The 1,073,202-nt window shown below is 45.7% G+C and overlaps 1 protein-coding gene across 1 annotated transcript; it reads left to right on the forward strand.

Moving 5' to 3' along the window:
• The first annotated feature begins 351,275 nt into the window (after window positions 1-351,275).
• LOC147712454 (receptor-type tyrosine-protein phosphatase V-like) lies at window positions 351,276-909,955 on the forward strand. The gene is made up of 46 exons (XM_086923127.1): window positions 351,276-351,457; window positions 395,398-395,461; window positions 403,872-404,138; window positions 426,539-426,808; window positions 430,416-430,685; window positions 431,175-431,444; window positions 431,981-432,250; window positions 435,345-435,614; window positions 447,840-448,109; window positions 458,528-458,797; window positions 462,160-462,429; window positions 467,926-468,198; window positions 477,309-477,575; window positions 500,767-501,042; window positions 536,476-536,745; window positions 583,842-584,111; window positions 595,958-596,230; window positions 622,481-622,753; window positions 632,585-632,857; window positions 634,522-634,794; window positions 641,725-641,997; window positions 677,857-678,129; window positions 684,557-684,829; window positions 686,891-687,163; window positions 690,099-690,377; window positions 706,583-706,717; window positions 728,351-728,567; window positions 735,239-735,306; window positions 743,332-743,458; window positions 748,231-748,278; window positions 750,193-750,286; window positions 750,878-750,968; window positions 755,519-755,595; window positions 758,555-758,689; window positions 767,357-767,479; window positions 770,269-770,429; window positions 806,216-806,351; window positions 807,535-807,614; window positions 833,872-833,959; window positions 835,407-835,503; window positions 836,377-836,453; window positions 847,710-847,844; window positions 850,274-850,390; window positions 861,705-861,862; window positions 862,221-862,356; window positions 908,918-909,955. Exons 1-46 carry the CDS (start codon window positions 351,389-351,391, stop codon window positions 908,975-908,977), a joined length of 8,739 nt encoding a protein of 2,912 aa, XP_086779253.1. The 5' UTR covers window positions 351,276-351,388; the 3' UTR covers window positions 908,978-909,955.
• Window positions 909,956-1,073,202: the final 163,247 nt, after the last annotated feature.

A 1,073,202-nucleotide genomic window follows, 5' to 3' on the forward strand; every position in this document is an offset into this window, starting at 1 on the left:
GGTGTAGCCTGAGATCGCCCCCGACATAGGCGGCCGGCTCCCGGCGGTACTTTTTGCCTTTTGATGACTCTTCAATTCTGGACCTTGTCCCACAATCCGTTTGACCTGAAGACAAGCTGTAGTGGGGCGCCCCTTTATCGTTTTAGTTGCCATTCCGCCCGCTTTTGCTACACTGTGCCTCTTCCGCCATTCAGCTGTTTTCCGCCCGCTCTTGCGACTACAGCGTCTCGCTCACCATGTAGTTGAGATGCGCCCGCTCTTGCGGTGCAGCGATAGGCGGCTGCCACAGGACTCTCAAAATGGCGGCCGGCTCTTCGGTTTTGGGCCTGGTCCACTGAAATGGCCCTGGGACACCTTGGAACTCGGACGCTTGTCTGCTAGGGCTTGGGTCCCATTCTCGAAAAGCGTCCCCTCAGCCGTGAAGATTCTACAAAAGTCTTGGGGGCCTCCGACTCCCGCAGGCTTCTGGTGGGGAGCGGCTGCCATGATTGCTCGTGGAATGGCCACGACGGAGCTACGAGATGGTAGTGGTCTCATGCTGACGCCAGCTTTAGTGTGAAACATCCAGAAACACTGTAGACTACCAATTCGATCAGTTCCGGTAGCGCCCCAACATGACCCGGAAGAGAAGAACTTGCCCTCCCCTCTTTGACTGATGGTTCTTGTTGCCTGTCCCCTCTGTTGTCATTTAACAGAACTTTTTGGACTGCTGAAAGGGGTTGTGTTCTGAACGCTGGTTGGTGGAGACATTTAGACTATATTCTTGACCTACGTTGTCGCGTAATGCGTTTTATGACACGCCGCGTTAGCGCACCCGGAAGTGATCCGAGGCGCGGCGCGCAGCGCGTAACGTAAGCATAACAGGTCATGTGACTTGTTAATAAAACTTTTCATTGGTTCATTTTACTTTTGTTAATTTAATGATGAAAAGCTTGGTCTTATGACCTAAAAATTACGCTTTTTATTATTTTCGAACAATATTTTTTTTTCAAACATATGTTATAATATTCCAGGCTAATGTACTTTCCCGGAAAATTTACAACTGTCTTGCAAGTAAAATATATTCCTTTTTCGAGAAAAAGGGCGTTTCTTCCTTCCATGACGGAGCCGTTGAGTAAAAGAGATTCGGCCTGCTGTCTTAGTCGCCGATACGCCTGATTATCAGATTCTTATCGATCACTTTATGTTGCAGACATGAAAAACACAACTGCCCTTGACCATTTATCTTTACTGCGTTCCTACATATTATACCTTTTATCCGTCATGTAATTGGACTGCTTTATTTCACTTGCCTTTTACTGATTCCAAAACAGTCACTAAAAGTAAAAACTTTACAAATGAAAATACTACTACCGTGTTTTGTTTTAAAAACCTTTATTGTGAAAATGTCAGTATACAAATACGGGCCTATAACCACGTGGGCCGGCCACGGAGCAAACTCAAATCGTATATGATGAGGAGACATTTACACTGTAGAAGAACGTAACGAGCGGGCCATTAGGTGACAAGAACAAAGGTGTCTAACAGTTGCGGAATCGGTGGACGTACATTTTGTAATTAAAATACGACAGGGCCACTTACAATAACATTTTCTAGATATACATTTGCGGGCAAAGAGTTACGAGTCCCATTTATACCGGCGCCATTTTGGGCGAGGCCGGGCAGGTCCAAGATATAGTCAAAATGTCTCCACCAACCATCGGCCAGACCAGAACCCCTTTCGGCCCTTTATGTTACAAGATGGTGTCTTCTATTCAGAAAATATTGGTGGCAGCATTTTGAAAGGAAACAGAAACAGCCGTTCTCCTAGTGAGTTTCACATTGTTACATTTAGGAAGAATGTTGAAGAGTAGTATGTGGAAAATCTGAAGCCATTTTTCTACAAACTCTCAATCAGACTTAGATGGAAAAAAAACCTGAAGAATGTACAAACTGAAAACCAATTTTTGTCTGTATAGCACCAACAGTAACGCTTGAGTCAGCTTTGTGTCAAGCCGCCATTTTCATTCAATCAATAGCGTCCCCCTGCACACATTCAGGGACCTGGTCGTGTCTTTAGATGAAACGCATTGTAGGAAAAGAAGCAGAAAGGAAAAGGAAAAAATTTCCGCCGGACCTAGTGAAGCTGCAGCAGGTGCAAATAAGCTTCAGACAGTCTTACAAGCACTGCTCAGAACTCTCAACTGAGGCACTCAACATCCAGGACTTGCCATTCGGATCTTAGCGCCTTGTATTTTTGTTTTGTTCTTGATGGAGGGGAAACAACAAAAAACAGGCATTGAAAACGGCTCAACTGGAGCAAAAAAAAAATTACTTCTTGGGTGCATTAGGGCATTTATGATTTTCGAATGCCGTATTCATCAGGTTGATGCTCATGTTGCCATAGGACAGCATAGCACCACAGTGTATACAAGTTAACTTCATATGTTCAGATGAGGCAGGTGGCATATTTAGCATTCACCTTCTTTGATCCAGGAGGGATGGAGAAAAACTGCCAGATGAAACTTGAAACTTGGCCATCCAGATCTCGGCACATCGGTCCGCTACTGACAGTGACCGCAACTCAGCTGGACACGCCGTCTTTCGGCGCAGCATTGTAGGATGGCCACACCAGTGCGGCAATTTGCTGGACACCACATCGGTGCCATCCGCATCTCGACGCGTTGTGCTCCCTTCGGCCTATTCGCACATCGGTCCGCTACTGACAGTGACCGCAACTCAGCTGGACACGCCGTCTTTCGGCGCAGCATTGTAGGATGGCCACACCAGTGCGGCAATTTGCTGGACACCACCTCGGTGCCATCCAGATCTCGGCGCGTTCATTCATTCAATAGCGTCCCCCTGCACACATTCAGGGACCTGGTCGTGTCTTCAGAAGAAACGCATTGTAGGAAAAGAAGCACAAAGGAAAAGGCAACAAGTTCCGCCGGACCTAGTGAAGCTGCAGCAGGTGCAAATAAGCTTCAGACAGTTCTACAAGCACTTCTCAGAAATCTCAACTGAGGCACTCAACATCCAGGACTTGCCATTCGGATCTTGGCGCCTTGTGCTGGTTCCGACCTATTCACACATCGGTCCGCTACTGACATCACCTCATAAGCCAACGGGGCACCCCACGCCGACTTCCGGCGCAGCATTGTAGGATGGCCACACCAGTGCAGCCACTTGCTGGACACCACCTCGGTGCCATCCGGATCTCAGCGCGTTCGAGTCACTGTGCCGGAAGAGTAACCGGAACTCAGCTGAACACGCCGTCTTTCGGCGCAGCATTGTAGGATGGCCACACCAGTACGGCAATTTCCTGGACACCACCTCGGCGCCATCCGGATCTCGGCGCGTTCGAGTCACTGTACCGCAACAGTGACCGCAATTCAGCTGGACACGCCGTCTTTCGGCGCAGCATTGTAGGATGGCCACACCAGTGCGGCAATTTGCTGGACACCACCTCGGTGCCATCCGGATCTCGGCGCGTTGTGCTGCCTTCGGCCTATTCGCACATCGGTCCGCTACTGACGCCGCCTCACGTGCCAACGGATTTTCTACGCTTTTTGTAGCCCTATGTCGCATAACAGGTCATGTGACTTGTTTATAAAACTTTTCATTGGTTCATTTTACTTTTGGTTTCCTAAAGATGGAAGGCTTGGTCATATGACCTAAAAATAACACTTTTCATTGGTTTAGAACATTTTTTTTTCCCAAACGATGAAAGCCCCACCTTGTTTCTGGATCATTCAGACTGAAGCTGGCGTCAGCATGAGAGCACCACCATCTCGTGGCTCCGTCGTGGTCATTCCGCGAGCAATCATGGCAGCCGCTCCCCACCGGAAGCCTGCGGGAGTCGGGGGCCCCCAAGACTTTTATACAATCTTCACGGCTGAGGGGACGCTTTTCGAGAATGGAGCCCAAGCCCTAGCAGGCAAGCGTCCGACTTCCAAGGTGTCCCAGGGCCATTTCAGTGGACCAGGCCCAAAACCGAAGAGCCGTCCGCCATTTTGACAGCCATGTGGCAGCCGCCTATCGCTGCACTGCAAGAGTGGGAGCAACTCCACAACATGGTGAGCGAGACGCTGTGGCCGCAAGAGCGAGCGCAACTCAGCTAGATGGCCGCCACCTGGGGAGACCCGTTCACGCCGCCTCCCCCCCCCCCCCCCGGGCCGCCGCACGCCAATTTTCGGAGCAGCATTGTAGGATACCAAAACCAGTGCGGCAGTTTACTGGACATCACCTGGGTGCCTGTCGTACATGTTGTGTCAGCCATGTGACACTGGACACAGACCGCTACTGACGAGGCCTCCCCCCGCACCACCCGGGACGCCCCACGCTGTTTTTCTGTGCTGCATTGTAGGATCCCTAAACCAGTGCGGCACCCAGGCGACATCACCTGGGTGCCGTCCAGAACTCTGCACGTTGTGCTGCCTTGGGACTATTCGCACAACAGACCGCTACTGACGAGGCCTCCCCCCGCCCCACCCGGGACGCCCCACGCCAATTTTCGGAGCAGCATTGTAGGATCCCTAAACCAGTGCGGCACCCAGGCGACATCACCTGGGTGCCGTCCAGAACTCTGCACGTTGTGCTGCCTTGGGACTATTCGCACAAAAGACAGCTTCTAACCATTGTTGCTTTTTGTGTTAATAAATTTTTAAATGTTTTTAGTTTTTGTTCTGTTCATTATCGTTAAAAGTTAATAAAGTTTTATAATCTTACTTTGTTGGAGTGTTATCTATTTTTTGAAAAACGGGTGAATGGGGCCTTGAATCGGGTTATTGTCATGTGTGGGCTTTGGAAGTGTGCTGCTGCAGGATCGGACATTTCAAACTCAAATGCACGTTCTTTTTCTTACCTTTCCGAAGCATGGAGCGCAATAGCAGGCAGAGAAAGGGTGATGCACGTGTTGAACACTACCTGACCTGGCAAGTTGCTGGCAGTGCCCCCCCCGCCCGCTCCTGAAAGAGGGCACACACACACCGCCGCCCCGAGTACTTCAGAAATCTTTAAAAGACCATGCGCTTGTTCATGAGGCTTAAATGGTTTATCACCTCTTCTAGAACCCCTACATCGACCCTCTGACGTTTCATGGAAAAATTACCATGTAACACAATACCAAGCCCTATCAGCTGAAACCCCCAAGGAATCGTGGGGCATATTAGCAAGGGGGTTTATCTCCCCTTTTTTGGCTTTAAAAACCATGAAAGCGGAGATAAAATGATTTCCCTATTATCAAGCTGTCGCTAACACCAGTTAGTGACACCTAAAAGGAGATAGCGACCATCTTGGGCCCGGCTTTGCATGTCAGTGATACTTATCACTAATGACATGCAAAGTGGCGTGCCAAGATGTTAGCGACTGGAAACAGTCCCTAACATCGCTACCTTCTATTACCAACTTTTGGAGATATTCGCACTAAGCGCGAATATCTCCAAAAGCTAACACCTGCCCTGAGCAGGTTTTAGCCATGTTATCCAATGGGAGGTGGATAACATGGCTAAGAGCATTAGGTCGATAATACATGAATATCGCTGACTTTTCTGCGATAATAGCAAGGTTTATCTGCGATAAAAATCGCCGATGTGCGGCGATAATTTTTGTCTCTAAACAAGTTATAGACAAAAATTATCGCTAGTTGTTAGTAATATGCCCCCGGGTTTTTGCTTGCAGAAATCGGGAGGCGGGAGACTAGCACTGAAATCAGTACTCACACGCCTGAATCAGGAGGATTGGCATGTCTGAATTCTCTACAGCTGGGGCCATAAACTACATCCGCAGGGGTAGGTGATAGCCTGGGACCAGCCTGGCATCTAAAATGGCTGCCGTGCACGACAAAATTGTGGCATTCGAAAAAAGGCAAGATGGCGCAGCCGCTGGAAGAGATGTATCAACATATATCAGCCTCCTCAGCCACCCTCAGGAAACATAGGGGATTAGGATACGTCTCCCGCACCCCCTTATACCTAGTAATTTAATTTACGAAGCACAAAATGGCGAATTCCCGTTTCGCTACCAGTTTGCGGCCCAGTTCGCGGCCCGTGAAGCGCTTCTACCGTGAAAAATCATTTTTTTTTTCTTTTCCCCACGGGTCCCTTTAATAACCCCAACAACATTCCTAGGGGGTCAAGAAGGGGATACCTTGCCCCCTTTCATTAAATTCACCCTTCGTTTTTCACCTCTTCTTCTCTCTCGATCCTACCGAGAGACAAGATGGCGGCCGCTCCGGACTGTCACGCAGCAAAAAAAAAAAAAAAGCTCACGCACAGCCGCTGGAAGAGATGTATCAACATATATCAGCCTCCTCACCCACCCTCAGGAAACATAGGGGATTAGGATACGTCTCCCGTACCCACTTATAACTAGTAATTTAATTTACGAAGCACAAAATGGCGAATTCCCGTTTCGCTACCAGTTTGCGGCCCAGTTCGCGGCCCGTGAAGCGCTTCTACCGTGAAAAATCATTTTTTTTTTCTTTTCCCCACGGGTCCCTTTAATAACCCGAACAGCATTCCTAGGGGGTCAAGAGGGGGATACCTTGCCCCCTTTCATTAAATTCACCCTTCGTTTTTCACCTCTTCTTCTCTCTCGATCCTACCGAGAGACAAGATGGCGGCCGCTCCGGACTGTTTAGAATGTTGACAGACACCGGAGAGCCAATCAGCTTTCTGCGCGCAAAGTTCCGATAAGCGAAAAGTAAGCGGACCGGATCGCTGCCCAGAGCGCTGTTACAGATATATATCTTGATTTAAACGTTAATTTCTCAAAAACTACTGGAGCACATATATTGAGACCTAGCAAAGGCACATCGGGCTAACAGTCCCTACAATTTTGCCAAGTTTCGTGCAAATCCATTCAGCCGTTCGAGCTAAAAGTGAGTCCAACCGCCCTATGGAAAAATGAATGGGAAAAACACGTTTTGGGACCCCCCTTTTTTCTCAGCCCCCCCTTGACGAAACCCCACCAAATTTTCAGGAGCTGCTCAGAAACAAAATGTGCCATTTTCCTGAAAATTTCAGCCGATTCCATCCACAAACGCCAAAGTTATTAGACATAGAATTTTCAAAAGTCCCATAGGGAATTAATCCTAACTATATATACCTACTGGCGATAGCCAGTAGGTAATATATATATATATATATATATATATATATATATATATATATATATATATATATATATATATATATATATATATATATATATATAAATATATATATATATATATATATATATTCACTGAAAAAACTAAAGGTTATAGACCATATATAGTTAGGAATTCGCATTTACAAAACCTTATTTTACTCACACAAAACCATTGAAATTCCATATATAGTTAGTTGCACTAACTATATATCGCGCACCCGCAATCCACTACTGATGATGTCGCATATTACATCATTCATGACATGGTCAGTGACATCACTGATGACATCACTGATGACATCTCAAATGACATCACTGATGACATCTCAAATGACATCACTGATGACATCTCAAATGACATCACTGATGACATCACTAATGACATCTCATTTGACATTACTGATCACATCACTGATGATATCATTCATGTGATAATACGATGAACCTCTTCAGACTCTAATATAACCTTAGATACAATCAGTGTAAACAGACACTCACAGACTGTCACTCATCCATGGAGTTACTCACACACCTAGTCAGTCATGCAAAGAATCAATCACACATCCATTTCCTCAACTATACAGTTATACAAACTTTACTTATTCAAACATATACTAACACATATTTACTCTCTTATACAATCCCTGATACAAGTTCACAATGATCCATACAGCCACTCACACATTCACTGGCTCTTATGCACAGCTATTTATATATGTCAACTCTCACATGTACTGTGTTTTACATATGTACTTACTTTGACATGTAGCACTGAGATATCCATTCACTCACCAATACACTCATGCACACAGTCAACCGCCCATACAGCTGTTTCCACATGCACTTTTGAAACCATACATCTAGTGAATCAACTGCTCACACATCTATGCACAGAGTCATACACCTCCCAGCCAACCACACACACACTCAGTCTCCCATACAAATACTTGGGCAACCAATCAATAACCCATATAGTTACTCATATAGCTACTTATCAACACATGCAACAGTTTACAGAACAACAGACATAATGATGCACAAATTAAGACAGTTTAGTCACTAACCCATGCACTCAGTGAGACAAATTTAATCACTCACTCATACAGTCAGTCATGCACCTACTAAATCCTTCATCCAGACACTTATACATCCACTCATTCTTCAATATGTAAGACATATTTTAACTTTACAGAAACATACAGTCACTGGATGTTGTCATCAGTGATGTCATTTGAGATGTCATCAGTGATGTCATCAGTGATGTCACTGACCATGTCATGAATGATGTAATATGTGACATCATCAGCAGTGGATTGCAGGTGCGCGATATATAGTTAGTGCAACTAACTATATATGGAATTTCAATGGTTTTGTGTGAATAAAATAAGGTTTTGTAAATGCGAATTCCTAACTATATATGGTCTATAACCTATGGTTTTTTCAGTGAATTTTCAAGGTTTTGTAAATGCTAATTCCTAACTATATATGGTCTATAACCTATGGTTTTTTCAGTGAATTTTCAAGGTTTTGTAAATGCTAATTCCTAACTATATATGGTCTATAGCCTATGTTTTTTCAGTGAATATATATATATACATACATATATAAACATATATCATCTGTATATCTATATAAATACAAACATAAATGCATGCATACATATACTTGTATGCATACAGATGCATGTTATTTACATGAAAGTTGAAAAAACACTAATAAAAGCAAAGCTAAAAAGCCACCTCATTACAAACAGAATGGCTTTAACTTAAACGAGGGCGAGATCTATTGCATTTTCAATGCTTGTTTACTTTGGTTCCATCAAGAAGGCATTCAGATGTGTCACACATTTGCCATAAATTCTGAACGTTAGCACTCTAGTTGCACATTAGATCACTGTAGTAAAGCTACTGCTCACCAGGGACGTCTGCTGCTGGTATTCAAAGTGCATGTTTCAGTCTACATGTCAGAATTTTTTTAATGAAATAGAAGAGGATTTGAGAAGTCACTCAAAATGATCCCTAATTTTTCTTTCTGAAGCACTAATCATACTTTCTATGGCAAAATTAACCCCCTCATGTTGTTCCTTTTTAAATTGAGTGTTTTCAGACTTACCACTTCATTCCAATCAAGATGGCTTCTGGTGTGCCATACTTTTGTCATAAGTAAGACTGTTAGCGCTCTAGTTGTTCTTTAGAACACTCTGGGACATTCTGTCATTGGGCTATACTTGGGGTACATCTGGGTGATATTTGGGCTACATTTAGGCTCTTTTGTCTCTGGTGGCCATCTTGGGAGACTGTATGTCAGAATTTTTTAATGAAATTGAAGAGGGTTTGAGAAGTCACTCAAAATGTGCCCTAATTTTTCTTTCTGCAGCACTAATCATAATTCATATGGCAAAATACACCCCCTCATTTTGTTCCTTTTTAAATTAAATGTTTTAAGAGTTACCACTTTATTCCAATCAAGATGGCTTCAGGTGTGCCATACCTTTGTAATAAGTAGGACTGTTAGCACTCTAGTTGTTCTTTAGAACACTCTGGGACATTCTGTCATTGGGCTATACTTGGGCTACATCTGGGTGATATTTGGGCTACATTTGGGCTCTTTTGTCTCTGGTGGCCATTTTGGGAGACTGCATGTCAGAATTTTTTAATGAAATAGAAGATGATTTGAAAAGTCACTCAAAATGTGCCCTAATTTTTCTTTCTGCAGCACTAATAATACCTTCTATTGCATAATATACCCCCTCATTTTGTTCCTTTTTAAATTAAATGTTTTAAGAGTTACCACTTTATTCCCATCACGATGGCTCCAGGTGTGCTATACCTTTGTAATAAGTAGGACTGTTAGCGCTCTAGTTGTTCTTTAGAACACTCTGGGACATTCTGTCATTGGGCTATACTTGGGCTACATCTGGGTGATATTTGGGCTACATTTGGGCTCTTTTGTCTCTGGTGGCCATTTTGGGAGACTGCATGTCAGAATGTTTTAATGAAATAGAAAAGGATTTGAGAAGTCACTCAAAATGTGCCCTAATTTTTCATTCTGCAGCACTAATCATACTTTCTATGGCAAAATATACCCCCTCATGTTGTTTCTTTTTAAATTAAATGTTTTAAGAGTTACCACTTTATTCCAATCAAGATGGCTTCAGGTGTGCCATACCTTTGTAATAAGTAGGACTGTTAGGGCTCTAGTTGTTCTTTAGAACACTCTAGGAGGCTGCAGTAGAACACAAAGGAATCAACTGACAGTCTCTGTCCTTGTTGGATGTACATGTTTTACTGAGAATGTCAGACTTCATTTTCACATGACTGAGAATGATAATGTGAATTTACAGAAAATATGCTTTCAGTTTAGCTTATAGATCCCCTTCCAAACCACTGTGGGAAAATCATGAGATATTAGTTTTCTTTCAAACAATATTCATGATATCACAGCAGAAGGTTTTTTCACATGGTAAAATCACCTTAGAACCCACCACAATTCCTAAAACGAGTATGGTACCATCAACAAATGATTTATAATGTAACTAAAGTCCTAAAACCCTCTATTAACTACAATGCTTTTTAATGAGGTGCTATCATGTATATTGGTCCCAAGATGGCTGCCAACACTTCTTGGATGAAGTGCTGACAGCCAATCAGATCAGATGTGTGGTTAGGCTCCGCCCAGATATATATCTTTTTTTGAACCTAAATTACTCGAAATCCACTGGAGCACATATATTGAGACCTAGCAAAGGCACATCGGGCTAACAGTCCTTACAATTTTGCCAAGTTTCGTGCAAATCCATTCAGCCGTTCGAGCTAAAAGTGAGGCCAACCGCCCTATGGAAATTAACATGGGAAAAATGCGTTTTGGGAATTGTCAGGGGCTGCTCAGAAACAAAATGTTCCATTTTCCTGAAAATTTCAGCCAATTCCGTCCACAAACGCCAAAGTTATTAGACATAGAATTTTCAAAAATCCCATAGAGAAAAAATCCTAACTATATATACCTACTGGCGACCGCCAGTAGGTAATATATATATATATATATATATAGATATATATATATATATATAGATATATATATATAGCAGCTCGATGATCAATTTCCCTTTGTGGAAATGACAAAAGCACTCCGGGTAAGTGGCAAAGTTTTTATATCGCCAGCAACAGCAGCAGTGATACAGACAAATGCGTTTCAGACAGCAAGTCCTTCCTCAGTGTCGGACACTGAAGAAGGACTTGCTGTCTGAAACGCGTTTGTCTGTATCACTGCTGCTGTTGCTGGCGAAATAAAAACTTTGCCACTTACCCGGAGTGCTTTTGTCATTTCCACAAAGGGAAATTGATTATCGAGCTGCCATTTGATGCGCGGATACCAGCGCGCCATAGCACCCGCCGATGAGTGCCCCGAGACCTCTGGTAGAATTGAGCTTGAATACATATATATAACATTGTTGCAAGGTTAAAATGATGTACTATACAGGCTAATATATTATTGATGGGGGAAGCGCATATTATTGCGTTCTCACTAGCCGCCATTTCTCCATTGGGGATGTTTTTTACCAACATCGGTCCCTTGCAGTTTTACAGCTGTCGCTATTGTATATATAATGAAATTTGTAATATGAACTACAGCTGGGCCTTTGTACATATGTAAATCAATTTATTAACAAAATAGTTTTTTACCATTGTACATTTCTGGCTTTTAGCATGTTGTCACTGTAAATATATTTTCCATGTCCATTACTACGTAAAAATGCACAACCAATCATGTATTCCCTCTAGTTTGCACTTGCACTTTAAATATAGCCTGTCCCACCCCTAGCGTCATGTGACCAAGGCCTCTGAGCAGGCCGAAACGTTATGCTGGTGGCGATGCATTTAAATTAAATAAAAAATTCTCTTCACCTGAAGACTTGGGTCAGCTTTCGTTTGCTGGTTCGTGCTGGGCGAGTGCAGTTTGGTACACACGACCGTTTTTTGGCTTCTACGGTCTTCCAGCTGATCCCTCCTCCTCTCTGGGCATACGCGGCAGGAAGCTGTGACCTTCGGTCCTCCGGAAGTCGTTGGATTACTCCTGTGAGGAGTAGCTGCGTTAGCCCCTGGACCTCGGCGATTTTTCCCTCCATATGACCAAGAACGGGTGCTGTCTGACCTTCGTCCGGCGCTCGCTGTGGTGTTACCGTGGGGATCTCAAGAGGAAAGTCCGGTGGAGGAGTTGTGCTCTGTGAATGGACGACTCCAGCTGGTTCGACGTCCGCCACACAGTGGTGAGACAACACTTTGTTTATATTCTTTGCATCGCCATGTCAGCCGACGCGTTACGGGGCAGAGAGCAGGCGGCGCTTGGGTTATTTTATGACTCCCCGGCTGGGGCGTCTAATGCTGCAGGGGACCCTGTGACAGCACCAAACACGGGCAACACCTTACGAGACATGTACAAAAGACTGGAGAAGACTATGAAGCGCGAGCTTTCGAAGTAGTGGGAGCATTGCTCTTTGAGCAGGTACCACGAGGTTTACGAATAATGTTGGCCCCGTCCTATGAGCAACCTGACCCCAATATGCTGGACGAGTGGGCCCAGTGCAACTTGGATTCGTCCCGCAAATTAGTAACAATCTTAGTCAAATATGCGGAGAGCGATCGTGTTCTACTCCAACAACAGGTAGAAACAATCAACACTGAAATTCTGGAGGCGAAGCAAGGATTTGAGGATGAGTCTAAAAAATTGAGAGAGGAAATGACAGTCAGGTTGAATAAAGAGGAAGGCATTATCAAAAAAAGAAAGGCGTACAAATTTCAATGCGACAAAGTGGACTACCAACAAGGTCGCGTGTTCACATTTTCCAAAACATATGACACTATTAAGTCAGCTAACATCAGTGCAAATCCTAATGGCAACCCTACAGCCACAGCTGGCACATCAACCATGAATATGCAGTCCTCGGGCTCTGACATCAGTTCTGCTCCTTAAAGTGGCTCCGATACTGACAGTAATAGGAGAGACCCAAGGTTGGGGTTTACAAAATTCTCCCTCGGCCAGGAGGTAAACTGCCTAAGACAAGACAGGCGGGCGACACTGCGCCCAAGACTAACAAATCAACAAGTAAACAAAAGCGCAACTGCAAGCGGCAGGAGCACCGCAAAGCCTGTCGGAGACGAACAACAACAAGAAAAAAATGTATCAGAAGAAGCGCTGGAACACAGCCAAGTAGTGGGCCCCTTGTTGGCTGATCAATTGACAGTGGATGGCCCAGCAGTTATCAATTTAACATCAACTGCATTAAACAAATCAGACATTGAAATTTTGTCATTAGGCCTCACATACTGTCCAGCCAATAATTTCAGTTACACCCAAACCAGAATTGAGCTTTTCAAGTACATCAGGAAACTCAAGTTGAAAAAACATTTTTTAATACACCAACACACTGCTAATGCTCACTCTGCCTCTCAAAATCTTCCCACTACCGGTGCAACTGTGAATGATGTGGGACTTCTCCAGGATTTGACTGCATTACGTGTGGAAGGCACAATCTCCACATCACAGGATGTAGTCGAGATTTACAATGCTCCGGGCTTAACAAAATTTAAGGCTAAATCTACTTTTTCACCACTGACTCTTCATGATAACTTGGACATTTTCCATGACCTTGCTGTGGCCGGCATTAAAAAATTGCATGTTTCAACTCTCAAATTTAAACATCAAGGAGGGGCCCACAACTCTAAATATTACAATTTGGTTAAAAAAATCCAGGCAGACAATTCTATCATTGTTCGCCAGGCCGATAAAGATGGCAATGTTGTACTCTGGCCGCGAACACTCTACCTGGAAGATGCGTATTTACAACTTAATGATGCTTCTTGCTATAAACGATGTGACCTCTCAGAGATCAAATTGGCACAAAACAACTTGTGTGGTTTATTGTTGGGATGGAAAAGTGCCGGCCTCCTGAGCTTGGATGAATTCAAGTTCTTAAAGAAAGACTTTCCTGTGATGCCGGGACTATACCTAATCCCCAAGGTGCATAAAGACATCAACAAACCGCCGGGGAGACCTATCATCTCCGCTCGAGATGGCTTATTGGAAAATGTCACAAGATACATTGACTTTTTTCTCCAAGATTTTGTCACGGCATTACCATCATATGTGCAAGATTCTAGTGACTTTTTGAGAAAATTAGAGACATTGGTTTGGGAGCCACACTATTGGTTAATCATGCTTGATGTCTCATCTTTATACACGAGCATCAAACACCTTGATGGACTAAGAGCTGTTCAATTTTTCTTGGGTAACAGATCAGTGCAATTTTTGGAACACAATAGAATGCTTATTGCTATGATTGCCTTCTGTTTAAACAACAATTATTTCCAGTTCAATAGCCAATATTTCCAACAAATCAGGGGTGTGGCCATGGGGGCCTGTTTCTCTCCAAGTTATGCCTGTTTGCATATTGGCTATTGGGAGAGAGAGGTCCTCATGGGTACACACGGTCTGATTATGGCTAAGTCAGTAGCCCAGTGGTATTGTTACATCCACAATATTTTTCTTATATGGCAAAGCACTGAACAGAAGGCAGTTGATTTCATTGCACAATTGAACAGCAACTCCTACAATCTGGAATTTACTCATAACATGAGTCAAACATCTATTGATTTCTTAGATGTCAGGGTTTTGATTACCAATAATAAGTTAAACACTACATTGTTTCGCAAGCCGACCTCTGGAAATACGGTGCTCCATGCTAAGAGTCACCATCCAGCACATCTGATACGGAGTATGGCCTACGGGGAGATGCTTCGTATCAGACGCATTTGTAGCACGGAAGAACAATGTAAACAGGCCCAACTTGATAGTAGAGCTCGTTTCCTTGCCAGAGGTTACGCTGCAAACACAATTGATACAGCCATCCACAAGGTCAATGCTATGCCCAGGGAGACAGCCCTAGAACCCAGGAGATCTAAAACTAAAGATACGAATAATACTGATCAACCTGTTAGATTAGTACTAACATTCAATCGTCAATTTCAGGCATTAAGGAAAATCCTTTCCAAAAACTGGAATCTCATTAAATCTGATCCAGTGATTGGGCACACAATGCCAGTTAGACATGATATCTCCTATAGGAAAGCCTTCTCCCTCAATGATGCATTGGTCAAATCCAGTCCTGAGGTGGTAACAGTAACACCCTGGTTCAAGGCCTTCAAAGGTTTTAAGAAATGTTTGTCCTGCAAGACATGCAGGCATGGTATGAACATGACTGAGTATTTAACCCCTTTTTCCGATGTTCCTCGGCTTATCACCAAGCAGTTAACGTTCAAAACAGAGTTCACAGTGTATGTGCTGGAGTGTCTGTGTGCCCTGCGTTACGTGGGTAGCACCAAGTTGCAGGTGCACAAAAGGATACTCCAGCACATTAGGGCCATCAACACTGAGGACCCTACATATCCGGTGGCACGTCACTTCAAGGAACACCATGGTAAACAGAGCCATTTATTAAAATACTTTGCCATTGATTCGGTTCCTCCACTTCGCAGAGGTGGCAACCGCAAAGCTATTTTAAGGGCCCTGGAGACCAAGTATATCTTGGATCTCGATACCAAGATACCACATGGGTTAAACATCAGCGTGGACTTTTATACCCATTTATAGATCTGAGATTGGGTTCACCATGGGCATCCATACAAATTATCTCTGTAAAATTGTTGTTCTTATTTGTATGGTTAGTATGTCCGAAACATTGTTATTGCTGCCACAGACCCCTGCACTGATACATGATTCAAGATAAATACTTGATCATACTCCCATCATCCATCGAGGGAGGTGTTTTTAACATTTAACAACAAATTTTTAGTTCATGTAATCACTCTCAAGACACCCTCTGCATCACTTATTTCTTCCGGGATTAGACATTTCTTGGTTGGCATGGTGACTAGGTACATCGGTTCATTACCGGAACATACTACGTGGTTAAACTAGCTATTGACATGACATGTTAGGACCATCACCCACTTGGGTTTTATTGTGAACATTGTTGCAAGGTTAAAATGATGTACTATATAGGCTAATATATTATTGATGGGGGAAGCGCATATTATTGTGTTCTCACTAGCCGCCATTTCTCCATTGGGGATGTATTTTACCATCATCGGTCCCTTGCAGTTTTACAGCTGTCGCTATTGTATATATAATGAAATTTGTCATATGAACTACAGCTGGGCCTTTGTACATATGTAAATCAATTTATTAACAAAATAGTTTTTTTACCATTGTACATTTTCTGTTTTTTAGCATGTTGTCACTGTAAATATATTTTCCATGTCCATTACTACGTAAAAATGCACAACCAATCATGTATTCCCTCCAGTTTGCACTTGCACTTTAAATATAGCCTGTCCCACCCCTAGCATCATGTGACCAAGGCCTCTGAGCAGGCCGAAACGTTATGCTGGTGGTGGATGCATTTAAATTAAATAAAAAATTCTCTTCACCTGAAGACTTGGGTCAGCTTTCGTTTGTATGGATCGGCGGTCCCCCGGGACATTGGGGTTTGCTGGTTCGTGCTGGGCGAGTGCAGTTTGATATATATATAGTTTGATATATATATATTCGCCATTTCTTCAAGAATAAAAGGTGTTGCTTTGTTAATCCCCTCTGAGGCTCCCGCTTCTTTCTTCGAGAGGAGACTTTTTCTTTATTCAAATTCACGCGTGTGCCAGAAGCGCGTACAGGAGCCCACTCACTACCTGTGGCTTGGAGAATCTGGACCCAGTCTCGGCTGTTTCTGTTTCTTCACGTTAGTGGAAATCTCCAAGCTCGCCGGATGTCCATGAGAATTGATGTGGCTTAATGAGGCATCTTGCCTCCGCCGGGCGCGTTGCATTGTTCTCCCGCCCCTGCAACTCTGCTTCTTGGACTCCAGTTTGTGGGGTGGGGACGCGAGGCAGCACCTTCAACTTCTTGTGCGTGTCTTGTCCTGCATTGACCCCAACCCTCGCTATTTTTGGACACTTGCACCAAAGTCCCTCAGCCACACTTACCTGGGAACAACTACTGCATCCTGGGTCATGTAGTCCGCGGACTTTCCCGGACCGGCTGAAAACTTCATCTGTGAGGGGCGGAGCTGATAATTTGCACCTATCGGTGTGCGGTTGGGTGTATTTTCACTGCAGGACTTCTGGGACTTCCTTTTACACACACTGCAGGCGCTGACGAAGGCCGATCCGACCGAAATGCATTCGCCATTTCTTCAAGAATAAAAGGTGTCGCTTTGTTAATCCCCTCTGAGGCTCCCGCTTCTTTCTTCCAGAGGAGACTTTTTCTTTATTCAAATTCACGCGTGTGCCAGAAGCGCGTTCAGGAGCCCACTCACTACCTGTGGCTTGGAGAATCTGGACCCAGTCTCGGCTGTTTCTGTTTCTTCACGTTAGTGGAAATCTCCAAGCTCGCCGGATGTCCATGAGAATTGATGCAGCTTAATGAGGCATCTTGCCTCCGCCGGGCGCGTTGCATTGTTCTCCCGCCCCTGCAACTCTGCTTCTTGGACTCCAGTTTGTGGGGTGGGGACGCGAGGCAGCACCTTCAACTTCTTGTGCTTGTCTTGTCCTGCATTGACCCCAACCCTCGCTATTTTTGGACACTTGCACCAAAGTCCCTCAGCCACACTTACCTGGGAACAACTACTGCATCCTGGGTCATGTAGTCCGCGGACTTTCCCGGACCGGCTGAAAACTTCATCTGTGAGGGGCGGAGCTGATAATTTGCACCTATCGGTGTGCGGTTGGGTGTATTTTCACTGCAGGACTTCTGGGACTTCCTTTTACACACACTGCAGGCGCTGACGAAGGCCGATCCGACCGAAATGCATTCGCCATTTCTTCAAGAATAAAAGGTGTCGCTTTGTTAATCCCCTCTGAGGCTCCCGCTTCTTTCTTCCAGAGGAGACTTTTTCTTTATTCAAATTCACGCGTGTGCCAGAAGCGCGTTCAGGAGCCCACTCACTACCTGTGGCTTGGAGAATCTGGACCCAGTCTCGGCTGTTTCTGTTTCTTCACGTTAGTGGAAATCTCCAAGCTCGCCGGATGTCCATGAGAATTGATGCAGCTTAATGAGGCATCTTGCCTCCGCCGGGCGCGTTGCATTGTTCTCCCGCCCCTGCAACTCTGCTTCTTGGACTCCAGTTTGTGGGGTGGGGACGCGAGGCAGCACCTTCAACTTCTTGTGCGTGTCTTGTCCTGCATTGACCCCAACCCTCGCTATTTTTGGACACTTGCACCAAAGTCCCTCAGCCACACTTACCTGGGAACAACTACTGCATCCTGGGTCATGTAGTCCGCGGACTTTCCCGGACCGGCTGAAAACTTCATCTGTGAGGGGCGGAGCTGATAATTTGCACCTATCGGTGTGCGGTTGGGTGTATTTTCACTGCAGGACTTCTGGGACTTCCTTTTACACACACTGCAGGCGCTGACGAAGGCCGATCCGGCCGAAATGCATTTGCCATTTCTTCAAGAATAAAAGGTGTTGCTTTGTAAATCCCCTCTGAGGCTCCCGCTTCTTTCTTCGAGAGGAGACTTTTTCTTTATTCAAATTCACGTGTGTGCCAGAAGCGCGTTCAGAAGCCCACTCACTACCTGTGGCTTGGAGAATCTGGACCCAGTCTCGGCTGTTTCTGTTTCTTCACGTTAGTGGAAATCTCCAAGCTCGCCGGATGTCCATGAGAATTGATGCGGCTGAATGAGGCATCTTGCCTCCGCCGGGCGCGTTGCATTGTTCTCCCGCCCCTGCAACTCTGCTTCTTGGACTCCAGTTTGTGGGGTGGGGACGCGAGGCAGCACCTTCAACTTCTTGTGCGTGTCTTGTCCTGCATTGACCCCAACCCTCGCTATTTTTGGACACTTGCACCAAAGTCCCTCAGCCACACTTATCTGGGAACAACTACTGCATCCTGGGTCATGTAGTCCGCGGACTTTCCCGGACCGGCTGAAAACTTCATCTGCGAGGGGCGGAGCTGATAATTTGCACCTATCGGTGTGCGGTTAGGTGTATTTTCACTGCAGGACTTCTGGGACTTCCTTTTACACACACTGCAGGCGCTGACGAAGGCCGATCCGGCCGAAATGCATTCGCCATTTCTTCAAGAATAAAAGGTGTTGCTTTGTTAATCCCCTCTGAGGCTCCCGCTTCTTTCTTCGAGAGGAGACTTTTTCTTTATTCAAATTCACGCGTGTGCCAGAAGCGCGTTCAGGAGCCCACTCACTACCTGTGGCTTGGAGAATCTGGACCCAGTCTCGGCTGTTTCTGTTTCTTCACGTTAGTGGAAATCTCCAAGCTCGCCGGATGTCCATGAGAATTGATGCGGCTTAATGAGGCATCTTGCCTCCGCCGGGCGCGTTGCATTGTTCTCCCGCCCCTGCAACTCTGCTTCTTGGACTCCAGTTTGTGGGGTGGGGACACGAGGCAGCACCTTCAACTTCTTGTGCGTGTCTTGTCCTGCATTGACCCCAACCCTCGCTATTTTTGGACACTTGCACCAAAGTCCCTCAGCCACACTTACCTGGGAACAACTACTGCATCCTGGGTCATGTAGTCCGCGGACTTTCCCGGACCGGCTGAAAACTTCATCTGTGAGGGGCGGAGCTGATAATTTGCACCTATCGGTGTGCGGTTGGGTGTATTTTCACTGCAGGACTTCTGGGACTTCCTTTTACACACACTGCAGGCGCTGACGAAGGCCGATCCGGCCGAAATGCATTCGCCATTTCTTCAAGAATAAAAGGTGTTGCTTTGTTAATCCCCTCTGAGGCTCCCGCTTCTTTCTTCGAGAGGAGACTTTTTCTTTTTTCAAATTCACACGTGTGCCAGAAGCGCGTTCAGGAGCCCACTCACTACCTGTGGCTTGGAGAATCTGGACCCAGTCTCGGCTGTTTCTGTTTCTTCACGTTAGTGGAAATCTCCAAGCTCGCCGGATGTCCATGAGAATTGATGCGGCTTAATGAGGCATCTTGCCTCCGCCGGGCGCGTTGCATTGTTCTCCCGCCCCTGCAACTCTGCTTCTTGGACTCCAGTTTGTGGGGTGGGGACGCGAGGCAGCACCTTCAACTTCTTGTGCGTGTCTTGTCCTGCATTGACCCCAACCCTCGCTATTTTTGGACACTTGCACCAAAGTCCCTCAGCCACACTTTACTGGGAACAACTACTGCATCCTGGGTCATGTAGTCCGCGGACTTTCCCGGACCGGCTGAAAACTTCATCTGTGAGGGGCGGAGCTGATAATTTGCACCTATCGGTGTGCGGTTGGGTGTATTTTCACTGCAGGACTTCTGGGACTTCCTTTTACACACACTGCAGGCGCTGACGAAGGCCGATCCGGCCGAAATGCATTCGCCATTTCTTCAAGAATAAAAGGTGTTGCTTTGTTAATCCCCTCTGAGGCTCCCGCTTCTTTCTTCGAGAGGAGACTTTTTCTTTATATATATATATATATATATAGATATATATATATATATATCTATATATATATATATATATATATATATATATATTCTTCAAAAGTTCCCCAGAAGCTTATATATATATATCAGAATTGAATGAATTGTGTACTTGTTTTGCTCATAGTGTGCATAGGGTCAGATTTACAAGTTCATTCCATTACTATTGCATTACTTTTAAGATGTGAAAAGTGACGCAAAAGTGGCACAAGGGGCTTGTAAATAAGCTCTTTTACTTCTAATGCATTTAATCGGAGGGATTGTATATCTAGGCTTCTCTACTTACCTTGTGTAAACACTGTGATCAAAAGAGTTCACAACTTGAACTCAGCTTTGGTTCTACACGTCAGAGTGGACAGCAGCGTCCATAACTTTAAAAGAAAAAGAGAAACGATGTGAGTTAGATTGAGAGAGAGAAAGAGAGAAAAAACTACATTAAAAGTGTGGAAGAGAGAAAGTTATAGATGGAACAGTTAATACTGGAGAAAATACTCGTAGCTCACCTTTTGCCTCCGTTGTGTGTCCAAGCACGTGCTGGTTCACAGTGCACCCTCCAGTGTAGTGATCTGAAAGATAGTATATAGAGTTAGTAATAGCAAAGAACATACAACTTCACATGTATATTTTTGGTTTATTTATTTTTACACTCAGGATACTATATTACAACAAGTTCCACTGTAAGGAGGTGTCTGTGCGCTGGTTTTTTTCCAAAGAAGTATATCCCATACATTCCCACTGCATAGTGATGAGTTCTCAATATTGGGTATCTAGATTGTTGCACCTCATTGACTCGCAGAGTCCGGACTCTTTGTTGCGCCTTTCCTAGACGTTTCTCCGGACGAGTTTCCTGAAACTTGTCTTGCGGAGTGGCGTTTGTAACAAGCAAGTCAGTAAGCCCTAGTTTTCATTTTCAGTTACTTTGGGAGTAGATAGGTTTGCGAGGAAGTTGCGAAGACTGCTGCTGGCTCATGCTCTCTCGCAAGCAACTACACATCAGCTTGGGAGAGTAGTGTTTGAGAGAAACTAGAGTCAGCACAAGCGCACGAATATACAATATTTATTTGTGGAGAGAATTGTCTAGTTTGCTATAGGAGGTTTATGCAGCATGCTCATGCTCGAGTTTTGAGACAAAGCCCGCTATTGTTTCTAAAGACAAGTTTAGTTTAAATGTTTGGGGCAGAGTCAGCACAAGAAGCGCAAATATAATTCAGTTATCCTAAAAAATAGTAATTGGTTGTGAGTTACTATACCAGGTCATTATTCCCTCAAAATCAAAAGCCATTAGGGAAGAGTTTTCCCCAAGTATTTACTTACCTCATTTAGTCTGAGAAGAAGATGCAATTAGGCGCTAGTTTGCGCAACCAATAAGTAGAAAGTCATCACTTATAGACTGTATCATTTTTAAAAGAGAACATGAGAAAGGAAATATGAACAGTGTTCTTACCTGTTATGAAAATCTGAACTTCTTATTAAGAGCCATCTGTAAAAGTAGAGGTGAGAGTCCGGAAGAAAGAGAAAGTATTAACTAAATATAAAATTAAACATAGAAGTGCTAATAAGACCATATATTGAATTACAGTTACAGATAAGGCAGAACATACAATAACGAAGAAAGAAGAGAGGCATAGGTCACCAGAAACTCAGGTAGGTGTATTTTAACATCAGTTAATAAAGATAAGAAGAAGAACAATGTTAAAAGCATAAAAGTGATTGTGTAGTAAACATTTTGTTGTAGTTCTAATGCACACTACTCAACCTTGCAAGAACAGAAGATAGCAAGCGAAGAGAAGATCCAGCAGAGGAATCAGAGTACAGAAGTGTGGCAGTCTAATCTCAATCCCATCCCCTTTCCCCCCTGTGGTTTCCTCAGTTATTCATGTGCTAGGTAAACGTGGTTGGCTGGAAAACTGTGGTGGAGGCATTGGGAACTGACATTGTTCTGCTCCTGTGCATCTTAGGCAACAGCCTTCCTGACAGACTGAAGTGCTCACACTGTATTTGCACCTGAGCAGAATGGCAAAGGGTTTAGATTTAAAGAAGTTAGGAGAAGTCTTGGAGGGGATACAGAAGGAATTAATTGCCCTTAGGGAAGAAAATAGGGAACTTAGACAGGACCTGATAACATCTCGGAGAGAGACTACATATTTAATGATGAAGATGAGTAGTTTGGTATCTGAGACAAGTTTCAAGAATTCATCTTCACATGAAGAATATTCTAGTGACCCAAAAGTCTCTATGCCCAAGGTTATGACCTAGGTTATTCATTCCTTGCCCCAGTGATTCCTTTGGGCCCCCCGAGCAGTTTAATGGAGACCCCCAAAAGCCACAAGTTTTTTTGACACATTGCACTTTACATTTCATGTGCCGTCCTGCGGTTTTTAATGACGAACAGTCGCGAGTGGCTTCCATACTATCTTATCTTAGTAGAGAAGCTGCATCTTGGTCAATACCATTAGTGACCTGAAAGGATCCAATTCTATATGATATAGACAAATTTAAAAAAAAAATTCTCAGGATTTTTGATCGGAGTAAAGCTTCACAAGCCACCGATAACGAACTGTTAGAAATTAAACAGGGCAATCAGGATCTAATTGCATACTTAGCCCCGTTTAACAAACTAGTAGTGAAGACCGAAGGGCCAGAGAATAAACGAGCAGCGGTATTCTCTCGAGGATTAAAAGATGATTTAAAGGATGCCTTAGCCCAAGTGCCAAACCCACAGAAATCTCTGCTCTAATTAATCTAGTTCTTGAAATCGATTTTCAACAGAATAAACGAAGAGGAGAGAAAAGAAGTGATTTCCGCTCAAGCACAACTAAATTTGATCGAGCAAAGATGGAGAATACTAAAGGAAATAACTCACAACATGGCGTTGAACCCCTGCAGAATGGAACAATACGTGGGCCGTATCTAAAGAAGATAAAGAAAGACGGCAAGTGAATAAACATTGCTTATATTGAGGAGGCAGTGGTCATTTTGTTTGTAATTGTCAGAGGAAGACAAAACAGCTACAGACGGAAAACGCTCAGCACCACCAGTAAAGGGAGTTGGCCTGGTGGTTGCAGAATCAGAAACAACTCCAATAAGTCATTCAATGTCTAATACCTTACAGTCCTCTTCTCCACATCTCATCATGTTTATAACCCTGCAGTTCCGGGAAATCCCCTTAAAACAAATCACTGTAATGGTGGATTCAGGGGCCACAGGCAACTTTTGCGACCTAAAGTTCACAGAAAAGATTGGGTTAAGGGTGATAAGAAAAGAAAAGAGTGAAGCGGTACGAGCAGTAGATGGGACGAATCTCTCATCGAGACTCAACGTTAGCCACACTGAATTAGTTGAATGGAAATCTTGAGGAAGTACATTGTGAAACTCTAAAATTTAATTTGATAGATGCTCCTCTATTTCAGCTAATATTGGGGCTACCGTGGCTTACAGAGCATAATCCAACTATTGATTGGAGTGACTGATCAATTGTGCTAGAGTCTGAGTTTTGCAAGGAAAATTGCTATTAACAGGACAAGAAGATGCATATGGAAACTCCTGTGTTTCATCTGTGTGAAGGAGGAGCAACGATTTCCGTGATCCATACCACAGAATTGCCTCTAGAATATGTAGAGTTCCAAGATGTTTTTAGTAAGACCGAAGCAGAGAATCTTTCGCCACATAGAAAATTTGATTGTAAAATTGAGCTGGAACCTGGTTCCAATATTTCTTGCAGCAGAATATACACCTTAACCAAGAAAGCAAGAAAGAAGACCAGCATCTAAAAGAGTACCTACAGAAATACCTCAGTAATGGTTTCATCAGACCCTCCCAATCTCCAGTCTCCTTGCCACTTATTTTCATCCTTAAGAGGGATGGCGAGTGGAGAACTTGCATTGATTATAGGGCAATCAATCGTATAACCATCAAGAACTGCTATCCTTTGCCCTTACTCTCGGTACTGGATCAAGTAAAGAGTGCGCAAATCTACACTAAGTTAGACTTAAGAGGGGCATATCATGGTGTCTGAGTCAAGAAGGGAGACGAATGGAAAAAGCTTTCAGAACCAACACACAGGCTTTTTGAATATCAAGTGGTGCTCTATGGGCTTTGCAAAGCCCCCACTGCATTTCAAGTTTTTTATCAAGGATGTGTTAAAGGAATATATTGATCAAAATGCCATTGTTTACATAGACGATATCTTGATATATTCAAATTCAGAGGAGGAACATAAAGAACATATGAAAGGAGTTTTGCAGAAGCTGTGTGAGAACAGTTTGTGAGTCAAATTAGAGAAATGTGCCTTTAATGTGAACACTGTAGAATTCATAGGATTTGTACTGTCTCTGAATGGAATTACCATGGATGAGAATAAGATCAAGGCTGTAACAGAGTGGTAATCTCCAAAGTCTGTGAAGGAAGTCCAAAGTTTTATAGGCTTTGCAATCTTCTGTAGGAGGTTCATTCATGATTTTTCTAAGAAGTTAATTCCCTTAATGAAGTTGCTAAGAAAGGGAGTTAAATTCAGTTGGTCCAATGAAGCTGAGGAAGCATTTATGAAATTGAAGAAAGATATCACCACAGCTCTGATCTTATTGCATCCAGATCCCTATGTGAATACTGTGTTAAGTTACCATGAGCGTTTTAGGAGTTTAAACGCCATTTTACCTTTCTGCTGCTTTTGCACACAGCACATATCTACTGCTTTAGCTTTGAGCCTAGTAAAATGTTTTCGATTCATGCGAGAATAATATGTTGTTGCAGATATCAGTCTTGCTTGGCGAGCTGTGTCTCTGCAGTGAGTGCTGAAACCTTCAAGGATATCTCAACACAGTAGTTGTTGTGAGCACTGATCTTTGCACGTTCCTAGACATAACATACATGCAGCTGCAGCCAAGTTCTGGCTTTAGGCGCGTTTTATATTGCTTTGCACAAGAGCATACAAACACACTTGATGGTGCTTCGCATGCAGAGAGCTGGTTGCTGATGATGTGATCCCTTACCACTCGGATCCTGAGGTATGGGGCCGCTCTGCTAAAACCCACAAGAGACCTTCTTAGATATAATATAATATACTAGCAAGGGAGGGTGAGAATTAGGTTTTGTTAAACCCTATTCATTTTAGCATAATACTATGCTTGCACCATTTGTTTTCTATGAACTAGTGACAATGCTGATTATTTTGTTTCTTATAATATGTTTTCTTGTATTAGTTAAGATACTGCGTTTGAGAACACTGCATTAGTGAATAAACATTTCAAATATGCACATGTCCTCTTTTACTCCTTGTTCTGGATTGAAATTATTGTATAACGAAAGAGTGTTCTTGTGTTCCACGTTACCTGAGGTGTGCTAAGTTCATGTTCTGGTTTGTCTAAGCATTGGGAGTTTGTGATAACCAATGAGACACTGTAGCTAGTCTGGTAGGGGATTTTTGGGTACTGAGGTGAGTTTTGGTACACCCTAATTCACTGAGGTTCCAAGCCTCTATGCACAGTTCTGTCTGAGCACGGAATCCCTGCGACATGGCCCCCAATCGTGGGTGGTCTTATAGCGTGATACTTAAGTAGTACATCATTCAGTCCTTAACACCTTCACTATTGTTTCCGGTTAACGGTGGTGTCGGACAAACCTACCTATATTAGTATAGGTCTTTTAAAGCTTGAATCTTTCTAAACGGTTTCCTTGAATTACTACCCAGTTGTGCTACAGGGTTGACTTTGTACCTTTTTCTTTCTGTGTCACTATGGCCGCAGTGGACATGTTTTTAGTAAGACCGAAGCAGAGAATCTTTCGCCACATAGAAAATTTGATTGTAAAATTGAGCTCGAACCTGGTTCCAATATTTCTTGCAGCAGAATATACACCTTAACCAAGAAAGCAAGAAAGAAGACCAGCATCTAAAAGAGTACCTACAGAAATACCTCAGTAATGGTTTCATCAGACCCTCCCAATCTCCAGTCTCCTTGCCACTTATTTTCATCCTTAAGAAGGATGGCGAGTGGAGAACTTGCATTGATTATAGGGCAATCAATCGTATAACCATCAAGAACCGCTATCCTTTGCCCTTACTCTCGGTACTGGATCAAGTAAATAGTGCGCAAATCTACACTAAGTTAGACTTAAGAGGGGCATATCATCTTGTCTGAGTCAAGAAGGGAGACAAATGGAAAAAGCTTTCAGAACCAAACATGGGCTTTTTGAATATCAAGTGGTGCCCTATGGGCTTTGCAACGCCCCCACTGCATTTCAAGTTTTTTATCAATGATGTGTTGAAGGAATATATTGATCAAAATGCCATTGTTTACATAAACGATATCTTGATATATTCAAATTCAGTGGAGGAACATAAAGAACATATGAAAGGAGTTTTGCAGAAGCTGTGTGAGAACAGTTTGTGAGTCAAATTAAAGAAATGTGCCTTTAATGTGAACACTGTAGAATTCTTAGGATTTGTACTGTCTCTCAATGGAATTACCATGGATGAGAATAAGATCAAGGCTGTCACAGAGTGGGAATCTCCAAAGTCTGTGAAGGAAGTCCAAAGTTTTATATGCTTTGCAATCTTCTGTAGGAGGTTCATTCAAGATTTTTCTAAGAAGTTAATTCCCTTAATGAAGTTGCTAAGAAGAGCAGTTAAATTCAGTTGGTCCAATGAAGCTGAGGAAGCATTTATGAAATTGAAGGAAGATATCACCACAGCTCTGATCTTATTGCATCCAGATCCCGCCGAGCCTTTCTATTTAGAGAACGGCGCATCAAATCTAGCATTGGGTGGAGTCTTCACTCAAAGACACAAAACGCAGGTCAATTACACCCGGTGGCCTTTCGTTCACAAAAGTTAACCCCTGCTGAGGTGAATTACACCATAACCGAGAAAGAGTTATTGGCAATTAAGGATGCATTCAAGGAGTGGAGGCATCACTTAATGGGTGCCAGACATACTGTCACAGTCTACTCAGACCATCAAAATCTGAAATTTCTGAAGTCAGCAAGAACATTGACACTAAGACAACTCCACCGGTCATTGTATGTAGCTGATTATGACTTTGTGATAACGTATAGACCAGGAACATAAAACGGTAAGGCAGACGCCTTGTCCAGATTAGGTACAGAGAATATTCAAGAAGAAATTGAAAATCAAAGTATATTTGCAGAAGGGAAGGTTCATCGGAGCAGTGTTGAAATAAAACATGGAGGAATCAACACAAGACTCGATGGGTTTAGAATAAATTATGGAATGGGCAAATCAGGATTTGAGACGAGAAATCCATGGAAATTTACCTTATCATGTCGGAGCTCTCTATTTACTGACCCAAGATTTACAGAAAAAGGCCTTAAAGGAATGTCATGATCACATACTAGCCGGACAAAATGGAACTCAGAAAACAGACGATCTTGTGAAACGTAATTTTTGGTGGCCAAATATGACCAAGGATATTCATCAGTATGTAGCAACTTGCGACATCTGTGTGAGGGGTAAATCGGAGAGACAAGCTCCAAAGGTGGTATTGCAACCCTTACCGACACCACTTTACCCCTGGCATACCGTGACATTAGATCTGATAGTAGAATTACCATCCAGGCAAGGGTTTGATACAATATTAGTTTGTGTGGATGCATTCACTAAGATGGCTCATTTTGTCCCCTTAAAGGGAGTACCGACAGCTAGAAAATTAGCTCACACCTTTAGCAAGACAATAGTGCAAGCTCATGGGATACCCAAGGTGCTAGTGTCTGATGGGGGCTCTCAATTGTTAACTAATTTTTGGAAGGCATTCACTTACAAATTCAACATAGAAACTAGGTACACAACTAGCTATCACTGAGAGTCCGATGGCCAAACTGAAAGGATAAATCAAGAACTTGAACAATATCTCAGATTATGTCTTTTGGATCAAGAGGGAGACTGGCCAGAATACTTTTGGGCTGCAGGTTTTGCGCATAACAATGCAAACAATTTGTCCACTGGGTATTCCCCATTTTACTTAAATTCAGGCAGACATCCAAACCAAACTATAAACTTTCAAGAAGTATAGGTTCCTGCAGTTAAGGACTTAGTAGAACATATGACCCAAATACATAGTTTAGCAAGTAGGAATCTCACGAGAACTAAGTAAAGTTACAAACAGTAAGTTGATAAGAAGAAAAGGAAAGAACCTGATTTCCAAGTTGGGCAAAAAGTTTGGTTAAGTACTAAAAATCTAAAGTTCAAAGGAAACAGGAAATTGCAACCAAGGTTCGTAGGCCCCTATTCAATTGAGAGAAAATTGAGCTCCATGACTTACCAGCTCAAATTACCCAGGAGTCTAAGAATACAGCCAGTGTTTCATGTTTCACTATTAAAAAAGGCTCCAAAAGAATTAAGAGTAGGTAAACCCCCTAAACCAATTCAAACTGTGAGAGGAGTAGAGGTTGAAGTAAAACGAATTTTGGACTCAAAGGAAATTAAAGGTCAGGTTTACTGTTTGCTAGATTGGAAAGGTTATGGCTCAGAAGAACGATTGTGGGAGTTATGTTCAGATGTGCATGCTCTTCGATTATTTGGGGACTTTCACGAGAAATTTCCAGGCAAACCCAAGCCGGAGGGACCTACCTTGCGGTGGGTACTGTTAGAACCAGTCAGCCCCCTAATGCTAAAGGTCATTCCATTGGTATATTTAAGCTGAGAGGCCCAACAAGAAAGACTAATGGTTATTACTTACAGAGGATTCGAATCCAGAAGAAATCCAAGAAAGCCGCCGGGGAGCGACCATTAGGTCAGCAGACTAGTGTTTTGGAGGTTGAGGAAAATCTTAATGTTCAGGTGAAGCTCCCACCGAAGTGCGCACTACACCTTTAGAAGCTTCAGAGGATTGCGGCGCGAAAGTTAGTCAGGGACTCTTCGGCACGCCTTTCCTCAGCGTTTCTCCAGCCAAGTTTCCTGAAACCTGTCCTGCGAAGTAGCATTTGTAACAAGCATGTCAGTAAGGCCTACTTTTCGTTTCAGTTATTTTGGGAGGAGTTACGTTTCTGAGGAAGTCGGCAAGTCTGCGGCTGGCGCATGCTCTCTCACAAGCAACTACACATCAGCTTCAGAGAGTAGTGTTTGAGAGAAACTAGAGTCAGCACAAGCTCACGAAGATACAATATTTATTTGTGGAGAGAATTGTCTAGTTTGCTATAGGAGGTTTATGCAGTGTGTGCATTCTCGAGTTTTGAGACAAAACCCGCTATCTTTTCCAAAGACAGGTTTAGTTTAAATGTTTGGGGCAGACTCTGCACAAGAAGCGCAAATATAATTCAGTTATCCTAAAAAATAGTAATTGGTTGTGAGTTACTATACCAGATCATTGTTCCTTCAAAATAAAAAGCCATTAGGGAAGAGTTTTCCCCAAGTATTTACTTACCTCATTTAGTCTGAGAAGAAGATACAATTAGGCGCTAGTTTGCACAACCAATAAGTAGAGTCATCACTTATAGACAGTATAATTTTTAAAAGAGAACAAGAGAAAGGAAATAAGATGAGTATTCTTACCTGTTGTGAAAATTTGAACTTCTTATTAAGAGCCATCTGTACAAGTAGAGGTGAGAGTCTGGAAGAAAGAGAAAGGATTAACTAAATATACAATTAAACGTAGAAGTGCTAATAAGACAATATATTGAAGTACAGTTACAGATAAAGCAGAAAATACAATAATGAAGAAAGAATAGAGGCATAGGTCACCAGTAGCTCAGGTAGGTGTATTTTAAAAGCAGGCTGCTGTCGGGCACCCCCAAATTCGTTTCAGTGAAAAAAGAGCTAGCCAGGCTACACTGGCTTCTGGTGAAGCAAAGGGTTCGCTTTGGGGCCTTGTGCATGGCTTTTAGGGCTCCTAATGGTATAGGTCCTGACCACTTGAAGAATAAGTTCAAGTGGTATGTTCCCGTTAGGACCCTTTGATCGACTGGAGCAAAAAAGGTCCTCACCCCCACTGTTAAAAAGACCAGTTGGGGAGGCAGGAGTTTTATTGTATGTACTTCTAAGGCTTGGAATGATCTGCCATTTCATCTGAGGAATGCCTCGGATCTCCTTCGTTTTAGGAAGGAGCTGAAGACATGGTTGTTTACCCAATGACCCTCTCCCCACCACGGCTAGGCAGAATATAGCGCCAGGACACCCCAGGGTAACCACTGCACTCTACAAATTCAATTAACATAACATAACATAATAAGAAGAACAATGTTAAAAGCATAAAAGTGATTGCATAATAAACATTTTGTTGTAGTTCTAATGCACACTACTCAACCTTGCAAGAACAGAAGATAGCCAGCGAGGAGAAGATCCAGCAGAGTAATCAGAGTCCAGAAATTTGGCAGTCTCTTCTCTATCCCATCCCTTTACCTTCTGTGGTTTCCTCAGTTATCCATATGCTAAGAAAACGTGGTTGGCTGGAAAACTGTAGTGGGCATTGGGAACTATCGTTGTTATGCTCCTGTGCATCTTAGGCAATAACTTCCTGACACCGCCCCCTTTCTCTACCACTCTGAAAACACGCCTCCTGTGGAGCACTACTTGTTGTGGGATGAAGTCCCCTTGGCTGCTGATGGTCGTTAGTGTCGAACAACTCCTCCTGCTACCTTCAGAAAGTCCCACACAGCAGGATTGCTAAGAGGTCCTAGGAGGCTATGCCCTCTTTCTGCACCACTCTGTAAACGTGTCTCTTGGCCCACTACAGGTTGGGAAATAAAGTCCTCTTAGAAGCCCTCTTTGTATTTTCTGTAAGTAATTTTTTTATAGCAGGATTCCTGAGAGCTGGTCAGAGGCCCAGTCCCCTTTCTCGGCCACTCTGCAAATGCCATTACTACTCAAATAAAAACATAGTAATTCACTGAAAAAACACAAGGTTACAGGGACGTTATATTAGTGTCAGTTGTTGGCTAGTGTTTGAAGAGCAGGTGTTCCCCAATGTACACCACACAGTAGTTGCAGCTGAAAATTCAGAGTGCCTCTACAAAGTGACACAGGTTCCCTTTGAGTGGGGGGTATTAGGTACATTGAAAGTAGTTTTGAGGCCAGCCATGCCTGTTGACTGTCTGCTAGGCAAAGATCTGGAGAGTTCCCCTTGGTAGAAGCTGGAGCATAAGTCTCATTTAGAGATGTTGGGTCTGACTGAGTGGGTGTGTGTGAACACTCAGTCTAGGGAGATCCAGAGGGCCTGGAGCCTGGAAGAATGGCCAAGGTGCCTGCCAGAATGTGAGGAGGCAGGGGATGCTGGGAACCATCCTGGAAGTTCTCACAGTCCAGGAGGAGGCAGGCCTTGAGGAGGTGCCCTGGAACCTACAGAGGAGCAAGTAGCCGAACTAGGGGACCTGCCTGAGCCGACCCATTGACAGAAGGAAGAGGGCCCGCCAGGGAGGAATTGTGCAAGGAGCTTCAGGAATGCCCCTCTCTTGTTGGTTTGTGGCAGCAGTCTGCAAACCAGGCAGCAGGTGATCAGTTTGGATCACATTGGATCTACTGGTAGGATGGTCTCCTGTATAGTGAGCCTAAGGTTGCTGAGCCTGGGTCAGCCCTTGTGCTGGTGCTACCCCAGCACTTCAGAGCCTTTCTACTTGGTCTGGCTCATGATGTGCCTTAAACAGGGCATTTGGGCCAAGACAGGACCTTTGAAAGGCTTGTCACCGAATTTTACTGGCCATTACATTACATTGCATGATTTTACAACTTACCTCTCTCTTCATGGTTCCTCTTTCTTTGTTGTTTCTGCTGCATTACGTCGTCTCTGAGGGGCGGTGCACTTCGGTCTCAGGAAACGGAACAGCCTCTGTTTCTTTACAACGATGCGGATGGTCTACATTGTTTTAGAAAGCATGGCCATTTACTATAAATACCGCACTTATTAGTGGTCGACATGTTTCAGCATATCAAAGATTTTCTTAATGCATTCTTCAGGACCTATATATAATACACTACTGCTTTTAGAATAATAAATAAATTATGAAGATATCACCTGGACATCCAGGCGTGCTCAACCGAATACTGTCAGTGCAGGTAAAAGGAGCACCGCTCTGTGAGAAATCACATAATTTTTACAGAGCTGCTAGTGATAGTGTCATATCACTAGCAGCTCTGTAAAAATTATGTGATTTCTCACAGAGCGGTGCTCCTTTTACCTGCGCTGCAGCCAGGTGGGGTGAAGCTACTCAACCTACACATAAGGGTGAGTGCATACCCACATTATGAGGTATGATTGAACATATTGCAATGCCACTATGAATACAAACATTAACAATGTGAATAACTTTATGTGTTCTACATGTGTGTTTGTTTGTTTGTTTTACATGTTGGATCTACTACCATTGCACTGACAGTATTCGGTTGAGCACGCCTGGATGTCCAGGTGATATCTTCATAATTTATTTATTATTCTAAAAGCAGTAGTGTATTATATATAGGTCCTGAAGAATGCATTAAGAAAATCTTTGATATGCTGAAACATGTCGACCACTAATAAGTGCGGTTATTTTTTAAAACCTGCACCCACACCTGCCTTTTAACCTTAGGGTTTGGGGGATATTAATAAACTTTCTTTTTCCACCCATTCACCTAATTTTAGTACCCTTCACTTTTTCACTCCAAACACCATACACTGCTTTTTTCAGTAGCCACCACTATATTCTGCTGTTCTGCTCTCTTATTACATTTCGGTCACGGTAAGGCTTACCGGCCGTCTTGTCTCCTGGGTAAGGAGATCCCATATGATGACAACAAGGGCGGTACAGTGTGGCTTCTGATGGGAACAATATATTTTTCTCCTTGTACTCATGAGTCTCGACTTGACCATCTACTAACTATCACTTCCCACTGATACTGTCCTGTGTGCATTGGGTGTAGTGGCTCTTACTGTCAAACTTTCCTCTTTCTTTTGACCCCCAGGTATTATTTGTTGTGGTATATTGAGTTTAGGGGCCTATACCTGGTTGGTCGGTAAACCTGCCCTTAGACCCTCCCCACTTGTTGTTGAACGCATTTACTATAAATACCTTTACAATAAAATTCATTGTAAAGGCATGCATGGTCAGTGATGATGCATTCTAAAAAAATGCATAGTAATTTACTTTGCGATGTACAACGCATGCGAGGTAATGCATGCGTTGTAATGGTATCGCAAAATAAAAAACTTGTAACAATGTCTATTTACCCACTGGGGACAGTCCTTTTGTAAAACACAACATTTACAGGTTGATTGACAGGGTCAAAGCTAGCATCAAGGAGGAAGTCTCCAAGATGTTGGCTCTACGGGTAATTGAGCCCTCCAACAGCCCTTGGTCCAGCTCAGTGGTCTTGATCCCAAAAGTTGTCGCACCTGGTGCCACGCCAGAACTCCGGTTCTGTGTGGACTACTGAGGGCTGACGTGCACCCCATCCCCAGAGCTGAAGAGCTCATAGATCGGTTGGGAGCCGCCAAGTACCTCAGTACGTTTGACTTAACGTCTAGGTACTGGCAGATTGCCTTAACTGATGGGACAAAGGAGAGGTCTGCATTTTAAACACCAGAGGGGCACTACCAGTTCTGGGTGATGCCTTTTGGGTTGAAGAATACCCCTGCCACCTTTCAGAGGATGGTCAATCAGGTGTTTGCTGGCTTGGAGGATTTCAGTGCCGCCTACCTGGATGACATTGCAATGTTCAGTGCCACTAGGGAGGAACACCTGTTTCACCAATGGGTAGTGTTGAGAAGCAGGCCTCACAATCAAGGTCAGCAAGTGCCAGATCAGGAAATGATCAGTGGCGTAATTGGTGTACCATCAAGTAGGGAGTGGCCGGGTGGTCCCCCTACAGCCAAAGATTGATACCATTCTGGCTTGGGAACCACCCAAGACCCAAACAGAGTTGAGGGCCCTTTTAGGCCTCAATGGGTATTAAAGGAGGTTTGTCAAGGGATATGGCACCATTGTTGGCCCCTTGACTGAGTTGACTTCCAGGAAGCAGCCCAGGAAGGTGAACTGGACTGACGCCTGTCAGAAAGCTTTTGATGCCCTGAAATCTGACATGTGCATAGCGCCCGCGCTCAAGACGCTTAACCTCTCACAGGAATTTGTGGTGCAGACAGATGCTTCAGAGCATGGTGTGGGAGCTGTGCTCTCACAACTAAATGAGGAGGGCCTAGACCAACCCGTAGCCTTCATTAGTAGGAGGTTACTACCCCAGGAACAGAGGTGGAGTGCAATTGAGCATGAGGCTTTTGCTGTGGTCTGGGCATTGAAGAAGCTGAGGCCCTACTTGTTTGGGGCTCACTTCCGGGTTCAAACCAACCACAAGCCCCTCAGATGGTTGATGCAGATGAGGAGTAAGAACCCAAAGTTGTTGAGGTGGTCCATTTCCCTACAAGGGTTGGCCTTTACAGTGAAACACCACCCTGGTACAGAATACGCCAATGCTGATCGTCTGTCCACATTTTTCCACCTAAATGAAGAGAACCCCGAGGTGGTTGAATAGTTCTCCCCATATTTTAGCTGGAGGGGACACGTGTTAAACCTGGCATCATTGGAAAGGGTTTCTCCAGTATTTTTTGCCGTTTTGCCTCCGATCTTTTGCTATGTGTTGGACTTCGTTTTGCTGCTCTAGATGCTTTGGGCACTTTGGGCACTTTGCCACTGCTGTTCAGTGCCAAAGTGCAAGTGCTCCCTCTGTAAATTGTTGTTGTGGATTGGTGATTCCATGATTTGCATATTTGGTTTATTACTAACTCCCTAGTACAGTGCACTGTGGGCGCCCAGGGCCTGTAAACCAAATGCTGCTAGTGGGTTTGCAGCACTGATTGTGCCACTCACGCAAGCAGCCTTTCAAAGGTAGCTCAGACCTGCCACTGCAGTGTCTGTATGCAGTCTAGGGCTGCCATGTAGACTTGGGAAATGCACCCATTTGCCAGGCCCTAACCTTCCCTTTTCTTCCATGTAAGTCACCCCTGAAGTAAGCCAAGGTACCCCTGTGGGCAGGGTGCAGTGTATGTGAAAGATAGGACATGCTATGATGTGTGGCATGTCCTGATAGTGAAATACTGCCTAATTTTGTTTTTCACAATTGCACGGCTATCTGTCCCATAAGATAGAATGGGGAGTTAACCTATAACATCTACTAAGTATAATTGGCCATAGGAACAAGATAGGAAAATGGAGTTTAGTATGCTTGAACTCAGAATATAAAACTACATCCTTTAGTAAAGATAATTTTTATATTGTGCATTTGAAAATACCGCTTTTAGAAGGTAGGTATTTTCTTGCTTAGCCATCCTGTGTGCCTCTGCTAGCTTTGTATATTGACTGTCTGGTTTTGGAGTGGCAGGGGCTGGGGATGTGTATTGTGTTTAGACAGCTTCTTGGGGGTGAGGTGTGTCCTGCCTTTTCAGGGTGAATCAGGACAGGGCTAAATAAACCTGGGCTGCATTTATATTATGGGAAGGAGATTTTTTTCACACCTCAATGGGCCTGGCCTTCCTTGGACAATGCTGTCTCCACCTCCTGCCGGGCAGTTACACTAGAGAGGACAGAACTGGTTTTGGATGAGCACAGACACTCTTTGCCTCCATAGAACAAAGGATTTTGTACTATAAAAAGTGGGGCCAAGACCCCTGAGCTTGTGGACTGCAATACAAACCTCTGCCAAGGAGAAGAGCTGGAAGAAACTGGAGGAGGTGTACTGCCCCTTTGCCGTGTGTTGTCTGGGGTTGGCCTGCAGTTGCTGTTTCTGCCAAGGAGAATAACTGTGTGTGTATCCTGCCTGAGAAAGCATCTCCAAGGGCTTGGAAGTGGAGCTTGCCCCCTGTACAAGAGGTCTCAGGAACAGCAAAGACCCTACCATCCTTCTGGGCACCGTCTCTGTAACCACTGGTTTCAGGCGCTGTAGAAGAAAAGGGCAACCGACTCTATCACTGAGGCCCTCACAGGATTCCGTGTCCTGAAGGCTCCGCCGCACTTCACAACGCATCCTTGGGCTCACTTATGCCATCTGGATGATCGTCACCAAGCCTCTGTCTGCACCGCATTGTGAGGGCATCGCACCCTGCACGGCTTCGATTTTTGCAACGCAACTGCGACGGTTGCCCTGACCGGCTTGTACCATTGTGTCAGCCTAAACTAGAAAGGTACTCTTTTTGAGTCTGTCTTTGCTTTAGCTGACGCAAACTGACGTTGTCGGCTGGAATTGCTAAACACTTTCATTTTCAGCCTCGCTGTAGCCCCGAACGGAGCTTTCGACTCAGAAAAACTGTGTTTTTCAGCTATTTCTGCAATTTAAAGCTTATCTTTCAAAGTACCTATTTTTACAGTATTGTGCTGTGGATTTTTGTAGTTTTTGGTCTTGTTTGGTGTAGAAAAAGATTTGCTTATTTTTCTAAACTGGTGCGGTGTTCTTTGTAGTGTGTTCACTGTGTTACTGTATGCATGCACAAAAGCTTTACACACTGCCTCTGAGATAAGCTCGTGCCAAGCTACCAAGGGGGTGAGCAGGGGTTATTTTAGAAGTGCATCCTCCTTACCCTGACTAGGAAGAAGGCTCCCTATTTGGTAAAGGTGCAAACCATTGCCAACTAGAGACCCCTATTTCTAACAGTTAGGAATAAGAATTTAAAAAACCTTAGAAATTCATTGAAAAAAAACAAAGGTTACAGGCTGTTATAGTTAGGAAATGGAAGAAAAAAACCTTAGAAATTCACTGAAAAAACAAAGGTTGCAAGGACGTTATAGTTAGACACAGGTTTCACTCGAACAAAACCAGTGAAATTCAGCAGTTATGGTTAGCTGTGCTAACTATAACTAGTATTGCTTATGACCACACATATTACATCACTCATTACATGGTATGTGACATCACTGATGACATCTCAAATGACATCACTGTTGACATCATCCACAGAATCAATGCACCCACTCACACCCCAATATAACCTTTCATACACCCACTCCAACTTCCACACTACCATTCTCAAAACCACTGATATACCCATACCAGTACTTACATACCGACTCACTGATTCATAGGTCTACACACACATCTACTCAGTCACCTATACAGCCACTCATATACCAACTTGCCACTAATATATCCACTCATACACCCATACAGCCAGTCACACACCGTCAGTCACCCATAGCGCTACTCACACACCTACTCACTCACCCATAAAGTCAATCACATAGCACCTTACCCACTCATACAGATATACACACACCCACTTACTTACTTCTACATATACTAATAGATACTCTCTTACCTATACAATCACTGATACAAGCATACTCTCACCAATAGAGCCACTCTCACATTCACTCACTCACCCATACAGCCACTGATATACCCCATCACTCACCTATACTGCCTTTCACAAACTTAGTTACCAATATACCACTGACACATCCACACTAACTAATTCATGCAGTCACCTGGCTCACCCACTCACTCATCCATAGAGGCAGTCACACAAACACCCATCCACACAGACACCCATGCAGGTCCTCAGACACCCAATCAATCACCCACTCACATACCCACTCACACATTTATACAGCCACTTAGACACCAACTGAGAGACGTATGCAACCATTCACACAACCAGTCACTCACCCATACATTCACTGAGACACCTAATCACTCACTACAGAAAAAGTTTTCAACAGGTGTAAGTGTGGGAGGGACGGGCAGAAGTAGAAGCTAGGAGGCTTAATTGGTTTATCAGTAGTGAATTTTTTAACCCGTTCGATGCTGATGACGGAACCGCTCCGTCATCAGCTGCGGTTGGGATGTGCTGATGACGGAGCGGTTCCATCATGGCCCGGCCGCCACCCCTGCGTGGCGCTGATTTCGCGCCTGCGCGGCGCGTTCTATTGAGCGGGGCGGGCCATGACGGAACCGCTCCGTCACGAGCACAGCCCAACTGCGGCTGGTGACGGAGCGGTTCTGTCACCAGCATGCGGCCGCCGCGCGGCCGCCCCGCCCTGTTAGCACTACGGTGGAATAGCCACCGCAGTGAACGAGTTATTATAGTAGATGGTCACAACAAGTAAGGAAGACGATAGAAGAAGGCAAGTTGTTGGTGGGATGTTGTCTCTCTGGGTTTTATTCTGCTCGGTGAAGGGTGTAGATGTGTTCCCACAGGTGTGTCCGGTTGTAGGTAAGGCAGGATGTAACCATCAGCCCCAGGAGCTCAGAAAAAGAATCACAGAGGGCGGTAAGTATATTGCCTTATGGTTTTAGGGTAAAGGACAGTAGAAGACCGTCACCGTACCCGGGAATACTAAGAAAAAAGATATTTGCAGTCCGACTGGCTGACAGGCTGTCTGCTTTCCGGTTCTCGGTGCGGATGAGAAAATACCCGTTTTGTCAGGACCGTTTGCGGGACAACTGTGTGGTTTTTAGCGGGTAGAGGGGTTCGTGAGAAGGAAAAAAGGTGTGCTGGTGCTTGTGCGAGGAGTATTTACAGTGCCACATGATTCCCGTTCCCACCGACCCACTCTCTCTCCTCCCTCAAGTTCCCTCCTGCCTCCTTTGTTAGCTATGCGGTGCCCTGGGTACTGGTTCACTCACCACTGTAGCCGTAACTCTCCTGAGTTACGGCGGCATTTGCGCCCTCCGGGGGGAGGGTATCCACCACTCCTCACGCCACTCTTCGGCGTCTCCGGTGTCTTCGTGGGGGTGTTCCGTCTTTTCGGATCCTCCTCGTGGCATCTTCTATAGTCCCGGCTCCTCCGATCCTCGCGGTCTCTCCTCTCTTCAGGACTCCCTGATGTCGCCACGTACTGCGCCGGGTTCCACCTTTTCTTCCGGCCTGGTCGCTCTGGATTGGTCAGCAGCTCTGGGACCTCCCTCGTTTTCCTACATCAGAGATGACCCGTACCAGGAATTACCCTGATGACTGGCAGGTGGGTCCCTAACCCAGGAACTTTTGAAAATCCGATGCTGGTTTTCCTTATTTGTGGCATCCCTGTCCGACCTGCTCCGACAATAAGATTCTTCATCGTTTTGTAAGCAGCCTTGAGTTATAAACAGAATCGTATCAGCATGACAATTTCTAAATAACTTACAAGACTGTGTGCACCAGGTACTAACCCATACTGCTTGTTTTCCAATAAAAGATGGGCTATCTGTAAAGTTTTCATGACAGTATAAAAGGGTGCAGGTAGCAGGATGTGTAGCACTTTCAGATCTTGTTTTTTTTTTAGCAAATAGTGTCCTTTTTTTACAGCTGTTGCATAGAGTGTACACTTTTATTAGTGGATAGTTTTTTTATATTCTATGGTATGTTTCTTATGAACGTTTCCCTGTTTGCAAACTTTGTGGTATAAACTCTCCCTATATAGTAAGCATTGTATACAGTACCCAGTTCACTTCTGACATAAGCTTCCTTTCTCATTGTACGTTCATCGATTTTCAGGTGTTTGATACAAATAAAAGTAGTCTGTAGTAGGTCATTTGTTTTAAAACTGACATTCACAATTTTAGGAACGTAGCTTTCTCTGCACAGTTGTATACAGATTGAACACCATTCTCAATGAGGGTTTCCTGTATATCTGTGGTTGATTGTTATTATGAACTATGCTAGCTAGTAAATGGTATGGTATATTGCACACAATGCATGCTTTCTACACCTAGGGAGGTTGTGTCTGTGATGCCAGTAAAGATGATTGATATTCTCCTGAGCTGCTTTTTACTTACTCTCAGGCCTCTAATGCCATAGCAATTTATAAAGCAATATGCAGCAAAACGAAACTTGGAAGATATCATCAGTGATGTCACCAATTATGTCACTTGAGGTGTCATCAGTGATGTCATAAATGATGTCATAGAATACGTCATGAGTGAAGTCATGTGAGGTCATAGGCAGTCCATGGCGGGGGCGCAAGTTATTGTTAGCGCTGCTAATAATAACTGCTGAATTTCTGTGGTTTTTTTTAAAGTTCAAAACGTTAATGTTGTCTCTGAGAAACTGACCTAACTGTAATGTTACTTTAACCTTTGGTATTTTCATTGAATTTTTAGGGTTTTTTAAAAAGTAAATTGCTTTTTGAGTATATCTGTGGTTGAATAACTGAATAAAACATCCCTCTGTGTGGACATTATTTTGAAAGGGGGTGGATTATGTATAAAACATCTCTTTGTTGGGACATTATTTTGAAAGGGAATGGAGTATGTATTATAATTTAACAGGAAAGGGTGCACAGTTTGCAAAATGCTTCTAAAAAATAATGCCTCAGTATAAAAAAAGAGTCCCTGACGAATTCACCTAACTATAATGCTACTTTAATCTTTGTTTTGTCAGTGAATTTTTAAGGTTTTTTTAACAATAAAATCTTTATATTACGCCGAAGTATAACGTTACTTTAACCTTGGTTTTTTTCAGTGAATATTTAAATTTTTTTCAAGTAAATTCTTGTTGAGTATATCTATGGTAGAATAACTGAATAATACATCCTGACATTATTTTGAAAGGGAATGGATTTTGTATTGTAATTTGACAGGAAAGGGTGCACAATTTGCAAAATGTTTCTAAAAAATAATGTCTAAGTATAAAACAGAGTAATACAATAATATTGTGTTGAGATTGTTCATTTCCTCAGTTCTTGTAATTCTAATTTTGCTTCTCAGCAAGATCAGTAATATTCTAATATCATACTTTTCTTAGCATTTATATCTGTTTTTGCATTAAATTTGGATTGGAATTATAATTGAGAGAGTAATAATTTTTTCAATAATTTATAATATTACTTTTCACTATGTAAATCTATTTTTAAGGTGTTTTATTATTCTCATGAGAGGTTCATAATTGGCTCACAGGACACTCGTGAGATCGTATAGGTATAGATTTTATTTTAAAGTATTGCATAGAGTTCTTTTTTATGTAGTCAGTTATTGTTTAATGGTAATATATAATAAAGGAGTCATTAGGTATGTTCATTCTAATTATTAAAATGTTTAGAAACTGATTACTCTCGCAAGAAGCTTGCAGGAGTCAAACACACAATCACCCTGTGTGGACTCTGAGGGGGCTGTACTTCCTGATCGGCTCTCGCAACGCACCCACAAAATTATATATTGAGAATTAAGCTAATAACAGTGTTTACTTGTGATTCTGAACAAAGGACGATCTTAAAGGTGTTTGATTAAATTCATTATAAATGGTTTAATTCAAGGCATAAAGCAAGAATTATTTTACGATCCTGTGAAACGTTCGTGAGAGAAAACACACCTGATGAAGGAGTTGTGATTGGTTGATATGGATGTCTTTATTTACAAAAGGTCAAATCTATCTTTTTGGTTTATTTGCCTATTGGAGTTTGCTGTAGATAGACCTTGTTGCTGTGCTATGTGTGTCATTTTGTTTTGGCATAGAAGAATGTTTTCCTCAGATTCTGATGAGCAGCCACACGCTATGGCACCGGCTCAGCTACCTCAGCCTGCCAAAGTGTTTTTGGTATGGCAGTTTTTTACATGAGGCCAGGCAGCCAAAAAGCCTCTGCAAAGTATGTCATCTGCAAACTTTGCAAAAAGGAGTTCAGCCAGTGGAATAGAAACATACAGTACAGCATGAGTACTATTAAGTGAAGAAGACTCAAGCCACACATGCAGATGAGGTAAGCAGTGTTTATTAAGAAACAATGGTTTAGAGCGCCACAGAACGCCTGCCACAGAACACTAACACTAATGTGGAATTCTGTAGTGCCAGGATTTCCTTACAGGAAAGGTCCGACCAAGAGCAAGCCCCATCTAGTGCCCCTGATACATTAACTATGTATTTATTATTTATACCATTTTGTAAGCGCTACGGTTACCCATAGGTGTCCTGGCACTATGTGAAATCTACCCAAGGCTCGGGTCAAATTAGTCTGTAGACAGCCAGGTTTTTAAAGCTTTGCGAAAAGCCAATAGGCTGGTCATACCTCTGAGGTGTAATGGAAGATTATTCCAAGCTTTGGCTGTATTCACTACAAAGCTTCTTCCACCCCAGGAGGCCTTTTTTGCAAAAGGCACATAGACCTGCTTTGCATCAGATGAGCGCAGTGATCTGATTAGAGTATACCAATACAGCCGCTCTCTTAAATAAGCCAACCACCTTGTGAACGAAACACAAAGCTTTACACTGGGTACCCTTCCTAACTGGCAGCCAATGAAGCCTCCGTATCTCCATAGAGATGGATGCCTATTTTGGGATACCTAACACCAGTCTAGCAGCATACTTCAAGCATGTGGCGGACCCTCAGATCTACGCATTCACAAAGGCTTGCTCTGGCAAGGTTAGCTCATGCTGCGGAGCTGGACAACTGTTCAGGGGCTTACATCTCACTTGAACCTGGAGATAGTGTGCCTTTTCACGTACTGAGTGCTGCAGCAGATAACAACCCTCCCTACCTTAATAAAGCACTTTTATTGCTGCTTATTTAAGGAGGTCAATTTTTCATCTGAGAGAAGCAGGTCTGCACGGGACAAGCTTGTCCAAGATCACAAATGCCCCCTTAGGCAGTAGGTGTTTTTTTGGAGCAGTTATTTTTTCTACAATTTTCTCCTTTTTGTTTTGAAGGAGATATTTTCCCCCAAGTTGTATGTTTTAGTTCCAACCTACTATAACATTTAGAATTTTAAAAAGACAAAAAATAATTTTTTTAAGTCAGGAAACTCAAAAAAAATTAAAGTTATTACAAAATGTTAACAAAGCATTGTTTCTGAGCTACACTATAGTTTCATTATCTATGTTGTTTGTAGTATGTGTCCCCTTTTCCTTTTCATAAAAAACTCTTGCAAGAGTCTTATGAGAGTCAGGTAGACAATCCCCTGTGTGCAAACTGAGGGTCTGCTGTCTGCTTTACTCTTGCAAACTTCTTATGAGACAGTAGCAAAATTTGAAAATCACCCAATAGAAAAGCTCATACTCTTTATCAAGTAACTGTGTCCAATACAAACAGCAGTTATTAACAAAATAACCTACTTTTGGTCAATAAAATAGTTTCTGCATTTCTTTGTGACCATTGCAAAAAGAACAGTTGATGGACAGAATGCAGAACAATGTCATACGTTCACCCCAGTACAGAGATCTGGGCCTAAATCCATAGTTTTGTTTGCTCACCATGCCATTCCAGTTTGGACCCCGCAATATGCAAATCAGTCTTGACCCTGCGCCCAATGGGAACAGTCCAGCCTGAACTGCAAGGTCAGGTCCGCCCTGGATTGAAAACAAGCATCCTAGGACGGGTTCGGGAACGATGGATCTAACACAGATTTCTTGACTGGGATGAATGTATGATTCATTCAGCATTTCGTCCATCATTTATTTGCGTAGCACTTTTCACCCTAAGTGGGATGGTATGCCCAGATGTTGGTCCCTTGCTCACTGTGGCACTGGATTCAAGCTAGCCTGGCTGATGAAGAGTAAACCTGTCCCAGGATGCTTCTTTCCGGTCCAGGGAGGATCTGGTTGGCAGTTCGGTCTGGACTGTTCCCTTGAGGCACAGGGTCAAGACTGATTTGCATATGGCTGGGTCTAAACTGGGGTGGCAGGGTGGGCAAAAGAACAACGGATTTAACCCAGATCTCTTGACTGGGACAAATGCATGATTAATTCAGCATTCCGTCCATCATTTGTTTCCGTAGCACCTTTCTTCGTGACCATGGCAAGGGCTCTATATATCATAACAATATCCGTTTTGATATGCCAGGGGTCTATAGGTGAGATTGAGTGCACTTCGTTGCAAAAGGGAACGGGATCTTCCATAATAACATCAAGGAATCCATATCGTTCTATATGTAACTAGAAACTACACACTATAAACACAAAGGCTCTTATCAGAGCCACTATATTCCTACAAATATTATTATTTCATGTTATAACTCAATATTTTGGAAGATATTGACATCTGCAAGAATCGTGCGAGAGCAGGAACACCCAAACGCCTCCCTATACCCGTATATTGTGTACGACTCTAGCAAAAGTCTTGCAAGCTCAAAGACTTAACATATATCTCATGGATAACAGTCCTGTATTCTTGGGTGTGGGTAGTAGAGCATGAAAACACATGAGCCTTTCTACTGAGACCACTGTCTTCAGACATATTTTCCCTATCCCTCCCTACTTTTGTATGATCCCGCAAGAATCGTGCAAGATTGTAATTTATTTTTAGGGGATAGAATTTATACTCTGCTTGATTGCAGTATTTATACTTTATAGTTCCCACTACTAGGGTATAGGGAGAAAGTGCCTCTCCACTCAGAGCTTTCCAGAGTATTACAGGAATGTATAGTAATTGCATCAGCGTGACCAGTGTGCAGAGCACGGTGTAAAGAGACCCTGCTTCTCCTCTCACATTTTTCTTCTCCAGGCTCAGCAGTATGCATAGTAGGGTGCAAAAGATACTCACCTCACATTTAAGACCGTTGTATTGCATAGCAAGTATTAGAGGTACTGGCCTCTCCATTGAGAACTCTTCCCAGGTAAAACACTACTATCTATATTAGGGTATGGGAATTGATTTGCCGGCTCAATGACATGTCTCCCCAGAACGACACACATACGCTGTGTAAGAAAACCTTGCCCTCACCACTAACACATATCTCAAGGACAACATGAATGTGCAGTACGGTGTGGGCAACAAGTGACTTCTCTGCTGACACCTCTTCCTAGAGAAATAGGGATACACAGTACTGTCTGTGAAGAAAGTGGCCTGTCCGTTAACACATCTCTCCAGGGTGACAAGTGTCTGTAGTTCTCTTTAAGAAAACCTTACCCCTCTGCTCATATCTCTTCCCATGCTGACAGGTACACTTAGTAGGCAGTAGGGACTAACTTACTTTTTTTGCTGATATATCTCTCTTGGGTGATAATTCTGCATAGTAGAACAAGGAAAGACACTGGCCCCTCTCCCATGACTTGTCTCTTTGTTGATCGGTGTGCAAATTAGGATGTGAAAAAAGGCGCTTACTTCTCTGGTCACAGCTCTTCTCAAGATCAATCAACCAGCGGTTTGTATAGGGTGGCTACTCACCCGTGAGGGTCTCAAGGCACTGGGGGAGGGGGACTGCTGATTTGTCTGGGCACTGGGGTTCAGTCGAAGAGCTAGAACTTGAGATCCTTATTCAATTGGGTCAGCAACAGGGATTGCGCTAGGTCTTGGCGGTGAAAGAGGAGAAAGATCTTCCTCCAGTTCTAGACTTGTGGATCCGTGGGACACTGGCCAGGGCCAGTTGGGCAGAGCTGAGGTGTCCGGTGGGTATGTGGAATGAGAGGCAGGGGTTCAGATGTGCTGGTCCTGTGTTGTGGAGGACTTTGTAGGCTTGTGTGATGAGCTTGAAAGTGATTCTTTTGTTGACTGGGAGCCAGTGGAGTTCTCAAAGGTGTTCAGTGATGTTCCTGAGGCGGGGATGTTGAGGACCAGTCTGGCTGTGGAATTTTTAATGTTCTGAAGTTTCCCGAGCTGTGTCTGTATGACACCAGTGTACAGTGTGTTGCTGTAGTCAAGTCTGCTGCTGATGAGTACGTGGGTGGCCATCTTTCTAGATTCAGTTGAAATCCATCTGAATGTCTTTAAAGCAGGCGAAGCATGTGGAAGCATGATGAGGATAGGACGTTGATCTGGTGGTTTATTGTGAGCAATGAGTCCAGTATGATGCCGAGGTTTTGTGCGTAGCCCGTGGGGGGTAGTGGGTTCCTAATGTGTGGGCCACCAGGAGTTGTTCCAAGTTGAGGGGGTGGGTCCCAGGATGAGGAATTTGGTCTCGACAGATGACGGATGTACAAGTAAGGTGTGGGGAAGAAAGCATTTCTATGCTGAGAAGTCTATCTTGAATAACAACATTAGAGGCTAGGGTATGGAAACACACTGCCCTTATCCACTTGTGACTTCTTTCTATATCAGGTAACTTGCTTAACTAGATAGGGAAATATACCATTAAAAATCATGCATAAGCTGATGCACAATTAGTTTGAAAAAATATAAACTAGAAATCAGAGAATGCCTATAATCGTGGATGTGATTATATTTTGTTGTTTTTTAGAAAGTGGCCGTTTATTTATGTGTGGTCGCCATTCTAGCAGACTACCTATACTTTATCAATGTGGACTCCATTTTATATTAGGTAACTTGCTCAACAAAACCTATTGATTTAGCTAATAAGGTATACCATGACAGAAAAATACTACATACTTAAGATTAACTAAAATCATCATATTTTTTAGATATATCTCTATGTAAACAGTCTTAAAGTGACAAATAAGATCGATTTTTTAACTAATTGCAGGTAAATTACAAAAAAGACGTATTTTTAAATAGAATTGATACCGCAAAATAACCGGCTTGACCATTTTTCTTTATGTTTATTATTTGTTTCATAACTAGAATTTTGAAGGTTTGGAAGGTAACAAAGTATCAACTGAATTGAAAGATCCCTATACAATAACGGGGAGACCTTAAAACTCAGAGGTACAGACCTAATCTTTTTTATTCACAAATGTCTGTATAAAAAAGTGTATCATGCATTTTATTTGCTACATGGATTTTTGCAGATTTTAATACAGAAAAAGTTAGAAACGTTACTTTTCACGTCTTTTGAGCGTTGTGTCATTCATCAATAACCTTAATGTAAGCATAAAGGAATTCAATTAATTCAATTTAAAATCTTTATTTTGGTTAAAACAAACCATAAAAGAGTCATAAGCATAAAAACAATACAGTCTCTTACAAACAACCACAAAGCTCAAACAATATGAGTTTCCAGATAAAAACAGACCATAGGAAAGGCATGGACATCAATACAATATCTTCTCTAAAAGGAGAGAATAGTGCCAGAAATTTTCAGTTACAAACGCACTATTACAGTCGGTCCATCCTGGTTTGTACAGTGCAAGCAAGAATGCAATATTAAAACGTTTGGGGCGATAAATGGTAATAAAATAATGATGATATAAATACCAGGTACTATTATTAATTAATATCGCTAGCATTTTAAAAACAATAAAATCATGTACAATTTAGAGGGTATTACATCCATTACATATAATGAACTAGAGTATATCAATAATTCTTCGATATTAAGCCCGCCACTCGACACATAACCTCTTTTCATCAATATTATTTTATTGACTAATATCATGTTCCTACTGGGCAGGTTGTTATAATTACAATTTTAGACCGCGCCTTCTTTGTGCTATTGCCACAGCAAGGAGAAATCGACTTAAACTGAATACGATGGTCTGTGTTGTATCACCTTTAAACACTCTTTCTGCTTCCTTAATATGTCTGAAGCCTAAAAGGCAACAGATAGGCTTTAGCCACTTTTTCCTAATATGATGATATGCTGGGCATAAAAATAGAACATAAGCCTCATCCTCCCTTGTGCCAATATCACACAATTCACAACTTTCTAACAAGACGTTCCATGTAGAACCCTTATTACATGCCCATTTTGATGTGTTGGCTTTGATTTGAAGAATGTCATAACGAAACTTTAGATACAATGATTTTGCTATGGTTAGTAAAATTTCGTCCATGAAACATTCGAATTTACTTTCTACTTTCACATCAAAGAACTTAAGAGTAAGTGTTCCAATTTTTGGGTTGTGTATTGTGGAATTTAGGACAGATTCCCAGAACCTTTCCCGCAATAGTTTTTTACAAGATAGGGTCAGAGAACCGGGGTCTGTCCAATAGTGGTATAATCCCAATTTAAGGAACCAGTTTTCAATATGGGTCAACCATGTCAACCGAGTTGTATTCCTTATTTCCATAATTTCTTTTAATGCTTCTCTGTAGTCCACTTATTTGTCTGTTGACCACAAACGAATCCAATATAACCATGGACGTAGAATAGCATGGTCATCGGAACGATGTATGTTCAAGTCTAAAAAGAAAGGGATTAAGGGGGGTGCAAGGTGGTACTGCTAGTAATTGTCTAAAAAAACTATTTTCATGTACTGAAAAAGCATGTTTGGCAACATGGCCCCACAATTCCACCCCATATAATGTGGCGGATTGAGCTTTATACTTGAACAGCTCAATTGCGGGTGATATGGCTCTGGTATACCTATTTCTGTGCCTTCTGGCTATAGGTGCTAGGTTTTGTGTTAAAATTAATTTGGATTTTTCAATTAGTGGCTTCCAGTTCATTTTTGTATCAAGTGTAATACCCAAATATTTAAAACTATGCACATGCTCGATCATTTCATTGTTGACAGTAATTAATTTATTAAAACTCTTGTGGGGACTAATTGTCATATACTTTGTTTTAGACGAATTGATCTCCAGCTTCTTGTCCACACAGTAGGATTGGAAATTGTTAAGCAGGTTCTGTAATCCTTTTGGAGTCTGGGAGATTAAAATGGTGTTGTCTGCAAATAGCAGAGCCGGCACTGCTCGACCACTCAACTTGGGAGAGTCATGCTCGCAGCACAAGAGGGAGTCTGGAATGTCATTTACATATAAAGAAAAAAGAGTTGGCGCCAGCACACATCCTTGCCTGACGCCTCTCTTTATATCTATACATTCCGATAGCTCTCCATTAGGACCCCACCTCACCCTTGCGTAATTATCCTCATGCAGCCTAATGATTTGTTCGAGGATTTCCCCGGGGACACCCTGATTCCTTAGTCTTATCCATAACTTTCCCCTGGGGACAAGATCGAAGGCCGCTCTGATGTCCAAAAAAGCCATGTATAGGTGAGAATTCCTAATAGCATAAAGGAATTCACCATTGTGGTGATATGTAGTAAATATTGGGATTCTCTGCTCCTATTCTTTCCACATTCTATTTCCAACTTCTACCTATAAATGTTTACGCATGATCTTTATGAATATGGATTTGTTAATGGGAAGGCTTTTTATCATTTTGTATCATATCTCATTATTATTACAAGTATGAATGTACAGCTCAGTGTCGTTGCTTGTTAGCTTGAAAAAAATATTGCATATAAATGTATGTTGTCGGATTTCTCAGTATATATTTTGTATTTTCAGATTAGATTGTGGCAATTCCTGACGAAGGCGTATTTAGCGCCGAAAGGGGTGTTGAAGACTTTACTTCTGCCACATTTTTGGTCTTTTTTAATTGTATTTTTTATGATATCTGAATATGTTTGGAATAAATATGTTTTTTATGCAATTGAATTTGTATTTTAACAATGAATATGTTATCATGAACTCAAATATTTGAAAATTATATATTTCCAGTTAAAGACACTGTGCTATTTGATCTTTTACACTGAGTCTATTACTATTGGTTATAGTGTTGGATTGCCTAGGAATTTATTTTCGATTTATATTTACCCTGTCCTAGGAATTGTTTGACTAATTCATCAGGGGGTCCTTGTTACTTGCATTTGTTTTACCCACAGCTTGTCTTTGAGGGGCTGCTCTCTTAATATCATGTTTTATATTACTAGTTGTTGATATAACATTTTTCAGTGCCTTCAATATATGTTAGATAATAAAACATTGTTAAATTGTATTTTCTGTATCTAATTCTGTTCTTTCTTTTATCTTTTTTCTTTTCTATATATCTTTCATACCCCAAATAACTAATTATCATCTGGATTTTCAGATGAAGTATTTGCAATCCTTGTTGGTACTAGCAATTCTTTTGGCAACAGCTCTAAAAAAAGTATTCAAACAAATGATGATATTAATAGGTTGATAAATCTCAAAAAGAAATTAAAACGAATGGAAGCACATAGAGAATACATGTTGGAACATTTTAAAGCAGGGATAATACCATCAGTTCTCGTTGTTCGCAGTATTCCAGGATTATTTGTCCAATATAGACAATTTTGGGAAAAATGGAGCATGATTGCTAATAGATGTTCAAGGGATCTAATGATTTTAATAATAGAAACTGCTAAAGAACTCACAGCTTCATTGAAGTTAGAATTAAACTAATTAGAAGACAAAATTAAAAAAATCAAATAGTGTTGAGGAAGCCACTACAAAATGAGAAGAATCAAATGGAGAATTAGATTCCTTTGCTGAATACCTAAATAAGGGAAAATCTGAGAAATCAGTGAAAGACAAAATATTGTATTCAATAGAAAAAACATATCCTTATTTAGGAGAAAGTTTTTAGAAACAGAACCACTATGCTAATGAGGATACTTCTATACAACAAAGACTAACTACATTCACAGACACCTCTGACTCGGAAAATGAAGGTATAGCACAATATTACGAGCCTGAAAGTACATGTAATTCATTCAACTTCAATAAAAATGTACATTATTCTTTTTTAGGCTCACGTGTGACCTGCAGGGGATGACAGAGGGTCGGATTTCAACCGTAAGTCAGAGGGAATTAGCAGAATCATCACTACCAACCGGACCCTCAACATATATCAGAGACTCGCAACAGACAATATTGGAAACACAGAATATAATTCCTATTTTGAATTTGACATCCCACCATCTAGACCCTAGCTGTATAAATGATTTGTCCAAAGGCCTATCATACATACCACACTACACTCATTTGTGAATACATTTGAGCTTTATCAAGACATATTCTCCTTTTTTCTCATTTGTGAATACATTTGAGCTTTATCAAGACATATTCTCCTTTTTTCGAAAAATCAGACTAAATAAATTTTTCGAATCAGAAAAGAGGGCCAGAGGTGTCCATCTTTGAACAAGTAGTACTAAAGTGTCTAAACAAAATCTGCGTTTTGTTCCAAAGCCCCTATATAATCTAGACTAGGCTGAATTTTTATCTTTAAAAAACCTCACTCACAACAAATCACTCACAATGAAAAGTTGTGATAAAGGAGGAGGCATTGTGGTCATCAACACTAATGAGTGCGAACATAAAATGTTAACGATGTTAAATAACCAAACTTTCTATTCCAGAATAACATCTAACCCCATAAACAAAATAACTAAAAAGATACAGATACTGAATAATCAAGCATTAAATGCAGGACAAATTACTTTCAAGGAATATGAATATTTGAATAATACAAAAGGTAAAACAGCATGTATTTATGGCACACCAAAAATACATGAAGATATGACAGATTCCCCATATAGATCGTTAGTAGCGACCTTTGGCACAGTTACTGAACCTCTGTCAAAGTTCATTCATAATCAGATAAGCCCCTATATTCCCAAACGTCCTTCCTATGTTAAGGATAGCGAAGAAATGATTAACAAAGTTGAAAATATTAAATTTTATCCCAACACAGACATTTTAGTGACTCTAGATATAGAGTCACTACTTTGTAATATTCCAGAAAATGAAGCCTTAGCAGCAACAGAATGGTTCATTGTTGAATTTAACATACGCTGCTCTAAATCTTTTATAATTGCATGCTTAAACATTGTTTTAACAGAAAATATTTTTGTATTCGGCCAACATTTATTTTGACAAATAAAAGGAGTAAGTATGGGGGCTTCAGTAGCACCATCAATAGCAAATATATATATATATAGCTCTATTTGAAATGAAATGTATTTATAATTAAAGTGCCCCATTCTTTGAATCTGTTTCCCATTGCTCCAGATATATAGATGACATTTTCTTTATCTGGACCAATGGGGAAGAGAATTTGCAAGAATTTCTTCAGTGGTTAAACCTCAAGGATGGAAATGTTAATTTTACAGCACAAAGTGGTTGCACAGAGGTTGAATTCCTGGATATTTTAATTAGACATCATCAAGGCAAGTTAGAAGTAGAACTGTTTGTCAAGCCAACTGCTAGAAATACGCTTTTGCTCTTCAAAAGTTATCATCTGCGTAGTCAAAAGCAGAGCATTCCGTTTTCACAGTTTCTCAGAGTACGACGTAATTGTACAAATATACAAGATTTTGATAAAAAAGCTGTGGTTATGAAGAAACATTTTTTAGAGCAAGGATACCCCCACTGGCTGGTGAGGGAATCCTATAAACGCGCAAGATTTTATGACAGAAAGTACTTATTAAAATCAACCACTAAACCAAAAGTAAACCAGTTGGTATGTGTTACAAAACACTCTACTATATGAACAGCAAAGTAAAACAAAACATAAATTCCAACTTGCATATTCTAGCGATCTGGAACAATCGAAAAAATTAGCAAAACCTTTATTTACATATCGCCGTAATAAAAACATCAAAGATATAATAGTTCATTTGCAGTTTGACTCTTACAACTCCAACCACCCTTTTATTCAAAAATCAATCACTGGCAGTGCACCTAATAAAGGAACTGTAAAATGCTCATCTTGTAAATCCTGTGAAATTATCATAGAAGGTGAAACCAGAGTCCATAATGGATATACCATTAAGGCAACCCATTTATGGAACTGTAAAACACAGAACGTAATCTATTTAATCCTTTGTCCGTGCCAACTATGTTACTTTGAAGAAACCTCGAGGTCAATTCAAACTAGAATTACTGAACATCGGTCTGTCAATAGGACAGCCAAGCTAACTGCTCCCTTAGTGAAACATTTATTTGAACAGAATCAGAAACCTGAAGAAATACGATGGCGAATTCTAGAAAAAATTAAAACAGTAGATGATAAAGGTGGTCAAAAAATATGCATAAAACTAGAGGTTTTTTAGATTTTCTCTAGACACTTTTAGAAATGGTTTAAATAATGAACTGCCATGGGAGAATGCAATTATATAATTAGTCATGAATAGTTATTCATTAGAGATATTGTATACTAGCATATGTCTTATTTTGGAGAAAATAATAGCTGATGAATGAACTCTAGGGCAATATTTTACCTGTCAGTAGGAATTTGTCATAAAATTATATGTTTTTATAAATAATGATACTAAATGTAAAGATTGTGATGTAAATAGAGAAAGTTAATAATAGGAGAATTAGACACCTCCATTAGAATTCTGAATTCCGAGATTCATTTTAGGTGATATACAAATTTTTTAATTTTCAGTTTCTAATCAATAAACAAAGATAAAAATAATAATGATATTATTGAGACATCAAACAATCGATATACCACACTCATACTACTCTAATTACGTAAAGTTAATTTGTCTCTAGTGATCTGGTACAATAAAATGTTTGGGAGAAAGAAAGACTAAATGATGGCAATATGGGTATTGAATTACACGAACGCTGACTTAAAAAATCACACACTGAGATCAGCGTCTTTCATTATAACAATAAAGCATTGAAAAGTAGGTTTGCAGTGCAGTCTCTTATTATTTAAGTTGTCGCTTAACCTGGTTGGGGTTTTAAAAAAAATAGAACCTGCTTCGATGAATACACTAATAATTGAATGGTTCATTTCGGACCATCAAACTTTTTTATTTATTAATTTTTATAATTCCAGGGCGGGCTCATTTGGGAACGAGCACCTGATTGCCCTGGTAGATTTTGTCAGTCTATAAACATGATTGCACTTCTGTCCCAGAGATGGTTATCCTGGGAGATTTTAATATTCACCCCTGTGAGGGGGATTGTTATAATGATGGACATGGAGGATCACCTGTTGAGGGGATCCCCCATTTTGAACATAGCAAGGAGGGTGATGCCCTTGAGAGCCTCCTTGCCAACTTAAATTTATTTGAACCAGGTTTAGGCAATGACGAGGCTAGAGCGCCCACATTTATTAGGAGGGATGCAAACACCGTCATTGACTATATTTTTGTATCACCTGGGGTGCTAGCCAAAACGTAGGAGTACAGGGTAGTGACCGCAATTTTTAGTGACCACAACCCGGTCTTACTGGCCGTGGACCTTGAGTATTTTTTGCATGGAAGGAATTTAGGTGTGGTGGTCCCCAAGAGACTTGTCAACTAGGGAGCAGGGTAGGAGGGTAAAGTGGGAGAAGATCATCCCAGAAACCTTTTTTAAGACACTTGCACAGGAAACCGAGGCTAATATGGCCGTTTGCCTTGACCCCACTTCATCAGGGGCTGATGTTGTGGTTGCCTATGTTGAGATATGCTCACGGATTTCTAAGAACTTGGAATCCAGGAATGGCTCACATTGTGAGAAGATATATAAATGGTTTGATAAAGAGTGCTTAATCACCCATAGCGCCTTACTCAAAGCACTAAAACACAGACCCAGGGATAAGTTACTTGTGGCGAATCTTCGTAAGGAATATAAACTGGCACTTGCGAAACGCAAGAAACAAATTAAGGAAGAAGCCTGGGATAATCTGCAATCTGCAGATGTGTTGAGGGATAGCAAAAAATGTTGGGCCATTATTAACCAGTCATTTTTCACTGAGGACGGTAAATCAGATATGGACTGTGTAATTGAAGATGAGAGTTGGCTCAAGCATTTCAAACACATCTATGAAACCAAGTTAGGGGTCTTAACTTCCTCAGATGCAGCTCCACCTCGAAATACCACGCCCATTAAGTTTAATACCTCTGAAGTGGAAAAGGCGATAAAAGATACAAGTAAACATAAGGCCCCTGGCCCCGATGGGGTCCCTGCAGACCTCTACATCCTGTACCCACAATTCTGGTCCAAAATACTAACCAATGTCTTTAACGCAATACCCATCGCAGGCTTCCCATCCTCTTGGTCAACCTCCATTATTGTTCCGATTTTTAAGAAGGGTAACAGAGGGGACCCCGCTTGCTACAGGCCAATCTCCCTGCTGGACTCTGCCGTTAAGATCTTAGGCAGAGTCATTCTTCAAAGACTTGGGAATTGGCTTGAGGGGAGTGGGGTTCTCTCTGATCTCCAGTATGGTTTTAGAGCACACAGGGGGACCATGGATCAATGCTTAAACCTTCACTTTATTATTAGCAAGTACACAGTGGTGAAGGAGGGGCTTCTATATTTGGGCTTTATGGATCTATCTTCTGCATTTGATTTGGTTAATCGTTCTAAATTATGGCTTATTTTGCGGTATATGGGTCTGGACATCACTTTGGTTAATTTCTTACACGATCTTCATCAGAACTTGTCGGCTTCTGTTAGGGTAACAAGGGATGGCAGGTGTACTGAGCAATTTAGATCAGGAAGAGGGGTCAGACAAGGCTGCATTCTGGCCCCTCTCCTATCCACGCTCTATATTAACTCTTTGGGTAAATCCCTAGACCTGGCCACCCTGGACGTCCCGCGTATGGGAGGGTCTGCTATTCCTGTTATATTTGATGAAAGGGGGACCTGGGGCCCCCAGTTGAAACTCAAGGGCAATGTGGTTGTAAGATCTACCACAGCCCTTATGAATTTCTCTAATAGACTGGTTCGAGACCCATGGAGGCCATGATCCGCATCTACAAATCAAAGGGCATAGCAATCGCCTCATTTGGGGCCGATATTTGGGGCTATGCCCCAACTTCAGGGATCCAAATTGTACAAAATAAGTTTATACGATCTCTTTTGTCACTCCCACAATCTTCCCCTACATATTCAATTCACTGTGAAGTGGTTTGGGGCATATTTCTGATCACTTAAAAATGGCCCCTCTGCTACGATGGGTCAAAACCTGGCTAAATGAGAAGATCATGCTGAACCACCTGATACTCTAGGGCTGTATGGCCTTGGACAGAGCGGATAGAATACCCTGGCTTGTGTATATTAGAGTGGCATGCACGAGGCTGGGGCGTCCGGACATGTATCTATCACCACAGGGCCTCAGAAATGAGAATGTAGGGTGGATCAAGCGCAATTTCCTCAAACTGCTGGAGTTAGAAAGGGAGGAGGTTGAACTCAGGAAACCTATGGTGAGATCAATTTATCAACTGGCAATCTCCCCAGTCATGGAACCTTATTTGAAGTACGTGACTAAACCCTACCATCGTTTCCTTTTATTCAGATTTAGGTTCAACCTCATTCACCTTACGCTTGGCACCTATCCGAAGTGGGGGACCCCAGAAAAGACCCCACCCTGCACCTGCGATAGTTTTTCCACACAGGACACGCTTCACTTAGTGATGTTCTGTGAGCACTACCTGGTGGTTCGCCAAAAAATTTGCAAAAAAATGTTATACCCAATCCTGAAGGAACTTACATTTGTCCAGGTGAGGCCTGACCTCCTACATTTACAAATGCTTGACTCTGTTCAGGTCACATACAGTGTAGCCAGTTTTTTGGTAGCGGCAGCGTGTATAAATAAAATAAGACTCACCCAGATGAATATTTTACCAGGATGATAATTTGAGAATAGTGGGAAACTAGGGTGGGTTCATTGGACTATGATATTGATTCTGCTCTTTGTATCAAAGATTTTAACTGTTTTAGATTGTCCATAATGAATTGTAATCATGTGTATATCTGTATATCTGTATAATTTTAATATGTATAATAATGAATGAATTTTGTATTGCTTTTATGCTTTTTATTAACCGAAATAAAGATATTTGACTGACTGACTGACAAGTTGTCGTCAATAAGAGACAATCAGTCAGTAGGAAACAAATCGATAGACGAGACATAATGCAGACATTCAATTATACAAACACAGGCTCAATAATTATTAACTGTGATTAGCGTCACTAACTAAAGCAAGGTTGTAAATCAAGTTTGTCTTCTAGTTTATCAGTTACCCTGCCATCAATAATAGAGATCAGCCAATGGGGAAGTTGGCGACACACGTGGCAGACGTTGTGACGTCATGCCGGTAGCATCATGTGATAGCATTTTGAACGAAGGTTGAGTATTTAAATACCATCAATAACGCGGTACCTTTTGATGAACAAAACGAGTTTGCAGTGAACCCTGTAGCCCAGGGTTCTTCAAACTGTGGGGCGCTCCCCCCCTGGGGGGGCGCGGCACCATCCCAGGGGGGCGCGCGCTCCACTCCGATCTTCCTTTGTCCCTGTGGCAGCGCGATGTAGAGACTCTCTGTGAGGGTGGGCGATTTCTGTCAGAGTGGGGCTGCAGGGGCCTAAGAGCTGAACAAAGCTCATTAGCATACGAATGGTCTCTTAAAGAGGTGTGAAGTGCTGGGGTGCGGCTGGCTGAGTGTGTGTGTGCCCTGAAGCTGTGTCAGCCCGGGCACACACAGGCATGGTGAGATGAAGAGGGAGAGGGAGGGAGGGAGGGAGGAGACAGAGACAGATAGACAGAGGGAGAGCAAGGGAGCGAGACAGGCAGACAGAGGGGGTGCGAGGGAGGAAGACAGGCAGACAGAGGGGGAGCGAGGGAGGGAGACAGAGGCTGACAGAGCGAGAGCGAGGGAGGCAGCGCGAGGGAGAGCGAGGGAGACTGAGGCAGACAGGGAGAGCGAGGGAGACTGAGGCAGACAGGGAGAGCGAGGGAGAGTGAGGGAGGGAGACATGCAGACAGAGGGAGAGCGAGGGAGGGAGACAGGCAGACAGAGGGAGAGCGAGGGAGGGAGACAGGCAGACAGAGGGAGAGCGAGGGAGGCAGAGTGAGGGAGAGCGAGGGAGGGAGACAGAGGCTGACAGAGCGAGAGCGAGGGAGGCAGCGCGAGGGAGACTGAGGCAGACAGGGAGAGCGAGGGAGACTGAGGCAGACAGGGAGAGCGAGGGAGAGTGAGGGAGGGAGACATGCAGACAGAGGGAGAGCGAGGGAGGGAGACAGGCAGACAGAGGGAGAGCAAGGGAGGGAGACAGGCAGACAGAGGGAGAGCGAGGGAGGGAGACAGGCAGACAGAGGGAGAGCGAGGGAGGCAGAGTGAGGGAGAGCGAGGGAGGCAGAAAGAGAGAGCGAGGGAGACAGAGGGAGAGCGAGGGAGGCATAGCGAGGGAGACATAACGAGGGAGACAGAGGGAGAGCGAGGGAGACAGAGGGAGAGCGAGGGAGACAGAGGGAGAGCGAGGGAGGCATAGCGAGGGAGACATAGGGAGAGCGGGGGAGACAGATGCAGCTAGAGGGAGAGCGAGGGAGAGCGAGGGAGGGAGACAGGCAGACAGAGGGAGAGCGAGGGAGGGAGACAGAGGCAGACAGAGGGAGAGTGAGGGAGACAGAGGCAGACAGGGAGAGTGAGGGAGGGAGACATGCAGACAGAGGGAGAGCGAGGGAGGGAGACAGGCAGACAGAGGGAGAGCGAGGAAGGGAGACAGGCAGACAGAGGGAGAGCGAGGGAAGGAGACAGGCAGACAGAGGGAGAGCGAGGGAGGCAGAGTGAGGGAGAGGGAGGGAGACAGAGGGAGAGCGAGGGAGGCATAGTGAGAGAGAGCGAGGGAGACAGAGGGAGAGCGAGGGAGACAGAGGGAGAGCGAGGGAGGCATAGCGAGGGAGACATAAGGAGAGCGAGGGAGACAGAGGCAGCTAGAGGGAGAGCGAGGGATGTCTGGTGGAGCCGGCCACCAGACGTCCGTTATGTTGCCATTTGGGTTAATAGATGTATGGGTGGAGTGGTGGATGTATGGGTGGAGTGATGGGTGGAATGGTGGATGTGTGGGTGACATGGTGGATGTATCGGTGGGGGCTGGATGGATGAGTGAGGGGATGGATGGATGGGTGAAGGGGTGGATGGATGGTGGGAGAGAGGATGGATGCATGAGTGGAGGGATGGATGGGAGTGGATGGATGTGTGTATGGTTGGAAGGGTAGATGGATGGGTGGAGGGATGGATGGATCAGTGAAATGGTGGATGGATCGATGGGGGGGTGGATGGTGGACGAGTCGGTGGGTGGATGGATGAGAGAGGTGATGGATGGATGGATTGATGTATTGATGGGTGAAGGGGTGAATGAATGGATGGATGGATGAGTGATGTGGGGATGGATGGGTGATTGAGCAGGGTGGATGGACGGGGGATGGATGGAGGAGTGAAGGGGTGGGTGAGAGGTCAATGGATGGATTCATGAGTGGATGAGAGGATGGATGAGTGGGTGGATGGGTGAAGGGTGGATGGAGGGATGGGTGGCTGGGTGAGGGGGGAATGGAGAGAGAGGGGGAGGATGGATGGATGGATGAGTGAGAACATGGATGAATGATTGGCAGGATGGATGGGTGAGGAGCATGGAGATGGATGGGTCAGAGAGTGCATGCATGAGTGGGGGGAGGGTGGAGAGCGGGAGGGATGGATGGGTGGGTGGATGGATAAGTGGGGGGTTGAGTGGGTGGACGGATGAGTGACTGGGTGGATGGATGAGTGGGTAGGGGGATGGCTGGATGGGTGAGAGAGTGGGTGGTTGGATGGATGAGTGAGTGGATGGATGGGTGGGGGAGTGGATGGATGGGTGGAAGAGTGGATGGATGAATGGAGGAGTGGATGGATGAATGAATGAGGAGTGGATGGATGAGTGGGAGGATAGCTTGGGTGAAGGGGTGAGTGGTTGGATGGATGAGTGGGTGGATGGATGGGTGGAAGAGTGGATGGATGGGTGAGGGGATGGATTGGGTGAAGGGATGGATGGATGATGGATGGATGGGTGAGGGGTGGATGGAGGGATGGATGGGTGAGATGATGGATGGAGGGATGGATGGTGGATGGGTCTGCAAGTGGTTGAAGGGGTTTGCATGTGGATGGGGCACAGATGGAGGGAAGGAATGAATGGTGGGGGAGTTGGTGGATGACAAGGTGTACATGATGGATGGGGAGGGTTGTGATGACTTCCTTTGCCTTGGAGGATTGTGTTTTGAGCTATGTGGTACGCCTCTGTCGTTTCGCCACACCCACTCACAGGCCTGCAGTTTGCTAGGCACTCTTGTTGTGTTGAGCATTGTTTGCCGGATATGGCCCGTGGTGTGCGCGTTGCAGTCGATCATGTGGTGTGCCGGATTCCTGAGGTTTCGGTCGGGTGGTGGGGGGCCCAACATCTGGGGGAATTCAGCTGGGGGGGCTCAACCTGGAAAAGTTTGAATACCTCTGCTGTAGCCATTCAGTACGGCTCCATATTCATAGATAGAGCGACAAATGAGTAAATATATTGGTAAACATCGTGTATAAGCTGATGTTCAGTCAGTTTGAAAGAATATAAACTAGCTATTAAGGAATGCCTACAACTGGAGCTGTGATTGTGTTTTGTTGTTTTTTAGAAATGGTCTTTTATTTACATGTTGTCGCCATTCTAGCGGACTATCCATATTTAATCCACTTGTGACTTCATTCTATATCAGGTAACTTGTTTAACTAAATAGGTAAATATACAGTTACAAATTGAGCATAAGCTGATGCACAATTAGTTTGAAAAAATATAAACTAGAAATCAAAGAATGCCTATAATCGTGGATGTGATTATGTTTTGTTTATATGTAGTCGCCATTCTAGCAGACTGCCTATACTTTATCAACATGTGACTCCATTTTATATTAGGTAACTTGCTCAACCAAACCAATTGATCTATCTAATAAGGTATACCACGACAGAAAAGTACTACATACTTAAGATGAACTAAAATCATTATATTTTGTAGATATATCTCTATGTAAACAGTCTTAAAGTGACAAATAAAATCGATTTTTTAACTAATAGCAGGTAAATTAAAAAAGACGTATTTTTAAATAGATTCATACTGCAAAATAACCGACTTGACCATTTTTCTTTATGTTTATTGTGTGTTTCATAACTAGAATTTTATCGGTTTGGAAGATACCAAAGTATCAACTAAATTGAAAGATCCCTATACAATAACGGGGAGACCTTAAAACTCAGAGGTACAGACCTAATTTTTATTATTCACAAATGTCTGTATAAAAAAGTGTATCATGCATTTTAATTGTTACATGGATTTTTGCAGATTTTAATACAGAAAAAGGTAGAAACGCGACTTTTCACGTCTTTTGAGCATCGTGTCATTCATCAATCACCTTAATGTAAGCATAAAGGAATTCACCATTGTAGTGATATATTTTAAATATTGGGATTCACTGTTCCTATTCTTTACACATTCTATTTCCAATTTCCACATGTTCTTTATGAATATGGATTTGTTAATGTGAAGGCTTTTTATCACTTAGTATCATATCTCATTAATTATTACAATATGGATGTGCATCTCAGTGTAATTGTTTGTTAGCTTGAAATAATATTGCATATGGTTTTATGTTATCGGATTTCTCAGTATATATTTTGTATTTTCAGATTAGATTGTGGCAATTCCTGACGAAGGCGCATTTAGCACTGAAACACGTGTCGAAGAGTTTACTTCTGCCACATTTTGGGTCTTTTTTAATTGTATTTTTTATGATATCTGAATATGTTTGGAATAATTATGTTTGTTATGTAATTAAATTTGTATTTTAACAATGAATATGTTATCATGAACTCAAATATTTGAAAATTAAATATTTCGAGTTGAAGACACTGTGCTATTTGATCTTTTACACTGAGTCTATTATCATTGGCTATATTGTTGGATTGCCTGGTAATTTATTTTCTATTGACACAATGTCCTCTCGTCAGGCATCTCCCCAGACTAACACATGTGCAAAGTTGGCTGTGGGTAGAGACTGTTCTCTCTCCTCATACCTTTCTTTATGGTGATGGATACACATAGTCAGGGAATAACATGGAGTTGCCTCTCTGCTGAGAACTGTCTATTGCATTACTGTTGTGTATATTTGAATGAGAGGACACATGTTGCTCTTCCTCAAACATCTTCATATGAGGACAGGCATGTGTAGAACGCTGCATACAGAGATATACCTCTCCACTGAAGCTTCTCTCCAGGGTCACAAATACATATAGTAACATGTGCATAGGAACCCTCCTCTCCACTATCACATCTGCAACAGCTGATAGCAATACTGTAGCAGTGCTGTAGAGTATGAAGATGCACTCGCCTCTGTGCCAAGACCTCTCTCGTGTATGAGGGGTCTCTATATTACAGTGTGGACAAAACCAGATCTCTCTACTGAGACCTCACTATTGCATGACAAGTCTTCATACTATTTAAATAAATGACTTCTTCATTACCAACTCTCTGCAGCATAAAAGATGTGCATAGTACTGTATAGATACATAAGTATGCAGGAGCCCTTCTGCATTCTCTGAAGATGGAACTGCCAGATTCAATGAACATTACAATACTGTAATTTTATTCAACTCTATAACAACTATTAAAGGAGCAATTCAGTTGTAACTTTAACCTTTTTTTATTACAACAGCATAATTTAACAACATAACAAAACTACAACTATATTCATAATCTATTTCAACAACTGTAAAGCAAACAAAACAATCAACTTCAATAATTTTAATGTATTTATCAGATTATGATGAGCAGCCTGTTGTAGTTGCAGGACATCAGCCTGCCAAAGAATCTTTGGTAAGGCAGTTTTTTGATATGAGGCCAGGTGGTAAAAAAGGTTCAGTAAAGGTTTTCACACGTACCATTTTTTAAAAGGCGTTCACAAAGGATAGTTTGGAGAGAGTTAGCTGATGCTGTTGAAATAGAGAGCTCTTCATGTGCTTCCGCATCTTTACAACGTGGATACACTGTGCCTTCTCAGGTACTTACTGCTGAATAACCCAATAATCCTGCTTCACTTAATAACGGTCTTTTTGACTGCTTTTGTAAGCAGATACTTTTTTCATTAAAGACGAGTAGATCCTGCATATGACAAGGTTGTTATGGGCCACAAATAAACCCCTGGCAATAAGACAATAATCACTTCTCCAATTCATATTTTTTTCCTGATTTTCCACACAGTTATTCTTTTCTTTTCTTTTTCTCCTCCTTATGTTTTTTGACAGACATGGGACTTTTCTTTTTTACAATCTGTGTATTTCATTTTCCTCCTACAAAAGGACAAAATAACCAGAAAATGTAAACTTGCATAGTGGTCAATAATTGATAACAGTGATTCATCACTACATTCTCTAAACATTTCTATATCCTTCACCCACAATCACATATTTATATCTAGTGTACCACTAAGATGTAATTATTTTTTCCCGAAAAATTCCACACTCTCAACCTGTGCATTCTTTTTTTCACAAAAAAATATAACATGCCATCAACCCAAGTTCCATAAAAGTTTATAAAGTAACACATTGCTCTTTACATACATTTCCTAACAGTGAACATAGTGTTGTACTCTAGAAATAGCAATTTCTCAACTCAAGCATCTCTTAGGGGTAAAATATGTGCACAGTAAGGTTCATAAAGACACAAGGCTTTTATTAACATATCGTAGAGTCTTTGTTATATAATTTGAGAAACATTACCTCTTTTACATAAATCTACATACAGATTGAACAGTTCATTTTTTTGCACAATGTGCAATACTTGCTGAAATCTCTTGACATTCTAATCTCTACTTCTTAAAAGCTATAGTTAGAAAGCTACCCCTCTACAAACACCTTATCACTCAGTAAACCTTCTGTAGAATAAGTTTTCCAACAGTAGTGTACTTACTGGCAATTCTCAGCAAAGTTCATAAAATATATCAATAAATACCTGAACTTGAGCAGTTTCTTAAATGCAGCTGAAAACACCAGTCTCTTTTAATTCCAGACTAAGTCACATCTGCTGAGCACAACTCAAAGAGACCTCCTTTTCCTCCAAATCACCAAAAACAATCTAAGCTGTCTCTGGATCTGCAGCCAGTCACATCACAGCATTTCTTCAACATGGAAAAAGAATGTTAACTATTGGTTGATCTTGGCCCTTTTTTCCTACTTCTCCCCATACGATCTCTCAAGACTCTTGCAAGGTCATAAAACACCTCTTTACAGACCCAGTAACTTTCCATGCAGGTCTTGTGAGAGTCTTATGGGATGAAACAAGCCTCATGCAGCAAGCCCCTCCCCGAAAAGTGCATTCTACTCTTGCCAGACTCCCACAAGATCGCAACACTATTGTTGGGAAATAGTAGTATATGGAAAAAACTAGCCTCTCCAATGACAACCCTCTCTTGCATAATTGGAGTGCACACAGGGGAATGAGGAGGGACTGCCCTCTTCTTTCAAACTTCTCTCAGGTGACAGGTATGAATAGTAGGGTGTGTGGAGGAACTGGCCTCCCTCCTTTCAAACCTCTCTATCAAATGACAGATATGCATAATAGGGTGTGTGTAGGAACTGCCTCTACACTTTGAACTCTCTCTTGGATGATGGGTGTGAATAGTAGGGTTTGGGAAGGACTAACCTCTCCACTTAGACCTCTCTCTCAGATGATGGCTGTGTATAGTAGTGAGTGAAGACGTACTGGCCTCTCCTTTGAGACCTCTCTCTCAAATGATGGGTGTGTGTATTAGGGTGTGTGGTTGGACTGGCCTCTCCTTTTAGACATCTCTCTCAGACGATGGTGGCCATACTAGGGTGTGGGGAGGGACTGCCTCTCTTTTCAAACTGTTTTGTCGAATGACAGGTATGCATCGTGGGGTATGTGGAGGGACTGGCCTTTCCACTGAGAACCCTCTCTTGGATGAGGGTGTGCATATCCGGGTGTGGGAAGAGCCTTAACTCTACTCACATGTCTTCCCAAGCTGATGGGCATAAATAGTAAACTCTGATTAACACCATCTCCACTAAGACCCATTTCTACAGTAACAAGTGTGCATACCAGAGTGTGTTCAAAGATCACCTACTTGTTTCTATTTTTCACAAACTCATGAGAGTCTCAAGAGATTGTAACTTTTTTAAAGAACTAATCTTCTACTCATCACAATACTTACGTCTTACACACCTCCTCTCAATACCAAGCACCACAATATCCATTTCTACTAATAGAGCATATTACGAACTCACCTACTTCTTTTTACTATTCACGATCCCGTTGTGAGTCCAGCGAGACCGTAAACCTAGGGGGACAGCATCAGTGGTGTAACGAAAGTTGCAAGGTACTCGGAGGGTCCCCGCTCCGGATTTATTCCAGAGTTCTCAAGCCCGAGTACTTTGCTGAGGGGCCCCCCTGCAGCTCCAAGGCCCCCCTCACTGCAGGGGCTGTGGGGGCTTGTGTTACGCCCCTGGACAGCATGCCTTTCTGCAGCCCCCTAAAATAGATTTTTCATTTAATTTCCACAACACCTACAATTGTTCACAGTAAACAGTAATGGCAGCCATTTCATTTCTAAAATTCCAACTGCCAGCCGATCAGACCGCTCAGTCTGGCAGACTCTTGGGAGCCTCTTGCGACAGCGTGAAGCCTCATTGCAAAAAAGAGCCTGCCAGCCGATCACAGGGCTCCATTTTTTAGTTTACGTTCTTGCGGGATACTCGCAAGCCCAAATATCTATATATTTTTTTACCTTTAATATTTCAAAAAATACTGAATGGGACAGAGAAAAATGGGGATCCGAAATGCAAAATCCCCATGTATTTTCCTTAGACTCCTTTAAGATGGGATACTGCAAAAAACTGCTAACTGGAATGACACCACATTTGGCAGGAAGCTAGATCTTATTAAAATGGGAAGAGGGCAGCGCTGCCCACCTCCTAGAGCCATTATAGGCCCAAGGGAGTCCACCCCTGGGGCCAATTATTTTAAGGGAGAGGTACTGTGTATTCCCCCTTCTTCCACCATTAACGACCCTAGGACCCCATCCCTCGGGTAGGATAACTAGCTATGTTCTGGGGATCCAAACCCCAGGAAATAACAGTTCTCCTGCCTGCACCAACATGGGCAGGGAAGCCTGTGTTCGCGTCCACTTGGCAGGAGTCTCCCACTTGGCACTAGAAAACACCAAGTCCTCTCCCAGAGGATGGGAGCTTTAAAATGCTCCAGTCAGTCCTGCCTGCACTGATGGGGCAGAGATAAAGCCCAAAATATTGCTCCGTCTAGAGGAAGCGGCATTAATGGCTACTCCCACTGGGTGGGAGCTATGCTGGCTCCTGTTGCATATGGAAAGCCAGCTGGGGCCGGGGAGCCTGGGAGCTCCCCCCATGGTAGCTAAATTGTATTGGATGGATGCCCTGGGTGGGCACCAGGACACCCCCTTTAAATGAAGAGGGCCCCAGGGGATGGCTTCCCTGGAGCAGACAATGACTTGGGAAGGGGGCTGCACAGCACCTATTTCCTTCATTTGAGTGGCCATAGAGGAGGAGGGCTAGGCGGCCCCCTCCCCTTTAATTTTAGTAGATACCCTGGAGGATGGGGTTCACAGGGCCTAACAAGGCTTGGGAGGGGGGCACAAGATCCCTTCCCTTTACTTTAAAAAAAAGGCACTGGGGGATGGGGTCCCTAGGGTCTAATAAGGCACAGGGAGGGGCGCTAAGCAGGCCCCCTCCCTCTTATAAAAATAAGTCTTTAGGGGATGGAATTCCCAGTGTCTAATAATGCTCTGAGAGGATGACCACATGGCCCCTCCCCTTTAATTTAAAAAAATGTCCCTGAAGGATGGGGTCCACAGGGCCTAAAAAGGCTCAGGGAAGGGGGTCATGTAGCCCCCCTCTACTTTCATAAAAAGAAAGGCCCTGGGGGATGAGGTCCCCAGGGCCTAATAAGGCTCATAGAGAGGGGTCACTTGGTACCCCTTTCCTTTAACCCCTTGCATGCTGATGACAGAACGGTTCCGTCATCAGCTACGGGTGAGCTGTGCTGATGACGGAACCGTTCCGTCATGACTCCGCCCGCGCAAGGCGGAGTCAGCATGGGCGGGGAATTCCCGCCGCACGCAAGGGGTTAAATAACATATGTTTAATTAGACTTGGGAACGGGAGCCACGTGGCCTCACTTCCCTTTAAAAAACATAATGCCCTGTGGCCAACACACTGCCACGCATGGCATAAGCCTGTGCGTGGCCAAGGTTGGCTTTATGTATGGTAATAAAATATTACTTTAAAAAAAACTAGAAATTCACTGAAAAAATCGCAAAGGTTAAAGCAACATTATAGTAAGGTGTAATAAAAAGATGTTTTCACTTTAAAACAAACTTAGAAACTCACTGAAAAAACAAAAGCTAAAGGAACGTTATAGTTAGATGAGGACAATATTTAATGTTTTGCACTAAAAAAAACAACAGAGAAATTATCCAGTTAAATAGTTAGCAGAGATCTTGCTGTATCTTGGTGTAGCACTTCATCAATCCCGGTTTTGTAGTCATACTGTTTCTTTCACTACAGGCTCATCACAAATCTTGCAATTCTCTCCTTCCAGGTCTACGTAATTCCATAAAACCTACCCAAATCCATTATTTGTGACCTCTTTCCTTCAAGGTGCAAATCCATTCTATCTATATCTGGTGTACTTGGCCCAGACAGAAATTGAATTTGTTATCCTTTGAGGACAAGCTTTGTTCTATCAAAAACAGGTACTTGACAGTACATCTTTTCATCAATCTTGGATTGTGCAAGTTTGTTGCGGGCCACAGTAAAAACAAATGTGAAAGAAGTGTTGCTCGAGGCTATGGGTCCTTCCAATAGCAACGAGGCTATGGCTGTATTTAAATCAACCGCTTGCAAGTTGCTCTGTCTTGTTCATTCCCTGGGTATGTCATCTGGGGTCATTACAATGATCAATGTGTTGGGAACCTGCATAGTCGTGTCAGCTCAAGTCCCTCTCACGAGGTCTATTACAGCCTGGCTTTTACAAACTGTAGGTGATGGTCATATCCAAATAGTGGGAGTGGTGCACTAAGGCTACTACTGTGTTAGTTATTTCACCTAGTCTATGCAGGAACTGGTACATAGAGGTGAACACTTGAATACCTACCTCAAATATGTACTTTATCTGGTGGCCCCTCTACGCCTGGATCCATGCCTCTACCTGATGAAGATCCATCCTGTCTCTGTCACTGTGTGAAAAAAAAACACTCTCAATAGACAGTGTAAGAACAACAAAAGACTTGTGACAGGTACTTTGCACACAAAAAACATACCAGGTCTTCCACAATGATATAGTGAGTAGCAGGTTGCCACAGTAACAGAGCACCAGGGATTTTTGACTGTAGCCACTCACGAAGGTTGGAATTCATGCCAGTCTCAGCCAGTGATAACTGCAAGCAGTAGCCACTGGTTATCTGTTAGTTACCGTGTTTACAGTACACCAACCCTCAAAAAACATGACCCCTGGTCTCCAGGGTACCCCCTCATTATCCTCCCTAGCTAGGCTCTAGAGCTCTACACCACCCTCCCTTAAAAAAGGTAATAATAAAGAAACACAACTGTTAACACGTTATACTGTATCTAAAAGTGCGCAAAATGTTGTCTACATGGTGTTCAAGTGATTACAATTATTTTCCTCCAATATGTCCTTTTGTGTCATCTGACTGGATATAAACAAATTCATTCAACACAATAAAATCGACAGAATCAAAATGCTAAAATGGGGACCCCGAGTGAAATAATGCAAGGACTTCCCAGAGGAAAGATATACGGTTTGGAGAGTTCTGAGCGGTGTGAGTTGGACTCTTGTACACAGCAGGGTCTGAGCGTGCAGCACTCTGCGGGCCGCACTGCTGCGGCAGGAAACACGTGGGCTGCTGTCCAGGCGCTATCAGGAACCCGTGGGAGGTGTTCTTCAGAGGTAGCGAGAGCGGAGATTCTCACATGCAGTGAAAGTCCGATGCTACCAGCGTCGCCGGAAAGTGGGGGCTGTTATTACTAGTTTATGCTGCATAAATAAGTACACTTCCGGAAAACTGCAACATTTTGGGTTAATTCTTTTAAATTAAACTAAACCAACCTGGCTGTGTCCTCATTGTATCACACCCAAAATCGGTATTGATTTTCACTTCAAACCGATAAGAATCAGCGCCAGGTGGAAAACATTCCTAACTGTGGGTCTTTCAGTGGCATTTCTGAACTGTAGCCACTTGAAAAACACACATCTTGCTTCCTACCTTGTGCCTGCAATTTAGGCGCAGACTGTGTCACACAGACATCGACTGGTAAAAGCTATGATAGTCCTCTGAAATGCTAACGAATATTGGACTTTCCACAGAAGGTCAGCAGAAAAGATGAATATTTTGGAAGGCCAGGCCTATGGCAAAAGGCATTTTTAGACTTTCATAACGCTGCTCTGATTACAGTTTTTTCTAGAAAACTGAAAAGTCACGGAGAAAATAAAAACTCAATTAAAGTCATTTTCCATGCCTAAAGGATAATTGTGAAATTCAAGGGATAGTTGCGCGTCTGAAATGGGACGAAGCATAAGGATGAAGAAGTGTAGACAATAAACATAGAGAGCAAAACGCAGAGAAAGGTTAGGAAAATATGGGGAGTTCAATATAACACATAAGCAGAGGCAAATAATAATATTAGTACTTAGAGACGAAAAACAGAAAGTAGAATTTATACTGAAATGTGAATGATAACCAATGAAGCTGATGCATAGAAGAGAAAAAAAGAGATGGAATTTACAGTAAAGTGAGAATGGCAAAACAATGAAGCTGATGCACCTTAGAGCAAGTAGAGGGAGGAGCAGCAAAAGGAACAAACCATGGCAAAGCCAATAGGTCTCGCCTATTGAAGATATATTTGCTTTTTCAATTTCTTTTAGCCATGTTGTACATCCTGGCTGAAAGTTAGGAAAAAAGGTGCTATGGCATGGCCGCATTGGCTGTGATGGGAAGTGATTCATTTTCTTAGTATGGGTTTATTCTCTGCCTTCACATAAAGAAAGTTTAATTATTTTAGGTCAGAGCTGAAGTTTGCTGTGTTGACCCTGCATGAAGACAGTACCACAAAGGCCAAGCAGAGCAGGGAGCCCAGCTCAGTCTCGATCATTGTAACATCTTCAAATCTGTTAGCGTGACATTGGGAGCTTTTTCTTCTGGCGTGATGGGAGAGGACAGCCAGTGAAGGGGGGTGAGGTGGATAAGGCAAGCAACAACAGGGAAGGAGAGAAGGTGGACAGGACAAGCAACTATGCGGGAGGACAGTGGGGTGGCAGGGAAAGCAACAATGCAAGAGGGAGAAGGGGGTGTAGGAATGGGAGGTCGCCCATTTGCCTGTCTTGGTCCATCCATATGGAACTCTCTTCCCACTGCAATTCGCAATGAAACTTCATATATGAATTTTCGTAAACTTTTAAAAACCTGGTTATTTAACCAATATTCTATCTGAATTGCTTCCCTTTTCCTCTACTCTTCTATTTCCTCTGTCAGGTTTAGCGCTGGGAACCCCTAGTTGGGTAGCTGTGCGCTGTATAAAATGAATTTAACATAACATAACATAACATAAGTAAAAGGAAAAAAAGTACCTCTGAAAGCAGCGAACAGTGGAAGGACTCTGGGCAGGAGAAGCAGTACTTGTGCCTTGCTCCAGGGTAGGGACAAACAGGAAGAGGGAGTGTAGTAGTAGCAGTAGTAAAAAACATCTTTATTGTTTGGACACATGTCTATAAAACAATATTCTCACACACAATAAAAACCCCATCCATTCCCCCAAACCTATGTACAATCATTTAAAAATCATTTTAAAACAGCCAGCTCTTTCCTCCCATACTTGAACACCCTATAAAAGTGTGGCCCCCCTCCTTCAATAAACTCAACAAAAAATTCAACTCATATTGACCAAAGTTGATCTCCACTATATTTCTAGCCCAAACTTGTTTTTCGGAAATTTGCTAATACAGAGATCACGTCAAAGGACTCCATGTCTGTGACAAGTATCAATGCCTGGTTGCGATGATGGATGTTATAATTTAAAAAAAGCGACTTTTAAATCTGATGTTATATCTTATAAAAGTGCAAGCGGTCTAATAAAAAATGAACATTTGGATTCATCCAAACCCACAGGTACAATTATTCTCAGAGTCAAAAAATGCATTAAATACCTCCACTTTTAAATACCGGACATTCAGCGACACCCAAAATTTCAAAAGCAAAATGGGCATCTGGGGGTTTGGGAATGCTGATATGTAAGGATGCCTTCTTTGGTTGTCCCATGACTCAAACATGTAACTCACGAAGAGTTTTCTTGCAACATAATTGAGGTCCGTTATCCTAAATTATCTCTTGCAAGCCTCCCTCAAATCCCCCTTCGATAAGTGGGATGTCCCTGATAATCTAAATGTGGCCACCTTCAGCATTGCTTCAATGTTCACTAATCAATTTCTAACAAGTGCAGTTCATTTTAGTACACTTCTTGAGATTTCAAGAGTGCAAAGGCTTGACACTTTTTGACCTTCTGAGGTCTAGAGCTTGTCCCAGAAGTGTAAGGGATTCTTAAAGGCTAGGATGTGCCATGCCTGCAGGTTCTCGTCCAAGCGTATCGCCAGGAAAATAGTACTTTTGGGCAGCCCTAACAGAGGAAGGAAAGTCTACACTCACTGACAACAGAGATGCAAGAAAATGAGAGTGATGATGAAGTCAACCAATGCTAAGGAATGGGCAGGCTTTAAGCTCCCTGTAAGTAAGTAAATAAAAGCCTTACAAGCGATAGAGCATGCACTGTCTCTTGCAAGGCTTAGAGCATAGGGTGTACAGGGAAGGTCCAAACAGGCAAAGAGGAGAAGGTACCCACCAAACATACTACAGGGTATAAAACAGCTGATAGTGCCCCCAAAACATTTAAGGGCGCTAGGGTGAACTCAGGAGGGGTCAGGATGTGTCCTTTCTGAAGGGAAACCACCTTTACCATGCATGACCTTTACCAGACATTCTTTACATTGCAGGTAAGTAACACTGGCGCTGCCCACTTCCCCCAATGACTCTGCCCATTGCCTGCATGGACAATGCTGGGAGCTGGAGTGCATCAGCTGAAGCAAGCGAGTCTACTTTTTCAGAGGATTCAAGGAATGATCTCAACCCGCACCCATGAAATGTTTTCTAAATAAAGGGCAGTGTAGAGCATTTAACTCCACATTTCCGAACACAAATTGCACATTGAATGTTTTGTTGTTTGAAAGACAATTTTGTCACGTTGCAAGGTATCCCACAGCTCTTTTTACTGTTTACCACTTTCTCACCATCTCTCACATTTACTTTAACACCATATCGGTTTCTCTTCTTGAGCTGCCATTCTGTCATTTGCTTTGCTTTTTATGTCTCTTCCCCGCTCTTGCTTTTGCCATATTTGTTCTGATATTTTTGTGTCTCCCTTACTGTTTTTTTTTAAAGACTCAATGTGTTTTTTACATGTTCCCTGTCTTGTCCATTGTTTCTATTTTACATGGTCATTTTTTACTTCAATTTTGTTGGACTTCTGCTCACAACATCTCTACTTCAGTATTACTCTTTAATCTTTACTACAAAATAGTTGAGTAAGTTGAGGATTCACAACAAAGATCTTTGTGTCGCCTGCAAAAAATAATAGAAATTCCACCAGAGACCATTTATACTTTCATTTTCCAAAAACATTTAATACTAATGAAGCAGGTAAAAACAAAGGCTACCATTCAAGCACCCTATTTGTTGTCACTAGTCCTTCTTGTTTCTTGCTTTGTCTCCATGCCCCTTTTCGCTCATTCTTCACATCTTTGTCTACACTAAGGTATTGATATTCAAATACTTAATTTCGTTCTTCCTTAATTCCACACTATTACTTTCTTTTTTCTTCACTGTCATTCCCTACTCTCTCTTTTCCACCCTTCTTCTCTCCATATCTCTATGCCCATTTTCCTACTTTCTTCTCTCTTTTCCCCTCCCTTTCCTTGGATCAATATTAAATCTCTTTTCTTTCTCTCATGGTTTGCCTCCTTTTGACTGTCTTTCTTCTTAGCCATTTTGTATTCTTATCCTGTGTTCCTGTTTCTTCACCTATATTTTACTGTGTCTCCTCCCATTTTTACTTTGACTGCTTCAATCTTGTCCTCTTTCAATTCACCAGTGTATTCGTCTTTAGGACTGGACTGGCTACCGGGCCTTTCTAAGTAAAGAATGGAAAACCAAATGGTTTTAAAGTATGCTTTAAAACTATTTGTTTTGTTTTGCTTTCTTTACTTAGAAGCAAATGCAGGTCCTCATCAACATAAATCAGCCCCACAGCAGTAAAATCAGGCCCCAGCTTGGCAGCTGACCAAAACGTCCGGTAGACAGTCCGGCCCTGTTCGTCTTCGCCCTTGTATCCTTTTGATCCCCTTCAAGAATTTTCTGAGCTCTGTACTCACCTTTTTTTCACTCCATTTGATGTCTTTCATTTTCTCTCTCCTTGATCTCTTCTCACTTTCATGTATGTGCATATTTTCTACTAATCCCATCAAGCTCCTCTTTCTCTTTTCTTTCTTCTGCTACTCCCCTCTAATTCCTCCTCTTTTTATCTACTACAATCAGCATAATTTCCCTGTCTGCCTTTGCAACTATCGTTGTCCTACCTGGACCCTTAAATCCAACATTTCTTTCCTTTTCATCCCTCTTCTTTTAACTTTGTATATTTATTTCATTGTTTTCCCCATGCCTATTCTCCAATCGCTCTCTCCTTGTTTTACTTTAATACAATCTTATTTTTCTCAGAAAATATTCCCGAAAAATCATACTTTAATTCTATATTTAAATTCAATCTTTAAAATCAGAGAATACTTTGCAATAGGCTGAAACCCCATGTACAATAAATCACTAATCATTACCCAGAAAAAACAGCAAGTTCAGAGGCAATCCTGTGTTGAATTTAATACAAATGTATCTAATGCAAATGTTAAGATAATTAGAGAATCAAACACACCCTCTAATATGACATATTCAAATCTTCTGACAATAAAACATATAAATCCTTTAATTTTTAACTGCCAATCTTCTTCCACTGCTGGATGGCTTCTACACTCCTTTCCAATTTTTACCACCTTAGTCTTAAAATGAAAGAGCCTACATTATTTCACACTTTTGCTTCTTGCAAGTGAAAACGCTGTCAATTTGTCAATTTAGAAGACCAGTTTGAAAGTTGCAGTAAGGCCTTCATTAAGTAAAAGCAAAACAGCTGCCTCCTTGCAATATTTTATGTCTTCTTTTTCACCACAGGTACAAGCAACAGTGCTCTGTCCGCCTCACACCAGGCACATATTAAAAAGAAATGTCTCAGACCTTCATTTACATTGCTTTTAAAGAACACAGCAGTGTCAAACTTTTAAGTTTCGTTTTTGTATTGATGTTCTGCTCACCAAAACTAAATTCCATCAGCATGGCTGTTGTCACCACTACGCGGTCAGCAGCACAGTGGATTTGAGCTAAATATATTCTCCTCTGTAAAAAAAGGGCAGGTATTCTGCAAATGTTGCCCCGTCCATATTGTTCTTTAACCTTCCTCTTAATTTAAAGTCACTAAATAGTTCTAACAACTGAATTTCGGCCCATATGACCATTCATTCAATAAAAGCTTGACTATTTTTCTTTTTCGTCAATGCTACCGGCCCAGCTAAACAGTAACATCACTAATACTGGCCACAATTTATTTTGACTAAATTCTTATCCAGTGTCTACTAATCCCATCAAGCTCCTTTTCCTCTTTTCTTTCTTCTGCTACTTCCCTCTAATTCCACCTCTTTTTATCTACTACAATCAGCATAATTTCCCTGTCTGCCTTTGCAACTATCGCTGTCCTATCTGGACCCTTAAAACCAACATTTCTTTCCTTTTCATTTCTCTTCTTTTAACTTTTTATATTCACTTCATTATTTCCCCCCTGCCTATTCTCCAATCGCTCTCTCCTTGTTTTACTTTAATACAATCTTATTTTTCTCAGAAAATATTCCCGAAAAATCATACATTAATTCTATATTTAAATTCAATCTTTAAAATCAGAGAATACTTTGCAACAGCCTGAAACCCCATGTACAAAAAAATCACTAATCATTACCCAGACAAAACAGCAAGTTCAGAGGCAATCGGGTGTTGAATTAAATACAAATGTATCTAATACAAACGTTAAGATAATAAGAGAATCAAACACACTCTCTAATATGACATATTCAAATCTTCTGACAATAAAAAATATAGATCCTTTAAATTTTAACTGCCAATCTTCTTGCACTGCTGGATGGCTTCTACACTCCTTTCCAATTTTTAGGTCTCGCCTGTCAATGCGCATGCGCATCGAGCTTGCGAGACTATGGGGGCTTAACCACTCTTTAACTGACTTGCAAGGAATCGTGGCGATTCCTTGCAGTGCCCGTGACTTTTAAGCTCAATGCGCATGCGCATTGAGCTTAAAAGCGCGTGCACATCAGTTCCCTCAGCCGCACTCCAGGCCCCCGTTCCGCCCCCTCCCCTGCCCGCCGTGTCGCATTTCTCCTCCCCCCTCCCCTTATCTGCCTTCCCTCCGTCTGTTCCCTCTCCCCGCTCCGCCCCCTCCCCTGCCCGCCGTGTCGCATTTCTCCTCCCCCCTCCCCTTATCTACCTTCCCTCCGTCTGTTCCCTCTCCCCGCTCCGCCTCCTCCCCTGCCCGCCGTGTCGCATTTCTCCTCCCCCCTCCCCTTCTCTCTCTTCCCTCCGTTGAATCTGTGTATATACTGTACTTCATAATAGAGAACGTGAACATACATCGAGGTCCGCCTAAACGTGGGTTCCACACAGACTTTGTGCTGGCTTCTGTTTCCTCTCGGCTTATGGGGATGCTTTCATTGAGCAAGGAGAGGGTGGTGGTGACATCTGCAGAGTTCTTACTTGTCATCTGTGACACTTTCTCTATCCACGTTTGCTTCGCCTGAATCGCCCCTTCCTTCAGTGGAAGAGTAGTTTGCACTGTCTACGTCGGCTTCAGGGATTTCCCGCTGAGTAAAGTCACTGTGTGTGTGCCCGCCTCCCTCCTCACAGCCACAGTAGAGCCATTTCACTTTACGGCTAGAGCGAATCACACTCCGTGACGAAAACCTCACACGATCCTGGTGACAAGACGGGAAGTGACATGCAGCTCTTCTGGCCTCGGGTGGCACCATCCAGATGACACCATGGAAAGGAGTAAAAAGTCCTGGATTAAATATACAATAAAATCAGCATATTACTGATCCAGCTCACTGACGCTTCCAGGCGCTACAGCCCCTATCTATGTAATCGCTAAAAATAATGATTCATACACTACAGATCAGAAGATGTACATAGACGTTGTTGGGGGTGACAGCAACTCCACAGAGGAAGGAAGTCTATCGGGCAACTTACTTATTTCTAAAAGCTGTCAGTTCAACGATGTTGTGTACACGTGGAAGTAACACGCACATTAAAATGTGAATGACATTTCAGGCAATGATTCTTACACTAACCCCTTTCAAAATACAACTCGACTGTGCCCCCTGTCTGCTGCTGTGTGTATAGCAGTTGGGGAATGCCACGTCTTGAAATGAATCTCGCCGCCTTGTTTTTTTTCTTCTTTTTTGATAGAAACCGCATGTGCGTTTAAGTAACATAAAATAACAGCACTCAATATGGGTATACATACTATATTTTTCCTTATCAGTTTGTTGGAAGGGAACTTATTTCGAACAACTAAAATGTAACCTAAACCGTTTGCAAGAGTGTGAGGGGAAGAGTTTGCAAGTGAGGGGTAGCCCATACATTAGAACAGAGTACATTTCCCCCCACAACTGTTTCACCTGAAAACGTTTCTTTGTATGCTGTGGTTGGTGCAAGAGTTTGTTCTAATGTATGTAAAACGTGCACGAGGCACGCATTACAGCGCTTTGACACAACGTGTACATTGTATGTTTAGACTTTTTAATTGTAAATGAACACTAAAACAATGCTGTTGTCTTTCAGAGTGCGCTTGTTCATGTTGAGTTCACATCGTGTCCCAAAATGCAAATGCACCCTGTGACGTACGCCACTACATTTGAGAGAAACGTGGGACTAAGAGAGTTCCCCCACCCCCTCCTCCCCCCAACACACACACTAATTACCTTTTACATAAAATCGACGGAAATTAATTGTTATTATTTGCCAAGAGGCAAGAAGTTCCCTCCGTCTTGTTATTTTTTGTGTGTGCAATTTACAGCAGTATATTAAATAACGCACGTCCATTCGGACCGGCGAATTTTCACCCAGTAAGCTGCTCGCGATAGTCCAAACGCTCACAGGAGGCTCGCGGATCCAGAGAAAGTGAATGTACAATTTGTCCCACAACAATATTTTGGCCTGCTCTAAATAACAGGCACTTTCCGCTTCTCGTGATGTAGTTTCCAGCTACACTATATGCTTTCCTGAGATCCAAATCTTAGATTATATTTTCTCACGGATGGAGAGCCTGTGTTGAAAAAAATATGCTACCGCGCCATTATAACCAGCGAATCCTCCAAGATTAAAAGTTTCAAAAGCCAACGGGCCATGATTTTGCATCGACCACGTGGAGGTGATAAACGTTTTCTTGCAGACAAACCAAAAAAAAAAAAAAGAATCATGCCTGTTATATATTACACACGACTTCAAGGTCACATAACAAATCGGTTACCATAAAGTCTACAAACATGCTAGGGCTGTTCACGTTGCCTGCAAGACACGGCTTCACATACTCGACGTAGTAGATAGATACATTAACATGTATGAAGGTTGTCTAAGCGTGTGAGTATGCTTGCAGGAAAATAAACATGAATGTAAACATGTATGTACACATATATAAATATATACACAGACACATGCATGCAACCCTAAATTGCATCAATGGGTATGCACGTTAAAAGTCGTGTGAAAAACAGATGTGTAAAGCAATGCATTTCGAAAATTAACTTTTTTATTCTATGTATTTTGCGACTCGTCCCATTTTAAATATTGGATTTTCAAGAAAACTACAGTTTTTCAAATGATAACTGCGTTCAAGAAGAATGAAACCATGCGTATCAGTTTTTGAACAGCTGTGTGGCACATACTTTAAAGTTTTTTTTCGGTCCCGGTTTCTTTCTAGCTTGTGAAAACATAAAGCTCTCTGCAGAACAAGACACACAATCAACCCCCACAATGTTTGTTGCATTACAATTCGGCCTGGAATAAGACGTGAGTGGCCGGGCCATTACGCGGTTGGCCCGGGCTTTTGATTACAAGTGTGAAAGCACAGATGAACAACGTTTCAGCAGCTGGAAGTGTGTACACTGTGTGTGTGGCGAAGTGGCCTTTCATTTCAGAGCCAATTGGCGCTCCAAGGTCTGAGGGAGCTCTCTGGTTTGCCAGCTGATGCCCTCTTCCCGCCACACTCACCCTCACACACACTCACACCCCCTCACACTCACACACACTCACACACCCTCACTCCCCTCAAAAAATAACACCCCTCACAACAAGCTCACACTCACTACACCGGACAGCCGCACCCACTCACACCCCTCACACTCTCTCACCATCAACACCCCTCAGCCTCACACAGCCTTACCCTCATCCCCTCACCCTCACACACCCTCAATCACCCTCACACCATCACCCTCACACACCCTAACTCTCACCCTCAACAACTCACACACACTCACACTCCCTCGCTCACCCTCACCCTCACACACACAGACACCCCCTCACCCTCACACCCCATCACCCTCACACCCCCTCACTCACACTCACTCACACTCACAATCACTCACACTCAGCCTCACACACCCTCACGCTCACACACCGTCACACACCCTCTGCCTAACAACACCTCTCTCACCCTCAATCACCCTCACACACACTCACACTCACACACCGTCACACACCCGAAACCTCACACCCCATCACTCACCCTCACACACACACCCCCTCATCCTCAAACACCTTACCCTCACACACACGCTCCCCTAAAACCCATCACAACACTCTCACACTCACTACACCTCACACACTCTCAGACGCTAACAACCTCACTCATCCTCACACACACTCACACCCCCTCACCCTCACACCCCATCACACTCACACACGCTCACTCCCCTCACCCTCACAACAACACCCTCACACCCCCTCACTCACACTCACTCACAATGACTCACACTCACCCTCACACACCCTCACCCTCACACACCGTCACACACCCTCTGCGTAACAACACCTCTCACACCCTCACTCACCCTCACACACACTCACACTCACGCACCGTCACACACCCGAAGCCTCACACCCCCTCACTCACCCTTACACTCACACACACACAAACACACCCTCACCCTCAAACACATGACATTCACACACACACCCTCCCCTGACACCCGTCACAACACTCACACTCACTACACCTCGCACACTCACCATCAAACACCCTCCCACACACTCACCCACGCTCAGCCTTGCAACTTGTCACAATAAACACGCCTCACACTCACACACCCTTACCATCATCCCCTCAGCCTCATTCACATTCAATCAACATCACAACACCTAACTCTCAGACTCACCCACTCACACACAATCACACTCCCTAACTCACCCTCACACACCCTCAGCCTCACACCGTCACACACTCTCACTAAACATCAAAAACACTCACTCACCCTCACACACCCTCACCAACACACACCGTCACATACACTCAGCCTCACAAACACTCACTCAACTTCACCATCACACACACTCACACCCCCTCACACTCACACTCCCTCACACTCACAACACTCATGCTCACACCCCTCACACTCACATTCCTCACTCTCACACCCCTCACCCTCACACCACTCAAGCCACAGATGGGTGGGCGATGGGAGGACGCTCAGCTTGCAGGGCTGTGCTTCTATCCCCTGCTGCACTCTCCTGCTCTCTACAAATGTGGCATAACAACATAAGCTGCCATCAAAGTCACGTCAATACAAATCATGTGGCATTCCAAATGCTATAGGTGTCACATTAAAAAAAAAAAACTATTGGCATTGTAAATGACTAATCTATCAATGTAGCTATTTGGGAAAACTACACATAAAAAAAAAAAATTGACAATACCAATAGCTCCCACTTTTCTAATGCGAGACCTATTGCATTTCCAATGCTTGTTACCACCTTAGTCTTAAAATGAAAGAGACTATATTCTTTCACACTTTTGCTTCTTGCAAGTGAAAATTCTCCCAATTTGTCAATTTAGAAGACCAGTTTGCAAGTTGCAGTTAGGCCTTCATTAAGTAAAAGCAAAACAGCTGCCTCCTTGCAATATTTTATGTCTTCTTTTTCACCACAGGTACAAGCAACAGTGCTCTGTCCACCTCATACCAGGCATATATTAAAAAGAAATGTCTCAGACCTTCATTTACATTGTTTTTAAAGAACACAGCAGTGTCAAAGTTTTAAGTTTTGTTTTCTTATTGATATTTTGCTCACCAAAGCTAAATTCCATCAGCATGGCTGTTGTCACCACTACCCGGTCAGCAGCACAGTGGATTTGAGCTAAATAGACACTCCTCTGTAAAAAAGGGCAGGTATTCTGCAAATGCTGCCCCGTCCATATTGTTCTTCAACCTTCCTCTTAATTTAAAGTCACTAAATATTTCTAATAACTGTATTTCGGCCCATATGACCATTCATTCCATAAAAGCTTGACTATTTTTCTTTTTCATCAATGCTACCAGCCCAGTTACACAGTAACATTACTAATACTGGCCGCAATTTCTTTTGTCTAAATTCTTATCCAGTGTCTTATTGCTACAAGCATTTGTAAAGCCTCACATTCTGACATAGTTGACTATTCAGTACAAAGTTGGAGGTGCTCTGTGGAACTCAGAACTAATTCAAACATAGGTTATTGACTAATTTTAAGTATTTTTTAAATTGTCTGGAAATACAATTCATGAAATAAATGATTTGGCCACTCAATAACTGAGTTCTAGATCAAGTTGAAGGTTTTTATTATAGTATTAAAAAATAAAGCAATACAGAGTCAATGCCACAAGGCCATTATTGCAGAGATATACAGAGAATGCAAAAATCAGACATTATTCTAAGTCTCAAGTGGGCAGCAAAATAGGGAAAGAAATGGAAAACATCCCAAACAGCATCTAAGTCTTCAGGAAAGTCTTTTGGCTAACCCCTGAAATCAAGGTCTAGATGTAGGTAATTCTGTTTTACCACTTCTAAAATACCGAATTTTACCGATTCGGTATTTAAGAAGTGGTAAAATAGAAGGGGGCACATGTAGGTATTTCAGAATCGGTAAATACCGAATCTGTAAGATTCAGTATTTACCGATTCGGTAAATACAGAATCGGTATCCCCCATTGATTCCTATGGGGCTTGAAGCCCATAGGAATCAATGGTGAATACCGAATCGGTATTTACCGATTCGGTAATTACTGATTCCTGCAAGGGTGCAGGGGGTGTCACTTTGACACCCTCTAGCACCCCAAATACAGGCATGTGTGCCATGTGGCACACATACATGCCCTAAGGGCATGTCTGTCTGTCACATGGCATAGGTGTGCATGCACACATGTGCATGCACACCTGGATTCGGTAATTTACAACCCAATTGGATTGGGTGGTAAAATACCGAATCTGAAAGGCCTGCGGCACTCAAAGATGTGCTACCTACATGTGCTTTTACAGAATCGGTATTTTTACAAAGTCTGTATTTACCGATTCGGTAATTTTACCGAATCTGTAAATACAGATTCGGTAAAATACAGATTCTGTAAAGCATGCTCCTACATTAGAAAACCCTAATACCGGTCGGAAACGGCCGAAATCGGTCATTTCCGACCGGTATTAGGGCTCCTACATCGAGCCCCTTTTTATAAATTATTTTTACATATGCAATAAAAAAATGCACTAACTGATTGCGCTCTGATCAAATGTAGCATTTCATCAGCAAATCAAAGCAGATTGAAAATTAACATCACAATACCATAGCACCTAAGCACTAACTCACTTCATCAATAATTATTCAGCACCCTCTGTTCTAATGTCATCCGGAGTTACTATAACAAAATTAATTACATGAACAATAATGTGTTATATGAATGACTAGGTTCAGTGAACCAGTGGAAGGGCCTTGATAATGTTTCAAGTTGTGACTGAAAGTTAATTGACTGCAGAACAACAATAACAGTGGAAATAAGCAGGTACATCTCAGTTTGGGTGCTGCAGAGTTTGCAAGGGGAGAAGTTGGGCAGAGAAGAAAGAAACATGCGTGATAGGTGTGGCATGTATCTTGAATAAGATGGCATTTATGTCTAAATTATGAACTAGTTACCATATATCAGAAAAACGCACTTCTACACAACATAGGTAAATCACTCCAAGAGCAACATCACTATATATTTATTTCCGTGTGAAATTGAGTGTCAAAATACATTTTGTACATTATTAATGATGCCCACAAATATGAGGGCATAACATTCTTCCACACACATGACTGTTATTGAAACCCATCACCACTCTTCTCTAAGTGTTAGCATCAAAGCATTATCACTTTAAACAAACATGCCCAGAACATGTTTTACTCAATGAAAGCAGACCCTTTAAAATTCATCTGGCAAGCTTACCTCCCTTTTGTTTTTTAATGTTGTATCTGTGTGTCAGGTAAAAGCGGAACTAATCTGGAACAATCCTTTAATATAAGGAAAATATATATTTGAATTTACAGAAGGCAATCATACTTTAAAATATTTCTGTGGTAATGATATCTAATAATTTGTTCTTTATGTACAGTGCTCAAATGTTCAGGACTCTACTTTAGAGCACTAATGGAAAAAGAACGTGATCACAATCCTCTGGGATGCAGGAATGGAAAACTGCACTAAAGCTCATGGTGCAGGCTCTTTAATCTGCACACATGCATTTGTCACAATAAGTCACCAATTTTATAAATTTGACGATAGCATAAAAGTGACTAACTTGTTAATGCCATCTTTGTATTCCTTAATGTACCAAATGCAGGCATTATTTTTTACATGTTGGCTTCTGCACAGAGTGAAGCATTCACTGCAGAGTTGCAAAAACAGACAAACAAGTCAAGAGACATAAATGTTTGGTTAGTATACTGTGCAATCATGTGCATAATAGATAGATATCCAGCAAAGTGTGTACTTCGGTTTGACTGTAAAGAAAGCCGATTCCCATGACAGTAAGCGTATTATGGTGTTGTGACAGCTCTTCTAGTTAAAAAGCATTTCCATTGTTTATTTCTCCACCATCTGTTTTTAGGGATTATTAATTCCTTCTGAGGTTAGAATCTAACAGTTTGAATATCCACTGCTGTTTAGTGCTTTGCAAAAGAAGCAAATCGCTTCACAGCACTTTCCACCTGTAACTCTTCCGTATGTCACATATTGGAGACAAATCGTCCACTTACAGTATTGTTTTCAGGGATAAAGGTTCCCTGCGGCTCGTGCATCAAGGAAAGTCATCATGCCCTTCCCTCCAGCAGCTGTCCCTGCACTACCTGCTGTTCCTGTGCTGCCTGTTGCCCCTGTCCCTGCACTGCCTACTGTCCCTGCACTGCCTGCTGTCCCTGTGCTGTCCCTGTCCCTGCGCTGCCTGCTGTCCCTGCACTGCCCGCTGTCCCTGCATTACCTGCTGTTCCTGAGCTGCCTGTTGCCCCTGTCCCTGCACTGCCTACTGACCCTGCACTGCCTGCTGTCCCTGTGCAGCCTGCTGTGCCTGTCACTGCGCTGCCTGCTGCATCTGTCCCCGTCCCTGCCTGCTGTCCCTTCGCTGCTTGCTTTACCGGTCTCTGTGTTGCTTGCTGTCCCTGGTTTGCCTGCTTTCACTGTCCCTGTTCTGCCTGCTGTCCCTGCGCTGTCTCCGTTCCCTGTCCCTGCGCCGCCTGCTGTCCAGTAGCGATCAATCCTTTGGGGCTGAGGGGCCACGCCCCCCACCTTTTGCCCCTCACAGTGTCTGTCAGTCTGAACAAAGGTCAGCCTGGCAGACACTGTTTATTTTTAGGTCAGGCAGCCAGGACATGAGCTAAATGTGCAGGATCCTTTTGGGCGTGACCTCCTCCGCTCAACGAAGGTCTCTAAGGCCCTCCCCTCAGTGACGAGGGATAGCGTCACTGATTGCCTCGCACCTGGAAGCTTCAGTTTTAAGCCCTGAAGCGCCCAGGTTCAAGTGTCAATCAGTGAGACTTCATCACAGAGTGGGGTGGGGCCAGCAGTCTCACTCACCACATCCCACTCTGTGATGATCTTGGGACTGCTGTCTTCCCTCATTGGCTGACTTAAGGGAAGGCAGCAGTCCCAAGCCTCCTGGGACATCCGAGGAAGAGTTGCAGGTAAGTGAGTGTGTTTTTTATATTAATGTTTGGTGCGTGCGCTAATGAATGTTTGGTAATGAGTGTTGTGAATGGATGTGTTTGTGTGTGTGCGCGTCCGTGTGAATGCATGGCAGTAGTGTGTATGTGTGCATGTGTGTCCCGTCTGCCCCACCCCCTAAGTTTACCAGACGCCACTTCTGTTGTTCCTGTCCCTGCACTGCCTGCTGTCCCTGTCTACCGTGCTGCCCATTACAGGTCCTTGACCGGCACACGGAACCAATAGGACCACCCACTAGGACCATAATGTAGACCACCGCATGGATATGCAGAGGACAAATGCAGTGGGTGCACCGCCAATGGATGCTGGATGGACAGCGCCCAGCACCAGGACCCATTGCCCTCCTGCCACAAGACGGTATATCGCCAAGGAACACCTGGACCCCGGAGGCCAAAACAACAATTGCATCTCCTCCTCCCCACGATCCACCAAAGGACCCTTCACCTGCTGACACTGATCCCACACCAAGGCAAAAACCTGGAACGACCTTTCTCTACAGCTTTGTACAGTCGCGACACTGGGAGACTTCAGAAACAGACTTAAGACCTGGCTCTTCGATGGAGACACAGCACCCAGATACTTTTAGGGTGACAGTGCTGCGCTATATAAATGATTTTTGATTGATTTCATACAGCGCTATAATAGATTTCAGTTCCTCGAGGATGCACTCACACTCTTGTTAAGATTTGCCATCAGAAGGTATCTTAAGTGTGTAAAATGCAGATTTTATTTTCAAATCGTAATTCAGTAATAAGTTACTACTGATACGACTGTCGGATGCACATATGCTGCCAAAACTTCAGGTTTAAAGAATCGCAGCCCTCTTTGTACATTCTGCGGTGTTAGAGGCAAGTAACCTGTATTTTGTTCAGTAAACTCTGGGTTTTTTCCAGTAGAATTGGAAGGTTATGGTCATAGCTCCATTAGCCCATGTCCTTTTCAGCAACCTAGGGCTGATTCAACAGAAGGCGACAAGCGTGATGTGACATCATTGTCAGGTGAGAGGCAGGGAAAATATAAATTCACAAGTAGCAAAATCCATTGCACCTAATATGGGTTCCCCTCCCTCAGTGTTACAAGTTGGCGGGATCGGAAGGGCACGGCGTGCCCCTACTTTTAAAAATGTTAGTCCATTCACCTACTTGTTTTTGAAAAGCGTACAGGGACTGCAGGAATAGCCATATTTTGAAAGTACAACTTTATTTTTCAGCCATCGAGGAAGGCCTCTGCAGTGCGCCTGACCTCTTCCCCTTCCCCTCTGTGTCTAGGGGCCTGCAAAGTAACACTGAAAGGGCCATCAGTCTTAGCATGGTGTGAAAACGGCTGCCTCTGATGGCCCTGCTGCTGCCGTGAGCCCGTGATTCACACCTCATTTAGGAGGACCCTGCCTGCCTGCTCCCACTGTGACCATCAGAATACTTTGGTGGCGCCGCCCTTGACGCCACCTGGGAAACAAGCATTTACAATGCAATGGTTTCGCCTTTGGAAAAGTTAGAGCTATTGGCATTGCTCATGACATTTCTTTTTTTTTTTACTTATAAACAAACAACATTGTTATTTACATTGCCAACAGCTCTCGCAGCCCACACAGCTCTCGCAGCCCACACAGCTCTCGCAGCCCACACAGCTCTCGCAGCCCATACTCGGGGTGACAAATGCAAAATGAACTACTGATGGACAGAATGCAGAACAATGTCATGCATTCACCCCAGTACAGAGATCTGGGCCTAAATCCATCTTTTCTTTGCTCACCATGCCATTCCAGTTTGGACCCAGCCATATGCAAATCAGTCTTGACCCTGCCCCCAATGGGAACAGTCCAGCCATAACTGCCAGGCCTGCACTGCTCGGCCTGGATTCAGCTTTGCTCCTTCTGGGATCAGAGAGTGGTCAGAAAGGTGTGGAGCCGATGCCTCAGAGAAGGATGGTGGCTTGTGTAAGGAGGGAACAGAGCAGAGCACTAGAAGTTTGTGTCTCTCACCTCACAGGCTGTGCGAGGAGCTGTTGGAGAAGCTGCACCTGGACATTGCCATGCTGAGTTTGATCTTCCGTAGTTTTGAGTTGATGTTGGCTCATTGGCTCTGGGACTTTTGGATACACCCGGTTTATTTCAGAATTGTGCTGGAGGGTACACGTGGTTGCCATGTTCATGAAGTGTCTAGGATTTCCCCTAATCTCTAGATGCAAACCCGATACGTATTACCTACACATACTAGGGGATGCTGCAGACGATAGAGCAGCCCTCAGTAATGGCACCTCTGGTGCGCCTTTAGGCGTGTCTGCACTCCTCTCTTCGTTGTGCATGCAAGACCAGAAGATGCCACCATGAGCTAGTATAGGCACTGGCAGGTGCGTATTCCATATTCCTTAAACTTGGTTTTTAACCAACTCCGACGTGTCCTAGTATTCGTACATTTTGAATCTAGATTGAAGACTATTTGAAGGTACATTCTTTTCTTAACTTCTCTCTCACAAAACAAAGCTCGCGCTTACACAATACTTCTGAAATACCACATATCTTTATTAATACCTTCAAATGGCTCTCCAACGCACTAGGTCCAGCTAAAATCAATATTTTATGTTTTTGGAGAACTAATGTTATACCAGCACTTAATTCCTGGCTTGCAGATTTGTATGATGTGGCTCATTTTGAGAAAATGTCATATAAACTAAATGACAATTTACTTCGGTTTGATAATATATGGGGCCCTTCTTAGGTGTGTGGTGATTTTGACTCATTGTACTTCAGTGCCGATGGGTATGAATACAGGTTACGTCTGTTATATATTATTTGCATTTCATTTTCTCTTCCCTGTAATCATTCATTTAAAATTTAGAAATACAAAACAATGTGCAGTCACAACACTCTATGCTCAAAAACAATGCAAACGTCGCACAAAATACAGCCACAGTGCTGGCGAAGTTATTTGAAAGAGTACATCGCCCACACCAATATCCCGCATACTCACAGTGCACACGAACGCCACACCCCACATACACACAGTGCACACAACCCCACACCCTGCATACTCACGGTGCACTGAACCCCACCACCCGCATACATACTGTGCACACAAACGCCACACAACCCCACACTCCGCATACACAGTGCACAGAATCCCACACCCCGCATACTCACAGTGCACTGAACCCCACACCCTGCAAACACACAGTGCACATAACCCCACACTCTGCATACACACAGTGCACATAACCCCACACTCTGCATACACACAGTGCACACAACCCCACACCCTGCATACTCACAGTGCACTGAACCCCCACACCCCGTATACACACTGTGCACACAACCCCACACTATGCATACTCACAGTGCACACAACCCCACACCTCGATACACACAGAGCACAACTCACTGTCAGTATACATGCTGTGTCACAGGGTATTCGATCTGCCCAGGTGCCCCCAATCTATGCACTCAGACTGGCCACAGTCTTTCTGTCTCTTTCTCTGCCCCTCTGCCGGTTGCCTCTCGCATTATCTACGTGTCTGTCGGCCTGCATGGCAGCTTCCTGCCCACCATCTTGCCGGTGTAACACTTTGCTAAGGGAAGGCCCCGGGCTGCAAGTATGACTTCAGGGGCCAAGTGATTTAGGGTTCTGCGTCACGGAAGCATTAATAACCCTGTTTGCAAGGAGCCTCAACAAAGACTGGAGCCCTGACCCCATGTACCTAAGTGAAGGTCTCATTAGCAAAACAATGCACAGCTGATCCGCGCGCCTCTCCCGCCTCGGACATCTGAGGTAATGCTGGACACGAGCAGGCGTCGAGGAGGCCAAGAACTGCAGGGGTAAAGCAGAGTTCAAGTCCGGGGCTTGAAAACTGGGGTCACCTTTCCACAAACTAGTATGCGCGGTTTATTAATGGACACAAAATACAGCCACTCAGCACCATCAGACATGTGTACTCTCCATGGCTAAGCGTCCAGCTATACAATTTATATAATCTTGGATTTTCCTATTTTTAAAAAAAATGACAGCCCTCAAAGCCAAGAATGTTTGCGCTATAATAACCTACTTTACAGGCCAACAGCAACCACATGGATTTTCGGAACCCAGGTGGCTACATTTCGACAAGGCTACTTGTGAAATGAAGCCCTGTTTGACACCAAACATCTGGGCCGTGGGAGCAGTGTGTGAGAGCCTGCCGGGCGCTATCCTGCAGCCCTCCTCCAGGTTATCTACAACTCTTTCCAAGCACATAAGCAAAACACCCTCTGTAAAAACACACAGTGGTTTATTGAACATTTACAACGTTTACACCATCAAATATTAATTAAACTCCACATTTTAAGATGGAAGTGCACACAAATAAATCGCCTTCAAGACTAGAACATCACAACACCGAGGACAAAAAAACACAACTGGAGAACAGCAATACCAATGGGAACACTGCTCAGCGGGTCCGTCGCCGGCTGCTCTATTGATCCATCAATGTTTGTGTCCCGGGGGGCTGCTTCACTCACAGCCGCAGCCGGGAGCCCCTGGACCGCGCGGGTGCAGGCCGGCCAGAGAGGCCCCTCGCTGGCCTCGGGGTGCGCCCTCTGTCTGGGCTCCCGGTGGGCTTCGCAGGGCCGGGACCCCCGTTTATCCTCACCAGGCCTCTCGTCTGTGCTCAGGGGTTCTGCGGACATTGCACATAAATAAACCGGACGGTTCCGAACACTGAGGAGAGAGAGTGGTCCAGGGCTCTGGGGGGCATCTACCGGCCTGAGGGGCGCCGGGGGAGCCGTTCACAGGGTCACCCAATACTGACGAATGCATCCACGTTGTCTGCACGCAGGATTATTGCATTACATTATCTTTGTATGTGTGCGTGTACATCCACGTAAGTGTGTATATGTGTGTGTGCCTATATATATGTGCGTCTATCTATTTATTTATTATATTTTGACAGGCAGAGAACATTTTAATAATTATATTTATGTATAAAGTACATTAATAAATAAAATACCATTCTCTGCGTGTCAAAATATAATAAATAAATAGATACACAAACGTATATATATATGCAGAGACACATACTCGCACACATATACACACTTACATGTGTGTACACGCACACATACAAAGATAATGTAATATAGTGATACTGAGAGAGAGAGAGACAGATAATTTGACCCCTGATCAGACAAATTAAAAAATTACCAAACCAAATCTGTTTCCGTAAAGGCACGCATGGCCACTATAAAGAGTTGTATGTAATGCGCATTGAAAAAAAATTTCAATCAATTGCTGCATTTCGCATCCAGCCGAAAGAAGGCTCTGCTGAAATACGATCACTTCTGGGCGCTATAACCAGAGTGGTGCTCCCACACCATGACCTAAGGCTCTGGCAGTGCGCAGCAGGGGACGCTTATGAATTCACACGAAGCGTATCAGAAGGTGGGCGAAAATGTTGTGAGGGAAGGGGCCCCTCTTAAAGAGGACGAAGGTCTTGTTTTGGCCGGCCACACTGCTACTGCTTCCCCTGCACATTGAGTTCAAGGCAGGGGCCTGTGAGAGGGACCCGACACTGACACACGCGACCCCAACACCCCAGTAGACTGGCCGCAAGTGCCCCACCCTCACTATCAGCCTTTGTGTTTTACGCTGTGTATCCCGCGATACCCACCCCCATACCCCCCCTTCTCAATTGCAGCCAGTGGGTTCAGGAATGAATCCCACCCCTCCCAACCTTGAAAGCACAGACAACTCTGGACTCTCCGGCTCTCCCCTCCCGGGTCTCTCTGGATCCTCTGGACCACCACCCCCCCACCACCCCCACGTACACTCAGGATCTCTCTCACTGACTACCCTCGAGAACTCGTCCACAACCCTGTTTTCCTGGCTCTGGCTGACAGAGCCCGGGCCTGCTCTGCCCCCGGGGCCCTACCCCTCTCATCCTTACTCTTGGTGCAGCCAGTCCAGCCCTAGACTATACTCTGGACCAGGCCCGGCCCCTCGCCTCCCGCACTCCCCAGCTCCTTCTTGCGCTTGTCTTCTTGTTGCTGACAGAGCCCGGGCCTGCTCTGCCCCCCCCCCGGGGCCATATTTACCCCTCTCATCCTTACTCTTGGTGCAGCCAGTCCAGCCCTAGCCTATACTCGGGAGCAGTGCCCAGGCCCCACTGCCCCCCTCGCTCCCGCACTCACCAGCTCCTTCTTGCGCTTGTCCTCCTTGCCGTCGGGCCGTGCGATTTAACCAGGTCAGAACCATGAACAATAAAACAAAACACTAATAATAAAGGCTGAAGTCCATTTGGGTAGCCAAAGTTCAAATTAAAATTGGCATTTGGGTATAATGAGAATGAATTCAAGGTAGCAGTAATTGTAAACAGTGTGTACCATTTTGCCAAAGCTGTAGGAATGGTCTTGAGCTGTTAATCGGTTTCAGCCTTTCCCTTGCTTTTCAGAAACAAACTGGCCAAGTACATCATTAAAACATGTTAAGGCAAAAACTTAGCACTAAACGAAACATAACAGAGGATTCGAGTAGCTTGAAAGCCTCCATTTGCAGTAGCAGCATGTAGTGTGTATCCAGAAAGGGTTAATGTTTGACATTCAAAGAGTACGAACCAAGGACAAGTGAATGCACACCGCTGATGCGTAAATAACGAACCCTTTTAGAAAACACTAGATCAGAGACAAGCATACAAAGAATACATTCATTTGACCATAATGCACATATACATTCTTATTAATGTGTTCGATGCCCGATCTAAAGCTAAATTCAAACGCGTTATGCCACAGAGGCAAGGAGACAATATGTGTCCCGGAGGAACTGAAGGAGAGTGAACACCGCGCAGCAACTTCATGACTGCCACGAAGCAAGAGTAAACCGGGTGCAAAAAGCTAAATTTCTGAGTCCATTAAACCATGCTCTTTTCTTGTACTTTATAAACCGATGTTTCGCTAGCACCCCTTTGTACAAAAGTAGCCTGATTGTCACAAAAGTCCTACATGCTTTCTTGAGTTCAAGCAATGAGGAGGACACCTACTCATCCAGTTATCCCTGCACATCCATCTTAGACTACATCCGCTCGCATAATATGTGGTCGGCGGGCCATCTCATGTGCCTGATTGCCGCCAGTCCTGCTGCCTGTAATATTTAAAATACTTTGTCACTAAAATTGTAACAGGTGGCGCGGTGAACTTTAATGTCAGGACAGTCACCTGACCTTACCCACATGCTTAGGATGTCTCCCTGAACTGACCCCAATCTTGCAGATATAGTAACATTGCCCCAAAGACAAAATATGCCTTTAACACACAGTGAAGTAATCAAGAGTGTGCCCCAGGACGGAAGTGAAGGTGCCGGAGTCCGATGCGCACCAACGGAGACGCCGACACTGCAGGCAGCCGCGGGCACAGGATAAGCCTCTCCAAAACAGCCCCCACCGCTCCCACGGCTGCCCACAGCTCCCCGGGACCCCCGACACCTTACCTGTCGAGCTGGCTCACCCCCGGAGTACGCTGCCGCTTCATCGCCGCCACAAGGTCCGGGATCGCGCCTCCGCCGCCGCGTGGTGCTAAGACGCGCTTCCAGTCTCCTCTTAAATTCGTGACCCGATGGCTACAGTTAAAATTCAAAGTTAAAAAAGTAAAAGGCTTAAGCTAAGCGAGGGGGATGAGGTCGGGCAGGGTGAGAGGACAGGGGGGGGGCGGGAGAGGACACGGACGGCGGGAGGGGGTGGGAGAGGACACGAACGGCGGGAGGGGGGCGGGAGAGGACACGGACGGCGGGAGGGGGGCGGGAGAGGACGAGGGGGGCGGGAGAGGATACGGACGGCGGGAGGGAAGCGGGAAACGTGCACAGGACAGCGAGGGGGGGGAGGGGGGACGGCGGGAGGAGGGACACGGAGGAAGGCAGGACAGCGGCAAGCACGGCCCGGCCGGACCAGATTCGGGGGCGTTCCCGGCTTTTGGCTGGCGTAGCATGACGTAGCCAAAAGCCAAAAATTCTCGGGAACGCCCCCGAATCTGGTCCGGCCATGACGGACGCCTCTCTGTTCCAATGGCTAGCCTCCATTTATGGAGCTAGCCAATGAAACAGGGGGCGTATTCAAGGCACCCATACTGGAAACTACAGATTTCTCTGGGGGCGGAGCTAAAAGCTCCGTTCCCCAGTCGAAACCTAAAAAGAAAAGAGCTTCACTGAGGACTTTGTGAATTGCTGTAAATCTGCTCTCCAGCCAGCCAGAACTGAACAAGCATTGAAAATGCAATAGATCTTGCCTTTGATTGTTAAAGACCTTTGCTTTGCTAATGGTATTGGATAGTAAAGCAAATGGCTTTAACTTAATGAAAGGCAACGCCTATTGCATTTGTAATGCTTGTTTGGTATTATTTTTACTGTGCTGTTCAGTGCTGACTACTTGTCTGCTGCATGCAAATAAATACAGCTAGTAATCCAGTAATTTACTTGGCACTAGTTTTTCATGTTAAATAGATATGTTGTTTCTAGATTGATGATATTAAATTACAAGCCCAGATGGCACACTGTTTCCAGTTTCCTGTATCAGATTTCTTCATCAGTACCTCCATTTGGTAACGTTTGGAGGTCTGACTGACCTTTGACTATCCTACAGCACATGCTCATTGGCTTAGCTTGCAAATTGAATAAGTTCTACTCTTTCCCTGCCACTCCAGTATAGAAACCAAGCTCATTGCTGTGAACAATGAGTGGCCCATCTGTGTGCCATATTCCAGTAGCATTCTTTGGGACATATTAGCTTCACAAAAACTTTAATTGATTGCAAAAGATACTGAGCCTTGCAGTTTCTCTCAGAGTGTAAAAGCATAGGCATGCACTAGCCATACATTTATCAGGGGGAATTGGATAATACCTGTACTTGCGGTTTGTGTTTTTACAGAGTGGGAGGTTAGAAGAAACCGAGGTCTCTGTACATGGAATTTCTGTTTCCCAAACATCAGTGACCGCACTGTACCACGCCGTGCTGTAGCACAGAGCAGTAGCGGTCTTACTTAACCCATCCCATGTTTTGGCAAAATTTAAAATCATCATAACATTTTTAGACTGTCAATCAAAGCAACCAATAAATTACAACATACATTAAAAACAAGTATATATATTGCACAGATCACAGTAAGATAAAAACATCATAAAATGACAAAAACAGAATTAATATCCATCATCAACTAAAGTGACCTATTGCCTCTCCCACCTCACTGTAAATTGGCCTGCCGGTCCCCTGCAACCGGGTCCTTCAACCTTCCATGTGGGACATGAATGCTGTGTGATGCTTCTTTCTGCTTGTATAGAGGATATTTGTATGGGTCCTTTATGATACAGGTGCTCCCAGGTATGCTGGAATCCATTTAGTATTTGCTACAAGTGGTATCTAAGATGAAGGGATGGAGTGACGCCACACAGCAGATGTGAATTCCAGGGCTCTTCGAGGGCAGTGTAGCGATCCTTTGTACTGGAACAAACTTGTAGGTGTGGAAGACTAGACAGAGAAACCCTTGAAACTGGGGAGTTAACAACATACCCTTCCCTGGCCTATTGTTAACTGGAAAGGCCACTACCCACAGGTTATCAGAACTCTTGCTTACCCTCACCTTCCTGCTAATATCTTGTGATAAAGATCTTGGTTGAATCAGTCTGAGTGAAATAACCAAAGAGACAGAACTGGCAAGAACTACTCACAGGGCTGACTGTTGACATGCATAACTACTTCATAGTATAAAGATGGACCACAATCTTCCAAACAGTGTGCAATGTGTCTATGCACTTAGAAGGCAGGGCCAGGGAATCTTCCCTGCAACAGTGTGAGCCTGGATGTAGTGTTCCAGCGAGACTCATTAAATAATGAAAGATAATAGTCAGATATCGGATTTCTATAAATCGGGACGCTTGTATAGTGTGCTTCAGTGCTTAATTTGAGCAGGTTGGTTCCGGTACTCGGAACCAGCACTTAATTGTCAACACCGGCACTTGTGACAGCCTGCCACAAAGTGGCGCCGTCTGGCTAATTTTAAGATGATCAAAACAACAGATGATTATTAAGTCACTATACACAAAAAATTACTATTTCCTCCACCCAGCCCATTCTTATAGCTTTGGGGGCGTGGAATTGTCCAAATTGTTTTTTTTTAGAAGTTGTGTTGTTACTATTATTGGCAGCATGGCTGATAATATGATTCCAGGAAAAGAAGATCTCCAAAACATATGATATCTATTTGCCAATGGAGAGCAGAGGTGGTGTTTGCTGCTGGGAGTATCAAAGACCAGCGACGTCTGTTACACACCTGTGGATTTTAGCGCATTGCTCTTGACCTAGCTATAATGTCCCTTTCAACTCCCTCTTCCAAACCCCATGTGAAGCTGTGCTTTTTGCTTCGGTGGGTCTACCTTGAGCCTGAGCAGCACCTCAAGTTCTACTATGCTTGACTAAGGCCAGTCTTGGAAGCCAGACGTCTTCTTGGAGAGGCAGGGCCAGGTATGAGGGGACTGCAAACTCAATCTATTGGCAGCGCCCTCGCATCTGAGGCCTCTGCAGCAATATGCAGGTAAACCTGGCGCCCTCACCACACGGGTCCCTGTATGGGTGAAGAAGTGCAACAAGATTGCAATATGGCCAACCTTGCAATACTGCTTTTTACAGAGGCTGAAATTTGCGTCACTGAACTTGGAGAGCTGCTCATTTTGCGTACTGTTAGCAGGAACGGACTACAATACATGTCCCCCTGCAGCGCACATTTCCATATTCCTAGATAACAGCTTATCAACAGTATCCTTGCATTCCAGTGTTCCATATCTTCATGTAGTTTCATGTGTTGATATGTTAAGTACTTTTTCTTGTCAAGTAGCAGTACTGGCTGGAGATACCTTTTTTGGGCGGTGTCAGATTGATTGTTGTGTTCTGAGTCTCTGACTCCACGCCATTGCCCCGAGTACTCCTCAGACTGTTCACCATGTTACCCTGAGAGGCAAGTACTAAAGAGATTGACTTGGTGCTCAGCTATCAGCTATCAGCATCCACAGTAGCCCAGGCCTCAGGACATCAGTGGTAAATGAACTCAACCACCTCGGTTGAGATCTACTGAACCCTTGTATGCCTAGGACCCCATAAACCTCATATGCTGATGATACGCAGCTTATGTTTACCATCGGACCAAACCCAGAGCTTCACAAAATCTGTTTAGCCACTGGTATGCTTGACATTTCCAACTGGGTGACGGGAAACTGTCTCCAGCTGAATCTGGAAAAAACTGAGGTTATGTTAATGGGCAATGCCACAGACTTTTGGTCGGATGACTGGTGGCCTGCTCAGTTGGGTATTGCCCCCTCCCCCAAACAGTCCGTAAAAAATGTAGGTCTAAAAGTGGACTGGGCTTTGACTATGAAGGATCACATCGCGGCTACCATGAGTTCATGCTACTATGGTCTGCGGCTTCTCGGGAAAATTCTTCCTTACATGCCCACCCCCCATTGCAGAACCCTAGTCCAGGCAATGGTAATTAGTCGTCTGGACTACGGTAATGCTTTGTTGGCCTAAGTGGGAGAGACCCTTTTGGCCAAACTCCAAGTAGTACAGAACACTGCAGCAAGAATGATTTTAAATCGTCCTGCAGGTTCCTCTACGGCTCCTTTGTTAACCCCTTCGCTGCTGGCCGTTTCCGCCGCTGTGCGGTAAACAAATGAACAGGGCTGGACCGTGACGAACCCCAGCCGTCATCAGCACACGAGCACCACGGAGCGTGACGGCTGGGGTTCGTCACCAGCATGCAAGGGGTTAAGGGAACTGCATTGGCTATCAGAGAAGAGATCCTTTTTCAAGATCTGCTGTCTCACATACAACGCGTTGAATGAAAGAGGTCCTCTCTATTTGCAAAAAAAACTACTAAAATATTAATTCATTCATAATCTTTATTCGGCACAGTTTGAGCCATAAAAGATATGCAATTTGACAATACATGATAAAATTAACTAGCTCCTGACATTATCAATAAGTTAAAAAAACAAATACAATTGTGTAGTACAATGCTGGGGCAGGGAGATCATTTAAACAAAAACTCATAAACATTTTAAGTATTTAAAAAGGAAAAACATGTAACTACGATGATACATCATAACAAGGTTTAAACAAAAACTGTTTAAAAAGTGAACAAGGGGAGGAATAGGTTTGCAATACAGTAAATTCCCTAATATCTAATTTACAATTTAAGACCATTCTTGTTGCGAACAAAATTTATAGATAGAAGAAATCTGCTAATGCTAAATACAATCGTTCTTCTAGTATCAGATTTAATCATCCTCAGTGCCTCCTTACATGATCTTATGCCAAGAAGATTACATAGAGGCTTAATCCATTTTCTCCTGGATGTCCAAAATATTCCCCTTGTAGGAAACTCAGATCAAGTACCCTGGATCTCCTTCAGGTTCCTCGAATCCGTCTCATCCGCACTGGGAGTAGAGCCTTCTCATATCTTGCGCCAATATATTGGAATGAGCTCCCCCCAGCCCTGCACAAAATCCCAAGCTATAGCATTTTTAGGAAACAGCTGAAAGCTTTTTTGTTCTAACAGAGATGCCTATCCTCAATCTGGCTCACCAACTCTCAGTACACTTTCCTAGTCAGCGCTGAGATGCCCCAGGGTGATTTGAGTGCTTTACAAAACACTTAACATAACATAAGCGTATTTGGAATATTCTGTGATTGGAAACATGTCCCACATTGTAAATGAATTAAATATAAACAACTTATATATTAAACCTCAAATAAACATGTTTATCGATTGATTGAATTAAATAACGTTATAAGCTGTAACTGGTCAGTGAAATGCCAAAGGAGGGACCCAGGGGGAGCCGCGCGGGTTGGTTCGCACAAGGGAAAATGGCCACCGGTGCGGGGGTGATTAGTGAGTGAAGTGTGAAGGGGAAGGCATTTATAGGGGTAGTAAGGGCAGGAAAGTTACTGTGCTGGTGGGAGGCGGGCGGCGTAGGTTGGTTTTTGTGTCTTACCTGGCGGTTACAGCCTCGTCATCTGCGGTGCGGAAGGCCATTCGTGTCCTCTGTGCAGCAGGGCGTGAAGACCTGCTTCAGCCCGGCGTCCCGAGCAAGGCGTGGGTCGGGCTCGTCCGCCCTACGAGGAAGGCAGCTAGAGGCGTTTCAAGGGCGGTGTCTACCTGCTTGTCACTGCAGGCAGACGAAGAGGATGGTGCGGCTGCCATGCGGGGCTCTCCGTTGAGGCGGAGGACCCCCCCCCCGCGACGCCGGGCGGCCCTGCGGAGGTATGTACTGCTCCTTCGGGAGCGGTGTGCAGGAGTGGGGCGGCTGGCGGGAGGCGGGCGGTCTTGGGGGTGGGCCGCAAAGCTGAGGGGCGGGGCATTGGGTCGCGCACCTTCCCACACTGCTTCTGGTACAAGGGGGAGGTGGGGGAAGAGCATGGACATTGGGAGCAGCCTGTCGTCTGCGCCGTAAGTGGTGAACCGTGCCCCTGACCCCCCGCAGGTTCGCCGTTCTGGGCATGAAAGTGCTCAGCTTATTTGTTGAGCCCTTCACCTTTACACCAGGATGTTGCCAGCACGGAGGTGCCCAGGGAGGATGAGGTGGTTGGGTCTGGGGGAGGTTTGCTGCCAGTGGGTGACGCAGTACCATTGGTTGGGTCTTTGGCAGGGCGGGCTCCCAACGGTGGCACAGTGGCATTGCAGGCTGGTGCAGTGACACAGGGAGACACAGTGCAGCTCCTTTTGCCTCGGCCGCCTCCAATTCCAGGGCTCCCGGGTACAGTTGGTGGTGCCGCACGCAAGGGGACAGAGCTGTTGCCAACACAGGTACTGGTTCCTGGTCTTCCCGGGGCGGCTTTGAGTTTGTTGCACGGCAGGCAGTCCAGGCTCCTATTGGCCGTCAGTGGGTCTGGTTAGGCATGGATGCAGATTCAGCTGCAATTTTTGATGGCACAGTGGGGGGGGTTGGGGTTTTTCTACACAGATACAGTCAGGCCTGAACGCCGGCAAGGGCACGGTTACCACTTCGGTGTGACGGAAGTTGGCTGGTGTTAGACCTGGCATCTTTGGCGTGGTTTCCCCTGTCTTTTTGGCCTCTACCACCTGTATTTTTGATGCTGTGCTGGATTTCGTTTTTGCTGGTTTAGATGCTTTGGACACTCTGCCACTGCTGATCAGTGTCAGAGTGTAAGTGTTCCCTGTGTAAATTGTTATTATGATTGGATATACATGATTGGCATATATGTATAACCAAAAAGTCCTAGTAAAGTGCATGGGGTGTGCCAGGGCTGGTGATGACAAATGCTACTAGTGTGCCTGCAGCACTGATTGTGCCACCCACAGGAGTAGCCCCAAAATGGTGTCTCAGGCCTGCCACCACAGTGCCTGTGTGCAGTCTGTGAACTGCCATGTCCTCCTGGTCAGTGTCCCCCCTGACCAGGCCTAACGCTTCCCTTTTTGTGCACAGTGGTCACCCCTATGGAAGGCCCAAGGTACCCCCTTGGGCAGGGTGCAGTGTATGTGAAAGGTAGAGCATGTACTTGTGCAGGTGACATGCTCTGGTAGTGAATTACAGCCAGTTTCGTTTTTCACTGCTGCAAGGATATTGCGCTCCTTAGGCTATCATGGGGGATGCTGGCTACAGTGGCTACCAGCATATCTTCCCATAGGAACAAGATAGGACATAAAAGTCTAGTATCCCTGAACTCAGAATGTAATAACTCACCTTTTATGAAAGGTTGTTTTTGAATCCTGTGTTTGAGAATAGCACTTTTAGAAAGTTGCTGTTCTCTTGTCTGCCCTTTCTGTGTGCCTTGGCCTGTTTGTGTATTGACTGTCTGGTTTGAGAGTGACAGGGGCTGGGGATTCCCCAGGAGGCTGGCTGAGTCAGCCCTAGGCTGAATGACCGCATTGCAACTTGAGCGGTGGGAGGAGATAGCACCTGGGCCTGAATAGGGCTGTGCCTGCCTTCCACAATGCTGGCTCCACCTCCTGCTGGCCGGCTGACGACCCTGACCCTCACTCTGAATGGAAAGGAGAAGCCAGGAAAACAAAGTGCTCAAGGAACACCCAGAATTGGTTCAGACCGGGCTCAGGGCCCACTTGCACAAAGAGAACAAAGACTTTTAGGGGTATAAGTACAGGACCCCTGACAACAGAAAATTAGATCATCCTGGAATCAAGAAGGAACCTCTGCCAAGGAGAAAGCTGAAACTAAAGAAGGAAGATTGTCCTGCTGTTGCTATGCTGGATTGCCCTGCTGTTGCTTTGCTGCCAAGGAGAGGGGAAGGACTTTGCTTTGCACTGTGTCCCCTTGCTTGAAGGAATCTCCAAGGGCCTTAGAAGAGCTGGCTCCCTGTTTTGAAGTCCCAGGAACAAAAGGACTTCGCCCCCAGCTTCCCCTGAGCTCTACTGGGAGAGTTCTGTCCTTCCTGGAGTGTGTGGCCCATGTGTGGTGCCTCTGGAAGTTGTACCTGTGCTGGGAAGCTGGAAACCAAGATTTAAAGACTTTGCTACAGAAATGTTATCGCATCGCTCGCTGCGGAGCGCATCCCCGACAGTGCGAGGAAATTCCCGCCGCTACGAAGGCCGAGATCATCGCAGTGCCTCTTGCCGCTTCCAGAGCCGTCCATCCTTCGTTTGCGGGACGCACCTGACCGGTGCGGGAAGTCTATCATCGCTGCGAGTGTCGTCGCAGAGCCTGTCGTCGCTGGGTGAGATCGCCTCACCGCTTGTTTGCGGACCGCATCACGTTGCTGCTGATATCGTCGCAGAGCCATCGCATCAAGGAGTTGTTAGAGAGAGATTGCGGCTGGATCGCGCATCGGTGCCCCGGAGATCGCCGCAGTCCCTAGGAGATTGTCGCATCGTGCCTTTGCGAGAACAAACTTCCTACGGAACCTACGCACCGGAATCCATAGAAGTGGCCTTCTTCCCCATACAGACCGGATTCGTCCCAACACGCCCGCTGCTGCAGCGAGGCTGTTGCAAACGCCTCCCCAAGGACTCAGGAGCAACGCATCGCTTGTTTTCTACCGCACCAGCTTCTGCTATTCGGAACTTTGTCGCATCTAAAGGTACTGTTGACTAAACGTGACGCAACTGTGAACTTTTCACGCAACTGTGGATTATTTTTATCGCAACCTTAAGAACTCTTTCGCAACCATATTCTTGAACTGTGTATGTTGGATTCTTGCCGTTTTGGTCTTGTGTAGTCTAGATTAAATACCTTTATTTTTCTAAACTGTTGTGGAGTCAGTTTGTGGTGTTTTCACTGTGTTACTGTGAGTGTTGGTACAAATACTTTACACATTGCCTTCTGATTAGCCTTGACTGCTCGTGCCAAGCTACCTAGAGGGTGAGCAGGGGTTATCTCAGAGGGTTTCCTCCTTACCCTGACTAGAAGCAAGGGTCCCTATTTGGACAGAGGTACTTACCTCTGCCAACTAGAGACCCCCAGTTCTAACATTGTTGGTCAGCAGTGGGGATTTGAACTTGTATTTGTACTAGACCCACAGTGATTGGTGTACATCACTAGTGGGTGTAGACCACTACGCCACCGCATACTACTGTTTTTTGATTTTTGGTTCTATTTTTTAGTAACTCTTCAAAGCATCTGTGAATGGAAAGGCACTCAGTGAGGAGTTTGTCTTAGGAGATATGTATTCCTACAAAGCTAAAGATTTTAGGAAATTCTGCCAAAAGTTTGAGTGCCCTGCAAAGAGCACCCGCAGGAAGGAGGAGTTGCAGAGAATCTTGAAGGCCCATTGGGAGGAACAAGAGGGAAATGATGCAAGTACAGGGAATGGTTTTCAAATCACAGATCTGCCTGTGAGCAGAGTAGGCTCAAGGCCTGGCAGCACCCATTCCAGTAGGGGTTTCACCCAGGAAGAGTTAGAGGAGAACCAAAGAGTGAGAGAACATGACTTGGAAGTCCTGAAGTTGAAAATGAAGCAATTGAAAATGGAGAAAGAAAGGCTGGCAGAAGAAAATAAAAATGCCTGTGCCCTGGAGGAAAAGAAATTGCTTTTGGCTCATGAGTTGAGCATGAGAGAACTGGATCTTAAAGCCAAGGAGGTGGATGCCAGTTTAAATGGTGGCAGGGCACAGCCAGTGCATGGGGATAAAGTATATATTTCCAAGGATCTGGTACAGAATTACAATATGAGTGAGGATATTTATGCCTGGTTTACTTCTTATGAGATTGCATTGAGAATGAATGGTGTGCTTGAACAGCATTGGGGGCGGGCCTGTGGAAACATTTTGAGGCTTCTGGGAGGAGTGCTCTAGAACCCTTAGAATTAGCAGGTGCCATGACCTACCCTAATATGAAGGAGGCCCTATGTCTCAGGTATGGACTTACTCCAGGGCAGTACAGACTGCAGTTTAGAAACTCTAAGAAGAAAGAATCTGAGACTTGGATGGAGTGTGTGAATTTGTACTCGCGTGCACTGGAACGTTGGATGAAGGGCAGCAAAGTAACTGATTACAAGGGGTTGTTGCATTTAATTAGTTGGAAGCACTTGAATAGTCTTTGTGTTCCAGAGCTGCGCCAGAATCTTTTAGACAGCAAGCTGACCCCATTGAGTTTGCTAAGGAGGCAGACCGCTGGAACAGTACCAGGGTCCACAAAGGAATTGTGGGTACCACAGCCAAAGGTGGGCAGGGTCCCCAGCAGAAGAGTGGGGGGGACAAGGGTAACCCAAAGGAGTTCTCGCAAGGGCTCCAAAATAGTTCCCAGGAGAAGGAATCCCAACCCCCCCAGACCTAGACAGCCATGGCCCCCTAGCGGCAGGTGGGACAACAGAGACCCCAGGGACAACAGAGGTCCCCCTACCTGCTTTCACTGCAATGAGGTGGGACATGTTATCAACCGGTGCCCCAAGAGACCCCTAGCACCCACTGGTGCTCCAGCCCCAGGGTTAGCAAGTTTAGCTTTGGGGGGGGGGGTCTGATTTATAGTGGGGAGGAGGGGCTAGCAGTTATGTCCCTTGTCTCTTTAAGAGACCAAGAGATGGTCCAGGAAACCTTACTGCCCCTGAACAATAAGAAATATGGGCAGAAGGTGACCATCAATGGGAGGGAGATAGAGGCTCTGAGAGACACAGGAGCCAGTGTGACATCCGTGAGGTGTCAGTGGGTGTCTGAAGAGCAGTGCATCCCCAATGTACCCCGCCCCATAGTCGCAGCTGACAGTTCAGTGCACCTCTGCAAAGTGGCACGTGTTCCCTTTGAGTGGGGGGAGTCTCTGGTCTTTTGGAAGTTGTTGTCAGTGATGCCTTGCCTGTAGACTGTCTGCTAGGTAATGACCTGGAGAGTTCTCCATGGAAGGATGTAGAACACAGAATTCATTTGGAGATGTTGGGGTTGCCTGCATGGATCTGTGTGACAAAGTGCTATGGCAGCCAGTAGGGGTGATTCAGCAAAACTGGAGCCTGAAACAGTAGCCCAGAGACCTGCCAGGAGAGGAAAGGGCAGAGGGCGCGGAAACCAGCCCGAGCCGTTCCCACGGTCCAGGGGGAAGCAGACCCTGAGGGGGATGCCTTGAAACCTACAGGGGAACAGGTGGCCGAACTGGGCGACCTACCTGGGCTGACCCATTGGCAGCAAGAAGGTAGGACCTCCAGGGAGGAATTCTGCAAGTAGCAGAAAGAGTTTCCTTTTCTCGTTGGTATGCGGCAACAGGCTGCAGACCAGGCAGCAGATGGAGCGGCCAGAGATCACTTCATCTACTGGGAAGATGACTTGTTATATAGGGAGCCTAAGTTTACTGAGCCCGGTGCAGCCCGTGTGCAGGTGGTACCCGCATGTTTCAGATACTTCCTAATGGGTCTGGCTCATGCCGTGCCTCTCACAGGACATCTGGGGCAAGACAAGACCCTAAACCGGCTTGTCACTCACTCAACTTGACAACTGATGACGCATCGGAGCTCACAGACGAGCCCCCTCATCCTTGCCTTCCGATTGGTCACTGAATCAGTGACACATGCCAGGAAGCCACGCCCCACCCGGAAACGGGATACTCCTCATTACTGAGACGGATAATCTGTTCAGTAACACTACGGAGCCCCCGCCAGGACGGCATAGGCACGAAAGGCGCCCGTCTCTTCTTCCACAAGTAAGACTGTTGCTTTGGGGCTCCTTACGCCCCCCGACCCGCGGTTCGTTATGAATCGACTCTCATCTTGTTTTTCCTCCCTGTAGATCGTAGCGAGGAACTGGCCAGTCTGGGGGTGCTCATGGAGCTGTAATTATTAGCGCTCCTAGTAAGATGGGTCTCATTCTTTGACGCTTATCTTGCATGCCCATTACACCTGATAGCAGCGCTCTATAGCTCTCACTGGATGGTGTGACACGTTCAGAGAAAGTGCCACATGTAGTTATGATCACGCATGGATCGCCATCACGATCACGGCGACCATGCTTTAGCCTCGATCTCGAGGCACGACACCCACAGTACCCACTACCGCGTGGCAAGGCCCCTCTCAAGAGGTTAACTTACCACTGGGCGGAGACGGTTACGGTATCATTGATACAGTGGGTGGATCCACACAATCATGCGGCCCAATAACCTTGGGTCACCACCACATGAGTGCGGCCATAAATACTTTCACTGGGTCAGCACTTGATAACACGAGGTGCACTTATCACGGAGTGACTAGTTACTGTTGTGTGTTCCACGTGTATGTCTGGTATACGTGTATGTTTGTTACCCACAACCCTCTTCCCTTATTTTCCTTCCACAGGTTTTTTTCCAGGGAACTCAGGAAGAAAACAACGTTTTTATTTGTGAGACTCATTTTGAGACTCCACTTCTATTACCTACGTGGATAGGGTGCGCCTTAGCGTGCGCTTACCGTCCCGCTGGTATTTCATTGGTCCTGACGAAAATCTGTTAATTGACACATAGGTTGAAACATGTAGACCTCTTTTTAATTCACAATACTCTAGTTTTTACACTGACAGCCAACCTAACAGGGCAACAGGTGTCCCACATTTTAATAGTACCCGAAACACTCCAGAATAAACTCCTCGAGTGGGTAGTATCGGATACTTTTTAAACACACGATTATCTTCTTTGCACATATAAACAGAAAACCAGCTCCAATGTAATCAGGTGTCGCAGCACACCTGGATGGCACTCGGCTATCCAGGTGGGACCCCGATGATGGAGCATGTCACCAACTAGGTTGGTGAGTGAGGGGTCTTCTTAAGGACAAAGGACGTCCTCTTTTTGGTTTGTGTGTAACACGTTTGTTTTCCCTCCCTCTACTGAGGCTGGGACTTACCCATAAGGTTCAACTCCCTTATTGTTGTTTAACTATACATCCAGGGGACTGGGAGTCCCAACCCTGCCTTCACTGGCTAATACCCTTTCTCTCCATATTGTTTACCAAGATTTGGCAGCGCACATCTGCGAAAGTTGTACCTACACATAATTTGTTCTGCACAATTTTTTTCCCTGCACCACACACACTATTAGTTTGACATTATGAGCGACTATCAGGGCCTCACCTTCTCAACTGAAGAGATAGATGCCATTATGGGATTCCTCTCAAGTTTTGCGGATGCTAGCATTTCGCAAAGCATCTCACAGACTACCGAGTGGGAGAAACTTACAGAACTAAAACAAAACAGGATAAGGACTATCCTTCATGGTACCATTCTAAAAGAATATGTAACCAACAAAATGGCTCCTATGGGCCTCTTGGTAACAAATGCCCCACGCATCTTCTTGGAAGATGCTACCTTCAGAAAGGACTGGGCTCTAATCGCATGGCACTGCACAGATGACTGGATCATGTTGATTTTAAAAACAGCAGTACGATTATCCGAGAAAATCTTAGTCGAAATTCAACTCACAGAGGGACACATAAAAGCCTCTATCACCGGCTTCAAAAAGAAGCTGAAAGAACTAAACAAGGAAATCAACGAGTATAAAGAAAATCTTACTCAACAAAAGGTACTAAAATTCCAAAAGGATCTAAAAAGGTTCTCCTTTGTGAAAACATACCCGTATTCAGACCCAGAGTATACAGCACCAACAAAAACTGATCAAACTCCTGATTCCCCCAGCAGCAGCTCAGTGAGCATCAATTCTAGTAACTCCAGCACTGGCAGTTACAAACAGAGATGAAGAGGAAGAGAGAGAACAATACCACAAGGCAACTGGTCCCAGTTCAATTCGATGATGCAAGGTTTTCAACCACCATTCCACCACCCACCACAATTCCAGATGTATGGCTGGCAACCACCCTTTCAACATCCAATACCTCCACCTAACAACTATAGGCCACCTTTTTTATGGAGGGGCGGAAGAGGCAGAGGAAAAAGCAGAGGGGGGGACCCAAGTACATTGGGGAACGGAGGATCCTATTGTGAACCACACCCGGAGCAAGAACCAACAAGCGGGACCGAGAGGCACCTAGAGCTTGTGACTAATCTTGTAACCAGACCTTTGTCACCAACCAAAGCACATGTTCTGAACAAAGGATTAGGTTTCGTTCCCACACAACGACTAGATAAATTCCAACTTCATTGTGAGCTAGCTGGTTTCTTTAGGAAACTCAAACTAAAGGTGTTCTTCGAAAAGAACAGCGAGAACAATGAAAGTCTAGATCCGAATGAGACTGGCCTTCGCACAAAATCGACCTTCAATCCCCCTCCTCACATGACCCTGGTGGAACTAACAACCTTTGAACAAGCAGTGTTAGATGGCATTGAAACCTACCAACCAAAGGAACCATTTACTAACGTTACTAGGGTGGAAAGAATTGCACTGGACAATCTTAAGCAGTGCAAAACCATCACAATTAAACCAGCGGACAAAGGGGGTGGGGTGGTAGTACTTGATACCACCATGTACTGAGCAGAATGCCTACGACTACTAGGGGACGCGAACAACTATCGACAACTGACCTATGACCCGACTTCCGACCTGAAGAATGAAATAAAGTCCCTGATTGACCATGGTGAGGAAAGAGGGTTTATCTAAAAACAGGAGGCCAATTTTCTATGCAGCAGTGAAGGGAAGATTCCATACTTCTACACGCTTCCCAAAATGCACAAGAACAAGCACCCTCCACCTGGCAGACCAATCGTATCAGGAATCGGATTAGTCCTGGAACCACTGTCAAGATTCTGCGACGTGTTCCTAAGACCCCTGGTCCAAAAAACCTCCACATACTTGAAAGACACCAAGAACGTCCTACAGCTGCTAGATCAGTTGGCGACTGATGATGACACCATACTAGTCAGCCTCGACATAGAGAGTCTTTACACGAGTATACCTCAGGACGACACTCTCAAAGTACTACAAAGAGCTCTGGAAAAAGAGGATTGGACACACAGAACACCTAGGAACTTCATCCTAGAATGTGCAAGACTGGCACTTAAAAAGAACTATTTCGAGTTTGAAGGGACCCTATACCTGCAAATAGGTGGTACTTCTATGGGGAGCACCTTCGCTCCCAGCGTGGCAGGTCTATATGTATACGACTTTGAGGAGAAATTCATCCTCAGTGATCAAAATCCTTTTGCATCACACATCCTCCTCCGGAAGCGTTACATAGACGACGTTCTGACGATATGGCAAGGTCCAGAAACAACCCTCCTGGCCTTCTTTGATTGGATCAATGCTCAAGGTACCAATCTAAAATTCACTCATACCAAAGACCCCACAACAATGACTTTCCTAGATCTGACAATCACCAAAGAAGGTGAGCATCTAGAAACCAAGACTCACTTCAAACCCACTGCAAAGAACAATCTCCTGAAATTCGAGAGATTTCACCCAAGACCCCTCAGGGAAAACTTGCCTTATGGGCAATATCTAAGAATCCGGAGAAACTGCAGTAAAATCAGTGACTACCGTAAGCAAGCAGGTGACCTAACGTCTAAACTTCAAGCAAGGGGCTATCCCAACAGGATCCTCAACAAATGCCAAAAACGTGCGAGGAACCAACCACATGAGGCTTTTTTGGAAGAAACCGTTAGAGAACAAGAGGCGATCCCTCTAACCTGTGCAACGACCTATAGCATAGCGTCCAATCTGGTGTCGAAATCCATCAATAAACATTGGAAAATAATCAACACAGGAAACCTCAAATGGGACAAGCCCTTGTTTTCCTACAAACGAGCAAGAAGTATAGGCGACAGCATAGTTAACACCAGACCCAGGAAGACAATGGAAGAACAATCCACGGTACTCAACGCCTGGGGCCTACCGAAAATCACGGGTCATTACAAATGCGGGAAATGCAGTGTCTGTCCCCTAACCGAAAACACCAAGACACTAACTCTGGAAGAAGGCAAGATAAGGACAATTAGAGCACACACCAACTGCAACAGCTCCAACGTGGTGTATCTTATCACATGCCCCTGCAACCTACGGTATGTGGGGATGACTGGCAGGCAAAATAAAACAACGCATATGTGAGCATAGGAGCACTATTCGCTGCCAAAAAACGATGACCAAGCTAACGGAACATTTCCTATCCATGAAACACAGTCCCAATGACATCAAATGGACAATCATAGAACAGGTCGAGAGAGAAACCAACCTCTCCCAACGTCTGTTCGAGAAGGAACAACGTTGGATATACAGACTTTCTACACATAAGACTGGCCTGAATGATAATATTCCTTGGAACTCGGTATTAAAGTATGGATTGGCATCCCTGCTAGAATCATCTATACTAATTTGTGGTTATTTTTCACTGATGGCTGACAAGGAACTTTTTTCTCCTTCACCTCTCTAAATGACAGATATCATGTACTTTTACGAAAGTTCCTTTTCCTTTTTTTCCCCCTCGGTCAAGATTCTTGTAATTTTAAAACCCCTTCTCCTTGTGCAAATATCTTGTACATTCATGGCATCTAACTAACCGTTCACGACATCTCTACATCGGGCGAATCTGTTTGTCCGTTTTCTTTGTTCAGTCTAAATTCTAGATTGACGGCAGCGGCCTCAGTCAGAAAATGACAGCAATTACTTTCACTCAACTTGACAACTGATGACACATTGGAGCTCACAGACGAGCCCCCTCATCTTTGCCTTCCGATTGGTCACTGAATCAGTGACACGTGCCAGGAAGCCACGCCCCACCCGGAAACGGGATACTCCTCATTACTGAGACGGATAATCTGTTTAGTAACACTACGGAGCCCCCGCCAGGACGGCATAGGCACGAAAGGCGCCCGTCTCTTCTTCCACAAGTAGGACTGTTGCTTTGGGGCTCCTTACCCCCTCCGACCCGCGATTCGTTACGAATCGACTCACATCTTGTCTTTCCTCCCTATAGATCGTAGTGAGGAACTGGCTAGTCCAGAGGAGCTCATGGAGCCGTAATTATTAGCGCTCCTAGTAAGATGGGTCTCATTCTTTGACACTTATCTTGCATGCCCATTACACTTGATAGCAGCGCTCTATAGCTCTCACTGGATGGTGTTACACGTTCAGAGAAAGTGCCACATGTAGTTATGATCATGCATGGATCTCCATTACGATCACGTCGACCATGCTTTAGCCTCGATCTCGAGGCACGACACCCACAGTACCCACTACCGCGTGGCAAGGCCCCTCTAACGAGGTTAACTTACCACTGGGCGGAGACGGTTACGGTATCATTGATACAGTGGGTGGATCCACACAATCATGCGGCCCAATACCCTTGGGTCACCACCACATGAGTGCGGCCCTAAAATACTTTCACTGGGTCAGCACCTGATAACACGAGGTGCACTTATCACGGAGTGACTAGTTACTGTTGTGTGTTCCACGTGTATGTCTGGTATACGTGTATGTTTGTTACCCACAACCCTATTCCCTTATTTTCCTTCCACAGGTTTTTTTCCAGGGAACACAGGAAGAAAACAACGTTTTTATTTGTGAGACTCATTTTGAGACTCCATTTCTATTACCTACGTGGATAGGGTGCGCCTTAGCGTGCGCATACCGTCCCGCTGGTATTTCATTGGTCCTGACAAAAATCTGTTAATTGGCACATAGGTTGAAACATGTAGACCTCTTTTTAATTCACAATACTCTAGTTTTTACACCGACAGCCCACCTAACAGGGCAACAGGTGTCCCACAATTTAATAGTACCCGAAACACTCCAGAATAAACTCCTCGAGTGGGTAGTATCGGATACTTTTTAAACACACGATTATCTTCTTTGCACATATAAAAAGAAAACCAGCTCCACTGTAATCAGGTGTCGCAGCACACCTGGATGGCACTCGGCTATCCAAGTGGGACCCCGATGATGAAGCATGTCACCAACTAGGTTGGTGAGTGAGGGGTCTTCTTAAGGACAAAAGACGTCCCCTTTTTGGTTTGTGTGTAACACATTTGTTTTCCCTCCCTCTACTGAGGCTGGGACTTACCCATAAAGTTCAACTCCTTTATTGTTGTTTAACTATACATCCAGGGGACTGGGAGTCCCAACCCTGCCTTCACTGGCTAATACCCCTTCTCTCCATATTGTTTACCAAGAACCTGGAAGCTAGCCAGGAAGAAATTAAAAGATGGTATGACCAGAATACCACTCTGGTCGAATTTCAACCTGGGCACAAAGTGTGGCTAATGGCGCCAGTGGAGCCTTGTGCACTCCAAGACAAGTGGACTGGGCCATATGAGGTGGTGGAGCGAAAGAGCGAAGTAACCTACCTGGTTAACTTGAAGATCCCCAGGCAACCCCTGAGAGTCTTGCATGTGAACTGCCTCAAACCCCACTTTGAGAGGTCTGAAGTGACAATGCTCATGGCTACAGATGCTGGAGGGGAGGAGGATAGTGATCCTCTCCCTGACCTCCTGGCTGCTAAGGAGCAAGACGGGTCAGTGGATGGTGTGGTCCTCTCACCCACCCTGACCCCAGAACAGCAGAGGGACTGTCACCAAGTGCTGGGTCGTTTTGCCTCCCTGTTCTCCCTGACCCCAGGTATCACCAATTGGTGCGTCCATGATGTGGACACCGTTGAGAGTTTGCCTGTGAAACAGAAATTTTACAGGGTAGCTGACGAGGTCAGGGCCAGCATCAAGGGAGAGGTTTCCAAGATGTTGGCGCTAGGGGTGATTGAGCCCTCCAGCAGCCCCTGGTCTAGCCCAGTTTTCTTAGTGCCAAAAGCTGCTGCGGCCGGTGCCACTCCAGAACTCCAGTTTTGCGTGGACTACCGTGGGCTCAATGCGGTCACGAAGACTGACGCACACCCCATCCCCAGAGCTGATGAGCTTGTGGATCGGTTGGGAGCTGCCCAGTACCTCAGTACGTTTGATTTAACATCTGGGTACTGGAAGATTGCCTTAACTGAGGGGGCCAAGGAGAGGTCAGCATTATCAACACCAGAGGGGCACTTCCAGTTCCGAGTCATGCACTTTGGGTTGAAGAATGCCCCTGCCACCTTCCAGAGACTGGTTAACCAGGTACTGACCGGGCTGGAGGAATTCAGCGCTGCATACCTGGATGACATTGCTGTGTTCAGCTCCATGTGGGAGGAACACTTGCATCACCTCTGTGAAGTCTTGAAGGCTCTGCAAAGAGCAGGCCTCACTATCAAGGCCAGCAAGTGCCAGATAGGGCAGGGATCTGTGGTGTATTTGGGATACCAGGTGGGGAGCGGCCAGGTGGCGCCCCTACAGGCAAGATTGATACCATTCTGGCTTGGGAGCCCCCCAAGACCCAGACAGAGGTGAGAGCCTTTTTAGGACTCACCGGGTATTACAGACGATTTGTCAAGGGATATGGCACCATCGTTGCCCCCTTGACAGAGCTGACTTCCAAGAAGCAGTCCAGAAAAGTGAACTGGACCGAAGCCTGCCAGACAGCTTTTGATACCCTGAAGACTGCCATTTGCACAGCACCGGTGCTCAAGGCACCTGATTTCTCCAGTGAGTTCATAGTGCATACAGACGCTTCAGAGCATGGTGTGGGAGCAGTACTCTCACAGATCACTGAGGAGGGCTGGGACCAGCCTGTAGCTTTCATTAGTAGGAGGAAACTCCCCAGGGAACAGAGGTGGAGTGCAATTGAAAAGGGAAGCTTTTGCTGTGATCTGGGCCCTGAAGAAGCGGAGGCCCTACCTGTTTGGGACTCACTTCCGTGTTCAGACAGACCACAGGCCCTTTAGATGGTTGATGCAGATGAGGGGTGAGAACCCAAAACTTTTGAGGTTGTCCATCTCCCTACAGGGAATGTACTTTACGGTGGAACACCGCCCTGGTACAGAACACACCAACGCTGATGGTCTGTCCATATTTTTCCGCCTTAGTGAAGAGAACTCCCAAGAGGGTGGGCAGTTCTCCCCACTTTCAGCTGGAGGGGACACGTGTTAGACCTGGCATCTTTGGCATAGTTTCCCCTGTCTTTTTGGCCTCTACCTCCTGTATTTTTGATGTTGTGCTGGATTTCGTTTTTGCTGGTTTAGATGCTTTGGACACTCTGCCACTGCTGATCAGTGTCAGAGTGTAAGTGCTCCCTGTGTAAATTGTTATTATGATTGGATATACATGATTGGAATATTTGTATCACCAAAAAGTCCCTACTAAAGTGCACGGGGTGTGCCAGGGCTGGTGATGACAAATGCTACTAGTGGGCCTGCAGCACTGATTATGCCACCCACAGTAGTAGCCCCAAAATGGTGTCTCAGGCCTGTCACCGCAGTGCCTGTGTGCAGTCTGTGAACTGCCATGTCCTCCTGGTCAGTGTCCCCACTGACCAGGCCTAACCCTTTCCTTTTTGTGCACATTGGTTACCCCTATGGAAGGCCCAAGGTACCCCCTTGGGCAGGGTGCAGTGTATGTGAAAGGTAGAGCATGTACTTGTGCAGGTGACATGCTCTGGCAGTGAATTACAGCCATTTTCGATTTGCACTGCTGCACGGCTATCTTGCTCCATAGGCTATCATGGGGGATGCTGGCTACAGTGGCTACCAGCATATCTTCCCATAGAAACAAGATAGGACATAAAAGTCTTGTATCTCTGAACTCAGGATTTAATAACACACCTTTTAGGAAAGGTTGTTTTTAAATCCTGTGTTTGAGAACAGCACTTTTAGAAAATTGATGTTCTCTTGTCTGCCCTTTCTGTGTGCCTTGGCCTGTTTGTGTATTGACTGTCTGGTTTGAGAGTGACAGGGGCTGGGGATTCCACAGGAGGCTGGCTGAGTCAGCCCTAGGCTGAATGACTGCATTGCAACTTGAGTGGTGGGATGAGATAGCACCTGGACCTGAATATGGCTGTGCCTGCCTTCCACAATGTTGGCTCCACCTCCTGCTGGGCAGGCTGACGACGCTGCCCCTCACTCTGAAAGGAAAGGAGAAGCAAGGAAAACGAAGTGCTCAAGGAACACCCAGAACTGGTTCAGACCGGGCTCATGGCCCACTTGCACAAAGAGAACAATCACTTTTAGGGGTATAAGGACAGGACCCCTGACAACAGAAAATTAGATCATCCTGGAATCAAGAAGGAACCTCTGCCAAGGAGAATGCTGAAACTGAAGAAGGAAGATTGTCCTGCTGTTGCTATGCTGGATTGCCCTGCTGTTGCTTTGCTGCCAAGGAGAGGGGAAGGACTTTCCTTTGTGTTGTGTCCCCTTGCTTGAAGGAATCTCCAAGGGCCTGAGAAGAGCTGGCTCCCTGTTTTGAAGTCCCAGGAACAAAAGGACTTCACCCCCAGCTTCCCCTGAGCTCTACTGAGAGAGTTCTGTCCATCCTGGAGTGCGTGGCCCATGTGTGGTGCCTCTGGAAGTTGTACCTGTGCTGGGAAGCTGGAAACCAAGATTTAAAGACTTTGCTACAGAAAAGTTATTGCATCGCTCGCTGCGGAGCGCATCCCCGACAGTGCGAGGAAATTCCCGCCGCACGAAGGCTGAGATCGTCGCAGTGCCTGTTGCCGCTGCCAGAGCCGTCCCATCCTTCGTTTGCGGGATAAACAGAAGGGCTGGAAGACTATCATTGCTGCGAGTGTCGTCACAGAGCCTGTAGTCGCTGGGTGAGATCGCTGCACCGCTTGCTTGCGGACCGCATCACGTCGCTGCGAACATCGTCGCAGAGCCATCGCATCGAGGAGCTGCGAGAGAAAGATCACCGCTGGATCACGCATCGTCACCCCAGAGATCGCCGCAGCCCCTACGAGATCGTCGCATCGTGCCTTTGCGAGAACAAACTTCCTACGGAACCTACGCACCGGAATCCATACAAGTGGCCTTCCTCCCCATACAGTCCAGATTCGTCGCAACATGCCCACTGCTGCAGTGGGGCTGTCACAAACGCCTCCCCAAGGTCTCAGAAGCAACGCATTGCTTGTTTTCCACCGCACCAGCTTCTGCTTTTTGGAACTTTGTCCCATCTAAATGTACTGTTTACTAAACGTGACGCAACTGCGAACTTTTCACGCAACTGTGGATTATTTTTATCGCAACCTTAAGAACTCTTTTGCAACCATATTCTTGAACTGTGTATGTTGGATTTTTGTTGTTTTGGTCTTGTGTAGTTTAGATTAAATACCTTTAGTTTTTCTAAACTGTTGTGGAGTTAGTTTGTGCTGTTTTCACTGTGTTACTGTGAGTGTTGGTACAAATGCTTTACACATTGCCTTCGGATTAGCCTTGACTGCTCGTGCCAAGCTACCTAGAGGGTGAGCAGGGGTTGTCTCAGAGGGTTTCATCCTTACCATGACTAGAAGCAAGGGTCCCTATTGGGACAGTGGTACCTATCTCTGCCAACTAGAGACCCCCAGTTCTAACAGCTGGTAAGAGGAAGCTGCGGGCTGAGCACCTGCGGCTCAGTCTGGGGGGGTGTGCGCATGAGGGAGACCTGGAGCGGGTTTCCTTTCATCTGCTGCCACCAGCTTGGGAAACACTGATATTTCATGGCAATTTTATGAAGGTGGAATTGGTGATGTGGAAATGCCTGGTGGCAGTGGGGATTATCTTGGATCTGGAGACGCATTGGTTTTGGATGTGGTCAGTGATGACCTGGAAGAGGATGAATTACGTGATGGGGACGTTGGGGATGATGGTGGTAATGTCTTGGCTCCGGTTCTGCCGGAATTGAGAGGTGTTTTAGGGAAATCCAGTGTTTTTAGTGTTTTGCAGGCATCCAGTGCGGACCGAGCACAAGTGCGGGACTCCTCGTCCATCAAGAAACGGTAGGAAGACCCTGTGGCTTTTCAGCAGAGAGCGTCAAAGTTGCCAAAAGGTAAGACAGGATGGTGGTCTGTTTGGCAACAGGGGGAGGGTACAGCTATTAAGCATACCAGGTCTATTGGCATTGGGGATAAGATGATTGTGGAGAAAGTTGCTGAGGGAACGCTGCCTGCGTGGCCTGCTACTGAAGGGGTGAAGGTTGGTAGGGACACTGTCACAGAGGATGCTAAGACCAAGGAGACAGTGGAAGAGGATAAGCATGAATTTGTTGATGTCTTTAAATTGCTCCATGATGATATTCAAGCCAAGGAAGGGTCTAAGGAGGAGGAATGGGAGTTAGCTCATCGTTCTAGGGTCCCAAAAACGATTGAGATTTGGACTTCTGCCTTTCTTATATACGCCAGTGTTTATTGTGAACAGCACTAAGATAGAGCGGTTGCTATGTTCAAGTATATGGACATTATCAGAAAGGCGCAAAGTTATTTTGGGGGTTATGCCTGTCTCTCTTATGATGAGGAATTCCGAGCTAGAATGAGCATTTTTCCTGATCGTCCTTGGGGTGATGTGGACTCGGAGTTATGGCTGCAATGGATGGCGCCTTCCCAGCCGCCTGCTACTACACACACCGCTAGTGGGTTACCTGTGACATACTGGCCCTTTCAATTTCGGCCCGCCCAGTCTGGGGTGGGGGTCGTTGCCAGGGGGCAGGCAGCAGTCTTTGGGGCATGTTGGAATTATAACAAAGGATTTTGTAGTCTGCAGTTCTGTCGATGTAAGCATGAGTGCTCCCAATGTGCGGGCAGGCACCCTCTCACTCAATGTTTCCAAGGACAGCGATTTGATAATCAAGGGCGGGGGCAGAGGGGTAGAGGCCAGTCTTTTCAGTTTGTCCCAAAGTGCTCCTACACCTATCAGGGTGGAGGTTTTGGAGCGATGGTTGACAGACTACCCGGACACTGATGCAGCATACAGATTGTTTTGGGGCTGGACGGTGGGTTTTAGGATCTGTTATCGTGGTCCACAACAGAGCAGGTGGTCGGACAACTTGAAGTCTGCTAAGGAATTCCCCCAAGTTGTGCAGGATAAGTTGCTGGCTGAAGTTGGGGTAGGCAGGGTTGCTGGTCCTTTTGTTCATTGTCCAATGCCTGATTTGATTGTTTCTCCTCTGGGGTGGTGCCCATGAAGAAAGCTGGGGAGTTCCGCATTATCCATCACTTGTCTTGGCCTGAGGGCTCCTCTATCAATGATTTTATCGCACCTGAGGATTCTAGTGTGTCTTACGCATCGGTGGATGATGCTTTGAGGTTGGTGAGATCAGCGGGTCGGGCGGCACAATTGGCAAAAAGTGACATCCAGTCGGCATTCCGTCTTTTGCCCATTCATCAATCTGATTTTGGTCTGCTGGGGATGCATTTCCAAGGGGAGTTCTATGTATATAAAGTTTTGCCCATGGGTTGTTCGGTGTCCTGTGCTTTATTTGAAACTTTTAGCACTTGTTTACAGTGGCACTTTACTTACATCAGTGGCCGTGAGGTAGTTTGCCATTATCTGGCCCCCTTTTTGTTCATTGGTGTTCAGAATACAGGGCAGTGTCAGTTGGGGTTGCAAACTTTTCAAGCTATGACTCAGGAACTTGGTGTGCCTTTGGCTCACGACAAGACAGAAGGGCCCAGTACAATCTTGACTTTTTGGGGGATAGAAATTGACACTCTGGCCATGGTAGCAAGACTGCCAGCAGACAAGGTGCAGCACATTTCCGCCTTTTTGTTATCGGTGGTGGAAGAGCGTAAATTGGAGCTCAGAAAAGTACAGAAATTGTTGTGCTACCGGAATTTCGCCTGTAGGGTGGTAAGAGCTGGAAGGACATTCTGTAGGAGGCTTGGTATGTCGTTGTCTGGGGCTTCTCTCCTACACCATAGAGTGCGCATTTCTGCTGCAGTCAAGGCAGATCTGTACATCTGGCTCACTTTTCTCAAGGATTTCAATGGAGTATCTTTGTTTTTTGCGGACGAAGATATAGTTTGGCAGGTACAGGTTTACACGGATGCTTCTGGTGCTAAAGGCTTTGGCATATTCTGGGAGGGGCAGTGGTGTGCCGAAAGTTGGCCTTTACACTGACAGCGGCAGGGTGGCAGTATTGCCTTTTTGGAGTTGTTTCCACTACTGGTTGCTTTGTACGTATGGGGTGAGGAATTTCAGAACAGAACTGTTTTATTCCATGTGGATAACTTGGCGGTGGTTGATTTGATTAACAGGCAAAGGGCAAAGGACTTTGTGTGTTGCGGTTGCTGCGTGCTTTCACGATCAGGTGTTTACAGCTGAATATTGTTTTCAAAGCAAGACATATTCCAGGAGTTAATAATTGTGTAGCAGACGCTTTGTCTCGTTTTCAGTGGGAGGAATTCCGCAGGCTGGCTCCTGGGGCAGAGCTCAACAAAACTCAGATCCTGCAGTACGTCTGGGCATGGGGGGATTGAGGATTGTCCAGTTGGTTGAGAATTCAGTGGCTGATTCTACGAGACGGAGTTACCTACAAGCATGGCAAGAATTCTTGAGCTATGGTAACGGATATCCTATTCATGGGGGATGTCGGAGGAACAGTTTTTATTAAGCTTTGTTTTGCACCTGATCGATAAAGGTCTTTCCCATACCACTATATCTGGTAAATTGACTGGCATTTCATTTTATGGGCAGCTGCGGTGGGGGAGGGATCCTGTGGGGGGTTTTGGTAAGAAAGGTTCTGAAGGGCTTAGGTAGGCAACAGGCGGGTTCTAAGCGGTTGCGGCAGCCAGTGACTTTTGATTTGCTTCAGAGGATGTTGACTCAGTTGTCCTCATGCTGCTACGATTATTTTGAGTATGGGAAATTTAGGTTATGTTTTTTATGGTTATTTTTTGGGGCATTCAGGGCTTTGGAGCTCCTGGGTTTAAGGACCAGGGTTGAATGACCAGTAATGAGGTCTTTCTGGAGGGTGACAGATTGAGGCTTTGGCTGAGGGTTTCTAAGACTGATCAGTTGGGTTGGGGTAAATGGTTTTTTTGGGGCAGGAGTGGCTTGGATTTTTGTTGCCCGGTCCGGGAATAGGAGGTTTTTAGGGACTCTTCTTTTTTTACGCCTGGTGTCATCTTTTGCCATGCTGAAGGGAGTCCGATTTCTATTGCTCAGTTGTTGGCTGTTTTGAGGAAGGTGTTGCTGAATTTGGGGGAGAACCCCTTGCAATTTGGAACACATTCTTTCCGTATTGGGGCAGCGACTGAGGCTGCCAGATTGGGGTGGGACTGGTCACACATCCGCAGAATTGGGAGATGGAGGTCAAAATGCTGCGAAAAGTATGTTAGGAAGTAATTTCAGTTGTCTTCTTTTCTTCTTAATATCTGTTTTTCTGCCTAGGTCCATTGCACAGGATTGTCAAAGGTAAACGGACAACTTGGATTGTGGGACACTCCTTCTTAAATGGGCTGCGGTTTATGCTGAGCAACAGATTTGTGTGAGATCCCTTGGACTCAACAGTGTTAACCATGAGGTGATATGGAATGGTAAAGGGGGAATGCGTTAGGGGGGTTTGTTTCCTTTGTTGGCAGCGCTATATATATATATTTGCTGGTCCTACACCTCGGTGAGAACGATCTTGTACACCTATCTGGACTGACTTTGATTAAGCTCATGAAATTGGATCTGTCTGTCATCAAAGACACCTGGGAGAGGACCATGGAGATTTGGACGGAATTCATACCGCGGCTGCACTGGAGAGGAGCATGGAATCACGCAGCTCTTGAAAGAGCAAGGAGAAAACTTAATAGAGCTATGCGAATATTTTGTGTGGGTGTGGGGGTTCAAATTTTATCTCACACGCATATACAGATTACTGAGAGGCATCTTTTCCGAGAGGATGGGGTCCACCTGTCTCAGATGGGGCAGGCGTACTATTTATTGGAATTGCGGGTTTTGATTGCTCAGGTATTGGAAGAACATCTGTGGTGCTCTACAGGTCGGGATTGAAGGATTTCAATTGGTGGGGCAGGAAAACTCTGTTTGGTTTTCCTGGTTGGCGGTTTTTCTGGGGGGTGGGCAGCCTGGAGCGGGTTGGTCTATTCTCAAAGAGAAGTTAAGGGAAAGGAGGGGGTAGCAACAAGAGTCAGTTTCTTCTGGGTTTGTTTGGGTTTACTTGGTGGGAGTTCATCTTTCATAAGGAGGGTAAGATAAGTTGGGGATTTTGGTTTATTAAATAATGAATTGCAAGATGTTTTGATTAGATTTTATTTTGATACCTGTCTTAATAAAGTGGCCTTTCTTGCTAACCAAGAAGTGGTGGATAGTGAGGTATTGCGCGAGGAGGGACCCAGGGGGAGCTGCGGGCGAGCCTGTCTCTCCCCTGGGTTGGTTCGCGCGAGGGAAATTGGCCACAGGTGCAGGGGGGTCAATGAGTGAAGAATGAAGGAAAGGCATTTATAGGGGTAGTAAGGGCGGGAAAGTTACTGTGCCGGTGGGAGGCGGGTGGCGTAGGTTGGTTTTTGTACCACCCACCATCCCCCTTTTCTCTCTTTTTCAGGTCCTGTATGGTTGTTATTTTTCTCTGCTTTGGGTACTGCCGAAGCTGTCTTCCCTGGGTGTCACGCTAAAACAGGTTTAGGCTCCCAATTTTAGTCGGTAGGCGTTTTTTCTGGGGGGTGGGCAGCCTGGAGCGGGTCGGTCCATCCTCAAAGGGCAGTTAAAGGAAAGGAGGGGATAGCATCAAGAGTCAGTTTCTTCTGGGTTTGTTTGGGTTTACTTGGTGGGGGTTCATCTTTCATAAGGAGGGTGAGATAAGTTGGGGGATTTTGGTTTATTAAATAATGAATTGCAAGATGTTTTGATTAGATTTTATTTTGCACCTGTCTTAATAAAGTGGCCTTTCTTGCTCACCAAGAAGTGGTGGACAGTGAGTTATTGCGCGACGTACTAAAAATTGGTATGTTTTGCTATTTCTAGCCACACCTCTGACACCACCCACCAATCCAATCCTCTGTTTATTCCCACCCCCTGATTCTCCGCCCACAGTTCCCCTACTTTTTTTCCCCACTTCGACCCTTGCCCTCCCTATCCTGTCTCTCGTCCACTTTCGATTCTTCCATCAAGTTTTCCACACTTCTGAAATGCTGCAGTAATTTGCTTCTTTTTGCAATTCAACGCGTCAGGATTTCACATGGTGTTATGGGATTTATGTTTTTTTATTTGTTTCCTGTCTGTCTTCCGTGGGACATTTTCGTCAATGTTTATTTTTAGATCCTAAGTGCCACCTCGTGTCAGAAATTAGCACAGCGTGCACCTTCATAGTGGCTGTCTACGTCAGCCCGAGGCGTACGGATCGAGCAGATGCCGCAGTCTCGTTGATTTATTTGCCCGCTGGAGGTGACGACTATTCTAACTAATCAAGCGTGGTGATTGGCTGGCGTTGTCGTGCCTATCTTGTCAGCTTATTTATCTTAGACAATTAAGAACGTGATTTGAGGAATGCTGTCTTTGGTACTCCATATCCTAGGTCCTAACGGGCGCTCATTATTACTGTATTGTAAAATTAATGTGGCTCTTATTACCACTGAACCAAGGAGGCAGTGGGTCTAGCTTTACCAAATTGAGTCATGAGTTTTATGTCCCCTCCTTCTTTGTATAAGACCCACACAAATTACATTTAGCAAACTCATAACACCAATTATTCTCTTTTGTCTGAAGGAAGATCTCCCACTACTGATAATTTCTACTTCTCATGTCCATGGAAGTGCCTTCCCAGTGTGTTCTTGCGGTTAGAGTGTTTGCCTTTTATTGCAGTATTATCCATGTACTTGTGTTTGGTGCCCTCTTGCAACTTGCACTCACCACTTTGCCCCTGTAACACACGGTTTGCTTCCTCTCACAGGTTTTTTACCTTTGATACTTGCACAAGTGCCACTTTTGCCTACGTAATCGTTTGTTCTTGTGCTTGAGTGTGTAACATATATTGCAGTATTATACCACAAATTATACTCTATTTTCTCTTGTAGCCTGCACACTTGTCACTTTTCCCTCCTGTGCACTTTTTACTACCTCATGTATTTTTGGTAGCCCACATTTTTACTACCTCATGTATTTTGTTTGCTCACAAGTGTCACAATTACCTTGTCTACCTCATGTATTTTTGGTTTCTCACAATTTTTACTACCTCATGTATTCTTGGTTGCTCACAATTATCACTTTACCGTATGTAACGTAACATATGCCTCTGCAATCTGTTGCTCGTGTAATGTTCTCAGTTTGTATCTTTTCTGTTCCTATTGTGAAGCGCTCTGACACCTTCGGGTAAAGTCCGCGCTATATAAAATTGCATAAATAAATAAAATAAATAATTAATAAATAGCAGTGAAAGATTTTTCAGCGCTCCCATCATAATACCATTTTGCCTACCGTATTTCTCTCCGGTAATTTGGTCTTTAAATTGTAATTTGAGGATAACACTAGATGGCGCCCTAAGACTGGAAGCGCCGACTCTGCTGGCAAACCATTAAATCGCAAACAGACAGGAAACCAGAAAAAAACCTGAAAAAGTGGGGGTGTAGTGAGGGTGGAGGGGGGGGCAACAGTCACAGCTGTTGCTGCAGACTGAGAAGAGGTGGGCGAACCATATTAACAAGGAGTCAAGCCAGAACCGAATCAATGGTCAAGCTTGTCTCTAAAAGCCCGTACTCTAGGAGAGACATGAAATTGTTTGGCATCCAAATCACGCAGCATAATGGCAAAAATATGATAGTGTCGCTTAAAAAAATATTGTTTTAAGATGCGGATTCATTTTACCTTAGTGCTTCAGATTACAAAATTCCATGAAGTGGCATTTATTAAAAGTAATAGTTTTAAAACATAAGCTAAGAAACATTCATGCCTCCCCCCTACTCTGACGACAATGTCACTACTGAAACCAGAGGCAAGTCATTTGTCATGTGAACATCACATGTGGCCAACATTAAAGTCTTTTAAACGTTTATGTACAGTGCACTTTTTGAACTCACGGGTTTGAAGGTACTCCGATGTGTGAAAATGAAGAAAAAGGAGGCTCGGTGATATGAAATATTTTCCTAGGATCACACAGTTTGTTCAGTCAGGGAAGGCGGTTCGACCCCAGAGATTCTGGTATCGCATTATGCAATTCAGCTTACTTGGTGGGTATCTCTTTCTCTAGTTTATTTTACATCGAAGGTCACTGCTTTATCATTAATTCTTGGTGCATGAGGTTAGAACCTGGGACAGGCAGACAACCATTACATGTAAGCTCAGCTCCTTTTTGGCTCAAATGTCCAAGAGGATCTTGAGATGAGTCAAAGCCAGGCATCTGACTTGTGATTTTAATAACTTTACCTCCTTGAAGACTGGGCGTGGGATAGCAGAGTGACTTATGAAGCGGCCCGTGGAGGGAGTTCCGTGGGGCGGTGAGGCCGGGCGGAGGAGGGGCAGGGTGGGGGTAGTAAACACCGGAATATGGATGAACGGATATAAGTAAACAATAAAATAAATAAAAACGAATTTCGTTGCGCGCGCTGCATCGCATTTATTTATTTAATTGTTTTGCTTACCTCTGTTCATCCATATTCCGGTGTTTACTACCCCCCACCCTGCCCCTCCCCCGCCCCGCCTCACCGCCCCACGGACCTCCTTCATTGGGCCGCTACTGCTGTGAAGATGTGTCTGATGTGAAGATAGGCATAGATCTCATTGGGCTCCTGCTTGCAGAGTTTTCATGATGGGCCACCAGTGAGAGCTTTGAAAATGAGAGTCTGAAGGCAGTGTGGATTTCTCGCAATGCCCATCAGGGGGGCTAAACAGTCCAGCCTGTCCCTACACTGACTGGCCTTACTTTTCAAAATAACTAAAAACTAACAGGCATACTCTTGTCCATTACCACCTTCCAGTTACGCCAGCCCTTCCTATCATTTTTAGTTGGGCACACAGAGTGGCGGCTCCTCTGCTATGGAGGAGAAGCATCGCCTCACTGTTTTCAAGCAGTGCGAGAAACAAAAACATAGATTATAATAACTGAAAGGTATTATCATTTTATGTTTGTGCTGCTTTGCTGGGGCGAGTGGGCAGTGCTGCTCTGCTCACGGAGCAGGGCAGGGAAGGAGTGGTGTGCCCACTCCTCAGTGCGCGATGACTGTTTGTTCGGCCCTCTCGGGCCACCCAAATCAGTAATGCACATTTTCCTCTTCTCCATGCAGGCTGCATTACAGCCTTCATGGAGAACATGCCCACCCCTACAGCCCCTGGCTGAGCGCGTGTCACGGCACATTATGATTGTCTTAGGGGAAGGAGCCTGGCTGCCTTCTTCCTGGTCCTGAAGTCGGAAGCAGGAGAGCAAGAGCTGACACTCAGGACCCGGCGGAAAGGGGTTAATTTGTTTTTGTTAAGCTCCTTCCTACAATCGTGATCCCCCAAACCATCCCCACATGCCCCCCTGCGCCACCCCCGCAACCTCCTGCTCCTACCCCTCCCACCCACAAGTCATGCTGGCCGCCACTGGACACACCTCATTGCTTGTTCAGAAATCTCAGCCTCCCACCCCCCCCAACATTATCGACTAAGCTGCATCCCTGAAGAAGAGGTTCTGTAAAAGAACACAAGCCAGACGAGAAAAAGAGGTTTCCTGAAAGTTTTAGCCCTTGGGTATGGTATAGCAAGTGGTTCCTTGGCACTAGTTCTGCCTCTCCCTCCTGAGTTAAAGTCACTGGGACCAGTTGGCTCTTTAAATGAACCCTAAATAAACTCTGCCCTCAAGGGACATTAATTACTTGATCCCCAGTAGCTATTGGTACTGAACCCCATGACCATTGCCCCCTAAAACTTTGCCATACACTAAGCCCTTGTTGGTTAAGGGCTGGGATTGTAGATGAAGTGATGCTGCCATTTACAGAAACTCAGCAGTTGGGGCTTCACACCACTGAGCTGTCCAGTAGTCAAAGACCATTAATCAGATGGCCAGGCATATCCTTCATTGTGCATCTGTGCCTGGCAGTTAATTTCCCTTGACTACGACTTTCTCTGTAAATCCAAAAATTACAATTGATGCATCACAACTGTTTCCAGGCCTCTTAGGATAAGAAAAAAGAGCACTTCTGGTCACTTCTCTGGTTCTAACACCTTTTGGCTTTCACTATTTATCAACATTTTAACTTGTCTGTTTTACTTTTGCTCTAAATGTAATCTCCATTCTTCATTCAAGAAAAAGGCACGGACTGGCCATTGAATTCATGAAGTGTGACTTAATGTGTCTGTTTCAGCCCCACGCCACCTTCTACAGTAACCCTTAACCTCTCAACGTTTCCAACTTTGGGGGTCTTGTCCTCATCGGATTTACTTCAGTATTCCGCTGGAGTGCAGTAGCTTTGGTGGTTCTGGGACTCATGTGCTAAACAACAGTACCAGCGCAAGATACTACCCTGTCACCACTGAATGCACCAGAGACCCAGTGAAAAAACTTTACAACTGTGGCATTCAGAGTCATTTCTGCATTCGAGGACAGCTAGCGTCTGCTCCTTGGTTGGACAATAGGCCGGCTGGTGAACACCCATAAACGCGCACATTTACAGGTATTTATCAATGAACAGCGGGAAGTGCATTTTCCAGGGTGGACAAGGGTACTTGAATAGGGGAAGTAGAAAGGAATTTAGGATTCTAAATTAAAAAAAATACATATCCCACTTTGAAATAAAAGCTAATTGTGTAAATGAATATCTGAATTCAGTTTGTGCTTGCAAATGTCACATGCACAAGCAGGGGCGGATTGGCAAGACGGGCATTCGGGAATGGGCCGAAGGGCCGGTGCCTCAGTGCCCTCTGTGGGCCGTTTTTTTCTCCCCTGTCCCACTCCACAGAGAGTGGACTAGGAAAGGGGAGAAAAAAACCGGCCCACAGAGTGCACGGAGCCAGAGACACAGAAAATGAAAGCAGCCTCGCTGTGCGGCCAGACAGCGATTGTCAGCTGTGGCCTCTCCTTCACCCCTGCCCTGCCAAGCAATCAAGCTGAGGCTGGGCTGGGGAGGGGTGATTGTTTGCCATAATCGGCCTCCCTGGGGGCCAGGTGTTTCTCAGGCCTTTGAGCCATTTGCACCTCGGCCCCCCTGGGGCCCATGCAGCCCAGAAACGGTGTTAGTCTTAGCACCTCGTCCACAGCCCTTCACATTCAGGGCATAGTGGGCGAGGAAGAATGGGTCTTGCTGTGGGGGCCAGGTGATGTTTGGAATTTTTTTATTTTATTTATTTATTTATGCGATTTTATATAGCGCGGACTTTACCCGAAGGTGTCAGAGCGCTTCACACTAGGAACAGCAATAATACATGAGGAGAAAATTATAAGTGGACAAATTACAAAAGCAAACGTTAAGTTACAATAGTGAGCAACCAAAATACAAGAGGTGCAAACAATACATTAAAGGAGGAAAAAGTGACGTGTGCAGGTTACAAAAGCGTACAAAGTACAAGTAGAGGTATAATACTGCAATAAATGGCAGACACTCCAGCACAAGAACAAACGTTAAGTAGGCAATGGTGGCACTTGTGCAAGTATCTAAAGCAAACAAAAATGAGAGGTAGCAAACAGTGTGATACCAGAGAAAAGTGACTTGTGCAAGTTACAAAATGGTACCATACACAGGTACAAGGGTAATACTACAGTAAATGGTAAATATTCAAACTGCCAGAACACACTGGGAAGGCACTTCCCATGCACCAGCTTCACCCCAGCCTCCCCCCTGGCTACCTGGCTACCTTGGATGACCGAGAAAGCTGTGTTTTGTGCTTCCCTGCCAGGACATTTTCCCAAGGCCTGGAGGGTTGATTAATTTACTAATTGCAGGGGCCTTACCTCTGTTCATGTGCTCCTGAGCTGAAGGTCTGGGGAGGGCTAAGTAGGTTAGTAATAGCAGGGGCGTTGCTGCTTTTCAGGTGCTCCTGTGCTGAAGGTCTGGGGACGGCTAAGTAGGTTAGTAATAGCAGGGGTTTTGCTGCTTTTCAGGTGCTCCTGTGCTGGAGGGCTGGGATAATTTTGTGACAAAAAGGGGCCTTGCTATTTATTTTAGTTGCTCAGCATGTAGGCCATTGTCACCCTGACCCTGTGTCCTGTGCAAGAACAGTATCCTCCCACTTTCATTCCTTGTCTGTGCAAATGGTGTTTCAGGAAAGGGCACGCCCCTTGAATGTGCCCCACGCCCCTTAAATATGGGCCACGCCTCTTGAATGTGGGCCACTTTTTTCGTCAGTGCCCGGGCCGAATTGTGATCCCAATCCGACCCTGTGCACAAGCTTTTAAGCATTTGACTATTTATGATTGTCCCAGCGTTTGTTGAATACTCCTACAATTCAGTAAGAATGAATGAACAGGGCCTTGTTGGTTGCGGTGGACCCTATTCACACACCCTCGTTGTTCACTCGTTTGGTCTCTCTTGAGATTCGTGCTTCCCTTGTTATTCACGGTCTGTGTTATGGTTCATTTACATTAGGTCTGCTGCCATCTTCGGCTGTTTTGACTCTTGGGGCTCAATTGAAAAAACCTTTTGCAGTTGCACTCCATGTGAGGCTCAAAATCAAAGGATTTGGGCCTAAAAATGTTTTTTTGGCAATCAAATAAATGAAACCCGTTTTACAAGTTGGAAAAGCCTTTCCGGCTCAAAGATGTTTTGTATATCGTTATAAATTGCACTAGGGACGTGATGTGAATAGGCTATTCCCGCACAACTACCATTAAAAAAACATGCGTCAATATTTTGTAATTAAAATTCCTTAGGCAGGACTTTACGTAACATGTAAAATGATAATTTGTGATGCAACGTGTTAGTATTTAGGTCGCACTGCAAAGTGCGTCCTCATTCCCAAACCAGTCAATGTGCATTATATCCATTCCTGCTTTGGGAATTGGAATGGTGAGTTGGATTACTATGGAACCGTTTCGCGGCCTGTCTCCAAAACGTTTTTTTTTCTTACTTTGGCTTTCCTTTATCACATTACCTTTCCTCTCAAATTCACTCTTCATTTTTAGGTTTCGCCTATTACCATTCGCTTGCAAATGGAATGGCGAAAATTCATGGGCTCGATCGAATAGTCAAACCACTGCAGTTTCCACTGCGGTTTCTTTACAGTGCATGTGAGGTCACGTGACCACAAAAGCGGGTCACGTGACCACACACGCACGAGCATCTCCCTAATCCGCCTGCCCCCACCAGGCTCTCCCGCCCCCATCCGGCTTCCCTCCGCGCATCTGCCTATCACACTTCTCCCCTCGCACGCATTCCCGCCCCCCCACCAGGCTCTCCCGCCCCCATCCGGCTTCCCTCCATGCATTTGCCTGCCACACTTCTCCTCCCCTCGCACGTATTCCCGCCCCCCCACCAGGCTCTCCCGCCCCCATCCGGCTTCCCTCCGGCCATTTGCCAGCATTGGGCGCATCACTCGCTGGCACCCTTACAGCCCGCAATTACTTTCTTGGCCGCGCTGCCAGTTTTTTTACCCTTTTTTTTCCACTTCCCCCCAGCACTCCATCTACTCTCTATTTGACACTCCGTCCCCCCGGCTGGCTTTGATTCACTTATACCCCAGCTCCTCCGTGCTTACTTTGCCTCATTGGTGTATTTGCCTGCGTAAGTGACCTGGGTGAAGCAGCAGAGTTTCTCCAATTTATCTTCATTTGTATTCCCTGCCCCCGCATTCATCTCCAGCCCTCTTACCAGCCATGTCACACACCACCATTTGCTGTGCCTCGCATCGGAGCATCACTTCCTGCTGTGATTTCCGAAAACGCTATTTTGTCTTATTTAGGCTTGCATAAATACGTTATTCTAAACCCAAAAATGCTGTTTTTGTTTTTAAATGCTTCTATCAACTTAGATGCAGCTACAGCTGCACTCTGTACGGGGCCCTCCCCCAGGCAGTACCTCATGTTTCTGTTTAAAAAAAAAAATGCTTTTCTCGATATACATGCATCTACACTTCGTGCTGTGCCCTACTCCGTCCTGTGCTCTACTCCGTCCTGTGCTCTTCTCTCCCTATGATGTGATGTCCGACCGCCACCTTCCCCCGTCACTGCTTGTTTTTAAATGTTTCTATCGACATAGATGCAGCTACACGCTGCACTCCGTGCGGTGGCCTACTCTATGCGGGGCCCTCTCCCAGGCATTACCTCATGTTGCGTTTAAAAAAAAAAATGCTTTTCTCGACATACATGCAGCTACGCGCTGCACTTTGTGCGGTAGCACAGCACAAAGTGCAGCGCGTAGCTGCATGTATGTTGTGAAAAGCATTTTTTGGGACGCGCCGCCATTCACAGCACTCCGTGCTGTTCGTCACCCTTACGTCATATCGTATTTTTTACATGCTTTTCTCAACAGAAATGCAGTTACTCGCTGCACTCCATGCAGTGCCCTCTCCTCATGTTGCTGGTTTAAAAAACCAGACTTGGTTATTAGATACGTTGCTGGCAGAGCAGATAAGGACGCAGGGCTGGAACACGATGTCTGAAACAATTCGCCGGAGCAGATCGTTTTCTTTCCACATCTCTCAAAATACCCCGTTCTGTTTTTTATCTGCACTGTCCTGGGCTATTTTTAAACGGGCCTGCAGTCGGCTTGGCATGCCCAGATGGGACGGCGATTTATGGCGGGAACCCCTACCAGGTGAGGTGGCTCGCTTATCTCGATGGGTTATCGAGAGCAGGCCCTGTCTCCCAACACAAGAGCACAGACTCTGTATCAGAGGTCGTGAGCTGTAATTGTCCTCCTATCTCGCATGTGTATGACCCGGCAGCTCTCGCCACAGTTCGAGGAGGGGGCTAGGCCCCCTGCTGATAAGAGACCTTATCGCTGAATGCATAGCTTGCAAGGGAGTTTTCCACAGGGCCCAGCCGTCTCCTTCGACCTGCGGTGCATTCGGGTAAAAGGGCGTGAGATCTGTGTTTTATTTGAAGAGAGCAGACATCAGCGCCATCAATGCCACAATATGTAAACATTGGCAAGGGCGGTGCACGCGCATATTTCCCATCGGGTTGGATTGTGCTTGCAGGCTATGCAAACGGCGCGCTTCCAGTTTGTACTTTGTCAGTAATGATGTTCTGCATAATGCAACATAGGGGATTCCTGTGTTTCCAAGCAGGGGGCAGAAACTGTCATTAGGACTCATCTGTAACGGACCAAAGAAAGGCAGAGGCCTGTCTTATCTTGTAAGCATGGATCAGCCCCCGAGCAGTCTGTGCCATGGATTCCTTATTCTAGATAGCTCCACTGTCTTTTTCTTGTTCCACGAGTTGTATGTGCGTGTATTTCAGAACCTCCGTTTGTCTAACTTGGGCTTAATTGCATAAAAAACATGGACATAAGGCAGCTTTGCACTGGTGCCGTCTGGTGCCCTTAAAATAAGTGGGTGAATAAACACGAGGCGAAATGTGGCTGCTTAAAAGTGATATAAACAGACGAGGAAAAAGGAGTAACATCTGAACATGGTGTTTTAGTCAGGAGATTTTAACCAACTATCCGTCTGTAAATGCTTTCTGCCCTCTTGGAATCCCATATCCAAAATATGGCTTTGCAGTATATAAAACTTTCCGTATTTGTTAGCAACAGAAGTAGCGGCGGTTTCAACTTTGGCGAGGTATAGGTATGGCAATGGCTCAGCAAATGTCTGCCAAACCTTGTTTGGTTCCATTTAAGTAGACAATAGGGTAATAAAAAAGGGGACTCTAATTCAAATAACACAAGTATAGCACATGGTGTTTGTAAAAAACAAAGGTGAGCAAGAGATGGTATGCTGAGGTTTGGTTGTCTGCGAAGTAGGTGCAAACTTTTTTTGCGAGGATGAAAGGATCTGTAGGAGTGGCCAAAAGAATCGTTAGAGGGCATGCTTCAGTGAGTTCCGTTTGAAACTGCTTAGTTAAGTGAGTGTTAAATAGATGGTGAGATTGATAAGAAAGACATTTCCCGGTGCGAAAAGTAGCTGTAACAACTCACTGCATGTGGTTTGCAATGCAATAGGTCGCGCATTTGCGTAAGTTGGAGCTATTGCCATAGTAAATGATAATGTCTTTAATTTATATGTTAACATAACCTGCAAGCGCAATGTAAACACACCTTGCATGTTTTGCAAAAACAAACAAAAGGCATTCTCATTTACAATGCCAATACCTCTAACTCTCGCAAATGCGAGACCATTGTGGCACTCGCGCTTTAGATTTTAACCTGGTAATTTAAAACAAGCACTGGCGTTGCCAATAGGTTTCGCATTTGGAAAGTTGGAGCTATTGGTTTTGTAAATGACATTTTATATTTATATATTGTTATTGACAATGCCAATAACGATATATAAATATAAAATGTAATTTACAAAACCAATAGCTCCAACTTTCCTAATGCGAAACCTATTGGCAACGCCAGTGCTTGTTCTATCTGTCTTTTCTTTCTATCGATCTATCCCTTCTTCCATTACCATTTTTCATATTTCTCTAGTTGATTTTTCAATTAGAGAATGTTATTTCTCTTTCTTATGTACATTTTCCGTGTAGCCTTGATGTCTCTTCTTCATTATTATTGTTTCTGGTACATGATGCTATGCTTCTTTGCTGTTTTTCTATTTTCATTCCGAAGTCCACCTCTGTTCAGGTTCCCTGAATTATTTTATCTACATGGCTACCTACTTCTTTAGTCCTTTGCATGTTCTGCTAAGATGTATTTCGTTCTCACTAACCCTGTGTTCGGATGTCTTCATTTCTTTTAATTTATTTCCTTGTTTATGTGTTCGCGGTGATGTTGTTTCTGTCAGTTGAATTCTTTACGTCACTATTTTCATTTATTAGTTACTCTTCGTTCTTTTTTATTTTGTCCTCGTATTCTGTTATACCTTTATCTTTAGTTTATGTATTTCTTCTGTAATTGTTTTTCAAGCGTTGCTTCTGGACAACCTCTCTTTCTTTTCTTCTTGCTTCTCCATTTGTTTCTCTATTCAGATTCTTCTCTTGCTTTCTTCCATTTTGGAACTTTTGGTTTTAGTGTGCCCTTTCTCTCGCCTTACTGCGCCTCTTTATATATTTCCTTCCCTGTACATTCCATCTTTTCATTTTGCACCATCTCTTTTAACTCTAGTTTATTAAGAATGGTTCCTTTTAATTGGAACCTCCCAGTGGCCTAGCACGCAATCATTCAAAGGTTTAGTGACTCTGTAGTTCTCCAGTCTCCTCCTTTTACAGGAGAATAAAAGAGTTCATTCCTTTCCATTCACCGTGCCTACGAAAAACGTGGTACACTCCCTAAGTGACTCAGGTTACTAATGAAAGGATGCTTTTGTTACTTGGCCAACAAGCACAGTCATCAACCATTTTAAAGCGCTGTTGAGTGCCCAACAATGGCAACTTCACATACATCGGAAGTGAGGCAACATACTGTGGCCTGTAACTGTTAGATTTCTTAAACGGTGGTGCATTAGCTCTGGGCGAGGATACCTGTCTGGGTTAGAGCTCAGAGGATCTATTTAAACTGGGCCCTGGGATGGGTGTTACTTAGGCAGTGGCTCCGAATGGTCATGAGGTAATGATCAGAAAGGAACCAGGCAGGTGATTTTTTATTAGTGTGGCAGGGCCTATACAAGAGGCCACTTGTGTAACCAAGTGAATATGTGCTGTTCTTTATGTGAGGCAACAGAAAGCTTTAGCCGCCTGCAGGAACTCGTGTGATAGCAAAAAGGAGAATACAGACTGGCTTTCAGAGTTGGGGTGCACAGTTAATCATTCTGAGCCACACTCCTCCACTCTTATTTATTACACGGATATTCACTTAGAAAGATGAGGGCAATATTTACGGTTTGTGCAAAGTGGAGGGGTCATGGTTTTCCGGGGTGAGATATGATTGGGTTAATTTAGTTTAAGGGGAGGAGCTAGCCCGACACGTGGGCGATGCACCAAGGGTTCACAGGTGGGAGGGTCACACAGCTTTAAGAAGAGGGGTTGAGAGGTTGACGAGTTGATGGCGGTTAACACGGAAAGAGTCATGGAGCAGGTTAACACAGGTACGAACGCAGAACAGGATTATACAAAAGAGCTGGTCGAGTTTGGGATGGGAGAGGGAGAGAGTTAAAGTCAGTGTGATCTCAAGCGGTATTAGTATTACAGCAACGATTTTGTTTTAACTAGGGGGAGTAATGTGACAGCGGTTTTTTACAATTTATGTTGCAGTCTAAGATTACTTAAAAGGGTGTATGTTAAATGGGGAGTTTCGTTATGAAAATAGGGTTGTAGAAAACAAGCACAGTACATGGTGTGAGTTAGCAAGCATTTACGTTGTGAATAGCTGTCTTGTAAATATGGAGTGGGGAGTGAATTCAAACAACAATGTTAGAAGACGTAGAAAGTGTAACTTAAACAATAATGGAAACACGTGTATTTTTTATTGTAGATACCCCTGATGAAGCGTACAGCGAAATGCATTGGGTTAGATGTAATTTTTACACAATTTGGAGGATTCGAAATTCAGTACATGCTCATGTGCAAGCCTGGATAGGCAGTCATGAAGTATTTATACGCAGAAGTTTCAATTAATTTTGTATCCCTGGCGTGACAATGAAGTTTGGAAAAAATTTGGAAATAAATATGGATTAAAGATGAACAAACTATGGTGTAAGTGAATCATTTGGAACACTAAGTGTATACAGCTGTGCAACTCGTGTATGGCCAGCACGGAGCAGGCTATTGTTTAACCAAGGTGGATGGCCATTTCCTGAACTTGTATGGTGGCTGACGGGAAGCTGTCACAGGAGAAGAGTGGAAGACAGTGAGGTTGGAAACAGTGAATTTTAATGTAGAGCTCAGAATAATATTCTGCCTGAGTAAGCTACCAGAAAGGCGCTAGGAGATAACCTCATGTAAGGAATGTCTTTATCCAGAAAACTGAATTAATAGTGAAACTTAGTTTCGTACCTCCGTTTGAGTTGCCATACACAAAGGTTATATAAGTGTTATTGAAGGAGCCTTCTCTCATATTTTGTTTTCCTTCTTGTTGAACTTGACTGCCCCTTTTTTCCAAGCCTTCTTTTCCCCTCTCCCAGGAATCCCAATTACTCTTCTGTGGGAAGTTTATCAAGATAAGTGGCTGGGGACTGGAGCACAGCTACGCATCCAGCATGGGAAGCCTCTTGGCAAATCTTTGACTACAGAGGCTACCATCTCAACCAAGATCCTGAAGCCAGATATCCCTTCAGTTAGGGAAGCATATCCTGGGGTGTCAAGGTATGATGTACGTTGACCCCTTTCTTCTTTACACTCACTGACTTAGCCTGAGGTGTAGGGAATAGCGATTCACACTGCCCTGAAGAATGGCGTTGACTAGCATTGGCAAACAGTAGGGTAGAAACATGTTGGCTCATCAAAGATTGTGGAGCCATTATGCCTGCACTTCATCCTCATATTGTTTTTAGAAATACCGGAGGCACCCGTGAATCAGGGCCGGCCCTAGGCATGTGCAAAGTGTGCACCTGCACAGGGCCGCCAAACCCCAGGGGCCGCCACGACGAGGATCGGATCGGAAGGATCAATTACATCGTGGCACTGGCAGCCACCTGGCAGGATTTGGCGGCCTCCGGCTCCGACCCCGGCTTCCTGACAACCCATGCAAATGGCACAGAAGGGCAAACATCCCTACAATTCCACGTGGAGCCTGATCTGCTGTTATTACACAAAGTAGAGCGCCCTAGTTTTGTGTGGAAACCTAGCTTCAAACTAATGAATACCGTTGAAACACTGGGGACAATGTGTATCACGTGATATCTTGCCACATAACATGTATTTCTGCAAATTTAAACATATTATGCGATAATGCTGGGTGGTTTGTGCACAGAAAGATTTGTACTTAGGGGTGTGCCTCGAGGACCAGGGTGACACGAGAAATCAGTTGGTCACAATGTGTTTTAAATTGTGCAAAAAGGCGTTTTTAGCACCAATGTAGCTGAGACATCGTCCTTGAAGCATAGCAAATTACATCACTGCACATGTTGTCTTGTACGTAAAACACTGCAGATTTCCAATTGCACATGTGCTGGTACCCATGGGTCTGAGTTAAAGAAAACGGCAAACGCACATAAATTCCTGTTCATGTCTTTTAGCACTGCCCTAATCCAGTTTGGAGGAGCTCACCTTAAACTTCCCTGGTTTCTTTCCGTCTCAGTGCCTGCCTGTCCTGCGCCTACAATACACTGCTCTACAGGGCCTCGTCCCCTGATGGGACAAGAACCGCACATAGGCATTCCATAGAATACACTTACCTCGTCTCATGCCTAGAGCCGGTCACTGAAGAAACGGTTAACTGACAGTTTTTACTTTGTGCCTACGCTCACATATTCCCTCGGTTATTATCCTATGCTAGTTTATTTATGGAGTTATTTCCACTCATGTCTTAGGTTGTGTTTTAACTTCTATGACATCACTTACGGAATTTCTAGTTCCTGTGTACGGCGCCAAGCCTTTTTTAAAATTTTGTTTGATTGATTTTAGTTGCGCTAAACAATGACAAGCCGTCTGCACTATGTATTTCAAAAAGCGACGCGTAGCAAACATCCACTAAATGCGTCAATACCACCACATGGTATTTTCGCTCATTGTTTTACTACAAATAAAAAAACAACAACATAAGACCAAGTCTCTTCTAAAGTTACCAATATCTTCATTGTGATGTCTGACCATAAACAAATTTAAAAGATTACAGTCAACAAGCACTTAACAGTATAGGACAGAAATAAGATGCTTCTAAGTCCACTTTTGTGATAGCATAAGAAAGATGTGACACTATGTTGGCTATTATTGGGCACATGAGTAAAGTTTTTTGTTAATATCTACAACTTCAAACATCCCCTTTCACATCTTGAAAACTTTCACATTAAGCATCTACTCTACTCCTTATGAACAAATTTCCTTGCTAGACCCTAGGTTACCCATACCGTCGGAGAGTGCTAGGGTTAAGGCTAGATTGGGCACGCCAGGCATGCACACCAAGGGGCAGATTTTCTTTATCGCAATGCAGCACAGCAACAAAAGTTACTGACCTGCACAAGGGTGAGATTAAAGCAGCACAGAGCCATATATATTAGATATGGCCTGCTGCTGCTCACTACTCGCTCGTCACATTACTTGTCCTGACCTGCGTCCCCAGGGCAGCAGTGGGCGTGGCAAACACAGGGAGGTCAAAATTACTATTCTAACTCCACGTTTTTCATTTGCCTGCATATCCTACAGTCAGTTTTTGCATACATTGTTATGTATCATTTTAGGACCCTAGTGTAATTTTCCCGATTAATGCCCTTTGCCCTTATAGAGTATAGATCTCCATATACTTATATAGGCATAGAAATCATAACCAATGACCGATTATTTCTCTGTGGAGGTTGTGGGGGTCCGGTGCCCCTGTCATGGCCCTGGCACTGCAGCTGTCTGTGCGCCCAGTCCCTCATGTCGTGTGTCACAATGCCCTCCTCCTCCTAAATTGTATCGTTCTGAGACAAATTTGGAAGGGTAGGAGCAGCCGCAGGTACTGTTCAATCATCTAACGACTTTTCTGGACGTATTATTAAAACACCTTCCTGAGCTCCGCCCCGTCCGGACGCCCTCTTCCGGGGCCCCCACCTACGCTCCCTGCACAGGGCCACCATGAGCCTAGAGCCGGCCCTGCGTGAATAAAGAGAACAGCCTGGTTTTACCTTCAGGTATATTTAGTAAATCTGGACCCCTTTTTATCCAGTTAGTTTTATCTAAGAATTCCCTCTTATCTGAGATTGAGTCGACCCTGGTGATATTATCTTACTAGGGTGGGATGAGGTGACCAATGATGAAGCATGCCACAAAGAGTGGGTGAGGCCTCCTCTTCCAATATCATTTGTATCTCGTTAGGAAAGTCTTTGGTACCCAACTCGGTATACCTTTGATATAGACGTAAATGGTTCTATACCATTAGCCATCACACCTTGTTGTGATATCTGATTTGTGACTGTGGAGGGTGTTCCCTGGCTTGCCTGCACCTCTTCCATTGTGTCACACGTTATAAAGATTAGGAAATGAGACAACAAGCCTCAGGGTGGGGGAGGGAGGGGGGGAATAAAGGATAGAGAGGCGAAAATAATACACACAAAGAACATACCAGTTTCCTGGACCTTTTATTTTCTTCCAAGGGTGGAGTACCAATTCCCCAGTCGAGTATACATTCTGCAGAAAAAAAGAGAAGTATCAGGCCCCACAAGAAAAGGAACTACATCAAAGTGACACAGCCAAAGAAGTCAATGTTTCCACACCTCCACCAGATGCCTCTTTTTTCTGCATACACATACCAGCATTGAAGTGATGAAAATAGTATCCTCATTTTCTTTGAAAGGGAACCCAAGACCTTAGACTGGCACAAAGTTCACAGGAGAACAGCAGCAATAGTTGCACCACAGCAGAGACTACACCAGCAACAATTGCCGCTACCACATTAGCCAAACAGCTGCCACAACAGATACCCATCATATAAGTATCATCAGGTGCTATATCGAGCACAGCAGCGACCACAACTGAAACAACAGCATGCAACATGGTGTACAACCAAAATATTAACTTTAAAGTATCAACGTGCAACAATATTGACTCCAACATACCCACTGTTTCACAATATTATCAAGCTATGCAGATGTGGAGGTAGAATATTAAATCTGTATTACTCTAAGCATGGTTACCTTCAATCAGGGGTTTATCAATCAGGAATTTATATAGCGCGCTACTCACCCGTGAGGGTCTCAAGGCGCTGGGGGGGAGGGAGAGGGAGGCGGTGGCTCTGGATCAGTTGAAGAGCCAGGTCTTAAGGTCCTTCCTGAACGTATGCAGGGTAAGGGAGCATCTGATGTCCAGAGGGAGCGTGTTCCATGTTTTGGCTGCGAAGTGGGAGAAGTCTCTCCCACCTTGACAGTATTGTGCAAGTTGATCTTTAGAAGTTTCTTGTGAAAGCGAAAAGAATGTATATTTTCATTAGTGTAACTGTAACTTGCTTCAGCTATATTGCCTTGTTTATGCTAACATTTCAAACAGGAAATTTTATGTGTTGACACCCAAGACAATAATGGAACAATTAGCTTGCTGATCCCCATATATTTATCCTTTGTTGCTATCAGAAGGGTGTCTTCTCTTGTTTTCATGAACTCAAACGAACTCAGAACACAAGCCAGCTTCTTCTTATTTGTATTACAATTAATCACGTATTTCCCATTAGAGACCCGTTGGTACCGGTGTATAAAAGAGTGCTCTGTAATTATTCTGGGAGCAAACTGCCTTGACTAATAGTAGAGAAAATTCTGTCTGATCTGGTCTGTGAGTTACAAGAGCATTAACGTTTTTCTTTTGTAATAATAAACATTTGAGACTTCTTTTTGGCCTTTATTGTGTTTTCTTCTGCACTATATTGGTTGCAGGTCTATATATTTGTGGTTGGTATTTTAGCATGACACAGAGCTGCTAACACATCAGAAACAACTGCATTTTCTACAACAGCAGGGGTCATAGTAGCAAAAAACAGCTGTGACCACAACCTCCACTAATATAGCAGCATAACCTGCAACAACAGTTGCCGGCATAACAGGGATCACAGCAGTGATGAATGGCACTTAACTTATGCTGAAGGATGCTACTCCTAAATTTCACATGGTCAGAAAGGATTTCCGGATGTGTTAGAATAGTGGAAGGAGGCCAAGGAAGATGAAGTGGGAATGTGGTGAGCCTTGTATAGGAAGAGTGCAAAGTTCCATCCAGTCACAAGTATCAACAATATAGTTGGAGATTTTGAATGGAACGTAGTGCTTGAAGGAAGGCAGCATAAGAAAATTTGGGTCCCATCACCATAGGGATGTTAGGAGAAGCTGGAAGATGGTGCAATGGTATCAAGGAAGGTGTATAGAGGAAGAACAATAGAGGTCCCAGGGCTTTTCCTTGTGGCATGCCTTTATAGGAGATCTTTATAGCATGGCACGTTTTCTAATTGTTGACAAAGAAAGGAAGAAGCACCAAGAGACTTAAAAAGAGGCTCTTGAAAGTGATGAAGAGAACCTCATAAGAAATAAATTGGGATAAAAATTATATTTATTTCCCAAAATTAACTATAGCTTCAAGTGTTTATCGGTTCTCTGTAATTTACGCTAGAAGCTATTTCAAATTGACATATGTTTTATTGGATCTCATTGAAAATAAGAACAAACCCTTTAGTAGCTTTCATAATTCATCTTCGTTATATATATTAAGTTTTCTATGCTTATGTGCAACCATGATCAATATATTCTTCATATTTGTTATTCAATAAAATATGACAGCCACACAGTGATTTCTTTATATTCCAATATGGTTCAGGAAAAAAGTCCCATCATGAGAGGATTAGCAGTCGAAAACTCGATTAGCAAATGAAAGGTCAATGAAAATTAGTTAACACCAGGGTTACCACTGAAGAAGCATGCTTTACAGTTAAAAATTACATTAAATCTGAATATTCCAATTCTGAATGCTCAGTGTTTCCATCCACGTGGCAACTCATAGTAACAGTGGGTTTCCATGATGGCCATTCAGCATCCTAAAAAAATAAGCGTCTCGAGTTCAAGTGGCATGATATGTAACCTAATGTAATGGAAGGATAGATCCAATGTTATCATACATTTTAAATCACAGCTACTGCAATTGCTGAGTAGTGAAATGCTCTAGACTTTCATTTTTGGAAAACACATTTTGATATGTTTTTCTACCATCTCAAGGGTATTTTCATGCATAGTAAACAAATCTCGGATACATGAAGATAAGATAGCAGTCTGTCTTCCATCTCAAGTTCTGTTCAATTAATTTTCATCAGTCTGTATGTGATAGTAAACATCTAATTCTTACTAGAAGTCTCTAAAATATTTGAAACAAATGTTCGTCTTAGTCTAAACATAAAATCGCAGGAAACATGAAAATTACATTGCTTCATTCGTGCTTTTAGGGATACTCATTTGTGAATATTTGATCCAGCATAGTTTTCTTTACAGCAATTTTCTTACGAAATTTCGCTCCTTTTTTTGAGCTGCTGATCTGTCTTCCAGTCTTACCCCTTAGGAGGGGCTTTATCAGGGTAGAGGTGGGAAAACAATCTTCTTGAGAGCAATCTTCAGATGTGAAGACATTTGTTCGAAATTCTTATTAAGTTAAACAATCTAGATGAAATTCCACTTTCTCCTCCCCTTGACCAATTCAGAATTAATACTATGTTGAGTAATATCACTTATTTTAGCTAGTACTGTGTTCCTCTTAGTTTGGATCTTTTTTCCCTGAATGCCTGGCATTTTTATGCAGATGCTCATAACATTTCCTTTGACACATTACCAAATCTATTGCTCATTGTTTTATTCACCAGAGAACCTGATTTTATTTCTTCTTGGAGGGTTTTGCCCTGGGTATTTTTTCTCTTTGAGAGAAATCACATATTTTATATCTATTGTCTCAAGAAAACCCCTTAAAGTGATCTTCCAGTCCTTCCATGGCACTGAGGATTTATTTTGAATCCCCAAGGTTTTTTCAGGAACAATGTAGTCAAATGTGAAGGAACCATGGAGGTTCTCAATTCTAAGTTCCTTACTCACCATCTCTAATTGTAGAACACTGCCAACCATGTTTATTTTCCCATTTATCATGGGAATTGTGATGTAACATTAATTAATGACAGGTTTCTTCTTCCAGCCTAGGGATGGCTGACTACATTTGGAGTAGCCTATGAGGGATGAATGTGAGTTTAGGCTGTTTCCCTGCCTGAATGGCCTTTGATGAGTGGGTAACAGGAATGGGAACATAGGGTAAAAGATGGGGCACCAAGGAAAGGTAAACTTGCATGGAATTCTGAGTAATCTCCAGCCTCCTAATATGGGGGTAGTGAAAAAAGAAGTAGGTGGAAGTTGGTACGAGATCAACACTCAATCAGCGGCATTAAAACAAGAGATACCAGTGGTCACTAGTCAAAAACCTCAAGCTAACTTAAAGCAATAGAACTACCAGGCAACGTGAAATGCAACCCGGCATTCGATGCCCAAGCGTGTGGTGTAAAGCACAAAGGACAGGTGATTTATTGAAATGGATTTTCTTCTAACTACAATTGTCCAATGCCTCAGCGAGTCAAGGTGCTGCACTCCAGAGACTGAATAACATCTCACTAGGGTAAAGGGCAAGACGGGCTGCAGGCCAGAAAACAGAATCCTACTCAATCTACCAGATTCACAACAGCCAAGACTGCCTCTTCTAGAGAATACCTTGCCAATGTTGTGGCCTAATGTGTCTATGCAGTGTTTAATTTGAGTAGTGGTTGCCGGTAGGGTCCACCAGCACTTATTTTCGGGGACCAGCATTTATTTTTCCTCTTCAAACATATCCCAAGAGGAAAAACACAAACAAAGGGGAATGATGGAGGAAGAGAAAGTTGGACTTTGGGAAATTATGGGAATTTCGTACACCCGTAGTCATGATTCCGACATTGCTCAGACTTTCCTACCTTTTTCTCCAAAGATGCTAATATAAGCCATGCTTGAGGCCACTGAGAAAGGGGAGTGAGAAAAGACACATATGCTACCTCACACTCATTTTGACTTGGTGTGGATTCTTCTCCTATCATGTCTTTTAAATATCTCTTGTATTAAAATAAGTGAACAAAGGCAACATTAACTCAGCAATGTTATGACATGAACTACCGTAGGAAATTGAGTTCTTGTATACTTTTTATTCCCAGTGACCCTCTGCATCACATGTGCTTATGAAGAAGATTAAGTGATTCTCCTGTAACAAATTAGAATAGGATTATTATAAATTTGAAACCACCCTATGATATTCAGGAACACAGTACCTCCCTTGTAGAAAAGTACATATCCTTTCAAACACTGGCAAAGAATTTCTTGGAAGAAACCACTGTCTACGAAAATACTCCTAACTAATAATTCAGAAGAAAGGATGCCTATCCTAATACTGATGATTTAAAAATTGCTTCTGCTAAACAGTTCACATTTGTTCTCATTCAAGATGCAAAATTTCGTGAGAAGTCAGCCAACATCTTGAATTGTGAAAACGCACAAGTCTCTTTATATGAAACATCACTGTTGACGAATTACATATCAGAAAGGATAATACAGGAATGCATCAGATGTTAAAACTATTCTAGGAAGACTTATCAAGGAAGTATATATTAGTTCATGACCTAGTCATAATATGCATCATGTCCATTTACCATAAGTGGCTCCTGTAATAAGTAGGGGTGGGTGTAACTGCGTGTAGGGTAATCACTTGGAATTACTCTCTGAACCCCAACAAGTGCGAATTCCACAGGTCAACCCTGAAGTTCTACGGTCACACTTTCTCCAAAGACGGCATGAAGCTAGACCCACAGAAGGTATCTGCTCTTGCAGACACTCCGACACCACGAGATGTCAGCGATCTTCGCTCGTTTCTGGGAATGGCGAGTTACTGTGCGCGCTACCATCAGCTATCCTCTCAGAGAACTCACCCGTCAAGGCCAGCAATTCCTGTGGACACCTGCATGTGATCACTCCTTCAACAAGATAAAAAAAGCTGTCAGCTCTGCCATTAACCTAGCGTATTTTGACACTAAGAAAAAAACGGAAATTACCGTCTATGCTAGCCCAGTGGGCCTGGGTGCAATCCTGGCACAATATCGCGAAGACTCGGACCAACGCCACATCATCGCGTACGCCAGCCGCAGCCTCACAGACACCGAGAAGGCGTACTCTCAACCTGAAATGGAGAGTCTCGCGGTGGTATGGGCCTGCAAACATTTTCATCTCTTCGTATATGGCAAACATTTTACTCTCATCACGGACCACCAAGCCCTCATCACCATCCCAAAGCCAAAATGCCTCCGCACATTGAACGGTGGGGACTACGTCTCCAGGACTATGTGTACTAAGGGTGAGCGGGAAATCCGTTACGTCCGCGGATTTTGCGGATTTTTGGGAAATCCGCAATCCGCGAATTTTGCGGATTTCCCGCAAAATCCGCAAAAAAAAATCCGCAGACGTAACGGGTTCAAAAGTTGAACCCCCCACTCATGGAACTATTTTACAATGGCGCCAGCAAGCTGCCAGCGCCGTTGTAAAATAGTTACAAAGTTAGCTTGCACAGGAACCACTAGATAAAATGAAGCAGGTGCTGCTTTATTTTATCTAAGTGCTTCCTGTGCAAGCTAACTTTGTAACTATTTTACAACGGCGCTGGCAGCTTGCTGGCGCCATTGTAAAATAGTTACAGCTCACAGCTCACTCAAGGGACCCCTGCGCCCTTCGGGGCGATTGCATAGTAACACACACATGGTCGCTCGAACTAGTTGATGCTCAAATTCAGTGACTCATTCATTAGCCCAAAAACAATCGTGAGCGTCGTCGAGGCTGGACAGGTGTGCCTTCTTCCCAAATCTACCTTGGAAAATCAGCTGTGATGCTGGATAGGCTTTGCATCCTTGACTTTCACGAGCGCAATACCCGTGCTGTTCCTGTGACCAGGAGCTTCTTTCTCTTCATCTGCTGAACTGATCTTTCTCTGACCTTTTATACACACAAGAGGCACATACCCTACTGGGCACATTGTGTTCGCACGGGTTTCTGCAAGGTCGCGAGCGTTTTGTACAATTTCGCAATTTGCGAAATTGTACAAAACCCTCGCGAACTTGCAGAAACCCGTGCGAACATAAAAAAAAAAATCCGCGAGGATTCGCGGATTTTGCGGATTTTCGCAATCCGCAAATTCGCAAATCCGCAAATTCGCGGATTGCCAATCCGCAAAATCTGCCCATGCCTAATGTGTACACTATCATCCACAAGTCACGGAAATCCCGGCGGATTACATGTCCCGACACCCCCAGACGCATACCAGTGAAAGATGCTCGTTGGCAGAGGAGTACATTCATTTCGTCATTAACACTGCATGTCCGCCTACGGTGCCCCTAGAGGCAATCTGTGAAGCTTCCAGTCAAGACTCTGTCTTTCAAGACGTCATGGCTCGTATACGCACCAACTCGTGGAGACACATAAAAGACAACCCCCAGAACTCTGACCTGAGTATCCAAGAACTCATAGCGTTCAAACACATCCAAGAAGAACTGTCCATCAGTGCGGATGGCTTACTACTGAGAGGGGGGAGGATAGTAATCCCACAAAGACTACAGCAAGGAGTGATTAACCTCGCCCATGAAGGCCACAGAGGAATAAGCGCCACCAAGAAGGCTTTACGGGAGCGTGAAGGCTCAAGAGCACGTCATCCCCCAACTAGTAGGGCACCAGGAGGAATGTTTGGAGAGTGGAAGAGAAAGAGGGCGAGGCCACTACAAACCTCTCAGCAAATCTACGGTGTGGGACTTGCTGGAGATAACAGGAGAGGTAGTTTGCCCCCAAGGACCCTAAATAACCAAAGGGACTTAATCTCCCTACTGTTAGTGCACCAGGAGACGCGTTCACAGAGTTCTGGAGAAAGGGTGGTGGCCTCCTATGAGGTCTGAGCAATCCCGCTGTGTGGGACTTACTGCAGTACAGGAGGGGTAGTTGTCCCCCAAGGACGTCCTTGGGGGCCAACTACCCCTCCTGTTATCTCCAGTAAGCCCCAAACAGCGAGATTGCTAGGAGGTCTCCGGTGACCATGCCCCCTTTGTCCACCACTCTGGAAATACAGCTCATGGTGCATTACTGGTTCAGGGATGAAGTCCACTTTACTCCTGAGGGCCCTTGGGGCCAAGAAACCCTCTTGGTACCTCCTTTTCCACCACTCTGCAAACAAGACTACTACTTAAAAAACCATACAAATCCACTGAAAAAAAACAAAGTTTACATGGACTCTACAGTTAGAAATTAGCATTTAAAAATACCTTCGAAATTCACTGAAAAAACAAAGGTTACAGGGACATCATAGTTTGGCTTAGGTTTCACTGGATCACTGACAGAATATCGAAGAGGAGAATTTCGAGCTGACACAATATCGAGGTAAAAATATCGAGTAACAGAATATCGACTTCCTATCTACAAACAGGTAAGTACAAAAATATTGAACCTAAATATTGTTAATAATTTAGGGCCAGATGTAGGTAAATTCAATTTAGCGAGTCCTTAATAGTGATTTTTACCGAATCGCTATTAAGGACTCGCTAAATTGAATGTAGGTAGGAATCGCTAAAATATTAGCGATTCCCTAATATTCCTTAATAACGAATCGCTAATTGAGATTTGTTAATACCTAGCCATTCATTCCTATGGGCAAGGAGGCCCATAGGAATGAATGGGAAGATATTCACTATTTGCGATTCGGTATTAAAGAATCGCAAATAGCGGGAGCTATTTCTAATGTGCCAGGGTGTTCAAAGGACACCCTGGTGCACCCCTGAAATGTGCATGTGTGCACATGTGGCGCACATCCATGGCCTAAAGGCTTGGATGTGTGCCAAATGTCACTTTTAAAAAAGCAAAAAAGTGCTTTTTTAAAGGAATTCGCTACTTACCACAAGCTTGAAGTTGGTGGTAATTAGTGATTCCTTAAGGCTGAAGTGCACTTTTTTTAGTGCTACTTACATTGCATTTAAGGAATCGCTATTTCCGATTCCTTAAATGTAAGAGCAAGAAAAGGAATCGCAATTTTGCGATTCCTTATTTTGCAAGTAGGTTTCAACTCACCTATATTGTTCCCAGCCAAATACCGGTCGGTGATGCAGAAATTATGAGAATTTCTGCGTTCCCGCTCATTATTTGGCCACCTAAATCTGGCCCATAGTTTGCTGAAATATCAACTTTTTTAAATGTCTTAAAAGTAATATAAAATGAATTAAATAATAAATACAATTAAGTAAAACATACTTAAAAATAATTTTAAAGGATTAAAACTGATAAATAATAAATGCAATGTAAAAAAATAAACATGCATTTTTAAATGTTATATATATATATATATATATATATATATACTAGCAGCCCGTCCCGACATTGTCCAGGTTCGAAAAGTAAACTGTGTAATCTTGTTACTCGTGTTTACTTGTTTGTCCTTGCCCCCCCCCCGTGAGAATGTTGTTGCTTCTGCCAAGACGATATTTTATGTAGCACTTGGTGATGTTGGCGAGTGAAATATTTGTTTAAGCCCTGAAGTCAAGTTTTCTCCTTAGCGCCGCAATAAGTGGGAGTGAATAAGCGGCGAGTGAATCCGTAGCTTTGTTCCTAGGTTTAGAACGCAAGTACTGTGGTGAACGCTGACTCGCTTAAGGGCCATGCGAAAGCCTGTTTTTTTTTTATGTATGATATCTCCGTGCGATAAATATTGCAGCTTCAGAACGGCAGAACGCTTACTCACCTAAGCCGTGAAACGCCGTGTAAGCCGCACCTCTTTTGCTTGAGGTCATCCCCCTGTGACAAACATAAGCGTGACCAATGGTGAAATCGTTTATAAAATATTCCTCGCAAGGCTTGCATGTGTTATGCGAGTTATGTGGCGTGATTGGTCGGCTGTGAATGCAAGCCGCGCCCAGTCCCTGAAGTCAGCTTACAACGGTAACGCCCAGGTCAATGAATCTGCCTCCCCGAAGTGTGTGTGAGTGAATATTTCGCGTTTGCAATATGCTGCACTGTGATTATTGCGCGTTTGAAATACGCTGCATTGTGAGCACGAATGGTTGAAATACTCTGCACTGTGAGCACGAATGGTGTGTTTTAGTTTTGCACCGTGACATCTCCTCGCATCTCAATGTTCTCCTCACACATCTAACACCCACAACTTGCCTCTCTGAATGTTAACGCCCACATCTAACACCCACATCTCAAGGCCACATTTCCTCACTGTTGTGTTTTGCACCGTGAACTACAATGTTAACTCCCACACCTAACTCCCAGAAGGGACTACTTTACCACTGATGGCGCCCCCCTTTTAAGTGTATATGGTGTCCATTTATATAGCCTATGTCCATCTCCTGGACCTCCCCTTTCCAACACTGTATTGGGTGTTGGGATTGGTGGTGTACTTTTCGAGTTTACCTGGCTCAAAGGACACAGTTCTCTCTTTATAATAGTAGTATAGATATATATATATATATATATATATATATATATATATATATACTAGCAGCCCGTACCGACGTTTTCCGGGTTCGAAAAGTAAACTGTGTAATCTTGTTACTCGTGTTTACTTGTTTGTCCTTGCCCCCCCCGTGAGAATGTTGTTGCTTCTGCCAAGACGATATTTTATGTAGCACTTGGTGATGTTGGCGAGTGAAATATTTGTTTAAGCCCTGAAGTCAAGTTTTCTCCTTAGCGCCGCAATAAGTGAGAGTGAATAAGCGTCGAGTGAATCCGTAGCTTTGTTCTTAGGTTTAGAACGCAAGTACTGTGGTGAACGCTGACTTGCTTAAGGGCCATGCGAAAGCCTGTTTTTTTTATGTATGATATCTCCGTGCGATAAATATTGCAGCTTCAGAACGGCAGAACGCTTACTCACCTAAGCCGTGAAACACTGTGTAAGCCGCACCTCTTTTGCTTGAGGTCATCCCCCTGTGACAAACATGAGCGTGACCAATGGTGAAATCGTTTATAAAATATTCCTCACAAGGCTTGCATGTGTTATGCGAGTTATGTGGCGTGATTGGTCGGCTGTGTATGCAAGCCGCGCCCAGTCCCTGAAGTCAGCTTACAACGGTAACGCCCAGGTCAATGAATCTGCCTCCCCGAAGTGTGTGAGTGAATATTTTGTGTTTGCAATATGCTGCACTGTGATTATTGCGCGTTTGAAATACGCTGCATTGTGAGCACGAATGGTTGAAATACTCTGCACTGTGAGCGCGAATGGTGTGTTTTGGTTTTGCACCGTGACATCTCCTCGCATCTCAATGTTCTCCTCGCACATCTAACACCCACAACTTGCCTCTCTGAATGTTAACGCCCACATCTAACACCCACATCTCACGGCCACATCTCCTCACTGTTGTGTTTTGCACCGTGAACTACAATGTTAACGCCCACATGTAACACCCACAACTTGCCTCTCTGAATGTTAACTCCCACACCTAACGCCCAGAAGGGACTACTTTACCACTGATGGCGCCCCCCTTTTTAGTGTATATGGTGTCCATTTATATAGCCTATGTCCATCTCCTGGACCTCCCCTTTCCAACACTGTATTGGGTGTTGTGATTGGTGGTGTACTTTTCGAGTTTACCTGGCTCAAAGGACACAGTTCTCTCTTTATAATGGTAGTATAGATATATATTAACTTAATGTTAAAAAAATAATTAATATTTTTAATTATAAAATGTTAAAAACATCAGGTAAATTATAATTAAATATACATATAAATAAACCTATCACATAAATATAAAAATAAATTATATAGAAGTTTAAACATTAAAATAAATTAAAAAAAATAAAATTTGACACTACATTAAATATAACAATACTGAAAAGTTGCATAGCATAGGGGATAAAATTACTATTCCCACTCCAGCGACTGGTACAGTAAGGAAAGTGTTGGATAGCGGGTGGATACAAATTACTATTATCACTCCAGCAAGTGCAACAGTAGGGAAAGTGTTGGATAGCGGGTGGGTAAAAATGACTATTCCCACTCCAGTGAGTGCAACAGTAGGGAAAGTGTTGGATAGCGGGAGGGTAAAAATTACTATTCCCACTCCAGTGAGTGCAACAGTAGGAAAAGTGTTGGATAGATGGTGGGTAAAAAGGACTATTCTCACTCCATGGAGTGCAACAGTAGGAAGTATTTAGTATACCCACTCCTGCAATATAATTAACATTAATTATCAATTAATTATTTTTTCAACATTAATTTGCCTCCCACCATTTCCCCTATAAACGTCACCTTCAAAATTGTAAAATATTAATAAATCTAAATTAATTCCCACAGCTAACACTATAAAAAAACGCTTAATAATTATATAAAAATTACATTAGAATTAAATTACTTCCCACCCTACTCCCCTATCAACACTCAACCTGCTCCTAGAAAAAGTACAAAATTAACATATCTACAAATTAATTATTATTAATTAATATCTAATTAAATACTCATTAATAAGCTAACTTTACATGCGGATATTCACTGGTTTTGTATGAGTAAAACCTGAGCCTAACTATAACGTCCCTGTAACCTTTGTTTTTTTTCCAGTAAATAAATGCATACACATATATATTTGGAGGCATTATAATTACCTGCAAAATACTTACATTTTCATAGTATAAACATGCGTGGTAAAGGCATATGCGCTTTTAAAAATAAATATATATATTTAAATGTATTTTATAAGCATATACATATATGCATGTGTGTATAAATTTTTACACATACATATATTTAAAATACATATTTGTTAGACATGTATGATATGCATAATAAAATTACTGTTTTTTTTAACCCTTACCCCAAACCGACCCTACACCCCAAAAATACCATTGCCATTTAAAAACCCACCCCCACCCTAGATCCAATAAAATACCTGTGCCATCCAAAAACCCACATCCAATCGAAACCCTAAAAACACCCCTGCCATTATATATATCTATACTACTATTATAAAGAGAGAACTGTGTCCTTTGAGCCAGGTAAACTCGAAAAGTACACCACCAATCACAACACCCAATACAGTGTTGGAAAGGGGAGGTCCAGGAGATGGACATAGGCTATATAAATGGACACCATATACACTAAAAAGGGGGGGCGCCATCAGTGGTAAAGTAGTCCCTTCTGGGCGTTAGGTGTGGGAGTTAACATTCAGAGAGGCAAGTTGTGGGTGTTAGATGTGCGAGGAGAACATTGAGATGCAAGATGTCACAGTGCAAAACCAAACTCGTTGGAACATCAATGGGAAATTGTGCTGCTCCCAGCTATGCCAACCTGTTTATGCACCGGATGGAACTAGACCACATCTTGAGTCACAACAAATGGATTAACAACATCCTTACCCTATGGAGGTACATAGACGATATTTTCCTAATTTGGATTGGTCAACCGGAAGAGATATTTGAATTTCTGAAACATATTAACTCTTTGGATGATCATATTAAGTTCACTCACACCATCAGTCCACAATGTTTGTCATTTCTGGATGTCCAGGTTTCACTACAAGACAATAAACTGAGTACCAACCTCTTCGTTAAAGCCACGGATAGGAACAACGCTTTAATGTTCTCCAGCTGTCATCCCACACCACTTAAGACACACTTGCCGTACTCGCAGCTTTTAAGGGCTAAGAGAATATGTTCAGAATCAGAGGCCTATGAGAGAACGGAAGAAACGATACTACAGAAGTACAGAGATAGGAAATATCCTGAGGTCACATTACAAGCAGCCAAAATCCGAGTGGCCACCAAAACTCGGGAAGAACTTCTAAGAACCAACATTAAACTAACCAGTGAACAGAGACCGGTTTTCGTCTCCAAGTACTCGACCAGAAGTAAGGCTATCAAGAACATCATACTTAAGAGTTGGGATATGATTCGCCTCGAACCTGACTTTCAGGGCATTTTTAACACCAAACCACTTTTTGCTTACCAGAGAGCTAGAAATATCAAGAACATCCTTGAGACCGAACCCACCGACATTTCCACCAACTACTATGGCACCAGACCGTGCCACAATTGTGGTCATTGTCACAACATAATCCCTGGCAACACTCTTAACCATCCATCATCAGGAAAAATCATCAAATTGAAAACTAATGCAACCTGCGACTCGATGAATCTTGTTTATCTACTCAAATGTCCCTGCGGATTGCCTTATGTAGGCAAAACCGAACGAAAGATCAAAGTTCGCTTGACCGAACACAAAAGTACCATCAGGAATAAATCAACAAAGGCACCTTTGGCTGCTCACTTCATGACACACCAGCACAATGTGAGTCAACTCAAGTTCCTTGTTTTGGAGGTTGTCCCACTGAAAGCAGGCGTTGACAACAAGAAACTACTACTCCAAAGGGAAACAGTGTGGATTAAGAGACTTGATGCCTGCCAGCCCAAGGGGCTCAATGACAGACTTGAATATAGTTGTTTCTTATAGATATTTGTTGTTCTCACATACTCACTTTGTCCGAAGCTATAATGTTCATATCCTGTTTTTACTCGCTTTCTCTATTCACCTTCCTTTGCCTATCCACGTGGTTTCTCGTTGCAATTACTAGTTATGATTCTCTTATTGATCATTTTCATTCTACTCTCTTGTGATTATTTCCAGCTCACTCTTTATTGGCTCATAAATCTTCTGAGATCACTAACCCAACCTTCATCACTTTTGGCTACCTTTGTTCTTTGACCCATTTCTTTATCTGGTTTTCCCTCTGTTTATTCATTTTACCCCTCTGTCTTTCTTATTTGCTTCGTGTACTTCCTCAATGTCACCTTCGTTTACTCACTCCACCTTGACCCCATTCTAAGATGGCCGCCACTTTTATGCTCGAATTTTTTTACGCTATCCTTTATTTTTTATTTTACTGTTTATTCATAGCGCATGTTTATCATTGTTTTACCATGTATTTTTATATACCATATGAGGTGTTTCACCTGATTGAGCGTTTTCCGTCACGACATACTTTTTCTACTTCACACACACGCTAGTCCGTCTTTTACCCCTATGGCCACTATTTACTTTCGCGTCAGCTTCGGCTGTGCACTAACTTCTGGCAACACGGCGTTTGGCGCGTTGCTACACCAACCCATCGGTAAGCCTCACCTTCACTTGCACGGCGTTTCCTTTTGCTTGGGTTTCACTCACCTTATTTGTTTAGACTTCCCTCCGTTATTATCTTTAAATGCATGTAATGGCTTTCGGGTCCTTTAGGACCGACCCGTTTCCGATCTGTATCACGTTGGTTCTTCCCTACGCACTTTGAGGCTTTTTCTATATCTGGACCACACGTTTTCATCAACACAGCTTCATTTTTAGCTTTTGCACCCTGGTTCTTCTCCACCATTGTGAATATCGACTTTTTGAAATATAAAATTTTTTTACTTTTTGGTTCTTGCACCTTGGTTTTTCCCACATGCATGCTATTTCTTAGCACATACTGAACAGTTTATTTTCACTCGTGGCTGAGTACTCCCCTTCTTGACATCGTTTCTTTCACTTACAGATTCTTTGCTATCCCCTGACGAAGGGCCCCAGCCCGAAATGCATAGGGATGAAGCACTGATCTATGGATGTTGATTAATTGTTTACCCTAAACACACCGTTACCTAAAAGTGTCACTATGAAGATGCAATATGTGACCTATTTAATAATGGATCTCTGAAAATAAAAGATTAATACGATTATACTCGCTTGAATTGCATGATACTTACTGATGAAAATATAATTTAGGAGTTTCCCTCCATTCGGAGTGCCCTTGGAAACAGTGCAAGCCACCCTTGCACTCTACAATTTTTCGTTACAGTGCAAAACCAAAACACACCATTCGCGCTCACAGTGCAGAGTATTTCAACCATTCGTGCTCACAATGCAGCGTATTTCAAACGCGCAATAATCACAGTGCAGCATATTGCAAACGCGAAATATTCACTCACACACACTTCGGGGAGGCAGATTCATTGACCTGGGCGTTACCGTTGTAAGCTGACTTCAGGGACTGGGCGCGGCTTGCATTCACAGCCGACCAATCCCGCCACATAACTCGCATAACACATGCAAGCCTTGCGAGGAATATTTTATAAACGATTTCACCATTGGTCACACGCTCATGTTTGTCACAGGGGGATGACCTCAAGCAAAGGAGGTGCGGCTTACACGGCGTTTCACGGCTTAGGTGAGTAAGCGTTCTGCCGTTCTGAAGCTGCAATATTTATCGCACGGAGATATCCTACATAAAAAAAAACAGGCTTTCGCATGGTCCTTAAGCGAGTCAGCGTTCACCACAGTACTTGCGTTCTAAACCTAAGAACAAAGCTACGGATTCACTCGCCGCTTATTCAATCCCACTTATTGCGGCGTTAAGGAGAAAACTTGACTTCAGGGCTCAAACAAATATTTCACTCGCCAACATCACCAAGTGCTACATGAAATATCGTCTTGGCAGAAGCAACAACATTCTCACGGGGGGGCAAGGACAAACAAGTAAACACGAGTAACAAGATTACACAGTTTACTTTTCGAACCCGGACAACGTCGGGACGGGCTGCTAGTATATATATATATATATATATATAAAAAACATTTAAAAATGCATGTTTATTTTTTTACATTGCATTTATTATTTATCAGTTTTAATCCTTTAAAATTATTTTTAAGTATGTTTTACTTAATTGTATTTATTATTTAATTCATTTTATATTACTTTTAAGACATTTAAACAAGTTGATATTTCAGCAAACTATGGGCCAGATGTAGGTGGCCAAATACTGAGCGGGAACGCAGAAATTCTCATAATTTCTGCATCACCGACCGGTATTTGGCTGGGAACAATATAGGTGAGTTGAAACCTACTTGCAAAATAAGGAATCGCAAAATTGCGATTCCTTTTCTTGCTCTTACATTTAAGGAATCGGAAATAGCGATTCCTTAAATGCAATGTAAGTAGCACTAAAAAAAGTGCACTTCAGCCTTAAGGAATCACTAATTACCACCAACTTCAAGCTTGTGGTAAGTAGCGAATTCCTTTAAAAAAGCACTTTTTTGCTTTATATATATATATATACACACACACACACACACACATATATATGTATATTGAATGGCTTTGTACTTACTTGCGAAATTCTTACAATTTTCACACTAAAGTTATATGCGTGGTAACGCTTTTGTAGTAATGGTATGCATGGTTCCTGCAGCGATGTAAATTCTGTTTCCCCCTTACAGCTCTCTCTCATTCTGAATCTCTCTGCACAGGGTTATTTTAAGGGCTTTGAGGCCCCAGACAAGGCATATTTCAGCTGTTTTTGAGTGACCACAGCTGGAAAAATGTGTTTACCATCTACATCTTGAATTAACATAAAATTGGTGATAAAATTAAAAGTTGTTCCGAACAGGGCCTAGCCAATGCATATTTCAACTGTTTTTTTTTTAGTTATCTCCATTTCATTAATGTGTTTAGCATTATAGGGCTTAAAGTAAAAGAAAACATGTAAAAATCTTAAAAGTGTTTCCGAACTGGTCTTCTAGCTATGTGTTGCCCGATACCCCAAAATCACGACACTGGTTTCACTTGTGGCGTTTTTGTTTAAATTGTTCAAGTTCTGATATTTAAGTGTAACTTTACTGTGAATACTTACAGTGAAATTGTATTGATATACTGAGGAAAGGGGCGGGTGAGCATCTCACAGCTAAAATGAGTCAACTTGGGAGCTCTGTATTTTTTGTTTACTTTGTACCATGAATGAAAGTGATAAAATGTTGAAACCTCTTATTTATGTTAAAATGATGTAACGTAGGACTTACCACTAAATAGTCTTAGTAAAACGAAAACAAATTCCCGATTCGTTTTGAGAGAAAAAAAGAGATTAACATTGCAGTTTAAAATATTAACATTTTATCCGCCAATCCATTGCATTTTGTAGCACAGAGAGTCGTGTGTACAATGGAAACTACAAGTCCCAGAATGCAAAGCGACCTTGGGCAAAAAGCCAGGACTCGCGTTCGTCGAGTCCACTTGGCGAGATTCACTGATGGACACCTCTCAGCTATGCACACCATCCACAGATGCATTGATTACGTCGTGTTTGAGGCTTGTTGTTGTAAAGCATTTTGCAAATCCACGTTGACTGGACTGTGCGTGGCTTTCGCTTTACGAGGAGACGCGGTGAAAGGGATACCCTGCTGCTCCTTTCCGGTGCCTCCACCTGCTGCCAGGTGAGCTCAGTGTCGGGTTCTCTCGGTGTTGGCAGTCAGTCGGGCTACAACCTCTCCCTTGCCGGCCCCTCCCCGAGCCCTGCAGCTACCATGAGAGAAGGCAAGCCGAGGCACCTCTAGCCGCTGCCAGCCGGGACATGATCGGGGCGGCGGCGGCGGAGGAAGAGAAGCAGCAGCGGGCGAGGGCGGCAGGAAGAGCGGCGCGAGGAGCTGCAGTGCGCCTGCCAGGCTCGAGAGCCCAGCAGCGGGGGTCGCATCGCAAGACAGCGGAAACGAGAACAGCAGAAAAACAGGTACCATAATAGAAACGGTCCTTCTTCTCCCTGTCACATTAAGAGCGAAATAGGCAGAAACGGTCGATCTCCCAACCCGTAGCAAAGGGATGGAGTGAGATAAGCAGAAGCTGGGGCACAGATATTCATGTCTTTTTGCACATGTAGATTTGAAATGTTATATAGATTAATACTTTACCGGAGATCCATATTTGCCGTGTCGCATGTGATACCTTGGGTCTGACTTACATTTTCGACCAGCAACGTTTTGCATGCTGGGGCTTGTAGTTTCAAGAGTAACGTTGTAAAAAGGCATTGGAAATTCCACCAAAAGGCTGTGGTTAGAATACCTGGACTGGGTAATGACGCTGTAGAGTATTATTTGGCCACTGCAAATTATCGCATATGTGATATGACTAGGTCATCCAGGCGCACGCCTGTTTGAATGTGTTTTACATATAGTTTTGTTAAGGGCTGTAAGTACCAGAAATCAAATAGAATACTGAATCTGCGAGCATCACTCAGTCTTGTTTTTGGGGATCTCCATTGCAGTTTCTCTGACTACAACACCATAAGCGCCAAGGAAACGTGCATAACGCGGGGCCATCATTTTTTATGATAAGCGCCCAAGGGTTGGTCTAGGACTTTTAACTGTTTACTAACTGAACGCGCACGAGGATGATGCATTTCATTTAGTAGCCCCCTTCATTCAGAAAGGCAAGGTATGAAAGCGAGATCAACGTTTCTAAAGGTGTGTTAACGACATGTGCAACTACAATTGAAAGTCATCCATTTCTCATATCTGTAGCAAGTTTTATGACATTCAAGGATGAACTTTTACTTGTTGAAAAATCTGTCTTTTTTTAAATGTACCAAACAAATGCAATTGTGCTTTTAAATGCCAATTTGACTCCTTCTTGGGGTGAATTTCTCAATACGTTTAAAATTTGCATCTGATTTACATGAGCGAAATAAGTGTTATTTTCACTTTTCTACATGGGTTAATATTTAGTTTATTACTAATAGTGATCGAATATTAAGGAGACCTCTTCAATGCGCCAATAAAAACAATTTGGTAATAAACCTCTTAGAACTTCATATATTAACAAGCACATATGATATACAATACTAAGATGTTACGTCAGCTATGACTGTAAAGGAGGACGTTATGAGGTTACAACAGCCCATCTTTCGATGAAGTAACATTATTTCACATTGTCTGAATGCATTTTTCTCCACCTGTTTATATTGGTGCTTTATTCAGGCTTACAGGGCTCAAGGGTGCCAAGCATCCGTGTCCATCATACATTGGTGCAATACAATATTTTATAAATAATTTGCTTGCTTATTGTTCTTGAGTTAGGTTGAGTGGTTTCCTTCCAGGGTGTTGTCCATCGGCCATCATGCTTGTGAGTAAGTTCATACTGTGGAACACTCTTCATCTCGGCTTCCCATGGAACTACTCATACAAATTGGTCCCCACCAATAACTTGGTGAACTCGGCTCCTATGTACAAGATGCTCGGTTCTTGTTTTTTATCCATTGAAAGGACAGTCTATCCTGTGACCTTTGGGAATGTGCTCTCTTCTGGACTTTATTCACTACATTTTTGTTTGCAAAGATGTTTTCTACAATTTCTTACGTACAAGTCTTTGAAAAATAGAGTTGTGCTTTTATTGTTAAAAGATGTTGTGCATTTCTTAATAGATCACATATAAACATTGCTCTGGGCTATCTGAAGGGCTAGTGCCAGGTTTCCAGAAAGAAATGTTATCTTGATGCCAGGTCTGAGAAGCAATGTGGAAAGGCGTAGTCTAATGTCAGGTTGTGCAAGTGATGTCACTGTCTGGGCTGACATTTTATGAGTGATGTCAATGCATGAGAACTTGTTAAATACTCTGACTAGGAGCTCTGATAATTGCCGAATAGACGCTGTTTACATTAAGTGCTGCAAGGCTATGTGGCACACGTGATATACATTGATCTCATAGGTACTGAACCCCATAAGGGCTACTGCGGATAGTTGATTTCAGTACATGCTGAGCAGAAGCTGACATGTTATGGAATTTTGATATCTGACTCATGTCTCGATATACTACAGACTATTAGCCCAGGTGCATAGCTATCACCCATGCAGGAGGTGCATAGGCACTGGACTCCAGAGGTTTAAGTAGGTCCACTGCACCACAATTATTAAACTATGGGGGAGCGAGTCATCGGTCTTAAAATTAGCTGTAGCTTCACACAACTAAGACAATCCAGCACCCAGAAGACTAACCGGTTGGCACAAGTAGCAAGGCCTTTGTCAGAGAAAACACAAAAATACACCAAAATGATAAAATTTGAATAAGAGATATTGAATTTTGAAAAAAACATCCGTAGAGGACAATGGGGCTCTGGAAAGTCAATGTTAATCTGTGGGGAGTGGCAGAACGAGTCTGTAGCACCCTTTGTAGCGACTGCAATGGAGCGAGGGCAGGCAAGGAAGTTAAGCTCGCAAGTGTAGTATTTGGAGTTTGCAGTTTGTCTTTTTCTTGAAGGTCAAATGTTGCCAGTCCGGCAAGGCAGGAAGCAAAGGATGAGATGGGCTCCACAAGGTCAGACACGCTGCTTCTGCAGTCCCACTAAACCTCAATGCTGCTCAGCACAGAGCGGTACAAACGTTCAAATTGTAGCTGCTGTTGGGTACATTTTCCACCCTTTCCTATTCTCATGGATTGCCATAACATGTAAAACAAGCACTGGCGTTGCCAATAGGTTTCGCATTTGGAAAGTTGGAGCTATTGGTTTTGTAAATGACAATTTATATTTATATATTGTTATTGGCATTGTCAATAACAATATATAAATATAAAATGTCATTTACAAAACCAATAGCTCCAACTTTCCAAATGCGAAACCTATTGGCAACGCCAGTGCTTGTTTTTCATTTTGTTCTGTCAAACAGGGTGAGAGCAAAACTTTAGTAAATATACCCCAAGGTTGTAAAAATGCTTAAGGGAAGAACTTGTCACTTCTAAATATCTCTCTCACTACATTAAAGTGTTGATATTATCATGTTTTCATGAGCTTATTATGTCTTCCCCTCCTGTTCAGGGGCATCACTTCATCCATCCCAGAATGGAGGACTGGTAAACTGGTAAAAAATAAACAAAATTGGGCTAGCTACAGAGCCCAGTTTGCAAATGAACTGACTAATACCTTAGACCTGGAAGTAAAATTATAATAATAAACTTTGACCTGGAACTGAAAAAAAAAACATGCATGTACAGGGCATAGGAATGATGCTTTATACATATTTACTTGTGTCATGTTTTTATAAAGTGCTGTCGTGACCCTATAGAAAGAGGGCAGAGTGCTTTACAAGAGGTGGTGATAAACAGGATTAAAAGAATAGGAAAGAAACGAACATGAAAGAAAACAAAGGTTACATACATCAATTAACACTCAGCAACATAATAAGATATGTAATTCTGAGGTGTGAATTATAAATTGTCATGGAAGGTGTTGTTAGTTAATAGTATTTTTGCAAGAATGTCTTTGGCTGGGTTTGAATACTACACATGAGTAGCAAAGTCTTGTTGGGAGATAACTTCATAATATGGGGCACTGTTGACCTGATTATATTATTGCTCAAAGTCTAACTCTGGCTTTATTAGACAACCTTCGGCATTTTCATTGTAAGAATATGTATAGAGATTCAATTCTCTAAAATGAGGTCCTGATAAAAAAAAAGCATAACACAAAGCTCTCAGAGTCAAGAGTGGCATTACATTAAGGGAATTGTTTGGTGACAGGAATGGATGCGTGACTGATGTCATGTGTGAGGTCATGAGATCACCATTCATGAGGGCTTGCATCGCTCACCACAACTTGGGACGCTCCATGGTTTTTATTAGATGCTAATCATAATGATGAATTCCCTTCACATTTTTGACGAAATATTTATGTTTTTTAATAACATAGATTAGCTTGTGATCTGAGTAGCTAAAAAATAAAGTCCCTTTTGCAAAGTTTGTTCATCGAATACATCAAATAAATCATTTTAAAGCCAGGGGCAACATGGTCATTAGAGACGTCTGCGTGTGTCCTTTGTTTATTGTTATGCAATCCTTGCTTTAAGCGTACCTTATCCATCAACCCAACAGCATCCTCATAGACAAAGGCTAATTAGCATGATTTTGAGGTGACCTCTTTTATTTGTTTACCTTGGGAATATTTCTTTCTCTACTATATATCACGCTCACATTTTAAATAAATTGGGGCTACTCTTTTATTTTGATGGTAGCCACTCAGTATCCGCGAAACATCGTAGTTTCAAATCTGTAAATGAGGCATCCTCTTTCATGAACTCGACCTGGGGCGTTACCTGACTGCTGTCAGTTTCTAATGAGCAGCCTATCTACCCTTCACGTGTCGGATACTGTCTGCTTGTCACTGCACTCCTGTCAAGGCTTCATTTGTAGGATCGGCGCGGGTCAACACTTCCGGTCTGATGACATCTCCATCACGAGACAGACGTGTCCATACCTGCCAACTTGAACAACAATCTCACGTGTGAGGAGGGGTGGGGCCTTGAAGGGGTGGGCCTCGTGCCGAGAAGTGTCTACAAGGCACTTTTGAATCCCAACACCCTTAAAAAAAAAATTAAAAAAAAAAAGCATGCTGAGGCTTGTGAGTGTCCTCGGGCGTTTTCACTCCCCTAACTGGACCTCGGAAATCCAAAGCCTCGGAAAACGACCTGAAAACCCACTGTTTACAGTAAACTAGTTTTCCTTGTCACTGTGTGATATCGGCTGCTCGTCGGGATACCGTGTCATGGGAGCTGATATGTGTGTCAAACGGTGGCACCACCGTGTGAGTTGGCAGGTATGAGTGTCGCAGCGCTTGAGCAGGTTAAACGGCACTTTTTTTGTTGAAAATGACCGTTGTGTCCTCGCAAATGACGGAAGATGCAGGCGGACACGCTTTTTATCTGTCCGGTAGGTGGAAAAGAGACGAATTCTCACTGCTAGCTGGTCTGTGGCCTGCCTCCTGTCACCTCGGTGGCTCGCCCACTCCACGCCGGTATTGATGCCTAGTATTCTGATCGCTTTAATAACTGACATGAAGGCATGAGTGGCATTGCAGGGGAGGCTGATGCCTTGCAAGGGACTACTCCCTCGGAGCCGGTTACTGTGCTACCAAAGCGCACCTGATCTGCAGGGAAATCACATCTCACCAATAGACGCGAGCCGCTCTAATTGACGGCTCTCAATTGCCATCCACCGGGAATAGGGGAGGGGGTGCCGGTGAGAGCAAGGGTGAGTCGAAGAGTGAATTACCAAAGATGTCTTCACCGCTTGCCACCCACCTAAAGTCGATAGTCTTACACTCTAGCTCGAGGTGAACATATATATACGACAAGTGCGTGGACTGCGAAGCGCAGCGCACCAATTGGCCGATCAGCACGTCCTGTGTGCCGACTGGAGGGACCGGAGCATCCGCTGCCTCTGACGACCGGCCTAGAAAGTTTTGCGGATTATCAGAAGAAGCAACAAAAGTTCCTCATCGGATCATCCATTCATTAAGGTGCGTTCCATAAGCTTCGGCGGTCCGAGAGCCAACGGCAGAGGGAAGCCTGAAAAGAGAGCAGGCTGTTAGGGATGGTGCTGGGAGGGCCGGGAGGGGGAAGAATGAAGAGGGGAGCGATGAATGAAAGTAAAGATGAGGAATATGGATGAAGGAAGGAAGAAAGAAAGGGTTGAGCAGGGGAAGGAAGAGGTGGAAGAGTGGGAGGGGAAGAGAAACGAAGGGAGGAAGCACAGACGATTAATGAGGGAGAATATAGATGGAAGAAAGGGCAGAAGGAAGTTAGGAAAAGATGGCGAATAATGATTAAGGTGAAAAGAAAAACAAGTCAGGTCCCGGGCCGGCCAGCCAATCACAGCGCGGCCCAGGAAATGACGTCACGGGGGTGTCCCGGGCCGGCAGCCAATCACAGCGCGGCCCGGGACAAAGGGGCGGGGCTTAAAAAAGAACAAGAAACGCCCCCGAATCGCGTTTTCGCAAGAAAGCGTGATTGACAGCCTCTGTCTCCCAATGGCTAGCGTCCATTTATGGAGCTAGCCAATTGGAAACAGAGGCTGTCCGAACATCCCTACTGAAGACAAAAGTTTTCGGACTGGGAGGGGCACTGCGTGCCCCTCGCCAGGTCGAAACCTAAAAAAATGTCTTTGGGGCTGAATCTGTCAGCGAGGCAAAGCTGTAGGTTTCCCTTCTACCAGTCAGGACCCAGATCAATGGTATAGTTCCAACGTTTCTTGTTGGTTCATTTTGCAAAGCTGATCTGGACACTTGCCTCCTTGTGTGTCTTCTAATGGCAACGTCCCCCATCATAACATTAGCCTTTTAAAGTATATGATTCAAGAAGAAGAAACAATGTTGCTCTCTTCCCCAAGCAAAAAGGACTTCCCAAAACCAATCTGCTTCTTTTTGTCTTTGGAGATGCCAGCAGTACTCAAAGTTGTGAGCGAAGGGAGCAGCGTGTTTTTTTTTTGTTTTTTTTAAGTGTTCAATGGTCCTTTTAAGCAAGACTTCTTCTATTTGTGAGAGCTCGTGGTTTCAAAGGGAATGTCTTTGGAGTTCAGTTACTAAACAAAAGGCACACTCTTCTTTATGAAAGGTGGTTTTGGGAAGTGTGAAATCACAAACACACAAAAGGAGATGGGAGAAATGCTTGTGAATAGTCTAAAATGCTGGCAATCTCTATGGGTATGATTCCAGCCCATTATTTTTGGCCCTCTATGCCAATCTAGGCAAATCAGTACTGACCCTGCTCCTCATGAAAGTAGTCCACCAGAACTGCCAGGCGGGGCCCCACTATAAAAGGCACAAGCAACACCACACCAGTTTCAGCCTTGTAAAACCTTGTCAGATCTCACCTGCCAGGAGGCTGCAAGACAAGAAAGCTGTCATGCCTTGTTTGAGAAGGCTGCTTCTCGTCACTGACTATCTATCTTTCACAGATGTCCGTCCGACAGGATAGGGTTTAAGCTCGGAGAGACTATTTATTGTCACGGGAGAACTTCAGATCTATAACCCACTTATCCATCATCAGACATCCCCCACAATGAAGGTGTTATGGAAGAAACGAATTACTGGTGCCTTGTGAATAAATAGCCCATCCCAACAGAAGATGCCAACCACCAAGGGAAAAGAGTACTTAAAAGGCAGAAATATACCAATCGTATCAAAACTTGTGACACGTAAAATAAGGATAATGTTTATTTATTTATTTATTTATGTTGCTAATTAGTTATGTCACAAGGAATGACCTTGCCTCTTCCTAGCCAAAGATAGAAGACTTAGGCATTTGACATGGCTTACACTGGAGTATTTAAAGTAATTGTAAAGTTGCTGCAGCTTCACAAATAGCATTACACTTAAAGCCCGTGTTGCTAATTTCTGCATGTAAGCAGGGACAGCTAGCTAACACGTTTTCAAGTTGAATGACACGCAGATGGATCTTGCTGCTAAAAGGAACAACTGTGGCTGAAATATATAATTTCAAATGGCATACTGCAATATAAGAAATAGTTTTGTCTGCAGTTACCGCACTGCTGCGTGGCCTACTGTGTGAATGAATGTTTTTCATCCCACTTGCTAGTATTTTCCCCTTGTCTTTTTGACAACAGTCTTACTTTTGTCGACATGTTGATTTGATTTTTACAACCCATTTGCAGTTTATGCACAATTAAAATAGACTAACAGAAAAAGTCAATGACGCCAATGAAAGTAATGAACTGGTTACCAAAGTTTAAGTAAAGGCACATGCAGTTATTTGCTCACTGACCGGAGAACAGAAACACCAACAATGCAACCAAACAAGCATTTGCAATGCAATAGGTCTCGCATGTGCCAGAGTTTAAGCTCTTGGCATTGTAAATGACAATGCCTTTTATTTATCTGTTTTGACAATTATCAAATAAATACATTGTCATTCACAATGCCAATGGCACAAACTCTTGTAAATGCGAGTCCTACTGCATTTCAAAGAACGGGCCGCCATTGTCCTGGGCTGCTTGGAACGTGAAAGGGCGCATGGCGCCTTGAATGTTGCAGGAAAGCATGATGTGCCTGCAGGAAAAGAAACTCATTAAAGAAAAGAATGCTTACAGACTAAATAAGACATACAGTGTAACAACGGAACTAAAAAGGCCAGTCCTCATGGAAGTTTACAAATGAAGATAAGGCAGTACTAAGGAGGGTCTAACAAGCCTATAAACGAATCAGAAGCCAGCATTTACAAAGGACAATGACAAAAGCCAATGACAAATATAGGTGGAGAGTAGGTGGGGCTTCAAGTCCATATTCGAATACAGCTTGCCTTGCAGAGCAGCGTAAGGCCTGCCCCGGCTCGACCTAAAAAAGGAGAGACCATGCAAGTATCAATTATTTACATGCAAAAAAAGAGGATATTTAGGTAGCTTTTATTCTGAAAATGTGGCATGAATGTGTCCATCTTGGACCTATGTGTATACCTCCTATTTTATTTTAACTTCAGTGGATGTATTATGAACTTGCACAGAAGTGAGCGTGGTGCTGTTTTTTCAAGATATCAAGCAGCACTAACCTGGTAGCTCTGTTATGTCGAGCGTTGTTAGCTGCAGAGCTCATGTGCTAGGAGCGTTGATCACTGCTCCACGGACAGTGTCATGATTTCATTGTGCGCGTGCACACAGATGTAGAAGGGAGCTTTGTGTCATCTGTTTCCAGCATTTGCTCTGTTGGCTGTGCATGGCCTGCTCCAGAGAGTGCAGCCCGAAAAACATTATATTATGAAGGAGCTTCCAATTGGTCAAGAAATATCTCTGCTGCATCACTGAACCTTTTCTTAAAAAATAAAAACACAAACCACCCTTGCACATCTTTATCGAAGCTCCGCAGTCTTCAACAGCACATGCTCAGTAAACAGTGCCATTTTTGAAGCAAATATGCAATATTTTGTTCTAAATTTGTGTGAATATAGAAATTACAGGTTACAGAGGATGTGGCCCTATGGCCAGAGCTGCCGACCTTGGAGCTGGGGAACCAGGTTCAAGCCTCGGCGTCGGCTCAGCATCCTGTGATTCTGTGCCTACCAAAAATGAATGTGTCCCTGTGTAATGTAACTGGTGCTCATGTCAAGCGCTCCAAAGCCTTCGGGTTGAGTTCGGGCAATATAAATCTGCAAAAATAAAAATATATATTGCAGTGTGTGAATATATAGAATCCAAAGGTGCAGATCATTTTCATTTCATTTTGGAATTTTGTAAAGCGCTTGGTAACGCACACCGGCGTGTCCCCGTGCTGAAGAGAACCTGGAAGAGAGTCAGAGGATTATAACAATGCTAGGCGGAAGAGATAGGTTTTGAGGGTTTTGCGAAATTTAGTCTCAGAAGGTTCGAGACGCATTTCAGTGGGGAGCAAATTCCAATTCTTGGCTGCAAGGAGCCTGAAAGATCTACCTCCCATCCGAGATTTACGGATTTTGGGGACAACAGCCAGACCCATCCCAGAGGATCTGAGCAGCCGCTCAGGTCTGTAGGGAGTAATAAGGCTGTTCAGCGGGCCGGGTGCTTTGCCTCCAAAGATGCGATGGCACATGCAGAGAGCCTTGAAGGTAATCCTTTCCCGGATAGGAAGCCAGTGAAGGGACCTCAAGGCAGCTTTAGAGGGTGCTCTCCTGGGGAGTCTCAGTACCAGCCGGGCTGTGGCGTTTTGTAGAACTTGGAGACGATTGAGACTTTTGGCCGTAATACCCAGATATAATAGGTTGGCATAGTCAAGTCTCGATGTGACCAAAGCATGCACAAGAGTTTGTCTGGCACCAATCGGTAATAGGTCAAGGACCTTGCGAAGGCTCTTCAGTATCCCGAAGCACATTCCAACCACCCGGTTAACCTGGGGAGCAAAGGATAGATCAGAGTCGAATAGAACCCCAAGATTTTTCGCCTGGTGGCTCGGCGTGGGGGTAGAGCCCAGAGTCCATTAAGTCCAGCATTTACACATTGCATCTAGAAATGTAACAATAATATTTAACTTTCTACCTGCTGACAAAGCAAAACCGTTGAATTGTTTTTCTGGCAGAGGCATTACGCTGAAACCAAAGGGAACCAAACTATTTTGCAGTGAACTGAGCTGTGTCATACCAATGAAACTTCATAACATGGGTTGATCTTTACTTTCAAACCAAAAAGCTCACTTATTTGATATTCACATTATAGAAGTCAATATGAGGGATGTGCGAAATTCATATGTTTTGCTTTTGCATATGCGTTTGCGTAATTAAACGAAAGTTCAGCTATATTTTAGCACAAAGTGTCCTTGAGTAAATTGTTACAGGGAGGACACATTTATGAAAAGCACTGCAAACAGCAGCCCCTTGCGTTAGGTGTTCCTCTGCATTTTCTGTAAATATGTACTGCACATGGCATGTGCTTGGTAAACTTGTACCACAAATTGCTCATAAGTATGTGAAATGGCGTAATTTCATAAAATCCCCCAAAAAACACAAATTACACTGACATAGTTTGTATTTCACCAAGTCCTCAAAGTAATAAGTGTATAATATTCACCTATGAAAACCACAGGTACATTGCAGTCATTGTTATGAATTCAAACTGAAAAACCACTGAAATTCATTACGATTAGGACCACAAATGTAATTCACACCGCAGTTATGCAAACCATAACTCACACACCAAATGCAATCCCCATGACTTCACCCTTAATTAATCAGATGCAGTTACAAATGTTCAAAATCATTTTACAGGTGAGATTACATATCTCTTTACTAATACCACTTTGTCAGAGACAGCTTTGAATATACTGTTATTTATTGGTTTAGTTGTATCTTGTTGTTTAATTTCATTTTGCTCTTCGCTTTTGTAATTTTTTAATATAAATATTATGAGGTCATCAGTGCTGCATCTGGTATGTGAATTGTGGCTGTAGTGTGAGATGTGGATTGTGGTCCTAAACATAACTTGGGAATTTAAGTGGTTTTTCGATTTTAATTCATAACCATGACTAAGCTTTGTGTTTTTTACACTATGGGCAGTGGCTGTAGGCCCTATCCCAGGTTAGGCCAGGAGCTCATGTTGCTGCGCTTGGCCAACCCCCACTGTTAAGTCTACAGCCGAGTTCAGTGCGGATTGGCCGTAGGGCATGGCATCTGGCGGGGCCATGCACCCAGCCCTCTGTAGGTGGCCAATCCCACTGTTTACAAACTACAATGATGCACAGCAGGAGTTGGGCAACAGACCTGATCTCTTGCAGTGGGTGTTAGCTGTAGGGCCAGATCTCCTGCAGTAGGAGTTAAGCACAGAGACTTCCCTCAGGGCTCATACCTCAGACCAACTCTGTTTAACATCTACATGGCACCACTCACCCATGTCGCTTGACGGCACGACCTCAACTTTATCTCCTCCGCCGATGACACCCAGCCGATCATTTCCCTCACCAAGGACCCCCACACTGCCAAAACCAACCTTCACGAAGGAATGAAGGCCGTTGCTGAATGGGTGAGGAACAGCAGACTGAAGCTGAACTCGGACAAGGTGGAGGTCTTCATCCTCGGATCCACCCCTTCGACCTGGGACGACTCCTGGTGGCCGACCGCATTGGGAACCGCCCCAACACCCACCGACCACGCACGCAACCTTGGGGTCATCTTCGACTCAACCCTCTCCATGACTAAACAAGTCAACGCCGTCTCCTCCTCCTGCTTCAACACCCTCCGCATGCTCCGCAGGATCTACAAGTGGAGCCCCACTGAAAGTAGAAGAACGGTCACCCAGGCCCTCGTCAGTAGCAGGTTGTACTACGGAAACGCCCTCCACGCAGGAGCCTCGGCCAAACTCGTGAGACGGCTCCAACGCATCCAGAACGCCTCTGCACGCCTGATCCTCGACATCCCTCACTGCAGACACATCACACCCCACCTGAGAGACCAGCACTGGCTCCTGGTCAACAAGAGGATAACCTTCAAGCTCCTCACCCACGCACACAAGGCACTAAACAACACTGGAAAAACATACCTCAACAGACGGCTCAGCTCAGCCGACCTCACCCTCGCCACAGTCCCTCGCTTCCGAAGAGCGACCTCCGGTGGCAGATCATTCTCCCACCTCGCCGCCCAGACCTGAAACACCCTCCCCATCCACCTACGGCAGACCCAAAACCTGCTGACCTTCAGAAAACTCCTCAAGACCTAGCTTTTCGAGCAGTAGCAGCATTCCCCACCCCAGCGCCTTGAGACCCTCACGGGTGAGTAGTGCGCTTTACAAATGATAAGATTGATTGATCCACTATTTTTAACCATATTTCTGGGTCCACTGTAGGATTCATGAATTATGGACACTCCCTTGCCCTGGTTGAGCTATTACTTTCACCACTTTCATCACAAATTGGAAAGAGTTTTGTTGGAAAGAGGATCACTTTGTGTACTACAAGTCCTCTCCTAAAAAAACATTTCTCCCTTCCAGAGTACATTTCTTAGTTCCTGAACTAGTATAATGTTTATTGGTTAGTAAACCAATTAAATGAACCAGAAATGGGGCTACACCATGTTCTGCAATTGAACTTTGTTATATCCTCTTACAACAAGAACAATGGATCTCCTGGATTATATTGAATCATCTTCAATTGTAAAGTAATCCTACAGTAAAGTATCTGTTGCGTTTACTGAACTTTAATTAGAAAAGCGCTAATTCCTAAGAGACGTCTTGGTAGTCAGTGGCAACACTTGTATTGCAGACTCTAGAACAATGTTGCCGCTAAAAAACATAGCTGGATCAGGGTTCTATAGGTTTTCAAATGGCGAGACCGAGTACAAGTGTAGTAGTTTGAAAATAACAAAGTCAACGTTTTCTGTTTCACATTTGCATAAGACAAGTAGTACATTTTGTCAATAGCAATTTTGTTGTTTCATTTAAAGCTCTGTTATATGCTGGCAAAAAGGGACGGATGTAATGGAGTCCTTGTTGAAGAAGTTCGACTCTGGGAAGACTTTCTACAGTGTAAATATATTTCCTTGCTTTAAAATATCATGTGGTCTACTAGATGTATATTGCCGAGTCAAATAAATTGCACAATTTTTCACACTATAGCCATGTTCTAAGTTCTCACTTTATGAGCTGTTGGTCTCAGCATACTTATTATATGGTGCTAATAGAATTGCATCTAATGCCAACCTGCTGTCATACTTGATGGAATCTTGGCAATTAGGACCAAAGTGGATATTACCAAGTAATCCAAGCTGATGCTCTTGTGAGATGGCCGATTCCCTCTGATATTCGTTCTCTAGGGTCCAAGTGATTTCATAAGCTTGTGTCAAGGTGGAATGACAAACGGGTATAGGCTTCGGTATTTTCAGTGCTTTATTTGGGCTTCGACGTAATTTTAAGACTGTTTTATGTTTCTCTAGCTAGCTCCCTTTATCCCGGTGTTGGCTTGATCATTTCCCATGTTGGTTCGGAGATCATTCTTATTATTTTCTAGACCTTTGTGGGTCGCATGTATAGAGATAGTGTTTCCCACAAGTCCTGAAATTTCATCTCTTCGTATCACTGAGGAGGGAATTATGGCTATCTCCTTAGATACTAAAAGTACATCATATGTGTAGCTTCGCAACTTCTCTTTATAAAAAAGGCTTTGACAAAGGGGAATCTCCATCTTTTCTATTTGAGTCGTATCATTGACCCGCAATTAAGGTTTAGCTTCAGGGTTAATTTGTGAAGTGCGGTTAAATCTGTTTTCTCATACAGTGAATCAGTTTCTTGCAGATGTTTGGAAAATATAATAGTTTGCAGGGTGACTTGGTGTTTTCGAAACATTACTGTCACTATTCTTTGAAAAGTTGCAAATTACTATTTCGTGATTTAATTTTTTCCTATATATTTTATATCAATATCTTTGTGCAATAAATCCTTCATGGATTTGACCCCCGCGAGTGCAGTTTCTCTGTTCTTGTGAGAAACATATATATATATATATATAAGTACATTCAAGCCGCAAATGTCAATGAAAGTGTCAAAACGCCAAATCCGGATTCATCATTAAAACAATTATTTTTTCAATTGGAAAAACAATATAAACGAGAAATAAATAAAAGCTGGGAATCACTCACATTGCAAAAATATCTGGAAGTTGACAGAGTGCCACGAGGGCTGCGCATCTTTACTAAGCCCACATATCTGGACACAAAAACTGAAATGTTCATAGAATGGGGCGAAAACAACATGCATTGTAGTAAAAATATGATGCGCATTCTAATTAAATACGCTGACAAGGATTTGGATGGAATAAATGACTGAATTAAAGATTTGGAGAACAAAATCTCTTTAAAAGACAAAAAAGAATCAGAAAAAATGCGAAGGGAGATGGAGGATCGCCTTGAAAAATATGAGGATGATGTACAACAAAGGAAACATAGGAAGTTCCAAAGAGATGAAGCTGATTATAAATATGGTCGCATCCTGACGTTTGCGAAACGCTTTGATGCCTTGAAATCTAATGTAGCCACAAGAACACATCTATCAATAAGTGGATAAGAAAGTGAATCAGATGTCAGTCTCATCGAGGGGTCCACATCCAAAGGATGTAAACAAACCAATCTCTCTTTTTTAGAGGAAATGCGCCTAGTGAACCTCGATCAAAATCTGTCAAGAACACAGGGCCAAACCAGGGGAAGAGGCAGAGGCAGCGGATTTGGAAGAAATATTACAAAGTCTTCAAAAGCCGCCGAAGAACCAGGAGATCAAAGAACAACCGCAGCGGCTCCCAAGAGACAATATCCGCTGAGGAACAGAAACAAAAAACAATAGAAAAAGAAAACTTAATCATCAATCTATCCAATCATACATTGTCACCAGTGGAACATCAGGTACTGAATAAAGGACTGAGTTTTTGTCCGCAGAAGCACTTTAATCACACAAACACGAAAATTGACATTTACAAATTTGTGCGAAAAATTTAACTGGCAAAAATCCATGCAGGTGATGGAAAAGGAGAACAACGTCCAGAAGAAGCAGGAGAAGTGACAAGCCCCACAAACGAATCTGAACCTGAGTTAACAATTGAATTAATACCACACTTAAAAGTGCTATATGATTTGGCAAATGAGTATGACAACGATGAAGTGTCAGAAATAAAAATGCTTCAAGAAATGGGATTAGACACGAGAATACATCAAAGAAGTCATCTACGGTCAAAATCTACATACTGTCCACAATTGCATCCAGGAAATAAAATAGATCTATTTTCAGAAGCTGTGATGACAGAACTAGAAAAACTGGAAAAACCGCGAAATAACAAAAAAGTGGAAAATATTACAACAAAGGAGTACAGAGCCATAGAAGCACTGGCAAAGAACACTGGAATAATAATAAAGCCCGCAGATAAGGGTGGAAATATTGTTATCCTAAATACTCAAGACTACATCAAAGAAGCACATAGACAGCTAGATGATGGGACCAAGTATAAAAAACTGATGTCCAATCCAATCAAGAACATGCAAAAGGAATTGAAAAACATGCTGGAGGAATGGCAGAAACTAAATCTTTTGGACACTGAGGAATTAAAATACCTGTGGAAAGAAAATCCCACTATGCCAACAATATATTTCTTGCCAAAGGTGCACAAGACTCTAATTGATCCGCCAGGCAGGCCAATTGTGTCCTCATGCGACTCCATTTATGAAAACATCTCACATTATGTGGACCAATATCTAGCTCCTATGGTAAAAAACGTAACCTCATATGTTCAAGATGCTGGGGACTTCTTACGCATACTATCTGGAATTACCTGGAATCCTGCCTTCCTACTGGTCACAATAGATGTTGTATCTCTATATACATCAATCAGACACACAATGGGATTGAATGCATGTGCTTACTTTTTGAAACAAAGGAACATATCACAACTAGAACACTCAGCCATGTTGTTAACCCTAATTGAAACCTGCTTGAATAATAACATTTTCCTCTTTAATCACAACATCTATCAACAATTGTGCGAATGCGCAATGGGAGTTTCCTTCTCCCCCAATTATGCAAATCTCACAATGGGTTGGTGGGAGAAGGAGATAGCATGGGGACCGGACAATCAAAAGGAATTGGAAAAAATAATGCTTTGGTCGAGGTATATCGACGATTTATTCCTCATATGGAACGGAACGAAAACTGAATTTATGCAATATTTCTCCAAATTGAATAATAATGATGTAGGATTATCTTTCACTTGTAACACAAGCAAAAGCAGGATAGATTATTTGGACATAACAGTCTACATTGAGAATGATGAAATCAATACAACACTTTACAGAAAAAGCACTGCCACCTACAGTATCCTACACGCCAAGAGTTTTCATCCGAGGTCTGTAATAAATAACATTCCGTTTGGAGAATTTGTGAGGATGAATAGAATCTGCTCCAAAGAAGAAGCAAATGAACAGATTGCCAAATGTGCATCCAGACTAGAAAGAAGAGGATACAGAAAAAGAGAGCTAAACAAAAATATGGACAAGATCAAGCATAAAAAAAGATCAGGGATCTTAATACAGAAACCACAATCTAAGAAAAACAAAGATGACACACCAAGACTGATCTTAAACTACAGCAAAGAGGCTCAGAAAATACGAGGGTGTGTTCAAAAATATTGGCCAATACTACAACAAGATGCGATCTAAATAAAATCTTAGATAATGAGCCAAAATTATCTTTCAGGAAAGTACCATCCTTAAAAGACATGCTCGTAAAAAGCCACTTCGAAGCTCCAAGTAAAAAATCTACCAACTGGCTTGATCAACAACAAAAAGGGTTTAACAAATGTGGATGCTGTAAAGCGTGCAAAATTGGCAAAAATGTCAAATCATTCAGAGATTCAGAAGGACGATTAATTGAAATAAAAGGAAAAATAACTTGTACTACTCAATACGTAGTATATATAATTCAATGTGATTGCTCACAAATGTACATAGGCAGCACTATCTGTGCCTTAAAGAAGAGAATGCTTGAGCACATAAGAGCTGTGAAAAACAGAGACATGACATATGCCACAGCCAAACATTTGCTCGAGTGCCAAGGTGGAGATTTCAAGAGAATGTGCTTTTTAGGAATAGACAATGTGGAAGAACTTGAGAGGCTGGGGGATCGCAAATTGAAATTGCGTCAACTAGAATCAAAATATATAATCCGCATGAAAACCAAGATCCTGAGGGGGATGAACTTGGATGAGGAACTTTTTGTACATTTGCAATAAAAACTGGATTTTTTTCGGCATCATAATGAGGGACATGAGTGCCCTGTATGCAATAGTTAAGAACTGACTAAGGGAATAGAACCAAGAGACTGGATTAATACTGATATGTGAACAGCCATGCATAATCTTTTGTAGTTATAGGTACTATACCAAAGATTTCGAGTTACATTTTTCTAAAATTAAGAACTGTGGCTAATCGGTGTTAATGCAACTGTTGAGACATACATAATGTACAAATGGTCAAAATATGGTACTATACCTACAATGATAGACAGCTAATTGTGTGTCTTAATCAGCGCAGTTGCATTACAACAATAGTGTTATTCAATCATATACACCTTCATACCGGTCATAAAAGTGGTGACTTTGTAATGAAAACGTATTTAAACTACCAATCCCAGAAAGCAATGGGACTGGTAATGATGCATAGCCTTTATAAACCAGTTAAAAAGTAGTGCCACCTACCGTGAAAAAGGGCGTGTGCCCGAAACGCGTCGGTGTGACAGACTGATGGTGGTGGAGTTTGCTGAATAAACAAGCCAACTTAATTGTTCCTCTCCTGCTATAGGCAGCTTTGAAATGTCATTGAGTGATCTTGTTTCAGTCACTGCTTCCAATTCTGTGTCTTGTTTTTTTTGTCTCAGTATGGATGAGTGCTACTACAGTGGTTTTGTTAATTTGTTCCGTTACTTATTTGTGTAGATTTGATTTTTGAACTGAAGGCTTGTAATCAATGTTTTCTTTCCCAAATCTACAACAAGATACTGTAGAATTGTTGGTGTTTTAGAAAACCTTTCAAGTAAGGGGGCACATGTGCATGAATTCCTGGTATTGCCAATTTCGTTTTGAGCCCAGTTGATCAGGAAAGTTAGTTTGTTCGTTTTTTTTATCAATTGGACAAATTTGTCCAAAATGATAGTTTGATTTTTCTGAATGAGCGTTTGTTTAGATGCAACCAAAATCGTAACATTTGGAGCGCTCAACATTTCAAACCAGTTTGTCAATTCCTCTGCTTTGCTTAGTTGCTGCTTTAGTCTCTCAATAAGAACTGGAAAACACGCCAGTATATGGTCATTGTCCACGCAGCTGATGTCCTAGCGAGGTTGCTTGTAGATCCTCATTAGAAATCATGTTGGCTTACATAGTATTGTTTGTTCATGCGTCCCATTCCTTATTAAGTAGACTTGAAGAAGAGTTGCCGTTATTTCATGTGCACCTCTTAACTTGCAGTCAGCAATACTGTGCCTATTTTAAATTGCAGTTCACCTTGGATTTTTACTTCTGATGGGTCCAGCTTAGTAACCGTGAGGATAGTTCCTTTAATACTCACTTCTTGGTACACGATTTGAATGTTTGCAGTTGCACTTTTCCATTCGCATTTGGATTTGGCCCCTTTATGTTGAGTAGTCGCATTGTTTTATGTCGTTTGGCCCCCCTCTGAATGTTTTGTAGTACGTTTAGGCCAAAGAAATTGTGAAATGATCTGCTGATTAACTGTTCTATTTAGACATGAGGCGATATCTTTCGTAAATTCACTTTATGATATTCAATAAGGATCATGGTACGGCAGCATATTAGGACCCTTTCAGTGTGGGCGAGGCAAGGTTATCTTGCTCTGGTATAACCGATCTGCCCTAGCTTTTGGTAGAATTCTGATGATTCAGCCTTTATCTAAAGCACAATTTTAACTATAATTAGTTTGAATTTAACATAGGGTCAATGTAGGTTCTCTGTGTCTAATTTGTAATATAATAAGTATTAGAGGCCAAACTTTAGCTCAGATGCTGAAGCAGGCACCGCAGAAGGTTGCAGTGCTGAATTCCAAGGCTGCGAAGTCTTGATTTCCCCCCCAGCACTTTAATCCCTCACGAAACACCCACTGCACCCCAAAGGCACTCCTGAATCTTCTTTTTTTTTTTGTTCATGCCTTCTCTCTTTCTCACTGCTTTTTGTATTTTTCTCTTTTTAGGGCTCGCCTGCTGATGCGCTTCTGCGCATCGCTGGCGAAGCTCTAATGTGGCTTATCCAGTGTTTAACCACCACTGGCGATTCCACTGGCGATTTCTTGAAGTGCATGTGCTTTTTAGGTCATTGCGCAAGCGCAAGCCCTAAAAAGCGCGTGCACAATGCCACCAGCCGCCTGCCTGCCTGCCTCGCATTACCACATCAAAGGCAGCCCAGCCTCCCTCCCACAGCTTTTCTAATTATTCACGGCCGGCCGGCCGGCCGTACTTTACATCACGCCTGTTAGACCATGAAGTTCCGTCCTGTGTGATTTTATAATAAACTGATCTGTAAACTTCGTTACATAAACAGCTACGCAAACCGTAGTTCCTTCAGCAGTATGTCGTTTAATGAAAATGCTGTTACTTCACATAACGAGTGTGGCTGAAATCCACGTGCACGGACACTAAACATATTTGTATTACAAATAAATCGATCACAGTGAATAGTGAATCAAGGCTTCCAAAAATATCAGCAACGCTTCTATACAGGAAGTGCTCAAGGCTCGCAGAAGGTTCCCAGGGGCACTATACGACCCATGAGGTGCACTACCGGTCCCCACACACAGTGTTGCTCAGTGCAGGCTGGTACATTGTTTTCGGGACACTATAATACAACCGAGGGGTCTGCTCCCGCTCCTCGCTGCACCGCAATAAAAGCTCTGTGTGATGGCTGCTCAGCCACGGGGGGGAGGGCCTTTCTCTCCTATTCGAGCATACAGTTAGTAAAGTCGGGTAGCTTGTCAGCATCAAGAGAGACGTATTGGAAGACTTTGCTTGCCAGCATCTTCCTGGGCTATCATTAACTCTTGCCGGGAACCACTGATTTAAGCGTTTCTCTTTTCCTGACATGATGCTCACCATACAGTATCAGTATTTTGTTTTATACTGCGTGACATTTTAATCATCGGTGTGCTTCTTATTGGATTCTTCAGGATTGCAGGGTGCACTTATGTGGCTAATAGAGGTACCTTTAAAACTCCAGAGGGACACCTAGTAACAACCTGTGACACTGCACCCTTTCCCTGCTTTGTGTATTTTCTATTTTTGCTTATGCTAGTACTGGGAGTCCGAGACTCCCTTGTGTCAGGCACAGTAGAACACCCTGTCCATATTACTTTAGTGCCAAGAGACTGCAAAGGCAGAAGAAAAGGACTAATGCCTAAACGTGCAGCCCTAGAAAAGGGAGCTGTTTTGTTTTTGCTTGGCGGGAACCACTGCGGTAAGCGATTCTTTTCCCGACACAATCCTCATCAAACTATAAGAATTCCGTTTTCATAACGCGTGGCCCATGTGTGGCAGAAAGCAGATCAAAACGCTGAACTCCAGCCTCCAGTGAGCTAATGCACGGATAAGTTACATTATTTCGCATTTGAGGAGGATCACAATTTTTTTTTTATACTCATCAGCATTCTTATGTGGCTAATACAGGTCTAGAGAAACACCTAGCAACAGCCTGTAGTACCACACCCTATCCCCACTTTGTGGATTTTCTTTTATTGCTTTTGCTACGGCTTGAAGCCTGCCACTCCCTTGTGTCCAGCACACTAGAACGGTTAGAAAACTATACAACCACTCTTTTCAGAATTTTCCTTTTTTTGCTGTAGCATGCATTTTCTAAATGATCCCCCCCACTGCAAAAAATAAAGAAGCTCCACAGAGGCACCCACATACACAGCTCCACCGAGGCACCTACCACACAGCTCCACTGATGCACCCACCACACAGCTCCACCTATGCACCCACCACACAGCTCCACCGAGGCACCCCCACACAGCTCTACAGATGCACCCACCACACAGCTCCACCTACACAGCTCCACCGATGCACACAGCTCCACCGATGCACCCAGCACACAGCTCCACCGATGCACCAACCACACAGCTCCACCGATGCACCAACCACACAGCTCCACCGATGCACCAACCACACAGCTCCACCGATGCACCCACCACACAGCTCCACCGATGCTCCCACCACACAGCTCCACCGATGCTCCAACTAAGCTCCACCAATGCACCCACCACACAGCTCCACCGATGGCACCCACTAAGCTCCACCGATGCACTCACCACACAGCTTCACCGATGTACCCACCACACAGCTACACCCATGCAGCCACCACACAGCTCCACCGACACAGCTCCACCGATGCACCCACAACCCAGCTCCACCAATGCACCCACCACACAGCTCCACCGATGCACCCACCACACAGCTCCACCTACACAGCTCCACCAATGCACCCACCACACAGCTCCATTGATGCACCCACCACACAGCTCCACACATGCAGCCACCACACAGCTCCACCGACACAGCTCCCCCGATGCACCCACCAATGCACCCACCACACAGCTCCACTGATGCACCCACCACACAGCTCCACCTACACAGCTCCACCGATGCACCCACCACACAGCTCCACCGATGCACCCACCACATAGCTCCACCGATGCACCCACCACATAGCTCCACCGATGCACCCACCACACAGCTCCACCGATGCACCCACCACACAGCTCCACCGATGCACCCACCACACAGCTCCACCGATGCAGCCACAGATGCAGCCACCACACAGCTCCACCGATGCACCCAGCTCCACAAATGCACCCACCACACAGCTCCACCTACACAGCTCCACCGATGCACCCAACGCACAGCTCCACCGAGGCACCCACCACACAGCTCCACCGAGGCACCCACCACACAGCTCCACCGAGGCACCCACCACACAGCTCCACCGATGCACCCACCACACAGCTCCACCGATGCACCCACCACACCGCTCCACCGATGCAGCCACCACACAGCTCCACCGACATAGCTCCACCGATGCACCCAGCTCCACCGATGCACCCACCTCACAGCTCCACCGATGCACCCACCACACAGCTCCATTGATGCACCCACCACACAGCTCCACACATGCAGCCACCACACAGCTCCACCGACACAGCTCCCCCGATGCACCCACCACCACCAATGCACCCACCACACAGCTCCACCGAACGACCCACCACACAGCTCCACCAATGGCACCCACTAAGCTCCACCGATGCACTCACCACACAGCTTCACCGATGTACCCACCACACAGCTACACCCATGCAGCCACCACACAGCTCCACCGATGCACCCACAACCCAGCTCCACCAATGCACCCACCACACAGCTCCACCTATGCACCCACCACACAGCTCCACCTACACAGCTCCACCAATGCACCCACCACACAGCTCTATTGATGCACCCACCACACAGCTCCACACATGCAGCCACCACACAGCTCCACCGACACAGCTCCCCCGATGCACCCACCAATGCACCCACCACACAGCTCCACCGATGCACTCACCACACAGCTCCACCTACACAGCTCCACCGATGCACCCACCACACAGCTCCACCGATGCACCCACCACACAGCTCCACCGATGCACCCACCACACAGCTCCACCGATGCACCCACCACACAGCTCCACCAATGCAGCCACAGATGCAGCCACCACACAGCTCCACCGATGCACCCAGCTCCACCAATGCACCCACCACACAGCTCCACCGATGCACCCACCACACAGCTCCACCTACACAGCTCCACCGAGGCACCCACCACACAGCTCCACCGAGGCACACACCACACAGCTCCGCCGAGGCACCCACCACACAGCTCCACCGAGGCACCCACCACACAGCTCCACCGAGGCACCCACCTCACAGCTACACCGATGCACCCACCACACAGCTCCACCGATGCACCCACCACACAGCTCCACCAATGCAGCCACCACACAGCTCCACCGACATAGCTCCACCGATGCACCCAGCTCCGCCCCGCCGATGCACCCACCACACAGCTCCACCGATGCACCCACCACACAGCTCCACCGATGCACCCACCACACAGCTCCACTGATGCACCCACCACACAGCTCCACCGATGCAGCCACAGATGCAGCCACCACACAGCTCCACCGATGCACCCAGCTCCACCAATGCACCCACCACACAGCTCCACCGATGCACCCACCACACAGCTCCACCGATGCACCCACCACACAGCTCCACCGAGGCACCCACCACGCAGCTCCACCGAGGCACCCACCACACAGCTCCACCGATGCAGCCACAGATGCAGCCACCACACAGGTCCACCGATGCACCCACCACACAGGTCCACCGATGCACCCACCACACAGGTCCACAGATGCACCCACCACACAGCTCCACAGATGCACCCACCACACAGCTCCACAGATGCACCCACCACACAGCTCCACAGATGCACCTACCACACAGCTCCACCGATGCACCCACCACACAGCTCCACCGATGCACCCAGCTCCACCAATGCACCCACTACACAGCTCCACCTATGCACCCACTACACAGCTCCACTGATGCACCCACCACACAGCTCCACCGATGCACCCAGCTCCACCAATGCACCCACCACACAGCTCTGCCGAGGCACCCACCACACAGCTCCACCGATGCACCCAGCTCCACCAATGCACCCACCACACAGCTCCACCTATGCACCCACTACACAGCTCCACCGATGCACCCACCACACAGCTCCACCGATGCACCCAGCTCCACCAATGCACCCACCACACAGCTCTGCCGAGGCACCCACCACACAGCTCCACAGATGCACCCACCACACAGCTCCACAGATGCACCCACCACACAGCTCCACAGATGCACCCACCACACAGCTCCACAGATGCACCCACCACACAGCTCCACCGATGCACCCACCACACAGCTCCACCGATGCACCCAGCTCCACCAATGCACCCACCACACAGCTCCACCGATGCACCCACTACACAGCTCCACCGATGCACACACCACACAGCTCCACCGATGCACCCAGCTCCACCAATGCACCCACCACACAGCGCAACCACAGCATCACTCAGCGCAACCACAGCATCACTCAGCGCAACCACAGCATCACTCAGCGCAACCACAGCATCACTCAGCGCAACCACAGCATCACTCAGCCCAACCACAGCATCACTCAGCCCAACCACAGCATCACTCAGCCCAACCACAGCATCACTCAGCGCAACCACAGCATCACTCAGCCCAACCACAGCATCACTCAGCCCAACCACAGCATCACTCAGCCCAACCACAGCCTCACTCAGCCCAACCACAGCATCACTCAGCCCAACCACAGCATCACTGGTTCAAATGTGTTCTTTCAATGTTTCAAGCTGTTTTCAAGCTTTCATGCTTTATTACAAATCACAAAAAGATGTTAATATTTCACTTCTGTTCTTGGATTTTCGTCACAATATAAATCACTGTACATAATCTTGACAAAAGTTATTTACAAAAGTTTAAGCTATTGCCATTACAAATTAAATAACTTATTTAAGTATTAATTATTTAAAAAAATTAAAAGCCATTGTTATTTGTAATATCAATACATCTGAGTCACGTAAATACAAAACATGTTGCATTACAAATGCTATAGGTGTTTGCGAAAGTTATAACTATTGGCATTGTAAATGACAAAGCTATTAATTTAGCTATATTAAAAAATAACTCATAAATAAAAAAAATTCATTTATAAGACCAATAGCTCAAACTTTCCTAATGCGAGCCCTATTGCATTTCCAATGCTTGTTCCTTTTAATGTTTTTCTTGCTCTGTGTCCAAATCTGATGAGTTAAAATCAGAGCAGAAGCCTAAAAATAAGTGCCGGTGGGTGGGCCCCACATGCTTCCACCGGCTTGAATTAAGCACTGTAGGTCCCTCAGAGGGAATGTCACTTTTCTTTTTTGCGAGCTTAAGCTGCACCAGCGCCGTGTCTCTCTCCTACAGGGCCCTGGCCTGGCTCCGTTCCCACACCCCTCCCATCACACTGGTTATCATGGTCTCAACCCACACCGCTGTTCAAATCCTTGGCAAAGGGGAAGAGAAAATTGCAGCCGTGACCAGTGCAGGTAAGAGAAGTGGAGCACGGTGGAGGGAGGGAGAAATAGGGCGGTGATTTCGACCGTTGATGACAGAAAATTAATTATTTATTTAATTTTCCCTCATCCGTCAATATCCCATCCCAGCCCCTTTCTGCTTCTCGCGCTCGTGCATTTCGTACGTTTGCGTTCAGTATTTTTAGGCTAGATTTTGAGGTCAGCCACTAAGTACATTTCTTTACCATACTGAATGTTTGGCTCGACTAGCTACAGTTTGAAAAATAAATAAATGGGGAACAGAAAAGGTTTCTGACTGGAAAGCCTCAGGCACACTAAAGGCTTTTGTCCTGGCAATTACTTTTCCCTTCACGCATCCCATTGTAATAGGGTGATTTTATTCAGGAAACTGAAGCAAACCACTTTATTTCTTTGTGTTCCCGAACACCCTGCAGTCAATCGTGTCTCTTAAGCTAGGCAGCGGATGTTCTTTCGAATATCAATCAAACTCGCTTTATGTCCCTTTTACAAGGAGTAGCAACAGAAATCCGCTAAATATTATCTGCTACATTTGCTCCGGATCTTCTATCGGGGCCACCTGTGCTTTTGTCTTAAAGTCTGACCTGGCTGCATTCCTAGCTGTTTTTCTTGTTAAGCTCTGTCTGTTACTTATTGATCTGTTTGTCGTCTACCTAACCAGTTTCAGTCCAAGGTCTACACTGCCGCTTGGCCTTTTTCTGATAAACTCCCTAGAGGTATAATTTCAATTATTACATAGACATTCTCGAACACTGCATTTCAATGACTGAGACATCCTCTTCGCATGGAAGCTTGAAGCACCAGTGATGCCTACGCTTGGCCTCTTTGTGGCTTCTCTCTGTGATATCTAAGGAGACCCCTTGCTCCATGATGACTGCATGTGCCCTTCTGGAGCACTTTCTCGTCAGCACTGGCCAGGAGCTCCTGGGGTAGGGGAAGGAGAAATGCCCGGAGCCAAGAACATTGTGCCAAAAGCTGGGAATCCAGCATCAGCCCCACTTGCTTTTTGAACTGAATTGCTATTGACGAGGAAGAGGTCTACCTGGCCAGGAGTATCTTCTCGCACCTGATCAAAAGCATTCTGTTTGTCTGACTCTGCCACCAATTCATGAGAGAAGTGTGTCAGTCTGTGGGCCTACAGTGTGCCACTGAAACCAGATACTCTCTTTTTGACTTGTTTTCATCAGTTTCATTTTATTTTATAAAGTTTCGACAAGGTACTCCTAGGATAATTTAGTTTTGCATCCACATTTGTATATCGATCTGTTCACCTGTATTTTTGCTTTCATTTCTTCTGCCTAACACTGATAGAAACCATGCCTGCTGAGACTCAGCTCAGCACTCCTGTCCCCAAACACTGTCCCACTATCTCCTGTAGTAGAAAAGAGGAGAGTCTGAGAGGCCTCTTGGTAGCTCTGGCCCATTGATGGAATTAGCAGCCTGGTCACCATCAGAGCTATTCACACAGTGGCAGCTCGTAAAGAAAGTGGTGTTCTTTCGAACAGCCCTCTGCCCTGGGTGGTATTGTAAAACCCAGAGAAGAGGAGTGGAACACAGTGTGCTGGTGTTGAATACATTGAATCTAGCTGCACAGGGTGGCACCAGTATGGAGGAAAGTGCATATGAAAGGTGACTACGGGTACATTAAGATTAGGGCTCCCGGTTTTACGGTATTTATTTCCGTCTGTATTTATCCATATATATTTTTTGCTAATTTTATCTGTATTTATCCATATTTATTTTGGGTTTTGTTTAAAATGAAGATGAAATTAGTATATTTCCACATTTATTTAACCAGTATATATCCACTCATGCTTCAATGCCTACTAGTTTTCAATGGTGTAAACATCCACAGAAGATAAATAAATGCACTTATAAGAAGATATGCAAATGTCAGTATCAACATTGTGCATATCTACTGCTGTTAAAGCCTCTTTACTAAAATTCCTTTCTTTTTATAGCCCCCTTACCTATCAATCCACAGAGCTATTGCCTGGCAGTCATGGCAGACAGTATTTAGAATTACTCAAAAAGCAAATCAATTTCCGTTTTTATCCACATTTAAAAATAAATACAGACCAGAAAATAAATGTTTTCTGTCTGTATTTATATGTAAAAATCAGTAAAAACGGAAAACAGGGAGCCTTAATTAAGATTAAAAACCTAGCTGTGAGTGCCCAGTACTTTTACTGACAGTAGAGAAGTAAGCTAAGAATAGAGGCTGTCCTGGGCAATATTAGAAGGGAGGTGAATGACAGACTAAATAAAGAGCATAAGGTCTGTATCGATTATATTAATTCAATCTCTGGTCCCGTTTGCCTATGCGAAGTCATTACTTGCCACAACCCCCTTCCAAACACAATTTACTCTCCACAGTACTATTAACAGTTCAACTCCCAACTTCTCTTGCACTATTGAGCATCATACCATGGGATCCTTCTACAATAATAAAAACCTAAAGGGAAGGCTTACACCCTTGGTTTCTCCACACTCTGGGAATTCAATCCTCATAGCCAAAAATATCCCCAGTAAGATTACCGGCTCTTGATCTAACTAATTTATCCCTAACGGACTACGTTTCTCATTGGCAATTAAGATACCACCTCCCCAAGACGGGCCAACATATACTGTATCCAAGAGTGCCACTAATGAAATCATGCCAATACATATCGCCTTCCCATCTCATCAGCACTGCATCCCACCACCAAACTCCTTTACCATGCCCATCTCAAAATTATTAATCTTCATGATTACCACCAGTACTCTTCAACTAATCAAAAACACATTTTCAAATCTCTGTGCACCCACTGAGAATTGGTTAGTTGAGTTTTTATGTCCATCAGGTGCTAATTTCTGACGTCCAAGAACATCCTGGATAAAAATGAAGAAAATGTCAAGGGCAGGATGTTTTCAGGTCATCTGCTTGGAAGACATCTGCCATAAAAAAAATTGCCAGGCTTAAAATACTGTTATTAAAGTGTATCGCCTGGCTCACCTTTACTGACTATGCTCAGTATTATTACTCTCACTGAAAAACTGATAACTTTCTTCCAGCTTACCTCGTCAACCAATTACAACACCTGATTGCGATCTGCAGTGTTACTGATTAAATACCAATTGAAATAAGTAGTCCCTGTTAGACACAATTGACAAGTTACAAAATGTATCTAGTATCATTTTATAGAAATTATAGCCAATGCTTTAAATGGGGAAAAAATAGGCGTAGATACTCATTAAATTGAGCTGGGGGCGTGGCTTGTGGGCGGGGTTAGAGGCGGGGCGAGATATGATGATACTAAGACATTTCTATTGAGCCAGTGCATTTCCTTTGATAGGTGTTTCAAGCTTCCCATATATGCAGATTAACAGCTGCATATGATGATAAAGAGTGGTGCGAATACCTGCTGGGGGCAGGCCCTAAATTATAACAGAAGGAGCTTTTAAATGAATGCAGTCAAGCCATCAACCGCACTATTCAGGCTAATTATCAGTGTGCCTCAGAACAAGAGTTTGGAATAGCAGCATTAATAATGAGTACTACGCCAGTGGCAGGACATACCAAAACATTTGAGAAAAGTATCAATATAAACAAAACGTGTTAACTCATTACACAAAATAAATACCTAACACGATATGTTAAGATTTCCTTGTTTTGCTATATTTGCAGCTTCTCACTATCATACTGTTTCTACTTGGTTGCTTTTGGCACAATACTTCTAATACACACAGAAACAAGCGGACAATGCACACACAAAAGCATTTCACACATTTCTTTAAAACTACCTCCTGAGTGAGTCCAGATTCTCTTCCTCTCTGAGCTCTTTCTCTCTCACACTCAAACATACACAGAAGCAGGCAAACTCTCCCTCTCCCTCTTCTTCTCCCTCTCCCTCCTCTCCCGCTCCCTCTTCTCCTGCTCCCTCTTCTCCCTCTCCCGCTCCCTCTTCTCCCTCTTCGCCCTCTCCTGCTCCCTCTTCTCCCGCTCCCTCTTCTCCCTCGCCCGCTCCCTCTTCTCCCGCTCCCTCTTCTCCCGCTCCCTCTTCTCCCGCTCCCTCTTCTCCCCCTCCCTCTTCTCCCCCTCCCTCTTCTCCCGCTCCCTCTTCTCCCCCTCCCTCTTCTCCTGCTCCCTCTTCTCCTGCTCCCTCTTCTCCTGCTCCCTCTTCTCCTGCTCCCTCTTCTCCTGCTCCCTCTTCTCCTGCTCCCTCTTCTCCTGCTCCCTCTTCTCCTGCTCCCTCTTCTCCCGCTCCGTCTTCTCCCGCTCCATCTTCTCCCTCTCCCGCTCCCTCTTCTCCCGCTCCCTCTCCCGCTCCCTCTTCTCCCTCTCCCGCTCCCTCTTCTCCCTCTCTCCCTCTCTCCCTCTCTCCCTCTCTCCCTCTCTCCCTCTTCTCCCTCTCTCCCTCTCTCCCTCTCTCCCTCTCCCCCTCTCCCCCTCTCTCCCTCTCTCCCTCTCTCCCTCTCTCCCTCTCTCCCTCTCTCCCTCTCTCCCTCTCTCCCTCTCTCCCTCTCCCCCTCTCCCCCTCTCTCCCTCTCTCCCTCTCTCCCTCTCTCCCTCTCTCTTCTCCCTCTCTCGCTCCCTCTTCTCCCTCTCCCGCTCCCTCTTCTTCTTCCTCTCCCGCTTCTCCCGCTCCCTCTTCTCCCGCTCCCTCTTCTCCCGCTCCCTCTTCTCCCGCTCCCTCTTCTCCCTCTCCCGCTCCCTCTTCTCCCTCTCCTGCTCCCTCTTCTCCCTCTCCTGCTCCCTCTTCTCCCTCTCCTGCTCCCTCTTCTCCTGCTCCCTCTTCTCCTTACCCTGCTCCCTCTTCTCCTTACCCTGCTCCCTCTTCTCCCTCTCCTGCTCCCTCTTCTTCTGCTCCCTCTTCTCCCTCTCCCGCTCCCCCTTCTCCCTCTCCTGCTCCCTCTTCTCCAGCTCCCTCTTCTCCCTCACCCGCTCCCTCTTCTCCAGCTCCCTCTTCTCCCTCACCAGCTCCCTCTTCTCCCTCACCCGCTCCCTCTTCTCCCTCGCCCGCTCCCTCTTCTCCCTCACCTGCTCCCTCTTCTCCCTCGCCTGCTCCCTCTTCTCCCTCGCCTGCTCCCTCTTCTCCCTCGCCCGCTCCCTTTTCTCCCTCTTCTCCCTCTTCTCCCTCTTCTCCTGCTCCCTCTTCTCCCCCTCCCTCTTCTCCCCCCCTTTTCTCCCCCTCCCTCTTCTCCCCCTCCCTCTTCTCCCCCTCCCTGTTCTCCCCCTCCTTGTTCTCCCCCTCCTTGTTCTCCCCCTCCTTGTTCTCCCCCTCCTTGTTCTCCCCCTCCTTGTTCTCCCCCTCCTTGTTCTCCCCCTCCTTGTTCTCCCCCTCCCTCTTCTCCCCCTCCCTCTTCTCCCGCTCCCTCTTCTCCCGCTCCCTCTTCTCCCGCTCCCTCTTCTCCCGCTCCCTCTTCTCCCGCTCCCTCTTCTCCCGCTCCCTCTTCTCCCGCTCCCTCTTCTCCCTCTCCCGCTCCCTCTCTCCCTCTCTCCCTCCCTCTTCTCCCTCTCTCCCTCCCTCTTCTCCCTCTCCCTCCCTCTTCTCCCTCTCTCCCTCCCTCTTCTCCCTCTCTCCCTCCCTCTTCTCCCTCTCCCGCTCCCTCTTCTCCCTCTCCCGCTCCCTCCCTCTTCTCCCTCTCCCTCCCTCTTCTCCCTCTCTCCCTCCCTCTTCTCCCTCTCCCGCTCCCTCTTCTCCCTCTCCCGCTTCTCCCGCTCCATCTTCTCCCGCTCCCTCTTCTCCTGCTCCCTCTTCTCCTGCTCCCTCTTCTCCCGCTCCCTCTTCTCCCTCTCCCTCTCTCCCTCTCTCCCTCCCTCTTCTCCCTCTCCCTCCCTCTTCTCCCTCTCTCCCTCTTCTCCCTCTCCCGCTCCCTCTCTCCCTCTCTCCCTCCCTCTTCTCCCTCTCTCCCTCCCTCTTCTCCCTCTCTCCCTCCCTCTTCTCCCTCCCTCCCTCTTCTCCCTCCCTCCCTCTTCTCCCTCTCCCGCTCCCTCTTCTTCCTCTCCCGCTTCTCCCGCTCCATCTTCTCCCGCTCCCTCTTCTCCTGCTCCCTCTTCTCCTGCTCCCTCTTCTCCCTCTCCCGCTCCCTCTCTCCCTCTCTCCCTCCCTCTTCTCCCTCTCCCTCCCTCTTCTCCCTCTCTCCCTCCCTCTTCTCCCTCTCCCGCTCCCTCTCTCCCTCTCTCCCTCCCTCTTCTCCCTCTCCCTCCCTCTTCTCCCTCTCTCCCTCTCCTGCTCCCTCTTCTTCTGCTCCCTCTTCTCCTGCTCCCTCTTCTCCCTCTCCCGCCCCCCTTCTCCCTCTCCCGCTGCCTCTTCTCCAGCTGCCTTTTCTGCCACTCCCTCTGTTCCCTCTCCCTCTTTTCCCTCTCCCTCTTTTCCCTCTCCCTCTTCTCCTGCTCCCTCTTCTCCCGCTCCCTCTTCTCCCCCTCCCGCTCCCTCTTCTCCCTCTCCTGCTCCCTCTTCTCCCGCTCCCTCTTCTCCTTATCCTGTTCCCTCTTCTTCTGCTCCGTCTTCTCCCTCTCCCGCTCCCCCTTCTCCCTCTCCCGCTGCCTCTTCTCCAGCTGCCTTTTCTGCCACTCCCTCTGTTCCCTCTCCCTCTTTTCCCTCTCCCTCTTTTCCCTCTCCCTCTTTTCCCTCTCCCTCTTTTCCCTCTCCCTCTTTTCTCTCTCCCTATTTTCCCTCTCCCTCTTTTCCCTCTTTAGAGACCACGGTCTAAATAAACAGATTTCTCTATCTCTCTCTCTCTCCCTCTCTTCCCTCTCCCTCTTTTCCCTCTGTTTCCCTCTTTTTCCCTCTCCCTATTTTCCCTCTCCCTCTCCTAAAAAGGTTCACTTGGGATTGTTACAGAAATGTGATTGATCGAGAAGAGCCTTAATGGGCCCTTCTCTATCAAACACAGCAGGCTGTAAAAATTCCAACCCGGGACACCCCCAGTAGCGGCTCCTGGAGGGAGGGCTGCCGGGTGGTCATGTGGGAGAGGGGCAGGGTGAGGGGTACTAAACTCCAGATTATGGCTGAACTGAGGCAAGTATACAAATTTTGTTGCGCACGCTGCATCACCAAATGAGATGCAGCGCATGCAATGACATTTGTTTTATTTATTTGTATACTTACCTCCATTCTGCCATAATCCGGAGTTTACTACCCCCCACCCTGCCTCTTCCCTGCCTGCGTCACCGCCCGGCAGCACTCCCTCCAGGAGCCGCTACTGGACACCTCTTGCATAACGCACATGAGCCGCTGCTGAATGGTTTAGCAGTTACTCACCTATGAGCTAAAGAGACGCTTTGACTGTCAGAGTGCCGTACAGATCTGCTTCTCTCTGACTGCCTCGAGCTCTGCAGCACTAGCACCATTTAACTTACCCTCACTGAGTACTGGTACTCTCCTTAGCAGTGGAGAAGTGCTGGTAATCTGATCGGTTAAAATAGGAAGTGCCGGTACTCAGTACCGGTGAGTACCGGCCCATTTAAAGCACTGATTATAGCAGTTCATTAAATGCCCCAAACCCCACGTAGCAGCAATTATATCCAGTAGAAACAGATTGCATATTCTCTACTGTAACTCACTCCAGGGCTACCAGTGAAAAGGTAGAATATCTTCATATAGAGAAAAATAACGGATTTGGACCCCTCTGAACTGAAATGGTTTCATACGCAATACACCAGCCTGAGAAGCCCACTGGTGTTGAAATATGAGCAGTCTAGTTTTGGTCTCTTTGAGTTATTCTACCAGAATAGGCTTTTTCTCTCCTTAAATTCAGTTTATTAATAGGTAAGAATGTGTACCATTGAAGTGCATGGTTGTACCCATCTGTCTTTTTACTAGGGTATGTTTCTTCTGAATTATTTGGGGCCTGGACTGTGTCACTGGACACACCTCGATCTACCTTCTTACTATGACATTTTTGGTGCGCCCATTCATACCAAGATCATGTGGATTGGCTGGGTTTGATGCCACATCTGATACAATACTGCCATCCCATTACATCTAAGGGTATGTCTTTCCTGATTTGGAACGCCATAGCACCTCAATTATTAATCTTACTCTGTTGGTGCTCCTGAATGTAGTTTCTTCGGTTAACACCCCTGTCTCTTCAGCTGCTCGTAATAGTGTCCTTCACCTTGGGAAGAGAATTTACCTCTGGTGGTCTCTAAAATACATCCTTTTCCAAGCTGTTCTCTCTGTAACCCAGCTAGGTGCTGGTCTTTCTAATATCTGTTCTTCAGCCAAACACCATTGAGGACATTTTTTCACATTACCAATAGGGCCTTGGATTTGGTATTTATAATGTGCATCTTGCTTCACAAAGCCTCAGGTTCTGATACTGCAGTTGCCTCCCTGGTAGCTATTCCATTCTTTTCCATACCAAGGAGGACAGGAAAGCCAGGGGTGTTGCCCTAATATCTAAAATCCATCTAAAGGTTTTATTAGCTGGATTGGAAGAAATCTCATCAGGAAGAGTTTTAGTACCATCTAGAAGAAGTTTCTTTTTTCTACTTTGATTTATTGATTCCTCTCATCTCTTGGAGCCATTTGGACTGATGATATGATGTGATTGGCTCTGTTGCTCCGAAACGAGATGGAATAATTGTCCTGGGAAAAGTCCATATTTGAGTCAATCAATCAATCGCTCAATAGATTTGTAGGTCACTACTTGTCACCCGTGACTGTAACCAGGTGCTAACAGGGTCCAATTGATTAGCCAAATATCCAAATCTTCAGGACTTTTGGAACTTTGGAATAAATGGGAAGGTCCGTAGATTAAAGGCTAGCTCATTCCATGTCCTCGTTACTGTCAGAGGCGGGGATGAGGGTTAGAGAAAGGGATGTGGAACGGAGGTGTTCGGTGGGCTGATGGAAGTTCAGGTGGTGGTTCAAGTAGACAATTCTGCAGTTTGAAGGGCCTTGTATGCATTAGTCAGGAGCTTCAACTGGCTTCTTTTCTGAACAGGGAGTCATTTGAGTTCTCTGAGGTAGAGAGTGATGTGGGTTGATCTAGGGAGATCCAAGATCAGTATGGCAGTGCCGTTCTGTAGTCATCACAGGAGGTGAGCTGCGATCTCTGCGTGGAGCGTATTGCCGTAGTCCAGTCGGCTGGAGATGAGGGCCTGGGTGATGGGGCGTCTTGAGATTTGGGTAGCCATCTGAATATCTTACGAAGCATGTAGAGGACGAAGAAGCAGGAGGAGGAGATAGAATTGACCTGAGTTGTCATGGTTAGCTTCTTGTCCAGAATGGCGCTTTGGGTCCTAGGTTCCTAGCGTGGTCAGTGGGGTTAGGAGTAGGTCTGGGTTCTTAGGGCCACCAGGAAGCGACCCATTGGGAGATTTTTATTTTCCTCCAAGAAGTCATTCCCTTTTTTCTTGTCCGTGTTGAGCTTCAGGCAGTTGCCCTTCATCCAGTTAGTGACATCTGTCATGCAGCTCTGGAAGTTGGTCTTGGTGTTGGGTGTGTCTTTGGAGAGGGTGAATTGTGTGTCGTCATCGTAGGAAATGATGTTGAGTCTGTGGGTTTTAGAGATGTTGGCCAGAGGTGTTATACAAGTGTTGAAGAGGGTGGGGCTGAGCAAGGATCCTTGGGGTACTCCAGAGATAATGTCCTTGGTTTCAGGGGTGAAGGAGGAAGGCAGACCTTTTGTGTTGTTTCGGTGAGGAAAGGGGATCCATCTGAGAGTGGCTCCTTAGATGCCCATGTTGTGCAGCCTTTTGATGAGTGTGTGGTGGGAAATGGTTTCAGAGGCTGCCCAGAGGTCTAGGAGGGTCAGAGCCACAGTCTTGCCTCGGTAGATTAGGGCAATCACTGTTGCAGTCCCGGAAATTATTTACTGGAATCACATCAGGGTATGGGCTCTCACTGGTGGTTTCTGGCCTCACACATAAGGCAAGACATATGAAGGATCTTTAATTTGCCTGGTGTAATTAAGATATGGAAGTTCTACCTATCAAGTGGACTGACACTTGTTGATAATGTTTTATGTAATTGTGGATCAGAAGTTATTTACTTATCTACATTGTACACAACTATGCCCCATGCATGCCTGGAACAAGCGAGATCCCATGCAAGAAAGTGAGATGTTTAGAGAGCCGTGGGATTATTTTAGGCCATTGACCAACCCTAATAATATGACTGATGCTTTCGGCGCTCATCTTTCAAAGGCATTTGATCAGCTTTTCCTGTGGAAGAGAAGCAGGAAAACATTTTGCAATACGGCTAATCTCTGATTTACATCACAATTAAGAAGGGAGAAACTCAAGGTCCAACTGGCCAAAAGAACATCGTGCTGCACTTACTCAGTTGAGTTGTGAGCTGTTGTTTGTGCCCAACTAAAAACTTACAAGCACGGTCTAAATAAGCAAAAATTACTTATTTTCAGTAACTCTATATCTATCACTGTTAATTCGGGCAGAATTCTATTAAAAAAATGTAAAGGACCCATGAGTCCTGATAGTTTGAAATCCAATACCACACTCTCACTGATTATTATCTCTCTGTTTTTCATAATAAGATCAAGGCTATGCATACAAGTATTTTTGACAACCTCACCTTTTCTTCATCTATTTTCTCCACCTACCATATCTGTTTTCTCCTCCCAATAACTATCCTGTACTAAGTTCGCTTCCGCAGATCACTTAAAAAGAAGTCTCCAAATTGCTTTCCAGGTTGAATTCAAATTCTCCTGATGCCTGCCCATTACAAATATTGAAATCGATCGCTATCCCTATTATCCTAGCAATTACCTCTGTCTTCAACCCCTCATTCTCATCTGCCATGTTTCTGAGGGGTTGAAAATGTGCTGTGGAGAGGCAGCTTTTATACAAATCTCATATAGACCCTTTAGTCGAAGCTACATATTGATCCATATCCTTTTCATGAGCCGTAGGGAAAACTGGTATAAGGATTCTTGCCCAGTGACTTTCTGGTTATTTGAAAGATAGACATCTCCTCAATAACTGTCAAATGGGCCTCAATACCTAGCGTGTGGATAGGAACAGCTCTGGTTGCAGAACTGAAGGACTTGACTGGACTTGAGTGAAAGTATTCACAGCTGTCTCCTTGTGGTGCACGTGTCCGTGTACTTATGATACGATTAGGATTTTTTTTCTGGTCAAGCATACTGAGGAGATGGAGTTACACGAAACAGCCAACTCTGTTAACGTCATTTTTGTCAACTCCACCCCAGCGATAGAATAATAGAAGCCATTAAAGGTGGCCAGTGGTGCTGCACAAGGCTCCCTCCTCTTCCCTATTATGTTCAATATTTACACCCGAGCCTTAAGCAAACATCCTAAACGCTTTCAACTTCAGTCTAGTCTCATAAGCTCAGGAAACTCAGCTCATTGTGAGACTTAAACTCCTTTTTCAAATCCAGGCTGTTAGTAAAGGAAGCCTCTCTGTCATCCTACACTGAATGAATCAAAAGATTTTAACCCCTTCCAGGCTCATGACGAGCTAGGCTCGTCATGGCGTAGCCTCCTCGCACGCTGATGCCGAGCCCCCAACAGGTCGATGCTTGGTCATAAGGCATCCTGGATTTTCGGAAACATGTTCGCACTAGTTTTAATAGTTTGGGGATCTGGGCTGAAAAAAAATCTTGCTTTGCACACTCACATCAGGAGGTGACTGAGGCTTGTTTTTTTAATGCCTTTAGTTCCAGACTAGGTTGCTCCAATGCCTGTTATCTTGGCCTCGCCATTGACTCAAATTGTATTTTGGAGAGCATCCAGAACACGGCTGTTGGGCTGTAAGACTTGTTTACAATTTGCAGAAATTCAGCAGAGTGTCAGATGCGTAAAAAAATCTGCATCGCTTTCCAGGCGCAAAATGAATGCAGTTTAAGGATTTGTGTTTTTACTTAGACCGGCTCCAAATGTTTTTCAGAATCTGTTGTGCAGGGTCTCCCCCATCGTTACTTGAGAGCGGGTTTCGTGCCTCAGCCGACAGTCCTGCATTTTCCAAAAACTAGAATGAGAGACTTCTCTCTTCTTTATTCCTAATCACAATCAGCAACGTTTTAGGAAAACACTTTAACGCTTCCATTTGCTGTTGACTCTGATGCCCTCGACATCCTATTTTAAGGACCAGGATGCCCCAAGCTAATTCCAACGCAGTTTATAATTCTATTAATTGATTCAGTAACTGGCAAGCGAAGCTCTGTGGGGGTAGTTCACCTGTCTACCTCCCCTTCACTTGTAATGTTCCCTTCTTCTAAAACCATTACATTACCTTGTAGTGCGAAGAATCCAAGTATTCTCTTATTGGGGCCTTGTACTGTCTCACTGGACACATTTTAGATCCACCAATTTAGGATAACATTCTTGCAGGGACAAAAGGATGATCTGGCTGTTTCTAAAATTCTCTCCAAGTGCACTCTGGTTACAGTAAGTTGGATCTCTGAACTCTCCACTGAGGCATGCAAAATTGTGATGGGTTGACTTATGCTTTGATTTTTTTTTCTAAACGATCCAATCTTTTTGCATTGTTCTGATGGTCTCCAAGTTTTTTAAAAACATTGTAGAGTACAAAATCCTTTAAGTATGTGTTTAGAGTTTAGACAAAATAATAGGCCAAGGCAACTCTTTAATAGACAGAAGAACATGGTGGTTGTTTTATCATCTTCACTGAGGAGGCAACACTTTTGGGCAGAGTTATTAGTAAAATAATGAAAAATATCATCTTGCATTACGTTTCCCATTCTCACAATTTGCATTGAAGACATTCCATTAATTCCAGCATTTCCAGATCGAATGTAACCCAAATCCGACCCATCAACAGATTCCGGGCACTCCTTTTAAATGACCTAATCTGGGCAACCACCAGCTTCTATTTAATTTCCTTCATCTTTGTATCAAACGAATCGCTACTTTGTTTGGCTAGCTTCAACATTTCATCTATACTCCATCTGTCAACAGACCTTACTTTCCTATATATGATTACTAAGCGCAAACCTGTGACAAAAGCAGAGATGAAACAACCAGGATCATCTTTCTTGGGATCGACAACTCCACTGTGCTTTTTGAAAATCTGCATAAGTCTCTCAAAATAAACCTGCACTGACACTTTCAACTCTTGTGAAGTCATTACAATCTCTGCTCAATTATTATCTTTCCCAAGCACCTTCTCTTTCCAATGCTCCATTATCTGCTTGTATTTGTTAGCTACCTTATCAGCATGAGCATATTTAAGTAGAACCCTAATTCTGAAGACAGCCAAACAACAGAAGCCTTACCAGAACTTACTTGGAACCACAATTTCTAATAACAAATTAAAATCAATCCACAGCATTTTCTAAATAGTGATCAACCTATGCATTGCCTTGTACAACTTCCCAGGTTCCTCTTGTAATTTTGGAAACATTTTTGTGAAAGCATAAATATCAGCTCTCGACCAGGTCACATGATTCCCTCTGTGTACCTCCCTCAAAGGACACTCTAACTGCCCCTAATTCTGAATCATTGCGTACCCTTTTGCCTTCTTCCCCATCTCTGTAGAATTCGTTTTACTTATTGTCCCTCTTTACAATACTCTCTGTATTTCTTAAAGTGACTCCATTCTTTAGTTTTTTTCCATTAAATCTTTAATATGAGCTCTTAAGGTCACTAAACCTAATTCCTTTATTTGTGAAATCTATTTTCCAATTTCTCCTCATTTTTCATTCTGCTAATATTCATCTCACACTCATCAGCCAATTCTTCGAACTTATCATGTGCCTCATTTGCACATCTGGCTGTTTCTGTGATCAAATTATCGTAATTCATCCACATCGTATGATAACAATTTATTCAGTTCAATTCCCACTTGTAAAACGGCACTACATTCAATTTTTAAAAGAAAAACAATAATAACTCATTCTGTTTGACCACAACTTTAGTAACCACTGAATCAAGTTGAATTTGCACACCAGCTGTGGAATCTTTGCTAGTAATCTACAATTCTATCATTGCAGTCTCAGGTGGGGCTCTCGCTAATATTCTCAGTCACAGCTGTAGATGGTGTTTGTGTATGGCCCCAACACTAGCTCCTTCCTTACCCATATCTGGCACCACAACAGAATGAAGACTATGTTGTTGCGAGTGTATCCTATTAGTATATGGAGGGGGTCTGGAATTCAAAAAGTAATTTAAAAAGTCCTCTTCTTCATCTGAAACTAGTTCAGTTTTTCTTTCTTTCCCTCGTCTGTTTTTCTTTTTATCTGTCATTTCCTTAACTATTACAGGAAAGGCAAACACTCCTTCCATCCTGTCCTCCTTCCAACATATTTCCTTGTCAATCCCACTTATTCTCAAGCGGTTGTCTCGAGGAACTCTTCCCCTGCTTTGGCATTTTCTTTCTCTGTGGCTTAGTGATACAATTTATTCAATGCCTCAAACAGTATAAGTCTAGGCAACTGCTTTCTGTCAGTCATAACTTCTCAGGAAATCAAATTTCTAAACTTAAATGCACCCTTTAAAGGAATCTGCAAGTTTTCATCAGACGTGGTATATTTATGCCATTCAGAAATCCAGGTACACCTATAAAATCCAATGGCCATCAATATTTCTATGCGGGTGTTTCCTCCGCAATTAACTTCTGACCTTCAGCAGAAGGTTCAACAGAAACTTTAAGCTTTTTCCACACAACACTCCTTTTTTGGGAGAAACAATCTAAAAATCACACTGAACACACTAATGAAACGCCAAGCAATCTCAGGGCAGTTCTGTTAAAGGTCACCCTATCACAGCACAGCTGTGTCAGAAACCAACCACTAACAGCACAGCTTAGTGATGACATTTCACAAATCCAAGCATGGCTTTCATGCTGACTAACCAATCGCAGCATGACTTCTCAGCAAATGAGGAAAACCATTGCAAAGCCTTTCTAAATGGTTGTGTACTAAATAAAGTAAATAAACCATGTCTGCTCAACCTAAATAGAAAGGAGATCAGCAAATTAGAATAAGACAAATCTTACAACCAATAGATAACAAGAGCGGCACCTTTTTGGTAATGATAAACCCCATTTGACCCTAAGCAGACCCCATCCAGTGGCAACACAAACACCTGGAAATGAAAATTCTTCAGTGGAGAAAACCCAATCTGTGCCCATTCTGCAACTCGCAAAACACACTACTTTATGCACACACGTAAACCACAATATCTGAAAATCTTGGATTTCGACAAATCTGATAACCAATAATAAAGTAAAACCTTTTTCAAAATCACAAATAAGAATAATACATCAGAACAGCAGTGTTCAAACTACAAAGTGATTCCAAAATCAGCACTGCAAAGTAAGCAAAGCCAAAAACCTCACACATACCATAACCATCCATCCCTCAATCAAAACCTCAAAGCCACATAATAAGCACAACCGAATCGCTCCCAGTCATCAAAAATAAGTCCGCTCTGTACAAACTTAAACACCAAATTGTTCAGGAACAGAATTGCAAGTCAGGTTTCTAGGCAAAATCCTTCTAGATAATTCACACTGGATATCCGCTATTTCTAAGGACTAGGCAAAAAGCCATATAGCAAAATAAAGTGCTCTTTAACCTGCAAATATTGTATTGTATTGTAATTGCATTTATATAGCGCTTACTACCCCTGATGAGACGTCAAAGCGCTTTTTCGGCGGGTAGCATGCTACTCCGGGCCCCACAGAGGATTAGTGTTGAATTAGTATAGTGAAACATGCAAATACATTTTAAGTGGTGGATAGGTTAGTCCGTTATTTGGATTTGGAATGATAGCAGAAGGATAGAGTAGGACAAAAGTTTGTATTTATTTATCGCTCGCTTGTTATGCTATTCAGGGAGCCTATAAAGGATTAGTGGTGAATTAATATGGTGAAATATGAGGTAATTTCAGTGGTGGATATTAGTCTGTTACTTGGAGTGAGAAGGATAGCGGATGGATAAAAGGGAAGAAAGATTTGCATTCATATAGCACTTGTTACCCATGATGGGTGTTGAAGTGCTTCTTTGGCGAGTAGCACGCCACTCCGGAACCCATAAAGGATTAGTGTTGAAAATTAGTATAGTATAAACATGAGGTAATTTGAGTAATAGATATGTTATTCAGTTATTTGGGCAGTATATTAGTATAATTGAATATGGAATATGGAATTTGAGAAGTGAACATGTTAGTCTGTTAATTTTGATGGAAAACGGATAGTGGAGGGATAAAAGAGTGAAGGATATTTTTATTTTTTTGAATTTTTTTAAGTCAACTGATGGAAGGATCATTATATATTTGTTAGTGATAAAAGGTGGACTGTTAGGTGTAATTACAGCAGGGAGAGTGTGTCTGAGTGGGATGTAGTTATTTATGGTGTTGATTGGCGTGCTAGTAATGAGTGTATTGGTTAGTGGTATAGGATAGAGTTGTGTACTGTTTGTGGGTGATGGCGGATATGTGTGGTAGTTGGGATAGTAGGGTGTATAGATGTGGTTTGGTTGGGTTGGTGGTGCATGCTGGTACATTAATCTGTGCATAGTGTTGTGGGTGGTGTATATTTGGTGTGATTGTGTTGCTCTGTTTGTGGTTGTGGATGGTGTGGGCTGGGTATTGTTAAATGAGAAAAAGGGCAGCATTTCTGGCCCTAGTCCCGACCAGTCTTGAACAGGCCCAAACAGGCAACTACCCTTGTCCTCTCCGCCCTTAACAGGCTCATACAGGCAACTACCCTTGTCCTCTCCACCCTTAGCCTTGATGCCCGGGCTGAGACGCCCTAAGCCTGGCCTTTTTTGTAGCCCTAGTAATCAGGTGACCCCTTCAGCCAATGGGAACCCTAGCCCTAACACTATCCAATCACAACACTAGCCCTAACATCTAGAACCAATAGGAGACCAGGACCTTGCAGCCAATCTTAACCCTAGTCCAAGCACCCAATCAGTTCAAAAACCCTGATCTCTACTTCCAATAAAGGCCTTAGCCCTACAACTAGTCCCAACCCAAGGACAGGTAGCCCTAGTCCCTACTTCCAATAGAAAGCCTAGCCCTACTCTTAGTCCTACAACTGGTCCAACAACCAATCACACCAGAAGCCCTAAATAGCTACTTCCAATTAAAGGTCTAACCCTAACCCTAGTCCCACCCTACTCCCAACAACCATTAACATAGGAGCCCTAGTCCCTACTTCCAATAGAAATCCTAACCCTAGCCCCAACCCTGCAATGATTGAATCACAGACCGAGAAACCAATCAGAACCCTCAAATACCCAACCAATGAGGACATTAACCCTAACCCAATAGAAACACTAGATACAACCACCAATCAGTGTACATATGTGCCAACCACTAGCACACCATATAAGGTCCCAGCAACCTCTGACAAGGTTTGCTGGCCAGGGAGTTGGAAGCTGCTTGCTCCTGTTCAGAATCTCCTAGGAGACAGACAGGCTCAATCCACAACTTTGGACTTACGCAGGTAAAGGCTTCACTAACTCGAAATCTAACAATACTGTTTGAAAAAGCTTTACTCCCCCTGCTGACCAAAAAAACGAAGTGCACAGGCCCCAGTAAATACAGTTTAAATAGCTCACAGAAGCACCCTCTGATGTAGAAAATCCCTGTTGCTGGAGGTGGGGGTGGGGGGAACAGGGGGGCTGGCCTCACTGGCTTGTGAACACAAAATGGTGGCTGGGGGTGCACTGTTTGAGCACACAGGCCTAAGCACAGAGCAAAGGAGAAATTTGGAGGGAAAACAGATTTGTCACCAAGGAATGAGAGGGACAAACTACAGAGGTTGGACTGCAAATCCCACAATTCAACACACTAAATGAAGGCAATCATGGACAGGGAAAACCACACATTTAAAACACAACACAGGTGATAAAATATGCAATTACAGGCAGGCTAAAACTACAATTTTTAACTGTAACAACCACAGGCCTAGACAGTAAACACAGAAAGTGAAAATCGTTTTTTAAACAACTTTTTGTCTTGGGAGAGACAGCACTAGTCTGTCTCCTTACCCAAAATGTACCTCAGTCCGAATCCCCACAACATTATGATGTGAGCAAATGTATAATTTCTAAAGGAAATCGGAACACAAGAAAAATATTGTCATATTACATTAATACCTACGCATTATCCCTCAACATGAATCAATATTCACCACCCTCTATTGTAATGTCATCCAGTTGATCGAGCCAACAAGATGCATTTACAGTGTCACACTATTTGAATGAATAGATCTTAGTGAAGAAACAAAAGCTATGGCAATTTGTTGCAAGTTACAACCGAGCTAGAGAATGCTCGCAATGAGCATGACCACAACAATCGAAACATCTTAATATATTTCAACTTGACTGTCTACTGTGGCGCTTGTGAGGGAAAAATGGGTGCAGGGAAAAAAAGCACTGAATGTGCGACAGAGATTACTTCCATTTCAGTCAAAATGGGGTTTTACACAGAAATGTGGCCTAGTTAACACCTACTCGGAAAACACACTTCTATACATCATAGGAAACTCGTTCTAAAAGAAATTGTACTAAATTAGTCTGTACATGTGGAATTGTGTGTTGAGGGCATACTGCACATTGTAAATGATGCACAAAATGATCCATTAATACAATTCTTCTACAATATTCAAGAGTGTTTGTCAGTATATGCATAGCCTAGTTAAAAATGTACCTTCATATTCATGGAGACCCCTCACAACAAGCAGCATTTGAATGACATTTCAGTAAGAGTTATATTGAAAGCTCACTTCTTCAAAGACTACTACTTTTTTGTAAGGTGATTGTGTTTTTTGGCTACCAGTGTTAGCTGATCATGGCTTCTTCTATTATTTATTTCACTAGTAGCAATTGTTTAGCACTTCTACTTAACACAAGGAGAGTCCAAAAGCTTTGCAATATTAGAAAAAGACAAGACTAATCAGGTAACTCAATAACAGCGGCTCATCTTATGAGCAGCCTGTACATTAAAGGCAACTAGATCCATTCCAGCTCAAACAAAGTGCAGACATACAATAAGTACCAAGTAGGAATATACAGCACACAGAGTATAAAATTAGCTGCTACTACAATTAAGCTGATCTGTACTGTTACAGGGGCAACTGCAATATCTTAGCAAACACTTAACAGATTTCTCTTTAAAACTGTAAAGCAGTGCCAGACGTAGAAATATTAATTAGGCTTAGTCTGTTGCAACACTTTCTGAGAGTTACTGCTGCATTCTTAACTGAGGAGACCATCAATAACACTATTTTTTCCCACCTGATTAATGAACCATTGTTGCAGCCAAGGATGTAGAAGTACGGTAACAGACGAAAAGTAGCATTGACTGTTTATAGGACCAAGAGATATGATTACATGAATGATCCTGTGCTGTCACCCCTTTTTCATTTATTTGGTTTGAATACCATTACGATGATCATACATAGGTCAGCATTTGTTTATGAGGTAAGCTATAGATATGGTGGAAAGTATTACACATTTTTAGTGATGATACTAATATGCCAGTGCATAGCTTAATCATTTTAACATACAGGAGATGAGCAGATGTATAAAGATGGTCTTTGGAACTATTGTTCCAGTGGAGTGGTGTGGCTCACTGGTTAGAGGCGGCAGGCCCGGAAGCAGAAGTCGGCCCGGGACCAGGGTTCAATTCCCGACGCGGCAGGGTCGTGGACCAAGGTCAGCCGACTCGATAATTCTTGCCTCGGTGCTTACTCTAACCATGGGTCCCACGCTGCAACTCTGGGCATTAGCTTGCCTAATCTCCACAACGGCCCCATCAACGCCGGGGATGCCTGGCTCCACCTTGGTGACTCCCAGTAGGGACCATCCCACAGGGCAAGCCATGACTGGTTCCCCAGCGGTATACAGCGCCAAGACGCCGGCTGGCAACAGTGCGCTTTACAAGTAATACATTACATTACCTTACATTGTTGAATCTGAATCCATGTCTGTGGAAATAGAGAGTGGTGTAGTGCAATGTACACCATGGACGGGCCCACACTCTGGATTTTATCTGGAGCGCTCAGACCTGAGAACTGTACTGAGGGGGCCCCTGCAGCTGGGCCCCCTGCCCCCGTACCGCAGGGGATGCGAGCCTATGTTACGCCCATGGAAATAGGGGTCAAACTGGGAGGTCGAAGAAGAGAAAAAGATTGACACACCTCAGTGCTGTGGATGGGGGGATTGGGTGTTTTGAATAGCTGCATGCATACTTCAAGTAGGGATGTAACAAGTAAAGAGTTCAGAAAGGTGGACTTGGATAGGATCTGTTTCCTGTTTTTATGACTATATAACACCCACATTGATGGCAATAATAAGAGTTAGGGGTGGCTAGGAAGATTATACAGATGCATTGTGGTAAAATGTGGGACATTATGCAATAGTTTGACAGAGTATTGTTGGGGAATTACCATAAATCTCTTGGAAGTGACAAATTTTCTGAGTTCTAGTGTATTAACAGTTGGCTTGCTTGTGTGGAAGGGAATGTTTGGATGAATTGTATGTGTTTGCAGTGTTTGATAACTAGCAACAGCTGCCTTCACAGGAATGAAGGATAACATGTTAATTGAGGGGTTAAAATGTAAAGCGAGGTTACTGGCAGGTGGTGCTACAGATTGGGGTTTCAGGGTAAAACAAGTCAGAATGGAAACATCTGCATTCTATTATTTCTTCTCTGATCGTGACTTGTAAACTATCCCAGTATTGGGTAGGTATGAGGTAATCAAAGATTGCAGATTGGATCTTGATGTAGCAGCAGGAAATTAGATCTTAGAGTTGTATTTACAAGGATGATAGTGGAGACTAAAGGAAGAGATCATGTCATCAAGATATGTAGTTTAAAGGGAGACATGAAGATAACCCAGTACTGAGCCTTTAGGAGTGCTGGCTAACATTGTTATCATGGTGGAGGGTGAGGACCACCATGGAACTGAAAAGGACCAATCTGAGAGATCAGAAAAAACATGGCCATGCAGTTCCATTAATGCCCAGTATGGAAAGGGTTGATAGTAAAGTGGAGTCGTCCACAGTATCAAACCCTGCAGAGTCTGAGAAGTAGGACAATGGATCGGAGGTGATGAATACGGGCCTATGTAATAAAAATTACTACGTAAGAGAGGGCGTTTTCCAGTTAGTCGTTTGTATTGACACATCTTTAGCTGAGGGACTGTATGAGTAGTTATTGTCTGTATTTTGACCAATACAATTAGTTGTCTTGCTATCAACATTCCAAAGAATATGCTGTTGTCTGTTAGTACTAGAGGTGGGTGGAACTTGTGGAGTTTCACTCTGTTGAGTTACATAAAACCTCTGGGAGATTACGCAGAGTTCCATGAGCAGGCAGAATTGGCACCTGGCGCTTATTTTCAGTACTGGAAACTTGTTCCATGCTGCAAAATCTGCTGTAGTAGATTTCTTACTGGTGCAGCAGCTTTCTCACGCGAGTGTTCGCGATTGTCGCATTGAGAACATCTCACCTGGTGCCGCCCTAGCACCCGAAAATCACACTAGAGGATGCCAATACTCACACATGCTCATAAATTTACCTTTGGTGAGCCACATGTGAGAAAAAACACTGCCAAGTGGAGGTTGGCGGAGTTTTGTGGTAATGCTGCTTTACAAGCGTAAAGTGGAGGGGGCAAACCCCCCAGCCCCCGAACTCCGCTGGCAGAGTGAAATGTACTGGCCACCCCTAGTTAGTACATTAATTTTAATATAAGAATGGTATCTTGGATTCCATATTCTACAGAAAACAGTTCATGATTGCTGTTGTAGGACTGTCAAAAATAATTCAAAGCTGGTTTCAAACTATCTTTATTATTATTATTATGTGTGCGGTTACTGAGTCACCCAACGTCGTGCTCTCACTCACTCACCCAAATCTTAACATTTACCTGTTCATCCACACACTTACTTCTGTGAAGAAACAAGTTCACTAATCAAACAGCTATAATTGTTGGCTTTGTCAGTATGAGTTCCTTTTTTTGTGCAGTTGGTTTCTGCTTGTTACTTAAATTAAAATTAGGCACTTTACTATTTTTTTTAAACCGATACAACATTATGATTCATTTATTTCAGTTGTGCTTTATGACTGTGTGTCTTTTTCGGATTTGTCTCTTCCTCCCCTCACACTTTCAATCATGTGAACTCCTACTCTTTTCTCACTAATGTTATCCCCTCTCATTCTTTCTGTGTCTTGGTTTTCATCATACTCTCGTGTTCCCTGTGAACATGCTTTTTTGCTCTCATTCTCAGTGATTCATTATTTCTCACGGTCACTCTTCTTTATCACTCTCCCATACCCACACTCTTTAGCACACTCATTTTTTCTTGCCTTCTTTTTCTCTTTCCCTATTTGTTATTTCTCCATGTTTTTTTCAACTATTTCTTTTAGTCTTTAATTCCCTTGCTCTCGTGAGTGCTCACTTTTTAACTTTGCTGTCACTCTGTCCTGCGATTTCTCTTTCACTCATCGTTCTCATTCATCCTTTATAGCTTTTCACTCTAAATTGCTCTCTTGCTCCAGTTCTCTATTCTTTCATTACCATATCTTGATCCCGCCCTCATTCTCCTTTCTTTTGCTCTCTCATATTCTGTATATATTTCTCCCTCACCATATCCTTTCTCTCGCTGGTCCCCAGGCCCGGTTCTAGCGGGTGGGCCGGGTGGTGAGGGATGAAGGCAGGCGCGCAACGCGCAAGTCGTGTGTGTCAGACCGGGCCGAGACAGGTTTCCCGGGCGCACAGACAGTTTTAGAGGTTATCGCAGCCCTGCACCCGAGTACTTCACAGGTTTTTGAAGACCATTACATGTTAACGAGGCTTTGTTTACTTTTTTCACCCCCTCATCTTGGCATGTGGAAAGGTGACAAATCCTTTCTTTGACACTGGTAACCTTTGGTAACCTTTGCCTACTGTCCTGCTGCGTTCTTTTTCTACGCAGCTCAGGCGAAAAGAAATTTGTTTATTCTTAGTCACCTTTCCTAACCCCTCAGTGGCTTATCACATCAGGCTGTGACACAAAGCTTGACTAATGGAGTAGGTAAGAGAATGTGTTGCTACATTTTTTTCTTTTGAAATCTGCAGAGGCCCAGCATGACGCATACTTCGTGTGTGCTTCATTTAAACGGTTTTTATCTTGATCATGGCCGGTGCAGGACAACAATAAGACATTACAAAATGCCCAGATAACGCTGGTGATTAATGAACATTCTGGAGAGCAATCAATTGTTTGTTAGTAGTTTTTAAATGCAGATGAACTGTATTGTATCTGGATAGCTCAGTGGGTTACTGTGTTTGTCACAAGAGACCCATGTGTTACTTGCAGTTCAGAAGTTACAATCCTATCATAGGACAGTGACCTATGAACTGTCATCTAAGAGCAGCCTACAAACATGAATGGTATAGTTAGTACTTCGCATTTTTTGTTTTGTGATATAGTTAGAACTTCCCCAGTCTTTTGTTATTCTAATGTTGCTAAAATGAGTATGTTTGGACAGATATACATTTTTGTCAGTAAAGCTGACCCCCATGGAATACTCTTTAAATCCTAAGGTTTTGTTTCCCCAGACCAAACCCTCTTAAAATATCCCACACACCAGTATGGATGACATGTGATTCATACACCTTGTAATCCTCGTTGGTTTATGTGACATTCCTTATAGACTGATTTACATACTTGTATGATTCATTGTCTCTGTATAATGTGTGTGTGGTGTAAAGTAATGATACACACTACACTGATATGAGTAGCACTATACAACAAATGAAATGAATATGAGAGAGGGGCTACGTAAAGATGAGTGGCACAGTTGGAGGGTGGCAGTGAGGGAATCCGAGGAGGAGGTAGTGGGAGGGGCTATGGGGCGATAAGGGGCACTGTTGGAGGGTGGCAGTGAGGGAGCCCGAGGAGGAGGTCATGATGGGGAGTTGCTACGGAGAGATGAGGGGCACTTGTGGAGGGTGGCAGTGAGGGAATCCGAGGAAGAGGTCATGGGGTGGAGGGGGAGAGATGAGGGGCACTGGTGGAGGGTGGTAGTGAGGGAGTCAGACAATGAGGTCATGAGTGGGAGGGGCTACAGAGGGGCTACAGAGAGATAATGGGTACTGGTCTCCAAGGAGGCCGTCATGAGGGGGAGGGGCTATGGGGCTATGAGGGGCACTTGTGGCGTGAGGCAGTGAGGAAATCTGAGGAGGAGGTCAATAGGGGGGTCATGGAGGGATGAGGGGCACTTTCGGAAGGTGGTAGTAAAGGTATTTATGGAGAAAGAGGTTATTGGTGTGGCACAAAATAAGACTTTCGCATCAACGATAAAGGCGGGCCTGTCATGGCCTTTCTGTTTTTGTTTATTTAATTAGCAGTCAGGTCATAAGGGCTACTGTGGAACATACTTTAACACCTTGGCTGCTATGGAGATTTTTCTCCTGTGCGGCACTCAATGAGTTTCCCATTATTCATGACGAGCTCAGCTCGTCATCAGCACAGCTCAACCGTGCCTCATGACGAGCTGAGCTCGTCATGAGCAGGGAAGGGGTTAAAGAGTGTGCTAATTACATTTACTGCTATATTCAATGTGTTAAGTTTGAAGGTGATTTTTCTAATGTTTTTACCAGGCAAAATGAAAGTGGAGCCCAATGGTGCCTGATATGGGGCTGGGGCCCGAGGTCAGCTGTGACATAATGTGCACTGGAGAGGAGTAGTGGATATTCAAGCCTGTAAGGGAGTGTGTTGCAGAGTCTGGGGTCAGGTGGAGGTAGTAACGAAGAGGGATTCTCCCTGAAGGCTCGCACAGAGGGAGCCAGAGAAGTGTCACTTACCTGATACTCCCACCTCAGAAACCTCCTCTTCCCATCAAAGGAAGATTACATGGAAAAAACACTTTTTGAGAGTGATAATATTTAGAAAGAGATTTGGAAAAGAGTGCGTTTTACTGGGCCTTGCGAGGCTAAGAAGAGACAAAGGAGGGCCCTGAAGGAGGCCTGCCCAGAAATATATGCAACAAATCGAGCCCGCAGTGGTCCACCCAAATGCACCTTTGGCCCACCCAAATAAAAACTCCTGGAGCCGGGCCTGCAGTCTCATTCTCACTCTGTGCATTAATTCAGAAATGCTTTAGTTAAATAACCTGTTGGTTTACAAGTACTGCCAAATTGCATTGCAGCATACTTTACTGGACTCGCTGCCTCGCCAATGGTGTCACGTGTTCACTACTGTCTTGTCAGCAGAAATGGTCCTCCTCCAAGAAACATGAAGCTTTTTTGTTCTCATTGAGCTTTGTGGAGCCATTTATCTTGTTGGAGATTTGCCCGAAGTAGCAGGAAATTGTTTCCTTGTATCTGGTGAAGTACATTAGGAAATGTATATATTTCTGTATGAATCGCAAGATGCATTGTTGACATAGTCAGTCTTGTGTAGGTCTTGCCTGGCACCGAGCATGCGCTGTTGCTTGTGTGACATTTTGTTTACAATACAGGGGGTTTACTTTCCGGTTAAAGCCAGCCTTTTCCTTAACATTTGCCAGCCTTGTGCTTAACATTTGCTGGCTTCATTGTACTCTGATTTGCTGGCTTCGGATTGATCAGCGTGTGCTGGCTTCACTTTGGCTTAATTTTCTGTGTGTGGGTTTCGGTATCCTTGGAACGTGGCCCAGGTACTGCTTTCTGGTGGGGGGGTGGGGCGGGGGCGGGGTTGGAAGTGTCTTTCCGCTGCTTCCACTTTCTGTCTTGGCTATTTTTCTTCTGCTCCGAGCACATGTTAGTGCTTTCGCTTCCCTGTTGCTTACACCATTCCTTTCCTGTTTTTGTGTTCATTCCCTTTTACTTTCATCTTCGCCCCTTCTGCTCTTTGGTGCGGCATAACACTTGCAAAGCCACAGGTTATTAGCATCACTTTTAACAATGGTTTCAAAATTAATTGCATGCTTTGCGCTATCGCTGCTAAGTAATCACTCATTTAGTTTGTAATAAAGTGCATTTTTGGCACGTGTTTCATGATTTATTTGATGTCTAGCACGTGATCAAATGTTTTATGAAAACCAGGGTATGCTTTAAATTGGTTTATTTTGCGAGCCTGTCACTTTTCTATGGACGAGAAATGTAGAAGGGGATAAGAACAAGATTTTGACTGTCTTTTTACATTGTCCTCTTCCTGGTTTTTGCTTGATGCTGTTTATTTCACACGCACTTTTCAGCTTTTCATCCTCTCCTTTCTTCTCTTTGGTGCAGCATAACATAGCCAGCAGTCCACATGTAACTAGCGTCGCTTTTAGCAATGCTTTCTAAATACATTAATGTCTTTGCTCTATCACTATTAAGTTATCCCCTGTTTAGCTTGTAACAACATGCTTTTTCCGGTACGTGTTTCATGATGTTCAGGGTGTCTCCGGATTAATTAAAATGTTTATGCAAAAAACTGGGTGTGTTTTTAATTGGTTTATGTCTGAATGATTACAGAATGGGTAAAGCATTCTAGGCTGAACATAACAGTATATTGTAAAGCACTTTTTTTGCTTGTTTGGCTGGTCCTATCCAACTTCCTTTCATAGCTTTATGTGTACATTGTAACAAAGATTACCATAACATACAATGACATGCCAAACTACACAATGACAGGCCAGACCATATTATACAATGACAAGTCATACCACACCATACTATACAATGTCATACCATACCATACCATACCATACCAAACAAAACAATGTCAGGTCCAACCATAATATACAATGACAATCCATACTACACCACACCATACCATACCATACCACACCATACCACACCTTACCATACCATACCTTGACAGGCTACAAGAAACCAAATCGTACCATACTATACCATAACAGGCTTTACCATTCTATGCAATGACAAAGCCAAGCCAAGCCATACCATACCATACTGGATTTCTCAGTGGGTTGCATGTAATGTTTATGAATTCCATACCTGCTCCTCTCTTGATCCCCAACTGGATTCCTTTTCATTGTCAAAGTATCTACAGTCTAGTTTTCCAGGGTTTGAAGGACTTTGTATAGGAATGCTTTGTTTTCACGTCTCCCAAGTTTATCTGGAGTTTTGTACCTAGTTTTGTACATCAGTCATCCGTGTTTGTCCTTCTAAATGGTCTAGAAAACCACATCAATAAATAACTTCACAAATAAATTGTTGGCAGCATTCCTGTGGTGCCCCCTGAGTCATTTCTTTAAAAAAAACAAGTGCATGCTTTCCTTTGGGCGGCATTGCCACTTGGCATAAATGGTGGCACGTGATGAGCCTCAGAATACTGTGTGACCATATAATTTAGATAAACCAATGGAATAGTTAAAACCAGAGCTTTAACCATAGAGGTATTTCAATGTTGAGCTTGACATTGGAGAAGAACGATCAAATTGGGTCTCTTTGATGTATTTCAGGACTTGAGTAAATATTCTGTATGTGCTGAATGTTATTCCTAGAGTGGTGTATTTGATTGGGTAAACAACTTTTACAACAAACCTTTTACAACGCACTACCATTACGACGCAACTTTTACAACGCAAACCATTACAACGCATTGCGCTGGGGGGCGCTCTAGGTTAGGGAATAGGTTTAATGTACTATCCAACACCTTCCCTACTATCCACGGGGACTGGAGTTGGAATAGTAAATTAAACTATTCACTATCCAGCGCCGCAAAGCACTATGCGTTGTAAATGCATGCATTGTAAAAACCGCGTTGTAAAGGCATGCGTTGTAAAAGCATGCGTTGTAAAGTCATACATCCATTTGATTGTATAGCTTATTGTTTGTTTTTATCTGGTCTGAGGACTGCTTCTTTAACTCCCTTCTCAGAAGTTTGGGAAGAGTTATTCCCATCAATTTCTCTCTGTTATGCATTCCTCCTTTCCTTGCTCTTTGGTGCACATACTCATTAATTTACCCACACAAACTTTGATGACAGTTGTTTCAGAATTACATCGGGTTTTCTCGCATAATTTTCTTTCTTTTCATAATCTTGAATCTTTTTGAGGTAATCTATTTTGCATCCCTGTGGACCTAATTTTTTAGTTGTCTGTGAGTTTGGACTTTGTAGATCAGGGTGGTCTGAGTGTTTTGTGGTGTCTTATTTTTTTTCTTTCTAGTTGTATAATGATTAGTGACAGACGTTTGCATCGTCCATGGACGCATTGTTTTAATCTTTTTTTACATAAGGAAAAGTTACAGTTGTCTTTCGATCCCTTTCTCCTGCTGTCACTATCTTTGACTCTCTCTATCTCACTCCGTCTCTTTTCACTTTCATTCATTTTTAGGTTTCGCCCTGGCTGTAGCACCTGCGAAGCAGGTGCTCCGCCCAGGGCGAAATCTTATGATCCTACAGTATGGGGCTTCTTCCCGCCTCTGTCTTCCATTGGCTAGCTCCATAAATGGAGGCTAGCCATTGGAAGAGATTGGCTGTCAATCACGCTTTCCCTGTGAAAACGCGATTTGGGGGCGTCTCTGACTTTTTTTAAGTCCCGCCCCTTGTTGCCGTGTGTCCCGGGCCGCGCTGTGATTGGCTGCCGGCCCGGGACACCCCCGTGACGTCATTCCCCGGGCCGCGCTGTGATTGGCTGCTGGCCTTGGACACCCCTGTGACGTCATTCCCCGGGCCGCGCTGTGATTGGCTGCCGGCCCGGGACCTGACTTCTTTTTTATAGTGTCTGTGATATGTAAATTATGACAACGGGTGGCTCTGGTGAGGTATCTGTGAAGGTCCCATGGTCGGTTATCGGAGAGTAGTCTCTCCCAGCCTTCTGCAGAGTCCCTGGATGTCGGGTTTTTACACTACAATACCTATTAATACCTACAGCCAATATGTACGCATACGTAACAATAAAAAAGCAGAGGGCGTCTGCTGCATAAAATGTGCACGTTACTGAAGGTGACCAATCGCCTTGACTAAGCTGAGTCATGGTCTTCGGCAGGAGTGGCTATTAAAAGTGCGCGATTTCTTGCGCTTTCCTGGGAAGATGCATGTCTTTTTTGTCTGGTTCAATCACGCAGGATATATCGTAACGTCTGCAATTTTTTTTTTACCTCGTTCTGCGTATCTGTGCGGTCACTTCGTCACCTAACCTTCTGCAGAGTTTCGAGCATACCTGGATGCCGGGCTTTTAAACTATAGTATCTTTTAATTGCTACTGCCAGTATGTATGATTGCGTAATACAAGTTAGTGCTGCATATGCACCAATCCTGTTAGCTTTTTACTGCATCTGTACCGTTACCAACTGCAAGTCCGGTACAGTACTTGTACAGATGTAGAAGCCTTTATTCCCGGCCCACATCTGTCACGATGCCGCCCTGGGCTGTCTATGAGCACCTTTAGATAGTCTATTTTAGAACGTCATTGGGTACGTTGGCGCGCCTCAGCGCGGTCCTTGCAGAACGACCTCCAAGCTCTTCTGTGACCTTCAAATCCCTTTACCAGTGAACATCTTTAATGCCCGCCCTTCACGCATGGTTGAATGCCGATACGTGCCCTGCACCATGAATAATATCACCCCCCCCTCGTTCAAATAAGGCCTTATATGTGACGTGTTAACGGAATGAGTGCCAGGATTCGGATCTGTTATTTCTGTGATGCGCCATTGCCCGGGTTCTGAGGAGAGGCCGTGCTACCGTGACCTTCACCCTGATGCTCTGCCCTTGCACTGAGCTGGTCCCTGCTCCGCGTTTTCTTTTATCTTTCTGGTTTGTTGTGCTTTGCCTTTCTTCCCCATCTGGCATATTCTGTCATCCGAGCACTCCCGCCGGTCTCCTGTTGCATGTGCGTGGTGGCTCAGCCCTCCTGTACGAGAGCAGCTGCACGTACGGAGCTTTATGCGGGCCTGCAGAGGAGGAGCCCAGGGAGGCTGTGGGGGGGATTAGTGGTCTCGGGCTCACACCACTGTTGGGCGGGGTAGCCCGAGGAGGAGAAGCTGCAGTCGTGAATCAGGATCGATCCTAGATCCTAACTTATCCCAACAGAATATTGCACCTACCCATGAATTTTAAAGTGTATGGGATGCTGGTTATTTGAAATGCCTTTCCAGCATTCGAGGGGAGCGTACATGTGCAGTGAGACAGATCTTACCCCAATTCACCGAAGGAGAGCCCCCTGCGAACTCTGAAGGCTGACCCTCCCCACCCCGCGCCCGCAAGACAGCACCTGTCTACCCCCCGGTGATTCAAGGTGACGTCTGTTACATTACCGGGCACTCCGGGTCACCGCCGAGCACTTCAAATGCTGATTTATGCCTCGAGACTGCACCCTCATTTAAATATTCGCATTATACTACACATGTATGCTGGTGAGCACCCAATGTTGGGGGGCTCTGTGTGAGTGTGTGGGGGCGGGCTCGCAGTGTGTGGGGGGCTCTGATTTTTAAATTTTAAATGTTGTCATTTAAAATGCCAATAGCTCTAACTTTTGCAAAGGCGAAACCGTTGCATTGTAAATGCTTGTTGCTTTTTCTTTTACCTTTGCTTTCCACTTTTTTTTCATTTGGTTCTCTAGGCCTCTTACTTTCTCATATTTTTTTCTCTCGCTCTCTATCTGTCAGTCTCACTTTTCTCTTTCCCAAATTATCTGGCTATCTTCTCCTAGGCTGTTGGCTCTTTCAGTATTTTCCTTTTTTTACTCTTTTCCCCTCAGTGCTCTTTCTCTTTAGTGATGTAGCTGAATATTTAGTTTTTTTCTATGTTTTCCGAGTGGTCAACTCCCTTCACTCCCTTCTCTCCCTCCTGTGTTTGGTCTCTAGGTACCTATATTTGTTTTGTGTTTCCTATTACATCGAAAGTTTCCCTATTTACTATCTCATGAAAAACAGATATTTTGTAATAGGTGAAGTCAGTGTTTTAAGTGGCCGGTTCCCTCCGTGTCTGCAACGCTGTAGTAATCAAAAAGGGGAATTGAAAAGTTTCCCTGTTGGGCCCTATATTCACGTTCCTAACTGCACTGGCAAATAATTATGAATCTCTGAATAATTAATTAACAAACTTTAGGTTAATGCAAGTTAGTTATTTAGCTCCTGTTTCTATTTCACATGTTTTAATTAATCAATCCTGCACCAAAACACCGGTCGGCTGGCACACTACAGGGATCACAAGCAGTGTTCAAGTCATGCCCTTAATTCACCACCCGCCCGCCCCCCGCCCCCACTACCACCACCCACAAACACACACAGCTTTTTTTATTCCATTTATAGCCCTGGGTAAATTCAGATTGGCATACACTTGCCCAAGCATGCAATACACAATTAAAATGTAAGCTTTGACAATGTTAATAAAACTGAATTCTCAAGTGCCCTTCCCATTGAAGCATATTAAAATGCTAACTATAGGGCCTTGTGCCTAAATACAAAGCGCTTCCAGGCAGGGGATGAATGGTGGTAAAGGCTTTTTGTAGACCTGTGGTAGCTCTTCCGTGTTCTATTCCCCCCCCCCTGCTGGGCACTGAGTTTATTTCTGGTAAAGACAACCTCTGTGTGTACAGGTTTCAGTGGTTCCTAAAACCAGCCTGAATAAACATCACCCCACAGCGCTCCCTTGTTAATGAGAAAATGTATTGTTGAAATTAATTTTTAACACCAAAATGGGTAAGAGATGCTTCCAGGCAGCAGCTGTGTCTTTGCGTAGCCCAGTCCCAGGAGGTAGATATAAAAGCATTGCTAGTTTTCATATTCACCCCTTAGTGCATTCAGGGTCCAGCAGCTGAGCAATCCATTACTAACCTGAGATGGTAACCTGGAATTCAGTGTCGGACTCAAAAATTTCCCCCTTGGATAGGAAAACCAGCACCATCAACATGGTCCGACCTTGAAGCACATCATTTGAAATACATTCCTCTGCACAATCTTTGCCCTAATGGTTTTGGCAGTGACGTTTTAGAGCAGTGCATCTGTTAGAAAAACACCTATCAGGTGAGTGGAGAGAGAGATAGAAAATCCAGGGACGTTTGTGGGTAATGTTGCACGGTCCCGCGGCTGCCTTGTCAGGAGAACCATTCAGACCCCAACAGAAGACTTCTTAAAAGGACCCCTGCCTCGCCTATTTATGACTGACTCCGAGGTATTAAAAACGTGTAAGGGTATGTGCAGAGACTACATACAAGACCTGAAAGACCTGAAAACCTCTGTGCAGTAGTTTCCATGTTGTATCAGGTCTTCACCGGTGACGGTGTGAAGAGCACGGATATGTGCAGGGGCAGCTCCTCCCCTAACCACGAGCATTCCAAGAATTTCAAAATAAAACAGTAATAAACCCTTGTTGTTAGATTTGGGGGTCTCTAGTTGGCACAGGTAGGTACTTGTGACAAATAGGGACCCTCTCCTCTAGTCAGGAAAAGGGGATTACACTCCTGAAATAACCCCAGCTCACCCTCTAGGTAGCGTGGTGCGAGCAGTCAAGGCTTATTTCAGAGGCGTTGTAAGTTAAGCAGTTGTGACCATATACAGTAATCCAGTGACAACACTACAAATGGACACCAGACAGGTTTTATATAAAAAATAAGTAGACTTTATATAGAGTTACCACAAGACCATAAACAACAAAAATACACAATACTATTACTTTAAGATGGTAGATTTAAGCTTAGTTTAATTCAGTTCTTAGATGCAACACTCTGCGTCAATGTACCTTAGGTTACTTTGCGCTTCCACGACCAGTAATGTCGCAGCGATGGGAAATGCGGCAAAGTTCAGATACAAAGAAATTAAGACGTGAAGATCTTGTGGCACACTTCTCAGGGATGCGAGAAGTCCTCGGTTCGATGCGTGGACTGCAGCGGCGACACACTTATGATGCGACGACAATAGCTCCAGCGACGATGCTCCTCTCCCACGATGCGTGAAGCTTCCGCTCGATGCGACATCCAAGATGCAAGGTGCTCTTGGTCGATGCGGTGCAGTGCGACAGTTCCAATGGGGACACCCTCCTTCGGAGTTGCGATGGCAGGCCCAGCGACGGCGACAGGCTCGACCTCGTTGCGAGATTCTTCTCCTGATGTAGTGCAGTGCGACAACTACAGCGGCGACACCCTCCTTCGGAGTAGCTACGGTAGCAGCAGCGATGGCAACACGCTTCCTCTTTGTTGCGGCACGCTTCTCTCCAATGCGGTTCAGTGCGGCAGTTCCAGCGGCGACACCCTCCTTCGGAGTTGCGACGGCGACAGGCTTCTTCTCGTTGATTCACGCTTCCAGCTCCTTGCGCTACGCAGTTCCTCAGAAGGCTAAAACAGCACCACGCACTTCCAAAAGAACTCTGGGAGCTGAAGTCTGTTGTCCCTGAGACTTCAGCAGAAGGCAAACTCTTTTCAAAGCCCTTGGAGATCCTTCACAAGTTGAAAGCAAAGTACACAAGGTTCCCTTCTCCTTCCTTTTGGCAGTAAGGCAACCACTGCAGGCCAATCCCCCAAACAGCACTTCAGCTTGGGAATAGCCTCTCCTCAGTTTCCTCAGGTTCCTCTCCTCAGTAAAGGTAAAGGTTTCTTCTTGTAGTCCAAAGTGATCTAATTTCATGGGATCAGGGTCCCAATATGTATACCCTGAAATCCTTTGTTCTCTGTGGGGAGAGGGGCCTTTGTTCAGTCCAAACCAGTTCTGAAGCACTCTGTTTACCAGACTTCTCCTTTCCTTTCACAGTGCAGGGCAGGCACATCAGACACCCCACAGGAGGTAGAGCCAGCATTGTGGAAGGCAAGGACAGCCCTGGAGCACTTTGTTTACAGGACTCCTTCTCTTCTTTCAGTGTGCAGGGCAGAGACATCAGCCGCTCCCCAGGGGGTGGGGGCCAGCATTGTGGGTGACGGGCACAGCCCTATTCAAGGTTCAGGTGCAACTCCTCCCTCCCATCTAGATGCAGATCTCTCTATTCACCACTGGGTGACCCAGCCTGTCTCCTGGAATTCCCCAGCCCTGTCACTCACAAAACCAGACCTAGGAATACACAACCTAGCAGAGGCAGGTTTGAATGGTTAGACAAGCAAATACCTACTTTCTAAAAAGTGGTATTTGCAAACACAGGATATTAAAATACACTTTACTAAAAGATGTATTTTATTATTCTGAGTTCAGGCATACTAAACTCGAATTTCCACCATGTTCTCTGAGACAGTTAAGATTATAAAACGTAATAACTCTAACAGCCCATTCTGGCCTATGGAGAACATGTAGCCTTGCAATAGTGAAAAACGAAAATGGCTGTAATTCACTATTAGGACATGCCACACACATCAGGGCTTATCCTACCTTATACTTACAATGCACCTGGTCCTTGGGTCTACCATCGGGGTGACTGATATGAAGAAAAGGGAAGGATTAGGGACTGGGAATTGGGTGCTCTTGCCCAGTCAGACCTTAGACACCTTTTACAAGGCTGCTTCTGTGGGTGGCAGAACCAGTGCTGCAAACCCACCAGCAGCATTTGGATTTACACGCCCTGGCCACACTCAGTGCACTAAACTAGGGTCTGACAAATAAACCAAATAGCCAAACATGGAACCACTGATTAATACATCAATTTACAATAGGGAGCACTTGCACTGTGGTACTGGATAGCAGTGGCACAGTGCCCAAAGCACCTAACACCAGCAAAAATACATGAGGCAACAGCAAAAATGGAAGGGAGACCCACGCCAATGGTGCCAGGTCTAACACTTGATTTATTATAAAAAAAAATTGTTTTTGCTTTTGAAGCCGAGGCTTGGAGGCGGAGCCAGGGTAAGACTAGCACTATGGGGAGGAGTTGCACTGCTCTCAGTGCGCATGTCTCTTTAGCCGGCCGTCTCAGGATGCCCAAAATGTCATGCACACTAAAGCACTCTCCAAGCCAAGCTGCGGTGCCGGGTTGGAGAGAGCAGGCACAGGCTCCTGGTCTAACTGGGAGCTCAAATTAAGGGCTCGCTTGCAAAATCGGACGCTGCTCTCAAGCATGAAAGCAGCACCCGGATTGGCCGCAGTGGAGTCTGGTAGCCTGTGCCTACAGTGGAGAGGAGCACGATGCGGCAGGTAAGTGATTTTTGGTTTATTTGTTAGTCTTGGAACCCGCCTGTTTACCCCCTCCACCCCGCCCACCACTCTATCAAACCAGTGGCCGCTACTGATCATGTGACACTTGGTGGCACAGTGTGAGTTGACAGACCTGAAATCCTGGCCTCCTATTTCTAAACTGAAAATGGCGAATGCCAGGGATATTTGCAAGAACAGCAGTTGATGGACAGAATGCAGAACAATGTCATACATTCACCCCAGTACAGAGATCTGGGCCTAAATCCATCGTTTTTTTGCACTCCACACCACCCCAGTTCAGTCATGGCCATGTGCAAATCAGCCTTGACCCTGTGCCTCATGGGAACAGTCCAGCCCGAACTGCCATTCTGTTCATCCATTGTTGTTTTTGCATTTGCCAGGGATATTTGGCATGTTTGTTTCTCAGAGCAGTTTTGGAATGGTGCCCTGATTACATCTACAAAATAAAGCCTCAAAATGATGATAACACAGTAATTCAAAACAGGAAATGTACTCTCACAGACACAAGTATGATCCGGCTACGGTTACAGGCAGCTGACAGAGCAATGACCTAAAGCCTATACAGCTGTAATAAATGAGTTCTGTATTTATCCTCAACTGTCAAATGACAAAAAAAATATAGAGCAAACGGAAGTGCTGATCCTTAATTGGCCAGCTGAAAATGGGGAGGCAATAAAAAACAAGCATTGGCAAAGGCAATAGGTCTCGACTTTACAAGAGCTATTGGCTTTGGCAGTGTGTTTTTGCCATGTTGTACACCAGTCTGGGTGCTATTCATCATGGCTAAAAGTTAGTGGCATGGAGTGTCCTAAGGGGGGGAGCAAAGTGTCATAGACTGGATTTGTTGGAGTAGAGTGTTGTAGAGTGGAGTAGGGGGAATAGTGTTGTAGAGTTCAGAGGCAGAGAGAGGCATAGAGTGTGGTGATGTAGAGTGCAGTGGCATGTGGTGGAATAGGATGGAGTGGGTTGGAGTGGATTGAGACAGTGGGGTGGATTGAAGTAGATTAGAGAGGACTGGTTTGGCGTAGAGTGGGATGGATGAGTGGGTGGACTGGAGTGGATGGACTGGATGGTGTGGATTGATGTGGGGTGAGTTGGATTGGATTGGGCTAGATTGGAGTAGAATGGGGTGGATTAGATTGGAGTTGGGTTGATTGGATTGGATTAAAGTAGGTGGTTTGGAGTGGGGTACATTACAGTTGAAGGGCAGATGGAAAGGAGTAGGGTGGGTTGAATTGGAGTGGAGTGGGGTGGAGTGGAGTGGAGTATATTGCTTTGGTTTGGAGTGGGGGGTTGGGAGGATGGGAGTGGGGCATATTGTTTTGGTTTGGAGTGGGGGATTGAGAGGGTGGGAGTGGGGCATATTGTTTTGGTTTGGAGTGGGGGTTGGGAGGATAGGAGTGGGGCGAATTGGATTTGATTGGGGAGAGTGGTTTGTATGGGAGTAGGGTAGACTAGGTTTGTCTGGGGTGGATTGGTTTGGGTGGGGCAGTTGGTGTGGGATGAGGTGAGGTGGATTGGAGTGGGCCTGATTGAAGTTGGATGGATTGGGGTGTACTGCACGATTATGTGTTAAAGTTTCCGTTCTGAAATTACACATAAAAAACAAAAATGTGTTGCAATAAGATACATTAAAATACATTAATAACCTGTCTACGATATCAGACAAAACCAGGAAATGAATAACAAAAGCGTGGCATATCTATTCTTTTTCATTCATTCATTATTTCGGCAATTGCCATCAAAGATTGTACAAATACCTACATAATGATAAAAAGAGAACGTGCCAGCTTTACTATTATACAATCATTTAAAATTGACACAATGAATAGGATAAATAACAACACATGCCTGCATGGTTGGATATGCTACCGTTGGATCATAAGGGAAGGTTATAATGCATTTATAATTACAGTTTTAAACCTATTTTGATCCTGGCAAGATAAACAGAATGAAGGAATCTGCTGACACTGAAAACAATGGTCTGAGAAGTATCGGACTTAATTATTCTATATGCCAGATTACATGGCCTAATTCCCAAAATGTTGCACAAGGGTTTGATCCATTTTTTCCTGGCTTTGGAATAAGCTTGACAAAAAAACAGTATGTGAACCTCATCCTCCTTGTAATTTCCTTCACACATTAAGCAATTTCCACTTGCTACGGGTGTTTCATCCTTGTTTTTCCTAGACCAATATTCCTTAATGTAGTTGGTCATAAGGTTTCCATACCTAAACTTCAAAAATAGGGTTTTTGTTAGGGGGGCTCAACTTCGTCGAGGAAAACCTCAAAAATGGGTTCGTCCTTAAAAGTTAAAAAATTATTCACTAGAGTCCTACATCTATTCCCATTGACTAATTGGTTATTTATGAAGGACCAAAAGACATTTTTCACCATGATTTTTGTGTTATGTGGTAGCCTTTCGAGATACTCCCATAACTGTTGGAGGCCTAAAATAGAAAACCATGTTTTGATATGTTTGAGCCAGGGAATAGAGTTCACTGAGTCTAAGCCCATTATTTCTTGTAACCCTTTCCTATAATCATCTAATTCTGGTGTCTGCCACAATCTTACCCAGAACATTACAGGCCTCAGAGTGGTGTAATGATCTGTCCTCTTAAAGTTCAGATCCAACTGGAGAGGCACTAAAGGGGTACTTGTAGGAACCCTTACAATGCTTCGCATACATTTGTTATCCATAGTGTAGAAGGTATCCTTCGCCGATGGCCCCCAGATCTCAGCCCCATAGAGAGCTGCAGGTTGAACTTTGAATTTAAAGAGTTCCATAACAGGTGTCACTGCCTTACTTGTACTTGCGTTAAGCTTACTAATAATTGGTGTAATATTTTTGGCAAAAATCACCTTACTTTTCTAAATTTGGGGTTTCCAGGTAAATTTTGAATCTATCTCAACACCCAGGTAAGAGAAGTGGTCCACTAATTCCAGCTCCTGGCCATCTAAAGTTAAGCACCCTTTATCCGGCCTACATGGATTTAGGGCCATACACTTTATTTTATTTACATTAATTTCCAGCCCTTTCTTGTCACAATATTCACTGAAGGAGTTAAGTAGCGCCTGGAGACCTTTCTTAGGTTGCGAAATCAAGATGGTATCGTCCGCGAAAAGTAACGCAGGCATACTTTCTCCATTAAGTCTGGGCGAATCATTAGTGCAGCCCTCCAGATGAGCAGGGATGTAATTCACAAAAAGTGAAAATAGGGTTGGAGCCAGGACGCTCTATTGGTATATTTTGGGTCAGTTCGCCATTAGGACCCCATCTCACTTTAGCGAAATTCCTGGCGTGCAGCTCAATTATTTGAGCCAGAAGGCATCCTGGTATCCCAGCCTTGTCAAGGGACCTCCAAAGGAGATCTCGTGGCACTAAGTCAAATGCCGCTCTCAGATCTACGAAAGCGACATATAAATGCCCTTTCCTGATTAAAACGTATTTCCAGTAAAGGCAGCAGAACCTTAAAATCTGGCCGATGGTACTGACCTTACTCCTGAACCCAGCTCGCAATTTTGTAAGTACCCTTTTATCCTCTAACCAATGATTTATTTGGATTAGTATGTGCCTTGAATATAATTTCTGCAGGATGTCCATTAGGCTAATCGGTCTATAATTAGAGGGTTCAGACCGATTGCCCTTTTTGAAAACTAAAACAATCTCTGCACCCCGCCAGCTGTCTGGGAAGTTGCAATTACTAGATAAAACATTAAATAAAAAGTTTACATAGGGTGTCATGTTTATACAAGTCCCCGGGTATTTTATCAAGACCCGGGGCTTTGCCATTTTTCAATGCACTAATTGCCATTTCTATTTCATCAATAGAGAAGTCTAGGTGCTCAATCTGGGGAGGGACCCATGATGCTAACTTACTACACTTATCTATACCACTATCAAATTTTTGATATAGAGTCGTGAAGTGGTTCACCCATGTGGATTCATCGAGATATACATCTTTCACTGTTCTACCTACATGGCTCCCGTTGGCGACTAGCCTCCAGAACCCTACTGTGTCCTTTGCTTTGGCGGCAACCAACAGTTCTGCCCAGCTCGCCTCCTCCCATGCCTTCTTTGAGGTAATCTGAATGTGCTTGTACGCCTCCCTTGCTAGTTTAACATCCTTTTGACTTTTGTTTTTTATGGCAATCAAAAGCTCTGCCTTGGCTAGCCTACAGGATTTGTCGTACCATGCTTTACCATGAGACAAGCTCCTTACATTTTGCTGCCTCTTCTTTGGCATTTTTGTTAATAATGTTTTTAATGTCATAAAAAAACTCCTTGTGCAGTACCATAAATTGATCTATGGTGGTATCACTCCCTAGCAGGGGTGCAAAGGTCGACTCAAATAGTGAGTATATTGCCAAAAGAGTGACACCGTGTTCTAGCACGTAAGGCCACTTTAAGGCTCGTCTATTGTTACTGACCAGTGTGTCATCGCATGGGACAGTATTATGTGCCTCTAGAAAAAATGCATCACTAGATTTCTTAAGCAGAAGTGCATCTAAGCTTAATTCCATGGGGTAGTGGTCACTCTCTGATCTATCCTTCACCTCAAAGTCAACCATATACTGCCAGATGGATAGTGAGACAACTACAAAGTCTAGGTTGCTTTTAGTGGCATCTTGAAAAGGTAGGCTTTTTTAAAACATCTGAGGGGAGGCGACCATTACATGCCCTAAGACCGTGGTCAGTCATCAACTTCACTATTTGTACTGCCAAGGTGGAACATTTCACAGACTTAGTGTTGTCCAACCGAGGGATGTTATTTGCAGAATCTTCATCCTCAGAGACATCAATTAGTCCTGGGATAGGTTCGAAATTGCAGTTAAAATCACCACCTATTATAACTGCTTCTTTACCAACCACCCTCCCCATGAATGAGTCTAATTTAGCTAGGATAGCCGATTCCTTGGTGTGGGGTAGTGGCCTATTGTAAGCATTAATTAGGTAACACATTCTCCCATCCACAGTTTTAATTTTAAGGGCCAAAATGTCTGGCGAGTTAGAGTCCATAACTTCTATCCTAATCTTCAGAGTTACCTTAACCCAGATAATTTTTAGAGGTGTCACTTAGTTAAACCACATATTAATATTTTATCTACACAAACACAACAGTGCAATGATTTTTGTAACACTCACTGGGTACTTGCGATGACAATTTTATTCTATACTTTTTTTGAGAAATGTTCAGAAGAGAAAGAAAAAATGCACACCTATCTCCTCAGAAAGAGAGCATTCTTGGAAACTCGACCACTGTAAAACTTTTTTGAGCGCCTAATATAGTTCCCAGACAAAAATGGGGCCTCTTTAAATCCCAAGCCGTGTGACTTCTCTAGGGTAGACAGAAGTGTGAAGGCAGTGGGGAGCCTCGGCACGGGGAACTTACTGGGGTAATAAAGTGTAGTAAATTACTTCTCTGCTGTCATTCCCTAAGGAAGTAGGATGTGTAGTAAATTACTTCTCTACTGTTCTCCACTGTATAGAATGTCCATGACATCATAGAATACCTGGGTGTCTCTCTGGCTCACAGTGTCAGTTAGTCAACTCAGGCTGAGCTGCTTGGAGCTTGCTCCTGGTGGGGCTACAACTATACTTCCTATCTTTTCCTACTCATCTATGCTAGAAGAGAGCTTCAATAAAGGATTATCTAACTATACAGCGGGACTGTGTATCTTCCTATACTACATAAAGTTCAGCTTGAAAGCCATTGTAGGTCAATATGGACAAAGACAAATACCAAAGGCATCCCCTTTGCGCCAAATGTGCGGTCGTTTCTGCTTTAACTATCTGCTGTCTGAGCGTGTGTTCTATCTAACAGAGTGTGTGCGAATCTGTCTGTCGCTGGTGGTCGTTATTTGTTTCTGTGCGTGTTTCATTCTCTCTCACACACACTTTTCTTTCTCTCTTTCTCTCTCTCTCTCTCATGCTCTCTCTCTCTCTCTCTCTCTCTCACTCTCTCACTCTCTCACTCTCTCACACTCTCACTCTCTCACTCTCTCACTCTCTCACACTCTCACACTCTCACTCTCACTTCTGCCAGACTGCCAATTAGAACAGATGCAGCAGCTCGGAGTCAGGTCACTATTTTCAGTCCACGGGCTGCTGTGGGCAAGGTTGTATTTCCAACAAATAAGTGTGTAACCAGAATCTTGTCTCTCTGTTCTTCAGATACCTCCGGAAACCGATCCGTCACACCATAGCATGTTCGCCATTTACCTCTGTCTGCTTTGTGCTGAGGGCCTTCAGAGTATTCTCTGTCAGTTAGTCTATTGATACAGGGATTAATGTACCTACTGCATGGATCTTTGTGAACTTTTGCACCACAGGTTCCAATATTAAGGAAGTACATCCATATTAGTAGTACACTGACAATATGAATTCTATACCAGCAAAGTTCTGGGGATAAAATTTACGAAAAAATACAGATTGAAATGTTTATTTTTTAAATATACAAATAGCACACGTGTTCATGCCAGCTAACAATGTTGGACAAGTGGATTTCTTTACAGGACAAGTAGATTTTAGTAACATTTTGTCCATTGGACAAGTACATGTATTTAAAAACTCCACACCCCTGAACAAGGGGTGTGCGGGGGAGCTCCAAGCCCATTTTGGATACAAAAGTGTATTGCAAGCGAGACACATGCGCTCTTGCTTTCGACCCGAAGAAAAGAGTACAGTCCCCAACTTGCAAACACTTTTGTCCTCTTCATGGAGATTTGGCGGGCTGTATGCCCTCTTTTTTGGCAATTTTGTGGTCAAGGACCATGGTGACATCTTCAAATTTAGAGCGACTTGTCTTACCAGTTATATTTGTATTTGTCATATAGACGGCTCTGATAAAGCGCAAAGCACAGACTGACCAGAAGCCACATTTTTGCACAGAGCGCATCTAGTGAATCGTAGACTAAGACTGGAAACGATTTTTTACACAGTCCATCTGTCATCCAGCTTCAAAGACGGAAGTCCGCCTCTAACCGAGAATAAAAGCGGTAGAAATGTGCAGTGTCAACCTCTTGACAGATAATGAAAGGCCTCGTTGTGCCAAGGCCTGTTCCCTTAGGTCCTCTCCTGCTCCTTTGCTCTTTGCTGCTAACTTCATAGTAAACATTCTCTCCACGTAGTTTCCGGATGGCCCGGGTTCTTGCTTGGAGAAGGCCTACAAATTCCAGTTTTAGACTCGAGTGCCGCTTAGCCTCTGATGTTATTCAGAAGTCTAACCTCAAAGATCTGAGGCTGGGCACACCCAGGGTTTAAATAGAGTTCAATAAAAAAAATCTCAGAACGTACGATTCTAGGAGAAAAGTGTTGTGCATGCAGCTCGACATTTTAGGGCACCGTTTAAATCCGGCTGGTATTTTTTACCAGCCTGGCTTATGTTTTTTATCCATATCAATTTAAAAAGGGAAATGCAGTGAAGTCTGGAATTTTTTCTCTTTTAAAGAAATCACAAAACATCAATTCGAGAGCAGTCGAAGGTATATCTAAAGCATTACTAAAACAAACAGTGGGACGATTGTTATATACTGAGTATTTTGAAAAAAATATGTTTTACCTAAAAACTCTTGGCCTTTCAGAAAAAGAATATGTAAACAGGTGAGCCTTTTTTTTATTTAAAAAGAAAAGATGGTAACACTGACACATATTCTATTATGTATAGTAAGGAACAGCGGAGAACACGTAACTTGATACTTTTAGGACAAACGCTCAAGTTAGACAAGCACTGGCGTTGCCAATAGGTCTCGCAGTAGGAAAGTTGGAGCTATTGGTTTTGTAAATGACAAAGCCCTTTATGTTTTAAAATTGATAAAAAAATAAAAGGCATTGTTATTTGCAATTGTAATGGCTCCAACTTTCCTACTGCGATACCTATTGGCAACGTGAGTGGCGTTGCGTGTGTGAGTGGCGTTGCGTGTGTGAGTGGCGTTGCGTGTGTGAGTGGCGTTGCGTGTGTGAGTGGCGTTGCCTGTGTGAGTGGCGTTGCGTGTGTGAGTGGCGTTGCGTGTGTGAGTGGCGTTGGGTGTGTGAGTGGCGTTGCATGTGTGAGTGGCGTTGCATGTGTGAGTGGCGTTGCATGTGTGAGTGGCGTTGCATGTGTGAGTGGCGTTGCATGTGTGAGTGGCGTTGCATGTGTGAGTGGCGTTGCATTTTTTATTGGTGTTGCATGTGTGAGTTCCGTGTCATGTGTGAGTGGCGTTGCATGTGTGTGTTGCGTGCGTGTGCGAGTAGTGTTGCGTGGATGAGTGTTGTTGCGTGGATGAGTGGTGTTGCGTGGATGAGTGGCATTTCGTGTGTGAGTGGCGTTGCGTGAGTGAGTTGCGTTGCTTTGAGTGAGTTGCGTTGCATGTGTCAGTGGCGTTGCATGTGTCAGTGGCATATCATGTGTGAGTGGTGTTGCATGTGTGAGTGGTGTTGCATGGGTGCGTTGCGTTGCATGTGTGAGTGGCGTTGCCTGTGTGAGTGGCGTTGCCTGTGTGAGTGGCGTTGCCTGTGTGAGTGGCGTTGCATGTTTGAGTGGCGTTGCATGTGTGAGTGGCGTTGCGTGGTTGAGTGGCGTTGCATGTGTGATTTGCGTTGCGTGTTTGAGTGGCGTTTCATGTGTGAGTGGCTTTGCATGTGAGAGTGGCGTTGGATGTGTGAGTGGCGTTGCATGTTTGAGTGTTGTTGCATGTGTGAGTGGCGTTGCGTAGTTGAGTGGCGTTGCGTGGTTGAGTGGCGTTGCGTGGTTGAGTGGCGTTGCGTGGTTGAGTGGCGTTGCGTGGTTGAGTGGCGTTGCGTGGTTGAGTGGCGTTGCGTGGTTGAGTGGCGTTGCGTGGTTGAGTGGCGTTGCGTGGTTGAGTGGCGTTGCGTGGTTGAGTGGCGTTGCGTGGTTGAGTGGCGTTGTGTGGTTGAGTGGCGTTGGGTTGTAGAGTTGCGTTGCATTGTTGAGTGTCGTTGCATGGTTGAGTGTTGTTGCATGTGTGAGTGGAGTTGCATGTGTGAGTGTTGTTGCATGTATGACTGGCGTTGCATGGTGGAGTGGCGTTGCATGTGTGAGTGGCGTTGCCTGTGTGAGTGGCGTTGCATGTTTGAGTGGCGTTGCATGTGTGAGTGGCGTTGCGTGGTTGAGTGGCGTTGCATGTGTGATTTGCGTTGCGTGTTTGAGTGGCGTTGCATGTGTGAGTGGCGTTGCGTGGTTGAGTGGCGTTGCATGTGTGATTTGCGTTGCGTGTTTGAGTGGCGTTTCATGTGTGAGTGGCTTTGCATGTGAGAGTGGCGTTGGATGTGTGAGTGGCGTTGCATGTTTGAGTGTTGTTGCATGTGTGAGTGGCGTTGCGTAGTTGAGTGGCGTTGCGTGGTTGAGTGGCGTTGCGTGGTTGAGTGGCGTTGCGTGGTTGAGTGGCGTTGTGTGGTTGAGTGGCGTTGGGTTGTAGAGTTGCGTTGGGTTGTAGAGTTGCGTTGCATTGTTGAGTGTCGTTGCATGGTTGAGTGTCGTTGCATGGTTGAGTGTCGTTGCATGGTTGAGTGGAGTTGCATGTGTGAGTGTTGTTGCATGTATGACTGGCGTTGCATGGTGGAGTGGCGTTGCATGTGTGAGTGGCGTTGCATGGTGGAGTGGCGTTGCATGTGTGAGTGGCGTTGCATGTACGAGTGGCGTTGCATGTACGAGTGGCGTTGCATGTACGAGTGGCGTTGCATGTACGAGTGGCGTTACATGTACGAGTGGCGTTACATGTACGAGTGGCGTTACATGTACGAGTGGCGTTACATGTACGAGTGGCGTTACATGTACGAGTGGCGTTGCATGTGTGTGTGGCGTTGCATTGTTGAGTGTCGTTGAGTTGTTGAGTGGCGTTGCATTGGTGAGTGGCGTTGCATGATGTGTGATTAGGCGTAAGCACTCTCTGCAACCTGAGGCGACCCCGTGATTAGAAAACAAGGGAATACAAAAGAACATATAGCAATATCAACCTTTCACAAACTATCACAAAGCTCAAATGCATTAAGGGTCTATTGCTAGCCAACTTGCTGGTACATACAAAGTTGGCAAAAATTTCATAAGAGGTGCGGCGACTAGAATCTCTTGATTCACTAAAACAACATGGCGTCGACATATTATATATAAGTAGTAGTTCTCCTAAAGCCAACTTGTTGCTACAGGTCTGGCAATTTTTTGTGACACGTTTAAACCAAGCGACACAAAAAATCCACTTTGAAAACAGTTTCGTATGTAAACATCGGACAAAAATATGCATTTGTTTAGCGTATGCGTTTAAAATACTATTTGCCTTCTTATTATCTCGAAGTTAACATTGGCCCTGAAGGTAGGCTGAAAGCTAGTTAGTTTATTATTGACCTTTAAAAGTTGTGAGGCGAGTTCTTTGGCTTTGTAATGCGAACCCGGTTTAAATTTTTAACGGCAAGGGGTGCAACACAAGAATGTTCTGGACCCACACCGGCCTTTGTCATCGCGGAAATGGCGACAAACAAGGGCAGGATTGTAGAAAAATAGACATATTGATGTACATAAGCAACGTTCATTTCCCTTTTCCCACTCCTCTTCCTGCGCATATCCTAAATACCGTAAAGCATTTAACTACATCCTACTGCCGGCAAAGGCCTGTACCCGTGTATACATGACAGCCATTTTAGGCACCCTGGCCCTTTTTGCCCGCCTGAGATTAGAGTCACCGGCTCCCCTTCTGCATGTACACGACCCTGCCCTGAAAGGCAGCCCCCTTTTTGCTCGACCCACGCAAACCCCCCGTTCCCTCTTGAAGAGGCATCCTTCTCCCTAGCAGGCATAGCCCTCCCCCAGCTGCACCTGACTGTCCCCGCTCTCATGTACGGGTCATAAGATCTCTCTCGCTCTCTGTGTGACTCTGTCCTTGTGTCCACCCTGGCTACCCCTCCCTTCTCCTCACGTAAACAAGTCATAAACCCTCTTCTTACGCAAAGCCCTGTCCTTGAGGGTCACGGCCGCGCCTGACCAGCACCTCCTTCCCTTCCATGAATGCCCCTCTGTTGACAAGCCTTCCCTCCGCACTCAATTGTCCACGCGGCATTAATACCACTCCTTTGATGACCCTTTTCCCCCGAGTCCGGCTGACCACACATGTCCGAGGCCATCGCCTGAGCCAGGAGATACCATTTACTGCCCTTATTGTATGAAGTCACTCCTCTTCAAAGGATCCTCTATTGGTCTTAGCCACCCCACCCCTTGGGCTATGATCAGGCGTACACATCCTGCAAAACACTCAGTTGCGTGATTGCCCTCCCCTCTTATCAGCAGGTCAAGGGTCCCCATTGTGAATGTATATGGGTAGGATCACCACGAGGATTATAGGATCACCACGAGGATTATAGGGATGTCTTTCCTTTTGCGTCACACCGTCCTGATTGTGTTATCATGTGTTCTGTAGAGTATAAAAAGCCAGAGTCTCAGCTCACTTGTTAGAGCACCTCCCGAAAGACACTGTGTTTCGTGTCCGAAATGACTGGCTCTCCTCATGAGTAATAAACTCTGTTCTTGACTCCTGCTTCCAGCGCCCGTCTCTTTATTTTGGTAATTACTCAACATGGGAACTAAGAGGCGGTTTGCGCCAGCAGCCTGGGCATCGATAGGAATGCAATCTCCTTTTCCACAATTGGCGCCCCAACGCGGGGTCCATCAGTGACGTGGGGTTCGGTAAGAGAGATCCAGACGAAGAAGTGAACATCTAAATGATCGGGGCATGCCTGCCTTGAGAGGGCCCTCGCCCGGCGGCCGATCGACAGAGCTTCACCAATTCTGAACGGACCTCTCTTGCAGTGACCTATTGTCCTGACTGGAATCCCACAGGAATGCTACATGGAGTAAGAGAACGAATGGGCGCTGGAGGAGGAAGTCGAAGAACTATCCGTATGGTCCGGTCCGGGTAAGATTAAGTAGGGCGTCCCTACGCCTGATTGGTAGGGTGGTTCTATCCACCCAATTGTTGATTGATTGTATTGAAAATCGGTATTTGTATACCGAAATTGCTGATTGTTGATTGTTTGTATTGAAAATCGGTATTTGTATACCGAAATTATTGGAATTGGTTCATTTAGCTTTGAGGGCTACTTGACATATTGGTTCTCTTCTGAGAACGAGACATTCTCTGTTTTCAAACAGCGGCGAATAGGAACGTCGTCCCTCTTTGCAGATAGAGAAGGGTAGGTAATACAGACTTTTGTCCCCGGTATTAATCCGTCGTGCCTACTTTTCTCCCCACTGAATTGTTTGAAGTCGATTGATAACCGATTGTTGTTCTTTAAGAATTGTTGAAGTCGATTAATAATCGATGTTGTTCTTTGAGAATTGTTTGAAGTCGGTTGATAGTCGATGGTTGTTCTTTGAGATCTTCCCTGTCTACAAACTGAGACGAGTAGAAATATTCTGTCTTCCTTTTTGGATAGCGAAGGGCAGGCAATGCAGACTTTTGTCCCCGTTGTAATCCGTCATGCCTGTTTTTCTCCCCACTGATTGATTGAAAACCTGGACATTGTTGTTCCAGGCATTGTTTCGTTTGAGGTATTTTCCGCCTGCAAACAACGTGGAATAGAGATATTCTATCTAGTCTTTGCAAGCAGAAAAGGGTAGGTTATGCCCCTTTGTGAATTCGTCAGTCCTACCCACTCCCCACTGGTTGGTTATTGTGGGGTAGCTCGCATGGTCCGCCCAGGAGACTACTCTTATGGAGGACATATGCTCTCTACTAATGGGCCATTTAGTAGAAATAGACCGACTGGTCCGTCCAGGAGGCTACCCTGGTAAATGGAAGTACATCGCTCGGTCCGTCCAGGATGATACCCTAATGAAGGAATATATGTTCCCCTTTTGATCGATAATCTCGTTCCACCCCGGACCATTTATTGGAGGGGACTCGTCTGGTCCGTCCAGATGTACCACCCCCCCCCCCCAGTGAAAAGGACACATAAAAATATGAAGTGATCACCGTTCCCTACTAACAGAAAGCTTTAGCTCGAAACACGCTAAGGAAGAGAAAGAAAAATAAAAGGAAATCAGGCTAAGTCAGTAACCCCCTGATGAGCTTTTGACTTCACTAAAAATAAGAAACATTAGAAATAGTTCGTAACAAGAAATATAAAATGGCGAAAAGTTTGACAGCAAAAATAGCCACGAGGTAGCGAGGCTTCACTGCCTGTTCCTGTTCCCAACATGCCTGCCTCATTGCCCGCCACGCCCAAATAACGGTCACATGAAATGGAAACAATCAAATAGGTACCTACCCTCATTCCGGAAGCTCCCAAAGTGCAACAGGTCCGCGGTTACGCCCATCCGGAAGGCGAGGCCTCGAGGCACGAGGGGCCCGCCTGACCACGATCGGGAGGAGATGATGTTGGGCAGGCGGTCCAAAGAATGGCAGAGTCCTCTCCTTCTCTCCTCTTCCGCTGCCCTGCAGGCCACGGGGGGGGGGGGGCTGTCTTGCCTCAGCCTCCGACCACCCCCCCCTTCTGTCTCTCGCCTGGTCCGACCCACGAAGAAGGCAGAAGCCGAAGGCGAGAATGGCGGCGAATCAAGTAGTCCCGCCAGATGTCAAATTCCCTGGATAGTTACAGGTAGTGCTGCCACATGTCAACGTCTGGACAGTTGCAGATAGTCCCGCCACATGTCAAGGGAAGGGGGGGGCTGTCTTGCCTCAGCCGCCGACCACCCCCCCCCCCATCATCAATGGCTGGCATGGCCGATATCGAAGACGACGGAGCCGAGGAACGGCGCGGGGTCGCTGGAAGGGGGAGGCGGCGCGAACGACCCTCCCCCACCTCCCTCCAGGTGGAGGCTTCCAGCGACACCCCAATGCTCTTACTTAAAGAGGGTCAACATCATAAAGCGGTCCTCTGCCCAGGACGGGCACACGTTCCATGCCTTCTCCCCTCAACCTTGAAGATTCTATAAGAGCCAGGGGGCCCCGACCCCTCCGCATGGGTGCCCCCGCCCCCTTCACTGGGAACCACGACACCGGTGCAACTCCTGCCGGCACCAGCCTCGGATTGGAAATGGCTAAAATGAGGCCACGGCACGGACTTGTTCAGTTCCGGAGGAACACCAGGATGACCCGGTAGGAAAATTGTTGCCGCCCTTCCCACTCTTTGACTCATGGTCCATGTTGTTAGACTGTTAACCTTATAGCACAAAACTTTTTGAATTCCCAACGGAAGGCTCTGGGCCAGCCATGCAAGACTAGAGACATCCTGACTGTGCTGGAACTCGCCTGACCCCACCCAAAATGGCGCCGACACAAAATGAGACTTTTTGAATGAACTTTATTGTACCATGACCATGCAACTTTTTACCCCGAGATATATATATATAACGTTTTGGATAATGAAAGTAGATATGAAGGATATTGAGCATGTGCTTGGACGATGAATTGACTTAGGGTGGGTACTGATTATGAGTTGGAAAATGAATTGGTGTAATTTAGATAAAGAATGAGTATTGGATAATGAATTATGAATTGATTAAAACTGAATTCTTGACATGTATCATGCCTGCTCTGAAGGAAAATTTTAACACGATTTTATTTGCACTGCTGCACTTTATGCAATGGACTGCCACCAATTTCGTTTATTAAAAGTATTTTGAAGAAGAAAGCATGGTCGTTGCAGTTGCATTAATGAGTTTTGTAATGCCTTACTACTGTGAGCGAAGAGTAAGTATGATGAAGGATGTAGATCAAAAGGGATCAGATATTTGGCAGCTACCTTATGTGCCACAAGCAACCGGAAAAGTGTTTCAGATACCCTTAAAAATGACACCACAGAAAATGCCTTCTGACCGTCACCCTTGCACCCGATAAAGACGGTTACGACCAAGTAGCTCATGTAGATACCCAGATCGTCAATGATTATCTATATGACACCCCTGGTCCCTCTGGGCTGAAATGCCGAGATGGCAAGGGAATGCAGTACGAGGAGATCGGGCGAGTATATGGTAGGTAAAAAGATTTTCGAACTACTGCATGATGATGTGCTTTGAATGCTGCCCCCCCCACCCCTTCTTCCTCCCTTCTGCAGGTCACGTCAGAACGTCGACTGAAGTATGGCAGAGCGACGGTCGGACCACCGACGAAAAAGGGGAAAGGGGAAATATGTGTTTAGTCGTTATAACAGATAAACTTTTTAAAGACATAGGCTTAACATGACTGTTCCTCCTTAGGACATAGCGACTGAGAGGATAGACTGATACAGAAACTGGACAGGTACTGAATGACGAAAAAAAAAAAATTGACTAGAAATGACGTATTAAATAATGTAACTGGACGTTCGACTAGGTAGGGAAAGGACAAAGAAAAATTATACAGGTAAGGGTTGCCACGGCACCACCCGTCTAGGAAGTTAGAAATATTGCTGATGTTCAAAATGCACTACCCCCTTTCTCACACTCTTATAGATATAGCCAAGCTGTCCGACTGTTCTCCCGATCAATACTTGCTGTTGCCTCAGCCTGGAGAACTTCCCACCACAGGAGGGAACAGAAAAATGGCTTAAGATCCAACCATGGGTAACTAGCACGACCAGGTTAATTACTGATCGACCAGCCGAGGTGTGAGTATTGGTAATTGGGAACGCTCGCAGGCGTGACAAGCGAGAAGGGAAAGGGGGGAAGGGTAGAAAGAGCAAGCACATAGATAAAACAGGATAGTAAAGATACGTAGGATATACGGATAAAAACAGATGTTGTAGGCTAACAATTGTTTCCTGTCTTGTCGTGAATGTCTTATATATGTGTAATACATGTGCCGTCCTCCCTGTCTGAGTTTGTGTATAATGTACGGATTTATGTCTTCCCTCTGTCTGTATCTGCATGTTACCTAACCTTTGCTGTTCCGTGTTGTGAGCGCACTAAATGACCTATTTTTGTACACGTCTCTCTCTCTCTCTCTCTCTCTCTCTCTCTCTCTCTCTCCCTACATGTCATACGTGTACCGAATGGCTCGTTTAGATTGCGGGCGACTTTCACTCTCTATGAGAGTCTGCCTATTCTCTCTCTTTCATTTGTAAAATTGTGCCCCACCGGCACCAGTCTGATTTGATATATATTGAACGCAAAGGTGTTCAGCGAAAATTGGCCGAAACTAAAATAATTGTATCTCGCCATATTACTGCCTCTCCTTTCTGCAAAAATGAATGAACTTGAATTGGCTGAGAAGGAAAGGACAGGTAAGACGACTAAAGTCCCCCAAATCTGGCCACTTATAGGGGAACTGTATGTCAATGGCACCTTATGTCTGTTCTTCAGAGGCGAACGCCAACGACCAGATTGAACTCCCAACGCCCGGATTGCTCCACCCCTTTTTTTTGCACCCAAGCGCAAGCGCCCGAAGCATCCCCGCCCCATTTTTCGGTAAACCCCAATTGCTGTCCCGAATATAAACTTGATACACATGAGTAGTTGTTGACCCTCGAGAAGACCCTGTTTTGCCTGACTCTCGATAATAGCACCCCCGCCCTGTTCAAAAAAAAGATAGCCAGTCCTGATGGGAAATGTTCTGTAAAAAGCTGAATATGATGTAATGCACAGTTGATGGGAACCTCACTTGATTTATAAATAAGACGATGAATAGACCTGCCATGAGCCCAGTAGGAATACTGACACGTGCACTGCTTGGTAATGGACCTCTGACTGTGACCAATGAGCGTATCTCCCAAATGCGTAGAATTGAGGGAGGAATTCAGCATGCATAGATATCTTCTTTTGCCATTTCACTGAAACATTGTCTTGTACCTATTCAAAGATTCACGATCACCGAAGGAGATGGGTCGGAAGTGACGTACAGCCTGGCTGCGGATCCTGGGACTCGTGTGACCTCGACCAAAGGTGGAGCCGCAGAAAAACAGGATACGGGACGAGACCGCAATTTCAACGTGGAAAATGAAAAACGGTGGGCCGCCTTGAAGCCCTCCGTCTGCTGAACCCACGCGTGCCTGGAGTCTCCGTCCCCCTTCTTTGGGCCCGATTGACGGGCCTGCCTGCTTGTTATCCTTTGCTCCCTTGATCCCTTTTGCGTGTCCCAGGAACTCTGACCCAGCTCCACCCTCTCCCCTATCGACTATTTGAACCACACTCACCCTCTTCTCCACGTGACTTTTTGCCAAAGGAACGAACTGCATTCCACTGGGAATAGGGTGCTGCCATAGAACTGTGGGCGCCGAGCATAAGGCGCCGCCAACCGGATTGTTTAGGGAACAGGACTGTGGTCTAACAGCAGAAGACTGACCGCACCCTGCAACGCGAAAGGATAGAACAGAGCTGGACCTATAGCTCCACCGCCGGTGCTCAACAGCGCCAACGAAAGTACTTGGACTAGAGCCTACCAGTGATGGCTCACTGACAAAAAGACACTGGGACGAAGAAATATTGTATTTGAACTGAATTCCGCTCTCAAACAACGTGGTCAAAGATGTTCATTGGTTACATTTTTAGTCAGAAACATTTATGCTATGTAGTGCTTTGAAATGATAGGAACTCGACAAATGCAATCTCCTATGTGCCGTATTCTGCCAAACACATCAACTGTCCATGATTATATACCATATGCTAATATTGACAATGCTAATTCTGCGACCGTCCCTGTTTATATGTACCATCATCGATCACGAAAATGAACTTTTGCTATGTAAAAAGGGGCGACTGTAGAAAAATAGACATATTGATGTACATAAGCAACGTTCATTTCCCTTTTCCCACTCCTCTTCCTGCGCATATCCTAAATACCGTAAAGCATTTAACTACATCCTACTGCCGGCAAAGGCCTGTACCCGTGTATACATGACAGCCATTTTAGGCACCCTGGCCCTTTTTGCCCGCCTGAGATTAGAGTCACCGGCTCCCCTTCTGCATGTACACGACCCTGCCCTGAAAGGCAGCCCCCTTTTTGCTCGACCCACGCAAACCCCCCGTTCCCTCTTGAAGAGGCATCCTTCTCCCTAGCAGGCATAGCCCTCCCCCAGCTGCACCTGACTGTCCCCGCTCTCATGTACGGGTCATAAGATCTCTCTCGCTCTCTGTGTGACTCTGTCCTTGTGTCCACCCTGGCTACCCCTCCCTTCTCCTCACGTAAACAAGTCATAAACCCTCTTCTTACGCAAAGCCCTGTCCTTGAGGGTCACGGCCGCGCCTGACCAGCACCTCCTTCCCTTCCATGAATGCCCCTCTGTTGACAAGCCTTCCCTCCGCACTCAATTGTCCACGCGGCATTAATACCACTCCTTTGATGACCCTTTTCCCCCGAGTCCGGCTGACCACACATGTCCGAGGCCATCGCCTGAGCCAGGAGATACCATTTACTGCCCTTATTGTATGAAGTCACTCCTCTTCAAAGGATCCTCTATTGGTCTTAGCCACCCCACCCCTTGGGCTATGATCAGGCGTACACATCCTGCAAAACACTCAGTTGCGTGATTGCCCTCCCCTCTTATCAGCAGGTCAAGGGTCCCCATTGTGAATGTATATGGGTAGGATCACCACGAGGATTATAGGATCACCACGAGGATTATAGGGATGTCTTTCCTTTTGCGTCACACCGTCCTGATTGTGTTATCATGTGTTCTGTAGAGTATAAAAAGCCAGAGTCTCAGCTCACTTGTTAGAGCACCTCCCGAAAGACACTGTGTTTCGTGTCCGAAATGACTGGCTCTCCTCATGAGTAATAAACTCTGTTCTTGACTCCTGCTTCCAGCGCCCGTCTCTTTATTTTGGTAATTACTCAACATGGGAACTAAGAGGCGGTTTGCGCCAGCAGCCTGGGCATCGATAGGAATGCAATCTCCTTTTCCACAGGATGGGTGCTTGATAGCAGCAGAATGGCTGCAAAGGGCACCTCATTATCCGATGCTCAGTTTAACCGGCTGGCGCCAAGCCTGCCTCACATGCCGGTGATATGCTAGGACTGTTCTAAGGAGGAGTGCTGCTACGGCCTGGGGGAAGCTGGCTGGAGAGGGGGAGGAGGAATGGTGACAAAGCCAGTAGGCATGCATGGCCGGTCGGGGTAAACACTTAAGGGGGGGTTGCGGGAGTGAGCGTGGAGGAATGGTGACAAAGCCAGTAGGCATGCACGGCCGGTCGGGGTGAACGCGCAAGGGAGGGGTGGGAGTGAGCATAGAGGAATGGTGACAAAGCCAATAGGCATGCACGGGCGGTCGGGATGAACGCACAAGGGGGGGGGTGGGAGCGTGGAGGAATGGTGACACGGTCGGGGTGAATACGCAAAGGGGGGGGGGTGAGCGTGGAGGAATGGTGACAAAGCCAGTAGGCATGCACGGCCGGTCGGGGTAAACGCGCGAGGGGGGGTTGCGGGAGTGAGCGTGGAGGAATGGTGACAAAGCCAGTAGGCATGCACAGCCGGTCGGGGTGAATACGCAAAGGGGGGCTGGGAGTGAGCGTGGAGAAATGGTGAACTCGCTATACGAGTGTGTTCATGTCTTGCAAACAATTAGTATGGCATAGAGCCCAAGTGGCTTAAAATATCTAGTGATGGGAGCGGGCAATGAATCTGATGACCAGGACTTTAGATAAAGTGTTGAAGTGGAAACATTTTGCTCGTAAAAGTAAGATTAGAGTGCTAAATTGAGCTTTTGGTTCTAAAATTCGATTTCAGTTTGCCGTTTTCGAAGCTCCTGACGCCCAGGCATATTTGTTTACCTTAAGTGTCTAAGTAAATATATAATTAAAATAAATGAGTACATGGTTTGATAATCCGTACTGCAATCTGAAGTGACTCCACTTAGACTGAAGAAATCATGCAGCCAGCGGCTGAACGCCATAAAAAGTTTCGCAGCTGGGATCCAAGGCGCAGTGGGGGTCGGTTGGTGAGTGTGGAGGCGTAGGTAGAAAGAACAACAACAATATACTTTAACTATTTCGTTGGCTCTAAACGCCCCTTAAAAAAAGCGTCAGAATACGTGCATGGTTACAGATGAGCGCTCCGTAATGTTGTGTGCAGCTGTCACTGCATCCCCTTTGACTGGTGATGGCTGAATCATAGAGTGATGTTAGAGCGGAAATCCGGGTCCCCTGAATCAGAGTTGTTTTAGGATCCACAGTGTTCCGGTCAGACCTAGGCTCTCTCTCTTGAACATGGCGGCAGTGAAACAGCATCAATCGCTGCTTGAAGAACCTCCGCACCTCAATGGAGAGTTGGAAGTAGAGGACAAGGATGAGGCAGATACGTCAGAAGAGCCTGGCAAGAGGAAGAAGAGCAAGGCTCCTGGGGGTCAGAAGTAAAATAAGTGGAGGTGGAGGAGAGCAGCATGGATAGGCGGGGTGTTGTAGGAGGAGTGAGATCATGGCTGAATGAAAGAAGAGGAATAAAATAACCAGACGGCAAGGCTGTGATTGCGTGGAGAGAGAGGGGAGGTGCTGGTGTGGGAGGGGGGAGGAGTGCTGCTAGGGAAAGGCTGTGATTGCGTGGAGAGAGAGGGGAGGTGCTGGTGTGGGAGGGGGGACGTGCTGGTGTGGGAGGAGTGCTGCTAGGGAAAGGCTGTGATTGCGTGGAGAGAGAGGGGAGGTGCTGGTGTGGGAGGGGGGAGGTGCTGGTGTGGGAAAGGGCAAGGCTGTGCTTGCGGGGAGAGAGAGGGGAGGTGCTGGTGTGGGAGGGGGGAGTTGCTGGTGTGGGAGGAGTGCTGCTAGGGGAGTGAATGCTCGTGCATGTTTGATCACGTGATTCACGTGAACTGCAAGAAAACCGCGGCTGAAAGCCCTTTGGTTTGAAGAGAAAATAGCCGACTTGAATTCTCCCCATTACCCATTCCTGCGGAATGGTAAAGGCGAGACCTAAAAAATAAGCAAGTAGCGAACACCCATTTGCCTGATCCACACCAGGTAACGTCAGTGGGCAATCCTCAGGCAGAGAGCCTCAAACATAAGGCCCTAAATTCAACCTTGCTCACAGACCTCCCTCACAAACAACCCTGGGTTACACAAAACAAAACGGCTTCTTGGAAGCTGAGCAAGATTACAGAAAAAAATGCAAGAAGACAACTTGCAAAGCCGTAAGCAGCCAGCAGTGCACTCCACATGTCATTATTTATGAAAGGCCAAGGCCACTAACTGAGCCTGTTATAAGTTCAACTTTTACAGTACTGTAAGGCAGCAAGCATCAAAATTCCCTAACTTTCGCCTTCTAGCAAGACTTCCTCCGGTGTGTTCACATTTAATGAGGGTGGCACTTGAACTAGGGGTTAAACCTTCTCTCGGCCTGATTGCATGCCCTGTACATACTGCACCTCCCACTTTCAAGAAGGAAAGAACGATGGCCCAATCCTTTTCAGGCAACGCAGTGAGAATCTGGAACTCATTCCCGCCTCAGCTCCGGACCACCGCCTCCTCCCAGGCCTTTAAAAGGGACCTAAAAGCTCTCCTCCTCCAGAGACACCTCCAAAAGTAACTCTCTTTTATCTGAAGGAAGATATCCCACTACTGATAATTTCTACTTCTCATGTCCATGGAAGTGCCTTCCCAGTGTGTTCTTGCGGTTAGAGTGTTTGCCTTTTATTGCAGTATTATCCATGTACTTGTGTTTGGTACCCTCTTGCAACTTGCACTCACCACTTTGCCCCTGTAACACACGGTTTGCTTCCTCTCACATGTTTTTTACCTTTGATACTTGCACAAGTGCCACTTTTGCCTACGTAATCGTTTGTTCTTGTGCTTGAGTGTCTAACATATATTGCAGTATTATACCGCAAATTATACTCTATTTTCTCTTGTAGCCTGCACACTTGTCACTTTTTCCTCCTGTGCACTTTTTACTACCTCATGTATTTTTGGTAGCCCACATTTTTACTACCTCATGTATTTTGTTTGCTCACAAGTGTCACAATTACCTTGTCTACCTCATGTATTTTTGGTTTCTCACAATTTTTACTACCTCATGTATTCTTGTTTGCTCACAATTATCACTTTACCGTATGTAACGTAACATATGCCTCTGCAATCTGTTGCTCGTGTAATGTTCTCAGTTTGTATCTTTTCTGTTCCTATTGTGAAGCGCTCTGACACCTTCGGGTAAAGTCCGCGCTATATAAAATTGCATAAATAAATAAATAAACTGCAGATACAAAAACAGTAAATTGTTCTGGGACACGGTCAATAGTTCCTTTCTGAAGGATGATCATATCCCAGAACTCAATTCTTACATTAATTTTAATTGCTGGGTAGAGCATTTTTCAAACCTTTTTAATCCCACTGACAGAGATGCCTTTTTGTCCACCCAACCTCCTACTGATTGGCCAATTAGACACTTGTCAATCAGGATAGAGGAGGTCACTGAGGCTATAACTAGTAGCAAGGGGGGGGAAGGCACCAGGACCCGATGGGGTCCCGATAGACCTTTATAAAAACGAAATGGCTCTATGGTCCCAGTTTTTAACCAGAGTTTTTAACGCTGCCGCTGAGACCCAATTTCCTTTATCATGGGGTCAGTCAATCATAATACCAATATACAAGAAAGGAGTAAAAACCGACACCTGTAAGTACCGTCCAATTTCCCTTCTGCATTCCTCTATAAAGATTATGAGCCGGGTCATGCTATCAAGATTAGAAGCCTGGGTTACCGAGAAGTCGATCCTTACAAAAGTACAATACGGATTTAGAAAAGGAATTGGCACATTAGAGCAGTGTGTCAACTTGGACCTCTTGATTGGCAAATATACTACCCTAGCAAAGGAGGGTAATTTATGTTTATGTTTTGCCGACCTTAGCAGTGCTTTCGATCTGGTAGACAACTCTGTTTTATGGCCCTTATTGCTGGAAATGTGTGCCCCTAAAGAGATAGTTTATTTCCTGGCAAGACTTTATGAGGAGCTGTCTAGCAGAGAGCGGTTCGTCAGGTGAATATACCACCTTTTTTAAAGTAACGAGGCATTCGACAGGGCTGCGTCCTAGCTCCACTACTTTTTACATTGTTTATCAATGATGTGGACGCAGCCCTGAAAATGTTAGTCAAATGCCTCGAGGGTGGACAAGAATCCCATTCCTTTTCTTTTATACGCTGAAGACGCGGTTCTACTCTCTCGCACCCCCATTGGGTTACAGCGTCTTATTGATAATTTTACTGTTTTTATTGCAAAAAGAAAGCTTTTAATTAATAAATCTAAAACATTTATTATGGCTTGTTGCAGGAACCCAATTCTATCCAGATCTTATTACATAGAAGGCTCTAAGGTCCAGACAGTCAAAACTTTTTGCTACCTGGGTATTACCTTTGCAGGGAACGGGTCTTGGGCACAGGAACAGAATAATGCAATGCCTGTGCTAAGATGCTGAGGAATATAAATGGTATTTTTAGATTTGCTGCCAAAGTGGGCAATCGACGTATCAGAGATATGTTGACAATTTACGAGATACGATGTGTCACTGCCGCACTCTACGGCGCAGGGGTTTGGGGACATTGCCAAGGCAATCTACTACAACAAACTAAAAATTCATTTTTAAAACGCTTGTTGTGTGCCCCACTATCGGCCTCCACAGAAATAGTTCACCGTGAAGTGGGCATCAAATATAGCTCTGATTTGGCTTCATTGGGCCCTCTTTTACTCTGGAAATCTATATGGTCAAAAGAGGAGACATTGTTTACTCAATCTATAATTCGGGATTGCCTTAAAATGGAGAATTGTTCAAGAATCCCTTGGCTTAATTATATCTTTCACTGGTTTAAACTTTTGTTCAATTGTGATATCCAACTGAATCCTAAATGTGCAGATTTTGTCGATAGAAGTGAGATAAAATCAACCCTACTAGCACATAAAATAGAGGCCCACTCTCGTGTTCTTAAGAACCAAACAACTTATATCTGTTATCTGCTACTGGATCTTAAACAGGGGTTTCAAAGTGAAATGAAATGAAATGAAAAAGAGTTTTATTGAGCGCTACAGCTGCCGTGAGGCGTACAGGCGCTGAAAGTTACCCATCTGCCGTGACTAAGATTGGGTACTATCCATCACTTTGTCAATTTTCCTGTAATGAAACAGGGCTCTACCCAACCATGCCCATGTGATGGAGTCTCCCGTCAAAGCTGCTTCCATATGTTATTATTTTGCAAATTGTATTCCAATTTGAGGAAATTTTACTCAAAACCATTCTTTTTATAATATAACATAAGATCGACTAAAGATTCTATGAATTTACTCTTTAGATTAGAGGAACCAGGATTGTGTTTTTATACAGCAACATTTCTCTTGAAAGCTATTAGCATTAGGAAATCAATGATCATCGATATTTGATCATATGATCTACAGGGTATTTTATGTAACCTTTGCACTTGCACTTTTTGCACTAGGATCATATATGTTTACATAAATCGCCAGGGTCTATATATGAATCATGTACTTGCATTTACTGTACCAGGATTTTATATGTCAATGAATTTTATGTATATATTGTCTATTATCTTGTTGCTTCTATAACTTTATTATTGTGAAGACCGATTTATGACTGTTTTTGCTTTTATGGTTGATTTACTTAACCGAATAAAAGCTTTCAAACTTGCATGCCCTGTACAAAAAACTTGTGATAATAAAATGTGAGTTTCACTTTGCTCATTTCACGTTTGTCAGCATTGAGAATAAAAAAGGCCCCGCGACCCGGTATAGGGAGGGACACGTGTTCTTGTATGGCTCCAAGCACAACAATACCAACACTGTATTTAAATGCCTGGTCTGTCGGGCGCATCACTTTTGGAATGGCTTCCTGAAAAATGTCTTCTGCACATGATGTTATATCTACATGATGGCATTTTAGGTCTCTGCCACTGTTTCCTCAGTACCATGACAGTGTGGAAAACCCTGGGATAGGGGCCTCTCGAGTCCTCCATTATGCGAAGGGCAAGCAGTGCTTTCAGGTATAGGGGATATATATATATATATATATATATATATATATATATATATATATATATATATATATATATATATATATATATATATATATATATATAATATATTTCAATTCAATTAGCTCAGCAGCCGCCAAGCTCCGCTCTGCTTAAGCCACTGGACGAAGGCGGTTCGTGTGTAGGTTGCGAGCCTACAAATCAATTCGTGAGCAAGTTAGGTGAGCTCCTGAAACGCGTCGAGTTTTGGTTGCCTTTACACTGCATTAAAGGCTATTTTCCAGCAAAGAAGTGTTTGTGTGTTCTTGACTAGGAGCAAAAGGTCAGGATTTGAATTGATATATACACATTCCATGCATGAATATCAAATGTAAAACAAGACAACTTTGAATCAATACAAACTTACCTGCTTGTCAAAATTATATGATCCAGTTCACATTTTTTTTATTAGGTCTCGCGACTAACGTTGCACTGCACAGCACAAGACATTCTGTAGGTGAAAAACAGGGATTTAGCACTGACCTAGGAATCTCACACGCTCGTGCGTGTGCTATTCCTTTTGTACTACCCCTTTTGGCCTTTGAGTGCGTCTTTTAATAAAAGACTGCACGCAATTGGCCAAAGGCGGGCACGTTGCTCCGCCCATGGCCTATTGCTGTCTATTATGCACTTGGTGCGCGTAATAGACACCAATAGGCCCTGTGGTTTCAATTATCATGCCCAGACATGGGCGCGATAATTGAAAGCACGCGGCTCGCAGTTGCGCGTGCGCACCACTCGCAAGCGTCTTTGTCTTTGAAGTGAAAGCGAACGCTTTCCCTGCCACTTTTGTTTTTTGTTGTTTGTGCTGTCCTGCCCAAACATGCTGAACACCAGACAGGACTGTGCCCGAAAGCAGCAGCCTCTGTCAAGAGCGCCGGCCCCCGAGGTGACACGAAAACAGGAGTTTCCTGGAGATACCAGGGGTTGAATCCATGGCCTCCCACCAATCTAAGTGCCCTGGGTATACGAGTGCTCCGCCTCCACCACAACAGATGGCACAAATGCCACCCCCTCCCCCCCAACCCAGGATTGGCTCTAAACCTGGATTATCTGGGATAGCAAACAGGGTGCTCCCGCTTTACACCCCCGTGTGCCAAGTCCTCTTGCCATTGCAAGAAATTGCGCCAACCAATGACTTCTAGTTGTTGAGCCCTGTACTGCCTCGCTCCCCTGCCCCCTCTCAAACTGCCGGGGCACACCAAATTTACTCTAACAGACCCAGTCCATTCTTATCTCCCAAAACTTCACCCTGCTGAGCATGCTTCCCCGCCTTACCTTGTAATCCGACCCTTTGCTGCCCTTCCCTAAACCCCCTCAACGAGAGCCCCCACGCATCTCGCCGCTCCCCTGACTCAGACCTCGCAGTGACCTTATGCCCCCTGTTGCGTCACCCCAGGCCGAATTCCTCTTTTTCGAACTATGGGTGATTAATAATCTGCATGGGATCACACTCCAAGATCTAAACATTATTCCCCCCGTTCCAACGTCAGCAGTTCCCAACACAGGGCCCCTCCGCTCCTGAATCCAACCACCCAATACACCACTCCCAAGCCGAGGCTCCCTCAGCAGCCTTCCCCCCGCCCCTGCTGCTCCCACTCGCATGCCCCTCAACCAAATCCCATGCACCATTCCGACTCCACATCGAACCCCCCCTCCTCCCGATCCTCCGTGTATCACTAACCCACACACCCGGTCTGTGGCACTTAGAGATGACCAAATCATCTGCACAGGATCACTGCAAATTGATCCACTCCAATACCTGGCCGCTCCGTGCATAGCGCCACCTCCACCCCCTCGCTCCCGTCATGGCCAACCGTTCTTGCGGGCCCCATTAACCCCTCCGCAACTCACAAAATCAACCAGCATCCCCGGCACCGACCTCCCTCATATTCTCCACCCCTCCACGCCCTCTAGCCTTTTTCCTCGCCCCGCCAAAACCCCCACACTTCACCGCAACGTGCCCGCACCAACCCTCTGGAACCAACACCACTGTACCAAATACCGATCCCCTTGCATGCCCCACCAGGCTCCAAGCACCACAACACCGGTCCCCCAACCCCAGGATGCGCACCTCCCCACACATATCGCCTGCAATCCTGTCACCCTCCATGCCCACCACGAATTGCAAACTTCCCAGGCCAGCACCAACACCGCAGCCCCACCCTTAACCCACACCATCTCCGCGCACCTTGCGCCACCCCCTGCAGGGCGAACCTCGTGCTGGGGCAATGCCGTCCCGCATGCGTGCTACTGCTGGACCTGTAAAGTGGCACCCGGGCCAAACATTGGGTGTGGCCAGACCCCCACCCCGTCCACTGCAATTGTACATCCCTCTTTACCCTCCCACACTCCGCACCACATCTCTGCGCATCCATCATCCTGATGGCCCAGCCGCAATCCTCCCGCAGGACCAAGCTGCAACAACCCCACCCTGCATGCATCTCCGCCACCCCTCTCCTGTTCCACAGCACCCACACCCTAAACCACCAACCTCCCCCACCCACAGGACTACATCAACCTCCTAGTGTGTCCATCATATCACCCGCCCGAGTGCCCTCTGCATAACCCGAAGGCATTGCACCCCGTATAGCGCCTATTCATTCCCCTCCCCCCCGACCCCCCCGCCCGACAGCGCTTCACCCCCAGTCACCCGGGGCCTAAATACTGCACTCCCCAGCCGTGGGTGTAGCGCTCACCAATGCCTGGCACTACAAACCCCCACACTGCTCCACTTCCAAATGTGGCAGGAATGCCGAGAGATTCCGCGGAAGCCCACCCCGCCCCTTCAACCTGAGACCGAAGAGAAATGAGGAGAGCGGGAGGGGAGAAACCCAGGTGTGATTGGACTCCAGGTGCTGTACACCAGCCTCCCGGAGGAGCGCTGCCCTTGAGGCATGATGTGCAGAAGCACCCTAAGAGGTGGACACGTCTTTTGACTGCAACTGAGGCTCTGGTAGCAGCGCTGCTCCACTGGGCTGCCCCCTCACGTGCGCTTCCATGGTCACCTAAACAGCCGCTATTATTTAAAGCCATAAACCCTTCGTTTACCTAGAACCCTTCCCTTGGCTGACTTAGCAGTAAACAGGCATTTATTTCTGTGTCCGACCTTAAAGACTTCAATCAAGAAAGCGCTCTTAACCCCCCTTGGACCCATCCACGTCCTTGAGCCCCATTATTAGTTTGTAAAATCCTACTCTAGTTTTTTAGGTATTGGCTCAAACCCTTGCAAATGCAAGATCTATTGCATTGCAAATGCTTGTTTCACAGTCCTTTTTCTTTATTATCACATATCAATTGAGTTCAGGATGTGCACTGTACAAGCACCTCTTACATTTGATTAAACAGACTGTAATGTTGCTTCATCTGTTATAGGAATCTAGGCCAAGTTTATGGTTTACATGACTACTAACTTGCCCTTTAGTTCACTAATGAACTTGTTGCTGGGGGTTGGGGGGACCATTGAAGATTTATAAAAAAACAATCACTTTTAATAAATGTCGGTCTATTCAGTGATATAAACTGATGTACTAAGGTGAAATGCTTCTGCATATAGTGAATGTTGAAGAGATTCTTTCATCATTTTACATTATGTTTGTTCCACGATACACATGGCAAACGTTATCATGACTTGGCTCCTGCACGGATTTTTGGAGCCAAGCCATACGCATGGCTCAGTTCTGACTCGGCCCGCATTATTAATTTGCCTGCATATTCTACTCTATTTGCAATTTAGGCTTAGCACATGGAGCTGTCAGTCTCTTGATAAAATGATTTATAAAAGGCGAGGACTTAACCCCTTCGATGCGTGTGACAAGGTCAGCTCGTCATGGGCGTTACCTGCGCTGTGCGAGTGACGAGTTGACCTTGTCACGTAACGCAGGATTTTTAAAATCGCAGCGCTCAGCGGGAAAACCGCTAGCGCGCATGTGGTTAAACATAAAACCCTGCCCACATGCACTAATTTGACAACTGTACCATCAATGTTTCTTGCAGCCAAGATGAAGAAGAGTGTGTATGCAGTGAAAATGAACTTAAAAAAGTGAGCCTAGAGCAGGGGCTCCAGGCTGTTGCTTCCAGGCTGTTGTGCTCTTTGGGACCATAGTTTGAGTTGCAGAACTAAGAGGTGTAAGTGAGACTGGAAGAGGTGCAGGGGTGTTTGAGGTTTGACACCCCTTAAATACATTCTTGGGTTGATAGTTTGGTCTGGGTTGCTCAGTCGAGATATGCCTGTCAGTTTTTCTCTTTCACTAAGAGGTTTTAACTTCTTCATTTTTTGGATCAGAATCTGTTATATAGTGACAGATTTACCAAAAAAGTAGTAAATCTTCACCTACGGAAGTACTCTTTGAATGGCTGCATATTAACTACTTTTTGGAATTCACAAACATTGGCAGTGGTAGGCTTGGAAAGTTGTGCCAGTATGAGCTTTTCATAACATAACAGGTGTATTTGTAAAGCGCACGATTACCCGAAGGTGTCCTGGAGCTGAATAACAGATGTTTATTGTTACCCAACTCGATGATACTCATTTTATCGACCTCAAATGGATGAAAGGCTGAGTGGACCCGCTGGGATTTGAACCTGTGACCATGAGGTCGAACACAGGCCCCTGCAGTGGCTGCTTTAGTCCACTGAGCCAATAGACCCGGTAACCACTAGAGGTAGCATTGCAACCCATTGCACAACTCTAGACCGATGCCCACGTGATGCAAATCTTTACTGACACTGTTCCTCATTGAAACACTCCATTCACTCACTGACTGAGCTAAGCCTGCTTGGAACAACCTGTAAGCCGGGATCCCCAAGCAACTCACTAGAAGACTACAAGCCACCCAGAACTTAGCAGGCAGACTTATCCTCCACCTCCAACACAGAAATCACATCCCACCAAACCTCAGGGAACTAAACTAGCTCCCAATACACAAACACACACGATTCTGACTCCTAATATACACATTCAAGACACTAAACAACAACTTCCCAGACACCTCTGCTGTGCAGGACTCAGACTCGCACACATCCCACACATCCCACACATTCACACCTCAGAGGACTACACAGGCTCCCAATACAAAAGCAGGCGGCCCTCCTCCCCAAGCCGATTTTGTCCCTGGGGACCTCATCCCCTGCGGCCCGGCCCCTTCTTGAGGACTGCAGGGGGACCCCCAAGGCCCCTGCGGTCCCTGCTGGCTCCCCTCCTCCTTGCCTTTGGAGAAAGAGAGCTGCTAACATTCAAGCAGCTTTTCTGATTGATATATATATATATATATATTCACTGAAAAAAACCACAGGTTTCACACCAGTTAGTAAGCTGGAAATTTTACTGACATAAAGCCATTGAAATTCCATGTTATGGTTAGTTGGACTCACTATAACTTGCGCGCCTGCAAAGCACTGCTGATGACGTCACATATTACATCACTCATGATATGGTCAGTGACATCACTCATGACATCACTGATGACACCATCCAGTGAATGTGTGTCTTTCTCAAAAATAAATATGTTTTATATATGTATACGTAAAGGTCGATGGAAGAATAAATGTTTAAATAAGTGTCTAAATGGATGTTTAAAAAAAAAAAATTGATTGGTTAACTGGCTTATTAAGTGTATCTTAGTGAATACATATATTAGCGAGTAATGTTTAAATATTTAAATATATGTATCAGTGTTTCACTTCGTGTATAAGTGGCTGCATGGGTTGGTGAGTAACTACATATGTGTGTATATGGAATATTAGATGTTTTTTTTAGTATCAGTATGAGTGTCTGTATGGTTTGGTGGGGGTATTACTTAGCACATAGATGCATCAATGACTGACTCACTGTTTGTATGTGTTTTGAAGACCGCATATGTGCAGGGCTGTATGGGTGGATGAGTGTGTATATGTGTGTGTTAGTGAGTGAATGACTGTCTCACTAGTGTCTTTATCAGTAACTACATATGTTTTAATCTAGTATATGTGAGTATTGATGTATATAAGTGAGTATATGTGAGAGTGAGAGATTGTAAGAGTTCCTGTTTAAATAAGTATGTGTTTCTAGAAGTGATTGTTTAAGAGAGTAAGTATGTGTAAGTTTCCTTAGAGGTAAGGTGGTAGTGTGTGTATAGCTGTATATGCAAATAAATGGATGTTCAATAGTTTATTTGCATGTGTATGTGTGTGAGTAACATTTGGATGACTGTCGGTGTGTAACAGGATGTATAGGTGTATCACTACATATGATGAGTGAGTATATGTATGAGGGACTATATAGAACTGTTGGTGAATGAGTGGATGTGAATTTCAACAGGTCATGTGCCACATCCAGAGATGGATGAATCTAAACCACTTGAAACTTAACCCAGGCAAGACAGAGTTGGTCTTGCCTGGGAAAAGTGAAATTAGCTGGGGGCCTCACTTCTGGCCTCCTGACCTGGGTGCCCCTCCGACTAAATCCAACACTGTCAAGAGTCTAGGGGTTACTCTTAGTAACGATTTATCTCTTAAAGCCCAGATTGGAACGGTTGTATCTTCTAGTTTTTTCCAAATGCGGAAGATTAAGAAAATTTCTCATTTGTTGACCCACTCTGCCCTCATTCAAGCAGTCATTGCCCTAGTCTTGTCCCGCCTAGATTATTCTAACAGTCTGTATCTAGGACTCCCAGCTGGGCAACTGAAAAGATTACAGTATGTCCAAAATCAGGCAGCTAGGCTTATCTATAATCTACCCAAATGGCAATCTATCAGGACAGGACTAGCTAACCTTCACTGGTTACCAATAGGTCAGAGAGCTATATTTAAAACCGGTTGCATTATATTCAAGGCTTTACAAGGGAAAGGCCCCAAATTTATGATCAACCTGATGTGTAAATATACCCCTTCACACAATCTTAGATCTGCTCACAAAGATCTGTTAACTATCCCCTTAGTTAGGAGGAAGCGTCAAGGTAGTAGCTCTTTTCAGTTCTTGGCCGCCTCTTTGTGGAACTCTCTGCCTGCCTCCTTGAGCCAAAGCGATAGTCTCCTTAATTTTAGACACGCCTTTAATACCTGGCTTTTCAGACAGGCATATCCTTAGATTAGTTTTCTGACTTTCATGTTGTTGTGCTGTTGTGTTGCTGTTCCCAAAAGTTTCGATAGCACCATGAGGCCCATGGGCGTACGTGCGCTGTATAAATTAAATTTAACATAACATAACATAACATATAGATGGTGGAATTACTGAATTGGTTGTTGTAACTGGTATGGGTATCTCCATTTTTTGGAAAATGTTAGTTTCTATTTTTGAATGTGTTTCAAGGGTTACATTACACTGAAAGGAGGTCTATCAGTCTGTCACAAGGATGGTGTCATCAGTGATGTCATGAGTGATGTCACTGACCATGTCATGAGTGATGTAATATGTGACGTCATCAGCAGTGCATTGCAGGCGCGCAAGTTATAGTGAGTCCAACTAACTATAACATGGAATTTCAATGGTTTTAGGTCAGTAAAATTTCCAGCTAACTATAACTGGTGTGAAACCTATGGTTTTTTTCAGTGAATTTCATAGGTTTTTTAATATCAAATGTCTATAGCTAAGAAAGATATTTTTTTTTAAATGAATCCTATATTGTATATTAATATAATACTATTTTTTTAAAGTGTATTCAGTTATTTTTTTTACTCTGGAGCGCTCCCGGTGCGCGTACCGGTAAGCGCAGAATCTCGGCGCGCCCCGTTGCACGTACCGGGGCGCGTCCCGTTAGCGCACCCAAAAAAAATATTTTTTAAAAATAATGGAGTGAGCATGAGGAAAGGGGACAGAGAGAGTGGTGTTAAGAGAAAGAGAGCTAGAGGGAGGAACACAGAGGGACTGTGTAATAGATAGTAAGACAGTAACACATCTCTTTTGTCAACCAATTAAAACTCTTCCCTCACTATTTTCAAACCAACACCCTCCCCCCCTCAACCCTTTCTGCCTGTTACCATAGCAACTCCCTCCTCACTGAGCTCTCAGGTTCAAAAGTTTATTTTACAATGTTTCAAATAAACTCAGCAAGGATGTTTGACCTCTCAATACAGCAGCTTATCCGGGGCAATGTTTCTTTAAATGACTTTCTTATCCATTCAAATTACTTCTTTCACAGAACATAACCATGCACCCTAACTTACAATATTCAACTATCTAAACCAACCAATCACTGCTTGTGATTCAAGAGCACTGAAACTCCACATTTTTTTATGTAAACTCTTACTGTTCCAACTGCCATTTCATTCCCACACTTCATCTGACTGCACCAGAATCTCCTCTCACCATGTATTCTGTCTGGATTATTGGACATAGCTGCATACCTTTGAGCCCAGTGGATGTAGCTATCAGACATTTTCACAACCTTGATTTACCAACTGTGGACATCAAGTGGATTGGCCAGAGAGGATTGAGATGTCACCAATTGATACTATTGGTGAAAACCTTTTTACACCTGCCTCACCCTGACTTGTTAATTGTGCACTGTGGTGGAAATGACCTAGGCACTTTGACTGGAGTAGGTCTGGAAATGCTTTTAAAGGACACCTTTGGGCAATTGATGGCACTTTTTCCACAAACTGCCTTGGTATATTCCAATATATGCCAAAGACAGAAATGGAAGTGGTCCAACCAATTTTGTCCACAAATTGAGAAAGCACTGACACATGTGAATAAATCTGTTTCTGCTTACATGAGAGACTATGGAATGGGTTCAATATACAACAATAACTTGCGTTACAACATGCAAGATATCTACAGAGGAGATGGTGTGCACTTCTCAGATGAGGGGAATAGAATATTCCTCCTTAATTTAAGACTGTGCATTGGAACTTACTTGTAGGTACCTAAATCAGACACAGAACCCAAAAGCTCTTTTCAGGGCTACACTACCTCTGATCACTCAAAATGATTATTTTACTCTAACTTTTTTCACTATTTTTCACCAAAGTACGTTTCCCGGTACGCGTACCGGGCGCTCCCCTGCGAATTTTTTTTTTTTTTTTTTTACCTATATAGGCCTCCTAAGCCCCTCTCAGAAAACCTAGGGGGTCAGAGGGTGTCTACCGTGCCCCCTTTTACCCATTTCCAACGTTGTTTGTCCTCCATCTTGTGTCTCAATTCTACCGAAACACAAGATGGCGGACTCCCGTAACGCTACCGGTGCGAGTACCGGTGCGCGTACCGGTAAGCGCTCCCCAAAAAATTTGGGAAGTTAATTTACATAAAAATCACTGGAGACACTTTCAGCAAATATAGGATAGGCCCAACTACATAGCAGTCCCTACCATTTTCCCAAATTTGGTGGTATTCCATTGAGCCATTTAGGCTGTAGCCATGTCTAAATAGCCTGAGGTAAATTACATGACCAAAACACATATGAAAGTGTTGGAATTTACATCCAATTAAAATGTTACTTACATTTTGTACTTTTATGTGCTGACATTTGATTGGTTAAGTACATGAATATATATGAAAAATGAGAGGGAAACACAGCCATTTTGACTAGTACTACCTGAGGTACATTTGAAAAGGATTTTCACTGAAAACTTCAACTGCTTTCACAAAGGTAAGTTGTTAATTTGAAAGGGGAACTATGATGTGCACTTTAAGTTAATTTGGGAAAACGTTTTCTGATAGTTATATACTGTCCCTCTGTAATAGTTATAGATTGAGATAGGCTTCTCTGTTATAGTTATGGATTGAGTTAGGCTTCCCTGGTATAATTATGAATTTACCAGATCTCCTCATCGCTTCTTCAAAACCCCCCCGCCCACTCCTCGAACCCCAACCAAGCAGCCATTAACCTCACTCAATGGCTAACCAACAGCGCCGACAACCTAGCACCTTTGAAAAAACGTCAAACCAAACTAGGCAGCAAAAACGCCTCCTGGTTCAACGATGATCTTAAGAAATCCAAGAAACTCTGTCGCTCCCTTGAGAAGGCCTGGGAAAAAGACCCAAACACCAGCACCAGGGACGCCTTCAAAAACGCCACCCGCATACACCACCAACTGATCCGGACTGCAAAGAAATCCGCATTCAAAGATCGACTAGACAACAACGCCCACAACAGCAAGGAATTATTCAACATCGTCAAAGAGTTTACCAACCCCACTGCCAACTCCAACGACATCACTCCCTCTCAAACCCTTTGCGACTCCCTAGCTTTGTTCTTCCACGACAAAATCGCAGACATCCACAACAGCTTCGACAACCAACCCGGAGACCAACCCACACAACCTTCTGCTGTACCTTCACCCCCCTTGAACATCCTTAATGACTGGAACACAATCTCCACTGAGGACACCATCCGCCTGATGAACTCCATCCACTCAGGATCCCCCACAGACCCATGCCCTCACCACATCTTCAACAAAGCAGACTCCATCATAGCACCACACCTCAGTGACGTCATCAACTGCTCCCGCAACTCCGCCACCTTCCCGGAAAGCTGGAAACACGCCGAACTCACCGCCCTTCTGAAAAAACCCACAGCTGACCCCACCGAACTCAAAAACTACCGCCCCATCTCGCTCCTTCCATTCCCGGCCAAAGTCATCATGAAAACTGTCCACAACCAGCTCGCCGCCTTCCTCGAAACCAACAAATCCCTCGACTCCTCACAGTCCAGCTTCCGAGCCAAACACAGCACTGAGACTGCACTCATCGCTGCAACAGAAGACATTCGAACTCTACTGGACAATGGAGACACAGTCGCCCTCATCCTCTTCGACCTCTCCGCAGCCTTCGACACAGTCTGTCATAGCACCCTGTTACAACGCCTCAGAAACATCTGAATCCAAGGAAAAGCACTGGAATGGATCACCTCGTTCCTTGCCGGAAGAACTCAGAGAGTCCGCCTCCCACCATTCAAGTCAGAGGCCACTGAAGTCATTTGCGGCGTGCCACAAGGATCTTCACTCAGCCCCACCCTCTTCAACGTATACATGAGCCCCCTCGCGGCCATCGCACGCCAACACAACCTCAACATCATCTCCTACGCTGATGACACTCAACTGATCCTCTCACTCACCAAAGACCCTAACACCGCCAAAACCAACCTACATGAAGGAATGAAAGAAGTAGCCGAGTGGATGAAGCACAGCCGTCTGAAACTGAATTCAGACAAAACAGAAGTCCTTATCTTAGGTACCTCCCCCTCCGCCTGGGACGACTCTTGGTGGCCAGAGGTCCTTGGAAAAGCATCCATCCCAACGGACCACGCACGGAACCTGGGCGTCATCCTGGACTCCTCACTCTCGATGACCAGACAAGTCAACGCCGTTTCTTCGTCTTGCTTCAACATTCTTCGCATGCTCAAAAAAACATTTCGCTGGATCCCCACCGAAACTAGAAAAATGGTCACCCACGCACTGGTTACAAGCCGCCTGGACTACGGAAACACCCTATACGCTGGTACCACCGCAAAACTTCAGAAAAAACTCCAACGCATCCAGAACGCATCAGCCAGACTCATACTAGACATCCCGCGTAAAGACCACATTTCTGGTCACCTGAAAGACCTCCACTGGCTCCCCGTCAATAAGAGGATAACATTCCGCCTCCTAACCCACGCACACAAAGCACTTTACGAACTTGGACCCGAATGCCTCAACACACGACTTTCCTTCTACACCCCCCCCCCCGCCAGCTACGCTCTTCCAATCAAGCCCTTGCTGCTGTACCTCGCATCAACAAAACCACCATGGGAGGAAGATCCTTCTCCTACCTGGTGGCTAAAACCTGGAACTCACTTCCCATTCACCTTCGCCTCACTCAGAACCACCTAGCATTCAGAAAGCAACTTAATACCTGGATATTCGACAAGTAATTCCCCACCCTTCTTCAAGCGCCTTGAGACCCTCTGGGTATGTAGCGCGCTATATAAATTCTTTGACTTGACTTGACTTAACATTTACTTAGGCTTCATCACATGCACTTTTTAATAGTTCTACTTCCTGCCTGAAACCATACACTGCCCAAAAATTACTTCACTGTTAAAAACTCAGAAGTACCTGTCTGAACTTAAACCCAACAGTGCCCTAACTCTACTGATAGTTATTTTATATGCAATTTACAGCAAGAAAATGGAAGGAAAACATGACCAAATTAATATTTCTTTCGAAATTGTTGTTGACAACAATCCTGAGGAAGATATGGATGACTTGGACTTTATGGATCAGTCTCTGGACCAACAATTACTTGACAGTGTTGAAACAATAGAATCAAAGAATCAAAATGAGGAGATTCCAGATGATCTAATGTTAGAAGTTCTTTTAAATTTTTAAAAATCAGAACAATAAATTTCTATTTAAAAATTGTTTGAGACATTATTCATTATTATATGTAATTCATGAAATAGTACAAAATGATTATAATATAAAGTGAGACATATATTATACTGTGCAACTTTTTTGTGTTACATAATAAGTTTGCTCATAGTTACTTCCTTTCTCCCACTATATTATCTCCAATGTGTATTTGACATCTCTTTTTCATCTCCTGCCTCCTTTCTCTCACTGTCTGTCTCTAATGCACCATATCACCGCCAATTTTGTATAGATTCAGAAGAGAGTAAAATGTAATACTTGAAAACATCATAAGGGAGCAGGGTAGACTACCCATCATCCCCTAGGCATTCTCAGGGAGGGCTTAAAGGATCTATTTCTTCTTTCCTGACAGACTATGGTATCGATTCCATATACCACAATAACCTATGTAACAACATGCAAGATATCCACAGAGAAGTATCTACAGAGGAGACTGTGTACAACACAACAACTCTATTCAGAGCTACCCTACCTCTAAGCACTTTAAATTATTATTTTACTGTTTCACTGGGTTTTACCCATGGTACGCTCCCGGGTACGCTCCCCGGTGTGCGTACCGGGTCCTACCCCCGCGAAAATAAAAAAAATAATAATAAATGCCCCGCGGGGCCCTTTTATGGCCCCCACATCAAACCTAGGGGGTCGGGGGGGTCTACCCTGCCCCCTTTTGCTCATTTCCCCCTTTGTTTTTGCCACCTCTTGTGTCTTGATCCTACCGAAACACAAGATAGCGGCCGCTCCGGACTGTTTGGAATGTTGACAGACACGCGAGAGCCAACCAGCTTTCCACTCCCAAACTCGCGTAGCGTGCTGGTGCGCGCCCCGGTGCGCGTCTCGGGGCGCGCTTATAGATATATATATTTTTTTGAACCTAAATTACTCAAAATCCACTGGAGCACATATCTTCAGACATAGCAAAGGCACATCGGGCTACCAGTCCCTACAATTTTGCCAAGTTTGGTGTAAATCCATTTAGCCGTTCGGGCTAAAAGTGAGTCCAACCGCCCTATGGAAATTAAAATGGGGAAAACATGTTTTGGGACCCCCCTTTTATCTCGGCCCCCGGTTCACGAATCCCCCCCCAAACTTTCAGGGAAGGAGCGGAGCGCCGCGAGGCAAATTTGAGGTAAATTTCAGGCAGATTCCTCAACCGGCGCCAAAGTTATTCCCAATAGAATGTTGCGATTTCCCTATTCAAAATAATCCTAACTATAACTACCCACTGGCGACTGCCAGTAGGTTATATATATATATATATATATATATATATGTGTATGTGTGTATATATATATAATATATGTTGAGCTGTCGAGTGGAGCGGAGCTGTTTGCAGAGAGCGGGAGTTGTAGAGGAGCCGGGAGCCGTAACCGGTCGGCGTGCTGCAGGCATTGATGCACCCTGAAGCTCCGAGACATACCGCTCCGTACCGCATCGTAGAAGAAGCGGGAGTTGGGCATGGGCCGAGAGCTTTCGTTGTCTGATTCACTCTGTACCGCGCCGCGCCATACCGCTCTGCAGTAGTGGAGGCGGAGGCGGGGAGCGCTTGAAGCAGAGGCAGAGTCAGAGGCACTTGAAAACGACTGAGACGCTGGTGGCATCGAGGTGCGCCCCATAGTGCCCGTGGTGCTCCGAAGCCCTGAGGTGCCGCCAGTCCCGTGGTAATTAGTATTGAGGCGGTTGGACTGCCTGGAGCGCCCAGGAGCAGTGTTGTGCTGCGTTTGAAGTGCTGGTCGAGGAGACGTCTTGGAACTAAAGTGCATTGCCACGCTGGAAGCCGCGTTCTGTTGCGGCAAGAAAGCGCTTTGACATTAAAGCGCATTACCGCGCTGGATGCCGAGTTGTGTAACGGCTGGGAGACGCATTGCACTGTAGTGTTTGGAACACTATTTGTTTTCTACAGCTCCCGAAGGCGCATCCAGAGGCTATCATACTTGAAGAAAGCACATGGCAGCGCTGTTCTTCAATTAACGTTGTGTACACTGTGAGTTACCACGCATGGAAAACACTGTATGAATCCTAATACAGCCTTCCTTCTTTTTTTTTTTTTTGAGATTAAGAGGGGATTAAGGGAGAACTTTGTTGCTGATCTGGAGCTGGCTGTCGCTTTGCTGAGGAGGTGAGCTCTCGTTGTGCAGCCATAACTGCAAGAATAAGGCTCCTGTTTTTTTTCATAGCGCTATTTGGCAGCACTTGTGCTTAACTGCTTGTGTTTCCCGCTTTGCGGGAAACACTCATTACTGTGGGCTTGTTGGCTGACAGGGAGGCTTGGAAACATCTTCGCCCACAAGCCATCTGGGCCTGGAGCACCTCCCCGCCACGCCCCCCTCACCTGGCCCAAATTGTGCTGCAGTACCGCGCATCGCGGGACGCGCGCAGGCGGTGCCGGGCTAAGCCCGGGCAAAGGGCGGGCCCTCTGAGCCCTCAGAGACCGAAGTAGGCCGGGCTGGGCCCACTCCTTTTCATTTTACTATAATTATTTTATTTTAAATATTGTAGCACTTTGCATTGTTAACACACGTAATGCGTGATCTTAGATAGTATTTATTTTCTGTAGCCATTATACGTGGTTTTGAATTTTGTGGTGCATTACTTTGCCTTAGCCTTGTGTTTTAAATTTTAACGTGTTTTGTATTTATATTTACTGTTTACCTTTCCATTTTTTGTGTAGTGAGAATATAAATATGACCGCCAAACAGTTGCGATCAGGGAGAATTCTCATGGGAAGAGCGTGTAGTAAGACTAAATCTAATCCTTTACGAAATAAGAATGCACAGCTACCCCTTGTTAAGGGACAATGTCAATTATTTGACTTATGGGGAAAACCCTTAAATATACCAGTGCCAAATGGGGTCGCTTCTCCTATTAAAATTGTATGTGCAGATGTCTGTGTGGTAAATACACTAGGTGTAATTGCTCCCCTGTCGGTGGTTGATGATCATCTCGACTCTAACTCTATTGATATACATCCTCCTACAGAGAATATTCCTAACCCACCTTCTCCCCCAGGGGCTTCTTCTTTAATAGTAGTAAGCCCGCTTCAACCTATCCCTATGGCTTCGACGGGGCACATTTTGACTTCTAATTCTGTAGGGGGTGTTTTGGCGACTCCTGATGGAAACCCCTCATTTCCAGATATTGATATGGAGCTCTGTAAGAGGTATCTTTCTGACATCCTCTCTGAATCTGTGGGTTCCACTAAAACACCACTAGTTTCAGGTCCATCTGGGTTGTTGTTATATAGCAGTACGCCCTCTATGAAGTCTTCTGATATGTATTCTTTGTCTAATCTTTCAAAGAGTCCCGAGTTGGAGTTATCCGGCATTGAGCTTATTAAACCTGATCGGCAGGTTAGACCAATTTCTGAGTCAATGATTGCTCTTGAACATTTGTTGTCCTCCATTCTGTCATTACTGGGTAGATTTGTTGGTAGCTCGGATTGTATACTGGAGGCAGTTACACAGATTTTGACGGCCCTGGTGAATAAAAATGTTGAAAAGGGTTGTAGTTTGGCTCCGCAAGTAGGCCCTATTACGCTTTCTTCTCCTACGGCCCCTTTAGTTGTAGCGCATTCGCCTAAACCTCAACCCTACGTTGGAAATATATTATCAGTGGTTGCTGATGTTAATGTTTTATCTGGGGCAAAGGTAGATCTGTCCCCCACTCCATTACCATCAGCTAACAACAATGCCATTGATGATGATTTAAAAATTGAAGAGCTTGAGGTAATTGAGGGATCGAATGGTACTAATACAAAGAAAGAACTTTTTCCCATCTTCCTGCCCGAGGAAAAAATTAAAATGGAGAAAACCAAAAAAGGAAAGTCTAAAATTACCAGAGGGAAAAAGAAGAAACCTGTCCGTAGACACAAGCAAAAAAGACAGAGAAGAGTTGCCTTTGGCTGTTTGGAGAACTCTACCTTAAAAGATTTGGAAAATAATTCTCCTATAAAATTGTCTGCTGACTTGGTTGATCCTATAGCTCTGGGACAAAATTGTCCAGTAAAGGAAGTTATTTCCTTGGAGGGTGTGAACCCCGTCCCTGAGGGAGAGGTATCTGCACCTGGAAGTTGTATTGGATTTCCTGGTAGGGTGTTGGTTCCTGCACCAGTGGAAGATAGGAAGATAGCTATACCCTCTACACTAACCCCTCTTAACCCAGAGGCCCTACCTTTCTTGGTTGATGACGGAGAGTTAAGAAACTCGAACGTAATCCCTAATAAAGAAGGGGTCGATACTCTCATATTGGATTTTTTCCCCTTATTTGATTCTGGTCTAATATTAAATAGATCTATGTTACTCAAATGTTTCGGGGAGCTTGAGGGATTAAAATTATTACAATCTAATGATATTGATCTGGTGACGATCTTGAAAGGTGAGGATAGGATGTATATTAGGGCAAAATCCTATTCTAAATTAATTGTAAACCTTATCCTCCATCAGGCTGAGAACTTTCAATGTAGAGGGATCGATGTTATGCCATTTGTATTAAATAGGAAAGAGGATAATGTAGTCAAAAATTCCTTCCCGTTCTCATCTGGATCAAGTGGGCTTGCCCAGGGCTTCGAGGATTTAAAGATAAGTTTAACTAAAAGTACCCGCCAAGTGACATATAGAATTCCTATCTCTGTGGTCACTAATAGGATCATGGGTGAGGAAAACTGCCAATGGAATTGGTTGCCCGGTGTCCTGACCAGTCAATCCACTTGTCATCCCAAATTATTTTCGCACCTTTAGCAGTGGATTGAAGATAATCTCATGGAATGCTGCTGGTTTAAAAATGACCCGGAGAAACTGCAGTATCTTTCTTCATTGAATACCAATAATTCATGTTCAGCTGCCGCTTTCAGACTGGAGTTTGGAGCTCGCAGTAGTTGGGCCCAGGGCCTAGCGGGGCTGGTGCGTTGGGTTGCCTGTTTGGCCAAGGGGGAAGTGGGGACATTAAGACGCCTAATGAAAGACTAACTATTGGGGTCTTTTAATGAATTCTCCCTTCTTGTAAAAACTTTCACACTGTGCCTGTCAGTGGGTCAAAAAGGTGTCCAGAATATATGGTCATTCAATACATGGCCACTCTGAAGAGCACACTGAGCAACAGTCCCGTATTCCAGTTGCAGTTGGTATTCTTTGCAAATGTGTGTGAAGGAGGTACTCATTGGTCAAAACAGTTACAGGGTGAATGTTAAACAATTTTATTGTTGTTACTCATTTATCTTAAACAGCCATTGACAAAAAAGCAATACCCTTGGCTTCTTTTAGATGTAAGTCAGTTGTCTTATATTTCTGGATTCAATCACAGAAAGCTGAGGGAAAGATGAGAAAAAGAGTAGAGCATTGAGGGGAAGGTGGATTTAAAAGGGTCCTCATCAACAATAATTGGTAAGATGCTCCAGGAGGATGAAAGGGGAGAGGTGGATGTAAATGAAGCAGAACAAGGAAAGAAGTAATGCGGCTGGAGGAGAGATGAGAGTTGAAGGGGAGTGTATGGATAAGATGTGTGGTAGAGAGACAGAACTAGCAAGGGAACATAAGCAGAATGGAGAGAGAAGTATTGATGAGAGATGGATGAAAGAAAGCAGTACCATTGAAAGATGTCAGAGGTTGGGCAGGATGAGACCGGAGTGGAGAGGTGGAAGTTAGAAGGGTCAGAAACAGCAAGAGAAATTTGAATCCTAGAAAAAAGAAGTACACTTCCAAATCTCTTTCATTAAACGTAATTTACTCATTGACAATGTGCCGGCTTCTGACAACTCTAGGAGTTTGAAGTAGCATTTGTGCTGTATCAGACAGATCATTTGTGGTTGAATCTTGACCGTAGAGTTAGAGCAGCCTTAATACTACTAAAAGTTAGTACCACATTTGACACTGTTTCCCAGCCAGTTCTTATAAATCAACTAGTGCAACCTGGCATTTAAGTATGCACTTGGTGTGGTTTACCTGTATCCGATTTGAGAAATCTGAAACCATCCACTCACCACCTATTTCTATTATGTTTCTAACCTCTGACTTGTGGAATTTATTGGGTCTCCACTGTTCAATCTATATAATCCCCCAGTTAGTCTTACTCACACAGTACTTTGGTTTATTGCCGATATCTTGTGCATATTGATACCCAAACATCACTTCCCTCACTGACAATATGGTCTTTGCTCAAGAATATGTTTGTATGTGCATGCTAACAGTTGATTTCTGAATGAAGACAAATTCACTAAAACCTTAAAGTGGCAAATCAAGGGTTTTTATTTTGAAAGGATCTCATAACATATGGTGCTCTCTTGGTGGCTGGTGGAGCTGGGTCAAAAACCCACATTGGTGGAGTCGGCAATAAAATCTTTGAATCATTTTCCTGCATCTTCTCTTTTTTCGGAACAGATTAACCATGTTTCATCCACTTGCTTTACCACATCCATAAGCAACACAAAATCATCCCTTTCTCCCCTCTCACTACAGTGAAGCTGTCGTGCAGTCAGTTATCTTCTCATTACATTATTATGCCCTCTCTCTTGGGCTTCCCGCCTTGTCGCATTCAGTACCCTTCAAATCATTCAGGACAGCGCTAGGCTCCTCATCTGAGACTGCTGCATCGCAATGCTATTTCTTCTCACCTTTCTGCTGTCTGCTGTGTTTTTGATTTGAAACCCTACATCTGCAAGGCACTATCCATCTGTCATTTTGCACTGCATTAAAAGGGTCCTTTCTTTCGAAAGCACTCCATACTGTTCATTCCAGAATCCTACATTCTGTACCATCCAAACTCCTGTGTCATCCTAAAATTTAGATGGTCCTGATTGGAGACAGAGCCTTCTCCTTTCTAGTTGTGCTGGGCTGAGACTCTCTTCCTCTTGAGCTATGACGTGATTCCAATTTTTGGGAAATCACTTAAAACTACTTTTTCTCCACATTAGTAAAGTCTGTACCTCTACTTTGGAGCTCTCTTAGTGCCCGAATTCCTGATTTGCATATCATTTTCATTCACCCCATTCAAGAGAACAATAACTAGGTTAAATTAATGTAATGTATTTCCACTTATGTACGTATTTTATAAGGATTTTTAAAGCTATTTCTAACCATTTTACTTATATCAAAACTAGGTAAGTTGCTTCTTTTAAAGCCGCTTCAAACAATGCTATATAATTAATGTCCAATTGATATTACCTCCTATGAGGGCACTTCCTGTCAGGTTAAATCTTATGCGAATTATAGGGGCCTCACATGTTCCTATTCTGCCCGGGGCCCCACAAATCCTAGGACCGGCCCTGAGTGTATTAGTTATTAACTCATGCTAATAAATCTTGATCATTCACTGTGCGTTTACTCTTTAATACGGTCAAGCTCTGTCAAATAGTTTTAGCTGAACTCAAAATATCTGTACTAACCTCTCCTCGTTGCTAGGTGACACCAAGTACTACATAAAAGAAGGAAATAGTGATGGGATACTGTGGCAGGCAAAACGGATTGTCTGCGAATCATAAATATTAACCCTCACCTCACTGGCCACCTAGCGGACACTAGGGGAAGTGACCTATGGAGTGTATCCTGCAGGGTGCGATGTCCACAACGAAAGGCGAAGCACAATCTGAAAGGAAAGAAGGGCCTTTTGTTTTGGGCAGATGCTCGCTGGGTTTCGCGTGAACAGCCGTCATTCACACAGGGCATGGTTTGCCAGTGCTACAAAACACACAGAACATGCCACAAATGCAGCACAGGTAATCACAGGTCAGCGAGTGAGAAAGGGTGAGTTATGGGGACTGTACTCACTTTCCTAGTGAGGGCTGATATAGTCTTAATGCCTGCACCCCTGAATTAAAATAGACTGCCACCAACTATCAGTCTCTTCATAAAATGGTATGTGAAATCAATAGTTGCCTATGAATATTGTTGGGTGCAGTACCTGGCCAGCAGAGGGCTCTGCTGTCAAACGTCAGCAAAAGTCATGACGCTCCATTGAGAGGCGCGCCACAGATTATCAAGCGCTCGGGTTGAAAACCGCAGGAGATACAAAGTAGAATGCGCACCTGGGGCCACTACTTTCCCATTCATGTGAGGACTTTCAAAGTCGAGGGGGGGGGGTGGGGGGGTGGAGAGGGAGAGGGGCTCTACACATTAACGCAATAATTGATAGATGAACAGTTTCACTTTGCAGAAACGTTTTCCAGTGAGGTTTGGGAAAGGCAGCTCTGAAATAGGCCAGCCTGTTTTATTTTAGCGGCTTTATGAAAACTGTGACGTTTTCGCAGTTGCGCCCTTCCAGCGCTCTGGAGGCAGAGGTAAGTTCGCGTCTACGAGAGAGGGGGCTGAGCTGCTCCGGGGCCTTCATTTATGCTTCTACAGCAATGTGCGTCACCAGTTGGCAGGCGTTGGTTCTCTGACATCGAATTTCCCCGCACAAAATATTACCAGTTTGTAGAAACCACATGCCTTCTGTCTCGTTTAAGTAACTGCAACTCTCCCAGAGCTCCATGGTGTTTCTGTTCCCGTTTTATTTTCCGTAAACTATTCTTAGTTTAAACACAGACTCTGGTTAAATATAGACCATACGTCATGCCACCATGACAGGAAGTTGGTTGACGTGTTACTACCATGAACATGGCGGCTTAAGGAGGAAAGATGGCCTTCTTCTAATCCTGATTAAAGCAGTATTCGGCTTTTCCTGTTGAGATTTGGCAGACTGGGGTTATGGCACTGATGGAGATAAAGTGCTGAGTGCGCGGGAAAGTTGGCCCGAGTCTAGATAAGTGTGCCAGTGCCACAATCATTTTACTGCGCCCGTCAGGCACTTGTAATGCGTGGTAACCACTGCTTCGCTTTCCCGCTCTTTTGTTGGGTGACCAGGAAGGTGCTACAAGAACTTTTGTACCTCATTCACTGACCTGTGGCAACATTTCCACACCCCACAATTGTTCCATTCCCACCAACAACCTGTGCAAGTTTCTCTCCCAACCTCTTGGCCAGTGTGTGTCCCTCTTCCTTTCTGGGTCCTTCACTGGGTCCCTCTTTGTGGCATTGTCGTCTCATTGTTTTCTGTCTATAAAACCCCAATCATAGCTTTTTTTCTCTGCCTGACCCCACTCTACCTGTCCTTTTCCCTCACTATGGCCCATCTCTGGCTTATTTCCATCCACCAACCTATCCAAGTGTAACTCTTGCATTGACAATCCCATGTCTGTGCCTCTCAAACATCCAGAAAACCATCTCCTGGTTCCTCTTACACCCACAGCCCCACCTCTGTTCTCCTCTAACATCCACAACCCCACCTCTGTGCCCCTCTAACATCCACAGCCCCACCTATGTATCCATTTTACATCCAGAACCTCACCTCCATGTCCCTCTTACATCCAAACACATCCCTTTATCCTTCCTACGTCTTCAACCCCCACCTCTGTACCACCTTAAACTCACAACCCCATATCTTTACCCGTCTTACAACCACCACCTCAACTCTTTGTCCTATTACTTCCTGTACATGGCTTTGGACAGGCAAACTGCTTCTGGTGCGAATATCAAAAGGGCTATATGGGAGTTACTTGCAGTGCCCCAACCATGGCTCCTTGTCGTCCCACTCGATGTGGATGCGTTGACCTCTGTCCTGTCTACACTGCTGAGGAGGGATGTATGTTGTTACTACGCATGCTTTTACAACGCATGCCTTTACCATGCAACTTTTACAACGGAAGTCGTTACAACAACTTGCGTTGGGGGGCGATGGATAGTGAATAGTTTAATTGACTATTCCAACTCCAGTCCCCTTGGATAGAAGGGAAGGTTTTGGATAGTAAATTAAACCATTCCCTATCCTACAGCGCCCCCCAGCGCAAGTCGTTGTAACGACTTGCGTTGTAAAAGTTGCGTGGTAAAGGTAGTGCGTGGTAAAAGTTGCGTTGTAAACGCTGTTCCCCGCTGAGGAGCGGTGCTTTAAGAACACTGTGAAGGGTGTATGGCTGGGAAGTAAGATGCTGTCAAGGGGATGGACTAGGAAAGCAGGAGATGTTTCTAGACACTTGAGGAAACCATGGGATGTCACGAAGATCTGAAACCCCTCCTACAAAGCACAATCGCATTAGTGTTGAATTGTGAATAAGAGCTTGCTGCACCTTAATCTTGTGTTGTCAGCCTTTGCTTCACGCAGTTGCTTGTTGTGGTTCTTGAGTCCGGCTTCTGTATTACTCCACAACCGAGATCTCCAACCTTTTCAGGAGAGCTGCTTCTGCTCCATCAAATCCATCTTGAACTGCTTCCTAACATATGCACTGGATGCCAGCACCAAAAGGGCCAAGCCTCTTAAACACTACTCCAGTAGGGTATGCGCGTCCCTTCCTACTATGCATTTCTGAGCATACCCTACTGGAGTAGCTCCGAGCGCAGCCCCTGCGCCACAGCGTGACACAGGGCGCGAGACAGTGGGCAGGGCGCCCACCCCCTTTGTGCGCTGGCACTTCACCAGCACCGCAAAGCAGAAAGCCAGGACCCCTCACCCAGACACTACTGGTTAGTCTTCTAAATAAATTTAAAAAAAGACATTCTGTTACTTTTCAGCGGATGTAGAGCTCCAAAAATGTAACAGAGCCTGATGTCTAATGACCTCAGTGCTTCACTTCTGAATGCCAAATTAAATTAATATTGAATGGAGTATTGTGCCACCAAGGGGCTCATTTTGAGCAGTGTATTTGTTACGTGTACTTTTACTACAATTTTTTTCTTTTTTTTTTGCAGGGGTGGTCCTAACTGGCGTAATTATCAGTGTCTTAATTACTCACATCTAAAGCAAAATTGTGTGGTAAACATAATCCAGCATTTAGCGCTATTTTCTTGCACCAAAAACGGGCCTGCGGATGCATGTTTTTTCTAAGAAAATAGTATGAAATCCTACGGACATGAACAGCAGTAGCCAGCAGCCACCCGCTCTCACTAAGTTTCATGTTCCTGTGCTCCTGCGGTAGGATTCCCCCCCCCCCAAAAAAAAATTCTGTTTATTACTCAATCTAGCATAATCTCGGAATTTCGCATCCCCAGAGTAGTACACAATTACTGAAATTACTCTAACGTAATTAAAATTTCCCCTATCGCTAGTTTCTTGGTGCTGATATTAGATTGCACTGTATAGATAATTACGTAGTGCTTTCCATTCCTCCTTGTACGGACTAACGCACTTCTCGATTGTTGGGTAAGTAGCTACTCTGTATGTACAATTTGTATAGCACCCCGGGGTCCTGACCAGGTTCTGGAAGATCTCCAGTTTTTATTTTTTTCCTGGGCATCCTCTGGGTGTTTGATTCAAAGTGTATGAGGTGTGCAATGGCCTAGGTGGGCAAACTGTCTGAGGTGAATGAGGATTGGAGGCAGGATAAAAGTGTAGGGTTTCAGCGTGGCATAAGCACGTGTTGGTGGGAGTGCAAGAGAGAGATGCAACTTCTCATGTAGATGTTTACTATCTATATGTCGAAGATGTTATCTACATATATAGAACCATACAAGGTGCCTGTACAGGCCACTATTCCGAACACCTTATGTCATGCACTGTTGTGGGAAGAATCATGGACCCTCCAGTAGTTTCCAGACCATCCCTGCCAATGTGGTCTTGTGTAATGAGCTGCTAGTTGGTGAGGTCATCAGGGCCTAGGGTAGGTGTCTTTAGGAGTGGGAGAATGTGGTCTTTCTAGAGAGCTGAAAGGAGTATGCCTTGATAAGGCACATTGATCAAAGCAGGAGTTCAAGTTGCAGGTCATGATTCCCAGTATCCTATGTGTCTGATAAAGCCCACTCCTCTCCTCTCATTTCAGAGCCTACGTAGCATCTTCATCCCCCTTTGCTTTCTTCATCTATTTGCATACTATATTACCAAAAAACTAAGGCCTAGATGTATCAAGCCTTTTGCGATTCCTTAAGGCCGAAATTCGCAGAATTTCGGCCTTAAGGAATCGCAAACGGACATTTAGCATCTTTTGGGATGTATCAGAAATTAGCAAAATAAGGAATCGCAAAAAATTGCGATTCCTTATTTTGCTTATGCATTTAAGGAATCGCAATTTTGCGATTCCTTAAATGGCATGTAAGAAACTTTTTAAAATTGCGAATTCGATTTAAGGAATCGCAAATTAACACCAATTTGAGGTTCGTGTTAATTTGCGAAATCCTTTTAAAAAACAAAATATGACTATTTTGAAGGTGGCATGTGACACACATACATGCCCATAGGGCATGTATGTGTGCCATATGCACACACATGTAAGTTTCAGGGGTGCAGCAGGGTGTCCATGAGACACCCCTGCACCCTTGAAATAATTCTCAAATTGCGATTAGCAAATTGCGAATTTGCAATTTGAGAATTACTGCACAATCATTCCTATGGGCCTCCTGGCCCATAGGAATGCATGGGGAATTATTCCTTATTTGCGAATTCGCAAAATGCGAATTCGCAAATAAAGAAAAATAAGGAATCGCAAAAAAAATGCAATTTTTTACATACATTCCATTTTGCGAATTCTAAATAGCGATTCGCAAAAAATCGCTATTTAAGATTCGCAAAATGGAATCTTGATACATCTAGGCCCATGACTTCTCTGATGTCTATTGCTGCGCATCAACAGTAACTTTTTAAGTGTAGCACACTAAGCTACTGCAGTTCAGTGGTGTTGTCACAACTAGTGTGCTATAAGAAAATTCCATACAGGTTATCAAAGAGATGTTGGAGTTTTATCGTAAAGTTTTATAATAGACAAAGAGATGACTCAGTGAGTTAACGCTCATCACTAACATCAAGTGATATAAATAACATTTAAAAAATCGTTGTGCAATGAACACTTTTCATTCCAATAGGCAAAATTATGTAAAGTAAGTGAAACCTTCGTCATTTATACCCATTCTCTTTTACTAAAACAGATTCCTACTGCAGTGCTTAAATTGAGCAGGAGATTGCGGGTTAAAGCACCAGTACTTATTTTTGAGAAATGTGATTTATTTTATATTCATCGGGCTTTGACCCAGAACAAGAGAGAGAAAGGCAGAACAGGGGCAAAACTGGAGGAAGAGAATGACGGAAAAACAGTGGGAACACGAGAAAGGAGAGATTTTTAAAAAAAACCTGCAGGAGTTATATAAAGGGTAGGGAGTATTTTGTGGTTGATGAAGGAGGCATAATGTGAATCTAAGACTAGACAGCCTTGATATTCAGCAATCCTGACATTCTGCAGCGCATGTGTTCCATCCGTGTAAGCACCCTGTCTGTCAACTGTGTTTCTGAGAAAAAATTGGAACCCAGCACTTCTTCTTTTACAAATTGAGCACTGGCCAACTCTCTGGAGGGGTATACAATGGCCGCCAATATCATTTGCATGCGTTGTTTCAAATTTCATTATGAGTGTAAACTAGATTCAAAACACGTACAATATGCAACACATATTTTAATAGCATTAGTGTGGTTTTTCATTCGCTAAGTCCATGCAGGGATAAATAACCCTAGTACTGTAAATTTCAGCGTTTTCCGATTACACAACCAGAGCTGTGGTCAAGTGTGTCCCTCACAATGCACAGTATGTGTTCACTATGTGTTCATTTGGAAAGGACAGCCCATCAAGAGCTACCAGTAGCTCCCAGACACATTCCGAGAAGCTCACAGCCTTGAGTTTGTTTTCCTTTTAAAGTTAAGGGAAGGCGGTGTTTATTTTACATTATCATCAGGCTGCCTGATAATGAGCAGTGCTCAGTCAGATGGATGACCCAGGCTGGGTCACAGAGATGAACAACTGAAGCACTGAGATTGTTAAGTCTTGTCAACTCAATATTGCAGGTGTGAACTAAAAGATGTTTCTGAATGCTTTAAAGTGGAAGTAAATTGAAATGAAAAATTACCATTATGATTATGTTAACTCTTTATTTTATTTTTCTCCCATTTCAAAGTGTTATTTACAAACAGCAGGCCCTTTTCTCCCAGTGGTCAGTAGACACTGTGCCATAAGTAGAACTGAAAAATACAGCCACTTTGTAAAATGTGAGAAATTTCAAGTGCATAAAAGAAAAGGTTGGAGACCCCTGGGTTAAAGGAATCACTGAAATTATCGCTTCTGAGGGAGTGTCTTGCATTAGTCCAAGGATACTATGAAATTTGAGTAGTTATCAGTTGCTGCTGACGTTCCACAAACTGAGCCCTTTTTTGTTCTTCGGTAATTGGTCTTATGAATGCCGGGCTCAATGCTGCTCATTTTACCAGCCTTTGAAGGATGACAGGCTTCTCTGACCCTGTGAATTTCAGATTCTGTAATAATCTCTGCAGCCACACTCAAACCACTGAGCAAATTCATGGTTGCTGGGCTATTTAGGATGAAGGGTGGGATAAACACATCCAGACGAAAACTTTTCCAGCAAGCGAAACTGAGCCTTTCTTTTCAGTGAGTCATTGACCAGGGCAAACTTATTCCCCTAATGCAAACCCCACCCTCCTCCGGTGCCCTTCACCTATATGCCCTCCTATCAACCGTTGCACACACGTACTGGAACTTTCCGACAACCCAGCTGATGAAAAAGTAAAACATCTTATGGGAACATTTCATCTTGAAGGTCGAAGCTTAGCAACAGCAGAGCTGCCAAAAAATGGGCACCTGATAGGGAGGTGCCTGACTAGGTGAGGAGTTCAACATACAGTACATGCATATGGACGGGGTAAAAGTCCTCCGCGTCTAGGAGGTTTTAGGGCCCTAGACTAGGGCTTCTTGTGAGAGCTCCTGACCACTCTCAATTTAACAACCAACCACAGGGACCGCACTGGGTCCAGAAGTAACCAACGAGGCAAGCCAGCCAAGCATTCTGAAAGGGGCATTTTGTGACAATCCGTCCTAAATATTTTCAAATGATGGGGCAGATGGAGCTTTTTCCAAAATTTGTTGGAACCATGGACTGGACATTTATTGACTTTTCTGAAGAGGAGCTCCTAAAATAGTGCAATATTTTAGGAGCTGCCTCAAATACATTTTGCAGCCATCAGAAGACTTGGGAGCAGAGCTGAAATAGTTTTGTGCCAGAGAACCAATCCCACCCGTTATAAAATTAAAAAAAATCCACATTACAAATGTTAACCTTTAAAACACTCATTCCAGGAGAAATAACACCACGTCTATATCCCGTGCACGGATACATCGTCTCCGCCAGAGAATGTCTGTGCCACCCCTTCTTTTGAGGTTGTTCTTCGTCATCCAGGCCTTTCGCCCATAAAGACTGGGACGAGCTTGATTAGGACCAGTACGTCATCTGTCATCATCACTTCATCCCTCATTCTTTGACTGGGAAGAGTGTCAGTAGAACTCATTGTAAAGACGATGACACATATGAATTTGAGGTATTATGACATTCCTGCAGTGGCCATCTGAGTTACTGTTGCAGGAGAGCAGTATGGTGTCACCACTTTCTGGTAGTAACAGCATAAGAAAGTTTTTAGTACCTATAATCCGGTCTCATTTATGGAAAAAATGAGAGGGACTAAAATTAGCTAGGCAGAATTATAATAGAGCCATTGGAATTCTCAGAAAACGCCCACCTGAAACATAATATATTAGTAAGAATAAAATGAATCCCAGCATTTATATAGAGCACTTATAACTTCAGTTTTGCTGTGTTAAAAATGTGTACCTAACGGACGTTATTGTTATTCACATCAAAGGTACTCCAAAGGATCAAATGTTGAGTCTGCCCTGTTGGGCTTTGATCACCGATCACCGCAGATGTCCGTAGCGGGTGCTACATTCAGTGAGGCATCTCACAGGAGTAATGTCTAGATTATTTTGTGTGACAACTAACACTAGCTAGAAATCCAGTGCAGCATTTCCTGCAATGTATAAACCAACTTCTAGGAAGATGTCCAAAAACTAGTTAATGTAAAAGTACCCTTTACCACAGGTGATTTTGGGGCTTGGATAACTGCTAAATGTCTCCCACCCGGACTTCAATTTCATTCCCTGTGTGGGCAGGGGAGCGGCAGGGGAGGCAAGACTCCCAAGGTGCAGTGCGGGATTCTCTTTACGCCATATAGGCAATGAGCATGCCCACCTCCTCCAGGCATTAGAGAATTTTGTGTTACTCCAATAGTCAATATAGCTTATTATGTAGTTCTCAGGAGAAGACCTGGTATAAGCTGCCCTGCACCTCTTCCTACCAGAGATATGTATTCAAACTATTATACCTTTGGTGTTCTGGGACAGCTGTCATGCTATCTTACTATAACTAGTAGAGCACATATACACCAAACAGTTCTTGGCGCTGAGGTAATTGACCCAACATGGTACAAGTTACTAATAATACGCTTGCTTGAAGAGTCGGGTCATCAACATTGGTCTGAATTTCCCATAATTGGTCAATGACTGAGAATTTGGCTCCACCTATCATTTTCCTATTGATTTGAGGGGTCACTAGATAGCGTAAATGGGTCGATCTTAGATTTCTAATAGGGGTGTACTTTTGAATGCGAGATTTAATAAAAGCTGGACTTTTCATGTGAAGGGATTTAAAGACTATGCAACATGTTTTGAATGTGGAACTCCGGGCAACTGGGAGCCAGTGAAGATCTTTTGTCATTTGAGAAAGGTTGAAGTGTCTGGGGAGTTGGTAGATTAGCCGAGTGGCTTGGTTCTGAACCAACTGGAGCCTATGAGTAAGAACTTTGGGAAAGCCCAAGTAAATAGAATTGCCATAGTCAGTTCTTGACATAACCTAGGCAATTATAACTTGGGCCAAGGCATCAACAGTGAGAAATTTCTTTATCTCTTGACTCTGCACAGTTGGAAGAAGCAGGAGGATATCACAGATAAAAGTTCAGTTTAAGGGAGAGATACTCATCAATGAAGCATCCAAGACTTTTTACCGACTACTTTGGAGTGGGGAAAAGCGCATCTCAGTGGGCCAGAAGGAAGGGCTATAAAGACTGAGCTTATTTTTGGTAATTACACTCTATTTTATCAGAGTTAAGTTTTAGATGATTTCTGATCTTCCAATCCCAGATAAACCGCATGATGTCTGGAAATGCTTCATGGAATTAGGGGTATTGTCGATTGTGACGAGAAGTTGTATGTCATCAGCATAATCATATATTTAACGTTCATATTTTTGAGAGAGTGAACCAAAGGGCAATGTGTAGGTTGAAAAGTTGTGGAGAGAGAGAAGAACCATGTGGCATCCAACAATTCAGTTGCACATTAGGGGAATTGAAGGGGGGGTGAGTCTGGCCGATTGTGATTTGTCTTTTAAAAAAGTTTTGTAGACCAGCCGCCCTGACCCGGTCACCCAAAATATTCTGGTCAACCATGTCAAATGCCCCTGCGAGATCGAGGAGGATGAGGGCTTGAGTAGTGCCTCTATCAGCCTCCTCCCGCATGTCATCCACTACCGAAAGGATAACTGCTTCTGTAGAATGAGCCTGCAGCACATCAAACTAGATAATTGACCCGGGTAATTGTCCCATATCCCAATGTTACCTATGTTAAAAGAGAACAAAGAGAGAGAAAGAGAACAAGGATGAGTATATCAATAGACTACTAATATTACAGGATTAAATGACAAAATCCTCTGGACTCAATTCAACGAGTGAATCTAAAATAGAAGCCCTAATCATTGCAATGTATATAGCATGTTACTTACAACTTGGAGTACCTCCTCGTGGCAAATTTTCTATTAACCTTTGGGAGGCAGAAGCAACAAGTGATGTGAGGTTACGCATACGTGCTCATCAGCCAGCTTAAGATGGTCTGCTGAACGCTGGGAACAAAAAGCCAGGAATTGAGATGACAGTAAGTAGGTGAAAAACGTCATGGCACCCTTGACAAAGTAATTTTGCATAGAATAATGGCCATGACATAACGGGGATAGTTGCTCTATTGTTAAAAATAACAAACTGTGGCTCATGTTTTTTGCTTCCGAATTACGTATAGTGTGTGACTACAGGGCAAAGCTAAAGCTATGTTGTCAACCCCAATGGTAAAACTTAACTCTAGGGCCCTGTCCCTATTAACCGGTGTCGGATCCCAAGGACCTTTATGGAGGGCTGACTCTTGGAATTGACTACTTGAGAAAAATGAGAAACCTGAGATCCCAGTGAAATTAAACAATCAATATTGGTTGATGGCCCTGGGTTAAACATGGGTCGATTAACCAAGCCCCCCCTGAGTAGTTTGGCGTCCTTTAACTCCAAGAACTGTAGCGAGAAGATCAGCCCATGCTAATTCCCTAAGTTTGATTTTCCTCTCTCTAAGCGTGGCCAGACCACAGATACGAGATCCACCAAATGGGAACAAAGTATAATTAAAGTCACCACCCATAACATAAAGTTAACACTCATATTACAGTACAATTTTACAATATTGTCGGAAAGCAGATCTACCACTTCTGAAGGTTGATGGTCAAACAGATTATTATTAAAGTTGATAATCAACAAGTCTACTGGGGCTAAGCCAGACAACAGCAGTACTTGAAACTAAAGTGACGAATACAAAAGCTTTACTTTAGCACAAGGAAAATTGACCGAGATCCAAACAGCTAATCCTCTTATCCCTCCCAGACGTTGACAAAGTACAAAAAGAATGAAAACTATCCAGATGGAAGTCTGTTGTGACCCAATTCTCTTACAACAAGTTATTTCAAAACCCTTTACAAAGGCATCCCAATCTTCATTTGACAATTTAGAATGAATTCCTGCAACATTCCAAGCTAACAAGGTATAGGGCATGAAAAACGGGAAGGCCCTTAATTTAGATGACTCACCTTGATGAGACCCCTGTGACAATTGCAGGAGAGCTATATCCAATAAAAGGGGTAAAAACACATTAATGGCAGAAGAGACAAATGCCAGAGATGGGGGATTAGAATGGAAGGAACAGTCACCTTTGAATATCAATCAATACCCTGGAGATCTCCCAGTGGAGCAAAATGGTTACTTGGAGGTCATATTGGGGGCTAGGTTGGGTGACTCCACATGAATATTTCTATTTGCCATATGATTGTTGGCTTGGCTTGTGAAAAAAACAAAAACAAAGGTAAGGCTCTAATTTTGCCCTGTGTGCCCGTTAGGTGCCCTAGTGTGACTAGTAACTTCCTCACCAAAGGAGGTCTTCTAAAATTAACAACAAACCATTCGCATAAAGTATATTTTAGTTTATGGCCAAGAAACTCTCATCACTGTCAAAATCTCATTAAAAAGACCAACGTGACAACCTGAGTTTGTCTTAAACTAATGAATTACCATATATTTCAAATCGTACCAGGATTCTCCTTTATGTGGCTACAGGGTGCAACTTGTTCTGAAATAATCACAAAAGGGTACAATCTGGGGGCAGGAGTAAACTACACCGAAGGTTATCATGGGTTGGAGAGGGTCTAACTTTGGGAAGTTAAGGCCACTTACAATTATAAGGCTGGGCCACACTACAGCTAGCAGGGACCAGATTACCCATATGGGGGGCTTTTGCAACAGGCACTCAGCTGAGGTAAGCACAGGACCAATGGCCCTTGGAAAGGTGTTAGCTACAACATGTGTACTTGCCTTTCTGGTGATGGAAATGACCAAGGTGCATCTAGAAGCCTTGGCAGGGAGTGACTTAACATGGTAAGATTGGATTAGAGGTTGGGTTGATGCAAGGATTTTTCAGTGACCGTTTCAAGTTGCATAAACATGTCGAAACACAAACAGTTCAAAATAGTCTGCAATTTAACAAACAGTCTTTCACAAAGCTCCTTGACAATAGTGTTGAAAAGATCCACAAATAAGGCTTTCTGGCTCTCTTCCACTGAATTTTAGGGGGGGGGCTTGATTCCTGAGAGTAAGTTACAGATTCAGGCATGATTTTCCATCTGGTAAATGTAAATCTGTATTTGTAAAGCGCAAACTACTCAACCTTATGGGTCTCAAGGCGCTGGGGGCCGTTGTGGAATATAGTGAGCTATTGCCCAGAGTCACATGGTGCTGAGCTGCCCCCGGAGCCAGGGATCGAACCGTGAACCCTGTGCTCCGAAGTCAGCTGCCCTGGCTGCTGCACCACACCACTCCACATCTGGTCACAGGTTGATTTTTTTCCCCAGCTTTTCTTTAACCCTGTTGCTACTGGCCCTCCCCATCCCCCACCCTCCACGTGCCACGTCCTTTTTGGCCATTTGGGGCAGTTCACGCTTAAGCCTCCAAAACTTTTTATCCACATAAGTTATCCAAGCCAAATTTGAGTACTTTTTTCCAACATCCAGAGGATTACAAAGGTGCCCAGGGTATGTGGATTCCCCTGGAGGGGACTGAGAAATTAAGCAAAATACAGCTACATTTTGTTTTTTTTGGTAAAAAAGTGCTGCAGAAGAAAGCATTTGATTTTTACTCTGCAAATGGTATCAACAAAGGAAGTGTGGTGCTAAAATCACAATCTTCCCAGCTTTCATGAACAGGTTGACTTTTGTCAGAACACCAAAAGTTTCTACATAGTTTTGTTTTTTTACTGGGACATAGCTTATTTTTCCTACTTGTTGTGCTTTCAACCTCATTCCACTTAGTGGTAGAAATGGATGTATGGCCAATAATGGACCTTTCTGAAAAATAGACAAAATTATTATTTTAATAAGGGGTCATTTGTCTAGGTCCTTTAAGGTTTTCTGTTGTAAATAACTTTCTCCAATCAGTGGTAGGAAATAAGGAGATTTATTTAGGAGCTCAGCAGAATAGGACCCAGCGCCTGCTGACCAGTCAACCAACTGTCCAAGCAGAACCTGGAGACACAAAGCTAACATTCTAATTCTAGAATGAATAAAAGAGCACAGAGTAGAAAAAAGATCATAGAGAAACCATGGAAAAATAAGGCAATACGTTTACAACACATCTTCCATCTTTATAAACAAAACAAACAGGAAATCAATTGCAAACATAATCATTAAGATAAGCAGGTGGTTTACGATACCTTGAAACTTTAGGACTGGGAAGAGGGGAAGATAAACGAGGAGAAGAAGAATCAATGATGGTGCTTCGAAAACTAGGTAAACCAGAATCCGAGACATCACCACCCCCATCACAAATCCTGTCAGAAGGAGAAGAAAAATGAACATATTCTTGTGACATAAGCATATAACCACTACATCTCTCTTCACGAGAAACACCAACAGAATTGTCATGAGAAACATCAGCAGAATCATCACACACAAATTCAGGAGACCTTTGAACATTTTTCTGATAAAGAGCAACCCTCCTCAAGTTCCATTTCTCACCATTTGCAAGAAGAACATAGTTAGGGAACACCTTTTTAACCATAAAAGGTCCCCTAAACTTTGTTAAACCGTTAGCAAATCTTCCGAGTTTAACCTTAACAAGGTCACCTTTTGAAATGCTTTTACCCTTACTCACAGAAGAAGTTGTGTCTGTCCCCTCACCATCACTTCTTGACAGAAGTCCTTTCACCCAAGAAGGAACAAGCTTAGTACCAGGAACCCTACCGCGCATGATTTCAAAGGGAGATTTAGTGCTACTACCATGAACAGTAGTCCGATGAGCACATAACATTTCCTGAACAAGTTCAGACACATTACCACCTTTGGATAAAGCCAATTGAATCGTTCCCTTCACTAACCTGTTAGCCCTCTCGCAGATGCCATTCCCCTGTGAATTATACAGTGAGGTTCTATGATGAGACACTCCACAGTGAGACAAAAAGGATCGCATGTTCTGGGAAACTAATTGTGTCCCATTGTCCATGACAATAACACTAGGAAAACCCTCACATTGAAAAAGATATTTAAAAAAATTAATGGTTGTCTCTGTAGTGATGTCCTTCACAAATTCAACATTTATCCATTTTGAGAAGACATCAACACACACAATAGCAAATCGTTGATGCACACTAAGCTCAGACATGGGTCCAAAAAAATCCATGCATTTGGTATACCAAGGCACACCAGAGCAGAAAATTTCACACATGCTAGAACCAACCGCTACCTTCAATCTCTTTTCACCCTTCTTCCATGTACCACACTGTTCAAACCACAACGCAACCTGAGCATCCATCCCAGGCCACCAAAAATTAGATTTAAGTCTTTGTTGAGTCATGGTCTGTCCAAGATGCCCCTCATGAGCAATGTTAAAAAGTTTACATCTCAGACCACAAGGCGGAATAAACTTGTCATTGCGCAACAGAATATCCTTGCCACAGGTAGACAATTCATCCAATATCTTGACAAAAGGGCGAACAGGAACTTGCAGACAACTCTCTCTCCTTGAACCTTCTCTAATCATCTTAATGACTTCTTTCAACACATCATCATTTCTTATAGCATCAATCCAATCCTGATGCGATAAAAAACCCTCACAAAAGCAAACTACATCCTGTAACCAAGCAACACTCTCATCCAACAAATCCTCATTCATACCTCCATCATCAGACTTGATGGGCAATCTTGAAAAACAATCAGCTTGGAGATTTCTCCACCCCTGAATATGCTGAACCTCAAACTGAAAATCCTGTAGTTTAGCTGCTAATCTCGCCAATCTAGGCGATCCTCTAATAGCACCAACAGGAGCCAAAATTCTGACCAAAGATTTATGGTCTGTTTTTAGCACAAAATTGACTCCCCATAAATAAGTGCGAAAATAATGCGCACCCCAGACAGCCGCCAAAGCCTCTTTTTCAATGACACTGTAATTCCTCTCAGAATCAGTCAAAGTTTTGGACGCAAACTCAATGGGACATTAAATTTGACCATGTTTTTGAAGAAGAACAGCACCCAAACCAGATGCACTCGCGTCAACCATGAGAATCTGAAGAAGTCTGGTGTCAAAGGGTGCTAGAACACCAGCTTGACAAATTTCATCCTTAACCAGATTGAAAGCGGACTCCTGCTCTGACCCCCACACAAACTTGCACCCTTTCTTAAGCAAGGCCCTTAAACCAAAAGTCTTCTCTGAAAAAATGTCTTACAAATTTAGAGTAATGCTCTATAAGTCCCATAAAGGACCTACGTTGATCCTTATCAACAGGGTGAGGAGCCAACCTTATGGCCAACAACAAATCCTTCTTTGGTTTAATACCAGAGACTGAAATCTCATGTCCCAAATATTCAATCTGTTGCACTAGAAAAGCACACTTCTCGTTGCGCAATGTGAACCCTGCATCACTGATTCTGTGCAACACTTGTCTGAGAACTTGATTGTGTTCACACACTGAACTACCAAATACAAGAATATCATCTTGAAAGTAGACCACTTTTTTCAACACTTTAAACAGCTCATCAACCATGCGTTGGAAAACACTAGCTGCTGAAATCAGTCCGAATGGTAGACGTGTAAACTGAAAGATACCCTCAGTAGTAATAAAGGAAGTGATATGCTCGCAGCTGTCATGTAATCTCACCTGATGATATGCACTCTTGAGGTCGAGTTTAGAAAAATATTTCGCACCCTCAAGAGTGGACACTAATTCACCAATGTTGGGTAGGGGAAACGAGTCAGCAATCACACATTTATTAACAGACCTGAGGTCAACACAGAAACGCAACTTTCCATCAGATTTCTTCGAAATCACCACCAGAGAAACCCATGGGGACCCTTCCACCGGTTTGATGACCCCACTTTGCAACATTTCCTCCAACAAATCTTTCACATCACTCCTGATGGCAAGAGGAATCCTCCTCAACTTGTGGTGTATCAGTAAACGTCCATCTTTCATTTTTATCATGTGAGAATACCCCTTTAGCTCCCCCAACTCTTTCCTGAAAACAGAATCAAACTCACTCAAAATGAAATCAATAGAATCATCCTCCAACACCTTAACTTGGTCAGGGGCCCTAGGATTTATAATGATGTACAAATCATATTGGTGGACCCACCCCAAAATGGGTGGACCATCAACAGATACATACATTTTCCCCACTGTGGATCTGTTTTTAAACACAATATTGGACTCAAAATAACCCACAATGTCTATAGTCTCTCCCTGAAACCGCTTTGGAGAAATGTCACTTTTGAGCAAAGTCTTGTCCACCCACATTTTAAATGTTGACTGAGGAATGATAGTGTAAAGGGATCCAGTGTTCACCATAAGTGAAACTACACGCCCGTCTATATCAAACATGGCTTTAGGTCTGTTCTGTCTACGATCCTGAACACTCCCAACATCAGTGTCATTTACTACTAACAATCGGTTTCCTACAGATGAATTGTTACAAGAGTACTCTTCGACAACAGCAACCTTTTGCTTGCTCTTCGCTTTGCACATCTTTGAAAAATGTCCAATCCTGCCACATTTCAGGCATTCTTTATTTGCTGAGAAACAAAACCTCGAATCGGAGGTGTGTGAGTTGCTACCACATCTGTTGCAAAATTTGCTTGAACTAAGTTTTTTTCTTAACATTTGACCTGAATTTATTTTTGATGACTGCAACAGACTCATCCATTGAACATTCAGAATCAAATTCACCACTTTTATCAGAAACTTCTGACACTTCTTGCTCAAAATGCTTCTTTTTAGAATTCTCAATAACCTTGATGCACTTTTCTGACTCTTGGATGACTTGCGCAAGTTCAATGGCAACTTTAAGTGTAGGATTCTTGGCCGCCCATAGCCTTTCTTGAATCTTGCAGTTACTACACTGCACTATCAGCTGATGACGTATAAGCTCATCCAACATTGCCCCAAACTTACATTTTATGGACAACTCCCTCAAACTAGTAACAAAGTCATCGATTGTTTCCTCCGATCTTTGCTTTTGAGTATAAAATTTATATCAGTGCATGACAAGGTTCTCCTCTTTGGCAAACCTAACCTCCAACCTTGAGATCGCCTCTTTACACTCATCAGGCATCGCTTGACCATTTGCCTGTAGAGCAATGGGCAAAAACCTAAAAATTCTTTGTCCTTCTTTGCCCAATGTACTTAATAAGATCGCCTTCTTCCTCTTCGCAGAAAACTCTTGTCCATCAAGTGCCTCTAAATAATTATCGAACATGATGAACCAGTCCTCCCATTAGACAGAAGGATTGCCAGGTTCACCTAAGAATGGTGGAGAAAGTGTCACATTAATGTTTTGAGCCATATCGAAATAAATATTTAGTGAGTCAAAAGACAAAGGAAAGCTGTAAATATTAAACAATAAATACCTCAAAGATTGAGAATGAGTCACAAGAAGCACAGTAGCCTTCGCTCCCCAAATCAAGTAAAAATCGGCAATAACTGAGTTACTCACTTCGTGGCATGAAAAAGAGGCTTGGATGAAATCCCTTAAAGGAAAGTAAGGTTGTTAGGCACTGCTGATGATTTCCTTACCTAAAATGGCCGCAATATGAAAGCGAGGCTTGACAAGCACGTTGCACGCAAACGTGAAACGTCATACGCCCGCTCACACTGGTTCAGGAGCAAAGAAATGGATGCCGATAGAACGCCGGCTTGTTGCTAAGTAGCCAGTAGCACGTACTCACAGGTAAGCTGTTGAACACTTTCCTCTTGCTAGAGTATGTGATAAAAGTTTAAATTACGCCAAGTTTGTTTCCGATGCCTCAACCATCATCAATGACCTTTAAGAGGCATCACTGGGTTTGATGTAGCCAGGTCCGACTCCTGAAAACACTGCTCTCGCTGTAGGACGCTGCTCTCGCTGCAGACTGCTCGTAGGTCCCGTAGACGACAGGAGGACTCACCAATCAGCAGGTCAATGTCGCCAAAATGTTGTAAATAACTTTCTCCAGTCAGTGGTAGGAAATAAGGAGATTTATTTAGGAGCTCAGCAGAATAGGAACCAGCGCCTGCTGACCAGTCAACCAACTGTCCAAGCAGAACCTGGAGACACAAAGCTAACATGCTAATTCTAGAATGAATAAAAGAGCATAGAGTAGAATAAAGATCATAGAGAAACCATGGAAAAACAAGGCAATAAGTTTACAACATTTTCCTATAGAAAATAACAGTTGAAATAAAATAAATATTGATATTGAGTTGAAAAAAACAGCCATTTGTTCCTACATTTATACCTCACTTGTGTGAGTGCCCAAAGCAGAGTCCGCCTTAAAACGTATGAAAAATAACCTGCCCGTTAGGACCCTTTTTGGTTCCCCTTCAATTTTTCATTTTACTTGTTTTTAGGTTCTCTGCTTTGGTCACCCACACAAGTGAGGTCTCATTTTTATCAGGAGACCGAGGAGAATGTTAGGTAGTGGGACATTTGTGCCGGCACAGTGATCCCACGACTTTACACACACATATGTGAGGAAAGTGTGACTTTGTAGCTAAAGTTGAGGTTTGCAGGGGATTCTGGGTATTAAAACGCTGGAAGATCCATGCAAGCCACACCACCAGCCAAGCGCCATCCCCGCACACCACCAGCCAAGCGCCATCCACACACACCACCAGCTAAATGCCATCTACGCACATTTCCAGCCAAGCAACAGTCCACACACATCACCAGACACTTGCCATCCATGCAGACCGCTAGCCAAGTGACAGTCTACACACACTGCCAGCCAAGCATTAGTTCACACACACTGCTTGCAAAATGCAGGTTCACACACAGCCAGACAAACACCAGTACACAAAGACCATCAGCCAAACTCCAATTCACACACACACAGAAACGTTCGCTAGTGTCTAGTGGTTTTCTGCCTCCCTTTGGGGCAGATGAACCTAAAAATATTGCTGGGGCAGACGCGGCCAAAATGTGTGTACAAAATAAAAGGGGAGCGACCAATGCCTAAGGGGCAGCACCCTGACATGCCCATAAACATATCCCTGGTGCCTAGTGGGCTTTCTGCCCCCAAGTGGGACAAAGACTGTGGCTCTTTTTTGGGGGTGGCATTGGCATCCTGATTCTAGGCAACCCCCACCCATGACCTGTTAAAAAAACAAAAGAATCCCTGGCTTCCTAGTGGGCTATCTCCCCCCCCCCCGCCCACCCCCCATGGGGGAGCAGATTGGGGGCTTTTGCCCTCATATGCCCACAGGGGCAACAGAAAGACTTAAATTGTTTTTGAGTGGGTTTGGGCATTGGCATGCCCATTCTGGGCAGCCCGCATCCTTAAATTTACATTTCAAATATTCCTTGTTCCTAGTGGGCTCTCTGCTTCTCCAAACAGGGGGCAGATCAGGAGCTATTACACCCCCCCCCCCAATCTACCCTACAGAGGAGATGGGCAGAAAGACTGTGCCTGTTTCTTGGTGGGGCGGGCGCATTACGATGCCCTAAATTTACATTTAAAAAAATCCCTTGTTTCGAGTGGAATTACTGCCCCTTCCCAGGTGGGTGGAAGCTTGGGCGCTATTGCCCCCATCTGCCCCCCAAAGGAGCAGAAAGACTGTTTCCTTTTTTTGGGGTGGTGGGGGCGTTGGCATGCCCATTCTGGGCAACAATGCACCTAAAATTAAATAATAAAATGAATTACAAATGTAAGCCCTGGTTTCTAATAGGCCCAAAAATGTTGGGAGGAGCAAAGGCCCCTCTCCCTCCTCCCTGGTGTCTAGTTACGGGTTCCCTGCTTGGGGATTGCCCTCCTTCCTACGGAAGGGTACCATAGGAAAGGAAAGGGGAGATGCTACCCTTTCCAATGATACCTTTCTCGTCTGTATAGATGCTCTGGGGAAGAGATAGCCCTACGAGCACATGAAAGTGAAACAAGTCTATTGTCACCTTTCACTTTCACTTTCAGTGTTGGGTGCGCCATGTGGGATGATCGTCCTTAAACTGGGAAAAAAAAATTCTCAGGCAGCTGGGGAAGCTCTTCCTCAGCTCCAGTTGACTGAGAAAGAAAAAAGGAAATCCCTCTCCTGTTTGCACCATTGCACCACAGTGATTTCTGGCTGGTGTGCAGAGGAAGTAACAGTTACTTCCTCGGCACACCAGTGTCTCAGTCGAGGACGTACCCTGTTAGGTTCTCAGATACAACGGGTTAAGGGAGGTGAGCTTGGCTGAAGAATGGTGTCTGCAACGACATCCAAAACCTCAGCTGGGGTGTTCACGTGCACACAAGGCTTGCCAGAACGCCCATTGCGATAATCATTGTTCCCTGATGGGCGGGAGCTAACAATGCAGCCACATTTCTCCTCCACTGCCCCACTGCATATCACAGAGGGGGTGGATAGAGTGTTGGGGGTCTCAGGGTTACTAAAAGCCTGTGGAACAGAAAGGCATCTAGCAGTGTCTACCTTTCCTCACAATGGTCTGTCTCAGAATCAATGGAGCCCATAACGGAGGACAAATAGTTAGGCCTGGATGGCCCAAACTTGTTCTGGGGTTCTCTCTCCCCATTGCATATAGTGTATTTCTTCTTTCCAATAGTCCTCAAATATCCAGAATCAACAGTGCTTGAGTAGGACTTTACTTAAAAAGTCACACAACCAAACATAGAGCCCTACCATAGTTATGCAGCGGTTAAACCTTTTTCCACCAGGCCAGGAGGGATGGCCCTAAACTGCCTCTTCTTGCCAATGACGGGCGAAGACAGGCTTGGTCTTGGCCCTGTATTGTCCCGAGTATGTGCCCTAGTGCATCCAGCACTGCGGGACTAACAAGGCGCTTTAATAACGCTCTGGCGTGCTGAGAAGCACCTCCTCTGGACTGACAAGGTGGATGCAGGAGTACAGAGTCCCACCCCAGCTATGGAAAACAGTGTCTGTTGCTTTGACGAGTCTTCACAAAACAGTCTAAAAAAGTGCTCTTTTTTTGTCTAGTTTGTGCAAGGAAATATTCGAGGGGATCTGTCAAGAAGAGGCTGACAAAAAGAGGGGTGGTCTCAAAACCCAAAATCCCCATGCATTTTCCATAGACTTCTTCATTTAGAAGGGCTACAGCAAAAACTGCTGAACAGAATTACACCAAATTCAGCAGGAAGCCAGCTCTTGGTTGGTGCTTTGGTGTAAATCCATTCAGTAGTTTTGGGGAAATGAATGTTCAAATAAACATAGGTATTTGGACAGATGGGCCAGCAGGAGCCTCAAGAGACTCCTGCGGGAGCACCAATTAATAAAGAGAGCCTTCAGATTGTCCAAGGGAGCTTCATTTCCCTTAGGCTATCTTGCTCCTACGGGAGTAAGTCTCCCGTTAGAGCGAACACTCTGATTGGCTGTCAGCAACATGTTTAAAACTTTCTTGGCAGCCATTACAGGACTAGGGGACTCATTCCCATGTCCTGAACTTAGATAAGCAAAATAGTATAAGAGGGCAGGGTAGGGTACCCTAACCCCAAGTCCCAATGGGGGCACCCACTATGGTAAAAAAATAAAACAATCTGCAAAAAATGTCACAGCTCCACTAGACTGTGGTGGGATCTGGAAACAAAATGGACGCAGGGCCACATTTACTAACTGTAAGCCATGGGGAGCCCCCCCCCCCCCGACACCCCCCCCCCCCACGGGTCTGTATTTATGAAGGGGAAGTGGGCTGCAAGGCCCCTCTCCCTGATCTCCAGAGGCCCCAGGTAGCCCACTCCCAGGGCTGAAATTTGATTATATGGGGAGGGGGGACATGCAGTACCCCTCACCGGAGCCATTAGAGGCCTCAGGGAGCCCATCCCCTGGGTTGGACATATTATGAAGGTGTAGTGGGGACCAGCAGCCCCCCTAATGTGCCATTGGATGCCATGGGTAGCCCACCCCGGGGCCGAACCAAAGATACTTTGTATCAGGCCCCCCTTCTCGAACCACGAAAGTCCCCACGGAGCCCACCCCCAGAGAAGAAATGTAAGAAAATGGGGAGGGGGCCACCTGGCCCCTCTCCTAAATCCTCATAAGGCCCCTGGGATCCTACCCCCAGAGTTGGCTCAGATGCTATGTCATGGGGAGCCCAACCCTGAGGTTTCCCTTCCTGCAGCTGCGTGGTCCCGGAAACCTATGTTTGTTCTTGCTTGGCAAGAGGATTTTCAAAAGACCTGCTTGGCAGGAGGAAACACAAAGTCACTCCAAGGGGGCGGGAGCTTCAAAATTCTCCTGCCCACTGGGAGAGGACTTTAGCTCTGTTTTCCTGCCCGCACTAATGCAGGCAAGGAAACCGATTTAAATGTTGCTCCCACCCACAAGGAGCAGCATTAGAAGCTGCTCCCTGCTTGCGGGAGAAATGCTGGCTCCTGCTGGATGCTAGCAGCCTGTTGGTGCACTGGGGCACCCCCTGCGGCGCCCCAACAATACTATGTGGGTGCCCAGGATGTGCACAAGAGCTCCCACCTTTAACTGTTTGGGCTCTGTTGGATGGAGTCCCCTGGACCAAAATCTGCACAAGGAGGAGGGCCACATGGCCCCCTCTGCAAACAAGCATGCTGGGTCCCAGAGAATGGGGTCTTCATTTGAGATGTCATCAATGATGTCATAAATTATGTTGTAGAGCATGTTGTGAGTGATGTGATATGTGAGGTCATTGCCAGTGCTAGGCGGATGTGCAAGTTATAGTTAGCGCTGCAAGCTATAACTCATGAATTTCAGTTTTTTTACTTCCAAAACATTACCTTCTCCAAATGCCGTTTGTGGTGTTCATATTGACTGCTGCATCATTAACTTTTACAATCCTTGAGTACGAGAAGGTGTCTGATGACGGGGGGAAGGGGGGGGGGGGGTGGAGGGGGGCAGTTTTCTATATATTCAGGCTCACATGGGGACTGGGCAGCAATTGATTTTGTACAGCAGCTTGGCAGTTACTTTTATTTTCAAGATGTTTGTTAAATATACAGGCAACACATCAAAGAGTGTTTGGCGCCTTATGTTTGATGTAGGTTATTTACCCCTCAATCGGGCTAAATATGGTTGCTTCTAGCAGTTTGTCTAACTAACACTTTCAGCATGAAATTTAGTATAGAGTGTATATATGCGTTTGCAGTGTTTTATTACATTTTTCACAGCATTTGTTTAACTTGTGTTTACATTTCTGAGGGTTGAATCGTATGCTTATCATTGAAAGTGTGCTTTATATGTCTACCTATGCTTTGAGGGGGAGTGATTATTTATTTGAAAAGGTAATAGTGCCAAACAGATTGTCAAAGGCTTCATCTGAAGCCGAAACGCGTCTCTTTTGCCTTGGGGTCGTGGGTGACCCGATTTAATAAAAAGAAGTCTTTTACCTACAGCCTGGAGTCCGTGCCTGCTTCATTAGAGTTTCTTCTGAAGTTGGTTGTTCTGTTTATACATATGAATATAAGAAATTATTACACTATATTTCGCTCTATTAAAAAACATTCTCTCTCCCTCTCTCTCGCTGTATGTGGTTTCCGTTGATGTGATGATGTAGCAGTTTACTTTCTCAGTCATGGAAATGCAGTAATGCGGACGCATTACTCTTCACTTCTGCACTTTGGATAATGAGATATCCCAAAGCGATTTGAAAATCATAATATATATTTTTTACACTGTATATATCCGCGTCACATACAGGCGTAGCTGACACCCATAGCTCGCACTAATTGTAGGGTGTTTCCATATCATTCTAAATAGGTCTATGGATATGTGACTTATTTACGTAACTTGTTATCATATATATCTAACGGATGTTGGATTAGTCCTAGTTTTTAACCAGTTTTTGACACCTAGCACTTTTTACGCACTTTTTTGCACAATACATATGACAGACTACAGTAGACCACATTTGTTTACAATAATAAATACTTCAGCCCACACGAACAGGTGTTAGTTCATCTCAGATGACCAGACCTTCTGTAGTACTATGACGCTTTACACGGTTTACATTCATCTCCAAAATCAAGTCATGAGATTGATCCCGTAATTGATCCACACTTATGCATTATATTTGGCGAGTATATACGTCATAGGCTAATGTGCTTGACACCAACATGGGGATTGTTGTAACCCCTCAATTGTCACATTACACACATGGGAGGAGATATAGCACCCAGTGTAAATCAGTAGTTATAGGCACAAGCAATTTGACGGGTCCGGCTCGACACGTCACTTTTGAAGTACGGCATTATGCGCGCAAAAACGGGTGGTTGATTCCGTTAACACTTTCATGGTCTCCTTTACCATTACTAAGGATGTAGAGCCTGAGATCTGATCAAACCAGTGGTCGAAGTGGGGGGAAAAAAGTAGGGGAACTGTGGGTGGAGACTCAGAGGGCGGGGATAACCCAAGGATTGGATCAGTGGGTGGAGTCGGAGGTGTGGCCAGAATGTGCCAAACATCCCAATGTTTAGTATTTGTTTGGCATTTCACCGACCAGTTACAGCTTATTGTGGTATTAAATTCAACCAATAGATACACTTGATTATTTAAGGTTTATTAGGAGTTTTTGGCATTTAAATACATTCAAAAAGTGGAATATATTTCCAATCACACAATGTCCCAAATATGCTTAAATGTGGAATCACAAGCCATTTGTCTCCAAGCTATGCAGTTTCTCTCATTAACACTTCTCCGCCCTTCTTCCACAAGAGCAGTTCAAACATGAATGGCAAAATATCCTAGTTTGCAAATGTTTTCTATATAATCATGGCTCTGCCATATTTGTCACATAATACATCATCCACTGCTTAATCTTGCCGTTTTAACTAATCATTTTTGTAGCTCAAACGGATAAAAAGCTACTAAAAACATGACTTGAGTTGCTGCAAAATAGACGACCCTTTGCAAAGGTTGACTGATCACCTTTCTCACTGCTGCATTTGCATGTTATACTGATACTAGTGGGGCAGATTCTTTGCAGAGACTTAACATGTGTAAAATGTTTGAATAATAAAGTATATGAAAATATATTGCATTATGCTGCAGCCTTTTTTTCTGTTGCATAATTTAGTCAACACTGCAGCATCATTTTGTCCCCCATTGCTGCATAATTCCAGTGGCTCCAGAGCCGGTAGCACATGTTAAAAGTGCTTGTGCATGAAGCAGAGAGTGTGAAGTTTGCAAACTTAGTTTGGTGTGTGTGCAAATCTTGCATTGCCGATTCTTGTTGAGTTGCAGCTACTACTGCTGAAACAAGGCCAATGGAGGTACCAATGGGTGTTGCAGAATGGCCTCGATGGCAGGGCTTTAGTGCTGGTGGCGCCCTGTGCAACAATGTTTGTTGGTGCCCCCAAAGGTCACCTACTCCTTGAACACTACACAGAGACAAACATGTATACGTGTGTAAATCACTGTATAGGAAATGTTACGTAAGACAAAGGACTACAAGGTGTAGAAGCCACATGACAACCATACTAGTAGGCAGTATAGTTTAATATATCACTGTTCTATGTTAGGATTTTCACTTATAAACTGCAAGTAACAAAAGGATCTCTCTGACACAAGCAGTAACCTACTAACCTAGTTAACATTATGTGCACTTTGTGACTTGCATGGTACATGTTCTTTGCAGCAGGCACATTAACCCTCTGTGCCACCTTTCCAAGAGTCAACCCTTCCACTAGACACAACTCTGATCTCTCTCTAGGAAGAACATTAATCAACAAAGTTTTCATGACATCTTTATTGTTGTTGAAAGTTCCTGGAGGCCAGGAAGGAGGCAGCAAGTTTTTTTAAAACCATAATATACTTGCAAACACTACGCACCCACCCGAAATAGGTACCCGTGACCACAGTGACAGAGTCACAGTGACTGGATCACTGTTGCTCTCGGGTGTGCTGCTTCGTAGGCCTGCCCGCAAGGCTGGAGGTGAACTTCAGTATGGATTGTGGTGGACAGGCCTTCAAGGTTAACCCGCAATTGCCACTGCAAAGGTCCACCTGCTGGTGCTGACACCTGGGCTTCTAAGGTCTAGTGGGGCTTTCTAAGTTCTAGCATGGGAATGTGCTCCCTCAGGAGAGTGGTATGGGGGACTGGTCATGAAGGCTGAACCCGGCTCACCGGTTCCAAATTCGACAGCTCTGGCCATTGTGCCACATCCTCTCCTCCACTGAACACCATACTGCCCCACTGAGAAAAACTCAACTGCCTTCAGCTACAAAGCAATTGTGCCCCGCTATAAACACCAGGATGCGACTTAATTCAAATTATGCATTTGATAAGATTAATATGCTGCCTGAAAAAAAAATGTAAAAGCAAACACTCATAGGGAGTGCAAGATTAAGTAAAGCATGTGAAATGTAAGCAGAAACAACATAGTTACCTTAACGATCGCTCACTCACTATTCAGAAATCAGTGAGTGGTTTTACCTAAAAAGTTAAGGACATGACTACAGGGCCCTGAAGGGAACCGTTTCAATGTCCATTGCTTATATCCTTAATAAACGTAAATAGTATGGTTTAAAATGACTACATCCATAAACACAGAGGTACACATTTTGTTTTCCAATCCACCCATTAACCAGGTATTGCAGTACCTCCAGGAATGGTACACTTCCCCACCTGGGGACAACTATGCTGTTCAAAGAAAGACGAGAAAACAAAAGTAGAGCTTCGCTGCAAAGTTTGTAAAGTGAGGCTGATGTGTTTGGATGTGAATAAAACCAATTTGGCCACTTTGCAACCTCTCTGTTTTGCTTTATTTAGTTATGTATTTCTTTTTCATATTTAAAACCTTGTATTTCTCTCCATCCCGAGGCTGCACTTTGGAATAGAAAAATGTCAGAAAAAGGGCATTTCCCGCAAGAGTGTTTTTCTTTTTTTTTTATCCATCAGTGAAGTTTTACATTGGGTCTTAAACTGCCATGGTGCAGCTCAGAAATGAAAACATAGGTGATAACTATCTGAACTAGTGCCCCCAGTGAAATCTGTGTGTTTCAAGGATCGTTTTTCTGAATGAAACCTAAGCTTATAAGACCTCCTCTATCTAAGCAATAGGTCTGCTGCCCAGAGTCTGGGATACATGTGTAGCACGTGGGCCAGCTATGCTATGCGAAACCCGAGCCTGTGTGTCTTTGTACGCTGACTGGCAACTCTAACCCCTATCTAAAATCTCTAGTTTGGGGATCTGTTTGCTGAGTCTATTAGAGATTTGTGACCGAAGTGATAGCTTTGCCACCCTTTGAGGAATGTGGCATTTGAAGGATTCATCTCTGTGAAAGCTTAGCCTGTGTGAAGTATGTACCATGAAGGATAGACTTGTTATACAAAGTCTGGGATGTGTAGGCCACTTGGAATAGCTCTTGTCGCTACAGTAGGAGTCTCTACAATCTCTGTAGCACCATGGAAAGCTAGGATTTCTAAACCTGAACCATCCCTGTAACCTTAGGGATAGCTGCCTTAGCCTGAAAAAAATACCATATGGAGTAGCTTTGATGTCCCAAAAAGGGACGGGAATAGCTGTCTAATCTGTTAGTTAGAACGCTGTCTGAGACTTTAGCCTCTACGATCTCTCCTTTAAGTGATAGGGATAGGTTTGTTCCCCAAAGCTTGAGACATATTTATAATGTTGGTTGGCTCTGCCATTTGACAGCGCTTAGAGACCTGCAGGTGATTGGGCGTGTTACAAATCCAAATTAGCAATAACAATAACAATAACAATTTGAGGTTTGACTCTGAATATCTTCTCTTGTCCTTTTGGCAGTTCTGAAGCCTGAGCTTGTAACCTGAAGAATAATTGTGTGACTCTGTAAAACACGTATAACCCGCAGGCTAGCCTTGCTGCATGAAAGCTGAGCATCAGTTGGGATATCTGTTACCTAAGAGATTGCTGCTTATAAAGCGCACATCTGTAAGATGTTTGGTACCTGGACCAGTGCGCAGCACCCTAAAGTCATAGCCAATGGCATCTGTGTGCGCTGAATTGTTGTAAACACTATGCACAACTCCCCCCTCACCGACACGTGGGAACTGGGGATGGGCATTATGCAGGCCACTACTGCAGCTTGCACAGTTAAGGACTGCACAACTGTCTGTCCAACAACAAATGTTGTCAGTATATAAACACATCTTCTGTGTATTTATATGTGCATTAATGAACTGCAAACTCTGTCAATGCAACTTTACAATAACAACACATCACTGTATCAAGATGGTGCTACAGCAATTGCGATCAGCCGGGCTCTATCTTAAAAGCGTTTATAGTACTCAGTATGTTTATATAATGTACAGTTAGCATAAAATGTACCTGACAGAGCTGAAGTACGTGCCAGATTTTGTTGAGATAAATTAAATTATATCCCAAAACTGAGACAAATTAAACCAAATGATATGCCTAAACAGCTGCCATTCTACCCTTTTCCTCAATCTATGTGGGTGACGATGTGCTCTATCGTTTATAAGGCTGTGCAAAATCTTACAAACTCACCAAGTTTAAAAAGAAGCAGGGGGCTTCAGGGGCTCTACATGGTAATGGTAGACCTTCCCATGGCCACAAGGAGTCGCTCAGGGTAACGAGTGAGATGCTGCCTGGCCGCTGCCTCCCTCCCTTTGCCATGCACTCAGCTCCCTCCATCTGTCGCTTCTCTACCCCTCACCCATGTAGTTTTGGAGCTTCCCTCAATCCAGTTCCTGAATTGCACCCCATTCCAACTCAGTGGCGTCTCTAGAAGTGATTCTTTTGGCGTGTCTCACACTCGGCCTCATAAAGGGCAGAGGAGTTCAAGGGGGGGCCACCAAAGCATCCTGGTGTGACCATTGTATCGGTCACAGTGGGGGCTGGCAGGTAGCCTCGGCAGTGATGAGTTGTAAATCACTGCACAGCAGGGCCATCAGAGGTGTGCTAACCCAAGACTGATGGCCCGTTCAGTGTTGCTTTGGAGGCCCCTGCGCCCAGTTACAGAGGGGAAGCGGGAGGAGGCCGAGGGCACTGCAGAGGCCTTGCTCAGACACCACACAGGGGACACGACTGGCTGAATGCTAAAGCTGCAATTTTCAATTAGGAACATTCCTGCCGTCCCGGGACGCTTTTTAAAAATAAAGAAGTAGGGGAACGGACTGTAATAATTTTTCAAAGTAGGGGCACGCCGTGCCCTTCCGTCCCCGCCCACTTCTACCACTGGATCAAACAGCCTAATAGAATGCAATAGTAGGCACTCAACCTATTGGGGCTCCACAGACAGGACAGGGATAAGGCTACCTCGAGCCGACAAGCTTATGTAATAACCCGCCTAATAGTGGATATGCTTAATTTGCACAATTGCATGTTTTGCACTAATGGTCAATCAGTATTTTAAAATGTTTTATTTACATGTTTTTTATAACTGGTTTTAAGATCAAGCATTTAACTGTTATTATTACATTTATTTATTCAAATATTCATCTGTCTATGATCATAGATTAGGCTATTGCTATTATTTTATCACACAACCAGGCTACCTATTAATTCATTGTACTATAAGAGTGGAGGCCATTCATTTGAATGGAGTATTTTTCAGCAGAAGTATTTTGTTTAAGTCTACAATTAGTACTGTCGCATGATGCACTTTTAATTTTGGCACAGTCACTTTAAAAACTGTAGCTTACCAGAATCACATTGTCATGTGATCAAGCCTTTGAGGAGGTGAAACGTTATGGCGGCAATTTACAACTAATAAAATATTCTGCACTTACTACTGGTCCGTGTCTACGTTGCTGCGGTGGGGACAGGATTGCCTTTGCAGACGCTGTGGATTTTGTGATATATATATATATATATATATATATATATATATATATATATATATATATATATAATGTGTTATACAGTTTTATTGTGCATAAAATATACTGATGATGTAATTAATGTATTTGTTTATCTTTGCTTTGCAAAACAATTGCCCCAAAAGACAAGTGAGGGCTTTGCATGAAGCAACAGGGAAAAAATATATTTTATTGTGAAATATGGACAGCTGGTAGGGGCTACAATATAGGGTTAGTAGAGGGTGCGAGGATAGTCTTTGGTGTGCTACTGAAGGACAACAGGGCTCTCTAGATGCAGTATTATTTAGTATAAAACTACTCTTAAGCAAGCTATGTGACCAAGCCCTAGAAAGGGGACAGGTCGCTTTCCATAGATTCATGTTGTTTGCTACATGAAAAGCATAATATTCACAAAAACAGTCAAAAGAGGTACAGCTATCAACAATATGTACAGTGTGCAGAAAACCTGGAGAAAAAAGTGAAAAGGAATTATTAAATAACATTTAAAGTAAAGTCGTTAGCTCTGAGTCATTTCTATCAGTTCGATTTCAGCTGGAACTAAGGGGGCATGGCGGAAAAAGCCAAGATTGGCTGTTTTTGGCTTTTTTACACGTTAGTGATTCCCAGAATAGCCTGAGCCCTGTAGTCAGTGACAGGCAAATTAGACTGTATAAGGAAAAGGGGAGGCAGAAACGAGTGCGCCTGAACACAAGTGTATTAGCCCCAGCTTGGTTGCTGACATTGGAATGTGTTTAATAATTTATACCTCCACCTCTCCTTAATCCCATACCCCGCATGACCTTACAAAGGGTGTAGTGCAAGAAAAGGGGACCACAAGCAACACCAGCCCTATCCAAGCACCTCTCCCACTAAACCACTGTACTTTCAAATTGGAGTTCTACAGCTTGAGATCATAGGACCTGGAGGTGGGATCACAGCTGTTTCCAGACATCCTCTCCATTTCAAGAACTGTCAGATGGCCCCAGCATCCATGCACTGGAGTGCATCAAACCACGAGCGACCCTTAGAGCTGTTAATGTCAGCAACAGGAGGTGGAACTGAAATGCATGAGCAAAGACTAGCATTTTCAGCTATAAAACAGAGGATCTCGGAAACACGTAGCAAAAGTATGCTAAATGGGGCTAACTGCCAGATAAATATGCCCTCAGACAATTAATGCCAAGGCGCCTAAATTAACCATATATAACAACAAATAATACCTGGGGGTCAAAAGTAGTAAGTCAGACAGAATGGATCACAACACCAATACTACGCAAAAAACACCAGTGAGAACATTAAGCATGCTAGTAAATGCAGGCCAAGTCAAGGCTCAAGAGCATATGGAGAAAATAGTTCCCATCAGAAGCCACACTGTACCGCCCTTTTTATCATCATTTTGGTTCTCCTTACCCTGGAGACAAAATGGCCGGTCTGATGTTACCGTGACCGATAGATGTGATAAGTGGGTAGTATGTTTTGTGCAAAAATTATAGTGGCTACTGAAAAAGCAGTGTTTGGTGGTAGAAGTGAAAAAGTGAGGGGTTTTAATAAAATTAGGTGAATCGGGTAGAAAAACAAGATTTATTAGTATCTCCCAATCCCTAAGGTTAAAAAGCAAGTGCCAGTGCGGGTTTGAAATAATAACCGTACTTGATGGTGGTCAACATGTTTCTGCATTACATAGAACAGAGTTTCAAATGCATTCTTCAGGACCTTGTTTAACAACACTACTGCTTAGAATAAATAATGAAAAAATATCACCTGAAAGTCCCAGGTGTGTACTCAACCGTATGCTGTTATTGCATTGTATCGCACGGTGTTGGATCCAGACAGAAAGACAAACAAACGAGAAAACAGAAGAACATGAATTTATCATATTCCCGTAGTTTTTCAGTAAAAACCATAGTGTGATGGAGTCACATTCACACATACTAGGACATAAGTTCCAATATACACACTCACCCATATATGCTGGTTGAGAGGCTTCACCCCACCTGGCTGCAGCGCAGGTTTTAGGAGCACGGCTCTAAAAACAATTCATGAGTTACATTTTAGAGTTATTTCAACAAAGATTTAAAAAGGAGTTTACACGGAGGCAAAAGATGGCTTAGTTACTCCATCAAATACTACTTTGGTTTGATGCAGACAACCCCGCCTGTACTATAACTCGGCGATCAGACTGATGGCTGGATTAGAATTGTGACACGGATACCAGTCCGCTAATCATGTTCACCAGATATGTAGCTAAGCTTAGGTAGAAAAAGATGCAGCTTAACGGCAAAACGGAGAGCGGGATCGCTTTAAGAGCTGCGCTGCTTTCCTTTACGCGTTGGTATTGTCAGGCATTCAGCGTGCGCGCTAGAGAGCGAGCGCTGTGCGGCCCGCTTACCTGTCCGTCGGTGTCTCCTGGCAGTCATCCGTACTGTCTGGGGGGGCACCGACTATCGTGAAGAGGAACTGTTTGTACGTTCGTATTCAGCTCAACGGTGGTCACGTGATGCAGAGCATGCTGGAACATGTAGTCCCTAAAAAAGGAAAAGATCTAGGGTTTTCATCTAGAATATTTTGGACCTCCGCACTCTCAAATGCTAGGCCCCAGGGGCCGAGGAAACAGAAGAAATTGGAGGAACGGATATCAACCACAGAATTTCAACAATTTTCAACCGTGGTGGCCGGCCAACCCTTGGATGTTTGGACCAAACTGCCCTCCTCAAATGGGTCCTTTTGGTCCTCCCCAAATGCAACAAGGCCCTGGATCTTTTCCTTTTTTAGGGTTTGGCCCGAGACGAGGCAGGGGCAGGAGGAGACAAGGAACCACGACATCACAGGTTCACTGGAATACGAATACTCCACCACAATCGAGAATGGATCTCCGCAGCGGGAAGAAAGTCCCACAAGACACCGCAGGGACAAGCAACCAGACAGCCTCGTGATGAACCTCAGCTCACATATACTCTCTCCTACTGAAGAGCGACTTTTGAATAAAGGCCTGGGTTTTGTGGCAACCCAGAAAGGGGATCCTTTTATAGCCCAAATCGAGCTAGCCAAGCTCTTCAGAAAAATAAGACTACACTATTTCTTTTCTAAACCAGGAAACATTGGAACTGTCATTGAAGATAAAAACACTGGACTGAAAAAGCCATCCACATTTAATCCACCTAGCGCTGTTCTACCTCCAAAGGTTTTGACTTTCGAAACAGCCGTGGAAAATGACATAACACGTCTCTACAAAACAGAAACTAGACCGTTCATGAATCTCTCAAGAGACGAACAGCTGGCTTTGCGTTCACTATCATCTAATGACAGGATTATTATCAAGCCTGTGGATAAAGGTGGTGCTATTGTTATCTTAGATACTGAGACATACAGAAATGAATGCCTTCGGCAGTTGAGTGACCGGAAATCATACCTCCCACTGAAAGAAGATCCTACAGAGAAAATACAAACCAAAAATAAGTAACCTGGTAGAGGAAGCAACCACTGAGGGTTGGATAACGCCACAGGAAGGACAATATCTAACGACCAAATACCCTACGATCCCGTATTTCTATTGTCTTCCTAAAGTGCACAAACCTCAGAGGCCGCCACCTGGTAGGCCCATTATTTCAGGTATTGGTTCGGTCCTGGAACCTCTATCGACCTTTGTCGATCATTTCTTGAATCCTATGGTCAAGGCAATGCCCACGTTCCTGCAAGATACGAAAGATGTCCTAAGACTCCTTCCAACAGTACAATTTGACATCGATACTGACATTCTCGTATCGTTTGACGTAGAGTCTTTGTATACGTCAATCCCGCAAACCGAAACCCTGGAGGTAGTAGGTGCCTTGCTTGAACAGAGCAACCACCAGTCCATCACTCCAATACGTTTCATTATGCACTTAGCGGAAATTGCCATGAAAGAAAATTACTTTCGCTTTGAGGACACCACTTACCTGCAAACATCCGGGACTAGTATGGGCAGTGTTTTTGCGCCGAGTCTGGCGAACCTTTACGTCCATAATTTTGAACAGCAAGAAGTCCTAACGCCCGCCAACCCATACTTACCATCATTACATGTATGGAAACATTATATTGATGACATCCTGGTGGTGTGGCGAGGCACGGAAGAAGATCTAGTGTCATTTCATGGATGGTTGAACAGTAAGAACGCTTACCTCAAATTTACCATTGAATACAGCAGGACATCCTTGGCTTTCCTTGACCTGAGGTTACATGCAACCTCAACTGGTATCGAATCAGAGCTTTATCGGAAGCCGATGGCTAGAAACGCATTATTGCGATATGACAGTTGTCATCCACGGGCTTTGAGGGACAATTTGCCCTTTGGCCAGTTTCTCAGGGTACAAAGAAACTGCTCCAGTAAAGAGGCCTTCACGACCCACTCAAAAAATATGGAAGCTCAACTAAGTGAAAAAAACTATCCAAAGAAAATTATACGTCAGTCTAAAAAGAGGGCATCTAACAATAACAGAGAGTCCCTATTAGAGATACACCCTCCCAAAGAAAAGACCAACCGTATTGCCTTTTTCAATACATTTAATAGTCGATCAAACCAAGTGCAAAGGATTATAAAGAAACATTGGTCGATCTTGAAAACTGGAGGTGATGATCTCGCTTTACCCATCTTTGCCTTCAAAAGAGGACAAAATCTAAAGGACCAACTAGTCCACACACGCCCACGGAACAAGGAATCAAGACAAGTGGGTACCTTGTGGGACTTACCCCCTGTTGTCGGACATCACCCCTGCGGGGCATGTACTGTTTGTCCCCAAACTTGTAAATCTACCGTGGTCGACATAGGGACCAACCGCCCATGGACACAAAACAGATTCACAAACTGCAACAGCAGTAATCTCATCTATCTGATAACGTGCCCGTGCTCACTACGATATGTTGGCATGACGACCAGGAAAATAAGGACACGGATACAAGAGCATAAAAGTACAGTGCGATGCCGAAAACAGGCCACCCGCCTCACCGCACACTTCTTGGAGAAAGGACATGGTCCTGACGACTTCTATTGGACAGTCCTGGAACAACCGCATATCCCTGATTTTTGCACTGACATCAGTCGCTTCCTGTTCAAAATTGAACAAAAATGGGTCTACCGACTGAACAGCGATAAGGAGGGCCTCAATGAGCCAATACCCTGGATGTCCCTCTAATCAACCCCATCACATGTTCATACTCTCAGTCGCTCCCATTACAACTGCAACTATGAATTCTTACATACCTGCTAAGGTACTCATAAGTACCAGATAGACTTGGGTTTTCTCTAGATGTTCCAACTCACTCCCAATCAATGCCTCTGACATACAATGAAGGGTTTCCCCCCTACGTAGCCACTGTCTAAATGACAATATGTCTTGATGACAGAAATTTATTTCAATAGATCTGTCAATTATATGTTCCAACGTTATTTATTGCATTTACACATAACAATGGCTTTATCTCTATGTGCAAACACAGCCCAAAGATTAATTTGCCTAGTCAACAGAGAGTAACTCGCAAAGAACCGTTTGGAACTACATGTTCCAGCATGCTCTGCATCACGTGACCGCACTGCATCACGTGACGCCGTTGAGCTGAATACGAACGTACAAACAGTTCCTCTTCACGATAGTCGGTGCCCCCCCCAGACAGTACGGATGACTGCCAGGAGACACCGACGGACAGGTAAGCGGGCCGCACAGCGCTCGCTCTCTAGCGCGCACGCTGAATGCCTGACAATACCAACGCGTAAAGGAAAGCAGCGCAGCTCTTAAAGCGATCCCGCTCTCCGTTTTGCCGCTAAGCTGCATCTTTTTCTACCTAAGCTTAGCTACATATCTGGTGAACATGATTAGCGGACTGGTATCCGTGTCACAATTCTAATCCAGCCATCAGTCTGATCGGCGAGTTATAGTACAGGCGGGGTTGTCTGCATCAAACCAAAGTAGTATTTGATGGAGTAACTAAGCCATCTTTTGCCTCCGTGTAAACTCCTTTTTAAATCTTTGTTGAAATAACTCTAAAATGTAACTCATGAATTGTCTTTAGAGCGGTGCTCCTAAAACCTGCGCTGCAGCCAGGTGGGGTGAAGCCTCTCAACCAGCATATATGGGTGAGTGTGTATATTGGAACTTATGTCCTAGTATGTGTGAATGTGACTCAATCACACTATGGTTTTTACTGAAAAACTACGGGAATATGATAAATTCATGTTCTTCTGTTTTCTCGTTTGTTTGTCTTTCTGTCTGGATCCAACACCGTGCGATACAATGCAATAACAGTATACGGTTGAGTACACACCTGGGACTTTCAGGTGATATTTTTTCATTATTTATTCTAAGCAGTAGTGTTGTTAAACAAGGTCCTGAAGAATGCATTTGAAACTCTGTTCTATGTAATGCAGAAACATGTTGACCACCATCAAGTACGGTTATTATTTCAAACCCGCACTTGCACTTGCTTTTTAACCTTAGGGATTGGGAGATACTAATAAATCTTGTTTTTCTACCCGATTCACCTAATTTTATTAAAACCCCTCACTTTTTCACTTCTACCACCAAACACTGCTTTTTCAGTAGCCACTATAATTTTTGCACAAAACATACTACCCACTTATCACATCTATCGGTCACGGTAACATCAGACCGGCCGTTTTGTCTCCTGGGTAAGGAGAACCCAAATGATGATAAAAAGGGCGGTACAGTGTGGCTTCTGATGGGAACTATTTTCTCCATATGCTCTTGAGCCTTGACTTGGCCTGCATTTACTAGCATGCTTAATGTTCTCACTGGTGTTTTTTGCGTAGTATTGGTGTTGTGATCCATTCTGTCTGACTTACTACTTTTGACCCCCAGGTATTATTTGTTGTTATATATTGTGTTTGGGGCATGTACCTGGTTGGTCGGTAAACCCGCCCTTAGACCCTCCTCCCATTGTTTGTTGTGTGCCTAAATTAACCATACAAAGAAAAATAATGTAAATCCTATTTTCCTACATTTTCTGCCAACCTGCTAGTCTCGATTTGTCCTATTGTCGTGCAGAGCCCTGTTAGGCAGCAAGATTTTACACCAGGTAAGAGTGCTGCTTCTGTAAGGTACAATCATACATATGAAAACGATATGTAAAGAGCCAGTGCGCTCTCCAAGGGCCTCATAAACTAATTTTTGTAGTATTCCCAAACACTCTCATTCGGCAGATCAGAGATTTTTGCGAACGCTAAAGCACTTTTTGAAAAGTACAATACTCAATTAATGATTTCAACCATTCACAAATGTTAAAAGAAACTTTTTTAGTAGAGGGTCGAAATTTAGGACCTACCTCATTAATATTTATGAGGTAGGCAGAATTACTTTTGAGCATTTTGTGAACGACCTATTAATACCTAGTTTGGTTCGCAATAATACAAATATTTTTGGTAAAAGTCCTGTGCAAATTGTAGCCAATTTTACTGCATGCATTATTAGTACATGAGGCCCTTAGTTTTGAACTCCTTTTACAGAAGTGATTTTGTGGTGTTTTCAGTTGAGGGCCTGGATAGAATTGTAATTTAATTTCACTAGATATTTATATTACAATATTCACTTTATAAGATTATGAGTGTTTTTCTGTATTAGAACATAATTGTGATGCATTTCATGTACCCTGCCTTTATAATCTTATTAGGCCATGTTATGTTATCTTTGATGTGATGCTGGCTACCAAGAATTTTAATCTAGTATTTAATTTTTTTTTTTAAATGCTGTAATAGATACATTTGTCTGTATCCTCATTTTTAAAGAATTCGATAAATCTCACATATGGATAAATCACTTAGAAAAGGCTATTGTGTAGTCATTGGCTGGATCTAGCTGGGGCACTAATTAATACCCAGTGGTTCTTAACTTTTTGACTTCTGTACCCCTAAATCATTATTCGAATTTGGGGACTCACACTGAATCATTACTGGAATACGGGTACCACCACTGAGACATAATGGAAATCAGGGACCCCATCTTAAGCAATTTTGCTCATTTGAACAAAAAAACAATGTACACATATACGGAAACAAATATTCATCAAACAAATCCCCAAATGATTAAATATTTTATTTAATTCACAATACAATTTGTAGAGCGCACTACATACCTGCAAGGGTTCCAAGGCGCTGATGGGGGAAGCGGAGGGTGCTGTTGCTACTGGTCGAACAGCCAGGTCTTGAGTTGGCTCCTGAAGGTTAGAAGGACTTTGGTTTGTCATAGGATGAGGGGGAGGGTGTTCCAGGTTGTGGTGGCGCAGTGGGAGAATGACCTGCCTCCGACTGTGGCTCTACGGATGCGTGGGACGGTGGCCAGGGAGAGGTCTGCGGAGCGGAGTTGCCTGTTGGGTGCTTAGGAGAGTTGACCTTTGAGGTACGCTGGGAGGTCTTGTGGAGTGCCTTGTGTGCGTGGATCAGGAGCTTGAAGGAGATTCTTTTGTCGGCAGGGAGCCAGTGCCAGTTCCTCAGGTGGTGGGTGATGTGGTCGCAGCACGGGACGTCGAGGATCAGGCGTGCAGAGGCATTCTGGATTCTTTGCAGTATGTTGATGAGCTTGGTCGGGGCGCCAGCATAGAGGGCATTTCCGTAGTCGAGTCTGCTGCTCACTAGGGCCTGGGTGACTGTTTTCCTTGTGTCTGTCGGTATCCATCTATAAATCTTGCGGAGCATACAGAGGGTGTTGAAGCAGGAGGAGGAGACAGCGATGACTTGTTTGGTCATGGTGAGTTTCGAGTCGAGGATGACTCCCAGGTTGCATGCGTGATTGGTGGGTGCGGGGTGTGTCCCCAGTGACGCGGGCCACCAGGAGTCGTCCCATGCTGAAGGGATGGGCACAAGGATGAAGATCTCCGTATTGTCTGTGTTCAGCTTAAGGTGGCTGTCCTCCATCCATTCGGTGACGGCCTTCATTCCCTGGTGAAGGTTGGACTTGGCAGTGAGAGGGTCCTTGGTGAGGGAGAGGATGAGTTGAGTGTCGTCGGTGTAAGAGATTAGGTTGAGGTTGTGATGTCGGGCGATGAGTGTGAGGGGCGCCATGTAAACGTTGAACAGCGTCGGGCTGAGGGAGGAGCCCTTCGGGACGCCGCAGATGATCTCAGAGGCTTTGGATCAGAACGGGGAGGCCGACTCTGAGTTCTGCCGGAGAGGAAGGAGGAGGTCCAGTCCAGGGCCTTGTCTTGGATCCCTGCGTGGTGGAGTCAAGTGTGTAGGGTGCGGTGGCAGACGGTGTCGAAGGCGGCGGAGAGGTCCGGAAGGATGAGGGCCGCCGTCTCGCCGTGTCCAGTAGGATCCTGATGTCGTCTGTGGCGGCGATGAGGGCAGTCTCAGTGCTGTGGTTGCTGCGGAATCCTGACTGGGAGGGGTCTAGTATGATGTTGTCTTCGAGGTAGCGGGTGAGCTGGATGTTGACTATCTTCTTGATTACTCTAGCTGGGAACGAAAGCAGGAAGATGGGCTGGAAGTTTTTGAGTTCGCTTGGGTCTGCCTTGCGTTTCGTCAGTAGGGCGTTAATCTCGGCATGTTTCCAGCTCTCAGGGAAGGTCGCGGTCTCGAAGGAGAAGTTGATGATGTTGCGCAGTTGGGTGCAATGGAGCTGCCGGCTTTGTTGAGGATGTGGTGTGGAAAAGGGTCAGACGGCGAGCCGGAGTGGATTGTGCCCATGGTCTTGATTGTGTCTTCGATGCTCACGTTGGCCCAGGTTGTCAAGGGGTCGTGGCCGGTGGGGTGAGGTGGATCCAGCGTGTTTGGGCCTGTTTGGGTCGTCCGGGGGTTGAAGCTGTTGTGGATGTTGGCGATCTTGCGGTGGAAGAAGGTGGCGAGGGGGTCGCACAGGGCTTGCGATGGCAGGATGTCGTTGGTGTTGGAGCTGGGGTTGGAGAGTTCGTTAACAACGTTGAAGAGTTCCTCACTGTTGTGTGCATTGTTGTCGAGGTGGTTTTTGAAGGAGGTTCTCTTGGCAGTCCTGATGAGGTGTTGGTGGTTGCGGATGGCGTCTTTGTGGGCAGTGCGGCTGCCTGGTGACTTCTCGCTGTGCCATATGTTCTTCCAGCTCTCCGGGAAGGTTGCTGTCTTGAAGAAGATGTTGATTGCTTTCCGGAGATGGGGGGCGATGGCTGTGCTGGCTTTGTTGAAGATGTGGTGTGGGCAAGGGTCGGCTGGGGATCCGGAGTGGATGGAGTTCATGGTCTTGATAGTGTCTTTGTCGCTGACGTTGGACCAGGCGGACAGGCGGCTGGTGTGGATGGTGGTCGCAGGGGTGGTGGGCTCGGCGGTGGACGTGGGGGTCGTGGCCTTGAACCTGTTGTGGATATCTGTGATGTTACGGTGGAAGAAGGTGGCCAGCGAGTCACACAGGTCTTTAGAAGGGGGGATGTTGTTAGTGTTGGAGCTGGGGTTGGAGAGTTCTTTAACAACATTGAAGAGATCCTCACTGTTATGTGCATTGTTGTCGAGGTGGTTTTTGAAGGAGGTTCTCTTGGCAGTCCTGATGAGGTGGTGGTGGTTGCGGATGGCGTCTTTGTGGGAAGTGCGGCTGCCTGGTGACTTCTCGCTTTGCCATATGTTCTCTAGCTTCCGGCAGGTGCGCTTAGACGCTAGGAGTTCTGGGGTGAACCAGTTGGCTTTCTTGCTGGTGTGTTTGAGGGTATGTTTTTTCAGTGGGGCTAGGGAGTTGGCGCAGTCGTCCATCCATCGTCTGATGGTGAACGCATCATCGTCGGGGTTGGTGGGGTTGGTCGGAGGATTGAGTGCGAGGTTTGTCTGTAGTTGTGCTTCGGTGATTTTGCCCCAGCGGCGACGGGGGATCTGTAGGGTGCGGTGATGTGCAACGGGTTTCCGAAAGGTGAAGTGTATGCAGTGGTGGTCGGTCCAGGTGGGTTCGGAGGCGTGGCTGAAAGAGACGTGGGGGCTTGAGGAGAAGATGGCATCTAGCGTGTGTCCGGCGATGTGGGTCGGCTTCCTGACGAGCTGTTCCAGTCCGAGGTTGGCAAGGTTGTCTATCAGGGTGGAGGAGTTGCTGTCGTTGTTGTTCTCCAGGTGGCAGTTCAGGTCTCTGAGGAGGATGTAGTTGGTGGAGGTCAGAGCATGCGTGCTGATGAAGCTGGCGATTCAGAAAAGGGGGTGGTGATGGATAGAGTATCTGAATTAAGCAGAACACTTGTACCCAGTCAACAGATCAGGGCTTGATCCATCACCGTTTTTTAGCTCACTGCACCATCCCAGCTCAGAACCTGGCTACATGCAAATTAGTCTGTCCCTGGCCCAGTGCATCATGGGAACAGGGCAGACCAAACTACCATGCCAATTCTTTTGCTGGAAAGGAAACAAGCTTCCGGGGACCGGTTTCTGGCATTACAGCCGTCTTCGGCCCGGCTTGCTTGAATCCTGATGGTGCAGTGAGCAAGGGACTCACGTCTGAGTATACCCTTCCACGCTTATGGTGGACAAAATAATTAAACAACAGGGGGTGGTGATGGACAGAGTTTCTGAATTGAGTGCGAGGTTTGTCTGTAGTTGTGCTTCGGTGATTTTGCCCCAGCGGCGACGGGGGATCTGTAGGGTGCGGTGATGTGTGACGGGTTTCCGAAAGGTGAAGTGTATGCAGTGGTGGTCGGTCCAGGTGGGTTCGGAGGCGTGGCTGAAAGAGACGTGGGGGCTTGAGGAGAAGATGGCATCTAGCGTGTGTCCGGCGATGTGGGTTGGCTTCCTGACGAGCTGTTCCAGTCCGAATTTGGCAAGGTTGTCTATCAGGGTGGAGGAGTTGCTGTCGTTGTTGTTCTCCAGGTGGAAGTTCAGGTCTCCGAGGAGGATGTAGTCGGTGGAGGTCAGAGCATGCGTTCTGATGAAGCTGGCGATGGCATCGCAGAATTGTGGTTGGGGTCCAGGTGGTCTGTAGACGAGGGTGCCTCTAAGGGTGATCTTGGGGTCCGTGTGGATCTGGAAGTCCATGTGTTTGGTGGTGCTGAGTGCCGTCGGTGTTTGTTGAGACCCTGATGGACTTCTTGTGGACGATGGCAATTCCTCCTCCGACTCCGTTGGTGCAGTCTCTGCGGGCGATCTTGCATCCGTCGGGGTGGCTATTGCGATGTCTGGAGAGGAGGCTTTGTTCATCCAGGTCTCGGTCATGAAGGCGAAGTCTGGTGATGCGGTGTCGAGTAGGTCCCAGAGATCGACGGCGTGTTTGCGTGTGGAGCGGGTGTTGATCAGGATGCATCGGAGCTTGTTGTGTTCTGTCGTGGCGGGAGTCTCTGTGTCTTTGATGCAGGAGAATCCGTTTTAATGGGTAGTTTGGAGCTTTTCAAAATTCAATTGATGCCACCCATACTATATCCAGTTTGATGTACTTGCATTGCTCCGACGAGTCAATATGAAGATACCAACTTAATTGTTATCCTACAATCTCAAATTCCTTTATTGGGAGGAATTCTGACTGTCAAACCCTTATGCGCCTGGAACTGTCCTCTTCAGCTTGTCGACATATAAGAAGCACCCGCAAAGGCAACAAAGAAGGGACTAGGATGGGAAAAAGAACATCAAAACCAAAGATGGACTTTCGTATTTTTACCATGGAGGATGCACTACACCGGAGCATGGACCAAACAATCAATCAAGGAATTTGTAGAGCACACTACATACCCGTGAGGGTCTCAAGGCGCTGTGGGAGGGGGAGGGGAGCTGCTACTGATCGAAAAGCCAGGTCTTGAGTAGTCTTCTGAAGACCAGCAGGTCTTGGGTCTGTCGTAGGTTGGTAGGGAGGGTGTTCCAGGTTTTGGCGGCGAGGTGGGAGAAGGATCTGCCGCCGCCGGTCGTTTTCCAGATGCGTGGTACCGTGGCGAGGGTGATGCTGGCTGAGCGGAGGCTGAGGGTGGGGGGTGTAGAAGCTGAGTCATCCGTTGAGGTATGCTGGTCTGGTGTTGTGTAGGGCTTTGTGTGCGTGGATGAGTAGTTTGAAGGTAATCCTCTTGTTGACGGGGAGCCAGTGTAGGTCTCTCAGGTGGGGCGAGATGTGGCTGCGTCGGGGGATGTCGAGGACCAGTCGTGCTGCAGCGTTCTGGATGCGTTGCAGCGGTGTTAGGAGTTTGGTTGTTGTTCCTGCGTAGAGGGCGTTTCCGTAGTCCAGCTTGCTGGTGACGAGGGCCTGGGTGACGGTTTTTCTCGTTTCAGAGGGGATCCACTTGAAGATCCTGCAGAGCATTCGGAGGGTGTTGATGCAGAGACACCGTTGACCTGCCTGGTCATGGAGAGGGTGGAGTCTAGGATGACCCCCAGGTTGTGAGTGTGGTCTGTGGGTGCTGGGGCTGTCCCCAGCGAGGTAGGCCACCAGGAGGCGTCCCAGGCTGAGGCGGTGGAGCTGAGGATGAGGACCTCCATCTTGTCAGAATTCAGCTTCAGCCTGCTCTCCTTCGTCCATTCGGTGATGGCCTTCATTCCGTTGTGGAGGTTAGCTTTGGCAGTCAGAGAGTTTTCGGTGAGGGAGATGATCAGCTGGGTGTCATCGGCGTAGGAGATGATGTTGAGGTTGTGCTGTTGGACAACGTGGGTGAGTGAAGCCATGTAGATATTGAACAGTGTCTGGCTGAGAGAGGATCCTTGTGGTACGCCGCAGATGATCTCGGTGGTCTTGGAGCGGAAGGGTGTGAGGCGGACGCTCTGGGTTATGCCGGAGAGGAAGGATGTGGTCCAGGCCAGAACCTCTTCTTGGAGTCCGGCGTTGTGGAGGCGGGCTGTGGCAGTCCGTGTCGAAGGTGGCTGAAAGGTCCACAAGGATGAGGGCAGCTGTTTCTCCTTTGTCCATTAGGGTCCTGATGTCGTCGGTGGTGGCGATGAGGGCAGTTTTGGTGCTGTGTTTGCTGCGGAACCCGGACTGGGATGGGTCCAGGATGTTGTTGTCTTCGAGGTATCAGGTCAGTTGTCTGTTGACGATTTTCTCTATGACTTTCACCGGGAACGCGAGCAGGGAGATGGGCCGGAAATTCTTGAGGTCCTTGGGTCTGCCTTGGGTTTCTTCAGTAAGGCGTTGATCTCGGCGTGCTTCCAGCTCTCCGGGAAGTTTGCTGTCTATTTATTTTTTTTAAAACCTTTATTAACATTTAAACCAAATACAAGTATGGGCCTACAACCCCGGGGGGTGGCCGCTAAGCAGTTGGGTTAACAGAGAGCAATTTTAATCACATGCAGCACCTCAGGGAGCTGAATCTCCATGTTAGCGTACTCTTGGCCACTGAACAGCACAATTAGAAAAACAGGATATAAAAGGTTTTCATTTTATAATATAAGATGGAAGGATCAGGTGCCGAACAATTTCCCAGCAGCGAAAATGGCAGGCAGAATAGTAAACGTGTCAACAGTAAAAAGTAATCGATCAAATCAATGGCGGTGAAACAGGAGGTTCAGGATGTGAAGGAGTATTACGGTCAATTCGCGCCTGCAGTCACCTGCCCTAAGACCCAGAAAACACCACGAAAATTGAGGCACAGAGGAAAAAAGCAAGGATTGATACCAAAGGAACCCACTGCGCTGACCCAGAAAAAGAAAAAGACAAAGAAAGATAAGAGAAGAGAAAAAAGGCCATAGAAACAAAATAAAAACGAAAGATCCCCTCCCCCAAACCCCCACCATGCACCCCTGCAGATGACTACGGCCCCCCCCAGCAGTGTGCCTGTCGCCCGAGAACCAAACCCGAAATATAGAAGTAGAAGAGAAAAAGGAAAAAGAAAGGAAACCCCACCCAACAGGGAAGATAGTCGATGCGCTCCCGGTCTCTCCCCCCCGCCCTATCAAAGGTGCCCCCCTAAGCCAACACAAGTAAAGTTGTCCACCATACAAAAATACCCCGGGGGGAACCACAAACCCCCCGCCCCGGAATCCGTCTGTTAATGAAGCAGTCCCGTTACCAATAGATCCATCGTAAACGATTCAACCCACAATCTCAGCCTTGGCCCCGTCTAACAAAGTTGCCGAGTCCCTCGGATAAGAAGAGACACATCCCCGGAAAGTCAAAGTTCACACAGAAGCAGCCGGAGCTTGAGTCAGCAATTAGGAGAGGAATAGCAGGTCCCACCGCACACAGCTTGCACCAACGACGTACCTCCCCGTCCCCAAAGCCAAGCATCGTTCCATCCGCCATGTTGGGAGACCGATTGGGGAGGGGGTGCGACTCGTTCCGACACAGATCAAAGTGTGGGCCAACAGTGTCCAGGATGGGGGAAGCAGTGAAATGCTCCGATAACTGTAGGACCGATATTTCCGAGAACGTAAGAGAGTCACCAATCTCAGCACACACGATGGATTCCGTTTCTTCGGGGGCAGGCACAGCTTCCAGCACCGGGTCCAAACACACCAGTAGGGTTTCCAACAGGGGGCAAGTCGGCTGCCGGGTCTCAAAGAGCAAGTCAGGGCTCGTTCCCGGTCCTATGATCCTATGATCCCATCTGTTGCTGACAGCCAGTGATTGACCTGGGCCCTCACCATCGCACGAAGCGCCGCAACTTCCGCCATCACCATCCGCAAGGAAGGGCCACATTGAGTCCGTTCCGTCAGGTTCCGTACGGCCGCAGGCATAACAATCCCCACGGAGAGGCCTCCTCTCCGGGGCAGGATATGCCGGAGCAGAAGCAGGCCGTGAGGGACGGGCCAGCAACACGCAGCAACGCGCGGCGGGACCCCCACCCTTGGGGCTCCGGCGGTGCTAGTGCCGGGCCCCCGGGCCGGGGCCCCCCGCGACACAGCACCGCGCACCACCCGTCGCCTCACCTCAGGTACAGCACCAGGCAGCAGATGGTTGCAAAGTAGTTCAGAGAAATTTTCGAAAGGACCGGACCCAACCACCCTCGGCAGTCCGTTGTTGTTAACTTTGGACCTGGGTAGACCAGCAGTCGAGACCCCGGCTTCCAGTATGGGTTAGGCCTCAAAACATTTTTGATGTTACTTCATACCCGAACATTAGAAAAATTCCGCGACCACACCATCGGGATGCAGACTAGTTCACCCACACGAATCCGGGGCAGGAGATCAGGATATTCGACAGGATAAGCAAGCGTAGGACGGGGGTCAGCGGAGCCGGGAGACTATGCGGCCATCTTGGTTGGCGTCGAAGCTCCTCCTCTAAAGGTTGCTGTCTTGAAGAAGATGTTGATTGCTTTCCGGAGATGGGGGGCAATGGCTGTGCTGGCTTTGTTGAAGATATGGCGTGGGCAAGGGTCGGCTAGGGGATCCGGAGTGGATGGAGTTCATGGTCTTGATAGTGTCTTTGTCGCTGACGTTGGACCAGGCGGACAGGCGGCTGGTGTGGATGGTGGTCGCAGGGGTGGTGGGCTCGGCGGTGGCCATGGGGGTCATGGTGTTGAACCTGTTGTGGATATCTGCGATCTTACGGTGGAAGAAGGTGGCCAGCGAGTCGCACAGGTCTTTAGAAGGGGGGATGTCGTTAGTGTTGGAGCTGGGGTTGGAGAGTTCTTTCACGATGCTGAAGAGCTCTTTGCTGTTGTGTGCGTTGTTGTCCAGGCGGTCCTAGAAAATTGTCCTCTTGGCGGTCCTGATAAGTTGGTGTTGTCTTTGGGTGGCGTTCTTGTGGGCTGTGTAGCTGTCTGGTGTTTGTTCATGGAGCCAGTTCTTCTCCAGTTTCTGAACCATGTAGCTTTCTTGCTGGAGTCGTTGGCGGCCGGGGTTCTGAGTGGGGCGAGGGTGTCGTCAAAGTCATTGGTCCACTGTTCGAGGTTGAGGGCGACGTTGTCGGGGTGGGAGGGTGGTCTCCGGGCTAGGCTGGTAATCAGTTGGTCTACGGTGACCTTGCCCCAGCAGCCGCGTGGCATCTGTTCGGTGCGGTGGTGCATGGTGGGTTTCCTGAAGGTGAAGTGGACGCACTTGTGGTCGGTCCAGTGGGGTTCGATGGTGTGGTTGAAGGAGACATGGGGACTTGTGGAGAAGATAGGATCAAGCGTGTGTCCAGCGGTGTGGGTGGGTGTTGTCACGAGCTGTCTGAGTCCAAGGTTGTCGAGGTTGTCGATCAGGGCGGTGGTGTTCTTGAGGTGAAAGTTCAGGTCCCCGAGGAGAATGTAGTCCGTGGAGGCGAGGGCGTAAGTGCTGATGAGGTCGGCAATGGAGTCACTAAACTGTGGTCGTGGTCTGTAGACGAGGGTTCCTCTGAGGGTGGTGTTGGGGTTGGTGTGGATCTGGAAGTGCAGGTGCTCGGCGGTGCTGAGGGTGTCGTCGGTGTTGGTCGAGACTGTGATGGTGTTCTTGTGGACGATGACAATTCCACCTCCCACTCCATTGGTGCAGTCTCTGAAGGAGATCTTATAGCCTTCTGGGGTGGCTAAGGCGATGTCTGGTACTGAGGTGGTGATGAGCCAGGTCTCCGTCAGGATGGCGACATCGGGCGGTTAGTTGAGGAGGTCCCAGAGTTCAATGGCGTGTTTGGGAGTGGAGCGGGTGTTGTGGAGGATGCATTGGAGGTTGTTGGGATCTTTGCTTGACGGTTTGGCAGGCTGGATGCTGGTGAAGCTGCAGTTCCGGCAGGTGAAGGGCCCGTGGGTGCGCTTCGGTTTGGCCCGGTAGGAGGTGTCTTCGCATCCTGGGTTGAGTTGGTGGAGGGTGCTGGCATTGTAGTGCAGTCGGGTGCAGAGGGGGTCCAGGGGTTCTGGTGCTGGGCGCGGTCCAGGTGTGGACGGGCGCAGATGGGCTTGCCTTTGGCACGCCAGTGGCGCGCCCGCTGCGCGGCTAAGCAGCATCCGCGATTTAAGGCGTGAGGGAGGGAGGAGCAGCTGGGAGGCGGGAGCGGGTCGCCGAGTGGGCGTGGCCGCAGGGAGCAGCGGCAAGGAGAATACGGGTACAGAAGCAAAAATGGGGGTTGGGGGGACGCGCTGGGTGGGGATGACACCAAAAATACGTTGCACACTAAACAGGAAAACAGAAGGAAGGAAGCAAGTACAGCACAGAATATACCAAACCACAATCAGATGGCGATCAGCACAGAGGGGCAAAGCTGGCGCGAGCTCGCATTCGGCACACGACCAGGAACGGGCAGCAGAGCAGGTGGAGCTGTTGGGCGACAGGGGGGTGACCTGGCCTGCAAGCAGGGTCAGGGTCACTCCTGTTGTCCAGTGTTGGCCGACATTTACGGCGGGGAGGGAGGGAGGAGCAGCTGGGAGGCGGGCGCGGGGCGCCGGGGGGTTGTGGCTGCAGGGGGCAGCGGCGAGGAGAATATGGGTACAGAAGCAAAAAGGGGGATGTGGGGGGACGCGTTGGGCGGGGAAGACACCAAAAATATGTTGCACACTAAACAGGAAAGCAGCAAGTACAGCACAGAATATATCAAACCACAATCAGACAGCGATCAGCGCAGAGGGGCACAGCAGGCGCGAGCTCGCGTTCGGCACACGATCAGGAACTGGCAGCAGAGCAGATGGAGCTGTTGGGAGACAGGGGGGTGACCTGGCCTGCAAGCAGGGTCAGGGGTCACTGAGAACATGGGAGGAGAAAAGGACGCCGACCCCGGAAACCGGAGAGAAGAAGAGGAGGAGACAGATGGAGCTGAGACATAGACAAAAGGGATTTCTTGGATATAACCACAAGGAGACGAGAAACAGAAGAAGAGAAAAAACAGGAGAAAAGGGAAAAAAAACAATGCAAGGGGAATATTTCAGAACTGGGAGATTGGATCAATAACGTGTGCCTTAAAACCCTTGTCTCACAGTTCCCAAAATGTTGTTCTCTTAACTAGTTTAGAGACAGTGCAAAGGAAATATTCAAAAACTGGGTAATTGGATCAATAAGGTATGCCTTGAACCAATCATTCCACAGTTCCCAAAATTTTGTTCTCTTAGCCAGCTTAGTAGCCCGGTCAAGAGTCGCTATTTTTTGTATTGATCGAATTAATTCTGCCTCTATAGGGAGCAGGGGAGGATCCACTTAATGCAAAACTCCCTGAGTGCAAGGAGAATTAAAACAATTATGGCTTTGTGAGTTTTAAGAAGGCTCGCATTTTCTTCCCCCTACCGAAAGCACCCCAAATATTACCAAAGCCAAGCTTACCTTAAGGTCTCGACCCAGGACTCCCAAAATTATCTTACCCAATTTGTGCCAAAAGATCTGGATCGAGGGTCACTGCCAGAACATATAAATATCATTTGCCTTTTCTTCTCCACACTTGGGACACTTCTTCACTGCCCGATTTCCCATCTTCAATCATCTCTGTGGCATCCAGTAGGCCTTACATACAGTAAAAAGATGGTTTTTCCTCAGTGGAGTAGATTTCATGTATGACCATAAGTAAGACATAGATACTTGCCATAATGATTCAAGATCCTGGGCTGGCAGTTCCCTCCTCCAAATCCCAAACACATTGTGTACTTCTTCCTCAGCCTGGATTAGCATCCAGTACCATTCTGTGACTTTTTTCCGCAGAAGGGGTCGGAAGCATATCTTAACCTCCAGTTCCGGTTCCCTTTACCATTTTTGCCCAGGGTATTTTCCCAACTTGCCAGTTGATAATATTTAAATATGGAGACCAAGTCTCTAGTGATCTCCGACAGTCGCTGCCACGAGATTAGCTTGGTATCTTCTACATACTGTCCCCAATGATAGATACCGCACTCTCACAAAGGGGTTGCTAGTGAATCCAGAAAGCAGTAAGGGGGTATCAGGGTAATCTCAGATGGGGGCAGAGTCACTATAATAAGGCATTTCCAAAGAAAGTCTTACTTGATACCAGATCTTAGCTGTGCCTAAGAGATTCTTTAGTCTGACTTTTTTAAAGAATTTGGGGTGACCAAATTTGAGGAGGAAAGATTCTGCTTGGATTGGGGGGTCTGCAATAAGAGCCCCGTGGAGCGGGGACAAACATGTGCTACCCATTAGAAGCTAACGGAAGTTCTCGAGATGAAAGGCACAGAAATATTGATAAAGGTCTGCGATAGCAATACCACAATGTTCATTCTTTCTTTGTAGCTTCGTCCATGAAATTCTCTGATTTTTATTTCCCCAGATAAAGGTAATAAAACTCCCCTTGCACTCTCGAACCACACTTTCTTCAATTTTAGTGGGACAGCGTTAAACAAAAAAGTGAACTTCGGAAGGATCAACATTTTTAAAAGGTTAGATCTACCGGGGAACGACAGTGGAAGTTCTCCCAAGCCTGCAGTTGTTTTTTGACTGCTACAACTATCTTATCGAAGTTCACCTGTTCTAGCTTCTCCAGGTTATGTACTGTTTGGACTCCAAGGTATTTTATTTCTTGTCTTACTAGGTTGCTCCTATAATGGCTGTTCCATTGCATCAACTCGGCTTTTGTTGATGAATGGAGTTCTCAGATACTTTTCTAAATCGAACCTGAATCTCCCGGATTGCTGAGAGAGAGTTGCTTAAGCCTCCAGCAAAAATCATCAAATCATCAGCAAACTATCCAATTTTATTTACCCAACCTTTGCAAGCAAAGGGATAGATATTCTGACTTGCCCTTAATTTACAGGCCAAAGGCTCAATATAAATGTTAAACAAGAAGGGGGGGCATCCCTGTCTGGTTCCCCTACCAATATTTATTAGTTTAGTGAGGTTACCATTGACCAAGACCTTCACCGATGGATTTTTATATAGTGCTTTAATTGCTGCCAGGAAAGCTTCTCCTAGGTTAAAACGTTTGATCCTCTTTTACCGGTATGGCCAGCTAACCCTATCGAAGGCCTTGGCAGCGTCTAGGGTCATCACTGTCAGAGGGTTCCCATATTCCTTCGCCAAATCAATAGCACCTATTAATTCATGGGTTAACTCATGAAATTGTGTCCCTTTCGTAAAGCCTTTTTGGTCAGTGGGAATTAAAGTTCCCACCACCTTGTCCAGTCTATTTATTAAGATCAGAGTATATATTTCATAGTCACTGTTAAGGAGGGAGATGGGTCTGTATGATTCACAAGCCCTCCAATTCCTATTTTGCTTTACAAGTATAGGGCCATATGTATCAAGCATTTTACCGTTGGTAAACTGGCCAATTTTCAGAATTGGATCATTTGCAAACTGTAAAAATCCTTTTGGGATGTATCATTTCCCTGACTTCCATTAACAGAGTAGATAACAGTTTCTCCGTGCAAGTTTGATCAGACTGACCAACCAATGCAATAGGTGATTCTCTTTGAACGAACTGTTGGTTCAAAGTGTTCGAGGATCTAGGGTCTCTCTGATTTGATATCTTTTTCTCTACTGCTGCTAAGGAACTTACAGCTAGATTCATGAAGCCAAATTGCGATCGCAATAGCTGCGAATAAGCAATTGCAATCGCAATTTGATTAAAAGGAATTCATGACAGTGTAATCTCTAAAAATGCGAATTCGCTAAAGAAAAATTATGATTTTGCAATTAAATTCGCAGAATCCTGGAAGAAGCCCATTAGCGAATCTGAAATTGTGAGAAACCATGGAATCTGCAAATTCATTTGCGAAATCGCAAAACAATCGCAATCGCTATTCATAAAAAATCGCAAAATGCAAAAAACCCGAAAATCGCCATTTGCGACCCGCAATTTAAGGAGAACCCAAACCAGGTGGTAACCAGTAAGGATAAAAAAAAACGTTAACAAACTACCAACAGGTGCAGGCCTGACCAAACACACTTAAGGATATGCAGCTGGAGCATGAGGACTCTCACAATATCAGGACTCTACATGGTGGTCAGGCGGCGAAGGCTACAGCGAGCACCATGGAACAGACGTAGGATCCAGGAGCAGATATTCCGCCAGCGGGTCACCCTTCTGGGCCAAACCAGGGAGCAAATTTACGCTAAGTACCGCCTGAATGGGGCAATGATCATAAAGCTGATCCAGAGACCCCCTGATGCAGCACCCAACAAGGAGGATCAATGCCGTGCCCACCCATGTCCAGGTATTGTGCAGCCTGCACCTTCTGGCCTCCGGAAGCTTCCAGGGGATAGTCGCTGTTGCAGGGGGAATATCCCAGCCCACCATGTCCCGCTGCCTAAGGAGTTTCCTGGAGGCTATGCTGACCCGGCTACACCACTACATCTCATTCCCGACCAGCCTACAGGACTTGAATGCGACCAAGCTTCAATTTTACAACGTAGCACAATTTCCACATGTAATAGGATGCATTGACTGTACCCACGTCCACATCTGCCCACCAGCACAAACGGAATACATGCATCGCAACCGCAAGTCCTACCACTCTCTCAATATCCAGTTGGTGTGCAATGCTAAGACAATCATCACAGACATAGAGGCACAGTACCCGAGGAGCACACATGACTCCTTCATACTCCGACACAGCGGCATTCACACATGACTGGCCAGGGGAGACTTTGGGGAAGGACACCTACTAGGTAAGTACACATGCCCCAAAATAGTACACTGTGATCATGTAGCTGCGCTGAACAGGCAATCACCCTCTGCTCCTATCATTTAGGTGACAGCGGCTATGCTCTCCGTGAGTACCTCCTCACCCCATAACTCAACCCTGCAACACCACAGCAATGGCGTTACAATGCTGCACACATACGCACAAGAAATTGCATTGAGAGGACATTTGGGCTTCTGAAGAGCAGATTCCGCATACTTCACAAGACTGGTGGGGCCATCAAATATGAGCCTGAGGTCTGCTGCCGCATCGTGGCCGTGTGTGCTATCCTCCACAACATTGCTACCACGCGCAGGATACCTGTAGAGATATCTGGCAGTGAATCAGAAGGGGACAACCGCCCACCTGCACATGCGCGTCATGCACGCGGGGAAAATCCTGCTGAACGACACAGGCGGCGCAACCAAATCACAATGAACTGTTTCTAGTGCACCCACTACCCTCACCCAACACTTCACTCATGCATGACAATGGATATAATGACAAGAGTCTGATGTACTGTGATTAAATAAATATTATTGTTGGTTGCACAATAATATTGTATTCTTTTCTACAGAAACATTTGAGGTGTATTGCGTCCTACATCTCCTGATTTGTTAGTGGGTATGCTTTTCTCATCAGCATGTCCCTGCCCGATGAGCATAAACGTCAATGGCGCCTCCGGCACGAAGCTCCGAGTCGCCTCTCGACCTCCTAACCGGGTGAGCATGTGATGCCGCAGTGGGCCTGCTGCTGCGGCATGGAACACTAACCTGTGGCAAAGAAAGGCTGCTGTGGCTAGATGTTCCCACACTAGTGTCATCCCCTCCTGCCTGGCCGTGGCCAGTTGGCTGCAGAGCCTGAACTGCAGTGGTTGCCTGCTCAAGTGCTCGTGCCACGTCCTGGCAGCATTGTACCATCTGTATTTGCATGGCCAATGAACTACGGGACAGCTGGGAAGTTGCGTTGCAAATTAAATAATTGGAGCGCGTGTACGCCGAGAGGCGTGTTAGGAGTTGGTGGTGGCGGCGCCAGGTGAGGTCTCGCTGCCTCAGCATGGCCTCAGTGTTTGCCTCCACAGCTGTGGTCATTCGGTCCATCCGGTCGGACAGCTGGCCAACATTCCTGGCTGTATTGTGCAGCTGCAGATGTATTGCTGCAAGGTGTCGTGCCTGTTGTTGGTGGACGTGCAGCATGGTGCGCTCTATTGAAAGCCCTGGCACACACACAGTCATCCCCCTCCTGCCGGCGCGTGGTGTATTTTGGCGCTGCTCCCTGACCTGTCCGCTGGACTGGGTGGGCACAGTAGGTGTGCGTTGTATTGGTGGCCTGGCGGCTGCTGGTGTTGCCGATGCCACTGGCATGGGTCTCACAGTAGGCGATGGTTGTGCGCCTGTTGTCGCTGGTGTTGCAGGTGGTGGTAAGGTTGCTGGCACTGGTGCTTGCCCTGATGGACCTGGTAGTGTGGATGGATCTGCCTCAACCTCAGAATCCTCATGAGTTTCATCAATTTGCAGCCCCTCACTGTCGCTGCTGGTGTTTTCAGCGCCACCTGTCATGTAAAGTCGACGTTGATTAATTACATGTATCTTTCACATGGAAGGTTGCTACATGCATGCAGGCTACCATTCCCTGACTGGCTGTTGTATTTACTCTATTAGGACATATCTGGCTGTATGGGGCTGAATGTAAATTGTGGTCAGACTACATGTCCCACAATGCAATAGGGATATTCTGGTGTGCATAGGCTGCATGACTGGGGTTTCTTATGGGTAGGTCTAGGGTAATGGCCATTGTTAGGGGACAGGGTCGCAGTCGCCTGGCACTTACCTTGCCTTTCTTGGGTGGGTCGGGAGGAGTCCAGCCGGGTTACCCCCCACGCATGCGTCAGGTTGCAATGTGTCCTCAACGAGATCCTCCAATGGGGTGTTCGGAGGGACTGTTGGCTCTCCCCCTCCTATTGCAAGGCGCTCACCCAGCCTCTCGGCAACCCTCTCCTTGGCACGACCTCGGAGGTCGTACTGCCTCTTCTTGAGATTGTCAATTGATCTCTGGGTGACTCCAACAGAGTTTACTTTTGCGCGGATGCGCAACCAAAGTCGCCGTTTGTCGGCCTCTGGCACCCACCTGGAGTCCTTCCCGAACAGTCTGTCATGATCTTTACAGACTCCCTCTATCAGATGTTCTAGCTCGTGTTCGGAGAATTTGATTTTGCGCTTTCTCCCTGTGGCACTGGCCCCTGCTGCTTCCTGAGACATTGCTGCAGTGTGGTGTATCCTGAATCAATGCTAGAGGTGGTTTAGAGAGGAGCTCTGGGCAGTGCTGCTTCCTAATCAGCCTCAGTATTCAGAATGAGGGAGGGAACTGCCTGCTTCCTGGTTGTGATGTCATCACTGTGCTCGAAATGCGACTTCCCGTTTTTGCGATCTCGCTATTAGCGAGATCGCAATTTGCGATCTCGCTAATAGCGAGATCGCAATTTCAACACGGGAATTGTCCGATTTTGTAATTAGTCTGCGATTTTGGGATAATCGCAATCGGCTTTTGTGGCCGAACTTTTTTTAGCCGCTAAAGTTGAACATGCAGGGAACAGAAGTAAAGAGCTTTTTAGTATTGTTAAGGACTTCTCTTCCCCTAAAGCAATTAGCAGCCTGTTTGCCCCCAGTGAGGGTTGGGCCGTCCTAATGGGCCGTTTCTTTTACTATAAGATTAAGGCCATACAAGATTCCTTCGCAGCTCAATCTTCTGCAGCTGTAGGGGATAGTGCCTCTTCATGTCCAACTTGCTATATGACAGGCCCTGCTCTTACCCGGTTCCCTCCCCTATCTCTGAATAAGTCTTTGGCACTGATGAAAATCCTTAAATCCGGGTCTCCTTCTGACCCATGTCCGGCCAAAACTTTGGCAGCGATTGCCGAGGTAATTAACCCAGTCGTTAATACAGTTTTGAATACTACCCTTCAGGTGGGAGTTATGCCTGAGAGTTGGAAAAAAGGGCAAAATCCTTATTGTTTTAAAAAAAAAAACCACGGCCGATCCATCGGTTGCCAGTAATTACAGACCTATTTCTTTATTACCTTACTTTTCTAAGGTCCTGGAGAGTTATGTTAACTCAGTAATTACTGACTATGCTGAATCCAACTCCCTCCTCCACCCAAGCCAATCTGGCTTTAGAGCCAATTTTAGGTACTGAGATCGCCCTCCTGGAAGTCGTGGATACTATTAAAATCACTTTGGATAAGGGGGGCAGGGAGGCCTTGGTGCTACTTGATTTTGTCCGCGGCCTTCAACACCGTGCCCCACAATGGACTTCTACGAAGGTTCCAAGAGGGTGGGATCGGAGGCACAGTGTTAAAATGGTTCGAGTCCTTTTTGATAAACTGCCAACAAACCATCTGGTGCCCGCCTTTTTCAGCCCCTATGCCCCATATGAATGTGAGGGTCTCTCAGGGCTCAATTCTTAGCCAAACTATTTTTAATCTTTACATGGCGCCTTTGGCAAAGTTGGCTGAGAAGTATGGGGCTAAGATAGTGTTGTATGCTGACGACACAAACTGCTGTTCACCTGCAGGAAGGGCTTAGAATTCAATAGCAATGAAATTAGCACTTGCTTATCTGAGGTGTTTCCCTTCTCAGGTTAAACGAATTGCCGTGCAATCCAGACAAGTCAGAAATAATGTTTTTTGGCTCTCCGTCCTGTGATTTCTGGCATCAGTGGTGGCCGCAGGACATGTCTCCTCCCACCTCAGCCGTCATGACGGTAAAAAATTTGGGAGTCAAGTTTGATAGCTCTCTTTCTATGAAGGCCCAAATTCAGTCAGTGGCGGGGACCAGTTTTGGGATGTTGAGGAACTTTTTGCCCCTTCTTCCGGTCTCCCATCGAAAGACAATTGTCCAAGCCTTGGTGGTGTCGAGATTGGATTATGTCAACGCTCTGTATCTTGGCCTGTCGGAATCTTTGCTCGAGCGGCTTCAAGTAGTCCAAAATGTGGCAGCCCGAGCTATCTTCTAGTCTGGGCCAAGAACTCACTCCACCCCTCTTTTAGCCTTCTTGCATTGGCTACCGATTAAGAAACTGATCGCCTTTAAATCACTGGTGCTGGTCTTTACGGTCTTCCATAAAATCGGCGCCCCTTACCTCTGGGCCAGACTGCAACCTTACATTCCGTGTCGAACTTTGCGGTCATCATCTCAGTCTTTGATCATCACCCCTCGTATTCAGCTTTCCCGGAGGAGTGGTAGATCCTTCCAAGTGCTGGCCTCTCGCCTATGGAATGGTTGCCCCTCGTTCTGAGCAAATCCCAGGACCTCATCACCTTCAGACTGAAACTTAAAACCTGGCTATTCCAACAAAAGCCTTAAGCGGGGCATATTGGGTCTCATGGTATATGCGGGTCTTGTTTGCCCTAGCGCCGGGGCACTCTTTGGAGTAGCCGTGCGGTTTATAAATACCCGCTAACATAATATAACAGGATGTATTGGAACTATGAGCTTTTAAAACATAATTTCTGACTCAAAATTGCATGTTCTCCTAGCAGCCTCAGGAGCAAGACATGTTAAGTTCTATATAAAAGGTAGTGTGACATTATATTTGCAACATTTAGTTGGATAGTGTTCTCAAAAGCAAATTCACAGCATATGGATAAGATACCTCAGGATAAATAGTGATCATGTTTAGTTCCTGCTACTGCGGCAAGAGATATTTTGATGGGGCGCAAACGGATTGCAGACACAAACTTGGACAATGAGTAGGGTTAGCATTTATTAAGAAGCCCTTATATTTTATTTCATTTAGGTTGTTTGTAACGTGCTATTAACCACCCTCCGTTTGCCCCTACAGTAATGGTGGGTGGTAGGAAAATGTTTTGTTAGGGAGGGCATGGTTAGACACCGTGCGGGATGGCCTCTCCTCCCTGAGGCTCTGGTGTGGTTGCTGCGGGGGAACGAGCGGATGCCTCCTCATAGAGGACTTTGTTTTCACTATCTACATACGTCGCAACATGTGCTGAGCCTGAAGTCGGCTTTGTGGTATTGTTTTCTGCCGCTTTGAGGAACTTTTTAATGTAAAATCGTCTGGCTCTTTGAGGAGAAGTGTTTGCCCACCATATTATTTTTCATGCTGCTCTTCCATGTGGAGTGGTTTTCTTCAGATCTCTGCTCAGTTTTACCAGCTAGAGACCTCTTTTGAATTGCTTTAAAATATGCTTTACTGGGAGCACTGTTTTGGGCTGCTTATACTCTGTTCTAACAGTTCTGCTTGGAGTTTTTCCTTGGCCTTGTTTGACACCCTAACTGGAATTCCATGCCAATATTTTCTTTCTTTTGCTAAATCTTGGCACAATGGTATTAGTAAAAGCGGACATATGTGGACAAGGAATTGCGGTCAAACAATGTGTAGACTACTACTCTGTATTATAGGCAATTCATTATTTCAGTTGCTATTTTGGTCATGACTGTATTTGCTATATTTGTGATTAGTGATTCTTGGTCCTACATCATAAGTGTCCTATTCGGATATTGCCACAATTTACCAACTGTTTAATTAATATTATACCCATTATTTAACAATCTTTTGTGGTAACTTTTTTATTATATATGCTGATAACTCCAAATATGTGCCAAATTAGAAATTTAAAATTACATGCCCCCATGGCGTCAATTGCCAAGTCTACTGCCAACGTTACTACATTTCATTCTTATTCTGTATTAGAAAATATATGGAGAACAATATAGGTACCAGTCACAAATTTCTGGCATCTTTCTCTATTATTTTCTGCTGTATCCACATCTCATACTAAGGTGTCTTCTAAATTCACTTCAACATCTGCTATTTCTGGAACCAAAAGAGTTCAAAAAGATCCACCCTCTCCAACTTATTCTAATGCAACAACTTCAGTGGAACTGATTCTTGATGAGATTAGGACACTTAAGTCTTATATGAAAGATACAAATAAACAGCTCCAACATTTAGATGACAAATGGTCTCTGGTACTAAACAGAGTTACTCAAGAGGAGAGAAAGGTTGAAAATCTTCACGACTCTGTGAAGACTATTAATAAATTGCAAGCGGACGTATTATCTTTAAAAAAGCATGCAAGGTTCAGAAGGTTCAGACCTCATCTTCTTCAAAACATTTCCCCTACAGGTTTTGGACCTACCTCCTTTGACTTCTGAAATTATACAATGTGCACAGTGAATTGATCATCCTCCTCATATTGCATCATTTTCACACACACAAAGGGCAGTTATTGTATACTTTTTGGAGTACCTTGATCTCCTTACAGTTTATTAAAGCAGCCAAAGCTAAAGGTCACATATAATGGGCTGGGCCTACCCTATTTATTTGGTAGGATTTTGCGAAAGTCACATCAGGCAGAAAAAAATAATTTTCTTGACATGTGCCCAGCTCTAATTTCTCTTAAGGCAAGATTTGGTCTTTTCCACCCTTTCTCTTCAAAGAAACATACAATAATCCTCACTTATGAGGACCCTTCTCTCCTTCAGAAATTTTTTGACACTTGCAGAGGAGCAATGATGGATACTTCTACTTTATAATTGCACTTGATGTTATTAGTTTTAAATTATTCTTCTGATTTGTAATGCTATTTCAGAATGATGATTTGGAATTTGTTAATTGTTGTTTTATATGTATGTTCCTTTTATTTGCTAATATAATGTTATTTTTTTCTTCTCCTTCCCAAGGATTCAGCCCTGTGTGCAGCAGAACTTATTTGAGACTTTTTATGTGGGATTCTTCTTTCCATGTGTTGACTGCGTTGAGCCTCCGTTGTTTACCACCCCTTATGCGGTTTCACCACCCTGGATTATTTGTTTGTTCCACAGGTATGATCTTTTTGTTGTTTATTATATTCTCTTTGGTCTCTATTTCCTCTATTTTGTTATTCTTTCTCTTCTATTCTTGGCTTTCTTTTTTCTTTCTTTTTTCCTTTTCATATTTATTCTGTATTTCTTTATATCCTTCCATATTCCTTTGCCATTGCTTATTTTTCATTTTGAAAGTTGTAAGTTTATTATTTTCACATTTCATTGTTTATTCTTTTTACTAATGCATGAAAATTGCAAGTTTATTATGACTTAACTATTTATACGATGGTTATCTTGTTTCTTGCATATTTATTACATTATAAATGTCTCAGAGTTATTTTTCTTGCGCTATTAAGGGTTTTGGTTTCTCCATAAAATGGCAAAGTGTCTTAACACATTTGTCTAAACTTAGAAGGGATATTGTCTTATTACAGTGGCCATGTTGTGTACTAAATGATGTGACATTGAGCTTATTTCCCAAGAATCCGTTTCTAATACCAGGTGGATTATTCTCTCTATTATTATTAATAAAATCCCCATCACCATTTTCAGTATGTATGATCACACACAAAATGACATTTTATCTAAATTAATGTCCCATACTGTTAATTAACACATTTTTGGAAGTGACTGTATTATCATTTCTGATCCCTTTCTCAACAGACACTCCACTTATAAATTTGCATTAACCTCTATACATACCCAGTTTACTTCAGCCATAAAACAAAGCAGTTTAACTGATGCTTCGAGAGCATGCAATCCAACTTTACAGGAATATACGTTCTTCTCTCCAGTTCATCCTTGTAATCTAGAATTGATTATTTGTTTGTTTGTCAGCCTTTACTACAGCATATTTTACAATCTGAAATTGGCCTTTTAGTAATCTCTGATCATGTCCCAGTTATGTTGGACTTGGATTTTATTCCATACATCCAGGGGGTAGGAAATGGCGGTTTTTAATTACGCTCTTCTTCTTGATACTAATTCCACTCAAACTTTTGAGGTCTTTGCTAATTATTTATTGTGAGTCTTCTGATATTTCTTTCCAGATGGAGTGAATTTCTTTTATAGCTGCGTCTAGAGACTTCATTGTCTCTTTTGTGGCCCGAAAGAGGAAATCTTCTTCTAAAAAGTTACTTCAACTCTTGAACCATATTAAACAATAAAAGCACAATTATTATGTATCTAAATCAAAGGAATGTTTAGATCAACTAATTTAAGCTAAATTCACTTTTAACAAAAATGTAACAGAAATTGCTAACTCTTATTTACTTAAATCTAGTGCTAAATATTATGGGGGCAAAATAAGTCTGGGAAACTACTGGCTAATTATCTTAAAATTAATAAAGAACTTACAAACATTGATGCTGTTGTGTCTCTGTCTAATGTTCTGGTTCATAAAAATAAATAAGGATATTTTACATCAATTTACTAATTATTTTAGCACCATATATACTCATTAATCCCAAGCATCTCAAGATGATATTTCATAATAGTTAATTCCTTCACACCACCTTCTCTTACAGATATTAATTTTGCTTTTCTTAGACAAAGACATTTCTCTTGAAGATACACATTTTGCCGTGTGAGCAATTAAAAAAGGTAGGGTTCCGGGCCCATATGGATTTACCAAAGAATTTTATTTGCGTTTTTCCAATTTTTTACCTCCCAAATTCCATTTCCTTTTTTCACACCTTATATCATCAGGATTGGCTGGAGGTTCATTCAAGGATGCACTATTTTGTTTTACCCCCAAGGAAAACAAAGATCCTAAATTGTGTAAAAATGATAGGCCCATATCCCCTGTTAATTTAGATTACAAACTGTTTACTAAAATTCTTGCTCTTCGTCTTGATTCCTTACTTCCTAAGCTAATACCCAGGGAGCAATCTGGTTTCTTCAAAGGTGGATATCTCTTGGACAACACTTGATTCTGGATTTAATTGGAACATTAAAAAATAATGTATAAAATTCCTTAAACAGTTATTGCATTAGAGGCAGAAAATGCTTTTGATTGGGTTGCTTTGACGTTTATTTTTTTCTACTCTCTCTAGGTTTGGCGTGAAATTCATGAATCTTGTTTCTGTCAATGGTCTTATATCTTAACAATTCTCCCTGCATAGAGGTGTTCAACAAGGATATCCTTTATCACCTCTTTTTATTTGTGCATAAGATCCTTTTTAGGTTTCGCTGGGGGGCGGAGCCGTTAGGCTCCTCCTCCAGAGAAATCTATTGAGTATAGTAAGCACTATGGAACACGCCCCCCGTCCCATTGGCTAGCTCCATAAATGGAGCCTAGCCATTGGACGAGGGGCCTGTCCATCAATGCCGGACCAGACACGGGGGCGTTCCCGAGATTCTTTGGCTTTTGCCGACGTCACGCGACGCCGGGAACGCCCCCGAGTCTCCTCCGGCCGGGCCGTGCTTGCTGCTGTCCTGCCTTGTGTCCCTCCTCCCGCCGTCCCCACGTTTCCCGCCTCCCTCCCGACGTCCGTGTCCTTTCCCGCCCCCCTCGTCCTCTCCCGCCCGCCCCCCGAGAGCGGAGGAGGGAAGGCCGACTCGCCCAGCATACAGGTTTAATGTGGGCGTAGGATCCCGTCCGTATGTGGCAGTGATCCAGTGGGACTCCAGTCCGGGTTTTCCATGTCTCATCGGTCGTCTCGGGTTTCTACACATTCCTGCAACGCTGAAGGAGAGCGCACAGGCAGGCATTCAAACCTGAGCGAGGGAAGAAGGGAGTCTAGAGACCTTCTCACGCCACCCACCTCCCGAAGTGGCATACCTGCAAGAGCAAGCATGGGTGCGTGAGTGAGCAAGTAGGTGTTTCCCAAAGCTGAAAGTTGTAGTGACTTTGCAACCGCAACAAGGACACGGCTCGGAAATGACTGCGGCGAACGGGCAAAGTCCAGTCTGACGAGATCTGCCTCGTGGGTCTCCTCCGTCAAGTACAAGGGTGTACACAAGTTCTACGAATGGGCGGGTTGTTCTCCGACTTTAAGAACTGTAGAAAACACATAGGAACGGGTGGGTTATATTACTTTCACGATTCTCTTTGTATGTAGTAAACGACCCCGATGATGCTGTGTATAAAGGAGGTGTGGGGTAGAGTTAGGGGTAATGTGACTGGGGATTTTATAGATGGCCCAATGGATTGTTTGGTTCTGCGACGTAGGGAGGTATATCGCGGAGAGCATTTCGTGTCCAGGGTTGATATTGTAGTGTAAAGGGACTATATTTTTGGAATAGAGTGTCCCGTGTATAAGGGATTCGGTGTAGAGAGCATGTTGCGCACTTGGGGGCTTGCTGTAGTGGGTCTGTACAGCATGGGGTCCCGTATAATGGGTCAGCTGCAGTGGATCCCGCCGGTTTCGAGGGCGCTGTGTCTGGCGCGCTGGCCGCACGCCCGTGGCTTCCTGGGAGCGCCCAGCAGTGACTGGCAGCGGGCGGGGAGGGCTGATCCTCAGTCTCACTGCCCGGGGGTCAGATACCAGAGCCGGGAGCCGTGACGTCAGCCAGGAATGAGGGAGATGGGCGGGGAGGGGGCAGTGTTCCAGGTCAGCCCCGTTCAGCAGCAGGAGTGAAATGAAACGAGAGTGCGGACAAAACACCCAGTGGAAGCGCAGTAGCCAGGGCCGGTAATCACCGGGACGCTGCACAGAGCCGCCACAGGAGCTGAGGGCCCGGCGGGCGTGCTGCAGAGCGCAGGGACTGTGCGACCGCCGCCTAGAGCCAGGGGCCGGTCCGGGGGCTGGGGCTCCCGATGCTGGATCCCGGCCGGGGGTTTCATGTAGTCAGTGAGGCGCTGCTCTGTTCCCCACCAGAGGCTGGGGGTCGGAAACGCTGCGGCGCCTGCACTGCATCACCGGGAGCGCTTCGGACCGTGCCGCCACCGCCTCCTGCCCCGCACAGGGGCGGGGATGTTTCACTGTATCCCGCTCTGGCGGTGCAACCGTCACGTCGAGACCATCGACAAGCGGCACTGCTCGCTGCTGGCCGTGCCCGAGGATACCTATCGCTACAGCCGCAGCCTGGAGGAGCTGCTCCTGGACGCCAACCAGCTGCGGGAGCTGCCCAAGGTGAGGGGGTGGGGAGGGCCTGCGTGCCGGGGTCAGTCACCTGGGGAGGCCTGCCTGCAGGTCGCTGGCCAGGTGAGGACGGTGATGCTGAGCTAGGGGGCAGCACTCTGACTGAAGCTGGGCATGCGAGAGGCCAACAGGCGTCAGTGAGTTATGTCTGGAGAGATTTGGATTATAACATAATATTTTTAACGTAAATTCAGTGGCCCTCTATTTAAATATAGTATTCCTTCTAATACTGTAAGTGGCAATTTGGCTCGCGGAGAGGAGTTAATACTCAATAGGCTGGAATAAGATCCCCCGAGTGAAATGAAGAAAGAATGTCCAGGTTGTTGTCTCTTCTCATCATTACTGCCCCCTTGAGTTTCTCACCCCTACAATCGGAAGAATCCCAAAGCAGAGCGAGAGATTGAACCTGTTGCCCTCAAACTTTTTTTTTAGAGTCAGGAGTTGGATTGGTTAAGGATAGCGAAGTCGGAGTATTCGACTTCCTATTTTAAAACCAAGAAGTGACGCGCATTTTTCTGCAGATAACGCACACTTTTGTCATAATCCGGACCTTTTTTTTGCTATACATAACATTCTAGTAGTTTGCCTATCAAATGTTACCCCCATCTGCAGGGCCTGACCTCCAGCGTGATGTTAATTAAGGGAGCCTTGATTGTGTCTCCAGGCTTAATTGAATAAAGGCGTTTCGCTTCTACCCGGTCCTTGCACTGACTGTCGATTTTTAATACCTTTTGTGCCTCCTTTCTGTATCTTGCGCATTTATCGCATTGTGTTCTGATTTTTAAGTCAACAGGACTAAAAACACACTGGGACTTGCAGATTCATACCTGCGCTATGTGGAAAGTGAAACTACATGTCCCAGCATGCCGAGTGCTGTAGACTGGAAAGAAGACTGACAAAGAGCCACTCTCAGGCATTGGCCTGTTAATAGCCATGAGAATGATGCAAATATGTTGTTCAACTCTCAGTCGGTACATGAGTTTTAGACGAGGTAATACAAGTCATTTTGAATTTTCCTTTTTTAAGTTCCTAAATAAGCGACGGCTGTGTTATGTAGTCACTTTTGCTACCTTGATAAGAATGTACGAAAAGATAAGAATATGCCTTTTACCCTTTGTATCATAACGCCGGATATAGATTTTGCTAATAGCAGTACGCACTAGACTCATTACTGTGTCATTGGGCACACGGGGAACACCTTCGTGTCAACAAAGTGATTGCAATATCACTGTAAAGCACAAAGCATCTATTCTGGAGAAAATATGAAATCTGAAGAAATGCAAATACTTAATTATTGTACACTAAATTGTGCACCAACATTATTGGTAATTCATTACTTGCATGGTCACTAAACCAACAAAAGGGTCAGTGCCCCGTAGATTCCACTGCAGGGCTTTCCCTGAGTAAGAACCTTAAATACTACTTTACCAGCACTATATATGCATAGCTCCGAGAGATGTACCATTCGGCTACCACTGTACAGATACTTTCTGTATTTTTGCATCTCTATGTGGATGCAAACGCACTCTTGCTGATGTGTCTGCGCCCAAGCAGTCTTGGGATGGTCAATTAGATGACTTTGAAAGGGTAATGCCTTATGGTATAGAACTGGGCAAACTGCAATACCCATTGACCGCTTGAATCCATTGCACTTCCCAGCCCACCTGTGGCGATTGTTGATGCACACCTATTGGAGATGCTTGGAGCACAACACTCTAGTGCTGAATTTGCAAACTTTTTTTTTTTTTTTTTATTTTTTTTTATTTCAAATCGTCATCTCATGCCTCTTCTTTCAGTCCTTTTATCATACTCCTACTAATTCCTTTTTAGTCCATGCTTTCTTTCTCTATTACTGTTTTCCTCTATTTTGTTTTCGCTTCCTTTTTCAGGGGTGTGGAATTTTATAATATATCCACCTGCCCGTGGACCGCAATTTGCCAGAAAACTACAGATACTGTAAAAAAAAAAAAAAAACATCCGCTTGCCCCTGCTGGTGCCAAGTAGTGAGGTGACAAACTATGGCAGCATCCTCAATATATCAAAGCTTTGATAGCCTCACTGACTATGCAGTAGATCCAGAGTACTATTCCTTTGAGTCTGTTCACACTAACTTCTACGTTGAAGGGTTTTCACCAACTCCTCTTTACTCTTCTCCCACAATAAAAAAGGTTGAAAGTTTACTCCCGTAGAGAGGATGAGTAAAAAAATTAATTCACAGGTTGGGGGGGGGGAGGGTGTAAAGGGGATGTAGAAAGGATGAATTTGCATTCGCACAGCAGATTTCCGCATCAGCAAATATAAGATAACATAGCATGTTTATACACCTGTATTTCTTGATGGGGCACTTTCACCCTGGGGTCTCTTGGCTTATTGTTTCCCAATCAATGGCACTCATGTTATCAATCTTGTAAAGAAAGGCTGAGCCTACCTCTTAGGATTAAAATCTTGGACCATGTATATTTGCTCATGTGAAAAAGAAATACTTATAAGTTTGCTAGGAGTATGGTTTCCAAGCATACTTTGATAAACGTTTTTAAATTTTTGAAAGCTATACATTGGCCAGAATGCAAGGGCATATATCGGCGGGTGTTCTTTTTTGTCTTTATTTAAAAATTAGGCCCTTACCTTGCTGCTCATAATGGCTTTACACTAACCGTCCCTCCTTTGAAAAATAAAAAAAATGTGTGTATGTGTGAGGTATATATTTTATATGAGAGACTGTACATAATAGTTTGGCAAAATGCTAGTTCAAGTTGGATTTTTTTGTGTGTATTCTTTTATTTCGCAAGCAAAAAATCATCAACATTTCTGACAGGCTAATGCATGTAATCGGGCAGCATTATAAGTGGTCTCCAATTGTTAAATTGTGCATACTTATGCATGTTTGTGAACTGGAGCCGGTCAGTAATGCAATGCTCACTGCATTTCCATACAGCATTGTCCCTAATAGTAAGTGCTTTGAATGAATGAACCATATATACAAGTTTTAACCATACACACCTAAAATAAACATCTTGCTTTAGTGTCAGACAATCTTTTCACAGATCTGTACTGTAAACTGGCAGCCAAAGGGTTTGTTTTTTCAAGGGGCTACCCCTACTTATCCAAATGATATCGGCACAGTAGTCCGGTTTTATAAAAGATGGTCACCTTAAGGGACAGACTGAGCATACCCATAACACCAGTATAAACAGAAGAAAGCATATAATGGTCCTTACCTTGCTTGATGGGGAGAAGGCCTTTGAAATAGCTGACTGGCGCTGAGTAACAAGTACTGACCAAAATGGGCATGAGCCTGACGGGGCTGGCTGTGTGTGCGGCTGGCTGTGTGTGTGTGTGTGCGGCTGGCTGTGTGTGTGTGTGTGTGTGTGCGGCTGGCTGTGTGTGTGTGTGTGCGGCTGGCTGTGTGTGTGCGGCTGGCTGTGTGTGTGCGGCTGGCTGTGTGTGTGCGGCTGGCTGTGTGTGTGCAGCTGGCTGTGTGTGTGCAGCTGGCTGTGTGTGTGCAGCTGGCTGTGTGTGTGTGTGTGTGTGTGCAGCTGTGTGTGTGTGTGTGTGTGTGCGCGGCTGGCTGTGTGTGTGTGTGCGCGGCTGGCTCTGTGTGTGTGCGCGGCTGGCTCTGTGAGTGTGTGTGTGTGCGCGCGGCTGGCTCTGTGTGTGTGACTCTGTGTGTATCTGTGGGTGCAAATGCAATAGGTCTCACATTTGCGAGAGATTAAGCTATTGCCATTGTATATGACAATGCCATTTATTTATCCGTTTCCAAAACCAACACATAAATACAAATGTTGTCATTTACAATGCCAATAGCTCTAACTTTTCCAAAGGCGAAACCATTGCATTGTAAATGCTTGTTTATTCTGCTGTTTATGTTGCTACCACAAAGCTCTCTACTAGATTTTTTTAACAGAAGTCTCATATTTTGCCTGTGTTTCCAGGTATAAGTTGAACTCCGATAAATGTGAGATTTTTCCTTTAAATCAATGTTATTGTAATGCTGATTTTGGTGATTCTAATTTTTACTGGAATCCAGACAAAATCAAATATTTAGGTATTTGGTTTCATCCCACCATTAAGGACACAGTCTCCACCAACATGAAACAGGTTCTTTATTCTATTACTTCACTCACCTAGAAATAGAATCCTTTGTTTTTATCCTTGTGGGGCAGGTTGAATTCTTTTAAAATTGTGATTGTCCCCATAATACTGTTTACTTTCCCCAACACTGCCATTGATATTCCCTCTTTTTATTTCCAAAAAAAGAACTCCCTATAATCTAGTTTTCTTTGGAACAATAAGAAAGTTTGTATGTCTTTTCAAAGACTTAAACACCCCAAGCATTTAGGAGATCATTTTACATATTGTTGTACATATCATACTGTCTTTTCCCTCAAGCAAGCTGCTTTTTACTCAATGAAGACATCACTATTGAGTCCCCCATTTGGGCTGATATTGAACAATGTCTTATCTATAATTTTTCTTTACAAGAATTCCTCTCTTTCTCTCAAAAACCTCTTTCTAGGTCTCTTCCTGTTTTAAAGAATGCTGTAAACTTTTGTGTCCAATTTTTATTCTTTATAATGACTATAGAACTGAATTTTTAGATTCCTCAATTTAGCACAATAAATTGGTTAAGTTAAATACCAAGACTATATTTTGGAAAGCTTTGTACTTGAAAGGTCGGAAATAAATTCATCAACTTTTTGAAGATAATTCTGGTCTTTCATTCACTGTAGCTCAACAACGATTTTCCCTCCCCTCTTCATTTTCAATTAAATGTGATTCATTAATATCGATTATTCATACTGTCTATAATAAACTGTTGGAAGATTCATTTCTCATCCCTTCCTCTTATTATATGGCTTCTACCGTGCTTTCCTTCCCCTCTGTGTCACAAATATATCATAAAATTAAAACTCCAGATATATTAGAGAAAAGACATATGTAGAGTTGCAGTGCGAACGGGATTTAGGTGGTTCTTTCGCTATTCCTTTTTAGAATAACATTTGGCTACAAATTCGTAAATCTTCAAGAGAAGCTACCTAATATCTTCTAACTTTATTCGTTATTTAAAATCGTCTATTTACGCCTTCCACTTTGCATAAGATACGCCATACTACCTCTCCTTCTTGTTGGTCCAGTGATGCATCTCCTTCTGACCTTAAACATATGCTTTTTGAATATGCCTCTACCTATCAATTTTGGATGAAGGTCTGGAAACATGATGATCTTCCAGTTGGCCAACAGTTATTTATCATTTTGAGTCAAGTGCGAGGGGCCAGTAGTGGATTTCCAAACTTTAAATTTCTGCAGAGAGGCTGGTCCCCATTTTATTCACCAGATTAATGGTAGATTTTCATTGCTTTTTTAAGTACCCGCTGATTTCTGGCATTCACGAATAGTCACGCCTAGTTTCAGCACTGTGCAGAGTGGAAGATGAACGCTCCCCTGTGACGGAAGAATTTCAAGGCTCTCCAAGTGCTCAAGGATATTATCCTGGGCAAATACGTAATCAAGGGTGCACATTCCCTTGAATGTTTTGGGGGAATTATGATATCGGAAATGTGTTTTCAATGGTATTGTAATAGACTTAGGCCATGCTTGTTAATTTGACTTCGGAGTAAGTTGACCAGAGAGCTCACTGACATATGGTCTGATTGGTTTACCCCCAGTTGGCGAAGATTGAAGTCCACACAGATTATGATTTCATAATTGGCATAGTCACATAGCACAATGTCTAATGTTTCACATAAGTGGAGCATCCTATCCGCACGCTCAGGGTCAAACTATTGAATAAGAGGTTAATCAGTAAAATCCTTGTCGGGAGCTTGTTTGTTTTTAAGGAGTTCCAGAGTAATCCGTTATATCATTTTGTCCTGGGCAGAGATTTTTTTCACGTTTAGATTTAGCCAATGCGAAGATATATGGAGAGGCTGCCAGATGGTCTTCCAAAAATATTAGTTTTTTTTCGCAGCTTGATTTATTTAATAAAAGTCAGGAATCATCATAGGACCTGTAGACCAGGTTTTTAGAAAGTAGAGTAGCTCAGCATTCATTAGAAGTGAGTTTGCAGGGGGGTTTAAGTAGCCTGGGTAGCCCAGCAACATTCCACGACAATATCTTTAAATGGCCGGGCAGCATTCCATGACAATATCTTTAGAGGATATTTACTTTATGGGGCTTGATTGCTAATGCTAGGAGCAGCTCTTAGTATCCTTGGATAGAGTGGATGATCACCAGCTCCAGTGTGTATTGCACTTTCCCTCGGGATTCCAGGGCAACTCTCCTAATTGGGCCCCTTACGTTTGAAAAAGACAGAGGTATATACATTTTACTGTGAGCAAGATTTAATTGTGAGTGTCATGCCCCGCTTAATATGCTGTCCGTGCGAACTTGGGGGTTTGGCAATTTGCTTTGGGGTTTTAGTTGGGATGGATATTTGGGAGCCGTGATTTTAGATATCCCGATGCCCCATTCATCGAAATTCGGTTTGCTGGCCAGAATTATTTCTGCCCATGAGAGGGTATTTCAATGTTAGTATTGTCAATTTTCTTGCTTATTTTACACTCCTCTCACTCTAGTTCGCTCTTTTTCCAGTTTCTTGATGTGCATTAGGGGGGACTAACCCTCACCATACATCTTTAAGATGCACAAGAAATGCCCAGGTCTCACCACACAAATGATATTCTTCAAAGCAGACATCTTCTTCTGACTCAGTACTTTCTGTACCCTCCTGCCTCAGGAGGGAATTTCCACTTAGCGTTGATGGGCAGCAGGAAATTGGGAACATCAGTCATAGAGCAAAATGTTTGAAGCAGAGGTTCAGGCAGAGCTGAAGATACTTTTCTATTGGATAGAGAAGAATGTTTTTGTCTGGCAAGTGGTGAATTCTCCTTTCCTCTTCAGGTCATGTTTCAGGCACTTGATCTTCCAAAAGATAGATGATAGCCATTTCTAAGCATTTGTGAAGATGATCAAATCATTCCTGATTATCAGTTTAGGAATCAGGTAGTTCTTAGCTGAAACAACTCTTGGAGAGAGACCAGTAAGTTATTAGAAAAGTGACATGGCAGGACCTCAAAACAGTTTTAGCTGGTTTTGGACAATTTATCATAACCTATATGTGGGCTCTGCAACTGTTCATAAAAAAGATGGTCTCAAAAATCGAATCCAGTTTTCCAAATGTTATTTCATGCATAAAAACAGTCAAGAGTAGGGCTCTAGAACTGTAGCCAACACACATGAAGTGGCCTTGACATTTGAACACAAAATTCACCACAAGATAAGGTCTCCAAACCTGGACACAATGTTTTGGTGTGCCACCAGAACTGAAACCAGTATTCCAAATAAAGCTTCTAGAATGTATTCCATAGGTTAAATGAAGCCTTCAGAATTGGTCACGATATTTAAGATAATGGCTTTAAAGTAATAATATTTGTCCAAGTGAGATTTAGAGAATTGGGCACAGGTTGGAGATAGAGATAGGGTACTTGATCCAATACTTTAAATAGGGTCTATTACATCTGGGCACAATGCTCCATGAAAGGTATCTAGATTTGGATACAGTACTCCAAATGAGGCCTCTTGAAATAGACGTAGTACTCTAAAGATGACTTCCAGAACTAGAATTAATATTATGTGGCGATTTCCAGAACTATAAATAAAACTCAAGAAGTTTTCCACACTAGACACAAATTGCAAAGGTCCTCTAAAGAACTGAACACATTAATCGAAGTGAGATTTTCTTACATGACTAAACATTCCAGATAGGCCATTTTGAACTGCACATCACCTTCAAGATTATTCATCTGGTAATTAACGCAATACTCCAGATGAAGTAACCAGAACTGGTTATCATTTGAAAAGGATGATCTTCGAACTGGGTACTGTACTCTAGATGAGATCTCCAGAACCTAGTACCACACTCCAGCTGTGGCAAGTGGAACTGAACACAACAATAGACACAAATACCTCAACGACAGAATCAACTTCTGTGTACCCGAAAGAAACCTCCAATCTTCCAACATCGCATTAGCTTAAACCCCACGCATCAACATAGCCAGATCAGGCGGAAGGTCCTTCTTTCACATTGCAGCCAAGACCTGGAACGAGCTACCGGCAGACATTAGAAGCGCCTCCCCCCTCCGTGAACACCTTCAGTAAGACCCTCAAGACCTGGCTCTTCGGCTAAACAGAGCTGCGGACACCCACTGCCTTGAGACCCTCACAGATGAGTAGTGCGCTTACAATTCCCTGATTGATTGATACTTCAGGTGTGAGATCTGAAATGGACGACGATAGCTTTGAAATCTAGATTTATTACACCAGGTGATCGTTCAGACTGAGATGCTACAATGTAGAGGTAGCCTTCAAAACATGACACTCCTTCCAACTGAGATCCTGTGAAATGTACTCTTTCCTTGGAATTAACTCAACGTACCATGATATTAGACTACTGGAACAGGGCACAATACGACATAGGTGACCTCCACATCTGGTCACAGTACTCCATGTGAAATCACCACAAGTGAACACCCTACCCAAGATGAGACCCCCAGATGCTGACATAGGCTCCTTACAGATCACCCAGAAAAGAGCACAACACTTAAGGTGTAGTCTGATAACTCAACAAAAAATGTAAATGCAGTCTCCAAATGTAGTAGCAGTGCGCCTGGTGAAAAGTCTATAGCCGGGTACGATACTCCATATTTGGTTTCAGGTCAGAAGAGATGCACAGAGACAGGGCTTATCTTGAGAACTGGGCACAAAAGTCGCTGAATGACTCTTAACTGGGGGCATTGAGCCAGATGGTGCATCACTGAGGGGGCAAAACGCCAGACACAGTTCTTTAGCAGGGTCCTCAAAAAGATGATGTGCTGTAGATAGAACAGTTTAAAGCTTGTTGTCAGTCAAAACCAAACTATAGAAAGCAGGGCCTAATCGTGAGAAGCTTTGTAATGTGCGTTTTGGACAGTGCTAGAAACTGCACTGTATATGTTAATTATTTGCACATTCGAATTATACTTTTTTTTTACCCTTATGCACACAATTACAAACATGTCTATATGAACATGCATGTGGTGTATACAATGTCAGCCACAGGGATATTCGCCTAGAATCACACTATGTTTTGGTTATGTGTTCAAGACATCTGGAGAGCATTAGAGGAGTGTGATTGACGGGGAAACAGTCTCACTCATCGGGGGCGAGTCATTAATAGAGAGCGGCGTCAATTATGGACGGGCGTGTCACTCATTAGAGTGCTTTAGCCCCCGCGCCCGCCCAGAGACTGCCAGTGACAACTGCCGTAGGATTTGAAAGGGCCTCGGGCACTCTCTCCTGGGCTGGCTGCCTGTCGTCCTGCAGTGGTGTGTTTGGGCAGGGCTCTTTTGTTTCCTGTTTGGAAACCTTGGAGAATATCTTCAGACCACAGCACAGACAGTGGAAAATAGCAGCTGTCCTGGGCGATGACAGGCGAGGGACACACACAGGTCGGTCTCAGACAGGGGTATGCGCCACTGGGTGCATCACAAGTGCTTCGATATTCCGTGTGTTAATTGTGCACTGCACCGGTACATACCGATGGTGATAATTACTAGATGCAGTATTACTGTATCATTCTGAGTTGTATGTCTCGGAGTTGTAAAACCCAGAAATACCGCAGTATTTCCCCTGCACATGGCCCACCAAATAACATTTGTGCGGGGAAAACTGCAGCCTCACCGTGGTGTTTTCTCGATGCGGACGAAGGTCAGTTTAAGCTGAACTCTGGTGTGAGCCCCTTTGTAGAGAGATGATAGGCATGTAGGAGGCCCACAACCACACCACGAGGAGGGGAGAGATGCACTTAACTCACCGCACACACGCAATGCTCCCTTGCCGGCAGACGGAATCCACCTGCTTAGATTGGCCCCATTTCTAGATTTATTACCGTTACCAGGGTTCGAGTCGGTGTACCACGCGGGTGGACGGCGTCCCCCCACTTATTTTACCGGCTGGGTGCCGTCCCCCCTGCCAAACAGCTGGACTAAACTCTTTGGCCTCTCTGGGACGAGATCGGAGCTCACAGCACGCTGCTCACGCGCTGACTTCTCAGATGCAATCGCATCTAAGGGGTGAGCGAGGGGAGGCAATGAGCCCATGGTGCAAGCCACATTTCGTGATGTCACTTCCTGTCGTGATGTCACTTCCGGTGACAGCGTCCCCCCACTTATTTTTTTAGGACTTGTGCCCTTCTTACACCCTTTCCCCGTCCTTCTCATTCATCTACTTCATCCATGTGCTTCATTCTATGAGATTCCCCCTGTTTCCTCACACAGAGACCCACTTCACATACTCCTGCTCTAACTATGCTCATTGGTTGTTATCACATTTACTTCGCCCTCCTTAGTCTGTGCCTTCTTCTCTTTCGATCAACATTTTGTGGTGAGACTGGCTGTGCTGCCATGCAGTGTGCCGCCACCTTCCCTTGCATCCCTCCGCCTGGCCACCCTCCGCCTGGCCACCCTCCGCCTGGCCACCCTCCGCCTGGCCACCCTCTCCCTGGCCTCCCCCCTCCCTGGCCTCCCCCCTCCCTGGCCTCCCTCTCCCTGGCCTCCCTCTCCCTGGCCACCCTCTCCTTTGCCATCCTCCCTGGCCTCCTCCCTGGCCTCCACCTGCCTGGCCCCCATCCCTGCACTCCACCCTGCCTGGCCTCCCTCTCCCTGGTCTCCCTCCGCCTGCCCTTCCTCTGCCTGCCCTTCCTCCGCCTGGCCTCCCTCTGCCTGGCCACCCTCCCCTGGCCTCCCTCTCTGGCCACCCTCCCTGGCCTCCCTCTCCTTGGCCACCCTCCCTGGCCACCCTCCCTGGCCTCCCTCCGCCTGGCCACCCTCCCTGGCCTCCACCTGCCTGGCCATCCTCCCTGGCCTCCACCTGCCTGGCCATCCTCCCTGGCCTCCCTCCGCCTGGCCACCCTCCCTGGCCTCCCTCCGCCTGGCCACCCTCCCTGGCCTCCACCTGCCTGGCCACCCTCCCTGGCCTCCACCTGCCTCGCCATCCTCCCTGGCCTCCACCCGCCTGGCAATCCTCCCTGGATTCCACCTGCCTGGCCATCCTCCCTGGCCTCCACCCGCCTGGCCATTCTCCTTGGCCTCCACCTGCCCGGCCACCATCCCTGGACTCCACCCTGCCTGGCCTCCCTCTCCCTGGTCTCCCTCTCCCTGGTCTCCCTCTCCCTGGTCTCCCTCTCCCTGGCCACCCTCCCTGGCCTCCTCCTGCCTGGCCACCCTCCCTGGCCTCCCTCTGCCTGGCCACCCTCTGTGGCCTCTACCTGCCTGGACATCCTCCCTGGCCTCCCTCCGCCTGGCCACTCTCCCTGACCTCCACCCGCCTGGCAGTCCTCCCTGGCCTCCACCGGCCTGGCAGTCCTCCCTGGCCTCCACCCGCCTGGCAGTCCTCCCTGGATTCCACCTGCCTGGCCATCCTCCCTGGCCTCCACCCGCCTGGCCATCCTCCCTGTCGTCCACCCATCTGGCCATTCTACTTGGCCTCCACCTGCCCGGCCACCATCCGTGGCCTTCACCCTGCCTGGCCTCCCTTTCCCTGGCCACCCTCCCTGGCCTCCCTCTCCCTAGCCAGTTTAAATAGAGTGCAAACCAGAGGGGGCCAGCCCACTTTCTACATAATGCCTCCTTTCACGCCAAAACAAGAGTCCCCGGCTTTAGCATGCATCTGTGGGAGCTGGGGGAGCATGCCCTTCCTTTACAAGTATAACATGGCAACACACTGAATTCTGGCTTAAGCAATTATTTGTGGTCCCAAGTCTAGTGTGCTGACACCAGGACCCTAGTGCTTTGTACCCAGCAACTCCGAGCTTGTTGTAGAAATGTCTTATTCAGATTTCTCCTGAGATCAGCAGTAATCACAGTAAAAGCATTTCCCCCCTCGATTTTTTTCAAAAGGTATTACCTTTAACCATTTTAATTCCCCTTCTCCATTACCCACATCAAAGTGCAGGGGAAAGCAAGAGCGTAATTAAAGACATTAACACCTTGCTGTTGGTGGGTTAATACAGAATGGGGATGTCGATTTTAGACTTCCTCCTCAGCCTTATTTTCCTGAGGAAATACATCTTTGTGTGTTTAGTAGTCAAACGGCTACTTGGAGGATCGCCAACATACAATGTCAAAGTATCTGTGCGGTATTGTGAAGAGAGTGAGCATGAGAAATACCAATGTTACATTGTGCACTACTGCAGGGCTCTGAATCTCTTTTGAGCCATAGTGAGACAGTGAGAGAGTAGAGCAAAACAAGCATTACTCCTTGGTAGTATGAAATGGGTTGGGAGGCCCTATTCTTTCTTTGATACTTCACTTGGTATTGCTCTTTATCAACACAGTCATGAATTTAAGACCTATATTTAGGCTTCTCTGCTTCAAACATCCAACGCCTCAAGCAGTATGTGGGTATGGGGGATGTGGTGCCACATCCTGTTTGCACGGATGGATATGGTCTGTTGTCTTGTTTTCTTTCTTTTTTTATACTTCTTAGACTGCAGTCTAATGTTGTTCTGACTCTGGGTGTTCCAAAATGAACCAGAGATTGTGAACTTGGCTGGTCTGCAAGATAAGCGCCTTGATGGCTTTGTAAATGAGGCCGCTGGTTTTGAAGATGCTGTGTGCTGGCAAGGGGAACCACTGGAGGTCCATCAGAATGCTGGTGATGTGGTTAAATTACTTCAGGCCCTGGATGAGATGTACTACATTGAGTAGGATTCCCTTAAGGGGGGCCAATGTGCAGTGCTTAATCTGAGCGGGTGGTTGCAGTTGGGGGTCCCCCTGCACTACTTTTTTTAGAAACTGGCTCATATTTTTCCTCATCAGACGTTTACCAAGCTCTAGAAAGGCACAAAAGGTGTTAAAGCTGGAAGCGAAAGAAGGACAAAAAAAAAAAACAAGGAAAAAAAGAAAGAATGAAAAAGCTTGAAAGAATGACAGAGTGTATGAGGTGGAATCAAGACTGTTCAGCTTTGCTGTTCTGCAACTCCAACATTACATAGTGTTGATCAGGGTCTTCTGAGCTTTACTTTGGCACCAGCGCTTATTCCTTTACAAATAGCGCTTGGGGTGTGGCGTCTGGGATGCCATGGAGCAGGGCATTACTATTATCCAGATGCGAGCCTATGAGGGCTTTAACAGCAGTTCAGAAGTAGCTTTCTGGAAGAAATAGTTCCATTTTACGTAGAAGAGAAAGCTAGCAGCAGGCTGTCTGTATTTTTGGCAAGGTGTTTCCCTGAGAGTGAGGGTGGAGTCCAGGGTAAATTCAAGTGACTTGGCATTCGATGAACATTGGGTTCAAAGCCAACAAGCTTCATGTCCCTGATCCAAATTTGTGTTGTTCCCTGACAGTTTTGCCAGGCAAATTATAGGAATTCTGTCTTGGTTGGGCCGAGCTTCAGGAAGGCTCTTGATATTCAGGTCTTGATGATGTGCAGGCAGTCTTTGAGGCACTGTATGTCTGAAGCAGAGGAGATTTTGAAAGTAACTTCTGTATCATCAGCACATTGGTTAATATTGATACTATTGTCTGTGAGTAGAGAATGAGCGACTTCATGTAAATGATGAAAATGACCGGAGATAGTAGGGAGCCCTGGGGAACTCTACAGGTGATGGGGAACTTTTGGAACCTGCCAATGCCCATCTGAACAATTTGGCCTCACTTAGAAAGGTAGGAGGAGAACTAGTGAAGAACATTACAGTGAATCTGATGTGAGACTCGAGGGTACATATGAGAGTGGAGTGGTGAACTGTGCCAAAAGGAACTGAAAGGTCCAGCAGTATCAGGAGGCAGGGGTCATCTACATCTATGTTCTAAAGGGTATTGCCTGCGATGTCATCGGTGTATGGCAGCATGATCAGAAGCAAGATTAGTAGTCATGCAGGAGATGGTTAGCATTGAAAGAGCATAACACCAGAATGCATTAATAATTCACAAACCAGCTACCTCATCTATCACTCGTTGCACTTATACTTATCTTTGACTCTTTGCAGTGCTCTGCTGCCTTTTGGCGAAGTTTGCTCTATAGAAATAACACAAATAGATGCATTAGCAGGAATCGCACATATTTATCTTTTTAAAAAATAACTCCGCCGTATATTGAAACATACTTTTTTTCCCTCGGCAGCAGAGTAGATGGGGGAACTAGTACCATGTGCTCTATCTTCCAAAACCAAAAAACTAGATCTATAACAGCAGTTCCCAGTGGTTCTCGGCAGCTGACTGCTGTCGCAACCCTCAATCCGCTGTAGCCCGCAGTTAGCTATCCCACTATTCGCTATCTACAGACAGCTCCCAGTCTCGGCCACAGTCCTAGCTCTAGACCGCTCGCAGGTGTCAGGAGCGAGGCGGGAAGAAGAGGCGCAAGGAGTGTTGAGGACACCGAGGTTTGGTACAGATAGCCCAGAAAACTGACGATCCGGCAACTCTAGCCCCACCTGTGCTCCACCCCATCCTTGACCCACGAGAGGCGGGTAAGCCAAGGAGTCTGTTGGATGTGGCAGGAGTGGGTAGTGTGGGATGTGACAACTGTTGGACCGTAGGTGGCCCCAAGAGTGCGGTGGAAGCAGCCGGGTTAAGTCCGGGTGCAGGCTGAGGCACCTTTAGGGGCCCCACTTGTCACCTGCTACTTGCTACGCAGTGGAGTGGAGTGGAGTGGAGTGGAGTGGAGTGGAGTGGAGTGGAGTGGAGTGGAGTGGGGCAGAGCATGTGAGCAGCGTAACTACAAAAGTAATTTAAAATCATCAACCCGCAATTACAAGAACAAAGGGAGGGATACAAAGGAGAGCTACAGTTGCAGATACAACCAGACACAACCAGGGCTGTCAAGCAGTTTCCCCAGCACAAAGCCAGTTTCATATAGTTCGAGAGGGGACCCACTCACGTACCAAGCGGGCCAAATAAAAAAAAAAAAAGAGCCACAATGCGTTCTGGTCGAAACAGAGGGAATATATCCCAGGGCAAAGAGAGACAAACTAAGGGAGCTCGCCAAGAGTCTTACAGATCTGACTCCACGTTAGAACCAGAGAAGTCTGAAAGACAGGGAAAGTTGAAACAAACTTCAATGTGAACAACAGCAACAAAAGGGAGACTGATAACTGAAACAGAAACAGTAATAAAAAAGGAGGGGTACAAGATAACAGATTTCTTAATATCAAAGCATCGAGCGCCATCAACATCGATTTTAAATCCTCAGATAGTTGGATATACAGCAGATTTGGAAGTAGTCAGTCAGTCAGTTACACACAGGAAGCAAAATCACCCCCGCTCAAAAGAGCAAGAGCAAGTACCTGTGGGACACGACACACAAGGAGCCACATCAACAAATAGAGTAATAGTTCAAGCAGAGATTCATAGTGCAGTAATACAAGAGTCACTTCAGTATCCTCATCCAAAAGGCTGGGTCAGTTCAAGTCAAAAGGACCTAATGGAAGATCACTGGACCTGAACAGGAACATTGGAGACAGAGGAACAACCCTTTATAGAACTCCTTGAAATATCATCCCAAATACAAAAGGTCAGTCAATTAAAAACGAACATATCCGAGGACTCAATATTAAAATCTCTCGGGAGGTGAGGAGACACAAATAAGTGATTCACTTTTGACAACATATCAACATTATCGCAATCATTATTGCTCAAGAACAGTGAGTAAAAGTTACAGGAGGCTGCAGGCACCTTTTGCGGGGAAAAAAGAAACCGGATCGGACTGAGACAAAACCTGGGGGGGGCTCTCCTGACAACCGTGGATGCAATGTCATCCGCTGTATTCTACCAAGCAGATAAACAGGATCTTCAGGTAGACTTGTTAAACATCTTGGCAGTACACATTGTGGGCATTGACAAAAAACTACAAAAATAATCCATCACCGTTCTTTAGCCCACTTTGCCACCCCAGTTCAGACATGGCTATATGCAAATCAGTCTGACCCTGTGCCTCATGGGAGCAGTCCAGCCCGAACTGCCAAGCCATGCCTTCCCTGGACCGGAAACAAGCTTCCGAGGACCGGTTTCTGGCATTCCAGCCGTCTTCAGCCCAGCTTGCTTGAATCCAGTGGCAAAGTGAGCAAGGGACTCACGTCTGAGCATACACTGCCACACTTATGGCGGCCAAATGCGGTACAAAAGGGGGTGGTAATGGACGGAGCATCTGAACCAATCAAACACTCATACCCAGTCAAAAGATTTGGGTTTAATCCATCACCGTTCTTTAGCCCACTCTGCCACCCCAGTTCAGACATGGCTATATGCAAATCAGTCTAACCCTGCCTGCTAAAGAACGGTGATGGATTAAACCCAGATCTTTTGACTGGGTTTGAGTGTTTGATTGGTTCAGATGCTCCGTCTATTACCACCCCCTTTTGTACCGCTTTTGGCCGCCATAAGTGTGGCAGGGTATGCTCAGACGTGAGTCCCTTGCTCACTTTGCCACTGGATTCAAGCAAGCCGGGCTGAAGACGGCTGGAATGCCAGAAACAGGTCCTCGGAAGCTTGTTTCCAGTCCAGGGAAGGCCTGGCTTGGCAGTTCGGGCTGGACTGTTCCCATGAGGCACAGGGTCAGACTGACTTGCATATAGCCATGTCTGAACTGGGGTGGCAGAGTGGGCTAAAGAACGGTGATGGATTAAACCCAGATCTTTTGACTGGGTGTGAGTGTTTGATTGGTTCAGATGCTCCGTCTATTACCACCCCCTTTTGTACCAAATGAAAGTCACATGCTTTAAAGAAATCAGCACACAGCAGTAGAGTGATCATCCCCCAGAGAAAAAAACTGGCAAAGAATTAGCAAAAGACGTAAGGGTAAAGTAATTTGTTCTCCAAACGACATCTAATATTGGTCAGCAAAGTAAGGAGAGTGAAGAGCTAGAAGTTGAGGAACATGTACAAAATATTGCAACAAGCTCTCCTTTGCAACGAGAACACTTGTGTTAATTAGTCCTTCTGGGCAGTGAGCTAGTTCAGAGAGTTTTAATCAGTACCCAAAAGCAACATAACCAATTTACTTTTCTTTTTCCAGCAGGGAATTCCACATTAAGAAACTAATAGTAACGCTCCACATCGTGCATCTAATCCCCCTTCACCTCTGTTCATGGAAAAAAGACTAATTTTAAACAAGCCGCGGAATGTCCAAGTTCACGTGTTGAAGTGGGGGGGAGGGAAAGTGAAAACATGCTGTGTTAACGCGGAGACGGGAGATGTGCACGCGTACAGACTGCACATCTCCTGTCCGTGCGTGCCATCTCTTGTCTCCCTTCGGCAGGGAAACCGGCGACTATAGGTCTCGCCAAAGCGAAGCAGCGCATGCGTTGCATTCGCTAGGCGAGACCTAAAAAGGGATTAAAAAAAGGCAAAGAAAAGCAAGAAAGAAGGGAAAATTGATACAACAAAAAATACGGAAGACGACACTTTGGAAACAACGCAGGTACCCGGGCATGATGCACGACCTTTTCAAAGAATGAACAACAAATAAACTGCAAAGAGGGGACACATGAGGAAGATCTGGATCTGTACCTGGGCCCAGCATTAAAAATAAAGGATCATCTGTCTGGAGGCAAAGCATGGCAGCAAATAAAGGAGAAAAGATAGGACATAATTCCGCAGAATTTGGAAGAAATTAAATATACAGAAGAATGGATAGTAACAACTTTTAAGGATTAACACGTAATGAAAAGCAAAGCGCAGCGCTGAATCTGAGACTTGTACAAACAATAATTGAACACGGCAGAGAGACAAGCCAACACTGCATAAATAGAGGTCAGGGGGGAGAACGTAGAGCACCACAAGAGCACAATTCAACATTGAACATAACAAGGACCCTATCAGTCAATAGTAATCTGGGGAGGCAAAAAACAAAAAGGGAACCAATCAAAAATAAGTTGCTACTAATCCCACACTGTCGCAAGGCCACATCAACAACTTGAATAGAGGCACACATTTTAAAACTAACAAAGGAAATAAGTGAACTCACTCACATTAAATCTTCAGATTTGATATCGGTGGAATTTGTGCCTCACCCTCTCAAAAACAACATAGAGGCAACAATGACGAATAGGGCTTCAAAGGAAATAATAGAGAAAAACAAGAATAACCATGGTATCATTACAGCATGGGGATAGAGTTACAACACATCAAACCCCCCTGCTATCCAGGATCACTATTCCCCGAATATGAAAAAGGATTTTCAACCCTAAGGGGAGCTGCAGGAGCAGGTCCAAATTGGGACACTTTCGAACATTTAAGGATTATGAAGTATTCAAGCAATGAACAGGTGAAGGAGATAGTTCGGGAGAATCATAACACAACAAGGGCTTCAAACCTGGAAGGATCCTGGGCACATATGAGTAGAGCAACAACTCAGTCCTGACAACAGGAGAATTAGATCAAGATAGGCTGAACATCTGCTCCTGGAATGTTCATGGGCTTAAGAATCTCCTACAACATCAAGAAGCTGTAGAATTTTTACAACAGTATGACATTATCCTGATGCAGTAAATGTGGTGCCAAGAGTAAATACAAATAACTGGATATATAGTAACCCTGAGCGAAGCTGGGGTAGTGCCTCTACTCGTAGCTCCACAGAGTTTAAAAAAAAACTCAGTGGAGCTAAGCATAGCTCCACTCCTTCCCGCTCCCTACTCGTTCCTTCCCCACTCCCAAATCATTTAAAAAGATATAAAGAACAGACATACCTGTCTCTTTGCCGCCTCCTTTGCCTGGCTGCTCTCCTTCCTGCTCCTCTCTCGCGTTGTCCATCTTCTTTATAAAAACCCCCCAAAAAAACACTATGTTGTAAGACTTGCTTGTGCGCATGTGCACACGTAAGACGTACAACGTAGTGCTTTTTTTTCAGAAAAAGGACGACGCAAGAGAGGATGAGCAGGAAGGAGAGTGGCCAGGCAGGAGGGGTGGCAGAAAGACAGGTAAGTCTTTCATTTAAATCTCTTAAAATAATTTGGGAGGGAGCGGCTAATTCCGCTCCACCACCCAGACAGAGTTTTTGCCTATTCCGCGTTTGCCAACGAGCGCAGAGTAGGAAAATCTCCGCAAACTTTGCTTGCGGAGCGGAGTTACCTGCTCAGGGTTAGTATATAGGCTATTATGTCTTGGCAGAGAAAACTTCAAAATTTGGACTTCCCAAAGGCGAATCAGCACTCTTCTGTTCTGTGGAAATGTGCTTTTCAATGAGCACACCTGTTAAGTGGTCACCCTTCTCTGTCCACGGGTCCTTAGACCAACAAAATATAGATTGGCACTGAAGCTGGAATTCAAATAAGTTTATTAATCACTGATGAGCGGGACTACATCCACACAACACTCCAGTGCTGCCTGAGGTAGTACATTGAAGTCACAGAACACAGGCCTTATATACAGCTTTTTCTGCACTGGTAAACATGGGGATACAAATAGAAGGTAGAGGCCTACACAGGAATAGATACCGACAAACATGAGCAGATGGGAAATAACTTAGTCATCAGCAGATGATGGGAGAATTACAAAGCCAACAAAATGGATGCCATAACTAAGATGGTTTCAGCTTATGCTAACAGAAATTATTTCAGATTTCCACAGTGTGACAAGATTCAGATGGCAAATACATCAGTTAGAAATCGGGACAAATTGTTTGCAGGCACTAATAATAGTAAGAGAGAACGATAGCGGGGAACCGCCAGTGTTCATATTAACAAATGTCTACTTCCATCCTAGTAAAGACCAAAAAGACAAACATAAGAAATTCCTGTACGAAATGCTCAAAACTATTCGGAGACACAACAAACAGGCAAATTTTATAATCTCGGGTGATTTTAATATAAACTTCAGTAAAATCACCAAGATGAAGAATCAGTGCCAACAAGGGAACACTTATAAAACCAAGTTGGAAAAAGCTTGGATTAAGACTCCTGAACTGGAACTCAAAAGATGACACACTGGCCGCCTTCACAATTACAAGTGGGAATGAGTACTCCACAATAGATCTCAATCTAGTAAATAAATCTGCAATGCAACAGGTATGTCACTTTCAAATTAGCCCCCAGATGGAGAGTGATAATTTTCCACAGATCATTGGAATAAAATACAAGTCAGAGCTGAATCAACAGTCCAACGACCTATTGTCCGCTCCCGTAGCACATAATCTAAACAGTCTGACTTGGAGGGAAACAGGGATTGAAAACTGGTTGAGTGAAGTATATCTGCAAGCTGGACACAATAAAAAGTAGACAAAATAAGGGGGGGGGGGGGAGAACAAATAAAAGAAAAGAATCTACAAACAGCATGGGAACGATTACAGGAAAAATTTACAACAAACAGTCTGATTTGCTGGACCAATTCTTAGAGAAACCTAAATGGGGGAACCAGAAATCAAACATGGTACAGCAGGAAGCTGCGTAATGAAAAAATGCAAATTCTGCAAGAAAGCCGAATAATAATGAAACGGACAAAGCAAGGTACAAGAAGTGATAAAAACAGGCTACGCGCACTGAGAACCCAGTACGGGAAAAACTGTTGGGAGGCCAAAAAAAGATACAAGAGGAACTGTGGAATAGACTGCTCTTGGCAAGCTGACAACAGAATAGCAAAAAATTCTGGTATTTGATAAACAGCTTATCTATAGGGCACACATAACATCAAAACTCAGGTATAAATGCAAACATGTGGGAAAAACAAGTGCACGAAATGTATGTTGAAACAGCGTCAAAAGAACTGCTGAATCTCACGGAGGGAAACTACAAAATCAACATCTGCCATGTATCATCAAGTCAGGCAATATTTATCACAGCAAAAAAGGAACATAAAGAATGAAACAGACCGCTAGGAGAATCTTTCATTGGTCCAGAACAACTTGAAAAAAACATAAAGAATCTAAAATTAGATAGAGCAGCTGGGCCAAATGGTCTACATAACGCTCTTTTCAACGGAAATCCTCCTTATTGGGCAGAGTATTTTACACCACTATTTAACGAGCTATATCTCACGACCTCCATCCCAGATTCCTGGAAAGGCAGCATTTTCCAGACCATATTTAAAAGTCGAAACCCGTCTGTACCAACAAGCTATAGACTTATATCTTCAACTGACGTGGAGGCGAAGCTTTATGCAACCAGTTTTCTTCAGCATCTCAAAATCTGGCTAGAAGACATTAACCTTTTACCCCGGCTACAAACAGGGTTTAGGGCAGGTATGGGCACTCTAACAAACCTAACAGCTATGACATTATTAGCAGAAAAGGCCAAAACAAGGAAAATGTAGCTCTTTGCCTGCTTTGTAGACCTCAAGTCTGCCTTTGATTGAGTACCACAGGAGGGCTTGTGGAAAAAAATGGCCACATGGGGCGTATCAAACAGCCTATTGAAGGCGATTAAAGTGTTATACACAGGAATAAAGTGGACCCAGGTAAAAATAGGAGACGGAAACAGTGTAACAAATACAATTTTACAAATAAAGGATTAAAACAGGGGTTCATACTTGCTCCATGCCTATTCAATATATATCTAGCAGACCTAGCACAAGCCGTACAGAAAATCAACTCTCATCCGCCTATATTGACTCAAGAAAAAATAGCGTATTTACAGTAAGCAGACTATATTGCCTTATTAAGCCAAACTTGAGTTGGACTTCAGCAAAGTATGGTTGCCTTAAAATTTTACATGGACATCCATGGGTTAGAATTGCATTTGAAGAAAAGCAAAGTGGTCCGCCTGATAGATCCCACAAAATAGAATCATTTGTGGTTCTTGGAAGGGAAAAAAGTTGAGAAAGTCAAGTCTTACAAATATTTAGGATTCAACGTGGAGTATCAAATGAAAGGCAAACAGATAGAGGCGATGCACACAAAAGCGAAATCTTCAAACTACGGCTTCAAAATTTTAAGAACAAAACTATGCTGTCCCTCATTCAGACACCTGCTAATTGTGACGAGTGCTCAGCGAATGCCAATAGTGACCTATGGAATGAAAATGCTGAAAGGACGTGGAGAAGGCATTTTAAATAAAATCCAAACAAGAGTTTACAAATAGGTGTTTGGTTTAACGAAAACAGCATCCCCAGCACAGGGGCGCCTAGAGTTTGGATTGTTGAATCAAAAATATTGATGCAGAGGAGCCTTCATAAAACTATGTTGGAGACTACACTCGTCTGAAAGAGGGACAATCAACTACACGTGCTGGCAAGAAATAGAGGAGCAAATAAATAAAAATTAAAAACATTCCTGGGGGCTATATTTAAAACAGGATATAGAGGAACTGGGATTACAAGAAGTCTGGAGTGCAAGTATTGGGAAACAGGCTTTTTATAAGGCAATAAAAGCCACAAATAAGCATCTCTCATATTCAACAGATAAGACCAACCTGTCACTCAGAAGAAACATCAGGACCGTGATTAGTTCCTACAAAAAGTTACAGCCCCAGGAATACCTTGCAGCACACTTTTCATTAAAAATAAAACATCAGTTCATGCAGTACCACTTTGGAAAATGGGATACAAAAGATCTAAGGCCATCCTGGGAGAAACAGATTTTGAATAAGGAATGCCCCTTATGTAAATACAAGGAAGAAAGTATAGCTCATATTTTTTGCATTTGCCCGAGGTATCGGAAGAAAGGAAACAAATGCTGGAGGGAATCTTTAGAGAGCTAGAAATACATACATGCAGGCAAGCGGTTAAGTTTTGGCTGGGCGGCACGTCCATACCACTTATATGTCGTGGTGCAAAATTTGCAATATTAAAAACGAATGCAATAGAACATTCAATAGAAGTGCCCTGTACTTTAAGAAACTAATCATTAATGGTAAGTGTTAGACCTGGCACCATTGGTGTGGGTCTCCCTTCCATTTTTGCTGTTTCCTCATGTATTTTTGCTGGTGTTAGATGCTTTGGACACTGTGCCACTGCTATCCAGTGCCACAATGAAAGTGCTCCCTACTGTACATTGATGTACTAATCAGTGGTTCCATGTTTGGCTATTTGGTTTACTCGTCAGACCCTAGTCTAGTGCACTGAGTGTGCCCAGGGTGTGTAAATCCAAATGCTGCTGGTGAGCCTGCAGCATTGGTTGTGCCACCCACAGAAGAAGCCTTGTAAAACGTGTCTAAGGTCTGCCATTGCAGAGCCTGCTTGCAGTGTAGTACTGTCATGCTGACTGGGCAAGTGCACCCACTTGCCAGTCCCTAAACCTTCTCTTTTCTTCATATCAGTCACCCCTATGCTAGGCCCAAGGGCAGGGTGCATTGTAAGTATTAGGTAGGACAAGCCCTGGTGTGTGTGGCATGTCCTAATAGTGAATTACAGCCATTTTCGGTTTTCACTATTGCAAGGCTACCTGTTCTCCATAGGCCAGAATGGGCTGTTAGAGTTATTACATTTTATAATCTTAACTGTTAAGAGAACATGGTAGAGATTAGAGTTTGGATGTATGACATTACAACGCATGCTTTTACCACGCATGCCTTTACAACGCGGTTTTTACATCGCAAACCATTACAACGCATAGCGCTTTGGGGTGCTGGATAGTGAAAAGTTTAATTTACTATTCCAACACCAGTCCCCGTGGACACTAGGGAAGGTGTTGGATAGTAAATTAAACTTATTCCCTATCCTAGAGCGCCCCCCAGCGCGATGCGTTGTAATGGTTTGCGTTGTAAATACCGCGTTGCAAAGGCACTGCGTGGTAAAAGTTGCGTTGTAAAGGTTGTTCACCTTAGAGTTTAGTATGCCTGAACTCAGAATAATAAAATACATCTTTTAGTGAAGTTTATTTTAATATTCTGTGTTTGCAAATATCACTTTTAGAAAGTAGGTATTTGCTTGTCTAACCATTCAAACCTGCCTCTGCTAGTTTGTGTATTCCTATGTCTGGTTCTGTGAGTGACGGGCTGGGGGATTCCAAGAGACAGGCTGACTCACCCAGTGGTGAATAGAGAGATCGGCATCTAGATGGGAGGGAGGAGTTGCACCTGAACCTTGAATGGGGCTGTGCCTGCCTTTCACAATGCTGGCACCACCCCCTGGAGAGCGGCTGATGTCTCTGCCCTGCACACTGAAAGAAGAGAAGGAGTCCTGTAAACAAAGTGCTCCAGAACTACTTGCCTTCCACAATGCTACCTCCACCTCCTGTGGGGCGTCTGAGGTGCCTGCCCTGCACTGTGAAAGGAAAGGAGAAGTCTGATAAACAGAGTGCTTCAGAACTGGTTTGGACTGGGCAAAGGCCCCTCTCCAATCAAAGAATAAATTATTTTGGGGTATAAATATTGGGACCCTGATCCCATGAAATTAGATCACTTTGGACTACAAGAAGAAACCTTTACTGAGGAGAGGAACCTGAAGAAACTGAGGAGAGACTATTCCCAAGCTGAAGTGTTGCTTGGGGGATTGGCCTGCAGTGGTTGCCTGACTGTCAAAGGAAGGAGAAAGGAACTTTGTGTACTTTGCTTTCAACTTGTGAAGGATCTCCAAGGGCTTGGAAAAGAGCTTGCCTCCTGCTGAAGTCTCAGGGACAACAGACTTCAACCCCCAGCTCCCCAGAGTTCTTTTTTAAGTGCCTGCTGCTGTTTTGGGCCTTCTGAGGAACTACGTGTCGCAAGGAGCTGGAAGCGCGACGCAACGAGAAGAAGCGTGTCACCGTCGCTGGGCCTGCCGTCGCAACTCTGAAGGAGGGTGTCGCCGCTGGAAATGTTGCAATGCACCGCATCGGAGAGAAGCTTGCCACAACAAAGAGGAAGTGTGTCGGAGTCGCTGCTGCTGCCGCCGCAACTCCAAAGTAAGGTGTCGCTGCTGTAGTTGTCGCACTGCACCTCATCAGGAGAAGAATCGTACAACGAGGTCGGAGCGCGTGGCCATCGCTGTGCCTGCCGTCGCAACTCCGAAGGAGGGTGTCGCCGCTGGAACTGTCGTAGTGCACCGCATCGACCAAGAGCACCTCGCATCCCCTAGAAGCGCACCGCCGTCAGAGCTGATGTTGTCGCATCTTGGATGTCACCTCTGTGGTTGTCTCATCGAGTGGAAGCTTCACACATCGTGGGTGAAGAGTGTCGCCGCTGGAGCTGTTGCCGTCACATCGTCAGGGTGTTGCCGCTGCAGTCCATGCATCGAACCGAGAACTTCTCACATCCCCGCGAAGCATGCCGCATCTGGAAGATCTTCACGTCTTTATTTCTTTGTATCTGAACTTTTCCGCATTTCCCATCGCTGCGACATTGCTTGTCGTGGAAGCACAACGCAACCTAAGGTACATTGACGCAGAGTGTTGCATCTAGGAACTGAACTGAACTAAGCTTAAATCTACCATCTTAAAGTAATCATAGTGTTTATTTTTGTTGTTTATGGTCTTGTGGCAACTCTATATAAACTCTACTTATTTTTTATATAAAACCTGTGTGGTATCCATTTGTAGTTTTGTCACTGATTTACTGTATGTGGTCACAACTGCTTAACTTACGACGCCTCTAAAGTAAAACCCTTCTGCTTGTGCCAAGCTACCAAGAGGGTGAGGAGGGGTTATTTTGGGAATGTAATCCCCTTAGCCTGACTAGAGGAGAGGGTCCCTATTTGTCACACGTACCTACCTGTGCCAACTAGAGACCCCCAAATCTAACATTAAGCATTAAAGTAAAACAATAAATCTGCACATAGCAAAAGCACCTAAACTCGTGGACTATGTAACATACAAGAGAAGAACAAAAACTTCCTGGGATAGTAAAACTGAAAGGGTGTGTGTGGGTGAGAGGGTGGGTGAGGGTGAGAGGGTTGGTGAGGGTGGGTGAGAGGGTGAGTGAGGGTGTGAGGGAGGGTGAGGGGATGTGAGGGTGAGGGTTTGTGAGGGTAAGGGTGTGTGAGGGTAAGGGTGTGTGAGGGTGAGGATGAGGGGGTGTGAGGGTGATGGGGTGTGAGAGTGAGGGGGTGTGAGGTGATGAGGTGGGTGAGGGGTGAGGGTGTGTGAGGGGTTGTGAGGGTGTGTGAGGGTGAGGGGGTGTGAGAGTGAGGGTGTGTGAGGGTGTGGGGATGTGAGAGTGAGGGGTGTGAGGGTGAGTGGTTGTGAGGGTGAGGGGGTGTGAGGGTGAGGGGTGTGAGGGTGAGGGGGGTGTGAGAGTGAGGGGGGTGTGAGGGTGAGGGGGTGTGAGGGGGTGTGAGAGGGAGTGTGAGGGGGAGGGTGAGAGGGTGTGTGAGGGTGAAAGGGTGTGTGAGGCTGAGAGGGTGGGTGAGGGTGAGGGTGTGAGGGTGAGGGTGTTTGTGGGGGTGTGAGGAGGTGAGGGGCTGTGAGGGTGAGGGGGTGGGTGAGGGAGGTGAGAGGGAGGGTGAGGGTGAGAGGGTCTGTGAGGGTGAAAGTTTGGGTGAGTGAGGGTGAAAGGGTGTGTGAGGGTGAAAGGGTGTGTGAGGGTGGGTGAGAGGGTGAGTGAGGGTGAGAGGGTGGGTGAGGGGTGTGAGGGTGAGGGGGTTTGAGGATGAGGGTGTGAGTGAGGGTGAGGGGGTTTGAGGGTGAGGGGGTGTGAGGGTGAGGGAATATGAGGGTAAGGGAATGTGAGGGTGAGGGGATGTGAGGGTGAGGGGATGTGAGGGTGAGGAGATGTGAGGGTGAGGAGATGTGAGGGTGAGGGGATGTGAGGGTGAGGGGATGTGAGGGTGAGGGGATGTGAGGGTGAGGGGATGTGAGGGTGAGGGGATGTGAGGGTGAGGGGATGTGAGGGTGAGGGGATGTGAGGGTGATGGGATGCGAGGGTGAGGGGATGTGAGGGTGAGGGGATGTGAGGGTGAGGGGATGCGAGGGTGAGGAGATGCGAGGGTGAGGGGATGTGAGGGTGAGGGAATGTGAGGGTGATGGGATGTGAGGGTGCACGGATGTGAGGGTGAGGGGATGTGAGGGTGAGAGAGTGAGGGAATGTGAGGGTGAGGGAATGTGAGAGTGAGGGGATGTGAGGGTGCGGGATGTGAGGGTGAGGGGGTGTGAGGGTGCAGGGATGTGAGGGTGAGGGGGTGTGAGGGTGCGGGGATGTGAGGGTGCGGTGATGTGAGGGGGTGTGAGGGTGAGGGGGTGTGAGGGTGAGGGGGTGTGAGGTTTTAGGGGATGTGAGGGTGAGAGGATGTGAGGGTAAGAGGAGGTGAGAGGGTGAGTGAGGATGGGTGAGGGTGCGTGAGGGTGAGGGTGCGTGAGGGTGAGGATGAGGGGGTGTGAGGGTGATGGGGTGTGAGAGTGAGGGGGTGTGAGGGTGTGTGAGGGTGAGGGGGTGTGAGGGTGAGGGTGAAGGGGTGTGAGGTTGAGGGTGAAGGGGTGTGAGGTTGAGGGTGTGTGAGGGTGAGGGCGAAGGGGTGTGAGGTTGAGGGTGTGTGGGTGTGTGGGGGGTGAGGGGGTGAGTGTGAGTGAAGGTGAGAGGGTTGTGGGGGTGAGGGTGAGTGAGGGTGTGTGAGGATGAGGAGGTGTGAGGGTGAGGGGCCGAAGTAAATGGTGGCAGGGCAGACCTCATAAGACAGAGAGAAGAGACTGCGTTGTGACTGCGTTGGTCAGTTTCAGAATCAGGAGGGGCAGAGTCAGCACAGTCTGCGAGAGATCAACGTGTCTAGAGGCAAAGCATAGTGGATGTAGCATTGCAGCTAGAAAGTCGAGTGTTTTCAATCTGAGTGTCCCTAGACAGATGGCAACACAGCAACAGCATTTGAGGAGCAAGGCTACTGTAAACAAGCATGGTAGGCTTTCACTTTCGTCCAGAACAAAACCAAGAAAGGTGCAGAGAACGCCGAACAGAACACGGCTTCCCCGGGAAATGGATGCAAAAAAAAACCCCACGCTCTCGGCATTGCTGTGGCGGGTGGGTCGGGCGGGGGAGCGGGAGCGCACTCCTTTGAATCTGATGCCATGGCTCAGACAAATGGTGGAGTGCGATGTGCACGCGGGGGGCGGGGAGCGGCAACCTTTGAAGTCTGATGCCGAGGCACAGACAAATGGTGGTGTGTGAAGTGGCTGGCGCTGTGCACGCGCAGAGCTCACATGAACTATACGCGATCCGGAGGCTAGGTAGACTTTTCTTTTACCCTTACTATAATCTCGCCTATTTATCCCTGCGGGATATAATAGGCGAGACCTAAAAATATAAACAAACTGTACATTTTGCTGTTCTGTAAAGTCCCAATCCCTTGCAGAATTATCCCTTCCTTCCTGATCACATGCAGGATTTGATAATCTGCTTAATCTGCGCCAAAAATAGGCCTGGGTTTGTTTTTACAGTTTCTGACATTTCTGTTAAGTAAAACGAGAAAATACAACATGCTTTTTGAAATGTGCCCTGTTTGTGAACAATACGCAAGCCAGAAAACTTCTCTTATAATGTCTAATAGGCCAGAGTATTTAATAATAATGCGAATGCACTGGCAAACGTGGCACTGACTCTATTGCTGATTCCAGCCCGGCTATGCCTCAGCCCCTCAAACTGTGAGTTGGCTGAGTAAATGTGTTCCCTTTAGAGTACTCTTCCCTTCCATCCATCATGCCTGGTCTGTCTTGCTTCATGCTTACGTCCACTCTTTTTATCTTCCTTTTCATTTTTACTTCCTTTCCTTTCATTGCTTTTTTTTCTTTCTTTCCTTCCAGTCCTTGGACCCTCAATTCTACCTTCATTGCATCCTTCTCTCCTCTCTCCCTCTACAATTCTCTATCTAAACCTGCTTCCTGTTATTTCTATTGCCTTCTTTGCATCAATGATTTTTGTTCCTTTACTCCTCATTTCCAATCTTGTTTACTTCACCTTTTCCCACCTTTTTTATTCTCAAATAATCTCACCCCTTCACCGTTGCCTCTCTTATCTTATTCTTACTCCTCCCTTCCACTGTTTTCGAGGTTTTTATCCTCTCTTCGATTGTCTGGGCTTCTCGGTCTTTATCTGTCTTACTGTCTTGGATATCTTACAATTCCCTCACTAACCATTTCCCCTTCTGATGCTTTATTTCCTTTACTGGTGTTTTCTTATCCTTTCTTCTCTCTGTACGTGTCTCTTTATATCCACTGTTTCGTCTTTCTAATTTTTCTCCTTCTTGCCCTCTTTCTTCTCTTCCACGTTTTCTTTCTTGCTCCTTTTTTGACTCTTTCGAAACCCCTCCCTCATTGTCATTCTCTCCCCACCTCTGTACGTTTCTCATCTTCTTCCCTTTCTTTGTCTTTCCGTTTTCTTTTTCCTTCTGTCCCTCTGCCCACCTGTTTAAAATTCTCCACATTCTCTTTGACACTTTCCCTCTCTTCTTCAATCCCTTAACTTTTCATTCCTCCATTTCCATGTATGTGCTCTCTCTCTGTTATTCGCCCCCTTTTCAGTGTCTATCTTCCCCTATATTCCCTTCTCCCTGGTCCCTATTCTACCGATATTTCTCTCACACACGAACTTTTTACACCCTTCTGTTTTCCTTCTCGTTCTCTTAACCTCCATCGCCCTCTCTGGTTTTGTCGCGTCTTTCTCTCTCTCACTCTTTCCCTCTCTCTTCCTGGCTCGCGCTCTCCTTCCAGCTGTTCCGCACTCCTCCAGGAGGCTGCCCTTCCTTGCTGCTGCTGTGCACACTGTAGCTTAGGTCATCCCGCCTCCCCTGGACTCGGAGGCATGTGCTTGCAGAGCTGTAACCGCACTCTGTGGGGACGGGAATTCAGCTGAAAAACTGCAACTCTTTCTGTTCTGTTTCTTGCAGACGGCTCGGCGGATGGAGCTGGAGGTGGCGTTCCGCCTGCTGTGGGTGCTCCTGTGTCTCTCCGGACTGCTGCTGGCCCAGGTAAGGGTGCGTCTCTTGCTGTCCTGGTCCGGGGTGCGCTCTCGGTTTTATTCAGAGAAGCCCCCAGTTTGCCGACCCCTTGCCTTTCCGCATTGTGAAAGTGCAGCAGTCATGGCCCCTTCCTCGGCGGCGCGTGCTGATGCCCAACAGCTGGAGGACATTAGCCATGTTTGCATTTGTGTTGGGGTCTGATTGCTGTGTTCGCCCCTGCGTGCTGAAATTAGATACCGCCGCTCCCGCTAGGCAGAACCAAACTTATTTTAGGAGGAAAATATTCTCAAAGCACAGGGGGGATTCTGGGGCTTACTGGAATGAGTGGGAGGAGGCAGGAGTGAGTTAGGGGCTCACCAGCAAGACTGTAAGAAAGAACATTTGAAGGACAGTGCCAAAAATATGCATAATTACTTCTGCAATGTAAACTTCATGGGTGATTCCTGTCAGTAACAGGTGGGTGCGTGGGCTCTCCTGGTAGATGTGAATGGGGGCTGGTGTACTCTAGCAGCTGTGTGAGGTAATTGGGTTGTCTTAAGTGGTGGGATTAGGGGATCGATGGGCTATGTATCCCAGACTCCTGTGACAGGTGAGAAGTGGGTTCTTTTGGAAGATTGACTGTAATGACAGATGGGCATTGGTGGAAAGTGTTTTCTGGTGGTAGGTGGCCTGTGGAGGAAGGTGTGGAAGCAAAAGGTGGGGACAGCCCTTATAACCCTCTAGAGCCTACTCTACACCACTACAAAATAACGACTAGAGGACAAGGCTCTAGCAGGATAAATCAATGTAATTCGAATATGAGGTTGCCTCAATGGTGCATAAAGACTCCCTTACGGATTAGATCAATGCTATTCTAATACTCTATTTACGGTTAAGGATGGAGGCATTGCTGTACTGCAGTAAAGATCACCAGCAACAATACGTTCTCGCAGCAAAATTTACTTATTCCAAATTTAATTTGCATACTTTACAAAAAAGGGGGACAAAGCGACAACTGATAAGCACATTTATAAAGCTTATACTTTTCTTATAAAGGTTACAGATATTTATAGGAGAACACAAATGTTAAGAAAAGACAATATTGTCAAGGTGGACAATGTATCAGCAATGACGGACAATCAACTCTTGTTAATGGTGACCAAATAGGTACCGTCTCCGGGTGGGAGCGCCTAATTTCAATAGACATGCTAACACAGTGCACAACTGAGTTGCATAAAACTGTGACTACATCATTGGTCTATCACAACATCTTAGATTCTGTGTTTGCTCCTATTATTAGGTGTTGTTCCTGGCAAATGTAGGTCGATGCGTTTCGCCCTATTGCTTTATGACCGCTTTGCTTTAAGGCCTCTTAAGGACTTTGCGGAACAAATGTCACCCAAATTTAAATCAAAAAATCTAAATCAGTTGAATACTTCAACAGAATAAAAAGCAAGAGGATAGTGTGTGGTATCTACACATATTGTGTCCATGTGCTAGTAAACTAAGTGATAAGCATGCAAACCACTGACATCCGTGGTCAAGGAGGGAGGTACAGTCAATTTAAAAAAATGTATGTGGTGGAAGGAGGGCGGTGGTGGAAGGCTCACTCAGATGATGAGTCAACTCTGGAAACAGATGAGTTTTGATGGTTAGTGGGCTCTGGTTTCTGGTTAGCTGCGGTGGTGTCTGGTATCTGGGAACAATGTCAGTAGGTAGTCTTTGATAGCAGGTGAATTCTAGCAGTAAATGGCCTCTGGAGACAGGTGAGATGTAGTGAAGGAGAGTAGTGATGGAGGCCCTGGTGGTAGGCAAACTCTGACATGTTTGCTGTAATCCAGGTTGGGGACCCTGAGGGCTGGCGAGCTCTGGTGACAGCTGGCGAATTGCAGCGTTTCTGTTAGCAAGTGATCTGAGGTGGTAGGTGGGGTTTTATAGCAAGTGCACTCTGGAAGAATAGGGTGTGTGGAGGGATTTGAACTCCTTCAGTGCTCGTGTTTTGTGCTCTCTGGTTCCAAATTCTACTTGGGAGGTGGATTCTGGTGGCAGATGGCGTTGCTGTTCGAAAACTAGGCATCACGTCGGGTCAGACTTTTTCAATTGTGTTTATCAAATTCAGTAATAAACGTGTGAGCAGTCACTTCATGCAAATAAATAAATACATTTAAGTAATCGATGTAAAGGCTTTCGATTTTGAAATAGATTCTATTAGGTGTGGTTATAGATTTTGACTACAGAAAAAATGTAGGCAAAAGCAAATCGCATGTTATTGATTCAGTTATGGAAGTTCTGTGGTCCGACCAGAAGGTCATGCTCTTTCACCTGCTTGTGGAAAAGGTTAAGTCCCTTATTCAGTCAGCCAGGAAGACAGCCTAGCGTGCCTGGTCTAAACTGGACAGTGGAAAACCAAAAACCTACCTGGAATCCATTAACCCTAAGGTCCAGCTTGACAACAGTGTTGATTATGTCATTTGTCATTTTAATTCCTGATTTTCTAACTCCCTAGACGAGGTACCACCTCTGAAAAGAGCTAATATGCATCAGAAACTTTCATCTGCCCTATGGCACTCCCATCAGTTGATGCTAGCCAGAAGGAAAAGCAAAAATTTTAAAAGTACATGGAGGCTTACTTATGATGAAGCAGAAAAGGATGCTTATAAGCAAGAATTTTAGGCCTACAAAGATTTGGTAAAAGCTCCCAGACACAACAGTTATCAAAACGAAATCCTGTTGAACAAAAATCCAACAAAATATGTGTTTTCTGCTTATAAATCTTTTATGAAAGACCAGACCTACTCATCCCAAACTCTCCCAACTCAGTCACTGTATGCTTATCCTCTTTTACACCGTTGCCGTAACAGTGGAGCTCCATCAGTGTGTAGTCCTTCCTTTCACCTGCTGGTCAAACTTTATTCCTATAACTGAAGATGTTGTAGCTTCCAAAATCATGATTACTAACTCTGGCTCCTCTCTAGATCCCTGTCCTTTTAGGGTTTTTAGGTCTCGTAGCGATACAGCGCGTCAGCGCTGTACTCGCCGAGATCTTTTGTCACGGACTGTGCTTCCTAGGAGACAGCCTCGGCCACGCGCATTGCCTCTTCAAGGAGGCGATTTCCGCTGGCCACGCGCTCGCGAACGCGCTCAGCTGCTGTCTCCTGGGAAGCAGCAACACCACACTCGCATGCGCAGAAACAGCGACAGACACACACACGAGCGCTCATGCACGCACGCACCCACACATACAGAGAACCCACCCCCGCCGTCGCATACACACACACACACACACGTGCACCAAGCATCCCCCCCACCCCTCCGCCGTCGCACACACAGACACACACACACGCACACATACAGGCATCCCCCCCTTCCCCGCTCACTGGCCCTCCGGACTTGTGCAGCCTCCGACCGCGGGGCTCTCCCTCGGTGCTCCTCCAGGCACTCCGTGGGCGCGGGCTTCACAAAACGGAAGTCCCGCCCCACGATAGGTTTCGTTTTGTCAGTCCCGCCCCACGATAGGTTTCGCATGCAGCTCGTCTGTCTGCTGGGCCGGTGTCAGCTCGGTTTGTATCCTCGTCTCTCCTCGCTGGAGTACGTGATGTGGCAGTAACTTGTACAGCTAGTGCATTGGTGAGTAAGTCAGTATTCAAAAGCAGAAAGAGCCGGAGGTCCTTGGTTGGGGGTCCAACTGGCCCGTGCACACATGCTCCCAGGCAGTCTGCACTTTCCCTGACAGTGAATAAACGTAAGGAGGGCGCATGGGTACGCACGCATGTTTATATTGATGACAGATGGCTCTGGCGTGGCCTAGTGCTGTGTACCACAAAAGTGACACTTCTGAGTCGATTTTGTGAGGATTGGGCGGAAATGGTGTTATGAAGTGTCAGTGAATGTTCTAAAAACGCATTTCCTAGAGATCGGTTGAAGGGTCGTTGGTTGTTGTAAGTACCATAAACATGAATAGGCAATGATAATATTATTTATTTAGGAAGTTTGCAGAGAAAATTCTGCCTTTGTGCTTTAATTGTTGTAAATAGCACGCTGCGCGTAATTTCTTTCCCCTCCCTAATGTAAATATCTCCTGTGTTGTTCTCTGTCGCCTGTGCCCCCTTCCTGTAGTGATTCTCCTTGTGCTTCGCTCCACCACCTACACCCACCCTCCCCATGTTGCTTTCATGTTAATCTCCATACCCTCCCTCGTATTACTTGTATGTGAACTCCGCCCCCCTAACAACCCGCCGCCCTACCCCCAGTTATTCCCCTCCACCATCACCCACCTACATTCCCCATTGCTTCAGGATGTTGGTCTAAACTCTAAAGTAAACGTTTGGCTGCAAAGCATAGCATTATTTAATCATTTTTGTTTTATTTACCGATCCATCTCGGATAGGTAAATAACAAGAAATAAACACCTACGTCATTTCGTAGGCATGCGCATTCATGCTGTAGACATGTGCCTACCTACAAAATGACACAGCAGCTGTGTCATGCTTTTTTTCCTTTTAAAATAGCCAATGCTGCACAGCATACGCGAAGCGGTGAAGCATGGCTAAAAAGGCTTGGCAAAGCCAATAGGATTATTAGTAAGGACCTAGTGTTTTTTTCAGTGTTCAATTTCATACATGCTAGTAACTTTTTAAAAACTTTTTATTTATTTGAATTTCTGTGCATCATTTAAAATGTGTGCATGGCATGATTAGTTTTTTTTTTTTTAAATTACACTAGCATTGTATTCTCCTGTTCAACGCTGATGCAATGTAAGTTTATGTATATAAAGCTTAATTAACGTATGATCACTATGAAGATAATTTTGTGACTTGAATTGTATATAAATTGTTGTTAAGCATGATTATTCACTTTAGAGTTTAAGTAGGATTTAATAAACCAAATAAGCTACACTTCTAATTCAGTATATAGCATCTAATTTTTCTACGTTTAACTAGAGAAACTGGTTCGTCCCCCACTACAAAAGCGGACAATGACACTGGTACTAAAATCATACAACATGGTAGCTGCAGGAACCAACTGGCTCCGTGTAATTTTCCTCATCTATTGTTGACGTTTGCACCCTTACACCCCTGTGTCCTCACCTCTATGTGCAAGAACCTGCCCCTCCCGCTGCACCTCTTAGGCTCGCTTGTGTGCACTCCTCTCTGCCTCCCGCTCTGTGCACCTCTACGCCTTCCTATGCATTCCTCTGTGCACCTGTACACTCCCTGTCTCTTTCGTGCTGTGCGCATCCATGTCCCTCCCCATCCCCGCTTGCACCTCTCGGCTTCTCTTGTGTGCATCCCTCTGCCTCCCCGTGCCCTGCGTTTATGCTCACCTCTGCGCTTCCTTTGTTTCATGATTGCACGTCCCTGCTTCCTTGTGTGTGCACACCTCTATCCCTTCTCTCTTTGTGCATGCTTCTGTCATAAGAACGGACGTGGTACAGGTAGGCTGTTTTTTATTTATTTATTAGTTTTCACTTTTATATAGCGCAAACTTTACCCGCAGGTATCCGAGCGCTTTAAATCAGCATGCTTATAACAAGCAAGACTAGCACTCTATATTACTGCCAACTTAGCTTAGCATAAGCAATAGATAACTACTCACAAACAATGTTTATATACCAATTGCAAATGTAAAAAAATTAATGCAAAGCATTGTCATTTACAATGCCAGTAACTCAAACTTTAATGCTGCGAGACCTATTGCATTGCAAATGCTTGTTAAATAATTAGCCTCCAAATTCACCCCAATGATTACTACCATTTGTCAACTTTTTACCAACCTAATGGATTGGCACAAAACTTGGGATACCAATCGCAAACCTTCCGATCGTCTGCCAACTTTTGTGCAGATTCGTTCAAAACTGCCAATGTTCTTATCGAATAAATACTTCCCTCCCCCTTTTTTTAACTCTGCCCCTCCTTGGTAGATCTGCATGTACTTAAAAATAATAAAAGGTAAAAGCGCTAAGTCCCTGTCATATTGTGTGCACATCTATCAAATGTTGCCAAAGTTATTTGTCAAGCAAAAATATTTTTGTCCCTATCCACCCACATTGCCTCTTCATCAAACCTAATATACCTGCAAAGGTTATCAGTATCACTTGATAACTACTTTCCTCACTTGACTGACCAAAGAGCGTAAATGTTATAAGCAAGCCCCAGCTGTAGAATTCTCTCCTGCCTCCCTTAGGAACTGTAATTCTTTTATGTCGTTTTGCAAGAATCTGAAAACTTGGCTCTTCTAGCTATTGGCTGTGGTCCTCACAGTTGGCAACTATCCTGCACTGGGAAACCCCTTGGGGTAGCTGTACGCACTACAAGTCCAACAAATAAATAAGCAAATGAAAATTGTATTGACCCCTCCCCCCTTTAAATATTCTGTCCTCCCCACCCCCTTAAGTTTTGGGACAAAACTTTACATAGCAATCTGTGGTATTCTCTGCCTTAGCTTGGAACTCTGTGATGTCACAGGAGTGCTGGCTCAGGTGATGGAATGTGCGTGCTTTGAACGGGACTGGCAGTTAGGACTGTCACTAGTCCGTGATATTGGATGGTCACTGTTTCTCCTTACTTCATTGCCTGTGCTAGCGCATCGCTTCAGTGGTGCGCACACTACGCGATTCCATCTCTTCTGTCCTTCTGCTTAAGCGCACCGTTTCAGTGGTGCGCACACTGGTGCTGAAGTTTCGATACTCGTCTGCCCAGCGCACCGTTTCAGTGGTGCGCACACTGGTGTTCAAGTCTACTTGCCCGAGTTGTGCACTGTTGCAGTGGTGTGCACACTGGTGCTCAAGTTCGTCTTTCACTTCACCTACAACAAGCCCAAACCCAACAACCACCCCCAACCAACTCTGCAAAGAAACTGGAACAAAATCACCATCGACCAGATCTCCTCATCGCTTCTTCTTAACCCCCCAGCCCATTCATCAAACCCCGACCAAGCCGCCACCAACCTCACCCTCTGGCTATCCAACAGCGCCGACATCCTAGCACCACTGAAAAAACGACAAAGCAAACTCAGCAGCAAGAAGGCCTCATGGTTCAACGATGATCTTAAGAAATCCAAGAAACTCTGCCGCTCCCTTGAGAAGGCCTGGAAAAAAGACCCAACCCCCAGCACCAAGGACGCCTTCAAAAACGCCACCCGCATACACCATCAACTGATCCGAAAGGCCAAGAAAACCACCTTCAAGGAACGACTAGATAACAACGCCCACAACAGCAAGGAACTTTTCAACATCGTCAAGGAATTTACCAATCCCTCGGCCAACTCTAACGACATCACCCCCTCTCAAGCCCTCTGCGACTCCCTAGCCTCATTCTTCCACAACAAAATTGCAGACATCCACAACAGCTTCGACAACCAACCCGGAGACCAACTCACCCAACCATCTGCTGGACCTTCACCCCCCTCAAACATCCTTAATGACTGGAACACAATCTCCACTGAGGATACCATCCGCCTGATGAACTCCATCCACTCAGGTTCCCCCACAGACCCATGCCCTCACCACATCTTCAACAAAGCAGACTCCATCATAGCACCGCACCTCCGAGACGTCATCAACTGCTCCTTCAAATCCGCCACCTTCCCGGAAAGCTGGAAACACGCTGAACTCTGCGCCCTCCTGAAGAAACCCACAGCTGACCCCACCGAACTCAAAAACTACCGCCCTATCTCGCTCCTTCCATTCCCGGCCAAAGTCATCGAGAAAGCTGTCAACAACCAGCTCGCCGCCTTCCTCGAAGCCAACAAATCCCTCGACTCCTCACAGTCCGGCTTCCGAGCAAAACACAGCACTGAGACCGCCCTCATCGCAGCAACAGACGACATTCGTACCCTACTGGACAATGGAGACACAGTCGCCCTCATCCTCCTCGACCTCTCCGCAGCCTTTGACACAGTCTGTCATAGCACCCTTCTACAGCGACTCAGAAACATCGGAATCCAAGGAAAAGCACTGGAATGGATCACCTCGTTCCTCACCGGAAGAACCCAGAAAGTCCGCCTCCCACCATTCAAGTCAGAGGCCACTGAAGTCATCTGCGGCGTACCACAAGGATCTTCACTCAGCCCCACCCTTTTCAACGTATACATGAGCCCCCTCGCGGCCATCGCCCGCCAACACAACCTAAACATCATCTCCTACGCGGATGACACTCAACTGATCCTATCACTCACCAATGACCCTAGCACCGCCAAAACCAACCTACATGAAGGAATGAAAGAAGTAGCCGAATGGATGAAACACAGCCGTCTGAAACTGAACTCTGATAAAACAGAAGTCCTCATCTTAGGTTCCTCCCCCTCCGCATGGGACGACTCTTGGTGGCCAGAAGCCCTTGGAAAGGCACCCATCCCGACAGACCACGCACGGAACCTGGGCGTCATCCTGGATTCATCACTTTCAATGAACAGACAAGTCAACGCCGTCTCCTCATCCTGCTTCAACATTCTTCGCATGCTCAAAAAAACATTTCGTTGGATCCCCACCGAACTAGGAAAACGGTCACCCACGCACTGGTCACGAGCCGCCTGGACTACGGAAACACCCTATACGCCGGGACTACCGCTAAACTCCAGAAAAAACTCCAACGAATCCAAAACGCCTCTGCCAGGCTCATATTAGACATCCCGCGTAAAGAACATATCTCTGGTCACCTGAAAAACCTCCACTGGCTTCCTGTCAATAAGAGGATCACTTTCCGGCTCCTAACCCACGCACACAGAGCACTCTACGAAATCGGACCAGAATGCCTCAACACACGACTGTCCTTCTACACCCCCTCCCGCCAGCTTCGATCTTCCAACCAAGCCCTTGCCACTGTTCCTCGCATCAACAAGACCACCATGGGAGGTAGATCCTTCTCCTACCTGGCAGCTAAAACCTGGAACTCTCTTCCCACTCACCTTCGCCTTACCCAGAACCACCTAGCATTCAGAAAGCAACTCAAAACGTGGATATTTGACAAGTAACTCCCCACCCCTTCTCAAGCGCCTTGAGACCCTCTGGGTATGTAGTGCGCTATATAAATCCTTTGACTTGACTTGACTTGACTAGTGTCACGTTTGTACTGCACTTTTTTTTTTATGTCTTTACTTTTGCTTTGTCTGCCGTAACCTGGACTCTTTGGCATTTTAGTTCTTCACTTGCTGCACATTGTAGTTCTGTCGTACATTATGCAAAATATCACTCCTTCACCGTTTTTTCGAGCAGCTCCTGGTACTCCTCCAATAAGTTGGCAAAAGTGGAAGAAAGTCTTCGAAAAGTATGCAAAGGTGTGTGGCGCTACCTTGAGCGCTGAGTGAAAGGCCTTGTTGTTTTTGCATTGTTTGGGGCCGGAAGGGCAAGAAATATTTGATTATCTACCCTCACCCTCACAATCTGACTCGAAGATCTAAATAAATATGAGTTATGTTTAAAAAAACTCTATACACATTTCGACCGAATGTTAAAGACATTCTTGAACTTTACCACTTTGCCAGGAGATTCCAACATCCTGAGTAGTCAGTTAAAGAGTATGTTACAAATTTACAGAAACTAGCTTCAACATGCAAATTTAGCAATTTTATCTGATGAACGGGCCAGGTATCAATTTATGGTGGGTTATGTGTGGCATTGATAAGGTGAGAGAAGAGCTTTGGTTAAAGGATGAACCCACCTTGGATGAGGTCCTCCTAGTTGCCAAATGCATTGAACACGCCATAAAGTGCATTGGTGTGATAAAGAAAGAAAAGGAAAAGAGTCAGACTGTCAATTTGATTAGAGAAAAGGGAAAGAATATTCCTGTTAAACCTGATGTAGGGAGGTCACAAGACCGGTTTTTTTGGCAGTGCGTAAATGTTACAGGTACAATTCAACTTGCTCAAAATGTAATAAGAAAGGTAATTTACCTTCTGTTTACAGAGCAAGGGGTTTCTGTAAAAAAGATCTGTGTGAGTGAAGATTCAGGCCCTGAGGGCAACGATTTTATGCGTGGTCAAATTGTGCTTCAGCTGTGTGACCACAGCAATAACAAACACAGCCCTGTTGATGCTATTTCTGTAAAAGGGGAGACAACTGATGTTATCTTTGATTCAGGGGTAAAAATCACCATTGTTTCCAATGAATTATTTTCTTACAAAGTCAAATTACTCCAACCTGGTATCAATCCATGTGCATATGGTAGGGAGCCTATAAAATTACACAGCTATTTCACTGGGTTATTGAATATAAACAACTCCTCACTTGTGGCAAAGTGTATGTTTCCCTAAAGAGTGACAGCATAATTAGTTGGACACACCAAGGCGATCTTGGTGTGATGCTTGATCCTGGCAGTACCACACTCATTAAACTTAGAGTGTCCCACCCTAGATGTTAATTCTGTATCTGAGCCTCTCTTGTTGTCATGGCTCACATCAGATTTTCCAAAGGGTTTCAGGGATGGCTTAGGTTGTTTGAAATCCTAGAAGCATGAGATACAGTTGGTTGGTCAAGCAAGACCTGTGTGTTGCAAGCTTAGACATTTTCTCATTGCCATTCGTGAGGAGGTGAAGGAAGAAATAATGAAACTCAAAGTTGGGAGCATAATTGAGGAAGTTCAGGGTACCCAGTGGCTTGCCCCCAAAATCACAGCAAGGAAGGCCAGTGGCAAGTTACGCCTCTGTGTAGACCTAGAGTATCTCAACAAGTGTGTAGTGGTGGATAGGTATTCCCTCCCTAATATCTCTGAATTGATTATGTTGTTGGATGGTGCTACTGTCTTCAGTACCATTGACTTAACTAGTGCATACCACCAAATTGAGCTGTAGGAGTCTTCAAGGGATCTTACTGAATTTATAATGCCCTTTGGTACCTTTCAATGTGTTTGCTTGCATTTTGGGCTTATACCTGCCTCTTCTGTCTTTCAGTGTGTCATGGAAAAAGTTCTTGATGGTACTACTGGCGTTTGTGTTTATCAATAAAACATCTTGGTTTTTTAGAAAGATTCTGCACGAAGCCAGACTAAGGGAAGTGTTGAGCAGGCTATCTGATTGGAATCTCAGTGGAAAAGCTGAGAAGTGTATGTTTGGTACTAAGTTCATAACATATCTTGGGCATATAGTGTCCAGTGAGGTCATCGTTCCCAAAGATGAGTTAGTTAATACAAATTCGCATATGAGCCCTCCCACTTTTCTTGAGGAGTTAATTACATTTTTGGGAATGATTGAGTTTATTCCAAGTTCATTAAGGGCTTTTCTGAACTCTGTGTCAACATGAGGTAACGCTTAAGGAAGGGTGTTGTGTTTTCGTGGGAATTTCCTCTGTGATGAAGAATTTCAATCCCTCAAACTTCAGATTGGTTTGGCTCCCAAGCTTAGGAACGTTGATCCCCAGAGGAGGTCAATTGTAACCACTGGTGCTAGTCTTAAAAGTTTGGGTGCTGTCCTCTAACAGGAAGGAGAGTTTGGTGCAGTGACCATCATGTTTCTGTCTAGATAATTGAAGGACACAGAGACCAAGTACTCTGTTATTGAAAGAGAGGCTTTGGCCATGTTCTGGAAGGTGAAGAAACTTAAAAAGTTTTTGTGGGGTCTCCAATTGTCATACGGACCGATCACAAACCTCTTGTGGAGACCTTCACAAAAAAAGGTGTGGACTTAATATCCAGTTGCATTACTAAGTGGGTTATTGCTTTACAGAAATATGACTTCATTGTGGAGTACCTCTCTGGTGTTTGTAACACTGTTGCTGATGCTCTTTCCAGGTTGCTTACCAATGTTGTGTGTGGTTCTGATTTGGATGAACTTGCAGACGATGATTCTATCTGTGTATGTGCTGACAGCACATTTTCTGAAGACAAATGGCATGAGGAATTGGTTAAGGATGATGTGCTGGTTGAGGTTATGAGGTGCATGACTGTGGGTTGGAGCAAGAAGAAGCAAGCCTCTGATTTGTGTCAAAATTACTGGGTGGTGCGTGATGAGTCGTCTGTTAACAATGACTTGTTGTTCAGGGAGACTAAACTTATTCCTACATCTAACCTCAGGAGTGAAATATTGGACCTTATTAATGAAACACAACAAAGCATAACCGAATGTAAAGAGCATGTGCCAATGTCATATTGGTGGCCTGGCATGGGCAAGCAAATTGAGCGCTTGTTACGTGATTGTTCCATATATGCCTGGAGCGACAAGTCAAAGCAACCAAGAGTTCAACCTTTGGTGTCAAGGGATTTGCTTTCTGGTCCTTGGCAGGATATCACATTAGACATTGTAGTCCCATCCATGATCAAGGAAGGCCATCTTACCTTATTGTAGTGCTGGATATGTTTCTAGATGGTCAGAAATTTTCTTCACCTACTCTGTAGAAAGCAGGGATGTAATTAATGTTCTCAACTGTTTGTTTGCTAGAGAAGGGTTTCCTCACTCAATCCTCACTTATAATGGTGTGCAATTATCATCTAGAGAGATAGTAAATTTCCTTTAAGAAAGAGGAATAACTCAAAAGAAGTGTGCATTGTACCATCCAGAAACCAACGGAATGGTTGAACGACTCAACAGAGTCATAAAAGAGACTGTTTCTCTGGTGAAATCCAATGATATGGATCGAAAGGTTGAGATTTGTTAAATGGACGAAATACAGGGTACCTCCACTTTGCACCACCGGCAAAACTCCTTTTGAGCTTTTTCGAGGAAGGCTTCCCAACACTTTAATTGAACCTTCCTGGGTGAATGCTTATACTTTACAGTCTGGGTGTTGTGTGGGTGGCCACGAGTGGCGTGAACGTGAGGAACGTAAGATTTGTTCAAGGAAGATTAGCTTTGATTCCAGAAAAGCTGTGAAGGTTACAACCATGCGTGTGGGGGACCTTGTTAAGATTAAAAATCCCTGGAAGAGCAGAATCTCCAAGTTTTCCAAACCCATTTGTGTCATTAACATTTTTACCAATGCTGTGAAAACTCAAAAACACAGAATATGGAACCTTAATCATGTGGTGGTTTGTAGTGGCAACATGGCTGGGGGGGGGGGGGGACACAAAATAAGTGGAGCCTACCGAAGCTTCTTGTGACAATAGTGGTGACTAAGGCTGCAACAAATCCACTTGTAGATTACGTTGTGTAGTCCGAAGACCTGGCTATTTCAAAGATTATGTTTACACTCTGTATTTTTTTTTCTTATGTGTTTAACATTTTCACCCCTCCTTTTAAATGGCCCACACCCATGTATGGATATGCTGAAATTCAAAAATGCAAATAGTAATCTGGTCGCAAGTGCCTGCCGAATTTGAGACATATTTGTCAAATGTTTCAAATGTTTCCAAAGTTCTTGGCAAATTAACTTTTCCGTTTGTAACTGGCAAGATATGCAAACGTGTTAACTCTTTAAATCTTGCCCACTAAACTGATTTACAGCAAATCTAAAAAAGCACACTTCCTAAATAAAGCAGTGTTTTTATGACAAGCTTGCTATAAATCTGTTCTGTGGTTTTTACTCTGTCTTCAGTCAACCGCAGGATCACCGACATCCACAACAGCTTCAACCCCGGCGGCACCCCATGGACCTCGCCACGTCGAACACCCCGAACCCCACCCACCACGATCCTTTGACCACATGGACCAAGGTGAGCACTGAAGACATAATCAAGACCATGAACACCATCCACTCAGGCTCCCCGTCCGACCCCCTACCTCACCACATCACCAACAAAGCTGGCAGCCTCATCGCACCCCACCTACGCAACCTCATCAACCTCTCATTCAAAACAGCCACCTTCCCCGAGAGCTGGAAATACGCTCAGATCAACGCCCTACTAAAGAAACCCAAGGCGCACCGAGCAACCTCAAGAACTTCCGGCCAATCTCCCTGCTTCCATTCCCAGCGAAAGTCATTGAAAAGATCGTCAACACCCAGCTCACCCGCTACCTAGAAGACAACAGCATCCTGGACCCCTCCCAGTCAGGCTTTCGCGGCAACCACAGCACCGAGACCGCCCACATCGCCGCCACAGACGACATCAGAATCCTACTCGACAACGGCGAGAAAGCAGCCCTCATCCTCCTGGACCTCTCCGCCGCCTTTGACACCGTCTGCCACCACACACTACGCACACGCGTCTACGACGCAGGGATCTGAGACTGAGCCCTGGACTGGACCACCTCCTTCCTCACCGACAGAACACAGAGAGTCCGCCTCCCCCGTTCCATTCCGTAACCACCAAAACCATCTGTGGCATCCTGCAGGGATCCTCACTCAGCCTGACGCTGTTCAACGTCTATATGGCTCCCCTCGCCCGCATCGCCAGACTACACAACCTCAACATAATCTCCTACGCCGACGACACCCAGCTGATCCTTTCCCTCACTAAGGACCCCCTCATCGCCAAATCCAACTTGCACCAGGGTATGAAAGCCGCCGCCGATTGGATGGAGGCAAGCAGGCTGAAACTGAACGCGGACAAGACTGAGATCCTCATCCTTGGGACCAACCCCTCAGCATGGGACGACTCCTGGTGGCCAACATCACTCGGCACCCCTCCGGCACCTACAAACCACGCACGCAACCTAGGGGTCATCCTCTATTCCAAGCTCAGCATGTCCAAACAAGTCAACGTAGTCTCCTCCTCCTGCTTCCACACCCTTTGCATGCTCCGCAAGATCTACAGGTGGATCCCGACGGACACACGGAAAACCGTCACCCACGCCCTAGTCGGCAGCCGACTCAACTACGGTAACGCCCTCTACGCCGGAGCCCCGTCCAAAGTCATCAACAGACTCCAAAGAATCCAGAACGCCTCCGCACGCCTGATTCTAGATGTCCCGCGCCGAGACCACATCACCCCCCACCTGAGAGACCTGCACTGGCTCCTCGTCGACAAATGAATCACATTCAAACTCATGATCCATGCACACAAGGCACTCCACAACACCGGCCCAGCCTACCTCAACGACAGACTCTCCTTCAACACACCCAACAGGAAACTCCGCTCCGCCGACCTGTCCCTGGCCGCCATCCCACGCATCCACAGAACCACCTCCGGGGGCAGGTCCTTCTCCCACCGCGCTGCCAAGACATGGAACTCCCTCCCTCTCTTCCTACGACAGACCGCAGACCTCCCTGCCTTCAGAAGACTGCTCAAGACCTGGCTCTTCGACCACTAACTGCAGCTCGACCCCCCCCCCCCCCCCCACCCCCCCCCCACACCTTGAAACCCTAGCGGGTAAGTAGAGCGCTTTACAAATCCCTGATTGATTGATTGATTGAACATTTCCTGTGGCAGCTCACATTGGAAACGACCCACCTTTTCATCCCCTCTTACCATTTTTCCATTTGATGGATATTTACGAATCTTAGTTGACTTTCAAGTTTTGTGCAAATCCTTCCATGTAGTGAAAAGTTATAAGAAAATCAAAAAATTACATTTCAATTGAAATTGAGGCGGAACCATAGCTGCACAATGGTGAGAGCCTCTGTGGAATATATTACTATGCAAGATGTGTCTCACCCCAGTCTATATAGGTTTTTTGTTTGTGACATATGTACTTTTTCTTTAACGTAGAAGCATTTTAATAGTTTGTCATTTTGCACCATATGCATTTTATTGTACACGGTCTATAGTTTGCTTGATTCATATAGCAATAGTCCAAAAATTAACAGCCACTTTACTCTGGAAAAAACTCTGCTTCTACTCTAGGCTACCTCTACAAAAACAACACATCTCCTTGTTCATGAATCATATCATGACAGAAGACTCAAAAGCAGACCCGTCCTCTAACAAAGGAGTTTCCCACCATGCTATTGTTAGCTACCATAACCCTAATACTGCTCCTCTAATACGTTCACAATGGGTCTCTTGAAGGTACTTATGTGTGTTAGTGCAAGAATGCCCTGCAGTCAATATCCTTGCTGTTGATCCTCTGGATTTCGACCTTTGCTTGTAATGATACGGCCAAACAAGTCCCCAGCCTTATAAGATTCCTCCCCCATCCAGTGCTGCTGCTTTTCAAATAGGACTGGCTTATTTCTTAAGTGTGAAAAAGGCTGGTGCACTGGGAGGCTACTTCGTAATAACCAATATGTTATCAATTGCTTGGCTATGTATAACTTTACCACTGCCTAGTCATGTGAACTTGTTTGTCAGACTTGGGAAGTGGGTCACCCTTTACTATAACTTTTTCTTCAGTGTTTGCTAGCCACTGAACTGTGACTCTCAGGAACTGTATGGTCATTTATCACAGTAAATACACATTAAAAATCCCTGGAAGAGCAGCATCTCAAAGTTTTCCAAACTCATTTGTGTCATTAAATTTTTTACCAATGCTGTGAAAACTCAAGACCACAGAAAATGGAATCTTAATTGTGTGGTGGTTTGTAGTGGCAACATGGCTGGAGGTGACACAAAACGGCTGGAGCCCACCGAAGCTTCTTACACTGCATGCACAGAATAGTGCTTCTTGAATGACCAAAGACATTTAAAAGCCGGGAATGGGGATAGCAAATGCGAAGAGTAAAAAAGTGGAGAACGTTAAAATGGCAATTGAAATATTCAAGCAACCTCAGCTGAGGTGGGGAAATATCCTCTCCATTGCGGTGCCGTTACAACGCAAGTGTTACATCGACTTGCTCTGGATGGCGCTATAACCTAAGGAATAGTAAGACTTACTATTCCAACATCTTCCCTGCTGAACGTAGGCTGGTGTTACAATAGTAAATCTTACTACTCCTAAGTCCAGCGCAAACACTTGCGTTGTAAAGACTGCGATGTAATACACCGCGATCATTTTGATCGCGTTGTTACATCACATATTCGCGGAGGTGTACTTCCTACAGCCTTTCTTAAACGTCCATCTTTGATCTTCATTGTCCTCTTCCTGATTACAGATGACTGGGCTAAATTATATATACTTTATACAACATCTTAACTGGAAATATAGTAGCTAGTGGTTAAACTTTTCATACTTTATTCAGTCACTGGATAAATAAATTTAAAAATCACATCAGTTTCAGGAAAGAATATGTGCCCCAATATCAAATTTTTTGATGCTTGATCCAAGCATCTCCCTTGTCAGCACTTCCACCACAAGGGAGTAATAAAGGCGGGATACCACGGCCGTAAGATATGAATGGGTGAAAGTGTCACATGCCATATAGCATATGGATGCATGAAGAGATAGCCAGTGAGAGTTTTGTGATGTAACTCTCCCTTCCCTTTACTGCCATTATTCTTTTGTGAAAGGGATGGCATTCAAATTAGGAATGGTTAGGGATTTGTTTAGCGGTGCTTTCTAACTGGATCATACCTTTACCCACCCTTTAATATTCCCAGATAAGCCTCTGTATCTTGTACAAGCATATTAAATGGCGTAGAAGAATATTCCTCTTCCGCTCATGAAGATGAACGGAGACTTCCTAGCATCTGACTGGGTCTCTCCTGGAATAAATATTGTAACACAAACTTGAAGCTAGCCGTCTGATTTTATTCCCAGGCCCTTTTGACTCCCATAGTCACAGTAGTGCATGAAACCTCATGTTGGGCAACCTAAGCTTGTGTGTTCCTGTCAAGTGAATGTGTGGTTGTCGAGAAAGAGAAGACTACACTCTACAGCAGAGGATCTCCAAATCTGACCTAGTGACGATTTGGAGTAAATTTTGTATTAGTTTTAAATTTGAGTGAGGATCCCCAAGGATCTGCAGCCTATCAACTAAGAACAATTGTGTCCGTTCTAAAGAGGTAACACAGTTTCGGGGCTCATGTGCTTCAATATAGATAAAAATCTCATACAAACTGTGCAGTTCTGCCATCCTGCCATTTTTAGGTTGGGTGAAGACAACCTTTTGTGCTCAATACTAAGAGAGCAGATTCCATTGCCTTGCTTGGATGAGCCTTCATCAGCAATTGGTTTGACACATTGTTAGACACTTCTTGGAGCAGTCAAGAAGAGTATTCTAGTCTTACCACCATGTTATTGGCTGTTCAGGTGTATCCTTACCCATCTTAGGAAGTGCTTCAGTTAAAATGCATGATGGACTATTTTGAAATGTACACTGAATCCTCACATGTTTTGTATATGAAACGCAACTTTTGTTATTTTTGCGGCCAAACCAATGAATCACGTGCAATACCTACTGACCATTCCTATATTAGTTTCCAATATAGAAATGATAATTTGGAATTTGTAAGAAATTAGGTCATTAGTTGTACCCACCTCAGGTAGTGCCCAAAATTCTTGTCAGAGTGAACACTCATAGTCATTAAATTAACCTGAAATCAACCCCTTGGTAGCTATGTCACAGAGCAGAAAAGCTTTACTTAGGACAATGGGTCAAATATGTGTGCAGCACTAAAACAGTAATAAAGTCGAAATGCAAAATAATAAAAATTTCAAAAACAATTACAGTAAATTGAATAAACAAAAGGACAGAAATCCAATAAGGGGACCCGTATTATGAATTTGTAAAGTTTTAAAGCGGAAAGAGCACCAAGAAGCACAAAGTGTCAATTCTTGTAAATGGTTGCCGTAGGACAGGACCTAGGTGCACTTTGAAGCTGACCGCGATAAAGCAAGCTTTGGATACACTAAACAGGTTCTTCCTGTACTAAAATGTTACCTTCTAACTTTAGACCTTTAAGGCCCAAACCAATACAGTAGTACATTTCCGAAAAACCCCCAGGGACCTCAAGAGAGGCACTCGAAGTCAAAGAAGATACTCACAGCCCCACCCCAGTGGTCAATCTGAACCAGTTCTGGTTTAGTTCTCTCTCCCGCTGTGGTTGGCACCTAGCTAACTAGAAGGACAAAAGTACACAAGAAGGTAGGCCCAGGAGTGCATCTTCCCTGTGATAGGGTAGGCCACTTTGTATTGCACCAAGGGTCAACTCACAGCCCCTAGGCCATCCTATCAAGGCGCGGCCAGCACCGCTTAAGACTCAAGGCTAATTCTCTATATCCTGGGAGCAGTTCACAAGCAAAAGTAAACTTTTCTAAAAGTACATTTTCTGTAATAGTTAAACAAAATGTGACGTTACCATTAAATTGGATTTTGTTTAGCTATCAAATAAGAGCCCTTGAAATATTTCTCTAGGTGTTAATAATCTGAAATTAGCATTAGAAGGTGTTATACTGTAGGCTTACTGACACCTCATCACAGAGTGGGGTGGGGTTAGCAACTCTCACCGACCCCATCCCATTCTGTGAAGAATAAGGGACTGCTGCCTCATTTCAGCTGCAGAAGGTATGTTATGTTTCGATCTATTATTTGGTGCATGTATACATGAATGTATGTGAAAATGTGTGTGTGATCTGAATGGGTGCTTGTACGACATGCGAATGCATGGGGATCAGTATTTGCATATGTGTCGACCCCCTGCTCCAATTACTACCCACCCCTGCCCTATGAACCACTCAAAATGCTAATTGGTGCACCTTCAGGTCACCCTTTATTAAGCCCTAATTATAGGTCCCTATATGGATCTCCCTACCATGCGGTCCCAAAGGGGAAGCCACCTATACCCCCTCTGTGCAAGCCATGGTTGTTGGAAGCTGCACGTAGTTTTTGGGCTGCCTAGTGTCACCCAGGGGCATTGCCTATCAATCTCCTCACCTAAATTGAAGTCCATAAGATTAGCCCAGACAGAATCCTCTTCATCGCGATATAATCATACACCTGTTGTGGGATCTTGGGTACCACACAAGTGTCTGGTATTACTCCTCTGAGCTGGCAGAAGACATTCAGCAGACTGGTCTGTTCCATGGTCCAACATTGCTGCAGAGATGGCTACACTGTTCCTGTGAACAAAATAATGTAAAATACCCACCCAGTACTTAATTTTCTATAAAATGAGTGTCGGGCCCAGAGTATTTCTCAGAAGGCCACTGCGGCTCACACTGTCCACTGCCTTTGCATGCTTTGCCAAAATGCCAATTCTTGCACTAGCTACTAAGGAGCACACTCGTGCAAGTGGGGTACTTTGTTGATCTATCCCGAGCCATTTAAAGCTGTAAAGATGGACAACACTCACTAGTTTCACCATGTTTTAAAATTCGCGGAATTGTAAAAAAACGCGTATGTTTGAAAACAGGCAGACCTCACCACCATGTGCTTGACTGTCATATTTAAATTCTGGACTTTATCAATAAGTACAATTGCCACGCACGAGCAAACGCCACCAAAAATTAAGCACTGCCACATCCCATTCACAAACTTCGTCTTAAGAGTGACTGGCAGTCGCTAAGGCTGGACTGCAAAAGTGGTATGGTATCTCCTTGAAGTTTCTCATTTTGTTGCCACCGCTGGAAACGTCATAGGGAATTCTGGCTAACTGATTGGCGCTGCTCGTCTCTAAAGGCCCCAGCCTTGGTTGCCCGGACTCCTACACAATGGAAACATTTGTCTACACCCAGTGATGTAGTCTCCCCCAATTTCCTGGCTGAAAAAATGAACTTTTGACATTGAATCTTTGTCTGCAAGTGCGAGCAAGGACCGGGTCATCAGTTTCAAGGGAAATAGACTTCAAGACTCCCTGCCGTCCAGTGGGGGGCGCTGCAGCGAAAGGCCCTCGCCCTCAAGGGGCCCAGGGATGACTCCGCTCACTTTCGTGTGAACAGTAGCAGGGCCGCCGAGATGAGTGCATCCGGGAGACACGGACACTAGTCTGAGAGGGCTGGACAGGGATGCAGAGGTCATTTGGAGATATGTTCGTGATTTTAGAAAAACATTTGCAATATATGAAGTTCTCTTTTGTGCTGCAACTTAATATTTTAGTAGAGTTTAAGTATAGAACGATGCTTTGAATCTGCTCCTGTATAGGCTTCAAGATAAAGTCATAACCTTCTTACTACCCTTTCTCAAGTGAGGCACAAAAGATGCCGTATATTAACTCGACCCACACAGTTCAAAGTAGGGCCCTGAAAAAAAGAAAACTCGAGTGCAGAAAATGGGATGGGATGGGATTCCTTAATATCACCTTTACAATCAAATGCATGTACTCAAAATAAATACTCATTTCATTTGGAGCAAATATACAGAGTTGATACTATGTGGTATTTTAAATGCTGGCATTAGACAATAACCCTGGCTGAGGGGTTTAGGGCAGAAGCAATGGGTTACATGACAGAACAAGATTGAGGTCTAAGAGCGTCTCCCACTTGTAAAGAGAAGCTGCTTTCGCCAAAGTAAAAATACAACTATATATATATATAAAAACGAAAGTATGTCTGTCTGTTTGTCCTGTATGCATTACTACACCATTCATCCGATCGGCATGAAACTTTGGGAAGTTGTTGAGTACACTCCCGCGAAGGTTTCTGGCAAAAAATAAAAAAAATTGTAAAATGTCGGCCCCCCGGCCCCCCAGGGCCCTCATAATCTTTCCAATACTGAACGTTTACAGTTTACGGTGCGACTCGCTTTTGCAATGACCATCAACAAAGCACAAGGACAATCGCTGCAAGTGTGTGGACTAGATTTGGAGAATCAGTGCTTCTCACATGGACAACTGTATGTGGCCAGCTCACGCGTCGGAAAACCTTCTGATTTATTCGTGTACACACCAGACGGAAATACAAAAAATACTGTGTATCCACAAGCACTCGAATAAATAAACAGATTTAAAACAACACTTTAAAATGTTTTCCATATTAAAATGAATATGTTTCAATAAAAATGACACAATGTAAATTGAATGTTATCATAACAAGTTTCCTTAAATTTCCTTTCTTCTGAGATCGCAGCAACGCGCAACGGGTAAGCTAGTTGAAAAAATATATATATTGAAAATATTTTCACTTTATTATTCCAGCCTAACAATGGCAAATAATTCAGCTCTGATGCAGCTTTTAGATAAACTAAAAGTAGGAGTGCTGATATGTAACAATGTATGAATTCTTCAAAGTCCCATTAATTTTTTACTGGTAAACCCCTTAAACATCCGAGTTCACTCAGCTATTTAAAGAAGAAGAATATCCATTTTCCCATCTTGATGATAATTTCCAGGGAACCGTCAAATAGAAAAGTTCCTTTTTGTCTAGGGATGCACAGTTATTGTACTATAGCTGTCTGGATGTTGCACATCGGCAGATAGATTTCTCCCACCTCTCCAACCGGACGAGACTTAGAAGAGGGACCTGATTGGCTTTTGTAATCATTGTATCCGAGTTGATCAGAAGCGAGAAATAATCTGTCCCTTCTGTCCAGAAACGCTCAACTCCATTGATCTTTGTGTTCCTATGCCTTGGAGGGAGAACCACTCATTACTATATGGATAACCGCTTCTTTTTAGGCGAAACTAACAGAATATGATTCTCCCAATCCTCCCTGCATAATTGTCTTTGCTGTGGATTGCTTCACTGGCCATTAATAAAATACAGTAACATACTTTTTTACCAGTTTCAGCTATACTGATTTCCATAGGTGTGACATCTTTCACTAGGGAGATGATATCTAGGTAACTGATTATGCCTAGCTTGATGTTTCTGAAGGCATCACTGAAGGGTGCACCCTAATGTAAAGTGGTCATCTCCAATACACAATGCAGCTCCATGAATCACCTTGATTTAGAGAACTGATTATGTTTGCAGTTGGTCAAACTGCAGAAAACAACCTAACCCATTCTGCACATGTCTGCAATTCCAGGTGATTTAGAAGGCCACCCCAGTTTCCATCTTTCTTGAGAGACCTATCTGTTCCTGCTCTCAGGTATTAGAGTGCTCTTTCCTGCCACTTTAAATTCAGGCCATTGTGCTTTACAAGTTCATGCTCTGCCTCGCCACTTTGTAGTATTACTGGATCTGACTCACAACACTTTCCTCAGCACACATACTGATGCCTATCGTCTTGCAGACATAGACAGGAGTCCTTGTTTCTACCATTGGAATTGAACCCACTTTCTTCTCTCAAAGCCTGCATGACTATTGTCCACTTGTATAGGTGCTCTTTCGGCATAGGCATTGCAAGTCAGTGGGAACATTATCACACATAGCTCAATAATTCCATACAACATTAGATGTGACTGATGTCTTATAGCTTCCATCCTCAGATCGTCACAAAATGTGCTTTGAGGTTCCCTTGATGACATGTGTTGTCATTCCCATCTCCCAGATCTTTTTTATGCTGGGGCGTAGTCAATGAGACATCTCGGTGTCCAGCATGCATTGATGGTCTGTGCTTGTTCCACCTTCTGGCCTTCCTGGTGTCTGTAAAGCAATGCCCCTTGTAGGAAACACAAATTCACTAATCCACACCTTAAAAGCAGAGATGGGCAACGGTAACACTGAACATACAAGGACAGTGTTTGATTTATATGGCGTCTTTCTGCAGCCTCAGGGATGTCTCCTTTTTTTAGCGATTGTTGCTTACAGGTTATTCAGCATCTATAGATATTTGGGATGAGTGCATTTTATAAATGTCCTGTTCATCATTCAATACCTCCATCACCTCTGTAATGGAAAGGGTAGTTTACAAACAAGTCAGAACAATCATCTTTCAAATGGCCATCGTATTAAGTGAAAAGTCTGAGATGTAGATCTCTGCTTGGGATTGGAAGCCATCCAAATTAGCTATGAAACAGTATCACAAGAGCCTGAAACAAGATTCAGCAAGCAAACACACAAAAAAAATTTTTTCTCTATTTAAATCCTTATCTTCTCTTGAACGGGTATCCACAATTACTACTCCATCTATAGAAAATTGCAACAACATTGCCTCTTTTTTCTCATGGCAGTATATAAGGAAGGCTATCCAGTGACCTGCGACCACCCCAGTGACCTGGTCAGTCTTGACATCCCTTCTTGGATGAACTAAATTCTCTATTTTTGACGATCAAATCAGGTTTGCCGCTTGACCCAGCTCCACCAAAAATTCTTCGCTAAGGCACTACTATTATTCTTTCCCATCTAGTAAAACCGATTACCCAGTCTATAAACTTAAGTTCAGTTACCAAGAAATGGAAACATGCCATGGTACTCCCCATTCAGAAAAATCGCACACTGGATCCCTTCTTCTTAGAGAATCTCAGGCTGATGGCTCTAATATCTCATTGCTAAAGAGAAACATGTGAACAATCTGCTGCCCGCTTTTATGGAATCCAAAGAAGCACTTCATCCATCTCAATCAGCCATTAGGGAAATGCACTCCACCAAGTTGGCTCTTCTCCTGTCGGAGGGAGTTTTCAGACAGGAATTCGATAAAGGTCAGACTTCCGCTCTTATATTAATGGACCTGCGCACTGATTTTGACACCGTATCCTATTGACTGCTAATTCACAGGCTTCAGGTGTGCTGGATTGTTGGAAAGGCACTTACATGGTTTAAGTCTTTTCTCCAGGGTTGAACCTTTCAGGCCACTCAAAAACCATATATTTCCGAGAACGTCACCTTGGCTCAAGAAGTTCAAGGATCTATCCGGAGTCCAACCTTGTTCAATATTTACATTCGACCACTAGCGGATATTATTGACAGATATAAGGTTCAATTGATGTTGTATGCCGACTAACCCAAATTATTGTTACTCTCTCAGAACCTGACTATATCTCAGCAGATCATTTCAGATCATGTCTGGTTGAGGTCGCCACTTGGATGGCTGACAGTTGCCTGAAACTGAACAAGAATCAAACTGAACGTCTGATAGTAGTGAGAACCCCCTCGATCTGGACCTCAGCCTGGTGGCTCGTCTCCCATGGCTAGCCCCGGAACCTAAACAGAAAGTTAAAAATCTAGGAGTTTGGTGTGATTCTAAACTCTCCTTCGATGATCAGATCAGAAACACAGCAGGCAAGTGCTTTGGTATCCTTAAGGCCTTTACAAAAATCTTAAACCTAATGCTGACGAAGTCTCGTAAAACCATTGTACATTCTCTTATCACTTCCCAACTGGAATATTTCAATGACCTGTATCTGGGGCTTCCAAGGGCAGCATCAACTCGCTTCAGAGAGTACAAAATGCTGTGGATCAGCTTGTGCTTAATCTTCCTGGAAGATCCTCCGCTTCAGAAGCTCGCAATCCATTGCAATTGCTTCCAGTAACACAAAGAATTAAGTTCAAAGCCATGTGCTTCTGCCACCGCATTCTTCACCAGCAAGGTCCCAAATATCTGCATTCCATGATCCAACTATGCATCTCTGGTTGCGATCTCAGATCATCTGCAGCAAAACTAACTAGGTTACCTAGGGTAATGAAAGCCAGACTGGGGGTGGGCTCTTTCTCCTTTATGGCCTCCAAAATGTGGAACTCCCTTCCTTATGATCTGAGAGCGGCCCCCTTTGGAGAAACTTTTCAGATGTAAACTGAAAAACAGGCTCTTTCGTGCCTCTTGATAACTTCCCCATTGTCAGCTGGTCTGGGCCTCAGCCCAGGGTCACACTGTCTGGTGTAACCAGCCACTTTACAAAACACATTATTTTTATTATTACTAATAAAAACTGAAGAGGATCGTCTGTTCTGTGTTAAGTGATCGGAGTCTCCCCTGCAGATGTTTAATTCCCATTTATCCCTCCCATCCATGCAATGTTTTTATTTTATTTTTATTTAGTCCTCATTTCACCATTAGCATCTGCAAGGTTAACAATAAAAACCCATTCCAACCTGGTGGCCCAGGACCTATGTTATTGCATTTTCTGTAGGCCGACCAGGCCAGCTTCTTTTGTACGAGGTTTGATGTAATCATTGGACCTTTGAGACCTTAGACCAGCCTCATCTCCATGCCCCAAGATATCAATGGTGACCAGATGTTATTATCACTATTATCTAGCAAGCCCTGGTCCAGTCGCGCTATGCCCAATGCCGCACCCAACCAGTTCTCATAAAGCGTGGGTCTGTGATCTTTCCACAATTTACAAATCTCCCTGCGGGCAATCGAAATCAAGCAGAAAAATAAGCCCACTTGCACATCAGAAAGCTGACTTATAAGATCATTGTCAAACCAAAAATGACTCGGGCTAGGTTCAAGTTCAGCTTAAGTTTAAAAATGCCTTCCAGGGCACACTCCCCATTATACCAAAAGTCTCTTAAATGAACACATTAAAAAAAATATGTATATCGTCCGCCTCGACCAAATCACATCTAGGGCACTTGGGAGGTGGGCAGGAAGCAAATTTTGCAATTTTCTTAGGCGTATAATAAAGCCTATTACCAACATAAAAATTATTCTTTTTAAGAGCAGCCAGTTTAACAAACTTATATAGGGTTTGAAGAGATAGAGCATATAGATTGACAGATGTGTCTCACAATACGGCTGAATTCCATACAAGATGAGAAGGGGGAAACTCTACATCCTCAGCGTCTAATAGGCTCCTATACCAGAATCCAACCTCCTTTTTTGGGGGGTTTGCATTCTGGAGTATATACTCAATATCCCAATTTCCACCTGTATGCTCCATCTCTGCTGAAAACAAGGAGCACAATTGCAAATATTTAAATCTAGAGAAGGAGTCACCAATTTTAGATCTTAAAACCTCCCAAGGAAGGACTCCGTCAGATGATATTAGGTCGGACCAGATCGTAATTCCAGCCTTCTTAATTGGTGACTCTAAATTGTCTTCCAGACACACGGCAGTCCCGGGGAGTCACAGATTGGGGCAAAGTCTGAATAATATCTTATCCCCCATCTTGCATTGACTTTATACCACACGTTAAGCGCTGATTTTAAAACCTTTAGGTGAACCATCGTAAAAACCTTGGCACCCGAACTGGTACAGAAATCCGATACCCCCTCCCTCGAAGTTAACCATGACTCTCAGAATGCTCCCCCAGTTGGTTTCATCGGGACTTGAGAGTAGACAGCGTATATTTTTAAACTGGAAGGCAAAAGAGTACCAGAGCACGTTTGGGAGTGCTAGACCACCCTTTAAGAGTCTTCGTTTTAACTTCTTCCAGGATAGCCTGGAATTTTATTAGACCATATGAAGCTGCCTATTTTACTTTGAATTTTACCCAAAAGCTTACCTAGGAAATCCAGGGGAATAGTGCTAAATAAATACGTCAATTTAGGCAGAATAACAATCTTTACAAAATTTACACGACCATAGATGGTGAGGGGTAGATTCTGCCATCTCGAGAAAAGATGGTCAATTTCCTTAGCCACTTTCTTCAAATGAATCAGGGGGATATTACTTAAATCCTGTACTATAGTTATCCCCAAGTACTCAAGCTCCTTACTGCAGCTTCTGGGCCTGCTATCAACACCCCAGCACATTACCTCAGTCTTGGAGGAGTTAACTGAGTACCCAGAGTACAGACCAAATTCCTTCAGGGTGGTTTTTACCTTGGGGAGCACCTCCGCTGGGTTGTTGGTATAAACCAACAGATCGTCAGCATACAGGGCTAATTTGCACCTGTATTCTGAGGCTTGGAAGGGAGTAATTTGTTCATCCAGTCTCAGAGCTTGGGCAAGAGGTTCGATATAAATATCGAACAATAAGGGCAAGATAGGGTACCCCTGCTGTGTTACCCTTTTTATACTAAAGCTCGATGTCGGTGAACCATTCAGGAGGATAACTGCAGAGGCGCCCTCGTAGCATCTAATGAGGGTTTGTATGAATGGTAAACCAAAACCCATCATTTTTAGAGTCTCCCAAAGGAAGACCCAGTTGACGCGGTCAAACGCTAAGGCTGCATCATATGCAGCCACTGCCAAGTGTTCCAACCATGCCATCGCCAGATCAATGCTGCCTATTAGCTGTAAGATTTGTTCCTGGATGAACCTTCCCCGGATAAAACCCTGTTGATCAACATTGATCAACTGTGGAAATATCTTGACCACCCTCCCTGCCAAAATGCTGGTAAAGATCTTGTAATCCACATTTAGCAGGGAGATTGGTCTATAAGGGTGTGCTTTAAGAGGGTCCTTTCCCGGCTTCAAGATAAGCACTAGAAATGCCTCCTTCCAAGACAGGGGGACCCTACCTTCTGAGCTGTAGATGTAGATAAAAAGTTCACATAAACTAGGAACTATCACACCCTGAAGGGCCTTATAAACTTCGCCCGGAAGAGCATCTGTCCCTGCAGCTTTGTTCTTGATCTTCTCTATATGGAGTTTGATTTCCTCTTCCGTGATAGGGCCATCTAGTATGTTTCGACCCTCGCCTGTCAATGTTGGTAAGGCCTTGTTTTTCAGCCACTCCTGAATACTATCGGGACTTGAAGTTGTCTCCTCTTTATATAGTTTGGAAAACATAGAAAGGAGGCACCTTTGCATATCCTCTTGATTACAAGAAGTTGCACCCGTCTCGTCTATGATCAATTTGTTGATGTTATTCTTTACTCGGTCCGCCTTTACCTTCCATGCCAGAATGGCTCCTCTCCTGCTTTTTCTCCGTATTCATAGTTTTCCATATTGTGGGCTAACCATTGTGCCTTTAATTTTTGGTCTAACTTCCCCCTGTACTCTAGTCGCAGGTGCTCCAGGTCGCTAAGGATTTGTGTCAAGTTGTCAGGTTGACAACTCAACCTAGCTCCTTCTAGCTTAGATATCTCTCTTTCCAATTTTTGGAATTCTAGCGCCTCTTGCCTGTTCTTGACGCATATCAGCCTATGTAATAGGCCGCACATGTGGGCCTTAAATGCGTCCCATACGAAGTCAAGTGATGTTGAACCCATATTTTTGGAGAAATACTCGATGGTAGATGTTTTAATAGCACTAATTATTTCTTGGTTAGATAGTATTGCCCTTTTTAGTGTTCACCTAGAGGTGGAATTAGACTTATTCTCTAAATATGAAAGAGATGGGGCATGGTCTGATGGAATACTTGGGAGAGTGGCGATATCCTCTAGATTCTCCAGACCCAATCTAACCGTAAGAATATAATCGATTCTAGAGGACTGGCCTTGCTTTTACTAAAAAACATGAAGCCTGGTTCTACGCCCTTCTTAGCCCTCCAAGCATCTACCAGCCCGAGCTTGTGGATCATATTGATGATTACCTGACGTGTGTGGGGGGCGGCAGCATGCTGACTATAATATTCCCTGTCTTGAAGGGGATTGCGTAGTACATTAAAGTCACCATCGATTACTACTGGAGTGGTGACGTCTAATAATTTAGGCAAGCAGGGTCATCGACATTAGGGCCATAGTAGGACACCATGGCAAGCTCGGTCCCCCCGATGGCCGCCTGCACCAAGATCCATCTGCCAAATTGATCTGTTTGCGTGGACTTTATGGTGCCACCAGCTCCAGATCTAATTAGGATCACAACCCCTTTATTATATACTGTCTGTTCAGAGCAGCAAAAGAGTTCAACCCATCTATATTTTCCGAAGACAGTCTTACACTCAAGGTAACTTAGATGGGTCTCTTGTAAGGGGCACACCTGGGCTGAAGATTATTCTAAGAATTCATGATCAGCCTTTGTCTTCGCAGGCATCGGAGCCCATTGACGTTCCACGAGATAAACCTTATCCTAGTGGTCGTCATGTTTTACAAGTTCTTCTTGCCTCCCTCCTCTTAGCTGGACACCCCGAAAGCAACTTACCCATCGAAAAAAAGAAAAAGTAGAGAAAGAGGACTTTTTAAAAATGTTTTCTCCCTCTGCAACCCCACCAGTGCTCCCCGTCCCCTCTCCCCCTCCCCTCTCCCCCTCCCCCCCGTGACCCCATCGATCCCTCACAACCCTGGGGAACCCTCCCTTCTCCTCTGAGCATACGCCCTTTGGTCAGGAGCCCCCCGCTGTGTGTAGCTAAATAGTAATTACAGGATTAAAATAAAGTTATATAATAATCCTGCCAGGACGGCAGAAGCATTCTACTACCTATACATTTCCCCTCTGTTTTTCGTTTCCTTATTTTATTTTTTCTCTAGGCTTATTAATTCATTTAGAAGCCTGATGCCGAACGCACCCTTAATAATTATACCCCGCTCTCACTTCCGCTTCCATTTCTGATCTTATCTATTAGAATATCAACTTCCTCTATTTGGCGCAGATTGTGCATGTGGTTATTCCACATGATCCGGAGGGATGCAGGGAATCTTAACTGTGTCTTAGCCCCTAACGAATTCAAAATTGCCATCCTTTTGCCCAATTCCCACTGCTTTGTGGCAGTGGTATGGCAAGCATCGGAACGAATGGAGAATGAAAACGAGCTGGAGAAGGAAGTGCACTTAAGATGGCCAGCTTTCAAGGCCAAAGACAAGATTCTCTCCTTGATAGCATACGTGAGGAAGTTCACCAGGATTTTCCTTGGGGGCTCTTTTCCAGGGTTTCTCCTGTACGGATCACGATGGACCCTTTGAATATCGGCCATCCAGTCCAAATCCACATCTGGAGAATCTTTTAAGATAGTTACTTTCAAGAGAGAGACTACAAAGTTCTTAATACCACCCCCTTCAAGATCTTCAGGGACATTTAGAATTTTCACATTATTTTTCCGGGAATGATTTTTGAGGCGCTCGATATCGTCCTTCAATTCCTTATTTTGTTGGACCAGCTTGACCATCGTGGCAGAAGAAAGGCATAAAGCCTCCTTGATCTTGGGGATCTCTGCCTCAAGGACATCCGTTCTCTGTGAGACCTCTTCAACTTTCTGTGCCAAACGTTCACAAGAGGCTTGAATAGCAACTTGATCGGCTTCTGAGATTGTGAATCTCCTGCCGATATCCTCTTTCAGACCTAACAAGATGCCAGCCAATGTCCCAGGTGCAGACGATATCAAGGGTAAAGGAGGGGTGGAAGGCCCGGCCAATTGGGGCCCAGATGCAATAGATGTAAAGACCTCTTCTCCCTTCTCCAACGCGGTTCTACAGTCATTTCCCTGGTCAGTACCCTGATTTTCTAATGCCGAAAAACGATTTGATAGTTTCACTGACGGATGCACAATTACCTGCTCGTCTTGTAGTGCACTCCCCTCCCCTATTACATTACTAGTAGAGCTCGAGGGGGGCTGAGGGTTTTCTACCCCAGCAGCGGGGCCTGGTAGAGCAGCAGTAGGAGCGGTAGAGATGGTGGCCATAATGATGTTTTTATCTTGCCCACGGTCGAAGGTGGTAGAAGAGAGAACCTTGTAGTAGGATTTCAATGATGGCGTAATTTTAAGTTTAGTGAAAGCCCCCCCTCTAGCTTTTTTCGTGCCTCTTCCCTTACCTGGGGTGTACCTTCCACCATATGACTTCCCTTCCCCTGTCTGGTGACAGCCTTAATTTCTATAATTGGGTGCGAAATTACAAGAGGTTTGGGTATGACTGAAACAGTATTAGGAGCCCTATTGCTTAGGGTGTATCGACAGACCACAGGCTCAGATGTAGATATAGCAGTGCCGCAGTTCGAATTACTGCTGGGAACACTGCAGACTCGCTTCTCCATGCAGTTCCCCCGCTCTTGGCTTAAATCAGTCTGTCTCAGCTGTTTCAGCTAGTAGCTCTAAAAGACTCCGTCTCCTACAATCTCCACCTGTTTCTGAGCCACAACACCCCCACCGCAGACCCCCGCAGGGGAAGGAAACAAGGCGGAAGCCGAGCCTCGGCCTCCGTACCAAGAGGCCTCGCCCCGCCTATTTTAGCGTTTTCCAAACGCTGGGCTTCACCCTCTGCCCGAGCTCTCTCCACGCTACTCGCTCGACAGAGTGCTGGTCCAGCGGCGCCTTCAAAAGTAATAGACCCCCCGAGAGGAGACTGCTGAAGCTGTCGCCTGGAGTTTCTCGCCTCCCTTCTCTTGCTGCGCCCAGAACACAAAACCACGGAGGCTCCAACACTGCTCTTCCCAAGGCGTCGCACACTATCGAGTCTGTGCCTCACTAGGACCCTCCAGAGGGCAGCGAGAAAGGCACCGCCTCACACCAAGCGTATTTTCGCCGAGCAGAAGTAATTTTTCTTAATATTTCCGTAGAGACTTATTCAGAAAGGCATTATTAGGGGGGAAAAAATAACCCTGTAAGCCGCTAGCCGCTAGTGACGGATCAGACGCCACACATCAGGGGAGCTCCGCCACGGCCGTTAGCTTCTGGCCGCCATGTTCCCCCCAGATGTTTAATTCCCATTTATCTCTCCCATCCATGCAATGTTGATACATAATATTCGTTTTTCTCGAACAGATGTGTCCACTGTTTCCCAAGTACAGCAGTTCTCTCTGTGCCCTTTTGTGCCCCTCAAGCAGGGTGCAGACTGAATTCTAATATGCACTGTTCAGGTCTAGCCTTCCTTTCCTTATAGGAGAGCACACATTACTTATGATTTAGTTGCCTGTATTATTTTGAAACTCATCCTGGAGCATGTGCTTTAAATCCTCCTTGCTGCATTTCTTCTTTGTATTGTTATTGTCCACTGTGGTCAGAAGATGCATCCCGGGTGCCCTAGGCTAACGCAGTGTGATTTAAATACACCACACTGCAGTTGGTTTTCGAGCCTCGGACAATCCATGGACTGGCTTTTTTCACACACTGTATATTTAAGACAATAGTCTTCTTGAACTTTTCAGCCATCCTCTCCATCTCAGTACTATCATTTAACTTTGATTTGTTGTAAGACACAATTCAGATATGAAACCACTCTATCTTCAACCATCTGGGCACTTTGGACTTCGCTGGACTTCACTTTGGGAACCCAGACTGCAACTGGGAAGACTCCTGCTGCTCCTGGTCTTGTCATCGTGCAAGTCTTCTGCTTTGTCTATGCCTGTGCTCCTCACAGGTTCATCTACAGGCATGTGGACATCGAAGACACCCAAAGGAATCTCCCTTGAAGTGAAGGAGTCACTTTCCTGCATCTGCAAGCACCACAACGAAGCTGACCGGTCTGAGCTCCAACGGCTTTCGAAAGGTTCACCAACACAGGTGGTGGTTTTGCAAATCCGTCGAGGCCTGCATTGTCTTCACAGCAAGTTTGAAGCCAGTATCCCTTGTTGAAACCGCTGCAGCAGTACTCCTGTACACCTCGTCGACTTGCTGTTGTCAAGGCATGTGGTCTCTCTTCAACAGAGATCTTCGGGCACCAAAAAACTCCATCTCAAGCATTTCCTGTAGCCAAGATCTTTATCTGCACCACATCCTCTGCACTGTGAGCCTTCATCTCTTGCTGAGCTGCTCGAGTTTTTGCGACTCTTGGTCCTTCGGCCAGTGGCTCATCTTAAGGGTCTTCTTTGGCTCTAGTGGTCTCCACTGCTTGCTAGGGACCTGCTCTGACTGCTCATGGTGAGTCACTTGAACCTTGCTGGTTCCAACACTGTACTTTTTTCGACTAGTATGTTGGTTGCCGTTACCAAGGCTTGTTGGTGCCCCTGCCAGACACTGACACCCTGGCTCTTGACATCCGACGTGGGACAGCTTGTGAACTGATCCTGGTCTTTCACAGCATCGCCTGGTCCTCAGAGCTGCAACTTCAAGGGCACCGTCAATTCACCTGCAGCTCCGACACTTGTGGAGATTCGTCTTCCGTGCCTCCTGGTTGCTCCTGAGTGACAAAGACTCTGTACCCTCTGATTGCAGATACCTCTCATCTTGAATCCACCTTTTGGGTTCCACCATAATTTTTCACCTTCTTCACCAGCAGCATCTTCACTGGCGTCCTCCATTGTGGTCTACGGCTGTTTCTGACGTCACGTCACACCCAAGCACCCGGCTTCCCTGCTCTAGGTATCCTGGTTCCCGGGGTATCCATGGGTTGGGTGTCTCTCCAAACTTCCATCTTCCACTGGGTCTCTTCAGAGTCTGCTGGGAAGGGTCCTTCTTAAACACTGCAACCCCGAATTACCCATTGACATGTATTGAATCGGCAGTCGTGTTCCCACTCTGCACACAGCCTCTGTGGGGGTTCCTGGGTACTTACCTTGGGTGGTTCCTTGGGTCCCCGACTCTTCTACATCTTCTGGGTCCGGTCTCGACTTAGGTCGTGGTTCGCATTCCACTATTTTAAAATGTGGTTTGGTCTCCCCCGGAAGACCACTGTGTATTTATGCTACGTACTTGTTCTATTATGAAAGTATTGTGTATATTGTAGTTATATCTCCGGGTAGGAGATATAGCAATCTGTTAGTGAGTGTTTATAATAAATACCTATTTTCATAACTACACTGTTTGGTTCTTTTTCATTTAACCTACACCATACTATTAAGTACTGGTAAAACAAGCTGCTTTACACTCCTTCTGGACTACGCCTGAAGGCTGCTCTCCATAGATATCACTCATAGAGCTTTCTAAGGTTGTCTAAGACCACTAAAATCACCATAACGGTTGTCTGGATTGGTGCAGGGTGCAGCACTCACATAAGTGAGCATCATATACCAAGCCAGCCTCCTACAAGTAGTCACTGCATGAGGAAGATTTAAAATGTGTTCATTCACAGCAAGTCTATTCACCAGTGCCACATTCTCACCTAGATTGTTTTCACCCTGTTTGCAGGTAGCACTTGCCTCAATTGTCATCTCCAGCTTATGGCCTCCCTTCATTATATTTATTGGTTAGCTCTCCTGAAATATGGGTTGGTGATGTCAGGCAGTGGTAAGAGTTTACCACATCTTGTTTGGTCGATTTTCAAAGATTTGATCTCCCAGCCTCTTGGGAACCAATTCTTTCTCCTTAATGTCCGTTTGGACTACTCTGACCTGGTCTAGAGGGCTCTTTGTTTTCTGAGCTCAAGCAGCTTTGATTTCAGCTGCACCCTTATATAACCTCAGACACTACACTACACCTGATTTGCAACATGATCTTCCTGGGGTAAATCTGTGTGCTCTAGAGCAGGAAATGTATTATAGTTGAGTGAATAATGTTAAAACATTCCTTTTTAAACGTACAAAACAACTGAAATTCACCAGTTACAATTATCTCAAGTAACTATTGTATTGTATTGTAATTGCCTTTATATAGCACTTACTACCCTTGATGAGGCGTCAAAGCGCTTTTTCGGCAAATAGCATGCTACTCCTGAACCCATAAAGGATTAGTGGTGTGAATTGGCATAGTGAAAATATGAAAGTAATTTGAGTGGTGGATATGATAGTTATTTGGATTGAGAAGGATAGTGGAGGGATAAAAGAGGGAAAATGTTTGCATTTATATACTGCTTAACTACCTTGGATGGGGTGTTGAAGTGCTTTTTCGACGAGTAGCATGCTACTTCGGAACCTATAAAGGATTAGCAGTGAATTAGTATAGTGAAATAATAAATTAATTTGAGTGGTGAACATTTTAGTCTGATATTTGGATTGAAAAGGTTAGTGGAAGGATTGAAGGGAAGGATTTCGATGTTTTGTTTGTTTAGGAGCTCATAGCAGTGGGAGGAGGCTTCGGCTGAGTAAAAGGGAGGTAGAGGGGGATGAGTAAAAGGGATGTGGAGGGGAAGAGTCAGAGGAAGAGTTTACAAAGGCTTGTTTTGGGGGATCCGAATAGTTAAATGAGGTATGAGATTATGCAAGAAGGGGTGGAGTAGGGAAGAGTCTTGAGAGGGTTATTTTTGGGATCATAGTAGTGGTATGGGGTTTGGGGTGAAAGAGAGTGGGGGTAATGGATATATTGATAGAGGTATAGGGTGAGAAATAGGGTAGTGCATTGGATATGCTGAATTAGAAGAATAGTAATAATAAGTAAAAGTAATAAATATATAGATCCAAATGTAATAAAGATATAGGGCCAGATGTAGGTAATCCCAATTTACCTATTCTTAAATACCGAATTTTACTGATTCTGTATTTAAAAATGGGTAAATGGGATGTAGGTACATTTTCGGTAAAAATTACCGAATCAGTAAGATTCAGTATTTACCGATTCGGGCGTTGGCCTGGAGGCCCATAGGAATGAATAGCAATTACCGAATCGGTAAATACCGATTCGGTAAAATGGGGGAAACCTTCAAGGGTGCCAGGGTGTCACTTTGACACCCTGTTGCACCCCTGAATCGTGCTTGCGTGCAGATGTGACACTCATACATGCCCTAAGGTCATCTATGTCTGCCACATGGCACAGTTGAAAATGCACTGATTTGCATTTTCAAAGGTATTCCTTGTTTACCACCAACTTATATTTGGTGGAAAATAACGAATCCTAAAATGGGAAAAGCACTCATTTGAGTGCTCCCTACATTGCAAATTCAGTAATTACCGATTTGGTATTTTAAGGAATCGGTAATTTACTGAGTCCTTAAAATACCGAATCGGTAAATTACGGAATTTGCAATTTAGGCCACCTACATCCCAAATGCCTAATACCGGTCGGTAACGGACGAAATACGGTAATTTTGGCTGTTACTGATCGGTATTGAGCCACCTACATCTGGCCCTTAGATCCATAAGAACATAGAAGGTATATAGATGCATAAAGGAAGGTAGATTAAAGATGCATTACATAAACTCTGGCTTTCAAGTGTTGTTTTTTAGCAATTGTAGATATGATAAAAAGATTTTCTTATTTATGGAGTCACATATACATGTTAAAAACATAAAATATTGTAACTATCAGTAATATATACATTTGTTAAGCAGAACTAATGAATATATAATTAGTTTTTCATTTTTAATAAAACAATTATCCTACACGTTTATACAAAGCACTACATATATATAGGTTCATATCTCTAGTACAAATAAATGCCTATATACAGAGAGATCTGCTGTATATTTCTATCTTTCTCTCTGTTTGCTTATGGTGGTTATATGGGGAAGAGCCAATTCTTGAGTAATTTTCTGAAGATAAAGTGGTTATCTGTGGAACTATAACTTGTGCCACAAGTTACCTATAATTCCTGTCCCAGCTATACACAATTTTCTCAGCTATAATTTTATTGCAGATGTTGCAATGTTGTTATCGATGATGTCCTAGATGATGTCATGAGTTATGTAATATGTTGGGTATTTAGAAGTACATAGTGAGGGAGAGTGTTATAGTTACCTTAAGGCACGAGGTATAGTTACTTGAGATAACTATAACTGGAGAATTTCAGTGGTTTTGAACGTTTGAAATGGCATGTTTTAACTGACATTGTCCCGTAACTATACCATTACTTTAACCATTGTTTTTAGGCGAATTTCTAAAGTTTTAACGTAAAGTAATATTTTATCACCATACATAAAGCCAATCCCCCGCTGTGCATGACTAACCCCACCTTGCAAGGCCTTCGAACCCTTCAATAGCCACAATACAATAACTAGAACTTGTGCATTGTGATGCACTGCTTATGCCCTTTCAACTTACATCACTAACACCATGTAAAATCATAGCATTTCTAACTGCCATTCTGACATCTCACATTACATTATTTGTGAGAACACTGTTAATGGTAAAGTGGCGACTTTTATATTTAATGTAGTGTTGCTAGCGAGTTGACAACTCTGCGTATGGAGGTGTGTGAGTAATTTGATGGTGTGAAAATAATAAATTTAAGATATAACATTAGGATTTCTAATGTTTACTTAGTTTAAGTTTGGTTTGTATTTAAAGAATGTAGATTTCCTAACTATAACTAAGCTTTAACCTTTGTTGTTTTTCATTGAATATTTATGATTTTTATTTTTTAATCAAAAAGTGTTTCAAATCGTAGTTTGGAGTGTCGTTGAGTAGTGTTAAGTGGAGTGTCATAGAGTACAGTGGAGGATAGTGTCATTGAGTGAAGTGTTGTACAGGGGAGGGGAGTACAGTGGGCTGGCGTAGCATAGAGTGATGTGGTGTGTCATGGAGTGGTGTGTCGTAGATAGGAGTGTGGTGTGGTACAATAGACATACAGTGGTGTGGCATGCTGTAGAGTACAGTGGAGTGGCATATCATAAAGTGTCATAGAGTGGTGGCTTGTCATAGAGTGGTGGAGTGTCATAGAATGGTGGATTGTTCTGCAGTAGATAAGAGTGGCGTGTCGGAGAGTGGGGTAGAATGCCATCTTGTACAGTGTTGTAGAATGGCGTACTGTTAAGGGTCATACAGTGGAGTATTTATTTTATATTTATTTTTAGAGTTTTATAGAGCGTGAACCAGACCCAAGCTAGGGTATCAGAGCGCTTTACATGAGGCGTAAGGTGAAACATTCAAAGGGGAACATTGCATACAAAGAAACATAGTTTACGAGCAACAAGGAGTAATAACATTGAGAAGGCTTGTTCTGACAAACAATAACAGACCATTCATGTTTGTGTGGGTCAACAGTTCTCGTGGCCGCAATGAGAACAATGTTCTGGGCCCAAACAGCAGAAGTTAATTAAAGTGCATTAGCGTGGAGTGGCATTTGTACTGTAGTGTGGAGTGGTGTGTCATAGAGTGGAATGTTGTACAGTGTCATATAGTGGAATAGATTGGCAAAAAGTGAAGGGGCATAGAGTGGAGTTGTCTCGTGGAGTGGTGTGTCATAGAGTTGCATGTTGTGTACTGAGTTATAGTGGAGCAGAGTAGCGTGTCATGGAGTACAGTGGAACAAAGTCATAGAGTGGAGTATTTTATAGTAGCGTTTCATAAAGTGAAGTGTGGTAGGATGTGGTAGAGTGGAGTAGAGTGGCATACAGTCAAGCAGAGTCTTTTAGAGTGGAGTGGCGTACAGTTAAGTGGCGTGCTGTAGAGTACAGTGGAGTGTCATACAGTCGATTTGAGTGTTGTGAACTACAGTAAAGTAGCGTAGAGTGAAAAGGCATAAAGTGAAGTCGTCTTTTAGAGTGGAGTTGTGTAGAGTGAAGCGACATGGCTTAGAGTACAGTGGAATGTTGAGTGAAGTGTTGCAGAGTGGCATATAGTGGAGTGGAGTAGAGATTTGTGGAGTTGTACACAGTGGGGAATAGGGAGTAGTGGAGTGTCGCCGAGTAGAGTAGAGTGGAGTGTCGTCGAGTGGAGTGTCAAAGAGTAAAGTGGATGAGAGTGTTTTAGAGTGGGCTGCCATGTTATACAGTGGATTGACGTTCTCACAGAGAGGGTTTGAGTGGTGTGTCATACAGTGTACAAGAGTGGCATAGAATCGAGGGGCATAGAGTGGAGTTGAGTTTTGTATTGTGTAGTGGAGAAGAGTACAGTGTCATGGAGTGTGATTGAGTGGACTGGCATAGTGTTGTAGAGTGGAGTGGTGTAGAGTGGAGTAGAATGTCATACAATTGAATAGAGTGGAGTTGCATAGAGTGACATAGAGTGGAGGGTCGTTCAGTAGCATAAAATGGGGTAAAGTGTTGTACAGTGTAGTGGAGTAGTGTAGACTGGGGTAAATTTGTCATTGAGTGGAGGGATGATCGGACAGTAGAGTAATGTGCAGCAAAGGGTAGAGGCATAGCACAGAGTGGAGTATAGTACTAGAGTACAGAGGCATGCCGAGTGGAGTGAGGTGGCATGTCGGAAAGTGTTATGGAGTAGAGTGTGGAAGAATAGTGTAGAATAGAGTGTAATAGGGTAGAGTGGCATAGATTGGAGTAGTGTGTCATAGAGTAGAGTAGAATAACTTGGGGTGGAGTTGTGTAGAGGGAGTTGGCTACAGTGTCATGGAGTAGAGTTTCGTAGAGCATAATAGAGTGTTGATCAGTGGCAGAGACTGGAGTACAGTGTTGTACAGTAGAGTAAAGTGCCCCCCTCCCTGATTCTAATTAGGCCCTAGGGACCCCGTCCCCAGGTCGAGAGGTAAATAAAAGGGGAGCAGTACCAAATGCCCCTCGTTCCTTTACACCATCCCCCGGCTGTTGCCATTTCATGACATATATATGGGGAGGTGGGCATCAGTAGGGACCTCCTCCCCATCTCATTTAGGGTTCAGGGGACCCACCCCCCGGGACTGGCGATATTTAAGACTTGGGGAACGCATGGACCACCCTCCCAGTGTTCAGTATCTGGGACCCTCTCCCACAGTGCCCAATCCTATTTAGAAAGGGGAGGGGGCATTTGGCCCACCTCCCAAAGCTGTTTTTGGTCACAGGGAACCCATTCCTTGGGGCACAATTTACTGATTAAGGGGGAGGCACGCCCCTCCCTCCCCAAGCCATTATAGGCCCAGGGAAGCCCACCCCCCTGGTCAGGAATGTGCTTTAAATGGGAGGTGGGCTCATGCTGCCTCACTCCCCTTGCCGTCTCGGGCCCTGGAGTCCCCATACCTAAAGGCTGTATTTTTTATTTTACTTTTAAAGGCGAGAGGGGGCTGCAAGGCAACCCACCCCCAACCGATTTTAACCCCAGGTGCCCCATCCCCAGAGGCCGTGCTTTTGTTTTATATATACAAGGGAGGCCATATGACTCCTCTCCCCATGCCTATGTTGGGTCAGGTGACCCCATCCCTGGACAAGCATCATTTAAAGGTGGGTGCCCCAGTACCCAGCAGGGGCACCCACCAAGCACAAGTTGGGGGCTGCGGGGGGAACCCTGGGGCCTACGTGGCACCAACTGGCTCCCAAATTCTGAGAGAGGTGTCACTGCTCCTGGGCAGAGGGAGCAGTTATTTATGTTGCTTCCTCACAGCAGGAGTCTAGCTAGCCTGGCTGATGAAGGGTGATGCACTGAACCTGGTCCCAGGATGCTTGTTTCCAGTCCAGGGAGGAACTGGCTTAGCAGTTCGGGCTGGACTGTTCCCACAAGGAACAGGGTCAAGACTGATTTGCATATGGCTGGGACCAAACTGGGGTGGTGTGGTGAGCAAAAGAATCATGGGTTTAACCCAGAACCTTGTGACTGGGGGTGAATGTTTGCATTGTCCAGCATTCCGTCCATCAATTGTTTCTTTTGCTTCCTCACAGCAGGAGCAGTTTGTTGTTCTGTTTCCCTGCCGGCATCAGTGCGGGCAGGGAAACTGATGTCAACTCTGCTCCCAGCCAGATGAAGCATTTTTAAAGCTCATTCCCACTGGGAGCAGATTTTGTGTTTGAGCCCATTTGGCAAGAGATTTGAAAATAGTCCTGTCAGACGGGAGCGAACACAATTTTCCATACCCGTGCCGTGGCAGGGAAACCACTATGTCCCATGGGTGTGCTCCCCGGGACATTAAAGGCTCTGAGCGGGTTGACTGAAAACCCATACATATGTATATATTTTAGTAATGTTTTTTGGGGGGGAAAAGTGAAGCTGGTGAGAAATCTAAAGCTGCCTTGAGGCCACAGTAACAATTAGGGAGAATTTTGGAAACCGAGAAAAAATTTCAATGACAGGGTAACTGGCTGAGTCAGTAGTAGGGTAGTTTAATTCATATAAGAAATTCGATATACTATTAAATACCAACACAGAGGTCCATAATATTTGAATTTCAGTAAAAAGAAAAATGTGGTTACTAGATTTTTACTCTTCTGAATTGCAATTGTTTTGTTCATGGTTTGTTTTCATTGTTTTTTACAGGCTTCTTCAATCTCTCCTTCCTTTTTACATGAAATTCACAGTTCTTCCTTGTATAGGATAGACGCTGACATTTTTATCTTTATAATAATGTATTCAAATTTGAATGTAGTAATGAAATTGTATAGACTGGCAATTGTATTTTAATTACCTCTCCCACCACTGTGTTCGCTCTCTAAAAGACCAATAAATTGACCTTAATTTTTTTTAAAAAAGCTATTACTTTTTATTTGGGTACATAGTCTATCATTGTTATAAAGCTCAAGCATGGTCACCACATTCATAACCAACGTGTTGGCCATCTAGAAATAGTAAAAGCAATGATCCACTATGGATAATACATTCCATGATGACAGGCTGGTTAAGACACTGCTGCCAGCTAGGATGCAGTGCTCTGCAGATGAAATGAGTGTCAAGCTAACAGCCCGTTAGTACACTATAAGGAGCTGTTGTATGCTCTTAAAATAAAAATAAAAAGAGAAAAAACTAAACTAAAGGTGATTTATATAAGGAGAAATGGAAAACTGAAGGACTGGCCCACCATCCCTGGCATTGAAGCACACTCGTTTTCAGACGAATGTGCACATGGAGACAAATGCCGTCACACATGGAGGGAAGAGCCAATGACTCAAGTGAGCTTCCCCATTGCTCCATTCTGTACACTGTCATGGATTGAGTAGGGGTATAAATAACACTGATGAAGGCCAGTGACAGAAGAGGGTGGACCAAATGCTCCTTAAAGCATGTTTATATTTTTATTTATATATGTATGTCGTTTTTAATTGTTTTGTTTACAGGATCCTGGCAGGTCACTAAACCTGTCAGGCCTACCTAAGAAAATTTAGCAAGTATTATTACAGTTTAGGTCTTCTACCCCAAGGTTTTATCAAAGCAGTTTATTAACAAAACCCTTGCTTACAATGGTAATCTGTGATATTTAAAGTAAAAACAAAACATGCCTGCAGGAAGTAGCAATATGCCCCATTAGCTTTAACATATTTGTTACATAATAAATGCTTCAGGCCCACTGCCTTTTTTCATTAGTTTTCATAATAAACAGATCAGACCTATGGCATAACCTTTATTATTGACTTGTCACTTTAATCAACCCAGACATCTTTATTGAGCATAAGCTTTCCCACAAAGCAACCATTAGGTTTACCATAATAGCAAATATGTACAAATTTACAATTTCAAAAACAAATATGATTTCACTCCAAAAGGGCCAAATAAGGATTATCATAATTTAAACTTATCCCTGTGGTTTGGAGTGGGCCATCAAAATCCTTGCATACTATGGTAAACTGTGACATTCAATTTAATAAAATACCTATCTTTAGGCTTCAGTACACTGTTATAATAATCAACTGGTTAAAAGTGCATTGCATTCAACACATAGTTTTCAAGTAAGAAATGCCTACTAGATTTGCCATAACGTTCCATAACCGCATCGCTGCGGCGGCTTTTCCCGCTGTGTGCGGCAATTTGCGAAAAGCCGCGTTAGATGACGAGCTCAGCTCGTCATCCGCACACGACTACCGTGGCTGATGACAAGCTGAGCTCGTCATCAGCAGCGAAGCGGTTAATAATCTTTGCTTGACACCCTAGCCATCAGAGGCCTACAGATGTTTGCATAAACTAGCAGCCATCATGCATACAGTTAAAAAATAACAACTGCGTACAGAATTATAGTTGGCACATATATATACAGCCCCCTCAAAATGGTCTGCCAAGGCTCCAGGGTTTGTCAGTGGGAATAACCGATACCAAAATCCTTGCCTACTGTGGTAATCTGTGAGATGTGCTTGTATCAAAATACCTGTCTGCAACCTGCACCAGTGTGGGAAAGGTCTACTATCAAGTACTGGCTCGCTTTAACAGATGCTTTTCACAATAAATGTGCCTGGGCTGCTGCCTTTGTCATAAATGTTCATGATAAACAGATTGCATCTATAGAATCAGGCATTACCTTTCCCAGTGAGCCAATCAAGCCTAAAATCTTCATCATTCTCTTATCGCCTTAACTAACTCAGGCCTGCTGTATTGAGTATAAACTTTCCTGCAGACATAAAGTTGTGAAATTACAAAATTGTAGATGGCAAAGCAAAATACTAGCTCTTCCAAAAAAGCGTAATAAGGATTGTGAAAGTGCAAATATTCTATCTCCACGGTTTGTCAGTGGAGAGTAACTAGTGCCAAAATACTTTGCCTACTAAGGTAATCTGTGAGATTCCGTGTAATAAAATAACCTATTTAGAGCTTTTACTATACAATAATAACACTTTAACCCTTAAATGACCATTGGCTTTAACACATGCTTTATTCTATAATAAATAGATCAACCATATTATATCATGCCTTCTGCCTTTATTATAGCTTTTCGTGATAAATAGATTAGGCCTTTAGCCTTCATCAATTGCTTTTCACCATAACTAACTCAGTCCTGCAGTATTGAGTGTAAACTTTCCAAATAGGAAAAAAGTGTGATTTAAGCACTGTTTTTAGTGGTAGCACACAATTTCTGCCAAATCAAATGTTATACTCAAAGTGACGAACATGTGGGTGGAGCCTAAGCCCTAGTCTCAGCAGTACTTCTGACAGTTCCTTTTCTGTTGACCACATTAGACGTGGCAACAACTGCTCTGTGAAGCCACCCTAAAAATGAGGATGGATGGTTGGAGGGGAGTTCTTGGTCACCACCTAGGGATTAGATGCAGATGCTGGCTTTTTGGTAAGGTTGAAGGACAGTCTAGAGAAAGAGTTTTATTGCAACATCTTGCTTCTAGGGGTATTGTGTTGTAGAATGTGAGATGCTGTGATTCAACTTTCCTTTCTTTTTTTCAGGCCGACGAATGCAGCAATAATGTTACTGTCACAGGAGAGCTGGGAAACTGGGAAACAGAAGATGGTAATACAACCTAGACTCTCAAACTTAAAAGTTAATTATTCTAGTTTTTCTTTTCTGGCAATGTCTGCTATGGTCAGCGTCTAAAAGCAATGGTATTGTAGTAGTCATTGACTGAGTGTCTTTACACCATATCATACCCTAGAATTACTTTGACATTCTTGTAGCACAGCCTGAAATCTATTCAAACTTGTTAAGAAGCTACAGCGTCCAGGGGGGCAGGCAGGCTGATCAATGATAGGGATTTAATGAAACTTTTAAATTGCACGCAAATTTAGCATGTATACCTCTAGTCTGAAATGTTTGCTAGTTGGACACCAAATGTGCTTTGTCTTCTAGTTAGGGCTATGAAGAGCTATATGAATGCAATTATAAGCACAATCTTTACTAGCCCACGTATCTCAATGAAGGTGAAAACAAGTCTGAGAAATTGTACAAGTGTGCTCTTAATACTGTTCAATGTATCTATAGAACTTAATTTGTTTGATGAAAGACCAAAAATGTAAAACTTTGAGTGACATGCAGTCATCTACTACCTCCATGCCAGCTGTTCTCATGCTTTTCTTGGTAAAATTCAGTGCACCTTTCCTTGTCCCTCGCTCAGGTGCCTCTTTAACATCTAATAAGGTAGAAACCCACTGCAGAATGACAAAGGAAACTGATTATCAGTCTGTCCATTTCCTCACATTCATTACTTGGAAATCCTATACAGGCCTCAAATATGAGGCCCCTTTTAATTCAGATTGGGCCAGTAATAGCAGGTAATCCACAGACCTCATAAACTGCACCAGAGTAGTCCAGCTGCTGAAAGCAGACCAAATCTCCTAATGAGACTTCAGAGTGAATGAGGAATTACAGGGAAAATTGAACCTGGATTAATGAATTCCCCATGTAATTCCTCATTTCTCAGGGAAATCTCAGGGTTCCTACTATAATTGCTGTTAGCTCACCCCAAACCCAGATTTGCAAAGAAATAACATAATCAGTAACTTCGGGGTACAGAGGTAACTGGGTAAAATCTGGGGAAGTTGTAATGATGTGAGTGTTTGATTTATTCAGATGCTCCGTCCATCACCACCCCCTTTTGTTCTGCTTTTGGCCGCCATAAGTGTGGCAGGGTATGCTCAGACGTGAATCCCTTGCTCACTTTGCCACTGGATTCAAGCAAGCCGGGCTGAAGACGGCTGGAATGCCAGAAACCGGTCCTCGGAAGCTTGTTTCCGGTCCAGGAAAGACATGGCTTGGCAGTTCGGGCTGGACTGTTCCCATGAGGCACAGGGTCAGACTGATTTCCATATAGCCTTGTCTGAACTGGGGTGGCAGAGTGGGCTAAAGAACGGTGATGGATTAAACCCAGATCTTTTGACTGGATGGGAGTGTTTGATTTATTCAGATGCTCCGTCCATTACCACCCCCTTTTGTACCGCTTTTGGCCGCCATAAGTGTGGCAGGGTATGCTCAGACGTGAGTCCCTTGCTCACTTTGCCACTGGATTCAAGCAAGCCGGGTTGAAGACGGCAGGAATACCAGAAACCGGTCTTCGGAAGCTTGTCTCCGGTCCAGGGAAGACATGGCTTGGCAGTACGGGGTGGACTGTTCCCATGAGGCACAGGGTCAGACTGATTTGCATATAGCCATGTCTGAACTGGGGTGGCAGAGTGGGCTAAAGAACGGTGATGGATTAAACCCAGATCTTTTGACTGGATGTGAGTGTTTGATTTATTCAGATGCTCCGTCCATCACCACCCCCTTTTGTACCGAAATGAGACCCCATGTCACCAGCTTTATCCTAGTACATTCTCCTGGGGAAACAGCGTTTACAATGCTGACACTACCACACAGGTACATAACAACGCGGTTGTTACAACTTCTGCGTTGTTACCACGCTTACCTTTACATCGCAAGATGTTTTAACGACTTGCGCTAGGTGGCGTGCAACACCAGGGAATGTGTTGGATTTTAAATCCAAAATCTTCCCCTCTGTTGTGCTAACTGGAGTAGGAATGGTAATTTATACTATTCCTAATTTATACTAATCCAAACTGTTTCTGTTGTAATATGCTTTGTGCTGGTAGGCCTCTGGATTGAATAACCTCTGGGTTTTGTTCATGGAGGTCCTCTCCAGAACTAGGTGGAGTTATCTCCTGGCAGAAGCATTACTGTTCCTCCCTGTCCATGAAGGACTCTGTCATGTGGGGTTGCTAGTTCTTTCTTATGAGTGTGTGACGTTTGAAATCAAAATGACCAATGGCTTCTTGTTCTAATCAATCTATTGGATTTTCAAATGCGAACAGAGAATACAAGCCAAACCGAATCCCAGGTACAGTGCTGTAGCACAGCAAAACATTATTCCTGTAATCCAATATGTACTCCAGATTTCATGTAAATAGAATTGTGAGCTCTTGTACAGATGAAAATCTGAAACAAGGGAAAATATGAAAGGTAAAAGGAAAACCTACATTGTTGTAAAGGACACACCCAAGGCCCCCGGAAGATGCAAGTTAACCCAATTCAACAAAGAAACTCATAATCTGGTCTTGTCCCATCATAGATCAACTACATGTATAGAATACCTGGTTATCTTCAAACAGTGATAACTTGGCCTTCAGACTATGAATCAATCATACATGAACTGCCATCTTCACCATAGCTTCTGATCGATCCTCAAGAGTCTGAGGTCACTGGGATCTCCAATATCTCGGGACACAAACTGTAGCAACTGCTAAGGCAGAATCTAGCCAGCTTTTCATATGGTTAATGACCCCTGAATCACTTGAGTGTCATCTAGAATAGACCACTGCACTAAAGGAATGGTCTTCAACTCTGTTGGTTTGTTGACACCTCCAGCAAATGGAAATCCGAGTACCGCCCTGATTGCTTGTTTTAACCAGTCCTCTTCTATCTATTGCTTCTGAAGCCTCATTGCCATTTATGTAATAAAAATCTGACATTGTGTTTTAATTAAAGTTCCTAAATAAAGATCTCATATAGCCCAGATAACAGTTTCTTGTAGGCTCCCATTTGTTTCTAAGTATCTGTGTAGAGTTCACATTTGTAAACTGAAAGGTTGGTTTCTCAACATTTTAGATAAGCAACTTCAGAGTTATAAATATATCCAGCTCTGGTTAGAAGGCAGGTGAAGCTCTGAGCCCAGGTCTATGAGGGATTACAAGAAGATGTTCAATATCAAGAGTTTAAGCTTCATAAAGCCTTTCTGCTTCCAATGAGGGCCCGTCACGTGGTTGTCCACCTATGGCCAATTTGCATTGGCACATGGGGGTCTCCATATTCATATACCCATTCTGACACAGCTATTTATGGCTCTGGGGCCACATTTTAATTGACGCACCGATGATTGGATTGGCTGTGTCTTTAATGGACTGCTATCATTTTTATATGACCTGTGGGTCTTGAGCACCTACATGAATCTGATTTTCTAGGATTACCAAGTCTTTGGTCTCTGTGTCAGGACAAAAGTGCAAAAGTGATAGGCCAGTTGTGAAAGTTGGTGAGCCGCACAATAATTATTTTGGTAGGCGTAGGCTATCAGATGATGTCTCGATGGCTCCAAACTCAGCACTTGGGCCTACCAGATGTAGGTTTTGATCTTGCAATCCATGAGTCTCCGCATGGAATATGGCATTGTAATCGGAAGTACATAATTAAATCAAGAAGTCTGAACCATTTTTATTCTCTGCACCCAACATCCTAATGAGAGCAGCTGCTTCTCCCATTTCACGAAGTTACTTTACAATTGACTATTGAAGATGTCCGGGTTGTCTTTCACCATTGCATGGATATTAGCACTTACCAATATCCCCGGATATTTCTGCTTCAATTTTGTCCATAAAAACACCTTGCCTCCCAGACACAAAGGGTCATATAATTTATCAAGGGGAGCTTGTTGCTTTGCTCCATTTGGCTCCGTTTCATGAGAACTCAGAGAAGGCTGAGATTATCAACCTTGCAGCTGGAATAGATGTTCTGAATGAACATTAAGCCAGTAATAAGTCATCAGCTTATAGCTTCAGTTTCAGGCTACACTTGGAGTAGGAATACCCACAATATCCACCAGATTGCGATCACCAACAGTTCCAGTACTATCAGAAAGAGTACCTAGAACAAAGGATAGCCCTGGTGATTTCCTCTCAGAGTATCTGTTTTAAAAGGCAAAAAGCAGTTACAATTTAGTACAGCTGTGAGCCTGTGGCACAATGATTTTATCATGTCAATATATTTTGGTCAGATTCCCATTCTGGTCACTGTGTGGAAAAGGTAGCCCCACACCACCCTACCAAAAATAACAATGATCAGTTATGATCATAGGGCTAACTGGGTTTGTCCATATCCTCTCGAAAAACTGTTCCCAGGTGCGGGACTAAAACTGTAGCTTTGATCTTGTGAAAAAACCATAAAGAAAACCTCTTTCTCTGGAGCCTTACCAGTGGGCATTGATTTGATTGCCTACACTTCCTCTTCTGTAGTAGCTCTTTCTAATCCTTTGAGGTTCCACTGAGAGACGTGCAATAGGGAGTCAGAGTGTTCCTTAAATGGGCCCTCTGATGTATACAGCAAAGTGTAGAATGAGGCAAAGTTTCTTGTTTTTTTCCATAGGTGAGTAAGGAATTCAATTTGGAATTGTAGATTGCCAGAGTAGTCAATTAAGCCATACTCTGCTTGAGCTGCAGTGCCAAAAGACACCCAGCATTTTCACAATATTTTTACTGTCTGCATTTAATACAGTGTAAACTTTTTTTCAGCAGCCATAGTGAAGATCATGTTCAAGTCATATATTCTGGAGCCATGCTGTTGTAGGACACCAGCATTTGGTGTTCTCGACAAGAATCCTGAAGTCACTGTATACCTTTTACCAGAACAGATTTCCTTTCTGTCAGTTGCTTATGCATTGTGCTGGAGTCACTAATCATGTCTCTCAAGTATGATTTTCAAGTTGCCTACAATACCCATGAAGTGGACACAGAATTTCCATTTACTCCAGAGATTCCTTAAATCACTTTACTAACTTCCTCTTCTAATCAGGCAACTTATATCAGTGTGTCCATCCTCAAAACCCGTGTTTATTTATTTATTTGAAGAGTTGTATATAGCGCTGGCTAGACCCAAAGGTATCTTGTTCTTCAGGTTCAAGTATAATGAGATTGGGACATGACCACACATCGTGCTAACTCTGATTTCACAGCTATTTAGAGTCAAAAGCCAAGTTTGGTGCTGGATGTAAATGTCACCAGGGTTCAATAAGAGTGATCCACCAGATGGTCCTTGAGCAGGCCTCTAGTGTTACTGTTTCGTATGTTAGGAGGACTAAAGAAGTCCAGTATCGGATCAGGTGTCAGGTTCAATCCACCCTAATAACTAACTGCTGCCATCCAGATCCTACCAGGATTCTGTAAGGCTTCAAGAAAAAGATTGATTTTACATCATTAAGAGGTATAGATTTAGAGTACTATAAGAAAGTAACCGTTTAGCAGCAGTGTGGCAAACACTTAAATGCCCGTAGCATCCAACCATGTCACCTGTAGCTTGGCTAAGAGTCTCTTAACTCAGAAGATGGCCACACTAGTTTTCCTGTAATGTTGTGGCCCAATAGCAGGAATTTGTGTCTCAGATTTGGAGCTAAAGGAGGTGGTTACATTTCCCACCCACTTCTGTTTGAGCTTTTCAGACGCTGACTGAGATGGATGTGTCTTCTGTAAGAGAGCAATGTCTGATTTTTCAGAGGCCAGAAAACTTAAGACCTTTTTTTATAATATAATTAGTCAAGCCATTGACATTTCATGGACCAAATTGTAAGAGCTTTATCCCTAAACATTGAATGGAACCAATGCTGGAATGAACAGAAGAAGGCCTACAGAATAGGAGATCTGAAGACATCTGATGGGCAAATTGAGGAAACAAACATTCTGAAGCATAGGTTATCAGTAATGTAAAAGCATAGGAGCTAATAAGCCTGTCGTATCACTCAAACATTTTAGAGGGGGCTTTGATCCACAGCTGTGGAGTGAGCACCGTGGGTAAATGTTGGTCCAAGTACAAATTACCAACATTCTCTGGACTTTGTGCGATGTTCCAAATAGCAGTTACAGTTTGAGAAGTGATCTAGATTCATTCCTATCCCTCATAGGCGTTTCCACCATCCATGTTAAGAATCACTTGAACGATAGCTGACTGCTGGCATAGGTCGTGATAAACACAAAAAAGACATGTATTGGGGATTCGTCCAGGTTTTCAAGGAAACTTTCAAGCAACCTTGAAGTTCCTGTTGGTCCTATAAATCTCTAGTTATGCTGTTTATCATTACTAGCATCATAGCTTGGTCTAGCAAGCCATATCGGAGTTCAATTTGCATTAATAAAGGATGTAGAGCTAGAAATGTCCTCTAGGTTAGGCTGGTTTCGTAAGAAAGTTTACAGATAATGAGATTTTGTGATCTTTATAAAAGGACAAACTTTGTCTTTAAGCAGTCTGTATAATTAGGCATGTCTGCTGGTGGTTAAAGAAACACATCCTGATTGGTCTAGGAGAGTCTTTTGTGTCATTCCATTTTGGACGGAGCGAATGTGCCCACTGAAATCCAACAGTGGTCTGAACTCAAATGTATGGAGCTGTGACAGGATGAGGGCAAGAAACAGATTATATATTTTTTCTCAGGGACTTCATACGGATGAACATTATTCCTCCTCCTTCTATCTTCTAGGTCTGTGACCTTGTTTTGTAAATTCCACAGTTCTGACCGCAAATCTGGAGCATTTAGCACTGTTGCTTCTAGGGTCTCCAATAGTTTCTCAGACCTTGTGTCCGCTATTGATTGCTTGCGAGAATATCAGTTGCCTTGAGGGCCTAATTCTAGGTATTTGCTCAGTTGCCCTAGTCTAAGAGGAAAGGACATTTTTCTGTGTTGCCAACTCAAAGCACAATGTAACAAGCATTAAGAAATTGGGGGGCATGGGTTTAGGTTGTCCCTTCAAACAGTGTGTGGTTCCTCTCAACTGCCAGTAGATAGCATTCTGCCTCAAACAGTCACAATAGACTGTGGGAACTGCTAACAATGGGTGCCTCCAAGTGTCATGAATGTGGCACCAGACTCCGCCGATCCAATCCATGTAGAGTCTTCCAATACATTTTCGTGCCCAAAGTCCTGAAAGTAAGTAAAAGGGATTCCACAGTCCCACCTTGCAATTCTTCTGGTTCCTGCACGTTGATCACTTGTCTGTCCTGAAGGAAGTTAGGCAGGTCCACCTCCACCTCCACCAGTAATCACCACTGCAGTAGTTCAAGAGAGTTGACTTACCACTGGAAAAGGCAGCAACAGCAACTCTTAGTTCTACCCACCAGTCCCCACTGACCTCCGCAGTGGAGGTGTTGAGTCTTTACCGCAGCTCTGCGACTGCTCAGCAAGCAGGTACAGGCAAACGCATATGGCAGCAGGCTTCGGCCCAAGACCGGTAGGCACTTCATATGCCCCTTAACCACCTGCTCTCTACACAGGAGAAACAGGTCCTAGTACAACTAAGGCCACATTTAGTGTACGTGGATAACAGAAACGAAACAAATCCATTTTGGCAGAACTCGATTGGTGTTTACCACACACTCTAAATGAAGAGACCATATTTTAACATTTTTGGGCATAAAGCCAAGTTTCATGCATAAAAGTAAATACTTTGCCTATTCCAGCTTCCTCCACATTTTAAAATATAATAATTTCTCATATTCTACTGTTTGATTTACTACACGGATGGAAATTCACTCATCAGGTATAAGTAAATATTATGCACCTAGTGAAATAAACCTTGATTATTCTTTACTTATGTCATTTAACAACTGGGTACTGTTCTAATTAGATGCCTTTGTTCAAACAAAATAAGCTTTATATGTCCAAGGCTTACGTTTTGAAGTGCAGCGAAATGGTAGGGAAAAGCTTTACCTTAACAAATTGTCCTTAAAAACGAAAAATCTAGAAGGTAAATTAATGTGGTTTTTTTTAATCCACTTTTCAAGGCTGTAATAGTTCTGTCTTGAGTGTATATTCTAGAAGCGTTTTTGTTATAAATATTCTTGTTTTTGTTTATTAGGGAATGGTTTAAAACGGCTACTGGCCACATCTTCTGTTGTATTTATATATATGTATATTTATTAAAGAGTATATATAGAATGTAGCACATCAATCAACAGTTCTGCTTCTAGATAGCAGTTGGCGTGCTTACTCCTGTACTACCACCTTACTACCAACATTTATTTTGCTTTTGTTGACGGTGTATGTAAATTCCCCACTATCAACAAACGCAGTGGGTGTCCATCTCCCATAAAATGGAAATATATTTGTGAATCCAAACATGTGCAGTCTGCTGCGCGCTTCAATGAGTTTTGTGGTTGAACACAGCCATTTTAATTTCAGGACAGCTGCTTAGTCTGGTGGTCCGTCCTGGCGACAGCCCAGACTGCCTCTTGCTGCAATGGGAGAAGCCGACTCCAAATGTGCTCAGCTACTCCATCGTGATTTACGAAGTCGCGACAGATGTGGTGAAAACGAATATCTCAGTTGGGCAGGAAGCTATCAGTTATGAACTTCGAGGTCTTGTTCCAGGCACGCAGTATGAAGTCCAAGTCAAGGCGGTGTCGGAGTGTTCAGGATCACCCGCTCAGAGGGTCTCTGCATGGACAAGTAAGAACTGCACATTGTGATATGTCACGATGGTCCTGAGACGTAAGAATGGAAGACACCATCAGAGGTGTATAGAACTTGGGTCTTGCTAGACATGCATTTTCAAAGATGTAATGATGGTTGACGTTTTGGAAAGATGGCCATTTAGGAGATCGACATAGAGGTGGTGTCTTCCTAGAATAAGCCTATTATGTCTTTGTATGCTAGAGTTTTAAATCTTGAAATTGAAAGATAAAAAGCAGTGCAACCTTTGCCTTTAAATATTAAATATGTAACTTTTCGCTAGAGTACTCAGTTCTGTCTAAAAAGAGGGATTCTTAGAAGTTCTACAGGATATCTTATGTTCGCGTGACAGTGTGCCTGCAAGAGAGGGATCTTTGCTCTTCAGTTGGGTGCAGCAGTGCAAGGGTGGGATGAATAGACCAGGGCATGCTTTTGAAAGTGACAAATCAACAATGAGACTTGGAGGAAAGAGGAATGCAGTTCACGAGTTTAGTGATTGGACTAAGATCTTGGTCTGCTCCACCCACATGCCTGCAAAGGGGTCTGTTTATGAAACTGCGGTTGGCTGAGAGAAAGGTCTGTAAGGGGAAGAGGATGCCTTTGGAGAAGAGGGACATTTAAGCCTGTCCACAAGAAGGAACCAGTATAGGCTCTGTTAAGAATGGGGGTGAGTAGGTTGTTCCTCTGCATGCTGGATCGTCTCTTGCTTGTCTAGCATTACTTTGAGTTCTAGCAGGCTTAGACTCAGATATATTTGGAATTCCTATTTATTTAGTTTTTGTGATTTTTAAATAGCACGGGACATGGCACAGAGGCATCAGAGTGCTTCACAATCCAAGCAGAACATGTCAATAGCAAATAGAAAATATACATGTACGTTAAAGGTAAAGTGATCTACAAGTTAGCTTCTCCCGTGAGGTAGAGCGCTTCACGCATATTCAATGTAAAACATAGCAATGAAAAACAGGTGGTACAGCGCCCTGTGAGAATAGTTAATGCAGGTTGAAGTTGGTTTGCAATTGGAGGGAGCTTTAGGAGTTAAGAGCAGTGTAGGCCAGATGTCATTCCAAGAGAAGATCTTTGGGTCTTTGTTGAAGGTCGCATGGCATGTGGTCAGGCTGAGGCTCAGCAGGAGGGATTTCCAAATGTTTGTGTTGCTTTTGGAGAAAAATTGGTTTATACATCACTCCTGCTTGAAAGTGGGGAGTTCAAGGAAGAGTCATTTAGTTTTTTGTTTTTATAAGCTCGGCCGGCACCTTAGATTTTCAGCTGATCAGAGTGGTAGGAGGGTAAAGAGGAGTGGAGAGCTTTGAGTGGTGCACACAGTTTTAAATTGAGCTTTTGCAGAACATTATTGCCTGAAGATTGGGCGTGGCAGGCCTGTAGTATTAATAGTATATAGTGACTGGCTGCAAGACATTACAGTGGATTGGAATGTGTTTGGAGTAACTGCTCATGCTGGCGCCTCCTCTGTTTCTACCAAGGCAGGGCTGCACGTTTATTCCTTCAGGCATTCCCCAGCAGGCTGGAGGCATTAGAGGTTGGTTTTAGAAGTTGGTGGGCTGTTGCTGACTCCTCTGCCACATTCTCCAGCTCCCCTAGTTAACGAAAAAGGAGAGGGATGAGCGGAAGAAGGGAGCGGGCTGATTTGAACATTTTTACCACGGTTGCTTTTGGTTCCCAGTTCAGCCCTGGTTGCTTCGCAAATGATTGCATGGAAGTGTGTGTTGCCAGACCACTCCCTGCTAGTACCAGTTGAATGGACCTGTAAAAACACTAATACTGGTAGGAATAAAGAGTTGCACAGCTATGCTGCCTCACCATTACTTTGACGAGGTTATTGTTTTAAACATTGTACATTGTCATGTGACTCACACAAAGTCACAGCTAACTTGTGCAGAGCCCGTGATTGGTGAAGAAGAAAGAACATTCCACATGCTTATTGAAAGGCGTTCGTCCCATTGGGCCATATGGATGTCCAGACACCAAAATGGCAGCTGTTGTAGAAGAGGCAGCACACATTCTTTGAGCTTAGATGACCTTTGACTCCAATCCTTTCCAGGAACTTATATTAAATGACAAAAAATGCCACAAAGAAATTGGCAACATGGATAAATGTGACAGTAAATATGTTCTAGCTTTCTTAATTGGTCACAAAGAGTCTGCATTTTAATAATCTTACAAGATTAAGACACCTGCAGAGTGTTTGAAATGCATATATATAAGTGCCGGTACTCCTTGCCCCAGAGTACCAGTTTGCTGCTGAAAAGTGCTGATACTCTCCCTTTAAGGCATTGGAGTAGTGCTGAGAAGTGCAGGTACTACCCTTTCCAAATTGAACAAGTGCAGGTAGAATTTAAAGCATTGCTGCTACAGAGATCTTTGTGCACCCATCAAATTTCAGAGGATTATAATAACGGTAAGGTACATCTGTTGGTTAATATAGTTCCAGGTGAGTTCTGTCATTTGTCCAGTCACCGTTTTGAATCATAAAGTAGAATATGGGGTTAATGGGTCTGCTGCATAGCACGTTATTTAGCATGTGGGTCATAGATTTGTATTTTATGTATATGGGTCAGTGGGTTGCTGGTTTTGACCCAGAGATGCTTTTGTTATTTCCAGTTCATAACTAGCAGTACCAATATAGCACCGTGCGCTACAAACCAGCATCTAGGAGCTGAATGCACAATGCAAGTCATTGCTTTAGATCCTTATTGTTTTTTTTCTCAATTTGTTTTAAGTTTGTAAAGAAGGGTTTGTTAGGGTAGTAATGAAGCGAGTACAGATAACCCCATCACTGAGTTACATTTTAAATCCTGACTTTCTCTTGAGCAGGCACTCTTAACATATAATATCTAGAAGTATAGAAAATATGTGACTCCTACACCTTGTAATCCTCATTGCCTTTTGTAACATTTCCTGTGTATTGGTTTTCACACTTGTCTAATCTATTGTCACTTGTGTGCGCTGTAAAGCTCTCTGACACCCTACACTGAAATGAGTATCGCTATAAAAGAATTAAATAAAATTAAATTAGGTGACATTTAAATCATTATTTGTGCAGTTACTCTCTTATATAGAAGGTACTTTTTTATATGCAAGATTGAACAAAGTCAAAGTTTCTCTAAACTAGTTGTGAGGTGAGAAGCGGCCAGCCTTTGTTTACTTCCACTGGATTGATTTCGAAGTGTCAAGCTCCAGATAGCTCTCAGCAGGACAAACTTGAACAAAACAAGGGCTAATTGCCTTTAAATCAGGCCTTTGTTTTAGACTCAGCTGGAAGTAAAAATAAGAAAGCCGCCTGCAACATTGCGGAACAAAAAGTGGACAACGTGCAGGCACTGCTAAATTATGTCCCGGTGTCGGAACATTGTACAAGGATAAATTCAGCACATTTCACCGAGTCGGACGGATCCCAGCTCCGACTCAGAAATAGCTGATGGACTGGGATCCCCTCAAATCCAGCACTGACGACATCACAATACTTGACATTGCTGAGGTTGCATAATAGCTGCATGATTAATATAAATAAACAACACAGGCAAATGTTTATTTCTAATCCCATCAATATTAGGGAGCTCACATGATCTCTGAAAGCTGTGGGGCGTAACAGCAGCCCTGAACTGTAGCAAGCACAGCAAGTGAGCAAGACCTCTTCTATTGGGGTTTGTGTGTAGTTCACTGAGAAAATCTTGAAAGAAATGCGGGCAAATACTGCATTCTGAAGCCAAACCTTCACATAGATTTTGGACAAAGCCATAGGCTCTGAAAAGCCACTCATGAAACATTCAAGACCTTTCATGAGGTGCCAAACCAATGAAAGCTAATGCTCCTAAGAGATGACCCCATTATTTTCAAAATGTACTTTTGGTGCTGGCATTTGTCAAAAATTACCCCAATTGTGCATGGCCCTGCATTTTACATACAATAAACCAGTGCACGCTTTTTTCTATTATTGGCATTCATATACAGTGGGTGACCCTTATGTCGACAGTTTCTGTAATATGCCAGGCCAGAAATTTGGAGTTGCTGTGACTCTCTCATATGCCACAGTTATCCTCAAAAATACCAAAAATGGTACAAATTGGTGAGTACCAGCATTTAGCTATGGGTGGCAAGAATTTTCTCAAGTTTGCCAATGCTATAATTAATCTATGGGTGCCCAATATGTGAATATTTTCCTGTTGTATGCCAGTACCAGTATTTTACCATGGGTGTCCATTACACCAAAAATTGCCCCTTGTATTCCAAGGTCAGTATTTTGTCACAGGTGCCTGCCGAACCAGGAATTGCCTCCAGTGTGCCAGTGCCAGAATCTTACCATGAGTACCTCTATATGTCTAGTATTACCTTCAGTATGTCTGGGACAACAGCAGATACACAAGCACAAAACCACATTCTCCATTATTCTTGTTCAGAAATTCAGACACACTCATTCTCACTCACAATTACACTTACTCACTGTCACTCATTCTCACGCACACATTCTCTCTAACACTCCCTCATATTCATTGTTATTCATTTTCATAATCTCACTCGCTTGCGGTCAATTTCACTGTCATTCTTACTCATTGTGACTCACTCATAGTTACTCAATCTCCCGTTTTCTCTCAACAATTTTCACTGGATCTCAAAGACTCAATTTCCCATCCACACATGCTCATTGCTCACACATATTAATAGACACATGTTCTCACATGTACACATGCCCTCACTCACACACACTTACCATCAAGCAAGTAGAACACAACATACATTTGAAAGCATTTTTTACTTGCCTCAGCAGTGCAGGTTCCATTCCAGCAAAAGGTGCTCCATTTCTTAATACATCCGTGACAAATAATACTGGTGTTTAAAAAAAAAAAAAAGGTGCACCGTAAATGATGAGGGGAGAATGAATGGAAGGATCATTAGATGGATCGATAAATTGGAGAACTGATGAAAGGATGGATGGATGGAAAGAAAGGCGAAACAATGGGTGCATGTAATGGTGAAAGAATTAGTGCATGGAAGGCTAGATGGATGGATGATTGGATGGATGAATGGATGGATGGATGGATGTATGAATGGATGGATGGAAAGGAGAAGGAAACTCTGCTAGAGTGGGTTGCGCTCTCATAATGACATTAGTGGTATGGATCTAAATGTATAGGGAGGTATATTACTTTTCTGGATCCTCCCTTGGGTGCTCGTTTAGCTCTTCAGAAAGGTCAACTAAATTCGAAATTTTTTGCAATTAAACCAGAGACCAAAGCAATGTGAACTGTCAGAGCAAACTGAATGAGGCCGAGGAAGGATTTATTTAAATAGAATTCAGCTTCTTCATTATCTGCAGAGATTTCTAAAAGAAAAGGTCTTATTGTGGATCCAGATAGATTTAGGGTTGTTCTTAAATTCTTAAAAGCACAGTGCTGGTAATCTGAAAGCCAAGAATAACAACTTAGATCAGAGGTTATTCTGTTTTAACCGGGGTTGAGTTTCACAAGTTTATCTGCAAGCCTTCATTGCATCATTCTGTCCAACCGTGCCATCTAACCAGTCAGCAGATGGGTACTACCTGAGAGGGACCCTTATGGGAAAGCCGCATAGGTCCTTATGCTCAAATCATGTGCAATAGTTAGTAGCCCTGTGTCCCACTGCCCACGCCATTGGTTCATGCAACTCCCTCTTCCACAGCTCTTGTGGACTCCGCCCCAGGGAGCACCGTGTCTGTTCATTTGTCTCTTATGGTCGGTCCTCGCCAGGAAAACCACACGCAGTCATTTGGGTAGAGGGAGAGAAGAGAACAATCTTTTACTTCAGACAGGTGTGTGCACGTGGGTTTGGCCATGGTCTGGCACGTGAGTGTTTTGCTAATGATTTCAACTGTGAATCAGTGTTTAATTTGAACATGTGGTTTCCAGTGCTCCGTGTAGTGAGCCACCTGGCCACTGCAATACACTGTAACACATTCAGCTCCCTGGGCTGGGCGCGGACTAGGTAGTATATAATAAAGGGTGACGTCAGCGCACGTGGCTGACGGCACGAACAGCGGTACAAAAAGGGATGGTGATGGATGGAGCATCTGAATCAATCAAACACTCACACCCAGTCAAAAGATCTGGGTTTAATCCATCACCGTTCTTTAGCCCACTCTGCCACCCCAGTTCAGACATGGCTATATGCAAATCAGTCTGACCCTGTGCCTCATGGGAACAGTCCAGCCCGAACTGCCAAGCCATGTCTTCCCTGGACCGGTGACAAGCTTCCGAGGACGGCACGAACAGAGCACTTGTGTAGACGTCCCTTATTGCTGCTCTAATGTTAGCAGTTAAGCCTACCCTGCCAGGAGCCTTTAGAAGTTGGTTTCAGCCCCGACCACTAGGGACCACCCTAGCTTCCCTTCCAGCCAAGACGATCGGTGCCCCGCCCCACCCAGGGTATCACACTCCGCACCAGCACTTAATTGTCAATGCCGGTGCTTGTGACAGTCTGCCACAAGGTAGCGCGGTCTGACTTATTTAGAGATGATCACAACAGGTAATTATTAACTCAATATACATACAAAATTACTATTACCTGCCACTAAAGCCATTCTTATTGATTTGGAGGCCTGAAATGGTCCGAATGGTCACACTTCTAGGAGTACGACTTTGTGTAGTTACTATAATTGGCAGCATGGCATGGGCAATGTGTGGAGTAAGCTGCAGTGGCCTCCTAGCGAAAGCCCTGGCCCTCATATTTTTACAAATTAAATAATGCTGTGAATATAGGTGTTTATTATGAAATGGTTTAAGACATCTATGGATCCGAAACGAACTTTGTCTTTAAAGGGTATCCATACTTCTCTCTCTCCTGCTTTTATAGCACAGAAGACTGTGATCCAGCTGCCCCGTGGAAAATCTGTCTCAACAACACTACCCAATACCACAATACTCACCATTAATCATAGGCCCATAATTTACCGAGACAAATGTTGGGCTACTGAATCTAGTGACCTAATTAATCAGATCTATTTAGAAACTATTTACACATTATGTACAACTGCAGTATATCACTAACATATTTATAAAAATATAATGGAAACATTTAATTAAGTCACCTTGGCGATGAATTAACTGATGGTAACAAGATTCAGAAAACTAGACCAGCTTGTCATTTCAAAATCTATTTTATTAAATTTTATTTTGAAAATAAGAGCATATTAAGCAGGTAATCTTTATTAGCATTTTCAAGCATTTTTATTAATTAAGTAAAGGCACATTAGAATGTCACTTCAAAGAAAATCAGCATGAAAAACAATTAATGAGAAAAAAACCTAATTCCCTAAATTCTGTTTTCCTAACTAACTCTTTAGAAACCTAAGGGAAAAGCATAAGTTCTATAATTTTTACGTGAGTCAAATGTCCGACAGCATCTCACGCACAGCAGGTTTCAGGAACGAGCCAGCCTGCTCCTCCCAAGGGGCCAATTTTTATACCTTTTCACTATCTAAAACTAACTAAAAGAATACTTTATTAGTGACATACAACGCAGCCATTGGCTAACAGCCGTCAGGCCATATTAGCTCATCGTTCCACGATCCAAACTTGTGCCTTTCAGTGAGACCATTGTCTTCAGTCCTGAGGCGACATGGACTTCCGTAAATGTTGCAAAAACTATTAAACAACAGTTTTGCTGCTTCCTCAGCTCAGCATGTCTGCCGGAACCTGTCCTTGGAAATCTAACACCAATGAGCATGTCCTGCATAGTTCCATTGATATATTTATTTTTCGGACATTATCTTGTGGCAACCTTGACCACATCCTTTTGCTGTGCTCGGCTCTTCATGACAGGCTTTTCAGGCACGCTTTCAAAAACACTAGGACTCAGGCCTCTTTTTCGAAGCACTAATAAGCAAGGAAAAACAAGACATTAATTAATTCGAGTAATGAAGAATATTCTGTTACCCACCCTCCTTGCTAATGTTAACCCATTAGTTTATGTTATCTAGCTTTAAGCAAAAACGAGAATGCAGCTTTATAAAAACCCTCTTCATCCAGGATTCTCCACGAACCTATGCCACATATGACACGACATAGACAAAGGCAAAATAAGCACATGCCATTTAAATAAACAGCCGCAATTAATGTTGACAAACAATAGACAAGGTTAATAAATTAATTTTCACAAACTTGTATGTGCAACATAGAAGCACATAATGTTGCCCTCGTGTTCGTGTGTGCAATTTTAAACTAGGTTGAATTAGTACAAAGATCATGCAAAAACCATTAATATTATTAATTTATTATGGAAGTTTAATCTGCGAGTATAAACGCATCAAATCACTGAAACTCGCTTAATCAACTCCCTCATCTGGTGATTTTAAAATCACCAAACAATACCAAAAATTTTATCAAATTTTAATTTATGACGACATCATTTTTGAACTCTTTCTGTCTTAGTACTTCTAAACTCCTGTCTCAGCAGTTTGTCTGGAACTCTCATATTGAGCTCTACGAAACTCTTCCATTTCTATTTCCTTCTCTTGAGCTTTCCTGAGTTTATAGATCCTCTTCTTTTCCCTCACATGCTTCTTCCTCTTGTGAATCATGCAACTAATTTTTAACAAAAGTGTTACAATAACTATGATTATTACATGATAAAGCACTTTGCCAATGATTGAACTGCCAATTTGTCTAAACCAATTCCCAATTGCCTCAAATCTTTTGCCATACGTTCTGAAAAACTGTCACTTTCCATGGGTTCTATTTCTGAGTGAAATTCAGTGATATTTTTAATAAGCATCTCTATATTCTGGCTCTTGTCTGGGATATATGTACAGCAATGCTGAACATGCAAAATTCCGCAGACTCCTCCTTCTTTTGCTAGCAGAATGTCTAAAGCAAGACGATTCTGCATAACCATGCTTTGCGTGGCAACAAATTCAGTATTAACTAATTGAAAACCACCTGCTGTGTCTGTGGACAACCTATCTACAATTGTGGAAATCTGTCTGATTTTGATCGAATTCAGGGTTATTCCTACCATAGGAATTATTGCACCAAATATGTCACCCATAATTTCTGAAAAACTCTCTCTTGTACCTATTCAGGTGTTCGCCAATTTTGAATGAACCTTCTGTACTTCTGTCCACATGACAAATCTTTGGAAAAACCAATCCAAGATAGCATGTCCCATACCAATGGTCTGGGAGGCTAAAATAGGCTTTGTTACCATAGATAAAATAAATTCCAGAAAAAATTGGGTCTTTTCTGCCTTTAAATCCCCAACCCCCTAAGATACGATAAGTATCCTCACATTGACTTGCACCGACAAAATAATTATCATACAGTGTGTTCTCTTCTAATACAGAATTTACCACTAATAGGATCATCTATGTGAATAGCAGAATTAGTATATCCACCATTAAGCTTCTCATCCTCAAGCTGCCAAAACATTGATTTGGTCTGTTTCAGTATCTCATTTCTTTTATAAATCGCCCTTCTCTCCTCAACTAGATTGAGAAAAGATTTCTCTTCAGCTCTCATTTTGCAGGTTAAATTATTTTTGTAAGCATACTCATATGTGAGTTCATTAGTCACCAGAAAGAATTCCCTCATCTGCTTAGCAGGTTTAACTTTGTTTAAGCTATTTACAACCTTCAGTTTAGCAAATATTTCATCATGGTCTGAATAATAGTACTCCAGACGACCTGTTTGATAAAGCAAACTAGCTATCACACTGCATGTTATGCCATAAGTAAGGGGTAACATGTTATATTTAACCCCTTCTGAAACTGAAGCAGGAAGCTTCACACAAACGTAGCAGTCTTTTACATCCATGACTTTTACGTACTCGGACAGAAGCCTTGAAAAAGAATTAGTAGAAAAATCACCAACTGATCTGTCTTGGTGGATCTCTGGTTTATGCTTAATAACTATATTAGTTTTGCCTGTAACATCATGATTAGCTTGTTTAGATTCAGCTTTGCTTGTCATGTTTATCTTATATTCCTCTATATCAATGCCAAAGGGAAAGATAACTGCCAAAATTAGCCAAACCAAGATTATTAGAATCACACAAATAGAAGACATTTTACAACATCTTCTAAAGATAGCACACCTTGAATTGTCAGAAGTAGGCATTTTTTTTTTTTGTTTACAAACTTCTTTTTTTTTTTACAAAGTTTTTCTTAAACATAAATTTAAAAATAAAAGTACATATATACCTCCCCTTTCTATTTTTTTTTTTTGGAAACCCTCTAACATCTTTTCTTCGACCTTGCGTCTTACATCAGAAGTGTTTTTCCAGTTAACACAATTTCTTCGACCTTGTGTCACCTAACACAATTTCTTCAGCCTTATGCCAAAAATAGAACCTTAACTTAAAGAAAATATTTCTAATCTATGTCACTGTTTTCTTCCAAATCTTCCTGACTACTACTACTTTTCTCCACAACTGGTGGGATAATAATATACGCCCATTCAGGAGACTTGTATTTTTGATTTGGTCTCAATGGTCTTTTGCCTTTTCTGCTAATTACTTCAATTTTCTTTCCTGCTTGACCTTTTTTAACTGATTCACCCTTTTGACTTGATATCTCATTAATCTGCTCTTTTGTTTTATTCACCAATTTGAATTTTAGATTTTCTTTTGGCCAAATATCTCCTTTCCTTAAGAGTTTCTTCTTTGGTTCAGTTTCGTTAGACTCCGTTTTCCAAGCTCTTTTTCTGAATTCTCTCACTTGGGATTCTTCGTCACTTTCATCAGTTTCATCATTTTGAGATTTGAAATCTTGTTTCAGGTACTTATTTACTCTGCAGTTTCACTCCGTTAGGAACAGCATCCTTGTAGCTGGTACTCGGTAATTCGTCCTCTTCTTCTGGAATTACTTCTAACTTCCCAGTTTCAGATTTCTTGTTCCTGCTTTCAGAGCTTATTTTCTGCTTTTCAATACTCTTCTGATTTTGATTCTTCTCTGTCTCCGATTCTTTTTCTGCTTCTTTTTCTAGCAGATCTTCATCATTTTCTGAATCTAGAATCACAATCTCTAGATCTTTTTCTTTCAACACCTGATTCTCATCAGAATTTTCCAGATGTCGACTCTCTTGTCGATCTTAAAAATCTGGATTTTCAGGTTCTTCTTCTTCAGAGTCTGAATCAGTTGTTGTATCGTCACTATCCTCATCAGGATTTTCAGGAGGTGGTACACGAATGGTGTGACTCGCATGCACCCACCTTTTCAAACCCTTACATTTAATTGCATGTGTTGTGACTAATATCGCCTGTCTTGCTTTTTGCCATCTGGGTACTAAACAATTTCTTCTCCGATGAACTTTTGTTCTCACCCAGTCTCCGGGCAACAGATCATGAGCTTGCTCCTTTTCTTTTGAAATTATATCAGTTCCCACCTGATGGAATACAGAAGTTACCACGTCAGACAAGTTCTTGCAATGGTCCATAATTGCACTATCATTAATAGTCAGAACTTTTCCAACTGGTACAAATGCTTGCCTCATCACTCTGCCCATAAGGATATCATGTGGGCTTAAACCTGTCTTTTTATCTGGAGTACTTCTCAAAGACATTAGAACAAGTGGAAGTGCATCTGTCCACTTTATTCCTGTAGCCAGGCACATTTTGGCTATCCTATTTTTTTATTGTGCCATTTATTTGCTCAACAACTCCTGACGCTTGTGGTCTGTATGCACAGTGTAGCTTTTGCTTAATGTTCAGGGCTTCACAAATCAATTGTAACAATCTGTTTTCAAAATGTGTTCCGCGATCACTTTCAATTGTTACTGGAAATCCATACCTCGGTATAATCTCCCTTAAAAGCAATTTTGCCACAGTAACTGAGTCATTGTGACGTGTTGGGAATGCTTCCACCCATCTTGAAAACAGACAGACAATCACTAAGACTTACCTTAATTTATTGTGTGGTGGCATGTCAATGAAATCCATTTGCAATCTAGTAAAAGGACCACCCTCCCGTCCTATGGTTCCCATGCTCACAACTGTTTTTCTGTTTGGATTGATTTGTTGGCAGATCAAACAACGCTGGCAAAGTGACTCTGCAATTATCCTAAATTTTGGATTAAACCAGGTTTCTCTGAACAACCCGATCATGGAATCTCTTCCTAAATGTCCTGGACCATGGTACATTCGTGCCATGTCAGCAATCATGCAATTTGGTAAAACTGGTCTGTCATCTTTGTAAACCCAAACTCCATCTTCTTCCCGCTGTCTGCAATCTGCTTTTAGCCATGTGTTTTTCTCCTCATCATCTGCCTCATCTTGTAAATCCTTTACTCCTTGCCATGTCTCCACTATAGATATTCGCATGAGAGAGTTCAAAACATGATCATTGTCTTTTTCACGATTAATTGAAAAATTGTTTTTCGCACAATATCGTGCAATCTCATCTGCAAAGCAATTACCTTTAGTAATATAATCCTCACCTTTATGTGCTGCGCATTTTACAACAGCAATCTCTTTTGGTAACTGAATGCCATCAATCAGTCTTTTGATCAATTTTGCATTCCTGATTGGTGTTCCTGCAGAGGTCAAATAACCTCTTTGAGACCAAAGCTTACCATAGTCATGGACTACACCATATCCATACTGACTATCAGTCACTATGGAAATCTTTTTCCCTTCAGCTCTTTCACATGCACGAATTAAGCCAATTAATTCTGCCACTTGAGCTGAACCAATTCCATCAGGAGAGGAACCCTCAACTACTCCTGCAACTGTGCAAACTGAATATGCTGCTCTTAAAATGCCCTCATCTGTTCTTAAACAAGAGCCATCAACAAAATACACAAAGTCTGATTCCGACAAGGGAACATCCTTTATGTCTTTTCTTGGTTTTGTGCAGTAATCCAAAACATCCAAACATTCATGGTCAATGTCCATTTCATTATTGATTTCAGTAACAACACCATCAGGCAACAATGTGGAAGGATTTAGGTTCACACATCTTGCAATTGAGACATTATCTGATCCTAAAATGACCTTTTCATATTTTGTCAATCTGCTATTTGACAAGTGTTGTGTTTTGCTTCTGGTAAGAAGAGTCTCAACTGAATGAAGTACATACACTTTTACAGGAAACCCCATTATGATACCTTCGCTTTGCTCAAGGCTCACACTTGTTGCAGCCACTGCTTTTAAGCAACCTGGCAATGCTTTTGGGACGGGATCAAGAACAGCTGAGAAGTAAGCAATTGGCTTTCTCAGTCTTCCATGTCTCTGAATAAGAACTGATCATGCACAACCTTCCCTTTCACTGCAATACAGCTCAAATTCTTTCTCAAAGTCAGGCATGCCTAATGCTGGAGTTTCTCATAAGCTTCTTTTTAACTGTTCAAAGGCTTCTAATTCAGTTTTTGTCAGGGTAATCTGGTCTTTTATGTCTGCTTTTGTCAGTCTCTGTAGTGGTTTCGCAATTACTGAAAATCCACTAATCCATTGACGACAATAACCTACCATTCGTAGAAACATTCTGACCTGTCTCTGTGTAGTTGGAGGTTGTATTGCTGAAATCATTTTAATTCTCTCAACTGTCACTTGTCTGATTCCTTTTTGCAATTCTGTGACCACGGTATTTTACTTCTTGCTTGCAAAACTGTAGTACATTTAACTCCTGGATAGAAGATGGTTCGGCCGCATCAACAAAAACAGGTCGGGTTTGCCGATTGCGTACCACTCCTTCCAAACCTTGGTTCACCTCCACCCTCCGTGATCTTAAGTCAGGTTGCAAAAAACTTGAACGAACATGGAGACAAGCCTATCTCCCCGAGGCTAAAAAGAACCTAAGGACGGCGCAAAAGAAATATTATGCGGCGATCAGAGCCGCAAAAGGCCAATATTTCGAAGGGCGCATAACTAATGCCAACAACAATAGCAAAGAAATCTTTGCTATAGTGAAAAGTTTTACTTCACCTTGTGCTGCCCAACCCATACTTGCCTCCACAGAGAAATGGTGCGAAGAACTCTCCGTTTTCTTCGTGGACAAAATCACCAAAATCCAGGATGATTTACTTACTGTATGTAACCGCTTTCCATCCATACTGGCCATCCCGTCTCCTGTGTTACCTACCCCCATGGAAAGGTTCCATCAGTTCTCCCCAGTAGAAAATACGGACATTGTCAGCATCCTCACCTCCCTACATTCCGGATCCCCTTCTGACCCGTGTCCTGCCAGTGTGCTTGCGCGTCTCGCGGACACAGTGGGCAATGAGGTAACGCATATTATCAATCGCTCTTTCCTCACTGCCACGGTCCCGACCTGCTGGAAGCAAGCTAAATTGCTCCCACTTATAAAGAAAAATGGATTAGACCCTGCCACCCCTGCTAACTTCCGGCCTATATCATTGCTGCCGGCCCTAGCAAAAGTATGTGAAAAGGTCGCCTTCACTCAGCTAGACAAATTTGTCGAAAATTCCCAGGCTCTACATCCAGCACAGTCAGGCTTTAGAGCAGCCTATAGTACGGAGACGGCGTTGGTGGAAATCTCTGAGGCCATTCGGGAGTGCTTGGACGAAGGTGGCAGAGCGGCTCTGATTTTATTAGACCTCTCTGCCGCCTTCGATACTGTCCCTCACTCCCTTCTGCTTACCAGACTAGCGGCCATAGGCATCACAGGCTCTGCTCTTGACTGGCTAACGTCCTTTTTGGACAACAGATTCCAACAAGTCTGGATGCCGCCCTTCGCCTCTTCCCCCAAGAAACTTGTAACGGGTGTACCCCAGGGCTCCACTCTTAGCCCCCTGCTTTTTAATATTTATCTAACCCCGCTTATTTTCCTTGCTGAACAATTGGGAGCAAAAATAATGGCTTACGCTGACGACACTCAACTCCTGTTTACCTGGCCCAAAAACAACCTGGATACATCTGGAGCCCAAACTTGCTTGTCATCTGTCTTTCGTTGGCTTGCCCTCGCCCAATTAAAATGCAATGAAAGCAAATCTGAAATTTTGCTTTATGGCTCCTTCCCAGACAACTTCGGCAACTCTCTATGGCCAGCCGACTTACCTTGCCCCAAATCCATCGGAGGCCCTGCTAAAAATCTCGGAGTCTGGTTTAACAATGACCTCAAATTCGAGGATCATATAAAAAGACTTACCGGGATCTGCTTTTCTACACTTAAAACTTTACGCAGGTTCTTTCCACTTCTCCCGAGAGCGGCCAAAGAGACCGTCATCCGTGCCCTTATACTATCCAGATTGGATTACGCAAATGGCCTCTTCTGCGACCTTCCTGCTTATCTGATCCATCGCCTCCAAGTTATACAAAATGCCGCTGTACGGCTTTTGTTTAATATTCCAAAAAGTTCAAGTGTCTGTCAACCTCTCCGCGCCCTGCATTGGCTCCCGGTTGCCCACAGGATTCTATTTAAAATCCTGGTCCTTGCCTTTCGAGCTGTTCATCAAGCTGGTCCTGTCTACCTGAGGAAAAGATTTTCCCTATATGTTCCCAACCGCCCCCTCAGATCAGCTAATCTGCACCAAATGAATGTTCCAAAATTCAAATACAGCAGGCTTGGCGGCCAATCCATCTCAGTCAGAGCGGCGAGAGCATGGAACACCCTTCCGCAGCAGCTAAGAACAGCTCCTTCCATTACTCTGTTCAAGAAAGGACTGAAGACCTACCTTTTTAACATTACTGTATAGGGTCCCCCTCTACCCTGCCTCTCACCCCTTTCGCGCCAGGATACTATTTTTTTAGTAACAGAGCGCGCTATAAAAGCCTATAATAATAATAATAATAATAGTTTCGCAGGTGAAACTTTATGTCCCTCATCTGCCAGACGATTCAAAAGAGTAACAGTGTCTGTTACACAATTTTCTCTTGTTTTTGCAGCCACCAGGAGATCGTCAATGTACTGGACCAATGTTGACTTACCAGGTAAATCTAGATCTTCCAAGGATTTCTTTAACAACTGATTAAAGATAGATGGACTCTCAGTATACCCTTGAGGGATACAACACCATGCTAAGATACGATCTTGGAATCTGAACGCAAAAATTTGTTGGCTCTCTGGATGCAGTGGAACCGTAAAGAAGGCATTACACAGGTCTATGACCGTGTACCATTCTGCATCATGCGGAATCTGATATAGAATTACCGCTGGGTTTGGTACAACTGGACAACATGGAACAACTATTTGAATAACTTTTCTCAGGTCCTGAACTATTCTGTAAGTTCCGGTTGGCTTTTTGATTCCCATAATCGGTGAATTACATGGGCTGCTCTCAATTTCTTTTAAAACACCTTGTTTTATGAATTTCTAAATCACAGGAATGACAACCTCAATAGTTTCAGCTTTCATTTTGTACTGAGGAATGTTTGGAAAATCTATCCCTTGTTTTACAGTAATTTTTACTGGGTCAACATGTTTCATTAAACCCATTTCATCACCAGTTAAATCCCAAATCTCCGGATTAACTACCTCTTTTATCAAAAACAGGAAACAGCTGGTTTTCTTCCTCAACCATTAACATTGTTAATTTATACAGACCATCTTCTTCAAAGGTCTAAAGCTCAATACCATCCGGTGAGCAATATATTTTACAGTTCATCTTACACAACAGGTCCCTCCCTAACAGGTTAACTGGACTACTGTTACAGACAACAAATCTGTGTTTATCTTTAAAATTTCCAATTTCTATTTCAACTGGTTCAGTCAGGTCTGTTTTAATGTGCTGATTTGCTACACCTACTACTTGAATGTTTTCACCCGAGAGAGGAAGGTTTTCAATTTCCACTGATCTAATAGTAGAACGGGTAGCGCCAGTGTCCACAAGAAAAGTGACATCTACATCATTCACTTTACCATTTACAAATGGACCTGCCTGATCTACCTCAGGAGTGGCTCCAAGCACACACACTCTTCTTTCTCTCACAGGCACCGTCATGAATTATCCTCTGAATCACTCCCTCCGTTCAAACAATATTGCTGAGAAACATTTGGCACATACACTCTTTGTGATCTGTTTACCTAGTCACCTCCGCAGAATCCCATCTCAGGATTGAACCTCTGAGTATTCACACAATTTGGGAGAGATGGCTGTGGAATTTGGCTCTGCTGATTCAATTGGCTCTGCTGATTCACTAACTGTCGCTGTAGCTGTTGCTGCTGACTTATTTCATTTAACTGTCGCTATAGCTGTTGCTGCTGATTTATCTCACTCTGCATCTGTGGATTTAATGATGAATTTTTTAAATTTCTGGGCGGATTTTTACACTCCCGCTTCCAGTGTCCAATTTTGCCGCAATTAAAACATGGTAGCTTCTGCTTGAGCTCTTCAATGTTAATATTAAATTTTGGTTTATTCGGGTTTGCCTTGAACTTTCCTTGATTCTGGTAAACATTTTCATTTTCTAAGGTTGCTATCTGCTGTTCAGCTACCTTCACTTGTGCCCACATTGCCTTTTCCTAAGCTTTTTCTGCTTTGCATCTATCTCATCACTGCAATATTTTGCTTTTCTTAGGATGTTGTCAACTGAAAGTGATTGCCAACCGACAATTCCGTTCCTAATCATTTCACTAATTTCAGGTCTCAGGCCATAAACAAATCTGTATATGAAGTGGCTCATGTCTTTTTCACTTACTTTTTCTTAGCCATTGTATTGTTTAAATACCAGCAGTAACCTTTCATAAAATGAATGAACTGACTCTTGGTTCTTGGTTTGTTCTGTCAATTTTACCCAATCTACTTCTTTTGGATGAATCTTGTTTTTCAGCCACACAATTACTTTGTCATAGAAATCCATAACATCTGGTGAAGGGGCACCTGTTCTTTTTTCTCGGGCTGGTTCTTCTTTAGGCCAACTCACAGAAATTTTACATTCTGTCCAAAGATCTGATGGGACAACAATGTCAAAGAATCCATCTAGATCAATCCACAGAACTTTTGACACCTTGATGAATCTGTCTACCTGACGATACCATTTCACTGGTTTTTCTCTCAGCCGAGGGAAATCATTCGTGAATAGCAAAATATCCTGCCTTGTCCATGGTACATGAACATAACCTCCACCCGCTATTTCCCTCATAGGAAATTCAGTTGCAAATTCCCCTCTTTCTCTTTTTTCTTCTTCTTTCTTTTTCGTCCATCTCACTCTCCACTTACTTAATTCACCTAATCTTTTCAGGAACACAACTAATTCTTTTACATGGGTAATCCTACCTGTACTATTCAGGTTCTCAATATCCTTTTCTGAAAAATCTACTCTGTAATGCTTTTGCAATTGCTTATGTCTGGTCAAATCTACGTCTAATTCAGCAGCCACTTCTTCAAATTGATCATATTTGTTTTTTGATTCCATTGAATACTTTTACAAATAAACAGCAGTTCATCATCCTGCTATTGCTTCAAACAGTCAGTTCCAATTGTGCCAATAATTAGTTCTTCTAAATCTGCTTTTAATTTTGCCACATCTAGTTGTTTAGATATAGGAATTTGCGAAATCTGCGAAGTCGGCGTTAAATTTGTTTTATTTATGCTCTTTTCAGGAGAACCAGAATCGGATTCTGCAACTGATGGTGTCTGACTATTTGACAAACTTTGATTAAAAGTTAAATCTGGCATTGTTTTTTCTTTTTGCAATTCTGACAATTCTGAATAAAAACTTTCAGCTACCTTGTGAATTTCCGCATTTAATGGAATCAGAGCTGAATGTCTATTTTCTTTTTGCTCAAAAACTGGTACAACAGGACCAATTGTTACTGGTACTGTTACTGCTTCCATCCCTTTTGTTAATTGCTGTATTAATTCTTCTTTTGCTCTGTAATATTCTGAAATATTTGGTACATTTTCTGATCTCTCTGTTCTCTTATCATTTCTCGGGAAATTATTTCTCAGCTCTGAAATCTCTGGATAATTTCTGTTTTCTCTTGGAGTATTAGATTTACTTCTTGACCTTGCTCTTTCAGGTAATCTGAAAAATCTGGGTGAATTTTCATCAGCTTGTCTAGGAGGTGCACTAGGAGAGGTTCCTGAAGAAACTCTCGGAGTAGACTGTGAACAATTTGGCTGATAAGGTGGTGGATTAATAAAAATGTCTTCTAGGACTGCATCATCTAATTCCTCATCAAGATGACCTCTTTTACTGGTATTCTTTTGACCTGAAGTTTCAGAAACCATTACTCTAACTAGATATAGACCATCACTCATATCATATTTTCTCCAGCGTTGTACCTTATCTTCATGAGTTTCCCTATTAATATCTAATTTTGGGCCTCTTGTTATGCCTCTATTTTCTCGTTCAAGTTCCATCATTTCAACTTCCCATTCAACTAGAGCTTCAAATTGTGTAGGTCTAGGCTTAGGCACAAGAGTCATCATTTTTTCTCTCAAATTTCTCAAAACTTTTTGATTAAATGACCCATCTTCCGGCCACGCTAATACACCATCATCCTTGGTATATTTTATCCAATTGTCTAACCAAAGAACAGTATGATAACCATATTCACCTTCCATATATGCTGCGGGTGTTTTATACTTATGAAGTAATTTTCCACCTCGCGTTACAATTTTCTCATCAGAACTGAAAACATTTTTTAATTTCTGAAACCATGAAGGCTTCTTCTCCTGATTTGCGTACCAATAACTCATGATTTAAAGCTATTCCACTTAATTAGAAAAAGATCGTAAGTATTTTTATTGTTCCGCTACTCTGGCCAAACCGTGCGTGAAACTCAACAACATGCCAATCAGGTTAAGCCACGTCACCACTTTGCTCAACCAATGAAAATACTGTTTTCAGAAAGGACCAATCAGCTCGTCACGATCACGTGAACCAACCAGTGCGCTTGCTGTGATATATGCTAACCAATCACAGCGCGAACCCCGTGACGTATACTGCCGCTGCAGTGGAGCGGCGCATGTCACTCCGTAAACTCACCCCTCCTTTACAAAATATTTTCACAGCGCCATTTTAAAAACAATTCTTTCAATGAATTCAATTAGTAACTACAGAAAAACAAACTGTTTGTCTGTTTCACTAAATAAAGTGATAGTTTTACAATCAAACGTGTATCCTTTCACATGAAATAGACGACGCTATTTTTTTACAAAATCATTTATACACATTCAAACGGAAAACCCTAACCATGCATACGTGAAATCTCGGCAGGACTTTAACCAACCAATAGAAATCCTGAATCGCCAGTAATAATAGACGACACTTCCTTACCCTTCACTCAAGCTTGGAAAAATCCTATTACTCTTTTCACAGCGAGTTTTAAAACGGGCGCTTAGTCCCTATGCTCAAAGCTACGATTTCATAGGCAATCCTCACTATACATACAATATGTCATACCTAGAATCCCTAAACTTGTGCTGTACGTCCACAACACTAATGATATATCAATATCATTAATTTGAAACAGAACAAATGAACTGTGTAACTTCACCTATCACACTACTCTGCTCTGGCCAGAACAACTTGGAATTTTCACACTGCTGGAAAAAACCTATCAACTACATGTAACAGGAAGGAAGACTAACTTAACATGTTTTAGACATATATCCTATGTATCTATACGTAGCGAGTTTGTTACCATAGTAACCATCATAACTCTGCTACCAGGAAAATTGATCCAGCGGCCCGTGGAAAATCTGTCTCAACAACACTACCCAATACCACAATACTCACCATTAATCATAGGCCCATAGTTTACCGAGACAAATGTTGGGCTACTGAATCTAGTGACCTAATTAATCAGATCTATTTAGAAACTATTTAAACATTATGTACAACTGCAGTATATCACTAACATATTTATAAAAATATATAACGGAAACATTTAATTAAGTCACCTTAGCGATGAATTAACTGATGGTAACAAGATTCAGAAAACAAGACCAGCTTGTCATTTCAAAATCTATTTTATTAAATTTTATTTTGAAAATAAGAGCATATTAAGCAGGTTATCTTTATTAGCATTTTCAAGCATTTTTATTAATTAAGTAAAGGCACATTAGAATGTCACTTCAAAGAAAATCAGCATGAAAAACAATTAATGAGAAAAAAACCTCATTCCCTAAATTCTATTTCCCTAACTAACTCTTTAGAAACCTAAGGGAAAAGCATAAGTTCTATAATTCTTACGTGAGTCAAAAGTCCGACAGCATCTCACGCACAGCAGGTTTCTGGAACGAGCCAGCAGGCTCCTCCCAAGGGGCCAATTTTTATACCTTTTCACTATCTAAAACTAACTAAAAGAATACTTTATTAGTGACATACAACGCAGCCATTGGCTAACAGCCGTCAGGCCATATTAGCTCATCGTTCCACGATCCAAACTTGTGCCTTTCAGTGAGACCATTGTCTTCAGTCCTGAGGCGACATGGACTTCCGTAAATGTTGCAAAAACTATTAAACAACAGTTTCGCTGCTTCCTCATCTCAGCATCTCTGCCGGAACCTGTCCTTGGAAATCTAACACCAATGAGCATGTCCTGCACAGTTCCATTGATATATTTATTTTTCGGACATTATCTTGTGGCAACCTTGACCACGTCCTTTTGCTGTGCTCGGCTCTTCATGATAGGCTTTTCGGACACGCTTTCAAAAACACTAGGCCTCAGGCCTCTTTTTCGAAGCACTAATAAGCAAGGAAACACAAGGCATTAATTAATTCGAGTGATGAAGAATATTCTGTTACCCACCCTCCTTGCTAATGTTAACCCATTAGTTTATGTTATCTAGCTTTAAGCAAAAACGGGAATGCAGCTTTATAAAAACCCTCTTCATCCAGGATTCTCCACGAACCTATGCCACTTATATGACACGACATAGACAAAGGCAAAATAAGCACATGCCATTTAAATAAACATCCGCAATTAATGTTGACAAACAATAGACAAGGTTAATAAATTAATTTTCACAAACTTGCATGTGCAACATAGAAGCACATAATGTTACCCTCGTGTTCGTGTGTGCAATTTTAAACCAGGTTGAATTAGTACAAAGATCATGCAAAAACCATTAATATTTATTTATTATGGGAGTTTAATCTGCGAGTATAAACGCATCAAGTCACTGAAACTCGCTTCATCAACTGTTTTATGCCAAAACTTACAAAGTGCATTCATGGAACGGAATTGTGACATCACATAGCATATTATAAGTTATCTAGTATCCTTTTAGCTCATTGCAGCTTCAGGGTTTCCAGACCCAGAGCCCGCCCCATGAGCCGGACACATGAACTGTGATAATATTCATCCTGATTGTGAATTCATTCAACACATAGAGGAAAAATGAATGTTCCCTAAAAGCAAATGGTTTCAAATGGAGTGAGTTCTAATATGCTTTCCGAATGTCCCTTTTCAGTTTCATTGTTACTCTATACCCAGTCACCAGTGCAGTTATGATTCTGATGGACTTCCTGATGATGTTATGTTTTTCTGTTCTTCACCCTAGATCCTTTAGCTGTCTACAATTTGAGGCTGAAAAGTGGAGAGACCCCCGGCGAGCTGTCTGCGTCTTGGGAGGAGCCCCTTGGTGGCAACGAGGGCTACCAGCTCACTCTCTACCATACCAAGTCCAATAAAGCTGTCAGGAATGAGTCACTTCAGAAGGGAATCTCTACATATCAGTTCCAGGGTTTGGAGTCTGGGAGTGAATACACGCTGGAAATTGCTACGCTGTCCGGACCATACCGATCCAGCGCAAGAGCGAGCGAGTGGACATGTAAGCAAAGCCTACGGGCCACACTACCATCACTGTGGTTGTTAATGTCACTGGTCAGTTTAGGGATTGAGCTCAGCCGGCACTTTACTCAAGCCTTCTCTTCAGTTTGTGATCATGGACTGAGCTCCCCACAGAGAAGAATCCCCAAGCCACAGGCTGTAGCATCAATCCTACACAACAGACTAATGCTCAGATAGCTTTTTCTTGGAGGAGATAACCACTCAAGCCAGTAGTCAGCCAACACTGTGCACTGTGAAGGATACAACTTTAGGTCTTCTTTGTACAAATATATTACTTCTTAGTATTTCTACCCCAGCTGCCCCAATGATTGCCCCTGGCATTGGCAATGTATGGCAGAATCGTATACTAAACATAGGCTGAATATAACCTTACTCTATGCTCACACATACACATGCCTTCACTCACACACTCTTACCCTCAAGCATGCAGAACACAACATACATTTGAAAGCATCTTTTTTACTTGCCTCAGCTATCAGTGAAGGCCCCATTTAAGCAAAGGTGCTCGATTTCTTATTACACTGATAACAAATGATACTAATGTAATAAAAAGTGCGGTGAAAATGAGGCGGGGAGAGCCCTGATGCCTATAAGGTTGAGCCACCGAGTGTTCTGGGAATTGAACTACCATTTCTGAGGACAGGAGTCATAAGGGACAACCCAGGGGTTGCACCTGCGACCCCTAACTGACTTCCTATTTGGACAAAGGGCAAATGTGCAATGTTTGAGATAGAATGACGCAGAAGGGTAATGAGAGTGACTTCATGACTACACACTGGTGTGTGTGCTTCATGCTAAAGGTCTCTGAAACTCAAGAAATATATAAAAAATGTGCAAGTGCATTGTAAATACCTTAGAATACCACTTGTAATTTCGGGTGAGGTTAGCAGCTAAATTTGGGGGAGGGATTGCCACTGGGCATTATATGCTGGTTTCAAAAATGCTAATTAGTCATTTAAGGGGCTCGTCTGCCTGCAAATCAGCCAGTGAAACCTAGTAGGTGCAAGTGAAAATCATGACAGCGTGGGTGAGTATGGAGGCAAGCAAAGCGAGGGATACCGCAAACGACGACTGATAAAAATAGGAGAAAGAAGGACAGTTGGAAAAGGAGATACGAGGAAAAGAAATGTAAAAAAGAAAAAAGAAAGTAGGAGAGGAAAGAAAAATATAGGTGGGAAAGGGAGTAAAGGAGGTAGTAACAAAAGCGTGCAAGAAAGAAAAGCAGAACAGATGACTGAAAAAGGAAATGAAGGATGTATCGGTGAAAAGATGAAATGTTTAAAGGTAGGGTAAAAAGCAAAGTTGGAAGTATGGGTGGATAAGCGAAAAAGGGCAAATGGAGCATGGACAGAATGTTGAAAAGACAAATACAAGTATCGATGAATTTATGGAAAGTTGGGAGGATGGGTGAATCAGTGAAATGATAGAAGCATGCAAGGCTAGATGGATGCCATAATCAAAGGAAAGAAGGGGGAAATGATCAGTGAGTGAAAATAAGGATTGATGGGTAAAATGATGGATCGAATTGTTAAAGTGTGTGGAAATATTTAATGGGTAAAAGAATGGATGAATGGAAGCGTTGCTGGGTGGCTGGAAGATTGAAAGGCTGGGTGGATAAATGAAGTGAAGTACAGAATCACTAAAGGATAGATGGGTTATTGGAAGAATGAATGAAATGATGGTTAGATGGACTGATACAGTGAAGGATGGTTGAAAGGGTGGATGGGTAGAAAGGCGAAACAAGTGATGCAAGAAACGGTTAAAGGATTAGTGTATGGAAGGCTAAAAAGATAGATAGATGGATGAAAGGAGGGATGGGAAAGTGAAGGAAACTCTGCTAGGGTGGGTTGCGCTCTCATAATGGCATTACTGGTATGGATCTAATGGGCACATGCATCATTGTGAATTGCATCTCCAAACTGTGCGAATCGCAATTTTCGGCCGTTTGCGAATGCAGTTGACAAAATTGGGATGCATCCTGTTTTTCGCAATTTTAGAAATCGCAATCATGTATTTCTTAATTGTGATTCCTTAATTTTCGCAATTAAGAAATCGCAAACAGCAACAATGATGCAAGTGGCCGTAAGTGTATATGAGGGTATTTTACTTTTCTGGGCCCTCCCGTTGGTGCTCGTTTAGCTCTTAAGAAAAGTCAACCAAATTCCGAATTTTTTGCAACAAGTAAACCAGAGACAAAAGCAATGTGAATTGTCAGAGCAAACTGAATGAGGCCGAGGAAGGATTTATTTAAATACATAGCAGCTTCTTCGTTGTCTGCGGAGCATTTGTACTAGAAAAACTGTTACTGTGGATCAAGATTTAGGGTTGTTCTGAAAGCCAAGAATATCAACTTGGATCAGAGAATCTTAACTTGCAGCCAAGGTGAATTTCCAAAGTTTCTCTGCCAGCCTTCATAGCATTGCCTCTACATTCTGTCATTCTATGCCATCCAACCAGTCAGCGCATGGGTACTACCTGGGAGGGACACTTTATGGGAAAGCTGCATAGGTCCTTCGGTTTAAGTCATGTGCAATAGATAGTTGACCTGTGTCCCACTACTCGCACCCTCAGTTCATGCAACTCCCCCATCAATAGCTCCTACTGGACTCAGCCCCAGGGAGCACCGTGTTTGTTCATGTGTCTCTTATGGTCGGTCCACGCCAGGGACACCACACGCAGTCACCTGGGTAGAGGGAGAGAAAATAACAATCTATTACTACAGACCGGTGAGTGCATGTGGGTTTGGCCATGATCTGCCGCGTTAGTGTTTTGCCACTGATTTCAACTGTGAATCAGTGTTTAATTTGAGCTGGTGGTTTCCAGTGCTGCGCACCGGCACTTAATTGTCGATGTCGGTGCTTGTGACAGTTTGTCACAAAATAGTGCAGTCTGGCTAATTTAGAGATGAACACAACAACAGGTAATTCAGCACACATTAAAAATGACTATTACCTGCCGCCCAAGCCATTGTTATACATTTGGAGGCCTGAAATGTTCCGAATTGTCACACTTGTAGGAGTGTGACGGTTTGCAGTTGTGTTTTTATTATAATTGGCTGCATGGCAGAAGCAATGTGTGGAGAAAGCTGCAGTGGCCTCCAGGCGAAAGCCCTGGCACTTATATTTTTACAAAGTAAACAATGCTGTGAATATACTTGTTTATTCTGAAAAAGGGTTCAAGGCACCTATGGATCTGGAACAAACGATTTTAAAGGATATACGTATTTCTATCTTTCCTGCTTCTATAGAACAGAACACTGTTTTATGCTAAAGCTTACAAAGTACATGCATTGAAGGGCCCTGTAACATATTATCCTTTTAGCTCCTGGAAGGGTTCAGGGTTTCCAGACCCAGAGCCCACCGCATGAGCCAGATGGACGAAGTGTGATCGTATACATCCTGATTGTGCATTCTCCAAAAAGAAACGATTACAAATGTTTGCGTTAGTTATAATTTGCATGTATTTTGCTATGCGTTCCGTATGTCCCTCTTCAGTTTCGTTCTTACTCTATCTCTTCCAGTTCCCAGTGCAGTTATGAATCTGATGGACTTCCTGATGATGTGATGTTTTTCTGTTCTTCACCCTAGATCCTTTAGCTGTCTACAATGTGAGGCTGAAAAGTGGAGAGACCCCCGGTGAGCTGTCTGCGACTTGGGAGGAGCCCCTTGGTGGCAACGAGGGCTACCAGCTCACTCTCTACCATACCAAGTCTAATAAAGCTGTCCGTAATGAGTCAATTCAGAAGGGAATCTCTACATATCAGTTCCAGGGCTTGGAGTCTGGGAGTGAATACACACTGGAAATTGCCACGCTGTCCGGACCATACCAATCCAGCGCAAGAGCGAGCGAGTGGACATGTAAGCAAAGCCTACGGGCCACCCTACCGCCACTGTGGTTGTTACTGGTCAGTTCAGGGATTGAGCTCAGCCGGCCCTTTACTCAAGCCCTCTATCCACAGCCTGTAGCATCAATACTCAACAACATTATAATGCCCAGATAGCTTTTCCTTTTAGGAGATACCACTCAAGCCAGTAGTCAGCCAACACTCTGCACTGTGAAGGATCACATAACATATTATCCTTTTAGCTCATTGCAGGCTTAAGGATTCCATACCCAGGGCATGCCCCGTGAGCCAGACAGACGAAGTGTGATCCTATTCATCCTGATTGTGTATTCATATTCATTCAACACATACAGGAATAATGAATCTTCACCAAAAACAATGGCTATGCGTTCCGAATGTCCCTTTTCAGTTTTGTTGTTACTCTAGATCTTCCAGTCACCATTGCATTTGTGAATCTTATGGACTTCCTGCTGATGTGATGTTTTTCTGTTCTTCACCCTAGATCCTTTAGCTGTCCACAATGTGATGCTGAAAAGTGGAGAGACCCCCGGCGATCTATCTGCCTCTTGGGAGGAGCCCCTTGATGGCAACGAGGGCTACCAGCTCACTCTCTACCATACCAAGTCTGATGAAGCTGTCCGGAATGAGTCACTTCAGAAGGGAATCTCTACATATCAGTTCCAGGGCTTGGAGTCTGGGAGTGAATACACGCTGGAAATTGCTACACTGTCCGGACCATACCGATCCAGCGCGAGAGCGAGCGAGTGGACATGTAAGCAAAGCCTACGAGCCACCCTACCGCCACTGTGGTTGTTAATGTCACTGGTCAGTTCAGGGATTGAGCTTAGCCGGCCCTTTACTCAAGCCCTCTAGCCACAGACTGTAGCATCAATCCTCAACAACATTATAATGCCCAGATAGCTATTCCTTTTAGGAGATACCACTCAAGCCAGTAGTAAGCCAACACTCTGCACTGTGAAGCATCACATAACATATTATCCTTTTAGCTCATCGCAGGTTCAAGGTTTCCAGACCCAGGGCATGCCCTGTGAGCCAGACAGACGAAGTGTGGTCCTATTCATCCTGATTGTACATTCATATTCATTCAACACATACAGGAATAATGAATCTTCACCAAAAACAAATGGCTGAAAATATTTGTGTCAGTTATAATTTGCACGTGTTTTGCTATGCGTTCCGAATGTCCCTTTTCAGTTTTGTTGTTACTCTATATCTTCCAGTCACCATTGCAGTTGTGAATCTTATGGACTTCCTGATGATGTGATATTTTTCTGTTCTTCACCCTAGATCCTTTAGCTGTCCACAATGTGAGGCTGAAAAGTGGAGAGATCCACGGCGAGTTGTCTGCGTCTTGGGAGGAGCCGCTTGGTGGCAACGAGGGCTACCAGCTCACTCTCTACCATACTAAGTCAGATAAAGCTGTCAGGAATGAGTCACTTCAGAAGGGAATCTCTACATATCAGTTCCAGGGATTGGAGTCTGGGAGTGAATACACACTGGAAATTGCTACACTGTCCGGACCATACCGATCCAGCGCAAGAGCGAGCGAGTGGATATGTAAGTAACGCCTATGGGCCACTCTACCGCCACTGTGGTTGTTAATGTCACTGGTCAGTTCAGGGATTGATCTCAGCAGGCCCTTTACTCAAGCCTTCCCTTCAGTTTGCGATCATGGACCCGCAGAGAAACATCCCCAAGCCACAGGCTGTAGCATCAATCCTCAACAACAGACTAATGTCTAGATAGCTTTTCCTTGGAGGAGATAACCACTAAAGCCAATAGTCAACCAACACTCAGCACTGTGAAGGAAACAACTTTAGGTCTTCTTTGTACAAAATATCACATCTTAGTATTTGTACCCCCAGCTGCTCTCATAGTTATCTCTACGTTGGATATTCATGGCATCGATGTATAACAAAATGTAGGCAGCACATAACTAGATGCATGCCTTCACACACACACTTACCCTCAAGCATACAGAACACAACATACGTTTGAACGCATCTTTTTTTACTTGCCTCAGCTATCAGTGAAGGTCCCATTCCAGCATAAGGTGCTCCATTTCTTATCACACTTATAACAAACAATACCCGTGGAATAAAAGAGGGTTACGGATATAAGGAGGGAGAGCCCTGATGCCTTCTAGGGTGAACCACCCCAGTGTTCTTGGCATTGAAGTCCACCTCTGAGTCCAGAGGTCGTAAGGAGCAACCTAGTGGTTGCACCTGCGAGTACAAATGAACTTCCAAGTTGGGCAAAGGGCACATTTGTGATGTTTGAGATAGAATGATGCGGAAGGATAATGAGTGGCCGGATGACTCGAAACTGGTGGGTTTGCTTTATCCCAAAGGTCTCTGAAACTCAAGAAATAAAGGAATATATATTTTTAAAAAATGGAGAAGTACATTGGGGACAGCCTAAAATACTGCTTGTAAAATTGGGAGAGCTAAGGAGCTAATTTTGGGGGTGGGATTGCCACTGGGCACTATAGGCTAGTTTCAATAATGCAAATGAGTAATTTAAGGGGCTCGTCTGCCTGCAAATTATTCGGTAAAAGCTAATAGGTGCAAGTGAAAATCATGACAGAGTGGGAGGGTGTGGAGGCAAGCAAAGCAAAGGAGAACGGAAAGAACGACTGATAAAAATGGGAGAAAGGAGGACAGAGCGAAAGGGAGATAGAGAGAAAAGAAATGTAAGAAAGAAAAAGTAAGTAGGAGAGTAAAGAAAAATGTAGGTTGTAGGTGGGAAAGGGAGTGAAGGTGGTAGTAACGCAAAATGGAAAAAATGAAATATGAAAGGAAAGCAGAAAAAAAGAACAGAAAGGGGAAATGAAGGATGTATCGGTGAAAGGAAGAGAGGTTTAAAGGTAGGGTAAAAAGTAACATTGAAAGGAATGAAGGAGAATAGAAGAAGGGCAAACGGAGGATTGAACAGAAGGTTATAAAGACGACTACAAGGATCAATGGATTTATGGAAAGGTGAGAGGATTGCTGAGTCAGTGGAATCATAGAAACGTGAAGGGCTGGCTGTATGCCATAATCAAAGAATGAAAGGTTGAGATGGTCGATGGGTGAAAAGATAGTGGATGGCTGAAAACATGGATTGAATGGTTAATTGAGTGTGCGAATATTTGAATGGGTGAAAGAATAATGAATGGAAGAGAGGCTGGGTGGCAGGACGATATAAAGGATGGGTAGATAAAATAATGTACTCAATATTTAAAGGATAGATGTGTTAATGTAAGAATGAATGAAAGGATGGTTACATGGATCGATAAATTGGAGAATGGGTGAAAGGATGGATGGATAGAAAGGCGAAACAATGGATGCATGGAATGGTGAAAGAATTAGTGTATGGAAGGCTAAAAATATGGATAGATGGATGGAACGAGGAATGGAAGGTGAATGAAACTCTGCTAGGGTTGGTTGCGCTCTCTGAATGGCATTAGTGGTATGGATGTAAGTGTGTGTGTGGGTTTATTTTTCTGTATCCTCTCTTGGATGCTCGTTTAGCTCTTAAGAAAAATCAACCACATTCTGAAATTTTTGTAAGTAAACCGTAGACAAAAGCATTGTGAACTGTCAGAGCAAACTGAATGAGTGCATAGAAGGATTTATTTAAATACATTGCAGCTTCTTCGTTGTCTGCAGAGATTTTTATTAGAAATGGTCTTATTGTGGATTCAGATAGATTTAGACTTGATCTGAAAAGCATAGTGCTGGTAATCCGAAAGCTAAGAATAACAACTTCTGTTGTATCCAGGGTGAGCTTTTAATGTTCTCCGTCAGCCTTCATAGCATCATCTCTACCTTCTGTTGTACCGCGCCATCCAACCAGTCAATGCATGGAAACTACCTGAGAGAAGACCCTTTATGGGAAAGCTGCATAGGTTCTTAGGCTTAAGTCATGTGCAATAGACAGTAGCCCTGCATCCCACTGCCAGTGCAATCGGTTCATGCAGCTCCCCCATCAACAGCTCCTGCTGGACTCATCCCCAGGGAGTACTGTGTCTGTTAATGTTTCTCTGCAGGTGGGTCCATGCCAGGGACACCACACGTAGCGGGAGAGAAGAGAAAAATCTTTGACTAAAGAGAGGTATGCACGGGGTTTGGCCATGGTCTGGCACGTGAGTGCTTTGACACTGATTTCAACTGTGAACATAGCAGTTTTATCGGAAAGGGTTCGATGCCTCTAAGTATCCGAAATGAACTTTCAGTCTTTAAAGGATATACATATTTCATTCTCTCCTGCTTTAGGAGCACAAAAGACTGTTTAAGGCCAAAGCTTACAAAGTACATGCATTGAACGGCTCTGTGACATCACATAACATATTATAAGGTATCTAGGATCCTTTTAGCTCATTGCAGGTTCAGGGTTACCAGACCCAGAGTCCGCCCCATGAGCCAGATGGACGAAGTGGGATCGTATTCATCCTGATTGCGCATTCATTCAACACATAGAGGGAAACAAAATGAATGTTCCCCGATAACAAATGGTTTCAAATGGAGTGAGTTCAATTTTGCGCATGTTTTGCTATGCTTTCCAAATGTACCTTTTCAGTTTCATAGTTACTCTATATCCAGTCACCAGTGCAGTTATGAATCTTATGGACTTCCTGATGATGAGATGCTTTTTCTATTCTTTACCCTAGATCCTTTAGCTGTCCACAATGTGAGTCTGGAAAGTGGAAACACCCCCGGCGAGCTATCTGCCTCTTGGGAGGAGCCCCTTGGTGGTAATGAGGGCTACCAGCTCACTCTCTACCATACCAAGTCAGATAAAGCTGTCCGGAATGAGTCACTTCACAAAGGAATCTCTACATATCAGTTCCAGGGCTTGGAGTCTGGGAGTGAATACACGCTGGAGATTGCTACGTTGTCCGGACCATACCGATCCAGTGCAAGAGCGAGCGAGTGGACATGTAAGCAAAGCCTACGGGCTACTATACCGCCACTGTGGTTGTTAATGTCACCAGTCAGTTCAGGGTTTGAGTTCAGCCCGGCAATTTACTCAAAACTTCTCTTCAGTTTGCTATCAAAGACTGAGCTACTGACAGAAAAGCATCCCCAAGCCATAGGCTGTAGCATCAATCCTCAACAACAGACTAATTCCCAGGTAGATTTTCCATGGAGGACATAACCACTCAAGCCAGTAGTCAGCCAACACTCTGCACTGTGAAGTATAACAACCTTAGGTCTTCTTTGTACAAAGATATCACATCTTAGTATTTCTACCCCCAGCCACCCTAATGATTGCCTCTAGCAATGACAACGTATTGCTTCAATGTATTACAGAATGCAGGCAGCACATAACTAGATGCACACGCTCACACATACACCTGCCTTCACTCGCACACTCTTGCCCTTGCTGTAGCGGTTACTGGGTCCATGTATAATTTCACATATATATTCTCAACCTCTCGCTAGCTTTTACATACAGTTGGTCCTCTGATGGACCTTGCTCTGTGCTGAAAGGAGTTTGATATTTCGAGAATGGACAGTTACCCAATGAGGCTCAGGAATAGGAAAACTTTATCTTCAACTTAAATACATTACAATTGGTTGAAGCTTTCAAAGTGACTATAGTCATAGGTAACCAAAAACCAATAAATCACTCACAATGAACGGTGAGTCAGAACAGCAGAGTCAGATTTAAGAATTTAAAGTTTAGCTATTCACTCTATAAGTAAAGAGCATTTGCATTCAAATAAAGTAGCATACAGCCCTAACAATCAATTAGTAAAGGATTTAATTAAATATACCAAGCCTCTGGAATTTAGGGAGATTATGATGGATGAACAGGGAAATCTTCCTCAGCTGAAGCTGATATGGACACATACTGCACATGTGTTGATAGGAAATAGGAAGCAGGTGAATCTTGTAAAGACTCTCAGGAAAGTTCAGCAAAGTTCCAAATAGCTAGTTCCAGTTCATCAAGACAGCAGTCTGTCGCTATTTATTTATTTATCTTTATTTTGAAAGTCTTATACAGCGCGCACAAGACCCTTGTGGGTATCGGAGCTCTTGACAGTACATGAGTATAGTTATATCATACATTAAAGATATGCAAGGATCATAATACATAGCAACAAAAAGCAAAGCAAATCAAAAAGATGCAGAACAGGAGCGGCCTGTTGAGTCATGGTAGTACAATAATGATAAGAATGTCAAATGTATAGAAAGTCACTCAGCATACAAAAAGAAAGGAAGTAAGGTGCAACACCTGGTTGAACAAACGAAGCAGGGTAATGGCAAATATAATGATTAGATTGACAAATTTGATAATGGGTATGGAAGTCCTCACAGACACGTGGGACTGTGTTTACGTGAATTTTGCCACAAGGATGGCCTTTACTTCCAATTTGAAGGATAAAGTGGAGGTGTTCAGTCTTGTTTCCAGTGGAAGGGCGTTCCATATCCTGGGTGCCATACCTGAGAAGGATAGTTGATACGTTTTTTTCTTGTTGAATTTTTGTGGTTTCAAAAGGAGGTTTTCAGCACTTCTTGTTCATCTTGTCCCACCGGATATTGTGAGTATTTGTGTGAGAAAGCTGGGTGCTTTCTGATGTATGGCCTTATGCGCCATGCATTTATTTTCAGGGGGATTCTGGCTTCAAATGGCAGCCAGTTTAGAGATTTTAGGTCAGGGGAGATGTGGGCTCCTCTTTTCTAGCCAGTGATGAGTCTTGCTGCCGCGTTGGTAGAGGCTCTAAGCGGAGCAGTGGTGGCTTTGGGGAGACCTCATAGCGAGACACTTCCATAGTCCAGCCGCGGTAGAACTAGAGCTTGAACCGCCATCTTGAAGTCATTGGGGGATAGGAAGGGCTTCAGCTTCCTTAGTGTATTAATCTGAAAGTTTGCTCCCTTCGTTGCGTTGCTAATGTGTTTCTGCATATTGAGGTTGCAGTCCAGAGTTATACCCAATGATTTAGCTGAATCCACAATGGTTGGTTGGACGTTGAGTGCTGTAAGCAGTTTGATCCAGGTGTGCATTATGGAGACTTTGGCGGGTGGGGGAAGAAGGAGAAATTCAGTTTTTAAAGCATTCAGTTTGAGGTGATTCGCTGCCAGCCAAGTTTGGGTGGTCTTAAGAGTAGTGTTAAGCAAATCCATGTCGTCCAGGGTGTTGATCTTGAGGTACAGTTGGGTATCATCAGCGTACATGTGGAATTGCACGTTGGATGCTTGTAGCAGATCGGTGAGTGGTTCCATGAATAAGTTAAAGAGTGTAGGGGATAGCGAGGAACCTTGTGGGACTCCTAGCGTAACTGGAACGGGTTTGGACAGGGAGTTGTTGACCTTGAATTTTTGGGTCCGGTTTTCCAGAAAAGAGGTAAACCACTTGAGCACTGATCCTGATTGACCCATTCTGTGTTTCAACAGATCTATCAAGTTCTCGTGTTTGACCCTATCGAATGCTGAGGAGAGGTCAAGTAGGATAAGAGGGCATGCTTTGTTTTGATCAAGTATTTGTAGTGCATCATCAATGATGTGTGTCATGGCTAATTCCGTGTTGTGGTCTGCATGGAAGCCAGATTGGTGTTTATTAACAAGGTTGAAGTGATCAATACGTTTTGTCAGTTGGTGTTGAACACATTTTTTCAGAAGTTTGGCCAGGGTGGGAATATTGGAGATAGGGCGGTAGTTGTTTAGGTCCGTGGGGTCAGCTGTGGGTTTCTTAAGGATGGGAGACACCTGCCCCACCTTTAGGGTGTCAGGGATGCAACCTTGTAGAAGTGAACTGTTGATGATTTTGGTCCAGAGGGGTAGTAATAGAGGGGTAAGATCCGCAATTGCAGGGAGAGGATCGGTGAGGTGGTTGGAAGGCTTCAGGGCATCGAGAAATTTGCCTATAGCGTCTTCAGAGTAGGTGTAAAAAGATGACCATGCTGCGTCATTTTTTAGGACAAACTTTGACGGGATTAGTTGTGTTGCACTTGGAGGTAGAGGGGCGGTTTTGGTGAGCGGGCAAGAGTGAGACTTTAGATACTTAAGGACATCTTTCTTGATGTTCTCAGTCTTTAGGTTAAAGTAGTTAGAAAAGTCTTCACATGTGGGTTGTGGTTGAGTTAGTTCTTGTGGATGTTGAGGTTGGTCCTTAGATTGAGTCTTGATTAATTCAAAAAGTTTTTGGGGTTGATTTCTTGCCTGGTCAAGTTGTTGGCTGAAGAAGTCTGCTTTAGTGCGCTTGACCTTCGATAGTAAGCATTTCTCTTTCTTTTTAGAGTCATGAGGAGCTTGGCGGATGGGACCGATCTCCAGTTGCGTTCAGCAGTTCTGAAAGAACGTCTGTCCTCTTTAAGAAGACAGTTGAATCAGGGTTTAGAGTCTTTCGTGGACACTGTCTTTAGTTGCAGAGGAGCAATTTCGTTAATTATCGAGGTCATAGAGTTGAGGTAGTAGTTGGTGAGATCAATTACGTTGGAAGACCCCACAGGGGGTAGAAGTAGATTCTTGCTTGAGGTAGGTAACGTGTTTGGGTTGAGTTTTTTCCAGTCCCTTTTCCATACTTTAGGTTTGTGGCTTGGGCCGAGTTAAGTTTGACTGATTGCTTGATGAAGAAGGTGATGATGTGATGGTCTGACTAAACACAGGGGAGGATCGATTCCAAGTGAGTGGAATCACTCTTAGAGATTATTAAGTCCAGAGTTGCGCCTTTATTGTGTGTAGGGCTGTTGCAAATTTGGTTGAGGTCTAAGGCGTTGAGGAGGTTTTTGAGGCTGTTGACCACTGTATCGTTGGGATCGTTCCAGTGGAGGTTAGTCACCAAAGAAAATGTATGGTTTTTGTCGACCTGTGTGTGTTGTGATCATGTCCTAGAGGTGTTCTGTGAAGAGGAGGTCGTCACCAGGTGGGTGATAGATGAAGTGTAGCGAGCAGACAGGTTTGCCGTTACTGTTGATGTTGAGGCTTATGTATTCACAAGAAGGTAGAACCGAGGATGTAGCCCTGTTTGCAGTGATGTTGCTCCGGTGTATGCATGCAATACCTCCACCAATCTTACCAGTCCTGTCTGATGATGTCATAGTTAGGGGGTACTCTGATGTCTATCAGAGGCGAGGAGGATTCTGTAAGCCATGTTTCAGTGAGAATTAGCAGGTCTAGATCAGAAGAGGTAATGAGGTTGGCTATGTCAGTGGCTGATCTGCAATTCAGGAGAGCGCATTTGAGCTGGGGTGTTCGAGGGAAGTGGTGTGATCCTTCATGAGTGGTACTTTACAGAGTAACCACAAGATTCACAGGAGCATGACAAGAACCCTACATCTGAATCCGAAAGGTTCAATCTGCGTCAAGATACTGGTCAGCAGCAACTTTTTCTAGTTCCAAAAGCAGAATTGAAATCTGAATCAAGATCAGAAACCCATATTACGAAAGGCAGCCCCCCAGTTCTCCCAAATTTGAGCAATTATACTTGATCGGTTTCCGGGGTGACACCCTCTGGTATCACCAAATTTGTCAGATCACTCTGTTCCATTGGTCAGTCAAAAGTAAAATGAGTATGATGGAGTAGGAAAGAAGATACAAATCTGGAAAAATTAAGTAAATTGATTACACAGTTCCTCATGTCATGTAAGTTAAAGACACATTGAACAATGAAACGTTGAAGATGATGACATGAGGGTTCAACAAATTCTGTTCTCATGCAGCTGTTCCAGAGTGTAACAAAATGTGTTGCAAGTATGCTATTCAGTCCGGTTGATGTCAAAGGAAACAGTAATCATTTCAATATAATTGCTATATTTTAGGAAGTTCCCATACGTTTAAGAATATTCAGTCCATGACTTCACTAACAAGCACTGGCATAGCCAATAGATCTCGCCTTTGGGACCTTATAGGTGTTTAGCCATGCAACAGCTGGTGTTGTTGCACCAAGGATATTATGCTGCTTAACTAAATACTTATAAGGTCCTAAACGTCAGACCTATTGGCTATGCAAATGCTTGGATGCAAGGCAGAGGGGAGAAGGGTGCAAGGTAGAGAAGGGTGCAAAGCGGAGTTGGAGAAGGGTAAAAGGCGGAGGGGGAGAAGGGTGCAAGGGGGAGGGCAAGAAGGGTGCAAGGCAGAGGGGAGAAGGATGCAAGGCGGAGGGGAGAAGGGTGCAAGGTAGAGAAGTGTACAGGTCGGAGGGGGAGAAGGGTGCAAGGGGGAGGGGGAGAGGGGTGCAAGGGGAAGGGGAGAAGGGTGCAAGGGGGAGGGGGAGATGGTTGCAAGGGGGAGGGGAAGAAAGTTGCAAGGCAGATGGGGAGAAGGGTTCAAGATGGAGAAGGGTGCAAGGCGGAAGGGGATAATGGTACAAGGCGGAGGAGGAGAAGGGTGCAAGGTGGAGGCGAAGAAGGGTGAAGGCGGAGGGGGAGAAGGGTGAAGGCGGAAGGGGAGACGGGTGCAAGGCAGAGGGGGAAAGGGTGCAAGGGGGAGAAGGGTGCAAGGGGGTGAAGGGTGCAAGGTGGCGGGGGAGAAGGGTGCATGGTGGAGGGGGAGAAGGGTGCAAGGCGGAGGGGAGAAGGATGGATGGCGGAGGGGAGAAGGGTTAAAGGTAGAGAAGTGTGCAAGTCGAAGGGGGAGAAGAGTGCAAGGGGTAGGGGGAGAAGTGTGCAAGGCAGATGGGTAGAAGGGTGCAAGGCAGAGTAGGGTGCAAGGCAGAGGGAGAGATGGGTTCAAGGTGGAGAAGGGTGGAAGGCGGAAGGGGAGAAGGGTGGAAGGCGGAAGGGGAGAAGGGTGCAAGACGGAAGAGGAGAAGGGTGCAAGGTGGAAGGGGAGAAGGGTGCAAGACAGATGAGGAGAAGGGTGCAAGGTGGAGGAGTGTGCAGGGTGGAGGTGGAGAAGGGTGCAAGGTGGAAGGGAGAAGGGTGAAAGGCGGAGGGGGAGAAGGGAGCAAGGTGGAGGGGGAGAAGGGTGCAAGGCAGAGGGGAGAAGGATGTAAGGCGGAGGGGAGAAGGGTGCAAGGTAGAGAAATGTGCAAGTCGAAGGGGGAGAAGGGTGCAAGGAGGAGGGGGACAAGTGTGCAAGGCAGAAGGGGAGAAGGGTGCAAGGCAGAGGGGGTGATGGGTTCAAGGTGGAGAAGGGTGCAAGGCGGAAAGGGAGAAGGGTGCAATGCGGAAGGGGTGAAGGGTGCAAGACGTAAGAGGAGAAGGGTGCAAGACGTAATGGGAGAAGGGTGCAAGACGTAAGAGGAGAAGGGTGCAAGGTGGAAGAGGAGAAGGGTGCAAGGCAGAGGAGGAGAAGGGTGCAAGGTGGAAGAAAGAAGGGTGAAAGGCGGAGGGGGAGAAGGGTGCATGGTGGAGGGGATGAATGGTGCAAGGCGGATGGGGAGAAGGGTGCAAGGCAGACGGGGAGAAGGGTGCAAGGCAGAGGAGGAGAAGGGTGCAAGGGGGAGAAGGATGCAAGGTGGAAGGGAAGAATGGTGCTAGGTGGAAGGGGAGAAGGGTGCAAAGTGGATGTGGAGAAAGATGCAAGGCGGAGGGGGAGAAGGTTGTAAGGCGGTGGGGGAGAAGGGTAGAAGGTGGAGAAGGGTGCAAGGTGGAAAGGGAGTAGAGTGCAAGGCAGATGGGGACAAGGGTGCAAGGCGGAGGGGGAGAAGGGTGCAAGGATGAGGGGGAGAAGGGTGCAAGGCAGACGTGGAGAAGGGTGCAAGGCAGAGCATGAGGAGTGTCTAGCAGCACCAGGCCTGTCAGCAGTTTTTACGGACCCCTATACAAACAACTATGCTGGGCCCCAAGTCACAAGCGCCTGTTTCGAAGTTTAAAAATAAAGTCTTATGGGACAGAGAAAACACAGTAGCTCCAGTCGACGCCACCAACTAATTATTTCAAATGCATCAGCTGACATGAAAAAACACAAAATGCTAGCTTCGAAACCTATGCTTAGATTTTATTAGCACAAGCACCGGTGCTGTCAAAGCGCAGGGTCTGAGGAAAAGAGTCCCTTTTGCAGTCATAGGCATTAGTGCTTTCATTGGGATGAAAATTAAATGGTATGGGTTATCTTTAAAAGGGGTGTGGTTAATGAAGCTTTATCTCGAAATCCTTTACAAGAGATGTGGTCTTAGATGAACAAAACAAATCAAATAAAAATTGGAAATATCTATGCATGTGAGTCACACAGTGCACAGACAGAAGTGTCAAAGGCACTTTAAAAAAAGTTCAATGTGTTTCTAGCACTCTGTTTTAAAAATGAAGGAAACAAACCCTGCAACCCAAATCACGTTTTCCCTTTTAAATAAACCATGCAGTGTACATGGTTTCTCATTTGCATATCTAGCTACTGTCAAAAATAACACGGTGCACGTTTGATATGCCAAACCAGCTACTAGAATAGGTCAAAGTGTCAGCCACATGCGCATCTGTGGATCAAGCAGTGATGCTAGGTTATGACAGCAAGTTAGAGAAATCTCCAGCATTAGAGTTTGGTTGACACCTCTGCGTACTGCTTGGAACAAGTTCCCTAGCTCAGAATCCTCTCCCAACTTGGTAGGTCTGGTCTAGAATAAGATAACCTGGAGCGGATATCTGAGTACAAAAAACATAAGATTGTCACTTATATTTTGCTAACATACAACATGGCATTGAAAGCCAGATATAACAAGATACTGACACTCTGGCCTTTGTAAGAGTCTCATTGCTGTTATCTGTGGATAAAACATCACACATATAACAAAGTGTCAAGATCAAGGTACTGCAAGCAAAAGTGACGGGGTTACATTTCTAGAACTACTATCTCGTTAGACCACAGCAGCAAGAATGAGGATTGTTGGCAGGCATTAGAAGTCTTCTAGCCCCAAACAAGATACTCGGATGCTGACGGAAACTTTAAAACAAGGAGTGTCAAAGATGAAGAGGTAGACGACCAAAGAGGGAAGAGTGGCCATATTTGGAATAAGGAGGGACAATTACGAGGAATGAATGGGATTTGTTGGGGCATGCGGCGGTTGAGGCGGTTCTGGAGCCAATGATAGGAATGAACGGTGTGGAGTGTGAATAAAAGGGAAAGAAGCACAAGCTTGAAATATGGGAACAAAGGGGCAATTATCTATAATGAGGACTGGAAGTTAGAACAGGAAGTGTGAATGAAGGGGGGAGAAAATAAGCAACACAGAAGACTAGAGGAGCAAGGATTACTTGAATGCCTGTGGGGAGAGAGGGATTGGGGGATGGGACTGGCGCATTAATGGAGATGCAAAAATGAGACAGAGGGCGGAGCGAGTGAGTGGGCAAGGAGGGAGGCGCGCACATGTGTTTGCTGGCCCAGGAGTGGTGCATGTGTGTGTGCACGCGCAGTCTGCTCTTTTTTGAAGCACATACTTCTGCTTGTGGCACGCCCTGCGCGCTCCCGCAAGGTGTATGCCGCCACAAGCACAAGTATGTGCTGCGTAGGCGAGACCTAAAAAGGGAAAGTAAAAATTAGTCCTACATGAAATTTGGCTAATATATGAAAAAGTCATGTTAAATTGTAAATCACACATTAATAGGGAAGCTAGCATATTAACTTCAGAATACATTAATAAACATTTCAATCTGATCATAATTAATACATGTAAGTATAGGGTACTCATACAATGTTGTAAGTGTCAATCTTTATACCTATAAGAAAATACATATTCTTTCTCGTCTATGTAACTGATACGTAAATCAAGTACATTTTAAAGAAGTTTCATGAAGGCACGTTTAGGTATATTCATGTAGCATATACTTTTCTTTTGTCTTGTTCGGTGCACACATTATAACATGAAATAACATTTTTGTAACTTTTTACAAAAATACAATCTACTTCACATTTATCTCCTTTAGTCTTATTAATTTTACATTCTTTACATGAAAATCGAATCAATTAGTAATAAAATCCATAATGTGAGATTTTTCTCCTGCTTTATTCTAACACATAAACGAATGAAAATAGTATTTCATGATTAACAGTCACATCTATATAAATTAAACATGTATATCTCAAATCTATCCTTTGATCTGCATGCTTTTATGATGCAGTATCTGAATAATACTATTTGCATAATTTTTAATAACGTAGAATTTAACACGCGTTTGTCATCGTTTGGGTAAAAGTTGTCATAATCATTTCTTTTATCAGTAAAAAATAGTTTCATGTAATCTTTGCTCTATCACCCTCAAGCGTGCAGAACTCAACATACATTTGAAAACATTTTTTTTACTTGCCTCAGCTAGCAGTGAAGGTCCCATTCAAGCAAAGATGCTCTATTTCTTATTATACTGATCACAAATGAAATTACTGTAATAAAAAGTGCAGCGAAACTGAGCCTATAAGGTTGAGCCACCGAGTGTTCTGGAAATTGAAGTACCATCTCTGAGGACTGGAGTCATAAGGGACAACCCGGGGGTTGCACCTGCGACCCCTAACTGACTTCCTATTTGGACAAAGGGCAAATGTGCAATGTTTGAGATAGAATGATGCAGAAAGGTAATGAGAGTGACTTCATGACTACAAACTGGTGGGTGTGCTTCATGCTAAAGGTCTCTGAAACTCAAGAAATAAAGAAATATATAAAATATGTACAAATTAATTGTGAAAACCTTCGAATACTACTTGTAAAATCGGGTGAGTTAAGCAGTGGAGTAGTGTGGCTCACTGGTTAGAGCAGGCAGACCCTGAAGCAGAGGTCAGACCCGGGACCAGGTTTCAATTCCCGACGCGGCAGGGTCTTGAGCTCAAATGTCCATGGACTCGATAATTCTCGCTTCGGTGCCTGACCTAATCATGGGTTCACACTCTGCAACTCTGGGCATTAAGCTTGCTTAATCTCCACAACGGCCCCCCCCCCCGCGGCGGGATGCCTGGCGTTCACCTTGGGGATGCCCTGTAGGGGCTATCTCACAGGGAAAAGCCGGGACGGGTTCCCAAGGCAAGCGCAGAGATACCCCTTTGGGGGTCGATTCAGGCGCTATATAAGAAACATAATGATAGTAAAAGATAAAGTTGGGAGTGGGATTGCCACTGGGCACCATAGGCTGGTTTAAAAAATGTGAATTAGTAATTTAAGGGACTCGTCTGCCTGCAAATCAGCTCGTAAAACCTAATAGGTGCAGTGAGAATCATGACCGAATGGGTGGGGAGGCAAGCAAAGCGAGGGATGACTGATAAAAATGGGTGAAAGAAGGACAGTTCAAAAAGGAGATACAAGGAAAAGAAATGTAAAAAAGAAAAAGTACATAAGGGAGTAAAGAAAAATATAGATGAGAAAGGGAGTGAAGGAGGTAGTAACATAAGGGTGAAAGGAAGGAAATATGAAAGGAAAGCAGAAAAGATTAATGGAAAGAGGAAATAAAGGATGTATTGGTGAAAGGAAAAATGTTTAAAAGTAGGTTAAAAAGTAAAGGTGAAAGTAAGGGTGGGGAATAGAAAAAGGGCAAATGGAGGTTGAACAGATGGTTGTAAAGACAAATACAAGTATCGATGGATTAATGGAAAGTTGAGAGGATGGGTGAATCAGTGGTATGATAGAAGCATGAAGGGCTGGATGGATGCCATAAGCAAAGGAAAGAAGGGTGAAATGATCAATGACTGAAAAGAAGGATGGATGGGTAAAATGATGGATCGAATTGTTAAAAGCGTGTGGAAATATTTGAATGGGTAAAACAATGGATGAATACAAGTGTTGCTGGGTGGCTGGAAGATTGAAAGTATAGGTAGATATTTGAAAGGAAGTACAGAATCGTTCAAGGATAGGTGGATTACTGGAAGAATGAATGAAAGGATGGTTAGATGGATCGACAAACTAGAGGACTGATGAAAGGATGGATCGATAGAAAGGCCAAACAATGGATGCATGAAATGGTGAAAGGATTAGTGGATGGAAGGCAAAAAGGATAGATAGAGGGATGGAGGGAGGGAAGGATGGAAATGTTAAGAAAACTCTGCTAGGGTGCGTTGCACTCTCATAATGGCATTAGTGGTATGGATCTTAGTGTATATGGGGGTATTTTACTTTTCTGGACCCTCCCGTGGGTGCTTGTTTAGCTCTTAAGAAAGGTCCACCAAATTCCGAATTTTTGCAAATAAACCGGAGACCAAAGCAATGTGACCTGTCAGAGCAAACTGAATGAGGCCATAGAAGGATTTTTAAAAAAAAAAATTATTTCAGCTTCTTCGTTGTCTGTAGAGATTTTTAATAGAAAAGGTCTTATTGTGGATCCAGATGGATTTAGACTTGTCCTTAAAAGTACGGTGCTGGTAATCTGAAAGCTAAGAATAACAGTTTAGATCAGAGATTCTTGTGTTGCAAATGGGGTGAGCTTCAAACATTTCTCTGCCAGCCTTCGTAGCGTTGTCTCTACTTTCTGTCGTACTGCGCCATCCAACCAGTCAGCGCATGGGTACTCCCTGAGAGAGGCGCTTTATAGAAAAGCTGCATAGGTCCTTAGGTTTAAGTCATGTGCAATAGATAGTCGCCCTGTGTCCACGCCATCAGTTCATGCAACTCCCCCTTCCACAGCTCCTACTGGACTCAGCCCCAGGGAGCACCGTGTCTGTTCATGTGTCAATGCAGGTCGGCCCACGCCAGTGACACCACACGCAGTCACCTGGGTAGCGGTAGAGAGGAGAACAACCGTTGACTGCAGAGCGGTGTGCACGGGCTTTGGCCATGGTCTGGTGCGTGAATGCTTTGACAACGATTTCAACTGTAAATATAGCAGTTTATTCTGAAAGGGTTCAAGGCCTCTATGGATCCGAAACGGACTTTCACTCTTTAAAGGATAAACATATTTTTACCTCTCCTGATTTTATGGCACGGAAGACTGTTTTATGCCAAAGTTTACAAAGTGCATGCATTGAACGTCACTGGCACATCACATGACATATTTTAAGTTATCTAGTATCTTTTTAGCTATTTGCAGGTTCAGGGTTTCCAGACCCACAGCTTTCCCATGAGTCACACGAATGAAGCGTGATTGTATTTATCCTGATTGTGCATCCATTCATCACATAGAGGAAACAAAATGAATGTTCTCCAGAAACAAATGGTTGAAAATATTTCAGTTGGTTATAATATGTACGGGTTTTGCTATGAATTCCAAAGTGTCCCTTTTCAGTTTCATTGTTACTCTATACCCAGTCACCAGTGCAGTTATGATTCTGATGGACTTCCTGATGATGTGATGTTTTTCTGTTCTTCACCCTAGATCCTTTAGCTGTCCAGAATGTGAGGCTGGAAAGTGGAGAGACCCCCGGCGAGCTGTCTGCCTCTTGGGAGGAGCCCCTTGGTGGCAACGAGGGCTACCAGCTCACTCTCTACCATACCAAGTCCGATGAAGCTGTCCGGAATGAGTCACTTCACAAAGGAATCTCTACATATCAGTTCCAGGGCTTGGAGTCTGGGAGCGAATACACGCTGGAGATTTCTACGCTGTCCGGACCATACCGATCCAGTGCAAGAGCGAGCGAGTGGACATGTAAGCAAAGCCTACGGGCCACCCTACCGTCACTGTGGTTGTTAATGTCACTGGTCAGTTCATGGATTGAGCTTAGCCGGCCCTTTACTCAAGCCTTCTCTTCAGTTTGCAATCAAGGACTGAGCTCCCCAGAGAGAAGCATCCCCAAGCCACAGGCTTTAGCATCAATCCTAAACAACAGACTAATGTCCAGATAGCTTTTACTTGAAGGAGATAACACTCAAGCCAGTAGTCAGCCAACACTCAGCACTGTGAAGGATACAACTTTAGGTGTTCTTTATACAAAAATAGCACATCTTGGTATTTCTTCCCCCAGATTCTCTAATAACTGCCTCTACCATCGACAATGTATCCAGCACATAACTGGGGCAAGTTTATTACGCTGAGTAAAACAAGTAGGGTTACTTTATGGGTGATCTTTCTGTTCATTGCGGTGTTACATTTTAGTGAGTGACTCCCACCCTTGTTACCGATCGGAGTTCTAGAGAGTAAGAATTTTAGTAATACATTACGCACCCAGTACTCTTCATTTCAAGTGCCACTCCCTGTAAAAGAATAAACTGTGCTTCTGTGAGCACGTTATATAACCCAAGAACCCCTTTTGTCAGAAGTGAAACCCTAATCCCACTACAGCCTTCCTCCGCTCAGGTTGGCCATTCCATTATGCAACTGAAGAGATAGTTCAGTTGTTTCCATCTAGGGTCTTTATCTGGCAGATGCAGTGGCATTGTGAACCCCACACTTGAGAAAAATTGGATGGGTAGGACAGTGCATGGATGCTCATCTGAAGAGATGGATGCATGGGTGGAAAGAAGGGAAGATGGAAAAGTGAAAGGATGGATGGCTCGTGAATGTCGGAATGTAAGTATGGGATGACCAAAAGACAGCTGGATGGCATGGTAAAAGGATGGATGGATGATGAATGGGTTAAATTGAAGGTAGGGGACCAAAAGGCCAATCCACCATACTTCTCAAACGGCCTGCATCGAATTACACCTAAGAGATGAGGACCTAGTGCATAATCTATAGCTTTGGAGGCAAGAACATGTTCACCCTCTCCAACTGGCATCCAGATGAAATATAATCCCTTCAGCACATCCCAGCTGCGAGACCCTGAAAGGCACGGCAGCCTTTTGGGTTCTGATTCACCATTGGCTACTATTGATTGACTGGTGCATCAAGTTTTCCAAACCCACACGTCATCTCGTCACACAGGCAAGGTCGATCACTTCGCTTCCATAGCTAAGCAACATACAGACTTCTTGTTATTAACTTCACAGCCTCCTAACTATGATATCCCTGATCGATTACAGCCTAGTACTGGCACTCCACCTAAGGCAAGCCCAGAACTGCAAACAATTACTACAGGCCCGCAGCTGGGCTGTGAATTTGGGAGAAACCAATCTGTCTTCCTTGGCTCTGAAGAATTAACCTCCAAACTTCATATATTGTCATGGAACGTCGCTGCGATAAGCCCAAAGGAGGCATTGCCTCACTGGGTCCAACACATAGACCACTTTGATATCTGTATTTTGCAGGAAACTTGGGCTACTGCCCCTGTTTTTATTCCCGGATAAGTCACGTTCTGCTACCCAGCAGTCACAGCAGACCAGGAGGTCCGGCTGGGGGGCTGAGGATTTTGATTAAAATCGAGCTTCATTGCACCATCAGAGAGATCAAGTCTAAAAGCCCCAATATCCTAGTAGTTAATCTTAGGGGTAGGAATGGTATGGTGGTGGACCTCTTCAATGTCTATGCTCGAGGCACCAAGACGGGCTATAGCTCCCCAACTCTCCAAGCGCTGGAAGATTGTCTTGAGGAGAGAGTGTCCCAATCACCAGTAATAATAGCAGGAGAATTTAATGTCACCTTTGAACCCCTATACCCAGAAGATCTAGCCTGCTGTGACCAAGTGGATGAGTTTTGGCTCGCCCCCCTCTCGATCTACCACTGATCAAAAAATGGACTCGAGCAGCTTTGCAGCTTCAAGCCATAACTCTTGAGTATGGACGAAAGGCTGCAAATGGACGTACTAAGTCCGGTAAGATGGGGGCTAACACCGTCAACAGAACCACAAACACAAGCCGCATTGACTATATATTTGCTAGATGTCAGATTGTTCCCAGGAGTGATGGATATGTAGTCAGGACGACCACAGACAGCTACCATAATCTTCTTGAGCTTGTCATGGCATCAGCTTGGACCAAAAGCTTCCCCGATACACCACTCACAACTAAGGAGATATGCCCTCCAAACGATAATAGGTGACTCAATGGGCACGAGTAGGAATTGACATCACCAAGCTTGAAGATATTAAACCCTTGCATGCTTGTGACGGAACCGTTCCGTCACAAGCCTCGGGTGAGCTGTGCTTGTGACGGAACGGTTCCGTCACGGCCCGCTCGCCGCACCTGCGCGGCGTGAGCTTTTAATGGGCGGGCGGGTTCGTGACAGAACAGTTCCGTCACAAGCACAGCTCACCCACGAGCCGTGACGGAGCGGTTCCGTCACAAGCACAGAACCGTCGCGCGGCCGCCCCACCCCCTTAGCGCTGCGGCGGAATAGCCGCCGCAGCAAAGGGGTTAAGTATATACTCCTAGAGAGCACTGGCCAGCTATACAGCCTACTTGAGCAGCGAGAGGAGCTCATAAAGATCATGGACACCCATACACTTTTCTTTGAACAGCTAGCGTCTTATTTTAGAATGCCAAAACGGCCCCAGCATAAGTCGTCATCTGCCACCTCCTGGTTTAATCAAGAGTGCAAGAAATTAAGTTCAGAATTGGCTGTTGTGATTAGAGTGAACAATGTAGTGGATTTAAAAGTGGCAAGGAGATCCTACAAGATAGCTCTAATAAAAGCAAAAAGGGAATGGGTTGGGAACTGTTGGCTTCAGGACCGAGATGCCTGCCAGAAAAGACTCCCAGCAGTTTTGGCTGTTAGTTACTAGGGGAGATGTCAGACCACCCACCAACAACATTGCCATAGTCGCCTGATTTGATCACTTCTCTGCAGTATATACTGGATCAGGAGAGACGGCCATAGAAGGTTCCACCATCGACTGCACCACCCCCAAGCCCAATGATCTATTTTCCCTAGCTGACGTCACCCAAAGCATAAATTATATAGTCTGGAATAAAGCCCCAGGTCCCGACGGCGTACCCGGTGATGTCTTTCTCAACGATATTGCCAACTGGGCTAACAACATCTGAGTACTAGCAAACGGAATCGCCACAGGGGCCCCAATACTACCGTCATGGAAGGGAGTCGAGGTAATTCCGGTTTTCAAAAATAGTGACCGTTTACTGCATCCAACTGTAGGCCGATTAGCCTGATAGATGGTGCTTAGAAGGTCTTTTCCTGCACTTTGCTTACCAAGATCACAGTATGGATGGAGGAAAATAACACCCCCACAAATCATTCGAAGGAAAATTGCTGTTGGGGAGGATTTCACTGGAGAGAGTGGCCACATTTAACTATCTGGGCGTGACGCTCTTGGAGAAAATGGCCTGCAAGTACCATATCACGAAGCGATTCCTACAGCAGAAGAAAACCACTGGGGGTCTGATTATGGAGCATAGGGCTTCCCAAACTAGACAGATTGCAGGCTCGCTCCAGTTATGACCTTAAGGTGGTAGCCTCTGCCTTGTATGGGGCTGCACTCTGGGGGTTCTACAATTTAGAGGGCCTCCTAATTACTGAGAACAAGTTTTTAAGATGTCTTTGTTTTCTTCTCCAGAGTACTCTGGTCCTTCCATAAAGGCTAGACATGGGCAGAACATCTATAGTGGACAAAGCAAGGCTTCGCCCCATTCTGTTCTGGCTGCGCCTGAAAAAAAACTCCTGAGCTTATTCACTATGCATTGATTCTTGAAGAAGTCTGCAAACTTGCTTGTTTTTAAAAAAATTGGGTGGTACACCAAAGTCCAGACACTGCTTTCAGCAGGACTTTATAGGCCTGGGGAACCTGTGGGAAGCCTCTGATTCCAATTCATTGCCTAGGAGAGGACTGGTCAAGACTCAATACTGGAACTGGGGGGCCGGACAACTGCAAACCCATTCGTCTCGAGGCCGTCTCACACTTGATTTCTTGGAAATTAAGTTATCTGCATATGAGCAATATATGGAGGTTATCACGATCCCACATGATAGGAAACTTTACACCCAATTTAAGTTTGGCTCCATCCCAGTTAATTCCTTCACAGTGGCATGGCAGCGGCCTTCTGCCACAACAGTGTTGCCCAGTTTGCCCTGGTACTGAAAAGTCAATCAAACATTTTTTTTTTTGCTTGTCCAATGTATAAATCTCTGAGAATCAAATGGCTAGCCTTCGTCTGTAGGTTGTTAGCAACTCGATGCCAGCAAGAAGCACTACGCACTCCAAAATCCAATTCTAGGCCATTAATTGTTTGTGCAGTGGCTAAATTTCTGGGGAATGGTACGCAATAAAGAACAGATAAGGTACAAACACAGAACCTTACAGCGTCTTAGCTTGCTTTTAGATACATTTTAAGCTTCTTATTTTAGTATCCTGCTGATTTGTTTTATTAGCATTGTGATTACACAGTGGGTCTTTTGTGCAATCTAATTGGGGTTTCATCGAATTGAGACCACTTTTTTTTTTCTTTATCTTTCCTCCTACTTTTTTCAACTGCTGTTTTAAATCTCCAATTCTAGTCGGCGCAATTCGATTTGTCAATGGTTGCTGTGTACCCAATGAATTACCGTTATGCGCGCAACATCGAATCTGTGTACTGTATGCACTTGCACTTCCATGTGATCTAATCTGGAGTTTTAACGTCATTTTTATCCTCCTACTTTTTTAACTGCTATTTTACATTTTTACATTTAGCTGGCGCATTTTATTGGTCAGTTGTTGCTATGTTTACAACAAATTATCTAATGTATGTAACATGAATCCCTGTACTGCATGCATTTGCACTTTTATGGTCGTAAAGACTGAATTACGTTTTTTGACTGACTGACTGACTGACTGAAGTTAGGGGATGGAAGAATGAGAGGATGGATTCATGGATGGATGGAAGAGTGAAGGCATGTAAATGTATAGGCATTTATATAGCGCACTACTTACCCGTAGGGTCCCAAGGCGCTTCGACCGCTGCGAAACCCTTCCTGGCTTCCCTGAGAGATGGTCCCTTAATGGGTATCTCCAGGGTGAGACCAGGCATCCCCGGCGGTCTGGTGGGGCCGTTAGTGAAGATGAGGCAAGGTAATGCCCAGAGTTGCCGAGTGTGATCGCTGATCAGAGTGGGCACCGAGGCGAGAGAATTATCGAGTCCGCTGACCCTGGTCCAGAAACCTGCCGCGCCGGGAATCGAACCCTGGTCCCAGGCCGTCCTCTGCTCTCGGGTCTGCCGCCTCTAACCAGTGAGCCACACTACTTCACTACAGGCAACTGTTCTGGTGAGGGATCAGGTCACTTGCTGTGCTGTTTCAGTGCAGTTAGATGCTTAGTTCAAAGTGGTGGGTGCTCTTATAGTACACTTTAGGCAGGCGCAAGGGTGGATACATTTTTGTATATGTGCACAGAGACTCCCCAGATCTTGGATGCAGACTCTTCTTGCCAAAACCTCAAGGGTTGCTCTGAGTCCATGGTGTGTTTTAAGATGCCTGCAGTGTCAGGACAAGCAGAGTCTGGCCACAAAATGCATAGCACTTCTAAGACTGCCCCTTATCCCCAGAGGGTCATTTCATCATAAGAACATGGGCGTGGCTGTTCAACTAAGATACGCACATCCCTCAATAAAGTGGTTGCTGTATATCAGCGCCACCCTGAAATGCTCACAGTTGAAGTCATGTGACACATTCGGATCCACAAGGTGGGACATGCTTAGCTGCAGGTAGTGAAGCTACAATTTTATGCGGTGTGCCGACAATAATAGCTTCTCACTGATCATGGTGGCTGTATCCAGGGGTAGCAGGCGGGGCTCTTGGCATGCCCTTGTTACCAGGATTATGAAACCAGTGACAGCAACAGTCAATGGTTGTTAGAGCCCCGTTTGTTTTCTATAGTTTTCAAACCCTGTCAACCCTCTAACTCGGTTGCAAATAGGGGGCATGTTAGACCTGGCACCATTGGCGTGGGTTTCCCTTCCATTTTTTCTGTTGCCTCATGTGTTTTTCTGGTGTTAGATGCTTTGGGCACTGTGCCACTGCTGTCCAGTGCCGCAGTGTGAGTGCTCCCTACTGTAAATTGATGTATTGATTAGTGGTTCCATGATTGGATATTTGGTTTACTTGTCAGACCCTAGTACAGTGCACTGAGTGTGCCCAGGGCGTGCAAATCCAAATGCAGCTAGTAGGCTTGCAGCACTGGTTGTGCCACCAACAGAAGCAGCCTTGTTAAATGTGTCTAAGGTCTGCCATTACAGAGCCTGCGTGCAGTCTGGTACTGTCATGCTGACTGGGCAAGTGCACCCACTTGCCAGTCCCTCAACCTTCCCAGTGGTTGCCTGGCTGCCTAGAGAGGAGAAAGGACTTTGTGGATTTTACCTTTGCTTTTCAACTTGTGCTAAAAAGATCTCCAAGGGCTTGGAAGAGAGCTTGCCCCCTGACCGAAGTCCCAGGACCAGTGGACTTCATCAGCATTTGTGTATTGCTACTGTTCCAGTGGCTACAGAGGCAGGGAGCTGTGAGCGACTCTCACGACCGGCCCGGTGTCCTGTTTGCACCGCACTGAGCAACGTCCGCCTCGAACAACGCAAGCTCTGCGCTCACCGACTCCGTCTCGACGCCATCAACGAGCCGTAGCCTGCACCGCGACTGGAAGGACACCGCAACGTGCAATGCCTCGCTACACCGAATCAAACTGGTCTGACCAACACGGTCACTGCTGCTGACTTCGAATCCTGTGACCGCACCGGAGTTGGGCACACTTTGCGACGCACCGCCCGACTCGCACCGCTGTCCGGACGGACCGACGCCAGCGACCGAACTACAGCTCAAACGCCGCACCGTAAAGCTGGAAGCACCGCAACGAGCAACGTCCGCCCCGAACAACGCAAGCTCTGAGCTCACCGATGCCATCAACGAGCCGTAGCCTGCACCGCGACGTAAGGGACACCGTGACCTGCAACGTTTTCTTTTCCTGCACCGCGACAATCCCTGGAACCGGCTCGCACATCCGTGCCAGCCGCCCCAAGGAAAAGGTACTGTGTTTGAGTCTGTCGACATTTGAGTGGCCCCGGACCGCCGCAGTCCACTGGATTTGTTAGACTCTGTGTTCTTTCAGCACGCTGTAGCCGGACAGGGCTACCATCTTGCACAGAACTTTGATTTACACCGTTTTAACTAAAACTCTTGAAATTTGATAGCACTGTGGATTTTTTTTGTCGTTTATTGGTCTTGTGGTATCTCTATTTAAAGTATAACTTATTTTTACAAAACCTTGTGTGGTGTCCATTTGTAGTGTTGTCACTGAGTTACTGTATGTGGTTACAAATGCTTAACTTACATTGCCTGTGAACTAGCCTTGACTGCTCACGCCACGCCACCTAGAGGGTGATCAGGGGTTATTTTAAGAGGGTAATGCCCTTGCCCTAACTGGAGGAGATGCCCTGCTTGGCACAAGTACCTACCTTTGCCAACCAGAGACCCCTAATTCTAACAGCGCAAGTATATAGAAAACGAGTTGTCTCCTCTGTGATGTTGCGTTAGGAGCCAAAGGTTGCGTGATGTCGCATTTGTAGGTCCGGACATTTTGGTGAATTGACATTCCTACTCCGTACCTTAGTTGTCCCTCTTCTCACTTAAGAGGGGGCAGCAGTGATGCTGAGCTGAGTAGCTTCACTGTGCTGCTGACCACTGAGCTGCCCGTCCTCCCTGTAGAAGAGCGTGGCAGACCAGGCCGGCACGCCGCTGAGCTTTCTGTCTGCTGGACTTACCCCCCCTGTACCAGGGCAGGAGGGCCGAAGAGGGCACAGGCTCCAGTGTTTCTGAGAGCGATGTAGGTGGCTATCCTATATTCACTGCAGTTTTCACCATGGACACCTTTAGAATGGTAGGAAACTGATGGCAGTGGCGGCTCCTCCACCGCGGCGGAGGAGCGTCGCCCTCCCTGCCAGCAGCCATAAAACGAAAAATAAAACCATAGCAAACCTATATTTATTATCGTTTTATTTCTCTCCCTAGCATCGAATAGGGGGCAGGGGCCATGGAGATGACGGGCAGAAGGGGAGTTGTAGGTGCACGGGTTGTCATTGCGCATGAGGATTTTACCAGCCATCTTAGGCCGGTCAAACCCTCATGCGCACTGAAGCTCTCTACAGCTGCGTTGCTCGGTTGAAGAGACCAGCAGGCACAGGCTCCCAGTCTCCCAGGGAGCGCAAATCATCAGCGCTTAGGCCAATCCTGACGCAGCTTTCATGCCGCGTCAGGATTGGCCCAGGGGATTCTGGGAGCCTGTACCTGCAGTGCATGTGACGGAGCCAGAGAGGAGAGTTGGAGCGTCGCAGCGTTGAACAGGTAAGGTATTTTGTTAATTTATTTATTTTTTGCTCGTCCCTTTCCCTCCCCTCTTCCTCCGCCCCGCCACTTTGCCCAGAAACCGGCTGGCCTGGGGATTTTACAGGAAAGGCCCCTGAGCCTTTCCACCACTGAAACAGCTCACCTCCTGTAGAAAGATCATCATCATTCCCAAATGGGCAGAAAGCTTGCTCTGGTTTGCTTTGCTCTTACTGTGCTTACCGTCAATAACATTGAACCATTGAGTTGGGTAATAATACATCTTATCCAGTGCCAAGGAAGTCATCTGGGTAGGTTTACTATCAAAATGTAATCAGTCAATTACTTATTATTAGAATCTTTAGAAAAGTTAAACTGTAGCGTACATTGTATATGTTATCGCTGCTATTATTTTTGTTATTATTCTTATTGATATGATAAATTATAATAGGTTCTCATCGGTTTTAGTATTGCGTCTGCGATTGAGTTGTGTAATCCATCCTCAATTCAAACATTTTCTTGTTTACAGGCTCCGAATACCTTAGTTGTATTCATTGTTTTATCTGTAAAATAGTAAGTGTTGGGGTCCAAAGTACTGCTCAGAAGCCCACAGTCAGCGCGAATAAATGTCAGCATGCTAAATGCCAAAATTGTGTATCCTGAGTTCACCACCGACTTCTTTAATCCAGTGGTAGACACTGCCTGTCCCTTTATCTCACTTCCTCAGGCTTCCGGTTTATCTCTTTGTGTTGGTTTTACCCAGCAGTGGCCCGACCGCATGGGTGCAGGGGACCCCCCCCCCCCCACCACCTTTATCCCCGACCACAAGAGTGTGTGCCAAGCTGAGCAAAGGTCAGCCTGACGGTCACTTTTCTTGTGCAGGTCAGGCAGCCAGCACCTAGACATGCGCTAAATAGGCAGGCTCCTGGCTGCCACAGCGGAACTTTACCAGGCTGAGAATTGCACAACCCTGTGGGTAAAAGTGACTCAAGGCCCCCCCCTCATGATGAGGGGGAGCGTCACTGATAGCCTTGGACCTGGGCATCTCCGGTTGAAGCCCAACCTGAAGTGCCTAGGGCTGAATGTCAATCGGTGGCACCTCATCACAGAGTAGGGTGGGGACAGCAGTCTCACTGTCCCCATCCCACTCTCTGACGAGTGAGGGATTGCTATCTTCCCTCATTGACTGACTGACATGAGGGAAGGCAGCAGCCCAACCCTCCTGGGACATTCAAGGCTTCCCTCCCCAGGAACTGCAGTACAAGGAAGTTTGATGTTATTGAATATTTGGTGCATGCGTGCATGTATGTATGAATTTATTGCGAGTGAGTGTTGTGAATGGGTATATATGTCCACGTTTATGAATGCATGGGTGTGAGTGTGTACGCCTGTGGTTGTGTCCCACCCACCCACCTTCCTGTTGAAATTACTGGCCACCACTGATTTCTTCTTTTCTTTCCTCTTTCTGGTTTTCACTTTCTTGCTCTCGTAAATATTTAATATGGAAAAATGAGTGCCGGTCCTCAAAAATGTGTGCTTGTCCCCTCTATCACCGACCACCGGCTCAAATTAAGCACTTGGTGAATTCTGGTTAGTTTGAGTATTTTTTAGTTTGAAGCAATGTGGCCTTGTTCTTCTATTTTTCTACCTCTTCACTTATTGAGTTGCTGCAAACTCAACACACTCAACTAATACTTTGTGCTTTTGGCAGAAAGAAGAGTAGTTATACTGCTTCATTACGAATTCACTCTCCATAAATGTTTACACTTATCTACACAGTGCAATGGTATCTACAAACCTAGTGCTGAAATTATTTGAGCATTTATTTGTTTTTGCATGTTGTGCTTCTTGTAATGGTCCCTGCCTGTGCATACAATTCCACTGAAATTTGCATCATCATTACAATTGTGAACCTCCCTGGACTTCTTCCAATTAGATGTTGCTTTTCATCTTAGATCCTTTGGCTCCTCATAACGTCAGTCTGAGAAGCACCATCAACCCTCAAGAGCTGTCTGCCTCCTGGAGCGAGCCACCTGGTGGTGCAGAGGGTTACAAGCTTGTGCTGTACCATGTCAAGTCCGCCACAGTCGCAAGGAACGAGTCCCTTGGTGAAGGCCTCACCACGTATCATTTCCATGACTTGGATCCAGGAAGCGAATACATGCTGGACATTGCCACGTTTTCCGGGCCATACCACAACAGCACCAGTGTGAGCGAGTGGACACGTAAGCAAAGGGTCTTGGGCCTTCTACGTGAATAGTGTTGATGTTATTTGCTTTGGTCATGGACTTTAGTTCAGGTCGACCAGCAGAGGCTGGTCTGTTGATGCTATTGTATACATAACACTAGGTTGTACTGTAGTTGTCTTTCCAAAATGTTTTTGTCTTGAGTGACAAAAGGGTTCCATTATGGCCAATCTTTGGCCAAAATGGCAACATTTTGGTTTCATGTGCAAGAGGAGAATGTGACAATTTACCAGGGTAGATGGGTCCGTGCTACTGAGTCTAGTGGGGGTTGATGTTGTTCAGGTGTGGAGTTTTATTAAGCTAGAAGAGCTATTTGACAACAGGAGGGTAAGCTGTCTTTTCCATATGATATGTGTTATCTATTGTCCCTTATCCTTTCCTCTACCTCTTCAATATCGTATATTAGGTAGATGTGCTGCATTTAAGGGCACTGCCAGGAACGTTGGTGCGGTTCAGAGTGAAAACAAATTGAGGGGCCCTGACCCAGAGAACCTGGTTTAGGTCCCAGCTTGACCAAACTGTGTGGCCCTGGACAATGGCTTTTCTACGAATATGCTTCCTTTACTGTGGTCATCAGATCTGAGAGCACCGTGATACAATTCAGTTTAGGATGTGCACTGTACAAGAACCTTGTATTATATGGCTTACTAGACCGGAATGGCACTCCGTTTATAACATCAATGGCCATCTTTAGGAGGCACAAGACAACAGACTTGTCTCTTGGGTCACAAATAAAATCGACATCATATCAGAAGGGGTGAATAATGTGTCCCCCATTCAGTGATAGAATTTCACAATGTGTAATCAGGAAACATGTTTTCAATCCTGGCTTTCCAGCTAGACCAAAGAGTGTGACCCCAGGCAATTACTTTTCTTCACTGTGCCTCCTTTTCCATGATCATCATGTTTGAGAACACCTTGAAATAAATCAGTTTAAGATGCACACTGTACAAAAATATCATGTGTATATGGTTTAGTAGACAATAATGTTGCTCCATCTATAACAATAAAGCTCATGTAGGAGGTACAAGACAACTGACTTGCCTCTTGAGTCCCTAATAAAAGTGTCAGGACAGAAGGAATGTAGTTTACTGATTCTAATAGATGCCATTCAGTGCAGTGATATACTTTTATGTGGTAAAGTGAAACAATCCAAAATCCATTTTTCTTTAATGTAATATGTTGTACCCCAGCTGTAAATAAAGTTGCAGCCAGAGACACTTGCAGCAGGGCAGGTGGCAGTGGACAAGCTAAGAGGTGTTCTCCCCAGCGTCTGCAGCACAGCTCTTCCAGACAAGATGCACCACAGGTGGGGCTACAGAGAATCATGGGTCCCATCTACCATAGCCTCTCTCACACTGGCCTTTGTACTGATAACGAGGCAGGAGATATTTGGGTGTTGGGCATGTGGTTTCAAAGCCTAGGTTTGTGCGCTGCCTACTCCCAGTCACCTATGAGTGCGATGACTTGTCAAGTGGGCACAGCCTGTTTCATAGCGCGGGCTATGATTACTGTGACTCGTGCTGTAAAAATGGCGACAACTTTGTACATAGCATGCTGCATTGGACCTCTTCAAAGGGCGAACCCATTGAAAGCTGCACCTTCTGCCCCTGACCCTTCTGGGGATGCTGGGCCCACAGAGACACGCCCTGCTGGTAGTACCTCACACTGCATCCCAGTCTTGCTCAGTCCCAGAATGCTCTGATTATCAAGAATGGGGGGTGGGTTGTTATACCTAAATAAATGCATTCTGTCAAACCTCGCATGTGCTTTGACGAGTCATGGTTGGCATGGTAACAATGCTATGATTGCCATTAGGTGTTTTATGGTTGGCATATAATTATTTCTACCGAGCAGGCAGAGGAGGTATCCTGCCTCCTCACTTGTGCCTCCAGTGAGCCTCTTCTCAGCGCTCAACCTGTGCTTCTGGGCACTGGAGGTTCAGCTCTCACTGTCTGCTCATGGGCGTGTCTCCATTGTGCCGGCAGAAGTTCATTGGATGTCAAAGGGATGCTCTTCCCACACCAGCCCTGAGATAAACATACTATTTACGGAAGCAGGGGTCTCTAATTTTGTGTGTAGGAAATCACAAGCGCACACAGAAATAGTCTGTTAAGTTAAATGATAGTTGCCAGTTGCCAGTTGCCAGTTGCCGTGTAGATTGCCACCCTTGGGCTCAGTTAGCCATATTCTACCCTCTAATCTAAATTGCTGAGCTCTCCTCTCAAGTACATTTTTATGAATCAAAAAACTCGCACCTTCCGAGGTTAAGTATCTTGGGAACAAGGGTTTTCATAGGGTCAGCGAGAAAGATCCGTGCTTAATTTATGGAGTGCATTGTGTTGTATATTCTTCCTTGGTTCAATATGTCTACTTGGTGTCTGTATTCCTTTCTTAGTGTTCCTACCTTCTCTATCTCCCACAGTACCTAAGTGTGTTCTATCTGGTGCGTGAGGATTCCAACCTTGGCAGTTGGTCTGGTCAGCTGTGGGGTTTTACTGCTCTGCTGTCTTATTCTATGTAACTTAATAAATCCATCTTAATTACCTGAAGACGTGTCCTGCTGCCTACCTAACCTATTTACAAAATTTTGGCGACGAGGATGGGATGCGGCGAGGATCCCATCCTCGTCGCCAAAATGTTGTAAGTAGATTAGGTAGGCAGCAAGACACGTCTTCAGTTATTAAGATAGATTTATTAAGTTACAAGATAAGATAAGACAGCAGAGCAGTAAAACCTCAAAGCTGACCAGACCAACTGTCAATGCTGGAATCCCCACACACCAGATAGAACACTCTTAGGTTAGAAGATAGAAACACTAAGAAAGGACTACAGACACCAAGTAGCCATATTGAAGAAAGAATAAATATACAACACATTGGCCTTCAGATACACCTTTCCCTAAAATCTAAATCAATCCAGGCAGTGTTAGGAAACCTCACATTTTAAAGGACATTGTAAAATCTAAATATTGTGCAGACAAACAGAAGGTCTGTCGCAATCTCAGTTCTTAGTGCACCATACAGGTGAACGTGATGAATCCCGGCTGAGTCACCTAGGCTGTTCATCCTTCCAGGGTAGATTCAACCTGTATCATTAGCTGAGACCATTGTTACATTTGTCATTTGCATTGCTGCAAAGTTCTGTAAAACCGTGGTAGCAGAACAGTATCATAAAAACAAATAACTATCCTCCCCGTAGGAAACGACTGCCGTTTGTTGGTGCATACATCGACATGCTGATGTATGGCTTCCAAGAGAGGCAGAGCAGGGGGCAAGGAACCCATTTCTCCCTCTCTTAGTATCGCATCCATTCACAGACCCTTTTTTTCCTCTGACTAGGTCCTTTGCCTCCTTCGAAAGTGACACTGCACAATCCCGGTTCCAGTTCAAGTCTGGTTGCAGCCTGGGACAACGCCTTCGGAACTGCCTGGTTCTACCTCAACCTGCACAACATGGCCTCACAAGCAGTGACCCAGGCTGTCTCAGCCGAGCGTGGTGTCCATGAGCACACATTTCAAGATCTGACCCCCGGAACCCAGTACTGCCTTGTGATCACCGCTGTATCTGGACCCTATGGGACACATGAACTAAACGCGACTGATTGGACATGTGAGTAGTACATTGTCCTTTGGTAGAGGACATGGGTGAGGGAATGGGATCGCATGTGAATTAGACTGTGGCTTATTGTTTTTTAGATTAAACAAGGGTTTTCAGTCTTTTACCGTTTGTGGACAGTATAGTGATTGTGAAATCGCGAGCACCAGAATGAATGCAGGCTGACAGAAAAGTGATTCCACCGATCACCCGTGCACCTGTTGGTAGAGTTACCCTTAGATGATTTGGAATATCTTTTTTTTTTATTTGTTTGAGCAAAATAGATGACGGATGATGGGTGTGCCCTCCGTCGGGCTGCAAACCGAAATCAGCCCTGGCAAACATGATTAAACCATCTCTGTACTGCAGGAAGCCAAGCTCAGATGGGGCATTCGGGGCATGCATGGTTGGATCGTGACAGCCCATATAGCTCTGTAATCAGCCATGTCTTCAGCCTGCTAGGAATATTCCAGAGTGCGGCAGAAGGGCAAGTTGGCCCTGGATTCTACCAAAACCATATGACAAGCCCAGCTCACCCATCACTTCTACCACTTCCTCCTCCTGGGACTATCTTAGTTGGAACTAAATTCCCAGACAAAGGCGGGTCCCTGGGCTGTAAAGCGACTTCCATCCATGCCTATAGGTTGGAATCATGGAATCGGGATGAAGAGAAGAATGGCTATGGGGTGAGATCTCTTAGTGATTGTGGGCGTGGGAGTAGGGACGACCGTGACACCAGGTATAGGATTCAAAGATGGTTTTATTTTAATGGTTCTCAGGGGCTTTGACATAAACGTCTTTCGGTTTCTCAAGGTCAGTCTCTCTCGGGCAAAGGCACTTGGGTCCGTGGCGGTGGTCTTCTCCCGTCTCTCGTTGGGGTTTGGTGGGTCTTTACTCCGGATACTGCCGGCCCCGTTACATGGAAGAGACCAACAAAGAGGGAGGCCGTTAGGTCAAAGACCTCTAGGGGAGGTGCACCAGGGGGACCGGGGAATGTGAGGGGGAACCCAGTGACACTTGCTCGCTCTATGTACAGTGCTCCATGAATGAAAGAAAGGGGAGGGTTTGAAGTGAGGAACCGGGGAGGGAAAAGGTAACGGAAGGGTAGGGAAATCGCAGAGGGAAGGGACAAACCGGGATATGTACACTTTTTACACTCGAGCACTCCGGCTCCCCACCCAGGCCGCCCAACGCCGCCGTACCTGTGACAGCCACACTCCTCCCTCGGGAGTGTGGCACGGCGGTTCACGGGGTCGTTGGCCTCCTGGCTTTCCTCTGGTCTCGGTCCCTCCGTCTTCTCCGCGCTGTTCCTTCGGGTTCTCTCTTTCCTCGTCTCCTCCGCTTCCTCCGCTCTCCTCTGTACCGCTTCCTTCCGCCTTCTCCTCCTCCGGGGTGATCACACACCCTGTGTACAGTACTTCCTGTTTTTTAGCCAATCCGGTCGCTCTGACGTCCTTCGGGGGCGGTCCTTCCTCCTCAGACGCGAACGCCCAATTAAAGGAGCCGCTCTCGTCTTCCTCGTCGTACGGTCCGGTCAGACCGTCCTTCCATTCTTTAGTCTGTGAAGAAGGTGGAGATGTAAGGTCAGCAGGGCAAGGACTCCACCATTCACGAAGGGTACGTCTCCCTACTTTGTTACAGTGATTAAGCAGAAACATTTAATTTTGAAAAGGAGCATGTGCATAAGGCTCCTTGCGCTATGCATTGTCCCTTGATCTAAACTCTTTGGTGTACTGGACACCAGTTCAAGACAGCTGGTACAAGAGACCGAAGTTCAGATCAGATACACTTGCCGAGGCACCTCACAGTCTTGATCTTCACATGCTGGAGCCTATTGAGGACATTTGTTGGTAGAATTAGGTACAAGTTACTGGTGTAGCCTAGTCGTAACTGAATCAATACCTGTGTAGATTACATCCTATGTAGAGAGATGCACTAGGTAGTACAACAATATTTTTCATACTGAATATTTTTTATCCAAGCAACCTTAGATGGAAACAAACCTCAATTGTTACATTTCCTAGTCCCATTGCCTGAGGTGTGCCTCGATCATTTGTGTAAATGTAGAACAGACAAACTGTATAATCAGGATTGTAAGAGGGAACTGGTATATGTTAAAGATCAATAGCGAAAGAGAAGATACTTGAAGTATCCCGCAGTTTTGCAGTACATGATCTGAATTTTTGTTGTTACTATATGCCCTTTGAAACGATTTAACCGAACACAATGTGGTTCCTTCTATGTCTGACTTGGTATATGACTGCATCAGGATACTGAGTTTGGCATTGTTGAACACTGCCAAGAGCTGTACTAGGCCATGGTCTTCGATGTCCTCTTCGTCAGACATGCACCTAGAAATGAGCGATCAGACTCGATTCCCCACTATATCCTCCTGACAGGTTGATAGGCGTTTAACTTGATTGTACCTTTTCCTTTGAATTACCATAGCCATTTTCACCAGCTTGGATCGGTACCATAATTCAGAAACGGAAAAAGAGGTGCTTGTATCTGTATCATCAAAAGCTACTGAAGTTTTCTCCAGAGCAGAGGTAATTTTACCGAGACCACACCAGTTGATAGAGACATGTATACCCTTATTTAGCAGTAGGATCAATATGGCACTCTTCGAGACTACCTTTTAAAATATATATATATTTCAATGAATTTTAATTGTTTTTACAACATAAACATAAAACATAAAAACATATAACCATCACGCCATGCCAAAATTTTCCAGGCCACATATCATCTAAGCAAGAGAAATGCCTGTTGGCATTTACCGGATGTTCCTTTTAGTGTAAAAGAAGGAGACAAACTTTACAATATCATGAGTTGATCAGTGAGGACCCTTCAGACAATGATGGTGCAATGGAGGGATTTACAAGCCTGGCCTTCGCCCTCAGCTCTCTTTGGATCTTAAGCGCGGCTGCTCCCTCCCCACAGAGTGGTTCGGAAGGATCAACTGTATTACTAAATGGTGTCAAACAGCTGCTTGGTGAGCTGGCAGAGGTCCTGTCACTTGGAGTACAATATTATTTTAGTTTTTTGCTGATAAGGATGAGGTATTTTTACACTTGCTCAAAGGGAAAACATAAATGGACTTCCAATCATGCTCTAAAGGCATTTAACAGGTTTCCTTCAGAAGTAGCGTTGTATACTCTTCTACCTTCCCTTTCGTATAAGCCTCGATGTGGGTCCGATAGCCTGGAACAAGCCGGTCCAAATAGAGGTAAATGGGATGTTCTTCACTGTCACATAGAAGGCAGGGCATATTCAGCAGTGAGTGGGGTCCTGGCGTGGTAGTCACTGAGCATAATACAAATATCATAAGAAGAAATATAATCCACCCAAGAAGGGTTGGAAGGGTGGTAGAGGCTGGAAGAGACTGAGGGGTACAAGGGACACCTGTGCTCATGTCCGAATGGCACCTTATGTCTGTATGCCACATCATATATGGCACACAATTAGTGCGTCTCTCCATGGCAGGTTTGTACCTGTGACTAAATCTGTAATGATCCAAAAAGCAGGCTTAAGTGTTTCTTTTACCCCTGCCCCCTTTTTCGTGATGGGACTACAAGGCCCTCATTAGGGGTTGGGGCATTTCATTTGAAGCAGCAACTCATGGTGAACATTCCAAGTGTGTCCACGCCTGGAATGATCTAATCTGAAAACTTCAGACTATATCATTCTGGGGGCATTGGGCCTGCCAATTTTGCTGCATAACCGGGACTGTTGGCAGTGGCATTGGCCACTATTGGCCACCGCCTGATTTAATCTGGAGGCAGCAGACAATGTTCCCACAGGACAGACTCAAGCGTGCCCTACGCCTTCTGCCTTGACCCCACGTGCGACCAGCACTCCCACTTTTTTTCACTGAAATTGGGAATAGCTGCCCTGTAACTCTGGGTCCGAGGAGTTATTCTCCATTTCCAGGGAGAAACCACTCCTACTGGCGAGACTTTGTTGCAGAGATGCCAGTTGCTGGCATAGATCCTGACCCCCGCTTTCACGGCACCAAAGTCGTGTCAATTTATAATGTGTATGAAATTGCTTGGAAGAGGCTTCAAGGGAAGAGTCACTTATATGCTGCGCAGGGCGGGCGACAGTAAAAATCTGATTCTACGAGTATGAACCCAGTTCCACCGGTCACTTAATCTCTAAAAACTCCAGAGTCACTCCAAAAACCCAAAGAGGGCGACAGTGGCTGACCTCAAAGGATAGAGTTGACTGGGCTGTGCATCTCTCGACAGATTGTCTGGATTTGCCTCGGTTAGAGACATGATGTGTACAGTGTTTGGGAAGGCTCTTCTGACAACTCAAAATGAATGGAGCTTGTTTTCTGCTAATTACATTTCAGAGCTGTGTCCTGCATGCAGTAACTTAGGGATGGAATTCATCGATGTCATGGTACTTATGCAGACATTGAACTCCCATTTGGAGGCAGTAAGTGAGTGAGAGTTAAAGGAATAGCCAGAGGTCGAGGCCTCCACAGAGAAGATATAGAAAGCAAGAATGGATCTGAGGTCACTATGTCAGAGGAGACACAGCAGGGGAGTGAATGGTCCATTGTATGCCCAGCGTGGAATCCCTCTTACTTAGATTGCATCCTGTGAGAAGGGACAGTGCAGCAATTGTGTGAATGTTGCCAAGACATCATTTGGCTGAATACAAAGTTATTAAAGACATGGCTTGAGGCTTTTTCACAATTCGATATTTCAAATTCCTTCACTTGAAAGGCCTGGGAAAAATCTGAAGCAGCAGAAAGTACATTTGCATCGAGAGCTGAAAGGTGTTGGCCCTTTTTCATCTTATGGAATTAGATCGACATACTTTCGTCAACATCAAGCAACCAGGCACAGGCCATACCTGAGGTGACTGAGAAGGGAAAAAAGTGGAAATGTGTTGTGGGCCCAGTTAGTGGAAATATGACTGTGGCGAGTGGTCTAGCATCTGAGATTTTTGTGCAATTTATGATTATTCAGCAATCTGCTCTCCGTTTTTGGTTGGGTGGCTGATTTAGTGTAACCAGGGCCACTGGAAATGTGCGGCAGGAGAGTGCCAAATTATACTTTAGGGCTAACTAAATTATGCAGCAGCAAAAGGCAAATAATGCGGCATGGTGCAGCATATTTCATTCATTTGTAATTTTTACACATAGTAATACTGTCTAGCCAATGATGTGGCACACTCGTACTAGTTTAAAATCCAAATACAGAAATAAGCAACCTAAAATATGTTCAGTTAGACTTTGCGATGATGACCCATGTCACCACTTTTTTAGTAACTTTGGATCCATTTGAGCTAGAATTTTTTTTTTCTTAAAATCTTCATCGTATGTAGTAGATAGTGGATTATATGGTAAATGTGGCAAATCTATTATTAGGCGAAAAAACGCAATGGCTGCAGAATCTCATAATTCCAATAAACCTGGGCATAACCTAGAAGATTCTTGGGTATTCTCGCGCATGATCTAGTAAAGTAAGTCTTTAAAACCTGTGTTTAACTTTGCAGACCCTTTGGCACCTTCCAACATAAGCCTTAAGAGTTCTTGGAACGCCACAAGTTTACAAGCAGTATGGACGAAAGCGGCCGGAGAGCGGCAGTCCTATGAGGTGATCCTTTACAGTGCAGAGAGTGGTGTACTAGACAAAAATGTGTCCATTGGAGGAAATGTGACTGACGTAGAAGTAGAAGGACTAAAACCTGGAACTCAGTACACCGTCCGAGTGGCAGCTGTTGCAGGACCCTACAAATCAACCTCTGACGAGGCAGCAGCCTGGACATGTAAGTAGTAAAAAAGCTCTGCGATTAAATAGCATTTATTGGGTAATTTTTCTATGAGCGCTGCACTTATCTGCTGTTTAAAACAGAGTGTTTACCCCAACAACCAGATCTCATATCATTGCGACACCAGCCAGTGTGCAAGGAAGATGGTCACCTAGTGTTTGTTGTGCAAGAGTTGTGGTTCAAGGATAAAAGGAGTCCAGGTTTAAAAAAACAAGGAATTGGCAAAACCATTAGGACCGGTTTTAAAATGGCAGCGCAAGGAAACAGCATTTGTGCATGCCTGTGTTTGCATGCAATAGCACATGACTTTTGCCTGCTAGCAATAGTACATTAAAGCCAGGTCAATGGCGCATTAAGACTGGGCATGGCTCTTGTCTGTTCATACATCACTGAATCCTCCCAGACCCTTTTACATTGAAGAATCCGCACATACAGACCAAACGGCATACAATCGTACATGCACACACTAAGACAACACAGACATGGGCAGGCATGAAGCTAGAGGGCACACCAAAGAACACCAACTTGGGCACACCCATACTGTGAGGTTACGGCATTAGAGACAAGGCTTGGGGCACTAAGGCTGTAAGGACACTTACAGCTATAGTTAAAGCGTGTTTTAAAGTGTATAAATATTTTTTTAAGAATATTAAGTGGGTGGTTTTATAGAAACCACAATATTTGCTTGCTGTGTTATAACTGCCAGGATGCTTACATTTGCCATTCCTGGGTTTTCAACGTGTGTATGTCTGGTATTTCAGTGCAACAGGTATGAGATTTTAAGTGCAAGCAGAACATCACGGCTAAGTTCATGCACGTTTATGTGACATGAGTTTTAAAAATCACCCCTTTAAATACTCTGGAAACCTTTGAACCACTCCTGAACAGTCCACAAGTTCTTGAACTACTTCCTCTGTTCCTTTTTCACTCAGAATACCAACCATGAGGTGTGTATCCTTAGAAATAACATTCAGTAAAGGCCAGCAGTTGGTTCCCAGCAGGGTGCACATAACATTAACATAGACTGATACCTGTTAGCTCAATAACCCATTAGAAAAAAGCATTTGCAATGCAATAGGTCTCGCAGTTACGCAAGTTTAAGCTATTTGCATTGTAAATGACATTGCCCTTTATTTATGTTTTTAAAACGAAAACAAAAATAAAAGGCATTGTTATTTGCAATGTCAATAGCTCAAACTCGTGTAAATGCGAGACCTATTGCTCTATACCCACCATGAGTTTTTGATGGAAACCCGCTAAATACGTAGATGCTGCATTGCTTTAGTTGTTGATCACAACAATATAACTTCCTGCTATGACCCCCTTGCACCCAATGCATCATTGAGTAACTTTCTGTCCTGTAAGAATATGCTGCTCAAGCTCTTGCCGGTGCGCACAGTGAAAAACTTTTAGAAATATGTTTTGCTGACAGTCTGGTAATGGCGGGCTGCCCCCTGAGGCTTGAATGTCCTTTGGTAATTTGTATAGGCAGTCCTACCAAATCCCATCATCCTATGCATCTAGGTCCATTGAAGCAAATCATGTTGGATTATGCTCGTCCTAGAAAGAGCTTCCAACTTAGCCACTGGATGCTTTGCATAGAGTCACACCTTGTGAATGATGGGAAACAGTCAGTCCATATCAACACCGTGTGTCATTGGTTCTCCAACAATTCTGGCCCTCGTATGCTACGGCTTGGGCATGAAAGGAACACTGTTCCCTACTCAGTGCTGTGCTCTCTGTTCCCGAAAAACCTCTTCTGTAACTCACTGAGGGATTACTTATAACTGGGAAATGTGCGTGAGCAGCATTCTGGTGACCAATCGTTAGTGACAACGCTACTCTGAAATACGATTGTGACCATTCATGCTTGCAATTCAGCACTCTTGGACGTGTAAAATGTGTTTAGGCGACCTAGGGAGAGCCCTTGCGACACTACCAGATTACTGGAATACTTTAATGAAGCACTGTTGATTGTCCAACCAATTAAACTGGCTTATTGAAACTACTGGTGCCTCACTACTGTGACTGCACCCAAAATGCTACCTAATCCATGCTTCCTTGAGTGGCTCAGCTGTGCATATGCACTGCAGAAATTCACTGACACTGCATTATACTTGGCTCCGGGTGGCAACTATTACATGCTCACTGGCCCTCGGCAAGGGCGCTCCTACTTGTCTGTGAGTTGGCCGCCCTCACAGGTCTGCATGAGTGTCTCTTATACCCTCTGTTCCGAGACCATCACTAGATTGTTTGTCTGGCACAACCCATCCCACTCGATGTAACTCTCTCCAAGTCAGAACAATCATGGAGTAAACAAATAGAAAAAAAATGCCTGGCCACTCTTTTTTCTATTTCTTTACTTTTGCAGCAATCTCGGCACCTGTGCTTTACTTTTTACGATGTTAAAGTAAAGCACGGGTGCCGCGATTGCTGCATATGTAAAGAAATAGAAAAAAATCTATTTCTTTACTTTTTCACACAATCGCAGCACCCATGCTTTAGCTTAAAATGGCTAAAGGTAAAGCGCGTGTGCCGTCAACATAAAAAAAGTAAATAATTAGAAAAACAAACGCGCCCGCCAAACTGAAAGCGACCGTGCTGCAAATATAAATAACTTCTCGACTTTGCGCAAGGGCAGCCACTTGTTTATATTTGCATGATGCTTTCACTTTAGCGCAATGCAAAAATAAACACACGGCCGCCCTTGCCAAAGGCGACAGAAAAAACATAGTGCCTACTGACTAATGAAGGAGACCGCGTAACGCGGCAGGTAAACGATCCAATCCAGATGGGAGTTCCTAAACGGAGACAGTGCTGTAACAAAGAAGCTTCATTGTAAATCAAAAGCCAGCATTTGCCATAAACAATGATGGCAGCCAAAAAACAAGATGGGCGGCGGTTCAACTCCACTTCTAAAACCTACCCTACTACAATATGCCTTGCAGAACGAGTAGCGCATGCGCCCTGCAACGCTAGGTCTGCTAGACCTAAAAATGCACCCAGAGTTGCAGGTGTGACTAAGGCGTCAACCTTGCTCTTAAAACAGAGAAACAGCAAGTATGGTATGTTTTTCCAAAATTGCTGTCTTCATTTCCCACAGTTTCAATCGTCAAACCCAATATTGAAAAATATTGTATTCGAAAGACACCTCCGGTGATTTTTCCTTTCCCCACAGCCCTCCACAGAATCAGAATTTGCAAGAACCGTGTTCTGTGGCCTACGCCTCTACTTCAATGTTGTATGTTGCCTTCTTAAATATCTTTCCTCTTCACATCTTATTTTATCTGCGTGGTTGGTGCAACTTATGACTCTTAACACCTCCGAGTAATGTTCGCATCACTAAAGTTTTTTTTTACCTTATCCCTCTCTCCATCTTGTTTTCCTCGACCTCTCCTACTCTCCCCCAAGTTTTCCTCCTCCACACTCACAGGGAACCTGCGGGCTCTCGCCTAAAGCCTTTTGAGAAACAAAATGCAGTGAACTACGTCAGATGAGGTTTATTTAGGTTTGTGTGCAGACAGACCCCAGTCAGCCTTCTGTATAGGGTGGAACCCATTTTATTGCTGTCAGGAACTCCCAACTTGGGGATACTGGAGGACGTCCTGGTCTGGCCATGACATACTCCTGTCACGCGCTGCGACAGCGGCTCTGACCTCCCACTGAAACCACCATCCACATCCAGACGCGCAGAGCATGCTGAGCTGTCACTCTCTTATCAGGGTGAAGGCTTGGATTTCCTCCGAGTTGTGGGTCATTTGATGTAACACTGTGCAGTTAGGCACACAGTCAACCATGGTGCAACAGCATTACCTCCAGACGCCATCTTTGAGCTGTGACCATGGTAGGACGATGCTGATACAGGGAGGCAGAGGTCTTCAGTGGTGTAGAGAGCATCTCACCAGCTTTAGGGTGCGTGTCATGGATTCTGCCTGCCAGACCTACTGTGACTCTGACCTCTGACCTCACAGACCCCACAGTGCTCTGAGAAAGCAGCATGACAGGTCTCTCAAGGAGGCAGGCATCCAACAGTGGCAGCAGAAATCAGAGTGCCTGCCAGAAGAAGAAAGTAAACCTCAGATCAAGTCCGTATTCTAGGCACACTCGGGGGCAGGACCATCAGCACATGACCCCACACACTCTCCCTGTTGGTTGCCTGTGACAACTAGAGGCAGAGAGTGGGACACAGGTAAAGTGGTTAAGGCTGCAAAGAACGGATAATGAAGACACTGTCTGCTCAAGGTGCTGATTGCATTAGCATTCTGTGCATCTTGTGTTAATTCAAGCAATTTCCCGAGTGTTAGTCTAGCCCCACATGAGGGACACTTGGCAGGGGTGCTCTGTAATCCTAAATACAAGGAAGATCAGGAAATGAACACAAAAATGAAACACATGTCTACATAAGAATGCTCCAGTGTAAGCAGCAGGGGGCTTTTTACTCCTTTTTGCAGGGCGGCACAACACACATTTATAAAACAGCAACACAGTTTCGCCAAAACCCTGAAGTCCCTTGAGGCAATTGCAGTATATATAGATATAATGCATGCATAGAAACAGGCTTGTTTGAATTGTGCTCAGTTGCATAGTGCTAAATGCACACAGCTGATTTCACACATACGTGTAGTATTACTCTATTTGTAAAAAAAAAAAAAAAAAAATAGGTATCCTACAGTCCACCACATGCCAGCTTATCTTGTTTATGGAGTGCAGAATATGTGATACTTCTCAGAGAAAGGAACGTGGTACACATAGTGTGACTCACAGCCCAGGAGAACACCATAAACTGCAGTTCCAACCTCGAGAGCCTTAATGCGGTTTGGCTCTCCTGGCGTCTGGGTGTGCATGAAAATTGCCCAATGCCCTCTATGAGCGGAGGAAGGGTTGTGTTGGCCTAATGGCAGCCTGTGGGTAGTGGATTGGCGGAAGGAAGTGTGCAGCCTCACAGCGAGTGTGGAGCACAAGCTGAGATGTATAATCGTCCCTCAGGTATCACAATGGACAGCAAGAGGATATACTCCGATCCAATAACATTATGCAAGACAGAAATATCCTTCTGGTCTGAACTAAGATGTGATTGGACAATACACTAGCTTCATGCCAATTGCTGAAAGAGGATGGTAAAAAAAATATTGGTTGAAAAGGGCAGACCCAATTCCTACTACAAGTATATTTTAGGCAAAAGGTCTGTTGCTGTGCTGTCAACCCAGACATATTGACGGCTCCTCCGTTCAAAAAGATCTATGCAAAAGCATGGATTAACAAAGAACAAATCTTATGCTCCTATCAATCAAGCTATGGTGAAGTATTTACACATATAAAGAGAAGAAGCAGTATTACCCACATAAAATCAATATTGTGTTAAATCATTTTTGTAAAAGATCAATGTCATAATATCCCAGGTGATGTCAAAGAAATATGAGGATAGGCGCTGGGTTGTCATAAAACCAATAGTTTCAGTGGCAACTAAATTATTATTGCTAGGGGAATGATATACAATGTGAAGTCTTGTTGTCACTAGAAGGGTGTTACCGCTGCTTCCTCACTGTCAACATAGGTAAGTAGGTATTAATTGCACATGGGCAGTAATCCTGGAAAATGATGGCTGTAATATCTTCAGTTTACCAATTTTGAATAAGTGGAGAATATTGCATCATTTTGGTAGACAAGTGGTGTGGGGGAGGGAGAAAACGCAGTTCACTTGAGCATCAAGATATTTGACATGGTCAATCAACTGCCCAATTGGATATTGAAAAATATTAGTTTATAAGGGTGTTTCTAATGTGGAATTAGTATGGTTGCTTGTTAAATGTTTTCCATACGGTCAGGTCATACTGATCTGATATTTTCATTCAAGTAAATCTTAATCTGTTGATGGTTGGAATAGCGAGAGAAGTCATAACTGTCTACATTCAGAGTGTTGTTCCCATTGTCTTACTTGGCTTACTCAAATATAGTTCACCGTTTTTGCAGAGCAAAAGTAAACATGGTCAGTCCTGTGGGGGTCATTTAAAATCCAAATTAGCATATTTCACAGAGGTACTGATGGGATTATAGAGTCCAAGGGAGGGAGGGAAGGCCTGGTTTTAGATCTGCAGCAGAGGGAAGGAGACTGTTTGATGGGGAGTGTTCAGCATGCAAAGGGAGAAGGGTTGGTGGTGTTATCATTTGAGTGATGGGGTTAGCTTGTGATTTGTATTGTGCAGTGGTAACAGAGGAACTGAAAGTCAGTCAGGTGCTTGGTCTGCAGAAAATGCAGAAGCCTGTCGTAAGGTGGAGCGAACATGAGGCTGAGCAGCAAAGTGTGAAGGGTAAAATGCAATAGGATCCGCCTGAAGTGGACCTCCTAAGAGTCCTGGGCCCTGTTAAAACACAACAGACATTAATGGAGGTATCTTTTCCAAATAATCATACAGAATTAATGATTTAATATATAGTCCTTTTAAGGAACAAAAGCATGCTTCTTGACAAACAGTAATAGTATCCCACTATATGCCTTACTGCATTTTAATAATGTAAACATTGAACATGATAAGAATGAATGTATGCTCAATGCTCTGGAGATCACACTGTGCGTGATAAATGGATGGTTTATAACTCATTATTTGAGAAGGATGCCTCTATGGGCACAATTGCATGGGCCAGCTATGTTGTTAGTCAAAGGAGAGACGGGGCCACAGATGCTTTGTTCAGGGGGAAGTATTTAGCGAGAACAGGTCCTGGACTTGAGAGATGAGACGATGGGAGACTGAGGTCCGAAGATTACGTCATGATATTCCAATGTTGTAAATGATTATGTTTAGATCATAATTTTAATGGCAATAGGAAGCTACTATATGCTAGTGGGGGAGTAATGTGAATATATGAATAGTATACCTGCAATGCATCAAAAACTGGTTAACAATATTGAGAATTGTGTTTAATAAGGTTAATATTATCGCCATATGTGCTTAAAAAAACAATAATCTTCAGTCTGAAATAGGTTAGGGCCACTGTATGCAGAGACCAGCACAATTAAATTGTGCACCGGGCATAAGTGTACGTTTCGGGAAACCAGTCTTTGTTATGGATACGTCACAGCACAGATAATGTGGCAGAGTGGCTTTCATGTTGCACCGGGAACCAAATGGCTAAACTGAACCTTACCTACACCGATCGACTCGCCGCACTACGGGTAAGTTCTACATACTTGCGATTCCGTTCCTTTTTCCCTTTTATAACTTCTACGTTCCACCGCGCAAGCATCAGAATTGGCTTTTTAATCGAGGGCACGAATATACTCTGACGAGGCATTTAACCAAGAGCGTGTAACACGCTAGTTTGGTGTTCATGCTTTATGAGGAGAGTTTTCACTCCCCGCACCCCTCCGCCCGCGGCCCCTCCCCCCCCCCCCCCCCACCCCCTTTTCCAAATGTAATTGCACGAATTTGACTGCGAGTGCGGCCTAATATTTCTTTTTAGGCTTCACTGCTCGATTTACTTGGGACATCAAATATATCACAGGTGACCAGCCGTCTGTACATATTGAAGACTACGAATCATACCCTACAGACACTGTCAAACCCGGTCTCGAGCGGAGCCGGGTCGGAAATATCACCGGCACTGCGGTGAGATTACCTTTTTGTCCTGATCTCTCTTATTATTCTTTCCACCCGTACGCATGACTCAAGCACCCTCTTGGGACTGAGTCACAATAGACGAGTCTATTGTAAATATTACCATTTGAACTTCATCCTTTAATTCCTCCTTTGTCTTTTTCTCTCCTTTCCTCCCTTTTGGCACTATAGACCTGTGGTTATAAAACATTGACCTACAGGTAGGTTGCGCACCTCCTCTCTAAACCCATACTCCCTGGTCCTCCAGCGAGTTTATTCTCTTTTTTACACTTCTTCCCTCCCACTCCACTCTGGAATCTAGCTTATGCCACTTTACCCCCCCCGTTAGTTTCATCATCTTCCTGCTACTTCTAACTAACTACTTTTTCCTGTGATTTACTTAAGGCTACTCTCCACCACTCCCACTTGCGACACGTTAATTTGTTCATTGTGAATATACAAAATGTACTAGATTCTATATCTCACCTTTATGATCACTGCCGACCCACTTCCTGTTTTTCCCCCCTACACTTATCAAGATTAGTATCACAGGTACCAGGGTGGTGTTTTGTGCATCCACTCATATGTTTATGTTCACCATGTTCACCAGTCACTCACCCTCACCAGTCACCTTAAACAGTCACTATGGACTTTACATTGTCATATCTACCATGTACTCCACCCATTATTTTGTATCCTTCCCAGCCCTGAGGAGTCGCGGAAAAGTGTGTTTTCTTGCGACGAAACACGTGTCGGCTGGCTTTCTGGAATCAATAAAAGAAAATCTGAAACACTGATGGTCCAATCCTTCGCCCATTACCTATGAACTATATGTCCATTGAGATATCCTTTTTTTGCTTGAAACTTCACTTAAGTGTGCAACAGGTTTTGCTTTTATTGTATGTGGTGTGTCCTCCAGGCACATTTTGAGGGGTTTCAGGGAATTGCCCCTTACCTGCATGCACCGTCTGCCTTACAGCGTTCTCCTGTACGTCAACCCAAGCAGTGCGCCCAGTATTTCCCTCACACCTAAAACCCTGTTCTTGGCCTCTATATACTACTTTCTTGGACTGATGCGTACAAATGTGTAAAGACTTTAAGTAAATCCTACATATGACATTATAAGAGTGAGTCATAAAATATTTAGCAGTTCATTTAGTTTTGTATAACGCTAAACCAATTTGTGATGAATTTTGTATGTTTCTTCCAAATGTACTTCACCCGAAACCACACCGGCAATAAACATTTTATCATTCAGAGTGAAATAACGATGTGATTAAGATGTAGAACAATATACGTTTAAAAATTGATAGCATTTTTAGATTTGTTAGTAGAATGTTGTGTTCAGTATAAGAAGATGAGCGTTTTTAAGCCTATGATAATATCAAATTAAACAACAGTTCAATACGTTAATAACCGCGCTAAGAGGTTAGAGAGCCCCACCACTGCTTGTTTAATTGTACAATTGGGAAATAATGAGTACTATCCCTACTGTTTCTCCCTCTAACCTTTTAGACCCTTTTCCGCCATCCGGACTGAGTCTCAGCAGTCAAGGGAGTCTGTCAATTCTGTTTGCCCACTGGAGCCCCGCCCCTGGCAGCAGCTATGTCACCAGGCTGTACTCCGCAGAGACCAATCAGCTTCTTCATAACAGCTCCTTGGGAAGAGAAGTCACCAACATCACCTATTCATCACTCACTGCTGGAACGCAGTACCTCTTTGAGATCAGCACTGTGGCTGGACCCCACACCTCCGCTCCGCAGCATGCCACAGAGTGGACCCGTGAGTGCATGCATTTATTCCCTGTGTATTTGTGTATTTCTAGCTTTATAGAAGTGTGTTCTAGTGCCCCCGAGCTCCATATCATCAGAACCTCATGTTTCTCTTCCTGGTCTTCCTGTTTATAAGTCATTGCCATTGTGTGTGTAGTTCCAGTTAATTAAATTGAAGCTACCTATGTCTACAACTTGGAGATACAACTGGAAGACAAGCTTAGGAAAGAACATATATGGCTTGAAGAAAGTATAGCTATATGGAACCTTTAAATTGAGGGTTTGTGTACAGCTTCTGTTGCCTTTCAGCCAATCAGACCATTTCATGTCTTTTTAATGACGTGGGTGTCTTCAGATTCCATCCAGGTTATCGATAACAAAAGTCTGGGAAGTAAGTGCCAATGTATGAAAATATAAAATTAAAACCATATCAAACAAATCAGCTGCTGGCTATAGGCAGATGTTCTCCAAATTCTCATGCCAATTTGAAACCAGTGCCTGAACTGTTTAAAGCACACCCATTTCATTCCGAGGGAATGACATATGTAGGGTCACCGTCCATTTAAAGGTGCGCTTAAAATAGCAAGTCTTGCTCAAGAAAGCAGATTGTAAGCAAACTTTAAAGTGTTTGGTCTTCGTGGACCTCGTCAAAAAATATAACTGCGTTCATTGGCACAGCAAGGAGATAAGGAAGCAGTATTTGAGGCTCCGAAAAATCAGTCACCCTTGTCTCCCTTACAGTACATGAAGCATCACTGCAAACCAAGTATTGGCGGCAACAGTGCTAGCTTCGCCAGATACAGCTCAGTCACAAGTACAATACGCTTAGACACACATACACAAGCAGGGTCAGAATAAACTTCGTTCACACAGTTCCCACAGTGCAGCCAGCAGGAGTGCAAGCTGCAGGCAGCCACACCCACCAACCCTTCAGATAGTTTGAGCTGCAATGCTCCCGGTGGAGCAGGGTCGAGTCGATTTGCATATTACTGGCAAAGGTCCAGGGAGGCGCAAAGGGCAAGAACATGATGGTTTGTAAAGCCAACCTAGTGATCAGCCCTCATTGCCTAAGGCCAACGGCTGTGCACTGCAGGTTGCAAGGTAAGGTGTATTTGCATAGTAGCTGGATGGTTTAGAGACCACAGTGATTCACTGAATAAACTAAAGTGAAGTTAGGCTTGGCATTAGTTATAACATCTTTGTGTTTAAAAGAAACGCTTCCACAATTGACTTTAAAAAGTCAAAGTGAAGTTACTGTGTTAAAAAAAACCTAAAAAAACATCATTTGTTAGCTATGGTTACCTCTGCAATTAATGACACACACAACAGCCATACAAACCATAACTTACACACCTAATGCAACACCTATGGCGTTACAATAGTCATGCCAGTAAACACATAAAAGCACAACACTATTAAATAACAGTACTTATAAATACTACTACCTGCACAGTCATGTCATTCATAATGTGACTGATACCATGATATGAAACCTAATTTTTAAGACTATTTAAGACATTCGTAGCTGTGCTTCAAGGGTGACGTCATTGACACTGCATTTGGTGTGGGATTGGCAGTTGTGTGGATTGTGGATTGCAGAGCTAACCATACTTGGCAAATTTCTGTGGTCAGCCCTTGACCTTTGATCTTTATAATTGTAGAGTAACATTGAAGTATGAGGGACCAGGTTACAGGCATATCAATCCACAGGAATGCCAATGGCCATTGATAACCAAAGTGACATCAATCACCATATTAGTTCTATTCACGCCACTGGCCCTCGCAACCATTCATTATCCAATTTGTGTTCTGCCTCTGCCAAGAGAATTAAATAGTACGCCTTGGGTAGCAGGTTATTCCCCTATTGATGCCCATCAAAGCATAGTTGATGGCACCGAGATATCTGATACAGTACCATTTGGTGACATTTGGGTTCACTCTGAGTGCCATTTAATATGAGACCTTTGATGAGGACTCGGTGTGTGCGTTGAGGGCCGCGTTCACATTCATATCCATCCTATCCCTCATTCATTTTCAATAATGCCACCTTGATTGATGATGTGTTTTCAGTGTAAGTAATTCATCATTCCTCGCCATTCCTCACCATTTAGCTCTTAATTAATAGTGTGGATCACAGAGGTGTAAAGAAATGTCCTTCTCGGATATTTCACAAAAGGACAGAGGTCTTTTCTGGAGGAAACTATTCAGACATTCGCGGTCTAGAGAATTGTGGACTACTCAGTTTAAATGTCTATTTAATCTTTGTGTTAGGGCTAAAGAGAAGCTCTCAGCCGAGTACCGCTAATAATGGAAGCACTCTATCATTTGTAAAACTGACCTTGTCGGGGACAGAACAGAAGAAACAGAAAAACACTATTCTTCATTCACTGGTTAGCCCCTCAAACCTTGCTTTACAAGGCCTTAGTTTTCAGCATCGTGCCTCTGCCCCACAGTCTTTATTTTCTCTTGTTTACGGTTTATTGAGGATATTTTGAGTTAAGCTCTTAGGATAATATTGCTTTCACTATTGTATTGAATGTGAATTTCTGGGGGCGGTGTTTTTTTAAATAATTTATAAACAAAGGTTAATTTTAACTCAGTAAAGGTAAAAATAAGTTCCCTTTAACAAAGCTTCTGAGAATTTGTTTGTGCTGACCATCACTCTGCTTGGGCTATAGCCAAGTCTCACACTAGCTCCATCACACTAAAACCAGCTATGATCAGACGTCAACGGTGTGAAAAGAATAAGCGCACTGGGTCCTGTTCCATCGAACCGCACATGCCTTTTTGCCACGAACAGCAGCTTTCGAGACAGAGCCTATGGCAAGTGCCTGACCAACCCCCTTCCCACTCAAACCAGCTGCACCTGGCCTCTGGTTATGCACAGCATGCTCTGGACCCTGAACCTGGCATACAGCCAGGAAGCGTTCCTACTGCTGTCCAGCCCAAACCAGCTGTACAGAACTTTGATCTGTGTGCAGTGGACTATAGACTCATAGTTTGGTTTTTGGCCAATCCAGTCCATCCAGGACGCATTCCACTGAACCAGCTGCACAAGGCCTTGCAGAAGGTCCTGCTTTTTTTTTGTTTAGTTTTTTAATCCGTGGATCAGGTTCCAGATTTGAGAATATGGATTTGAACACCCTGTACTGAATTAAAGTAACAGGCTTCAAGATCTAAACCAATGAATCCAAAATGGCAACCCTCTAAATACTAGAGTACGACAGGGAGCTCATTTTTATGGCTGATGGCAGTATCTGCCTCTCCAGGACTTGCCTCACATCCTCCCTGGGATCAGGAGTGGTTAGCCTAAGTTCCGAAGGTGTTTTTCTGAACTGCAGGTTTCAGTGCCTTGTATCCTTTAATTGCAGCCATAATAAAATGTTCTGTTTTGACCAGCCAGGCAGATTGTTTGGGTTTTGCAGATCCCTGAAAGCTCCATTCATTTGCATTGAGCCAAAAGAAAAGTTTCCTCTCCTCCAGTCAGATTTCTTCATTTTTTTAGCGTTTGATAGGCTTGGCAAATCCTGGGAGGCAGCCCAACTGTCAAGATGGCAGAACATTTTTGGAACTCATTTAATCTCTAATTTACTTTCTTGCCTTTTTACAAAAACAACTGACTGAATTCTTACATTGCAAACACAAAGAGATGATGGACAGAGCGCTGAAACTTTTCAGACACTCACCCTCAGTCACTATTCAATCTGGGTTGAATCTATCATCGTTCTTTAGTTCACTTCGCCACCCCAGTTCAGACCCAGCCATGTGCAAATCAGTCTTGATCCTGTTCAGCATGGGAACAGTCCAGCCCAAACTGCCAAGCCAGGTCTTCCCTGGACCGGAAAAGAGCACTGGGATCGGTTTTGGGGTAACACCCCATACAAGCCATGCTACCTTGAATCCAGTGGCAGAGTGAGCAAGGGCCCACGTCTGGGCATACCCTGCCAATTTACGCCTGGGGGGTGAATGTTTGACAATGTTCAACATTTCGTCCATCATCTTTTGTTGTATTTTTACATGATAAGAGTATTGCAAGTTCTACCAGGACTCTTCACCATGTCTCTAATGGAATTTGCATGGAGGGATAGCACTTTTAGGATCCTCCTCCCACCCCTATCACATTTGGCCCCATTACAGATCTTGGCGAAACACTCCAGGATCAAGTCGGTGTGAATGGCCTAAACTGAAGAGTGGGAGTGCCACGTAGCCAAAATTATAGGATTCAAACTCTGACTTTCTAATATAGTTCCAAATAAAGATATGAGTATGTTTATAGATATGTTTGATGCAGAGATTTGTATACATAACCGAAATGCCATTATAGATATAACTATAGAAGAAGATTGATGGAATAACCATTGCAGTTCTTAATTTGTAAAAAAAAAAAAAAAAGTACAGATTGCCAAAGCTCTGCTCAGAAGTCCGTAGCTGGTGCAATTAAAAGTTGGCGTGCCACATACCAAGGCTGGTAGTCTAAAATCCACGCCATGTCTCTTTAATCCACTACCAGACACTGCCTGCCTCTGTCTCACTCTTGCAGGTTCCTGCTGTCTCCCTTCATGGTGGTTTTGTCGTCTTCCTATGTCTTTCCGAATTGTGAGTTTTACCCTCTCTTGCTGCCTGTAAACAAACAGAATAAGTGCCAGTCCCTAAAAATAACTGCCAGTGGTCCCCACTGACAAACACCGGCTCAGATTAAGCACTGAATAAAGGCAAGAGTTATGCAAACTCTGCATTTAGTCACTTATGACACTAGCAGTATTGCTGAAAAAATCCTTGAAATGTTTGCACTTTTGGCTGAAAAAGTAGGTACGCAGCTTCTCCTCAGAAGCACTTATTGCCACGTGAAAACCGACAGGACATTGGATAAACAGCTCTTTAGGAGCAGCTGATGTATCGCACAACAATCGCAAGATTAAAAATGACATTTTGGAAAATGTTTCCTGCCAAGAGAGCAGTAGGAATGTGGTTTTATGTTTTTATTAAGGACAAAGACGAGAAGTTTTTTTTTGTATCCGTTCTAAATTGGCAACAAGTAAAAGGAGTTGATGTCTTTCCTGCAAAGAGTCCAAAGAGTAAAACGACATGGGTTTTGAAAGGAGAACAGATTCGTTTAAGACTCACTAAAAGAAAATATGAGATTTTTTATAGCTCGTGTTACCTAAAGGTTCAGAACTGTTGCAAAGGAATTAAACTGAGGCATATTTAGACAGACTGGTTTGAATCTCATCCCACAGTTCTGCCGAGCACTGAAGTCCGAGTTATAAGTAAAGGGGGTTGAGTTCCACAGCGTCTAATTTAGCTGCTAGATTCCAACTTATTCTCTTTTATTAAACTTATTCTTGAAACCAAATTGAAGGGTCGTGTCACACATAAACACTATGAAGAACTGGCGAGGTCGTCCTTCCGTGTTAGAGACATATTTCAGACGGGCCAGTATTACCACAAATGCCCCCTCTCAATTTTCCCCTCTCAAACGTTTCCACCTCACCCCTTTCCACCTCACCCCTCCCTCCATTTGTAAGGAGAAGTGCAAAGGGTCCCTGTGTCACCATTCTCTATCGTAAGCTTGTGTTGTCCACATTCTGACCTACATCCCCTTTCCCTTGTCGAATAGCCTCCGAGCAGTTGTCAGGTTTCCTCCATGTCTCACCTGATTACGTACATACATTATTGGGAGATTAGATGTAACCAAAAACGTATCCATGTTCTACATGCTCTGGCAGATAGAATGACAGCCTTTCTAGTCCCACTGTTGTCATGGTCTAAGATACTATATGCCCATCATTGGTGCTTGCTGCTTCTTCCAGTTTCCCTAATGGCCCACCTCTCTCTCATGAGTAGTCGATATACAAGCTTCCAACATGTTAGACTCATGCATTCCAAATTGTTGTTCTTTGACCCGGGTTGACCAGGGAGGGGTTCTCATGAATCAGGATTCCCGTGATATGCTTAATAGCTGACAGGAAATAATTCCAAACAGTTGGAGACAGGAACCCATGTTACGTGTAAAGATAATCTATTTTCTCCCAAACCCTGTCCAACATTTTTTGGGGAACTTGATTTTCAATTGAGCTGGGTGTACATACCATCCACTCCTCACTGTATATGCTGACCACCTGACTGCTATCACATTTTCACTAATGACTACCAACAGATAGCCCTGCCCCCTCACAAAACTCTATGGTTAACTCATTTTCCCACGTATTCTTGCACTACCAGACTGGTTGAGTTTGGGGTGTACTAAAAATCCTTTAGAGGGATGACAAATGCTAAAATTCTTTTTAGAGGGATGACGCCAGTCCTCTGGTGACACCATGCTTGCAAACTCCGATTCCTAATCTGTAGTTGGAGATCCCAGTGTCTCAGTTGTTGATATCTACTGAGCTCCACCTAAGAAATCCCAAACTGAAGATTGCAGACCTTGAATGATTTGCTGTTCTGGCCCTGCAACATGCTTAACACTATGTTGCTGTCCTCGTCCATCCAACTTCTGTGTGTGGAGTCCACATCTTCAGGCTAAAAGTAAGGCTTATAATTTATGGTCATGTGTAGGGACAGGTAAACATGTCAAGGATCTGTCATGGAGTCTCAGATGTTAAGCATTGCACGGGTTATCGGACTACAATTTACATTAGGCAGTCTGCACCGTTTCAGCAGCAACAGAACATACAGTAGGTTTTATTCCTATTCCTTGATCTCCTCATTACAAAATGCTCTTTTTTACTTCATCCAATTCAGATTTTATATCGGTCTTTTTAAAAGTGTCACCCTTTTTGGATGCTGTGTTTCACTGTATTCCTGTTGGGTGGTCACTTGGCTTGATCGATAGACAAGGCAGATAGACTCCAGCAGTTGCAGCATTAATGTATGTTTTTTATGGAGTGAGGACAACGGATCGTACTTAATATACATTTCATACTTACAATGGTTCTAGGGGTGGTCCGAATTTGCAGTGTTTTTTCAGCAGAATCACAGGGAATTACATTAAAACTTTGCCCGATGCTTTGGAATTCCACGACAGGCAAAGTGGGCATTTAGTGCTATTTTCTTAGTGTCGAATGCACCGTCACATCCAAAAATGGATGCTAGGAGGCATTTTGTATAACATAATAGCACGGCCAACAGCCACTCTGCACTATTGCATACTCTGCAGTGATTAAGACTTTTAATCACTGCAGCGTATGTAAGGACGTATGAGTGGCATGCAGTGGTTTCTAAACTTTAGAAATCACTGAATAATTTTTAATTCTGCCGGTGGGGCAGCAGAATTTTTATTTATCAGTAATTCATTATTTACAAGAGTAAAACAGAATAACCAAAATTCCTCGGATTCTGGGCCTAGCTGGTTCCTCATCGAAGTCTTCAGGACATGGGCCAGGGCCCTGGAATAGGGCATAGATATTATTTTCAAGTCTTCACTAAGGTGCTAAGAGGAGAGGGGGATAAATTCAAGTACCTACAACCTAGTATCAGGCACTTTTACCAACAGTGTTCAGCCCACGTGGTCCTCTAAACTGTCTTGGAGTGTACTTTGTGTACCTTTGCCAGTTATCCTCACCAGCACCTTTCCATCTTGAGGGGTATCACCCCTTAATCCTGCATCCATACTTCTCTACAGTTCATGAAACAGTCTGCTTCACTGCACTCCACATCAGTTTTCCATGGAGGCCTGTCGGACACTTTGCAACACACTGATCACACTGGTGCAACTCACTGTGTATCAGGATCCTCAAGTGTCAGTCCCCAGTCAGGGCCAGTGCTTCCCACGGAAGCTTCCAGAATAATCGGCTGTGCATCGTGCCATCCTTCACGACAATACAGTGTCCCTTCACCTGAAAGGTCAACGGAGCAGTTCAAAATGCAACAAGGAACAGAGGTGGCTGACTGGGCCAATTTGTCTAAGGCCACACAAGTCGCCTTCTTCCCAGTAGCAGCTGCCACTTAACGGAAAGGGGGTGGGGGGGCTGCGTGGGAAGGGAATGAAAAAAACCCATTAAAAATCACTTACCTGTTACCAGCCATCTCCTCTCGGGCCTCTTCGCCTGCTTCCATGACTACAGGGGCAGGAAGCAGGAACAGGAAGCCCTCGACTCGGGTTTCCAGACTTCCCTAGCCAATCAGCATTGTGATTGGTCTGAGTGCTGTGGTTCAGCGCTCAGATGGGGACTGGGAGCCTGGTCATGTTCTGCACCCAGGGTGTGCAACACACCCTGGTGGAGAACATGGCAATTGCGCATGACGGTTTGGCTGGCCCAGACGGCTGGCCAAATGGTCATGCGTGCTTAGAAAGTGCTTGCCACACCTCACCCTGCTGTGTGGGCAGTCCAGCTCGCCACAGCACTACAGAAGAGTATTGAAAAATAAAATGATAATAACATGCTGTTATTTTATTTATTTGTTCCTATGGGGTGGCTCCCCTCCACCTTAGCAAAGGAGCCGCACTACTACTTCCTCTGCTCGTAGCCGACACCACTATTCTCTCCAGTTCAGGTTGCTTCTTTTCCTTCTGTGTCGGCTGTTAGTCCTGCCCAGTCGATAGTCTTTGCGCTGCTCAGGATGCGGGAAGCATCACTTGTTGAGGCTCTCTCATAGAGCGCTCCTCTTCTCTTCCTCCAGTTGCTGCTGTCCACTTCTTACTGACCCCTTCGTTGGTCTGTCACTTTCCAGTGATGCTCTACCCTTTCTTACATTACCCAGGCAGTAAGATAGCATTCTCACAGAGGTGGGTCCAAAGCCATCAGTTAAGGAAGGTTAGGCTTCAGGGAGCACCACTTTCAACATTTTCCATGCTGTGCGCTATAACTAGAACACATTCCTTCGCATTTTGGTCACATAAATCAGACATTCAAACAAAATATATTTTTCCAAAACTGTGTAGTTTTTTTAAACTCACCCAAAAATCCAGAGTTCTGTAGAAATTGGACATACGAGAGCACCTTTACTGCACCCCCTTCCTCTGTTGCCATGGTGTGAGAAAGTGGCTCTATATATACTGGACCAAAATAAGATACAGTGTGTATAGAGGCCACAAACCCCAGAGGTACAACAGAGGTTAAAGTCAGGGATGTCTTCAAAAGCTTTGAAGGAGAAACCCTTGTTTGAAAAGGGAAGGGGTTTTTTAAACAGACAAAAACAGCAGGTTCCCTTTTCGTGTGGTCTAGAGGAAGAGGACTTACGTCTCTGGTTATAGAAGGGGTTTGGGGTGAGCCAAAAACACGTATTTAAAGTTGTTCAAAGGTCCACAAATTCACAATCAATTGCAATCTACATTACTAAGCATCATTCTGCTTCTCTTTTTGCATAACATAAAGTAATAAGGATGTAAACACTATTTTTATAAAAAAAGCTTCTTTATTAACTGATTATTATCTGTTCATACCATTTTCTGGAGTAGTACATAGATTTTAAAATAATTAAAAACAGCTACTGTGGAGTTATACTCACAAACATCAAATATCTAAATCACAATTTAAAAATAATTCTTTCAAAGCAACACATTTATCACATAAAACAAAAATTGTCAAATTTATTACAAAAACACAACAACTGACTTCTAAAGTCAGGGATGACCTTACTCTCAAAAGTGGTAGCTTGGTCGAGCAGTAAGGCAGTACCCAAGGACAGTGTAAAGCATTTGCTGTACACACTCAAGTCAGCAAAAGGTTTCACACACTCAAGGACTGAACTCCAGGCCAATGGTTTTTATTTCAAAAGATATAGTTGTTTTATTTTTAGAACCAACAGGTACCAAATATATACTTTTCTCAATTGTGAGTGATCTCAAGTAATGACTTTACAGAAAGAAAATAACTTTGAAAACACAACAGGTGCAGGGGTTGCAGTAGGCAACACAGTTCTAAACACAATCTAACATTGAGCTCAATGGGTTTTTCTACAAAAAATGCAGTTGATTACTTTGCAAGTTACTTCTGTAACTCCAGGAGTAGATTCTGTGATTCAGTCCTGGGGTCTAAGCTGAAAACAGTTTAGGAAAAACGTCTTGGATATTGCAATGAGTTTTGAGGAATATAAAGGTATTTTAAAAGTTCACACTTAAAAACTTTTCAGTGAAAATCTAGCAATGTTATCCAATGGGAGAAAATTCAGGTTATAGGTAAAGTACGTTCTCGTTACTTTTGTAATCCAGTACTGGGATCCTAGGTCCATCACTGGGATCTCTACTTAAGACAGGTAAGTAATTACGTTCAGTAGTAGGCACGATTTTTAAGGAATATTTCAAGTTTTCAAAAGTAGACAGAAGAAATTTCATAGAAAAGCAGACAATGGATTCCTATGGAGAAAATACAGAATACTATTAAATCCGGTTAGGATTACTTTTGCGGTTCAGTACTGAGCTTCAAGGTACAGTTCTGGCTTCTCTCCTGATCACAGGTTAGTACTTCGGAATTCGGTATTCGTCTGATTTTATAGGAATATTTTAGAGTTTCAAAACTTCACACAAGATTTTTCGAGTCCAACCAGGCAATGTTATCCTATGGCAGGAAAGTGAGTTATCGGTTTCCAAGTGAGTACTCGACTGGTGAAGTTAAGGTTCTGGGCATAGACTCAGGGGTCCCCCAGGGTCAGGTAGGTACAGTTGGTACACCCTCATCTGCACAGGCGCAGCCGGGTGCAGAGGGAGGGGGCCTTCGGTTGGTGGCTGCAAGTAAGTAGGCCACGCGCGGCTGTGGGAGCTGAGCTCCTGGACACTTACTCAGGGCAAGTGGGGAAGTAGAGTAGGGTAGTAGTTGCTCTTCCAGCGGCACTCGGGCGGTTGGGTGCAGGGTGCGTTTGAGCCGTCGGGCGCCCAATGTTATTCAATGGAAAAGGTAAAAAGGGAACAAAGGCTGCAGACTCTGGGACAGTGATTCTTCAGGTGTGACCACCACTTCGAGAGGTAAGTTGGGATCTTGGAGAAGAGGTTGGTACCCCAAAGGAAGGCACAGGGGGCTGCAGGGAGCCGGGTGCAGGGGTGTCTTTTTGTGTTGGGAAATCTTACCCTCAGCTGGTCGCGGTTGGGGTGGGGTCTCTGGTTCTGAGGCTGCAGGCGTCGTCTGTTTCGTCGGGGAGGGTCTTTGGGCACTGGACTTTGGGTCCCAGTCACCGGGGAGACGTCCTCATGGTCTTGGTTCACTCTGGCACGGGCTGGACTCGGCGGGTGCAGAGTGGGCTGGATTAGCGGTTCCTGACTGGCACCAGGGGTGTTGCTGTTGGAGCAGAGCCTCTGCTCATGGGAGTCCCAGTCTCTAAGAGGGTCAAGGCAGGCAGGTCCTCCGGGGTTCTTGAGGTTGCTGCCTGCAGGAGACGCCGGGGTTAAGCAGGAGCAGGTTCAAGGATCAACGGACAGGTAGGGCTGTGGCCAAGTCAGTTGTCGTCGTCCTTTTGTTAGCAGCTGCACAGGAGGTTGTCCTTCTTCTTGTTCTTCTTCTTGTTTTTCAAAACGGGATCTGAGGAAGGAAGGTTCAGGGAGCCCCTAAATGCTGAATTTAGGGGTGTTACAGGTAGGGCAAGGGCAGGGACAAATAGGTCCCTGTCCAGGGGTGGGTACACCCCCTAGTCGTTTCCTCTCCTGTGGGAGGGGGCAGAAGCCTAGCTGTGATTGGGCAGGGCTCCCCATCTTCAAGATGGCTGGAGCCCGGAGTCGTGCTTCAACTCGCCTCTCCCACCTGAGGGGTGGGGTTGGCACAGGCAGGCACACCACCCTTCCTGACGTAGGGTTTCCCGCCAGTCTTCCCGCCAGAGTGAGGGTCAGAACCGGTGGGGGCCAGGTGCTGGGTAGAGCAAATGGTGTGGAGAAGCTCACAGAGGCGGCAGGCCTTTGAAGCTTCCCCTTGCCCATCCTGGGGGAGGAGACCTAGCACCTCGCCCAGAATATGCATTGTTGCAGGGCAAGGAGAGCGGGGGCTCTCCACCCAGGGGTCCAGCAACATGTCTGCTGTGGGGCAACTTAGGCAGCCTCTCAGTCCAGATTTGGATTCTAGGTTAGGTTTCAGAGGGCATCTCTAAGATGCCCTCTAGTGCATTTTACATTAAATCTCACACTGGCATCAGTGCAGGTTTAATGTGCTGAAAACTTTAATACCTAACTTCTCAGTCTTCAGTGGGGCCATCATGGTGCTGTGGAGTTCGTAATGTCGACCTCCCAGCACCATATACTCTTAATGGCAGCACTGCACTTACAGTGCCCAGGAATGGCCCTGGGTACTGTAGGGGCACAGGGCTCATGCACCTGTGCCCACACCACTGGCATAGGGCACCCAGCTAGAGGGGTGACTGAGGTATGCCAGGGCAGTGGGTCTTGTGGGCATGGCACACAGGGATGTGTGCCATGTTGACTCTTTGTTTAGTTCTGTACTTAGACACTCAGCCTTCACACGACCTACACTGGCTTCCCATCGCCGACGCATTCAATTCAAAATCTTGATCCTTGCCTTTCGGGCTATCCATGGAATTGGCCCGGCTTACCTGAGTAAAAGACTCAAATTATCTATTTCAGCAAGACATCTGAGATCTTACAGCCTCCGTCTATTGGTGGTTCCCAGATTTAGGCTCACCAGGAGTGGCGGCAGAACGTTCGGTGTGACGGCGGCCAAGTACTGGAACAGCCTTCCTCTCGACCTTAGGTTCATTGAGTCAGAGCAAGTCTTCCGACGCAAACTAAAAACCTGGCTGTTCACCAAACTCTGATTAGGCGAGCCTGTGGCCCTCTGTAGCTTCAGGTTAGGATGGTTTTGAACCTGGTAGCCCCCTCCCGTGATTTACTTGTACTCTCAGCACCAGGACATCCCCGTCGGGGGTAGCCGCGCGCTTTATAAGCTTCTTAAATAAATAAATAAAAGGCAGTGTGTGGGTGTCAGGGTACAGGGCCCCTGGGGGTGGCACAATAAGTGCTGCAGCCCTTGGGGATTCTTCGCTGGTCACCATGCCCTGGGTACCATTTACTAGGGGCTGACAGGTGGCCAGAGATGCTAATTGGGTTTTAGGTTCAGCACAGTTTTAGGGAAGGGACACTGGCCCTGGGTACCTGGTTGGCAGGAGCCCAGGGCACACTCAGTCAAAGCACATCAGCAGTTCAGCCAAAAGTAGGGTCATACCAATGCAAAAAAGATGGCACTTTCTCACAAATGGGTACAATTAGTATTAAATGATGGCTCCCAGAGATTCACTGCTGACATTTTTAAGGATTCTACGTTGAAGTTGTCTCTGCAGTCTCTTCCATTAGAAATGAAAATTGTACAGTGCCAACTACGAGAAATGATCTGATCGATAACAGTGAAACAGCCGCAGTTTCAGTATATCCCCTGCTTGTTCAGGAATGCACGGACCTTTGTAGGCAGTCTTTCTCCAAGAGCCTTCAGTACAGCACTGTCCACCACCATCAGTACTTGTCCATGAAGGCTCACTGACACTTCAACGCCACTTATGGAGTTTCAGGTTTGGGTTGCACACCAGCCCCCACTCTTGCCTAGCGTACGAAAGCAGCAACCGTTCAGTCCTTGTGTCCACCCTCTTGTTGCATTGGACAGGGTTTCTTGCTGATCTGTTAAGTTGTCAAGTAAATGCAAATAAAAATGCTCACATGATGCATTGTAATTGAAACACTGGGATACGTTCATTAGTAGCTCTAAAGCGTCACTGATCGTCATGGGGCCTTGCATTAATGGTGGTAGAAAGATGACCGAAATTAGTATCCGCTTTATTCGGCTGGCAAACAGCCATTAAAGAACATAGATATATCCATGAATAAAAATGATCAGAGGCCCAATATTCCCATAAAAACACAGATAAAAACATAAAACAGGAGTAAAACAAATTCGCTAAAAATCAGACACACAGAGTAAGTCAAAGTGCATAGGGCTTCTGGGCCATGCAGCTGCCCGGAGGATCAGACTTGCACAATGGCAGATTTCGCTATAAGATAATTCTCCAAATGACAAAAGGCTTGCAAACATTTTTGATAGTTTCTAAGCCCCGGAAGTGAGGCACAAGTTACTTTTTAGTATAAAATGTATAATAACCACAGAAGAAAATAAGATGAATCATTCATTGTTTGGACACATTGATACAGGGACATGTTCTACATCTCAAATTATACTGGTGCCCACGCGGGAAACAGAGTATTTAATCGTACCAGCTTTAAAACGAAATAAACGGGAGAGCTCCCAACTCCCACTGGTGTTCCACAGATAACTAGTTCCGACGTCCCCAGCACTGAGATGTATGCAACTCCTAACACTAGGTTTCTGCGCTTCCTCGTCTAGCCTTTTAGCTTGTAACTGTTCTATCAATAAGGCCTGGGCTTGTTTCCTGCTCACGTGAGTACACCTGCGCCTGTCCCAGAGGAAATGTTCCATAGGTAAATCCCTTCTAGTGTTTTATCTCATACGCCAACCAAGGGATGGAGAGACGTTTATCCCAGGCCAACAGTCAGAAAAAATTCTCCTTGGGAGGGCTGCTTGTTTTGTACCCTTAATGGAGAGCCACAGGAGCAGGGGACGAATACGTATTTGGTCGCGTAAATGTTTTAAAACAAGCTCCCGATGGAAAACAAAGTGGGAGGTGAATACGGACACTCACTGCAAGAAATCTCCTACAAAAACGTTTTTCTTCCATTTGGAGTATCTGCTGGTCACTGATCCCCCAAATCCCAGCCCCGTAGGTTGCAATAGGTGTACACTGGAGGGAATATATTTGTAACAAGGGTACAAGCACCCTCCCACCCGTTGTAGATGGTAAATTAAGGAGAGAACCAACAGCTCTCGACAGGTTTGGAATAATTGTGTGGTTTGGGGGTCCCTTGAGCCAGTAGAGCTAAAAGTGACCTCCAGGTAAGAGAAAGTGCTAGTGCTTTGTAGCGTGTTTAAATCTACTGTAATAGGAAAGGACACTGTGCACTTCGGGCCGCATGACTTTGTCAAAGATTTGGCAAAATTAGTTGTTAAATCAAGTTTTGCCAATGCCACAAAACCTGCGAATGAACAAACAAGGAAACGCAGGGCTTTGAGAGTGTTGGTGATTTACGCAGCTCCGTCCGCCTAAAGGAGTACAGGCAGGGTCGGATTGGGATCACAATTTGACCCGGGCACTGCCAAAAAAAGTGGCCCTCGTTCGTGGGGCATGCACTTTCATGAAACACCGTTTGGTTACTCCCAGTGGTCTGATTTGTCAAGAAATGCTTGGTAAATCAAGCATTTTAAAGCTTATAGGGCCAGTAACAGTGGTAAAGACTAGGAGCACTGAAGTTCTGAAAACTGAATACTTACTTGCTGTCTTAATGCCTTGCACAATGTAGTTAGATAGTCTTTCCCAACCAGTTATGTCCTTGACTCTGATTATCAGATCAATCAGAAATTTAGTACGTAGGCAAGAGGAAAGGGTAAGATTGGAATCTCTAGGAATAGAACATGTAGTAACAAAAGTAAGCGGAAGAGCAGCTCTGAACCTCTGCCTTGGAGAATAGAACCGCTAATGACAAACAGTAAAGAAATACATTTTGCATATCAGCCATAAAAACATTTGGCAAAATAGCAAAATAAATCCCTCTCTAGTTCTGCAGGGTAGCACCAACTGGGGGCTAGGGGAAAAGAGGAGGTGAACAGAGAGGTAAAGAGACAGTATATTGAAATAGTTGAAGTAGAACTGGAAATCTGGTAGTGATAGGTGTGTTGGGGAGAGACATAAAGAAAAAATGGAAAGAGCGAGTAGCCAGAAGAAAAGGTATATAGCTATAGAAAGAGGAAGAGGTAGATAGATAATGAGTGTAAGAGAAATAGGTAATACTTTATGGTCATAGAAAAACACATGCAAACCTGCAAAGTGAACCTTCACTTTTCCAAAGAGAATATGTATCAAATGCCACACAGAATTCAGAAGAAACAGTAAACACCCTATGTTCTCAGATTCATAGTTCAAGTGGCCTGTAGACAACTAGTGATATTAGTTTAAATATTCCATCTGAGTAACAATCCCTCATAATTCTTCACATTCCCTCCATTTGTAATACATATGCTTTAGCACCAAATCTGAGGCACGTTCTGTGGGCCACAATTGCCAGAAGCTGCTCAACCTTATAATAAGCGCTTTGCACTACATGGAATTTCATTTCATTTTATTTGTAGATTTATTTCCTTTTTTATGCCACCAGTTCACCTCTTCCGCCTTCTCACTTCAGACGATTGCTCAGTGGGTTAAACACACTTTGCGGAGGTTGGAACCTGGAGTCCGCCAACATTTTCATCCTTCGTATGTGGATGAAATGGCACCGGTACAAAACACTACTTCTTTCCTAGCACATATCACTTCATGCTATCCATACAGACAGTACTGCAGCCCAGAACGGTGCTCTCATGGGGTGCAAGGGGATGACGTCTAGGCTCCACCGCAATACTGGGAGTGTATTGTAGGTCCCAGATGCACCCTTTGTAGATGCAGATTTTGCAGGACGGTACAACAATGTCTCAGTTCATGATTTGCACATTTTTAATGTTGCTGGTATAGGTCTGGCTGATCAGACATCAGTGCTGTACAGTACAACAGCAAAGTTGTGCAACTAATGGCCTCAAAAAACAAGATGAATAATCTACTATTAACCTCTAATTTTGGGTTCCGAAATAGCTTGCTACTCATAAACATATTGCGCTATATAATTACAATGGGCAATATGTTAATTAACAGTAGCGGCCGGCACAGATCGGGATTGGTGGGGGCGGGCTGGCAGGCCAGAGTGAGTGATGTAAAACAAAAAAAAAGTTAAAAACATAACTTCTCGCTGCCCTCCCACACTTCGTCTCAGTCTCTCCTCTCTGGGGCCGGAACAGGAAGAAGCCAGGCTCCCTCCCCTAAGCCAATCACAACGCTGCACTGTGATTGGTCTAAGCACCGTGGATTGGCGCTCTGCCAGGGAATGGGGGCTTGGGTATGTTCCCCATGAAGGCTGTAATGCAGCCTGCATGGAGAACATGCGAAGTGCACATGACTGTTTTGGACAGCCTAGAGTACTGGCCAAACACTCATTGCACACTTGGAGTGGGCAAACTTACTCCTCCCCTGCTCTGAGAGCAGAGCAGCCACACCCACCCCACAACACTGCTCAGCAGCATGAGCAAATACAATGATAATAACCTCATGTTATTATCATTTTGTTTGTTCTTTCTTTTATTGCTTTGCAGCAGTGTGGTGATGCTCCTCCGCCTTAGTGGAGGAGCCACTTCTGGTAATTAAGCATGTGTTTCTGTCAGATGTAAGGCAGCCCTCAGTCTTATTTATGTTTTCTCATTTTTACAACTGCTTTGCTAGTATCTGAAAGGCTACATGGCTTTTAAGTTCATTTGATACCACATAGCAACAATACACATAAATACACTCCACATCACATAATTCTAATCAGCATAATTTTACCCGACGATACACAGTTCCACGCAATGCAGTTCCACTCCACACATTCATTCCACACAATTCAGCAACACATCACATAATTCAACTCAACAACACATTTACCCAAGACAACACATGCATCCAATCAACACCACACAACACATCATGCCACAAAATTCAACAACACACCACATAATTAAACTGCACAACATACCCCTACACAACAAAACATATCATTCCACATAATTACACTCCATGACGCACAATCCCACTCTACATAATTCCAGTACACTCAAAAACGCCTATTTACTATCCACATTATTCGACTGCACCCCATGCCACATAATTCTATGCCACACGATTCGACAACTAGCAATTCCAATCCATACCACATAATTCCACTCCACTCCACACACCTCCACTCCATAACACATGGGTAAAACACATTGTCCTTTACTACGCCAGTAGCCCTAACTCTTGCAAATGCAAGACCTATCGGCATTGTCAATGCTTTTTTTTTTTAACTACTGTTCTTCGTTTTGACAGTTTTATATAGTGTGAACTCCGCCCAAGGCTATTTGAGCACTATTCATGAGCACCAATTACAGTGTGCAAGATAAGCTTTTTTATTTAAGGGCCTGGGAGGTGAAGAGATTCACCCAGAATCAAACAATGTTGAGAGCAGACGCTGGGACTTGAACTTGATCCCCCATCTATGCACACGCAAGGCATGAAAATTGGAGGATATTGTTCTTGGGAAGGGCACTGGGGCCAAGGTGACAATGGCCTACACCCTGAGCAATAGAACAACGGGGAGGCCCCTCTGTTTACTTAATTAGTAAACCCCTCCCCAGCCCTCCATATCCCTGAGCAACAGAACAACTGCCAGGCCCACTAGAATTACTCAAGCCCCCCCCCCCCCCCCAGCCATCCACTGCCCCCGGGCAATGGCCTGGCAGGGGAGGAATTTAACCATAAAACACAGCTGCTGGGCCATCCATAGGAGAGGGGGCTGAGGTGAAGATGGCCCAAGTCCATAACACCACCTGGCCCCCACACTGAGGCCAAAGCATAAACCCACCCTTCCCCGCCCACCATGCCATGAATGAGAAGGGCTGTGGTCGAGGTGTAAAATACGAATACTGTTTCTTGGCTGCATGGGCCCCAGGAGAGGGGTGGGGGGAGCTGGGAATGGCTTAATGGTCTGGGCAACCCCTGGCCCACAGAGAGGCCGATTCTTGCAATCACCCACTCCCCAGCCCACCTTCAGGGCGTTAGTCTGGCAAGCATGGGGTAAAGGAGAGGCCACAGACGATCGTGGCGCAAGGGCCATAATCACACAGCCACCCAGCTTTACTATCCCCATCCAGTGACCTCTGTGGGCTGGGGAAGAAAAAAAGTGGCCCACAGAGGGCACTGACCCACCAGCCCTTTGGCCAATGCCCGACTGCCCGCTGTGCCAATCCGTTCCTGAGTACAGGGAAGGTGACATTGTTTACCTTTGGTACATAACATCAGGGGTGCACTTGATGAGCTCTAAGCTCATATCGTTTATTTAAAGTAAATAGCGAGGAGGCAAGCATGCACACTTGGTGGACTCCATGTCCTGTGCTAAATTCGTCAGACACTTCCCCATTAGCGCCAAATCTAACACATGGTGCAAAGATATTAAGGTGTGAAAAAGTGATTAATCCATCCCCATTTCTGTGCTGCGGGAGACAGAGGATGCTTCAGACACCGTCAGCAGTCAGGCCCCTCCTGTTGTCGGGGTGGATGCTGGGGGACCGAGTTCAACCCAGCAGGGCCTCCGTGCAATGCGGGCGGGTGCAGAGGTGCAGGCCTCGGACGGCCTTTAAGTATCTAAAGTCATGCAGGATTTTGGAGTGAGTCTTTTTTGGTTGAAGAGAAGATGGTCGAGAGTGTATCTTTAAAAAATTCTCTCTCTCTCTCTCTCTTTCTCTTTCTCTGTCTCACATAAACCCTCTACACTTCTAGGATGAGTCAAAAATGTCACTAAACAAAACTCCCGCTCTCTACAGCAGTAACACTAATCGCCAGAGTTATCGTTGCTGTTTTATTGCTGCCTAAAAACTTCTGAACACACAAGGAGCTCTGCAGCGCGTGCTTTTAAACCTATAAGTTATTTTTAAACACCCCCGCCTTCCTTTTAGGCGAGCACCAGGTCGTACTGACCTAAAACCGGCCCTAGGTGGAGGCAATGGACGTAAAGATATTCAATATACACCATTGACAGTGATGTTCCTAACACCTATATTTTATAGAGCCATCTCAACTGCAGCAGCAAGAGATACATAAGACCATGGGTTAACATTGACATTATGGGTGAGTAAGGGGTCCTTGGGCAGTGTGTGTCTAAAGCATCTGATCAATTGCCAATAGGCACGCCTCGTTGGTGAGGGTCATCTATGGAGAGATGGACATGAACGTTAGGCAGATGGTCATGGTCCTGTCCATCCTGTGGAGAATTTTCCCTTAGTAAACAATCTGCCATTATTATCACTGAGTTCCTATATTGCTAAAGCGACGCAGGCCATAACAATGTTCAAAGAGGCGAGAGAGATTAAAGCAATGAGAATTAATCAATGATGAAAAGTGGACGAAGACTGCCGCCCGGACAGATGAGGGAAATTAATTAAGTAGAGTTCAAGTTTCAGAAGCGTAGCAATTCCCTCCTGCTTGCAGTGGTTTATATGAAGATCTTTGTTGTGAGAGGACAAACCGCAGACACTTCTTTATCCTGGAAGTGGACACTTTAATCAGAAGCAAGTTCAGCTCACATATTCCCCGGGCATCGGTTTAGCTCTTAACAGCCCTAACAATGCACATCAACAACCCATCCCCTCTCCCCTAGCACATCACACACCAGCTAATGCTCCAAGGCTACCTCCCACATAACTTCAAACTTCAACTCGCTGCTCTTACCAGCTTCAGCTTCTAGCCTCCTTGCTCTTATTTATTTTTTATTTATTTATAAAGTGCAACATTCATCCCACTGGGTTATCACGGCGCTAGTGTAGCTGGAGAGTGATGTGTCAGTTTAGTCTAATTGAGGGCGGTAGCAGCAGTGCTAGGGAAATAAACAGGTTTTGAGTTTCTTCCTGAATACCTTGTGTTCTGCAGTTAGCCATAGTTCCAGCGGAAGTTCGTTCGAGTAAAGTGCTGCAAGGTGTGAGAAGGTGTCTTCCACCTGTCCTGCTCTTACTGATTCTTTTGGTCTCTGCTAATGCTAAGAAACGTGACCTTAATCACCTGGGCGGGACGTAGAATTCGATTCTGCTCTGGAGAATCTTGGGGCCTGTGCGATTAAGTGCCCTGTGTGCATGTCCTAAGAGTTTAAATCATGCTCTGTGGCGCATGGGCAGCCAGTGAAGTTGCTTCAGGCATTTTGTCGCTGAGCTGTATCTGTCCTCATTACACACCAGTTGGGCTGCTGCATTTTGTATCACCTGCAGATGTTTAAAAAGGTAATCTGGCATGCCAACAAAAAGTGCATTTCCATAGTTTAACCTGCTGACAAGCAGGGCATGTGTGATTGTCCTCCTGCTTTCCAGTGGGAACCAGGGGAAGAGCCTTTTTAGAAGTTTGTGTGGCAATGCTTCTACCACACAGGATCCGCACATGGTCCTACATATATAGGGTGTTGTCAATGATGATGCCCACGTTTTTTACGCACTGCTTTGGTGCTGGCGCCACACCCAAAGAGTGGGGCCACCAGGATGTGTCCCAGATATGATTGGCTCCGCCGAGAAGCAGATTTTCAGATTTCTCTGCGTTGAGCTTTAAACAGTGCGCTGATATCCAGGTTGCCATCCCCATGCGTCGGTGTCCATGGTGGATCCCTACCCTCCGGCCGCAACCCACATTGCTGGACCATAACATCCTACAAGTGCATAAGGACTGAAAAGGGACTAGTGCTTGACCATGAAATTATTTTTGTGTAAGGGTCATTGTCTTGAATCTCAGATGCATATTAACCAGAAACCAGTACACCAGTCAGCACACCAGTGTTAACTTTTGTGGATGTGCTTAACTGCTTTGCTCTGAAATTCTTCAACACCTGAAGGTTCTGAATATATTTCATAAATTAGTTTGTTAATTAAGAATGCAATAAACATAAATGCCAACACTTAGGGTGGGAGTACCCCGTGTAGTTCCGTGTAGTTCCATGTAGCATAATCATGCAGATTTAACTAAGAATTTCATGAAATTACGCAGAATTACTCAAAAAGTAATTCTGCATTTAACGCTATTTCTTAGTGCTAAAAATGCCCCCTTGCATTCAAAATAGAAGTGAGGATGCATTTTGAGCTAAGAAATAGCACTAAATGTAACAGAACATGAATGGTGAGCACAAGCAGTCACTCGCGTTCGCTAAAAGTACTCGTAGGGTAAACATTTTCAACAACTTACTCCCAGCATGAATTGCTATCTTCTTAGTGCAAAATACACGCTTGCATCCAAAATGGATGTGAGGATGTTTTTTGCACTAATAAATAGCACGCAATGACTGCAGAACACAAATAGCGAGCACAAGTGGCTACACGCGCTTGCTAAATGTGCTCTTGCAGTAGGATGTTTTACCACAAATTACTCTTAATTACGCTACCAGATGTAATCATGTTATTATAGATAATACAGTGTTAAAGAATGACACGGTATTACTAAAATTACTGTGATTACTCGGCTGTAATTGAAATTTCCCTCTGGCCTAGTCAACACCCCACCTTTGTAGAGAACTATATTTTTATTAACTGTTTTTCCCATTACTGTCCTAGGGAAAGCAAATAGATGCCTGTGTTTTGTGATTGCAGAAGGAGTGCGTGGATGGCTTGAGAATTGCATACGAGTGAGTGACTCAATAACCACATACCGACTTTCTGGAGACAGCAGGTTATCACGAATTGACAATTTCCCAGTAGTCCCTGTATGAGTAGGGTCAAGTAAAACAGATTCTGGCCCAATTTCATAGTAAATGTAAGGCAAACCTATACTAACCAAAACATTACAATAATACAGTTAATCGTTGTGTTCATTTTCAAAACACCCTTGCAAACGTAAAGGTTTGTTGAAAAAAAACATGGCCTTCTTAAAATATTAATGTATTTGGCCCTGTCCCTGTCTGGTGTCAGCCTCCTTGGGAGAGCATTAACTCTTTGTTGTAGGTTGACCCCCTCACTCCATGTCATCAAAGTGACTGACTCCAGTCCTGATCTTCACACCTGCAAATCATTGATATCAGATGAGTCTGGTTTGCTCAATGGAACCCAACCAAGAGAACAACACCCAGAATGCATCAGACTGCAACACAAAAGCCCAGGAGTGGAAACTGTCCTGAATGACAAGGCGTGAGGGAGTCTGCCTATCGTATTGTCTTCACCTGTGACAATGATGATTGTAAATCGAATCTGCAAAAATCAACAAGTGAAGGGAAGGATGAGAGGGGCTGGATATTGCATTCCTGTTTGTGTTCATAGAAAAATAGAAAGTACATTTTTACCAGTGTTGCCTTTACCACTTGTGTTCAAAGCTTGTTTCGTGCTCCTCAACCCTTGCATTTTGAGTCATATGTTCATGCTTTACTTCTGAGCCTCTGGCTAAAGAAAGAGTAAGTTACTGAAGTAGTAAAGCTGTAAATGTGAAACAGAAGCGGTACCAACCAATAACAGAATCCACAGACCGCTACCCACCTGTGCCCTTCTTCAGTTGTACTTAAAGAATTGATTATGTTCATTGCGTGGTGCGACCTCGAAGATGTTGAAGATTATGTGCCCAGGATTCTCACAATGTGTGACTCTTGCTTCCAGATCCTCTGGCTACAGAACAGGTGTCTCTCCAGACCGAGGGAAACAGCAGCATCCTCAGAGCCTCCTGGCAGGTGCCTCCTGTGGGAGCATCCTGTACTCACAGGATCACCCTCTCCGAAACAGAATCACAGATATTAGTGAGAAACACGACTGATAACAGAAACACAACTGAATTACGCTTTGACGGACTCGTCCCTGGGCGGCAGTACACCCTCCAGATCTCCACGCAGGCCGGGCCGTACAACTCTCCAACTCTGACAGCATCAAACTGGACATGTAAGTATGTAAGCATCATATACCCACAGGGGATGGGCCGTAGGGGCCACTGGTGGCAATATGCAGGTGTGCATCCTTCAGGACACATCTTCTCTAGGTCTGCTGTGTCTGTGTGCTCTTACACCCTTTCTGTTTAGTGTGTGAATATGTCTTTGTTCTTGGTTTGAATGCTTGATCCTGTGTATGAAGAGTGTAGTTTAGCCTTAGTGGAATAATCTACCCAGTTTATCCTACCCAGCAGCCCCGGACCCCTTAAGACATGTGAAGCCCTGTAACATGTTTAACACCAACTAACGTACATCAATGGTACGGACAAAAAATAATTATTGTGTAGTAGACAAAGTGAGGCGGTGAGCATGGCTACTATGGGGCTGCTCCATGCTTCCAGTATTTTAATCCCTATATCTACAGATACTCTTCTGCTCCATTTTTGTAGACTGTACTTTATTCACATTCTTTGATACAATAGTACTGCTCTTCACACTGTGCGTAGTACAGTATAGTGTGCCGGGTCTCTATATTGTCTATATTTACTGTTTGTATACTTATTGTATGCACCCTGCACATGTATCGATTTTGCTGTATAAGAAGTTGCTTTCGTCATTAGGAATACAGGCTGGTATTTGGGATGTGGTTTTAGCAGATTCGATCTGGTTTCTATCACCATTGCCTCACTTTATCACAAAAAAATCATGTTTCTCATCGCTGCCGCGATCTGCCTACAGTGAAATGACTAAATGCGATGACCATCTCTGACTTGTAAATTCGTCTGCTACCGCCTTCTCTTTGGCCAGTATTATAGTTAATTAAAACAGTAAATAACCTTGGCTGTCTTCCATTCCCTAACTTTAAAACTACCTACTTATACATCTAGAGCAGGGTTCTCCAAAGTCCTGGATGGGCGGATCCTTGCCAGATTTTTTGCATTTCCCCATTTAGATAAATGTAGTTATCTCAAAAATCTGACTAGGATCTGACCCTCCGAACCGACTTTGGAGAACCCGGATCTAGAGTATTTGTGGTGGTGTTTATGAATAACTATGGTTCTTAGACTTTTGCTGTTTCTCTGAAATGTTTGCAAAAAATGTATTATCAGTCTAAGCCAAGAATAACTCCTGGTTAGAATATATGCTTCAAGTGTATTCATTCTTAGTTAGAATTTTGAATTTGAATTTAGAGGAATTTGTATAGGGCTCGTATACCAGGCGGTTTCATGGCGCTGAAGGATGCTTAACCCATGACTAGGGCGACGGAGTTACTGAGGTGGGAAGGCGTGGGAAAATAAGAAAGTCTTGAGGGCCCTGCGGAATTCGGGATTAGAGGAAATAGATTAAGCATGGGCGAATTTTGCGAATCTCGCGTTCGCGAATTTTGCGGATTTGCGAACTCGCAATCCGCAAAATCCGCGGATTCTCGCGAATTTGCGGATTTTTATTTTTTTTGTGTTCGCACGGGTTTCTGCCAGTTCGCGAGGGTTTTGTACAATTTCGCAAACGCGAACTTACCTGTCGGGTCGCAAGTTTTGCGAACTTGTTGTTTCTACGTGTCCAGCCTGTTTGGGACACTCTTCTTCATCACTGCCACTCTCTGTCACCACTGCCACTCTCTGACTACTCATGCCACCCTCTGGCCCACCCATGCCACCCTCTGTTTCATCACAGCACCCTCTGGTTGTCCAGTCAGTGTACATTATTGTGGCAAAGCAAAGCACACCTTCCCTGCCTCAAGTGACCTGAATTAATTTGGGGCTGATTAATGTGTCACAGAATATTTTTTTAGCTGGCACCTGCTTCCTTAGTGCTTCCTGATTAGTGATCTTTTGCACTTGCTAAGTGCTTTCATTGTTGCAAAATTAGTTACAACACCTGCCCTGCCCCAACTGACAATAATGAATTAGGGGCTGATTAATGGATTTGAACGTCCAGCCTGGCTCCTGCTTGTCTCCTTTAGCTGTAATTCAGGACCTTTGTGGCATATGTGTAACTATTCTGAGGTTCAGAGCAGGGTCACATAATAGTTGCAACTGGCAACTGAACTCTGGAGGGGCCCCTCAGGAAGCACTACAGGAAATGGCTACTAATGATGAGCCTGAACTTTTGAACCTGGTAAGTAGTTTCAGTTTTGCTAAGATCGTATTTCTGCAATTTAGCGCTTATTCGCGGGGCGCGAAGTTGTACTGGGAAGCCGCGAACTCACGCGAACAGTGCGAGCAAGCCATAAAATCCGCTGCTCGCGGATTTGCGGATTTTGCGGGAGATTCGCGAATCTCGCGGATTGCGAATTTACCGAAAATCCGCAAAATCCGCAAGCAAAACGGATTTTCCGCCCATGCTTAAAATAGATCTAAGGGGAAGGGAGTTCCAAAAAGTGGGGGCAAGGACAGAGAATTTCAGACCCCCAGATTTCCTCTTTTTGAACCGGGGAACAGAAAGAAAAAATGTGATAGAGGAGCGAAGTTCACTGTTGGGTCAGTAAGTACTGATGGCGGAAGAAATAAAATCTGGGGCAGTCCCCGCCAAGGCCTGAAAGGTGGTACAGCCCAATTTAAAGCAAGCTCGTTCTTTAATGGGCAGCCATTGTAGGGATTTAAGTAGGGGAGTGATGTGATGGGATCTGGGCAGGCCGTAAATCAGGCTGGCAGCCTGATTTTGGACTAACTGAAGGCGGCGAAAGGCATATGCAGGAGCGCCATTATACACAATATTCCCGTAGTCCAACCGGGACTGGACCATTGCCATCAGAATCAGTTTAAGGGCGGGAAAGGAAAAAAAGCAGGAAATTTTCCGTATAGTGGGGAGGGCAAAGAAACAGGAGGAAACAGAACTAATCTGAGAGTGGGAAGTGAGGTGTATATTGAGTGAAATCCCTAGAGTTTTTACAGAGGAGGAGGGTGTGGGGGAGGTGCCCAAGGAGGGAGGCCAAAAGTTGGGGGACCAGGGGCTGGGGGTGCTACCAGTGACGACAAGTTCAGTCTTGTCCAGATTTAATTTCAGATGGTTGCAGTTCATCCAATCACTGATGAACAGCATGACAGACTGGAAATTAAATATGCTGGTTGGGGAGTGTGACAGATGGAAAATGAGTTGGAGGTCATCGGCATAGTTATACACGGTGACCTCCATTTGCTGAAGTGCAAAAAGAAGTGGAAAGATGTATAGATTAAATAATAAAGGGGAGAGAGAAGAACCCTGGGGGACACGACACTGAACCAAGTGAGTGGGGGCGGTGAATTCCGCAAGATGAACGGCCTGGGAGCGATCTCTTAGAAAGGAGCTAATCCAGGACAAAGCTGGGCCCTCGATGCCCGCCGCCTTGACACGGGTGAGAAGGATGGTATGGTCAACCGTATCAAAGGCGGCGGAGAGATCTAAGAGAACGAGGGCCTGGGGAGTGTTGGTATCTAGCCCCTCTCGTGATGACCACCTTCTCAGTGGAGTGCCGGGGGCGAAAGCCGGCCTGCCGGGAAGCAAATCCCCCACTCTCCTCCACAAAGGCGCCGAGGACCTGGGTTAAGTGAGCCTCCAGGGCCTTGGCCAGAAAGGGGAGGAGGGAGATGGGACGATAGTTGGAGGGAGAGGCTAGGTCAGCCCCAGGTTTTTTTAGAATGGGGATAACAATAGCGGCTTTATGAAGGGCCGGAACAATCCCCTGTTCAAGAGAATCGTTGAGGAAAGTGAGGAGGGGGAGGTAGCAGTTAGTAAAGATCTTGCAAAGGATATGCGCCGGGGCAGTATCCACAGCGGATCCAGATTTAACACGGGTCACTAGGGCGAGGAAGGTTTCTCTGGTCAAGAGGGGTAGGTGAGTCAAGCTGAAAGAAGGGGGAGGAGGCTGGGGGTCACAGAAGATAGGGAAGGGAAGCGGAATCCCAGCCTTAATGAGTGCAACTTTCTCAACGAAGAAATTGTTGAGGGAGTTGCACAACAGCTGGGATGAGTACATTTTGGAAGAGGCTCTATCAGAAGAAGCCAGTTCACGGACTATGGCAAATATTTCTTTGGACTGGTTCTCTGCAACAAGAATCCTCCCTGAGAAATAGGCTGTCTTAGTGAGAAGGATATCCTTTTTATATTCATTGAGGATGGAGGTGTAGCGAAGTTTCAAAAGAGGGCAGTAGGCACGCCTCCAAGCTCTCTCTGCTTGACACGCTTCCAGTTTTTTTGCCTTAAGGGTGGGGCATTTGTTCGCGTCATGGGCGCTTTTGACCGTGACACACTTCAGAGGGGCAGCTTGATCGCAGGCCCTCAGGAGCCAGCTGTTCAAGGCATCCAGTTGCCTAGATGGCGCAAGGCCAGCCTGGTCTGGGTCAGAAGCTGATAGAGAGGAGCAGAAGGCAGGGATGTCCACTCTGTTCCAATTTCTCACCCAGGTGTGTTTAGAAAATGGAAAATTGGGCGTGACGCTAAGGTCCAGAGAAAAAGAAATCAAAAAGTGATCTGACCAAGGGCAAGGCTGGACAGAGGGGGCTGATAAAAAAGTGTTGAGGGTCCAGATTTGATCTAAAGTGTGGTCGTGAATGTGGGTGGGGGAAAGGACACGGGAGACAAAGTTCAGGCTAAGGAGGAGTTCAGTAAAATTATGGGATACAGTATCTTCCGCTGGGTCATTGGGCCAGAAGTTAAAATCCCCGAGAAGCAGGACAGAAGAATTATTAATTGCCAGGGTTTCCAGGAGGTCAGAAATAGCGGGGAGGAAGCGAGGGCAGGGCTGGGGAGGGCGATAAACGAGGACACACGTTAGGGGAACCTGGGAAAAGGAGGAGCGAATGATCAAGCAATCCGCCATAGGTAAGGAAGGGAAGGGGAGCATTTGAAAGTGTTGGCCCGCCCGGGCAATCAGTGCAACTCCACCTCCTGTTCGACCCTCAGGCTGGTGTCGGCCCTGAGGATAACGTAAGGGGGGGGGGCTGATAGCACACTGGGGAGAGAGTCAGTGCGGAACCAGGTCTCGGTTAGCATCATTTAATTCAGCAAATCAATGCTCGCATTCAACTTGTTAAGATGGAGCTTGCATCCCCTTTCCTTCTCAGTTCTCCATGCCGGGTTTGTGCATAGGTCATCTGTGCAGATGAGAGGGCGTCTCCAGTTCTAAGGGTGGTCTTGGGTGGTATCTTTGTAAGGAGCAGCAGGTAGTTTGTAGTAGGGTACACAAGCTGTCTCTGGCTGAGGAGAGGCACTTTTTTGCAAAGATAAATTTGTCCTGTGTATTAACGGTGGTGAGATCTACTATGGACAGTGTGTGCAGTTTGTGTGTTATATTTCTACGGTGTCCATGTACATTGTGGGTATCCCCCACTTCCATTTTTTTTTTCTAGATACTGTCTGTGCACAATATCAGGGTACTGCCCCTATAGGCATTGTACATATGATGGGCCTGTAGGAGGTGTTTAACAGTATAAGTTGACAGGATAAACTTGAACAATATTCAAACACAGCCCAATAAGACAGCATACATGTACTGATCTTACATGGAAATTCAGATGTTTACAACTTGTACATTTCTAAATCCGTATATGTACTTGTATGGTGCAACTTAGCTTCATAGCAGAGTGATGTACAAGAAAAGGGGTATGGAACGTCCGCAGACGTAAGATGGGGATGACAAAAAAGGCATGTGGGGGGGAAGGTAAGGTAAGATTAAAAAATAGGGGGACGGTTAAGAACTTAGTTGGGCAAGTTGTCAGCTGCATCCATTACCGGGGGTGAGGAGGGGAGGAGAGTATGATAAGTTGTTTGAAGGGTATGGGCTTCCATCTCCTTTATGAAATGCAGAAGGGAAATTGCCTCACGAATTTCAGCTAGTGTGGAGTTTATATTTACAGATGGTGGCAAGAGAAGGCCTGGTGTCTGGTCTTTTCCTTCCTGTATGCCCTGATTTTCAACTTGTTTGGTGCTTATGCTGTGAGCCCTGCCTAGCTTTTATGGAGTCTTGATATATTCATACATGTATGTATGTGTGCGTGTGTAGTGCAAAGTATCTAGGATACAATGAAGCACTGAACAGTGAACAAGACCCAGGATATCATTGAAGATCGTTTCTATTATTTCGGGAAGGTAGTATTCGATGAATAGACAATTCTTCTGCTTCTTACTAAACTGCATTGGATATGAGCAGTTCATATATTGGAGGCATTGGTGTTCACTATCCTGCAAGCATAGAATAACAGGATTATATCCTATCTTGCATATTTTTCTGTACACTCTGACAATGTCATGGTTTGAGGTAGCGCACTGTCTGCTTGAGGTGTTTACTTGTTTACCAGGAATGCAAAAGGGCTGTTTCTGACAGACCTACAGATGATGTATCTAGTCTTGAACATAATGCAGGCTTGCAAGGAAGCCAATGAATTTCCTTAAATGTTGGAACTTGAGCTGTACAGCTGTGTGTAGGATGCCTTCGAAAAGAGACAGAGTGGTTCCAGGTAGGCACTGGGTCCTACTTTGAGGAGGGCCAGAGTAGTGTTGAGTAGGCCTGCCCTATATCCACATTTGAGAGGTCCAGAGCTTCCACTGCTGTTCTGAATTCAGACTCTGGAACTGAGAATTTAACATTTTCAGGAGGCAGAGCAAATACAATGTTATCTTTGTTTTCCTGGTGATGTGTTCTTTGAAGGTGAGCCTGTGTTGATGGTGCATTTGATAATTCGGTCTTGTCTGTTAACTGAGGGGGTGAAACCATCAATGTTCCTACTGAATAGGTAGGCATGGATCTGTGTTTTTTCAAGCTGTTAGCGAAAAAGAGGTATTCTGTTTTGGTCGGGTTCAGCTTTAGTTACTTCCTATCCTCTGCTGGATTAGCTGGAGGCACATTTTGAATTTCTGGATGTTATTGGCGGAGCATAATTCAAGGTAGAGTTGAGTCTGCTTGGCCTGTTGATGGATCTTGGTGATTTTGTTGGTGAATACGTCTTGATGCAGAGATTGAAGAAGGAGAAAGAGGATGCTTGCCAGCAAAATGTCACAGGGAGATGTAGAGCTTTTGGAATCTTGTGGTTCCTACATAAATGAACTGCTGGTGGTTGGTGGGGTAGTTGGTGAACCCATGTTAGACTGTGATGGAAAATCCTATTACTGATTTCAGGATGTGAATCAGGGCTTGATGGATAACTGTATTAAATGCTGTAGAGAGGTCTACAAAAAGTAGGAAAGGGCTGTTTCTGTTGTACATAATGAGGGAGACATTGACTACCTGGAGAGATACCGCTTCCACGCTTCAGTGTTTTCTGAAACTGAAATGTCAGTCTCATAGGAGAGTGTGCTTGTTGATTTGCTCCTGTTGTAGGGTGTAAGCTTCTTTCTCAATGACTTTTCAGATTGAGGGTAGGTGGGTGATTGGGTAGAATTTGGCAAGGCTGACCATCATTGGTTTCTTCAGTAGGAGAAGATTTGTCCTGACTTCGAAGCATCCGGTAGCATTCCTTGACTGAGGAAGTAAATGAGTGTTGAGGAGTAGTGGAAGGGCATTTCATTGAACAGACTTGTTGCTTGTAGGTTATTGTGTGCGTATTGATAGACAAGTGAATTCAGAATGTTAGTAGGATCAGTATGTGAGAGGAGACTGTAGACTTTCCACATGGGTGTGGGGTAATGCGAGATGAGCAGTAGTGCTGATGTGAATTTAGTGTTACCCATGAAATCTGATTTTGTTCAGCTTGTCATTGAAAAAGTGATTTAAAGTACTTACAGGACTGTACTTTTTATGTGACTGAGGGCTGGAAGGATTTGAAAGTATGTTGATGCAGCAATTGATGGCATTAAAAATGTTATTCAATCGGTCAAGGATTTATAAAGTGCGGCAAATCGCCTGTGAGGGTCGCAAGGCTCCGAAATTGCTAACTGCTTCATGGTGATCTGTTCATTCCAACAGCTAGGTGTTGAGTACTTTCCTGAATTGCAGAAGTAATGAGGAGGTCCTGAGGTGCAGGGAAAAGTCTTTCCAAGCTTTGGACACCAGGTGTGAGAAAGAGTATGCTCTGCTGTTGGCTTGCAGATCCAGGGGGTGCCTGCGAGGAAGAGGGAGTTAGATCATAGGTGTCTGTTTGTTTTGTGGAAGGTCATGCATTTGTTGATGTATGGTGGCCTTGTGCATGGCAGAATGCTTTGAATTCTATGATGTTTTCAATGAATATTTTTCCTTTTCCATTTCTTTGTATGTCTAAATATGGCATCCTTGTTCACTGAGTTCTTGGGTCTACCAAGATGTGGAGGGTTTGAGATTGAAGGATCATGTTTTCAGAGTGGTGTGGATGGCTTTACAGTGTTGTATTTTAGCTTATGAGGAGTATATTGATATCTGATGTGGTGTGGATGGCTTTTAATAGGACAAGGAGGTTTTCTTGAAGGACATCCATGGAGATTATTTTGGAGGAGAGAAAGTCTGCTTTGTTTTCTTTTTTTCAATTAACTTAAGGGTGATTAAGTCAATTGACGGTGAACTCTGCCATTCAGTCCATTAGTACTGGGTCCCAATAGGCAATTTAGGATGATACGGACAGGATGTGGTTGAGACTGTTGCCATTGAGGTCAGTTGGTTTGGTGGTATGATGTCAGTTTTCAAGTTATGCCTTTGAGCCGAGTTGCTGGGTTTGGAAAGGTCTCCTTGGAATGTAGGAGATTTGCTGAATGGTGGTAGAGATGATGAGGTCCTAGATTTATTAATGTGAAGCTCTTGTCGGATCTGGGGGCAAGCTGTTGAGAACAAAGTAGGCTGTCTGAGATATTGAGAACAGTAAGTGGGATAAAAATCGGATCAAACAACTTTAGTATCTACTCGCTTAGTGGGGGGGGAAAGTAGTACTTGTGGATGATGGGGAGTAGTCTTTTTAGGTCTCGCCTGTCAATGCGCATGCGCATTGAGCTTGCGAGACTATGGGGGCTTAAACAGACTTTAACCAACTTGCAAGGAATCGATGGCGATTCCTTGCAGTGCCCGTGAAATTCAAGCTCAATGCGCATGCGCATTGACATTAAAAGCGCGTGCACATGCCCCCAGCCGCCTGCCTTGCATGTCTTTTCCCTCAGCCGCACTCCTCCCACACCCCCGCTCTGCCCCCTCCCCTGCCTGCCGTGTCGCATTTCTTCAGGGCACCTCCCCTCATCAGTTCCCCAGCAGCATCTGTTCCCCAGCCTGCCGAGAGCAGCTCTTCCTGCTCCGCCCTCTCCCCACTCTCTCTCCCCTCACGGCTTGGTGCCGCTCCACCCCCTGCCGGATCAAAGGCTTTCACGGCCGGCCAGCCGTGCTTTCAGTTTCGGCTGTGTCGAATTTCTCCTCCCCCCTCCCCACAGCAATGCCCTCCGTTTTGTTTCTCTCTCTCTCTCTCTCTTCAGCTCAGGTACCTGACAATGACGAGCAGTTTGTGCCAGACTATCAGGCTGAAAATTGTAAGTACCCCATGACTCATCTCGTGTGTGTGTGCCTTTGTGAAATGTTTTATTTATTTAGACTTGAACTCGGCCCGTCGTCTGGCGTCCTGGGAGAGAGTGCTGCGCTTGTTTTTTTTATGCGGCTCGTCATATTCACTATGTTGGAGCTGCTTGCACAACAGAGCACCGCCCTTTAACACACGGGTCTTTACTTCTGCTCGGCGATGTGCAACTCCTCCCTTGTTGTCGGTTGCTTTTTATTTCCCACTTTGCCACCACACTGTAGCAGGGCTCCGTATCTCTTCACGTTGGATGGGTGGACTTTCACAGCCCTGTACAACCTAACGTGCAATGCATGATATAATTTACAGTGCTGTATGTACATCAGAGTGCACTGCACACTCTTTATTTTAGAACACTTAATTTCATGTACGTTACTAGTATTTCTGGGTATTCCCCCTCCCGCTTCACGTTTGGGGCCCTTCCCCTACCCTCTGAGAACAAACGCAGCATTTCCCCCCCCCCCACCGCCTCCTTTGCCTGTGTGCTTCGAGTGAAGCAGAAAGAGGCACTGCCCTCCGCTCAGACCTGTTGCTTTCACGGCGCTCAGCCACCCACTGAGATGAGCTTCTTGGCCTCTCTTGTCTGCTGCACCATTACCAATACCCTGTCCTTCCTTACTATCCTTGCGATCTTTACTTTCACCCTTCTGCTCCTCATCTATAGCTAGTGCAGTTCCTCTTACGTTACCTGGATACTCAACTCAGTGTTTGGTTTAGTTTATTTACTGTTATGTTTTGTTTATTTCCTGTTAGCATTTCCTTTTTAGTCCGAGCAAAGCTTGTTTTTGTTCCATTGGCCTCTTCCTATGCTCACTCCATTGTGCTGCGGCATCATTATTTAGCCTTTCTCATGCTTGTCTGGAACAATTACCACCCACACCCTTTATTGTATTTATTACTCAATTGGGTTTATTATACAAATGTTCCATGTAATGAACTTGAAAGAGCTATAAAGCAGCGCTATGCTGTATCGTTTTACACCATTTCACAATGGCGGTGACTGTTCTTTGACACAGAGTCCTAAGTTAAAGTTCCTGACCATTAGCCTATATACGCACGATACTAACATCTGTAAATGTATTAGTCTACCATGCCGGCAAACTTGAACTTCTGAATAAACATCGATGCACCTACATTATATGCATACGCACGGTAAGGGTAACTTTTTTTTAAAATAACATCTCGTTTCTTGCTGAACTCTGGCACAGTAATGTACAACAATGCTTGGCACTCAGGGATGTAATGTTAGATATGCCACCCCTTCACCCCTTGCCCCGGATCTATCCCCACCCGCTGTCCTTCTCTATCCTCCGTCTGCCCCTGGGATTCCTCACCAGGATTCTGCCTATTCCACCACCACCGCTCCTTCAGCAGCGTTTCAGCGGCGTCCGTTACCAGGGCAACAATCAGGTTGAAGGGCTGTGTATGTTATTGAAATAAGATCATCTTTTCTCTGTCACAAACCCTTATGGAACCCACAGGACCACCACACCCACCACCACTACATCCACCACCACATCCACCACCACATCCACCACAACCACCACCCCATCCACCACCACCGCACCCACCATCACCACATCCACCGCATCCACCACCATCGCATCCACTGCATCCACCACCACATCCACTATCAACAACACATCCACCATCACATCCACCACCACCACCACATCCACCATCACCTCCACATCCACCATGACATCCACCATGACATCCACCACCACCACATCCACCACATCCTCCACCACCACCACCACCACCACACCCACCACCACTACATCCACCACCACATCCACCACAACCACCACCCCATCCACCACCACCGCATCCACCATCACCACATCCACCGCATCCACCACCACATCCACCATCAACACCACATCCACCATCACATCCACCATCACATCCACCACCACATCCACCATCACCTCCACATCCACCATGACATCCACCATGACATCCACCATGACATCCACCATGACATCCATCATGACATCCATCATGACATCCACCATGACATCCACCACCACATCCACCACCTCATCCACCACCTCATCCACCACCTCATCCACCACCTCATCCACCACCTCATCCACCACCGCATCCACCACCACCACATCCACCATCACCACCACACCCACCACCACATCCACTACAACCACCGCCCCATCCACTACATCCACCACCACCACCGCATCCACCACATCCACCGCATCCACCACCACCACATCCACCGCATCCACCACCACATCCACCACCACCACATCCACCACCACCACATCCACCACCACTTCACCACCGCATCCACCACCACCACATCCACCACCACCACATCCACCATCACATCCACCATGACATCTACCGCCACATCCACCACCGCATCCACCACCACCACATCCACCACCGCCACATCCACCACATCCACCACCGCCACATCCACCACCACATCCACCACCGCCACATCCACCACCACATCCACCACCACCACCACATCCACCACCACCACCACATCCACCGCATCCACCACCACCACCACCACCACCACCACCACCACCACATCCACCACCACATCCACCACCACATCCACCACCACATCCACCACCACATCCACCACTTCATCCACCACTTCATCCACCACTTCATCCACCACTTCATCCACCACATCCACCACCACCGCATCCACCACCACCGCATCCACCACCACCACATCCACCACCTCATCCACCACCTCATCCACCACCTCATCCACCACCTCATCCACCACCTCATCCACCACCTCATCCACCACCTCATCCCCCACCACCACCACATCCACCACCACCACATCCACCACCACCACATCCACCACCACCGCATCCACCACCACATCCACTACAACCACCACCCCATCCACCACCACCGCATCCACCACCACCACCGCAGCCACCACATCCACCACATCCACCGCATCCACCACATCCACCGCATCCACCACCACGTCCACCTCCACCACCACATCCACCACCACATCCACCATCACATCCACCACCACATCCGCCACCACATCCGCCACCACATCCACCACCACATCCACCACCACCACATCCACCACCACCACATCCACCACCACTTCATCCACCACCACTTCCACCACCACCACATCCACCACCACCACCACATCCACCACCGCATCCACCAGCACATCCACCACCTTATCCGCCATCTCATCCGCCATCTCATCCACCACCGCATCCACCACACCCACCACCATCACTTCCACCATCACTTCCACCACCACATCCACCACCACATCCACCACCACATCCACCACCACATCCACCACCACATCCACCACCACATCCACCACCACTTTCACTACATCCACCACATCCACCACATCACCACCACATCCACCACCTCCACCACCACCACCACATCCACCATTACCACCACCACCACCACCACATCCACCACCACCATATCCCCCAGATCCACCACCACCACATCTATATGTGTGTGGCTCTGTGTGTGTGTGTAGGTGCAAATGCAATGTTCTTGGATTTTCGTCACAATAAAATACACTGAACATAATCTTCACAAAAGTTATTTACAAACGTTTAAGCTATTGCCATTATAAATTACAATAACTTTTATTTAAGTATTAATTATTTACAAAATTAAAAGCCATTGTTATTTGTGATATCAAGACATCTAAGTCACGTAAATACAACACACATTGCATTACAAATGCTATAGGTGTCACATTTGCAAAAGTTAACACTATTGACATTGTAACTGTCAAAGCTATTAATTTTGCTACTTTCAAAACCAACACATAAATAAAAAAAGTGTCATTTACAATACCAATAGCTCAAACGTTCCTAATGCGAGACCTATTGCATTTCCAATGCTTGTTTACTTTGTGTCTAGGTGTTGGATGCTGTAGTTTGTAGAGATGAGCATGTCTTGGATTGTGTGCCGAAGTTATGTTAATTTATTTATAAATTGCATTTGTTATTCACAGGGTATAATTGCTCGGTACAACAGAATCTGCAGTTTTGTTCTCAATAGCAAGGTTTTCTAACCTGTTCCTAGATAGCCTGCATTATGCCATCTGTTAGGCGAGTGCGCATCATGTCTCTTTGTCGAAGAGTGTGTCTAGGTTAGTCTCTATGATGTGTTAGCTATGGCAACAGCGTGGATGACTGCAGACTGTAAAATGTGTTGATGAGCATGATTTTCATGGTTAGTGGTGTTGGAGCAGTTTGGGGGCTAGTGGAAGAGGTCATTGGTGCTGAATGTGCAGGGATGGGCCTTGATTTGCGTGGTCTGGCCTTGAGTGGTTGCATATTAAACACTGACTTGTGTGTGAGGCGCATGGTACTGATGGAATACCTTGGGGAATGTTTTCTGTCCTAGCCCTTTGCTGCTCACACCTGTGTGTGGAGTCCCCTGATGGTCAGCTACAAATTGTGGAGGATGTGGAAAATTAGGCATGATTAGTGAAGGTAGGTGGAACTGTGGGGTTACATCAGGTAACTCAATCATGTTTCATTCTAGTGAGCAACTTTGGACTTCCTTTCGGGAGTTGGCCCATTTAAGTTCTTTCTGAATATGGGACACATGAGGCTTACCCTGATGGATGGGAGCATCTGGTGTCAGTTGGTGTTTTGGCTGCATAGCCTGGTGGTATGTCCTTCAGGCCTATGTAAGGGGGTTGATCACAATGGATTGGTTTCAGGTTATTAGACTTGAGTGAATAGTGTATCTCTGGTGCATTCAAAGTAGTGTAACCCATCCAGGATGCTGCAAACCTACGTTTGATATGCTCCCTGTTATGCAATCTACACTGAATTGCATCTTTTCTTGTATTTGTGGGAAGAGGGTATCCCAGAGAAAGCTGGATAACTCAATTGTGGAGCAAGTGGAGTGAAAACTACACTTCCAGAGGATATGACCATAGCTAATTGCCCTTCATCCGTTCCCTTATCTGTGCACGATTGCCATTCTTACAGCTGCACTAGCTTTCACTAGTGGTTAGCTATGACAAAATATGATGTTTAGCAGCTAGGCACAGAAATTAATTGACTACATGCTTTGAGGAAGCCCAGACACTTCCCAAGAACCATGTTACAGAGATGAGCGTTTGTTTGTCATTTTCCATTCATGACATTATGCTCCACATAAGTTACAGTGATAATGTCTTTCACCTTCTCAACACCAGTTTTGGGACCTCAAAAAAGAGATTAGTCCAAGGCATCATCAAAATCTCACAAGATGATGGGGAGAAAAATGCTTTGAATTTCTACTTACTTCTGCTCCCACAGTAGGTTTCTAAATTAAGTCTTTTTCAATTAAATTTGTACAGAAGAATTCCATGTGAACATCAGTTGCACATACGTCAGTTGGCCCTAAAAGTGGGGCAGCGCTTTGTGACCTTGTTGATCCTTAACGTCTGTATCCTTTTCCCAAAACCATAGGCTAACCTCCCCTTCATTATTCTGTTTAACAGCACAAATAGGACAAAATAAATCATACACATTCAATGACTTTCTCAAGAATTCAAATCACACATGAGTAGTCTCAGAATACAAAACAGGATGCATAGATTGTTTTTTGCAGCCACACTTCAAGTCTAACAGTTATGACTGACTTGTAGGTATCAGTCCTAATGTACTGGTTAAATAGGTTGTTTGCAGGCGAAATACGGACACACCCACATAGTTCCAGTTAGCATATCCTTAAGAACTCATACTTGCTTGGGCAGCCACTGTTTTGCCTTTCTTTGGAAAAGATCATTTCAGCGTATCTTATAAGAGTTGGCAAAATCAATGAACATGTGTCACGTTGCAGGAATAGCCCTCAACCCTCCATGTTTTAGAGCTACCCACTCTGACCAAAACCTATAAGTTTAGATTTCAGCTAATCTATAGATGGTTTGGTAATAGCATATAACCAGGACATCCTGCTCTATCTATAGCCCCTCCATTATCTTGTAACACAGGATTGGTCATTTTCAGAAGTGTGATCGTCACATGGCTGCACATGGCTGCACTAAAAATAGGTTTAGTCTCCTGAGATCACCCACAGAGGCAGACATGTAAAGGATAGAGCGATTTGGGGCAACAACACTTTTTTGTTTCATCCCATACCTTGCACAATACTCTTTTGATTATCAATCCAGAGAGTGTAGGACCTCCCAATATTCCAACTACTTCCATGGTAGAGATCAGAATTCTTTGTTGATACAAGTTGTGAAGGCCACAAATGCTTACTGCAATGAAGGGCCCCTTTCCTTAAGACTTTCCTCACATTAGCTACCAATACCACAGCATTGTGCATTATAAACGTCCCTATTTTAAAATATTAGTTTTTTTGGGTGTGAAATAGGCGAACCCACTCCTATGACATAACCATTTATTTTATGCATTTATAGTTAAAAAAAATCTATAGCACAGGCATTGTCCAGGTGGATGCTAGAGTACTTTGCAGATAAATGAGATGGAAAATATTTTGTTCCATAGGTTCCATAAAGGTTTCACAACATATTTACCATATAGAGGTGTATTGAGAGACAAGCATTGGATTAGTTGGTGTAGTTAAATTACATGTACATATGTAGAATATACTGACTGACTTGACTACCAATAGAACGTCAAGATCAAGCTTTGAATGGCCAAAGGTAGGGTCCCCTCTTATTTCAATTTGGAAATTATTCCAAATAGTGGAAGCAAAACCCGAAAAGGAGTGTAATAGTGTCGAGGTCTTGTTGCATTATTTAGCATCAAGGAGAAGATTATTCGTGCTGTTAAAATCTGTGTTTTGTTGATGCTGAAAGTGTCTTCCTTTGGTAGTCGATGTGTAAAGTTTCGAAGCTTTGACAATGATTTAGGACTATGTAACTGCGCACCTAATTTGGCTAGGGAGCGAAGCCTGTTTCATGAGGATTGGTGCAATGCATAGATGTTGTGTATCGGTAATAATTCCTTACCGCCCTTTCCCCTCAGGATATTACAGCAAGGATTAGGACATTTTGCAGCTGACTGTTGCGTTTTGTGCGGCATTTTTCTGACACCTTGTTTGCGTAACCTTTCATAGTTATGTCCTAATAAAATGGGAATTTGTAGGAAAGAACATGGTGTTAACTCTCCTAATCACAACAACATGTTGACTGTCACCCATGCTCTAATCTCATTTTGCAAGTTTTAAGGACAAAGCATTAGTCATTCGTTGATGTCAGAAAGAGATAGCCATCTACTCGCTGAATTGCACAACGTGAAACTGAAAAAAAAACAGGCATCAATCCCAGCTTCCTGCTTGACAAAACTGTGTGATCTTAGGCAAATCCTTTATTTCACTGAGCCTCCTGTTTGTACATCACCAGATATCCGGGACCTTCAAATATGTGTGTTCAGGATGAATGTTGTACGCAAAGATTTCTATTGTTTTTGCTGTCATCTATAATACTGCTCCAGCCTCCTCTGCTTGAGCAAATTGCATGATTTTGGGCACCTTCAAATATTTGAGTTCAGGATGTGCACTATACTAAAACCTCTCTTGTACATGGTTTGATTGATTTTAATGTTGTCCTATCTATAATAACAATATAGGCCACATGTAGTGGGCACATGACAACTGACAAGTCTTTTGGTTCACTGATGGTACCGTTGTTAGGGTGGAGGGTTCATGAATGTTTCTGGAACTACCACTGTTGACAAATGCTACTCAATGCAGTAAAAAGTGAATGTATTGAAGTCAAAAACAATAGAATATTAAAGAAATACACGTAAAAAATGTTTTAGAATCTTCACCATAGGGTGAAACCAGAACCTTGCCTGGCCTCTCCCCATTAATTCGCTGGCTCCCCCGTCTAAAAGCAGGACAGCTACTGAGCAATTACTTCGCATTTGTCTAAAGGAAAGAAAGGTAAATGCCCTGAATTGGTATTGAAATGTAAATAAACAAACTCTGATGTTTTGTTTATAGAGCAGTACCATTACCGAACATTTAGCTTCCTGTTACACTAATGCAAAGTAAATGCTCCCAAATGGTACTCTTCTTAAATAAATGAGCAGTGTTGATGATTTTATACGTATTGCCTCTGTATTTTTCAAATGTGTGCTCCCAATTGTTGCTGGCAATGGTGTTTTTTCACCAAACAGTCTTCCCTTTGACATTCCCAGGAGTGCACCCACAGTGGTCTATATTATTTTACTTGGGGGCAGGATGATCTGTAAGCAAGTTCACATCACATGCACACTTTCATGCCTTAAGCCCTTATTATGAGCTTGTTGATGCGGGATTCGGACTGCCCTGTTCTTGCACCGCCAAACCTGTGTTTGCACCACCCGCTAGATTCAAAGTTTTCTCCTGTCTGGCGGGCGGTTCTTTGGTGTTCCTACGGCAGTGCCTATGAAATAGGCACAGTTATGGGAACGTCAAAATCAGTACCTGCACGACATGGACTACTGTAGTCCATGCTGTGCAGGTACTGGGGTGCATGCACACAGGATGGACAATATGTGCCCCCTTGCATGCACCCCATGGCGCAGAGGCACAGCCATGAAAAGTGTGGCGGTGAGGAAACTCGTAATATGCTTGCTGTGGCGTCAGCACACGCACCAAGCATACTGCAGCCTCGAGACCGCTGTGCCACCGCCTGTTCCTTGGTGATTGGGGTGGTCCCAGGGCAGCCCGGTGACCATGGTCATAATAGGGTGGTCAGAAGACTGCCAAGGCAGCTACAATATGAGTCTGGCGGTCAGTGGACTGCCAGACTCCTAATAAGCCCCTTAAGCAGGCAGGGAGGTAAATGCATGAATGTATTTCAGTAAGGCAGTTAGTTGCTGTCTGCCAGGCTGTGATTGACACCGCTCTTCTAGGGACAGATCTCGGGTGAGGCCTGCCTGTGCCTGCTGAAAGTAAAACTTGCAGTACTGCTGGTTTAGCAGCAAGTGGAAGTCAAGTGTAGATTGCTGTTTTCAGGTCAGGGAGGCCATAAAACGAGACATAATTCAGGGTAGCAACGCTTTTACGGTGCACCCAGCAATACATTTGTGGGCATTGCGCACCTTGGTCAGTTTTGGGGTAAATACCCGATTTGCGAAATTGCAAAAAGCTAGAGTGTGTGCAAATCTAGCTCAAGTGTGGAGAATGGATTCTAAAGCTACTGTTATGAAAAGAAGAAGATAAGTGAGCATGACTATTCTGTATTTCAATCGTGACTTGGCTTGACCTTCAACTGCTTGTTTTCGGTCTGCTTGTACTGTTGGGGTTGATGCCAAATATTTTAGCATCATAAAGTATTGTGGCAGATTTAAATACTTATGATTAGCAATCATTCCCAATGGGGCTGTGGGGGTAATGGCTAAAAATGAGCAACTTGGTTTTATTGAGGTTCAGCTTGCATGGTTAAGAGGGCATCCAATTTTGTGATTTAGATATGTAGCCTTTTATGTAGTTAATTAATTGATAAGTCATTATTGATTTTTACATAGACTTGCATATCATCACAACATTGGTGGTAAGACAGGCTGGGGATCTTTATGTAGTCATAATGGTTCAAAGTACAGGTAAAAACGACGGGCCTTTAGGAACCCAGGAAGGTGTTCTTGTAAGGGGAGAAATGGGTTTTAATATTTACAACTTGGGAGCATTTTTTTGTCCAGGAAGTATTTGATCTATTTTAAGATGGACCCTCCCACATCAAAAACCAGCAGGCATGCTACAGAGCACTAAGCCATGGTAAACAGTGACAAATGTGGCAGACAAATGCAAAAGGATTAGAATATGTGCTTTGTTTTTGTCAGTATTTGCAATTATTTTCAATTTTCAAGCATTCTTGGTAAGTAGTTGTGAGAAAATACCCCTTATTAAGTGGTCACACCTATTTTGTTTTGAATTTGACCTCTGGTTAGACTCTGCGGCATTGCTGTGTAGTACCCAGTGTATGTGCTCTGACCCCTAAAACATGAAGAAATTGTAAAATCCCGAATTGGTGTTTTAACTGTCTTAAAAGGCCATAGTGTATTCTTTACAAAATACACCTATGACATCGTATCCTCTTTGGACTACAGCACATATTGTGCCATCCTCTAGTGTCACAAGAAAAACCTGGCTTCACACCTACCATTGTAGCCTGACTGCTGCAGTGTACAACATGCAGTGTGACCTGCTAAAATAACTATTTTCAACAGGTAAAACGTCCCTTTTAAATATTAGTAAATCATCTCTATCTAATATTTGTAGCCCAAAGATATGGTGCATTGTATTTAAAAGTGCATAAACATATAGAACATTAGTATCATCAGGCAATACACTGGCATGTCCCAAGAAGTTGTTTTCACTGTAGCAGGCCTAACTTTCCCATGTAGAAAACTATAACTCAGAATAAAATACTAATTCTGTATGTCTTGGGACTAGACCAGCTAGAAAAAATAGTTTAACCATCATTGTTAATATTTACAAGAAAATTATTTCAATGGTGAAGTAGGATTTTTAATAAATATTAAGGAAAAGTAACTTTGAGAAAGTCAACCCTTTTCTGCCTGAACCCTTCAGAAGGCCTCATCATTAACCTTTGCCAACCCCCAGCATGTACTCAGACCAGAAAGAGGTGTGAAAAAGTTGTGACATTCCTACCAGGAGCACACAATAGGTTGACCTCAATGGGCAGAGAGAGAACTCATCTGAGCTCAATAGAACATGCTGGGTGGGGGTTTGCCCCTTCTGTTGATACCACAGTATCAAATTCTGTGTGACTGCCTTCTGTTGAAGCACACTTAAACATTTTGCACCCTTCAAATTGAGCAGACAAGATGCCAGCACAATTCTTGTATATCCTCTGATGGTTGCTAAAGTCACTGGGTTTGTTGTGGGTACAGTTCCTGTTTAAAACTGGATTTTAGTGTTAGATGTGGGAGCACACGAAGATTGCCATAGCACACTCTTCCCTCACACCCTCTGACTCCAAGCCCAAGTTAAGTGTCTGAAGTGGCTGAAGGCCTTCATCATCTTTGATTTGCCCTGACACGTGGCAATTTGGGCCTGTTTTCAGTAGGGCAAACACGAAACACTGAAAAAGTAGGTAGGTCAGGGTCCTCTAATGTTTACTTCATTATCCAGAAAAGAACTAAGTGTGTCATAGGGTGTCCACTACCCACAGGCTGGTGAATCCTACAATGCTGGAGCCTTAGCAAGCCTTCCTCAGAACTCAACTGACTTGACTGAAACTGCTTCACTTGGCATCTATGTCCTGTGAAAAGGACCTGAGCAGGTGAGACACCCTTCCACTTGAATTCCAAGAAGAGAAAGATCTCCAAGGATCATAAGCTGATCCCTTTGGTGGCTCTATCAGCATACAAAAAAGGGTGAAGAAGACATTCCTGTGAAGAATCCCGGCTGACCAGTGGCTACAGGACCTGGACTGGAATTTGCTGTTACCCTTTGCCTTACAACGTGAGATTCTCATATATTCCCCCTGATGTCCTGTGGTTTTTTCAAAACTTTTGCTCCAGAGCTTCAAGGGGACCAACCAGCTATTCCACAGCGTTTATTGGCATTTAAGGTTTGACCCATATGGAGAAGAGTTTTACCTCAGAAAAATGGCAAAGTGTCTTTTCAGAACTTTTTAGGAACTTTTTTTTACTACTACCATACTGTCCCTTACTCCATCCTGGTCGGCCTCCAACTGCTAGACCTGGGATCTTTTGGTGTGGTTTCCTGTCTTTTTGCTTCTGGTCTCCTGTTTTTGACTATGTGCTGAACTTTAATTTTGCTGATTTTAGGACCCTGGACACTTTACCACTGCTGACCAATGCTAAAGTGCATGTGCTGTGCGTCTAAAATGAACTGGCATATGCTTTCTCAATGCTTGACATATTTTATTTACTAATACGTCCCTAGTACAGTGTGCAGTGTGTGCCCAGGGCCTGTAATTCAAATGCTGATAGTGGGTCTGCTGCACTGATAGTGCCCTCCACATGAGTAACTTTTCAAACATGTCTCAAGCCTGCCAGTGCAGAGCCTGTGTGCACAGTTTTTAACTGCCATGTCGACCTGGCAAGCACACCTACTTGCCAGGCCTAAACCTTTCCTTTTATTGTATGCAAGACACCCACCCCTAAGTTAGGCCCTAGATAGCTCCATAGGCTGGGTGCTGTGTATTTAAAAGGTAGGAAGTTTTAAGTTATACATGTTCTGGTAGTGAAAAACTGCTAAATTCGTTTTTCAAAACAGCAAGACCTATCTCTTCCATAGGTTAGCATTGGAGCTGCCTTGTAACACTTTACAAGTGTATCTTCTAATTGGGAACATATATAAAATTGGAGTTTGGTGTATCTGGACTCGCAATTTAAAAACACATATTTTCGTGAAGTTGTTTTTTAAATTGCAGGTCTGGAAATACCACTTTTAGAAAGTTGGCATTTTCTTACTTTGACAATCGGTGCCTCTGCCTGTCCCTAGAATAAAAATCTGGGTTGGATGTCATTTGGGCTTTGTGATTTCCCTATAGACAGTCACAAACAAAGGGAGCTGAGGTGTGTCCTGTATATCTTCCTGAGCTAGAGTGGTGGGAGGAGTTGACACTTGCACCTGACTAGGGTTGTGCCTATCCCCTCACAAAGAGCTGCATACTCTCCTGTGGTGTGTCTGGAGCCAGTGCCAGGATGGGCAGGGTCCTGTGATCTATAAAGACCTTTCTCTGAAGTCTCCCTACTTCAAAGGCTAAAATGGGTATATGTACTAGATCTCTGACACCATACACTCAAAACACTTCTGGACTGAGAATATTCTTTCAGGAAGAAGAGCTGTTGTACTGCAAGGAGGGAATGCCACTTTGCTGTGTTGATACAAAACCAACGAGTTTGCCCATATCACCCTCCTATACCTGGGCAAAGAAACTAAACTACATATTCTGCTGAAAAACTGGTACGGAGGAACAAATATGTCTTCAATTACTTCATCATAGGGAAAATCAAATTACATTATCAATGGTCGCGAGAAAGTGCCATCTTTCTTGCATGGTATGCCCCCACTTTTTGCTGAATTGCTGATGTACTTTGACTGAGTGTGCCCTGGACTCCTGCCAATCAGGTGTCCCAGGCCTGTGTACCTTCCCTAAAACTGTATTGAAACCTAAACCCAATTGGCATCTCTGGCCACATGTCAGCCCCTGGTAAATGGTACCCTAGGCACCCAGGTCACTGTGACCAGAGAAGGCTTCTAAGGGCTGCAGCACTTATTGTGACACCCTTTTATATATACACGACCAGTGAAGACCCCGTGTGATGTTTAAGTACGTCGCACATTGGGACGGATGTACCTGTACGAAGAAATGTACCATGTGCTTTTGCAGATTCACAGGATGACTATCGCAACCCACTGGGGTTTTAATGTTGGACATTGAGGGATTTACAGCAACACCTCACTGTAGGGTAATGCGGGGGCACTACAAGATCCAGAAAGCCACGGGAGTGGCACGCCCTTTTGGGCGGGGACTTTAATTTAAATGCCTTTGAACATTGTGGAGCTGTGATTCCTTTCCTCACCTGCTGCCCCTGATGAAATGCCGTTAGGCATAAAACGCGTTGGGCCACTCAGGATTGATGACGTGAAGCTCCTGTGCTGAGAGTGAAAGCCGTTTCTTTTATGGAATAAAATCAGGTTATTTAATACACCCTTGTGGGCTGACTTACTGCAGACAAACTTTGTTGGATATATATATATATATATATATATATATATATATATATATATATATATATATATATATATATATATATATATATATATATATATATATATATATATCTTTCTTTCTTTATTAGCATTTACATTGGTTACAAAACAATACAACTACAAAACTAGCCAGTTATAGTTACATCGATCATGAGTCCTGGTGCAGACATATGCCATATGATAATACACGCATACAACAGTTGGTCACGTAATGCTTGCAATAAAACAGGTATACATCGTTAATGCTTACGAAGGGTCAAGGGATCTCCAACACCAAACCAATAGTAGACCATGCACAGGCATAGAGGCTAAGATAATCAGCTGGACACCACAGCTGCCATGCAATCCTTTATATATACAGCCATTTGCCCCAGTTCTTTGAAGGAAATGAGATATAACCACCCGTTCCTCAATACGTAAAATCCAAGTGTCCACCTGATTATGCCATAGGTATCCCAACCACAGCTTCCCCAGTGTCAGCAACTGCCGTTTGTGATTTGACCCACTGTATATAAGGTTCCCAAATGTCTCGAGCATGAAAGTAGGTGGCATTAGCTCCCAGAATGTTTCCAATTGCGTGTGGCCGTATGCTACATCGGCTAGCCAGCCCTTTATCGATGGTGCCCTTCTTCTACTCCAGTGTATTGCCACTCTTCTCTTGGCAAAAAGTGGTAGTAACGCATGCAATTTACGTGATTTGGGTGGAGTATTTTTCACATATCCTAGTATTCCTAGTGCGGGGGATGGGGCATCTGACCGTCCAACAATCTGGTTCACTGAGATAAAAACATTAGACCAGTAATCTTCAAGCGCCGGACAAGACCATGCTATGTGTAGGAAAGAGGCAGGGGAGAAGCCACATCTCCAGCAGCCATCCTCGTCTCCAAGTCCCATCCTGTGCAGACTGATAGGTGTCCTATAAAATCTGTGTAGGTATTTAAAATGTATCAAGCACAGTCTATAGTTAGGTGAGATCTCTGTAAGTTGACTGCAACAGAATTCCCATTGGTCTTCCGTCAGCGGCACCGGAAGCTTGTCATTCCAGTATTGTAGGGATTTCGGTTTGATCACGGGCGCTGTGCTTTGCATCGGTCTGTGTAGTCTTGTGACCAGCTTACGGGGAGACAGGGATCCTACCAGGTTCTCCAACGAGGGGAAGACCGGGGGGCTGACGGGAACTCATCACTAAGGGCGCGGCACGCTGTTGGCAATTTATGATGCAAAAACAGTTCAGAAAAAGGCACAGCCTGCCCCTACTCTGATACGGGGGGGCATTTACGGGGGGCATGAACTCATTATCAGGGAATAAATCAGCAAATGTGTAGAGGTGTCGCTTTTGTTCCAGGGATTTACTAATCCCCCCTGCAATGCATGGCAACATTGGGTTCTGCAACAGTGAAAGCTAGGGAGCATACAATATCGGGATTCTGGCCCACTTGCGCAATTCCTCCCACACCCATCTCAGCGTGCCAGCAGAATCGATATCCCCTCTGGGACGACCGCCTTTGCACAGATGGCCACCTTCAGCTGGACAGGCGCGACCATATCTTGTTCCACCACCACATGCGGTTGGAATGGGGTCGGATGGACCCAGAAATGCAAAAATTGAGCTTGAGCGCAAAGTGCATAGAGGTGCATATCCGGGACGCCCAATCCCCCCTGACTCAGAGGCAGTGTCAATATATCCCAGGAGACCCTAGCTTGACCGGTCGCCCATGCCAAGGCAACGAGATGCGACTTGAGAGCATTAAAAAAGTGCGATGTAAGTGGGAGCGGATATTTGCGAACAGGTACAGAAACTTGGGCAAGATGACCATCTAAGCTAGGGCTATTCTCCCGGTCAGTGACAGAGGCAGCCTCGCCCATATCCTGACCTTCTCCTCTAGCCACGCAGCAGCCCTTCTGAAGTTCAAATTCCAAATTTCTTAAACATCTCGGCTTATCCAGATGCCCAGATATTTGACCGCCTCTGCTTTCCAGTTTAGGGGGTATTAAGAGGAAACCTGTGGGGTGGTGTCCGTCAAAGGAAAAATTACCGATTTCGACCAGTTGATAGAGACCCCAGCCAGTCTGCCAAACCTAACGAATTTGCGCAACACTGGGTCTAGATTGACCTCCGGGTTAACCAGATACAGGGTCACATAATCTGCGTATAGCGATATAAGAAGGCTCCTAGAGCTAAACCCTATGCTCCGAGCCATGTGATGTTGTTGTATACGTGCCGCCAAAGGCTCCATTACTATGGCAAACAAAAGCGGGAACAGGGGGCAACCCTGCCTCGTGCCCCTTGAAATAGGGAATGGCTCGGAAATCAGATCGTTCACCCTCATCCTGGCATTAGGCATTGTATATAGCAGACCGATCCTGTTAATGAAGAGTGGACTGAATCCCATACGCCCCAATATAGCAAATAGATATGGCCACTCAAGGGTGTCAAAAGCTTTGGTAGCATCCAAGAACATTGCCGCAGCATAGACGGTCGGATGAAGATAGTGTAAAGTGGAGAACATGGTTCATATGTTGTGAGATGTCGATCTACCCGGGATAAACCCTGATTGATCAGGGAGCGCTATCATAGAGAGCAGTGTCTGTAACCGGTTAGCTATCAATTTGGCCAGGATTTTGACATCTTCATTCAGTAACGAAAGGGGCCTATAGGAGTACATTTCCCCTTCAGGTTTACTGGGCTTTAACAGCGTGACAATCATGGCTTCTCTCATGGTTTTGGGAAGCACTCCCTCCTCCAAGGCCTCCTCATATACAACCAGACGTCTGGGCACCAGTTCTTCGGCATAAGTCTTATAAAAGGCCGTGGTCAGGCCTTCAGGGCATGGGGCCTTGTCAAGGGGCAGGCTCTTTATGAAAAGGGCGACATCTTCAGTGGTCACTGGGAAGTCCATATATTTCCTATGAGTGTTGTTGAACCAAGCTAGAGCAATTGAATCCATAAAGGACTCCAACCCCTCCGGGCATGTCCCCTGAGTGGCAGTGTACAGGTTGGAATAAAACCTGGTGAAGGCATTCAGGATTTCCCCCTGGCCCCCAAGTGTGGTATTTACTTCATGTGTATAAGTTGTAGACCTGGGTGGCCTTATCATACCCACCAGTGTGCGACCCGGCCGGTCTCCCTCTCCATATCTCCTGGCCTCTGCGTATTTACCCAGAAATTTCACCTCTTGTTGCGCTTCCTCCGCATAGTCTAAAAGCTTAGTTTTCAACAACCCAGAAGTTTCTAGATCCCCGGTGGCATAGAATTCCATCTCCAGATCTTTTATACCGGCCTCTAAAGATGCAAGCGTGCCTCTTATCGCTTTCTACACCCCCGCCTGGCGAGCTATGCACTGACCTCTTATTATGACCTTAAACGCCTCCCAGAGTGAGGCCTCTGTACTCGCGACCCTGCGCTTAGTTCAAAGTAATCAGTGATATCCTTCCGGATCTCCTCCTTAAAGGCTTCATCAAGGAGGGCATGGGGCAGGAGGTGCCAAGAAAATGCACGTCTCGGCAGGTTTGGGATCAACAATTTTAAAAGACAGGGAGCATGGTCAGACAGGGATCGTGGCATGTGCTCCACACTAGTAGTCCAATTAGCTACATCCCTAGACACCAACCAAAAGTCTAAGCGGGACCAAGCAGTGTGATGATCGGAAACGCAAGTACCCTCCCACAATGAGTGATGTCTGCTTCTCCATATGTCAACCAACTCTCCGTCAGCTATTATCACCTTCAGGGCGGAGCTAGCCGTCGGGTGTAAAGACCGGGCAGCACCTCGCCTGTCAAGCGCGTCATCAAGGATAGCATTAAAATCATCCCCTACACACGATATCGTACTGCAGCCCGTCGCCTTCACTTTCGTCCAGACAGCATTGAAGAAGTCAGGGGAATCCACATTAGGGCCATATATAGCAACCACAACTATGGATATACCACATAGGAAACCCTGTATCAAAACATATCTGGCCTCTGGGTCGCCACTGATCTGCCCCTCCTTCCAGTCCAGTCCCCGTATAACTAATACAGTCACCACATGTGCTTAATTTGAGTATATAGCAGAATATATATGGCCCCATCTCCCATGTCGAAGTCTCTGGGATGGCGTCGCATTTAGATGCGTCGCATTTAGATGTCGATGTTATGACGCCCCAAGTAAGCATGTACCAGCCTCGACTTCCTGCCATCATTGAGCCCTCGGACATTCCAAGTTAAACAATGTAAGGCATTATTAGACATGTGTGTACCAGTATTCTTCAGTAATCATCACATGTAACAGCAGCGTGACCCACTCCCACCTAGAGTGATAGCGGCTAAACACCAAATGACATTTGTACTGGCATTCAACAACAGAACAACCCCCCCTCCAACCCCGCAATCAGGTTGTAGATGACACACCCCAACAATAAAGAACTCCAAACAAAGAGTTAGCGAAATCGGGAACCTTCCCATGGGGGCGTAGCAATACCGGCGAGCTACCTTGTGTTGTACAAGGTGGCCGAAAAATCTGTGGATGTCTCAATATGCCCTGGACTAAAATTCTGTTGAAATCAGTACAAATCAGCATGGAAAAGGATAATGGGACCTTTAATCATGACAGAAATAACGATAGGCTGGACTTGCAGCGCAGCAGTGTAATTGTGCCACCCTTAGAGGCCCTGTACCTTGGCACACACACTGCCTTTGCAGGCTAAGTTTCTTGGTGCAGAACAAACGAAAGAGTCAACATGGCACACATCCCTGTGGGCCATGCCCACAACACACTGACCTGGCATACCTCAGTCACCCCTGTAGCTGGGTTCCCTATGCCAGTGGTGTGGGTGCAAGGGCATGAGCCCTGTACCCCTACAGTACCCAGGTCCATTCCTGGGCACTGTAAGTGCAGTGCTGCCATTAAGAGTATATGGTGCTGGGAGGTCGTCATCACGAACTCCACAGCACCATGATGGCTACACTGAAGACTGAGAAGTTTGGTATCAAACGTCTCAGCACATTAAACCCACACTGATGCCAGTGTGGGATTTAATGTAAAATGAAAGACAGAGGGCAACTTAGTGTTGCCCCCTGAAACTAAACCCACATCCCGTGTCCTGGCTGAGAGGCTTCATAGGCTGCCACCGAGCAGACATGCTGCTGGACCCCTGGGTAGAGAGCCATCCGCTCTAGTGGGACTGCAACAATGAACATCTGGGGCGGGGTGCTAGGCCTCCGTCCCCAGGATGGGCAGGGGAAGCTTCAAAGGCATGCCACCTTTGTGAACTTTACCAGGCCATTTGCTGTACTTAGCAACTGGCCCCCACCGGTTCTGACCCCCACTCTGGTGGGAAAACAGGCGGGAAAACCTAAGTGAGAAAAGGGGGTGTGCCAGCCTCTGCCAACCCCACCGATCAGGTGGGGGAGGCGAGGTGAAGCACAACTCCGGGCTCTCACAATCTTGAGGATGGGGAGCCCTACCCAATCAGAGACAGGCTCCTGCCCCCTCCCACTGAAGAGTGGCAGGATAGGGGGTGTACTCACCCCAGGGAAGGGACCCATTGGTCCCTGACCTTCCCCTACCTGTAACGTCCCTAAATATAGTATTTAGGGGCACCATGAACCTTCTTTCCTCAGATCCCGATTCTGAAACTACAAACAAGAACAAGAAAAAAGAAGACCTGCCCTAGAGCTTCTAACAAGTGGACGACACCAACTGACTTGTCCCCAGCATCTACTGTGGTCAGTAACCTCTAAAACCCCAGAGGACCTGACTGCCTTACTCATCCAAAGACTGGGACTCCCACGAGTAGTGGTTCTCCTCAAACAGCAACAACCCCTGGTGCCAGCCAGGAATCACAAATCCAGCACACTGTGCACCCCCCGAGCCTAGCCTGTGCCTGAGTGAACAAAGACCACGAGGATGTCCCCCCTCGGCGACTGTGACCAAGAAACCAGCAAAGTGTGTATCAGTAACAGTTTGGACCTCTGGCAAGGAGAGAGGTCTTTAATGTAGTGTGTTCTGACATTATTAACCACCATTTACAGGTGACTGAACCACATCCCACGGTTTACATTATTCCTAACAAGGAGCGGTACTGCGTTTCTGGAGCAAGTTCAAAAGCCAGAATTGCTTTAGACCACGTGAGTGTGACATACGTAATGTATTATTTGCACCTTGATTATATTTGACTATGGTTGCACACGGGTCTGGTGAGTTATGCGTCAAATGCACTTTGTTTGGGCCCTAGTAGGGATTCTTAGCCTTCCAGGTCTACCACCACAGTGGTCTTTTTTTACACAGCGATTGCCTAGCAGTCCTTGCATAATTGTCCCCTCCACACAAGGTGAATACTTATTGCATACCCCTGGCTCAGCACAAGCTGTATAATTGAGAGGACAGTTGTTTTAGTTCTGTACAAATGTTTATTTTTGGATTACTTTAGGTTGGTTCCTTTACCCTTATCCTGAGGAGGCCCAAAAAATGGGGTCTGAATGCGTCAACAGTTTTGATGGGAGGAGTCCACTTGGAAACCAGATTTATTATTGCATTTCAAGGCACATTCGATAGATGTTTGTAGAGGTGTTGAAACCTCGTGTGCAAAGAGGATTACCGTGCAGTGTGTTGCCTAGATTAAGTGTGACAACACTGATTTATTGCAAAGATAGGTAGGTATAGGCAACAAAGATTTTGTTTATGTTCATGTGATTATATATGTTTGTGATGAAATGTCTATATATATGTATTTTCATGTTTTCCAGTTACACAGAAACAAAAATAATAATTGATTTGTTCTAAGAAAGTCCTTGTGGTATGTCTATTGTTTGAATTGGTCCTTCATAAATTGAAATGGGACAGTGTACCATTGATGTTCCCTATGATGAAGTAAATGAAGAGATATTTGTTCCTCCATAACAGTTTTTCTGCATAATATGTACTTTGCTGTGTTGGTCTGCTGTAAGCTGCATCTTGCCTGGGAGTGAGAGGACTGGATTTCGCTCTCTGCATCCTGTTTCCAAAGTTTCTCCAAGGGCTTGAGTTGACCTTGCCTCCTGTTGGAAGTCTCAAGGCCATCAAATACTTCACCTGCAGCACTTGGGCTCCTCTGCTGAGAGCCCACTCTGCCAAATTGTGCTAAATCCAGTTCTGGGCCCTTGGAAGAGAGTTTGCAGTACTAAACAAGAAGAAACCAGTACAACGACTTCAAGTGTGACTTCAGAGCCGGTGCCTCTCTTTGACACCGTGCTGCTGTCTGCACCTGAGCCGTGGTCCCCACTCAACCCAACGCCCGTGACTTGCAATGCAGGCCCCAATGCCGCCGCAGCACCTGCAAAGAGCTGCCAAAGCGTGAGTCTCAATCAAAATGGCACTGACTTCCACGGTGCCCGACTCTGCCGCAGCACCTGTGGGCCCATCATGTGACATCTATATTGCAAAATCAACGCCTTGCGGCTTGACTCTCATTGACCCTGCACCGCCCTCCAGCAGAACTGACGCCTCTCCTCAACCACAACATCAACTCCTCTACGCCTCAAAATGTCCCCAGGTGTCAGCTGCTCAACAAGTCTGCATCGCCTCCAGGAATCAACACCTAACTTGCTTCAATGACACCTCACCTCCATTGGGAAACAGACCTCCCGAGCACCAACACACCAATGACCTAGATAGCAGTAAGGAACTGACACCACACCACACCTGCCTATGCGATGCCTCTCCTCCCTGGGGCCATGCAACTTCTTTGTTGCTCAATGTTTCCAAGGTACTGTACAGGGGGTCCGTAGCCGACCTGCGCTCCCTCGCGGTCAATCTGAACTGTTGGATTCAACTCCGTCAAACACATTGAGATAGCCCCTACTGGAGCTATTGTGTTTCTAAGAGCTATATCTGAATTTCATCTTTAAAATTCATAACTTGACTGGTGTATGTTGGAGTTTTGTCGTTTTTGTCTTGTTTTACTCAGATAAATAATGGCTATTTTTCTAAACTTTTTGGTGTTTTCACTGTGTTACTGTGTGTGTGCGCGCACAAATACTTTACACATTGGCTCTTTAGTTTAGACCGACTACTCTGAGCCAAGCTACCCGAGGGTGAGCACATGTAAACATAGTGTGTACTACACTGGAGAAGTGTGGCTCACTGGTTAGAGCAGGCAGACCCTGAAGCAGAGGTCAGACCCGGGACCAGGGTACAATTCCCGACGCGGCAGGGTCTTGAGCTCATAGTCCACGGACTCGATAATTCTCGCTTCGGTGCCTGACCTAATCATGGGTTCACACTCTGCAACTCTGGGCATTAAGCTTGCTTAATCTCCACAACGGCCCCCTGCGGCGGGATGCCTGGCTTTCACCTTGGGGATGCCCTGTAGGGGCTATCTCACAGGGAAAGGCCAGGACGGGTTCCCAAGGCATGCGCTTAGAGACCCCTGGGTGATAAGCGCTATATAAATCCAATATACAATACAATACAATACACTTGCCCTGACTAGGATTCTGGGCCCCTGCTTGGACAGGGTGCATAACTCTACCTACTAGAGACCCCATTTCTAACGACTACAATTGGCGCTGTGGGCGTCTTACCATTTTTGCACTTAAAATCTTTAAAATTCATATTGACCTAATTGGATTTTTGCTGTTTTGGTGTCATTTTGCCAATAACAGTTTCTTTTTAAAAAAACTTGAGTGGCAATTTTATTGTGCCATTTTAGTACTTTTAAATGCTTTACATATTTTCTCCAAATTAAGCCCATTTGCTCAGTGCCATAGCTAACAGGGATTGAACTTAGGTTTAAATGATTGAAGCTTTTTACTGGACATAACAGGGTAGTGGCTATATTACTTGTGGTGGATACCTATCCACCCCAATTAATGAAACCACTTTGTCACATATGTGATTACTCTATACCATTCCTGTGATTGGTGAGGCTCTTGTATTTACAGCCCGGGGGAGTGATTTTTGCAAACTTGGCTTCTGCCACTTTTGGAAGTGTTTTTCATCTTATACTAATTTTGAGAATGTCATAAAGTTGACTGTGTTAAAGGTTGGTAAAAAATCCAGCAATGGTAGAAAAACATATTAGTACAAACTTTTGCAGGAAAATATTTTAGAACATTTTCATGCTATGTATTTATGTTGCAGGTGAGGTTCATAAACTTGCAATTTCAAGTTGAAGATATGTGGACCTGAGACATCCCCACTGGCATAATTTTAATTTTCTCACTGCACTAAAATTAAATTCTTCTATAAGCATTAGAGCCTCTGACTATTTAGGGAACGCTTTTCAGGGTCACGTTTGAACATCTGTCCATGATTGAGAGCTAAGAAGTTGATCTAATAGTGACAATGGAGGATCGCTACCCCCATTGAAGGTAGCAGTCGAAGGAGCTCCAGCTTCTGTATATAAACTAACCGTGCCTGTAGATACTTACTTCATCCAGGCCAATTCATCTAAAATATACTGTATTCTTTAATACTCCATATTCAAAAATCTAGTATCTTCCACTTTAAAATTCTTGTGCCCCTGTTCCATTGTTTGCATCAAAATCTTTTGAGTAGGTTTCGGTTTTGTCATAGACCTAGGTGGAATTTAAATTATGCTGGTGAAATGTGTGAAATGTCTGCAGTTTCACATATTTTCTTTTTACCAAGTGTGCCCCTTCGCGTAAAAAAAAGATTTTACTCAATAGCAATAGGAGACTGATTTACACATAAATTGTCATGCCAAAAGATATTTTCTGCTTGAACTAACCTCCTGCTGGTGTCATGAAAGATTTCTTTACATGAGTTGAGCACTTGACAAACTGTATTTTATTATAAGGGCATTATTTTGCTAAATTGTCATAGAATTCTACAAAAATGTTATGAAAAAAATTAGGAGAATTTGCACAGCCATAGTTTTTATATCACTGGTTTACATTCATAGACTGGTACATCTCACAAGGCCATTTTAGCTCAAAATATTCTACATTTTTTTAGGTACATTCCGCTATATCCATCAAAAGAGTACCACAGCAGCTTAGCTTCCAAAATCATTAAATAATTTGATTTGCTGCACTTGCCATAACCATGGCTAACTGGCCTTTGCACTTAACGTCAAGTAATGTCTGGTAAGCAAACCACCAAATATTTTCAGAGAGATATCCTAGCGGACCTAAAGCAGAAAAAACTTTGTTAATGTGTACTTGTGAAACTATGGTAATGGGCCGCGTGGTGATGAGAAATTCGGAATAGGGGAAGTAGAGATGAGAAGTTAAGGCGAGGAGGTGTAAATATGAATGTTATCTTGTGTAGGGGATATTAGCTTGTGCCATCCAAGAACTTCATCGTCTGCAAGCGCCATGTAGAAGGAGTGTGGTGCACGGAGTAGGACCAGTTGCCAAGTATTTTTTCATGGATCCCCCTACGGGTGTCCAAATTGTTCACGTCTAAGATGGCAAATGTGATTATTACAATTTTGTTATGTGGGTTCCTACAAGTGGGGGTTTCCAGCGGTAAAAACACAGTCTTCAAATTAGGTAGTATGCACATAACTAGGGAAAAAGTAACAGACACTAAAGACATACACACACACACTCTCTAATAATATTACTGTCATGGCACTACCTCAGAACTTTCATGTACTCTATCATTAGTATTATTCTTTGATTTATTGTCGCTATGTACTTTCACTCACACTTTATGTAGCTCTGGTTCTGGCTGCTTATTGTTTACATACCCCACTGTATTTTGTCTACTGCTTTTTTTTACTGTTAGCACATATTTCTATTTGCTCTCTATATACCTTGAGTTTCCGCTGTTGTGCTTACTCTGTAAAGTGGTAGTTTCATGATCTTAAGTGCTATATTGCCATGCTCGTTCACTGCCTCGGGGAAATACTGTGCACCTATTCCCCCTTATCCTTTCAACTCCCTATCACATCTACCTCAGGACTTTACGTCCTCACATCCGTCTATCGATTTCTTCTTTTATATAATGTTGATATATATTTGTATTTATACTTAATGTAACTCTGACACTTGCTTCTATTTTACCTACATATCTCATTGTATACTGTTTGCCCTTTTTACCGTTACTGTATATTTGTATCTATTCTCGATGTACCACATGTTATAGCTCTGTTTATTCTGTAAAACACCCGCACACCTTCGGGTCTAGTTCGCGCTATATGAAACTTACAAATAAATAAATAAATCTCAGTTTCTTACCTTAGAATCTGAAATCACACTTCATATGCCAGGATAACCTTTAGGATAAAGACATTGTGTGATTCAAGGGCATCAGTAAATATCATCATGTCACTAATTATAAATATATGCAACACAAATTGTAAAAATGAAATGCACACTTTGCTGTATATTTGTGGTATTTGTCCAGTATAAAAAAAAAGTGGTGTGCTGTTGAATACATTACCGGGTTCATGTTTTCTCCTCCTGCAGGTCATAGCCGTTGTTCGCTACTCTGGTAGCACCTGGACCTCACACACTAAACTGTTTTGGACATAGTTCATGTGCTCTAGTTAAAATAAAGAACATGTTTTCTGTAAATTACCTCACTGCTTCTTTTCTCTTGGTCTACATTGTGGGTTTTTAATCCGGCTCATAACCATTTGCATTTCCTCAGTAGGATTTGAGCCATTGATTTCTTCTTGTTCTCATCTTAATTTCCCCTTTTTTAAGTTTTCCCAGATTGTCTCCCCCACTTTTACTTATTGAACTTGTTTTTCATATCCTTTACTATTTCCTTTCATGTCAATTTAGTAACCACTTTTGTTTAACTGGCAGTTCTTACTTTTAGGTACTTCAGAATTATTCATCTAAATGAATACAGAAATCGTTTTATATTGGGGTGTAGTGGGTACATCTTGCCTTCTTGATCGTGTTGTTTACCCAGTGGATGTCTCTTGAGCGTCTAATGTCTCTTTCTGTTATCTGCCATAGTTGAATAGGACTGACACAGCCATAGGGCGAGGTAAGGCAGCATCTGTAAGGCTTTACCTAGTGTAGTTGTCAAAGCACTGCAAAATGTCCAAACAAGGTATAGTTGGTACTTTAGGAAGCAAAATGAAGCCTTACCTGCATCCTCAAAACTCTTTACACCATTCCTGAAATTGAAAATGCTTTGGAAAGTGTTAAATGCTGAAATAAAGTGCTATATAAATATGTTGATGCTTACATAGAGAGAACACATGAATTAGTAGCCCAAGCGTGACCTGTGTTAATCGATTTGGAGGCAGAGAAGTTGGGTGGAACGAATCTTGCAGTGACCAGTGTAATTCAAAGTACAGATGTCAAACCAATGGCAATACATGATGTTTTTTCTTTTGCAGACCCATCGGTGCCATGTAATGTGACTTTGGCCAATCTTGGCGAGTCCACTGTTCTCTATGCATCCTGGGACAAGCCTCAAGGAGACCACGGTGGCTTCACAATCCAACTGTACAGCTCAGAGCAGCGACTGGAAAGGAATGCATCAATTGGGCCCAGTGAACTCAATATGACTCTAGATGGTCTTCAGCCCGGCAGCAGATATACTCTTGCGGTATCAGCTGTCTCAGGACCCTACACGTCACTTGCAGCCACTGCTAGAGAATGGACCTGTGAGTATTATTATTATCATTGTTGAGGTTTTTATTTTGTGCATAAGAGCACTTTGCATACTAACTGTATAGATATAACATTTTGTGGTGTGTGGAAAGTACCGCAAAGAAGCATTAAGATGCACAAGAAGCCAATACTTAATAATGAAGTAACTCCCACTGGCGTCCCATAACTTGAAATCCAAGAAGCGTGTAACAGTACTTAAAGCTTATGAACCCAGGGTTTTAAAGTAGCAGGAAGCCCTTAGCCCTCAATGAGTTTATTCAAAGTCAATAACTTGAACAAATGCATTATATACTCCATTTTGGTGAAATAGTTAACACTGTGATATCAAAACAGCAGGGAAGATGACAGTCCTCCAAAGCTGTCCAGTAGCAAAATAATATGAAATTAAATCATTAATGTTGTTCTAAATTATTGCAAGGTTAAGTAGTATATAGGCGTGGCTGGTAAAGGTAAGAATGGTGGGGCTGTGGGGCGAAGTCAACCGAAGAAGGAAAATAAAACCACTTACCTTGCGCCCGCCACATCGCTGACTCAGCGATGCGGCGAGAGCAAGGTACGTGGTTTTATTGATTTTAAAAAATGTATATATTTTCATTATTCAGTCTGTCGACTTCCCAACCCCTGCAACCGCCCTTCCGCTCTTACCTGTATCAGCCACACCTGGTAGTATGGAAAATTATAGGATCAAGCCTAGACATCCAACGCCTACACCAGGTTCCTATTTTAAATCAGTTATACGTGGGGTGAGGTCATCTGTGTTTCTGTATTAAGCCTGCAAACCTGAAGAGGGTATCCAGGGACAGCGATGTACAGCCGCAAAAAGTATATTTATTCAGAGTGCATGATTCCTGCTTTTATGTGTGCTTGGGAGTAAATTCTATGTTCTAGGTCTAATTACCATTCAATTTTTGTCATCTTAAGTAATCGTCTTAAAGCGCAAATTAGAATGTTCTTTATGGAGTTTTGAGTGGACTTACATGGTTTCCTCTTCTTGTTTATGATAAATATGATGTATATTTTTGTGCACTGCTATAGCTAGTTGAATGAGTTTTAATTTCACGTTTTCCCTGTGAAATATTTTCTGTATTTAGAATAAATGGATGACCTTTGTCGCCCATATTTTGCATTCTGCAGGTGCATGGTCAATTCTCTGGGCAGTTCTTGGTAAAGAATTTTGTACTGGTTTAATTGAATTTCGGATTACAGTAGGACGGGCAATACACGAAGGGCACCACCTATAAAGCAAGCGTATGAGTGCTTTTGAAAGAACTGGGATCTTAAAAAACACATTTGATGTTTAGTAATTGTGAGATCACTCACTTTGCTTTATTACTTCTTCTTCTACTCTCATTTAGGGCTTTAGAAAGAGGCAATTTTGCACCCGTAAAATATTTGTTGTGACCGAATAGGTTCCTTAATATTTGGCTCCAATCAATAACATTCTTGCCAATTTACATATCAGGCCGGAGAGTGATCAGTGTATTTCTTTAGTGGTATGTTATAAAAGGAGTAATATTGAAATACGGTAAAAGTCTCCAGTTCAGTGCTACAAGTACCATGTCCTGGACAATAAGAATCTTGACATGAGTATGTCTGGAAGAGGAGTGAATATCATGAGGGATAATAAGGTCCCATTCTCCACTCTTGGGTGTCCCTGCAGAAACATCTATTGTTGCAGAAGGTAGGACTGAGTATAACCTAATTGAAGACCCATAGGTGGAGTCCTAACATGTTTTTGTTTTATACAAAACTAAGTATTTTTAATGCAAAGCTTAGTGAATTATTTTGTTGGGTTTTACATATATTAATTCATGCTGATTTCATTAATTAGTTTAAAGGCATAGTTTTACGTGTCCTTCTTTTAAGAGCATGAATTTTACTTAGATCCATATAAAACAAGCATTTGTGATGCAATAGGTCTTGCATTTATGCGAGTTTGAGCTTTTGGCATTGTAAATAACCATGCCTTTTATTTATATTTTGGTTTTTAAAACCTAAATAAAAGGCATTGTCATTTACAATTCTAATAGCTTAAACTCTCAAATGCGAGACCTATTGAATCGCAAATGCTTGTTTTTTTTACTTTCCATCATGCTGCACAGCAGCCGCGCTGCTGCACATCATGCCTGAAAACATATACAAAGTCAAGAGCTGTCTCGTAGGAGAGACCTATTGACTTTTACAAAGTTTTTTTTCCTGGCTCTGAATGGAAAAAATAAGGTATTGGTCTATGAATGGAGAGGTTGTGCAGATGCTTAGGTTATTTGCTAAATAAATGAATATGGATCCCCTTCTATCCCACCGGCACTATGACAGGCCCCTGTCCAGCCCATAGAAATGCACAGTGAGCATGTATGTAAGCTCCTCAAAAAGAAATCTATTCAGGCACAGGAAGTTAAAATGTGCCTGTTTTTAGGTCTCGTGGCGTTGAACCGCGCGAAGCGCGGACTCGCCAGAGACCTATTGTTAGGGATTCTTCTTTCCAGGAGAGGGGACAGGAGCTGGCCGCGCGCTCGGAATTGAGCGGGCCACGCGCACGCGAACGTGTTCGCTGTGGCCAGCTCCTGTCTCCTCTCCTGGAAAGCCGTACCACACAGCCACACCTCCCCCTGCAGGCATGAGCACACACTGAGACATACACACAAGCGCACCTACACACACATAGACCCCCGCCCCCCCCGCTGCACACACACAGAGACACACACACACGAGCGCACCTGAACACACGCACGCACACACACATAGATACCCCCCTCCCTCCCCCCCCACATACACACAGGCGCGCGCACACACACACATACAAGCGCACCCCTCCTCCCCCCTACAACTAAGTACCTGTCCCAGTTCTAAGGCTACAGCCCCCAGCCCAGGCTGTCGTTGCCTCCTCTCTGACGGCCACCTCCTGCAGTAAGGGGTTAAGTTCAGTCCCGCACACTGTCTCCAGCCCTCCCTGCAGACGCCCTCACTTCTCCAGGGCCCGGGAGCCGCCAGGGCACCCCGCCGCTTTTCGTTCACCCTGTCAAGGCTTTCCTTGCTGTGGTCACAACCGACACTCAAGAGGAATATACAACCCTTCCTTTTATTCTCAACTCATCTACCCAAGGTCTCCAGTACCTCCCCATGCTGTAGGATACTTTTACTTTCCTTCCTGTGTACAATGTGTTGATTCTGTAACACCGTCTCTTTCCTCTCTAATTAGCTACATAGCGCTAGCTCCTCCCCCTCTCGTTATCACTGGGCCCTTGTCTGATTTGTTGAGTACTTTAAGGCCGCCCACTTCCTCTATCGCTCATTGACTGGTCGTGTCCTTCCCCTTTGATATTCCTGCCCTTTTATTGACTCCCTGTGAAGTCTCAGTCTCCTCCCTGACAGGTGGGTTTAGGGGTAAAATAGTTGCTGTGTATGCCTGCTGAAACAGGTATCCCGTTCTAGCTTTTGCTCACACAGCAGCACTGCTGTCAATGCTAAATTTACTACTGAGGAGGCGTCAGACAAGGTAACGAGGCAATTGGAGCGTGGCTGTGCCAAACTCTAGCTCACTATTGAAACTCACACTTACCTGGCTACCATGTGGTGTTTTGGACTCCATGGGACTAAACAATCCGGTGTTTGAAGAGCCATCCCACAGTATTGTGACTGATCCGACCTGTTTTGTTGTTGTTGTTTGTGTTGGCCTCTTTTTTGTGTTTTTCGAAGACTTTTAACATTATCGTATGATAACGTTACTCATTGTTTGAGCAGTACTGGACATGTATTCAAGAGTTTTGACTTGGCCAACAGTCCTCTGCCAGGCACCCGCCCGAATGAGATGGAGAACAACTGGCAATGCTGCCACTATCTATAGTATTTTTCCAGGGGGGGCTACAATTTAGGTGTCTGTTGTGTCCAGTGATGCCCTTGTTACTTACTGGTAATCTCCATTACCCTTTGTCAATTTCGTACTCAATCATAATCATTGCTACATGCATGTCAACATTGGGAAAGCATAAAGAGGGATATTTAAACAAAAATATTGGGGGTGGGGGTGGATTTATTTTCTGCATGCCCCGTGCGTGAGGTGCATCATCAGAGCTATGTGAATAAAAACTGCTTCAGCCCAGTGCGTAAGGTGCATCATCAGAGCAGTGTGAATAATAACAGCTGTGAGCCCGTGCCTAAGGTGCATCATCAGAGCTGTGTGAATAATAACTGTGTCAGCCCCGTGCGTGAGGTGCATCATCAGAGCTCTGTGAATAATAACAGCTGTGAGCCCGTGCCTGAGGTGCATCATCAGAGCTGTGTGAATAATAACAGCTGTGAGCCCGTGCGTGAGGTGCATCATCAGAGCTGTGTGAATAAAAACTGCGTCAGCCCGGTGCGTAAGGTGCATCATCAGAGCTGTGTGAATATTAACATGTGTGAGCCCGTGCCTAAGGTGCATCATCAGAGCTGTGTGAATAATAACTGTCAGCCCCATGCGTGAGGTGCATCAGAGCTGTGTGAATAATAACAGCTGTGAGCCCGTGCCTGAGGTGCATCATCAGAGCTGTGTGAATAATAACAACTGTGAGCCCGTGCGTGAGGTACATCATCAGAGCTGTGTGAATAACAACTGTGAGCCCGTGCGTGAGGTGCATCATCAGAGCTGTGTGAATAATAACAGCTGTGAACCCCGTGCCTGAGGTGCATCATCAGAGCTGTGTAAATAATAACTGCGTCAGCCACGTGCGTGAGGGTCATCATCAGAGCTGTGTGAATAACAACTGTGAGCCCGTGCGTGAGGTGCATCATCAGAGCTGTGTGAATAATAACAGCTGTGAACCCTGTGCCTAAGGTGCATCATCAGAGCTGTGCGAATAATAACTGCTGTACTTGTAGACACAACTATGTCTAATGCAGGAATGTACTGTTCGAACTTGCACAGGTGCAACATAAATTTTTCTTCATTTACTACATATTTTGCAAGTATTTCAACATTATTTTAAACACTTTAACATAACACGTGCATTAATCAGTATTATTCCTCCTTTTCAAAACAAAAGTAACAAACTCTATTGTAGTTCATTGGTTGTTTACTATTAGTTTTCACAACATTCTTTGTATTTCAACTTTTTCAGTTATTCAAAAACATATTTTTAATTCATCTTCATTGGGAATATGATTTACTTTTTTCTAACAAGAACCAAACTAATACTGTTGTGATAAAGTGATTTCATCAGAACTTGCGATGACTCCCAATGCATTTCGATGCTTCAGCATCTTCGTCAGGGGAAACACTGGATAAAAAATTTCAGAACATGGTATCAAATAATGTTATATGTTTCTAAAAAAATCATTTCTCAACTTATGTTTCTACATTATACAATTTATAAACATGCGCTCTAAGTAATCATATTATTACATTGTCTCTCTTTAACCAAGCAAACCAGCAATTCAAAAGTCACATAGTTATTTATGTGGTGATTGTGCCCTATACATGCCATCAAGTGTGGTATAGTGTATCCAACATGTGTATTACGTTACATGTACCAGTGTCAAGAAGTGTAAAAAATGAATAAATAAACATACCCTCCAGACGGTTGTGTTGTCTCTTAATCAAAATCTCTGACAAAAACAACAGTATCTGCCTCTGAAAACAAGACAGGACTCCTGTAAGTATACTCCTGTGTCACCGCAATTGTTTAGAAACAACCCTTTGTAATGTAACACTTACTTCCTCTTATTCCTCCTTATGGCTCAATAAATGGGTATATGTTGTTTCGCCTGTAAAACAAATAAAACTGCCCTTACTATCTACTTTGCTTAGGATCTGTACTATCCAATTTTCGCGTCTATTCAACAACCAAAAGAAACTACCCCCGTATCCTACCTTCCTGACGACCGTTGACACCGGCTCCCTGCTTCACTTCCGTGTGCTGAAACCACGCGATATCTCAGAGTCGCGTGTTGAAACGTCTTATAGCGTCCGTCATCAACGGCGGACTGGTGTCCCTAGCCCCTTTTATTTAGACATCGACACTATAAAAAATGTCGAGCTTTTCAAAATGAAAAAATACAGCGAAAATACTAAATAATGAGTTCTATGCTGAAAAGACCGATATTATACTTGTCAACATGAGACCTGATTATTAAGTCATCAAAATCAAAAACGGACTGCCGCTTTTTCCTAACTCCATATACCCCCTCCTCACAATAGTGATAGAAGACAGACTATCGCTTAGCTTGAACATTTATGTAGATCTAAAAAAGCGAGTTTATGATATCTCATTTAAGTAAAGCAGACGTAAACACGAGTGTGTTGGTAGTTGAAAAAAATAACATGAATTAAAAAATGAAAAAAGTGCTTATAGTCGTACATGACAAAATTGAATTTGCTTGTTATTTATGATGAAGTGTTATTTATGACGAATTGATATTCATGTGATTGTGGTGTTTAATGAGGTGTGAATACAGGATCAGGTTCTGATAAAGTGTTACCAACAATTGTGCACACATACATATGGAGTTAGCGAAAAGCGGCAGTCCGTTTTTGATTTTGATGACTTAATAATCATGTCTCATGTCTCATGTTGACAAGTATAATATCGGTCTTTTCAGCATAGAACTCATTATTTAGTATTTTCGCAGTATTTTTTCATTTTGAGAAGCTCGACATTTTTTATAGTGTCGATGTCTAAATAAAAGGGGCTAGGGACACCAGTCCGCCGTTGATGACGGACGCTATAATACGTTTCAACACGCGACTCTGAGATATCGCGTGGTTTCAGCACACGGAAGTGAAGCAGGGAGCCGGTGTCAACGGTCGGCAGGAAGGTAGGATACGGGGGTAGTTTCTTTTGGTTGTTGAATAGACGCGAAAATTGGATAGTACAGATCCTAAGCAAAGTAGATAGTAAGGGCAGTTTTATTTGTTTTACAGGCGAAACAACGTATACCGATTTATTGAGCCATACGGAGGAATAAGAGGAAGTGTTACATTACAAAGGGTTGTTTCTAAAACAATTGCGGTGACGCAGGAGTATACTTACAGGAGTCCTGTCTTGTTTTCAGAGGCAGATACTGTTGTTTTTGTCAGAGATTTTGATTAAGAGACAACACACCCGTCTGGAGGGTATGTTTATTTATTCATTTTTTACACTTCTTGACACTGGTACATGTAACGTAATACACATGTTGGATACACTATACCACACTTGATGGCATGTATAGGGCACAATCACCACATAAATAACTATGTGACTTTTGAATTGCTGGTTTGCTTGGTTAAAGAGAGACAATGTAATAATATGATTACTTAGAGCGCATGTTTATATATTGTATAATGTAGAAACATAAGTTGAGAAATGATTTTTTTAGAAACATATACCATTATTTGATACCATGTTCTGAAATTTTTTATCCAGTGTTTCCCCTGACGAAGATGCTGAAGCATCGAAATGCATTGGGAGTCATCGCAAGTTCTGATGAAATCACTTTATCACAACAGTATTAGTTTGGTTCTTGTTAGAAAAAAGTAAATCATATTCCCAATGAAGATGAATTAAAAATATGTTTTTGAATAACTGAAAAAGTTGAAATACAAAGAATGTTGTGAAAACTAATAGTAAACAACCAATGAACTACAATAGAGTTTGTTACTTTTGTTTTGAAAAGGAGGAATAATACTGATTAATGCACGTGTTATGTTAAAGTGTTTAAAATAATGTTGAAATACTTGCAAAATATGTAGTAAATGAAGAAAAATTTATGTTGCACCCGTGCAAGTTCGAACAGTGCATTCCTGCATTAGACATAGTTGTGTCTACAAGTACAGTTCTTTGAAAGACCTGACAGGGGCTAGTCAGGTTGCGGGTCAGCACCGATTTGTTCAAAACCAAGTATCACTAGGGTTGAAAAATAAAGGGGTGTGCCGGTTACACACATATCTTGAATAATAACTGTGTCAGCCCCGTGCGCGAGGTGCATCATCAGAGTTGTGTGAATAATAACAGCTGTGAGCAACAGCATACTCTTGCACACACTCTCACTGCTCACCAATTTAAAGTTTGCTAAAAAAATGTATGCAACGCATTGTCATACACAATCCCAATAACTCAAACTTTAATGCTGCGAGACCTATTGCATTGTAAATGCTTGTTGTTTTATATATGCTAAACCATTTTCACTCATGTCCTGAATCCGCCTCTTTTCTTTGTAAAAATGTAAATTATTGCAGTTCTAGGATGACAGCCACCAATCTGCACTTCGAAGAAGAACCGCAATTAATTACCATGTGATTGTTTATCTACATGCTGCATTTGTAGCACGCATTTGTTTGTGCACACTGTCCCTTGAAGTGAGCACATCACGCATCTGGAACGCTTGGTGCAAGAGAGTTGAAAGTCATTCCGAGGTTCCAGCAATAAAAGGCCTCTGGCCAGCTATTTAGATTTCAGCCAAGTGCATCGTCAAAAAATAAGAAAACAAGCATTTACAATGCAATGGTCTCGGCATTCTTAAAGTTAGAGCTATTGGCATTGATCATGACATTATTTTTATTTATGTTTTTGTTTTGAAAACATAAATAAATGGCATAGTCATTTACAATGCCAATAGCAGGGCAGGAGAGCAAGCACAACCAACGAGGGGGCGGGGGCAGGAGAGCAAGCACAACCAACAAGGGGGCAGGGGCAGGAGAGCAAGCACAACCAACGAGGGGGCAGGGGCAAGAGAGCAAGCACAAGCAACGAGGGGGCGGGGGCAGGAGAGCAAGCCCAAGCAACGAGGGGACGGGGGCAGGAGAGCAAGCACAAGCAACGAGGGGGCAGGAGAGCAAGCACAAGCAACGAGGGGGCGGGGCAGGAGAGCAAGCACAAGCAACGAGGGGGCAGGAGAGGAAGCACAAGCAACAGGGAGCATGGGCAGGAGAGCAAGCACAAGTAACGAGGGGGCAGGGGCAGGAGAGCAAGCACAACCAACGAGGGGGCAGAGGCAGGAGAAGAAGCACAAGCAACGAGGGGGCAGGGGCAGGAGAGCAAGCACAACCAACGATGGGGCAGGAGAGCAAGCACAAGCAACGAGGGGGCAGGGGCAGGAGAGCAAGCACAACCAACCACAACCAATGAGGTCGCGGGGCAGGAGAGCAAGCACAACCAACGAGGGGGCGGGGGCAGGAGAGCAAGAACAACCAACGAGGGGACGGGGCAGGTGAGCAAGCACAAGCAATGAGGGGGTAGGAGAGCAAGCACAAGCAACGAGGGGGCGGGGGCAGGAGAGCAAGCACAAGCAACGAGGGGGCAGGGGCAGGAGAGCAAGCACAAGCAACGAGGGGGCAGGAGAGCAAGCACAAGCAACGAGGGGGCAGGAGAGCAAGCACAAGCAACGAGGGGGCAGGGGCAGGAGAGCAAGCACAAGCAACGAGGGGGCGGGGGCAGGAGAGCAAGCACAACCAACGAGTGGGCAGGGGCAGGAAAGCAAGCACTATCAACGAGGGGGCAGGAGAGCAAGCACAGCGAACAAGGGGGCAGGGGCAGGAGAGCAAGCAAAAGCAACGAGGGGAAAGGGGCAGGAGAGCAAGCACAAGAAACGAGGGGGCAGGAGAGCAAGCACAAGCAACGAGGGGGCAGGAAAGCAATCACAAGCAACAAGGGGGCAGGGGAGCAAGCACAGCCAGGGGAGCAAGCACAGGCAGGGGAGCAAGCACAGCCAGGGGGCAGGGGAGCAAGCACAGCCAGGAGGCAGGGGAGCAAGCACAGCCAGGGGAGCAAGCACAGTCAGGGGAACAAGCACAGTCAGGGGAGCAAGCCACATTTACAAGCTAATCCTTACCAGTATCTGTTGGCCTGCTTTAAAATACTCAAATTGTCTAGGACTGCTGTGAAGTACACCTCTTATCAGGCGCGGGAGAGTCATGGCTTTGTTTTTTCACGGCCGTTAGCTTTAATGCAGATACTTTTTAATTGTATTAACTGGAGTCGCCATGTGGCTGCCTTGAATTCTCAGCAGATTTCCCCATCATTCAAAACCGAAAACAATGGCTATCCCGGTGCGTCTTTGTGGTCAGACTGCTCATCTTAATAATATTTTTTATAAAGAGCGGCACGCCAAGCTTGTGCATTTTTGTTGGCACTGCACTGTTTCCTGATGGCGCCTATTCCTTCCACAGTCTTCTAACACCCTCCAGATTTGCAGCTTAACCCCACCGCCTCTCTAATCACTGCTTGACCTTTCCTTGAAGCATTTGCAATGCAATAGGTCTCGCATTACTGAAAGTTTAAAGCTATTGGCATTTCAAATAATAATGCAACACGAATAGCTCAAACTTTCAGTACTCTGAGACCTATATTATTGCAAATGCTTATTTATTGTCTGGCCAAGGTCCAGTTTGAGTTAACCCTCTTCATCCATTGATCTGTTCAACTGTCAGTTACATGTTGCTTCCGCCCACCACGGCATGCACCTTTATGCAAATGCACCAACCTACTTCAGTTACTGGCTCTCCACCCATCAATTCAGTCAGTACAACTTCTTCCCCAACCCATTTTGATCTGCATTTAACCACATACCATCTTCCCAGGACAAAGTGACCAGACACCTCGACTGCAACCACAGCCTCCACATTACTAAAAAACAGTCCACTGAATCAGATGCACTACTTTGTTAACTGGGTGTACCTACTGTAGTATACTTGCTTGTACCAATAGTGATTACTTGTTTAAATGTTGGCCCCAATACTGAAGTGCATTCTCCCCTGTGGGAGATGTGTGGGGGGGTAAAGCTATCGGGCACAAGATGTCGCGTGGGACTCATTCACACCGATCTTATACACTTCGCATTAGTTACTCCCCATATTCTCCGGACGTGTTCCTGAATACCAGTTTTATGCTACACCTACCCGTGGCAGAAAAACTGCTAATCTGTCTTGGGAGAGCTCAAGGTAGCCAGCGGCTAACCTGTGATACCCTTCTCTTTGCCACATGCAATGTTGACGGCCTCCTAGCAGAGTAAGGGAGTTCACGGAACTATGTTTCATTCCCGACACCAAAACTGAGATGTGCTTGTTAGTGGAGCATGGGAATGCAGGTTACTCAGGGGTACGGACGGAACTCCTTCGGACTTCCGAGAGTGCACCGACCTGTTCGTTCGCCGGACAATAAGGCCCTACGCCTCACCTCTGATGGAGCTGCGCTAGCCCCCCTTACACCCTGGCAGAACGTCTCCGGTGGCTGCAGGGTATACAACCCCCTCATAGTTCCTTCTGGGGAAGGGGGGGGGCGTTCGTACTCACTGTACTTGGCTAAAGCTGCTCCAGGAGGTGCACCGGCCGATCCTAAACCTGAGAGACTGGGGGCGCTTGGAGTGCCCGAATGCCACTCTCTAACACTCGTTGCCCCCCCATGGAGTCTGCGGCCGCGCCGGAGGAGCTGCATGACCCCCTTCCCCTCCGGCGGACACCAGCCCAAATACGGCCGTGGGGTGCCGGTAGGAGAGTGGGGGAGGGGGGTGGGCAGACTCACTGCAATAGCAGCTCCGGCCAGCAATGTCCCGACGGCCAATTTTGATGCTGTGGAGACTCTGGGGGACGCAGAGCACGGTGTGGAGGACTCCGCTTCCCTGCTGGCTGCTATCTCGAGCTCTCTGCTGTTCCGCGGCTGTGTGGTTTGTGCCTCTCAGCAGGAAAAAGGGAGACGTAAGGATGCCGCCGAAGACAGGAAGCAAGGGGGTGAAAGGACGTGGAGCAGTATCGGGCCCTGAGGACACAGTGAAACCAGCTACTGCAACTGCCAGTGCGAGTAATTCAACTGGATGCGATCCTGGGGTTACAAGCCCCCGCCCTGGAGCAGAGAAGGGCAAAGTAGGTGATCAGCAGCAAAATTCAAGGACTCGAACGCTCTGCTTTCACATTAAAAATGGCGGCCGCAAACAACCTGAAAATAAATAAATAAAGGAAACACCCACTATGGCCCACCTCTGCATGACAAAACAAAGGGGGCGGGGCTTAAAAAACACAGAAACGCCCACGAATCTGCTCCCAGAAGGATTGACACATCTCTCTTCCAAAGGCTAGCCTCCATTTATGGAGCTAGCCAATGGAAGAGAGAGGCGGGTTAAAGCCCCAGTACTGGAAATCAAAAAATCTCGGCTGCGCGACACTGCTGCGCAGTGTACACTAGGCCGAGCCCTAAAAAGGTGAAGACCTCTTGCTTAAGTGAGGAATCAAATTGATTTCAAGAACTCTACTGTCTCATGCTATTACGAGTCGCTATTTCAGTCTTTTGCAAGCACTTTTATTTTTGAAAAGAGAGCAAAACTAGGATGTACTTTTAAATGACATAAACGTGTGCCTGAATGGCGAGCATTTGCATTGAAATAGGTCCCTCGTTTGCGAGAGTCTACGCTATTAGCGTTGTATAGCTGAAACTCTTGTAAATGTAAGACCTATTCAAAGAAGCGGCCGCCATTGTCCCAAGCTGCTTTGAAAGTGAAAGTGCTTCTGGCTCGCTGAATGTTGGAGGAAGCATGTTGTGCTTGCATGCTAAAAAAGACTCGCAGTGTAACAACCAAAGAATAAGAGCCAGTTGTTATGGGAGTTAACAAATGCAGAAAAGTAGATACCAAGGAGGGTCTAACAAGCCTACTTACGAATCAGAAGTCAGCATTTACTAAGTACAATGATACAAGCCAATAAAAAATATGGTTCGGAGAATGGGTAGGGCTTTAAGCCATACTACACTACTGCCTGCCTCGCAGCAGCACATGCACTGCCCACGTTCTACTTAAAAAAGTATGTTATGATGTAATCCATGGGTCATCAGTTACGTCCTATTCAGACATACAAGCCGGGGATGCCATAAGCCTCCAAAGTCACAATCCATTTTTGAACCTTTTCAAATGTTTATTAGCATGTCTGCCTTTGGTCTACATTCAGCAAGTTATCTTTCGCAGAACTTGTGAAAGTGTAATATACCCTAAATAAGGACATTGTTAATACATCAGGCGACTAAAGTCTTCCACAAGCTTTGCAGTATCTGCGTTTCAAGATTTGATAGTAGACGTGTAAAATAAATATGTAGTCAGATTTTGCTTATTTTAATATAGAGTGTTCGCGATGAGAAAATGTACTTGAGTGGCAGCAGAGAAGAGGCGCCCTCTGGCATGCCGCGTGTTGCCATTCAGGCTAATTTTGTAGCCTAGAACAAGCTCCCAGCCCTAAAAATCAACAAGAGCAGTACGACGTGCCAATCCCGCCTGCTCGTGGAACGCCGCAGAATCTTGATTATTTCTAACTTGTAACTCCGTGGAATTCCACGGAGTGAAACTCTGCAAGTTCCAACCACCCCTATAAATTAGTAAGCAATGTTATCAACACACCTACATTGCTTATATCACAATCGCTGTGGCCAATTCAGAGGAAAAATGGCATGACCTGAGAACATTTTAAATAAAGCTAATAAAGTGCTTATTGAACAGAAAATAGTTTTGTGGAACATAATTCCGATCAAGATGTGACAACAAGGTATTTACAGAGGATATAAATTCAGAAGTGATGCACTTATTACCTTTTCTAGTTTCCGTATAATTCGTTCATTTAAATTCAATATGGTCCACATAGTTTCAGCTGTGGGCTACATGAATCGATAAGAAATCCTTTATTCCACTGAAAAAACAGCAAACTCCGGTTGAGCTGAATAGTTTGAATTTGAGTGCCTACTCCTTATATTGAGTTTAGTTAAAAAATGATTGTTTTGGGGTGTTACTTTATAAAACATGCAATATAAATTATTATTAATGCAATGTAGTTATTATACAATTGTTAAAAAGCAGAATTGAACTCATCAGAAGATTCTTAATAATATTTACATAATAAAGGATATTACTTCTTAAAAACTAGATGTGAGAAATTGGGTTGCTGGTTGACTGAGGTGTGAGCCCTGGTAAATGAGCAACCACGATCCTTGTCAGGGTGAGGCACAGCCAACCCTAAAGTAACCTGTGCTCAACCCTCTGGGAGCTTGCCACAGAGCAGTCAGGCCTTAACTTCGAGGCAATGTGCAAAGTATTTGTGAAACGCCTCAAACAGTAACAAAGTGAAAACTCCCCACAAAAAGCATTCCAAACCAGGAAAACAGAACAGAATTTATTAAATCAAACAAGACCAAAAGGACAAAATTACAATCAGTAGAACCAGAGGTATGAATTTTTTAAGATCTTCGTGAAAATAGTGCCAAAAAGCACAAAGCGAGCACAAAGCACCAACTAGGGATCTCTGGTCATGCTGGACCAGGACAAAATCATACTTTCAGGCTGCCATGATAGATCTGAGGTCGGCTACAGTCCCCAGGTTGGGCCCGCTGTAGTTCACCATCTCAAATCCCGGTGAAGAGTCCAGTTCGCGATGGACGGGGCCGTAAAGAGCAGGATGAGCATCAGGCAAGGCTGTTGCATAGCAGGAAGAGTGTATCAGGCATCACAGGCGAGTGTTTTGGAGCTTCCCATTGACTGTCTGTGGCTAGCGGTCAATGCTGTAGTTCAAAGAAGTGGTTGCTGGAGCTTCATTTAAACTTTTGGTATGAGCGGCGAGGTCTCGGTTCAAACCAGCTTGTTTGCTGTCGCGAGGAGTCCAAAAGCATGAATTCAACAGTCTTGTGCCATACCAAGGGTTCAGGACCTGAAGGGCACATTTTGGGGGGCAGGAACTCACTGCAGCTGGGTCCAAGGGCTGGTGCTAGATGTTGGAGATGTCCCTGAGGCTCAGATCAGGAGGCTAGCAGACTAGCACTTGGAGTCCCTCTGGTTTCCTGGGTTTAAGGGTGAAGTTGCAGGTCCAGTTCTCTCCTCACTCAGGCAATAGGGCACTAGGGCAGCACAGCAGGGCAGCTGATCCCTCAGCAGACATTTCAGCGGCAGACCTTTCAGCAGCAGATCAACCCTTCTTCCTGGAACAGTATGCACAGGTCCAGGAATGTATGGAAGAGTTTGGGTCTGAGGTCCAGCTTTTATACCCAGTTGTGCCTTTGATGTGGGCAGGAGCTCCTAGAGTCATGCCTTTGAAGTGCACAGGCACCCTGCCTTTCTGGCGCTGGTCCCAGACTAACTACAGGGGGTATGCAGCCTTTTGTTTAGAAACAGGACACAGCCTATTGAAGTGAAAGTGGGGTTGGTCCTGGCTCCTCCCTCCCATCCAGCAGTGATGGCCCATCCATGCACACCTAAGCTCCCCATTTTGTGTGGTTGTCTAGGGTAAATAAACAACGCTCAAATGTCAACTACACCCAGTCAAGCGATCAAAATATGAATTCACCATAAGTTAGGATTTTAAATTCTAATTCTAGAGACACCAAACATAAACTGATTACCTATTCCCATTTGGAAATTACACTTATAAAATGTAATAAGATAACTCCAATAGTATCTTAATGGGGGAGATGGGCCTTGCAGTAGTGCAAAAAAAAAATACGATTTTCCACTACCAGAACAGGTAAAACCTTTAGGTACATATCCTACCTTTTAAATGCATTGCGCCCAGCACTCTGGAAAGTCCACAGCCTACTCTAGGGGTGACTTAAATGTATTGAAAAGGAAGGTTTGGGCCTGGCAAAAGGTTTACTTTAAGTGAATCAGTAGTTTAAAACTACACACACAATTGCAGGGTGAAGATATTTAAAGTGCCACTTAGACGGGTGGCACCATCAGTGCTGCAGGCCCACTAGTAGCGTTTAATTTACAGGTAGTGCCACTTTACTAGTGACTTACAAGTAAATTAAGTATGCCAGTTGGGTATAAGCCAATCTAACCTATTTTAAGGAGAAAGTGCATACACGTTAGCAGTGGTAAAGTACGCAGAGTCCTAAGGCCAGCAAAAATGAAGTCAGCAAAAACGATGTCTGAAGGCAAAATGTTTGGGGGGGAAACCACTCTAAGGATGCCAGCTTTCACACCAGAGTTTAAAAATTAATCCTGAAAAGATTTCCTAATCAACAACATGCATGACAAAAACCTACTATTTCAGAACACTGAGTAGTTGTATCCGATTTAAAGACCCCTCAAGTTGGGAGATAATGACTAAACCCAAGAATATAGCAAAGGGGCATATTCATGTCCTTCTACTCATTTACACTGTTACACTCACAGTTGTGAAGACCTCCAATTAGAGGTTCCTGCTCAACAGCAGAAAGGGATATATCCTCCAGGGAAAATAGTTTGTAGATTTACAAGCTAGCTGCTACTTCCTGAAATTCTCACATGGAAGAGATGCCACTTTTGTACACAAGTTTTTAGTCGTATTTTGGTATTTTAAACTGTCAGCTGTTGAATGCTGCTAACATTGCCACTTTGCACCTAAGCTGTTAATCTTGTTTTTAACTTTTTTTAATTGCACTCACTGTCAAATTGGGAAGTCAGTTACACTTCCTGGTGCTCGAATCCTGCCAAGACCGGGGGTCCGCACCGGGCAAAGCGAGGCTGCCATTTTGAGGGTAGTCCGGTCAGCGGGCTAGTGTTTTCGCCCCTGACGGTATAATTGGAAGTGCTGGCGCGAGTGCACAACTCTACATCCTCTTGAGGCTTGAGCCGGGAGAGACGTTGCTTTGAATTGCTGTTAAAACTGTCACTTTTGTACACAGGTTTTTAGACGTATTCTGGTCTTTTAAACTGTCACCTGTTGAATGTTGCTAAAATTGCCACTTTGCACCTAAGCTGTTAATCTTGTTTGTAACTTTTTAAATTGCACTCTGTTAAATTGGGAAGTCAGTTACACTTCCTGGTGCTCGAATCCTGCCAAGACCGGGGGTCCGCACCAGGCAAAGCGGGGCCGCCATTTTGAGGGTAGTACGGTCAGCGGGCTAGTGTTTTTGCCACTGACGGTATAATAAAAAATGCTGGTGCAGCGCGCAGCGGGCGCGCCAAAGGCCAGCCCGTCTGCACCCGCCTACGCTTGTCCAGCGCTCAGCGACGCACCCCTGCATGTTTTGGAGCAGGTAAGCCAAGTAAAGTACAGTATACAAGTAATTATTTACACAGTATTAATGGTACAGATAGTGGTTGGATGTCCAAGCATTAGTCTTGATAAGGGGTCTCCCTCCAGTCCTGCATTGTGTCCTGCATTGTGTCCTAAGTGTAACGCTGTGCTACCGGATTTATTGTATCAACCAACTAGCCTTCGAAAACAAACTAGATAGAATAGGACAGACACTTCACAATTTCAGGGGTTGAAGTGCATTCTGTTGAACGCTAGGTCCTTGGTAAAGCACAGTGCGGAGTGTGCCAGATTAATTGAGGAAGAAGATATAAAGGTTGATTTTATTACGGAATCTTGGACAGATGAGGCATCTGGTCTAGACTTGGTCAAGGCCACGCCCCCAGGCTATTCTTGTCATACCTTAAATAGGCCAATTAGGAAAGGTGGGGGTCTTGTGGTTATTTACCATTCTACCATAAATGTGACTTTTGCAACAGCGTCCCATTTCAGATTGTGAGGCTTTGGATTTCTGTTTATATTACTCCCATCAGTTTACTTTCAAAGGCACTCTCCTTTATAGGCCACCTGACCTCAGGAGGCTTTTGTAAAAATCGCTGGGAAATCAGTTGTAAAAAGGACTCTGTGCCAGTTCCTATACCTTACTGGGCGACTTTAATTTCCATTTAGAGGCACATGTATACCCAGATACGGTGACTTTTAGAATTCATGAAAAGTGTAGACCTTAAATAGCATGTGGTTGGGCCTACTCATATGGCAGGGCACACGTTGGAGGGTATCTTTTCCAGCAACCAGCAACTTTCTTTTACAGGCTTGCTACCCCTGGTCAGAACACGTGGCAGTATGCTTTGAGCTAGCATCATGAGATGGGTAAGCTAGCCTGGAACCAAAGGGTCTCCAGAGCATGGAATAAAATTGAGGCCAAAGAGTTAGAAGATTTGTTGAACACTACCTCATTTCAAATGCCCATAGACCTAGAGGAGGCGACCACTCAATATACCAACTGGCTAGAGGCAGTCGGCAATAAGTTAGCCCCCAAAAAGGTTTTATACTCTAATAGTGCACGGCCCTCCAGCCCATGGTACTTTCAGGAACTTAAAGATCAGAAACTGAAGTGTAAATTGTTAGAGAGAAAGTGGAGGAAGGGGTATAACGCCGCAGAAATAGAGGCATATAAACAAAGCCTGGTGGTTTATAAACAGCTACTTATCACAACTATGAAAGAGTTTTTCACCAACTGAATTAATTCTGCCATAAATTCGGCTAAAGAACTCTTCAAAATAGTCACCAGCCTGACGCACCCTGGTACATCTAGTATTTCCTCGAATCATATAAATTCGGCTAAAGAACTCTTCAAAATAGTCACCAGCCTGGCGCACCCTGGAACACCTAGTATTTCCTCAAATCAGAGGCTCTGTGATGAAATAGCCAGATTCTTCTGTAATAAAGTGGAGGCTATTTATGCTACATTTAATGGTCCAACAACAGATGGAACACTGGACATCAGGAAGAGATACAAATCTTGATCTGGTCCCCATCCTATATTTGAAGAGTTTGTACCATTATCCACCAGGGATATTCATAAGTTGTTGATGTCACCGAAATCAGGTTCCCCTTATAATCCATGTCCGGTGGCTAGTTTTAAAACTAGCCCCAGAACCCATTATTATTACTCTTACCTCTACGATGAACGCAATGTTAGCGGAAGGACGCTTTCCCAAAGCTTGGAAAATCGCATCAATACTTCCATTGCTTAAGAAGCCTGGCTTGGACCCCAAGAATCCTAACAACTTCTGGCCCATCTTGCGTCTCCTCCTGCCAGCTAAGCTGGTAGAGAAAAGCATGAATGCACAATTAAGCACATACTTACGAGAAGCGCAAGCATTGGATCCAACGCAATATGGGTTCAAATCGGGGCACAGTATGGAGTCCACTCTTTTAAAATCTGCAGAGGAAGTTAGGGCCGTACTTGACCAGGGAGGTAAGGATGCAATGATTATGCTGGACCTGTCCGCAGCCTTTGACATGGTTCACCATGACCTGCTGATGGACCGGTTGTGGGGGTGTGGAGTTCGTGGTAAAGCATGGGAACTCCTGAAGTCCTTCCTCTCAGACAGAATGCAGTGCCACTTGGCACATTCTGCTCCAAACCTTTCTCACTGCCCTGCGGAGTTCCTCGGAGTTCCTCAGGTTTCCTCCCTTAGCCCTGCACTTTTTGATGTTTGTGTCCTCCTTGGTCCCTTCATCAATTGCTGTGACATCATATGCAGACGACACTCAAATTGTGGTGTCTCTGCTACCGGGCCAGAAGATGGGGTAAGCAAAACGATTTCACGATTGCATGGAAGCAGTGGGTAAATGGATTTCCCAAAATTGTTTATAACTCAATTTTGGTAAAACGGAAGTCATTCTGTTTGGTAATGACCCCAAGTTCTAGACTCCAGGTTGGTGGCCAGACTCTTTGGGCTTGCTTCCAATCCCCACTAGGAAAGTAAAAATCCTCGGAGTCCTGATTGATGACAAACTCAATTTTGAGGACCAAGTCAATTCAGTTGTCTTGGCTACCACATTTGCTCTAAGAACATGCAAGAAAATTTTACAGCTTTTACCAAAGGAAAATCATAGCACAGTAGTCACTGCATTAACAATGTTGAGCCTGGACTATTGTAATATCCTATACGTCAATATTCAGGCGTGGTTACTGCATAGACTCCAACTCCTACAGAACTCTGCTGCCAGACTGCTTATAGGGACCGCTAAGTTTGCCTCTGTCTCTGGTGATATCAGAAGACTTCATTGGCTCGCGTTAAGAAATGGGTGCAGTTCAAATCACTCTGTACTGTTTACAAAGCCCTTCAGGGTATCGGTCCAGATCATCTGAAGCAGCAGTTTCAGTGGTATGTCCCCAAAAGACCGCTTCGCTCTTTGGGAGCAAAATTAGTAACAGTCCCCATCTCAAAAAAAGCCAGCTGGGGAGGGAGGAGTTTCTCGGCAGGGGCAGCCAAGGCATGGAATGCCCTCCCATTCCATCTTAGTAATAGCACTGATCTACTGGCATTCAGGAAAGCCTTAAAAACCTGGCTGTTTGCCGTTTAATCCTGGGCCTCATACGTATGCTTCAGTGGGAGGTTTGTAGACCGCGCCAGGACACCTTCCGGTAACAGTTTGCGCTTTAAAAATACTAATAAAATAACATCGGCACAAACAATCTGAAGAGCACCAACACAATGGCCCTCTTTTTCCCTTTTCTGTATTATTGGTCTCATTTAGCCGCCACAAAGTTACTTTTGCTATCCAGTTTCACCTCACTCTGCACAATCTCACCAAGGAAAGACAAGCATTTGCAATGCAACGGTCTCGCCTTTGCAAAAGTTAGAGCTATTGGCATTGTAAATGACAAAATTTTTATTTATGTATTGGTTTTGAAAACAGATAAATGGCATTGTGATTTACAATGCCAACAGCTTAATCTCTCGTAAATGCGAGACCTATTGCATTTGCAATGCAATAGGTCGCGTATTTACGCAAGTTTGAGCTATTGGCATTGCAAATAACTGCGTTTTGTTTATGTTTCAAAAACACACACGCACACTCACAGCCACACAAACACAAAGCCACACACAGCCACACACACAGAGCTACACACACAGAGCCACACACACAGAGCAACACACACACAGAGCCACACACACACAGAGCCACACACACACAGAGCCACACACAGAGCCACACACACACAGAGCCACACACACACAGAACCACACACACACAGAGCCACACACACACAGAGCCACACACTCACAGAGCCACACACTCACAGAGCCACACACTCACAGAGCCACACACTCACAGAGCCACACACACACACACACACACACACACACACCCACACACACAGCCACACACACAGCCACACACACACACACACACACAGACACACACACACAGACACACACACACACACACACAGACACACACACAGAGACACACACACACACACACACACATACCCACACGTACACACACACACATACACACACACGTACACACACACAAGTACACACACGCACACGTACACACACGCACACGTACCCACACGCACACATACCCCCACACACGTACACACACACACACAGCTACACACACACACAGAGCCACACACACACACACAGAGCCACACACACAAACACACAGCCACACACACACAGCTACACAAACAGCCACACACACACACACACAGAGCCAGACACACACATATAACACCAAGCCACCACCTTTCTTTGACGGCGACGGGCTCTCTCAAAGAGTGATCTAGCCACGTTTAATTTTTTTTCCAGAAACGAAGTTCTGTTTAGATTTGTTGCGGGGCTTGTGTGGAGCGTCCCTGCGCGACAATGGAGGGTGCAGCATAGTACCTGAAATAGAAACAGGACTAGGCAGTCTACGCGGATATTGCCCCCTAATAAACAAGTCAATTCGGATAACGAGTGTTGATAGTGCAACAAATCATTGTGGTGCTGTTTTTACAGAATATAAAATGGTGTTAAATTCAAACTCTAACTCAAGTTTTGGCTTTACAGTTACAATGCTTCACATTCCTCTTGGGGACATTTCAGCTGTCCATTTACAAATGGTTTTCAATGGTTTAGCTTGGGGGTGAGCAAGAAAAAAATCGATTGGGTAATTAAAAGTGCAAGCGATATAATCAATAAACACTATCAGACACCAACAGCCAGCCACGAGAGGGGAATGAAAAGTAACCATCATACGTCAATAACCAGCTACAAACAGCGGCTGGAACCAGGCTAACCCCTGTATCAATGCAGCGGATGTCCAAAGACTTGTCTGCCAGCAAACGGCCCAGTGGGGACCATTTGTAACTGGGAATTTTCATGGAAGGAAAGAACTTGTCTGATTATTTTATTTAAAATGTATAAACTGTTGATTAGAGCCAAGTTGCAATTTGGCACTTAGCTGCAATGTCTAATTTTGATGTCGGCCCAAGACGTGTCCTGTAGCCAGAGTTTACATCAATTTTTGGAAAATGAAAGTGACAGATTACCTGGATGAAGTAAGGGGCCCGGCTACCACTGGTGCAGCGGGTGCAGTGGCAACGGGGGCCCATTGAACCTGGATAATATATGTATCTTCTACCCCAAGAACACATCTTGAGACCACCATCGCCGGCGGGCTGCAGGTCCCTGTGGGCCATTGACTTGTATACCCCCTGGAGACTCTGCCCTTCGTCCGTAAATGGCATCGGAAAAGCGCTGAGAAACCCCCTGCAGAAATAAAGGAAGCTGCAGACCTGTCCCAACCATGGGGACTCTTGCGAGTCCCTCGCGCCAGATGCCCCTGATGCCGGGTCCGGCTCAAGACGCGAGATCCAGGCTGTCCATGGCGTTTTCATGGGAAGGTCGCCTGTCCTGTCTCCCCTATACGCACTGAGCACAAGGGCAGGCAGAGAACATTCGTGACACACCCTAAGGCCAGCAGGTGTTTTCCTCAAACTGTTAGACCCATAAATGCACGAGAGGCGACCTTCTGACCTCCAGAGCAGCTGCTGGGCCGGAGTTTCTTTTTAACTCCAAGGCATCTCCTTCCCACCCTTTTTAATGCCACTCCAGCTACTCGCGTCCCTTGTTACTGGAGCCAGAGATGAATAAGGCTTCTCTGCTGGTTATGTCATTTCCGTACAGTTATTTGTATTATGATCTCTTGCATGAAGACATTAAGCAACCATCGCTTTCTTTATTTAAATAAATGAGGTGCATGTGGTTTTGAAAACTGCACTAAATAGTGCCGTGAATTCTGTTCTCTAAAATGCGTGCTTTCTTTCCCAGATAAAATAAACGTTTCCTTTTTAAAGGCCTACAACAGCCGTATTTGTGTCGCACGCATTGGCCCCCGACAAGTCTTGTCCCTCGAATGTTACCCAACTCACTAGTGCTCTGCGTATCGGCCTCTGAAGAATGAAAGGCTCAACAAGCGAGAGGTGACACTCGTGAGCTGAGTCTGGCTTAGGGGATGCTTGAGTGGTTTTAGATTAGTGTTGTAAACGTTTCTCCATATTGGATGACTGAGTCTTCAAAGCGCTACTTGATCAAGCTGTAAGTGAAGTGTGCAATCTTACTTGGTGACTGTGGTTAAAGCAAGGAATTCTGACTGGCGGAACTTCCAAATGCTGTTGGCCATAAATCCACAGCCGTGATGGACACTGTTGTGAGTTCCACCTGTATGTATGCTAAAAGGGTCTGTCATGTGCCTGGCGAGCCTGACAGGTAAATAGACTCCCTTCACTCGGACAGTTCGTCAGTGTTTCTGGAGTAGTCCATTTATGTAGCGCTTAACACTTTTGGTGAAGCATTGAGCCGCTTTCAGTAGACAGGTCGCACGCTACGCCGTGCATTTACAAGCGTTAGCGCCAACGCAGAGGATGAATATGGACTTTGATGTCACCAGGAGGTACAGATGTAGGGGGCTTGCGTTGCCCCCTCTCCCACCCCGTTGGTTGTGTGTCACAGAGGAGATGGCAGCGCCCAGGTAAGTGGATAAGAGGCCGTTCCAGCAGCAGCTGATGACGCTGAGGGTCACAGGTTTGTCAGGTTAACTAATTACCCGCCTGAGGGCACGGAGCTCCCAGTACAAACGTCGCACATTTACTCGACTTCAGTGTGCTGTTATTCTTGGCACTACAAAACATTTCCTTTGGTGCAGATTCAACAAACTCATAAAATGACAATAACAACTGTTCTATGTGCAGTGCAAGAAGTCTACATGTGGCGTCTCGTTGTTGCAACGTATGAGGCTACACGAATGTTGCTGTAGCTTGTTGTCGCAAACCCACAGTGCTACACACGAGTTCGTCTGAAACGTGACAGCGCTGACACAGGTGTGTCTCCTTCAGCCAGCCTTGCATGCCATGTGACACAGTGCCAACCTCTTTAGCCTGTTAGTCAGAATAGCTCTTCCCCCCTCCCCCTCCGGCCTTTGAGGCTTCAAATTCCCCAGGAAACCTGGGCAGCTTTCCCTGGTGCGGGTCTATCCCAGTTTGAAATGTGTACATCTAAGTTCGCTTTACCTTTACTCACTGGGACAAAAATCGATTGACACGTAAGCATTTTGAAATGGGGCTCTAATGATTTGTTACAGTATGGGTGGCGTCACTGAAAAGAGAGAGAGAAACGCCTGACAACCCACACTGTGAGGGAAATAAATATTGTCTCTAAATAAAATATACAATTAAAACAAGGTAAGAACGCATGCAAAAAATGAGGTCGCACAGTGCTACACACGAGTCCGTGTAAAACGTGACGGCGCTGACACAGGTGTGTCTCCTTCAGCTAGCCTTGCATGCCATGTGATACGGTGCTAGTCTCTCTAGCCCGTTATTCAGAATAGCCCACCCACCCTGCTTTGGAATATGGAGCAGACATAAATAAGTGTTATTGTCACATGAAGTGGATATATCCAAGGGGGTTCGTGCACACTTCCATCGCCTAAGCACATGGTATGATCACCCGTGCCACTGGGCGCTATGTGTGTTTGGTAACTTGCGTTCAACGTACTCTTAAAGCCCAACTATTTCTAAGAGTGACCCATATCTCCTCGCATGCCCCCGTGCCGCCCACCTCGCACTGCCCCATGCCCTTCACCACGTGCCACCCCTTCTTCACATTTCAGCCTGCGAGTGTGACTCCCACATGGCCCAGCAGCACATGCCCTCTACCGCATCCAACAATAAGAGCGGTCTTGTGTCCTTATAATGAAAGTATACTGTATGTGACCTTCGACTACAGCTGGCGCGCAACAACAATCACTGGGTGAAAGAACACCATACCAAGGTTTGTGAGAGCAGAACTCACTGATGTCTGCCTCCAGTCCCCAAAACCCGCCCTTACGTCTCCTCAATGACTCCTTTAGCCAGGACTCGAAGATAAGCTCTCCCAGCTAAACGACACCGCTCATGCCTTGCCGCTCCTCTAGGGGTAAACAGATTTTTAGAAGCAAAATCAGGGCCGTTGCACAACAAAGCAGGAGTCAGAGGGACAGCTGGCGACGCTCAAAACCAGGGAAAGCACACACAAGCGAGCACCGGGTAATGACACGCAACTTTCACTCAGCAGCATCTGTGTAGTACCTGAACTGCTTTCTGTTCAGGGCTGATAACTAATTCTACCATGGAAGTTATGAAAACTTGCCGCCCTCGGTATTGCCGCGACCTTCCCCAACAAGCGCTGGCCGTGACGTGTAATTCTCTTTTTCTGCCGTAGACTTGGCCGGACTTCCTGCTGACTTAAAAGGTTTCTTATCTTCTTTATGGGGCCATTTGGCCCCATAAAGAAGATAAGAAACCTTTTACGCTAGCAGTAAGTCAAGGAGCCCAGTCTGAAAAGGACGTGGCTTACAGAGAAAAAAGAACGTCACTAGGACCTCTTCTCCAATGGCTTGCCACCGTTTAGTATGTACGGTGATGCCAGCCAATGAAAAAGAGGGGCGGGGCTTAACCTCGCTAGTGAAAAATACTCTCCCTCATTAAATCTCGCCAGCTCGACTGCGCATGTGCGCAGTCTTTCGCAGGCCAAGACCTAAAAAGTAATTACTGTTATTTCCACTTGAAATTTATAATTCTGCATTTATAAACCTAATAATAAATTATTTACTGTGTCCAAGATGGATTTAGACCTCTTAGAAGCACGAAGTCTAGAAGTATCACCATTTTGTATGGCGTGGGCGCTGAGGTAGATGCCAACAGTATCCGCACTAATTCTATTACAACTTTCGGCCACTCTCGACACTGTTCATCACTTAGTTCCTCTGACATGCTTCACACGATGTGGGACTATGGGATAGTATTAAACTGGATGTGCCACTTTTTAAGGAGACTATCTCAGATTGTATTAATGCATCACTCTCGTTATTTAGGTAATCAGTAAGTCATTTAGTATTTCAGGGAACTGTTGCCGCTACGCTCTTGTTCATTCTATATATTGAACTTTTGCAAACGCTCATCCACTCATTAGGGATTAACTTTTTTATGACAGTTTGTATGTTGCAATTGCTTTGCACATTCTCTCCAGTTATTAAACACATGATCCAAATTATCATTGAAAATGCCAATAGGTCTGGCCTTTAAAAGGTGGTACAATGGTTAAAGTTTTAAGTTTATACAATTATCTGGTGCAAAATTAAAATGATGAGGGAAAAATAAAATAGGCTACCACCTAAATGTGGTAAACAATATGCTTACAATGAAAACATTACAATTTAAAAAAATAAACCATCACATATAATTTTAATTCACCATTATGGATGCTTCCTTGCAGGAAAGTGTACTTAGAGCGGATATGAACATACTTTCTAGTTGTAATGTACATGACATCAAAATAAGAATGAAATTGGTGCAAAGAAAAAATGGTATTGGCTTTCAATTACTGTAACCTAAAAAAATAGTTTAAATCAATCAGAGTACTTGTAGAGCGCGCTAATTACCTGTGAGGGTCTCAAGGCGCTGAGGGGGAGGGGGGGTGCTGGTACTGCTCGATGAGCCAGGACTTGAGGAGTCTTCTGAAGGCGAGTAGGCCTTGGATCTGCCGTATGTGGGTAGGGAGGTTGTTTCAGGTCTTGGTGGCGAGGTAGGAGAAGGATCTGCCGCCGGAGGTCGTTCGTTGGAAGCGGGGGACAGCGGCGAGGGCGAGGCTGGCGGAGCGGAGCTGGTGGGTGGGGGTGTAGCAGTTGAGTCTGCTGTTTAGGTAGGCTGGTCCGGCGTTGTGGAGTACTTTTTGTGCGTGGGTGAGGAGCTTGAAGGTGATCATCTTGTCGACGGGGAGCCAGCGTAGGTCTCTCAGGTGGGAGGTGATGTGGCTGCGGCGGGGGACGTTGACGATCAGTCGGTGGGAGGCGTTTTGGATGTGTTGTAGTCGTCGTAGGTGTTTGGCTGGGATTCCTGCGTAGAGTGCGTTGCCGTAGTCCAGTCTGCTGCTGACGAGTACCTGTGTCACCATTCTTGTTTCGGTCTGGATCCACTTGTAGATCCTGCGGAGCATGCGGAGGGTGTTGTAGCAGGAGGAGGAGACAGCGTTGACCTGCTTAGCAATGGAGAGGGAGGAGTCGAGGATAAATCCTAGGTTGCGTGCATGGTCGGTGGGTGTTGGTGCTGTTCCCAGTGTGGTCGGCCACCAGGAGACGTCCCAGGCTGAGGGGGTGGGTCCGAGGATGAGTACCTCCATCTTGTCGGAGTTCAGCTTCAGACGGTTGCTCCTCATCCAGTCTGCGACTACCTTCATTCCCTCGTGGAGGTTGGTTTTGGCGGTGTGTGAGTCCTTGGTGAGGGAAAGGATGAGCTGGGTGTCAATGGCGTAGGAGATGATGTTGAGGTCACGATGGCGGGCCACTTGTGTGAGGGGGGTCATGTATATGTTGAACAGCGTCTGGCTGAGGGATGAGCCCTGGGGGATGCCGCAGATGATGTCGGTGGCTTTGGATTGGAAGGGTGGGAGGCGGACGCTCTGGGTTCTGCCGGAGAGGAAGGACGTGGTCCAGTCAAGGGCCTTCTCTTGGATTCCGGCTTCTAGGAGGCTTGTCTTTAGAGTGCGATGGCAGATCGTGTCGAAAGCGGCCAACAGGTCTAGAAGGATGAGGGCTGATGTTTTGCCGTTGTCTAGTTGGCGCCTGATGTCGTCTGTGGCGGCGATGAGGGCTGTCCCGGTGCTGTGGTTTCGTCTGAATCCGGACTGGGACGGGTCCAAGATGTTGTTGTCTTCCAGGTGGCAGGCCAATTGCCTGTTGACGATTTTCTCGATGACCTTTGTCGGGAATGGGAGCAGGGAGATGGGCCTGAAGTTCTTGAGGTCCTTTGGGTCCGCCTTGGGCTTCTTGAGGAGGGCGTTGATTTCGGCGTGTTTCCAGCTTTCCGGAAATGTCACTGTTTTGAAGGAGATGTTGATGACCTTCCGTATTTGGGGTGCGATGGCTGCGTCTCCTTTGTTGAATACGTGGTGTGGGCACGGGTCTGACGGAGATCCTGAGTGGATGGAGTTCATGACCTTCCGTGTCTCGTCTTCGTTGATGTTGGACCAGGAGGTCAGGCGGATGGTGCAGGTGGTGTTCACAGGGGAGGTGGAGTCTGGTGTAGTCGGGCGGTTGTGGTGTTGAAGCTGTCGTGGATGTCAGCGATCTTGCGGGGGAAGAAGGTGGCTAGTGAGTCGCACAGTTCTTGTGAGGGTGGAATGTCGTTGGCGTTGACGCTGGGGTTAGACAGTTCCTTTATGATTCTGAAGAGCTTTTTGCTGTTGTGTGCGTTGTTCCCAAGCGGTCTGGAAGATCTCTTAGCTAATCTGATGAGGTGGTGAGGTCTGCCGGTGGTGTCCTTGTGGGCTGTGTGGTTGTCCGGTGTGCGTTCATGGAGCCATATTTTCTCAATTTTCCGGCATGTGCGTTTGGCGGTCTGGAGCTCGTCGGTGAACCAGGGGGCTCTCTTGCTGGCATGGCTGTTGGAGGGTTTCTTGAGCGGGGCGAGGGTGTTGGTGCAGTCATCAATCCATTGTCTGAAGTTGCGGGCTACGGCGTCTGGGTTGGTGACGTCAGTCGGAGGGTTCTGGGCGAGGGTAGTGATCAGTCGGTCTTCGGTATCTTTGCTCCAGCAGCGGCGAGGCAGCTGTTTGGTGCAGTGGTGCGTCGTTGGTTTCTTGAAGGTGAAATCAATGCAGCGGTGGTCGGTCCAGTGGAGTTCGGTGGTGTGGTTGAAGGCGCGGTGGGTGCCTGTGGAGAAGACGGGGTCCAGCGTGTGGCCGGCGGCGCGGGTGTGTGCGGTGACGAGTTGTTTGAGGCCGAGGTTGGCGGGGTTGTCAATCAGGGTGGCGGAGTTGTTCTCGAGGTGGAATTTCAGGGGGAGGCGGGCCGCAGGGGCAGCAGCGGCGTGAAAAGAGAGCAGTGGGCATGGGGGGGGGGGCGAGGAAAACATCGCCCAGGGATAGGCAGGAAACCAACCAAGGGTGCAGGGCACAGGCGCTGGGGGAGCTGCAGCGGGGGAAGTGACCTACCTGGCAGGGTGAAGGTTGCTCTCTCCACGCGCAGCTGCCACCATCTTAAGGGGAGCTGGGAGAGAGGAGCAGCTGAGAGGCGGGAGGCAGGAGGCAGGGGCAGGCGCAGGCGAATGGGTGCGGGCCGGGGCCACTGGAGCAGCAGCGGTGGGGAAAGAGCAGTGGGCACAGGGGGTGAGGAAAACAGTGCCCAGGGATAGACAGGAAACCAACAAAGGGTGCAGGGCACAGGCGCTGGGGAGCTGCAGCGGGGGGAGCGACCTACTTGGCAAGGTCAAGGGTCGCTCTCCTCACCGCGCAGCTGCTGCCCTCTTAAGGGGAGCTGGGAGGGAGGAGCAGCTGGAAGGTGGGAGGCGGGAGGCAGGGGCTAGCGAATGGGAGCGGGGCGGAGCCACAGTGGCTGCAGCAGTGGGAAAAGTGAGCAGTGGGCACAGGGGGTCAAGGAAAACAGCACCCAGGGATAGGCAGGAAACCAACCAAGGGTGCAGGGCACAGGCGCTGGGGGAGCTGCAGCGGGGGGGTGGGGGGGGGCGGGCGACCTACCTGTGATAAACACACAAGGATTTAAAAAAGGATTCATAGTGATAAGAAAAAGGGAAGTTTAAAAATATTATATTTGTCCATGGGCCTTCGCACTGATTTCAACTTCCTTTCAGGTGGATGTGCACATATGATCAAAGATAAATGCTGTCACTCACAGTACAAGAAATCCAGTGGCTGAAGTTGGCTGACCCCCCTGCCCTACGATGTAGATGTGTGGTGGGTGGAAGCAAAAGGTGAATGACATTTGAACTGACCAAAGAGTGAAGAGGGTGCTGCACCAAATTCTAGAGGTTTATTCTGTCTGAGGCTGTTCATCCTCACAGAGTGGGACAAGAAGCGTGCATGGCACAGGAGTCTGCTGCTCACTCTTTTCGTTTTGGCCGAAGTGTGGCTGGTGTTATGAACTACTCTCCTGCATTTTGCACATTTTTTCATCGTTGTTTTGGAACTCAAAGGGCATTACATCTATTTGGATATGATTTAGATGTATGTATTTTAAACTTGCACCTGCTCACATTTTATTTGTGTATGGAAGTGGCATGTTATCTTGGGAAATGTAAAACTGTACATATAAATGCATTGAGCTTAGCCCTGGTAAAAGAATCACAAACATTTCTTGTGCAAATACTATTTAATCAAGTGTGTTCCCAAATTTTGGCCTGAGCCCTCTTGGGCACTGAAGGGCTTCTTGTAAAGGTTGCTATAAATGTCCTTCCTCCAGAAAGTTTGCAGCCATTCTCTATCACGCTAAAATGTCCATCTCTATCTGGATTTGTGCCACAGCCCCTTCTCCAAAGCCCCTTTGGGTAATTTCGAATACTCTTTCATGATGGGAATAGAGCGAACACCCCAAGCGGAACTGCCCTGCTTCACTGCGTAATCATATGTACCGATGGATGCAGGTGATGGGCAGTGGAGCTCATTTTTAGGGACCAGGACTTACTTTTCATCATTGGGTTTAGGTAGAGAGCACATCAGAGGAAGGCAGAAAAGGGAGAACGAAGGAGGAAGGAAAACTGTGACATATGGAGAAAACATGGATAAAAAAAACTGCAAGTGGGAGATAAATGTAGAGGATGTATGTGTAGAGTGGTGGAAGAAAGAGGTAGGAGGTTGAATCAGGGCAAGAGACTCTATGCATTCAAAAACCCACCTTCCTTTCTGCCGCGCTTGGTGCAGCCTCCTAAAACAGTCTTTAGCCGCTGTGAATATTAGTTTTTTTTACTTTATCACAATCTAATCACTGCCTTGGCACTTGCTGAATGTGCCATCTGCGTTGTGTACTGTCTGTTCTGCTTGTGGAAGGGCATCATCCTCCAGGCGCATGTTGAGTACTAGTGAGCATGCCAAGCTAACAGGGTAAGAAAGGTATTTTTAATCTGCATTGGGAAGGCCCAATGAGGGAACTCTCCTAATAAATTGCCCCCACCCTCTCCCACCCCGGGTCACAGTGCACATCCATGCACATGGTACAATCTGAGGTGTTCCCTGTGTGTAAGCTACAAACACACTTAATGTAATGTGCTTTGAGCAGAAATAAAATACTTCTTTCGACATTACATTTTGAATACAACAATCTCTGGCCTTATTTTACGGAATGAATTAAGATTTCGTAAGTAAATTTACTCGCACGATGCATCACTGTGTGCATCATAGTAGAGCAGCGACGTAGCGTCATGGGGGGTGTTCGGGTGTTACACCCAGTAAAAATAGTACTCGGCTGTAAATAGTTGTGCTCAAGTGCATTCGGTCAGGTATGGTGAGGGGTCTGTCGGATTTCCACTAGGATTTGTACATACACTCAGACAAAACACACATGTACACCTGTACGCTCGCTCTCTCTTCTCTGTTTTGAAGGTCTTAAAAATGTTAGTAAGTTTGAAAATATTGCTGTGAGTACTCCTAACAATACACACTGCCCCTTAAGACCCCCTAACAGCCTGCTTCTCATATAATATATTTTAACAAGATATGGCAGTGTGATTATTGGTAAATCTGATGTCCCTCCCCCTAAATCCTACTGACCAAACTACGCCCCTGCATAGGAAGTTCCATCATATCTTCCGTTGACTCCGATAAATTCGTAGGAAATGAATTAAAAACTACAAGTACACATCTAATATATTAAATCTTTACCCAAGCAATGAAAAGGCTGCCATAAAAGCCACAAGCCTTAGCAGCCTGAAAATTACATTCCAGCCGTCTGATATTGTGCCACAGAATAGCAGGTCATGTGTGTCTTGCTAGCTCCTTTGAAGGTGGTGCCTACCAGTGCTGGCATCTCAATTTCCTTGAGTGATCATGGAAACTTGGGGCATGGTTCATTTGAAAGCTGAGAAACTCAGGAGCACTTGAATCCTTTCAGGTCTTGGCTTGCACCAGACATAACAAACATTAACAAAGCCAATAGGTCTGGTCTTTGGGACCTATTGGCTTTGACAAGGTTTTAGCAGTATGTTACTGTATGTACATTGCATATTTTGCGTAAGTAGAGGCTTTTAAATTGCTAACATTTGTAAACTGTTAGCTTTGGTGCAATTATCTATCGTAATCGAAAGTGACTTTACTAAGTACTGGCAATGCTAAGAGGTATCATCTTTTACATATATATATATATAATCTTTATTGCATGATTACTTAAAATCATTGCAATCGCAGCATCATAATTCACCAAGAAAAACACATTTACATTTTAAAACAAGAGATCTTCTCTTCACATGATACAAAACAAATCCCATAAATACAGTTTAAAATCTTGTTAATAAGCCCAAATCTAGCCACCTTACTTCTCGAATTACATATTACAGTTTAAAGTGACGGTGTGCTTTACATACTTTTCCATAAATATCATAATATAAACATTCCTTTCCCATCCTTTCAAGCGTTCTAATGTGCAAAAAGTGCATCATTTTGCTGCGATGGTAACCTTGCTGATATTACATTTCAAATTAATACCATCGTAAAAAAAAATATTCAATTAATAAAAATGATAACTCATTGAAATCAAATAGCACCAAGGTCATTAAAATAGGGGGGATCTACCCTATATTAAACATTTATCAACTGCCATTAAAAATTTTACCAATTGACATAGTAGTGGAACCGATTCACCAGACAATGACATGATTAATGCCTGTCGTGCAGATCTCACACCACTCATCAGAAAATAAGGTCTCAGAAAAAAACTTATAAGATTAGTCAACTTCGGGCATACGCATACTATATGTACAAGAGTTTCCTGTGGCAATCCGCAGAATCTACAATTAGAGTCCAGCCACAGTTTAATCCAAGAACAAGTGCCCTACTTTGTTGGGTTTATACCCATACGTAGCCTTAGAAACATTTTTTTAAACTTTACAGAAAAGAAGACATTTAAATATGGCTGAACACGAGGGGATTGATATGAATTGATCACGTACCATGCATAGTTTTTTTCAGCTAAAGCAATTTCATCCAATTTAAATGATACCACTTTGATATGCTTTTTTAAAGTAAATTTATAGTTAGGCATTTTCAAAGCTGACAGTTCAATTTCCAGGCTGATATCTTGTAAGGATGCTAAAATATAAGCTCTCCATTTTGCAGTGTAAGCAGATTTATCAATTTCTTGCCAACAAATATTCCCTAAAGTTGCTGCGGCTGATGTTGATAAGTCAGCCATACATTTTAGAAAAGATCCTTTTGATACCAGGCTCTGTCTTTGGAGACCGAATTCCAATCTAATTGCTGCTTGACACACTGACCTGTCAATTCCAAAGGTTGCTTTAAAAACCTTAACAATCAGTAAGTAAAGCAACTTTACATCTTTTCCTCTAGTAATCGGAGAACCATAAATGAGGCTAGGTTGTAACTTGGCTTTAATTACTTTTAGAAAAACTCATACGATTGACAGTTCAGTGATTGCTTTAAACATTTAAAAGCATGGATCAACGTCACAGTCTTGGCCCTTAAATCATTATCAAATATTACCCCTAGGTATCTATACGTCTTAGCCATATCAATTGTGCCTGCTCTGGCTTTCCAGGAATTAAACTTCTGTTTAATTACACCAATTTTCATCACTTTAGTTTTTTTAATGTTTAGTTCAAGGCCATTCTGCTGTATATAATCATCAAAGGCAGTAATAGGTCTTTGTAGGCCGATGGGGGTATGGCTCACAAGAATCGTATCTTCAGCATACTGGAGGTAGCTAATTTGCACTCCCCCAATACTTGGAGCATGCCCATTGACAACATCCAAGTGCTGTGAAAGGTCTGATAGAAATAAATTAAATAAGCAGGGGGCAAGAACACAGCCCTGCTGTAGGCCATTATATGTTCTGATCCTCCTTGATAGGCAATTACCCTCCCCAATCTCAACTTGTACCCAAGTGTTCGCATACAGAAGCATAATAGCTTTCAACAATTTCATTGGAATTCCCAAATCTGACAGTTTTTTCCATAATCGGTTTCGGGGCACAGAATCGAAGGCTGCCTTAAGATTAATAAAAGCAATATATAGATTTTGCTTATTCAAGACAGCCTTCTCCGCAAGCAATGTTAGAGCCAACAAATTGGCGATAGTGGATTGACTATTCTGAAAACCGGTCTGATTGAATGGAATAATACTCTCCTTCGTGGCCCAGTCTTCCAGGTCTATTAGAAGACAGGAAGCAAACACCTTTGCATCAACATCAGTCAATGAAATTAAACGATAATTAGCGGGGTTTGAAACCGTACCGCTTTTATAAATTGGTTGGACTATGCTACCTTGCCACGACTCTGGAACAACCGCTAATTTCAGAACATCCCAAAATAGGTTATGCAAAAAGCCTGCCCACAGATTACTATTAGCACGAAACGGGGCATTCGGTAACCCATTTGGTCCTGGGGCACCATTTGCTCGCAGCCCTCGTAACAGGGTCAGTACTTGAGTACAGCTTGGAATTTCTAAATCAGGATTTGGATCAGGACTATAATCGATAGCATGATCATTAGGGTTCAGATCGGGGCGCTCTTCATTGCCCGCATAAATTAATGATATATTATTTTCCTCCCCTGAAACCATACAAATTGGATATAAACATTACCCAACTGGGTTCGGGTATAATTACAGAAAAAGTCCTACAGCCACCCCTTTCGAGGTTATCAATAACCCCCCTAAAATTGTTTGCGTTAATTTGCTTAGTGGCAGATAATAAGCTATTCCAGATCCCTGTTTGATATTTAAGTTTTGCTTTCCATATTTCTTGTTTATAGGTCTTCTTAAGTTTCTTCAGGTTTTCTTTATACACTGTGTAGGCCTGACACAATCTACAGGCGTATGCCTTACTAACAGCTCTATTGAGAACTTTCTTTAACCTTAATAATTTGGGGGAAAACCATATGTTATGTATATTCAGATTGGTATTAATTTTCCTGATTTTACCAGTAGAAAATTTCCCCATGATGGACTCTGTGATAAAATTCCATTTAATAATCATATACATATCACCCTGGGTGCCCTGAACACTTTCCTTAATCAATGCCTTAGCCGTTTGCATAATATCCTCCTTTTTGGCTAGATTACAAAACAGCCTCCTCAGGTTGTATGCCGAACATGCGAATTGGGAAGATCCTTAGATTTTAAAAGACTTTCTACCAAAAAATTCAATTTTACAACCTGGGGGTAGTGAACACTTTCTGGCCAGCCGATTACCTTATATTCAGACACATGAGATCTCATATTGTCCGAAATAAATGTATAATCGATAATTGAACCTTGCTTAGAGTTCTTGAATGTGGAAATTGGTCCAGATTTTCCTTTTAACTGGCTGGTTCCAGCCTCTGACATAATATCACAACAATCCTTAGCTAAACCTCCTGAATTAAAGTTATATTCTGAGTACCAAAATAATTGCAAATTAAAATCACCCGATACTATTAGACCAGCATCCGGGTATTGAAGTATTAAAACACTCCGTACATTCCAAAGGATATGCCACTGAGCAGACTTATCTTGACTTGCACTTAGGTATATGTTGAGAAAAATAACCTTAGATCAGCGGTATTTACCACAAGGCATTGCAACCAACCCATATTAAAGTCTACCACTTCCACAGTTAGATTTAAATAAGCCGCGATATAACACAACAGTCCACATTTTGCTCGGCCAAATTTATTGGATTTTACTGCTGGAATACTATACTCATAAAATCCGGACAAAGGGTCATTTGTTCACACCATGTTTCTTGAAATAATAAAAATTGAAATTAGTTTAGAAAAGATATTGAGTCTGGATCAGACAATAAATCATGCAAACCATGGACATTCCAGGAGCATACACTAATTTCATTTATTTTATCTTCAGTAACACCGGTAGCTCAACTCCTGTATATTTGGGGCACCCTTGCCAGTGATGCTGGCAACCAAGACCAATCCTCCATTCTCATATTGTTTTTGGGTAAGAGGTATCATCTTAAAAATACTGAGTTTTTTTTTAATGTGCGCTGAGTCACATTTAGATGCCCAGGTGAGTTCTGGTTGTGGGAGAGTGTTCATAATTGGGCACGATTGAGATATCTGGAGCTGAAGCTGAAGGCTGTGTCAGTCAGTGGCCCAAAACGCTGTTCAGATTACATGTGCATCTAATCCTCTACCTCTCTTCAGTGTGCTCATAGTGATGGTCATATATGTATTGTATTGTAATATAATTGCATTTGTATAGCGCTTACTACCCCTAACGAGGCGTTAAATCACTTTTTTGGCGAGTAGCACGCTACGTCGGGACCCATAGAGGATTAGTGTTGAATTAGTATAGTGAAACATGCAAGTACATTTTAAGTTGTGGATAGGTTAGTCAGTTATTTGGATTCAGAAGGATAGCAGAAGGATAGAAGAAGGAAAAAAGGTTTGTACCATTTGTAATTACCAATTTATGACCAAATCATTGTTATTACTCATTTATATCAAACTGCTAACAAGCACTCACAAAGCCAATAATTCTGGCTTATTTAAGGTATATGTTTGTTTGTTGTTGTGTGATATGAATGGATGCAATATCAGAAAGCTCACAAAGAAGCACCTAAAAGCAGGTAAGACAGCTTTCAGTGTAAAGCACCGGAGTATAGTTTACGTATTGTAAGCCACACCCTTAATACTTATGCCACATCCCTTTTAGAGCTGCCCCCCCTTTACCTTCCCACTTAGTGTTTGACTCACTTGCGTCCTTATATTTCTCATATATATTGGCAAAGCATGCACAAAACCAATGATAACTGAAATCACAAAGATATAAACTGTTCTGCACTTCTCTAGAATGTTTGTTAAGAGTTGTTTTTACATTTTTATGTGGTTTTCAAACAACATACAGAGGGAGTAGATTTGCAATGTCCATACCCGTGCTTGAAATTGTTCACCTTAATGATCTATCCTCCAATTGTCTTTTAGAAATCTCATCCAATTCCTCCTTGAACACAGCCACGCAGTCACCAATGTGGAAAGCCACACCCACACACATACCCATCCCCAAAGCACACTTCAGCTTGCTTTCTCAATCTAACTTCTGCTTGCAGCCATATGGTGAATGCTGAGTTCTGCACCTCTAATGACTGAATGTCCAGTGAGGGGTAAACTGTCTAAAGTTCTATAATATTCATGCATTATAAAATACGTGTAAAATGAGGATACACAAACAAAAATGAGGAGACTCTAGCTCCTTCCCAGCTAGCGATAGGATGTACAACATTATTATTGCACCTGTGTGTGATGGGGTATAGTTTCTCTTAACCTCATGCGCACTAGCGGAATTCCGCTCGCACGCTGAGATTTTTAAAAACGCACTTTACGTGACGAGCTGGGCTCATCATCAGCGTGCGAGGAGGCTACGCCATGACGAGCCCAGCTCGTCATCAGCCTGGAAGGGGTTAAAGCTGTAGTCAATGGCAAATGCCAACACTATGGGAGTTTCCCAGCTTCAAGAGCATGGAACCAGCGGTCACTGACTGATGACCATTTACTTCTGTGGAGGCTGTTGGCAGTGTTCCTACGAGCAGAGACCTCAACTGTGAAAAACATAAGACGCAGCCTGCCATCAAAGTTGGTTGACTGTGGCTAATAGTCAGCCACCAGCTAGGTTGCTGTAATTTAAATTAGAATGTATCACTTTTACTCAGCTTAGTTTTGTAATACTTTTTAAAATTTCAAAATCTACACCAGGTCTTGATGCCAATGTATGATACTACAGTTCCTTAGAGATGCCCACATGCTCCCTTAAATGGACAAGAGAGCTCATGAAATCCTATCAAACTGCAAGGTCACAAAGAGGATGAAGGGGCAATGGTTAATGCCCTGTGCCTGGGCACAGTTGGTTAGCCTAAGTCTATGGGGATGTAATTTTTGTTTGACTCCACCCTGTGACCTTAGCAGGGGAAAACGTGGACATGACATGTTGTAGGTTACCACTGGCTAGTTTAACTGGCATGCTGATGTTCTATTTGCCAAGTCTTTGTGTCAATATGTATAGTACTCAGGTCAACTTAGCCACAGAGTGTAGGAAAGTGCCTCTTTTTGCATGGTTAGCCTCCACTTTTTACCTGAGTTCCTGCTAACCAGGTTACCAGTTCCAGATCTCTTGCCCAAATACTGTATCATGATTGGCACAACTTCAGCGACCCCTGCAAGCCCCTAGTAAATGGTACATCTGCTACCAAGAGCATAGGTACTGAGGGGGCCGGGGTGGGGGTGTCCTCTGGTGCTGCAGCACTGTTTGTGCCACCCACAGCCACCCCTCAACAAGGCTGTGAGCTCTGCCATTGCAGGCTTCGTGTATTGGTGCTAGAAAATCCACAGAGTCAACATGGCACACAGCCCTGTGTGCCATGCTACCATTACAGTGCATAAAATATAGGTATGTCACACCTATTGCAGGACTTTACCCTTAAGGCAGGGTGCACTGTATCCTATGTATGGGCATATCGGCATGATCAGATATGCCCCTACAATGTCCAGTCCATTCCATTCTGTTATGTAAGTGAGCGTTGAAGCCATAAACAGTACATGGGCTGAATACTTGTCAACACGAGTTTCCTAGCTCCATGATGGCTTCGCTGATTGCTAAGATGTTTGGTACCAAAGCTCTAGTGCTAATAAATTCTCACTGGTGCCAGTGTCGGATTTAATAATAAATTCACACTGGAGACCCTTTTAGAGGGTCCCTTGAAACCTAACCATACACTGGTATGTTCTATGGCTTGTTTTCACCAGCCTGCCGCCACCAGACATGTTTCTGACCTCATAGGGTGAGAGCCAGCGCTGTCAGAGGACAGAAACAAAACCTGCCCTGGACGGGGGTGTTTCACATCTCCTCCAAGACACGATGGCCTTCCAGAGAGCAAAGCTTTAAAGGTGATGTAACTTTTGAAATCCAACCCAGGAACCTCCAGATAGTGGGGGAGGCCAAGCCACTTTCCTGCTCCAGTTTTGGTGGGAGGAAATACAGGAAAATTAGTTGGATGAGGAGGAGTGTCCCCAGCCTTAGCCTACACCACCCCTAGGATGAGGCAGGCAAGGTGAACCCCTACCCCCCCCCCCCCCTTCCTGAAATTCCACCATCTTCAGACGGTGGAAATATAACCTACCAGGGCTAGGATAGGGCCTTTTCCCACAGGAAGTAGACACTAAAGGAAGTAGACACCCTATAAGGTGGATAAACCATTGGCTATTACCTGTCTTCCTTTGTAACACCATGAAATTCACTATTTAGGTGGTTCCCTGAGACCTTAACCTTAGATTCATCAGACCAAAGCAAACCAGGACAAAGAAGACCTGCTACACAAGAACAGAAGCCTAACTGCAGAAGAAAAAGTAGCCAAAACATCCAGCTGTGACAAAGACTTGACAATCTCTGCCTGCTGTGTCGTCCTGAACCTACATGGACTTCAAAAACCCCAGAGCACTTAAAAGTCTTTGAGAAATCACCTAGAAGTTCCCTTTGAGTGAAGGTGTCATTCCAGTGCACCCGCACGCACGGATCCTGTGAAGTCCGGTTTGTCGGCTTACTTCTCCCCGATTACCTCAAAGCAGCACAAAAGTAAGAAGACATACAACAGCTCCGGAGGGTTCGCGCTGCCTCTTCACCAAGTTTGGAGGTACCAGGACCTACCGGAGCTACAGCGTACCAATACCTGGGGTACTGGCCCCCCAACAGCAAACACTGAGATGAAGAGTCCACTCTAGTCTCCCAAAGCACAAGAAGCAAGCACTCATTAGGGACATTGAGACACGCGAGACCCACTTCCTGAGTGGGTCAGCTGTCCCGAGATCACTTCTTCAAATGGCCTGCTCCTGACCGTGAGGACTTCTAGATGCAGAATGCCCGGCTGAGCTGTTTGCTCTGCATCCGGCGCCACCGGCCCCGACATTGTATAACTGACTGTGCTCCCTAGGTCCGCTGACCCTTGCAACCTCCTCCCTCCAAGGAGAACTACCTGACTTATCTGGAAGTCCTCCTGTGCATTGTGTTTTCAAATGGCCCCCTTCATCCTTGTGCACCATCTTCCAATCCCCTAAGGCGTTCCGGGACTCTCCCTAACTTCTGTTGGAACTTTAGACTTGGTCCTGACAGCAAGCTAAAACAAGAAGGTGATGATCGTGAAAGCATTGCCTGATTTTCTATGTTTGTTATTCCTTTTTCCCAGTTTTTTCCTACGGTACGTAATTATGCACAAAAGTGATATATTTTCAGAACCTTGAAAAATAGTAACTCCAAAAGTACTCACCTATGAACTGTGTTCTTGGTCTTAAAAATTTCATAAAAATAGACACCATTTTTATAATTTGGTCTCTGATTTATTCTTGAGTCTGTGTCTCATTTATTGCATCTGTGGAGTACAACAAATGCTTAGCACTACCATCTGATAAGCCTAAGTGCTCAACCGCACTACCACAAAAAGAGCATTTGAATCACCTGCTTTTACCTCTGTGTACCATTTGGTGATTCTCTGGACTCTTCACAGTGTACTTCTTTTTAGTAAACTATCCAGAGAGCCAGTTTCTTGCACCAATTGAATGAGAGAGCGTACCCCTCTCCTATTACTGTTAGAACAGTAAAGTGCCAGTGTGGGGAACAAATGAAAGAAAAAGGGGAAAATAGACTCCCAGTGGTCCTAGGAATGTTAGACCACTGGCCCTGTAGCTCTGACATTAAAACGTTCTTTAGAATATTGGAAAACGTACTATGGGCTGAGGCGATTCTTTGATGTAGTACCATTCCTGCTGGGCCGGGTTCCAATAATATACTGCTGCGCTCCTCCACTAGGCAATATTCTCAACAGAGACAAGTTCAGATATCCCTATGAACCATTTCAGGAAACTTTGTCTACATAGTCGTGCAATCAAAAATCACAAATTCTAGATGAAGGTACCCATTCTTCCAGTTTTCCTATATCAGTCAACTGTGAGCCTTTTTTCTTCTGGATCCCAGCTGTTCCTTTAATGATTGCTGGTGCGTGGGCCCTTGGCTGTAGCTCTTCCCAATAAAAAGGGCGGTGGATGCTTAATACTAGTCTGAAGCTGTAGAAATGAGTCTTAATTTTGAGAAGGAGAAAATAGCAACCGCCAACGAATGATTCCTCTCCAGGCTAGTTTTACATTGATTGCTGGTGGTAAATGCGTCACTGCTAGCAGTAATTTCTTTACTGCCTGCTGCCAGCATTGCAGAAAACAAATTAATGCCCTGCACTTTATCTTCCAAAATAAAAGCAGCCGGATATTGTTTTCAAATGAGTAAAAGACACAACCCACGTGCAGGGCATGAGACTTTGCTTATGTATGCTCCTCAAACACTAGGCATTGGTGCAGAAATACTTGGTTCCTCAGGGGCCCTGCCTCTGCTCTTCAAACTAACACATTTATTGTCTGGCTGTATTTACCACTGCAAATACAACCCCAGTGGCATTTGTCTACTAAAGTCATGGGCATTACTTTCCTGTTGGCTGTAATATTTACCCATAGTGTTTTTCTCTCCTCTGCTTGTAATGGATAGCTGGAGTATCATTGGGCATTAATTCCAGTAGAACATGTATGTAGGGAGACTAAAAATGTACTACAGGTGGTAATATGTTTCAACTGAGGGTTACTTCGTTTTTCTCATAGATGTGAACAGTAAATCTTCTCAAAATGGATTTGTAACTTAATGATTCATAAACTACAATAATATTTTCATGCATTAATTTTGAAGTAGCCTTCTAAATCTCCCTGTGTTGTACCAGTAGCTCTTCACTCCGCCTTCCCCCGCCATTTAAGATTGCATAATAACAAGAAAGGCTCTAGCTCATTGTGAGAACATGTCTAAGTACAAATGTGGTTCTATTTATTTTCTTTCCCGTTGGACTCCTTAATCATAGTGCCAATATTTTCAGCCTTTGTTTCCTTTTAAAGTTCCCCATTTTTTTTTTACTTCTGTTCATCCTTTAGAGTGCTTAAACAAACTCCTCAACCGTGTTCTGTTTATGTTCAATATTTTACTTCTAAAGATTATTTCCTTTCTGACTTTAAAATTGGCCCGCCCCTGGGTTCTGTTTTCTCTGTTTTCTTTTTTCATGTTGGCGTTTCAGTTTTCTGAAACAAGTCCAAAAATAGATCAGCAGATTTCAATGCCTCCTGCCGACCTGTCTGTTTTATGACTTTATTCAACAATGAATACACTGCCAGAACTGCACAGCCACAGTCCGAAGTACTAATTGCCAAGATGTTTGACTTGTGTTGCCTCCCTATAACACCCCCCCCCCCCTTCCAGGGCATGTATATGTTACGCACCATGTAAATATAATTTTCAATAAAATTTTACTGAAATAAAAATGAAATTAGTTATCTTTCTCTATTTTTCATATGTGCCTTTTATTGATAGAATTGTACGTTTTTTATCAGTAGTGTTAACTTATTTTGTATTTTTTCTACAGTTTTGCATGCAAAATCATCTACCTAACATTGTTTTTAAGAAGAGCCAACATTCCTGTTATCCTGACAGTTTTGCACAGCACTTTCTCCTCAATATAAAACCTCCCCTCTTATCTAGAAATACTCTAATCACGCAGACACTATGCCTCATTCCCAGAAAGAATACACGGGACAGTGACCTTGGTTCTGTGGAGGGGGCGGTGTGTTCTTCTGGATTCAAATCCGCAGATGGGAAGGCAGTATGCTTAGTGTGCAGGAACTATTTTATCAAACTATTGGTTCACCTTCTGGACGTAGTATGCATCTTGGCAGAGGGGGCATATACATTCTTAAATTGATAGAAATACAGAATCCAATACCTAAGCATTGACTTTTCTCTTTTCAGAACGGTCCCCCTGGCAAAGTTGGGTCTTTCCCTTAACCTTAAAAGAACACTCCCAGAGCTATCTAATTTGTCTGAAATTGTAGCCTGAATGTGTCTATTAAAAGACAAACCAAGTAAATATATCTGAAATTCGTGTTTTTTTAGTCATGAACACGAATACCTTGTTTACCTTTTAGAGAAGAGGTTTCCTGGTTTCTAATGATATTACTTTTTTTTAGAATATGATCGTATATTAGAAATTCAAAGACCAATGTTTACCTGCTTGACTTAAGAGGATGTGGCTTGCGGCTAGAGTGGTCCTCGAAGCTGGGAAACTAGGTTCGAGTCTCTGCAGGGACGCTCTGCATCCTGTGATCCTAGGCAAATCACTTAATCTCTTCATGCCTAACAAAATGAAGGAGTACAACTGTTACGCAAGTGGTGCGCCAGTTCAATTTCATCGAGCAACAAGTGTCATTAAGGCAGTCTGGTGTGGTGGTCAGAGTGCCAGTTTAGGTTTAGATACCCAAAAAATAAGCTTGGTGTCCTCAGCATCATAGTATAGCATACCGCCAGAGTTCCTGATAACAGATAGCAAAGCCATAATGTAGATATTGGGAAAAAATGGGACAAGATAGATCTTTGGGTGGAGACTGCGCCCGGGTCTGTATGTATATTCTCCAAGGACAGGGCTTAATTGGTAAAAGAATGACTGCATGTGCCCAAAGCTCTACTCTGGAGCCTGCGCCCAGCACTAATAAATATCTGCGTAGTCTTCAATCCACCTCATGCATCTTTAATCCAGCACCAGACACTACCTCCCTTTATCACACTCTTGTAGGCGTCTGCTTTCTCCCTTTCTGACAGGTTTTCAGTCTTTCTGCTTCTTTCCTGTTAATGTGTTTTTTCATTTCTTGCTCTTGATCAATATCTTCTGAGGAAAAATAAGTACTGATCTCCAAAATGAGTACTGGTGCGCCCACACTGGCAACAACCTGCTCAAATTAAGCACTATCCAAGGACAATACTATGTGCCTAGTCGTGTAAGGAAAGAGGTGAGCCAGTCTTGTGCCATTCATTCAGTGCCAAAATGAGAGCGGTGCGACCCACAATGTTAAAAGCTGCAGGCAAATCATGATGAGTAAGTAGCCTGGTGGAATTGCATTTGGCAGCAGACTGTAGATCATCAATGACTGTTATCAGTGCAGGTCCCATGCTGCTGCAAACCCTACTTGTGAGCAATCCAACAGGAGGCTGGTTTCCAAATATTTACAAAGTTAATTAGCTAGATCTTCAAGATCAGAGTTATTTAACAAAGGTTTCACGAGCCTAAGCTAAAGCTCTTTAGGGTCAGTGCTGGAAGCCAAAGACCGATCCATTTATCTTGTTGATAGAATTAAACCTGCCAGAAATATCATTTTATAAGCTCTTTACAAGGAGCTCATCAAGAGCAGATCCTGACCCACAAATTTTAATTAAGGCATACAACTCTTCAGAAGATGGGCAGTCGAAATGATGGAGGCGGAGGCAGTTAACAGGCCACAAACTTTCCTTGACAACTTCAACAGGCTAAGATACATTTGTATAATTATTCATGGAGGTGGCAATTGAGAAGCAGATAGTTTTCAACGTCTGGTCAAAGAAAATCACAATTTGATCACATGAGGTGTTGGTTGGTAGGACGTATTCCCAAGGTAGGGGAATGGGTATACATTCAATTATGAATTTGAAAAACTCTTTCTGTAAGTTCGAAGCATTGAGATTGTGTTTGAATATAGCATTATTAGATTTTTATTAGAGAGAGAAGCAGTTGTTTAGAAACTCTTTTATACTCAGGCTTGCATTAGTAATGCCATTTCCTTTCACCTTGTCTAACCTTCCATTTCAATGTGTGCAAATCATTCTTAAACCATAGAGCATAGTTTTTGTGCTGCTTGATCTTGGTCAAAATGGTGGGGGCAACACAATATTCTACTCTGGAGGCCCAATCGACGAAAGTGGCATAGTGTGAGGAAAAACACTGCATAATGAGAGGGTTAGGGAAAAAAGCCAGGGTAAGAGCATGAAAATCGAGTTTAGGCAAGAGCCTTAAAGGGTGTTTTAAGTTGAAAATGAGGGAGTAGGCAATCCACAGCTGAGAAAGAAATAATGGAAATCGAGAAAGGTTCAGACCACTTCAAATATATGTTCTGCATTATGTATACTAGAGCTAATATGCTGTATGTGTCCTCAATCTGAGAAATGAGACTAGTTCTGAGGTGTGATGATTCTCAGGACTGTCTTAATGAATAGTGACATTTCCCATCACAATAACAGCGTTATGAGCTGAATTAAAAGTAATGTAAACATCAAGAAATGCATGCAACAAAATGGTGGTGGGGAAAATGTACAGCTTTGGTGTGTGTGGTTAACTACTAGAGAAATAGTAAGGATTTGTGAGATGGCAATATTAATAGATTGAAAGAAGAACAGAACAGAAAAGCAGCACCCACCACCTTTTTATTACTGTGGAGGTCAATTCTGATAACCTCATACCCAGAGGGCTGGTAAGACTTTAAAATGGCACTTCAAATTCTGCTTAAGCCAGGATTCTGAAATAGCTAAGATGTCTACATCACGTGTCTGAACCACGTAACCTATTTCAGGAGAGTGTTTGGCCCATGTGCTTGGGTTAATATGGTCAACTTGGAGGTCTCTATATGCATTGTTGTTTGGTGACATTGTTATGACAATTGTAGCGCCCAAGGCACTAGTGAAATTGGTAACCTTAGTGAAATCATCATAAAATCCTAAAATAGGAAACGGTGTAACGTAAATAGTTCTGGGGACCAGTAGATGACATGTATGAAGTTGTATTGGCTTGTAATGTGGATACGTTACTATTTATGATCACCAATAGTGGTTATTTCGTTAGTTTTGCATGTCATTGTTTAGATATGCTAGACTTCCTTCTCTTCTGTGAACATTCCTTCATTCTTCCTCTTAAAGGAAATTATGCATTTATAATGTGCTAATTTGATTACATTTATTGTATAGAGCATTTCCCAAACAACAGGGTGTGGTGATTTTTTAAAAAGTCAGATATGTTGTTATTGTCTTTCTTTATCATTTACATATTACACAATCTGCCATTGTTATCGTATAGCAGTGCATGTGTGTTCACCTTGTCAGTCCACAGAATTAACATCTACATTTGTGGAATCGTAGTAAATTCCCTGAGTAATACTAGATCATGTGCCTCTCTGTTCTGGTTGTCCTGTATTGGCATATATCACGAATATTTCCTGTTCTGGATGCCTATAGGGTGTAAGATAAATGGTCCTTGCTAGCTACAGCCTAACCTAACTGGATTTAATGTGCTCAGATATGAGCTAGGGTTCTCTAATGAAACTAAGTTCGAAACTGTGGAAACAAAATTCACATTCAATGTATCATGTACATCGTGGTTGTCATTATTACACTTATTTGTGTTTATGAAATGTACATTTTTTTAAGTGAAATATTTTAATAATGATTTCAAACGTTATTACGTCCTAAAACAGATATCCATGTAGTTATTTAAATAGTTTCCTTATGTAATTGGTAATATGTTGATTCAATAGCATATAATGCAATTTTATTTTGTAAAACAATCCATGTCAGTACATATTTCACTAACTGAAATATTCATCAGTATCGTTGTTTCAAGCGTGAGATCTTTATGTAGTGTATATGCTACACTTTAATTAGGTTACTGGTCTAACCTTTCAATCTGCAGTGACTTCAGGATACATTGAGTCACTGAGAGAAAATTAGTATTTCAGGACTGATTACTCAATTCAGTCATTCACCCATTTGTGAAGGCCTGGGTGTTATCCATGGCAGCTGGTGCACTTTTTGTTGAGTCTGAAAGGTCCACACAGGCCCAATATCAAAGAATTAAGGATACGCACAGAGAAAACTATCTTTAGACACACTTTATGCATTGTAAAATCAGAAAGCTCACCACAATATCATTATTGCTATCAAGATAATGCTTCTCCTGGGAGGGTTAGCTTTTGAGCCATGTTTAAGATTCTGCCCAACTGCTCACCTCCGTTTTATCTTGAGATGGTCGATTCACTGTGACCTACTGTGTCATCTAGCACCATCGAGCCGCATCTAGCATCCTCAAGATGCCTCCAGAGTGCATGGTGTTACTCTTTAAACATAGCTCTGCATGCAATGTGTTTGAAAATACATTTGTCCCTTCCTTTTATTCTTTAAACCAGCTGACACCTGTTTGTACATTGTGTCTCACCCTTTGTTCCCCCAGATCCTCTACATCCAACTCACTTAAAGGTGGAGAATGATCACAGCCCTTCCTCGCTTGCCGTAAGCTGGTCTCTGGTTGATGGAGGCGGAGATCTCTGGCTTCTGCTCTACACCGACCACTCTTGGCTTCCTGTCCAGAATGTATCATTGGAGCCAGGGGTCACAAATTTCACCGTGGATGGCCTGCACCCCGGGACCAGATACTACCTTCAGGTTGTGTCGCAAGCTGGACCATATCGCACAGCGTCACCCAGAGTGACCGGATACACATGTGAGTGCAGAAAATGACCCTTATATCCCTCTGTTTTAGATCTTCAACATTCTGTCCTTTCTCAACAGATCAGCTGGAAATCCTTATAGGGGAGCATGTGTCTTCTTTTAGTGGTAGATTTGGTGGTCTGTTAGACAGGAGAAGTGTTAAACAGTTTGTAGTCTGTTGTCTCATTTGCATGATATATTTTTCCCAAAATTCGTATCTTTGTAATTTTCTTCTGCTTGTTTGGTTTTCCACTATGAAAAGAGAAGCGGATATTGAATTGAACCTTCCCAGCCACTAACAAAGATGTTTCACAGGGCTTCCATGCAAAGCACACCTGAGTCGAAAAAGAAATCCTGGCCATATTCCTTTAAATCACAATGGATTGCCTTTTGAAAGTAGCAGATGGAAGCTTTCAGAAAAAATGCTTTTGTTTATTTTCTGTCCAATTTAAGCCCAATGTTTTCTTGATGTAACTGATCCTTAGCAAGTAGTTCTTTGAAATGCAATGGGAGCATGCACATCCCATATTAGTTAGTTGTTAACATACCTTGCTCATGCAAAATTAATAGAGAAACAGGGCATTATATGTTGGTATATGGTTTCATCAAATAATTATTTTTTTTCTAAAAACATTCCCATCATTAACTTAAAACAAAGTTAACAACTCGTGCTGAAGCCTCCAAAGAAGCAGCTCGAAAGAATCCTGCTGCAGGCGCCCTGAGGAGGAAAATAAGTTCAGAAAGACAAAAAAACTTGACGGGTATTAATATTGCAGTCAAGGAAAGAGTTAGATATTTGTATTCATTAGTGTGGTAAATGTCCATGATAAACAGGTCTATTCAGTATGCCCTTTGAATCTTTGTTTGATTTCCACACTGAAGTTAATCAAAGTGGGCTCACAGGCCTGCGTGTGAAACACACCAAATTAAGTCTGTGTCCCAAACCTGCAATCTCTCCTCCACTTTACTGGCTTAAAAAGAAATATCCTGTCTGCAGCCTTTTACCTCCATGTGACTATAACGGGCTGGAATTCCATCTGCAGTTTGTAAAACATGTTTATAAATCCTTGAAATAGTATCCAGACAATTTCCAGGAGATTTCCATCCCCAGCCCCAGACCCGGCCCCTTCCCTGTTCCTGCAGTGAACAGTCTGCAGAGGGCCGGGTCCTTCTGCCATACAGTAAGAAGGAATGTGACGTGGGCGAGCAGCTTGTTTTACGGCTTGTTTTTACCAGAAGGTCTTTCTCGGACTGAACAAAACCCTTGTAGAAGGGTTCACCCCCCCCAAAAAAAAAAAAATCAGGTTTGAGCTCTGTTGCAAACCTGCACGGTATGCGGTAAAATATTGATTTTAGTTATTGTATCTCTATTTTATTCCGAGCATTTATGTAGCCCCTGGAGTCAGGTTTTATTTTTGTTGGCTAAAAGTGCATGTTTCCGTGCCCCCTCCTGTCTTGGCTCTCTGGATTAGTAATCTGGCCATGGAAGGGCTGCTGGACTCTCTCTCTGGCTACTGCACATGGATGGCTTGCTGGCCCGGCTTGCTGCATGCCTTTCTAGATGTTGCACAAAGCCATGGAAAATATTCTTTCAACACGCCCTGCCCCGGCGAAGTAGCATCTTTCGCCTCGCAATCTAAAGGCAGGATTAATAAAGACACCAAGGGCTCCACTCGACATAGGCCGGCCGGTGTTAACCCACGAAGCCCGTACGTACAGTGGACTGAGCTCCTATTCACCTAAAGTAACACATGGCTCACATCTAGGAAGCACAGTTTTAATTGGTTAAAGGCGGCTCAATGTTTTCCTTGGATTCATGCTGCTTCTCGTGGCCTGTGTGCGAAAAATTTTAAATGAATTAAGTCTCTCCTCTACAGATAAAATAAAATAAAACAAGCATTGTCTGCCAGCAGCCCTTTTGGAGTGGCTCGGGCGGTTTCTGTTAGTCCTGGACTGGAAACACAGGAAGCTCAGGACACAGGATAGCTCTCCACATCCGACTCAGCAAATCAACGCTCTCAGAATCGGAGCAATCAGAACTTAATAGCCTAATTACCGAACTGGAAATTGAAAAATTATTAAATCACTGAAATGTGGAAAGGCACCTTGCCCGATGGGTTTAGCACAAAATTCTATAAGTGTTCCCCTCGCTTTTTATCCCTACCACTCTTAAATTTGTTCCACAAATTCAGTGAGGCAGGCAAAATCACAGGTACACTGGCTGAAGCCATCATTGTAGTCCTACATAAGGAAGGGAAAGACTCAACACTCTCTAAAAATTACAGACCGATCTCCCTCATTAACATAGATTGTAAACTTTTTGCAATGATTCTAGCTAACCGCCTACAGAAATTCCTGCCCAAACGTATTCACCATTCTCAGGTTGGCTTTTTGAACAATAGACTTTCTAGCGACAACACTAGGATCTTAGCCCATATATTGGAGAGGGCAAAACTTGCTAATTCACCTACAGTAGCCACCACGCTTGACGCCGAAAAGGCTTTTGATAAAGTTGATTGGACGTACCTAGAAGCGGTTCTGAATAAGTTTGGGCTTGAAGGAAATTTCACGAGGATGGTAATGTCACTCTATATTTCAGCCCCTCGGCTAGGCTCGATCTCGTCACCCTTCCAGTTACAACAAGGAACCAGACAGGGTTGCGCCCTCTGTCCCTCACTATTTTTACTTGCCATTGAACCATTTTTGTATCACATTAGGTACAATGATCGTATATCAGGGGTCCACTTTAACGACTACACGGTTAAGATTACCGCTTACGCCGATGATGTTTTGGTAGTCTCTGGAAAAGGCTAAGGAGGCCATTCCTGCTCTCATGTCCACAATTGAAAGTTTCTCTAGGGTGTCCGGTTATAAGCTAAACAAAGGGCTATTACCAGGGGAAATGCAGAACTCTGGGAAGGAGGGAGGGCGTCAGGCCAAGAACAGCTGTTTCTCCTGGATGGTGACCCTGAACAGTGAAACAGGAGTAAATGAAAGGGGCAAGGAAAAAGCCGGGAATTCCGACTTTGTTCGGGAAAGATTCATTGTATTGGGCACAAAGTAGGTGTCTGTACTTTCTGCGTGCAAGAGTATGTTTGTGCAAGAGACATTTTATAACTTCTAGACCTGTAATGTTTTCAATAAATACACCATTTACACCATGTGATCAAAGACTGACTGGTGGTCGTGCAGAAGTCAGGAGTCTTCTGTAATCGATGTTTATGTAGCTATGTACTTCAGTATATACAACTGCTTCATTACAAAGTTTCTCAAAGCTGTCCTCTCTCTTTTATGAAAATCTATAAATTAAGGAACTATTTAAGTCAAAACCAGCCCTGCCACTGCTGTCTTTCCCTCTTTATTTATTGCATCACCTTGTAAACTCAGAAGGTGTTGTGAGTATTGTTATTTTTTGTTTTGTTTTGAAGTTTGCATGCTATGGAAAATGCACTCATCTAGGTACGATAAGTACCTGAATGACATATCCTGTTGATAGTCAAATGTAAGCTGGGAGAAGGCTTGCATGGCCCTAGTACTCCTCTTCTACTTTTGTTTCTACACCTGGGGCCCTATTATGCAAAAGGCGCACTTTCCCCTATTTGTGCCCGGTGCACCTTAAAAAAGGTGCGCCAGGCGCAAACTGGGAAAGTGGGCCCTATTGCAAAGAATACACTGTCCCCTGGGCAGCGCATTTCTGTGAAAAACGAAATGGCTGCTTTGAAGCCGCTTCTTGTTTTCACTGTGCAGACGGCAATCCGCCTGCCCTTTTAAAGGGGATTACAGTTCCCCTTGCAGGCAGGTGCAGCAGGCGGGTGCAGTCAGTGACTGCACCCGATTGCAAGGGGATATCTGGAGGGTTCATGAGATCCCCTTTTCCCCCTTCTAGAGGGATGCTCTCAGGGAGTGCACCTCTGCGCTCGCATCTCTGATATGGCGGGGCTGAGCTATCTATTGGTTCTCCTAATATTCCTGAAAGCCAAGTTCTGAAGGAGATACCTCTAAAAATTCATTCAGTAAGCTGCATTACCTGTGTTTTCATGTTTCACTGTTTTGCTCTCTGATTGGTGAATAGTGTGCATTGTTTTATAGTACCAGAGACAACACTTCCCAAGAGATCCTGTCAGGGAAAAAAATTCTCAATTTCACAGTGAGGAACGTAACTGCACTCAGGTGCCTCAGTTGCCTAGAGCACAACTATAGATTGTGTGTCCTTCACCCCGAGGTGCACTGAGCAGTACTCTTTTTGATATATTAACTGTATACATTCCTCGCTGTCCTTGGGCGAGATGGTGCACACTCCTTATTTCAGGCTCTCTCTGTGGCAGCTCCAAGGCTGCCTTACTGTCAGTCCAGAGTGCTTTGTTAAGTAGGGAACCTTGATACACTGCGTTATTGAATAGATGTGCGTGAGGTTAAATGTGTGCCAGGTTGGACCTATAGACCTCTCTAGTTGGGTTTCGTTCTATTCAGTGGTTCTGCTAAACCCTATTTGGATGTTCAAATCCAGAAATATCGAAAACGTCTACGAAAAGATTTGACTGCAAATCTAGAATCTCTGAATTCCTTCTGCTCTGTTGAAGTGATCCTTTCTTTTACTTTATCTTCCTAAATGCTTCTTCAATTTACTATGCCCTACATTGCGAATATTCCAACTAACCACGCCTATGATTTAGTCTAATTTAGTCTCAAAATTGTAATAAATGGAATATTGAATATTATATTCTGGCACCACACTTATCTATAATTTACATTTTAGTTTGTCGTGGAAGAAGTTTAATTCCTAAATTTTAAGTATGGAAGAGTCTTTACTTACTAAAAAAAAAGCCCAAAGACTTCTGAAGTTTTTGTTATGTAATTTCATAGTTTCCTTTCTCACAAAGTTAAATGAAGCGCTTATTGACGTGCTGAAGTTCTTACTGCTTTTCTTAAAGTTATGCCTTCTTCACTGTAAAAGACAGAGAACCTGTTGACATTTAGAAACAGCACTGGAAACAAAGAGATATAAATCAAAGCAAAAATAAAGGTACGCCTTGAAAATGTTTCTCATCAGGTGGCTGAGCGGTCATTCTTTGCAAGCGCATTATGTGCATGCATATATAGTAACACACAGAGTTGGAAAAGTGGACAATGATGACTTACAGTACGAGATAGGGCTAGAAAGTCCCAAGTTCTTTCCCAGGATATAGCCAACACTGAGAAGCAACATAGGCCAGAGACTGCAGCTATTGGGTACAGGAGCAGAGGGTTCTGGCGCTACATTGGACTGATTTGAACATTAACTGCTTCTAGGGCTACCTTCTTTTTTACCCCTTGAACTATCCCATCTCTAATGGAGACCATACATTCTGATGCACTATTGTTCCAGAGACACATCTGAGTGTCACAGTGTTTCCCAGTGCGAGGGATAGGGATGGAGCACCCCGTACTGCTGGTGACAATAGGACTGAGTGTTTGGTGGTGTCTCTTGGGTCCTGGCAGAGAGGATAAGTCTGTTTAAACTTGTTGCAGAACTACCCTCAGACTAATGGAGAGCGCAGCCAGGAAACAAGTTGGAACCCTGCACAAAGTGCTAGAGAAAACAAGTCATAGGCCACAGTTATTGTCCAACAGGATATGGAAAGGGAAAACAAACCATCCCACCCCTGGTGACTGAATGTTCGATCTGTCCCTTATACATGCACAGATATCCTCAGAAAGAAGCCTGAAGTCCCCTTATAGGGTAAACTTGAACCCCTGATATACCAAAAATCCCGTTTCCACCTCTTATACCAGTTCTGAATCTCACTCCAAGAAATGCTTTTCTGAAATTTTGGTTAACAAATTTAAAACTGGCAAGCATTTGGGAAATAGCTGAATTTCATGTTAAACAGTACACGAATGCATAATGAGCACCCCCACCTTTATTTATTTGAAAAGGTTTATAAAGCGCGAACATGACCCTTGCGGGTATCAGAGCGCTGCACAAAGTGGGGTAAGCTCGATTAAACTCAGTACAATGGAACAAGTGAGGTAAATAAGTCAACACACTGTCAGACAAAAGCGAGTAAACAATCAGTTCAGAGGCCCAGTAGGCGGCCCCTCTACTCCAGTTTCAGACGTTCCCTAGAGTGACATAACAATTAACAGGCAAGCATTAAATAAATTGACACAACCTAGTAGAATTAGTGCCAAATCTGTAGTCGGCGCAGCTAGTACGGCTTCAGAGTCCAGTTTCCGACGGGTTCTAGAGTAAAATAACAATTTAACACAAGCATAAACTAAATCGAAACAACATAGTAAAATAATTGTCAAATCTTTGGACAGGGGGGGCTTGAGCAGGCATACAGATTGATGCAATTAATGTTCACTCAGGAATAGCCATTTGGCATGTTTCTTGAAAGAAGCTGTGGAAGGATTGGCTCTGATCTCAAACGATCAATCAATCAATCAGAGTACTTGTAAAGCGCGCTACTTACCCGTGAGGGTCTCAAGCGCTGAGGGGAGGGTTGACGCTACTGCTCGAAGAGCCAGGTCTTCAGGAGTCTTCTGAAGGAGAGTAGGTTTTGGGTCTGCCTTAGGTGGGTAGGGTCTTGGCAGCGAGGTAGGAGAAGGATCTGCCGCCGGAGGTTGTTCTTTGGATGTGGGGAACAGCGGTGAGGGTGAGGCTGCGGGTGTAGAAGCTGAGACTGATGTTCAGGTAGGCTGGTCCGGCATTGTGGAGTGCTTTGTGTGCATGGGTGAGGAGCTTGAAGGTGATCCTCTTGTCGACGGGGAGCCAGTGTAGGTCTCTCAGGTGGAGGATGATGTGGCTGCGGCGGAGGATGTTGACGATCAGTCGGGCGGAGACGTTTTGGATGCGTTGTAGTCGTCGTAGGTGTTTGGCTGGGATTCCTGCGTAGAGTGCGTTGCCATAATTCAGTCTGCTGCTGACGAGGGCCTGTGTCACCGTTCTTCTTGTTTGTCGGGATCCACTTGCGGAGCATGCGGAGAGTGTTGTAGCAGGAGGAGGAGACGGCGTTGACCTGTTTAGACATGGAGAGGGAGGAGTTGAGGATGAATCCTAGGTTGCGTGCGTGGTCGGTGGGTGTCGGTGCTGTTTCCAGTGTGGTCGGCCACCAGGAGTCGTCCCAGGCTGAGGGGGTGGGTCCGAGGATGAGTACCTCCGTCTTGTCCGAGTTCAGATTCAGTCGGCTGTTCCTCATTCAGTCGGCGACGGCCTTCATTCCCTCATGGAGGTGTGTTTTGGTGGTGTGCGGGTCCTTGGTGAGGGAGAGGATGAGCTAGGTGTCATCAGCGTAGGAGATGATATTGAGGTCGTGTTGGCGGGCCACTTGTGTGAGGGGGGCCATGTAGATGTTTAACAGCGTCTGGCTGAGGGATGAGCCCTGGGGGACGCTGCAGATGATGTCGGTGGCCTCGGATCAGAAGGGCAGGAGGTGGACGCTCTGAGTTCTGCCGAAGAGGAAGGACGTGGTCCAGTCAAGGGCCTTCTCTTGGATTCCGGCTTCTAGGAGGCGTGTCTTTAGAGTGCGAAGGAAGACCATGTCGGCTGACCGGTCCAGGAAGATGAGGGCTGATGTTTCGCCGTTGTCTAGTTGGCACCTGATGTCGTTTGTGGCGGTGAGGAGGGCTGTCTTGGTGCTGTGGTTTCGTCTGAACCCGAACTGGGACGGGTCCAAGATGTTGTCTTCCAGGTGGCGGATCAGTTGCATGTTGACGATTTTCTCGATGACCTTAGCCGGGAACGGGAGCAGGGAGATGGGCCGGAAGTTCTTGAGGTCCTTGGGGTCCGCCTTTGGCTTCTTGAGGAGGGCGTTGATTTCGGCGTGTTTCCAGCTTTCCGGGAATATCGCTGTTTCGAAGGAGATTTTGATGATCTTCCGTGGTGTGGGTGCGATGGCAGCGTCTGCTTTGTTGAATACGTGGTGTGGTCACGGGTCTGACGGAGATCCTGAGTGGATGGAGTTCATGACCTTGCGTGTCTCGTTATTGTTGACATTGGGCCAGGAGGTCAGGCGGTTGGCGCTGGTGGTGTTCACAGGGTAGGTGGGGTCTGGCATAGTCTGGGCAGTCATGGTGTTGAAGCGGTCATGGATATCAGCGATCTTGCGGTGGAAGAAGATGGCCAGTGAGTTGCACAGTTCTTGTGAGGGCGGTATGGCATTGGCGCTGGGGTTGAAGAGTTCCTTTACTATGCTGAAAAGCTCTTTGTAGTCGTGTGCCTTGTTATCCAGGCGGTCTTTGAAGGAGGATCTCTTGGCTAATCTGATGAGGTGGTGATGTCTGTGGGTGGCGTCCTTGTGGGCTGCGTGGTTGTCCGGAGTGCGTTCGTGGAGCCATATCTTCTCCAGTTTCCAGCATCCGCGTTTGGAGGTCTGCAGCTCGTCGGTGAACCAGGTGGCTCTCTTGCTAGTGTGGTTGTTGGAGGGTTTCTTGAGTGGGGCGAGAGTGTTGGCGCAGTCGTCGATCCACTGTCTGAGGTTGCGGGCTTTGGTGTCTGGGTTGGTGGGGTCGGTGGGTGGGTTTTGGGCGAGGGTGGTGATCAGCTGGTCTTCAGTGATTTTGCTCCAGCAGCGGCGAGGTAGCTGTTGGGTGCGGTGGTGCGTGGTTGGTTTATTGAAGGTGAAATGGCTGCAGCGGTGGTCGTTCCAGTGGAGTTCGGTGGTGTGGTCGAAGGTGACATGGGTGCCTGTGGAGAAGACTGGGTCCAGCGTGTGGCCAGCAGCATGGGTGGGTGCGGTAACAAGTTGTTTTAGGCCGAGGTTGGCGATCAGGGTGGCGGAGTTGGCATCGTTGTTGTTCTCGAGGTGGAAATTCAGGTCCCCAAGGAGGATGTAGTCCGTGGAGGCGAGTGCGTGGGTGCTGGTGAGGTCGGCAATAGAGCCGCTGAATTGAGCTCGGGCCCAGGGGGTCTCTAGATGAGTGTTCCTCTGAGGGTGGTGTTGGGGTCGGTGTGGATCCGGAAGTGCAGGTGTTCGGCGGTGTTGAGGGTGTCATCTGCGTGGGTGGCTACCTTGAGGGTGGACTTGTGGACGATGGCTATTCCTCCTCCGATTCCGTTGGCGCGATCCCTGCGGGTGATCTTGTAGCCATCCGGGATGGCAATGGCGATGTCGGGCGTCGAGGAGTCGTTCCACCAGGTCTCGGTCAGGAAGGCCACGTCTGGGGTGGAGGTGTCGAGCAGATCCCAGAGCTCGGCGGTATGTTTGCGTGCGGAGCGGGTGTTGAGGAGTATGAAGCGAGGTGGTTGTGTCCAGTCCTTGGAGGTTTGGTAGTTCTGTCGCAGGTGAAGCTGCAGGTGTGGCAGGAGAAAGGTTCGTGAGTCCGTTTTGGGGCGGCTTGGAAGCAGGTGTGGTTTCAGCCGGCGTTGAGTGCGTAGAGGGTGCTGGCATCGTAGCAGAGTCTGGTGTTGTGGCATTCGTGGGGTCCAGGGGTTCTGGCGCTGGGCGCGGTCCAGGCACGGACGGGCGCAGGCGGGCTTGCCTTTGGCGCACCTGCTGTGCGTGTCCGTTGCGCAGCCGCTATGCTGCCTCCATAAGAGAGGGATATGGAGGGAGGAGCAGCTGGGAGGCAGGAGCGGGGTGGCCAATGGGGAGTATGGGGGGTAGTGCCGCAGGGACACAGCAGCGGGAAGGAGCGGGAAACGGCAGGAAAACAGGTGGGTGGCAGGGAGCAGGTAGGAGGCAGCTGGTGGCCGTGTGGTGGCGTGGGGAGCGACCTGCCTGCGGGCAGGGTCAGAGGTTGCTCTCGGAAGGAAGAGCGTTCAAAATTCTAGGAGCAAGACCGGAGAAGTCACGATTGTAAGTACTTTTCTTTTTCAATTTGGGAGGTTTTAAAAGTAGGGTGGCCGTACTTCTTAAGTGCTGATAAGAACCCGAAAGGACCAGCTTGTTCACCAAATGAGCCAGAGTGTTGTAATGTTGTAGTGTAGGCTTTATGCGTACTGCAAGCTATCTTAAAACGTATCCTAGCTTCAATAGACCGCTAATTAAGTTGCATAAGGTCAGGTGTAATGTGATGGTGGTTTATGGAGCCCGTGATGAGCCTAGCCGATGCGTTGAGAGTGGGTCTGAGTGGGGCCAAGCTTGCTTTAGGAAGTCCCGCAAGGGTCACCAAACCATATTCCAGTAGCCAGATACCCAGGGATTGTACTGCAGGCTGTATGTCTTTACGTGAAAGGAAGGGCTTGATTTTCTTAAGGGTGTTAATTTGAAAGTTGGCTCCCCTGATAGTAGCACTGATATGGGCTTGTCTATGTTGTTATGTGTCCAAGGTAATGCCTAACGATTTAGTGCAGTCAACCACATGAGGGGTGCAGTTAAGAGCTGTGAGTTGTTTAATCCAGTCCAGGGTAGCTGCAGACTGTTTGTGGGGGTAATCAACAGGAATTCAGTTTTGAGAGCATTTAGCAAAAGATGGTTCTGGGCTAACCATTGTTGAGTTTCTGAGAGAGCCTCATTTAAAGGCCACTCTGATTGTGCAAAATGCTTCATCATTTAGGTAAATCAGAGTGGCCTAAATGTTTCGCTAATATCTTGTGATATAATGTAATGTATTGTGATTGGGGGTACACGTGTAATCACTTCTGGCTCAGTTTATTTCAACGAAGGACGAAAGGTTTATCTGATTATAAATCTCAAAGATGGACGGGGAGAAAAAATATCAATACGTAGTTTAACCATTAATATAGATTATAATTTGCATTATACCAGCTTCACTCAGTGTTCCATTTTTGCTAAGTGTGCACAGACTGGAGCTCTAGGAACGACTTAGAATTCGAGGTGAGAATGATGAGCGGATGATAAATGTGCGCATCCCTCACAATATCTGTGATAAATAGGAGGTGTGATGGTTGAGAGAGGTAAGTATGACGTTCTAATAAGATTTGTACTAATGCCGTATTTTTGTGATACGTCCTGAGTGTACCCTGGGAATAGTCCTGAGTGTACCCTGGGAATAGTTTCTCAAAGTTTAAGCCATTTGACTCAGTCATGTTGTACCCAACAAGGAGTGGCTTATCAAGGAGTATGGATTATATGGCTTTGCTAGTAGGTACTTGTTTGGAAGTAAATTTCTCAGAAGTTATAGAATGTCATTTTTAATTGGAGCGATAGAGGCAAATTGCAAAACTCCAGATATTCATACGAGGACAGGTGAATGTGAGGACCCATTGCAACTGGTGCTGAGGAAATAGGGTGTGTCAACCTGTGTGGATTGACATAAGATGTGTGCATGGACATTGGTGCTTGAGTGTGCACATATGTATTTGTGAGGGTTTGGAATCCTAGATTGGTTCTGAGAGTTATTGGTTTGAGAGTCCCTTGGAATTAATCAGTGGTGAACTTTTTCAGAATTGCAGCAGTAGACGGGCATCACATATCCATTAATCTTCACGTCATCGAACAAACTGTTATCACATGACCTTTGATTTTGATAATAAAAAATTGTAATTTGTTAAAACTTTAGTGAAAAACTTAGCTTGCATCATGTTAATAAACAGTTATTGATAGCATGAACAGACAACCTGCTACTAGATTTTGCAAAAGCTAAAGGCACACCTCATGCTTTCATTTACATGAGTGGTTCCATTTCTAATATCACATGGCCACTAATCAATCATATCTGATGAGTAATGATCTCTTGTGTGTTAATTATGGAGTTATCACATCAGACACTGCACAAGTGTCTCGGTCTCTTAAGTGCATGTTTTTTTTGCTGCGTTCGGGATTTTGCTGGTCCATCCACATATGGTCCCCATTTTGTCTTGAACTCTTATTTTAGAACAATTTAAAATTTGCGGAATATGACCTAAACATTGTTCCACCAGGTTGAACGTCAAGAAAGCCCCCCTAATAACCACATTTTCTTTTTCTTTCTTAGATCCTTTGGCACCTCCAACTCTAAAAGTCACCAGTGGAGGTCCAAACTCCTTGGTCGTAGATTGGGAGAAGCCTGCCGGTGATAGGGAAGGTTACTCTCTGTCCATCTCTAAGGCAGGAGTTGGCACAGCAATTAAGCTTTTCACCACTGACAAGAACAGTACCAGAGCCACTTTCACAGAACTGGTGCCAGGTACCTGGTACACCATTCAGATCCAGGCTGTAACTGGGACACATTTCACATCCACCATGCAGAACTTCACAACCTGCACAGGTAGGTTCTTACAAGGATTTTGCCAAATATTATCATATTGATCCCTGAGTAGGAGTGCACTGCCATGGCATAAACAATTGCCCTCAAAATAGTAAAAAGTGTACATCCCTATTTCTTTGAGCATTCATTTATTAAATTGTTCACAGCAATATATTAATTAACTAGGACCAAAAGAAGAAAACGTTTCTCCCTTTTTCGACTATGTGCCCAATTATAAATGGCCTTTATCATTTCAGATTTTGCAGATTTTGTACCAAACACACACTACTTATAGGAATAATGTTCTATGTAGTCTGTACTCCTCCACATTGTCTGTTTCACAACTTATCTCAGTGGGTTGTTTTTTATCCACTTGCTAATGCTTATGTAGTTGCAATTATATACTAAACAAGTGACACATGGAAACTTAGTTCTAGAAATAGCTTTAAACTATAGAAGTAATGTACCTACGTAATTAATGACTGCTCATCGACATCTGCTGTCTGCTTCCAAAAGAAGATATATATATATATCACAAAAAAGGTAATAGGGATTTTATAATAAGGTTCAGATTTTACACACACACAGCCAGTGAAGACCAAAGAAATTCATCAGTTATAATATAGGTATAGTTATCTCAAGGACCTATAACTCATGCCCTAAGGTAACTATCACGTGTGACCCCATGGGGTAATTAGAAGTGCATGGCAAGGGTGTTACTTGTAGTTACCTTAGAGCATAAGCTATAACCACTTGAGAACTGCTGAATTTCTATGGTTTTGTGTGTGCAAAATCTGAAACTAACTACAACGTACCTGTAACCTTTGTTTTCGTACCTGTAACCGTTGTTTATTTTTAGTGATTTTTTTTTTAAATTCTATTTCAGAACTATAATGTCCCTGTAACCTTTGGTTTTTTACAACGAATTTATACATTTTTCTACTGCTATTTCCTAACTAGAACGTTCCTGTATCCTTTGTTATTTCATTGAATTTCTAGGGTTTTTAAATGTAAATTAATATTTAATTGCCACACATTAATCCAACTTTTGCCGCACATGGGTGGTTAGCACTGGGCCTGGCCTGCGACCACATCCTATAGCCAACTCCCCAAAGGCACCCAACAGCACACCTCACAGGGCCTGGTCCTGGGGACCACAGGGCCTTTTTCTTTTTAGAAGAAGAAGAGAGGTCCATGTTGTCCCCCTTCTCGATCTTTGTAAGGCCCCGGCGACCCCACACTCCAGGGTCACTAATGAAAATTAAAGGGAAGTGATCTTGCATCCCCTGGGCCACTTCTGACCCTGGGGTCTGGTAACATATTTGGGGGGCATGCAATCTGCCCCGGTTTTGGGCCCAGTGACTCCATCCCCTAACACTTGGTGCCATATTTAAGGGGGAGGGGGTATGCTGCCCCCTCCCAGGGATGATTTTGGCCCCGGGGACCCCATCCCCCAGGCCTGGCCAACAAAGGGTGGGTGCCCAGAACCCACCCAAGGCACCTACCACACTATTGCTGGGGGCTGCAGGAGGAGCTCCACTGCCCCAGGGGAGCCGGCATTGCTCCTGCCTATAGGCAACAGCTAAAAATACAGCTCCCTGCAGGTTGTAGCAATCTTTTCATCCGTTTCCCTGCCCACTTCACTGCGGGCAGGGAAACAGATGAAAAGTACACTCCCAGTGGGAGGGAGTCTTTTTAAAGTTCCCTCCTGCTGGGAGCAGACTTTGGGCCTTATTACGATAGCAGGCAGAATACTATCCAACAGCTCGTCTGTGGTTTTTCACCCTATATCTGGGGCATCGGTCCGACCGCCGTATTATGATTCAGACTGATGTCTGTGGTGGGAGTCCGCTCCACCTCTGACAAGCTGTAGGAGCCAGTCAGGTCGAATGGTGGCTTGTAATCCCCAAAATGGAGGAGGTGCCTGCTCAGGCACCGCTGTGGTGATTACAATGCACATTTCTGACATCCTTTTCATGTTTCTTCTTTGGCCATGAAAAGGCTGGTGGAAAGGGTCATTTGATGCCCCTAGCAGGGCCCCTGTCACCTAAGGCCCTCAGATTTGGGCCCTAGAGGCATCCATACATTGTGTGGCAGACACTGCATGGTGCCTGATACATGGTGCATGAATGAGTGAAAAGCGTATTTTTCCTATTGCGTCTTGTGCAGACCACAGCACATGATGCGATAGGAAGTATACCTTCCGCATTGTAATTTGGGAAGTGGGACCACCGACTTATTGTTGGATGCCAATATCATAATGAGGCCCTTGGTGTTTTCTCTCCAGGTGAGAGCAAACACAGGTTTTGCTACCCTCTCACATGCCGGAGGGGGAACCAGTATGTCTCGGGGTTGGCTCCCCGGGACAAAGCCTGAGCCGACCCTGGGGTATGTTGTTCACAGGACCATTTACGGCTCAGGGAGGGGGGCTGTGTGGACCTCCTTCCCTTTGTCTGATTCGGCCAGGGGATGTGGTTCGCAGGGCCGAAATTGGCCTAGGTGCGGACTCCCGTGCCCACCTCCCCCTTTTAAAAAAACATCTAGGCCCAGGGGATTGGGTCCCCCGGGTCTTAAAAATGTCCTAAGGATGGGGGCCTCATGCACTCCCCTCTCCCCAAAATATAAACATTTGTTCCTCCCGAGACTTAGCCCATCTGAGAGGCTTAAAAAAACAAGCATGGGAGTCCACCCTTGGTTTCTTATGGGGAATTTGTGCAGTGAAATTGTGGATCCTTTATATAGAGCACCTTGGGCCTCTCACACACTGAATCTTGGTTGTTTGGTATGCAAGACAGAAAGAAGTCCCTTGTAAGAAATTCTGTCGCCTTAGAAAAATACCCGCAGACGAAATGCTTCTTCATTATTTCTCAACGCCCTTTCTAGCTAATAAACAAGAACTGTAGAGCAAAGCAACCATACCATCCACCTACCCCTCCATGCCTCCTGCCTGATTTACATTTTTACAACTTCATGTGTGCCATCCCTATTGCTACTGATCCAGTGAGGCTCCCAAACAACCCTCAAATCTCATCCCACTCAACCCAGGAGCTACTTTCTCTACTCATCCTTGGGGCCAAAGCACCGCGAGTCACACATCCACACATCACACTACTCCTGAATCAGTGGAAAAGAAGGCGAGCTGCTGGATAGAGGGGTACCTCATCAACCTAGTTTCTAAATTTTATACATTATATACATCTTTGTACATTTCAATTTTCCCCCTCAAACATAAGGAAATAAGCATTAAGGTACTCCGCTTTTTTGGTCGATGGACTAACTAGTAGAAGTCAGCTGATGGTGATGAGAACCAGCTGAATCACAATATTCCCATCTCTTTATTATTTCATTTGTCATGACTTTTAAATCTAAAATAAAGCACTCGAAATTAGATTTTAAAGTTTATATAAATTCATTAGGAAAAGAAAATCGCATTTTCTCTAGATTACCGAATGTTAAGCATTTATTCAATACATTCTAGAAATGAAAATTAGAAAGCATATTACCAATCTGCCATAGGAAGATGACAGAACTGCATAGAACAGGTTCCCAAGCTAACTGTCTTTCTGGGCTCCTCGGTGTCACCATCCCGATATACAATCTCCGCAATCAATTTCTTTGTCCATCAAAAGTTATAAGTCCAAAATATTTCAAAGTCTTTGCACCATAAAAATTGTTCAGTCCGACAGCATTTTGTGGTGCGAAAAATCCACGGAACCCACACAACACAATCTCTTTTATACCCTTTTCCCCTAACTGTCTAACTCAAAATTGAAACTTTTAGGGTCCGCACTCATTTTTCATTGATCCATTAGAGGGGTGGTGATGATCACCTCATGTCCTCCTTCTCCAAACCAGTTCTTATTTTGCAACACAATTTTCCACAAGCTTTCCTAGGACCAAATTGTCCACGTTGCAATTGTCATTCAGTCCTTGTATCTTTTATTCACAATAAGGTTACAATATTCGCATTTCCCAGGCTTTTAAATTCAAACATCCTTTGGCATAACTCCCAGTCATAGGGCAAGTCAACCTTGACATCTCTCGCTCCGAGCACAGGCCATTCAACCATCTCTAGCATATTTCGCGCATGCGTAGAGGCCATCTTTCCCGGAGTCAGTGTCATTGTTTCGTTTAAACTGCCATTTTCAAACTAGGACTCACGGGCCTCAATGGGAACTATTATGAAAACAAACACAACAGACGGTAGATATAGAATTTTAGCCCTTCTGTTCACCTGCCACCATTCTAATTTTCCCTATTAGTGGTTACCTAGCAAAAGCATAAGATTATGCGTAATTTTACTTACCATTTGTATTCTGTTTGGCCACAAAACTTCTAACATAAGCACAAATATACATGTTTATTTGATTATATCTACAATACCACAGCTCTATATTAATATGACTCTTCGATTTATTAGCAAATTCGTTTTTAGCATATCAGCAATTAGTTTTCCTACATGTGGTGTCTATTCTATGTGCACTTGGGTGATTAGTTTCCATGCGTCACACGATTAATAAATGTTACAGTTTATGAGAGAATGACTTTACAAGGGGTACACAAAAATGTTGTCTCTCTCCTGTTCCATTTTGAAAGAAGTGAGCGACCCGAAATACCCTTGAGGGCTTGGGTAATAAAGTTAAAAAGGTAAATTTGCCTTCAAGGGACTTTATTCAATCTATATTTTGTTTAATTGAGATTGTTTTGAAAAGGACCAGTCAATTGTCCTTAGGTGAATAAATCAACAATTTGCTATCTTAAAAAAAAGAGCATTGCATCAACATATAACATATAAACATATAAACAAAGACACAAGGTGTATACGAAAAAATGTATTTTTATCAAATAGTTCATTCAAAGAAATAAGCTTCATATACAGATCAATAAACAAATAGAAATTAGGACTGTGGGTACACACATAAGTAACACACAGTACACAGTGGCTCCGTATAGACGAGACGCTCTTCAACTCTACTCTGTTCGAAATACTAGGCGGTGCAGGACTAATAACTGCTCGACGCATTATCGATTCCAATTCGTATTGTTTTATTTTGATACCGGTGATTGACAAGATCCGATTTCACACGCATTGGATGCTCCGTGTGTTTCCATAATATCTGAGTTCTATGAGGAATATCTGTTCTCACCTACAGCTTCAAATAGCACGTGAAGCCCATTGCCTTACAACTAATAGTCAGATTTTAAAGACATTCCGATCCACAATCATCCATGGGATGCAGTAACTATATTTTATGAACAGATAACAATATCTCTATACAGACTACAATTAATAACAGTCCTGAGGATGGTTTCAGCAAATTAACGCCTGAGAAACCGAAACGTCGACTAAACACCTTATCCCTTTCTTTGTTTTACTCTATGTGATTTGAGATAGGTGCTTTTTTAGGTTCTGTTGTGTCACCTAGTAATTTACTTATGTGTGTACCCACAGTCCTATTTTCTATTTGTTTATTGATCTGTATATGAAGCTTATTTCTTTGAATGAACTATTTGATAAAAATAAATTTTTTCGTATACACCTTGTGTCTTTGTTTATATGTTTATATGTTATATGTTGATGCAATGCTCTTTTTTTTAAGATAGCAAATTGTTGATTTATTCACCTAAGGACAATTGACTGGTCCTTTTCAAAACAATCTCAATTAAACAAAATATAGATTGAATAAAGTCCCTTGAAGGCAAATTTACCTTTTCATCTCTCCTGTTCCATCACAACCGTTCATCTCTTTCTCGCTTCTGTCATTGTTGAACGGCTTGCTGTGGTCTTGTGTGAGTGAGTGAGTACGTGAGTCATTTGCTCAAATTAGCTTAGACTCTAGAGGGAACCTGAGGGCTCATTGTTTTTGGGTCTCACAGGCCCTAATGTTTCCCATCTATTCCAGAGTTCAGTGTTTGCTCAGAAGGGCCCTCTCGTCTTGGTGTACCCTAAAGAAGGCAGTAGACCTAACCCTCCTGCTATCTATCTTCTCTTTTCTCAAATGTTTGCTTGTTTAGTTCATAGCACTTAGTTGCATTGTATCTGATATCATATATTGTGGTTAAAGTCTAATCCAATGGCATTATACATACAGCACAAGTAAGTGAACATTTATTTTATTTTATGTTGTATTTGGGTAATAAAAACATATCCGTATTCCTTGAAGTGGTTCATATTTATTAGGCAGACTTTATAGCTATATTTATAGCATCGTCGTTTGCATGTTAGAGGGCTAACACAACTTTCAAAGCTAGTTGCTCTAAACCACGCCTATCCTTAAATTATCTGGCCAATGTTGCAAGCTGCTTGCACCATCACGGTTTTCTAGCCTAAGTGTGCTGACATCGTTTTTATGTATGTCTGAAAAAATATATATATTGTTGAAAAAAGTTAAAAATCCCCTATGACTTCGAGATAGTTGTCTGTAAGAAAGAGGTCAGAAATAATTTAGAAGGGATTTAAGATGCTTTGATCAATTTTGGGTGGTGACTATCATGTCAGGATTTTGATGCTGCTGGTGTTAAAGTTGGAAGTGATACTAAGACATTCAAGATAATTGCTGTTTGGAATGGGTAGTTTAGTGGCATGTAGGTTGCTTCAGAGGATGACAACTAGTCCATCCCCTCTGCCTGAAGGTCTGTTGCAATGGATTAGGCAGCAGTTGTGAGGGACAAGGCATTCAAACGTCAGTCAACCATGTTTCATTGATGAAAAGGACACGAAGGGTGTGATTAAGGATCAAGTTGTAGAGGCAGTTTACATGTTTAATAGATTTCAAATTGACAAAGCAACAGGTTGTAACAAGTGATCTAATAGTTAATATTATCCTTTGAAGGTGGTGGCATGCATTAACAATAGTACCAGACTTTATAAGGCAATAGTTAGAACTTTGGAGCTGGTCTGGTTTCTGCAGTTTGTTCACTGGAGTAGACCGAGGGGTTGGGAGGCATTCTATTCACTTCGGTGATGTTTGTGGTGGTGGTGTTCCAGAGGGTATGGTATTGGGTCCAGGTCTTTCCACACCATCACAGATATTTATGCAGAGACACCCAGGGCAAGATGCCTTGGGAAGGGGTCGTAAATAAGGAAGTACATAGATCATTCTTGCAGGAAAATTGCTCTCACATGTGTTACACCTGTCAGCCTTTGGGTGGTCGTCCCCCCACGTTCAGCCTACTTTTCTTCTGGCTGCTGAATTTTTGTTGTTGTTGGCTTTAGGATTCTGTGCACTTTACACCCATTAGTCAGTGCTAAAGACCTTGTTCTGACCCCTTAAAAGATGGAAAAATTGGCCTGTACCAGATTTGCACATTTAATTTACTTATAATCTCCTATTAAAGTGGTACAACATGGACCCAAGGACTGTAAATTAAATGCTAATTTGGCGAATTGAGCTAAAGAATGATGATGGATTCAACCCAGATCTGTGACTGGGGAGAGTGTCTGAAAAGTTTCAGCGCTCCATCCATCATCTCATTGTGTTTACTAATGGGCCTGAAGCGCTGACTTAGTCAACTACTTAAGAAGCCTTTTAAAACATGCCTCATGCCTGCCATTGCAGCCTGTGTGCTGTGTTAAACTGCCAATTCGACCTGGCAACGAAACTCTTTGCCACCCCTAAACCTTCCTTTTAATGCACCTAATAGGCACCTGAAATAGGCCTTAAACATCTCATAAGGCAGGGCATTGTATTTCAGGAGTTGGATATGTACTTCTAGGTTTTATATTTCCTGGTAGTAAAAAACTCCTAAATTCATTTCTCATAACTGTTAGCCCTACCTCTCCTATAAGATAAGATTGGGGTACCTTATTACATTAAATAAGTTATAACTTTTGTTTGGGAATAAGTAGAATGCCATGTTTGGTCCTTAAAGAATTGTAATTTAAAATCCTCTTTAATGGTAAAGTCAGATTGTAGGTTACAATTCTGAAAATGACACTTGTACAAAGTTGGCATTTTCTTGTATAACCATTTGGTCCCTGCAGCCTGTATCCTGGGTGACACGACTGTGATCAGCATGGTAGTTGGCCTTTGTGTATTACTCCAAGATAGTGAGACAAAGGGGAACTAAGTGTGGCTAGGATGGGCATCCTGCCACAATGTTTGCGGTGAAACAGTGTCCTGCCCCACTTGCACATTTCAAAGGAGCTGCCTCAGCTTACTCACAAAGAAATTCACCTTAAACGTTTCCCCTGTCTTGTGCAGCAAGATGTCCGTAGTTGACTCTTTGATCTTTCAGGTTCTAGTTTTTGTTAAACACTTTCAACATTCATAACTCTGGTTCTACTGATTGGATTTTTATCATTTATATGTCAAGCTATTTATGACATTTTACTCTATTTGTCTAAATTGATGTAGGATTTTTCTTATATTGTATTCTCACTTTCTTACTGTTTAAGTGCTGCATAAATATTTTACACATTGCCTCTAAGTTTAGCCTTGTTTTAGTTTCATGAGAAGCTACCTGCGGGTTAAGCATTGGTTAATTTGGTGATTCTTTTTTTGTGGTTCAGCCTGACATCGATTGTGGTACTAGCGTGAGAAGGGTTCACAACCTCAATCAAAACCCCAATTTCTAACAACTTGTCACAAAAAGAAAGTGGTGAATCCCTTAAAGAGACTATATCAGCCGATCACTGTGTCTTTTACCTCTCAGCCCTCAGCCCAAGGAAGGCGGGTCTCTGGGCATGCCAGACCCTTGGATCTGCTTTCATAGCACACTTGGGGTCTGAGAAACTACCTTTTAAGTTGTTCATGTGACTGACTGTTTCAAGTTCTGTAAGTCTAATAGTACTCACACATTGACCCTACCTATTTCTTTAAACACAGTGTGTTTTCAAATCCAAATTCTTGTCACCACCAGCTCCAGTTTGAAGAATATAAGTAAAAATGCAATGAACCTTATTTTGCATTGCAAATATGGCCATGCCTTGATACAGGAGTGAAAGATAATTAAAGTGTTGTTTAATATTGTTGTGATTGAATAAACAACAGACCATTGGCGTAGAGACAACCTACTTTCTGCAGAGAAACCAACACCCTGTTGCTAGCAATGAAAACTGTTTCAATAAATACCCTTTTTTTCCAGAGACTTACATTGGCCTGATTCTGATAAGACACTGTATTACTCAAGTAGACTGAGAGTTGCACCTTTGGGGCTGAAAATATGGAGATTTGATTACAAGAAAAAGCACATCCTAGAGAGTGTATTGAAAAAGGTTGTTTGCTGGCTTAACTTAATGTGATCAAATGTAATGCCTCTACATTAGTCTCTTCTATGCGAGAAATAAATACATAATATTGCCCAGAAAAGTCCAACCAGGAATATCAGCAATAGCTCCAAATGTTTATTCTTTATATTACATTAGGAGAAATAACATTCTTTCGCATAATTATTTTACATTTATGGTGCTTATTTACATGAAACATCTAGCAATGATAAAAGTCGAAAGAATATTTATTAATAAAGTTCTAAAGACCGACCAATAATAACATGACAAGGACTATCTGAACTACTTCAGGCATCCTATACCATTCACATATTAACTAAGTAAATCTTGAGAGGAGAAAAATATTTCAATTTTATTTGCCAACATTTTTCTGTTGGAGCCATATTATTCAGATTCCTTCTTTTTGCTGAGCCATTTCTATATATTCTCATATCGAATTTGATCACACAGTTTTGACTACCTGTAAGTTCTCACGATACTCGTTTAATCAAGTGTAAGTTAAACCTTTGGAGCCACAAGGCACCCATAATCTTAAATACATCAATTGCATTTTTAGTGGGGATATGAAAAATATTTATGTATCTCAATCATTATTGGAAAGGCACACGTTGAAGTACACATATATCTTTAACTTTGAGGAATTTAGAATACTCGATCTGGCAAACACAAAGTTAGATTTGTTTATAAGAAAGAGGAATTAGTTAGAAAACGCTGTTGAAAATTTGATGTGTTCAACTAAACAATTGTATGGAATTTATGTCTAAACTCTTTGGAGGGTATGACAGGAGACCTGAGTTTGACCACGAGTGTAGCATGCTGACAAGTTGCCAGAATTCTTGTCCAAATGCCAGAAATATGTCATAGAAATTCTAGCGATGCAAATTAGATAGCAGAAAGCTAGGACTTCAAATCTTAGTTATTCTTCCTGACATCAAATACATATTTCCACAGACCAATAGAAAAGAGGCAGTCATCATGATAGCACCCCCACTTATCTTGGAGAAAAGCTCACAATCCCGGATAGATCATGGCACACCTGCAACCAGGACACCATCAAACTCAGGACTTTTAAATCTCTGCTCCCAGAATCTGGAACATCATCTCCGTATCCATCTGGACTGTTCCAATATTTCCCCAAATTTGAAAAGAGTTGAAGGTTCACCTATTTAAAGAACATAAGGCCCTGATTTAGATTTCGGCAGACGTGTTACCCTGCCACAACGGTGACGGATATCCTGTCCGCTGAAATATAAATCCCATAGAATATTATGGGATTTATATTTCGGCAGACGGTATATCTGTCTCCTCTGTGACAGAGTAACCTGTCTGCTGAAATCTAAATCCGGCCCCAAATCACAATTCATTAACCATACATATCCCAGCTACCTCTTGCCTTTTTCTTGTTTGACTTTGTATAGCACTTGGCAGCCTTTTGGCCAAGTTCGCACTATAGAAGTACCGTTGACATACATACAGTGTTCTATCAAATGGAATTGTCAGAATTCTAGTAAATGTCTGCAGATAGAAGAGAAGAAAAGGAGTGGGAAGAAGAGAAACTGCGAGAATCAAGAGGGAGAGAGAGGACCAGAAAGCTAGTCCAGATCCCCGGTTTATATGTTAGTATATCAAAAGGAGACTAGCTAGAGATGGGGTTAGTCTGACATTATTATTATTATTTTCATAGCGACTCAGTATCGTTTTGCCAATTGGCAGTGGCACCTGTTGGGTGTCTTTGGAAAGCCCTCACCCACCAACCTAGTTGGTGGCATGCTTCATCATCGGGCCCACCCAGTGACACCTAGCGTGTCCCGGGTGTGCTTCGACGCCTGATTACAGCGGAGCAGGTATATCACTGTGTGTGCGGTGTAGGGTGTTCAGGTATGTGAAGTTAAAACGGCTTGGCGGATGGTCCCTGGGGTGAGGATACTTTATTAAAAGGGCCTCTGTCAGCGGTTAAAAATAAGGCTGTGGGACGTTAGAGGCGGGTTACGACCTCCTACGTCCTTAGAGTGTCAACATGTTTCAGCCAGTGCCTTATTACTAATCTGGCTTTCTTCAGGACAATAAAATATGTGTGGGTTAAAATAGGGGTTGTGTAGTGTAGTCTATGTGTCTACACGCCCTAAAGTGTATCTAACTGTGAGAGGGGGGATTCCCTTCTCAAGATCACCTGTACATTTAACATTGAAGGACAGGTACAAGACAAACATGGGAGAGAAAGAGTCACTAGAAAGTATTGAACATATATTATGGCAGCCGACTTAATAGCGAATTAGTGCAGGCTATGAGCGGCTCAAGTGTAATGATACTGGTGGTATCATTATTGTGGAATCGCACTAGAACTTCGAGGGTGAAGTGATTTAAAACAGGGGTAAAAAATACTGCAGTGAATGGTGAAGAATTTTGGCGCAAGGACCATGTCTTACGCTTTCAAGGCTTGTTTTCGCTCCAAGGTTATTGAAGTGGCAAGGGGTGGCCCTAGTTGGGAGAAAGAGGTAGGACCACTAGGGTTAGAAGACCTGTGGGAGAAAATTTGGGAAGCGCTTACCTATTGTAGTGATGTACAGCATACTCACAGGAATTCTGGTCAGCACCAGCGTGGGACCTGTTGTGCCTCCTTCGCAGAACCGGTAGTGAATGGCTGCTGTTGCCGGTTTTTATACTGTCGTTGATTGAATAATTGAGGGCACCTGGGGGAAAGAGCAATGGTGGAAAGACTCGCATAGCGGGTCTAGATAGCGCTCAGGTGTGTTCCCTTCGTGGCGCGCTGATGCGCGGTGTAGTGCCTGATCTTAAGCGCCTGCGTGGGCGTGAGATGCTGCCGGGTGCTAGGGCGGCCGTGAATCGCGCATGCGCGGCCGGGAAGTGGTCCGCGCATGCGCCGTGGTCACCGTGACAGTGATCAGCGCATGCGCGGCCGAGAAGTGGTCCGCGCATGCGCCGTAGCGTGTGTACTAGAGCGCGAATGGGCGGGTGTCCCAGCTCGCGCTAGCGCTTAGTTACCTGCTGCCCTGGCTCCTAATAGGTGACCTGGGCAGTTTACATGGCAAGATGAATAGCGCTTGAGACACAAGGTTGTTCTCAAGTGCTAGTATGGATGAATTAGCACAGTGTATGTTACCTACTGCCCTGGCTCCTGATAGGTGACCGGGGCGGTTTACATGGCAAGATGAATAGCGCTTGAGACACAAGGTTGTTCTCAAGTGCTAGTATGGATGAATTAGCACAGTATATGGTGGTAGCGCCTTGCTAGGAGATGGTAAAGACCAGGGGGCATTGTATATCATGGGAGGCAAATGTTAAGTGTTGGTCAGACTGGGTTACTCAGTAGAGTTCAGGTAGGTGGCTCGCAGGGTGATGTGATTGCCATCATAGGGTCAGGGAGTTCCAGGGGATAGCATCATTAAGCCCATCCGTGGCTGTGGACAGACGGTATATCCATCTTTGTTCTTTGTTTAATAGTTTTTTGTCGTTGTTAATCGGGCTGACTGGTATTTGCTCAATGACTGTCCAGGTGAAGTCATTGGGGGTGTGACAGTGGGTGATGAAGTGGTTTGTCAATTTGCTTATATTTTTCTTGCATCGCATTGTGCTGCGGTGCTCCGTGATCCTGGTCCTCACTTTGCGTGTGGTCATGCCCACATATCTGAGTCCACATCTGCAGGTTAGTAAGTAAATCACATTCTGTGAGTTGCAGTTTGTGTGGCTCCTTTGGGACCATACTTTGTTCGGTTCCAGGTTCAGAGTTTTGGTGTGGGATGTCAGGTGACAGACACTGCAGTCATTGCATGGGTAGTGTCCGGTTACTTTGGGCATTCCCCACGCATTGAGGATGGTGTTGTCGGGTTTAGGTGGTGGTTTGGGTCTGGTGCTGACTAGTTGGTCTCGGAGGTTATGGCACCTTTTGTAGGCGAACCTGGGGGGTTCCCATTTCCTTTGCCCTGAATTGATGATTCTCCAGTGCTTTTTTATAATTTTAGCCACTTCATTGGAGGCAGTATTGAAAGTAGTCACACATGTTGTCGGTTGTGTGTCGCTTTCTTTGGTGACGTCTTCAAGTAGTGCGTCACGGTTCTGGTTTCTTGCCCTCTTCTGGGTTTTCTTGATGATCGCCTTTGGGTAACCGCGGTTTTCTAGTTTTTGGGCTAGGTCCGCTGATTGTGTTTTGTAGTCGTTTACATCCGAGCAGTTCCTTCTAATGCGGAGAAACTAGCCAAAGGGTAAGTTTTCTTTTAGAGGCCGGGGATGGAAGCTGTTGAAGTGCAGCAGTGAGTTTCTAGCCGTCGGTTTGTAATAGGTTGTTGTTGTCAAGGTTCCGCCTTTTGCTGTTATTTGTAGGTCCAAGAAAGCGAGTTGCCGGTTGCTGGCTGTGCAGGTAAACTTAAGGTATGGGTCTCTGTTGTTGAGCCATTGCAGGAAGTTGTCTAGTTCAGGTCGTGAGCCGTCCCAGATGACTAATATATCATCGATATATCGATGCCATTTTTGTATGTGGTTCCTGAACGGGTTGGCTTCCGTATTGATGTGTGTGCTCTCAAAGTGGTGGACGTAAAGTCCAGCTACACTCGGCGCGAAAACACTGCCCATTGAGGTTCCGTTGGTTTGTAGATAGAAGGTGCCCTCATATTCAAAGTAGTTTTCTTTGAGGGCAAGGGCTGCGCAGTTCATGACAAAACTCCTGGGTGTCTGGTATGGCCAGGGAGATTCTTCCAGGATATCATGTAGGACCTGTAAGGTGGCGTCTTGGGGGAGGCTGGTGTATAAGCTTTCCACATCCAGTCCTACCAGTAGCTGTGTCTCAGGGTCAAAGGTGATGTTGTCGATGACCTGTAATAGGTGTTTGGTGTCCCTGATGTAGGTGAGGGTTTTTTGTACCAGGGGGTTTAGGTAGAAGTAACAATATCTTGAGAGTGGCTCTAGAATGGAGTTGATGCCCGATACAATTGGTCTGCCCGGTGGTGGAATTACCCCTTTGTGTACCTTGGGTACTGTGTAGAAGTATGGGGTTCTGGTGTTCTCCGGGCAGAGATATTCGGCCTCCTGTTTAGAGATGTGTTCGTCATCTGCTGCCCTTTTGACAAGGTTGTGCACTGTGGTGCGTAGTTGTTCTGTGGGGTCCTGCTCCAGTCTGCGGTAATTCCGGCTGTCGCTGAGTAATCTCCGACATTCCGCATCGTAGTCTGTTTTGTCCAATAGCACGATGCCACCCCCTTTATCTGCTGGTTTGATTACTAGAGTGGGGTTATTTTGCAGGCGTTGTATCGTCTGTCTATCTTCCCATGACATGTTATTGTAGTGGTTGGTGGGGTTGAGTTTCTCAATGTCATTGTAAACCGCTTGCTCGAAGGTCGTTATTTCTGCTGGCACGGTGGATGGTGGAGGGACAAAGGTGGATTTCACTCTGAGTCCTGTGGTGTTGGGGTTCTCATCAGTTTGGGGGGCATCTTGGTTTGCTTTTTCAAAAAAGGACTTCAGTTTCAATTTCCTGAAGAATTGTGCTAATTCCGCTTGTAATTTAAACTTGTCCAGTCGTGTGGTCGGTACAAAGGACAGGCCTCTCTCCAGGACTAAAATCTCTTTGCAGGATAGTGGGGTGCTGGACAGGTTGAATACTAGTGATGGCTGGCTAGTAGGATTGTCTACTTGCTTGTTCCCAGAGTTGCCTCTCTCGCCTTCTGGCGTGTGCTGGAACTCACCGGGTTTTCGTCTTCCCAGTGTACCTGTGCGTTGTTGTGTTGGGTTGTTCTTCTGTGGCCCCGGGGTCTCTGGCCCGTCCTAAAAAAGGAAAGCTGTTGCCCTGGTTACCCGCAAAGAACGGCATTGGCCCCTGGGGGTACATGTTGGGGAAACCGAAGTAGGGGTTTTGCATGTGGCCTAAGTTAGGCGGGAAACCAAAGAATTGGTTTGGCTGTCCTCCTTGCCAGTGGTTGGGCCATCGTTGTCCTCTTCGTCCTCTGCCTCCTCGTTTTTGTGATCCGCTGCTGGAGTCACTGGAGACGGAGCTGTCGTCCCCTGAGGAGTTGGGTGTGTTGGTTTCCTTGGCAGGCGGGGTGTAGTTCTCCTCTGAGTATGGGTATACTTTGGCATAGGAGAATTTTTTGAGGTCTTTCTCAAATTTTTTGAATTTCGCCTGGGTCAGGTAGTCTTTGTACTCATTTATCTCCCGGTTCTGGTCATCAAGTTTCTTTTTGAAAGATGTTATTGTGGCTTTGAAGTGTCTTTCTGTTTCTTCTATCTCAATGGATAGGGTGTCTGACAAACGTTTGGCGGTTTTTAAGATGAGAATCATCCAGTCTCTGGTGCAGTGCCATGCGATCTGTGCCCAGTCCTTCCTGAACGTGGGGTCGTCAAGGAAGATCCTGGGTGCATTAGCTACTAGTAGCCCCCTTGGTGCAGAGTTGGTTCTAAGGTATTGGGCTAGTATGGTGCCGTGGAGGATGGTGCGTATCCTTTTGCGCTTCTTTTCTGTTAAGGTCTCCCAGTCCGTGGTCTGTGCGATTGTGTTAGAGATGTTAAAATCAGTTTGGAATGACGGGTCAGACAGTATGTCTGTCAAGTCACTCTCAGAGAAAGTCAGTCCATGGTTTTCGGCCATGGTCGTGTATTCTCTCACAGCTGTGCGCTGCCAATAATTGCGAGAATCAAGAGGGAGAGAGAGGACCAGAAAGCTAGTCCAGATCCCCGGTTTATATGTTAGTATATCAAAAGGAGACTAGCTAGAGATGGGGTTAGTCTGACATTATTATTATTATTATTTTCATAGCGACTCAGTATCGTTTTGCCAATTGGCAGTGGCACCTGTTGGGTGTCTTTGGAAAGCCCTCACCCACCAACCTAGTTGGTGGCTGCTTCATCATCGGGCCCACCCAGTGACACCTAGCGTGTCCCGGGTGTGCTTCAACGCCTGATTACAGCGGAGCAGGTATATCACTGTGTGTGCGGTGTAGGGTGTTCAGGTATGTGAAGTTAAAACGGCTTGGCGGATGGTCCCTGGGGTGAGGATACTTTATTAAAAGGGCCTCCGTCAGCGGTTAAAAATAAGGCTGTGGGACGTTAGAGGCGGGTTACGACCTCCTGCGTCCTTAGAGTGTCAACATGTTTCAGCCAGTGCCTTATTACTAATCTGGCTTTCTTCAGGACAATAAATTATGTGTGGGTTAAAATAGGGGTTGTGTAGTGTAGTCTATGTGTCTACACGCCCTAAAGTGTATCTAACTGTGAGAGGGGGGATTCCCTTCTCAAGATCACCTGTACATTTAACATTGAAGGACAGGTACAAGACAAACATGGGAGAGAAAGAGTCACTAGAAAGTATTGAACATATATTATGGCAGCCGACTTAATAGCGAATTAGTGCAGGCTATGAGCGGCTCAAGTGTAATGATACTGGTGGTATCATTATTGTGGAATCCCACTAGAACTTCGAGGGTGAAGTGATTTAAAACAGCGGTAAAAAATACTGCAGTGACTGGTGAAGAATTTTGGCGCAAGGACCATGTCTTACGCTTTCAAGGCTTGTTTTTGCTCCAAGGTTATTGAAGTGGCAAGGGGTGGCCCTAGTTGGGAGAAAGAGGTAGGACCACTAGGGTTAGGAGACCTGTGGGAGAAAATTTGGGAAGCGCTTACCTATTGTAGTGATGTACAGCATACTCACAGGAATTCTGGTCAGCACCAGCGTGTGGGACCTGTTGTGCCTCCTTCGCAGAACCGGTAGTGAATGGCTGCAGTTGCCGGTTTTTATACTGTCGTTGATTGAATAATTGAGGGCACCTGGGGGAAAGAGCAATGGTGGAAAGACTCGCATAGCGGGTCTAGATAGCGCTCAGGTGTGTTCCCTTCGTGGCGCGCTGATGCGCGGTGTAGTGCCTGATCTTAAGCGCCTGCATGGGCGTGAGATGCTGCCGGGTGCTAGGGCGGCCGTGAATCGCGCATGCGCGGCCGGGAAGTGGTCCGCGCATGCGCCGTGGTCACCGTGACAGTGATCAGCGCATGCGCGGCCGAGAAGTGGTCCGCGCATGCGCCGTAGCGTGTGTACTAGAGCGCGAATGGGCGGGTGTCCCAGCTCGCGCTAGCGCTTAGTTACCTGCTGCCCTGGCTCCTAATAGGTGACCGGGGCAGTTTACATGGCAAGATGAATAGCGCTTGAGACACAAGGTTGTTCTCAAGTGCTAGTATGGATGAATTAGCACAGTGTATGTTACCTACTGCCCTGGCTCCTGATAGGTGACCGGGGCGGTTTACATGGCAAGATGAATAGCGCTTGAGACACAAGGTTGTTCTCAAGTGCTAGTATGGATGAATTAGCACAGTATATGGTGGTAGCGCCTTGCTAGGAGATGGTAAAGACCAGGGGGCATTGTATATCATGGGAGGCAAATGTTAAGTGTTGGTCAGACTGGGTTACTCAGTAGAGTTCAGGTAGGTGGCTCGCAGGGTGATGTGATTGCCATCATAGGGTCAGGGAGTTCCAGGGGATAGCATCATTAAGCCCATCCGTGGCTGTGGACAGACGGTATATCCATCTTTGTTCTTTGTTTAATAGTTTTTTGTCGTTGTTAATCGGGCTGACTGGTATTTGCTCAATGACTGTCCAGGTGAAGTCATTGGGGGTGTGACAGTGGGTGATGAAGTGGTTTGTCAATTTGCTTATATTTTTCTTGCATCGCATTGTGCTGCGGTGCTCCGTGATCCTGGTCCTCACTTTGCGTGTGGTCATGCCCACATATCTGAGTCCACATCTGCAGGTTAGTAAGTAAACACATTCTGTGAGTTGCAGTTTGTGTGGCTCCTTTGGGACCATACTTTGTTCGGTTCCAGGTTCAGAGTTTTGGTGTGGGATGTCAGGTGACAGACACTGCAGTCATTGCATGGGTAGTGTCCGGTTACTTTGGGCATTCCCCACGCATTGAGGATGGTGTTGTCGGGTTTAGGTGGTGGTTTGGGTCTGGTGCTGACTAGTTGGTCTCAGAGGTTATGGCACCTTTTGTAGGCGAACCTGGGGGGTTCCCATTTCCTTTGCCCTGAATTGATGATTCTCCAGTGCTTTTTTATAATTTTAGCCACTTCATTGGAGGCAGTATTGAAAGTAGTCACACATGTTGTCGGTTGTGTGTCGCTTTCTTTGGTGACGTCTTCAAGTAGTGCGTCATGGTTCTGGTTTCTTGCCCTCTTCTGGGTTTTCTTGATGATCGCCTTTGGGTAACCGCGGTTTTCTAGTTTTTGGGCTAGGAAGGAAGGACTGGGCACAGATCGCATGGCACTGCACCAGAGACTGGATGATTCTCATCTTAAAAACCGCCAAACGTTTGTCAGACACCCTATCCATTGAGATAGAAGAAACAGAAAGACACTTCAAAGCCACAATAACATCTTTCAAAAAGAAACTTGATGACCAGAACCGGGAGATAAATGAGTACAAAGACTACCTGACCCAGGCGAAATTCAAAAAATTTGAGAAAGACCTCAAAAAAATTCTCCTATGCCAAAGTATACCCATACTCAGAGGAGAACTACACCCCGCCTGCCAAGGAAACCAACACACCCAACTCCTCAGGGGACGACAGCTCCGTCTCCAGTGACTCCAGCAGCGGATCACAAAAACGAGGAGGCAGAGGGCGAAGAGGACAACGATGGCCCAACCACTGGCAAGGAGGACAGCCAAACCAATTCTTTGGTTTCCCGCCTAACTTAGGCCACATGCAAAACCCCTACTTCGGTTTCCCCAACATGTACCCCCAGGGGCCAATGCCGTTCTTTGCGGGTAACCAGGGCAACAGCTTTCCTTTTTTAGGACGGGGCCAGAGACCCCGGGGCCGCAGAAGAACAACACAACAACGCACAGGTACACTGGGAAGACGAAAACCCGGTGAGTTCCAACACACGCCAGAAGGCGAGAGAGGCAACTCCGGGAACAAGCAAGTAGACAATCCTACTAGCCAGCCATCACTAGTATTCAACCTGTCCAGCACCCCACTATCCTGCAAAGAGATTTCAGTCCTGGAGAGAGGCCTGTCCTTTGTACCGACCACACGACTGGACAAGTTTATATTACAAGCTGAATTAGCACAATTCTTCAGGAAATTGAAACTGAAGTCCTTTTTTGAAAAAGCAAACCAAGATGCCCCCCAAACTGATGAGAACCCCAACACCACAGGACTCAGAGTAAAATCCACCTTTGTCCCTCCACCATCCACTGTGCCAGCAGAAATAACGACCTTCGAGCAAGCGGTTTACAATGACATTGAGAAACTCAACCCCACCAACCACTACAATAACATGTCATGGGAAGATAGACAGACGATACAACGCCTGCAAAATAACCCCACTCTAGTAATCAAACCAGCAGATAAAGGGGGTGGCATCGTGCTATTGGACAAAACAGACTACGATGCGGAATGTCGGAGATTACTCAGCGACAGCCGGAATTACCGCAGACTGGAGCAGGACCCCACAGAACAACTACGCACCACAGTGCACAACCTTGTCAAAAGGGCAGCAGATGACGAACACATCTCTAAACAGGAGGCCGAATATCTCTGCCCGGAGAACACCAGAACCCCATACTTCTACACAGTACCCAAGGTACACAAAGGGGTAATTCCACCACCGGGCAGACCAATTGTATCGGGCATCAACTCCATTCTAGAGCCACTCTCAAGATATTGTGACTTCTACCTAAACCCCCTGGTACAAAAAACCCCCACCTACATCAGGGACACCAAACACCTATTACAGGTCATCGACAACATCACCTTTGACCCTGAGACACAGCTACTGGTAGGACTGGATGTGGAAAGCTTATACACCAGCCTCCCACAAGACGCCACCTTACAGGTCCTACATGATATCCTGGAAGAATCTCCCTGGCCATACCAGACACCCAGGAGTTTTGTCATGAACTGCGCAGCCCTTGCCCTCAAAGAAAACTACTTTGAATATGAGGGCACCTTCTATCTACAAACCAACGGAACCTCAATGGGCAGTGTTTTCGCGCCGAGTGTAGCTGGACTTTACGTCCACCACTTTGAGAGCAAACACATCAATACGCAAGCCAACCCGTTCAGGAACCACATACAAAAATGGCATCGATATATCGATGATATATTAGTCATCTGGGACGGCTCACGACCTGAACTAGACAACTTCCTGCAATGGCTCAACAACAGAGACCCATACCTTAAGTTTACCTGCACAGCCAGCAACCGGCAACTCGCTTTCTTGGACCTACAAATAACAGCAAAAGGCGGAACCTTGACAACAACAACCTATTACAAACCGACGGCTAGAAACTCACTGCTGCACTTCAACAGCTTCCATCCCCGGCCTCTAAAAGAAAACTTACCCTATGGCCAGTTTCTCCGCATTAGAAGGAACTGCTCGGATGTAAACGACTACAAAACACAATCAGCGGACCTAGCCCAAAAACTAGAAAACCGCGGTTACCCAAAGGCGATCATCAAGAAAACCCAGAAGAGGGCAAGAAACCAGAACCGTGACGCACTACTTGAAGACGTCACCAAAGAAAGCGACACACAACCGACAACATGTGTGACTACTTTCAATACTGCCTCCAATGAAGTGGCTAAAATTATAAAAAAGCACTGGAGAATCATCAATTCAGGGCAAAGGAAATGGGAACCCCCCAGGTTCGCCTACAAAAGGTGCCATAACCTCCGAGACCAACTAGTCAGCACCAGACCCAAACCACCACCTAAGCCCGACAACACCATCCTCAATGCGTGGGGAATGCCCAAAGTAACCGGACACTACCCATGCAATGACTGCAGTGTCTGTCACCTGACATCCCACACCAAAACTCTGAACCTGGAACCGAACAAAGTATGGTCCCAAAGGAGCCACACAAACTGCAACTCACAGAATGTGATTTACTTACTAACCTGCAGATGTGGACTCAGATATGTGGGCATGACCACACGCAAAGTGAGGACCAGGATCACGGAGCACCGCAGCACAATGCGATGCAAGAAAAATATAAGCAAATTGACAAACCACTTCATCACCCACTGTCACACCCCCAATGACTTCACCTGGACAGTCATTGAGCAAATGCCAGTCAGCCCGATTAACAACGACAAAAAACTATTAAACAAAGAACAAAGATGGATATACCGTCTGTCCACAGCCACGGATGGGCTTAATGATGCTATCCCCTGGAACTCCCTGACCCTATGATGGCAATCACATCACCCTGCGAGCCACCTACCTGAACTCTACTGAGTAACCCAGTCTGACCAACACTTAACATTTGCCTCCCATGATATACAATGCCCCCTGGTCTTTACCATCTCCTAGCAAGGCGCTACCACCATATACTGTGCTAATTCATCCATACTAGCACTTGAGAACAACCTTGTGTCTCAAGCGCTATTCATCTTGCCATGTAAACCGCCCCGGTCACCTATCAGGAGCCAGGGCAGTAGGTAACATACACTGTGCTAATTCATCCATACTAGCACTTGAGAACAACCTTGTGTCTCAAGCGCTATTCATCTTGCCATGTAAACTGCCCCGGTCACCTATTAGGAGCCAGGGCAGCAGGTAACTAAGCGCTAGCGCGAGCTGGGACACCCGCCCATTCGCGCTCTAGTACACACGCTACGGCGCATGCGCGGACCACTTCTCGGCCGCGCATGCGCTGATCACTGTCACAGTGACCACGGCGCATGCGCGGACCACTTCCCGGCCGCGCATGCGCGATTCACGGCCGCCCTAGCACCCGGCAGCATCTCACGCCCACGCAGGCGCTTAAGATCAGGCACTACACCGCGCATCAGCGCGCCACGAAGGGAACACACCTGAGCGCTATCTAGACCCGCTATGCGAGTCTTTCCACCATTGCTCTTTCCCCCAGGTGCCCTCAATTATTCAATCAACGACAGTATAAAAACCGGCAACTGCAGCCATTCACTACCGGTTCTGCGAAGGAGGCACAACAGGTCCCACGCTGGTGCTGACCAGAATTCCTGTGAGTATGCTGTACATCACTACAATAGGTAAGCGCTTCCCAAATTTTCTCCCACAGGTCTCCTAACCCTAGTGGTCCTACCTCTTTCTCCCAACTAGGGCCACCCCTTGCCACTTCAATAACCTTGGAGCAAAAACAAGCCTTGAAAGCGTAAGACATGGTCCTTGCGCCAAAATTCTTCACCATTCACTGCAGTATTTTTTACCGCTGTTTTAAATCACTTCACCCTCGAAGTTCTAGTGCGATTCCACAATAATGATACCACCAGTATCATTACACTTGAGCCGCTCATAGCCTGCACTAATTCGCTATTAAGTCGGCTGCCATAATATATGTTCAATACTTTCTAGTGACTCTTTCTCTCCCATGTTTGTCTTGTACCTGTCCTTCAATGTTAAATGTACAGGTGATCTTGAGAAGGGAATCCCCCCTCTCACAGTTAGATACACTTTAGGGCGTGTAGACACATAGACTACACTACACAACCCCTATTTTAACCCACACATATTTTATTGTCCTGAAGAAAGCCAGATTAGTAATAAGGCACTGGCTGAAACATGTTGACACTCTAAGGACGTAGGAGGTCGTAACCCGCCTCTAACGTCCCACAGCCTTATTTTTAACCGCTGACGGAGGCCCTTTTAATAAAGTATCCTCACCCCAGGGACCATCCGCCAAGCCGTTTTAACTTCACATACCTGAACACCCTACACCGCACACACAGTGATATACCTGCTCCGCTGTAATCAGGCGTCGAAGCACACCCGGGACACGCTAGGTGTCACTGGGTGGGCCCGATGATGAAGCATGCCACCAACTAGGTTGGTGGGTGAGGGCTTTCCAAAGACACCCAACAGGTGCCACTGCCAATTGGCAAAACGATACTGAGTCGCTATGAAAATAATAATAATAATGTCAGACTAACCCCATCTCTAGCTAGTCTCCTTTTGATATACTAACATAATAAAAGAAGAGAAACTGCACATGCCAGAAATGGTGCCTTCTCATTACAGAGAACCAATGTGTTTTCTCCCGATCCGTGATTGGACTTTTTATCCAGGCAAGCATTTGACCTGGGGGTCTAAAGAGATCTACCTGACCTACCACTATGAATAATCACTTGTAATCTAAAAGCCCCATTCACCATATTATTTACTCGCAGTCTTACAGCCCAAATAGTCATGCATACCATGACGACACACTTTAAAAATCCCCAATGGCACGACATTTAGGCATCTAGTCTAGAATTGTTCCCTTTCTGATAAAACAAGCCTTTATTCCCGGAAAATGAAGCAAGAAAAATGTATTTTGCCCTCAACTGTTTGAGTCTCATAGCATCTGTGAGATTATAGTGTGGAAACTATGGTTTGATTCATTGATTCTAAAATCATTGAGTCAAATCTCCTTAGTTTTTTCTCTAAAATTAAATTCACAGACTAAAACATTAAACATGATAACAAAATTATTTTCTCTTCTCACACAACTAACCATAACAGCACTTCCATACTAATTCCACATGTATCAGGTGTGTCCAAACACACTTGTACGTCCTGCTCAGCACATAATCATAATGTCTGATACAATAAGTCACATAAACTGCCAGGGACACATTGTACAAAGTAATAATGTATATTATTGTTTACTCAAGCTACACAATTCCAGTCTTTAAGTACAACCCGCAAAGTGTCTCCTTTAGGAACCTCCACTGTTTATAAATGTTTACATTTTTCATTCATAATTCAAGTTAGCAAAGCACTATAGTTTACTTGGCACTATATTTTTCCACGAGAGCATATTACACCGTTGCAGATATTTCAGATTCATGGAGTCATTGTAAATGTTCGATGTTTACATTGATATTGTTCTATTTTGAAGATTTTATTCCAAATTCATGCTTGGGTTCATGTTCGAATTTTTCATGCAAACAGAGACTTTGATGAGAACTGGGTGAAGTAAAGTAGTATGATAAATGCAAAGATTTACTCTAGACAGGAAGATTAAGTGCTGATTGATTGATTGCAGCGTCGAATTAAGAGGATGTCTGTGTTGTTATAGTCCCGGGCACTGCTTAATTTGTAATATATTAAAGTGCCAGGGCCCTGACCAGGAGACCACGGTAGCTTGCACCACCCATCGCTCTTGTCATCGCTGCCAAAGCTACTAACCATCTCCCTTGCATGTATATTCGACAGTTCACATTATTCCAGGTCCCCAAAGCTAAAGGAATGACTGGGGAAGCAGGAATTAGCAATTTTAATATATATTGTAGTCCCAAACGACCGGTGTTCTGCTCATCTCTAAATTTGATGAGCAGCGCCACCATGTGGTGCACTGTTCGAAGTATGGTGTTGAAAAGAAGGTGTCGAGCACCAGAAACCAATTAAGTGCCAGGGCTGAGAACCGGAAAGCACCGACTCAAATTAAGCACTGGTCCTGGGGATTGCACTGAATGTACCATTAGGTGAATGGGAGACAATTGTAAACGCTGTTTTCCTACAAAGATTGAATGCATTGCCATACAAATGTTTACACTTTATTTTTGATGGTTGCTGGGTTTGAATATTCAGAATTCATTTGTGTTTTATTGCACATTTTCACTTAAGGTGGGTGTCATGTCTATGTATTCAAATTGTGAACCAAGGATCTGAAGTCAGGAAAAATGACCACGTTTGGTGCAGGGCGTCATACTACTGGACGTCAGTAGAGCCATAAATTTATAAGTAGAGGAACCTAGCAAAACAATTTAAGAGTGCAAGTATGTACGTGTGCACAGGCGTCTGCAGCTCCTTCTGTAATACCAAAGTGGAGCATTTAAAGATATGAAAGCACATGTGGGCCTTATTGATAATTGACCATGAATATGTTGCTTCTGGAGGCAGTATATCTGAGGGGAAATCAACTTTGGATTCTCATTTAAATCCATTAAATGGCACTCTCCCCCTTCGCTCTCTATTTATCTGTGTGTGAATTGAAACTCTTTTCTTTCCGTTACTCCTGTACTCTCAATCTATATTTTTGTCCTTATGCCATCCCTTCTCCTTTTGTCTTACCTCACTCCAATTTTCTTCAGGTTCTCAAATGACTATGAAGTGGCTTCAAGGCAATTGATTTGCAATAAGTATATTTTACACAAACATATGGGGTGTGTGATTTCATCAAAGCATCAAAAAAGCTACACAGACAAGCAGGGGTAGACTTGGTAGCCTCAAGGGGCAGGGCACCTCGAAAGGCTTGGTGCGATATCCCTCAGTCAGTAATACCTCTCATCCAGTCTTTGAATCTATGATCAAAAGTTGTCCATAGGTGATTGTGAGGAGTGCAGCTTTAGAAACGTGCTTTACCTTTAGAGATGCCAACAAGCAAAATATGAACACTCTGCTATAAAGCAGCCCTGTACCTGCTGGGCACTGGGCCTCATCCAGCAGGCACCGGCAGAATACTAACCACAAAGGCTTTAATGGAGCAGATGACCTGGCATTAGCCAGATTGAGTTAGTGGTAAATCCATACATTGTGATAAGCACCAAAAAAATGCATGTAGCATGCCCAGACTTAGAAGGAACCTTCCAATGAATGATGTCACAGTAGATCTCAAACCCCATGTGACATCATCAAACAACTATTCTAAAATGCCTATTTGTTGGTAATTGTTAGAGATGCAGGACTGTGCTAAGAGAACCATGTATTTAGCTACATTGAATAAATCTTTAAGTTCATTAAGTATCTAGAAAATGAAAAAGGGCATTAGGAAAAGTCTATCGATTGTGATGTGAGCCTTAACTTCAGATTTCTGTGTGTTTAGATTTTACTTCTGTGCACAAATAGCAATTTTTTAAAATCCTCTACTGCCTTTACGTGGGCTCAGTATTGAAGAATTCACCCTCTACTCTACTGCTCTTCTGTGGGTGTGAACTTCAAGGGAGACGCCATGGAATATAGAGGGTGTGGGAAAGGAGTGCTTTTCTGCTAGTAAAAATCCCAGCTGATGAAAGAGTTTAAACTGATTCTGCTGCCTTAGCTGGGACCTGTCCATTTTAGATTGTGTTTTTGTTTCTCAGAACCTCTAGCGCCTACTGATGTGAACCTCACGAACGGAGGCAGTTCTACGATGCTCCACGTCACATGGACTGCCCCCACTGGGGAGAGAGACTCCTATAGGCTCATATTACACAGTAACCCCAACCAGACGGTGCTGAGAGATGTCTCTGTAGGGAACAACCAGACCTTCTTCACCTTCAAAGGTCTGTCTGCAGGGAGCCAGTACATCATGAAGATCGCATCCATGTGTCAAGAGCACGAATCATTTTCCCCAAACTTCACGGAATGGACATGTGAGTATTCAATGCCGCAATATCATTTTTCTCAATATAAGCATGAACTGCAAAGGTATCTCACACGCTGTAAATGTTTTTAGTATGGATGTATTTATTGCTATTCTGAAAGAATTTGGCAATTTTAGGCTTTTTAGTCAATCCTTAGGTGAAATGAGTTTTCACTATCCATCAGCTTCCGACTTGTAGAGATAGCCTAAGAATCTATGGAGCAAGAATGAAAAAATGATATAAATGAGGGAGTGAAGAAAATACACAATTTCTCACTAAAAACGCTGTCATCTCTCAGCACAGCTCTTGAATTCTTACCAAGTCGATGGGCACCTTTATCATATTGTGTCCTCTGTCATCCGATGCCTCCACCATGTTAATAAATACGATTGTGGTTCTCCTATAATCCACAGGAGCGAAGATGGCCCTCCTGTCTCTCCAAAATGAATGTCTGTGTGGTGTTAAGAATACACCAGAACAAACGATTCGCCAAGGGGAGCCGGAAGAAAGCAGAGTTTGGGAAGACCACCAAAGTTTTGGGGGGGAAGTAAGGTCCTGAAGCATCCCCCACACGGAATGGCTCTAAATTCAGTGTTGGCCAAGCCTGAGGTCTTGTTGTGCATAAGGACCCTGAAATAATCTGCTTTTAACGCATGGAAGTAATCAAAGAATAATGTACATCCTTTTCAAGTGAACGAAATTGATTCAAACTATATCACAGTCCAGCCTGGACAATTATTCAGTGTCAACAAAAAGTCTTGCACCTGTTCGGCTCCTGAACAAAGAATAGCACTTACGTTTACTGGCACTTGAGTGACAAAGTCATCAATCAATCAATCAGCAAAATTTGTAAAGCGTGCTACTCACCCGCTAGGGTCTCAAGGTGCTGGGAGGAGGGGAAGACGCTATTGCTCAAACAGCCAGGTCTTGAGTTGCTTCCTGAAAGAGAGATGGTCCTGGGTCAGCCGAAGGTGGGCGGGGAGGGAGTTCCATGTCTTGGCCGCAAGGTAAGAGAAGGATCTTACTCCGGAAGTGGTTCTGCGGATTCGTGGGACGGAGGCGAGGGCGAGGCTGGCAGATCGAAGCTGGCGGGTGGGTGCGTAGAATGTGAGGCGGCTGTTGAGGTATTTGGGGCCCATATCGTGGAGAGCCTCGTGTGCATGGGTGAGGATCCTAAACGTGATCCTCTTGCTGACGGTGAGCCAGTGCAGGTCTCTGAGATGGGCAGAGATGTGGTCGTGGCGGGGGATATCCAGGATGAGTCGTGCAGAAGCGTTCTGTATGCGCTGGAGTCTTTTCTGGAGTTTGGCTGTGGTTCCCGCGTAGAGGGTGTTCCTGTAGTCCAGTCGGCTGGTAACGAGGGCCTGGGTGACCGCCTTCCTGGTTTCGGTGGGGATCCACCGGAAGATCTTACGGAGCATGCGCAGGGTGTTGAAACAGGATGATGAGACAGCGTTGACTTGTTTGGTCATTGTGAGCGAGGAGTCCAGGATGAAGCCAGGTTGCGTGCATGGTCTGTTGGCTTGGGGGCGGAGGCCAGGGCCGGGGGCCACCAGGAGTCGACCCAGGCAGAGGGGGAAGGTCCCAGGATGAGGACTTCCGTCTGGTCTGAGTTCAGTTTCAGACGGCTGAGCTTCATCTATTCTGCCACGTCTTTCAATCTTTCCTGGAGGGTGGTCTGGGAGGGGTTGGGTCATTGGTGAGGGAGAGTATCAGCTGGGTGTTGTCAACGTAGGAGATGATGTTGAGGTTGTGTTGGCGTGCGATGGCTGCAAGGGGGCTCATGTAGATGTTGAAGAGGGTGGGGCTGAGCGAGGATCCTTGCGGGACGCCGTAGATGACTTCGGTGGCCGCGGAACGGGGGAGGCGGGACTCTCTGGGTTCTTCTGGCGAGGAACGAGATGATCCACTCCAAGGCCGTTCCTTGGATTCCGGTGTTGCTGAGGCGCTGTACTAGGGTGCATTGGCATACGCTGTTGAAGGCTGCAGAGAGGTCTATGAGGATGAGGGCGGCTGTTTCCCCTTTTTCAAGCAGGGCCCTGATGTCGTCGGTAGCTGCGATGAGGGCGGTCTCGGTGCTGTGGTTTGCTCGGAAGCCGGACTGCGAGGGGTCGAGGGATCCGCTTGACTCTAGGAAAGCGGAGAGTTGTTTGTTGACTGTCTTCTCGATGACTTTGGCAGGAAAAGGAAGGAGCGAGATGGAGCCTGCAAGTCATGGTAAACAACATGTTCGAGAAATAATAACTAGCCGGTTTAAGGCAATTTGGCTTTGTCTCACTGTTCAAATTTGAAGTCCTGTTTACCGGTGTGTTAAATATCAACTGCGGTGTGCACGCAGGATATATTAGAGAAAACCAGGACGAGCGTTCGCGCTCATAATGCCGCAGGGCATGAACAGCACAGAGGCAACAGCCTCTCTCCGGTGAAGATACTAAAAGGGCTAAGAAAGGATACGAGTCACAAGAAGGATGCTGTGGGAAAAGGCTCATCTGCCTCCCAATCAGGAAACGGGAGCAGAGCCTGGGGGTTAGAAGTCTTTACGAAGAAGCGGTGGGTGTGTGGTCCTCCAAGCCTGCAAGGAATTCAAAACAAATCAGCGAGTCAATGCACACGGCTGCTTATATACTGGAGACAGGGATCCTCCTCTGCAACACCTGCCGCCCATTCACTCTGATTGCTGGCGAGTTAATTAGGTGGCAGAAACGAAATATTTGAGGAGAAGAATAGCAAGTTCTATTCACATGTGAAAGTAAAATACATATACCTAAACCTTCCTCTGTTCATTGGTGTTGGTTAGTGAGGGGACAGTGATGGTACATGATGCCTGGGGTGTGACATCCTCATCCTTCAGAAAATCCTCCAGCATGGAGAGTTCACCTCTGCCTCTCCACCTGGTTGGCTGGCCATTAGGTCACATAATGATGTGGATAAACTGAATATGGTATGTAGCGAAATAATTGTTCATTAAGTGTACATGAGCACTGCTGTTTAAACATTGAAAGACATGAATTCCCAGTCTAAAAATGGGAAACAGTTCCTGCATGTGAAATTATGAAAGATACAAATGCCACAGAATTGTACCTACAGGGTAATGAGCTTTTTATGTCTCACCTGACTATAGTAGCGCATGCGCTGCCCTCGCCATGTGAGTGCCTTTTGCAATCGATTCTGTGAAAGCCTTACATGCACGCGTCGGGATGGACAAAGATGGCTGCTCTCGCCATTTGTCCAAACCTAACAGCATGTGTGTGATTGTACAGACAGTGGACAGTCCGACGCCATCTTGTTGCAATATCTTTCTATCGTCATGGCAACCAAGCTTTTTATCAGAAGCTTCATCATGCTGCCTTGTTTCTATAGCGAGAACTTCACCCGAAGGTATCGGGTATCAGAGCGCTTCTATTTCTCCTTCTTTCCTTTGAAGTCCCTGGGACACCGTGCTGGCAGCTGAGAGAAATGTGTTACATGTTTTTCAGACAAAAGTGTTCTTTCTTACAGAATGACCTTGTACTGTGATTGTTTAGTGGATGTTTTAAAAAGAAGTGATGTGCGCCACATACGTCTCCATCTGCTGACATGAGCATTTACAATGTACTGAAATCCCAAAAGTCGCATGGAGACTCTTAGACAGCTTCGCTTTTTAAAGAAACAATAGTGCCTGAAATAGCCACAGTTTGAGACAATCCCGCTGTGTCTTAGGTTACTTTCCCAGCGCCCAGCTCAGCGTGAGCAAGCCCCCAACACAACTGTGAATAAATTATCAATGTGTGGATAGGGAGTTCTCGAGAAGTTACCACACGCCGCTTGCTTAAAAAAAAAACACGAGCAGAAGCACACATAACAACAACTTGTAAAGCAGCGTTCATCACTGGTACGTTGGCGCCGGGTGTCTTCTTTAGTGTTACCCAACTCAATGGTACTCAGTTTATTGACTTATGAAGGATAACATACTGAGTTGAACCGCCAAGATGTCTGTCTGTACGGTCTAATGCAGACAAATAAAAAGGTTGCATTAATCCACTGACCAACAAGGCCGATCCTTACCTACTCCTCTAACAGTTTGCGCCCAGAAGCTGCCTACAGCACAGCAAAGGCACTCATGTGCCAACCGGTACATGTAAATTTATTGTGTGTGCGTGTTTATTCTGTATATGTAGCCATTTCTCCATAGTTTTAACTACTCGTGATGTGCTGGTATTTCGGTGGGGCATTTACTAATAAACAGTGAAGGCACCAGTAAACTTTGGGGTGCCTTAATACCTGCTCCAGGGCATACTTTGAGCTTCAAGATCCTATCAGAAAGTGACCTCACTCTACGAATCAACTTATGTAAACTTTGCAGCGGGTCTCGGAAGTTGTGCTTTTCACCACACCACTCAAACAGCTCGGTACCGCCTCCACCCCATAAGATAACGTTTCAACATTTTATGTTTTGACTTCGTAAAGTGACATCTCCCCCTCCTTCGGCAATGCCAGTATTTGTTTGCACATTGTTGCACCTTCTTACTGGTTTCTTCAGCACCCCTCTCTTGTTCCTTTTCAACCCCTTTGTCCCCTGTTAACTGCTTCTCCTGTGGCTGTGGGCCCTGTCACGGCCCCTACTTACTCCATATCCTAGATACATTGCATCCAAACAATTGTCAGCCTCTTTCTTTTTCATCTTGACCTCTTCTGTTGTCCCTAGATCCCTTTTTCCCCTTTGGAGAAACTTGTCCCACAAATTCTAGCATGCTCTCTTGAACCTCTCAAATTCCAGACTCTCTCCTTATCTTCTACCCCTGCCCAAACCTTCCATTGTACTCTCACTTGTTCGCACACTCTGTCACACTTCTGTGTCCCAAGCATTTCAACAATCTCCTCTCCACTCAGTCATCCTCCGCACTTCTCCTCTTGTTCTCCGATCTCCGATACCTTTTGTTCCTGGCCTCTCTGCTCTTCTCACTCTCTTGTTGTGACATGACTCTGCTTACCTTTAACACTCGCAGCTCTCCTTGGCCTTTCTGTATCCTTCTCGAAATCAGCCTGACCATGAAAATAACCTCAGTTGCTCCTTCCTTGCTTTTTTCCAACTGCTTGTGCCCTGCCTTGGGCTCTTCTAAGGCTCCATCACGTCTTCGCTCCTCCTCTCTCCAACCACGTCCGTCCAACCCATCTTCTTCTCTCCCTCCAGCTTTGGTCTCCTCCCTTGCTTGCCACGCATCCTCACCTTACCCCCTTCAATATCTTTTTACTGCTGGAACCCCAGTCCCATTTGGGCACCACTGTTGATCTGAGAGCAGCTCTGTGCTCCACCACCACCACGTTAGTTCCCTCACTGCCTGACTGCGATTCCACTGCGTCCACCATGTCTCATTCATTAGGTATGCTAATACTGTGTTTTGTAGGTAGGGCCACACAGACCCAAATTCAAGGAATTAGGAAATGTATTACTACTCAAAAACTGTATAACATAGCCTATATAATTATATATAGGTATTTCTCAATTACAGAGTTGTTTTCCAGGATAGGGGCCCACGCTTTAGGCAATTACAATAGGAACAAAAGTTGAAATGTAATTGATGGCACGTTTTCCCCCACAAATCCCCTTTACCTTCCCCAACTCAAGTAATCTCATGGATTAGCTGAGCAGGGGTACAGAAGTCCTGTGGAAGCAATGAGCAAGAATACATCAGCTCCCTGAACTGACATCTCAGTTGGACCTAAAACATCAATATATACCTGGTATCCTGCCACCTGCCTCGCAATCCTTGGCAGTATTTCACTTTTAACAGATCCACCTTTGACATCAGGGCACAAATGTGGTCTGCAGGTAAAAACAAAAATACTTCTGAAAATGCAATAAGTCTCGCCTTTGATTAAGTTAAAGCCATTTGCTTTGCTAATGGTATTGTATAGCAAAGCAAGTGGCTTTAACATAATGAAAGGCAAGACAGATTGCATTTTTAATGCTTGTTCTGTTTGCTTTCGACAAATAAATGAAAGGACACAGCTCTTAGGACTCTAACATCTATCTTGGCCGGTCTGTGCTGGAGAAAAACATAAAACCAATTAAGTGCTTGGACACCTCATGCTTCAAGATCTAATTTTTTATTGTGTTCTTCACTTCATTTATACTCCTTCTCAGTTATACTTTTCCACACATCTCAATCTCCTTCCTTATCCACTAAATGTTTCCTGCTGTTGGAAATTGGGTTACTGGTTGAGGAGGGTGAAACTTTGCTTAAACAGCAATCACAATCTCTGTCTGTGTGAAACACAAGCAAACCACAAATTAACCTGTACCTAACTTCTGGTAGCTTGGCACAAAGACGATCAATTTTTGTTTAGAGGCAATGTGTGAAGTATTTATGCAGCACTTCAAATAGCAGTAAAGTTAATACACAGCACAAGAAAAATCCCACACCAGTTTAGAAACCTAGAGTTAAATTTTAGAAATTGTCTGACACCAAAACGACAAAACTCCAGTCAGTAAAACTAGAGATAGGTGATTTAAAATGTATAAGTAGAAATAGTTCAGACAAGAACAAAGTGGCAACAGTGGTTATCTCATCTCGCCGAACCGTTACAAAGTCAAATGCTCAGGCCAACCACGAAGGAGTGGGGGGCTGGATACAGGGCCCAAGTGAGGCCCGCTGAGCAAAGTATCTTAAATCCTGGTTGTGGAGCTGCGAAAATGCATTGTGCAGCGGCAGTTCTGAAGAGCTACAAGGCTGTCGTGCAAAGACCTGAGTTGCCGGTGAGGATGCCGACGACTGGGTGCTTGCAATGTGAATTCCTGTGTCAAAGATGCATCCCGCACCAGAAGTACCGAAGAAGCTGCAGGGATGCAATGCAGAGTCCTGCATCAACGTCAAGTTTAGCATTGATGAGGGGTTTTCGATGCGAAGACCTGCACCAAGGATGAGTCACACTGCAGCTGTTACAAAGTAAGGAGTTGCATCACACTGCGTTGGTTCTGCCCAAAGGCCTACAGCTGTGCTGGCAGAGCACCTCCAGTCCCACTTCAAAGGGTCTGGGACTGGGGTGGCATCGCTTGGGTTGGGCACTACTTTCAGCAGACATTGTCCAGGTGCTGGGTTCATGGTGATTGGAACATTTTCTATCCCTGAGACTTTGATCAGGAAGACAGCCATTTAGCCATTGATGTCACTCTATTGGTCCTGGAACCAAGCTGCCGGTCCAGTCATTTCACTAAGGCAGCAGCGCAACAGAGCAGCAGTCCTTGTTGCTGAGCAACACAGCAGTTCTTTCGAGTCTTCCACACATCCAGAGGTGTACTTAAGAGTGGGTATAAGGTCCTCTGTTAATATCTGACACCTTTGAAACAGGAGAATTTTCTAGAGTATTCCCTTTGAGGTTTTTGAAGTTTCTCTCCTCCCCTTCTCATGTTCCAAGCTGGCTGCTTTGAACAATGCAGTCATTACTAGTCCTTTGTGTGATGGCAGTGGTAAGCCTATTCTTTTGAAGTAGAGTTGTGCCCAGCTTTGCCCCCTATCCTGCCATTTGATGGCCCATCCGGGCACACCTAATCCCTCTATTGTGTTGCTCTCTGGGAGGAATTAACAAAGTCTAACTGCCAACTGCACCTAGTCATGTGACCCAGGAACAGGCTGTTAGCCCCAAATAGTTAGGGCAAGATAATGCCAACTTTCTTAAATTTTCAGCAGTATCTGATGCGTTGTCACACCCCATGATCAAGCTGCACAGCTATGCAAAAGATTGCAAGAATCACATCCTTTATCTTTATTTTAATCTGTGTTCTCCATGTTTTTCACATTCATAGTAGGAACAGCATATCTCTTATCTTTACATGTCAAGAAATGCCCATCCAGGCGTTTTTCATGGCATATTGGAATGTGCTGTACATCCTGGGTAACCAATGCATTTTGGGCTTATTTAGCCCTTCGTCAGGGGTAACTAAAATGTAAGGAGAGCCCATCAGAAATTGTGAGAAACTACATGCAACAAGAACATGACTCAAGTTTTTATATAGAATACAGTAGGACATACGAAAAAGTGATTACTAGGCTCAGTGTACGCATTGCTGTGAGTTTTTCAAATTATAAATGCATGCTCCATTCATTTTATATGCGCTCCGTGAATATTCAAGAAACCAAGAAAAAGAAACAGATAAAAGAATAAAAAGTAAAAGTTAAAATAATGGAAGTGAATAAAATCTAACTCACAAGTGATTTATGCGTATGTGTCTAAAATAATGAAAAACATGGAGAAAAAGGATTATCATAAAGATTATGGATGAAATATTGGATTCTTGTTTGTTGATTTTTGCAATCTTTTGCATAGCTGTGCAGCTTGATCATGGGGCGTGACGACACACCAGATACTTCTGAAATCATACATTTGTGCTACCGGGGCAGAGCACACTTCAAGCTAGCACGCAAACATTTGCCATTGATCGTCCTTAAACAAGTTGTTTACATTGAAAAAAAAGATTGCATGCTGTCACCTTTCTTGGCAACTTTAAGTGGCATTTTCATAATTGCAACTTAAAATCCGACTTTTTCTTTAGAGAGGATTTTTTATTACAATTTCTCAGACATCAAACATGAAATGTTCATCTGTTTCCATTCAAAAGTTAGCACTTATTAAATGTAATAAGCAACCCAAGGTTATCCTATGAAGAGGTAAGCATTGTAGTAGTGAAATACGAATTAAAGTCATTCACTATCAAGGCATGTAAAATCTATAAGGACATGTCAAACTTTTTAAATACACTGAACCCTGCGCATTTAGGGCCTTCTGTAGCAGTGACTTACATGTATTAAACAGGAAGGCTAAGGCCTGGCAAAATGTTTATTTTACCAGGTCGAAATGGCAGATTCAAACTGCACACAGAGGCTTCAATGGCAGGTGTGGGACATGTTTAAAAGAGCCCCTAGGTGGGTGACACAATCAGTGCTGCAGGCCCACTAGTAGTAATTAATTTACAGGTCCTGGGTATGTGTAATTCCACTTTATTAGGGACTTGCAAGTAAATTAAGTGTGCCAATTTGGTGTGAGCCAGTTTCACCAGGTGTAAAGCAGAGAGCACAAGTACTTTAGTACTGGTTAGCATTGGTAAAGTGTGCAGAGTCCTAAAAGCCAAAAAAAAGAAGGTTCTGAAAACAGGAGGGTGAAGTGAAAACGTTTGGGGATGACCCTGCAGAAAGGGGAAAGTCCAACACCTGCCCACTCCTCTTCTTAAGTCTCCTCTTTAGTTCCTGTCTGAATATTGTCTTATACTCTCTGGCTATTTCCTTTAATTATTACTCTTCCACACTTTCTACCTTTTTTTTACCACAACCATCTTTTTTTTCTTCCTCCATAACTATTCTTTTATTTGCCCCTTCCCCATGATGCAACTCCTTTTGCCTTGCAATGACCCTCTAATCATCTCATGAATTCTATGCCTTTTCTAGAACACTGTTGTAAGGTATGTAAAATGCATTTACATAGACTACTGCCTCTGTAGTAGACCAAATGTACACTGCATTGATACCTATTTTTGGAAAATGTTAAATAAAATTATTAACATACACTCTTACCTGGCCTTCATGAAGCGGAATAGAATTTTACTCCTGCTTCATTCCTCTAACATGTGGACGTCACTCTAGCAGAGGCGAGCCCGTCCAGATTAGTGGTTTTGAAACAAGTCTTGTTTTAGGACACGGCAAGTCTAGACTGTATCACAGGGCACTAAGGGGGCTGCCAGTTTTTCCCTATGAACAGCACATGGTGCCAGCTTTGAACATTTCTGTGGCTGCAAAGTTCTTCATTTGAGTCCTGTATATACCCAGTGGGAGCACTAAACATCTTTTATTCTTTACTTTGCTTCTACAGATCCCATGGCACCATCAAACCTTAAGCTTATGAACCTAGGCAATCCTTCGTCCCTACGTGCATCTTGGGAAGAATCAAAGGGGTGGAGAGAGAAGTACATGGTTACCTTGTACGATGCTTCTTCTGGGAGTGTTGCTTGGAACTCATCACAGGTCAAAGCCACTAAGGAGTACACATTCCAGAACCTCCACCCAGGAAAACATTACTCTGCTGAAGTCAGCGCATTGGCTGGACCATACAGAGCCGCTACGCGGAAGGTCACCAATGCAACATGTAGGTACTTGATGAGTGGTATATGTGTAATTTAAAAGCTATCTTCTATACCCACACCAATTGGTTTGGCTTATATATTCTGTGTCTTGTGAGTTGTGTATGATGTCTTCACATTAAAGCACAATGTTGGTTGGCTGTGATGGGTTGCAGTTAGGCCCAGGCAAAATGTCTGTTATATGGGTGTAATTTTGAATAATTTTGTTAATTTTGCCTTGTATGAAATTCCTGATATTACGCTACTAAACCACGTTACATGATTACATGCCATTCCCAGAAAACAATTATGGCATGGGAACACCATGAACACCAGGACACAACGAGCTGCTGTTTGCAGGGCTTTCTGTGTTTGGATTCATTTCAATTGTGAAATGTATCCAAGCATCCAAAATGGACGCGCGGATGCATTTCTCACTAAAACGTAGCTCCAAATGCCTGTTTTGCTTTTTTGTGTAATTACGCGGCTCAATTTTTTAAAAATATTTCATACTTATGTAAAAGTAAATTTCTCACACCCCTAGTTGCAACTAAGATGTAGTCCTCCTTGCGGTCATTGTACAGTGGACCTCCTCTGCTCCACTTTTCCCTTCCTCCTTGCCCTACCACTTTCATGTTTGAGCAAAAATAATATTTCAGTGAGGGAAGCAGCTATGTGACTGTTCTGTTACACTGATCTGAGCCTGCTCCTCATAGTCCTTAGCCCCTTCTTTTCTTGGTGGTTTGAACCCTCTTGCTTTTTCCTTTGACAAGCTGCTGAGATCAGGATCATTACTATTCAGTGTAAATAGCACAGCCAATAATGGTTTGTGAATTTGGCTAATGTTTGTATTGCTCCTTGCAAACCATAACAGAAGGCAACTGTTTCCATATTCTTTCCATTTATTTAAATTTGTTTACTTATAAATGTATCTGTGCTGAAGTATTTATTTTTAAATGCTGTTCCTAAAAGTTTTTAATTTGTGTGAATTATTTCTAAAATATCTCCGAGATATACAGAGGAAAACGTCTCACTGGAATTGAGCATGTTCCGAGTTTATTTTTAAGAATTACTATTAAGTGCCTCACAGAAATCGGTGCATCTATTCCAATTTTTGAGATGGGGCTCTTATTATTCCGGAGTGTACTTCCTTCTTTTTTTGTGCAGAGGCTGATGAGGAGATACAAACCTGGCTATTTAGTAATCTGTAAGGGCTTCTTTCGATCTCTCCAGCAGTGAGAAGCGCCAATTCACGCACTTTAAAAGTATATATAACATAGCATTCTGGGTCTCATGTTTGTGGAATCTTGTGAAAGCACAGTACTATATTGCACACCTCAGATCTTGGCAAAAGTGCTCAGCCAAATAGATTTTTACAAGGCAGAATAATGAAAGTCTTATTACTGAAGGCTATGACAGCTACTGTACACTGCATAAACAAAATAAATGTGCATGATATCATTTCACAGAATATGTATGTACATCTCGTCCGCCTTCCAGTAGAGAGGCATTTGCCCCATTAGGTTATAGGTGTGCATGCAATTTACCCCTTGGAGGTGTTTGAATGAACACAATGTGAGTTGAACCTTTAGGATAGATGAATGGCACTATATTAAACCACACAGTGGTTTGTTAGTAAACCTTAATTGGGTTATCACTCGTCTCAGAACTTTTCTCCTCTTGCTTACAGGTCCCTTTGCCCCACTGCGTGTGAATTTGAGAAACGCGGGCCACTCGAACAGGCTTCAAGCCTCCTGGGATGCTGCAGAAGGCGAGAGGGATGGGTACGAGGCCATCCTGTACAATGTGAAGTTAAACACCATAGCTGGAATGGCATCTGTCGATGGGAGCACCAGAAGTTATGCCTTTACTGGCCTCACTGGAGGGAGCGAATACATGGTCCGGATTGCTGCTTTCACTGGCACTTGCCGGAACTTCACTAGAAACGTCACAGAATGGACGCGTAAGTGTGGCATAGTTATATCCACTGAGCTCTGTACAGCTCTTGAGAATTAGGCTTTAACCACAATGTGATTTAAGCCATTTCCTTGTAACAGTTTTGGCATGGACCATGATTTTCCTCTGTGTGGGTTGAATTAAAATCATCTGTGCTGGGAGCTTTGATTTTTGCTTTGGAGCGTTTTGCTGAGTGGAAAAGTTGACAGACTCTGGTGCATCTCTGACATATAGCGACCATTCAGGGTACAACATCAGCAAGGGTTTTGCGAGGGTCCGTAGGAACAGACACCAGGGTACTTGATTTGGCTCCTCCGCATGATGTGATACCATGGAAGGGGCTTAATAACCAGAACAAGTTGAAACACTTTCTAGACATAAGGGCCACTCTTTCAACATTGAGGATGCTCTCTCAAAGTCAAGGTAAATCGCTCAGTAATGAGGACTTCTAGTTCAATGTGGAGGAATATCTCTTTAAATCGAGGATAGTCTCATCTCATTTTTGAGAATGCTCTGTTTTCAGAAAAAAAAACCCTCTTTTGACCTCAAGATGCCCTTTGATCTTGAGAATGCTCTTTTAACATTGTGGATCACAGAAGTTCAGAACTCTTCTCCAGACAAAACAAGCATTGGCAATGCCAAGCGGTCTGGCTTCGAAGGAATGTTGCAAAATAATGTGACGTAATACAAGTAAATAGAATGGGAATAGTTATATATTTGTGTGGAAGCAAAGATCTGTAGACTAATATTGGTGTAGGTTAACAGGCCAGGTGACAGTTGCACTGTTAAGACAGACAAGACATAACACTGCATGTGGGAGTGGGGGAAACGCAGCTTCGAGTCAGCCGAACAGCCAGGTCTTGAGGCTCTTCCTGATGGTGTCCAGTCTGCTTGTTATGAGTTAATGGGTGGCTGACTTTCTGTCTTCGGGGGGGGGGGGGATCCACCTGAAGGTATTGCAGAGGATGCGGAGGCTGTTGAAGCAGGTGGAGGAGAGGGCGTCTATCTGGCGGGTCATGGTTAGGGAGGAGTCGAGTATGATGCTGAGGTTCTGGGCGTGGTCTGTGCGGGTGGGGCGTTTGCTGAGGGCGGTGGACCACCAGGTGTTGTCCCAAGCTGAGGGGGTGGGTCCAATGACGAGGACTTCTTTCTTCTCTGAGTTGAATTTCAGACAGCTGCTGCTCATCCAAGCTGCAACGTCTTTCATTCCTTCCTGGAAGCTGAGTCTGGTGGATGGGACAAAAGTTATCTAGTTATATAAGACACTTTAGTAACATTCAATGTCAATGGTGTGCCCCTGCAAGTTCAAGCTTAGGCAGCTGGTTAGATAAACAAAAGAATCCCAGGTGGAGGGCAAGCAATGCTTTTGTGGAATTACACAACTTCTGCCCAATCAAAACATGGACTCTTTGCTCCTATTATGTGGGCAGAGCCCAGGACCCTCTCTAGTTATGCTCACATATTTATGTAATAACCGCTGCACTGTCAAGTTAGACCATAACTAGCCATGTAGTCCATACCCAGCAGTTGTTCTGCTGTGCAGAGCTGGATCTTGAACTAAAGCCATTGAACATAAACCCAAGATGGTTCTTTAAATTTTTTTCCAAGAGCTAATGCATAACTGTAACATCTCCTTCAACACATTTAAAATCACTGTTTGTAGCTCTCATCCTCAATATGGAGGCAATTTGAACAGAAACATTCACCCTCTGAGCTCGTGCACATAACCTCTTTGCTCCTCTGGCTCTGACCCATGTCGGCCTGTGGCTCTGGATAAACATAGGGTCTGCCATAAGTACTGACCTGGCAGCAATTTCCTCTGACATTTTATTTCCATTTTTTACTTACTGGAATGTCCTTAACCTGGCAGTATACCCATCACCTTGTATTGAGGGCAGCCATAACACTGTGATAGCCCCTAGTTCAGTGTGCCACAGGACTCCGTAGAAGCATGAACGCAGCCACATGCTACCCAGGCCACAGCTATTTAGAGGAAATACATTCACAGGCTTCTTTTTGTAGGTGTCTAAATACTAGTTTGACAACTTTAAGATACTCATGATTATCAACTTCATGCCCCTTTAGCAGTCTCATTTAGAGGTAGTCTCAATAGCCCATCCTTAACCTCTGCTAATCTGTTCATGGCTCTTGCATGTGGATTTGTCAAATACAAAAGTGACAGCCATCTCAAAAGAATATTTTGCATGTGCTTCACAAATCATGAGCCCCAATTTGAACACATACAAAAATGCTCCCAAGAGGCTCTCCGTGCATAAGGAAAGATTCTGTATTATTTTATCCCTGTTTACGCAGAGAGATTTTTGGGAGCATTTTAGGTATGCGTTCAGATTGAATGATTTATTCCCTCAGGCTGGATATGCATTATACACACGAAATGATATCTCACAGAGCCATTGTCCATTGTTCTTATCATTGATCCTCGCTCCGGTTGTTGGGCATAAGGGTTAGTCCTGTGGTTTATACTCCTCGTGTGAGAAAGTGAGTTCCTCTTGCAGTACCCCCCCACTTTTTGCCTGATACCTGATGCACTTTGCGTAGGTGTGCCCTGGGTCCCTGCCAATCAGGTACCCAGGGCCTGTGTACCTTCCCTGAAAACTATACTAAAGCCTAAACCCAATTGGCATCTCTGGCCAAATATCAGCCCCTAGTAAATGGTACCCTAGGTACCTAGGGCATTGTGACCAGAGAAGGCCCCCTAAGGGCTGCAGCACGTATTGTGCCACCCTTAGGGGCCCTGTAACTTGACACCCAAACACTGTCTTTGCAGGCTGAGTGTCTAGGTGCAGAACTAAACAAAGAGTCGACATGGCACACATCCCTGTGTGCCATGCCCACAACCCCACTGCCCTGGCATACATCAGCCACCCCTCTAGCTGGGTGCCCTATGCGTGGCGTGGCAGTGGCGTGGGCACAGGTGTATGAGCCTTGTACCCCTACAGTACCCAGGGCCATTCCTGGGCACTATAAGTACAGTGATGCCATTAAGAGTATATGGTGCTGGGAGGTTGCCATTACGAACTCCACAGCACCATAATGGCTACACTGAACACTGACAAGTTTGATATCAAACTTCTCAGCACATTAAACGCACAATTTAATGTAAAATGCACTACAGAGGGCATCTTAGAGATGCCCCCTGAAACCTAACCTACAATCCACGTCTGGGCTGAGTGGCTGCAGAGGCTGCCACACAGCAGACATGTTGCTGGACCCCTGGGTGGAGAGCCCCGCTCTCCTGGGTCTGCAACAATGCACATCCTGAGCGAGGTGCTAGGTCTCTTCTCCCAGGATGGGCAGGGGGAAGCTTCAAAGGCATACCGCCTCTGTGAGCTTCTCCAGACCATTTCCTGTACCCGGCAACTGCCCCCCACCAGTCCTGACCCTCACTCTGGCGGGAAAAACTACGTCAACCCCACCTCTCAGGTGGGGGAGACGGGGTGAAGCATGACCCAGGGCTCTGGCCATCTTGAAGATGAGTGGCCCTGCCCAATCACAGCTAGGCTCCTGGCCCCCTCCCATAGGAGAGAAGCAGGCTAGGGGGTGTACCCACCCCAGGACAGGGACCTATTTGTCCCTGTCCTTGCCCTACCTGTAACACCCCTAAATTCAGTATTTAGGGGCTCTCTGAACCTTCCTCTCTTAGATCCAGATACCGAAACAAGAAAGAAGAACAGAAACAAGAAGACCTGCTGTGCAGCTGCTAAGAAGAGGAATACACCAACTGATTTGGCCCCAGCCCTACTGGCCTGTCGACCCTCGAACTCGCTCCTGCTAAACCCCGGCATCTCCAGTGGTCAGCAACCTCAAAAACCCCGGAGGACCTGACTGCCTTGTGACTTTGACTACCTGGGTCTCCCACGAGCAGTGGTACTGCTCAAAGCAAGACACAAGCCCTGGCATCAGATCAGAACAGCGAACCCTGCACACTCTGCACCCGCCAAGCCTGGCCTGTGCTGGAGTGAACCAAGACCCTGAGGACGTCCCCCCGGCAATTCTGACCCAGAATCCAGTGCCCAAGGACCCTCCTTGACGACCCAGATGAAGCCTGCAGCCTCAGGACAGAGGACCCCTCGACTGCGATCAGCAGGGGGTAAGATTTCCCGACCTCAAAAGGCACGCCTGCACCCTGCGCCCCACGGCCCCCTGTGCCCAACTCCTGGGTGCCTACCTATCCTCCAAGATCCCAACTTACCCCTCGAAGTGTTGGTCGCTCCTGAAGATCCACTGTCCCCGAGCCTGCAGCCTTTGTTCCCTTTTCAAGATCTTCATTGGATAACATTGAGCGCCCGACGGCTCAAAAGCACCCTGGCAGTGCAACCTGTATCCTATTCTACTGCCCCATTTGTCCTGAGCAAGTGACCAGGAGCCCAGCTCCCTCAGCAGCGTGGCATGGTAGCCAGCAGCCACCAACCTGAGGGCCCCCTGTCTCTCATTGGATAACATTGGGCCTAACTACCTCTGTACCCGGCCGCCTCTGTGCCGCTGAGGGTGTACTAACTGTACCTACATGACCCTGGGGGACCCCTGAGTCTATGCCGAGAACCTTAACTTCACCAGTCGAGTACTTACCTGAAAACCAATGACTCACTTTCCTGCCATAGGATAACATTGGCTGGTTTGACTCGAAAAATCTTCTGTGTGAAGTTTTGAAACTTTAAAATATTCATCTAAAATCAGCCGAATAATGAATTTCGAATTACTCACCTGTAATCAGGAGAGAAGCCAGTACTGTACCTTGTAGCCCAGTACTGAACCGCAAAAGTTATCACAACGGTGTTTGCTAGTAATCTAAATTTCTGCCATAGGAAACCATTGACTGCTTTTCTATGAAATTTCTTCTAAGTGTGAAGTTTTGAAATGGTAAAATATTCACCTAAAATCAGCGGAATATCGAAATCCGAAGTACTCACCTGTAATCAAGAGAGAAGCCAGTACTGTACCTTGTAGCCAAGTGCTGTATCACAAAAGTAATCACAACCGTGTTTGCTAGTAATCTAAATTTCTGCCGTAGGAAACCATTGACTGTTTTTTCTGTGAAATTTCTTCTAAGTGTCTACTTTTGAAAATTACAAATATTCCTTAAAAATCGTACCTACTACTGAAACGTAATTACTTACCTGTTTTAAGTAGAGGCCCCAGTGCTGGACTTAGGAGCCCAGTCCTGGATTACCAAAGTAACAAGAACGTACTTTAACTGCAACTTGATTTTCCTCCCGTTGGATAACATTGCCAGATTTTCATTGAAAAGTTTCTACGTGTGAACTTTTGAAATAGCTTTATATTTCTTAAAAATCATAGCAATAGCCAACTCGTTTTTGCTAAACTGTTTCCAGCTTAGACCCCAAGACTGACTCTGTGACCAAGTCCGAGGACTACAAAAGTAATCGATAAAGTAACTAGCTGCATTTATGTAGAAAACCCGTTGAGCTCAGTGTTAAATTGTGTTTAGAATTGTGTTGCCTACTGCAACCATTGTACCTATTGTGTTTACAAAGCTTATTGCTTCTTTCCAAAGTAATTATATGAGAGTACTCATATCGAGAAAAGTACATTTTTATACCTGTTGGTTCTAAAAATAAAACAACTATATCTTTTGATATAAAAACAATTGGCCTAGAGTTCAGTCCTTGAGTGTGTGAAACCTTTTGCTGACTGAGTGTGTACAAAAAATGCTTTACACTGTCCTCTGGTACTGCCTTACTGCTCGACCACGCTACCCCTTTAGAGAGTAAGGTCACACCTGGCTTTAACCTCTGTTATACCTCTGGGGTTTGTGGACAGTATACACACTGTACCTTATTCTGGTCCAGTATATATAGAGCCACTTTCTCACACCTCGTCATTAATTGTTATTCCTGCTGCTGATTTATCTAAAATTGAGTCGAACAGAATCAATATCTGGACCACTGGCTAAGCATCCTCTGGGATAATTAGCAACCTCTCAGGGTTTTGGGAGCAGGTCTCAGATGGGATAATTTGGAACAAAGTGGAGCCCATGTTTCAGCGTTAAAGTAACTTTAAAAAAGAAAGACCACATTTGCAGTTTGTTAGGCAGATTCCCATGTAAAAGTCATTATTATGGAGTTGTGATCTTTAAATGAGTCAGATGACTAATTTGCAGGCTTAGAAATATGAACATGGCAGCAAACTGCACCGGAAGAAGGACCTGTGCTAAATCTTGTTTCTCTTGTTAAGCAGCCTTTCTTCTAACTAGTTTATAATCTGCCACCGAATGTCAGTTGTTTTCTAGAATAATTCCTTCAGTGTGTTTTAATATTAACCGTGATACATGGTCATATGTACACTAACAGAATGCTAGCAGGAGTAAAGACAAAATGCTTTGCATTTACTTCTAATTGATTCCATTGGATATTTGAACTTGAGCACGCAAATCACCTTGGTAATGGGATGCATTAAGCTCTGCTCTGGATAAAACAAACCTTTTGGTGGAAAAATGATGAATAGTGTTGAGCATCATTGTAAAGCACTGATATCCGCAATGGTCATGTATGCGCTATATAAAACTTTATAAATACATAAATGCGGGGTAATGTTAAGGACAATATGCTGCAGCCATTGATATGCATTGAAATGTGTGCAGAGTTGGTGAAGTCAGCATTGGGTGCACTAAGCTGTATCTCATTTCAGAAATTGATGGTCTCTAGAAAGCCACATATCGGAATTTATAGTAAAGTAGGGCAACCTACAATGCCTCTGAACATGTACTAATCCAAAAGATGAAGTTGTATATTTCTCTTTTTTCGGTCTGTGACCGTTTTAGGCAAGCTCTGGATGTGCAACAATATCAAATAGATCCCAGGATATACTCCGAAATTGTGAAATATAACATCAAACTAGTCTTTTTTGGAATATGTTCTATGTTTGCACATGAGGTTTTCTCCTCTTTTTTTTCCAGATCCCTTAGCTTCGCCTCAAGTGTTTATGGAGAACGACGGCAGCCATGACATGCTGCGAGTGATCTGGGAAGAACCCACGGGCGTGAGAGATCGATATACATTGGCACTGTATGATGAAAGAGGGCATGTCGTCACTGAAGAAGCTTCAATAGAAGATGATGTCAGAAACTATACATTCTATGGCTTGAGCCCAGGAAGCAAGTACAGAGTGGAACTGGTGTCAGTGGCTGGACCGTACAGGATGTTTGCAGCAAACATAACCGACTGGACATGTGAGTGCTCAGGTTTTAGCTGGTGTAGGAGAATGACAAAGCCACTTTGTGCCATATTATAATGCGAGTGGCTTAGAAAACTTTGTTAACTCCACAGTATATTCTGTTCTTTAATGAGTTTTATTAAAAAAGAAAACTGAGATTGACGGGATGTAGCATATCAAATAGTCAATGCTGTTTACAGTTTTCACTGAGATGGTACTCTACCACTATACAGTTTCGCTATACAGTGCCCCAATCAAGAGCATCTCTGTATGCCTTCTTTACTGCAGAATGCCAAAAGTTGAGATTGTGTGGCCTTTTACCACAGAATGATTATAGTTGAGATGTTGTGGCCTCCCTCTCCATTTTAATGCAAATTCAAGAAGAGAACATAACCTGTCTACTCCATTACTCTCTGGTCTCGCCCTAAAGCCAAACTGCAGCCATTGTCCTCCTTATGTGCAATAAAGAGAAAAAATCATCCAAACATTTGAGGCCCGATTTAGAGTTTAGAGGATGGGTTACTCCATTACAAACTTGATCGATATCCTGTCCACCTTATTACAAGTGCATTAGGATATAATGGACTTGTAATTAGGCGATGGGCAGAGGCTTAGCATCAGGAGGGCGTTTGGGTTGTTACACCCCCCCTAATAAATGTATTTTCTAATAAATAGTTGGTTAGAAATTCTTTCAGTCTGGCATTGTGATGTGTCTGTCGGATTTCACCAAGAATTTTGACCTACACACAGACAAAAACTCACACACTCTCTCTCCCTTTCTGTTTTGAAGGTCTTATAAATGCTGATTAGTGTACAAAGTAGTGTTTTCCCACACTTCGTACTCCTACCAATCTGCATTCCTCTCCATTGCCACTGTCCCTTTAACCCCTTGGGCACGACCGCGATTCTGCGCCTGTGTGGCACATTCCGATTGCGGGTGCGGTCATGACGGCCGGGAACCGTCATCAGCACACGAGCACTGTGTGCCATGACGGCTCCCGGCCGTCATCTGCATGGAAGGAGTTAATTGCCTCTCATGTGCCCTGCTTGCTGTATAATGTATTTCAACAATATATGCCTGTCCGTATAAAGAGCCGGAGCAGGCAAAACATGGGTTGTATGGTTTGTGGGCACTGATCTAAGTTAACATCATCCAATTGAGCTACAAATCAATCCCTCCTTGCACCTCAATAGCTGCTGTCATTTGTGTCTGAAATTCCTCATTAGTCCTGAGCCATGTCATGTCCCTGAAGTTATCCCACACACTGGTGCTGGACAATGTTCCGGGCGGTGGTGCAGCCTGTTCAGCAAAAGAATAGTAACTGTGCAGTATGTAGCTGTTTTTGCATTTTGGGGCACACTGTCACAAGCATTACTAAAGCATGGTGTGGCAGTGCACTATCATTTATTGACAATACATTTTCCACAACCGATAATGTGTGGAAATTGGGGTTCAGCCAGTAAAGTGTCTTGATTTGTTTTGATTCTACTAACACATTTGTTTTGTCACACTTCAGAAGTAGGAAAAAAAGTACTTAACTTGTGCTGTCCTAACTGCTTATTTATCTTCAAATATTTGTACAGTTAATTTATAGGCATTTCATTTTGTTGTCTGTTTGAAAAAAAATGCATCCTACGGTCTTTCCTTTAACACCAGCAAGATTGTCACATAATTCACGTTACAAAATCTTCACACTCAGCAGTTGGAGAAAGAAAAGTAAACACCAGTCTCCATGTTAAAAGAATAAGCAGCAATTTGTCTGAAGACTAGCCTAGCAGTTGACCTCTGACTTTGGATGCACAACAATGTAACAAGATAAAAACTAAATTTTAAGTCACCTTTAATGCTTATTCACCTCTGGAATTCCTGCATGGTTATTTGAGGGTGCTTTGGCACCCCTGCCCCCTTACTCCCAGCACCTACGAGCGAACTATTTTTAAATGCATCAAAACTCCCACTCCAGTTGCATGTGAGTGAATTCCGCTCACCATTCCTTCTCACCATATGCTCCGTTTATTTATTTGTTTTTGAGTTTTATATAGTGCTAACTAGAGCCGAAGAAAGTCAAAAAGTGCAATGCACTATTACTGATCGTATTCACAATACATGCCAAAATAACATAGAAAAGTGGATGCTATATACCTGATACGCTAGCAGTTGCTTCTTTTCTTTTTATCCCTCTGTTAACCTCACCTCCCTGTGCAGCAATTTAAAATCATTAAAAAAGCCCACCTTCCCGCCCCTTTTTTTTCTATTGTAATCATTATTAAATGGATAATAGTTTGGTAATAAGCATGTACAGGACCTTTGCAGTCTTCATCAATTCACAAGCATTCCCTTCTTCCTCAGACTTATGCTCCTTTTGCCCCCTCTCCAAAACACCCAATTTTGTGATCAGCATCCCTGTTTTCTTGTCCCTTCTCCTGCATGCTACCCTTCTTATATAAATTTCCCCAGAAAAACTTTTTCCTTCTATCTGTTACTTTACCCAACCAAAACCTATGTATCATTTCCAAACCCAACAGTCCTCTTGGAATCAGTCCTTTTTAACCCCTGTCCCACTCGTCTCCTCCCAAGGGAAACCTGATCTGCCTGCCACCCTGGTAAAAAGGCAAAGAGAAACTCTTCTGTCTGGACCCTTTTCACAGGACCAGTGCACACAGGGGCTTCTGGGCCCAACTGTGGTGGTTGAGGCCATTTACTCCTCATGTCAGGGGACCTGACCTACTGTGGATTCAGCACAACTGGGCCAAGTACACCTTCTGCACTTGACTCTCAGTTGTGCCTGTGGTCGAGCAGTCAAGGCTCCCATGGGGGGATGTAGATACAGGTCATTAAACACAACCCATAACTCAAAGTACAAACAATTAATCAATGTCCAGCCAAATACATGCTTTAATAAGAAAACGTTGTATTTTATTTCTAACTCTACACAGGCAAAATAAATTGACATTCAAATGCAAACACACAATCCCCTTGAGATTATTCCCCTTTCAATGGTGGCCATACAAAGGAACGCAAAACTATTAGGCGACTGTATTCAAGAGTTCTTGCTTTTAACCCTTTAGAAGCTTAGCCAAAAGTGTCTATGGTGCCAAAGCATCATTAGTAGCGAGTTCCCCTGGGGCCCAACTAGCCCATTCCTCGTCTTACCCGCTCTCGCAGCACAGAAGAATTGAATGATGCAGCAGGCTCCTTCAAATGTACACTTGTGAGTCCTGCTCAGTTCTGCTTGCAGCCCTGATGCAGCACTTGGAAATGCTGGATCTTTCTCCAGAGAGGCTCTGCCAGAGGTCTCTCAGATGTCGGAGCAGCTCCCTGCTCCGATAGAAGTGGTAAGATGACTTTGTCCAAAACGGGTGGGGAATTCTTCCAGCTCCTGACTAGAGCAAGCGAGGATGAGATGTCGTCCACGGTGTGTTACTCTTACAACGCAACTATTACAACGTAATGCTGTTACAACGCAGCTATTACAACGGAAATACCATTACAATGCATGCCATTACAACGCATGGCATTACATAGCAGATGCTATTACAACGCATACCATTACATCGTAAGTATTGGTAAGTATTTAATTTTTTTTTATTTTATTTAATATTTTATAATTGATTTAATTATTATTAATTATAAATAAAAATATTTATTTCGTTTTTAAATATTATAAATTAAATATATTAATTTAAGTAATTTTTTTAATAAGTATGAGTATAGGAGTATATGTTTTGGGGTACTGATGTATATTTTTTGGGGTGTTGGGGTGTTTTTAGGTTTTAGGGCAGGGTTTGGGTTTTGGGGTACAGGGGTGTTTTTAGGTTTTAGGGCAGGGTTTGGGTTTTGGGGTACAGGGGTGTTTTTAGGTTTTAGGGCAGGGTTTGGGTTTTGGGGTACAGGGGTGTTTTTAGGTTTTAGGGCAGGGTTTGAGTTTTGGGGTACAGGGGTGTTTTTAGGTTTTAGGGCAAGGTTTGGGTTTTGGGGTACAGGGGTGTTTTTAGGTTTTAGGGCAAGGTTTGGGTTTTGGGGTACAGGGGTGTTTTTAGGTTTTAGGGCAAGGTTTGGGTTTTGGGGTACAGGGGTGTTTTTAGGTTTTAGGGCAGGGTTTGGGTTTTGGGGTACAGGGGTGTTTTTAGGTTTTAGGGCAGGGTTTGGATTTTGGGGTACAGGGGTTTGTGTTTTGGGTTACTTAAATTATATTTACCATTTTTAAATTAATTAAAATATGTTTATGAAATTAAATTAATTTTATTTCATTAATTACATTTTTAAATTAAATTAATTAAATTAAATAAATTATTTCAATTAATTAAATTTCATATCAATTTTAAAAATATGTACATTAAGTTAATTTTATTATTTAAATTAAATTAAATTATTCCCATTTTTTATTAAAATTACATTTATTAAATAGATATTATTTTATTTAATTAAATTAATGGCTATTTTAATATGTATTTTATTTAAATTAATTAAATTAAATTAATTAAATTAACTTATTAACATTTTTAAAACAAGCATTTACAATGCAATGGTTTCTCCTTTGGAAAAGTTAGAGCTATTGGCATTGTAAATGACAAAATTTGTATTTATGTGTTGGTTTTGAAAACAGATAAATAAATGCATAGTCATTTACATTGCCATTAGCTTAATCTCTCGAAAATGTGAGACCTATTGTACCCTATGGAAAAGCTCAGCAGACAGCAATTACTACCACACACCCACCCAGAGCCAGCCACACACCTCCCCATAGCCGCCACACACACCCCCCCAGAGCCACCACACACACCCCCCCAGAGCCGCCACACACACCCCCCCAGAGCCGCCACACACACCCCCCCAGACCCGCCACACACACCCCCCCCCAGAGCCGCCACACACACCCACCCAGAGCCGCCACACACACCCACCCAGAGCCGCCACACACACCCACCCAGAGCCACCACACACCCACCCAGAGCCGCCACACACACCCACCCAGAGCCGCCACACACACCCACCCAGAGCCGCCACACACACCCACCAGAGCCGCCACACACACCCACCCAGAGCCGCCACACACACCCACCCAGAGCCGCCACACACACCCACCCAGAGCCGCCACACACACCCACCCAGAGCCGCCACACACGGTGATTCAGTTAACAGATGGCACAGTGGCTAAACGTTGCACATGATTCCCCATAGTACCTCACAATGTTAGTGAAGATGGTTGCTTAAGCTCTTCTGTTTATGTGAATGTGTAGCCCTATTTATATACTTGCAGAATTTTCCGATATCGTTTTTAAAAGTCTGGTCACCGTACATATGAAGTAGTTTAAATAGCCAGAGAAACAAAGAGTGGAAAAGGGAGGGCATTGTAGTAAGGGTTGCTTTGACATTACAAATAATAATGTGGTCGTGGTATGCAGCAGTGACTACTGCATTAGGGTTCTTGTGTCCCCGTACTGTTTTCGAATCTTTGAGGGATTAATACACATTTTATAACTGTATAGGTTACACTAAACCAGAGCATGATAGTTTATTACAGTGTTGAAAATGATAGTATACATCTTAAAAATAAGTAAAAGAAACGGTTTAAAAATGAGGGCTAGTATGTTTGAACTTCAGAAAATGACAGATTTAATTCCAAGAGTTGAGACCATTTTATATAAATATTGCAACACACACGTACCAGCTGCGCCAATCAGATTGACGTTCGGTGAGAAACCCGATTAGCAGCGGAACGAGCAGCATCTGTTTTCGTGATACCACTGCCTGGCAGACTACGGTGAACTGCATGCCTAAACTACAATTCTTTCCAAAGTACACAATGTATCATATCGGTCCTGTGTGCTGCTGGCTGCTTGCTGCACACATCCTGCTGCAGGAACACGTCGCAGATGCTTAAAATGGCAAAGGAAGCCAATTCGGCGCTACAATGTTCTACACCGTAACACTTCGGTGAGCCTAGAACAGCCACTGCGTTATCTAGACTGGCTACCAAGCGGCAAATGCCTGAGATTTACAAAGTAAAAACGTAACACTTACTAAATCAAATGACGAACTCCGGCCACTCAGAAAGGTCAAGTATCAGATTAAACGCCCCGGTAGTCATGCAAACATTTTATCTATCCAGATTTGATTCTCAGTGCAAAATGTCACCCCATTCTAAAAACCAAGTACATTTCAGCACATGGGGTGCTTAAATTCAGCTCTTATCCAAAAAGATGCCTTTCTACAGAGGACGACATACTGTTTAGCACTCCTAGTTAAGACAAGGCTACCTGCCCCGATTTATTGCAGGCCCTTTTAATCCCGGCTGTACAGTTTCCTATTTTTTCCCTGCCTCGAGTCAGTAAACTTATTATACAAAATATTTTTCCGATGTTAACCTGGCAGCAAAGACCCCCATCTCCCCCCCACACCGCACAAGCCCGACTATTGCTCAATGACCCTGTGTTGGGGAAGGTTCATTAAATTGTGGTTATAAGAACCCTAGCCAAAGTAAGTAGTATCGAATAATAATACCTGCAGACGCTACAATGAGAAAGCTTGGTATGTGAGACTTATAAGCTAGGAGCAGATCAGCCAACAAACCTATACCAAGTTAATTCTCTTGCAGTCAATTGCATCGACAAAAGGCCATACCCTATGAGAGACATCGCAGAACAAAGGTGTACTTATTCTAAGAGGCCCGTCACCCTTCAAAGCATGATAAGTAGCCCGCAAAATAGAACTGCTGTTGAGACAACAGAATGAGAATAAAAGTGAAGATGCTCACCTGGTGCACAAAGACATCTTCTTTGGTGTCATTCCTGTGGATATGAAAGACAGAATCATGTGGCAAAACTCCATGTAAATAAAAGAATATGGACACATGCAACCACATACAGGCACTGTAGACTGCGCAACTTGTCACAAACAAGTTCCATTACCAACTAGCAATAAGCAATGTCCTCTGCTTCAACAATAAAATATAATTAAATATAATCGCTCTCGCCGAAGTTTCACAGACAATCCTTTTAAAGTTGGTTGTGTTAATTGGCTTTAAAAAAGTTACTAGGTTCTATCACATGAAAAAGTGGCCAGCGCTCACATTCCACAGGCGTTGTTGCCACAGAACAGCCACTAACCAATCACTTCAACTACAAACTCCTCCCATCCCAACTTCGGACACCCACATTCTCATACTAGCTTCCAGAAATTTCACCAGAGTAAATATTTCACTTCGTCCCATCAACATATTAAATACCTGTTTATGAATCCGTAGCCATTGCGGACATTGAACCATTTCACTGTGCCTTGCACCTGTGTTGCTAATAGAACAGAAATTAGTCAGTTAAAGGCTTGTTACCATTCGACGAGGACGCACATGGTTTAAAACTTTAACTTATCTTCCATAAACTGCTTACACCATTCATATGTTCAGCATTATCACAGTCTGCACCCTCCAACCACCTTCACTGAGCTTTTTCGTACCTTGTCTGCCTCCGAACCATTGCCAGACATTAATACACCACGTAACTTTGCATCTATGTACTGCTGCCTCCGTGTTCTCAGATACAAAACGTGCACCCTCATCACGCTTCCTACTTCATAACTACCCTAGAACTCACCCAATTTTTAAAAATTTTTAGGCACCTCTACTACACACACACTGTTAGAATACCTCTATCCTCACCATACATCTCATAAGCACCCCCGGGAGATGCTTTTCACACACCCTGCATTATCGTACCACTTCTACCACTCTTCACTGCCTATGGTTTGCACCATGACAGTCTATTCCGAATCCTGCGCTGTCATGAAATAACATGGTGAATTCTGGGGATTGTGGTTTTATTGTGCCTTCATGGAGTTCGAACTCACCCAACTACCTAAGACTTGTAGGTTAAAAATGAAGGGCTCGAAACCATGCATGTTAATACATGGAAATCTGAGTAAGACCTTAACCAACACCCGGACCTCAAGGAACAACCTCTTAACCATCAACAGCATGCCCTGTTTCGATACTCACTAGTACAGACACTGCCTAAGCACATTAAATCCAGGCAAGGGTCATACCCCAAACTGTCCCTCGCACTTTACATTATCCTGCTTCTTTCCACATCATCCTACTCGATATCCCAGTCTGCAACTTAACTACAGCCCTCACGGTTTACTTTACACCTCACTTTCAAATCCCTGCTTGCCAAGCTCCCTTTTCTTTACTCCGCTCGCCGCTGCCCCCTCCACCAAAACGTTTTTGCCTCCAGAGGGACACCCCAGTGACGTCATTGCCCAGGCCCGCGCTGTGATTGGCTGACGTCACGGGGGTGTCCCGGGCGGCAGCCAATCACAGCGCGGGCCGGGAAATGACGTCACTGGGGTGTCCCGGGCCGACAGCCAATCACAGCGCGGCCCGGGACACACGACATCAAGGGGCGGAATTTAAAAAAATAGTCAGAAACGCCCACGATTTGCGTTCTGACCGGGAGAAAGGGATTGACGCTGATGTCTTCCAATGGCTAGCCTCCATTTATGGAGCTAGCCAATGGAAGAAGGGGAGTGTTCAATTCCCCCTAGTGTAAACAAAAGCTTTCGCCCTGGGCGTAGCACCTGCGGTGCTACGGCCAAGGTCGAAACCTAAAAAGGTATACTTACCCATACTTACGATGTAATGCCATGCGTTGTAATACCATCTGCTATGTAATGCCATGTGTTGTAATGGCATCCGATGTAATGGATCCTGCGTTGTAAAAATTCCGTTGTAACGGAATGCGTTGTAATATTTCGCGTTGTACTGACACCAATCCTCGTCCACAGCATCTCCTGCCGTGAGAGTCAGGGGCAGTTCCCATGCAGCGCGGGTCAACCAGCGAGTCGTAGGCTCAGTCTCTCCCTTCGGGCCGAAGAGGCTGAAATGCCAGAAACCGGTCCCCGGTAGCTTGTTTCCTTCCCAGTGTAAGAATTGGCTTTTGTAGTTTGGTTTGCCCTGTTCCCATCATGCACTGGGACAGGAACAGACTAATTTGCATACAGCCAGGTTCTGAAACTGGGATGGTGCAGTGAGCTAAAAAACGGTGTTGGATCTAGCCCTGATCTCTTGACTGGGTGAGAGTATTCTGTTTAATTCAGAGACTCTGTCCCTCACCACCCCTTGTTGTAAATATTTTTGTCCACCCTAAGCGTGGAAGGGTATGCTCAGATGTGAGTCCCTTGCTCATTGCACCATCAGGATTCAAGCAAGCCGGGCCGAAGAGGCTGAAATGCCAGAAACCGGTCCCCGGTAGCTTGTTTCCTTCCCAGTGTAAGAATTGGCTTTTGTAGTTTGGTTTGCCCTGTTCCCATCATGCACTGGGACAGGAACAGACTAATTTGCATACAGCCAGGTTCTGAAACTGGGATGGTGCAGTGAGCTAAAAAACGGTGTTGGATCTAGCCCTGATCTCTTGACTGGGTGAGAGTATTCTGTTTAATTCAGAGACTCTGTCCCTCACCACCCCTTGTTGTAAATATTTTTGTCCACCCTAAGCGTGGAAGGGTATGCTCAGATGTGAGTCCCTTGCTCATTGCACCATCAGGATTCAAGCAAGCCGGGCCGAAGAGGCTGAAATGCCAGAAACCGGTCCCCGGTAGCTTGTTTCCTTCCCAGTGTAAGAATTGGCTTTTGTAGTTTGGTTTGCCCTGTTCCCATCATGCACTGGGACAGGAACAGACTAATTTGCATACAGCCAGGTTCTGAAACTGGGATGGTGCAGTGAGCTAAAAAACGGTGTTGGATCTAGCCCTGATCTCTTGACTGGGTGAGAGTATTCTGTTTAATTCAGAGACTCTGTCCCTCACCACCCCTTGTTGTAAATATTTTTGTCCACCCTAAGCGTGGAAGGGTATGCTCAGATGTGAGTCCCTTGCTCATTGCACCTTCAGGATTCAAGCAAGCCGGGCCGAAGAGGCTGAAATGCCAGAAACCGGTCCCCGGTAGCTTGTTTCCTTCCCAGTGTAAGAATTGGCTTTTGTAGTTTGGTTTGCCCTGTTCCCATCATGCACTGGGACAGGAACAGACTAATTTGCATACAGCCAGGTTCTGAAACTGGGATGGTGCAGTGAGCTAAAAAACGGTGTTGGATCTAGCCCTGATCTCTTGACTGGGTGAGAGTATTCTGTTTAATTCAGAGACTCTGTCCCTCACCACCCCTTGTTGTAAATATTTTTGTCCACCCTAAGCGTGGAAGGGTATGCTCAGATGTGAGTCCCTTGCTCATTGCACCATCAGGATTCAAGCAAGCCGGGCCGAAGAGGCTGAAATGCCAGAAACCGGTCCCCGGTAGCTTGTTTCCTTCCCAGTGTAAGAATTGGCTTTTGTAGTTTGGTTTGCCCTGTTCCCATCATGCACTGGGACAGGAACAGACTAATTTGCATACAGCCAGGTTCTGAAACTGGGATGGTGCAGTGAGCTAAAAAACGGTGTTGGATCTAGCCCTGATCTCTTGACTGGGTGAGAGTATTCTGTTTAATTCAGAGACTCTGTCCCTCACCACCCCTTGTTGTAAATATTTTTGTCCACCCTAAGCGTGGAAGGGTATGCTCAGATGTGAGTCCCTTGCTCATTGCACCATCAGGATTCAAGCAAGCCGGGCCGAAGAGGCTGAAATGCCAGAAACCGGTCCCCGGTAGCTTGTTTCCTTCCCAGTGTAAGAATTGGCTTTTGTAGTTTGGTTTGCCCTGTTCCCATCATGCACTGGGACAGGAACAGACTAATTTGCATACAGCCAGGTTCTGAAACTGGGATGGTGCAGTGAGCTAAAAAACGGTGTTGGATCTAGCCCTGATCTCTTGACTGGGTGAGAGTATTCTGTTTAATTCAGAGACTCTGTCCCTCACCACCCCTTGTTGTAAATATTTTTGTCCACCCTAAGCGTGGAAGGGTATGCTCAGATGTGAGTCCCTTGCTCATTGCACCATCAGGATTCAAGCAAGCCGGGCCGAAGAGGCTGAAATGCCAGAAACCGGTCCCCGGTAGCTTGTTTCCTTCCCAGTGTAAGAATTGGCTTTTGTAGTTTGGTTTGCCCTGTTCCCATCATGCACTGGGACAGGAACAGACTAATTTGCATACAGCCAGGTTCTGAAACTGGGATGGTGCAGTGAGCTAAAAAACGGTGTTGGATCTAGCCCTGATCTCTTGACTGGGTGAGAGTATTCTGTTTAATTCAGAGACTCTGTCCCTCACCACCCCTTGTTGTAAATATTTCAGTCTCTCCCATGGGCGGCAACCTGAAGCCTTTGGCAGCATTAGTACCAGCAGCTCCTTCTGGCATATGGCGTTGCTAAGGCATGTGGTGTGATACAGGCACAGCCTCATCCAGCCTCAACGCTTTGGCCCAGACAGTAACAAGTCTTGGCACTCCTTGAAACAGCAGCAAACAAAAACACCAAAAGCTAAGACAACACACGAAGGGTGCTATAGCTGCAGAAGGAGTCGAACCAAAATGTTTTTTTCCTCAGAAAATGCTCTACTTGAACTTGGAAATCCCTACAGCTAAGACGAAATCGTTCAGAAACTCAGGACTGTAAGGCTTATGCTAAAAAAAATCTTTAACAAATTGTCGGATAAAAATTATCCATCACATTTAGTTGAGAAGGCAAACAGGAGGGCTCTTAACAATAATAGAGACACATTGTTAACTACCAATTAAAAAGCTGCCATGGACAGACTAATATGTGTTACTATATTTAGTCCCCTGTCAAATAGACTACAAGAAATCTTTCATAAGAATTAGAGATCTTGCAATCAAGAGGCCTCATCTTCAGGAAATGCATTTATTCATTCAAAAGAGCTAGAAATATAAAAGACATCTTGGTACACACCTGCCTTAAACAACCAGAGAAAAAGAAGCCACTCTCTGGAACCTACCATGCCTAGTAGGTAATTCTCCTTGTGGAAAATGCAGCATATGCCTTTTCGATAAGAGGGTAAAGGAGATCAACCTGGGCCTCAAAACTCAGTGGTAACTAAAGGACCTGACAAACTGTAATTCTAGAAATGTGATTTATGTCATCAAATGCCCGTGCAACCTTGTGCATGTTGGCATGAACACAAGCAGTGTATGAATAAAGATAACACAATACTACAGGACCATCAGATGCAAATGTGATGCAACTAGACTGACTAGACACTATATTGAAAAAGAAAACACCGAGAGAGACATGGAATGATATGTCTGTGAAAAATTGAGCTCTACTGAGAAGTCTTTTGAACAGAGATGGGTATACAGATTCCATACTGATGTTTACGGCCTGAATGATAGCATTTCCTGGGGCCTTCATAACTCCTAATAACATTACTATAACTTTTCCCCCCTCCTTATATGGGGATGGTACCCTCTTTTTTCTGGGAAGGACCAATGACCAGATTTACAACAGCTGGGAGCACCAGCTCCGCATATAGATCTTTATAAATGGGAAGTTTCTAAGCCCTCAAACTTGTTGTTGGACCTGGCCTCATGGCGTGACCCCCCTCCTCCCGCATGGTGGGTCCCGGACTACCTCGACCCCTGTTCCCCGGCCAAGAGCAGCACCATCCACCCTCCACGAGTGCCGCCCCTCCGGGCAGCCCCCTGCTCTTCCCCGGTGGAACTCGACCTCCTCTCCTCAACCCCCTCGGCTGGCCCGGACCCTTTCCCGGACCACCGTCTCCAGCCCAGCCGCCATCTTGGACCCTCCACGACCAGGCCTCGGGGCCTCGGCCCGACCCCAGCCACAGACCCAGCAAAGCCCCGACATCGAGGCAACACGATCCAACCAGGGGGTAAAGAGACCACTTGACGAATCAATGGGGGAAGGAGATTTGATGGTCCCCCCATCCGCCTGGTTTCGATCACCCCCAGCCTCCCTGGGCGCTGGCTCCACCCCCCTGCTGGGTGTCTGGACTCGCACATCCCGGACCCTCCGACCTCCAAGTGCGAGGGTCCGGACATCAAAGGGCCCCAGACCTATAACTGGGGCAGCTCCAGAGCAGGTCGGCAGTTGTATCCTGGAGTCGAGAGACACCGAGACAAACTCATCTTCGTGAACCATCCTTGGAGTCCTGCTGGCGCTGCCGCGGCCCATCTTCGTGAACCATCCTTGGAGTCCTGCTGGCGCTGCCACAGCCCACCTTCGTGAACCATCCTTGGAGTCCTGCTGGCGCTGCCGCGGCCCACCTTCGTGAACCATCCTTGGAGTCCTGCTGGCGCTGCCGCAGCCCATCTTCGTGAACCATCCTTGGAGTCCTGCTGGCGCTGCCGCGGCCCATCTTCGTGAAACCATCCTTGGGGTCCTGCTGGCGCTGCCGCGGCCCATCTTAGTGAAACCATCCTTGGGGTCCTGCTGGCGCTGCCGCTGCCCCTACCGAAGAACCCTCCAGCTCGAGGATTGAGAGCTGTGCGCAAGATATCCCTGTACCAGACCGGTACCAAGACGGTCCCGCTACCCCCTTCCCACAAAGACTAAGTTGAGTGGATTCCTGAATCCTGTTTCTCTGTATCATTACGATAACAGGCCTAAAAGTACTGATAAAAGTGTTAAGAACCTATCTTTGTGTGGCGTCCATCTGTAGGGGGGTGTTTGCTCGGCTGTACGATCCTAGGAGAGGGCCCTCGCCTGGAGGCCTCTCCCCCTTGCTCGGCCGACCCTAAGAGTTCTCTTCTAACACTTGTGAGCTGAACTTTCTCTTGGGAGAGAATATCTTCCGAGTACTGAATGAACAGTAAAAAACTGAACCTTATTTTAAAGGTGCGCATGTGTAACAGCATTAAGGTTTGAAATATATCCCAAAAATGTGCTAAGAGAGTTTGGATTTTTGTGGGTACTGCTTTTTACTGTGTTAAAAAAAAGTCAATCACAGGACCTATTTATTTGGGATTACATACAGTTGGTGGGACACCTTCCTGACCTGCATGTTTTCTTTGCCTTTCCTATTTTTGTCCCACAGGATTAAAAAAGATGTATTAACACAATTACATTGTGATTTCTGTGATGAAGTGTATTCACTGATTTTCCTACGTTTGGTGGACCTCTCACTGTCTTCCTCCATGTTCTGTTTCCCATGAAAATCCTGTGATTGGATATTTTCTCACCTGTTTTGTGTTTTAAACTTGTGTTTTTTCTTGCCCATGATTGCTTCCATTTAACATGTTGAATTGTGGGATTTGCAGTCTAAACTCTGTAGTTTTTCCCTCTCATTGCTGATGACTTTCAGTTTTCCCTCCAAATGTCTCCTTTGCTCTGTGCTACGACCTGTATGTTAAAACAGTGCACCCCAGGCACCTTTTTGTGTTCACAAGCCAGTGAATCCAGAGTAGTGTGCTACTTGCGCTTCAAAACCCCATCAGGGGTAGCAAGCGCTATATAAATACAAACTCTTTCCCTTCACTATCCCGCCACCTACACTTCTCTACCCAAATAATTGAATAACATATCCACTACTTAAATTACTTCATGTTTTACTATACTAATTGTCAACACTAATCCTTTATGAGTTCCGGAGTGGCGTGCTACTCGCCAGAAAAGCGCTTCAACATCCATCAGGGGTAACAAGTGCTATATGAATGCAAATCTTTCTTCCCCTTTTATCCCTCCGCTATCCTTCTCACTCCAAATAACTGGCTAATATCCACCACTGAAATTACTTTCATATTTTACCATATTAATTCACCACTAATTCTTTATTGGGCTTCCTGAATAGTATGTTTAAACACGGCCATCAGGGGTAACAAGCGCAATATAAATACAAACTTTTTTCCTTCTCTATCCTTCTGCTATCATTCCAAATCAAAATAACTGACTAACCTATTCACCACTTAAAATGTACTTGCATGCTTCACTATACTAATTCAACACTAATCCTCTATGGGTCCCAGAGTAGCGTGCTACCCGCCGAAAAAGCGCTTTGACGCCTCGTCTGGGGTAGTAAGCGCTATATAAATGCAATTACAATGCAATTACAATACAATAGATCTCAGGCACAATGGGCCTCTTGATGAATGGATGGGTGTGCAGAAACTGTGGTCTGCCACCAGGTGTCATGAAGGGGGTACCATACTTGTTCTTGTTGACCGAGAGAGATCTTGTCTTCTCTGATGATAAGCATTGGTGGCAATGGGAATCATTGCCACCAATGCTTATCATCCCTGTTAGAAGCAGTGAGCATTTTCGATCATCTAGTATGCACAATAGATTACCCAGTAAGGATGTTTACAACCACTGGATTTACACAGTATCGTTGTTTATGCTACACCTTTAGAACAGACATGGTCTGATTATTTGAACCATATGGTCTCTCTTAGTATTGGATTAAGCGCCTTTTTTGTTTGAGATGTGGATCAGAGTAATGTTATAAAGTGCCCAGTTCTAGACCCGTAAGTCTTGTAACAGTGGGCATTCCTTGAAACTATTCATACCCACATTTAGATAAAATGGGCAAGGAGTGACTTAAGGGTCTCTTCCAAAAAGTTTTAACCTGCGTCATAATCGAAAGAACCTTCCTTTTTATTAGTGTGTGACTAAAGAGGACATCATTTCCTCCCAGACCGGGAAAATGGTATCTCCTACATTAGGGTAGGTAACTGATCTCCACTTGCATGTGTATATTTCACTTAACACGTGTGCTTTCGTGTGGTGTGCAATGCAGTGTCACTAGTTTTCCACTATGAGATGTTAGTTCTCTGCATGTGAGAATTATTAGCAGTGCCAATCTTTTTATATAAATATTTCTGTTATTTCTCCCATGTTCTTTTAGGATCAACTAATCATAGTCAAGGTAGGACTCACCTTGTTCCTATAGGTTTTATACTGCAAACTTTACCCACAAATAGGTCAGTCCGTTAAGGACCCTTGGCCTTGATAAATGCCCAAGACCTGAATAGACAATAACAATTGCAGAAACATGTTGGCGTATTGTGAATGGATTAAGCCATTAATCCTATATTCAATCCTATGATTGGTTTTATATTTACCAGAGGTTCCCATCAATAAAGGTTATGACCTGGGTTACCGCTAGGTACTTTTAGTTGTCTGTATCCCTCCCTGTCCAGTAGAACCTTATCTAAGCACTCCCTTCCTCTTTTTCTCAAGGTTGAATCCGCCCTGGTGATACTATCCTACCAGGGTGGGGAGACGTTGCCTATGATGAAGCATAACACATGGTGTGGGTGAGGCTTCCTCTTCCAAAAACATTGGTCTCTTGCTAGGGATTTCCAAGTTCAAGTAGGGTATTGTCTGAGGAAAAGATAGTTTTGGTTAAACTCCTTCTGCAGCTCTTGCACTCTTTGTGAGTCTGTCTAGTGAGTAAGGAGGATTGCGTGGTCTTACTCCCATTTCCCCGTTTGCCTGTCTGAACTTTAGTGGTGGCCCCCTCTGGCATACTGGATCACCGTTGCGTGGTGTTATGGATATAGTAAGACCTGCACAGTGCTCACACCACTCAACACATGGCTCAGTCTATGGTGCGCAGTTCCTGGTATACAGGGGTCGCCGAAAACAATCTTGCACATGGGTGACAGCCTAATCGGTGCACAGCCCAATCCTCCCACCTCGCACCTGGGTCCTCATGGTGTGGCTCCCCACTGGACCTTGTTCCCTTCAAAGCTCTCCTCTTCCTCACAGAGCACACTGGTCTTGGCAAGCAGGCAGGTGCTGATGCTCCAGGGCAGGTGGCTTTGATTTCCCTAAGTGATGGGCCCTCACCCAGAAGAGAGATCAGCAGGCTTTGTACCCCAGTCCTGGTCACACACCGAATTCCTCTACAGCTTCCCATTCACACACAGGCGGTCTGGCTGCTTGGCAGGTTACACATTTTTTGCGACTTAACCTCCCTTTCTTATTGTATTTTTCCAGACATCATATGTGATTTAGGGTCTGGGTTGTTGAAGTTTTATGTTGGGGTTCTGCTTCTTTTGAAATGGGCACTTCTCTTTTTCATCTTCTTTCATGAAAGAGGTCTGCCTTAGTAGGAACTACGACAAAGCGGATTGTCAACAACACAATCCATGGGAGTGAATAAGTTTCATACCTGGATGTCAGCACAGCGATATGTGCATCAAAAGGTTAATATCAGACCTACTCCTTATGATTTTCTTATTAGCCCCATATCCCTGCCTGAGATGTGTCCATGCCCCTTCTTTGTGATCTATCACTGAATCAAAGAGCAGTCTTTTGAAATCTAAAGGGAGTCTCTGCCTTTTCCCTCCTGTGCGAGTCCCACCTAGCTCACAGGAATGCTGTAATACACAAATCTGTGTGTTAGGATTCCTTTCCTCTTCATGTCTTTACCAGGATGGCCTGGGCTTCCCAAAATGGAATAACCGGATCCTCCATACAATGTACCATTGAAGGCACACTGCATCGGTGTGCTTTCACTACACACTTTGGGTCCAGAACTGTTATCTCTCTGCATTGTACTCTTACATGTACACATGCATTCAGTGCACACATTCAATCTGCCCACACTGTTTAGTACAGACATTTCTCTGTCTTTAAACATGGTGAGCTCTTTACAAACACGCACACTGCCAGCACACACGCACACTACGTACTCGCTGCAGAACCGTTTACCCTTCATGTATTTTACTTCATACTGGCATTCATACACCCAGCACATTTTCATCCATATATGCATTGCACCAAACCACATCTTTCATGTCATGTTTTCCTGTTAGACATACGTACACCCAGTACATATATTAACCACACTGGCACTGCACAGTTCTGCTCCATCCTTGAACGGTATCCTTCCCAGACACACATATAACTAATGCAGTGTCACTATTTAAGCATTGCAAAGAACTCCACAACTTTCCTGATGTAGGCCAAGGGTGAGTTAAGCACACAGCAGGGGAACTATTGAAAAGGTGATTGAATCTGTAGGCCTCACTTCAGTATCAAACTGAAAAAGGTCCTTTTTTTACTACTACTGACTACTACACAGTATGCTGCCACCACCGCGCTCGTACTGCTTAAGTCCTTGTGAAGGCGGTAGCGTTCCACCACTATGAGGTTACGCTTTCGGCACGCCTCCCAGTCCAACAAAACTGCAAGCTGTTTGACAGGCCTATGTCATGGTGCACACGCATGATCCATGTTCGCCTATGACTAAATAATCAGCATTAGGGATCAAGACACCACTACTGTTGATCACTCAGGGCAGGCTTACACAACTCTACCAAGCAGAGAACTTTTCTGTCCCAACAACACCCCTTAATAACTGCCCTTTATCCCTAACTGACTCACCAATGGCATTCCATTATACTGAAACAACATGACTCATTGGGCAGCATCACCCACCACAAAGGCCAGTCTAATACATCGGGTTTGGTGACAATGAACCTATTGGGGCTATTTTGACTGAAGTTAAAGATGTGAGTTTGCTCCAAGCAGTGGACTTGTTTTCAGTGATGGAGAATCAATCATTTTGTGGCTGCAGCAGCCTAAAGGGTTTGGCTTACCAAATGGATGGACCAAATGAACTATTGATAGGAAAAAGCTTGATGGAATCAATTTCCATATGTAACGGAACCTGGTCATTTCTTAATTATGCAGTTTGCTTCAAAAGCCCGGAGAGCCTGCTTGGATGATGAACAGTGTAAGTTGTGATGGTCCCAGTGGTGTAAAAAGAGCAGTATTGGTGCTTTAATATGAGCTTGTTTTAGCATCTTGCTAAACACAGTCTTAGATGTTTGTTAGCAGGCTCTAATAAGATGCAGTACAATGCCTGGTAATATACATTATCATGTACAGCAATAGTATGCAAAAGACACGGATGGTGTATATACATATGTTTGTAAACATGTATACTTTGATTTGATGCATGAATTCAGATATGTGCATCTCTTCGTACAAATGCACATATTGCTTATGAATAAAAATATATATCCTTATGTTTATGCATAATAAATGTGCACATTTATATATCAGTTATGGTTAAAATAAATACACTTATAATTTATGCCTAAAATGTATATAGGTCATAACTTTATGACATCTAAGTATTTGACTACATGCTTATGTATCTCTATTTATTATGATCACTCGTATTGCAACATATAAATATGATTATACAGGAAGGATGTGTAAATGGTAACTACTCAATATAGCTATTACTTTAAAACATCATTAATACATAAATCAAAATAATTGAATAATAATAACAAATAATAATTAATGATAACACCCAAAAAAAAAATGGGTGTGTTTCTCTTTCTATATTTGTTTTTGGTGAGTTTCATATAGTGCGAACTAGACCGGAGACATCCGGTATCAGAGCGCTTTACATGAGCACCAGTTTCATTACAGAAGGACACATTCATCTTTGTTAGGCACGGGGAGATAAAGTGATTTGCCCAGAATCACAGGATGTTGAGCATCGTTGTTGAGACTTGAACCCGGTTGCCCAGTTTCGAGGTCGACCGCTCTGGCCGTCAGGCTACATCCGCTCCCCTACATATATAAATATATATATATATATATATATATATATGTATATATATATATTACCTACTGGCGGTCGCCAGTAGGTATATATAGTTAGGATTTTTTCTCTATGGGACTTTTGAAAATTCTATGTCTAATAACTTTGGCGTTTGTGGACGGAATCGGCTGAAATTTTCAGGAAAATGGCACATTTTGTTTCTGAGCAGCCCCTGAACATTTGGGGGGGTTTCGTCAAGGGGGGGCCGAGAAAAAGGGGGTCCCAAAACGCATTTTTCCCATTCATTTTTCCATAGGGCGTTTGGCCTCACTTTTAGCTCGAACGGCTGAATGGATTTGCACGAAACTTGGCAAAATTGTAGGGACTGTTAGCCCGATGTGCCTTTGCTGGGTCTCAATATATTTGCTCCAGTGGATTTTGAGAAATTAACGTTTTAAAAAACAGATATATCTGTGACAGCGTCCCGGGTAGCGCTCCGGTTCGCGAACTTTTCGCGTATCGGAGCTTTGCGAAGCGAAGCTGATTGGCTCTCCGGTGTCTGTCAACATTCTAAACAGTCCGGAGCGGCCGCCATCTTGTCTCTCGGTAGGATCGAGAGACAAGAAGAGGAGAAAAACGAAGGGGGAATTTAAGGAAAGGGGGCAAGGTAGACCCTTCTTGACCCCCTAGGAATGATGTTGGGGTTATTAAAGGGTCCCGTGGGGCAAATAAAAAAAAATTGATTTTTTTGCGGTAGAAGCGCTTTCCGGTTCGCGAACTGGGTAGCAAATTGGGACGCGAAACGGGAATTCTCCATTTTGTGTTTCGTTTTAATTAAATTACAAGATGGAGGAAAAACAATGTGAGAAATGGGTATAAGGGGGTACGGGAGACGTATCCTGACCCCCTATGTTTTCTGAGGGTGGCTGAGGATGCTCATATATGTTGATACTTGTCTTCCAGCGGCTGCGCGTGAGCGTTTTTTTTTTTTTTTTGCTGCGTGACGTCTGTTAACGTTCGATTCGAAGGAAATCAGGAAGTGTTGACCGCCATTTTGACACTGCGAGTAAATATATTGTTAAAAATAATTGTTATAAATTAATCTGTATTGATAAACATTGTCTGCGCCATCTTGCTTTTTATCCAATGGCACACTTTTGTCGTGCACTGCAGCCATTTTAGATGCCTTGAGCAGACCCACTCTCTGCACGCCGCCGATCCTCAGCATGGCTCCCCACCCTCCCAAGCATCTCCCCCATGCACTGGTCACCCCCGCTCTCTGTCATATGCATGGGCCATAAACCTCCCCCCATCTGCGCTGCTCTTCCCTGAGAATCACACCCTGTGCCCGCCCGACACCTCCCTTTCACCCTATTCACTACCGCACCCTCTGACACTCCTCTTCTTCTGTGTCTGATTGTCCAGGCCGGTCCCAGGCTATCACCTAGCACTGCGGATGTAGTTTATGGCCCCAACTGTAAAGAATCACCCCTCTTCAAAGGAGTTACAGTAGATCAAGGCCCCCACCCGATGAGATCCGTCACAGCACACGCGTTCCTACTATCTGATAACGATCCTGTATTGTGATTGGGGAGGGGATTCTCACTGTGAGGGTGTGTGGGACCGAGCCTGAAGCGGAAGATTCCAGGGATGCCTTTTTGTACATCAAAGTCTTCACAATTATGTGTCACATTAAAAATATATAGAACTCCAACAAAGTAGTAGGATTATAACACTTTAATAACTTATAAATATATACAACGCAACAAAAACAGTAAACACGTTAAAAAATTTTTTTTAAACAGAAGCAACAATGGTCAGTAGCGGTCTGTTGTGCGAATAGTCCGAAGGCAGCACAACGCGCTGAGTTCTGGACGGCACCCAGGTGCCGCACTGGTTTTGGTATCCTACAATGCTGCTCCGAAAAACGGCGTGGGGCGCCCCGGGGGGGGGGGGGGGTTTGGGGGTTTAAGGCGGCGTGAACGGGCCTCCCCAGGTGGAGGCTCGTCTACTGTAGTGGGGCGCCTCTTTAGCGTTTCACTTGCCATTCAGCGGTTTTCCGCCCGCTTTTGCTGCACTGTGCCTCGTCCGTAGCGGTCTGTTGTGCGAATAGTCCCAAGGAAGCAGAACGCGCTCTGATCTGGACGGCACCCAGGTGTTGTCTTTTACTAGCCGCACTGGTTTTGGCATCCTACAATGCTGCACCAAAAAACGGCGTGGGGCGCCCCGGAGGGGGGGGGAGGCGGCGTGAACGGGCCTCCCCAGGTGGAGGCTCGTCTGCTGTAGTGGGGCACCCTTTTACCGTTTGTCACCAATCAGCAGTTTTTCGCCCGCTTTTGCTGCACTGTGCCTCATCCGCCATTGAGCTGTTTACCGCCCGCTCTTGCGGCTACAGCGTCTCGTTCACCATGTAGTTAAATTGCGCCCACTCTTGCGGTGCAGCGATAGGTGGCTGCCACAGGACTCTCAAAATGGCGGCCGGCTCTTCGGATTTGGGCCTGGTCCACTAAAATGGCCCTGGGACACCTTGGAACTCGGACGCTTGTCTGCTAGGGCTTGGGCCCCATTCTCGAAAGCGTCCCCTCAGCCTTGAAGATTCTACAAAAGTCTTGGGGGCCCTCGACTCCCGCAGGCTTCCGGTGGGGAGCGGCTGCCATGATTGCTTGCGGAATGGCCACGACGGAGCTACTGGATGGTGGTGCTCTCATGCTGACGCCAGCTTCAGTCTGAAACATCCAGAAACACTGTAGACTATCAATTCGATGAGTTCCGGTGGAGCCTCAACGTGACCCGGTAGGGAAGAACTTGCCCTCCCCTTTTTTGAGTGATGGTTCTTGTTGCCTGTCCCCTCTGTTGTCATCTAACGGAACCTTTTTGGATTGCCGAGTGAGAAAAAAAAAGGTGGGGCTTTCATCGTTTGGGAAAAAAAAAGTTTCAATCCAATGAAAAGTGTTATTTTTAGGTCATATGATCAAGCATTTCATCATTAGGAAACCAAAGGTTCAAAGTTCAGTTCAAAGCTTTTATTCGATTTGTACATACAAATCATACAAGCAGAAATACATAATTGAAATATTAAAAATCGCCATATAATCATTCCTAAAAAGAAAAGAAGGCTAAAGTGCATCAAGTAGGAAGTGATCATGCCTCTATAGGCCAACATATTATTATAAAATACAAACATTCTTACATTGATTAACTGGGGATCAGTAGGAGTTACTCACTAGACTTTTCATGGGGAACTGTACATTAAAATTATTAAGTAATCATTCAATACTGTGGACCTCTTCATGTTTAGTAATACCTTAATTACAGAAATTGATATAAAATTTAAGAATGAAAGCATATATATACAGACAGGAGTGTTAAACAGTAATATCATCATAAACAGATCCTGGCAGCTGTATAGCATAAGTACAGACAGGTAAGTAGACAACATTATAATACAATACTTTTCCTGGCAGCTGTACATTTTAAAATAAAAGTAGCCAAAAAGAAACAAGTCTCCTCGTTCTCTAATGAAGATAAAAATATCAATGCTGTTTGTGTGGTACAAATGTTATATTTGATAAAGATAGGTTTAAGGTATTTTAACCTAAAAAACTGATAAAATTTACAAAAAAGCAAGAAATGGCAACTACTCTGCCTGGAGGTGCTATCGCATGGACAGGGTATGTTTGAACTAGTTTTTGTGTTTGGAAAAGCAACCAAGTGGTGTACAATGCCCAATCTGACCCGTGTTAGGACATACTGGTGAGAAGGGCGAGTCACAAATACAAGATAGGATTGTAGTCCGGGAGCTAGATTTAAGTCTTTATAAAATTTCATAGTAACAAGATTGCCAACGGCTTTGTCTCGTTCGACCTTACGAAAATTAAGAAACGTTATCTTAATTTCTTTTTTTGAAATGGAGACAACCTTTTCAGGCTCACGGAACACATCAATGTTAAAAAGAAGTAGATACCAACGATGAATGTATCTTAACCATGATACACGTGAGGAGTGATCCAAGCCTATACAGTCAAGGATAATATCCTTGGTGAATCGAGTCTCTGGCTTAGCCCAAATGGAACGCCACAATAAGAGTGGCCGAACTGCTGCTAAGTCAGAAATATACTCGATCCCAACTTCTTCGTGGATCAACTGGATGGAGGCAGAAGGGGGAACACATAACAACCTCCTTAAGAACTTGTTTTCCTCCTTCTGCAAGGAAATACCCTCACAGTGACCCCACACCCCTGCCCCATACAGAGCAGAGGAAACACAACATACATTGTAAATGTTCATCATATCTAGGATACTTCGTGAGCCGAGTTTAGAGGCAAAACGAAATATGCTACTAGTGGACCGTAGCATTTTTATTTTTACGGCATCAAATTCCGCATTCCAAGACCCACTATTATTATATGTTATTCCCAGATAACAAAAGGACTTAACAGAAGTTAGCTTTTCCTTGTCAAGGAAGAAAGTGTGCTTTACCTGCTTGGCTGCCTGACCACATGACATTACATATGTCTTAGTTTTATTCACACGAAGCCGCCTAGCTTGAATGAACTGCATGAAATTATCAATTAGGCGCTGTAGGCCCAACTGTGTTCGGGATAAAAGAACAGCGTCATCCGCATAAAGTAACAACGGAACAGGTTTACCATCAATCAAAGGGGCATCTGCTGGGATGTCGGTCAGGGATCGGTCAACACCATTAATAAAAAGGGAAAATAAAAGCGGGGCTAAAACACAACCCTGACGTATGCCCCGAGACACTCTAAAGAACGGGGTACATTCACCAAGGGTGCCATAGCGGACTTTACATGAGAGTTTTTCGTACAGTCTAGCTAAAAAATACACTATTTCCCTTGGTGCCCCTGCGTCAAGCAGAACCTCCCAGAGAATGTTATGGTTAACCAAATCAAAAGCGCTGCTCAGATCAGCAAAACATAAAAAGAGGTTGCCACTTTTAGCCACAGTATATTTACTGATTAAAAGGTCCAGATTTACGCATTGGTCCAGTGTACCCAGGCCTTTGCGAAAGCCATATTGGACTCTAGTTAAGATATTAAAATCAGTTGCCCAGTCTTCTAGCCTCTTCAGCAAAATCCTACTCATCACCTTTACAGAGGCGTCCAGTAATGAAATTGGACGATAATTAGAGGCCTCTGACTTGTCACCTTTCTTATGTAAAGGAATGATGATCGATTGACCCCAAGTAGAAGGAAATTCACTTTCAGCCGCACAATTGAAAACCCTCGTCAAAATGGGAGCCCATAACGCTGTTTCGTCTTTGTATAAATCCAGCGGAACCCCATCGGGGCCAGGGGCCTTGCCTCCTTTACTTAAAGAGATAGCTTCCTGACATTCATCTAGTGTTATAGCCATCGAAAGGGGCAACCATGGGTTTATAACTGGTGGTGATAACTCAGAGGTTGACCTTTCTGGATTAAATATTTTAGAAAAATGATTAACCCAATCGCTACATGCCACGTATGAGGTCAGTTCTGGGACATTTTCTTTATTGAGAAACGGGCTATTAATTGTTTCCCAATAGAGTTTACTATTTTTGGTCTCAGCAGCCTCCCTCAGCTTATCCCACGCCTCAGACTGTAGTACCCTTTTCCTTTTATTAATAGCTGTTTTATAACAGGCCCTGAGGTATTGTATATCCGTCTTAACACGTGGTTTAGTGCCTAGCGCATTCTTTAGGTTGCGGAGGGCGACTATGCATGTCTTATCAAACCACCCCTGTTTTGGACCACCATTGGCTGACGGGGTCTTAGTAAAAATACCATCAATAATGCTATTCATAGATACAAAATAATCTATTAAGCAGCCAGAATCACTGTCATCATCCAAACAATAACTAATTTGGTTCTTGCAAAGAGTAACGACCTCCTTCTGCTTGGCTTTGGAATTTAAACCAGTCCATTTAACCCTCAGGCCCTTTGGTCTAATAGGCACTATATCAGTTGTACATTTACCACCTGGAACTGATGAGGTACCATGCCCCAAGAGGGTAACACGTAGGCTATTGTGGTCACTGAGACTTTCTTCACTCACATACAAATCCGTGTAGGCTCCACTGCTAGACAGCAAAATATGATCTATAAATGAACCTGCACCTCTGCCTGTAAATGTAGGGCATATAATTGCCCGATTATTAACATTGCAATTTAACAGGGTCATGTCTAGCGTGACTAGCATATTATTTAAAGTGGAACCATAACTGCAGTGTTGAAAGTGGGGAGAATCCTCCCTCCCCCCCTGGTCTCCCCAATGGCTATTTAATGCTGCATCGAAGCCACAGATGTTCCCATTAGACAGATGGCAGGGCTGCAAGTTAAAATCACCAGCCCAAACCACCTCAGCCTTTCTTTTCGAGATATCAAGAGCCTTATTGATTTCCCTTTCTAGAGGCAGTAAAATATCCCCCCTAGTAGCATCAAAAATATTATTATAGAAATTAACAATGACTAAATCAATATTCTTCCTACACTCCACCCTAATAACTTGGCTGTATGTCCCCACGGTTGTGCTGTATTTGACCGTACAGTCACACAGCTTGGTTGACACTAACAATAAAAGGCCCCCCTTAGCCCTACCCGAGCTAGATTTAGTTGCTCTAAGACAGAAGGATGCATACCCTTCGATGTTAATAGGGTCTGGACACCAAGTTTCCTGAAGTAGGATTAGATCAAAACCCTCACCCAAAAAACTGGTCCAAAAGGGTGTACCTAATTTGCCGGTAAGACCAGCGATGTTCCAAGAAATAAGAGAAATTCCTGCTGGTTTACCAGGATTACCAACAACAGATAACTCCAGCTGATTTGCTGGTGGTAAGAAGGCAGGACCCTCTTCCCGAAAGATGGTAACTGGACTTAGGCTCGGGCTAGCAGTAGTTATACATATATCAGAGCTACCCTGATTACCTATGTACTGGGGAGGTATTGGTAGTGACAATGTAGTAGATTCGTGAGGTACAGCAAGGGGCGTGGCAGAGGAAGAAGAACACTCCATATCAAGAAAGGGCTTAGGAATGTTTAGATCCAGTGCTTCTAGAGGGCTAAGTCAGTCTACCTCATCTAGCACGGCATATCTATTTGGGTGGGCGAATTGTGAGGGCATGGGGTCTTGGGAGTGGGGCGGGTCCTGCCACGTTTGTTGCCACGGATGTTTGTCTAATTGTGGTGGCTGAAAAGATTGCTGCCATTGGTAAGCAGGCTGGGGTAAAGGTGGCGGGAAATGAAAAGGGTGTTGCCAGTGGGCTTTAACTTGATGCATAGGAAAAGGTGAGGCATTTGATAGCTGCTGCTGTAAATTAACGTAATGTGGGAAAAAAGGGGGCGGATAAGGTGGTTGCAGCCAAGGTTTAACGGCTTGCTGTGGAAAAAACCCCGGTCCACTGTTACTTTGAAAAGTGGAACAGGGAGGGTTAGGTCGTGCAGGCTTTGATAAAAAATACGACAAAGGAAGTGGTTTAATTTGAGTCGCAGGACCACTATTGGGTGCATTACATACATAACTTGCTGCCCCTACATCCCTAAAATTAACAGTTATTACGTCCCCTACTATTGATTTCTTACTTCTGCCCACCCAATCCCCTCTCCGTACGGTAAGAATTTCACCGTTCATGTTATTAGGTAGGGGTTTATGTAGATGGAGCCATTGAGCACATTTGTTTCTAAGCTCGGTAAACGTTTCTTTTACTCCCTCTTTCAATGGGGGAACTGCTGTCAACACAACAACAAAAGGAGAAACCTCTGGTGGTAAATTAATGGACCTGAAACGTGCCTGCTTTGGCTTAGGCCCTTCAGGTTGATTTGTAAGAAGAGGTGCGGTGGTTGGATTGGGTTTCCCTGCTACTTCTTTAGCTTGAATAGATGTGGTGGCAATATTAGCAACAACAGGGTGTTGATTTGCCTGAACAGGGACATTCTCCTTTGAAATCGGTACAGTTATTGGTTGAACGGAGTTGTTCACTGTTTGCGACACAAGGGATACTGGGTTCCCAGGGGCTGCAATACCTTGAACCTTATTTAATACGTCTTTAGGGGACTGGATGCTCATTAAGCATTCAGGGGCTAATTCTGTAGTCCCTTGCAACTGAACATGCCCTTGTCCCTGCTTTTTTTATGGCCATTTGGAGTGTATTAAGGAAGTAAGCCTGTCCACTTTAGAAATTAAAGGTTTGATTTGTGCTGCTAAAGTGGCTTCAAGGTCTAGTTTTAAATCTATAACCATATTTTGCACCCAGCACGGGATACCTGATGTCATTTGTGGGGTAGGGGAGATCAAATTGTGATTCCTAACTGGTGCTTTTGCTTTACTTTTGCCCTTCGATGTAACCTTAGGAGGGTTAGGAGCCCTTCTCCGGGGAACAATGGGTACAGGGGCTGTTTCCACATCATTAGACCCACTCAGACTCGGCTCCTCTTTGTCAGACGACTGGCAGGTTTCTAGATCTGGTGTAACCTCCAGGTCTTCAAAAGACGGATCCGAGTCTGATGGGGCAACCGATAAATCAACAGTATTCGGTACAGTCGGAACACAGTTAGTAGGCATGGTTATGGGTAAGGAGCAATTATTCAAAGTCTGCATGGCAGGGGATTTAACCTTTGCCAAAGGGCCCAAGGATGAGCGCCTAGCGTTAGCAAGGTCCATAGAGACACTTTTTTCCAATAATACAATACTTTGGTCAATAGTCTCGTGCACGCGTGAAATGAAAAGATCAATAGGACCAGTCACCTGAGCTACCGCCGTAGCTTTTTTCGCGCAACTTCGAGTTCTGTTGCGTATGGTCGACATTTTAGACGTTATGGTTGTCAAGGGCGAAGACACAAGAGTTCTGGGCCAGGGCCGTCCTCTGCCGTCCTTGAACGGCCTTAAACGGCCCGCTCTTTGCCCGGTCTTCGCCCCGGTCGTCGCCCCGCGCGCGTCCCGCGTCGCGGTAGATCTGAGGCCAGCAATGAAGGGGGAGGCTGGGGGCGTGGCCGCCGGGGGAAGAGGCAGCAGCTGTGTGCAGCTGAGGCTGCTGGACCTCGCAGTCCCCCGGTAGGCTCCACGCACAATCTGTAGATTCAATCCTCAACCTGGGAGCGCGTTACTCACCACGGACTGTGGATCCGCTCACACCAGGGAGGACGAGGCAAAAGAGGCGTTGAGCGGCACCCGCAAAGCGGGTGTCGCGAACAGTTGCAGGAGATGGCAGGAGATGGCAGGAGGCAGGGAAGCACACAGCACGAGTCCGGCTCCTCACGGAAAGCAGGTAAGCCCAGAAAGCGCCAGTTAACCAGGAACCCAGGCGATGTTAAATGCGAAGGCTGGGGGCGTGGCCGCCGGGGGAAGAGGCAGCAGCTGTGTGCAGCTGAGGCTGCTGGACCTCGCAGTCCCCCGGTAGGCTCCACGCACAATCTGTAGATTCAATCCTCAACCTGGGAGCGCGTTACTCACCACGGACTGTGGATCCGCTCACACCAGGGAGGACGAGGCAAAAGAGGCGTTGAGCGGCACCCGCGAAGCGGGTGTCGCGAACAGTTGCAGGAGATGGCAGGAGATGGCAGGAGGCAGGGAAGCACACAGCACGAGTCCGGCTCCTCACGGAAAGCAGGTAAGCCCAGAAAGCGCCCAAAGGTAAAATGAACCAATGAAAAGTTTTACATACAAGTCACATGACCTGTTATGCGGCTTTGGGCTATAAAAAGCCTAGAAAATCCGTTGGCCTATGAGGCGGCGTCAGTAGCGGACCGATGTGCGAATAGGCCGAAGGCAGCACAACGCGTCGAGATCCGGATGGCACCGAGGTGGTGTCCAGCAAGTTGCCGCACTGGTGTGGCCATCCTACAATGCTGCGCCGAAAGACGGCGTGTCCAGCTGAGTTTCGGCCACTCTTGCGGTACAGTGACTCGAACGCGCCGAGATCCGGATGGCACCGAGGTGGTGTCCAGCAAGTTGCCGCACTGGTGTGGCTATCCTACATGCTGCGCCGAAATACGGCGTGGGGTGCCCGGGGGGGGGGGGGGGGGGGAGGCGGCGCAAACGGCCCTCTCCCGCCTCCCCAGGTGGAGGCACCTCATGTGCAGTGCGGCGCCCTTTGCCGTTTCACTCGCCGTTCAGCAGAGTTGCGGCCGCACTTGAGGTACAGTGACTCACCCGCCATCCAGCTGTTTTCCTCCCACTCTTGCGGTACAGCGATTTGAACGCGCAGAGATCCGGATGGCACCGAGGTGGTGTCCAGCAAGTTGCCTCACTGGTGTGGCCATCCTACAATGCTGTGCCGAAAGACGGGGTGGGGTGCCCAGGGGGGGGGGGGAGGCGGCGCAAACGGCCCTCTCCCGCCTCCCCAGGTGGAGGTACCTCATCTGCAGTGGGGCGCCCCTTAGCGTTTCACTCGCCTTCCAGCTGCATTGCGCCCGCTCTTGCGGCACAGTGCCTCACCCCCCATCCAGCTGAGTTGCGTTTACTTTTGCGGTGCAGCGAAGGGCGGCTGCAACAAGACTTTCAAAATGGCGGCCGACTCTTTGGATTTGGGCCTGGTCCACTAAAATGGCCCTGGGACACCTTGGAACTCGGACGCTTGCCTGCTAGGGCATGGGCCCCATTCACGAAAGCGTCCCCTCTTTTGACTGATTGTTCTTGTTGCCTATCTCTTCTGTTGTCATTTAACGGAACCTTTTTGGACTGCCAAAAGGGGTTCTGGTCCGACGGCTGGTTGGTGGAGACATTTTGACTATATCCTGGACCTGCCCGGCCTCGCCCAAAATGGCGCCGGTATAAATGGGACTCGTAACTCCTTGTTGTGTACTGGTTGCCCAACCTTGATATCACGAGATACATATGCAGTTTTGAAGCACATGGCGGGCAGGGACGAGTACTGATTGAACATTTGGACATCCCTATTGATATTAAGTTCTGATGTGTTATTGATTACTGTACTATTGAAAGTTCTAATTAACGTCACCCATGGTACTTGCCCGCAAATGTATATCTAGATAATTTTATTGTAACTGGCCCTGTCGTACTTTAATTATAAAATGTACGTCCATCGATTCCGCAACTGTTTGACACCTTACTTCTTGCAACTTAATGGCCTGCCCGTTACGTTCTTCTACAGTGTAAATGTCCCCTCATCATATACGATTCCAGTTTGCTCCGTGGCCGGCCCACGTGGTTATAGGCCCGTATTTGTATACTGACATTTTCACAATAAAGGTTTTTAAAACAAAACATGGTAGTAGTACCTTTTTTGGTAAAGTTTTGAATAATAGCCACTGTTTTCGAATCAGTAAAAGGCAAGTGAAATAAAGCAGCCCGATTACATGACGGTTAAAAGGTATAATACGCAGGAACGCAGTAAAGATAAATGGTCAAGGGCTGTTGTGTTTTCCACTCCTGCAACATAAAGTGATCGATAAGAATCCGATATTCATGCCTATCAGCGACTAAGACAGCAGGCCGAGCCTCTTTTGCTCAACGGCTCCCTCATGGGACGAAGAAACGCCCTTTTTCTCGAAATAGGAATATTTTACTTGCAGAACAGTTGTAAATTTCCCGGGAAAATACATTAGCCTGGAACATTGTTAGTGATAAACTGTAAATGCATCTGGGTCCTTTGCTTTACAAGTCAGAGCGAGAAAAAAAAAAAGGTGGGGCTTTCATCATTTGGGAAAAAAAAATGTTCGACAGCAATTAAAAGCGTTATTTTTAGGTCATATGACCAAGCCTTTCATCATTAGAATAACAAAAGTAAAATGAACCAATGAAAAGTTTTATTAACAAGTCACATGACCTGTTATGCTTAAGTTACGCGCTGCGCGCCGCGCTCTGGATCGTTTCCGGGAAGCTGCGCCTTGCGCACCGGAGCACTTCCGGGTGCGCTAACGCGGCGCGTCATATGACGCATTACACGACAACGCAGGTCCAGAATATAGTCAAAATGTCTCCACCAACCAGCGGTCGGACCAGAACCCCTTTCGGCAGTCCAAAAAGGTTCCGTTAAATGGATGGTGGGCGAGACGCTGTAGCCGCAAGAGCGGGCGCAACTCAGCTGGTTGCGTGAAGCGCTGGGGTGTACCTGAGAAACCTCCACCTGGGGAGGTGGGGGAGGCTCGTTCGCGCCGCCTCTCCCTTCTAGTGCATCCCACGCCGTCTCCCGTCTCCTGGCGCAGGAATATGTGATGGTCGGACTAGGGCACCGCAGGACGTGTCTTCAGGTCAAACGGATTGTGGGACAATGTTCAGAATGGAAGAGTCACCAAAAGGCAAAAAGTTCCGCTTGACCCCGGGAGCCGGCCGCCTATGTCGGGGGCGATCTCAGGCCACACCAGGGCAACAAGACTTGGGGAGGGGGTCGGCGCCATTACACCGCCCCTCGGGGGCCTCCGTCAAGCGGTTCAGGGAGGCACCGCATCACATTGATTTCCAATGCAGTCATGTCCACAAACAGCCCCCACTTACTTTGAGAATAGTGAAGCTGCAGCAGGTGCAAATAAACTGCAGACAGTGTTACAAGCGCTGCTCGGAACACTCAACTATGGCACCCAACATCCAGGATTTATGCCATTTGTGCAAGGCAGTGACATCGAAGGAACATACCATATCCAGAGTCCTTCCCACAGCGTCTGCCTTCCTGGTGACCTAGTTATGGTTCTTTCACTCCCACTCCAGGCTTTTAGTCTGTGGATGGAAAACCATGAACCTACACTCACGTATGAAAATGTTACTATTGATGCTTGACTGAGGCCAAGGAGATTAGAGTGCATGAGTCTCATGCTCGATCGATTGAGCTAGCCGGATCAGGCAACAAAAAGGTGGTGGTGGGGGTGGCGGCATCGTGTCGTCCCCGGGCAATTTGCACAACGGTTCTCCACCCCTAGGCCGCCAGCTATGGTACCTCGACAGGAATAGTGATGGATGTTGCAGCAGGCTGCCATGTAAATAGTTATTTATTAAAACGTTTTACCCTGTTACTTTGCTGGTGTGTTGTATATATTTATAATATTTGCATAGGGTTTGTCGTTATTTTGGGCGGGATGGGTGGCGGAGCCGAGCTGTCTTGCAGCCATCATGGTGTCGAGCTCAGTTCATGTCACTAGTTTCGTATTTCTCATGAGGGGTTGTTCCTAATGTTTCTATTTTAGCGAGGTCAAAAAGAGATCCCATTAGTGGCCTACTGATTTTGCTTGATTCCTTTTGTTTTTTTAAACGATTTTTCACTATCTGCAAAGACTAAACAGAGTATTGCGACTCTGTGCTTGTTTGTAAATAGAGAATGAACCAAAGAGAACCAATTCTAAAACAGTAAATGCTTGGATAACAATTAATGAAATGGAGAGAGAAGCAGGCACGACGGATTACAACGGGGGCAAAGGCATGCGTTACCTACCCTTCACTATCTGCAAAGAGAGAATACTCCTAAAAGAAAAGAGGGGGGGGGGTAGCGTTCAAAGCACATCAGCGTGCATAAACACGAAAATGTTTTTACCTACCACGTACTTGACATTTTAAAGCTTTTCATATTTGCTATTAAAAAACCATTGAAATTCACTGAAAAAAACATAGGTTATAGACCATATATAGTTATGAATTAGCATTTACAAAACCTTGAAAATTCACTGAAAAAACCATAGGTTGTAGACCATATATAGTTAGTGATTAGCATTTACAAAACCTTAATTTACTCGCACAAAACCATTGAAATTCGCATATATAGTTAGTTGCACTAACTATATATTGCGCAACCGCAATCCACTGCTGATGATGTCACATATTACATCATTCATGCCATGGTCAGTGACATCACTGATGACATCACTGATGACAACTCAAATGACATCACTGATAACAACATCCAGTGACTGTATGTTTCTGTAAAGTAAAAATAAGTCTAACAAATTGAAGAATGAGTGGATGTATAAGTGTCTGGATGAAGGATTTAGTAGGTGCATGACTGACTGTATGAGAGAGTGATTAAATGTGTCTCACTGAGTGCATGGGTTAGTGACTAAACTGTCTTAATTTGTGCATCATTATGTCTGTTGTTCTGTAAACTGCTGCATGTGTTGATCAGTAGCTATATGAGTAACTATATGGGTTATTGATTGGTTGCCCAAGTATTTGTATGGGAGAGTGAGTGTGTGTGTGTGGGTGGCTGGGAGGTGTGTGACTGTGCATAGATGTGTGAGCAGTTGATTCACTAGATGTATGGGTTCAAAAGTATATGTGGAACAGCTGTATGGGTGGTTGATTGTGTGCATAAGTGTATTGGTGAGTGAATGCATATCTCAGTGCTACATGTGAAAGTAAGTACATATGTAAAACACAGTACATGTGAGATTGACATATATAAATAACTGTGCATAAGAGCCAATGAATGTGTGAGTGGCTGTATGGATCATTGTAAACTTGTATCAGTGATTGTATAAGAGAGTAAATATGTGTTACAATATGTTTGAATAAGTAAGGTGTGTATAACTGTATAGTTGAGGAAATGGAGGTGTGATTGATTCTTTGCATGACTGACTAGGTGTATGAGTAACTCCATGGATGAGTGACAGTCTGTGAGTGTCTGTTTACACTGAGTGAATCTAAGGTTATATTAGAGTCTGAAGAGGTTCATCGTATTATCACATGAATGATGTCATCAGTGATGTCATTTGACTTGTCATCAGTGATGTCATCAGTGATGTCACTGACCATGTCATGAATGATGTAATATGTGACATCATCAGCAGTGGATTGCAGTTGCGCAATATATAGTTAGTGCAACTAACTATATATGCGAATTTCAATGGTTTTGTGCGAGTAAATTAAGGTTTTGTAAATGCTAATCACTAACTATATATGGTCTATAACATATGGTTTTTTCAGTGAATTTTCAAGGTTTTGTAAATGCTAATTCCTAACTATATATGGTCTATAACCTATGGTTTTTTCAGTGAATATATATATATATATATATATGTGTATGTATATATATATATATATATATATATATATATATATATATTTATGTATACTTACTTGAGGAAGGAAATTAAATATATTAAAATAAGTAAATGATATATGTATACACACACATATGTATAGCTTTAGAATTCTATATCATTATATTCATATATAAGTAGGTCAATACATCAATAACACATAAAATTTGTATTTGCCTATGGGTTTACTTTCCTATAATAGCACATGTGTCACAATGTGTAAATGTGATTATAGCAATTCTATCTATAAGCGCTTAACTATTAAACTATTGTGGAACAATTTACAGCACAAACAGAGAGCCAGAGTTTCTAAATATTTATCCATGCATGTACACATGGGACTTTAATCTAGAACAATTTAATATCCCCTAACTCTTTTTCCGCATGTGCATCATGTTAAAATCTCTATGTAGGTATGCCTCTTTATGTGGGTCATGTATCTTCATATTAATATATTTTCCTCCCACTGCAGAGAAAAAAAATAATCCCCCAAACCTCATGCAATCCCCACTCTATGATGACTACTATTCCTTGTGCAGAATATCCCTTACCGCCAATCTCTAACTCATCCCAAACTTCTTTACTATATGAACTCCCAAACAACTCTTTCGGAACCTTCCCTCATTTATCCATCCTTTCTGCTCCTCTTTCAACTAACAGGCTCTCTGACTCATTTAAAACCTCTTTTACCACTATGAACTCCCAAATAATCATTTCAAACTCTTCCCTTCTCTGGCCATCCTTTGTCCTATTGGTCCAACTAACAAACAGACTTGCATGTCTACCACTACCATCATGCCCACTAACAATTTATATTTCTCCCTACTATTCCACAACTAATCCACCTTTTTGTTCCAGAGCAATATTCTACTCGTTAATAAGCAGTTCAATGTCTTGTCGGGGGTAGAAAGCGCTATATAAATACAATGACAGTCCTTGATTAGCAAGTAGGTATGACTGTTGGCATTGTGCTAATTTGCAATAGCAGTTGTTGAGCTTTCATAGGATACAAAGATTTTGATAGTCTAGCATAATGGCTGATATTGAACCCAGAAGAGCATCTGCAAAATAATGGGTGTATTTGCCGAGTAGTCAATAGATGAGAAGGAAGAAGGTGGCGGATGTTAAGCTTGATGTAACATTTTGCATAGGATCTTCATCAGGGAAGTGATAAAGTTCCACAAAATAGTTACAACCTTTTTAGGAAGTGGTGTAATATATATTCACAATTCTAACTGCAGCCTTCCAGCAGTTTTACCTATGTGTTGCAAAATCATAATTTCTCATTTGAAACCTGTTTTGGATAATGTTTACAGTTTAGTGGTATTTTCTTTCAAGACTTGATTAAATTGATATCCTAATGGTATCTTACGTGAATTCTTGTATACTTGAAAAAAACGTTTGTCAAAGAGGAAGATGCAGTCTCACTCCTCTGTACTTGGAAATGTTTTACCACACATGATTTTTCAGGATTTAACACTCTTTCCTTGATTCACACAGACCCCTTAGCACCATCTGGTGTCCAGGTGAATAACTTGGGCAGCACGAACAACCTGCATGTATTCTGGGAAGATGTTGAGGGGGAGAGAGACAGCTACCTGGTAATCCTATATGATAGTCCGGCCAACCACATCAAGAAGAAGGCCTCTGTTGGAAGGGGCACACATAACTACACCTTCTCTGGGTTGACATCGGGGAGCAAGTACAGCGTTGAGATTTCTGCCATCGCAGGGCCCTATGCATCCCCAGCAGCGATTGTCTCCGACTGGACATGTAAGTACAGCACTGGTTTCAGTGTGTGAATGAAGGCGAAATTAAGGGTGGTTACAACAGCTTTACGACCTGCTTCATCCATTTATAATATTTTGTATTTATTTATCCAGTGAATTATGAGGTTAATGTTTTCTTTAAGAGAGTTGCATGATTTCGATATGTGGCAAATGAAAGTGCTATAGATCAGGGTGAGTGTGTGGGGATGAGAGGCTACTATCCACTGATGAAAGCTTCCTGCTCACTCCAGATGCCTCTAGTATTAGACAAGCGGTTCACGCAAAGAAAATCAGATTTGTTTCATGGGAGATTCTTGAATTTCATAAAAGTGAATGTGGTTACCCAAACAGTTCACTCGCTACAAAATACAGAGCGGAGACTAAGCAAAAACCCTAAGATATTTTTTGTTTAAAATCACTACAGAATACTGTATTGTCAAATAGACATATACAAAAGAGAATTGGGTTTGTAAACCTTTGTTGACATTAATGAAATCCTACTATCAAGTCGTCTTTTCTTTCTCCAGTGAGAGTTGGTTTCGATTACCAGTGTTTGTTTCATGTGGAATGTTATTGAATGCCCATTTCCCTAAAATAAGTATACCCGCATGACATCTTTATCTATTAATTTTTGACTCATTTAACTTTTAATCAAACATCGTTGTGTGAGCTGATTTATTTTAATTTAATCAGTAATCTGTGTGAACACTTCATGAGTAATGCCATTTTGGCAGGACAGTGCTTACATTTTCGAGTCCACTGACCACTTCTGACATTCCGTGCCGGATGGAAGTGTCTTCACCATGAAAGTCAAAATTGGGACCTCTTTCATTTCTTTAGTAAACCATATGTTCCTGGAAATGCAGATGATACATCCCGGATCTTTGTGAAGCATCCCAACCTAAAAATAACTGATGGTCAGGCATTCAACAGCAGACTTGGCTAGCTGCAGATTTGCAGTGTTCAATGGTTTTTCCGTGAAACCTTGTTAATTGCTATAATTAGTTGCACTATTTTTTTTTTTTAAGCAGCCTTCTTTTCTGACCCGTTTGGAATATTTCAACATATTTTCGTGGAGGGATAACTCAGTGCTTAAGCCGGTGGTTTCTGGTGCTGGCGCACCAGAACTTAATTGTCAACATCGGCGCTTATGAGTCTGCCACATGGTGACGCTGTCTGTGTAATTGACAGATGAGCACAACTACAGTTCTATATTAATTCAATATACATTAAAAGCAAGCACTGGCATAGCCAATAGGTCTCCCCTTTGGGACCTTATAAGTATTTAGTTATACAGCACAATATCCTTGGTGCAACAACATCAACTGTTGTATGGCTAAACAGTTATAAGTTCCCAAAGGCAAGACCTATTGGCTATGCCAATGCTTGTTACACCTAGTCACAAATGAACCGTACCGTTTTAATCCACAACCACTGCAATAAGAGCTTGTAATTCGATTTCCCTACTGTATGAAAACCTTGATACTAAAACAGCTCAGTTGTTTAGGACAGGCTACAGAGACGTTTGTAACTCCCAGGTTACAAATTAGAGAAGGGCCGACTCAGCTTTCCGATTACCTTGCCTTACTTCATATGACACATTCTATCCAATGTTAGATCGCTGATTAGTGTCAGATGAGAGAACATGGGCCTCACTATTAGACCTATAGGCTTGCGAGCCAGTCTACAATTAAGCAAAATGGATGAGAAGGATACATACTGCACAGAAATACGGAAAAAATATCGGATCTCCATGAAGCTACTAGAATCGGACGATGGAAAAACACCCACAGCCTGATTGTTGAATTTTGATTACTTAGGTGCTATGATATTTCACATTTTAATACAGGCATAGACTGAACTACAAGCATAGAATCCAGAGCACCAGATTGTAATTGATTTCCCTTTGAATAGTAATATCCTACAACTTTTATTTGGAATGGTATAGAGCCTTGGGTGGCTATTAAGAGGAAATAAGTTGTTTGTATGGTTCGCTGTGCTCTTATAAGAATAAAAAGTCATAAGGGCCTTCCCAAAAAATCCCCAGCCCTTGACATGGAAATGGTCAAAACTCCACCAAAGTGGGTACGTAAAGGTGAGTTGTTGTATCCGACCCGCCCTTTTCCAAATCAGGTTTTCATTACGCTAAGATAGTATATCAAAATCACTAGCTGCCTGCTCTCGATTTAGGCGAGGTTGCACTAATAGGGATCATAAGGGATGGGGGAAGCGATTTCGAAGGAAGAGAACGATTTTCCGAATAAAGCAAAATAGTCCCTCCAGAATTTAACGCAATGAGGCTCAAATGCCTTCTATAGAGAACGAGATCCAGGCATACCCAAACAATGCCTGAAAATGATGTTACGAAAATACTGAGTCTTGAACCATATTGAGAAGGTCAGAATGAGGGCTCAGCCTCCCAGTGTTACCCCGTTAGTGTACGCCTGTTGTTGCGCTAAAAGAGAGCTGACGAAAAGGCCTCCCCATCCTCACACACTGCTCCCCTCTTTAGCAGGCGCTTACCATGGAGGCAGCTGATGTGTCCTGCCCGGGTGCTCAGAAGGCTTCCCTGGCGGAGCCCGGAGGTCCGTCAAGCAATGCTCTGCCCATAGAAAGTACCCCCTCCTACTTCCCAACATGCGCCGTGTCAATCCGCTTGAAGTGCTGATAGTGCCCTTCTTGGGGAGGACAAAGCTACTGTATATGCCGCCATCTTTCGACTGTCATTCTGATAAAAAGAAATGCTACTGACACATGCTGGCTTAATAAACAGCAGAAGTCCATTTGAGAATCCGAAGAATGCCTCACGACACCAGAAGAGAGTACGCAAGCAATAAGGTTGCCATGTTGCAAATTGCCTATCCCCCTTAAAATAAATACAAGGAATATTTGTTTTTTGCCTGCACAGTCATTTTGTCTAAAATTATTAAAGAAAATGTCACCTTCGATATACGCTTGCTGAAGTTTTCAAAATATATTAAAATTACAACTGAGATTTGCCTGTCAACTTTTAAAACACAGTGAACAAACGGGTTAACAAGTGGGAGGGGTGGGGGAAGTGCGGCCGAGAGAACACACAGCGATTCCCTTGCGGGAGCGAGCCTTGGGCACCATCTGTTTGGAAGTTAATTACAAACTGATGTTGCCAAAGCTCGCTCCCGCAAGGGAATCGCCAGACGTGTACGCGTTGCCATTGAAAGCAATGCAACGCGTGCAAGTTTTTGGGCGAAAAGCAAACTGATTACTTAAGGTCTCTCCTATGCAATGTATGTGTGCTGCGTAGGCGAGATCTAATGACTGTCTGCCGCCGTAGCCATTCTTGCAGCTTTGGGGCCCTGGAATATTCTGAATTCTCACACTTTTAGGAGTGTGATGCTTTGTAGTTGTGTTGGTATTATCATTGGAAGTGCTGGCAGGGGCAATGGGTAGCACAAGTTGCAGTGGGTTTATGATAAGTGACCCTGGCACTTTTTTTTTTTTTTTACCAATTAAACACTGGACTATATTCCTTTCTACTGTATGTCAGTGCATCTTTCACCACTCTGATAGGGTCTTCAAATGGGCTATTTTTTATTGTTTAGGCTGAACTAATAACTGAATACACCCAGATATAAGCCTATATTGCAAACCCTTAGCAGGTACTCATGGTCAGGCAGACGTCACCCGTCTGTACCACAATGGAGCCTTCGAAATGCATTCTGCCCTCTCCGTGGTAGATGTCCATCACCTACTTCACGAAGGTGGAATCTATTTATTTCACAGAGTAAAAGAGAAGCCTTAATCTTGGAATTGATGTTTATGTAGGACGTAAACATGTTGTAGATTAAAAATAACTTCTGCACGCTCTTCATCAGGGAGTCAATGTGTAGTCTATTAGCTTTTAACTGAGTGAAGGCAGTGCTCATAGCCTATGTCCGCCAGAGTCCAGTTTCTTTCTGCTTGTCCTGCTAATAATCTATTTATTTCGAGATCATGAGTGGTTTACAACACCTGCCACTGATCTCACAATAATGATTTAAAAGTGCAAACATGAGAGACAGCTTTCACTTTCGAGTGTGCTTAATAGTGCAGTTATTCTGGCGGGTGACCTTTAGAATGATGACATTCACTACTGTGTCCACCTTCGATTCTGCAACTTTGACACAAAATGATTCTTCTGTGAAAGTTGAGTTTTGTAGCATTATATTTTTTTATCGTTAATTTCCATACATATTTACTCTTTTTAAATACTTCCACGAGAGAATTAAGGTCAAAATTATCACTGGCAGGTGACAGGTTTGTTCACATATCGTTATCACTTAACCTAGATCTTTCTCTACTCATACATCATAAGCATATTGCAGCTATTGTGAGATATGTTACATGTAACTACTACTTGTATGATAATAGAAAGACTGTAACCTATGCATACGCAAAGGAAATCTTGTATTCCAGTTTAACTTGACTCAACTCATCCCTTTCCTAGTGCTCTGCGCCTGTGCTGTTCAGGTCCCCCTGTGTGGGGGGAGCACGGATTGTGTTGTTCAGAGCATGGCCTTGAGCCCCATCCGTGTGAATGTAAACTGGTATTTTATAGCCCCTCTAAGACCACAGAGACTCTGCAAAAGTACATTTTCTCAGCCAGAACTGGTAAGGCGTTTATTAATGTGGATGATAACTGCAGTAGCAAGCACAAAACGCACCTAGGCCTGGGCGGACTGTATCAAAATGATTTACAACGCAGACACTCCTAAAAGCACAGACAGATCCGGGTGTAATAGGTATGACGTCATGCCATCCAAGCACATAAACAGTTTAACTTAAATCTTGATGGGTGATCACACTTGGTCTTTGTGGGGGGAGCGGATACTTTTCATTGTTGAGGGGGTCAATAGAGAGAACATTATAGACGCATCGCTGTGGTCGCCTTGTCCCCGTGCAGCGGGGGTCCTTTAAGGGTTGTGGAGAGAGACAACAGCATGGAGTGTGAAGTGAGGGTTTAGCACTTAAGCACATGGGAAAATAGTGCGGGCTGCAAGATGGAAGTGTTCACTAGACTAGTCACATTGTATCGTTCTAAAAGGACTAAGAGAGGACAACGTTTCAGACCTCACCAGGCCAGCTAGTCACGAGGACCGTTGGGGGACCTCTTGCCAGGAGTGGAATCTCTGCCCCTTTGATTAAAAACCTCCCAGAAAAAAGTGATTAGAAATCCGAAGCATAATCCTTTGCATAGGAACAAATGTTTTCTCAAAATTCGCTACTAAATGCAGCAGGAGAGGCGGTGCCTTTGCAGCAACAGTGCATTCCTTCCTCGCCCACAGAACAGGAACAACCAGACACATACAACATAAGCACCATGAGTGCAAGCTTGCATCAAACGTGCGCGCACACACACACACACACACACTCTCTCTCCCTTCCCTGCCGAGCTTGAGGGGTATCCTGCCTGCTACTTGGCCAGATAGTCTGCTGTGAGGGATCAAAGAACCCTGAGGCCTGAACCCCTTGATAAGTGACAAGATTCAAGGAGCATACAGTCGATATTGGCAAAATCTTAAGAGCCAATGCATTCTTTTCCCCTACACCTGTGTGTGAGAGGAGTGATAGACTGCTGCCTAGGAGCAGGATTCATTTTCAAAGATAAAGAGTACCCCACCCCGTCCCTAAAATGGAGAGGAAGCTTACAAATTCAAAATGGTGCAATGCCATCACTGCCACTCAATCGTTGCCAATCCATGTCAGGCCTACCAAAGTAATCAACTGTGCCTTAGCACCACCAACCAGTGAAAACACTCCTTTTATACATAGCCTTTTTGGTAAGGGAAAGACCAAATGTGATTACCCATCAAGAATTAGGTTAATCTGTTTATGGTATTGGAAGGCGTGACGTCATAACTATTAAACCTGGATTTGTCAGTGCTAGCCTGAATCGTTTGAGTGTCGGCGTTTTACCAGGCCTAGATGCATTCTATGCTTGCTACTGTAGTTAGCAACATTAATAAATGTCTCGATTTATGTTTTATACTGTAATCTACTCTTGCAGAGTCTCTGTGATAAATGTTGTATTTTTTATCTATCTGAATAAACTGATTGTTAAATGGTTCTGGGCATTTAAGGCCAAAAGAGCAGCGAGTTTTACTGTTAGCTTTGTGCATCTTATTTTTGTTCAAGCAAGTTGCAAAAGGTCTTAACCTCAGACAGGGAGATACTCACTGCTATTGAGCGAGGAACCTCTTGTTCTGCAATCTACTGCTGTCAGAGGGTTGCATTGGAAGAACGAAGGTCCTCCCAGCTTGTTGAAGTCCTCACTAGCCATTCATGACCAGTACAATTGTGTTGTGTTTTTGATGCTTATAGAGTTTTTATTTTAATCATTTGATAAATACAATTCAGAGATGCTACGAATTGCTCTGAATGTATGTGCTTTTGTCATGTTGTTCTATTTCTAGATCCTTTAGCGCCATGCAAAGTGAGTGCCACAAACAAGGCCAGCTCCTTCAGGCTGCAAGCATTGTGGGAGCATGCTGCAGGCGAGCGAGATGCATTTGTCGCATTTCTCTACGATGCAAGATTGGGCACCATTTCAAGAAAAGCAACTCTTGGGAAACATTCCAAAGATTTCCTCTTCTCGAGACTGACTCCTGGAAACAAGTATAACATTGAGTTGGCGGCAAAGGCTGGACCCTACTCTACATCGGCAGAAAACGTCACCGATTGGACTTGTGAGTCCTTGTATTTTATAGATTGGGCTTCCGTGCACTGAAGCGCCTTTGGGTGGTAATGGACGTGTGTTGGTCAAATGATTGTCTGTGCATCGAATACCTTGAGGCTTATGCTTGTGCGGATCAGACAGGTTGTGATATAATATAACATACAGGAAGGAGGATAACCTCACATACAGCACTGGGTTTTCGCAGCCATTTCCACGGCCCCAGAGAGTGATATGGCCCATGATGCTCCATGAGTGACCTTTGAGTATACTGTGGTCTACAGCCTCTCTGGAAGAGGCTTGGCATGTTTGCCTCTTGCAAAAAAGTTGCATCTTCAATAAGGGAGAAGAGCTTGGTCTGTGCTACTGAAGAAGCCCCATTCATCAGACTATAAGCATGGCGGTGTGAGTCATAGCTGAATCCAGCGCTCCCTGAGCTCACTGGAAGAGGCCATGATGAGGAAGAATGCATGCTTTAATAACAGCCTGCCTGGATTTGTATTTACCATTCATCTTCCATTGATTCTTCATTTACTCGTTGCGACCTCTGCCATCAACTATTGTACTAACATTTCCTTTCACTCATTCCTTGGTGTGCACCTTAAAAGCTAAACCTTATAGTGGTACATGCCGTGAGAAGGGTAGCCATCTCACACCGTGGCCTACGGCATGTGGGTGTTGTTTCAGCTGTGTCCGGTACTAAGAACGGAGGCAGTAAGGGTGCTTGCTATCCATTTCTGGAAGCGCGTGAGTGAGAGCAAGAGTGGGCTGTGAACGGCGCATCACTGTCATTGCTCATTTGATGTGTGCTCGCGAACTAACAACTTAGCCAAAGAGAGACGACAAGTAGCTACCAAGCACCTGTTATAATTTCTGGCAGTAAGTCTGTGACACTGCCACTCACCATGATCCCTTCAACCAACTGAATGTCACTTAATAAAACGTATGGGATAGTAAACTCTAAACTAGCTAATGGGAACATTTCTTGATAATTTGGGGGCATGTTTGAATAAGAGCACGTAGACGTTGTTGAGCTGATTTTGTGGTGGTAGTTAATATGGTTAATATTCCTATTTTGATCAATTACCAGTGGTTGTTTGGCATGAGCAATCAGAACGATTGTTACGTGAATTATATAAAAATTATGGAATAATTGTCGACGTGATGAATACATCTTGTTCCAGACCAATATTCTGTGCTAACTTTGCCAACAAATAATCCTTTGTTTTTGCATTCTTAAATGACATTGATGTAGCTTATCTGATTGTTTAGCCCCACTTCTCAGTACATTTCTCTGAAACCCAGATCTTTCAACATGATGCAAAATAGTGGTGTGAGCTGTTGGGACCTCTCCCAAAGCAAGAGTTGCACAGCCCCCATTGCATCATATCTGACTTCCCCGTCCGTTGATATGAGAACCCGTTTTATCAGGGTTACCCAGAAGTGCAAGTTGATTGTGCGTTACTCTACTATGTGTGCATGCTAGATTCCACTTTAGCAATGTGACTCTGAATGGCCACTTGCCTTATGAGTGTGCTGCAGACCCGTCTTGGTAGAATGCATGGCCTGCGATGGGAACCTGTTTCACCTTTAATTATGTTTTACAGAACGCTATGGAAGACATTGTCCACACTTCTAAAGTGAGATTATTTGATCTCTCAATCACTGTGCCACAGGTCCATGCCTTCCTCGATCAGGAAGTCTTGTCTGAGTGGTTGTTTTATCGTATCTTACCTATCAAACTCGAGGAACACATTATGTGAATAGTGATAAAATCTATTTTTGGTCCATATGTTGTATTTCCGTGTTAGCAGAAAATCCTATGTATGACATTGAAGCAACAAAGTGTATGTAATCAGAATACAAAACTTTGAGTTTAGTCAGTAAACGTATTGTATAATGTAATATGAATTTGATAATGTTAGGCAAATACTAAGCAGCCAAAATTTGGTAACCCCTGGTAGACATTCACAGTGGGACCCTGCATGACCTTCGCTGTTGCACAACGTAGGCTAGGTTGATCCTTCCATCAGGCCTGCTGTCACCCTGCCTGATGTCTTCTTTTGTCCTCCAGACCCGCTGGCGCCACAGAATGTATCTGTTGTGATAGAAGAGAACAACACAGTGCTGGTGCTGTCATGGAGCAGGTCCGGCGGGATCCTGGATCACTACAATGTCTGGCTTTTGGATCTCTGGGATCAGACCGCATCAAAGAACCAGACCCTAGGCAAAGAAGAATCCCAGTATGCTTTTCAAGGTCTGGTCCCGGGCAGAAATTATTCTGTGTCTGTTAGTTCTGTAGTGGGACCTTACCACAACTCTTCAAGGAGCTCCTTGGTACCAGTCGGTAAGTGCAGGCTTCATGACAGAGAGACAGAATGAGCTGTGTGATGGCTGTTTTTTGACTCAGCTGAACATGAATTCCTTTTCCTTTACCTCAGCTGCACAGACAGTAACATAATGGGTGCCCAAGGCTCTGCCTTGAGACCAGCATTATTCATTGTTCATCTGAGGCTATTGCCCAAACTCATGTTATATTAGCCAGAGTTTTCATACATGCAGATGATCCATTGACATTTCAGCTTGTTGAATCATCCTATCTGAACTCAGCCGACTGCTTACAGTTTTGTCTTGTTGCCATTTTCTGCTGGATACAGCCAATTATTTTGGAAACTTATAGTGAGAAAGAGGGAAGTTTCCGACTATGAAAACAAATCTCTTTGGACTTATTGGGATCCTGTTTGTCATTGTACCTTGTGGTAAAGAACTGGGGATACTTATTAATTAAGACTTGTCTCTTGCCACCTACATGGGGCCATCACTACATTAAGCATGGGCGAATTTTGCGAATCTCGCGTTCGCGAATTTTGCGGATTTGCGAACTCGCAATCCGCAAAATCCGCGAATTCTTGCGAATTTGCGGATTTTTTTTTGTGTGTTTGCCCGGGTTTCTGCCAGTTCGCGAGGGTTTTGTACAATGTCGCAAATTGCGAACTTACCTGTCGGGTCGCAAGTTTCGCGAACTTGTTGTTTTCTACGTGTCCAGCCTGTTTGGGACACTCTTCTTCACCACTGCCACTCTCTGACTACTCATGCCACCCTCTGGCCCACCCATGCCACCCTCTGTTTCATCACAGCACCCTCTGGTTGTCCAGTCAGTGTACATTATTGTGGCAACGCAAGCACACCTTCCCTGCCTCAAGTGACCTGAATTAATTTGGGGCTGATTAATGTGTCACAGAATATTTTTTTAGCTGGCACCTGCTTCCTTAGTGCTTCCTGATTAGTGATCTTTTGAACTTGCTAAGTGCTTTCATTGTTGCAAAATTAGTTACAACACCTGCCCTGCCCCAACTGACAATAATGAATTAGGGGCTGATTAATGGATTTGAACCTCCAGCCTGGCTCCTGCTTGTCTCCCTTAGCTGTAATTCAGGACCTTTGTGGCATATGTGTAACTATTCTGAGGTTCAGAGTAGGGTCACATAATAGTTGCAACTGGCAACTGAACTCTGGAGGGGCCCCTCAGGAAGCACTACAGGAAATGGCTACTAATGATGAGCCTGAACTTTTGAACCTGGTAAGTAGTTTCAGTTTTGCTAAGATCGTATTTCTGCAATTTTGCACTTATTCGCGGGGCGCGAAGTTGTACTGGGAAGCCGCGAACTCACGCGAACAGTGCGAGCAGTGCGAGCAAAATCCGCTGCTCGCGGATTTGCGGATTTTGCGGGAGATTCGCGAATCTCGCGGATTGCGAATTTACCGAAAATCCGCAAAATCCGCGAGCGAAACGGATTTTCCGCCCATGCTTACACTACATCCTGCCCCTATAAAAAGAATTGGCATTCCTATATTTGCGGCCCGAGGTGCAGTGTTGTGATGTGGCTAGAGTAACTACATCATGTAGGCTTCACAACTGAAAAAGTATACGTTGTATATTGATAGATGGTAAATTGCAATGCCCATTGTCTTGACCATTAAAAACCAGATACACCTTTTCCCTGCCCTCGCTTGCCTACATTAGTTGCATGTAGGACTGCATATTACATTTAAATATTTTGTACCTGCCGCATAGGAAGTCAAAATAGTATTCTGCAGGCTGGAGCTTTCGCAATACTCTGAAATTGCCAATTGTTCAGGCTAGCTGCAATACTTTGCACAACCAGTACATGGCAAAGTAAGCTCACCCTTAAATTAGCGCAGCCGTTTGCTAAGATTCAAATGAGCTGTTGCTCCTAATGCAAGTGGCAAGTTGTTGATCTGTGGATCTGTGACGAAGGGTCAGTCATCTGAATTTTTTAGAAGAGTTCAAGACTTTGCTATTAGCAGGCTGTCCCATGGGATCAATAAGTAGTCAATTACTCCTCAGAGGATCATTATTCCGAGTGATAAAGAAGCACTTTTTAATTAGTCGTTTAAGCCATATGTAAGTGTTCTAAGCAAGTGCTATGGGAAAGATTGAGTCTGCGCGGAGGTGAAAGAAGTTAATAATATAGGGACGTTTGAAGTTTTTTTGAGGTATGAAAGGCGAGTTGAATGGGACCGGCTGTAACTCTACTGAGATGTTTTAAGACAATGTTATGGAAATGACCAAGACTCCATGAAAGTGCATGGTGCTAATGAATCTTCAATGTTGTGCATGATGTCTGTCAAGTGTGACATAAATAAGACTTGTCTATTTGTTTGATGTTAGACGCCAGGAAGCACCATTATAAGATTCTAAACCCATTTATGTGGGCAATAATTTACCGTATCTTATTTTATTTTTAAATTATATCTGAGTGTAAGATGTAAGAAACAGTAAGCAGGCGGCATTACAATCTCCGGTGAGTAATTGCAGCATACCTGCATATACAGGGTGTGCAAGAGTCCTGGCCAGTGGATTTAGTAGCTTCAAGCACTGAGAACCTCAGAAGAGCCAGTGTCTGTTGCAACATTTATCACACCCAAAGACATCTGATTCCAAAGGAGTCAGAATTTGTCAAGTACAATAAATAGACTTATTTCTAGTTTTTCCCAAGAATGGAGCATAACAAATGTATGTTGGTGCTTGGAGACACCAAAATACATATGAACTGGTAATTACCAGGTATTTTGTCTTGTTAAATAAGAGCAGGTTTGGCCTGCTGATATTTAACTGGATGTGCAGTAATTACATCGTGTGATAAACATCTGACTTTTTAATTCTGATCCCTGAGCAAACATGGGTGTGCACAGAAATTGGGATCATAATATGAGTTTTCTGGTTCTGGAACCTTGTTTAACATGCATCTAATTTTCAGAGCCGAACCCTGTAACATCACCACTCTGCTGGTCCAATGAAACGGGGCTGTACCTGAACTGGTCTCAACCACGGGAAGATACAGACTCCTGCTGGTTGGAGGTCGAGAAGCTGTCCGAAAGGGTCCGCCTACATGTCCTGAGTATGATGACCATGGAGAGGGAGGCGAGTCTGCGGAACTTGGCGCCAAACACCTCCTACCAGATCGGACTAACTCTTCTTGGAAGCAATGGCATGAGAAGCCGGACCGTGACCCTTCTGTGTAACACTTCTCCGGAAGGTAGGAGCATGGTTTATTGCTGATTTTTCAATGGGTTATTTGGCTGAAAGCTTAGTTCACTTTCATTTAGATACCATTAGATAGGATGGTAAATGAAGCTCGGACACCAACTCATTAGTTGATAATGGTTTCTTTGATTGAGGTAGGTAAAAATTTCTTTTTCAAACTTTATCTCTTCAACCATGAAAATATGAACATAGCTTCTCACACATTTCATCAATCTTGCATTTGCCTTCCGCACTATTGGGACATGTTCCTCTTCTTCTTGTTCATCACCTCTTCGTACAACAGCATGCCTGCTCCTCAGGGACATTTCTGCCCAATCATATCTTATTGTCCAAATGGAAATCATATGAATTCAACAGAATTTCTCCTTAACTTTTTCTTTCTCTTCTCCTGCCACAAGCAGTATTTCTCCCAGAAGATGCATATTTCTGTCACCTATGGTCTGTTGCTAAGTATATTCAGATGTCCCATATCCCATCATATTGCAAGAAATCATCACACTTTTTAACTTTCTGCCTGCCCTTTCGGATGTTGAGCCCTTACTGATGCCCTTCTTAACTCTAATTGGTAGACGCTTTGTCCATTCCAAATGACCATTAACAATTGAATGGCCACAAATCCATATTTGCAAGAAACTTTGCTGGGCTTTCTGTCACTCTTAAAAGAACAAAGCAGAGCGAGTCAATGATGTTCTTCCCTGCCATTCCATACACTGTAAACATGCACACATACATGGCCTTTAAATGTTCAACTTCATCTGCCTAGTCTCTCACATCTTTCCTCATCACAACAATTATCATGGGTTACGTGGCCATCCCAATCCATAGGGAATGGGTGTCCTAGTTCTCCAAAGACAACTAGCATCTTAAGAAACACTTTCTCAGAAATACTAGCACCTGCCACCCTTACCCTTTCACCCAGCTTCCATCTGCATACTTCCATATGAATGTGTGACCAAACTACCCATTAACTCATTATACAGACTTAATGCTGCCCTAGGGCATCACGTCACACCATCTAACCACTGCTGCCCCCAAACCTCTGGATTGCTCTTTCCTATCCAGAATATAACTATTCCACTTCTTCATAAAATGAAGCCTCTCCACTCAAACCACCTACTAGCTCTGCAATTACAACACCCCAAATAACATTGTCACAAATCAAGCCCTATTCAAAACTCCTTCCCATTCTGAATAACAAGATCTCCCCAAATAACCTTCCAACCTTTTGAAAATCAACAATGTCACTTTCCTGCTAGAGTGGAGGTAGCTATTAATTTTCCAATCAACTATTAAGCATACAGATTCCATGTAACCCCTTTCCATACCTTTTCCTTAATTGATGTTGACTAAGCAACCCTTGCGTCAAATTCACTACATAGAGATTTTTAGTGTTTCTTGTGGAGGGAAAGATTGAGGCCTCCAACAATGGTTTCTTGGTTAGCTACAATGTGTTTTCGGGCACTTGAGTGTATCTCTCTTCTCTCTAGCCCAAACCACTGAACCTTTCGCAATGGGAACAAGATAAAACATCCGCTTTTTTGTTAGATGCTCCAGGTACGTGGAATGTTCAAAATAATATTACAATATTTAGATCCAAGCATTTAAAAAGCATAGCTTGCAGCAAACAGTTCCACTACCAGTCTTTTACTGCCGCATATTCACAGTGTGCACCATTGTTGCATTATCGAAGCAAACATCATTTTTGAGTTGCTCTAAGCAGCGGCCCATATAGTTACTGCCAAAAAAACGGGGGAGAATTCCAGAAGAGCAGTACTCTGATTTCCTGCTATTTAATTGTTGGGCGATCTCTCTTCCCAATGCACAATGAACCCCAATGACCCATCAGCATATGTGCATATTTCCCATTGCCAGTGCCCTGCTTTTTTGTCCTGCTACATACAATTTCCATTAAAAGCACACAAGTGTGTGTCCCAAATGTTCAAATCATCTCAAACACTATTGCTTAAACACACTGTTTCATCAGGCAGTTTTTCTCTGCATGTGAATGTATGGCCAGACATCTGTACATTACTCTGCGGACCACTAACGTACATTACTCGGCCGCTTTTGACACGGTCGACCATGACATCTTGGTCGACCGTGTCAGAAATGCTGGCATCGGGGGGAGGAGCTACGCGGGCATCCAAGATGGTCGCGTGAGCAGAGAGCTCCCGAGACCCGCGCCGCCCTTCTTTATCTATCCTTCACTTATCCTGATCATTTCGACAGGCTTTTGAAGCGCTATCTTTACTGATGCTGACGATCCTTTTTTGGTCGCAATCGGACACTGGGGACCGTTTTTCTGGCATCTTCAACTTTTTGGCCTGCCCACGGGCACGACCGGGGACTCGGCTACCTATTGTGGCCGACCTGTAATTCAACAACAGCGGCTGCCTGGCATCTGGCCCACCGGAGGTGTACTGCTTTCACTTTCAGTTTCCAGCCTCATTGTTCTTGTCTCCTCCTACTTCGCCTTCGCCTGCTGCCCTCACGGTCCACACTTTCCATCTTAGGACTGGCGAGGAGGCCACGATACTCCTATTTCACCTGCACGCCGGAGTTTCTGGATTCTTCCTCCGTATCTCTGCCTCTCCTGGCTACTCGGCCAACATCGAATGCGACATGGCAACAAAAGCGGAGGCTGAAAAGCGCAGGAAGGCTGCAACCCGGGGGGGCTCGATCCAGTCCAATATGATCGAACGCTACACCCAGCCGAGAGGCTCCCCCGGTGTTGCAGCCGGGGGTGCTGAAGGACCTCACACGGACATGCCGTCTTCTACGGAAGTATCGCTCCAAGATCTGTTGGCTGCCATCTCTGGACTTAAGGCCGATATGAGTCAGCAATTCGAAGCCGTAGTGTCCAAAATAGACACTGTGGCTGTGGATGTAACTCTTATTCGGGCCGATTTAGCCAAAACAAATGAGCGGGTGAAGGCTCTGGATCTTAAAGCGTCGAGTCTGGTGACGGACATGGCGGAGGCGCAGTCTGAGATTGGGAATCTGCGTGCCTCGCACGATCTGCTGCTCAAGCGGATGGAGGACTATGACAACAGGGCCAGGCGGAACAACATACGCCTAGTCGGAGTGCCGGAATGTGATGGTGCTGCTTCGATCGACTTGTTGGTCGAGGAACTTATTGTCGCTAAACTTGCTCCGGCAGGACTCAGTAAGTTCTTTGCCGTAGAGCGCGCCTATCGTTTTCCAGGAGGACAAGTGAAACCAGGAAGCCCACCGAGGCCTATCATCGCAAGACTGTTTCACTACCGAGACAGGGACGCTATCCTCCAGGCCGCCCGTAAACACGGCCCGTTGAAATACGATAACAATTCTGTCTCCATCTATCCTGATTTCACACCCCAAGTGCAGCGACAACGATCAGGGTTCCTTGGAGTGAAGCGTCGCTTAAGGGATCGGGGGCTGAAATACGCCATGCTGTTTCCGGCCCGACTGCGGATTGAATATCGAGAACGTGCATACTTTTTTGATCAGCCTGACCGTGCAGCTGACTGGTTGGACTCGTTGCCGGCAGACGACTCTGGGAGCGGAGGCCCTGGTGGTGCGGAAGGTGGTGCAACGGCTCAGGAGTAATATGGGGCCCCGGAGGTCCTGATTGAGACTACATATTGGACTGAGTAAACTAACTTTGTGTTTTATAGTAATGCCCGTGGCGGTGCGGGAACGGGTGATTTCTCCCTTCCTCCTCGGGGGGTTCTTTGTGTAGATAAGATGGGGCGACAGGCACACTGCAGTTGGGGTGGCTTTTTAGTCAGCAGGGGTGCAGGGAGGGGGGTGTTGCAACGGGTTTCTGTTTGGGGGTTGGTTCCTGGGTACTGGGTTGTGTTTCGTTTAGTTTGTTATGTCTCTGTTTTCATGGTATTTCACAGTTTGCTATCATTCCGAATCATGGGTTGTGGAGGGGGAGGGGGGTGGAATGTTTCTGTTGCTATGGGGGGGGGGTGAAATGCGGGTTCTTTCTTGGAACGTAAACGGATTGGGCGATAGGATCAAGCGGGGCATTGTACTGCAATTCCTGAGGCGCCATGCCCCTGATGTTGTGTTCCTTCAGGAGACCCACTTAATTGGAAATGCTTGTAAAGCCCTCGACCGCCGGGGATATCGCCTGGTTGCACATGCTGGTTTCACTTCTGGGTCCCGGGGCGTGGGTATTATGGTAAAGTCTTCCCTTGCTCTTGCTATTGACGATGTTATCCTTGATGATCGTGGGCGGTATGCTGCTGTTTCTGGGAGGTAGGAGGGTAAACAGATCGTATTTGTTGTTGTCTATATTCCCCCGGGACTCCAGGCTACCACCTATGCTGATCTAGGCAGGACTCTCCTTGGGCTTCCGGCTGGATTGTTAATCCTGGGCGGGGACTTCAACTCTGTTATGTCCGGTGAATGTGATCGACTTCCCCCTAGGGTGCTGTTGCCATCCCAGATGTGGCTTAGTGAGATGGCTGATACTTTTGGATTAGTAGATGTCTGGCGCTCACTGCATCCCACACTCCAGCACTACACTTTTCACTCTGGTGCGCATGGCAGCCTCTCCCGTATCGATTATTTTTTCATGTTAGCTTCCACTCTGTCCACTGTTCGGGAGGTACGGCACCTTCCCCGGGGTATCTCCGACCATTCCCCCTTGCTGATGAGGATTTCTGTGGGTGGTCCACTTGGCAACAGGGTCCCCCCGATTCCTCCCTGGCATTTCCGAAACCCCCGGCTCCGCTCTGACTTGGTTAAGGCAATTGATTGCTACTTCAATGAGAATGTGGGCTCGGTCACCTCCCCCACTGTTCTTTGGGAGGCCTTCAAGACGGTTATTAGGGGCTCTGCCTTGTCATTCATTGCTGCAGAGCGTAGGGCGAAGAGGGAGGCTGTTCTGGCTCTCGAAACTGAGATCACTGCGCTTGAAAGTGAGTTGGGAGGGAATGACACGCCTGCACTGTTGCACACTCTGGAATTGAAGCAAGCTGATTATAAAGCTTGTGTCACGGATGCTGCTAAACTGATGCGAGCGAATCAACTTGGCCGATTGTATGATGTGGGTGACAAGGCTAGCAAGCTCCTGGCGTGGCTGGATAAGGCTGAGCGAGCGAGTCGTGTTGTGCCTGTCATTGTTCGCGAGTCTGGTGAGAGTGTCTCTGATCCTGCGGAAATTGTTGATTGCTTTGTGGACCACTTCCGGAAGGTTTATACGCCTGTTAGTGATCGTGATGAGGCCGATTCCAGGTTCCTGTTGCGAGACATTGCCCTGCCCACTGTTTCGGATGAGGATGGCCTTGCTCTGGAGGCCCCTTTTACCGTTGATGAGATTGCCCTTGCTATTCGAACCCTGCGCTCGGGAAAGGCGATGGGACCTAATGGACTGCCCATTGAACTCTACAAACTTTGTCCGGACAAGATGGCTGCCCACCTGCGCCACATGTTTCTCGAGGCGGTTGAGGCTGGAAGCCTCCCCCTCGAACAGCGCCTTGCTACTATAGTGGTCATTTATAAGGATGGCAAGCCTCGTGACCACTGTGCCTCGTACCGCCCCATCTCTCTCCTTAATGCGGAACCTAAAATCCTTGCCAAGGTGCTGGCCAATCGTTTACTCAAGGTGATTTGCGACCTGATCCACCCGGATCAATCCGGTTTTATCCCCCACAGGAATACTGCCCTCAATCTGCGTAGGCTCCACGGTGTTCTCGCGAGAGCTCCAATTCTCGCCGAACCGGCTGTGGTCGTTTCCTTGGACGCCACAATGGCCTTCGACACTATCGAATGGCCCTACCTCTGGGCTACCCTCGCTAAATTTGGTTTTGGCCCTAATTTCATCGCATGGGTCGAACTCCTTTACGAACGGCCATTGGCTCAGGTCGCGGTCAATGGTAGATGCTCTGACCCCTTTCCTTTAGGCCGTGGCACGCGCCAGGGCTGTCCGCTCTCCCCGCTTCTATTCGCATTGGCGCTCGAGCCCCTTGCCGCATGGCTTCGGTGGGAACCCTCTATTAAAGGTATTAGATGGTCTCCAGACCTCGAGGATCGTGTCTCCTTGTACGCGGATGATATCCTCCTTTATCTCACTTCCCCTCAAAAGTCGCTTAACGTTCTCTTCGACGTTCTCACGTCCTTTGGTAAGAACTCGGGACTTGTCATCAACTGGACTAAGTCCTGTGTCTACGTTATAGCTGGGACTCTGCCGCCTCTACCCCGCAGGTTTCCCATTCTGGTAGCTACCGACGGCTTTAAGTATCTGGGGATATATATATCCATGACCTCCTCGGTCCGCTACGAGCGAAACTTGTATGCTCCGCTCCGAAGACTTAAGCAAGACGTTCGACGGTGGCGTGAATTGCCCTTATCCCCATTGGGTCGAGCGGCACTCTTTAAAATGATGTCGCTCCCCCGATTCCTTTACGCCCTACAGAACTTTTTCGACCCTGTCCCTGCTCGCTACTTCCGTGAAGTTGAGAGTCTACAGCGACAACTGATCTGGGATGGCCGTGCCCGCATTGCCCTGTCCAAGCTTACCCTCTCCTGGTATGATGGTGGTATTGCGCTGCCAGACATTAGACGGTACTACTGGGCCTCGCACCTGAGCGCTATCAACCATGTGACGTACGCTCCGGAGCCCGCTCCCGCTTTTGCCTTGGATAAGCTATTGTTACCCGGTGGCAATTTTAATAGGGCTCTTTATTCCAAGGCACCCTTTCGACTCCTTACGGGCCCGACGAAATGTGCAGTTCGGGCATTGAGGGACGCCACCGTGGCCACGGGCTGGGGTGGTAGACTGACACGTATGACGCCACTATACGATTCAGACCGGTTGGGCAACCTGTGGAAGACGAAGGGATTTGAGAAGTGGGACATGATTGGGATTAGCACGGTGGAGGATCTATGGGCACGGGGCGCGGTTAAATCCTTTGAGTTGTTGAAATTGGAATACCGGCTCGACGATAGAGAGCACTTCCGATATATGCAGGTGAGACACGCCTTGTCCTCCGTCTTTCCATCTGGCACCGATATCCCACAGTCCTCCCCTCTGGAGGATCGTGTTCTAGACGGCCACGTCCCCGATAGCACTATCTCCTTGATATATAAAAAGCTTGTCAACAACAGGGCTGACCAACTTGAGAAGCTCCGGGCTTCCTAGACGGCTGACGGACTCGAATTAGACGACGAGGACTGGCAGTCAGCTGTGTCCTCCCCTAAGGAGGTGGCTATTCCGGCTCGGCTTCGCTTTGTCCAGTTGAAGATCCTCCACCGAGTGTATTTGACTGGAATGCGTCTGGTGCGAATGGGTTTGGTTTCGGATGGACGGTGCAGGCGTGGGTGTGGGATGGATGGAACCTTTCTTCATGTGCTTTGGGAATGCCCGATGATTGTGGCCTATTGGTCCAGGGTGCATGATGTCATGAGTCGTGTCACTGGGATCCCTCTCCTTCCCGAAGCGAGACGTTGTCTGTTAAACGTGTGGGAACCGTCTGATTGCAATGCTGCCCAGACACTTTGGGTTACCCTGGGCAACATGGTCGCAAAGAGAGACATCGCGCAGCTCTGGGGCTCCCCTAGATTGCCATCGCTCAGTGCCTGGAAAGAGAATATGGACTGGTCCATGTTTCGGGAGAAAACTGTGTATGAGGCGCGGGGGCGTCCAAAGAAATGGTCCAGAGTCTGGGCTCAGTGGAATACGTATCGCAGAGATATCTGCTCTCCCCCGCTAGACTATGAGGTTCCTCTCCCCTCCTCTCCATGATTTGCGTTCCTCCTCCAATTTCACTACACGCTTTGTTTTCCTCTCGTGCTCGCCCCCCTTCTTGCCATATGTACTTCTTTACTGGTCAATTTCTCCCCCCCCCCCTCCAGCGACCCTTGCCACTATGCTACCATGTGTTTGTGTGTTGTTGTTCTTTCGACAAAAACATAAAATTAAACCTTTCCTATCCTATTTGTATGGTGATATGTTTTGCCCGATAATGTGGACTCTAAAAGATCGCTCTAGCAGCGTACTGTCTCCTAATTTACTCTTCGTTCCTCTGGTTTATGTCATAGCGGCCGGCCCTGCTGGGTTGTAGGCAGACGCTGTGTATTGTGCATTCATCAATAAAGGTTTTAAAAAAAAAAAAAAGAAATGCTGGCATCTCTGGCCTGGCCCTGTCTTGGATTGTGTCCTTTCTCCAACTACGTTCCCAATCGGTACATCTGTCTTCCTTTTCTGCTCCCCGTATTTCACTTTCCTGTTGTGTTCCCCAGGGCTCTGCCTTGTCCCCTCTCTTGTTTAATCTTTATATGCAACCCCTCCTTGTCTCTCTTCGTCATTCTTCTGTTACCACTTTTAACTATGCAGATGATCTGCAACTTATCTTTCCCATCGACCCCTCCCCTCTTTCCTGCTCTAATTTCCAAACCACAATGCTTACCATCTATGAGTGGATGAACTTCAGCCAGCTGAAGCTCAATCCGAGCAAGACAGAGCTGGTCCTGATTGGCGGGCACCCACATCCTTGGACTTCCAATTTTTGGCCCCCTGCCCTTGGTCCCCCTCCCTGCCCAGTTAACTCTGTGAAGAGCCTAGGTGTTACCATCTCTAGCGACCTTTCGATGCGGCCGCACATCAACGCTGTTACCTCGGCCTGCTTCTACCATCTCCGCAGAATCGGGAAGATCCGAAGGTTCCTATCACCAGAGGCTCTCACCCTTGTTATCATGGCCCTGGTCACCTCACGTTTAGACTATGCCAACTGTCTATACGTGGGGATTCCGGCATACCATCTCCAACGCCTCCAACTGGTACAAAACCAGGCAGCCAGATTAATTTTTCAGCAGCAAAAACCAACATGCCACCCCGTTGCTAAAAACCCTACACTGGCTCCCTGTTGCGTAACGTTGCATCTTCAAACTGGGATGTACTATTTTCAAATCTCTTTTTGCCTCTGCTCCTGTCTTTATCTCCCTCTGTTTGCACCCCTATGTTCTTTCTCGACACCTCAGATCCTCTGCTTACAATCTTCTGATCACTCCCAGGTTCAAACGCAAGAAGCACGGTGGTGCCTGTTTCTCTTTACTTGCCCCGTCCACTTGAAACTCCCTCCCTCTCTCAATCCGGCTCAGCCCTGATTATTCTACCTTTCGTAAATCCCTGAAAACATATCTGTTCTGCCTTGCCCATGGCTAGCTGCACCCACCCCCTTGTGCCCTCATCCACTGGTCTTTGAGCGCCAAGAAACCATTGGTGTATGTGCGCGGTACCAAATACCTTTAACATAACATAACATAACACTAATACTTTACAGTAAAAATTATAGTGTGCAATTGCTGCACTTTTCCAGCTCTCACTTTCACAAATCTGTTCATGTCGTGCACAAGCTCTCTTAAACCTTCGTTTCTTCCCAGGCAAACTATTTTCCATAACTTCTGAATCCAACTCAAATCCTAGTCAACCCAGCACCATCACTGTTTTTTCTGTCTTTTCTCCTACCAACCCCAAGCCTTCAACTGTCCACAAGAAATTATTGAAAATCACGGCTTACTCATTCTGTCCATCTCCAACTCCCACAAAGAAGAAATAAACATTGGTACATCCTGACCTCCATCTCACCACCCAGTGAAGGAAAAAGAGGAACTTCTCAAATATAGTGCAGGAAACCACCGACGCCATTGTTGTGGTAATGTCAACAAAAATGTTGCTGCCATTTTGTATCCTCTTAAGAAGAAAGGCATTGGGATGTACCAGCAACACATGAGATGCTGATTTAATATCGGATTTGGCCATCTCAGCTCCTCTGCCACAATCCTTCACCCAGGACTGGACTGAGAACCCAAATCAGCCCTGGCAACTTTGTCAGGCCAGCTCCCCGTGGGGTTAAGCAAGTGTGCATTACTGCTTTTGTTACTGGGGGCCGATATTGCAGCACTGTTGCAAAACTGCCCCCAGTAACAAAACCAGCCCCCACCACTGAGAAACCTGGCCTTACCATTCCAGCCTCCTAAGGAAACACCCAATACCCGCTCAGCCTGCCTGGCCCTGCCTTCACCATCTTTGTTCACACAGCAGTACACCACAGTGCAGGTCTCCCTCTTGATGGAATATATCAACAAACCCCCTTCTGGTCTAATGAAATATGGGTGAGTCTGTATGCACCCCCTGTTTTCTTTGGTATGAAACGCTTATTTCTTTGAGGAGCTTTCCCCATATCATTTATTTATGCTTCATATATGTGGATGAACTTTCAACCCATCTGAAATAACTTGGTCCTTTGCATGATTTCCTTTTTTTTTTTTTTTAAGTATTTGTATTGGTTTTTTTCCCCCATTTTCATATGGGTACATAGCACATCAAAGAAAAAATATACATACAGGATATTAGAAATTAACATCCAAATCGCTAAAAGAATACAAACATTACAATAAAAAAACCCAGATAGTAGTAACGTAAAATACTATAAGGTCCATATTTAGATGGTCCACACATGTGTACAATTTGTAAACTTAAACATTCATACTATAATCCCTTATAGTTTCATTTAGACATAAAGACATAAATAAATCATATATCTTCTTTCAGTTCTGTCAGACAAATAAATCAATCAGTGATTCACAGGTTTAATAATTCCTACCCTGGATCTATATCTCTCCATCTTTGTATAGGATCCCATATTTCCTTACCAATTTTCTTACTAGTTGCCCCTTTCCTAGCATAAATTGCTTTTTCAAGATTGTATATATTCAATAGCCTCATTAACCATTGGTGGAATATAGGAGGTACACGATCCAGCCAAGCTGAGGTAATACATAATCTCAAGACGGCCATAGCTACAAATATAAAATATTCATAAGCTGCACTGGAAGCATTTTGATTAATTCCAAGCATCACCACTGTTGGAGTAAGCATGATTTCTATCCTCAATGTATTATTAAGAAATGTTTTTATTCCATCAAAGGTGGTTTTCAAATGAGTGCAGCTCGCAAGCATATGGGTAAGGTCAGCTTCGTCACTATCACACCTTGGACATGTAATCCCATTTGTACCACCCCACTGTGCTATCCTGGCTGGCGTATGATATAAGCAATAAAGAGTCTTATAATGTTGGGCTTGTAGTGGTGCTGAACATAGGAGTCTCTGGCCTAATTCCAGTGATCTATAGAAACAGCTCTTATCAACTCCCAGTTTCTGTATCCATTTATTCTCAAATTTAATCAGATCATCAGCCTGATGTTCTATCAGCTCTGAGTAGAATCTTCTTATTGAACCCTCTGTTCCATTCTCTATAATATCCATAATGTGATTTAAACTAAATCCCTCCACCCCTCCAGTTTTTGTCCTGATAAAGCTTCTTATTTGCAGATACTTAAAAAAATGTGTTGTATCCAATCCATATATTGCCTGTAAGTCACCAAATTGCATTACCCCCTGTGCTCCCATAATATCCCCCACCTTTGTGATCCCGTGACTTAGCCAGTCATTAAAAACCGCCCCTGTAAATATTTCATCAGGTAGATTGGGATTCCCTCTAAACCTAGTGTAGGCATTGTACCTTCATAATCCAAATTTTTTAGCGAATGACGTCCATATTCTATGCGCTGCTATAATCGTTTTAAATTTAGTCCTCCTAAAATAGCCATGATCAGTAATTTTCAACAGAAGGTTTTCAGCTTGTTCTCCCAGAGCCAGTGTATATATTGCTAAGGTTCCTAGCTGGTTTTGTCCTTTGCATGATTTCCTATATCTGGAATCGATACCCAGACTTATAAATGCAGCTCTCTCTCAGCATAATACCTTAGCTGGGTGTTCAGCACATTTAGTTTACCTGTTGCATGTTTTTTTTATATAGAACCTTTCCCTGAATCTTTCCAGGCTCCTTTGTCCCATGTCACCAGGCCTTTCCCCTGTAGCTGAACTACAGTATTGTACCCCTGGGCGTTTTCCCCACACTCTTGGAGCTCTCATAGTAGAACTCTAAACAGTAATCTTTTGCACAATCCCTTATGAAGTACCCAACATGTGCCTTTGTTAGGTCCACTGACCTACGCAAATGACCCCACCCTTTACGGGTAGTACCCTAGAAAGTGAAGTGAGGCTGGCACAGTGGTAAGGAATGCTAACCTGAAGTTTGATATGTTACCAAAGGTCTACTTGGCACTTTTACGTTCAACCATAAGCATCTAATTCTCCTCAAACAAAGCTTTTGTTTCTGTGCAACTTTAGTCCTATGCACCAACTCCATCTGCTGTTCTTTTGACACCTCCCTGGATCCTTAACCCTGTGCTAAAGTGTCAGTATTATATATAATCACCTGCCCAAATCCTTTGTACAAGACATCAAATGTAAACTTAAAGTTTTTGTGCACCCCGTAAATGTATGCTCTGTGACCACTACGTTTGAGTACTAGGCACCACTTTGTCAACCACTGTAGCTATAGCTGGTGAATTTGATACTATTTTATCTTCCATACATGTATTAACTTTGCCATCACCGTGCATGACCTCTTTCCTGGGAAAGCGACTTGTGTCCGTTTTTCGCAGCCAACCCTAATCAAATCTGCTGCACCCTCATCAACAACTTCAAGTACAAAACTCCTCTTCACCAACACACATCCTTCTTGCTTTAAGGTACATTATCTCAGATTCTCCTTCTCTCTAAATTGCTGAATTCAAGAAAACTTGCCTAATCCCTCTTCCACACAAACTCTCAGTCTCTCGCCCCCTGAAAGATTGTCATGCATGCCTTTTGCAACAATGAAATTTATTGATGTCTCTATGACATTTTTGCCCCCATCTCTTCCAAACATTGTCCTCTTTCTCTCTTATCTTGCATTTGTATCAGCCCAATGTCTCTTACTGCCCTTGGGGATATTCATCCTTGTTTCATCCGGGGTTCACCCTGCCACCTCATCTGTTGGGCTCTCCACCGCTGCTCCAATGACAATTCCCTCTCTGTATTCCTTGCTCTCCATGCAGGTGCTTTTGACCTCTGAAAACACTTCATATTCTCTTTGTCAGTGTCACTCTACTAGGGCTTCCTTTCTATTTTTAAAAACCCGTTGCAGCCCTTCTCCGACCTGGCCTTCCGAGGCATTGTGCCCACCAAGTGTATGGCACACAACACCTAACATGATGGGATTAGCACTGCCACCTGCTTTGTAACACAGCTATGTATTCTCACTAAAGTAATACGTTTCACAGATGCTACCAGGTCCTGGGAGACTCCCAAGTTCCATTAAGGTCGGAAGATTGGCACCCGCCTCTCTACCATAGAAAAAAAACTGCAGCACTTTAAAGACTTTTGTTGAACATCTGAACCCGGTGCTCCAAGTGCATCAATTTAACCTTCTGCGGACAATAGAATAGGACCCCTGAAGTCTACATACAATGATCCTACTGCCCAATAAAATCAAAGGAGTGGTGTCATATTTTTACTTTCTCAACATCATACACATACACAGTTCTTGAGCACTTTCACTTTAGGTCGCGTTCTAAATATTCTGAGCTTCTGCAAAAAGAAAGTGATTTAATAGTTTATTAGTTGATGTTATTATAATGCATACAATTGATTTTGTATGCTTTTCTACGTACTTTGTTCAAATAAATGCATTTGTTTCTCCGTAGTATTTATGCAGTGCAGTGAATTGTATATTTGTACTTTGATTGGTTGGTTTCACTTAAGATTAAGGCCGGCGGAGCGTTTTTTATTCCAAGTCAGCATCTGTATCACTTTCTTAGTCCTAAGCTCTTCAAAAACTAGCTGTTCCTCCTGTGTTTTCCAAATAATCATGGCCGCTATCACCAGGCCTCTGGGATGCTGACTGTTGTCCTGTGCTTTCTGGTCTTTGAACCCTGCCCCCTCTTGTGCTCCAGCTGGCTCACTCCAGTCTATTGGATTCTATAGAGCTCTTCCATGTCCCATCCGAATCCTTAGTCCTAAACCCGAGACCCCCCATAGATGGGCTTCCTACCTCGGCAACTCGCTTGTCTCTGGCCGCCCTCTTGCATGTTCTCACTCTAGCTCCCTTCAATCACTGTTTCTGAGCTCTATATTTTCCAGTTCTTGACCTTTTTGCCTTGTCTTCATTGCCCTACAAATTCTCTCAGCATTATCTGGTGCTAATGTACTTCCCGTGTCACTGCTACCATTTGTACCCGGGGCCTCTTACCTCCACTATCTCCTCTTCTGCTTCCCACTCTCTCTCTCCTCTTGAGGAGGTCGTCGAGATTTGCAGCTCTTCGGTTTCAGTTTCTCCTCACCTGTCAACAATATCCTAGAGCAGATCGATCGCCTCATAGGCATCCCTGATGCGACCACTGTGTTGGCCCAGGTAGTTTTCCCCGAGGCCGCACCCTATGCTGAGCTCTCACCGAAAGGGTCCAGGCTCCTTCCCGCCAGGCTGCTGTCCTGCTTTCAAACTCGGTTGTGACTGCAGCACTCCTTCTGGCTCAGTGATCTTTCCCACCAATCGCCACCTCGTCGCATCTGACATTTCACATTCGTTTGTCTAGCAACGGTCAGGTGACTCCTTGTACCCTCAATGTCTGTAAACGAGCGTGTTTTTTTCCGCTTAAAAGGTATGGCTTGTGTCATCAAATGCTTTCATATCTCATCCATTTCCTTCTAAAGTCCCCAGTATCCCTTGAAGCATCCTTCTTATCTCAGAAAATCCCTTCTAAACATCAATGTATATTCCTGCCTATTCAATGTACTTTCCAGTTCTGAAACCTATTTTCTCTCAGACAGGTTGTGCCAAACTGGGCACAGGTATAAGTTAGTGTTGCCGGTGCTCAATGCAGGGTCCCAGGAGGGTCTGTGTTGTTCACATTTCTGAAATGGTATGTTAGAAGCCAGGGGAAATCTTTCTCTCTATTGCGTACCTTTGTGCTACCCGAATAATGATGTTTATATCATTAACAAATGTTATAGTTATCAGGGATTGTGACTAAACACATACGTTTCATCACATATGCTGTACATCTTATTGGATGTTAGTTTGACATATGCTAATGACAGCCCACTTCATATTCGTAAATGTATGTCTGCTTGTTTCGTGAACATATGACCCATATGTGATGAAGCATATACATTTGGAAGCAAATAAGGAAACCTGGCCAACCGATGTTTGTTTTGTGGGTCAACCTCCTTAAAGCCCTTCCTATCACATGGCTTTGATGCTTCATTTTGCATTTAGTTTTGAATGCACGTTCTCCTATGGGAGTGGCATTCACACCGCCTGCTCTGGGTGGATGCTTTATTAGTGCACTGTGGCTTCGCAGAGGTGGACGCACCAGCTTTGCTAGGTTGCATGGCATACCCTTGTGACTCTTGTATAAGCAAGCAATTTTCCATGGTTTCTCATTCATGTGTGGTTGTCCACCACAATTATATACAATCTCACAAAAAATGAGGGATACAGGACAGCACACCAGTCTTTTAGAACCAATAACAGCATGCTGTGCATCTATCTATATCTGTGATGGAGAGCATCCTGTAGATCACAACCTTTCCTGTGACCTTTTCAACTTTTCTCTGTCCTCCAGCTAATTGCAGTTTTGTTTTGCAAGCTTACCTCTTACAACTCCCCCTCCACTGCTAGGAGGTGTGTCCCAAGACAAGATAAGAGCACCACTCTGGTCATTCGTGTAGAGATCCATAATCCTTCCCACACAGGATCACAACAACACATATGAAGCCATATATAAATGCTAGAGTACGAAACAATATATTTCCGTTCTTCTTGCCGTACTTCTTGCCCCCATATACACATTTTTATGTATGGTGATGGGCCTCAGTCTCTGGGGCTTCCAGAAGCAAATTATCTTTTGCTTTGGGAATGATACTGCTTTAGTTGTGGCTTCTGCCTACAGCCTGAAAATTGCCTTGATGCTGTTGTCTGGATGGTGATTGCACCCTGGTTCAAACAGCCGAGTTTACAACCGTTTCTTGGACCACAAGCTCTCTCCTGTCTGCTTGGCACACTGATACTTGACCACAGTTAATTTTCCTGTAAATTGGGAGATACTACAAGTCTGGAGCTCGGTCCTCTCAAAAATGTAATGTGATAAGAATCGGAGCATGTGCATTTCCACAATCAGCACAGGAAATGAGCAACAGGCCAAACAGACTGCACAGTTTCATTATGCCATTCTGATCTCTCATGTGACCCTCTCCTTTATGCAGTGCTAAATGCTATGTTTATATATCTAACGTTGGTTTGTTTCTGCTCCTAGTCCTGCCTCCGCCGCCCAGTGACAGAGCCCCTGTATTCGATATGGACAGTGGAGTGATCATTTCGTCTGACATGTTCAGTGAGGAGAATGGAAGAATTGAATACTATGGAGTAATTGTCACTTCCAACACATCTCGTAAGTGCCAGAACTTTTCAGGGGGGTGCGGGAAAGGGCTCTGGGATTGATGAGCTATTGGTTGCTGGTCAGGCTGTCCTGTAATACCGTAGAGTTAAACAATGTGCTACATAATTCCAGATTAAGAGGGATATTTACAATAAAACGGTGCAGCGCGGCGCCACGAGCAGTTGTGCTGCACAGAGTTGCATCATTTTTTTAAAAATGCAGGTATGCGCCATATTTACAGGAATACAGCTCAGCCCTGTGCTTTCTCCTGCACCGACGATAAAACAGCAGCAGTATGCCAACACAGGCACTCTTGAACCATGGTGCAAGGGTGCCTGCATTGCAGAACGCAGCACACATAGAAAGAAAATTAAAAAATAGGTGAAATTAAAAGTATTTCTTCTTGTTACGCCACTTTAACGCCTCCCCTTGAAAGGTGTTCGTTTTAGGCACTACCTCAGATTTACCAATTCTTGTAAATCTGGGGCACTGTCAAAAAGCCAGGTGTGTTGCATGGGAACTCCAACAGCAACACCCATGACCGGTTCCTTTCATTCATAATACTGCATATTTACAAGGCTGTGTAAAGCCAGGCAAATTGGCTTTGTGTGGCCTTGTAAATATAGGGTAGCACACAGTGCCACCAGAGCGTCAAACAATGTAACACTCCAGTGGCACTAGGGGCTTGTAAAATAACCCCAAATGTTCCCTGGTTGTTTCCTGCCATTCCTTTGTCAAGACACCTTTGATCCAGGATATTAGATAGCTGCTCGTGTGGTGTACAAGAACACCAAGGGGAAGGCAATTGACCACATTTCCAAATAAATTATGACATTCGGAAACTGGGAAGTATCACCGTTAAATTTCTGATAGTTCAGTTCCGAAGTACTAGTGGAACCATGTTTACATTCAAACAAATGGAAGCATTTCATTACAGGGGTCAGTTTATGGCAACAGCATCTCCACTGCTGCCTAGCAGCCCACAAGAAGAGAAGACCCAATTGCACTGAAGCTGTATCCCTCACTCCTATCCAGAGATAAGCATTACAATTTAGAGAATTAGCATTATACCCTTTTGTGTAATTATGCAAACTTTCAGAGAAATGTGAAAAGTAAATATTGGATTTACTGCTATATTTTAGTTCAGAATGCATCATATTATCCATTTTAGACACAAGGGCTCATTTCACTCCCCCCCCCCAAAAAAAATTCTAATTCTGTGGACAACAGTCACTCGTGCTCTGTTAAATCATGTTCTTCCAGTGATCCTGCAATATCATTTTACCCGAATTGACGTGAAATTATGTGATGTGGCGTAATAGGGTAATGTCAGGAATTCCATGTAACCTGCGTAAATCGCAATACCAGAAGTTCCATCAGATTAAGTCGGTGTAACAAAGATTCTGCCAAGGCCTAATAACAACACTGTTACGTGCATGGAGTTGAAACTGTCTTGCATTAATCCACATCTTCAGTGGGAGCTAGGCCAATAAATTATAGGCAATCTAATATGACCTGATTTCAACACAGAGAAGTCTAAAATTTTAAAGCTTCACATCTTTTGACAGATGGTGCTTTGGAAATGTTATGTCCGTAGCATGTGTGAATGTAGATTCACATGCTCTGAATACCGCTGCTTGGGCTTGGACCTTACAAATTGTTTTTCATTGAAGGAGTCTTTTGAGTCACAAGGTTTTGATGACTTCTCTGGTGCCAGATATGCATGCCAGATATGCATGCTGACCGACTCCATTGTTAGACTAATTTTCTCCTCCATCTGGTTCGGATGTACTCCAGCATGCTACTAATCTCGATAAGTCATTTGTTCCCCTTCACAGTCTTGCATCTGCTGTCTTCGACCCAATCGAGAGAACAGTCTTCTATATGTTTTTTTGACGTGTGTCATTGGTTCCTTTCTTCGATCCCATTGACAAAGAGCGACCAGGCCTTAGTGGCATTTTATATATATTGCTGGGCCGACCTCGATGCCATCTGCAACTTATCCTTCTCGCCAGAGCATGACGAGAGCATCTATGACTGCTGCTCTGCGTTTTGCAGCAAAAACACCTTGCACCAGCTAAAAGACTGATGGTTGGCTCACAGCATGATGGCTCAGTTATCTTCAGAGATTCCCATTGTTTTCGATGAGGCTTTATTGATGGATGCCACCTAAGATGAGGAGTCGTTGGTTGAGTTGCCAGATTTCCCAGACCACCAGCCCAGCTCCAAATACATTGCCTTGCATGTCTCAGAGTCAGGTGAGGAGGAGTTTGTATAAGAGGAACAACTGGTTCCGGAGGACACTCCATCCACCTTGGTTGGCTCTGGCCTGCATGAATACCATGCCAAGTGTGAGTACTGTCAATGCCCCAGCCCTCACCATCCCTCAAAAGCTGATGCATGTCAAAGCCAAGCACCATCCTACAGGGGCAATGGATATCTAGCCTGGTGCTGAAAATACTGCCACCTTTTGGAGTGCCACCAAATTCAAGTGCTGGTTGACAAAAAGGCAAGGCCTTGGCGCCAAAGTTACACTCAGCCAATGCCCTCAATTCTCAACTGGCCTCTAGCCCAATGATTTCCATCTGTGCTAAGCTGTCAAAGTTGGCTTCACCACCAAAGCCAAAGGCACCAAGGTAGCACCGGCCTTCAGCATGGAAGCCTTACACCTTCAACCTTGAGAAGCTCCCTATCCTTGAGAGGTTTCAGCTGGAGCTGGATGACAGCAGAGGAGAATTAAGATTCACCTAACAATGCACAGATAACATTTTGGCTTTAAACAAAGCTCTGCCAAAGAAGTGCGAACTTATCTTAAAGTAAGTCCATCCATTGAACACTTCTCGGCATCTCTTGTTACCCAAAAGTCCTAAGGAAAAACGTTCTATTCCTCCTCCTCCTCATTCTCCTCCTCCACCTCCTTAACCATCACCTTCACATCCACCTCCCCTCCCACTTCCTTCCTTACACAGGGCCGGCTTTAGTGCTGGTGGCGCCCTGTGCAACAATGTTTGTTGGCGCCCTCCAATGACCACCTTCGTCATGGATTCCCTCACTTCCACTCTTCAACTGTGCCCCTCAAGTCTCCATAACTACTCTCTCACAGATGCATATTATAAGTTTTATAGCACCACTCATACCAGTTTAGTGTGTCAGACACTTTTACATCACAAATATTACACAGAGACAATCAATCCAGTTGCATAGCTAGCTCTTTGGCTGCCTGTGGCGGTTACTGCATTTGCCACCCTGGGGCGGCGGATTGATCTCTGTGACAAAAGCAGTAACTTGCTGACTTATTTACATGATATGCTCTTTGTGATGTGCATGGTACATTTTCTTTGCAGCAGGTATATTAACCCTCTGTGCTACCTTACAATGAATCAAAACTTCCACTTAACAAAGCTCTAATCCCTCTCTCTCTCCAGAAAGAATATATACACCAGAGTTATCGTGACAAGTTTATTGTTGCCTGAAAATTGCAGGAAGAAAATAATGCAACAGCAGGTGCTTTTAAAACCATAATATATGTTGCACGGCCACAGAGCCAGCCCTGCCCAAAACTCACATGTTTTAATTAACAAACTGAAAGTGAATTACACAAATTTAAGCTGGCGTAAAATGTCTCTAGTAATAAAGGCGGTAAGAAGACATACTGATAGTGCAAGTAGAGAGCTGAGCTCTGTTATGTGTGCCTAGATTAATTAAATAAAATCCCTGAACGTTCATGCAAAACCTTTTATTTTATTTTCTTACTTATAAGAAAACCAAATATTTAACTGCAGTGAATGGGTGGGCATAAAAGTACGCCTCCTTGTCTGTTTAACACGGTTTTCTCTCTTCTTTTTCTATTAAGTTTAACATTGTGGATAAGAAAGAGGGACAACAGTGTTGAACAGGGCAGGCTTTTGGGCAATGCGACTGATGCCGATTGCAGAGCACAAATGGCGCCCTCCTAACCTTGGCACCCTGTGTGGTGGCACCGCTCGCACCACCCAAAAGCCGGCACTGCCCTTACCTCCTCCCTTGACTCCTATGCCTCCTCCAAAAGGGTGCCCGGTGTCCGACTCTGACACCGCCAGTTTAATCCCTTATTCTCCAGTGGAGGACTTTGCCCCAGTTTATTCTAGTTCTTCAGTAGATCCCTGGGAGGATAACAGTGAGGACCCCATGCCAGATCTTGAGTTAGACCACATCTCTGTCCAGGCCTCCACCAAAGAGACACTCTGGTGTGCCACAGCATTACCCAATGCACAGCCACCTACCATAAGGTGGACATGTATGCCACTCCTAAAATAAATGTCTTGCTTGTAGAGACATTCTCAAAGACTGACCGTTCTGTGCATATCCTCCCCATGCTCAAGGGGATGATTCCATTTACCACTGATATATTTAAGGAGTCGGTCAGATCATGTGTGGTCACGCCACGCATTGAGAAACAATACAAATCGGCCCCCTCTGACCCACTCTACACCAGGAGTCATGTCACACTCACCTGAATTCCTACTAGTCACTACTGCTAAGAAGAGAGTAACAGTTCAGGCCGTGGAGCATGCTACTCCTCTTGACAAGGAGAGCAAGCGGGTCAATGCTACAGGGAAGACAGTAGCTGTGGGTACATCCACCCACTTGTTAATCGCCGAGTCAGTAGGTCTCCTCTTCAGGTATGACCGAGCACAATAGGAGGACATGAATGGACTCATGCTGCACTTTCCAAACCCGCAAGAGAGTGGAAGAGCTGGTTGAGGAAGGCAAGGCCATCTCCAATGCCACCATTAGGTGTACTGTGGATGCGGATGATACTGCCACCAGGGGACAGAATACCTCGGTCATTCTGCAGCACCACTTCTGGCTCTTCATGTCAGGCTTCAAGCCGGCAGCCCAACAGCACCTCTTCAAACTCCAATCCAATGGGGAGCACTTCAGATTGACACTGTGCTTGAGAAAACTAAAAAGATGCAGAGACTGCCAAGGCACACAGTGCCTTTCAGGTCCCTGCCTGCAGGGGCTCCTCTCGAAGGCACCAGCCCAGAGGGAGCTCACAAGCCACTTATCTAGAACCTACCCCATTGTACCTGAGGCAGCAACAGGGCTATCACCAGCAGGGTGGCAGGAGTTTCAAGGAAGGCTCCTTTAGAGGGAATAGCACTAAGGGCTGAGGTGCCCCCTGTAACGGAGCCATATCTACATCCAACAACTGACTTGACCACATCCCCCCTGATCGCACCACACCTGTCAGGGAGAGACTTCAACTTCAGGGGTTTATTCGGCATTGGGAGGAAATCACCTCTGATCAGTGGGTCTTGTCTATCAAACAGCATGGCTACTGCTTGTAGCTCATCGCCACCCCATCAAACAATGTCTCTCAAACCCACACACTCAGCCCAGAACACTTTGTGCTGCTACATGAGGAGGTTCAGGCACCCTTGTACAAAGGAACCAAAGAGCTAGTGCCTCTTTGGGAAAAGGCATGTCTACACCTTATGCTTCCTTCTTCCCAAGAAGGATGGATCCCTCAGGCCAATCCTCTCCCTCCCGCCCCTAAAGAGTTACATCCTGTCAGAACGCTTCTACACCATCCTCCCACAGGATGTCACCGCCCTGCAGCCAGCAGCAATGTGACTTAATTGCCACCCTCGAACTCAAGGATGCCTACTTTCACATCCTAATTCATTCAGCTCATTGGGTCTACCTCCACTTCAGGGTAAGTTGTCAATACTAACGCTTCAAAGTGCTGTAATTCAAGGGTCTTCACCAAGTGCTTGGCGGTGCTAGTTTCTCTCCTGAGGAGGAGGGGAATTCACATCTTCTCTTACCTAGATGACTGGCTAATCAAGAGCACAGGCAGATCAGAATGTCTGGCTCACACCCAGACTATGGTCTCCCTCCTACACATTCTAAGGTTCACAATAAATGCCACAAAATCATACTTGGAGCCACTTCAAGTCCATCCCTTCCTAGGAGAGTCCTCAAAACTGTCTTGGGCAAAGCTTTCCCCAGCCCCCAAAGAGTGCAAGTGTTCCTACATCTTATTCCTCTTTTTCAGCCACTTGTTAGGAATAATGGCTTCATGCATCGCTATAGTGCCCAATGTCAGGCTTCATGTGCACCCGCACCAGGAGTGCCTCTCATGCCAGTGGTCAGATGGATGATCTGGTGTTGGTAAGGGACAGCACCCATCACTCTCTGCAGAGGTGGAACAGCAAAAACCTTTTGCAGGGTAGGCCCTTTGCAGACCCAGTTCTGCAGGTGACAATCTCGATGAATGCATTTCTAGTCACTGGGGGGTGCACCTCATAGACATGTCAGTCCAAGGCCTGTGGAGACCTCATCTGAGGGTTTCCACATCAACCACTATTTTTGTACAAGTTGGTCTTACCTTTATAGATTAAACAATCTATCAGGCTCCCAGTCTTTTTTCCATGACCTGACTCTGTAGCCGAAAGAGCACTCCACACACTTGATGTTAAGTGTGCTCATATGTACTATATAGAGAATACCAAATCCTTTTGCAAAACATAACAACTGTGTTCGAGGCATATGAGCTGCAGATTGTACACTTTGCATAGATCGCCATCTGGTGCTGGGCTCGGATGATTGCATGTTGTTTTTGACTTCGAAGAAGTCTTGTAGTCACGAAACCGGTGACTCCTCCTTCGGTGCAGAGTGCGCATGGGCTTCGGCTCCATCGTTAGATTGTTCCTTTCCGCCATCGGGTTCGGATGAAACTTGCTGTGCTCCGGTTCGGAACCGTTTCCAGACCTCTTCGACGCGCAATTACGTTCACCAACGGTATCGTTTTGATCGCGTATCTTCGATGCGCACCTCGAAAGCTTCCATCACTCTACGACGCCTGCAAACTTCGACACGGGCTGTTGGTCGTACCCGCGCCGATATAGGCAGACGTCGATGGAACTGACTCCATTTAAAAGATGTCCACAGTATGGTGCTAAATTTCCACACTCTGACCTACATCCTGTCTGCAATTTGTGCCTCTCTTCAGAACATCGAGAGGACAATTGTGAAGCCTGCCTTTCATTTAAATCGAAAAAGACTATCCGGGATCTTCGAACTCGATGCAGAGACATGCAGCAAGGCACCGGCTCCATTCCGGACATCTTCAATCCAGGTCCAGACCTTCTGGAGCCAGAAGAGATCATGGACTCTGAAGTAGACGTCTCCGACGCTAAGGTTGATGATAACATCACTTCTGGCCAAAGGGACGTGAGTACTGAAACCCCAACCCCGATCCAGCCCAAAACAATGGCACCGGTAACACCTTCGCCTTCGGGCTCAGGTTTACACCGTACCAAGACTTTGAACCCCCCGCCCTCGGGCTCGGCACCGAAGGACAGACAAAAGCCATCCGGCTCGAGCCAACCACTCTGCGCAGAGGAAACACCCTCTGCACCGAAGGTGCAGACATCAGAGTTGCCACGCCCTCTTACACCGACTAAACACTCGGTGCCGAAACTAACAAAATACCCCCCGGCATCGAAAGACTCAGAGAAAAAGTAGGCGCCGAAGCAACTCTATAAAACACGGACACCGAGAAAGCTGGATAAACCACCGGAACCAAAGAACCCAGATAAGGCTTCAGTTCCGAAACAGACTGAAAAACCTTCGGCACCAAAGCATCAAAACACAAGGCACCGAAAACTTTGGAACCGAGTAAGGCGGTGGTACCGGACAAGGTCCTAAAATACCCCAAATCAGTTTCTAAAGACAATTCCTCAATGCCAAGCAAGTCTGCAGGGTCTGAAGAACTTTTCTTCCCAGATCGAAAGCAAACTACTATATTTATCCACCCAAAGACTGGTCATATAGTCACCAAGCTGCCTACAAAAAGGAAACCAGAACATTTACACCAAGTTCCAGTTCCTCCAAAGAAGATTCATATATCTACTAACACTTCTCCTCCACCTTCCGTCCCCACCTGATAACTCTAACTAAATAATTTCACCACCACACTCTCCACATTTAGAGGATAGTGATGATTCACCAGGACATGGAGATGTAGATGACGATGTAATGCCATGAAGTCCTTTCAATTCACCACAGGTGTCAGACCCATGGCATGATTATAACACAGATCCTGATATAACTAACGATCCAGATTTTTACCCCTCAAAGCCATCACCACCAGATGATATGTGGGGTTTGCACAACTTATCAATAGTGTAGCTACATATCACAAAGTCAAACTCCATTTAGATCCTGTACAGGAAGACTTTTTGTTAGAAACTTTTGCACAACCGCAAAAATCTACTCATGTCTTGCCTATGCTACAAGGCCTTGTTAGACATGCTCCTGAGGTTTTTTAAAGACCTAGTTAGAGCTAGGGTTCTTAAACCAAGAATTGATAAAAAATTTAAAGCAGCCCCTAGTGACCCTATCTATATTAAGGGCCAACTTCCCTTAGATTCTTTAGTGGTAGCCAATGCACGTAAAAGGGCAAACTCCCAGGGATCAGGTGACTCACCACCTCCTGACAAGGAATGTAAGTTATTAGATGCATCAGGAAAACGTATGGCGTCTCAGGCGGCTAATTCATGGAAAATTGCAAACACACGCCCTGCTAGCAAGATACGACAGGGCTCACTATGACGAGCTAGAGAAGCTCATTCAACACCTTCCAGTAGAGTACAAAGACAAAGCTTATGACCTGGTACAAGAAGGCAAACTAATTACTAATACCTGAAAAAAATGTGTACTAGACGCAGCAGACACCGCGTCACGTGCCATAAATACTAGTGTGCTACTACGTAGCTAAACAAGAGGTGCAAAATACAATTCTAAACCAACAATTTGATCAAGAGCACCTTTATGGACCTGCAGTTGATACATCTTTAGAAAAAATTTAAAAAGATACAGAAACAGCTAAATCTATGGGGGCCCTGCAGTCACCATCTGCCAGATGTTCCTTTTGGCGCTCCTTTTACAGGGCAGGTTCCAAAACTAACACACCAGAACACCCTACATCCTCATACAAAAGTCCAAACCAAGGTTACTTTTCCAGGGGATACATTAAAGGAGGTACAGAGGTAACAACCAAAGGGGTAGAGGCAGAGGGAACAACACCCGCAACTCCCCTAACGATAAACAGTGACTTCCCTACGCTTCCCCCCGATCATCCCACTCCTGTCAGGGGACGCATCTCACAGTTCCTACCTGTCTGGAACTCCATCACAACAGACAAGTGGGTAAGACAAATTATCCAGTACGGTTATTGTCTGGAACTCCCTTCTACACCTCCCAACATTCCTCCAAGACTGTGCCCAATGTCGTTAGACCATCTAACGCTACTCGAAAAAGAAGTCTTGGCAATGTTACAAAAGGATGCAATAGAGTCAGTTCCTCTAATTCATCAAGGGACAGTAGTTTACTCCCTTATCCCAAAAAAGGATGGCTCTCTAAGACCAATACTGTATCTCAAACCATTAAATTGGTACATCATTCAGACCACTTCCACATGGTCACTTTACAACAAGTGCTTCCATTACTATAGCAAGGCTACTTTCTCTCCACTATCGATCTAAAAGACGCCTACTTCCACATTGCATTACATAGCTCTCACAGGAAATATCTCAGATTCATGGTAGATGGGCAACACTACCAGTTCAAGGTACTTCCACTCGGAGTCACCACAGCACCCAGGGTCTTTACAAAAGGCCTCGCAGTAGTTGCAGCCCATCTCAGAAGACAACAGATTCATGTCTTCCCCTACCTAGACGATTGGCTTATAAAAGCAAACTCCCAAAAAAGCTGTGTGCAACACGCTTCGGACAATACAGTTGCTTCACAATCTAGGATTTACAATAAATCTAATCAAATCCCACCTCCAACCGGCTACAATGCAACAGTATCTAGGGGCAACAGTAAACACTCTCACAGCCAATTCTATACAAACACTGGTTCAAAAATTTCAACCACAACACTTTCTACCAGCAAGAGTGTTCATGCAACTAATAAGAATGATGGCATCATGCATTTTTCTCGTCCCTCATCCAAAACTACAAATGTGTCCATTACAAGAATGTCTAGCACAACAGTGGAACCAAGCTCAAGGTCAACTGACAGATCTGGTGTTGGTAGACGACTGCACCCATCGCTCTCTGCAGTGGTGGAGCACAAAGAATCTTGCCAAAGTACGGTCCTTCCTCGAGCCACTTCCACAGGTAGTGCTAACAACAGATGTGTTGCTCACCGGATGGGGAGCACATCTCAAAGACCATACCTCTCAAGGGTTATGGATCTCTCAGCAAAAACAGTTCCACATCAACTATCTGGAATTGTTAGCATTCTCTCTAGCGTTGGAATCTTTTCAACCGCAAATCCTAAACAAAGTTGTTTTAGTACGTACAGACAAAACGACTGCAATGTATTACCTACAAAAACAGGGGGGGACACACTCTCTCCAGTTATCCACGTCTAGCACAGAGCATCTGGAGGTGGGCCATTCCGCAAAACATATACCTCCTAGCAGAACATCTACCAGGAGTACACAATCAGATAGCGGATCTGCTCAGTCGTCAAACACAATAGATCCACGAATGGGAACTTCATCCTCAAGTTCTTCTTCCATTCTTTCATATGTGGGGACAGCCAGACATAGATCTGTTCGCCACACACAAAAACACAAAATGCCAAAACTTCGCATCCAGGTATCCACACCCATTGTCCAAAGGCAATGCGCTATGGATGAACTGGTCAGGAAAATTTGCTTACGCTTTTCCGCCTCTCCCACTCATTCCATTAGTGGTGAGGAAACTTCAACAGCATTCCCTTACAATGATCCTAGTTGCTCCAACATGGGCAAGACAACCATGGTTCACAACTCTGCTGCAGCTATCAATAGTGAGATAAGACATCCAGATCCCAGTCAGCTCAATCTAGCGATCTGGCTCCTGAAATCTTAGAGTTTGGATATTTCAACCTTCCACAAGAATGTATGAACGTTATCAAAGAAGCTAGACGCCCTACAACAAGAGCGTGCTATGCTGCTAAGTGGAAAATATTTGTCATGTATTGTTCTAACAATAAGAATGACCCACTAAATGCTTCTATTCAAAACATTATTTGTTACCTTTTGCATCTACAACTTTGTAATCTAGCGTATACATCTAGCAGCTTACCTACATAACAGACAACATCTGTCACGTTTTTAAAGTTCCACCAATAAAAGCTTTTAAGGAAGGGTTTAAAAGAATAATTACACCAAATTCATCACAACAAAGTGGTTCTTAGAACAAATCCTACTTTTCTACCCAAAGTAGTTTTTGCCTTCCATCTAAACCAGTCAGTTGAACTACCAGTATTCTTTCCTCAACCAGACTCAGTGGCAGAAAGAGCACTACATAATGTTGATATCAAAAGAGCATTGCTCTATTACATAGAGAGAACGAAACCATTTAGGTAAACCAAACAACTTTTCGTAGCTTTCTCAAAAAAGAATCTCTCTTAGCTCTCTCACAAAAGATGCGCCATGGTGCTGGGTATTAACAGCGTGACGCATCTGAGAGATGCGTCACGTTGTAAAGCCCTGCGCCATCAGGAGGCGTTCCGGGGAAAGGGGAGGGCGTTCCTGCGCAGGAACGCCTCCTAAAAGTGGCTAAGTGAAATCTACAAGATTTCACTCAGTCACTTTTAGACCAATGCTGCGTCAAAACCCTGCGCCTGCTAGAAGCAGGCGTAAGGCTTGACGCAGCATTGGGGAGATAGGGCCCCCAGCGCATTGCTGGAGCTGCGACGCGCTTGCGACGCAGCTCCAGCAATCGACTGCTTTGATGGCGCAGATGCCTGACGCATCTATGCCATTTTTGCCACATGGTGAGCCGCATTGTAAATGGGCGGACATTGGATAGCGGAGCTGCGGCGCACAATAACTGGCGCATCCCTGGGGATGTGCCAGTTATTGTAAATCTGCCCCAATACATTTAGCCAACGAGGGAGCATTTACTGATTAGACAGTAGAAAGTACTCCAGTTGAGTAGAGGTATTGCACAAAACGGTGGCATCTTTGTGGACAAACACGCAGGGCGGGATTCATTCTGCCCCCCTGTTAGACTCGTTTTTTGTGCCCTTCTTCCCTTTGTTAGACTCGTTTTTCCCTTGATTTTCTGCCCTTCTGCCCTCTGTTAGACTCGTTTTTCTCTTGTTTTTCTGCCCTTCTGCCGCCTGTTAGACTCGTTTTTTGGGCCCTTCTGCCCTCTGTTGGACTCATTTTCCCCTTGTTTTTCTGCCCTTCTGCCCTCTGTTAGACTCGTTCTTTGTGCCCTTCTGCCCTCTGTTATTCCCTTGTTTTTCTGTCCTTCTGCCCTCTGTTGGACTCGTTTTTTTGTGCCTTTCTGTCCTCTGCATCAACACATTACTCAGCGCCACCACATTATCACTCAGCGCCACCACATTATCACTCTGCACCACCACATTATCACTCTGCACCACCACATTATCACTCTGCACCACCACAGCACCACTCAGCACCACCACAGCACCACTCAGCACCACCACAGAACCACTCACCACCACCACAGAAGCACTCACCACCACCACAGCACCACTCAGCACCACCACAGCACCACTCAGCACCACCACAGCACCACTCAACACTACCACAGCATCACTCAGCACCACCACAGCATCACTCAGCACCACCACAGCATCACTCAGCACCACCACTCAGCACCACCACAGCACCACTCAGCGCCACCACAGCATCACTCAGCGCCACCACAGCATCACTCAGCACCACTCAGCACCACCACAGCATCACTCAGCACCACCACTCAGCACCACCACAGTACCACTCAGCGCCACCACATTATAACTCAGCGCCACCACAGCACCACTCAGCGCCACCACAGCACCACTCAGTGCCACCACAGCACCACTCAGCACCACCACAGCACCACCTCAGCACCACCTCAGCACCACCACAGCACCACTCAGCAACACCACAGCACCACTCAGCACCACTCAGCAGGACCACTCAGCATCACCACAGCATCACTCAGCACCACCACAGCATCACTCAGCACCACCACAGCACCACTCAGCAGCACCACTCAGCACCACCCCAGCATCACTCAGCACCATCCCAGTATCACTAAGCATCATCCCAGTATCACTCAGCACCATCCCAGTATCAATCGGCCTCAGCACCACCACAGCACCACTCTGCGCCACCCCAGCATCAATCTGCGCAACCATTCAACAACAACTAGTTCAAATATGTTCTCTCAATGTTTCAAGCTTTATTACAAATGTCACAAAAAGATGTTAATATTTCACTTCTGTTCTTGTTTTTTCGTCACAATAAAATACACTGAACATAATCTTCACAAAAGATATTTACAAAAGTTTAAGCTATTGCCATTATAAATTAAAATCACTTTTATTTAAGTATTAATTATTTAAAAAAATTAAAAGCCATTGTAATTTGTAATATCAATACATCTAAGTCACGTAAATACAAAACATGTTGCATTACAAATGCTATAGGTGTCACATTTGCGAAAGTTATAACTATTGGCATTGTAAAGGACAAAGCTATTAATTTAGCTATTTTCAAAACCAACACATAAATAAAAAAAGACCTATAGCTCAAACTTTCCTAATGCGAGACCTATTGCATTGCAAATGCTTGTATTTATATCTGGTAGTGCTTCCTGTTGAGGTTTAATTTTCGTGACAGGCGCCTCATTGCCTACTTGTAACTATTCTCTGACCCTGCTTCAAGGGTTAGACCCAGGGTCAGAATAGTTGCAAGTAGGCAACGAGGCGCCAGGAAGCACTTACAGGCTTACAGCAGAAGGTGCCCAAGTTGAAGTTAACTTTTTGTAACCGTTTTGTAAAAGGTTACAAAAAATTAGCTTTAACTTTTGCACCTGCTTCTGTAACCCTATAAGTGCTTGGCTGAAAATTCGTCCCGCTGATTCGCGAAATCGCGGAAAATCCGCAAATTCCGCGAGCGGAACACATTTTTAGCCCATGCTTAATAAGGATAAGTGAATCCTTTAAATTGGCTTTCCTTATAAAAATGGTTTGATTTTTAGGCCAGTCACCAGTACCTGCTAGAGTTTTCTTTCTTTCTAGTTTAGCTACTGCTCACAAATGTCACACTTTCTTACGCCCAAAACTGTTTTGTGAAGTTTCAAATCAAGGTACTGTGAAGTGATTCTTTATTGCATCAAATGCAGTAGAGTTACATGATAACCAGGTCATTCCAAGCGCTCACTCTACTCACATAATCTTGGGTAATGTCTCTCTGTTGATGTTTGAGGAGCAGCTACTCCAAAGTCAGATAATGGCTTCTAGGAACAACACTGCTCAGTACTAAGGTGAATGTAACATTGGTCAATAAGATACAAAAACACATTAAGTCCAGACTCCGCCCTCAGTGCTTTAGTATTGTTTGCCAGAGAGAGAGTCATTAGTGGTCTAGTGGTGGTGGTAGTTCAGTTTGTATGTGCTATAAAATACATTCATCATCTCGATGTAAGAGAAGAAAATAGTTACTCAACTGCTCCTGTAATTTTATAGCACCGACTGAATAGTTTTTAGAAGGAGGTGAAATATTATTCTTTTCTTTCCTGAACTAGAAACATAACAGCCCAGAGGAATCCTGGAGGGCAAAATAATCTTGATCCACTCAGCAGCAGTCTTTTGATTATATTATGTAGTGAACTTTCAGACAAGCCTCCATGAGCCTTTCCATGTGTCAACGAGGATCCAATGTTCTCCAGTATTAGGGGTGTCTTTCATAGATTCACATGCCTGAATCATTCCCCGTCGTCGGAGTGGGAGCCCACGGTACATAAAAAAGTAGTAAAATATACCCTTAGTACATAAGAAATAACAATATACCCAACCAGGAAGTAAAGTAGCCCCAGCTACAGTAAATAAAACTTCCACATTAGAACCTGTCCAGGTCATTATGTATGGACCAAACTGCAGCCAATCAGGCCACAGCTCCCACCAGAATGCTCTCCCCAGAGACCCAGGCTCTCAGATTTTTTACCGCACGTCGTGTGATAGGGAGTCCTTCTGAGCTCTGCTCAATTCTTCTCTTGGATCGAGTTTATTTCTCCTAAAATGTCTTCTTCTAAGTCCCTTTTCAGGGCCTGTGACTCGTGTGGAAAGGCGAGACTGTTTAAGGAAGATCCACACACTCGCTGCATCTACTGTTTGTACCCTGACCATCAGGTTAAGGAGTGTAGCATCTGTCGAAAATTCTCTCCTAAAACCCTCAGGGACAGAGAGGGTCGCCTGCTGCTGTGGCTGCAGAGGATGAAGAATAAGGATGAGCCACTTTCTGAGGTAGGAAGTTTTGCCTCAGAGTCTACTAAGGGGTCTAAGAAAAGGAGAGCTGAGAGTGCTGTTCCTACTCCGAAAGCTAAGGTGGCTAAACACCAGATCGCCTCACAGACTGGGGAGCCTTCTACTTCAAAAGCTCAGAAATCCTCTGAGAAGTCTGTTAAGGTTCCAAGCTCAAAAAGAACGGAGTCTTTAGTGTCCCCTGTGAGACCTGTGACTAAGGCACCAACAACGTTGCCGATTTCCAGTCAGGCTGCCTCTGCCATGACTTCTACATTGACTTTCTCCTCACCAAAATCGACCATGGTGATGTCCTCAGCCTCCTCTCCAACTTTTGTTCATGTTCAGATTCGACCCATCTCGTCGACGAAGGTTATCACACCTCTCGTCGACGATCAGACATCGACGACACTGAAACAGTCGACGAAGAAATCCTCGTCGTCGTCGACGGCTGCTCCGTCGACGAAGAAGACCTTGCTGTCGTCGACACCATCGTCGACGAAGATATCGTCGACGGACCCATCGGCGACGAAAAAGACCCCGTCGACGGACACGTCGACGAGAGCGTCGTCGACGAAGGTGAAGATTGTCTCGTCGACGGCCCCGTCGACGGCCCCGTCGACGATGAAAACTGCTCCGTCGACGGTTCCCTCGTCGACGGCGAGATCCAACACGTCGACGAAGGTAACACCACCTCTGAAATCGAGAGAACCATCGGCTTCAACATCCAAGGCGACGACACAGAGCTCGGATTTGCCAGACAATCCACCTACACCAAAATTGTCGTCTTGTACAGACCTGCAAGTATGGTCAGCAAAGACCACTACCATACCTCTTCCATCTCCAGCCACAACTGCGGCTTTATTGCAAAAGAGGTCTTCTCAAACCACGCCATTTTCGCCACTCCAAATGCCAGACAGGCTATTGGATTCTGAAGCAGAATCTGGGGATGACATGTTTCAAGCGGCTGAAAGTCCTTCTGACTTATTGATACAGGTTAAGGATCAAGAGGAAGAGGAACAGCAAATTCAGGCACCTACATCGGTGAACACTTCTACGCCAGGAATGCAGATGCCAATGGAACTTTACGAGAATCTGCAATATATGCTGAGCGATTATTATCGCCGATTCCCGCCTTCGGAGTCGGGCGATTCACATATTACCTCCCCACAACCTCAAGTGAGTAGAGGTCCAAGATCTAGTAGGTCGGAAGAGGCACAGACTACCCGACCTGCCACGCCATTATCTCCCCACCAACAGGATGTTGACGATTCTGATGAGGACACCCATGAAGAAGGGGAATTGATTAGGTCGGACTCGTCGGAGTATGAAGACTACCAGGCTGAGACGCCATCCCCAGAGGAACAACCAAAGGCTGAGTCACCGCCGGTGGATATAGCGAACTTCCATAGAATTATGGACAAGGCCACTAAGAGATTTCTAGTTTCAATGGAAGCGAAGCAAGATGAGTGCTTTCTTTATGATTTTAAGACTTTATCTCAGAAGCAAAGTTGGTGTATTCCCATTATAGACTTTATCTGGAAGGAGGGGCTTAAGATAATGGCCACGCCAAATTCTTCTCCCGCGGTATTGCCGAGAGTCGACAAGAAATATAGGGCGCCAGCCTCTTCACCTGCCTGTCTCATCGGCCAAGCAAAGACGGACTCAGTCATTGCGCAAGCAGCACAAAAGAGGGCTAGGAACCCCTCAACTCAGATCTCCATTCCAACGGACAGAGACGGCAGACGCCTCGATACCATTGGTAAAAAGGTATCTACTATCGCGGCCACCACTGTTAGAGCTGCTAATTCATTGGCAATTCTCGGTAGATATGACAGACAAATGTGGTCTGACATATCCCCATACATCCAGAAATTGCCTGAGCCAGACCGCTCTGAGGCCACCAAGATCCTACAAGAAGGCGAATGTGCGTCGTCTGAAATTATCGACGCAGCAGTGGACGTAGCGGCCACAGGTTTTAGACAGTTGGCAGGAGCTGCAGTGCTCAGAAGAGAAGGATGGTTAAAATCTACGTCCTTTCGACAAGAAGTACAGGCCAAAGTTTTAAATATGGCTTATGACGGCGAATTCCTTTTTGGCTCGCATGTGGACGAAGCCTTACAGTCCATTAAGAAGGATACAGAAACGGCACGTTCATTGGGTACTCTGCAGTACCGTAAATCTTCCTTTCGTGGTGCAAGAGGAAGGGGTAACTTCTCCAGCAGAGGAGGTTATTACCAGCAACGCCCATATTCGAACAACCAAAACAGCCAAAGGTACCAGCCTTACAAACAACAACCTTATGGCCAAAGACGGAGCAATTTTACACAATCCCGAGGTAAAACTACCTATCGGGGTAGAGACAACGCCAACAAGAAGTGAAAAAAGCATCCTGCCGCCACTTTGCCTACGCCAGCCACGAATTGGAGGAAGAATATCCCTGCATTACTCTCAATGGTCCAATATTACAACAGACAGATGGGTCTTGGATGTAATCTCAAAAGGTCACATATTGGAATTTGTAAAAACCCCTCCAAATTCACCCCCAAAAGGACCACCCCCAGCACATCTCAAAGAGCTGTTCGTCCAAATCAATGCAATGATTCGGAAAGGGGCAATCGAGAAAGTACCTCAACATCAGAGAGGAAAAGGGTTTTACTCTCGTTTTTTCTTGATACGCAAAAAATCGGGGGAGTGGCGCCCCATCCTCGATTTGCGTGCCCTCAACAAATTTATCAAGCAGTTGACCTTCAGAATGTTGTCACTCCAAGAGATCCTCCAGTTTCTGACGGAAGGCGACCATATGGCAACCCTGGACCTTCAGGATGCTTACTTCCACGTACCCATCTTCCCCAGGCACAGGAAGTTCCTAAGATTCAGAGTGGCTGGCAGGGACTTTCGGTTCAAGGTCCTTCCCTTCGGGCTACGTTCAGCCCCGAGGGTATTCACCAAGATGTTGGCACCGGTGGCGGCCCACTTACGGTTGCAGGGTATCCAGATTTATCCTTATCTGGACGACTGCCTTATCAAGGCCAATTCCTATGCCACCGCAAGCAGTCATGTCCAAACATGCCTGTCCCTATTTCAAAAGTTGGGTTTTTCAATAAACTTCAAAAAATCGGACCTAACACCGTCTCAGAGGACGTCTTTCCTGGGAGCGACTCTGGATTCCAAGAATGCTCAAGTCTTCATTTCAAACGAAAGGCAAGCCAAGATCCAGGAACTGGCGAGAGCACTCCTCAAAAAAAAGTGCGTTTCAGTTCGAAGATTCAAATCTTTCCTAGGGATGTTGTCATCATGCATCCTCCTATCTCCGAACTGTCGTCTGAGGATGAGACCACTACAAGAGGAACTCGGCCACCAATGGGTGCAAATATCCGGTTCCTTCGAAGATGTCATCGTCTTAACACCTCGAATGAAACACGCAATTCGGTGGTGGACTCTAGCACGCAACCTGCAAGTAGGCTGCGCCTTTCTAGCAGAAGTCCCCAGTTTCATCGTAACCACGGATGCCTCGCTGGAAGGTTGGGGCGCTCACCTTCAAGGGATGACAATCAGTGGCAAATGGAACACACAGCAAAAGACATGGCACATCAATTTATTGGAGTTGAGGGCCATTTTCCTCGCCCTCAAATCATTTCAAGCGACTCTGTCAAACTCGTCCGTGTTGATCCGAACAGACAACACGACGAGCATGCATTACCTGAACAAACAGGGGGGCACAAGATCAGCCCGTTTGTCTCAGCAAGCTCAAGAAATCTGGAATTGGGCCCTGGCACACAACATCAACCTGACAGCAGTTCATGTCCCGGGAGTAGCCAATGTTCTAGCAGATTCCCTAAGCAGATCCAAATGCAGCACTCACGAGTGGGAACTGCATCAGCCAGCACTGGATCACATTTTTCAGAGATGGGGTCGCCCCGAGCTAGACCTATTCGCGACCTACCACAACAAGAAATGCATCCATTTCGCGAGCTGGACTCCTCACAAGGAGTCTTGTGGGGACGCTCTCTCTATGAACTGGGAACAAATCTTTGCCTACGCCTTCCCTCCGATTCCTCTAATTCCCAAAGTCATCAAGAAAATGAGGAGACAACCGTGTCGTCTGATTCTAATTGCTCCACGGTGGCCCAGACAATACTGGTTCACACAGCTTCTTCTCCTCTCAGAGTGCGAACCAGTTCAGCTGCCTCAAATTCCGGATCTTCTGACTATACAGGACGGCAAAATATATCATCCAGACCCTCATTCTCTAAAATTGTCAGCTTGGCTCCTCAACACCATGAGTTCGCACATTTGAACATTCCTCAGGACTGTCAGGAAGTCCTGAACAATGCTAGGGCACCTTCTACGAATAGAACTTACAAGCTTAAATGGAAGCGTTTTTGTGCTTGGTGCAAGACTATGGGTTTACATCCTATCCATGCTGAACCAGACAAGATTTTGCCCTTCTTTTTACATCTTGCTAAATCGGGCTTGGCGCACTCTACACTCAAAGTGTTTTTAGCGGCAATATCCAGATACCGACAGGACGGTAAAACTTCTCTGTATTCCGCAAGAATTATCCAGCAATTCTTTAAAGGTTTATTCCGCATGTTTCCACCAGTCCATAGGCCACCTCCATCCTGGCACTTGAATATTGTATTAGCTCAACTCATGCGCCATCCTTTTGAGCCAATTCATAAAGCTGATCTAAAATTCATCACCTGGAAAGTTGCTTTACTACTGGCTTTGACATCTGCCAGAAGGGTCAGTGACATACAGGCGTTTACATCTAAACCACCTTTCTTGCAATTCACAAATGATTCGGTGATACTGCGCACCAACCCGAAGTACATACCCAAGGTACCATCGGATTTCCACCTGAATGAGCCAGTCATCCTTAAAACGTTTTTTCCAAATCCGCAGTCACCAGCGGAACGAACTCTACACTCGCTGGATATCAAGCGGTGTCTCAAATTCTATCTCTCCAGGACAGCTGCCATCAGGAAGACTGATCAATTATTTGTTGCGCATGGCAAACCACGTCAGGGCAGTGCAGTCACAAAACAAACTATCGCTAGATGGGTCTCTTCAGCGATAGGACTCTGCCATCAACAGGCAGGTAAACCCTTACAGTCCTTGCCCAGAGCACATTCTACGAGAGCAGTTGCTTCCTCGACTGCTTTGTTTGCTGGTGTGCCTCTCCTGCATATCTGCAGAGCTGCAACTTGGTCCAGCAGGCACACATTCACGAGGCATTACTTTCTGGAAGCTTCGAGCGATACCGATGCCTCGGTGGGAAGAGCAGTCCTGCGTAATCTTTTCCAATAAGGTGAGCCTCTGCTATTTCTCTCCCACCTCCTCTTGCTCTTTGACGCCTATTGTGTTATTGCTTTGCATTGTGTTTTTCTTGCATTACTGCTATGTGCCTTGGCGTCCAAGAGCTATGTATATGTTATTGCTATTACTGCTCACTACTCTGATTCAGGCATGTGAATCTATGAAAGACACCCCTAATACTGGAGAAGAACAATAGTTACTTACCTGTAATCTGTGGTTCTCCAGTATTGGTGTCTTTCATAGATTCACATGCACCCACCCACCTCCCCTCAGAGGCTCACTCAGGCTGTTTCTCTATACTTTACTCCGGTACACTCCGGTGCTACAAAAATCTGAGAGCCTGGGTCTCTGGGGAGAGCATTCTGGTGGGAGCTGTGGCCTGATTGGCTGCAGTTTGGTCCATACATAATGACCTGGACAGGTTCTAATGTGGAAGTTTTATTTACTGTAGCTGGGGCTACTTTACTTCCTGGTTGGGTATATTGTTATTTCTTATGTACTAAGGGTATATTTTACTACTTTTTTATGTACCGTGGGCTCCCACTCCGACGACGGGGAATGATTCAGGCATGTGAATCTATGAAAGACACCAATACTGGAGAACCACAGATTACAGGTAAGTAACTATTGTTCATCTGTCCCTCCTAGCTAATTTTTAGTACCCGTGACATTGTAGCAAAAAAAACGGGTCTTTGCCATCAATATCTACAGAATGTAACCTTATGGAAGTTTTAATCTCAAAGGTCTGAATCTAAATAGCTTTTATTATGTAGTGAAAAGACTGAAAACAGTTTAAGGAAAATAGTTCTGAGATTATCTCCGAGAGTAAAAACATTCTGAACATGTAAAACCACAGGCGGTCTTCACATAGGATAAGGTTTTTCAAAGTAAAACAGTTTTGTAATGCTTAAAGAAGCTGTGAGTAATGCCTACCTGTACTGGTAGTTGTCAGTGATCATGCTTTCTTTTTTAAAGTGTTTTTTATTTTCCTGCTTGTGTTTCAACTGTCAGTGTCTAGACCCACCCAACAGATAACAAACAGCACCTGGTACGACCACTTTTATGGCCACAAAGATACATATCTGGCTGTATTAGTGCCAAATCCATTCCAGCCACGTGGACGAGATGCTGCAGTCAGGACAACCTGGGCTATACCAGTAGGAACAGAGGAATGCAGCCAGACCAGAGAAATCTGTAATGGGAAGCTGAAGGCAGATACACAGTACAGGTAAGCCAAGGAAACCATGCTGTTCTCATACCATGAGGCTGAAGACAGAAAAACAGTACAAGAAATGAAGGCGTAGCTTTAGAAGGTTGATCAAAAAAACCTACAGGACAGATAATTTGCGTCCAGAGCCTGATGGCAGACATACTAGATAGGTAAGCTTGGTGCAGCACTGGAATACCATAGGGAGAACACCGAAAACATAAACCATGTTTAGAACTTGATGACTATGATTAAATTCACAGGGAAGACAGTGTAGCAGAGCATGTGAAGGCAAAATGCAAACGTTAACAAGATGCACCAAACATATGTCTGCCTAGGTACCCCATGCTTGCAAAAATCAGTATTGAAACTTTGAATCAGTAATTATTGATGTCTAGGAGAAAGAGTGATGTTTGATGACTTGTTAGAAAAGAATTGCTTTGTGGTGGGAGATGTGAGAGGACTGAAAATATATAATTACAAAAGAGATGAAGGGTTCCAAATGCCTTAGCGCCCAGCAAACCAAATTAGTCCTACAAAAGTAGGATGTACATGGCCTGCAATCATGAACAAGCATTGGCAAAGACAAAAGGAATTGCCTATGCGAGAGCTTTTGGCTTTGCCAATGTGTTTTAGCCATGCTGTACACCAGCGTGGCTGCTATTCAGCATGGCTAAAAGGCATTGGTGTACAGGAGAGTGGAGTGGAATGTCGTAGAGTGGAGAGTCGTTGAGTGGAGTAGAGAATTGTACAGTGAAGTGGCGTAGAGTGGAGTGATATAGAGTAGAGTGTAGGGAAGTCGTAGACTGGAATGGAGAAGAGTGTTGAGAATGGAGTAGAATAGAGATTCATAGAATGGATTGTAGTGGCGTAGAGTAAAGTGTCGTAGAGTAGAGTGATGTTGAGTGTCTTAAAGTGGAGCTGCATAAAGTGGAGTGGCCTGAAGCACTGGGGTGTACAGTGGAGTGGCGTAAAGTAAAGTGGTGTAGAGTGAAGTGACATAGAGTGGTGTTGAGTGGCATAGAGTGGAGGGACGTAGAGTGTCAGCATGGAGTAGAATTTTGCAGAATGGAGTAGTGTGGTAGAGTGGAGTGGAGTGGAGTTAAGTAGAGTGGCGTGGAGTAGAGTAGGGTGTTGTAGAGTGTCATAGAGTTGAGTATTTTTTTTTAAATTATTTTTTTATTGAGAGTTAAAACAAAAAAACAGAGCACGTTTGAACACGAATTGATACAGTGCGAGACATGAGAATGTACAAGACATTTACATGATATATCATCTCAAAACTTATAAAGTGCAAAGTGCATTAGAAAATAAGCTAACAGGCTGACAATAATATTCCGAAGACTTAGATAGAGTTAATAAAGTACAGAGCAAATAAATACGATAAGCATCAACACAGTTGTCCTATCATAGCTTGATTGTAAAGTGCATCGTGTGTAAACAAACTAACAGATAGACTGTCTACTTGAAACTTAGATAGAATTAATAAAATGGGAAACATTTAAATACACTAAGCATCATCACAGTCATACTTTCATAGCTTAATTCTAAAGTGCAGCGTGCATATACAAGGCAATCTAGCAGACTAATCAGAATTATAGGGAATTGCGGGTCGAGTTGGGTGATGGCAGAGAAATTAAGAGTCGAACACACTCCAATATTTGTCATATTTTTTGAGATCCCCTGATCTTAGAGCATATTTTCTTTCCCTACCCTGGATTCGAAGTAATTTTGCCTTCCATGCCTGAAAAGATGGTACAAGTTCTGTTTTCCAGGACTGTAATATGAGGGATTTAGCAATTAAGGATGCTATGAATAGGGACTCATCATGTGATGTATAACTAAGGGAACAGCCTAGAATGGGAATTAGGTCATCAAATACTATATTGGTTTTGAGCTCGAATGAAAGATATTTTTCTATTTGCTCCACGGAATATGGTTTTGTTAAATTTATTTATTTTTATCCCAAACCTGCTGGTTAATTACAATATCTTCCCTCTTTTTCCATCTCTCAATAATCTTAGTAGAAGAGTTCTGCTCTTTACTTTCTTTTAATATTTTAATCCAGGCACTCATTTTCATTTGTGTTTTATTATTGAGAGTGGTAGAAATATTTTCTTTATTGTATACATTTCCTATAGCAAGCTCTTTAAATCTTGGATTTAGCATGATGAAGGACCAGTTCAGATTTGTATGAGGATGATTTATCTGGCTAGAGATTTCATCCCATGTTTTCCACCTATTTCCCACCAGAAAGTCCTCAATTTTCTCAAAACCATTTTCCTTCCAGAGATTTAATGTATTTTTGTCCATAAAGCCAGCATCACCCAAGCTAAAATGTATTAAATTTGTCTTAATTACTTAAAGTTGAGTATTGTGGAATTACGCAAAGAGGAGTACTGCAGAGTGCATAGAGTGGTGTGGAGCAGAGTGTGGTAGAGTGGAGTGTCATAGAGCTGAGTGTTGTAAATTGTCATGGAGTGTCATAGAGTGGAGTAGTGTGGCTCACAAAACTATAGATACTATCCTACCTAAATTCCACTACAGGGATATCATGGACTGCCAAAGAATATTCACACCTTGCTTCACTGAATTTCAACCTCCGATAACTATGTTAGAGTGCAGAGACCCCGGGGGTCAGGGTAAGGGACAGAGAAGACAGCAGCCAATAATGTATCAAATGGTCAATGCCTAAACAAGAGTATAACAGTCATTACTACTTGTGAATTACTTTGGTGGTCATACACAACAAGAATGAAACCCGCTTATTGGTTAACACACTGTTTCTTGGCTGCCTGCCTCTCTGGAGATGTGTGTATAGTCAGGTGTATAGCTAGAAAACAAATGTATTAGAAACCATAAACTTAGAATGTGAGAATGACATTAATATATCCATTTAAAGTGTGTGTGCAAGGATTCCTGTGCATGGTTACCTGGTGATTAGTATATAATGTTCTATATCCATGACATTTCTTTTATGTCTAAAATAATTGCAGAACTGTTACACACTGCTATAGTTTTCTTCCTTAAAGCAAACTAGGACCAAATGCTGATCTTTATATTCATTGAATTAATTCTTAGAACAGTTCTATCGTTGGTCACTAGATGGCAATGCTGATCCTTCCTGAACACAAATAGAATCAACTTGTATTGATAAAACTTTGAGTCTTGAAAAATAAACAAAACAATGATGGGCTTCAGCAAGCTGCATCAATTATAATAAACACGTATATTATAAGTAATTAGCAGCACTTCCTGAGGTCCAGACTCTTTAACTCTCAGAAGATAAACACAAAGGATGTCAGTATCTGGAAACCGGAACAATCCTTACAGAATTAGCAGAAAAAACAAAACCTGTTTCCCTCCAGATGTACAGTCAAGAATCCTTGAAGCAGAATATCAGGAAAGGTAGAGATGAGGGTATCTTCCTTTAGCTACTGGCACAGCAACAACAGTTGGGAAGCACATGTCTCTGTACCAACTCAGTTTAAATAGTCAACAAAATGTAGCACGTGACTGTAGACTGAGCCATTAGACCGCAGATCCAAAGTACACAGAACATGTCTGCCACGCATCTGTAAAAATGCAATCATACTCAATCCTTTCTTGTTTCCTGAATGTGCCTAGCAGTAAATGAAGGAACTGAATGCTGAGAAGCATATGTTAAGGCAACAACCATCTGTGATTCCACTCTTTCTTGTCATGTCTTTGATTATAAATAAGGGCCTATTTCACATATTACTTCCGAGTTCTGGCAGTGGAGTATCATGGAGTGTTGCAGAGGGTAGTGTTGTGGAGTAGATTGTTGTAGAATTGAATGTCGTGGAATTTCAGAGTGGGGTAGTATGTGTCGTAGAGTAGAGTGCCCTAGAGTGTCATGGAGTAGTGTGGAGGGACGTAAGGTGGAGTGGCGTAGGGTGGAGTGGCATAGGGTGGAGTGGCATAGGATGGAGGGGCATAGAGTGCTGTGAAGTAGAGTGTCGTAGAGTGGAGTAGTGCAAACACAAGGAGATGATGGATGGAGCACTGACATTTTTCAGACACTCACCCCCAGTCACAGATCTGGGTTGAATCCATCAGTCTATTTAGGCAATCTATCTCCCCCATCCCCCTTCCCTCCTTCCCTTCTTTTCTACTCCTCAATAAATCAAACTTAAAAAAAAAATTAGGCAATCTATGCCCATACATAAGGAGGAAAGGGACGTACAAAAGAACTAGCTGGTGTCTTTGGCACTAGAAATACTTCACACTGAAACAGAGGTCTTAGTAACGCAGTATCACCATCTCCAAATCCTGCGCCTATCACAGCTATACCTCCATACGATTTGAATTGTTTGCAGGTATACAGGATTCCGGCAGTTATCGTTCACAAAGACCGAGAGTTTATTAAGCTCTGCACCGTCCATGAATTACAGTCTCATACAAGGAAATATAGTGACAGTGGGAGGGAGCTTTGTCATCAGAGATCCTATCTAAGATTGAGGTGAGATCTAGAAGTACAAGCTTCTAGAGGCTCACCTATATTGTGTTAGAAGTAGCAGAGCTTCTTGGATATAAAGCTTATTTTTGCGAGGATACTGACGCGAATGCTAGAACTTGTTGAATAGTCAGAAATCGTGCACACACTAGTGTCTTGGCCCATAATTGATACATTAACTATAGAGTATGGTGGATACTCTTTGCCCATAGGCCCACACCCCCTGCCTGCTCCACAGAGCACTCATGGTAAACACTTGTGTCGATATTCTCCTGAATAGTATTCCTAGAAGACATCAAACCCAGCTGAGATTCTAAGGCTGAGTGTTAAAGTTCGAGTGGCCACCTGCCACCAGGCCATTAAGTGCATTGATTGAAGTCCTCGACTTTTGTGTGCTAGACTAATGCCTTCTAGGTGTTATAGTCTTGTCTTATTCCAGCCCTGACAATTATCTTGCGTTAGAATGACGTTTTTACGGCAATTTCTTGCTTTGCTGGGACAGACACACAAAAGATAAGCTTGTTTATCAAAGGCCACAAGATGGCGGTAGTGTACTACAAGAGGAATAGACATCTCTCTCTATTATGATGTAGAAATATCCTGCTATCACAGAAACTCATATGCAAGCCAAACAAACTTCAGATACTTGAAGGCCGAAACACAAAACCACACACCTGCCTAATTACTGTAAAAAGCATCCCCTGCTAAAACCATAGTATCAAACCGATGTCGATGTCCAGACGCAAAACAAAGCTTCTAAATACATGCCAACAACTGGGTCAGTCTTAAAATGCAGTAAAAAAAGGAGCCTAATTGGAGAACTGTACAGGGAGAAGATCTCCGTTGGGGCCCCTCTCACAAGCTGTAGTGCACCTCGTGTGTCCCACCTGGCAGAGAGACTGGACAGACTCTGTCAATTGATCATGATCTGATCATGCCATTTATTGGACTGGTTGCCATTAAGGGAATCTCTGTTTAATGTATTGTTTCTCTGCTAGCCCGCCCTACTTCAAGTGTCCGACTTAGGCTGTGGGCTGTGCCATGCTACTACTAAGTGTGGGTGACATTATACTGTTAACAAGAAAGTGTCACTCATAGTTGTTGAATGTCACTCATAATTACTGTGAAATAATGAAAATGTCACACATAAGCAATCTGAAACCTTGACAGCTCTGCTATTCCATTGAACTTATTAGGCTAACACATCAGAAATCAATGATTTGTGGCGAAAGGTTTGGGACTGGAGACAGTCCCGGCACTAAGGTGGTCCCTCCAGGGGCAGTGGAGTTTAATCACAGCCACTTGACTTTATATCATGTGAAGATGAAAGGACAGTTTCAACTTGAAATCATACTCTGGGGATATTTTTATGATATATGAGGAGTGGCAGACATGTGTGCCCAATGTCCTGCTAGTCATGTGGCTTCCAAAAGGTGCAATAGGAATGAATAGGGTTAAGTCCCTTGAAACTCCTGCATGGAATGTTGATCAATGGTTCAAGACTGTATGTGATGTTTTGGAAGTCCTGACTCAGACAAAAGCATCCTGATGCTGGATGTTTTACATATCTTGAAGAGTGCACTGCCCATATTTCACACACCCCTGACAGCCTGGGAGTTACAAGGATGCTTCATGTAGAGTGTTACAACTTGTAGTAGATGACCGGATTGGTAGAGTATGAAGGTTAGTAGTGCTGTTACTCATGGTGCAAAAGGATATGTCTTAAACCACAAGAGACGGTACTTAGAAAGTGATGGAGTTAAATTGCGATGATAGCTACAACACATGACTGTTGCGTACACTTCAAGTCAAAATGACAACAGCCCATGTGAAAAGCAGTTCTTGGAAGGTAGACCTGCAACTCAATCTCATGGGAGGGAGTGTGCAAACTTTAGGAATTAGAAGTTGTCCACAATCAACAGAGTTTACAGATGGCCAAAATTGTACCCCTCATATCAAGGACTTATAGCTGCTATGTCGTCCCATGGAACTGCCTAATATTGCCTTAAAACTATACGTGCTTAGAGAAGGAGTTTATATGGCTGTCCCGCACTTTTAAGCACATTTCCATGAAGCCAGGGTTTGGAACATTAACATAATGAAAAGACTTGTTTATGAAATGTCTTTATACAAACTGTTTTTTTTAGATATTCTCATGGGATTGGAGTGGTGCAGATTATAACGTAGTATTTGTGGTGTCTTTGATCTACATCAGGTTCAGCGTTGCTGCTTTTACAAGATACGATACTCTGGACCCTGCTGTCTCATTCTCCGCATTCTCAGGTATTTGTTGGGAACGTTTTCTACTTTGATTTGAGAGCTGCAGTTGTTAATCTAGCTCTGATGGTCTTGCTTTTAAAAGAGTATCTATGAGAACTACAAGTGCTATACACTAAATTATCAGACTCAATGCTTCTACTTCACTCTATTTCAAAGCAACTTGTGTAGTTATGAAGTGTTATACTGCCTTTAGAAGAATGTGATAGCTGTGAACATTAACCAGTGGTTAAGTCAATCGTAACCAGCAACAAAAAAAAAGCCCAATGAAAAGGTAAATGATTGAATTTAAATCCATGTACATTGCCTATTGGGCAGTCCTTCTGAACACTGGAATTTTGAAAATGTTGACTGTGTATTCACATGAACGTTTCATATAATACGGTCTAAATATGCATACCAAATGTTGTATATAGAGTCAACCGTCCAAAATCATTCAATTTGAAGTCAAGTGTTCAACAACATGGTTAACAGATCGTGGCCATCCAATGGAATGGAATGCATTAGACATTCATGTAATGCCTTCAGATAGAAAGGTCTTGTATTTTCTATATATTTGTTTTCATTTTACAGCATTTAAATCCAAAGGTATTCAACTGGTTAATAGTAGGGTGGACTGTGTTATGTTATGTTATGTTATGGGCGCTTATATCGCGCACAGCTGCTCCAGCAAAGGGGCGTCCTGGCGCTTGACAAGGTAGACAACACAACACAACAAGAAAGCAGGAACTAAAAAAGGCGAACAGCTAAGGAAATAGGAAGGTCTTAATGGCCCTACGAAATGAAAGAAGAGCATCCAGTACACGGATCTTTAAAGGAAGGGAATTCCACAGAGCCACAGCTCGCACTCTGAAAGAGCATCCACCCGCACGGCTAAGCTTGAACCGGGGGACCACTGCAAGTTCCTGACCCAAAGATCGTAAAGAGCGGGCAGGAACATACAGAGACAGAAGGTTTGTAAGGATCTGGGCAGAAGAGCCCTTGAGAATTCAAGCAGAGCACCTTGAACTGAATCCTCTGCTTAAACGGCAGCCAATGAAGGGAGTGCAAAGTGTTAGTGATGGACCAGAACCTGGGCAGCCCCACCACTGCTCTGGCTGCCGCGTTCTGAACCCGTTGCAGACGGGTGATTTCAGCCTGATTCACCCCTACCAGGAGGGAACTGGCGTAGTCAAGCCGCAAAATCACCGTCGCCTGCACCACTAGCTGCCTAGTCGAGGCATCAAAGAATTTTAAGACTGGTCTGAGCCCACACAGAGTGCCAAAACAGCATGCAGCCGTTTTTTTAGTGTGGCAGACAAAGATAAGGGCCGGATCTAACCACACCCCGAGATTTTGTATCTCCGTTACTGGAGTCGGGGTGGTCCCAAGTTCAGATGGCCACCACAAGTCACCCCAGAGTTCCGCCTGCTTACGATGATCATAATCTCAGTCTTTTTTGCGTTCAGCTGAAGGCAGTTGGAATTCATCCAACTGGCGACCGCCCGAAGTCCATTCTGGAACCTTGGGGCATCCAGACACGAGTCCCCGCTGAGCATGACCGCTAACTGAGTGTCGTCAGCATATGAGACCGTAGTAATGCCCCACTGCTTGACGACATCAGCCAGCGGCCTCACGTAAAGGTTGAACAACGTGGGGCTCAGCGAGGATCCCTGGGGAACCCCAAGGTCCAGAGGATGGACTTTGGACTGATGGGGCGGGATGGCCACGCAAAAGGATCGATCGGCAAGAAAGGAACGGAACCACTGGAGAGCCGTACCCACAATGCCAGCTTCCTCAAAGCGCTGAAGAAGAATTGTGTGCGAGACGGTGTCAAAGGCGGCGCTAAGATCTAATAAAACAATCGCTGCCGTTTGACCCGAATCTAGCACCGTGCGCAGGTGTTCCACCATGGAGAGTAAGGCTGTTTAACCCTTTCGATGCTGATGACGAGCTCAGCTCATCATGATGCACAGGAAAGCAAAGGAATAATGAAATATCAGCACAGGAGGGGAAAACACCTAGCAGCCAAGGTGTTAATGTAGATGGGTGGATGTGTTGGGTGGTCTGGTCTATGTTTCTCCTTCCATTAGTTATTCCTGTATGTATCTATGTCCTATGTTTATAGTGTGATCCGAGACAAAACGCAGTGGAGCACTGCCCACGGTCAAAGATTAGCACAAAGCCAGTGTGGTCAGTTAAGGCATTGTGATTTAATGTTCCTTAAAGAGGTGCATCTTCTACACTTTCCTAAACTGGAGCAGCATGGTGCCAGTCCTGATTCATAGAGGGATGTTGTTCCACATCCTAGGTGCGTAGATGGAAAGGGCTTGCTACCTTGTTTTTTCTACAGTCTGAGGGTATCCTGGTTGCGGGTGTGCTGAAGCCTACCAAAAATTATGATCTTGTCTGCAAGATAAGTGAGGTTGCTGGTCATAATGGCTTTCTAAATTATGCAGGTGGTTTTGAAGATGGTGTGAGCCAGCAATGGGAGCGAATGGAGTTTCATCAGAATGGAGGTGATCATATAACTTAATATCCTGGATGAGACAAGCTGCAGCACGTAGGATGCCCTTAAGAGGTGTCAGTGTGGAGTCTGGGAGGCCATGGAGCAGGGCTTTTCTACCATCCAGATGGGAGAGTACGAGAAATTAAACAGAAGTCCTGAAGTAACTCTTTGGAAGAAATTGTTTTACTTAATTTAGAAGAGAAAGCTGGTACCAAGCTATCGTAGTCTTTTGCAGTGTTTTCTTTATGAGCGAGGTTGGCGTCCTGGATGAATCCAATAGATGTGGCATTCAGTGAAAGTTGGGGTTCAAAGTAGTCAAAGTTCTTGTCTTTGAGCCAGTATTGTATTTTTATCTTGTTTGTTGTTCTTGGCAAATCACAGGAATTATGTCTTGATTAAATTGAGCTTCAGGTAGGTGCTGTAGAGGTTGAAGATGACAGGGTATGAAACCCTGGGGTTTTCTGGGATAACAAGGATCTTTTGGAACATGCAGGTACAAACTGGCATTCATTTGAAAGATAGCAAGAGAACCAGGTAAAGACATTGCCAGTTAATCCCCTTCCCAACTCCAGTGTGCATATATGTGTGAGATGGTCAACTGTGTCAAAGGCAGCTGAGAGTTCAAGCAATATCAGGAGGCGGGGTCATCTTCATCTGTGGTCAGGATGGCATCATCAAAATGTGTGAGGTAATGGTCTCTGTGTTGCAGCGTGAGCTAAGTCATATTAGTAGTGGCAAGAGGTGGTTATCATTAAAGTGGTCTTGGAGACAAACATAAACAATGTTCTTTTTAATATATTGTAGGCAAGTAATGGGCTGATAGTTGTTAAGTTTCTGAGGGTGAAGGTTTTTGTTTCTCGTGAGTAAGAGCATCTGGCCTGACCTAATAGCTTCTGGGAAGATGCCTTGAGGGAGAGAAGCACTGACAATGGTGAGTAAGGGTTAGAGAGTGACAATGAAGGGATTCTGTGGGTCATAAGAGAAGACGGGAGTCATGCAATGCTTGATTGTCTTGAAAAGCATTCTGCTTCTGTGATGGCTTCACTGATGGTGTTGGCATTGTACTTTGCTTTGACTGATGTGATGAGATGCCTGCATGTTGCACAGAGGGACTTCAATATCAGGAGGTCCTCAGGAGTGTTGTTTTCTTTAATTTTCTGTCCTGTCTACAGAGCGATTGTTTATTTTCAGTAAGGTTTTTAGACCATGAGGGTGCTAAAGACTTTGCCATGCACTTCCATGTTTTAAATGGGTATGGATCTTCACATACTTTTCCAAAAGAGGATTGACATTGTTTAGGGTATGGGCATTGGATGTAAAGTTGATAGGGTGGTAGATAAGTTCAAGCATTTGATTGTCTATGGAGAAGTCTTTGACAGATCTAAAGGTTTGGTGTTCTCTTTTGTGTTGACCTTGATTTGTTGGTAGGTCCATAAGCAGAGAAATAGGAATGGTCCTGTCCAGGAGTATTGGTGGTTTACATTTGATTCTTGGTGATGATGAGAAGCCACTGGTGGGGAGTAGCCTTTGAAGAATGTTGGTTGTGTCACATGCTGTACCACGTTGGCTGTCAATGAGGTTGAAGAGGATGTCTATTGTTTTTTGTTTTTTAGCTTTTGTTGTCTGGGAGTTTGGAGCTACCCAAGAGGGTGATGAGGGCATGTTGGATGGATGAGGTAGTAAGGCGATCTGAGAATTCATCAATAAACTCTTTGTTCTGCCCAAAATGTTTGCAAGTGTGTTGGAAGGTGGGGGTCTGAGTTGAGAGAGTAGGAAATAGCATGTCAGCAGTTCTTTGGAGCTGAATGTTACTTGCTTGCGTAGGGTACAGGGTCAGGAGGGCATATAGATGCCAGCAAGGTATTATCTCTTCCTATGTTCATAATCCAAAGGAATCCTTAGTAACTTTAAGAAGTCTTATAGAACTCAAGAACAAATTGTTGTAGATTTTCGAAAAGAACTGGCAGCCACAAGGTGGAGGCACACATGTCTTAATGCCAGAGTCAAGGAGGCACATGCAGAACTGCCCCGAGTGATTACCAGTGGTTGAGATTTATTCAAGCATTCCATCTATCACTGTTTTGTATACTTATTGTGTCACCCCATGTGGGACAGGTATGCCCAGACGTAGGTCCCATGCACATTGTCACTGAAACCAAGCTGTACCTGGCTGATGAGCCCATAACTAGTGCTAAACCGGTCCTTGGTTGCATGTGTTCTGGTTCATGAAATACCTGGCTTGGCAGTGCGGGCTGAACTGTTACTTTTGGAGCAGGATTAAGACTGATTTGAATAATGCTGTGTCCAAACTGAGGTGGCATGGTGTGCAAAATAACGAAGGACTGGGATGCAGCCCAAGTGATTACAAGTGGTTGAGATTAATTCAAATATTCCATCCTTCACTGTTTTGTATACTTACAACAAATGGTAGAGTCACACAGACGTTCCTGGAGTTCATCATGGCAGGCAGTGAGGTCGCTGGACCAGCATACGTTTTAGGCTTGCTGTATGTGTGTGGCTTTAGCAGTTGGGAAGTCAGGCAGTTATTTGGTAAAACCTTAAAATACTCCGCCTCAAAATTTAAATACGGGGCCATCACCAAAACGGAAATGAGACCCGTGAGGGACGGAGTATTTTAATGAAAGGAACGTTTAACCAACAAACTTTTAAAAGAGATGTGCCTTTAATGCACAAAGTTAGAGTCATGAGGACGCCTTGAATTCATCATAAATCAAGGAACGGTCGAATATAGCATAAGAAAAGCGAGTGAAAAATTATTTAAACGAACCAAGTCCCACGATTTAAGGGGAGATAAAATAGAATTGATATAGGAGAGAGACAGTCATTGTATTTTGATAAAGATGGTATGATTAACTTGAATCCATCGAAACGCGTCAACGCTTTTCTTACATATGAGTTTGTCTCTATTATGCTGGTCATAATTGTAAATTGTTGCTAATCAATTCCACCCTGGTTGATATGTACTCTATGTCTTTTTAAAAAAATCTTTTTTTATTATGTTATAATTGTGATGCTATATGCGTTTTTAATCTTTCTGGAATATGTGAAAAATCTTTTTAATAAAACGCTTTTGTATTATATACATTGAATATAGTATTTAATATTTCATTGCATTGTCAACTACTGTGCATGGATATTTGAACTGTTGGGTCAAGGGAATTTTCTCTGTATACCACTTAAACCATTCATTCTCAAATTTGATGACATAGCTTTTCCCTTTCTGCTGCAATATGAGTCTGCGTTTCTGCTTGCTGAGCCAACTATGGAAGAAAGCTCAAAGTGTTGAGCTCCTGTGAAAAGACTCAATGTGTGATTGTGCTTATAATTACGTCAGTCCACCTCTGTGTGTCTTATTCTGACCTTGGCATATTGAGAAGAGTGAAGAAGAAGTACTTGTCTTTGTTTGCTACACATAGAGCATTAGACTGTTGGACTGGGTGCACCCACTCTATCTCCCTGCATAGAAGAGGGTGGCTGCTGCTCCCTCACTAGGCTATTTGGATTGGACACTGATCGTTGGTGGCAGCTGATTTATAACTGGGGAACAGTATCTTTATTATCTTTACTCATAGGAGGGTTGTCTACTGAGTTTCTCATTAAAATCTGTTCTGTCTTCTATAACTGGAGACCTTAACCTCCGCTTAAGTTTATGTTGTAGGGTTGACCGTTGTGTGGTAACTTTTGAGACCATGTCTTATACCCCAATTCTGGATTAACTCTGACCATCCAGAGGCAGTACTTTGTATACGCATAGATGTTACACTGAAACACCATCTCACTGGAGTAGATTCTACAAGACCTTGGCTTAGATCTTCTGTAACCTCACAAGGCTCAGAAAAAAACTACAATCGCATAAAAAATGGGACCCTCTCTATGTTTAAGTTAATGACCAGGGAAAAGAGAGAAAAACATCAATATGAACGTACAGAGATTCCCCCTTGGTCAATTCTTACTTACATAACAAGTTTCATCGAATTAATCTATTAACCTTCTTAGTAACATTCAGTTAATTTAAAATTTTAGTGCAAAATACCGTGATCTTCAGGTCTGGCGTGGACAAGACACAAATTACATCTGTGTCTCTCTAACCTTAGAATCAGTTTTTTGTTGGGATTGGAATAAATGTGGAGAATGCATGAATGTGTAAGTGTGTTTGTTGGTTGATGTGTGATAGGCAGGGGTGTATTGTTTTTGTTTTATATAAATGATTGAAACTTTAGCAACACTGTGAAGATCACGGTATTTTGCACTAACATTTTAAATGAACTGAATTGTAATTGATATTTATGAACTTGATGTATACACAAGAAATGATTTAAAAAAGAAAAAATATATATATCTTTTGATACACATGATTGAAACTTTAGCAACACTGTGAAGATCACGGTATTTTGCACTAACATTTTAAATGAACTGAATTGTAATTGATATTTATGAACTTGATGTATACACAAGAAATGATTTAAAAAAGAAAAAATATATATCTTTTGATACACTATAAAAAAAGAAAATAAATAAAACATATAAAATGAAAGTATTGTTGTTGCCTTACCTATGTTACTAAGAAGGTTAATAGATTAATTTGATGAAACTTGTTATGTAAGTAAAAATTGACCAAGGGGGAATCTCTGTACGTTCAGAAAAAAACTACATCCAGAGAAAAAGGCCCAACTAGTGTGTCCAGCAGGTTCGAAGTAAGTGTGCAGTGGCGTCCATGGAAATTAGCATCCCATGCCATCAAGGACCAGCTGACTAAGGCCTAACTGGAGAACAATATAAGAGAGAGAGAGTCTGCCCCAGAGCCCAGCTACCCTTGGTAGAACTAGAGACCTATCTTTCACATCCGATTTATGAAAGTGCCAGGGACATGCTGGATACATTGTAAGCCTGCTGTTATTAGTGAGCATGTATTGCTGCTTGGCCTCCCTTCTTAAAGTCCCCATACTGGTCAATAGTGAGCAGGTGAGTCCATGTCTCTGTGGCAGGCAGAGCTGTCTATATAGAGGCCTCTGGAACCAGTTCTCAAAGTGAACCTTGTGAGGCACCGGGATTGAGGTAACATCGATCCCCTGAACTGTGTTTAGAGGCCCTTGTTGCCACCAAGAGAGATTGAAGACTCTGATACACCAGACAGCCCAGTGGCATGAGACTTCCATCTTCAAGATCAGCAGCAAACCATGTTAGTGGTTTATGATCGGTCCATTTTGGCATGGATTTTACTGTGTTAAACATGATATTGCAGTACGAGGTCAGCCCAGCTGAAGTTTCTTGCTTGATGTCTGAGATGTAGGTGAAACTGTAGCAAATGGCAGACATGTTACTCCCGGTAAGATACTATGCTTGCATTCATTGAGTGACATTTATAAATGCTTTGTCTTCTGTGTCATACTTGTCTTTTCTCAAAATTTCAATGTTAATAGGATGTACTAAAATGATTCTCAGTAAGCCTTTCGACTCGTTTGCCACAAATTCTATTCCACCTGAAGTGGTGAGATTCTGATCACCTGTACTTGCACCCACAGCCCCTCCAAGTGATGGAAATTCCAATCCTGTCCCCATTCCAGTTGTGGCTGGAGTTATCGGTGGTGTCCTTCTGACCAGCATGGTATTTCTTGTCCTGGTGTTCTGGCGACGATCCCGGTTAAGAAGGTACGGTTAGCTGCATCCTTTGCAGACTCATTTGTTCAAATAAAGCGCACTCCTAACTACTACAAATTGCAGTGCTAATTTTCTAACCCAATAAAGAAGTTCATATTAGCAATTAATGGGAACCGTTTAGGGAATGTAAAACACCTCTTCACATAATTTCAAGTGGAATTTACATTTTGTTTTTATCCACTCCATTGTGCTGATGTTATTTGTACAGTATACATGTCAATTAGATTAGTTTAATACTTACACAAATAAGTCATAATCATTTGTGGAAACATCAACTTAATTTACAAAGACAAAAATCAAATAAAATTTGCTACATTTAGTTGAGATATATATATTAAACACACAAAGTTTGCCCAGATTTGAGTAGCCCACACAACTCCTTTTTTTATGCAGTGAGGTCACAGTCAGCTCTCAGTCACCAAGCTGGCAAAGTGCAATTTTCGTGGCGTAGAGCCACGAAAATTGCACTTTGCCAGCTTGGTGACTGAGAGCTGACTGTGACCTCACTGCATAAAAAACGGAGTTGTGTGGGCTACTCAAATCTGGGCAAACTTTGTGTGTTTAATTAACAGCGGCTCCGTCCGAGTCGCGAGGAAGCCCATCCGCTGAGCACGGACCTGCGGCGTTGAAAATGCTGGCGCTGCACCAAGGACAATTCCGTTCAACAGTGAGTGCTCTTTTTAAAGCAGCAGGCGCTGTTATCAGACTGACAATGACCCACTTGGGGGACACTTTGAATTTTATTTTCTGCAACTGCGACACCCACTTGGGAAATACTGAGAGGTTTTGAACTGCAAACACCATGATGCACTAAGGCACACACCTGTGCGAGCTGCACACTCTGCTCAGAAGGGCGGGGTCTATCTAAATAAAAAAGCAGTTGATCCAAACCTTGGCTGTTGTTGCAGTACCATTAAGGCTCGTGAAAAAGAAAGGGATTTCGAAACGCGTAGAGCCACGAAAATTGCACTTTGCCAGCTTGGTGACTGAGAGCTGACTGTGACCTCACTGCATAAAAAACGGAGTTGTGTGGGCTACTCAAATCTGGGCAAACTTTGTGTGTTTAATTAACAGCGGCTCCGTCCGAGTCGCGAGGAAGCCCATCCGCTGAGCACGGACCTGCGGCGTTGAAAATGCTGGCGCTGCACCAAGGACAATTCCGTTCAACAGTGAGTGCTCTTTTTAAAGCAGCAGGCGCTGTTATCAGACTGACAATGACCCACTTGGGGGACACTTTGAATTTTATTTTCTGCAACTGCGACACCCAATTGGGAAATACTGAGAGGTTTTGAACTGCAAACACCATGATGCACTAAGGCACACACCTGTGCGAGCTGCAGACTCTGCTCAGAAGGGCGGGGTCTATCTAAATAAAAAAGCAGTTGATCCAAACCTTGGCTGTTGTTGCAGTACCATTAAGGCTCGTGAAAAAGAAAGGGATTTCGAAACGCGTAGAGCCACGAAAATTGCACTTTGCCAGCTTGGTGACTGAGAGCTGACTGTGACCTCACTGCATAAAAAACGGAGTTGTGTGGGCTACTCAAATCTGGGCAAACTTTGTGTGTTTAATTAACAGCGGCTCCGTCCGAGTCGCGAGGAAGCCCATCCGCTGAGCACGGACCTGCGGCGTTGAAAATGCTGGCGCTGCACCAAGGACAATTCCGTTCAACAGTGAGTGCTCTTTTTAAAGCAGCAGGCGCTGTTATCAGACTGACAATGACCCACTTGGGGGACACTTTGAATTTTATTTTCTGCACTGCGACACCCACTTGGGAAATACTGAGAGGTTTTGAACTGCAAACACCATGATGCACTAGGGCACACACCTGTGCGAGCTGCAGACTCTGCTCAGAAGGGCGGGGTCTATCTAAATAAAAAAGCAGTTGATCCAAACCTTGGCTGTTGTTGCAGTACCATTAAGGCTCGTGAAAAAGAAAGGGATTTCGAAACGCGTAGAGCCACGAAAATTGCACTTTGCCAGCTTGGTGACTGAGAGCTGACTGTGACCTCACTGCATAAAAAACGGAGTTGTGTGGGCTACTCAAATCTGGGCAAACTTTGTGTGTTTAATTAACAGCGGCTCCGTCCGAGTCGCGAGGAAGCCCATCCGCTGAGCACGGACCTGCGGCGTTGAAAATGCTGGCGCTGCACCAAGGACAATTCCGTTCAACAGTGAGTGCTCTTTTTAAAGCAGCAGGCGCTGTTATCAGACTGACAATGACCCACTTGGGGGACACTTTGAATTTTATTTTCTGCAACTGCGACACCCAATTGGGAAATACTGAGAGGTTTTGAACTGCAAACACCATGATGCACTAAGGCACACACCTGTGCGAGCTGCAGACTCTGCTCAGAAGGGCGGGGTCTATCTAAATAAAAAAGCAGTTGATCCAAACCTTGGCTGTTGTTGCAGTACCATTAAGGCTCGTGAAAAAGAAAGGGATTTCGAAACGCGTAGAGCCACGAAAATTGCACTTTGCCAGCTTGGTGACTGAGAGCTGACTGTGACCTCACTGCATAAAAAACGGAGTTGTGTGGGCTACTCAAATCTGGGCAAACTTTGTGTGTTTAATTAACAGCGGCTCCGTCCGAGTCGCGAGGAAGCCCATCCGCTGAGCACGGACCTGCGGCGTTGAAAATGCTGGCGCTGCACCAAGGACAATTCCGTTCAACAGTGAGTGCTCTTTTTAAAGCAGCAGGCGCTGTTATCAGACTGACAATGACCCACTTGGGGGACACTTTGAATTTTATTTTCTGCACTGCGACACCCACTTGGGAAATACTGAGAGGTTTTGAACTGCAAACACCATGATGCACTAGGGCACACACCTGTGCGAGCTGCAGACTCTGCTCAGAAGGGCGGGGTCTATCTAAATAAAAAAGCAGTTGACCCAAACCTTGGCTGTTGTTGCAGTACCATTAAGGCTCGTGAAAAAGAAAGGGATTTCGAAACGCGTAGAGCCACGAAAATTGCACTTTGCCAGCTTGGTGACTGAGAGCTGACTGTGACCTCACTGCATAAAAAACGGAGTTGTGTGGGCTACTCAAATCTGGGCAAACTTTGTGTGTTTAATATATATATATATATATATATATATATATATAATATACATACATACATATTTGGCAGCAAACGTCCTTTTTTGAGGAGGAGCAGCTTTCAGCTGATGCCAGCGACGAGACAAGGACTCTGCTCGTGATTATTTTCTAGCAACAAAAAATAACGCCGCACTCTTCTCGGGTGGTTTCAACACGGTTTATTTCAGCTCCATCATACTTCCTTCACCTACGCGTTTCGAACAAAACTGTTCTTGATCACGATAGTTGAAACGCGTAGGTGAAGGAAGTATGATGGAGCTGAAATAAACCGTGTTGAAACCACCCGAGAAGAGTGTGGCGTTATTTTTTGTTGCTAGAAAATACATATATATATGACAATACATTGTGCTTAATTTCAAATTGCACAGAATTATTCATTGAAATCCACAATATTCATTAAAAACATAGCAGGAATTTCACATATTCGTATAAACGCAATTCGTAGAAGTCATCCAATTTATACATTTTTTTTAAATGGAAGGTAAGGTGTAACAAATGGTGACTAATCGAACGTGCCCAGAAAGTATTCTACCTTCTTATATATGTAGCAGGCATTCTTCGAAACTTATACCACCATTGTCTGGAGCATAGAAGTGCTTAGGCTGTTTCATATTGCCAAAGGGCTGCAGATGCTAGTGTTACCCTTTCACAATGCCCATTGGATGGGTGCATTGGTCATTTAGTTTGAAAATCCATGTCTTATTTCCATGGTGGCGTGCCCATGTGTTAATGTGGCAACGCCTATGCATGTGCGTGGTACCATTTTGCAGAATCAGGCAGAATATGCAATTCTTTATAGTCCGCAGAACCCTACAACTCCTCCGTACTCCCTTGTGATGGCTCATTGTATCATCGTTTACACTGGGCTCCCAAAGAAACACTTCCCTGATGTTTCATGCCCAGTGGCAAGAATGTGTGCGAATCTGCGGCAAAACAACCACATACTGCTACTACTGCTAGCTTCACTAACTATCAGTAGATGCAGGGATAAAATACACACTCCTTTGTACCGTGCAGAGGTCCAGGACTAGTCACTGATCACAGGCAGAATAGGAGGCTTAAAACCTTTTCTCCAAATAAAATTTTGGACGCAAAGCAGTAGATCTTTCAGAGGGCAGGGACCCAGATGATTTGGAGGAGAACTCTCGAAAAGTACTTTTATTTGTTGTAAAAATAATTTATTTAAACGAGTGAACTGGGATCATTTTCCAAAATGATTAGCTAAATTATGTTTGGGGCAGTCCATACCTTTGTTACTGTGGTACATTTTTTGGCCTCATTTGGGTGACAGTGGGAAGTCTTCCAGTTTATGGATAAAGAGCTAAATCAAAGATGAAGTGGAACTTCATTCAGCATTCTGTTTCTATGGTGAAAGAAAATAATGTCAGTGGTTGATTCTCCTCTGGGTTCAGCACTTGCTCCAGAAATTGAATGATTGTCTGTTACCATCCAACTCTAATCCGCTTCAATATACAATTGGGCATAGTCACCCTATGCTTCTTGAACTAGAGCCCAGAAATAGATTACATGGTTCTAGCAAACAGCCATGATAGCAAACCAGTTCCGACCTACTGCTTATGCACACATTGCTGCTGTTTGGGTTCTTCAGAAGAATTGTGTTACTACATTTCTGCTCATAACGTCTACATTTTTTATTATTCCAGACTGAAGAAAAATAATCCAACACAAGAGATGACAACCTACAGTTTGAGGTGAGTAGAGGAATTTGTTCGACCACAGTGTCTCCTCTTGACTAACACATGCTTTTGGGGACATTGCAAAATCTTGAGCAGTGCCATTACCAATAAGTCTGACTTTGCTTTGGCGCTTGGGAATGCCTAGCCTTGTCCTTGAGTGATTAGGTCTTGCAGGAGCAGGTATGTGTTGCTTTAGTAGTTGGGAACTCAGGCAGTGAGGTGGTAAAACGTTGCAAGTACGGCAGTATATGGTTTCACTAAAAATGTCTAGATGCTTAGTTCAGGTTTCTTTAATATGGCATTAATAGCCCACGCCAAAGGCAAGGGTCAGTAATATTAGAGCAGTGTTATGCCTAGCTGGAATAGCTGCTCTGGTGTGCAGCAATGCTATTAGATTATCAGGCCAGGTGAGGTTGGAAATAATCTCCTAATGCAGGAAGCCCGCTGTGAGTCACGTGGGATTTTAAAATCTCTGCGGCTGCTCACTTCCTTCTTTGACTGCTGCTTCTGAGTTACTCTGTGGTCACATCCATCAGTTTGCGCGGCCCACAGTAACTGCCGTGAAGTGACCGCAGGAGCTGTCCAAGAAGAAAGAGAGAAGCCACCTCAGCCCTGCCTCTCCTTCAGCTCTTTGTTTTACTTGGCAAGGCAGAGGGAGGGACTGGGCTGTTGTGGCTTCTCACTCTCACCTTCCGCAGCTACGGCGGTCACAACATCTGCATATCAGTGTCATTGTGAGCCACGGGGGGAGGGAGGGGGAAGCCTGCACTCTTTTCTATCGATCTCAGTCTCTCTCACACTTCTACACAGTGCCGCATATCATGTGCAGAGGAAGAAGTGAGGAAACGACATAGGCTATTGATTAGGGCATTGTAAGGGGGTGGTTTCAGAGAAGGGTTGGATGATTTAACCAAACCAAGACCCCAGAGACCCACTTCTTGTCGACTCGTGCAGTATCGGGCCAGTGTGACCCTTTGTGCCTTGGCTGATTCTGGTTTCCACTCTGGACCGGATTGGTCACTTCCACTCCAATGGCTTTAATGGAGCTCTCTACATTCCAAGTTTCTAAATGGTTCTGTGCTGCTGTGATCATCTAACCTGCATTTCCCAGAATGCACTAGATAATAGCATTGAATACCTGATATTGATTACAACTTTCCAGCCGGGGCTTGTCCACTAAGGTTCAGTACATTTCGTCATCCAATGCATGTGTGGAATTTAGAGATCCGCAGTCATGTTTTTCAACATTACTCAAACACAGAGAGATATATGTACTATTAGTATGCCGAAGTCTAAATTCATGTTTTCACAACTGTGTGGGTGTTTATCGCCATCCCCCTCCTAGAGCAACCCACAATTGATGCTCTGTATCGTGACTTGTCTGGTCAGACTGGGGATATGCTGTGTGACGTACACACTCCCGCCTCTCTAATCCTTGAGAGGGGACTGAAGAGGAAGCAGGAGTAGCCACAGGGGTACATTGGCACCCCCTCTCTGGTTGCATCCTCCCCATCACGCGTCCTGACTGAGGTAGTCACGTCATTGTCCTCCCAAGTCTCATGTCCATGGCATTTGTTGGTAATAGTAGGGTGCTCATGGCAAGAGACTATTCATGCCCAGCTTTGTATCAATGTGGGCAGCTTCTGCTTTCTACTTGCTGGGCTATCTGTAGAAGGTGGGTGGGGCGGGGCACACCATTATAATCTGACAAATCATGTTGCTGGGGCATGAATTCTTCCCTAAAGCGAGGTAATAATCTGTGAGGTAAAATTCACAATCAGTCTTTGAAATAAACACATATAAACTAGTAGAAATAAGGAAAATAACCTAAACGAGAATTATTTTTATTTGTGAGTTTGGATCTGTTCAGCTAATGGATTGGCGGGCCGTCAATGTTCTACCATGAAAGCTTCTCTTTTGCGTTTACAGAAATATTCACCGAACTATCCCAGTTCAGAACTTCAAGCAAGTCTATGACATGAAGGCTGCAAACGCCAGCCAAGGCTTCTTCCAGGAATTTGAGGTAAGAGCATACCAGAACCTCTCCAACTGCCGCAATTTCTTGCAGTTACAAAAAGCAAAAAAACAAATAAAACAATCACACAATTGTTAAATTGGTGGTGTTTGAAAGAAGTGATGCGGACATTATGTGCGTATTCTGCCTTAGAGCGCTAAAAAGATGCATTAAAACCTAAGTAACTGTTTACATTGCCACTTCTTGTGGAAATCATTCTGTACATTTTACTGTGCATTAGTACTGGTCACTTTAATGATCTTGTTTATACCACATTCAGTGTACTTACTACAGGTCTACCCTGTTTTTATTCCTCTTCGTGTACATAATACCAACAAACCCCAGATCCCAGAGGTTTTCAGAGTGCAATGAAGGGTGCACCAGGCAGATGCGCTCGAAGGAGAGGCAGAGACATACCCATATATGGTATAGGGTTAACAAGCAATATGTGTATACAGTAGCAATAACTATACCCTCAAGGCTACCACATTTATTATTTTTCATTAATTGTCTGGATTATTCATCATATCATCTACTATTTAAAATTGTCTTCGTTTTTCATTTTGCTAATGTTAATAATATTTACTAATTGTTCTGCAGGAACTGAAGGAAGTGGGAAAGGATCAGTCCAAGTTGGAAGCAGAACTCTCTGACAACATTGCTAAGAATCGCTATCCCCACGTACTGCCTTGTAAGTGATCCTGCTATTTTGCTGTGTGGGTCCTTCTACCTTCCTGCGGCTAAAGACGCAGTGGCATGGGCACATCTACGTAAAGTGCAGAGTGTGGCTCACTGGAATTGAAAAGGTTCCTAAGAGCTTGTTATCGGGTTTCAGCGCACTGAGTGTTTTATCCACAAAAGGCAGCAAACACTGCAAATATCGAGAGGGCCTGGGACCCCTGAATCCACCACCATCAACGGCCTAACTGCTCAATCATAAAGGTGGCAATCCCGTCCAAAACTTTTTTTTTGTTAACAGCTGGATTCTGGCCTGTAAGTAAGCTCTTTGGACCAAGTTATTATGGCACTGGGGGTTTGGCTTAGTACAAGTGTCGGGGAGCCTGGGGAAGAGCTTGCTGAGGAGGTTAGCCAAAATGAGCAATTTTGAAGAACTGGATTTGCCAGGGCCTAAAGGATCCTCTTGTAATGAAAATGAGTTAGTCCAAAATGAATGCTACCCTCGGATGCTATGTTTAAGAGCAGCAAACTCCAGGATTTCTCCTTTTCTTTGCCTTCTTTTGCAAACACAGGCGCTTTGTTGAGTAGGGGTGGATGGCGAAGGCTTATTCTTGTCCGTGGAATACAAAGTTGAATCTTGTTTAATCTGCCATTTTATTTATCCTCTTCTGTTGACAACAAAAATCAGGATAGTCTTACCACAGAGCATAAACCCTCACTGAATGCGGGAATACCCCCAGACATTCCACTATGCATAGGATGCTAAGTGGCATTGCTGGTTCATACAGCCACTCCAGGAAGGCAGTGGGGTTTATAAACCGTTGAGACTGCCCTGGGTGTAGAGGTCAATCTGATTAGTCACAAATTGGAGGCTAACTTTGGCAGAAAAGTACTATAGTGTTTCCCGCTCTGATTGGCCCAATTGACTTCCTTGACTGATATGATCCTGGAAGAACACAATACCACAGGATGACCCTTTGCCGGTGGGAGGAGGTACTTTCTGGTGGGAAGGCAGTCAATGTTTAAATAATTCTATTACCTTCCCCCTGACAGAGTAATGAAATGGATAGATTCCGTCTGTTTCAAATTATGTAAATTACTTTATCCAAACATATTGATGACCTCTTTCATCAACAGACAGACAAGAGACTCTCTTCTAGAACTCATCCAATACCATGTTCTCACTGATCACTGTGTGTCTACACTGATACTGTGTTTTCCTGCTCTCGTTTTAGTGTGTGGCTGTTTCTGTACATAAACAACACACTTCCTGCATTATAAATTATTTGGCAGACTCCAGCCTTGGCTTTACATTGCACTTCTTTCTTATTCAAGCTGAGGTCACACAAGCTCCATTGTACAGTGTCATATCCTTCCCCCTTTCTGCAGTCCATCCAAATTACTTCTGAGTGCTGTCAATATAGCTTTTACCTGACAGGTTAAAGGGGAATGGATGCTCTTGTCTGTACTATAAGTCTGCTCTAGCATAAGAATTTAAGGATATGTGTTTCATTCTTCCTTGGCAACCAGTGAGTATAAATTCTCAAGGTGAAATGTGCTTAGTTTGGACCTTTGCCCCAGTCATTAGAAGTTATTTATAAATGTATGGCTTTGTTTTGTCAAACACTGACATCATACCCAAAAAGCCACTTCAGACAACTGGCGTCAGGTTCTTTTCTGACTTCTAACAAATCGTCCCCACTTTTTAGAACACCACTATGAGACGTCTGATCTGTAGATAAGTCATGAGATTTTATAGGAGAGCGGTATTCTCAGAAAAATGGTTTCAGTTGGCGGTATATTTATGAACTTTAGTATTCAGTATCTGTCTCTGGAGTCTTTTCCAATGGAGGATGAAGATTGCCAGTGGGCAGAGAAATGTAAGGAACATACATTTGTTTCAGGTAGTTTTTCATCAACAGAGAGGTAAGCTCACCAAGTGGTGGGAAGAGGGGAGGGGATTACCAATGATCATATGGAGGACCTCAGATGGCTGTAGACATGGAGTTGATGTGGTAGTGTGATTCATAGAATAACATGAGAGAACCAAAGAGATGGAAAATGTTGAGTGCTGGAGAAAATGGAATTGGTATCCAAGTCCTGCGCCAGGGATAGAATACCCAATCACTGTAGTCGAACAGAAGAGCTACAGTGATTGGATGTGAAGAATATATTTCTTCTACTTGAAGGCAGGCAGTGGATCAACAATGACTGACCAAAGCTGGAGAGTTCTAGGAAGGCCTGAAGTTTGGAGAAAGGAAGACTCTGTCCACTGTGTGGGGACAATAGCCTATAAAGGAGACCAGGTTTAAGCAATTGTTAGAGAAAGATAGTAAACATATGGTTACAGGAAACGTGACCAGTAACCGAGATTGAGTGGAACCACAATGACTGGGCAAAAGCCCTGTGATGGACACAGGTAAGGGACTTCCTTGACCATCGAAATGTTGTGTGATGGAGAGAGAGTTAATAATAAGTATGGGAAGGACCTAAGAGTAATCATGGGAAAGACATATGATTTAGCAAGGAAGAAAACATCAAGTGACTGTGGAGATGATAAAGGAAGAATGCTAGAAGAAAGGAACACAAATTCCTGGGGAAAATATCTGATTGGCAAGATGAACTTGAATGGTAGACCGGGGGGAGGGGGAGGGAGGAACCTCACATGAATTGTGAAAGGAGCAGTGATAGCTCAAGACAGATCAAGGTCCTCCAAGACTGGACAAGGAAGATCTCTCATGGCTGGAGACTAGCAGAAGGCATCAGATGGATGGAACATAAGGAAGATTTCTGATACCAGGAGGTCTATGGTGACTGGAGGCAGGACATAGAACATTGATGGCTGCTGAAATTGAGCAGACCTCTAGTTGCTTGAGGCAGGTAGTAGACCAGTCAGGGTCATCGACAGGACATATTGACCTGGTGGGAGGAATGCTAACAAATAGTCTAACCACTGGCAAACGCTCGGGGTAGCATTCCAACCCATCATTGTTTTCGCTCATCATGCCATCCCAGATCAGACCCACCCATATTCAAATCAGCCTTGGTCCTGCTCCCTTGGAAAAAGTCCAGAACAAACTGCCAAGTCAGGTTATATCTGAACTGGATTACATGGATTATTTGTCTTTCTTCAGTCGGGTATAGTTTGGTTACAGTGCCACAGTGAGCACAAGACCCAAATCTGAGCGTAACTTAGCCACTTGGGACATTACATCAAACACACATGTGGCAGGGTCTAATCTGAGGTGCCATGATGAGCAAAGCAAGGATGGGTTGGAGTGCTATCCCGAGCAATTGCCAGTGGTTAGACTATGTGCAAATATTCCTCCCACCACCTTTTTAATGTGTGTGTGACAAGGCATATTGTTAATGCGAGTTTAGGGAGATGCCCTTAGACAGACAGAAGCAAGAAGAGTAATAACGGCTGCACACCTTCCTTTATGCTTTTGAGTTTTGCTGAGAATGCCAAAAGTATTTTGCGTGCAAAACAGCTCTGTGTATCATCCCACCACAGCATATCAAAGATAAAGCATACAGGTGCCTCAATTTGTGCACCACGCTGCTGCACTGCTAGTGAAAGCGAGGTATCGAAGTAAACCATGTCATACATTTTTAAACCAATGTAATCCATAGTAAACCATCCAGTACACTTAATGTTCATCCATTTCTGCTTAACTTAGTAGAATCACTCCGGAGACAGGAGAAGTTTTCTGGTCAACACTGCTGTCTCCGGAGTGATTCTACTAAGTTAAGCAGAAATGGATGAACATTAAGTGTACTGGATGGTTTACTATGGATTAAATTGGTTTAAAAATGGCTGACATGGTTTACTTCGATACCTCGCTTTCACTAGCAGTGCAGCAGCGTGGTGCACAAATGGAGGCACCTGTATGCTTTATCTTAGACAGACAGAGACATGTAGAGCAATCTGTTAATTATGCAGGGCGAAGGAATCCTGTGCCTGGCGACAGAGGCAGCCTCCATGGTTATAGAAATAGATCGCTGAAGCCAGACTCTGAATCTCCAATAGTTGCAAACAAGATAAGGAGGTCCTATCTCGTTATCGAATACTGGAGAAATAGAGGCGGTCTTACTCGACCGAGGACTGCCAGAATTTCCTAAAATTGCAAGCTGGTTAAGTACCTTATATTATTAGAGTGAGTTAAGGAGATTGTATTTAGATAAAATTGTTTTGTGATTTCTTGCAATGTTTTAGAGAATATATCAAGTGGATGAATGCAAATTTATGATCGATTGATGGAAGGCACAGAAATGACTCCTGATGCCTGGATAATTCCTGCACATGTCCTACATTCCTTGGATATTGCTTTCCAGACGGTTCTTTCCTTTTGCAGCATGGTGTAGCGTGATGAGCCCTAATCCAGACAATAAGTGCTCTTTTCCAAATTACAACATTGGTTAAAAACTGTGACATACAGCGAAAGAGTCAGATTGATTTTATACAGTACTTCTCTGGCCAGCCACCATGATAGCATTATGTTGTCTAGTAAAGATATTTCTAAAATGTTTGTATTAACCATATTTCATTTTTCATATTTGCAGATGATAATTCAAGAGTCAAATTAAGTCTTATTGGTGAAGAACCCGCTTCTGATTACATCAATGCCAACTTTATTCCTGTAAGGCTCAAAATCTTTAATCTAAAAGTCTGAGTAATTTGTGTAGCTTTATGTAGTACCCTTTGGTACCATAGGCTGCAACGATGTGCCTGAAAAAACTGCTTGTCCAGAAACGAAAGGGAAGTGAATCAGCCAACATCATAATGCATTAAGTAACTGTAAACCAGGACCCATGACCTCCAACCTGGTCCATGTGTCACCTCCCACTTTCTCTCACCGCTTCTCTCTCACCATGCCCAACCACGGGGCTTTACCCCTGCTTTCCCTGAAGCATCTGCAAGTGCTTGCTCCTCTCAATGCTGTTCACCTCCTTCATTTGAGCATCAGAGTCTGTGCTATATAAACCACGTACATCCAGAATATCTTCATATCGCTAACCTCTCCTATGCGTTGCCTCACTCTTTTCATGTATCTCTGTCTCTCACTTCTCGTCTCTTGATTTCCGTTGTTTTTGTGAATTCCTTACACCATTTATGTGACTTCTTTGAGTTGGACCTGAAACCAGAATAACCACTATAGAGGCCTAAAACCAAGGAACAAAGAGTTAAAACCTTAGATAACATCCTAAGTTGAATTGCAGCATGAGTTTCTCTGTATTCAACAGACCGTTCAGAGTCCTGCAGCATGACTGCCTGCCTATCCAGTAGAAAAGTGAAACATGCCCTGATTGGGCATAGCTAGGAGAAGAAACTGATCATAATACGCAGAAATGAAGAGCCAGTTTTATAGAAGGCACAATGACAATACCCGGTGCATAGGGCATTTCTTATCTAGCAGCATGTGGAATGCCAAAAACAATTAAAATGCTACTCTGGGGTTCTCTCCTGCTGTTATGTTCTGGGAGTATTGTACTTTTTTTCCATCAAAAGAATGGCGGCATCATCAAAAAACCTATGTAAATGCCTTTGGCACTTTTGAAATTAGATAAGAACGGAGAGATACTTTTTTGAACGCCTGTTGGATACACCAAGAAAACAGATACGATCAGGGAACATGAATGAAAAACATGATTCATAACTAAGAGGGCTAGTGGCAAAAACTGGTCCACTAAATATCAAAGTTTGAATATACATTGTGTTTGTTCTCAAGATTATTTCCTAGTTGAGGCCACCGAGACTTGATGCTGGCTGGTAGAGTTACAACAACCGAAATTAAATCTCTGTGCATGAGGGAACAAGAACAAGGAAAATTCAGTCGAAGGCCAGCCTCAAGCTTCTAGTTTCACTAAGCCTGTTAGAAGAATGCAGTGGCTGATAATGTTGTATCCAGTGAAAGAGTCAGTGGACGGTGCGACCTATATGGTCTTTACGGACCCTTATGCAGCAATCATACAATACCAGACTGAGAACTGACACTCTCTACAATCCAGGCCATGAATTGGCTAGTAAATGGTCCAGAAAGTTGAATGCTTGAGTTTACACTCGTAGTCTTGGTTAATCAGGTGGGCTATAGATGAGAATATAGTTTGCAATGTATAGGGAGGATAACAATCAGTATGTACCTTTTAACTCTCTCGGATAAAGAGGCATTAAGAGAGCCGTGTGTATTGATAGCCAGTCACAGGATACACAACAAGTTCTTAGAAGCTTTAAACAAGAGGGAATCTCAGTTAATGCCAGTTGTTTATCATCTGCTTAGCACCTCTTCCGTCAACATAAAATATCTGCCCTAGTTAATGACCAAACTCTCAACTCGGTGTAGACATTTAACAATACTTTTTTTCCTGTCTGATTTTTTTATCTTAAAAATGTGGATTGTTTTTTACTGATTTTAAATGCTGCTAATCATAACTACCAAGCCAATAGCTGTGTGGATTGACAAGGAAAGGGATTAAAAAAATAGGGATTTTAGTAAAGAGCCTTAAACAGCAGTAGATTTGCACAACCTTGATACTAACATTTACATATTTTCTTACAAGTGCATATTTGACCATTTGAGTGTCTATATATCATTGAAACCTGTCAGGCTTTGAGGCACAAGTGCACATTAACTGGTTAAATAAATGCAGAAATATACACATTTAAGGTTAATTTTATCACAAAACCTGAAATAAATATGGATAAATACAGGTACAATTAGCAAACAATAAATATGGATAAATACAGATGGAAATGACAAAATTATAAATACCATAAAACCGGGATCTCTAATCATATGATAAGTCCTCAAAAGTACTTCTTTCAAATTCTGCCAAAAAAAGACAAGAATTCTCTTAAATCAGAGATCAGGGGTGTTACTGGAGGTTTATGACCATTCACCATTTTTAAAAGTCAAGACTATTAACATTTATATGAAGACAGATTCCACCTCCTAGCTCTAGTTCTCAATGGCAGGTCAACTAGTACTCACAGCTGCACAAGCAAGTATTGTTGTTATCCTGAAGCTTGTCCATTAAAATTGATGCTCTGGTTCCTACTTCGTTTATCCCTCAAATGGTTAAGGCATTATGAAATCACAAATTGTATTTTCTCAGATATTATATTTGTAAATATTTGCTGTGTATGTTCTAAGCAGTGCTAAATTCTTTAGAGCAATATAGGTAATTTCTCTCCACCTATGCTTTGGCTGCTTTTTTTCTCCTTTCACATCTAAACTTATTTCTACAGCATGTAGTACCCTGTAGGTTCTATGTTCCCACTTTATTATCTCAGTATTGACCTCCGTCCTCTTATGCACTTGGTCAGTTTGTTTGGCCTAGGAGAGCACATATACAACTGCACACAATATCAGCAGTACTAGCTGTATTTCGCCCCTTTCCTGTAAACATTTGTTATTCCAGCACTAAGGGTGTGGATCATTCTCCTGCTGTTATCTGGCATTACCTTAATAAAATACTAAGTAAATCCCTATTTTAATCCATACTGTTAATCTGCAGCTCACTCTAAGTAATGCTGGAGTAACATTTTCCGTGTGTATTCATGACATTGTGAACACTTTGCTTTACCACTGCCTTCTTCAGGGTTATGTCGGATACCAAGAGTACATATGCACTCAGGGGCCGCTGAGAAAAACCATTGACGACTTCTGGCGACTCATATGGGAGTACAACGTGCGCAACATCGTAATGCTGACTGTATGTATGGAGAACGGCCGGGTAAGTCTGAGGTTTGATAAAATGACAATGCACAATATTTGCTGCACTCTTGGAATAAAAAGACACAGTACAGCTATCCAAAGCACTTAATTACATACCAGATTTACGGTCAAGGTACTTACAGTCAAGGTGCTATTGCTATATTAGGTCACCATAGAGTGCTATAACTGGCATGGATTTCAAACCTGTGTCAGTAGCAAAGCGGATGGTGTTAGTAGTGCAAATATAGAATCCTGGAATACAAAGGTGATACACATAGAATAGTCATGGTGCTGGGACTCGAAGGCACTCTGTAGTCCCGGATGAGGCACAGTGACTAAGTTGCGATAGAGTTACTAAAATGCGACCAGACATGGTGTTCTGCGACATGCCTCTGGCCAAAGAGGAACAAAAGAACCCCTGATTATTATGAACTGTTGGAGGAAAATTGCCTGGATAGTGAATGGGGAGGCAATACATTTAGGCCATGTACTACAACAAACAACAGGGGCATGTAAGGAATACATGAATTAATCTCATCCACTGGTGATCACTCAGGCACATTCCAGTCCATCGTTTTCTGCGACTATGTCACTCTAAACAGAGGCCTACCATGTGCAAATCACCCTGAACTGATATCTGCTTTGAGTGCACATGAGGGTTCAAAATTATTAAATAAACCCAAGGTAGCCCAGACATGCAATTGCCCAGCCTTCGGCTCAGGCTTTTAATGATTCAGCGGGCCTTTAATACCCGGTATAGTCCGCTACAGCAGACTATAAGGCTATATTAAAGTCCCGCTGTCTCGTTACAGTCCCTCGCCTTCGTCTCGGGCCTTTAACGATTCAGCGGGCCGTTAATAGCCGGTATCACCCGCTACGGCGGGCTATAAGGCTATATTAAAGGCCCGCTGAATCGTTAAAGGCCCGAGCCGAAGGCGAGGGACTGTAACGAGACAGCGGGACTTTAATTGCTGGTATAGCCCTGCTATGAAGGGCTATAAGGCTATTAGAACATTCTACCACTAGAGGGCAGAATGTTCTAACAAATTAAACAAAGGGTTCTCGAAGCTTCAGGGGATATAAATCCCCTCGAGCTCCGAGAAGCCTTTGTAGAACATTGGAATGTTGCTCTGCGGGCCTTTACCGGCCCGTAGAAGCAGGGAGCACTCCATTGTCTGCAATGGAGCTCCCAACATTCCAATGTTCTAATTTGTCTTAAATGATTTTACTCTTACAAGTAGTGATTGATTTGTGCAGGGTTCACACCTAAAACTGAGCTCCAACTTAAATCTTTATTTTTATATTTTCGCAACAGATTATAAACATGTGGGTAAGGTCTTTAAAGGCGTAGCCTAAGTCACCGTGATGCTCAGCCAGGGACATCTTAAAGATTTTGGGGCCCTGGGGCCGAACGAATTTTAAGGTCCTCCGTTTGGAACAGCTTAGAATGCATGATCCAATTTTAGCTCTTTCGAGCCTTCTTTGGTCATGTCACTGACCGTGCAAAGGTGCACTCGTCGAAATTCTAAAGTTATTACATCTAATATTCAGGGATAGTGATGTGTTTTCAATATTGTAATATAGTAGCGGCTCAGTAATATTACTGCAAATGATATCTGTGACAGCCTCCCATTTCCTATATGTGAGTTCCTGTTTTGATCTAAAAAAAACTTTATATGGATGTTGCATGACACAGAAATATAAAATTGCTCTCTAAAATGTCTGTAAGAGACTCTCACACATCACTCACATTAAAAAATAAATTAAAGGGAAACATCATTTAAAACAATCTTTTAAGGAATTACTCAAGGTCATCAGGGCAAGACTGTAGATCAGAGCTGGCACAATCAGGGGACCCCCTGAATGGATGGGGCCCTGGGCCAGAGCTCACTTTGCCCATGCATTAGAGTCTCTGTGCTCAGCATATCTATTGGCACAGACCCACAACGTTAGATTGCTACTGTAGTGTCTTTTATCATCCAGACTTCAGGCTCGAATACACGAAGATCTGGCTGCAGATTTGCTAGTTAAAAGAAGGAGGTAACCAGCAAGTGTGGTGAATACATGACTAAATGTATTTAATCATTTTACGCTCTTAAACTAGTGCTTAGCAAAGTGTCTCGCTTTGTAAGCCTATGAAACACATTGTGAGTCGCAGATGATGTTCAGTTTATAGCCTTAACATAGAGATTCGACACAACATATTCGTTTTCAACGTATCTTTTTTGTTTGGTAAAGTGATGGGGTCGCAGCACAAGCAAAATGAATGTGGAAATGTAGGTCTGCTGTTCCTTGCAAGCCACATCGCTGCATTCCCAGCTGTTAATGAGCATTCGTGGAATGCGTCCTGGCTCATGCATGTTAATGATGGAGGGTTTCTGCAATTGATGGCAAATGGTTTGTTGAGCTGCGCCAGACTGAGCCCAGCTGCTGTGCTAGCTGTAGCCAAAGCCTCTCACTGAGACCTGGATTTTAAACACCTCCAAACATATACTGTACGGTGGCCACAGAAGGCTTACTTCTACTGTGAATAGATGAAGAACTGCAGCAGGGGAGCGAGGAGAACAGTTCTATTCAGACGCCAATGCAATGATTAATATTAATTAGAACATCGGAATGTGGCGCACTCCATTGAGTACAATGGGGTGCTCCGTGCCTCTGCAGGCCCGTAAAAGCCCACAGAGCAACATTCCAATGTTCCTTTCAGCTCTTGCTGTGAACAAAAGCCTGTCCGAGCCCGAGAGGATTTAAACCCCCTCGGGCTCTGAGAGGCCTTTTTTTATTTGTTATAATATTCTGCCCTCTAGTGTTAGAATGTTCTAATAGCCTTATAGACCTTTGTAGCTGGGCTATACCGGCCATTAAAGTTCTGCGTCCTTGTTAAAAGTAAGGGTGGGCGGGCGGCTACGCTCCGTGCACAAAGTGTGCGTAGTGCCGGCTTCTACGCATTTTGCGTAGCAGGCGTGGAATCCGGCACTACGCACGCTCCGCAGACGGAGCGTAGCTGGCCGCCACCCGCCTCCCTCCCGCCCTCCCTAAATACTTTAAATTAAAAGTGTAAAAGAATTAAAAGGCACTTACCTTGCCCGCCGCGTCCCCGGGGCTCGCTCTCTTCATTGCTGCCGTCTTGTGCACTAATGCGCATGCGCGGGCGGCCGCGCATGCGCATTTCTCACGAGAAATGCGCATGCGCGGCCGCCCGCGCATGCGCATTAGTACACAAGACGGCAGCAATGAAGAGAGCGAGCCCCGGGGACGCGGCGGGCAAGGTAAGTGCCTTTTAATTCTTTTACACATTTAATTTAAAGTATTTAGGGAGGGCGGGAGGGAGGCCTGTGGTGCGTAGTGGGGCTACGCGGAGTGCGGAGGTGGGCGTAGTTTCTCGCCCACTTCACGTAGCTCCGCGAAGCCCCACTATGCCCAGGGTTAGTTAAAAGCCCTCACATTCGGCTCGGGCCTTTAACCCTGGAGCAGGCCTTTAATGGCCGGCATAGCCCACTACGGCGGGCTATGAGGCTATATTAAACAAGTGCATGAAATGTGTCTCACCCAAACTAATATAAAATGTCCAGCGCTCTGCAGGTCAATAAACTATGACCCCGGCTCCATGATTTTTTCTAGACCCATTGTCAAAAGTGGCCCGTATACGTACGAATGGTGGGGGCCGGGTTGGAGAAGGATTCAACAGATGACCACGAGGGAAATTAAATAAATTAAAAGAAAATCCTCGTCGACTGTCGAGATCCCCCTCCCCACCGCTCTTACCTGCACGGGCCACTCCTACCTATGGTCTTCAAGATTTTCAAGACCTCACATAAACTAATTAATTGATTTGCTCCCCCCGCCAGAAGACAAAGATAGTTTATCTTGTATATTATAGTAAATATGAAACTGGACAAACATGCTAACGGATTTAAGAGGGGGCTTGTGGGCACAACATGTAACACACATAAACCATGCTGTGTTATTTTAAAATTACCACTCTGAATACATTCCTGGAAAAGCAATCAAGCATGTCAAACAGGTTATGTGGAAACCTTTGCTAAGAGGGGCTTTTTGAAAACATAGTCCTTTATCAGAATTGAGAGTGTGACACATATTCCCAGCTATGACATATAAAAGTTTTCACTGAATTGCCAATTTCAGGGTGGCTAACCTCTGCTCTTTGTTCTTTCAATGTACAACGCTATGTTTGAGTGTGATGCTTGTCAGCACTCTTCAGAAAAATACTATTTACCAGAGTCTGGTGTCCCTTTCTTAGTCGCTGATCTGGACTGCCTGTCTTTATTAATTTATGACTGCAATTCAGCAAGGCAAAGCAGTGGCAAATGTTAACCTCAACATAGGTAATTGTCAGATAAAAGGAAACAAACCTTTTCTGAAACACCAGTAGACAATCAGGGGGTCCCTGTTTATCTGGCATACTTTAGACCTCATCTTTTTGAAAAATGTAATCACTTATAATGAGGAGTCATCATCAGTGCTGGAGCCATTTTCAGAGTGGAGGTGCTGCTATCAATGTTACATCACTTAAGACATAGAGATTATGAGAAATCCAACCATCACACAAAGAACAGTGCTTCAAATAAGCCATGCCCATTCAGCAGGAGAGTGGTAAGTGTGTGGTATGTATCCAGTGGTGCATTGTGGAGCACACTGTCACAAATATAGTACTAAAGCATTGTGTGATAGCACAGTTTCCTTTTAATTCATCACAATATTTATACAGACATGGTTTTGTTGATAAAACTATGCGGGGTACAATTTATAGATAATGTGTAGGATTTCGGCAAATATTGATCATTTGCGCATCACCAAGTAAAGTGTCTTGATTTTTTTTTTGATCGTATCAAATTTTGGTTTCTATCACTCTTCAGAACTACAAAAAAATGTCCTTAATTAGTACTTTCCTAACTGCTGACATATCTTTAAATGAGCTGGTCAGATACTGAACTCTATTTAACTTTGACTGTGGGTCAGAAAACAATTCGGCATCCAACAACTTTCAGCTTCAGACTCCCTTTATCCAAGCAATACTGTCACATGTTTAACTTTACAAAATCTTCTCACATTGTTGCCAGAGAAGGAAAAGTAAACACCACTCTCCATTTTAAAGGAACAAGTAGCAGCCTGTCAGAAGACAATGGAAGTCTGATATTTAACCTCTGTGTTTGAACACACAGCAAATGTGACAAGTCATAAACAAAATTTAAAGACACCCTTATAGCGCATTCATAGATCATTCACCTTCTGAACTACAACACAGTTATTTTGAGGGTGCTGCAGCACCTCATGCACAAATACTTCCTGTTCCCTTCAGAGTCATGTCCACTGACATGTTCAGATCTCCAAGCCATCCGTTTCCACCGGCAAACTCCCACTTCAATTGCATCCCTAAATTCTAAAGGTACAGTACCATGAGAAACGAGATGGAAAAAGCATCACCGAATAGCCTCTCCTAAACTCAAACTCCTGCTTTTATCTGGGCACTCAGTAGCTCTCTACTAAACAGGGCTGGCAACACCCCTTTAGAATTTCCAGGCTGGCACTAACACTGGCCCTAAAAACATTTGGAAAGCAAACTCATCAAAGTAACTGATATTCTGGGTATTATATGGTAATGAAACTGAAAATGAGTAATCAAGAATAAAAAGGGATGGAGAAGTCTTATGTGAGAAGAGAACTCTTAAAAGGGCAACTACATATCCAACATAGTGCCAGAAAATAAAGGTAAAAAAGCTTTCTACAGTGAGACACAAGAAGGGACAAAGAACTTGGGGGACACAAGTCTGGCATTGTAAAATGTCTTCAACAGCATTCTATAGAGGCAAATCAGCTTCACCTGTGAGATAAGTGGGAGCCTATATGGATGAGGTGGGATCCACACTAGATGCAGGAGTGATGTTGGCTCCCATGCATCGCTCTATTTTGTAACCCTTTGTTCACCCTCATAATAAAATAAAGGTATCTCCTTTTACTGGGATTTATACCCTTTACGTTTTTTGGTAGGATGGCCGATGATGAAGCATGACATCCAAGGAGGGGGGGGAGGGGGGAGGGGGGGTGGTGAGGCCACATCTTTCAAATTTTTGAATTGATTTTCAAATGGTTTGGGCTATGGTCCTACGTTGATTAATGCAAGTTATTGCCATGGTCCATAGTGTCTCCCAGAATTAGGGAATCTTCCTACGGTGACCTTTGTATGTCTCATTCGCCTTTTTTGTGAATTGCAATTTTGTGAATGACCTGCTGGAGGTTATGGATGATGGAGAAATCAGCATTTTGGATCAACATTTTATGATTCAGCTCCAGGCACAAAGCATTAGTGTTAGCAACTCTGCCATAAAAATGTTTCTCATCTTTTCCTTTTGGGAGAAGCTGACGCATGCAGAAGGACACATCTGTCTCCTTCCCTTTACATTCCACTGTTGTTGCCTTGCTTCTTCCACATTGTTCTTTAACCTCTGATGAGCATCATTAAAAATACAAGTTACCATTTCAATCATACCCTGAAGACAGTTAAATTCTCATAACAGCAGATAGCTCCAAAACACAAACCCCTACACTCTTACGCCTGCAAGAGGTAAATGTCTGGATGAATTACATTTAAATAAGGGTAAAACGGAGATGCTTTGTAGCAAGTGGCTTACCTATTAAATAATAACTGTTAGGAGTTGGTCCCTAACTTGTTCGCCAAACAGTTGCTGCTGCAGAAAGTGTGTAAATGTTGTTTTCTTTAAGTCGGAGTTCTGGCCGAACGAGCAGTTTGAGTTGATGAAGAACCAGCTTGAGCACGTGTGCTTTGATTATGATTACTGTTGATATTCTAATGGTACCAGAAACAGTAGCTTCACAACGCCCCCAGGACCATGACAGACACATTTTGTTTCAGCTGAGACTTCGGATGGTTAGAGCAGCCAACATCTCTGGGTAAAATACCAGGAATAAAATGAGGAAACTCAGGGGACTCTAGATCAGCATTACTGATTCCCACAGCAATTCTGCTTTTCTGGTTGGCCCAGGAGTATCTTTTAACTGCACCTCAGGCCACCTAGGGTTATCAAAATGCAGAGGGTGAGAGGGCATCCAGAAGAAGCTCCATAGAGTACACAATTCCTTTTCTCATCACATCTGAAAAAATATACAGTAAAGCCTGGTATCTATGAAAAGTGTGTCTCTGCGGCCATGTAATGGTGATGCCGAAACACGTTACACTATGAAGTGGAGAAAAGAAAGAGAACATGTCTCAAGTGCCAACAAGCCATACATTGGCTTCTCATAGAGGCACGTTAAAGTTTATTTTCTCTGATGTTTGCATAAATGCATGACATGGAACATCTTTCATTTTTTATGAATTTTACATATCCAGTCAGAAAAGTCTAGGTACCGGTATATGTTTTTAAAAGCTGAAAAATTAAGAAATTGACATCCTTAGAAATGGCTGTGCATATTAGGAGCATAGAAAGTAAAAAAAAAAGAAAAAGATTAAAAGGAGCCTAAAAAGTGCAGATGTATACATGTATTAGTGCCAAGAATCCAGACTCTGAGAATTAAGAGCACAATGACTAGAAGGGATCAAGGCCTGCATCCTCCAAAAAAGCCTCACAAATACAAAAAATGTACCGGACTAGTCAATGATGTGCCCAACTGTGTACTATGTCCTGCATATCAGTCAATACTGAGTATTAAAAAAAATGTTAGGTAAGCCCGCACACTCCTACCAAAGTGTCATGCTTTATCCTCAGGCTTCTTCATTCACCAAAAATAGTTCTAATGGTGAGTGGGGTTTCTTATATAAGAAAAGCGCTTGCAAAATCTCCAGTGCATTGGTGGAGACAGAGGGCCCACATGGTGTTATGAAAAATTTCCCAGCTAGCTCTGTAACGGATTTATTCCTCCGTTATCAGGAGGATGTTTAAAGACAAGTGTATGGTGCTCAAGAGAACACCTGCACCACAGTGGTCAACATGTTTCTGCCAAGTGGATCTATAACAGTGTCTGCATCATTTAGTAGGACCAGGATCCCTTACTTAACATGGACACTCTTCATACAAGCACTCCTGCATCATTTGTCAGTCCATGTTACTCCTATCAACAATCCCATAGTTTTTGGCCCAACCCCTTCAAACCCTTTCTTCGAAGGTTCCCATACCAAGGGGGGGGGGGCGGGGGGCTTCCATTTTTAGGACGAGGATGAGGAGGGGGGAAACAGAAAGACAGATGGTCCACAGCTGGTATTACCATAGACTAGTTGGGTTTAACTTTTTGTATTTGTATCATAATAATAATAACAATATTTCTGCTACTGTTAATATTGAACCCACACCAGTTGGCCCATATCATATTAAAGGTTCATCTGAAACACCCAATCTCTGATGTGACACGTCTATTAATGTATCTGTCCAAAAGCCTCCTGAAAGCCTATACTTAACAGGGAACAACCTCTCACACGCCTTGAGAATTCCTATTGGTCAAAGGATCATAGAACGTGCCTTTATTTAATAATGTGCTTAAAGCTGAGTATTCTGAAGTGAAAGAAAGCGCTAAGAGGTGTTTGAGAGTGCAGCTTTATAAGTAGTTGTGGTTCGCTTTAAATGCCCTGCTTTATAAAGATCCTACGCTGTGTGATGTTTTCCAGGCTGTGTCCTCTTTTTTTTCTGACTGCCTTCTTTCACCTGCCCTTCAGGTTCTCTGTGACCATTACTGGCCAACGGACGGCTCTCCCATTTCATATGGGCAGATAAACGTGCGCTTGGTGGCCCAGGACGTTTCTAGCGAATGGACGACGCGTGAGTTTCGTCTGTGGCACGTGAGTGGAAGGAATGCTGCATCCTTTCCTTAAAGACAGTCCGTCGAACAATAAAAGGCTTTGTGATTTGCTGAACGGGGAGTCAGGACGGTGCGGTTGTAAAATGATTGTGAAGAGCTGTACCAACTGTTCCAATAATTTCAGGTTGTTGACACAAGGCATTTTGTAATTGTCTGAGACTTAAAATGTTCAATCTTTTTGGTGTATCGATATAGATGGATGAAATGGGTAGGTTGTGTGAGAGGGTAGAACCTGACTGGGCCACTCGCTTGGCCTCAGTCACTGGGTATCCCTGCCATTTTAGTGGCCACTGACCTTCTCCTTGTCTTTTGTTTTGTCTGAGACCCATCCTTTCAATCCCTAGGGCAAAGAAAGCCTCCTCTTTTAAATACTCCATTTATGACGTTGAAAATCAATGAAATAGTTTTCTGTTTAATAGTGTAGTTCAGTTCGATATTTCCTGAAAGCTCTGTAGTTGTCGCGGGCCATACATAAGCACATAACCCAGGCAGCTCATTCACCCGCACTGAGGTACTAGAGCAGTTAGTCGTGACGTGAAAACTGGAGGGAGATCCACCTAAAATTCTAGCATGGGCTAGCGTTGATAGTAAAAACATGAGTTCTGCCAAGACTGATGGCCAATAAATGTCTAGTGCCTATAGAGAAGAAATTGCAAATAATTGGTGAAAGGAAGAGTAATTTATAGCACAGGAAACACTACTAAAAAACGAAATATGCGGTTCTGTTCGATCCTTCAAATATCTGAGACTTAATCACTCATATTTAGATTACATCACTAAATTGCAACAAGGATAGATGTAAGATGATGTTTAATCTGCTTTTTAGCTCTTTAATGTCATGATCTTGATTCCACTGATTCTTAACATAAAGGACTAGGCAGACCTTCGTGCTCTTATCAAGGTACGCCGAAGGGACATCTTCGGTTCCTCCTGGTGCCCTGAAGGGTGGCTGCTGTGCTGGGAGGGTGACTCCAGGGTCCTCAGTCTGAAAGCACCAACTGTCCTCTGGGAGCTTCCAGACACCACTCTATCAAAAGTGAGACTCCTGTGGATTCCCACTTTCATACCACCGAAGGCAATGCCCCAGTCACTCCAGACCATGCTCAATGCATTCATGATTCCCTGTCTGCCATTGCTGACAGCAGATACAAAGTGATGCATCCTCTTCGCACTTATGACTGTGGTTTACTCAAATGCTTGATAAGCCAGTGCATCTGCTGCAATGAATGCTTGACATGTACACACACAACACATATTATGGAAGTCGACTGGGATACGACAGAACATGCTTTTTTAAGTTCTTATCGAACTGTAAGTTGAATAAGTACTGTTTGCTGCATGTCACAGGTGAGGGTCAGGGATGCTGCCTTGGTGAGCCCCACTCGTGCAAAAGCAGCGATGCTGCAGGACTCGCATCTTTATGGTGGCTTCCTTACTGTAATAAAAGGGCACGACGAAGGTTATGGAAAGCACCCGAAATAGTGTGTGCCACTTTACATCATTGCAATTTCTGTATACCAACCTACGAATGGAGGGCCACAGTGTCCTTTGGCTTTTGTTTTGGTATTGGTGGGAACCTTTTCAGGAGTCTCTGGGAAGACGGGGATTCCTGGGCTCATGCAGTTATGACTGATGACGTGTGGCTTTACCTTACCATTCAGCTCAGAAGAGAGCTCCAAGTACCACCCCAGTACTTAACCACAGGATAGTTCCACAATCCAAGATTTACACAGGGAGCCAGTTTTTGGGTAGAAACTCAGTAATTGATGAGAAATATAATAGCAGTCAATAAATCATTGTGCAGCAGTTGCTTTTGTGTAGGAAGAAAAGGCACTTATTGACACACAACTCTATACTGTACATACAGAATCAGACAGTAGAAGCATGTTATATAGTTATCAGGGTCTCATTCACTGTGTGAGGGAGCTGATATTAGCTTAAGATGTTCCTAATGGCTAGTGGAGAAATATAGCCAGTATGAAATGGGGCCCATTGCCCTCCAGCACCCCTCCTCAATAGTCAGTCGGCATCTTCCCTGAAGATGGTATCAGGGCATCCCTTCCTGGCAGATTGCAAGACTCTCCCGCTTCCTGGTCCCAAACCTTACTAAGCAGGAGTTGACAGCCTGAGCCTTCCATAGTGTGGACACATAAAAAGTATCACACAATTCAAGGCAAAGAGTAATATTGGAGACCACAACTTGGGGAAATGCGAGTTGCTTATGAAGTTAACAAATATCTTCTAAGTCTCAGTGGAAAAATAAGTGTGACTTTCACAAACAATTGCTTCCTTTTCCTTTTCTGTCCCTTTGTAATAGGCTGTGGAATTTACTGGTTACACTGCCCCCCCCCCCATACTGTGACCAGTATTATGAGCATATAACGTTTACTGCCAGACCTGAACCTTTTATGTTTGTCTAGAAGTGTGAGAGGTGCCACATGATATGGTTAATTCGTAATCGATAGTGGCATTAATGCTGAAATGAGATTAAGTATTAAGCAAAAATGTGCCCACACTGAGAAGCATTTGGGAGAGTTGTTTATTGCTTCAGGTAATTTAATGGCAGAGGATGGGTGCCTATCGCAGTTTGGCCCGACTCGACCAAAGCGATACATATTAGTTCCAGGTCCATTGCCATCCTTCGTCTTCTGCGCAACCTCTCCTGCTCCTACTCCTTAAAGAACCCACCTGGCTTGCATGTGTTACATAGCTAAACATTGATGCGATGCATATAGCTACTTCACCACTTTCTTCTACTGTTTGCTTCAGGACGCCTTGAAGCTCGAGAGAGATGTCCACCAGCTGCATTACACAGCCTGGCCAGACCACGGCCTTCCTGAGTCCACAACCTCCATGATTTACTTTGCGGAGCTTGTGCAAGAACATATCCAGGCAGCCAAAGGGTCGGGGCCCACAGTGGTGCACAGTAGGTAAGGACCAGCGCCAGGGTTTATGAAGTAACCAACATAAATCCTGGAAAGTGAGATGTAAATATGCAGATGTCAACTTTGCATAACTGTCTTAATATCACTGTTTATCTTATTGCTTACCCCTCATAAATGTGGATGTATTTCTGGACATTTTTTGTTCTATAAACTCAGTTGAAGATCACATTACATTTTGCTTATGAGAAGACCAGCGTGCAGTCAAATTTAAGGTCTTTCGTCCACAGCTCTACTTGGATTGCATGGCTGCCAAGCTACTCTCATAATTACATTTGTATTACTTGAGGGATTTGTGTCTCTCTCTTCACTGCAGGATCTCACAGAATACCTATTTTGCATAAATCTTAATTAAGCACTTTTTAGAACAGCATCTAATTTTGTATTCGTAACTCTGGAACATTTTAAACCTGCAGTAAACTCTCTCTTCTTCACCTAAAAATTGTGAAACCATCTTTCGGGCTCTTGTGTGGGAATTATCCCTAAACATGCAAACAGAGATTGATTGCTCTTTCACAGCACTTTTGTTCCTGATCTTCCTTGGCGGTGTTCTGCATCAGTTCCACAAATTTTCAGGCCTCTCTGCTCAGCCTCCAGCTTAACTCTACTTGTAAACCAACAATGCCATTAGGCTTTTCAGTCACCTTGGTTTTTGGCGCGGCATTACCTCAAACTTTTTGCCTTCACCGTCTTACTTCGCAGAACTCTTTTTTGCTGACATTAGGAGTCTTTGCACTTTGACTCTTCTAACCAGTTCCAAAGTGCTTGTGCTCTCTTTCTCTAAAACATTTTGAAATAACTCTACCTAATTGACACATTTAATTTACTTGTAAGTCCCTAGAAGATGGTACTGCATGTCCCCAAGGCCTCTAAAGTATATGCTTCTTACTGGCTGCAGTGCTCATTGTGCCACCCAATAAAAACATGTCTCTCAGGCCACCCACTGCAGCCTGTAGTGCAGTTTTAAACTGCCATTTAGATCTGACATAAACCTTTTGCCAGGCCTAACCATTCCTTTTTATTACTTATTTGGTCACTCCTAATGTACGCCCTAAAGGCTCATAGAGCAGGGTACATGGTATTTAAATGGTAGGAAATGTGTGTTAAAGTTTTACATGTCCGCACAGTGAAACACTCCCAAAGTTGTTTTTCACAGTTGTAAGGCTTTTATCTACCAAAGACTAACACTGGGTTACCTTATTACTTTGAAGAACTGCTAAATGTGCTCTTGAGATAGGATTTTTCCTTCAAATTACTCTTAATCAACACAAGCAGGTGTAATCACTTTATTATCCGTAATTTCACATCAAAGAGTAATGCAGAATTACCAAAATGACTCTGATTATTTCAGCATAATTGAAATTCTGCCTAGGCCTAAATGTAATTTTCAATCCCTCTGTTAGAAATGGGTTTTCTGGTTGGCTAGCGTATGCGCCTAAGCCAGGAAGAGCCCACCACTCTAGTCAGGGCAAGGGTGTTACAAACCCAAGATAACCCCTGCTCAACCCCTGGTAGCTTGGCAGGGCAGTCAGGCTTATTCCAGAGGCAATGTTTAAAGTGTTTGCACAACACACACACGCAACACACACACACTCAACACACACACACTCAACACACACAAATTCAACACACACAAATTCAACACACGCAACACACACACACACAACACAAACACACACGCAACACACACACATGCTACACACAAACGCAACAAACACACACACAACACACTAGGCACACCACAGAAGAGACTCCACACAAGGTTATATAAAAATATGCCTTGTATTATACATAAAACACATTAGAACACAATCACATAAATGAATAATCACTTTGCCAAGTAGGCAATTGTCATAACATCACATGTAGTGCACTGAAGTAAATACTCATAAGTTGCACATGCCATATTCACCATCATGGAAACAGTATGCCTAACTTCGCAAGTAGTGCCATGAAGTGAATACACCTATTTGGCACACTTTATAAGAAAACATCATGAAAGACATGGTTACTGTGTATATCATACTATCACATTATGTTGCTTTACATCAGGACCTGAAAAGGCAGTAGTTCGATGCAGCTTAAATCACCAAATGTCATTGTACATGAAGCACCAACGTTCCCATAAATGCATAGGGTGTAGCGTCCCTGCACTCCTACCACTCTTTACATGGTACTTCCCTTCCATTATGTTGGGCGCAGAAGCATCTGCCTAGCTCCTACAGGTAATACAGTAATCCCTGTGGTTTTCCTGAATGAGCTTGCAGTTGGGACTTTCATGGAGTATTCCTCCAACGTGCAAAATCTTAAATGCATGCCCCAAGGTAGGTGTGGCAAAGTGGGGCGGCACACTCACACTGTGACCTCCGTTGCAAATATGGTCAAGTGCATTCGCCTGTGAGCATGCAGGGCAGCTGCGGAAACCCCAGGGCTTGCGTGTCGAATGCAGATGGGTCTCTCCTGAGCGATCCGCACAGTGCTTAATTTGTTAAAAAATGAAGTGCAGGTGCTCAAATGTTTAGGGGGAGGACACACCCACTTCCCTGGCCCCTCCCACTTCCTTTATTGGCCCTACCCACTTCCTTTATTCGCTCCACCCACATCCACATGTTTAACACATCGAAGCCACTACTTCACTTCTCGAGTTCCACAAGAAGCTGAAGACCTGGCTCTTCACATAAGCACCTCAGGGACGAAGAAACACAAGCAAGACAGAAAGGTCAGATCAGGATAGGGTGCAACAGGTAACAGCACGGAGTTATGCAAGTATGTACTTTTGTGCATACACCAGATATCCTTGCTCTCAATGTAGTCCTTTAACACTTTAAACACACTTTTAGCAAGTTGTACCCTGCAGCACAAGGGAAATCTTTTATCCAAATGAACATTTATCACATGGAAGGAACCACCATTCACACAATACATTTTTAATACACTGTACTCTGCTGTTTAACACACAATCACAATGCAGAATCATGTTAACCCAGTGACTTACTTTACCACGCAGACATTTGCCACACGCCATTCTCTTTACCACACGTACAAAACTGAATCCTTCCACTGGGAACTTTATCACACTGGCATTTGTCAGCCTTTCCCACGTATGTGTCTTACCACAAGACCTTTACCAGAAGAATTAATCTCACAGTCCTTGACCCTGTGGGACTTTGAACATACACACCATGTAACATTCATAAAGGTTCTTTTAGATAGAAACAAAACCTCATATATTCAAAACAGGAAATGGTCACAGAGATTATTTACAATACTTTTAGTCAGCTGCTGTACTACAATATTGAAAACACACTTCACTATCCCTGAATATTTGATGAAAACACATTTATAGTTTGGAGAGTATATCTGTGCTCTGTAAGTGACATGGCCAAGGAGGGCATGAAAGAGCTGAAACTGGATCAAACTCAAACCTTTTCTGAACAGTATCCCACAAAATACGTTTGGCCCGGGGATAACAAAATCCTTATAATGTCCCTGTTCTATCCTTCCTAAAACCAAGCCTTCTCCCATCATTAGTATTAAGGGTGAGTGTCAAGTTCAATGCAGCAGGGAGGCTCAGTAGTTTGTCTGACACAAGTTTCTGCATCATTGACCCTGAATAATAACATTGTGGGTGGTGGTTTCTTCATTAGCGATCCGATAAAATAGTGACATGACTGCAAAAGATTGTCTTTAAAACTAAAAAAGACATGCAGTCCAGTTTGTGTTTGTTTGAACTACCAAGTGTTAAGAGTAAAACAGTGCTATGTTTTGCGCTGGTGTTTCTCAGCATTATGTTTGACCTTATTGCATTAGCAACCGATTATGCCTGCGACTGGGTCAAAAATAATGCTGAGAATCACCAGCGCAAAACATAGCACTGTTTTACTCTTAACACTTGGTGGTTCAAACAACCACAAACTGCACTGCCAGTCTTTCTTAGTTTTAAAGACCATCTTTTGCCGTCATGTCACCCACAATGTTATTATTCAGGGTCAATGAAGCAGAAACTTGCGAGACAATAGGGTTATCGCACCCTTTGAGGCTTACCACGAAACCCCAGGTGTTTGTATCTCTGTGGGCCACATCTTATAGCACTACCAACATGATGACCTCGCGCCCCTTTCCCGTTTGCATGTGTAAAATAGACCCCCATTTAAACATGACCCCGGACCACCGTGCGTATCGTCGGCCAATGAAATGCAGAGACATCTGATTTCAGCAGTTTGTAATCCGATAGATGGAGTGGTTACTGTCTAGAGTAGACTAATCTTTCCTTGCTCAAACTACGTCTCAGAGTAAGCAGCGTAAGTCCACAATGCATTAAGCTGGCAGGAAGTCAACTGTGTTAACAATTAGCACTCAGAAAACAAACGACTGACAGTCCAGGTGCAGTACTTCCCATCCAACATTATCACCATGACATCACTCACGTATCCTAATTGAGATGGGATCCGTCCTCCAGTAACAAACTGTCCTCACTTTTGGCGGCTGCTGCAAACAGGGTCACTGACTCCTTCACCGTCGGCTGCATTAATAACTGAATTTGGCAGGGTGCTGCACAGCTGACAGCACGCTGCGGCCCGGGCCGGTGCCCATTGCTGCCTAGGTTTCAGATTGCTATGTGTGACATTTTCCTAATTTCTGTGTAATTATGAGTGACATTTCCACATATATGAGTGATACTTTTTTGCGAGCAAAATCAGGTAATGAAGATGAGGGAAACACATTATATCAAAAATTATGGGAATGTCACACATAGCAATCTGAAACCTTGCCAGCTATGCTGTCTGTGTCCAGATGCCTTACCGTTCTGGTCTCGTCCGTTTTCTGAGGCTTTGAGTGCCTGTAACTCTCCATATAAACAAGCTCTGGGGTTAGGATATAAATGACGAATACCCAGTGCTAGCCTAGTGAAGAATATAAACATTGCCCTGTGGTCAGAGAAAACTCTGAAACTGACTGCTCAATAGGTAGCATGCCCCACGCCACGGGAGCTCGCGAAAAAAAGGCTGCTGAGCTGTAATAAGACCAATGGGCTACAGAAGTCCTTTAAAGATGAGTGCTTTATTGATACTATCTTAGATGGCAGTAAGTATCAAGCATAGGTATCATAGGTAAGTAAGCCCAAAGGGAGAGCCCCAACAGGAACAGCTTCCTTGCCGCTCAGCCCATCCACTCCAACTGTCACTCCACATAGGCATACCAGCATTCCATTCACACATCACACATACCAACATTCCAAGCTCACTCACACAGGCTGAGCAGCAAGGGAGATAACAAGGAAAGGTACAATATACTAAATACAAGCATACTACATACCTTCCCCCTTATAAACAACAACAAAAGAAACGTGAAAGTCCAAAGCATAAAACATCAGTAAACATAGGAAAAACATTGCATTAAATAAATTAACTTTCCCATTTAACGGAGAAGAAATAGAAAATGCAAGACGTAAGATAAATACAATTAAAGACACGAGTCGCAAGAAAGATTTGAGGAAGAAACAGAATAAATCAAGGAAATGCAAAAAGAAGAAGAAAGTGGAAAATAAGTAGCAAGACTAAAATAAGAACAAGAACTTGAGATCAGAGTTACCATCAAGACAAACCAGTAGGCCAGACTAGTAAGCAGATGACAAACAGTGAACATCAACTAAAGGAGAAAATAGAAAACAATGAAAAGAACAAGAACAAGCATTTACAATGCAACGGTTTCGCCTTTGGAAAAGTTTGAGCTATTGGCATTGTGAATGACAAACTTTTTATTTATGTGTTGGCTTTGAAAACAGATAAATAAATGGCATTGTCATTTACAATGGCAATAGCTTAATCTCTCGCAAATGCGATTTGTAGTGCAACTATTTCGCAGGTGCTACGGCCAGGGCGAAACCTAAAAATGGGATGTTTTCTGCATTCTGGCTACACCTCTGACTCCGCCCACTGATCCAATCCTCTGGTTATTCCCGGCCTCTGATTCTCTGCCCACAGTTCCCCTACTTTTTTCTCCCACTTCGTCCACTGACTTTAGCACTTATTAGCAGTGGTAAAGTACACAAAGTTCTAAAAGCCAGCAACAATGGTTTCAGAACACAGAACAGTAAAGGCAAAAAATTTGGGGATGACCCCAAAAAAAGGGCAAGTCCAACACTGATCTGCTAGCATTAGGCACTCTGAGTGTGGGGATAAACTTGGGGTGCATTCCCAGGCCACTAGAACCTCGTGGTCTGCCTGGGAGCCAACCAAAACGTCAGGAGCTCTTCCAGTGCACACTGATGAATTCAGGGGTGTAACAAAGGCACCCAGAGCCCCCGTGGTGCAGGGGGGCCCAAACTCCAGGGGGGCCTTCAGCACTGCGGTGGCGGGGGAAGAGCAAGGTGAAGACTGCTCCGGTCCTGGCCAGTGAGGACAGGGATCGCCGTGGCGGAGCAAAAGGCAGAGCCGCAGGCGCACAGGAGACGGTGACGAGGCAGCCTCCCTAAGGTAAAGGGGGCTGCAGCGGTGATTGGCGGCCAGTGCTCCTCGGTTCAGGTCCCGGGGGCTGCGGCAGTGATGAGGCAATTAAGGCAAGAGGACCCAGCACATAGCAGGTACCGCGCGTGGGGCACCTCAGCAGGTCGGCCAGGTTCCGGACGACAGCAGCAACTAGTTGGCCAAACCTTCCAAACATACCCAAGCTAGGCCCCCAGAGAACACTCTTCATCGGAGCAGCCTGTCCCGCCACAGACTCTCATGGACCTCTTTACTTTTTCTTTTGTCCTGGCTGCCATTTTGCTGCTGTTCTCGGCCTCTCTTATCTGGACCCGACCCGCCATCTTGTCTATTCCCTTGTCCTTTTCCCTGGTTTCCCCCTTTACGATCCTCAAATGTTTCTTCCCTTTTCTGATTTGCCTTTTCTTGATACCCTTGTATCCCTCCCACCCTCCCTTGGTGCTGTGACTGTGTCCCCCCTCCGACCCCACTTAATGGAACTCTACTCTTCTGGGTTTTTTTTTGGGGGGGGGGGGTTTGGATCTTGACCTGAGAACATCTACTATGTGTGAAGTTTTGCACCTCCTATGATTGGAGTTTCATTATATTACTCAGGACCCATTCCTTTATACAGATGTTTTATTGAATTTTCTTGGACACTCAAATGTTCGTTCTGTCCTGATGATGACCGTCTAAATCTATTATGTTCGAAACACTGTTGATGCCTACGGGTGACATTTTTTGCTGTGTGTTTTTGTTCTGTACCCCTCTTCTATATAATAATTTTTTCTTCAACCACTTTGATTACACACTATTTGTACTTCCAGTACTGTTTGTGTAAACCTATGAGCACCATTATTGTCTTTATTGTTTTTGATTCTATATAATACAATAATTTATACATTGGGATCATGTGTCCAAATAGTATCTGGGTATTTTCTTTTTCTCCTTTTACTGATTATTTACTATGTTAGTTCTCTTTTCCTTTTTGCTTAATTTATTTATTTTCTGGGTAGGTTATTTTGTATTTCTCATTATTCTAAGTGTTATAATTGAACCTTGCTGGGATTCCAGTATTCAGCTTGCCCCTGGTTCAGGTCTTAGGGCTGCCCCAGTTTGTTAACTTATTTCGGGAACCGAGCACATCATGATGGGTGCAGACCCACAAGGCTGCGATTGTATATAGCTTTACATCATAGACCAACTGGACACCTGTCCAATAAAAAAAAAAAATTAAAAAGGGTTGTCTTCAGCACTTTCGGTTACATTGTAAGTTATCCCAGGCACTAGCAATTTAGTAGTGAAAAAACACTGAGGCCAAGGGCGCCACCATGCTAAGGAACCAAAAGTAGCTTTTATTTAAGCCAAAATACTATTTGGTTCCCAATAAGCCAGAGTATGAAATATCCCGAACCCTGCTGCTTTCAAGCAACCGCAGCCCACTCCAGCAGCTGTAGGAATGAGGAAATCCTGCTAGAACAAGCACAAATTGTTCCTTTGCCTCACTTCAAGCAACCATTGGTGCACTCCTGGAATTTTCGGAAAGAAATCTGATCCTAAAAGAACCAAATATTTATTTGCCACCCACTTAATGCAACCATTTTCATAACCCAAGTGGACGTGATCCGTAAGCATGGAGGAAAAAAAAATTGCCCACCCCTTTGTGTCCAGGCTGTGGGAAAAGCATACCCGAACAGTAATTAACAAATGTGGAATCCATCTGCAAGCCTACCTATGAAAATTAAAAAGTTAATTACTTCTAATCCACACACTGTCTTCTGATGTGATGTTTTAGACATCACTTCAGGTACTTCCCACGCCTCTTGAGGGACCAGCAAAGTGTGAATCCGCTAAGAGCGCGGTCTTACAGGGAAACAGGGTGTTGTAAAGCTACATAATACCTTAAACCTAACCTGGAAGAAAGCACGACTAATAACCCTTCTCCCAGCCCTTATTAATGCCATGAGAGCTCAGTTGCCAATTAACTGAGAAGGATGTGATCTTGATAATTTAGCCCTTGGGCTTTCACCACGGTAGAGGGGCTGAATCTGCACTAGCTCTAGCCATGGACTAATGATGAGTTTTGGAAGACCAAACAGATTGGGTCGTTCTGCTGTTAGAGCTACAAGTAGTTTTAAACACCATGGACAACAGTATCCCGCTTGGGTGCCTTAAAGAGCTTGTGATGGAGGGATCCGTCTTGGCCTGGTTCTTCCCTTACAGAATGGTCCCAACCAGTTACATTGGACTCCCACAAGGTAGCCCGCAGGATAATAGTTGTAGAGCAATCCAGAGCTCAATACTGTCTCCTACTTTGTTTAATATCGACATCAGCCCCACATACATTTGATAAGATGTTTACAATGTTGTCATTTCGTATGTGGGTGACAGCTAATTTTCCGGCAAGAAACATAGCAGTAAATGCATTTTGGCAGTACAAAACCGAATGTTGCATAATGTTTAGCGACTAGGCGCTAGCAAAACGGATTTTGTTGTCAGGGAAAGACACCAGAAGATGTCAGGAATCAAAATGGCCTATCTCCATGGGAAATATTCCAAAGCCTGCTTCAAAGGAAAAAAAATCATTGGGTATCTAGTTAGATAATGTATCCTTTGAAGCGCAAGTAAAAGTATTTTTACTACAAATGAAGGAAGGTACTGTCCTACCTGCCAACATAATGTCACATCCACGCAACAGCAGCCAATATGTTGTGAAAACTGAACTACTGCAGTCTTTATTTCGGTCTTGGTTGGGTTATTAAAACAATTAAAAAGCACACAAAATGTTGCTGTTAAGGGTTATATATGAACTGAATATATCCGTTTCTGAAGCCAGGAAGCGGTTGCACTTGCTTCCGGTTTAAAAGAAACCCTATTTTTTTTTTAAGTCCGTAGCCTCGAGAACAAGCTTCAGAATGTAATCGAAAGTACACCCCTAGCTTAAAGCTTTACTCAGCATAAACCGGTCACAAATCCCCGTTGCAACACAGATTATTTAATTTACCCAAAGTGGAGAAAGCTAAAAAGTATTAGGTCTCTTCTACCTAGGATGTGGGATTGTCTTTCGTTACGTCTATCACATCTTATCTTTCTTTTAAAAAGACACTGAAGACCTTATTGTTCTGTTGACCCAGCTCCATAACGCCATTTATCTGCTATTTCTTTTAGATTGTTCTGGTCAGTTAGCGTCATATGATCTTATGTACGTGCAATAAAACACTATCAAATCTTAGTAAAAGGTTTGGTTGCAATGGGGTTTTATGCTATATACACACACATATACACTTGCTTCACGGGTTTACAGTTATTCTGCGTGTGTGAAGGATGATTATGTAACTCTTTGAGACCGTGTCTTCAGCGACGAGTGACAAGCCATGTTTTTAATTTGTGATGTTGGAGAAGCCTCATCTGCGATGTTGTGGTTAGTGAACTGGCAGCCTATTCAATATTGTGATTGTCTTAATCCACAATAAAACAATTCAAATTGTAAAAAACTTAAGATGCATTCCGTTAGCAAATAACGTGAACAAAAAATAATGGATGTTATCCCGTTGCATCCTCGCATCATCATTTGGGAAAACAAATGAACATTAAGGCTGTGTCAACTGGCAGAGAAGTGATACACGTGCCTTTTATGTCCTGTTTAATATGATCCCTCACATAATTGGCTGCCAGCAGTGTGTACTCTTTTAGCCTTCTTTCTAGGGTGAAGTGTCTTGGAGTGTGTTATTGTTATTTGGGTTTTATATAGCGCCAAATCACCGGCAGGTCTCTGGGCGCTTATGACAAATACAATAAGAGATGGGTAAATGGGCAGAAAAGTGCCAGCATAACACCGGCCTAGATAGAACAGAAGGCTTCCCTAAATAAGAGCGTTTTCAGAGATTTCCTAAAGGAAAGAAGATTGGTGCTGACGGGTTAGATTTCTGAGCCTGGAGAACGGAGAACTACTCTGCGTTTTGCAGGACTTGGGGCAGGGAGTGCAACGTTTTCCTTAAGTAAAGTCTAAGTAATAGACTCTGGTGTTTGTCATAAATAGTGCGGGTGGTGGGAGCGTGCAGAAGGAAAATGACTGTACTGAGAAAGCCATGTGCTTCACGACTGCCGTTGGACTGGCAGTTCCCTTACATTCCAGTAACATCCTGCTCCTTAACCCTAAACAACTCTTAAAAGCTGACGGATCCCATCTGGGCCGCCCGCCTGCCAAGAAATGTTCATGGCGTCTAGAGCCGAAAGATCATTTCTTATGGAGAAAGCGCTGTGGGGGCCGTCGAGGCTCGGATAATGTAAACCCACACCATCAGACTCCCACGGCTAATACACCTCATAGCAAAATAACCACAACACGACACATTAAAGAGTGGACTTTCCGACAGATGCCCAGGAGTGTCAAGAGAGCTCCACCTGAGCGGGTGTCGGGGCACGGCGTCCACGAGAGAGCGCTAACCTCGGAGCTGGCCTGGCTTTCAGCCAGGGTGACCTGCGGGAAGGGCATGCCCTTGCTTTCGGCGCTGGGAGGCAAGACCTCGCTGCAGCTCGGCTCAGTGGTATCCGAACAGGGCCGTTCCCAGCAGGACGAGCCTCACCGGTGGACAGGGGCCGAGAGGCTCAGCCGGCCCCAGCGCCCACAGCTGCGCCCTCATTAGTGCCTGGTGCGCAGCGCGCGCTGCCGGCTCGAGCTCAGCAAGGAGCGGCCTCTCAGATGCGCGCGAGCGTTCCATCACTGGGTCCTCTTACTGGGCCCTGCACAAACAGGGCTGCAGAGAGCAACACTAACAGCGAGTGCTAAATGCACACAGCGATGGCCGCTTCCACCCACCCAAAATACCACGTTTAAAGGAGTAAATAAGTAACCGCTCCAAAATAACACACGTTGGTTCATTCATCCAACTGCCCTCATGAGAGGCTGCCATTTGACCACGGAGTTATCCCCGCACACGACCACTGAGCAAGTGGTCCACAGAGCAGCGCATGTTGTAAAGTTAGATGAAAACCAAGCGTGGGGCGAGCACCCAGTCCTCAACTAGCGTAATGACACCAGCGAACACACCCGTAATACTTTACCCCTTGTTAACTGGATGAACACTCATAAACGGAGCATAATGGGTTAATTGTCCACTATGTAGTACCGTCACAAAACAGGGGCACTAGGCCGTGACGGGTGCAGGTCGGCAGCCTGAGGACACAAGTGCAGCTCCTACCTGGGCGCCGAGAGGTCAAGCCAGTTGTGCGTAAAGGACGGCCAGCGCGGAGCACAAGCCACCCACCCCTATCTGGTAAAGTGGCCGAGCTGCCCCCATGCCAGGTGAGGGGGGTGAGCGAGCTCCCCTCGCCCGCACCTCAACCGTGCACAGGTGCACGATGGAAAGAACGGAGGGGAATGGAGTGGCGAAGGGCTCCTGGAGTAAAGAGGAAGCAAACCCGACCCCGACAGGAAAACAATGGCAGAGTGAGTGGCAGCTCTGCACCCACTGCTCTAAATACAGAAGAGCTCGCCAAGTTAGTAAAATAGCGCCGTGCCGGCCACAAACGAGCTCAAAGCACAGGGTCACAAGAGTACGGCCCGGCGGCTCACACAAGCACCCGAGGGCGCCTCACCTCCTCCTCGACGCTGTTCAGGTGCTCCCCGTCCTGCTTGTGGCTGCTCATGGTGCAGAGGTCGGCGGCCGCTCCTTCCTGAGTGCCCACGGTGCTCGGGCGTGTCTTTAGTTTTGGTGCCGTGGTCTCCCCACCCCTCGAGGCAGCAGATGCAGACTAGTGTCCGTTCGACGTTGAGAGGTGAGACGTGTGCGGGAGGATTGTGCGGTGCAGGAGACTTAGTGTGCCACGGGTGTTGCTGCAAGAGGTGGCTTGTTTCGTTACCCCTTTCCCTTCGTTTTTGGAAATAGGGTGGGGAGGGGGAGGGGGGGGGGGAAAGAAAAAGTTAAGTGCGTGCTTTTAGTGTGTGAAAGTGCGCTGTGAAGGTGCAGAGGAGAAGTGGGAGGGAGGTTGCTTTATACCCTCTGGGCTCACATGGAGTTGGCTGAGGCAGAAACCCCAATGGAGAGGAAAACAAAAACAGGCCCCGGGCCGGCAGCCAATCACAGCGCGGCCCGGGGAATGACGTCATGGGGGTGTCCCGGCCGGCAGATTCGGGGGCGTTTATCGTGCTCTCCCCTTCCCATTGGCTGGAAGGTAAAATTCCAGCCAATGGGAAGAGGAGAGGGCGGTACTTAAAAAAAGACACAGGAACGCCCCCGAATCGCGTTTTCGAGAGAAAGCGCGATTGACAGCCTCTGTCTCTCAATGGCTAGTCTCCATTTATGGAGCTAGCCAATGAGAGGCAGAGGCGGGTCATCGATCATATATAGAACTCAATAGGTTTTTTAGCGCATGCTCACTACGTGAGCACTTGCAGGCAAAACCTAAAAAGTACTCCCACATACAGAGAAAAAGGTTGGTCGCGATCCAACACAAAATCCAAGTAAGCGAGACTAGAGATAATGAACAGAAAAGAAGATTATGACAACTCTGTTAGATTTTAAACATAATCCAACAGGACAGTAAATAAGTGTGAAATCACATACGAGAAAATCAGAAAAAAAGAGTGAAAATCACACACTGTCAGAATATACAACAGTAGATTCTACACACAGAGAAATAAACAATCCAACTGAAAATTAAAGAAAAGACGTAGAATCACTGTAGGTGATATTACAATATCACATCGCATATAAGCAATAAAAATGTATACATCAAGTAAGATATCCCCGTGGAATATCGTATAGCTTGTCAGCCATCTAAACTTATATATGCATACCATCCAGCAACATATTCACACAACAGTGGAATAACACCTATAGCCAATAGGCTATTAAAAACAAATACTCTAAACCATGGCACTGCCCTAACCAAACATGCCAATATAATGTGCCGGTAAATTATTTAAAATAAAACAGGTGACCACCCCACTTAACGGTGTAAGGCCACATAGCCAAGAAGCTATTACAATGCAAATTTAGAATCCTTACTAAAACTTGCGGAGAAATCATTTTTAAAAATAGGTGACAAATCCACTTGACGGTGTAATGTCACATAGCCATAAAGCTATACCCAAACCAAACATTTCCCCAAACAGGTGACCAGTCCACCTAATGGTGTAAGGCCACATAGCCAAGAAGCTATTACAATGCAAATTTAGAATCCTTACTAAAAATTGCGGAAAAATCATTTTTTAAAAATAGGTGACAAAACCACTTGACGGTGTAATGTCACATAGCCATAAAGCTATACCCAAACCAAACATTTCTCCAAAATATACTCGTTAAATAACCATCACAGTGCTTAATACACAGGTGGAAATAAAATTAATAAATGTAACCTACGTCACACTGAATATGACAGTAACAAAATGCGCTCTATTTATATCATAAAGCACAAGTGATAGTCACTGTATAGACTGTAAAGTATCTTAGAAAAACGTTTTTAAATAAACATATTCCTAAATTGCCAAGATAACTAGTTGTACAATTTTACAATAAATATATTCTTGACTTTACTGTACGAATGAATGGATAGCCAGAAGATGTATTATTAAAGCGACAACACTTTCTTGAGATTTGCCGATTTTACTTTTCCTGGAACAGCAACACCAGACTCCTTCGTTTAGTTGGCCTCATAAAAAGAAATTAATTCCAAACCAAGTAGAACACCGTTTGACGAATAATGTCAGCATGTACCTCCAAAGTCTGAAGAAATCCAGGAGTCCCCACAGACGATCGGAACGATGACATTCCAAAGGAAGATCCTGAAAGACTCCAAATGAAGACACGTTTTTGACGCGGAGTCGAATGGCTCGAGGCACGTTAGTGAGGCAGAGCGTCTAAAAGCAGGCCCAGAACGAAGAGACAGGACGAGGGAAGGTGCACAAGATGACCTCACACCACAACAATGCCGGTAAGGTCGCGTGCCTGGACACACGCGCTATTTAATTTTGAAAACAGCTAACAGTTAAACCGGCAATTTTGTAATAACAAGGCTAATTGGCAAATAATTAAAAATAAATATTATCCGATCTGCCCAAACAAAACAAAGACGTCATCCTGGCCCAAAAACATCGAAGTTGACATCCTAATCGACATACTTGCCCCTCATTTCGTCCTCGCAGCTAACTAAACAGTTCCTGTGCTGAAATCCACTGACGCATGCTGGAACAGACTTAAACTGAAGATGTGTTCGTAAAATGTGCCGGTAAATTAATAAGTAATTATTTCTCCAGTAGGTGGCAGCAAATATCCATTCCCATTCACAGGCCAAATCCATAACATTACTCATGGCTAGAATTTTAAGAAAGGCGGATAATATGTCTTTCAGCACGATTCACGATGCTCCCAACCGGCTCCCAGACATATTAAAGCTTAAAATTAATTTAGCTTTAGCTCACCACCGCTGACTTTTGACTCTGGTCAAGTTCTATTTCTTTCTTGCTAACCGGTTAAGAATTTACTTGTTCAATACACGGACTTGGAAATCCGGCTGACTTTAGACTCCAGTTCAGATTGTATTTATTTCCTTTAAATCCGGTTAAGAATTTACCTCTTTAAATCGCTTTAATTTACATCAGGGACATCGCACATGACAGCAGGCAGTTAAACAGCAAATATAGATTGCTACAAACCAAAACCATCAAGCACTTCAGCTATGTGCAGAAACATAGAAAGACAACAGATAGGAGCTGACACCATACCGTTGTGGGCGACCGATGGAGGTCACTGGTGGGGCTCTTGTCGTGGTGCCAGTAATCTTAAGTTGCCTTTTTCTTCTTATTTTTTTTAAATGTCCTTTATCTTGCTTGATGATCTCCCATTCCAAGTTACATGGGGTTACTTGAGGTGTAGGTTGTTTCCCATCCTCGTCGCCAAATGTAATAAGACCAATGGGCTACAGAAGTCCTTTAAAGATGAGTGCTTTATTGATACTATCTTAGATGGCAGTAAGTATCAAGCATAGGTATCATAGGTAAGTAAGCCCAAAGGGAGAGCCCCAACAGGAACAGCTTCCTTGCCGCTCAGCCCATCCACTCCAACTGTCACTCCACATAGGCATACCAGCATTCCATTCACACATCACACATACCAACATTCCAAGCTCACTCACACAGGCTGAGCAGCAAGGGAGATAACAAGGAAAGGTACAATATACTAAATACAAGCATACTACATGAGCGGACTTTGAAACATAAGCCCAACCGACTTCTCAGACCGCCAGCCGTATGTAGACATGCGCAGATGAAATAGTGTTGTACACTGAGAGTTCCTACGAACATGAATTAATGTGGCTTTATTTACAGCAGGAAAGTCTCAAAAGAAAGTATAACAGGTTGGTGGGAGTCTGGCCATTTTATCTCCTTAGCTTGTCACACACTCGCATAAATAGCCCACACACGAAACTGTAGAAGGCAAAATGCTATGAATATGTTTCTCGTAGTAGGTGTACGTATGTGACCGTGTGTGTGTTTGTTGGGCGTGTTTCATGCTTTCGGTGCGTCTGAAAATGTGATTGTGTGTGTTTGTTCGCTTTTTACAGCGTGTGAGTAAAACTGTGTGTTTGGCAGTTTGTGTGTGTGTTTTTGGAGGTGTGTATAGTTGTAATGAACGAGTGTGTAGGTGAGCGAAAAAGCAAATGTTAATGGCAAACCTGTATTTGTGTGATTTCTTCAGTGATAGTCCATTAAAATTGTCCTGCTAGCAGCTGCAGTGGGACGCTGCGAGCGTCATGATTATGATTGGTTTGGGGGCACGCAAATTCAACCTCCTGCCTCCCACACTAGCACGCCACGCAGGATGGGACGTCCCCCGCGCGCCGACGTGTAACACAGCCTGACTGGGCCCGGTGACGTCAGGCTGACAACGATCTTGCCCACTAGATATTCTGAGCCGGAAACAAGAGCAATCTCTGACAATAAACAATCTCCGCTGGAGCGGCTGACTTCACTACGTGTGGCGGAGCAGGCGCTAGCAAATTGTGCCTGGATGTGGTGACCACTCTCTAGACATCCACAGCAGACATTCAGCCTAAGCAGAACAGGTAGGTACATTTATTTAGAATAATTTCTAGGTTCATCGCATACCAGAGCATATTTCAATTGCCCCGGCCCTGTCAAATAAGTGCTGGTGCTAAGCACCGGCACAAATTAAGCACTGGATATGCAAGAAGAACACCTCTGTTGGGAGAGGTGGGTACAAATAAACAGGGGGCCAAGCGGGACCTCAGTGGAGGCTTCCAGCCCGCTCAGGTACTTGTGGGAGGGAGAACCCATTGCTTCCCCCTGGGTAGAGGGAAACTCCAAGTCCTCTACCCCAGTTGGGACCAACTGCTACCTCATGGTGCGTCTCCCTGGCTGCAGTAGTCTAGGGGGCACGAGGATCCCTCTCTCTGCTAGACATCAGTCTGTGGCAGCTGCAATTCTACGACTTCACTCTGGAAGCGACCTCGCCCTACTCTGCACCCAGGCTCCCCCTCACCCGTTGCAGGGCCTTGGACAGCAGTATTTCACATGCGGCACTCACTCAGCTGATGAGCGGCTGGCTACTGATCTCTCTGGTTTCACTGAACAGCGGGTGGGGCTGGGGCAGCAGGGGCAGATCTCCTCGCTGCCGCTCGGCGGTGGTGATCCACGAAGCCGAGGAAGCTTCCCAATAGAGGCATTTTAGAGCAAATAAAAGTGCCTTTGGTTTTGAAGATCAGGGCACGAACTTCCCAGTGGCACAGGGGAGTTCAAAGCAGCACTAGAAATCTCACATTAAAACAAAGCACCAGAATAAGGTAAAGAACTAGAAATTTCAAATAAAGTGAAGCACAAGATGGAAGACTTTGATTTCACTAAGTCTCTAAAAACATCAGGAGGCCATTACACACATGCCCTGGAAGATTTCCTTCACAAGCAGGATACCACAGCAGGGCAAAAAGGGTCCGTCCTTTTCCTCCACCACAGACAGAAGCAGCAACTTCAGGCCAATCCAACCCTCACACCGAAAAAGCAGCTCTTCTCACACAGTCCTTCTGCTTTTTTTCTTGCCAGTGTCCTCTTGTTTCTTGAAGTAATCTAAAGTCCTGGGATTTTAGGTCCAATACTTTATACCCCATTTTGTCATTGTTATCTTTGTGGCAGAGTCTCTGAGCCCAATCCAAACCAGCACTGTCTTCCCAGCATGACCACATGGGGGGTGGAGGTAGCATTGTGCAAAGGAAGCACAGCCTATTCAGGTGCTAGTGAAACTCCTCCTGCCACTCTAAATGCAGGCCAGGCCTACTCAGAGGCCCAGCGACGAGTCACCCAGGCAAGGCAGGACAAACCTGAACCCCCCTTGTGATTTCTAGCATGAATGCACATCCCCATCTCCTGTCACTCCAAACCCAGATGCTGAATACACAAACAGTCAGAGGCATACAGAATGGTAAAGTAAGAAAATTACCACTTTGCTAAAAGTGGCATTTTCAAACACGCAATTAAAAAACCACCTTTTGCAAAAGGTGCTTTAATAAATTCTGAGTTCAGAGATCCTAAACTCAATTTTTCTACCTTGTCTCAATTGAAAGTTACACATGTAAAATCTTACAGTGCAGCCCCAATGTTAGCCTATGAGACAGACAGCCTTGCAAATGTGAAAAGCGAAATACACAGCATTTCATTATCGGGACATGTAACACACCAGTACATGTCCTACCTTTCACATACCCTGCACCCTACCCATGGGGGGTACCTTGGACCTATGTTAGGGGTGCCTTACATGTAAGGAAAGGGAATGTTTGGGCCTGACGAGTGGGTGCACTTACCAGGCCAACATGGTGTGGTTCTGAAAATTCTGGACCCTGCTATAATATGGTACCAAGGCCCAACACTCGTGTCACAAAATATCATCGAACCATGACGAATTTGGAGTCAGCAGACCGGTAATGATTAGGACATTATCTCTATGCATTTGCGTTGTGATTGAGTGATGCTATCACCCTTAAATCATGGTTTCCGTCTCGAACCCTCGAGGTTCCATTTTGTGAGCGGCGTCTATCTTGTGGCTTGCCCTCATATAGTCAATTGATTGAGGCCGAGTTTGATCTGAAAGGACACGTCCACCTTAGCTGACTTCCCCATGACCTGGCTGAGCTGACTCCACTGCCTCCAGCCAAACCTGTTCGGGCGGATCCTCGCCCAGTGGCCGAGTAAGATAGCATCAAGGCACAACATGCCATAAACCATTCACTACATACAAACCATGTTATCCACACACATACACCTGTCCCTGCTTCTTGTTTATGACCAGTTTTACGATGAGGAGGTGCCCGATTTTATTGGGGTTTCGTCGATATCTGATGGTAGTTCTGGGCCGGGCTGGGTCATCTATCACAAACTGGACATCGAAAATGTGGGTTTGCCATCATGACTTTGCTTTTTCATTATTGTGGAAATATGTATATGACCGTATTGTAAACTAAAGAATTCTTGCCTGCAGCTGTTATTTTTGTATAAAAGGAGAAGGCTGGCTCTGTAAAAACGAACAGTCTCCTGAGAACTTACACCCTGTGCTGTTGTACTTCTAGGACGCTTGTTACTTGGTTGCAGCCAATAAAACGGATCTTTGACTTCACCTAGAAGACTCTGTGTTTCTGTGGTCCAGAACAGGAAGTACTCAAGAGGTCTTTGGGTGTTTTCCCCTGGCACCACCGGGTTCCTAAAAACCCGGCACCTCAATGGCAGTTTAGCTGCATGCGCAGACACTACAGTGGTCCGGCTGAGACACATTTACAGGGCTACTCATGTGGGTGGCACAACCAGTGCTAGAGGTCCACTAGTAGCATTTATTTACAGGCCCTGGCATGCTCCGTGTACTTTACTAGAGACTTACCAGTAAATCAAACATGCCAATCCTGGATAACTAATCATTGTCACAATTTACACAGTGAGCGTATGCACTTTAGAACTGATCAGCAATGGTAAAGTGCCCATAATCCTATAGCCAACAAAAACATGGTCCGAAAAATAGGAGGCAAAAAGTTTGGGGCTAAACCTTCAAAAAGGGCCAAGTCTAACACCCTCTTTAATAGTACAGGTGAATTTTAAGTTAGAATTTTGAAAATGTCAATGTTAGAAAGTTGGCTTTTTTGGGCCTAAACCAACTTTCAACTTGCTTTTCTGGCAGTGCCCTGTGCCACATGACCATGAATGGCTCTGCCATTGTGGGTTGTGTATTACTGTCAGACAGTGAGACAAAGGAAGCCTGGGTGTAAGGGGAGAGGGTCTTCCTGACAAGATGGCAGTGGAGGAGCTGTATCCTGCCCTGATTAAACTTCAAAGGGCTCTGCCTTCAGCACACAAAGAAACCTGTCACCAGGCCTGCCCTTTACTTTGTCAACCTAGGCAATTTGGTGCCAAACTCATTAGAAGGGGAAGAACGGACCAGAATCAGTTTTTGGGGAGGTCAGGTGGAATTCCCCCACACAAAGGCCAGCACCAGGAATAAATGTGGCATCTTCAGAACTGCTCATCAGAACACTCCTGTACCTGTGAAAGATTCAAAAGAAAGCCTGCCCTGCTGACTCTGTAAGGAGGACTGCCCAGATGATCGAAGAATGAAGATTGGACCTGCTTGCCTTGAACCCAGGCTACAGTGACTCCAAGGGTCAGTTGGAAGACCACCTGCGTTAGCTACCAGGACACAACAAGCTTGCAGAGGTCTCTCTGCAAATGCTCAGCTGACCAGCACCAGCTGGACCTGTCTAAGCCTTGCTGCTGGAGTGAGTCCTGATGCCAAAGAGGTGCCCCCAAGGTCCCGGGTCATTGCTTTGCATCTCACATACGAAGTGACTCCATCACAATGAGAATTGACTGCCTGTAACGATCCCCAGCTCAAAGCTCAGGTGAGACCTACTCTTTATGCGACCATGACCATCTTCAACAACTGACAGCATGAGGCCTGCACTTTGCACCAACAGCAACCGTCTTCTACCTAATCAGACACCCCGTCCCTAGGTAGCTCAACCCAGCGAATTGTTTATTAAAGCCCTAGAACCCGCCTCATGAATGCATGGACTTACTAAAGGAAGTCTGTAGGCCTACCACGCACACTTGCTATGCAGCTAAGTGGAAGACGTTTGTTCACTACGGTAACCCAAACTGCATCAACCCTCTTACACCAACGGTAAAAGATATCATATGCTCCTCACTCTTCTAGGTACCTATTATTAGTCTTCATGGAATGCCATAAATGTGTCATTCCACTTAGAGAACCTGTACCAGTCTGGAACCTGAACATTGTCCTCACCAGACCCATAGGACCTCTCTTTGAACCACTGCATTCTCTTCCCTTTGCAGTTTCTTTCCCGGAAGGTCAATTTTTTAGTAGCCATAATGTCACTTAGACATCTTCGTGACCCACATGCCCTCACACTACAAGAACATGTTTTCCAAGTACATAATGGCAGGGTTGTCCTTAGAATTAACCATAAGTTCTTGTCTAAGGCGGTCTACCCCTTCCACCTTAGCCAACCTATTGAACGCCCGGTCTTGGTAATAGTCAGCACTTCACACACTTGAAATCAAATGTGCTCTCATGCATTACATAGAATGGAAAAAGTCCTTCCGTTAAACACAACCTCTTTTTGTTACCTTTGCACAGCATCATAAAGGTCAGGTCATTTCTAAGACAAAGATAGCCAAATTGATTGTTAAATGTATACAAACAGTTTATACTAAAGCCAAAAGAAGCCTACATGCCCACCCCATGCCTCACTTCACCCTCAAATAGGGTGCAACTGTGGCTTTTTTAGGAAACATACCATTAGCTGACATCTGTAAGGCTGCTACCTAGTCCACACCTTCACAAAGCATTACTATGTGGACATTTTAACAAGGCATCTGGCTAGAGTAGGCCAGATTGTCTTACAGACTGCTCCATCATTGTAGGAAAGTAGCCCTTTTTGACATGGTCACCCACACTTTGTGCCTGGTGGCTGATTTGATTTTGACTGAAAGTGCACTCAGTTGCTGCTAACCAGGTCGCTGATGCCAGAGTTCTTTCCCAAAACTGTACAATTGTTTCCTCAGGCAAAACATTTTAGTGCCCTCTGTAAGTCCCTAGTAAATGGTACCCCTGGTACCTAGGGCCTGAGGTACTAAAGAGGATCCTTTAGGGCAGCAGCACAAATTGTGCCACCCTAAGGGACCCCTCACCAAGCAAATGCAAGGTTGCCATTGCAGGCTGCGTGTCTTGGTGCAGATAAGTGAAAACACAATATGTCGCACATCCCTGTGTTCCGTGTCCCCCAACACTGCATGTGCTATTTGTAAGTCACCACTACAGCATGTCGGACAGCCCTGAGGAAGTGTGCTGAATTTTACATGTGAGGACATACCTGCATTAGCAGATATGCCCCTGTGCTGGTCTGTCCTATTACTGCCAGTGCAAGTGGACAGGGAAGCCATTTTAAAACATGTGCTGAACACTGGTGATAACGAGTCCCCCAACTACATGATGGCTTGACTGAAAATAGGGATGTTTGGTATCAAACATCTCGTATTGGTAAACCTACACAGATTCAAGTGTTGGATTTACCAAACCATGCTCTCAGAGGGCATGCCCTGAAAACCTATCTGCTTCTCGTGTGCGCCTTGACTGCTTTCCACCAGTCTGTCACTAGAGACACTGTTCTGACCTCCTAAGGTGACAGCCTCTGCTCTCAGGAGGCCCAGAACAAAAGCCTGCCCAGGAAGAGAATGTAACTCCCTCACCCACAGGATGACCAGCTGATTAGCCTCCCCAGGCTTGCAAACTTCAAGGACCTGCCACCTTTGGACTGTGAGTCTGGCCCCTCTCACAGGAAAGGAAGCAGTCCCTATTTGTCCAGTACCCCCTTGGCGCTTGTACAGGTGGGATAATTAGCCCATCAGGTAGGCGTGCCAACCCCAGGCTAGTACCACCCTTAAGGTGAGGTAAATTGAAGTGGACACAATTTTTCAGAAGTAGCCATCTTTGTGATGGCATACTTAGGAATTCTGGGACAGGGTTATGCCCACTTCCAACAGGAATTGATCATTTACGGGGCATAGTGACCCCAAGAGTAACTACGTATAGGGGCTAGAATCTGCATCCTCTCTTTGCAGCGACTGATCTCCATAGAATAGCATTGGGCTAATGGTGCTGTTTTGCACCCTGCACCAGGTCTCCCTTGTGCCACTGGTGGTATACTATTGGTGCTAAATCTATCGGTGAGGTTTGACACCCTGCACTCCTTTATATGTAAATGAATCAAGTAATCCTTTGTTTATGGGTGCTATCGTTTGCTCTGACTGGCTCAAGTCAGTGACATAACATGTAATTCAAACAGAGAACTGCTTGTAAACGATGCACTGTGCACACGTCCCCGTAGGGTATTTTATCAACCACACTTGTCGGTAGTTTCAACAATTATAACAATGATTTCAAACAATTTTTAAATAAAACATTTTCTAGTGTACCAAACAATAACATGCAACCAGTCGGATGCGAAACATCTTTTGTTTAATCGAAGTTTTTCTTGTCTTGTGATTGATGCTTCAATCTTGGTACATTACTTCATGTACATACATCTTGTCAGTAGCTCCCAATGCATTTCGGTATAGCAATACCTTCGTCAGGGGATGCTCTAAACAAATACAACAATAGTAATCAGAACCGTCAATGTGGGAAACCCACATTCCACCATATAACAATTTACATTGTTTGCAAGTTTGTCATAACGAGTGCCAACTAAGCGTGACCTCCACCACTATGCTGTAAAACTAAAAGTCACCACGTGTGACACTGCACGCAGATATGTAACCAAAACCATACCTGTCTGTATGTCGTGAACTACTGCTATGAGTTTCATGAGGTGTTCCTAGATAACAAAGCACTAAAGTAACTAATCAGGTAAAAAACACACCAAACCATGTCATTCAGAACAGAAATGTGCTCAACTGTATAAGGCTGAAACCAGACACCGCCTACCTCTTCCAGTCGCATGTATCCCCCAAGTAGATAAGCTTGTAGTAGTCCTCCTTCTAATCTTCTACCTCTGCAATGAATGCAAATTCCGTTTAAGTTCCACACAAGCCCGAAGGTTCATTTCCCACCCGAGATCCCTCGCGTGTTACCGCTTACCTTGCTATCTCGAGCCTAAACTGAGAATCACCGTCGCGCGTTCGAAAAAACGCCTCCTCTAACCCTCGCCTCTACAACTCGCTATCTTATTCCGGGTAGAAACTAAAAACGGACTACCCGAACTGGCGTTAGGCGCCATCTTAACCTAGTCTCCCGGCGTGTTGATCAAGATGATAAAAACAATAACCTAACTGTGCTAATATTTACAAACGTGGTTTCTAACTACTTGAAAGCAATGAAAAGTCTGCCAATGAATAAGGTGTGAAATACTCCACTGAGTGAGCGCTAGTTGTGACAAAATTGCCTTTTAGACAATACACATGAACCTGAAAATAACAATGTACAATGCTTCAATATTGATTACAGAAAACATGTAAATTCAATTTTGTCGTTGAGACCCTGTGGCTCAAGCGTATTCAGTCTGCGAATCCAGTATGTCTCCCTCTGTAATAGTTGGCGATTGGTGTCAGCATGTTCTTCCTGATCTATGTTTTCTAGTACTGTGTAACGCAATTGCGGAATTGTATGCTGTCTCTCCTTCCAGTGCATGGCTAAATTGGACTTCGGATTGCCTGTTCTTATGAGACTCTTATGTTCGGTGATACGAACTTTTATTTTTCTAGTGGTTTTACCCACATACACAAGCCCGCACGGGCATTTGATAGCATAAACAACTCTGCTCGTGTTGCAATCTGAGGTGTGTCTTAGCTGTATACGTTGACCTGTTTGTGGGTGTGTGAACACATCCCCTACCATTACGTTGCCACAATGGCCACAGTTGTGACACTTGACCATGCCTCTATTTCGTCCTGTGCCTGTTTTTGTTAGGGAATGTTTCAAAATCTCTTTTATGTTCCTGGACCTTGTGCGTGCTACTATGGGTTTATCAAAAAACACATCCTTGAAATCCGTCTCCTGTTCAAGCACCTCCCATCTTTTCAGAATGCTTTTCTTAATGAATTTACTGGACGTGGAATTTTTAATGACAAATACCTCCCTTTTCAATGGTGTTTTGACAGTCTTGGTGAGTAATTCCTGTCTGGTTTTCTAACTTGCCTTCTGTTTTGCCTGCTGTAATACCTCATCTGGATAGCCTCTTTCCTTGTATGCCAAAACCATACCCTCCATCTCTTGAATGCCTTGTTCTTCCTGTGAACAAATCCTACGTACACGTAAGAACTGTGAAAAAGGTAGATGGTTTTTTAAAGATTGTGTGTGAAAGCTGCTGTAATGCAGCGCACTGTTACGATCTGTCGCCTTTTTATAGAGTCTGGTTTCCAGACTGCCCTCTTTGATTTCAATGAGGATATCTAGATAATTGATGGACTTATCCTCCACTGTGTATGTGATCTTGATTTGATCATGGCACTGATTTAACTCTGTGAGTAAGTGTTCCAGCTTGTCCTTTGTGCCATCCCACACTATGAGGATGTCGTCTATGTACCTTACATAGAGCCTGAGGTTTTGTGTCCATTGGGGATTCTGTAAAACATGCTCATTCTCATACTTAGCCATGAATATATTAGCAAAAGTCGGTGCCCCTGTAAAACCCATGCTGGTGCCTGTCCTTTGTAAATAGTAGCTGTCTTGCCATCTAAAATATCCATGAAACAAACAGAAATGCAACAGTTCCAAAAGAAAAACATTTGTGCCTTCGTCATAGTCATGCTGTAATAACATCCATTCTACCGCCTCTAAACCCTCCTGATGAGGGATAGAGGTGTATAAGGCACATATATCTACAGTACATAACAATACATTTTCTCCTTGCATGATGGTAACTTGGCTGATCTTTTTTAAACAATCCGTGGTGTCTTGTATGTATGTGCCCCATTGTTGTACGAGTGGCTGAAGATAGTGATCCAGAAATTTGCCTAACGGTTCATGCAATGACCCGCATCCCGCTACAATTGGCCTGAAAGGGGGGTCTGTGGAATTTTTGTGCATTTTGGGCACCATGTATATGTGTGGCCTCTTAGGATGTTGTACCGTCAAAAATTTACGAGTTTGCTCATTGATCCAACCCGTCTCCTGTGCTTTCTCAAGAATAGTGTTCAAAATAGTTTGAAAACGAACTGTCGGGTCAGTGTCCAGTTTGATGTATGTGTCTTGATCAGTGACATGCTGATTCACCTTTTCCAAATAATGAGAGTGGTTGAGTACAACCAATGCTCCTCCTTTATCTGCTGGTACAATTTTTAGCATATCATTCTGCGCCAATTTAACCAAAGTTTGGTGTTCTGATCTAGTGAGATTGTTATGTCTTGATTTAGTCTTTGGAATCTGCTCTACATCTTTTTTTACCAAGGTTTCAAAAAGGTCTAAAGCCTTGTGTGAAAATGGAGCCATAAAATTGCTCTTAGGTCTGAAGACCTGTGGTGGTTCAGTTGTAGTGGATGAAGTTGTGGACTCTTTGTTAATCGTGTGGAAAAACCAGCGTAACCGAAGTTTCCTCATGAATTTAAATAATGCAACCTCGGTCTCCAATGGGGTAGTGGAATATGTCGGAACAAAAGACATACCCTTGTTTAATACTTTGAGTTCTATCGGGTTCAATTGGTAATCTGAAATGTTCATCACTAGTTCCTCCTGTTTCTTGGCTTTTTTTGTTGAACCTTTTCCCCTCCTTGTCCGTTTTTTTGGAGTGAGTTAGAGGAGGCGTTTTTTCGAACGCGCGACGGTGATTCTCAGTTTAGGCTCGAGATAGCAAGGTAAGCGGTAACACGCGAGGGATCTCGGGTGGGAAATGAACCTTCGGGCTTGTGTGGAACTTAAACGGAATTTGCATTCATTGCAGAGGTAGAAGATTAGAAGGAGGACTACTACAAGCTTATCTACTTGGGGGATACATGCGACTGGAAGAGGTAGGCGGTGTCTGGTTTCAGCCTTATACAGTTGAGCACATTTCTGTTCTGAATGACATGGTTTGGTGTGTTTTTTACCTGATTAGTTACTTTAGTGCTTTGTTATCCAGGAACACCTCATGAAACTCATAGCAGTAGTTCACGACATACAGACAGGTATGGTTTTGGTTACATATCTGCGTGCAGTGTCACACGTGGTGACTTTTAGTTTTACAGCATAGTGGTGGAGGTCACGCTTAGTTGGCACTCGTTATGACAAACTTGCAAACAATGTAAATTGTTATATGGTGGAATGTGGGTTTCCCACATTGACGGTTCTGATTACTATTGTTGTATTTGTTTAGAGCATCCCCTGACGAAGGTATTGCTATACCGAAATGCATTGGGAGCTACTGACAAGATGTATGTACATGAAGTAATGTACCAAGATTGAAGCATCAATCACAAGACAAGAAAAACTTCGATTAAACAAAAGATGTTTCGCATCCGACTGGTTGCATGTTATTGTTTGGTACACTAGAAAATGTTTTATTTAAAAATTGTTTGAAATCATTGTTATAATTGTTGAAACTACCGACAAGTGTGGTTGATAAAATACCCTACGGGGACGTGTGCACAGTGCATCATTTACAAGCAGTTCTCTGTTTGAATTACATGTTATGTCACTGACTTGAGCCAGTCAGAGCAAACGATAGCACCCATAAACAAAGGATTACTTGATTCATTTACATATAAAGGAGTGCAGGGTGTCAAACCTCACCGATAGATTTTTTACCCCAGGGGCTCACTCCTGGCACCCAGCACCCACACATTATGGATTTTGATGAAATATCGCATCTGACAACCAACCAAGCAGATGTTAAGGCATATACAACAGAGGAAGCAGAGAGTGTGTATGCACTGATAAAAGATGTCAAAGATTTTCAGGGAAAACCAGGTTCCACCACACAAATGATAAAACAATTACAATACACATTAAGAAAACAAATCAACCAAAGGCTTCATGCCACGACGTTAATTCAATATCACAAAGTCAAGCGTATTCCGCGCGGACTACGTGTATCCCTTAGACCACTCTTATTCAAATTCAATAAACCTTTTATGCTAAGGTGGTATGCGATACTTAATAAGTGTTCGCTTGATTTAATTTTGCTCATAGTGGAAGAGTTGTCAAACATACTAAAAGAACTGGATATAGAGATTCAAGACTTGAACACAGAATTATCATCCAGGTTAACAGAGGAAGAATTAGCAACCACACTTAAGAACATCAATGATCAGTTAGACGAGTATACTAGGGAAGTACACGAACGCAAACTGCGCAAGTTTAAGCGCGACACAATAGACTACAAGCTTGACGAGGTCTATTCATGGGCGGATCAGTATGCCCAAAGAAGAGCATATAAAAAACCGCAAGCTTCGTCCTCAGAAGAGAGTGTAGCAACTGAACAAGACACTTTACCTACTCGTAAACCACTAGAAGCAACTCCCAGCACCAGTAGTGACACAGGTGCCGAAGGTGGCCCAGACACCACCCCAGGGCCGGCTTTTTTAGAGGGGGGCAAAACATCCAACCACCCGCCCACGGAATCACTCCAAAAAAACGGACAAGGAGGGGAAAAGGTTCAACAAAAAAAGCCAAGAAACAGGAGGAACTAGTGATGAACATTTCAGATTACCAATTGAACCCGATAGAACTCAAAGTATTAAACAAGGGTATGTCTTTTGTTCCGACATATTCCACTACCCCATTGGAGACCGAGGTTGCATTATTTAAATTCATGAGGAAACTTCGGTTACGCTGGTTTTTCCACACGATTAACAAAGAGTCCACAACTTCATCCACTACAACTGAACCACCACAGGTCTTCAGACCTAAGAGCAATTTTATGGCTCCATTTTCACACAAGGCTTTAGACCTTTTTGAAACCTTGGTAAAAAAAGATGTAGAGCAGATTCCAAAGACTAAATCAAGACATAACAATCTCACTAGATCAGAACACCAAACTTTGGTTAAATTGGCGCAGAATGATATGCTAAAAATTGTACCAGCAGATAAAGGAGGAGCATTGGTTGTACTCAACCACTCTCATTATTTGGAAAAGGTGAATCAGCATGTCACTGATCAAGACACATACATCAAACTGGACACTGACCCGACAGTTCGTTTTCAAACTATTTTGAACACTATTCTTGAGAAAGCACAGGAGACGGGTTGGATCAATGAGCAAACTCGTAAATTTTTGACGGTACAACATCCTAAGAGGCCACACATATACATGGTGCCCAAAATGCACAAAAATTCCACAGACCCCCCTTTCAGGCCAATTGTAGCGGGATGCGGGTCATTGCATGAACCGTTAGGCAAATTTCTGGATCACTATCTTCAGCCACTCGTACAACAATGGGGCACATACATACAAGACACCACGGATTGTTTAAAAAAGATCAGCCAAGTTACCATCATGCAAGGAGAAAATGTATTGTTATGTACTGTAGATATATGTGCCTTATACACCTCTATCCCTCATCAGGAGGGTTTAGAGGCGGTAGAATGGATGTTATTACAGCATGACTATGACGAAGGCACAAATGTTTTTCTTTTGGAACTGTTGCATTTCTGTTTGTTTCATGGATATTTTAGATGGCAAGACAGCTACTATTTACAAAGGACAGGCACCAGCATGGGTTTTACAGGGGCACCGACTTTTGCTAATATATTCATGGCTAAGTATGAGAATGAGCATGTTTTACAGAATCCCCAATGGACACAAAACCTCAGGCTCTATGTAAGGTACATAGACGACATCCTCATAGTGTGGGATGGCACAAAGGACAAGCTGGAACACTTACTCACAGAGTTAAATCAGTGCCATGATCAAATCAAGATCACATACACAGTGGAGGATAAGTCCATCAATTATCTAGATATCCTCATTGAAATCAAAGAGGGCAGTCTGGAAACCAGACTCTATAAAAAGGCGACAGATCGTAACAGTGCGCTGCATTACAGCAGCTTTCACACACAATCTTTAAAAAACCATCTACCTTTTTCACAGTTCTTACGTGTACGTAGGATTTGTTCACAGGAAGAACAAGGCATTCAAGAGATGGAGGGTATGGTTTTGGCATACAAGGAAAGAGGCTATCCAGATGAGGTATTACAGCAGGCAAAACAGAAGGCAAGTCAGAAAACCAGACAGGAATTACTCACCAAGACTGTCAAAACACCATTGAAAAGGGAGGTATTTGTCATTAAAAATTCCACGTCCAGTAAATTCATTAAGAAAAGCATTCTGAAAAGATGGGAGGTGCTTGAACAGGAGACGGATTTCAAGGATGTGTTTTTTGATAAACCCATAGTAGCACACACAAGGTCCAGGAACATAAAAGAGATTTTGAAACATTCCCTAACAAAAACAGGCACAGGACGAAATAGAGGCATGGTCAAGTGTCACAACTGTGGCCATTGTGGCAACGTAATGGTAGGGGATGTGTTCACACACCCACAAACAGGTCAACGTATACAGCTAAGACACACCTCAGATTGCAACACGAGCAGAGTTGTTTATGCTATCAAATGCCCGTGCGGGCTTGTGTATGTGGGTAAAACCACTAGAAAAATAAAAGTTCGTATCACCGAACATAAGAGTCTCATAAGAACAGGCAATCCGAAGTCCAATTTAGCCATGCACTGGAAGGAGAGACAGCATACAATTCCGCAATTGCGTTACACAGTACTAGAAAACATAGATCAGGAAGAACATGCTGACACCAATCGCCAACTATTACAGAGGGAGACATACTGGATTCGCAGACTGAATACGCTTGAGCCACAGGGTCTCAACGACAAAATTGAATTTACATGTTTTCTGTAATCAATATTGAAGCATTGTACATTGTTATTTTCAGGTTCATGTGTATTGTCTAAAAGGCAATTTTGTCACAACTAGCGCTCACTCAGTGGAGTATTTCACACCTTATTCATTGGCAGACTTTTCATTGCTTTCAAGTAGTTAGAAACCACGTTTGTAAATATTAGCACAGTTAGGTTATTGTTTTTATCATCTTGATCAACACGCCGGGAGACTAGGTTAAGATGGCGCCTAACGCCAGTTCGGTTAGTCCGTTTTTAGTTTCTACCCGGAATAAGATAGCGAGTTGTAGAGGCGAGGGTTAGAGGAGGCGTTTTTTCGAACGCGCGACGGTGATTCTCAGTTTAGGCTCGAGATAGCAAGGTAAGCGGTAACACGCGAGGGATCTCGGGTGGGAAATGAACCTTCGGGCTTGTGTGGAACTTAAACGGAATTTGCATTCATTGCAGAGGTAGAAGATTAGAAGGAGGACTACTACAAGCTTATCTACTTGGGGGATACATGCGACTGGAAGAGGTAGGCGGTGTCTGGTTTCAGCCTTATACAGTTGAGCACATTTCTGTTCTGAATGACATGGTTTGGTGTGTTTTTTACCTGATTAGTTACTTTAGTGCTTTGTTATCTAGGAACACCTCATGAAACTCATAGCAGTAGTTCACGACATACAGACAGGTATGGTTTTGGTTACATATCTGCGTGCAGTGTCACACGTGGTGACTTTTAGTTTTACAGCATAGTGGTGGAGGTCACGCTTAGTTGGCACTCGTTATGACAAACTTGCAAACAATGTAAATTGTTATATGGTGGAATGTGGGTTTCCCACATTGACGGTTCTGATTACTATTGTTGTATTTGTTTAGAGCATCCCCTGACGAAGGTATTGCTATACCGAAATGCATTGGGAGCTACTGACAAGATGTATGTACATGAAGTAATGTACCAAGATTGAAGCATCAATCACAAGACAAGAAAAACTTCGATTAAACAAAAGATGTTTCGCATCCGACTGGTTGCATGTTATTGTTTGGTACACTAGAAAATGTTTTATTTAAAAATTGTTTGAAATCATTGTTATAATTGTTGAAACTACCGACAAGTGTGGTTGATAAAATACCCTACGGGGACGTGTGCACAGTGCATCGTTTACAAGCAGTTCTCTGTTTGAATTACATACTATTGGTGCTGCCTTGGACCTTGCCTACTACTCACATGAACTCCTGAAGATTGGCCCTGTAAGTCACTGTAATATACCTGTTTTAAATACTTGTTCTTCCTGCCTTAGGATAACATTGCCGTACTCTAAAACACTGTGTCCACTTTTTGAACTGGAAGTAATTTATATTTAAAAATGTACTTACTTGAACAATTTCTCTCTGATGCCTAAACATTTATAAAGATACTTGCTATTTTTATAAATTGGTGTGGATCTCCTTCTTGAGTCGTGTGTGTCATTTTGATCATTGTGTGTATTTACAGAAGTCTTGCACTCCTCTTGGTTAAGCCTAAGGCTGCTCGACTACACTACCCCTAATAGAGCACCTTCATATCAGGGGAACCTCTGAACTCGTTACATGGTATATCAGATTATTGACAAATCACATAAAAAGCCAGATTCTTGCAATCATCCACTGGCTAGCCACTCCTTAGAAGAGCACTGTTTTACAGCTGATGCAGAGAATGTGTATCTACAGCCATACATGATTATGCTACTTACCTCCTAAGCAGCTGTTCATCTCATGTAATATGTAGAATCACACTCACCAACCCACCTCTACGGAAGCCAGCGTGTCCTACAGATATCTTCAACCTACATGTAAGAACTGGGGTCATCAATTCCACTGCGGTAGCTTGGCGCGAGCTGGAAGGCACCCGATGACTAGGTGGAAAGCAGAAGTGAAGCACACACTCACACTGAGAGAGGGAAACACACGCAATAAAAGGAAACCACACCAGCCAGTTGTTTAAATCAAGATTCTTTTATCTAGGCTTGTCTCATTGCAGGTAAGTAACTCATTATCATGAACTAAGCATCATTTCATCAGGCAAGTAACTCTCTCAGTACCTCACTATGTGTATGGGCAAGCTAGGCAACAACATTCCTTTAAAAATCAGGTAACATTTCATTGTATAGGCATAGGCAACAACATCTGTCCTAAGCAGGTTCAGTATAGCAACATTTAATAGGACACTTCAATGTAATACATCTCTTAGGCATGAGGTTCATAAAAATGCACAACCCCCTACTTAAATGGCACATCCAACAACAGGAACACAGTTCCCTGCTACAGGCAAGTTGTAAAGAACTCTCCCCTAGCCAGGGGTCACGTTAGGCCCACAAAAGTCAACAATTAGAGCTAATGCCCAGTTCAGGGGGCCCTAGTTCCTTTCCCACTGTTCCAGGCTGTTAACTGGTTTAACTAGGGCAAACTGGGCCCAGCGGCGGTCTCAGTAGGGAAAGGGCTGGCGCGAGGCTGTCTCACTCTGTCACCAGGCTCTCCCGCAGCCCCGCTGCCTCCAGAGTCTCTCGCCCTCCCCCAGGGGGTTTTACATTTGTTTTCAGGCCTTCTAGGGCCCCTTATGGTGTGGTGCGCAGGTCAGGCTTAAGGCTGATCGAGGGGGGCTCGCGCTCTCCTTCGAGCCCCCTTGCCGGTAGCAGAACTGGTCCCGGGCCTCTCGCAGCCCTCTTGGGCCCGGGGACCAATCAGGAGCGGCAGGATGGAGGCTCGCCCGCAGCCCCAATGCCAACGTGGCCTGCGGAGGCGCGTCAGCCTCTCCAAATGGCAGTGCAGTGTTGGCGGGGGCGTGGCCCAGGTCGCGGCCGGCGCCCCGTCACGTGACAGTGGAGGCGGCCTCAGAGACCCAGCGCGGCCTTGCTTGGTACTGCGGCGGCCCTCTTCTGGCTCCGGGGCCGCCGCGAGGACGGAGGCAGCAGCTGAGTCTTCCCCAATGAGGCCCTGGGGCTGCGGAGGTGGTGACAGGCCCCCAGGCGCCTCCCGAGCAAGAGCGCCACCCAGCGGACTTTCCTGACGTGGCGCCCGGGCCGCGGCGGTGATTTACGGGCCCCAGAGTACTTCCAGTCAGCGCAGGTAACCCCGGGCTGCAGCAGTGATCGGACACAGCGCTTTGAACAGGGCAGCGCTCCGAGGAGCAACAGCAGGTGAGCGCTTTAGGGGTACAGAGCTTTATAGCCACAGCGCTCTGACACCCAGGGAATTTCTTACAGGTCCAGTTCTTAGCAGGATGGCGCAAAGAGTGTATAGCGCTTAGAGCTGGTAGCTCTGAGATGGGCAGACAGTCCCGGCAGTAAGCAGTTCTGGCAGTTCAGGGCACAGCTAAGGCAGAACAGCGTAGGGGGGCACAGGTCTGCCAGGGAAGCGCTTGGATGGTGCAGCGCTGTTACCTGGTTGATCCCCCAGCAGTCCTCAGGGTAGGTAAGTGTTTCCTTGCGGCGCTTGATGGTTCCAGCGCCCTTCTGGTGTAGTTTCTTGGGTGGGGGGGAGAAGGGTGGTTGAGTTGGTGGCTCAGAGGTAGGATGATTTCCCTTGGCTCACTGGAGGTGGTTCCCCAACGCTGGGCCAGATCAGTGGGTTGGCAGAGTCCCTCACCTAACTTAGAAAGCAGTGCCTAGGCCCAGTCAGTTCCAGTGGTGTAGGTTCCTCCCCTAGGCCCAACCGCCTAAACTCCTGCAGAGGTTCCCCCAGGTCCAGTGATGCCCCAACTGACAGGTAGATTTCCCTCCTTTCCATTTATACCCCTAGATCAGGTGTCCACTCTCTAAAGGGGGCAAAGTGTAACCCCTCCCCTATTCTGGAATGTTCCAGGAGCTTCCAGATTCTAGGCTATGGGCAGAAAAGACGGGATGGCAGTGTTACTGTATCCTAATGTCCCAGCCTGCTCCTGACTACTAGTGCGTGTCTAAAAAAGCCACTCCGCAGTAGCAGGGGAATGTGACAGCCATGTTGTTAGGAGAGAGCACCTGCACCTCAGCACTGATTGGCAGTGGTAAGGTGCCCAGAGACCTAGGTCCAACGAAAAAGATGGAAAAAACAAGGCAAAGGGTGAAAAGAAAACTGGGTAAGACCACCCTAGGGCTGACGGGTCTAAAACTACATAATAACATAATTTACACTGAACACATGGCCACTATCTTATCCTAATCGCTACGCTGTACCTACTCTCATTCGCTGTGCAGAAAACAAACTAACAATCAAGTCGGTCCTCATGTGTGTTCACTACCCGGGGAGAGGTCACTGAGACCTCAATGCGAAAAACTTCTATGAAAAAAACACAAGTTGCAACAGTCCAAGCCCCACACTGGATGGCAGTATTATGCAGAGCATGTTAATATACAGCACTACATGCGATGAACAGATGTTTACAGGGTAATTAACATAATCCTTTATTTATTACGGTGATCTGGTTTGGTGATCAGATCAATTAATCGCTCTGGTTGATCATGCCAGGCAAAATCATTTTTATGGGATTAATACTCCACCTGTGATGACTATGCTGCTTGTCAGACACCAGCTAAGCGGAGGTCACATTAAGCTTTTTAAAAACAGTGCTTGGTGAACATTCTGCTGAACTGAACCATACAGAATTAACTTTCTTGATACCCAGCATTGCTATGTCATAAAGCCTGGCAAAGGCTGGTGCCCGGTCTAGTTATCTGAGTGTCTGCATATCCTCTCTGCCCTAGCCCCTTTGGTTCATTAGCATCACTCTTGCCACTGCCCGTCCCATCAGCCCCCAAGAGGGGTTCTAGCCCTATATCACAGGTGCCCTGGTGGGATACCATAGAGCTCACCAATTGCCCTACTCAGGAGTATCTCAGGAGTATCTCTACAAAACTTCTTTTCTCCGCTAGTCCGACATTTTTATCGGGGCCAAGAGCAGAAATATTTCCGCCATGTATACCCCCTTTACGGTGAATTCCTGATGTGGCTCCTTGGTCTCATTCTCAAAAGTGACGTAATGTCACCAAAATCCTAGAGGTACCAGTAATGGCATCATTTACTCACTGACCATTGCTCTGTCTTCTATTTCTTAATAAGGAGCGAGGTACATTTGGTTAACAAGTTTCATGCCAGTTGCTAGGGAATTACAAACAGCAACTTAGGTGTAGTATATATGTATGTTCGCGATTTATATGGCAGGGCTATGGAGCGCTGTACACGAGGTACATTATAATGGGGACTACGGCATGGAGTGGGGGTGACAGGGGGCAAAAGGGGGATATGCATCAGGGTAAGTTTTCTGAATAACATACCACTTATCATTGACAAAATGCTCATAAAAAACATGTAATAGATTTGCCTGTAATAAGACTGCATGAATGGAGGCTCTGAAGGATACACCTCCGAACCGAAATGACCATAAGCTGTGATGCACGAGAGCTGATCTTCTGTCTGCTTGCAGTGCAGGGGTTGGCCGCACTGGCACCTTCATATGCCTGGACCGGCTGTTGCAGCAGATGAAGCACGAAAGAGTGGTCGACGTCTTCCACACGGTGTACACAATGAGGCTCAGTCGCTACCTCATGGTTCAAACTCTGGTGAGTCCTCATATTATATTTTTTTCATTCAAACAGCTGCTCTTGCCTTTTTTTTTACTTGGTTCAGGTTGAACATGTAAATGTTGCTCTCTATTTCCTTTTTAGTCTTTCTCTCCATCCTTTCATACCCTTTATCATCTTCCACTAACTCTCAACATCACGGTGCATGACTATTCATCAATTTTCATAGCCAATTTCTCACCCCGTTTCACTTCACTCTAACTTCAGTTCTTGGCTTTTTACCACATTATTGCTATGTTAATGCCAATTGAAGGATGGGTTATTGAAAGGGCTATGGTGCCCCTGAGATGGGCAGCATGCTTTTTCACTTCAGTAAATCCAGTATTGCCCGCCTAGGCCTCTCTTTCCCAGTCCTAGGTTGGAATTCAAACTTGAAGTGATACAACAGGTACAGAAAGTTATTATCCTTGATAGATATTCATTTATGCTAATACAGAAGAGGTGCATGAATGCTCATAGGACAAGTTGACAACATGCAGGACAAAGTACAGATCACTCATTTCAATAGACATAAACATTGCTGTCAATGGTACCTGAGGTGTTACGTTAAGTTTCAAGCTGTACGGACTTCCAAGAGCGCTACTTAGTCTTTGTGCGGGGCTCCCATAAGTTTAGTTGCATTTTTTTTTACCCGAGTCTGAAACCTAACTGACTGAAATCTTGTAAGATGTTACCACATTTTGGAAGCAAGAATGGACAGGTACTAACAGGATAATTAGACTGTGGTGTCATCGGGCTTTGTGGGGGCAGGCTGTGGAGGGCTGCGGAGGGCTGCGAAGGTTGGATTGCTGGCGAATGTGCAAAACTATGGTGTCTGAAGAAAAATGTGCATGACTGCAGTGGTAGAATGATGCACGTGGAGGTGTGGATGAATATGTTGGGTGAATGATTTTGCAGGGAGGTATGTACATGTTTTATGCAGGGTGCAGTAGGTCATTGACATATGGTAAAATATGGCAAATGAGAATATTTAGCTCTTTTATCTAGCACCACTGTCCCCTTCCACAAGACTGATATTCCAAATAATGTTAGTGACAGCGATAAAGGGGTACAGCTTTGCATTAATCTTTGTTGCTGTGATGCATACCGTTGGATAACAGTACCAGTACATTTAGAATAGTTCACAAGAGTCTACCATTCAGAATATTTTCTTGCATTGCAGAGACAGTATATTTTCCTACACACTTGCATCCTGGATAAAATCACAGAAGAGCAGCTAGTAGGTCTTGGTGACAAAGAAACGTAAGTACTGAGTTTTCTTACGACTTTAAAACATTTATTTACGAATATTTGGTGTTCAGTTTATATTACAGGTCTAACTGAAAAGGCTTATTGGTGCTGTAGTAAGCAAGATAAGTACTGACCTCAGGCTTATTGTGGAATCTGTCCTGTTTTCATAGCATTCCCGAGAAGGATTTCCCTCCTTTTGCATATAGAGGGGAGCAAATTAAAAGCTAGAAAGACTACAAAGGCTTTGGCCTATCACTAAAATAAAAGATCCTCAATGAAGAACAAATTCTGGAACGAGAAAGCAGGGTGAATGGGGTGAGGTGCATGGAGCAAACAAACAAAATGAAGGGATGTACCACTTGTATAGTTACCATGGGTTGTATGATGCAACCACGATTTCCCCAACCCTGCATGCCTAAACAATGCGGTCTAAATAACGACCGCTTCTTAACCACGCATTCCTATACCATACTTGCTTTACCACAAATGTTCATGGTAAAGGCACCTCCCTACCCACTGCCCTAAGGTACCAACTCCCCCCACGCCCCTCCCACCCCAAGGTGCAAATACCCCAACCTCCTCCCAACGCCCACGCTGTGCCATTCCTCTGCTCTGTTGCATAAAACCCTGTCCCTTAACCCTGTCCCTTCACCTGACCCTGCCTAGCCCTTACCTAGCCCTGAAAACTGCCCGCCCTCCCTAACCCCCAATAACTACCCCGACTACCTATTCCCACCCCCTACCCTGAGGCATAATACACTAACCCCTAATTTAAAAAAAAACTGCCCCAACACTCTCCCAGCCCTGAAATCCCGCCCCATCCCTGAAAACTAGCCCCACACTCCAGCCCTGAAAACTACCTCCAACCTCCCAGCCCTGAAGACCAGCCCCGAACCCCCATCCCAAAAATCTACTCCCGACTCACTCCTGCCCAGAAAACTACCCTGACCTCCTCAGCCTACAAAACTACCCCCAACCCACCCCCAACGCACAAAACTATCCCCGACCCCCAGTCCACAAAAGTACCCCAACCCACCCACCCCAGCCCCACTTACATCACCGCAGATCTCTCCCTGCTTCCTGCTTTTGTCCAATGCAGCCCGCAGCACACAAAATATTCCCGACCCACCCCCAGCCCACATAACAAGCCCGACCCCCAGCCCAAACAACCCCGTCCACCCCTCAGCCCACAATACATTCCCAACCCACCACCAGCTCATAAAATACCCGATCCACTCACCAGCCCCACTTACGTTACCTTTCCCTGATTCCAGATTCTGTCCATCTATTCCGCAGCTAGACCACGCATATGCCTTTACCACGCACATGCGTGGTTAAGACATAGTCACATCAGGGCCACAGCACCCCCCGCCCTCGTGATGCCCAAACCCGCAAATAACACACAGACACCAGTGTTAAGTTTGGGAAAAATTGCTGCAGGTTTATTACATACAACATATGTAATGATGGTGGGTTAACTTACAGGCGATCCAAGGGCAGGCCGCATTCTCGCCACCTGCCCGCCTGTTGAGCCAAACAGCACACTGGCGAACCACCCAACTGCTGCACAATTATTATAATTATTATAATTATACTACACACGCCCCTTGCAGGGCGTGACTAGGCAAACCCCCGGCTGCACAGGCCCACAACCGCCCGAAGGACTACTGGGGCGCCGACACGAGTTCCTGCACCTCCCATGAGGTTACAGGTTAGGCTCTGAGGTTAGGCTCTGGCACCCCTATGTGCCCGCTGAAGTACAGTTCTTGCACCTCTCTTCTTCCGGATCGCCCAGTAACTCCGCCTGCAACGAAAAAGGAACACATTAATGCTCCCCCCGGAGCCCCCCTCAAGCAGACACTCTTGGTTCAAGGAAGGGCGGGAAAAGAGTGTCCCGAAGCAGTATCGCGACGTTCGGAGCGGCAAAGAGGCCTTCACGAAGGTGCAAGGTTATAATAAACCCTCTGAGGCTCCTCCCAGCCGCCCCGGACGTGCGTCAGTGACCCGCCTACCTACTACTGGGCGATACCTGCCCAGGAGAGGAGTGGCTGGTCACAAGGTGGGCGGGGGCAGCCCTCCGTGACTAGGAGCCCGCCCTCCTGATGGCCACTGCGTGGCCTCGGGCAAGCGCATAGTCACATCAGGGCCACAGCACCCCCCGCCCCCGTGATTCCCAAACCCGCAAATAACACACAGACACCAGTGTTAAGTTTGTGAAAAATTGCTGCAGGTTTATTACATACAACATATGTAATGATGGTGGGTTAACTTACGGGCGATCCAAGGGCAGGCCGCATTCTCGCCACCTGCCCGCCTGTTGAGCCAAACAGCACACTGGCGAACCACCCAACTGCTGCACAGTTATTATAATTATTATAATTATATTACACACGCCCCTTGCAGGGCGTGACTAGGCAAACCCCCGGCTGCACAGGCCCACAACCGCCCGAAGGACTACTGGGGCGCCGACACGAGTTCCTGCACCTCCCATGAGGTTACAGGTTAGGCTCTGAGGTTAGGCTCTGGCACCCCTATGTGCCCACTAAAGTACAGTTCTTGCACCTCTCTTCTTCCGGATCGCCCAGTAACTCCGCCTGCAACGAAAAAGGAACACATTAATGCTCCCCCCGGAGCCCCCCTCAAGCAGACACTCTTGGTTCAAGGAAGGGCGGGAAAAGAGTGTCCCGAAGCAGTATCGCGACGTTCGGAGCGGCAAAGAGGCCTTCACGAAGGTGCAAGGTTATAATAAACCCTCTGAGGCTCCTCCCAGCCGCCCCGGACGTGCGTCAGTGACCCGCCTACCTACTACTGGGCGATACCTGCCCAGGAGAGGAGTGGCTGGTCACAAGGTGGGCGGGGGCAGCCCTCCGTGACTAGGAGCCCGCCCTCCTGATGGCCACTGCGTGGCCTCGGGCAAGCGCATAGTCACATCAGGGCCACAGCACCCCCCGCCCCCGTGATTCCCAAACCCGCAAATAACACACAGACACCAGTGTTAAGTTTGGGAAAAATTGCTGCAGGTTTATTACATACAACATATGTAATGATGGTGGGTTAACTTACGGGCGATCCAAGGGCAGGCCGCATTCTCGCCACCTGCCCGCCTGTTGAGCCAAACAGCACACTGGCGAACCACCCAACTGCTGCACAGTTATTATAATTATTATAATTATATTACACACGCCCCTTGCAGGGCGTGACTAGGCAAACCCCCGGCTGCACAGGCCCACAACCGCCCGAAGGACTACTGGGGCGCCGACACGAGTTCCTGCACCTCCCATGAGGTTACAGGTTAGGCTCTGAGGTTAGGCTCTGGCACCCCTATATGCCCACTAAAGTACAGTTCTTGCACCTCTCTTCTTCCGGATCGCCCAGTAACTCCGCCACAGCCCGTGCGGTGGTTCCCGCTGCCACACGGGCCCCCCACCACTGCTACTACTCTTTACCTGCAACCTTTGCTCAGAAGTGCTTCCTTCAGATAGAGGAGGACCAGGTCTAACCTACAGGCGCGAGATGAACACCATCTGCCACAAATGACCCCAGTCCTCCAACCTTAGCTCAGCAGAGCTTCTCGGCAATCCAAGGAACAAGACCAAACGACAGGTGCGGGGACCCTTTCCACCACAAAGAGACCATATCTCCTGACATGAACATTACATGCCTGAAGGAGTGAAAGGCCCCTCTGCCACTGACCTGCAGATCCCCCCGGGTCCTTACACCCAATCAGAGTAACCATCCCCAGTTTGTGGGGCAATACTACCAGGAAAAGACCAAGGGAGAGGAGGGGCCCCTACTGCTGAATGCCCTTCGTATCATAAATAGGCTGTCCAGCACATGCCACTGGAACTCAACCCCTCACCTCACACAAAGCGTAAGAAGACTACACCCAGGTGAAGGTACAGCGACTGCTGCCACCCCGTCCTCTGCACAATCATCAACAAAGTATGCTTACGTTGAAAGTTCGTGCTGCTATCTTCAAAAGAGCACAGGGGAATTGGGGTGGATCCATACTTAATAGACTATAAACTTGGGCGAAGTCCCATCGTATGTTAAATACATGATTAAACAGGAATTACAGCAGGCATCACTTGCCCTCTTGGGTTTTAGTCAGGAAGCAGCTTAGGCCAAGCTACCACTAAGTTAGCTAGTCTGTAGGATGACTTACGACCACCCCCAAGGGATAGCTGAGACTAAAACCAAGAGCCCCTTAAGCTCCTGACCTGCATAAAGACCCGCCTGTAGAAACCAATGCCACTCTTACACTAAACAGCACACCCACCTGGGTACAATCCCTCTACAGCAATAGTGTAGACTATCCCAGGTACGTGAGGTCATACCCCTGGCAAGAGACCAGGTGAATCGGGGGCCTCCCCTGCTGGTACCCCTCCCTAATCATGCAATAGGGGAACCAGCGCATGTCACTGAGACACACTACACACCTTCGCACAAAGCATCAGCAAACTACACCCAATGATGTACGACTACTGCTGCAGCGCAGTTCTCAAACTTCAACTGTAACTGCTAAGTTTACGCTGTGCAACTAAACTCACGAAGAATACGTAAGTCTACTGCAGTGCGCAAAGCATCTATTGGGATAAAACTTGCGAGGTGGACTTACATGTGATATACAGGATTACCAAGGTAAAAGCCGGAATCACATGCCCCCTAGTTTAGCGGTTCTCAAACTTCAACTGTAACTGCTAAGTTTATGCTTGTGCCACTAAACTCACGAAGAATACATAAGTCTACTGCAGTGCGCCAAGCATCTATTGGGATAAAACTTGAGAGGTGGACTTACATGTGATATACTGGATTGCCAAGGTAACAGCCGGATTCACATGCCCCCTAGTTTAGCCTGAAGGCTGCAAGTCCATGCTACCTCGCGGATAGCTTGTCTTTAAGGATGACTTACGACCCTCCTGAGGGATATGATAAACTGAACCAAGGAGGGTGGGGGGGGGGGCACAAGGTTGGCGACATGAAACGTCAGGCCAGCTTCTCACTTTGGGAGGGGCATAAAGGAATTTAGAGTCCTCTGGCAGCCAAGGTGTTAAACAACGCTGTGCGTGATTCCCGGAGTAATGGGATGTCGCTATACTAAATATACTTTGTATCCTAGCTGCCCCGCAGGATGCCAAGGATACAAGTGCCCAATCACTGTGCAAGCCCACACCGACCTGCTGCAGTGCCGTCGGGGGGGGGGGGATCTCAAAGCCCAGGAAAGGGTGCCACGGAGACAGGCCACCCTGTCTACTAACAAAAGGGGCACAGGCCGCCGATACCGCCCCCACACGACAGAGGTCAGATTAGGTGTACGGCCCGAGCACTAGGTCGCCCCCACCTGGAAGAAGGAGTAGGGTGAGGCACAAAAAGGTTCTACTCTTAAAGACACCTCCCAGAACTATGGGCCCTCTCTCATCTGAAGAGGACCTAAATAATGGAAGAGGTCTCCTATACTAAGGGGCCTCCCATTGTCAACCCAAGGAAAGAGTCTGCCAGGTACAGAGAATATACACTCTCTCTACCAACAAGCATGCGTCACTAACTCTAAGTCACAGTGGACAAGAGCTTGAGTGGCTACGGCGCCTACTGCATAAGAAAGGTGAAGGCGTGTGCCTTCAAACTGACCAACAAGATTTCCCAGAGAGGGACACTTCCACTGACACTACCTGCCCTTTCCCAAAATTGGAGGCGGACCTACACTTCTAGTAAATCTACTTGCCTAGAGTGTGGAAGTATCTTCCCAGCAGTCTGACAACTGTCAAGTGATCTTCTACCAGGAATAACTTGTAGTAACATACACTTATACTAACCTCTTGTAACCACTATGTGCTACTAAGAAAAGATTGGTTACCTGACAAGCACCAGAGAAACTAACGCCTGCGTAACCATCATTCCTGGGTAGGCCTGTCTACCAGCAGGGAGGGTTGGGACCACCATGAGGCCCCGAGCCCCCTCAGAGAAGTGGCCCACATACACGGCCACCAACAAAATTAAACATCCAAAGGCTGATCACACTGGGCTCATCAATAGCATATGTTCGGTGCCTTTCAGATGATAAAGCTCATAGGTGCCGACACTGGAAAAGGCCAAAGCGCTGCTTATAGGCTGGAGAAGTGAGGAGAGAAAAGTGGCCGAACGCCGTGGATGCACAAGTGGAGCCTGCCAGGACATGTGCTTAAGAAAATTAGCAACTTGTATGCAAAGACTACTCTTAGTCAAGTAAAAGGGGGGCATGCCCCAACACACAGTGCATGCCCCAACACACAGTGCAAGCTATATCCCCCATCCCTGCGATACTCCCTGGTGCAGCCTGGCCCAGGTAGCAAAGGTAACTATTCTGTATGAACTCAGATCTATAGGGTATTAGCTTGACTGTGCTGTCATGGAGAAGGATAGACTGAATGGAAGTCCGTCTTAGGCTAGTGCTAGAATTAGGATAATTAGGCAAATTCTAGGTCTTACCTTTTGCTAATAGTATCCAAAATAACCCCCATACGCATGTCAATCTCCTGGGGCCTTAAACAATAGGTGCAGTAAAACTCGTTATATGGACAAGCCCGGGACCTGCACTGATGTTAATTTAACCCATGAGAAGAAAAGGTCCCATGCCACTAGTCAATGCTCTTCCACAATACTGCTGTTGTCTGTCTGCTTATCCACGGCTCCGGAATCTGTAAGGCAGCAACTGCTGTGCCATCAGTTTAGGAGCACCTGCTGCTCAGTGAAATGTAGGGTCTACAGCCTGCAATGTTACACTCATTTTGCTGAAAAGTGGAGGCACTGTTGAAACCTCAGACTGAGCCTGTACTGCCAATGACATACCTGAAGAAGACGGTCCCTAGAGGACTCCCAATATAAAATTACTCAAGAAGTGATTCTACAGCTGGTAAGAGAACTCAGAAATAATTCTCTTGTTGGGCTGGAAGACAGCCATGTATACTGATGGTCACCAAAGCATATATACTTCAAATAGCGCGGGGCCTATCATACCTATCAGTGGCCTCAAACACTTTGAAACGAGGAATTACTGGTGTGTAGTGAAGCTGAGGATACCAACCAGGATTATATTACCCCATATCTAAATTGACACTATGCTACAGATGCGAAAACTTGCTGAAAGAATATGATGCGAACGACAAACCTATATGTGGTACAAAATTGGAAGACTATAGCAATGGTATGCAAGTGAGCCGTGCTAGTGCACCCCTAACTCGCGGGCTCGTAATCAGAGGATCAAACTAATACTCTGTAAAGCTGGAGGGTATGACCATATTCAGGGTACAGGATAGGATATAGAGACTTAAAGTACAGGATTATTAGAAATAGAAGCAGGGATCGAAGAAAGGATCGCTTCCAATAAGTCTATAATGAACCCCTCGCACCCTCCATCGCCAGTGTAACTGTCCTGCTAAACTCCAGATGACGCTGGCAGAATATCCAATATTTATCCTGGATAATATGATCGTGGGCATATCATTTGTCCCCTAAATGCCTCACATTGTAGTGGAATGGTTGGACAACTTATAGCAAGATACCATTGGGACAGGATGTTACACATTAACGTCAAATTCCCACTATGCCGGGCTCCCAAACAGGAGCAAATTGGCGTACAGGAGACAATGAATTTGAAAATATTCATAACGGCACATCCTACAAAATGAACAATCCTGGTGACATATTAGGCTTGTGCACTCGCACCTGTTCCTAGAGACTTGAAAGGAAGGCACAACCGATGTGGGATGGGATTATAAAGAAGTAACAGGTATTAAGGGTTAGCACCGTCACGGCTGACACTCATTCAAAATCGTAATGTGCCTTCCTTATAAATAGCTTGTCAATTTCATAACACAGGTACATGGGAACAATAACCAGGAAAGATATTTCAGCCAACCAGTATTACCTAACTTACGTATAATGTTGTGGAGGAATGGATTTAGGAAAGCATTCGTTCGCAACTGGAACTAGGTGCATTAGTAGTTTAGTTCCTCATTTGCACTATAATAATGACCCCTAGTAGATGAGATGTCGGGAGAATGATTGTTCTGCTACAGTTATGACTGCTGCTGCCAGAGGGCAAGACCTGACGAATCCCATGTAAGAAAGCTTAAGAAAAGGGGCTCAGGGTGTGTAGCAGTGTGTTACAGATGACCCTGCTAATGTAGCTAGAGTTCCAGAGGCATCGGGCGCATAAGCACAATGAAAGACATGGGCTGATACACCTGGCCCCACGGAGCCCAAGCAAGTGCATTGCGACCCCCGGTAATAGGTACTAAATCGCTAGTGACCTCGCTCGGTCTTTCTTAAATACAATGGAAAGCAGATTGGTTCAAAATAGATGACCAATTAGCTAACGCAAAAATGGCACGGAGAAACATTTCCCAACGTGTCGGGGTACAACGTGGTCCAAAAAAAAACGCCCTCTGCCGAACCCAGGGTGGAACAGGGAACTCATAGCTCTTCAGTCAAACGGCCACCGCGGGGCGCTGCAAATCTAGCTGTAGGAGCGCAGCGCCGACCTCGCTGACCCCAGGATAGAAAGAATGATTTGCTTGGGCGCATGCAATGCCTCTGAAAGGTTGAGCTCATGGATGGCCAGCGGGAGATAAAAGTGTTTGCCCTTTCACGAGGCGCAGATGAGGGGGGGAGTCGGCCTCGACCCTGTCCCAGTGCGCCTAGAACCCCCCCTCCCCAGAAACTGCGAAGATAATCCTGCGCCCCGACCAGCTACCGCGACGTGGTACACAATGGGCATGCATCACAGAGCCCGACGGTGGGGTATGACTCTTAACATTCCGGTCACAAAACATGGCAGCCCCCTGCCGTTATTGCATGCCACGGGGCAACATGCGGGGCGGGTGCTGGGGACATCTGGCTCCCGTGAACAGAGAAAACACATGACCAACGTGTAGCCAGGGCGGTCGAAAAAATGCGACACCCAAGCCAAGCCCGGTCTACCACCAACAATGTTCTACTCCTTCTAGTTTGACCCAAGTTTGGCAATGAGTCGCAAGCCGCACTAAATGGGAAACAAAATGTGCGAAGTATCCCCTGGGTGCACCAGAAACGTGTAAAGGAGCCGACAATGACCGCACCTCTTGAGCCAGGCCACTAAGGAGAAGGCATGCCTAGCAATGAGTACTGTATACAGTGCTGTTGGTGAGAAGATGGAGAAAACACCCCAAAATATCAAAGGTAACATTAGGCGTGTGCGGTGGTCGTATCCGATGCAATGCCACCCTCTGGATAACACAAAACTGCCCCAATGAACATATTTAAAGTAAACGAACGGTGGATGAACACCATCCCTAACACCGTTTACTACATCCGCTTCACCCTGTAAATGGCCGGTACCCCAATAACAAGGCGCAACTCGTTAACCAACCATGTCGACACCCCGCGTAGCGTGCGGCAAAACTGCAGCTCAGCGATGCCCGTGACTCCCCTGCCCTGTACACCAACGCGCCATCGATGCGCTGCAAGTCTGCCCGCGAAGCGGGGGCAATGGCTACTCGTAACTCGGGCACCGCGGGCCTAAGCTAGAAGCGTTCCTACCGGCGGTCTAAATACGTACTTGCCAAGGGACAAACCGCTCCGGGGCAAAGTCACCCCCCAGTCAAACTGACGGGGAGAGGACAATACTTATGCGCGCGACCCCGGAGATAGACAAGCCACCCGAACTACAGTAGCCTTACCAGCGTAACCAGACAGAAGTCCCTCAAATCTTAAATCCTCGCGCCCGCCAGCCCGCGACAGACGGAGGCCGCGAACCAGAGGACCACCCGGGCTGAAAGGCACCGCAACTTCGGAGATGCGATCTTACGCTCCCACAACGGCGGAAAGCAGCATCTGCCCCTCAGAGTCCTCCCATGAACCCGCACCAGCGCTCACACAACTACTCAAACACGTGCTCGGACGGATTGAGCTGCTAATGTTCCGCGGTGCTTCAAGGTGTCCCAGCCATCACATAAAGCTAATTCCTAGTCCGTACCTTTCAGGAACTACTTGTTGCCATACTAGGAGAAACAACCTCACGCTGGGGCATGGCTAACGAGATCACCCTAGAATCATGCACTCAAGAATTGGACAGGTGGAGATACACGCCTCGGAGGTCCGTTTATTGTGAGCTGTGTGCAAGGTGGGCAATACTGAAAGGAAACAACGTACCATATAATACAGATAACTGCCGAATGCCTCCAAAACTTTCACCCGTAAATGCTATCTGGCCAGGCACTAGATCGCGTAGTACCCCACAGTGTCTGTATTCTCAACTTTCCCCGACGCAAGATCCGGCTTTCGTAAGCAACAGTAAACCGCTCCAGAACAAGCCTTGCTTAACCCTTAAAGCCATGTGCACAAGCGGTCCGCTCGAAATCAACCGCATGGACGCCGGAACCCACCTATTTCCAAACTAGCGAAAACCTGAAGTGTTCGTCATACATGCCATCTCAAAATTTGAATCTGCCAGTCTAGAAGAGTATGCGCCGAGGCGAGAATTATCCCTGCCGCTCCGGGACTCGAACCCTGGCCCCAGGCCCATTTGATGTTTCAGAGTCAGCCGCTCAGACCCGTGAGCCACACTTCTCCCTGCAACCGCCGAGGGCACAGAGCCCCAACCAAACCGTTCCGTTCCCTCTGCAGAAACACTCTCATTGTTCCAAAGCATGCGCGAAACCGGACGTGCACCCAAATGATGAAGCGCAAAAAACACCCACATTCAACCAAACAGACCGTACAACACCGGCCCACTCCCCCCCCATGTCCCCACGGACGGGGGACGACGGGAGGAGGCTGGGATGCCCCGCCACTCACCCGTGCACTAGACAGACCCGTGACCCGACATCCTAATATCACGGGAACTCCTCGACGCGACCACCCAAGCCAGCAAGACGAGGACAAAAGAGTGTCCCGAAGCAGTATCGCGACGTCCGGAGCGGCAAAGAGGCCTCCACAAAGGTGCAAGGGAATAATAAACCCTCTGAGGCTCCTCCCAGCCGCCCCGGACGTGCGTCAGTGACCCGCCTACCTACTACTGGGCGATACCTGCCCAGGAGAGGAGTGGCTGGTCACAATGTGGGCGGGGGCAGCCCTCCGTGACTAGGAGCACACCCTCCTGATGGCCACTGCGTGGATCGGACAAGCGCATATGCGTGAATAAGGCATGAGTGGTAGGGCTTGCGGAGTCAGAACAGTCGTGGTTTAGACCTCAGTGTTGTAACTGTTTCCAGTTACCATGTGACGTTATACATATCCATACTATGTTATCCACATTGTGAATGACTCTCTCTCTCAATAATTGGAGTAGATACTACTCCCTCATGGAATGTGATATGTAATCGTGTATCCACAAAATGGATGTTCCTTGTGTCGAAGGAGTCTTTGGCACACAACACTGCTGGGCCACCAAGCACTCAAAAAGTGAGAATGGGATTGAGGAGGGTCTTGTATCCAGCTCCCCTGGGACTAGAGCTGAAGGGGAAAGTTAACCTCAGTAAAACTCCTTAGCTATTGAGGTGAAAAAGGACAAGCAATCAAGGCAGCCGGTGTCGGGAGAGTCTAGCCACAGCCCAACACCAGTATCCGAGTCGCAGTAAAGATGTGGATGTCCCGTCAGAGTTGTCTGATACCACAATTCTTTAATATTACATATATAAATATAGTAGCAATCTAAACCATGTGTTCCGATGGTAAAAGTTGCCCAAAACATAATACACATCACAGTACTCAACAAATACATTGCTACAGCAGTGAAAAGAGGGCCCCTTGCTACGCAATCTATACAATGTTTACAAATGTCTAACAAGTCAGAACAAACCAGGCTTGGAAAAACAGAACCAATGCAACATTGATTGTTCACAATCAGTGGCTTAAATCTACAAGACACCATATTGAAGATGAGATGTACAATCTTCCAAGCAAAATGGTACTTTGTAGCTTGATGGCAACTCTATATTTGCCACTCTAGGGAGTTTGCCGTTATCTAAACAACCCAGAAAGAAGGAATAAGACAGACAAATGAGTTGTGGTGTACCTGGTAAATGCAAACAAAGGAGGCAATATCTGAGAATATGTGTGTGTGTGTTTGGAACGATAAAGGGGTGAAGCACAGTTGGGCTCAGGGGCAATAGGTGTGGGCACAGTCCTCACAACAGACTATAATTGGCAATTTAGGTCCAGCTAGCAGGGTAGCCAACCAGGCGCTGGAACGCTGCAGCCACTGGGTCAAACAACAGAAAATAAGTTATAACGAAGGTGGTGCAGGGAAGAGTGTGTTTGACAGGCAGGGGCCGCACCTGAATATAAAGCAGGCAATCTATTAGCGGGCCACCTCTGTCTATGATGAGCTATTCAATGGGATTCATCGGATATTCACAACTCTTTTTTAATGCCTGGCTCAGGTCTCTTATAAGAGGTAAAGTGAGCTGCAAGGTCCTGGTTTGGTGTGTCGAGTGTCCTTGGGCCAGGTGATGGGTCCCAGAGAGGCAAGATAGTACCAGCAGTTCAGCATGGTTTCAACATGGCCCTCTTGCTTCTTCCCAGACAAGTGATCAGCCAGCTCTTTCACTCGCGGTTTAGCGGTTTCTTCCCATTCCTAGGGAATACAAAGAAATGCCAGCTCCATGGGCTCTGCCAAAAAGTACATTTTTAGGGGAACATTTGACAACAAATCAAAAATTGGGGGACTAGCACAGTGTCTGCTCTTATAATGGACCTTTATTTGAACAGCAAGTCAGAGAGGTAGCACTGGTAATTTCACACTAAGTAGAATGTAAAAGAACTGCGCATATTTTAAACCAAGCAATTGGAATGCATAAAATTACTCATTGCAACTAAGGAATATCCAAAGCTAATCATTTGATAAGTTACATAGCCATGGAATGTAAAAATAATGAAACGTCACTCTATGACATATTTCTGGGGACTCCTCCTCTGAAAATAATGTCCTGATAAAAAAAGTAAATGATAAACATACACCTCTGATCTGAAAAATTGTAACACAACTTCCACTGTTACAAAGACACCTGTGCCATTGAAGGTAACCACTATATGCTATTGTTTGCCAGGCAAATTAGAGTACAGGTAGAACACTTAAATATCCTGTCAACATCCATGTCCGTGACGGGCAACAAATTGAAAAAATCATAATCTTTGTATCTGACAGACAGACGTAGATGTCCTCCTATGGGTAGTGTTCCTACTTAACAAGGGGACCCAAGAGTCGTCAAGGTCCTCGGGGAAGCATTGCAGTGCACAACAATGGACCCTAGACATACACATACATCAGGGCCTCCAACCAAATGGTTATTTGTTCCAAAAAATAATCGGAGAAAAAACTTCTTTATGAAAACATTGTGTTTTGCACTACAACTCTTATGGGCAGTGGCATGAAGCACTGTGAATCAATAGGAGGGTCAGACTACTCCTTTTGCAACAACAGATACTTTTAACCTCTTCGCTGCTAGGCCTTTTCCGGTATACACCCGTTACAACGCATCTTTTACTCCACACTACCATTACAACGCGACTTTTACTCCGCATACCATTACAACGCATTGCGCTGGGGGGCGCTCTAGGATAGGGAATAAGTATAATTTACTATCCAACACCTTCCCTAGGGTCCACGGGGACTGGAGTTAGAATAGTAAATTATACTTACCACTATCCAGCACCCCAAAGCGCTATGCGTTGTAATGGTATGCGTTGTAAATACCGCGTTGTAACGGTATGCGGAGTAAAAGTATGCGGAGTAACATGGTACATCCCCTTTTCCCCTCCTGTGCTAAGGCTTTTTTTGGCGATTTGTGGTAGTGCGCACTTAGGCCCTTGTAACTTTTTGACCACATAAGGTATCCACGCCAAATTTGCGTCCTTTTCTTCCAACATCATGTGGATTCTAAAGGTGCCCAGGGTTTGTGGATTCTCTTGGAGGGGTCCCAGAAATTAACCAAAATATAGTGATTTTTTTGTTTTTTTTCAGAAAAATGGGAAAAACGGGCTGCAAATGAAAGCCTCTGGGTTTTTCCCTGAAAATGTTATCAAAAAATGGTTTGTGGGGCTGAAATCTCCATTTTCTCAGCGTTTAGGGAATGACTGTCTTTTGTCAGAGAACCGACATTTTTCACACAGTTTTGGCATTTTTCGGGGACATAGCCTATTTTTGCTATTTTTAGAGCATTCCACCTCCTTCCAGTTAATGGTAGAAATGAGTTTGAAAGCAATAATGGATCCTGGAAAGCTGTACATTTTCGAAAATTAGACAAAATTCTAAATTCAGAAAGGGGTCATTTGTCTAAATCCATGAAGGTTTCTTTATAGAAACTAACAGTTAAATATTGGAATAATTGAAAATTTGTTGAAAAAAACAGCCTTTTGTCTCAACGTTGTCGCCTATTACTTTTTCTAATTTTGACAGCTCTTGGAAAGCAATATACCGTTACATCCGTTAGACCTTCCTGGTTGTGGGGATATATAGGACTTGTAGTTTCACCAAGAACCCGACGAACCCAGATCCAAAAACTGAGCAGCAACTTGCAATGGTATTTTATCATTTACTGGGTATAGAGCACTTTGTCTTGGAAAATGTATACATGGAAAAATCTGTTTGAAAGACACATATGTATTTCTGAATTGGGAAAAAATTATTGAGTTCAGAAACAGTATATAATTGCTAATTTTCAAAATTGGGAATACTCATACTAGCATGAGAATTATTGGTCATTTTTCAAAAATATTTTTTTTTTACACAATGTCTTTCATTGAAAGGGAGAAATGCATGAAAGATCAATTGGTAATAACAGTTGATTTACAAATCTAAATTACCCCAAGTCTCCTGATAAAAACGGTATGTCACTTGTGTGGGTCGGCCTTGTGCCTGCGACAGGAAACGGCGCAAAATGCAACGTGGTCACACCTAAATTTTGCAGTTACAAATTGACCCTTTTTTGGCAAAGTGCCTACCTGTAGTTTTTGCACCCTAGCTCTGCCGGCACCTAGGGAAACCTAGCAAACCTATACATTTTTAAAAAGTAGATACCCAGGGGAATTTAGGATGGGGTGACTCGACTGCCTACCACTAGGTTTTGTTACCCAGAATTCCTTGCAAAACTAAGAATTTGACAAAAAAAACTCATTTTCCTCACATTTCTGTGGTGGAAAGTTCTGGAATCTGTGTGGATCAACAAATTTCCACCCACCCAGCGTTTCCCCAGGTCTCCCGAAAAAAATGGTACCTCACTTGCATGGGTAGGCATAGTGGCTGCGACATGAAACAGCCCAAAACGCAACGTGGTTGCACCTCAGTTTCCCAGTGAAATCTTGATCTTTTTGGACAAAAAGACTACCTTTTGTTTTTGCGCCCTAGCTCTGCCAGCACCTAGGGAAACCTAGCAAACCTATACATTTTTAAAAACTAGACACCCAGGGAAATTTAGGATGGGGTGACTCGTCTGCCTATCCCCAGGTTTTGTTACCCAGAATCCCTTGCAAACCTAAAAATTTGACCAAAAAAACACATTTTCCTCATATTTCTGTGGTGGAAAGTTCTGGAATCTGCGTGGATCAACAAATTTCTACCCACCCAGCGTTCCCCCAGGTCTCCCGAAAAAAATTGTACCTCACTTGCGTGGGTAGGCATAGTGGCTGCGACATGAAACAGCGCAAAACGCAACGTGGTCGCACCTCAATTTCCCAGTGAAATTTTGCGCTTTTTGGACAAAGAGACTACCTTTTGTTTTTGCGCCTTAGCTCTGCCAGCACCTAGGGAAACCTAGCAAACCTATACATTTTTGAAAACTAGACACCCAGGGGAATTCAGGATGGGGTGACTCGTCTGCCTACCTCCAGGTTTTGTTACCCAGAATCCCTTGCAAAGCTAAGATTTTGACAAACAAAACACATTTTCAAGACATTTCTGTGGTGGAAAGTTCTGGAATCTGCGTGGATCAACAAATTTCCACCCACCCAGCGTTCCCCCAGGTCTACCGAAAAAAATGGTACCTCACTTGCGTGGGTAGGCATAGTGGCTGCGACATGAAACAGCGCAAAACGCAATATGGTCGCACCTCAATTTCCCAGTGAAATCTTGCACTTTTTGGACAAAAAGACTACCTTTTGTTTTTGCGCCCTAGCTCTGCCAGCACCTAGAGAAACCTAGCAAATCTATAAATTTTTCGAAAGTAGATACCCAGGGGAATTCAGGATGGGGTGACTTGTCTGCCTACCCTCAGATTTTGTTACCCAGAATCCCTTGCAAAGCTAAGACTTTGACAAAAAAAACAAATTTTCCTGACATTTCTGTGCTGGAAAGTTCTGGAATCTACGTGGATCAACAAATTTCCACCCATCCAGCGTTCCCCCAGGTCTCCTGAAAAAATTGGTACCTCACTTGCGTGGGTAGGCATAGTGTCTGCAACAGGAAACGGTTCAAATCGTACGGTGGTGAATTTACAATACCCAATTGCAAAACGACCTTGATTTTTTTTGGGGGGGGCACCTGAGTTTTTGGCCCAGGGCTCGGTGGTATTCTTTGAAAAGTACCAAACCCGAACAGTTCTGAAAAGTAGACACCCGGGGGAGTCCAGGGAGGTATGGCATGCGTGGGTCCCCCAATTTTTTCCTACCCAGAACTCCTTGCAAACCTTAAAATTTGGTAAAAATATCACTTTTCCAAACTTTTTTGCGTGGGATCTCCGTGCCGGCAAAAATGTCCTACCACCCAGCGTTCCCCTTGTTCTCCCGAGTAAAAGCATACCTCACTTGTGTGGGTGCCCCAAAGCAGAACAGGCCAAAAATGAATTTTGAAAAAAGTAGTATTTAAGTTTTACAAGTTAAGCCCCCCTGCCTTACTCACAGGCCTTGGGCCCACCCACACAAGTGAGGTATCATTTTACTCGGGAGAACAAGGGGAACGCTGGGTGGTAGGACATTTGTGCCGACACGGAGATCCCACGCAAAAAAGTATGGAAAACTGTTTTTTTAACCTAAATTTATGGTTTGCAGGGATTTCTGGGTAGGAAAACATTGGGGGATCCACACATGCCATACCTCCCTGGACTCCCCCGGGTGTCTAGTTTTCAGAACTGTTTGGTTTTGGTAGTTTCCAAAGATGCCCGCCGAGCCCCGGGCCAAAAGCTCAGGTGACCCACCCAAAAAATAAGGTTGTTTTACTAAAGGTAATTTTTAAGTCTCCACCGTACAAATTGGGCATTTTCCTGTCGCAGCCACTATGCCTCCCCACGCAAGTGAGGTACCATTTTTATCGGGAGAGCTGGGGTAATGCTGGGAGGGTGGAAATTTGTGTGAGGCCAGTGATGCCACGCTTTCCCACACAAAAAAAGTGTGAAAAAAATGATTTTTTCAGCAAAAATTGAGGTTTGCAAGGGATTCTGGGTAAAGGAACGTTGGATAATACCACCAGCTTTTGCAAAAGGGGTTACCTGGGTTTTTGGCCCCGTGCGAGACGGCCATATAGGGAAACCTACCAAACCCACACATTTCTGAAAAGTAGACATCCGGGGGCTTCCAAGGAGGTATGGCTTGCATGTATCTTCCAACGTTCCTTTACCCAGAATCCCTTGCAAACCTCAATTTCTGCTGAAAAAATCAGTTTTTTCACACTTTTTTTGTGTGGGAAAGCGTGGCATCACTGGGCTCACACGAATTTCCTCCCACCCAGCGTTCCCCCAGGTCTCCCGATAAAAATGGTACCTCACTTGTGTGGGTAGGCATAGTGGCTGCAACAGGAAACGGTCCAAATCGTACGGTGGAGAATTACGTTTTCAAATTGAGAGCGTGTGATTCAAGGAACTTGTGACAGACAATTTCAAGTTTTCAGGAGATTGTGGATAAAAATCAACAATAGAATTCACCAGAAAGACATGACCATATACTTCCATGGTTTAACAATAATATCTAAATTTAGTAAGTTATTTATAGCTATAATGTACACCGTAACAGAGTTACTCAAAAGTCAAACATTCAAGCACTGCTAACTATTCCTCAAAGACACACACATACAGGTTGGATTTGGCACGAGGGCGAGTGATGGTTCAGTACACAAAATTTTATTAATAAGAAATTTCTAAAAATGAAATGCTCTGTCAATAAATAAATGCATAAAAACCGAACCAGTGACTCGCAACTCGTGAGCTGTAAAGACACAACAAGGCACCAACCGTTTTACAGGCCATTCACGCACCTTTCATACCTGATACAAACCAGACCATTGACACCATCCGAAAGGAACAGCAACACATTACAACAATCACAATAAGGGACAAGGTACACCCTACTTCAGAAAGAGATAAAAGACAAACATTACTGCACAGCCATCTAATCCGCAAGCACACACACATTCTGGTTGGATTTGGCACGAGGGTGAGTGATGATTCAGTACATACAATTGTATTTGCAAGTAATTTCACAAAAATGAAATACACTGCGTATAATTGAAAGTATGATAAACTGAACCACTGACTCACAGCTCGTGAGATGTAAAGCCACGTCAAGGCACCAACCTCTTTACAGGCCATTCATACACCTTTCGTACGTGTGACACATACAAAACATTCACACCGCCAGCCGCGGACCGATCACATTTCAACACTCACACCAGCAGACAGCGCCATTCAAGGGCCCATCATTTTCACACGCCCACATTTCTGACATTTTGCAACAACACAAAATGATGGACTGCGTGGAGTTTCACTCAACTAGCAGTGTGTGTAGTGACCAACAGAAAGTAACTACTCACACACCGCCAGCCGAGCGCCAGTCCACCGACACCACCATCCAAGCACCAGACCATGCACACCGCCAGCCAAACACCACTCAGCGCACACCGACAGCCAAGTACCACTCCACACACACCACCAGCCAAGCACCACTCCACTCACACCGCAAGCCAAGCACCACTCCATACACACCACCAGCCAAGCACCACTCCATGCACAGACAGCCAAGTACCACTCCACGCACACCACCAGCCAAGCGCCACTCCACACACACCACTAGCCAAGCGCCACTCCACGCACACCACTAGCCAAGCGCCACTCCACGCACACCATCCAGCCAAGCGCCAATCCACACACACCGCCAGCCGAGCACCACTCCGTGCACGGACAGCCAAGAACCACTCCACGCACACCATCCAGAAAAGCGCCACTCCACGCACACCGCAAGCCAGACACCACTCCACATACACCGCCAGCCAAGCACCACTCCATGCACAGGCAGCCAAGTACCACTCCACGCACACCACCAGCCAAGCACCACTCCACACACACCACCAGCCAAGCGCCACTCCACACACACCGCCAGCCAAGCACCACTCCGTGCACAGACAGCCAAGTACCTCTCCACGCACACCATCCAGCCAAGCGCCACTCCACACACACCGCCAGCCAAGCTCCAGCCCAGGCACACCACCAGCCAAGCACCAATCCCAACACACCACCAGGCAAGCACAAGACCACGCACACCACCAAACAAACAACAGACCACGCACACCGCCAGCCAAGCACCAGTCCACAGACACCACCAGCCAAGCGCCAGTCCACAGACACCGCCAGCCAAGCGCCAAACCATACACACCGTCAGACAATGGACACTACACGCAAACCAACATCATACTTTAGTTTTTTTAAAACACAAATAAAAAACAGAAACAAATTGCAAATTGATACAAATCTACTAACACAACAACTAAATCTAAATACACTACACAAATGCCAACTTTGAAACGGAACAATCCGTTTTAAAGAATAGAGACCAGCCTGTTCACTTTACCACTCATGGATGCTCCCAAAACATCTTTTGTGTGTGATACATTCTAAAACAAGCAGGCACACACAGCCCAGGGTTAGAAGGACAGTCGGGGCAGTACATACGAACCTCCTTCCGCAAACCTCTTCGCCAACAGACTCTACATCTCCGACTGGGAAAGTCTTTTGAGGTTGTAGGAGGAATTTGATCAGGAAAGTGGCGATCTTTCAATCTGGCAACATCCTCCACCACTCCAACTCTAGGAACACTTGCCTGTTCCACTAAAACAAGGCTGCCTACTACAGACTCCTGAAACTTCACAAAAGTCATCTTTGACTGAGGACAAGATTGCTGGAACACAACAAAAGCATTAAAGGTTGCCAAGTGGAAAAGATGGATAGCCAACTTCTTGTACCAAATGTAAGACTTACGAAGAGCAGCATACGGTTCCAACCTCTGATCTACTCTGTCAACACCACCCATGCGCCTATCATAGTCCATAATGCACACAGGTTTGTGCACTTCTGCAACCTGACCCCAAATAGTCAACGCTTCAGTGCTTTCATCATGTATGGAAGTCAACATGTAGACATCTCTCCTGTCTGAAAACTTCACAGCTAAAAGCTCCTCACAACGCAATGCACTGCACTGTCCCCGAGCAAGCTTTTTACAAACAAGTTCTTTTGGAAAACCTTTACGGTTACAGCGGATTGTGCCACAAGCAACAGTGTCCACTTTGGCCAATTCCCTGATCAACCGCACACCAGTGTAGAAGTTATCTACATATAAATGATGGCCTTTGTTAAAAAATCCTCTACCAAGTTCCCACACAATTTTCTCAGTCACTCCAAAAGTGGACGGACAACCAGGGGGGTTAATCCTGGATTCCTTACCGGTGTACACCCTGAAATTAGAGACATATCCAGTCTCACTGTCACACAGCATATAAAGCTTAATTCCATAGCGTGCCCTCTTACTAGGAATGTATTGCCTAAATACCAAGCGGCCCTTGAACAACACCAAAGACTCATCCACTGCAATTTCTCTCCCAGGATAAAAGATCTCAGAAAATCGATCAACAAAATGATCAAGGACAGGCCGAATCTTGAAAAGACGGTAACAATCAGGGTGATCTCGTGGCAAAGCATCACCATTGTCAACAAAATGCATCATCTGAAGCAGAAGCAAATACCTATCACGACTCATGACTGCCGGAAATATAGCTGTTGCCATCAAGGGACTAGTAGACCAATATGAATCCAATGATGGTTTCCTAAGCAAGCCCATCAAAAAAGTTAAACCTAAAAACTTTTTCATCTCCTCCAAATTTGTGGGAGTCCACCGGTTAGCTCGAGCATGGGGCTTAAGGATGGCACTGTTCTCCCTCAAAAACTGTTCTGCATACAAATTAGTCTGCTCTACGATCTCTGCCAAAAACACATCATCCATAAACAACTTGAAAAAATCAATTGGCAAAAAGTTTTCAGTGTTCACCCTACACCCTGGATCACCAGTAAATTCAGGCAATGCCGGCTGCACCATGCCTGGGGCAACCCAGAGGTCAGAACTTTCATCGACAAGTCTCCCAGCCTCAGGCTGCCGCCCAGCTGCCTCTTGTCCCACTACACCAACTGGAAGTCTAGGAGCCCCAGGCTGCCGCCCAGCTGCCTCCTGCCGCACTACACCAACGTGAAGTCTAGCAGCCCCACACTGCACCACAGATGCCTCTTGCCGCACTATCAGCACATCAATGTCCTCCTCTACCACAGGCACTTCATCCACACCAAAAATAGCTTCATCAGCACTCGGGGTATCTTAATCATCAGATGATGCCATGCGCAGAGAAAACTCACTACCAGAATCTTCACCTCCCATCTCTGCCTCAGAATCAGAGTCACTCTCAGCACCATGGTCAGATGAAGAATCAAAAAGCATTCCAACAACTTGCTGAGCAGTAATCCGGCGGCTAGCCATTATCCCTACAAATAAAGGAGTCTGCACAAACAACTCAACAACCCCAACACTGCGCAAAGTAAGATAAAAAATGTAAGCCTTTTTTAAAAAAAAAACTAGATTTAGAAAAAAAATACAATTCACTTACAAGACACAACTACACTCACCAGCACCTACTCTGCAAAGACACAGCAAAGAGGCAACGATATCCCACTAGAAAGAAGAAAAAAAAATTACATCTACAGAAGGACACATCAAAAACAAGTGCAAAACATGTTTTACAATCACAACAAACAGAAACCAAACATACTCGTATTACTACACACTTTGCAAAAAAAAACAATTACATTACAATTGAACAAAAAAGAGGTCTCTTACCAAACACATGCAACTACAGAAACAGCAGAACAACAGAATCACCAGTAACAGAACCGCACACTGCAACAATCTAAAGAGAAAAAAAAACAATACACATTAGAAGAAACAAAAACAACACACATTACAACAGGCTATGTCACAGGGCATGTCACAAATGGTGTGTCTGTCCCCAAGGGGGGAAGATTATAAATCATTATAAACGTGGGCCCCCTGGAAGCAACCTTACAGAGGGCAGAGAGGCCAAATAAAGACACGGCAGAACATACTTTTGAAAACAAATGGGCCCAAGGAAGCAACCCTTGGCCAAGGGGTCGCTCCCTATAAAAAAAAAAACCCTGGAGTCTAGAGGGCTTTTCTATCCCCCCTGGGTCCAGAAACGGTAAAAAAACCAGCCGATCTGCCCTGAGGGGGGGCAGAACAGTCTACAATATTTATAATGCCCCCTGGAAGCGACCCTTGCCCAAGGGGTCGCTTTCTTTATAAATATAATCCAATTCCTGGTGTCTAGTGGGCTTTTCTGCCCTCCCTGGGTCCAGATGCGGCCCAAAAAACGACCGAGGGGTCGCTTACTTTTCAAATGCAAACAAATCCCTGGTGACTAGTGGGCCAAAAAAACGGCCGATCTGCCCCAGGGGGGGCAGAAAAGTCTGAAAAAATATTTTATCCCCCTAAGGAAGCGACCCTTGCCCAAGGGGTCACTTCCTTTATAAATATAAATCAATCCCTGGTGTCTAGTGGGCTTTTCTGCCCCCCCCCCTGGGTCCAGATGCGGTCCAAAAAACGGCCGATCTGCCCCCAGGGGGGGCAGAAAAGTCTATAAAAAAATTAGGGCCACTAGGAAGCGACCCTTCCCCAAGGGGTCGCTTCCTTTTCATACGTAAACAAATCCCTGGTGACTAGTGGGCTTTTCTGCCCCCCCTGGGTGCAGATCGGCCCAAAAAAACGGCCGATCTGCCCCAGGGGGGGGCAGAAAAGTCTGAAAATTATAATGCCCACCAAAGGAAGCGACCCTTGCCCAAGGGGTCGCTTCCTGCACAAATAAATTTGCCATAATAACAATCCCTGCTGTCTAGTGGGGCATTTCTGGTGCACGATTGCGTCGCTGTGCGCGATCGTGCACCAGGAATGCCCTGCATTGGGACATCGGGGGAGAGGAAACACAGTTTCCTCCCCCCCCCGATGTCTCAAGGCACCGAACGCCCGCCCCACCGGAGCACCAAACACTGACCTGACTGCTGGACGTGCTGGAAACAAATGGCTTCCAGCACGTCCAGCGCTTCCTGATGTCGTCGGCGCGCGCTGTGAGCGCTGACGTCACCAGGAAGCGTGAGGGGGCTAGGGGGTGGCAGCGGAAAGTCTTCCGCTGCCACCCCTGCTAAAATGACCAGGATCGATGCCCCAGGGAGGGAGCGCCAGCGCTCCCCCCCAGGGCTGTACTGATGACGGAGCGGTTCCATCATCAGCACAGCCCAACCGATGCTGATGACGGAACCGCTCCGTCATCAGCATCGAAGGGGTTAAGATAGTTAATCAGACACTTTATAATGGGAAAAGACAAGAGGAAACTACTTCTCTCACCTCAGCATAACTTTGTTAACTTGCATGTGTGCTATTTGTTGAAGATGTCAACAATATTTTCACCTACAGAGTCCCCAAAACACTGTCCATATCCATCCATGCCACAGCATGCTGAACCCAGCTAGGTATGAAGTAGAATGCCCATTCCCCCCGCCCCCTTTCTGGGAATGAAGGAAGCAAGCACTCATGACCCTTCCTTAATACATAATTTCCCCCTAAGTTATTATCACTTGCATGGATCCAGTCTTTCCTGACAGGGAGAGGCTTTCAGGTTCGCCAGGGAGACTGCCACTCTAGGGAGATTGGTTTGGGACAGGGCGTGCCCCAGGGATCGCCCCTGAGCCAAACCTTATTTAATCTTTATGTCTCCCCGGTGGCACGTATCGCTGAAGGTCATGGCCTGCGCATAGTGTCCTATGCCGATGACACGCAGCTGGTCATATCCCTATCGCGCGTGCCCGGTCTTGCGGTGGACAGGTTCAGGGCCTGCATGCAGGAACTGGCCACTTGGATGTCCACCAATTGTCTTAAATTAAACAGCAGCAAGACCAAGGTGATCGTGGTGGGGGGGAGTCCGGCTTCTTGGTCATCGGCATGGTGGCCATCCTGTTTAGGGGATGTCCCTACACCCTGCCAAGAAGCAAAAAACCTGGGAGTATGGTTCGACGCAGAACTCTCTTTTGGACCTCAGATAGGCCGGGTGGTGGGGGTCTGCTTCAGCGTCCTGAAAAGCTTGCGGAAGGTTTTAGATCTCCTGCCTACGACAGCCCGCAGGACGCTGGTGCATGCCCATGTCACATGGCGCCTGGATTACAGCAATCTGCTTTATCTAGGAGCCACCGGGAAGGCTATCAACCGCCTTCAGGTGCTTCAGAATGCAGCAGCTCGCCTGATCCTAAAATTCCCTAAGAGATCGTTGTCTAAGGCAGCCCTCCAGGCCCTTCATTGGCTCCCTGTAAGGAGTCGGGTCGAATTTAAGGCCCTCTGCACATGCCACCGCATTTTGGGAGGTAAAGCACCCGCTCCACTGCAGGGCTTGATCACCCGGTATGTACCTACGCGCACTCTGCGCTCTTCCTGCGCAGGGCTACTTCAGGTCCCAAGGATAAAAAAGGCACGGATGGTGGGCAGGTCCTTAAGGTAGCTGGCCACGAAAAGTTGGAACGCGCTGCCTTTGGACCTTCGCCGGGAGCCATCTGAACTTGGCTTCAGGAAGATACTAAAAACCCACCTCTACACACAGTATGTCGGGCTGTCCTTGCGGTTGTGACTCTGCTGATTCCACTTACCACCGCGCGGGGACACGCCTTTTGTGCGTAACCAGGCGCTATATAAACTTCCCATATATATATCAGATACGTCATTGCCCATGTCATAATATTAAAGTTCATTTCTGAATGTTTTTGTCTATTGATGGTGCATGCATTAGTCTGCTTCTGGTAATCCATGAACTGCTTCTTCCCTGTATACACTCCTCATGTGATCACTCACTTTTCATGAGAAAGAGTATATTGGCAGTACTTCCTCCAGTGGAAGATGAACCGAAGACAAAAGAATGCATAATACTCACATCCTTAAGACTAATGTAAGTTGAATATACTTGTGAGGTTCTGAGCAGCTATAAATGTAGAAATTGATACCGGGTCCGGGTGAATTCTTTCTTATGCAACCCTGAGCCCCAAATATATTATTCTCCTTCATCCATGGATGACAACCAACAGTGGTTTGGCTCTACAATGAACTCCCAGAATAGAGGACCTCTGTTTTGACAATCACTCTACACTAACCTGTAGATCATCTATTCAGGACCTTTGTTAGCTGCTACTCTAGTTTATCTGTCGCTGTCAAACAAATAACAGTTTTCAACAACAGACTAAACGAGGACGCTTGCAGCACGATGGTAATCATATGAAGAAGGCATAAATTAGTAGTAATATTGGTTCTTTTAGTTCCCTCAGTTCTGGCCAGTCTATCCCTATCAGAAATGCTCTTGCTGTAATTTGCTAATGCAGCTTAGCAAAGTGGAGCTGTGCAGTGTGTAGCAAATAATCAGTTCCAGCCTTGACCATATATGTTGGACTCACCACCATATATTGCTAAGGACTTAGTGAGATTACCTAGATGTCTTGTGATGCACAGGGTTCATTTTCATGTAATGACGAGAAACGAGTTGTACTGAAGTATAAAAAAAGAAATGAATAGAATGCTTGAATTATTAGGGCTCATCAGTCTGGTATAGCTTGGTTCTAGTGGCACAGTGAGTACTGGACCCATGTCTGGGCATTACCATCCCACTTAGAGTGCAATGCTAAAGTATACAAAAGAGTGATGCATGGAATGCTTGAATTAATCTTTGCCACTGGTAATTACTTGAGGCAGCATCCCAGTCCATCTATATATTGCACACCAGGCCACCTACGTGTGAACACAGTCGTATACAAATCAGTAATGATGCTGTTCCAATTGGAACCGTCCAGACCAATCTGCTGGGCCATTCCCTTCCTGAACCGGAGCACAAGTAACCCAAGACAGGAGCGAGTTGTAAACCTCTGTAATCCAAAGACTTTAAGCATTGTTTCAATCTTTCATGTCTCACCAGGTCACGACCCATCCTTCAAAAAACATTTACCCAGCACTACTTGAAAAAATCTGCCAATGGTAATGCTGGATTTCTTCACGAATATCAAGTAAGTGCTTCCTCAGTAGAGTGACAGCTATGTATGGACCCATGCTTTTATTTCTTGAAGTATATCTGGCAAAACCTCCTTCAAATCATTTCAAGCGGCCTTGTTTCACATGCTGATATGATTCTTGTGCCTTAGGTAGCCATAAACGTGTGTCTGTGTGTGTCTGTGTGTTTTTGTGTGTGTCTGTGTATGGATCTGTGTCTCTGTGTGTCTGTCTCCTAGAGAGAGGAGTACCCTTTGGTCTAGAGGATAAGAACCTGTGTAACGTCTAGTAGATTTCTGGGCTCCACTGCTAAGGTTACATGCAGACCAGAGCTTGAAAGACATCTGGCTTTCAACCTGTAGACAAGGGCGTTGACTTTGAGTTAAGTGTTGTGAGTTCTAAATTAGGCCCAGCCTTTTCCTCTCACAGCACGATTGTTTGGCCATGAACTCCTGCAACCATCTGTAAATTCTAAATATTTGGAATAAATGTTTTTCCTTACCTCAATGTCATAACAATCTAGCAAGTCCTGTGATTTTCCAGTGATTGAGATTTGCTCTGTCTGAAGGGTTGTTAGAAAGCTCTGGCAATCACCATGAAATCTGATTTTTCTCTTGCATGCAATTTCCACATATTCATATAGTTTCATAGTATCTGTCCTTTAAGATTTAGCATTTAGAAAACCTGAGAGGCTCCCCTAATCCTTTTCTCTCGGAAATGTCAGGTTCCATCTACTCTGGATATAGATCTCATCTCACCTCCAACTTAGAGCAACATGGAGAAACTGCAAGTTCTAGATCACCTCTTTTCTGTTAGGTTTTAGTAAGTCACACCATCAACCTGCTTGCCAGTTGATTTATGTAATAAATCCTCTAATCAAGAAAGCTTGACATGGAAGGCTGCAGAGCCTTAAACATAACAGATGCATTTGTGTCAAGAGATTTCTCCTTAAGGTGAGACTGGTACACATCTAAGTTACATACTTTATATTACGGAATATCATTTGTCACTTGTAAAAGCTGTTTCTGACACTCATTACTTCATGTGGGACTATAGAAATGAGGATGTGGAGGCTGACATTTAGTTAGCGAGTGTCTTCATTCATGCAGATTAGAGATTGTAACATACTTGGGAGGAATGTATCTGCGTTTATCTGTGTCTGTATCCATTGCTATGCAAGGAGTAAAAACTTTAATTTTTGATTCTGATCCAAGAAAAATAGCACTATTCTCTTTGGTAAATAAGATTACAGAGTTTTATTGTTCTTCTTTGGACTTAATATTTGGTACTCAGTGAGACTGAGGGATTCTGCAGTTTAATCAATGAAGTAACTTCTTCTGGTATCATAACAGCAGCAGATTCTTTAACAGATACCTGTAGAAATAGGGTTACAGGCAACTATGTGACCCATGTCTTTGGTTTACATGTGATTTGTCATTCTGTGATGTCTCATTGCTCTTGAAGGTGCTTCTGGAGGCGGCCAAGGATGAGGTTGGTGCGGATCTAGCAGCCGCTGCCCTTGTCAACCAGCAGCCCCACTCCTACCCCAGCGTCTTACCATGTAAGTATGTGTATGTCGCCCTGCTCTTAAGATCAAAGTTCATTAGAAGACAGAATGATAAGTGTCCATAATCAAAGTGTGCATTCATGCTCCATGGGGCTAGAGAGAGTATAATAACGGGTGGTTTATAACCGAATACATACACTCATTCTTTTTTCATATTTTCCAAACTATAACTTTTTGTGGTGTTAGGGAATCATTGGAACTAAATTAACAATTTACAGGTCTCTACCCAATAAAACCAATATGTGACCAACCAGAGTTTACAAGAGGAGCTATTAGATGGCAATATCAGCCTTGCTTTGCTTATGTCTGATCTTTCTATGTGGGTCAGTCACATGTATGTGCGACTCGTAAGTATTAACACCACAGGTTTTCACTCTGACCCACTGTGTTTGAAATTCTAAAAGGTTTGCGTCTCAGATCAGTGGTTTGTTTCCCTGAGCTATCCTGTAAAATCAAATATTTTCCCTGAGCCTTTTTTATGTAGCTATACATTTGGAGGCGATAAGCTTTTTATCATTCCTGGGTCAAATGTCCTGCCAGGACAGATTGCAGTTTGGAGAATGTATAGACAATGGTCTTATTGGCAAAGACCTTACAATGAAATTATTGTTAGCATTGTAAGTAAAAATATGCCCCATCTTAAGAAGGCATTGAAATTAATGCCATGGCAGGCCCTTTAATACCCAAGATTCAGACTTCTACAGTTTCCATTCTAGACGCTTTCGAGAAACCTAGCAGAAGGCCCTTAACACGAAGGAAGGCAGCACAGGCCAGATTGTTTTAGGTTGGCCAGTAATTCATCTTGTCTGGCTAGTGAAAGTGGACATGCCCTTCTTGTGTATGCTGATTCCAAACCCTTGTTTTCAGATGACCGGTGCAGAGTGAAATTCTCAGCTGTGGGCCCTGATCCCTTGTCTGATGCTGCCAAGGCCTGGTTTATCCCTGTGAGTAGATCATTCAAAACATCATATTTATCAAAACAAGCAATGGTTTTATAATGTGTCTTGACTGAGACTAATGCGAAATGGACTACTAGATATTCTTACATGTGATATCATTGTTGGCTTATTTTTACTATGATAAGGACCTGTTTCTTTATCCAGCACATGTACACACTGTTTAATCCTAGAATCCTCCCTGTCCAGTTCCATCCCCACTGTAGCACTATACAGTGGACTCTGCATCAAGCCCAGGAGTTGATCCTAGTGGAGAAAGCAACTCGGTGCAAAATAGCATTGGGTATCAAGTTGGCGTGTGCAAAGCTTGTTTTTTCCCATGTCCAATTTTTGCTTTTTGTAGATTTAGTAAAGTATCCTGAAATACGTTTTCTAAGCTGTTAGTGCATTGCAAGATCATGTTGTGTGAAGTAAATTCCTAGACAATCAAATGCATACTAGATCTATATCAAAGCAACTACGAAGATATGTTATTCATGAAATCATTAATTTTATTAAAAACATAGTACAAATAGATAATACATGATATTATTTTACATACATATATAAAAAACAACAATATATTCAAAATTCAATGCTATTGAAGGTAGATAGTGCTGTGGCAGAACTGCTTAAATTTTCGACACGCGTTTCGGCGTAAGTGACGCCTTCATCAGGAAAAATGCCACACTTCCTAGAATTAAAAAAACAATACTGTTGCAAGACACACCATTGGAATTTTTGTTTGGATCAGCCATTCCTCTACCACTAAGGTAACCAACTACGATATACCGCACATCAGTACCATACTGTCCTCCCCTAAATCAAAACATTGTAGTAATAATATATATTCCATATGTCCACTATTTCTAAATCGGATTATTGTTTTTAATCACCGGACATCGACCTACCCTACAGCACTCTTGGATTGTTTGATCCAATGAATCCAGCTCAATAAGATTGGTAAGCTACAAATTAGATACATAGACTGTATATCAAATAGCTAGTGTCTATTCATCCTTCCGTACTTTTACCATTACTCTAATTTGACATATCTCTCATTTTAGATCATCAAAATTCTGTTTACAAGATAAACTATATTCCTCCTTTCCGGGCTACTCTTACCGGAACAACAGGTAGTTTTCAAGATATATCCATTTATGCTATCTAATCACATCCAGGCCCTAAATCACCTTGGGGGAGTCTGGGTCTCACTACTCTTATTCTACATTCTCTTTATCCTACATGAGACTAGCTAATAAATTACGTGTTTTGAATATGTTCATGATTTACCATATTATCATTACTGTGCAGTTTACCTCATCTATAATACACACTGCTGGTAGACAATTTCCTATTGTTAGATTACTGAAGGCATTCCCACCTATAACGTAAACAGGTGTCTAGTCAAGATAATGTAAAGGCATTTTAAAGTATTGCATTATTATTCCAAGACATCTTTTTTAGTATTGTTTTTAATTCTAGTATGAGTTATTTTTTATCCTGATGAAGGCGTCACTTACGCTGAAATGCGCGTTGAAAATGTGACGTATTTAACAGTTCTGCCACAGCACTATCTACCTTCAATAGCATTGAATTTTGAAGATATTGTTGTTTTTTATATATGTATGTAAAATAATATCATGTATTATCTATTTGTACTATGTTTTTAATGAAATGAATGATTTCATGAATAAAATATCTTCATAGTTTTTTATATTATTTATTTGACCTTTTTTAGTTATTTGTGTGCATAATTAGCCTTACATTGACTATTTTGACACTGCTTTGATATAGATCTAATATGAATTTGGTTGTCTAGGAATTTACTTCACACAGTGTTTTACCCAGTCCTAGAAATTGGAATTTACCAGGGGGTCCTTGTTACTTTCAAACATTGCAAGATCATGTTCATCAACTAGTAAGATCTTTCACTTCAACAGAAACTAACCACTCCGGGAAATTCATGCAGAATGTTTCTCTGTTAGTTTACCTTTTGCAAAGCATTTCTAGGCACAATAGAAAATCTTTGCAGAAATTTCACTGCAAGTTTATCTTTTGAAGAGCTTTTCTATGCACCAAGGTATTGCACAGCAAAAGAATCATGCGGTTTTCAGTATTAGTGAAGAGAATCCCATGTGGTCATTTAGTTTCTGAAATTACCAGAGGCAATGGTAATTCATCAGCTTCGGTATTACCAAACATTACAGGTGTTCGGATTATTTGTAATAACTGATGCAATCTGCATTTGTTATTTGTCCTCGAATTTGTGTTTTTTCCCCAAAAATTCTATCTGCTTTTATTAGGAGAAATGATATGTGTAGGGAAAGAGACCCAGCGGTGCCGGGGGGGGGGGCTCTTGTGGCGGAGGAGTTTTGGGTTGGGTCAAATCGCGATTTTCTCCAAACCTTTTTAAAAAAAAAAAGCTATTTAGATCTTAGAGTCTTACTCTGAAGATTAATGGCTCAAGTCAGGGTGTCTTAATGGTCATATCAATTAGATAAAGATATATTTTGAATTTATTTTTATCCTGTTTATGCTTAAAAACTGAAAGAAGTAGTTTCAAAAAGGGAAACTCTCAGGCTCCGATTCTGACAGACTGGGTCCTTGATGGGACTATATAAAAGGCCTCCTTTTAGAAAAGGTGCTTTGTGTTAATCATGAATCACGGAAAGTGCACCTCCAAAGTTGTCATTGTTCTAAGGATGATGAGGTTGAGGGAAAGAAATGCAAAGAGGATAATTGTTGCCCTCTCCCTACTTCTACAGGCCTTGGTCAGCCTGAGAATCAGATGCAGTAATTGATTGTTTAATTGACAAAGGCACTTCAGTAGTCAAACGACAATGCCAGTAGTCTGTAGTCTCCATCTTCTGTTGCATTACATTGGTACCTGGATAAAGTCCTCCTAGACTTATATATTGATCATCTCCCGTGTTCATGATTAATTAGAGTGTCATGAAGATACACATAATCTGAAACTTTTGGGATTGCTAGGTGGAACCAAGTTATTCATATACTTTTGGGCATTCACCTGTTTCTCCTAAACCTAGGTGTTCTGTATTTCTACACTGTGGTTTGTAGAGTTTATAAATTGATCACAATTAAGCAAAAGCTATTTTTGAGTGCCTACAAAGCACTCCAAAACACAGGCCCTGCCTACATGAACAGCTGCATTAGTTTCTTCCAACCTTCCGGACTCCTCTGCTCTGCAGCCTCTCAATAGCACACTTCCCTCATATACACAAAAGCAGAGCAGACGGTCACACATTCTCATACCTGGTTACTAAGGCCTGGTACAACCTCCCATAACATGTAAGAGGCTCATCCTCTCTTCTTAAATTCTGCAGGAAGCTGAAGACCTGACTCTTACAGTATGTCCTCCAGGTCTGGCCTCACACTACGGGCTCTTGGTGGGTCAGCGTGCTATACAAATACTGATGTGTTTAGAAAACAACAAGCGACCCCAAGTTTAGTCAGCACAGGACCTCGGGGAGCAATTATTACAAAAACAACAGTGGTCCCATGCAATATAGGATATGACATACAAATGAATACAGACACAATGGATTCTGTATTTGTCTGACCTGTCCAGCCCGATAGAGGTCAGAGTGTATTTACTTATATCAAAAAATAGAGGGAAAATATCCTTCCACAATCTCACGTTGTGGGGCACAAGCCTGTACCTCATTTAAACACAAAACACTTTAGTACAATCAAAGTGAAAAGAGAGGAAAAAGGGCTTTTAGGCAATAAAGCTCAAGTTGTTCTACAAATCACAATATGAACAAATATTTTCAATTGCGCCTTTACAGTCAATATTAGTACAATATATACACACTGTATAAGGCACGTCAATTGGTCGACGGCGTTTCGATCCCACTTTTAATTCAAAGGGATCATCATCAGGACATTAAATACATGCCTAATAATTGTAAGCCTCTAAACCAATGAATTTTCAGGGCAGGGTATTCAAGGGGATACGGTCACCCGAATCGGGACCGGCCAGGCAGAGTCGGGGATCCGATCACGTGCAGGTTGCAGGGGTACCGGTACCCCGCACGTGACCGGTACCCCTGCAACCTGCACGTGATCGGATCCCCGACTCTGCCTGGCCGGTCCTGATTCATGGTTTTAGAGGCTTACAAATATTAGGCATGTATTTAATGTCCTGATGATGATCCCTTTGAATTAAAAGTGGGATTGAAACGCCGTCGACCAATTGACGTGCCTTATACAGTGTGTATATATTGTACTAATATTGACTGTAAAGGCGCAATTGAAAATATTTGTTCATATTGTGATTTGTAGAACAACTTGAGCTTTATTGCCTAAAAGCCCTTTTTCCACTTTGATTGTACTAAAGTGTTTTGTGTTTAAATGAGGTACAGGCTTGTGCCCCACAACGTGAGATTGTTGAAGGATATTTTCCCTCAATTTTTGATACAAGTAAATACACTCTGACCTCTATCCGGCTGGACAAGTCAGACAAATACAGAATCCATAGTGTCTGTATTCATTTGTATGCCATATCCTTACTTTTAAACTTGCTCTCCCCTGAGGCGGAAGCCGGGGGATCTCTCCTCTATCCCTGTGTTAGTATCTTTTAATTAGCGCATTTTACATTGCTGTGGTAACTACCTGTTCATTGGGAGGTAACCTTTACACATGTATTTTTAAATACATGATCGGTGGCTAAAATACTTACAGCACCTTCTGCTTATTCACACCGCGCTGCATTGCGCGTTTGCAGCTTATTACCATCAGCGCTGCACTTTCGGTCGCGCTCACGTGACCACTCGTGACACCCGCCATCTTGAGCAGGGAAGGGCTGCGCTCCAGTCGATCGAGCGCTCCCGCCCCCTGCATGTACTTAAGGAGTTCCCTGCCTTAATCCGGTAAAACCTTACTTTTAAACTTGCTCTCCCCTGAGGCGGAAGCCGGGGGATCTCTCCTCTATCCCTGTGTTAGTATCTTTTAATTAGCGCATTTTACATTGCTGTGGTAACTACCTGTTCATTGGGAGGTAACCTTTACACATGTATTTTTAAATACATGATCGGTGGCTAAAATACTTACAGCACCTTCTGCTTATTCACACCGCGCTGCATTGCGCGTTTGCAGCTTATTACCATCAGCGCTGCACTTTCGGTCGCGCTCACGTGACCACTCGTGACACCCGCCATCTTGAGCAGGGAAGGGCTGCGCTCCAGTCGATCGAGCGCTCCCGCCCCCTGCATGTACTTAAGGAGTTCCCTGCCTTAATCCGGTAAAACCTTACTTTTAAACTTGCTCTCCCCTGAGGCGGAAGCCGGGGGATCTCTCCTCTATCCCTGTGTTAGTATCTTTTAATTAGCGCATTTTACATTGCTGTGGTAACTACCTGTTCATTGGGAGGTAACCTTTACACATGTATTTTTAAATACATGATCGGTGGCTAAAATACTTACAGCACCTTCTGCTTATTCACACCGCGCTGCATTGCGCGTTTGCAGCTTATTACCATCAGCGCTGCACTTTCGGTCGCGCTCACGTGACCACTCGTGACACCCGCCATCTTGAGCAGGGAAGGGCTGCGCTCCAGTCGATCGAGCGCTCCCGCCCCCTGCATGTACTTAAGGAGTTCCCTGCCTTAATCCGGTAAAACCTTACTTTTAAACTTGCTCTCCCCTGAGGCGGAAGCCGGGGGATCTCTCCTCTATCCCTGTGTTAGTATCTTTTAATTAGCGCATTTTACATTGCTGTGGTAACTACCTGTTCATTGGGAGGTAACCTTTACACATGTATTTTTAAATACATGATCGGTGGCTAAAATACTTACAGCACCTTCTGCTTATTCACATTGCGCGTTTGCAGCTTATTACCATCAGCGCTGCACTTTCGGTCGCGCTCACGTGACCACTCGTGACACCCGCCATCTTGAGCAGGGAAGGGCTGCGCTCCAGTCGATCGAGCGCTCCCGCCCCCTGCATGTACTTAAGGAGTTCCCTGCCTTAATCCGGTAAAACCTTACTTTTAAACTTGCTCTCCCCTGAGGCGGAAGCCGGGGGATCTCTCCTCTATCCCTGTGTTAGTATCTTTTAATTAGCGCATTTTACATTGCTGTGGTAACTACCTGTTCATTGGGAGGTAACCTTTACACATGTATTTTTAAATACATGATCGGTGGCTAAAATACTTACAGCACCTTCTGCTTATTCACACCGCGCTGCATTGCGCGTTTGCAGCTTATTACCATCAGCGCTGCACTTTCGGTCGCGCTCACGTGACCACTCGTGACACCCGCCATCTTGAGCAGGGAAGGGCTGCGCTCCAGTCGATCGAGCGCTCCCGCCCCCTGCATGTACTTAAGGAGTTCCCTGCCTTAATCCGGTAAAACCTTACTTTTAAACTTGCTCTCCCCTGAGGCGGAAGCCGGGGGATCTCTCCTCTATCCCTGTGTTAGTATCTTTTAATTAGCGCATTTTACATTGCTGTGGTAACTACCTGTTCATTGGGAGGTAACCTTTACACATGTATTTTTAAATACATGATCGGTGGCTAAAATACTTACAGCACCTTCTGCTTATTCACACCGCGCTGCATTGCGCGTTTGCAGCTTATTACCATCAGCGCTGCACTTTCGGTCGCGCTCACGTGACCACTCGTGACACCCGCCATCTTGAGCAGGGAAGGGCTGCGCTCCAGTCGATCGAATGCTCCCTCCCTTCCCGCCCCTTTCATGTATAAAAAGAAAGACACGTCCCGTCCGCGCAGCGGGCGGGCGCAGCGGGCGCGCCGGAGGCGCGCCAGAGGCAAGCCCGTCTGCGCCCGTCCGCGCCGGGACCGGGCCTAGGGCCACAAACCCTGTTAAAAATTTATCGGCAAGTATCATAACATATTCCAGACACACCGTACTTGCCTTATGCCCACCTGACACTTCTAACTGTCTAAAAAGGAACCTATCAGATATTCACAAAGACACGACCATTGTTTGTTCTCACTGCCTTTACTCCATCCCCCTGCCTCCTCCCCTTCAAACCGTGAGCACTCCAAATAAGTATGATGCAGGTGGTACTACTTCTATAGCTCTTATCAATGCCAGGTCTCTTGGGAAGCACAGGCAGGAAATATTTGATCTCATTATTGACAATTCTCTTGACATTTTGTTCATCACTGAAACGTGGACGGATGAATCCTCACAGCCAGACCTGGTCATCGCTGTGCCACCTGGATTCAAGGCCTACTGTCAGGATAGGCCCAAACAAAGAGGGGGTGGGCTGGCCATAATTGCCAGAGACATTTATCCGGTTAAAACTACCGTCATTCCTTCCACCGCTTGTGAGGCCATGCAATTTGCTATTAATATTTCTCCCTCATTTAACTTTAAGGGAATGCTAATATATCGGCCCCCGGGATCAAAGACTACTTTTCTGTCCAGCCTAAACTCCATAATGGAATCTGTAGCCACAGAAACCACCTTCACAGTCCTCGGTGACCTGAATTTTCATCTAGACCAAGATCACTTAGCTGACTCCGTTGCTCTCACCTCTGACCTAGGTAATCTAGGGTTAAAACAGCTTGTCATGTCCTCTACACACCAAGCGGGCCACATTCTGGATCCTATTTTTTCCAACTTAGAAGGACTCCAAATCACCAGCATTCTGCCCATGCAGTGGACAGACCACTTTGCAATCTTTGCAAACATTGCTACTCGCAATGATTACAATAACAATTTCCAATCGGTTCCTAAACTACCGTTTAAAGATTGGAAAAACATAAACCTAGAAAATTTCAAGTCTACACTCATACAAACTTGTCCAGATTTCGTGGATGACCCCAATCTAGCTCTCCAGCAATTATACGACTGGATTGGTCAGGCTTCCCACCAATCAGCCCCTTCTAAGGAACATTCCAGCAATCGAGCTAAACCCTCCGCCCCTTGGTACAATGATACACTCAGGACACAAAAACAGATAAATCGCAGCAAGGAGAGAATCTGGAGGAAAGATTATGATGCTGTTAGTAAGTCTAACTATAGGGAAGCCGTTGCCCTATATAAAAATATGATAGTGCAGGCCAAAAGAGAATATTATACGGACCAAATCGAGCAAGCCAAAAATTCTAGTAAACAACTATTCTCCATTACTAAAGCTTTATCTGGCAACTCACCGGACCTCACGCCTCCCCCGTCACAATCTCTCTGTGATGCTTTGGCATCTTTTTTCTACACCAAGGTAGATGATATCTACCAAGCATTTTCTTCCAAATCACTTTCTGTCGCCACATCTCCCGTCATCTCCCCCTTGGCTAATGTTTTCCCGTGCTTTCAATCAGTCACCCAGGAACAAATAAAAAACACATTGCTGACTATTAAATCAGGCTCCCCCCTCGACCCTTGTCCCCTATCGGTACTCAGACCAGCTTTAGAAATCATCCTGCCGGCTCTCACACATGTCTGTAATCTGATACTGCGGTCAGGCCAATACCCCAACTCACTCAAAAACACGCTACTAAAGCCTCTGTTAAAAAAACCTTCGCTCGATAAAAATGAGCTGAAAAATTATCGACCAATTGCCAGCTTACCGTTTATTGCCAAGACCATCGAAAAGATCATGAACATCCAGATCTCTGAGTTCGTCGAGGATCACCAGCTCCTGGACGATACACAGTTCGGGTTCCGAAAATTTCACGGGACTGAGACCGCCCTGATTAAAGCCGCGGATGACATCAGGGAGATTAGGGACCAAGGTGGCACTGCCATATTGGTTCTGTTAGACCTTTCAGCGGCTTTTGACACGGTCGACCACAACATCTTGGTCGGCCGTGTCCAAGGATTTGGCATCTGTCACTCTGCCAAAAACTTAATAGCCTCCTTCCTTGCCAATAGAACGCAGGCGGTCATCCTAGGACCCTTTCAATCAGCACAACTCTCCGCCCCCTGTGGTGTCCCTCAAGGCTCATCCCTTAGTCCGACACTGTTTAACATCTATGTGTCGGACCTAGCTAAGACCATCAAAGCTCACGGGATGAGCCTGACCTCGTACGCTGATGACACCCAACTAGTGCTGGCGATCAAGGGGGACGGAGAGCAAGTAGCCGAAAAATTTAAGAAAGGGCTCCTAGATATAGGAGACTGGATGGAAACCAATTGTTTAAAGCTGAACTCAGAGAAAACTGAGGTGCTGGTCTTCGGCCCTTTGTCTCCAGCCTGGTCCACCAGATGGTGGCCAGAGACCTTTGGTACCCCCCCCACACCGACCTCGAAGGTCAGGAATCTGGGGGTTATCTTCGACGATGGTTTGAACTTTATGGATCACGCCAATAAGACAGCATCCACAGCGCACTTAAAATTAAAAATGATTCGTAAAATTCGTCCATTCCTACCCGAACCTGCGATTAAGACACTGGTCTCGGCTCTTGTCCTTTCATCTTTGGACTACTGTAATGGTTTATTTCTTAATGCGCAATCTCGAGTCATCACTAAACTTCAAACAATACAGAATGCAGCAGCCCGTCTCATCACCGGCAAAACAAAGTTTGAACCTATTGCCCAAAACATAAAAGACCTGCACTGGCTGACTGTACAAAAAAGGATCCTCTTCAAGGCTCTCTGTATAGTCTTTAAATCAGTTAACAACCAAGGACCACATTTCCTGAGAGACAAACTTCAATTTTACAAACCGACAAGAGCTTTACGCTCTGCCACTCTCAATCAATTGTCTGTTCCACGCACCAAAACAGTGTCCTGGGGAGACCGTCGCTTCCTTGTGGCTGCCCCCAGATTTTGGAACACCTTGCCTCTCAACATCAGACGGAGTGTTACGCTGTTTCAGTTTCGTAAACTCCTGAAAACCTGGCTGTTCTCTCATTAACCATGCTTAACTGTTACACTGATCATTCTTTTTTTTCCTGCCTACTCTTTCTTCCCTCCCTTTCAATAATGGTTTTAGCGCCTTGACGCCTAAGGGTATAAGTAGCGCTTTATAAGTGTCAAAAATAAATAAATAAATAAATAAATAAAAATATCCTATATTGCATGGGACCACTGTTGTTTTTGTAATACAAATACTGATAACATAACATCTTCTTTAAATGGAAAATATTTCCCTTCTCTTACAGGCCTTTGAAAATAGTTTTTTCCTGACAGTTGACATAGGTTTATTGCAATTAAAACTGGATTTATGTGAATTGTGATGTGCAGGTAAGTATGTAAAAGGCACTAAAAATAGTTATAACTCTGGTGCTCACCTGAATAACATGGACCTGTTCCCTGAGGTGCCTCATTATGCTTTGGTGTTTCTCCTGGTGCTTCCCAGCCACCTTGAGCTACTGATTTTAGAGCAATTGGTTCCTCTGAAGGGGAATACTAGAGGACTAAGGGAAAATACCTTGGGTACCCTCAGAAATGATGAATTAACAGGGCACTCAATAATGGAATCAATAACCTCTCAGCAAATTTCCCCAGTAACTCCTTAGTTTCCCATGGAGTTTTAGACTGAGATTTTGCCTGCTTGGAGCAAGCAAAGTGCCATGTGAAGCACACCAGGTCAGCAGTACATTCTCAAACCTTTTAATTCAGATGGGACCACAAATTGTGTTAACAGTACCTTCGGCATTACAGTGCACTCATAAAAGAGCCCTGGGTGTCAGTTTTGAGTGAGGAGTGATCTGCCTACCTAACAGAGATTTGGCATTCATAAAGGACATCTTAATGTGCAACGGAACCCTGATTCTGCTTGTGTGAAAATGGATGAGATTTTGCATGCTCACTGATTCACAAGCTGGAAAAAGTTCTGCAAAATTGGTGTTCTAGCTTTTAAATTTGTGTTGGTAAAAGGGTTACTGTGTTTGGTAATTATGCTTATATCTGAAGAGTTGTAGACCTCTTACTGTGCCTTAACCCCTGCATCACTAGTGGTTTAGCTAGAGCTTTTGCCGCCTAGGGCGGTCCCCGAGCTTGCCGCCCAGTGACGGCTGATGCAGGTAAGAGCAGGGAGAGGGAGTCTACAGACAATGATGAGGGAAAAGAAAACATTTTAAAAGAGATTACCACTTAACTTGTGCTTGCCAAAGTTGCTCTCCTCACGTGAAGTGCCATCCGCCCCTCGCCTTCCGGGTAGACTGCCCCCCACTACTCATCCCTTCTAGCTACGCCACTGTGTATCACAATCCATATTCAAAGAGGGAAATCCCTGGACTTGCACTAAGTGAAACTCTACTTCACGTTAACGTGGTGTTGACAATGGGGTTCAAGGTTCTTACTATGGTTCTATTGATGCTTTACAGGGCTTCAACTCAGCGAAGGATTACCTTGCTGTTCATGGGCCTGAAGAGGACACTATTGAACAGTTCTGGAGGATGGCTTGGGAACATAACGTCCACACTATTGTCACTCTGGTGCCTTTCGGCGAGAATGACGAGGTGAGTTTTAAGGGCCTAACTGATAAACTGCAATGGACATTGGGTAGTGTGTTTTTGGGAGATCGATTTGAACCTGGTGTTGCATAAAGACTTGATTGGATAGGAAGCACTCTTATGCTTTTATAAGAACAGAATTACATTGAAACACAATCACGTTTCTCAGTCTCAATGTAGTAGAACCGCTTTGTGGAGCCTCTAAGTAAGTTTAGTAGTATTACGTGACGTCAAGACCACTAAAAAGCTGCATAGAATGTGTTTAGTACATTGGTAGCCAGAAACTCAAGATCATGATTCTCTAGGAGTGCAGAGATGGAAATGCCCAGCCCTTTGCATTATTGTCTAGTGAATGATACTCGGTCAGAGGACTGGATTTAGTTTTGGTTGCTCTCCCGCAGCAGTATATTTTGAACTGTTATGTTGCCAGAAATCCTCTGAAATACCCCATCCCTCCAGAAACCATACAAATATCTGCCCTCTCACAGACAGGCTGGTTCATTTGTTGGAAGTGTATCAGAGTAGCACAGAGCTGCATTCCTGGATGGGACACAGATCTTCCCTCAGTCTCTGAAGATGCTTCCGACTTGCCTTTGTGAGGCTCGATCACAGTTTTCCAGAAGGCTGGATAACCAGCATCTGAACATCACACTAGACCTCCCGGAAACCCCTTGACATGTTCCATTCTTTCAATGTTACCTCCTCAGTGAATGCTGGAGTGCTTTAAAGTATCCATAAAGGTGCAGAACGTTCATTTTGGAGATATTTTTGATTTCCCATCAAATAGTATAGTCTTTAGAATCATTCAGTGTCTGCTGAAGGTTTAATTGCTCTGATCAACAAAACTGTTATTGGAGACATAGAAACTCCTCGTGATATAACCTCATATATGTAACCATGATTTTAGACAAGGAAAATCAATGTGGTTTGCTTTCTCCTCCTAACGTTTTATATGCAAAAGTAGTTATCGAGTTGCATGTGGTAGTATACCTTATTACCTCTTTCCAGCAATGACACTCCCTTTATTCTCTAACACTCTCACCATAAGGAAATCCAATGGGAGCCATTTCACACATTCACTCCGCACTACCATTTGTGTTCTGACAGGAGATGTGAATCTTTAAATAGTCTGTGCTCAGCCTCAGAAATACTCACGTCATGTATGATTACTCTGTGATCTACTTGGTCTTCATGCTCATCACTTGGATACTCATGCTGATTATGAGAAGAAATTGAAGATCCTATAATTGAGATAAAAGTGAATTATCTGTAACAGCAGCAGTGCCTTCAAGGTATCTTCCATGGACTAGCAAGGCAATTTCGCTATGGTTCATCATTGTATTGTATTGTAGGTGTACTTATATAGCGCGGTCCTGTCGCCCCAAGGGCATCCTGGCGCTTGAGATCCGGTCAACAACACTTCCACTGCTCAGACATCCTTAGGGAACAGATGCATTTCTAGGACTTTCCTAAACGGGAAGTAGTCCCTTTGACTTCTCAAAGGGAGTGGCAGGGAGTTCCAGAGTTTGGCCGCTGCGACGCTAAACGAGCGGCCACCCATCCTTACTCTCTGGAACCTCGGAACCACAAGCAATTGTGCCGAAGAAGAGCGAAGGGACCGCGAGGCAGAGTACCAAGCAAACATATTCTGCAGTGGCACTGGGCCCTGTCGATGTACCGCCTTAAACACTAGGCACGCCGCTTTATACAATACACGCAAGTGCACCGGCAACCAGTGTAGGTCCCTTAAGGCTAAGGTGGAGGAGCTACATGCATGAGTGAGAACCAGGCATGCTCCCATCTACTGAATATGCATGAACCGTGATTTGTGAAGGACTGCCTATAATTACACAAGTATTCTTTTAGTATGGGGCGGGTCCATTTTTTTTCAGGATCACAGGAATTTGACTCCTTCATTGTGCAGTGCACATTTGTGTTGTTGTTTCGAGAGGCTAGATTCATGTTTCTCCAAAAACGTTTGGTATCCACTTTTGGGACTTATAAGGCCTATAAGAAAGTCATGAAAGCCTGTCACTTTCTATTCCTTTTCTTGAAATAGACTAGGGAGTCTCGAAGATGGGCATTTATAATGTATCCTTGAAAGTTACCCAGAACTAGAAGTGGAGGTATAATTTAATTAATTTAGGTGAGGATCTTTAAATGTCACTGGCACAATTGTGACCTCGTTAGACTGTGACTTTGCCCTGACTCAGTAAACTGATTCACCATGTGATTTCCAGGCCATATTCTGTCTCCTTGTCTCTTTTTGGCCTGTTTTTTTCTGGTTACTTCTAGAAGTAGTTGCTATTGCAGTGTGCAAGGTATCTTTTGTGGGACACAACAGCACAGTAAGAACTTACCAATGGTGGGGATCATAAAGTTGACGTGCCGCAGTTCCTCACCATCTTTTACAAGGCTGTCTCTGTCAATCCCAGCTTCCCGAGTGTTGGCCCGTGGATGCCAGTCCGATCTTCAGTGGGAGTGTGACTGTTCATCTTGCGGCAATGAAGAGCATGATGGGTTGGAAGTGCACACATCTCAAGATAAAGCATGTGAGTATATACGTCTCAGGACAAGATAGGAACAGGGGCGATTGGGTTCAAGTGTATCCTACTTCGGGTGGAGCCCGAAATGGAAAACAATCTCTGGGATCCATTCAGATTGCAGATGTAGCAGTCATAGTAAACCTGGGGTTTGCCAATGCATATTTGTTATTTTTCCAAAATTTACAACCAAGTAAATTGGCACATTTAAATTATCTTAGTGACTTGGGTTGGAACTTGTTGTAGGCATCTCTTTGTATCCAGCAACGTTCTATAAATTTCATGGTTATATGGTTTAGGTGATTAATGCAGCTCTGTAATTTATTGAATGTATTTCTCAGATTTGAATTGTCTTAAAATAACCGTAAAATAGCTACCTGCTGTCAAGCATTGCTTGAAACCTATAGGTAGCGGGATTGCATTCCCTGTATTATAGCTCAGAGGGTCAATGTATCTGTTGCCGACATCATTGTGACTGTGCCAGTCATAAGGTCAAGTTTTGGTAGAATAGCTCACGTGTTGTGTGCCTGTGCAAATGGTTGCATGAAACCTGCAGGTAATATAGCCGAATGCTGACAGTCGTCAACTCAGTCAATCATTCTTCTTATGTTGATAACATTGATTTCATGTGTTTGGGAGGAATACATATGTATTATAAAAGTCTGAAAATTAATGTTCGTATTATTTACAATGTAAATTATCGCTATAGTGTAATATCTGCAAGTAGACCTGAATACCTTGGATAGATACAGAAGTTGAGAAAGTTAACAGTTTCTTAGTTTGTCTCTTTGCCATCTTGTTAAGTTAAAAGCAGAATATATCTTGGTTTCCCTGGTGGGTTTCAGAGTCTGAAAGCCAAGTGCAAGTGGACAGTTGTGCTGCTATTGACTCACAATGCCTGTTCACATCTACAACACTATCTTTTTTTACATAAAGAATTTGGTGCTGACAGGAACGGTGCTAAAGGGGCTGGTGGGGGTTGGTAAGAGCCTCTATTCTCTCATTCCTTCTGTATAATATTTTGTTGCTTTCAGAATTAAAACCATCCTTTAAACTGACAAAACAATACCATGATACCAATACAACATGGCCATGATACCAACATCATAATTCACTAACAATTATAAAACACCCACCCCTCATAATACAACTATAGTAGCAAACCTAATTTGAGTGTTGTACCTAGGCGTCAACAATTGGCATACAACGTTTATAAATACCTAACCAGCCCTCCTTTAGAATCAAATCCCAAAAAGTATATTGGAGGTTCAAAACAGGTACCGCTATGTTCCGTGCAATACCCAGAAGACGATCAAGATGAGGATTTTCCTCCTGCATTCTGCTCCGCCACACTGCCGAAGCAGCTTACTCTGAGAACCCTGAATCCTAACAATGATCCAGGAGTAAACAAGTAGTACTCCTGGCTTACTGCTGAAATGTATTAGTAAGCAAAGAGGAATACAAAAGTAAGGCACTCCTACTCGTACAACAATATTGTTGAATTGGGGCATGAATGTGCAATGCTGCTTCCGCATGTGCCCCATTTAAGGGGAAGATGCACGAAAATGTGGAAATTGCCTATTATCTTTGTATACATAATTCACCATTCCTGTGAGTTATTAGTCAACTATATTACCCTGAATCGGGTCCCCCTCATACCAGTCCATAATGAGGTGAAGCAGCCCGCACTTCTTCCACTCAAATTCGGTTTCTGTTTTTATGTCTAATAAGCACATCAGGGCTCCTTCCACTGTCAAGCATCCTGTCAATCGCAAGAAGACCAACAAGCATTTACAATGCAATAGGTCTCGCATTAATTAAGTTTGAGCTATTGACATTGCTAAATATTTCAACACCAATTGCAACAAAAGTCCATAAATTGTAGACCAAAAAAATTTGTATTTATTTTTGTTGCAATGGTGGCATGCTGTGCTTTAAATGAATATGTTTAAAACTAAAGTGCGCCATACTGCTATTGTTACAATAATTAATTGTGGATGTGTTAACAATTGATGTGTGCACTGATGGCTGGTGGTGTGTGTGTCTGTAGAAATTGTGCACTGATGAATGTTAGAAGGGGCGATCCCAGAGCCCAGGTTATGTCTACCCGACTCCTCCGTGACCCACCTCTACCACCAATAATGCCGAGCCTTATGAGGGATCTCCACCGGGGAAGACCTCAGGTAGCGAATCGTACACACGAGGACCACACCACACTTATGAACAGACACAACACCGAAGGATGAGTTATCATCTTCTTTATAATCACGAGGAAAAGTAATATCACACTTATGTACAATGATCGAGGGATCGCAGAGATTCTCATGTCTTTAGGGAGGGGGTAGCGGGACAGTCTTAGTTTTGTAGGCCAGTACGTAGCGTACCCTGCGCACAGCTCTCAATCCTCGAGCCGGGGGGTTACGGAAGGTGATAGTCGCACTGGTGATCCCACTCACTTGAGGATGATTCTCTCGGGTTGGTGACTTCGATAGTCCAGCCAGACTAGATTGTTCCTCGAGCCCCGAAAACGTCAGCAGGGCTCGCTCTGGAGGAAGTTCAGGAGGAGCCGCGACAACGTCAGCAAGGCTCAGAAGGTTCGGTAGATGTCTTTAAGATTCAAGCTTGAGCCGCGAAGAGGTCAGCAGGGCTCCGATGGTTCAGTTCCAAGAACGAGCCGCGACAGCGTCAGCAGGGCTCAAAGAGTTCACGAGGTTCAGTTCAGCCACGATCAGATCAGCAGGGCTTCCTTGTCCAAGATACAACTGCCCGCTAGTTCAGGGGCGCCCCTTGATATAGTCCAGGGACCCTTTGATGTCCGGACTCTCGCAGGCGGAGGTCTGAGGCTGTGGGGGCGGTCCGTGGAGTGGGTGAGGTCCGGCAGTTGGTCCTTTGATCCCTTTGAGGATGCGTCTGGGAATTCCCAGACGCCCAGCAGGTCTGGAGCCAGCACTCGGGGAGGACAGAGGTGCAATCGAAACTGGCCCTCAGGGGGGAGGCCAGAGGTGTGATCGAAACCAGTCTCTCAGGGGAGGCCGGAGGTGCCATCGAAACTCTCACTCTCTCTAGGGTAGCCCTCACCCTCCCAACGGGGCTGGCGCGTCTGGAGCCTATGCTGCGCTGGGGCTGGGGTCATGCTAGGCCCACAGCATCAGGGATCTCAGGAAGGGAAAATGGCTGCCGATGGGCCTATGGGGCCTTGCGGGTTTGGGGTACGCGGGCTGGAAGGGTGGCCGGGGACAGGCTGATGCTGTCCATGGGCGTTGGGTCAGACATGGGCAGGGCAGCTAGGGGTTTCTAGGTAGGGAGCTGGCTAACAGGGAGCTGAGTCGCGGGGGGAACCACGTCACGAGGCCGGGTCCAACAGCTGGTAGTGTGTGTGCCTGGTGGAAGTGGGCACTGCCGGCTGGTGGTGTGTGTGCCTGGTGGAAGCGTGCACTGACGGCTGATGGTGTGTGTGCACCTAGTAAAAGCGTGCCCTGACTGCTGGTGGTGTGTGTCTGATGAATGCGTGCACTGATGGCTCTTGGTGTGTGTGTGTGCTTGGTGAAATCGTGCACTGATGGCTGGTGGTGTGTGTGCCTGGTGAAAGCGTGCACATATGGCTGGTGGTGTGTGTCTGATGAATGCGTGCACTGATGGCTGGTTGTGTGTGTGTGCCTGGTGAAAGCATGTGCCTTGTGAAAGCGTGCACTGACGGCTGGTGGTGTGTGTGTGCCTGGTGAAAGCATGCACTGACGGCTGGTGGTGTGTGTGTGTGTGCCTGGAGAAAGCGTGCACTGACGGCTGGTGGTGTGTGTGTGCCTGGTGAAAGCATGCACTGACGGCTGGTGGTGTGTGTGTACCTGGTGAAAACGTGCACTGACATCTGGTAGTGTGTCCTGTGAAAGCGTGAACTGATGGCAGGTGGTGTTTGTGCCCGGTGAAAGCGTGCACGGATGACTGATGGTGTCTGTTGTACTTGGTGAACGATGGTTCTGTGTGTGGTTGTGTGTGTGTGTGGTTGTGTGTGTGTGTGGTTGTGTGTGTGTGTGGTTGTGTGTGTGTGTGTGTGTGTGTGGTTGTGTGTGTGTGTGGTTGTAGGTGTGGTTGTAGGTGTGGTTGTAGGTGTGGTTGTGTGTGTGTGGTTGTGTGTGTGTGGTTGTGTGTGTGGTTGTGTGTGTGTGTTGTGTGTTGTGTGTTGTGGTTGTGTGTGTGGTGGTGTTTGTGGTTGTGTGTGTGTGTGTGTCTGGTTGTGTGTGTGTGTGTGTGTGGGGCGGGTGAGGGTACAGATAAGTGTAATGTTGTCAGCTCTGAGGAGCACACAGTTTATGCTCCTATTCTGAAGCATGTGGTTCAAGACTCCCTGCTCTCCCTTTACGGTCGGTCTGAGTTATACCTTGCACTGCTGTTAAGCCTCAATAAATCCCAGGCACACTTCCGCTTTGCATCTATCGCCACTGGGAAGAAGCAGTGTACCAGTACATTGATTAGTCGGCAGCTGATGGAGACACTCCTGTGAAATCTAAAGCATTTAATAAAATAACCTTCATGTTGGCTCTTAAATTGACCCTCACATATCCTCAAATGACCTTCACGTGAGATAATAAAGTGACCCTCCGGTGAGACCCGAGAGTTAGCCTCTTGAGAAGGGTGAGACGTCAAAAGAAACTGCTGTGACATGTCGAGGAGCCACCTAAATTACCCAACTGTATTTACAAAAACTACCGAAATGTGAGAAAATAGATACAAAAAAAGTCATGTGCGAGACCCTGACATGCCGCCCCTACGCTAGACGATTACAAAAGTATGCACATGCCTATTTCTGAGCTTTTAAACTCTCTTGACATAGAAATAGTGGTCTAACTAGAACATTATATCTAGGACCACTGGGATTATGTGGCAGTGATGGACCAAAGTATGCCACTAAATTATATGGCAAGAAAAGGCAAATTATGCGGCATAATGCAACACATTTTGTTATATTACTTAACTATTTTGGGTTTTTTACGCACAGTAACACCATCTGGGCAAAGATTTTATTAGCAGTACCTGTTTAACATCCAAATGCACCAATAAACAAATGAAAGATAACTAGTCAACTATTGTAAAAGGTCTTCCACTGCACTTGAACTCATCGTCAAGCTTTAATGAAGCTTTAGTGAGCTAGAAGCATGCAGCGCTAGGAGAAAGCAGCTGTGTGCAGAGTAAGGCGCTACGGGAGATAGATGTACGGAGAAGGAGAAGAGACGCCATGTGCGCAGATCCATCAGGAAGAAAGCGAGGACTCGTGGCATCACCTTACAGTACACTCTTCGTTTAATACCGTCCACATCAGCAGAGCAGAGGCTTGTACAGAGGTCCTGGCAGGCTCGGCGCAGCTCCCTGAATACTGGAGGGGAGGGAGAGATGCCTGGCTCTGGCTCAGCCCGAGGTCCTGTTGGCACCTCGAGCCCATGACAAGCTGAGCCTCCATGTAGCATTGCCTGCCCCTCTGCCCTTACCCCAGGATGCGGTGTAATGGCCAGACCTGCTGACTTTAGAACTGGGAATCGGGTTTGAGTCACGGAGTCACTCGACATCCTATAGTTCTAGACAAATAAGCTAATATTCCCAAGACAATAAAAATGAATGTGATCTTGTGTAAGGTAGAAGAAGTGTGGCTCACTGGTTAGAGGAGGCAGACCTGGAAGCAGAGGTCAGCCCGGGACCAGGGTTCAATTCCCGGCTCGGCGGGGTCTTGAGTCCTAAAATGTCCATGGACTCGACAATTCTCGCTCCGGTGCCTACTCGATTCACGGGTTCACACTCTGCGACTCTGGGCAATAGCTTGCTTAATCTCCACAACGGCCCCTCGCGGCGGGATGCCTGGCTTTCACCTTGCGGATACCCTGCAGGAGTTATCTCACCGGGGAATACCAGGACGGGTAACCTAAGCAAGCGCTTAGAAACTGCTCGGTGATTTGCGCTATATAAATTCCTGTACATTTACATTTACATTTAACTGGAATGAATGACGCCCCTTAACAGGAGACACGCCCATCCAAAACCTGGCCTCTCTGAAGAGAGCACGCAGCATTGCTCAGCTATGTGAAGGGGCGCAAAGCGCTGAAGGAGGTTACAATGAGTTGAGAAGGGGTGAAGGGTGAAATAACTTGCAATACCACCTACCATCGTCCTGCCCTAACAGCCCCACATAACGCCTTAATTTGCTAAAATGTGAGGGACAGTACAGCAGCAAAAAGTGGATTGAAAGGATAATGCCAGCAGCGAAGGGTAATGTAATAAAGGGAGTGGCTTAAATAACTTGCAAAAAAAAATTGTGCTTAGCTTAGTGTGCTGCCCCACTTGTATTTTGGCTGTTTCTGTCATTGCATCCAGATATATGATATAACAAGGAACAGCATACTGACAATAAGTCGGGTCTATTGGCTTTGTCAATTGTTGTTAGTTGCATGAGATAAATAAGCAGCAACGATGGCTTGGGCTATAGTATGCAGCAGGGTTGGGTATAAAAAAAAAAAAGGCCAAATTATGCAGTATAATGCAGCACATTTGGGTGCATGGGGGGACTTAACAGGCGCAAGCTGCAGAAAGATAGTTGGAACACAAGTCACTTGGGGGACATTATCTGGCCTGTAGTCACATCACACAGCTGATGTACACCCATCCAATACCTGGCCTCGCTGAAGAGAGCACGCAGAGATGGTCAGCTATGTGCGAGTGTGTGAAGGGGTACACGGCGCTGAAGGAGGTTACAATGGGTTGAGAGGAGGTGAAGGGTGAAATAACCTGCAATACCACCTACCATCGTTATGCCCTAACAGCCCCACATAACGCCTTAATTTGCTAAAATGTGAGGGACAGTACAGCAGCAAAAAGTGGATTGAAAGGATAACGCCAGCAGCGAAGGGTAATGTAATAAAGGGAGTTACTTATCTCACCAACGACAGTATTTGATAAAGCCTTGCAATGATCTGCTGGACAACAAGCTCTGGCATTGCGTGGAGGAGGGCAGGGGAGTGGATTCCGGATCAAAAGCAGCTGGGGTGTTGTCTGTAAACAACAGGCTCTCTGCATTGTGTGGCGGGGCGGGGGAGCGGATTCCATTGAAGTGTGAGTGCGGAGAGAGGCTCACAGGCTGCCAAATTGTGTTCAATGTGCACACACCTGCACACATGCCCTGTAGGCAATCCACCTGCTTCAGAGCAATTTTGAATGCCCCTTACATAAGTCTTGCTGAGAACGCATGTACATTAACTCAGCGAGAACTAAAAAGGAGGTGCTGAAGAAATGCTCACTTGGAGGGAGGCGCCCAGTCTGAGACAAGGGGGATCTGATTCGGAGTAAGGTTTACTAGTTAGTAATGGTGTCATTACCCACTCATCGGTCCCATTTGGCCCAGTTCATAATCAAATGAGGAGTTCACAGGACCCCAAAACTAAATTAGTTCTGCACAGACTGTTGATGCATATCAAGGTATATTATCAGCAAGTTACTTCATTGCTGCCTTGACAAAATTTGAACGAAAATTATTAGAAGTTTCATCCAATGCATCCAAGCTGTAGTTTCCACAACTGAAATGTAAGGTTGTATGCTGATGTAGCTGCTGTATATATTTCATGCATGGGCACTCCTCTGCCCATGAAGCCGAGACAGATCTGGTATCTAATCCTTGGATCTAGTATGAGGCAGTTTCCCCAATTGACTTATAAGACTGCAACATTGTCTGCTGAATCCACCTAATCCGACTGAACAAGGCCATTTTATTTACCCTATTAATGTTTCAGATCAAAATAAAGAAGATTTTGAGACTCTAGATTCATTTATATGTTGCAAAAAAAGTCAAATAGTTCTCCCAACATCAATGGAGGACAAATCTTGCTGTATCTCATCCCCTTGAAGTATTGTAAGTTTTATTTCCTGCTGAAGATGACATTCATAGTATTGAATTCATGGTATTGAATGTGGGCTGCGGTCCTGTCTGGTAGAATCTTAAATTAGGGGTACCACACGCCTAATTCCCCCATTGTTCTGGTTGATGGAACTGCCAACAAGAAGGCAGTTTTTGCTGTTAACCTTATCATCTGTATAGTTTCTAAATGCTCAAATTCTTCACCCTTTAGCTCTCCTAAGACAGTTGGCAAATCTCAAAATGAGATCCTTGATGAAGAAAGTGGTTTTCCATACTCAAACACTCTTTAGTAATTTGCACACAAGAGGGGTCAGATCTCTCCAGCCCCCTAAATGCTTGTGGCTGCTCACTTAAAGTGCTAGAGTTGAGGGAGTGTAATTTTTAAGAAACCCCTCACTTAGAAATTCCAAAATTTGGTAACGATCCACTGAGGCAGAATTTAAGGATTTAGTGGACCACCATTTTGAGAATGAGCTCCAATGTTTTTTGTAAGCGGCCCAAGTAGAATCTTTTCTAGAAAGTTGGATCTCTTTTGCAACCTGGCATATTAACCTAATCTGAGTTTCAGTCTCTAAGCCATTTGCCTCAGATGTCATAACTGACTTAGATGCAACTCCCGAAATTGATGGGGAGATGGACTTATCGGCAATCTAAAGAATGTGCCCTCGTACTGGCTCATCAAAACGGAGAACCATGGGCATCTCTTCTGAAAGGATGTCACTGATAATCTCTACCCCCGAGTCTTCTGCAGCACCCTTGGGAGGAAAGGAGTTGGGACTGAAAGTGTAGAGATGACCTTGTGGCGAAAGGAATCAAGAAAGCATCCAATCTACAAGCCATGGACAATTGATCTCTGTACAAAAATTGGAAGCATTGTGTTCTGTTGAGATGCAAACCTATCTATCCAAGGATTCCCAAATAGGTTACATATATTTTGAAACCGTGGAATCGCTAGGTGGAATATAACTGAAGAAGGCAGATTGTGACTCAGGCTGTCTTCATGAAAATTCAGTGCTCCTTGAATGTAAACAGCTCTGTGGGATAATTGGTGACTTTCTGTCCATAAACAAACTGGAGTTGCTAGTCATTTTAACTGGGAATTCTTGGTTCCCTCCTTGCTGATTCAGATAACAGCATGCAACATGATTGTCTCTACCAAAAATCAGACTCTTCCCCTTCCACCGAGGCTGAAAAAAACTGAACTGTTTTCTGAACTGCAGCCAATTCTCTCCTTGTGCCTTGCATTCCCAGTCCTCTAAGGTGGCACCCCATGCCCACAAACTTGCACCTGTAGTCAACTGAAGTGGAAGGGTGAATCTGAAAGGAAATCCCCCTTCTACAAGTTGGGAGTGTGAAACTTGGATTTTGAGCTCTCTCCAAAGCCTCTAGACGTTCTGCCTTGTAATGTCTCAAAGCTGAATCCCAAATATTCAAAGGGTGATTCGCCAGGGGCGTCGGGTGGAAATGAGACCACGGGACCACTGCTGTCCTTGAGGCCAACAGCCCCTGGTTCCTCAACTAACTCTTCACCAATGCTGATGGGTGAGAGCACTCAAAGCCTCTGTTGTGGCTCAGACCTGTCCCCAGAGAGGAATACTGAACCTGTCTGTGCATTTAATACTCCTCCTATGAACTGTCTGACTTGGACAGTCGTCAACAGAGATTTGAGGGTGTTCTATTTGAAGCCTAGGTAGTGAATGTCTGCTATCATAATCACAGCCTCTTGAGCCTTAAAGAGAGAGGAAGCACAGATGTTCTAGTCATTGAGTTAGTTGAAGAAAGAAAATCCCCTAAATTGCAGAATCTCAAATACTGGAACTAACACTTAGGGAAGGTTCTTGGAGATGATCACAATCACAAATGATGCTTGGAATTGAAAATCCTGCCCTTCCATTGTAAACATTAAATAGGGTTGGCTGTCAGGGTGTATAGGGACATGAAAATAGGTGTCCTCTAAATCCAGGTTCACCAAATAGTCGCCTTCTTTGATCGGAGTGATAAGGGCCTGTAGCGTGAGCATTCAAAATTGTTTGAGACAGACCCATTTGTTTCATGCCTTTATGTTCAGTACTGGATGAAAAGTTCCATTTGCTTTTTTTTCCACACCAAAAATGAGCAGTCATGGTGTGTTTATGTGTCATGGTCAATCCGGTCGACTGTCTCAGCGGTGAAGAGAGTTGTCAGGGCTTGGGGGTAGAGGGAATGACACACAGTGCAGAGAGCTATCTCGTCCTCTTGTTGCTCCTGATTGTATCAGGGATGATGTCTCGATTTGAACCCTCATCAGTCAGATAAATGGCACCTGGGAGGCAAACTGTTTAACAAACAGCTGATGTTCCACAACTTTGAAGGAAAGCATCTCCTTCTCAGAAAGTTAAAAAAATTCCCACAGATTGTGCTTTGATTAGTGGGTGTTTTTTTTTTTCACCTGTTATGTTGACTTCAAATTGTCCTTCTGTTTTAAACTGGATTGGGTTTGGATGTGATAGGTGATAATTATTGTGTGATATAAGTGCTCTTTCTCCATTTTCAGGGCAATTTGCCTCGAGACATATGATGGATAAACAGGGGCATATTGAACTATTTTGAATGTGTGGAAATGGTTGAGGTGCAATACATTGCCCTCTGTCTTAGACGAGTGACCTTAACCTTCACTGGCATCCACACTGGGAGAATGCCTTGCTGTGGGCAAGGGAATCCAACATCGGTCCACGAAGGGTGGTTATGTGTCAGTGTTTCAGGGTAACAACTGACCATGTAAATGAGTCGATGAAATTTCTTATATATAAATCTGTTATATGTAAATATTCCTACACATGACCTGGATTGGCACTTCTGGACCTACTTTGGACATCCGTGGTGTAGACTGTTGGTGCAGTCCAACCATAATAGAACTCCTGCAATTCACAGATCATGACCCGTTGCAGAACACATAGATATGGAAATATTTTCTTTAGTGTCATGCGGTAAAACAAAACATGATTGACCACTGCTGCAGATGTGGGGCCATATGCATTTCAGCACTGCTCATCAGTATCAGATTTGTTTTACCACTGCTGTAGTGTTAACCTGGGTTCCCTGCGTCAGAGAGGTCTTGGGGTGGTAGAAGAGGACTCCTCTATCTCCAGTGGCTCAGTGTTCTCCTGATTCTTGACTATGGATCTGCTGTTGTGCACATTATTCAACCATCTCCACTGTTACCACTATGAGAAAACGTCTGCCAGTTTTTCAGACAATGGTATTCTTTGATGGCGGAAAAAGTGGTTACGTGAAATCAGTTTGTTTTCATCCAAAGCTCAGTAATGCTCTATACAAAGTAGGAACGTGATAGGTGAATCTCACTTTCTGAAGAAAGCCCTCCCTGGCCTCTGTATATTTGTCACAAATGAATTGGGAAACATTTATACTTTCTTCCAATTTTGTGTCCGCCAGGAGAAGAAGACAAAGGAGAGACTGATCCACCGCTTCCATTTCCCACTGTGGAATGACGAGGATGAGCCGAATGGTGAATCCATCATCAAGTTCCTAGTTGCGCTCCGGCAGAGTGCACCGGGCAGGAAGAGATCAGCTCCCTTGCTGATTCACTGCAGGTGAGGCTCCATCGAATTGTTATTTACATATGCTTCTAGATACAATAATTTTTGGGGGATTATGGGGGACAAACTGCCGGTACTGCCCATCCACCCCACTTCAAACTGCCCGTAACCTCACATGTAACTGGGACCAAGACCCATAAGGTACTCTAACCAAATGTCTCTCTTTCAAATTGATCTACGCTTGTTACATTTGTTTAAATGTTGTTTCAAACCTACTGTTGAAAGTTTAAGGCTATCTAAATGTGAAGCGCTCTGATACCCTAACCCGGTCATGTCAGCACTATATAAAACACTGAATAAATAATTTAAATAAAAAAAACAAATGAATTAATACGCCTGTTTTTTGTTCTAGTGCTGGAGTGGGCCAGATGGGCATTGTCCTGGCTCTGGACTATCTGCTGCACCAGGCAAAGACTGAAAAGAGTGTGGATGTATATGGTGTCACCCTAAGGATCGCCAAGAGCTGCTGCTTCATGACTCCCACACTGGTAAGGGTTGGGGGGCTTTGCATGAATGTGAGGGGGTATGTCTTGGGCACTTGCAGAGGACTTTGCTTAAGAGTGTGATCCCAACAGACTCTGTTGTGACTGCTTGTGAAAGTTGTCAATTAAATAAGGGATTGGGGTGTCAGACAGAAAGCATGACTGAGCACTGCTTACAAAATTAGGGCACGTGATCCTCACCATGCTCTATTCTGGTAATATAGAATCTTTTCTAAATGTGCTCAACAGTGTTACAGAATTAGTGTCTATCAGCTCTACTCACATGTTTGTGTCTAATACATTGCCTTTGGCCAGATCTGTATTCCACCTGGGTCTATATTTCTTCTTGAAAAATGTATTAATCTATCGCAAAGATTAGATTCCAATACCCATCCACTATCTCAAGAAACCGAACAGAGCTGTCTACATAAAGAAATCTTTAAGTTTGTTTCAGATGTATTATAGATCCTATGTGTGCATTTGCTCAGACCTGTGCAGTACTAAACTTTAAATCATACACACCAATACTTTCTAATTTGAAAAAAAAAAAACATGACATGGACACTGCACAGAGGTTGTAAGAAAGTGGATTATTATTTGAGGTAAGTTGTTGCCCACTTCAAGGAATAATAACTATCGTAGCAGGGTGAACCCCACAAGTCACTAAAGTAATATGAACCCAATCCCCTAGTAGCAGTGGCACAGAGCAGACAGGCTTACCATAGGTTATTATGTAAAGTAGTTATCTAGAACCAAAACAGTAGGCCAGTCAAAACAGCAAACCATAAAATTCCCAAACTCAATTAAAACAATTGAGTAGATTTTAATGAACAAATTACACCAACATGATGAAATTCCAATAATGGGACCTCAGATGTCCATTTTTTAAAGTTTTATGTGAAAGTAGCGCCAAAAAGCATTAACAGCCAATAATAAACTTTGTTTGAGGTAGACCAGGCCCTAAGCTCGCATTGAGGCCAGACATAATGAATTTGGAGGTCACCTACACGAAGCAGGATGTCAGCAAAGGATTTTACCTGCAGGCTTAGTCAGCAAAATGGAAGTCTGAATCTCTCAGCATGGCAAGGCAACAGCCTGGATCCAAGAAGATCTAACTGAATTTGGAAAGGCATTGAGCAAGGGCCCACTAAGCCTGAGATTTTATCAGGATAAGCTCAGAGCAATAAAAGTCAAATTCCAAGCTCAAGTCATACTCTCATTAGACTGATACTTTCAGCATCTTCACCTAGTCTAGATCTCTACCTTAGGACTTAGTCACTGAAATATAGCTCAGATTTCTCATTTAGGCAAGGTAGCAGATTGTGTATGAAAACCACTCTACAGGGCTGGATACCTTGTTGTTGAGGTCCTACTGAAACTAATGTGCTGCTGTGGTAAAGCTCTAAGTAGGATGAACCTCTTTCTTCAGCCTGGTGAGGTTGTGTCTTCACCGGATCAGCTTTGTGGATTTTTTAGACCTGGCATCCTTGGCGTGTGTGTCCTTGTCTTTTTTGCTTCTGATCTCATGTTTTTGTCTGTGTGCTGTATTTCGTTTTTGATGGTTTTAAAACTCTGGACACTTTTCCTCTGCTGACCAGTGCTAAAGTGCAAGTGCTCCCTGTGTAAAATGTATCTGTAATAAGTTTATCCGTTATTGTCATATTTGATTCACTAGTAAGTCCCTAGTAAAGTGCACCAGTTGTGCCCAGGGCCTGTAAACCAAATGCTACTAGTGGGCCTGCAGCACTTACTGTGCCACCCACACGAGTAGCCCTGCAAACAGATTTCATACATGCCACTGCAGTGTCTGTGTGGACAGTTTTAAACGTCCATGTCGACGTGGCAAATTAAATCACTTGATACCTTCCCTTTTAGTACTTGTAAGGCACCCTTAAGGTAGGCCCAAGGTAGCCCTATGAGCGAGGTGCAGTGTATGTGAAAGGTAGGACATGTACTGGTGTGTTTTACATGCTGTGATAGTGAAATACTGCTAATTTTGTTTTTCACTATTGCAAGGACTATTTCTCCCACAGATTATCTTTTGAGCTTCCTTATAACATCTTAAAAGTGTAATTTCTAATTGAGAACAGATCGAGTTTTGGTCTCTGAGCTCTTAATTTAAAAATTCATATTTTAGTGACGTTTTTATTTTTATTTTTTTGTTTGAAAATGCTACTTTTAGAAAGTAGTCATTTTCTTGGTTTATCATTCTGTGCCTTTGCCTGTCTGTGGAATCCATGTCTGGGTTTGTTTGGCAGTTAGGCTGTCTGTGAATTCACTTGAGATAGTCACACACAGAGAGCTGAAGTGTGCCCTGCATATCCTGATGGCCCATCACCAGGCTGATGAGCCTTCCTGAGCTAGATTGGTGGGAGGAGTTATCACTGACATCTGAATAGGGCTGTGTCTGTCCTCACACAAAGCTGTATCCACCTCCCTGTAGTGTGTCTTGAGGCAGGTCAGGGAAAGGCAGGGCCTTATGCACTACAGAGACTTGTCTTTGAAGTTTGCCCACTTCAAAGGCAGAAACTGGTATAAGTACTGGAGCTATGACACCATAACTTCAGAAAACTTCTGGACAAGATGAAATGCTGCAAAGATCATCGGAATGCTGTAGGATGGACTGACACTCTGCTGGTTGTTTTGTTGTGCTGGACTGCTGCTTGTTGCTTCTGTCTTGGGCAGTGAAACACTGGTCATTGCTTTCTATAACCCTTCTTCCAATGGACTCCAAGGGGGTTGTGTGTGCTTGCCTCTTGTTAAGAAGTCTCAGGTTCATCAAAAACCTGAACTGCAGCTCCTGAAATCTTCTGCTGAAAGTTCTCAATCAATCAATCAGGGAATTGTAAGCATGCTACTCAACCGTGAGTGTCTCAAGGTGCTGGGGGCGGGGTGTATGCTGCTCCATTCAGCCGAAGACCCAGGTCTTGAGGGTATTCCAGAAGGAGGTCAGGGAGGGGGCGCGTCTTATGTCTGCCGGTAGCTCATTCCAGGTCTAGGCTGCGATGGGGGAGAACGATCTTCCGCCTGATCTGGCTCTGTGGATACGCGTGGTTTCTGCCAGTGTGAGGTTGGATGATCGCAGGTTTCTTTTGGGAATGTGGAAGTTTATTCTGTGCTTGAGGTATTTGGGTCCGTTGTTGTGCAGGCATTTGTAAGCGTGAGTGAGGATTTTGAAGGTGACTCTCTTCTCCACAGCCAGCCAGTGGAGTCCCCGCAGGTGTTGGTTGATGTGTTCATGCCGGGATATGCCGAGGACGAGTCTGGCCTTGGTGTTCTGTATTGTTTACAGTTTGCGGAGTATGGATTTTTTTTTAAATGTCTTTATTCACAGCTGTATCATCAAAACAGTAACAGAATGAAAATATCTTCTGCAGTACATCAGCTGGTATTTTCTATTTTTTCCCCCTCTATAACCACAACAGCCCACTTTGTCATGTTGGTTCGTAAACGAGGAGTCATCAACTATACAGGTGTTCTAACTACAGTGTGTAACACATCTCAACCACTCGTCTGTATTTGTATTCGGTATTACCGTGGGGTCTTAACAATAGGTTAACACAACATCCCCACCACATCCTCCCTCCTCCCCCATACATTCCCCTGAGTATGGATTTGTTGATGCCGTCGTAGAGTGTGTTGCCATAGTCGAGTCTGCTGGTGATGAGTGGGTGACTGTTTTCCTTGATTCAGGGGGGGGGGGGTCATTTGAAGGTCTTTCGGAGGATGCTGAGGGTGATGGTGTTGACTTGTCGGTTCATAGTGAGTGATGAATCAAGTACAATGATGAGGTTCTTGGCATGGTCTGAGGGGATAGGTGGGATTCCGAGAGTGGTGAGCCATCAGGTGTTGTTCCATGCTGAAGGGGTGGTTCCCAGGACGAGGACTTCTGTCTCCTCCGCGTTGAGTTTTAGGCAGCTGTTGGTCATCCAGATGGCCACTTCTTGCATTCCTCTCTGGAAGTTCTGACCTGGCAAGGGGTGCCAAATTCAGTTCCTGGGCCTTTGTAGGTGGCTTGGCTGCTACGTGCCAAGAGAATCCATGCATCGACTCGCAGCACCTGTTTTTCCAATGCTGTGTGGTTGAAAAACCAACACTTCTCCACTGTGCGGCTTAAGAATCGATATGGCGCCTGCTGTGTGGCTGAAAGATCACTGCAACCTGAGTCCCGAGCACTGCATCACTGACGTCCGTGGCGATCAACACATCACCTGCTTCCCAGCTGTGAAATCGACGCAGCGCCTGTTCTGCCACTGCATGGACACAGCGCATCTGGATTTTTGACGCATCGTACCTGGGCGCCAAGTTCTTCATTGACTTTTCCCCGCAGTAAGGCACTGAGGCCACGTGTTCGGATATTGACGCTTCACCTCCTTTCACAGCAAGGAACTAATGCATCATCTCCCCTCACAGTAAGGAACCAATGCATCGCCTCCCCTGCTCATCACCTCCCATGGCAGTAAGGAACCAACACATTGCTTTGCTTCTCCGGTGCCTCACCTCCCCTGCACCTGATTTAGTTTTTGATTTTGATGCATCCCAGGTACTTTGTGTTGAAAGTGACACATCCATAGATTTCTATTAACTTAACTTTGTTTGGAACATTTAACAGTGACATCTTTACTTGTGTATGTTGTATTTCTGCCATTTTGGTCTTGTTTTATTCAGATAAATATTGGTTATTTTTATAAACTGGTGTGGTGCCATTTGTAGTGTTTTCAATGTGTTACTGTGTATGTTTTGTACAAATGCTTTGCACATTGCCTCTGAGATAAGCTGGGCTGCTTGTGCCATGCTACCAAGGGGGCGAGCAAGGGTTATCTTAGCTGTGTGACTCCTTTATCCTGATTTGAATAAGAGCCCCTACTTGGACAAGGTGCAAACCTCCGCCAACTATAGACCCCCATTTCCAACAGGGTTGGTCCTAATTCTATAGTGACTGGAAGTCAGAATTTTTCGAAGTCCATAAAGTTTTTGCAGTGGTAGGACCCTTTTTCCTTAGCTCTTTACCAAAGGCTTCCAGATTTCAGAGAGCTTTTATTTTAGGAATTCAGGGCTTGATTCAGCAAAAGCCTTGCGAAGGGTCAAGTGCAGACCCACTCGTAACTGGGCAAATGGTCATCCAGGAAAAAGTTCTTCAGCTTGTTGTGTCTCTTTAACCACACAGGAGCTGTGGTCCATTTCCTCTTCCTGGGTACAGGAGGGTCTATGTCCAGTGTTTCAGAGCTTCTGTCAGGTTACAGTAAGCGGGGTTCAGTCCTCTTCTGATCTTCTACATGCCCAGAAAGTGTTCTGAGGAGGGTGCTTTGGGGTACCATATTGATGGTTGGCACTGGCTTGTGGGTGAGGGTGACTCCTTCCTAACCAATGGGGAACGGTTTACAGGGGACACCCTCCTTTTTTTAGAAGTTCATGTTTGCCCTATCACAAACAATTCTACTTACAATCCCCTTACTCCTAAAATCCAAGATAGGAGATCTTTTTCCCTTGTGCAGAACCTGAGTGCCCTCCCAGGGGTCTGCCCAGGAACACTGGTACCCACCTCCTTTGTGGACACTCAAAACTGGTTCGGGGGCAGCTACTCCCAACCCCCCCCCCACTGAGGTTGAAACCAGTCTGACTGGGGAAACAAAGGTTTGCCTTCTCGAGGTCTCTCCTTGCATTTACATGTGGATGGACTGGCTCTTTAAAAGTTAAAGAAGTTCCTGGACTCACCCTATGTGGTCTTCCTGCAAGGGGAACAAAAACACCCCCCCCCCCCCACACTCCGGTCATTGTTTCTGCATGGGAGCAATTTTCACATCTCATTAAGGTCAGATACTGGCAGACCAGCATCAGTAGGCTAATTATAATTAGCCACTGGAGGTTCAGGTAGGTAAAGGTAACATTCAGAAAGTTGCTTTCCCTAAATATTTGTGAAATATCCACCTTCATGATTAAATTACCTCTGTAATAAATATTTAAAATAGTCTTTGAATGACTTATTTGTAATGTTTTCCTGTCAAACGTTACAGATTAGATTGTAATCTGTGCTTAAACATTTTCTAGGATGTAAAGCCCTGCCATTGAAAATAGCTTTGAGGACCAGTCACTGGAGGACTACGACAACTTAAAATTTGCATGTGTTCCACTTTTACAAATCGGGCCCCCCTACCTTGTGAGCAATAAGGTGCTCAAACGGAGGGCTTATTTATAATGGAAAGCATTGTTTCCCGACTATTAAAAAAAGGGTTATTCTAACACGTTTGATAGCAGATTTTATGGCTGCTGCAGTCCAGCTGTTCGTGGGAAGTCTGAAGCCATGTGTACATGCCCAGTCTGTGGATGGCACAATATGTGCTGCAGTCCACAGGAGGTATTTCAACTTCCAGGCCCTGGGGAACATTATCTACACCTTATACTAAGGACTTGTACGGAAGTTAAATAGCTCAATCAGGGATAAGCCAACCTAACTATGTTTAAATGGGGGTGCTCTGCTCCTATTTAGCAGGAAACAGTGCACAGAGTTCTACGTACAGAAAAAATAGAGTCCAGAAAAAGACAAAAAATCTGGGGCGACCATGCAGAAATGTAGACTTGCTACAGAGTTTGAGATTATTTTCTGGATAAGATTATAGATCAGTAAACAAAATTAAATTAATATTTACTGTGTTTATGCAATCATATTTGGTTGCTACATGAAATTGTTAACCGAATGTGTCAATGTAAACGTGACCAATTTGTGAAAATCTGTAACTGGCGACAATATGTGGAGCTTTATAGTCATCCAAATACACACTGTCAGGTGATATTGATTTATGTTATTAATTTAAACTCCTGGATTACCTCAGCCATTTACCTTGTCGACCCTCTGTCAAAAAAGCAATTCAATAGGAATAGATCCTTAACCCCCTTGGTTTACCAAAAAAGCGTAGGGCTCTAAAATGAAACTGCAAATGGGTAGAAGCTGTATAGATGCACCTTAGCAAAAAACGAATATAGAAAGACCATTAGAGTTTACATAGCACAAATCAAATGTGCTACGGCAGAGTACTTCACAACTTGATTTGAACCAGCATGCAATACGACACCCAAACTATTCTCTTTAGTTCACGACTTCAGTCATCCGAAGACTTCCATCATCTCCATTCCACCTTCTCAAACTGTTTGAGATAATCTTGCTTCATTCATTAATGATAACATTCTAAATCTCTATTGGAACTTGAAAACAATTATGATGATCTTTCCTTTTAAATTGAGGCTTTATCAAGAGCAGGTTAATCTTTGTTTTCTCAGTCATGATCTCCCTTAGAAGTTCGTTTTCTGAAATTCTTCAACTTGCCTCATCACATATATATCCCACTCTCAAATGTATTTTTCCAATTCCACGGTCCCCACCCTTTAGAAAAAGGTTTGGTGGTTTCTCTATTCAAGAAACTCCCAATCAATCCATTTGTACCATGTAATTAAAGATCGATCTCCCTACTCCCTCTGCCTGCCAAAAACATTGAAATAGCAATCCACTCCCAGCCTTCTGCCTACATTGAAAACAGTGACCCTCTTGAAGTTTCCAGTCTGGTTTTTGACCAGCTCACAGAATTAAAATTGCTCTGCTCAATGTCATTTACAACATTCATAGTATCTTAGACCAGGGTGGTTCCACAGGCCTGATCTTGCTGGACCTCTCCATGGACTTTGATATGGTTTGTCGTCATATTCTGCTTATAAGACTCATGGAATTCAGCAGTGGAATGTTTGACTTAAAGGGGTTTTCCTCCTTCTTAGTAACAGAAGTCAAGTAGTTACCTTCCCTCCTTTTCAATTTTCCATACAATGTGTGGTGTTATAGGACTCGTCTCTAAGCCCAACATTACTCAACATCTATATGGCCCCTCTGGCAGAGTTGGTATGGTGTTATGGTTTCTTTACCACTGCCTATGCCAAAGACATTGTCACCATACAGTCCAACTTCAACAGTTTTATGGCCTCACTTGCTACATGGGTGCACCAGAACCATCTCAACCTATATGACAAAAGACCAAGGTTCTAATTTTCAGTGATAGCGCCTCCTTCTGGTTCCTAGCCTGCTAGCCTTCTGAACTAGAACTCATACTGATAACTGTAAAATTAGCTAGGAACCTCTGGGTCATTTTCAACAGCAAATCGAGCTTCTCCTCACACATCACAAAAATATCCTGCAACCTGCTACTGCATGCTGTGTCTGCTTCACAAAATTCTTCTTCTGCTCCCTATTTCATGACGTAAAATGGATTCAGGCTTTGGCCCGATCTCGATTTTGCCAACACACTATACTTTACTCTGCCAGGTACTTCACTGATCAACTTCAGCTACTTTAGAATGCCACCTCAAGTCTCCTGCTCAACATACCGATTTGTGAACCAATCAAACAGCATCTGCCAGCACTGCTCGGGCTCCCTATTTGGGAATGTTACATTTTAAGACCCTCTACATTACTGACTGAGCACTTTATAGTCGAGGTTCTATCTGCATCCATCAGAATCTGTGTTGGTACTCTTCCTCAGCTTCGTTCTGCCAGTTTAGAGCAGCTGAACCTAAAATTCCCCATTGCAGACAAGCCGGTAGATCTTTCACCTACCTTGCTACCAAATGGAATATTTGTCCCTTCTCTATCAGATCCATACCTCATCTTTTCCTATTTAGTAAAAAAAACTTAAGAGGATATTTAATTTATAGCTCCTACACTACCTTCTCTGCTTTCTCTATTAGCATTTGCCCAAACATCTTTAGCGCCAGGCTGCCTTTGGGTAATTGTGCACGCTACAAAACCTCAAACAAATAAATAAATATTGCATTTATTAAATAGGATTTTACCACGCTTTTGGTTCATAAATTGTTCCCTATGGATCTGGTCTTTTGCTTAGCCTTTGCCACCTACCATCTCAGCAACTTTAGACCCGGAATGGCTCCATAGAGTCTTTTTTGCCATGGTCACAATGATCATCAGAAAAAGACATAAATATTTCTGTAACTCTAACTTGACTTTTTTCCACCCTCCACCCACTGAAAATGTACATTTCTTCCAGGTTCTACTAGCTTTCTTACACTGCCCCCTCCTTGATTTCCATGCTACTGGCAGTCCCTCAACAACTGAGGTCCCCAGTGGCGCTTTTGGATCATATGGCCTCTCGTATCCTCTTAGTCATTAGGCTCAAGGTTGCTTTCCATGATGACTTTACTGCGGACAAATGAGCTCAGTGCAAGAGCTCTTGGCCTGCCTTCGTTATGCCCTGGCGGGGAGGATTGCACAATCCCCGGCACATGGCTCTCACACACACACTGCCCATCCTACCATGAAGCTAAACTCGCTCCTACATTAGAAACGAAGCAGAAGCATGGAGAGAGAGTATCGCTCATCATGTAACCCTGTGACTAAAATCACCACGTGAAGTGACAACTAGGGAGACAGAGGGCACAGCAACCATCTTCCGAGAGTAGGCACCTCTCTGCAGGCCTCTCAATTACCCCTCGCACAAAACCACGCAATATTTCATCACCTGCATTCACCACCAGCCATATCCAGAGTGGGAGGAATAACACACAAAACCACCCCTAAACCTAACCTCACCTCACCATACTTCTTTCGGCACCTTATTACACATAACATCACGTTAACACTTTCTGAACAGCAATATGTTGCAACACTGCACTCCATACCACATCACTAAAATCTACACCACACCACCTGTCACCACATTGCACCTCACATACATCATCACTTTATTTCACACAGTCCCACCGCAGACCACCCTCCCACCCCAATTCCACTTCACATTGCATCAAAGCATCTCACTTCTTGCTGCACGATACATGCTATCCATGATTAAAAGTCACTGCTCAGAATAAGAGCATCCCACACAACCCCCACAAACCAAGTCTTTCTTGCATCACATCACCACAGTATCCAACACCGAAGCACATCTCGCTGCGCTGTACCAAACCATGGCAATCAACTCAAAATTAAACATTATCAAACTCCAGTGGCAGTGTATTAACAAACGAATAACAAATGCCTACTGTCGACTTCAATGACATAATATCAATACTGACCGTAATAAAAGTAAAACTCTAAATCAGAAACAGTGCTAACCCATAGCAGGCCAAATCTTAACACTGGCATTCCAGTTTTTGCAAATAATATATTGAGCAGAAGCAATGAGAAAAAAAGTTATGGGTGCTGTAGCCCAAGTTATTTGATACCAGTGACATCCATAGTACAAACGAATAAAGTAACAAATACATTGCTTCCAAATACTCTGGTTATATAAATCAGAAATGTCAACAAAACGTAACAATGAAAAATATTGCATTCGCACAAAAATCTGAATGGAGCCCTTCGAGTCCTGTAAAAAAATGCTCTGCTAACATATAGGAATGTTTAATTATTGTTTTAACCAGTCACTTGTTTTACAAACCGAGAATGCCCTTCGTGCCAGACCTAAACGTGTTGACTTACAAGGTTCAGTATTATAATGCCCTTCAAGAAAGCATCTTTTGACACCTAATATTGTGGATGATACAACCTTTCCATAGTTTTTATGGAAGAGTGTTGTAACTGCACACTAGGTCACCACTACGCCCCATGTTGAGGTACTTACTAGCTGTGCAATTATCTCCAAGAATTGGGGCACTTGTAGGGAAGCCACAAATGTTCTAGAATACACCCAACACCTCTTACCAACCACAAACAACTTCTGTTTCGAAAAGCAAATGTGAAAAAGTAAATTAAAACCTACCATGGTTATTTGAGTAGTCTTCAGACTGAACTCTCCAAAAAGAGTCACTGGTAGTGGAGGTACCTACAGGGAGGATATATAGATGTTTGATGTATATCAGTATAATAGAAGGAGGTATCACAAGGCTTTACACTGATGTTTGATCTTTCCCAATATAATCGGTATTATCACAAGAAGGTGGCAGACAGATGTTTGAGGTATCTCAATGTAATAGAAGGTTTCACAAGATGATTTACAGATGTGTGATACTATCTCAATATAACCGAACGCACCATCTCAAGCAGCAAAGATATTTGATCTGTCTCAATTTTATGGTAAGGTAATAACGACCCTAAGAATTTTAGCAGACGTTATGCTCTGTACTGAATCATCCACACTTAACATTCAGCAAAGACGTTTTTAGGGCTTCCAGATCTTGTTCTTGGCAATCTTTCAATCACAACGTGTCCTGCAGGAGAATCTCTGACACTTTACACCATGACCAGCACTTCAGAGGTCCCCAGAGTGGAACGACATCAGTTCTGCATTTGATGCAAGATACGTTCAAGGGGTCCCAGGTCCTAGGAGGACTTAGAGCATCCTTCAGTTCAGAAACCAAGGAAAGCCACAAATGGTGCTTGGTAAGCAGGCTTGGATGGGTGTGTGAAAGACTGAGTCAAGCAAGGGAAGAGTGGAAGCTTGGTTTTAGGGTGATAGTTGCTAACCTTGCGTTGCTGCATCCTTGCACTCACGTGGACTGCATTGGAAACCTGTGATTCAGCCCTTTTGAGTACTCGTCTTTTTAAATGTAAACATGTCTTTAAGACGTTCTGACCTTCAGTGGTCACTTTTTACTAACCTGCTGCGGCACAGCCCTGTAGATATCTTTTGTTTATAAAAATAGTTTAAAAGGCCTTTGGGTCGAAGCGTGTTCAATGTCGTGGCACTAAAGGGCCATGTGGTTTTAACTTCCATAATGCTGTCTAATTAGAACAGTGGAGGAATGGTGCAAGGACACGACTTATGTTTTTCTTAAAGGAGACATAGAGACGCTTGAGCTCAAAGAAAGGACACTGTGTGAGAATTCAGCCTGCCCGATGAAGAAACCTGTTGTTTAGAAGCGTTAAGAAAATGTGAAGATGGCTTCCTTCAATAAACCCTGCTGGGTCACCTGATCTGAGTCCGGGTAAATAAACCTGACTGGGAAGCAGGATGTGCACTCCAGTCAGAGCTCGCGGCCCTCGTGGGCTTCTTCTGTTGTTTGTTTTGAGTAGAGCGCAAAATAATCTCATGATTTTTGCATGTCCATTGGCCATCAGCTGTAAAGGCGGTGGTGAGCGAGGGTGCAAAACAGACAGGATATGAGGGGGCGTAAATCTCTTGCGAAAACCCCGAGCTAACGTAGGTTCCGCCACGTGTATTTACCAACCATGTAACGCCAAAACGGCAAATGATTGTAAATAACTCCGGAAGTAAATGATGAAAATATCCGTGGGTGTTTGACTGACGACTGAGCGTTTTCCAAAACAGTGCTTTAAATGGAAATACAGAAGTTCAGGTGCTCCCCTTGCACCTGTTTGCTCTTGAGAAGTTCTGGTACTTTCCAGCTAAATGTACTGCAGCAGCAGCACTGAGAAGTGCAGGTACTCTCCCTTTTAAATTAAACAAGTGCAAGTACACAGTACCCGCATTCCAAAACGAAACTAAGGTATTCCGCTTAATCTGGTGAACCTAGCGATGGAAATTCGCACATTTTACGTAGAAAAAGATGATATAAAGTCTATTGTTGACCACTTATAGGGACGGCTTTGTAGTTGATCGACCATGCATGCAAATTGCAATCGATTATTATCGGTTTAATCTACTTTCATTGGGAAAATATGTTTCTTTGCGGGACAGAGTAATACATATTATGGTCAGCAGATGGCGCTGTGCACCTTTTTGCTGATAAGATTTCGTTTCGGGAAAGCTATTATTGTGTGTGGTACACAGAAGTAGCTTTTATTCACTGTCGAGAGTCCCAAGTTTTATTTTGGCAATTTTATATAGCGTGCGCGAACTCGATCCAAAGTTATTGGAGCGCTTTATTTGAGCAGCAGTTGCATTCCCAATTTTTTTTAGGCACTGGGAGATTAAGTGATTTGCCTAGAATCACAGGACGGTGTAGTATTCCACGGTGTTCCTAAATTCTGCATGCATCTTTTCGACTGGCCGTTTTAATCAAGACAATTTGTTTTATTTTTGCGGTGTAACATCAGACCTCCTTGCACAATCCCAGAAGCGTAAAAGGACGGCGCACACTGTTTCTTCCAATACTTTTTCTGCACAGGGCCCACTGGTGTTTAGTGTATATGTGACTAGATTTGAGGAGAGTTTGCATCCCATCATGTTTCAATGGTCATCAAATTCCCGGTACATTCTTAAAAATGCAAACAATTGACCACCACTAAAATACCTCTCTCTCCCTCTCCCTCCCTCTCCCCCCCCCCCTCCATCTCCCCTCCCCTCGCCCCCTCCCCCCTCGCCCCCTCCCCCTTCCCTCCCCCCCATCCCGTTTATGGTCTTTTTATGTACTTTATCAGAGCTTCAATACAAGGCGTAAAATACGTCTTCCTTTTGTAATTTAGCTGACAGTCTGGGGGATTGGAGCTTCTCTGGCTTCCCAACCTTACAGTGACTTCTTAAGAATTTGTGGGACATCTGGCAAGGTGCATTTCAGGGCCCCCTGTTTGGAATAACTATGAATTTATAATTTTCAACATGTTCAATACCTCGTGATGCTAAACAATATAGAATTATATGTTAAACCTTCAGACATGATAGGTGTGCAAGAACTGCACAAAGTTCAAATTGTCTGGCGTCCGCCAGCAAATAGCACTAAAGACCAGAGCTGGGCTGGGGAGTTATAAGCAGCAGCCCTGGCAAAAATATTCAAACCAGCCCTGCTCCCTTTGTCTTCTCTCACAATCTCTTTCCTCCCATCTATTCTCTTTCTTTCCTTCATTCCTGTCCCTTTCAGATCACATTCTCTCTAATTTCCCTCACACTGACTCTGTTTCACTTTCTCTCTTGAAGCCACCAAGAGCTTGCTACAGTGAACCCGAGGGAGCTGGGAAGGTGACAGAGGAGCCAGGAGCGGCCCTGGGATTTAAAAACCATCCTTTCAAGGGCTTCTGCCCACTGGGAAAAAGCCTGGTGGATTAAAAGCCCTGACTGGCCCTGATAAAGGAAAGCTTGAACAAGTATAGATAAAGCCATCTCTTTTTTAACTTGGATCTAACTTTTTGAATCAGTTTGTGTGGAGTTCAGTGTCTAACCAACGTGTTACACCATCTATAGGAAAACATGGTAAATAAAGGTTACTTGTTAGATGTTAAGAAACTATTGTATAACATTCAAATTAGCCATATGCACTTAGCACTTTACACTATAGCTTTAGTTACTGAATATTCGTATTCACAAATATATCCCCCTTCATCATTGGCATTCTTGCTGCAAACTCTGAAAACCAAAGTGCTCCGCTGAGGATTTTCACTATTCCATAAATTAAAATCCAAAGATTATTCCGTAATTTCTATTTCACTGCCTTACTCCCTTTCCTTTTTATATATGTTCGCTTCTCTGCCTGGTTACCTGTGAATTTACTGAGTAAGAGAAATTGTTTAGATTCTGTAGAGGGACAAAAGAAAAACAAAGTGAGAGAAATGAAGTAGAGGGAGAAGTTGGTAGAAATAGAGATGATATAGAAGATATGTGAGGTTGGGAGAGAAGTAGAGTATTTATAGAAAGATCACGTAGCCACGAGGAAAGCTAAAGAGAAATAACAAATGGAAAATATAGGTAGAGAACGAGATGTTGAGAAATGGGTAAGATTTTAGAGAGAGGTAGAGATAGGGAGAAGGAAATGTAAAGAGACATAGGAATACAGTTTTCCAAGGGGTGAGGTACTGACAGAGGTACTGTAGAAAAAGAGGGTGAATTAGAGTGAAGTAGAGGCAGTGATAGGTAGAGGTAGACAGATCCCTTGACGAAAAACAATTAGATGCAAGGTAGAGAAAATAAGAGCGCAACTGAGATTAAGTATAGAAAAACAGGTCAGTTAAAGAGTAGTGGGGAAGAGAGAAAGGTAGAGAGAAGTGAAAGATGGAAAACAGAATGTGATGTAGAGCAAAAACAGGAAAGTGAGAGACACATGGATTGGAAAAAGAGAGGTGAGATTGACAGAGAGGTAGAGTTGTAAGGCAGAAAGTAGAAGAGACAGTGAAGTGGGGAGATCTATAGAGAAGGAGGTAAAATAGATAGATGAGGTGAAGCACGAGTTGAAATAGAGAAGGAGGTCAAGTTATGTGTTTTGTGTGTGTGTGTGTGTGAGAGAGAGAGAGGTAGGTGTTGATAGATGTAGAGGAACAGAGGTGGACAGAAATTAATAAGATATTTAAGTGTTGAAGGAAAGGGAACCAAGATAGAATGAGAGAAAGGGATGGTGTGGCAAATTGAAAGGCTTGGTAGTCAGACAGAAAGCTGTAGTATAGTGCAAGGTAGTGAGGGAGATTTACGGTAGAGGGTGAAATACAATACAGAGGTGAGAGCGAGCGGTGAGAAAGGGCTTGGAGAGAGGTAGAGAGAGATAAGGTAGTAGAGCCATGGGAGTTAGATAAACAGAGGTGAGGTAAGGATCATAGATAGGGTTTGTGAGAAGGTGAAATAGATGGAGGAGGGAGACGGGGAAGTCTGATAGAAAAAGAGCAGTGTGGACAGAGAGAGAGAGATGAGTGATGGAAACAGTTGAAGTAGATCGAGGAGACTGAGTGGTAGATATAAAGGTAGGCACAGGGACAGACATAAAGGCAAAATCATGAGAGTGGAAGAGTGAGATGAAATCGAGTTAGGTATTTAGAGAGAGAGAGAGAGAAATCATGAAGACAAAGTTGTCTGAAATTTAAAAAAAGTAGCGTTGTGTACTGCTGTGTGTTACTTTGTGCCAAGTGGGAGTCCTTTGGGTCGTACAGGGGCATTCTCATGCTACCTGTCTTTTTATCTGACACAAATCACTTTATACTAACATTTGTAAGTAGGGCTTTGCCTAATAACATACGCCTCTTTACGATGGGTAAATAGCAAGAGAAAAGGTTGTTTTCCTCCCATTTTGCACGTGTGCTGCATGGTATAGCACAAAGTGGGAAATGTTTTCAAGTCTATCCATATTATTTTGTACAGGAAGACTGCCCTTCCAGAACAAAATCTATGCCAGACTCACGCACACAATTTTCCACTATGTTGCAAAGGTGTGTGTGCATGGCAAAAGGCAGCTAAAATTGTGTGTGCCACCTTGAGAAAAGAGAAGCAGTACCGTATCTTAGTAGATGTCCTGCTCTATCCCTTTCAAACAATACCGCACAGCATGATTAGTTGCTGCACTGTGTTGTGTGAAATAATAACTGACCCAATCTTTCTGGTAAGCATGTTCAGATGTCACATTAGAAATAGAAGGTGGTTTATATGAGCCTGGTTATTATGGCAGGAATTTCAACTGTCCCTTGCACTTTAGCTGGGGAGGCCCTTGGAAGGTCGGGCCGGGCAATATATTGTCCACTTTGCCCCTGCCTTAAAACATCTGCAACCTTACATTGTATTTTTACCAAGAAAAACTTTCACCAGTTCTGCATATTGGCACTGCACAGTCAGAACAGAATGCAGAAGCCCCCGTTTTACAAAGGTAGTGTCTGCAGTTTCCCTTGACTCTTATGATATGCAGTCTCAACCAACACCCACTGGCCGTACCCAGACCGGGCACTGGCGTAACGAAAGTTGAGGGGAGGGGGGGGGCCTTCAAGGTACATGAAGGGGCCTCCACTCCGGCTTTAATATGGAGCTCCCAGGCCTGAGTACTGTGCTGGGGCCCTCTGCAGCTCGGGGAACCCCCGCACCGCGGGGGCTGTGGGGCCTGTGTTACGCCACGTAGACCGGGGTAGAGAGCGCATGCCTGCTGATGGCAGGGGCTGTATCATGAACATGAGCTCTGGGCCACAGCAGAGCCGTGCTTCTGTCTTTAAGACTTTGCAGGGTCTAACAGAGGTGGACAAGCCAACAAATTAATTGATGTCAAGCCTGATATCTGACATGGCATTAGGGGCCATAACACAAGGCAGGACATCAACATGTTTGGCATGTAAATCAGCCAACGCACACTATGTGAAAATATGATAAAGACCAACATTTAAAATAGTGTATTTCTTTAACATGCAAATTTGTAAATTGTAAATTGATACTTGTATAGCGCACTACTCACCCGCAAGGGTCTCAAGGCGCTTGTATGAATACCTCTGTGGAACCCATCCTGGCTTTCCCTGTGAGGTGTCCACTCCTGGGCACCCCCAAGGTGGAGGCCAGGCATCCTTAGCGTTGTGGGGCCATTGTGCAGATTAAGCAAGCTATTGCCCAGAGTTGCAGAGTGGGACTCCATGATTGGAATAGGCACCGATGCGAGAATTATCAGGTCCGTGGAATTTTGAGCCCAAGACCCGCCGAGGCGGGGAATTGAACCTTGGTCCTGGGCTAGACCTCTGCATCAGGTTCTGCCGCTCTAACCATTGAGCCACACTTCTCCACTGAGCCACACTTCTCCAGTCTGGAATGCAGGAATGTTTAACTTTAGAAGAGATAGTTTATAAACATGAACTTAGAAACATTCATGCCTCCCACCTCTCAGATTCATACCATTAATGAACTAAGAGGCAGATCAGTTGTTGTGCCCCCTATACGTGGCCTGGGTTGTTATTGATTGAGCAACATTGTAGTCTTTTATAGAGGTTTCTATACAGTGGCATACTGATCTAATGTTACCAAGGTGCTCTCAAAGGTGATGATGATGGAAAAAGCACAGTGAAATGAAGCAATTGCCTCAGGTCACACAATAGAATGAAGCGGGTAAGTCAGGACTGATACCAGGTTGCCTGCTTTCACATTGTACAATTCAGCCATTAGATGGGCATCTATTTCACTCTCCAGTTTTACATCAAAGGTTAATTCTTTGTCTTTGATTTTTTTTGAGGCCTTGCAGCAGTACAGTGGGTGAAATAACTATAGGCAATTTGCATGTTAAAACAAGTTGAAACAAGAAGTCTTTTAGAAAAAAGTAAATAGTTAAGGGAAGGCAGGGGAATATTTTAATGCTGATATCCATTGCTTACTCAGATTTCATAGAGAGGACAATTTCAAGAGATTTATGGAGAGGCTTAACACCTTGAGAGAAGGCGATTTCATTATACAAAACAAAGGTCTGGGATAGCACACAGATTTCACTTGACTCAAGTGAGGTGCAGAAGACATTCAGTGTAGTGAGATACCTGTCCACACACTTTAACTGCCATCTCAGGGTCTTTAATGTCAGCTCATATGCAGAACGTCCACTGGAACTGGGCAGCCCCTCCTCTGCTTCTGGGTGGCTTGAGCCTGAGGTAAGACCGTGGGCAGCAGACGCCACATGATGCCCCAGCTTATTTTTGAGTTTGAAGTTCCATGGGGACCTCAAGCTAATGCCTAAAGCACACAGACTCAACTCAGAGTTTCTCCAAGTTAATGCAGCAGGTGAAAATGGCACAGTTGTCATCAGCCCTACTCTGTCTTGTAATAAATGTCCTTTTTTGGAAGACTAAACTTTCAGCCAAGCTTTTATTTTGGTTGGCTCTACCTACCAGAAGGTTGATCTAAACCAAGATAAATACTGGCTTATCTAGGTTTTTGATGGATGCTCTGTGCCAGCAAAGAGAGGTTCTTTTGCCAGAGATAGGTTCTGGTCATTGCAGTGTCCCTCATGGCCAGGAAAAGATCCATGTCCCTGACGAGCTCTGCCACTATTGTCAGACCTGAAAGAAGAGGAAGCTGGGCTGACCAGTGTGTGTTTGTGTGGAAGAGCAGGTCCCTGATGAGGAGGAGAACGAGCAAAGAAGAGCTGAATGAAGCCTATGTAGGCATCATCTCAAGAGAGTGAACCACCCTGGATAAACATGGACTTAGTAGCAAAGCTGATCAAATGTTACCCAAGAAATATAACTATGACCAAAGTTTAAGAAACCACAGAGAGCATTACTGGATTACATGTGTGCTGAGGCAACATCTTCCGATGTCCACAGTAGTATCCTTGTCTTTGTAGAAACATGTCTGTTCCTTTCAAACTCTTGTGAAGTAGTGTGGCTCACTGGTTAGAGGCGGCAGACCCGAGAGCAGAGGACGGCCCGGGACCAGGGTTCGATTCCCGGCGCGGCAGGTTTCTGGACCAGGGTCAGCGGACTCGATAATTCTCTCGCCTTGGTGCCCACGCTGATCAGCGATCACACTCGGCAACTCTGGGCATTAGCTTGCCTCATCTTCACTAACGGCCCCACCAGACCGCCGGGGATGCCTGGTCTCACCCTGGAGATACCCATTAAGGGACCATCTCTCAGGGAAGCCAGGAAGGGTTTCGCAGCGGTCGAAGCGCCTTGGGACCCTACGGGTAAGTAGTGCGCTATATAAATGCCTATACATTTACATACTATACATTTGATGTACACATAGAAGTTTCCTCTTTTCCATGAACATAGGCTAGCATCTCATGGGCTACAGCTAGTCTTCTTGATTGTGGATCCGTCTGAGCTATCTATCTAGGTGGACGGTGTTAGAGTTTTGAGGATTTTCACTCTGAGCATAAATCCCTGTTTCCAAGCTGCAACTGGGGAGCCTGTGGGCCCAGTTGGTCCCTCTGGATGCATGGGTGCCCGTGCCACCTTGATATTTTACGTCCGTACAACATCTTTCAGATACAGATTCTTGAATGTTGTTATGCATGGGGAACACTCAATGGGTGCTAGCCAATTACAACACAGCAGTATGTTTTGTTGAAACATAGCAGTGATAGAAAGTCGAATCTCAACTAGTCTTGCCCGACACAATGTGGCGGGTACCAGCTACTGGAATCTGGGCATATTCATTTCTTTGACACTAAGACTGTGAATTGTTCTATTGTCACCCTAAAATATGACAGGTGGTTCTGCATTTTCGCGCTGCGCTTTTCATACTGGAGACTTTAATCATGTGGCGTGGGACTGCCCAGCGTTGCACTCCTTCTGGGATAGGGTGGGTCATGAACCATCTGCAATTCTGTGCTGCATGATTGACCCGGGACACATTGTGGCACTGTTGGGTCTTCTGGCGGAACTGGGGTGACCATGGTGGCCGGTATGGTAGCCAAAAGAGTTGTTGCCCACCTGTAGAAACACCCTTCAACCCCCTCAATACAACTATGGCACACAGGAGTTGAGTGGTGTGCTCACCTAGAAAACCCGATGCATAAGGCATGTGATAGTACCCAGAAACATGACAAAATATGGGGGAAATAGTGCGTTCATCTCAGATTACTTTTTACAGGGCCCTCCTTTGCCTCGCTGCCTTCTCCACTGTTACCACAGGCTTTTTGCCACCTACACCTGCAGCACTGGTTAATTAAGTGCTGCAGTGTATACAGTGACATGTCTGTCAGCATAATAAATAGAGGGCCAAAGCCGCATACCCAGTTCACAAAGTTCATAAACCTACAACTGTTGACTACTGCCTCTCCTATCTTTTTGGGAAATAGATCTCCAGCAAAGGGGTGGAGATATACAGACATGTAGGTATACTGTTTTTAGTCAATGTAGGAGGGGCTAGGGGTGATGGAAAATACTGAGTTATTAGCAGGGCCACTGGAATTATGCAGCAGGAGAGGACCAAATTATGTAGCTGGGTTGAGTAAATTATGCGGCATAATGCAGCACATTTTATAATAGTATTAACTCATTATTTAATCATTTTTAAAATTAGTAGCACTCTTTGGCATTGGTTGCAACTCATTAATACCAGTTTAACATCCAACTAAAGCAATAGAGCAACAGAAAGGTGACCGCTCCAGCTTTGCAAAGGGCCTTCCAATGTGCGGCAACAAGTTTTATCACCTTTTTTGTAAATTTTGAATTGTTTGAGCTAGAAAAAAGTTTTTTAGGTTAAAATCTGCAGATTTTGCAGCAGATGATGGTTTATGTGGCAAATGTAACAAATCTATAATTATGCGAAAATCCCTGCCGCTACACAATCGCATAATTCTAGTGGCTTGGTTCTTACTAAAAAATGGGCTGTGTTAAGGGATAATTTACGGAGGTGTTTGGGACAGAGATGCAATAGGGAACTCCCACCATCAAAAGAATAAGACTATTACATTTCACAAAATACCTGTCGAAAGTTTCTACAGCCCTAAAAGTGTTAAAAGAGGCTTAAATGTACTCCAGCCCAGCCTTGGAGTAAGTCAAGAACCCTGCGCAGTTATGTATTAATTATTTTATTTTTTTAAATATAAACCTAAACAATGAAAATAAATTATTACACATTTAAACTTATTTTAAAGTTAAAGTAATTAAATATATAACTTATAACTAAGTTCATTATCAATTAAATAAACATAAAAAGGTTAGTGAGTGTAGGTAAGATATTGTATTGTTTAAAATGTAAATCCATAAATTAAAATGTATATATTATTTAACATATTTATTTGATGAGTTAATATGCTGTTAAAGTTTGTTTGATACGTTCTAGGTTAATCAATATCTAAAATGATTTTGTAATAATATTATACATTCAAATATTTTTTAATAAAAAAAGAAAATACATGTTAACTGTTCCTATACTTTCACTTGGTGGGGTGAAAAGTTACTCGTAGTAACTTTGCACTCTTAAATTCTACTGTAGGAGGCTCCACCCCTTCATTTGAGAGGGTGGAGGCATGTAAGTGTAAATCTCCATTAGAAAATGGTGACGAGCAAAAATGCACAGAGCTACATTGAGGTGCACATTTACCTTTGTGAAAAAGCCCTAATGGTGTCATTAGGGCTTAATTCATATTTCACACTTTACTTGGCCCTGTTTGACTATTTTAGCTGATTAAAGTATTACATGTTGCTAATATTCCTGATACTTTATCCTAAAAATCGAAAGATTTGAAGAAAACCTGCCTGGGGAAATGTGTGTGTGGGATACAGTGAAATTCCACTGTGATCGTTCAGTAGGAAAGAACCTTTTTTCCAAGAGACCCCTCACTCACCAAGGTTGCCCCTTGGTTGCATGCTTCATCATTGGGGTTCACTTCATACCAATCCTCTACGGATTGAGGCGCGCTAAGCTTAACTGTTACACAGGAGCACTTCTTTTTTTTATTTAATATTTTTATTGAAATGTTTTACAATTATGTACAGGGCACGGCAATATTAATGGAAAAAAAAATGCATGACATTGAGAAAAAAACAACAAATAAAGCAACGACAGGCATAATAAAGAAAGCGACATCCCGTTAGGGCAAAGAAGTAAAATAATTTGATACAAAATATTATTCCAAATTGTATAACCTAAGGCTAATCAAACAGAGTTACCCTTCTCTAATGTTTCCATAGAATCCAATAAATCTCTCACCTTATTACCAAGATACCAGTTTATATCTCATATGTGATCCTCATTTAACCGAATTTCAGGCAAAACTCAATTTTAAACTATTATATCATCTTTCCACCGCGTAATAGGGTCCCATATTATCTTGCCCAGCTTCCTCCCCCTTTTTCCCTTCCTCGCATAGATCTCTTTCTCCACATTGTATGTTGTTAATAACTTAGCCAACCATTTATGGAAGGTAGGAGGTATAGGGTCAGTCCATGCCGAGGCTATGCATAATCTCATAACAGATATTGCAACAAATAAAAAAATTCCCTCCCGCTAAATGGTCGTGCGTCCTCCAGATTAACTCCTAGTAATATAGTTCCGGGGGTTAACACAATTTCAGTTCCTAAAATATTGTTTATGAAACGTTCAATATCTTTTTTTAGTAAATCTAGATGAGGGCACGTAGTGAATACATGTTGTAAATCGGCATCAAAGCTTCCACACCTATAGCAGATAATACCCACTGTGCCTCCCCATTGTGCTATTTTAACGGGTGTATAATATAAGTGATATATCGTTTTATAATGTTGCGCCTGCAATGGTGCTGAACATAACAAAGAATATCCCTTTTCTAAAGAGATACCAAAACTGTCACAGCTAATATTAAGATTATCCTTCCATTTTTCGCTCCATTTTTGATGGTCGTCCTGTTTTGATTTTATCAGTTCAGCATAAAGCCTTTTAATTGTGCAATCTTCCCCTCTTTGAATTACTTCCATAATTGGATTGCGCCTGAATCCCAGAGCCCCTCCTTTTTTGTTCAAGAGAAAACTCCTGACTTGTAAGTATTTAAAGAATTGCCTAGTTTCTAGGTTAAATCTAGCTTGTAAATCTGAGAATTGAAGAATCCCCTGGTCCGCCTTTACATCCCCTATAGTTCTAATTCCCCTGTTTTCCCACTCAGCAAATATAAGCCCCGAAAAAATATCTTGTGGAAGATTTGGGTTATGTGAGAGTCTGGTGTACACATTGTATTTCCCCAAGCCTATTCTTTTAGAGAAACTTTTCCAAATTTCATATGCTGCTATGAGCGTCTTAAACTTTGTCCTCTTGTAATAGCTAGCCTCTGTAAATTTCAACAAAACATCCTTCACTTCCATTCCCAAGGTTAGTCCATAAATTGCTAGTGTTCCAAATTTGCTCCACTCTTCTAATTCTTCCCCTCCCAGCATACCAATCATATTTTGTAGAGCTTCCGCCCAATAATAAGATTTTAAGTCTGGAACTCCCCAGCCTCCCCTTTCTCTCGGAAGTGTCATGAATCTAAGGGCTCTTCTCGTTTTCCCCTTTGCCCAGATAAATCTATTTATTATACACTCTAGTTTTTTAAATATTTTAACATCAAATAATAAAGGTATTGCTCTAAATAAATATAAACATTTTGGGAGTATCAGCATTTTTATTATATTTGTCCGCCCAACTATTGACATATGCAAGTTGTCCCACCTATCCAGGTCTTTCTCTACTTTCTTAATCAGAGGAATAATATTCTTTTCTACTAACACATCCAGATCTGCCAAGATGATAACCCCTAAATACATGCCTTCCTGCGTCACTCGATTGTCTATACACGGAGTGAACAAATTTTTTATTATCTGCGTTTTAGATGTATTTAATTTATACCCCGATATCTTTCCAAATTTCATCGCCTCGGATTCCAGATGTTCTATAGATTCAGAGGGATTTGGAGAGATTACAGCTATGTCATCTGCATAAGCTAAAATTTTACATTGCCCGAGGAGTGTTGTTAGGGGTACAATCATCTCAGATGTCTCTATTCTACGAATTAATGGATCCATGTATATAGCAAACAAAAGCGGTGAGCAAGGGCACCCCTGTCTAGTACCTCTTTTTATTTGGAATTGACCCGTATTTCCACCATTCACTCGTAAAGTTGCTACCGGTTTTAAATAAAGAGTCTGTAAGGCTTTAATAAAACCTTGTTTAATGCCTGTTCTTTCCAGAGCATACCAAAGATAGCCCCAGGAGACCTGATCAAATGCTTTTTCTGCATCAAGTAGCATTACTGCCATCGGGTCTCCTGTGAATGAAGTAACATCGAATAGAGTTATTACTTTTCGTATATGGTGGGTAGTTCCTCTCCCTGGTATAAAACCGTGTTGGCAGCTACTGACTATTTTATCGATAACTCTTGCAAGCCTTGATGCCAATGCCTTAGAGAAGACTTTTACGTCCGCATTGAGTAAAGTGATGGGTCTATAAGATCCTGGATCTTCCGGGTTTTTCCCTTTTTTTAATATTACTACCACCTCAGCACTCCCCCATTACTTAGGTGCTGATTTGCCCAGCTGTGCCAGTTGCATAACCTTCATTATCTCTTCTGCCAGGAGGTCCCAAAACACTTTATAAAACTCTATAGGAATTTGATCAGGGCCCGTTGCTTTACCAGAGGGCAGATTCCGTATTGCCTCCTTGATTTCTTCTGTCTGCAAGACTCCCTCTAATCCATCTGCTTCATCCTCCTCGATTGTATCTATAGGGATCTCTTGGAGATACTCCTTCATTTCCTCATTATCTCTTTGAGAATCTCGGCCCTCTAGTTCGTCGTCGTACAACCTCTCATAAAATGTCCTAAATACTTCCCTTATTTCATTCGACTCTGAGTGAACCGTACCCGAAGTATCCCTAATTTCTCTAACTATACCCACAGCTTCTTGTTGCCTTGTCCGAGTAGCCAAGATTCTACCTACTGACTCACTCAATTCGTAACACTTCTCTCTTTTAGTATTGTAAATTTTCGCTGCTTTACTAGCGATTTCGCCCTCTGCCTCACCTTTTACTTTCACTAGTTCTGTCAAAGCCTTTTCCAAATCCCCCCCGTCAAAACACAGTTTTCTAAGTTCTCCTCTGCCTTAAGAACCTTCTCAGCTAGCTCTAAATTCCTCAGCTGTATTTGTTTCCTTTTATAAGAGTTATAACTCTTTGTTTCCCCCTGTACTCCAGCTTTGAAAGTATCCCAGACCACTCCCATTTCTGCTGTGTCCCTATTGAAAATAAAAAAATCAATAATCCATTTATTCATATGTTCTAGATATTTATCATCTTTTAACAGCTCTCTTTCGAAGGTCCAATTTGTATATTGTCTAGTGTTTATTTTTGTTGCCATTGTAAGTACTAAGGGGTTATGATCACTAAAGATCCGTGGCAGCCTTTCAATCTTTGAATTCGAAATAGTGGTACTTGAAACGAAAAAATAATCTAATCTTGCACATGTTCGGTGCGGAGCAGAGTAAAATGTAAAGCCTTCATTGTCCAATCTCTTTTTCCCCCATACATCTGAGAGAGCATTGTTTAAGACTAAGCTATGTAGTGCCTGGTTGACTTTCTTTTTCCGGCCTTTATATTTCCCAAAGGAACCCAGTCCTAATCCATCTGCTCCATTTATATTAAGGTCACCTCCCAGTATAATTTTTGGTGCCCATGTTGCTAGCTCGATATCTAAGAATTGAAAAATCTCGGGGTCATCCTCTGTTGAGCCATAAATGGTTACAAACGTTATCCACTCTCCATCTATAAAACACTCAACCATGGCCCATCTTCCCCATTTATCCTGTGCTTTCTTAATGGTCAAAATATTAATATTTCTAGCTAACATGGCTCCCCTCTTTTTTTGACCCCTTGGCTTGAGTGTACTAATAGATGAAATCCTAAATAGCTAAGGAAGTGTGCTTGTGTTATCATATGTGTTTCTTGTATAAATACAAAATCCACATTCATTTGTTTCAAGGCTACCTCAATTTTTGCTCTTTTTTGGGGATCATTTAGACCACATACATTCCATGTTACAAACCTAAAACCCATGGTACCCGTTATCACATATCTTTTCCCGCCTACAATCTCTTCTGTACTCTAGCCATTTAATTATTCAACATATTTTCAATACTCCATTGACGTTTTTTCTTATATTGCCTCCTTTAAATTTTCGCCAGCCCACCTGTTCCCCCTTTCTTGAAAATGCCCTTTTTAAGCTCCATCTCTCTGTTGTGTATCCTGCCGTGCCCTGTTCCCCCCCTGAGTCCCACCCCACTCCCCCTTCTCCCTCCCCCCCCTTCCCTTACTGGCAAATAGGTCAATCCTGACCTATGTGTGACAGCCGCATCCCCCCAGGGGAGTTTCCCCCAGCCACTCCCCCTTTGTACATCATTTTAAAAGATTTATTCATGTTATTCAAGAAAAGGCTCAGTTATTTCTTTGTTATAGAAGCTACTTGTTTTAAGCTTTCTATGCGATCGGTTTGTATATTCTGTTCTCTGTGTGTTCTCTCTTCTCGAAGAAAAGTCAAATACTCTTGCGCAACTATTTCAGAAAAGAAGACTCTGAACTGGCCATTAAAGCCTACTTTGAGGCGAGAAGGGAACAGCAAATAGACTTCACAGCCTATATTCTGAAATGGTACTATAAGTTGCCGCATACGCCATCTTCTTTCCACTGTTGTGTGGCAAAAGTCTGGGCGGGCAAAAAAAGTTATGTCCTTATAAGTTTGTTTCTTCATGGGTTTAGCCTTCATAATTACTTCCTCTCTTACTAGATAGTTTCCCACGTACACAAGGATTGCCCTTGCTCTTGGGCCCGCACTACCTTTTTTCTGTATGAGGGGAAATCGGTGCGCACGTTGCACCTCTTTATCCCAGTCCCATGTGTCCATCTCTGGGAAAGCGCCTTTCAGCAAATCTACAACAAAGGCTCTTATATCTCCTCCTTCCTTGCCTTCCTCCACTCCAAGCAGTCTTATGTTGTTTCTCCTCTGCCGATTTTCGAAGTCTTCCAGTTTCCAGAGTATGTCAGACTCTGTTTTCTCCTGCATCTGCACTTCTTGATGTAGTAAATGATAAAAGATGGTGAGGTGGGAGGGAGTGGAAAAGAAAGTTAAAAATACCTGACTTAGTAGAACAATTCTTTTGTTCCCGCCCCTAGCCAGTAAGGTTAAAATCAGGAGTTGTGACTGAAGGCAAGGACTGTAATGAGCCCGTTCTCTTCAGAAATGATCAGTCAACATGTTTCTAGCCGTTCCCCTGTTGGCTCTTCTTCAGGACCCATAGGGAATCTAATCCCAATCATACCACTCCTCAAGATCCTCTAATGAGGAAACACTGGGTAGCATGCCATGCGCATGCACCTAATATACATGTGGTTACTATTGAGTCTTCCGTATATTTTGGACGCTATGCTAAAATACTTGCCTAATAGATTCCCAGAGGATGGCCATGATAAAGGTGTGACTACAGGCCACTCCTCCCTGGCAAATACCATGACGCAATAGCATAGCGTCCAAAATATACGGAACGACTCTAAAGTAACAGTATGTATACTAACAGTCTCTGCCAGCTGATGAGGATCCGGAAAACAATGCATCACATGTATTGAAATGAAAGCACTCCCTAGCACATGGAATTACGGATTTAATAGCCAATAGGATAACGGGGTACGAGCAATATCCTCTGGGCTGATCGAAGATTTGAAAGACAACATCTTAAATTAAAGATGTGCAAGATTGGTATTATGCCATAAAGATTTCACATCATGTGAATATTTTTAAACTGCAGTTAAATCAGTCGGTGCTAAATGCTGCACATTTTGTTTTAACAAGGGCGATATAATGGAGCACAGTTATCATGGAATATTGGGGGAAAAAGTCAAATTTTTCTGCAAGGATCATCCATTACCAACCAGCTAGAACCCTCTATTCTCTCTGGGCTTGTACTGAGAATCAAGCTGAAAAAATGGGTGGTGCGACCTTCCCCTACCATGCTGCGCGGGTATGTAATGCACTTCCTCTAGATCTGCAAGGTTTGAGGGGGTAAACCGTAAACTGCTTCAGGCCTGCTCTAAAGACCAGGTTCTTCAAGATAGTCTTTCAGTGATCATTTTTGTGTGCTAATATGTCTGTAAGGTCCTTCAGTGCCGGGACACTCTTGGAGTAGCTGTATGCTTTATAAATCCCTGATTGATTTGTACACTCCCCTGTCTTAAAGCAATGGCTGAAGAGGGTTTTCCTGTGTAATTGTTTAAAACTAAACATTTCGGCTATACCTGATCCAAAAATCTTTTTTTACCGTTACTAGTAGCAGTGCTCTTAGATGTGACACCCGCCAAATAAAGACATTCTTGGCTCGGTAGTTCGGTGTGGGGGGGCCTGGGTCGGTTCTGCTATCTCTGTCGTTTTTTTTGTTGTTGCTATGAGCCAAGAATGAAAAACAAAACAGAGACTTTGATATAAGCAAGAGAGAGATATAGATAGCCCTCTGGCGGCTGAATTTAAAAATGTGAAAGTTGATAAATAGGAATCAATACCAGCTTTCCTGCTTGTCTAAATCGAGTGATCCTGTGGGCAAATGATTTATTTCACAAGGCCTCTTTTTCCTTCATTATCATATATGAGCACACTTTTAAATACTTGAGTTCAGAATGTGCACTGTTCAAGCACATTTTATATTAGATTTAATAGACTGTAATGTTGCTCCATCAATAATAAGAACCTGGGCCATGTTTAGGGTTTACATGACTACTGACTTGCCTCCTAGTTCACTAATGCCATTGTTGTTCTGGGGGGGACAAGCCATCAATCTTTCCAAAATCTATTACTTTTGATATATACAGTCATATAATCTGATGTACTAAGGAGAAACACTTCTGCATGTTAAAGTAATACATTTTTAAAAAATAGACTTTATACATTTTGAAAAGATTTTATCATATTTTAATATTATGTTTGTTGCACGATATTGATGCCAGACATTTTCATAGCTCAACTTTGTACGGACTATGAGAGCGATGCCAGACCTATGGCTCCACTCTGCCTCGGTTTACCCTATTAATTTGTCGGCACACCCTCCTCTATTTGCGACTCCGGCATAGTACATAGGCCTGTCAGTCACATGATGAAATGATTTGGCGAAGGGGAGCACTAGAAACATGGAGTCCTGAAAAACATGTTCAAATTTGACACCTCTACTAATAAGGCTTCTTTTGGCAGAGTCAAAGAAGAGTGGGTGCAGTGAAAATACATTTACAATAAGTGCTCGCAGAGACTCCAGGTTGTATTGTTGTATGTGACAGTGGCCATGAGTTCCCAGGGAGAACTACCAGGCCCACGAGGGATAGACGGGGGCATAGCTCAAAAGTGGCCCATTCATTTAAGAGCTGAGGGGCAGTGGGGCCATGTGGGCCGGGGATTTTGACAGACGATGAGGGAAAATGTATAATTTATTTAAATTTCACTTGTCATCTATTGAATTACCCCCCTCCCATCTCTACCTGGCCCCACTGCCCCACCACTCTTACCTGCACGGGCCGCTACTGGCATAGCTTGAGTAGAGGCATTTTATGGATCGGGGTCTTAAAAGTAAATATATATATATATATATTACCCACGATGTCTCCTCCACAGAAAGAAACAGGCAGCACACGAGGCTTGTGGAGCTCCACCTTTAATCTTTCATCAGACCATGGGCATGACGCGTTTCGGGCGTTTTTCCTTTCTCAAATGCCCCCCTGGTCGAGTTGTGTCTCTTGCTTACAGTCCCAGAGTAAAGTTCAATTGTCCGTCCCACCTTCTAAAGTAGTGTGGTGTGGGTTGCCTGACAAACACGGCATGGAGTCGCCTCTGCCTTGGGTAGTAAACTGCATTTCCCAGCATGCAGTGTTCCATGCATGCCGGCGGCGATACCAATTACCGGCTCAGTTTCTTTGTTGGGTCAACAGCCGGTGTGCCATGTCGTCTGGGAGGAACTGTGGCTGTTGTAGGTTCAGGTGATGACCTCCACACTCCTCTCCCCCTTCCTCGCACTTCAGACTGTCCTGGACAAGGAAACGCCAATGAAGTAGGGGCGTGGCTCCATGCAGGTATGGACTGTTTTCACAGCATTATCCGGTGCAGGCTTGATGCGGGGTAGTCCGAGGGTCTACCTTTTTGCGACCCCCTTTGGACACTTGCGGGGGGTGCACGCCTTGCGTGTGGTTCAGCACGAATGCCAAACGCTTGCGACACGGTAATTGTTACCCACGATGTCTCCTCCACAGAAAGAAACAGGCAGCACACGAGGCTTGTGGAGCTCCACCTTTAATCTTTCATCAGACCAAGGGCATGACGCGTTTCGGGGGTTTTTCCTTTCTCAAATGCCCCCCCTGGTCGAGTTGTGTCTCTTGCTTACAGTCCCAGAGTAAAGTTCAATTGTCCGTCCCACCTTCTAAAGTAGTGTGGTGTGGGTTGCCTGACAAACACGGCATGGAGTCGCCTCTGCCTTGGGTAGTAAACTGCATTTCCCAGCATGCAGTGTTCCTTGCATGCCAGGGGCGATACCAATTACCGGCTCAGTTTCTTTGTTGGGTCAACAGCCGGTGTGCCATGTCGTCTGGGAGGAACTGTGGCTGTTGTAGGTTCAGGTGATGACCTCCACACTCCTCTCCCCCTTCCTCGCACTTCAGACTGTCCTGGACAAGGAAACGCCAATGAAGTAGGGGCGTGGCTCCATGCAGGTATGGACTGTTTTCACAGCATTATCCGGTGCAGGCTTGATGCGGGGTAGTCCGAGGGTCTACCTTTTTGCGACCCCCTTTGGACACTTGCGGGGGGTGCACGCCTTGCGTGTGGTTCAGCACGAATGCCAAACGCTTGCGACACGCTAATTGTTACCCACGATGTCTCCTCCACAGAAAGAAACAGGCAGCACACGAGGCTTGTGGAGCTCCACCTTTAATCTTTCATCAGACCATGGGCATGACGCGTTTCGGGGGTTTTTCCTTTCTCAAATGCCCCCCTGGACGAGTTGTGTCTCTTGCTTACAGTCCCAGAGTAAAGTTCAATTGTCCGTCCCACCTTCTAAAGTAGTGTGGTGTGGGTTGCCTGACAAACACGGCATGGAGTCGCCTCTGCCTTGGGTAGTAAACTGCATTTCCCAGCATGCAGTGTTCCATGCATGCCGGCGGCGATACCAATTACCGGCTCAGTTTCTTTGTTGGGTCAACAGCCGGTGTACCATGTCGTCTGGGAGGAACTGTGGCTGTTGTAGGTTCAGGTGATGACCTCCACACTCCTCTCCCCCTTCCTCACACTTCAGACTGTCCTGGACAAGGAAACGCCAATGAAGTAGGGGCGTGGCTCCATGCAGGTATGGACTGTTTTCACAGCATTATCCGGTGCAGGCTTGATGCGGGGTAGTCCGAGGGTCTACCTTTTTGTGACCTCCTTTGGACACTTGCGGGGAGTGCACGCCTTGCGTGTGGTTCAGCACGAATGCCAAACGCTTGCGACACGCTAATTGTTACCCATGATGTCTCCTCCACAGAAAGAAACAGGCAGCACACGAGGCTTGTGGAGCTCCACCTTTAATCTTTCATCAGACCATGGGCATGACGCGTTTCGGGGGTTTTTCCTTTCTCAAATGCCCCCCTGGTCGAGTTGTGTCTCTTGCTTACAGTCCCAGAGTAAAGTTCAATTGTCCGTCCCACCTTCTAAAGTAGTGTGGTGTGGGTTGCCTGACAAACACGGCATGGAGTCGCCTCTGCCTTGGGTAGTAAACTGCATTTCCCAGCATGCAGTGTTCCATGCATGCCGGCGGCGATACCAATTACCGGCTCAGTTTCTTTGTTGGGTCAACAACCGGTGTGCCATGTCGTCTGGGAGGAACTGTGGCTGTTGTAGGTTCAGGTGATGACCTCCACACTCCTCTCCCCCTTCCTCGCACTTCAGACTGTCCTGGACAAGGAAACGCCAATGAAGTAGGGCCGTGGCTCCATGCAGGTATGGACTGTTTTCACAGCATTATCCGGTGCAGGCTTGATGCGAGGTATATATATTTGGACCTTGATCATATATATATATATATATATATATATATATATATATATATATATATATATATATATATATATATATAATATCCAATCCAACGATACAACGCACACTCAGAGGTTACGGGCTGTTGCAAACCAAGTTTATTTTCTTAGAACCGCTACGCGTTTTGAGACAAGCCTGTCTCTGTGATCAAAAGACAGGCTTGTCTTGAAATGTGTAGTGGTTCTAAGAAAATAAACTTGGTTTGCAACAGCCAGTAGCCTCTGAGTGTGCGTTGGATTGGATATTATGGACATTATGACCGGCTTGGGTTTTGCCGGAAAACGCACCACCTGACACATGAGCGAATCCCGGAAGAACCCCTTCTTGCAAGTATATATATATATGTCCTTGGCAGAGAATAGTGTCAAGGAACGCCCTTCCAGGGGGGTCGGGGCTCAAGTCGTGCGGACGCCACCGCACCGATAATTGAACAAACTCCTCTCACCCACGTTCCGGCGAAGAAACGAGCTACTCGGGTTGCAGTTTTTGATGCAAATCAAATTTTATTGGGCACAGATACGACGAGTTTTGACTACTTCCGGAGTCTTGGTTACATGGCCTTCGAAGGAGTTCCCACGTTAAATAACATAAACGTTCTCCGTGATTCATATTGAACACTGATAAACATAAACAACATACTGCCAGCGTTCAGCTCGATGACAGTTGCCCTTTTTTACAATACAGTCAATAATGTGAACATGATCCGTCTCATGTTTGAAATAATAAGGGTTTTAAACAAAAGATAATTGTGATAAAGTGACACCACTATTTACTGGACTGAGAACATCAAGCATGATATGATACGGGAAAGTTGCTTAACGTATGTGGATTGCGGTCAAGTACCGCATTTGAAAACAATGGTGGCATTGATAGAAGCAGTATTTGTTAGAAACGAGGTATTTGTGGGTAGAGTACCCAAATTGGGGTGATGCTCTCACTAAATGGACTGACAAAGTTGATATTTGGCTACGTTATATAGATGGTGTGTTTTTTGTATGGGAGGGCAATGAAATGATCTGATGAGTTTCGTCAAAGAACTGAATTGTAACAGTGTAAATTTGAAGTTTTCTATGCAACATAGCCAGAAAATAGTAGACTTTTTCGATTTAAGACTAAGTGTAGAGAAAGGAGTACTTTCTACCAATTTTTTTTCGCAAATCAACAGCAGAGAACTCAGTTCTACATGCAGCCAGTTGCCATCCCCCTAGTTTTAGGTCGGACGTTTATTTAACGTGGGAACTCCTTTGAAGGTCATGTGACCAAGACTCTGGTAGGAGTCGAAACACGTCGTATCTGTGCCCGATTAAATTTGATTTGCACCAAAACAGCAACCAGAGTAGCTGGTTTCTTCGGCGTAATGTGGGTGAGAGGAGTTTGTTCAATATATATATATATATATATATATATATGTATATATGTATGTATGTTTATATATATATTCAATGAAAAAACCATAGGTTATAGGCCATATATAGTTAGGAATTAGCATTTACAAAACCTTATTTTACTCGCATAAAACCATTGAAATTCCATATATAGTTAGAAGCGCTAACTATATATCGCGCACCCGCAATCCACTGCTGATGATGTCACATATTACATCATTCATGACATGGTCAGTGACATCACTGATGACATCACTGATGACATCTCAAATGACATCACTGATGACATCACTGATCACAACATCCAGTGATTGTATGTGTCTGTAAAGTTTAAATATGTTTCACATATTGAAGAATGAGTGGATGTATAAGTGTCTGGATGAAGAATTTAGTAGGTGCATGACTGACTGTATGAGTGAGTGATTAAATGTGTCTCACTGAGTACATGGGTTAGTGACTAAACTGTCTTAATTCGTGCATCAGTATGTTTGTTGTTGTGTAAGCTGCTGCATGTGTTGATCAGTAGCTATAAGAGTGGCCATATGGGTTATTGATTGGTTGCCCAAGTATTTGAATGGGATGCTGAGTGTGTGTGTGGGTGGCTGGGAGGTGCGTGACTCTGTGCATAGATGTGTAAGCAGTTGATTCACTAGGAGTATGAGTTCAAGAGTGCATGTGGAAACAGCTATATGGGCGGTTGACTGTGCATGGGTGTGTTGGTGAGTGAATGGATTTCTCATTGCTACATGTGCAAGTAAGTACGTATGTAAAACACAATACATGTGAGAGTTGAGATATATAAATAACTGAACATAAGAGCCAGTGAATGTGTGAGTGGCTGTATCGATCACTGTGAGCTTGTATCAGGGATTATATAAGAGAGTAAATATGTGTTATTATATGTTTGAATAAGTAAGATGTGTATAACTGTATAGTTGAGGAAATGGAGGTGTGATTGATTCTTTGCATGACTGACTAGGTGTGTGAGTAACTCCATGGATGAGTGACAGTCTGTGAGTGTCTGTTTATACTGAGTGTATGTAAGGTTATATTAGAGTCTGAAGAGGTTCATTGTATTATCACATGAGTGATGTGATCAGTGATGACAAATGAGATGTCATCAGTGATGTCATTTGAGTTGTCATCAGTGATGTCATCAGTGATGTCATTTGAGATGTCATCATTGATATCATTTGAGTTGTCATCAGTGATGTCATTTGAGATGTCATCAGTGATGTCATCAGTGATGTCACTGACCATGTCATGAATGATGTAATATGTGACATCATCAGCAGTGGATTGCGGGTGCGCGATATATAGTTAGCGCTTCTAACTATATATGGAATTTCAATGGTTTTATGCGAGTAAAATAAGGTTTTGTAAATGCTAATTCCTAACTATATATGGCCTATAACCTATGGTTTTTTCATTGAATTTTCAAGGTTTTGTAAATGCAAATTCCTAACTATATATCCACTATAACCTATGGTTTTTTCTGTGAATTTCATTGGTTTTTTAATAGCAAATATGAAAAGCTTTAAAATGTCAAGTACGTGATAGATAAAAACATTTTCGTATTTATGCACGCTGATGTGCTTTGAACGCTGCACCCCCCCCCCTCTTTTGCCTTAGTAGTACTCTCTCTTTGCAGATACTGAAGGGTAGTTAACGCAGGCCTTTACCCCCGTTGTAATCCGTCGTGCCTCCTTGTCTCTCCATTTGATTGATTGTTGTCCAAGCATTTACTGTTTTAGAATTGGTTCTCTTTGGATCATTCTCTATTTACAAACAAGCACAAAGTCGCAATACTCTGTTTAGTCTTTGCAGATAGTGAAAAATCGTGTAAAAAAATAAAAGTAATCGAGCAAAATCAGTAGGCCACTAATTGGATCTCTTTTTGACCTCGCTAAAATAGAAATATTAGGAACAACCCTTCTTGAGAAATACGAAAATAGTGAGATGAACTGAGCTCCACACCATGAGGGCTGCAAGACAGCTCGGCTCCATCACCCATCCCGCACAAAATAACGACAAACCCTATGCAAATATTAAAAATATAGACAACACACCAGCAAAGAAACAGGGTAAAACATTTTATTAAAAAACTATTTACATAACGTTGGTTTATAAGATGATGTCAGTAGTGGACCGATGTGTGAATAGATCGAAAACAGCACAAGGCTCCAAGATCCGGATAGCAAGCTCCTGGATGTTGGGTGCCATAGTTTAGAGTTCTGAATTTCAGCCTTTTTCAATGCCTGTGCTTTGTTGAATCAAAATGGCGGCTTGACACAAAGCTGACTCAAGCGTTGTTACTGATGCTATGCAGACCAAAACTGGTTTTCAGTTTGTACATTTTTCTAGATTTTTCAATCCAAGTTTGGTTGACTTTGTAGAACGATGGCTTCAGATTTTCAACATACGGTGTGGTGGCGCTGACTGGGAGGGGGCGCTTCGCTCCTGCCCCCTCCCCAAGTAAGATTTTCATACGTGAAAGTACGTTAATGGTTTTGGTCCCTGAGATGCTTCGATGTCACTACCATTCTCAAATAGCATAAGTTCTGGATGTTGGGTGCCATAGTTAAGAGTTCTGAGCAGTGCTTGTAACACTGTCTGAAGCTTATTTCCACCTACTGCAGCTTCACTATTCTCAAAGTAAGTGAGTGTCGTTTGTGGACCTGACTGCATTAGAAAACAATGTGATATGTTACCTTCCTAAACAGCTTGACGGAGGCCCCTGAGGGGCGGTGTGATGGCCATGGACTCGGAGAAGACGCTTGGCTCCGACACCCTCCCCAAGTCTTATAGCACTGGTGTAGCCTGAGATCGCCCCCGACATAGGCGGCCGGCTCCCGGGGTCCGGCGGAACTTTTTGCCTTTTGATGACTCTTCAATTCTGGACCTTGTCCCACAATCCGTTTGACCTGAAGACAAGCTGTAGTGGGGCGCCCCTTTATCGTTTTAGTTGCCATTCCGCCCGCTTTTGCTACACTGTGCCTCTTCCGCCATTCAGCTGTTTTCCGCCCGCTCTTGCGACTACAGCGTCTCGCTCACCATGTAGTTGAGATGCGCCCGCTCTTGCGGTGCAGCGATAGGCGGCTGCCACAGGACTCTCAAAATGGCGGCCGGCTCTTCGGTTTTGGGCCTGGTCCACTAAAATGGCCCTGGGACACCTTGGAACTCGGACGCTTGTCTGCTAGGGCTTGGGTCCCATTCTCGAAAAGCGTCCCCTCAGCCGTGAAGATTCTACAAAAGTCTTGGGGGCCTCCGACTCCCGCAGGCTTCTGGTGGGGAGCGGCTGCCATGATTGCTCGTGGAATGGCCACGACGGAGCTACGAGATGGTAGTGGTCTCATGCTGACGCCAGCTTTAGTCTGAAACATCCAGAAACACTGTAGACTACCAATTCGATCAGTTCCGGTAGCGCCCCAACATGACCCGGAAGAGAAGAACTTGCCCTCCCCTCTTTGACTGATGGTTCTTGTTGCCTGTCCCCTCTGTTGTCATTTAACAGAACTTTTGGGACTGCTGAAAGGGGTTGTGTTCTGAACGCTGGTTGGTGGAGACATTTAGACTATATTCTTGACCTACGTTGTCGCGTAATGCGTTTTATGACACGCCGCGTTAGCGCACCCGGAAGTGATCCGAGGCGCGGCGCGCAGCGCGTAACGTAAGCATAACAGGTCATGTGACTTGTTAATAAAACTTTTCATTGGTTCATTTTACTTTTGTTAATTTAATGATGAAAAGCTTGGTCATATGACCTAAAAATTACGCTTTTTATTATTTTCGAACAATATTTTTTTTTCAAACATATGTTATAATATTCCAGGCTAATGTACTTTCCCGGAAAATTTACAACTGTCTTGCAAGTAAAATATATTCCTTTTTCGAGAAAAAGGGCGTTTCTTCCTTCCATGACGGAGCCGTTGAGTAAAAGAGATTCGGCCTGCTGTCTTAGTCGCCGATACGCCTGATTATCAGATTCTTATCGATCACTTTATGTTGCAGACATGAAAAACACAACTGCCCTTGACCATTTATCTTTACTGCGTTCCTACATATTATACCTTTTATCCGTCATGTAATTGGACTGCTTTATTTCACTTGCCTTTTACTGATTCGAAAACAGTCACTAAAAGTAAAAACTTTACAAATGAAAATACTACTACCGTGTTTTGTTTTAAAAACCTTTATTGTGAAAATGTCAGTATACAAATACGGGCCTATAACCACGTGGGCCGGCCACGGAGCAAACTGAAATCGTATATGATGAGGAGACATTTACACTGTAGAAGAACGTAACGAGCGGGCCATTAGGTGACAAGAACAAAGGTGTCTAACAGTTGCGGAATCGGTGGACGTACATTTTGTAATTAAAATACGACAGGGCCACTTACAATAACATTTTCTAGATATACATTTGCGGGCAAAGAGTTACGAGTCCCATTTATACCGGCGCCATTTTGGGCGAGGCCGGGCAGGTCCAAGATATAGTCAAAATGTCTCCACCAACCATCGGCCAGACCAGAACCCCTTTCGGCCCTTTATGCTACAAGATGGTGTCTTCCATTCAGAAAATATTGGTGGCAGCATTTTGAAAGGAAACAGAAACAGCCGTTCTCCTAGTGAGTTTCACATTGTTACATTTAGGAAGAATGTTGAAGAGTAGTATGTGGAAAATCTGAAGCCATTTTTCTACAAACTCTCAATCAGACTTGGATGGAAAAAAAAAACCTGAAGAATGTACAAACTGAAAACCAATTTTTGTCTGTATAGCACCAACAGTAACGCTTGAGTCAGCTTTGTGTCAAGCCGCCATTTTCATTCAATCAATAGCGTCCCCCTGCACACATTCAGGGACCTGGTCGTGTCTTCAGATGAAACGCATTGTAGGAAAAGAAGCAGAAAGGAAAAGGAAAAAAGTTCCGCCGGACCTAGTGAAGCTGCAGCAGGTGCAAATAAGCTTCAGACAGTCTTACAAGCACTGCTCAGAACTCTCAACTGAGGCACTCAACATCCAGGACTTGCCATTCGGATCTTGGCGCCTTGTATTTTTGTTTTGTTTTTGATGGAGGGGAAACAACAAAAAACAGGCATTGAAAAAGGCTCAACAGTGCAGGGCGCCTTGTGCTGGTTCCGACCTATTCACACATCGGTCCACTACTGACATCACCTCATAAACCAACGGGGCACCCCACGCCGACTTTCGGCGCAGCATTGTAGGATGGCCACACCAGTGCGGCAATTTGCTGGACACCACCTCGGTGCCATCCAGATCTCGGCGCGTTCATTCAATCAATAGCGTCCCCCTGCACACATTCAGGGACCTGGTCGTGTCTTCAGATGAAACGCATTGTAGGAAAAGAAGCAGAAAGGAAAAGGCAAAAAGTTCCGCCGGACCTAGTGAAGCTGCAGCAGGTGCAAATAAGCTTCAGACAGTCTTACAAGCACTGCTCAGAAATCTCAACTGAGGCACTCAACATCCAGGACTTGCCATTCGGATCTTGGTGCCTTGTGCTGGTTCCGACCTATTCACACATCGGTCCACTACTGACATCACCTCATAAGCCAACGGGGCACCCCACGCCGACTTTCGGCGCAGCATTGTAGGATGGCCACACCAGTGCGGCAACTTGCTGGACACAACATCGGGGCCATCCAGATCTCGGCGCGTTCGACTCACTGTACCGCAACAGTGACCGCAACTCAGCTGGACACGCCGTCTTTCGGCGCAGCATTGTAGGATGCCACACCAGTGCGGCAATTTGCTGGACACCACCTCGGTGCCATCCGGATCTCGGCGCGTTCGAGTCACTGTACCGCAACAGTGACCGCAATTCAGCTGGACACGCCGTCTTTCGGCGCAGCATTGTAGGATGGCCACACCAGTGCGGCAATTTGCTGGACACCACCTCGGTGCCATCCGGATCTCGGCGCGTTCGAGTCACTGTACCGCAACAGTGACCGCAATTCAGCTGGACACGCCGTCTTTCGGCGCAGCATTGTAGGATGGCCACACCAGTGCGGCAATTAGCTGGACACCACCTTGGTACCATCCGGATCTCGGCCCGTTGTGCTGCCTTCGGCCTATTCGCACATCGGTCCGCTACTGACGCCGCCTCACGTGCCAACGGATTTTCTACGCTTTTTGTAGCCCTATGCCGCATAACAGGTCATGTGACTTGTTTATAAAACTTTTCATTGGTTCATTTTACTTTTGGTTTCCTAAAGATGGAAGGCTTGGTCATATGACCTAAAAATAACACTTTTCATTGGTTTAGAACATTTTTTTTTTCCCAAACGATGAAAGCCCCACCTTGTTTCTGGATCATTCAGACTGAAGCTGGCGTCAGCATGAGAGCACCACCATCTCGTGGCTCCGTCGTGGTCATTCCGCGAGCAATCATGGCAGCCGCTCCCCACCGGAGTCCTGCGGGAGTCGGGGGCCCCCAAGACTATTATACAATCTTCACGGCTGAGGGGACGCTTTTCGAGAATGGAACCCAAGCCCTAGCAGGCAAGCGTCCGAGTTCCAAAGTGTCCCAGGACCATTTCAGTGGACCAGGCCTAAAACCGAGGAGCTGTCCGCCATTTTAAGAGCCATGTGGCAGCCGCCTATCGCTGCACTGCAAGAGTGGGAGCAACTCAACAACATGGTGAGCGAGACGCTGTGGCCGCAAGAGCGAGCGCAACTCAGCTAGATGGCCGCCACCTGGGGAGGCCCGTTCACGCCGGCTCCCCCACGCCCCCCCCCCCAGGCCGCCGCACGCCAATTTTCGGAGCAGCATTGTAGGATACCAAAACCAGTGCGGCAGTTTACTGGACATCACCTGGGTGCCTGTCGTACATGTTGTGTCAGCCATGTGACACTGGACACAGACCGCTACTGACGAGGCCTCCCCCCACACCACCCGGGACGCCCCACGCTGTTTTTCTGTGCTGCATTGTAGGATCCCTAAATCAGTGCGGCACCCAGGCGACATCACCTGGGTGCTGTCCAGAACTCTGCACGTTGTGCTGCCTTGGGACTATTCGCACAACAGACCGCTACTGACGAGGCCTCCCCCCGCCCCACCCGGGACGCCCCACGCCAATTTTCGGAGCAGCATTGTAGGATCCCTAAACCAGTGCGGCACCCAGGCGACATCACCTGGGTGCCGTCCAGAACTCTGCACGTTGTGCTGCCTTGGGACTATTCGCACAAAAGACAGCTTCTAACCATTGTTGCTTTTTGTATTGAGAAATGTTTAAATGTTTTTAGTTTTTGTTCCGTTCGTTAAAGTTAGTAGTTAATAAAGTTTTATAACCTTATTTTGTTGGAGTGTTATCTATTTTTTTAAAAACGAGTGAATGGGGCCTTGAATCGGGTTATTGTCATGTGTGGGCTTTGGAAGTGTGCTGCTGCAGGATCGGACATTTCAAACTCAAATGCACGTTCTTTTTCTCACCTTTCCGAAGCATGGAGCGCAATAGCAGGCAGAGAAAGGGTGATGCACGTGTTGAACACTACCTGACCTGGCAAGTTGCTGGCAGTGCCCCCCCGCCCGCTCCTGAAAGAGGGCACACACACACCGCCGCCCCGAGTACTTCACAAATCTTTAAAAGACCATGCGCTTGTTCATGAGGCTTAAATGGTTTATCACCTCTTCTAGAACCCTTGCATCGACCCTCTGACGTTTCATGGAAAAATTACCATGTAACACAATACCAAGCCCTGTCAGCTGAAACCCCCAAGGAATCGTGGGGCATATTATCAAGGGGGTTTATCTCCGCTTTTTTGGCTTTAAAAACCATGAAAGCGGAGATAAAATTATTTCCCTATTATCAAGCTGTCGCTAACACCAGTTAGTGACAGCTAAAAGGAGATAGCGACCATCTTGGGCCCCGCTTTGCATGTCAGTGATACTTATCACTAATGACATGCAAAGTGGCGTGCCAAGATGTTAGCGACTGGAAACAGTCCCTAACATCGCTACCTTCTATTACCAACTTTTGGAGATATTCGCGCTAAGCGCGAATATGTCCAAAATCTAACACCTGCCCTGAGCAGTTCTTAGCCATGTTATCCAATGGGAGGTGGATAACATGGCTAAGAGCATTAGGTCGATAATACATGAATATCGCTGACTTTTCTGCGATAATAGCAAGGTTTATCTGCGATAAAAATCGCCGATGTGCGGCGATAATTTTTGTCTCTAAACAAGTTAGAGACAAAAATTATCGCTACTTGTTCGTAATATGCCCCCGGGTTTTTGCTTGCAGAAATCGGGAGGCGGGAGACTAGCACTGAAATCAGTACTCACACGCCTGAATCGGGAGGATTGGCATGTCTGAATTCTCTACAGCTGGGGCCATAAACTACATCCGCAGGGTTAGGTGATAGCCTGGAACCAGCCTGGCATCTAAAATGGCTGCCGTGCACGACAAAATTGTGGCATTCGAAAAAAGGCAAGATGGCGCAGCCGCTGGAAGAGATGTATCAACATATATCAGCCTCCTCAGCCACCCTCAGGAAACATAGGGGATTAGGATATGTCTCCCGCACCCCCTTATACCTAGTACTTTAATTAACGAAGCACAAAATGGCGAATTCCCGTTTCGCTACCAGTTTGCGGCCCAGTTCGCGGCCCGTGAAGCGCTTCTACCGTGAAAAATCATTTTTTTTTTATTTTCCCCACGGGACCCTTTAATAACCCCAACAACATTCCTAGGGGGTCAAGAGGGGGATACCTTGCCCCCTTTCATTAAATTCCCCCTTAGTTTTTCACCTTTTCTTCTCTCTCGATCCTACCGAGAGACAAGATGGCGGCCGCTCCGGACTGTCACGCAGCAAAAAAAAAAAAAAAGCTCACGCACAGCCGCTGGAAGAGATGTATCAACATATATCAGCCTCCTCACCCACCCTCAGGAAACATAGGGGATTAGGATACGTCTCCCGCACCCACTTATAACTAGTAATTTAATTTACGAAGCACAAAATGGCGAATTCCCGTTTCGCTACCAGTTCGCGGCCGCGCTTCTACCGTGAAAAATCATTTTTTTTTTATTTTCCCCACGGGACCCTTTAATAACCCCAACAACATTCCTAGGGGGTCAAGAGGGGGATACCTTGCCCCCTTTCATTAAATTCCCCCTTCGTTTTCCACCTCTTCTTCTCTCTCGATCCTACCGAGAGACAAGATGGCGTCCGCTCCGGACTGTTTAGAATGTTGACAGACACCGGAGAGCCAATCAGCTTTCTGCGCGCAAAGTTCCGATAAGCGAAAAGTAAGCGGACCGGATCGCTGCCCAGAGCGCTGTTACAGATATATATCTTGGTTTGAACGTTAATTTCTCAAAAACTACTGGAGCACATATATTGAGACCTAGCAAAGGCACATCGGGCTAACAGTCCCTACAATTTTGCCAAGTTTCGTGCAAATCCATTCAGCCGTTCGAGCTAAAAGTGAGTCCAACCGCCCTATGGAAAAATGAATGGGAAAAACGCGTTTTGGGACCCCCCTTTTTTCTCAGCCCCCCCTTGACGAAACCCCACCAAATTTTCAGGGGCTGCTCAGAAACAAAATGTGCCATTTTCCTGAAAATTTCAGCCGATTCCGTCCACAAACGCCAAAGTTATTAGACATAGAATTTTCAAAAGTCCCATAGGGAAAAAATTCTAACTATATATACCTACTGGCGATAGCCAGTAGGTAATATATATATATATATATATATATATATATATATATATATATATATATATGTATGTTTATATATGTGCAACGAACCCTCCATTAGATGAAGAAAGCGGCCACACGGGGAAATTCCATCAGGAAACACTTTTATTGGACAATCAGCTGAGCATGATGCATTTCGGCTAAAATAAGCCTTCCTCAGATGCCGTTAATGTCCGGTTGTTACCACACCCACGTTTAAAATAGGAGAGAAAATGTGCACCTATAGAAGTAATCCTTGAATGGATTGAAATGTACTACTTTTTGGAGTTCACAAACTTTGGCAGTAGTAGCCTTGGAAAGCTGCATAGTCTCAAGTTTCCAGGCATACTACTGGTAATCAGACACCCAAAAGGTGATGCGATGAATGTTTGCAAATAGTCTAACCAGTGGTAATTGCTCAGGATAGCATTTCAACACACTGTTTTTCGCCCACTGCGCTACTCTAGACAGAGACCTTCCAAATGCAAATCAGTCCATCCGAAACTTGGTCATCTCACCCCTCCACCCTGAAGCCCACTGCTTATTCAGTTGGTATTTTTCAGATTCACACCTCCCAATCTCATTGACTAAGCTAAGCTCCTGAAGTAAACTTTCATATTTCTCAAGACGTTGCAGAATTTCTCTTTGTATATTTATACTGCATATGTGCCATTGCTAAAAAATCAGGACGGTTATGTGCATACAGTGGACATGTTCTCTTCTCTCTGGTAATGTGCAGTAATGAAAAGGGCTAACACAAACACTCTATCAAAAGTAATTTGTATTTAATCATAATTGATATTCTTAAAATTTGCTGCCCAAGGAGATGTATTCCATGGTTTTAATAGTGCATTTTCTCAATTTTTTAAAACCTATTGGTGAGCCAACATGAATTTAAGAGGTTAGCAAAAATCAGTACGAACCGCTTTTCTTCAATAGAAGATAGGGCCAGCCTCTCAGTACGGAATCATGGTTGAATGGCCCTATGTACGTACATACAAATGAAACCACAACGCTAGCTAACAAACCCTTTCAACGACCGGACTAAGCTACAGCTTCTAAAGTTGAGAATGGGGGTGATCCCCCTATCTTGTCACCTCCCTAAATTGAAAAGAGACTTTTCTCAGGAAAAGTGTCGGCTCTGCAGCCAACACAAGGAGGATATAATACACTTAATCAGCCTGTGCCCTAACCTCTTAGAGGATAGAAGGGCTCTGCTACGGAGGGGTTGGATTGCAAAAGACACAAAATCCTGAAGAGGAGCTGTCCTGGCTTCTTTTGACCCCCTGAACACTTCCCTGAACTGCGCCTTGGTCAGATTCATGGATCGCTTCATCAAGATGCTAGAGGAGGAGAGATGTGAATGCGAGGGACAGACGGGCAACCTGTCCCCTCGCCCTCACTGAGTCTATTGCCGCCGGTTACTGACTAACGGTCATGCTCTAGACTTTCAACCAATGCATGACACAAGGCGTTTATTTGTTCAAATTGTTTTTCTCACATAATCTTCTCCCCCTCCACTTAGGAAGATGCCTAACTCTCTTTTTTTAAACAAATACAATTCACATAATATTTCGCACTGTGCAATATGCAACAGAACCTTTTATGTTACAATGATTCTTTTCTTAATTCCTAACTGCTCAAGCTTTTAGATTGTAGGTTTTAACGATGCTTTTAACTTTCCTACCAAAGCCAGTACCTAAGGACATAACAATGCTTTTGAACTTGTCAAAGTCAGTCCCTAACGAACGAACTTCTATCTCTGTATACTGTGCAAATGTTTTTAACAAATCATGCAATAAAGTTAAAAAATAAATAAATGTAGTGGCTTATTTAATGTTTGGGCAAGCAATACTGGATGTACAGAGAAAAATTAAGGAAAGCTGTGCCCACACAAGCGAAGGGGATATAAGGCATTATTGATACAAGGTAATTTCTGGACCTCTTGGAAGGCTCTCTGGTGACAGCGGCTTAAGTTAAAAGCCATCAGAGAAGGACTTAACTGATGGGAAGCTGGGACATTCCAAATGGGACAATGTCTCTGAATTATTTGTAGTGCTGGAGCACAATGGACCCCATGTAATCCTCTGAAATGCCAGTCAGGCTGTGGTTGAACCACGCACGAGTAATCTACTGAGAGGAGCAGTGTTAGTCACATACCAAAGGCCCAGGATTATAAAGAATGTTCACATGTTTGCTCATTGGGCAGGCCACCTCTAGGACTGTGACTTCGAATACTGGCTCCACCATCAGGTTGTGAGATCCTGAGATCAGAGGTCAATTGCAGCAGCATCACAGATGTGGGGTACTGTCTTGCTCTGTGCCATAGTGCACAATTAATTCTGTGCCCCAGGCGCTGTCTAAGACAGTGCCCCTTTTCACACCAAATGCACTATTTGTAGTGTAGGTCTGAACTCATCCCTGTATGGAGAATAGCACACCAGTGAAAGGCAGACCAGCTGTTTTAAGCTTTGAGCCCATCTTTCAGTGCAGATGGCAACCCTGCCTACATTTCAAAGTGGGGCCGAGGTTGAAGAACCCCCTGCATGCAGGTGCAATGAGTAACTGCATCTGCCTCCCTGGCAGTGCCTGGGAGGTGTCCCTTGGATACCAATGCCCACCTCACAAGGGGTTCCCTCAGTGGCCGCACTAACTGTGCAGCACAACTACATGGCACATTGTCATTGTGTCTCCTAACTGCCTCTTTCTTGATGTGTCTGTAACATGACGTGGGTTCAAAGCTAATTATTGCCTCATTTGCAGGAGCCACACTCCCATGCACATGAGGTAGCACCCCCTTGAGATGGCACAGGTGAAAATTTTGCGCTGGCACTATCTTTATTACAGAAGGGGCGATGCAAGCATCTGTGACCCGTTATGTAATGACAAAGTGCCCAAGGAGAGCAAAAAGCGAGCGCACCCACCTGTTGCACCCCCTGGAAACTGATCCTATATGGTTCTTTTCCCCATTAGCTAGCAGAACGTTGGTTGCACATTACAGTACAATGTCAAGTGAGTTCTTAAGGTTGGTGCATGGGCAGTTACTACCAAAGGCAAAGTGAAATGTTTCAATCCTTTAATCTGACGCCTGCCTGTTGGTGCCTCCTACCTACGCTTATTTTACATAGTCCCAGTCCTGTCAATTCTGTAGAGAAATCGGAATAAACCACAAAGTAGTTAATAATCTTTTTGGGATGCTCTTATGCATAATGCCACAATAAAGGGGTTGCCTCATAATATTACACAACCATTAAACAGAAAAGGTGTGAATGTCAGTGAAGAACAAGCGAATGAAGCTCATACTTGAGAAATAATAGTGAGAAAATCTGGTTAAAAGGTGTGTCTTAAAATACTATCACTGAAAATACCAAATGTGTGTTTTTCTTCGTTTCCTAGGACCAGTATGTCTTCCTCCATACTTGTCTCAAGAATGTGCTGTCTGAAAAGCAGTCCTGAAGGGGTAAAGCTCAAGAGATGCCTGATGATGGCCTGCACCTTAGGGGCCCAGACAAAGGGAAACGATGGCTCTTGCTGGCTGGAGCTCAGGATGCCAGAATGGCTGAAAAAAGACGACAGGCGGAAGCAAGATCAGTCACGGAAGAGCAGAAGATACGCGCCCAGGCTTTGGGTCCAGTAGATGTTGAATGTTACAACACCAGACTCCTCTATTCTGAACCCTGGCCATGACACTGCACTTGGGAACATATAGTTGTAACAGTACTCACCTGCCCAAAAGAGTCAAGCACTGTGGTGTAACATTGCCCATTCTGAGAATGGAAACCTTGGCAGGACAACCACCCTGTACTTTCATCTTCTTCGCGAAAACCTCTACATCTCTCGCATTGAATCAGCACTGACAGCACAAAGACTTACCATTATGTGTGTCTTTTTATGAGGAATGACGGATCCTATGATATCTGCAAAGTTAATTAATGGGAAAGCTCTGGTTTGGCTTTAACTCAAAGTAATTAACTCTATATTGTCAATGGCTTGGGACGGGTAGCAGGGATATTTTTCTGGTGAGTGGACGAAGGGACTTGTTCTCTTCCATTGATTCTTTTTACTAACCTTTATATTTGGCCCTTCTAATGGATTACTCAGCTCCTGATTATTATCCAGATTTAAGAGACCTTCATTTATCCTTCGGGCCGTTGGCTGCCCACTGAGGGTCATTTTGCGTCTGGCTTTACAGCGCAGCTGTCTGTAGGACCTTTGTTATCAATTGTTCAATATATACCTAGTGAACTTTGGCTCTGTCAAGAGAAGTGTTTCTGCCTCACCACATGTTGTTGGGTGGTTGGGGTATCATTCTGCCTCCTACGGAGTGCTTGCTTTTCAGTGAATAAGTGACTGTTGTACAACTCAAACGTGCACTAAATCATCAAATTCTTATTTCATAGGTGCATTTTATAAAATAAACAATTGTTGTGTTTTTTCACTGTAGTGTCTTTTTTCGTGATTTAATCAGGACTTGCCAATGCTTGTCCTAACAGTTCCAGTTCCCGCCAGAACAAGTAATCTCTATGCAACATGTTGATCTTTGATTGATTTTACATCCTCTCAAGAGCCAAGAGTAAATTCCCTACAATAGAAAAAGCTGTGCCAATCTTGCTTATTTCCAGCCAAGAAGGTACTTTGCCATTCTTAGAGTCCTAGTTCATTTCCCTGTGTGTGTCATAAGCCATTGAAGTTGTCCTTTGTCTTTGGGATGGTGCTGTAATGGAAAATATCTTTCTTCTCAGTGCTTCTGCATGGTCTCGTCCATGGGTCCAAGCTCAGGTTAAGGTTGGCATCGGATTTCCGGGGCTCTTGTTTTCATGAACATATAATGTCCGAAAGCTACTGCTTGAGACAAAAAGGGAAGATATATCAAAGGTCAGACGCTTTTGCAGGCTAACATTCAGAGAGCAAGAACCTAAGACACATAAGATTGACCTGCTTATTGAGGGGTAGGAAGTGGGATCAGAGGTAGATACATGGGTGGACCCATGTGATTTGTGTATTTCCCACAGAACTGTCAACCTGGTCTTATAGTCCACTCTACTCCACAGCTCCCACAAGCGTGGTTGCCATGCCTAAATGCCTGTACCGGTGGGGGCATAGAGAGGGTGGGAAGGGGCAGGCGCACACACTGTATCAAATTTGAGACCTGTCCAAACGAAACAGTGAACATGCCTCTCGCAATGAATGTTATGTGATTTGTTTTTTGTTAAGCATAACGTGCACCATCAAATGACCTCTTTGCGCTAACCTAAAGGTATTTGAGTGGGCAATAGTTATTTAGATACTCATTAAACACCCATAGTGAAAAGCCAGCTTTTAGGGTCACTTCTGAAATTCAGAAGAGAAGACTCCAGGCACATCTGCTGCACACACTCTGGAAGCTCTTCTCCAACTCTTGTAAATATAACTTTTTGGATCACTAACATAGAAGCTGTTTGTAATCGGAGAGCACGTTTATGGGCATATTTTGTAAATTTCCTTCTTAAGAAGGAAGGACCAGTGTTGTATTAAATTTGTTTTGCTTTGCTTTATTTGAATGTAGACAGCGCGCAAATACCCAAAGGATGTCCTGACGCTCGAGAAGGAATGAGGTGCACTGTTCAAAGCAAGAATAATTAGGTGTTGAACTGCTTGAGGAAAATTAAGAGATTGTAATCTTCATGAATGATAGGCAGAAGCTTCTTCCAGGCTTGGGCGGCAAATACAGAGAAAGCTTCCCCACCTTTGTGCATCTTGGCAAATGTGGGCATATTTACTAAATGTAATGAGCTGGCACGAAAGGCTGTTGCCGGCACACAAGGGGAGAAGAGAGAAGATTTCTGGACATGAAGCCATGCATATCTCAATGACCGAAACAAAGACTCTTGAAAAGGCAGCGTTTGCATACAGGTAGCCAGTGAAGGACAACAAGGTGAATGGAAGTTCTGAGGCGTTTGTTAAGACCTATTATAAGATGAGCAGTTGCATTTGTATCAGTTTCAATCTAGGAAAAAGATTGCTAGAGAGTCTAGAGAAGAGAAAGCTGCAGCAATCCAACCTGCTAGTAACAGTAAACTAGACGCATATTTTCATAGAATCACTAGAAAGCAGAGGAATACTTTTTCTCAGCTCCATCATAAAAATAGAGATAGCTGTAAGTTCATTGATATAGGTTTTAAATGAAAGTTTACTGTCAAAAAGTATTCCTAGATTGCTAAAAAAAAAAAAAAAGTCTAGATGGAAAAATTGCGGAAAACCAATACCTCTCTCTTATCAGTGTTGAGCCTAAAATAGCTTACATTCATCTAGTTGGCTACTGAGCAAGGACAGCTGCTAACGTGGTCCTGAACATGCAAATTTACAATTATTTGAGTATTATTTGCTAATGAAAAAAACTGGATCCACTGGCTGCTATAAGGTCAAGCTAGAAAGGCCACATAGTGATTGAACATTAGGCTCAACAAGGAACCCTGGGTAACTCAGCAGTTTTTTCTGTTCAAAGTATTTTATTTTATTGAATAAGAAAAACATAGATCAGATATCATTGCGATACAAGTAAAAGGTAGACCTTCAATACAATAATGTCAAATAGATGATATACAATTCCATGTAAAAAAAAATATGGAGCTTCACACACATGACTATAGTGGTACAATAAAATATAAAAAGTAGCTATGAATCCACTATGAATCCGGGTCCACTTGTAAATACAGCCCATGTAAGGTACCTAACGGTATCCAAATATGAGTAGGTCCAGATGTGAAGATGTTTGTACATATCATCGCGTAACAAAGCTGTGGAGTGCATACTATGGTAATGTATATTATACTGATGTATTGCCTTGTAGTCAAGGAGAACAAGCCAAAAAAGAAAGTGTGGGGGGTGCGAGTGAGATATCCGGAGACCGGAATTGATTTTGTTCAGACACTGGGGTCTGACCAAGAGTGAGTTATGCTTCATTTGTGTTCTTTTCCATGAATGTCTAAAGAGCGCCAAACTGCACTGAAAATTGGGGGGATTGCAGTTTAGACTGTAGGGTGTGTGCCTCTCTGAGGTATGAAACCCATGTCCACCAGGTTTGATGAGAGAGAAGGATAAAGGATTTAAATTTGAAAAGAATAACTTTCCCTGCAATAGGTAAAAGAAGGTCCAGCAGGACCATACCATTGCCTTACGAGCCTAATCTGCTATAGGACTCCGGGGCATATTAATACAACGCAACAGCAGGAACTGATCACCGTCATTAATAACCTGTCAATTTCACACAGCAGACTGCTGGTACTGGGAGATTTTAATCTGTGGACTAACGGCCAACTTGACACAGCCTTCCATAATATTACACAATCCTGTACCAATTTAGGATTAAAACAGTAGATAACTACCCCCACACACAAGGAAGGAAACGTACTGGATTTAATATTACCATGGGAACAATACTACCTGTAGGGTGTTCGGACCACCATCTCCTACTATTTAACATCCATACTCTGACTAACTCAGGCACAGCAATCACACAGACTAGAACCGTCATTGGCCGCGACTGGAAGGGTCTGTTAAAAAGGAAAGAGGAAGGGAAGTCTGACCTCCTACTAGTGGGAGATTCGTTCAATCTAGAAAACGATATTTCTACGAACTATCACCTTCTATGCAATGAGATAACTAGGAAACTGGACTGTATCGCACCGCTGAAGGCAATCAGAAAAAAAGGAAACCCTTCTACGCCCTGGTACTCGGATAAATTGAAAAAGATGAAAACGCCTGTAAAAAGGCGGAGAGGTACTGGAGGAAAAATTACTCAGAGCAGGTGAGACTGCTCTGGAGGCAGACAATCGTGCAATACAAAAAAGAGATCGTCATAGCCAAAGCAAACTATTATGCAGACCTAATCTCACATAGCTCCAACAAATCACGTGACACCTTCAGGATAATTAAAAAACTGTCCCATCCTGAATGCGCTAATAGCCAAATCAAACCCTCACAGGAACTATGTGACGGTCTGGCACTCTTCTTCCAGGAAAAAATCACCAAGATCATTAAGAGCATGAAGGATGCCCCCCCCCCCCTCCAGCGCAGCATAACAGTAACACCAAGAATGGGGAGAAGAACGAGGGAAATATAAGACACCCCACACCAAAGGCTATCCTGGAGATTTTCGAGACTCCGACTGAAGAAGAATTCGAACAAACAGCTCTTAACATAACATCAGGATCCCCTTTGGACCCTTTACCTCACAAAATAGTAAAGGAGTTCAGGGATGACCTCTTCCCAGTATTCCGACAACTGTGTAATCAATCTCTTAACACGGGTATGGTACCAAAAGATTGGAAATTGGCAATTGTCACCCCCCTTCTGAAGAAATCAAACCTGGACCCCAACTGCCATAAAAACTACCGACCAATATCGCTCTTGCCATACCCAATTAAGATCATGGAACGGATGGTCATCAGATCATTGTCCCTCTTCCTGGAAACTAATAACATCCTTGAGGAGGAGCAATTCGGCTTCAGACCAGCTCATGGAACCGAGTCAGCTTTACTGACGGTACTGGACGACCTGCGAATGAGGGCAGACAGGGGAGAATCAGCAATCCTAATTTTGCTGGACCTGTCCGCCCCATTCGATACGGTGAGTCATGATATCCTGCTGACAAGGCTGAAGAGCATTGGAGTTGGGGGAGTTGCGCTTGACTGGTTCCAGTCCTATTTGACGGACAGGTGGCAGGCAGTAGCACTACCTCCATACCAGTCGGAATTCGCCACAATGCCATATGGAGTCCCACAGGTATCTGCAATCAGTCCGATACTTTTCAATGTATACATGCAACCCCTGATGGGCATCATCAAGGCTCACGGCATTAGCGTGATCAACTATGCGGACGACACGCAGCTGATGATCTCTCTTGATGGTGCCCATGCAGACTCACTCGAGACCTTCCATACTTGCATGATGGAAATGACATCCTGTCTAAAGAAGAACTCACTACAGTTCAATAGTGAAAAAAACGAAATATTGCACTGTAAAGTAGGTAGAATCACTAGAAGCCTGCCCTCTGATTTCTGCCCTCTGGAGTCAGGAGAGCCATTAGTCCCAGTAAAATCAGTGAGGAACCTACGAGTCAGTTTCAATGAAAGTTTGAGTTTGGAGACCAATGTCAACAAGCAGGTAAGCAGCTGCTTTGCTTTAATGCGAGGACTTAGAAAGCTGCTCCCCCTTTTACCAGTACAAGTTAGAGCCACCGTAGTGAGGAGCACCATTCTCAGCCGCCTGGATTACTGTAATGCTCTGTTACTGGAATCACCTGCCTACCTGATTTCCAGACTTCAGAGCGTCCAGGCGGCAGCAGCAAAAATGGCACTCTCCCGAGGGCGAAGATCCTCCACTACTCCTGCACTGGCAGAACTACACTGGATGCCTATACACCAGAGAATCCTCTTCAAATCCCTATGCACCGTCTTCAAGGCAGTGCATGGGATAGGTCCCCTACCACTACAAAACAAATTCAAGTGGTATGAACCCACTCGGACTCTCCCATCCTCCTTCACTAACCTCATTAGCATACCCAGGATCAGGAAAGCCACCTATGGTGGCAGAGCCTTCAGTATAGCGGCAGCCCGTTTGTGGAATAGATTGCCTATTGCCATCAGGAAAATAGATGAACTGATGGCCTTTAGGAAAAAAGTAAAAACATGGCTGTTCCCATAAATGTTATTGACCAGAAACAAAGGACCACCTTCTACTCAGGATGCACAGTGTTTTCAACTATATTCATGCAGCGCCAGGATGCCCGTAGGGTTGCAGAGAGCTTTAGAAATACTATAAATAAAATAAATAAAGGGTATACCATGGGGTATACCATGGGTTCTGTATCGGGTGCCGATATTTCCAGGATTCGACCTTCAAAGAACATGTGCTGGTGTGAGCCAGAGTCTTGGTTGCAGTTCCAACATTTGTCAGTCTCACATGTTAAGCTTGTGCAGTCTAGATGGGGTCCAGTGAAGCAGACTCATTGTGAAGAATTTGAATGTATGAGATAAAGGGAAATTTTGTTACATAGCACAAATATGCCGATATTTTGCCATTGATCATCAGTAATATGGTTAAATAGATCGACATTTAATTGACAATATGCGGAGTGTTGCCATATTGCAAGACATGACGGTAGGGACGAGTATTTGGTGAGAGACAGTTTTACCTTGATCTTTTCTAAACTATAGAAATCAATGTTAGAAAGGGTATGCATACCAGCTAATGGTGAAAAAGGAAGTGGATTGTTGTTAGTGTCGTATAAATCCTTGTGTAAGAACAACAGGAGAAGACCCATAAACCTCGTTGGGATGGGTGTGTCGTGTAAGCAGAAACAATTCCCAACAGGTATCATGTAAAGACAGTTTCAATAATGTATGCAATGTGCATTACAAAAAGGAAGAAACAAGGAATCACTTAAATTTTTTGAAAAAAGGCAGTATTATTCACCAAGAAGCAAAAGGGAATGGTCTTTCACATGACAATGCAGTTAAAACAGCACTGTACAGAGCAGATCATGTGACAGCCCAGTGGCACTTGGTGCAAGGTGCTATATACAATTGGTGATAGTGAAGGTGCAAGTGCTAAAGTGAACAGCGTGATCGACGCATGAACTAAAGTATTTACATCAAATAATGGCTCCACAGAAGCAAGTTGTAATCACTTAAAACAAGATTGTGAAAAATTGAACAGGAGCACAAAACGTGATATGCGTCATATGATTCGAGCTGTAAAGTCGACGGCGTTTCGATCCCCTTTAGTCGGGATCGTCATCAGGACAGGGTTGTCGATGGAACCAGGGCCGCACCAGAAGAGCCCCAATTGCCTTCCGCCGCCCTGATTCATTCAGCACTGGTTCCATCGACAACCCTGTCCTGATGACGATCCCGACTAAAGGGGATCGAAACGCCGTCGACTTTACAGCTCGAATCATATGACACATATCACGTTTTGTGCTCCTGTTCAATTTTTCACAATCTTGTTTTAAGTGATTACAACTTGTTTCTGTGGAGCCATTATTTGATGTAAATACTTTAGTTCATGCGTCGATCACGCTGTTCACTTTAGCACTTGCACCTTCACTATCACCAATTGTATATAGCACCTTGCACCAAGTGCCACTGGGTTGTCACATGATCTGCTCTGTACAGTGCTGTTTTAACTGTATTGTCATGTGAAAGACCATTCCCTTTTGCTTCTTGGTGAATAATACTGCCTTTTTTCAAAAAATTTAAGTGACTCCTTGTTTCTTCCTTTTTGTAATGCACATTGCATACATTATTGAAACTGTCTTTACATGATACCTGTTGGGAATTGTTTCTGCGTATAAATCCTTGATCAGCCTAATGCATTTGACGGCCCACGTGTTCGCAACCTCACCATTAATTTCAGTATTGATTTTAGGATTATGCCATAGTGATGCCCATCTGGAGTTCTGGATAGACTCCAGCAACCTTCTGTCCAGCAATTTCAGAGCATTCATGGTATCTAAGCAGTTTTAAATGCAGAACAATTGTGGGCCAAGAAGTCAGCCTGAGTGAGTCGCTTCAGCAAGGAAGTGATCAGCTGTGTAAGATGCCCTGCAGACTAACTGTGTATAGTCTATTGAGCCATATTGAACTGGAGTCCATGTTGAAAGCAAGAGCAACAAAATCTATAATAATACTGATGTCATTGCTGGCGACCATCAACACAGGGTCGCTTCTGAGGCTGAATCCAAAACCTTATTGATAAGTATTAAGAAGAGATTTTGTCCTCTCTTTATTTTAACAACTGTTTATTGAAGAAATCTTCCATAATGTTAGCCAACAGAGATAGTAAAGAGCACTGTTCCAGCAAAGTACTTATCTAATATCATACATAGACCATCTGAGGCTGATCCGCGAATATGATTGTGCTTGACATAACCTTGTAGCTGAGCTGTCACCACATTCTCTATTTGTTTTGTCTCGGAACCCTATTCAGAGGGCCACATGGAAAGCAGATCTGGGGGGAGGTAGATGCAGGCAGTGAACACAGGCTTACGACTTAAAATATGAACAAAAGCAGCAGTAAATGAGTGTCCAGTCAAAAACTTGCTTCTATGGAAAAAAGTAGTGTGTGTATATGAACACAAAGTAAAATATTGCATACTCAAATAATAAACACAGTCCTTCTAAGGTCAGGATTCTAGTGTTAGATAGGCTGGCAGGTACTAAAGTCTTACAATCATTTTAGTTTAGTCAGGGCTCAGGCACTCACAAGTCACAACAGCAGCTTTCACTCTTGGCATCAGAAAAACTAGTGAAGACCCTTGCTCTTTATGGCAGCGCCCCTCTGTCATGCTAGGTTGCTGAATTACTCAGCACACGGGCTATGTCCCGATCAGCATGGGAGTAATGCACACATCAAAGCAGCCCCGTCTGACATATGGGGTCTGTTAGGAATTGAGGTATCTGGTTGGCAAAGTATCCACCCTGTCCAAGCAGGAGCCACAATCCTAGTAAGGGTAAATCAGACACACAACCTGAATCTTCCCAAACTATCTCCAGACTAAATTCAGGTTCCCCTTTTGATCCTTGTCCTCCGCTGCTACTAAAGGTTATAAAAGATGAAGTTAATCCAACGATTAACTCCATACTCAATTCTTCACTCCAAACAGGAGATATCCCAACATGCTAGAAGGTCGCAGCTGTTAGACCTCTCCAGAAAAAAGCCATCCTAGACCCTACAGTACTATCAAATTTCCAGCGGTATGCAAACTTGCAGAGACCTGTATTGATAAACCGCTTACAGCATACCTGGAGGATAATAATCTTCTCCATCCAAATCAGGATGGCTTTAGGTCCCATCATTCGACAGAATCTGCCCTTTTATTCTCTACTGAAACAATTAGAGCTGCTTTGGATAAGGGCAAAAGAGCAGTCCTGATCCTGCTAGATTTATCTGCAGCCTTCAACACGGTGTCCCACAATATCTTGATACATCGCCTAAGGAGTGTGGGCATTGTGGGCACCGTGTTGAAATGGTTTAACAACTTTTTGAGACAAAGAAAGCAGATTACTATGCTAGGGCAGTACTGTTCAGAAGAAAGGGAAGTCCAGTCCGGGGTACCTCAGGGCTCCAGTGTGAGCCCCATTTTATTTAATCTTTATATGGTCCCACTGATGGAGCTCATTTCTTCCTTTGCCATCAGCTCAATAGCATATGCTGACGACACCCAACTAGTCCTAATCTTGGATGAGGACGCGGCAATTGCTGAATGCTCTCTGAGAGACTGTCTGAAGGCCACTTTTGAGTGGATGAACATGAATCATCTGAGATGTAACACCGCGAAGACAGAAATTCTACCCTTTGGTAAAAATAATCTGTTCTCCCCCCCAAACCTGTTGGCCGATAGAGGCCGAGGCGCCGCCTAGCACTATGACGGCGGCTCGAAATCTAGGAATCAAATTCGACGAGACATTATCCTTCAAACAACAGGCTAGTGAAGTAGCAGGCTCGTGCTTCAATTTAAGAAAGGGTCTCAGAAAATTATTTACCTTTCTTCCCCTATCAGCCAGACGAACGGTAGCAGTGGCATTAATTATATCCAGGTTGGATTATTGTAACAGTTTATATGCGGGGGCAAACAAAGCAGCTCTACATAAACTACAAATGGTCCAACATGCTGCGGCAAGATTAGTGCTGAAAATGCCTAGAAAAACCTCAGCCTCCGCAGCACTCGATATTGCTTCATTGGCTCCCCATCCAAAAGCGGATCCTGTTTAAGGTCCTAATGATAACTTTTAGGGCCTTCCATAAACGAGGCCCACAATATCTGTCTAAAAATTTCATTTGCTATCACCTCCGCCGAGAACTAAGATCGGCAACAGCCAATCTGATGGTTGTTCCAAAATTCGGGCTTGTTACGAGAAGAGGAAAATCCTAAGCAGTTAGAGGAGCTAAAGCCTGGAATAAACTCCCTTACCAAATTCGTGAAATCACTTGCGAAAGTAAATTTAGGACATTTCTTAAAACCTGGATTTATAGCATGGCAGACACAACCTGCAAAACCCTGGTCTAGGAGCTGAACGCCAATGTGAGTACTACAACTTTCACCATCTGGAATACACAAGTCAAAAAGCGCCAAGATGCTCTTCGAAATGATAGCGCGCTATAAAAGTGCCTTATCACATCACATCACATCACAACCTAAATTAATCTGTGCTCACCCAGAGGTGGCTTGGCACAGAGCAGTCAGGCTCAACTTAAGAGGCAAGGTGTAAAGTATTTGTGCAACACTTAAATTAAAGTAATACAGTGAAAACACCACAAAAAGACATCACCATTGTAGAAAAATAAAGAATATTTATTTCAGTAAAACAAGACCAAAATGATGAAATCCAATAAGTAGAACTTGAGATATTAATTTTTAAGGATTAAGGGCCAGATGTGGGTAAATCCGATTTACCGACTCTTAAATACCGACTCATACCGAATCGGTATTTAAGAGTCGGTAAATTGGAAGGAGGCAGATGTAGGTAAAAAATTACCGAATGTGTAAGAGTCGGTATTTACCGATTCTGTAAATACCGAATCTGTATTTCCCATTGATTCCTATGGGCCTTGAAGCCCATAGGAATCAATGGGAAATACAGATTCAGTATTTACAGAATTGGTAAATACCGAATCCTGCAAGGGTGCAGTGGGTGTCACTTTGACACCCTCTAGCACCCCAATTCCGGACTTGTGTGCCATGTGGCACACAGACCTGCCCTAACGGCATGTCTGTGTGTCACATTGCACAGGTGTGCATGCACAGATGTGCATGCACACCTGAATTTGGTATTTTACCACCCAATAGGATTGGGTGGTAAAATACCGATTTTCAAGGGCCTGTGGCACTCTTAGGAGTGCCACCTACATGTGGTTTTTCCGAATCAGTAAATATACCGATTCGGTATTTTACCGATTCTGTAAATTTACCGATTCGGTAACTTTACAGAATCGGTAAAATATAGGCCCCCTACAGCTGGAAACCCTAATACCAGTCGGTAACGGCCGAATTCGGCCGTTACCGACCGGTATTAGGGCTCCTACATCTGGCCCTAAATCTTAAAAACAGTGCTTACAAGTCAATAGCCCTGGAACGTTACTTTAGGTCGTGCTAGACTGGGGTAAATCCAAAGTTCCAGGCCAATTGCGATGAAGGCCAGGCTGCCTAAAGGACTCGGGTATGGTAAACTGAAAAGTATTTTGGATGGAGTATGGGTTGGCGTAGAAGTCTCGGTGTGTCGGTTCCAATTCATGCAGCCGGGTCGATGCGTTGAAGTCATGCCTCGCAGCAGAGTCCTCAAATCGGCTCTGCGTCCTCTAGCCTACAGTCAGGACCTCGGGCAGAGAATTTAGTCATCATACCTCGCAGTCAGATCAATGCATCATCGTTGAGCCGAGCGGGCTCAACGAGCTCTGATCAGCACTAAGTTGGTGTCAGAGGGCACTGCATCGCTTTCCGATCAGACCAGTGGTGGCAATGCATTGATTTTTACAGAAACAGCTGCAGAACCCACTTCTGAGGCCCAGGGCTGGAGGGGGCACCTCAGCCAAGGATAGGACTCACAGGTGGCATAGTCCAGCATATCTAGAAGAATTGCAAGAAGTCTTTTATGAACCTTAAACTTCATAGACAGAAAGGAAGCCAGAAAGCTGTTGGAGAAACTTGGGTTCAAGGGTGTAGAGAGCAGGTCCAGTCCATTCACTCCCAGGCAAGAAGCAGCAGCCAGCAATCAAACACAGCAGATCAGGTAGCAAAGTGGCAGTCCCTCCTACAGCACAGCAGTTAGCGGGCAGCAGGCCAACACAGCAAAGCAGTTAGGCTGGTGGAAGTCTCCTGCAGTACAGCAGTTCTTCTTCCATGCAAAATGTCATTGGTTCCAGCAAAGTTCTGATTTTATGGTATCAAGGCTCCAGTACTTATACCTAAATGTGCCTTTGAAGTAGAAAGACTTAAAAAAGGCATTTGAAGATCACAAGGCCTTGCCTGCCTTGGCTCCAGTCTCACTCCAGGCGAGTATGCAGGTCTTTGTGTGGGGGCAAGCACCCTATTAAATGCAAGTGTCGGCTCCTTCTTCCCAATCTACCCCAGGAAGTCCCACCATCCTCGTGATGGGCCATCAAGATGCAAATATGAATGAATGAATTGTGTCTTATACCGCGCTAACTTAGCCCAATGGGCGTCAAGGCGCCTACATCAAATAAAGGAATTAGCCAGGTCAGACAGCAGTATCTCATTGGTAGGCTCTGATGAAGTGCCAGGTTTTAAGGGCCTTTTTAAACAGGTCGATGGAGGGTAAGGTTTTGATCTCCACCGGAAGGGAGTTCCAAAGCTGAGGAGCGGCAACAGAAAAAGCTCTCGCTCCCCATCTGGTCAACCTAGCGCGGGGCACTACCAATTGGTGTAGCCCGGCCGATCGTAGGCATCTCATGGGTACATAGCGGTGAGCAGGGTACCAAGTGCGTCCGGAGGGCCAGCCTCAAGTGCTCTATATGTGAGACATAGGAGCTTAAAGGAGATTCTAAACTGGACGGGGAGCCAGTGAAGATTTCTCCTAGCAATGGTGGCTGATGATGCTATGGGAAGGGCCAGGACGAAGCGCGCTGCGGCGTTCTGTACAGTTTGCAGTCGATGGATAAGGCCCTTGTTGGACTCCACATAAAGAGAGATACAATAATCAAGCCTGGAGCCAACAAGAGCAATCGCAATCTGTTTGCGCGCCTGGAAGGAGAGATAGTGGAGAATTCTTTTTAAAATCTTGATGACACCCCAGCAAGTGGCCACGGTCCTATTCACTTGGAGCGTCATGGAGAGTGAAGTGTCAAAGATGACGCCGAGGTTTCTGGCCGATTGGGAGGGAGTGGGGCAGGTGCCGAGAGATGAAGGCCACCACTCGCTCGACCACACGTGTTGGTCTTTACCGAAGACCAAGACCTCTGTCTTGTCGCCATTCAGCTTTAGGGAGATAAGGATCATCCACTCCGCCACACGCTGCATGCATGACCTAAAGCTGAATGCGGATGTACTGACAGAGTGGGCCAGCGACACCATGATCTGGGTGTCGTCGGCGTAAGACACCCCCTCCATCCCCTGCGATCTTACAAGTCTAGCAAGGGGGGCCACGTAGATGTTGAATAGGGTCGGGCTCAGGGCCGACCCCTGTGGCACCCCACATTGCAATGACTTGGCAGGGGAGAGGAAATCTCCGAGCATGACTCTCTGTTCTCTGTCATGGAGAAAGGAGTTAAGAAGACTCGGGGCCGGTCCAGTAACCCCTGCCTCCCTGAGCCGAGATGTTAAAATGGCGGGAGACAGAGTATCGAACGCAGCCGTGAGGTCTGATAGGACCAGCACTGTGGTTTGGCCAAGGTCAACTTTGCGGCGAATGTTATCCACCACAACAGTGAGAGCGGATTCGGTGCTATGATGTTTTCTGAATCCGTGCTGCGAGCTATCAAGATACTCACTAGACTGAAGAAAGGTGGAAAGATGTGTATTAAGGTGCGCTTCTAACATCTTTGCCGGGGCTGGAAGTAAAGAGATCGGCCTAAAATTCTTAAGGAGGCCCGGGTCCAGGGACGGTTTTTTAAGGAAAGGCTTCACTATAGCCTTCTTCCACACCGGCGGAAAAGAACCCTGGACAATAGCCCCGTTCATGATTTCAAGCAGAGGCGGAAGAATGCTGTTTCTACACTCCTTTAACTTTTTTAGCGGTACAGGATCCATTGGGGAGGAGGATTTGGTCCTGTCTAGCAGGAGATTAAGTCCTTCCAGTGAGAGTGCTGGAAATTGGGTGAAGGATTCGGAGGGGCCTTCAACCAAAGTATCAAGGTTGGCTATAGTGAGAGGAACATCATTGTCCAGGGAGTGGCGTTGAGCTTCCAAGGAAGTGTGGATATCCGCGATTTTACTACAAAAGAAATCCAAGATGTTATTGCAGAGATCTTGTGAGCTCACCACTGGATCTGGAAGTTGGAGAGAGCACAGTGAATCAGCAATTTTGAAGAGTTCTCTAGATGAAGTTAGAGAACTTGTAAGATTGGAGAAATACTCCTGCTTTTCCATGATCACTCTCTGTTTGTATTCCCGCAAAGCGGACTTGTGTTCCTCCCGGTTCTTCATATCCCAAGTTTTCCTCCAGCTTCTCTCCTTACTCCTACAGCTCTGCCTCAGAAGTCTCAGATGTTCAGAGAACCAGGGAGCAGTGGGCTTCTGCCTCGCCACATAGCGGAGAGAGGCGGGGGAAAGCTTCTCAACTGCAGTAGTGATGGAGTCCACGAGTTCTTGAGCTGCCTCACCCGCCTCCCTTGAAGAGGAGGGCTCACGCCCCTTTTCCTTTGGTGTGACTGTCTAGATTGAATGCACAAAACCCAGCTGTCACCCAACCCAGGTGTGTATTCAGAGACACAGAATCACAGAATGGATAAAGTATTTTTTTTATTTACTTTCTAAAAGTGGCATATTTAGACTTACAATTCAAAATCCAACTTCACCATAAATTGTGATTTTAAAGTCCAGAGATGCCAAACTCCAAATCTCAATCTTTCCCCATTTGGAAATGACACAAAAAAAATGTTTTAAGGCAATCGCTGTGTTAACCTATGGGAGAGATGAGCCTTGTAGTAGTGATAAACAAATATAGCAGTTTTTCACTGCCAGGACATGTAAAACTCTAAAGTACTTGTCCTATTTTTTTATTACACTGCATCCTGCCTAGGGCCTACCTTAGGGGTGACTTATATGTAATAAAAAAGGAAGGTTTGGGCCTGTCAAGTTGGTCAATTTGTCAGATGGCAATGGTGGTTTACGTAGCACACTGCAGTGGCATGCCTGAGCCACGTTTAAAGGGCTACTGAAGTGGGTGGCACAAGTAGTGCTACAGGTCCACAAGTAGCATTTAATTTTGAGGCCCTGGACACATATAGTGCACTTTATTAGGGACTGATCAGTAAATTTAATATGCCAATTATGGATAAGCCAATGTTACCATGTTTTGAGTGCAGAGCATATGCACTTTAGCACTGGTTAACAGTGATAAAGTGCCCCGAATCCTAAAGCCAGCAAAAACAAAGTCAGCAAAACAGGAGGTCAGAAGGTAAAAAGTCAGGAGAAACCACACAAAGGATGCCATGTCTAAGAGGATCAATGGCTTTATTCTACACATGGGCTATGGCCTGATTGGCACTGCAGTAATGCACTGTTCAGGGCACCCCCACTGGCACGCGAAGTCGCTGACTGTACTCGGGCAAGGCCCAGATTGGCACAACAGTAATGGCCCTCTTTGACATATGCGGTCGCCGACTTGAGTCTGCATACAGATGACGGCTCGATTGGTGTAGCAGCAGCTTCCTCAAACCTTGCAATAGGAATCCACTCACCAGGATCCCTCACTTCCTCAAAGAGCTCTCCTTTTTCTCACAGGGCACACAGGTCTTGGTAAGAACTGGTGCTCCAGGGCAGGTGGTCTTGGAATTTCCCTAGGTGATATACCCTCACCCTGCTTAGTGACTTGGCCCTGTGTCATGGGCACAAGTAGAAATCTTGATAGCTTCTTCTCTTCGACCTACACCCTGACTGGCTGCTTAGCAGTTAACAAATGTGGCCTATTTACAGACACAAAAAGTGATTGAGTTTGAGTCTCTGTATTTTATGCTTGGGCTCTGATTCATTTTAATATGGCCACTCCTCTGTCCTGCTCTACCTCCAGAAAGCAGTCTGCCACAACAGGAATGACCTCAAATATGATAGCCCCACAACTCAGGCCATGGGAGTGACTAGAGCTACACACCTGGAGGACAGCTACAGTGATACGTGTATGAAATGGTTACAAAAGGGTCCCAGCTATACTTTTTATTATTCTCTTATCAACCCCATTCTTCTTCCTAAAATGCGTTCAGGCCCCTTTTCCAGTGACTTCTCTCAGAATCAAAGAGCACCTTTTGAAGCATTCTGAAGAGCCTGGCTCAAACTTCCTCCAGTGTGTCCCCCACCCTACGCTCAGGAATGTAGCTATCCACAAATCTGTTTGAGAGGAATCCACTTAGCACACAGCAGTGGAACTTTGCAGGAATAGGCCTGTCTGCCTCACTCCAGGAACACAGGTAAAAAGGCATGCTCACTCCTAGTGATCACTACATGGTAGGGCACCACCACCGCCCTCGTGCTACTTAACTCCTTGAAAGGGCAGTAGCTTTGGGCACCCCTCCTGGTCCAACAAGACTTTAATTCACGAGACAGACCTATGTCATTGTGAACATGCATGGTCTGTGTTCGCCCTTGACCAAAAAAAACTCAGCACCAGGGATCCAGATATAGTTGCAGCGGGGGTATTCGGGGCAGGGGTGCATGCCCACCACATCAGGAGGGACTTTTCCCTCCCAGCATTTGCCTGTCTGTGGGAGAAGAGATATGAGCCGGAGGTTGTCCATATCCTCTACTATTTGTACCAGTTTATTCAGTATGAAGTTAATAATTGCATTTTAAAGTTCAGTGGAAACAGTTTCTGACTTAAGTGCGCTATACATTGTGCGCCTGATCGATGGAGCCATTGTCTGCCAACCTCCTTTAAAATGTACGCAGGGCAGATGTCCGGTTTCACCAATGATGTTTGCCCATCATTGGAAACGTCTCGATGGGAAACGGCCCAGTCATCGACCCTGGGCTCTGCCGCACTTCTTAGCACATGGGGGTCTGATGAGAGCTCTGTACCCAGTCAGGCTGGGAAGGAACCGCTTGGGTCCCTTTAATCTGGCGACAGTCACAAACAGATCATCACTTTGTATAAAGAAATCCCACACTTGTGCAGTTCAGAAGGCTAATGTATCCTGCAAATACGTTCGCACCCCTCAGCAGCTGCAAATGGGACTTTTTTCACCCATCATTCACGTGATAATGAATTCTCTCACCCCATTAAAGGCTCGTGGCGAAGGGTGCGGAATGATGTCATCAAACATGACACAGTTTGGCCTTGTTTTAGGGACAGTGCCACAGTTACAGAATTGGCTCTGTGTCCTTCGAAAGCTGTATCTGTAGTTTCCCAGGCGTTTGAGGACACAATGGAATCAGTCCAGTGATGCTGCGGAGCCCTGACCCTTGGTTTCTCTGTTCCCAGGCTGTGAGCCTGGTTGCCTCTTACCATTTCTCTCATTCCTTCCCTGCAAAATATCGGGGTGTTTTCCAATCTAAGGAATCTCGAGTTTGGTGCCCCGTTCTTCTCGCCATGTGCATCTGCAGCGCTCGACGTAGGCAGTGTCCACGCGGACCACTGCGCTCGCTTCGGTACTGCGCTGGGGCTGATTTGCAGTTGTTTGGAACCGAGAAAAGCGCACGGCAGCTGGTGCAATTGTAACTCAGTCAGTCACAGGATGTTTTCAGAGGTAAATCCTCGTGGACTCCTGTTTCCATTAAGGAAATTCCACATAAGACAGCCAGTGTGGAGTGCATGTTCTCTGCATTTGTCTAAGTGCAGGTTTTCCATCAGTGGGTGTTTTCATTTCTCCACTGAACATCGGATTCCTTCTCGCAATTGTCTGCACGAGTGGGAACAAATGCCTGTTTAATCTGTTCAGGAAAAACACTAGAAAAACACGAACTCACACCTGCTGAGTTTTTTCCCAAAATAACTTCCACACCAGACAGTTTTTGAAAAAAAACAACGGCAGTTTTAATAGACAACAATTTTATCTTTTAAAGGTTCTTGTGGCTCAACGTTACCTTCCAGTAGTTATTTCCTAGCTGAACCTTTTATGTTGAACTGAGCAGACCTTCTGAAAGTTTGGCCATTTGCGCCCTGATTCTGCTATTTTAACGTTAATCCCTGAGAATGTTTTTTACCTTCGTAAAATGCCCAATATTTTCAGTTTCCTCTTGCTGTCCACGTTTTTGCTTGTGTAGAAAAAGAACAAAAACTTTCAAAAATCCAGAAAAGCAGACTGCAAACGCTTGCAACGTTTTTAAAACCTCACTTACACACAGGGGGAACCTCAGTAGTATTCTCGTAGGTGAAAAGTCAATATTGTCCTTAAATTATAAAGGACACGTCTAGATTTTACTTGGAGGACAATAAAGGTTGGGAAGAAATGCTGGATGAAGTGTACAACTGGATAAACATCGTAGCATAGACAACGAGTGATGCTGTGGCGTTCAGTGATGCTGTGGCAGCGCATAGTGATGTTGTGGTGCCCCTGAATGACAAAGTGGCCAATAATAGGCTGTGTTACTTTAAAGGACTTAAGGAGGAATGGTGGGGTGGGCAGCAGTTCGATGAGCATTAAAGAAATACTACAGAAAAACAAGTTTTAATGATCCAAATACTGTTCTATCTCCATACGTAAACGTGGTTACTTAAAGAATGATCTTTTGCATTGGTGTCACACTTCACCATGGTTGAAATCAATCAAATGTGTTTAAATCCCTGACGATTTACAAAATAAATAGACAAAAGTGACTTATTCCAACAGGACAAACACTATAAAACAAAAGCATTGGCAAGTCTAAAGGACCATCGTCAAATGAAAATAAAACATTGGCTAAACGCAAAAATATTTTGTTGGTCTAAATAACTGTACAAAATGTCATGGTCATGGAACTCCCCGATCTTTGTTTTAGATTTGCTCCGTGCAAAACTGAGGAATACCATCTATTACCCAAATATTATCCAATGGCTGAGATGGGCTTGCGCATTGCCCTGTGTTGTATGCTGGCTAAAGGTAAATAGAAGTATACAATACATTCAATATTTTTAGACTCAAAAGGTCTTGGCTAATGGAGAGCTAGAAAAAGGTTACATTGTAAGCCATAATGACCACAAAGGTGCTTAAGTAAGCTACTGTAACAGAGAAAGCAAAAGCAAGGCGGTGAGAAGGCAGCACACAGAAGGAAGCCAACAAATCGAATGAGTAAGGGAAGCGGCAGTCTGACAAGCGGCCAGTAAGCAAAGGGGTTATAGTGTGGAGGAGAGGGACCATGACTGAGGAATGATGGAGCAGTGGGCTCGTAAGATCATACGTGCCGTAGTGGGAAAAGATAAGAGGACGAAAAGAAAAATCCGAGGGGATTTATTTTGCCCTTTCCTCGCACTGACGTAGATGAAGTTTTAAACTATAGGATAGAACAAGCTACTTTTGCTTTAAAAACCGGATTCTCCTATCATCATTGTAAACGTTTGCAATTTATACAAGTGGGACATTTCCATCAAGTTAAGTTATTTTGTGTGAACGATAGAGACAGTCACAGCATTAACACCTATATCACGTTGTTTCTTTTATTTCGAATTTTACAGTTATACACTTATTTAAATATCCTCTTTTTAGGTTCGCGTTTGACACCTTGTTACAGACTCAATCGATTTCATAGAAGGGAGTAAGGGAGTGGAGGTTTAAGAGCAGAAAAAGCCAGGGCGGATTCAAAACAAGGATGCATGTTAAAAAGGAGAGATCCTGCAACCAATACGTTTGCTCACACAAACTTTATTTATACTTCAGATCATAGGGAGCCCACGGGAGAGCAGCCTCTTCCACGATAGTCGCGCAGCAGCTGCCTCAAAGAAGCCTCGCCTGGAAACTCACGACAAATACAAGTTCCAGAATGCAGCGCGTCGGCATATTACAAACCAGAATGTACTACCGCCGCCGGCCCGAAAACCGGAAGTTCGGGAGCATGAAGCCGGTCGTGGGGTGGGGCTTCTGCCTTCTGCGTGAAGCCCGCACCCACGGAGTGCCTGGCAGAGAGCAGCAGTGGTGACGCGGGGCTCCCATGTCTGAGGGAGAGCCCCACGTGGCTGCACACGTAAGGTGGAGCGACGGAGTCCTGAGCGTGACGGAGCCTTTAGAAGGTGATTGGCGCTTAGTTGTAGGAGCGGGGGTGTCTCTGTGTGTGTGTGTGTGTGCGTGTGTGCGTGTGTGCGTGTGTGTGTGTGTGCGCGCTTGCGTGATTGCAGGAGGCTGACTTAGTTGTACCATGGCTGGGGGGTGGTGGTGTGGTGTGGGGGTGTGTGTGTGTGCCCGCGCGATTGCGAGAGGCTGACTTGCTCTGGAACTGGGACAGGAGATGTGCACGGCGTGTGGCTGTACTTGCGCGCAAACATGCTGAAATCGCCGACGGCCCTGCGCGTGCCCATCCTCTGTCCCACTGTTGAGGAAGCTGCCACTCAAGTAGAACTTCTACTCGAGCAGCTGACACGCAGGCTGCCGACACATCGCTGCTGATGCCACTGCTGAGAAACTGCTGCTGAGACGCCGCTGCTGACACCACTGCTGACACACCACTGCTGACACGCCGCTGCTGACACGTAACTGCTAACACGCAACTGCTGACACGCCACTGCTGACACACCACTGCTGACACACCACTGCTGACACGCCACTGCTGACACGCCACTGCTGACACGCCACTGCTGACACGCCACTGCTGACACGCCACTGCTGACATGCCACTGCTGACAAGCCGCTGCTGACACACTACCGCTGACACACTACCGCTGACACACCACCACTGACATACAGCTAGTGGATAACAATAGAGGCTTCGCTGTATGCTGCACTTCACGCTGCTTACACCAGCTCGACCTAAAAAGGTAATTTCTTGTCTGTAAAGCTAGCTTGCAATGTATGGCATTTTCTATTTCAAATTTATATTAAAATCGGCCTTAAATGCATGTGCAAGGAAGCCTACAGACTAAGAACACTTTTCTCTCTTATTTACCCATAAAGCATTGTTAGAAGGCGACCTCAGGGGAGGACAGGAAGTGTACCTGACCACCCTGAGACCCACCTCCCTAGGTACGAAGACGAGCACTGGCGGGAGACTTCTCAGGGGGAGAGTTTCGAATCTAGGATCGTACACACCACACAAGCGCCACCCGACAGAGACACCACACCGTAGCTTCTTAAGAATGTTTCTTTATCTCGTGATTCAAGGGATCTTTATGATCAGCGAAGCAGGTAGTACAAATAGAGCAAGGACTCAAAGAGTCTCGGTAGGGGTAGCGGGACAGTCTTATAGGATCAGTGTCAATATCGTAGCGTATCCAGCGCACAGCTCTCAATCCTCGAGCCGGGGGATACGAGGCGATCTTTCAGGGTCCAGCCGGACCAGGAGAGTCAGGGAGCCGCAAGTCACTCAGCAGGGCTCAAGCAAGATGTCGGAGGTCTTACGATCTTCGGGGGAGCCGCGAGTCACTCAGCAGGGTTCAGGTGTTTCAAGGTTGCAAGGGAGCTGCGAGTCACTCAGCAGGGCTCCGGTGGTTCCAGCAGAAGTCCTTCTCTGCCAAACGAGCCGCGGCCACGTCAGCAGGGCTCTCGTCATCCCAGAATCGAATCTCTTGATGGTCCCGGAGCATTCCCAGTTATAGGGCTGCTCCTCTTTGGTCTACGGAGTTCTGGTCTACAGGGGTCTTAGCACCTGGGGGCCGCTTGTTGGGGTTTCCTGCCACACGGCCCTTTGATCCATTCATGTCAGGTTCGGGAGGAGTCCCAGACACACAGCAGGCATGGAGCCAGCCCTCCAGGTGGCCGGAGGGGCGATCGAAACCCACTTCTCGAGGAGAGGTCGGAGGTGTGAACAATACTGCTTCTTCTTCTCTCACTCGAGAGGAGCGCTCTGTCCTCCAGCCAGGGTGGCGCCTCTCGGCCTAGGCCACGCTGGCTCGGGCGGCCATCTTAGGTGCCGGATAGTAGGCACACAGGGCCTACGGGCCGGGAAGATGGAGGCACGGACGGGGAAGTCCGGGGATGGTCATTGGTAACATGGAGGGAAGGGTTGGCTAGGCCGGGGGACTCGGGGGTCTGTTGTGGTGTAAAGCTCGGAAGGGTGTTGCTACGGGTCAGGGAGGACCGCGCCACGAGGCTGAGTCTAACATGCGTCTCCCCCAGCTGAAAGTCGGGGAGAACTACCCATCCTCTTGGGGGTTCTCCTCGCTGAGGCGGAAGAACCTGGAGAGGCCGTGAGCGTTGGCGTGGTTGGTACCAGGGCGAAGCTCTACAGTGAAATCCATCCCCTGGAGGGAGATCGACCATCGCAGCAGTTTGGGGTTCTCGCCCCGCATCTGCATCAACCACCGCAATGGTCGATGATCCGTCTGGACGCGGAAATGGGTTCCAAACAAGTAGGGCCTTAACTTCTTGAGGGCCCAGACTACAGCGAACGCTTCTCGTTCGATGGTGCTCCGCCTCTGTTCTCTGGGGAGTAGCCTCCGGCTAATGTAGGCTACAGGCTGGTATAGACCTTCCTCATTCAGTTGGGATAGTACAGCCCCAAAGCCGTGTTCCGAAGCATCAGTCTGTACCACAAACTCTTTTGAGTAGTCAGGGGCTTGTAGCACGGGGGCAGTACACATGGCTCTCTTGAGGGCGTCGAACGCCTCTTGGCAGGCAGGGGTGCACTGCACTTTCTGGGGCTGCGTTTTGGACGTTAGCTCTGTGAGGGGACCTACGAGGCTGCCGTACCCTCAGATGAACCTCCGGTAGTAACCGTGAGGCCCAGAAAGGCTCGGACCTCTGTTTGGGTGGTGGGTGGTTCCCAGGCTTGGATGGCGTTGATTTTAGGCTGCAGAGGGGCGACATGCCCACTTCCGACCTGGTGCCACAGGTAGACCACCGATCCTTGCCTGATTTGGCATTTGCTGGCTTTCACTGTGAGGCCTGCCTGGCCCAGGGCCATCAACACTCTCCGGAGGTGCTCGCTCCATTCTGAACTGAAAACCGCGATATCTTCCGGATATGCGGCACTGAACTCTTCCAACCCGGCCAGGACTCTGTTTACCAGTCTCTGAAAAGTGGCCGGGGCATTTTTCATCCTGAAGGGCATCACGCGAACGATATTGCCTGTCCGGGGTGGAGAAGGCGGACCGCTCCTTGGCTCCCTCTGTGAGCGCAATTTGCCAATATCCGCAGGTTAAGTCAAAAGTGCTGAGGAAATGAGCAGACATGAGACGGTCAATGAGCTCATCTGCGCTGGGAATGGGGTGAGCGTTGGCTCGGGTGACTGCATTGAGCCCCCGGTAGTCCACGCAGAACCTCAGTTCAGGGGCGACACTAGGGGCAACAGCTTTCGGGACCAGCACCACTGGGCTGGCCCAGGGGCTGTCTGAGGGTTCGACCACCCCCAAGGACAACATCTTCGAGACCTCGGCCTGGATGCAGGACCGGACTCGATCGGGGACTCTGTAGGTTCTGTGTCGCACCGGCAGGCTGTCTCCGGTGTCCACGTTGTGGACACACCAGTCGGTGACCTTGGGGATGAGAGAGAACAGGTCTGAGAACTGCCCCAAGAGCTGGCGGCAGTCTTCGCGTTGCTGAAGAGTGAGGGAGGGAGAGAGGTTCACTCCTTCCACGGAGCCATCTTTCTCTTTGGTGCACAGGAGGTCAGGGAGAGGCTCCGTTTCCTCTTCCCCCCGTCATCTGTGGCCAGTAGCAGGCTCAACTCCGTCCGCACGAAGTAAGGCTTGAGGCGGTTCACGTGCAGGACCCGCAGGTAGTTCCGGGGGGACTGGACGTCCACCAAGTATGTGACTTGGCTTTTCCGCTCGATCACCTTGAAGGGCCCGTCCACTTATCTTGAAGGGCGCAAGGCTTTACTGGGGCCATGACCCATACCTGCTGGCCCGGCTGGAACTCGACCAGAGTGGCATTCGGGTCGTACCAGCGCTTCATTTCTTCCTGGCTCGCCTCCAGGTTGGCCTCGGCCAGCTCTCGGAACTTCCTAGTCTGGTATCGGAGTGTCAGAATGTACCGGAACACCTCCTGAGGAGGGTCTCGGGGTGCCCTCTCCCAACCTTCTCGACCAGGCTGAGGGGCCCCCGGACAGGGTGTCCGTACAGTAATTTGAACGGGCTGAACCCCAAGGATTTCTGGGGGACTTCCCGGTAGGCGAACAAGAGGCAGGGGATTAGGACGTCCCACTTACGCCGGAGGGGCTCCTCTAGGCCCATGATCATCCCCTTTAGAGTCCGGTTGAACCGCTCTACTAGACGATTTCTTTGGGGGTTGTACGGAGTGGTGAACCGATAGGACACTCCACATTGCTGCCAAAGGGATGTCATGTACCGGGAGATAAAGTTCATTCCGCGGTCGCTCACGACTTCTCTGGGAAATCCTACACGGGAAAAGATTCCCATCAGCACTGGGCCCACCACGGGGGCTGTGACGGTGCATAGGGGGCATGGCTTCTGGGTATCGAGTGGCATGGTCCACTAGGACGAGGATGAAGCGGTGACCTTGAGAGGTCTTGGGGTCCAGCGGCCCCACAATGTCAATTCCGACCCGTTCAAAGGGGGTACTGACGACGGGGAATGGTAGGAGGGGAGCCTTGTGCTTTTCTCCGCTTTTTCCACTAGCCTGGCACGTGGGGCAGGACTTGCAGTGGGCCTCTACGTTCGCTTTCATCTTGGGCCAATAGAAGTGATGACCAGGCGGCTATACGTCTTGTCTTGGCCCAAGTGGCCTGCTAAGGGTACATCTTGGGCCAAGCCCAGGAGGAAGTCGCGGAAGCGTAGGGGTACCACCAGCACCCGGGCTGACCCTAGCTCCGCTGACTTCTGTTCGCTGTAAAGGAGGTCATTCTCCCAGTACAGCCAGTGCGTTCCAGATTGGTCGCCCGCCGCCTGGGCTTCGGCCTGTTGCCGGGGTCCGACCAGGGAAGGACAGGTAGCTTGTTCCTGGCAGAACTCCTCTCGGGAGGGGCCCCCCACGTGGCGCCAATTCAGGCAGATCACCCAGCTCGGTGATCTGTGCGGGATCTGGGTGTATGGCTTCATCGTTAGCGACATCCTCTCCTCGTGGGAGAGGTCGGAGTTCTTGGCTGGATCGGCCCGGTCGCCATCCATAGGGGGGAGGCTGGCGGTGTCGTCCTTGACTTCCCTGTCGGGGGGCAGTCGGGCTGCCATAGATCGGGTGGTGGCGCACACCCACTCGGGAAGAACCATCATCCCGAGGTGGGTTCGGCGCTCGACCTGCTTCCATGGAGAACTTTCCAGGTCGTTCCCCAGGAGGCAGTCCACAGGTTGGGAGGTCCATACTGCTACTTTTAATTTACCTGCTACTCCTTCCCATTCAAATGGTATCAGGGCTACTTTACACAAGCTCTCAGAGTTATCTGCGGAAATCACAGGGCACAGGACATTGGGGAGGATCTGGTCTTCTCACACTAAATGGCTAAGGACACCTGTGATGCTGGCTCCGGTGTCACGTAGGGCCTCCACTCGGTGGCCATTCACTATTACTGACTGGGGGTACTTCTTGGTGTTGGGAGGCAGGGCGTTCCCGGGGACCATCTCTCTATCTCCCAGAGACACTAGGGCCATGGCAGCAGGTTCCCATTCCTCGGTGTCCTCAAATTCCTCCCCTTGAGCTACATTCGCTAACTGCCTAGCTGGGGGAGTGGTGGAAGGGATACGTGGGGCCATGGGGCACTGGGGATCACTGGCGTAGTGACCGGGCTTCTGACATCTATAACATGTGATGGTCACTCTGTGCTGTCTACCCGGGGGACCGGCAGTAGCGGGTGGAGGTTTGGGAAATTCGGCTGTGTGTTTCTCGGGGGGCTACGCTGGGGACCAGGCTGGGCGTCCCTGGGTCCTCCTTGGTTTCCCCCTCCTCTCTGGCGTGGTGGTCCTTGACTGGTGCGGGGGTAGTCCCCAGCGATCCGCCTCGACGGCCAGCTTCCTCGGATCTGCGAGCTTGCTGTCGAGCAGATGCTGGCGTAGTTCCACAAAACAATTCGTGGACAAATGTTCCCATAGCATGAGGTCAGTTAGTTCTTCCATGGTGGTCACTTTGCTGCCCTTGACCCATCCTTCGAATGCTCTGCTAAAAAAGTTTACGTACTCTACCCAGGTGGTGCCAGGAATCTTTTTGCAGTCCCGGAACCGCTGGCGGTACATTTCTTGGGTGAGGCCGTATCTCGTCAGGAGGGCCTCCTTCATGTGGCTGTAGGAAGTCTGGACGGAGGAGGGTAGATTGAGCAGGGTGTCTCTCCCCTCGCTCAGGAATAGACCCCACAATCCGACCCCCCAATCCTTCTGTGGGACTCGGAGGGAGGTCATAGCAACTTTGTAGGCCTTGAACCATTGCTGGATGTCGTAATTTTTGTAATACTCTATGACCACATCTTTGGGGATGTGGACCTTCGGCTCTGCCGGGGGGACGGTCTCTTGGTTCCCCAGGGGCCGGTTCTCTTCGTTCCTCGCCTTGAGCTCGAGCTCGTTCAAGCTTTGCTCGTGTTCCAGCTGAAGTCTCCTCCCTTCATGCTCCCGCTGGAGTTTCTTCTCTTCTAATTCTCCTTGTATCTTCATTTGCTCGACCGCAAGTTTCTTTTCTGCCAATTTTATTTCGCCTTCGATCTTTAGTTTTGCCATCTCGAGCTCATGGTGGCGACTTCTTTCTCGATCTGCGAGCGCTTCCGGGGATAGACCCCCGTCTGGTACGGTGTTTCGTACCGGGCTTCTGCTGCTGCTTTCTGTCTGTCTGTCTGGCTGCGCCGCCACTCCTGTGCGGGGGGCTCCGGACTCCACCCAAGCTTTCAATGCTTTCTGCATGTTTTCTTTAGTGTTGAGGCCAGTGGTAGCGATTCCCAGTTCTTTGCAGAATTCCTTTAGTTCTTTGTGCGTGTAGTCCTCCAGTTGTTCTACACGGAATGCCGTACTTGCGTCAACTTCAACGGTACTCATGGTGGTTTCTTCTGTTGTCTTTGCTCGGTAGTGCGTTAGTCGTGTACTGTACGATCTCTAGATTGCGGCTCGTATCCCGTTGCTTGCCACCAATGTTAGAAGGCGACCTCAGGGGAGGACAGGAAGTGTACCTGACCACCCTGGGACCCACCTCCCTAGGTACAAAGACTAGCACTGGCGGGAGACTTCTCAGGGGGAGAGTCTCCAATCTAGGATCGTACACACCACACAAGCACCACCCGACAAAGAGACACCACACCGTAGCTTCTTAAGAACGTTTCTTTATCTCGTGATTCAAGGGATCTTTATGATCAGCGAAGCAGGTAGTACAAATAGAGCAAGGACTCAAAGAGTCTCGGTCAGGGTAGGGGTAGCGGGACAGTCTTATAGGATCAGTGTCAATATCGTTGCGTATCCAGCGCACAGCTCTCAATCCTCGAGCCGGGGGATACGAGGCGATCTTTCAGGGTCCAGCCGGACCAGGAGAGTCAGGGACCCGCGAGTCACTCAGCAGGGCTTAGGTGTTTCAAAGTTGCAGGGGAGCCGCGAGTCACTCAGCAGGGCTCAAGCACAATGTCGGAGGTCTTGCGATCTTCAGGGGAGCCGCGAGTCACTCAGCAGGGCTCAGGTGTTTCAAGGTTGCAAGGGAGCCGCGAGTCACTCAGCAGGGCTCCGGTGGTTCCAGCAGAAATCCTTCTCTGCCCAACGAGCCGCGACCACGTCAGCAGGGCTCTCGTGGTTCCGGAATCGAATCTCTCGATGGTCCCGGAGCATCCCCAGTTATAGGGCTGCTCCTCTTTGATCTCCGGAGTTCTGGTCTGCAGGGGTCTTAGCACCTGGGGGCCGCTTGTTGGGGTTTCCTGCCATGCGGCCCTTTGATCCATTCATGTCAGGTTCGGGAGGAGTCCCAGACACACAGCAGGCGTGGAGTCAGCCCTCCGGGTGGCCGGAGGGGCGATCGAAACCCACTTCTCGAGGAGAGGTCGGAGGTGTGAACTATACTGCTTCTTCTTGTCTCACTCGAGGGGAGCGCTCTGTCCTCCAGCCCACGCTGGCGGCCATCTTATGTGCCGGAAAGTGGGCACACAGGGCCTACGGGCCGGGAAGATGGAGGCACAGACGGGGAAGTCCGGGGATGGTCATTGGTAACATGGAGGGAAGGGTTGGCTAGACCGGGGGACTCGGGGGTCAGTTGTGGTATAAAGCTCGGAAGGGTGTTGCTACGGGTCAGGGAGGACCACGACACAAGGCCGGGTCTAAGAAGCATCATAAATATTATATTTTAGTCTTTTGTAGGCCTGGGCGGAGAACTCTACTCTGTTGGTGGAGTTTGCTGAATTTTTCGCACTCTTGTTCCACGGAGCTCGCAGAGTTCCAAAAATCTTAGTTTTTTTCCTCACTCGCGCTCGCCAATGGTAAGCTCCAGTCGAGTTGAGGAAGCTGCCACTCAAGTAGAACTTCTGCTCGAGCAGCTGACATGGAGGCTGCTGACACATCACTGCTGACACACCACTGCTGACACACCACTGCAAACACATCGCTGCTGACACACCACTGCTGCTACACCACTGCTGACACACCACTGCTGACACACCACTGCTGACACGCTGCTGGTGACACCGCTGCTGGTGACACAGCTTCTGACACATCGCTGCTGACACACCACTGCTGGCACACCGCTGCTGACACACCACTGCTGGCACACCGCTGCTGACACAATGCTGCTGACACATCACTGCTGACACATCGCTGCTGACACACCGCTGCTGACACACCGCTGCTGACACGCCACCGCTGACACACCACTGCTGACACACTGCTGCGGACACATCACTGCTGACACCCTGCTGCTGACGCCCCGCTGCTGACGCCCTGCTGCTGACCCACCACTGCTAACCCACCACTGCTAACACACCGCTGCAGATACATCGCTGCTGGCACACAACTGCTGACACATCGCTGCTGACCCCGCTGCTGACCCCGCTGCTGACACACCACTTCTGACACATCACTGCTGACACACCATTGCTGACGCACCACTGCTGCTACACCACTGCTGCTACACCACTGCTGCTACGCCACTGCTGACACGCCACTGCTGACACGCCACTGCTGACACGCCACTGCTGACACGCCACTGCTGACACGCCACTGCTGACACGCCACTGCTGACATGCCACTGCTGACACACCGCAGCTAAAACGCTGCTGGTGACACCACTGCTGACACACTGCTGCTGACACACCGCTACAGACACATTGCTGCTGGCACACTGCTGTGGACACATCACTGCTGGCACACAACACTGCTGACACAACACTGCTGACACAACACTGCTGACACAACACTGCTGACACATCACTGCTGACACGCTACTGCCGACACTCCGCAGCTGATACCCCTGCTGACACACCACTGCTGACACACCACTGCTGACACACCGCCTCTGACACACCGCCTCTGACACACCGCCTCCGACACACCGCCTCTGGCACACCGCTGCTGACACACCGCTGCTGACACATCACTGCTGGCACACAACGCTGCTGACACACCACTGCTGACACACCGCTGCTGACACACCGCTGCTGGCACACTACTGCTGACGCATCACTGCTGACACACAGCTGCTGACACACCGCTGCTGACACACCGCTGCTGACACATCGCTGCTGACACCTCGCTCTCGCAGCCAAAGAACTACACAGATGGATCTCCAACTGGCAGACAAACGTGCACCCTTTCGCAACCCCTACATGCAACGCCCCAGGAACGCCCCCTCGTTCACTGCGGATCTCCAAGAATCCAGGCGCATCTGCAGAAGTCTCGAAAAGAATTGGCGAAACAGCAAAATTCTGGAAAATCGGACCACATGCAAGAACGCCATGACTGAATACCACCAACTTATCAGGTCTACCAAATGAACCTTCATTCAGAAAAAGATCTCCTCCAACACTTGCAACTCAAAAGAACTCTTCAGCATCATCCAAGATTTCACTAAACCCCCAGTGAGGCCTCAGACATCACCCCTTCCCAGGACCTCTGCAACAAGCTCACCTCCTATTTTCACCTGAAAATCAAGGCCCTCCATGACAACTTCAACAAGCAAACTCAGGATTCGGAATCCACTTCCCCTCAAACACCGCCAATGGAGTCACCATCTCTGCCTGGACCCCAGTCACCACCGAAGACACCGACCATGAAGGGCATCCACTCAGGAGCACCTATGGACCTCCGCACATCTTCCACAAAGCAGCTGCCGCCATCACACCACAACTACGACGCACCATCAATACCACCCTTGTAACCGGCACCTTCCCCGATTACTGGAAGTGTGCAGAAGTCAAGCCCCTGCTCAAGAAACCCTTGGGAGACCCCTCAGACCTCAAAAACTACCGACCCATCTCCCCCCTGCCCTTCGCGGCCAAAGTCATCGAGAAGACCGTCAATGCCCAACTAACGGAATTCATTGTACCGAACTCCATTCCAGACCCCTCCCAATCTGGATTCCGAAGGAACAACAGCACCAAGACTGCCCTACTCGCCACCACAGACGACATCCGCACCCTCCTCAACCAAGGTCACACCGCGACCCTGATTCTACTCGACCTCTCTGCTGCTTTCAACACTGTCTCCCACTGCACACTCGCCGCCAGACTCTTTGACACCGGCATACGGGGTACTGCCCTCAAATGGCTCCTCTCATTGCTTGCCGGCAGGACCCAAAGAACCAGACTGCCACCCTTCCTCTCCGAACCTACTGAGATCAACTGTGGTGTGCCTCAGGGATCATCACTCAGCCCCATGCTCTTCAGCATATACATGGCCCCCCTAGCCGCCATCGTAAGACAACACGGACCAAACATAGTCTCATACGCTGACGACACCCAACTCATCCTCTTCCTCACCAAAGACCCCATCACCACCAGGCTCACCTTTCAGGAAGGAATGAAGGACATTGTAACCTAGATGAGCAACAGCTGCCTAAAGCTCAACTTAGAGAAGACGTAGGTTCTCATCCTCGGACCCTCCCTGACTGCTTGGGACACCACCTGGTGGCCGATGGCACTCGGCAGTGCACCGACCACACCTGGAACCTTGGCATTATACTGGACTCCTCCCTCTCCATGACCCGGCAAGTAAACACCGTCACATCCACCTGCTTAAACACACTCTGCATACTCTGCAAGACCTTCAAATGGATCCCCCGAATCAAGAAAAAACGTCACCCACGCTCTCATAATCAGCAGACTAGACTATGGAAATGCCCTGTACACCAGATTAACAAGGCGCTGCTCCACAAACTTCGCACCATTCAGAACACCGCAGCCAGACTTGTCCTAAGCATCCCTCGACAGGAACACAGCACCCAACACCTGCTGGACATTCACTGGCTCCCCATCATGAAGAGAGTAACCTTCAAGGTGCTCACCCGTGCCTGCAAAGGCCTCCACAACACCGGACCACAATACTTTAATGAGAGAATCTCCTCTACGCACCCAAGAGAAACCTGCGATCCCCCAACCTCACCCTCGCCGAAACCCCGTGCATCCACGGAGCCAGAACGGGCAGAAGGGCTTTTTCCTACATTGTGGCCAAGACAGGAAACAAACTCCCGATTGACATCAGAAGCCCCCCCTCTCTGAACATCTTCAGGAAGATGCTCAAGATCTGGCTTTTCGACTGGACGGAGCTGTTCACCCCCCCCCCCCCCCCCCCCCCCTCACCACCTTGAGACCCTTACAGGTGAGTAGCGCGCTTACAATTCCCTGATTGATTGATTCCGCTCCAGCCTGCAGAGGAAGCAGCCAGACTCCCTTGGCCAAACAAAACGCTGCAATGCAGCCTTGTGATTGGTAACAGGCTCCCCTGATCAATCACAATGCTGCAATACAATGCTGTAATTGGTCTGAGCATGGTGGTTTGGTGCTCAGATGGGGAATGGGGACTGGGCATGTTCTCCATGCAGGCTGTAATGCAGCCTGCATGGAGAACATGCTAAGTGCACATGACTGCTCGGCTGGCCCGAGAGGGCCAGCTAAACATTCATGCACATTTAACAGAGTGCACCATTCCTTTCCCTGCTCTGACAGCAGAGCAGCCCCAGCCAAGATGCAGGAACAAAAAAATGATAATAGCATCCAATTATTATCATTTTATTTTTCCTTCATTTCCACTGCTAAAAGCAGTTGGGCGACGCTCCTCTGCCTCAGCGGAGGAGCCGCCATTGTATCCTCTTTGTGCATTTATTAATAGCGAGTTGGATGTTCAGAGGCCCTTTCATAAAAGCATGTAAAAGAGTATTCCTGTAGTGCTACTTTCCATACTTGTAAATGCCTCTGTGAAGGCGCCTGTGTGTACCCAGGGTTTTGTACTCTACTTTTCTTGAATAAGCCTTAGTGCACCGCCCTGTTATACCTGATGAGTAATGTCGCATAGAAGACAAAATGTAAACAAGCTGTAGCAGGGTGGAAGCGGGTGGCCATGCAGAATATGATGCTAATTACAGTAGAGGATTGGCCCACCTCTCAGAGAGGTCCCTAAATGTGGTGTTAAAAGGAACAGGTTGCCAGTTCTTATTTTCTGCGTAAATAAATGGTCCGTTTCACATACTTTTTAGGGAACAGCACTTATGTTTGCGCTCGGCTGGCTTCCCTCAAAAACCAGGGAAAATATCAAGATGGAGTGGCAGATACCATAGTTTAGGTCGGATGTACTCATAGTACGGCCCGCGGGCCGCTGGCAGCCCGGCAAGCCATACCTGGCGGCCTGCGGACCTTGCAGATATCGTACCAGAGGTTTTTTTGGGGGGGGTAGGGGGTGGGGGGGGGGTTAAAGAGTGTCTGCAAACAGAGCGCGACTTAGAGACTCTGCTGCTCTGTGGGGGCTGGGCGATTCATGCCATAGTCAGAGTGGGGCTGCAGGGGCGCTGAGAGGTGAACAAAGCCTCATTAACATGCCAATGGTCTTTTAAAGACCTGTGAAGTGCTCGGGTGCGGTAGTGTGTGTGCGCCTGGAAGCTGCCACAGCCCGGGCACACACAGGCAGAGGGAGGTAGAGGGAGGGAGACAGAGGGAGGGAGGGAAAGGGAGGGAGAGGGAGGAAGAGCAAGGGAGGGAGGGAAAGGGAGGGAGATGGAGGGAGAGAAAGGGAGGCAGACAGAAGGAGGGAGACCGAGGGAGGGAAAGGGAGGGAGAAGGAGACAGAGGGAGGGAGAGCGAGAGGGAGGGAAAGTGAGGGAGAGGGAGGGACAGCGAGGGAGGGAGGGAGGGAAAGAGAGGGAGGAAAAGGGAGGGAGAGCGAGGGAGGCAAAGGGAGAGAGAGCGAGGGAGGAAGGGAAAGGGAGGGGGAGGAAAAGCGAGGGAGGGAGTGAAAGGGAGGCAGACAGAGGGAGGGAAACAGAGGGAGGGAAAGAGAGGGAGAGGGAGACGGAGGGAGGGAAAGGGAGAGAGGAAGAGAGGGAGGGAGAGGGAGAGTGAGAGGGAGGGAAAGGGAGAGGGAGGGAGGAAGGGTAAGGGAGGGAGAGCGAGGGAGAACGAGGAAGGGAGGGAAAGTGAAGGAGGGAGAGGGAAAGGGAGGCAGACAGAGGGAGGGAGAGGGAAAGGGAGGGAGGGAGTGAAAGGGAGGCAGACAGAGGGAGGGAAACAGAGGGAGGGAAAGAGAGGGAGAGGGAGAGCAAGAGGGAGGGAAAGGGAGGGAGAGCGAGGGAGGGAGAGGGTGGGAAAGGGAGGGAGAGGGAGGGAGGGAAAGGAAGGGAGAGGGAGGGAGGGAAAGGAAGGGAGAGCGAGGGAGGGAGAAGAAGGGAGAGCGAGGGAGGGCATGAAAGGGAGGCAGACAGAGGGAGGGAAACGGAGGGAGACAGGGAGGGAGGGAAAGGGAGGGAGAGGGAGAGCAAGAGAGGGAGGGAGATGGAGGGAGAGGGAGGGAGGCAGACAGAGGGAGGGAGACAAAGGGAGGGAAAGGGAGGGAGAGGGAGAAGGAGGGAGGGAGAGGGAAGGAAAGGGAGAGAGAGGGAGGGAAAGGGAGGGAGAGGGTCTGAGGGAAAGGGAGGAAGGGAGGGAAAGCGAGGGAGGGAGGGAAAGGGAGGCAGACAGAGGGAGGGAGACAGAGGGAGGGAGAGCGAGAGGGAGGGAGAGGGAGGGAGAGCGAGTTAGGGAGGGAAAAGGAGCGAAAGGGAGAGCGAGGTAGGGAGGGAAAGGCAGGGTCAGGGAGGGAGAGGGAGGGAAACATAGGCAGGCAGAGGGAGGGAGACAGAGGGACAGACAGGGAGGGAGAGGGAGGGGGAGCAAGAGGGAGGGAAAGGGAGTCAGAGGGAGGGAGAGCAAGAGGGAGGGAAAGGGAGGGAGAGTGAGGGAGGGAGAAGGAGGGAAAGGGAGGGCGAGGGAGGGAGGGAAAGGAAGGAAGGGAGAGGGAGGGAAACAGAGGCAGGCAGAAGTAGGGAGACAGAGGGAAAGAAAATGAGGGAGAGAGAGGGAGAGAGAGAGGAAGACAGAGGGAGGGAAAGGGAGTGGGAGGGAGAGCGAGAGAGGGAGGGAGAACAAGGGAGGGAGGGAAAGCGAGGGAGGGAGGGAAAGGTAGGGAGAGCGAGAAGGAGGGAGGGAAATGTATGGAGAGGGAGGGAGAGCAAGGGGTGGGAGGGAAAGGGAGGGAGAGGGAGACAGAGGGAGAGGGAGACAGAGGGAGGGGGAGAGGGAGACAGAGGGAGAGGGAGGGAGGGAGTAGGAGGTAAAGGGAGGGAGAGGGAGACCGAGGGAGAGGGAGACAGAGGGAGGGGGAGAGGGAGACAGAGGGAGATGGAGGGAGGGAGGGAGGGAGTAGGAGTTAAAGGGAGGGAGAGGGAGACCGAGGGAGGGGAAGGGAGGGAGAGGGAGACAGAGGGAGTGTGGAGAGGGAGACAGAGGGAGAGGGAGGGAGGGGGTGGGAGGTAAAGTGAGGGAGAGGGAAGGAGAGAGAGGGAGACCTCAGAGTGAGGGAGACCTCAAAGTGAGCAAGAGGGAAGGAGAGAGAGGGAGACCGAGGGAATGAGGGAGAGGGAAGGGGAGAGAGGGGGATAGAGGGAAGGAGGGAAGAAGGGAAGAAGGGAGAGGGAAGGAGAGAGAGGGAGATAGAGTGAGGGAGAGGAAAATAGAGTGAGGTAGAGGGAAATAGAGTGAGGGAGAGGGAAGGAGAGAGAGGGAGACCTCAGAGTGAGGGAGACCTCAAAGTGAGCAAGAGGGAAGGAGAGAGAGGGAGACCGAGGGAATGAGGGAGAGGGAAGGGGAGACAGAGGGATAGAGGGAAGGAGGGAAGGAGGGAAGAAGGGAAGAAGGGAGAGAGAAGGAGAGAGAGGGAGATAGAGTGAGGGAGAGGAAAATGGAGTGAGGTAGAGGGAAATAGAGTGAGGTAGAGGGAAATAGAGTGAGGAGAGGGAAAGAGAGAGAGAGAGAGAGAGAGAGAGAGAGAGAGAGAGAGAGATAGTGAGACAGTCAGAGTGAGTGAGATAGAGGAAGAGATGGAGAGATGGAGAGAGGGAGTGAGAGGGAGTGAGAGAGTCCGAGTGAGTGAGACAGTGGGAGACAGAGAGACAGAGAGACAGAGGGAGAGAATGAGAGAGAGAGAGGGAGAGAGGGAGAGAGGGAGAGAGAGGGAGGGAGATGGAGGGAAAGCGAGGGAGGGAGGGAGGGAAAGGGAGGGGGAGGGAGGGAAAGGGAGGCAGACAGAGGGAGGGAGACAGAGGGAGGGAAAGGGAGGGAGAGGGAGACAGAGGGAGGGAGAGCTAGAGTGAAGGAAAGAGAGAGGGAGAGAGGGAAAGGGAGGCAGACAGAGGAAGGGAGACAGAGTGAGGGAAAGGGAGGGAGAGGGAGACAGATGGAGGGAGAGCAAGAGGGAGGGAAAGGGAGGAAGAGCGAGGGAGGGAGGGAAAGGGAGCGAAAAGGAGGGAGAGCGAGGGAGGAATGGAAAGGGAGGTAGAGCAATGAGGGAGGGAGGGAAAGGGAGGCAGACAGAGTGAGGGAGACAGGGGGAGACAGAGGGAGGGAGAAGGATGGAGGGAGGGAAAGGGAAGGAGAGAGAGGGAGAGGGAGGGAAACAGAGGGAGGGAAAGGGAGTGAGAGGGAGGGAGAGCGAGAGAGGGAGAGGGAGGGAGGGAGAGGGACATAGAGTGAGGGAGAGGGAAATAGAGTGAGGTAGAGGGAAATAGAGTGAGGGAGAGGGAAACAGTGAGGGAGAAGGAAAGCGAGAGGGAGAGAGGGAGTGAGACAGTCAGAGTGAGTGAGACAGAGGGAGAGACGGAGAGAGAGAGTGAGAGGGAGTGAGAGAGTCTGAGTGAATGTAATGTAATGTAATGTATAGGTACTTGTTAAGCGCAGCCAAAGGGTATCCTGGCGCTGAGACCATATCATTCCATCATTGAAATACACTACATTGCTCTTGGAAAGAGGTAGGTCTTAAGATCCCTCTTGAAAGAAGTCGGATCTTGCCTGCTCCTCAGCGCCAGAGGTAGGGTGTTCCATAACGTGGCGGCCGTGAAGCTGAAGGCACGACCGCCCATCCTCACTCTGTTAATCCTGGGAACCATCGCCAGGAATGCTGAGGAGGATCTCAAAGGTCTGGCAGCTTGATACCAGGAGAAGAGATTTTGGAGCAGCATTGGTCCCAGTCCGTGCAGAGCCCTAAAAACAAGGCATAAGGCCTTAAAGGCAATCCGCTGCTGGACAGGTAGCCAGTGGAGATCAGCTAGTGCTGCAGATGAAGATGCAGAGCGTGGGCGAGATATAGCCAATTTGACTGCCATATTTTGAATCCTCTCATGGGCGTCCGCAGAAATTTTTCCAGGGGGGTGCAACATTCTAACTTCGTCACTCGCCTTCCAGGGGGGGGGGGGAATCAGAGTCTTAGGAGCTCCCAGAAGCAGTGCGTTGCAGTAGTCTAACCTACTGAGAATGGAAATACGCACCACTTCTGCTCTGGCTCCCAAGGGAAGTAACAGCAAGATTTTTCGTAGGGCTCGAAGCAAGCCCATACAAGTCGCTGCAGTCCTGTTAACAGAGGCGTCGAGCTGCAGACTAGGCTCAAACAGAATCCCTAAGTTGCGAGCCGATTCTGCGGCAGTCACCGTGCCCAAGGTGGAGGTTGGCCAGAAGTCATCCGGCAACGGGCGGGGGAGTCGATCTAGGGAGCAGTGGAGAACTTCAGTTTTTGACCCATTAAATTGAAGCGAGTTAACTCGCAGCCATTCTGCTGTTGCCGACATGCAACGGTGGAAGGTGTCCCTCGACACTGTCTATTTACCCTCAAATGAAAAAATCAGTTGAGTGTCATCGGCGTAATTGATGACTGATATGCCGAATGACTTTATCAGACTTACTAGGGGTCAAAGATATAAATTAAAAAGGATCGACTGATCGCTGACATCTGGGGGACACCCTGATTCACCTGTGGCTGATCAAAATGGTGGTAACGCCACAGCTTGCTGTCTATTGCAGAGATAAGATGTTAACCAGCTTAATGCCAGGCCAGTTACCCCCGCACTCCGAAGGCGGCCCAGTAGGACCGTATGGTCCACCGTGTTGAACGCGGCCGACATGTCGAGCAGCACTAAAAATGCTGACGTACCCCTGTCGACACGCGTTCGTAGATCATCCAACACGGTGACCAAAGCGGTCTCAGTGCCATGGGCCGGCCTAAAGCCAAATTGGGCTACATCCAGACAAGAGTTGGTTTCCAGGAAGTTGGATAAGACTCTTGTGACCAACTTCTCTATGATTTTTATCGCGAATGGTAAAAGCGATATGGGCCTATAATTGGCAGGGCATAGGCGGTCCAGAGAAGCCTTTTTTAGCAAAGGTGTTACTATTGCCAACTTCCAACTGTCTGGGACTGACGCTGTAGCCAACGACTGACAGCAGATGGTATGGAGCGGGGGAAACAGCTCGGCTTGGAATGACTTCTAGATCTTATGTGGCATTGGATCAAGTGGTGAACCTGAGGAGACGCCATTGGCCAGGACGCAGAATTCCTCCAAGGAGGGGATAGGAAAACAGGACAGCTGAGGAAGCTCTTCCTTGTCGTCGTCCCACTCAGAGCCCAGATGATGGGGGAGTTCTGAGGGGCAAGGCAATGTCGACGCGGACTGACCAGGAACCAGGAGTCCATTCAAAATTGTCCTGATTTTCTCCTCAAACGCGGAGGCCAGGGAATCACACAGTTCCTGAGAGGCCGTGATAGCTGGTACTGCACAGGTCGGGTTAGCTAGATTATTAACTAGCTTAAAAAGGGTCTGCGACTTATTGGAAGCCTTAGCCAAGGTGTCTTCCAGAAACTGTGCTTTGGCCCTCCTTAACTGAGCTTTGTATTCCTGCAAGGCCTCTCTATTCGCTGCCCTATCCGACTCCCTGTATCCTCTCCTCCAGACACGTTCCGCCTGTTTACAGCGGAGTTTCTGCTGTCCAAGATCGTTGGTAAACCAGGCATTGGCTCTACTAGGTTTATCCCTCACCCTCCGTAAGGGGGCAAGTTCATCCAATGATGTCAAAATTTGCTGGCAGAAGGCGGCATAGCTCTTATCCACACTGTCCTCCACAGTAAAGGCTCTAGGCAGTAGTGTAGGTAGGCTCGATTCTCTTAGTAAACAAGACCATTGCCTACTAAACTTGGTCCAGCCCGGCCCATTTATACTCAACGGTCCTCCAGGCAGAGAGATAGACATGAGAATCAATGCATGATCGGTCCAGCATTGATCCACGACCTCATTAACTGCAACCAGCTCCTTGTCAGCAAATACTAAATCCAAAGTGTGCCCCTTAGCGTGAGTGGGTGACAGCACGAGCTGCACAAGTTGTATATTGCTACACGCTTGGCAGAGTTCTCTATAGGCCAAATCTTGAGGGCCAGAGGGCCAGAGGTTGAAGTCGCCCAACACTATCAATCTAGAATTGGAGTTTGAGAGGTCATAGATCAAATCGACCAGTGACTGGCAGGCCGAAGTAGTCAAAGAAGGCGGTCAATAGCAGAGAAGACCTGCTACCAGAGTACCACCATGGGCGGTTATAGAGAAACCCATGAGCTCAAACCCCAACACCTCTTTTACCACAAGCGGTGAGGGGGAGAGTGAGTCTCTAAAGATGTATCCCACTCCACCACCTCTAGGAGTGTGTCTTATGAGGTAACCCGGTGGGCAGGCCCAGTCAAGCTCCACCCTGCAGTCCGCTTTGGTCCAGGTCTCAGTTACAAATAGTACATCCAAATTTGAGGATTCTATTAAAAGGGCAATCTCAGCATGATGCTTAACGAGAGAGCGAACATTCAGAAGACCGCAGGAGAGGGTCGTATGAGCAGATGGAGGCAAAATGTGCTGCTTACCTAAATCAATGCGGCTCGGCGAGGCACATAATTCCTCTTGAGGGTGTACCGACTGAGGAGAGGCCGTGTCGGATGCACCGGGAGCAATCGGGCGCAAACGGGCTTACCTCTGGCGCACCTACGGCGCACCTACGGCGTGTCCGCTGCGCGCCTGCTCACCCATTCCTATTTATGGTATTACGCCACACAGGGTTCCGGCTACTAGAGCCTCTAGACCCGACCAATATGGCGCCTGAAAGTGGCCCAAGCCTCAAACACCCACCCAAGATGGCGGTCGGAGCGCGACAAACAGGGACCCCACTAACTAAGTCCCGCCAAATGCGGATGAATGACAATTATAGTGCAGGTAAGCCTGACTATACCCCAAGTTACTGTAGTGGCAAGCACCTAATGAGTAGGCAATGAATACAAACAGCGCGATCACAAGCAGCGCGATTTAAAAGCAATATGCCCAGGAATACGAAATACAAGTTAAAAATATGCACAGCAATGCGCGCGATAGTAGAAAAGGTCTGCCTAGCCTACCGGGAGAGCAGCTTAAATAAGCTCTCCAATACGCGGCGTTCCGGCTACTAGAGCCTCTAGACCCGACCAATATGGCGCCTGAAAGTGGCCCAAGCCTCAAACACCCACGCAAGATGGCGGTCGGAGCGCCACAAACAGGGACCCCACTAACTAAATCCCGCCAAATGCGAATGGATGACAATTATAGTGCAGGTAAGCCTGACTATACCCAGAGTGAGCGAGACAGAGGGAGGCAGAGAGACAGAGAGACCGAGAGACAGAGGGAGAGAAGGAGAGAGAGAGAGGGAGAGAGGGAGAGAGGGGGAGAGGGGGAGAGAGGGAGGGAGGGAGAGGGAGGGAGAAGGAAGGAGGGAGGGAAAGTGAGAGGGAAAGTGAGAGGGAGGGAGGGAGGGAAAGGGAGGCAGACAGAGGGAGGGAGACAGAGGGAGGGAGAGGGAGACCGAGAGAGGGAGAGCGAGAGGGAAGGAAAGGGAGGGAGGGAGGGAGGGAAAGCGAGGGAGGGAGAGGGAGGGAGGGAAAGGGAGGCCGACAGAGGAAGGGAGACAGAGGGTGGGAAAGGGAGGGAAAGGGAGGGAGAGGGAGACAGAGGGAGGGAGAGCGGGAGGGAAAGGGAGAGGGAGGGAGAGCGAGGGAGGGAGAGTGTAAGGGAGAGAGAGCGAGGGAGGGATGGAAAGGGAGGGAGAGCGAGGGAGTGGAAGGGAGGGAGAGGGAGGGAGGGAGGGAGGGAAAGGGAGGCAGACAGAGGGAGGGAGACAGAGGGTGGGAGAGGAAAACAGAGGGAGACCGAGGGAGGGAGAAGGATGGAGGGAGGGAAAGGGAGGGAGAGGGAGGGAGACAGAGGAAGGGAGACAGAGGGTGGGAAAGGGAGGGAAAGGGAGGGAGAGGGAGACAGAGGGAGGGAGAGCGGGAGGGAAAGGGAGAGGGAGGGAGAGCGAGGGAGGGAGAGTGTAAGGGAGAGAGAGCGAGGGAGGGATGGAAAGGGAGGGCGAGGGAGTGGGAGGGAGGGAGAGGGAGGGAGGGAGGGAGGGAAAGGGAGGCAGACAGAGGGAGGGAGACAGAGGGTGGGAGAGGAAAACAGAGGGAGACAGAGGGAGGGAGAAGGATGGAGGGAGGGAAAGGGAGGGAGAGGGAGGGAGACAGAGGAAGCGTGGGAGCCTCGCTCGCTCTCCCGAGCCACGGTCGCTGCTTGCGGCTGAGAGTAACATCTCGGAGCTGCCCTGCAAGGGCCTAGAATTGCCCGGAATTGCCCTGCACCTGTCCGACAGAGGACCGAGACCGAGGGCCGAGGACAAGGAGGAGGGAGTGCTGTCCCAGCCCATAGCTCATGCCCCCGCTGCAGCCTAGCGCGAGGAGGTGAGGAGGTGAGGCGGTGTGTCACAGCTGAGAATCTCCTGCTTGCACGCGGACTCTAGTCCATGATCGGCAGGCATCCCTGAGGAGACGCGTGTGTGTGCGACAAACTAGTGCAAGTGCCAACTCGCTGCCGGAGCCTATCCACGGCAGAGGCGAAACAAGTACACCAGTCAGACCGCTTAACCTGTTCGGCCCCTGTCATCGCCGACGCCAGCGCTGAAACGGTTGAGTGATGCGGCGGGAATACCGACCGGCTGCCAGAACTGACCTGCAGCACCACTCGCAGAAGCAGCAGAGGAAGTAGCCGAAGCGGCATTGGAGGTGAGCGACTGGACTTTGGTGTTGAGGGGGCGGTAGTTGGGACTCGTGAGGAACCGCAGCATAGCAGAGTCCCCCACCTGGCTCCTGCTCACCAGAAGAGTGGAGGCCTGGTTTTAGCGCCCAAGCTTCCTTCTGAACACTGCGGGGAAAACCAGCAGATAGGCTCCTAACGAGTCGTGTCCCAGCAGACCCAGGCCGTGGAATCTGTGGTTTCCCACGCACTAGCATAGAGGCACAGTGTCAGCTAGGCGCCCAAGCAGCAGTAGCAGTAGCAGCTCGCAGGGCTTGGCATACCGCCCTGCCTTGGCCCCCGTCACCTCGGTCCACGATTAGTGGGGAGAGCACGGAGAACCAGCGGAAGGCGTGGCAGGCAGACTGAGAGTCGGAGCGCAGGGGAAACTCCCGGGGCCAGCGGCAGCGGGACCTAGGAGCTGCGAGGGGCCAAGTGAGATCACAGTGTCTACAGAGTCCAGTTCAAGATCCACAAAAGAGCGTGTTAAGAGCGCACAAAGAGTGTACGAAGAGGAATTAACAAGGGACACACAGTTCCCACAGAAGATCAGCCATATAAAAAAATGACAAAAAAAGAGAAGAAAAAAGCAGCCAGCAAACTGAAAACGGCCATACAAAGTCACCAGACCGGTGTAAGGCTACACCGAGAAACTTGAGGAGCGCAAAGTCCGCAGCTCAAGACAAGAAGCCCTTTTTGAAATCGCCAACAGGAGGACTCATCACACAATTCTTGGTAAAGCCTACGCCCAACCCAGAGAGTACACTAGAGAGGGCAGCGCAACAACGACTTAAGAGCAGTGAGGAGTTGGACAACAGTCCAGGGAGCCAGCTCCTTTTAACGCTCCCAAACACTCAAATACAAAGCGCAATTACAGGGAGCTCAAGCCCAGAAAGAAGACGCTCCCGTTCCTGTTCTGGGCTGGGACATCCATCTGGAACAAAAATCAGACACATAAGTGACTCAGTAAGCATCTGCATCGCACAAGTCAGTAGAAAGACAGATCAAGTTACAACAGCCCAAATACACTGTCAGGATCAATCAACGGCGCATTCTCCGGGGCTGAGGGAATCACTAAGAATCATAGACTCTGGTTTAACAAACATAGGAGTGTCAGAGCAGCTCCAAAATGTGGGATATCTATCCCCAATATTCCTCCAAAACTTGGAATCTAAGATACAAAGAACATTAGCGCTGACTCCAACCTGCTATAGAAGCTGCCATGAGAACCGATGCACACCTTCTTCTTCACCATGTTCCCAAAGTCAAAAGCTACAGGAGAGTAGCGTCACTCGTGAACAAGGTGGATCCCCTTCCGGTGAAACAGTGCAAAATATGGCCAGATCTCTGCTCTGGCAATCAAAGAAAATGGAGCTACAAATCGATCTCTTAGCAACCATTGCGCAACGCCTAGCGGAGCTGTACAACAAGGCGGACTCTCTGGAGCAAAAGCTTAGCGACATCCAGATCAATTGTAGAGGCACTTGCACATGTGCAGCCCTCATGGACACATGGGCAACACTGCCAGAAATTCTTAAAGGTATGGTTGAAGCACTAAAAACGCAATCAGGAACGCCAAGCAATAAGTACAGCTCTAGTCCTGCTTTAATTTCAGAAAACCAGTCAGGCATAGCAGGTAGAGGCAACCCTGTGGATTCAACAACAATCTCCGAGGCACAAGACGTTCTGACACTAAACAATTCCTTTAGTAGACCTTCCAGCTGCAACTCCAACAGCAGCAATCTGTCCTCGGGAAAGCTTCCAGAAGACAATAACGTCAACCAGACAAGGATCGAGAACCAGTTGTCAAGGAGGGCTAAGAAAAAGCTAAGGAAACAGGAAAAAAAAGCTAAGACAGCAAAAGAACGCGCCATTTTTTTACCAACTCACTTTCAAACATCAAAAAGTACCATAGAGACAAGACGTCTCTTCCCGATCTTTATAAAAAATCAATCCTCAAAGAATTCAACAGGCACAGTTCCACCCTCCCCGGGGAAGGCAGAAGAGAGGGATAGATCCAAACAGTCAAACCCTCACCTAAAGGACACCCAAAGCCCAACAAACACGGCAATTAGAGCCCTATCACCCCCAGACATGAACAACAAAAAGAGAGAGCAAAGAAGTTCTGAGGATGCACGATAGGACCTAGCTTCTAGGCCTGAGGCTTGTATCAATAAGGGATACCTTGCCCCAAGTGGGCAGAAAATGAGCGAACAATCAGAACAGCCGACTCAAAATTTGGTACAGCAGCAGGCCTTAGGCCAATGGTCCCTAGGCACTAGACACAATGCAAGCAACAGTGAAGGAGAACCTAATGCCCAGGGCTATACAAATCAATGTAGTAAACTAACGCACAAGGTGATCCTAACCCCTAGATACCAAATCAAAGGCAAGCATGATATTCTAAACATGGGCAACATACTCAGACTCTTCAAGCATATTCCGTCTCTCATGGAAATACAATCAAAAGACATAGTTTGAGTTAAATTCATAAGTTTAACCAGCGATTCCCATGAAGAATCAACCTCGATCGGACTAAGCCGACACGCCCAAGTGGGGCTCACAACTGAGGAAACAGCAAAAATGGCTGACTGGGGATTGATATAGCATTCCCCATACCAGAGAAATACCCACATGTATTAGCGGTAAATTCGCCAACAAAGGAGATTCTTTTGGTATTAAAGGGGTCGGCAGTCAAACAAACAGGGATAAGCGCTGCAAGAGAACAGAGTCTCCTCAAAGCCTATAAGATAATAAGCTCAGCAGAGCAAAGGGCTGTGTTCCACATTGTTCCAAATAACTCTGCAAGTCAAAACAAGCTGAGGGGTCCGGAAGACCTGAGCCCGCGACGGCATACCCAACAGTATTAAGGGACACGACATTTTGAATAAGAACCGAAAAGGGGGGAATAACACGCGCCTGTCAATTGTATTATGGAACGTCGCAGGGCTAAAAAGAATGCTCAATTGCAAAGCAGCATGCTCATATCTACGAGAAAACAACATACTTTGTCTACAAGAGACTTGGGCAACTGAACCTCTAATTCTCTCAGGTTTCTACGAAGTTCACACTGCTGCAATAAAAAGTAATATTTTCGGGAGAGCAGCAGGTGGGCTCTCAATGTACATCAATCACAACCGCAAATTAGAGGTAAACACAATAGAAACTAACTCTGCTAATCTCCAAGCAGTTTTGATTTCCGGTCTTAAAAGTAATAACAGCGCAATCCGTCTGTTGATAATCAACTGTTAAATAAACCCCGCCACAAAGCAAAAAAAACAAGTTATAAAACTATTATCTGAAAAAATGGACAGTTTGATAAACAAACATGCTTCCCATCTCCCAATCATCGCAGGGGATATGAACATCAGGGGTCTAGGAGATGATATAAGGTACAGTCCTAGTGCAACAGAAGTGGTGCCCCTACATCGGCTGCTGAATGAGCATAACATGGTCTCCACTCAGGTTCCCAAGAAGGCAGTGGACTCTCAATGGCTGCCCTTGCCCACATTCAAGAACAAGTCAACAATTGACTACATCTTTATCATTGAGAAATTGGTAACTTTCTTTAAAGACTTCGAAGTGGGAGATGTAGAGGAAAGTGATCACAAGCCACTGAGGGTCACATTCGACATAAAGGGGAAAATTGCAAAACACCCCGGAACTTTGGGAACATCAACCGAGGAAGAGCATCATACATTATTGAACAGAATGAAATGGACCACAAAACTAAGTCCAGTTCTTATGGAATGGGTCACCCATAAAGATCAGTGCCAATCTTTGGCTCCCCCCCTGGAGCACTGGAGGGATCTACTGGAGGAACTAAAATTGGTTCCAGGACAGGGGCAACCGGAAAGCTCAAGGCCTACACCCGCAAAACCACCCACTACAATTAAAACCCAGGGACTTAGATCAAACAAAACAAAGACTTACAAAGGCATTGAAGGCGAGAAGAAAAGGAGAGACAAATCACCTCAGTGTGGAAATAAAAGTGCTACGAAGCGAACATAGGAAAAAAATATGGGAACTTCGGAGAAAGAAGATTGAGGCGGAGTGGTTGAAAATATTTAACATGCTCAAAGAAAAAGGCCAGTCTCGACTTTGGAGTTATATCAGTAAACTAAGCCATAATGGCCAAAGTAAAGAAAATGGGGTGGCAGCAGTGGAGTGGGTCAAGTATGCACTACAATTGTATACAACAGATCTGGAAAGGAAGGTTAGGCAAGAACAACAAAATCTACTAGACAAAGAAGAAGAAGACACGTGCTCAATTATTAACACAAAAGAGATAATCAGCCTGATCAAGAAAATGAGGTCAGATGGTGCACCGGGACCCAATGGAGTGCCAGCGGCAGTATTCAAAGTGGCACACAGATTCTGGGCAGATCAGCTAACCCCTCTCTACAAGCACGCCTTTGAAACAGCCTCCATTCCATCATCGTGGAAAGGTTCAATTCTATTTCCTATATACAAAAAAGGAGACCGCACAAAACCTGAAAATTATCGGCTAGTGGCCCTGTTAGATATCGAGGCAAAGGCATACGCTAGAGTGTTACTGAAGGAACTGGAAAGCTGGGCAGAAGAGAACAACATCCTTCCTTTTTTCCAAACAGGATTCAGACCACAATGTTCCACAGTAGACAACATCATAGCACTGGGATACCTGTCCAGACGGGCGATCCAGCCCGCTCAACCTCCTTTGTTTTGCTGTTTTGTAGGCTATAGTGCAGCATTCGACCGGGTAGACCGTGGCACACTATGGAGAAAACTTACCAACTGGGGTATACCCCAAAAGCTGCCAAAGGCAATAAGATCTCTAAATGGAGGGACCTGGGTAAGGATCAAGACCAGTCAAACGTCACTGACCAACAAGGTCCACACCAACAGTGGCCTTAAACAAGGATGTGTTCTTGCACCTCTGCTTTTCAACATCTATACATCCGACCTGGGTCAAGCACTGGAGGGGGCAAACTTAGTCATCCTGAAGATGGGGAACGTGAGGCTGCAAATTCTTCAATATGCCGACGATCTTGTAATTTTGGATCATACCAGGATTGGCTTGCAGAAAGCCTTAGATGCGCTATACAGCTTCAATCAAAAGAACAACCCTACTGGTAAACCAGGACAAGACCAAAATCCTCATCTTTGGAAAATACCATCGAAAACAGACAGCTCAATGGCGCCTAGGGGATAAGCAAATTAGATCTTGCAAAAATTACAACTACTTGGGTCTCAGGCTCACGGAAGGGGCAAAATCAACTGCTCATTTGAAATATCTAAGAAATAAAGGTGCCGGGATCATTTGCAGCTTGAGAAATCTCAATCGAAAATTACGCAGCCCATCCACAGAACCCATCCTGAAAGTTCTAAAAGCAAAAACAGTGCCCTCAATTAATTACGGCCACCTAACCTTTCCCGGCGCCTTTGACAATTTCTACATGAGCTTTCAATCTTCCATATACAAGAAAGTGCTGGCAATTCCACGACAGGCCAGGAGAGCCAGAGTAAGGCTGGAGCTGGGGCTTTCTCGCCCAGACATCTCTTGCCTGGGGGATACAATAAAATACTATATCAGCACTTTGAGAGCTCCAGCAACAGCCTTGAAAGCTCAAATTAAATCAATCTTTGAAGAAAATGGTTCACCATGGCAAGCACAATTGACAGGAGCTATTCGATCGCTAGAAATAGAGGAGCAAAACCTGGTCAATAATAATATCTCAATTGCCGCAAGGAAACAAGCATTTACAATGCAATGGTTTTGCCTTTGTTAAAGTTAGAGCTATTGGCATTGCTCTTGACACTCTGAAGCTCCACTCTGCATTCTGAAGCTCCACTCTGCACTCTGAAGCTCCACTCTGCACTCTGAAGCTCCACTCTGCACTCTGAAGCTCCACTCTGCACTCTGAAGCTCCACTCTGAAGCTCCACTCTGAAGCTCCACTCTGAAGCTGCACTCTGAAGCTCCACTCTGCAGCTCCACTCTGAATCTGAACTCTGAAGCTCCACTCTGAATCTGCACTCTGAAGCTCCACTCTGCACTCTGAAGCTCCACTCTGAATCTGAACTCTGAAGCTCCACTCTGAATCTGCACTCTGCACTCTGAATCTCCACTCTGCACTCTGAAGCTCCACTCTGCACTCTGAAGCTCCACTCTGAATCTCCACTCTGCACTCTGAATCTCCACTCTGCACTCTGAATCTCCACTCTGCACTCTGAAGCTCCACTCTGCACTCTGAAGCTCCACTCTGAATCTCCACTCTGCACTCTGAAGCTCCACTCTGCACTCTGAAGCTCCACTCTGCACTCTGAAGCTCCACTCTGCACTCTGAAGCTCCACTCTGCACTCTGAATCTCCACTCTGCACTCTGAATCTCCACTCTGCACTCTGAATCTCCACTCTGCACTCTGAAGCTCCACTCTGCACTCTGAAGCTCCACTCTGCACTCTGAAGCTCCACTCTGCACTCTGAATCTCAACTCTGCACTCTGAATCTCAACTCTGAAGCTCCACTCTCCACTCTGAATCTCCACTCTGAAGCTCCACTCTCCACTCTGAATCTCCACTCTGAATCTCCACTCTCCACTCTGAAGCTCCACTCTGAAGCTCCACTCTGAAGCTCCACTCTGAAGCTCCACTCTGAAGCTCCACTCTGAAGCTCTACTCTGCACTCTGAAGCTCCACTCTGAAGCTCCACTCTGAAGTTCCACTCTGAAGCTCCACTCTGAAGCTCTACTCTGAAGCTCCACTCTGAAGCTCTACTCTGAAGCTCTACTCTGAAGCTCTACTCTGAAGCTCTACTCTGCACTCTGAAGCTCCACTCTGAAGCTCCACTCTGAAGCTCCACTCTGAAGCTCCACTCTGAAGCTCCACTCTGAAGCTCCACTCTGCACTCTGAAGCTCCACTCTGAAGCTCCACTCTGAAGCTCCACTTTGAAGCTCCACTCTGAAGCTCCACTCTGAAGCTCCACTCTGAAGCTCCACTCTGAAGCTCCACTCTGAAGCTCCACTCTGCACTCTGAAGCTCCACTCTGAAGCTCCGCTCTGAAGCTCCACTCTGAAGCTCCACTCTGAAGCTCCACTCTGAAGCTCCACTCTGCACTCTGAAGCTCCACTCTGAAGCTCCACTCTGCACTCTGAAGCTCCACTCTGAAGCTCCACTCTGCACTCTGAAGCTCCGCTCTGAAGCTCCGCTCTGAAGCTCCGCTCTGAAGCTCCGCTCTGAAGCTCCGCTCTGAAGCTCCACTCTGCACTCTGAAGCTCCACTCTGAAGCTCCACTCTGCACTCTGAAGCTCCACTCTGAAGCTCCACTCTGCACTCTGAAGCTCCACTCTGAAGCTCCACTCTGAAGCTCCACTATGCACTCTGAAGCTCCACTCTGAAGCTCCACTCTGCACTCTGAAGCTCCACTCTGCACTCTGAAGGTCCACTCTGCACTCTGAAGCTCCACTCTGCACTCTGAAGCTCCACTCTGAAGCTCCACTCTGAAGCTCCACTCTGAAGCTCCACTCTGAAGCTCCACTCTGAAGCTCCACTCTCCACTCTGAAGCTCCACTCTGCACTCTGAAGCTCCACTCTGCACTCTGAAGCTCCACTCTGCACTCTGAAGCTCCACTCTGCACTCTGAAGCTCCACTCTGCACTCTGAAGCTCCACTCTGAAGCTCCACTCTGAAACTCCACTCTGCACTCTGAAGCTCCACTCTGAAGCTCCACTCTGAAGCTCCACTCTGCACTCTGAAGCTCCACTCTGAAGCTCCACTCTGAAGCTCCACTCTGAAGCTCCACTCTGAAGCTCCACTCTGAAGCTGCACTCTGAAGCTCCACTCTGAAGCTCCACTCTGAAGCTCCACTCTGAAGCTCTACTCTGCACTCTGAAGCTCCACTCTGAAGCTCCACTCTGAAGCTCCACTCTGAAGTTCCACTCTGAAGCTCCACTCTGAAGCTCTACTCTGAAGCTCCACTCTGAAGCTCTACTCTGAAGCTCTACTCTGAAGCTCTACTCTGAAGCTCTACTCTGAAGCTCTACTCTGCACTCTGAAGCTCCACTCTGAAGCTCCACTCTGAAGCTCCACTCTGAAGCTCCACTCTGAAGCTCCACTCTGAAGCTCCACTCTGCACTCTGAAGCTCCACTCTGAAGCTCCACTTTGAAGCTCCACTCTGAAGCTCCACTCTGAAGCTCCACTCTGAAGCTCCACTCTGAAGCTCCACTCTGCACTCTGAAGCTCCACTCTGAAGCTCCGCTCTGAAGCTCCACTCTGAAGCTCCACTCTGAAGCTCCACTCTGAAGCTCCACTCTGCACTCTGAAGCTCCACTCTGAAGCTCCACTCTGCACTCTGAAGCTCCACTCTGAAGCTCCACTCTGCACTCTGAAGCTCCGCTCTGAAGCTCCGCTCTGAAGCTCCGCTCTGAAGCTCCGCTCTGAAGCTCCGCTCTGAAGCTCCACTCTGCACTCTGAAGCTCCACTCTGAAGCTCCACTCTGCACTCTGAAGCTCCACTCTGAAGCTCCACTCTGCACTCTGAAGCTCCACTCTGAAGCTCCACTCTGAAGCTCCACTATGCACTCTGAAGCTCCACTCTGAAGCTCCACTCTGCACTCTGAAGCTCCACTCTGAAGCTCCACTCTGCACTCTGAAGGTCCACTCTGCACTCTGAAGCTCCACTCTGCACTCTGAAGCTCCACTCTGAAGCTCCACTCTGAAGCTCCACTCTGAAGCTCCACTCTGAAGCTCCACTCTCCACTCTGAAGCTCCACTCTGCACTCTGAAGCTCCACTCTGCACTCTGAAGCTCCACTCTGCACTCTGAAGCTCCACTCTGCACTCTGAAGCTCCACTCTGAAGCTCCACTCTGAAGCTCCACTATGCACTCTGAAGCTCCACTCTGAAGCTCCACTCTGCACTCTGAAGCTCCACTCTGCACTCTGAAGGTCCACTCTGCACTCTGAAGCTCCACTCTGCACTCTGAAGCTCCACTCTGAAGCTCCACTCTGAAGCTCCACTCTGAAGCTCCACTCTGAAGCTCCACTCTGAAGCTCCACTCTGAAGCTCCACTCTCCACTCTGAAGCTCCACTCTGCACTCTGAAGCTCCACTCTGCACTCTGAAGCTCCACTCTGCACTCTGAAGCTCCACTCTGCACTCTGAAGCTCCACTCTGCACTCTGAAGCTCCACTCTGAAGCTCCACTCTGAAACTCCACTCTGCACTCTGAAGCTCCACTCTGAAGCTCCACTCTGAAGCTCCACTCTGCACTCTGAAGCTCCACTCTGAAGCTCCACTCTGAAGCTCCACTCTGAAGCTCCACTCTGAAGCTCCACTCTGAAGCTGCACTCTGAAGCTCCACTCTGAAGCTCCACTCTGAAGCTCCACTCTGAAGCTCCACTCTGAAGCTCCACTCTGCACTCTGAAGCTCCACTCTGAAGCTCCACTCTGAAGCTCCACTCTGAAGCTCCACTCTGCACTCTGAAGCTCCACTCTGAAGCTCCACTCTGAAGCTCCACTCTGCACTCTGAAGCTCCACTCTGAAGCTCCACTCTGCACTCTGAAGCTCCACTCTGAAGCTCCACTCTGAAGCTCCACTCTGCACTCTGAAGCTCCACTCTGAAGCTCCACTCTGAAGCTCCACTCTGAAGCTCCACTCTGAAGCTCCACTCTGAAGCTCCACTCTGAAGCTCCACTCTGAAGCTCCACTCTGAAGCTCCACTCTGAAGCTCCACTTTGAAGCTCCACTCTAAAGCTCCACTTTGAAGCTCCACTCTGAAGCTCCACTCTGCACTCTGAAGCTCCGCTCTGAAGCTCCGCTCTGAAGCTCCACTCTGAAGCTCCACTCTGAAGCTCCACTCTGAAGCTCCACTCTGAAGCTCCACTCTGCACTCTGAAGCTCCACTCTGAAGCTCCACTCTGCACTCTGCAGCTCCACTCTGAAGCTCCACTCTGAAGCTGCACTCTGAAGCTCCACTCTGAAGCTCCACTCTGAAGCTCCACTCTGAAGCTCCCCTCTGAAGCTCCACTCTGAAGCTCCACTCTGAAGCTCCACTCTGAAGCTCCACTTTGAAGCTCCACTTTGAAGCTCCACTTTGAAGCTCCACTCTGAAGCTCCACTCTGCACTCTGAAGCTCCACTCTGCACTCTGAAGCTCCACTCTGCACTCTGAAGCTCCACTCTGAAGCTCCACTCTGCACTCTGAAGCTCCACTCTGCACTCTGAAGCTCCACTCTGAAGCTCCACTCTGCACTCTGAAGCTCCACTCTGAAGCTCCACTCTGAAGCTCCACTCTGAAGCTCCACTCTGAAGCTCCGCTCTGAAGCTCCACTCTGAAGCTCCGCTCTGAAGCTCCACTCTGAAGCTCCACTCTGAAGCTCCACTCTGAAGCTCCACTCTGAAGCTCCACTCTGCACTCTGAAGCTCCACTCTGAAGCTCCACTCTGCACTCTGAAGCTCCACTCTGAAGCTCCACTCTGCACTCTGAAGCTCCACTCTGCACTCTGAAGCTCCACTCTGAAGCTCCACTCTGCACTCTGAAGCTCCACTCTGAATCTGCACTCTGAAGCTCCACTCTGAATCTGCACTCTGAAGCTCCACTCTGAATCTGCACTCTGAAGCTCCACTCTGAAGCTCCACTCTGCACTCTGAAGCTCCACTCTGAAGCTCCACTCTGCACTCTGAAGCTCCACTCTGAAGCTCCGCTCTGAAGCTCCGCTCTGAAGCTCCGCTCTGAAGCTCCACTCTGCACTCTGAAGCTCCACTCTGAAGCTCCACTCTGCACTCTGAAGCTCCACTCTGAAGCTCCACTCTGCACTCTGAAGCTCCACTCTGAAGCTCCACTCTGAAGCTCCACTCTGCACTCTGAAGCTCCACTCTGAAGCTCCACTCTGCACTCTGAAGCTCCACTCTGCACTCTGAAGCTCCACTCTGCACTCTGAAGGTCCACTCTGCACTCTGAAGCTCCACTCTGCACTCTGAAGCTCCACTCTGAAGCTCCACTCTGAAGCTCCACTCTGAAGCTCCACTCTGAAGCTCCACTCTGAAGCTCCACTCTGAAGCTCCACTCTGAAGCTCCACTCTCCACTCTGAAGCTCCACTCTGCACTCTGAAGCTCCACTCTGCACTCTGAAGCTCCACTCTGCACTCTGAAGCTCCACTCTGCACTCTGAAGCTCCACTCTGCACTCTGAAGCTCCACTCTGCACTCTGAAGCTCCACTCTGAAGCTCCACTCTGAAACTCCACTCTGCACTCTGAAGCTCCACTCTGAAGCTCCACTCTGAAGCTCCACTCTGCACTCTGAAGCTCCACTCTGAAGCTCCACTCTGAAGCTCCACTCTGAAGCTCCACTCTGAAGCTCCACTCTGAAGCTCCACTCTGAAGCTCCACTCTGAAGCTCCACTCTGAAGCTCCACTCAGCACTCTGAAGCTCCACTCTGAATCTGCACTCTGAAGCTCCACTCTGAATCTGCACTCTGAAGCTCCACTCTGAAGCTCCACTCTGCACTCTGAAGCTCCACTCTGAAGCTCCACTCTGCACTCTGAAGCTCCACTCTGAATCTGCACTCTGAAGCTCCACTCTGAATCTGCACTCTGAAGCTCCACTCTGAATCTGCACTCTGAAGCTCCACTCTGAATCACTCTGCACTCTGAAGCTCCACTCTGAAGCTCCACTCTGCACTCTGAAGCTCCACTCTGAAGCTCCACTCTGCACTCTGAAGCTCCACTCTGAAGCTCCACTCTGAAGCTCCACTCTGAAGCTCTACTCTGAAGCTCTACTCTGCACTCTGAAGCTCCACTCTGAAGCTCCACTCTGAAGCTCCACTCTGAAGCTCCACTCTGAAGCTCCACTCTGAAGCTCCACTCTGAAGCTCTACTCTGAAGCTCTACTCTGCACTCTGAAGCTCCACTCTGAAGCTCCACTCTGAAGCTCCACTCTGAAGCTCCACTCTGCACTCTGAAGCTCCACTCTGAAGCTCCGCTCTGAAGCTCCGCTCTGAAGCTCCACTCTGAAGCTCCACTCTGAAGCTCCACTCTGAAGCTCCACTCTGAAGCTCCACTCTGAAGCTCCACTCTGAAGCTCCACTCTGCACTCTGAAGCTCCACTCTGAAGCTCCGCTCTGAAGCTCCGCTCTGAAGCTCCACTCTGCACTCTGAAGCTCCACTCTGCACTCTGAAGCTCCACTCTGAAGCTCCACTCTGAAGCTCCACTCTGCACTCTGAAGCTCCACTCTGAAGCTCCACTCTGCACTCTGAAGCTCCACTCTGCACTCTGAAGCTCCACTCTGAAGCTCCACTCTGAAGCTGCACTCTGAAGCTCCACTCTGAAGCTCCACTCTGCACTCTGAAGCTCCACTCTGAAGCTCCACTCTGAAGCTGCACTCTGAAGCTGCACTCTGAAGCTCCACTCTGAAGCTCCACTCTGAAGCTCCACTCTGAAGCTCCACTCAGAAGCTCCACTCTCCACTCTGAAGCTCCACTCTGCACTCTGAAGCTCCACTCTGCACTCTGAAGCTCCACTCTGCACTCTGAAGCTCCACTCTGCACTCTGAAGCTCCACTCTGCACTCTGAAGCTCCACTCTGCACTCTGAAGCTCCACTCTGAAGCTCCACTCTGAAGCTCCACTCTGAAGCTCCACTCTGAAGCTCCACTCTGAACTCTGAAGCTCAACTCTGAAGCTCCACTCTGAAGCTGCACTCTGAAGCTCCACTATGAAGCTCCACTCTGAAGCTGCACTCTGAAGCTCCACTCTGAAGCTCCACTCTGAAGCTCCACTCTGAAGCTCTACTCTGCACTCTGAAGCTCCACTCTGAAGCTCCACTCTGAAGCTCCACTCTGAAGCTCCACTCTGCACTCTGAAGCTCCACTCTGAAGCTCCACTCTGAAGCTCCACTCTGAAGCTCTACTCTGAAGCTCTACTCTGCACTCTGAAGCTCCACTCTGAAGCTCCACTCTGAAGCTCCACTCTGAAGCTCCACTCTGAAGCTCCACTCTGAAGCTCCACTCTGAAGCTCTACTCTGAAGCTCTACTCTGCACTCTGAAGCTCCACTCTGAAGCTCCACTCTGAAGCTCCACTCTGAAGCTCCACTCTGCACTCTGAAGCTCCACTCTGAAGCTCCGCTCTGAAGCTCCGCTCTGAAGCTCCACTCTGAAGCTCCACTCTGAAGCTCCACTCTGAAGCTCCACTCTGAAGCTCCACTCTGCACTCTGAAGCTCCACTCTGAAGCTCCGCTCTGAAGCTCCGCTCTGAAGCTCCGCTCTGAAGCTCCACTCTGCACTCTGAAGCTCCACTCTGCACTCTGAAGCTCCACTCTGAAGCTCCACTCTGAAGCTCCACTCTGCACTCTGAAGCTCCACTCTGAAGCTCCACTCTGCACTCTGAAGCTCCACTCTGCACTCTGAAGCTCCACTCTGAAGCTGCACTCTGAAGCTCCACTCTGAAGCTCCACTCTGCACTCTGAAGCTCCACTCTGAAGCTCCACTCTGAAGCTGCACTCTGAAGCTGCACTCTGAAGCTGCACTCTGAAGCTCCACTCTGAAGCTCCACTCTGAAGCTCCACTCTGAAGCTCCACTCAGAAGCTCCACTCTCCACTCTGAAGCTCCACTCTGCACTCTGAAGCTCCACTCTGCACTCTGAAGCTCCACTCTGCACTCTGAAGCTCCACTCTGCACTCTGAAGCTCCACTCTGCACTCTGAAGCTCCACTCTGCACTCTGAAGCTCCACTCTGAAGCTCCACTCTGAAGCTCCACTCTGAAGCTCCACTCTGAAGCTCCACTCTGCACTCTGAAGCTCAACTCTGAAGCTCCACTCTGAAGCTGCACTCTGAAGCTCCACTCTGAAGCTGCACTCTGAAGCTGCACTCTGAAGCTCCACTCTGAAGCTCCGCTCTGAAGCTCCACTCTGAAGCTCCACTCTGAAGCTCCACTCTGAAGCTCCACTCTGAAGCTCCACTCTGCACTCTGAAGCTCCACTCTGAAGCTCCACTTTGAAGCTCCACTCTGAAGCTCCACTTTGAAGCTCCACTCTGAAGCTCCACTCTGCACTCTGAAGCTCCACTCTGCACTCTGAAGCTCCACTCTGAAGCTCCACTCTGAAGCTCCACTCTGAAGCTCCACTCTGAAGCTCCACTCTGCACCCTGAAGCTCCACTCTGAAGCTCCACTCTGAAGCTCCACTCTGAAGCTCCACTCTGAAGCTCCACTCTGAAGCTCCACTCTGCACTCTGAAGCTCCACTCTGAAGCTCCACTCTGCACTCTGAAGCTCCACTCTGAAGCTCCACTCTGAAGCTGCACTCTGAAGCTCCACTCTGAAGCTCCACTCTGAAGCTCCACTCTGACGCTCCACTCTGAAGCTCCACTCTGAAGCTCCACTTTGAAGCTCCACTCTGAAGCTCTACTCTGCACTCTGAAGCTCCACTCTGAAGCTCCACTCTGAAGCTCCACTCTGAAGCTCCACTCTGAAGCTCCACTCTGAAGCTCTACTCTGAAGCTCTACTCTGCACTCTGAAGCTCCACTCTGAAGCTCCACTCTGAAGCTCCACTCTGAAGCTCCACTCTGAAGCTCCACTCTGAAGCTCCACTCTGCACTCTGAAGCTCCGCTCTGAAGCTCCGCTCTGAAGCTCCACTCTGAAGCTCCACTCTGAAGCTCCACTCTGAAGCTCCACTCTGAAGCTCCACTCTGAAGCTCCACTCTGCACTCTGAAGCTCCACTCTGAAGCTCCGCTCTGAAGCTCCGCTCTGAAGCTCCGCTCTGAAGCTCCACTCTGCACTCTGAAGCTCCACTCTGCACTCTGAAGCTCCACTCTGCACTCTGAAGCTCCACTCTGCACTCTGAAGCTCCACTCTGCACTCTGAAGCTCCACTCTGCACTCTGAAGCTCCACTCTGAAGCTGCACTCTGAAGCTCCACTCTGAAGCTCCACTCTGAAGCTCCACTCTGCACTCTGAAGCTCCACTCTGAAGCTCCACTCTGAAGCTCCACTCTGAAGCTGCACTCTGAAGCTGCACTCTGAAGCTGCACTCTGAAGCTGCACTCTGAAGCTGCACTCTGAAGCTCCACTCTGAAGCTCCACTCTGAAGCTCCACTCTGAAGCTCCACTCTGAAGCTCCACTCTGAAGCTCCACTCTGAAGCTCCACTCTGAAGCTCCACTCTGAAGCTCCACTCTGCACTCTGAAGCTCCACTCTGCACTCTGAAGCTCCACTCTGCACTCTGAAGCTCCACTCTGCACTCTGAAGCTCCACTCTGAAGCTGCACTCTGAAGCTCCACTCTGAAGCTCCACTCTGAAGCTCCACTCTGCACTCTGAAGCTCCACTCTGAAGCTCCACTCTGAAGCTGCACTCTGAAGCTCCACTCTGAAGCTGCACTCTGAAGCTCCACTCTGAAGCTGCACTCTGAAGCTGCACTCTGAAGCTGCACTCTGCACCCTGAAGCTCCACTCTGAAGCTCCACTCTGAAGCTCCACTCTGAAGCTCCACTCTGAAGCTCCACTCTGAAGCTCCACTCTGCACTCTGAAGCTGCACTCTGAAGCTCCACTCTGAAGCTCCACTCTGAAGCTCCACTCTGAAGCTCCACTCTGCACTCTGAAGCTCCACTCTGAAGCTCCGCTCTGAAGCTCCGCTCTGAAGCTCCGCTCTGAAGCTCCACTCTGCACTCTGAAGCTCCACTCTGAAGCTCCACTCTGCACTCTGAAGCTCCACTCTGAAGCTCCACTCTGAAGCTCCACTCTGCACTCTGAAGCTCCACTCTGAAGCTCCACTCTGCACTCTGAAGCTCCACTCTGAAGCTCCACTCTGCACTCTGAAGCTCCACTCTGCACTCTGAAGCTCCACTCTGCACTCTGAAGCTCCACTCTGCACTCTGAAGCTCCACTCTGCACTCTGAAGCTCCACTCTGAAGCTGCACTCTGAAGCTCCACTCTGCACTCTGAAGCTCCACTCTGCACTCTGAAGCTCCACTCTGAAGCTCCACTCTGAAGCTCCACTCTGAAGCTCCACTCTGAAGCTCCACTCTGCACTCTGAAGCTCCACTCTGAAGCTCCGCTCTGAAGCTCCGCTCTGAAGCTCCGCTCTGAAGCTCCACTCTGCACTCTGAAGCTCCACTCTGAAGCTCCACTCTGCACTCTGAAGCTCCACTCTGAAGCTCCACTCTGAAGCTCCACTCTGCACTCTGAAGCTCCACTCTGAAGCTCCACTCTGCACTCTGAAGCTCCACTCTGAAGCTCCACTCTGCACTCTGAAGCTCCACTCTGCACTCTGAAGCTCCACTCTGCACTCTGAAGCTCCACTCTGCACTCTGAAGCTCCACTCTGCACTCTGAAGCTCCACTCTGAAGCTGCACTCTGAAGCTCCACTCTGAAGCTCCACTCTGAAGCTCCACTCTGCACTCTGAAGCTCCACTCTGAAGCTCCACTCTGAAGCTGCACTCTGAAGCTGCACTCTGAAGCTGCACTCTGAAGCTGCACTCTGAAGCTGCACTCTGAAGCTCCACTCTGAAGCTCCACTCTGAAGCTCCACTCTGAAGCTCCACTCTGAAGCTCCACTCTGCACTCTGAAGCTCCACTCTGCACTCTGAAGCTCCACTCTGCACTCTGAAGCTCCACTCTGCACTCTGAAGCTCCACTCTGAAGCTGCACTCTGAAGCTCCACTCTGAAGCTCCACTCTGAAGCTCCACTCTGCACTCTGAAGCTCCACTCTGAAGCTGCACTCTGAAGCTCCACTCTGAAGCTGCACTCTGAAGCTCCACTCTGAAGCTGCACTCTGAAGCTGCACTCTGAAGCTCCACTCTGAAGCTCCACTCTGAAGCTCCACTCTGAAGCTCCACTCTGAAGCTCCACTCTGAAGCTCCACTCTGAAGCTCCACTGTGAAGCTCCACTCTGAAGCTCCACTCTGCACTCTGAAGCTCCACTCTGAAGCTCCAATCTGAAGCTCCACTCTGAAGCTCCACTCTGCACTCTGAAGCTCCACTCTGAAGCTCCACTCTGAAGCTGCACTCTGAAGCTCCACTCTGAAGCTGCACTCTGAAGCTCCACTCTGAAGCTCCACTCTGAAGCTCCACTCTGCACTCTGAAGCTCCACTCTGCACTCTGAAGCTCCACTCTGAAGCTCCACTCTGAAGCTCCACTCTGAAGCTCCACTCTGAAGCTCCACTCTGCACTCTGAAGCTCCGCTCTGAAGCTCCGCTCTGAAGCTCCACTCTGAAGCTCCACTCTGAAGCTCCATTCTGAAGCTCCACTCTGAAGCTCCACTCTGCACTCTGAAGCTCCGCTCTGAAGCTCCGCTCTGAAGCTCCGCTCTGAAGCTCCACTCTGAAGCTCCACTCTGAAGCTCCACTCTGCACTCTGAAGCTCCACTCTGAAGCTCCACTCTGCACTCTGAAGCTCCACTCTGAAGCTCCACTCTGCACTCTGAAGCTCCACTCTGAAGCTCCACTCTGCACTCTGAAGCTCCACTCTGAATCTGCACTCTGAAGCTCCACTCTGAATCTGCACTCTGAAGCTCCACTCTGCACTCTGAAGCTCCACTCTGAAGCTCCACTCTGCACTCTGAAGCTCCACTCTGCACTCTGATGCTCCACTCTGAAGCTCCACTCTGAAGCTCCACTCTGAAGCTCCACTCTGAAGCTGCACTCTGAAGCTCCACTCTGAAGCTCCACTCTGAAGCTGCACTCTGAAGCTCCACTCTGAAGCTCCACTCTGAAGCTCCACTCTGAAGCTCCACTCTGAAGCTCCACTCTGAAGCTCCACTTTGAAGCTCCACTCTGAAGCTCCACTTTGAAGCTCCACTCTGAAGCTCCACTCTGCACTCTGAAGCTCCACTCTGCACTCTGAAGCTCCACTCTGCACTCTGAAGCTCCACTCTGAAGCTCCACTCTGAAGCTCCACTCTGAAGCTCCACTCTGAAGCTCCACTCTGAAGCTCCACTCTAAGCTCCACTCTGAAGCTCCACTCTGCACTCTGAAGCTCCACTCTGAAGCTCCACTCTGAAGCTCCACTCTGAAGCTCCACTCTGCACTCTGAAGCTCCACTCTGCACTCTGAAGCTCCACTCTGAAGCTCCACTCTGCACTCTGAAGCTCCACTCTGAATCTGCACTCTGAAGCTCCACTCTGAATCTGCACTCTGAAGCTCCACTCTGAATCTGCACTCTGAAGCTCCACTCTGCACTCTGAAGCTCCACTCTGAAGCTCCACTCTGCACTCTGAAGCTCCACTCTGAAGCTCCACTCTGCACTCTGAAGCTCCACTCTGAAGCTCCACTCTGAAGCTCCACTCTGAAGCTGCACTCTGAAGCTCCACTCTGAAGCTCCACTCTGAAGCTCCACTCTGAAGCTCTACTCTGAAGCTCTACTCTGCACTCTGAAGCTCCACTCTGAAGCTCCACTCTGAAGCTCCACTCTGAAGCTCCACTCTGCACTCTGAAGCTCCACTCTGAAGCTCCACTCTGCACTCTGAAGCTCCACTCTGAAGCTCCGCTCTGAAGCTCCACTCTGAAGCTCCACTCTGAAGCTCCACTCTGAAGCTCCACTCTGAAGCTCCACTGCACTCTGAAGCTCCGCTCTGAAGCTCCGCTCTGAAGCTCCACTCTGCACTCTGAAGCTCCACTCTGAAGCTCCACTCTGCACTCTGAAGCTCCACTCTGAAGCTCCACTCTGAAGCTCCACTCTGCACTCTGAAGCTCCACTCTGAAGCTCCACTCTGCACTCTGAAGCTCCACTCTGAAGCTCCACTCTGCACTCTGAAGCTCCACTCTGAAGCTCCACTCTGCACTCTGAAGCTCCACTCTGAAGCTCCACTCTGCACTCTGAAGCTCCACTCTGAAGCTCCACTCTGCACTCTGAAGCTCCACTCTGAATCTGCACTCTGAAGCTCCACTCTGAATCTGCACTCTGAAGCTCCACTCTGCACTCTGAAGCTCCACTCTGAAGCTCCACTCTGCACTCTGAAGCTCCACTCTGCACTCTGATGCTCCACTCTGAAGCTCCACTCTGAAGCTCCACTCTGAAGCTCCACTCTGAAGCTGCACTCTGAAGCTCCACTCTGAAGCTCCACTCTGAAGCTCCACTCTGAAGCTGCACTCTGAAGCTGCACTCTGAAGCTGCACTCTGAAGCTGCACTCTGAAGCTCCACTCTGAAGCTCCACTCTGAAGCTCCACTCTGAAGCTCCACTCTGAAGCTCCACTCTGAAGCTCCACTCTGAAGCTCCACTTTGAAGCTCCACTCTGAAGCTCCACTCTGAAGCTCCACTCTGAAGCTCCACTCTGAAGCTCCACTTTGAAGCTCCACTCTGAAGCTCCACTTTGAAGCTCCACTCTGAAGCTCCACTCTGCACTCTGAAGCTCCACTCTGCACTCTGAAGCTCCACTCTGCACTCTGAAGCTCCACTCTGAAGCTCCACTCTGAAGCTCCACTCTGCACTCTGAAGCTCCACTCTGAAGCTCCACTCTGAAGCTCCACTCTGAAGCTCCACTCTGCACTCTGAAGCTCCACTCTGCACTCTGAAGCTCCACTCTGAAGCTCCACTCTGCACTCTGAAGCTCCACTCTGAATCTGCACTCTGAAGCTCCACTCTGAATCTGCACTCTGAAGCTCCACTCTGAATCTGCACTCTGAAGCTCCACTCTGCACTCTGAAGCTCCACTCTGAAGCTCCACTCTGCACTCTGAAGCTCCACTCTGAAGCTCCACTCTGCACTCTGAAGCTCCACTCTGAAGCTCCACTCTGAAGCTCCACTCTGAAGCTGCACTCTGAAGCTGCACTCTGAAGCTCCACTCTGAAGCTCCACTCTGAAGCTCTACTCTGAAGCTCTACTCTGCACTCTGAAGCTCCACTCTGAAGCTCCACTCTGAAGCTCCACTCTGAAGCTCCACTCTGAAGCTCCACTCTGAAGCTCCACTCTGCACTCTGAAGCTCCACTCTGCACTCTGAAGCTCCACTCTGAAGCTCCACTCTGAAGCTCCACTCTGAAGCTCCACTCTGAAGCTCCACTCTGCACTCTGAAGCTCCACTCTGAAATTCCACTCTGAAGCTCCACTCTGAAGCTCCACTCTGCACTCTGAAGCTCCACTCTGCACTCTGAAGCTCCACTCTGAAGCTCCACTCTGCACTCTGAAGCTCCACTCTGAATCTGCACTCTGAAGCTCCACTCTGAATCTGCACTCTGAAGCTCCACTCTGAATCTGCACTCTGAAGCTCCACTCTGAAGCTCCACTCTGCACTCTGAAGCTCCACTCTGAAGCTCCACTCTGCACTCTGAAGCTCCACTCTGCACTCTGAAGCTCCACTCTGAAGCTCCACTCTGCACTCTGAAGCTCCACTCTGAAGCTCCACTCTGAAGCTCCACTCTGAAGCTCCACTCTGAAGCTGCACTCTGAAGCTCCACTCTGAAGCTCCACTCTGAAGCTCTACTCTGAAGCTCTACTCTGCACTCTGAAGCTCCACTCTGAAGCTCCACTTTGAAGCTCCACTCTGAAGCTCCACTCTGAAGCTCCACTCTGAAGCTCCACTCTGCACTCTGAAGCTCCACTCTGAAGCTCCACTCTGCACTCTGAAGCTCCACTCTGAAGCTCCGCTCTGAAGCTCCACTCTGAAGCTCCACTCTGAAGCTCCACTCTGAAGCTCCACTCTGAAGCTCCACTCTGAAGCTCCACTCTGCACTCTGAAGCTCCGCTCTGAAGCTCCGCTCTGAAGCTCCGCTCTGAAGCTCCGCTCTGAAGCTCCACTCTGCACTCTGAAGCTCCACTCTGAAGCTCCACTCTGCACTCTGAAGCTCCACTCTGAAGCTCCACTCTGAAGCTCCACTCTGCACTCTGAAGCTCCACTCTGAAGCTCCACTCTGCACTCTGAAGCTCCACTCTGAAGCTCCACTCTGCACTCTGAAGCTCCACTCTGAAGCTCCACTCTGCACTCTGAAGCTCCACTCTGAAGCTCCACTCTGCACTCTGAAGCTCCACTCTGAAGCTCCACTCTGCACTCTGAAGCTCCACTCTGAATCTGCACTCTGAAGCTCCACTCTGAATCTGCACTCTGAAGCTCCACTCTGCACTCTGAAGCTCCACTCTGAAGCTCCACTCTGCACTCTGAAGCTCCACTCTGCACTCTGATGCTCCACTCTGAAGCTCCACTCTGAAGCTCCACTCTGAAGCTCCACTCTGAAGCTGCACTCTGAAGCTCCACTCTGAAGCTCCACTCTGAAGCTCCACTCTGAAGCTGCACTCTGAAGCTGCACTCTGAAGCTCCACTCTGAAGCTCCACTCTGAAGCTCCACTCTGAAGCTCCACTCTGAAGCTCCACTTTGAAGCTCCACTCTGAAGCTCCACTCTGAAGCTCCACTCTGAAGCTCCACTATGAAGCTCCACTCTGAAGCTCCACTTTGAAGCTCCACTCTGAAGCTCCACTTTGAAGCTCCACTCTGAAGCTCCACTCTGCACTCTGAAGCTCCACTCTGCACTCTGAAGCTCCACTCTGAAGCTCCACTCTGAAGCTCCACTCTGAAGCTCCACTCTGCACTCTGAAGCTCCACTCTGAAGCTCCACTCTGAAGCTCCACTCTGAAGCTCCACTCTGCACTCTGAAGCTCCACTCTGCACTCTGAAGCTCCACTCTGAAGCTCCACTCTGCACTCTGAAGCTCCACTCTGAATCTGCACTCTGAAGCTCCACTCTGAATCTGCACTCTGAAGCTCCACTCTGAATCTGCACTCTGAAGCTCCACTCTGCACTCTGAAGCTCCACTCTGAAGCTCCACTCTGCACTCTGAAGCTCCACTCTGAAGCTCCACTCTGCACTCTGAAGCTCCACTCTGAAGCTCCACTCTGAAGCTCCACTCTGAAGCTCCACTCTGAAGCTCCACTCTGAAGCTCCACTCTGAAGCTCTACTCTGAAGCTCTACTCTGCACTCTGAAGCTCCACTCTGAAGCTCCACTCTGAAGCTCCACTCTGAAGCTCCACTCTGAAGCTCCACTCTGAAGCTCCACTCTGCACTCTGAAGCTCCACTCTGAAGCTCCACTCTGAAGCTCCGCTCTGAAGCTCCACTCTGAAGCTCCACTCTGAAGCTCCACTCTGAAGCTCCACTCTGCACTCTGAAGCTCCGCTCTGAAGCTCCGCTCTGAAGCTCCACTCTGCACTCTGAAGCTCCACTCTGAAGCTCCACTCTGCACTCTGAAGCTCCACTCTGAAGCTCCACTCTGAAGCTCCACTCTGCACTCTGAAGCTCCACTCTGAAGCTCCACTCTGCACTCTGAAGCTCCACTCTGAAGCTCCACTCTGCACTCTGAAGCTCCACTCTGCACTCTGAAGCTCCACTCTGCACTCTGAAGCTCCACTCTGAAGCTCCACTCTGAAGCTCCACTCTGAAGCTCCACTCTGAAGCTCCACTCTGAAGCTCCACTCTGCACTCTGAAGCTCCACTCTGAAGCTCCACTCTGAAGCTGCACTCTGAAGCTGCACTCTGAAGCTGCACTCTGAAGCTGCACTCTGAAGCTGCACTCTGAAGCTCCACTCTGAAGCTCCACTCTGCACTCTGAAGCTCCACTCTGAAGCTCCACTCTGCACTCTGAAGCTCCACTCTGAAGCTCCACTCTGAAGCTCCACTCTGCACTCTGAAGCTCCACTCTGAAGCTCCACTCTGCACTCTGAAGCTCCACTCTGAAGCTCCACTCTGCACTCTGAAGCTCCACTCTGAAGCTCCACTCTGAAGCTCCACTCTGCACTCTGAAGCTCCACTCTGCACTCTGAAGCTCCACTCTGCACTCTGAAGCTCCACTCTGCACTCTGAAGCTCCACTCTGAAGCTGCACTCTGAAGCTCCACTCTGAAGCTCCACTCTGAAGCTCCACTCTGAAGCTCCACTCTGAAGCTCCACTCTGCACTCTGAAGCTCCACTCTGCACTCTGAAGCTCCACTCTGAAGCTCCACTCTGAAGCTCCACTCTGAAGCTCCACTCTGCACTCTGAAGCTCCACTCTGAAGCTGCACTCTGAAGCTGCACTCTGAAGCTGCACTCTGAAGCTGCACTCTGAAGCTGCACTCTGAAGCTGCACTCTGAAGCTGCACTCTGAAGCTGCACTCTGAAGCTCCACTCTGAAGCTCCACTCTGAAGCTCCACTCTGCACTCTGAAGCTCCACTCTGCACTCTGAAGCTCCACTCTGCACTCTGAAGCTCCACTCTGCACTCTGAAGCTCCACTCTGCACTCTGAAGCTCCACTCTGCACTCTGAAGCTCCACTCTGCACTCTGAAGCTCCACTCTGAAGCTCCACTCTGAAGCTCCACTCTGAAGCTGCACTCTGAAGCTCCACTCTGAAGCTCCACTCTGAAGCTCCACTCTGCACTCTGAAGCTCCACTCTGAAGCTCCACTCTGAAGCTGCACTCTGAAGCTCCACTCTGAAGCTGCACTCTGAAGCTCCACTCTGCACTCTGAAGCTCCACTCTGAAGCTCCACTCTGAAGCTCCACTCTGAAGCTCCACTCTGCACTCTGAAGCTCTACTCTGAAGCTCCACTCTGAAGCTCCACTCTGAAGCTCCACTCTGAAGCTGCACTCTGAAGCTGCACTCTGAAGCTCCACTCTGAAGCTCCACTCTGCACTCTGAAGCTCCACTCTGAAGCTCCACTCTGCACTCTGAAGCTCCACTCTGAAGCTCCACTCTGCACTCTGAAGCTCCACTCTGAAGCTCCACTCTGCACTCTGAAGCTCCACTCTGAATCTGCACTCTGAAGCTCCACTCTGAATCTGCACTCTGAAGCTCCACTCTGAATCTGCACTCTGAAGCTCCACTCTGCACTCTGAAGCTCCACTCTGAAGCTCCACTCTGCACTCTGAAGCTCCACTCTGAAGCTCCACTCTGCACTCTGAAGCTCCACTCTGAAGCTCCACTCTGAAGCTCCACTCTGAAGCTCTACTCTGAAGCTCTACTCTGCACTCTGAAGCTCCACTCTGAAGCTCCACTCTGAAGCTCCACTCTGAAGCTCCACTCTGAAGCTCCACTCTGAAGCTCCACTCTGAAGCTCCACTCTGAAGCTCTACTCTGCACTCTGAAGCTCCACTCTGAAGCTCCACTCTGAAGCTCCACTCTGAAGCTCCACTCTGAAGCTCCACTCTGAAGCTCCACTCTGCACTCTGAAGCTCCACTCTGAAGCTCCGCTCTGAAGCTCCACTCTGAAGCTCCACTCTGAAGCTCCACTCTGAAGCTCCACTCTGAAGCTCCACTCTGCACTCTGAAGCTCCACTCTGAAGCTCCGCTCTGAAGCTCCGCTCTGAAGCTCCGCTCTGAAGCTCCACTCTGCACTCTGAAGCTCCACTCTGAAGCTCCACTCTGCACTCTGAAGCTCCACTCTGAAGCTCCACTCTGAAGCTCCACTCTGCACTCTGAAGCTCCACTCTGAAGCTCCACTCTGCACTCTGAAGCTCCACTCTGAAGCTCCACTCTGCACTCTGAAGCTCCACTCTGCACTCTGAAGCTCCACTCTGCACTCTGAAGCTCCACTCTGCACTCTGAAGCTCCACTCTGAAGCTGCACTCTGAAGCTCCACGCTGAAGCTCCACTCTGAAGCTCCACTCTGCACTCTGAAGCTCCACTCTGAAGCTGCACTCTGAAGGTGCACTCTGAAGCTGCACTCTGAAGCTGCACTCTGAAGCTCCACTCTGAAGCTCCACTCTGAAGCTCCACTCTGAAGCTCCACTCTGAAGCTCCACTCTCCACTCTGAAGCTCCACTCTGCACTCTGAAGCTCCACTCTGCACTCTGAAGCTCCACTCTGCACTCTGAAGCTGCACTCTGAAGCTGCACTCTGAAGCTCCACTCTGAAGCTCCACTCTGAAGCTCCACTCTGCACTCTGAAGCTCCACTCTGAAGCTGCACTCTGAAGCTGCACTCTGAAGCTGCACTCTGAAGCTCCACTCTGAAGCTGCACTCTGAAGCTCCACTCTGAAGCTCGACTCTGAAGCTCCACTCTGAAGCTCCACTCTGAAGCTCCACTCTGCACTCTGAAGCTCCACTCTGAAGCTCCACTCTGAAGCTCCACTCTGAAGCTCCACTCTGAAGCTCCACTCTGAAGCTCCACTCTGAAGCTCCACTCTGCACTCTGAAGCTCCACTCTGAAGCTGCACTCTGAAGCTCCACTCTGAAGCTCCACTCTGAAGCTCCACTGTGAAGCTCCACTCTGAAGCTCCACTCTGAAGCTCCACTCTGCACTCTGAAGCTCCACTCTGCACTCTGAAGCTCCACTCTGAAGCTCCACTCTGAAGCTCCACTCTGAAGCTCCACTCTGAAGCTCCACTCTGAAGCTCCACTCTGCACTCTGAAGCTCCACTCTGAAGCTCCGCTCTGAAGCTCCACTCTGAAGCTCCACTCTGAAGCTCCACTCTGAAGCTCCACTCTGAAGCTCCACTCTGAAGCTCCACTCTGAAGCTCCACTCTGCACTCTGAAGCTCCACTCTGAAGCTCCACTCTGCACTCTGAAGCTCCACGCTGAAGCTCCACTCTGCACTCTGAAGCTCCACTCTGAATCTCCACTCTGAAGCTCCACTCTGCACTCTGAAGCTCCACTCTGAAGCTCCACTCTGAAGCTGCACTCTGAAGCTGCACTCTGAAGCTCCACTCTGAAGCTGCACTCTGAAGCTGCACTCTGAAGCTGCACTCTGAAGCTGCACTCTGAAGCTCCACTCTGAAGCTCCACTCTGAAGCTCCACTCTAAAGCTCCACTCTGCACTCTGAAGCTCCACTCTGAAGCTCCACTCTGAAGCTCCACTCTGAAGCTCCACTTTGAAGCTCCACTCTGAAGCTCCACTCTGAAGCTCCACTCTGAAGCTCCACTCTGCACTGTGAAGCTCCACTCTGCACTGTGAAGCTCCACTCTGCACTCTGAAGCTCCACTCTGAAGCTCCACTCTGAAGCTCCACTCTGAAGCTCCACTCTGCACTCTTAAGCTCCACTCTGAAGCTCCACTCTGAAGCTCCACTCTGAAGCTCCACTCTGAAGCTCCACTCTGAAGCTCCACTCTGAAGCTCCACTCTGCACTCTGAAGCTCCACTCTGCACTCTGAAGCTCCACTCTGAAGCTCCACTCTGCACTCTGAAGCTCCACTCTGAATCTGCACTCTGAAGCTCCACTCTGAATCTGCACTCTGAAGCTCCACTCTGAATCTGCACTCTGAAGCTCCACTCTGCACTCTGAAGCTCCACTCTGAAGCTCCACTCTGCACTCTGAAGCTCCACTCTGAAGCTCCACTCTGCACTCTGAAGCTCCACTCTGAAGCTCCACTCTGAAGCTCTACTCTGAAGCTCCACTCTGAAGCTCCACTCTGAAGCTCCACTCTGAAGCTCCACTCTGAAGCTCCACTCTGAAGCTCCACTCTGAAGCTCCACTCTGAAGCTCTACTCTGAAGCTCTACTCTGAAGCTCTACTCTGCACTCTGAAGCTCCACTCTGAAGCTCCACTCTGAAGCTCCACTCTGAAGCTCCACTCTGAAGCTCCACTCTGAAGCTCCACTCTGCACTCTGAAGCTCCGCTCTGAAGCTCCACTCTGAAGCTCCACTCTGAAGCTCCACTCTGAAGCTCCACTCTGAAGCTCTACTCTGAAGCTCTACTCTGAAGCTCTACTCTGCACTCTGAAGCTCCACTCTGAAGCTCCACTCTGAAGCTCCACTCTGAAGCTCCACTCTGAAGCTCCACTCTGAAGCTCCACTCTGCACTCTGAAGCTCCGCTCTGAAGCTCCACTCTGAAGCTCCACTCTGAAGCTCCACTCTGAATCTGCACTCTGAAGCTGCACTCTGAAGCTCCACTCTGAATCTGCACTCTGAAGCTCCACTCTGAATCTGCACTCTGAAGCTCCACTCTGCACTCTGAAGCTCCACTCTGAAGCTCCACTCTGCACTCTGAAGCTCCACTCTGAAGCTCCACTCTGAAGCTCCACTCTGAAGCTCCACTCTGAAGCTCCACTCTGAAGCTCCACTCTGAAGCTCCACTCTGAAGCTGCACTCTGAAGCTCCACTCTGAAGCTCCACTCTGAAGCTCCACTCTGAAGCTCTACTCTGAAGCTCTACTCTGAAGCTCCACTCTGAAGCTCCACTCTGAAGCTCCACTCTGAAGCTCCACTCTGAAGCTCCACTCTGAAGCTCCACTCTGAAGCTCCGCTCTGAAGCTCCGCTCTGAAGCTCCACTCTGAAGCTCCACTCTGAAGCTCCACTCTGAAGCTCCACTCTGAAGCTCCACTCTGAAGCTCTACTCTGAAGCTCTACTCTAAAGCTCTACTCTGCACTCTGAAGCTCCACTCTGAAGCTCCACTCTGAAGCTCCACTCTGAAGCTCCACTCTGCACTCTGAAGCTCCGCTCTGAAGCTCCACTCTGAAGCTCCACTCTGAAGCTCCACTCTGAAGCTCCACTCTGAAGCTCCACTCTGAAGCTCCACTCTGCACTCTGAAGCTCCACTCTGAAGCTCCGCTCTGAAGCTCCGCTCTGAAGCTCCGCTCCAAAGCTCCACTCTGCACTCTGAAGCTCCACTCTGAAGCTCCACTCTGCACTCTGAAGCTCCACTCTGAAGCTCCACTCTGAAGCTCCACTCTGCACTCTGAAGCTCCACTCTGAAGCTCCACTCTGCACTCTGAAGCTCCACTCTGAAGCTCCACTCTGCACTCTGAAGCTCCACTCTGCACTCTGAAGCTCCACTCTGCACTCTGAAGCTCCACTCTGCACTCTGAAGCTCCACTCTGAAGCTGCACTCTGAAGCTCCACTCTGAAGCTCCACTCTGAAGCTCCACTCTGAAGCTCCACTCTGCACTCTGAAGCTCCACTCTGAAGCTCCACTCTGCACTCTGAAGCTCCACTCTGAAGCTCCACTCTGAAGCTCCACTCTGCACTCTGAAGCTCCACTCTGAAGCTCCACTCTGCACTCTGAAGCTCCACTCTGAAGCTCCACTCTGCACTCTGAAGCTCCACTCTGCACTCTGAAGCTCCACTCTGAAGCTCCACTCTGAAGCTCCACTCTGAAGCTCCACTCTGCACTCTGAAGCTCCACTCTGAAGCTCCACTCTGAAGCTCCACTCTGAAGCTGCACTCTGAAGCTGCACTCTGAAGCTCCACTCTGAAGCTCCACTCTGAAGCTCCACTCTGAAGCTCCACTCTGCACTCTGAAGCTCCACTCTGAAGCTGCACTCTGAAGCTGCACTCTGAAGCTCCACTCTGAAGCTCCACTCTGAAGCTCCACTCTGAAGCTCCACTCTGAAGCTCCACTCTGCACTCTGAAGCTCCTCTCTGCACTCTGAAGCTCCACTCTGAAGCTCCACTCTGAAGCTCCACTCTGCACTCTGAAGCTCCACTCTGAAGCTCCACTCTGAAGCTGCACTCTGAAGCTGCACTCTGAAGCTCCACTCTGAAGCTCCACTCTGAAGCTCCACTCCGAAGCTCCACTCTGAAGCTCCACTCTCCACTCTGAAGCTCCACTCTGCACTCTGAAGCTCCACTCTGCACTCTGAAGCTCCACTCTGCACTCTGAAGCTCCACTCTGCACTCTGAAGCTCCACTCTGCACTCTGAAGCTCCACTCTGAAGCTGCACTCTGAAGCTCCACTCTGAAGCTCCACTCTGAAGCTCCACTCTGCACTCTGAAGCTCCACTCTGAAGCTCCACTCTGAAGCTGCACTCTGAAGCTCCACTCTGAAGCTGCACTCTGAAGCTCCACTCTGCACTCTGAAGCTCCACTCTGAAGCTCCACTCTGCACTCTGCAGCTCCACTCTGAAGCTCCACTCTGAAGCTGCACTCTGAAGCTCCACTCTGAAGCTCCACTCTGAAGCTCCACTCTGAAGCTCCCCTCTGAAGCTCCCCTCTGAAGCTCCACTCTGAAGCTCCACTCTGAAGCTCCACTCTGAAGCTCCACTTTGAAGCTCCACTTTGAAGCTCCACTCTGAAGCTCCACTCTGCACTCTGAAGCTCCACTCTGCACTCTGAAGCTCCACTCTGCACTCTGAAGCTCCACTCTGAAGCTCCACTCTGCACTCTGAAGCTCCACTCTGCACTCTGAAGCTCCACTCTGCACTCTGAAGCTCCACTCTGAAGCTCCACTCTGCACTCTGAAGCTCCACTCTGAAGCTCCACTCTGCACTCTGAAGCTCCACTCTGAAGCTCCACTCTGAAGCTCCACTCTGAAGCTCCACTCTGAAGCTCCACTCTGAAGCTCCACTCTGAAGCTCCGCTCTGAAGCTCCACTCTGAAGCTCCACTCTGAAGCTCCACTCTGAAGCTCCACTCTGCACTCTGAAGCTCCACTCTGAAGCTCCACTCTGCACTCTGAAGCTCCACTCTGAAGCTCCACTCTGCACTCTGAAGCTCCACTCTGAAGCTCCACTCTGCACTCTGAAGCTCCACTCTGAAGCTCCACTCTGCACTCTGAAGCTCCACTCTGAATCTGCACTCTGAAGCTCCACTCTGAATCTGCACTCTGAAGCTCCACTCTGAATCTGCACTCTGAAGCTCCACTCTGAAGCTCCACTCTGCACTCTGAAGCTCCACTCTGAAGCTCCACTCCGCACTCTGAAGCTCCACTCTGAAGCTCCACTCTGAAGCTCCACTCTGAAGCTCTACTCTGAAGCTCTACTCTGCACTCTGAAGCTCCACTCTGAAGCTCCACTCTGAAGCTCCACTCTGAAGCTCCACTCTGAAGCTCCACTCTGAAGCTCCACTCTGAAGCTCCACTCTGAAGCTCTACTCTGAAGCTCTACTCTGCACTCTGAAGCTCCACTCTGAAGCTCCACTCTGAAGCTCCACTCTGAAGCTCCACTCTTAAGCTCCACTCTTAAGCTCCACTCTGAAGCTCCACTCTGAAGCTCCACTCTGAAGCTCCACTCTGAAGCTCCACTCTGAAGCTCCACTCAGCACTCTGAAGCTCCACTCTGAATCTGCACTCTGAAGCTCCACTCTGAATCTGCACTCTGAAGCTCCACTCTGAAGCTCCACTCTGCACTCTGAAGCTCCACTCTGAAGCTCCACTCTGCACTCTGAAGCTCCACTCTGAATCTGCACTCTGAAGCTCCACTCTGAATCTGCACTCTGAAGCTCCACTCTGAATCTGCACTCTGAAGCTCCACTCTGAATCTGCACTCTGAAGCTCCACTCTGCACTCTGAAGCTCCACTCTGAAGCTCCACTCTGCACTCTGAAGCTCCACTCTGAAGCTCCACTCTGCACTCTGAAGCTCCACTCTGAAGCTCCACTCTGAAGCTCCACTCTGAAGCTCTACTCTGAAGCTCTACTCTGCACTCTGAAGCTCCACTCTGAAGCTCCACTCTGAAGCTCCACTCTGAAGCTCCACTCTGAAGCTCCACTCTGAAGCTCCACTCTGAAGCTCCACTCTGAAGCTCTACTCTGAAGCTCTACTCTGCACTCTGAAGCTCCACTCTGAAGCTCCACTCTGAAGCTCCACTCTGAAGCTCCACTCTGCACTCTGAAGCTCCACTCTGAAGCTCCGCTCTGACGCTCCGCTCTGAAGCTCCACTCTGAAGCTCCACTCTGAAGCTCCACTCTGAAGCTCCACTCTGAAGCTCCACTCTGAAGCTCCACTCTGAAGCTCCACTCTGCACTCTGAAGCTCCACTCTGAAGCTCCGCTCTGAAGCTCCGCTCTGAAGCTCCGCTCTGAAGCTCCACTCTGCACTCTGAAGCTCCACTCTGCACTCTGAAGCTCCACTCTGAAGCTCCACTCTGAAGCTCCACTCTGCACTCTGAAGCTCCACTCTGAAGCTCCACTCTGCACTCTGAAGCTCCACTCTGCACTCTGAAGCTCCACTCTGAAGCTCCACTCTGAAGCTGCACTCTGAAGCTCCACTCTGAAGCTCCACTCTGCACTCTGAAGCTCCACTCTGAAGCTCCACTCTGAAGCTGCACTCTGAAGCTGCACTCTGAAGCTCCACTCTGAAGCTCCACTCTGAAGCTCCACTCTGAAGCTCCACTCAGAAGCTCCACTCTCCACTCTGAAGCTCCACTCTGCACTCTGAAGCTCCACTCTGCACTCTGAAGCTCCACTCTGCACTCTGAAGCTCCACTCTGCACTCTGAAGCTCCACTCTGCACTCTGAAGCTCCACTCTGAAGCTCCACTCTGAAGCTCCACTCTGAAGCTCCACTCTGAAGCTCCACTCTGAACTCTGAAGCTCAACTCTGAAGCTCCACTCTGAAGCTGCACTCTGAAGCTCCACTATGAAGCTCCACTCTGAAGCTGCACTCTGAAGCTCCACTCTGAAGCTCCACTCTGAAGCTCCACTCTGAAGCTCTACTCTGCACTCTGAAGCTCCACTCTGAAGCTCCACTCTGAAGCTCCACTCTGAAGCTCCACTCTGCACTCTGAAGCTCCACTCTGAAGCTCCACTCTGAAGCTCCACTCTGAAGCTCTACTCTGAAGCTCTACTCTGCACTCTGAAGCTCCACTCTGAAGCTCCACTCTGAAGCTCCACTCTGAAGCTCCACTCTGAAGCTCCACTCTGAAGCTCCACTCTGAAGCTCCACTCTGAAGCTCTACTCTGAAGCTCTACTCTGCACTCTGAAGCTCCACTCTGAAGCTCCACTCTGAAGCTCCACTCTGCACTCTGAAGCTCCACTCTGAAGCTCCGCTCTGAAGCTCCGCTCTGAAGCTCCACTCTGAAGCTCCACTCTGAAGCTCCACTCTGAAGCTCCACTCTGAAGCTCCACTCTGAAGCTCCACTCTGCACTCTGAAGCTCCACTCTGAAGCTCCGCTCTGAAGCTCCGCTCTGAAGCTCCGCTCTGAAGCTCCACTCTGCACTCTGAAGCTCCACTCTGCACTCTGAAGCTCCACTCTGAAGCTCCACTCTGAAGCTCCACTCTGCACTCTGAAGCTCCACTCTGAAGCTCCACTCTGCACTCTGAAGCTCCACTCTGCACTCTGAAGCTCCACTCTGAAGCTGCACTCTGAAGCTCCACTCTGAAGCTCCACTCTGCACTCTGAAGCTCCACTCTGAAGCTCCACTCTGAAGCTGCACTCTGAAGCTGCACTCTGAAGCTCCACTCTGAAGCTCCACTCTGAAGCTCCACTCTGAAGCTCCACTCAGAAGCTCCACTCTCCACTCTGAAGCTCCACTCTGCACTCTGAAGCTCCACTCTGCACTCTGAAGCTCCACTCTGCACTCTGAAGCTCCACTCTGCACTCTGAAGCTCCACTCTGCACTCTGAAGCTCCACTCTGCACTCTGAAGCTCCACTCTGAAGCTCCACTCTGAAGCTCCACTCTGAAGCTCCACTCTGAAGCTCCACTCTGCACTCTGAAGCTCAACTCTGAAGCTCCACTCTGAAGCTGCACTCTGAAGCTCCACTCTGAAGCTCCACTCTGAAGCTGCACTCTGAAGCTCCACTCTGAAGCTCCACTCTGAAGCTCCACTCTGAAGCTCCACTCTGAAGCTCCACTCTGAAGCTCCACTCTGCACTCTGAAGCTCCACTCTGAAGCTCCACTTTGAAGCTCCACTCTGAAGCTCCACTTTGAAGCTCCACTCTGAAGCTCCACTCTGCACTCTGAAGCTCCACTCTGCACTCTGAAGCTCCACTCTGAAGCTCCACTCTGAAGCTCCACTCTGAAGCTCCACTCTGAAGCTCCACTCTGAAGCTCCACTCTGCACCCTGAAGCTCCACTCTGAAGCTCCACTCTGAAGCTCCACTCTGAAGCTCCACTCTGAAGCTCCACTCTGAAGCTCCACTCTGCACTCTGAAGCTCCACTCTGAAGCTCCACTCTGCACTCTGAAGCTCCACTCTGAAGCTCCACTCTGAAGCTGCACTCTGAAGCTCCACTCTGAAGCTCCACTCTGAAGCTCCACTCTGACGCTCCACTCTGAAGCTCCACTCTGAAGCTCCACTTTGAAGCTCCACTCTGAAGCTCTACTCTGCACTCTGAAGCTCCACTCTGAAGCTCCACTCTGAAGCTCCACTCTGAAGCTCCACTCTGAAGCTCCACTCTGAAGCTCTACTCTGAAGCTCTACTCTGCACTCTGAAGCTCCACTCTGAAGCTCCACTCTGAAGCTCCACTCTGAAGCTCCACTCTGAAGCTCCACTCTGAAGCTCCACTCTGCACTCTGAAGCTCCGCTCTGAAGCTCCGCTCTGAAGCTCCGCTCTGAAGCTCCGCTCTGAAGCTCCACTCTGAAGCTCCACTCTGAAGCTCCACTCTGAAGCTCCACTCTGAAGCTCCACTCTGCACTCTGAAGCTCCGCTCTGAAGCTCCGCTCTGAAGCTCCGCTCTGAAGCTCCACTCTGCACTCTGAAGCTCCACTCTGAAGCTCCACTCTGCACTCTGAAGCTCCACTCTGCACTCTGAAGCTCCACTCTGCACTCTGAAGCTCCACTCTGCACTCTGAAGCTCCACTCTGCACTCTGAAGCTCCACTCTGAAGCTGCACTCTGAAGCTCCACTCTGAAGCTCCACTCTGAAGCTCCACTCTGCACTCTGAAGCTCCACTCTGAAGCTCCACTCTGAAGCTGCACTCTGAAGCTGCACTCTGAAGCTGCACTCTGAAGCTGCACTCTGAAGCTCCACTCTGAAGCTCCACTCTGAAGCTCCACTCTGAAGCTCCACTCTGAAGCTCCACTCTGAAGCTCCACTCTGAAGCTCCACTCTGAAGCTCCACTCTGAAGCTCCACTCTGAAGCTCCACTCTGCACTCTGAAGCTCCACTCTGCACTCTGAAGCTCCACTCTGCACTCTGAAGCTCCACTCTGCACTCTGAAGCTCCACTCTGAAGCTGCACTCTGAAGCTCCACTCTGAAGCTCCACTCTGAAGCTCCACTCTGCACTCTGAAGCTCCACTCTGAAGCTCCACTCTGAAGCTGCACTCTGAAGCTCCACTCTGAAGCTGCACTCTGAAGCTCCACTCTGAAGCTGCACTCTGAAGCTGCACTCTGAAGCTGCACTCTGCACCCTGAAGCTCCACTCTGAAGCTCCACTCTGAAGCTCCACTCTGAAGCTCCACTCTGAAGCTCCACTCTGAAGCTCCACTCTGCACTCTGAAGCTGCACTCTGAAGCTCCACTCTGAAGCTCCACTCTGAAGCTCCACTCTGAAGCTCCACTCTGCACTCTGAAGCTCCACTCTGAAGCTCCGCTCTGAAGCTCCGCTCTGAAGCTCCGCTCTGAAGCTCCACTCTGCACTCTGAAGCTCCACTCTGAAGCTCCACTCTGCACTCTGAAGCTCCACTCTGAAGCTCCACTCTGAAGCTCCACTCTGCACTCTGAAGCTCCACTCTGAAGCTCCACTCTGCACTCTGAAGCTCCACTCTGAAGCTCCACTCTGCACTCTGAAGCTCCACTCTGCACTCTGAAGCTCCACTCTGCACTCTGAAGCTCCACTCTGCACTCTGAAGCTCCACTCTGAAGCTGCACTCTGAAGCTCCACTCTGCACTCTGAAGCTCCACTCTGCACTCTGAAGCTCCGCTCTGAAGCTCCACTCTGAAGCTCCACTCTGAAGCTCCACTCTGAAGCTCCACTCTGAAGCTCCACTCTGAAGCTCCACTCTGCACTCTGAAGCTCCACTCTGAAGCTCCGCTCTGAAGCTCCGCTCTGAAGCTCCGCTCTGAAGCTCCACTCTGCACTCTGAAGCTCCACTCTGAAGCTCCACTCTGCACTCTGAAGCTCCACTCTGAAGCTCCACTCTGCACTCTGAAGCTCCACTCTGAAGCTCCACTCTGCACTCTGAAGCTCCACTCTGAAGCTCCACTCTGCACTCTGAAGCTCCACTCTGCACTCTGAAGCTCCACTCTGCACTCTGAAGCTCCACTCTGCACTCTGAAGCTCCACTCAGCACTCTGAAGCTCCACTCTGAAGCTGCACTCTGAAGCTCCACTCTGAAGCTCCACTCTGAAGCTCCACTCTGCACTCTGAAGCTCCACTCTGAAGCTCCACTCTGAAGCTGCACTCTGAAGCTGCACTCTGAAGCTGCACTCTGAAGCTGCACTCTGAAGCTGCACTCTGAAGCTGCACTCTGAAGCTCCACTCTGAAGCTCCACTCTGAAGCTCCACTCTGAAGCTCCACTCTGAAGCTCCACTCTGAAGCTCCACTCTGCACTCTGAAGCTCCACTCTGCACTCTGAAGCTCCACTCTGCACTCTGAAGCTCCACTCTGCACTCTGAAGCTCCACTCTGAAGCTGCACTCTGAAGCTCCACTCTGAAGCTCCACTCTGCACTCTGAAGCTCCACTCTGAAGCTGCACTCTGAAGCTCCACTCTGAAGCTGCACTCTGAAGCTCCACTCTGAAGCTGCACTCTGAAGCTGCACTCTGAAGCTCCACTCTGAAGCTCCACTCTGAAGCTCCACTCTGAAGCTCCACTCTGAAGCTCCACTCTGAAGCTCCACTGTGAAGCTCCACTCTGAAGCTCCACTCTGCACTCTGAAGCTCCACTCTGAAGCTCCAATCTGAAGCTCCACTCTGAAGCTCCACTCTGCACTCTGAAGCTCCACTCTGAAGCTCCACTCTGAAGCTCCACTCTGAAGCTCCACTCTGAAGCTGCACTCTGAAGCTCCACTCTGAAGCTCCACTCTGAAGCTCCACTCTGAAGCTTCACTTTGAAGCTCCACTTTGAAGCTCCACTCTGAAGCTCCACTTTGAAGCTCCACTCTGAAGCTCCACTCTGAAGCTCCACTCTGCACTCTGAAGCTCCACTCTGCACTCTGAAGCTCCACTCTGAAGCTCCACTCTGAAGCTCCACTCTGAAGCTCCACTCTGAAGCTCCACTCTGCACTCTGAAGCTCCGCTCTGAAGCTCCGCTCTGAAGCTCCACTCTGAAGCTCCACTCTGAAGCTCCATTCTGAAGCTCCACTCTGAAGCTCCACTCTGCACTCTGAAGCTCCGCTCTGAAGCTCCGCTCTGAAGCTCCGCTCTGAAGCTCCACTCTGAAGCTCCACTCTGAAGCTCCACTCTGCACTCTGAAGCTCCACTCTGAAGCTCCACTCTGCACTCTGAAGCTCCACTCTGAAGCTCCACTCTGCACTCTGAAGCTCCACTCTGAAGCTCCACTCTGCACTCTGAAGCTCCACTCTGAATCTGCACTCTGAAGCTCCACTCTGAATCTGCACTCTGAAGCTCCACTCTGCACTCTGAAGCTCCACTCTGAAGCTCCACTCTGCACTCTGAAGCTCCACTCTGCACTCTGATGCTCCACTCTGAAGCTCCACTCTGAAGCTCCACTCTGAAGCTCCACTCTGAAGCTGCACTCTGAAGCTCCACTCTGAAGCTCCACTCTGAAGCTCCACTCTGAAGCTGCACTCTGAAGCTCCACTCTGAAGCTCCACTCTGAAGCTCCACTCTGAAGCTCCACTCTGAAGCTCCACTCTGAAGCTCCACTCTGAAGCTCCACTTTGAAGCTCCACTCTGAAGCTCCACTTTGAAGCTCCACTCTGAAGCTCCACTCTGCACTCTGAAGCTCCACTCTGCACTCTGAAGCTCCACTCTGCACTCTGAAGCTCCACTCTGAAGCTCCACTCTGAAGCTCCACTCTGAAGCTCCACTCTAAGCTCCACTCTGAAGCTCCACTCTGCACTCTGAAGCTCCACTCTGAAGCTCCACTCTGAAGCTCCACTCTGAAGCTCCACTCTGCACTCTGAAGCTCCACTCTGCACTCTGAAGCTCCACTCTGAAGCTCCACTCTGAATCTGCACTCTGAAGCTCCACTCTGAATCTGCACTCTGAAGCTCCACTCTGAATCTGCACTCTGAAGCTCCACTCTGCACTCTGAAGCTCCACTCTGAAGCTCCACTCTGCACTCTGAAGCTCCACTCTGAAGCTCCACTCTGCACTCTGAAGCTCCACTCTGAAGCTCCACTCTGAAGCTCCACTCTGAAGCTCCACTCTGAAGCTGCACTCTGAAGCTCCACTCTGAAGCTCCACTCTGAAGCTCTACTCTGAAGCTCTACTCTGCACTCTGAAGCTCCACTCTGAAGCTCCACTCTGAAGCTCCACTCTGAAGCTCCACTCTGAAGCTCCACTCTGCACTCTGAAGCTCCACTCTGAAGCTCCACTCTGCACTCTGAAGCTCCACTCTGAAGCTCCGCTCTGAAGCTCCACTCTGAAGCTCCACTCTGAAGCTCCACTCTGAAGCTCCACTCTGAAGCTCCACTCTGCACTCTGAAGCTCCGCTCTGAAGCTCCGCTCTGAAGCTCCACTCTGCACTCTGAAGCTCCACTCTGAAGCTCCACTCTGCACTCTGAAGCTCCACTCTGAAGCTCCACTCTGAAGCTCCACTCTGCACTCTGAAGCTCCACTCTGAAGCTCCACTCTGCACTCTGAAGCTCCACTCTGAAGCTCCACTCTGCACTCTGAAGCTCCACTCTGAAGCTCCACTCTGCACTCTGAAGCTCCACTCTGCACTCTGAAGCTCCACTCTGAAGCTCCACTCTGCACTCTGAAGCTCCACTCTGAAGCTCCACTCTGCACTCTGAAGCTCCACTCTGAATCTGCACTCTGAAGCTCCACTCTGAATCTGCACTCTGAAGCTCCACTCTGCACTCTGAAGCTCCACTCTGAAGCTCCACTCTGCACTCTGAAGCTCCACTCTGCACTCTGATGCTCCACTCTGAAGCTCCACTCTGAAGCTCCACTCTGAAGCTCCACTCTGAAGCTGCACTCTGAAGCTCCACTCTGAAGCTCCACTCTGAAGCTCCACTCTGAAGCTGCACTCTGAAGCTGCACTCTGAAGCTGCACTCTGAAGCTCCACTCTGAAGCTCCACTCTGAAGCTCCACTCTGAAGCTCCACTCTGAAGCTCCACTCTGAAGCTCCACTCTGAAGCTCCACTCTGAAGCTCCACTCTGAAGCTCCACTCTGAAGCTCCACTCTGAAGCTCCACTCTGAAGCTCCACTCTGAAGCTCCACTCTGAAGCTCCACTCTGAAGCTCCACTTTGAAGCTCCACTCTGCACTCTGAAGCTCCACTCTGCACTCTGAAGCTCCACTCTGCACTCTGAAGCTCCACTCTGAAGCTCCACTCTGAAGCTCCACTCTGAAGCTCCACTCTGCACTCTGAAGCTCCACTCTGAAGCTCCACTCTGAAGCTCCACTCTGAAGCTCCACTCTGCACTCTGAAGCTCCACTCTGCACTCTGAAGCTCCACTCTGAAGCTCCACTCTGCACTCTGAAGCTCCACTCTGAATCTGCACTCTGAAGCTCCACTCTGAATCTGCACTCTGAAGCTCCACTCTGAATCTGCACTCTGAAGCTCCACTCTGCACTCTGAAGCTCCACTCTGAAGCTCCACTCTGCACTCTGAAGCTCCACTCTGAAGCTCCACTCTGCACTCTGAAGCTCCACTCTGAAGCTCCACTCTGAAGCTCCACTCTGAAGCTCCACTCTGAAGCTGCACTCTGAAGCTCCACTCTGAAGCTCCACTCTGAAGCTCTACTCTGAAGCTCTACTCTGCACTCTGAAGCTCCACTCTGAAGCTCCACTCTGAAGCTCCACTCTGAAGCTCCACTCTGAAGCTCCACTCTGAAGCTCCACTCTGAAGCTCCACTCTGCACTCTGAAGCTCCACTCTGCACTCTGAAGCTCCACTCTGAAGCTCCACTCTGAAGCTCCACTCTGAAGCTCCACTCTGAAGCTCCACTCTGCACTCTGAAGCTCCACTCTGAAATTCCACTCTGAAGCTCCACTCTGAAGCTCCACTCTGCACTCTGAAGCTCCACTCTGCACTCTGAAGCTCCACTCTGAAGCTCCACTCTGCACTCTGAAGCTCCACTCTGCACTCTGAAGCTCCACTCTGAATCTGCACTCTGAAGCTCCACTCTGAATCTGCACTCTGAAGCTCCACTCTGAATCTGCACTCTGAAGCTCCACTCTGAAGCTCCACTCTGCACTCTGAAGCTCCACTCTGCACTCTGAAGCTCCACTCTGAAGCTCCACTCTGCACTCTGAAGCTCCACTCTGAAGCTCCACTCTGAAGCTCCACTCTGAAGCTCCACTCTGAAGCTGCACTCTGAAGCTCCACTCTGAAGCTCCACTCTGAAGCTCCACTCTGAAGCTCTACTCTGAAGCTCTACTCTGCACTCTGAAGCTCCACTCTGAAGCTCCACTTTGAAGCTCCACTCTGAAGCTCCACTCTGAAGCTCCACTCTGAAGCTCCACTCTGCACTCTGAAGCTCCACTCTGAAGCTCCACTCTGCACTCTGAAGCTCCACTCTGAAGCTCCGCTCTGAAGCTCCGCTCTGAAGCTCCACTCTGAAGCTCCACTCTGAAGCTCCACTCTGAAGCTCCACTCTGAAGCTCCACTCTGAAGCTCCACTCTGCACTCTGAAGCTCCGCTCTGAAGCTCCGCTCTGAAGCTCCGCTCTGAAGCTCCGCTCTGAAGCTCCACTCTGCACTCTGAAGCTCCACTCTGAAGCTCCACTCTGCACTCTGAAGCTCCACTCTGAAGCTCCACTCTGAAGCTCCACTCTGAAGCTCCACTCTGAAGCTCCACTCTGCACTCTGAAGCTCCACTCTGAAGCTCCACTCTGCACTCTGAAGCTCCACTCTGAAGCTCCACTCTGCACTCTGAAGCTCCACTCTGAAGCTCCACTCTGCACTCTGAAGCTCCACTCTGAAGCTCCACTCTGCACTCTGAAGCTCCACTCTGAAGCTCCACTCTGCACTCTGAAGCTCCACTCTGAATCTGCACTCTGAAGCTCCACTCTGAATCTGCACTCTGAAGCTCCACTCTGCACTCTGAAGCTCCACTCTGAAGCTCCACTCTGCACTCTGAAGCTCCACTCTGCACTCTGATGCTCCACTCTGAAGCTCCACTCTGAAGCTCCACTCTGAAGCTCCACTCTGAAGCTGCACTCTGAAGCTCCACTCTGAAGCTCCACTCTGAAGCTCCACTCTGAAGCTGCACTCTGAAGCTGCACTCTGAAGCTCCACTCTGAAGCTCCACTCTGAAGCTCCACTCTGAAGCTCCACTCTGAAGCTCCACTTTGAAGCTCCACTCTGAAGCTCCACTCTGAAGCTCCACTCTGAAGCTCCACTATGAAGCTCCACTCTGAAGCTCCACTTTGAAGCTCCACTCTGAAGCTCCACTTTGAAGCTCCACTCTGAAGCTCCACTCTGCACTCTGAAGCTCCACTCTGCACTCTGAAGCTCCACTCTGAAGCTCCACTCTGAAGCTCCACTCTGAAGCTCCACTCTGAAGCTCCACTCTGAAGCTCCACTCTGCACTCTGAAGCTCCACTCTGAAGCTCCACTCTGAAGCTCCACTCTGCACTCTGAAGCTCCACTCTGCACTCTGAAGCTCCACTCTGAAGCTCCACTCTGCACTCTGAAGCTCCACTCTGAATCTGCACTCTGAAGCTCCACTCTGAATCTGCACTCTGAAGCTCCACTCTGAATCTGCACTCTGAAGCTCCACTCTGCACTCTGAAGCTCCACTCTGAAGCTCCACTCTGCACTCTGAAGCTCCACTCTGAAGCTCCACTCTGCACTCTGAAGCTCCACTCTGAAGCTCCACTCTGAAGCTCCACTCTGAAGCTGCACTCTGAAGCTCCACTCTGAAGCTCCACTCTGAAGCTCTACTCTGAAGCTCTACTCTGCACTCTGAAGCTCCACTCTGAAGCTCCACTCTGAAGCTCCACTCTGAAGCTCCACTCTGAAGCTCCACTCTGAAGCTCCACTCTGCACTCTGAAGCTCCACTCTGAAGCTCCACTCTGAAGCTCCGCTCTGAAGCTCCACTCTGAAGCTCCACTCTGAAGCTCCACTCTGAAGCTCCACTCTGCACTCTGAAGCTCCGCTCTGAAGCTCCGCTCTGAAGCTCCGCTCTGAAGCTCCACTCTGCACTCTGAAGCTCCACTCTGAAGCTCCACTCTGCACTCTGAAGCTCCACTCTGAAGCTCCACTCTGAAGCTCCACTCTGCACTCTGAAGCTCCACTCTGAAGCTCCACTCTGCACTCTGAAGCTCCACTCTGAAGCTCCACTCTGCACTCTGAAGCTCCACTCTGCACTCTGAAGCTCCACTCTGCACTCTGAAGCTCCACTCTGAAGCTCCACTCTGAAGCTCCACTCTGAAGCTCCACTCTGAAGCTCCACTCTGAAGCTCCACTCTGAAGCTCCACTCTGAAGCTCCACTCTGAAGCTCCACTCTGCACTCTGAAGCTCCACTCTGAAGCTCCACTCTGAAGCTGCACTCTGAAGCTGCACTCTGAAGCTGCACTCTGAAGCTGCACTCTGAAGCTGCACTCTGAAGCTCCACTCTGAAGCTCCACTCTGCACTCTGAAGCTCCACTCTGAAGCTCCACTCTGCACTCTGAAGCTCCACTCTGAAGCTCCACTCTGAAGCTCCACTCTGCACTCTGAAGCTCCACTCTGAAGCTCCACTCTGCACTCTGAAGCTCCACTCTGAAGCTCCACTCTGAAGCTCCACTCTGCACTCTGAAGCTCCACTCTGCACTCTGAAGCTCCACTCTGCACTCTGAAGCTCCACTCTGCACTCTGAAGCTCCACTCTGAAGCTGCACTCTGAAGCTCCACTCTGAAGCTCCACTCTGAAGCTCCACTCTGAAGCTCCACTCTGAAGCTCCACTCTGCACTCTGAAGCTCCACTCTGCACTCTGAAGCTCCACTCTGAAGCTCCACTCTGAAGCTCCACTCTGAAGCTCCACTCTGCACTCTGAAGCTCCACTCTGCACTCTGAAGCTCCACTCTGAAGCTGCACTCTGAAGCTGCACTCTGAAGCTGCACTCTGAAGCTGCACTCTGAAGCTGCACTCTGAAGCTGCACTCTGAAGCTCCACTCTGAAGCTCCACTCTGAAGCTCCACTCTGAAGCTCCACTCTGCACTCTGAAGCTCCACTCTGCACTCTGAAGCTCCACTCTGCACTCTGAAGCTCCACTCTGCACTCTGAAGCTCCACTCTGCACTCTGAAGCTCCACTCTGCACTCTGAAGCTCCACTCTGCACTCTGAAGCTCCACTCTGAAGCTGCACTCTGAAGCTCCACTCTGAAGCTCCACTCTGAAGCTCCACTCTGCACTCTGAAGCTCCACTCTGAAGCTCCACTCTGAAGCTGCACTCTGAAGCTCCACTCTGAAGCTGCACTCTGAAGCTCCACTCTGCACTCTGAAGCTCCACTCTGAAGCTCCACTCTGAAGCTCCACTCTGAAGCTCCACTCTGCACTCTGAAGCTCTACTCTGAAGCTCCACTCTGAAGCTCCACTCTGAAGCTCCACTCTGAAGCTGCACTCTGAAGCTGCACTCTGAAGCTCCACTCTGAAGCTCCACTCTGCACTCTGAAGCTCCACTCTGAAGCTCCACTCTGCACTCTGAAGCTCCACTCTGAAGCTCCACTCTGCACTCTGAAGCTCCACTCTGAAGCTCCACTCTGCACTCTGAAGCTCCACTCTGAATCTGCACTCTGAAGCTCCACTCTGAATCTGCACTCTGAAGCTCCACTCTGAATCTGCACTCTGAAGCTCCACTCTGCACTCTGAAGCTCCACTCTGAAGCTCCACTCTGCACTCTGAAGCTCCACTCTGAAGCTCCACTCTGCACTCTGAAGCTCCACTCTGAAGCTCCACTCTGAAGCTCCACTCTGAAGCTCTACTCTGAAGCTCTACTCTGCACTCTGAAGCTCCACTCTGAAGCTCCACTCTGAAGCTCCACTCTGAAGCTCCACTCTGAAGCTCCACTCTGAAGCTCCACTCTGAAGCTCTACTCTGCACTCTGAAGCTCCACTCTGAAGCTCCACTCTGAAGCTCCACTCTGAAGCTCCACTCTGAAGCTCCACTCTGAAGCTCCACTCTGAAGCTCCACTCTGCACTCTGAAGCTCCACTCTGAAGCTCCGCTCTGAAGCTCCACTCTGAAGCTCCACTCTGAAGCTCCACTCTGAAGCTCCACTCTGAAGCTCCACTCTGCACTCTGAAGCTCCACTCTGAAGCTCCGCTCTGAAGCTCCGCTCTGAAGCTCCGCTCTGAAGCTCCACTCTGCACTCTGAAGCTCCACTCTGAAGCTCCACTCTGCACTCTGAAGCTCCACTCTGAAGCTCCACTCTGAAGCTCCACTCTGCACTCTGAAGCTCCACTCTGAAGCTCCACTCTGCACTCTGAAGCTCCACTCTGAAGCTCCACTCTGCACTCTGAAGCTCCACTCTGCACTCTGAAGCTCCACTCTGCACTCTGAAGCTCCACTCTGCACTCTGAAGCTCCACTCTGAAGCTGCACTCTGAAGCTCCACGCTGAAGCTCCACTCTGAAGCTCCACTCTGCACTCTGAAGCTCCACTCTGAAGCTGCACTCTGAAGGTGCACTCTGAAGCTGCACTCTGAAGCTGCACTCTGAAGCTCCACTCTGAAGCTCCACTCTGAAGCTCCACTCTGAAGCTCCACTCTGAAGCTCCACTCTCCACTCTGAAGCTCCACTCTGCACTCTGAAGCTCCACTCTGCACTCTGAAGCTCCACTCTGCACTCTGAAGCTCCACTCTGCACTCTGAAGCTGCACTCTGAAGCTGCACTCTGAAGCTCCACTCTGAAGCTCCACTCTGAAGCTCCACTCTGCACTCTGAAGCTCCACTCTGAAGCTCCACTCTGAAGCTGCACTCTGAAGCTGCACTCTGAAGCTCCACTCTGAAGCTGCACTCTGAAGCTCCACTCTGAAGCTCGACTCTGAAGCTCGACTCTGAAGCTCCACTCTGAAGCTCCACTCTGAAGCTCCACTCTGAAGCTCCACTCTGAAGCTCCACTCTGCACTCTGAAGCTCCACTCTGAAGCTCCACTCTGAAGCTCCACTCTGAAGCTCCACTCTGAAGCTCCACTCTGAAGCTCCACTCTGAAGCTCCACTCTGCACTCTGAAGCTCCACTCTGAAGCTCCACTCTGAAGCTGCACTCTGAAGCTCCACTCTGAAGCTGCACTCTGAAGCTCCACTCTGAAGCTCCACTCTGAAGCTCCACTGTGAAGCTCCACTCTGAAGCTCCACTCTGAAGCTCCACTCTGCACTCTGAAGCTCCACTCTGAAGCTCCGCTCTGAAGCTCCACTCTGAAGCTCCACTCTGAAGCTCCACTCTGAAGCTCCACTCTGAAGCTCCACTCTGAAGCTCCACTCTGAAGCTCCACTCTGCACTCTGAAGCTCCACTCTGAAGCTCCACTCTGCACTCTGAAGCTCCACGCTGAAGCTCCACTCTGCACTCTGAAGCTCCACTCTGAATCTCCACTCTGAAGCTCCACTCTGCACTCTGAAGCTCCACTCTGCACTCTGAAGCTCCACTCTGAAGCTCCACTCTGAAGCTCCACTCTGAAGCTGCACTCTGAAGCTGCACTCTGAAGCTCCACTCTGAAGCTGCACTCTGAAGCTGCACTCTGAAGCTGCACTCTGAAGCTGCACTCTGAAGCTCCACTCTGAAGCTCCACTCTAAAGCTCCACTCTGCACTCTGAAGCTCCACTCTGAAGCTCCACTCTGAAGCTCCACTCTGAAGCTCCACTTTGAAGCTCCACTCTGAAGCTCCACTCTGAAGCTCCACTCTGAAGCTCCACTCTGCACTCTGAAGCTCCACTCTGCACTGTGAAGCTCCACTCTGCACTCTGAAGCTCCACTCTGAAGCTCCACTCTGAAGCTCCACTCTGAAGCTCCACTCTGCACTCTTAAGCTCCACTCTGAAGCTCCACTCTGAAGCTCCACTCTGAAGCTCCACTCTGAAGCTCCACTCTGAAGCTCCACTCTGAAGCTCCACTCTGAAGCTCCACTCTGCACTCTGAAGCTCCACTCTGCACTCTGAAGCTCCACTCTGAAGCTCCACTCTGCACTCTGAAGCTCCACTCTGAATCTGCACTCTGAAGCTCCACTCTGAATCTGCACTCTGAAGCTCCACTCTGAATCTGCACTCTGAAGCTCCACTCTGCACTCTGAAGCTCCACTCTGAAGCTCCACTCTGCACTCTGAAGCTCCACTCTGAAGCTCCACTCTGAAGCTCTACTCTGAAGCTCCACTCTGAAGCTCCACTCTGAAGCTCCACTCTGAAGCTGCACTCTGAAGCTCCACTCTGAAGCTCCACTCTGAAGCTCCACTCTGAAGCTCCACTCTGAAGCTCTACTCTGAAGCTCTACTCTGAAGCTCTACTCTGCACTCTGAAGCTCCACTCTGAAGCTCCACTCTGAAGCTCCACTCTGAAGCTCCACTCTGAAGCTCCACTCTGAAGCTCCACTCTGCACTCTGAAGATCCGCTCTGAAGCTCCACTCTGAAGCTCCACTCTGAAGCTCCACTCTGAAGCTCCACTCTGAAGCTCTACTCTGAAGCTCTACTCTGAAGCTCTACTCTGCACTCTGAAGCTCCACTCTGAAGCTCCACTCTGAAGCTCCACTCTGAAGCTCCACTCTGAAGCTCCACTCTGAAGCTCCACTCTGCACTCTGAAGCTCCGCTCTGAAGCTCCGCTCTGAAGCTCCACTCTGAAGCTCCACTCTGAAGCTCCACTCTGAATCTGCACTCTGAAGCTCCACTCTGAATCTGCACTCTGAAGCTCCACTCTGAATCTGCACTCTGAAGCTCCACTCTGCACTCTGAAGCTCCACTCTGAAGCTCCACTCTGCACTCTGAAGCTCCACTCTGAAGCTCCACTCTGAAGCTCCACTCTGAAGCTCCACTCTGAAGCTCCACTCTGAAGCTCCACTCTGAAGCTCCACTCTGAAGCTGCACTCTGAAGCTCCACTCTGAAGCTCCACTCTGAAGCTCCACTCTGAAGCTCTACTCTGAAGCTCTACTCTGAAGCTCCACTCTGAAGCTCCACTCTGAAGCTCCACTCTGAAGCTCCACTCTGAAGCTCCACTCTGAAGCTCCACTCTGAAGCTCCACTCTGAAGCTCCACTCTGAAGCTCCACTCTGCACTCTGAAGCTCCGCTCTGAAGCTCCACTTTGAAGCTCCACTCTGAAGCTCCACTCTGAAGCTCCACTCTGAAGCTCCACTCTGAAGCTCTACTCTAAAGCTCTACTCTGCACTCTGAAGCTCCACTCTGAAGCTCCACTCTGAAGCTCCACTCTGAAGCTCCACTCTGAAGCTCCACTCTGCACTCTGAAGCTCCGCTCTGAAGCTCCACTCTGAAGCTCCACTCTGAAGCTCCACTCTGAAGCTCCACTCTGAAGCTCCACTCTGAAGCTCCACTCTGAAGCTCCACTCTGAAGCTCCACTCTGCACTCTGAAGCTCCACTCTGAAGCTCCGCTCTGAAGCTCCGCTCTGAAGCTCCGCTCCGAAGCTCCACTCTGCACTCTGAAGCTCCACTCTGAAGCTCCACTCTGCACTCTGAAGCTCCACTCTGAAGCTCCACTCTGAAGCTCCACTCTGCACTCTGAAGCTCCACTCTGCACTCTGAAGCTCCACTCTGAAGCTCCACTCTGCACTCTGAAGCTCCACTCTGCACTCTGAAGCTCCACTCTGCACTCTGAAGCTCCACTCTGCACTCTGAAGCTCCACTCTGCACTCTGAAGCTCCACTCTGAAGCTGCACTCTGAAGCTCCACTCTGAAGCTCCACTCTGAAGCTCCACTCTGAAGCTCCACTCTGCACTCTGAAGCTCCACTCTGAAGCTCCACTCTGCACTCTGAAGCTCCACTCTGAAGCTCCACTCTGAAGCTCCACTCTGCACTCTGAAGCTCCACTCTGAAGCTCCACTCTGCACTCTGAAGCTCCACTCTGAAGCTCCACTCTGCACTCTGAAGCTCCACTCTGCACTCTGAAGCTCCACTCTGAAGCTCCACTCTGAAGCTCCACTCTGCACTCTGAAGCTCCACTCTGAAGCTCCACTCTGAAGCTGCACTCTGAAGCTGCACTCTGAAGCTCCACTCTGAAGCTCCACTCTGAAGCTCCACTCTGAAGCTCCACTCTGCACTCTGAAGCTCCACTCTGAAGCTGCACTCTGAAGCTGCACTCTGAAGCTCCACTCTGAAGCTCCACTCTGAAGCTCCACTCTGAAGCTCCACTCTGAAGCTCCACTCTGCACTCTGAAGCTCCTCTCTGCACTCTGAAGCTCCACTCTGAAGCTCCACTCTGAAGCTCCACTCTGCACTCTGAAGCTCCACTCTGAAGCTCCACTCTGAAGCTGCACTCTGAAGCTGCACTCTGAAGCTCCACTCTGAAGCTCCACTCTGAAGCTCCACTCCGAAGCTCCACTCTGAAGCTCCACTCTCCACTCTGAAGCTCCACTCTGCACTCTGAAGCTCCACTCTGCACTCTGAAGCTCCACTCTGCACTCTGAAGCTCCACTCTGCACTCTGAAGCTCCACTCTGCACTCTGAAGCTCCACTCTGAAGCTGCACTCTGAAGCTCCACTCTGAAGCTCCACTCTGAAGCTCCACTCTGCACTCTGAAGCTCCACTCTGAAGCTCCACTCTGAAGCTGCACTCTGAAGCTCCACTCTGAAGCTGCACTCTGAAGCTCCACTCTGCACTCTGAAGCTCCACTCTGAAGCTCCACTCTGCACTCTGCAGCTCCACTCTGAAGCTCCACTCTGAAGCTGCACTCTGAAGCTCCACTCTGAAGCTCCACTCTGAAGCTCCACTCTGAAGCTCCCCTCTGAAGCTCCACTCTGAAGCTCCACTCTGAAGCTCCACTCTGAAGCTCCACTTTGAAGCTCCACTTTGAAGCTCCACTCTGAAGCTCCACTCTGCACTCTGAAGCTCCACTCTGCACTCTGAAGCTCCACTCTGCACTCTGAAGCTCCACTCTGAAGCTCCACTCTGCACTCTGAAGCTCCACTCTGCACTCTGAAGCTCCACTCTGCACTCTGAAGCTCCACTCTGAAGCTCCACTCTGCACTCTGAAGCTCCACTCTGAAGCTCCACTCTGAAGCTCCACTCTGAAGCTCCACTCTGAAGCTCCACTCTGAAGCTCCGCTCTGAAGCTCCACTCTGAAGCTCCACTCTGAAGCTCCACTCTGAAGCTCCACTCTGCACTCTGAAGCTCCACTCTGCACTCTGAAGCTCCACTCTGAAGCTCCACTCTGCACTCTGAAGCTCCACTCTGAAGCTCCACTCTGCACTCTGAAGCTCCACTCTGAAGCTCCACTCTGCACTCTGAAGCTCCACTCTGAATCTGCACTCTGAAGCTCCACTCTGAATCTGCACTCTGAAGCTCCACTCTGAATCTGCACTCTGAAGCTCCACTCTGAATCTGCACTCTGAAGCTCCACTCTGAAGCTCCACTCTGCACTCTGAAGCTCCACTCTGAAGCTCCACTCCGCACTCTGAAGCTCCACTCTGAAGCTCCACTCTGAAGCTCCACTCTGAAGCTCTACTCTGAAGCTCTACTCTGCACTCTGAAGCTCCACTCTGAAGCTCCACTCTGAAGCTCCACTCTGAAGCTCCACTCTGAAGCTCCACTCTGAAGCTCCACTCTGAAGCTCCACTCTGAAGCTCTACTCTGAAGCTCTACTCTGCACTCTGAAGCTCCACTCTGAAGCTCCACTCTGAAGCTCCACTCTGAAGCTCCACTCTGAAGCTCCACTCTTAAGCTCCACTCTGAAGCTCCACTCTGAAGCTCCACTCTGAAGCTCCACTCTGAAGCTCCACTCAGCACTCTGAAGCTCCACTCTGAATCTGCACTCTGAAGCTCCACTCTGAATCTGCACTCTGAAGCTCCACTCTGAAGCTCCACTCTGCACTCTGAAGCTCCACTCTGAAGCTCCACTCTGCACTCTGAAGCTCCACTCTGAATCTGCACTCTGAAGCTCCACTCTGAATCTGCACTCTGAAGCTCCACTCTGAATCTGCACTCTGAAGCTCCACTCTGAATCTGCACTCTGAAGCTCCACTCTGCACTCTGAAGCTCCACTCTGAAGCTCCACTCTGCACTCTGAAGCTCCACTCTGAAGCTCCACTCTGCACTCTGAAGCTCCACTCTGAAGCTCCACTCTGAAGCTCCACTCTGAAGCTCTACTCTGAAGCTCTACTCTGCACTCTGAAGCTCCACTCTGAAGCTCCACTCTGAAGCTCCACTCTGAAGCTCCACTCTGAAGCTCCACTCTGAAGCTCTACTCTGAAGCTCTACTCTGCACTCTGAAGCTCCACTCTGAAGCTCCACTCTGAAGCTCCACTCTGAAGCTCCACTCTGCACTCTGAAGCTCCGCTCTGAAGCTCCGCTCTGAAGCTCCACTCTGAAGCTCCACTCTGAAGCTCCACTCTGAAGCTCCACTCTGAAGCTCCACTCTGAAGCTCCACTCTGCACTCTGAAGCTCCACTCTGAAGCTCCGCTCTGAAGCTCCGCTCTGAAGCTCCGCTCTGAAGCTCCACTCTGCACTCTGAAGCTCCACTCTGCACTCTGAAGCTCCACTCTGAAGCTCCACTCTGAAGCTCCACTCTGAAGCTCCACTCTGCACTCTGAAGCTCCACTCTGAAGCTCCACTCTGCACTCTGAAGCTCCACTCTGCACTCTGAAGCTCCACTCTGAAGCTCCACTCTGAAGCTGCACTCTGAAGCTCCACTCTGAAGCTCCACTCTGCACTCTGAAGCTCCACTCTGAAGCTCCACTCTGAAGCTGCACTCTGAAGCTGCACTCTGAAGCTCCACTCTGAAGCTCCACTCTGAAGCTCCACTCTGAAGCTCCACTCAGAAGCTCCACTCTGAAGCTCCACTCTGCACTCTGAAGCTCCACTCTGCACTCTGAAGCTCCACTCTGCACTCTGAAGCTCCACTCTGCACTCTGAAGCTCCACTCTGCACTCTGAAGCTCCACTCTGCACTCTGAAGCTCCACTCTGAAGCTCCACTCTGAAGCTCCACTCTGAAGCTCCACTCTGAAGCTCCACTCTGAACTCTGAAGCTCAACTCTGAAGCTCCACTCTGAAGCTGCACTCTGAAGCTCCACTATGAAGCTCCACTATGAAGCTCCACTCTGAAGCTGCACTCTGAAGCTCCACTCTGAAGCTCCACTCTGAAGCTCCACTCTGAAGCTCTACTCTGCACTCTGAAGCTCCACTCTGAAGCTCCACTCTGAAGCTCCACTCTGAAGCTCCACTCTGCACTCTGAAGCTCCACTCTGAAGCTCCACTCTGAAGCTCCACTCTGAAGCTCTACTCTGAAGCTCTACTCTGCACTCTGAAGCTCCACTCTGAAGCTCCACTCTGAAGCTCCACTCTGAAGCTCCACTCTGAAGCTCCACTCTGAAGCTCTACTCTGAAGCTCTACTCTGCACTCTGAAGCTCCACTCTGAAGCTCCACTCTGAAGCTCCACTCTGAAGCTCCACTCTGCACTCTGAAGCTCCACTCTGAAGCTCCGCTCTGAAGCTCCGCTCTGAAGCTCCACTCTGAAGCTCCACTCTGAAGCTCCACTCTGAAGCTCCACTCTGAAGCTCCACTCTGAAGCTCCACTCTGAAGCTCCACTCTGCACTCTGAAGCTCCACTCTGAAGCTCCGCTCTGAAGCTCCGCTCTGAAGCTCCGCTCTGAAGCTCCACTCTGCACTCTGAAGCTCCACTCTGCACTCTGAAGCTCCACTCTGAAGCTCCACTCTGAAGCTCCACTCTGCACTCTGAAGCTCCACTCTGAAGCTCCACTCTGCACTCTGAAGTTCCACTCTGCACTCTGAAGCTCCACTCTGAAGCTGCACTCTGAAGCTCCACTCTGAAGCTCCACTCTGCACTCTGAAGCTCCACTCTGAAGCTCCACTCTGAAGCTGCACTCTGAAGCTGCACTCTGAAGCTCCACTCTGAAGCTCCACTCTGAAGCTCCACTCTGAAGCTCCACTCTGAAGCTCCACTCTCCACTCTGAAGCTCCACTCTGCACTCTGAAGCTCCACTCTGCACTCTGAAGCTCCACTCTGCACTCTGAAGCTCCACTCTGCACTCTGAAGCTCCACTCTGCACTCTGAAGCTCCACTCTGAAGCTCCACTCTGAAGCTCCACTCTGAAGCTCCACTCTGAAGCTCCACTCTGCACTCTGAAGCTCAACTCTGAAGCTCCACTCTGAAGCTGCACTCTGAAGCTGCACTCTGAAGCTCCACTCTGAAGCTCCACTCTGAAGCTGCACTCTGAAGCTCCACTCTGAAGCTCCACTCTGAAGCTCCACTCTGAAGCTCCACTCTGAAGCTCCACTCTGAAGCTCCACTCTGCACTCTGAAGCTCCACTCTGAAGCTCCACTTTGAAGCTCCACTCTGAAGCTCCACTTTGAAGCTCCACTCTGAAGCTCCACTCTGCACTCTGAAGCTCCACTCTGCACTCTGAAGCTCCACTCTGAAGCTCCACTCTGAAGCTCCACTCTGAAGCTCCACTCTGAAGCTCCACTCTGCACCCTGAAGCTCCACCCTGAAGCTCCACTCTGAAGCTCCACTCTGAAGCTCCACTCTGAAGCTCCACTCTGAAGCTCCACTCTGCACTCTGAAGCTCCACTCTGAAGCTCCACTCTGCACTCTGAAGCTCCACTCTGAAGCTCCACTCTGAAGCTGCACTCTGAAGCTCCACTCTGAAGCTCCACTCTGAAGCTCCACTCTGACGCTCCACTCTGAAGCTCCACTCTGAAGCTCCACTTTGAAGCTCCACTTTGAAGCTCCACTCTGAAGCTCCACTTTGAAGCTCCACTCTGCACTCTGAAGCTCCACTCTGCACTCTGAAGCTCCACTCTGCACTCTGAAGCTCCACTCTGCACTCTGAAGCTCCACTCTGAAGCTCCACTCTGCACTCTGAAGCTCCACTCTGAAGCTCCACTCTGAAGCTCCACTCTGAAGCTCCACTCTGAAGCTCCACTCTGAAGCTCCACTCTGCACTCTGAAGCTCCACTCTGAAGCTCCGCTCTGAAGCTCCACTCTGAAGCTCCACTCTGAAGCTCAACTCTTAAGCTCCACTCTGAAGCTCCACTCTGCACTCTGAAGCTCCACTCTGAAGCTCCACTCTGCACTCTGAAGCTCCACTCTGAAGCTCCACTCTGCACTCTGAAGCTCCACTCTGAAGCTCCACTCTGCACTCTGAAGCTCCACTCTGAATCTGCACTCTGAAGCTCCACTCTGAATCTGCACTCTGAAGCTCCACTCTGAATCTGCACTCTGAAGCTCCACTCTGAATCTGCACTCTGAAGCTCCACTCTGCACTCTGAAGCTCCACTCTGAAGCTCCACTCTGCACTCTGAAGCTCCACTCTGCACTCTGAAGCTCCACTCTGAAGCTCCACTCTGAAGCTCCACTCTGAAGCTCTACTCTGCACTCTGAAGCTCCACTCTGAAGCTCCACTCTGAAGCTCCACTCTGAAGCTCCACTCTGAAGCTCCACTCTGAAGCTCCACTCTGAAGCTCCACTCTGAAGCTCTACTCTGAAGCTCTACTCTGCACTCTGAAGCTCCACTCTGAAGCTCCACTCTGAAGCTCCACTCTGAAGCTCCACTCTGAAGCTCCACTCTGAAGCTCCACTCTGCACTCTGAAGCTCCGCTCTGAAGCTCCGCTCTGAAGCTCCGCTCTGAAGCTCCACTCTGAAGCTCCACTCTGAAGCTCCACTCTGAAGCTCCACTCTGAAGCTCCACTCTGCACTCTGAAGCTCCACTCTGAAGCTCCGCTCTGAAGCTCCGCTCTGAAGCTCCGCTCTGAAGCTCCACTCTGCACTCTGAAGCTCCACTCTGAAGCTCCACTCTGCACTCTGAAGCTCCACTCTGAAGCTCCACTCTGAAGCTCCACTCTGCACTCTGAAGCTCCACTCTGAAGCTCCACTCTGCACTCTGAAGCTCCACTCTGAAGCTCCACTCTGCACTCTGAAGCTCCACTCTGCACTCTGAAGCTCCACTCTGCACTCTGAAGCTCCACTCTGCACTCTGAAGCTCCACTCTGAAGCTGCACTCTGAAGCTCCACTCTGAAGCTCCACTCTGAAGCTCCACTCTGCACTCTGAAGCTCCACTCTGAAGCTGCACTCTGAAGCTGCACTCTGAAGCTGCACTCTGAAGCTGCACTCTGAAGCTGCACTCTGAAGCTCCACTCTGAAGCTCCACTCTGAAGCTCCACTCTGAAGCTCCACTCTGAAGCTCCACTCTGCACTCTGAAGCTCCACTCTGCACTCTGAAGCTCCACTCTGCACTCTGAAGCTCCACTCTGCACTCTGAAGCTCCACTCTGAAGCTGCACTCTGAAGCTCCACTCTGAAGCTCCACTCTGAAGCTCCACTCTGCACTCTGAAGCTCCACTCTGAAGCTGCACTCTGAAGCTGCACTCTGAAGCTCCACTCTGAAGCTGCACTCTGAAGCTCCACTCTGAAGCTGCACTCTGAAGCTGCACTCTGAAGCTGCACTCTGAAGCTCCACTCTGAAGCTCCACTCTGAAGCTCCACTCTGCACTCTGAAGCTCAACTCTGAAGCTCCGCTCTGAAGCTCCGCTCTGAAGCTCCGCTCTGAAGCTCCGCTCTGAAGCTCCACTCTGCACTCTGAAGCTCCACTCTGAAGCTCCACTCTGCACTCTGAAGCTCCACTCTGAAGCTCCACTCTGCACTCTGAAGCTCCACTCTGAAGCTCCACTCTGCACTCTGAAGCTCCACTCTGAAGCTCCACTCTGCACTCTGAAGCTCCACTCTGCACTCTGAAGCTCCACTCTGCACTCTGAAGCTCCACTCTGCACTCTGAAGCTCCACTCTGCACTCTGAAGCTCCACTCTGCACTCTGAAGCTCCACTCTGCACTCTGAAGCTCCACTCTGCACTCCGAAGCTCCACTCTGCACTCTGAAGCTCCGCTCTGAAGCTCCACTCTGAAGCTCCACTCTGAAGCTCCACTCTGAAGCTCCACTCTGAAGCTCCACTCTGAAGCTCCACTCTGCACTCTGAAGCTCCACTCTGAAGCTCCGCTCTGAAGCTCCGCTCTGAAGCTCCGCTCTGAAGCTCCACTCTGCACTCTGAAGCTCCACTCTGAAGCTCCACTCTGCACTCTGAAGCTCCACTCTGAAGCTCCACTCTGAAGCTCCACTCTGCACTCTGAAGCTCCACTCTGAAGCTCCACTCTGCACTCTGAAGCTCCACTCTGAAGCTCCACTCTGCACTCTGAAGCTCCACTCTGCACTCTGAAGCTCCACTCTGCACTCTGAAGCTCCACTCTGCACTCTGAAGCTCCACTCTGAAGCTGCACTCTGAAGCTCCACTCTGAAGCTCCACTCTGCACTCTGAAGCTCCACTCTGAAGCTCCACTCTGAAGCTGCACTCTGAAGCTGCACTCTGAAGCTGCACTCTGAAGCTGCACTCTGAAGCTGCACTCTGAAGCTCCACTCTGAAGCTCCACTCTGAAGCTCCACTCTGAAGCTCCACTCTGCACTCTGAAGCTCCACTCTGCACTCTGAAGCTCCACTCTGCACTCTGAAGCTCCACTCTGCACTCTGAAGCTCCACTCTGAAGCTGCACTCTGAAGCTCCACTCTGAAGCTCCACTCTGAAGCTCCACTCTGCACTCTGAAGCTCCACTCTGAAGCTGCACTCTGAAGCTCCACTCTGAAGCTGCACTCTGAAGCTCCACTCTGAAGCTGCACTCTGAAGCTGCACTCTGAAGCTCCACTCTGAAGCTCCACTCTGAAGCTCCACTCTGAAGCTCCACTCTGAAGCTCCACTCTGAAGCTCCACTCTGAAGCTCCACTCTGAAGCTCCACTCTGCACTCTGAAGCTCCACTCTGAAGCTCCAATCTGAAGCTCCACTCTGAAGCTCCACTCTGCACTCTGAAGCTCCACTCTGAAGCTCCACTCTGAAGCTGCACTCTGAAGCTCCACTCTGAAGCTGCACTCTGAAGCTGCACTCTGAAGCTCCACTCTGAAGCTCCACTCTGAAGCTCCACTCTGAAGCTCCACTTTGAAGCTCCACTCTGAAGCTCCACTCTGAAGCTCCACTCTGAAGCTCCACTCTGAAGCTCCACTCTGCACTCTGAAGCTCCACTCTGCACTCTGAAGCTCCACTCTGAAGCTCCACTCTGAAGCTCCACTCTGAAGCTCCACTCTGAAGCTCCACTCTGCACTCTGAAGCTCCGCTCTGAAGCTCCGCTCTGAAGCTCCACTCTGAAGCTCCACTCTGAAGCTCCATTCTGAAGCTCCACTCTGAAGCTCCACTCTGCACTCTGAAGCTCCGCTCTGAAGCTCCGCTCTGAAGCTCCGCTCTGAAGCTCCACTCTGAAGCTCCACTCTGAAGCTCCACTCTGCACTCTGAAGCTCCACTCTGAAGCTCCACTCTGCACTCTGAAGCTCCACTCTGAAGCTCCACTCTGCACTCTGAAGCTCCACTCTGAAGCTCCACTCTGCACTCTGAAGCTCCACTCTGAATCTGCACTCTGAAGCTCCACTCTGAATCTGCACTCTGAAGCTCCACTCTGCACTCTGAAGCTCCACTCTGAAGCTCCACTCTGCACTCTGAAGCTCCACTCTGCACTCTGATGCTCCACTCTGAAGCTCCACTCTGAAGCTCCACTCTGAAGCTCCACTCTGAAGCTGCACTCTGAAGCTCCACTCTGAAGCTCCACTCTGAAGCTGCACTCTGAAGCTGCACTCTGAAGCTCCACTCTGAAGCTCCACTCTGAAGCTCCACTCTGAAGCTCCACTCTGAAGCTCCACTCTGAAGCTCCACTCTGAAGCTCCACTTTGAAGCTCCACTCTGAAGCTCCACTTTGAAGCTCCACTCTGAAGCTCCACTCTGCACTCTGAAGCTCCACTCTGCACTCTGAAGCTCCACTCTGCACTCTGAAGCTCCACTCTGAAGCTCCACTCTGAAGCTCCACTCTGAAGCTCCACTCTGAAGCTCCACTCTAAGCTCCACTCTGAAGCTCCACTCTGCACTCTGAAGCTCCACTCTGAAGCTCCACTCTGAAGCTCCACTCTGAAGCTCCACTCTGCACTCTGAAGCTCCACTCTGCACTCTGAAGCTCCACTCTGAAGCTCCACTCTGCACTCTGAAGCTCCACTCTGAATCTGCACTCTGAAGCTCCACTCTGAATCTGCACTCTGAAGCTCCACTCTGAATCTGCACTCTGAAGCTCCACTCTGCACTCTGAAGCTCCACTCTGAAGCTCCACTCTGCACTCTGAAGCTCCACTCTGAAGCTCCACTCTGCACTCTGAAGCTCCACTCTGAAGCTCCACTCTGAAGCTGCACTCTGAAGCTCCACTCTGAAGCTCCACTCTGAAGCTCTACTCTGAAGCTCTACTCTGCACTCTGAAGCTCCACTCTGAAGCTCCACTCTGAAGCTCCACTCTGAAGCTCCACTCTGAAGCTCCACTCTGCACTCTGAAGCTCCACTCTGAAGCTCCACTCTGCACTCTGAAGCTCCACTCTGAAGCTCCGCTCTGAAGCTCCACTCTGAAGCTCCACTCTGAAGCTCCACTCTGAAGCTCCACTCTGAAGCTCCACTCTGCACTCTGAAGCTCCGCTCTGAAGCTCCGCTCTGAAGCTCCACTCTGCACTCTGAAGCTCCACTCTGAAGCTCCACTCTGCACTCTGAAGCTCCACTCTGAAGCTCCACTCTGAAGCTCCACTCTGCACTCTGAAGCTCCACTCTGAAGCTCCACTCTGCACTCTGAAGCTCCACTCTGAAGCTCCACTCTGCACTCTGAAGCTCCACTCTGAAGCTCCACTCTGCACTCCGAAGCTCCACTCTGAAGCTCCACTCTGCACTCTGAAGCTCCACTCTGAAGCTCCACTCTGCACTCTGAAGCTCCACTCTGAATCTGCACTCTGAAGCTCCACTCTGAATCTGCACTCTGAAGCTCCACTCTGCACTCTGAAGCTCCACTCTGAAGCTCCACTCTGCACTCTGAAGCTCCACTCTGCACTCTGATGCTCCACTCTGAAGCTCCACTCTGAAGCTCCACTCTGAAGCTCCACTCTGAAGCTGCACTCTGAAGCTCCACTCTGAAGCTCCACTCTGAAGCTCCACTCTGAAGCTCCACTCTGAAGCTCCACTCTGAAGCTGCACTCTGAAGCTGCACTCTGAAGCTGCACTCTGAAGCTGCACTCTGAAGCTCCACTCTGAAGCTCCACTCTGAAGCTCCACTCTGAAGCTCCACTCTGAAGCTCCACTTTGAAGCTCCACTCTGAAGCTCCACTCTGAAGCTCCACTCTGAAGCTCCACTCTGAAGCTCCACTCTGAAGCTCCACTTTGAAGCTCCACTCTGAAGCTCCACTTTGAAGCTCCACTCTGAAGCTCCACTCTGCACTCTGAAGCTCCACTCTGCACTCTGAAGCTCCACTCTGCACTCTGAAGCTCCACTCTGAAGCTCCACTCTGAAGCTCCACTCTGAAGCTCCACTCTGCACTCTGAAGCTCCACTCTGAAGCTCCACTCTGAAGCTCCACTCTGCACTCTGAAGCTCCACTCTGCACTCTGAAGCTCCACTCTGAAGCTCCACTCTGCACTCTGAAGCTCCACTCTGAATCTGCACTCTGAAGCTCCACTCTGAATCTGCACTCTGAAGCTCCACTCTGAATCTGCACTCTGAAGCTCCACTCTGCACTCTGAAGCTCCACTCTGAAGCTCCACTCTGCACTCTGAAGCTCCACTCTGAAGCTCCACTCTGCACTCTGAAGCTCCACTCTGAAGCTCCACTCTGAAGCTCCACTCTGAAGCTCCACTCTGAAGCTGCACTCTGAAGCTCCACTCTGAAGCTCCACTCTGAAGCTCTACTCTGAAGCTCTACTCTGCACTCTGAAGCTCCACTCTGAAGCTCCACTCTGAAGCTCCACTCTGCACTCTGAAGCTCCACTCTGAAATTCCACTCTGAAGCTCCACTCTGAAGCTCCACTCTGCACTCTGAAGCTCCACTCTGCACTCTGAAGCTCCACTCTGAAGCTCCACTCTGCACTCTGAAGCTCCACTCTGAATCTGCACTCTGAAGCTCCACTCTGAATCTGCACTCTGAAGCTCCACTCTGAATCTGCACTCTGAAGCTCCACTCTGAAGCTCCACTCTGCACTCTGAAGCTCCACTCTGCACTCTGAAGCTCCACTCTGAAGCTCCACTCTGCACTCTGAAGCTCCACTCTGAAGCTCCACTCTGAAGCTCCACTCTGAAGCTCCACTCTGAAGCTGCACTCTGAAGCTCCACTCTGAAGCTCCACTCTGAAGCTCTACTCTGAAGCTCTACTCTGCACTCTGAAGCTCCACTCTGAAGCTCCACTTTGAAGCTCCACTCTGAAGCTCCACTCTGAAGCTCCACTCTGAAGCTCCACTCTGCACTCTGAAGCTCCACTCTGAAGCTCCACTCTGCACTCTGAAGCTCCACTCTGAAGCTCCGCTCTGAAGCTCCACTCTGAAGCTCCACTCTGAAGCTCCACTCTGAAGCTCCACTCTGAAGCTCCACTCTGCACTCTGAAGCTCCGCTCTGAAGCTCCGCTCTGAAGCTCCGCTCTGAAGCTCCGCTCTGAAGCTCCACTCTGCACTCTGAAGCTCCACTCTGAAGCTCCACTCTGCACTCTGAAGCTCCACTCTGAAGCTCCACTCTGAAGCTCCACTCTGCACTCTGAAGCTCCACTCTGAAGCTCCACTCTGCACTCTGAAGCTCCACTCTGAAGCTCCACTCTGCACTCTGAAGCTCCACTCTGAAGCTCCACTCTGCACTCTGAAGCTCCACTCTGAAGCTCCACTCTGCACTCTGAAGCTCCACTCTGAAGCTCCACTCTGCACTCTGAAGCTCCACTCTGAATCTGCACTCTGAAGCTCCACTCTGAATCTGCACTCTGAAGCTCCACTCTGCACTCTGAAGCTCCACTCTGAAGCTCCACTCTGCACTCTGAAGCTCCACTCTGCACTCTGATGCTCCACTCTGAAGCTCCACTCTGAAGCTCCACTCTGAAGCTCCACTCTGAAGCTCCACTCTGAAGCTGCACTCTGAAGCTCCACTCTGAAGCTCCACTCTGAAGCTCCACTCTGAAGCTGCACTCTGAAGCTGCACTCTGAAGCTCCACTCTGAAGCTCCACTCTGAAGCTCCACTCTGAAGCTCCACTCTGAAGCTCCACTTTGAAGCTCCACTCTGAAGCTCCACTCTGAAGCTCCACTCTGAAGCTCCACTCTGAAGCTCCACTATGAAGCTCCACTCTGAAGCTCCACTTTGAAGCTCCACTCTGAAGCTCCACTTTGAAGCTCCACTCTGAAGCTCCACTCTGCACTCTGAAGCTCCACTCTGCACTCTGAAGCTCCACTCTGAAGCTCCACTCTGAAGCTCCACTCTGAAGCTCCACTCTGAAGCTCCACTCTGAAGCTCCACTCTGCACTCTGAAGCTCCACTCTGAAGCTCCACTCTGAAGCTCCACTCTGAAGCTCCACTCTGCACTCTGAAGCTCCACTCTGCACTCTGAAGCTCCACTCTGAAGCTCCACTCTGCACTCTGAAGCTCCACTCTGAATCTGCACTCTGAAGCTCCACTCTGAATCTGCACTCTGAAGCTCCACTCTGAATCTGCACTCTGAAGCTCCACTCTGCACTCTGAAGCTCCACTCTGAAGCTCCACTCTGCACTCTGAAGCTCCACTCTGAAGCTCCACTCTGCACTCTGAAGCTCCACTCTGAAGCTCCACTCTGAAGCTCCACTCTGAAGCTGCACTCTGAAGCTCCACTCTGAAGCTCCACTCTGAAGCTCTACTCTGAAGCTCTACTCTGCACTCTGAAGCTCCACTCTGAAGCTCCACTCTGAAGCTCCACTCTGAAGCTCCACTCTGAAGCTCCACTCTGAAGCTCCACTCTGCACTCTGAAGCTCCACTCTGAAGCTCCACTCTGAAGCTCCGCTCTGAAGCTCCACTCTGAAGCTCCACTCTGAAGCTCCACTCTGAAGCTCCACTCTGCACTCTGAAGCTCCGCTCTGAAGCTCCGCTCTGAAGCTCCGCTCTGAAGCTCCACTCTGCACTCTGAAGCTCCACTCTGAAGCTCCACTCTGCACTCTGAAGCTCCACTCTGAAGCTCCACTCTGCACTCTGAAGCTCCACTCTGAAGCTCCACTCTGCACTCTGAAGCTCCACTCTGAAGCTCCACTCTGCACTCTGAAGCTCCACTCTGCACTCTGAAGCTCCACTCTGCACTCTGAAGCTCCACTCTGAAGCTCCACTCTGAAGCTCCACTCTGAAGCTCCACTCTGAAGCTCCACTCTGCACTCTGAAGCTCCACTCTGAAGCTGCACTCTGAAGCTGCACTCTGAAGCTGCACTCTGAAGCTGCACTCTGAAGCTGCACTCTGAAGCTGCACTCTGAAGCTCCACTCTGAAGCTCCACTCTGCACTCTGAAGCTCCACTCTGAAGCTCCACTCTGCACTCTGAAGCTCCACTCTGAAGCTCCACTCTGAAGCTCCACTCTGCACTCTGAAGCTCCACTCTGAAGCTCCACTCTGCACTCTGAAGCTCCACTCTGAAGCTCCACTCTGAAGCTCCACTCTGCACTCTGAAGCTCCACTCTGCACTCTGAAGCTCCACTCTGCACTCTGAAGCTCCACTCTGCACTCTGAAGCTCCACTCTGAAGCTGCACTCTGAAGCTCCACTCTGAAGCTCCACTCTGAAGCTCCACTCTGAAGCTCCACTCTGAAGCTCCACTCTGCACTCTGAAGCTCCACTCTGCACTCTGAAGCTCCACTCTGAAGCTCCACTCTGAAGCTCCACTCTGAAGCTCCACTCTGCACTCTGAAGCTCCACTCTGAAGCTGCACTCTGAAGCTGCACTCTGAAGCTGCACTCTGAAGCTGCACTCTGAAGCTGCACTCTGAAGCTCCACTCTGAAGCTCCACTCTGAAGCTCCACTCTGAAGCTCCACTCTGCACTCTGAAGCTCCACTCTGCACTCTGAAGCTCCACTCTGCACTCTGAAGCTCCACTCTGCACTCTGAAGCTCCACTCTGCACTCTGAAGCTCCACTCTGCACTCTGAAGCTCCACTCTGAAGCTGCACTCTGAAGCTCCACTCTGAAGCTCCACTCTGAAGCTCCACTCTGCACTCTGAAGCTCCACTCTGAAGCTCCACTCTGAAGCTGCACTCTGAAGCTCCACTCTGAAGCTGCACTCTGAAGCTCCACTCTGCACTCTGAAGCTCCACTCTGAAGCTCCACTCTGAAGCTCCACTCTGAAGCTCCACTCTGCACTCTGAAGCTCTACTCTGAAGCTCCACTCTGAAGCTCCACTCTGAAGCTCCACTCTGAAGCTGCACTCTGAAGCTGCACTCTGAAGCTCCACTCTGAAGCTCCACTCTGCACTCTGAAGCTCCACTCTGAAGCTCCACTCTGCACTCTGAAGCTCCACTCTGAAGCTCCACTCTGCACTCTGAAGCTCCACTCTGAAGCTCCACTCTGCACTCTGAAGCTCCACTCTGAATCTGCACTCTGAAGCTCCACTCTGAATCTGCACTCTGAAGCTCCACTCTGAATCTGCACTCTGAAGCTCCACTCTGCACTCTGAAGCTCCACTCTGAAGCTCCACTCTGCACTCTGAAGCTCCACTCTGAAGCTCCACTCTGCACTCTGAAGCTCCACTCTGAAGCTCCACTCTGAAGCTCCACTCTGAAGCTCTACTCTGAAGCTCTACTCTGCACTCTGAAGCTCCACTCTGAAGCTCCACTCTGAAGCTCCACTCTGAAGCTCCACTCTGAAGCTCCACTCTGAAGCTCTACTCTGCACTCTGAAGCTCCACTCTGAAGCTCCACTCTGAAGCTCCACTCTGAAGCTCCACTCTGAAGCTCCACTCTGAAGCTCCACTCTGCACTCTGAAGCTCCACTCTGAAGCTCCGCTCTGAAGCTCCACTCTGAAGCTCCACTCTGAAGCTCCACTCTGAAGCTCCACTCTGAAGCTCCACTCTGCACTCTGAAGCTCCACTCTGAAGCTCCGCTCTGAAGCTCCGCTCTGAAGCTCCGCTCTGAAGCTCCACTCTGCACTCTGAAGCTCCACTCTGAAGCTCCACTCTGCACTCTGAAGCTCCACTCTGAAGCTCCACTCTGAAGCTCCACTCTGCACTCTGAAGCTCCACTCTGAAGCTCCACTCTGCACTCTGAAGCTCCACTCTGAAGCTCCACTCTGCACTCTGAAGCTCCACTCTGCACTCTGAAGCTCCACTCTGCACTCTGAAGCTCCACTCTGCACTCTGAAGCTCCACTCTGAAGCTGCACTCTGAAGCTCCACGCTGAAGCTCCACTCTGAAGCTCCACTCTGCACTCTGAAGCTCCACTCTGAAGCTGCACTCTGAAGGTGCACTCTGAAGCTGCACTCTGAAGCTGCACTCTGAAGCTCCACTCTGAAGCTCCACTCTGAAGCTCCACTCTGAAGCTCCACTCTGAAGCTCCACTCTCCACTCTGAAGCTCCACTCTGCACTCTGAAGCTCCACTCTGCACTCTGAAGCTCCACTCTGCACTCTGAAGCTCCACTCTGCACTCTGAAGCTGCACTCTGAAGCTGCACTCTGAAGCTCCACTCTGAAGCTCCACTCTGAAGCTCCACTCTGCACTCTGAAGCTCCACTCTGAAGCTCCACTCTGAAGCTGCACTGTGAAGCTGCACTCTGAAGCTCCACTCTGAAGCTGCACTCTGAAGCTCCACTCTGAAGCTCCACTCTGAAGCTCGACTCTGAAGCTCCACTCTGAAGCTCCACTCTGAAGCTCCACTCTGAAGCTCCACTCTGAAGCTCCACTCTGCACTCTGAAGCTCCACTCTGAAGCTCCACTCTGAAGCTCCACTCTGAAGCTCCACTCTGAAGCTCCACTCTGAAGCTCCACTCTGAAGCTCCACTCTGCACTCTGAAGCTCCACTCTGAAGCTCCACTCTGAAGCTGCACTCTGAAGCTCCACTCTGAAGCTGCACTCTGAAGCTCCACTCTGAAGCTCCACTCTGAAGCTCCACTGTGAAGCTCCACTCTGAAGCTCCACTCTGAAGCTCCACTCTGCACTCTGAAGCTCCACTCTGCACTCTGAAGCTCCACTCTGAAGCTCCACTCTGAAGCTCCACTCTGAAGCTCCACTCTGAAGCTCCACTCTGCACTCTGAAGCTCCACTCTGAAGCTCCGCTCTGAAGCTCCACTCTGAAGCTCCACTCTGAAGCTCCACTCTGAAGCTCCACTCTGAAGCTCCACTCTGAAGCTCCACTCTGAAGCTCCACTCTGCACTCTGAAGCTCCACTCTGAAGCTCCACTCTGCACTCTGAAGCTCCACGCTGAAGCTCCACTCTGCACTCTGAAGCTCCACTCTGAATCTCCACTCTGAAGCTCCACTCTGCACTCTGAAGCTCCACTCTGCACTCTGAAGCTCCACTCTGAAGCTCCACTCTGAAGCTGCACTCTGAAGCTGCACTCTGAAGCTCCACTCTGAAGCTGCACTCTGAAGCTGCACTCTGAAGCTGCACTCTGAAGCTGCACTCTGAAGCTCCACTCTGAAGCTCCACTCTGAAGCTCCACTCTAAAGCTCCACTCTGCACTCTGAAGCTCCACTCTGAAGCTCCACTCTGAAGCTCCACTCTGAAGCTCCACTCTGAAGCTCCACTTTGAAGCTCCACTCTGAAGCTCCACTCTGAAGCTCCACTCTGAAGCTCCACTCTGCACTCTGAAGCTCCACTCTGCACTGTGAAGCTCCACTCTGCACTCTGAAGCTCCACTCTGAAGCTCCACTCTGAAGCTCCACTCTGCACTCTTAAGCTCCACTCTGAAGCTCCACTCTGAAGCTCCACTCTGAAGCTCCACTCTGAAGCTCCACTCTGCACTCTGAAGCTCCACTCTGCACTCTGAAGCTCCACTCTGAAGCTCCACTCTGCACTCTGAAGCTCCACTCTGAATCTGCACTCTGAAGCTCCACTCTGAATCTGCACTCTGAAGCTCCACTCTGCACTCTGAAGCTCCACTCTGAAGCTCCACTCTGCACTCTGAAGCTCCACTCTGAAGCTCCACTCTGAAGCTCTACTCTGAAGCTCCACTCTGAAGCTCCACTCTGAAGCTCCACTCTGAAGCTGCACTCTGAAGCTCCACTCTGAAGCTCCACTCTGAAGCTCCACTCTGAAGCTCTACTCTGAAGCTCTACTCTGAAGCTCTACTCTGCACTCTGAAGCTCCACTCTGAAGCTCCACTCTGAAGCTCCACTCTGAAGCTCCACTCTGAAGCTCCACTCTGAAGCTCCACTCTGCACTCTGAAGCTCCGCTCTGAAGCTCCACTCTGAAGCTCCACTCTGAAGCTCCACTCTGAAGCTCCACTCTGAAGCTCTACTCTGAAGCTCTACTCTGAAGCTCTACTCTGCACTCTGAAGCTCCACTCTGAAGCTCCACTCTGAAGCTCCACTCTGAAGCTCCACTCTGAAGCTCCACTCTGAAGCTCCACTCTGCACTCTGAAGCTCCGCTCTGAAGCTCCACTCTGAAGCTCCACTCTGAAGCTCCACTCTGAATCTGCACTCTGAAGCTCCACTCTGAATCTGCACTCTGAAGCTCCACTCTGAATCTGCACTCTGAAGCTCCACTCTGCACTCTGAAGCTCCACTCTGAAGCTCCACTCTGCACTCTGAAGCTCCACTCTGAAGCTCCACTCTGAAGCTCCACTCTGAAGCTCCACTCTGAAGCTCCACTCTGAAGCTCCACTCTGAAGCTCCACTCTGAAGCTGCACTCTGAAGCTCCACTCTGAAGCTCCACTCTGAAGCTCCACTCTGAAGCTCTACTCTGAAGCTCTACTCTGAAGCTCTACTCTGCACTCTGAAGCTCCACTCTGAAGCTCCACTCTGAAGCTCCACTCTGAAGCTCCACTCTGCACTCTGAAGCTCCGCTCTGAAGCTCCACTCTGAAGCTCCACTCTGAAGCTCCACTCTGAAGCTCCACTCTGAAGCTCCACTCTGAAGCTCTACTCTGAAGCTCTACTCTAAAGCTCTACTCTGCACTCTGAAGCTCCACTCTGAAGCTCCACTCTGAAGCTCCACTCTGAAGCTCCACTCTGAAGCTCCACTCTGCACTCTGAAGCTCCGCTCTGAAGCTCCACTCTGAAGCTCCACTCTGAAGCTCCACTCTGAAGCTCCACTCTGAAGCTCCACTCTGAAGCTCCACTCTGCACTCTGAAGCTCCACTCTGAAGCTCCGCTCTGAAGCTCCGCTCTGAAGCTCCGCTCCGAAGCTCCACTCTGCACTCTGAAGCTCCACTCTGAAGCTCCACTCTGCACTCTGAAGCTCCACTCTGAAGCTCCACTCTGAAGCTCCACTCTGCACTCTGAAGCTCCACTCTGAAGCTCCACTCTGCACTCTGAAGCTCCACTCTGAAGCTCCACTCTGCACTCTGAAGCTCCACTCTGCACTCTGAAGCTCCACTCTGCACTCTGAAGCTCCACTCTGCACTCTGAAGCTCCACTCTGCACTCTGAAGCTCCACTCTGAAGCTGCACTCTGAAGCTTCACTCTGAAGCTCCACTCTGAAGCTCCACTCTGAAGCTCCACTCTGCACTCTGAAGCTCCACTCTGAAGCTCCACTCTGCACTCTGAAGCTCCACTCTGAAGCTCCACTCTGAAGCTCCACTCTGCACTCTGAAGCTCCACTCTGAAGCTCCACTCTGCACTCTGAAGCTCCACTCTGAAGCTCCACTCTGCACTCTGAAGCTCCACTCTGCACTCTGAAGCTCCACTCTGAAGCTCCACTCTGAAGCTCCACTCTGAAGCTCCACTCTGCACTCTGAAGCTCCACTCTGAAGCTCCACTCTGAAGCTGCACTCTGAAGCTGCACTCTGAAGCTCCACTCTGAAGCTCCACTCTGAAGCTCCACTCTGAAGCTCCACTCTGCACTCTGAAGCTCCACTCTGAAGCTGCACTCTGAAGCTGCACTCTGAAGCTCCACTCTGAAGCTCCACTCTGAAGCTCCACTCTGAAGCTCCACTCTGAAGCTCCACTCTGCACTCTGAAGCTCCACTCTGCACTCTGAAGCTCCACTCTGAAGCTCCACTCTGAAGCTCCACTCTGCACTCTGAAGCTCCACTCTGAAGCTCCACTCTGAAGCTGCACTCTGAAGCTGCACTCTGAAGCTCCACTCTGAAGCTCCACTCTGAAGCTCCACTCTGAAGCTCCACTCTCCACTCTGAAGCTCCACTCTGCACTCTGAAGCTCCACTCTGCACTCTGAAGCTCCACTCTGCACTCTGAAGCTCCACTCTGCACTCTGAAGCTCCACTCTGCACTCTGAAGCTCCACTCTGAAGCTGCACTCTGAAGCTCCACTCTGAAGCTCCACTCTGAAGCTCCACTCTGCACTCTGAAGCTCCACTCTGAAGCTCCACTCTGAAGCTGCACTCTGAAGCTCCACTCTGAAGCTGCACTCTGAAGCTCCACTCTGCACTCTGAAGCTCCACTCTGAAGCTCCACTCTGAAGCTCCACGCTGCACTCTGAAGCTCCACTCTGAAGCTCCACTCTGAAGCTGCACTCTGAAGCTGCACTCTGAAGCTCTACTCTGAAGCTCCACTCTGCACTCTGAAGCTCCACTCTGAAGCTCCACTCTGCACTCTGAAGCTCCACTCTGAAGCTCCACTCTGAAGCTCCACTCTGAAGCTCCACTCTGAAGCTCCACTCTGAAGCTGCACTCTGAAGCTCCACTCTGAATCTCCACTCTGAAGCTGCACTCTGAAGCTGCACTCTGAAGCTGCACTCTGAAGCTGCACTCTGAAGCTCCACTCTGAAGCTCCACTCTGAAGCTCCACTCTGCACTCTGAAGCTCCACTCTGAAGCTCCACTCTGAAGCTCCACTCTGAAGCTCCCCTCTGAAGCTCCACTCTGAAGCTCTACTCTGCACTCTGAAGCTCCACTCTGAAGCTCCACTCTGAAGCTCCACTCTGAAGCTCCACTCTGCACTCTGAAGCTCCACTCTGAAGCTCCACTCTGAAGCTCCACTCTGAAGCTCCACTCTGAAGCTCCACTCTGAAGCTCCACTTTGAAGCTCCACTCTGAAGCTCCACTCTGAAGCTCCACTCTGAAGCTCCACTCTGAAGCTCCACTCTGAAGCTCCACTCTGCACTCTGAAGCTCCACTCTGAAGCTCCACTCTGAATCTGCACTCTGAAGCTCCACTCTGCACTCTGAAGCTCCACTCTGAAGCTCCACTCTGCACTCTGAAGCTCCACTCTGAAGCTCCACTCGGAAGCTCCACTCGGAAGCTCCACTCTGAAGCTCCACTCTGCACTCTGAAGCTCCACTCTGAAGCTCCACTCTGCACTCTGAAGCTCCACTCTGAAGCTCCACTCTGCACTCTGAAGCTCCACTCTGAAGCTCAACTCTGAAGCTCCACTCTGAAGCTCCACTCTGAAGCTCCACTCTGCACTCTGAAGCTCCACTCTGAAGCTCCACTTTGAAGCTCCACTCTGAAGCTCCACTTTGAAGCTCCACTCTGAAGCTCCACTCTGCACTCTGAAGCTCCACTCTGCACTCTGAAGCTCCACTCTGAAGCTCCACTCTGAAGCTCCACTCTGAAGCTCCACTCTGAAGCTCCACTCTGCACTCTGAAGCTCCACTCTGAAGCTCCACTCTGAAGCTCCACTCTGAAGCTCCACTCTGAAGCTCCACTCTGCACTCTGAAGCTCCACTCTGAAGCTCCACTCTGCACTCTGAAGCTCCACTCTGAAGCTCCACTCTGAAGCTCCACTCTGAAGCTGCACTCTGAAGCTCCACTCTGAAGTTCCACTCTGAAGCTCCACTTTGAAGCTCCACTCTGAAGCTCCACTTTGAAGCTCCACTCTGAAGCTCCACTTTGAAGCTCCACTTTGAAGCTCCACTCTGAAGCTCCACTCTGCACTCTGAAGCTCCACTCTGCACTCTGAAGCTCCACTCTGCACTCTGAAGCTCCACTCTGAAGCTCCACTCTGCACTCTGAAGCTCCACTCTGCACTCTGAAGCTCCACTCTGAAGCTCCACTCTGCACTCTGAAGCTCCACTCTGAAGCTCCACTCTGAAGCTCCACTCTGCACTCTGAAGCTCCACTCTGAAGCTCCGCTCTGAAGCTCCACTCTGAAGCTCCACTCTGAAGCTCCACTCTTAAGCTCCACTCTGAAGCTCCACTCTGCACTCTGAAGCTCCACTCTGAAGCTCCACTCTGCACTCTGAAGCTCCACTCTGAAGCTCCACTCTGCACTCTGAAGCTCCACTCTGAAGCTCCACTCTGCACTCTGAAGCTCCACTCTGAAGCTCCACTCTGCACTCTGAAGCTCCACTCTGAATCTGCACTCTGAAGCTCCACTCTGAATCTGCACTCTGAAGCTCCACTCTGAATCTGCACTCTGAAGCTCCACTCTGCACTCTGAAGCTCCACTCTGAAGCTCCACTCTGCACTCTGAAGCTCCACTCTGAAGCTCCACTCTGAAGCTCCACTCTGAAGCTCCACTCTGAAGCTCCACTCTGAAGCTCCACTCTGAAGCTCTACTCTGAAGCTCTACTCTGAAGCTCTACTCTGCACTCTGAAGCTCCACTCTGAAGCTCCACTCTGAAGCTCCACTCTGAAGCTCCACTCTGCACTCTGAAGCTCCACTCTGAAGCTCCGCTCTGAAGCTCCACTCTGAAGCTCTACTCTGAAGCTCCACTCTGAAGCTCCACTCTGAAGCTCCACTCTGAAGCTCCACTCTGCACTCTGAAGCTCCGCTCTGAAGCTCCGCTCTGAAGCTCCACTCTGCACTCTGAAGCTCCACTCTGAAGCTCCACTCTGCACTCTGAAGCTCCACTCTGAAGCTCCACTCTGAAGCTCCACTCTGCACTCTGAAGCTCCACTCTGAAGCTCCACTCTGCACTCTGAAGCTCCACTCTGAAGCTCCACTCTGCACTCTGAAGCTCCACTCTGCACTCTGAAGCTCCACTCTGCACTCTGAAGCTCCACTCTGAAGCTGCACTCTGAAGCTCCACTCTGAAGCTCTACTCTGAAGCTCCACTCTGCACTCTGAAGCTCCACTCTGAAGCTCCACTCTGAAGCTGCACTCTGAAGCTGCACTCTGAAGCTGCACTCTGAAGCTGCACTCTGAAGCTGCACTCTGAAGCTGCACTCTGAAGCTCCACTCTGAAGCTCCACTCTGAAGCTCCACTCTCCACTCTGAAGCTCCACTCTGAAGCTCCACTCTGAAGCTCCACTCTGCACTCTGAAGCTCCACTCTGCACTCTGAAGCTCCACTCTGCACTCTGAAGCTCCACTCTGAAGCTCCACTCTGAAGCTGCACTCTGAAGCTCCACTCTGAAGCTGCACTCTGAAGCTCCACTCTGAAGCTGCACTCTGAAGCTCCACTCTGAAGCTCCACTCTGAAGCTCCACTCTGAAGCTCCACTCTGAAGCTCCACTCTGAAGCTCCACTCTGCACTCTGAAGCTCCACTCTGAAGCTCCGCTCTGAAGCTCCACTCTGAAGCTCCACTCTGAAGCTCCACTCTGAAGCTCCACTCTGAAGCTCCACTCTGAAGCTCCACTGTGAAGCTCCACTCTGAAGCTCCACTCTGCACTCTGAAGCTCCACTCTGAAGCTCCACTCTGAAGCTCCACTCTGAAGCTCCACTCTGAAGCTCCACTCTGCACTCTGAAGCTCCACTCTGAAGCTGCACTCTGAAGCTGCACTCTGAAGCTCCACTCTGAAGCTGCACTCTGAAGCTGCACTCTGAAGCTCCACTCTGAAGCTCCACTCTGAAGCTCCACTCTGAAGCTCCACTTTGAAGCTCCACTCTGAAGCTCCACTCTGCACTCTGAAGCTCCACTCTGCACTCTGAAGCTCCACTCTGAAGCTCCACTCTGAAGCTCCACTCTGAAGCTCCACTCTGCACTCTGAAGCTCCGCTCTGAAGCTCCGCTCTGAAGCTCCACTCTGAAGCTCCACTCTGAAGCTCCACTCTGAAGCTCCACTCTGAAGCTCCACTCTGCACTCTGAAGCTCCATTCTGAAGCTCCACTCTGCACTCTGAAGCTCCACTCTGAAGCTCCACTCTGCACTCTGAAGCTCCACTCTGAAGCTCCACTCTGCACTCTGAAGCTCCACTCTGAATCTGCACTCTGAAGCTCCACTCTGAATCTGCACTCTGAAGCTCCACTCTGCACTCTGAAGCTCCACTCTGAAGCTCCACTCTGCACTCTGAAGCTCCACTCTGCACTCTGATGCTCCACTCTGAAGCTCCACTCTGAAGCTGCACTCTGAAGCTCCACTCTGAAGCTCCACTCTGAAGCTGCACTCTGAAGCTGCACTCTGAAGCTCCACTCTGAAGCTCCACTCTGAAGCTCCACTCTGAAGCTCCACTCTGAAGCTCCACTCTGAAGCTCCACTTTGAAGCTCCACTCTGAAGCTCCACTTTGAAGCTCCACTCTGAAGCTCCACTCTGCACTCTGAAGCTCCACTCTGCACTCTGAAGCTCCACTCTGAAGCTCCACTCTGAAGCTCCACTCTGAAGCTCCACTCTGAAGCTCCACTCTGAAGCTCCACTCTGCACTCTGAAGCTCCACTCTGAAGCTCCACTCTGAAGCTCCACTCTGAAGCTCCACTCTGAAGCTCCACTCTGCACTCTGAAGCTCCACTCTGAAGCTCCACTCTGAAGCTCCACTCTGCACTCTGAAGCTCCACTCTGAAGCTCCGCTCTGAAGCTCCACTCTGAAGCTCCACTCCAAAGCTCCACTCTTAAGCTCCACTCTGAAGCTCCACTCTGCACTCTGAAGCTCCACTCTGAAGCTCCACTCTGCACTCTGAAGCTCCACTCTGAAGCTCCACTCTGCACTCTGAAGCTCCACTCTGAAGCTCCACTCTGCACTCTGAAGCTCCACTCTGAAGCTCCACTCTGCACTCTGAAGCTCCACTCTGAATCTGCACTCTGAAGCTCCACTCTGAATCTGCACTCTGAAGCTCCACTCTGAATCTGCACTCTGAAGCTCCACTCTGCACTCTGAAGCTCCACTCTGAAGCTCCACTCTGCACTCTGAAGCTCCACTCTGCACTCTGAAGCTCCACTCTGAAGCTCCACTCTGAAGCTCCACTCTGAAGCTCCACTCTGAAGCTCCACTCTGAAGCTCCACTCTGAAGCTCTACTCTGAAGCTCTACTCTGAAGCTCTACTCTGCACTCTGAAGCTCCACTCTGAAGCTCCACTCTGAAGCTCCACTCTGAAGCTCCACTCTGCACTCTGAAGCTCCACTCTGAAGCTCCGCTCTGAAGCTCCACTCTGAAGCTCCAGTCTGAAGCTCCACTCTGAAGCTCCACTCTGAAGCTCCACTCTGAAGCTCCACTCTGAAGCTCCACTCTGCACTCTGAAGCTCCGCTCTGAAGCTCCGCTCTGAAGCTCCGCTCTGAAGCTCCACTCTGCACTCTGAAGCTCCACTCTGAAGCTCCACTCTGCACTCTGAAGCTCCACTCTGAAGCTCCACTCTGCACTCTGAAGCTCCACTCTGAAGCTCCACTCTGCACTCTGAAGCTCCACTCTGAAGCTCCACTCTGCACTCTGAAGCTCCACTCTGCACTCTGAAGCTCCACTCTGCACTCTGAAGCTCCACTCTGCACTCTGAAGCTCCACTCTGCACTCTGAAGCTCCACTCTGAAGCTGCACTCTGAAGCTCCACTCTGAAGCTCCACTCTGAAGCTCCACTCTGCACTCTGAAGCTCCACTCTGAAGCTCCACTCTGAAGCTGCACTCTGAAGCTGCACTCTGAAGCTGCACTCTGAAGCTGCACTCTGAAGCTGCACTCTGAAGCTCCACTCTGAAGCTCCACTCTGAAGCTCCACTCTGAAGCTCCACTCTGAAGCTCCACTCTGAAGCTCCACTCTGCACTCTGAAGCTCCACTCTGCACTCTGAAGCTCCACTCTGCACTCTGAAGCTCCACTCTGAAGCTGCACTCTGAAGCTCCACTCTGAAGCTCCACTCTGAAGCTCCACTCTGCACTCTGAAGCTCCACTCTGAAGCTCCACTCTGAAGCTGCACTCTGAAGCTCCACTCTGAAGCTGCACTCTGAAGCTCCACTCTGAAGCTGCACTCTGAAGCTCCACTCTGAAGCTCCACTCTGAAGCTCCACTCTGAAGCTCCACTCTGAAGCTCCACTCTGAAGCTCCACTCTGAAGCTCCACTCTGAAGCTCCACTCTGAAGCTCCACTCTGAAGCTCCACTCTGAAGCTCCACTCTGAAGCTGCACTCTGAAGCTCCACTCTGAAGCTCCACTCTGAAGCTCCACTCTGAAGCTCCACTCTGAAGCTCCACTCTGAAGCTCCACTCTGAAGCTCCACTCTGAAGCTCCACTCTGAAGCTCCACTCTGAAGCTCCACTCTGAAGCTCCACTCTGCACTCTGAAGCTCCACTCTGAAGCTCCACTCTGAAGCTCCACTCTGCACTCTGAAGCTCCACTCTGAAGCTGCACTCTGAAGCTGCACTCTGAAGCTCCACTCTGAAGCTGCACTCTGAAGCTCCACTCTGAAGCTCCACTCTGAAGCTCCACTCTGAAGCTCCACTTTGAAGCTCCACTCTGAAGCTCCACTCTGAAGCTCCACTCTGCACTCTGAAGCTCCACTCTGCACTCTGAAGCTCCACTCTGAAGCTCCACTCTGAAGCTCCACTCTGAAGCTCCACTCTGAAGCTCCACTCTGCACTCTGAAGCTCCGCTCTGAAGCTCCGCTCTGAAGCTCCACTCTGAAGCTCCACTCTGAAGCTCCACTCTGAAGCTCCACTCTGAAGCTCCACTCTGCACTCTGAAGCTCCACTCTGAAGCTCCACTCTGCACTCTGAAGCTCCACTCTGAAGCTCCACTCTGCACTCTGAAGCTCCACTCTGAAGCTCCACTCTGCACTCTGAAGCTCCACTCTGAATCTGCACTCTGAAGCTCCACTCTGAATCTGCACTCTGAAGCTCCACTCTGCACTCTGAAGCTCCACTCTGAAGCTCCACTCTGCACTCTGAAGCTCCACTCTGCACTCTGATGCTCCACTCTGAAGCTCCACTCTGAAGCTCCACTCTGAAGCTCCACTCTGAAGCTGCACTCTGAAGCTGCACTCTGAAGCTCCACTCTGAAGCTCCACTCTGAAGCTCCACTCTGAAGCTCCACTCTGAAGCTCCACTCTGAAGCTCCACTCTGAAGCTCCACTCTGAAGCTCCACTTTGAAGCTCCACTCTGAAGCTCCACTTTGAAGCTCCACTCTGAAGCTCCACTCTGCACTCTGAAGCTCCACTCTGCACTCTGAAGCTCCACTCTGCACTCTGAAGCTCCACTCTGAAGCTCCACTCTGAAGCTCCACTCTGAAGCTCCACTCTGAAGCTCCACTCTGCACTCTGAAGCTCCACTCTGAAGCTACACTCTGAAGCTCCACTCTGAAGCTCCACTCTGAAGCTCCACTCTGCACTCTGAAGCTCCACTCTGCACTCTGAAGCTCCACTCTGAAGCTCCACTCTGCACTCTGAAGCTCCACTCTGAATCTGCACTCTGAAGCTCCACTCTGAATCTGCACTCTGAAGCTCCACTCTGAATCTGCACTCTGAAGCTCCACTCTGCACTCTGAAGCTCCACTCTGAAGCTCCACTCTGCACTCTGAAGCTCCACTCTGAAGCTCCACTCTGCACTCTGAAGCTCCACTCTGAAGCTCCACTCTGAAGCTCCACTCTGAAGCTCCACTCTGAAGCTCCACTCTGAAGCTGCACTCTGAAGCTCCACTCTGAAGCTCCACTCTGAAGCTCCACTCTGAAGCTCTACTCTGAAGCTCTACTCTGCACTCTGAAGCTCCACTCTGAAGCTCCACTCTGAAGCTCCACTCTGAAGCTCCACTCTGAAGCTCCACTCTGAAGCTCCACTCTGCACTCTGAAGCTCCACTCTGAAGCTCCACTCTGCACTCTGAAGCTCCACTCTGAAGCTCCACTCTGAAGCTCCACTCTGAAGCTCCACTCTGCACTCTGAAGCTCCACTCTGAAGCTCCACTCTGAAGCTCCACTCTGCACTCTGAAGCTCCACTCTGAAGCTCCACTCTGCACTCTGAAGCTCCACTCTGAAGCTCCACTCTGCACTCTGAAGCTCCACTCTGCACTCTGAAGCTCCACTCTGCACTCTGAAGCTCCACTCTGAAGCTGCACTCTGAAGCTCCACTCTGAAGCTCCACTCTGAAGCTCCACTCTGCACTCTGAAGCTCCACTCTGAAGCTCCACTCTGAAGCTGCACTCTGAAGCTGCACTCTGAAGCTGCACTCTGAAGCTGCACTCTGAAGCTGCACTCTGAAGCTCCACTCTGAAGCTCCACTCTGAAGCTCCACTCTGAAGCTCCACTCTGAAGCTCCACTCTGAAGCTCCACTCTGAAGCTCCACTCTGCACTCTGAAGCTCCACTCTGCACTCTGAAGCTCCACTCTGCACTCTGAAGCTCCACTCTGCACTCTGAAGCTCCACTCTGAAGCTCCACTCTGAAGCTGCACTCTGAAGCTCCACTCTGAAGCTGCACTCTGAAGCTCCACTCTGAAGCTGCACTCTGAAGCTCCACTCTGAAGCTCCACTCTGAAGCTCCACTCTGAAGCTCCACTCTGAAGCTCCACTCTGAAGCTCCACTCTGCACTCTGAAGCTCCACTCTGAAGCTCCGCTCTGAAGCTCCACTCTGAAGCTCCACTCTGAAGCTCCACTCTGAAGCTCCACTCTGAAGCTCCACTCTGCACTCTGAAGCTCCACTCTGAAGCTCCGCTCTGAAGCTCCACTCTGAAGCTCCACTCTGAAGCTCCACTCTGAAGCTCCACTCTGAAGCTCCACTCTGAAGCTCCACTCTGAAGCTCCACTGTGAAGCTCCACTCTGAAGCTCCACTCTGCACTCTGAAGCTCCACTCTGAAGCTCCACTCTGAAGCTCCACTCTGAAGCTCCACTCTGAAGCTCCACTCTGAAGCTCCACTCTGAAGCTCCACTCTGCACTCTGAAGCTCCACTCTGAAGCTCCACTCTGAAGCTGCACTCTGAAGCTGCACTCTGAAGCTCCACTCTGAAGCTGCACTCTGAAGCTGCACTCTGAAGCTCCACTCTGAAGCTCCACTCTGAAGCTCCACTCTGAAGCTCCACTTTGAAGCTCCACTCTGAAGCTCCACTCTGCACTCTGAAGCTCCACTCTGCACTCTGAAGCTCCACTCTGAAGCTCCACTCTGAAGCTCCACTCTGAAGCTCCACTCTGACGCTCCACTCTGCACTCTGAAGCTCCGCTCTGAAGCTCCGCTCTGAAGCTCCACTCTGAAGCTCCACTCTGAAGCTCCACTCTGAAGCTCCACTCTGCACTCTGAAGCTCCATTCTGAAGCTCCACTCTGCACTCTGAAGCTCCACTCTGAAGCTCCACTCTGCACTCTGAAGCTCCACTCTGAAGCTCCACTCTGCACTCTGAAGCTCCACTCTGAATCTGCACTCTGAAGCTCCACTCTGAATCTGCACTCTGAAGCTCCACTCTGCACTCTGAAGCTCCACTCTGAAGCTCCACTCTGCACTCTGAAGCTCCACTCTGCACTCTGATGCTCCACTCTGAAGCTCCACTCTGAAGCTGCACTCTGAAGCTCCACTCTGAAGCTCCACTCTGAAGCTGCACTCTGAAGCTGCACTCTGAAGCTCCACTCTGAAGCTCCACTCTGAAGCTCCACTCTGAAGCTCCACTCTGAAGCTCCACTCTGAAGCTCCACTCTGAAGCTCCACTCTGAAGCTCCACTTTGAAGCTCCACTCTGAAGCTCCACTTTGAAGCTCCACTCTGAAGCTCCACTCTGCACTCTGAAGCTCCACTCTGCACTCTGAAGCTCCACTCTGCACTCTGAAGCTCCACTCTGAAGCTCCACTCTGAAGCTCCACTCTGAAGCTCCACTCTGAAGCTCCACTCTGAAGCTCCACTCTGCACTCTGAAGCTCCACTCTGAAGCTCCACTCTGAAGCTCCACTCTGAAGCTCCACTCTGAAGCTCCACTCTGCACTCTGAAGCTCCACTCTGAAGCTCCACTCTGAAGCTCCACTCTGAAGCTCCACTCTGCACTCTGAAGCTCCACTCTGAAGCTCCGCTCTGAAGCTCCACTCTGAAGCTCCACTCTGAAGCTCCACTCTTAAGCTCCACTCTGAAGCTCCACTCTGCACTCTGAAGCTCCACTCTGAAGCTCCACTCTGCACTCTGAAGCTCCACTCTGAAGCTCCACTCTGCACTCTGAAGCTCCACTCTGAATCTGCACTCTGAAGCTCCACTCTGAATCTGCACTCTGAAGCTCCACTCTGAATCTGCACTCTGAAGCTCCACTCTGCACTCTGAAGCTCCACTCTGAAGCTCCACTCTGCACTCTGAAGCTCCACTCTGCACTCTGAAGCTCCACTCTGAAGCTCCACTCTGAAGCTCCACTCTGAAGCTCCACTCTGAAGCTCTACTCTGAAGCTCTACTCTGAAGCTCTACTCTGCACTCTGAAGCTCCACTCTGAAGCTCCACTCTGAAGCTCCACTCTGAAGCTCCACTCTGCACTCTGAAGCTCCACTCTGAAGCTCCGCTCTGAAGCTCCACTCTGAAGCTCCAGTCTGAAGCTCCACTCTGAAGCTCCACTCTGAAGCTCCACTCTGAAGCTCCACTCTGAAGCTCCACTCTGCACTCTGAAGCTCCGCTCTGAAGCTCCGCTCTGAAGCTCCGCTCTGAAGCTCCACTCTGCACTCTGAAGCTCCACTCTGAAGCTCCACTCTGCACTCTGAAGCTCCACTCTGAAGCTCCACTCTGAAGCTCCACTCTGCACTCTGAAGCTCCACTCTGAAGCTCCACTCTGCACTCTGAAGCTCCACTCTGAAGCTCCACTCTGCACTCTGAAGCTCCACTCTGCACTCTGAAGCTCCACTCTGCACTCTGAAGCTCCACTCTGCACTCTGAAGCTCCACTCTGCACTCTGAAGCTCCACTCTGAAGCTGCACTCTGAAGCTCCACTCTGAAGCTCCACTCTGAAGCTCCACTCTGCACTCTGAAGCTCCACTCTGAAGCTCCACTCTGAAGCTGCACTCTGAAGCTGCACTCTGAAGCTGCACTCTGAAGCTCCACTCTGAAGCTCCACTCTGAAGCTCCACTCTGAAGCTCCACTCTGAAGCTCCACTCTGAAGCTCCACTCTGAAGCTCCACTCTGCACTCTGAAGCTCCACTCTGCACTCTGAAGCTCCACTCTGCACTCTGAAGCTCCACTCTGCACTCTGAAGCTCCACTCTGAAGCTACACTCTGAAGCTCCACTCTGAAGCTCCACTCTGAAGCTCCACTCTGCACTCTGAAGCTCCACTCTGAAGCTCCACTCTGAAGCTGCACTCTGAAGCTCCACTCTGAAGCTGCACTCTGAAGCTCCACTCTGAAGCTGCACTCTGAAGCTCCACTCTGAAGCTCCACTCTGAAGCTCCACTCTGAAGCTCCACTCTGAAGCTCCACTCTGAAGCTCCACTCTGAAGCTCCACTCTGCACTCTGAAGCTCCACTCTGAAGCTCCGCTCTGAAGCTCCACTCTGAAGCTCCACTCTGAAGCTCCACTCTGAAGCTCCACTCTGAAGCTCCACTCTGAAGCTCCACTGTGAAGCTCCACTCTGAAGCTCCACTCTGCACTCTGAAGCTCCACTCTGAAGCTCCACTCTGAAGCTCCACTCTGAAGCTCCACTCTGAAGCTCCACTCTGCACTCTGAAGCTCCACTCTGAAGCTGCACTCTGAAGCTGCACTCTGAAGCTCCACTCTGAAGCTGCACTCTGAAGCTCCACTCTGAAGCTCCACTCTGAAGCTCCACTCTGAAGCTCCACTCTGAAGCTCCACTTTGAAGCTCCACTCTGAAGCTCCACTCTGAAGCTCCACTCTGCACTCTGAAGCTCCACTCTGCACTCTGAAGCTCCACTCTGAAGCTCCACTCTGAAGCTCCACTCTGAAGCTCCACTCTGAAGCTCCACTCTGCACTCTGAAGCTCCGCTCTGAAGCTCCGCTCTGAAGCTCCACTCTGAAGCTCCACTCTGAAGCTCCACTCTGAAGCTCCACTCTGAAGCTCCACTCTGCACTCTGAAGCTCCACTCTGAAGCTCCACTCTGCACTCTGAAGCTCCACTCTGAAGCTCCACTCTGCACTCTGAAGCTCCACTCTGAAGCTCCACTCTGCACTCTGAAGCTCCACTCTGAATCTGCACTCTGAAGCTCCACTCTGAATCTGCACTCTGAAGCTCCACTCTGCACTCTGAAGCTCCACTCTGAAGCTCCACTCTGCACTCTGAAGCTCCACTCTGCACTCTGATGCTCCACTCTGAAGCTCCACTCTGAAGCTCCACTCTGAAGCTCCACTCTGAAGCTGCACTCTGAAGCTGCACTCTGAAGCTCCACTCTGAAGCTCCACTCTGAAGCTCCACTCTGAAGCTCCACTCTGAAGCTCCACTCTGAAGCTCCACTCTGAAGCTCCACTCTGAAGCTCCACTCTGAAGCTCCACTCTGAAGCTCCACTTTGAAGCTCCACTCTGAAGCTCCACTCTGCACTCTGAAGCTCCACTCTGCACTCTGAAGCTCCACTCTGCACTCTGAAGCTCCACTCTGAAGCTCCACTCTGAAGCTCCACTCTGAAGCTCCACTCTGAAGCTCCACTCTGAAGCTCCACTCTGCACTCTGAAGCTCCACTCTGAAGCTCCACTCTGAAGCTCCACTCTGAAGCTCCACTCTGAAGCTCCACTCTGCACTCTGAAGCTCCACTCTGCACTCTGAAGCTCCACTCTGAAGCTCCACTCTGCACTCTGAAGCTCCACTCTGAATCTGCACTCTGAAGCTCCACTCTGAATCTGCACTCTGAAGCTCCACTCTGAATCTGCACTCTGAAGCTCCACTCTGCACTCTGAAGCTCCACTCTGAAGCTCCACTCTGCACTCTGAAGCTCCACTCTGAAGCTCCACTCTGCACTCTGAAGCTCCACTCTGAAGCTCCACTCTGAAGCTCCACTCTGAAGCTCCACTCTGAAGCTCCACTCTGAAGCTGCACTCTGAAGCTCCACTCTGAAGCTCCACTCTGAAGCTCTACTCTGAAGCTCTACTCTGCACTCTGAAGCTCCACTCTGAAGCTCCACTCTGAAGCTCCACTCTGAAGCTCCACTCTGAAGCTCCACTCTGAAGCTCCACTCTGCACTCTGAAGCTCCACTCTGAAGCTCCACTCTGCACTCTGAAGCTCCACTCTGAAGCTCCACTCTGAAGCTCCACTCTGAAGCTCCACTCTGAAGCTCCACTCTGAAGCTCCACTCTGAAGCTCCACTCTGCACTCTGAAGCTCCGCTCTGAAGCTCCGCTCTGAAGCTCCGCTCTGAAGCTCCACTCTGCACTCTGAAGCTCCACTCTGAAGCTCCACTCTGCACTCTGAAGCTCCACTCTGAAGCTCCACTCTGAAGCTCTGAAGCTCCACTCTGAAGCTCCACTCTGCACTCTGAAGCTCCACTCTGAAGCTCCACTCTGCACTCTGAAGCTCCACTCTGAAGCTCCACTCTGCACTCTGAAGCTCCACTCTGAAGCTCCACTCTGCACTCTGAAGCTCCACTCTGAAGCTCCACTCTGCACTCTGAAGCTCCACTCTGAATCTGCACTCTGAAGCTCCACTCTGAATCTGCACTCTGAAGCTCCACTCTGCACTCTGAAGCTCCACTCTGAAGCTCCACTCTGCACTCTGAAGCTCCACTCTGCACTCTGATGCTCCACTCTGAAGCTCCACTCTGAAGCTCCACTCTGAAGCTGCACTCTGAAGCTCCACTCTGAAGCTCCACTCTGAAGCTGCACTCTGAAGCTGCACTCTGAAGCTGCACTCTGAAGCTCCACTCTGAAGCTCCACTCTGAAGCTCCACTCTGAAGCTCCCCTCTGAAGCTCCACTCTGAAGCTCCACTCTGAAGCTCCACTCTGAAGCTCCACTTTGAAGCTCCACTCTGAAGCTCCACTCTGCACTCTGAAGCTCCACTCTGCACTCTGAAGCTCCACTCTGCACTCTGAAGCTCCACTCTGCACTCTGAAGCTCCACTCTGAAGCTCCACTCTGAAGCTCCACTCTGAAGCTCCACTCTGAAGCTCCACTCTGCACTCTGAAGCTCCACTCTGAAGCTCCACTCTGAAGCTCCACTCTGAAGCTCCACTCTGAAGCTCCACTCTGCACTCTGAAGCTCCACTCTGAAGCTCCACTCTGAATCTCCACTCTGAAGCTCCACTCTGCACTCTGAAGCTCCACTCTGAATCTGCACTCTGAAGCTCCACTCTGAATCTGCACTCTGAAGCTCCACTCTGAATCTGCACTCTGAAGCTCCACTCTGCACTCTGAAGCTCCACTCTGAAGCTCCACTCTGCACTCTGAAGCTCCACTCTGAAGCTCCACTCTGCACTCTGAAGCTCCACTCTGAAGCTCCACTCTGAAGCTCCACTCTGAAGCTGCACTCTGAAGCTGCACTCTGAAGCTCCACTCTGAAGCTCTACTCTGAAGCTCTACTCTGCACTCTGAAGCTCCACTCTGAAGCTCCACTCTGAAGCTCCACTCTGAAGCTCCACTCTGAAGCTCCACTCTGCACTCTGAAGCTCCACTCTGAAGCTCCACTCTGCACTCTGAAGATCCACTCTGAAGCTCCGCTCTGAAGCTCCACTCTGAAGCTCCACTCTGAAGCTCCACTCTGAAGCTCCACTCTGAAGCTCCACTCTGAAGCTCCACTCTGAAGCTCCACTCTTCACTCTGAAGCTCCGCTCTGAAGCTCCGCTCTGAAGCTCCGCTCTGAAGCTCCGCTCTGAAGCTCCACTCTGCACTCTGAAGCTCCACTCTGAAGCTCCACTCTGCACTCTGAAGCTCCACTCTGAAGCTCCACTCTGCACTCTGAAGCTCCACTCTGAAGCTCCACTCTGAAGCTCCACTCTGCACTCTGAAGCTCCACTCTGAAGCTCCACTCTGCACTCTGAAGCTCCACTCTGAAGCTCCACTCTGCACTCTGAAGCTCCACTCTGAAGCTCCACTCTGAAGCTCCACTCTGCACTCTGAAGCTCCACTCTGAAGCTCCACTCTGCACTCTGAAACTCCACTCTGAAGCTCCACTCTGCACTCTGAAGCTCCACTCTGCACTCTGAAGCTCCACTCTGCACTCTGAAGCTCCACTCTGCACTCTGAAGCTCCACTCTGCACTCTGAAGCTCCACTCTGAAGCTGCACTCTGAAGCTCCACTCTGAAGCTCCACTCTGAAGCTCCACTCTGAAGCTCCACTCTGAAGCTCCACTCTGCACTCTGAAGCTCCACTCTGAAGCTGCACTCTGAAGCTGCACTCTGAAGCTGCACTCTGAAGCTGCACTCTGAAGCTGCACTCTGAAGCTCCACTCTGCACTCTGAAGCTCCACTCTGAAGCTCCACTCTGCACTCTGAAGCTCCACTCTGAAGCTCCACTCTGAAGCTCCACTCTGCACTCTGAAGCTCCACTCTGAAGCTCCACTCTGAAGCTCCACTCTGCACTCTGAAGCTCCACTCTGAAGCTCCACTCTGCACTCTGAAGCTCCACTCTGCACTCTGAAGCTCCACTCTGCACTCTGAAGCTCCACTCTGCACTCTGAAGCTCCACTCTGCACTCTGAAGCTCCACTCTGAAGCTCCACTCTGAAGCTGCACTCTGAAGCTCCACTCTGAAGCTCCACTCTGAAGCTCCACTCTGAAGCTCCACTCTGAAGCTCCACTCTGAAGCTCCACTCTGCACTCTGAAGCTCCACTCTGCACTCTGAAGCTCCACTCTGAAGCTCCACTCTGAAGCTCCTCTCTGAAGCTCCACTCTGAAGCTCCACTCTGCACTCTGAAGCTCCACTCTGAAGCTCCACTCTGAAGCTGCACTCTGAAGCTGCACTCTGAAGCTGCACTCTGAAGCTGCACTCTGAAGCTGCACTCTGAAGCTCCACTCTGAAGCTCCACTCTGAAGCTCCACTGTGAAGCTCCACTCTGAAGCTCCACTCGCCACTCTGAAGCTCCACTCTGCACTCTGAAGCTCCACTCTGCACTCTGAAGCTCCACTCTGCACTCTGAAGCTCCACTCTGCACTCTGAAGCTCCACTCTGAAGCTGCACTCTGAAGCTCCACTCTGAAGCTCCACTCTGAAGCTCCACTCTGCACTCTGAAGCTCCACTCTGAAGCTCCACTCTGAAGCTCCACTCTGAAGCTGCACTCTGAAGCTCCACTCTGCACTCTGAAGCTCCACTCTGAAGCTCCACTCTGAAGCTCCACTCTGAAGCTCCACTCTGCACTCTGAAGCTCCACTCTGAAGCTCCACTCTGAAGCTCCACTCTGAAGCTCCACTCTGAAGCTCCACTCTGAAGCTGCACTCTGAAGCTGCACTCTGAAGCTCCACTCTGAAGCTCCACTCTGCACTCTGAAGCTCCACTCTGAAGCTCCACTCTGCACTCTGAAGCTCCACTCTGAAGCTCCACTCTGCACTCTGAAGCTCCACTCTGAAGCTCCACTCTGCACTCTGAAGCTCCACTCTGAATCTGCACTCTGAAGCTCCACTCTGAATCTGCACTCTGAAGCTCCACTCTGAATCTGCACTCTGAAGCTCCACTCTGAATCTGCACTCTGAAGCTCCACTCTGCACTCTGAAGCTCCACTTTGAAGCTCCACTCTGCACTCTGAAGCGCCACTCTGAAGCTCCACTCTGCACTCTGAAGCTCCACTCTGAAGCTCCACTCTGAAGCTCTACTCTGCACTCTGAAGCTCCACTCTGAAGCTCCACTCTGAAGCTCCACTCTGAAGCTCCAATCTGAAGCTCCACTCTGAAGCTCCACTCTGAAGCTCCACTCTGAAGCTGCACTCTGAAGCTCCACTCTGAAGCTCCACTCTGAAGCTCTACTCTGAAGCTCTACTCTGCACTCTGAAGCTCCACTCTGAAGCTCCACTCTGAAGCTCCACTCTGAAGCTCCACTCTGAAGCTCCACTCTGAAGCTCCACTCTGCACTCTGAAGCTCCACTCTGAAGCTCCACTCTGCACTCTGAAGCTCCACTCTGAAGCTCCGCTCTGAAGCTCCGCTCTGAAGCTCCACTCTGAAGCTCCACTCTGAAGCTCCACTCTGAAGCTCCACTCTGAAGCTCCACTCTGAAGCTCCACTCTGCACTCTGAAGCTCCGCTCTGAAGCTCCGCTCTGAAGCTCCACTCTGCACTCTGAAGCTCCACTCTGAAGCTCCACTCTGCACTCTGAAGCTCCACTCTGAAGCTCCACTCTGAAGCTCCACTCTGCACTCTGAAGCTCCACTCTGAAGCTCCACTCTGCACTCTGAAGCTCCACTCTGAAGCTCCACTCTGCACTCTGAAGCTCCACTCTGAAGCTCCACTCTGCACTCTGAAGCTCCACTCTGAAGCTCCACTCTGCACTCTGAAGCTCCACTCTGAAGCTCCACTCTGCACTCTGAAGCTCCACTCTGAATCTGCACTCTGAAGCTCCACTCTGAATCTGCACTCTGAAGCTCCACTCCGAATCTGCACTCTGAAGCTCCACTCTGCACTCTGAAGCTCCACTCTGAAGCTCCACTCTGCACTCTGAAGCTCCACTCTGCACTCTGATGCTCCACTCTGAAGCTCCACTCTGAAGCTCCACTCTGAAGCTGCACTCTGAAGCTCCACTCTGAAGCTCCACTCTGAAGCTGCACTCTGAAGCTGCACTCTGAAGCTGCACTCTGAAGCTGCACTCTGAAGCTGCACTCTGAAGCTCCACTCTGAAGCTGCACTCTGAAGCTCCACTCTGCACTCTGAAGCTCCACTCTGAAGCTGCACTCTGAAGCTCCACTCTGAAGCTCCACTCTGAAGCTCCACTCTGCACTCTGAAGCTCCACTCTGAAGCTCCACTCTGAAGCTGCACTCTGAAGCTCCACTCTGAAGCTGCACTCTGAAGCTCCACTCTGAAGCTGCACTCTGAAGCTCCACTCTGAAGCTCCACTCTGAAGCTCCACTCTGAAGCTCCACTCTGAAGCTCCACTCTGAAGCTCCACTCTGAAGCTCCACTCTGAAGCTCCACTCTGCACTCTGAAGCTCCACTCTGAAGCTCCGCTCTGAAGCTCCACTCTGAAGCTCCACTCTGAAGCTCCACTCTGAAGCTCCACTCTGAAGCTCCACTCTGAAGATCCACTGTGAAGCTCCACTCTGAAGCTCCACTCTGCACTCTGAAGCTCCACTCTGAAGCTCCACTCTGAAGCTCCACTCTGAAGCTCCACTCTGAAGCTCCACTCTGCACTCTGAAGCTCCACTCTGAAGCTGCACTCTGAAGCTGCACTCTGAAGCTCCACTCTGAAGCTGCACTCTGAAGCTCCACTCTGAAGCTCCACTCTGAAGCTCCACTCTGAAGCTCCACTTTGAAGCTCCACTCTGAAGCTCCACTCTGAAGCTCCACTCTGTACTCTGAAGCTCCACTCTGCACTCTGAAGCTCCACTCTGAAGCTCCACTCTGAAGCTCCACTCTGAAGCTCCACTCTGAAGCTCCACTCTGCACTCTGAAGCTCCGCTCTGAAGCTCCGCTCTGAAGCTCCACTCTGAAGCTCCACTCTGAAGCTCCACTCTGAAGCTCCACTCTGAAGCTCCACTCTGCACTCTGAAGCTCCACTCTGAAGCTCCACTCTGCACTCTGAAGCTCCACTCTGAAGCTCCACTCTGCACTCTGAAGCTCCACTCTGAAGCTCCACTCTGCACTCTGAAGCTCCACTCTGAATCTGCACTCTGAAGCTCCACTCTGAATCTGCACTCTGAAGCTCCACTCTGCACTCTGAAGCTCCACTCTGAAGCTCCACTCTGCACTCTGAAGCTCCACTCTGCACTCTGATGCTCCACTCTGAAGCTCCACTCTGAAGCTGCACTCTGAAGCTCCACTCTGAAGCTCCACTCTGAAGCTGCACTCTGAAGCTGCACTCTGAAGCTCCACTCTGAAGCTCCACTCTGAAGCTCCACTCTGAAGCTCCACTCTGAAGCTCCACTCTGAAGCTCCACTCTGAAGCTCCACTCTGAAGCTCCACTTTGAAGCTCCACTCTGAAGCTCCACTTTGAAGCTCCACTCTGAAGCTCCACTCTGCACTCTGAAGCTCCACTCTGCACTCTGAAGCTCCACTCTGCACTCTGAAGCTCCACTCTGAAGCTCCACTCTGAAGCTCCACTCTGAAGCTCCACTCTGAAGCTCCACTCTGAAGCTCCACTCTGCACTCTGAAGCTCCACTCTGAAGCTCCACTCTGAAGCTCCACTCTGAAGCTCCACTCTGAAGCTCCACTCTGCACTCTGAAGCTCCACTCTGCACTCTGAAGCTCCACTCTGAAGCTCCACTCTGCACTCTGAAGCTCCACTCTGAATCTGCACTCTGAAGCTCCACTCTGAATCTGCACTCTGAAGCTCCACTCTGCACTCTGAAGCTCCACTCTGAAGCTCCACTCTGCACTCTGAAGCTCCACTCTGAAGCTCCACTCTGCACTCCGAAGCTCCACTCTGAAGCTCCACTCTGAAGCTCCACTCTGAAGCTCCACTCTGAAGCTCCACTCTGAAGCTGCACTCTGAAGCTCCACTCTGAAGCTCCACTCTGAAGCTCTACTCTGAAGCTCTACTCTGCACTCTGAAGCTCCACTCTGAAGCTCCACTCTGAAGCTCCACTCTGAAGCTCCACTCTGAAGCTCCACTCTGAAGCTCCCCTCTGCACTCTGAAGCTCCACTCTGAAGCTCCACTCTGCACTCTGAAGCTCCACTCTGAAGCTCCGCTCTGAAGCTCCACTCTGAAGCTCCACTCTGAAGCTCCACTCTGAAGCTCCACTCTGAAGCTCCACTCTGAAGCTCCACTCTGAAGCTCCACTCTGCACTCTGAAGCTCCGCTCTGAAGCTCCGCTCTGAAGCTCCGCTCTGAAGCTCCAATCTGCACTCTGAAGCTCCACTCTGAAGCTCCACTCTGCACTCTGAAGCTCCACTCTGAAGCTCCACTCTGAAGCTCTGAAGCTCCACTCTGAAGCTCCACTCTGCACACTGAAGCTCCGCTCTGAAGCTCCACTCTGCACTCTGAAGCTCCACTCTGAAGCTCCACTCTGCACTCTGAAGCTCCACTCTGAAGCTCCACTCTGCACTCTGAAGCTCCACTCTGAAGCTCCACTCTGCACTCTGAAGCTCCACTCTGAATCTGCACTCTGAAGCTCCACTCTGAATCTGCACTCTGAAGCTCCACTCTGCACTCTGAAGCTCCACTCTGAAGCTCCACTCTGCACTCTGAAGCTCCACTCTGCACTCTGATGCTCCACTCTGAAGCTCCACTCTGAAGCTCCACTCTGAAGCTCCACTCTGAAGCTGCACTCTGAAGCTCCACTCTGAAGCTCCACTCTGAAGCTGCACTCTGAAGCTGCACTCTGAAGCTGCACTCTGAAGCTCCACTCTGAAGCTCCACTCTGAAGCTCCACTCTGAAGCTCCACTCTGAAGCTCCACTCTGAAGCTCCACTCTGAAGCTCCACTCTGAAGCTCCACTCTGAAGCTCCACTTTGAAGCTCCACTCTGAAGCTCCACTCTGCACTCTGAAGCTCCACTCTGCACTCTGAAGCTCCACTCTGCACTCTGAAGCTCCACTCTGCACTCTGAAGCTCCACTCTGAAGCTCCACTCTGAAGCTCCACTCTGAAGCTCCACTCTGAAGCTCCACTCTGCACTCTGAAGCTCCACTCTGAAGCTCCACTCTGAAGCTCCACTCTGAAGCTCCACTCTGCACTCTGAAGCTCCACTCTGAATCTGCACTCTGAAGCTCCACTCTGAATCTGCACTCTGAAGCTCCACTCTGAATCTGCACTCTGAAGCTCCACTCTGCACTCTGAAGCTCCACTCTGAAGCTCCACTCTGCACTCTGAAGCTCCACTCTGAAGCTCCACTCTGCACTCTGAAGCTCCACTCTGAAGCTCCACTCTGAAGCTCCACTCTGAAGCTGCACTCTGAAGCTGCACTCTGAAGCTCCACTCTGAAGCTCTACTCTGAAGCTCTACTCTGCACTCTGAAGCTCCACTCTGAAGCTCCACTCTGAAGCTCCACTCTGAAGCTCCACTCTGAAGCTCCACTCTGAAGCTCCACTCTGCACTCTGAAGCTCCACTCTGAAGCTCCACTCTGCACTCTGAAGATCCACTCTGAAGCTCCGCTCTGAAGCTCCACTCTGAAGCTCCACTCTGAAGCTCCACTCTGAAGCTCCACTCTGAAGCTCCACTCTGAAGCTCCACTCTGAAGCTCCACTCTTCACTCTGAAGCTCCGCTCTGAAGCTCCGCTCTGAAGCTCCGCTCTGAAGCTCCACTCTGCACTCTGAAGCTCCACTCTGAAGCTCCACTCTGCACTCTGAAGCTCCACTCTGAAGCTCCACTCTGCACTCTGAAGCTCCACTCTGAAGCTCCACTCTGAAGCTCCACTCTGCACTCTGAAGCTCCACTCTGAAGCTCCACTCTGCACTCTGAAGCTCCACTCTGAAGCTCCACTCTGCACTCTGAAGCTCCACTCTGCACTCTGAAGCTCCACTCTGCACTCTGAAGCTCCACTCTGCACTCTGAAGCTCCACTCTGCACTCTGAAGCTCCACTCTGAAGCTGCACTCTGAAGCTCCACTCTGAAGCTCCACTCTGAAGCTCCACTCTGAAGCTCCACTCTGCACTCTGAAGCTCCACTCTGAAGCTCCACTCTGAAGCTCCACTCTGAAGTCTGCACTCTGAAGCTCCACTCTGAAGCTCCACTCTGCACTCTGAAGCTCCACTCTGAAGCTCCACTCTGAAGCTCCACTCTGCACTCTGAAGCTCCACTCTGAAGCTCCACTCTGAAGCTCCACTCTGCACTCTGAAGCTCCACTCTGAAGCTCCACTCTGCACTCTGAAGCTCCACTCTGCACTCTGAAGCTCCACTCTGCACTCTGAAGCTCCACTCTGCACTCTGAAGCTCCACTCTGAAGCTGCACTCTGAAGCTCCACTCTGAAGCTCCACTCTGAAGCTCCACTCTGAAGCTCCACTCTGAAGCTCCACTCTGCACTCTGAAGCTCCACTCTGCACTCTGAAGCTCCACTCTGAAGCTCCACTCTGAAGCTCCTCTCTGAAGCTCCACTCTGAAGCTCCACTCTGCACTCTGAAGCTCCACTCTGAAGCTGCACTCTGAAGCTGCACTCTGAAGCTGCACTCTGAAGCTGCACTCTGAAGCTGCACTCTGAAGCTGCACTCTGAAGCTGCACTCTGAAGCTGCACTCTGAAGCTCCACTCTGAAGCTCCACTCTGAAGCTCCACTGTGAAGCTCCACTCTGAAGCTCCACTCGCCACTCTGAAGCTCCACTCTGCACTCTGAAGCTCCACTCTGCACTCTGAAGCTCCACTCTGCACTCTGAAGCTCCACTCTGCACTCTGAAGCTCCACTCTGAAGCTGCACTCTGAAGCTCCACTCTGAAGCTCCACTCTGAAGCTCCACTCTGCACTCTGAAGCTCCACTCTGAAGCTCCACTCTGAAGCTCCACTCTGAAGCTGCACTCTGAAGCTCCACTCTGCACTCTGAAGCTCCACTCTGAAGCTCCACTCTGAAGCTCCACTCTGAAGCTCCACTCTGCACTCTGAAGCTCCACTCTGAAGCTCCACTCTGAAGCTCCACTCTGTAGCTCCACTCTGAAGCTCCACTCTGAAGCTGCACTCTGAAGCTGCACTCTGAAGCTCCACTCTGAAGCTCCACTCTGCACTCTGAAGCTCCACTCTGAAGCTCCACTCTGCACTCTGAAGCTCCACTCTGAAGCTCCACTCTGCACTCTGAAGCTCCACTCTGAAGCTCCACTCTGCACTCTGAAGCTCCACTCTGAATCTGCACTCTGAAGCTCCACTCTGAATCTGCACTCTGAAGCTCCACTCTGAATCTGCACTCTGAAGCTCCACTCTGAATCTGCACTCTGAAGCTCCACTCTGCACTCTGAAGCTCCACTTTGAAGCTCCACTCTGCACTCTGAAGCTCCACTCTGAAGCTCCACTCTGCACTCTGAAGCTCCACTCTGAAGCTCCACTCTGAAGCTCTACTCTGCACTCTGAAGCTCCACTCTGAAGCTCCACTCTGAAGCTCCACTCTGAAGCTCCACTCTGAAGCTCCACTCTGAAGCTGCACTCTGAAGCTCCACTCTGAAGCTCCACTCTGAAGCTCTACTCTGAAGCTCTACTCTGCACTCTGAAGCTCCACTCTGAAGCTCCACTCTGAAGCTCCACTCTGAAGCTCCACTCTGAAGCTCCACTCTGCACTCTGAAGCTCCACTCTGAAGCTCCACTCTGCACTCTGAAGCTCCACTCTGAAGCTCCGCTCTGAAGCTCCGCTCTGAAGCTCCACTCTGAAGCTCCACTCTGAAGCTCCACTCTGAAGCTCCACTCTGAAGCTCCACTCTGAAGCTCCACTCTGAAGCTCCACTCTGCACTCTGAAGCTCCGCTCTGAAGCTCCGCTCTGAAGCTCCGCTCTGAAGCTCCACTCTGCACTCTGAAGCTCCACTCTGAAGCTCCACTCTGCACTCTGAAGCTCCACTCTGAAGCTCCACTCTGAAGCTCCACTCTGCACTCTGAAGCTCCACTCTGAAGCTCCACTCTGCACTCTGAAGCTCCACTATGAAGCTCCACTCTGCACTCTGAAGCTCCACTCTGAAGCTCCACTCTGCACTCTGAAGCTCCACTCTGAAGCTCCACTCTGCACTCTGAAGCTCCACTCTGAAGCTCCACTCTGCACTCTGAAGCTCCACTCTGAATCTGCACTCTGAAGCTCCACTCTGAATCTGCACTCTGAAGCTCCACTCTGAATCTGCACTCTGAAGCTCCACTCTGCACTCTGAAGCTCCACTCTGAAGCTCCACTCTGCACTCTGAAGCTCCACTCTGCACTCTGATGCTCCACTCTGAAGCTCCACTCTGAAGCTCCACTCTGAAGCTGCACTCTGAAGCTCCACTCTGAAGCTGCACTCTGAAGCTGCACTCTGAAGCTGCACTCTGAAGCTGCACTCTGAAGCTGCACTCTGAAGCTGCACTCTGAAGCTCCACTCTGAAGCTCCACTCTGAAGCTCCACTCTGCACTCTGAAGCTCCACTCTGAAGCTCCACTCTGAAGCTGCACTCTGAAGCTCCACTCTGAAGCTGCACTCTGAAGCTCCACTCTGCACTCTGAAGCTCCACTCTGAAGCTCCACTCTGAAGCTCCACTCTGAAGCTCCACTCTGCACTCTGAAGCTCCACTCTGCACTCTGAAGCTCCACTCTGAAGCTGCACTCTGAAGCTCCACTCTGAAGCTCCACTCTGAAGCTCCACTCTGCACTCTGAAGCTCCACTCTGAAGCTCCACTCTGAAGCTGCACTCTGAAGCTCCACTCTGAAGCTGCACTCTGAAGCTCCACTCTGCACTCTGAAGCTCCACTCTGAAGCTCCACTCTGAAGCTCCACTCTGAAGCTCCACTCTGCACTCTGAAGCTCCACTCTGAAGCTCCACTCTGAAGCTCCACTCTGAAGCTCCACTCTGAAGCTCCACTCTGAAGCTGCACTCTGAAGCTCCACTCTGAAGCTTCACTCTGCACTCTGAAGCTCCACTCTGAAGCTCCACTCTGCACTCTGAAGCTCCACTCTGAAGCTCCACTCTGCACTCTGAAGCTCCACTCTGAAGCTCCACTCTGCACTCTGAAGCTCCACTCTGCACTCGGAAGCTCCACTCTGAATCTGCACTCTGAAGCTCCACTCTGAATCTGCACTCTGAAGCTCCACTCTGAATCTGCACTCTGAAGCTCCACTCTGAATCTGCACTCTGAAGCTCCACTCTGCACTCTGAAGCTCCACTCTGAAGCTCCACTCTGCACTCTGAAGCTCCACTCTGAAGCTCCACTCTGCACTCTGAATCTCCACTCTGAAGCTCCACTCTGAAGCTCTACTCTGAAGCTCTACTCTGCACTCTGAAGCTCCACTCTGAAGCTCCACTCTGAAGCTCCACTCTGAAGCTCCACTCTGAAGCTCCACTCTGAAGCTCCACTCTGAAGCTCTACTCTGAAGCTCTACTCTGCACTCTGAAGCTCCACTCTGAAGCTCCACTCTGAAGCTCCACTCTGAAGCTCCACTCTGAAGCTCCACTCTGCACTCTGAAGCTCCACTCTGAAGCTCCGCTCTGAAGCTCCACTCTGAAGCTCCACTCTGAAGCTCCACTCTGAAGCTCCACTCTGAAGCTCCACTCTGCACTCTGAAGCTCCGCTCTGAAGCTCCGCTCTGAAGCTCCGCTCTGAAGCTCCACTCTGCACTCTGAAGCTCCACTCTGAAGCTCCACTCTGCACTCTGAAGCTCCACTCTGAAGCTCCACTCTGAAGCTCCACTCTGCACTCTGAAGCTCCACTCTGAAGCTCCACTCTGCACTCTGAAGCTCCACTCTGAAGCTCCACTCTGCACTCTGAAGCTCCACTCTGCACTCTGAAGCTCCACTCTGCACTCTGAAGCTCCACTCTGCACTCTGAAGCTCCACTCTGAAGCTGCACTCTGAAGCTCCACGCTGAAGCTCCACTCTGAAGCTCCACTCTGCACTCTGAAGCTCCACTCTGAAGCTGCACTCTGAAGCTGCACTCTGAAGCTGCACTCTGAAGCTGCACTCTGAAGCTCCACTCTGAAGCTCCACTCTGAAGCTCCACTCTCCACTCTGAAGCTCCACTCTGCACTCTGAAGCTCCACTCTGCACTCTGAAGCTCCACTCTGCACTCTGAAGCTCCACTCTGCACTCTGAAGCTCCACTCTGAAGCTGCACTCTGAAGCTCCACTCTGAAGCTCCACTCTGAAGCTCCACTCTGCACTCTGAAGCTCCACTCTGAAGCTCCACTCTGAAGCTCCACTCTGAAGCTGCACTCTGAAGCTGCACTCTGAAGCTCCACTCTGAAGCTCCACTCTGAAGCTCCACTCTGAAGCTCCACTCTAAAGCTCCACTCTGAAGCTCCACTCTGAAGCTCCACTCTGAAGCTCCACTGTGAAGCTCCACTCTGAAGCTCCACTCTGCACTCTGAAGCTCCACTCTGAAGCTCCACTCTGAAGCTCCACTCTGAAGCTCCACTCTGAAGCTCCACTCTGAAGCTCCACTCTGCACTCTGAAGCTCCACTCTGAAGCTCCACTCTGAAGCTGCACTCTGAAGCTCCACTCTGAAGCTGCACTCTGAAGCTCCACTCTGAAGCTCCACTCTGAAGCTCCACTTTGAAGCTCCACTCTGAAGCTCCACTCTGAAGCTCCACTCTGCACTCTGAAGCTCCACTCTGCACTCTGAAGCTCCACTCTGAAGCTCCACTCTGAAGCTCCACTCTGAAGCTCCACTCTGAAGCTCCACTCTGCACTCTGAAGCTCCACTCTGAAGCTCCGCTCTGAAGCTCCGCTCTGAAGCTCCACTCTGAAGCTCCACTCTGAAGCTCCACTCTGAAGCTCCACTCTGAAGCTCCACTCTGCACTCTGAAGCTCCACTCTGAAGCTCCACTCTGCACTCTGAAGCTCCACTCTGAAGCTCCACTCTGCACTCTGAAGCTCCACGCTGAAGCTCCACTCTGCACTCTGAAGCTCCACTCTGAATCTCCACTCTGAAGCTCCACTCTGCACTCTGAAGCTCCACTCTGCACTCTGAAGCTCCACTCTGAAGCTCCACTCTGAAGCTGCACTCTGAAGCTGCACTCTGAAGCTGCACTCTGAAGCTCCACTCTGAAGCTGCACTCTGAAGCTGCACTCTGAAGCTGCACTCTGAAGCTGCACTCTGAAGCTGCACTCTGAAGCTGCACTCTGAAGCTCCACTCTGAAGCTCCACTCTGAAGCTCCACTCTAAAGCTCCACTCTGCACTCTGAAGCTCCACTCTGAAGCTCCACTCTGAAGCTCCACTCTGAAGCTCCACTTTGAAGCTCCACTCTGAAGCTCCACTCTGAAGCTCCACTCTGCACTCTGAAGCTCCACTCTGCACTCTGAAGCTGCACTCTGAAGCTGCACTCTGAAGCTGCACTCTGAAGCTGCACTCTGAAGCTCCACTCTGAAGCTCCACTCTGAAGCTCCACTGTGAAGCTCCACTCTGAAGCTCCACTCGCCACTCTGAAGCTCCACTCTGCACTCTGAAGCTCCACTCTGCACTCTGAAGCTCCACTCTGCACTCTGAAGCTCCACTCTGCACTCTGAAGCTCCACTCTGAAGCTGCACTCTGAAGCTCCACTCTGAAGCTCCACTCTGAAGCTCCACTCTGCACTCTGAAGCTCCACTCTGAAGCTCCACTCTGAAGCTCCACTCTGAAGCTGCACTCTGAAGCTCCACTCTGCACTCTGAAGCTCCACTCTGAAGCTCCACTCTGAAGCTCCACTCTGAAGCTCCACTCTGCACTCTGAAGCTCCACTCTGAAGCTCCACTCTGAAGCTCCACTCTGAAGCTCCACTCTGCACTCTGAAGCTCCACTCTGAATCTGCACTCTGAAGCTCCACTCTGCACTCTGAAGCTCCACTTTGAAGCTCCACTCTGCACTCTGAAGCTCCACTCTGAAGCTCCACTCTGCACTCTGAAGCTCCACTCTGAAGCTCCACTCTGAAGCTCTACTCTGCACTCTGAAGCTCCACTCTGAAGCTCCACTCTGAAGCTCCACTCTGAAGCTCCACTCTGAAGCTCCACTCTGAAGCTCCACTCTGAAGCTCCACTCTGAAGCTGCACTCTGAAGCTCCACTCTGAAGCTCCACTCTGAAGCTCTACTCTGAAGCTCTACTCTGCACTCTGAAGCTCCACTCTGAAGCTCCACTCTGAAGCTCCACTCTGAAGCTCCACTCTGAAGCTCCACTCTGAAGCTCCACTCTGCACTCTGAAGCTCCACTCTGAAGCTCCACTCTGCACTCTGAAGCTCCACTCTGAAGCTCCGCTCTGAAGCTCCGCTCTGAAGCTCCACTCTGAAGCTCCACTCTGAAGCTCCACTCTGAAGCTCCACTCTGAAGCTCCACTCTGAAGCTCCACTCTGCACTCTGAAGCTCCGCTCTGAAGCTCCGCTCTGAAGCTCCGCTCTGAAGCTCCACTCTGAAGCTCCACTCTGAAGCTCCACTCTGCACTCTGAAGCTCCACTCTGAAGCTCCACTCTGAAGCTGCACTCTGAAGCTCCACTCTGAAGCTGCACTCTGAAGCTCCACTCTGAAGCTCCACTCTGAAGCTCCACTTTGAAGCTCCACTCTGAAGCTCCACTCTGAAGCTCCACTCTGCACTCTGAAGCTCCACTCTGCACTCTGAAGCTCCACTCTGAAGCTCCACTCTGAAGCTCCACTCTGAAGCTCCACTCTGAAGCTCCACTCTGCACTCTGAAGCTCCACTCTGAAGCTCCGCTCTGAAGCTCCGCTCTGAAGCTCCACTCTGAAGCTCCACTCTGAAGCTCCACTCTGAAGCTCCACTCTGAAGCTCCACTCTGCACTCTGAAGCTCCACTCTGAAGCTCCACTCTGCACTCTGAAGCTCCACTCTGAAGCTCCACTCTGCACTCTGAAGCTCCACGCTGAAGCTCCACTCTGCACTCTGAAGCTCCACTCTGAATCTCCACTCTGAAGCTCCACTCTGCACTCTGAAGCTCCACTCTGCACTCTGAAGCTCCACTCTGAAGCTCCACTCTGAATCTGCACTCTGAAGCTGCACTCTGAAGCTCCACTCTGAAGCTGCACTCTGAAGCTGCACTCTGAAGCTGCACTCTGAAGCTGCACTCTGAAGCTCCACTCTGAAGCTCCACTCTGAAGCTCCACTCTAAAGCTCCACTCTGCACTCTGAAGCTCCACTCTGAAGCTCCACTCTGAAGCTCCACTCTGAAGCTCCACTTTGAAGCTCCACTCTGAAGCTCCACTCTGAAGCTCCACTCTGCACTCTGAAGCTCCACTCTGCACTCTGAAGCTGCACTCTGAAGCTGCACTCTGAAGCTGCACTCTGAAGCTGCACTCTGAAGCTGCACTCTGAAGCTCCACTCTGAAGCTCCACTCTGAAGCTCCACTGTGAAGCTCCACTCTGAAGCTCCACTCGCCACTCTGAAGCTCCACTCTGCACTCTGAAGCTCCACTCTGCACTCTGAAGCTCCACTCTGCACTCTGAAGCTCCACTCTGCACTCTGAAGCTCCACTCTGAAGCTGCACTCTGAAGCTCCACTCTGAAGCTCCACTCTGAAGCTCCACTCTGCACTCTGAAGCTCCACTCTGAAGCTCCACTCTGAAGCTCCACTCTGAAGCTGCACTCTGAAGCTCCACTCTGCACTCTGAAGCTCCACTCTGAAGCTCCACTCTGAAGCTCCACTCTGAAGCTCCACTCTGCACTCTGAAGCTCCACTCTGAAGCTCCACTCTGAAGCTCCACTCTGAAGCTCCACTCTGAAGCTCCACTCTGCACTCTGAAGCTCCACTCTGAATCTGCACTCTGAAGCTCCACTCTGCACTCTGAAGCTCCACTTTGAAGCTCCACTCTGCACTCTGAAGCTCCACTCTGAAGCTCCACTCTGCACTCTGAAGCTCCACTCTGAAGCTCCACTCTGAAGCTCTACTCTGCACTCTGAAGCTCCACTCTGAAGCTCCACTCTGAAGCTCCACTCTGAAGCTCCACTCTGAAGCTCCACTCTGAAGCTCCACTCTGAAGCTGCACTCTGAAGCTCCACTCTGAAGCTCCACTCTGAAGCTCTACTCTGAAGCTCTACTCTGCACTCTGAAGCTCCACTCTGAAGCTCCACTCTGAAGCTCCACTCTGAAGCTCCACTCTGAAGCTCCACTCTGAAGCTCCACTCTGCACTCTGAAGCTCCACTCTGAAGCTCCACTCTGCACTCTGAAGCTCCACTCTGAAGCTCCGCTCTGAAGCTCCGCTCTGAAGCTCCACTCTGAAGCTCCACTCTGAAGCTCCACTCTGAAGCTCCACTCTGAAGCTCCACTCTGAAGCTCCACTCTCCACTCTGAAGCTCCACTCTGCACTCTGAAGCTCCGCTCTGAAGCTCCGCTCTGAAGCTCCGCTCTGAAGCTCCACTCTGCACTCTGAAGCTCCACTCTGAAGCTCCACTCTGCACTCTGAAGCTCCACTCTGAAGCTCCACTCTGAAGCTCCACTCTGCACTCTGAAGCTCCACTCTGAAGCTCCACTCTGCACTCTGAAGCTCCACTCTGAAGCTCCACTCTGCACTCTGAAGCTCCACTCTGAAGCTCCACTCTGCACTCTGAAGCTCCACTCTGAATCTGCACTCTGAAGCTCCACTCTGAATCTGCACTCTGAAGCTCCACTCTGAATCTGCACTCTGAAGCTCCACTCTGCACTCTGAAGCTCCACTCTGAAGCTCCACTCTGCACTCTGAAGCTCCACTCTGCACTCTGATGCTCCACTCTGAAGCTCCACTCTGAAGCTCCACTCTGAAGCTCCACTCTGAAGCTCCACTCTGAAGCTGCACTCTGAAGCTCCACTCTGAAGCTGCACTCTGAAGCTGCACTCTGAAGCTGCACTCTGAAGCTGCACTCTGAAGCTGCACTCTGAAGCTGCACTCTGAAGCTCCACTCTGAAGCTCCACTCTGAAGCTCCACTCTGCACTCTGAAGCTCCACTCTGAAGCTCCACTCTGAAGCTGCACTCTGAAGCTCCACTCTGAAGCTGCACTCTGAAGCTCCACTCTGCACTCTGAAGCTCCACTCTGAAGCTCCACTCTGAAGCTCCACTCTGAAGCTCCACTCTGCACTCTGAAGCTCCACTCTGCACTCTGAAGCTCCACTCTGAAGCTGCACTCTGAAGCTCCACTCTGAAGCTCCACTCTGAAGCTCCACTCTGCACTCTGAAGCTCCACTCTGAAGCTCCACTCTGAAGCTGCACTCTGAAGCTCCACTCTGAAGCTGCACTCTGAAGCTCCACTCTGCACTCTGAAGCTCCACTCTGAAGCTCCACTCTGAAGCTCCACTCTGAAGCTCCACTCTGCACTCTGAAGCTCCACTCTGAAGCTCCACTCTGAAGCTCCACTCTGAAGCTCCACTCTGAAGCTGCACTCTGAAGCTCCACTCTGAAGCTCCACTCTGCACTCTGAAGCTCCACTCTGAAGCTCCACTCTGCACTCTGAAGCTCCACTCTGAAGCTCCACTCTGCACTCTGAAGCTCCACTCTGAAGCTCCACTCTGCACTCGGAAGCTCCACTCTGAATCTGCACTCTGAAGCTCCACTCTGAATCTGCACTCTGAAGCTCCACTCTGAATCTGCACTCTGAAGCTCCACTCTGAATCTGCACTCTGAAGCTCCACTCTGCACTCTGAATCTGCACTCTGAAGCTCCACTCTGAATCTGCACTCTGAAGCTCCACTCTGCACTCTGAAGCTCCACTCTGAAGCTCCACTTTGCACTCTGAAGCTCCACTCTGAAGCTCCACTCTGCACTCTGAATCTCCACTCTGAAGCTCCACTCTGAAGCTCTACTCTGAAGCTCTACTCTGCACTCTGAAGCTCCACTCTGAAGCTCCACTCTGAAGCTCCACTCTGAAGCTCCACTCTGAAGCTCCACTCTGAAGCTCCACTCTGAAGCTCTACTCTGAAGCTCTACTCTGCACTCTGAAGCTCCACTCTGAAGCTCCACTCTGAAGCTCCACTCTGAAGCTCCACTCTGAAGCTCCACTCTGAAGCTCCACTCTGCACTCTGAAGCTCCACTCTGAAGCTCCGCTCTGAAGCTCCACTCTGAAGCTCCACTCTGAAGCTCCACTCTGAAGCTCCACTCTGAAGCTCCACTCTGCACTCTGAAGCTCCGCTCTGAAGCTCCGCTCTGAAGCTCCGCTCTGAAGCTCCACTCTGCACTCTGAAGCTCCACTCTGAAGCTCCACTCTGCACTCTGAAGCTCCACTCTGAAGCTCCACTCTGAAGCTCCACTCTGCACTCTGAAGCTCCACTCTGCACTCTGAAGCTCCACTCTGAAGCTCCACTCTGCACTCTGAAGCTCCACTCTGAAGCTCCACTCTGCACTCTGAAGCTCCACTCTGCACTCTGAAGCTCCACTCTGCACTCTGAAGCTCCACTCTGCACTCTGAAGCTCCACTCTGAAGCTGCACTCTGAAGCTCCACGCTGAAGCTCCACTCTGAAGCTCCACTCTGCACTCTGAAGCTCCACTCTGAAGCTGCACTCTGAAGCTGCACTCTGAAGCTGCACTCTGAAGCTGCACTCTGAAGCTCCACTCTGAAGCTCCACTCTGAAGCTCCACTCTCCACTCTGAAGCTCCACTCTGCACTCTGAAGCTCCACTCTGCACTCTGAAGCTCCACTCTGCACTCTGAAGCTCCACTCTGCACTCTGAAGCTCCACTCTGAAGCTGCACTCTGAAGCTCCACTCTGAAGCTCCACTCTGAAGCTCCACTCTGCACTCTGAAGCTCCACTCTGAAGCTCCACTCTGAAGCTCCACTCTGAAGCTGCACTCTGAAGCTGCACTCTGAAGCTGCACTCTGAAGCTGCACTCTGAAGCTCCACTCTGAAGCTCCACTCTGAAGCTCCACTCTGAAGCTCCACTCTGAAGCTCCACTCTGAAGCTCCACTGTGAAGCTCCACTCTGAAGCTCCACTCTGCACTCTGAAGCTCCACTCTGAAGCTCCACTCTGAAGCTCCACTCTGAAGCTCCACTCTGAAGCTCCACTCTGCACTCTGAAGCTCCACTCTGAAGCTCCACTCTGAAGCTGCACTCTGAAGCTCCACTCTGAAGCTGCACTCTGAAGCTCCACTCTGAAGCTCCACTTTGAAGCTCCACTCTGAAGCTCCACTCTGCACTCTGAAGCTCCACTCTGCACTCTGAAGCTCCACTCTGAAGCTCCACTCTGAAGCTCCACTCTGAAGCTCCACTCTGAAGCTCCACTCTGCACTCTGAAGCTCCACTCTGAAGCTCCGCTCTGAAGCTCCGCTCTGAAGCTCCACTCTGAAGCTCCACTCTGAAGCTCCACTCTGAAGCTCCACTCTGAAGCTCCACTCTGCACTCTGAAGCTCCACTCTGAAGCTCCACTCTGCACTCTGAAGCTCCACTCTGAAGCTCCACTCTGCACTCTGAAGCTCCACGCTGAAGCTCCACTCTGCACTCTGAAGCTCCACTCTGAATCTCCACTCTGAAGCTCCACTCTGAAGCTCCACTCTGCACTCTGAAGCTCCACTCTGAAGCTCCACTCTGAAGCTGCACTCTGAAGCTCCACTCTGAAGCTGCACTCTGAAGCTGCACTCTGAAGCTGCACTCTGAAGCTCCACTCTGAAGCTCCACTCTGAAGCTCCACTCTAAAGCTCCACTCTGCACTCTGAAGCTCCACTCTGAAGCTCCACTCTGAAGCTCCACTCTGAAGCTCCACTTTGAAGCTCCACTCTGAAGCTCCACTCTGAAGCTCCACTCTGCACTCTGAAGCTCCACTCTGCACTCTGAAGCTCCACTCTGAAGCTCCACTCTGAAGCTCCACTCTGCACTCTTAAGCTCCACTCTGAAGCTCCACTCTGAAGCTCCACTCTGAAGCTCCACTCTGAAGCTCCACTCTGCACTCTGAAGCTCCACTCTGCACTCTGAAGCTCCACTCTGAAGCTCCACTCTGCACTCTGAAGCTCCACTCTGAATCTGCACTCTGAAGCTCCACTCTGAATCTGCACTCTGAAGCTCCACTCTGAATCTGCACTCTGAAGCTCCACTCTGAATCTGCACTCTGAAGCTCCACTCTGCACTCTGAAGCTCCACTCTGAAGCTCCACTCTGCACTCTGAAGCTCCACTCTGAAGCTCCACTCTGCACTCTGAAGCTCCACTCTGAAGCTCCACTCTGAAGCTCCACTCTGAAGCTCCACTCTGAAGCTCCACTCTGAAGCTGCACTCTGAAGCTCCACTCTGAAGCTCCACTCTGAAGCTCCACTCTGAAGCTCTACTCTGAAGCTCTACTCTGAAGCTCTACTCTGCACTCTGAAGCTCCACTCTGAAGCTCCACTCTGAAGCTCCACTCTGAAGCTCCACTCTGAAGCTCCACTCTGCACTCTGAAGCTCCACTCTGAAGCTCCACTCTGCACTCTGAAGCTCCGCTCTGAAGCTCCACTCTGAAGCTCCACTCTGAAGCTCCACTCTGAAGCTCCACTCTGAAGCTCCACTCTGAAGCTCCACTCTGCACTCTGAAGCTCCACTCTGAAGCTCCGCTCTGAAGCTCCGCTCTGAAGCTCCGCTCCGAAGCTCCACTCTGCACTCTGAAGCTCCACTCTGAAGCTCCACTCTGCACTCTGAAGCTCCACTCTGAAGCTCCACTCTGCACTCTGAAGCTCCACTCTGAATCTGCACTCTGAAGCTCCACTCTGAATCTGCACTCTGAAGCTCCACTCTGAATCTGCACTCTGAAGCTCCACTCTGCACTCTGAAGCTCCACTCTGAAGCTCCACTCTGCACTCTGAAGCTCCACTCTGAAGCTCCACTCTGCACTCTGAAGCTCCACTCTGAAGCTCCACTCTGAAGCTCCACTCTGAAGCTCCACTCTGAAGCTCCACTCTGAAGCTGCACTCTGAAGCTCCACTCTGAAGCTCCACTCTGAAGCTCCACTCTGAAGCTCTACTCTGAAGCTCTACTCTGAAGCTCTACTCTGCACTCTGAAGCTCCACTCTGAAGCTCCACTCTGAAGCTCCACTCTGAAGCTCCACTCTGAAGCTCCACTCTGCACTCTGAAGCTCCACTCTGAAGCTCCACTCTGCACTCTGAAGCTCCGCTCTGAAGCTCCACTCTGAAGCTCCACTCTGAAGCTCCACTCTGAAGCTCCACTCTGAAGCTCCACTCTGCACTCTGAAGCTCCACTCTGAAGCTCCGCTCTGAAGCTCCGCTCTGAAGCTCCGCTCCGAAGCTCCACTCTGCACTCTGAAGCTCCACTCTGCACTCTGAAGCTCCACTCTGAAGCTCCACTCTGAAGCTCCACTCTGCACTCTGAAGCTCCACTCTGAAGCTCCACTCTGCACTCTGAAGCTCCACTCTGAAGCTCCACTCTGCACTCTGAAGCTCCACTCTGCACTCTGAAGCTCCACTCTGCACTCTGAAACTCCACTCTGCACTCTGAAGCTCCACTCTGAAGCTGCACTCTGAAGCTCCACTCTGAAGCTCCACTCTGAAGCTCCACTCTGCACTCTGAAGCTCCACTCTGAAGCTCCACTCTGCACTCTGAAGCTCCACTCTGAAGCTCCACTCTGCACTCTGAAGCTCCACTCTGAAGCTCCACTCTGAAGCTCCACTCTGCACTCTGAAGCTCCACTCTGCACTCTGAAGCTCCACTCTGAAGCTCCACTCTGAAGCTCCACTCTGAAGCTCCACTCTGCACTCTGAAGCTCCACTCTGAAGCTCCACTCTGAAGCTGCACTCTGAAGCTGCACTCTGAAGCTCCACTCTGAAGCTCCACTCTGAAGCTCCACTCTGAAGCTCCACTCTGAAGCTCCACTCTGCACTCTGAAGCTGCACTCTGAAGCTCCACTCTGAAGCTCCACTCTGAAGCTCCACTCTGAAGCTCCACTCTGCACTCTGAAGCTCCACTCTGCACTCTGAAGCTCCACTCTGAAGCTCCACTCTGAAGCTCCACTCTGCACTCTGAAGCTCCACTCTGAAGCTCCACTCTGAAGCTGCACTCTGAAGCTGCACTCTGAAGCTCCACTCTGAAGCTGCACTCTGAAGCTCCACTCTGAAGCTCCACTCTGAAGCTCCACTCTGAAGCTCCACTCTCCACTCTGAAGCTCCACTCTCCACTCTGAAGCTCCACTCTGCACTCTGAAGCTCCACTCTGCACTCTGAAGCTCCACTCTGCACTCTGAAGCTCCACTCTGAAGCTCCACTCTGCACTCTGAAGCTCCACTCTGAAGCTGCACTCTGAAGCTCCACTCTGAAGCTCCACTCTGAAGCTCCACTCTGCACTCTGAAGCTCCACTCTGAAGCTCCACTCTGAAGCTGCACTCTGAAGCTCCACTCTGAAGCTGCACTCTGAAGCTCCACTCTGCACTCTGAAGCTCCACTCTGAAGCTCCACTCTGAAGCTGCACTCTGAAGCTCCACTCTGAAGCTGCACTCTGAAGCTCCACTCTGAAGCTCCACTCTGAAGCTCCACTTTGAAGCTCCACTCTGAAGCTCCACTCTGAAGCTCCACTCTGCACTCTGAAGCTCCACTCTGCACTCTGAAGCTCCACTCTGAAGCTCCACTCTGAAGCTCCACTCTGAAGCTCCACTCTGAAGCTCCGCTCTGAAGCTCCGCTCTGAAGCTCCACTCTGAAGCTCCACTCTGAAGCTCCACTCTGAAGCTCCACTCTGAAGCTCCACTCTGCACTCTGAAGCTCCACTCTGAAGCTCCACTCTGCACTCTGAAGCTCCACTCTGAAGCTCCACTCTGCACTCTGAAGCTCCACGCTGAAGCTCCACTCCTCTGCACTCTGAAGCTCCACTCTGAATCTCCACTCTGAAGCTCCACTCTGCACTCTGAAGCTCCACTCTGCACTCTGAAGCTCCACTCTGAAGCTCCACTCTGAAGCTGCACTCTGAAGCTGCACTCTGAAGCTCCACTCTGAAGCTGCACTCTGAAGCTGCACTCTGAAGCTGCACTCTGAAGCTCCACTCTGAAGCTCCACTCTGAAGCTCCACTCTGAAGCTCCACTCTAAAGCTCCACTCTGCACTCTGAAGCTCCACTCTGAAGCTCCACTCTGAAGCTCCACTCTGAAGCTCCACTTTGAAGCTCCACTCTGAAGCTCCACTCTGCACTCTGAAGCTCCACTCTGCACTCTGAAGCTCCACTCTGCACTCTGAAGCTCCACTCTGAAGCTCCACTCTGAAGCTCCACTCTGCACTCTTAAGCTCCACTCTGAAGCTCCACTCTGAAGCTCCACTCTGAAGCTCCACTCTGAAGCTCCACTCTGCACTCTGAAGCTCCACTCTGCACTCTGAAGCTCCACTCTGAAGCTCCACTCTGCACTCTGAAGCTCCACTCTGAATCTGCACTCTGAAGCTCCACTCTGAATCTGCACTCTGAAGCTCCACTCTGAATCTGCACTCTGAAGCTCCACTCTGCACTCTGAAGCTCCACTCTGAAGCTCCACTCTGCACTCTGAAGCTCCACTCGGAAGCTCCACTCTGCACTCTGAAGCTCCACTCTGAAGCTCCACTCTGAAGCTCCACTCTGAAGCTCCACTCTGAAGCTCCACTCTGAAGCTGCACTCTGAAGCTCCACTCTGAAGCTCCACTCTGAAGCTCCACTCTGAAGCTCCACTCTGAAGCTCTACTCTGAAGCTCTACTCTGCACTCTGAAGCTCCACTCTGAAGCTCCACTCTGAAGCTCCACTCTGAAGCTCCACTCTGAAGCTCCACTCTGCACTCTGAAGCTCCACTCTGAAGCTCCACTCTGCACTCTGAAGCTCCGCTCTGAAGCTCCACTCTGAAGCTCCACTCTGAAGCTCCACTCTGAAGCTCCACTCTGAAGCTCCACTCTGCACTCTGAAGCTCCACTCTGAAGCTCCGCTCTGAAGCTCCGCTCTGAAGCTCCGCTCCGAAGCTCCACTCTGCACTCTGAAGCTCCACTCTGAAGCTCCACTCTGCACTCTGAAGCTCCACTCTGAAGCTCCACTCTGAAGCTCCACTCTGCACTCTGAAGCTCCACTCTGAAGCTCCACTCTGCACTCTGAAGCTCCACTCTGCACTCTGAAGCTCCACTCTGCACTCCGAAGCTCCACTCTGCACTCTGAAACTCCACTCTGCACTCTGAAGCTCCACTCTGAAGCTGCACTCTGAAGCTCCACTCTGAAGCTCCACTCTGAAGCTCCACTCTGCACTCTGAAGCTCCACTCTGAAGCTCCACTCTGCACTCTGAAGCTCCACTCTGAAGCTCCACTCTGCACTCTGAAGCTCCACTCTGAAGCTCCACTCTGCACTCTGAAGCTCCACTCTGCACTCTGAAGCTCCACTCTGAAGCTCCACTCTGAAGCTCCACTCTGAAGCTCCACTCTGCACTCTGAAGCTCCACTCTGAAGCTCCACTCTGAAGCTGCACTCTGAAGCTGCACTCTGAAGCTCCACTCTGAAGCTCCACTCTGAAGCTCCACTCTGCACTCTGAAGCTCCACTCTGAAGCTGCACTCTGAAGCTCCACTCTGAAGCTCCACTCTGAAGCTCCACTCTGAAGCTCCACTCTGCACTCTGAAGCTCCACTCTGCACTCTGAAGCTCCACTCTGAAGCTCCACTCTGAAGCTCCACTCTGCACTCTGAAGCTCCACTCTGAAGCTCCACTCTGAAGCTGCACTCTGAAGCTGCACTCTGAAGCTGCACTCTGAAGCTCCACTCTGAAGCTCCACTCTGAAGCTCCACTCTGAAGCTCCACTCTGAAGCTCCACTCTCCACTCTGAAGCTCCACTCTGCACTCTGAAGCTCCACTCTGCACTCTGAAGCTCCACTCTGCACTCTGAAGCTCCACTCTGAAGCTCCACTCTGCACTCTGAAGCTCCACTCTGAAGCTGCACTCTGAAGCTCCACTCTGAAGCTCCACTCTGAAGCTCCACTCTGCACTCTGAAGCTCCACTCTGAAGCTCCACTCTGAAGCTCCACTCTGAAGCTGCACTCTGAAGCTCCACTCTGCACTCTGAAGCTCCACTCTGAAGCTCCACTCTGAAGCTCCACTCTGAAGCTCCACGCTGCACTCTGAAGCTCCACTCTGAAGCTCCACTCTGAAGCTCCACTCTGAAGCTGCACTCTGAAGCTGCACTCTGAAGCTGCACTCTGAAGCTGCACTCTGAAGCTGCACTCTGAAGCTGCACTCTGAAGCTACACTCTGAAGCTCCACTCTGCACTCTGAAGCTCCACTCTGAAGCTCCACTCTGCACTCTGAAGCTCCACTCTGAAGCTCCACTCTGCACTCTGAAGCTCCACTCTGAAGCTCCACTCTGAAGCTCCACTCTGAAGCTCCACTCTGAAGCTCCACTCTGAAGCTGCACTCTGAAGCTCCACTCTGAATCTCCACTCTGAAGCTGCACTCTGAAGCTGCACTCTGAAGCTGCACTCTGAAGCTGCACTCTGAAGCTCCACTCTGAAGCTCCACTCTGAAGCTCCACTCTGAAGCTCCACTCTGCACTCTGAAGCTCCACTCTGAAGCTCCACTCTGAAGCTCCACTCTGAAGCTCCCCTCTGAAGCTCCACTCTGAAGCTCTACTCTGCACTCTGAAGCTCCACTCTGAAGCTCCACTCTGAAGCTCCACTCTGAAGCTCCACTCTGCACTCTGAAGCTCCACTCTGAAGCTCCACTCTGAAGCTCCACTCTGAAGCTCCACTTTGAAGCTCCACTCTGAAGCTCCACTCTGAAGCTCCACTCTGAAGCTCCACTCTGAAGCTCCACTCTGAAGCTCCACTCTGCACTCTGAAGCTCCACTCTGAAGCTCCACTCTGAATCTGCACTCTGAAGCTCCACTCTGCACTCTGAAGCTCCACTCTGAAGCTCCACTCTGCACTCTGAAGCTCCACTCTGAAGCTCCACTCGGAAGCTCCACTCGGAAGCTCCACTCGGAAGCTCCACTCGGAAGCTCCACTCTGCACTCTGAAGCTCCACTCTGAAGCTCCACTCTGCACTCTGAAGCTCCACTCTGAAGCTCCACTCTGCACTCAGAAGCTCCACTCTGAAGCTCCACTCTGAAGCTCCACTCTGCACTCTGAAGCTCCACTCTGAAGCTCCACTCTGAAGCTCCACTCTGAAGCTCCACTCTGCACTCTGAAGCTCCACTCTGAAGCTCCACTCTGAAGCTCCGCTCTGAAGCTCCGCTCTGAAGCTCCACTCTGAAGCTCCACTCTGAAGCTCCTCTCTGCACTCTGAAGCTCCACTCTGAAGCTCCACTCTGCACTCTGAAGCTCCACTCTGAAGCTCCACTCTGCACTCTGAAGCTCCACTCTGAATCTGCACTCTGAATCTGCACTCTGAAGCTCCACTCTGAAGCTCCACTCTGAAGCTCCACTCTGAAGCTCCACTCTGAAGCTCCACTCTGCACTCTGAAGCTCCACTCTGAATCTGCACTCTGAAGCTCCACTCTGAATCTGCACTCTGAAGCTCCACTCTGCACTCTGACGCTCCACTCTGAAGCTCCACTCTGAAGCTCCACTCTGAAGCTCCACTCTGAAGCTCCACTCTGCACTCTGAAGCTCCACTCTGCACTCTGAAGCTCCACTCTGAAGCTCCACTCTGAAGCTGCACTCTGAAGCTGCACTCTGAAGCTCCACTCTGAAGCTCCACTCTGAAGCTCCACTCTGAAGCTCCACTCTGCACTCTGAAGCTCCACTCTGAAGCTCCACTCTGAAGCTCCACTCTGAAGCTCCACTCTGCACTCTGAAGCTCCACTCTGAAGCTCCACTCTGAAGCTCCACTCTGCACTCTGAAGCTCCACTCTGAAGCTCCACTCTGAAGCTCCACTCTGAAGCTCCACTCTGAAGCTCCACTCTGCACTCTGAAGCTCCACTCTGAAGCTCCACTCTGAAGCTCCACTCTGAAGCTCCACTCTGAAGCTCCACTCTGCACTCTGAAGCTCCACTCTGAAGCTCCACTCTGAAGCTCCACTCTGAAGCTCCACTCTGCACTCTGAAGCTCCACTCTGAAGCTCCACTCTGAAGCTCCACTCTCCACTCTGAAGCTCCACTCTGAAGCTCCACTCTGAAGCTCCACTCTGAAGCTCCACTCTGAAGCTCCACTCTGCACTCTGAAGCTCCACTCTGAAGCTCCACTCTGAAGCTCCACTCTGAAGCTCCACTCTGCACTCCGAAGCTCCACTCTGAAGCTCCACTCTGCACTCTGAAGCTCCACTCTGAAGCTCCACTCTGAAGCTCCACTCTGAAGCTCCACTCTGCACTCTGCACTCTGCACTCTGCACTCTGCACTCTGCACTCTGGCACTCTGCACTACGGCATGCGCCCGCTGTGTACTCTATACACACAGTCCAGTCTGTCAGTAAGATCCTGCCTGTTGGGATGAGGCGAGTGACCTCACATTGGTAGATCACCCCTGAGGTGCGCCAACTGACCTGTGGCCTACACACCGTGCACACAGCACTCTGGGACAGAGGCTGCACCCACTGAGTAGTTACTCTGGGAGTAGACCATGGGTGGAGGGCCTGTGTGCCCGGGTGTGTTTGTGTCCTTGTACGCACGCACCGTGCTTTGCAGGGCCTGTATACACCATGCCACCTGTCGCACACGGGAGCTTGCCTCTTTTCTCTCACGGAGTGATACAGTGTGCAGTTTTCAGACTGTCAGACCTGCTCATTCACTACTGTGACAGAACTGTAGGCACGCTCCTGTAAACTCGGAAATTCACACCCGACAAACATGCAGCGCCACCAATGTGGGGTTACGGCCAGAGATGCTGATTTTCAGAAGTGGGGAGATAGGTTCGATTCTCCGCAGCTGGGCATCGTGCGCTTCTGGGCAAATCACTTAAAGTCCCGATGCTTAACAAACAAACTCGGAAATTCACACCCGACAAACATGCAGCGCCACCAATGTGGGGTTACGGCCAGAGATGCTGATTTTCAGAAGTGGGGAGATAGGTTCGATTCTGGGCATCGTGCGCTTCTGGGCAAATCACTTAAAGTCCCGATGCTTAACAAACAAACTCGGAAATTCACACCCGACAAACATGCAGCGCCACCAATGTGAGGTTACGGCCAGAGATGCTGATTTTCAGAAGTGGGGAGATAGGTTCGATTCTCCGCAGCTGGGCATCGTGCGCTTCTGGGCAAATCACTTAAAGTCCCGATGCTTAACAAACAAGAGGCGGCGGGACTTACGGCTTGCTTGCGGCCCGGCCGGACCAGATTCGGGGGCGTTCCCGGCTTTCGCCTGACGTCGCGTGACGTCGGCAAAAGCCAAAGAATCTCGGGAACGCCCCCGTGTCTGGTCCGGCATTGACGGACAGGCCCCTCGTCCAATGGCTAGGCTCCATTTATGGAGCCAGCCAATGAATGACGAGGGCCGACCCAAACCCACACACAGTACTCATTAGGTTTTTGCCTGCGCAAAAAAGATGCGCAGAGCGCATCTTTTTGGCGAGGCAAAACCTAAAAAGCAGTGAACAGACAGGTGAAGCACATTTCATTCGCGAGAGATCTGGAAAGTCTGTATAACCATCCAAATCTTTCCACACTGGATGCCTCTTACAAAGTGGGAAAAGCACACCCTTATTTTGAACAAGCACTATCAGTTCAAGTTCAAAAAAGATCACTTATATGAGACTCTTGGCATTACCCATTGTGGAGTTCAATCAAAGTTGGGCCCGTGCGGACAAATTAACAGCATGCAGACTTTGTGACTACCATCAGGAATCCTGGTATCATTTGCTGTGTTGCTGCCCAAAGCTAGCCAGTGAGAGGCATCGCTTGGTCATCCCAATCTGCAGAGCTCAGGGCCTCACTCGATGCAGCGAAATCTCGGACTAGTGCTTTTCGTCCACAGAAAGTCAAATAGCAGCACGGCTGGGGAAATTTACAGACCTAATCCGTGCAGGGCTGACTGCAAATGCTGAGTCGCAGAAATAAATCTGTAGGACTGGAAGCAGGGGAGAGGTGGACAAACCTCTGTCTTAAAAATGATCGCTCTTTGTTCTAAAACAGTATTACTAGAACATGAAACTGTAACGAATGTTTTAGGTCAAATTAGACTGTGGCAATAATCAGGGGTTTTAACCTATTTTGTTTTTTAGATAATTATTTTAGAATGTTAGTATATTGTAATGATTTTAATTAATCAAACAATAAAAGCTTTTTTCACAAGACAGAGGAAGGGAAAGGGAGGGAGAGAGAGGGAGGGAGAGCAAGGGAGGGAGTGAAAGGGAGGGAGGGAGGGAGAGGGAGGGAGAGCAAGGGTGGGAGGGAAAGGGAGGGAGACTGAGGGAGTCGGAGAGGGAGACTGAGGGAGTCGGAGAGGGAGACAGAGGGAGGGAAAGGGAGGGAGACAGAGACAGAGGCAGGGGGAGAGGGAGACAGAGGGAGAGGGAGAGGGAGGGAGGGGGTGGGAGGTAAAGGGAGGGAGACAGAGAGAGGGAGACAGAGTGAGGGAGAGGGAAGGAGAGAGAGGGAGACCTCAGAGAGAGGGAGGCTTCAGAAAGAGGGGGAGGGGAGGAGAGAGAGGGAGAGCTCAGAGTGAGGGAGAGGGAAGTAGAGAGAGGGAGGCCTCAGAATGAGGGAGACCTCAGAGTGAGGGAGACCTCAGAGTGAGGGAGAGATAAAAGTGAGGGAGAGGGAAGGAGAGAGAGGGAGACAGAGGGAATGAGGGAGAGGGAATGAGAGAGAAGGAGACCGAGGGGAGGAGGGAGATGGAAGGAGAGAGAGGGAGACAGAATGAGGGAGAGATAAATAGAGTGAGGGGGATGGAAACAGAGTGAGGGAGAAGGAAACAGAGAGAGGGAGAGAGAGAGAGAGAGAGAGAGAGAGAGAGAGAGAGAGAGAGAGAGAGAGAGAGAGACAGTCAGAGTGAGTGAGGCAGAGGAAGAGAGGGAGTGAGACAGTCAGAGTGAGTGAGACAGAGGGAGAGATGGAGAGAGGGAGTGAGAGGAAGTGAGAGTGAGTGAGAGAGTGAGTGAGACAGAGAGACTGAGGGAGGGAGGGGGAGAAAGAGAGGGAGGGATATATATATATATATATATATGTATGTATGTATGTATGTATGTATGTATGTATGTATGTATGTATGTATGCCGGGTCTGGTGGCTCAGTGGACGAATGCGTCCACTGCAGGGACCTGTGCTCAACCTCATGGTCGCAGTTTTATTTGTTGCTCTAGCCCCGCCCCCTTCCCCACGAACCCCGCCCCCAACGGTGCGGCCCTCGGACACAAACCACACTGTAAATTTGGCCCCCCCAAGAGAAAGTTTGTGACTACCCATGGTTTAGATGTTACTGCTCAACCACGCTCGGCTATCAATGATAAAGGAAGCGATAGGGCCTCAAGGCATTTGCCCTCTCTTCTAGCAGGGCACATGCAGAGACAGCTAGTCCAGAGCTTGACCTGTTACCTGATGGGTCACACACATCAAATGTCACACACATCAAATGTAAGCATTGCCCAGTACAGAACCCCGAATGGGGGCGTACAGCCTATTTCCTTCCACGCCCTTCCTGGTGTGATCCTAAATCTAAGAGTTCATGGACTTCCGATGAGGAATCACCTAGTGCCTAAGATCATACCTCGAAGTGCTATAAATATGAATAATAAAAACCATGTAGGCTCTCGCTGTCATTCGGAGTTAGTATCACTGCCCTCTTCATCTCCTCCGGCATCGAGTGGGAAGGCCGCCAGCTGAGGCGCGCGCCCTGCCGCTGCCTGCCCCGTCCTATGCTGTCGGTAGAGAGCGTGACCCTCAGGCCGGTTAGTACCGCCCCTTTTCCATACAGCTGGTAACACAAGCCTTGATTTCTTGGGAGACTGCGAACCCATGCGCACTTACAATGCTTGCTCCTATTGAAGAATCAAATGACTAAAAGCCGCGTTTTGTATTCTTTCATTCTCTTTAATGATCTTGGGAGCCAGACGATAACTCGGGGCCTTTCGGAAGCCGCTTTGTTCCTCCGAGATCCGCATCTCTGCGGAGCTTTGATCCGGGTTTCAGGGGCTTCTTTTCTTCAGGCCATTTTCCTTGAGTGAAAAAAACGACAATGCCAGAAATATAACACTTCTGCTCTGAAATGAGACTTGTTCTAAACCTCTCGCTTCCCCCATACACGCGCCTCCTCCTCTTTGAAATCCGAATTACAGTATGCCCCTCCCAATCTCTGTCATCTCTCTATCTGCAACGGACCATCCTCGCCCACTCCAGCCCCCTATTTACATCACTTTCCCTTCACTCCACCAGTCACTCCGTTTCCTCGAGGTATCTCCTCCACGGTGCCTCTCGCTTTTTCTCTCCAGCTGTATCCAGTGATTAATTTGTAAAAAATAAAATAAAAAAAATTATAAAATGAAATTAATATGTGCAAGGGCTCTGGTCGGGAGGCCACTTCCGCTCACACCACATATTTCCCCTGCCATGCTACCAGTGATAGAAACAACACAACTGCCTGAGGCACAACTAAAGCCAAATTTCGGGGGTGGGGGGGTGCGGGGCGGCGGGGGCGAGGGGGCTACTAAAAATCGGTGGGGGGGGGCGAGGCTAATTCTTTCAGCAATATGCAGAATGGAGATGAAGGGGAGAAAAAACAACAACGCCTTGCTAACACGTAAATGGACCTGTGAAATACTCGGTGTGGCTGCAAAAAGCGTGGGTGTCCGGGAAGCTGTCTCAGTCCGGGCTGACACACACGACAGCGGGGCTGAAGCCCTTTGAACCCAATGGGCCTTACACGCCTGACAACTACTAACCATCACGCTCCTACAAGTGTCACATTTCTGACTGTTTCAGGCCCCAATGCTATATGAATGACTTGGGCAGCAGGAAATAGTAATTTTTAATGCATATTGAATTAATAATTGACTGTTGTTGTGGTCATCTAAACATTAGCCAGACAGCGCCAGATTGTGGCAAACTGAACCACTGAAGACAATTAATTGCCGGTGCAGAGCACAGGAAACCACACAAATTAAGCACTGGTTCTATCGGTCTTTTTTAGCAGGAAGGTGATTCAGAGTGTTGGACCAGGTAATATATGAAAAGTAAAGCCACCCACGATGGAGCAGGGGTTAGATACAGAAATAACTCTGGTCCCACTGAAAACAGTACCTTTCCAGAGGATGTGTTGATGTCGAGAAACAGCTGCATCAGTTCCAAGTCACACAGTTGGGTCCTGCGTCATTGTCAAACCTCTGTGTGATGAAGGCAATACGTTGTTGTTGAGCCTCGCAGTCAGGTCCCATGATGTTATCGAACCCCTTACGATGACGGCGATACATCTCCATCGAGCCTCGCAGTCGGGTCCCATGTCGTTGTCAATATGCACAGGGATGTCCTGGAAGCGGTGCTGCTTCAACGTCAAAAGCAAATGCATCGGTTTTCACCAGTGTGAAGCAGGCGATGCGTGGGTTTTTGTAGAGAACAGATGTAGACCCTCCTTTCAAGACCCAGGACTGGTTAGGCACCTCTTGGCAGGGCAAGACTCTCAGTTCGCAGAGTCCACCAGCTGAAGCAGAATTGAAGGAAGCCTTTGATGTCCCTGAGGCTTCAGAACAGGAGACAAGTCATCAAGCCCTTGGAGTCACTGTTAAGAACTCAAGGACTGTTGTGATGATAAACGTGGTTTCTTTATTAAGTCATTCTGCCAACAGAGGTCAGCACATCCAACCCGACCAACTGCAACTCTCCAACTGTTCACCGATGACACTGTAACATTCCACAGTGTCATCAGTGACATATATACATTCCAACTGTATTTACAATACATCACTGCTCCTTCCTTGCAACAAATTAGGCTAAGGCCATCAACAAAATAGCTGTATAATAATAACAATGTACTGGAATAAATAGGTTTAAAGCTTACAACAAGAGAAGCTGTAAGATCATAACAATGCAAAACGGATATATAATAATAATAATATATATAATCTGACTCCAGGACGCTCCCGACCCAGGCTCCTACGCAGAAATCATGCAATGCGCTCAGCACGTTTTTCTTAAAGAAAATTGTTATGATTAAGGACACTATCCCGGTCATCTTCCCTGGCGCTGATTCTGTCTGTCCCCCTCATAATGCTCTCTCCTTCACTCACTTCCCCTCTCTTGATCCTGAATCCCTGGCCACACTGGCCGTTCGTGTCAAGTCTGGCTCACCGGACGACTGTTGTCCACCATCCATACTACGGGACATCTGCCTTACTTTACCTGACTGTATCCTCCCTCTGCTGAATTCTTCTCTCTCTTCTGGCACGGTGCCCAGCTCTTTTAAGGAGGCTGTCCTGGTGCCTCTACTGAAGAAGCCCGGAGCCGACCCCGCAGTCCTGGCGAACTACCGGCCTATCTCCCTCCTGCCCTATTTCTCCAAAATCCTGGAAGCTCACGTCACCGCCTGTCTCTCACAGTTCATCGAGAGCTCCAACTTTCTTGAGGCCAACCAGGCCGGTTTCAGACCCGGCCACTCCACGGAGGCAGTGATCTTGGCCGTGTTGGACGCTCTGAGAGACGGCGCTGACAAGGGTACCCCCCAGGCCCTGGTACTTTTAGATCTGTCAGCCGCCTTCGACACGGTGGACCATAACATCCTTCTTCACCGTGTCGAGCAGGCCGGCATCCAGGGCCTGGCGCTGGCATGTGTCCAATCCTTTCTGACCGGGAGGTCTCAGACACTTAGCTTGGGTACCTTCAGGGCGCCTAGGGAGCGTTCACTCTGCGGGGTCCCCCAGGGCTCCTCCTTATCCCCTCTTCTCTTCAATCTGTATCTCCGACCTCTTCTTTTCTCTCTGAGGCAGTGGGACGTCACCGTGTTCAACTACGCTGACGACCTGCAACTCATCTTTCCTCTCAACTCTTCTTCTGCTATCTCTAATTTTCAGGCGGTTATGTCCCACATTCTCCAGTGGATGAGCCAGAACCAACTTAAATTGAACCCCGGGAAGACGGAGCTCCTTCTCCCGGGCAAGAGCTCTACTCACTGGGGTCCGCACTTCTGGCTGGCAGAGCTTGGCCCTCCCCCCACCCCTGTGGCCTCGGTGAAGAGTCTCGGGGTCACTATTGACTCCGAGCTATCCCTTAAGCCCCAGATAGGGATGGTGGTCTCTTCCTGCATGTATCAGCTGCGCAGGATCAGGAAGGTGGCCTATCTCCTGACTTCCGAAGCCCTGATTCAAGTCATCATGGCTCTTGTCCTCTCCCGCTTGGATTTCTCGAACTCTATCTATCACGGTCTGCCTAAGACCTTTCTCTTCAGATTACAGATCGTCCAGAACCAAGCGGCGAGACTGGCCTTCGGGATCCCGAAATGGCAATCCGCTAAACCTTTCCTCACCAAATTGCATTGGCTTCCTGTCATTTCGAGGGTAGCCTTCAAGATCGGCTGCCTCACCTTCAAATCTTTAACCGGTCCCTGCCCTGCCTTCCATGAAATCCCTTATCAGTCCCTACTGCCCGCCACGTAACCTCAGATCTTCTCACCTCCACCTCCTGGTTGTCCCCTCTATCAAACTCTGCAGATCCGGAGGTCGGAGATTCGCACATTTGGCCCCTAAATTCTGGAACTCTCTCCCTCCCCTGCTTAAATCCTCCAACTCACTCATTCAATTTCGCAAATCTTTAAAAACATGGCTCTTCCTACAATCTAGCTAATCTCCCTTGCCCCCCTCAGCACCAGATCAGCGCCAGGAAACCCACGGTGACAGAGCGCTTTACAAGCTTACCTTAACATAAGGAAAGCAATAGCACCACGTAGGAAAACGACCTAGAACAGTGGAAGGGGAAGGTAGAGAAACAGAAAAACAAAACACACAAAACAACTATATAAAAAAACAAGATCTAGCAATAAGTGACATAATCTCCAAGGTACTTTGGAGGTCTAATCTTTCTTCCAAATTTGTTAAGAGAATGACTAACATTTTCTTGTGTCACACTCTCACTTGGAACCGAACTCTGACTCATCTCCAGAGGAGTTGTGACCCTCATCTTGAATGGAGTCCAGCCAATGAAAATCCCTTTCTTCCTGAATATCCACCCAGTCCATCAGCCCCTTATCATACTTCGCTAACCTACTCATGTGCCACGCTTTACCATCACACAATTTAGCTGAATTTGTGAACACTTTCTGAACTTACAACAACTTAGAAAACTTGCTCTCACCCTTCTTTACCTTAAAAGGTAATTTCACTTGCATCATGTCTCCTTTCACAAGAGGTTTCTTGGCATTACGCTTAGCGCCACAATACTTCTTATACTTCTCTTGGTACAACTCAATGTTTTTTTTTAACTTCGTTCGGAGACCACTCACTCAACCTGGAATTCCTCAACCAGCACTGATTGTCTTTGGTGAATGGAATCCTACCTCTCATTATGGTAAACGGGCTGTAACCAGTAATGGTGAGGGTCATACAATGCATCCAGAGCATACTTTTTACAGCTACCATCCAATTTTGATTTCTAAGTTTGGCCAATTGTAGGGCATCTTTAATGGTGAAGTTGTAGCGTTCAACTTCACCATTCCCACTAAGATGACAGATCGATGTAGCCTTGTGTTCAATCCAATTCTGTTTAACGAATTGTTCCAGACCAGCACTCTTGAACTAAACACCATTGTAAGTATTGACAAAACCTTGCAGAGTATGGCTGGGTTATGTCTTGCGCAAACCAATATTAGTAGTGGAATAGAAAATTGACAATAATAAATGCTCCAGGGAACAAAAGAGGCAACGGCCGCCAACGTGCCAAACAATCTACTGTGAAACACAGAGAAATAGCTACAAACAATATTTCATCCCCGAGCTACCAAAATGTAATATTCAGAAATTATCGTATTGATATTTTCAGTCCATAAAATCCTCCAGAATTAGTTATTCTCAAAATGATTTCTTTATTTTCTTATGTAGAGATTTGAAGTAACATGTTCTCAAAGATGATCCTGTGTAGTTGGTATCATCAGATGTAGCCAAACAGCCGAAACTTGTTTCGTCTTGCGGACAGATCACCTAATGACTATATCAGGGCATAAACAATTCTGTTGTAATTTTATCACCACAAAAACAGGTAGGCCTGTGTGCGGTCCCATATAATAATGGTTTAAAAGGCGAAGTGAATTTGGTTATATTTGGCGCAATCCAAATCTATAGTGTAGTAACAGTAGAATCTTAAAAAGGACTAATTATTTCAGGTCCAGTGATATGAAGGTATAGCGATTCTTGAATCTTGAGAAGGACTAAATATATCAGGTCCAGCGGTATAGAGGCATAAAATTCTTGAATCAGGTCCCGGAGAGTGCTCCCGCCATCATTGATACCGTCAGTAACGCAACTTCACCATTCCCACTAAGATGACAGATCGATGTAGCCTTGTGTTCAATCCAATTCTGTTTAACAAATTGTTCCACACCAGCACTCTTGAACTGAACACCATTGTAAGTAATGATCTGCTTGGGCAACCCTTCTCTTTGGAACAATTCATCCATGTACTGCATCACACTATCAGAATCAGCACGTTCCATAAACTTGACCTCTTGACCAGAATGAACCAACTTTACTGATGATTGACAACGGGACCCATTATATCAAGACCTACATTTTCCCGCACTATCTCAGGGCAGAGAATAGGTGACAAGGGAGGATTAACAGATTTTTTAGTCTTATCAGAATTCTGACAAGAGTCACACTGTCTCACCACTCTCTCCACTTCAGCATCCAAGCCCATCCACCAATACATTTTTCACTCTCCTCTTGCTCTTAATAATTCCAGATGTCCCTCATGGCATAAGTTAATCAACTTGACTCGCACTCCTTTGGGGGGAATAATCCTTTCACCCTGGAAAACATTATCCCCTACCAAGGATAATTCTTCACGCACCTCCCAAAAATACCTTAATTCTTCGCTTAATTACTTTTTCTCAGGCCAACATTGCACAACAACAGTTCTAACTTTGTATAACACATCATCTTTAACATAAGACTCAATCCATTCGTTAGGGTCTATCACTTCATTCCCCATGAATACTTCAATCGAGGCCACACTCAAATCTTTCCATGTTTCTGGTGTACTCTCTAAAGGCAAAGGCAACCTGCTTAAGCAATCAGCGACCTGATTGCTCACTCAAGGTATGTAATTCATAGAATACCTGTAATTAAGTAACCGTACAGACATCCTTGCAATCCTTGGTGTAGCTTTAGGTAACCTTTCAGTTGATAATATTTTGACCAATGGTATATGGTCACACCTTATTTCTACCTGAAGACCCCAAATGAAGATTCTGAAGTGTTCAAACCATCCCACACAACAGCGAGGGTTTCTCTCTCTATGACCGAATAGCATTCTTCAGCTGGGGACAATGCCCTAGAGTCATAAGCAACAGTGCCCTTTTTCCCATTGGTGTGCCTTTGCAACAAAATAGCTCCTAAGCCCTTACTGCTTGCATTAGTGGTGATAAAGCATGCAAGAGTAGGATCAAATCCCACCAAATTCTTAGCTAGACGCAATTCTTGTTTAATTTTGTCAAAATCAGTATGTAGGCACTTTGACCATAAAAAGGTATTGTAATTGTATTGTAAGTGCATTTATATAGCGCTTACTCCCCCTGACGAGGCATCAACGTGCTTTTTCGGCAAGTACCACGCTACTCCGGGACCCATAGAGGATTAGTGTTGAATTGTTATAGTAAAACATGCAAGTACATTTTAAGTGGTAGAAAGGTTAGTCAGTTATTTGGATTTGGAATGATAGCAGAAGGATAGAGGAGGAAAAAAGGTTTGTATTTATATAGCGGTCGTTACCCCTGATGGGGTGTTGAAGCACGCTATTCAGGAAGCCCATAAAGGATTAGTGGTGAATTAATATGGTGAAATATGAAAGTAATTTCAGTGGTGGATATTAGTCGGTTATTTGGAGTGAGAAGGATAGGGGAGGGATAAAAGGGGAAGAAAGGTTTGCATTCATATAGCACTTGTTACACTTGATGGATGTTGAAGCGCTTTTCTGGCGAGTAGCACGCCACTCCGGAACCCATAAAGGATTAGTGTTGAAAATTAGTATAGTAAAATATGAAGTAATTTGAGTAGTGGATAGGTTATTCAGTTAGAAGAGGGAAAGAGGGAAAGAGATTTGTATTTATAAAGCGCTTGCTACCCCTGATGGGGTTTTGAAGCGCAAGTAGCACGCTACTCTGGAACCCATAAGGATTAGTGTTGAATTAGTATGGTGAAACATGAAAGTAATATTATGGTGGATACGTTAGTCAGTTATTTGGATTGAGAATTGTTGGGCACGGGTAGAAAAGGGAAAAGGTTTTCATTTATATAGTGCTTGTAACCCTGATGGGGTGTTGAGACGCTTTCCCCATAAAGGATTAGTGGTGAATTAGTATTTATTTATTTTTAATAAAAGGATAGTTGAGGGATAAAAGAGTGAAGGAGGATTTATTTATTTTTTAGGTCTTAGCAGTAGGAGGAGGCTTTTGGATGAGTAAAAAGGAATTAGAGGGAAGAGTTTAGAAAGGTTTGTTTTAGGGGATAGGTATGGTAAAAAAGGTGTCAGATGATGCAAGGAGGGGTAGAATAGGAGAGAGTCTAGAAAGGTTTTTTTTGGGGATCATAGTAGTGGTGTGGGGTTTGGGATAAATGAGAGAGTGGATGTAGAGGATATATTGATTGATGTATAGGATGAGAGATAGGGTAGTGCATTGGAAAGAGTAGTAGAAAGAAGTTTGAGATGAGTCAGAAGGTTCCGCTAAAAGATATATTGAGATATATTGAAGATATATTGAGAGAAGTATAGGCTGAGAAATAGGGCAGTGCATTGGAAAAGCTAAATTAGAAGAAAGTGATAAATATATAGATCCATAAGTACATTGAAAGTATATAGATGGATAAAGGAAGTAAGTATACGTAGATTAAAGATACTGATAGAGGCACAGGATGAGAAATATTATAGTTAATTGGATATGCTTTTTCGGGATAAAAGTAACAGACAGACAGATCCAAGTACATGGAAGGTACATAGATGCACAATGGAAGCATTTACATGTAGACCAAAGATGATTTTTATTTATTTATTTATTATTAATATGATTTTTTTCTTTTTCTTTTCTTTTTTTTTCCTCTTAACAACATAAATATTTTACATGTTTATACAAAGCAATACACAAAGATAGGTGCATATCTATAGGGAAAACAAATGCTTATATACAGAGGGATATGCTGTAAATTTCTGTTTGTGTATGGTGCTTATGTGGGGAAGAGCCAATTCTTGAGTAGTTTTCTGAAGATAAGTTGGTTGTTGGTGGACCTTATGTTGGGAGGTAAGTTCCATAGTTTGGATGCTTGAACAGAGTAGTATGTGCCACCCATGTTTTTTTCTTGTATGTTGGGATTTTGAGGCAAGATGCTCCTTTAGAGCTGAGGTTCCTTTGTTAAATGTGTTTGGTGATTTTATTCCTGATGAAGAGCGGTCCCATTCCATGTATTGCTTTGTGGATGATACAAAGCAGCTTGAACGTGGATCTTATGGAAACAGGTAACCAATGCAGGGCTTTCAAGGCAGGGGAGATGTGTTCTTGCTGTTTGATGTGCAAGAGTAGCCTGGCAGCCGAGCTCTGAATCTGTTGCAGTCTTTTCATGGTCGTTAAAGGTGATCCGTGGTAGAGGCTATTGGCGTAATCGAGTTTGGACAGAACACGGAGATGGTAGTTTGGACCTTGTGTAGAAATCCCAGATAAGGGAAAATACGTCGCAGGGTTTTTATAGTAACATGTGGAATTTTAGTTTACGAGCTGAACATCATCTGCGCCAGCTTGTCACCCACGTACAACGTGCACAACAGCCATTTTATGTATCATGGTCTCCCTGTCCACGATCGACCGCCAGCACGCTCCTCTGACCCTGCAAGCATCCTCCGCGCATCCTGGCTCCCCCTCCCTCCCTCACATGAGCATAACCCTTCTCCTCCTGCATGACCCCGTCCTTGGGAGTCACGCCCGCGCCTGTCCAGCGCCTCCTCTCCTTCCATGAATACCCCTCTGTTGATAAACCATCCCTCCGCGCTTGATTGTCCACGCGGCATGAATACCTCTCCTTTGATGACCCCTTCCCCCGAGTCCGGCTGACCACACAGGTCCGAGGCCATCGCCTAAGCCGGGAGATACCGTTTACTGCCCCTTATTGTATGGAGTCGCTCCTCTTCAAAGGACCCACTATTGATCATGGCCTCCCCACCCCATGGGATACGATCAGGCGCACACATCCTAAGAATTGGCGGAACACTCAGCCGCGTGATAACCCCCTCCTGTTATCAGCAGGGTGAGAACCTCTATTGTGGATATATGTGGGGGCGGGTTTATCACGAGGATTATGGGGATGTCATTTCGTAAGTTTAAAGAGTCTTTTATGCAATAAAGAATGCTCACATGTCATAAACCGGGGTATAAGAGGCCAGGCCTCAGAGAGGCTGCTAGAGCACCTCGAGACGATACCTTGTTGTCTGATCTGATGTGTTCTGCTCCGTCGGAATAAAACTTCTGTTTCCTGCCTTCTGGTCTCCGGCGCCTGCCTCATTGCTTGATAAATTGAATGGTACAAAGGCGGTTAGCGCCGGGCAAATCTTGAAAAAGGTCATAGCCGTACCCTTTTTCCACAAACAAAGCTTGATCTTGCTAGTTTGTCCACTTGGGCATTCATCGACAGCTTGGAGTCCATGCTCATTCCGAGGTTTCTTACTTCCTTCGATACTTTAGGTGGTGATCTCAGTTCATTAGGCCATGCAGCAAGTGAGTTGTAATGTTTCCAATCGGCACACGTGAGTATTTCAGTTTTTGAAGCATTCAATTTGAGATGGCTGCAAGTCATCCACTGATCCACGGCTCTGAGACAGCTGAAAATTGGTGATTTTCCAATGTCTTTGGGGCATTCCAGTTGCAGGAGAGTGTCATCTGCATAGTTATAGCATGTGAGGTGAAATGTATTGATCAGTACTGGTAATGACTTTATGTAGATGTCGAAAAGCATGGGCGAGATGATAGAACCTTGAGGGACCCCTGCTTTTGTGGAGTATGGTTTGGACGAGAAAGTTGGTGTATGGATGACAATACGAAGGTAGGATGCGATCCAGTCTAGAGCAGTTTCCTCTATGCCGGCTCCATAGAGTCTTTGTTTCAGAGTGTCATGGTCAACCGTGTCAAAGGCAGCTGAGAGGTTCAAGAGGACTAGCGCAGTAACCCTGTTGCGGTCAACTGTATTCTTCAGGTCATCCCAGATGGCAAGGAGGGCAGACTCAGTGCCTCTTCGCGAATGGAATCCTGTTTGGAAGTCTGAAAGTATGTCATTCTCTTCAATGAATTGTGACATCTAGGCGAACGCTGCTCTTTTGATCAGTTTGCCCAGGAAAGGTCCATTTGTAATGGGTCTGTAGTTGTCATGGTTCAGCGGGTCCAAGTTTGTTTTCTTCCGTAAAGGGCGTACGTGTGATTTTTTTTTCATTCTTCTGGAAATATTCCGGTAGCCAAGGAATCGTTGATGATTCTTCTTACTGGAGTGGCAGCAGAGGTTGTTAAAAGAATTGTCTTGAAAGTTTGTTGTGAACAGGGGTCAGAAGGGCTGCCGGCAGGCTGGTTTGCTTTGACCAGGTCCAAAAATTCATTGTGTGAGATGTGTTGGAAGGAACGGAGAGGCTTGTTTAGAGTATTCGTGGATTGTTGTTTTGTACAAGGGTTAGTACTGGTGCTTTGTTTCTGTTTTAAGTACGAGTCCAACGTGTCTGCTTTTTCAGTGTAATGATTTGCCAGTTTGTCTGTGAAATCTTGAGTAACAGGATGAGTTCCTTCTAGGCAATTTGGTTTGCGAAATTCATTGAGTATTTTAAGAATTCTTTATTTGCACATTTAGGGCCCAATGTAGGTCGCCCAATACCGGTCGGTAACGGCCGATTTTGGCCGTTACCGACCGGTATTTGGCTTTTGACATGTAGATGGCTCGGAATTTACAGAATCGGTATATTTACCGGTTCGGTAAATTTACCGCTTTGGTATTTTTCCGAATCGGTAAATATACCGATTCTGTAAATCCATATGTAGGTGGCACAGTTTGCAGTGCCATAGGCCCTTTGGAATTCTTAATTTACCACCCAATCCTATTGGGTGGTAAAATACCGAATTCCAGTGTACATGCACATCTGTGCATGTACACCTATGCCATGTGACACACAGACATGCCCTTAGGGAGAAGTGGGGCTCAATGGTTAGAGCGGCAGACCCTGATGCAGAGTTCTGGCCAGGGACTAGGGTTCGATTCCCGCCTCGGCGGGGGTCTGGGGCTCAATTTCCTCTGACCTGTTAATTCTCGCCTCGGTGCCTATTCTAATCACGGGCCCCATGCTGCAACTCTGGGCAATAGCTTGCTTAGCCTGCACACCAGCCCCAACAGCGCTAAGGATGCCTGGCTTCACCCTGGGGGTGCCCAGGAGTGGACACTTCACAGGGAAAGCCAGGAGGGGTTCCACAGCGGTATGAGTATCAGCGCCAGGAAGCCGTATGGGCGACACCGCAAGGTGACGTCTGGTGACAGTGCGCTCTATAAGTACCATGACATTTACTTTTACATTTACATTTACACAAGCCTGCAATTGGGGTGCTACAGGGTGTCAAAGTGACACCCCGTTTCCCCTGCCAGGATTCGGTATTTACCGATTCGGTAAATACCAATTCGGTATTTCCCATTGATTCCTATGGGCTTCAAGGCCCATAGGAATCAATGGGAAATACCGATTCGGTATTTACCGAATCGGTAAATACCGAATCTTACAGAATCGGTAATTGTAAAATAAAAATGACCTACATCTGCCTACTTCCAATTTGCCTACTCTTAAATACCGAATCGGTATGATTCGGTATTTAAGAGTAGGTGAATCGGAATTACCTACATCTGGCCCTTAGCCTTTTGAATTCTGTCTGATTGTAGATTGAATGTCTTCTCAGAAAAACCCCTAACAAATTTACTATAGAACTCTATGAATTCCAGAAAAGACCACAACTGATCTTTGTCTTGGGGTGGTGGAGCATCTTCGGTGCTCATGGCGGCTCCCGGCTGTCATGAGTCACAGTAGGCTTGTGTTCATAACGGCCGGGAACCGTCAGAATGTTGCCGCTCCGCCCACGCATGATTAATACCCCACCTATATGGGCAAATTAATCAGTGGGCGGAGTTCGGATGGCTCCAGGCCATCATGAGCACACTCCCACCGTGATTTTATGA

Source organism: Lissotriton vulgaris, chromosome 5 (genome assembly GCF_964263255.1).
Source record: "Lissotriton vulgaris chromosome 5, aLisVul1.2, whole genome shotgun sequence".
Lineage (NCBI taxonomy): Eukaryota > Metazoa > Chordata > Amphibia > Caudata > Salamandridae > Lissotriton > Lissotriton vulgaris.

Coding starts and splice junctions, on each gene's coding strand:
- LOC147712454 (XM_086923127.1), top strand. CDS start 351,389: ATGGAGCTGGAGGTGGCGTTCCGCCTGCTGTGGGTGCTCCTGTGTCTC. Junction 706,718..728,350: donor TGTCACTTCCAACACATCTC/GTAAGTGCCAGA, acceptor TTCAACTGTCAG/TGTCTAGACCCACCCAACAG. Junction 755,596..758,554: donor TCAATGCCAACTTTATTCCT/GTAAGGCTCAAA, acceptor TGCCTTCTTCAG/GGTTATGTCGGATACCAAGA.